General features: G+C 40.0%; 5 protein-coding genes, 2 long non-coding RNA genes and 7 pseudogenes across 29 annotated transcripts; 5 read left to right on the top strand and 9 right to left on the bottom strand.

Annotated features, from left to right (window-relative positions):
- Positions 1-309: 309 nt before the first annotated feature.
- Positions 310-198,867, bottom strand: TRAK1 (trafficking kinesin protein 1). 15 transcript variants are annotated; one of them, XM_037847881.1, is made up of 17 exons: positions 198,560-198,867; positions 129,174-129,464; positions 80,742-80,936; positions 40,015-40,091; positions 33,948-34,064; positions 31,809-31,909; positions 30,815-30,923; positions 28,994-29,072; positions 27,874-28,004; positions 27,153-27,227; positions 26,414-26,551; positions 22,455-22,531; positions 21,015-21,251; positions 19,707-20,032; positions 12,582-12,926; positions 5,736-5,838; positions 310-3,139 (listed from the first exon to the last, which is right to left on the bottom strand). In XM_037847881.1, exons 4-17 carry the CDS (start codon positions 40,063-40,065, stop codon positions 2,356-2,358), a joined length of 2,673 nt encoding a protein of 890 aa, XP_037703809.1. In that variant the 5' UTR covers positions 40,066-40,091; positions 80,742-80,936; positions 129,174-129,464; positions 198,560-198,867; the 3' UTR covers positions 310-2,355. The 15 variants fall into 15 exon arrangements, with proteins under 15 accessions (XP_037703809.1, XP_037703851.1, XP_037703791.1 ...); XM_037847923.1 differs by lacking the exons at positions 129,174-129,464; positions 198,560-198,867 and adding exons at positions 78,540-78,628; positions 99,491-99,551; XM_037847863.1 differs by lacking the exons at positions 129,174-129,464; positions 198,560-198,867 and adding an exon at positions 125,404-125,658.
- Positions 27,620-30,355, top strand: LOC119543251. Of its 4 annotated transcripts, none has more exons than XR_005218548.1 (3): positions 27,620-28,071; positions 28,381-28,519; positions 29,044-30,355. It is a non-coding gene; the product is annotated as an uncharacterized LOC119543251 (long non-coding RNA). The 4 variants fall into 4 exon arrangements; XR_005218547.1 differs by having other exon boundaries at positions 27,620-28,082; XR_005218552.1 differs by lacking the exon at positions 28,381-28,519.
- On the top strand, positions 162,385-168,491 carry LOC119526618 (annotated as a pseudogene).
- LOC119543243 lies at positions 189,124-189,672 on the top strand (annotated as a pseudogene).
- On the bottom strand, positions 191,288-193,827 carry LOC119543233 (TM2 domain-containing protein 3-like). The gene has a single exon (XM_037847984.1). The coding sequence runs from the start codon at positions 193,824-193,826 to the stop codon at positions 193,053-193,055; it is 774 nt and encodes a 257-aa protein (XP_037703912.1). The 5' UTR covers position 193,827; the 3' UTR covers positions 191,288-193,052.
- A 24,952-nt stretch (positions 198,868-223,819) lies between the features above and the next one.
- LOC119528209 lies at positions 223,820-224,546 on the bottom strand (annotated as a pseudogene).
- Positions 224,547-239,986: 15,440 nt separating this feature from the next.
- On the top strand, positions 239,987-943,228 carry ULK4 (unc-51 like kinase 4). Of its 4 annotated transcripts, none has more exons than XM_037847819.1 (37): positions 239,988-240,170; positions 245,219-245,418; positions 247,125-247,224; positions 248,897-249,036; positions 251,955-252,117; positions 255,278-255,379; positions 255,944-256,027; positions 261,080-261,155; positions 263,299-263,394; positions 264,762-264,877; positions 265,036-265,105; positions 266,433-266,529; positions 271,343-271,447; positions 273,933-273,993; positions 276,425-276,606; positions 277,470-277,516; positions 300,533-300,611; positions 342,141-342,248; positions 352,457-352,540; positions 380,836-380,997; positions 390,595-390,777; positions 416,189-416,316; positions 449,403-449,536; positions 450,969-451,090; positions 451,268-451,324; positions 462,895-462,946; positions 463,047-463,141; positions 490,436-490,487; positions 490,587-490,731; positions 509,706-509,798; positions 541,097-541,145; positions 673,087-673,192; positions 741,479-741,645; positions 751,511-751,609; positions 797,637-797,822; positions 936,092-936,177; positions 942,416-943,228. In XM_037847819.1, the coding sequence occupies exons 2-37, from the start codon at positions 245,281-245,283 to the stop codon at positions 942,438-942,440; spliced, it is 3,789 nt and encodes a 1,262-aa protein (XP_037703747.1). In that variant the 5' UTR covers positions 239,988-240,170; positions 245,219-245,280; the 3' UTR covers positions 942,441-943,228. The 4 variants fall into 4 exon arrangements, with proteins under 4 accessions (XP_037703760.1, XP_037703747.1, XP_037703754.1 ...); XM_037847826.1 differs by lacking the exon at positions 942,416-943,228 and adding an exon at positions 938,905-939,493 and having other exon boundaries at positions 390,595-390,651; XM_037847812.1 differs by lacking the exon at positions 942,416-943,228 and adding an exon at positions 938,905-939,489 and having other exon boundaries at positions 239,989-240,170.
- Positions 296,838-297,290, bottom strand: LOC119543151 (annotated as a pseudogene).
- Positions 391,224-403,989, bottom strand: LOC119510147 (60S acidic ribosomal protein P1-like). Its single transcript, XM_037804298.1, has 2 exons — positions 403,800-403,989; positions 391,224-391,597 (listed from the first exon to the last, which is right to left on the bottom strand). The coding sequence occupies exons 1-2, from the start codon at positions 403,987-403,989 to the stop codon at positions 391,224-391,226; spliced, it is 564 nt and encodes a 187-aa protein (XP_037660226.1).
- LOC119510140 lies at positions 466,492-468,519 on the bottom strand (annotated as a pseudogene).
- LOC119543160 lies at positions 522,944-523,833 on the bottom strand (annotated as a pseudogene).
- Positions 616,441-657,313, bottom strand: LOC119510137 (annotated as a pseudogene).
- Positions 943,229-950,104: 6,876 nt separating the features above from the next.
- CTNNB1 (catenin beta 1) lies at positions 950,105-991,629 on the bottom strand. 3 transcript variants are annotated; one of them, XM_037847795.1, is made up of 16 exons: positions 991,456-991,629; positions 967,375-967,435; positions 966,703-966,930; positions 966,257-966,510; positions 965,893-966,131; positions 965,605-965,806; positions 963,975-964,119; positions 960,302-960,405; positions 959,887-960,225; positions 959,464-959,622; positions 957,809-957,928; positions 954,298-954,448; positions 954,086-954,207; positions 952,450-952,510; positions 951,179-951,399; positions 950,105-950,869 (listed from the first exon to the last, which is right to left on the bottom strand). In XM_037847795.1, the coding sequence occupies exons 2-15, from the start codon at positions 967,385-967,387 to the stop codon at positions 951,191-951,193; spliced, it is 2,346 nt and encodes a 781-aa protein (XP_037703723.1). In that variant the 5' UTR covers positions 967,388-967,435; positions 991,456-991,629; the 3' UTR covers positions 950,105-950,869; positions 951,179-951,190. The 3 variants fall into 3 exon arrangements, with proteins under 3 accessions (XP_037703723.1, XP_037703729.1, XP_037703715.1); XM_037847801.1 differs by having other exon boundaries at positions 950,105-950,710; XM_037847787.1 differs by having other exon boundaries at positions 950,105-951,399.
- Positions 991,630-1,020,507: 28,878 nt separating this feature from the next.
- Positions 1,020,508-1,028,001, top strand: LOC119543099. Its single transcript, XR_005218524.1, has 3 exons — positions 1,020,508-1,020,556; positions 1,024,700-1,024,850; positions 1,026,758-1,028,001. It is a non-coding gene; the product is annotated as an uncharacterized LOC119543099 (long non-coding RNA).
- The last annotated feature ends 125,432 nt before the right edge of the window (positions 1,028,002-1,153,433 follow it).

Raw genomic sequence — 1,153,433 nt, 5'->3', positions numbered from 1 at the left:
CAAGGTTTGTTCATTATAGCACTGTGATAGAAAAAGGTGAGAATTAACTTCAGCACCCACACGAAGGGAACCGGTTTCACAGGTATCGGTGCACACATGGACTAGTACACAGCCACGGAAAGTGAGGAAGTTCTTTGGGTTCTGATTGGAAAGTTCTCTTAGGTATATTACATTAAAGGAAACGGGGGATATAATAGTATTTAAAGTATATGCCATTCTTTTAATTTCCTCAAAGAACTGAACATCTTACATAAAGAGATCATCTCCTTGATGAAAAGATGAAAAAAAAAAATCAGAATACCAGTGTGGTTCCATCATTTGAACTTATTTTATTGATACTCATTAGTGGATAAAATTTTATTGTGGATTTTTTGATGCATTACAACACACTTTTTGGTAGTGGTTGCACAATGTTTATAATTTATTTGTTTACTATACTAAATACTGTAACCTCCAAATTGCCGATGTTTACACTGGAATTTCCTTTGTGAGGATGGGTGGCTCCTCTTTCTGGATTCATAAAGTAGTCCATTTTGTCCATGTTTTCCATGTTCCTTTACTATTCTATCTACTGCTTTAAAATACATTCAAATAAAAAGATATAAGTTACTTGCAGTGGCACACACATACAACAGCGAGGAGGGTTGAGAACATAATTAGCCAACACCCTCGCATTCAGAGAATAAATAGCCTGAAATTTGGGACTGAAGCTTGCTCCTGGGGACCTTCTCGAAGTATCCCCGGTGGACATAAAGTTGCCCTCACTCAGTTAAAGGACACATCCCTTGCTGGGGCAGGGGGTGGGGGCCAGGGTGACAATTTTGCTCACATACAATGCTACCCTTCCATAAATGTTTGGAACAAATGGCCACAGAACACTGTGATGTACAGGGTTGTCCTCAGATTATAATAAATAAGTTATCTGCTTGGAATAGAATACCACAGAGACATTGTGACAGGAGCTGGAAAGGAGGGAAGGCGTTTGTTTAAAATACAGACACACACACACACACACACACATATAATACACAATAAAACTTAGCTGGAAACAGCCACAGGACCAGCTCCCTTGCTCATTCATGGCCCTCTTCGTAAGCATCTCTATCTTTCCTAAGGATAAAAAGTGGCACAAGGAGAGAAAGGGCTCTCGGGTATGGGGGTGGGGGGAGTCTTGCTGTGACCACCCCCCAGTTCTGAAACAAGAGGGCAAAACGTGTGGTATCAAACGGCTGTAACAAAAGGCTATGCAAACAAAAGCACATTTCCCAGTAAGGACAGGGAAATTCCAAAGCCTCCTTTCTTTTCCGAACCAGATTGTTATTCTATTTGCTTGTGGTTCTTCCCCTTTACTGTGCTGACACATTTCTTTTACAACCTATCTCCCCACCCCTTTTCCTTTTAATCCTATCATTGACGTTGTCTTGGGTCTGGTCTTAAACAAGCTGGTTGTGACACTGGGTCCCAGAAATAAGCTGCTAGCTCATAGGCTGTTTGGTGTGTTTGAAATTTGTATTTCGGTGCCATAGAACCACAGAGAGAACATTCAGTGCTACTTCCCAGCCAGTACCATTACTTCCCTGCATATAAAAAAATGGAAAAATAAAAACAAGTCACACGGAACATGGGGGTGCTGCCGAGTGTGTGCAGCGGGAGTGTAAAATACATTCTCTTTCGGGTCAGCCGTTTGGCCTGACCGCTGATTACAAAACACGGACTTCAAGTTGAAGGCATGGAAGGGAACGTCACACCTCAAAAGAGAACGGACCCCGTCTGGCGAGGCAGAGAAGTGAAGGTCTCTGAGAGGCTGGGCTGCCCACAAAAGCAAGAAAACCTCTCTGACTGTGATGGCCTGTAACCCAGGACAGAGGCTCCTTGCATTCGCCAGGGTGGGCAGTGTCTGACGATACCCAGGAGGCAGATGCAGCATGATCCGAGCCACCAGAGACACAGCTTGCGTTCTGAGACACGGGCTCAGCCAGCCACGGCATTCACTGGGTTCCTATCCATGGGATAAGAACACGCTTGGTAGTTTCAGTGTTTCTCGAAAGGAAGGAAGGAACAGAGGACACGCACCTTCCCCCAGGTCAGCACACGGGAAGTCTTTGTGAGAGCAGTGACGGTGCTGGGGTGCTTCCCACGGACTCCGGAGGAAGCTCGGAGCAGACACGAGGTCTCCAAGTCCTATGTACACATTTTACAAAGTTCACGTCTTCCCCGTTAGGCACACAGTTGATTTTGTCTAGCTGGGGGTGGGCCAGGAAGGGGGACGGAGAGCGCACACTGCGTGGGGAAGAGGGGGTGGCGGGGAGCAAGCGGGAGCTGCTGGCCCCCCCGGGGGAGCGCCCCCTCCCACCCTCACCGTAAGCTAGTTTGCTTGGGGAGCTTAGCACCCATCAAGATGCCTGAGGTGAGTGTCACGGGGGCCTTCATCTGCATGCTGGACCCCACCATGGTGGGGAAGCTCCGGTTCCTCCGGATGCCGCTGCTGACCTGCAGCCCCCCGATGGCACTCGTGACGGTGGGGCACCCGAGAGGCAGGCCCTCGGGGACCAGGACGTGCGCTGGCCCTGGGGCCCCACAGAGGACACGTCCCTGGGCCTCAGTCAAGGCAGGGACGTGGGCTCGCCCCGAGTTCACCACTTTGGCCACGCCGAACCTCCTGACTTTGTCCACGAGGTTGAGGTTGGAGACGGATACGTCTGTCTGGCTCTCGCTGCTACGGACATTCTTCTTCTCCCTCACCTCCCTCAGGATGGAGCTGGCTGGCTTGGAAGCCAGGAAGTTGTCGTAGGGAGGGCTGGTGCACTTGAACTCGAAGGGGGGCAGGGAAGACGTGGGCGTCTGCATAGGTGAGTTGGGTGGGGTGGAGGGGATGGCAGCCATCCTGGGGGGGTACGAGTGTAGGAGGGCGCCCCGGCCGGCCCTGTCCCAGCTCTGCGGGTCGTACACGGCCGCAGAAATGCCCCGCTCCTTCAGCAGCCACACCAGCCCCAGAGACGTGCTCATGGTGGTCGTGGACTCACGGACGTTAGTGAAGGACTCGGCCAGGCTCAGTCTCCGGGGAGTGCATGGCGTGGCCACGGGTGTGGACTTCAAGTGGCCGGCACTGCTACAAGCTGGAGTTGGGGCTGAGTTAAGGCTGAAAGGAAAAGGTGACAGGTCGTCACTGACAAATGCCCACAGGTACTGTGAAAAGGTCCAGCGGTCAGTCTCCCGCAAGGGGACACTCAAGGCTGTCATACCAGCTCGCCTTTCGGTGAGGAGGACGACCTTCAGCAACTTTACTCAAATTCCAGCGTTCCTTCCTAGTACCCACTTCACTGGTGCGAAACATTAATCTGGATACGAGAGCAGCGGCCAAGGCAGGTGGGACAAGCCCAGGTGGAGGCCCTCAGGGGACGGGGAGACCGAGGCTTTAAGTGCACATCAAGTTGGTGGCAGATCCCGGCCTCCTGACTCCCAATGCAGGGCTCTTTCCTCTGCACCCCGCTGCACCCTTAATCCTTCTCCTTTGGTTGGCAAAACCCATCTGGATGGGTGGAGTTGTGGGGTCAGAGGGGGCCATATCACATCTGATCAGCCCGACAGAGATGCTCAGAAACGGGGCCACTGGGGTGTGAAACCCGAGCTCGTTCACTGGTGTCATGCTGACAGAGGACCCGCTACATTCCAGAACCTGAGATCCAGCAATGAAGGAAGCGAGGACAGAAAAGCGTAACAGAGGGGCAGCAGGGGGGAAATGCATGGTTGTCTGCTTTAAAAACAGGATGAACTCGATTTTAACAGCTGCTACGGGACTAGGTGAGCCCCCCAGGCAGAGAAGCCCTGCACTGTTCCCGAACAAGCAACCAAGGGATGAAAAAGCACCTCTCTCCAACAGCATTGTGGTACCTGCCCTGGCGCTGGCTTGAGGATTTGGCCAGGAGTGCAGGTGCCTCTTTGGACTGGGGACGGAGGCCTCTCTCTGCCCAGCCTGGCAGGGGGAGAGCCAGACACCCTGGAGAAGCACCAACCAGGGCAAAGGGAAGGAAGAGGACCCACCCTGGAGGGCACGGGAGCAGGTCTCTGGAATGGTCACTTGGGAAGGGGAACCCTCTCACTGAAGGGACACTCTGAAAGCAAATACAAGCCGGGGGCACCACGTGGCTCCCGTGGGCCGGTCAGCCCAGGGTGGGGATGCTGGCGGGTCGGGGTGGTCAGAAAAACACTCAATTAGAAACCACAGCAGATTCCTACGGTTAAGACATGGGTTTGCAAAAGGCACAGGTGGAATTCTATGAATATTGGCCTACCAGCAACAGAGGGCAAAACAAGTTCTGGACTTAAAAATCTTGTTTAAATGGCCATTCCTGGGAAGATTTTCCATTTTATTTCAAACTGCCTCTTTTTCAAACTCAGGCAAAACAGCCCTCTGTTGCTAAAACTCCCAAGGCTTTCTTCATCCTCAACATGGCCGGATGGACTTAAGGTTGAAGATGTATGTGCAGTTTTGAGGCAGATGTCAGAAGAGAACATCTGGTTTCCAAGGACAAACAGCTGGTCCTATGTTTGCACAAACAATGCTTTCCAAACACAAAGCCACAGGGTTGGGAAGCCATGTTCCAGAGGAGGAATGCAGATGAAAAAGACAAGGCTACAATTTACAGGTCCCTGTCTGGTGCAGACTCCGTGTTAGGCCATATTAGTGCTGGCACTCAACTTGACCGGGGCATTTAGATGGGTTAGGGGGAGTCAACTGTCAAGGTCGCGTTAGCCAGGCACAACCACAGAGGGACGCAGCCCGCCTAAGTCCCCGTTAGTGGCGGCCACGCGTGCACCCACGGATGCCCCATGTGGCCCTGGGGGGCAGGCCCTGCTGGTGGTGTGCTCACCCCGCCCCGCCTGAGGGCTCAGACTCTCTGCTCTACACCTCCTGGCAGCACAACGGGGCATATGGCTGCTTCGTCCGCCTCCTCACATGACCTGCGGAGAATTATTCATAGTTTAAGGGGCTCCCTCCGAGCTGGCTCTTCTCGCCTCCCGCCATTTCTGCTCCACTTTCCATGAACCCCAGGTCCTGCTTGACCGTGCCATAAACAACACGACTGGGCAGGTCACTCCACCATGATGGGGGAGCCTATTTCCCTCGCACCGAAAGCTGTGGAAGCTCTGAAATCAGGCTGGCTGACCGCCCCACGCTCGACAAGTCTTCTCTTCAGATGGCACCGATCGCAACCACTTCTTGGAGGCACCGGGGGACGGTGGCCACGGCGGGGAGTCTGGCTTCGTCTGTGAGTTACCATTTTGGACATTACAGTCAGCTGTGGTGCACGGTGTCTGGGGTCTATTCCAGAGGCACAAGGGCTTTCAAGGGGCTCAGTAACTCCATCCCATGAAAAAACTCCATGCTCTGCTGGCAAACGTTGGGGCAAAAATCCAACAGACTTGGCCTTAGCACCTGTGGCAGTGTCAGCTTCAATGTGTTAAGGAAAAGCCTAAAAATCTAATCCCTGGGTAACTATAAGGAGAACCTTAAAGGTGAGTCTGGGTCTCTATCTGAGCCGGATCTGAATTAGCAGGGGCCTTGCTTCCAAAGGAAAAGAACAAGCAACTTCAAAACGCTTACAGGATGCTTAAGCTGCCTGGAGATGGCCTTTGGATGAGGCTCTAATTCAGTTTTCCTCTAGATTAAGCCTTGCAGGGGGTTCCCTGAGCCCACCCTACCCCTTGGCGCCCAGCCCTGGGAGACCCCTTACCTTGGTGTGACCCGGGTGAGCTCGTCTGAAGGATGCAGGATACGGCAGGTGGTGAAGGTGAAGGTGGAGTTGGTCTGTGACATGCACTTCCCAGGGTGGTGCGCTAAATTGGAGGGAACGAAACACATTCCTTGCATCCAGTTATGCCCACAATGAAAGTAAAAATCCATGTCAGCCCTCAACAGATGCAAGAAGCAATGAGCTACCTTGTTAGCTGGATCTGGGCGAGGAAGTTGAAACACAAATGTTCTGGATCGAAGGCGGTCCCTCAAAAACAACCACAATTTTGAGCACTGGACTGCAGAGCATCAAATTCCAGCTTCCGTCCCAATCCAGACAGGGTTCCCATCTGCATTCTTTGGCCAGTAGTGGATCCAGCTTGGGGTGGGGGGGCTAATGGGCCCCTGTGGGTAAATTTGGTTTCCCTCCTCTGAAGTCAGAATCTGCTTACTTCTTTTGTTGCTTTACATTTCTTTTTACTGGCAAACAGTGGCAAAACTGCCCAGGGAAAGGGGAATAGCACGGGGCATGGAGAGTCGCTTGGCACCCTGGAAATGGGGCAAGGCTTATGCGGCTCCCTTTTCTGTTTATAGAAAAAGGGGCTTGGGGAAACTGGTTCCACTACTGTTTATCCGTGATTGCCACGGTGGGAGAGGGAACCTCAGCTGCCTCAACAACAACGTGAAGACAGCCCCAGAGCTAGGGGCTCTCTGCAGTCTGCTCTGAAATAGCAGTACGAGCCACACCAATCCCCCCGGCTGCTTCGCTGCCATCTCTTGACTGTCTGATTTCTAGGGAAAATGAGACAGCAACAAGTGGTCCTCGGTTTATTTCCTTTTAAAGCTTTAAAGAATTGTTGTTGAGGCCACTGAAGATTATGATCTAGAGCAAAATAAATCACAGACAGGTAAGCACCATGCAGTGGAAAGCTGGCGAAAGAACAAGTAATAGAGTCACAGGATACATCATGATTGCAGAGGTCATCTTCATTCATAACTCAAGGGTCCAAAACAAAAACAAAAACAAAAAGATGCTGCTCCAAATAGCATGCACAATGCAATACCCTATTAATGTCCCATCCCACCCTGCCACCCTCCCTGCTCCTGCCGCAGCTCAGCCCTCAGAGACCTCCTGGGAGAAAACTGATGATGAGCACTTTGAAGATCCAAAGGGCTTGTGAACTAGAATGTTTTTGCCTTTATTGCAAGTTTTCTCTTGAATTTGAAAAAAAGGAAAACCAACAGAAGAGCTTGCTGCCCCAGATCTACAGATCCACACATAGATGACTGTGTCTTAAAAGAAAACCAGGAACCAGATGGAACAAAAAATGTTGGAGACACACAAATTGAAGGCAGGCAGCACAAAGTGAGAACACAAGGAGGGTGATGGTGGCTGGAGGAGCAACGTGAATCTCGTCTGCCCCAAAGACTGTGGTCAGACCCATCTCTGTGTCAAAAGAGGTTCCCATGGCGTCCGGCGTGGCGCCCAGCACCACTGCCGTGGGGTAACTCTCAACCACGGGAAGCTTCAGGCAAGGCAGAAGGGTAAAAAAATATTAAAAAAAAAATAGCTTTTATGCATCTGTCTCAACCAATAAATGTAATGGTTTAGGAACTCAGGTAACTGAGGAACTGCTGCAGGTGAACCAAAAATGGAATAAGCTATGAAGAGAAGGCAACCAAACAATCACAATTCTCTTACTGCAATAAAGTCTAGAAACAAAAGCAACAGGAAGTCTGAGAAAAGCATCCCAGATGACAGGTTATGTGGGAGGGAGGGAAAAAAACAACAAAAAGGTAGCAAACAGAAATAACACAAAAACAGTTGAAAGAGAGAGAACATTAAACATCAAACAAAGCAAGGCTAGATTTAGAATTAGAAGCATACCCTATTTATAAACACATGGCCGAAATATCAAATCACCCCAAAAGATCACAGATGGTAACTTCTTCCTCCACCCCATTATATATTAGATCTTAAATTGCAATTGATAGTATAAGATGGATGTTTTAAAGATAGTTGTATTAGCAGAAGCAAAACCCATTTTGTAGAAATGGATTTTAGGGATAGGAATAGGCTGCTAAAAATTCAGAAGTCATCATTCCCCAAGAGCAATGGATAATTTTGGAAGACAAAGGAAGATCAACAAGCATCAAGCCAGAGATTCGGCCCCTCCCAAATACCACTGGAAGCCTGGACCCGCAAGTTCTCCGTGTGTCAACACTGACTTCTGGGGTGCCGCAGCGCCTCCCTTCCTTGAGACACAACATAAAGACAGTGAGTGGACCGAGGCTGGGCCTGCCACAGGCTCCTTGTGCTCATCAAAGTGCAGTATTCCTAAAACCCCAGGTGCAGGAAGGTAGCAACTTCGAAAAAAAAAAGAGGCACATAAGACATTTTTCTCAGCAAGGGTGATGCAAGGGTATTCACTACCGAAGCTTCCTAAGAACACACCCCACACTGAAGCCCTTGTCTGAACCACAAGTTCTTTGCAGAAGATGGTGTTTTGTGTTCACCTCATTCTGGCCATGCTGCGGGCTTGACAACAGGGTTTCTTGAAATAAATGCTCCAGCTTCCCATTTAAAGTCTTATTCTTTTTCTCGACTGGACGGGAGGGTTTGGGAATGTTGTGAGGAAATGTGCAGATATTAAGGCATACAGCATTAACAAGGGCAAGTGCTTTCACCAAGTACTTCATTTAGGAAAGAATTTCCATTTTTAAAAAATGACTAACCCTTTAATATTTCTAATTGCTCTTCCTCACCTAGGTTCTGAGGTCAGTACAAAAACCCTAATCCGTTAAAGAAAACCTTTCACTTAATTAACCCATGATTGTTAAAGATCTCCTAGGTGGTCAGCATGCCGATCTTTGGACCTCCTAAAGACACAGCACATGCAAGCACACACCGTTTGGCTGGCTGTGGGTGGGTGCATCGGAGGACCTCCTTGAAGGTGAGAGTCCCTGGTACAGAACAGACTTTCTGCCTGGGAAAAGGGATGGGCTGGCTGTGCTCCTCTAGGGGCCGTGTGCCTGGAATTGACTAGAAAGTTGGATGGTTGGGTTCCTGCTGCTACACCAGTGATGTGGCAGCCTTGGCATGGTCCCCAGGCCCCAGCAGATCTGGGGTTTCCTCTGGACGTCCCCTGTAGACTGCACTGTGGATTCCCTGCAAGTGTGCTATAGACCAGGTGGCCGTTACTCTGCAGGACACTCAGGTCACTCAGGGTAGACAGGCAGGAAGTCCAGTGCTTTCCCACAGTCCAATGCGAGGAAAGGTGCATGGACAAGGCTGTGACCCTGGGGGAGCCCAGAGGTTCCACAGGGGTCTTGCAGTATAATTGGGACAGGCAGTATGGCCACTGGACACATCAGCTCATACATTTCATTCAATCCAGATGGTGCACTCCTTTCCCCATCCACAGGGAAGGGCAGATTCATAAGGTGCTGTGAGAACAGAAGCTTTTCTCTCTCTAAAAGCCATCATAAAATGTAAGTCCTTAAAAGAACCCCCCCATGAGCCCACCCAGAGATGTCAAAGTGTGCAACTCACTTGGTGTGTTTCTATGGGAAGATACAGCATCCACCTATATAAGGTTGCTTTGAAGAGAATATTTGAGGACACAGAAAACTTGGCCATGCCACACACACAGTATTTTACTCATGTAAAAAACTTAAAATATATTTTAAAAATTATAAATGCATCTCAGCATCTTGGAAAAAAGAAACCCTGTCTTTGCATCCCACGGAGAGCCCCCCATATTCTTTCCTCACTCGTCACAGGAGGTTGCCAACTTTAGACCCATTTGTAATATAAACGAAAGTCCCTGGCCTCTTTTTTTTTTTCCTTTTCTTAACTTGAATATGTAGTGGTGAAGCTGTCACATGACTTGGTTCTGCTTTGCAAAGTGTATAAATCATTAACCATTACACACACACACACTCGGGGCCTTTCTCCCTATCATTCTATAACTCTAGGAGCTGCCACCAGGTCAACAGTGGTACCCACGGACCAGCCCTGTCTACCCAAGCAAAAACAGGCGCTACTGTCAATCCAGCTTAAAGGCCTGCCTTGAAGTAAGCCCTGAGATTGTGAGTATTAAAATAAGCAGGCCTTCAATTTCTTCTATCTCTGTTGCTTTAATCCCACCTCTTGCTCACTCTAAAGGATTAAGGCATCCAGGAAAATTCAACTGACCCGTCCTTCCAACCAGCCATCTACTGTGTGATTTTAAAACTCTCATCTCAATCCTTAGCATATGCAGACTCTTCATCACGCACAAACAACTGAAATACAGACTACTGACAGTAAAAGCTAATGACTAAGTCTGATAAAGTGAATTTTCCATGATATCTGAATTAAATCATAAAAGATGCCACTGAAACAAAGCAAAACTATAATCTAAAAGTTGTTTTAAACACTCCATTTTAATTATCTAAATTATTTACAACACAATAGTATGAAACTGTTCTTTTTAAGACATGGGATTTTAAAAAGCAGCAAATGATGCTTAAAACAATACATTAACGACATTAAAATATATTAATAATTTTTTTTCAGTGCTCAAAACTTCTCCACATAAGAGTCAGCAGCCTCCAGACCAAAGTGGCTAAGATATACGTCTTCCTAACTTCCTCCCACCAAACCAGTAATAAGAAAAAAGGTTAATCACTTTCTGTCTTCAGAATTTCTCTGTATCGGGTCTTCCCAGGGCTGATGGCAGCTCCTGGGGCCATGCTGTTTGCCAACAAATAATCCAAGCAATGAGGGCAGGGACCAGACTAGCTAGAATACAAATCCCAAGACAGAGGAAGGCTCCGGCCTTCTCTCTGAACTCATCTGCCTGCCTGTGACTCCTTGGCTGTACACACAGAGCCACCGGAGACCTCCAGGATGATTTATTTAGAAAGTGATATGCTTCTCACATTCCAAGAGTCAAAACAGTTCTGTCATTCCCAGTAGAGAGAAAAAGTCAAATCAATGCCCACCTCCCTTCCCCTCTGCAATGAGTTCTAAAAGACACGTCTTACCTAGAAAACAAGCTCAAAAAAACTCTAACTGCTGAGACCTCTCCTCCATTATCTTCAGCAACATATATAATTATTTTCTAATCCTACACTTCCAACCTGACCCCTCAATTGCAAATGTATTGCCTCTCCTCAAATGAATTTACTGGGATGAATATTCTACAGGCTTGAGAAAGGAAGGAAGGGAGGGGAGAAGCAATAAACGTCTCTGTTTATGGTAAGGAACATGGTCAGGACGTTAGTCCTAATAATTGGTCCCCTCTCTCCCTCTGTCCCCCAAGAGAAGTTCTTTGCTGACTTGATAAGCTTTGCTCCTTCTGTACAACATCTGAAAGCCATACCTAAGGGTCCTTCTTTAAGCTTCCAGGATGCAGCTCCTGTTGCACCCGGAAGGCTGCAGGGAGGGTCGACCACACTTGACGTGATGCCTACACAACAGCAGAACCCAGCCCGGCACTGCCTTTACCAGACCGCTGCCTGCCTTCCAGGTGGGGCCCAGTGCTGACGACAAAGGGATGTAACGACACCACAGCTGATCTCCCTTCCCTAAGTGCAAAGGTACAAAATTACAAACATCTTCATTTCCTCACAAGCTCAATCTGATAACTGTTAAAAAGATTTAAGAAATTAAACCATAAATAAACCACATGCTAAATAAATCCTTTTAACCTGACTCCTCCTCCAAAGTTTATCTCAAAGGAAAAAAAAAATTTAGTCCCGAATAAAGCCCCTTGACCAGAGCTCTCTGAACTTGGCCAGGGGCGGGAAGGCGCCACCAGGAGCCTGGGTCTCTCCTGCCTTGTGTTTTGTGGGGAGGGCTGTGGCCGTCACAGACGAAAAGATGAACATGCCCTCTTCAAGGCTGGTGACGGGCATGTGTGAGGACGACAACACGGGGTTAATTCGCCCTTTTCTGGGTCTCTCCCCTAATCCCACAGGAAGTTCATCTTCTCGGCACAAGGAGGAGCCGTGAGGTCTGAAGTTTGGAAGCCTACCGTTGGGGCGGATAGTAACCATGTGACTCTGTGATCCCAGGAGCCCTAAGCACAAACTTTCACCACCAAACTGACATTCTTAATGCTTCCTGGGGGCAGGGGCCAATCGGCCAGAGCTCTTTTCCACATTCCCCTAGAATAGTCTTTTCTCTGGAGCTGGAAGAGTTTAATGACATTCTCTCAGGGTTTGGTCAGGAACTACTGCCCAAGGACTTTAACAAAAAAAAAAGCTACTTTGAGCACACATTTAATTTGGAAAGAAAAATACATACATACAGCTCCACTGAAGTTAAGAAAGTGAAATACCTGATCTGTCAAGTGGTGTCTGAAACCTTAACAGTTAACTGAACTTCCTAACTTTAATACAACATATAAATAATAGATTCAATCATTCACGCTCTGAATGACCCAGAACTCCTAATTCCCCTAAAACTACCCAACTTGGCTCATCAGGGGACTCGAGAATCCACCCCTCAGACACGGGGAGAGGCCTGTAACAGGCAAATGGGATCTGATGTTCTTGGGGGAATGAACAACACACTTCTTTTTAGCAGCCCTTCCTGCTCCCCCTTCGAGAACCCCGTTGGGTCCTGCACCTCCAAAAAGGGCAGGGAGCACACCCATTCATTACAGAAAGGAGGCATCCGACTCTATTGAAAACAGAAGCACACAACGGGAACACTTTACTCATCACCCACACAGACGAGCAGAAGCTACAGACAGAGAGCTACTATGGATGATGCCCGGAACGGGGGTGAGAATGGCCCAGAACTGTGCCTCTGGTACAGGTGCCGTGTTGACAGGACTTATCGTGGTGCCCTCACCAGACCCCTCCTCCTCCTCCTCCTCCGTGGCCGCTGGTGGCTTCTGCATCTCCTCTAGGAAAGCCTGAGGCGGGCTTGGGAAACTTCTGCTGCCTGAGACAGTCACATGTGCTCGGGACCTCTCACCTGAGGTCTCTGGGTGCTGAGCTGGCGTGGAGGTAGCTAGGCCTGGGAGGGGAATGTGGCCACCTGTGTCGTCTTCTTCTAAGTCGTTCAGGCAGTACACTTCATCCAGGTCAACGTCCAGGGTCCGGAAGCCCTTGGTGACCACACCGGGCCGGGGGTCCAGGATGCCCCCAAGGTGAGGCTGGGCCAACTGCTGCCAGTGGTGAAGGGTGGCAGAACCTTGCAGGAGAAAGGACAGAGGAGAGATGGGGAGAAGAGAGGGTTAGAATGGATTCTAAAATAGCAGCTGTTTACCACCCTCAGGGTGCTGAATGCAAACCCCAGCAGCATGAGTCTCTCTCAGGGGACTCTGCAGGGATGGTAGTGGAGCCGACTGGCCCTACTATGTGACAACAACCAATACCCTTCCAAGCCCCAGTAGGGGCACCGATGTAAGGGATCCTAAGTTAAACTATGGACTGCAGTTAACAGCACAGTCATAAAAATGTGCTTTCATCAATTGTAACAAATGTACACCAGTGCAAGGTCTTGATAATAGGGTAGTATGTGGAAATCCTGTATTTTATGTATGATTGTTCTGTAAAGCCGCAACTTCTCTAATAAAAATAATCTTTTTGAAAAGTATAATTAAAACCATACTATGTGCCACGGCTGTTTGGTGACAAAAAAAAACCTTTATTTAACCCAAGCAATGTCAACACCCCAAATCCAACACAGAACCATTTTAGAAACAGAGGAGGAAAAAACACAGCAAGCACAAAAGCGGAGCCACATGTACTGCTTCTATGCCAAATACACACTGCTGGGAATGGTGAGAACAGAAGCAGGGGCTGGATAAGGAAATGCCCAACCAACCCAGGACTCATGACAAGAGAAAAGCAAAAAGAAATTAAAGCAGCACATAGAGGTAAGTGTATGTGCAACTGTCACCTCCTCTGTTCTGCCAGCAACCCTGAGAAGCTGCAGGTTTAGGGAGAAGGAATCTGGCTAAAGAGGTGTGATTTGAGAACGTGGCAAGTCCACCCGGAGGGGCTGATCATGGTGACACTGAACCCGGGACTCAGGTGACACTGTGTAAGGTGTGTAATAACACCGGGGCGGAGCTGACCTGACTGGCACCCCGTGTCCCCCGAGGACCCTGCGGGTGCCATGATGTGACAAAGGGCAGCATTCCAAAGCCAGTGCATAGGAAACCTGAGTTAAGAAGTGAATTGCCAAAGAACATCTCAGAACCTCAGCAAGCTGCTAGGTGCTGGGACTTCACCAAGCCATCCGAGGGAGCAGCCCTTTTTCTCCCTTGGAACCCTTGTTACCGCCTCACTTGACACTGGTGCTCCTGGTGCACAGCCTGGGGGCTAGGAGTTCCGTGTCATTCCACAGATGAAAAAGCTGTCCCAAACTCACACAGACTCGAAAGTAAATATTCTACACTCAAAAGGGGGAGCGCTGGACTTTTAGAGGGTCTCAGTCATCGGAGAGCAGGAGCCTTCCGAGACAAACGGCCTTCCACACTGATTTGCCATGGGCAGAGCTTAGGGATTGTGTGGACAGAGTTCCTCCGGGCTGCCAGACTGCCCCTGGGAGTGTCGGGAAGGCAAACCAAGGAAGTCAGGAGCTGTCAGCTCAGGAACAAGGTGAAGATATAGGAGGCGAAAAGAGGCAGGCAGTGGGGTCAGGGGGCAGTCCAGGAAGGCGAACGAGATGCAGAGCCCAGCGAATTCACTGGCTGCAAACTGTGGCTGGGGAATAGTATCTCTCAGGACATTCTCAGCCAGAGAGTCTTGGAAGAATTTTGTAAAACAGATCATTTCAAATGTACTTAAACGGAAAAAAAAAACAAGTTTTACCCACTGCCAATACATGTTTAAAAGATTTCCTAGTCATCCATTTTGAGGTCTATCCCAGTTTTAAGTGTGCATACTTATTCTATTTAACCTGAATCTACTGAATATAAACAGAAAATTCAAAATGCAAAAAAGAAAAGAAATAAGATAAGAAAGCAGTACACAGGATGAAAGAGGGTACAGTCAACTGCCCCTCTGCCACACACCTGTTCTCCACTAGGTGGGGGGAGACACTGAGCACAGTGGTTCTTCCTGGGGACATTTGGCAATGTCTGGAGAGATTTTTGTCTGCCACAATTTGGGGGTGGTGCAGGATTTCCAGCATCAACATTCTACACTGCACAGGGCAGAGCCCCACAACAAAGGATTACACAGCCCAAGATGCCAATAGTGCTGAGACGCAGAAACCCAGATCTAGAGCTGTGGATCTTAATTCTTCAGATCCACTGAGAATCTGCAGGGAGTCACAGCCCCTCTCCCCAAAGAGGACTCAGTAGGTATGACCAACACCATTCCATGGGATCGTGAATCCTATGTGGCAGAGCATCTTTTTTTTTTAAAGCAAACCTGTACTGGGGCATGCCTGGATGGCAATTCGCTCAAAACCATCCTATGAAGTAAAGTATCATTACCTGCATTTCACAGATGAAGAACCGAGGCTCCCTCAAGTGAGATAACTTTCCAAAGTCACCCAATTAGTTGGTGGTATAGCCAGGGTTCATATACAAGGACGAGTTTTCTTTGTCCACGAGCCACACTGCCCACCCCAGCCCCACCCCCCCAAATCCACAGGTCTGGGAACAGAGGCTATGGCGTTCCGGCTGGGAAGCAGGCTGAGCGCGAGGGGGTGACTGGCCTCCAGCTTAACAAGGGACCAGCAGCAAACCCACCAGGAGACACGCACACCCCTCTGGTGGGGTTGCCCGTGCCACCCCTGGGGAGCCCCCTTTCACACTACATAACAGGCTACCCTGACCACGTGTTTGCTGGCTGGGCAGGCACATTCCTGGCAACAAAACTGCACTGGGGAGAAGTCTTACACAAGCCGTTATGGAGCCCAGCTTGGGACTACACATGTGGGTCTTAGGAGGATGACAAGAAAGCCCTGAGAAAACATGGTCACATCACCTCTACATTTGGAAGGGGAAGAAAGACCACAGACACTGTAAAGTAAAGAGGAGTCAAGGAAAACCAAATCTCCTTGTTCTGAAGGGAGCTTGAGATGCTTACAACTCACTGGGAAAGAACTCAGGGGGCTGGGAGCTGGGCCCTGAAGAGTCCCGTGGGCATGGAGCCTCCATCTGCTCAGCAGGCTGCCCCAACTCGCCCCACTCCACGGAGGGGGTCTGCTGTGTGAGTTACAGAGGCTACAGAAATGCACGGGGCTATCTGCATCCCCCAAAACGCATAACCGAGGAAATCTAGTGAGGTTATAACTGAAAGATCCAGCTGAGTATGGTGTGTGAACATATCTCAATAAAACTGTTTAAAAAAAAATTATTAGGCTGAAAGACCATCTACTTGAATTTTTATCCCGCACCTTGGGCATCCCTTACTCGTGCAAGACCAGCCGATCTTTATGAGCACTTGCCAAGTGCCAGGCACTCTTCTAAGAGGTCTACATCTATCAACTTGTTTAGTCATCATGACAATCCTGCTATCCCCTTTTTACAGATGAGAAAACCGAGCACAGGTTTGCATAGCTGGTAAGTGGCCGATCTGGGATTCAAACCCAGGCTGACTCCAGCATCCATCCTCTTAACCCTATGTACTACCTCCCTCTCATCAGTGAGGAAGCCTCACAGATGTCAGCCTCAGAGTCCAGGCCAAGAACAGGCCCGAAAGGCTGTTCTAATCCCCACATAGGCATCTTCTACCCTGCAGAAGGGAGAACTGGGGAAAGCCACCTCACACCTGGCTGGGTTACCTGGGTTATCTGGGTTATTCGAGTCATAGCCCACTGTGGGGTTCAGGGGCTCTCTCCAATCCTGGCTGGATCTCAGGACCCAGGAGGGTCTGCCCAGCCCAGCACCTGGGCAGAACCTCATACTACACCTTCCTTCCATCACTTCTGCCAACCACCACGTAGGAATCCTACCATGCTCAGCCTGCCTCAAGTCCTTCCTTTGATACAAGAGGGCAAGCACAACAAAAACTGAGAGTCACGTCTTATTCAGAGCCTGGGCTGCCCCTCTCTGATCTGCTGCCCTCCCCCATTTCCCCAGCTCACGGTTTCCTTTATTTGTTGAGTACAAAGCAGGGAACCTCTGTAGTATCAGCTACCTCCTGTTACCACCAACCTGGCAGAAACTGGCCCACTCCTCCCACCTACATAAAAACGATGCTGGGGTCAGGCAACAGGGCAGGGGAGAAGAGGGACCTTTGTCTTCTGGGTTGGCACCAAGATAAAGTTCTGTGGAATGAGGGTGTGACAGCAAGGAAAACGTAATTGCAGCCACTGCCCCTGCCTTTGTTTGCTGTCCTTCCACTCCCACTGTTTCAACTAAAGTCTCACATCATGAAAGGAGAAGAAAACCATACCCATTTAAGTCCAAGGAACACCCAGGGTCTAACAGTTAGAACTCAGCCTGCTGGATAATGCACAGCTTACAAGTGCATGCTTTTTCCCAATTATATATTAACTTGTTTATTTGGAAATTCTACCTTGGCTATAATTAACCAGAAAGGAGGAGCTAAACACATGAACAGAAATGTTATCTGCCTCAGTCTGTTTAATGCAGATAAATGTTTCTAGTTAGAATGTTTTGTTCGTTCTTCACCTGCTTACAACTTGTAAGGTAAGATGAAGAGACAAGCGTGCTAGCATTTTTAAACACCCAGCGCAGCTGTTTTGGCTGACACCAATAAGCAGATAGCAGGAGTAATTTAACAGGTAAGAGAGACAGAGATGGAAGGCACAGATTGGCCATCTGCCATGGCCCCAGCTGACATTCTCCAAGGGCCTTACCCCAGGTACATTTCCCTGGGCCACTGGAGAGCACAGGAACCCTCTCAACTTCTTAGTGGGCCGATTGGAAGGATGATGTAGGATCAGGGCCCCAGCACAATGCTGCTCGGGAGACAGTGCCGGCATGGCAGTCCTTTAGACCTGAGCTGCCAGAACAGGGGCAAATCTGAGGAGCCTAAGTTTGCATAAGCACCTATTAGGTGCCAGGCACAATAGAAATCACACTAATGTATTTACTCCTCATCACAATCTCATGTGGCAGATATGCGCCCTATCTCACAAATAAGGAACACAGGACTCAAAAAGGTGGGGTAACTTATCCAATGCTAGGGGTAAACGTATACTGAACTCTGAGTCAAGCAGAATATGTCAGCAGGACAACTTATTATATTAAACACAGTAAAGCAAAAAATAATTGTGGAAGGGAGGAAGAGAGAAAATAAGCATTTTTAGAAAGCTAAGAAGTCAGAGAACAACAAAATGGAGCCAAAGGGATCTATTCCATGAGGATTCGTTAAACGCCACAGGAATAAGACATGACTTTTTAATGGTAGTGATTTAGCTTACTGGGAGCAAGATGAAATTCATCTTGAAAATCTAATGGAATTTTCTCTTACTTTATTAACTAATAACACTGTTATGTCGCAAGATTAAGAGAGATAAAATTCAATTGGCAAAAAATTCTAAAAATCCCTTCCTGCAATGTGCTCAAAAAATGAATCAAAAACATATTCTTAGATGATCTAATGAAACAAGGGTCAAATATAGAAAGCAGACAAGATAGAGATGATAAATTCTAATGATCTCTGAGAAATAAAAGAGGAAAAAGAAAAGAAAAGCAGAAAGTAAAATTGCAGAAATGGAAGATTTTATTGAAAGAAAAACAGACATAATTGAGGATCAGAAAACCACAAAGCTTACAACTGAATAAACAAATTAAAAGTGAGCCATGCCTTTTCTGACATCTAGCAAGAACCTAAATTACACAATTTTAAAAATCATGAAAATAGAAATGATAACCCACTATATTCCTTCCTCTAGAGGATATGGAACCCAGCAATGTCTTGGGGCTTTAACAAGCACAACTTCACCTTACAGCCTACATTCTCAACAGGGGCGATATCACTCCCAAGGGGGTGAAAACTAGCTCTTGGGGGGGGGGGGTGAAAATAACTGTACTATTTTTATGTATGAAGCATAGATAAATATTTAGTACACGGATAGTATTTGTAATATGTAGTATTAAAATTACATGGGGGACAATTAAGGAAATATGTCTTAAAAGGCTCCTTAGAAGGGGAAATAATGAAAAAAAATGTTGAGAAATACTGCATGGTTCTGATTTGGCTTGCATGAGAGACGTAATACAGAATTCTAAAATACTTTCTTATAAACTCACATAGGTTCTGAAACTAAAGGAGTAAAAAAAATGAAAAAATGCAAAGACTTGTGGCTTTCCAGAGGATGAGGTAATGGTAGGAAAAGAGAAGACATTTTATACTGCCTAAAGCAGTATTTAAAACAAAAAAAGTTGAATTTTTCCATGAGTTGACTCATTTGGGGCGCCACTGGAAAAGGCAGGAGATCCAAAACTTACTTGCCTCCAGAAGTATGCCATTCCTGACCCCCAAACTATAGAACATTGTGCGTGAAGAAAGCCACACTCTTTTTATGTGAAGGTCAAACCGGAATATATGGGGGGGGACACTGCTTTCACGTGGTCTTTGAAAAAACAACTTATAGCAATTACTCTACATCTTTGTCCTGGCACCAAAATTTCTGAGAAGTCAAAGCATTAACTCTCTACACTTCTCAGGCCCCCAGGTGTGACCTAATTAATTTCTGAGTATCTTAGCAGTGCCTCTGCCTCTCTAAAAGATTTTCATTCCTAAGGTTCTAAAAGCAAAAGAAAGACAAGCAGAAAACTGACATTCTTCTGCGTTCTTTGGTGTAGCTTGGCCGAGGGTCGTCTTGGCTGCCTGGGTGTGCATTTTCAAACCTGCCACTGTGAGGGGGAGGCCTGGGGTGAGCACCACCCTCAGAGGAACTCAAACCAGCAGCGTGGGTGACTATCTCTGAAGAAAAAGGAGTAGGCGTTACAGAGGCTCCCCGCTTTTCGGTGGTGGATGAGGGACCACAGGGAGTCGCTGAGGACGACAGAGAGAGGCCGGGGCCCCCGGTGATCACCTTCCAGTGGCTTCACAATCTGGAGCTTCTCGGGCAAGTAGGAGCGGCTGCTGAAGGACATGCCAGAGAAGCCGGAGAAGCCGGTGAGCTCGGAGAAGCGGGAGTGCGTGCCGAGGGACATGACGCTCTCCGTGGGCGTCAGGGAGCCGCTGAGCAGCTCGCCCTTCTCCGCCAGCTCCCTGAGCTTCCGTTCCTGCTCCTCCTCAAAGAACCTCCTCTCCGAGAGGTAATTCTCCCGCCGGAGGGACAGCCGCCTCAACGCCGTCTCCAGGTCGTGGGAGCCGGGGGTGCCCGGTGTCCCCGGCTTCTTAGTCCGGTCGTCATTTCTGGAAGAAGGGAAAGTGGGAGTGAGGGCGCTTAGTAAGTACAACGGAGGACTGTCGTCTAAGTGTAGAAGGGTGGAAATTTCCTGATGGCTGCAGGATTCTCTAAGCAAACCAAGGCAGGCAATTGAAGTTTAGGCAAAAATGGAGAAGCAGCAGAGCCTGCCCAGAAGAACGACTTCCTTCTATAGAATTCTTTGGGTAGGGGGAAGCAGTAAGGTGGAATGAAAACTCAGACATACTAGATAAAATCCAGTCCCTATAAACAACTCTTTTAGGAAGCTTTAGGAAGAACCCTTCTTCAGGTTGCAATTTCTGGTTATTGTAAGAGCATTTGGTCCAAGGAACACTCCTCTTTCCTCTGTAATTAAAGGAGCCGAGGCCTCAACACACCAAACAGAAAGAGGATCAGAGGTTCAAGGAGTTGCCCATCTGTCTAACCTAGTCAGTCGAGAAGAACCAATTTTATCAAGTCAGAAGAAAAGGGTGCACAAAGAAGACAATGGGGGAGGGACAGGTTGTGCAGAGCTCCAGGATGGCGCGAGGGAAGCTCGCTGGGTGTGCTGGCTCCTGCACCCCACCTTCTGAAGCAAACCAGATTCTGGTCATGAGGCCAGAGCCGAAGTCCTCCTCGGCCTTCCTAACATCCAAGCTACAAAGGAATTCACAAAACATGTCTATTCTGTAGCATACCAGAGGGACAATTCACATAAAAAAGTCATTAGTCCTCCCCACCAGCATCTCACAAAAAGCAGTCTTTCTGGTGCCCCTTGCCATGCCTCTTTAAAATGCTTGAAATACCAAGAACAAGCACACATTCAGGTTGGTAAAACCAATGTGAGAACCGTGAGGTCTAGATCAACCATGAGGTCTAGATCATTCAAATGGTTCTCGCCACCTTCCTCCTGGGATCATGGAACCTGCGTTCAATCATGCTACCTCCCCCTGCCTCCAATAGGAAAGCAAGAACTCCCCACTCTCGCACCCTGGATCAGTCGACTCTGTCTCCAGGATGAGACTGTTAGTCTTGTTGTCGAGGACGACATTGCTGACATCGCTCCCGTAGAAGCTGGACCTGGGGGTGCTGATGCAGCTGGAGAGGAGGGAGTTCATGGCCGAGGACTGGTTGGAGCCGGGGATATTCATGGAGGAAGGGGTCAGAGACCTCTGCTTGACCACTTGGTTGATGTTTCTCACAGTCTCAAAGACTCGCTTCTGGTGGCTGGAAAGAATGTACAACATTCCATGAAAAAGCACATGGAGGAAGCACCTGGAAGTTAATCCCTCCAGAAATCAACAGAAGACCCAAACAAGCACTTGGCTCACATAGAACCCCCAAGCAATCTGCTAGCTGGTTCCTTCCACATGTGCGCGGGGTGGGTGTCTCCTTCGCAATGTGAAATTGAAGAGACTCAACACCCAGTGAACTCAGGCTCTAATGTGTGGTTGGGTCCTGAAAGGGATATCAGCCAGAATGATACTGCTTTTCATTTCCCTAAAACCTGACTTACAAATAAAAATACTTGAATAAGCTTTGTGCCCCAGCTAGTTTTCTTCTTCTATGATATCAACTAGAATGCAATCTCCAGGAGGGCAGTGTTTGCTATTTAGCACATAGTAGGTGCTTAATAAATATTTGTAGAATGAATGTCTGTTGACTATTCATATACATAAAAACAAGGCAAGACTTAAAAGTCATCTTAAACTTCTATAACAAGATAAGTGCCAGAGAAGTCTATTTATAGAAACTGCTCTTTCCAAGGGCAGAACCATACTTGATGCTAACTGGTTCCCAAAAGGAGAAAAAGAAAAAGGTAGGCCCATTTCTACAGTGGCCACATCCTTCTGGGACGTGGAGGGCTTCGCACATATACTGAGGCTCATGGACACTTCTCATTTTCAGGATCCTGTTTAAATTCTGTCTACGGGATTTGAGTACAGAGAAAACATGATGAAACTGGGTCCACAGATTCCTTACAGACACCTCAGGGCAGGCCAAGCACGAGATCTGAAGTTAGGAAGAGATGGCAGATGCCAGCATCTCTAGGTGTAAGCAGAAAGGAAACAGAAGCCTTGTCACAGCCCTTGAAGAGCCCTCGGAATCGCATACTGCATTGCTTTTTTTCTTTTCCTGACTGATACTACAAATAAAAAGTAATGCTTTTCACTAAAAGGAGAGATAAAAACGAGTGGCTATGTCAAGATGGAGCCTGTGTTAAGGGAAAGGAAACATTTCTCTCTTCCAACTTCCTAGAACCTTCTGGAATGTCATAACATATCTTTAAAACCTAAGAGGAGTTGGGAACTGGAAGGACCACGGTCATCCCTATTGGTGCCCAAGGCCCAAACACTGCTAGTTATTAATCACAAACAGGTCATAAGTTGGTCTCTGGGAAGCTCGGAACTAAAAGCTGTCAGGCCATACGTGACATCTGGAGACTCAGGCTCTTCCATCTGCAGCTCCTTGCGCATTGTCCCCTCGATCTCCGCTGCCAAGGAGTCCTGGCAAAGTCAGGAAAAACACGCCAAGTGAGTGGCAATTCAAATGCACTGTCTTAAAAACTGGTGTGCAGCCAGGTTAGCCATGGGAGCCTAAACCAGAGGCATCCAACCCCACAGACTTCCCACAGCACAAGGCTAACTGCGCTCTCCATGAATGGGCTGAATGGGCAATTCCCCTAGTGGGTTCTGAATGCAGCAGGCATAGTGGGCACTAAGAGGACAGCCCCTCAGCTCAGTGCAGCCAAGGGTCTGAAAGCAAATCCTAAATCACCTTGGCCAAACAATGGAGTTCCAACAGTGGCCACAAGGAGGTGAGAACTTACTGGCAAGGAGAAGGAAAGCTGTTCAGAATGATGCAGACTGGGGAATTTCCAAACACCTCCGTGGCCCACACAGAACCTCACTAAGCTGGTGCTCTCCCAGTCCCCAAGGTTGGACCCCGCCCTTGGCTCACCCAGTGCTCCAGCAAAGACAGTCAGCCAACAGGCTAGACCCCAGCTCCCCCACACTGCCTCCTGGGCAAGTGCTCCCCAGCTCCAGAGGGCACCCGGTTCTGTGCTGGAGACGAGGTCTCTATGTTCACCACCAGCATCATCTCTGGGCCTCTGCTCTCACATCCCCAGGTGCAAAGGACACTCCTCTCCCCACCAATGACTGACCACCCACCTGGTCACGACCAGCTCACACCCCATTTCCACCAGGGAGCCCCTCTTCCTTCTCAAGCAGACGCCAAACACATTCAGTCCTTGCTAATTTTCTGAACATTTCACTACTGCTTTCTCTAGGCAGGTCATGCACTTGAGGGGGTCAGGGAAAGACGGTCCCCAACACTGCTCACTTCCATGATGGGCCTGGGTCAGCGCCATGCCCTGAGGTGAGACTCAACAACATAGGCTGCCTACAACTGCCCCCCTCCCTGTACTGCCCACCAGACCCCACCATAGGAGGCAGGGCCTAAAGCAGACAATCCCGCACGTTAACGCAGATACGTGCCACCATGCCTAGGTGTGTGCAGGAAAGCACCAGCTGCGGCCTCAGAGCAGGACAGCTATGCAGGCAAAAATCAGACCTGAAGGGAAGGGCTCAGTCTGCCAAACAACAGAACTTCCTGTGATGGTGGAGAGCTTTGTGTCCAATGTGGGAGCCACTGGCCACAGGTGACTCCTGAGCACTTGAACTGTGGCTAAAGTGACAGAAGAACTGGACTCTTACTTATATTTAATTTTAATTAATTTAAATTTAATAGTCACAGGTGGCTGGTGGGTGTCCCAAGAGGCAACACCTCCATCTCCACGGCCCACAGACCTCCAGGAATGCACTGGCCTGGAAGCTGGAATCAAGTGGAGGGACTCTGAGAGCCCAGCAGGGAGCATGGCCAATTAAAGGTCAGTGGGGTCTTTTGAATTCTTTCACAAACATACAAACTTACTTAATCATCTCCTATGGATTGCCAGTAAACGAATTCCCTAGGTGAGGCTGACATTTCTAAAGCCAACTTATTTTTCTTAATATTTTCATTCACTATATATTTTATAGTCTGAGTTCTGCATGATCAAAATGGGAAAGAAGGGGTCTTTACACAACTCAAGAGACATGAGATATCAAACTAGTAATTACAAAGCCACACTGGGATAAAGCTGCAAGCAGAGGTCTGTGGCTTTTTGTGGGCCATCACCCCCTCTTTGGCAGGCCAGCGAAGACCATGAACACCTTCTTAGAATAATATTAAATGAATAAAATTTTTAAATTAGGATTATAAAGGGACTAGTTACATTTATGATATAGGAATATATATGGTTCTGGCTTCGGGTCTGCTAATTACTGTAATTCTGAAGTGGAGATTAGCATCTGCAACCATTGTAATATGCTATAAAAATATCTGCTTGTTCTTTCTACTGGGGACAAAGTCACAGGTGGTGCATATCAGCACCGTGGTTTGTTGCCTACATTCACAATGGAAGGTGATACTGAATTTCAGCTAGAGGTTAATGTAAATAAAGCTATAGTTTCACAGATCCCTGAATTCTGTCTGCAGATCCCAGATTAAGAACCCTTGCCCTGAAGCAAGAGAATTAGGAACATACTTTAGCAAAAACTGCAAATCACTGATTTATTCCGCAGTCAGAATGGCTGGGAGCAAAGGGGCAGATCTGGGTATTTTGCTCCAGAAACACCAGCATCATACAATCTTTAGATTGCTTTAAATATTTTTACCACATAATGCACTTTAAAAACAATCTTCTTCAAAAATGGGGGTAGGCCAACAGCTACAGAACAAAAGCAAAGAAAAGGTTTGCCTCAGCAAATATGAAACCTGTTATTTCCTCCAGGAGAAACAGAAATGCACATCTCAAGTTCAACTTTTCTTATGTAATGGCTTAGTTTTAAAAGAATTTGTTTTTGAAAGCAGTGAATGAAGTAGAGCAAATTCTAGGTGCACAGGAACCAAGATGGCCCCAGGAGACCACTGCCTCAAGACAAGAAACCAGGAAGAAAGAAAACCAAAGCAAGGAACATTCAAGGCCACGCACATCGATTCTGTGAGCAGAGTTTAGTTAGCTCTAGGTCAGGGAATGTGGGGCACAGAAAATTCTTTATTACCTCTATTGGGATTTCAGGAATCATTGGATCATCAATGTGTACCTTGGAAGCCAGACTATGTTATGTATTTTTTTGATTTCCCTTAAATTTCAATCAAGTTTTTTTTTTTTTTTTTTTTTTAAAGGGGTGGGGGGTGGGGGGTGGTTCAAAGAGTTCTAGCTTTGGTGTGCAAAGGAGAAAAAGAGCTTATGATTTTGGGAAAGTTGGGCCAAACAGCAAGAAGTGGGGGGACAGTGTCTACCTTGTACTGTCAGGAGGAAGGACAACAATGAGAGGTTAGAGTGAGTCCCAAGGAAAGGTCAAACTCAGAGGGAAGAGAGTTTCACATTTATATAACCACCCACTCCTCTCTCAGTTAGGGGAGTTTCTCTCAAAAACTCTTCTTTCCTCAAGACAGAATTTGATATTTCATCACAAGATGGAAATAGAATCTTAATATAAAGGAGTTCTTAAGAGCTCATTCTTCAATCTATCCATCCGTCCATCCATCCAAATGTAGTATCTATTAAACGTCTACAATATACCAAGCACCATGCTAGGTACAGAATATTAAAGAGAGGGACAGAGGGAAATTACTAATTTTGCCTTGAGGCTTTCGTCTAATAGAAAAGGATAAAATGAGTAGTGAGTTCACTGAAGTATTACAGGGAAATGATCAGCCAAGGGGTTTAGCCCAGTGCTGCCCAACTCCAACAGGGTGACACTAACTTTCTGGAAAATCCCCTCTCAAAGTCCAGACATGAAACAAATCAGTGTAGGGCAAAAGAAGTAAAACTGTGGCGAAAGATTATCAAAAAACAAAAATAGCACCCACGGCGTAGAGAGACAGACTTTTTCAGGCCACAGATACTAACAGCCACCAGGAGAATGATTAACAAGCATGCAAAAACCCAGCAGAACGCTGAAATGCACCTGCAGGGCCACAATAACATGTATTCTAATAAGGTCAGAAAAAATAATATGTACATAACATCTCCCAAACACCTGGACATTTTAAAGTTCCTAGTAATTTGCCCTTTATTAGGCAGAGTCAGAGGGATGGAAAATGAAGAATCCATTCATCTTATGTAGTTAAGAAGCCACCAGCTGGGTTCACATGTTCCTAATTCACATCCACATCCAAGCTGCAAAATGAAAAGCTAAGTACAAGGACTTAACCCCAGTGCTCGGGATGTCGGGGCCCTCCCACCTCCCTTACTGAGCAGAGCCCCCACTGCCCAGAATGGGGAGAGGGGTCTCAGGCAGACAGCTGGGTTGCGAGGGACACAGTCAGCCACTCACCAAGGGAAACAGGCCCAGAGAATGGTAGCGCCGGGACGTGGTGTTCGGCACAGTTTTGTTCCGCAGGTTCTTCAGCTCCTCCTGTGCCTCATGAAGCATCTCCATGCACTCTGCATACTTGTCCTCCAGCTCACGCAGCTACAGGAGACCCGGAAGGATGCAGGGGGCCAGGGTCCTACAGGCCCCCACGTGATCACCCACTCGCCCACCCCCTCAGCCAGAAGGACCAGGCCATCTGACAGAACCTGTACCCTGTGGGCTGAGGCCAAATGCCCGAGTCCTCACGGCCTTGGTTTTTCTCTTACTTGGGGCAAACTTAAGCCTCAGAATTGCCTCTAAAATAACAGTGGATGACTGAGATAAAAACTTTGAAAGAAAGAGAAACCAAACCATTATTAGACCTTAGGAGGGGCCTCGTTTCAAGCCAGGGGATGGGAACAGGGCTCCTTTCACGTGGTCTGTTATGTACTGCGCTGCTTCCATTACAGAAGTTACTGGGTGCCTGAGCGTGCCAGGCCCTGGGCTGGGACAACCTGGCCTTTGAGACACTCACGACAAAGAATAGTGTCAGCAGGCATAGGACCAAGGTGCAACTGGGAATTAACTTGTGAGTAAAAATTTAACTTAACATAAAAACTCTGCCTGTTGGTTTAGATGGACATGACCAAAGCCCATCTGAGGGACGGAGACCAACCTGAACTGGAATGACAGGCCCTGATGAAAGGAAGGACACACTCACCTCGGCCGTGAGCTGCCGCTGGGCATCCTTAGCGGCTCCCAGGTGCTGGACGAGCTCTTCATTCTCCACCGTGCACTAAAATGTGCCAAAGATAAGTCATCTTCTCTTTTAAGATTCTTAAAGTCTAACTCCTGCCTCCTTATTACCTGATTTGTTATGACTGTAGCACATTTCTACAATGAGGTTTTTATCTCATATGGGAGTAGAATTTCATTTTCTGTATAATTTTGAAGACAAAGCTTTATCCTATATTCTCTATATTCTTTATCCTATATTCTCTATAGTACTCCTATATTCTCCTATATTCTCTATAGTACTCCTATATAGTATCCTATATTCTCTATAGTACTCCCCTCCACCCTCCAAAGAAACAGCTGTTCTCTGGAAACTTTTCACTTCATGCTTACAGCAAAGGCCTAATATGGGGATTTTTTTTTTTTTTTTTTTTTTTGCTGCTTCATCTTAAATCTAAAGGGATACTGTTCTACTACAGAACCAACCAGGTGACAGAATACTATTAATTTTCACATTCTTCTTAGAAGACGTGGTGATAAATATGAAACCTCACCAATTTGGCGCAACATGTTTTATACTATTGAATCCATTAATGTTTTTTCCCCAGAGGGGCAGCACAAACTTCTAATATGAGACTAAAGAGCTCTCGTTTCTGGTGTAAATGTCCCTTCCCAAGCCCCAGAACAGAGAAACCCAGAAGTCGTACAGCTTTTGCTTTCTTCTGCAGATCAACTATTTGTGAGAGCAGGTGTGTGATCTCCTCTTGCTGGCGGGCAGCATCTTCAGTCTTCTTGGCCAATTCCTCGGAGATAGTGGCAATCTGGACATTGGCATCCCCTGTGCCCAAGCAATGAAAATGACAAGGAAAAGTCAGAAAACTACATGTGCAGATCCAGAGAGAATGGTTTCTTTGTGGTTTGCATGACAAAGCCCCGCTTTATCATATGCTGGGGGTGGGGTGGTGGGGAAGGGGGTGGAGAGCACACAAACAAGGAACTTATGGTGCCCATTCTGCTACGCTGCGCGGCCAAGTGGCTTCTTCAGCACTCAGTGTGTCACCAGAAGGCACCTGGTCCCCCAGCTGCCATTCCCAGGCCTGGTGCAGGGGCCTGACCCTTCTGACCGAGGCTGCCTCTCCAGAGCAAATCAGTCAGGTTCCAGAAGGTGACACAACAAACAAAGGTGCGTCTCACTGAATCCCCACATTCCACAGACGAACAGATCTGACATCAGCAGAACCTCTGCTGCACCCTGTTCCAGAAAGGAGCCACTGCCCGCACACAACATAATTCCCTTGGGCGTTTGCAACCCTATTCAGAGGCGTAACTCATTTTACTAGAATTGAGCATGGGGTATGTTCATTTACTTAGCACTTTGCTTGAAATCATGTTTGCCCTTTTGGCTTAACGTGCAAACTTCTAATGCAGAGGGTGGGGGGAAGTGCTTATTTGCAAAGTTCAGAACTCTGGCATCAACTCTCACAAATCAAATTACTAGAAGGCTGCTTTTTTGCATCTTTAATGCAGGTTGCTGTACCTGGGCCTAACTTAGGTATTAAATAATTCTAACATCCTAGCAGAAAAGCAAAGTTAAATTCAATACCCATCTCAGAGGGAAATGGAGACAAACTAATTTCACAATTCAGGGTGGGCAGTTCCACACAAGAACAGGAGAGGCTTCTAGTTTTAGAAAAATGTGACTGAGCCGTAGGCTGGTGGAGAGATTGGGTTTACCCAGGGTGATGTGAATCTGCCTGATCACAACGATGGCAGAAGCAGGAAAGTAATAAGAGGGAGTGCAGCAGGGAGTGAAGGCCAGGGACATACTCAGCTCCTTCACGCAGTCGTTGACCAGCTGCTGCTCCTTCTCTTCGTAGGTGATAGTCTCCGTCTTCAGCTGGCAGGCCTGTGAACAGGGCTCGGGTCAGGCGCCCCCATCCATACCTGGACTGCCATGGGGAAGGGCTAGCCCAGGTCCGGGAAGCCACCCGGCAGCATCTCCCTGCCTGTCACCCGCTGCATCCTCAAATGCGGAAGGTCTACCCGAATTCTTGGTTAGTTGATGGAACTTGGATTCTGGAATCTGAAGGGCTGAAACGTGTACCACTAGAGGGCGCCACACAAAGCAATGTGCACAAGAGCCAAACCACTGCTTGGTTAAACTCGTCAGTGTAACAATGATAAATGTCTGTTTGTCTATGCGTGTGTTCCAGCCCATGGATATGGCCTCCTTTGTGACCCTAACAGTGCCCACCCACCACAGGTATTCTAAGCATAACCACAACAAGCATGGCGAACATTTATCATGCCCATATTATGAACCGGGTTCCTGGTTGGAGCTGAATCTGTCATATTCAGCTTCATAAGAACAAGGTACAGTGTGAAAGCATGAGAATTCAGAGATCCAGGGGCTACCTCAGGGCTCCGGATTGCTTGCATGGGGCAGATAAGGTGGAAAGATGGAGATCTGAAGGCTCAAAGAAGATGCCCAGTGAGAGAGAAGGTGTCCCGTAGCCGGCATCAGATTCCTTGGCTTGCTGCAACTGAAGCTCCTGAGAGGGACGATCGCTGTGTGCCCTGAACTGGAGCATTTACCTGAGGCAGGTGGACACGCTGGGCTGTATGTAGTCTGGGTTCAGCCACCAGACTGGCATAAAAACTCGGCAAACCTCTAGGTCGCAATGGGTTTATGTTTCTTATCATTAAACGAAGGGCTGGTAAAGGTGAGGTCTATGGGAACATGACCCTTCCTGAACACGGAAAAGGATCTTGCTAAGCAAGTCCAGATGGAGGATCCTTTCAAAAGGCAGGTACAGGTGACATGCTCTGCCCTCCTAGTGGAGCTTCTGGAGCCCTAGGACCTACGTGGGAGACCTATCCAGCAAGGGCCTGACAAACAGGAGCATCGCACCTCCACCGAGGGAGCTTTTATAAACTCACAGAGAATTTAAGACAAACAGGACTAAGAGCACATGGACTCAGGGGCAGTGGGTGAAGGAAAAAGAGACTTGCAAATCCTGGCTTTGTCACCTACTAACTAGCAGAACCAAAACAGCTATCAACCTGGGTCCTGGGTTTCTCACCATAAATGAGAACCAAAGTGATGAGCTTTCAGCCTTGTTGTGTGAATATTAAAAAAAAAAAAAAAAAAAAAAACTACTATAAGCAATGTGTCTGGCAGAATGCCTAGCCAAAAGGAAATACTCCAAAGCACAGGCTCCCTAGTTGTCTCAGCTCAATCTTTGTTAATTGTTTAAGAAATCCGTCTCCAAGGTCTTGGGTACCATTTCCCTAGAGCCTCTGATATGCTCTGAAGCAACATGAACATGAGGCTTTCCCCTTGGTGCCGTGTCATAGAGACCTCACTGTGGAAGCTTTTGCCCTGGACTCGGTGGGAAGAGTCATTTACAACCCTTCTCTGGCTGCATGCTGAGTAATTTCACCAGGTTCGTCTCACCCAGCCCAGACTGGTAGGTGCTGCACCTGAGGGGAGCGCCCAGCACATAATGAAGGGCGCCCGCTGGGCGCTGGGCACAGCTGTGAGCTAAGGTTCACCTTGGAGAAAGGCACCGAAGCCACGGCTGCTCTTGCTGATACAACAAGGAGCCACCGCCCTTCCAGAGGCAAAGGGGAGGGAGTGCACTGCACCTCTGATCGAAGTACAACGTTCTCCTCTTCGAGGTCCTTCAGCTTCTTCTGAAGAGAATCCAAATGAAAGTAATTCTGGACTGAGGAGGACGACTCATTCCTCTTCAACCTGGAGGGGGAAGGACGATTAAAATCTAAGGAGACATTTCTTCTCACCACCTGGCAAGCCATGTGGGAGGCACAAGGAAGGGCTGTTCCAAGGGAACTTCAAGAAACTGGCAGGTGTGACAATGACCCATCACACAGCTCCCTCACCCCTAGGAAAACAACCCACCACTGTACAGCCTCACCACCACTTTGGACCCAATCCATCCCAATCCTTTGTCCACAATTTGCAGTGGCTATATTGTCTCAGAATTCAGGGGGAATCAATTCTATTTGAAGCTTACACAATTCCAGGATACCTGAGAGCTTAATAATTTTGTGCTTTTCTGTGCCAGTATCTGCTTTAAGTACTTCACATGCATTAAGTCAATGTTCATAACCCTATGATGAAGTACTATTATTGTCCCCATTTTAAGAATGAAGAAACAAGAACAGAGGGATTGAGTACCTTGGGCAAGGGCACGCAGCTAGTAAGTTGCAGAGCCTCAAGAGGCTCCTCTGACTCTCGGAGAAGCCCCCATCTCCCTCTCCTTTTGTCCAAGGACCCCCCACAGCACCTCTGACCCCAGAACCCACATCTCCTCCAGCAGCAGAGCCTGCCCTGTTATCCATCAAAGTACCACATCAAGTGTGTTGAGAACCACCCTTTCAAACCTAAACTGACAAATAATGAGACCCAGGACAAGGAAAACTAAACACCTGCCCTTCCATTTCCCACTAAAATGGTAAAATCTATCTGTGTGGGGTACTCAGAGACGCCTGGTCTAGAGAAGGCTGAGAGGAGCTGGCCTGCAGTGCTGGTGAAGGTGACCTCGCCTCAGTCATGCCAAGGACATCCACAACATCCAGCCTGTCTGGCTTCTAGAAACATAGCCCTTGTGTGACTTACGGGGTTGAGCAAACGGACTCGGGCTCGCTCTCCTCTGCAGCACTGGTGTAGAACTGAAGCAGCTCGTCCTTCATGGACAGCTCATGTCGGAGCTGAGACACCTGAATAGAGTTGCGGATCCATCATTTGCTTCTCAAACAATGACAACATCTCCAATTGTGCTCAAATACTTAGTGCTTAGTGACAAATTTGTTTAAATCCCCCCAATAAAAGTGAAGATATTTTATTGATTTTCTGCTATTCAAAGAAAATGAAGTGTTGAGTTTGATCCCATTTAAGGGGAAAAAATACTTTTGACAGAAACTCCTTCTATCTACATTGATAATTTTTACTTTGGAAGGGGAGAGGTGAGAAGAGGCTAGAAGGCTCTAGAATGATGGTTGCGGGGATTAGACAGCTTATGGGATTGGAAGTAGCTAGATGACCAGGCTGGGAAATGGCCGGTGAAATGTCATGTTACCAAATGAAGGAAGAGGCCATTCACTTCTGCCAAAACCAAATCCCACCTTGCAACAGGATCTTGGCAATGTCAGCTCTGGGTGGGCAACTACGTCCACCTCGCCAACCCACAGTCTCACACTTGGACAACCTGGCTGCTCCAACTGTGACTGATGAACCCTCACAGGGCTCTGTATTTGATGATCATTAGATAGGAATTCCAGATACAGGATAAAAGAGGCAAGTACCAGGAACTGGTCATACTGACCATTGCGAGGATGGTCTTATAAGTCATGATGATTTAAGGTTTAAAATAAACTTCTGCTATAAAACTTTTCACTTGCCCTTTCACCATTCAGTACTGATGAATATGGGGCCAGTCTATAAGCAAGAATTTCAATTTCTGTTTTATTTCTATCTTGGTTTCTCATTTGATTTTGGGCTCTATGGTTTATTCCAACTTTCCTATACAACACAATGTATTATTGATAATTGTGATTATATCACAATGTATAACTGATAAGTTAATGATGTGCCAAGGGAGAACATACTATAGTTTTCAAATTAAAAGCTTTTCCAAGAAAACAGGGCATTTCTACTCTCAAAGGGTAGGGTGTTATTTGTGGGGGGCAAGGAAGCCCCAAGCAAGGGCAGTAACGTGGAGAAGCGGTTTCTGCAGGCTGACGGGTGACCACTTGCTGACTGGCAGGAGGCATTTGTTCCTGCGCAGAAGGGGCTGCCAGGCTGACTCGATGTGCTTTAGTGCCAGGTGCCCGAGAGAAGACGGTTCAGAAGATGCTGAGGTTATAATTCTGAAAGCAGGAATTAACTTTATTTCTCCTAGAATGCAACAGCCTTCTACCTCGTCATTTTTTAAAGAAAGCCGAGGAGTAAGACTTTTCTTACATAGTGACAAATGTGTTTCATCAATGTAAAACTACTGTTAAACCCAGACAACAATGTACAAGGAATAGCTTTAACAAGGAAAGAGTTTTGATACGTCTCAGGGACACAAGTACGGTCATTCCCTCCTGTAAGAAAGCTTCTCATAGAAAATAATGGAGAAGAAATGAGAAATGAGAAGAAAGTCCACACCCTCCCCATCTTAATTTTAACAGTTAAAATTCCCTGCTAAAAGAATACAGTTAGGATAATAGGAAAGATATCACAAATCATGTCCTTCCTCTCACCAATAATGTCATCAGCCAATATCTGTATCACGAAAATAGTAGGGCTTCTATCATGAAAACAAGAGGCTATCTGTTTTTTGTCTTACAAGCGCAAAATTATATTGTGATGACGACTATGCCACTGCAGCGTGAGCCTGCCTCCTAACAGGGCTCCTTCCCCAGCCTGCCCCACAATTAGAATCTGGACTCTCGCACCGTGGCTGGTCCAGCACATCCAGGCCTCCACGTGCCTGGGCACTATGGGCCTCCAAAGTGAGTTCTGTTCCCCACCTGTGCAGTCCCATCCCCCCCACCTGAAGGGGAGGAAGGAGGCACGTTAATCTGAAAGAGCTGCAGGAAGGCAGCTTCCAATCTCCGGAATGGCCCCAGACAGCACGCAGCTCTGGGCTCAGGACTCGGACGTTCCCCCGGATGGGGCCTGGGACCTCACCATATCTAATTCTCCAGCCGTGCCTGCGGCTCCTGCACCTGCAGCAGGGCCACCCAGGAGTGTCCGCCACCAGTCCCTTACCTCCTCCCTGATGTGCTCCACTTGCTCCTCCAGCAGCTCGTTCCTCTCAGTTAGCGTTTTGTTCTTCTTCAACAACGACTGGCCAATCCGAGCAGCCAATTCTAAATCCCGTTCTTTCTGTGAAAAGCAAGAGGGAGAGCAGGGATTTAAAAAAAAAAAACAAAAAAAACCACAAAAATGTGCTTCTAAAAGGAGCCAACTAGTGCTCAGTGTCAAATGAGGAAAATAAAAAAGGACATTTCAGAATAAAGGAATCAATAATTCACTATCCATGTCAGCATTTGATACGTGTTAAAAGAGGAGGAAGCCCAGTCCACATAATGTGGAAGAGCTACACAGACCTGAAGCAATGCAAGGGAAGCCTTAAAATCCAATGGAAACAAACCCTTGTTCCTATAGGGAAAATAGGCTTCCAAAAACATTTCTTTGCAACAGCTTTTGGTATCTGAGTAACCCTTTGATTAACAAGTGTCTCTACCTGAGAAATGGGCCAGTGAACTGCCAGGGCCCAGCACACAGAGACATTCAGGAACTATTTTTTGAATGAATGAATGAAGAAATTCTAAAATGCTCTTATAATAAAGCCAAGAGTTGACATAGGGATACACCTCATTTAGCACTTCACTGTATTAAGTAAGTACAGTAAAGTAAAAGGAATTTACTGTGTTCCTTAATTTTGCCTCATATAAAAAAATGTTTAAAGTTACTATGAAATACATGTTTGTTTTTTCAATTTATGGGAGATTACATAGGCTTTATTTTTTTTTTTTAATTAATTTTTCAAAATGAAGAGATAATGCATAAAATCGCCATATTTCAGCAACAAAGTGTTAAGGACACAGACTTTTCTGTTAGTTCAGCTGGTATCTCTCAGAGCAGAACAGTTCACAGACAAGCCTTAATGGTACATGAAGGTACAGGTGATTTTGCAGGAGTTAATGTGCTCCCCGTTGGCACCGAGGCAGGCAGACGCCATCACCCAAGGCAGACTTTATTGATCCTGCTGGAGACACTTGTTTGCCACTCTGGTTAGGTTCAACTTGCTCACTTTTAGTGGGGCACTCCCAAGGGAAGAATGCTGCAGAACTAAATTATTCTAAAAGTCTACACTAATTATTTTGTTCATCTGGGGTAAAAAGCAGAAGAATGGGAACATGTAATTTGCAGTAGGAAAACCAGGCTTTTAACTGCCCATGTGGCCCTGGGCACATGGCTCCAGCTTACCAAGGATCAGGGATTCTCCAGACTAGTTTCTTTCAAACCACAGATTCTAACCCATTAGTGGTTGAGAAATCACCTTAGTGATGGTAACCAACATATTGTTTTAAATGAAGTACAACAGCACAAGTTTGAAAATGCTCAAGTGCATCCCATGTAATAAGGGTTAGTATTGTTTCATGTGTTAATTTTGTTTGTCATATACTTAGATACTCCCTTAAGTGAGTGCTGGGTCATAGTCTAAGATGTGTTTCTTGGTCATGGCCATAAAGTTGAGCTGTTCCAGATGAATCATCCTACTCTATTAACTGTGAGGGTTTGGGGTTCTGTTTGAACCTCTGCGGGGCCCAGAGTTCCCTCAGCTGTTAAATGGAATAGGGTGGAGGGGCAGGCTAGCTGAGATATCTTTGAAATATATATTCTAGCTTTATGATTCATTGAGTTGTATGTTCAAAGGAATGAGCAGCTTTTATTTCTATCTAACCCATTCCCACAATTTCTGCTTCCCCATCATGTCCTTACTGCCCATAAACACTGTCCATGTGGACAGGAGACTGCCTTGGTGCAAAGGGGGTGATGCAGTGACCCTGCCAAGCCACTCAGGATGCTCATATGTATTTACCCACGCTGGCCACAGTGTCTACCAAGAAGGGTCCTTATCTCAATGGCCCTTTATCCCTTCTCAAACTCAACAGTTGAGATTATTTTGGCACCTGGAGGAAAGTGATCCAAAGGAGTTGTGGGAGGCCTCTCCAGGGGCTGACTCAAAATTAGCAACTAGCACAAGTGGTTTCAGTTGGCTAACATCCAATTAAAACTGCATTTCTCCTTGTAGGTGTGTTATCCATCAATCTAACTCAAATCTCTTAAATTTCTCTACCAGAACAAGGTCTCAGACTGAATCCCCAGTGGTGCTTTCTGCTCAAGGACTCCTGCCTCACAGCCTGCTCTGCTCCACAGCGTAACGAAGCATTCGCCATCCTGCATCCCTGTGGTTAAGTTCCAGCAGGCACAGCTGTTTTGAGTGCCACAGCACTTTATGTACACACATTCCACTGCAAACAAACCAAGCAAAAATTCTAATAATATATACCCAGTCAGGTAAAGCACTGCTATGGTGCCTGAAGGAAGCTGATGGCTTCCATGGCAGACAGAGGGCAGATCCCAAGAATGGGAAGCAGGCAGGGGAAGAAAAGCAAGTGGAACAGTGAGCTCAGCGATGAAGCCCTTTGCCCCGACCCACATGCCATGAACACCTCAACCCCAGACCCAGGGTCTCCTCGCCTCTCTCTGCCCTACTGAGGACAGAGTGAGCTCTCAGCTGGTCTATGCCGAGCATTTAACCAAAAATCTAGTCTTTATAGCAATTATAAAGAAAGCAGTCTACTGGGGAAAAAAGAATGAAGTTGTAATAGGAACATTTATGGATGAAATGAAAAATCTAAGAAAGGTTATAGTAGTGTCTCTGATTTTTCTCTCTTATGTTACTAAGGGAAGAGGCTGGTTGAGTTTCTCTTTGAGAATTAAAAGAATGAAAAAAAAAGTCCCCATTTCTTACAACCAGCCAACATATGATAAATTCTTACTTCTTAAAACAGAAAACAGCCAGGAAATGACCACTGGGTTAAACTACAGTGAGACTAAGAGACTAAATAAATAATTTAGGCTTTTGGAAATATTAAAAGAAATAGTTCTTTTATTCCCTGGGAAATGTGGCGAAGTGGAGTTCATTCTAACTTTGCTGGCTCCTTCTCAGCTATGCTTTGTTTAAAAAGACACTAACTTGGGTCTCAGCCAGTTTTTACCAATGAAAGCTTGCACTGACTGACACACCCATTAGAGAGAGAGAGAACAGCTTGCCTCACACAACTTAGTAGGTGACGCATCTCTTTCACTAATTTCAGGATAAAAAACATGACTAAGGGGTCAGGGGGACAACCTTCTCCATAACCAAGGAAGAGGCGAGCTTTGCCCAAAGGTAAATGTTTAACTGTAGCAAGCCAGGAGAAGCCACAGAATCCTCTTCCCCTTAAAACCAGAAGCAAACTCTCCCTTCTGGTAAGAGTTGTGCTTTGATATCCTGTGCAAATCGCAAATCTCCTGTGTGCAGCAGGCATGCAAACCAAAGCAAATGAGCAGAAGAAGCAAAGCTAATGCCAACAAAAAGCACAGCACATGAGCTGTCACGTGACTGGCATGGTCACAGTCTCGGGTAGTTGGACTCTAGCCAGGAAACCAGCCCAGCTCCTAAGAAAGGCAGTAAAATTTGGATGTGATTCTTATCAGGAAAAGGAAAATAATAGTATTCTCTACAAAACACACAGATAGATACACAGACCACTGCTCTCAGGAGCTTCTAAAAATATAACCAGGCTCAATAAAAAGCTACTTAATAAAACTGCCCCAACAATATTCTTTCCGGCAATTCAAATTCTTTAAAAAGACAAGCACATATTCTTTATACAGAGACACACATTTAGGAAATTAATTGGGGAAAAGTACATTATCAATAACCAGTATTTGTACAAAGGGTTCATGCCCTCTGCTTCTTTGAAAGCAGACCTCACACATCCAAGCAAAAAACAGTCTTGCTCTGCTGGGACACACCCAGCACCGCCAGCTCAAATCCTACTGGAAACAAGAACTGCAGGCAGTGGACACTCAAAAGGTAACAACCCACAAGAGACATTATCTAGTTCATGTTTCTAAAGTAAAAACATCCTGCTGACAATCGACCAAACATACGGGCAAACGCTAAACAGAGCAGTAAACACTATAACCAAATGCATCAGAGTCACAAAGCGCCTGAACTGCCAGGGTTAGGAGGGCACCATGCAATCCCAGGCAAGTCTTCTGCCCTCTCAGACTCAGGTTCTTTCACTGTAAAATGAAGGAAAGAGTAGTATCTGCTTCTGAGAACTACTGTGAGAATTAACAGGTGACACGTTGTACAATACTTAGCTCTCAGTAAAATTTTACCCTTAATAAGCACAATACAGGCAAACATTTATTGAAGACCCATTATTTCCAAGGTTAAAAGGGAGAGAGGAAATCATCCAACAAGGTCTGCACTTTGCAAATGCTTCTATCTAATCTAGCTGGGCACACAAAACAAATGGAATTGCAGGATAACTCCTGTACCAGGGGTTTGCGGGGATACAGACTACCTGGGTCTGTGGGGTTTGGGAATGATTTCAGAGGTCCCCAGTGAAGTCTGCAGCACAAGACTAAGATGCCAGAAATGGAGAGAGGTGACCAGGTGGTGCAAAAGGCCAGGGGTAGGGGAGCAGGAGGCAAGCTCCAGTAATGAGTCAGAGGAGGATTTGGGAGCACAAACAAGTGTGCAGCAGTGAATGCCTCACGGAGGACTTCTGAGGGTCGGGGCCTGGAGGGCGAGCTCACTCAACAGGGCTTTGGGATGGGGCCTGCTGCAAAGAAGATTAGTGCAGGGAGAAACTAAAATCTCCCTGCTGAGGCTGCAGGAGCTTGAGTGGTGGCATTGGAAGAAAAATAAGGGTTGACATAGGATACCACTCATAATACTTGATGACTAACTGGATATGGGATGAAGAGCAGACGCTGGAAACTATCTGTGTGTAAGATCTGCAGTGGTGGCATTGTTGGGGGAAATGGACACACCAGGAAGGGGTCCATTATAGATACCATGCGGATCGTGCCAGCCACCAAGATGGCTGCGACTGCAGCACCAAAAACGGCCCTGTGCCCTAAAATGCCTCCTCCCCAGCAGCCTGGTCAAACAGACAAACCTGAACATCACTTATTTGGGGCCAAGGAGTGTGTGACTGCCTCACACACAGGTGGTTAAGCCCGGCCCAGCTCCTGCCCCCACTCAATTCAACAGCTTCTATTCCCCATTCTCCAGGAGGATGTAGGGGAGGGACAGGAGGGGACAGGGCAAGCAAGCCCTTAGGAACTCAGAGGGAATTAGAAGGCTCTAGTCCTCAGGGCAGGTACAAGACTGCTGCATGTGCAAAGGGTAGAAAACAGGGAAGAGAGAGAGATGAAAAACGGGGTATAAAGATGCCCCCTAAAAAAACCCTGGTACCACCATTCCTGACATTCTCCTACCACTGGATGAAAATGGTAACTGATGCCTCCCACGTCATTCCACTCAATTCCTGGGGACCGTGCTGATGAACAGTCACATGACCCAAGTCATTCTAGATTCCAGAGCAGAAACAAGGATCTAGAAGTCAGCACCTATCTTGTTCTGACCTATTCTAGGCAGAAGATGGGGATGCACATATTATACTCATCTGTTTCTAGAGGCCTTCATGGCAACCTAATTCTCAACCGCCAACAGAAGGCTGAGAAGAAACCGAGAAAACCATAGTCTCTAAAATATCAGCAGTTCATCTAAGCAACTTTCCTAAATATTTCTTGCCATGCTTATTTTGGTTATTTCCATGCTAACACTGCATAATTATATTCCACTATTCTAGTATAAGTAAAAACTTAAAATAGGAAGGCAAGAATAATTATGTATTTTTCTGACATTTTTGTATACATTTAAAATGTATTGTTAATAAATATTTGAAGTTTTGTAGTTTTCTAAAAGTCTTAAATTGGATGTTCTAGCAAATATTTAAATGCACCATATTTTAGGTCATCAATACCTTCTTCTTAAAACCTGAAATACCTTTTACAAAGTTACAGCTACAAAAGCCCACAACGGCTACTAGCTAAAAAGTAAAGCCATTAAATTGTATCCTGAGAGGGTCCAATTTCTGAGATTCTTCACTGAGATAGAAAATAATGTACGTTTTAATCAATATAAACCGTAATCAATCAATTATAAAGGACTCTCATCTTTCCCTGAAACACTTACCTCCTCAAGAAGACGAGTAACAGCATCTATGTCATTATATGTTTTAGTCATCTGGCCAACTCTTTCAGCACATAAAACTGGAAGACATAAAAATGAGAGTGAATGCCACAGTCCTGGTAAGCAAATGACTGACCCCAAAACAGTGACCCTAAAACTGTGCCTGTATGTTGTTGGTTTTACTGAGTTCAACCCACACTGTACTCAACACCACCAGTTTTCATTTCCTAGCTATCATTTCCCAGTTATGGTGAGGAGCCCTAAGCTTCTGGGGCAAAGAGTGCTTTCTAATTCCTATGATGCCTTGATACTGTGTGTGCGTGCACGTGCACGGATTTAGAGTGATGCTAAGGGTGAGACACTGGAGAACAAAGGGCTCAGCACATTGAAGTGGCAGCATGGCCAGCAACTGGACAATTATCAGAAAAGGCCTGCAGGGTGTAGATCTCACTAACCGCACAGACCCAACCACACAGGTACACATACGGCTCTTGATATAACTAATAAGGAACGGCTGTGAACTAGTAATTTCATAACGGCAGGGTAACAGATTTTTTTTTAATCCACACCAAAAAGACTACTGCTGCATACACACATATACACACACATGGAGTGCGATATTTTATTACATGTATTTATTGTGGTCACAGAGACTGCATGGAAACCACTTTAGAACTGTGTGCTTTTGATTCCCTTCCCTTAGAGAAGAGTTGTGCAATTTAAGACAACTTTTGTCTGCTGAAAAATCTCAGTGCTTTTTTATTTTATATCCATGGCAAGGAAATGACTTGCAGTTCAACAAACACCAACAAGATAGCATGGGTTTTAGTCTATGGGGGAAGAAGTGAATACAAATGGATTTAGTGCCAAAGTGCAAAATTTTCTGAAACCGGACACTTTGGGGCTGCTATTAACTTCATGGTAATTCAAGACTCTAGAGAAAAAGGCTATAGGAGTTGAAGACTCAGATGAGTTTTTGTGATGACCCACTTTCAGTAACAGCCCACACGACACATTGGGGAACTGAAGTGCATGACTAAGTCAAACCCAGCAGTGTTACTAAGAGCACACTGCAACTGGAATTCAATAGGGCTCTAAATATTTTATTAAATGCAAGTAGAGATCATCCTAGTGAATGACCTCATGGAAATCCGATCTGTTGGAAAGATTTTCTAGCTTAAGAAGACTTGAAATCTGGTTCCAAATCTGAAACTCGAGGGATACTCCCAGCTAACTCAGAGCTGTCAAAGCCAAAAGGGGCTCCTCTTTCCAGCCTCTCCTATAGCAACACCTTTATTGCAGGAAACCTCCTGCCTTTCCAGGGGCTGCCAGTCCACCAGGTTAAACAGCTCTGAAGCCCACTGCCTTGGGCACTTTCCCTCCTTCACTCTAGACAGAGCTGCCAGGGAAGGAAAGGCAAGGGAGATTTATAAGGGTCGGTTTAAACCAGAATTTAATTTGATGTTGATAGAGTCCAGCTCAAATTGCTGTACCGAGTTAATCAGCTCAAGTTCACAAGAAATCCTGCAAGCCTGCTTACATGAAGCTTCCCTTGCCACCGAAAGGAATCTGTTTCCATCCCATACAGTGAAATGCTCTGCAGTCAGCAGCGAAAGACACCAGGCCCCTCCAGCCAACACGCCTCAAGGAAAGCATCAACATCCTCATTTCATGAACCAGGAAACAGCCCACAGCATGAACAAATAGCCTGTGTCCTCAGACTTGTATTTTGACTCAAGTGCCTACTAATGCTGACCTTACTTTCTTCAAAGTACCAAGTTCTCTGCGTTCCTGGGAAAAAGAAAACCAGGCTACATTTGAACTTATCTGGCTCTGTTTCACTCTCAAATACAAGAAAACAAATTTTGGAGCTGCTTTTTCTGTATTAATCAGACATTCACACTTGGATTTTTTAAGCTAATTTTTCAAGTTGAGATAACTGGAGTCATTCATGCAGTTAATCATGTGGAGATAATCTGTGCAGTTGTAAGAAATAACACACAGAGAGGCTGTGTACCCTTTACCCAGTTTCCCCAAATGGTAACATTTTGCAAAATTACAGTGTAATAGCATGACCATGATATTGAAATTGATACAATCCACACATCTTACTCAGTTTTCCTGTTTTACTTGCACTCATTTGTGTGTACGTGCATGCATACACAAACAAAACACAATTTTATTATCTATGTAGGTGTGCATATCCATCACCACAAGGATCCCTCAGGTTGCCCTTTTGTAAAGCTAATTTTAAAAGGCTTTAAAATACTTTAAGTAAACCAATAAAATGTTCACCTGCACCAGTGCTTTTTCCAGCATTCTCCTAACAGACACACATCATCACGAACCACATAGTGACGGAGGTGAGGTGTGTCCTTTCAATCCTGAGATGGGACAGGTGCAACTATAGGGGCAGATGGGTGCTCGGGCCTCCAGTAAGTCCAGGCGCCATTGACTGAGCCTAACTGCAGGGGTCAGGCGCATAAATGAAAAACTACTGTTTATCGCAAGCTATGGAACTATATGCATTACTATTCCAGTTTTGTTTTTTTAAAATACATATAATCCCAATTTCATGGGACAAAAAAAAGACGTATAGATTTACAGCACACAGAAAAAATTAGGATAGCCACAATTATTAACAATATTAACAACTGGATAGGATTACAAGCTTTTATTTTCTTTTTTGTGCTTCTTTTTAAAAAAAAATGCATGCATTAACTAATTTCACTCATTTCATGTACTCATGGAAAAATTTTTCTCAAAATATTTTTCAGAAAACATACAGTTGAGTACAAAATGGGGTCCTGGGATCCTCCCTGAGCTTACTTTTAAGAGAAAATAGTGACAGCAGCCACTGACCTTTATTGGGTCCTTCTAAGGCCAGACCCTGCTCCTAACACACAATACGGGTCATCTCACCTGCAATACTGCAGGGTTGGCACTGATATTAACCCTGTTTCTCTTATGGGAAACTGAGGCCCAGAGAGGTTAAAGCAGCCCGTCCAATGTCACACCACTAGCAAGTAGCAAATTTCTAAGTGAGACTGGATTCCCCAGAGGCAGTATCCACCATCACAGAGCCCCTGCCTTGTCTAGGGATTTAACATGCTTTCTCATTCTATCCTTACAACCTGACGGGGTAGGCGCTGCTATAACGACTGCTCCACAGATGAGAAAACTGAGGCTTTGAGATGTTAGGACTCGACTAAGGTCACAGTGAGGTTGCACTGCAGGGCTCGGTCTGGCTCCCGCCCTAAACCAGGGAGCCGTCCTTGCGAGGGGAAAGGGATGCAAGGGCAAGGCTAGCACAAACCAACACTATTTAGGAAATGTGAACAGAGCGCGAAGCACTGGAGGAGGTGGGACCCCGGACCCTGGGGCTCAGGAGCCTGGATTTTTGTTAGACACTCTGCCTGACCATGAGGCCCTGGGCAGACCCTCAACTACTGACCTGGATTACCTCTTCTCAGAATTGAAGGGGTGGGACTATATCAATGATTGGGAGAAAATAACACACTACACCTTTAAACAGTAAGACAAGCACATGCTGTACTTTTCAACTACCAAAGTTCCAGATCTACAACAAACCATTGTCAAGTTTCTCTCTCCATGGGAAGAGTCCTCCAAACAAAAGTTTCAATTCTGACCAAGAGAGTTCTGCGAAGTAAATTCACTTCCACCCAAACATACATAAAAAGTAAATGAATGGATAAATTAAAAGTAAAGATGCTATAATAATTTAATATGGGAACATTATGGTCCAAATCCCAGAAAGCTAAGTGTAACACATGTATAGTGCACATATGCATCTCTAGCACAATCAAAATAACATTAAACAACACCCATCACCAGGCACTGGGCTCTGCCCTGTGTGCCCTGTCAGGCAACCCTGGGGGGGGCTCTAGGGTGGGTGGGGCCTGGGCAAGCCCTTTAAGGAGTTTGGACTTTTATCTTGGGACAACAAGGAGCCCCCGCTGGGTTCCAAAAGGGGCAGAGTTCACATGAGATGTATATTCCAGAAAACGTCCCGGCTGCAGTGGGGAGAGATGGGGAGGGTGCCAGGCAGCTGGGAGTGACCAGTGTCAGGGTGTTGGATTAACCCAAGAAGGGACAGAGAGCAGCACGCTCTTTTTTGAGAATCAGATGAGACGGGGGAGGAGCTAAACGTGCAGGGCAGGGTGAAGCCCAGGTTCCCTGCTGGGGCAAAAAGGACTAGAGCAACCATCTCCTGGGTCCAGCGCCCAGTGGGACAGGCACATGGGACCGAGGGGCTCATGAGAGAACTCACTGGCACTGCGGCTGTCGCTGAGGTCTCCGTGGAACAGCATGCCAGACAGAGGACTGCCCACAAGCCACAGACGCAGTGGACTCACCTGACAGAAACGCCACTAAACCCTGGTTTGGGAGAATCCACTTTGAGATGAGAAGGGAATCAAGTGCTTTTCCTGGGATGGCAGGTGGAATAAGGAATCATGACACCAAAATTCCAAGAAGAAGCCCTGCGTCTGCTGACCAGAGGGAGGGAGACCTGTGAATGTGGGGTCCAGGGGGGTGGGATGTGTGCCACAGGGTTCTTTAGTCTGAAAACCAGTAATGCAGCTTTTATACTAATTAAACAATGCCCCCAAACAATTTTAATAATATATTCTAGCATCTGTTTTCCAGTTCCTGTTCATAGAAAGAGAAGCCAGCCAATGAACTGTGTGCCAGGTTCTAATCTCTAATCCCTGCCTAATGTCAAGGAGATCCGGCCAGGGGGAAGCTCAGCAGGGACTGGAATTAAGGGCCCTGACAGAAACCCCACAAGGGAAGAAGACTGTGGGGAGGGTGGGGTAGGGCCGGCCAGTGGGGTCTGATGTTGACATGGTCAGACCTGGGCTTCCGAAGGAGCCCTCCGGCAGGGCTGGGAGAAGCGGGCAGGGGTTGTGGCCAGCAGGCCAGGCAGCGGTGGGCTGGAGCACACCCCATCTGGGAGCCACCGAGGAGCAGAACGCAGGGGCCTGACGGGAGGGGGAGGATGGAGGAGGAGACACGGATAACTTCACAGTTCCACGACAGCTCTAAGGAACCCCGTGCCTTCATGTTATATAGCAAGTTAACAGGCTCGATAAGGCCTCCTTGACATTTTGGTCTTACCGGTTTTCTCCAAGAAACCACAGTTAAAAGACCTCACTTCTCATTCATGAAATGTATTTTGTAGAAAGAGTCTCATAATGTTGTTATTCTTAACCTAATTTTGAGAACATTTCTTCCATTAATGTCAGTCTCACATATGCTTGGGAGTAAGTGAAGGAATGAATATTTAATACATGCACACACACAGATGTGTGTATGTATGTACAGATACATGTACATCACTCCAAACCCTAAAGATGACACTGCTTCCTCATAACACAAAAACCAAGTGGCCAATATTCATGAATGGAGAGAAGATATTTATGACTGTACATTACATATGCATTTTGGGCTGTTTGGCTAATGCATTCTGCTTTACCTACAGGTCATTTCTTAATTACAACAGTGTTTCTCAACTTTTTAAAAAACTTGGGCTTTTAAAAAAAAAAATCCCCAGGTTTTATCTGTCCCGTCCCCCATTTTAGTTTCCTAGGCTACTTAAAGTAGATACCATTAACTGCATTGACTTAAACAGTGGGTATTTATTAGTTTACAGTTTTGAGGCCGTGAAAATGTCCAAATCAAGTCATCATCAAGGTGATGCTTTCTTCTCAAAGAGCAGCTGCTGGAGCGCGTGCGTGCTCTCTCTCTCTCTTCATTATGTTTATAAAGGACTCCAGTAATAAGACTCATCCTGAATGAGGCGGGTCACAACTTAACTGAAGTAGCCTCATCAAAAGGTCCTACTCACAACAAGTCCATACTCATAGGAATATATTACATTTAAGAATATGCTTCTGGGGTGCACACAGCTTTAGACAACTACACAACCCAAATAATGTATCCTATTTTCTATGCCTTACCATCAATTTCTAATTCAAACTTTATTTTATACAGTTCTTATTATGAAAACAATAGACATATTGAATAAGTTTTCAAAAGCGACACAAACCCCCTATAAATTCTGATAGGCTCCAGTCAAAGGCAGGAGCTGGTGCCTGAAAAAGAAATGGTCTACAGAACAGCGGATTATTCCTCTCTTCATTCTTCCCAGCAGCAACAGTTTCTCAGAGTGAGAAAGCATTATGACATCAGTCCCCTGATCCTCCAGGAAGTAAATCTGATATACTTACACTGTCTGCCCTACTCACAGGGGCAGGGAGTGGAGGGTCAGAACCTGAGAGCCTTGGCCAAAAGGCTTCCACAAAATTCTAAATGAGACATCCTTGATGCCCAGTATCTATGCCTTACAAAACAGACATCCTTTAAAGTTTTGTTGACAAACTTCTGAATTTCTTTTATCATTGCTCTGCTTAAAACCTTCACCAGCTACGCCACTTCCTACCAGAAGCAGTTTCAACATGCACAACATACAGACGACCCTTTCCTGGCCGGCCTGGCCACCTCCTTGTCTACCGCCCCACGCAAGCTCTCCATCACAGCTCATCCACACCCCATGACGCCACTCCGAGATGACCAGGCTGGCACTCCGTGGGCCTGCTAGTTCCTTCTGCGGGGGCGTCTTTATCCACCTGGGGATTTCCAGCTCCCCCCCCTTCCCACGGTGAATTCCACCTCCTCTGAGCAGGAGGGAGCCCCATGTAGCTGACGCCCTGTTCAAGTCTCAGTCACCCAGCCCACCTTTGACTCATAATCACATTACAGAGTAGCTTTCACAGTCTGCTTTCTTTTGGAAGCCAGATATGTAGACCAGGTCAATTTGGCAAAGCACTTGTGATGAAGGGGACATCTTTAAGTGGTTGTTTCTACTTATCTGTACAGCAGCAACTCCTGCTCACAGAGAGTTTATCTCAGCCAGTCACATCTACCCCCACACCTGACGTCAGGAAAACTGAGGTGCACAGTGTTAGATGAACTGCCTAAGGTCACAAACATCTTTAAAAGTCTCCTAGGTATCTACCAAGAGAAGTAAAATATGTCCACACAAAGATGTGCAGGCAAATGTTTATAACATAACAGCATTACTCACAATAGTTCAAAAGTAGAAACAACCCAAATGGCCATCAACAGATGAATGGGTAAACAAAAATGTGGTATATCCATACAATGGAATATTATTTGGCCATAAGAAGGAATGAAGTGAACTAGAAAAACTGTACATAACTATTACAAGGAGTAATAATAATAATAATAGTGTATGGGGAAAATGCACCTACTGCAAACTATAGGCTACACTTAACAGTAATATTTTAACATTCTTTCATCAACAGAAACAAATGTACCACACCAATGCTAAGGGTCAGTAATGGGGGGAATAAGGGGTATGGGATGGTTTTTTTGTTTTGTTTTGTTTTGTTTTTTGCTTGTTTGTTTGGAGTAATGAAATGTTCTAAAAATGACTGTGGTGATGAATGTACAACTATGGGATGATACTGTGATCCACTGATTATATACTTTGGATGGAGTGTATGGTGTGTAAATATACCTCAATAAAAATGCAAAAATATAAATTACACACAAACTTACATATATATGTATATATGAATGAAGTACTGACACATGCTACAACATGGATGAAGCTTAAAGACATTTTGCTAAATGGAAGGCACCAGTAACAAAAGACTGCTTATGGTATAATTTCATTCATATGAAGTGTCCAGAACAGGCAAATTATAAAAACAGAATGTAGATTAGTGGTTGCCCAGGATTGGGGGTAGGAACAAGGATTAACTGTAAACAGGCCCAAGGGATATTACTGGGGGTGGATGGGGGGAGTGGTGTGTGGAAAGCAAATGTTCTAAAACTGAATTAGGTGACGGTTGCACAACTCAGTAAATTTATTAAAAATAATTTGCTTAAAATGGATAACTTTTGTGTGTGTGTGTGTGTGTGTGTGTTTGTGTTTTTTTTTTACTTTTTATTTTGAAATAAATTCAAACTTACAGGACCGTTGCAAAAATAATACAAACCCCATACACAGAACTCCAGCCTGCCCCAACCCCCCTCCACCGATACCCAGATCTACCAACTTTAATATTTTGTCACTTTTACCATTTCTTTCTTTCTCTCCCTCCCTCCCTATCATCCATCATCTATTGCTGTCTTCTGAACATATGAGAGCAAGTTGCACACATCCTTGAACCAATAAAATAATTCACATATACATTTCCTATGAACAAGAATATTCATTTATGTGATCACATTAAGTGTAGCTAAGAAATTCAAGAAATTTAACATTGATATAAAGCTTACATTCTATATTTCATTTTTTTCTCATGTCCTAATTGTGTCCTTTTGAGGCTTTTCTCCTCTGTTCTTAGATCTCATCCAGGATCATCTATGGCATTTAATTGTCATTATATATTTATGTCTTTTTCTTCAATGAGCAGTGTTTTTTTTTTTTTTAATCTTCATTTTATTGAGATATATTCATATACCACGCAGTCATACAAAACAAGTCGTACTTTCGATTGTTCACAGTACCATTACATAGTTGTACATTCATGGATAACTTTTATGGTAAGTAAATTATACTGCAATAAAGTTGCTTTAAAGAGTAACTAAGTTACTCTTTAAAGGCTTGCAAACAAGCAACCCTCAACCACACTTTATTTGGACCACTCCCCCATTGTATCACAATGTAAAACATCCTTTTATTGTCTGGACCTTCGACTGAGCCTTCCTCAAGCCACAAAGGTGTTGTGTTCTCAAACAGCAAAATCGTTTAGGAATAGTAAATGACCCACAAAGAAACACTCACTGATAAAAGGCATATAAATGTACTTATCTGCCCCACAAAGGCTGGATGATTTTTGTTAGACAATTGTCAACAAACAAATTGATCTGATGGCAGAAAGAATTTCATGAAATGCCCATAAGAAAACCGAGAGCCATCTCTCTCCTGTTTTGGAGATGAGTTACCTTTTGAACTCCACCCATGCACAAAGCTCTTCCCAAGTTTCAGTCGCTTCCTTGGAGGTTCAGCCAAGTTCCTTGATAGTTTGTTGCTCAAAATAATTTAAACTTGACTGAAGAGTCCAAGTGAATTAACTAAAACCCATAAGACACACATTACTTGGTTTAAAAAACAAAACAAAAATAACTTTTGATAAAGTCCTTGAAGTGGCTACAGGAGTAGAATGCGGGCCCACAGCACTTGGTAATAAAACACAATTTTCATTTCTCAGTAATTAAAACAAAATGAAAAAAGGCTGAACAATTAATTTCTTTCTGTTCCCGCTTAAATGTTCTGATATAAAAAACCACTTTCATTCATTTGGGGCCCAAACACAGTTGATACACACACACACAAAAGGCAAATTTACTCTCATTCCTAGACTGGCGTTTGTGAAGAACTCCTTGTTTCTAAACAACCCCCCAGAGAAGAGGTGAAAACATAAAAGCCCTGGTGTGTATGTTACCACCCCCAGATGAGCAGATGTACCAGTCTCCCTCCGGCTTCCTGCAAAAAAGAAGCCATCGAGAAAGGGACAACCAAGCTCAAGTCCAATGTGACACAAAGAACAATGGCGGGAGGAGGCGCTAAGGAAGAAGCTATAGTGACAGAAAGGCATCAGCTTAAGGGCTGTGGTCTTCAGCCAGAAGCAAATGTCCCGCCGGCTACAGCACCTCCAGGTGAAAGGCGCTGGGCTCTCACAGGTTTCAGATGAACACCTGCTGGAAGGTGTCTGGGACGGGGACAGCAGAGGGCAGCCCAGGGCCCGGTCCACAGCCAGCAGAGGTCTGTCTGTACAGCCATAGCGGTGTCTGCATGATCCCCGGTCTCTGCACTGGGAGGAGGGGGAGAGGCGTCACGTGCCAAGACCTGAGACCTGACAGCGCATCTCTGGTTGCGTTTTACATGCTCATCAATATCATTGACTGAAGTTTTAGTGTGACTACTTCACTGGCTCACTCTCCCTTGCCAAAAGTGAGCAAATAAATACGTAAAACTAGATAAGGCTGAGAGCAGGGCACCAAGGCAAGGTATTTATTTTAAAAGGAAGAGAAGAAGAAATGAAATGACTATTTTTAAGTACCTACAATGTGCCAACTGTTACTTTGGGCATTTTACAAATATTACTTCACTTAAAACCCAGAATAGCCCCATGACATAAATATAGTCCCCATTCAACAAACCTGGCAGAGAGAGGCCAAGTGGTGTGCGCAAGGACTTGAACCAGGTCTGCTGGATGCCACCGTCACCCACACTGCCCCAGACTGGGTCAGCCGGCACTGCTCGTTTATCAAGCCAGCCATTTATCAGCCTGACATTTAATGAGGGCCTCCTCAGTGATACCCACAGTGCCTGGCACCCTGCAAAGCACTTTAGGTATACCATCTCAAGTAATGCTTACATCCATTCCATGGAGAAAGGATTGCTATTATAACCCCATTTTAGAGATGAGATGGCCTGATCTGTTTGGCCCCCAAATTGGAGCTCTGAACCACTGTCCACTGAAGGAATAAATAAACCCTTACCCTCAAGGAATTGGTGGTCTAGCTGAGAATGTAAGACACAGATAAATGAGAATACCAAGGAGTAAGCAGGAAGTGCCAGGTGAGGGAAGCAGGTAAGCCACTGGGGAGTTCAGATGCAAGAAGGCTGGGGATGGGTCAGGGGAGCAGCAAGAGGGACCCCAAAATAGACACATCGTGAGTGAGTTTTGTCTGTGATGCTAGCAGCACCACCCGCTCCAGTGGGAGAACCTCCCCAGAGCACCTGACATCACAGGAGGGCTGTGTGGGGCAGCCACGGACACTAAGAACCAAACCCCAAGCCAGACACCGAGATAACGAAAACCTTGAGCAGAGACCTTTGTAACAGTGCAGCCACTGGTACTGATAAGCCGGTTGACTCTTCCTCGGGCATGACTCCACTAGAGAAAGTCATGCTCAGTTGCCCTCACACGCTGCTGATCATGCTATGTTAACAGAGATACGTGGGCCCAGCTCTTGGCAGCTCCTTCTCTGGGGCCTGGGGCATCACCACCACCTCCCAGGACTCAGCAAACCTGCACCCAGCCATTCTCCCTGGGCCCAGCTCTCCGCAGCCCCCTCCTCCACTGAGGGTGGGCCAGCCTTGCTCTCTCCACTTCCCCTGTGTACAGAGGGAGAGCTCGCAGCTCAGGAAATTCTCCTGAAATTAGAGGAATGTGCTCTTTTTGTGCTGCTTCACTTTGGAACCAAATACAGGACTTGGATGCCAGCAGGGTGCAGCCACTGGACAAAAGCACTGAAGCTGGCCCAACCCACTCCATCAGGTTCTGGGTTCCCATGTCTCAATGGCTTTCTTTCTGTTTTTTTTTTTTTTGTTTGTTTGTTTTTTTTTAATCCCTGATTTTCTGCGTAATTTCTGGTTAATGCTTAACACCTGAAAAAAACCAATGCTGCCCACTAACATCCTGACAGCTGTTGCCTCCAAGGACAGGACATACTCTCGCCTGCATCCTGTGGTCTCAGAGAGCCTAAACCTGCTAATGAGAGCAGAGAGTAAACCCCACACCATTCCATATGCTCTTTCCAAATCCTGCCATCTCGAGAGCACTCCTGAATGAGGAATGGACACTGCCAGGAATTTAGGAACTTATCTTGCAACTGGGTACAGCCCTGGGAAGTGTCCAGTGAGAAAAAAAATCAGTCAGGCAACAAACCATTAGGAACTGATGCAAGACCCCATTTTTTACCAGCGTTTCCCATGCCAATGCCCTGCTCAGGCACAGAGAGAAGGCAGGACCCACAGCTTCAGGCTGCACACTTCAGCACTGTGAATTCCACCCTGCTTGACCTCACCCTGGGGAGAGGGGGAGCCAGATAAAGCCCTCCTCCAAGAATGCTGCTGGGCACGAAACTGCTTAACATCAATCTGATTTTCTGCACTGTGCACATCTTCATTGCTAGATGATTTGCACTGACAAGATAACAGAACCTGAATATTTTCTCTCCCTTGAAAGAGATGGGCTGCATGATCTGCGCAGGCTGCTTCTCACTGCCTGGTCTGCCTGTATGCCCCCACCTCATGGGCTAAGAGGATTGAATGAGACAACTGAGTGCAGGGCCTCGAACCCTATTAGCTTAGAGAGGCTCTGTGGGGTGGCAGAAGGGGGAGTGCAAGGCAGGACAAGGCCCCAGCTCTGTACTCAACAGCTGTGGGGCTTTGGACACAACCTGCCTGAGCCTCAGCTACTTCAACCATAAAATGGGAATATGTTTATTTCAGAGGCTTTTTTGAAGATTAAATGGGTGACATCAAAAAGTACCTAGCATCTCCAAGGTGACCAGGAGGACAGCAGATGTCTCCTATATCCGTAGCTATCACTGCAACCCATATATTAATTTTGTCCTTCGGTTTTCAACCAAAAGCGCCCCTTTTGGACAAGTGGATGGTGTAGAAAACCATTTCAGAATCCAAGGAACACGATTCTACCCACATCCCTACACAGTTTTTCACGATTCACAGACCACTTCTCTTCCATATGTGGGACTTGCTTCCTATCAACTCAAGACAAGGGTGGGGTGATGGTGTCAGAGAGAAATGAGGCTGTGCCAGGCAAAGTGCTTGCTCAGGAACGCAGGGCAAGTTTACAGCAAAACCGACCTTCCTGATATCCTCAGACATCCTTCAGGCCAGGAGTAAGCCTTGGGAGTGGGTTTTATTTCACAAAGAAAACCAAGCATGTTGGCAATCAAGTGGTCTTCTTTTTTGCAGTCCTGAAAATAGTGTTAAACAATATTACCTAAACAACAGCTAAAAATGTGTTTGTTGGAGAAAGAAGGGGAATGGGATAGGAACAAAGAAGGAAGAAGGAAGAGCAGGGAACTGTCTAAGCTAAGGCGGCAGATGTACAGCAGGGTCTCCCCCCAAACAGGATCACCAGCAGCTCCACAGGTGGCTGGGGGGCCTAGACTAGCGCAGACAGTGGGCTCAGGAATCAGGAATCACGAGGAGCCTCTGAAAACTCAGATGGCTGGGTTTTCAGCAGGTTTTCAGAGGTTTTCAGCAGGTCCGGGATGAGCCCTGAGAAGGTGCATTCCTAGCAAGTTCCCCCTGGGGACCCCAGCCAGTCTACCTTGCTTGGACCCACTCATCTATAGTCACATAACCGGTGAATTATTTAACTTAAATTTCCTCACCTTTAAAAGGGGAAATTATAACAGAACCTAACCTCATTTGGTGGTTTTAAGGATTAGATGCACAAATCCACATAAAGTATTTGGAAGGGTGCCTGGCACACAGTAGGTGCACAATAAACATTTGCTTTTATCAACCTTATCATGTGCCTCCCACTTATTAAAAATTTTTGTTGTTTTATATAATATATAAAAGACGTGTGACAGAATTTTCTTCTCAATTAGGATAAATGACACTGATGGAGAACCTCATATAGGCATTTAATTGAGAATCATTGTGGTTCAATGACTGGTTTAAAAATCACCTTGACTGGGAAATTTGAGGTTGTTTAAAAATTAACAGATTTGGTGTGGTTTTCTGGATCTGTGTTTTTGTTTGTTTGTTTTTTGTTTTTCATGGAATATAATTATTTTGATGTGTTTTTTTTAATGCAATAGCTTTTTTTTTTTTGCTTTATCAAAAAATTAAAAAAAAACAATTCAAACAAAACAAAACAAAGGAATAAAACAACCTAAAATAACTGTATTGCTTGCAACATGTCCCTACCATACCCCAAGAAAATTAACAAACCTGTGTTTTATTTTAAAATTAAAAAATTGAAAATAAAAGTTAGAATTTTTAAGAATCATCTTGTTATGCTTGAAGACAGCAGCAAGTCTCACACTGTAATGCACGTGACTCTCTCAGGGATCTTGTTAATGCAGATTCTGGCTCAGTGGGCCTGGGGTGGGGCCTGTGAGTCTAGTTCTAACAAGTTCCCAGGTGCTGCTGGTCCACAGGCTTTAAGGAATGGGAGGCTGATCTGATTAAATCTGGGCTGGTCCTCATTCTACAATGGATGCCCTGGGATTTCATTTGCTCACTTCCAGGAACTCAACAAATGCATGGTCCCTTGTGGGGCGTCAGTCCTTTCACCAGGGCCAGGCTGCAGACCTCAGCGTCTGGCCACCTCCCGCTGCTTAGCCCCCTTGCTCTCTTCTGGCTTTTCCCACTGCAATACTCAGTATGTAGCCAACAATAAATCAAAGGTACACTAACATGGAAACAGAGTGCTCATAAAACAGAATTTTAAAAATGGTATTCTGATTGTGTTTGCTGGAGAGATCTAAAGAAATTCACATGGTCACTCTCTTAAGTATTCTGCTTCACTCCAAAAGCCCCTTTTCTCAAGACTGAGTGAAAAGTGCCAGAAACCAGACCAAGAAACTCACAGCTCCCCCCTCCCCGCCCCGCCAGCATTTGGCATGTCTTTATTCAACAGCCCCCCTATCACCACCAAAAAGCACCCTCTGATAGAGCTGGGCAGTGGTTTCACAGGTAATTTCAGTATCAACCCTTGTACTTTTCTGTCTGGAATATTTCTAAGTTTAAAAAAAAAAAAACAAATCCCTATTTAAAGTCAGTTATTAGTATATGTGAAAAGAATAAACACTGACAAGCACAAAAACATGCTTCATTTAATGACTCAGTCTCCTGCCCATTAACTTGCATTTTCAGTCACAAGAAAATAATTGAAACTCTTAAAACAAAGGGCTGGAATAATGCAAAGGAAAAAAAAAAAAAACAAAAAACAAACAGAAAAAAATAGAAACAACTGCCCATGCCTGCAACAACAAGGGTGAATTTCAGAGACCTTAAACAAGAAACCAGACACAAACTAATACACACTGTCTGGTTCCATTTATGTAAAGATCAAGAACAAGCAAAACAAAATGATGGTTTTCCAGGAGGGGGTGGGGGTGCGCTGGAAAAGGGTGCAAGGGGGACTTTCTGGGATGCCAGAAATACTGCTTCTCCCCATGGTGGTTTTACATGGATGTCACTAAATCATTCACTTAAGATCTGTGTACTTTAAGGCACATCTCAAAAGAAACATAAAAAGAGTGCTGGGAAATCAGTAAAACAACAAAGCCTATGTAGACACCTAGGGGAAGCATCAAATTTGAGCAAAGTACAGAATTTACCCTCTTCCAAGAGGTCCAGGATCTCATGCTGCTGCTCCTCGGTGGGCTTCGTCTCTTCATTCTGGCAGTCACACTCAAAACATTCTTCTTCCCCTCCCGGGCCTCTCAGGGACATTGCTCAACTCACCCCAGAACAGAAACATCGCCCTAGGGGGCTGTCCCTGGGGGAGCTGCCGGCTGCCTGCCCGGAGGAGCCACTGGGGCCTGGGCCCACGGGGCACACGCTGGGCTCCGGCCCCGGCCACGGACATGCCCTGGCTCAGCCGGGGTGGAGACGTGTGTACAGGGCCATTCACCCAGCATCACCCAGGAGGACCCGGAAGGGGCTGGGTCCAGCACGCCTGGGGGCGGGGCGGGGAGTAGCACCTGTTGGGACGCCCCGTCCAGCACCCAGACAGCCCTGCCAGGCCGGTGGATTCACGGGGGAGACGGGCAGGCTCTCGGCCTCAGGATTCCGCTCCCCATTTCTCCTCCCCCGAGAAGCGAAGGGGAATGGTAGCTTCCTGGAAGTTTCATAGCAACTGCACGGGGAAATACCGACCACGCCTTAAGCAGGGACACCTGTCTGAAGGTGGGGCTCTAGGGGAGGAGTTGCCCTGGTGGATGACTGCCCAAAGCCCTCAGACGAAATATTTCCTGTGGGCGTGCTTGAGAACCAGAGACAAGTCTGACTGTGACAGCCTGATGACAACGCTGAACAGGGGAAGGAGAAGTGATCATTGTGATTTCCAGCAAAAGGGAAAAGTCACAGTAACATTGCCTGTGTTAACTTGTTTCATCCCAGTCTTTCTTTGGTATAATCTGCATTGTACAAGTGCCTCTCACGCTAAATCTGTGTTTCACAGTCTAATTTAAAAAGATCTCTTCTAATTGCTAGGACAGAGCAAGAAAAATCTCAAGTGTAATGGCTTGCAATGCTGCTTGAAAAAAAAATCCACAGTCTAATTGCATATCTCCATACCAATTCCTGTGTACTGTTTGATTTTTGCCCGAAACAGTGAAAATGGCAGGTTCTTCCATCAAATCCACTAGAAGGAGGCCCCAAGCACTGCAGTCTTGGAGAATCACAGTACCTTCTGCTATCTCTGCTTCGTCCATCTCCCAGCCGCACTGTGGCAGGTCTCCCAGTTCTTAAAAGCTACACCAGTTTCACCGATTCACCTCCCCCACATAACCAAGAGGGAGGCTTGTGACAAAGGCAAGAGCATAGTAAAGAATTCTCTGCACAGTTTCAGGGACTACAGCTTATTCTATCTTTGAATTTTTAGGGCTGAGAGTCCTGCTTAGGTAACTAAAAATATCTGCTGTATTGAACTTACAGTGACTGCTAGCTTCACAAAAGCTTTCATAAGACCATGCAGGAGTATCTCTAAACAGAAAACCAGAATAAAATAAAGCTCTCATTTAAAAAAATTAAAACCTAGTTATATATGCAGTCTCTAGTTAATTTTTTGGAACTTAAAAGGGACTGCTGTATTTCATGATTTTGAAGATGTGTTCTTTGTACAAAGGAGGTTTAGTAAATTCAATGGCAGGAAGTTTAAAATCATATTTTGGAAAACTGCCTAAGTTCTAAATGTTTATAAAACATTCAAAATAATCTTTGTTAATATAAATAAATGTTTTCAAATTTGGCTTGTTAATTAAATTCAAGAGTATGTCTGATAGAATGAGAATCAGTTACTCTGAACCCTTCAGAAAGGAAAAGAGTTAGGGAGAATCTCTACCTTACACTTTATTCATTCAGCAGGTGTCTGATTGACTGTGACATGTGTAGGATACGTGCTAGGTGTTAGTTTACATAAATGAAAACAAAAGCTCATTTCATACAGTAGAAAATACTCCCTCAAGTGATTTTTTCACTGATAACCAAATTGTTTATACTCTCCTTACAACTCAAATCCAAGCTACCCTTAACAAACGAGGACCACATCTACATATATTATACATAAACACTGAAGACAAGACATTTGGACACACAGATCACCTTGACCCCTCATGTCACCCCATTTCTCAGGTCCAATCATTCTTCAGGGTATCTCCCCCTCCCCCCCTCTTTTCCTGTTCTCCCATCCCTCTCTCGCTCCATGGGGATGTGAGGGAAGTCACAAAACTCATCCTCATGACCCAAAGAGCATCTTCCCTGATAGGGCACTTTCTCAAAAAAGAAGCAAAACCCCCAAATACTAGCAATAAAAATCGGGAATCTTGTGCCCAAATGGGAGATGGAGAGGGCTGGACCGGACCAGGAGCCAGGGGAGACCAGCCCTGCCCTCGCAAAGCTGCTTAGCCCATGAAAGACAGTCAAGTAGCAGGGATGTGCATGCTGCACCAGGAGCATGGATAAGACACCAAGGCCGAAACCCCAAGACAGGGAGTGAGCTCCCGACCCGTCTCTGGGGACGCTGGAGGGCCTCCCTCCAGATCTACTCAATATACGGCAGCAGCCGTCACTTTTCCAAAGCTCTAACCCTATGCTGTCCAGTGGTGGCCACAAGCCATCAAGGAGATCTATGCTTAAATTTAAACAGATTAAAACGAAATAAAATTGAAAACTCAGTTCCTCAGTCACAGGAGCCACATTTCAAGTGCTTACAGTCACACATGGCTAGTGGAGAACACATTGGACATTACACAACAAGAAGAGAACATTTCCAACATCAAGATGACACAGCTCTAAAAGGTGTCCCTTATTTTCAAGGCAGGAGTTGTGCTCTTTCCTTGGCCTCCACACCCGGGGTCACCCCTGCCAGCCTCACCCCCACCCCCTTCCTCGGGAACCCTCAATCAGACACCATGAGCTGCTCACTTCTGCCCACAAAAGGCTCCCCTTCCTTAGCTCACCTGCAACATCCCCCAGCCTCCATGGGCCTAATCCTCCCCATCTTGCCAAATGAAAACCCTGATTCCTTCTTCTGTAAGTCCCTGTCCTCTCCCCTTCACCATCCCAGCTGCTCCCCACTCCCACTGCAATGCTCCATGCACCCTCCATGCCGGGCCCATTACTGTGGGCCAGTTCCGCAAGGACCTCACTTACACCATGAAAAAAAATAATAAAACCGCAAAGTTCCAAAGACCTGGGCTCTGAGCTTGCCATGGCCTTGCAAATACATCTGATGGAGGGCATTATCCCTACTTCACTAAAGCTAGTGATCAAACACTTTTCTGCAACAGTTATATTATAAAAGTACACCTACGTTTAATACCTCTTTCTTTTTCCTTTTAAATCACCTAGCCATTCAGAAGTGTGCTGTGTCTGGAAAGGGAAAGTCAACCCGTACCTCCAATGGCACATCACACGATAAACAGAAGATGAGAAAATGGGGCTTGTTTACATTGTTTGTCACAGAAGCAAAGTGCAAGGAAACTAGAAAATCATCTCAAAAACCTAGTGGCTTTTCAATTAGTATTAAAAATAATTTTAGCAAATCTTCATTCACAAACCAGCCACCACTGTCTCTCCTATTTATTAAACATAGTATTTTAGAGGTTGCTGTAACCAAATGAGTAATAGCCCACATGATTGCTCCTTGTGTACTGTCAAGGATTTTCCTTTGGAGTAAGAAGTCATAAGAGCAACTTCCACTACAATCTACCCTTCCACATTCAACTAAACCACCACCTGCTCCAACATTCAAATCCATAACACTGTAAAAGGGAGAGGTGAGGACGGATAGAGAATAAGCCCCATGACAAAAGAAAATGCATCAAGAAACAGGTTGTCAAAATACTGTAAATTGTTCCAAATACCATTCACCTTTTTAAAAAGGGATTTTCATAAAGAATTTAATAACCTGCCTGTATCATAACCAAACTATATCTGAGAAAATAAAAAACAAGCATTAGCCTGGATCTTCAGAGTTTACAAAGAGCTTCTTCTTTATTACACTCGTCATGGCAGCTCAGATTAGCATGGTTATTCCCATTTTCCAGATGGGGAACCTGGGTTTACACGGGCTCACAGAGGTCCCAGGATGTGCCCAAACCACACAGGCTTTAAACACTGACTCAGGCCAGTGCTCTTTCTGACATTCTACATATTTCAAGGATAATTACAAAAATTTAAGGACATACACTTGAACCCAAGCCTTTTTGAAAATCCAGAACACCTCACACTCTTTACAAGTACACTTTTATCAAAGTGATCAGTGTCGGCAAGACATGATCTAAGATTCCAAGATTAATATAAAGAATTACTTTTCTGACCCCTGCCCAGGGCTGGTCTCCACTCTCAATAGCACAGGGTTCCCCAAACACACCTGGTGGAAACAATCACCTGCGCACGTGGTCTGAAGGGAGCCTGAGACTCTGGGCTCGTGTGATTTTGAACAGTCTGCCAAGCTTTAGATGTTCTGCACCAGAGATGGGACTCATACAACCATCTAGGTAACCATGACCCTGTTTGACACCAGCATCTGAACTGTAAACACTAGGTACAAATGTGGAGATTCCGCCAAGGCCTTCGCTATATTACGTTGATCGCAGGATATTCAAAATCTCTAAATATACTTTAAGGTATTGAGCAATCAGCTTCTACAATTTATCATCCTAAACCCCTGCCCCATGCCCCTGAGCCTCTCAGGTTTTTTGTTTTGTTTTGTTTTGTTTTTCCTGGGGACAGAGGACAGTGTGTAAGACCATGACAACTAAAACTGATAAGGGGGAGACATAGTCATTTGACACGAAGTGATTCAGTGTTCATTCTGCTTACCCTATCTTCAAGGCTTTTTGATTTAAAAAAGCCACCTCTTAAATCCAATTTTTAAACAGTTGTTCTAATTGGCCTGCCATCCATATACATTATTTTCAGGGCTAACAGGGCAATTTAAAGTGTGAGTCAGTAACTGACGTAAAGGAAGATTTTACGTCTTTTTCAAAATACTGTGCTCATCTTTTGTTATTAGTATGGAAATTCCCTAGAAGTTTCCATCAATAAAGATTCAAATGCCAAATGATAAGAGAGAAAAAAAAGTGCTAAGTGCTTACTCCCACCTGCATCTTCACCAGGGACATCGGGATAGGAAAATGAAAGGGCTATTCCAAAGGCTGATTTGCAATTGTCCAACTTAAAAATGCATATAAACGGGCATAAATTTCATTTCCAGACTAACCTGCCTGAGACCAGCAAAAGAGCCTAAGCAGTTAGAAACATGTAAATAAGTAAAACTACAATATTACCATTAACTTGAAATCCCCCTTTAGTGGGTTTTCTAAACCAGATTTTTTCTGGCTTCAGTTCCTTTTATTCCCTGTCTTTTAAAATTCAGTCTCAACAGCCTCTCCCCTTCATCCAAAACGGGGTGGAGGATGAAGTTCAAGTATTTTGCCCAACACACACTCAGACAATAACAACCACCAACATTATTTACCCTTGGATGGATGAGCGGTCTGCTTCTCCATATCCCCGTTTTCTTGGAGGAGGAGAGGGATCAGGGTTCCTCAGGGCCAAAAGACTCAATTGAGGAACTGCGGGTAAGAAAATCCTCCAGAAAGACAGCCAGATAAGAGCAGGTTTCCTCTCACCCACCAGATTGACCACGGCGAGTTTACTGGCTTTATCTCCACAGACAAGGGTGTGAAGAGAGCCGGACTCTGTAGCAACTGGATCAAGATGGAAAGGAAACCTTCCTCCCCCACTCCTCAGATGACACCTATCTGAGTCGTGGCCATACCCAACTGGTCCACGGGCCGTTGGACAGACGCTCTACCCTGTGGGAGCCAAGGCTCCCTAATCCAGTGATATGTGACAGATGTTTTTAATTACTTACTTTAAAAAGTTATGAAAGGTTCCGTGAGTCACAAATCACCAAGGAGACTGTAAGATGTCAGTGTTGGTTTCCCAAAAGAAGAATCCCTGCCACTGCTTCTTGGAGTTGGGAATGGGAACATGCTTCAAGAACGAATATATTCAAAAAGGAAAAAGAACCCATGAATTCGATCCCCTCCGACTCTGGGAGTTGCCCACTGCCATCATCACGCAATACATTTAAAGACTTCCCTAGACATGACATGACACTGTCTTTAATGCTGGGTGAGGGGGGCGGGCTGCACTCCCTGGGAAAGTTTCTTAGCGCATTTAAATACCACCCCCTACAAGAGCCTCTTGGGCCTCTCACCTGTCAGCAGATAAGAGGAGACAATTTTGTGGCTCCCCAGCTTACTATCTAGGCCAGCTCCCAGCCTGTTACATCATTCGGGTTAATCAAATGTAGTCACGGTTAAAGCAATTTGAAACTCTACATTCAATTAAAAAGCAGTTACCCATTAACAGCTTATGTGGGGCTGGGAACGTATCACCACCAGGGAAAAGACCCTCAAACTATACATAATAACAGTGTGCTTTTTTTTGTAAAGGCATGTGATTTGAGAGCTATTTTAAAGAAGAAATTAAGATGACAGATGAACCGTGTGATATTCAATTTTGATGCTCAACGCCCCCCCCAGTAACCTGAGACGCCCTCCCCCAGCTACCTCGCATAGCTCAGGGCCTGGAACCTCCAGAGACCTGCACAGCCACACAAACTTGGGCTCCACCCATCTCCTCTGGAATGTGCCACACCCTCCCTTCACAAACAGAAGCAGTACAGGAAGGATACATTCTCTCCTTGCCCCTCCCAGCATCCCCCCCACACCCATCTCTGTTGAATCCAATAAGCAAAATTCATCTGAAGCACCTGCTAAGTGGGCTGCTTCTTTTGACCTTGCTCTTACCTCTCCCGCATCCCCTACACCCAGCCTGGGAAAGGGCAGATCCTTCCAGGCCTGCTGCTGACCGTCCAGGAAGCACCTCCTGAAGACACTACTCTAGTCTCTACTTTCCTAAACCCTCTTTCAGCACATAGGACAGAAAACACGTTCCCACTCACACACGCATGCATCACACCAGAGAGAATCCAATCCAAAGGAATTATAATGCTTGCAAGTCCAGCACACGAAAAACCACCCTCCCCTCCGGGAGAAATGGCCATACATACTGCAAAAGAATCTCCCACTGGAAAGAGTGTGCCCTGCCTACCTGCCATGTCCTCCACCATGCCTCGGACACTGGCAGGGCCACGCGTCTCTGCCGGCTGTGCCAGCTCCAGTGCCCCCTCCCTCACGCCAGTCTCCCCAGGAAGGATTTGGGAATCCACCCCCTCCGTGGGAGACAATGCCCCTACACATCCCTGTTCTGCTTTGCAGGGGCCATAATTACCGTCTGAGCATTCTTCATAATACCAGTCTAGTTCGTAATAATCCGCTTCAATAAATTTCTGCATAGTCAGTATTCTTGCAGAGGAAGGAACGGATTTCACAGCACTGTCGACGTCAAGTGAAACGCAGCCATGCCTCCCTGCCCTTCCAGAACACCGGGCAAAAGAGCATCCCGAAAAGCACCAGAAGGAAGCTGTGCATTCTTAATGACAGTCTGAAGCCAAAACAGAAAAGGGGCAGCGAAGAGAAAAATTCTAAGGGGGTAGGAGGAGCAGAAAGGGAAGCAATTTGCAGAGCTATCCAGAGCCCCTGGCAGCCCTGCTAATAAAGCAGCCCTGGACAGCAGCCCTGAATGGGAGTAGCCAGAATCATCCTATCCAGGCGCCAGGAGGGTGACGTCAGGGACACACACCACCACCCGGCAGCTCACTCGAGCCTCTCGCCTCCAGCTCGCTCATCTTTCAATCTAACAGTTGCCATAGAAACTGGCTGGCTCTGAAAGATGATGCAGAGATGGAGGAAATGTCTTTTGAGGATGCTGAGGGCAGGGGCCGAGAGGTGCCATGTGAAGGGATGAGAAGGGTGAAGGCAGGTGGGGGGCTGGTGGGCTCTCCATCCTCACCACCTCCAGTGAGTGCAAGGACAAGCTTATTTGCTCCATTCCGGGTCACTCCCAAAAGCAGATGCTCCATTTGAAAACTGCCACCTTTCAAAATACACAAATCCTTATATTTGGTTTTCTTTCCTCAACCTGATTTAAAACGTAAACTTCTTTTCTTAAAATTTTTTGACCACCTCCAAAAAGAAATGTAAATTACTTGGAAAAGTGGAGATAGGAGACATTTTCATTTAGATTCTGTACTATTCTCTGCTCATGCCTTTGCTCAAACTTCTGGAAAAATAGCCTGCAACATACAAATAGGGGAGAAAGCCATTACAAAGCAGCTTATGCAATACGATATGCTGTTTCATGGACACTAAGCATGTAATCAAAGTACAAAAATATGCACCAGAAGGAAAAAGCCCACCTTCAGGAAGGTGGTGGCCTCTGGGCAAGGAGTGAGGAAATGGGGCTTTGAAAATGCCCCTATAAATGCACCTGTCATGTTTTATTTCTTTTAAAAGGGGGCAACTACAACAACAACAAAAGGAGTTAACGTTTATTATTTCTAGGTGGTGGGTGCATAACTGTTTGGTGTGTCTGAAATATTTCATAATAAAAACTAGGTACTGGATAATTGGACAGATTTTAGATTTTCTATAGGTTAAATTTCATCCCCTAAAGCATGGTTTTTCAACCTCAGCATCACTAACACTCAGGGCTGGATAATTCTTTGTTGTAGAGGCTGTCCTGTGCATTGCAGGAAGTTTAGCAGCATCCCTCCCTTCTACCCACTGGATGCCAGTAGTATCCCCTCAACCCACCTACTCAAGTCGTGACAACCAAAAATGTCTCCAGACATTGCCAAATGTACCCTGGGGAAGACAAAATCTTCAGGGCTGAGGACCACTGCCATAAAGCAAAACTCACAGAACCTACTGGCCTCCTGACCAGGTATTTTAAGTATCTTGCATAGCCTCAGTTCAGTTTTCCTCTTAATTGTCTACTCAAGATTGCTCAATTTGCACGAGAATGGTAACATGTTTACTGGGAGAGCATGCGTCTTTCCTTCCACCCTGACCAAAGAGGGACAATTTACCTCTATTCTTCCAAACGGCATCTCATGGTGCCTCAATTAATAAACTCCTGGGCAGTGCTTCCTGGCTTTAATGTGCATACGAATCACCGGAAGCTCCAGGTAAACTGCAGCTTCTGATTCATCAGGTCCAAGGGAAGACCCAAGATTCTGCATTTCTAGCAAGCTCCTGGTGAAGGTGATGCTACTGGTCCCCGGACACACTTTTTGAATATCAGAGCTCTTCAGTAGGACTGAGAGTGTGTACGTGTGTGTTTATGTGTGTGTGGAATCCTGGCAAATTTATACTATATATTTTTATATCTTCCTCAACCTTCCTAAATCTCTGGCAACTGAGGAGCCAACAACACTGTGTTGTAAGGTCTCCAAAGCTGGCATCCTACCCCCGCCTCTGTTCCAGAAGCCTCTCCCGCCCTGTGGGGTCCTGAGTTATCCTCTTCTCCCAGGCCTCACTTGCACACCAGAACAGGATGCTACAACCTGACCTTCCCACTTGCCAGGTAGCTGATCATGCCCACTTGCCCAGGCTCATGGTGCGTGGGCAGGTCCTGTCCCCTGGTGGAATGCGGGGCTCTTGCCCCCATTGGTATCATCAACTGGCAGAGCTGGAAAAATCCTCCCTAATGCCCTCCTGCCTCCTTAAGTCACAGACAGGGAAAGGGAAGTTAAAGGCAGTGGCTCCAACAATAAGCTGGCAGGGAACCCATCTGCAAGGCAGAGGGACTGCTGACATGGGTGAAGAACCTTGGCTCAAGTGGTAAACGGACTTTCAGAAAAGTTCAGAAAACGGAGAGGATGTGGGAATGGCACCATCCCTGGCCACTCTGTCCCCTACATCCTGGAGGGCCTGTGTCCCTCTGGCTTCATGGTATATTTGTAATAAAGAACTTGGCTGGCCTTTGTCCCTAGTTCCTGGGAGGGAGATACCCTCCAAGACTTTGGAATTTTTCCTGATAGTGTCTTCATTATTCATGGCAAGTCCTCCCCTCCAAACCACACAAGAGAGTTGATGCTAATGAGGCTCAGGGTGGGGTGGGACTGAGGGGGAGACAGCTAGACCAGGGAGACCAACCATGTGATGACAGGGTCGGGGCTTTGCGCAATGTTTCTCAAGGAGGAGAGGGAGGCAGAGGATGGAGTTCAACTTCGTGGGCATTAATTCAATCGATCATGCCCAAGTAGTGACACCTTTTAAGTAAAATAAAACAGCTGCCTGCATCGGGCGTTGCCGGAAGGTACTCCTTTCTGAGAAAGGATTTTCCAGAAGACAAAAACAATTAACCAACAGGCGATCTGAGAAAATGGAACAATGGAACGCACTCCAAAGAACTGCAGAGAAGCACCTAGTGAGAAACCATTTTCAGTCCAGTTGAGGCGGCTGATGGACAAGCAAGCCATACTAATCAATGTATATCTGCTCCCCACCTTGGAGCTGATCAGAACATTTCCTCGCTTGCTTCCACGTTTGCCCTCTTTAAGCTTCCCCTTTCCACTCCCACAGCCGAGCTCCTTTCCACATGCAATTTTGATATTGTTCGATGCATGAATCGTAAACTGCTTGTACTGGTTTGGAAACGTTACGTACCCCAGAAAACGCCACGTTCTTTTAATCCATTCTTGTGGGTGCTGACCTATTATTGGGTGGGACCTTCTAATTAGGTTGTTTCCATGGAGATAAGACCCAGCCCATTCAGGGTGGGCCTTAATGCTTTATGGAGTCTTGTAAGAGAATTCAGGGATAGAGAGCTTAGAAAGAAAACACCCCCGGAGAAGCAAGGAGGACCCACAGAAACTGAGACAGCCATTTTGAAACCAGGGCCCTAGAGAGAAGGACCAGCGGACGTCACCATGTGCCTTCCCATGTGACAGAGGAACCCCAGATGCCAACAGCCTTTCTTCAGAGAAGGTATCTTCCTCTTGATGCTTTAATTTGGACATTTTCACAGCCTTAGAACTGTACATTTATAACCTAATAAGTCCCCATTGAAAAAGCCAACCCATTTCTGGTGTATTGCATTCTGGCAGCTTTAGCAAACCATAACACTGCTCAAATAATTCCCGTAAATATCTTGTCTAATATTTTAACAGGCTTCAATAAAAATTCTAGGCACCGAAGCCCGGGTGAGCTCCCCTGATCAGTAATACACATCAATGTGCCAGGAGGGTGATGTGTCCTGACTCCACACCTGGAGGATAAGAAAACTTCGCATTTGGGGACCCTCCCAGGCCTCACTTTATGCATCTCTTCTTTGGGCTGTTCCTAATCTCTATCGTTTTTGCTATAATAAAACGGTTAGTGTAAATAAAGTGCTTTCTTGAGTTTCGAGTCATTCTAATGAATTATCAAACCCCCAAATTTGAAGCCAGATGATCATAAGTGTTAATGGCTGGGGAGACAGCGAACTTGCAGCTGGTGTCTGAAGTAGTAGAGTTGGGACTGTGCCCCTAACCTGTGGCGTCTGCAGGAACTCGCGTTGGTTAAGATGGGAACTGTATTGTACCTCCACTCTTCCTCCAAGACATCCCCAAATTTTCCCAAAGACAAGATCAGAGACTTTTACTCCCCTTCTTTACTTTAATCCTGGCCCTTCCCTCTCCCAGACCCCATTTTGGATACAAATTTTCTACGAACTCTGACTGCTTAAAATCAGCAATAATTTTAATTCCTCCTACAACTGCCCTCATTATCTGAACACAACTCAATCACCGCCTTGGCTCCTTTATCGTGTTCGTCTCTGGCATGATGACACCGCTGCAACCCACCAAGCAGCCCCTCAAGCGCCATTCCTCAGACAGATGCGCAGAGGCGGGTGTCCCAAGGGTTTCCAGGGTTTTGTTTAAAGTTCCTTAAGATATTTCTAAATAGAGAACTGAGAGCCTCATGAATATGCAATTAACAGTTAACAGTTGAGTCCTAAAAACTTAGCAAACTCAACAGGTTCAATCTAGTGTGCCTGGGGGAGGGGGGATCCTATATGCATTTCCAAAATGAGAATTAAAAGGAAAAGGAAATGCAAATTCCTCAAAGCAAAGTCAGATGAGGTTAAAAAAAAACAAAACCTAAACCAAGGTTTGGCACATGTATCTGACATGGCAAGAATTTTTAAAGTATTTCTTTCATACCCTATCACAGTAAAAACAAAGAAAAATAATAACTAGATGGACAGCTGAGTGGATAGACAGATAGTATAATTTAGTAGAGGATGGGCTTTTTAAGTCAGGCAGCCTGAGATCTGGTCCAGACTCTTCACTCACTAACTCTGGCCTTCTCAGATACTTCGATTTCCTTATCTACTAAATGAAAGTCATGACGATACCTGCAGCATAGGCTGGGCAAGTCTTAAATTAATTACTGCACAGCAGAGAATTTAGCATGGTGCCTGGGAAAAAGTGAGTTTGCAAGAAATGTTATTTGCTATCATCTTCATCACTAATTCTTTCAAAATGGAAATAAACCAGTATGAACAATTTAAAAAAGAGTACAGTTTTCTAAGCTATAATTAGGGGAATGAGGTAGAAACGTCATTTATAAGCTTTCCCCAGCATAATTAACTCCAAAGGTGTGAGCTTACGGTAATGAGCAGGAACCACAGGCTGGGGGTAGGGGAAGGTAGGAGAGAGAAAGCCTCCAAACAGTAATGCACTGCTAAACACAACTTCCATCAAAATCTAAAGACTGCATATATCCAGTTTACTGTTTAAGACACTAGGAAAGAAAGAAATCAGAGAATTTATTAAAAACAAAAAAAGCACAAAGGAATTAGCGGCACTTTTCAGTGGATTTTACAGGGTTCGAGCAGTTTTGAAGTGGACTTCTACACCAAAACTCCCATTTGTTAGGTTCAGAGGTTACAGTAATTTGCCCAGAGATGGTTCCAAGATTGAAATCCAGGTGTACGGCTTCAAAACACAGTTGTTCCTCCACACCAACAGCTCCCAGCCCCTTACTGTGACAACACTCCCGGGGGTTACCCCCTACTCCCCCCAATCCCACCCCCCACCCCCCCCCACCCCGTCTCCCACTCAATCCAGGCTCACTGCAGCCGAAAAAGCAACCTTCCCACACCATGCTGTTAAAATGATCAGAAAAGTAAGTGTTAAATAGTTAAATTAAAAATATCAATGTGACTTCATGATCTGAAAAAGAAATACTATTCCCAGCTCTGTCCCAAAATTGGCTTAACAAGGATGCCCACTCCACCCATCACCAGCACAACCGCAACTCTCTGGTACCCTGAAATGGGTTAAAGTTACAGAGCTCCTCGGAGAGCAGCTGAAGCCATGTCTCAGGGCAGGGAAAAGTCAAGATGGGCCTGCAACATGTAAAGCAAAGACCTCTCCAAAAGGCTGGCGTAGAACTAATAAGGCATGGGAGATAAAGGGCTTGAAGGGGCTACCACGGGCCAAGTTACAACAATCTGAACTTCAAAGAGAGAATACAGTTAATAACATCTAAAGTGAGTATGTTGAATCTCTAATGTTCAAGTGAACATGACAATTGAGATATAAAGGAAAGGAGACTATAATACGATGTTATTTTTAATCCATTTTAAGAAGAAGGGGAGGGTGGGTGTGTATGACTACTCTGTTTCTGCCACTATACCTTTTATAATGTGGTATATGAATAGTTCTCTAAGGATGGGCATGAATAAGCCAACAAGCTATGGAATGAGGAGGAGGCTAACAAGAACAGAAAGAACACTGAGGTCACACACTACACCAGGTAGGAGGAGGATCAAACTTGCTGCAAGATGACAGATTAGCCAGAAGGCTCCAGAGGAGAGCTCATGGGCAAGCAGGGCCCAATTCTTGGGAGTTAAAGACCTGAGATGACCCTGCTAATTTAATTTCCACAGTAAGACACTACTAAACCTTCATATGCATTTTCAAACGTGCTAATATACCAGGTGAATGTGTCCTTAGGTTGGGACAGTGAGTTATGTCACAGCAAACAAATGTAAAGAATTGGTCATTTTAGGTAAAGTTATCAGAGTATAAGACACTAATGTCCCTCAGACCCAGCAAGTCAACTGGAATCACCTTGGAAGTAAAACCAAAACCAGGTCTAATCCCAATCGGTCAATAACTGGGAGTTTTGGCCACTGTGAGACTGTGTGTGTGTGTGTGTGTGTGTGTGTGTGTGTGTGTGTGTGTGTGTGTGTGTGTGTGTGTGTGTGTGTGTGTGTGTGTGTGTGTGTGTGTGTGTGTGTGTGTGTGTGTGTGTGTGTACGTACTGCTTGCTTTCTCCCTGCTTTTGAATGTTTGCTTACACACACACATATTTTTTAATGTCTGCTGAAATGACTAAGACCCTGGAAAAAAATAGAAAATAGATTCAGAATTCACTAAGAAATGAATCAAACCACAGTACCAATGCTAAGTTTAAGTATCAGAAGTTTTGTCATCACTGTCCTAAATCCTATTTGTTCTCTTTTGCAAGCATTTAAGAGAATCTAAATAGATGTGATGTGATGTTAAGGAGACTCTAATTAAAATATATTTGTAACCAATTTTAAATATTTGAAATAATTTAATGAAATTTCTAAGTTCCTAATTATTGGTTGTGTGAGTACAAGAATATTTTAAATTATGTAATACATTTAAAATATATATGAACACTAACAACTGAGAATTAAAGTACAAACAGCAGTTATGAGTTTGCCCCAAGATGTCACCACCTGCCAGACCTTCCTCCACGCCCCTCAGGGGATCAAGCACAGACCTGCCTGGTCCCCTGTGAGGTCATCGTATTCTGGGTGCCCCCCTGCACTCCTCCCTCCTGCTTGGAAGCAGACCCACCCTGCAGCCCCCTCAAAACATGCTGCCAGTCCCCAGAACTCCCCTCCCTCCAGAAAGGACTGTCGTCCGTCTACCAGCATCTGAGGGCACCAGGAGGCCTAAGATAGAAGCAAAAAGACCCAAAGGGGTCTTTGTAACCCTCTGTTTTTTAGGGGGTCAGTGGGGCTGGTGTGAAATATGGCCTTATAAGCAGACCTTCCCTTCACATGCTACAAAAAAATTAACCAAACAGGATGCTTCTGCAGAGTTTTCTTTCTGATCTTTATCTTTAAACACGTTATCACTGCCAGTCACCAAGCACCAAAGCAGAAGGCAGGCTGCTAATGAACAGCTTGCCGTCAACTGTCCCCGCTCCCAACCCACTGCCACCTCATTTCAAGCACTGGAGAACTAGGCACTCATCCACCTGGTGCATGTGTGTGGGGTGGAGGGGGGTGGATAACAAAGCTTGGCTTTTAAAGAATACATTCAAAAGCAGGGAGACGGCAGGCAACAGAGCTCTGCAGAGCCCTAATGTGTCCCAATCTCGAGGCAGGTCTTGGAAAATCAACTGTAGAGCTGAGGAAGCCTAGGAAGAACGAGTTCATATGTGTTGTGGCATCAGTACACACCTTGCACAGTTCTGAGTGTGCCTCCTGTCAGCCTGGGGGGGCTGCATGGGACCTCTCACTCCCGGAGCCAGTCTGTCACACAGCAGATGTCGCAGGCTCCAAGACACAAATAAACCAGAGGTTCCAGTGGCCCCTGATTCCACTATCCTACTGTAACCTCCACTGAACCTCAGAGACCTGAGCCCACTCCAAAGGAGGAGGGGATGGTGCGGGAGCTGAGCCAGCCTGTCAATTTCCCACCTGAGTCCTTTCCAGCTTTGTCTTACACACGCTGAATTAACACGAAAAGAAAAACAGTCAATCTGTACAGAATTGCTTGCCAAGGATTTTTCTTTTTTTCTCCTTAAAAAAGGGGGGGAAAAGAAAGACACTCGGAGTTGGAATCTGGTTTATCAAGAAAGAACGACGGTGTGGGCTGGGCCACGGGACAAGTGACAAAGTAAGCCCAGAGACCACGTCGGGGGACGTGCCCACCTGGCCGTGTCCCCGGCCGCCCTGCTCACAGACACCGTGCACTCAGGCACCCTGGCATGAGGCTGCTTTTGACCACCTCCCCGAGACACTGACCTCACCGAGGCCGGGGGCACCTTCAGTTCTTCCCAGCACCTGGTGCCCAGGCCCCCACCTAGGTGGAGGGTGTCGGGACTGTGCTGCCAGGGCTTCTCTGCTTCATCCTCTGATCCTGCAGACATCTGCGGGAGCTGGAAATGGTGAAAAATGGTCCCAAGGGAGAGTCCACTCACGTGAGCATCAAGAGGTAGGAAAAGGCACAGCTCCAGGGATGGGTCTGTTCCTCACCTGTGAGCAAAATGGCCCCAGGTCTGGGGAATGGCAGAAGGGTCAAGCCAAGAACTTGGGCCTCAACATGAGGGAAATGCACAGCAACTATTTATATGTGCATTACAACCTACACATTCTGATATTATTTTTGTTAGCAAATGATAATGAAAAGTTTTCACTGGTAATTAGACCCCTTTCCCAACCCCAACAAACTTCCACTCCACCCCCATAATCTGTCTTTCCTTCTTCAACTCAAAGACTCCCCCAGCACACACAAGGCCCAGCTGAGAACAGACTCTTCCTTGTTTCACACAGCTCTCCTCCACCAACACACATGCAACCTAGGCTTTCTCTTAGGTCCCCACTTTATAAAGATACTGAGGTCCCCTCCTCTTACAGACAGTCAGTAGTACCCTGTGTTATTATCCATTTAATTTGAACAGGCTTCATGCATATTTTAGTGCTCTATTTTTGTTTCACATAGGATATTTTTTTCCAATTTTTAAATGAATGTTTTTATTGTAAAATGAAAATCAATTAAAAACATACAAAAACAACGCATAGCTCAGAGATTTGTTAAGATCAACATCGGTCCACAAATAAAACTTTGCCAGTCACCTCAAAATCCCAATCACAGCCCCTTTCCCCCAAAAAGTAGATTTTATAGTAACCACTTCCTGGAGATTCTTTATAGTTTTATCTCCTAAGTGTGATTCCCTTCACTTAGGATTTCAGTTAGGATGAAGGCAATCTCTATATATCTTTGCATTTTCTCTTTTCTTTTAAGAAGCACTTATCAAACACCTATTTGATGCAAATGGACTTCAGCCCATTCAAACATGAAGCAGACATGGGCTCTGCCCTCATGGGGTTTATTTGATGAATAAGAAATTATTTTTAATAATTTATAATTTTTAGAATTTAAACCTAGCATAAAACTAAATCTTAATGAGAAAAGTCCTAGGTGATGTAAAACATGCTTAGAGAGTTCAATGAATATTCCTGTAGTGTTCCATTTGAGAATTCTTTAAAATTTTCCCTAGAATTATCACTGGAAAATAATTTTATTTAATAGTACTTTCACTTGAAAAAGCAAGCAACACTGCAATTTTTAAAAACCAAAAATAAAGTTCACGAGTCCCTTAATTTCTACTACATAATACAGAAAAACTTAAATGTACAAAAAAGGTAAACTAAGGGATTTCCGTTAAAGAAAAAAAAACCTTATTATGTGACACCTTTAACTAAAGAGTGAATAGTGAAAACTTCTCAAGGACACATTTCAGAAAATCATAGATTGTTTAATGCTGATTAATTTCCAGATAATAAACCAGTCTCAAAGAGGTGAGAAGTGATTTGCACAAGGTCACACATCCAGTTGGTAGATGATGAAGACATGGGCTTGTAACACAGGATTCCTGGGTCTCCAGCCAATTTTCTTCCCTAAAAAACACTCAGGAGAAAATCTGCACCTCAGAGAGAAGTCACCCCAACCATGTAAGTCATCACCTACCATGCAGAGAATATCAATTCTAGTTAAACTTCTACAAATATCATGCATTACTGTTCTCTCCCTTCAGAAAAAGCTTAACAAGTTTGCCCCTTGGTAATACTTTAATTAAAAAGTACATATTTCTTGAGATGATTTTTCCATACTCACATAAACATTCATAAACTAAGAAAAAGGTATAACATGCTTCCTCAGATGTCCTATAAGGAAATATTTATGATGTGTTCAGACTTCTTAAAGACCAAAATTGAGGTTTTTGGCAAATTGCTTCTAAGTTCTGCATGGTCTGGTGTCCGGAGGTAAAAAGGATTTGGTTGAAGATGGTAAAAGGATTTTGATTTAATGATTTGGTCACAAATCAGGGCTCAGGAAGGGTAAAATACTGTACATTTAAATGCCTCGAAAGCACTTAGGAATTTCTCAAACCTAAAAATAATAAGGTTTGGGCTGCATGTGAGGACATCACGTGGAAGAGGTGGGCCCAGTTTGACACGGGTGGGCTCAGACCTGCTTCTCTCCCTTCCTGGGTGGCGTCACTCTCAGCCTCAGCTTCCTCGTTTGCAAGATGGGAATAGGAACAGTCCCTGCCTCCGTGTCTGAGTGCTGGTGGGAGGACTAAAAGTGCCTGGAACAAAATAAAGGATCTACGGATGTTCTTTTCCTTCATCACTGACCACTTTCATCTAGAAATCATCAGCTGAAACTAGAAATAAAACTCAAAAAGGGAAACCCAGAATCTAAAGAGTGAGGCATCCAACAATATCCACACCCCTACTGAACTTTCATAGGGGAGGAAAACATCGGGAAATTTGTAGAACCCTACCATCTCATGGGAGGAGTCCCTAATCAGATGTTCACTCAACATTTATTCATTCAGTTCTCCTATTAGCTTCATGACTCAACATAAATTAACCAAGAGTAAGTAAGTCTCATCGCCTTAATTTAAGGAGATATTTAACCCAAGAGATAGAAACTATGTAGCTCAAATAGACTGACAAATAGCCATATCTCCGAACTCAATAAATCAATTTTTAGAAATAAGCTTAAGGAAATCATGATTAAGAAAACAAATATTTACATACGAGGATGTTCACCCCAGTGTTATTTGGAAGAAAAATCAAAATCATCCTAGATTCTTAACAATGGAAGAAAGATTAAGAATAAATGATTTAATATTAAGCAATGGTTGAAAATTGCATTTTTGAAGAATTTTAATGACATAGGGAAATGGTCAGCATATAATATTGAGTGAAAATGCATTATGTTCCCAAATATGTAACAGATATATTGCAGAAAAGACAAGAAATTTCTCATAAAATATGAGAAGAGGTTGCTAAGTTAGTCATTTTTCATTTTTGTTTATTTTCCAAATTATTTAAAAATCAGCATGTATTACTTTTATGACCAGAAAGGATTACTATTTTTTAAAACTGACTCCTTTTAAAGGCCATTTGTGCACATTAAAAAGCCTGGCACCAAGAGGTAAGGAATGGAGTGTATTCCTGATTCTATAAAACAGTGATAATCGTCAAGAGACGGAGCCTACCTCCCAAAGCCATGTGCCATCACCAGCTGAGAACCACAGAACGCTGAGGCACACAGAGGCTTCCAACTTTCTCACAGTGACATCAACAACAGTTCTCAGAACCAGGAAAGAAATGCAAATTTAACATCCATAGGGTGGGGAGAGGCCGGGCAGTCGCCTGTGAGGGTGGAAAGGGTGGGAGGGGAAAGGGCCTTGGCGGGTGAGGAGAATCGACTGCGGAGGACAAGCTGTGTACAGATTGTGTACGGATCCGGAAACACATTCAGTGGCTGGAGAGAAAAACGAAGAAGTATGAATTGAGCTACTTCCTTACCAGTGGTCATTTGTGTTTGTTCCCCAAGTCATTGTCCATTTTACTTGTTAATGTTTAATTACATTATTATTACACGATTATTTCATGAATAATAGAGTTGTTTCTATGAAAACTAAGTTTAACTTAAGTAAGTTTAACACCTTGAAAGACTCAATTAAAGATAAAACGGTCAATTAGACTTAGATGAAATCATTATAATATATTCAAAATTTCACTTAACCAAAAAAAGAGGGTTATGTAACTTCAAATCTAGTGTGTCCTAATGCGATCAGAAAAGCTAAAGCACTTGGCATGACCTTGACAAGCACTAAGCACTCAATAAATATGAATCATCACCATTATTGATTATCACTATGTCAACAAGTAATACACAGAGTGGTGAGAGCTATGAAAGCAGGAAAAAAGAAAAGTAGTAGAAGTGGAGGATACCATAGGAGGGGTAGTCTAGAAAGGCTTCTCTGAGAAGGGGACACTGGTGTTGAGAACCAAAGAGCAAAGAGGGGCAGAGAGAGTAGCATCTGCCTTAGTTGTGCAAGTCTGGTGTGTATGAGGACGAGTGTGGCTAGCACAGTGGTAAGGGGGAAGGTGCAACAATGCTGGTTGGGAAGAGAGCTAAGGGCCAGGTCACGGGCTCCTTGAAAACCCTGGATTGTGTCCAAAGAGCAATACAAAGTGAAGGAGCAACATAACCTAACTGACTTGCAAAAAGAGACCAGCCAGACTGCTGAGTCAAGGCAAGAGTGGAAGCAGGGAGAGCAGTTAGGAGGCAGCCAGAGCAGGCTAGGGAAGAGATGATGGTCCAGGAAAGGGATGGCAGTGGCTCTGTCAAGGGTGGTGGCAGCAAGGTCAAAGAAGGGATAGGAATTATACCAGGAGGAAGAAATAATAGGACTGGCTGATGGCCAGGGTATGGAAATGGGGTAACCATGTTGCAGTTATTAAGACAAATGAGTACAGAGAAATCTGCTTTTGGCTGTGGACATACTAAGCTAATGACTGGGTATATGGGTCTGGAGCTTGGGAGGGAAGTCAGGAGTGGACATAAATTTGGGAGTCACCAGCATGTGGCTGGTAATTAAAGCCTAGGGAAGAGAATACACAGAGAGAAGCATGCTGGGGCACTCCAACACATAAGCAGCACATCACAGTCACCTGGCACTAGAATGACAGGCTTAGAATTACTATTTCTGAGGGTGGGACTTGGGGAGAGTATCTTTAAAAGCTCCAGGTGCATCAGGGCTGGAGCACTGATTTAGAAGCTCAGAGGAAGATCTGATGAAAGAGGCTGAGAAGGACTGGCCAGAGACACAGGAGGGAGATCTGGGAGTTTTTTTCCAAGTTGTCCTGGAAGCCAAGCAAGAGGAGTGTCCAGAAGGGAGTGGTCACTTGTGTCAACCTGCTCAAGGGTCAAGTAGGATGAGGAGAGAAATAAACCTCCAGGTATGGCAGCATGGAGCAGGCAGAGTCCAATCCACACTTTTGCCTGTTCTTAAACTCCCATGCCAGATGCTCTATTCTTCCTGCCTTACCCAGGGCAGATTTTCACTCTTCTGGGACAAGCAAACTGTACTACATCAGGTTTGTCAAACGCACCATAAAACTGATCATGTAAATGCTCGTTATGCTTGTGGCTGTGTGTACACAAGTGAATGTACAAAGGAGGAAGTGGGGGGTACAATAACTACTGCAGGTTCCACTTTATGGGCACATATCTAGAGCGGTGAGAGCTGGGGACACCCACACACAACCCACACACAACTCCTGGTCCTGTGCAAGTCAGCTGTGCAAGCTTAGGAACTGCTTTGCCTGAGGCCTTGGGTGCCCATCAATGGTCTTTAACATTTTTTAATTTAAACTTACATGTTTAAAGTTTTAGAATCACAGGAAGGGCTGATTTAAAATGCATGTTCCCAGACCCTATCCCTCACCTACCCACCCACCTACCCACACAAGCAAAGTGAGCAACTTGCTGCAGGATGCCAGCTCAAGGCCCAGAGAGCTTCCCGCATTGGGTCAGCCCAGTACAAAGTCCCTGGGTTGGGTAACAGAAGAGCATTAATAATCCAGGAGATGTTTCCATTTCCTTAGCCAGAAAACCTCAGCTGGAACTCAAACAAGTCAATTTCTCAAAGGTTTACAGGTGCATACCAGGTACTCTATAAATACTTGTTGGCTGGCTCATTAACATCATTTTACAGTAAAACAAACAATGAAACAATATCTGGAGGCTCTTATTTGTTTCATAACCTTCACTTCTCCTCAGGAAAAAGCTGTTCCAGGTAAACTCAGGTGTGGAGTGGACAAACATCACATGCTTGAGACAGAGAGGTTTCTTCTCTCGACCAATGCTCCTTAATCACAAAGTTACCTAGAGTGGTGGCCTGGCCCCTGGAAGGGAGGAAACAATAGGATTTGTAGCCCATCCACAAAGCAATCTTCCTGTCTGGTGCCTGGTAAGAGCTACCTGACTGGAAAAGTCTACAGCACACACAGTCATCTCCACCTGAGGTCAGGGAAGCGAGACCTGCAGATAACAGGGTGGAGGTGAAAATCACAGGGTAGAAGGAAACCTCAACTGAAACTTCAACAGGATAAGTTTCACTTGGGAAGATGACCCTGAGCCATGAAAAAGAAAAAAAGAATTGTGATTGTGTTGGACACATACATTTTATAAATAAAGTGTTAACATATTCTGATCCTGAGGCTTTTTTTTTTACTTTGGTGTTCTTCCATGGTAGCTTTATTGTTAAACTATAACTTTTTCCCTTTTGGCTACTCTGAGATAAAGTGGTTTAAGATGCTGGAGCCGGACCAGTCAGCCTGGGTCTGAATCTCAGCTCCCCTTCCCTTGCTGGCTGTGTGACTTTGGGCAAGTTTCTTAACTCCTCTGAGCCTCAATTTCCTCATCTTTGGAATGGGGACAGCAAAAGTACTTAACTCACAGGTCACTGTGAAAATTAGATGAGATCCCTCTAAAGCACTAAAAACAGTGCCTAGCACAAAGTAAACATAAAAGTTGACTATTCATTTTAATTTTCTGTGTTTCTCAGACTCATTAGGAGTCAAAAATCTACCTGCCTGGGGAAATGTTGAAATTATTCTGAAAAGTTCCTTCTACCACCTAATAAAGGTAGAGCAGAATCAGATGTCCAAAGCTTTCTCACCTCTTCTTAGCAAGCACCAGGTAAAAGAGAGAATCGCTGTTCTAACCTATGCAGGAAAATAACTAATTATATTAATTATAATTAGTTATAATATAATTATAATTAGTTATTATAGCAAGCACCAGGTAAAGGACAGGTTTAAAAGGCAAAGCGTCTCCCTCAGAGGGATGACACTGAGTTTTATACCATCTCCTGATACCCCGCTGAGTCTGCTCTGAGCTGTGTAGCAGTGATGTAGACGACCCTCTCATTCAGCGGTTCTCACGTGGCACAACCTCAAATCCCCACTCCCATCCACAAGAGAGAATCGCTGTTCTAACCTATGCAGGAAAATAACTAATATGAAACAAGGAGTCATGTTGTCTTATCATACACCTCACAACTGATTTAATGCTGGTGAGTCACAGCCTCTCCTGGTTACTCACATAAACAAACAAAGGAAACCCAAACAGGACACCACAAACAGCAGGCTGCCTGCTGCTTCCACAACACGACCTGTGGCTGTTGAGCAGAGGCCCATGCACCCCTCCTCAGAATAAAGATTTTAAGACAAAAAATCAAACAATCACAAAAGGAACCAATTATATTATAATGCAGTTACCACAACATCAAAAAAAAAAAAAGTCTGTGATTTAATAAGTGCTTCTTCATTAATACATTAAATAACAGGATCGGTCAGCATATCTAAGAATGAATGTAATTTCAGAGCAGTGAAGGGTAAAGGCAATAGTTTAAAGTACCTGCTTCCACTGTAATGTGATATGAAAACAGCTGTCATTTCTACTGGTGACGAAGCCACAAGTCCTCCTAACAGCACTGTGCTGTCTGCCTAAGTTCACAATGAAAGGAAATGCTACATTTCAGTTAGAAGTTCATGAAAATAAAGCTGTATTTTTTTTTTCCTTCCCAAGTTCAAGGAGCCCCTGAATTATCTCCCCAGACCTCAGTTTAAGGTGCCCTGCTCTAAAAGATCTATATTTAAGCTGAGAGTTAACACCTGAGCGTTCATTTACTAAATATTGAGCAAATACCTACTTTGCTCTAAGCTCATGCATCACAGAAGGAAATACACACTGAGGGTAAGACTTAGATGCAACCATGCCCTAACAACTTTCAGAATCTCTGCTCAATATTTTGCTTCTTCCAGTTTTACTACAATTTGTGTTATCCATTGCCCATTCACCAGGAATTCTTTTCTTTTTTCTTTAAAAAACAAAACATAAAGCAAAAAGAAACAATCTCTGTTTAAGTCTGACTGTTAAATAGATTTTAAAACAAAATCCATTTGGAATAAACTCTGGGAGTCCTCCCCAATTCCATTCCCCCTCATAAAACCAGCCCTATCCAACCTGTAGACTTTTTGCAGGAAAGAAATGTGGCAATTCACATGAAAGTTTTATGAAGACTGTGACATGTAACCTGTGGATGGTGTTCCAACACACTGTCAACGTAAGCAATTAATCAGTATGTGGGAGGGGACCCAGGACCCTCCTCTGGCCACAAGGAGCCCTCCAGAATCCCAGGAAGAGTAAGTTAACACACAGGAATGTACAGAAAAATAATTTGTTGTTACTTCTTCTGTGAGGCTGTCTGAAGGCAGCAAATATGGAACCTGCTACGAAGGTTACTCTGGACACAGTTTTCCACATACCACATCTCCTTGGTGGTGCAGATACCATGAGTAAACAAAAGTGACTTGCAAAGAGCTTTCTGTACACTGCAAGACTCACTAGGAGTTCTAACACACGAACCTTGATAGTGGTATGAGTCTAACATGCTTCGTATCTGCCCTGGTGTGCATTATTCTATTTTTATTCCATTTGCAACTTATTATCTGCCATGCCCACAAACAGGGTAGGGTTTGCATCAGGTGTAAAAACACCGATCACTTTAAACAAAATTTCTTTCTTATTAAAAGTTAACAGATAACATCTGAAAATGGCCCCAGATGTTCCCTGAAGGAGAAACTTGTAGTTCCGATGTGTTTATTTTAAGTGACCTCAAAATTTCAAGAAAATGGGAGAGACTGGTCTGTTTTAGTGAAAACAATTACAGAAAACCTTTAAAGATGTGCTTTAATAAGCTAGTTTTGAGCCAAGTTGTCTCTACATAGAAGCAGGATCACTGTACATTCTGTTAAAGTTGATACAATGACACACAGATATGTAAATAATGTCACTTTGAAAGTGAATGAAAGCTCCTTAAATTGTTAATTTAGACCAGGCTCAAGTTAACTTGAAGAAGTCAATATGAATGAGAACCTGGGGGTCTGTCCTACCAATCTCACAGGGCTGCCATGAATTTCTAGAGTGAAACTGCTTCTCCAAAGGCACCCCTTGAATGAAATTCAGAAACATCGTCAGCATCAATTTTCTAAATTATACCTTTTATCAAGTCTGCGATGTCAGGTTTCAGGCCCTGTCATCATGGCCCCAGTGGAAAGAAAAAACCTCATGCCTGCACACCCTCCCAGGCACCACCCTACAGTCCATCAGCACAACTGGAACTGCCCCTGCAGCCACATTTTGACTCTCCAAGTAACCATCTTAGTGGCTTCCACATGTGTGTCATCAGCCTTGTACACATTATACCATGTCATGTGAACACTGTGCTGCCTGGACGTTACCAAGACTTTGGGGTTTGAAAGACAGACTAACTTCTTCCCAAATAAAGAGTTTCTAAGCTCTCACATGGTACTGGTAAGAAGGAGAAACAGGAGCAGTTCAAAGATCTGTCCTTCTGTACAATCAGAAGAAAGTTAGTTCAAATGAAATTGTTTGGTCCCCAATACTCTGAAATTTCTGTTCAGAGCACTTACAATTTAGGTCTTGTATGTGGCTAAACCTTTATACCCTGAGGCCACAAGACATGGTAACCAATACAAGATCTCCTTTGCTGCCACAGCCAGGGTGCCGACTGCATACGAAAGGGGAACTACTTACGGAAGTACTTCAGCGTCTCTTCAATTTGCTCGGTCGTGAGGTCGATGTTGGCATCTGGAGAAATGAGGGGCGTATGGAGCCAGTCGTCGTGGTCATAACCGTAGATGGTGTCGGCTCTTAACTTATAATGGGGCAGCTGCTCCTCCAGCAGGCTAATGATCTCCACCTCCGGAAGGTCAGTGCTGTTGCACACGTCTGGAGAGAACAAGAGTGAGAAGTGAGCACCCAGAACTGGTTAAAGGCTTGCTGCAGCCAATTAACTAACCTGTGGCTGGAGCAGGCATCTCCAGCCCCTTACCTACAACATGGAGAGACCAGACAAGGACATGTCAGAGGTCTTTTTCCTATTTAAATCCTACTGTCAGAACTCAGAATTATGCATGCTTACCACCAAGTCCTTGGTGAGACAGTTGCTGCTGTTTAACGGCCCGCTATCTGCAAAGTCAAGCCAAAGTTCCTGAGCCTTCACCATCTGGGCCTATGTCTTTCTTTCCAACCCTTTCTCTGGCCATTCTCCCTCAAGCACTCTACACTTGAGCCAAAACAGTAGGTCTGAGCATAATTCCACCAATTTGCCTAACTTCTTCCTACGATTTCCTTTACTATTCAAGCTATCCCTTTCATCTTGAAAGTCCACTTTCATTTAATTCATTCATTCATCTCTCCATCCATCTGTCCATCCATCCATCCAAATATATACCAAGTACCAGAGGCCCAGGAGACACAATGAGGAACACAGCAGTGATGGGCCTATCCTGGAGACACTTATATTCTTTTGGGGCTTCCAAGCATTGGACCAATAGGGACCCATCCTTCAAGGCACAGCTTGAGTACCACCTTTTCCATGAGATGCAGTTGCTGTGACCACTGCAAGCAGAATTCACCTCTCTTCCATCTACTGTATTCACACAGCACTTTGTCACAACTTCTACTACTGGACTTATTACATCTGTCTCCCGAGTAGCCAACTCATCTCCCTGTGAGATGGTAAACTTCCACAGCCCATTGTCCTCGATCCCTGGCCCTCGCCCCTCACAGCAGCCAACCCAGTCTGTGCTCAGGGGTGAACTGACCCGTGAAAAGCACATTAATGCAGCCCCTTTAATTAAACTGTAAACACACAACACAGGACAAGGACAAGTCTTCCATAATTTCTACATCCCCAGTGCTTACCATCAAAGGAAAAATACAGAGAACAAATTGAATAAATGCTAAAAGGTGAGTTTTAATTATTTGTCAGCTACTTCTGACACCATCCACTGTATCATCCCATTTCACAGAAGTCATTTGGACCTACGATGGTAAACAGCTCACAGTGAGCCGTGGTGGTCTTGTCAGCCCACAAAACAACCGAGGTGTCTGTGGGGCACACCCAGCTGGATAAGAGAAGACAGTCAACTCGTTATTTAGTTCTAGGGCTGAGCCTTCAACTGAGAAAACAATCGAATGATAAGGACACCCTTGGTCCACTCTCAACAGGTTGTTGCAACACGTTCCTGAAGCGGGAAGAAGTTGCCCAACGTGGGGCCTGATCAGAGCAGCAGGCAAAGCCCAGGCCTCAGCCTCCCATCCCCCTCCAAAGAGTCAGAAGGCACTGGGGGAAAATAACAGACCCCATGACAGATAAAACCACGCACTAGCCCAGGAAAATGAGAAGGAGGTACCAAAGATGGATCAAAATTATGAGGCATTCCTAAAACGTGGAAAGTAGGATCGAATCAAAGGAGAAAAGCCCAGCTCTAAACACACACGTGGAAACGACTGGTGCCCACAGTGGGAGGAATCCTGGGCGCTCCAGGCTGGGAGGCAGCAGGAAGGGCCTGGGGCAGCCACAAGAAATTCCTTGGAGAACCCAAGCAGGGCCGGCCAGGAGGACCAGCCCCTCCACTCCTCCCCGCCTGAGCCCAGGGAGAGGGAGAGGACGGTAGGACAGTGACCCCAGACACCTGTGCCCACAACAGCAGCTCTGCTGAGATACACCAAGGTACCTGTTTCCCTCATGTCTAATAAGAAGGCAACATGGCAGGTGAAAACAATAGGGAGCCACAGGGAAAGAGGCTGTTCAGTGACAAATTGCTGCCCTTTGGGCAGGAGCCCACTGCAGGCACCCATCGGCTCCTCCTCCCCACCCCACCCGGCTCACTTAAGGTGCAAAGCTTCAGAACAGAACACTTCCACTCAGGTAGTCAGCAGGGTTCTTTAAGTGTCAAGAAAAGTGTGGAAAGTGGAGCTTTAGGGAAGCTCTTCAAGTCTGCCTCGGGGGGAAGCTACATCTGAATGCTGAGGCTTCTCAGCCCAATGTGGGAAATGTCACAGCAAGCCCACTTGGCATTTTAGCTGCTCTGCGCTTGCAAAGCCTGCTGCAAACAGAAGTTATACTCTCCTCTACGCCTGAGCCGATGGCCTCTCCTCAAGACGGGCGACGCCTCGGGTTTCTTCTCATCTCCCTCTAACACCAAAACACCCTCCCAAAGTTCAGGATGGCCGGTAACCAAGCAAATATTTCCTCACTGTCAAGTGAAGAATACGTTCCTATGGTGCTCGTCCACGGCTATAAGATGGCCACCTTCTTACAGGACAGTGGTGATGAGAAGGTAGTTGACACCACGGAGCTCTTTACTTCAAAGTGGTTAAAATACAAAATTTTATGTTGTGTATATGCTACCACGATAAAACATTTTTAAATAAACCATAGAATTGTACAACACAAAGAGTGAACCTAATGCAAACTATGGACTTTAGTTAATAATACAATTATTATAATATTGGTTCATCAATTATAACAAATGTACCACATTAATGCAAAATGTGAATAATAGGGAAAACTGGGGCAGGGTAGAGGGGGATATGGGAATACTATACTTTCCACATAATTTTTCTGTAAAACTACAACTGCTCTAAAAAATAAAATCAGCCGCCTTCTGGCTGAGGGGATATGGGGTCAAGGAGGGCTGATGCCCGAAAGTCGGCATCTCTTGGCTACGCAGGGATCTGTTCAAACCATCACCCCACAGCAGCTCCACAAAAGGCAGTGCCAGCCTGACCTCAAAGACCAGGCTGGATGGCAACACATCCCCACACGACGCGCCCACACAACAGGCTGGAGTCTTCTGGTGGCGGCAGGGAAGGCAAAGGACTCCAGAAGAAAAAAAAAAAAAAAAGCCCTTCTAAGAATAACATGTCCCTTGTGAGCATGTTGGCAGCTGCTCAAATGCTGAGACTTGACCTGTCCTTCCGTGTTTCCAGAGCTGAAAGTCAACCTATTTACAGTGTGGGTCCTGGTGCCCAAGAGATATCATTTTCCTTAAAGCATCTGATGATCAGTGAGGTAAGGGAGTAAAAGGTGAGGCTATGCAAAAATGCCTTTTTAAAAAACTCTGTATATTCGACTTTTCTGTAACACGATGAGCCATAAAAATAGGAGCAAGTTTTCAGGTGCCTGGAAGGCCCAGAAAATTAGGGCCGAAGAGGGGATTATAGAGGCGGCCCAGGGAGCTTTGCTTGACCTCTGCCACAGGGACCTCAGACGGAGGCAGACACAAGGAGAAGGCATAGCCAAGGCCCAAGATCAGGTAGATGTAATAGGAGGGGGCCTCTAAGAATTCCCCAAGAATGCCTTCACAACTGCCCACTGGATGCCAAACACCATGCCAGGTGCTCACAAAGCATTTTCTGACCCTCTCAGCAAAGTTGTACAGAGATATGATTTGCTCTGCTTCATAGATGAGGAAGCCGAGACTTTACAGGGCTTGTGAAATACGTTGTTGGCCAAGGTCACACAGCTAAATAAGTGGCAGATCCAGTATGGGAAGCCCCAGCTGCCTGATTCAAAACATGTGCTCTTCCCTGCCCCTGCTGCCCATTCCCTGGGTGGGTGCACCTGAAATGCCAGGGAATTCCCAGGATATTATCATCAGGAAGCTCGAGCTTTATACAGGTAGAAGACTTTATAAATGTCGTAGGGTTGGTCAATCAAACACATGACAAATTAGGGAAGTGCCAGAATGACCTTTCCCAATTGGAGCCCAGGAGACAGGGCCAAGAAGTCACTTGCCTGCGGAACCATGAAGCGTCAGTGGCCTGAGTGGGACAGGCTCAGCCCTCTCTCTTGGAGTTTATTCAATCTCATGGTGCGAGTGGACAGTGCTGGCCCTGCCTGGAGGGAAGGAAGTCTTTCACCTCTCTGGTAGGATCCTCATCTCCCCATAGCTCCAATTCAAGCTACTAACAAGCCACAAAAGGGCAACAACCTCCTGATTGAACCCAGACCCCAAAAGGTCCATGGCTTGCACCAGATCTGCAGGACCAAAGGTCAGAAGCCCACAGACCCTGGTCTGTCAATCAGGGGCAACCCGACCCCCAGCATCTCCGTCTCCCCAAGTCACTATACAGCTCCATGGCCGCTGGGCCCACTGTGGCCACACTGCTGCTGGCACTACGTTTGGGAAGACACATTTTAACTCACAGTAGTGCTCTGATTTAAAATCTCCCAGCTCCCTACAAAGTGCTTCATCATTTAGCCTGCACCTTCCTAGGGCAGAGGCTGCTGATTGTTTCCCAATGTCCAATCTCTGCTTCTTTCTTCTGGTAACACTGACCCCCAAGGTGTGGCTGGGCACATGACCACCCAGCTAAAACCCACATTTCTCAACCTTCCTTGCAATAAGGTGTGTCCATGTGCCTGGTTAATGGGACATAAACAGGACTTTCAAGTCACACCCTTTCCACCTGTCAAATTGCAGCCATGGGCTTGGTGCTGGAGCCATCCTTCAATCTGACAAGTGAAAGCAACACCTAGAAAATTGCCAGAGCAACCCTGGGAGTCTAGGCCAACCTGGTGGAACAGAGCTCTCCTGGACCACCTTCCACTTGGGTTCTTAAGAGAGAAAGACGTAAACTTACACCTTACATAAGCCACTATTGTTTTGGTCTCTGTTAAAGCAGCCAAATCAATCTCCAAATGACTTTTCCTATCAAGCTCAGCCTCTGCTATTTTCTCCAATACCCCTTTATTAAGCTACACCAACTCCTCACCATTCTCCAGACATGTTTATTCACAAATCTGGGATTTTACACCAGCTGTTCTAGCTATCTAGAATATTCTCCAATGCCCAGCAAGCTTCATCCCAAAATATCATCAAATGTCACCTGTAATTTCCAAGTCCTCCTGGCCCCCTCCCCTCTGACTACCACAGTAATTGGCATATAAATTGCTTCACTACAATGTTGGCAGTGTTTTCTACATGTCTCTTCCCTACTAATTGTAGTCCCTCCAGAAAACGCTCTGATTACCCACCTTTACATCCAAGCCAGCACTTAGCACGACCAAGCCGAGCAACAATAAGTGCTCACTAAGTGCTGGATGAGTAGGAACAAAAGGAAGGAAGAAGAGGCAATAGGTGGTATACTGGTCCAGTCTGCCAAGCCCCTGCCCACTCAGGACGGACAGGCACCCAGTGTCCAGGATGGGGAGGTGGTGCCATCTCGTGTCTGGCTCTTTTTAAGTCCCTCCCAGTATCACCCCAGCTCTTTGACCAGCAGGGAGGAAAGTCCCACAGGGAAGTGAATATCACCTCAAACACTCAGCAAATGCTGATCCAGGGTGCACCACTCCTAGCTGAACGTAACAGTTCTCTTCACCCCTTCAGAGATACAACCCTTCCTAGGTTTTCTACAAGGCAGGAGTAGATCCTCCTACCCAAGGACGAGGGGAGGGCTTCATTCAGAACCAGCTAGAAGAGGGTGCTGGAGGCCGCTCAGCATCAGGGATGTCTGAGGCTGTAGGAGCAGCTATGCCCACTCTACATCTGACTTAGGCTAAATCCTCACCCCCAGAGAGCAGCGAGGGGCCAAAAGGCCCCTCCTTAGGGTTCTGCACTGGTGCAAATTGGGCCCCTCAGACCACAAGTGAAATGCCAGCTTCATGAAACCTGCCAGGCACCCGTGACAATGCTTATATTTTGCAGCAGAGGGGGTAGCTCTAATTAGTGTCCGACGTTTAAAAATCAAGGGATCTCATGTGAAAACACAGATCTCTGGCCTCTCAGAAGAAGAAAGTATATCTACAACCCACAGGGCTGGCCTCCTCCACAAAGCAGTTAAATGCTCTGAGTGGTGGCCGCCTGCAGACAGGGGTGGCTCCGTCGGGGTTTCTGGGCCAGAGGGCTCGGCGCCCAGGAGAACAGAACTGCACAGCTGCAAAGGAGGCAGTGAGCAGAAGAGCCGTCTAGGAAGAAACTTTCCCTGCATACTCACCTCATCTTCAGGGGACCCCAGGAAAAACAGCAGGGGCGGAGGGGAGAATAAAGGGAGGAGGAGGGAGACGTGCTGGGTAAAGAGGAGAGATTCAGTGAGAGAAAACTCTGGCAAAATCAGAGGAAGAAAGAGGAGCAGAAGGACACAGAGGAGAAGGGGAAAGAGGAAACCTGGGAAGACAGAGCATGTGAGGAAAACCAGGACCACGGCTGCCACCTGCTGGAAGACGTTCAGAGGCCCTAGAAGCCGATGACTGCTCCAAGTTTGGAGAAGGGGATCTTGGCCCGAGCTCTGCCCCCAATCTTGTCCTGTTGCCTGGGAAATCATGTCGTCACCTCTCTGGGACTTCTTTTCTTCATCTGTAGAACGAAGGCATGAGGTTGCAAAAAAGCTCACTTCCCACCCTAAGTTTCTCTGAGCAGACGCCGGGCTGCACCTACCAAGGGTGCTGTCAGCTGGATGGGCTGTGTCTGGGAGGGGCTCCTGCTCACAGCACTTGACGGCTCCATGGGGGAGGCTGGCCTGCGGACCTAAACATGGTGACTCCTCCCGAGGTGGTGCCAGGGTGCTGCGTTTTTACATGAGCTTCCCTGATTTTTAAGTGTTGGATACTAATTTAGAAATTTTAGAACACCTGAGAGTCAAATTAAACATATGTGTCTCCAGTCTACCTGCTGGGATTTCCATCCTGGTGTCTTACTTTGGGACTCAGGAAAACATTGACTACATTAGACATGACAAAGAACAAGAAAAGGAACTATAATTCATCAAAACAGGCCACGTTACAAAAGCCCTTCTTTTTTCTATTTTTTTCCTCTTTCTACTTGGCCACGGGGGAGGTGGGTGTGGAGCACAGGTTTGTGCTTGAGAAAATTCTGGCTGGAGGCAGTAACTCTCACCCATTGCACATTCCCTTATTCATGAAGAAACTACAACCCTTGCCAGTGACTGCAGCAGTTAGACAAGATCCCTCACCTACTCAGCCTCGTGCAAACTGCTCTGTACAGACTTGGAAACAATTCCATTTTGTTGAAATGATTACGACTGAAGAATAAAAGACTCACACCCAGGCCACTGTGGTACTTACTAGAGACACAAGATTCTTCAAAAATGGTGTCTGAAAGATGTCCTTCTAGAAAACTCTTCCCTATCACAGGATCCCACTACACAGCCTTCCACTATACATCTTCAGCAACTCAGTCTTAATAATTACTTTCTACGCCACAAAAGTTGTGATTCAACAAATTACAAAGGAACCATTACAGCTAAAAATCACTAACCCAGCCAGCTCATTTAATGGGAGGGGACACTTACTCAGAGTGGCTGAGGAACTTACCAAACACCACACAGGAAACCAGCAATAGACTCGAGACTGGTGCACAGCCCACATTACGTCCTACCACACACGGGGCCTCAGGAAGCAGCAATACCAGAAGCCTTCCTGGTAACCAGTAAACGCTCAATAAATATTTGCCAGATGGTGCAAAGCACTGCAGCTATTACTGTAGTTCATTTACTCTCACAAACCAGCACGCAGTGGAAGGAGAGGATTAGGAATACATTTTACAAACAAGGAAACCAGAAGACTGCAGGAGGAGCCCAAGGTTGTGCTGCTAGTAAGTGGGCAAGCAGAACCCCACAACAGGCCCACTTCATCCCAACCCTAATTCAAACATGAGTCACTCCCACCACGTATCCTTCCAAGGAAAGCCCCAGGGAAGGAAGCTACAAGAAAGCATTTCTATTCCATGCACCAATTTGTAGGCATTTCAGCAGGACCAAGGGGCCCTTCGGAGGCCTGGAGCGTGGGGTGAGGGTGCCTTCAAGCAGACACTGGCGCACTGCAAACCCTGGGTTTCTCTAAGAAGGAATATGAGATCACCTCTGAGGCTCCAGCCCAGACCTCTAAACCAGAATATGTATGGATGGGGTCCAGGAACTGGCTTTTACTTCATGTCCTCCAAGGGTTTCTTGCACACCAACATTTGAGAGTTGACAGGTAGCCCCTTGCCATAATTTTAACTAATTAAATTTGCTTTTTAAAAAAAACAGATAAACAAGGCATGAAACATTCAAAACATTGGTTCCTGCTCTGATCAAGCTAGCGGAGTAAGACCTTCAGGGCTCCACCCCACCCACAGAAGCTTTGAACAACCAGCAAGAACTGGCAGAAACATCTTTTCAGAGCCCCAGAAAACAGTTAAAGGACTGCAGTAACAGGGCAGGCACAGAATCCAGAAAAAGGCGACTTAAAAGTAGGAGGATCTCCTGGCGCCCTGGCTGACCCCTCCCCCACTTCTCACCAGCTGGGTAGGGGGCTGGCCCACTCTCCCAGTGCAGATCCCTAATCTTGATTCCGGAGGGAACAGAGGAACCCTCAGGCACACAGTGGGAACATGTATGTCTAGTTCAATCTGTTGGCTAGTGGCCTGAGGGATCTAACAGCTCAGAACTTGCCCTGAGAGAGTAGAAGGTGGCACAGAGAGCTCTCCTGCAACAGCTGTGGAGACAGCAGTCAAGTCGGGCTGCCTGGGGTAAGGGGTTGCTGGCTGTAGGATACACAGAGCAGCACCGACGACCAGGAGAAAACTATTTCCTAAGCAGGAGGGGATACTCCTACCTTTGAAAACAGGGAATTCCTAGGGCCACAGGTACATGCCACGACAAGAGGCATGCACAGAAAGGATCAGGGAGGCCCCTACACTTTGGCCTGGAGCTCTTCTCTAAATTGACAGTAAGGATAAGCCCTGAAGCAGAGCACAGTTAATCTGCAAAGACTAGGAAAAGTGTCTTCTTTTTTATTAGCTCCTGGCACTCAAGGAAAGCTCTGTCATAATACTAGCTGGATACAAGTTTAAGGAACAGACACCTCAGAGTCTACATTCCAGAGACTCTGGAATTAAATATCAAAATTAAAATATCAAAATGTCCAGGTTTCAACAAAAGGTCACAAAACATACAAAGATATAAGAAGTGATGGCCCAGGCAAAAGAGATTAAAACACTAGAAACCATCAATGAGGAGGATCAGACCTGGGACATATCAGACAGAAACTTTTTTAAAAAAAGGTCCCAAATATGCTCAAAGAGCTAAAGGAAAACATGGATAAAGAACTAAAGGAAATCAGGAAAACAACAGATGAACACACACAGAATATCAATATAGAGATGGAAATTATGAAAAAGAACCAAACAGAGATGAAGACCACAGTAACAGAAATTTAAAATTCCCTAGGGAGGGTCAACAGATTGGAGCTGACAGAGGAAAGAATCAAAGAACCTGAAGATACAATGGAAATCATCCAGTTTGAGGAGTCAAAAGGAGAAAGAAGAAAGAAAAGTGAGCAGAGCCTGAGGAACCCGTGGGACATCATCAAGTACACCAATATATGCATTGTGGGAGTTCCGGAAGGAGAAATGAGAAAGGGACAGAGAGAATATTCAAGGAAATAATGGCTTATAGCTTCCCATATTTAACAAAAGACATGAATATACATATCCAAGATGCTCACCAAACTCCAAACAGGATTAAACCCAAACAGGGCCATGCCACCGGCATATTATAATCAAACTGTCAAACACCAAAGATAAAGAGAGAATTCTGACAGCTGTAAGAGAGAAGTAATGTGTCACAGACAAGGGAACTTGATAAGATTTAGTTCAAACATCTCACTGGGAACCATGGAGGGAAGAAGGCAGTGGGATGACACATTTAAAGTTCTGAAAGTAGAAAACTGCCAACCAAGAATTCTGTTTCTGGCAAAACTGTCTTTCAAAAATGAGACGGATAGATAGGATAGGATAGGATAGGATAAGATAGGACAGGACGGGACAGGACAGGATAGGAAGGAAGAGCAAATGTGGCAAAATGTTAAAACTGATGGATTGGGGTATCTGGAGTGAGGGGGTGGGTAGAGTTCTCTCTATGGGTTTTTTTTTTAATTATTTTTGTAACTGTCCTGCAATTTGAAAGTGTTTAAAAATAAAAAGTTTAAAAAAAATGAAGAGATTAAGACAATCACAGATAAACAAAAGCTAAGGGAGTTCATCATCACTACAGTGGTGCTACAAGAGATGCTATAAAAAGTTTTGCAGGTTGAAAGGAAAGGACGATAGACAATAGATCCAAGCTGCATGGAAGAATAAAGATCTCCAGTGAGGGTAACAACATGGGTAAATATAAATGCCAATACTATTGTATTTATGGTTTGTAATGCCACTCTTTACTTTCTGCAATATCTAAAAGGCAAACACATGAAATGTAATAATAAATCACTGGTTTGGGACTCCATGTATAAACATGTAATTTGTGACAAGAACTACATAAAGGTGGGCAGACAAGGGGAACATAATTTCTGTATACTATTGAAGTTGGGTTGGTACCAAAGCAAATAAGACTGTTATAGATTTAGGATGTTAAATTTAAGCCCCATGGTAACTACAAAGAAAATACTGGAGAATATGCAAGCTCACAGAGAAGAAATTTGACCACAGGTTGCCAAGAGCAGGGAGTAGGGTGGAATATGGAATTAACGCAAAAGGGTGTAGAGTATCTGTTTGGGGAGATGGGACAATTTTAGTAATGAAAGGTGGTGAGGGTAACACAGTATTGTGTATGTGATTAATCTCACTGAATTTGGGAATGATTGAGATGGGAAAGTATATGTTGTATATATGTTTCCACAATTTAAAAGAAAGAAAGAACAACTAAAGAAACAATGACAATTAAATGCAATATATGATCTTGGATGGGATCTAGCAAGGGAAGAGGGAAAAAAAACTGAACTTAGGGAAAGGCAAGTTCCCTGCCAGCTCCATCCCTCCCGTGCATTCATCCTCTCCCTATATTCAACATGAGACTTCTAAGACTCTTCACATCAGGGCTGGACGTGGGCCCCTAACCAAGCTAGTCCTTCTCCACTCCTTCCTCTTATAGAAGAGGATACCAGGACCCTGCGAGGTTCAGGCACACGGGTGACATCTTAAGACTAAGCAGTGGCAAGACTGGAGGCTGGGACCCACCCTCCTCCATCCCCTGGGCTCAAGCCCTCACAGCACCTCCTCCTTGCTCACACACCAGCCCTACAGAAGAGAAGTCTTCCTTCCCTGACACTCCCCTTGAGGCACAATTTGCATGCTGTGAGCAGCAAAGCCGGTCTCTAGAAGAGAGGGGAGGACAAGCAGAGACACCAGAAAGGAACAGGGAAGAAAAGGCCTGAGAAACTGTGTCTGAGACAGAAACAAAAAACCACCCTAGGGAGTTGTCAAGAAGGGTTTTGGCCTTAATTACCACCAGAAGCAACTCTTTCTTAGAAAAAGGACAAACAACTACACTGGCTCAATTCCACGCTGACTGGGTGTCAGGTACTGAGCTATCACTTGATCACATAGAAACACCAGCTCAAAGGACACATACCCACACAGGAGCACTAAGCGGAGATGGCCAATCCCCCCAGCTCAGTTGTGCTCAGAAACAGGATCTTCACCATGAAGCTAAAACAATCCTGTGCAACTGACTGTGGCACAGTTCACACGGACATGCCGGTCTGTTGTGCAACAACAGAGGGTGAGAAGGGCAGGGCAAAGCAAAGAAGGAAGGCTCCTGCTGCGGAGGCCCCCAAACGTCAAGACCAAATGCAGTGTTTTTCTGAATAGTGAGTCCAACAGCCTTCACGCAGAAATCTGCAAAAACAGATGATGGTTCACTACAGTTAGACTGATTCTAATATTAAGATATTCTGCTAGAACTGTGGAGAAATTCATTTTACTTTATAAAAGAAAACTGACATGCAGAATCCAGCCCAGAGTGAAACCGCAAGAAGGCTCAAAAAACTGGAGAGTGTTGGTGTTCATTTGAATTTCTCTTTTACTAGGAAATAAACAGAAAACATTGCTTTGGATTTCTATATTTCCTGATAATTTCTCTTTAAAGTGTGTATGTTTTACCTTGTAATTATTAAATTACCAGAGGGGATTTTTTTTTTTTTTTTACCTACAATGTCCAATGGCAGGATGATTATAATTAAAGTGCTTGCAGCTGAACTAGTGTTTAGACAGATGGAGCGAGTATAAATTGGAACAACACTTGCAGAAAACAGTTTGACAGCATGTTTAGAGAACAAAAAAATTGTTTCTGATCCTTAAAGACCTAATCTCACACCTGAGAGTAAATGTAAGAAAGGAACCCAAAGAAAGCACTGTTTGTAATAGCTTCCAAAATGGAAACAAACTAACCATCTCTTGGTAGAGGAACAGAAAGTTAAACTGTGATTCATTCAGAATAGAATACTATATGGGTATTAAAATAAATAAACTAGATCTGCATCTATCAACATCAAAAATATCAAAAGCATAATGTCAAGTGGAAAGTTGCAAAAGATGCATTCAGTATGAAACCATTTATGGAAAACTTTAAAATACACAAAAAAATTCACATTGGGCATAGATACACGTGGAGTGAAGGTTTAAGGACAATCAAAGGAATCAACACACCATTAGGATAGGAGGAGAGGAAGCAGAGAGAATGGAGGGGCTGGAGCTGGGAGAGGATGGCATTTGCGTTGGTTTGCCCAGGACAGTTCCAGCTCAGGCCTATTGCTCCATGCAATTATTAATATTGCCCACTGTCACTCTCAAAAGTGTCCCCCCGTAAAAACTGCATTGGGGTACCACTGCATACCCACTAGAATGGCTACAATAAAAGAACACGCAATACTAAGTGTTGGAAAGGAAGCGGAGAAACTGGAACCCATATACATTGCTGGTGGAAGTCAAAATGATACAGCCTTTTTGGCAGCACAACTCCATAAATCTACTAGAAATCATTATATTGTAATGTTATCACTCTGTCATCAAATTGTCTCAATGGGTGAATTTTTAGGTCTGTAAATTATACCTCAATAAAGATGTTTTTTTAAAAAAGTGTCCTTCGTCAGACGATGCTCACCCTAGCTGTGGCCAATTATTTAGATCTCACATAAAAACAATAATAGGTTATTAAATATACATGGGTTACAAATAGAGTCGAGAGGACATTCTGGAGGTTATTCTTATGCATTATATAGATATCCCTTTTTAGCTTTTAGTGTATTGGAATAGCTAGAAGGAAATACCTAAAACTGTTGAACTGCAGCCCAGTAGCCTTTATTCTTGAAGACGATTATATAACTATAGAGCTTACATAACATGACTGCGTGATTGTGAAAACTTCGTGGCTCCCATTCCCTTTACACAGTGTGTAGACAGAGATGAATAGGAAAATGAGGACAAAAAGTGAATGAATAATTGGAAGGGATGGGGAGTATGGGATGTTTTGGGTGTTTTGTTTTGTTCGCTTTAACTTTTATTCTTATTCTTTTTTGTGTGTGGTAATGAGAATGTTCAAAAATAGACTGGGGTGATGAATGCACAACTCTATAATGGTACTGTGAACAATTGATTGTACACCGTGGATGATTGTATGGTATGTGAATATAACTCAATAAAATTGAATTTAAAAAATAAATTAATATATATATATAAATAGGGGTACAAAAGTATCTGTAAATTATATTTGTACATTTCTGTACATTTTTACCTGTCAGATCTTAAATAAATTTTTAAAAAGCTGTTCCTGTATCACCAAATACAGCTGACATATTTAACAAAAGGGCAGGATTTAAGTAAATCATATTGATTCAACGAAACATTATAAAGCCATGAAAATCAATTATTTATTCATTTCTAAGGATGGGTCATTTGGGCAAAAACTGAAATGAAGATCTGGAGGAACAGTATTCCAAACTAAACATAAAAATGACTAGCTCTTGGCCTTAGCACAATCTTGTTAGAAACCTCTACGCCATGACAGCCAAGGGGAAAAGAAGCCAATCTGCAGGCTGAAGCGCAAAAGAAGAAAGATGAGGCAGAGGTGCAAGTAAACCACTCAGGTGTGCATCTACAGAGGCCACAGGGGCAGGAATGGGGAATGCCAGAGGCTGGGGACACTGGTACAAGTTAGAGACTGCAGAGAGAGAGAGAGAGAGAGAGACAGACAGACAGACAGACAGACAGACCAACCAACTGACCTGGCAGTCAGGATGGCTGGGAGGGAGGGGACACAATGGAAGAAGAGGTAGAAGAGGTAGGGGGTGGCCACAGTACCAGGCAACTGGCGGCACGTTCGATCTGTATATAATAGCTCTCTTTCCAAAATTATGCTGTTGGTTGTTACAATGATTACATCAAAATTCAATACATCCAGAGCCTACTCATTCAAACAAAAGTTGTGTCCTTCAGATATTCCGTGTTTGACAGTAGCACAAATCTGTAAATCTACCAGAAATCATTGTACCATTATCACTGTACTATTACATTGTCCTAATGGGAGAATTTTTAGGTACACAAATTTACCTCAATGAAGCTTAAACATAATTAAGATAACAATTCTATGCAAAATTATTTAGATTCAACACAATCCCAACCAAAATTCCAAGAGCCTTCTTACAGCAATGAAAAGCCATTCAGCAAATTTATATGGAAGGGTAAGGGACCCCAAACAGCCAAAACCATCTTGAAAATGGAAATTTCCTGATTTTAATATTTATTACAAAGCTACAGCAACCAAAACAGCATAGTACTGGCACAAGGCCAGATCCGGACCAGTGGAATAGAATTGAGGGTTCAGAAATAAACGAACGATTTGTGACAAGTGGATCAAATTCACTCAAAAAGGAAAGAACGGTCTCTTTGAAAAATCGTGCTGGGAAAACTGAATATCCATATGCGAAAGAATGAAGGTAGACCTCCCTACCTCAAGCCTTACACAAAAATTAACTCAAAATGGATCAAAGACATAAGTATAAGAACCAAATTTATAAAACTCCTAGAAGAAAACAGGGAAGCATCTTCAGGACCTTACATTAGGCAATGGCTGCTTAGACTTTACACTAAAAGCATGAGCAACAAAAGAAAAAATGGATAAATGGATGTCATCAAAATTTAAAACTTTTGTGTATCAAGGAAGTTCATCATGAAAGCAAAAAGAGAATCTATAGCCTGGGAGAAATATTGGGAAACCATATTTCATATAAGGGTTTAGTATCCAGAATATATAAAGAAATCCTAAAACTCAACAGCAAAAAGACAATCCAATTTAAAAATAGGCAAAAGACTTGAATAGACAGAAGTAACACAAATGGCCAACGAGCACAGGAGAAGATGTTGGACATCATTAGCCATTAGCAACATGCTCAAAACCACAATGAGATACCATTTCACACCCACTAGAAGGGCTACTATTTAAAAAATGGAAAATAAAAAGTCGTTATAGAGATGATGTGGAGAAATGGGAACACTCATACATTGTTGGAGGGAACATAAAACAGTGCAGCTGCTGTGGAAAACAGTTTGATGGTTCTTCAAAAAGTTAAGTATAGAACTGCCATATGACCCAGCAATCCCACTTCCAGAATTGAAGCAGGGACTGCAACAGATATTGGCATACCATTATTCACAGTGGCATTATTCACAGTTGTCAAAAGATGGAAGCAACCCTCTTTTGGACAAACAAAACGTGGCATAAACATACAATGTAATATTATTTTGCCACAAAAGGAATGAAGTTCTGATACATGCAATGACATGGACTAACATTCAAGATACGTTGATTCTGGATTTTGCAATATTTTTTAATAAATTTTTTTCCTCTTTTCTAATTCTAAATAAATATTCATTTTTGTCCATCCAAAAAAAAAAAAAAAAAGACATCTTGTTGAGTGAAATAAGCCAGACACAAAAGAACAAATATTGAATGATCTCACTGATATGAAAAAATTAAAATAACCAAACTCATGAAGTCAAGAACTAAAATACAAATTACTGGGGGCTGGAGCTGGGGGTAGAGAATGGGGAGGCAATTTTAATTGATACATAGTTTCTGTTTGAGGTGATGGAAAAGTTTTGGTAATGGATGGTGGTCATGATAGCACAACACTGTGAATGTAATTAACATCACTAAAGTTATATATTTGAATGTAGTTAAAAGGGGAAATTTTAGGTGATATGTATCTTCCCAGAATAAAAAAAAAATTCAAACCATAGGACTGTACAACACAGTGAACCCTAATGTAAACTATGGACTACGTTAATAGTATTATAACAACTAACTGTAATAAAGGTATCACACTAATGCAAAGTATTAATAAAAGGGAAAACTGTGTATGTGAGGGGGTGGTATATGGGAACTATAAACTTCTCTAATTTGAAAATATATATAGATACTTAATTAAAAAAAAAAAAAAAAGTTGTGTCCTTCAGATTTGTGACCTGGGGTGAGGGGTTAGTCTGCCCTCAGACTGCCATTAGAGTCATGGAATTCCAGCCCAAGTCTTCTGAAAAAAGGTGGAGGCTCACGCAGTGGGTAAGCCCTTTACTAAGTAAACACACACATGAACACACAGTGACAGTTGTTTGCTTTTGTGCACTGGGTTTGCCACACCCAGTAACCTGAAGAGACACAAAGCCTGCCAGCCATGATGCCGCCAGCCCAACGCCCCCAAGTCCCTGAGGGCGAGTCCTGCCGAGCCCATTTCTATCGGTAAACGATGCAGGCCCCACAGAGCACCTTTCACAGCAGAGCTGTTGGCTCTCTCCTTTTTTTTTTCAACAGTAGTGATGCAGGAGAGTGGGCAATCTATAAACTTTAAAGCACTATTTCTTGACTTCTGGATTTATTCCCATTCATTCATTGCCAGTCTTCATTCTCCTTCACGAGGCAGAGAGTAAAGGGAAAAAAAAGATGTATCTCTACAACTCCAGCGCCCATTCCAGCACCTTCAATGGTTCACCAGAGACCGTCCTGCTACTTTCAAAGGAGGCTCGAGCCACATCCCTCCTCCCAAACGTCAATCACGCCAAGGGTGAAAAATCTACTAGCAAGCCAATTAATGAAATATGAATAAGGGCTATAGACTAGCTAAAGTACAATATCAATTTAATTTTCTGATTATGATAATTACATTTTGGTTATGTAAGAGAATGCCCTTGTTTTTAGGAGATATTCGCTGAGTATTTAAAGACAGCAGGTAATCATGTCCATGATTTACTCTCAAAAAGTGGGGATGGAAAACGACAAAGGAAAAGGCAAATGTGACAAAATGTTAACGTTCGGGAAATAAAGAGTTGTACTACATTTGCAATATATCGCCTAAGTCTAAATTTACTTCAAAAATAAAAAGAATTTAAATAGTTGGAAACAAAAAAGGAGCCGGTGCAAACCAACCTCCGAACTTGCACTTCTATTATTTCAAACATCCTTAGAGAATTTCACAGGTAAGCCTGCCACAGATTTAGAAGGCAGAGGAGAAGAAAAAAGGCCCAAGAGCACCTGCCATTAATTCCAAACCCACTTTGAAAATCTCTTTTCTACTCCCTTTGCTTTCATTTCTCTTCCCCTCCATTTGTCTTGAAAATTTATTGATGACATTACCGATATCTTGCAGACATCTCTCCATGACAATAAATCTCAATCCACCTCCTCTTTAAAGGTTGTATAGTCTTCCATTTTCAGCATAATTCAGTGAGTCAGAGCCAATCTCCATTTATGTTTTCTCTAAGGGTGTTCAACTCTTTATTAATAAGAGCTTTATATTAACACTTTGCCTATCAACTATATTGCAATTATTTTTCCTAGCTTGTCATTTGTCTTGCAACCGTACTCATGTTTACTATTTTTCCCCATCAGCCTTGCTCTGCTACAGCATGACTTTCTATATGGAGCTCATATGCGATTGGTAAACAGGGAAGCAATGTCAGTGTGATGTGGAGGTTGTGTTGGTTCAAATGCAAGTTTTCCAATCAAAAGAGAGTAGAAATAGGGAGAGTAATTACAACCTTCAACGGGAAAGGAAAAGCCCTTTGACTCTTGTGCTGGGCAAGCAGGTGCTCTTTCAGCCCTATTTTAAAGAAATTTAAAATAAGCTCCAGGCCCTGGGCTGGGTCCCCAGAGAGTTTCACCTCTGCTCTGAGGAAGGCCGAACTTCCTGCTGTGCTGCCTTGGCCTCGACAGCAGCTCAGAGCCCCTCTCCCTCTGCCTGCCTTGCAGCCACTTCCCCTCCACTGCCTGTGGGGCATTTTAATAACCTTGAGCTCCAGCCAAACAGCCTGGGCTATTCACCTTATCTCACTATGTGCAGTTCGTTTATTCTTTTTTTTTTTTTTTCCTTGCTAGTGTTCTGGTTACAGTCTAACAACTCCTGCTATTTTTAGTGCCTAGTTTTGCAAACATGCACGTTTTTCAGGAACAAATAAGCACTTTATAGTAAGAATGCTGAATAAAGTTTAATCTTTTTATAGTCAAATGTATCACTCATTTTATTTATAGTCTCTCTCCTTCATGTCATGCTCAGAATGGCCTTCCCTGGGTCAAAATTACAAAAACATTCAGCGATAATTTCTTCTAGAACTTCAGTGGTTTCATTTTTTTAAATTCAATTTTATTGAGATATAGTCACATACCATACAATCATCCACAATGTACAATCAATTGTTCACAGTACCATCGTATAGTTGTGCATCCATCACCCCAATCTATTTTTTTGAACATCTTCCTTGTACCAGAAAACCTGAAAATAAGAATAAAAAAATAAAAGTATAAAAGAACACTCAAATCATCCCCTCCACCCTATTTTCCATTTAGTTTTTGGTCCCTGTTTTTCCAATCATCCATCCATACACTGGATAAAGGGCATGTGATCCATAAGGCTTTCACAATCACACTGTCACCCCTTGTAGGCTACATTGTTATACAGTCGTCTTCAAGAGTCAAGGCTACTGGGTTGCAGTTTGATAGTTTAGGCATTTATTTCTAGCTATTCCAATACACTAAAACCTAAAAAGGGTTATCTATATAGTGCGTAAGAGTGCCCACTAGAGTGACCCCTCAACTCTATTTGGAATCTCTCAGCCACTGCAACTTTCATTTCATTTCGTTTTATTTCGCATCCCCCTTTTGGTCAAGATGTTCTCAATTCCACGATGCCAGGTCCAGATTCATCCCCAGGAGTCATATCCCGCGTTGCCAGGGAGATTTACACCCCTGGGAGTCAGATCCCGCGTAGTGGGGAGGGCAGTGAGTTCATGTGCCAAGTTGGCTTAGTTAGAGAGAGAGAGGGCCACATCTGAGCAGCAAAAAGGTACTCAGGGGGAGACTCTTAGGCAAAATTATAAGCGGGTTTAGCCTCTCCTTTGCAGTAACGAGCCTCATAGTGCAGGTCCCAAGATAGAGGGCTCAGCACGCCAAACCACCAGTCCTCAGTGTTTGTGAGAACATCAGCAACAATCCAGGTGAGGAAGCCCAACACCTCTGCATTTCCCCCCAGCTCCTCAGGGGGGCCCTGCATATATATTTTTATTCTCTGTCCAAATTACTATGGGATGTGTCTCTATTTCACACTAACCTGTGCAAAGCTACCAGGCCTTACTTCCTATTAAAAGTTCCATGTAATTATGGTATTTGAACAAACTGTACGAGTTAAATTGTTCAGGAAATACAGAACTCACACCAATTAACCATCTCTTCCCTTGGTCTCACATGGAATTTGAAGTTTTAAAACGCAGTCAGTATTATCCTTTATCCTTTGGCCCGATTTGCCCTAGTCCTAACCACATCTGCTTCATTCATATCTCTGAAGTCTGGACTCTTTTTTAGCTTCTTTAACAGTTGCTATATGTGCTAATACTGACATTCATATCTGCCGAGTTCTAGCTCTGAGCTTCTGGTGTCACACAGATACCCAAAGTTCCAGGGATTGATCAGGTTATACACAAAGGGATCAGCATCTTGGAATCTGGAGATAGCCATTACAATTCAGGAACAGATGTGACTGCTGTAAGAGTTTACAATATAGGGACCATTACAGTAAGTGCACCCCTGAAAAGTTGTGCTCTAAGGTTCAATTCTGAGTTTACACATTGTCGTTAGTCCATACTGGTGAGGCATTACAGTGTTTGCCTTTGTCTCTGGCATGGTTCACTCAAAATGTTGTCTACAGGTTCCATTCACCTCGTTGCATGTCTCACAGCTTCACTCCTTGCAGTTGCTCAATCTTCCATTGCATGCACACACAACAGTAGTAGTTTCATTTTTAACATGTATATCTTTGAACCATCTGGATTTTACTAGGTTTGAAAGAGTTCTGTAGGAATCCAGCTGTGTTTTTTAGAATGATAGTGGCGGCAGCAACAGTGGTCAGCGTCTACAGAGTGCTACCATCAACCAAACATTCGCACACACGCTCTCCTTTAATCCTCCCAACAGCCTAGGCGTGGAGACGCTGATCATCCCCATTTTACAGGGGGAGAAACTAAGGCACCGAGATTGCACAGCTAGTGAGTAGTGAACCTGGTTTGGGAACAGAGTTTGCACCCAGAAGCCACGGCCCAACCACTACCCATGCCACATCTGGCCCTAACAACCCCATCTCACTGACTAAATAATTCTAACTCCTTTCTCTAAATTTTCCTCCTATTCCCAACTCACACTCTTTTGAGTACTTTGCTTTAGAGTCCCTTAAAATCAGCACACACCTAAAAGTTTACTTTTCGTCCCACTCTGAGACTTTGTCTTCAAGCATTGTCTCATGCCTCCTTGGGGTTCCACTCTCTGGAACTGTCTCTACAATGTCACTGCTTTGCAGAATATGTGCTACCAGATTCCTTTTTCCTCTAGTGATTTAGATCCGAGCTTTGCAAACAGTAATGGGAATGGCTGTCCAGGGTGGCCTCCTCCATTTACCCATCATTTTTCATGGGTTATTGATGTGAGAGATAAGGGAACACTGATTTTGAAGATGCACATCATATTTTTAATTCCAGGCAAGGAGGCATTGTAGACACTGCTAGGGGCAGTGTCTCCAATCTCCCCATTTTTCTTAGTATCAAAGTCCTGAGCCCTGTGGAAAGACCATTTCTCTGCCTCCCCTGTAGCAAGATGTGGCCATAAGGGCTAAGCTCTGGCCAAGGAGATGTAATCCGTGATCTGAGAGGCTTCCCTAGAGGCTTCTTAAAGGGAGCTGATTCATCTGGGAGGTGTGCTGTTTCTGCCCTCCTCTAGCCTAAACCCTGGTCATGATAGCTGGCACTTCAGCAGCCATCATAGATCACTTCCCAGGTGATCTTAAGGATGCAAACCACATCCAGGATGGTGAAGACAGGGGAGAGAGGGAGCCTTAGTCCCTGGGGATAGCAGGGCTGTCCCCGCATGACAGGGCCTCCCTCTGAACTTCTTTTATGGAAGAGAAAAATTCTAACAGGTGAAGCCACTGCTCTTTATAGCCAAACTCAATTCTTACTGGTGCAGGAGTTAACTTTAAATTACTAGAAAATAAACCTACATTTTGCTAATTATCCACAGCAAAAATAATTTACTTCATTTCATCCATCTCCTTCCCACCCCTTGGTTTTTGTTACTCTAATCTGGGAGTTCAGACACAGTTCCTTGTTTCCAAATTATTAATGTTTCACCCTTACATTAGCTTTCTGTTTCCCAGAAACATTTATATCCAATATTTAGAGTCCAGCTCTCTAACCTTCAAGGAGGTCAAGCAACCACTAGAATTTAAGGCCCCAAATCCTTCTACCTGCCCTCTCCTCCCCAAAGTTAGTTCTTACCAGAGGATAATGGAGTTAGCATCAAGGGACAAACTCTGGGATAGAGAATTAAGTGACACACAGGGAATAATATTATTTTATTAATAGCACAAACTTTTGTGAAACGACAATATCTCATACATGCTGTTTCAGTTTGCTAATGCTGTACTTTAGCAAAATACCAGAAATGGATTGGCTTTTATGAAGGAGGTTTATTTGGTTATACAGTTACAGTCTTAAGGCCACAAAGTGTCCATGGTAAGGCATCAATAGAGTACCTTCACCAAAGGATGGCCATTGGCATCCGGAAAACCTCTGTTAGCTCAGAAGGCAATTGGCTGGCGTCCGTTTGCTCCCAGGTTGCATCTCAAAGTGGCATTCTCCAAAATGTTGCTTTTGGGGCATTTTGTCCTCTTTTAGCTGCAGCTCCTCTTCAAAGCGTTCTCTCAGTTGCTCTCCGAAATGTCACTCTCAGCTGCTCTGAGGTCCTTCTCTGTGAACATCTTTATACGACTCCAGTGATCCAATTAACACCCACCCCGAATGGGCAGGGTAACACCTCCATGGAAATTATCCAACCAAACATTTCACTCACAGTTGATTGAGTCACAATCTCCATGGAAACACTCAATCAAAGGATTCCAACCTAATCAACACTAACAAATCTGCCCCCACAAGATTGCATCAAAGATAATGGCACTTTGGGGGACATAATGCATCCAAACTGGCACACGTGCCTACACCATTCAATTCATATTTCAGTTTGCCAAAGCTGCTGGAATGCAATATACCAGAAAAGGGTTGGCTCTTACAATGGGGGATTTATTACCTTACAATTTACGGTTCTTAGGCCAAGAAAATGTCCAAATTAAGGCATCAACAGGATGGTACCTTCTCTGAAGAAAGGCTAATGGCATCCAGGACACCTCTGTCCCATAGGAAGGCACGTGGGTGACGTCTGCTGGTCCTTCTCTCCTGGGTTTCGTTGCTTTCAGCTTCTGGCTTCAGTGTCTTCCTCTCTCAGCTTCTGTGGGTATGTCCTTATCTCTCAGCTTCTCTGAGCTCTCTGTTTCTCTGTGTCTTTTATCCTCTCATAATGGATGCCAATAAGAGGATTAAGGCCCACCTTGAATGGGCGGGGTCACATCTCAACTGAAATAACCTAACAAAAAGGTCCCACCTGTAACAGGTCTGCACCTCCAGGAATGGATTAAAGGAACATGACCTTTTCTGGGGGAACATACAGCTTCAAACCACCACAACCCATTCAACTCTTTTATCGTAAACCTAAATGATTTCCTGAACAGGAAATTCTGTTTATAAATGAACAATGGTTACTTTTTCAAAACATCAAATGAAATCATCTGGCTATTAAAAGGTTACAAACACATCCAGAAAAATATTTATAGGCCTGACAATACTGTCAAACAAAACAAAATAAAAGAGGTACATGACATGAGTACAATTTGAGAGTGAAATGACTCTATATTACTTGAACCAGGTTTCAAATCAATGAAACAAAAATTCAAAATGTAAAAAATTGCAAAGGACAACTTACTACAGAGCAGAATACAAATAAAGAAATACAAAACTGTAATAAAAGAAAGATTTTTTAAAGTAGCTCATCAGGTGATGTCATTATTATGCAGACACACAAGTGTCAGGAGCAATTAAAGTATCCTTTTAAGTGTACACTTGAACAGCACAGGTGACCATTTGAGGAGGACCCTCCCTGCGCCCTCCAAAGACTAGCAGGTGAGCCCATTATGAGTCAAGAACAGCAGCAATGATCCCTTTGTCTATAACCTGATCAGTCTCTGGAACTTCGGGTATCTGCATGACACCTGAAACTCAGAGCTAGAGCTCGGCAGATATGAATGTCAGTATTAGTGCATATAGCAACTATTTAAAAAGCTGAAAGAGAGTCCAGACTTCAATTAGAGATATGAATGAAGCCGATCTGGTTAAGACTAGGGCAAATCAGGCCAAGGGGTAAAGGTTGAAACTGACTGTGTTTTAAAACTTCAACTTCCGTGTGAGAACCGAGGGAGGAGACGTTTATTTGGTGCAGGATCTATATTTTCTGCAGTACACTAAACAATTTAACCTGTACAGCCAGCTTGTTCAAACACCATAATTACATGGAACTTTTAATAGGCAGTGAGATCTGGTAGGTTTGTACAGTTTACTGTGAAACAGAGACACATCCCAAAGTAATTTGGGCAGAGAATAAAAATACATATGCAGGATCCCCCGAGGAGCTGGGGGACAATGCGGAAGAGTTGGACTTCCTCACCTGGATTGTTGCTGATGTTCTCACAGACACTGAGGACTGACAGTTTGGTATGCTGAGCCCTCTATCATGGGACTTGCCCTTATGAAGCTCGTTACTGCAAAGGAGAGGCTAAACCTGCTTATAATTGTGCCTAAGAGTCTCCCCCTGAGTACCTCTTTGTTGCTCAAATGTGGCCCTGTCTCTCTAGCTAAGCCAACTTGGCAGGTAACTCACCACCCTCCCCACTATGTGAGATCTGATTTGCAAGGGTGTAAATCTCCCTGGCAACTCAGGATATGACTCCCAGGGATGAATCTGGACCCGACATCGTGGGACTGAGAACATCATCTTGACCTGAAGGGGGAAGCGAAATGAAACAAAACAAAGTTTCAGTGGCTGAGAGATTTCAAATGGAGTCGAGAGGTCACTCTGGTGGACATTCTTATGCACTATATAGATAACCCTTTTTTAGGTTTTAGTGTATTGGAATAGCTAGAAGTAAATACCTAAAACCATCAAACTGCAACCCAGTAGCCTTGACTCTTGAAGACGATTGTATAGCAATGTAGCTTACAAGGGGTGACAGTATGACGGTAAAAACCTTGTGGATCACACTCCCTTTATCCAGTGTATGGATGGATGAGTAGAAAAACGGGGACAAAAACTAAATGAAAAATAGAGTGGATGTTCTTTTTTACTTTTTTTTTTTATTCTTATTTTCACTTTTTCTGGTACAAGGAAAATGTTCAAAAAATAGATTGGGGTGATGAATGCACAACTATATGAAGGTACTCTGAACATTTAATTGAACACCATGAATGACTGTATGATATATGAATATATCTCAATAAAACTGAATTTTTTTAAAAAAAAGCAGTACACAGGACATTTTTGGTCTCTGTGGATCTATCCCTCAAGCTTACAAGATGATAGAGGCTAAGAAACAAAATTTAACTGGTTTTGTAAAAACAAAAATTGGAAAGTAATATAAATATAGAAGTATAAGGGCTTGGTCCATTTCACCCATATAATGAAATGCTCTGCAGCTATCAAAATGGTGATATGTGGCTATACTGATTACATTTAATTATATTTAGATTGCATATTTTTAGTTTAAAAGATCAGATTTCAAGACACTCAAGGTAATATGATCCCATTTATATATATGTTTTTATATGCATAGAAAATAGCCTGGATAAATAAACACCAGAATATATATGGGTCTATATATGGTTGAGAGATTATGGGTAGTTTTCCTTTTTTTTTAACCTGTATGTAGTTTCTTGTTTTCTAACTTGCTTATATTAATTTTGTACTAAAACTTTAAAGAACGAAATCAGAAAAAACAAGATCCTATAGTAGCTGATGCTACAGAAATATGAAAGTTACCACTTAATTTAATTATCATTATTCACTCAATAAATACTCAGCAAATGTTTATTGTCAAAAAAATAAAAAAAATAAAAAAAACAGCAGCAGAGCAGCAGCAGAAACCAGGAGGTGACTTTCTGAAATCTTATTAAAATGCAGCCCCATTGGGGGAAATGAGAGGGATGGAAGTGACAGTGAAAGGCTCTGTAACTTCTTTTGTGGTGATGAGAATGTTCTAAATGATTATGGTGATGGTCACACAATCCTATGAATATATTAAAACATACTGAATTGTATACTTCAAATGGACCAAGCATATAGTATATGAATGTCATCTCAATGAATCTGTTACCAAAAAACAACAATTCCAAGAAATTTGGAAGTATTTTTAAGTATGTGGCCAAAAGTCTGGGTAGCAGAATTACTCTTCAGGAAAGATAAATCTGAATACACCAGAAAGGATAAATCGTCTTCCATATCAACTGTTCAGGAAACCTAAGTTGCTGCTCATATCTTTAACAGACATTTCTACTGAAAATGGGTTAAGCAAAATGAGATTTCATGCTTAGAAACAATAAGCTTTGGTTGCCTGGAGAATGCAATTACATGAAACAACTAGTTACAGCTTAACCATGGTGGGTGAATAAGGTATTACAGATTCACCAAGGGCCCTTTGAATTTTATTTGGCTTCCCAAATAAAAAGGGACATTTGTCTCTTGTTAAGTCAGTGTCCTGATACAGATCAGTCCTTGAAACTCAAGGCCAGGAGTCTGCAGAGTATGGCTGGCAGGGCAATCGGGCCCCCTGCCTGTTTTTATAAAGAAAAGTCTTACTGGCACACAGCCACACCCATTCCTTTACATAGAGTCTATAGCTGCTTTCATGCTACTACAGTGGAGTTGAGCAGTTTTGCCAGAGATGGTCTGACCTGCAAGCCTAGAATATCTACTCTGGCCTTTTACAGAAATGTGTGCCAGCCTCTGCTCTGGGCCATATGAGCCCAGTCCTTCCCCACCCCAAGTTTCCCAGCCCAGTGGGGCTAAGAGAATAGGCAAAGGGCTTTGAGGCCCCCGACACCATGAGGCCTTGCCTAAAGGCCACCGATGTACCTTTCCTCGGCCATTCAACGCCTCCTCTGTTACCCGAGAACCTTCTACAAATCAGGCTGTTTATTTGGTTCACAAGTCTTCCTTCCCTCCCCTCCCTTGCCCTGGCTCACTGTGGATGAAATATGATTTCCCAACTCCATAACTTTTAGTCAGACCACATGACTTGCTTTGACCAATGAATGTGAGTGGACATAACTTCCTCCAAGTCCAAGCAGAGGCTTTGAATGTATTTGTGAGGTTTGGTTTGTCCTCTTGCGTGCCTGCCTCTGTCTAGAGAAGACCACTGCCCCTAGGTAGCTCTGCCCTTTAGCCTGAATTCCTAAATGAGAGACAAGTGGAACAGACCTAAACGCAAGCCCAGCCAACCCTCAAGTAACCTACACATCCATAAGCAAGAAGTAAATGTTGTGGTAGCTACTGGATTGGGGAATTGTTTGTCACACAGCATTATTGCCACAAAACCTGACTAGTGCATGCCCCCAGAGTTTAAAATAACATATGGCGCACCAAATGATAGCTAGAAGAATGAAATTTACCATGTGGGACTGAAATTGCACTACCATCATCTCCTTACAAGTAATCTACACAGTAAGATATGGTCACACTTGGCTTCAACAACACCCTCCCTTACTACAACTACTTCCGTAAATTGCTAAAGCAAACAGAGCAGACAGGGATAGAATAAAGGTGGAAGAGAAGGGATGAAGGGGGAAAGATTTCTTTTCTTCCTATACCTTAGCTGTTAGACTCTCTTGGCAATTAACTTCCTTTTCCCTCAATGCCTTTCAAAAATTGCAAGCCCAGGGAGAAGCAGATATCAGGGTCTCAAGGTTAAAGCTCCCGATTCCTGGTGCTAGTGCCTCCCTGGCCACCAGGTGGTGCTGCATCCACCCCGGGACAGGCCCCTCGCTCTCTCCTGCTCCCAGACGGGCATGAATTCAAACCCAAGGCCAAGGAACAGGGGACGCCAGAAGACGTCCAGGGCCTTTCACAAACTCAGATTTGCCCCTTTCCATCTCTACTCACTAATGTGAGTTCAAATCACGTTAATATTAGAGTTCAAACCTAGTTATGATAAGCTGAATTGTCTTGGGAGTTTCTTTCACATTGAAAAAAAATATTATTATACTTATCAAATAAGATGAAAACCCAGCACGCGGCGTAGGGGGTGGGGACGGAGAGCTCTTACCAAAAGAAGAGAAACAATGTCAGAGGCCCTCACTAGGGACCTTCTTGAATGGCTGGAGGACTGAGGGGATCCCACGACCGGAAGCTTAGCCTCTTCATCATCTTTCCAACAAGTTAAAAAGAATAACCTTCCTTCTCTCCCACTAAGAAGGTTCAGTGTGTCCCACAAACGTTCCACATTTAAATGAATTAGGGTTTAAAACCCCTGGAAGGTGAAGATTCCAGGCAACAGCCCATGGTCTCGGTTTTTGGAGTTGGGGTTGGCATCTCTTGCACCTCTGACCACTTCCTGTTCATTTTCTTCCATCCTCCTTTAAAAATCCTTGCTCACTTGAGACACACGCCTTCCAGCTGCATCACCACTCCTTGCCTTGTGCTCACTTGCCCATGTCCCAGACCCTCTGGCCTTGGAGTCAAGCTCATGGCCGTCTTCTCCACCAAGTCCACTCAGGCTGTCATCAGCAGCTGCATGCATGTAAGGTCCAACTGCCCAATCTCTCAATTCCTGGACCTCGCTATCTTCCATGGCCTTCACGTCACCCTCCACTTCTGCCAGCCACACCTGGGCCACTTCTGAAATCTGAAATTTACATGCCCCCCTCCCACTAAACCCATCAAAAGCCCCAGTCCTAGACCCCTCCACCTTGCCTCTATCACCCCCTTCCCACCCAGCTTGAATCCCACAGCCCTTTGCTTCAACTATGCTTTCACTAAGGCTTATCACCTCCTTGCTCCATGGTCCTTTCCTGATGCTCACCAGGCAAAACCCAAATCTGGGTGAAATCCGCCACCCACCTTACTCTGCCGCGTGGCTGGGCTCCCCGAGGTGCTAGGAAAAAAATCACAAAGCACAATGGAGCTGAGAGCCTTGGATGCCGTGGACCCCCAGCCTGCTCTGCTCCCACATGGTGATGGCACGTGGCAGGTAGGGTGGGCAATGAGACACCTGGATACTGTCTGACACAGCCTCAACAGGGCCCCAAGTGCGAGCTGGCTGTCTCTGAGTGTTCTCCTCGTCCACTCTCCCCGTCAGGCGGCCTCCTGCAGACTTCCAGAACTCACAGACCTCAGGCCCACTTCACTTTATTCAAACCCTCATTTCTTCTTCACATTTAATTCTACCTAATAATTCAAATCGCTTATTGCACACTGACTATGTACCAGGTGAGTACTAACAGACCATCCAATTCTCTGATTCATTCACTCACCTGCAAACTCAACCATCAGTGGGGTGGTTAACACCCTGACCAATCCTCCTGCTTCCAGCTTAACCTCCGTGTATCCCAAATGAGCATCAGAAGCCCCTCCGTGATCACAGGATGCATGTCAGATAATGTCGGAGGATATTTATTACCCAGACAGGAAACGGAAGGGCTGCTCACACAGGCGAATTTCACTTCCTCCTCAGTGTGCTGAAAACCACTAAAGCTTATTAACCCAGCCTGGCCTGTAGCCTTTTTACCTTATCCAAGAAGCACTAACCAAATGATGAAAAGCTTCCAAAGTCTTCACCAACAAACCCCAGATCCACCTCGCTTGTTTTCTTTTGTTGTTGTTTTTTCAAAAGGAAAAACTAAGACTGTTCACTGAATATGGAGAAGGGAGGGACAGAGAAAAGGAGAGGGAGACAGAAAGGGGAGGGAGAAGGGAAGGTAGGGGGAGGAAAAGGGAGGAACTGGGAGGGGAGAAGAAAAGAGGAGACAGCAGCAGGAAGAAGAGAGAGAAGAAAGAGGGAGAGGAGAAGGAAAAAGGAAAGAAGGGAGGGAAGGAAGCAGGAAAACAAAAATGAAAACAAAGGTTCTCAGAAATATTCCCCTGGAAAGATGCACACTGGACCCTGTTGCTGAGGCAGCCCCCTATGAAGAGTGAAATTATGGAACATCTGCCACGCTGACATAAGGCACCGTGGGAGCCCAGTGGGTGACACAAAGCAGGTCCCTCACTTCAGGAACTCCAAATCCAAGCTGAGCAGACAGGCCTGGGACAGTGAAGTGCTGAAGGAGGGCTGCAGGCAAGCACTGCACTAGAAGATTTCACAGCGGGCTGGGCAGAGGCAGCTTTGCACAGACTGGGAATTGAGCCTAGGTGTAAGTAAAAATAATTACTGATATTTGTTGAACACCCACCATACACCACTGCACGAGGCATCTAATAGGAATTATCACACTGAATCCCAACAACATCCCGGAGGCTCTTACTACCACCTCATCTTAGTGATGAAGAAAGCCGTTGGAAGAAGACTCACCGCAGGTCACATTGTAAGTGCTGCAGCTGAGAGTCACACCCAGATCTCTGACCCAAAGCCAGCATGCTTGAGGCCCCAAACCCCAGGGGTATTGACCCTCCCCTGAGGAAGACAAGTAGGTCTGTTCAGGCTAGAATATGGGGCCAGGGTGGACTTTCCAGAGGAGCAAGTTCACAGCACCTCCAGAAAGGACAGAGGGCAAACATTCATTAATTTCCTCTTAAACCCCCTAGATGCACAAAAAGGACTCAAAGGAACCATTAGAATAAGTACAAAAGAAGAATAACCTACATACTTTATTAAAGGGAGAGAGGTGGGAGTGGGCAAAGGAAAGTGTTCTACCAGAAAAGCCACTCAATGAACACCTAAGGCAACTGAGCTTCCTAGAAGCCAAGGCAAAAAAAAACACACATACACAAAAACTAGCAAAAAAAAAAAAAAAACTAGCAAAAAAAAAAGAAACACATCTAACAAAAAGAAGTATACATGAGCAGGGAAGAGATGAGTTCTAGCACGAACCTCAAGAGTTCATCAAGGAATTTTTGAGATGGACACTGAATGAATGGAAAGTATCTTTAAAATCATTTTTTATGAATGATGCAGAGATGCCAGTCATTTTTGAAATCAACTAACAGTTTAAAAAAAGCAAAAGTCATATATCAAAGGTCTTTAATGGAGACATAAGGCCTTTCTGTAAGTGCAAAAACCCATCCAGCTGTGTTGTGCAATATGATCATTAGATGTGTCTATTTAAATTTGAATTCATTAAAATTAAACAAAATTAAACAGTTACTCCAGTCACAATACCCACACTTCAAGTGCTCAATAAGCCACATGTGGCTAGAAGCACAGATATAAAACACTGCCCTCACTTCAGAATGTTCTGTTGGATAGCACTCTAAAGAGCTTCACGCTTTTCTAAGCATTTTCACAAAAATATGTCACTTGCTTCTCCCAATAATTCCATGATTCCCATTTGACATACGGAGAAATATATTCTGCCTTCCCGACAACTTTAGCACCCTCTGCTAGTCTCTGTCCTCTGCCACTCTCCTTAAGTCACTGCCCCATCACCTCCCAGGGGACTCAGCAAAAGCCTCCTGCCAACAGGAGCTGCCTTTGTGACAGGCTTCACAAGTGCAAGCACCTGACCACTCACTGCACATGCTAATGAGGCCTGCCCACACAGTTACAGGCTGAAATACATGTACATCGCATCATTTTACTTTACTTTCCCCTTTACATAACAGTAAGGCATTATATTGATTCTTTTTCAATTATGTGTTTAGGAGAGTTGTTACTATTAATTTAATTTCAGGTTACTAAAGGAAGAATTGTAAAAAGTTTGTGATAAAAAGGGACATTGGGGAGGCGGGGCAAGATGGCAGACTGGTGAGCTGTATGTTTTAGTTACTCCTCCAGGAAAGTAGGTAGAAAGCCAGGAACTGCGTGGACTGGACACCACAGAGCAATCTGACTTTGGGCATACTTCATACAACACTCATGAAAACGTGGAACTGCTGAGATCAGCGAAATATGTAAGTTTTTGCAGCCAGGGGACTCACGCCCCTCCCTGCCAGGCTCAGTCCCGTGGGAGGAGGGGCTGTCAGCTCCGGGAAGGAGAAGGGAGAACTGCAGTGGCAGCCCTTATCGGAAATTCATTCTGCTGATCCAAACTCCAACCATAGATAGACGGAGACCAGACACCAGAGAATCTGAGAGCAGGCAGCCCAGCAGAGAGGAGACAGGCATAGAAAAAAAACAACACGAAAAACTCCAAAATAAAAGCGGAGGATTTTTGGAGTTCTGGTGAACATAGAAAGGGGAAGGGCCCTGAGGCGCATATGCAAATCCCGAAGAAAAGCTGATCTCTCTGCCCTGTGGACCTTTCCTTAATGGCCCTGGTTGCTTTGTCTCTTAGCATTTCAATAACCCATTAGATCTCTGAGGAGGGCCCTTTTTTTTTTTTTTTTAATCCTTTTTTCTTTTTCTAAAACAATTACTCTAAGAAGCCCAGTATAGAAAGCTTCAAAGACTTGCAATTTGGGCAGGTCAAGTCAAGAGCAGAACTAGGAGAGCTCTGAGACAAAACGCAATAATCCAGTGGCTGAGAAAATTCACTAAACACCACAACTTCCCAAGAAAAGGGGGGTGTCCACTCACAGCCATCATCCTGGTGGACAGGAAACACTCCTGCCCATCGCCAGCCCCATAGCCCAGAGCTGCCCCAGACAACCCAGTGTGACGGAAGTGCTTCAAATAACAGGCACACACCGCAAAACTGGGCGTGGACATTAGCCTTCCCTGCAACCTCAGCTGATTGTCCCAGAGTTGGGAAGGTAGAGCAGTGTGAATTAACAAAGCCCCATTCAGCCATCATTTGAGCAGACTGGGAGCCTCCCTACATAGCCCAGCAGCCCAGAACTGCCCTGGGGGGACGGCACTCACCTGTGAAATAGCACAGTCATCCCTCAACAGAGGACCCGGGGTGCACCGCCTGGAAGAGGGGCCCACTTGCAAGTCTCAGGAGTCATACGCCAATACCAAGGACTTGTGGGTCAGTGGCAGAGACAAACTGTGGCAGGACTGAACTGAAGGATTAGACTATTGCAGCAGCTTTAAAACTCTAGGATCACCAGGGAGATTTGATTGTTAGAGCCACCCCCCCCCCCTGACTGCCCAGAAACATGCCCCGTATACAGGGCAGGCAACACCAACTACACACGCAAGCTTGGTACACCAATTGGACCCCACAAGACTCACTCCCCCACTCACCAAAAAGGCTAAGCAGGGGAGAACTGGCTTGTGTAGAACAGGTGGCTCGTGGACGCCACCTGCTGCTTAGTTAGAGAAAGTGTACTCCACAAAGCTGTAGATCTGATAAATTAGAGATAAGGACTTCAATTGGTCTACACATCCTAAAAGAACCCTATCAAGTTCAGCAAATGCCACGAGGCCAAAAACAACAGAAAATTATAAAGCATATGAAAAAACCAGACGATATGGATAACCCAAGCCCAAGCACCCAAATCAAAAGATCAGAAGAGACACAGCACCTAGAGCAGCTACTCAAAGAACAATGAGATGAACAATGAGACCATAGTACGGGAGACAAAGGAAATCAAGAAGACCCTAGAAGAGCATAAAGAAGACATTGCAAGACTAAATAAAAAAATGGATGATCTTATGGAAATTAAAGAAACTGTTGACCAAATTAAAAAGATTCTGGACACTCATAGTACAAGACTAGAGGAAGCTGAACAACGAATCAGTGACCTGGAAGATGACAGAATGGAAAATGAAAGCATAAAAGAAAGAATGGGGAAAAAAATTGAAAAAATCGAAATGGACCTCAGGGATATGATAGATAATATGAAACGTCCAAATATAAGACTCATTGGTGTCCCAGAAGGGGAAGAAAAGGGTAAAGGTCTAGGAAGAGTATTCAAAGAAATTGTTGGGGAAAACTTCCCAAATCTTCTAAACAACATAAATACACAAATCATAAATGCTCAGCGAACTCCAAATACAATAAATCCAAATGAACACACTCCGAGACATATGCTGATCACACTGTCAAACACAGAAGAGAAGGAGCAAGTTCTGAAAGGAGCAAGAGAAAAGCAATTCACCACATACAAAGGAAACAGCATAAGACTAAGTAGTGACTACTCAGCAGCCACCATGGAGGCAAGAAGGCAGTGGCACGATATATTTAAAATTCTGAGTGAGAAAAATTTCCAGCCAAGAATACTTTATCCAGCAAAGCTCTCCTTCAAATTCGAGGGAGAGCTTAAATTTTTCACAGACAAACAAATGCTGAGAGAATTTGCTAATAAGAGACCTGCCCTACTGGAGATACTCAAGGGAGCCCTACAGACAGAGAAACAAAGAAAGGACAGAGAGTCTTGGAGAAAGGTTCAGTACTAAAGAGATTCGGTATGGGTACAATAAAGGATATTAATAGAGAGAGGGAAAAATATGGCAAACATAAACCAAAGGATAAGATGACTGATTCAAGAAATGCCTTCACGGTTATAACGTTGAATGTAAATGGATTAAACTCCCCAATTAAAAGATATAGATTCGCAGAATGGATCAAAAAAAATGAACCATCAATATGTTGCATACAAGAGACTCATCTTAGACACAGGGACACAAAGAAACTGAAAGTGAAAGGATGGAAAAAAATATTTCATGCAAGCTACAGCCAAAAGAAAGCAGGTGTAGCAATATTAATCTCAGATAAAATAGACTTCAAATGCAGGGATGTTTTGAGAGACAAAGAAGGCCACTACGTACTAATAAAAGGGGCAATTCAGCAAGAAGAAATAACAATCGTAAATGTCTATGCGCCCAATCAAGGTGCCACAAAATACATGAGAGAAACACTGGCAAAACTAAAGGAAGCAATTGATGTTTCCACAATAATTGTGGGAGACTTCAACACATCACTCTCTCCTATAGAGAGATCAACCAGACAGAAGACCAATAAGGAAATTGAAAACCTAAACAATCTGATAAATGAATTAGATTTAACAGACATCTACAGGACATTACATCCCAAATCACCAGGATACACATACTTTTCTAGTGCTCATGGAACTTTCTCCAGAATAGATCATATGCTGGGACATAAAACAAGCCTCAATAAATTTAAAAAGATTGAAATTATTCAAAGCACATTCTCTGACCACAATGGAATACAATTAGAAGTCAATAACCATCAGAGACTTAGAAAATTCACAAATACCTGGAGATTAAACAACACACTCCTAAACAATCAGTGGGTTAAAGAAGAAATAGCAAGAGAAACTGCTAAATATATAGAGACGAATGAAAATGAGAACACAACATACCAAAACCTATGGGATGCAGCAAAAGCAGTGCTAAGGGGGAAATTTATAGCACTAAACGCATATATTAAAAAGGAAAAAAGAGCCAAAATCAAAGAACTAATGGATCAACTGAAGAAGCTAGAAAATGAACAGCAAACCAATCCTAAACCAAGTACAAGAAAAGAAATAACAAGGATTAAAGCAGAAATAAATGACATAGAGAACAAAAAAACAATAGAGAGGATAAATATCACCAAAAGTTGGTTCTTTGAGAAGATCAACAAGACTGACAAGCCCCTAGCTAGACTGACAAAACCAAAAAGAGAGAAGACCCATATAAACAAAATAATGCATGAAAAAGGTGACATAATTGCAGATCCTGAAGAAATTAAAAAAATTATAAGAGGATACTATGAACAACTGTATGGCAACAAACTGGATAATGTAGAGGAAATGGACAATTTCCTGGAAACATATGAACAACCTAGACTGACCAGAGAAGAAATAGAAGACCTCAAACCAACCCATCACAAGCAAAGAGATCCAATCAGTCATCAAAAATCTTCCCACATATTCGCCTACCCCACCTCCATGGTTGCTAACATGACCACAGACATAGGGGACTGGTGGTTTGATGGGTTGAGCCCTCTACCATAAGTTGTACCCTTGGGAAGATGGTTGCTGCAAAGGAGAGGCTAGGCCTCCCTATATTTGTGCCTAACAGTCTCCTCCTGAATGCCTCTTTGTTGCTCAGATGTGGCCCTCTCTCTCTGGCTAAGCCAACTTGAAAGGTGAAATCACTGCCCTCCCCCATACGTGGGATCAGACACCCAGGGGAGTGAATCTCCCTGGCAACGCAGAATATGACTCCCGGGGAGGAATGTAGACCCGGCATCGTGGGACGGAGAACATCTTCTTGACCAAAAGGGGGATGTGAAAGGAAATGAAATAAGCTTCAGTGGCAGAGAGATTCCAAAAGGAGCCGAGAGGTCACTCTGGTGGGCACTCTTACGCACACTTTAGACAACCCTTTTTAGGTTCTAAAGAATTGGGGTAGCTGGTGGTGGATACCTGAAACTATCAAACTACAACCCAGAACCCATGAATCTCGAAGACAGTTGTATAAAAATGTAGCTTATGAGGGGTGACAATGGGATTGGGAAAGCCATAAGGACCACACTCCACTTTGTCTAGTTTATGGATGGATGAGTAGAAAAATAGGGGAAGGAAACAAACAGACAAAGGTACCCAGTGTTCTTTTTTACTTCAATTGCTCTTTTTCACTCTAATTATTATTCTTGTTATTTTTGTGTGTGTACTAATGAAGGTGTCAGGGATTGATTTAGGTGATGAATGTACAACTATGTAATGGTACTGTAAACAACTGAAAGTACGATTTGTTTTGTATGACTGCGTGGTATGTGAATATACCTCAATAAAATGATGATAAAAAAATAAATAAATAAAAAGAAAAAAAAATAAAAATAAAAATTAATGCTCCCAACCCCATGATGAACAAAGTAAAAAAAAAAAAAAAATCTTCCCACAGATAAATGCCCAGGGCCAGATGGCTTCACAGGGGAATTCTACCAAACTTTCCAGAAAGAACTGACACCAAACTTACTCAAACTCTTTCAAAACATTGAAGAAAATGGAACACTACCTAACTCATTTTATGAAGCTAACGTCAATCTAATACCAAAACCAGGCAAAGATGCTACAAAAAAGGAAAACTACCGGCCAATCTCCCTAATGAATATAGATGCAAAAATCCTCAACAAAATACTTGCAAATCGAATCCAAAGACACATTAAAAAAATCATACACCATGACCAAGTGGGGTTTATTCCAGGCATGCAAGGATGGTTCAACATAAGAAAATCAATCAATGTATTATAACACATTAACAAGTCAAAAGGGAAAAATCAATTGATCATCTCAATAGATGCTGAAAAAGCATTTGACAAAATCCAACATCCCTTTTTGATAAAAACACTTCAAAAGGTAGGAATTGAAGGAAACTTCCTCAATATGATAAAGAGCATATATGAAAAACCCACAGCCAGCATAGTACTCAATGGTGAGAGACTGAAAGCCTTCCCTCTAAGATCAGGAACAAGACAAGGATGCCCGCTGTCACCACTGTTATTCAACATTGTGCTGGAAGTGCTAGCCAGGGCAATCCGGCAAGACAAAGAAATAAAAGGCATCCAAATTGGAAAAGAAGAAGTAAAACTGTCATTGTTTGCAGATGATATGATCTTATATCTAGAAAACCCTGAGAAATAGACGATACAGCTACTAGAGCTAATAAACAAATTTAGCAAAGTAGCGGGATACAAGATTAATGCACATAAGTCAGTAATGTTTCTATATGCTAGAAATGAACAAACTGAAGAGACACTCAAGAAAAAGATACCATTTTCAATAGCAACTAAAAAAATCAAGTACCTAGGAATAAACTTAACCAAAGATGTCAAAGACCTATACAAAGAAAACTACATAACTCTACTAAAAGAAATAGAAGGGGTCCTTAAAAGATGGAAAAATATTCCATGTTCATGGATAGGAAGACTAAATGTCATTAAGATGTCAATTCTACCCAAACTCATCTACAGATTCAATGCAATCCCAATCAAAATTCCAACAACCTACTTTGCAGACTTGGAAAAGCTAGTTATCAAATTTATTTGGAAAGGGAAGATGCCTCGAATTGCTAAAGACACTCTAAAAAAGAAAAACGAAGTGGGAGGACTTACACTCCCTGACTTTGAAGCTTATTATAAAGCCACAGTTGCCAAAACAGCATGGTACTGGCACAAAGATAGACATATAGATCAATGGAATCAAATTGAGAATTCGGAGACAGACCCTCAGATCTATGGCCGACTGATCTTTGATAAGGCCCCCAAAGTCACTGAACTGAGCCATAATGGTCTTTTCAACAAATGGGGCTGGGAGAGTTGGATATCCATATCCAAAAGAATGAAAGAGGACCCCTACCTCACCCCCTACACAAAAATTAACTCAAAATGGACCAAAGATCTCAATATAAAAGAAAGTACCATAAAACTCCTAGAAGATAATGTAGGAAAACATCTTCAAGACCTTGTATTAGGCGGCCACTTCCTAGACTTTACACCCAAAGCACAAGCAACAAAAGAGAAAATAGATAAATGGGAACTCCTCAAGCTTAGAAGTTTCTGCACCTCAAAGGAATTTCTCAAAAAGGTAAAGAGGCAGCCAACTCAATGGGAAAAAATTTTTGGAAACCATGTATCTGACAAAAGACTGATATCTTGCATATATAAAGAAATCCTACAACTCAATGACAATAGTACAGTCGGCCCAATTATAAAATGGGCAAAAGATATGAAAAGACAGTTCTCTGAAGAGGAAATACAAATGGCCAAGAAACACATGAGAAATGTTCAGCTTCACTAGCTATTAGAGAGATGCAAATTAAGACCACAATGAGATACCATCTAACACCGGTTAGAATGGCTGCCATTAAACAAACAGGAAACTACAAATGCTGGAGGGGATGTGGAGAAATTGGAACTCTTATTCACTGTTGGTGGGACTGTATAATGGTTCAGCCACTCTGGAAGTCAGTCTGGCAGTTCCTTAGAAAACTAGATACAGAGTTACCATTCGATCCAGCGATTGCACTTCTCGGTATATACCCGGAAGGTCGGAAAGCAGTGACACGAACAGATATCTGCACGCCAATGTTCATAGCAGCATTATTCACAATTGCCAAGAGATGGAAACAACCCAAATGTCCTTCAACAGATGAGTGGATAAATAAATTGTGGTATATACACACGATGGAATACTACGCGGCAGTAAGAAGGAACGATCTCGTGAAACATATGACAACATGGATGAATCTTGAAGACATAATGCTGAGCGAAATAAGCCAGGCACAAAAAGAGAAATATTATATGCTACCACTAATGTGAACTTTGAAAAATGTAAAACAAATGGTTTATAATGTAGAATGTAGGGGAACTAGCAATAGAGAGCAATTAATGAAGGGGGAACAATAATCCAAGAAGAACAGATAAGCTATTTAACGTTCTGGGGATGCCCAGAAATGACTATGGTCTGTTAATTTCTGATGGATATAGTAGGAGCAAGTTCACAGAAATGTTGCTGTATTAGGTAACTTTCTTGGGGTAAAGTAGGAACATGTTGGAAGTTAAGCAGTTATCTTAGGTTAGCTGTCTTTTTCTTACTCCCTTGTTATGGTCTCTTTGAAATGTTCTTTTATTGTATGTTTGTTTTCTTTTTAACTTTTTTTTCATACAGTTGATTTAAAAAAGAAGGGAAAGTTAAAAAAAAAAAAAAAAAGAAAAACAAGGGAAAAAAAAAGATGTAGTGCCCCCTTGAGGAGCCTGTGGAGAATGCAGGGGTACTGGCCTACCCCACCTCCATGGTTGCTAACATGACCACAGACATAGGGGACTGGTGGTTTGATGGGTTGAGCCCTCTACCACAGGTTTTACCCTTGGGAAGACGGCTGCTGCAAAGGAGAGGCTAGGCCTCCCTATGGTTGTGTCTAAGAGCCTCCTCCTGAATGCCTCTTTGTTGCTCAGATGTGGCCCTGTCTCTCTAGCTAAGCCAACTTGAAAGGTGAAATCACTGCCCTCCCCCCTACGTGGGATCAGACACCCAGGGGAGTGAATCTCCCTGGCAACGTGGAATATGACTCCCGGGGAGGAATGTAGACCTGGCATCGTGGGACGGAGAACATCTTCTTGACCAAAAGGGGGATGTGAAAGGAAATGAAATAAGCTTCAGTGGCAGAGAGAATCCAAAAGGAGCCGAGAGGTCACTCTGGTGGGCACTCTTATGCACACTTTAGACAACCCTTTTTAGGTTCTAAAGAATTGGGGTAGCTGGTGGTGGATACCTGAAACTATCAAACTACAACCCAGAACCCATGAATCTCGAAGACAGTTGTATAAAAATGTAGCTTATGAGGGGTGACAATGGGATTGGGAAAGCCATAAGGACCACACTCCACTTCGTCTAGTTTATGGATGGATGAGTAGAAAAATAGGGGAAAGAAACAAACAGAGAAAGGTACCCAGTGTTCTTTTTTACTTCAATTGCTCTTTTTCACTCTAATTATTATTCTTGTTATTTTTGTGTGTGTGCTAATGAAGGTGTCAGGGATTGATTTGGGTGATGAATGTACCACTATGTAATGGTACTGTAAACAATTGAAAGTACGATTTGTTTTGTATGACTGTGTGGTATGTGAATATATCTCAATAAAATGAAGATTAAAAAAAAAAAAAAAAAAAAAAAGAAGGGAAAGTTGAAAAAAAAAAAAGAAAAACAAGGAAAAAAAGATGTAGTGCCCCCTTGAGGAGCCTGTGGAGAATGCAGGGGTATTGGCCTACCCCACCTCGATGGTTGCTAACATGACCACAGACATAGAGGACTAGTGGTTTGATGGGTTGAGCCCTCTACCATAGGTTTTACCCTTGGGAAGACGGTTGCTGCAAAGGAGAGGCTAGGCCTCCCTATGGTTGTGCCTAAGAGCCTCCTCCCGAATGCCTCTTTGTTGCTCAGATGTGGCCCTCTCTCTCTGGCTAAGCCAACTTGAAATGTGAAATCACTGCCCTCCCCTCTACGTGGGATCAGACACCCAGGGGAGTGAATCTCCCTGGCAACGTGGAATATGACTCCCGGGGAGGAATGCAGACCTGGCATCGTGGGACGGAGAACATCTTCTTGACCAAAAGGGGGATGTGAAAGGAAATGAAATAAGCTTCAGTAGCAGAGAGATTCCAAAAGGAGCCGAGAGGTCACTCTGGTGGGCACTCTTATGCACACTTTAGACAACCCTTTTTAGGTTCTAAAGAATTGGGGTAGCTGGTGGTGGATACCTGTAACTATCAAACTACAACCCAGAACCCATGAATCTCGAAGACAGTTGTATAAAAATGTAGCTTATGAGGGGTGACAATGGGATTGGGAAAGCCATAAGGACCACACTCCACTTTGTCTAGTTTATGGATGGATGAGTAGAAAAATAGGGGAAGGAAACAAACAAACAGACAAAGGTACCCAGTGTTCTTTTTTACTTCAATTGCTCTTTTTCACTCTAATTATTATTCTTGTTATTTTTGTGTGTGTGCTAATGAAGGTGTCAGGGATTGATTTTGGTGATGAATGTACAACTATGTAATGGTACTGTGAACAATCGAAAGTACGATTTGTTTTGTATGACTGCGTGGTATATGAATATATCTCAATAAAATGAAGATAAAAAAAAAGGGACATTGGGACTTCTAGGGTTGAGAACCAATGATTTAAATAAATGACGGAAATTACAGAGCCAAAGAATGGGATACTATATAGCTATTAAAAAGAATAAGGCAATACTATATGTACTGTAATGAAACAACACCAAATAACATTGTTAATTTTTTTTTTAATGCAGATCAGGGGGTATAGTATCGTGATGGTTGATTTTATATGTCAACCTGGCTAGGTCATGGTGTCCAGTTTTTTGGTCAAACACTTGGCCTAGTTGTTAACTGTGGAGTTTATTCCATAGATGGAATTGGTAACTGCAATCAGTTGACCTCAAGTAAAGGACATGACCCGCCATACTGTGGGTGGGCATCATCCAATCAGATGGCACTCTTAACAGCAAGGGGAGAAGGTTCCAGAAATCAGAAGGAATTCTGCCTCAAGACTACACTCTCCACTCCTTCCTGAGTTTCCAGCCTAAAGAATTTGGACTCAAGAATTCAACAGAACACACCAGAATTTCCAGCCTCCAGACTGTCCTACAGATTTCTTCCTTGCCAGCTGCCACAATTGTGTGAGCCAATTCCTTACAATAAATCTCTTTATATATGTGTGTGTGTGTATGTGTGTGTGTGTGTGTGTGTGTATTTCTGTATGGATATATGGATATGTACATACATATATCCTGCTGGTTCTGTTTCTGGAGAAACCTGACTAATCTAAGGATGGGCATATTTCCTTTTTCTTTTAAAGAATATATTCATAAACATTTCCTGGACTGATTTATTAAAAAAAAAAAACTGTTAAACTAGATGGACATGGAGTGAGAATTACTCTGTATTGTCTAAACTTTGGTACAGTTTCAAGTTTTACCACATGCACGTGTACTTTCATCATTTAAAACCTTATTTAAATGAAATTATTTTTTTAAAAAAGCCCACAATGAAGGAAGTGAATTTAGGTAAGACCAGAAAACAACGATGCTGGGTGTAAAACCCCAAGGACCCCCCTGGCGTTCAAGCGGCTTCGCCATGCCGCACCTCAATTTTCTCCTTCTTAAAGCTAAGGATGAAAACAGTCCCCACCTCGCAGGGTTTTTCTAAGGAAAAATGACTTCTCCAGGCAGGGTCAGAGCCTGCCAGGCACAAAGCCATGGTTAAGATTTATGAAATTAGATTCGTTCCAGGTCTAATTGCATTCGTAATAGTTTCAGATGATCAGGTGTCAGAAAAAGACAAGATTCTGACTCCCAAGTTCCTTGTGAGTCCTAGAGTCACATCGCAACCCCCTCCCACCCCGTGCACCCTTAGCCTGTCTGCAGCACACCCTGCACCCTGTCTGTCATCCCTGGAAAGTCCCTACAGTGGCTGGGATTTGGCCCCTCGGTGGAGCGGGGAGGGCAAGATGCTGAGAGCAGAAGGCCCACACCTGTCCCCTCTGCCCGCGACTGCCCCGGACCCCTGTCACCTGCACAGAGGGAGCCTTGACCAAGTGGGTGTGCTTCTGAAATGGCTGATGCTCCCAATCAATATCCCATTTGCAAACCAAACCTCCTCAAATCCATTATAAAACCCTGGCACTTAAAGGAACACCACTCGTAATGCTATTTGCACCTGGGAACAAAGTACTGAAGCACCTGTAAGGCATCCCTGGCTCATTCTTTAATAAGATTACACCTTTATTTTTTTACTATAATTTATTATTTGTTGGTTTCCTAAAATGGCTCAAGGTGGGTGAAGACTATAGTACACTCACATGATATACTACATACAGTAAAAGTTTGTTTTGAGCCCAGAATTAAAATTAATTCAATTAGGAGCAGGGTAAAAATATATCAAGCCCCTGGGAACTGTGGTCCTCAAATCACAAGACAAGAATCTTAACTCAATTTTAAAATTTTTATCCAAAGCCCTAAGTAATCAATATATTATCCACTCATCTACTGATGAGGCACTGAGGGGGAGCAAGATCAACTGGTGGCCCCGCAAATCACTTACTGCATGGTTCAAAAGGTGGATGCCTTTGTTTCTTGGACAGTGTTAGGAAAAAAGTGTGATCCTTAGATTTAATTTACATTTCCTCACTCTATCAAACAAATGGATATTTCGATGTCTGATTCCTTTCTGTTTCTTTCATTAATACAGCCCAATATGTACCACTTAGATTACAAATTTTCAGTGAAGAACACATTAAAAAATTACACTGGACAGGAATCAATAGGCAAGACCTTAGCTTTAATTAACAAAGTGAGCAGGAAGTTCATATTTTTTTTATTTGAGCATGTTCTCATGGGATAGAACATGAAGTTCGACAGCTTAAATTAGTGATAGAAAAGGAACAACTCATAAATTATGGCCCTCTGATGAAGACTACTCCCAGACAGCAAGTTCCTGTGAGCAGACTTTTCCAGAACAATCATCAATGGCTTTATAGCCATTCATTTACACCTCTGCCACCTCCACCTACCTCCACACACCTCCGCCTACCTCTACTCACCTCTGCCTACTTTCGGTCACCTCCACTCACCTCCACTGGGCTCTGAGGCAGGACCAGTTCTCATTAGGAAAGACCCCAACAATTAATCAACAAAGCCCCAGCAAAAAGCTGGCCTTCAATACACACTAGTTGAATGGAATTGTTGAATAAGCCTGAAGACACTTTAACACCACCCCCACCCCCACACACACAAAACACACATTCACATTGTCAACATACTCTATGCTCATCCAAAGGTTTCAAATGTCTGGAAACCTAAGGATCACTGTCGGCTATACTGGAACAGATGGGGTCACACCTCTCAGGAAATTACTGTTTGGCCCAGACAATTCTCAGGTAATAGCCTGTAGACAGGACAGAAACCAGATGGATCATCAGCCGTCAGACCGTGATCAGCTCAGAGGAAGTGAGGAGAAAACGTGGGCTCCAGGGCAGAACATTAGCAAGCTCTCCATCACCGGGTGGGGATAGAATTAAAGGGCCAAACACCTTTAATCAAGCAAAAAAAGAAAGAGGGAAGGGAGAAGGAAGGTAGAGAAGGAAGGGGAGAGGAAAGAAGGGATGGAGGGAAATACATTGCAGAGCTCTGTTCTTTAACTTTTAAAACATTCAGGCAAGACTCTAAGAAACCAAGGTAAAGACAGGATTAGAGAAAACTGCAGAAATGGAGAGGCCAGAACCCTGTTCAGCCACTGCAAAGAACTGCAAAGCAAAATGGGGTACGAGTCTGCAGGGGCTCCTGCTCACGGCCCCTCGGGCGTCACCCGCCTCCTCTGAGTCTGCACAACACAACGAGGGCAGGTGGCCTCTAAGGCCCCTCTGCTCTGCCCTTCAAGAATGTAATTTTGCGACTTCCCTACCACATGGCCATGGATGAGCTGCCAACAGAACAGAGGAAGAGAGAAACTACCTCTGCAGTCCTCTCTCCTCTCTGGCCATGCCACAAAGTAAACACACAGCACACGGACTCAGCAATCACACTTACCACATGAGTTTGTCCGAATAAGTTTGTCTTGGCAGGGTCCAGGCAGAGGCTGGGCCCTTACGGGCTGCCCAAATTGAAAAACCAATGCCATGTGCAGAAAGAAGCTCCAAAAGCAATTCAGAGAGCAAAGAGATCCTCCGCAACAGCCCAGCCCGGCCAGTGCCTCCTACAGCCACGCTCCCATGCCTTCCTCAGCAGTTTTCTGAGTTCACTCGTTAGGGCAAATCCTAAGATCGTGAGCTGCCCTGGAATCACAATGTGTTACGTAACCCTGGGCAGCCTGGGCTCGTCTTGTTAAACCGCCCCAAACTGAAAATGACGCACCTAAAAATACGATACCCCTAGGTTGGGGGCAGGGGAGCAGGGCTTTGCGATGGGCACTTGGTTCTGCCTGCCCATTAAAGTCGAACAGGAAGTCTGCTGTTCATCTCGGGCTCACTGGGGCGGCAGAGTGCCAGGTGGTCTCCCGGGACCGCGTTCTCAAAGCCCTGGGAGTCCACAGAGGCATTCTCAGGGACACTCACACTTTCTCCAGCATGTTTTTCCATTTTGTGTCCCCCTTTCCGTGACCATCGAATACAACTTTAGGCTAGCATGTTCTGCAGCATCTGGCTGCCCAACGCCTTACACCCACCCGTACCTGTGTTTACATTCCTGCTTCCCAAACCACTGACAAACTTCACAGCACCGAGCTGTTTCTCAACTGTCCCACGGTGTTTGCTACAGAAGTCCCAGCAAGGAACCTAAGTTACCACATTCTACAGGGTTTGAAGTCTCAGCATTGCAGTCTGCCATTTCTTTGCCCTCAGTTGTCACGTTCAGAGAAAGTGAAACTACTTTCACAGGCTGTTTCCTGGATTTCACTGGCACAGAATCCAGCTTCCCAGGGGTTAATTCACATGTGGACAAATGAAGAGCACAGTTGAAACATACCTCCTCCATGAAGCTTCCTGACCCTCAGCTATATCTTGGCCAGGTGCCCTCCTTGGTGCTCCCCCATGTGCTGTGCTTATCACTGCACCATCTTCCATTTCTGCTCATCAGTCTCCCCAGCTAGATAATATTCCTGGGCAGCAGAGAAGGCATGCCCTGGGGTCCCACAGGGGCTCGACACTTAAAGCTCAGGGGTCTTAGGCAAGATGCTGAACCTTGTGTGAGTTTGTTTCTTCATCTATAAAAGGGGGTGACAGTAGCTACTTCACAGGGATATGGTAATAATCAAATGACACAATTTAATCACTCAGCAAATGCTTACTGAGCACTGGTCCCATGCCAGTGCTATTTTAGTCACTGGGATTTCACCGGTGCACAGGGCAGACACAGACCTTGCCCTCGAGTGGTTTGCACACTACTGCAGGTTTGTCACATAAAATGCAAATACAGTAGCTCAGAGGAAGGTAAGGCTGTGGAGAAAAATAAAGCAGGAAAGGGAGCTGGGGAAAGGTGAGGTGGATCAATCTTTACATGGGGTGGTCCCAAAAGGCCTCTAATGAAACACCATTAGGAGACACTGAAGAGGGAGCTATGAAGACACCTGGGGGGAAGGCGTTCTAGGAGTGGAAGAACCAAGAACAAAAGCCTGGGGGCTGGGTCCCTGGTGTGCTCCAGGCCAGTGTGCCTGGAGTGGGGGTTGGAGGAGGGGCTGGGAATGGTGGGAGACAACTTAGAGGGGCGGGGGCTCTGCCACTTAGTCCCTTGTAAGCCATGGTAAGATGAGAGCCCATCAAAGGTCTGGAGCAGAAGAGCGAAACAACCCGACTTTGTATTTAAAGTCACTCTCATGGCTGAGCGGAGAACAGATTGCACAGGAACAAGGGCAGAAGCAGGAGGCCCAGGTAAGGGGCCACTGAGAAAATCCAGGCATGCGAGGAAGGCGGCCTGGACCAGGGTGGGTGCTGCAGAGCTGGTGTCCAATTCTGGACACGCTCCAGAGGTAAAGCCAACAGATGTCCTGGCAAACTGGGGTGTGAAAGAGAGAAAGAGTTCACAAACGGCTCCAAGGTTTTTGGAAGGCTGGAAATGCCATTTACAAAGACAGGAAAAACCACAAGAAAAGCTGGTGGAGGTGGAAAACATGAATTAACTTTTGGCTCCGTGAGTTTGAGAGGCCTCCCAGGATTCCAAGGGGAAATGCCGTATACAGAGTTGGACTGATACGTTTGCCCTTCAGGGGAAAGGTCCAGGCTGAGGACAGACAGAAACGAGAGTGGCCCACATAGAGGAGGTTTTTAAAACCTGGATACAGGATGAGATCACCTAGGGCGTAGCATGAACCAGGAAGTGGAGGGTTGGAAGGGCTGAACCCCGGTCCCTCTAACCTCCCCAGGCTGGGGACAGGAAGAGGCATAGCCAGGAAGCTAGAAGGCCCAGGAGCGGCCCAGGTGAGGACGTGTCCCTGGGAGAAGGGAGTGGCTGACAGCATCAACTACAGCCGAGAAGCCAAGTAAGACAAAGACTGAGAAAGGACTGCTGGACTTGACAAGGTCCTCAGTGCTGGGGGAAACGGTGGGGTCAGAGTCTGCCTGTGGAGGGATCGGGAGGGAACTGGAGTCAGCAGATACAACTCTTTCCAAGAATGTGGCTAAAAAGAGCAGAGGCGTGGAGCACTGTTAGCCTGTGGGGAAAGTGGGGCCAAAAAGGATTCTTTTTAAGAAGGGAGATAGCATTACATGTTTTTGTGCTAATAGGAAAGACCCATAAGAGGGGAAATTGATGCAGCAGAAAGAGCAAGATACTGTTGGAACCATGTGCTTCTGTGAGCAGGCCAAGTGGGAGTAGGATTCAGTACACAAGTGGAGAGGAACCAAATGGGCCTCTCTCGGGCATAGGAAGAAGGCGTTCGGGGCTCAGCATAGGGGCTGGGCACCCAGGCTGGAATCTCCCACCATCTTGATGCCCCTCTGTGCCCAGGACACTCTTGACACACAAGAGGTCCTCAACGATTAACTGGGGAGAAAGAAAAATAAGAGGTTACTGGAAATGTAACTGTCATCAGGCATTAGTTCTCGCTGGGGGACAAAAACAAAAACTGCAGACAAAGATGAGAAATACAACAAATTTCTGTATGAATGCAATTGAATTTAGCCATTATTAATTATGCCACTCACTGCTGCCATGCCCGCCATCCTACATCATTTCCAATCACACCCCTCTTGCATTAGCCCCCAGTGCTTGTCTTTGTGTTCCCCTGGAAAGAGGCAACAAGCAAGAACTCCAGTCCAACGTGTCTGAACAGCAGACTGCCAATGAACTGGTGCACAGGTGTGACTGATACAGGTATCTGTAACAAGTGATGTCTGTGCAGCGCTTGGTGGTTTACAAAAGGTAGCTTCCTGCTTTTGCACTTTTGCCATAGCTTGTTATTCCCATCATCCTTATTTTAGGTCTGAAGAAACTGAGCCTGAGAGAGAGGAGGAAGGGGCACCTGCTATGTGCCATGCATGCTGCTTAGGGTTCAATGGTGCCCTCTTTAACCTTCATGACAATTCTAGAAGGTGATACCTTCATCCTCACTTTACAGGTCGAAAACTGAGGCTCAGACAAGTTAACAGAGGCTCAAGGAAGTCTACAGAAGCCACCGAATTATTCACAGGTAGAGCTGGTTCTGGTTGTCAGCTCTCACAATCCCAAAGCTCAGACTCTGCCCATTGGCAGATACCTGCCACCCCCTCACCCCAAAGGCCCACTCTTGTGGCAGCTCCATTCCCCCATCCTCACTGACTGAAGCCTCCCTCCCCCACCCTCTCCCCAGCAAGGAAAGGGCCCCATACCAGTAATGGTGCAGGCATCCCGGTACCCTTTGTAGCTGGGAGCATCTTCCACTGCCTCGCTTACATAGTGTTCCTCGGGGATGCCAGGGCTGCAGGCTAGGACTGCATGGCTGCACGCCTCTGAAGGGGGCACAGGGATGGCCGAAGTGTTGTCGTGCAGAGCTGTGGTGTCCAGCTTGGCAGGTTTCACAGGGAGGTGCCCAGTGCCATCGGGGGCCCCGCTGCCGGAGTCTGGGGCAATTGGGCAGAAAGTCCCCGGTAGGTCTGGTGCAAGGGATCCTTGCAGGGAATCTACAGGACAATGTGGAGAGAAGAGCATAGTTACTTAGAGTCTCTAAATAAACCTGGATAAAATCTTTAGAAGATAAGGGCCCCAAGAAGCATGTGGGTTCAGACTGCAAATTCCGAAAAGTGTTTCCTTCCAGTCAAGGTACTTTCAATCAAATGTGTACCTCAATAAAAGAATTGCAGGGAAGTTCGTTCAACTAATCAGTTATCAATACAGACCAAAAGATGGAGCACATTGTTTCATTTACTTACTGAAACCCTGCCTTGAAGTGGCTCCAAGCAAATAAACAAACTGGACCACTGGCCCAACAACAGCTAAAATGATTTCTAACCTGAGAAATAAGGATATCCAGGAGACCTGAGAACTGCATCATGTGTGACATCTGTATGTGTGCATTCTGCAAAACACAAGTTGATGCATTTCTACAGGACTGATTTACCCAAGGAGCGAGGCAATATTTTTATTTGTATATTGAATTATGTAAGGTAGGATGTCTCTCAACACTTTCAACCACGATACATGGTCAACTCCCCAGGAATTTTTAGACATGCCCCTACTTAAGCTAAAGCGAGAGATTAGGGGGCTCCTTTAAAAATCTGATGAAAACCACAGACCTTCCCCAAAAGCACATAGGATTTCAAGACAGTGAGCCCATTCATAGGTTCTGAGGGAGCCATGGATGGTGGGTTAAGACCTCAGGCCTAGTACATCAAGCTCTTTCTAAGCTCCTTTCCAGCAACATCAGCCAAACCAGGCAACTGACACTACCGTTTAAATCTGACAGGTCTGAAGCATAACTGCTGGAAAAGGTATGGTGCACAACACAGGCTACTGGGGATTCCACTCTGCTTGGATAACATCAAACCTACATAAAGGGGATTCCTCCACATATTTCAGGGAAGACCTACTACCTTAGAAGTTAATTAAAACCTTTAATTCAATAAGACAGCCCCTCTCTTCCCAGCCCACCTCCATACACAATGCGCACAAACACACAGCAAAAACGTCAAGCTTGAGCTTAGGGAAGCCTATGAATCGTTCTCAAGATGTGGTCTGAGAGCCCCTGAGATTCCCTGAAACCATTTCAGGGAGTCTGCAAGGTCAAAACTATTCTCTACGACACCTTCACTTTCATTCTCTCACGGGTGTACACTGGCATTTTGGAGAGACTGTGGCATGTGACAATGTCACTGCACTGAAGGCTCATGGAATATGTGTTAAAATAGTCTCAGTTTTATGAACATGATCAAAAATTCTTTAGGGTGATGAGACCAAAATCTTTTGAGAATCACTCCTTTAGTAAATGATGCATTATGGTTCATTTAAAAAGAGAAGAGGGAAAATTGGACATTTTACCCAACATGGTACAGTCAGTTCTAGAAGAAAACAACTGAGTCTGTGACACATTCCCTCAACAAGGAAATATACCAAGATTCCTGTTATAAATGAACTGAGCCTCAGTGATAAACTTCCTGCATGCACAGATCCTCGTTAAAATGACCAAATAAATTTAAAAATAGAAGAAGAGAGCACGTATATCCTTGGTAAAAAGGAGAAACTAATACTTGAGGCTTAGAACCTTTAGGAATTTCTGCAAGACAGAGGTAGATAAAACTGAACTGAAACATCTAGTTGGCGGTAGATTGAAAGAGGGACAAAGGGATAAGCCAGCCAACAAGAAAAGCCTGGAATCCCCAAGCAGAATCCAAAACCCTCCCTGGGGGGCAGAGGCCTGAGGGGGTGGACGAGCTGACCTCCAGAAGGACAACAGTGGGGGCCAAGGACCGAGCATGGGAATTCACCAGGGAAGTTAAGGGAAGCAGGGCACAGCCACAGCCAACCCACTCACAGCCAGTCAGGTTCTGACTCCAGATCTGGATGCTGATTACAACAGTGTGTCAAAATCCATCAGTCTGCGTGTACTCTTTTGATCTAGACACTGTTTGTATGTGAATTTCAATGCAGTGGAGAGCAGATTAGTCAAGGCCACTAACCGAATCTACAAATTAGCTTGAGAAAGCACCCCTAAACTAAGATAAAAAGGCACACAGATGAGAGTTCCAGAAGAACCAGTAAAGGCATAGGACTAAAAGAACAGCGCATACAACAACACAACCTCTCAAAATGATTTTCCAGAGTCAAAGACTTGCATCTTTAAATCAAAAGGGTCTACACTGAGACAGACAAACTTACTGAAAAGGAAAAGACTCCTAGATACAATCTAGTGAAAATGTTAAATTTCAAGGATATAAATTAAAACCTTGACAAACATAAAGATGAGGGAAAAAAAGAAGACATCCCTACAGATCTACGTGCCATGCGAAGGGTCAGTGGAACAAGTTTCATTTTGAGTGACAAGATGGTTACGTAAGAATTCTATACCTAATTAAGCTATTGCTATATGCAACGACAACAGAAAGCCACTACTAGATATTTAGACCCTAGTGCTCCTGACGTATGCTGAGCTCATCTCATGGATTCTCACTGATGAACAGATCCACATAAAGAATTTCAGGTGAGGAAGACACAGTAAAGTAAAAACAGCAGTGAAATTAAACCAGGAACACTTAGAATTAATGCCCAAATAATGCAGATGACATGACTAACAAACCTAAAAGCAAACAGCCCCCCAAAAAATGAGCAAGAGATGTAAGCATCATCTCCCACCCCCATGCCCCCCAAAAATACATTTACAAAACATGAATACTGAACATTTTAAGGAATTCAACCTAACAATGATGGAAAAATCTCTTACTAGACTGACAAACATTAAAAAAAATAATAACAATACTCAATTTGGTGAGTGTTTTAGGAAACTCAAGTCTTACACCTTATGGGGGAAGGGGGTATCAATTTGGAAGGACAACCTGGCAAAATGTGTGTGCTCTTTGACCCAAGTATGCATGGTCAAGGATGATTAACACAGTGAAACGCTGAGAACCAACTTCAACAGTAAAGGACTGGATGAACACTTACAGTGCAACCATAAAGAAGTCAATTCTGCAAAAAAAAGAAGTTTTAGGGTAGACATGAATTTATTGACATGGAAAGATGCCATAGACAGAGAGATCTGAAAATGTGTTAATAGAATGAACTCTCACTCAAACCTTCTTTCATCTGTATTTAGACATGTTCTACATGATCCTTAAACAGGTGTTTGAAATAGTTTCTCCCCTTACAAAATGCAGTTGTTCTATGGAAAACTAAAAATATTCCTTTTAAATTAACATGTTTTTTTTTTTAAAGGCAAAGTTTCCAAACGTCAAGATTTCTTAAAGAGGATTTCAACCACAGATTATACAACCTTCGCTTTCATAGTTTATGAAATGAAGGAGTTGGCTTAGGGCCTGATCACTAGCCCTAAATCACTGCTATCCCTCCTCCTAGCACCTTTGTTTCAATTTATAGCTGTCACACCTTTAACCCAGAAGCATATTGCTACAAAACGAGTATTTCAAGTATGTATAAGCACTTTCCAAAAAAACACAAAATTTTGCAGATATCAGCAAATGCTGTTCACTCAAATCTCAAAAGGGAGTACAAGCAACAGCATTGAAGTCCAAAGTACATTTCATATGTGCAGCAATTGGCAAAGCCTTCAGAATCTCTGGAGGCCCCTTCTGAAGTGGAAAGATCAGCCTTTAGCCCATTAAAATCAAGTGGGAAACAACCTAAATTTCTACCAATAGAAAAATATGAATTATGGCATACCAAACTACTAAATTCTATGAGATAATCCATGTAACATATTTACTTTGGTGCCTAGTACATATTAAGTTCTCAAAATAATCATTACCACTGTCGTAATTTCTAGATTTTCTGAATTAGGCACCTTACCTGGTTCTCTCATCATACTCATACACCAGCATTTCTGAACCTATTTTGCTGTGAAACCTTTCTCCACATACTGCTTATTAACATGGCATTCATTTCGTGGCGCACACTTTGGGAAACACCCCTCTCTACTTCACACAGCCTCCATCCTTCTATCACCAAGGGGCCCATCTCTCCCACAAAATTGTGAGCTCCCTAAGGCCACAGACTGGTTCTGGCACATATTAGGTACTTACTAAGTAAATGCAGAATAAGCAATAATGAATGAAAAAAGGGGTTTAGTACAAATGACTTTGGGACCCCTTAAAGCTATGAACCTGTGGTTCCACATACAGAATCCAGACAGTCTGAATTCTCAAAATACACATCACTGACCATGAGTGCTAGCGAAATCAACAGATGACCCGAAATGCTCCAGGTATGCTGGCCACACCTCTCAGCCTCCCCAGGATGGCTCCAATTTAACCTAACGTCATCCTTTTCAGTAGATCAATACCCATCCAATGTGATTTAATGGTGAAATGTGTCAACATAAAGAACTCAACATGTACAAAATGACCTACATACAACAATTCAGGAATCAGGAAGCTTCATTTATAGAAGACTCAATAGCTGGTTTGCAAGTCCCTTACCTGGTTTCTAGCTAGAAGATGGGGTCACAGCACGTGCCCTGTGGGGAGACCCAGAGAGGGAGTGGGGTGGCACAAGCCCACTGAGTGGTGCTGAGAAAGAGTCTCTAATTATTCCAAATCAGTTTTCTTGTAACAACTGTTATCAGTGTTTGTACTCATGCCACGTTTCTCCTTATAACCCAAGATCTTGCCGAGCTCAAAGATCAGAAATAAGCAAACAGAGCCAGATGTCCAATCAGACTCATATAAAAAAGAGGCAAGCAGCCGCTGCAGGAGAGGCTGCCCAGCCTGTAGGCCCTGACAACCTGAAAGCATCACTTGGGGACAAGGGGAGAGGGCCAGGCTCTGGGCTTTCTGGTTGCTGAGTTCCTGGGCCAGCTCCTACAGCCTCTGGGCCTTGGTTTCCTCCTCTGTGGAGGAACAAAACCCACAATTCTGAGACTCGTAAGCAGATGACTGACACCAACACAAGTGAAGGGCCCAGCACAGTGCTAAGCACAAAAAAACTCATACACTGGTCACCCCTCAAATTTATTCATTTATTGTCCAAAAGAAGTCACCTTTGAATGTCCTTGAAATTATTCTTTAAGGCCGGTAACATATGTAAAATAATTATAATACTAACTCTTATTGAAAGCTCATAGTATGTTGGACACCATGCCAAGCACTTTGGAAGTTCTAACTTAACACCACCCATCACCATCCCCCAACCTCTCAGCTGGGTACTGTTTGCTATCAGCCCCATTTTATAACTGAGAAAACTAATGCTCAGAGAGGTTCAGTAACTTTCCAAAGGTCACAGAGCTAACAAAAGGGGGAACCCAATGGGAAAATCATTCTTGGCACTTGGTCTCCTGCCATGTCGCTTGCCCTCCCCCCGTTCTAATATACACAAGCATTTCTGAGGCTTCGCCAGAGGTTCAGGAATAAAGCTGCTGCTGCCCCAGACACACTCTGGCTCCAGCAAACCCTGGCACACCAAGCAAAAGACTTCTTTCAGGCAGAGGAAACAAATGAGGCTTAAGAAAAGTGAGAGTAGCTGGCTCTGAGATATGAAAGCGCCTCTGTTTGTTTCAGTTACTGAATTCTGCTTGGGAAGCCTGCAGGAAGGCAGGATTCTTCTCCGCAGAGGAGTGAGAAATTCTGCAACCTGGTCAATTTTCCAGCCAAGAGGTGCTGCGGAAAGAAGGAGAAGGTACACATGGCTTTGCATGTGAGCTGAGAGGGGTGCTTGACTCAGGCCCCCTGCCTCACTTTTCTCCTCAACTCTGTCATCAGTGATTCCGGTCCCCAGATTATCGAAATACTAGACAGGCTGTGTGGACTAATTCCAGTTTGTTGCTGAACTCAAATTTGCTACCAAAGTGCACACGTGCAAGTTCATAGAGTTTCTCCCCTTCCAACACAGGATTTTTGTGGCTGGGAACCGGATCTAAAAACCCAAAGAGCTGTGTGACACTGAGGAGACGGCTTCACTCCTCTGGGCCCCAGGTCCCTCCTCTAGACAAGGATGGGAATGAGTGAGCATCCACAAGCCTCCTTCTAGCTAGAACTGCAAAAAGGGGCAGAAGGAATTGCAGGGGGACTGCTGCAGCCTGGCCAGCCCTTCTCCACTCTCTCTGGTGCTCCTAGTGAAGCCTTTCCCGGCCACAAGTAGGTGACTTCCAGCAGGCAGATCCAAGTAACACTCAGAAGAAAGAGCTACCCTTTGGGAACACAAATCACTTGTTTCCCAAGGGGCAAAAAAGGAGCTTCCTCCATGGACAAACTCAGAGGTTGCAAGAAAAAAACCAGAGCCAGAGCTCCAAGTTGGAGGCCCGATAGGTGACAAGGAGAGAGCCAGCTGGTCCTGGGTGGACACCCTCTGTGGCCAGCGAGGTGCCTGACTTTTCAAGGTTTCCTTTGCCTGGGCAGAGGCATCCAAAATACCTGGGACTGTAATTTATTCAGCAATTCTGAATAATCATGTCCAAGCAAGTCAAAAATTTTCAACAGTGGACAAATTATCCACCAGAATTGTATTAGTCTGCTCTGGTTGCTATAACAATTTATGACAAACTTAATGGCTTAAAACAACACCCCTTTATTATCTCACAGTTCTGTAGGTTAGAAGTCTGACACAGGTCTCAACGGGCTAAAATCAGTGTTGGCAAGGCTGCATTCATTACTGGAGGCTCTGGGGAAGAATCCGCTTACAAGCTCATTCAAGTTATTAGCCAAATTCAGTTCCCTGTGTTTGTACAACCGAGGTTCCCATTTCCTTGCTGGCTGCCAGCCAGAGCTGGTCTTTGCTCCCAGAGGCTGCCTGAGTCCCATCTTCTGCTTTCCACGAGCTGCTGGAGGCCTCTCTTCGATTCCTGCACGTGGCCTCCACACCTCGGAGCCAGCAACAGTGCATCAAATCCATCTCATGCTTGGACACTCCGAATTGCCCTTCTGCCACATCTCTGTGGCCTCCTCCTCTGCCCTCTTTCTCTGTCGTCTTCTTCAGTTGTTAGGGTTTCCTGTGACAACACTGGGCCCACTCATAACCCAGCATAACCTCCCTATTTTAAGGGCAGATGATTAATAACCTTAATCCCATCTGCAAAACTCTTCCTGGCAGTATCTAGATTAGTGTTTGGGTGAATAATCAGGGGACCAGAATCTTGGAGGGACGGCTTTAGAATTCTGCCTACCACAGGGTGTCTGGTTCTGAAGGCACAGCATGCCTCAGGAGGTCCTGTGTTGCCCCAAGCTAGCAAGAGGGCAAAGCAGAGGTAGCCCCACAGCCTCAGAGGATGATGACTTAGATCCAAAGCTGGGGATCAGACAGCCCCTGGATTAATCCCAACTCAGACACCACCTAATAACTGCAGCCCTTGCCAGGTTCTGAGATGTCTCTAGCCTGCAAAGTGTGGGTACCATCACCCCCTGGTCAAGTTCCTGGGAAAAGAAGACACAATGAAAGTAGAGGCCTGCCAGGCCTAGGATGGCAGGCTTGAGACTGAATCAAAAGTCTGAGACTTGCTGTAGGGATCATAAGCTTTGAGCAGGTGAACACACAATGGAGGCATGTTTTCTAGAGATTGTTTCCATATTAGGCATAATCATGTAGGAAGACCAGCTGAATTCCAGGCTGTGTATGGGTCCTAAAGGAAACAGTCCTTAGGAATCAGGATGAGTACCCTGGGACTTTGACACTCACCTTTGGCTCATTCATTCACATACTTCACTCCAGAAATGAAGGGCCTTGCTACACTGGGACCAGCACTGGGGTCTCCCAGCTCTCTGGCCGGGTGATTCTTTTTCTTACCATCCTACAGCTGCTTCTCTGAGCAAGCAGCTGCCTGCTTAGAAGGTGAAGAAACCAACATGTGCTATTTTTAAGTGCAGACAGCCACAGCACTCCTGTAATTGTAAAATGTGCTACAGATCTGGCATTATGCTTAGTAACTCATATATCGAGCCTTGTTTAAGGAAACCTGTAAAGTACTATCAGTGACCCCTCTATACAGGTGAAGAACCAGGCTCAGAGAGATTAAAATAACTTGCCTGGGATATAAATCAAGATTGGAATGGTTCCAAAGGCATTGCTCTTTCTACAACGACTCACAATATTATGGGGACAACATGCTTAAAGGAGTCCAGGGTCCAAACGAGAATCAGACACGCACGGCAGTCATTCCAATCCCACGTGGTCCTTGACCACTGACCATTCTCCTGCATCTGTCCTCTGGCTCTCAAAACGGCCTCCTTATCACAACAGGGCAAGGTAGCTCAAGGCAAAGACCTCACCAAGTCAGCGGAGGTCCATATAAGAAGTATGTAGACCCCAGGCGGGGGCCTGGCCTCTGGGGCCATCTGGGCTTGTGAACAGGGGGTGGAGACCACGAGGCAGGTCGGCTCCTCCCCCGTGTCTCCATCTTATCTTCTTCTACCTCAAACAACCTTTCTGGCACTCACATCAAACCAGGCTGTCTCCTTAAATAACCGGACGAGTGGCTGGGTAGTGGGAAACATCATGTAAAAGTCTCACAGTGGAGGATGAGGAAGAGATGGGTGCAGTTTACAGCACGGGTGGCAGGTGAGGGAAAGAGCAAGGCTGCTGAGAAGCAGCCACTGGCCCTGCAGGACCAAAACCCTCACCCTAGACTTTGCTACACACGATGCCATTTTCCCCATAAAACAAATTCCCTATGGCGTGGTGGAACCATTCGTATTTTGAGAGGCAGGGGTGGGGACAGGCTCAGGGAAGGGTTCAGTGACTTGGTAAAAAAAACTTTTGCCTCAACTAATGGTAGAAGCAGGATTAGTAAGCATTCCTTTTTGCTCAAATGTTTCAACTACTACTACACCACTCTGCAAAGAGAAGGAGCATCCTGGGAAAGGGAGTGTGTGTCCACCCACAGAACATGGAAGAAGATTTGGGGAAGCCAAGATCAGCAGCTACAGCCAGAAAATCAGAGTAGCATCAGGGTAACCAAAGATACAGGAAGGAGCCATATGGTCTTGAGGATGACGGCCAGGGCCTCTTGTGAGCTCCTCTGAGAGCTCCAGAGCCCCCACAAAAAGCAGAAGCTAGGACAGCTGGGGGCTACAGCCAGACAATGTCAGGTGTCTCCACAGAACGACCCAAGGAAGGACTTGAGGACTGCACATGTGTGGCTGGCTGACTGCCTTTCCTCTCTTGCTATCCTTTTCCCACCCTCACACTCTCACACACACACATATGCAAATAAACTATGAAATAAAAGACATTTTTAAGGCTACACTTTTCTTCCGGCTCTGGGGAAAGTGAATCCTCCAAAATAATAGAGAAAACTACAATCTCTCAAAAAAAATTTCCATAACTTAAGGCAACTGGAGAAAAATGGCTCTGACCCAATTTAGTCCCAGAATCCAGCCCTCTCTTTTCTAAACCATGTTTAGGACAGAAGCAAACCCACCAATAAAATCACTGCCCCTTCTCCCCCTCAGTAAGCTCCCTATGAAAGAAGGGCAAATCCATTTAATTGATCCAGTTCTCATGAATGAAAGGTGCTGTCTTCTGAGCAAACTCCCCAGTCTCCAAAAATAAATCTGCTGCAACTGAGAAAACAGAAATGCCGAGGCAGGCCACTTTCTATAAGCCCATCCCTGTCTCCCAGAATAAGGAAGAAAAAGAACAAAAAGGCAGCGCACTCTGATAGCCTTACGTAACAGGCCCCATCTCGCTCTAGCTGGCAGCAGCAGATTTATAACATGCCATAAATAGCTCCCGCTCCTGCAAAAGGAGACCAGGTCAGGAGCCTAAGCTGCAGAGCCCCCTTCCCCTCAGCTTCTACTCTTTCACCCACAATGGAACCTTTAGGTGTCTTCCAGCACAAAGAAGTAAGAGCAGCTGGCCTGGGGCCAGCACACACATGTGTAACCTTAGAGACCCTAAAAGCTGGGCAAGACATTCAAAACTTGGCTATTGGCCCAGGAGAGACAGCACTCCCAGGCCAAAAAGGAAGAATACTATAATGCACCAAGCCCGTGGGGTTGCTCTGCACTCCCAGACCAACTCAGGACAAGTGGGGGCTTTTGGACACTTCGCCCTGCAAGCCAAAGGGGTGTGAGACCAGGTGGGCAGTAGGAAAAGCAGGCAGGGGCCGCTTCTGGCAGAGAATCACAGCTCAGTGCGTGCCCGATCAGAAACCAGAAACTGCAGCAGGGACTCTTTTCCCATCCCCAGGATAGGGCAGGAATGTTGGCAGCTGGCAGGAGCCCTGGAGCAGGATGGGAGTGTTCACCTTATTTCAGATCTCTGTTAGGCGGAAAGGGGTTCCTTGCTCCAAGTTGGAGAGCTGATCTTTTATTTAAAGAGGACAATGTTGTCTCAGCAGAGTCAGATGTCCTAAATTACAATGCCTGCAGTCCCGGCTGAATGTGTCAAGTCTTTTTGAATGGGTATGGGGTCTCTGGGGAAGAAAGGGAGCTGAGGCCCACTGGGAAGGCAGGCACACCTTGCCTCCCAACGAATAGGCCTCACCCAGCCAAGAACGGTGGCTGCTGGGCTGTCACAGCCTAGGATAAAGTTAATGCAATACCCAGACTGAAAAAGAGGCCCAGGAATGTGGGGTGGGGGCAGGAGGGGAAGAGAACAGTTCTCTGTGAGGGGCCCCTCCTCAGGTCCTGGCTTTCACCGTACTTACTTCCGAAGAGGAGTTTGGCTTTAAAAAAAAAAAAAAAAAAAAACGCAATAAAAAAAAAAAAAAAAACCGCAATAACGCCAACAAAGAAAGGAGTGCTAATGGCTGCAGGTTACTGCCAAGTACTATGGCCAGGCCAGGCCAGGCTTGGGTACAGGAGCGTTTGCCCAAAACCCACCACAGCCTATGGGGCCTGCATCACCCCCCTCCTCAGATCACAGATGGGGAAACTGGGGCTGGAAGTAACTGGCCCAGAGTCCCAGGGGCTGGTGTTAGAGGTGGGGCTAGTGTTGAATCCAGGCTTGTTCAATAGCAGAGCACACACCAAACGTAGCAATAAATGCATAAGGCAAAAATCAACTTAGTTCACTGTAGCCTTATTTCATCATTTATGCAGATTTGAAAACTTTCAGAACAAAAAATGGGGATACAAAATGAGAAACCCTGCATGAAACAAAATATATATCGTCAAAGATTATAGAATAATGTTGATTTCAAGACAAAGGCATTCAAAGAAATCACTGCACAATGATAAATATTAAACTCTACACTAAAAATACTCCTGTATGAACTTAATGAAAGAAAATGTAATAAGAAGTTTAAAAGTTTTCATGAAAAAAATCACAAGTAATCGAAGAAATGAAAATTAAAGCAATGATGAGGTACTATCTTTTTAAATCTACCAGATGGGTGTGGTGTTTTCTAATTATAAGCGTGCATGCAAGGAATGGGCTCGCTCACACCCAGGAGTGTGCATTAAAAGCAACTCCACTTCTATAATTATTTCCCAAGTAAAAAATCATGACTGTGTGAAAGATTTAACTTAGCTTTTCTCAGCGTTGCATAACAATGAAAAACTGGAATGTGAAAATGTGTAACAAGATGGAATTCAATTCAATAAACCATGGTCCAATCATATACCCTGTCTACGTACTTCCCACTGCCCTTTCCAATGACAGTGCAGAGAAACACATGGTGGCCAGGAGGAGATGCTCAGAATATATTAAGTAGGAAAAGGGCAGGTCACAAAACAGGATGTAGAATACGGTCTTTCTGTCTTAATAAAAATGAGACATGTAAAAATATAATTAAGACTATTGCCAGGAGAAGTCCATCTTCACAGGCACCCCATCCCCACCCCGAGAACTACACTCAGCAGTCCTTGCTTACCCCTCCTTATTGAGCCCTCGGGTGTCCCCCACACTACACTCCAGCACTCACCTCTCGATGGCTGGGTGAACATATTAGCACCACTGCACCGTCCAACCAGATCACAACTTTTAAAAAGACTAGATATGAGCAAATTTCCTCACCACAGTCACATAGGACACAAATGCATTTCCTAAAGCACTTCTACTACAAGGTCAACCCCTTTAGGGACAGAAAGACACAGACACCATTAATCACTGCACGATGTTGCAAGTTACAATTAGTTAACCTCTACAACCTTCAGTTTCCTCATCTATAAGATGGGGCAGGGCGATGGGAAGGACTAAATGAGCTAATACAAGGAAGTACAGTAAAACGCACTCAAAGCACACAGTAAGTGCTCAATAAATGACAGAGCTGCTACTGCTGTCATACATTAACCTCTGCAATAATGCCCCTTAAGTGAAGGGAAACCTATGGGGAAATTGGGGCCCTGTATCAACAGGCATTTTCCTACAATCAGGTTACATACAAATTTCAACACACATGATTTCTATTCCATGCCTCACACTGTATGGGCAGGAACTGATCAAAATAATCACTTCATTTCTGCCTGCTTTGTTCAAGGCTATGCCCCTCAGTGCCTGGAACACAGTAAAAGTCCAATGAGTGCAGAAGGAAGGATTGACTCACCCTAAATGCCCAAGCCTACTGAATAAAACCAACTGAAACCTTCTGTCTTAACTACAAACTATACAAACACAACAGGCTGTTCCCAACTGTGGGCAACCGAAAAGCACAAAGGATTTTCACTGGATCATTTGTCATATTAGGAAATAAGAAGGAAATGTTTGGGGGGTTTCCTGAGTGAAAGGACAGAAGGACGGTCAACCTGGATGGCTTCACCTTCAACCTCTGAAATCAGCCTGCAAAACTTGCAAAGCTTTAAATGGAAAAAAAATCTTATCAAAGCCCAGAGAAGGACAAGAAGTTTTTGCTTTAAAACTTGTATATCAAATAAAGCATCATTTCCATTTCTGTATCAGTTTCTCAGTGTACACGGAACTGGAGTGAAATCACAGCCTTGTGTTTCTGAAAACAGATTCTGCAGCTATGGAAACAGAAGTTGTCACTGTATTCTGACTTCACTGGAGGATCAAGTGAGAAGCAGGGTCTCGGCTGGACACAGCTACTTAGTCACATACATTGTTCTTTTCAATAAAATGTGCTTAACCACCTTCAATAAATAAAACCCTTAAGCTCCTAATTTTCTAGGTGAATTGTACCACACAGAAGTTCCTTCAGCTAACAATTCATACCTAAGGCACGTGCACAAAAAAATTCCTATTCCTGATTTTATTAATTCTAAATAATTCCTCCAGAGGCACCAAAATCCATTTGGTCCCCATTAAAAGTCAGACCCTCGACTTAAATCAGCTTGATGGCAAAAAAGAAATTCTCTGCAAAACACTCACGCAGGTATCTGGAAAGGACGAGAAAGGAATGGGAAGCCATAGCTTGAGTTTTCTTTTTTTTTTTAATTCAGTTTTATTGAAATATATTCACATACCATACAATCATCCATGGTGTACAATCATCTGTTCACAGTACCATCATATAGTTATGCATTCATCACCCCAATCTATTTTTGAACATTTTCCTTAAATCAGAAAGAATAAGAATAAAAAATAAAAGTAAAAAGAAAACCCAAATCATCCCCCCATCCCACCCTATTTTCCATTCAGTTTTTGTTCCCATTTTTCTACTCATCCATCCATACACTAGATAAAGGGAGTGCGATCCACAAGGTTTTCACAATCCCACTGTCACCACTTGTAAGCTACACTGTTATACAACTGTCTTCAAGAGTCCAGACTACTGGGTTGGAGTTTGATAGCTTCAGGTATTTACTTCTATCTATTCCAATACATTAAACCTGAGAGGTGTTATCTATATAGTGCATAAGAATGTCCACCAGAGTGACCTCTCGACTCCATCTGAAATCTCTCAGCCACTGAAACTTTATTTCATTTCATTTTGCAGCCTCCTTTTGGTCAAGAAGATGTTCTCAATCCCACGATGCCAGGTCCAGATTCATCCCTGGGAGTTATATCCTGCATTGCCAGGGAGATTTACACCCCTGGGAGTCAGATCCCACGTAGGGGGGAGGGCAGTGAGTTCACCTGTTGAGGTGGCTTAACTAGAGAAAGAGAGGGTCACATCTGAGCAACAAAGAGGCACTCTGGGGGAGACCCTTAGGCACAATCATAAGTAGGTTTAACCTCTCCTTTGCAGTAATGAGCTTCATAAGGGCAAGTCCCAAGATGGAGTGCTCGGCACATCAAACTGCCTGTCCTCAATGTCTGTGACAACAACAGCATCAGTCCACGTGAGGAAATCCAACTCTTCCACATTTTCCCCCAGCTCCTCAGGGGGGGCCTGCAAATATATTTTTATTCTCTGCCCAAACTACTTTGGAATGTATCTCTATTTCACACTAACCTATACAAACCTACCTTATTTCACTTCCTATTCAAAGTTCCGTGTAATTGTGGTATTTGAACAAACTGACTGTAGGGCTATACTGTTTAGAAAATACAGGTCCTGCACCAAATAGACATCTCTTCCCTTGGTCTCAAATGGAAGTTGAAGTTTTAAAACACACTCAGTTTCAACCTTTACCCTTTGTCCTGGTTTGCCCTAGTCTTAACCAGATCTCCATTCATATCACTAATTGAAGTCTGGGCTCTTTTTCAGCTTTTTTTTTTAACAGTTGCTGTATGCATAGCTTCATTTTTATTATCACTTTTAGTAAATAATCCAGAGCAGACCTCGAGATTACTCAAAAAGTTAGCAGAAAGAACTGGAAATGTGTCATATTGTGGGCAGAAGCCAAGAGCTTATGTATAAGAATATCCCAGGAAACAGTGAGGTCAGAGACCAGGGCCCCTGAGGACTGAAGGAATGCTGTTTCCCAGAAAAAAGACACCCAAAGGGATTTTATTGCTGAAATTAAAGGGGCCGTTACTGGGGAACTGGTCAAAACAGCTTGATACATGCAAGTGAACGCTAACAGCTGTGCCTTCGGCCGGTTTTCTTGGGATAGCAAGATGGTCTTAGGGTGAGCAGCCGCAAGGTGCACATCGCATAAATCCAACAGCAAGATGGGAAAGGAAGAAACACACAGACCAGGAGCTGGGTGGGGGCACGGGTCTGACCCGGAGCTCTCGCAGCCCGTCAAGAGCCGTCGCCCAGCGAGAGCGCCCCGTCCTCACTGGCCCTGCCCAGGCCCCACCCCGCACGCTCCAAAGGCGGGAAGTCTCCGCGGAGGGAACGCGGAGGGAACGCGGAGGGATCGCGGAGGGAACGCGGAGGGATCCCGTCAGCCGCACTCGCCACCGTGCTCAGAGGGAATCAGTAGCAACACTCAGCTCTCCCTAGCCGGGCTGTCTCTTTCTCTCTCCATTCTCTTTCCATTATAGAGAAGCAGCGTCTCTTCACTGTCTTGGCGGGTCTGACACACCTCGGAGCTTCCTTTTCCCAACTGGAAGTTTAACAGCCAGACCCAGCACAGACAGCTTGCTCAGCGCTTCAAACCTACACCGCCCACTGGCCTCGGGGGAGCTGTGTTGGGTTTGGCCTACACTGGGTTTTTAAATTTTGAGGCAACTGCCAACACTTCAAAGGCAAAAGTTTTCACATAAAAATCCAGATTTCTCAGCCTCTCCTGACAAATCTGAGATCCGGCAACACAGGGCTCACGTTCCTGAGAAACTCCCTAGAAGTAACACTTGCTGGGGAGTTAGGGAACAGATGCCCTCCAACTTGCCACAGTCCCCACCACCCCCCAGTGTCGACACCCTGCTGGTTGTATCTCTTTTATGTTGTCTGCCTGGCCTCTATTAGCATGTTCTATAGAAAAAAGAGGCAAGCTATGGAGTGGCTTTACGCTTAAAAGGTCCACCAACACGGAATGATTACTGTCTTGACAGGGCCCCTTCCTTATATCAACGTCATTTTGCAAAATTCCAGCTAAACAGAATTCTGGAGAAGGGTTTGGTTTTAAATAAATTTCTGGTTAGCTTTGTAGATACTACTGTGAACATGTAACACAACTGTGGTGGTTTGAAGCTGAATGGACCTTGGAAACTCATGTTCTTAAAAGGAATCCATTCCTGTGGGTGTGAACCTGTTGTGGGTGGGACCTTTTTACTAGTTTATTTCAGTTAAGGTGTGTGCCAGGAGGGTCTTAAATCCTCCTACTAGAGTCCTGTATAAGAGAATGAAATTCAGACAGAGAGAGCCATTGAACCAAGAAGCTGAAAACAATGAAACTGGGAAGAGGAGGAAAAGTCCAGCAGGTGCTGCCATGTGACAGAGGGGTCAGGGTCATAGATCTTTGGGGAGGAAGTATCCTCTGATGATGCCTTGATTTGGACATTTTTCTCAGCCTCAAAACTGTAAGCTTGTAAGTTAACAAACTCCCACTGTAAAAGCCAACACATTTCTGGTATATTGCTTTCAGCAGCCCAGCAGACTAAAGCACCCACATAAAAGGTTTTTAAGAACTTAAAGTTCATACAATGAGAATTTTCTCCATCAAATTCTACTGTTCAATCTACAGTCAGAATTTCACAGGGGAATTCTAGTAAAGCGTCAAAGACCAGATAATCCCAGTTACACTTAAATTATCCAAAGCAAAGGAAATGAAGAAAAACTTCAATTTCTTTTTATGAAACAATTACAACAATGTTACCTAAACCTGATAAATATAGCACAGAAAAACAAGAGATCAGTCTCCCTCAAGAACCAAAATCAACACAAAAATTTTAATACATTAGCAAATAAGATCCAATGCCACATTTAAAAAATACATCATGGGACCTATTCTTAGGCACGCAAGGATGGTTCAACATTTTCAAATACGTTAACATAATCCACAATATTAACACTTTTAAGGGGAAAAGTCATGATTATATATACAAAATCCAAAAAGGCCTTTAATAACGTTCAACAACCTAGTCCCAATAAAAATATTCAATAAAATAGGAATTGATGGATACTTTAACATGAATACACACGCACACACACACACCGGTCCTAACGTCAACATCTTCCTCAAAAGTGGAACACTAGCAGCATTTTCAGTGAGTACAGGAACCAGACCAAGATGCCCACTCTCTCCGTTACTATGTAACAATTTGTTGGGGTATTAGTTAATATGATTAGACAAAAGAAAACCATTAGTGGCAAAAGAATGGGAACAGAAGAAGCAAATTATGTCTTTGCAAATGATATGATCATATACCTGGAAAACCCCAAGAGCATCAATAACAAAACCAACTCAATCAATAAAGGAACTCAGTAAAGTAGGAGGACAGATTAGCACAAAAATCAACAGCTTTCACATCCATGAACAACCAATTACAACATACAAATGTAAGGTAAAACTTCATATATCGCAACAGAGATAATTAAAATTAAACTGAACAAGAAATATGCAAAACATAAGAAAACATCAAAAAAATCATACAGAGCTTTTCATTATAGCATGAATTTTAGGAGTAAAATATTGGAAACAACCTAAATGTTCAAGCAAACAATAGAATACTGTGCAGTAGTGTGTGTGTGTGTGTGTGTGTGTGTGTGTGTGTGTGTGTGTATAAACTGATATGTATTGCTAAGTGAAAAAAGAAAAGTATAAAAAGGTAAGTACCTTTTGTACAAGGAAGGGGAATGAAAAATATATACAACTTTTAAGTATCTGTTTATTTTTACAGAAAGAAACAGGATGAACTAATCAAAAGAAACAGGATGAACTAATCAACTGGAAACTGATTACCTATGGGGGTGGGCAGGAACAGAGTGAAACGAAATAAGAAGGTAATGTGCCATTCCTGTGCCATTTCTGGGTGCACCTTTTTCTTCTTGGAACTTTTGACCATGTTAATAGGTTTTACATAATCAAAACATTAAATCAATGAAGATGTTTGTGTATTCTAAAATTGTACATAAACAGAAACAAATGAACATAATTATAGATCAAACTAATAACAAACAGAAGAAGTAAAGAAAGCATCAAAGTCACTCTTGCACACAATACTCTGTGCACACTCAGTGGGTTATATTCTAAGGAGAAAAAGAAGCACAAAAAGCATGTTTAATTTTATTCAGTAGGTGTGTTGATGTAGAGGTATGGGTATAGCAATTCCAAAATTATTTTGGGTGCACTGTAGGAAAGAGCAAATGTGTAAATATGCTGGTTGTAAGAAAGGAATAAGTTTCGTTTTCACATAGAGACAGCATGGAATAAGGGAAATGGAGGCAAAACCAGTTTAAACAAGCCCCAGACAAAGAGAAGAGAGAATCTGCCTGATGTAAAGAGACATGAGGTAGTATCAGAGGCGGGAACTCACAGCAAAAAAATAAAAATTTGGGGGGGCATTGGCTAATCAGTTCAAAATCTCAATAATGAGCTAGTTGGCTCTCTGGGATTGGCTGTACAAATTAAAATCTCAAAAGATGAATTAGTTAGTGTTCTCGGATAGGCTGTAACCTCTGTAGTACCCAGTCAATGGGGAAACAGGGGAGGGACTTGCGAATTAGGAGTAGGAGATTTAAACATCGCCATTCTCTTCCTCTGGGGCGCCAGCCTTCCGCGTGTTTGGCTGGACGCCCCATCTTGCAAGATCGTAAATAAATTCTTTTCTCCTCCAGAACCGAGAGAGCGTTTATTCCCTTACAGGTACCGCTTTATTTCCGACAACTTGGGGGCTCGTCCGGGATCCAAAGCTTCGGAGGGGGACCCCCGAGGTGGACAAAGGGAAGGCGCGCCCCGCTGATTGAGCGGTCTCGGACTCCGCCATTGGGGGCCCATCTCCGGCAGCTAAAGGGCCCGAGACCAGACGCTTGGATCTGCCGGTTGTGGATGAGAAAAGGGGGAAAGGGCTTGCCTCTGTTTGACCAGGCAACTCCGTGCACGGACCAAGGTAAGGAAAGTAATATATTGCCTTGGTGGTCGGGAATTCCTGATGAGTCTGGAGCTGCTTGTGTGTGACTGAGACGTGCGACATACTGCACGAAGCGAGTGCGGAGTCTCAATCTGCGGTTCCCTTCTCCCGCGAGGGAAAGGGCCAGAGACAGACGAAGCGAAAGGAACTGAGAGAAAGAAGCCCAGACAAGACTCAGGATGGGAAATAGAGGCAGTTGGCCGGCCGGGGAAGAGAAAAGGGGGCACCTATAGAGTCCCTCGGGGACATCCCTCCAGATAGCCCACTAGGTAGGATGTTAAAATATTGGACCGATAGCGATCGGACCAAGGGAAAGGACAAAAAGAAAATGATTAAATACTGTTGTTACATTTGGACTGAAGAAAGCATTTCACCGCCAGACGTATTCTGGCCAAAGTATGGGTCAGAGGAGGACTGGCTCTGTGCCAACCTTGTAATTTATGTTAATGAGAAGAAACCCTTTTCTAAGGAGGAGTCTGATTATGCCACGTGCTGGCTAAAGAACAAAAAAAACTCCCCTTTACCTTGTGAAAGATAAAAACCCAAACTTGGAAGATGAGTTGGTAGAATCTAAACCCTGGGACCCCTTATTAAGCCTTCCTCCTCCCTACTATTCCCCTCCTCCCCCAGGGCAGAGATTGTTAGAGTCTGAGGACCTAATAAGGTCCGCACAGGTTCCAGGGGAATCAGGAGGCCCATCGGCGCCAACTGCCCCACCAGATATGACCCATCAATGGTTGAGGAAAGAATTAACACAGTGCAAAAAGGATGTACAGAATTTTCCATTTCCAAAAACTCTTGAAGGAAAGAGAGTAAGGGAACATCACCCCGTTAAATCCCTTTACCCCTTGAGGGAGGTGCCTATGGGGCCAAAGGAAGTCGGGTATGTAAATGCCCCATTAACGAGTGCAGAAGTAAGAAATTTTAAGAAGGAGATGAAATTGCTAATAGAGGACCCAATGGGGCTGGCTGAGCAAATAGATCAGTTCCTAGGCTCTAGCCTATACACGTGGTCTGAACTTATGTCCATATTAAACATCCTCTTTACAAAAGAGGAGAGAGGAATGATAAGAGGGGCTGCTATGAAAGAATGGCAAAGGCAGCACCCGCCAGGGCAAGGGGTGATGGCAGCAGAGCAAAAATTTCCAAATACTGACCCTGATTGGGATAATAATGATAAAGAGGATAGGGCACAAATGAAGGATCTCAGAGACCTCATTGTAGAGGGAATAAAATTGGCGGTACCCAAATCTCAAAATTTGGATAAGGCCTTTGAGGTAAATCAAGAGAAAGATGAGTCTCCCTCTGCTTATCTACAAAGATTGAGAGAACAAGTAAGGAAATATTCAGGTATGAACCCTGATGACCCCGTAGCCCAGGGAATGTTAAAGGTCAGCTATGTGAAGGGATCTTGGCCTGATATTCGGAAAAAGATTCAGAAAATAGATGGATGGATGAATAAGCCATTGGAGGAGTTATTAAGGGAAGCACAGAAAGTATTTGTAAGAAGGGAGGACGAAAAACAAAAGCAGCAGGCTAAAGTCATGATAGCCACTGTTGACCACTTGGTCAAGAAAAGATTAGAAACAGGAAATGGGGGATGCAGACAGAGGCGAGATAGGGGAGGGGGCTGGGCTGATTTAAAAAAAAAGGAGCAAGGAAAATGCAGAACTCTGCAGGGTGTTATCATTGTGAAAAGCCTGGCCATTTCAAAAGGGAGTGCCCAGACTTACAGAAGGAGGGTCGAGTTATACCGCTAATGAATTTTGAAGACTAGGAGAGTCAGAGGCTCCTCATCTCAGAAGCCCACCGGGAGCCTTTAGTAAATTTAAAGGTGGGCCCATATCAAGAGGAAATTACATTCTTGGTAGACACTGGAGCAGCTTGCTCCTCTGTAAATCATCTTCCAAAGGGGGCCAGGCTCTCTGGCAGTTCCCTCACCGTCACAGGGGTAAAAGGGGAGGGATTTAAAGTTCCCATTCTTGAACCTACTAACATTTGTTGGGAAAATAATCAAATCATAGCTCCCTTGTTGCACATCCCAGAAGCTGGGAGTAATTTATTAGGAAGAGACCTAATAATACCTATGGGACTGGATTTAGAGGTAAGGAATGGACGGATTGAGGTTTTGGCCCTGCTCACTGAAGAAGATGAAAGAGACATTAAGGAGGAGGTATGGGTAAAAGAAGGAAACGGGAGGGTTGCAAATTCCCCCAATTAAAATCAAGTTAAAAAAGGAAGGGGAGGTCGTGTGCCAGAAACAATATCTTATTCCTCTTAAAGGAAGACAGGGACTCCAACCCATCATTGAGGGTCTCCTTCGGGATGGACTCTTGGAAACCTGTATGTCCTCTTTTAATACTCCCATTCTCCCCATTCAGAAACCAGATGGTAGCTGGAGAATGGTGCAGGATCTAAGGGCCATTAATAAAATTGTCCAGGTTCGACACCCTGTAGTTCCTAATCCTTACACTCTCCTGAGTAAAATTCCCTTCCATCATAAGTGGTTTAGTGTAGTAGATTTAAAGGATGCCTTCTGGGCCTGTCCCCTTGATCCAGAAAGTAGAGACCTGTTTGCCTTTGAGTGGGAAGATCCCTTCAATGGGCGAAAGCAGCAATACAGATGGACGGTCTTACCTCAGGGTTTCACGGAGTCCCCCAATCTCTTTGGGCAAGAGTTAGAGAGGGTACTGGAAAAATTTCCAGTCCCACCTGAAATCACCCTTCTGCAATATGTAGATGATCTATTAATATCAGGTAAAGAAAGGCAAGTGGTGGCTCAAGCTACGAAAAATCTACTGAACTTTTTAGGGGAACAAGGATTAAGGGTATCTAAAAGTAAACTGCAATTTGTAGCAAGGGAAGTTAAGTACCTAGGCCACCTCATAAGTGAAGGAAAAAGAAAAATCCATCCAGAAAGAATCCAGGCCATAGTAGAGTTGCCTCTTCCTCAAACAAAAGAGAGCTAAGAAAATTCCTGGGATTGGTAGGGTACTGTAGATTGTGGATAGATTCTTTTGCATCTCGAACTAAAGAGCTATACCAAAAATTACTAGAGGAAGAGCCTGACAAGATAGAATGGGAGGAAGTGGAAATAAAGGCATTAAATGAACTCAAGCAGGCACTGGTGCAAGCTCCTGTTCTAGCACTTCCTTCCCTCGAAAAACCCTTTCACCTGTTTGTTACAGTAGATAAGGGAACAGCTTTGGGGGTCCTAACCCAAATCTGGGGAGGCCAAAGAAGGCCGGTGGCTTTCCTTTCGAAGGTTTTAGATCCAGTCTCTAGGGGGTGGCCTGGGTGTGTTCAAGCCATTGCAGCTACTGCCCTTTTAGTAGAAGAAAGCAGGAAATTAACCTTTGGAGGGGCATTAGTAGTTAGTACTCCTCATCAAGTGAGAACTATTCTGTCTCAAAGGGCAGGGAAATGGTTAACTGATTCTCGAATCTTAAAATATGAAGCAATCCTAATGGAAAAAGATGATTTGGTCTTAACAACAGATCATAGCCTAAACCTGGCCTCCTTCCTCTGGAAGGGGCCTGAGCAAGTAGAGACCCCTGAGCATGACTGTTTAGACCTAATTGAATACCAAACTCGAGTCCGACCTGACCTAAGGGATCTTCCCCTGCACTCGGGGGAAAGACTGTTCATAGATGGATCCTCCAAAGTCCTAGAAGGAGAAAGGCACAATGGCTATGCAGTTGTGGATGGGATAACTTGTGAAGTAAAAGAAGCTAGCCGATTGCCCAATAAGTGGTCAGCTCAAACTTGTGAATTGTATGCACTAAATCAAGCCCTCAAATTATTAGAAGGAAAGGATGGTACAATATACACTGACTCTAAGTATGCCTTTGGGGTAGTCCACACCTTTGGAAAGATCTGGGAAGAAAGGGGATTAATCAATAGCAAAGGAAAAGAACTGGTTCATGGGGAATTGGTGAAACAAGTATTAACCAATCTACTCTTACCTAGAGAAATATCAGTGGTGCATATAAATGGACACCAGAAGGGACCTACTTTTGAGGCAAAAGGCAATAGGTTGGCTGATGAAAAGGCTAAGGAGGCCTCTCTCTACCCCCCTTTAAAATAATGATCCTAATACCCTCTATCCCTAAGGAATTTGGGGTCCCTACATTCTCTGCCAAAGAAGTAAAAGAGTTGAAACAGTTAGGAGCAACCTTAAATGATCAGGGGAAATGGTTTCTCCCAGATGGCAGACAAATGTTAAATAAACAAATAATGAGGGAGATATTAGCAGTCCTACACCAGGGGAGTCATTGGGGGGTACAAGCCATGTGTGATGTAGTACTTAGACAATTTGGATGTGTAGGCCTTTATACAGTTGCTAAACAAATCTGTGAGCGGTGCATAATTTGTCAAAAAAATTAATAAAAAGGTTTTAAGAAAACAGGTACAAGGGGGAAGAGAGCCGGGCCTGAGACCATTCCAGAGCATTCAAGTTGATTACACTGAAATGCCACCAATCGGTCGTTTAAAATATATTTTGGTAATTGTTGACCACCTCACTGGATGGGTGGAAGCCTACCCTCTATCCTCAGCTACAGCATTGGGAACTTCTAAAGTTATCCTTGAACAAATCATTCCCCGTTATGGGTTAGTGGAAAATATAGACTCTGATAATGGCAGTCACTTTACCTCCCGTGTGTTGCAAAATGTCATGAGAAGCCTGGGTGTCACTTGGGACTGCTACACTCCCTGGCATCCACCATCCTCTGGGAGAGTGGAAAGAATGAATCAAACCATAAAGAAACATCTTTCTAAATTAGTTTTGGAAACAAAGTTACCTTGGATCAAGTGCTTACCTATAGCTCTACTAAGAATCAGGACTGCCCCTAGAAAAGAACTGGGAATTTCCCCTTATGAAATGCTTTTTGGTTTGCCTTTCCCCAGGTGGACTGGAGAGCTCCCCTCCCTAGACACAAAAGATCTTTTTCTTAAGAATTATATACTGGCCTTGTCTTCTACTTTATCATCTCTCAGGCACCGTGGACTGCTGGCTCAGACCCCGCCTCTTGAATTTGCTGCCCATCGACATCAGCCTGGCAGCTGGGTTCTGATCCGGTCGTGGAAAGAATCCAAACTTCAACCGATCTGGGAAGGACCCTATTAGGTCTTGCTGACAACTGAGACGGCAGTCCGAACGGCAGAAAGAGGCTGGACTCATTACACACGAGTGAAGGGACCGGTGCCTGAACCAGACGATAAGTATCCAGCAACTCAACCTGAATCCTGGAAAGTGACTCCTACCTCAGATCCCCTAAGGATCACTTTAAATAGGCAACAGTTGAAAGAACATACTAGGAGGGAGGAAGGGCTGGATTAAACCCTATGTTTGCATTGTGCTCTGTGTATAGCTTAATGATGAAATTGCTTATACTGATCATAATGTTCTATATTCAAGGAGTAACAGGTTCTGCTAAGCTGGTTATAAGTGTAGTCAAAGGCTTAAAGTCTCAAACTGTACAATTTGATGTTTGTCAAGTAATGAGCTGTAAAAATCTAAAACGTCAGCAACAACTGAGTGAGGAATATAAGCATTTATGTAAGCAGACTGTTCAAATAGAAAGCAAGATTGTTGGGGGGCGAACATTTGAGAGTATAACTTATGAGACACCTAACCCCTGTTATTCTTGGAACACTGCCTGGTGGACCACACAGTATGAGGGATGGGTCTTACCCAGGTTGGAGGAAAAACCATTAAGGGAAACTTGGCTGGAATTTAACTCTCCAGTTCAAATTGACCCCAAGGTCATTAGAATACTTAAGGCCAAAGACTTAAAGCAAACCACAGAAATAGAGACAGGTTATGGAAATACAAATGCCTGGGTAGAATGGGGCAAATATACCATCCAGAGTCTAAACAGAAGTGACTGTTATGCTTGTACAACCAAACAACCCACTGTTCAGATTATGCCCTTCCCCTTGGGGATGAAAAAGCATGAAAGGGAGTTTAAATGTATAACACTCCTCTTTCAAAATGCTACTCCTGGTGAAAGTTGTAGTACGTTGTCCTCCCTTTTCCCTCCAGTCCAGAAGGGAAGTGTCAAAGCCATACCAGCGTCTCACCTTGGTCCCGGAAACCACTCTGCCTGTCTCTCCAGATGGGAAGAAGGGCTCCAGGATCTTGGTACCATGGCTTTGTGTACACAGGTGTGGAATGTGAGCAAGGATAGTACTGGCAACTTCTCCAGCCTAACTATACCCCGAGCAGACCTCTGGTGGTACTGTGGGAAGGGCATCCTCTGGCCAACACTACCTGAAAGGTGGGGAGGAACCTGTGCTCTGGTTCAATTGGCTATCTCATTTACCCTGGCATTTGAAAGTAATAAAAAAGTACCAACCCAAGGCAAAGGAGAAAAGAAAAATGTACAAAGTGTACCTAGTTCCTTCAATAAAAAAAATGTTTGTAGATAGTATAGGGGTTCCCCAGAAAGTTCCTAATGAGTTTAAAGCTATGAGGAATGTGAAAAAGCCCTTAGCAAATTTGAGAATCTAAAATGTGAAAACTAAAAGTGTTTAAAAAAAGAAAGAGGAGGGAATCTGTAAGAAAGGAATAAGTTTCGTTTTCACATAGAGACAGCATGGAATAAGGGAAATGGAGGCAAAACCAGTTTAAACAAGCCCCAGACAAAGAGAAGAGAGAATCTGCCTGATGTAAAGAGACATGAGGTAGTATCAGAGGCGGGAACTCACAGCAAAAAAATAAAAATTTGGGGGGGGCATTGGCTAATCAGTTCAAAATCTCAATAATGAGCTAGTTGGCTCTCTGGGATTGGCTGTACAAATTAAAATCTCAAAAGATGAATTAGTTAGTGTTCTCGGATAGGCTGTAACCTCTGTAGTACCCAGTCAATGGGGAAACAGGGGAGGGACTTGCGAATTAGGAGTAGGAGATTTAAACATCGCCATTCTCTTCCTCTGGGGCGCCAGCCTTCCGCGTGTTTGGCTGGACGCCCCATCTTGCAAGATCGTAAATAAATTCTTTTCTCCTCCAGAACCGAGAGAGCGTTTATTCCCTTACAGGTACCGCTTTATTTCCGACACTGGTTTACAACCAGGAAGGTTTTGGGGTGACTTTTGTTTGTTAAGCTGGAAAGGTAGAGAAGGTATTTTTAGGCAGAAGGAGCAAGAAAATCCTAAAAGGTTCAATCTGTGGGGAGCTTAAGATTCAAAGGATAAAACTGAAGAGGCAGGCAGGGGCAGATACAGACTCATCACACAACTCCAGAAGGCACCACTAACATTGGAATCCATGTAACTGTGTGATAAAATAGCCCTGGTCCTGTACCCCACGCTGAAAAGACCTTGGCCTTTATCCAGAAGGCAAATAATCGATGCCGGCAGGTGTCCTGTAGGCTGCAAAGTCCATCTTAAGATGCTCAGTAAGTTAAATGAAAGGGTGGGCTTTGACATTACAGTGCTTTGTTGCCAGATGATAAGGAATCTCAGTGCAAACAAACACAATAGGTTGAGATGTGCAGGAAGGCACATGCTTGAAAGCCTATGTCATTAAGCCACACTTCCATGACATCTGATTGGAATCAAACAGTATCAAACTGAAGTTCGATATGAAATAACTATGAAAAAAAAGTACAGCTACTTAACCAGTTGGAAACATACCTTAATAATCTTGATATTCTAAGGTTATGTAAATTTATACGTCATTTTTAGAAAAGCTTTTCATTTCCAGGAAGTCTATGCACAAATATTTTAACTTCGGTATTTTGGGAAACATTCTGTAAGCTACTTAAAATGTTTATTATTCATTTGCTTTTCCATGGTAAGTTCATAATAAAGCTGCATTCTATTATTAGTCTAGAATCACATGGTAGCTTCCCAGATCCTGGTGATAATATTTTTTAGTTCTTAGGCATCTCATTGGTTCTGTTACCTCAGACAAGAAAGGGTAACTCAGTAAGTTCAAATTTTTTTCCCCACTTGTTAAGTCTGTGAGAAAATTCACACATTTGTGATGAGTGACTACAACAGTAATCTAGAAGGCATTTGTGCTCTTCCCCAGGTCCTCTCTCACCTTGGTTTGGGGGCCTTTCAGTTACCTATTATTGTATTAACAAACCATCCCAAAACTTATAGGCTTAAAACCACAATCATTTATTATCTCTGGCAATTCTGTGGAGTGGCAGAGGTTCAGCAGGGTGGTTCTGTTGTTCTCACTTGGGGTCTCTCAAGAGTTGTAGTCGGAGGGTGGAAAGGGCTGGAGCACCTGAAATGGCTTCTCTCGTGTGTCTGGCACCTTGGCAGGGACAGAAGGAAGGCTGGATCCTCTATATCGATTCACGTGGTCTCTCCCTGTGACTGCCTGGGCTTCACACATGGCGGCTGGATACCAGGAGGGAGTGTCCAGAGCATGAGGTAGAAACCACAGATCTCTTCAGACTGAGTCTTCAGAGTTACACAGTGTCACTTTTGCTGTCATCTGTTGATCAAAATAAGTCACAAGGCAAGCCTAAACTCAAGGAGAATGGATGTAAACCTCTTCACAGCAGTGTGGCCATCTTTAACCCACCAGAAGGGTCGGGCAGCATCATTCATTCTCCTTAGACAAAGTGACACAGCTGTGCTGCCCTCCCCTGCTGTCTAGCTTGGCTGTGTATGGCTCACACCTTTTCAGAAGAGCAAGGACTCATTCACAAAGGCTTTCCTGGAAGTAAAGTCGGATAGAGAGAAACTAAATGCTTCTTCAGCTATGGTCTAGGGCAGGAAACAGCAACCATTTTCTATAAGGAGCAAAACAGCCAATTATTTTAAGCTCTGCAAGCAATACAGTATTTGTGCAGCTTTTCAATTCCGCTGTTGTAGCATGAAAGCAGCCACAGGCAATATGTAAACAAATAGGTGTGGCTGTGTTTCAATAAAACTTTATTTACAACAGGTTGTAGGACAGATTTGGGCCATGGACCATTATTTGCTGACCCTGGTCTAGGAAAATAAACACTAGATTGAGGATTGGAAAACCAGGCTTGGAATTCTAACCTCACTACTCACTACATTGGTTGAGTTTCTTAAATTTGCTGAAGTGTATGTTCCACATCTAAAAAACAAGACATAATAACATGATCTCCCAAGGTGGTCATGGGGAGTGAGAAAACACAAGTGAAAATTCACAGCATACCCTTCCAGTAAGACACATAAATGTTCTTTCATTCCAGCCTGCTGAGCCTGAAGAACTCCTCAGGGGGGTGAGGGGTAGTCCATCCTGGCTTGAGGGAAAGGAGTGCCAGGCACTGTTTTCCCAATGAAATGAAACCTTCACTGATGAAAATCATATTTTGCAGCAGACTAAAGAGTCTTTGTTAAAACGACCTGGCACTGTTTTGCTCTTTCTCAACAGCAAAATACCTGTTTTAAGGGATACAGACAGCATTGACACAACCCATATTTCACAAATAAGTAGCTTACACGGTCAGTTAAAAAACATTAAACCATTAAAAATAAACAAACCTCTGAAATGTTATTAGTCAAATACAAAGCTTACTCAGAGGCCCAGCAGTGTAATTATATTGATTTAAGCAGGTTTTGTAGCTTCTGAAAGTCCAAATTTTAAAAATGGAAAGTTTCTGAGACAAGTATATTTGTTAAAAAGCCAAAGCATAATTAGGATTTCATTTAACATGTGGATATATAGTTTATTTTTCTGAAATTGGCCCGAGTAGAAAAAAAAGTTATTCAAAATTGAAAAAAAAAAAATCTATCCTTAACCAAAAGAAATTAAAAGCATTAAAGTATTTTGCATTGCATCTCCACTAGGAGGGTGTCCCTTTAACACCAACAGTTCCCCAAGAGAATAAGAGATTTCCACATGAATATCTGGCAGCGTTCTACTCCTGCTTCCGGAAAATTCCATTTCATCCGTATGAGAGTGGGTGTATTAGGTGACCTACCACTGTCACAAACTTTGTCTGCTCTAGGACCCTAGAGCACCCACATAAGCAGGGTCTGGCCATGACCTTTCTTGCCATTTCAATGTCCCCTTCCACCACAGCTGGGTAACCCTGGCCAAAAGCAGCTGTCTCCCAGCCTCCACCAAAGAGACAACTGCATTCTGGAGGGATGGCATCAGCAACATCTTAGAAGGGTATGGGCTCCCTCCTAAGTCCCGGAGTGAGTGCCAAAGGCTGTCATCACTTGGATTCAATCTCCCCTTCCAAAGCAACCTGGACCACTTCCAGGGCAAAGTACTACTGGATAAGGCTAAAATCCAGGCAGATGGCTGTTGTTCCTGATTCAAAAATTAATAAACTGGTATATACTGTTGGTCTTCTGATTCATAAATTAGGTGGGAAAGAAGTGAGATGACAGGATAAGACCAAGCTAAAGGGAGCATTCCCAAATTCCCTTGTATTTGTACTTGAGCAGAATGGAATTTTCACATGATAGCTGGGAAGGCTATATTAAGTATCTCAGGCCAATCTTCTACTAAATAAAGTTCAAGTGGCATTGAGTTCACATGATACTCAGAGCTCTCCAGACAGCTGATTGTTCTCCCCATATCTCCTGCTTTAGAACTTCAGATTTACAGTAGCTCCTTGCCTGCTTCTGCCATGGCCAGAGCCCATTTGGTACCCAGGAGATGTAAGTGTGATGGGCTATCAAAACACCGAAAGATAACAGAGCTGCCTCTCATGCGCCGTGTGTGTGTGCAAATGTGTCCACGTGTGTGTGTGTACACACAAATCCATCGTTCTTCTAAAAAAAAGTCAATGGTTATGTAAGATGTTAACATTAGGGGAAGCTGGGGCAAGGGTGTATGGGAACTTTCTGTACTGTCTTTGCAACTTTTATGTAAATGTAAAATTATACCAAAATAAGAGTTTTAAAAATAAAATAGACTTTAGGTCAACCCAAAGGCCTGAAGATCTCTCTCCAGTTTTCACAGCGTCCTTCTGCAAAACTCATTAAAGCTCTCCAAGGCTCAGTTTTTATTCAACTCTGAATTGAAGCCGATGACATCCCCAAGGGACTGCAAAAAACACCTGACAAACATTCAATGTTAATGTAAAGCTTTTCCTCGATGAGACACTGCAATTATAAACCAGTGAGATTGCTAAGTGAAGCCCTGACTGGAAAACAGGCAGTCCTCCCCTCATTAAGTTACTACACTGGCAGCATTTTCAAAGCTACCCTGTCTCCACTCTCCCAAATGCAAAGGGAAATGCCAAGGCATGACCCTTCGGTTGACATTTATCATTTTAACTGCACCTAAAGCAATTTTTGTTATATTTTCATAGAGTTGCCCTTTCAATATTTGAATGACTCTTTCAGAAGAAGTGCTAAATACCAACAAAGCACATTCAGAAGCACTGCTATGTACACGCGATACTGTCCCTCATTGCCTTCAGATACCGTATTCTTGCACATACTAAGCATATGCCACTTTTATGTAAATTATTATCTCATTCATTCCTTACAAATCTGCAAAGTAGGTGGAGCAACTATTACCATTCCCATTTCACAGAAAGGGAAACTGAAGCAACAAAAGTGCATTGTGAAGCCAGCACAAAAATCAAAGTTACCAAAAACCTTGCCTAGTATGGTCTTCACCATAGCTAGCTGCCTCTCCATAGGAAAAAAAAAACACCCTGAAAACGGTTACTTTAAATTTCCTCCTAGAACATAATAAGCTCTCTGAGTTGAATGATTTTTAAAATACTTAAGAAATATTAAGGAAAATTAATTATATGTGGCCTACCACATATATTCTTGCAGGAAAATGCACAGAAATGCACAAAGGGAAAGAAGATGCCTGTGCTCTAACTAAATAAGGCACAGGGAGGGGACAAGCCACATTCTCACTAAGCCACCGTTTTTAAGATTTTATTAAAATTCATAAAACACTACCAGAAAGCCCACTGGGGAAGACAAGGAGCTATCTTCCTAAGATATGGTTAACTGGTTCCCATCCTGGGGCAGGGGGAAATGGTAAAATCTTCCCCAAAGTCCAAGGCCTACCTACCTCATAAATATATATACCTCTGATTTCTTTTTAATTAGGTAAATGTGCACTTGGTTTATTTAAAAAAAAAATCACAGTCCAAAATGGTAAAGAGTAAATCTCCTAAAATGCATGGTGTGCCTTAGTACCTAAGGTATCTTAAGTTTTGATGATATATAGTAGATTCATGCTTTTTTAATATAAATGATAGCATACTTGACGCAGTTCTGCACTTTGCTTTTCTTGCTTACATCTTGTATTATTCCTTATAAATGCATGGAGAGATGTCTTGGATTTTTACAGATGCACAACAATTCACTGGATGGACCATAACGTAACCAGTTGCCTTGTAGCGGTAATTAGGCAGTTTTAAATCTTTCACTATGTACTGGAATGAATATCCCCGACAAACAACTTTGTGCAGTCAGCTTTGTGGAAGTTAAAGATAGGTTCCTAGATATGGAATGGCTAAGTCAAATGGAATAATTTAAAAGCATGCAAATCACTCTACCAGATGCTGGGGTGAGGAGGTGGGGGTGGGTTTCACAGAAAGGTTCACTGAATTCAAATGGCCCAAAATTCAACAGGCACGACCACACTGGATGTCAGGGGAAATCCCTGATGAAGCAGGAGACAGGACTGGTTGGCCTTAACAGTTCCTTCCAGTCCTTAGTTATGTGAATGACTAGTTATAACAAAGATGAACATGATAAAATAGAATTTAAGCACCCACAGGCACTTACAAACAAACCTTATCTCATTTAATGTCTACAACTGCCAGGCAACATGAGTACTGTCTACATTGTTAAAAAATGAGGAGATAGGCTTGGAGGGGTAATTTGTCCAAACACTGGATACAGGTCTCACTTCCCAAGAAATTGCCCACTGTGTAGAGCAGTAAGAGAAGTATAGCCCAGCCAAGAGAGCGCAAAGGTGGAAAAACTAATTCCACTGTCGGCAAAGGGCAAATGTGGGGAGGAGTAAAGGAGGAAGTAAAGTTTGAACTCAACCTCAAAAAAAAGCTCACTGAACTACATGTTCAGGTTTATTAACAATTAAAATGAAAATGTCAACTCTGTATTTTCTGCATGATTTTTCTATAGACCTACAATTTCACTAATAAAAACTATATTTAAAATATATAGCAAAAAAAAGGACAAGAGACATATTTGTTCACAAAAGTTTTGAGAAAGCTGGAAAAATCTGATTATGTATTGTGTCTTGGATGAAACTAAGGAATTACTGTTAATGTTATGTGTGCATTAGAAACATGTAAGAAATCTTCCGTATTTTAGAAGATGTGTAATAAAGTACAGAGAGGTAAAACAAATCCTCAAAAAGGAAAACATCTTTAACTGCTTGTTGCTTGTATTTTCTGGTTTCTTCAACTACTTAAGAAAAAGCTCAAACATACAAACAAGGGACCAGCTGACAGCAAGTTAAATGTGGTAAATTTTCAAGGTCACAGGAAACTTGATGGAGGAGGGACAGGCGACCTGCCCAAGATTCAGAGGAGACAGAGCCAACCCCAGCATCCAAATCCCTCCCTCCGCAGCCTTTTGGCTTTGGGATGGCTTTCCCCAAGTCACAAGATGAAGGCAGCAGATTCCGGACTTACCTGCAGACCTGACACTGTCCAAAGGAAGGAGGGGGGAGTCGCTTCATTTGTCTCCTTATCAGAGGAAAACCCTCCTCGGCAGCAGCCACGGTAGGTTTGTCCTAATCACAATGGCCCATGGCAAGGAGAATGAGGCCACTGGGACTGGCCTGGACCCATGAAGAACCCCCTTCTGCCTCTCCCCCTCCTCACCCACCTAGCATGATCCAAAGCAGAGGCTCAAGAGTGGAACAAGACTGGGACTCTGTTTGGAAAGAGGAAAGCATGGAAGAAGATGGATGTGGAGTGGCTTTCACTTTCTGCTACTCCCAACATTCAATCTGAGCTTCCTGTCAGTCAACATGGGGAAAACACTTACATGAAATTAAGATTCCAGTCCTCCAGCCTACAGTTGGGCCACATTTACAAAAAATATATATTCCATTATTCCTTAATGTCCAAAGTAGCGCTGGGCATCCTAGTTGGTCTAAATACCAGAGTCACTTAGGGTTTCAAAGTGATTTAATAATTTCAGTGCATCTTAGAATGCATCACTGCCCTACTTCCAGGAGTCATGAAGCTGCTCAACGTGAGCTGGCCCGGGAGGCAGAAGGTGCCCTTCACCAAGCCCTGTTCTATTCATAGCAGCTCTGTGGGACTCAGGTTACAGGTTGGTTTGAATCCATTTAAGACTGAGGGCTCGTCTGACTGAGGCAATTTTGGTACTGTCTCTCTCACACCAGATTTTTATTTTTACAACTCCAGTATTAGAAATAGAAATATCATGGTTAAAGGTATTAAAAGAGGATGCAGAGCAATCTATCATCACAATCAGGGCTAGAGAAGAGCAAGAATCCTGAATTTCAAAAAAAAAAAAATACCCAAAGTCCTCAATAGCATATCCCATGGTGGCAAACAGTTAAAGCTTCAGATACCTAAATAAATAAATAGCATAATTGTATGGGACCACATTAAAAAGCAGGAATTTTTAACCTTTTTTCTAGATTTCTGAGTGAACAGAACAAAAAAAGAAATTGTAAGTTAGACAGCCTTCTAACAGTCACCTGGATGAAATAATCTGTAAATAAATGTATTCAATATAATTTAAAAATCAAAGATGTGGAAGAAAAAAGTGTTTCTGCTTTTACTAACACATTTTAAGCATTTGTTGAGGAGACACATCCAAGATATCTTTCAGCCAAACAAGATAATTTTAAAAGTCTATGGGACAGATGGCCAAAAAGTACATGAAAAGATACTCAACGTCATCAGCCATTAGGGAAATGCAAATCAAAACAGTTCACAGCCACCAGGATGACTGTAATAAAAAAGACAGATAATAACAAGTGTTGATGAGGATATGAACAGATTGGAACCCTCATACATTGCTGTTGGGAATGTAAAATGGGACAGCCACTTTGGAAAACAGTCTGACCGTTCCTTAAAAGGTTAAGCATAGACTTACCATATGAAATAGCAATTCCATTCCTAGGTATATACCCAAGACAAATGAAAACATAAATCCACACATAAACTTATAAGCAGATGTTCACAGCAGCATAATTCATAAGAGCCAAAAAAAATGGAAACAACGCAAATGTCCATAAATGGATGAATGCACAAACAAAATGTGGTATATCCATGCAATGAAATATTATTCTGCAATAAAAAGGAAAGAAGTGTTGAATCATGGATGAACCTTGAAAACCTTATGCTAAGTGAAGAAGCCAGTCTCTAAAGACCACACACTGGAGGATTCCATTTATGTGTAATGTTCAGAACAGGGAAATCCACAGAGTCAGAAAGTCAATTAGTGGTTGCCCAGGGCTGAGTGGTTGGAGGAAAATGGGGAGTGACTGCTAATGGATTTCTTTTTGAAGAGATGGAAAAGTTTTAAAATAGATTGTGGTGATAGTTGGAGAACTCTGTGAACATACTAAAAATCACTGAATTGTTTAAAGCAGTGAACTGTATAGTATGTAAAGCTGTTACCAAAAAAACTTTTTAAAAGTCTGTTGGAGGCCCTTATGAAGTTTGTTACTGCAGAGGGGAGGCTAAGCCTACTTATAATTGTGCCTAAGAGTCACCCCCAGGGAACCTCTTTTGTTGCTCAGATGTGGCCCCTTCTCTCTCTAAGCCAACTCTGCAGGTAAACACACTGCCTTCCCCACTATGTGGGACATGAATCCCAGAGGTGTAAATCTTCCTGGGAATGTGGGACATGACTTGCCAGGATGAGCTTGGCTCTGGCATGGTGGGAATGAGAAAGCCTTCTTAGACTAAAAGCGGGAAAAGAAATGAAACAAAGTTTCAGTGGCTGAGAGATCTCAAATAGAGTCAAGAGGTCATTCTGGAAGTTATTCTTATGCAATATAAAGATTTCCCTTTTTAGTTTTTCATATTAGGATACCTAGAAGGAAATACCTGAAACTGTTGAACTGCAATCCAGTAGCCTTGATTCTTGAGACGATCATATAACTATATAGCTTATACAGTGTGACTATGTGATTGTGAAAATCTTGTGACTCACACTCCCTTTATCCAGTGTATGGACAGATGAGTAGAAAAATGAGGACAAAAAGTAAATGAATAGTAGGGAGGGACGGGGGATATGAGATGTTTTGGGTGTTCTTTTTACTTCAACTTTTATTTTTATTCTTATTCTTTTTTGTGTATGGTAATGAAAACGTTCAAAAATTGATCGTGGTGATGAATGCACAACTATATAATGGTACTGTGAACAACTGCTTGTACACCATGGATGATTGTATGGTATGTGAATATATCTCAATAAAATTGAATTTTTAAAATAGGCTATGAGAGGAGTAACTATAAGCGGGTAGGCGCAGGAAGGGGTGATGGAACAATTTTATAGCCTCGTGGTAGTCACATGACTCTATACATATGTTAAGACTCATAGAACTGTACACCCAAAGAAAAAAAAGCCTATTTTGCTGTGTGGTTTCTTTTTTAATTTTTAAGTCTATGGCTTTAAACACAGAGAGCTAATATATTATTATCTAATGTTCAGAGATAATCATGTCAATGATAGTCTGCTGAGTCGGAAATGATTCACCTCTCACTGACTTGGTTGCAGTTGCTTTAGAAAATAAAATGACTAAGTAATTCCATTCTCCACCATACATAAAATTGGAATTTATACCTTCAAAATGCTTCAAGCATGCTGCGAACAAGTATGATGGTGTAAAAGAGCTGAAGGCCATTTTTATATAAAAAAATAATCATCCATTTACATCTTCTGATGGAATGCTCTTCTTTCCGGGCACAGTCCTTGGTTCTTGGTCTCATTATACGACTGGTTAGATGGTGAGCAGGTGAGCTGGGGTGAGTTACTGCTGATTCCCCTGCTTAAACCCACCTGTGGCTTCCCATCATTACTAAAATAAAACCCAAACTCCTGGCTTTGGCCAGCTAGGCTCGCGCTGTGCAGCCCACACCTGCCTCTGCTTACAGGGCTGGGGACAGCACCAGGCAGTACAGCAAGGAGGCCACGAAGCCAGGCCTGATTTGAGCCACAGAGAGGACTGAATGAGGTTATTCACTCCACAGACATTTGGTGATCACCTTGGCTATATGCTTAGCACCATACTTGGCACATAATGAGCTCTCGACAAATGGTAGCTGTTGTTACTGATATAATCAAACAGCTCCACACACACTCTCACACACACAGACACACACAAACACTAACACAAACGAATGTAAGCTTCAAAGGACAGGTGCCTGTCTATTCTGTGCCCTTGACGTCCAAATGGCAAATGGCAGATGTTCAATGAATAGTAAAGACTCCATGTTACTGTCCTGGAGAACAGGGAAGAATGAGGAAGAGCCAATGTTTAGGGAAATTCCTGCTAAACTCAAAAGCAGACCTTTGGGCATCCCAGTGTTTTCTGTCCCAGCTTCAATAAGTGTTAGACTAGCATACACTGTGTGCAGGGACAGAGATTTTTCATTCCCACCTCTGTGAGACAGGCAGTAAATCCATCTTCCTTGTGGAAAAAACAGTGAATCCTTGGTGGATGGGGGCCTGAGGCTCTCATTTGCAATCAGGGAAGACAGCTCAGGGAGGGAGGAAGGGCAGTGGCCCTGCATTTGGGAAACCTCTCTGCTCAGGCCAATTTAGGCCTGCTGTAGCTGACCACCAGGTCAGGCCAGGTCGGCGTGGACTTGGCCTAGAGCAGGCCCTCCACCCTGGCTCCAGCCCAGCCTTTGTTGGCTCCTCTAGGCCTGGATGCTGGAGACGGGGATAGAGAGATGGTGGCTCCTCAATAAGAATTTCTTAGGCCTTTACTTGGATCCAGGAGGAAAAGAGACCTCAGAATGGGGGCCCAACGGAGACTATACTTAGCTCAGCCACCAAAGGGGTGACTCCCCACCCCAACCTCAGCAGCAGCCACTTGCTCCAATTCCCCCTTTACCCTCTCTGTTTACTACCAACTTGACTCCTAATTCTGAATGGGACCGAGGAATTTTCTCTGTCATAGAGTATCTTTTTTGGGGGGTGGGGGTATGGGGGAGGTTCCATCATCCACCTTTTCTCTTTACACAAAGAACAAGCTCAGCTATCATACAACACTAACTGTAAACATTAGATAAAAAGTCAACCAGACACAGTCTGTAAGGTCCATCAGCTTAAACAAATGGAAAAGAAAAGGTTTCATTGTGCGGGACATGGCCTGGGAGAAGTAAGAACTCATAAAAACAGCCATTGTTCGGGAGGAAAGAATCAGACGGCTCTATTCCAGGCAGCACATGAAAAACCAACATTCAACAGCTTGCAGAGTCAGGGAATCTAAATGGCAATGGAGTGGCTCCCCCTGCCTTTCCCCCTTAACAGAAGGTTCAGCACAGGCCCGTAGCACCAATGCCAAACGCCATGGGAAAATGACCTCCTGAGAGCCTATGCTCCAGCCCCCAACTTTCTCAGAGGGCTGGGACCTCTGACAGCCTGAACTCAAATCCTGCCGGGCCCCCCACCACCTTCAGTCCTAGGGATCTCTCAAAATGGAGGGAAAGAGAAGGTGCATAGTCCAGAGCAGCACATACAATATGAGCGCGACTGGGTTAAATACATACCCACAGGCACTCTGAATAAAGACTGGTAGAAAATCCCCAGAATGCCAACTGCTATTTTCACTAGCATCCAAATACAGTGGCCGTGTTACTTCTTTGCACAATGCAAAATAAGACGAGCTATGTTTTCCTCCAAGATTTAATCGTGCTTTTGGGTTCAGTTGGCTACTTTCCCAAATTGAGGTTGAAGCCGCTCAACGATGGCCATTGGCGTACATGGCTTTCGGCAGTGATGCTGGAGGGATGGTTCTCTTTTTGGAAGCCTTAGGTGGCCAGCAGCAAGTCATCGAAGCTATAGCTCCTTTGGGAGACAGCTTTCCGGGCTTTTTGGGAATAACCCCCAAATCCATATTGTTTGACTTCTGTAGGAGTCTACGTGACCATCTAAACTGGTTAGCTGGCATCAGACTCACCCGGAGGGCATGTTAAATCAGACTGTCCAGGCCCCACTCCCGGGTTTCTGATTCAGATGCCAGGAATGAGACTCAAGAATTTGCATTTCTGACTAGTTCCCAGGGGACGCTGATGCTGCTGGTTGGGGACCGCTTGAGAGCCAGTGCTCTAAACCAGTAAGTAACTTCAAGCCAAAGCACGTTCCTAAGACCCTGATACACTGAACTCTTCAGACAGAGCCAATGCCATGCCCTGCAGAACCCCACCTGGGAGGGGTTGTTTTTTATTTTTAATTGTCTTTAAATTCTTTTGAGTTTGGTCTTCCTGTTTCTGATGGAGTCTACAGATTTAATAATTCAAAAGGCAAGCACACGCTGACCTATCGCCTCCCTCCACAAGGCCATAGAGCACCTTTAGATCACGAAAGGCTTCCTGTAAGTCTCACCAGGGCACGAGACAGGATGGGGCTAAAAGGGGGAGGAGTTTAGTAAGAAAAAAAAAATCCTCGGCCACATTTGTACAGCCCACCAGAATCGTTTTCTGGTACTAGGGTTAAAGTGGCCAGAATTCCATTTTCTTTCATGATTTAAAAGTTCTCACAATTTCCGAGGTCACAAACATATTACCCATAATTCCCCTTCCCCTTTCTCGTAAGACTCATGCGTCCAACTGCGCAGCAAAGAGCTATCCACCTCTACAAGACGTTGAAGGCCGATACACTCAGGACTTAGACGCCACTCAGCCACTCAAGCTGGTCCATGGGTACAGCCCAGAGCCAAGGCAAGAAAGAAACAGCGGAGGTTGGCCCAGGCTGAAAAGAAGGCTGCAGATATAGGGGAGGTTTCCCAGTGAGACCTCCTGTCCTTCCAGCTGGGTTAATACTGCCCCTACCTGGGTGGAAAATGAGCTGGCGGGGATCCCGCTGAGCTGGCTGTCTTCCTGCCTGTCTTATGCATGGAATGGGGTTCCCTACTGCACTATCAAGGAAAATGCCACAGAAAGATCTGTACCAACCTTGCCTTCACTAAGGCTAATTCAAATGACCAGGAATCTGTGTCTAGGTTGGTGGAAGCCATCAGGATCCTCTACAATGGTTGACATAAGATTTGACACCTCTGGAAAGGCAACGTGCTCAGCCCAAAATCTGTAGCTCGCGTGGCCAACATGGAAAAGGCAAAGGCTAAAAAAGTCTGACTAAACTGGATTAAATGTACAATGTTAACTTTTTTGTACGTAAAAATAAAACTTATTCAAAATAAAGTCAACCAGAGGACCTTTAAGAGTTACTTTCCTAAATTCCATCCCCTCCCCCACTCAACATTAAAAACCGCTGTAAAGACAAATTTTTAAGGATATAATAGTTCCACAAAGACAAAGAAAATGAAAGAGAAGAATGAAATTTTTCAACAAATTTATGGTAGCTATAGATTTATGCTTTGAGAAATTAATCATTGCATTTCAAAACATGTCTGCTCTAAGGAGAGGCTAAGCCTACTTATAATTGTACCTAAGAGTCACCCCCAGAGAACCTCTTTTGTTGCTCAGAGATGTGGCCTCTCTCTCTAAGCCTACTCAGCTGGTAAACACACTACCCCCTCAAGCCCCCCTACTACATGGGACCTGACTCCTAGGGGTGTAAATCTCCCTGGCAATGTGGAACATGACTCCCGGGGATGAGCCTGAACCCGGCATCAGGGAATTGAGAAAATCTCCTTGACCAAAAGGGGAAAATGAAATGAAACAAAATAAAGTTTCAGTGGCTGAGAGATTTCAAACGGAGTCGAGAGGTCACTCTGGGGGGCATTCTTATGTGCTATATAGACATTCTTTTTTAATTTTTAGTGTACTGGAATAGCTAGACAGATATATCTGAAACTGTCGAACTGCAACCCAGTAGCCTTGATTCTTGAAGATGATTGCCTAACTATGTAGCTTACATGGTGTGACTGTGAGATCGTGAAAACCTCATAGCTCACACTCCCTTTGTCCAGTGTTATGGACAGATGAGTGGGAAAATGGGGACAAAAACTAAATGAAAAATAGGGTGGGATGGGGGGGAATGGAATGTTTGGGGGTGTTACTTTTCACTTTTTTTTTTTTTTTGGAGTAAGGAAAATGTTCAAAAGTTGATTCTGGTGATGAATGCACAACTATATGATGGTACTGTGAATAGCTGATTGTACACTGTGGATGACTGTAGGGTATGTGAATATATCTCAATAAAATTGAATTTTAAAAAAAACAAAACATGTCTGTTCTTTCCTATATCCAATTTCCTGGTGAAAAAAAATCCCATAAAAACACATAGGCGTCAGCTAGTAAAGAGCCTTTTATTTTCTTCAAGCAAGTTGGTTTTAAGAAATTAAATTGGGCTAACTTTTAAAAACCAAAGAAATCATGTAATTCAAGTGAAAAAAAAAAAAAAAACAGAGCAAAGAAAATAGAGTCAGCAGCAAGCCTGAGTTGTTTCAAATGGTTGACCTCTGCTACTAAATATTCTTAATAACTACCAACAGAATCCATGTAAAAGCAATTAACCTGTTTTCCTCCCCTTATCCTCACCGTCTAATGAAGTGGGCACCCCCATAATGGTTCTACAAGGAGGGGCCTGTGACTTTGGGGATTTAAGATACTGGGGATCTGTCCATTCTGGGCATCTGTCAAGTAGCGTGATGGGGCTCGAACCTGGGCCGCCTGGCCAGATGGAAGATGTACTGGCAAATCCAATTTACTGACTCTACCTTCTAGGAAAGTTGTCCTCTTTTACAGGGAAAAGGCCTTCCACATAACACAAACAATATTCAAATGGCCTTTTTATTTTTAAAACCTGGAAAGCAGAATGAGGCTGAGAGACTAGACACTGAAGCAGAACTGGAAAACATTACTTTAAAATTCTCTTCCCAGTTTTAAGGTTCAAAATCTAAGACAACCCAGTGCTCTGACCACCTGAAATGAAAGGTGGCTGTCTACCCACGCCAGGGGCCCTGAACAACTGAGCTCCATTAAGTCAAGAGAATTAGCTGGTCAGTAGCCAGTCTTTTCATCTCAAACCAACCCTCTTCTGGAGATCAGGACAATGAACCACAAGCAGGCGGCAAACAGGCAGGCTCCATTTTCAAAATATTAAACACTGACCACAGCAATTATTTTGTTTTATTTATAATATACTGCCTCCCCCCACATAAAAGGGAGTTTAAGGGGCTGGGGAAAGGCTGCCTGTCCCTAAGTCATCAAGCACTCTCAGAGGCCAAAGCACTGTCTTCTGTGAAACCCTTCCTCAATCTGGGGGCTCCTGCCAACCTCAACAGGCTGCTGTAAGAACCAGGGGTACCATGGAGCAGAACCAGGGACCAGCTCCAAGATGGTCAGGCCCTGCCCCACCTCCACAGGGAAAACCAGACACAGGGTCTGGAGCTGGAGAAATCCATAGGTGAAAAGCCAAAGGCAACATCCATCAGCAAGCAGGAGAGAGTCACTGGCTGGGGAGGGTCACAGCAAGGACAGAGGATTCCAGAGACAAAGGGAGAGAGCAGAGGGGAGGCGTCAGGAGGAGGGGACCAGGAGGGGAGAGGAGAAAGGACAGAGGGAGAAGAAAAGGGGCAAGGAGGGGGAGGAAGGGGGGAAGGAACAGCAGGAGCACGAAGGGGAAGGGGAGTAGGAGGGGAGGCAGGAAGAAGAAAGAGGGATGAGGCGGGGGGTGGGGGCAGGGAACAGACAGAAGAGGACTGGGGGAGGGCGAGGAGAAGGGAAGGCAGGGCTGTGATAAGCGGAGAGAAACTGGGGAAGCCTGAGCACCCTGAAATGGTTCCTAAGCTGCTGCCCATATACTCACAATTCCAAAGTTAAGCTTAGAGCTGGTTGCAAATACACTAATCCTTACCCCATAAGGGGAAGGAAAAGATCAGCAAGAATTCTGGAGTCGGACTGCCCGAGATCAAATTCCACATAAGAATCCTTCCAAAGGATTTCTTACAAAGGAGGCCAACATCATCTGGTAATGAGAACCCGGATCACTCTTTTTAAAAGATGAGACAAGGAGATGAGTATAATTAGCAACCCTTCCAAAACATGAGACCGAAATCACAGCAGTGACAACAATAAATGACCCCCCTAGGGAGTGTAACAGCCTGTTCACTACCCATATTTAGAATTTTCTCTCTCCTCTGGAACACATACAGTGAAACAATCACTTTCATGGGTTTATTTTCCAGAAGAAAAGGAACAAACAACTTTAGTTCAATGAAAAACAATTTGCAAACAGGAGCAATTTCTATTCAGAAGTCTATTCCATTGAAGAGCAAAAGTATTTTCATTTAACCGAAGTCCTGAAAAATAACACAAAAAAGAATCAATGAACTGAAAACCATTTACTGTAATATACCATGTTAATAAAATGAAGGACAAAAACCATATGACATCTTAACAGAAACAGAAAAGGCATCTGACAAAATTCAACATGAATTTCATGATAAAACATAAATAATTAGGAATAAAAGAGAAGTTGCTCAACTTGATAAAGGGCATCTATGAACAACCCACAACTAAAATCATACTTAATGGTGAAAGACTGAATCTTTTCCCTTAAGATCAGGAACATGACAAGGGTATCAACTCTTGCCACTTCTATTTAACGCTATACTGGAAGTTCTAGCCAGGGCAACTGGGCAAGGGGAAAAAAAAAAAAATCCAGATTTTACAGGAAGGAGTTTAAAAAAAAAACATCAAATTATTTGCAGGTGACATGATCTTGTATACAAAAAAAAATCTAAGGAAACCACTAAAAAGTAGTTGGAATAAACTAATTCAGCAAGGTTGCAGGAAACAAGATCAATATACAAGAATCGATTGCATCTCTATTCACTAGCTATACATTCTGAAAATGAAATCACAAAAATTCCATTTACAATAGCATCAAAAAGAATAAAATACTTAGATATAAATTCAATAAAAGAAGTGCAAGACTGTATACTGAAAACTACAAAACATTGTTGAAAGAAAATAAAGAATATCTAAGTAAATGGAAAAACATCCCATGTTCATGTACTGGAAAACTTAAAATTGTTAAGATGGCAATACTCCTCAAATTGACCCACCAACTCAATGAAATCCACATCAAAATTCCAGATGCCATTTTTGCAGAAATTCATAAGCTGATCTTAAAATTCATATGGAAATGCAAGGGATCCAGAATAGACAAAACAAGCTTAAAAAGAACAACTTTGAAGGACTCACACTTCACAATTTTAATACTTACTACAAAGCTACACTAATGAAAACCAGTAAACTTCTGACAGAAGAATAGAGATATAAATCAGTGGAGTAGAATTGAGAGCCCAGAAATAAAACCTTACATTTATAGTCGATTGATTTTTGACAAGACAATTCAATAAGGAGAGAAAAGTCTTTTCAACAAACAGTGCTGGGACAACTGGATATTCACATGCAAAAGAAGGAAGTTGGACCCCAACTCACACTATACACAAAAATAAACTCAAAAGGTAACACTATAAGAGCTAAAACTATAAAACTCTTAGAAGAAAAACAGCAATAAATCTTCATAATCTTGCATTAGGCAATGATTTCTTAAATATAACATAAAAAGCACAAGTGACCAAAAAAGATAAATTGGACTTCATTAGAATTAAAAACTTATTTACTGCAAATGAAATCGCCAAGAAAATGCAAAGACAACCCAAAGAATGGAAAAAAAATTTGCAAATCATATATGATAAGGGACTTGAATCCAAAATATAAAGAACTGACAACTCAATTATAACAGAATTTTAAAATAAGCAACAGAACTGAATAGACACTATTCCAAAGAAATACAAATGGCCAATAAGCACATGAAAAGATGCTCAACATCATTAGTCATTAGGGAAATGCAAAACAACAATGAAATATCACTCCATACCCACTAGGATGGCTAAAAAGATGGACAATAGTAAGTGTAGGTGAGGATTTGGAGAATTGGAACCCTTATACATTGTGAGAATGTAAAATGGTGTAGGCACATTGGAAAACAAGTCTGGCAGTTCCTCCAGAAATTAAACATAGAATTACCATATGACCAGCAATTCCACTCTTAGGTATATAAATACCCAATAGAAATAAAAACATAAGTCATACATCCACATAAAAACTTGTGCACAAAAATGTTCATAGCAATGTTATTCATGATAGTCAAAAAGTGGAAACAACCCAAATATCCATCAACTCATAAAAGGATAAACAAAATGTGGTATATCTATACAATGAAATATTATTCACAATAAACATATTCGCAATAAACAAAGTATGAACCACTGATACATGCTATAACATCGATGACCCCTGAAACATGCTAAGTGAAAGAAGCAAGTCATGAAAGACCACATATTGTATGATTCCATTTATATGAAATGTCAAAATAGGCAAATCGACAGAGACAACAAATAGACTAGTGGTTGCTTATGGCGGGGGCGGGGCAACAGGGATAATTGGGATTGGTTGCTAATGGGTATGGAGCTTCTTTAGAAAGGTGAAAATGTTCTAAAATTATATAGCAGTGATGGTTTCATAACCCTGTGAATACACTAAAAATCACTAAATTAGATGAACTGTTAAGTATGTGAATTATATCGCAAGAAGGCTGGTTAAAAAAAAAAAAAGAATCTATGTCTCCTTGGTGTTTTGTTCCAAATAAACGCAATTCAGCCTTCCTGCCTCCATCCCAATACCCTCACACCACCATGAAAAGAAGACTATTATTTGAAAGATTTTTAAAGCACTCTCCTTTCATCCACCATGTTGTAAACCTATGGACAACAACCAACTTGGCTACCTCCGCCTGCATTTGAGTCCCACCTTTACAAAAGGCAAGTGAGCAAGGAGGTGAGGATATTATAATCCTGCCTTTCACTTATACATGGTCCAGCAGCTGTCACAGCAGCGTGCCTGCAAATCACCTCTCAGGAACCCAGGCCTGGATGGCATCTTCTGCAGGAAGAAGGAGAAGCCAGGACCCTAGAGTGCTCCACCACACACCAGCCACCAGGCAACCTGGACCAGTTACTCAGCCTCTCAACCTCTGTGTGCTTTCCCAGGACCCACCTCAGGGGGTCCAAGAGGAAGATGAAATGCTACAATGCTATACATGCTTGAATCCATGTAAGCACTCACTGAATGCTATCTGTTGCTTACATTAAGAAAGGAGGGGCTGGTGTCAGAGCCCAATGTTAGAAACAGGAAGAGACTGCCAGGACCTCGGTCATTTCACTCTGGATGGTTCCTCTAACATGCTCTCTGCAGACATGGATCATGCTGCTCCCTCCACCTGACCAGCCTTGCCCTTTCCCTGTGGCTTCCTAAGCCAAAATCCCCTGCGAAAGGGCCCTCCTAGCACAGAACTGTTACAGTTATATCTTTACATTTGCTTGTGAAATTGCACTAATGTCTGTCTGTACTCCCAGGCTGTAACCTCCAGGAAAGCAGGGCTGTGTGTCTGCTCTCCATCCCTAGCACTCTGCCTGGCAACTGCTGTACAAATATTCTTTGTGCTAGGTGATGCATCACAGGTAAGGCCCCTGACCTCCAGCAGCTTCCGTTCTACTTAGGGGAAAGGCTGAAAACAAGACCCATAAACCCATAAACCAGTAAATAAGATCATTTAAGAAAACAGGCACCAAATGGACACACCATAAATGTATCTAATGCATGAATGGAAATAAAACTTATCTATGTAATTACGTAAATCCTAACCCTATAATAAAAGCAGCTTCCGTTTGTATCACGGCACTACAACAGCGTGTTTCTGCCCCTCGGTACCACGGTGCTATCTACTGAGCTCGCATAAACTCTGTAAAAGGTTAAAAAGGCGTTCCATTTTATAGAATCAGGGCCTACCTACACATTAGGAGATTCTCTGCCTCTAATTCCCGTGACAAGAACCACGCTAATTTTCCCTGGCTGCGACATGAGTCAGAGCAGCCACAGCTACCTCATGACCCAGGAATTCTGCTACACTGCTCTGGTGATTACAGACTGTGATTATAAAACATTCACAAATATGTGGAGAAAGAGAACACAGAGAGAGGCTGCAGAGAAAGTCTGCTCCAGTAGAGCAGCTCCCATTTCCAAATCCATGTCCTTTAGTTCGCCCTGGCAAAGGGGCAGGGCAATTTAAATTTAAGTGTTGTGAGAGGAGCACATCTTGGGTGTCATGAAAAGTGACTGAAATAAGATTGAAAGGTGCATTCTTGCTCTTAAGTCATTCAATAAATATTTACTGAACACCTACTATGTACCTGGCACTACAATTAAAGTGCTGGGAACATAGCAGATGATGAATCCCACCAAAATCTCTGCCCCTGTGGAACTTGCAATCTGTTGGGGTCATCATCTCAACAAGCTCTGCCCCTCATAATATAAAGAGAACAACAGCCGTCTGAGTTAAATGCTGAAGGCCAGGTCAGCTCTCCATGTGTCACCACTGTCCAGCTGAAACCCCTCTTTACCTTTAAGGGGCCACAGATAAAAATATCAGCAGTGGCAGGCCACTGTGAAAACGGCTGATCCAGATGGGTCACCTGGGGTCAGGGAAGGTGTCCCAGAAGGCCAACATGGAGTCAGATCCAAAAGGTGAGCAGGGATTGGCCAGGTTGCCAGAGCCAGGGGGCGGATGGGAGGTGGGCTGCAGTTGGGGGGAGGCAAGCAAGGTGAGGGAGGGTGTTCCAGGCAGAGGTAACAGCAGAGGCAAAGGCCTGGAGGAGGGAGAGAGAGCTCAGTCCATTTGGGGAACTGAAGGTAGCTCTGACTGGCTTTATCAAGGAAGGGGAGGCAGCAGCCTCTTTGGCCCCACAGGGAGCTCCTGAATGATTTTACCAGGGGAATGATGGATTCAGATTGGATTTACACTTTAGAAAGTCATCTTAGCAGCAGCGTAGAGAAAGTACTACAGCAGTCAAGCCCAGCTGTGCAATCAGGAAGGTCAGGGGCAGGAGTGAGAGAGAGGGAGAGTCGAGAAAAGGTCCAGCCTGCTGCAGAGCAGCTGAGGACAGCGTGTGGGACTGGGCTCACAGGCAGACCCTTTCCTTTGCAGGGGGCGGAGCACAGGGGTGCGATGAGCTGAGTAGTGTTTGCGCACCTAAAATGCAGGTGTGCAAGGGCTGGCAGGTGGGTAGATAGGTAGAGAACTCAGGGGACAGGCCTGGACCAAGATGGAAGCAGTGATGGGAACCAAAGAGTGGGCAAGATCACCAGGAAGCAGTGTGCAGGGCAAGGAACCCAAGACACAGCCTGAGAACACAGCATTCAAAGGCTGTGAGGGGGCAGAGGAGCCTGCAGCCTGCAAGGTAAACCAAGGCAGAGTGGCCAGAGAAGTAAGAGGAAACCCAGGAGGATGTGCTTCCCAGGAGCCATGGGGAAAAGAGTATTTGAAGAAGGAAAGAACATGGGTAGTGTAGAAAAGGCTGCCAAAGGTCAGGAAAGCTAGAACTGGAAGCAGCCCTGGATCAGCACTGAACTCATTGTGGTCTGGGCGTACGGAGCCTACTGGTGGTAGTGGAATAACGGGCTCAGATGTCTGAGACTGGCAGGAAGGGGAAGATCTATGGCTGGGGGTGGGGAAGTGGGGTTAGAAAGATGACTGAGAGAGCTGAGCATGTTATAGCTGATGGGGTGATGTCTGTCTATACATACAATGACTGAAGAGTCAGAGAGAGGTGCTAATCGACCAAGTGCCGCTTTTGAGTAGGTGGGAAGAGATGCATCTGGCAGGAAGGCCAAATCAGCCTTGGACAGAAGAAAGGCTCTCCTTCACTTTAACAGGCCTAAAGAATGGCACTTTCACAGCTCAGCACGAAGACAGCAAGGCAGCAAGTTCACTGGCTCTGCTCACTCAGTTAAGAGCATCTACCAAAGGCAAAGGGAGTGGCTTGGGGTAAGGGGTTTGAGAAAGACACGGAGTGTCTAGAATACTCACTGTGTCTAGAGGCAGAGAAAAAGGCCTAAGGAACCCCAAAGGAACCAATGAAGTTGGTTTCTGGGGTTACTATGGTTGGTGATTATGTGATTTCTCCAGCAGCCCTTGGAAGGCAGGCAGGGTTGGCACAGAAGAGGTGGGCAGGGTAGAGTTCTGCCAGGTGATGTGAGGGAAGGCCCAGAGGTGCTCAAGTGACCGACAAGGAAGACAGTAACAACAGGATGGGGTGAAGAGAGAAAAGTCAGGAACCTGGATGGGACAAGGACAGGTGCAGGCGCTAGAAGGACTGGGGCTCAGAAAGCAGGGTGGTTATGTTCTGGAGTTCAGAGGTGGCGGAGAAAACACCAGGTGATGGCACAGTCCACACTGTGACCGGGGCAGTGAGTGGCTAAAGCAGGGTGGAGAGGACACCATTAGAGAGGAGATGATGAGGTGCTGGGTGAGTCATGAGAACCCAGAATCATACAGCAGTAATTCAGGGGAAGATGAACTTGAGCCAAACGCCCCAGTCTTCAGCGATGGAGGCAGAGAGCCTGGGAGTGGAGGAAGGAGATGATAAACCCTGATGTCACAAGCCCCAGAGGAATGGTGCTCAGAGTTTCTCGTCCCTGAATGACCACTACATGCTGCCACCAGGCAAGCACAGAATAGACCTTTGTATAGATTACCTTATTTAATCCTGTTAATCACACTACATAGTCTTATCCTACAGAAGGAAAAACTGAGGCTCATGTTGGCTGAGAACCTTCCCCAGGTCACACAGCCTGCAAATGCTGGACCCAGAACTCAGGCTTCCAAAGACCAAAGCTACTCCGCCCCACCACACACGCACAGAGACAGAGAAGATTGCATTATTTATGCCCCAGCAATCGCTTATCCCATGCAAGGGCTCTCTAATTGCGCCTGACACCATCTCCAAGGAGGAGGGGGTCAGGGGCCAGACCCTGCTGGGTAATAGGCAACCAGCCGTCCTCATGAATAACTGATTATCCTTGTTGAGCTGGGGGCCACAGTAATTACCCAGAGCCTATTAAAAAAGTACCTGGCACGTGATGTGCTAATTGTTCCAGAACAAACACATCTAAATCGCAGTTTTTAAGGAAACACTAACCCAGAATTCATACATCTGGGTTATGACTTGATCATAACTCAACAGGAAAAACCTCACCCTTTCCTCATTTCCAAACAAAGCATCCAGTATTTTAATTCCAGTGACAATGGAGTTGTCATTAGGAGGACCGTGGCCTACTGCACTTGTTTTAGGGGGTTAAAAAATATTGGTGCTACAATACTGAGGCTAAATAAAACACCAGAAATAAAGAAACGACAAGAATCCTCCTGGCTAATGTTAATAAGTGAGATGGCATCAGCATTAATTTTGTTACAATAATTTGGTATTTATTTATTCAGATGGCAATGAGATGGTGGGAAGGAATTCAGAGATTGGGAAGAAGTTTTTTTTTCAGGCTGACACACTCTAGATGAATCTGAGCAGTATCTTAGGGCTTCATGCCGTCCTTGGCAAGACCACCTGGTCATAAACAACATGGGCAAATGGGCATCCCCTCTGCCCTGCACAAAGGAAACTCAAATCCTGTGGACACCACCTGGAAGCAGGAGTACATCCTGGAAGAACCAGGCATGTCCCAGTCATCGTGTCTCTTGCTGCAATCCCAAAATAAACCCAGCTCTCATGGTGATTATTCCTACCACACCAGGCCAGAAAGCAGCATGATTTTCTGTCCCCAAATATTTCAGATTCCAAGAGAACACATGCTCCAGATTCTTTCCCAACACTTCAGCCACTTCAGTGCTTGAAGCATCAGCACATGCTTTAAGAGGGAACCTGCTATGCATCCCTAGCTCAGTCCCTCAAAGCCTCCAGGTGGAGGAGGTGAATCCCTCACTCATCTTTTGGGAGACCTGGAAGGTGTCAGGATTTTCTCCCATGCCATCTACAAGGCTTGCAGCTTTGAAGGAAGGGAAATAATCTCTGGTTCTTGAGGTGAGTAAGAGCAACACTGATAAATGTTAGATCAGCGGTTTAATCTTTTTATAATCTCCCTGGCCCCCAAAATTCTGATCCTGACTGGGGCAAAACACCATCATCCAAGTCATCAGGAAACTGCAAACACACCTCTGACATTCCCACTCTAATTTATTAGAAAATCATTTTTTAAAAAAAGTTTATCAAAAAATTAAAAAAAAAATTTCAAACAAAACAAAAATCATTTTTAAAAGAGCACATTTCAAATAACAGCACATTTCAAATAAATATTCAGACAAGGACTAAGAAGATTTAACACATTATCAAATCACATCAGAAATTTTTTTATTTTAAAAATTCAAAGTTAGTGATAATCAATTGTTACAGATCTGTGCTCCGAGGCACATCGTTCCTTTTTCTCTTTGTAATCTGTCCAATGGTTTCTTCATGCTCATTGATTTGGGATGAAATTAGAAATTTATCTTCTTAATTGTGCTGAGAAAAGTTTTTTAGCTATAAGAGAAAACAACATTCTTGTTCCTTTTCACCCTTTAGCCCTGGCTTGCGATGAAGATACCACCACTTATTTTTTGGGGTACTGAGAAAGCGTAAACCCAATCAGTCCCTATTGACTGCCTCACCAACAAATTACATACAATGGTGTTTAGAACCAGGATTTTAAAATTATTTAAAGGCTTGCTGATTTTTAAAATGCCACTGAGAATGTTTGTAAGATCTAAGGCTTCTTCCTGGATGCTTCTCTTCGGCTCACTCCTCACACCCACCCCACCAGCAGCCCCAGAGCTCTTCCCGCTGCACGTCACTTCCTTCCTCAGAAGCCACCGCCACCCTCACTCTCCTTGTGCCTGCGCTAGAGCTGACGCCCACTACTCTCCCTGCTTCCTCTCCTGCCGCCCCTACACTGGCTCACCACACAGCAGCTGGGCGACCCATTCAGAAAAGTAAATCAAAACACTCACTGCCCTGCTCCAAATCTTCCAGCAGCTTCCCATTGTACTCAGAATAAAATCTCAACTCCTGGTCCCGGCCCCCGCAGGCCCTGCCCTGACCCCCTTCCCGACCTCATCCACCTTTCCCAGGAGCTCGCAGCACTCCCTCCTTGCCCCTCAGCACTTGCTGTCTGCTCCGTATTTCCCCGTGGCTCACTCTCCCACGTCACTCAGCCTCTGCTTCCCCATCAGCTCCCTGAAGGCAGCTCTCTTTCCACCTACCCTCCCTGTCTCCTTGCCCTCGTCACTCCCTGGCATTGCATCCTGCATACTCGTTTATGTCTCTCTCACCATCTCCACACCTGGACTGTTTCATTTACTGTCATATCTCAGTGCCTGGCCCAGGGGAGCCTCTCAGCACATATGAACATCTAAGTGAGTCTCCAGTTCCCCATCCTGCCAGAAATCTCATGACTCCAAACCAAAGGTGATTCCCACCTGTTAAAGATCTGTGAAATCAGAAATAACCTTACATTTCTGGAATAAGCATGAACTGCTCAGCAACTATGATGCAGTGCAGCCTGTAAACACACTTCCCCAGTCGCCTGATGCTCCTGCACTGCACCCACCAGTTTGTAAGAGTAGGGGCTGCCATGTCTAGAGAGTAGGGGCTGCAGCAAGGCAAGTTTCCTACTTTAGGATTCCCCTTCTTTGGACAAAACAAAGTTAGGGAAACGAACAAGGGATGCTCCTGGTTTATCTTTCCCAGTCTCAATTAGCACAGAAATGAGGGTGAATATTTAGTTGCCCAGCCCAGTGTCTCTCTTCTCAGGCAATCTCACTGGGTAGTAAAGGTTTTTGGCTTTTGGGTTTTTCTACTCTTTTTTACAGTTAAATAATGGTTTAAATTCAAAAGTTTTTTTTTTTTTTCCTAAAAATTGTATTTACTTTCTTTGGAAAACAAACACCCAGGTTACAGAAAGCTTTAATGTATGCATGTATTATTTCATTATTTTGGAAATAAAACATGACTGAGTAATTACCATAGTGACAAAACTCATCTAAATCTTTCCAAATCTCAGCACTTTGAAATAATAAAGCTTGCCCTGATCTCTGAGCTATAAAGAATACACACTGAGGTTATAGCACATATGACCACATTTCTTGTAGAAATCCAGCCCCCAGAGCAGCAATTTAAGTCAACTTGATACTGATTCTGCCTTGTGATTCCAATGAGAGGTGGGTTACTATAAAAATGAGGAGAGAGGAAGGGGCTGCACGGAAGCTTACTGCTCAAAGTTGGTCAGACCAACAATGCAGAAGTCGGTGTGCAAAACTACCCAGCCAGCCCCTGGCTGGCTTATGGGTTGGTTCGAGTTAATTGGCCCAAAGGACAGCCACAGGAGGGGGGAGGACAGCAAGCTGAACAAGCAATTTTAAACAGACTCGTCAAAAAAAAATAAGAAAAAAAAAAAAACTTCCGGTGTATGACCCCCTCGGACTTACCTGCTCTCCTTATACTTTCTATGAAACGCCAGAGTTCACTTTCAGTCTTTTAAACTAAAATGGGCAAACTTTCTCCACGTCCTTCTACATTCTTCTCTAGTTCACACAAGGTCAAATAAAAAGGGCCCCGAAGGAGAGAGAAAGACAGAGAAAACACAGAGAAACAGGGACAACAGAGAGAGGGAGGACGACAGAGAAAGACAAAGGAACAACAAAAAGAGAACCACACAGAAAGAGAGACAAACGGAAAAAGTTCATGGGAAAAAGCAGTCCTGTGTTTCATGGAAAAGCTATTTGTTAGAGTCCTTTTTCCATGTACTGTATTATGCCATATGTGGGAAGTGAACAAGGCTGGAACTCAGCCTAAGAACATCTGCCACAGACTTTAAAGCCCTAATAATAGCACAGCTGGTGTCCCCGGCCTAATGAGCTCACCAGCCACGTGACCTCTGCCTCCCGAGCAGCAGCTCCAGGCAAGGAGGCAGCCCCCAGGGACGGCCCCGCCCCCCGCCCTCCCCCACGTCACTCTGCAGTGCCTCATGGACTCCATTCTCCCCTTCCCGAAACCTCTCCCACCCATGGTCCTGAGCTAAGTTGCTCTGGTTCAGCACTTTCTTTGACCACTTTCTAAAAATGAAAGGCAAACATCAGGAATAAATGATGGGGACATCACTGCAGGTCTTATATACACTAAAAGGATACTATTTATGCCAATAAATTCTACAACTTAGATGAAACAGATTCCTTGAAATCTACAACTTACTACAACCAACACAAAAAGAAACTCTGAATAGCCCTGTAGCTATTAAAGAAAATGAATTCCGAATGAAAGACCAGCATGCCAGCAGTGTGCTTGCCACCAGGGTACAGTGTGATACCCCAGACCCTCCAGGAGCCCTGGTGACTGGCTGCCTGGCCAGGAATGTCCACCAGGCTTGACTTTCCCACTGACCACTGCATGTTGCTAGGAGGAAACCCTGCAGAGAAGAACTGTAGGGGCAGGGCGCGGGGAAAGGGGGAGTCGGGGCAGGCAATGTGAACAAAGAAGTGAGATTTTACAAGGTTGGGAAGTTTTAACCCTCTCTGCTCTGATTTTTTTTAAACTAATTCCTATCAGAGTACACTTTCTAAAGCCTGCTAGCATTTTAAGAAACCAAGCCTTAGCATCTGAAAGAGAAAGGATTTCGGCTTCTAAGGGGTAGCCTAGAGGAACTTCCTGTTGGCACTGATACTGTATCCATAGCAATTGAAAGAGGAACTGAAAAATCGGTGCTCTCTCTCTCTCAGTCTGGGGCAAAACACCCTGATCACAATGAAGAACCAAAAGGATATGATACATGGCTTGTTCACCAGAAAAAAAAAACAAAGAAAGTCAAATTTTTTAAATTGCAGTCAGTAACATGCAATAGGGTGGATGTTTTGTAAGCGCACAGTGCTGGGACTAACAAATAACTAGAAGCCCTCCCTGTCTACCAGGTGTTATATATCAACATCAATCACACCATTAGTTAAAAGGTAGGCAATCATTAACTTTTTCTACTGTTAAACACTGTTACATAATAAAAAATAGTGTTTTATACCTTGTTAATACCATAAAGACTTGGGAATTTCCTGTTTTGATTTACAACACCACTGCCACTTTCACCACAAGTTAATGCTGAAAATTTTACAATAATGTAAAGACAATACTTATAGTATTTTAGGGACTATCATAAACACTTTTATGCATTACTCCCTTTTGTGGGAATGTTGAATATATATATTATGAAGAATCCCCTCCAAGACACAACATAGTTGTTTCCATTCACAAAACACAAAAAAAACCATTAAAGTGTATCAACAGCTATTTCAGTCTTTATCCATGAACTTTGTCCTTTCATTGTCTTATGGTCATACATTCGGTCAAATCTATATTTTTCAAGTCTTAGAGACTCCTCCCAGCTCCATCTTCAGGCTAGTCCTGCCAAACTATACTGGTGCCTAAGGCAAGAGGAAAAAGGAACAACAGTGATCCTGTCTTTTTAAAAATATTTGATAATTTTGTTCATCATAAGACTTTGCATTAATTTAGATTTTTAAAACATTTCATTAAAATATAACTTATCTTGATTACTAAGAGGTTGTTGTTTTTTTTTTTTGGGCACCTTCCCCCACCCCCCTTAAATTTTGCACCCTGGCAAAATTTTGTGCCTTACTCGCCTCACCCTAGCCCTGGCCTGGTACACAATAAAAACAATACATCCTGGGTGAACCAAGGATATAAAGACACCCAGGCTTCATTAACCACCGTAATGATTTGAAAAAGCTTCCTTAAGGACTAGGTATTCACGTGTGTATTCGAAGTGACTTCAAGAGGGAAAAGTGGAATGAAAACTATAAAGCACAGTTATTCTGCAGAACAAATATTTTACATCACATTGCATGACCATCTGATATATTCGGCAAATAAACTAGAACCAGTAATTAATTATCTTACATACTCAGTGCAATTAACTTTATGGGATCAATACCCCGTAGCAGGTAACCACTATTCTGACCTCTATCACCATAGGATAACTGTGCCCGCTTCCAAACTTCATGCAAATAGTGTGCTTTTGTGTCTGGCCTCTTTTGCCCAACATTCTGTCTGTGAGACTGATTCATGTCATTGCACGCATTGGTACTTCATTCCTCTTTGTTGCTGAGTAGCATTCCATTGCCCCTATTAACGGACATCTGGGCTTTTCTCAGTCTGATGTTATCATGAGTAAAACTGCAATGAATTAAGTACATAAGCACTTGCTGCTGAGTATATGCTCGGTATATGCTCAGGAGTATATGCTGAGCTCTAGCAAATATTGCCAGTTTTTCAAGTGGTTTATTCCTATTTTTATGAGGTATCTGAGACTTCTAGCTGTTCCACATCCTCACCTGCACTTGGTATTGTCAAATTTCTTAATTTTATCCATTCTAGTGGGGCTGGTTCCCTCCAGTTTTACCATTATTCTATAGCTCCAACAGGACAAACTCTAAGGGCAGGACAATCTCCAGAAAAATATACAAGGATCACAAGAAAGTATAGTAAAATCTCTAACTCAGGGCTCACTAATTTCAGGAATCCTTAAAATATGAACATTTGTGGGACAAGCATAAATGAAACTGGGCAAGGAAAAGTGCAAATCTTCAAGAACATTACAAGAATTCTTACAACAGACATGTTTAAGATGTTTACAATGCCAGCGTCTCCTCTGAACAGATGAAAACTGAGTGGTGTAACGCTCAAATACTTGCACACCTGCTATGCATAAACAAACCCAAAGGACATTTCAGCCCTCATCTTACTTGACTCACACAGTGGGGTGACCCTCTGGACCCCACCCTTAGCCGAAAGAACAGTTTCTGGTCTTTTCCCTATCTCTGGTCACTCCTCTGGGAGTTCCATACAGTCCACTCTTTTAATACCCATGTGTCACTGCTATCTACGTGCATTGATGGTCCCCAAACTCATACCTCAAACTCGGATCTCTCTCCTCAGCTCAGACCCAAGTGTCCCACTGCCCTAACCATCTCCACTTGGAAATCTAGTGGGTATGTCAAACTCCACATGATCAAAACAGGAACCTCCAGGTCCTCAGCCCTGGACAGCTGAGATACAGTGGTCCAACTGAGAAACCTCAGCTTCATCCTTGACTCCTCCCCATGCCTCACACCCTCACCCTACCATCCTCTCTTCAAGAAGCAAGCTTTATCTCCTAAACATCATGCAACCACCCACTTCTCTCCATCCACAGTCTCATGACCCCAGCTGAAGCCACCACCCTCTCTCTCACCTCGAGTAAAGCCAGAGCGTCCACTGTGGGTCTCAGTGGGTGGAGGAGGCTGAGGACCAGATGCTGGCTCAGGACACCTTCAACAAAGTGAACAGCCTCCTCTCCTATGACACCACGGGCCTTCCCTTTGGAACATCTACAAACTGCATCTCATCCACCCTGGAGACCAAATGGGAGATGCAACTACTGAGCTTGTGAGGGAAATCTCAACCTTACTTGTGACGATCACTCTTTGCCATACTGCCTTTTGGCATGTAGAAGATTCTGTATACCATAAAAGCTAAAAGCCTAATTATAAGACAAGCAAACTCCCAGGAATATTTATTTCTTTTATTCCCTTCCATATGAGCTTTGTTTCTCTTCTAGCATCAAAAGACTTAGTCCAGCTAAAACTTTTTCAAGTTAACATTCAATAGTTGTTACAACATTTCTCTTGTGGTAAAGTAATTTCTTTTTCTTTCAAGAATACAAACTGCTTCCTATCTTCCAAGCATATATACATCTTCTGCATCAGTACAAGTTTTAGTCTGTCTTCCCAGTGATTTGCATGCCATGCCTTTTGTCTCTTATCATAATAGGACATAAAAATATTCTGCTTGTTTTCTCTGATAGAAAGATGTTTTCTCAAATATCAACACCAAACTACCCTTCTTCTTCAAGAGACCTTTGAAATATCTTGATATCTCTGTCCAAATATCACATCCAAAGGGGTTTTTATAGTGCCCTGGGGCCCTTGCAAAGTTAACTACCCCCGCTCAAAGCCAAAGCAAGGAAGTCAGGGGTGAGGTGAGGAACACCATGTCCCAGGTAATGCCTTAGACCACAGGGGACATGCCACTGGTGCCACAAAGATAAAAGCCAGCAAATACCCCACCACCTGACACAGAGAGGTGCTCCATAATGATCTGTGGATGAATGGATTGTAACGGAGGGTAGACTTCAAAAACAACAACACTAATAATAGCTAACATAAAATGCTTCCTCTCGGCCAAGACTTACATATTAATTCACATAATTCCCTTATTAACAGTCAAATGAAGCCATGATAAAAAGGTAATGATTCAGGCACTGGCTGTCATAAACAGGAGTTCCTTGCTGTGTTCAACACATCTAACCCTGACAAAGCACAAGTCTTATGGGGGAAAAAAGGAGCATGGCTTTAAACACATCAATGGTATGCTGCTTTTTATCCAGACAGATTGCTAAATCCGAAGGTTGCTATATGTTTAACAACTGAATGAAAACAAGGCTACACCCCACTAAGGTACAGAAAGCAGAAATGTATAATTTCCTAAGTATTCAGCATTTTATTTAACATATTCTAAATGCAAAAGTTGAAATGAAATATCCACTGTCTGGATGACACGCTTTCCTTCACTACTATGAAAGCCAGTAAACTAATTGTCTCAGAAACTCTGCACCCAAATGTAACACTCACAGACACCAAGTACCAGTGAGTCAGGCATATAACAAATTGCTCATTTTCCTTCTCCTTGCCTTTCCTTTAAATCATTATCTGCTCTTCCAGAACCAAAGGTTTGGTTTTTTTTGTTTGGTTGGTAGGTTTTTAATCCCTGGGCACAAAGTTTACCAATTCCAATCTGGTAACATGACAAGAATCTGCCTGTCCCTTTACTTTGTTACACATCTCCAATTTTCTCACTAGGCTTGAAATTCTGCAATGCAGGGGTTTTTGGACCCCTCATTTAATAAAAAGTGGTCCATGACATAACTATGCTGTCAGTCCTCTGCACAGGCCAGACCACCAAACATTCCCACTCAAAATCTAGGCCAAACAGGCAAACCAAAGTTAATCCTAAAACTCTGAATTCAGAATCACAAAATGTAATATACTGTTTTTCTTACTTCCTGTGATCCCCCAACTCACCCACTGTACTTTCAAGTCAAAAAAAAAAAAGTGAGGAAGGAATGATCATAAACATGCAGACCTAAAACACTAGCACTTTGGGGAAGTTTTATTAATCTGAGTCCCACCCACACTTACTAAATAAATTAAATCTGATGCCCAACGTGGAATATGACTCCCAGGGAGGAATGTAGACCTGGCACCGTGGGACGGAGAACATCTTCTTGACCAAAAGGGGGATGTGAAAGGAAATGAAATAAGCTTCAGTGGCAGAGAGATTCCAAAAGGAGCCGAGAGGTCACTCTGGTGGGCACTCTTATGCACACTTTAGACAACCCTTTTTAGGTTCTAAAGAATTGGGGTAGCTGGTGGTGGATACCTGAAACTATCAAACTACAACCCAGAACCCATGAATCTCGAAGACAGTTGTATAAAAATGTAGCTTATGAGGGGTGACAATGGGATTGGGAAAGCCATAAGGACCAAACACCACTTTGTCTAGTTTATGGATGGATGTGTAGAAAAGTAGGGGAAGGAAACAAACAGACAAGGGTAACCAGTGTTCTTTTTTACTTCAGTTGCTCTTTTTCACTCTGATTATTATTCTTGTTATTTTTGTGTGTGTGCTAGTGAGGGTGTCGGGGATTGATTTGGGTGATGAATGTACAACTATGTAATGGTACTGTAAACAATCGAAACTACAATTTGTTTTGTATGACTGCGTGGTATGTGAATATATCTCAATAAAATGATGATTAAAAAAAAAAAAAAAAAAAAAAAAAAAAAAAAAAAAAATCTGATGCCCAAAGTTAAAGAGCAGTCAGAAGCAAGGGCTGAAGCAAGAGCTCCAATATTCTACCACCTTCTAGGAATTCCCTGAATTCTCTGAATTCCAAGCAAGGCAGAGACCATGGCTAGTGCTTGAAGAATGACAGAATGAAATGCTGAAAAATGACTTGGAAAAAAATAAAAGATGGCCATTGCACTAGGGATTTCGTTTCATCTCTCAGATTGTGGGACTCTGGTACTTCTGAGGCAAGAAAAGAAATTTGCAGATAGGTTACCTGCTGCCATCCCCAGGTAGGCAAAAGGTGGAGAAGAGGTGGCATTTACAAGGGTCAGATCACCACGAACTTTTTATCTAGCTTCCACTTTGTCACTGTAGGCCAATCTTGCAATGTCCCATAGCCACAGTGCACATGGTCTGGCACTTTAGATTTGCTCAACAAAGGGTAAACAGATGGGGAGATGAACGGATGAATGCTTCAGCTACTCAGCTAGAATGTGGGGAGAACTGCCTGCTCACTGCACTGGCATATTTTCAAGAACTCCAAACATCACCCAATGTTTCAGGTATGTGCTGGGGAGGGACACTGGCTGGACTACTGGGCTGCCTTCCTCACAAATGATTCAGAATGACAGTATGTCCCCTCTCTCTTGGAGTCCTCCCATTTTTTACAGTTCACTGCAAACAATTTAAGGAAGGGAAGAGATGGCGGGGGTGGGAGGGAATGGGTTCAGCAATCTTTCTTAAGAAACCCTAACCCCCTTCCTCTTGGTGGAGGACAGGAGGTTGAACACAACTTTGAGCACCAACACTCCCAAGAAGAGAAGAAAACGAGTGTGGTAACTTGCTCTTCCTGCCGTCTCAAAGTCTGGCCTTGTGTACCTGAAAAGAGCATATCTGAGCCTGAGGGCGGGCTGCACCCTACACTGCCCTGGCACCTGTGGCCTCCTGTGGAGGAGGCCAGGAAGATGGTGGAGGCATGCTACACGGACGAGTCCTTGGAAGATCAAAGGAAGCCCCACCAACTGGAGCCCGGCCGCCCAGTGGACCTGGAGCTGCTGTGTTACCTCGGGGTCTTTCACTGGAAACTGGATGCTGACATATACGAGAATGATCCAGAATTAGAAAACATCTGAAAAGAGAGGAACTACTCCTGGATAGACACAATAACGATATGCGAAGATAAACTACCAAATCATGAAGAAAAGATTCAAATGTTTTATGAAGAACATTTACACTTGGACTAATGAAAATCAATATATCTTGGATGGAAGTGGTATTCTGATGTGAGGGATAAAGAGGACAAGTGGATCCGGATTTTCATGGAGAAGGGAGACATGGTAACATTTCCTGCAGGCATTTATCACCACTTCACACTGGATGAAAAGAACTACGTGAAGGCAACGAGGCTGTTTGTTGGAGAACCAGTGTGGCCAGCCTACAACTGGTCAGCTGACCATTCTGATGCTTGAGAATAGTATGTGAAGTTTTTGACACACACAGCATAGTGATGCTCTCTGGAGACTAACACATTACTTGTAACAGTCCTAAATATGATCACTGAGCAGAAAATCAGTCATTTTCTTTTTGCTTTTATCGTGAAGACTTGAGGCTAGGTTGTCTTTCCTAGGCACACTTATTTGTTCTGAATATTTTTTAATGAAAATAACAATAAAACTGATTTTTACACTCATTTTCTCTAAATAAAAAACAGTGGTTCAGTAGCCTTGTGTTAGCACATGCATTCAACTTTAACCCAAATGAAAGTTTAACTTCTCAAAACATAACTACTTAGCATATTCTATCTGGATACAATTCTTCTTAGACTTTAAAACAGATATCAATCAGTGTCTTGCCTGCTTTATAAGAAGGTATAATAATAGATAACAGAACTAATCAAATATAAGATACTTTTTTCTTCCTAACTTTATACTTGGGTCAGGCAGTGGAAAGGAAAGAGCCTCTCCTATTATGGCTACACTGTCGGTAGCTTACACCACTTTCTTGTTCAAAATAAAGTAATTGTCTTAAGTGAATGTTTTTGGCTTGCAGTTACCTAATATTCAGGTATATAAGGTATTTTTGCCTGGTTTGTTAAAATCACTCTTGTTTAGCTTCTTCATATGATAGTGTATACATATATATAATTTATATAATTTATATAATAAATACATCTGTTACTTTTATGTATGTATAACGTACATAATATAAGTGTATTATAACATTTGTAAAGCATACAAATATTAGTAAATTTCCAGTTTGGTATTTCTAGGTTGAACCTGCCTTACTATATATCTCTTTCACAATCAAGCCTTTGAATTTTAACAAGAAAACTAGTGCCTTGTTTTTCTACTTAACAATTCTGTGACACAATTATGTCTAATTTGTTGTAATCATAGAAAAAACTTCAAATCAGCCTAATGTTTTAGTAGGGCAGACTGTTTTTAAATATTATTTAAAATTGGTTTAAAAATCGTCATTTAAAAATTAATCTTTCATCACCTCCATGTTGGTCTTGGGGATTAGTTGCCCATTGAACTGAGAAAACACAAGTTTTAGTGAAGTAACCTTAGGAATAAAATGTACATAGCACGATAATTACATAAATATCCCAGGACTCTCTTCTGCAAATATTACTTCATCTCAATAATTAAAGTGCAAATCTACTGATGTTTGTTTTTTTATGGTTTCATTTATAAATGGTTATTATAAATGGAACTCTGTTCATTTTAAATAATTAAACATTAAAAAGAAAGCAGAGAGAGGGAAAAAAAAAAAACAGATCTGTGTAAGTGTGAAGGAGGGCCTGAATAAAATACCACCTGGGCATCTGGTTGAAATGCAGGTTCAGATTTAGCAGATCAGGGGTGGAGCCTGAGATTCTAAAGCTCTAACAAGTTCCCAGGTAAAGTGGCTGCTGCTGCTGCTGCTGCTGGTCCAAGGACCACACTTTGGGTCGTGGGACCTTCCACCCTTGCAATCAACTTAAATCATGACAACAGGATGCTCCAACCCCCTCAGAGATCAAAGGTCAGGCAGACTCCCTTTACCCAGTGTATGGACAAATGAGTAGAAAACTGGAGACAAAAAGTAAATGAATAATGGAGGGGGGGGGGGATGGGATGTTTTGGGTATTCTCTCTCTCTTTTTTTTTTTTTATCAAACAAGAGGAGTTTAATGTAAGTGATTAGTTACAGAATTCTTGGAAGAGTAAAAGAGGAAAAAGACCAAACGTGGATGCTGAGGTAATCCAGATAACAGCATCTGCAGGAAGCAGCTGCTAGCCCTAAGGCTGAGGAACAAAAAAGAGGTGGTATGTCACAAACTAGGATCTCAGAAGAGGGACTTGTGCTTACCTGTGAGGGCTATCACACAGCTAAGGCTCGACTGCCAAAAGGAAAGAGGCTGTGGCTGTGGCTGTCCTCTGCTGCCAGAGCAATGGGGTTTCTCTGGGGTATCTCTTACTATGTTCACAGGCAATAGTTCCACGCAGTTAGAGGAAAATTCCAACAACTCCCTCACTACTGAAGATTCAGATGTGACAAAAAGGAATTTTTCCCTTGCTGCAGTAATGGATGTGTTTCCAGAGGTCCTTGGTCAGTGGGCTTCAATAAGTGTAAGTTCCACCGTGATTCCCGCCAAGAACCTCAGTACTGCAAACTGGAACCTGACCGTTCGGTTCACCACCTGCTTGAGGTCAACCTGTGTTTGATGACCAGGTAAGTTTCACACTGAATCTGAGCTCCAAATATTTCATTAAGCCCTTCTGGGACTTGAATATTGTTTATCTGTAAGAGGAAGTCGCTGGGGAAAGAGCAAATGTAAGTTCAATAAGTCCATCCTCAGATCAGTTCCAAGAGCCATGCTTGCCCTCTCCCCATGGACTTCCTCTTTCAGATGGGTAACACCACACATGCACAAGCAGACAGACAATAGGCAGTTCCTCGAGTCATGGCTGATGACAGCTGGCATTGGGCCAGGCTCTGGAGACATGATTGCAGACAGTTCTCACCAATGACTACAGTTCTGCACCCTGTTCAGTCCAAACATGTGCTTACTTTGAATTTTCACATTATAATTCTAACTCATATGCCTGTCTCTGTAAATGAGTTTATTTCACAAAGGGCAATTTGAAGTCCTGGTGACCACTTTAGGGAACTTTTGACATAGAGAAGAATACTATTTTAAGAGGCATTTTATAACAAATAGAAAAAAAATCCTGATAGCCTACATTATTTATTTGACATGAGGAGACCTCTAAACTCAATTCAGTTTCTAAAATTGTCTTCATAAAAGATTTTCCAAATCTAAGGTCAGAAAGAAAAAAGTTCAGTGATGAATTCAGTCTTGGGCTAGGCATGTAAACTCCAGGCCTCTCTCACCTCCTCTAACTAGTTCATCTTATGATAGCACAAGGAAACACAGAAACTTAGTTGATACAAGCTAATTGGCATGACCATAAAAAGGACATAGCATGAGCATATCCTTAAAATCAAAAGTAAAAAACAAAAAAAGAAACTCTTTGACAGGAACACCCATCAATATTACAATCAAAAGAATAACTGGGAATTGTCCCATACTAGCCAAATAGTTTCTGGTTCTTTTTAGATACCTCTAAGAGAGCAGAAGGAGCTCAAAGGGAAACTGTAGCCAGCTCCCTCTCATCTTCTCTTTTCTCTCTTTCCCCATCTCTTTTAAGATTTGGGAGATTGTATTTTCCAAAAATGCCCACTGCAATATTTCTAATCCCATTAGCTTTTCCTGAACTTTCCTATTCCCCCCAGAAGTGGAGTTTATGCCCATTCCCCTTGAACTTGTGTGCACCTTTGTAACTAACTTAATTAATATACTGTGGCAGAAGTGATGCTGCCCGGCTTCTGGAGTTAGGTTAGAATACCCAACATAGCTTCGATGTGGCTGACTGCCATGCTGTCAGGAAGCTCAACCTATGCCCATGTGGTGAGGCCCCACCAGACATGTGGGTAAAGGAGGCTTCAGGTGATCCTGGCTCCCGTCCTCTGAGTCTTCCAGCTGAGGCCCCAGTGTCACAGGACTGACAAACTATTTTGTGCTCTTTCCCAATTTCTGATCCACAGAATCTCAGAGCCAGAGCAGTAGACCATTTATAACCTCCTGTCCAATTGCAGTACAGCATTTTAGGAAAAGTACGGTTACCCAAACAATGGATGTGATCCCGCACCGTGCAGTTGGCAGTGTATCGCTGCCGAGGACAGGACACTGTCATGCAGCTGGTAGAATTGGAGCATTCGTAATCTGCCTCTGGAAGCTGCCAGCAAAATCTGCAAGTCATGTTGATGACGAAGTTCTTTTGGGATTGGAGGTCTTGATCAACACAGGTAACAGAAGGTTTCACTGTGCAGTCAAAAGCGACAGGCTTCCCATAGACACAGGAGGAATTTGTCTTGCATTCCATACAGTCTGCAGGAAGTCGGCTACACAAACCATTGCTTGGACACTTCATCACATAAGGTGGGATTTCGGTGCTTTCTGCTGCCCTGGGAAGTCCCGTGAATGTACGTGTTGGGCCCGGATCCTTTGCTGACTGAGCCAGCGGCTGCGAATGCTCTAAATTTAAGGATCCACCGCCGGACAAGATGTAGAATTGGGAGACGAACAGCAGAACTCTGCAGAGCCGCGCCATCTTGCTCGCTGGGTATTCTCTTTTACTTTTATTTTTCGGAATAATTAAAATGTTCAAGAGTTGATTGTGGTGATGAATGCACAACTATATGATGATACTGTGAACAACTGTTGTACACTTTGGATGATTGTATGGTATGTGAATATATTTCAAAAAAATTGCATTTTAAAAAAAAAAGTCAGGCAGAAACAGCAGCAGTCAGATATCCCTCTCAGGAACTTCACTGTGGCCAACTGGTCCCAGTACGAATCCGGACTTTCAGCCCTTTTGGTATGCACAGTCAGACTGTTTACAGTCCTTCATTCCCTGCCTTTCTCACCTCACTGAAGACAACAGATGCTTCTGGAGGTCAAAGGAAATCTTTCTTCCCATCTCCCCAAAAAAAGCTTCCCAATGGTCCTCAGACAAACATAAATTCAAGGATGGATTCCACACTCATTGCTCACCCACTTCTCAGGGTTCAAATTCCTCATTCAATGGTATAAATGAAGTCAAGCCACTTCCAATCTTCTAGAGAGATACTTTATCTTTGGCCATATACCAAAATGGAAATTATTTTACAAGAACCTACACTAAAAGGAGGCAAGCTTGCGCTAGATCATGCCCTTCTACTTCCTGCAAAACTTAAAAACCGAGAGCTCGCAGATCGCAGTCAAGGAAGTCAAAAGAAGAATCCAGGCCCACAGCATATGTTGTTGACAGGCAAGAGCTGCCTGGAAGGACTTTCTGATTTTACCAAAACAACCAGAGAAACTGATCGAGAACTTTAAAAATCTAATGGTTCTCTGTACGCATAGATACCAAGAAAGGGAAGAAAAAAAAAAAAAATCCCATGTCCTGTTTCTAATTAATACCCACTTTAAGTGGCATAAATAAACCAGCATCTAGGTAATCAAATGCAGGGTTTGCTAATAACTAATCTGTGTGAGTCTAAGTCAGGAGACAATGGCATTTTTAATCAACATAATCACATTATCTAGAAACTAAGTCTAGTCATTAAGGAATCCCATAAAGTGTGAAGTGCTCTGGATGGTACACAGAAGGGATACTTTACTGAAAAAGTCCACTTAATTCACACATTCATAGTTATTTTCAATTAATTCTTTAAAACAAAAGCAAGAAACGAAAAAAACTTCAAAGATCCCCTATAAACCAGAACATGGTTTTACTTAAACGTCAAATCCAGATAATTGATATTCCAGTGATTCTTTAATTTTCCAGTTAGTTTACTAATATGCCTAGTTCTCCTCAATATTGAAGAGTTCTTTTCAGATGTTAGTACAAAATCCACTTCCTCTGGGAAGGAGACTGCCTTTTGCTTTTGAATATCCTGGTGTATCAAAAAGTATGGAATGAATCCAAAAATAATCCAGCTCCAAGTCTTCCAAACCAGAGTATGCGTACGTACACAGAGGGAGGCAGGGGCAGCGAGCCCCAGGAAAACAAGGTGCATCTTCCCGGAGCACTTTTCCACTCCAGACAGCAATTTTAAACATTTTCACATTAACACTAATAAGATGGATCCTTCTTCACTCTTCATCAAGGATATCTTTGAGCTAACACAGAAAAGTTCAGGATCATGCTGGAAATCAGGTTGAGCTTCCAAATTCCTCCTTCCAGGGTTCCTCTGCCCTGAGGGCTACTTGTGGGGGCACGTGTGAGAAGCATCGCCATAACACACCTTACAGCCTGAGACACCCAGGCCAAAGGACTTTCCCGAGGCAGTGAGAGGCCGTCTGAGAAGTCACTGCCATTTGCTAAGTCTCCAGCAAAGGGATTTACGGTGCTTCTCCGAAAAGACACGGCACTAAACAGGTGAGGCTGGGAACAGGCCTTCCTTAAATGTCAGATCAGAAGTCCAGAGCAAGGATTTTAAGAGGTTGTGGTTCCAGCCCTGCACTGCCTCATCCATCTCTGCATCCGCCCCAGGAACACTATTAACAAACACGTAATTAAATGAGCTTCTCAGTGGATAATAATGCCAATCAGCCCTTCATAAAGCCCATGGCAAAGCCTTTCTTTAAGCAGCTGCATATCATTATATGTAGCTCAGAGGCATCCAGATTCATCCACATGCTATGATTTTCTGTGCCTTCACTGAGACACTGAGCTTTTCTACACTGGAGGCAGCTTCCACTTGTATACACCTAATAATAAGACGGCAAGTCAGAATAAGGAACATTCGTTCAGAAAGAAGGGAAAAAAAACAGAGGAACCAGAAAACCCATTCCACAGAGTATCTCTATCCAAGAGACACTAACCCAAGACTATAAAATAAGATCTGAGAACATACATGAGCCCCAGGGTTGGTGGAGATCACTGTCCCCTAACAGGCCCATCTCCTCAAAGAAGCATCCCTTTGTCCTGCCCACAAAAATCACGGGGCCTATCAAATAGAGATGAGGAGTAGATCAGGGTCCATTTTCAAAACCAAGGGTCATGCAGTCATTATATATTTGAAGAGGCTGCTCTTGGTAACATCACCCCCAAGTTTATCAAACTTGCCTGCCCTAGTGTTAAAACTGCAGCACACACAAGGCTGTATTTAATATCTGTACACTGGTAAACCTCAGTGAGTTTAAATTAACTCTTCATTTTCCAATGCCTTTCTCACTTAGAGCCCTGAAGGAGAAAAATGCAACTGCTCCTTGCAGGAAGAGTGACCACCTGCCTGGTAGGGTACTAGTCTCCTTGGCTCTTAGGGGCTGTATCTGGTGAAACAAAACAATGGAGTCCACAAAAGCACCAACAGCTGATGGAGCAGAGAACAGCCAAGATGTGCTTTCCACCATAGGAGCCCGCAGACAAGATGGGGATCCCAGAAGGTTAATTCAAAAGTCATCTAACAATTAGAGACCTACTATGTGCAGGATCAGAGGCAGGGGCTCAGAATACTCCCACAGGAAAGGAAAAAGTTCCACATTAGTTGGCAAGCAACAAGCTGCTATTCATTTGGAAACTGAAGTTTTAGGAACTCCTTTCAATGTGAGTAATACTCTTATTTTTGAAGCCCTCTCACATACATTATTTGATTTTACAGTCACAACAAATGTGTAAGAAAGATAATTACTATTATAATACCTAATAATTTATTGTCCTGGTGGGGCTCAAAAAGGTCACTGAGTCACAAATCTAGTCATGTTGGAATGAGACCTGAAAACTCTTCCAGGTCATTCAAATTTTTACAGATAGATATTTTCATTTAAAACATTGTCTCCTTAATCCTTAAAAGTTTGGTGAGGGTCTATTTTCTTTCTCTTCCCTTTTTTTTTTTTTTTTTTTTTTTTTGGTGGGGGGTGGTGCTGCATCTCAGAGCCCTTAAATAAGAGTCAAGGTCACACAGGCAGTAAAGAGGAGCTGAAATCTGAGTCAGGTTTCCCTCTCCAAGTTCATGTCTTTTTTAGCACACCACAGAGACAGAGCAAACGCAACACAGCCAGGTGGAGACACTCTCAGTGGAGAGCTGGGGATGGGAAACCGAATGCCACCAGTCCTTGGGGCATCAAACAGGAAATGGCTGGCTCTGGGGCCAAGCTAACTCTTGCCTAACCTGCTGCAGCCTGACCTAGGCTTTCTAACCCAGCTTAGAAAGGAGGCTAGTTCACCCTTGTCTGGGCATCTCTGTGATAAAGCTGGAGTAAGAAATCAAAGAGCAAACAAGCATGACCTTTCCAAGCCAACAGAAAAAGGAAGGCACCATCTGTCACCCCAGCTCCAACTCTCTGAACAACCAGTTAAGCTCCCTCCACTCAAACTTGGGAGACCCTCTCCAGTGCAGACTGGCCCAAGGACTGAACCCCCAATTACTACTAACAAGCTCAGGCCAGATGACACCTCTCAGCTCTCAGTCTGACAACTTCCCACTGCTGCTCTTGTAATTGGAAATTGGAAAGGACACTGGAACTAGCTTGTTTCTCTGTGGTCTCTGTCACCCCCCACCACAGATAACCAAAAGCAGCTCCAAGAAAGAGTACCCGTCCTGGCTACACACAAGTATTTACACAATGCAGTTTGAAGCAAAGTTCTGATGAAGCATAGTAAGGAAAAAAAATCTGGGGCCTAAACACTCATACTTAGGAGGCGCTCAAAGTGAACGCGATTTCAGTGTTTGAACAAGTGAAGGGAACGGTGCTAAAACAATCTTAATGGTAGGGTGCGTCCAGCGCCAGCACCAAGAGAAAGCAGGCTTTTCCCATTTGCATCCCTAAACACAACTTCACAAAAGAAGAAACAACATATTACATTAATTTTTTTTTTTAACCTGCAAGAGGCTAACCTTGGAGATTAGAAAAGAATTTAAAAACTCATGTCAAAAAGTGACAAAGTGAACTTTTTAAGTCTCAGGATGGGAAATGAGGGGCTCTAGAGGATATCTGTCTGGTCCCAGACACCCTCAGAAAATGGAATTTACGTTAAGCTTTGCAGGGGGGTAGGAATCCGGACACTGCCCGCGCTCAGGCCTGGCTCAGCTCAGGGCTCTTTGAAGGACGCATCACTGTCACCTCGGAGGGCCGGTTCCGGGAACCCAGCCCACGCGGCGCGACCAACTCGATGCCCTGTGGGCACCTTCCTGGGCCCCTGAGGGCTCTCCGGCAGGTGCGGCCGGGTCAGGGTCCCGGCACTGGGCCTCTCCCGCCGCTACCACATCAGGCGCCGGCACTCCCGGAACACAACCACCCCCCACCCCCGGATCGGATGCGCCGGCGGCACGCATAAGCGGACCCCGGGCTTACCCGCGAGAGGCGCACGGAGCGCGGCCCGAGACCAAGCGCGGGCTCCTTCTCGTTGCAGGACCTCTAGCTCTCCCAGCCGCCTTCTCTTCCTTCTCTCGGCCCGGCCGCCCGGCAGCTCCGATTCCCTCCGCGGCAGCCGGCCGGGCGGCGCGGGGGCGCACACAGCGGATTCCGCTCCGACGCCGCCTTCTCTTGCTGACCACCCGCCGGCCTCGAGCTCTGGACTCGGGCTCCGGGACGCTGGGGTCGTCGGGGGCGCTCTGGCTTTTCTTGGACTCCCCCCGCGCTCCCTCCTGCGCTGCCCTCCCGCGCTCTACCCCTTTCCGGGGACGCCTCGCTCCGGGCGCGCGGGAGTCACGGGCGCGGGGAGTGCGAGGGCGACGGCCGGGCGGGTCCCGGGGCAGCAGATGGGGGCGCTGCTACGGCCCGGGATACTGATGCTGGTGCCGCAGCGGAGCCTCTCGCCATGGCACCCCCGCCGGCTGGCGGCTCGCACCTCCCCTTCGCGCTGCCGTCACCGCCGGACGCGCGCCGAGCCCTCCCCTTCTCCGGCCCCGCCCACGGGCCAGCGCCGCCACCTGCGTGCCGCCCTCCCGGATGCCTGTCCTCTGGGCGCGTCGGAGCGTTCCTCAGCCGCGCTCCTCCAACCCCGCCTGCAGCCGCCCTCCGCCCGCCGTTCGCTGTTACCGGCGCCGCTGGGCACGGAAAAGCACCGGGGAAATACCTGAATCGGAAGAAGATCACACTCCTCCTCCCGGCGCGCTTATTCACTTGTAGACTTCACAGTGCCTGTCTAGAGTCAGTCTAAGGGGGAGAATTAGACTCCCGAAGCTCTGTCCACGCCTTGGACGCTATTTGTTGTGACCGCCGTTTAAGTCCAGGCGTTCTCTTTTTGTAAGGCCGGCGGTCTCCTAGGAAAGCAACCCTTAGGCTTAAAAGGGGGAGGGCAAAACTGGGGAAGAGGAGAGTTGGGTGTGCAGTCTAAACAAAATGCCACCAATTGGGGGAGGGGGAGAAGAGGAGAAGGAGGAATCAGAAAACGATCCGGGAAGTAAGCGCTCACAGGCCACTCTATTATGCAAAACAGCTGAGGACAGTTTAACGCGGACAACCCACATTAGCTCATTTCCAGTTGCCGCTGCTGAATCTACTTAGCCAAGTCTCTGCCTAAAAGTCATAGAGAACACGGGAGGACTTTGAGAAGGTTCAGGCCAGAACCAGAGATGCAAGGAAGCTAAACCCTACAAAACATGGTTTCGGGTACTGGAAGAGGACTTGGGAAGATCCTGAAGTGTAAAGTAAAGATCGGTTCAGGCAACAATCCTCAATGAATGCTAAGTCTAAGTGGGATTTTATTGAGGAGCAGTTATTTGCATGGTCTTCACGCGTCTCCCCACAGACGGCTTATTTGTAGCAAGGAGCAAATTATTAACTATACAAGGTAGCAAGTGGATAACACCTTAACCCTTACCAAAGAGGATGGATGGACATCATGTCCTCTGGTCACATCATCTACGAAGTATTCCCACAGAGAATGTATAACCTGAATCTAAAGATGATGAAACATCAGACAAACCCAAAATGAGGGATGGTCTATTAAAGACCGGCAGTATTCTTTTTAAATGTCAATGTAATAAAATACAAAAGAAGACTTAGGAAATGTTTGGGATTATATGGGCTAAAGAGTTATGGCAACTACACGTGATACCTGATTCTAGACTAGATCCTCTACTGAATCGGGGGATAATTCTATAAGGGATACTCCAATTGACAAAATTGGAAATCATATAGTAGATACAGAAAAGCATCGATCAATGTTGAATTTACTGATATTGATAACTTGTACTATTGTTATGGAAAAGAATATCCGTATTCTTAGAAAATATACCCTGAATTATTGCAGAGGGGTAAAGGGTGGTGATGTATGCAACTTACCTTCAAATGATTCAGAAAAAAAATATGTTGATAAAAAAATTATAAAGCAAATGGTGCAAAATATTATCAACCAGTGAATCTGGGCACAGGGTGGGGGTGGTTATAGAAGGGCAACACAAGAGATCCTTGTGGTTTTGGAACAGTTAAGTGTCTTGTGGTGGATACACAAACTAACACAGGTGATAAAATTATATAGAACTTAGTACACACAAAAATGAGCACAAGTAAAATGGGAAATCTGAATAAAACAAGTGGATGGTATCAATGTCAATATCCTAGTTATCATACTAAGGCTTAGTCATTGGGGAAAACTGGGCAATGTGTATTATTTCTTCCAACTGCATGTGAATCTACAATTATCTCAATAAAATTTCAATTAAAAAAATCATTCCAATATGTCAGGTTTGTATGTAAATAAGCATGGCTATCTGGGAGTAGTAGACATGGAACTGTTGCTAACAGTGAGAGGTGTTTTGTTGTTTTGTTTTGTTTTTTGAGAAAAATATGGTATTTGGAATATAACTGACAAATTAGTTTCCTTCCAGTTCTGTGATTTTAGAATCCTAGAGCTGGGGTGTATTAGTTAGGGTTCTCTAGGGAAACAGAATCAACAAGAGATATTTATGAATATAAGATTTTATAAAAGTGTCTCACGCAGCTGTGGGTATGCACGAGTCCAAATTTCGTAGGGCGGGCAGCAAACTGGCAACTCCTATGAAGGTGTTCGATGAACTCAGGTACTCAGGTAGCAAACTGGCAACTCCAATGAACTCCTCAGGAAACGCTTTGCTCGCTAGCCAAAGAAGAAGTGAAGGTCCTCTATCTGTCTTGCTTTAAAGTTTTCAACTGACTGGATTAAATCCAGCTGATTGAATTCTCTCATTGTGGAAGACACGCCCTTCGTTGATATAATCAGTCACAGCTGCAGCCAATTGACTGAAGATTTAATAAACCAGCCTTCTGGTTTATTAACCAGCCACAAATGTCCTTGCAGTAATGGTTAGGCCAGTGTTTGCTTGACCTGAACACTATCACCTGGCCAAGATGACACATGAACCTAACCATCACATGGGATGATCTTTCAGATCATCTGGTCCAATCTTCTCATTTTCAAGAAAGAGGCAGAAAAGTGGTGCATGACCAGAGGAGCATCAAATTAGTGATAGACCCATGACTACAACTCTTATCTGCTGAACATGTCCAAAATTCTTTGCATCCTTCCCAGCTGCCTGCCTCTCTCTATAGCCATGAGATTCAGCCAAAGCTGGAACAGAATTTTGAAGTTATTAATTTATTTTGAATCCTTGATGTGGCCACGTGAGAGCAGGGTCCTGGCATCTGGTTTCCAGCACCAGATGACAGACATGTGCATCCTGTCCCTGAGGTTTCCCTCTCCCACTCCCAGCATGAGGAAGCAGGTGGTGGGTGGAGGCCCTCGAGTGAGTGCCCTAACAGCCTGCCCCAAGCCCATCAGCTACTTGGAACTGCCACTGACCTGCTGCTGCTGGAAATCAAGGCTGCAGGGTCTGGGAAGGAAGCGGGATGGGTACACACAAGAGAAAACAGAAACAGAGCCTGGCAGGTCCCAGCCCTATCCAATGTCACTCCAGTAGCCACTCTGGCCTCCGTAGGGCCACAGATAGCCACTGTAGTCCTTCCTTTTGTCAAATCAAATAAAAATCAACATATGTTTATTATATTTGCCAGATCCTGAATTAGTAACTGGGAAGAAAATACAAAGGAAAATATCTGATCTCTGCCCCTCTAATAACCCAAAATACAGCCAAATGACCCAAGGTGGAAATGTAGAAAATGACCCAGCAAAAGGAATTAAAATATGCTAGTTTTCTTAGATTGGGTCCCCCAAAAAGCCATGTTGAAGTCAAGGACTTGCAGGTAGGTAGTTTCTTTTCAGAAGTGAGTCTGTGGAATGGAGGTGGAAAAAAGAATCAGGACCAGAAAGAATGAAGCAGGAAAGGAGGGGAAGCCTATCTGATGATGCATAATTAGTTGGCCACCTCTATGAGCAACTGGGACTCAGTCCCACTGGGACCTTCTGAGAAACTGCACAGTTGCAAGATGTAAGGAGGGAGTATTCAGCTACAGGTTCTGATCTTACACTGGTAGAGTGAATGCTGAGCAAAATAGTGAGCTGAGAAGATGCGGCATGGAGCATACATAAAAGATGCCTGACTCACCAGAAAAACAACAAAAGCATCATGTGAGCAGGGATTTTTGTCTGCTTTACTCACTGTTGTATCCTATTACCAAGAATAGTGCTTGACTCACACTAGATGTCCGATCAGTAGATGCAGAATGAATGAAACACTAGTTCAAGTCAACAATAGAAGAAATTATTAAAAGCAGGTGATTACGTCATTTTTCAGCAATTTGTGTGTACATACATAATTGTGTCAGATATTGGACTAGGCTGGGCTGATAGAGTAGTAAACAAAACAGGTATGGTCCTGGTTGTAATGGACCCTTCAATCCAGGAGAGGAGTCAGATAATATGATACACACCCACATATATTCAATTAGCATGTGAAAAGATATGAAGAAAAGGATTCAGAAGTTATAAGTAGGATGATAGGGGGACTTATGATAGATTAATTGGTCATAGGGGCCCTTTCTAAGGAGGTGACACTAACTTGAGACCCCAAGGAAGAATTGGAGCCAACCACACAAAGGAGAGGGGGCAGCATCGGACTAAGACCCTAAGGCAGGAAAGACCCCTGATGGGGGACATTGTGGGTCTTACCATGCTAGGGTTTCAGAAAACAGTCAGACCACGGGCCTTGATTAAAGAGTTTAGAAAAGGAAGTGGCATAGTCAAATTTATATTTTATAAAGCTCCTCCAACTACTGTGTAGATGATGGATTCAAGTGGATAATCAAGAACATCCAGTGGCTGTAGAGGGTTTGAGGAAGACCAGACCACATCAGGGTGGCCAGGGAAGCCTAACTCCCATGGCTTCCATCTCCACCACCACTGCTGTCACCAGTAATATTTGAATAATGTGCTAAAACTCCACCATAATGTAAGTGGACCCCAAAAATTTAACTGGTAGAGTGCAGGGTTGAGTAACTGAAGGTTAATTAAAATCACTGTTTCTCTGACTGTCTTATAGTTACTACGTGGAAAAAAAAGGAAAATGTTTTCTATGAGTTTAATAGGTGTGTAGGAAATGACAGATTATTACAATAAGGCATCAGCTTACGCTAAACTAAGAGCACCCCAAAATGACCAAGGCCAACTCACCTATAATCTCGGGACTATAATCCATTGATCCTATCACTTTTTCCTGCCTTTCATCCTTCTAATGCCCTCCCTGTTTTCCTCACTTATCTTAAATTCCATGGTCAATCATTTTGACCACTTCCTTGCACACTCCCTCAGCTAACTCCATTAACACCCTCTCTTCATAATACTCATTTTGCAAAACTACAACCCTGAATAAATCCAACTTTCTAGCTATTTTGCACCTGCACCAATGCAACTGTATGTAGTTCTAGATAATAACAACCATGCTGGTGAATCTTACTTTAAATTCATGACCATGAACCTCAGGTGGGCTTTATTGCAGCCCCAAAATGAATAATTCTCCAATCCCCTCATCCTGCCACTCTCCATGAATACTTCAAAACACATTTTGTTCTCATCTCAAACTCCCAATTCCTCCTTCCCTATCTTCGCTCTCAACTAATGACTTTGTTTCTCATATCACGGAGGAAATGGAAGCAATCAAAAGAGAACCTCTACAAGTTCCCATCAGTCCATCTATCTACCTATCTGCAATTAGGACCAAAAACTCTGCCACCCCTCCTGAACTGCTCCCACCGAAGGCCTCTTCCTCCCTTGTAAAGTAGATCCCATTCCTTCTCTGACCACAGTGGGTTGAATGGTGGCCCCCCAAAAGACATGCCCTTGTCCCAATCCCTGGAATCTGTGATGTGACCTTATTTGGAATAAGGTTCTTTGCAGGTGTAATTAGTAAGGATCTTGAGATGAGACAATCATCCTGGATTATCTGGGTGGGTCCCAAATCCAGTGACAAGTGTCCTTAGAAGAATAAGAGAAAGGCAGAAGGAGATTTGAGACAGACTGAAGAAGAGAAGAAGACACAGAGGAGAAGGCAATGTGATGACAAAGTTAAGAGAGGTGCAGCCACAAAACAAGAAATGCTGACAGCTGCCAAAAGCCAGAAGAGGAAAGGAATGGATTCTTGCCAGAGGGAGGGCAGCCTTGCCAACACCTTGGTTTTGAACCTATAGCCTCCAGAACTGTAAGAGAATTGATTTCCTTTGTTTTAAGCCACCAAGTTTTTAATGGCTTAAAAACTTTTTGGCAAGTTGTTATAGTAATTTGCTCTGGCAGCTAGGAAACTAATAGACCCGCTCAGGCAAAACTCTATAATAATTCCCTCCTCCATCATCAAATGTTTCCTCTCTACTGGGGCATTCCCATCAGCATACAAAACATACTGTTATTTCTTCCATCTTAAAAAGAAAAAAAAAACTGTCTTGACCTCTTCTGCCTGTAGCTACCACCCCGTTTCTTCTTTCTCTTTATAACAAAACTGCTTATTAGCACAATCTTCTCTTCTTCTCCCATTTTTTCCTTAAACTAATTCTGCTCACCTCTCCACGAAAACAGCTCTTGTCACGGCACCATTCACTTCTACGTTGCCAAATTGAGGCATCAATTCTCAATTCTCATTTTACTTGACCCATCAGCATTTGACACAGTTTCCATCTGCCTCTTCCTGGAACACTTTCTTCACTTGGCTTCCAGAAAACCACACTCTATTCTCACTCCAAAGTGATCTCATTGAATCTCAAGGCTTTAAGCACCATCTATAGAGTGCTAATTTCCAAATTTATCTTCCAGCCCAGACTTTCTCCCTGAACTCCATACTCATGTAAACAGACTTCCTACCTGACACTGCCGTTTGGACATCTAGTAGATGTCTTATCCTGTCATGCACAAGCTGAACTCATGGCTTTTCCCCTGGCACTACTACTCCACAGCTGTGCAAGCCAAAAACCTTGTAATCATGCAGCTTGCTTTTTTGCACTCAACATCCAGACCATCATATACTTTCACAATATAACCAAGAATCTGCTTCTTCTCACCACCTCCACTATCTCCATGCTGGCCCAAACCGCCATCATCTCTCCTAGTTTCCAACAAGCCTCCTAAATCCTTGCTTGCTCCCTTGCCCCCTACAGTCTATTCTCAGCACGGAAGTAGTGATTCTGCAGGATGAGAGCGATATCAGAGCCCTCCCCTGCTCAAGACACTTCAGTGGCTGCTGATTCTTCCCAGAATGTAACCCAAAGTCTGTAACGATGGCTCGTGGTCTGCCCCCTGACCTTGCTGACTTCATTTTCTTCTCCCCAGGCCACTCCACTCCACAGGCTTAATGCTCTCCTTGCTGTTCCTCAAACATGTCAGGCACACTCTCATCTCAGAACTTTTGCACTGGCTATTCCCTTTGCCTGGATACTCCTCTTCTATACGTCCTCATGACTCTTCCTCTCACCTTCTCCATGAGGTCTGCTTGAACATTCCATTTACTGTTGCCACTTCTTTACCCCTGGCACTCCTAGATCCCCTTACCCTGCCCTATTTTTTTAAAGTATTTAATACATTGTAATAAGTCATATAATTTATTTACTGCTGTTTATTTTCAGTCTCCTCCCTCTTAATCCATGAGGTAGTCTTATTCCCAGACATATTCTCAGCACAATGTTCAGAACATAGTCATTGTTCAATAAATACTTGTTGAATGAATCGACCCTTCAGGAACTAACCAAAGATCCATCTGACCCAAAGGGCATGTACCGATTAACATTTTAATGTTATTGTTTCAGGAGGAAATATGGTAACTCTTGCCTCTTCTGTTAAGTTAAAAGATCTTGAGACTATGTCCTGACTTCCCTTCCTCAGCCCATGATGAAGCAACTATCTATCAAAACCCTGCTAGATCCTATTTGTTTTCAGGATACACAATATTATTCTTGGGGCAATAAGTATCCTATATTATTTTCTGACTGTGATATATTTGTTCATACTAGCTTATTTTGTCCTAAAATCACTTCTCATCTTAAAGTTCTAGGATTCCGTAGTTCATTGGCTCTTTCCGTTGACACCAGCTAAACATCAGGGTTCATGGACTTTGAGCTCACCTAATCCTTTTTCTAAACTAAGGAGTCTAAATCTCAGTTTATCCTGATAGAAAAATACCTCTTCTATTTTAATTTTTTTGTTGTTCCTATCTAAACCTTTTAAAATTCATTATGCCTTTCTGAGTTTCTGGTATGCAGTATATTAAGTGAGGCCAATAACCTCCTAGCTGCCTGTTTCCTATTGTTGCATATGTATGTTGTGCTTTGTTTTTCCCTAAGCAAGTATTCTTCACCCAGGGCCCATGGAGGTCCAGGGGTGGGCATCAAGGGAGTATATTAATCAGTATGGACTGAACTGATAGGTAAACCTAAATTGTAATGGCTTAATTCAATTGCTGATTTTTTGCTCAAGTAACAGCTAGAGTAATTCCAGATTGGTAGAAGAGTTCTGTCCATACATTCACTCAAGGCTTGGATTAATCACGGCTCTGCCACCTTAGGCTGCCTTGGGCATTGCTGTCCCAGACAGGGGCAAGGGAGCATGTGTGGGAGGTTCTATGAACTAGGCTTGGCAGGGGCATGCATCACTTCTGTTCAAATTTCATTGGCTAGAGGTCTTAGCCACATGGCCACACATAACTGCAAAAGAGGCTGGAAAATATAGTCTAGCTGAGCACCCAGGAAGAAGGGGAGAATAGATTTTGGTGGTCAGCTAGCAGTTTCTGCTACGGGTGTTTGTGAAATAAATGGGCAGACACCCCAAAATATATTTTTGCTTCAATTTATTTTGTGTTATTTTGAAAATCATTTATTAAAAATTGCTTTATCAGTTCAAAACATAAGATTATGGTTTTGTTTCACTTCACTTTGTGCTTCACTAGGAAGCATGAGGTTATGATTGACCCAGCTGGGTCATATGACTATAGGTTGGAGTCTGTCACCAAGAGAAGTCAGGCATCATCACACCATGCTGTGACATCTGAAATGATTTCTTGTTGATACGAATGGGAAAAACCTGTGCTGGGGGACACTGTTGGGGCCCCACCCATACTCCCTGTGGCTTTAAAGTTGCAGTGCAGCTTGCACCTGCATCCCTTTTGCTGACTACATCCTCTGGCCACTGAAGCTGCCCTACTCAGTGCAGCAGCCTGGAAGTTCTGGGGGATTGAAGACCCCATCCCAGATGCCCTCAATGAATGACTGAGAGAAGTTGGTATATAAATACCCCAGCTACTTTGCCCCTTAGAATAATGTATGTTTAGGCTGGTTCCCAGGGTTCCTCCACATGATTAAGCTCCAATCACCCTCAGTGGTGTTTTGCTTGGTGAAGTACCCTTCCTTGGCTACCTTCTTTTCCCTGTCTCCCTCCTCTGCTTCTCTGCCTGTTTTTCCTGGGATCACCTTCCAAACAACTTGCTTGTATATCTCACTGGCTGCTTTGGGGGAGAACTCAAACTAACACACCTACTCTGCCATTACTATTATGCATATTGGTCAATGTTTAGTTTGGCTCTAGCCTTTGTGGAAACTGTCTCACCTATGAGAAGAGAAGAGTCTCTAAAGAAACTTCTTAGACACTCTGTGATTCTGTCACATTGGGAGATGAGGTAAGGAGAGGCAGGATCAGTGTTTCTGTGCTGCAAGGACTAGGAAAAGAAAACAAAAGCAACAATCTTGCACTGCTCACCACTGGCAAGTAAAAGAATGTTTTCCTCCTGGTCTTACTAAATTTTATCATTTTTAGCAAAATAAAGCAGTTGAACCAAAATGCACAGATTCCTGTTTCTCTGACTGGGCCTTAGGAATAAATAGGCCAATAAGAAACAGCCCTGACTAGGGGGTAAGAACTTGGCAAAGATGAAGCTGAGTTAGCTACAGCAATATGGCAATGGGAAAACAGTTTACCTCCTTCCTCCAAAACCTACCCGTATGGACATATTTCAATTGAGGACTCAGCAGCAGCTCTTAAAGGACAACACCAGACCCATTTGTTAGCTGAGTTGACAAAGAAGGACATTCTGGAATGGGGATGAAGTGTGCATGCTTTTCATTTTATTTGAATCACTAACGTAATGGGGTGCAAAAGCCACTCCATCCCATGTGGGATAACATTTTTGCCAACAGAAGCATAAAGCCAAGAAAAAAGTGCAGGAGCACCTTATGTCTGATCTTCTGCAACATGCTATTGAGAGAGTGGATCTTTTGCCTGAAAAGACAACTTAAATTACACTCAGAAGCCTTGTCTGAAGCATCCTTTAAGGTCACAGATCCCAGGTCTAAGCAGAAGAAATGACACACAATTCGAGAAAACTTCTTGAAGTCCTGTAGTCTTCCCCCACCAAAAGTTTGCTGGCTAGAACACATTTTATTTGTTCTTTTCCTCCCCCTCTCAACTGGTTTGGAAGTTTTACAAACTGTTTCTATTTCTTTAATATTGACTCTCAAAATTTTAACAAGTATATATTTCTTTGACAAAATAAGACATCAGTCTTATTTGAGGATGTACTCTGAGAAAACGAATGAACTAAAATAAATCCAAATTAAAGAGGCAAAAAGATTGCATGCAAAAAACCGTGATAAAATACAAGATGAGCCTGGACCATCTAGTGGTGCCAGAAAGTAAGGAATTGCTAAAAAAAAAAAAAGCAAAAAACAAAAACAAAAACCCAGAGTCATTGGGGTGTGTCAAAGGGACTTAGGAGCCAAATGAAAGAGCTCCCAATGGCCAAATCTAGAACAATGTGAGCAACAAAATTAAGTAGTAAATAAATAAATGGGGAGAAGAGTCATATATCTCCTGTGCAGAAGAATTCCAAATAAATTATGTGGATACTCTACCTTAAGGAGGTAGACCATAACTCCCTACTTCTTACGCATGGATTGCATATAGTAACTTCCTTCCAAAAAGTACAGCATGGAAAGGGAGGAAAAAGAGAAACTTGACAGTGGAGAGATCTGACAAACAGTACTTCATCCTAGTGATCAAGGTCAACGTCACTGTCACAAGTCATGTTGCTAATATTCACTCTTGATATGATGTGATGAGGACAGCCCTATTGTCTTCCTTCCCAAAAACTCATGACTTCAATCTAATCATCAAAAGAACATTAGACATTCTTTCTGATGTAAGGCAAATGTTCAGAAATAGATTGTGGTGATGAATGCATAACTATATGATCGTACGTGAACAGTTGATTGTATACCATGGATGATTGTATGGTATGTGAATATGTATTTCAATAAAACTGAATTTAAAAAAAAAAAAGAACAGCAGATAAATTCCAAATTGAGGTACATTTTACAAAATATCTGAACAGTACTCCTTGGAATTGTCAAGATCATCAAAAATAAGGGAAGTCAGTAAAACTGCCACAGCCAAGAGGAGCCTAAGGAGACACAATGAATAAATGTTTTGTAGTATTTTGGGTGCTATCCTGGAATAGAAAAAGGACTTTAGGTAATAACCAAGTAATCTGGATAAACTTTATTTACTACTTTAAATACTTTAGTTAATAATAATGTATCAGTAGAGTCCATTAATTGTGACAAATGTACCATAATGTAAGATGTTAAAAATAAGGGAATTTGTGTGTGGGGAATATGGGAACTCCCTATACTATCTTTGCAATATTTCTGTAGATCTAAAACTATTCAAAAACAAAAAGTTTATTTAAAAATATTGTAAGCATTGAAACCAATATAATTTAGATTAAAGTCTGAATAATTTTTTAATAATATGATTAGGATGGTCAATGCATTTGGTTATTAAAGAATTATTTAAATGTAAAAAACAGAAATAATAATAATTTGAAGTTCAAATATATCATTTCCACAAAATCTGGAAAGTATGGGGAGGGTCAGGATGGAAAAAGGATGTAAGGCTAAAGGTTTCATCCTGCGTAATGTATGATTTTGGTCAAGGAATATAAATTATTTTTAGATGTTAGCGGTTATTGCTAGAGATATTGAAATAGTTGTAGAACATCCAAATCAAAAGAGAGGAAACAATCACGAGGAATACATATGAAAAGAATAAGGCTAACAAGTAATCAATGGTCATAGCAAACATTAAAAAGTTAAATCCTCCATTAGAAAGAGAAGACTCTAGACCTAAACAAATGGAAAGTAATCCCATTTTTATGGATTGGAAGACTTATTAAGATTTCAATACTAACCAAAGCAATCTACAGATTCAACGCAATCCCAATCAAAATTCCAGCAACCTTTTTTTCCGAAGAAATGGAGAAACCAATAATCAAATTCATGTGGAATGTCAAGGGCCCCCAAACAACCGAAACTATCTTGAAAAAGAAGAAAAGAGTTGGAGGTCTCACAATTCCAAATTTCAAGACTTACTACGTAGCTACAGTAATCAAAACAGTGTGGTACTGGTATAAGGACAGATCTATAGGCCAATGGAATAGAATCAAGAGTTCAGAAACAAATCCACACATATATGGCTAATTGATTTTAAAAAAGATGGCAAGTCCATTCAAAGGGAATTGGACCCCTACCTCCCACCATATACAAAAATTAACTCAAAATGGATCAAGGATCTAAATATAAGACTAAACTATAAAACAGAAGAAAACATAGGGAAGTATCTTCAGGACCTGTATGAGGCAATGGATTCTTAGAATTCTCACCCAAAGCACAAGAAACAAAAGGAAAACTAAGTAAATTGGACTTAATCAAAATTTAAAACTTTTCTATGTCAAAAAACACAATAAAGTGAAAAAAAACCCTACAGAATCTTGGGAGAAAATATCTGGAAATCGTATATCTGATAAAGATTTAATATCCAAAATACATAAAGATCTCTTGCAACTCAACAATAAAAAGACAAACAACCCAATTTAAAAATTGGCAAAGGTTTGAGTAAACATTTCTGGAAAGAAAATATACAAATGGCCGATAAGCATAAGAAAAGATGCTCAACATCATTAGTTTTTAAGGAAATGCTAATCAAAACTACAATGAGATACCACTTCACACCTACTAGGATAGTTATTGTTAAAAAAATGGAAAATAACAACTGTTGGGAAGCACGTGGAAAAATGAGAATTCCAGCATTGCTGGTGGGAATGTAAAATGATACATTCTAAAATCCATGTCACGGTGGACACATGTGATTAATAAAATCTCTTAAGGTTTTCTTCCAGTAAAACAGTTTCTATTTGAATTACACAGGACCCTAGAGAATCTAGACAGCAATACAATACAAATTGTGGAAAACAATTTGGCAGTTCCTCAAAGAGTCAAAAATAGAATTGCCACAGGATTTGGCAATTCTACTTCTGGGTATATACCCCAAAGAATTGAAATCAGAGATGCAAACAGATATTTATACACCAAGTTCATAGACACTTTATTCACAATAGCCAAAAGGTAGAAAGAACCCAAGTGTCCATCAACAGATGAATAAACAAAATGTGGCATACCCATATAAGGGAATTTTATTCAGCTATAAAAGGAATGAAGTCCTGATTCATGCTATGACATGAACAAACCTTGAAAACATTATGCTGAGTGAAATAAACCAGACACAAAGGACAAATATTGTATGATTCCATTTATAAGAAATATCTAGAATATGCAAATTCATATAGACAGAAAGTAGATTCGAGGTTACCAGGGACTGGGGGCGGTGGGGGAATGGAAAGTATTGCTTGGTGGGTGAAGAGTTTCTGTTTGGGTGATGAGTAAGTCTTAGTAATGGAAGGTGGTGATGGTAGCACAACATTGTAAAAATAGTCATTGAACTGTACACTTAAAAATTATTAAAATGGCAAATTTTATGTTATGTATATGTTACTACAATTAAAAACATAGAAAGACAAGCCCCTCGATAGGTAGAAAAAAAAAAAAATCCAGCTTTATGCCCTTTACAAAAGACATGCCTGAAACAACAAGATTTTTTTAAAGTTGTTAACAGGAAGGGAAAAATATGACAAAAGAATGCACAATAAATTAAGAAAAGAAAAAATATAAACAAAGCTAGATGGACATATTAATACGTGCCCTCAGTTTCTCCACACTGGCCCTTTTCAGTCAACTCACACAGAACCTGATGGTCCATTTTCTCAGTAAATCTGAGGATCCTGAAAAATATTTACATTTTCCAAAAATCCTTCCCATTTTTCTTGGCACTTCTTGACCTGGGCTTCTAAATACGACCACGGACCTCTTCTTGCCTCTGCAGATTTCTCCAATGTATACCCCTTCAAAGCCCCCAATTGCCTGTCAAAGCACAGGCTACCCTACTTAAATTTATAACCTATCAACCTCAAATGGCCTCTCAGCCTTCCAGAAAATCCTACATTTTCCTAGTCATGCTTAATTAGAGTTGATCAAGACCTGAGGATAGCAAGAAAATGTTTAACCGATTTAACCAGATGGAAAAATGATATTGTGAAATGTCATTTATTCCCCAATTAATCTATGAATAGTATAGTTTTAATGTAATTCCAATCAAATGCTAAGGAAATTTTGAGGAAATTACAATGTATTGTAAAGTTCAAATGGAAGAATAAATGCATAATAATATCCAAGATAATTTTTTAAAATACTCAAGGAAGATGTTGGCAGGTAATAAGTGGTTATTTCTGTCCTGAGAATGGACAAATATGTCAATTGTGCTGAACTGAAAGTTGAAAAACAGAACAATGTATCTGTGAGATTTTAGTTTTATGGCTGGCTGGACATGTTCTCTCCCTTTTTTAGTTGTCTAGATTCTCTAGGGTCCTGTGTAATTCAAATAGAAACTGTTTTATTGGAAGAAAACCTTAAGAGATTTTATTAAACATATGTGTTCACCGTGACATGGATTTTAGGCAGAATCCCGGGAAATACCCATCCCAGAGAAAAACTTTTCAAAAAGATTCATTAAGTGTTCCATTTGTCTCTAATTTCTTCTCAGTTCTTGTTAAAGAGACTCTTCTGATAGTGTTTCTGTAGGGGCCTTGTCTTATCCTTTGATATTCTAAATTAATATCATTACCAACACATTCAACATTGTTTTGTTGTTGTTGTTGTTTTATTATGAGAAATTTCAAACAGACAAAAATAGAGGGAATCACGTAACGAAATCCCATGTATTCATCACTAGCTTCAATAGTTATCAATGCAGAGCCAATCTACCTATATTTTCATCCAATTTCCTCCTCCTTTGAATTATTTTGAAGCAAATTCCAGACATTATATAATCTCATTCATAAATATTTCAGTGTGTATCCCTAAAAGATAGAAATCCTTTCACGATGAGTTTCCTAAAATGTACATATTATTAGTGACTCTGGGTTCACAAAACTTAACTGGACTCAGCTTCTTTGGGGGCTGGAGATCTTTCACAAATTGTTCAATTTCTTCTTTGTTTATTTTTTTATTCTGATTTCCTACCTTTTTTGAAGCTATATTATTAGTTTAAATTCTGCTAAAAATATATCAATGTCATCTCATTTTTCTAATTTATTTTAATGAAATTGCATCCAGCAAGAGAAAAATTCTAAAATATAACACGTTAATGCTAGAAGAGAGAATGCTGGGGACGGAAGCAGAGTGGAAGGATGTGTGGGAGATTGCCATCCAGAAGGTCTCGCGATAGCAATACAAGAAGTGAATGGTGACCTGGGAGCCACAACCATTGCCCAGGCCTTGCTCTCCTGCCCCAGCAAAGTGGATTTACTGTTCAAAAGTTCCTCTACTAAGATTTCCTTTCCTTTAGTCTTCAATGGCCATGTCTCTTCTTTCATGTCAGCAATACCAAAGCAGTCCACTTTTGGTTGGTTCCAAAAAAACTTGCAGAGCACATTGTGAGCCCAACTTGAATACCTTTTCCCTGATTACCTGGTCAAAGGGAACTCCCCAAAAGGAAAAAGCTGTGGGTTCAGAAGGGGTGGAGGTGCATCAAGAGTAGCTGTGCTAGGAGTGTAAACAACCTGCCCAGGTAATGATTAACACTTGCAGGACATGCAATTAATGGTGTTGTACCACCAGGCACACCCCTTTTTATGGCTTGGTGGATCATATGCAGTTCATGATAGCAGCTTGTATCCCAACATCACCTGATATCCAGTGGTATCTACCAAGGCCCTCTAACAAGGAAGGAACAGTTTCTAAAAGGAAGTTACTTGAGAAGAGACGCTGGTTCTGTTTCAAAATCATGGGGTCCACTTTTGTGATAGTGTTGTCAGGGCTGGCCACAAGATCCCTGTGGATCTGATACAGACACAGAGTAACCATTGCATCATTGGAGAATGTGAACCGAATTGCAGACATGTCTGCTTACTACCTGGACATGTTGGATAATCTTCTCTGGTTCAAAGGCTCACTTGAATTTGGCATCATTTTCACCTTACATAATACATTCAGAGTCACATATCTGAATATGATATAAGTTGCCTCAGAGGCCTACTGAGCAATGTGCATCTTTCTTAGTGGTGGGGACACATGGGGTGTCAATTTGTTCCTTATTTTGAAGGGAATATCCTTGTGTGTACGGACCACCAGGTTGTTAGAAAATTCAACCAGATGAAAAGGCTTTTGCATTTTCTTAGAATTCATCTCCTACCCTCAGAGAATAAATATCTACATTACTAACTAATCTAGGTGACCTGCTACTTCCCTCTCTCCTGATTCTATCAGCATGATGTCCTCGACAGAGTAAATCTATGTGATATCCGGTAGGATGGTGAGATGGTCAATGTCCATATGGATTAAATTGTGGCACAGAGCCAGAGAATGGACATAATCCTGAGGCAAAATTAAAAAGTATACTGCTCTCTTAATCAGGTGAAATAAATTGCTTTATGTTTTCTGTACATACTGGGACAAAGGAAAAAAAGCATTGGCCAAACAACAGGTTACATACCAAAGGCTAGGGGATGTCAATTTATGCCAGTAAGGAGAGCACATGTGTTACAGTAAAGGCACGTTAATAGCCAACTGATGAAGCTGATGGCCATCTTTTGTCCTTGCCAATCTTGCTCATTAAATAGAAATGTGGTAGGTATCATCCCACAGGCATCTTCCCGTCTCTGATGGTGGTAGATCCCACAAGGAAGCAGTGTTTGCTATTTTGGTGGGTAGGAGTAGCTATAGGAATGTTTCCTTGTCATTTTTACCACCGTATCCCACATTCTAATATGGTCTTAGGGTTGAATTCTGTCCTCCAAAAAGAGACGTTGAGGTCCTAAACCTATTTTGCAAATGGAGTGATTGCAGATGTAATTAGTTAAGTATAAATGAGGTCATAGTGGGATAGGATAAGCCCTTAATCCAATATGATGTGTTTTTACAAGAAGAGAAGAGACACAGGGACACACAGGGAAGGAGGCCACGTGAAGATGAGGGCAGAGACTGGATTACGCAGCCACGAGCCCCAGAACGCCAAGAACTGCCCACCAACGTCAGAGGCTGGTAGGGATAGTCAGAGAGAGCATGGCCCTGTGGAAACCGTGAGTTCATACTTCTAGCCTCCAGAACTGTGAGATAATAAATTTCTGTTGTTTTAAGCCACCAAGCTTGTGGTGATTTGTTATGGCCCCTCTGGGAAACTAATACCTTATTTCTTATAACTTCCGGCATTCCGTATTTAGTGGAGACCACTGTTGACTCCAGTTTTCAGCTAATCACCTAAGAGAATAGACAAGGCTGTAAATTCAAATGATGTAATTTGACAATCCACAGAAGTAAACTTTCTTCTATTCAAGCTTTGTAGCTTTAAGATATGAGATTCTTTCAACACATTCATAGGTTCCCTAGGTTTTATTGCATGCTTGGAATCAATAATTTGGGGAGTTAATACTCTCCAGCCCCCATGAGAAGAAGCAATCTGAACCCACAGGTCTTAAAATCTTTGTGTTCTTCATATTGTTCCACTCTAGCAATCACTTGACACCCTAAAGCCTCTTTTCCAGTGGGTATTCATTCTAGGTGACTACAGGTAATGATTTAACAACTGTTTTCTCATTCTGTGGTATGCTGCCCAACTCCCAGCCCTTAAAATGAGCTGGATTGCATTGCCTTTACCCCAAGCAAACCAGATACCCACTCCAAGTTTCCTCAGATATCTGTGGGTCCTTTGCCTGTATCTACTCTTCGTACGAATTTCTTTATTTTTCAGGGCTCTTAATTGGAATTTAACATTCATTATTTTAAACAAAACATTTTTTTTTGTTTAAAATAAATAAACATTTATTTTTAAAAAAAATAAAAAAAATAAGAAACAGACATTCATTAATTTAAACAAAAGAGGAATATATTGCAAAGGCACTAAGAAGCTCATGTTTTTGATGAGAAAACTGGAGAATTGGGCTGAAAACTTGAAGAGGAGAACAAGGAACATAGGCTAAGGTTAGGGGTAGGGCTAGATTTAGGGTCAGGGTCAGGGCTAAGGTTAGGGCTAAGGTTAGAGCTAAGATTAGAGTTAGAACTAGGGATAGAGACAGAGTCAGTGTCACGGCTAAGGCTAGGGCAAGTACCACACTATAGCTAAGTTTAGGGTTAGGACTGGGACCAAGAACAGATTTAAATCTAGGGTTAGGTCTAGGGTAGCACCAGAGCCAGTTTTAGAGTTAAGGCTAGGGCTGGGCTTAAGCCTTTGGTTAGCTTGAGGAGGAGTGCCACGGGACTAGAGTAAGGGCTATGTCTAGGCAGGGGTTGGGATTATGGATATGTTTACTATTAAGGCTCAAATGGCGAATGTAACAGATGCTCTTGATGACTCACCCAGGTTTCCTTTACCCGGCTGGTGCACCCATCCTCCAGTTCTTCCCTTCTCCCCAAAATTACTCCCAGCAAAACAATAACAACCTCACCCTGGATATTAGGCCACCTTTCCCAGTATACTGCAGCCAAGGTTTGACTGATACAGGCATTCAAAAGTGAACCCCTTGTCTCTAGGGGGGACCAATTCTGTGGAACAATTTATGGTCCAGCACTCACCTGGGTTAAGGACAAAGCTGGTCTCCACCTAAAACTATGTCTTTGTTTAGCTCCCCCACCACCACCCCGTCCTGCTTTCCTCACTAAGGAGCCCTTCCTCCAGAGAGCACTTCCCTAAGAAATTACATATACAAGAATTTCCATCTCCTAAGTATAGAACTGCCATATGATCTGGCAGTCTACCTTTACTAGGTATATGCTTGGAAGAACCAATAGATGGAAACAGCCCAAGTGTCCATCAAAACTGACGAGTGGATAAACAAACCATGGTATATACATATGACAGAAAATTATGCAGCTGTAAGAAGGAATGAAGTCCTGATGCATGTGACAACGTGGATGAAACCTGAGGACATTTTGTTTAGCGAAATAAGCCAGATATAAAAGGACAAATATTGTATGGTCTCACTAATATGAACTATTTAAAATGAGCAAACTCTGGGAGTTAAAATCTAGAAGATAGGTTACCAGAGATAGAAAGGGGTAGAGAGTGGGCAGATGATGCCTAAGGTGTACAAAATGTTTAATAAAGTCGGTTGTAAAGGTTCAGAAATGGATAGAGGTGATGGTAGCACAATACTGTAGGTGAAATTAACAGTGCTGAGTGTGTATGGTTGAAAGGGGAAGTCTAGGGTAGTGTCTATCACTAGAAGGAAAGCTAGAGGATAAAACATGGGATGGTATTACATGGCAAAACCTGTTACGGATGATGACTGTGGGTAATTGTACAAACATAAGAAAGTTCTTACATGAACTAGAACAAATGCATGTCACTATTACAAGGTGTTAACAATAGGATGATATATGGGAAAATAAACAATTATCACAAACTAAAGACTATAGTTAACAGTAACATTGTAATATTCTTTTATCAATTTTAACAAAGGTACTACATGAAAGCTAAATGTCAATAATAGGGGTGTATAGGGATATGGGTTTTTTTTTCCTTTTGGAACAATGAGAATATTCTCAAACTGATTGTGGTAATGAATGTTTAACTGTGATTATACTAAGAGCCATTGATTGTATGCTTTGGATGGATTTTATGGTATATGAATAAAACTGCTTAAAAATATATTTATATAAAAATAAATAAATACATACTATTTTAAAAAGAATCTTCTTTTCAGGTTCTGCTTTTAAAGAACCCAAGCTAAGTGAATATTAACTCAAATATAAAAGGGAGATTCGTGCTGTGAGAAGTCAAAAATTGATGAATGTCCACAATGCTTATCTTAATAAGAAAAATGCACACATGCATACACACACACACACAGAGCCCCTATTGGCTACATATCCCACTCCAGGAACAAAGTTTATTTTGTACTTCCACTGGGCTCCACGAGTCAGCATCATCTCTTTTGTTCACTGTTTTTAGATTTACGAGTTAATACAGGGACTGACACACAGTAGGCTCTCAGTATACACTGGAAGAATGAATGGATGTTTAATACACCTGATTCTTATGACCCCATTCCCCGACTCTGCAATTCCAGAGGGTCACAACATCAGACTTTTTCTTTCATCACAAGTTAATGCTCTTCAGCCATAAGCAGGATATCACTGCAGTTCAGTGCCTCGGTTATTCAACTCTAAATGACTCCCTGTCACCTTGCACTGTCTTATCCTTATCATTTCCTCCCTTTATGTTTTCAATGTCATCCCTGCCCCTCATTCTCTCTAGATAATATTTCTTCCTTTTTTATTATTTAAATTTAAAACCCAAATTATGAAGAACAATTTGCAAATAGTGCAAGAATAGAGAGTTCAATGGAGCAAAATTAATATGCTAGAAACAGACCTTAATGGAATTTTAAAAATTGGTCTATAACAAAAGAGGCATCACAAATTGCTGAGGAAAGGGAGAATTTTAGTGCTGGTATAATTGGTTAATTATTCTGAGAAGTAATAAATATTTCGTTATTTATGAATGTTCACCAAAATAAATTCTAGATGGATTAAATAATTTAATGTAAAAACTGAAACATTAAAAACAGAAAAATAGGTAAATATTTAATCTGCAGATGGTAAATGCCTTTCTAAGCTTAAAAACAATTTTTAAAAATAACAAAAGAAATGTTAGCCCTTTAACATCATCCTATCGTACAGGAATTCATCCTCTGGCAAAAATACCTGAGACACTTGCCAAGATGGAAGTATGTTCACTTCAGTGTTAACTATATACCAGGAAAGAGGAAAGGAAACTGGCTCTTCCTCTGGACAGGAGAGCATGCTTCCCTCTTTCCCTAATAATGACATGTTCACTTCAGGGAAATATGCCTGGTAATTTTCTTGGGGATTTGTTAAAGAGAATGCTAAATTCAAAATATCTGTGGAACAATAGACCAAGATGGTGAAGTGAGACTCCCAAGGTTCTGTCCCTACCGCAGAATTTTTAAATAACCAGATATCATGTTGAATGAAATAAGCCACACACAAAAGGACAGATATAATACGATTTCACTTATATGAAGTAACTAGAATATATAAATTCAGAGTACAGGTTACCAGGGGCCGAGAGAGAAGGAATGCGGAGTTGTTGCTGAATGGATACAGATTTTCTGCCTATAGTGATGGAAAAGTTTTGGCAATGGAAGGTGGTGATGGCAGCGTATTGTGAATGTAATTAATGTCACAGAATTGTACACTTGAAAATCATTAAAACAGAAAATTTTATGTTGTATATATGCTACCCAAAAAAAAAAACCTTTAGTTTTGTTGATCTACTCTATTTATTCTATATATATTTTGTATACCTCACAAGATAATACCATTATTTTAAATAATCAGTATTCATTTAGAGTTATCCTTTTTATTGCTTTTTATTTTTTTTGTACATCTCTGTTTTCCCACCTGGGTTGATTTCATTTTGCTTAAAAAATATCATTATGTGGGTCTGCTGGAGATAAATTCTTTCCATTTCTTTTTGTCCAAAATGTATTTATTTTACCTTTATTGTTATAGGATATTTATATAAGGTGTAGAAATATAGATTAACCACTATTTTCTTTTAGCAGTTTTCAAATGCTTTTCATTGTCTTATGGCTTCTGTTATTTCTGCTGATGAATCAGCTTTTGTTCTTATTATTGCTCCATGAAAGTAATTTTTCCCCCACTCAGGCTGCTTTTATGATTTTGTCTTCGTCTATGTTTTAAATAATTTTGATGGGCATGATGTGGTTTCTTTGTATTCATGCCCCTTGGAGATTGTTACACTTCTTGAATCTGTGGTTTGAAGTCTTTCACTGATTTTGAAAAATGCTCAGCTTTATCACTTTAATTGCTTCTGGGCCATTCCATTCTCTTCTAGGACTCAAACTACATGTATGCTAGACCCTTTCACCATGTCCCTATGTCTGTCCCATATGCTCTTTTATTTATTTTCCTTCCTTTGGTCTCTCCATACTTTAGTCTGAATGTTTTCTTCCAGTTCACAAATTGTCTGTTCAGCTATGTCTAATCTGTTGTTAAATACAGCTACTGAGTCACTAATTTCAGTTTTAGAAATTCCATTGGAATTTTAAAATAATTTCCAACAATCTGCTGACATTTGCTATCTTGCCATTTAATTTATTAAACATACTAACTGCAGTTATTTTAAGGTTCTGCCTGATATCTCCAATAATGGGTTCTCTCATTGGTCTGTTTTCTATTGTCTGTTTTCTTTCTTTGTTTTCATTCAATTTTTTTGTTAGCTGCATCACTGGTTATTTTTTAATGAATGTGGCATATTATATTCCATGAAGGAAGATGTATCAGGTTGGGTTTACTAGAGGCAGAACCTGAAACAGGGTTTTAGGTGCATGTGATTTGTTGAAGGAGGGTTTCAGAAGGCGGCAAGTGAGAAAAGCGGGTTGAGGTAGTGGAGGGGGCTAAATAAGGATGTGGTCTCAGTTCTAATCAGCTTCAGCTTGATACCACAGGGAACTCTGTGGGTATAAATGACACCATAAGTCAGTCCACCGTGAGGAAAAAGGGCTGCTCTTTTGTACCGTTAGTCTAAAGTAGGAGGGAGTTGTGAGCTGATAGCAGTCAGTATTCATTACAGCTGGGAAACAGGTGTCCAGCCCCAGTGAAGGGAATCTGGGAGGGTACCACAGCATGTATGACAGTAGATTTAAACTCAAATATATTAGTAACTTCCAGTACCAATAAATGTATCAAATACTCTGATTAAATTAAGAAAGACAAAGATTGCCAGCAAAGATTATTTTAAAATTAACAAGATGCGATTAAATGTTAAATGTAAGGATATCAGGATACAGAAAGGTAAAAGTAAAAGGATAGAAAAAAGGTAAATGAAGCAATCCTTTAACAAAAGTTAAAGTACTGATATTAGACCCATGGCTTACTTAAACTGTCACCATGTGCTAGTATATAGGGCACTATGCCTTTTTTCTTCTGCAAATTCACTCCTGGAATTATCTTATTTTCTTATTTTGCTTCTCCTTACTTTTACTTTTCTAGCAAACTTAAAGTGCATTTATAAGTGAAACCCTTGACTGATTAACATAGGTCACTGGCATGGGATTGCCCAGCAGAAGTGTAATTCTGTGTCCCCAAGTGGGAGGGCTGTCTGTGGGTTTGGTGTAGTGGGAGAACTTCCTCTGGGATACACGTGTGGGGTGGAGGAGGCAGGGTGGCTGGAGATCCCCACGTGGCCCAAGTATGGAGGCTGGCTTCTGGGAGGGGCCCTCCTTCTCATTTTCCTCCTGGGGAGAACAGAGCTGACTGGAGCCCCTCGAATACCTCTGCCTTGCTCTGCTCCTTCTGCTCTCCACACCTGCCCCAGGTCCTTTGTTGGTGCTATATATGAAATATTTCCAAGTTTTATCTTGAAAACAGAAGCTGGTGTGTTGAGACACTGCCCAAGGTGGCAAGGTCTGTGGTATTAGTGGAATGCCTTTTATTTATTACGAAGATGAGGATTAAATGCCCCAGGACTCACATTTTAGTGGCCAGTACAGGTTGCTTTTGCTATGAATTCTCTGCTTGTCTGAAACCGTGTTTTCTGTTTTCTAGAAATGCCTCAAAACTTCCTTCTGCGTATAACCTTCTTTGTTCTTAACTGCCTTTGCAATTTCTTAATTTTAATTTTCATTTATTTTTTACGCAATTTCATTCACATACCATACGGTTCATCCAAAGTATACAATTAATGGTGCCATTGCAATTTTAACCTGAATTCAGCCATTTCAGTGAGGTTTCAGGAGGGTTTGTGGTAAATTTATGTGTTCAGTTCTTCATCTTGAACCATAAATCCAAATTATTTTGTGAGGACAGTTACCGCAGTTCCCAAGTATCCTCTTTTGGCTCCCCTCTAAGTGGAAGTGGGGTGTCTTTCTTAGGTTCCCCAGTTTTTACAGGAGTGTGTGAACCCCACCTCCAACCAGGTGCTTCAGCTTTAACCGGCTTTATGGAGGAGCTGTACTCCAGGTCCTTGCCAGGATGTGTAAACCTGGCTTTATAGCTCTTCCACCGTTACCATCTGTGGGCTGAAGGTCACAGTGGATATGGAGCCATGTCTGCCAAGACTCTCCTCTGAAATCTTTCCCTAGATTAAACAGACGAAGAGACCTGTGTGTTCACTCTGAAGCACATCTATTCCTGCGGAATGAGTGTTCTTGAATTGGGGGTAGCATGGTGCCATGTGCTTATATTGGGAGAGCAGAGCATGGAAAGAAATCAGCCTACAAACTCACAGTGTTGACGCCACCACTCTTCAGAGCACACGCTGAGGACTCGGAAAGCATTTCTCTCAGGAATACTTGGACTCTTCCCGACTAAGTGGTTTGCTTTTCCTTTTAGCCACTGAAAATTTAAGGGCCATGCTCTCCTGTCTCTAATAGCAGCTATTATACCCAAAGCCCATTTTAGGGCCCCTCCTGAGCCATCTACTGTCCTTCAGAGCTTTCAAACAGGTATTGATTGTTCCAACTTCTCACAGGGATCCAAGTGAATTTTCCTAATTTGTTTTCCCTTTCCCACACATAAAAAATTTTTGGCTAAGTTTACGTGCATTTTGTTTGTTTTTTTATTTATTGTTTTAGGGATATATCATAAATTTAAAAAGAACGTTGCAAAAAATTTAATAAGATTCCCAGCAATGATTATTTCTGAGGTGTAAAAGACTTTAAATATAATTATGAAAGGTTAAAAACGGAAGGGTGAATCCTCCATTCTCCTTTTTCTAAAAACCTGTTTGGTTGTCACATCAAGCAGGTTGAGCGAGTCACCACAGGTGCAGCCCTAGTCCTCCTCGGACTCGCAGCCTCTCCTGGTGGGGACCCAGCTCCGCACGGAGGACAGCAACGTGTCTTCAAGTGGCTTCCTAGGGTTTTCCTCCAGGTCTGTCTTGACAGCTGCAGACTCTGACAATTTCCACTCCAACTCACCTCTTGTCAGGTTCATGCCGCCAAACACTAGAGGTCCAATAAATTAAGCCTTGATATCACCTTCAAGGTAAATAAATATTGTGGGCAGATTCCTGTCAGGATAATTGGGTATGCAGGTGGTTGAAATGGCTTTGATAAATTTGAGATCAGGAAACTTCCTTGCAAGTTCACTGAAGTGTTGATTTATCAGGGCACAGAGGAGAATGAATCCCTTGCTTGTAAAGGTGCAAGATTACCCACAAGCCCTCATCAGCTTTGGTAACTTCTTGGACATAATCCTTTCCTGAGATCTCCAAATCGTCTCCAAATTTATTCTTCAGTTTAGTGGCTCTCCACTCGGCCAGTCTTTGTTGCCTGTACATCTCAATAGCACACTCATCCTCCTCATTGAATTCATCTTCATTATCCTCCAGCTCTTCCAAAGTCATATCTTCTTAAGTTTTCACAACTGGCTGCTGAAGGACTCGCTCTTCTTCCTCTTCTGCCTCCTTTTCCAATTCTTTCAAATTTTCCTTTGAAGGCAAGATGCCCTTTTTGCGCAGGATGTCGTCTCACTCAGTGTCTGCATTGGGGTCCTGCATCTTGCCACCAATTGTACAGGTTAGGCCCGCGGCAGCGCCCGAGCCCCGCAACTGTCTTCCGCGACGTGTGCCCCGCCCCGTGCATTTTTACTATTATCTGTATACTTCTTTACACGAAGCATGTTTTGTATGCTTCTTTGTAAAGGGAGAACTAATAAATGATTTTTTTTCTTCCCCACATCTAACTCAATGCTTTGTCCAAAGAAGGAACTTTCTATGTGGCTGAATGAAGTGATTTTTTTTCTTAACTTTTTATTGCAGTAACATATATACAACTCAAAATTTACCATTTTAACCATTTCCAAGAGAACAATTCAGTAGTATTAATTACATTTACCATATTGTGTTACCATCACCAATATCTCTTACTCCAGCTTTCTCATCACCTCAAACCGAAACTCTGAACCCATTAAGCAGTAATTCCCTTGTCTCCTTCCTCTTTACCTCCCACCTCCCACCCCAGCCCCTGTGAATTTATTATCTACCATCTGTCTCTTTCAAATTTACTTATTCTAGGTATTTCATATGTGAGATCATACAATATTTGTCATTTTGTGTCTAGCTTATTTCACTTGACAAGATGATGTCTTCAAGGTTCATCCATGTTGTCGCATGCATCAGAACTTTATTCCTTTTTACAGCTGAATAATATTCCACTGTATGTATGTATCATATTTTGTTTATCCATTCATCTGTTGATGGACATTTGGGTTGTTTCAACCTTTTGCTATTGTGAATAATGCTGCTATGAACATTGACATAAAAGTATCTGTTTTGAGTCCTTGTTTTCATTTCTTTGGGGTATATACCTAGGAAGAGAGTTGACAGGTCATATGGTAATTCCATGTTTATCTTTTTGAGAGACTGCCAAACTGTTTTCCACAGCAGCTGCACCATTTAAAATGCCACCAGCAATGTATAATGGTTTCTATTTCCCTGCATCCTTGCCAACATTTATTATTTTCTGTTTTTTTTTTTTTAATGATAGTTATCCTAGTGGCCAGATTTTTCCTGATGTCCAATGATGTTGAGCATCTTTTCATGTACTTACTGGGCATTTGCATATGTTCCTTGAAGAAATATCTACTCAATTCCCTTGCCCATTTGTAAACTGGGTTATTTGCCTCTCTGTTGTTGAGTTGTAGCAGTTCTTCATATATTCTAGATATTAAAACTTTATCAAATATATGACTAGCAATTATTTTCTCCCATTTTGTATGTTGTCTTTTCACTTCTTGGTCATGTCTTTTGATGTATTAAAGTTTTAATTTTGATGAAGTTCATTTTCTCTAATTTTTCTTTTGTTGCTCGTGTCTTTGGTGTCATGAAGAAATCCAAGGTTATGAAGATTCCCCCTATGTTTGATGGTTTTATGTCTTATATTTAGGTCTTTGGTCCATTTAGAGTTTGAATATGATGTGAGGGCAAAGAATAAAGAGATTTTATATTTTTATGACAATCTACAGATGAGGTATAAGGTATTACTGACAGGAATAGATTGCCTGTGTAACTCAGCATTTGATATCCTTTTAGATTCACAACTATAATGGAAATTAAAACCTAAAATTGAGATGAAGGCAGAAGTCATTGAAAACACTCAGGAAGTCAAGCAAATCAGAACACGGTGTTTCAGCTGTCAGTCCTGTTCAAGAACCTGAACAGCACTCAAGTGTTTTTTATTTTTTGAAGTTGAACCAATGCCAGTCAAGGTCTATTCTCTGGATAGGTGGTGGTCACTGAGTCAGGTCCATGTATTTTCTAGCTTGTCTTTCATGATATTGTGTTTAAATTGTCTATTAGCAGGAGTTCTTAAAATTTTCTGGGTCAGTGGCACTTTTGAGAATCTGACCCGTGGACCCTCTCACCCACACAATGTGCATGCACTCACAGTTTTACTGTGTGCAGATTCATGTACTGCCTGGGGCCATCCTAGGAACCCAGACTAAGAGGTCCCAGGATTTCACATTGTTTCTTTCTTTCTTTTTTAAACAGTTTTATTCACACACTGTACAATCCATCCAAAGTGTACAATCAATGGCTCTCGGTGTAATCACAGAGTTGTGCATTCATCACCACCACCAATTTGAGAATATTCCCATTGCTCAAGAAAAAAATCTCATGCCCCTTACACCCCTCTATTATTGAGATTTAGCATTGGTATAGTACCTTTCTTACAATTTTTGTAAGAATATTGCAATGTTAGTGTTAACTATAGTCCATAGTTTGTATTAGTTGTATTCTTTCCTCATAACCCACCCTATTATTAACACCTTGTAATAGTGATGTACATTTATTCTAGTTCATGTAAGAGCATTTTTACATTTGTACAATACCCATAGTCATTGTCCACAACAGGGTTCACTATTTTATACAATACCATGTTTTATCCTCCAGCTTTCCTTCTAGTTACATTCACAAACTCAAACTTCCCCTTTCAACCATAATCACACCCATATTTCACTGCTGTTAGTTAACCTTACAGTAATGTGCTACCATCACCTCTACCCATTTCCAAACATTTACAATCAACCTTATTATAAATTCTGTATACATTGGGGACTACTAATTTAGAAGGCTAAGCTCTCGATCTTGGGGCTTGCCCTTATGAGGCTTGTTACTGCAAAGGAGAGGCTAAGCCTGTTTATAATTATGCCTCCCTCTCTAAGCCAACTTGGCAGGTGGACTTGCTTCCCTCCCCCCTATGTGGGACATGACTCCCAGGGGTGTAAGTCTAGCTAGCAACATGGGACATGACTCCAGGGGATGAGCCTGGACCCGGCATTGTGGGATTGAGAATGCCTTCTTGACCAAAGGGGGAAGAGAAATGAAACAAAATAAAGTTTCATGGCTGAGAGATACCAAATGGAGTCGAGAGGTCATTCTGGAGGTTATTCTTATGCATTATATATATCCCTTTTAAGTTTTTAGTGTATTAGAATAGCTAGAAGGAAATACCTGAAACTGTTGAACTGCAATCAAGTAGTCTAGATTCTTGAAGACAATTGTATAATATGTTATATGGTGCTAATGTGTAATTGGGAAAACCTTGTGGATAACGCTCCCTATATCTGGTGTATGGACAGATGAGTAGAAAAATGGAGACAAAAAGTAAATGAATAATAGGGGAGTTTGGGGGGTATGGTATATTTTGGGTTTTTAACTTTTTTTAATTCTTATTTTTATTTTTATTTGGAGTAATGAAATGTTCAAAAATTTTATTAATGAACGCAAAACTATATAATGATACTGTGAACAACTGATTCTACACTTTGGATGATTGTAGGTTATGTGAATATATCTCAATAAAATTGCATTAAAAATTCTGTACAATTTAAGTGTCAGCTCCTCATTCTCTAACCTCTATCTCCTGGTAACCTATACTCTAGATTTTAGCTCCAAGAGTTTGATCATTATAATTAGTTCATATTAGTAAGACCATACAATATTTGTCTTTTTGTGTCTGATTTATTTCACTCAACTTAAAGTCCTCATGGTAACGTCCATATTGTCACACACATCTGGACTTCATCTCTTCTTATAGTTGAATAATATTCCATTGTGTGTATATACCACTTTTTATTTATCCATTCATCAGTTTATGGACACCTGGTTGTTTCCATATTTTGGCCATTGTGAATAATGCTGCTATGAACATTGATGTGCAAATGTCTCCTCTCATCCCTGCTTTCCGTTCTGAGTATATACCCAGTAGCAGGGTTGCCTGATCATATGGAAGTTCTATACTTAGCTTCCTGAGGAACCACCAAACTGTCTTCCATAGCAGCTGCACCATTCTACACTCATACCAGTTGTGAATGAGTGTTCCTGTTTCTTTACATCCTCTCCAATACCTGTAATTTTCTTTTTATTCATTTATTCTTTTTTAATGAAATTTTATTGAGATATATTCACACACCATATAATCCATCCAAAGTATACAATCAATGGCTCACAGTATCATCACATAGTTGCACATTCATCACCACAATTTGAGAACATTTTCATTACTCCAAAAAAGAAATAAAAATAAAAAATTAAACCCAAAACATTCCATACCCCTTATCTTCCCCTATTTTTTTTTTTTTTAACAGTTTTATTCACACAACATACAATCCATCCTAGTGCACAATCAACGGCTCTTGGTGTAGTCATTCATCACTATGGTTAATATGAGGACTCTCTGATTTCTTCCAAAGAAAAAAATTCCATACCCCTTATATCCTCCTATTATTGACATTTATCTTTTTCACAAATAATAGCAAGAATATTACAATGTTACTTTTAACCAGAGAGCTTAGTTTACATTAATTGTATTTTTTGCCATATAACACCCCATTATTAACACTTTCAATTAGTGACGTATGTTTGTTCTAGTCCATGTAAGAGCTTTCTTATATTTATACAATTATCCACCATCATTGTCCACTCTGGATATTGCTAAGTTATACAGTCCCAGTTTTTATCCTGTAGCTTTCCCTCTGGTGACATACACAATTCTAGCCTTCCTCTTTCAACCATACTCACACTCAGCTTTGTTAATTACAGTTATAGTAGTGTTCTACCCTGACACAGTATTGTGCTATCCATTTCCGGACCTTTACAATCAACCTTATTGAACATTCTGTACTCCTTAAGCATCAATTGCCCAATCTCCACCCTCTCTATCTCCTGATAACCTATGTTTTCAACTGTAACTCTTGAGTTTGCTCACTATAGTTAGTTCATATTAGTGAGACCATACAATATCTGTCCTTTCTGGTTTATTTCACACAATGTAATGTCCTCAAGATTCATTCACATCATTGCATGCCTCATGATTCATTCCTCTCTGCAGCTGCCCAACATCCCATCGTGTGTATACACTACATTCACCCTTCCGCTCTTCAGTCTTTGGACACTTGGGCTGCTCCCATCCATTGGCAATCGTGATAATGCTGCCATATGCATTGGTGTGCAAATGTCTATTCATGTCCCTGCCTTCAGTACTTCTGAGTACATACCTAGTAACACAACTGCTAGATAATTTGGCAATTCTATACTTAGCTCCCTGAGGAACTGCCACACTGCCCTCCAGAGGGGCTGCACAATTCTACTTCCCTACCAACAGGGAATAGGTGTATCTTTTTCTCCACATCTCTTCTAGCACTTGTAGTTTTCTGTTTATTTTCTTCAACAGTTTTATTCACACACCATACAATCCATCCTAAGTTTACAATCAATGGCTCTTGGTATATCATTTAGTTATGCATTCACTGCCACAATACATATGAGAACATTCCCATTTCTTGTGAAAACAATGAAGGAAAAAAAATCTGAAACCCCTCCCTTATATCCCCCTCTTACTCACATTTAGCTTTGGTACTTTGCCTTTGTTACAATTAATGAAGAATATTACAGTGTTACTGTTAATTATACAGCTTAGACAAACATGACTCTAGCCCTCCTTTTTCAAACATACTCACACTCTACTTTGTTAATTACACTTATGGTATTGTGCTACTCTCACACAGTATCATGCTATCCATTTCCAAACCTTTACAATTAACCTTTTGAATATTCTCTATTCCTTAAGTATTGATTGCCCAATTTCTACCCTCTTTCTCCTGATAACCTGTGCCCTCTAATTTAACTCTCAGAGTTTGCCCATTATAGTTAGTTCATATCAGTGAGAACATACAGTATTTGTCCTTTTGTTTCTGGCTTATTTCAACATAATGCCCTCAAGGTTCAACCATGTTGTTTCATGCATTATGACTATTCTGTCTTTCAGCTGCATAATATTCAGTCATATGTATATACCACATACTTATCCACTTATCAATTGATGGATATTTGGGCTGTTTCCATCTATTGGCAATCATGAATAATGCCACTATAAACATCAGTGTGCCAGTGTGTCTCAGTGTCCCTGCTTTCAGTTCTTCCAAGTATATACCTAGCAATGAGATTGCTGGATAATTTGGCAATTCTATACTTAGCCTCCGCAGGAACCACTAAACTGGTTTCCAGAGTGAATACACCAGTCTACATTCCCACCAACAGTGAATAAGTGTACCTATTTCTTCACATCCTCTCCAGCACTTGTAATTTTCTGTTTTTTTTTTTTTTTTTTTTTTATAATGGTGATTCTAGTAGGTGTGAGATGGTATCTCATTGTGGTTTTGATTTGCATTTCCCTGATAGCTAGTGAAGTTGAGTATATTTTCATATGCTTTCAAACCATTTGTATTTCCTCTTTGGAAAAGTGTTTATCTATGTCTTTTGCCCATTTTTAAATTGAGTTTTCTTTTTGTTGTTGAGTTGTAGGACCTCTTGATATATTCTGGATATTAAACCCTTTTCAGATATGTGGTTTTTGAAAATTGTCTCCCATTGAGTAGGCTGCATTTTTACTTTCTTGACAAAGTCCTTTGAGGCACAAAAGTAATCAGTTTTGAGGAGATCTCCTTTATCTATTTCTCCTTTCATGGCTTGTGCTGTCGGTATAAAGTCCAGGAAACCATCTCCTATCACAAGATCATTAAGTTACTTCCCTACTCTTACTTCTAAGAGTTTTATGGTCTTAGCTCTAATGTTTAGGTCTTTGATCTATTCTGAGTTAATTTTTGTGTAAGGTCTGAGATAGGGGTCCTCTTTCATTCTTTTGGAAATGGATATCCAGTTCTCTAAGCACCATTTGTTGAAGAGGCTACTCTGTCCCAGTCAAGTGGACTTGGTCACCTTGTCAAAAATCAATTGTCCATAGATGAGAGGATCTATTTCTGAACTCTTAGTTCAATTCCAATGGTTGGTATATCTATCTTTATGCCAGTACCATGCTGTTTTGACCACCGTAGTTTTGTAATATGCTTTAAAGTCAGGTTATGTGAGAACTCCAACTTTATATTTCTTTCTCAAGATGTTTTTAGCTATTTGGGGCACCCTGCCCTTCCAAATAAATTTGATCATTGTTTTTTCTGTTTTGCAAAGTAACTTATTGGGATTTTGATTGGTATTGCATTGAATCTATAAATAATTTTGGGTAAAATTGACATCTTAACTATATTTAGTCTTCCAATCCATGAACATCGTATTTCCTTCCTTTTATATGGGTCTTCCTTTATTTATTTAGCAATGTTTTTTAGTTTTTTTGTGTAAGTCCTTTATGTCCTTGGTTAAATTTATTCCTAGATATTTGATTCGTTTGGTTGCTATTGTAAATGGGAGTTTTTTCTTGATTTCCTCATTACAGGTGTATATAAACACTACTGATTATTGAATGTTGTTCTTGTATCCTGCCACTTGCTAAACTTGTTTATTAGCTCTAGTGTTGTAGATTTTTTGGGATTTTTCTACATATAGAATCATGTGAAAGTTTTGCTTCTTCCTTTATGGCTTTTATTTATTTTTCTTTCCTGATTTCTCTAGCTAGAAATTCCAGCACAATGTCGAATAAAAATGGTGACCCTGTCTGGAGTTGATGTTGTCACAAACATTGGGACTGGCAGTTTGATGTGCTGAGCCCTCAAGCACGGGACTTGCCCTTATGAAGCTCATTACCACAAAGGAGAGTCTAAACTTGCATGTAATGGTGCCTAAGAGTCTCCCCCTGAGTACCTCTTTGTTGCTCAGATGTGGCCCTCTCTGTCTAACTGAGCCATCTTGAAAGATGAACTCGCTGCCTTCCCTGCTGCATGGGACCCGACTCCCAGGGTTGTAAATCTCCTTGGCAATGCAGAATATGACTCCCGGAGATGAATGTGGACCCGGCATCATGGGACTGAGAGTATCTTCTTGACCAAAAGGGGTATACAAAATGAGAAGAAATAGTTTCAGTGGCTGAGAGATTTCAAATGGAGTCGAGAGGTCACTCTGGTGGACATTCTTATGCACTATATAGATAACACCTCTTAGGTTTTAATGTATTGGAATAGCTAGAAGTAAATACCTGAAACTACCAAACTCCAACCCAGCAGTCTGGACTCCTGAAGATGATTATTTAATAATGTAGATTACAAGGGGTGACAGTGTGATTGTGAAGACCTTGTGGATCACACCCCCTTTATCTAGTGTATGGATGAGTAGAAAAATGGGGATAAAAACTAAAGGACAAATGGGGTGGCATGGAGGGATGATTTGGGTGTTCTTTTTTCACTTTTATTTTTTATTCTTGTTCTGGTTCTTTCTGATGTAAGGAAAATGTTCAGAGATAGATTGTGGTGATGAACGCATAACTATGTTATCATACTGTGGACAGTGGATTGTATACCATGGATGATTGTATCGTGTGGGAATGTATTTCAATAAAACTGAATTTAATTAAAAAAATCAATAATAATAATAAAAAAAATGGTGACCCTGGGCATCCTTGTCTTACTCCAGATATCAGAGGGAAAAGTTTCAGTCTTTCCCCATTGAGTATGATGGTAACTGTGGGTTTTTCAGATATTGCCTTTATCATGTTGAGGAAAGTTCTTTCTATTGTTATCTTTTGAAGTGTTTTTATCAAGAAGGGATGCTGAAGTTTGTCAAATGTCTTTTCTGAATCAATCAAGAGATCATGTGGTTTTTCCACTTTGATTTGTTTATATGGTATATTGCATTAATTTATTTTTGGGGTTGAACCACCCTTGCATACCTGGCATAAAACCCACTTGGTCATGGTGTATAATTCTTTTAATGTGATGATAGATTAGATTTGCAAGTATCTTTTTCAGGATTTTTGCATCTATATTCATTAGAGAAATTGGTCTGTAATTTTATTTTCTTATAGTACCTTTGTTTGGCTTTGGTATTAGGGTGATGTTGGCTTCATAGAATGAGTTAAGTAGCTTTCCCTCCTCTTTAATTTGAAGAGTTTGAGCAGGATTGGTACTAATTCTTTCTTTGATGCTTAGTATAATTCACATATGGAGCCATCTGGTCCTGAACTTTTCTTTCTTGGAGGTTTTTGTTGACTGGTTCAAGATCTTTACTTGTGATTGGTTTGTTGAGATCGTCTGTTTCTTCTCAAGTCAGTATAGGTTGTTCATGTGTTTCTAGGAAGTTGTCCATTTTGTCTAAGTTGTCTAGTTTGTTGGCATATAGTTGTTCACAGTATCCTCTCATTATGTCTTTTATTTCTGTGGGGTCAGTAGAAATGTTCCCACTCCCAATTCTGATTTTACTTATTTGCATCCTCTGTCTTTGTCAGTCTAGCTAAGGGTCCGCTGATTTTATTGATTTTCTCAAAGAACCAACTTCTGTTTTTGTTGATTCTCTTCATTGTTTTCCTGTTCTCAATTTCATTTATTTCTGCTCTAATCTTTGTTATATTTTTCCTTCTGTTTCTTTGTGTGTTTTTTTTTTTTTTTTTGCTGTTCTTTTTCTAGTTCCTCCAGGTGTGCAGTTAAGTCCTAGATTTTTGCTCTTTCTTCTTTTTTTTTAATATAGGAGTTTAGGGCAATAAATTTCCCTCTCAGAACTTCCTTCACTGCATCCCATAAGTTTTGGTATGTTGTGTTCTTTTTCATTTGCTTCGAGATATTTACTGATTTCTCCTGTAATTTCTTCCTTGACCCACTGGTTGTTTAAGGTTGTGTTGTTTAACCTTCATATATTTGTGAATTTTCCAGCCCTCCACCTGTTATTGATTTCCATCTTCATTTCATTATGATCTAAGAAAGCGTTTTGTATAATTTTGATCATTTTAAATTTATTGAGACCTGAGTTGTGACCCAATATGTGGTTTATCCTGGAGAATGATCCATGAGCACTTGAGAAGGACCTATATCCTTCTATAGTGGGTGCAATGTTTTGTAAATGTTTAAGTCTAGTTTATTTATCATATTATTCAAGATCTCTGTTTCCTTATTGATCCCCTGTCTCAATGTTCTATCCATTGTTGATAGTGGCATATTGAAGTCTCCAACTATGATTATAGAGGTGTCTATTTTTCCCTTCAGTGTTGCCAGTGTTTGCCTTATGTATTTTGGGTCACTCTGGCTAGGTGCATAAATATTTATGACTGTTATTTCTTCTTGATGAATTGTCCTTTTTATTAATACCTAGTGTCTTTCTTTGTCTCTTTTAACTGTTTTACATTTAAAGTCTAATTTCTCTGATATTAGTATAGCTAGCCTTGCTTTTTATCTGGTTGTTGTTTATATAGAATATCTTTTCCCAACTTTTCATTTTCAACTTAGTTTTGACCTTGGGTCTGAATTGAGTCTCTTGTAAACAGAAATGGATGGATTTTTTAAAAAAATCCATTCTGTCAGTCTATGTCCTTTTTTGGAGGAGTTTTTTTTTTGTGTGTGTGGAAGAAAAGGTTTATTTATGCTGGTGGGAGGGCAGTGGAAACTCCCAAAATCTGTCTCTTTGGGGGAGTTTAGTTCATTAACCTTCAATGTTATTACTATAAAGGCAGTACTTTCTTCAGCCATTTTGTTCTTTAGATTTTATATGTCATATCTTATTTTTTCTCTCTTTTTACCCTTTTATTTATCCTTACTGCTAACCTTCATTTCTACACTACCCCCCCACCCCCAACCTCTCTTTCCTTAGTATTTCTTGTAGAGTTCATGAACTCTTTCACTGTCTATCTGTAAATACTTTAAACTCTCCCTCATTTTTGAAGGACAATTTTGCCAGATATAGAATTCTTGGCTGGAAATGTTTGTCTTTCAGTATCTTAAATATATCATACCACTGCCTTCTTGTCTCGTGGTTTCTGCTGAGAAATCTGCACTTACTCTTATCAAGCTTCCCTTGTATGTGATGGATCACTTTTCTCTTGCTTCTTTCAGAGTCCTCTCTTTGCCTTTGCCATTTGACAATCTGATTAGCATGTGTCTTTGAGTATTCTATTTGGATCAATTCTTTTTGGGGTATGTTGCATTTCTTGGACCTCTAATTTGATGTCTTTCATAAGAATTGGGAAATTTTCAGTGATTGTTTCCTCAATTATTCTTTCTGCTCCCTTTCCCTTCTCTTCTCCTTCTGGGATACCAATAACATGTATATTCATGTGCTTCATGTTGTTCAATTCCCTGAGAACCCGCTCAAATTTTTTTTAATTCTTTTTCCTATCTGTTCTTTGTGTATAAGATTTCAGATGTCTTTTCCTCTAGTTCACTAATTCTTCTCCCTCTTCAAATCTGCTGTTGTATGTCTTCATTGTGTTTTTCAGCTCCTCTATTGTGCCTTTCATTTCAATAAATTCTGTGATTTTTTTTGCAAGTTTCCAAGTTCTTCTTTATGATCTCCCAGCATCATCTTTATATCCTTCATCACTTTTGCCACATTTTCTTTCAACTCGTTGAATTGATCTAGGTTTGTTTGAACATCTTTAATTAGTTGCTTCAACTCCTGTATCTCATCAGAAGTTTTAGTTTGTCTTTTTACTGGGCCATATCTTTCTCCTTCCTAGTGTGACTTGTGATTTTTTGCTGGTATCTAGGCATCTGATTTTCTTGATTAGTTTATTCTGGAGGTCATTTTATCTCTCTTACCTAGGATTTTCTTCTTGATTGGCATTGTGCTCTGTTTATTGATGTTTGATTCAATTTAGTCCAGACCTCTAGAATAGCTTCTGTTTAGCTGATCAGAATTTTTTCACCTCTTTTCTGATTTTTCCCAGTGTCTATGGAAAGATTTTGAGATTGCCCTTTTTTGTGTAGTTGTTTTGCCAATAGGAAAAAACTTTCTTCTCCCTCCTCCACCTCAGGGAATATTTATCTGCTTATTATTATTTTTTTATATGTTTTTAACACTCCTTTCATTACCGCTAGCAAATTTTACCTGGAGGGCTGATTCTGAGAGGAGGGTACCCCCAGAGAGGATCTATCCCAGTCAGTTTTTCCCAGACAAGTTCAGTACTCACAAAGGGGATGTAGTTCAGTATCAAGACTCCTGGGGGACGAGATAAGCAAGGTGCTAGTCCTTCCTGTGAAGCCTCCTTACTCTGTGATTTTCCTGGTCTTCCTAGCAGATGGTGATTTTCAGCTGCTGATCCCCACAGATTTGGGGTGATACTGTGCCTTTAATTCTGCGCTTACTGCAACCCTGCTGGGGGTGTGGTTGAGACTGAGGCTACAGTGGGGGGTGGGGTGGGGTGGGAGACAGGACAACTATTAGAAACTGTTGTTGTTTTCCCCTCCCCTTTCTTGCGGAGGAGTTTCTCTTCAGTCCCCTGTTCCCTAGAAAAGTTACAGTGACTCTCAAGCAGCCTCAGTTCAACTCCTGCTGGAGCATGTTTTAGAAAGAGGCTGGGCTCTGCTATTTGTACTTTGAAACTGTTGCTGAAATCCCAGCCCCTGGGATCTAAATTCTCTGAATGACAGCAGCCACTAGTGCTGGGCCCTGCTCCCCTCTTTTCTTTGGGAAGATTCGCCCTCCTTTAGTGTACTATCACTACCTGATTAGTTATATTATCTCTCAGTCAACCCTACTTCCACCCCTGCCTGGGGCAGGACTGAAAACAGAGACTGCTGGCTGCTTTCTTAATAGGCTGCTTTAAATAAAATAGCCATTCTCAGAGCTGGACCCCTGCACTCCATGGTCACCAATCAGGAGCCAGAGTCAGTACCCAGTTCCATGTGCCCCTTTTCTTGGGCTACAATCCTTTTCCAGCACTCTGTGCTCAGCCAACTCCAGAAGCCTCTGTTTTGTTTCATGTGCCCTGTTTCCAGGGAGCAGGGCTGAAAAAGAATTCCTGGTATTTTTTTTTTATTGTGTTGTAAATTTATCTGTGCTTGGTGCTGGTATTCAGCAGTCTGAATTCATTAATCAAATCCACAATTAGTAGTTCCCCTTCCTTGCTAATAGGAGAAAGGACTTTTTTTTCACCAGGGAGTGACTCCAAGTCATCCTGCCATGCCAATGGGGGAGGGGCACCAACCTCCCCACCACAGAAGGATTTACTTACAGCATCTTTGTTGTGATTTATCAGTCTCGTATTTCCATTCATTCCTGGCTGGTGTATGATGTGTGTCTGGTCTGCAAAGTCCCCCAAACATTTTTTTTCAGACAGTTCCTTGCTATTTACTAGCTGCCCTGGAGGATGGACTAAACCCTACAACTCCCTATGGCAACTCTCTCTTCTTCTGTTTTCCGATAATGGCCATTCTGTTAGGTCTGAAATGATACCTCAATATGGTTTTCTTGTGCATTTTCCTAATAAGAGTGATGTTGAGCATCTTTGCATTTGCTTTTTTTAATAATCATATTTTTTTGTCAAATATATATACATAGATGTGATAACTTTCCAAGTGCAATTTAACAAGTAGAGAGCAAATTTCAAAGATTACAGGTTACAGTTCCACAGTTTCACTTATTTCCTTACTATGAAATATAACATATATACAAACAGGTATTATCTTTCAAAGTATGATTTAACAAGTAGATATATAGGAAATTTCCAAAGTTGTTATGAGTTATAGTACCATAGTTTCAGTTATTTCCTTGTGAAATATGACATATACAAAAAGGTATAGCTTTCAAATTACAATTTAACATGTAGCTATAGAACAAATTTCAAAGGATGCTATGTGTTACAGTTCTACCATTTCAATTCTTTCCTTCTAGCTATTCTAGTATCCTAGCAACTATGAAAAAGATTATATAGAGGTTCAGTGTTCATAATCCTTTGTTAAATTGCATCTTGTCTGTTGCTACCCCTTCCTCTAGTTTAATCACATCCCTGATCTTCAGGGATGTCTAGGCAGAGTGACCACCCTAACTTGTTCATGTTGAAAAGGGGTGTTGACATTATGGGAAAAGGGGACACATATGGTTGATGTTCTTGAAGATGCTATTGCCTCTGTGTTTTGGGACTTAGCTGGCATAGGAATTTTCTGGAGGATTTAAGTTTCTGAAGAATAAGCTTAGTGAGTGAAACTTTTATAGATCTCAGATAGGGACCTGGGTATTCTTTAGGGTTTTGGGGACTACTGTTGACTTGGGCTTATCATACTGTGGCCATTTGGCATATCTAGCTGAAGCTTGCATAAGAGTAACCTCCATGACAGTCTCTCAACTCTATTTAAATTCTCTTAGCCACTGAAATCTTATTTTGTTGCCTTTCTTTTACCCCTTTTTGTCAAAACGGCATTCTCAACCCCTTGATGCCAGGGCCAGGTTCATTCCTGGAATCTGTGTCCCACGTCACAGACTCATTCACCTGGGGGTCCTGTTCCATGTCAGGGGAAGAGTGGTAAGAATTTCTTTGCAGAGTTGGGCTTAGAGAAAGTCCATACTTGAGTAACAAAAGAGGTTCTCTGGAGGTGACTCCTAGGCATAATTAGAGGTGGCCTAGCCTCCCCTCTACAGCCATAAGTTTCATAACAGCAAGCCTCAAGATTGAGTATTTTTAATTAATTATTTTTAATTTTTATTATTTTTTTTAAGACAGGAGATTAAGTATGTTTCAGTATCCACAGGAAGCTATTAAAAATAATGGACCAAAACAGTGGATACTGTAAGGTTATAGTGAAGGCAGAAAGCTAGGAGTCAAAGAATAGGAGATGTGATTCACCTGAGCTCAGTGGTTGTTTTGCAACCTGCGGTCCCAGACTAATAACAGCCACATCACCTGGTAACTTTATAGAAATGCAAAATGTCAGGCCCCATCCAAATCTACAGAGTCAGGAGTTCTGTGGATGGGCCCAGAGATATATTTTAACAAGCGTTCTGGCTGATTTCAATGGTAAAGTTTGAGAACAACTGTGCTAACTTGTATGGAAGAAAACAGAAGAGGGGAGATGATGGCGTTTCTGGCGATTGGAATTGGAAAGCGTGGAGCGTTGAAGTAAAGCAATCAGCTGGAAATCAGAGAACCTGGTCTGGTTTCCTCATTTACAGGAAGGAAGATAATCCATAAGCCTTCTCTTTTGTAAAGGATGAGGGATTCTAGGGGTCTGCTTCTGGTCAGTCACCCAGACTATACCACCACGTCCATCTGAGCTCTCGGTGGGCATCAGAAAGTAGAGGATGGAGGGAAACGGAGGGGCACTGGGGGCAGAAAAGAAGAAATGATGAAAGCCCTGGGCTTCACAGCCCCCAACTCTGCCACCACTTACCATGGCAGGTACCCCAAGACCCTCCCTCCCGCGCCCGGTTAGGGTGGACAGAGGATCCTTCGCGGGCTCCCACTTCCGTGCCCCTGACAATAGGAACTGAGAATGTTCAGTCAGTGGGGGCCCGCGCCCTCTCAGCGTTCCCCCTGCTATCCTGGAGAAAGCATGGGCAAATCCAAATGCGGAGGGATGCTGAGCTTGCAAGTTCCACCTCCTTCCAGTACTTCCTGCCTCGGCCTGCGGGGCAATCGTCCTAAACCCGTACCAGACCGTTCAAGCTGAGAGAGTCTCCCTCGGGACCTCTCACTTCCGGGCCCAAGCCAATAGGAGCCGAAACTGCTCAACCAGTTAGAGCCCTGCGCTCCTTCCGGCGTTCTGCGTGCTGCCCTGGAGACGGGAAGGGCGAATCCAAACGTGGAGGGGTGCTAGTCCCGCAAGGCCATTACGCTGTTCCCGCGCGTCCCGCCTCTTCACTGCCTTCCTCCCTTCAGCCTTGGGCCAGTAGACCCATCCCGAGGCGCAGGCCGAGGTGCGCGCATCTCCTGGAGCCGCGGAGTCGACCCGCTGCTTCTCCCCGCTAAGTGATCAAGTAAGTGAACGCGGGTGATGGTTTCAATCGCTGCGAGTACGGGTTCGTGTCTTCCTCGGCGGCCGCGGGAAAGAGCGCAGGCCCGCGCCTCTTCCGAGTGGATCTCTCTCTGCCGGGCTCTGCTTAACCGTACATTCCTTTTTCGCGGCTTTGGTTCATGGCACACGGGGCTCCTCGGTGCAGAGACGTTTCCGTGCGTTTGGGCTCCTGGGCTTGGGAGAAAAGCCTTATGGAAGCCCCAGACTCGGGATTTTTACTTCCTAAAAGCCAGAATGGGTCATGTCTCCACGGCCCCGGAGCGCTTCGCGGGCTCTAAATTGACCGCGTTGACTAGTTAGTGTCCACAGGTGCAGCAAGGCAGCGAAAAGCCGCCAGTTCGCTGGCCGCGAGTAGCCTCGGGGATTTTTATCGTAGCGGCTCATAGCCTGTTTTCGATGTCAGACCAAGCGCAAATCCATTCTGTAAAGTGCTGTTAGAAAGATCACCTGTTGCGTACTTAGCACAGTGCCTACAGCCTTCAAGTCTCCACTAAAGATTGATTTGCCAGCGGCTCTCAACTTTGAGCGTGCTTCAAAGTCACCTGGACGGTTTGTTAAAACACTGATTGCTGGCCCTCACCTCGGGGGTTTCTAATTGAGGAGGTCTGCGGTGGGGCCTGGACACGTGCAGTTCCCAGGTGATTCGGGATCTTGGTGAAGGTGGGGACGATTGAGGAGAGGGTGCCGATCTTCACCTGCGTGTCCCCTTCACCTGAGAAAACCAGAAACGCTTGAAAATGATGACTGCAAGTCAGGAGAGTGGTTACTTTTGCGGGGCCAGAGGAAAATAGTGATGGAGATGGGCTCGCGGAGGGGCTTCAGAAGTGGCTGGCAAAGTGCTGTTTCCTGATTCGGGTGGTAATTACAAAGATGTCTGTTTTATAGTAATTCATTAAGTTTGTTTTGTGGAGTTCTCTGTGTTTGTGTTTTATTTGACAATTAAAAGTTTTTTTTTTTTAAACATGCATATTAGGTGGTCCAAGATGAAGAAAGTCCTTGGACTGAGCCAAAAGGAATCTTACAGTCATGGAATTTCAAATTTGAAAGATAACTTAGAAAATCACCTGATGCGATTCTTGTTTTTCTCTAAGGAAACCGATCCCCACAGATGGGAAATCCTCGAAAGTAATAAACCACCCTTATCTAAGCAGACTTTATAATTGACGTTTATTGTTAATTTCAGATTGACTGCTGTGGTCAAATATGTTTACTCAGTAAAGGTTGAGGAAATAAATTTGGCCCAAATCATTTCAAAAATTTCAAGATTTTACCTTTTTTTTTCTTGTGGCCTAAAACCATGTTTTCATATTACATTAAAACTTGTTTTATTGTCTTATCCTGATGTATCCTAATGTAGCCAATTTGTGAACATTTAATAGAGGTTTCCTGTTATTGTTTTCTTTTTCTTTCTTGCTCAATAGCTTCTCCATCTTATCCTGTTGTCACTTTAATCTTATTTGGGTCAAATTGCATGCTATATGTATTGTTGACCTCTTGCTGCATTTGGTGGGTCAGGAGTCGGTATTGCTTTTTTTTTTTTTTTAATGAGTTTTAGGGAGGAGTAGACTACTTGTTGCACATGAAAGGAATTCAGTAAAACTACGCATGAAAAGAGAGAGTAATCTGCCTTTTTTGGTATTCTGTTTAATTAAATTCAAAATTCTCCCATAGCCTTTCTACATAGAAATTAAAAAATTTCCATGCCAATAGTTTGTTTTTTTCTGATTTTGATCCAGACAGCAGTTTATAATCCAAATAAGTAAATATAATTACTAGCCTGTAAATTTTTATAGTGGAATTTTTTTCATATTTTGTAGTAATTTTTCATTTCATTGGAAGATGGACTCATAGGATTAGAGTTACTGCTAGATTCTTAGATTACTAGTTCCTTCCACTAGAACAGGGTCAGCAGATTAAGACTAGCAGTTCAAATATGCCTGCCTGTCTGCTTTTGTATGGTCTACAACCTAAGGATGGTTTTTAACCTTTTTAAACAGTTGAGAAAAAAAGTAAAAAAAAAAAAAAGAAAAATTTGTGATGTGAAGATTATGTGAAATTTAAATTTCAGTGACTATAAATAAAGTTTTAATGGAATACAGACATGCCCATTAGTTCACTTATTATCTATGACAGCTTTCATGCTACAGTTGCAGAATTGAGTACTTGCAAAAGAGACCAAAAATATTTACTCTCTGTCCCATTACAGAACAAGATTTCCAACTTCTGTCTAGGACAATCTTGGAAATTTTTTCATTTATGAAACTAGTTGTTTTTATGCTATATGCATTTTATTGCTATTTTGAGATGGCATGTACGTGTCATAAAATTTACCCCTTTAAAGTGATTTATAAGGTATTCAGTGATGTTTAGTATATTCACAAAGTTGTGTAACTATCACCATTATCTAATTCCAGAATATATTCATCACCCCAAAAAGAAACCCCATGCCCATTGACTTATTGTTCTTTTATATTCTGTTTCAAAAGGATTTTGTGATAGGTTCTGACTTACTGAATTTCATATAGAGGCACAAACATTGGGGGTTAATTTCTGGGAAGTCTTCTATAGTCTAGCTTGTATAGTCCTCCTAAAGAGATGTTAATTTATGAAAGATAGTTTTTATTTGAGTAAATACTTTGATTACATTGTTGTAAGTATTTTAAGATACTAATTCCATTATTTTACTTTGATTCTAAATGAAATCTAGTTTGATAAAAGACTACATCAAATCCTCATTCACTCTTGAAAATTAAGGTATTATGTTGACCAAGAAACTGAACTCATTTAACTGCTTACGTACTAGATGAAGGATGAAGTGCTTGGTTAAAAAATCTTGTTTTAGAACAGGAGCCAACAAACTTTTAAAGGGGCAGATAGTAAATATTTTAGGGCTTGCACAGGCCATGTCGTCTCTATTGCAGTTACTTAAATCTGCTGTTGTAGTCTGAAAGCAACCAGGGACAATATGAACAGGCGTGGCAGCATTTCGAAAAAACTTTTGTTTACAACAACAGACATTGGGCCAGATTTGGCCCACGAGCAAGTAGTTTGCTGACTCCTGATTCAGAATAATATTTGAATTGTCTCTTACAGCCTCTATGGCTTAGAGGGAAATATCAGTTCACCTTTGTTTATAAAATATTTTTATGTTTTATAAGAATGTAAAAATGTTTATAAAATGTATTTTACAAGATGCTGATCTCTTTGTGTATAACCCGATCAATCCCTGGAACTTTGGGTATCTGTGTGACACCTGAAACTTAGAGCTAGAGCTCGGCAGATATGAATGTCAGTATTCGTGCATACAGCAACTGTTAAAAAAGCTGAAAAAGAGCCCAGACTTCAATTAGAGATATGAATGAAACAGATCTGGTTAGGACTAGGGCAAATCAGTCCAAAGGGTAAAGGACGATACTGACTGTGTTTTAAAACTTCAACTTCCATGTGAGACCAAGGGAAGAGATGTTTATTTGGTGCAGGATCTATATTTTCTGAACAATTTAACTTGTACAGTCAGTTTGTTCAAACACCATAATTACATGGAACTTTGATAGGAAATGAGATCTGGTAGGTTTGTACAGATCATTGTGAAATAGAGACACATCCCAAAGTAATTTGGGCAGAGAATAAAAATATATATGCAGGGACCCCCTGAGGAGCTGGGGGGAAATGCAGAAGTGTTGGACTTCCTCACCTGGGTTGTTGCTGATTGTCTCACAAACACTGATGACAGACGGCTTGCTATGCTGAGCCCTCTATCTTGGGGCTTGCCCTTATGAAGCATGTTACTACAGAGGAGAGACTAAACCTGCCTATAATTGTGCCTAAGAGTCTCCCCCTGAGTACCTCTTTGTTGCTCAGATGTGGCCCTCTCTCTCTAGCTAAGCCAACTTGGCAGCTGAACTCACTGCCCTCCCTCCTACATGGGACCTGACTCCCAGGGGTGTAAATTTCCCTGGTGAAGCAGGATATGACTCCTGGGGATGAACCTGGACCCGGCATCATGGGATTGAGAACATCTTCTTGAGTAAAAGGGGGATGAGAAATGAAACAAAATAAAGTTCCATGGCTGAGAGATTCCAAATGGAGTCAAGAGGTCACTCTGGTGGGCACTCTTAATGCAGTATATAGATAACCCTTTTTAGGCTTTAGTGTATTGGAAGAGCTAGAAGTAAATACCTGAAACTATCAAACTGCAACCCAGTGGCCTTGACTCTTGAAGACGATTGTATAACAATGTAGTTTATAAGGGGTGACAGAGTGATTGCGAAAGCCTTATGGATCATACTCCCTTTATCCAGTTTTTGGATGGATGAGAAGAAAAATGGGGACAAAAACGAAATGAAAAATAGAGTGGGATGGGGGGATGATTTGGGTGTTCTTTTTTTACTTTTATTTTTGTTCTTATTTTTATTCTTTCTGGTGTAAGGAAAATGTTCAAATATAGATTGGGGTGATAAATGCACAACTATATGATGGTACCATGAACAGTTAATTGTACACCATGGATAATTGTATGGTATGTGAATATATCTCAAAACTGAATTAAAAAATGTATTTTACATACATTGTCTCATTTGCTTCTTGTAATTTTTGAGGTTTAAGTGAAACATATTCTTCAGTTATATAGGTGTCGACTCAGTGTGCTTTCCATTGTACCAGGTTTTCCTTATAACAGAAAAAGTCAGGAAGGTATCAAGATACATTGGCCAAAATCTCATTCACTCCCTGATTCTGGTATGTGTGATAGTTGAAAAAACAGTGCTATTTTCACTACTTTTTATTAAGACCTTGTTGATAAGAACCTGCTTTGTAAATAGTTTCTTTTACTTATTTTTACCTTATCTTTGTTCATCCTACAAAAAGAAAAACATTGGTACTCAACACCTGAGGGTGAATTTTCTGAATTTATTGAATTATTGGATTTATTTGTATATTAGACATACTAGACTAATTAATTATGCAACTAGCATGCATTTATGAGTGTCGTTTTTGTTTATTTTTTTTTAGGAGCTAGAGATGCTAGTAGGCTGCCATTTCATTGTGTGTGGGAAAAGTGAATTAGCCCAGAGATGGAAAACTTCATTCTGTATGAGGAGATTGGCAGAGGAAGCAAGACTGTTGTCTATAAAGGGCGACGAAGAGGAACAATCAATTTTGTAGCTATTCTTTGTACTGATAAGTGTAAAAGACCTGAAATAACCAACTGGGTAAGTCAAGTGTTTTTTTCATCCATCTGGGGAAAGGCAGAGCTATGGTTAGGTAGAGTAAGTTGTTTGTAAACAGAGGCTGCTGAATTTACTATAGCAAAAGGCACATTTTCAATCTGGAATGGTTGATCTCTGTGTTTAGTGCCACCAATCTTGAAAAATGACTAACAAAATGACTAAGACACATGTTAGTAATTGGTGACTTAGATTTTTATTTTTTGGTACGAGTGAGGGTAAATATTTTCTGCATTAGATCATTTACTTTCAAAGTTTAGAGTATGAATATGAAGCTTTCTGAAGGAAGGACATGGGGTGAGCATGACTTGGGTTTGAACTAGCCATGCCCTTTTACAGCCTTGGGTTTTGGACCATACCTACCTTCTAGCGTTGAGAAGATTAGTAAGTAAGTGCTTTCCTGGTGGTTTTTATAAACTAGCCATTGATGGAACAAGCAATGTGTAGAGAATAGAGAGGGAAGTACCCAGAACATGAAGGTGGAAACTTGGACTAGAATGGTTACAATGGAGACGGTGAGAAATCATATTTTGGGTAAATGTTCAAAAGTTATGTTTTATCCAATAAGTTTGATCAAGATGTTTATATACAACAAAATACACAGATCTTTAGTGTATAGTTTGATGACTTTTAACAAACATGTAAATCAAGATACAGAACATTTCCATCCTTTCAGAAAACAACTTATGTTCCTCTCCAGGTGTCTTTCTCTAACACTTCCCAGATGTAACCAGTGATATTATTTCTATCATGATAGTTTTTCCTGTCTTGAACCTCAAATAAATGGAATCATACAGTGTTTACTATTTTGTGTCACACTTCTTTTGTTCAAGATCATGTTTTTGAAATTCATCCATGTATTGTGGTTTGTTGTAGTTTGTTCCTTTATTGCTAAAGAATATTCCATTTTGAGTTAATCTTCTTATTGAAGTAAAATATACATACAGAATACTTATAAATCATCCTTGTGTGCTCAAATTTTCGTAAACTTAACATGCCTATGTTACCATCACCCAATCAGGGAAAAACAGAAGCGGTATCCTAAAAGTCCCTTCATGTCCCTCTCCAACTCTGTCCCTTTCCCCTCCTCACCACTAAGGGTAATCACCATTCTGACTTCTATCACCGCAGTTTAGTTTTCTTTGTGTTGTGCTTTATATGAGTATATGAGTGGAGAGTCTGGATACATTTGTGAAGTACAACTGATAGTTTTGCTGATGGATTGGATATGAGATGTGAGAAGTCAACAATGGGAATTTAATGGCTCACATTTTTGAGACCAGGAAAAAGTCCAAATCAAGGCATCATCAAGTGAAGCTTACTCACTGAAGCTTTCTCACTGAAGACTGGCTGCTGGTAATTTTTAGCCCTGGGCCCCTCTGTCACATGGGAATGCTCATGGTTGCTTTTCCTAGCTTCTCCCTTCTTTTCCAAGTTCCATTGACCTTCAACTTCTTATTTCCCATGGCTTTTTCTCTCTGTTTGTGTGAATTTCATTCTGCTTATAAAGAACTCCAGTAACAGGATGAAGGCCCAGCCTGATTGAGATGGGCCACACCTTAATTGACATAGCCTCATCAAAAGGTCCTACTTACAATGGGTTCACATCCATAGGAATGGATTGAGTTTAAGAACATGCTTTTCTGGGGTACATCATTCCAAACCACCATAAATACTGTGTGTTTTTATAGGTCCGTCTCACCCATGAAATTAAACACAAGAATATTGTAACTTTTCATGAATGGTATGAAACCAGCAATCATCTCTGGCTAGTAGTGGAACTCTGCACAGGTAAGAGTGTACGGCAAATGCTATGAATATAGCCACCCTATGTACTTTTGGGAAAAGCATGTGGTGTAGGTTTTACAATTTTCCTTTTATCTTCTATTCCGTATGTAACAGAGGGTTAATATTATTTACTATAATAGCTTTAAAATCTGTTGCTTGACAGAAATTAGCAAAGGGCAAAGAACAAAGATGTTTAAGAGGAAGACTTATGTAAAATTCAGTTTGAGGTTAACTTTACTTTGATACAAAATTTTACCAGTCAGCCACATAAAAATTTAGAAATAAGTTTTCAGTCATGGTTAATTTACCAAACAAAGTTTTCCCAGCAAATAAAAACAAATAGTTTTTAGGTCAACTAACCATTAATTATTTAATTAACTTATCAAGTGATAATCTTTTTGTTTTATGAAAAGGATCCTTGATCTTTATAGAAACTTAAGCAATGTGAAAAAGTGTAAAGATGAACCAACAAATACTACCACCCAGAAGTGGTTAAAGAGAAGATGTTGTAGCTCTAGTTTCATAAAACTTTCTACCTATATGGAGAAAGATAGATAGATACGTGAGTTAGTATATGATCTGTGCTTTCAGTTTCAGCATCTTAAGAGTCTCCTAACAAACAAACGTAACAAGTATCACCATTAGTCGTCTTCTGTTTACACCTTGAGTAGTAATAGAGGATCATGTATTATAATTATTCCTAGCTTTATGAATCTTGCCTATTGACACTTAGAATTTATACCACTTAGTTTTAAGAGAGGCTGTTTGGTTTAATAACTTATTTGCCTTTTATTTTTCTGAATCAATATGAGGGGACTGTGTTTGAATTATTTCCATAGACGTATACTGGTGAGGCAATCAGGGATGTTCCCCCTATGACTTTTTTGCCTCAGCTATTGTTCTGATCAGATGTAATATCCTAACTCTAAATTATGCCTGTGATGAGATTGGTTCCTCACCCATCGAACCAAAATGAACAAAACCTCAAATACCTCGTAACTTCATCACAGCAATTCTCATTGTACTTTCAGATGCCAATGAGACTTTGCTTTCTCTGAACTTGGCTCCTGTTGTAATCTTGGCTCTTTAAAAAATTTTCTTTTTCTGGCACTTAGAATGTAGAGATGTGACCGGAACCTTGGAAAGATATAGAAATGGAATTTACAATGTTGGCCTTTATGTTATACGTAAAGGCTGTGATTTTCTAACTTTTAAGTAAAGACATCTGTCTTTTTTGCTATGCAGTGCTTACAGCTTGTGATTTAACTTTGTATGTGAGTAAATATGACTGTACTTTGCTTAGCATGATTTAAGTGCACAGTTTTGGGTTAGTACTTAACACAGATTTTTGCAGCTGTTCATTTCCTGAGGCATCTGGAGGAATCCCAGCCACTAGTGATTGTCCTTTCATCCCACCTGCTCGCTTATGTGCCACTCTGCTAGACAGAGCTGTGCTCTCTGGGAGCTAGAGCTGGCTCCGGGATGTGGACATGGACTTTTGTGATGGTGCTTGGACCACTATGTTCATTCACATGTGTATCCCCCTTGCCTGACAGGGCAAGGATCACTGTCCTGATCATTTTTTAACGCTCAGTTTCTCCCAGCATGGAACCTCCTAGAGGCACACTGTAATGTTTGTCGGTTGAAATGGTTTATTTTAATCAACTTTTTGCAGGTGGTTCCTTAGAAATGGTTATTGCTCAAGATGAAAACCTCCCAGAAGACGTTGTGAGAGAATTTGGGATTGATCTGATTACTGGATTACGTCATCTTCATAAACTTGGAATTCTCTTTTGTGACATTTCTCCTGGGAAGGTATATAATGAAAATTTTGATTTTGTAACTGCTTGTGTCTCAATTTTTAGTGCTTTCTCGAAGGAGTTTTTATTGTTGATAAAATTTTGGTGTAGAATATCTTCAAATTTAAATTAACATTTTTTTGGCTCAAAGGAGACATATTACTATTTGTTAGCTATCTATTTAAGTAGCTTTTAAAGTGCAAAGAATGTCCCATCCTTTTAGAGCTCTTTACTAATTATCGCTGCTGAAGTATATCGTGAATGAGTCCAATAAGCCTATTAAATAAGTCTCTCTTAGTTCTTCAAGCACAGTACACAATAAACTATGAACCATTATATTAGTTTGATAATGGCAATTCTTGTCTATATGTATGATTCCTGATAATTATGGATCAAATAATGTCTGTTTTGGTAATATTATTTATGCCTAACTGAGTGTGCTTCAGTGCAGCAGTCATGAAACCGACTTAGTTTCTGAGTAACAGTCAGTCCCCCACTTGGAAGCTATGTGACCCTGGACAAGCCACCTTACCTCTCTGTGCCTTAGTTTTCTTGTCTGTGATATGGAGATGGATATTTTCAGGGTCATTGTGAGGATTAAATATTATATTTAGGTTCAGCTTCTATGACACTTTCTAGGAGGTAGTGTGCTCTCAGTGGCATCTTAGGAGTTGTACATATTATGGTCTGAGTTTTTAAATTCTTTTCCTTTGTTAATACATACCCAGAGGAATAAAAAATAGAGTGTATCTGTTTATATTTACAGGCCATCTGCAAGAAATCATTGAACCTGAAAAAACTCCATAAAAACTTTACATAATGAATAGGAATTCTTGTTTGAAATATTCTTATATTTAAAGTATGCTTCAGTTCGATAGTTCATGAAATAGTAGCAATTTCCTATTCTCAAAAAATTATGAATGCCATTTGTAGTTTAAAAGTGACTTTATTCTTTATTTAGACTTTTATAGGAAGGAAAAATATCTGTCGCTCCTGATTTTTGTTTATTTTCCCCATAAGTTGGCAAACTTGTTCTCTAAAGGGTCAGGTAGTAAATATTTGAGACTTTGTGGGCTTCTGTTGCAACCATTTAACTCTGTCATTGCAGTGCCGACAGCAGCTAGAAACCATATGTAAGTACCTGGTGGCTGTGTTCCAACAAAACTTTACTTACGGACTCCGAAATTTTGAATTTCATATACTTTTCATATGTCAAGAAATATTCTTCTTTTGACTCTTTTCAACCACTTAGAAATGTGCACGCCATTCTTAGCTCACAACTGTACAAAAACAGGCAATGGCCTGGATTTGGCCCAGGGGCTGTAGTTTGCTGAACCCTGTATTAGAGTTGTTTAAGGAGCTCTACAACCACCTGTTTATAATCTAGGAAATTGAGTCTAATTTATATATAACCTTTAGAACAGGGCAGCAAAGGTCTGGCAGGATGCCAGTTTCTGTAAATAAAGTTTTATTGGAACACAGCCATACCCATTCACTTATATTTTGTCACTGGCTGCTGTTGCACCAGGAAAGAGTTGAGTTATGGGAACAAAGACCACAAAGTCTGTGCAACAATTGAAATTTTTACTATATCTGGCTCTTTAAGAAAAGTTTGCTGACCCCTGCCAGAGGTTCTCAAAGTTTGTTTTTGGGGCTGGGATTCCTTAAAATGCAGGTTCTGGGCCCCACCCAGACGTATTGAATCAGAAACTCTGGAGGTATGGAACACTAATTTGTGCTTTATCTGTCCTCCATGGGATTCCAGTGCTCAAAGTTTAAAGCCACTGTTGTAAAGATGAACAGATATCCTAATTAAGCATTCATGACCTCAGATGCTAAGGGTAAACTTTAATCTGCTTTTAAAAATGAAAAAGCTACCTGATCCATTGCAACTGTGCAGAAATATTTTTGATGACTCTGGAGGAAAAGATGAAAGTAATAGAAGACTGTGTTTCCTGGCATGGTTTCAACAATAATTAGATTATTTCTAGCCATAAATTATATTAGCAGAATTGAGACCTTATCACATGCTGGTCACTGTTGTAAGCCCCTTAATGCATCATTTCACTCCTTACAACAATCTGCGACTTAACGTATTACTTTTCCCATTTTATAGGTGAAAAGACTGAGGTTTTGAGAGGTTAGGTAAATTCTCCAGTGTCAGACAGCTAGTAAGTGGTGGACCTGGAGCTCACATCCAGATCCTCTTAAATTCTAAACCCTGGTTTTAGCCCAACATTGTACTTCCTTCCTTGATTAAACAAGGCTTTGGGGCAGATGGGTTTGCAAACAGTTAGCTGTCACTGAGGGTTAGAAAGTATAGCTTGTTTCACATAGATTTTTCTCTATCTTTCCCAAGAACCTGATGTTTCTTTTGTGGTTATATGTGTTCACTATATACCTCTGACAATGGGCGATTTAATTTTGTTTTTGATTCCATTATTATTAAAATGTTGGATTTATTTTTCTCTGGCTTTTTTTTTTTTTTTGGTTTTTTTAATTAAGATTCATTCACATACCGTACAATAATCCAAAGTATGTAATCCATTGATCACATTACCATCATAGAGTTGTTCATTAATCATCCCAATCTTTTTTTTTAATGTTTTCCTTGTACGAGAAAAAGTGAAAGCAAGAATAAAAAAAAACAAGAGTAAAAACAGAACACCCAAATTGCTCCCCCAATTCTTCCTTTTTTTTTTTTTTCTGCCCGTTTTTCTACTCATCCATCCATACACTGGACAAAGGGGAGTGTGATTCACATGGTTTCTCTAGCTTCTTTTAAGAAAAATTGCAAGCATATAATTTTCTGAGTTGTGACAAGGCAGTAAAGCCAATGCTAAAAGCTCTTTAGTGCTATTGTAAGAGTTGCTGATGGAAATGCAAATTGAATTACATTTGTTTGTGCACCCATTTACTTTTTGATTTTCATAGATACTCTTGGAAGGGCCTGGCACATTAAAGTTTAGTAATTTTTGCCTGGCAAAAGTGGAAGGTGAAAATTTGGAAGAGTTCTTTGCTTTGGTGGCTGCAGAAGAAGGAGGAGGTGATAGTGGGGAAAGTGTTCTGAAGAAAAGCATGAAAAGTCGAGTCAAAGGTATGTAGACTTGGAGCGTTTAGAAGTAATTGCTCTAGTTGTGGACCATCCACGTAGCATGTTTCAGAGATAATGTTGCTCTTTCATGAGTCAAACAATTTATTGAAAATAATGACCAAGAAAAGTCTGGATATAGGGATAGCTTTTTCCATGACCTAAAGTTTTCTGTGTGGATCAAATATTGTGTGAAGCATGGGTAACCTCTAACAAACCCTGTGTCCTGTCCTTAGCTCCTAACAACATAAGGCCAAGGATTTTGTCTCACTTCCTGCTGTATCTTCAGCGCTTAGAATGATGCCCAGTATACACTAATGGCTCCATAAATATTTGTTCAGTGTTGTCGAATAGCTGATATTCTGCAATTGAGGCACATTTCTAGGGGTACATTCTTGGCAGGGTGTTTTGACAGTGGGATGGGGCCTGGGGTTTTGGAATTGCTGTACTTGAGGGGATGGTCTAAAGTGACATTTCTTATATCAGGTCTTTTGGGAGAAGTGGTAAAGATCTTTCCCCCTCAAGTTCCCTATATGGATACTTTTCTTTTTGGGCCATTGAAGCTCTGCAGTACTCGCCATGATGTTAGTTAAGTTGGGTAGCAGTTGAAGGAAAAAGACTCTACAAGAGAGGGTGGGCATCTGTAGGCTTGGTAGTCATGTGGTCCAGGGATAAGAGGGCTCAGGGTAAGGGGTGGGAGCAGCAGGTTATCTGTAGGTACCATAACTATGACCAAAGGAAATTGAACTTTGAGGGCTAGCCTTGTATATGGTAAAATTTCATGCCCAAGAAGAAGGCTTTTAGATTCCCCAAATATCTTCCTGAGCAGCATTTCGTGAAAATGACTATTGTGGACTGTTAGTAGAACATTACATTCTAACTTATTATTTAGGATTTTATTTATAGAACAAAAGGAAGGTTGTACATTTCAGGAATGCTTACCTGAAACAATCCCTTCCAGTAAGGTGCCGAGGCAGAAATGGGTTGGAGGTTCTAGCATTGGTGCTCAGTTACTTCTGAGCCTTTATCTGAAAACGAACAGTCCCCATGCTGAGGCAGGTGAGCCTCTTTGACCAAGGGTGGAGGACACCCTCATAACCAGCTGGGCAGAGGCAGTCCTGACCATCAGGGGATCACCCACATCACAGGCACCTCACTCACATCCATGTGGTACAGAGATGAAAGTAAAACCAACACTGCATTGAGGATTTCAGACTAAGTTTGGCTATGAGCAAGTCACATGTCATAGTTGAACCCACTGCCTTTTGACCTGTGCTAGTGGTTGGGCATTGTGGTAGTTTGGCGATTGATATATTGAAGTGGTGTACAGCCATATCAAATCTGTTAACATTGATGCTTGCATGAGATACTGATGAACTAAAAGTGAAAAATACTTGTGTTGGGCTGCATAAAGGTAATATTGCAAAGAGCAATAGATGTCTAATAAGGGCACTTAGGTTCCAGTCCTGGCTTTGTTTCTAATTGTGTAACCTGGAGACTAATGTCACCTAACTTCTAGGAGTCTTACTTTCCTTTTGTGTAAATTTAGAGGGTTGGACTGGATCAGGGTCCCAAACTGCAGGGACAGGCAAGTCATATAAATGAATAAAGTGGCCTAGTTTAAGGCAAGAGGGAGTGATGGGGGTCATGTCAAACTGGGCTCAGTTCTGGTCCAGTGTTGACTGACTGAAAGAAGTTGGAAATCTGGACTATTTCACGAAATGAGTTTCAATAATTCTTGTGTGTTTGTCTTTCCTCATTAGATTGTGACTGTAGGGACTTTATATTCATTTCTTCATTACTGCCTTTATTTGTTAATTTAACATTTATTTTTTTCAACAAAAATTGGGGTATTGTCCTAGGTTCTGGGAATTTGGATGTGAACAAACAGAAAAATCCCTAACCTCTTGGAACTTACATCTGGGGTGGGTGGTGGTGGCGACAGACATTCAGATATGCATATTCAACAAATATTACTAGCACCTATTTAGTGTTTGGCAGGGTTCCTGGACATCCTGCGGGTCTTATTTATTTCTGTTTCCTCAGCATCTAGCAGCATGCCAGCAAAAAGGCCCTCTATAGGTGTTTGTTGAATGAGTGAATATGTGTATGAAATGCGATAGCAAAGCAGAAAAGGTGCATTGGAGAACTTTAAAACCATGCATCAGGACACGTGAGGCTGCTGCTCTGGCTGTGACTGATCCCTGAAGATATAATTTGCTGCAGAGTTCACCACAATGGAATTTTGTTTTCCAAGTGATTGATCAATAATTACTCACTTCACGGAGAGAACATTCTCACTGGGAGGTGGGAGGTTTTTAGGTACAGTGGAAAGATTTGTACGTGCAAGACAAGGATCTTGGGTTTTGGTGGGTGCCCAGCAATTGCTCAACTGTGTGATTTAGGGGAAGTTATGGTATCCCTCTGAGTTTCGCTTGCCCTCATCAGTAAATAAGGGAAATTTCTTGCTTTAAAATATGGTATTTATGTTATATTCAACTTTACATAAAATATATCATATACAGTAGTGCAGCTCCCTAAATATTTCCTGTTCTTTTTCTGGATACATGCTGGCATTGTTCTTTCCCCTGGCCAAAGCAGTGAAGTTGAGCAGAGGTGACATGAGTCACTTTGAGGTGGGAGTTTTAAGAGCTGGTGAGCAATTTACCAAATTCTTTCCCCCTGCCTTGGTGATAGAGGAAGCCCGTGTTGAGATGGAGCCTCTATTTTTACTTTGAGGAGTGGAGCCCATTGGCTGACCTGTGGTAGACAGGAAGTTGGAGGAATAAATAAATCTTTTTTGTTAAGACAGTGAGATTTTTGGGGTTATTTGATACTGTAGCATAACCTAACCTATCCTAATTGAAATAATATAATTTGATGTTTTTTTCTTTTGTCTATTTTAAAGTTGTTAAGTGAAAAACTAATATATCTATAGGTGCCAACAGTACTCACTTGTGGATTTTCAAACTCTGTTTATATTCTTTGCAAAATGTAACCCTAAAATGAGAAAATATTTAAATATGTGAAATATTTATGAAGTTTTATTCGCATGTATGCTTTGCTCCCATTGTTTTTTTTTATCTCACCAGGCTGCTCCCAGGTAGATTTCTGTTGGGAATGATACAAATGCCTAACAAAGTTGCCATTTATACTTTATTTTTAGGATCACCTGTATATACAGCACCAGAAATTGTGAGAGGTACTGACTTCTCCATCACCAGTGATCTCTGGTCTTTGGGCTGTCTGCTTTATGAAATGTTTTCAGGTGACTACTTTCTGGTTCAGTTTAAAATAAGGTCTAGACTTAAAAAAAAAAAAAAAAAAAGATGGTCTGTAGTTTGCAAATATTTTACCCGTAAGATGTCAAAAAACTTGTTTTACTAAATTTTTATATATACTGATTTTGGCAGAATTGTGTCTGGGCATATATGTAGGTGCTTAGGAAATTTTTGACATATAGATATTTTTCATGATAATCGTTTTGAATATTGAAATGTGTCTAACTTAAAAACTGTGATCATTAGTAGAGATTCTTATAAAGGTACCTTGCCATTGTATATTGAGTGGCCACACAACCCTGACTGAGATCATGGTAGTGAGGCCAATAGGTGAATTTGTATATTTGTTAGGATGATAAATTTTAAAATAGAGAAATATAAAAGTATGTCGACAGTGTGTCTGGTACATACTAGGCATTCAAAAATTAGTTATTACTATATATTTTTTCTGTCAATTTCATAATCCTAAAATATCTGTAGTTGAGATTGTTTTAGAATGATTGAAAAGGATAAATTACCATTTAATTTTTAAAGTTTTCATGTGATTTCAGGAAAACCTCCATTCTTCTCAGAAAGTTATTCAGTATTAATTGAACAGATTTTATATCAAGATCCTTTGCCACCTATTCCAAAAGGTAAGATTTCTTATGATAAATGCACTTAACTTACGATTTGCAGTGATTTAGAGTATACCTTTATTCAAAGTCTGTTTCTATTTATTCATAACCTTAGTCATATTTTATAAATCATCCCAAATTAATATTTTTAGAAATGTTAGCATTCCCTTTGCCATTTTTTTTAAAGATATGGAAATGGAAACAAAATACCACTAATAGTTTCCCTCATTTAAAAAACAAATTATTTTGTGTTCCTGTATCACAAGAAGTTTGGTTTAAAAACTTAAACCCTTATATGTTTTTTGGAGATACTATTGAGTTATTTTGTGCTCATATCCTGTGCAAGTATTTCTGTCCAGAGTTTGAGTATGGACAAATCAGGCATTTCTCAGCCCTTATCTTGTTGAATCAGAATACTATGCAGACAAGTTTTTAAAGTCTTTTAAACTAGGTATGGTAGAATTTTAAAAGTATTGGAATTTTACATTATTCTCCCCCTATGTGGGACATGACTCCCAGGGGAGTGAGTCTCCCTAGTGACGTGGGACACAACTCCCAGTAATGAGGCTGGCCCTGGCATTGAGGGATTGAGAAGGCCTTCTTGAAAAAAGGGGCAAAAGAAAGGTAACAAAATAAGGTTTCAGGGGCTAAGAGATTTCAATAGAGTTGAGAAGCTATCCTGGAGGTTACTCTTATGCAAGCTTCAGCTAGATATTCCAAATGGCCACAGTATGCCAAGCCCTAATCAACGGTAGTCCTGAAAATGAGAGAGAGGAGTAGCAACAGACAAAATAGGATTTCACAAAGAATTATAACTACTGAATATTACATAGATTTTTTTCTTTTAGTCTTCAGTGTATTAGAACAGTTAGAAAGAAATACCTGAAATTGTGGAACTGTAACCTAGAACATATTTTGAAATTTACTCTAATAACTGCTTGTTAAACTATACTTGGAAAGTTAATACATTTTGTTATATATGTTATATTTCACAATAAAAAATGTTTAAAAAATACTGGAATTTTAATCATACAAATTGTGGTTAATATAACACTTAATCTACCATTAACTATCTTTAAAGAAAGAAAACTAAAGGCACAAACATAATAAAATATTTCTCTGAAGACCACAAAGAAGTGAATATTAAAACACATAAATGAAAACAGGATTCCACAAAAATTGATGATGTGAATTTTTAAAAGAAAAAAATTTCAGAAGTAAATACTGGAGGAAATAGGAATACAAGATATTTTCAATATTTCAAGAATTATTCTAGGTAAATTCTTGGTAATTTGAAAATAGTCTACATTTCTTTTTTTTTTTTTTTTTTTTTTAATCTTCATTTTATTGAGATATATTCACATACCACGCAGTCATACAAAACAAATCGTACTTTCGATTGTTTACAGTACCATTACATAGTTGTACATTCATCACCTAAATCAATCCCTGACACCTTCATTAGCACACACACAAAAATAACAAGAATAATAATTAGAGTGAAAAAGAGCAATTGAAGTAAAAACACTGGGTACCTTTGTCTGTTTGTTTCCTTCCCCTATTTTTCTACTCATCCATCCATAAACTAGACAAAGTGGAGTGTGGTCCTTATGGCTTTCCCAATCCCATTGTCACTCCTCATAAGCTACATTTTTATACAACTGTCTTCGAGATTCATGGATTCTGGGTTGTAGTTTGATAGTTTCAGGTATCCACCACCAGCTACCCCAATTCTTTACAACCTAAAAAGGGTTGTCTAAAGTGTGCATAAGAGTGCCCACCAGAGTGACCTCTCGGCTCCTTTTGGAATCTCTCTGCCACTGAAGCTTATTTCATTTCCTTTCACATCCCCCTTTTGGTCAAGAAGATGTTCTCCGTCCCATGATGCCGGGTCTACATTCCTCCCCGGGAGTCATATTCCACGTTGCCAGGGAGATTCACTCCCCTGGGTGTCTGATCCCACGTAGGGGGGAGGGCAGTGATTTCACCTTTCAAGTTGGCTTAGCTAGAGAGACAGGGCCACATCTGAGCAACAAAGAGGCATTCGGGAGGAGGCTCTTAGGCACAACCATAGGGAGGCCTAGCCTCTCCTTTGCAGCAACCGTCTTCCCAAGGGTAAAACCTGTGGTAGAGGGCTCAACCCATCAAACCACCAGTCCCCTATGTCTGTGGTCATGTTAGCAACCATGGAGGTGGGGTAGGCGAATACCCCTGCATTCTCCACAGGCTCCTCAAGGGGGCACTACATTTTTTTTTTTTTTTTAACTTTCCCTTCTTTTATTTATTTATTTATTTATTTATTTATTTTTTAAATCATCATTTTATTGAGATATATTCACATACCACGCAGTCATACAAAACAAATCGTACTTTCGATTGTTTACAGTACCATTACATAGTGGTACATTCATCACCTAAATCAATCCCTGACACCTTCATTAGCACACACACAGAAATAACAAGAATAATAATTAGAGTGAAAAAGAGCAATTGAAGTAAAAAAGAGCACTGGGTACCTTTGTCTGTTTGTTTCCTTCCCCTATTTTTCTACTCATCCATCCATAAACTAGACAAAGTGGAGTGTGGTCCTTATGGCTTTCCCAATCCCATTGTCACCCCTCATAAGCTACATTTTTATACAACTGTCTTCGAGATTCATGGGTTCTGGGTTGTAGTTTGATAGTTTCAGGTATCCACCACCAGCTACCCCAATTCTTTAGAAACTAAAAAGGGTTGTCTAAAGTGTGCGTAAGAGTGCCCTCCAGAGTGACCTCTTGGCTCATTTTGGAATCTCTCTGCCACTGAAGCTTATTTCATTTCCCTTCACATCCCCCTTTTGGTCAAGAAGATGTTCTCCGTCCCACGATGCCAGGTCTACATTCCTCCCCGGGAGTCATATTCCACGTTGCCAGGGAGATTCACTCCCCTGGGTGTCTGGTCCCACGTAGAGGGGAGGGCAGTGATTTCACCTTTCAAGTTGGCTTAGCTAGAGAGACAGGGCCACATCTGAGCAACAAAGAGGCATTCGGGAGGAGGCTCTTAGGCACAGCCATAGGGAGGCCTAGCCTCTCCTTTGCAGCAACCGTCTTCCCAAGGGTAAAACCTATGGTAGAGGGCTCAACCCATCAAACCACCAGTCCCCTATGTCTGTGGTCATGTTAGCAACCATGGAGGTGGGGTAGGCGAATACCCCTGCATTCTCCACAGGCTCCTCAAGGGGGCACTACATCTTTTTTTTTTTTTTTTTAACTTTCCCTTCTTTTTTAAATCAACTGTATGAAAAAAAAGTTAAAAAGAAAACAAACATACAATAAAAGAACATTTCAAAGAGACCATAACAAGGGAGTAAGAAAAAGACAACTAACCTAAGATAACTGCTTAACTTCCAACAAGTCTACATTTCTTAAAACCAGAAAAGCTGCAGTTCCTTTTTAAAGAGATTTTAATTGTGATAACATATATATAACATAAAATTTCACACTTAACCATATTTTAAGTGTACAATTCAGTGGTTTTAATTATAATCACAATGTTGTGCTAGCATCACCACCATCCATTACTAAAACTTTTTTTATCACCTCACACAGAAACTCTACATCCATTAAGCAATGACTCCCCACGTTCCCCTTTCCCTGACTCTGGTAATCTACTTCTGTCTCTATGACTGCCCATTCTAGAGATTTCATATAAATGAAATCATACAGTATTTGTCCATTTGTGTCTGGCTTGTTTGACTCACCATAATGTTGTCAAGGTTCATCTCTGTTGTAATATGTATCAGAACTTCATTCCTTTCTTTGGTTGAATAATAATCCTTTCTATGTATATACCACATTTTATTTATCCATTCATCTTTTGATGGACACTTGGGTTGCTTCTACCTTCTGGCTATTGTGAATAACTCTGCTATGAACATTGGCGTAAAAGTATCCGTTTGAGTGCCTGTTTTCAGTTCTTTCAGGAATGTACCTAGGAGTGGAGTTGACAGGTCATATGGTAATTCTATGCTTAACTTTTTGAGAGACTGCCAAGCTGCTTTCTATAGTGGCTGCATCATTTTGCGTTCCCACCAACTATGTAAGGGTTCTGATTTCTCTGCATTTTTACCAACACTTGTAATTTTCTGTTTTTATTTTTATTTTTATTTTTATTTTATAATAGCTACCTTCTTGGATGTGAAGTAGTACATTTCCTCTTTGTTTCATTAATATTGTCTTAATTTTTATAGAAATCAATCATTCCTATTCTCTGTGATGATGGCTTCTGATTTTTTTGTTTTAAATATCCCAGTATTGATTTTTGTTTTCTCCTGTAAGTTAAAGGTTGGTATGCAGGGAAGAGAAATCTTAAAACGAAGGTGTTAAAGGTTGGGTTAACATATCATTGATTGTCCAAGCTTAATTATTCCTCCAGAATCTCCATCAGGCTGCAGCCATAGTATTGGTCAAGCCGTCAATTTTGATTGCTTTATCTCAGGGGTGCTTGACCATTGTCTTGGATTGGCTGTTGTCTTCATAGCCGCTTCTTTGAAGCATAGACTGATGAACTGGCCACAATGTATGCCTGTCCAATTTAAAAAGCAAAACATTTCGAGATTAATGGAATTGGACAGTATCATAATGTTGTGGTGTTTATTATTTCCCCATTAAAAATCTTCAAAATGAAGAAAAGAGAGATTGCAAATATATTATATTTAAAGCTAAGTTGGTCAAATGAAGAATGCCTTAGAGAATGAGGCATAAATTAATAATTGAAGGAAAGGTATTAATTTGTCAGACTGGTGTTCCCTACGGGGGCGTTCAATAAAAAGAAAGTTTAGAGGCTAGTCAAGGCTCAGGTTTTGACATTCATACTTTTTGTGGTCTAGGAAGAAATGTTTTTAATGTTTGTATCCTCTCCCCTCCCCATTAACTGGAGGCTATAATTGTTATTCTGTAAATTCAGTATTCTTTTAAAAACAAGTTGTGTGGTTAAAATATTATTACTTTAAGTGCCGATGTAAGGTATTAAAATAGAGTTGTTATGTAGTCATATACTTATTTTTCTTTTTGGGAATTAACTTGTTTATAGATTCTTCTCTTCCTAAAGCTTCACCAGATTTTATTAATTTACTTGATGGTTTACTTCAAAAAGATCCTCAGAAAAGGTATGAACAGCATGTTAATATGACTGAATAGTGGAATCTTTGGTTTCATGTGCTATTCTGATATACCAGCAGCTGCTCAAAATGCTTTTTTTTTTTTATTTTTAAAGAAATCTGATTTTAGATTGAGGAGTTTTCTTTCTCTCTGTTTTCAAATATTTTCTAGCATGAAGAATTTTAAAAGTCAGTTTCTCTTTTATTGTATTAAATAGTTTCTGATTAGGTTGATGGATTTTCTTGTAACTCCCATATTCAAGAAGTGCGTTTCCTTACATTGTGGAGATCAGGCTAAAACTATTTTAGACTATTGAACTGGATATGTTGCTGTCATGATAGTTAATGTAATAACTGTTAACCAAATGATATTTTAATGTGATATACTTTTATGGTAATCCTGACATAATAATGTGGGTATCAAGTGACAGGATAATAGGCGCACTGTGAGTTTTCCGTGTTGTAGTAAATTAGAAATGTTTCCTGAGGCACAGGTGGGGGAGGTGAGAGGCCCAGGAGTAGCTCCCTGGCCTGGTAGACAGGAGCCACTGTTGTTCTGGTTCTACCACTGAATAACTGGGGGGTTTTAGGTAAGCATTTGGGGTCTTTGAGCTTCAAGGTGTAAAACAGAGAATAAATTTAGTTGAGCATGTAAAATAATCCATTTTCTTCCTTTGTTACATCTATGAGAAAAACTGCAGAAGGAAATGCTGGCTCTTATATACACTATAGATTGAACCCCCTGTGTTTATATTCAAGTGCTTGTAGGATTACAGTTATTTTGTTGGATAATCTTCTAGACATCTTTTGATAGGATGTAAATATACCTAATTTATTTTGGATGGCATATCCATATATTGATACATTTATATCCCTACCTTATATAATGTGTTACATAAATGGGATCCTTCCATAACCTACTTTTTTCATTCATGGTGTACTATGAACATTTTTCCACATTAATAAATATATAGCTATTCTTTTAAAATGGCTACAGAATGTACATGTAATAATCTATAATAACTAAACATTTAGAATGCTTCTTGATTTGGAATATTATATACAGTGCTACAGCAAATATCCTTTTGTGTATTTTTTGTTTGTTCAAATTTATCCTTTGGGTAAATTTCTCAAAGTGGGATTGCAGATCACAGGCTAAGAGCATTAACAAGTTTGATCCATTTGCTGTAATCCAGGTACTAGTGCTGGGGTATACTTCTAGCAACAGTATATTAGAAAGCTCCTTCCCTCCTACCCTCACTATGGTGGGCTTTTAAATTTTTGCCAATCTGATGAATGAAAAAAAAAATCTCACTTTATTTGCCATTGTTTTCTCCTTTAGTCAATCTTGAGAGCCCTTTGTGTAATTTGTGATCAAAAATTCTTTCTCTTTATCCTTGTGTTTTAATTTTGATCAAAGTAGTTTTTGTTTCCATACAGAATTTTTGAATAAAGTAATCAAATATAAAATTTTTCCTTCTTTGTTTTTAAATTTCAGTCAGGCTTAACCTGTCCCAATCTGATGAGTATGCATACTAGGGGTATACTTGATTAGTAGCAAAACTTAATGCTATGAAAGTGAATCTAGATGTTAGATACAGACTAATGTCATTTTAATGTGAGTGAACCAGCTAGGTTAAATTATTTTGGTCCCTAAATAGAGGTGTGGCTGTAATATATTATGAAGCTGATATTCTTGTTTATTTCTGAATGAATTTTCAAAACTGAAATGTGTCCAACAGGCAGGGTAATTAGAATATTAATCTAGTCTCTCTTGGGACATAAAGGACAACAGTATTATAGATTGATAATATCTGATATATTTACTTTACAATTTTAAATTATTTATAGATTCCCTTTATAGAGGTTTGAGAGCCAGAAATGTTCTTTTCAGTCCTTGGGGAATGTAAACCTGAGGCTTGTAATACTTAGTTATCAGACTGTTTTATTCTGTACCATTTAAGGCATCTAAATTATTTCTTCTCATTTTGCTTTTTAAGAGTATAAATATAAAACAATTTTAGTGGTACATTATTGTGGGGATATTTACAAATGGTAAAATCTGATGTTATGTCTGATTGGGACAGTCCTGGAAATGCTTCATGGTAGAATCTTGTTGAGATAAGACTTTTAACATTTTTGGTTTATAAAGGTTGACTTGGACAGGCCTACTACAACATTCATTTTGGAAGGGTGCATTCACTATAAAAGATCAGGACTCAACAAGCACCGAGGATTCCAGCTTCAGGTAATATAAACTCATCTTTGTGTGTGGGGCACAGTTATTAAATGTTTATATGCATTCTATACTAATAATGCAACAGACCTGAATTTCCGTGATTTCATAATAGGAGAATACCAAGCAAGAGTTTAGTCATGACATTTTTGTGTTCTTGATTCTGTTTGTTTTCTATTCAGTTGTTTATTCCTCAATCAATGATTTAAAATGGTATTCATTAGTACACTCACCAAATTCCCTTAGCTTTCTGCTTTCCAGCCACATGGTAGATCTCATTTCTCCCTTTGAAGTTAGATATGGCTGTGTGACTTGCCTTAGCTAATGAATGTGGCTGGCAGTAATGTGTTTTATTTCTGGATTTAAGAGCTGGTGTGTAATTTGCTTCATTTCTTCCTCCTATGAGGTAAATGGGAAGAAAATGTCAAAATGGATGAAGACAGTTCCAATTTCTTCTTTTAAAAATTTTTTTTCTTGCCTTATTGTGGTGGCTAAGACTTTCAGTAAGATGTTGAATCAGTAATGATGAAAGTGGACTCTTGCCTCGTTCTGATGTTAGGATGAAGCATTAAGTCTTTCTTCATTAAGTATGATGTTACTGTAGGTTTATTGTAGCTGCCCCTCTTCAGTTTGAGAAAATGTCCTTCTATTCCTAGTTTACTGAGAGTTTTTTCATGAATGAATGCATTTTCTGTATAATTGATATGATTATGTTGTTTTTCTTCTTTAGTCTCTTAATATGGTAGATTACATTAATTGTTTTCAGTTACTGACCCAGCCTTGCTTTCCCAGGATAAACCTTACTTGTCAGGTTATTATAGTTTTTAGAGTCTTGGGCACTGTCCAGCAGCTGCTACTATCTCCATCCAGCTGCTGCAGGATTGTCTGGAGGCTGGGGCAGGACAAAATAGAAGAAAGAAAAAGGAAAGTAGGAGAGTTCCCTTACCCTCTCTGAGCTTTAGGGGCCCCCTCTTTGGTTACTTGGAATAGACATAGAGGCCTTCTCTAGGGGCTCTTTCTGTCAGTACTTGGTGGCACTTCTGGGCTAAGGGCTGCCTTTGGCCCCAGGCCAGGCATACTGGATGGGGGTGGGGAATAAAGGGAGACTCACTGCTGGTTAAGTGGTACTTTGAGTTCAGGTTTTTCTCAATCTGCCTGCTACCAATTATTTTTCAGATTTAAGGTCTGTAGTCTTCTTATGGTACAATACCTTGCTCATTTTAGCTACTTAGTGAAAAATACTACTTTTCTAATTCTATGACTTTGCCACATGCCTTGTGTAGTTTCTTACCTTTTCCAAGTTCTTGTTCTGCACAAGAAAACTGTAGAGAGCCCCAAAGTAAGTTTGATTGTGTTGGCTTTCTCCTATTGAATGGCAGAAATGTGATGGAGTGTTCTGGGCCAGAAGACTCCAAAGAACCTTTGAAGAACCCCCCTAGTGGACAAGCAAAAGGGCTGAAGAGCGGTCAACACCTAAATCGCTCTTTCAAATTAGGTAAGCTTTTATTTGAACATGTTCATGCCCCTAGAGCACTGTTTCTGAGAGTTCTTATTTTCATTGTTATCTTCCTCTTTAGGTGTCTGTCTGCATTATGTCCTGCTCATCATTTTTTTTTGTTCTATATGGATAATATTTTTACTTTCCTGCCACAGAAAATCCAACTGAGTTGCGGCCAAAGAGTACACTTGAGGGTCAATTGAATGAATCCATGTTTCTTCTCAGGTATGTAAAATAAAAAAGCAGTAAGCAGTCAGTGGAAGGTAAATATTCTTAAAGCATCTGTTGTACTGATGGCAAGCCATGTTACACAGAGATAAAGGGCAGGTATATTATTGCCAAATTCCAGGTTCACTTTCTATTTTCAAAGTTAGAGTTAAATGTTGGCTGGTGGAATCTGTATTTTGCTTTTTTTTTAAAAAACAAACCAATTTTTTTTTTTTTTAAAAAAAAAACAAACCAACTTATTTTTCCTATTTGTAAGGACTAAAGTCCTTCAAATAAAATTGGATTTAAAATTTCAGAAGTCCAGGTTCTGTATTTGGACCTAAGTACTTTTAGAAAGGAACAGATTGTAGTTTTCTTTAAATAGTTTTTTATGGGTGAAGCATAAACAATGATTACAATAATTAACAAAAATGATAAAAATGACATATCTTAATGTTAAGTGATTAAGACTAGTATATTTAAAAATTTGATATTATATAAATATTAAATATCATTTTATTTATAGTGTTATTCTCATAATGAAATGGCTTAATAAACTCAAATTTCCTGGTCTGGATTACACATCTTTAAATGTTAAGAATGTTAAATTTATCAGTATACATCTTAGGCATTTTAAATTCAGTTTTCTAGAAATTAGTACAATCTCTAACATTTTAAATGCAAGGTAAGTACTTGTTGAAAGAATGAATAAAAAGGCAGCACTAATAAGTAAGTGAAAAAGAAGTGAGAATCTGGATCTTTGGGAATTTGAAAGGAAAGCATTAAAAAATCATAATGAACTGAGTGATGAAAGGGTTTCTTAAAATATGCAAATATAAAAAACTAAGTATGGGAGACCCAGGACTAATGGAATGGCTCATAGAGTATGGCTGCCGTTTATAACTAAAGGAGGGATCAGTAAAAGCAGATGGCTACCAAGGAAATTTTTCATTTCAAAAGTTTTCTGAAACAAAATATTTAGCCTTTGCAGAATATCTGGTCTATTTAATTATGTTAATCATTCCTATATCTCCAGATATAATAAAAGCAATATTTCACAGTTTTCTAGGTTAAAAAATATTATATATATTATGGAAACTGTAAATAAAAGAAATAATAAATTAGCCATGAAATTACTTTGAATACAGTTATAAAAATAATAGTCATCTAAACACAGATTAGAGTTTAAATAAACTTTAAAAATATAAGATCTTATAAAATCATCATGTTCTACTATTTGCCATGAGACTTTTCCCTCCCAGAAAATTGTAAGAGGGTAAAGTTTATGAAATCTGGGTTTTTTTTTTTTTCCTGCTATGTTTTTTTTTTTTTTTTTTTTACCCAGTTCTCGTCCTACTCCAAGAACTAGCACAGCAATGGGATTAAGTCCTGGAGATGATATGACTCAGAATTCACCACGGAAGACTTCTCCTTTGACCAAGGTAAGCAGAGATGGGAATTTTTTTACGGAAGATATAGAAGCTCAGAATAATCATTACAAGTTGATCTTGAAACTTTGTTCATAATTAGAAAATTTGCAGTAAAGCCATCTTCCTGATTATCACTGGTTTTTCTAGTAAGTACTTTAAGAAAGATATTCCATTTAGTTGCTTCATAGTTGGGTATTTTTTTTTTTTGTAATAGCTTTATTTAGATATAATTTATAGACCGTACAATTTGCACTTTAATTCACCCATTTAAAATGTAAACTCAGTGGATTTTAGTATATTCAGAGTTGTGCAACCATCACCACAATTAACTTTAGGATATTTTCATCACCCCACCATTCTGCTTTCTGTCTCCTCGATTTACCTGTTCTGGATATTTTGTATAAATGGAATCATACAAAATGTTAACCTTTGTGTCTAGCTTTTCTCAGCATAATGTCCTCATTGTTCATCACACTGTAGTGTGTTATCAGTACTTCCTTTTTATAGCTGAAGGATATTCCATTGTGTGTATAGACTATGATTTCTTCATCTTTTCATCCATTGATGGACCTCTGGGTTGCTTCCACTTTGGCAATTGTGAATAGTGCTGCTGTGAACTTTTCTGTGCGAGGATTTGTTGGAGTACCTGTTTTCAGTTCTTTTGGGATTATACCTACAAGTGGAATATTTGAGTCACATGATCATTTTATTTTATTTTATTTTTTGAGGAACCTCCAGTCTGTTTTCCACAGCAGCTGAACCATTGTTTATTCCCGTGAGAAATTTCTCCACATTCTCATCAACACTTGTGAATTTCTTTCTTTCTTTTGTTTTTTTAATTATTATTGTTATCCTAGTAGGTTTGAAGTGATGTTGCATTTTGGTTTTCATTTACTTTTCCCTAATGACTGTGATGTTGAACATCTTTTTATTTGCTTGTTGGCCATGCGTATGTCTTCTTTGGAGAAATGTTCAAGTCTTTTACCCTTTTTAAAAGTGGGTTGTTGTCTTTTTGTTGTTGTGTTGTAAGAGTTCTTTATATATTTTGGATATTAGACCCTTATGAGATACATGCTTTGCAAATATTTTCTCCCATTCTATATTAGTTGCCTTTTTTATGATGTCCTTTGAAGCACAAACGTTTTTAATTTTGAAGAAGTCAAATTTATTTTGTTTTTTGTTGCTCATGCTTTTGATGTCATAGCTAAGAATCCATTTTCAAATCCAGAGTCATGAAGATTTACCCCTAGGTTTTCTTCTGAGTATTATAGTCTTAGCTTTTATATTTAGGTTGTTGATCTATTTTGAGTTAACTTTGTATATGGGGTGAGGTAAGAATCCAGTTTCATTCTTTTGCATGTAGAAAGCCAGTTGTCTCAGCCTCATTTTGTCAAAGAGACTGTTCTTTCCCCATTGGACAGTATTGGCACTCTTGTCATTGGAAATCAATTGGCCATAGATATTTGGGTTATTTCTGAATATTCCATTGGATTATGTGTCTGTCCTTACTATGTAGTAAAATCATAGTTGTTTTGAATGCAGAGATATTTTGGAATTAACGTTTTTCCAAGTTGTCTTTTATTGCATGTATTACTTGATAAATATGATTGCTTTCAGTTGTTAGCATAATTTTTAAATAATGTGAAATGTGTTTGGACCACGTGAGATTTATGTCGACAGTGAAGGTTTGGTAGCAGTGAAATCAAGTGAAAATTGGTTATAATAAAATCCTGCTCTGCTGATAATTTATTGGTTAGATGTGAAATAGAATATCAGTGTAAAAGAAAAAATTCTGAAATGGGATGCTGTTGAAGGTCTTCTAGCAAATGGTTAGTGTAGAGGCGTGAAGGTTAAGTCTTATTGTTGAGAATATTCAAGCAACAATTATCTAGATATTATATGGTAATTAATGGTTTATAATTTTTTTTAGTTTTTTATTTTGAAATAATTTCATGCTTACAGGAAATTTACAAACAATGCAAAAATAATACAGAGAACTCCAGTATACCCCCTACGCAAATATCCAGATTTACAAACTATTAACATTTTGCCCCATGTGTTATCTTTCTGTCTTTTTAACACTTGAAAGTAAGTTGTACACATCCTGCTCCTTTACCATTTAATACTTTTATGTATATTTCCTAAGAACAGGATATTCACTAATGTGACCCCGTTAAGTACAAATATCAAGTTCAAGAAATTTAAAATTGATTTAAAGCATACAGTCTATATTTCAGTTTTTTCAGTTGTCCCAATACTGTCCTTTTGGGATTTTTAATTCCATTAGTAGATCCAGTCCAGGATCGTGTATTGCATTTAGTTGTCATTGTCTCTTTAGTCTCTATCTTTTGTTTTCACTTGTAATATATTTACCACATAAAATTTCTCATTGCAACCACTTCCAAGCATACAATTGAGTAGCATTAATCACATTCACAGTATTGTGCTACCATCACCACCTTCCATTACCAAAACTTCCACCACTCCAAACACAGACCCTGCACCCATTATGCATTAACTCCCTGCCCCCCATCCCTGGTAACTTATAATCTTTCTGACTCTGTGACTTTGCATATTCTAGTTATTTCATAAAAGTGGAACCATACAATATTCATCTTTTTGTGTCTGGCTTATTTCACTCACCATAATGTTTTCAAGGTTTATCCATGTTGTGGCATGTATCAGAACTTCATTTCTCTTTATGATTAATATTCCATTGTATGTATATACTAAATTTTGATTATCCTTTCATCTGTTGATGGACATTTAGATTGCTTCTGTCTTTTGGCTATAGTGTGTAATGCTACTGTGAACATGGTGAATAAACATCTGAGTTCCTGCTTTGATTTCTTTTGGGTATATATCAGAAGTGAGATTGACAGGTCATATGGTAATTCTATGTTTAACTTTTTGACGAACTGCCAAACTTTTCTACAATAGCTACATCATTTTATATTTCACCAGCAATGATTTCTCTGCATCCTTGCCAGCATTTATTATTTTCTATTCTGTTAAATAGCCAGTCTAGTAGGTGTTAAATGGTATCTCATGGTTTTGATTTGCATTTCCCTAATGGCTAATGATAGTCAGTGGATTATAATTTTTAAAATGATACTTTTTTATTTGATCACAAACATAATATATAATAATTGTAGAAAACTTGGAAAATAAAATCTAAAAATGATCTATAATTCCATCACCTAGGAGTAACCACAGATTACACTTCGATATCTTTACCTCTGATTTTATACCTATTTCTTCATATTTCAACAAGGAAACATAATTTTGTAATTTTCTTTTTCATTTAACAATTGAGATGTCATTGCAGCCATTGATCCCTTAGTTTATTCTTGAGCAGTTTATTTTGTTTAATTGCTTATATCTTGCTGTTGTGAATGGAATATTAAAGTTTTATAACCTGTTATTTGTGCTTACACTCAATTTATGTATCATTAATTTTTACACATACATTTTCTAACTGATCTACCTTACTCTTATTTTTCTAATAGTTTTTCAGTTGTTTCATTTTGGATTTCTGCATGTGCAATCATATCATCTACATATAAAGATTATTTGATTATCTTCTTTTCAAGTATTGCTGTCCTACTTTGCTCTATGTATGGACTCTAGTCTCAACTGTCGGGCTATTGTCGTAAGGTACTGTCTGGTCTATTGCTTCTTGCTCCCCTCCAGTCAATTCTACACTTAATCCAGTGTTTTCTTTTTTTAAATGAACTTCATTAATTACACCTGTCTTCTATTGAGCAGTGGCAGACATTGTTTTAAATGTTCCATATTTACTCTTCACAATCCTGAAATAGTGGTGGTTTTAGTCTTTCTTAGATAGATGAAGAAAACAAGACTTAGAAAGGTTCTCTAGCAATCTTAAATCACATGATTAGCAACTGACAAAGTCTAACTTTGCTTTTCTGTCTTGGAAGACCATGTTCTTAAAGTTTGTTTTTGTTTTTTTGCAAGGGTCCTCCTTACTTATTATTATTTATAGGGTTTAAAAAAAATCTTCTAAATTGTAAGGGATGGGTTTGGCTTCCAGAAACTTTATTAGGTAGCTATTCTGTTCCTTTATTCATGCCCCACCTTGGATAATTGCCTCATTCTTTAGTGATTTGGTTTTCTTTGTTTTTTAGTTTGCTGGTCAAGTGAATTTATTGACGTTTAAATTTCTCTTTTTCTGACGTGAAATACTAAGGCATGCACTAGGAATAAATTAAGTTCTTTTTAGGTAGAATATGAAGAAGCATATCAAAGGAATTACTATTGATTTTCCTTATGTATCAACTCTACTTTCACTAGATTTAATTTTATATATATATATATATATATATATGTATATATATATATATATATGTCTAACACTGAGGTAGTGGGTCGGCACTTCAGCCTGAAATTTTTATGCTGTATTTTAAATTTCATATTGAATATTCTATAAGGACAAATAAGTAGATAAAAATCATGCTGGTAGTTTAAAGACCAGTTTGCCTCATCATAGTTTAGAACATCAGACTACAGAAGATCTGTTTTCTAGTCCTAACCAGCCTTAGTATAAACCTGAGGAAGTCAGTTGCTTTCTCTGAGCCTTGTTCTTTTCACCTTTAAAATGGGAATGATGATACATATTGTATAATTCAAGTTTTGTGTGACAATCAAATGAGACTATCTGTGAAAGTGTTTTGAATAGTAATTGAAGTAAGTTGATAAAGATGACCTTTATTGGTGGAGTTTTACTTTAGTGTGTTATTAGCTCAGTCTTTTAAAGCTTTTCATTAGTCACAGTAACAAAGTCTGATTTTTGGTCTTGTTTCAGATTCCAAGTGGACACTTGAGTCAGCAGGACCTGGAATCTCAGATGAGAGAGCTAATCTACACAGACTCAGAGCTTGTCGTCACCCCAATTATTGACAATCCCAAGGTCTGAAATCTAGGTGATATCTTCATTCAAAGTACTTTTTGCCTTGTTATCTCCTGTTCTGTTGTCTGCTTTTATTTCATATGTGCCACGTCTCCATTTCCAACTCCACGCTGTTGGTAACCCTCTCCTCTTCCCACCTCCACTTCATGGGAGTGGTGAATTTTCTTCCTCTTCTTTTTTGATGCATCATCCCGTTGTGCAGTCTTCCTGGGTGGCTGAGTGGCCACAGACCTCTATACTTCTTACCTTTGCCCTCAGTTCCTTCATTTCCCCATGCATTCTTGTGTGGATTACCAAATATTCTACACTGATGCATTATGACTGCACTGTCAGGGAGCGCCACCCACCAGGCTGGGGTGGGGTGGGCAGATCATCAGGCAGGGCCCTCACCCTCTCCGGAGGTTGTCACGGCTGCACGGTGGAGGGTGGGGAGACACTCTGGGGGCTTGGCGAGTCATGGCTTACAGCGCAGCTCTAATCCAGGGTGAGTTTTGTTGTACCCCGTCTTTAGGAATGTAATAGTATACAACCAGGAGGTGTATAGTATTACAAACTCCCCAACATTCACACTCTACAACCTAGTCCATTTTTTTTTTTTACATTTTTATTGTGAAATATAACATATATACAGAAAAGGGATAACTTTCAAAGTACAATTTATCAAGTAGTTATATAGGAAATTGCAAAGAATGTTATGGATTACAGTTCCACAGTTTCCATTGTTTACTTATAGTGAAATATAACACATATACAGAAAGGTGATAACTTTCAAAGTATGATTTAACAAGTAGTCAGCAAATTTAAATGTGTTAATGGGTTACAGTTCCATAGTTTCCATTATTTACTTATTGTGAAATGTAAGATACATACAGAAAGGTGGTAACATTCAAAGTACAATTTAATGACCTATTCCATATTTTAATTTTCCTGTTTCCCTTTTAAAGAATGTCTTTTATAGCACTAATTCATAACTGTTTCCTCATATCATTGGGGGGAGCATTACTGTAGTTTAGACCAAATGGGTTCTTGGATATGTGCTTATTTCCTAGATATATTTTTCATAAAGGGATTACTTCTTTCTATGAATTTTAGATGTCTGACAGAGTAACTATATTCTGTTAAATTTGATGGGTTGTAGGACATTTTTCCCATGGACTTTATAGAATTATTTGTGATAACTTTTGAACATATTCCTTCTGTATTTCTTTATTCTTAGAACCACCACCTAGTAGTTTCTGGGAAATTTAGTCAGTAGAGGATTTTTCTTTTTTAACCTTTTATTTAGACTAATTTTAGATTTATAGAAGAGGTTCAATGAATGGTACAGAGAGTTCCTGTATGCCTTTTAACTCAGCATCTCCTAACGTTAACAACTTACATGGCCATAGTTTCCTATAGTCTGTCCTTGGTCTTTCATGTCCCTGAGACTTTGAGGAGTTCTGATCAGATATTTTGTAGAATGTCTCCCAGATTGAGTTTGTCTAATGTTTTCTCATGATTAGAATAAAGTATGCATTTTTGGCAGTAATATCACCAATTAAGGTTTTAAAAGATGCCATATATTTGAGGTTTTGGAGGAGTTAGACATAGATAAAGTCTCAAGGTGAAGTACCCTTACCCTGGCTGCCTCCTTAGATGACACAGGGCATCAACCATGTGGCTTCTTCATTTTCCTGAAATAAATTGCACATGTTCCTCTTCATACTCGCCCAGCTTCCTGGAATAGTGTCTTCTCTCATTCAGCAATCAAGCCCTGACTACCCTTGGAGAACGAAACCCACCTTCCACCTCTAACATACACCCTGTCCTGACCACATCCGCCTTTAGTGCTTGCTACGTTCCCTAAATGCTTAAAAAATAATTGATCTCTTTCTGTGAAGTATTTTGTCTGAATTATGTTCTGCCTGTTTTGACTCTCTACTTAAATGTTTTGCATTTTATTGTTTTGTAAATGTTTGCCTCATCTTCCCAATGAGGATATCAGCTCTCTGTCCCGAAGGGTCATGACTTTTATCTCTTTGTATCCCCCTTAGTGCTTAGTTAGCATGGCTCCTTGCCCTGGTAGGTATTCCACAAATGTTTGTTGAATGACTAAATTTCTAACCTGCAGGTAAATAAGCTTAAGAATAAATCAGGATATGGTGGATCTCTTTCATGAAGCTTTATTTTATTGCAGATAGCAATTGAAATGAATTTTTTTTATGAAGTATTGCCTATATTTGTATATTTGAATTTGAAAGGGCACTGTTGAATTTTTATTCTTTTGGGTGACTGTTACATTTTTATGGCTTTACTTTTTTGCAGTTTAATTAACTAAATCTTTATTGAGGACCTATATATGCTTGATGTTTTATAAGGTACTAGTGGAGATGCAAAGATTTATGAGACATAATCCCAGCCCTCATTCATTTATGGTATGGTTGAAGAGACAGACAGCTGTTTCAAAAGGCATCTCAAATAAAGTTTTTTTTTCTTTAAACCATAGATTATGAAACCACCACCAATTAAATTTGATTCAAAAATATTGCATCTACCAGCACATTCAGGTAGGATCATAAAGGGCTTATCAAGCACTTTGTTTCTTTGGGTACAAAAACAAGGATGAAATTACTGGCAGACGATATATTTTCTGTATGAATAGCTAAATTCCTGTTTTTCTTGCCAGTTGGCTATATTCTTGGGGCATTGATAGGAAATTATAAACTGTCTGTAATCATTTGTGCCAGCCTTTGACATTATGCAGCTAGGCCTGGGCTGCTGTTGTGGGTGGGAAAGTTCCTGTAGAGTGGGGTGAGTTTTCTTATTGGATGGGTGGGGGCCCTTCTCCCGCCCTACCCCTTGCTTAGAGCCAGTTGGATTTCCACTGTTTGTGGTGCTGCTGTGAGTGCAATGGGTCGGGCAATACGATGAAGTATTGGGATTCTGTCTGAGGGAGTGGGGCCTTTGAGAATGGGTTCAGATGGTTCATTTTTTATGGGGTTGGTGCAGGAATGGAAATACTTAAAGGAGGATTGTTACATTTCCTCTCAGCTGATGGGAATTCTTAGAGTGAAGAAAAGAAATTTTTATAGAAAAATTTTGATTCATTTTGTTTGACAAGTTGTATTTTATGGTGTTGGAGCTAGATCTGGAGAAAATTCATTGTCATGGCTAGAGTAGAATCTACAATTTGAAATAAATTCAATATAAACAAAATATATTCATATTTAAATAAGCCATCTAGTGGTTTATAGATCAACTTGATGCAGATTAAAAACGAAGTGAAACAGTATAGAATATTTTTTACTTTTAATAGTATGTTTTATTTAGCTCAGTATATTTAAAATATTGTGATTTCAACATAGAATCCACATAAAATTACTGAGATGTTTTACACACACACACACACACACACACACACACACATATATATATTTGCAAACTAAGGCTTCAAAATCAGATGTGTATTTTACCCTTCCAGCACTGGCTGCATTTCAGATGCTCAGCAGCCACATGTGAATAGTGGTCACCTGATATGACAGTGCAGCTCTAGAGCCTGTACCCTTAGCCACCAGGCCATAACAGAGTGAAGCAAAATACTTTTAGTATTCAGTGCTTGCAGTGCCAAGTAGAACTGTTATTTATGAAAACCTAAAGGATTATAATCTGGAAATAATATTCTTTCCCCTAACCCTCTTACTTTGAATTATTTAGGAAATTATTGTTACAATTTAGTTTGCTTAATGATAGAGATTGGCAAAGAATATGTTAATTTTAGACAGCCTCTCATTTCCTAGTTTTGGCCTTTTGGTTGTGTAGGGGTTTGGAGGTAGGGATTCCAGATGATTGAGCCTTCATATTAACCTGGTTATGTTTATCAGTAATTTCAGTGGAACCATTTAACAACTGTAGAATCTTGGCTTTTCCAATATTTTAGGGCTGGGTTGCTTTATTTATACTACGGCTATCTTGTTTTCTCATAACAATTTTATTTTATTTAACTTTGCCTTTTTTTTTTTTTTTTTTTTGCTTTTTAAACCTTTTTTTTTTTTTATATTCAGTTTTATTGAAATACATTCACACACCATACAATCATCCATGGTATACAATCAACTGTCCACAGTATGATAACATAGTTATGTGTTCATTACCACAATCTATCTCTGAACATTTTCCTTACATCAGAAAGAACCAGAACAAGAATAAAAAATAAAAATGAAAAAAGAACACCCAGATCATCCCCCCATCCCACCCCATTTGTCCTTTAGTTTTTATCCCCATTTTTCTACTCATCCATACACTAGATAAAGGGGGTGTGATCCACAAGGTCTTCACAAATCACACTGTCACCCCTTGTAATCTACATTATTATATAATTGTCTTCAGGAGTCCAGACTGCTGGGTTGGAGTTTGGTAGTTTCAGGTATTTACTTCTAGCTATTCCAATACATTAAAACCTAAGAGGTGTTATCTATATAGTGCATAAGAATGTCCACCAGAGTGACCTCTCGACTCCATTTGAAATCTCTCAGCCACTGAAACTATTTCATCCCATTTTGCATCCCCCTTTTTGTCAAGAAGATACTCTCAGTCCCACGATGCTGGGTCCAGATTCATCCCCGGGAGTCATACTCTGCATTGCCAGGGAGATTTATGCCCCTGGGAGTCGGGTCCCACGTAGGGGGGAGGGCTGCATTTTTTTATATTTTAAGTTGCAGGATAATTCTTTGATAGCTGCCTTCTTTTTTAAGCACAGTTTTCTGTTGAAGTAGTTTAAAAAAATATCCCCGGGTAGAAAAAGAGAAGAGGAATGTAGAAGAATAAATAAAAATAGTGTCGTTTTCAGAGTATTTCTCATTTGGACAGTGTAAAGTGACAACTTTCTTTGTTCTCACCGTAACTATTGAAATTCAACATTCCATTTTAGCTTTCTTGCAATGTTTTCAGCAGCCTTTTCTCCCTATAACATGCTCTTTTATTATTTTCTGTCTCCTGCAGTGGATAAGTTGGTGTATCTGAAAGACCAAGACTGGAATGACTTCTTGCAACAAGTGTGCTCACAGATCGACTCCACCGAGAAGAGTACTGGGGCCTCGCGAGCCAAGCTCAACCTGCTTTGCTACTTATGCCTGGCGGCTGCGCACAGGGAGGTGGCCACGAGGCTCCTGCATTCACCCCTGGTAGGTTGGCAGCTGATGAGCAGAAGCCTTGTTTCATGCGTCCAGCAGAATGCCTTGTTTATGCCCTTAACTTCTGTATTTCTATAGAGATGAAAGCAAGCGATAAAATATTCTATTTATTACAATGGGGAAAAAAGTGGCTTATCAACCTGATAGTTTAATTCTTAGGTCTATAAGCAGTTGAGTAGGTAGTGATTTTGAACCTTTTCTTTTGTAATACTCAGGCTTGTATTTTATGTTAACTTGAAATTAATTGTAAGGTCTTGTTCGTCCCTGAAATCCTAAGATGGAGAGAGACCTTTTCATTAGCGCCTGGAGTGAGCTGCCCATGTGGAGTAAAGGCTCCTTTACTGGGCCAGCCTGGGAAAATCCAAGGTTTCTGATGGACATTGAAGGGAGAAGTTGAATCTCTAAGCCTCTTCCCCAAATCCCACTCTGGGAATATTACTTCTTGGACTGTCTTGGTTTTATTGGTAAAACCATAGGAGTTTGGTAGCTTTTTTGAAGTCATACTCAGAAAGGAGTTACAGTGGTCTGGAGGCATTTTCCATAGATGGCCCTCATTTGGGAACTGGCTTGAAAAAACGCACTTTTATTAGCTTCCAGAATAATAACAAGGAGACTTTTTTGGAAGTAAGTGTGTGTGTGGGGTCATTTAGGGAAACGGAAAACACAGTTTTTATTTTTATCTTATTCATATAGTCATTGCTTTTTGCAGCTTTGTAAATAATTGCCTCCTTGGTGCAGAGGTCACATTTCAGTTGTATAAAGGTTGGATTTGTTAATTTAGCAGTCACTTTCTGTGTTGTTTCATGGATACAATGTTTCATATTGTTAATGTACCTTTCAATTTTTTATTCTAGTTCCAATTGCTAATCCAGCATTTGCGAATAGCTCCAAATTGGGATATGTAAGTAACATTTATGTTTCAAAAAATTACCCTTCATGATTTTATTTAGTTACAATATACATGCTTCTCAAAAGCATGTGATCCTAAATAATTATCATAAATTATTCTGAAGTAATAATGATTCTGAGTCATAGGCAATTTCTATAAGGAATTCCATTTGTAAATTTAAAACAAATATTTAATAATAACCTTTATCCTATTATAAATACAGTTCTGGCATCATATAAGCTACTTCTGGAAACTTTATGTAACTTTTCACTATTCCTTATCAAATACTTTCACTCTGATAACTGTGTTTCAATCTAGTCATACTTCTTTAGGAGTTTTCCCTTACCACTTGTATCTTTCCCTCATTTAGGACTTACTTTCCTTATGATGTTATTTAAAATCCAGTGGGAATATGATTTATAGGCTTCTGGTGGAAGTAAGTGCACTTACTGTTTACGGAAGCCACGTGCCATGGTGGAAGCACCCTGGGTGAAACGGAAGGCTCTGGGCTCCGGCTTTCAGTGGGACGTGGCCTGAGGATTTCTCTTGTTGAATCTCACCTTCCTGGCTTGGGATTCAGCAGTCCTGGGTGTGGATCACAGATCTGCCCCATGGGCATGTTCGTTCACTTGCTGAGCCTCAGTTCCCCATCTGTAAAATGGTGACGCTGTGTCTACCTTATAGATATTGTAAATAACTAAACTTTGAGATAAATATATGAAATATACTTATTTGGTATATTATATTATCAGTGCCTGGTTCTTAGCAGGCACTTAGTATACTTGGGATGTGGATTTGTCATTATTATTACTATGCCTTATCATCTCAAATGATTGTCAGGAGAAGCCTGTGAAGACATGGGGGTGAAGGAGTTTGTTAAAGGTGGTAGTGGTTTGATGGTAACTCTTCTTTTAGGCCTGGCAAAATATGGAGGAAATTATAGGTGCTCACAAAAGGCTTTTTTCAGTAATTATTCTTATGTATCTTCTAATGTTATGCTACTCTCCTACAGTAAAGTCTGGTATGACAAAATGGGAATTTTAGGTAATTTTTGAGCACTTAATACTTTTGGGAATGTTTGTGGTTTGCTCATTAAAAAGAAACCAATGAATCTCCTAATACTCCAGTTAGAACTTAAATGCTTGAATGGAGTGCCCTCTGCTGATTTTTAAATAGACATTCTTAATCCTTTCCAAATACTGTTTGAAGACTAATTTTTTCATTTTTTAAAACTGAAGTTTAATTATAAAGCAGTTTTAATTTGAGGAAAATGATACTTGGTAGGATGGACAAGTCCTCTGTTGGAACCTTCTCTATTCTTCTTTTCCCCTGTTGAAATGGCACTTCTTCCGGTGAAGCCTTCTCAGACTCCAGGTCAGGGTGCTTTGACAGCATACGATATGGTTTAATTCAGCCTGGGGGATAGCCACTGTCGAAGTAGGTGCATTTATTCCTTGGCTTTGTTCTGCATATAGAAAAACTGAGTTAAGATTTCACGATATAATTTTGAAAGTTTCTCTTCCCTCTGTAATAAATACTATGTATTTTTAAAAATGTAATTAATGATTTGTCTGATGTGTTTAAATGGATGCCTTTTTTTAAACTTTATTTATCAAAAAAAAAAAATTCCAAACAAAACAAAGCAAAGGAATAGGAAAAACAAATATACTGAAATAACTTCATTGCTTCCAATATGCTCCTACTATACCACAAGAAAATTAATGACCCATGGTCATTCCTGAGCATTACCATAAATGGATGCCTTTTATTATATGCTATGAATATCTGATCATTTACCCTGTTCCCTATTTTTGGATAGTATTATTATATTGTAAGTAATATTTTGATGACCATATTTATGCTTAAATATTTATGCCTATCTTTTCAATTTTTTCTCTTAGGGTAGATTCATAGAGTTAGAACAATTGGGTAGAAAGCAGTAAATATTTTTGAGACTTTTGATAAATTGCTAAAATGCTCTTTAGAAACATTGTATCAAAATATGTATATTCCCAGTCAATATGATAAAAGTGCCTTTTTGTTAGATCTTTCAGTATTGGAGATATTTATTAAATTTTATACTCTCTGCCAATCAACTTTATCACTCAAAGGAGACAGATTTAGAAAATAATACTATCATCAGTTAGAAATATCACTATTCAGAGATGACCACGGTTGGTACTTATTTGGCTCTTTGTAGACTTACTCCGTGTAATGCAGACTGAACTCCATAGGTCTGGATGTCTTTTTGTACACTAGGACGTGGGTGTACATACTCCCTATTTTTACTTAAGTGATATATTGTACATGTTATTTTGTAATATGCATTTCTCTCATGTTCCTTATCATCCAGTAAGAATCTTTATTTACTTTATGTGTCATCTCTTAAATAGCCATATAGTATCCCATTTTGTGTATATGTATACCATATTTTATATAAGTGACTACTAAATTTTTCTTCATACACTTGCCAAAATGTTTTTGTTTTGGTCAATTATGAGTCAAATTTCATAATTTATATTTTCCCAGAAAGCAATTATTTTAATTTTCTCTTTATCTCTGGTTATTTACTTTTTCTTTTTCATGATTTAGTGTATTTGTGCTTTTTCTCCTTTTTTCTTAGAGTAACTAGTGGCTTTTTGTTTCTTTTTAATATTCCCGAATTTGTTAAGTCTATTGATTTTATGCTTTAATTTTTATATTAATGACCTTATTCTTGTAAAAGACGTTACAAGCCCATATTAAAAGGAAATTCAAGCACTGCAGAAAAGAAACATTATTACTCAAAATCCCCCCATCCAGAAATAACTATAGTTAATATTTGGTTAACACCATTCTATACATCTCTATATTCAGGAGAGATATATAGAATACTTCGCAAAATTAGGATTATATTGTGCGTGATACTTTAGAGTAAAAAAATACTTTAGAGTATTTAATCCAACTTGGATTTAAGAAAAAGAAAATAACTTGATTTTTCAAACATATCTTCCTGTGAGATATTTTATAAAATCTCAAGTTTTGAAAAAAGATTACAAAAAAGCATTAAGATTGCTCATTGCTACTTAATTGCTTGAAAGCTGAGGAAATTCATTCTCTTATTTCTTCCTGCCTACTGAATGTAACTCTTTGTACATTATTATGGTTTATGATACTTAGTATCTGTTCTGTAACCCAAATTTCCATTGTTGTTTAGTATAGGTGTTATACTTGGATAAAGTGAAGTCAAATATCCGCTGCCAGTTGGTGAACATTTTCTTTTTTGGACAGTTTCTCCACTTCTCAATTCTTTGTTTTAATTTATCCTTTAGTTGACTGGATTTCATCTTCTCTGCTTCTGGAGTTGTTGCCTTCTTGAGGTTATCTCTGGTTTTAGGGCCAGCTGCAGGGGCTGACGGAGGTTCTCACCGCCCCAGTCCACTCTCACCCCTGTGCGGAGTTTGGAGCTTGCCTTCTCTCTCCCAGTGCTGACAGCAACTGGGGACTTGGGGGCAGCCTGATTTCTTCTTCCTCTTGTTTACGACTTGTTTTTGTTTTTGTTTTTGTTTTCTTTTTTTCTTTTTTCTTTTTCTTTTTTCACTGTCTGAATTTTACTTTTATATCCCAGGCCTGTGAAATCTTACTAGAGTGTCTACATATCTCTTTTCAGTAATTTGTTCAGCAGTTGGTCTATTTAGTTCTTCGGCTCTTCTTTAACTCTTTTATTATTCCTTTGATTTCTTCCTTCCTATTTTGTTCATTTTCTGCCCCTGAAACTCCTATAGGATGGAAGTAGGATTTTGTGTCTCTTGAGTATTTTCTTTGCTTTTTAACTTTCTGTTTTTTATTGCGATATAATCTATATAACAAAAAATTCACCTTTTTTAGTGTACAGTTTAGTGGTTTTTAGTATATTCACAAGTTGTGCAACTATCACCCCTATCTAATTCTAGAATATTTTCATCAACCCCCAAAGAAATTGTACCCATTAAGCAGTTATTCCCCATTTTCCCCTCACCCTAGCTGCTGGCTACCACTAACCTACTTTCTGTCACTATAGATTTACCCATTCTGTTATTTCATATAAGAGGAATCATATATTATATGGCTTTTGTGTCTGGCTTTGGTTTCTTTCATTCAGTAAAATGTTTTTTTTTTTTTTTTTTGTTTGTTTTTAATTAGAGAAATTAGTAGGTTTACAGAAAAATCATGCATAAAATACGGAGTTCCCATATACCACTCTATTATTAACAGCTTGCATTAGTGCGGTACATTTGTTTCAATTGAAGAAAATGTTTTTATAACTGTAGTATTAACTATAGCCCATGGTTTACATTAGGGTTCACTGTTTGTGTTGTACAGTCCTATGGTTTTTTTTTTTTTTTTTAAATTATTCCATTAATATATATACAACCTAAAATTTTCCCTTTTAACAACATTCAAATATTTAATTCAGTGCTGTTATTTATGTCCCAGTGGTGCCCTACGATATACATCATCCATTACAAAATTTATCCAACACCCCAAATAGAAACTCTGAACAATTTAAGTGTTAACTTTCTATTCCCTTTCCCACTCCAGCCACTGGTAACCTATATTCTAGTTTCTGACTATGAATTTGCTTATCTAATTATTTCATATCAGTGAGATCATACAATAGTTATCCTTTTGTGTCTGGCTTATTTTACTCAATATGATGTCTTCAGATCTCATCCATGTTGTTGCATGTATCAGGACTTCATTCCTTTTTACTGCTGGATAATATTCCTTCGTATTTACATACCACATTTTGTTTATCCATTCATCAGTTGATGGATGCTTGGGCTGCTTCCACCTTTTGGCAATTGTGAATAAAACCACTATGAACATTGCTGTGCAAATATCTGTTCAAGTCCCTTCTTTCATTTCTTTTGTGTATATACCTAAGAGTGGGATTGCCGGGATTACATAATGGTAATTTTATACTTAACTTTCTGGGGAATCACCAAACTGTCTTCCACAGTGGCAGTAACATTTTACATTCCCAGCAACAATGAATGAGTTTTCCTATTTCTCCACATCTCCTCTCAAAGTTGGAATTTTTCATTTTTATAAATAGCCCTTCTATTGGGTGTGAAATGGTATTTCATTCTGATTTTGATTTATTTGCATTTGCCTAATAGCTAATGGTGTTGAGCATCTTTTTTTTTTTTTTTTTACTATGTTAAACTTTTTACTTTTTTTTTTTTTAATCATCATTTTATTGAGATATATTCACATACCACACAGTCATACAAAACAAATTGTACTTTCGATTGTTTACAGTACCATTACATAGTTGTACATTCATCACCTAAATCAATCCCTGACACCTTCATTAGCACACACACAAAAATAACAAGAATAATAATTAGAGTGAAAAAGAGCAATTGAAGTAAAAAAGAACACTGGGTACCTTTGTCTGTTTGTTTGCTTCCCCTACTTTTCTACACATCCATCCATAAACTAGACAAAGTGGAGTTTGGTCCTTATGGCATTCCCAATCCCACTGTCACCCCTCATAAGCTACATTTTTATACAACTGTCTTCGAGATTCATGGGTTCTGGGTTGTAGTTTAATAGTTTCAGGTATCCACCACCAGCTACCCCAATTCTTTAGAACCTAAAAAAGGTTGTCTAAAGTGTGCGTAAGAGTGCCCACCAGAGTGATCTCTCGGCTCGTTTTGGAATCTCTCTGCCACTGAAGCTTATTTCATTTCCTTTCACATCCCCCTTTTGGTCAAGAAGATGTTCTCCATCCCACGATGTCGGGTCTACATTCCTCCCCGGGAGTCATATTCCACATTGCCAGGGAGATTCACTTCCCTGGGTGTCTGATCCCACGTAGGGGGGAGGGCAGTGATTTCACCTTTCAAGTTGGCTTAGCCAGAGAGAGAGGGCCACATCTGAGCAACAAAGAGGCATTCAGGAGGAGACTCTTAGGCACAAATATAGGGAGGCCTAGCCTCTCCTTTGCAGCAACCGTCTTCCCAAGGGTAAAACTTATGGTAGAGGGCTCAACCCATCAAACCACCAGTCCCCTATGTCTGTGGTCATGTTAGCAACCATGGAGGTGGGGTAGGCGAATACCCCTGCATTCTCCACAGGCTCCTCAAGGGGGCACTACATCTTTTTTTTTTTTTTTTCCTTGTTTGTCTTTTGTCTTTTTTTTTTTTTTTTTTTAACTTTCCCTTCTTTTTTAAATCAACTGTATGAAAAAAAAAAGTTAAAAAGAAAACAAACATACAATAAAAGAACATTTCAAAGAGACCATAGCAAGGGAGTAAGAAAAAGACAACTAACCTAAGATAACTGCTTAACTTCCAACATGTTCCTACTTTACCCCAAGAAAGTTACATAATATAGCAACATTTCAGTGAACTTGTTCCTACTACATCCATCAGAAATTAACAGACCATAGTCATTTCTGGGTATCCCCAGAACGTTAAATAGCTTATCTGTTCTTCTTGGATTATTGTTCCCCCTTCCTTAATTGCTCTCTACTGCTAGTTCCCCTACATTCTACATTATAAACCATTTGTTTTACATTTTTCAAAGTTCACATTAGTGGTAGCATATAATATTTCTCTTTTTGTGCCTGGCTTATTTCGCTCAGCATTATGTCTTCAAGGTTCATCCATGTTGTCATATGTTTCACCAGATCGTTCCTTCTTACTGCCGCGTAGTATTCCATCGTGTGTATATACCACATTTTATTTATCCACTCATCTGTTGAAGGACATTTGGGTTGTTTCCATCTCTTGGCAATTGTGAATAATGCTGCTATGAACATTGGCGTGCAGATATCTGTTCGTGTCACTGCTTTCCGATCTTCCGGGTATATACCGAGAAGTGCAATCGCTGGATCGAATGGTAGCTCTATATCTAGTTTTCTAAGGAACTGCCACACTGACTTCCAGAGTGGCTGAACCATTATACAGTCCCACCAACAATGAATAAGAGTTCCAATTTCTCCACATCCCCTCCAGCATTTGTAGTTTCCTGTTTGTTTAATGGCAGCCATTCTAACCGGTGTTAGATGGTATCTCATTGTGGTCTTAATTTGCATCTCTCTAATAGCTAGTGAAGCTGAACATTTTTTCATGTGTTTCTTGGCCATTTGTATTTCCTCTTCAGAGAACTGTCTTTTCATATCTTTTGCCCATTTTATAATTGGGCTGTCTGTACTATTGTCATTGAGTTGTAGGATTTCTTTGTATATGCAAGATATCAGTCTTTTGTCAGATACATGGTTTCCAAAAATTTTTTCCCATTGAGTTGGCTGCCTCTTTACCTTTTTGAGAAATTCCTTTGAGGTGCAGAAACTTCTAAGCTTGAGGAGTTCCCATTTATCTATTTTCTCTTTTGTTGCTTGTGCTTTGGGTGTAAAGTCTAGGAAGTGGCCTCCTAATACAAGGTCTTGAAGATGTTTTCCTACATTATCTTCTAGGAGTTTTATGGTACTTTCTTTTATATTGAGATCTTTGGTCCATTTTGAGTTAATTTTTGTGTAGGGGGTGAGGTAGGGGTCCTCTTTCATTCTTTTGGATATGGATATCCAACTCTCCCAGCCCCATTTGTTGAAAAGACCATTATGGCTCAGTTCGGTGACTTTGGGGGCCTTATCAAAGATCAGTCGGCCATAGATCTGAGGGTCTATCTCTGAATTCTCAATTCGATTCCATTGATCTATATGTCTATCTTTGTGCCAGTACCATGCTGTTTTGGCAACTGTGGCTTTATAATAAGCTTCAAAGTCAGGGAGTGTAAGTCCTCCCACTTTGTTTTTCTTTTTTAGAGTGTCTTTAGCAATTCGAGGCATCTTCCCTTTCCAAATAAATTTGATAACTAGCTTTTCCAAGTCTGCAAAGTAGGTTGTTGGAATTTTGATTGGGATTGCATTGAATCTGTAGATGAGTTTGGGTAGAATTGACATCTTAATGACATTTAGCCTTCCTATCCATGAACATGGAATATTTTTCCATCTTTTAAGGTCCCCTTCTATTTCTTTTAGTAGAGTTATGTAGTTTTCTTTGTATAGGTCTTTTACATCTTTGGTTAAGTTTATTCCTAGGTACTTGATTTTTTTAGTTGCTATTGAAAATGGTATCTTTTTCTTGAGTGTCTCTTCAGTTTGTTCATTTCTAGCATATAGAAACATTACTGACTTATGTGCATTAATCTTGTATCCCGCTACTTTGCTAAATTTGTTTATTAGCTCTAGTAGGTGTATCGTTGATTTCTCAGGGTTTTCTAGATATAAGATCATATCATCTGCAAACAATGACAGTTTTACTTCTTCTTTTCCAATTTGGATGCCTTTTATTTCTTTGTCTTGCCGGATTGCCCTGGCTAGCACTTCCAGCACAATGTTGAATAACAGTGGTGACAGCGGGCATCCTTGTCTTGTTCCTGATCTTAGAGGGAAGGCTTTCAGTCTCTCACCATTGAGTACTATGCTGGCTGTGGGTTTTTCATATATGCTCTTTATCATGTTGAGGAAGTTTCCTTCAATTCCTACTTTTTGAAGTGTTTTTATCAAAAAGGGATGTTGGATTTTGTCAAATGCTTTTTCAGCATCTATTGAGATGATCAATTGATTTTTCCCTTTCGAGTTTTTAATGTGTTGTAATACATTGATTGTTTTTCTTATGTTGAACCATCCTTGCATGCCTGGAATGAACCCCACTTGGTCATGGTGTATGATTTTTTTAATGTGTCTTTGGATTCGATTTGCAAGTATTTTGTTGAGGATTTTTGCATCTATATTCATTAGGGAGATTGGCCGGTAGTTTTCCTTTTTTGTAGCATCTTTGCCTGGTTTTGGTATTAGATTGATGTTAGCTTCATAAAATGAGTTAGGTAGTGTTCCATTTTTTTCAATGTTTTGAAAGAGTTTGAGTAAGATTGGTGTCAGTTCTTTCTGGAAAGTTTGGTAGAATTCCCCTGTGAAGCCATCTGGCCCTGGGCATTTATTTGTGGGAAGATTTTTGATGACTGATTGGATCTCTTTACTTGTGATGGGTTGGTTGAGGTCTTCTATTTCTTCTCTGGTCAGTCTAGGTTGTTCATATGTTTCCAGGAAATTGTCCATTTCTTCTACATAATCCAGTTTGTTGCCATACAGTTGTTCATAATATCCTCTTATAATTTTTTTAATTTCTTCAGGATCTGCAGTTATGACACCTTTTTCATTCATTATTTTGTTTATATGGGTCTTCTCTCTTTTTGATTTTGTCAGTCTAGCTAGGGGCTTGTCAATCTTGTTGATCTTCTCAAAGAACCAACTTTTGGTGATATTCATCCTTTCTATTGTTTTTTTGTTCTCTATGTCATTTATTTCTGCTTTAATCCTTGTTATTTCTTTTCTTGTACTTGGTTTAGGATTGGTTTGCTGTTCATTTTCTAGCTTCTTCAGTTGATCCATTAGTTCTTTGATTTTGGCTCTTTCTTCCTTTTTAATATATGCGTTTAGTGCTATAAATTTCCCCCTTAGCACTGCTTTTGCTGCATCCCATAGGTTTTGGTATGTTGTGTTCTCATTTTCATTCGTCTCTATATATTTAGCAATTTCTCTTGCTATTTCTTCTTTAACCCACTGATTGTTTAGGAGTGTGTTGTTTAACCTCCAGGTATTTGTGAATTTTCTAAGTCTCTGATGGTTATTGACTTCTAATTGTATTCCATTGTGGTCAGAGAATGTGCTTTGAATAATTTCAATCTTTTTAAATTTATTGAGGCTTGTTTTATGTCCCAGCATATGATCTATTCTGGAGAAAGTTCCGTGAGCACTAGAAAAGTATGTGTATCCTGGTGATTTGGGATGTAATGTCCTGTAGATGTCTGTTAAATCTAATTCATTTATCAGATTGTTTAGGTTTTCAATTTCCTTATTGGTCTTCTGTCTGGTTGATCTATCTATAGGAGAGAGTGATGTGTTGAAGTCTCCCACAATTATTGTGGAAACATCAATTGCTTCCTTTAGTTTTGCCAATGTTTCTCTCATGTATTTTGTGGCACCTTGATTGGGTGCATAGACATTTACGATTGTTATTTCTTCTTGCTGAATTGCCCCTTTTATTAGTATGTAGTGGCCTTCTTTGTCTCTCAAAACATCCCTGCATTTGAAGTCTATTTTATCTGAGATTAATATTGCTACACCTGCTTTCTTTTGGCTGTAGCTTGCATGAAATATTTTTTTCCATCCTTTCACTTTCAGTTTCTTTGTGTCCCTGTGTCTAAGATGAGTCTCTTGTATGCAACATATTGATGGTTCATTTTTTTTGATCCATTCTGCGAATCTATATCTTTTAATTGGGGAGTTTAATCCATTTACATTCAACGTTAAAACCGTGAAGGCATTTCTTGAATCGGCCATCTTATCCTTTGGATTATGTTTGCCATATTTTTCCCTCTCTCTATTAATATCCTTTATTGTACCCATACCGAATATCTTTAGTACTGAACCTTTCTCCAGGTCTCTCTGTCCTGTCTTTGTTTCTCTGTCTGTAGGGCTCCCTTTAGTATCTCCAGTAGGGCAGGTCTCTTGTTAGCAAATTCTCTCAGCATTTGTTTGTCTGTGAAAAATTTAAGCTCTCCCTCGAATTTGAAGGAGAGCTTTGCTGGATAAAGTATTCTTGGCTGGAAATTCCTCTCACTCAGAATTTTAAATATATCGTGCCACTGCCTTCTCGCCTCCATGGTGGCTGCTGAGTAGTCACTACTTAGTCTTATGCTGTTTTCTTTGTATGTGGTGAATTGCTTTTCTCTTGCTGCTTTCAGAACTTGCTCCTTCTCTTCTATGTTTGACAGTGTGATCAGTATATGTCTCGGAGTGGGGTTTTTTGGATTTATTGTATTTGGAGTTCGCTGAGCATTTATGATTTGTGTATTTATGTTGTTTAGAAGATTTGGGAAGTTTTCCCCAACAATTTCTTTGAATACTCTTCCTAGACCTTTTCTTCCCCTTCTGGGACACCAATGAGTCTTATATTCGGACGTTTCATATTATCTATCATATCCCTGAGGTCCATTTCGAGTTTTTCAATTTTTTTCCCCATTCTTTCTTTTATGCTTTCATTTTCCATTCTGTCATCTTCCAGGTCACTGATTCGTTGTTCAACTTCCTCTAGTCTTGTACTATGAGTGTCCAGAATCTTTTTAATTTGGTCAACAGTTTCTTTAATTTCCATAAGATCATCCATTTTTTTATTTAGTCTTGCAATGTCTTCTTTATGCTCTTCTAGGGTCTTCTTGATTTCCTTCATATCCCGTACTATGGTCTTATTGTTCATCTTTAGTTCTTTGAGTAGCTGCTCTAGGTGCTGTGTCTCTTCTGGTCTTTTGATTTGGGTGCTTGGGCTTGGGTTATCCATATCGTCTGGTTTTTTCATATGCTTTATAATTTTCTGTTGTTTTTGGCCTCGTGGCATTTGCTGAACTTGATAGGGTTCTTTTAGGGTTTGTAGACCAGTTGAAGTCCTTATCTCTAATTTATCAGATCTACAGCTTCGTGGAGTACACTTTCTCTAACTAACCAGCAGGTGGCGTCCACGAGCCACCTGTTCTCCACAAGCCAGATCTCCCCTGCTTAGCCTTTTTGTGAGTGGGGGAGTGAGTCTTGTGGGGCCAAATTGGTGTACCAAGCTTGCGTGTGTAGTTGGTGTTGCCTGCCCTGTATGTGGGGCGTGTTTCTGGGCAGTCGGGGAGAGGGGGTGGCCCTAACAATCAAATCTCCCTGATGATCCTAGAGTTTTAAAGCTGCTGCAATAGTCTAATCCTTCAGTTCAGTCCTGCCACAGTTTGTCTCTGCCACTGACCCACAAGTCTTTGGTATTGGCGTATGGCTCCTGAGACTTGCAAGTGGGCCCCTCTTCCAGGCTGTGCACCCCGGGTCCTCTGTTGAGGGATGACTGTGCTATGTCACAGGTGAGTGCCGTCCCCCCAGGGCAGTTCTGGGCTGCTGGGCTGTGTTGGGAGGCTCCCAGTCTGCTCAAATGATGGCTGAATGGGGCTCTGTTAATTCACACTGCTCCCCCTTCCCAGCTCTGGGACATTCAGCTGAGGTTGCAGGGAAGGCTAATGTCCACGCCCAGTTTTGTGGTGTGTGCCTGTTATTTGAAGCACTTCCGTCACACTGGGTTGTCTGGGGCAGCTCTGGGCTATGGGGCTGGCGATGGGCAGGAGTGTTTCCTGTCCACCAGGATGGTGGCTGTGAGCGGACACCCCCGTTTTCTTGGGAAGTTGTGTTGTTTAGTGAATTTTCTCAGCCACTGGATCATTGCCTTTTGTCTCAGAGCTCTCTTAGTTGTGCTCTTGACTTGACGTGCCCAAATTTCAATTCTTTGAAGCTTTCTGTATTGAGCTTCTTAGAGTAATTGTTTTAGAAAAAGCAAAAAGGATTTAAAAAAAAAAAAAAAAACAAAAAAAAACGGCCCTCCTCAGAGATCTAATGGGTTATTGAAATGCTAATAGACAAAGCAACCAGGGCCATTAAGGAAAGGTGCACAGGGCAGAGAGATCAGCCTTGCTTCGGGATTTGCATATGCGCCTCAAGGCCTGATCTCCGCCCTTCCCCTTTCTGTGTTCACCAGAACTCCAAAAATCCTCTGCTTTTATTTTGGAGTTTTTCGTGTTGTTTTTTTTCTATGCCTGTCTCCTCTCTGCTGGGCTGGCTGCTCTCAGAGTCTCTGGTGTCTGGTCTCAGTCTATCTATGGTTGGAGTTTGAATCAGTAGAATGAGTTTCCGATAAGAGCAGCCACTGCAATTCTCCCTTCTCCTTCCCGGAGCTGACAGCCCCTCCTCCCCCAGGACTGAGCCTGGCAGGGAGGGGCGCGGGTCCCCTGGCCGCAAAAACTTACAGATTTCGCTGATCTCAGCAGTTCCACGTTTTCATGAGTGTTGTATGAAGTATGCCCAAAGACAGATTGCTCTGTGGTGTCCAGTCCACACAGTTCCTGGCTTTTTACCTACTTTCCTGGAGGAGTAACTAAAACATACAGCTCACCAGTCTGCCATCTTGCCCCGCCTCCTGTTGAGCATCTTTTCATGTGCCTTTTTGCTATTTGCATGTTTTCTTTGGAGCAGTATCTATTCAAGACTTTTGCCCATTTGTTAATTGTGTTGTTTGTCTTTTTATTGTTGAGTTGTAGGATTTTTTTAAATATATTCTGGATGTTAAACCTTTATTGAATATGTGGTTTCCACATATTATTCCCCTTTGAGTAGGTTGTCTATTTACTTTCATGATAAAGTCCTTTGATGCAAAAATTTTTAAATTTTGGTGCAGTTCCATTTATCTATTTTTTATTTTGTTGCTTGTGCTTTGGGCGTAAAATCTAAGAAACCATTGTCTAACTCGAGGTACTGAGATGTTTCCCTATGCTTTCTTCTAAGAGTTTTGTAGTTGTGGTTCTTATATGAGGTCTGTGATCCATTTGTGAGTTGATTTTTGTGTGTAGTATGAGGTGGGGGTCCACTTTCATTCTTTGGACATGGAGACTCAGTTTTCCCAGCACCATTTGTTGAAGAGACTATTCTTTCCCAAGTGGTTGATATTTACCACCTTGTCAAAAATCAGTTGGCCATGAATATGAGGGTTGAGTTTTGAGCTCTTAATTCTGTTCCATTGGTCTATGTGTTTATCCTTGTGCCAGTACCATGCTGTTTTGATTACTGTGACTTTGCAATAAGTTTAAGATTGAGAACTGTAAGTCTTCCAACTTTTTTCTTCTTTTTCAAGATGGCTTGTCTATTTGAAGTCCCTTACCCTTCCATATAAATTTGGTGATTGGCTTTTCCATTTCTTCAAAGAAGGCTGTTGGAATTTTTTTTTAAAAATTCAGGTTTATTGAGATATATTCACATACCATACAGTCATCCATTGTGTGCGGTTAACTATTCACAATACCATCATATAGTTTTGCATTTATCACCCCAATCTATTTTTGAACAGTTTCCTAACACCAGAAAGAATAAAAATACGAATAAAAAATAAAAGTAAAAAAGGACACCCAAATCAACCCTCACATCCCACCCTATTTTTCATTTAGTTTTTGTCCCCATTTTTCTCCTCATCCATCCATACACTGGATAAAGGGAGTATGATCCACAAGGTTTTCACAGTCACACTGTCACCCCTTGTAAGCTACATTGTTACACAATCATCTTCAAGAGTCAGGGCTACTGGGTTGCAGTTTGATAGTTTCAGGTATTCTAGCTATTCAAATACACTAAAACCTAAAAAAAGGATATCTATATAGTGCATAAGAATGCCCACCATAGTGACCTCTCAACTCCATTTGAAATATCTCAGCCACTGAAACTTTATTTTGTTTCATTTCGCATCCCCCTTTTGGTCAAGAAGATGTTCTCAATCCCACAATGCCGGGTCTAGGTTCATCCCTGGGAGTCATATCCTGCCTTGCCAGGGAGATTTACACCCCTCGGAGTTGGGTCCCAAGTAGGGGAGAAGGCAGTGAGTTACCTGCCGAGTTGGCTTAGCTAGAGAGGGAGGGCCACATCTGAGCAACAAAGAGACACTCAGGGGAAGGCTTTTAGGTGCAATTATAAGCAGGTTTAGCCTCTCCTTTGCAATAACAAGCTTCATAAGGGCAAGCCCCGAGATAGAGGGCTTGGCATACCAAACTGTCAGCCCACAATGTTTGTGAGAAGATGAGCAACAACCCAGGTGAGGAAGTCTAACACTTCTGCATTTTCCCCCAGCTCCTCAGGGGGCCCCTGCATATATATTTTTATTCTCTGCCCAAATTACTTTGGGATGTGTCACTATTTTACACTAACCTGTACAACCCTACCAGATCTCACTTCCTATTCAAAGTTCCATGTAATTATGGTGTTTGAACAAACTGACTGTGCAAGTTAAATTGTTTAGTATACTGCAGAAAATATAGATCCTGCACCAAATAAACATCTCTTCCCTTGGTCTTACATGGAAGTTGAAGTTTTAAAACACAGTCAGTATCATCCTTTATACTTTGGACTGATTTGCCCTAGTCGCAACCACATCTGCTTCATTCATATCTCTAATTGAAGTCTGGACTCTTTTTCAGCTTCTGTAACAGTTGCTGTATGCACTAATACTGACATTCATATCTGCTGAGCTCTAGCCCTGAGTTATAGGTGTCACACAGATACCCAAAGTTCCAGGGATCGATCAGGTTATAGACAAAGGGATCAGCATCTCAGAATTTTGAGAGAGCCATTACAATTCTGTAGATATGACTGCTGTAAGAGCTTACAGTCTAGGGCCCATTACAATAAGCACCGCCCTGATAAGCTCTGCTCTAAGATTCAGTTCTGAGTTTATACATTGTAGTTAGTCCATATTGGTGAGGCATTAAAATGTTTGCCTTTGTTTCTGCAGTAGTTCCTCACAGTGCTGTCTACAGGACCCTTTCACCTGGTTGCCTGTCTCACAGCTCTGCTCCTTGTGACAGTTGCTCGGTATTCCATTGTATGCATACACCACAGTTCACCGTTTGGTTCCTCAGTCGATGTACCCTTAGGCCACCTCCCGCATTGCAGATCACGAATACTGCCTCCATAAACACCAATATGCAAATGTCTATTCATGTCCGTGCTCTCAGATCTTCCAAGCATATACCACATAATGAGGTTGCAGGACCTCCTGGCACCCATGTACGTAGCTTCTTGTTAAACCACCACACTGTCCTCCAGATAGGCTACACCATTCTGCCTCCTCACCAACAGTAAAAGGTACATCCCTCTCTCCATGTTTCTCCAGCACTTTTATCTCTTTATATTCCTACAATTTTATAGAGATATATTCACATACCGTACAGTTATCCACAGTGTACAGTCAGTTGTTCACGGTATCATCATATAGTTGCGCATTTATCACCATAGTCAGCACTTGAAAATATTGATTGCTATGAAAAAGGTTTCTTTTTTAAAGAATACTAAAAAAGATAATAAAAAGAGAAATAAAATATATACTAGTAAGGTCAGACAATAACACCACTACCAAGAATCCCATATCCCTCCCTTGTACCCCCCTCTCATACACATTTAGCTTTGGTATATTGCCTTTGTTACATTTAGTGGAAGCATATTACAATGTTACTGTTGACCATAGACTCCGGTTTGCTTTGATTATATATTTTTTCCAATATCATCCCTTTTTTCAACACTTTGCATGGTTGATATTTATTTGTTCTCCCACATGTAAAAACATTTTTGTTACTTGTACATTTAGTCACAATCATTGACCACTCCAGTTTTTGCTAAGTTATGTGGTCCCAGTCTTTATCGTTTATCTTTACCTCTGGTGTCGTACATGCCCCTAGCCCTCCTCTTTCAGCTTTACTCACGCATGTCTTTGTTCAGTGTACTTACAATATTGTGGTACCATCACACAGTATTATGCTATCTATTTCTGGATCTGTACAGTCAATCCTGTTGAACATTCTGTAGTCCTTTAGCATCAAAAGCCTGATCTTTCTGTCTCCTGGTAGCCTTTGTTATCAGCTTTTAACTCTCCAAGTTTGCTCATTAATGTTAGTTCATATTAGCGAGACCATATAGTATATGTCCTTTTTTCCGGCTAACTTTGCTCAACATAATGCCCTCAAGGTTCATCCGCATTATATATGTTCCGTGACTATGTTCTGTCTTACAGCTGCATAATATTCCATCATGTGTATATACCACACTTTGTTTATCCACTCGTCCGTTGATGGACATGTAGGCTATTTCCATCTCTTGGCGATTGTGAATAATGCCACTATAAACATCGGTTTATAAATGTCCATTCATGTCTTAACTTTCAGTTCCTCTAAGTATATATGTAGCAGTGGAATAGCTGGGTCATATAGCAAATCTATACTTAGCTTCCTGAGGAAGTGCCACACTGTCTTCCAGAGTGGTTGCACCATTCTCCTTCCCACCAACAGTGAATAAGTGTGCCTCTTTCTCCACATCATCTCCAGCACTTGTAATTTTCTGTTTTTCAGATAATGGCCATTCTAGTAGGTGTGAGATAATATCTTATTGTGGTTTTGATTTGCATTTCCCTAATTGCCAGTGATGTTGAGCATTTTTCATATGTTTTTGAACCATTTGTATTTCCTCTTCGGAAAATTGTCTGTTCATGTCTTTTGTCCTTTTTTAAATTGGGTAGTTTGTCTTTCTGTTGTTGAGTTGTAGCATTCCTTTATATATTTGGGATTTTAAACCCTTGTGTGAAATTTGGTTTCCAAATATTGTCTCCCATTGCATATGCTGCCCTTTTACTTTTTTGACAAAGTTCTTTGATATACAATACTGTTTAATTCTGAGGAGATCCCATTTGTTTCTTCTTTGGTTGCTTGTACTTTGGGTGTAAGGTCTAGGAAACCACCTCCTATCACAAGTTCTTTAAGATATTGCCCTACATTATCTTGTAAGAGTCTTACAGTTTTAGGGCTAATGTTTAGGTCTTTGATTCATTTTGAGTTAATTTTTGTATAAGGTGTCAGATAGGAGTCCTCTTTCACGCTTTTGGAAATGGATATCCAGTTCTCCAAACACCATTTATTGAAGATGCTGCTCTGTGCAGTTTCTTTGGCTTGACTGCCTTATCAAAGAGCAATTGTCTGTAGATGCGAGGATCTATTTCTGAACCCTCAATTCGATTCTGTTGGTTAGTATATCTAGCCTTATGCCAGTACCATGCTGTTTTGACCACTGTAGCTTTGTAATATGTTTCAAAGTCAGGTGGTGTGAGATCTTCCAGTTCATTCCTCTTTCTTAAGATATTTTTGTCTATTAGGGGCATCTTGCCCTTCCAAGTAAATTTGGTTATTGGTTTTTCTGTTTCTGCAAAGTAAGTTGTTGGGAATTTAATTGGTATTGCATTGAATCTATAAATCAGTTTAAGTAGAATTGATATCTTAACTATATTTAGTCTTCCAATCCATGAACACAGTATGTTCTTCCATTTTTTAGGTCCTGTTCAATTTTTTTTAAAGCATTTTCTTGTAGTTTTCTCTGTATAGGTCTTTTGTGGCCTTGGTTAAGTTTATTCCTAAATACTTGATTGTTTTGGTTGCTATTGTAAATGGAATATTTTCTTGATTTCCTCCCCTCGTTGCACATTACTTGTGTATGGGAACACTACAGACTTGTGTGTTGATTTTGTAGCCTGCCACTTTGCTGTATTCATTGATTAGTTCTAGTAGCTTTGCTATAGATTTTTCTGGATTTTCTACATATAGAATCATGCAGGCTGTTGGAATTTTGATTGGCATTGTATTGAATCTGTAAATCACTTTATGTAGAATTGACATCTTAACAATATTTAGTCTTCCAATCCATGAATGCAGAATTTCCTTACATTCATTTAGGTCTTTGATTTCTTTTAGAAATATTTTGTGGTTTTCTGTGTACAAGTTCTTTACATCAGTGGTTAGATTTATGTTTTGATATTTGAGTCTTTTAGTTGCTATTTTAAAAGGAATTTTTCCTTGATTTATTCTTAAGCTTGTTAATATTTCTTTTATTAAGCTTCTTAATAGAAACACTGTTGAGTTTTGCATTGTGTGCTGAGCTGTGTTGCTAAATTTATTAGTTCCAGTAGCTTTGTTGTAGATTTTTCTGGATTTTCTTATGTAGAATCATGTCATCTACAAATAGGGAAATTTTCAGTTCTTCCTTTCCAAATGGGATGCCTTTTATTTCTTTCTTGTCTAATTTCTCTGGCAAGAATGTCTAGTACAATGTTGAAAAAAAAAAGTGACAGTGGGCATCCTTTTCTTGTTTCTTATCTTAGAGGGACAACTTTCAGTCTTTCACCATTGAATATGATGTTAGATGTGGGTTTTTCATGTATGACCTTTATCGTGTTGAGGGAGTTTCCTAGTTTTTTAAGTGTCTTTATCAAGAAGGGGTGTTGGAGCAGGGAGTGTTCCTGCCTCTACAATTTTTGTTCTCTTCAATTTTTTGGTAAAGTGTAAGATAGGTGTTAATTCTTTTTGGAATGTTTGGTAAAATTCCCTTGTGAAGCCGTCTGGTTCTGTGTTGGGAAGTTTTTGATTGCTAATTCAATCTCTTTACTAGTTATTTGTTTGTCAAATCTTCTGTTTATTCTTTTTTAACTGTAAGAGTTGACAACTTAATTTTTACATTTCATGATACAAATGAAAATTACTTTTGTTTTTTTGTTCCACTACTCCCCTCCAAAACCATGCTCTCTTTGATAGGAAAGGAGAGCAAGTTTGTCATACTGTTAGAAAATACCCAGAGTCACAGCACTGTATCTCCTGGTGCAGTAGAACAAGTAATATAAAACTGATTCAAAGAGGCTCCCTTCTATCCTTATTTGTCTGGTTGGATCATTCTTGGCCGAGTGGGCACCATCAAAGGATGGACAGGAGGTCTCATTATTGGGGTTCCAGGCACCATTGGCATGTGACCTCCCACAGGCGGCCTCATTCCAGGAGCAGGAAAAGGAGGGCCCATCATTGGCATCGTAGGAGGGCCTCCTGTATGGGGTGATGGCATCATACCAGGGTGAGGAGGGCCCCGGAGACTGGGGGGAGGTGGGATCATTGCCTGTGCAGGAGGAGGAGCAGAAAATGGAATAGAAGGTATCTTTCCTTGTTGAAATGCAGCCGTTGTTTGTCAGTCAGGCTCTGAATCTGCTCTTCCATCCATTTCTGAGTCTTTCACATTCTCTTTGTGTTTCCTACCACTGCAGTGTGTCTTTCTCACAGATGGAGAGTCATGGGTGAGGTATGTATCGCAGTAGTCACAATAAAACTTGAGCATGTTGCTCTGCGGGCCATTGGTCACTCTACTCCCTGCCACCCAGACATCTGTTTATTCTTGAATCAATGTAGATAGTTTGTGTGTTTCTAGGGTTTTGTCCATTTCATCTAGATTATCTAATTTTTTGGCATACAGTTGTTCATAGTATCTTCTTAAAATCCTTTTTATTTCTGTGGGGTCAGTAGTAATGAACCCCCTTTTCATTTTTGATTTTAGTCATTTGTGTCCTCTCTTTTTCTTTGTCCTTCTAACTAAAAGTTTGCCAATTTTATTGATTTTTCTTTTTTCAAAGAACCAACTTTTGGTTTTGTTGATTCTCTCTATTTAATTCTGTATTTCATTGATCTCTGTTCTAATTTTTGTTATTTCTTTTCTTCTGCTTGCTTTGGGTTGTTCTTCTTTTTCTAGTTCTTCTAGTTTTGAGGTTTGAACTATGATTTGAGATCTTCTTTTTAAATGTAAGCATTTCAAACTGTAAATTTCCCTCTCAGCACTGCCTTTTCTGAATTCGGTTTTTGTTTTGTTTTCATTTTCATTTGCCTCAAGATATATCCTAATATGTCTTGTGATTTCTTCTGTGACCCATTAGTTATTTAAGAGTACAATGTTTAACTTCCACATACTTGTGAATTTTCCATTTGTTCCTCTTTCATTGATTTCTAGCTGCATTCCATTGTGTTTGGAGAAGATACAATGTATAATTTTATTATTTTTGAATTTATTGAGACTTGTTTTGTGACTTAACATATGGTTTATCCTTGAGAAGATATATGTGTACAAGAGAAGAATGTATATTCTGCTGCTGTTGAGTACAGTGTTCTAGATAATGTCTGTTAGGTCTAGTTGATTTAGAGTACTGTTCAGGTGTTCTATTTCCTTTTTGATCATCTGTCTAGATGTTTTATCCAATATTGAATGTGGTCATTGAAATCGTCTACTGTTAATGTAGAACTTTCTTTTTCACCCTTCAAGTCTGTCAATATTTGTTTCATATATTTTGGTGCTCTGCTGTTAGGTGCATATATATTTATAATTGTTATGTTGAATTGACCTCTTTACCACTACATAATGACCTTTTTGTCCTTCATAACGGTTTTTGACTTAAAGTCTAGTTTATCTAATATTATTATAGCTACACCAGCTCTCTTTTGGTTACTTGCATGGTATATTTTTTCCTGTCAATTTTGAACCTACTTATGTCCTTGAATTTAAGGTGAGTCTCTTGTATATAGCGCATAGTTAGGTCATGCCTTTTTATCCATTCTACCAATCTCTGCCTTTTGACTGGGGAGTTTAATCCATTTACATCTAAAGTAACTACTGATAATTCAGGACTTTCTTCTACCATTTTACTGTTTTTTTCTTTGTTAAGTCTTGTACCTATTTTTACTTTCAATTCTTTTCTGGTAATGCCTACTTTCATATTTATTTATTTATTTTTATATTTTATATTTTATATTGTACCATATTGAATACCTTTCTTTCTGAGTATATTTTTCATTTATTTTCTTCTTAATTACCATGAGGTTAAAATTTAATGTCTTAAACATGTAATAGTCATTTGATATGATTCGAACTAACTTCAGTAGCATACCCCTTCATCCCCTCATGTTTTTTCTGTACTTGTTACAAATTATATCTTTATATATTGTATGTCCAAAACCATACATTTATCATTACTTTTTATGCATTGGTATTTTAGCACCTGTAGGAAGAAGTGGAGTTACCTAACAAAAATGCAGTACAATAGTACTGGCATTTATAATTACCTGAATAGTTGCCTTTACCACTTTATTTCTTTATAGTACTTTATCTGCTGTCTAGTGTCCTTTCCTTTCAGTCTGAAGAACTCCCTTTAGCATTGCTCTTAGGGCACATCTATTGGAAATGAACTCCCTCAGCTTTTGTTTATCTGTGAATGTCTTAATTTTCCTCTCATTTTTGATAAAAAGTGTCTCTGGATATAAAATTCCTAGTTGGCAGTTGTTTTCTTCGGCTGGTTAAGTATTTCATCCCACTGCCTTCTTGCCTTCATGGTTTCTGTTAAGAAATCAGCACTTACTCTTATTGGGGTTCCCTTGTACATAACATGTTGCTTTTCTCTTGCAGCTTTCGGAATTCTCTCATTATCCTTTGCATTTGACACTAATCAGTATGCGACGGGGTGTGTTTTTCTTCAGATTTATCCTGTTTGTTGTTCTCTGCTATTGTTGAATATGCATATTCATGTCTTTCAGTAAATTTGGGAAGTTTTCTGTCATTATTTCTTTGAATATTTCTTCTTTCCTTTTCTCTCTTTCTTTTCCTTCTGGGACTCCCATGATGTGTATATTGGTACACTTGAAGGTGTCTCGGAGGTCTCTTAGGCTATTTTTGCTTTTTCTAATTCTTTTATGTTCTCCCTGTGGTACTTTTCTGAGGCTGGTTCATTTCCCTCCATGCATCTTGCATAGGTTTGTTTTAAGATCGTGATAAATAGAGGCTATCTGGCTAATGGGCACAAGGTTTATCCCAGAGAACAGACAAGCATCTCTAAATAAGTAGGTGGTTCTCATCAATTCACATGTTTAACTATTTTTTTCCAGTTAAAAGAAACAGCACCTTATAAAAATGAATGATCAAAAAAAAAAAAATCTTTTTACATGAGATAACTTTTTCAAGTCACACTGAATCCATGCTTAGTAATGTGCCAACTTTATTTCTGCTGGATACCAAAAAAAAAAACTCACTAAAATTTGTATTTATTAAAATCAAACAATTGTTGCGGGACTCATGATTATAAAAAGTTTTATTAAAGTGAATATGTAAATATATATGTGAAAGCATTCTTATATTAATTATTCACCACTTAGGTGGGCACTCTTGGTCCACTAACAAATAGAATAGCCCTGTAGTCAGATGCCTCTCTGCTCAGAGATATAATTACTATTTCCCTCTTCTGTCTGGTTAAGGCCTTAAAAAAATATTTTTTTCCATTTTACTATTAAACCACAACTTGTTTAAATTTTGTCAGCATTGCAAACAGTGCTACAAAGGACCCTGCTGTCATGTCTGCCCACGTGCACAGAGAGAGTCTCTCAGGGCCGTCCGTATACCTGGGGGATGTGCTCTGGCCCTGCCACATTCAATGTGATTTCATGTTCTTGTGTCTCTTGCTCATAATAGTGTAATGTAACTGACTGGGGTTGGTTTCCTTGGTCCCCAACTCTCTTCTTCAGAGACTCTTTTCTGTACATTTACAGACGGGCCAAGGTTGTCCGGGTGATTGGTTTACTGGCCTCGCACGCAACTGAGCTCCAGGAAAATGCACCTGTCATCGAGGTAATTTCTTTTACTACTTGAAATGTTATGAATGGCAGAAAGATTGTTCTGGAGGTTATAATTTAGAAAGTGCAGCTTTCCTTCACTTCACTTAATTTTTCTTTGTGAAATGGTGACAATGATTGCAACATAACCTTAATAGACCTTTAGGCTTAAGCTCAGCAGCTCATTTACACCATATTAAGTTATTGAAGGTGGTGTGACAGTTACAAAGCTTGTGTCACTCTAGTCATGGTTATTTCCATTATTTTTGGATAAGGCTTATTTCATTACTAGTTTTCTTATAGTCTACCTGGCATTTTATTGTAATTAAAGTGCTTTCTAGTTACAGCATAGCTCATAATTCAAACTAAAATTATTTTGACTTTTGACCCTGAATTTAGAGTTTCAAACTCACTGCTTGTCAATTATTTCTGGCAACTGTCCCAGTGTTTAATGGGCATGCATGCAGAAAAGATATTTGCTAAAATCAATCATTTCCTTCAAATGCCGATTCATGGAAGCGTTTCTTATTAATTTAGTGAACCAATAATTTCAAATCCCATGAAGTGAATGGTCCCATTGTATTGTCTTTTTGAGTGTCCTTGAATACTAAAAACTGCTTTCCATCTATCCTGTTAAAGTGTATTATACTTACTTTGTAATAGATTTTGGTCCCTTGGACTGGGAGAGACTCAACTTCAAAGTAGATTAAAAGAAAGCCATGACTTCTGAAGGAAGGAGAAAGTGGTGAGAACTTTTTGCAGTGGTGGAAAATGTTTGATCTCTGTGCTGTCCAGTATGGTAGCCGGTAGCTGGGTCAGTATCTCAGTTAGCCGTGAGCTATATGGGTGGATGTGCATGAAAGATTAATTTATGTTCACTGCACTTCCTCTGTCTACAATTGCATGTCTATTCTCTGTGAACTGTTAGATTGCTGAACTGCCAAGGAAAATATCACTAAGTCTAAACTCTTCCGTTCATCTTTTTGGGAGTAAAAGAAATGAATCGTGGCCAGCATGATCAGAAATAGAAGACTGTGAGATATGTAGATCAGATTTTTATTTGAAAGACCAGGCAGATAGAGCAGAATCACCAGACAGATGAGAAGGCTTAGGAGCCCAAAATGCTCCTTCTCCTAATGATGTAGAGCAAAGGGTTTTCGTTGAAACAGTGTAGATGGGAGAGAATTTAAAGAAAACTCTAAGCCAGAATCCTGTGATTCTAGAGGACATTCCTGGCTGACTTGGAGCAGGCAGGCACTGCTCAGGAGCAGTGTGCCATTAAGAAAAAGCCCCTGCAGATGTAAAATATGACTGTTGGATTAAAATATTCAGTAGATGCAGTACAAGGTGGATGGGTACTTTAAGTTGTTGAGTTAGTGAATGTGACGATTAGTTAGATGAATTCTCTTAGAATTCAGAAGAAAAAGAATAAAGGTTATGAACTAAAAGGACATGGAAGATAGTTCCATAAAATCCATTGTTCTGCCCAGTATGATAGCCGCTGGTCACAGGTGACAACTGAGCACTTAAGAAGTGGCTGGTCTGAGTTGAGATGACCTATAAGTTGAGAACACACACAAATTATGGACACTTAGTACGAAGAAAATAATGTAAAATTATCCCATTATTTTTGACTTTTGCACATTCAAAGGATAATTTTTTGCATATATTTAGTTAAAATATATTATTAAAATTAATTTCGAGAGGCGGGGCAAGATGGCAGACTGGTGAGCTGTATGTTTTAGTTACTCCTCCAGGAAAGTAGGTAAAAAGCCAGGAACTGCGTGGACTGGACACCACAGAGCAATCTGTCTTTGGGCATACTTCATACAACACTCATGAAAACGTAGAACTGCTGAGATCAGCGAAATCTGTAAGTTTTTGCGGCCAGGGGACCCGCGCCCCTCCCTGCCAGGCTCAGTCCCGGGGGAGGAGGGGCTGTCAGCTCCAGGAAGGAGAAGGGAGAATTGCAGTGGCTGCTCTTATCGGAAACTCATTCTACTGATTCAAACTCCAACCATAGATAGACTGAGACCAGACACCAGAGACTCTGAGAGCAGCCAGCCCAGCAGAGAGGAGACAGGCATAGAAAAAAAACAACACGAAAAACTCCAAAATAAAAGCAGAGGATTTTTGGAGTTCTGGTGAACACAGAAAGGGGAAGGGCGGAGATCAGGCCTTGAGGCGCATATGCAAATCCCGAAGCAAGGCTGATCTCTCTGCCCTGTGCACCTTTCCTTAATGGCCCTGGTTGCTTTGTCTATTAGCATTTCAATAACCCATTAGATCTCTGAGGAGGGCCGTTTTTTTTTTTTTTTTTTTTTTTTTTTAAAATCCTTTTTGCTTTTTCTAAAACAATTACTCTAAGAAGCTCAATACAGAAAGCTTCAAAGAGTTGAAATTTGGGCACGTCAAGTCAAGAGCAGAACTAAGAGAGCTCTGAGACAAAAGGCAATAATCCAGTGGCTGAGAAAATTCACTAAACAACACAACTTCCCAAGAAAAGGGGGGTGTCCGCTCACAGCCACCATCCTGGTGGACAGGAAACACTCCTGCCCATCGCCAGCCCCATAGCCCAGAGCTGCCCCAGACAACCCAGTGTGACGGAAGTGCTTCAAATAACAGGCACACACCACAAAACTGGGCGTGGACATTAGCCTTCCCTGCAACCTCAGCTGAATGTCCCAGAGCTGGGAAGGGGGAGCAGTGTGAATTAACAGAGCCCCATTCAGCCTTCATTTGAGCAGACTGGGAGCCTCCCAACACAGCCCAGCAGCCCAGAACTTCCCTGGGGGGACGGCACTCACCTGTGACATAGCACAGTCATCCCTCAACAGAGGACCCGGGGTGCACAGCCTGGAAGAGGGGCCCACTTGCAAGTCTCAGGAGCCATACGCCAATACCAAAGACTTGTGGGTCAGTAGCAGAGACAAACTGTGGCAGGACTGAACTGAAGGATTAGACTATTGCAGTAGCTTTAAAACTCTAGGATCATCAGGGAGATTTGATTGTTAGGGCCACCCCCCCTCCCCGACTGCCCAGAAACACGCCCCACATACAGGGCAGGCAACACCAACTACACACGCAAGCTTGGGACACCAATTGGGCCCCACAAGACTCACTCCCCCACTCACCAAAAAGGCTAAGCAGGGGAGATCTGGCTTGTGGAGAACAGGTGGCTCGTGGACGCCACCTGCTGGTTAGTTAGAGAAAGTGTACTCCACGAAGCTGTAGATCTGATTAATTAGAGATAAGGACTTCACTGGTCTACAAACCCTAAAAGAACCCTACCAAGTTCAGCAAATGCCACGAGGCCAAAAACAACAGAAAATTATAAAGCATATGAAAAAACCAGACGATATGGATAACCCAAGCCCAAGCACCCAAATCAAAAGACCAGAAGAGACACACCTAGAGCAGCTACTCAAAGAACTAAAGATGAACAATGAGACCATAGTACGGGATATGAAGGAAATCAAGAAGACCCTAGAAGAACATAAAGAAGACATTGCAAGACTAAATAAAAAAATGGATGATCTTATGGAAATTAAAGAAACTGTTGACCAAATTAAAAAGATTCTGGACACTCATAGTACAAGACTAGAGGAAGTTGAACAACGAATCAGTGACCTGGAAGATGACAGAATGGAAAATGAAAGCATAAAAGAAAGAATGGGGAAAAAAATTGAAAAACTCGAAATGGACCTCAGGGATATGATAGATAATATGAAACGTCCGAATATAAGACTCATTGGTGTCCCAGAAGGGGAAGAAAAGGGTAAAGGTCTAGGAAGAGTATTCAAAGAAATTGTTGGGGAAAACTTCCCAAATCTTCTAAACAACATAAATACACAAATCATAAATGCTCAGCGAACTCCAAATAGAATAAATCCAAAAAAACCCACTCCGAGACATATACTGATCACACTGTCAAACATAGAAGAGAAGGAGCAAGTTCTGAAAGCAGCAAGAGAAAAGCAATTCACCACATACAAAGGAAACAGCATAAGACTAAGTAGTGACTACTCAGCAGCCACCATGGAGGCGAGAAGGCAGTGGCACGATATATTTAAAATTCTGAGTGAGAGGAATTTCCAGCCAAGAATACTTTATCCAGCAAAGCTCTCCTTCAAATTTGAGGGAGAGCTTAAATTTTTCACAGACAAAGAAATGCTGAGAGAATTTGCTAACAAGAGACCTGCCCTACTGGAGATACTAAAGGGAGCCCTACAGACAGAGAAACAAAGACAGGACAGAGAGACTTGGAGAAAGGTTCAGTACTAAAGAGATTCGGTATGGGTACAATAAAGGATATTAATAGAGAGAGGGAAAAATATGGCAAACATAATCCAAAGGATAAGATGGCCGATTCAAGAAATGCCTTCACGGTTTTAACGTTGAATGTAAATGGATTAAACTCCCTAATTAAAAGATATAGATTCGCAGAATGGATCAAAAAAAATGAACCATCAATATGTTGCATACAAGAGACTCATCTTAGACCCAGGGACACAAAGAAACTGAAAGTGAAAGGATGGAAAAAAATATTTCATGCAAGCTACAGCCAAAAGAAAGCAGGTGTAGCAATATTAATCTCAGATAAATAGACTTCAAATGCAGGGATGTTTTGAGAGACAAAGAAGGCCACTACATACTAATAAAAGGGGCAATTCAGCAAGAAGAAATAACAATCGTAAATGTCTATGCACCCAATCAAGGTGCCACAAAATACATGAGAGAAACATTGGCAAAACTAAAGGAAGCAATTGATGTTTCCACAATAATTGTGGGAGACTTCAACACATCACTCTCTCCTATAGATAGATCAACCAGACAGAAGACCAATAAGGAAATTGAAAACCTAAACAATCTGATAAATGAATTAGATTTAACAGACATCTACAGGACATTACATCCCAAATCACCAGGATACACATACTTTTCTAGTGCTCACGGAACTTTCTCCAGAATAGATCATATGCTGGGACATAAAACAAGCCTCAATAAATTTAAAAAGATTGAAATTATTCAAAGCACATTCTCTGACCACAATGGAATACAATTAGAAGTCAATAACCATCAGAGACTTAGAAAATTCACAAATACCTGGAGGTTAAACAACACACTCCTAAACAATCAGTGGGTTAAAGAAGAAATAGCAAGAGAAATTGCTAAATATATAGAGACGAATGAAAATGAGAACACAACATACCAAAACCTATGGGATGCAGCAAAAGCAGTGCTAAGGGGGAAATTTATAGCACTAAACGCATATATTAAAAAGGAAGAAAGAGCCAAAATCAAAGAACTAATGGATCAACTGAAGAAGCTAGAAAATGAACAGCAAACCAATCCTAAACCAAGTACAAGAAAAGAAATAACAAGGATTAAAGCAGAAATAAATGACATAGAGAACAAAAAAACAATAGAAAGGATGAATATCACCAAAAGTTGGTTCTTTGAGAAGATCAACAAGATTGACAAGCCCCTAGCTAGACTGACAAAATCAAAAAGAGAGAAGACCCATATAAACAAAATAATGAATGAAAAAGGTGTCATAACTGCAGATCCTGAAGAAATTAAAAAAATTATAAGAGGATATTATGAACAACTGTATGGCAACAAACTGGATTATGTAGAAGAAATGGACAATTTCCTGGAAACATATGAACAACCTAGACTGACCAGAGAAGAAATAGAAGACCTCAACCAACCCATCACAAGTAAAGAGATCCAATCAGTCATCAAAAATCTTCCCACAAATAAATGCCCAGGGCCAGATGGCTTCACAGGGGAATTCTACCAAACTTTCCAGAAAGAACTGACACCAATCTTACTCAAACTCTTTCAAAACATTGAAAAAAATGGAACACTACCTAACTCATTTTATGAAGCTAACATCAATCTAATACCAAAACCAGGCAAAGATGCTACAAAAAAGGAAAACTACCGGCCAATCTCCCTAATGAATATAGATGCAAAAATCCTCAACAAAATACTTGCAAATCGAATCCAAAGACACATTAAAAAAATCATACACCATGACCAAGTGGGGTTCATTCCAGGCATGCAAGGATGGTTCAACATAAGAAAAACAATCAATGTATTACAACACATTAAAAACTCGAAAGGGAAAAATCAATTGATCATCTCAATAGATGCTGAAAAAGCATTTGACAAAATCCAACATCCCTTTTTGATAAAAACACTTCAAAAAGTAGGAATTGAAGGAAACTTCCTCAACATGATAAAGAGCATATATGAAAAACCCACAGCCAGCATAGTACTCAATGGTGAGAGACTGAAAGCCTTCCCTCTAAGATCAGGAACAAGACAAGGATGCCCGCTGTCACCACTGTTATTCAACATTGTGCTGGAAGTGCTAGCCAGGGCAATCCGGCAAGACAAAGAAATAAAAGGCATCCAAATTGGAAAAGAAGAAGTAAAACTGTCATTGTTTGCAGATGATATGATCTTATATCTAGAAAACCCTGAGAAATCAACGATACACCTACTAGAGCTAATAAACAAATTTAGCAAAGTAGCGGGATACAAGATTAATGCACATAAGTCAGTAATGTTTCTATATGCTAGAAATGAACAAACTGAAGAGACACTCAAGAAAAAGATACCATTTTCAATAGCAACTAAAAAAATCAAGTACCTAGGAATAAACTTAACCAAAGATGTAAAAGACCTATACAAAGAAAACTACATAACTCTACTAAAAGAAATAGAAGGGGACCTTAAAAGATGGAAAAATATTCCATGTTCATGGATAGGAAGGCTAAATGTCATTAAGATGTCAATTCTACCCAAACTCATCTACAGATTCAATGCAATCCCAATCAAAATTCCAACAACCTACTTTGCAGACTTGGAAAAGCTAGTTATCAAATTTATTTGGAAAGGGAAGATGCCTCGAATTGCTAAAGACACTCTAAAAAAGAAAAACAAAGTGGGAGGACTTACACTCCCTGACTTTGAAGCTTATTATAAAGCCACAGTTGCCAAAACAGCATGGTACTGGCACAAAGATAGACATATAGATCAATGGAATCGAATTGAGAATTCAGAGATAGACCCTCAGATCTATGGCCGACTGATCTTTGATAAGGCCCCCAAAGTCACCGAACTGAGCCATAATGGTCTTTTCAACAAATGGGGCTGGGAGAGTTGGATATCCATATCCAAAAGAATGAAAGAGGACCCCTACCTCACCCCCTACACAAAAATTAACTCAAAATGGACCAAAGATCTCAATATAAAAGAAAGTACCATAAAACTCCTAGAAGATAATGTAGGAAAACATCTTCAAGACCTTGTATTAGGAGGCCACTTCCTAGACTTTACACCCAAAGCACAAGCAACAAAAGAGAAAATAGATAAATGGGAACTCCTCAAGCTTAGAAGTTTCTGCACCTCAAAGGAATTTCTCAAAAAGGTAAAGAGGCAGCCAACTCAATGGGAAAAAATTTTTGGAAACCATGTATCTGACAAAAGACTGATATCTTGCATATACAAAGAAATCCTACAACTCAATGACAATAGTACAGACAGCCCAATTATAAAATGGGCAAAAGATATGAAAAGACAGTTCTCTGAAGAGGAAATACAAATGGCCAAGAAACACATGAAAAAATGTTCAGCTTCACTAGCTATTAGAGAGATGCAAATTAAGACCACAATGAGATACCATCTAACACCGGTTAGAATGGCTGCCATTAAACAAACAGGAAACTACAAATGCTGGAGGGGATGTGGAGAAATTGGAACTCTTATTCATTGTTGGTGGGACTGTATAATGGTTCAGCCACTCTGGAAGTCAGTGTGGCAGTTCCTTAGAAAACTAGATATAGAGCTACCATTCGATCCAGCGATTGCACTTCTCGGTATATACCCGGAAGATCGGAAAGCAGTGACACGAACAGATATCTGCACGCCAATGTTCATAGCAGCATTATTCACAATTGCCAAGAGATGGAAACAACCCAAATGTCCTTCAACAGATGAGTGGATAAATAAAATGTGGTATATACACACGATGGAATACTACGCGGCAGTAAGAAGGAACGATCTGGTGAAACATATGACAACATGGATGAACCTTGAAGACATAATGCTGAGCGAAATAAGCCAGGCACAAAAAGAGAAATATTATATGCTACCACTAATGTGAACTTTGAAAAATGTAAAACAAATGGTTTATAATGTAGAATGTAGGGGAACTAGCAGTAGAGAGCAATTAAGGAAGGGGGAACAATAATCCAAGAAGAACAGATAAGCTATTTAACGTTCTGGGGATACCCAGAAATGACTATGGTCTGTTAATTTCTGATGGATGTAGTAGGAACAAGTTCACTGAAATGTTGCTATATTATGTAACTTTCTTGGGGTAAAGTAGGAACATGTTGGAAGTTAAGCAGTTATCTTAGGTTAGTTGTCTTTTTCTTACTCCCTTGCTATGGTCTCTTTGAAATGTTCTTTTATTGTATGTTTGTTTTCTTTTTAACTTTTTTTTTCATACAGTTGATTTGAAAAAAGAAGGGAAAGTTAAAAAAAAAAAAAAAAAAGAAAAAAGACAAACAAGGAAAAAAAAAAAAAGATGTAGTGCCCCCTTGAGGAGCCTGTGGAGAATGCAGGGGTATTCGCCTACCCCACCTCCATGGTTGCTAACATGACCACAGACATAGGGGACTGGTGGTTTGATGGGTTGAGCCCTCTACCATAAGTTTTACCCTTGGGAAGACGGTTGCTGCAAAGGAGAGGCTAGGCCTCCCTGTATTTGTGCCTAAGAATCTCCTCCTGAATGCCTCTTTGTTGCTCAGATGTGGCCCTCTCTCTCTGGCTAAGCCAACTTGAAAGGTGAAATCACTGCCCTCCCCCCTACGTGGGATCAGACACCCAGGGAAGTGAATCTCCCTGGCAATGTGGAATATGACTCCCGGGGAGGAATGTAGACCCAGCATCGTGGGATGGAGAACATGTTCTTGACCAAAAGGGGGATGTGAAAGGAAATGAAATAAGCTTCAGTGGCAGAGAGATTCCAAAACGAGCCGAGAGATCACTCTGGTGGGCACTCTTACGCACACTTTAGACAACCTTTTTTAGGTTCTAAAGAATTGGGGTAGCTGGTGGTGGATACCTGAAACTATTAAACTACAACCCAGAACCCATGAATCTCGAAGACAGTTGTATAAAAATGTAGCTTATGAGGGGTGACAGTGGGATTGGGAATGCCATAAGGACCAAACTCCACTTTGTCTAGTTTATGGATGGATGTGTAGAAAAGTAGGGGAAGCAAACAAACAGACAAAGGTACCTAGTGTTCTTTTTTACTTCAATTGCTCTTTTTCACTCTAATTATTATTCTTGTTATTTTTGTGTGTGTGCTAATGAAGGTGTCAGGGATTGATTTAGGTGATGAATGTACAACTATGTAATGGTACTGTAAACAATCGAAAGTACAATTTGTTTTGTATGAGTGCGAGGTATGTGAATATATCTCAATAAAATGATGATTAAAAAAAAAAAAAAAAAAAATTCCCACTGTGGCTCGAACCGGTGGAGGAGACAGCGTCAGCACAAAAAAAAAAAAAAAAAAAAAAAAAATTAATTTCATCTGTTTCTTTTTACTTTTTAATGTGACTACTGGAAAATTTTAAATTACGTGGCTACAATTATATTTATTGGACAATACTGGTCTAAGGTATGCATAATGGGATTTCCAGAAGGAGAGATCAAAGCAGACAGAAGTGAGACAAAGAAGAAAATTTTATCGTGAGCTGAAGAAAGGCTTAAATCTCTCGATGGAAGAGCTTACCAAGTGTCAGGCAAAAGTATTGAAAAAAGATGCACATTTAGACATATCCTGATGAAACTTGTAATTTCAAAGAGCTAAAGACAAAACCAAAACTAGATTACAAAGAAAAGCTAATCAGACTTGCATTTAATTTATTTTTAACACTAAAGGCAATAGGTTCAGGAAACAGTGGAACAACACATAGGATTGTGTGACTTTAAATTGTGAGGACAGAAGAAAGACATATTCGGAATTTCAGGGACTCATTCTAAATTTTACCACATTAAATTTTTTTTTTACTTGAGCAAGCTGTAGCTGCCCCCCGACAAAATCAATATGAAATGTTATAGGGTTAAGGCAAAGTATAGAAGGAACAGATTTAAACACTGAATCCATTAAAACTTGTGTAACTCATAGCTACTATTGTTGTGAAGCTTAATCTGCAGAGAATGGGTTCTTGAAGGATAATATACATAATGTTGAAAGATTAGTAATATCATGGAAATAAATTCCACATTATCTTAGATCTAGAAGGGTAGGGGGAAAGGGGGTAGGAAAAGCAAAGGCAAGTTCTTGTCTTGTTCTAGGAGTTCATAGCTTTTTAATTTGTTTGACAAATACTTATCAGGACCTGTGTTTACACAAAGCTCTGTCTAGGCACTAGGGTACAATATTGAACAAGACAGATACACATCCCTGTTCTGATGAAGCTTGTATCTAGGGTAGAGAGACAGATGATAAAAAATAAATATATAAAATATCAGGTGGTGATAAATGCTATGAAAAACTGAAGAGGATATGGGGTTTGGGAATGATAAGTGGCAGTGCTACTGTTTTAGACAGTTGAGTCAGGGGAAGCCTTTGATAGGAACGTTCAAGCCCAGGCCTGCAGGAATTGAGGGAACAAACTGTGCCAGCCATCTGGGAAAGAGTGTTCTAGATGGAGTGAGCAGCAGTTACAAGGGACTGGAGATAGAAAAATGGTTGGTGTGTTTCAAAGAATGAGAAGGAGGTGTGCATGCTCGAAACTGAGCCTGGGAAGGGGAGAGTGGTAGGAGATGAGGTTAGAGGTAGCCTGGGGCCAGATCCTGTAACAGTAAAGACCTGGGATTTTATTCTGAGTGAAATGGGGAGCCAGCCACTGGAGAATTTTGAGCAGAGGAGTTCTTTGACATGGGTTATGTTTGAAAAGGATCACTCTGTCTATTACAGAGAAAATAGACTGTTATTAGGGCAAAGTAGAATCAGAGAGAACAATTAGGACATTGTGGCTGTAATTCAGGTTAAAGAGAATGGTGACTTGGACCAGATTGTTAGTGAAGGAGGCAGTAAAGATAATTCTATTATGGATGGGTATTTTATATATATATACACATATATACATACACACAATATATATATGTATATGTGTATGTACATATATATGTGTATGTGTGTACATTTTTGGGGGGATAGATTTTGAGGATAGTCTTCACAGATTTGCTGATTGCTATGCTAGTGTCTGAAGGGAGGCTGTAATAACTTAAAGATGTGGAATTTTTGGGCCAATATAAACTGTAATATTCAGTAAATACATGAAAACTGCCGAGTCTTCAGAGAAACACAAGTCAAAACCAAATTGAACTATCAAGGCAGTTAGCAAATTGGCCAAAATAAGAAAGCCTCACAATCCTAAACGTTAGTGAAACTACTGAGTGGCAGCAACACTGGTGGGAGTGTAAATGAGCCCAGCCACCCTGGAAAACTCACCCAGCACCCACTACCCTATAACCTAGGGTGCCAGATGACATGCACAAGATGTGTATTGCCAACATTATTTGTCCCCGAATGAAAATAACTCATGTGTCCATCAACAGTAGAAAGCATTAAGTGTGTCATGTTCCCACAATGGAATACTAAATATCATTGAGAATAAAGAACTACAGCATTGGGCAACAAGCCCCAAAGAACCTCACAGTCATAGTCTGTTGTCCTAGGCATCAGCAGGACACTTCCTGGGAAATGTTCTGAGGCTGTGCTGATTCTTGTCTGGAGAGTGATCTCCGCCTTGGGGCTCATGGTGTCCATGGGAAGAGGTGTCGTCATCACCGAAGGGGTGTGGAGATGAGCGGTGCCTTGTGGCACAGGGTCTGTGGAGGACTGGCTAGAGCATGGCTGGAGCTGAAGCTGCCACATCCCAACATCTCCTGTGGGGTCCTTGTGCTTGGGACTCCCTGTGGCCTGGCCAGGGCTCTTGCTGTAGCAATTCCCAAGGGGCTGGGGCCAGGCAGAGGGGTTCTGCAGTAACCAGGGGCCTGTCAGTCATCCTGGGCACTGTGCCCAGCTCTCTGTCTCTGTGTTGCCTATGGCCTCATCCTCCTGGTGACTGCCGCTGAGAGCATTTGGCCTGGAGGTTTTGAACCACGCTTGTCCTTTTGGCTCACTCAGGTTGTGTTCTCTGGCCATGCTTCCCTCTTTGCTGAGACTGGGTACCTTGTGTTCTCTAAGTATTTCTCCAACTCCTGTTGCTCTTCCCTCTTGTAAGCATTGTATTCCTGATTCTGCTTCCATTGTGTGGAAGGGTTTTAATTTCTGAGGTTATTGTATTCTTCACTCTGGCGCAGCTCTTTTCCTGGGTGTTTGCTCATGTTTTATGAATTTGAAATACAAGGACTTGATAAAAATCATGTATTTCATGAAAAAAGAAGTCCTAGTGAACTATCTGGGAAACCGTTTTGAATTAAGCATACTATAAATTAAATTCCACTGGATAATAAGGAGCTTACATAATAATGTGAAGTTTTGCTAGGTGCTCTTTTATGCCGTCTTTTGTTTGTTACATCTTGCAACATTTGTTAGTTCTTTAAACACTAGAGAGCAATCGACTGTGATAATTTAAGTAGCCACAAGAGGTCACTCAAACACTGGAGACGAAGCTTCACAAGTTTAAGATTTTATCTTTGAACTTCTGCAAGAAGCAGGATCTGTGGAGGCTTAGCAGGTATATGTGATGCTATGTTTCATCGTTTCCCAGTATTTAGAGGTTTTTGCTGTGTAAGATTTGATTTCTTTCCATTGGTGGCTATTACCATTTGAGATGAATGAGAGCCTCTCCACAGGGATGCAGAGTCAGCACCTTGCATGTGCTTTTGGGGATTTGGGGACCCTGTGGAGCCCATTGGTGAACCTTGGTTCCAAACGCTTGAGACCATGGTTCTGTAAAATCCACAATTGGGTGTTTGTAGGTAATTATTCAGTAAATCATTAATAAAATTTCAAGTGCACGTTGAGTTCTGATTTCTCTAGTAGGTTTACTACCAGCGAACAATAAAAATTGTTTTATTGAACTCATTTATTAGTTTTGTTGTAGATTGTTTGGGACTTTCTAAATGTAGGATTATGTCATCTGCAAACAGTGAACATTTTACTTCTTTCTTGCTGATTTGGATACATTTAATTTCTTTTTCTTGCCTAATTGTTCTAGCTAGAACTTCCAGCATGATGTTGAATAACACTGGTGACAGTGGGAATCCTTGTCTTGATCCAGATCTTAGAGGGAAAGCTCAGTCGTTTACCACTGAGTATGATGTTACTGTGGGTTTTTCATATATTTCAATTATTTTAATGTGCTGCTTGATTCAATTTGCAAGTATTTCACTGAGGATTTTTACATCTATATTTATTAGAGATTGGTCTGTAGTTTTCTTTTCTTGTATTAGAGTGATGTTGACTTCATAGAATGAGTTAGGTTGTGTTCCCTCCTCTTCAGTTTTTTGGAAGAGTTTGAGCAAGGTTGGTATTATTTCTTCTTGGAATGGTAGATTGGTAGAATTCCCCTGTGAAGTCATCTGATCCTGGGCTTTTCTTTATTGGTAGGTTTTTGATGACCGATTCAGTTTCTTTATTTGTTATTGGTTTGTTGAGGTCTTCTATTTCTTTTAGTGTCAGTATGCATTGTTCATGTGTTTCTAGGAATTTGTCCATTTCATTCAAGTTGTCTAATTTATTGGCATACTGTTGTTCATAGTATCCTCGTATGATCTTTTTTATTTCTGTGGGGTCAGTAGTAATGTCTAGCTAAGGGTTTGGCAATTTTATTGATCTCAAATAAAAAACTTTGGTTTTATTGATTCTATTTATTTATGTTTTTATCTCAATTTCGTTTATTTCTGCTCAATTTTTATTTCTTTCTTCTACTTGCTTTGTGGTTAGTTTACTGTTCTTTTTCTAGTTCCTGCAGGTGTGCAGTTATGTCTTTGATTTTAGCTCTTCCTTTTCAATGTCAGCATTTAGGGTTAAAATTTCCCTCTGAGCACTGTCTTCATTGCATCCCGTATGTTTTGATATGTTGTGTTCTCATTTTCATTCATCTCAAGATATTTACTGATTTCTTCAGCAATTTCTTGTTTGATCCACTCACTGTTTGAGTGTGTTGTTTAACCTCCATATCTTTGTGAATTTTCCAGTTCTCTGTTATTGATTTCCAACTTCATTCCATTACAGTCAGAGAAAGTGCTTTGTATAATTTCAGTCTTTTTAACTGTGTTGAGACCTGTTTTGTGACCCAAAATGATCCATGAGCTCTTGAGAAGAATGTATACCCTGCTGTTTTGGAGTTCAATGTTCTGTATATGTCTGTTAGGTCTAGTCATTTATCATATTGAAGTTCTCTGTGCCCTCATTGATCCTCTGTCTAGATGTTCTATGTTGAAGTCTCCAACTATTATTTCAAAGATGTCTGTTTCTCCTTTCAGCTTTGCCAGTGTTCACTTCATGTATTTTGGGGCACCCTGGTTAGGTTCATAAATACTTTGTCTTTGTTATTTATTCCTGGTGGATTACCCATTTTATTACCCTTTAATCTCCTTCTTTGTTTCTTTTAACAGTTTTGCATTTAAAGCCTATTCTGCCCAATATTAGGATAGCTACCCCAGCTCCTTTATGGTTACTATTTGTATGTAATATCTTTTTCCAGCCTTTCACTTTCAACCTCTTTGTACCTTTGGGTCTAAGGTGAGTCTTTTGTAGACAGCATATGGATGGATCATATTTATGTTCTAATTTTCTAATGCTGACTTTTTTGCAAAATAACAGAAATGGATTGGCTTTTATAAAAGGGGGTTTATTTGGTCACACAGTTACAGTCCTAAGGCCATACAGTGTCCAGGGTAACACATCAACAATCAGGTACCTTCACTGGAGGATAGCCAATGGCGTCCGGAAAACCTCTGTTAGCTGGGACGGTACGTGACTGGCATCTGCTCCAAGTTCTGGTTTCAAAATGGCTTTCTTCCTGGACATTCCTTTCTAGGCTGCAGTTCCTGTTCAAAATGTCACTCTCAGTTGCTCCTGGGGCGTTTGTCCTCTCTTAGCTTCTCCGGAGCAAGAGTCTGCTTTCAATGGCCATCTCCAAAATGTCTCTCATCTGCAACTACTCTCTCAGATGCTGTGCATTCTTCAAAGTGTCCCTCTTGGCTCTAGCAAGCTTGCTCCTTCTGTCTGAGCTTATATAGTGCTCCAGTAAACTAATCAATGCCCATGCTGAATGGGTGGGGCCACACCTCCATGGAAACCATCCAGTGAAAGATCCTGCCCACAGCTGAGTGATCACATCTCCACGGAATCATCCAATCAAAATTCTCCAACCCAATCAACACCAATATGTTTCCTGCCCACACAAGATTGCATCAAAGATAATGGGGTTTTGGGGGATATAATGCATCCAAACCAGCACATGTGTATATTCACATCTTTCATCAAATTTGGGAACATTGTGCTCATTATTTCTTCATATACTTACCCCCCCACCCCCACCCCTTTTGCTCCCTCTCATCTTTCTGGGACTTCAGTGATGTGTATATTGGTACCCTTGCTAGTGTTTCACTGGTTCCACAGGTTTCGTTCATTTTTCTTCATTACTTTTTTTCCCTGAAATTTTGTTGAGATATATTTACATACCATACAGTCATCCAAAGTGTACAATCATTTGTTCACAGTATCATCATATATTTATGCATTCACCACTAAAATCAATTTTTGCACATTTCCATTACCTCAAAAAATAAAAATAAGAAGTAAAAAAGACCATCCGAAACATCCCATACCCCCCATATCCCCCTATTATTTGTTTACTTTTTGTCCCTATTTTTCTACTTATCTCTCCATACACTGGATAAAGGGAGTGGGAGCCACAAGGTTTTTACAATCACATGGTTACTTTGTATAAGCCATATAGTTATACAATCATCTTCAAGAATCAAGGATACTACATTGCAGTTCAACAGTTTCAGATATTTCCTTCTAGCTTTTCTACAGCACTAAATACTAAAAAGAATGACCTCCAGAGTGACCTCTCAACTCCATTTGAAATTTCTCAGCCACTAACACTTGATTTTGTTTCATTTCCCTTCCTCCTTTTGGTCAAGAAGACTTTCTTAATTCCACTGTGCTGGGTCCAGGCTCAACCCTGGGGGTTATGTCCTTCATTGCCAGGGAAATTTACACCCCTGGGAGTCATGTCCCATGTAGGGGAAAGGGCAGCATGTCCACCTGCTGAGCTGGCTTAGAGAGAGAGGCCACATCTGAGCAACAAAGAGGTTCTCTGTGGGTGACTCTTAGGCACAATTGTAAGTAGACTTAGCTTCTCCTTTGCAGTAACAAGCTTCATAAGAGCAAGCCCCAAGGTCAAGGGCTCAGCTTTCTAAATTGGTAGTCCCCAGTGCTTGTGAGAATATCGGTAATTCCCCAGGTGGGGAAGTTTAGTATTTCCACACTTTTCCCCAGTCCCTTAAGGGGTCTTTGTAAATATATATATGTTTTTTATTCTTTGCCTGTATTACTCTGGTATCTGTTGGGGCTTCACACTAATCTGTACAAACCAATCAGCTCTCACTCCCTAGTCAAGGTTCCATGTAATTATAGTGTTTGAATAAATTGACCATGCAAGTTAAATTATATAGTGTGCTACAAAAAATATAGATTTTGCATCAAATAAACATCTCTTCCTTTGGTCTCACACAAAAATTGAGGTTTTAAAACACAGTCAATATCATCCTTTACCCTTTACTCTGATTTACCTAGTCCATTTTGCTCTTATCTCTAATGAAGTCTGATCTCATATTCAGCCCTTTAACATTTGCTGTATGGGGTAATGGTGACATTCGTAGTTGCTGAACTCTAGTTTTGAGTCTCAGGTGTTACACAGATACCTGAAGTTTCAAGGACTGACAAGGTTATACACAAAGAGCTCAGCTTCTCAGAATTTAGAATTAAACATTGCAACTCAGGTAATAGATGTAACTGCTATAAGATCTTACAATCTAGGACCCTTCCCCTGATAACCTGTGCTCTCAGATTCAATTCTCAGTTTGTACATTGTAGTTAGTTCATATTAGTGAGGCATTTTAAGGTTTGTCTTTTCATTTCTGACTTATTTCACTCAACATACTGTCCTCAAGGTTCATTCACCTAGTTGTATACCTCACAACTTCATTTCTTCTTAACACTGCTCAGTATTCCATTGTATATTCCATTTATTGATCGATGTACCCTTAGGTCACCTCCATCCATTGCAAATCATGAATACTGCCACCATAAATACCAGTGTGCAAATGTCCATTCATGTCCCTGCTCTCAGTTATTCCAAGTATATACCCAATAACAGGGTTGCAGGACCATATGGCACCCCATATTTGGCTTCCTGTGGAACCACCACACTGCTCTCCAGATGGGCTGCAGCATCCTGCTTCCCCCTCAACAGTGAATAGTTACATCCCTCTCTTCACATTTTCTCCAGCATTTGTATCCCTCTGTTTATTTTTTAAACAGTTTTATTCACACACCATACATTCTATCCCATAATTTATCAGTGTCAATTCAATAATAGTCTGAAAAACCCTTTTAATGAAGTGCCAAGTTCTCTGTTGTTGAATTCAAGAGCAGACTCTGTATTGTAACTTTAGAAATAAGAAATAAGAAAACAAATCCTGTAGTCTCAAGTTCCCACGGCCTCTTTAAAATTTTTAGTTGTAGAGAAAAGTGTTTCAAACTGAAAAGGAGCTTTTATACCAGGAGAACCAAGGTCCTCCACTTGCCTGAAGGAGTCAAAGATGTAGCAACCTAGGGAGTACTTTGGGTACTTTCACCTTACAGTCAATCCTAAGTAAACGATCAAAGGTTCCCAGTATAATCACATAGTTATGCATTCACTACCACAGTCTATATGAGAACATTTCCATTTATTCCACAAAGAAAGAGGAAGAGGAGAAAAAAGAAAACAGAAAAAAAAAGAATAAAAAAAAATAAAGGTCAGACAACACCACCACCACCAAGAATCCCATACCCCTCTCTTATGCCCTCTGCTTATAGACATTTAGCTTTGGTATATTGCCTTCGTTACTATTAATGGAGGCATATTACAGTGTTCCTGTTAACTATAGACTCTAGTTTGCATTGGTTGTATTTTTTCCTTAATACCATCCTATTTTCAATCCCTTGCAAAGTTGACGTTCATTTGTTCTCCCTAATTTAAAAACATGCTTATATTTGTGCATTTAATCTAGGTTTCACTAAGTTATACAGTCCCAATCTTTATCTTCTATCTTTCCTTCCAGTGTCCTACATGCCCCTAGCCTTCCTCTTTCAACCGTACTGATACTCACATTGTGCTACTGTCATACACTTTCATGCTATCCATTTCTGGATCTATACAGTCAATCCTGTGGAATATTCTGTACTCCTTCAGCATCAAATGCCCAATCTCTGCCCTCTATCTTCTGATATCCTATGTTTGAACTTTAGCTCTCAAAGTTTGCTCATTAATGTTAGTTCATATTAGTTTTCTTTTTGCTCCCCCCAGTGGATAATTTCAATTTTCTTGTCTTCAGGTTTGTTGATCCATTCTTCTGCTTGTTGAAATCTGCTATTGAATGCCAGCAAGTTTCAGTTTGGTTCCTTTTTATAATTTCTATCATTTTATTTGTTCAGTCAACATTTTCCTAATTTCCTTTAGTTCTTTGTGTATGTGTTCCTTTAACTCATTGAACATATTTAAGATGGTTGATTTGAAGTCTTTGACCAACAGTTCCAATATATGGGCTTCTTCTGGGATAGTTTCTAGCAGATTCTTTTTTCTTTTCCTGTGGAATGGTCTGTACTTTCCTTTTTCTTTGTGTGTTTTGTAATTTTTTGTTGAGAATTGGATATTCTGAGTATTATGTTATAACCTGGGAAATCTAGTTCTCCAACTTCTTTGGGATTCCTAGGTTATTTTTGTTGTTGTTGAGGGCTTTAGCTGTCAATTTATGACTTTTCCAAATTATTTTTGCTCCCAAACATGGAGTAGAAAGAGAAAAGAAAAAAAATGTACTGCATCTTTAAGACTCCACTGCTGCTTTTGCCTGAGGGGGTTTGGAACAATGGCTGCATTAAAGCTGGCCCACAGCCATCTGAGGTAGTTGATCAGAAGCATTCATCAGCTATCAGACCACACACCACCAGACTTTAGAAGACTAGATACTTGTAGCTCAGACTGGCATCAGTGAGCCAGTCAGTGGCTGCCTGCCACATGATTGGGGGCTAGTACCCTCTGCACGGAGTGAAATTCACCAATATTTACTGCAATTTACCAGCCTCCTCCTCCACCTCTTCCTTGGGTGCTGCACATTGTTCCACTAAATTCCAGAGTTTCAAAATGATTCAGGCAGGCCCTGCTAGTTCAGTAGTTGTTTTGGTGGGGGAACTGATTTCTGGAATTTCCTATCTGCCATTTTCCCACAATCCTGTCCCATATGGTGAACTGATTTTTCCAAGGGTGCCTACTTGACTCAGTGGGATGGTGATAGGAAAATGGGATGTCCATGTGCAAGAGAATGAAGGTAGGACTTGTATGTTATACCATGTACTGAATCAACTTAAAATTGATCAAAGATCTAAATATAAGAACCAGCACTGTAAAACTTCGCAGAAGAAAACACAAGGAAGCATCTTCAGGATTTTGTGTGACAATGGTTTGTTAGGTCTTACACCAAAAGCTTGAGCAACAACAGAAAAAATAAATGGGGCTTCATCAAAATTAAAAACTTTTGTGCACTGACAACCCAATTTAAAAAGGAGCAAAGGACTTGAATAGACATTTCTCCAAAGAAGATATACAAATGTCTTAAAAGCACATTAAAAAATGCTCAATATCATTAGCTATTAGGGAAATGCAATTCAAAACCACAATGAGATACCATTTCACATATACTAGAATGGCTACTAGAATGGAGAGGAAGTGGAGAAAAAGGAAAACTTAATCATTGTTGGTGGGAATGTAAAATGGTGTAGCTGCTGTGGAAGATAGTTTGGTGGTTCCTCAGAAAGTTGGGTTTAGAACTACTGTTATGACCTGGCAATCTCATTTCTAGGTATATGCCCCAAAGAGTTGAAAGCCAGGATTTGAAGACATTTTCATACCAATATTCATAGAGGCATTATTAACAATTAATAAAAGAATGTGGAAGCAAACAAAAGAATGTGGAAGCAACCCAAGTGTCCATCCACATGGATGGATAAACAAAATGTGTGGTGTATACATACAGTGGAATATTAGCATTAAAAAAGGAATGAAGTTCTAATGCACAGGACAACATGGATGAGCCTTGAGGTCATTATGTTGAGTGAAATAAGCCAGACACAAAAGGACAAATATTGTACGATGTCTCTCATATGAAATAATTAGAATAAGTAAATTCATAGAGTCCAAAAGTAGAATTCATGTTATCAGGAGCTGGGGTGGGGGTCAGGAATGGGGAGGTAATGCTTAAATAGTACAGAGTTTTTATTTGGGGTGATAGAAAAATTTTGGTAATGGATGGTGGTGATGGTAATACAACATTGTTAACAACATTAGTGACACAAATATATATTTGAATATGGTTTAAATGGGGGAAATTTTAGGTTATGTGTGTATTAGAATAGAATTTTTTTTAAAAAATAGGACTTTACAACACAGTGAACCCTAACATGAACTATAGACTATAATCATTAGTATAATTATAATATTTGTTTCATCAGTTTTAACATAGGTACCACACAATACGAACTGTTAATAATAGAGTTGCATGTTTGAGGGGAGTATATGGGAACTCTGTATTTTCTGCAAACATGCAAGTTCTTTAATTAAAAAAAATTATGAACAGTACTGCTCTGTATAACCAATTTTGTGGGAACAGTCAGTTCATGATGGGCACGTCAGGCCCCATACTATTCCAGGGTCAGGGCTTCATTCTCACCCAGGATCTAGCAACAAGCCTGCATCTGGTTTTCAAATGGATAATGGTTGTTGGCAGAGGGGAGGACAAGGCCTTACTCTAAAGCCCTAGTAGTCTGTGTTCTTATTCTGCTACTGGGGCTTGCCACAGACAGTTGGAATAGCATTAAGTCTGCTGGGTCTTGAGACTCATTGGCAGAGCAGCTTGCACTCAGCTTGCATCTGCTGTAGAACCCATTTTTTGTGCCCGTCTTAAAACTGGCAACTTTATCAATTACTAGTAAGTGAGTTGGAGCCTTTAAAATCTAAGGAGGCTCACCAAGCATTGAACCTTTTTTTATGTTGATGGGTCATTCAAGGTGCAGCAACTTATCTCTCAGTTAAAAGGAATATCTTCTCTTGCCTTAGACCTCTGGTTCCCTAGGAACTTCACCAATGTGGTAGACCCTGAAATTTTGTAGTGTTTTACCTCCTACCCTTTGACATGCAATTTGGGGTGCTGTTCGCCAGGTCCAGTTAGCATGATGTCATTAACATAATGGACCATCATGATGTCTGTAGGTAACCAAGATGATCTGGGTCTCTTTGAACTTCATTGTGACAGAGAGCAGGAGACTTGATGTAAGCCTATTTAGCAAGTAGAAACTGCTTCTGATTTTTGTTTACTGATTGGAATGGAAAAGAAAGTACACCAAGTTCCAGGGGCATGTTGATTTGTTTCACTAAAGATATCGCATCTGGAACCGTAGCTCCAATAGTCATCACCACTTAATTAAGTTTGCATTACTTTGTAGTCATTCTAAATGACCCATCTGGCTTCTGCACCAGCCTAACAGGCAAGTTGAATGTAGTTGTGGTAGAAATCAGCATTCCTTTCAAATCTTTAGTGGCATTGATCTCTCAAGTTTCCCCATGGATATCGTATTGCTTCAGTGTTTTCTTTCAGAATGAATGGGCTGGGAGAGTAGGCATTGCAGTTCCAGGGGCTTCCACTGTGGCTCTTCTTACCATAAAAATCCTTAACCCACTGGTCAGGGAACCAGTGTGGGAATTCCTCCAGTTACTTAGTGTATTTTTATATAATCTAGGTCTAGGGAAAGAACCAAGGGTGAGTCTGTGAGCCCAAAGGACAAATGTGAGGTGGATTTTGGCTGAGGCTCCAGTTATTGCCTGACCTTGATAAACTCCTGATCTAACTATTGGACTATGGTGGTATTTTAGGTCTCCAGAGATCAGCCAAAATTCAGAGCCAGTGTCTAGTAACTAAAACAGCTCTGGGTCTTTCCCTTTCCCCAGTGCTTAGCCACATGGTAAATGGCTGAGGATGCTGAGAATGAAGATGTTGGGGAAGAATCACAGCATTCATCTGTGGCCTCTTCGCAGGGGTCTCTTTGAAAGAGGCCTCCAGGGAGCAGCTCTGGGTCTGTGAACCAGTTTGGGTCTCAGTAAGAGGCTGTGAATCCTTTGCCTGGGGACTTGAGGTTTCTCCCCAACACACCTAGAAATCTTCTTACTATATGTCAAGCATCAAATTAGTAGGCTGATCTGACGGTTAATTTACTGTCATCTCAGATTCTTGTGGGTCAGAATCCACTGATTACAACATCTCCCTGTGACTCACTTTGTCAACTGAGTCCGAATGTCCCTGCAGTTGAGCACTGCCATCTGGCATCTACTATGCCTGAATCCCCTTGTCCCAGCTGTTGTCAGGGACCCCAGTTTCACTGTTATCTCTGGTCTAAAGAGAATTGTCACTTCAGAGCTCTTTCAAAGATGCTCGTGTCCCCCCAAAAAGGCATGTCTTCCAGACCTGCCTGGGAGGTATATTTAGGGATGGCTGGGCAGGTTGCACTTTGTAGAACATTGCAACATTTCCAATTCCCTGAGCTTTCAGTCTTTGTCTTCTGCAGCAGGGATTCTCGGCTTTGGTAGCACATTAGGATTTCTTGGGATCTTAAAAATTCTGACCTCCAGGCTCCATACCAGACCAATTAAACCAGAGTCTCTGGGGGTGGACTTAGGTGTCAGTATATTTGAAATCTGCCCAGGTGATTCCAGGGTGAAAAATGAGCTTGAGGACCATAGTACTTAGTCTCAAAGTGGACCAACATTAGCATCACCGGCAACTTGTTAGAAATGTAAATTCTGAGGCCCCATCCTTGACCTACTGAATGAAAATCTCTGAGTGTGGGACTCAGCAATCTGTTCTAACAGATGCTTCAGTGGTCTTCATGCACATTAACATTTGAAAGCTACTGCTTGACAGTATGTTAGGGAGATTGTAGCATTTTGACCTCGTTAACTAGGGGCCATCACTGAGGCCATGTTTTTTGGTCAGCCCAGCCAAGCCCCCTTAGTTTGAATCTTTGGGCTCCACATGAGGAAGATGTTGTGACTATGAGTTGCAGACCTGCTTTTGAGGCCTGGTTTGATTCTCAGTCGAGATTTTTTTTTCACTGTTTAATTCAGTACCCAGGTCTCAAGATGCCTTACAGTTGTCTTTTGCAGGGCTGGTTATTTGTTACTCATGCTTACATCCTTGGGAGCTCAACTTAATGGGAGTTGTGTACTATTAAATACCCTACCTCAGACAGGCTCTAGGCTTCCTCTTGTTCCAGCCCAAAATGGAAGTTCAAGGTCATCAAGATTCATCATGTTCCCCAGGGCTAAACTATCTTGTGTGCTTACCTATCTCTCTGTTTTCCCATTTTCTCTCCATTTTTGGCCTTTGAGGTTTCTGTAATTTCTTGTCAGTTCAGCTATACATTTATAAAAATATTTTGTCAACAGTTTTAGTTGTTTTCAATGGGAGGAATATTCAGGATATCTTTTCTGCCATTTTCAGAAATTGACAAAAGAATTTTAATGATTAAGGTGCCAAACCACAGATTTATTGCAATTTGACATCTAATTTCTTAATCTGCTTTATCAGTATCCCATTTCATACACTGCTTTTCTCGTGGTTGGTGTTTTGCCACTCTTGGTATAAATGTTGATGGCAGTTCTTAGTGGCCACCCTATGGCATGGATGCAATAATTAACTGCTTTGTTAATGTTAGGTAACTGCTGCCTATTTTAAAGTAGGAAGACTCCTTTGTTACTATGTATAACTAGAGTGGTCTCCTTGAATTGAAAGATTAGGGTTCTGTCTCAGGACAGGCTAGCTTCTGTTGCCATAAGGAAGACCAGAGGCTTAATTAACTCTCGCTGCAGTCCTTTGTGGCCTTTGAGGGCAGCTGACCTCAGCGTTTCCTACTTCCATCATATGGCACCTCCATCTAGTAGATGCTTTCAAGTTTTCTGGAGCTGGGGAAGAGGATATGGAAAATTATACATAGGCACACAACACTTCCACTTTCAGTCATTTGTCCAGAACCAGTCACATGGCTCCACCCAACTCCAAGGGGACTGGGAAGTGTTTTTGTGTGTCCAGGAAGGGTAGGGGAACTGGATGGCACTCGTAAATGTCTACCACAGGTCCTTTTGCAGATTGGCTCTGCCTGAATTAAGTTTGAAGGGTATTTTTTAGAAGGATATGGGAAAGATCAGAGGCTCAAAGAGAAGGTTGGAACTGTTAGGGGACCCTATTGAAGTCTTGTTTGGGGCCACTGCTAGAATGAAGTGTACTTCAACCATTCCTATGCCCTTCTGTCACTCTGATCAAGGTTCAGATTCCTAAGCAAGAGCCTCACTGCTAGCTTAGGTTGTAGCTCTGTCCTTGATTGTCCCAGACTGGGAGGAAAGGGAGCCCTAGATCCTTTCACCTTCCAGGGCAGATTGCCCAAATTGTCATCTTGCAAAGACTAGGCATAGTGCAGGAAAGGTACTTCCACAAAAGGAAGTTGAGTGGTGTTAGGAAGAGGAGATAATGATCCTAAAATGACAAATTTCTTTTGTGATTGACATTGTTGACATCTAAGTTTAAAAAAATCCATTACAGTTGATAAACTTTGTATACTTAGTGCTTCCAAACTTTTTATGTGACTGTAAAAATCCACTTAAGTATTTTATTTGCTTTTCCTGACAGTTCATTATCCTGAAGAGAAGGAATCTACCAGTTTTAGGTTGTTTATTTACCTTTAGGTCTCAGCAGTGAAGTGACAGATAGCACTCCTTACTTCTGCCTGATTATTTAGTTGTAGGAGTTAGATGGCAATTACAGATGTCAATTTGAATGTTGTTAGCCAATTAGCATGCAGAGAACTGGAGATTAAAGGTTACCATTCACAGAAGATAATTATTAAAACTCTGATGTCTAGATGTCCAAAGAGCCCTTCTGAAAGACAGCCTTGCAAGGACATTTTCATACAGAATTGTATTCTCTTCTAAGCCGTTTTACCATCTTTCTGCCCCTTCTGAAAGACAGCCTTGCAAGGACATTTTCATACAGAATTGTATTCTCTTCTAAGCCATTTTACCATCTTTCTGCCCTTCCTTATCTGTTCAGAGTTCTCTCTCTTCTTAAACTAGCCCTTGTCAAAAGAAGTTTTGAAGCTTCAAGTCTGCAAATGTGATTTAATTTGCCAAAGCTTAATCAGAAAGAGAGGATTCAAAGGAACTCAGATTTAATACAAATAGAACATGGAGTTTAAAAAAAGGAATGTGAGTCTTATAATATTATTCTTTTCTGTGTCCTGGCTATGTTTGGAACATTGAAAGTGGCATGCTAAGAAAGAAGCAGCCTGGGAAAAGGGACGTGAATTGGAACTCCCTGTTCGTTTAATTGTGGAATGTATGTGCCTCCTCTTTCAGGGCGTGGGGAAGAGTATGCAACAGTATCTTATTCAAAAAGATGTTGTAGTGATCACTGCTGCTGTGTCTGCCACTTGGAGTAGTTAAATGGTGCTTAAGAAATTATCCCTTTGGCCTAGACACACACTGACCATAGTAGGAAATGCCAGATAGCTTTCTGGATCTGGAGTTTAATTCTGTTTCAATTTGTAGCTGTTGGTTGTATATCCGTGAACCTGGATATTTAAAACCCATGTCTATTTCCAGGGTTAAGAGCAAGCAAATTACATGTGTATCAGGATTAGAATATTAGTTTTATAACAGCAAAACTTCCAAGCCTTCATGTTTTTCTTGATACATCATCTTGTCTTTCTGCCTTTGATTTAAGAGACTCAGTCCAGGGCATATGAGATGGAAGCACATTTGCTGTGATAACTTCAGATAAAGTTAAAAAAAAAAAAAAAGAGGCCTAGTTTCATCTTGTCGCTATTGTTATAAAATGAGTTTTGATTTCAAAGCAATAATGTGGGAAAAAGGCAGCACCAACTTAAATTATTTTTTTGCAGCCATCAATCAACCAGTCATGCCTGTGGTTGCAGAAGAATAGTTTCCATTATGGTAATGGAACCAGTGATGGTGCAGATATGTTCAAAGCATCTGTGCATATTAGAAATAAGTCCCAAAAATAGCTCCTCATTTTCCTTACTTAGGTTTTTCAAAAAACTGCACACAATAGTAGCATAACACCCGAATATCTATTCTGTTTTTTAGAAAGTCTTCTAGTTTCAATTTTAGAAGGCCAGGAAAATTTTTACAGACTTTAGGAAAATATGCATAAGAACAATATCCATGTATTATGTGGATTTCTGAGTTTGAAGAACTAAACAATCTGTTTTAACTTTTTCATTCCATTTCGTATTGGCATTTTCAAATGCCCTTATATCTAGGTCAGCACATTTTTTTTTGCTTGGTATTTGTCATTTATTTGTTATATTTTATAGTTTTCTTTTTTAATATTAATATTATTTTAACATTTTAAGATAAATGGGAAATCTATACAGATAACACTGCCAAATAACATTTATCTGTTGAGAATTGTTTAATGCAACCAAAGTTAACTTTTGCAAGTGAAAATGTAAGGTTGCTGTGGCCTTAATGAATAGATAATACAATATGTTTCTGTTTATAAGACACTGATCTCTAAAGCAATTTCTGTTTTGCTGGAGGCAGTTCAGACACTTTTATCTTTTTAAGGGTTTGCAGTATTAAAATGTTTCTAATTTCCGTTGATGCTTACTGACACAAAATGCCAGTGGATTATAAATTGGAGAAATGTTATAAATCTCTGCCACCAAATTTATGAGACAGAAAGCTGGGTCTGGGTTTTGAATTTAGTAGGAGGTTGACTTTTTGTCAGTTAAACTTTTAATTTTCAGGTAATTCTAGATTCACATGCAGTTGTAAGAAATAATGCAGAGAGACCCTGTTTTCTCTGCCCCGTTTCCCTCGATGGAAACATCCTGCCAAGCCATAGCACACGATCACAGCCAGGATATCGGCATTGACACGGTCAAGACACAGAGCAGTTCTGTCACCACGTGGGCCCCTCAGGCCACCCTTTTACAGTCACAGCTGCCCCTCTACCATACCCTCTCCCACCCCCATCCTGGCACCCTCAGCCTCTGGCAGCCACTAATCTGTTCTTTATCAGTCGAATTTTGTCATTTTGAGAATGTTATGTACATGTATAGCCTTTTTTTTTTTCCCCATTTCATTATTGATTTAGATGTTTAAGCTCTTGCACTAGGTTTTTACAAGCTGGTGAACACTGACAAATTATTTCTTCCACAGCACTATAACCACACATTCAGTATAATATATATGCTTAGACCAACATTAATACATATTATCATTTTATCAATTACATAATAAAATGAATTTATCAAGTATCGAAATATTAAGTTATACATCTCAGAAGGCATATAAAATATTAAATGTCTCCTGAATATTAGCAGAAACCTACTTCTTTTATTGCAAGAGAGATTGGGAAGAGAAGGAAAAAAAATCACGCTTCAAACAAAAATAGTTGGTAAACAACTTCCAACAGATATGGAAAAAATTACAAGAATTTCAGAAATTTTATGATTAAGAATTATTGTAGCTACCCTAACAAAGCATCTTACCTTTAAAAAAATATTTACTAAATTAAAGAGCATATTTTGCATGTTCTGCATAAGACAAAAGCAACATATTACCAAAAATATTTAATAGCCCCCTCCCATTCATTTGTCAGGCCCTCCTAATTCAGTTGTACCCCAAAGTACAAACAAGAACTGTGAGACTCTTTGTCTGGAGGCATTAAAGACATGTGCTTCTATACAATGTAGATTTTCAAAATTGAGGTTTTCTCTGATGTCACAAAATGAGATTTATAGACGGATATTAAGTAATCACTGTAACATTCAGTAAAAATCCAACAACATTTGGTGGCTGAGCAAATCTGATATATATTGGTATGAATATGGGAGATTTAAACAAAGTGAACATGGGCCCATCTTTCAATGTTTGAAATGACTGAAGGAATAAACCACATAAGGTTTAGAGTGTTCATAGATTCTGGTATTTTAAGTTCTGTATGATACTAAAAATATACAAGCATTGTGCTGGGTCTTTTGGCACCTGATCTCCCTAAATTTCTTATATATTGGTAAGATTCTGGCATGGGAGTTAAAGAAGGCGTAATTCAATTCTGCATGATTTTAGGAGAGGTCAGTAGTTATAAATGATAAGCCCATTTTTCTTGCTGACCAGGAAGAATCTTTTGCTAAGTGTCCAAATAGGTTGATTATAACCCAAACATAGAGGTTGCAATTCTGTCAGACTTGCAGCATGGTAAAACTGCTTTTCAATACTCCTATGTTAGCTTTAGTAGATTTGTTCACCAGTATGTTGGCTAATATGTGCAACAAATTAGGTCCTTCCTCTTTCAAGTTCCACTTCCAAGGCAATAGCATCAGGCCCCAGTTATACTGAATGCAGCAGTTGTTTCTGTGACCACTGGAGTCTTTGAAGCGCAGCCGCGTTTTTTTTTTTGTCTATTTATTTTTTATTGACATTCTATAAATTGTTTTTTTATTCAGTTTTATTGAGATACATTCACATACCATACAGTCATCCATGGTGTACAATCAGCTGTTCACAGTACCATCATATATTTATGCATTCATCACCCCAATCTATTTTTGAACACTTTTCTTATACCAGAAAGAATCAGAATAAGAACAAGAAATAAAAGTAATAAAGAATACCTAAATCATCCCCCCATCCCACACTACTTTTCATTCAGTCTTTGTCCCCATTCTTCTACTCATCCATCCATATGCTGGATAAAGGGAGTGTGATCCACAGGGTTTTCACAATCACACTGTCACCCCTCATAAGCTACACTGTTATACAATCATCTTCAAGAGTCAAGGCTACTGGGTTGGAGTTTGATAATTTCAGGTATTTACTTCTAGATATTCCAATACATTAAAACCTAAGAAGTGTTATCTATGTAGTGTGTAAGAGTGTCCACCATTGTGACCTCTCAACTCTATTTGAAATCTCTCAGCCACTGAAGCTTTATTTCGTTTCATTTCATATCTCTCTTTTGGTCAAGAAGATGTTCTCAGTCCCACGATGTCAGGTCCAGATTCATCCCTGGGAGTAACTTCCTGCATTGCCAGGGAGATTTACACCCCTGGGAGTCAGTTCCCACGTAGGGGGGAGGGCAGCAAGATCACCCGCTGAGGTGGCTTAGCTAGAGAGAGAGGGCCACATCTGAGCAACAAAGAGGTACTCAGGGGGAGACTCTTGGGCACAATTATAAGCAGATTTAGCCTCTCCTTTGCAGTAACAAGCAAAGTAACATACCAAGCCGTCAGTCCTCAATGTTGTGGCAACATTAACAACAATTCAGATGAGGATGTCCAACACTTCCAAATTTTCCCCCAGCTCCTCAGGGGGGGCCTGCATATATATTTTTATTCTCTACCCAAATTACTTTGGGATGTTGCACTATTTCACTCTAACCTATACAAACCTACCATATCTCACTTCCTATTCAAAGTTCCATGTATTTGTGGTATTTGAACAAACTGACTGTAGAAGTTATATTGTTTAGAACATATAGATCCTACACCAAATAAACATCTGTTCCCTTGGTCTCACATGGAAGTTGAAGTTTTAACACACAATTTCAACCTTTACCCTTTGGCCTGATTTGCCCTTGTCTTAACCAGATCTGCTTCATTCGTATCTCTAATTGAAGTCTGGGCTCTTTTTCAGCCTTTTTTTTTTTAAACAGTTGTTGTATGTGTTGATACTGTTATTCGTATCTGCCGAGCTCTAGCTCGGAGTTTCAGGTGTCACACAGATGCCCGATGATCTAGAGATCAATCAGGTTATACACAAAGGGGTCAGCATCTCAGAGTTTGGAGATAGCCATTACAATTCAGGAATAGATTTGACTGCTGTAAGAGCTTACAATCTAGGTACCATTGCAATAATTGTTTCCCTGTTAGGCTGTGCTTTGAGATTCCATTCTGAGTTTACACATTGTAGTTAGTTTATATTGGTGAGGCATTATAGTGTTTGCCTTGGTTTCTGGCGTACTTCACTCAAAATATGCAGCCGCATTTTAGCATGATTTTAACAGTCAGTTGCTGTTAAAAGCTCCATGCTGCTTTTGTCTTATGAGCTGTACTGCATCTTCATATTTCATTCCACCAACAATCGGAGCTAGGGCAGCCAAACTGGAGCTCTCCCAAGACATGCAACACAATGAAAAGCAGTGCAGCAACTGGGTTATTCATGAAACTTAATTTTTACAAGATTTACCAGTCACCAGCAATCTGGTTGGATGGTGGCCATCATCAAAAGGCCAATCAAGAACATGGATGCCTTCTTTCTCCACAAGAGCAGTGTTCTAAGTTGCTTCACATACTGTTACTATTGTGGTAACTCCAAACTTCTAAGTTCCTCTATAAAATATCGCTTCAGGTTGCGTTGGTTGGATTGTGTGTAATAAGAAATCTCATGTTCTTGTTTGTGACTTCCATAGGAGCTGGTTGGTTCATTCAAGCCATGCTAATTTAGTTAAAAAACACTCAATAGGGTTATGAAAGAATTTAAAATCGGGGGTAACAGGCAGTGGTGGTGGCCATGGTGGTGGCTGCAGGGTGGGTGGTGGCCCTGGCACCTGGCTCTACTGTGCAGTGAGCAGCTCCGAGGGGAGCGTGTTGCTGAGCTGGCCTGCAGCTGAGGGAGCCAGTACGAACGCCGAGGCTGGTGTATAGCCTTTTGGGATTGGCTTTTTGCACCCAGAATAATTCTGTGAGTATTGATCCAGGTCGTTGACTGTACTGGTAGTTTGTTCCTTTTTATTGCTGGGTAGAATTCCATGGTATGGCTGTAACACAGTTTGTTTAACCATTCACCCATTGAAGGACTTCTAGGTTGTCTCTACTTTTTGGCTATTATGAATAAAACTGCTGTGAACTTTCTTGTACAAATTTTTATGGGACAAATAGTTGGGAGTGCTTTTGAGGTCCTGTGGCATTTGCATTTGCATTTCAGTCCTTTTTTTTTTTTTTCCCCCAGAGTGGCTGTACCATGCAGTGTTCCCACTAGAAATGTATGAATGATCCAGTTTCCTGGGCATCCAGTTTCTTCTGCATCCTATGCAGCATTTGATATTGTTACTGTTTCTTACTTCAGCTATTCGGATAGGTGTGTGGTGTTATCTCACTGTGGTTTTAATTTGCATTTTCCTAATTGCTAATGATATTGAGTATCTTTTCATCTGTTTAGTTACCATCTGTATATCCATTTTGGTGAAATGTCGCTGTCTTTTGCCTATTTTTTATTTGGATTGTTCTTTATATATTCCAGATTAAGTTCTTTGTCAGATGCATGGTTTACAAATATTTTCTCAGTATGTAGATTGTCCTTTCACCATCTTAACAGGATCTTTCACAGAGGAAAAGTTTTTAATTTTGATGAAAATCAGTCTCTTAAAATTTTCCTTTTGTCGATTATGCTTTTGGTGTCAAGTCTAAGACATCTTTATCTAGCCCTATTGTGAAGACTTTAACTTGTTTTTTTCTCGAAGTTTTATAGTTTTATGTTTTGTTTTTAAGTCCATGAGCATTTTGAGTTAATTTTTATACAAAGTATGATGGTTAGGTTGAGGTTCTTTTTTTTTTTTTTTTTTTGCCTAGGGATGTCCAGTTCTTCCAGCACTGTTTATTGAAAAGATTACTTTCCTCCATTGCATTGCTTTTGGTCTTCTGTCAAACATCAGTTGGCCATACTTGTGGTGGGGGCTGTTGTGGGTTCTCTCTTCTGTTCCATTCTATGTATCTATCCCTCTGCTAATACATAGTTTTGATTGCTAAAGCTATATAGTAAACCGTAATATCTTAGTATCAGGTAGAGCAATTCCTCCCGTTTTATACTTCTTTGTCAGGATTGCTTTAGTTATTCTACGGCCTTTGCTTTTCTGTTGAAGTTTTAGAATAGGCTTATTTAGGTCTACATTTTTGATAGGAATTGAATTAAACCTATGGGTCAATTTGGGGAGAATTGATGTATTTACTATGTTGAATGATCCACTCCATGAACATTTTTATATAAATGAACTCCATGGACATGATATGTCTCTCCATTTATGTAGATCTTTTTTGCTTTCTTTCATCACCATTTTGTAACTTTCAGCATACATGATCTATGTATCTTTAGTTAAGTATATACCCAAGTATTTCATTTTCTTTGGAGTAATGTTAAATGGTATTATATTTTTAATTTCAGTTTCCATGTGTTAATTGTTAGAAATTAATTGTTAGAAATGTGGTTTTTTGGGGCATGTTAATCTTGTATCCTGCAGCCTTGCTGAACTCATTTATCAGTTCTAGTTTTTTTTTTTTTTTTGTAGATTTCTCGAGATTTTCTACATAGACAGACATGCCATCTGCAAATAGAGATAGTTTCATTTTCCCTTTTGATATGTATGCATTTTATTTCCTTTTCTTCGCTTATTGCACTTGTTAACACTTCCAGCATGATGTTAAATAAGAGTGGTAAGAGTGCACAGCCTTGTCTCTTTCCCAATCTTAGGGGGAAAGTACTTAGTTTTTTATCGTAACCCTGAAGTTAAAGATTTTTTGTAGATGCTCTTGATGTAGTTGAGAAAATTTCCTTTTTTCTTTCTTTTTTTATTTAGAATTTTTGTCATGAATGAGTGTTGAATTTTGTCAGATGTTTTTTCTACATTGATTCAAATGATCATGTGATTTTTCTTCTTTAGTCTTTTAATATGGTGGAATATATTGATTAGTTTTAGAATACTGAACCCGCCTTGCATCCATTGAATAAATCTACTTGGTCATGGTATATAATTTTAAAAATATATTGTTGAAATCTGTTTGATAAAATATATTTTTTAAATTTTATTTTGAAATGAATTCAAACTTACAGGAACAGTTGCAAAAACAATACAAAACCCATAAACAGAACTCCAGCATACCCCAACCCCCCTCCCCTGATACCCCGATCCACCAACTTTTAACATCCTGTCACACCACCATTTCTTTCTTTCCCTTCCTCCCTCCCTCCCTATCATCCATTATCTATTGCTCTGTCTTCTGAACATATGAGAGCAAGCTGCACACATCCTTGAACAAACAATATAATTCACATATACATTTCCCATGAGAAAGAACATTCTTTTATGCAATTCCATTAAGCACAGCTAAGAAGTTCAAGAAATTCAACATTGATACAAAGCTTGCATTATATATTTCCTTTTTTTTTTTTTTTTTTTTTTTTTTTCTTATGTCCCAACTGTATCCCTTTGAGCCTCCTCTCCTCTGTCCTCAGATCCCATCCAGGTTCATCCTTGGCATTTAATTGTCATTGCCTATTTAGACTGTCTCTTTAGTTTTTTTTTTTTTTTTTTTTTTTCCAATTTTGGAAACATATATATAGCCTAAATCTTCCCATTCCAACCCCTCCCTAGCATTCCATTAGTGGGATTAATCACATTTAGAATGTTGTAATGCTATCACCTTCCCACCATCCATTACTTGAAATTTCCTTTCACACCAAACAGCAACCCTATACTCATTTCTTAACTCCCCATTGCCCCTTCCCCCACTTCTTATAACCCATACTCTACTTTTCATCTCTATGGTTATATTCTCTGATAATTTCTTTGTGTTTACCATGGGGCTTAAATTTAACCTCTTAAATCTATAACAATCTTGTTTTTCTTTGATACCAACTTAACTTCAATAGGGCATGTAAACCATATTCCTGTACTCCTCCATCCCCCCACCTTTATGTAGTTCTTGTCAAAAGTTACATATTTTACATTGAGTCCAAAACCACTGATTTGTCGTTAGAGTTTATGTATTTTAGATGCTGTAGGAAGTAAATAGTGGAGTTACAAATAAAAAATTACTGACTTCTATTTGTATTCCATTGTGGTCAGAGAATGTGCTTTGAATATATTCAAATTTTTTTTTTTTTAATTTATTGAGGCTTGTTTTATGTCCCAGCATATGGTCTATTCTGGAGAAAGATCCGTGATCATTAGAGAAGAATGTGTGTCCTGGTGATTTGGGATGTAATGTTCTGTATATGTCTGTTAAATTTCTCTTTATCTCTCTCTCCTTTCTTTGTTTCTCTGTTGGTAGGGCTCCCTTTAGTATCTGAAGTAGGGCAGGTCTTTTGTTAGCAAAATCTGTCAGCATTTGTTTGTCTGTGAAAAATTTAAGCTCTCCCTCAAATTTGAAGGAGAGTTTTGCTGGATAAAGTATTCTTGGTTGGAAATTTTTCTCTCTCAGAATTTTAAATATGTCATGCCACTGCCTTCTCGCCTCCATGGTGGCCGCTGAGTAGTCACTACTTAGTCTTATGTTGTTTCCTTTGTGGTGAATTGCTTTTCTCTTGCTGCTTTCAGAACTTGCTCCTTCTCTTCAGTATTTGACAGTCTGATCAGAATATGTCTCGGAGTGGGTTTATTTGGATTTATTCTATTTGGAGTTCTCTGGGCATTTATGCTTTGTGTAGTTATATTGTGTAGAAGGTTTGAGAAGTTTTCCCCAACAATTTCTTTGACTACTCTTTCTAGACCTTTACCCTTCTCTTTCCCTTCTGGGACACCAATGAGTCTTAAATTTGGACGTTTTATTTTATCTATCGTATCCTTGAGATCCATTTCGATTTTTTAAATTTTTTTCCCCATTCTTTCATTTGTTCTTTCATTTTCCATTCTGTGGTCCTCGAAGTTGCTGAGTCATTGTTCAACTTCCTCTAATCTTGTATTATGAATATCCAGAGTCCTTTTAATTTGGCCAACAGTTTCTTTTATTTCCATAAGATCTTCTGTTTTTTTTTTTTTTAATTTACTCTTGCAATTTCTTCTTTATGCTCTTCTAGGGTCTTCTTCATGTCCTTAATGTCCTATGTCATGCTCATTCTTTGATTTTAGGTCTTTGATTAATTGCGCCAAGTACTGTGTCTCTTCTGATATTTTGATTTGGGTGTTTGGGTTTGGGTTCTCCATATCATCTGGTTTTATCATATGATTTAAGATATTCTGTTGTTTTTGGCCTCTTGGCATTTGCTTTACTTGATAGGGTTCTTTCTGGGTATAAAAGATACTGATCTCTAATTTGTCAGATCTACAGCTTGATGGCATATACTTTCTCTAACTAGCCAGCAGATGGCATCCACAAGTCACCTATTCCCTTCAAGTCAGTTCTCCCCAGCTTTGTATTTGTGGTGTGTGGGGATCTGATTCTTGTGGAGTTCAGTTGGTGCACTACAACTAGCCAGCAGATGGCGTCCCCGAGTCACCTATTCCCCTCAAGTTAGTTCTCCCCAACTTTGTCTTTGTGGTGTGTGGGGGTCTGATTCTTGTGGGGTTCAATTGGTGCACTAAGTTTGGGTGTGTTGTTGGTGCAGTCTGCCCTGAATGTGGGGCATGTGTCTGGGTGGTTAGGGAGGCAGGGCAGCTTTAATAATCAAACCTCCCAGGTGTTCCTGGAGATTTAAGGCTGTTGCAAGAGTCTAAGCCTTCATTTCAGTCTTTCCACAGATGGTCTCTGCCGCTGACCCACAGGTCTTGGGTATTGGCGTGGGGTCCCTGGGATTTCCGAGTGGGTCCCCCTTCCCAGCCGTGCTCTTCCAGGACCTCTGCCGAGGGAAGGCTGTGCCACGTCACAAGCTTGTGCCGGCCCTCCAGGGAAGCCCTGGGCCACTGGGCCATGCAGGGGCATTCCCAGCCTGCTTTAAAGATGGTTGAATGGGGCGTGTTAATTTCCCCCTTTTCACACAGCTCCGCATTCCCAGCTCCAGGACAATTAGCTGTGGGTGCACTAAAGGCCACTGTCCATGGCCGATATTGTGGTGTGTGCACGATGCTGTGGGAAACATTCTTAGCACGGCTCTGGGCTATGTCTCTGTCCCCGGGCAGGAGTGTCTCCAGCCTGGCTGGGAGATGGCTGCAAGGGGTGCAGTTTCTTTCTCTTTTTGACTCCCCTCTGTCCCCCTGGCCCTGAGACAATCAGCAGCACGTGTGGGAAGGGCTATCCTCCATGCCAGACACCGAGGCGTTGGCTACAGCCTGCTCCTGCCGTGCTTCACCCCACGGTTCTCACTGCTGTATCTGCAGCCGCTCCTGTTTTTTTTTTTTTTTTTTTTAAAAAAAGAACTAGCCCATCTCCAAATGCCAACCCACGGTTTCTCCACACCACAGCATGGCCGCTGGACTTTCAGCCGTCTCACTCACTCGTTTCAGAATGCAGACTCCTGGTTTCACCAAATGCACAGTCCCTGTGGATTTAGCAGACCTTGTCCAGCTGGTGCATCGCTGGAACTTATGTTCTGGGTCACTTTCTGGCTTTTATCTAGTATTTTTCACGGAGGTTTTTTTTTTTTTTTGCCCTCTCTCACCTAGCCGCCATCTTAGTTTCTCTCTGATAATATTTTTGTTAACGATTTTTGTGTCTGTATTAATGAGGGATATTGATCTGTAGGTTTTTCTTTTTTTGTGCTGTCTCTGGTTGTGGTATCAGGGTAATGCTGGTTTCATAAAATGAATTGGGATATGTTTCTGTCTCTTGAATTTTCTGTAAGAGATTATATAGAATTAGTGGTAATTTTTCGCGAAATATTTAGTGGAATTCTCCAGTGAATGTGGTTCTGGGAGCTTTTAAATCACAAATTCAGTTTTCTTACTAGTTCTAGGGCAGTTCAAATTAGCTCTTTTCTTACTGAGTGCATTATGGTAGTTTGTGTTTTTTTTGAGGAGTTCTATTTTGTCCAAGTTGTCAAACTTACATGTATAAAGCCATTCACAGTATTCCCTTATTTTGATATGTGCTTTTTGTTTTGTCTAGTTGTTGGTAAATGGGTGTTGAGATATCCAACTATAATTGAGGATTTGTCTGTCTTTTCAATTCTTTCAGTTTTTGTTTCTCTTTTGTTTGGTACATATACTTTTAGAATTGGTATGTTTTCTTGATGGATTGACGTTTTTATTGTTATATAATGCCGTCTCTGTTTCTGGAAATTTTTTCTGTTCTGAAGTCTACTTTATCTCATATTAATGTAGGTATTCCATCTTTTTACTTTCAACCTGGCTATATCCCAAATATAACTCAGTTTATACTTCAACTATAACACAATAAAGCTGTTTTAAAAAGTACCATGTCACTATCAGGCTGCTCCCCAGTCAAGATGGTGGAGTGAGACACTTCAGAGCTCTGTCTCCTCACAGAAACTTTGAACAACCATTAAGAACTGGCAGCAACATCTTTCTCAAAGCCCCCCCAAAACAACTAAAGGGCAAGTAGCTAAATCAAGAAAAAGGCCACTTAAAGCAGTAGGATCTTGTGTTGTGCTGGCTGGCCCCTCCCTCATTCCTCACTGGTTCATTGTGGAGCCGGCCTATGCTCCCAGTGCAGATCACTGGTCACGGCCCTGTAGGAAGCAGAGTCACCCTTGTGCACATAGTGGGAACATTTATGTCTGGCCCAGTGTGTCTGGTGGTGGCCTGAGGGACTCGCTGTCTCAGAACTTGCGCTGGGTGCAGAAGGCAGATCACAGAGCTCTCCTACAGTCAAGTGGAGACTTGCAGCAAGGGATTGCTCACTGTAGGACATACACTGCAGTGCCTGGGACTGTGAGGAAACTGTTTCCTGGATGAGAGGCAACATTTGAATCCATGTAAAAGAGGGAGTTCCTAGGGCCACACATACATGCCCCAGACAAGATACATGCACGTTAAGGATCAGGGAGGCCCCTACAAGCCATTCTCTAAACTTATTATATGGCTGTGCTCTGAAGGAGAGGCTTGCATAGGTCAATCTGCAAAGATTGGGAAACGTGTTTTCTCTTTCCCTCTTTTTTTTAAATTAGTTCCTAGAAATCAAGTAAAAGTCTGGTATAAAATATAACTCTAGCTGGATACAAGCTTAAGGAAGAGGAAGCCTCAGAGTCTAAATTCCAGTGACAGGGCATCATTAAAATATCAAAATATCCAGTTTTCAAAAAAGATTACCAGACATACAGAGAAACAGAATGAAAATGAAAGCATTGGAAACTGTCAATGAGGAGGACCAGACCTGGGACATCCCAGACATAGACTTAAAATAAAAAATAATCAACCCTTAATATGCTAAGAGAACTAAAGGAAAACATGGACAAAGTGCTAAAGGAAATCAGGAAAATGATAGATGAACATAAAGAGAAGATACCAATAGAGAGATGAAAATTATGGAAAAGAACGAAACAGAGCCGAAGACCCTAGTAACAGAAATAAAAAATTCTCTAGAGGGGTTCAGTAGCAGACTGGAACTGGCAGAAGAAAGAATCAGTGAATTTGAAGACAAGACAATTGAAATCATCCAATGTGAGGAGTAGAAGGAAGAAAGAATGAAGAAAAGTGAACAGAGCCTGGGGAACCTGTAGGACACCATCGATCTTACCAGTGTATGCATTGTGGGAGTCCCAGAAGGAGATCTAAGAAAGGGGCAGAGAGTTATTCACAGAAACAATAATGGAGAACTTCCCAAGTTTAATAGAAGACATGAATATATACTTCCAAGATGCTCAATGAACTACAAACAGGATAAACCCAAATAGACCCATGCTACCACATGTTAGAAATCAAATGAATGCTAAAGATAAAGAATGTTCTGGAAGGTTCAAAAGAGAAACATTTCACATACAAGGGAATATCAATAAGATTAAGTGCCAGTTTCTCATCAGAAACCATGAGGCAAGAAGGCAGTGGGATGACATATTTCAAGTATGGAAAGCAAAAAACTGCCAACCAAGAATTCTGTGTCCAGCAAAATTGTCTTTCAAAAATGAAGGAGATACTAAGATATTCTCAGGTAAACAAAAGCTGAAGGAGTTCATCACCACTAGCCCAGCCCTGTAAGAGATGCTAAAGAGAGTTCTGCAGGTTGAAAGCAAAGGACAGTAGACAATCGACTGAAGCTGGATGAAGAAATAACATTCTCTGGTGAGGGTAATGACGGGTAAATATAAATGCTGGTACTATTGTATTTTTTGTTTGTAACTCCACTTTTTACTTCCTACAGGATCTAAAAGGCAAATTCATAAAATGTAACAATAAATCTGTGGATTTGGATTCAAAATATGTGAACATGTGATTTGTGACAAGGGCTACAAAAGGTGGGGGTATGGAGGGGTATAGAAACATGATATGTGTATGTTATTATTACCTGATCCTGGAGGACATCTAACAAGTGAGGAGAGAAGGTTCAAAAGGACATTACTGAGCCATGTGAGAAAATTGGAATATAGCCTCTAAGCCTGATATCAATGTTGAATTTCTTGAACTTGATAACCATACTTAAGGTGGATATATAAGTGAATAACCTTGTTCTTAGGAAATGTACATGGCAGTATTAAGTGTTTAAGGAGCATTATGTATATAACCTACACTCAAGTGTTTAGAAAATGAATGGATAGATAGATGAATAGATAGAAATCTGGATTGGTAGATTGATGGATAGAATGATACAGCAAATGTGGCAAAATGTTAAAATTGGTAGATCTGGATAAATGGAGGGGTGTAGGGGTTTGATGGAGTTCTCTGTATAGAGCAGTATTATTTTGGTAATTGTCTATACCTTAGGAACAAAATGAGACCATTTATCACATGTGGGTATTATGACATTGTCAAATTGATCTGAAAGTTTTTAAGTGCATATTTTCATTTTTTTTTTTTTTACTTGTGTCTTTGTGGCTGGTAAGAAATTGTATAGTGTTTGTACCACATTAACATTTTTTTATCGTGGTAACATATGTACAACTAAAAATTTCCCATTTGTATCACTTTCAAGTGTACAATTCAGTGATGTTAATTGTATTCAGTGTTGTGCCACCACCACCACTGTCCAGTACCAAAATTTTTTCATCACCTGAATCTCTGTACCCATTAAGAAATAACTCCTGTCCCTGTGCCCTGCTCCCTCATTCCTTGGTAACTACTAATCTAATTTCTGTCACTATGAATTTGCATATTCTAGGTGTTTTGCATAAATGGTATCATACAACATTTATCTTTTTGTGTCTGGCTTATTTCACTGAACATGATGTTTTCAGGGTTCATCCATGTTGTAGCATGTATCAGAACTTCATTCATTTTTATAGCTGAACAATATTCTATTGTGAGTATATACTACATTTTTTTTAATCCATTCATCTGTTGATGGACATGTGGGTTGCCTCCAACTTTTGTTATTGTGAATAATGCTGCTGTGAATATTCTTTTACAAGCATTCGTGTAGATTTATTTGCTTTTAAAAATATTTTTTCACAGTAGCCAAAAGGTGGAAGTAACCGAACTGTCCATCAGTAGATGAATGGATAAACAAAATATGGTATATTCATACAATGGAATATTAATCAGCCATAAAGAGGAATGAAGTTCAGATGCATGCTGCAACATCGATTCACCTTGAGAAATCTTTCTGACTGAAATGAGCCAGGCACAAAAGGATTATATTGTATACCTTTTTTTCCTTCTCAGGATGGGGCCTTTCTATATGCTTTATCCTGAAACCATTCTATCCTACTTCATCGTCACGCTCTGTTTCCAGGTATATGGATTCTGGCAGTGAGCATATGTGATTTCTCTGACATGACTCCTAGGAAATTAACTAAGTCTGGTAAAATATGCTGCTGAATTTCAGAGTGGATGATGTTCAAGCCTTGCTTAAACATTCACACTCTCAGATTCTTTGAAGAATAATTTAACCTTTTAATGCAGGTTAGGCACTTTTCAAGCAGTGGGATGCTGGAGAGTATTCACGATGTGACGTGGTAAAACCTGGATTCACATCCTTGCTGTGCTCGTGATCTGGGTGGCTTAGGGCAGCCTGCTGGGCGTCTTTCAGCCTCAGTTTCCTGCCTTTAATGCTAGGATAATGATTGCCCCATAGGATCAGTGATACAGTGAAAGTGCTTTATAACTGAAAGGTGCTATATGTATGTGCATTTATTTCACTGGGTGTATATTTTCATTCATATAGATAGTTACTATTTTCTTTCCTGCAAGAATAAAGCCCATATTTTGAAAATAATTTGGAAACTAGTTCTTTAAAATGGAAAGTGAATTTTACCGAGTGTGCTGCCTTTACATATAGAAGTGAGAGAAACACATGATACAACCTATACTTTTTTTTTTCTCTTTTCAGGCGATTACTCTCTTAACTGAATTAATTAGGGAGAACTTCAGGAACAGCAAATTAAAACAGTGCCTTTTACCAACCCTTGGGGAGCTGATCTATCTCATAGCCACCCAGGTGAGACTGTCTGATTAACTCTGTTGCTGTTTGACACGTTCTGACATATCTTGGCAGACATGGATTAAGAACTGGTAAACGTTTTTTGACTTTGTCCCTTAGAGCTTGCCTAAGGAACTAGGAGGAATTTTACCTCTGGGGAAGAGAGTCCCTCAGTGTCCTTCTGTTTCTCTCTCACCTTGTCTGGATGTCCTCTTTCTGTCTCCTTTCCTGCCTTGTAGTGCCTCTTTCCCAAAAAGTGTAGGAGATCCTCAGGTAATATTTTAAAGCCAGTAGTTTAAAGTCCCCAATGTGCTCCCTAGGTTGCTACATCTTTGACTCCTTCAGGCAAGTGGAGGACGTTGGTTCCCTGGTATAAAATCTCCATTTCAGTTTGAAATACTTTTCTCTGCAAATACAACTTTTAATGTAGCCATGGGAACTTGAGACCACAGTATTTGTTTTCTTATTTCTAAAGTTACAGTATGGGGTTGCTTTTGAATTCAACAAGAGAGAACTTGCATTTCATTAAAGGGGTTTTTTGACTGTTATTGAATTGGCACTGATAAATTATGGGTTGTTTATTTGATGTGATACTCAGAGTTTTCAGTAAGTAGTGGCAATTTATAAGTTAATCAGGATGTTCTCTCATTGTGTTTTTTAACTTTTGGTTCTAGGACTTGCTTAAATGTTGTATAACCTCACTACCCTTGGTACCTAAATTAAACTGATGTTCTAGACAATTGGCATTTAAAGGCAACTACCATAATTGTTATATAACATTAGTAGTTTAATAGTTTATCTCCGTATTTAGCATTGATAGCTGGCACAGCAAATCTCTCCTCCTTTTTCTTCCTTTTTGGGAATGTCAGAATATTCCTAACCTTTCACATGTCAGAATACATTTTAGAATCAGCTTGTCCTATTCTGTACAACAACCTGTTTTTTTTAAAAGTGTGTTGACTATGAAGATCAATTTGGAAAAAAATTGATCGCTTTATGATTTTGAATCTTTCCCCAATGCATATCTGGAATTATATTGAATCTGTGTATCTATTAAGAAAATATTGATATGTTCATGGTATTGAATCCTGCAGTACATGAAAAATGACATTTCCATATCCTTTTATGTATAAAACTTTTTTCATTAGAATTATTTCATTCTATTCTTAAAGCTTTTGTACATCTATCTTTGGTTGGATGTATTCCTGGGTCATTTTATATTTTGAAGAGGCAACACATTCATTAAGCTAGAAAACTAAGAAAGAAAGATCCCAGGGAAAAGTCTCTTTCCTGTTTTTGCCCTCTGTCTAGTTACCTCCCTCAGTAACCGCTTTAATTACTGTCTCACTTTTATTTTCAAGTTTCTCTTGTATATATAAGCAAATAGAAGTGTAGCTTTTTATTTTGCCTCATTTTATACAACAGGTAGCAACTTGCTTTTTTCGCTTACTAATGTGTCTTAGAGTTGTTCCTTAATCATTACATGTAGCCTTTTCTACCCTCCTTCCTTCCTTGCTTCCCACCCTCTCTCCTTTTTTCCTTCTGTAATGGAACAGTCCCTTGTGTGATGTACCATTGTGTGCCAAATTTTGAGAAAGCTTGTTTTCCTTGCGGGTCCTTGGAGGTGGGGCTGGAGAGTTTCTATTTCACCGTTACCGTGGTCCCTCTCGGCCTTGACATCAAAGCTCAAGTTTACCGAGTTTTGCAGGCCCTCAGAGTAAAAGCAAGCCTTGGTGCGCAGTTGGTCCCTGCATGCTTGCAGTCATCTAATTTGGCTTGATTATTCTTTGTTTCTTTGTGAGAGCTTGTTCTAGTTTGCTAATGCTGCTGGAATGCAAAACACCAGAAATGGATTGGCATTTATAAAAGTGGGTTTATTTGATTACACAGTTACAGTCTTAAGGCCATGAAGTGTCCGAGGTAACACATCAACAATCAGTACCTTCACTGGAGGATGGCCAATGGCATCTGGAAAACCTCTGTTAGCTGGGAAGGCATGTGGCTGGAGTCTGCTCCAAGTTCTGGTTTCAAAATGGCTTTCTCCCAGGATGCTCCTCTCTAGGCCACAGCTCCTCTTCAAAATGTTACTCTCAGTTGCTCTTGGGGCGTTTGCCCTCTCTTAGCTTCTCTGGTGCACGAGTCTGCTTTCAACGGCCATCTTCAAACTGTCCCCATCTGTAGCTCCTCTCTTCTCAGCTCCTGTGCCTTCTTCAAGTGTCCTTCTTGGCTGTGACAAGCGCGCTTCTTCTGTCTGAGCTTTTACAGGGCTCTAGTGAACCAATCAAGGCCTACTCTGAATGGGTGGGGCCACACCTCCATGGAAATTATCCAATCAGAGTTATCACCTGCAGTTGGGTGGGTCACATCTCCATGGAAACACTCAAAGAATTACAATCCAATCAACACCAATATGTCTGCCCAAACAAGACTGCATCAAAGATAATGGCATTTTGGGGGACATAATACATCCAAACCAGTACAGAGCTTTAATGCGTTTTAAGAATGATATTAACCAATCTTTTTAATTATTTTCATCAGAAATGTTGTCAGGTATAGGAGTCTAGTCTAATTTTTTTTCCATCTTTTTTTTTTTAAATGTTTTCTTTTTCTTTTCTTTTTTTTTAAATTTTATTTTGAAATAAATTCAAACTTACAGGAACAGTTGCAAAAACAATACAAACCCCATACACAGAACTCCAGCATACTCCGATCCCCCTTCTCTGATATCCCAATCCACCGACTTTAACATCCTGTCACACCACCGTTTCTTTCTTTCCCTGCCTCTCTCCCTATCTGTCATCCGTCATCTATTGCTCTGTCTTCTGAACGTATGAGCGCAAGCTGCACACATCCTTGAACAAACAATATAATTCACAGATACATTTCCCATGAACAAGAGCATTCTTTTATGCAATCCCATTAAGCACAGCTAAGAAGTTCAAGAAATTCAACATTGATACAAAGCTTGCATTCTATATTTCCTTTGTTTTTTTTTTTTCTTATGTCCCAACTGTGTCCCTTTGAGCCTCCTCTCCTCCATCCTCAGATCCCATCCAGGATCATCCTTGGCATTTAATTGTCATTACCTATTTAGACTGTCTTTTTCTTTTCTTTTTTTTTTCCAATTTTGGAAACATATATACAGCCTAAATCTTCCCATTCCAATCCCTCCCTAGCATTCCATTAGTGGGATTAATCACATTTAGAATGTTGCAATGCCATCACCTTCCCACCATCCATCACTAGAAATTTCCCTTCACCCCAAATAGAAACCTTACTCTTGTTTCTTAACTCCCCATTGCCCCTTCCCGCACTTCTCATAACCCATACTCTAGTTTTCATCTCTGTGATCATATTCTCTGATACTTTCTTTGTGTTTACCGTGGGGCTTAAATTTAACTTCTTAAATCTATAACAATCTTGTTTTTCTTTGATATTAACTTAACTTCAATAGGACACATAAACTATGTTCCCATACTTCTCCATTCTCCCACCTTTATGAAGTTCTTGTCAAAAATTACATATTTTACATTGAGTCCAAAACCACTGATTTATCATTACAGTTCACATATTTTAGATCTTATACGAAATAAATAGTGGAGTTACAAATCAAAAATACAGTAGTATTGGTATTTATATTTACCATGTGATCTTTACTGGAAATCTTTATTTCTTCATGTGGTTTCAGTCAATTGTTTAGTGTCCCTTTCTTTCAGCCTGCATAATTCCCTTTAGCATTTCTTATAGGACTGATCTACTGATGATGAAGTCCCTCAGCTTTTGATTATCTCGGAATGTTTTCATCTCCCCCTCATTTTTACCCTCCAGGTGTTTGTGAATTTTCTAAGTCTCTGATGGTTATTGACTTCTATTTGTATTCCATTGTGGTCAGAGAATGTGCTTTGAATATATTCAGTTGTTTTAAATTTATTGAGGCTTGTTTTATGTCCCAGCATACGGTTTATTCTGGAGAAAGATCCGTGATCACTAGAGAAGAATGTGTGTCCTGGTGATTTGGGATGTAATGTTCTATATATGTCTGTTAAATTTCTCTATATCTCTCTCTCCTTTCTTTGTTTCTCTGTTGGTAGGGCTCTCTTTAGTATCTGAAGTAGGGCAGGTCTTTTGTTAGCAAAATCTGTCAGCATTTGTTTGTCTGTGAAAAATTTAAGCTCTCCCTCAAATTTGAAGGAGCGTTTTGCTGAATAAAGTATTCTTGGTTAGAAATTTTTCTCTCTCAGAATTTTAAATATGTCATGCCACTGCCTTCTCGCCTCCATGGTGGCCGCTGAGTAGTCACTACTTAGTCTTATGTTGTTTCCTTTGTATGTGGTGAATTGCTTTTCTCTTGCTGCTTTCAGAACTTGCTCCTTGTCTTCAGTATTTGAGAGTCTGATCAGAGTGGGTTTATTTGGATTTATTCTATTTGGAGTTCGCTGGGCATTTATGCTGTGTGTATTTATGTTGTGTAGAAGGTTTGGGAAGTTTTCCCCAACAATTTCTTTGACTACTCTTTCTAGACCTTTACCCTTCTCTTCCCCTTCTGGGACACCAGTGAGTCTTAAATTTAGACGTTTTATTTCATCTGTCATATCCCTGAGATCCATTTCTGTTTTCCCGACCTTTTTCTCCATTCTTTCTTTTGTTCTTTCATTTTCTGTTCTCTGGTCCTCGGGGTTGCTGAGTCGTTGTTCAGCTTCATCTAGTCTTGTGTTGTGAGTATCCAGAATCTTTTTTATTTGGTCAACAGTTTCTTTTGTTTCCATAATATCTTCTATTTTTTTTTATTCTTGCCAGTTCTTCTTTATGCTCTTCTGGGGTCTTCTTCATGTCCTTTATATCCTGTGCCATGCTCTCGTTGTTTGTCTTTAGTTCTTTGATTAATTGCTCCAAGTACTGTGTCTCCTCAGATCTTTTGATTTGGGTTTGGGTTCTCCATATCATCTGGTTTTATCATATGCTTTAAAATTTTCTGTTGTTTTTGGCCTCTTGGTATTTACTTGTCTTGATAGGGTTCTTTCAGAATATGAAAAACACCAATCTCTAATTTGTCAGATCTACAGCTTGGTGGCCTACACTTTCTCTAATTAACCAGCAGATGGTGTCTTTGAGTCACCTATTCCCCTTGAGTCAGTTCTCCCCAACTTTGTCTTTGTGGTGTGTGGGGGTCTGATTCTTGTGGGGTTCAATTGGTGCACCAAGTTTGGGTGTGTTGTTGGTGCTGTCTGCCCTGAATGAGGGGCATGTGTCTGAGTGGTTAGGGAGGCAGGGCTGCTTTAATAATCAAACCTCCCAGCTGTTCCTGGAGATTTAAGGCTGTTGCAGGAGCCTAACCCTTCATTTCAGTCTTTCCACAGATTGTCTCTGCTGCTGACCCACACGTCCTTGGTATTGGTGTAGGGTCTCTGGAATTTCTGAGCTGGTCCCCCTTCTCAGCTGTGCTCTTCCAGGACCTCTGCTGAGGGAAGGCTGTGCTACGTCACAAGTGCATGCCTGCCCTCCAGGGAAGCCCTGGGTTGCCGGACCATGCAGGGGCGTTCCCAGCCTGCTGTGAAGATGGCTGAATGGGGCGTGTTAATTTCCCCCTTTTCACACAGCTCTGCCTTCCCAGCTCTGGGACAGTTAGCTGTGGATGCACTAAAGGCCACTGTCCACGGCCGATATTGTGGCATGTGCGTGGAGCTGCAGGAAACACTCCCCATCACACTGGGACCCTTGGCGCGGCTCTGGGCTATGGCTCCGGCCCCAGGCAGGAGCTTCCCCAGCCTGCCGAGAGGATGGCTGCAAGAGGCGTGGTTTCTTTCTCCTTTTGGCTCCCCTCTGCCCTCCTGGCTCTGAGATAGTTAGCAGCGGGTGTGGGAAGGGCTGTCTTCCACGCCAGATATTGAGGCGTTGGTACAGCCCATTCCTGCCATGCTTCACTGCATGGTTCTTGCCACCGTATCTGCAGCTGCTCCCAGGTTTTTTTTTTTTTTTTTAAAGAACTAGTCTATCTCCAAACGCCAACCTGTGGTTTCTCCATAACGCAGCACGGCTGCCAGACTTTCAGCTGTCTCACTCACTCGTTTCAGAATGCAGACTCCTGGTTTCACCAAATGCATGGTCCCTGTGGATTTAGCAGACCTTGTCTGGCTGGTGCATTGCTGGAAATGGTGTTCTGGGTCATTTTCTGGCTTTTATCTAGTATTTTTTCATGGTGGTGTTTTATTGCCGTCTCACCTAGCCGCCATCTTATGTTCTCCCCTGCTTTTTTTTTTTTTTTTTTTTTTTAACTTTCTGTTCAGATTAATTCAGGTATTATTGATATATGGTAAACTGCACATATTTAGAGATTGCAATTATATTAAATTTTTATATATGTATACACCTGTGAAACCATCACCACTTGCAAGATAATGAACATAGCCATCAGCCTCAGAAGTTCCCTCAGGGCTGCTCGGTGATCCTTGCTTCTCACCCCTCTGTGCATCCCCCTTACAACCACTGTTTTGGCATCTGTCATTAGAGAGTATTTACGTTTTCTAGAATTTTGTGTAAATGCAATCAAACAGAATGGATTCCCATTTGTTTCTAAAGGTATGTCTAATGAATCAGTTTCTTCATACTTACCATAATTGGATTTAAGCTGGGCTATTTTAATAAAGGGATGATTCTGTAGCCGTGACTTTTGACCACATCTTGTGATAGCAAGCCAGAAAAGGAAGTTATGATCCTGGTTCTACAAAAATAAACAACTTTTCATGGGGTGAGAGCTTTTGTAGAATTGTCACTTTGAATATAGGTAAACCTTAAAATCTCAGGTCAGTGCTGAACTAGTAGGACTGACCTGAGATGACATCATAGGATGTATGTCCGTGTCTCCTGCCCACACTTAAGTCCTGACCTGTTGGTTTTTCGTAACACCCCAGGGTTACAGGCTTGAGGACAGAAAACTGGACTGTGATTCCGTAGAGGATATTCTGAGGCAACACATTTACAGTTTATTTATTTTTCTTATTTTTGGTCAAGGGTGCCTTGTTCCTTGAGTCTAGGTATTCTTATTTTGTCTTTTTTTTTCCTTGTTGGTCCAGCCTGTGATCATTTCTCACCTGAACTGTTTTAATAACTTGCAGATGGTCCCTTTGCTTCACTCTTGTTTTCATTCAAGTCTTTTTTTTTCCAGACAGAGCCAGAATGAGCTTGTTAACACAACCTGGGAGACTGACAGTGTCCTGGTCTGCTTAGTGCTCTTTGCTGCTTCTCCTCTTGCTCATAGTTGCAGCCACAGCCCCTCCGGTTGCCCCCTGGGCTCCCCAGGATCTGTCTGGCCTCTCCTACTCTCTTGCTCCTTTCAGGCCACACTGACCTCCCTGCAATTCCTCGAACCCACCATACCATGCTTTTGCCTCAGCCCCTTTGCACTCACTGTTGCGCCTGCTGGCTGAGTTTTCCCCAGATGTTTGCATGTTCTCTCTGCTCAGGTGGATCCCAGTAGAGAGGCTGTTCTAATTTGTTAGGCTGCTGAAAGCACATACCATAGAATGGGTTGGCTTTTAACAGTGGGAATTTATTAGCTTACATGCTTACAGTTCTGAGACTGAGAAAATGTCCAAATATGCGCATCATCAAGATGATACCTTTTTCCTGAAGACTGGCTGCTGGCAATTCTGGACTCCTCGGACGCATGGCAAGGCACATGGTGCTGTCTGCTGGTCTATCCTGGGTTTTTTTGCTTCCAGCTTCTTCCTTCTGTGGCTTTCTTTCTCTTTGTCTGAATTTCATTCTCTTATAAAGGGCTCCAGTAAGAAGATTAAGACCCACACTGAATGAGGAGGGTCACATCTTAAGATCCTTTTTACCAAAAGATCCTACTTACAGTGGGTCCACATCCATAGGAATGGGTTAACTTTAAGAACATACTTTTCTGGGGTTCATACAGCTTCAGACCATCACAGATGCTTTCCCTGGCTATGAGTGATCTGAGATGGAGCCACTCTGTCTAGGTCTTCCTCTAATCCCTTACCCTGCTGTGTTTTTCTTGATAATCCTCATCACTATCTTGACTTATATATTTAATTGCTTCTTTTTTGTCTGTGCCTCTCATTAAGCACTATTAAGGCAGAAAGTTTATCTATCTAGTCAGAACTGTGTGGCCATTGCAAAGAAGAGGTATGGGCACATGGTAGGTTCTTTCTTCATGTATGGACTGCACGAGGGTCAGTGGGACAGGAGGAAAGTCAGGAAGGAGGTAGGGTTGGAGAAGCTTCAGGGACATAATCATGAAGGGCTCATTGGCTAAGTCTGCCATCTTGGCCTTGATCCTAAGAGCAAGGGGGGGAGGGTGTCATTAAACAGTTTTAAGCAGGATAATGATGTAATCTGATTTATATGCTGAAAAGGTTACTCTGGTTTAAATGTGGAGAGTAATTGGAGAATGGTCAGAGAGGATTCTGAGAACCTAAATGAGAGAAGCAAAATTTGGAGAGAGAATTGGGAATTTCAGAAAATGGAAAGTCAGTAGGGGAATGTAGCTCATGGTCCAAGAAAAATGACTAAAAAGAGCCTGTTTGTTTGAGGGAAATGAAAGTCATTGGTGACTCAACAAGAGCTTTTTTTGTGTACTTATTTTACCTGGAGGGATAGGGCAGAAGTCAGCTTGGAGTAGACTGAGGAGTGGTGAGAGGCAGGAAACTGAGGAAGTCAGTATAAAGAGAGGTTTGCCTGTGAAAGGGAGAGGAGGGCCAGGGGGTTGGGGGAGACATTGTTTACAAAGTGGGAGACATTGAGCCTATTCAGAAAAGATACAGCCAAGATGTGGTGTTGATAATTTAGGAGCAATAAATTTAGGGCGGTACTTAATGGCCTTGAAGAAGGCTGGACTGCAGTGGGATCTTGAGCTCCAGTGGAAGGATTAGAACAGCCTGTCCTGTTACAACCATAGGGTAGAAGTAACAGATGGCTTCAAGTGTGTTCAGGTAAATTTGTGGTTCCGTTATTATGACTTCCATTATCTCCATGAAGGAGAAAAGCAGGTGAGGTGGTCGGAGGGTCATAGGTTTGAAATAGCTTTTGGAGAGTGAATTGACCAGAGAAACATAGTAGGTCCCCTGAGGCAGCTAATCATGTTGGTAGTGCACTCACTCTCTGCGTTCTGTGGGCTCATCTGCTTTAGGAGCCCATCTGCCTCAGAGCAGGCCTGGGGAATGAGGACTGGATTCCTCCAAGTTGGGCTTCCCCCATACACGGGTAGGGGGGAGACAAAAGGGAAAGGAATCTCAGGTTTTTGGCAGGAGTGATTAATTGATGGACCCATTCTTTAAGTGGCTGGGGGAAAGAAGGGGGGTCTGAGGACTAGAGTCAGTGATGTTAAAGAAAGGTCGTGGTAGAAGTAGTTGAACAAGTGGGCATGAAGGAAAGAAAATTGTATTTGGAAATTAATTTGGGGCCCAGTTGGAGCAGTTCCCGATGATGAAAATGTCCAGGGTCTGACTGTAAGTGGAATTCTCTAAGGGTACAGTTTGAATGGGTCATAATTCTCATCACGGGTATAGAAGACTTTAGGATCAGCGATATGCCAATTCTAGCATTTGGACAACCTTGAGGAAATAGTTTCCCTAAGTAGAACCTAATTTCTACTGCTTTTTTCAAAATGTTTTTACCTTTCTTTGAGGCACCTGATTTGTTTTGTGATTTTTATTTGGTAGCTTGCAGGAGCGATCTTGTGGTTATTACACTAATTTAGTTAATCTTGAGCAAGAGAATTATAGCTGATGTCATTAAAATCAGTGTACCTGCTAATTAGATTTGCTCATTTTTATTTAGCGCGTTGTCTTATTAGGTAACATGCTGCCGTTTACTTGTGCATATGGATTATCCTGAGATATGTTCTTTCAGTTCATTCTAGATAATGCAATATTTTCTAGCTTGGGATATTTGTATTATTATCTGTTATTATCAATAAAGTGTGTCACTATTGATCAGATCGTATTGCTATTTCCCAATTATTTTAATCTGGCTTCTGATGAGAGGATCTTAACCAATGTCATATTAGCGTAATGGGAAATAGGAGAAATGTCTTGATGGTACAATGCAGTGAAAGACTTATGATCTGTCCTAATTAAGTAGTAATTTAAATAGAATACTAGGAAGTTCTAGATAGTTTGTATTTTTAAATTATGCCTTTTTCTTGAAAAGATTAATGTCTTTTGCACATTATCTTCACTGCTTTTCTTTCTGCTTTACTTTAGGAAGAAAAAAAAAAGAACCCTAGAGAATGCTGGGCTGTTCCCTTGGCTGCATACACAGTGCTAATGAGGTGCCTTCGGGAAGGGGTAAGGCTCCTTTGTTGTCCTCTGTAGACACCCTCCATTGTAATAACCCTTCAGGCACTGTGCGAGGATTGCTGCCTGCAGCAGTGACAGGAGCTTGTCAACCTGTTATGGCTCCTGAATTTAAATGAGCCCCACCAGCCACAGTGAGCAAGTGGTCTATCACCATGTATAAAAATGAACTAGCTTTCTCATTCACTTGTGTAACTGTCTTGCTTTTTAAAAGATGATGGCAAATATAAACAACATAATGAGCTTTTAATATCATATTCTTAATTAGAACCCTCCCCCACTGCTTTTCAAGTTATTGACATACTGGTTTAGTAAACGGAGTGCTTGCAGAGATTTTTCCTTTACCAGAATGTCAGAGCAGCTAACTGCCAGCCTCAGACACCCCATGATTATCTTGTCAGGTTGCCATTTTGAGGTGCAGAAGCTGGGAAGCTTCTGCTAGTATCCATTGATCTTAACATTAAGTAGTGTTTATGATGTGATGTGATTTTTCCATTTATTCACCTTATTTCTCCTGCTCTTGTTAATGGCTGAAAACTCATGTTTGTAGCTTTTTAAGTGTAGCTATGTAAAGGATTTGGAAAACAACATAAAAGGTTGACGTTTTCTGTTTGCTTTAGACCATTTGACATTGTTTCACCCAAGGCAAAGCCACAGGCCAAAAACCTTCCTTAAGGAAGGGAAAAAATACATCAAGATAAACATCTTTCTTTTGAGTTCGTTGCTACTGCATAAGAGAATAAGGTTGCACGTGTAGAAAAGCTTCCCAGGATTTTCCCCTAGTGATCGAGAAAGAAGGTTGGAATACTTCCTAGCCTGTAGGGTTGAATGCTTAGTCAGTTGTCATTATGGGATGTGAATGAAGCAAGTGAATCATACTTTATCAATAATATGGCAATTAAGTCATTTTCACTTAGGGGCAAAAGACATGTTTAGGTTCATCGTGCAAGGCCTCAAGTGAGGCACATTTGGAATACACTGATGAATAAAGTGAAATTCCTGTTCACACAGAGCTCTCATTGATGGTGGGCAATAAGATAAAAATATAAAGTGGAAACTGTCAAGTATATAAATGTAAAAGGATAAACTATAGGACTCAAAGGAGAAAAGAGTCCTATAGGATCCCTTTAATAGTCTAAAAGAAATTCTAAAAACTTAATTTTTTAATTTTTAAAACTTGTTATTGCAGAGTAAAAGATGATTAATTCTAATCTGTTAGGTTGTTTCTTTTATCCCTGTCTCCTTTCTGCCCCCTGGTGTTTTTCATTGTATATTTAGTAAGAAGAATGTTTGATAGCCATGTGCTATTGTTATTACTAAATTAAGTATTGGTAATCATTGCAAAATAGTTATATAGTTTTGTATTTTTAATAACACACTTTTTATTGTCTTGTTATGTATGGTAAGTGTTAGGTATTTTTCATAAAGGGGAGAAAATCCAGAACCCTATGATTTATGAAAATTTTATGTTATGTATTTAAAAGGCAGGTCAGTATATCCTTTGGCAGCCTATATATTAACATTATCCCTACAAAACAGAGATTAGGAATGATTATTCCATCTAAAAATGGGTTTTTATTCTTAAAAAAAAATTCATTCTAGCAATCCTCTGCTTAGCAAATTTGTGTGATACATTCTGAGCAAGGTTTAAGGTAAAATAGCTTTTAAGCCCTTTATCTTCAGTGGTTTACAAATTTCTTTTATATATAGAAAACAGTTTCCCCAGCACCTACTGGTATTTCTGAATGTAGGCTCTTTTAGTTATTTTGAAATATACCTCACATATAAAAGTAAATAAAATGTATGTGTATAGTTAAGTTAATTACACACACACACTCTCTCTCAGCTTACACTGTCATACACTCTAGCATGCACACTTCCGGGAAAAACAAAAGGTAGGTATCCTAGAACTTTGTTCTTTCTCCCTCTTTGATAGCATCTTGTCTCTTCCTTCAAGGAGTAGCCACTATCTTGGCTTTGGTGATAAACATGCCCATGTTTTTCTTTATTGTGTTTTCACCTTTGAATATCTTGCTAAACATTAAATTGATTGGTTTTTGATGATGAATGTTACATAAATACTCATTTGAGGTTTGGTTCTTTTGCTCAAAGTTAGGTTGATTGTGTAACCAATGTATGTACTATTCTCCAGTATATATACACACATACCACATGCATATGTACACACAGATATACAAATATACATATATAAATGCATGGACATTGATTTGTTTCTTGTTTACTTATTTATTACCAGGAACAGTGTTTATTTATTTTCCAAATTAGTTGTATCAATTTATACTCATATTATTACAGTATCGGAGTGCCCATTACCTCATATCCTTTTGCATACTTGATAATGTCACACATTAAATTTTTGTCTATCTTGTGGACATTAAATGGTTTCTCATTGTAGTTTTAATATGCATTTCTCTGATTACTAATGAGGATGACCTTTTCTTATTCATGTTGGCTTTTTGGGGTTCCTCTTTTGTAAAGTGCTGTCAAGTCTTAAGCCTATTTTTCTGTTGCTTTTTAAGAGTTCTGCACCCCACACAGTCTATTGTTATAAAATTTTTCAAACATAAAGGAAAGAAAACTACTGTGATCACCTTTATATCAAACACCTAGATTCACCAGTTGTTAACATTTTGCCATGTTTGCTTTGTTCTATGATTTGTGTGTATATGCATAGGTAAGTTTTCTTTAATTAATTCATTTTTGAACTGTTTGGAAAAATCGCAGATATCATCACCTCCATTCATAGGAATTCTTTATATATTCTGGATATTAATCTTTTGTTGTTTATATGTGTTGGAAGTACCTTCTAAATTGTGATTTGTCCTTTTATTTTCTTTACGATATCTGTTTAGCTTAATTTTAATGTCGCTAAATTTATCAGACTATTCCTTAATTGTTTGTGCTCTTTGTGTCTTTAGAAATTCTTCCATAGTCCAATTTCATTTATGTAGTATATTGTATTTTCTTCTCAAAGTTTTACCATTTTTCCTTTTCCTATTTAGATCTTTATTATATTTGTAATTTGTGTGTGTGTGTAGTTCTATATATGGATCAAATTTTATTTTATAAAATAGATACAGATATCTGGTTATCCAAACGTCATTTAATGAAAAGTCCATCTTCTCCCCGTCAGTCTGCCGTGTCACCTCTGTCATATCGATGCACATAGGTCTCTTCTGGACTCTATTTGGGTCTGTTGTTTTATATCTCCAGCTATATACGGCAATATCTAAATTAGTAGGGTTTTAAAATAAATTTTTTTATATATCTGGGAAGTTTTGCCCCATCGATGTAATATTTTTCAAGAATTCCTTAGCTATTTTGGGTTCTTTTCACTTGTGTATAAGTTTGAGAGTCAACTTTTCAAGTTCACCTTTTGGTGGGTTGTTTGAGAATGCATTTATAAATAGATCTGGGGATAATTAGTTTTTGGTAGAAAATGGAAGAGCTATTCAATGAAAAGACTGATAGGAGAATGACACATCTTTAATAAGCTAATAAAAGGTCACAAAAGTGACTAATTTATTCATATGCTTGATAACACTCAGCTAATGTATTTAATTAATTATTTAAATGAACTTTCTCAGATTTATTTTCACTTCATATGGTATATAGGCTCAGTTCTTACAGCTAACATTTATGAAACTTATTGTATATTAGACTGGGCACACAAAAGGCAAAGATGAATAAGACACTTTCAGTTATTTCTTTCAGTTATTGGGAAAGAAAAATGTTTTGTATTCTTTTCTCTGTATCCCAGGCTTTTATTGTTGTTTTGTAAATTCATTTTTTTTGTGTAGTTATTAAGGCATATAGAACTATGATTTTTCCTCTCAATCTAGTGTTAGCTGTAGCCCATTAATTTGATATGCTGTGTTTGCATTATTGTTATTTTATAGATATTTCCTAATTCCAGTGTTAAGTTTTTCCTTGAATGAAGGTTATTTATGAGGTGATTTAAATTTTTTCAGGTGGGTGGAATTTTATTGCTCTTTTTTCTTTGTTGAAATAGCAAAGTCACATCGCCTTATAGTTAAAAACCTGCTCTGTTTTGGAATAGATTAAGATGTTCTTTTGCCTAATTTATTGCCTTTTCTTCTTACATAATCAAAAACTCATTGTTTTTAGTTTTTACCCAACTCATCCTAATCTCTGCATTGGGAGAAAGGCAGTTTAGAAATTTTAGTTTTTCATTTTTTCAATACAAATATGCCAGGTGTCAGTTCCACATGGTTAATTACACAGGCTACCGAAAAAAAAGGTGTGCTTGATTAAATACAAGTGTATAAGTGAATCTTCTAAACGTGAAATAACTCAACTTCTGAATGCTAGCTGGAGATTGTCTCTCAAGGAAGGTCTTGCCTAAGACATGATTTAGTATTGATTAAAGGTACCAGATGGAAGTTTAGAATTGCCAGTCAGTATCAGCTGTGCAGAAAACAATTTTCTGGCATATTAATGAGAATGCATATGAATTTCACTATTCCTTTCTTCAAGAGAGTTCTTTTCATTTCTGCGACCTCAGTTTATGCAAACTGTTTTCAGTTCACATCTCTAAAACTTAAAGCATTTCATTATAAGCCAGCAATTTTGATTTATATAGGATTGTAAAATGAAAATCTAAAGATTTTTAAAAGAAGTGTAACTTTTTAAATCTATTTGCTATAAATCTGGATTTTTTTCATTTGACAAAAGTAATGCAGTTCCACATAATTAGATTGGCAGATTCTCTGATTTGTAATGTCATTCACCTTCTCTGAAATTTTAAGTCTTTCTGGTGCTAAGAGTTGGCACTTTGTAGCCTGGTTTAATCACTCTTAATTTGAGAGAACTTACTGGTAGTCCTAGGAAACATATTTGAAAATAAGCCAACTCTTTTTTTCTCCAGTTGTGGTATGGTTGTCATATTGTTCAAAGAAGGCTGAGAAACTTGTCCTTATGTGTATGTGCAGGCACACATGAGCTTGGTTCAAATGCTAAAAGTAGCATTTATTTATTCTATTAAATATAAGTAGTCAATTTTTCTGTTTTCTCCTACTAGGAAATCTTCAACTTAGGTAGTTTACCCAATGAAAGAGCACATAATAGACTTACATTAGTTCTTATCTAATATATAACTTCCATTTTATAGTTAAGTATCACTTACTTAGACCTCTTTCATTACTAGCACTAGTAGTTGGCTTTCTTTATAAATCCATTTTTCACAAGGAAACAAAGTTTTATCACCTGTTGAGAGTTACTTTATCATAATGCTGTGTAGACAACAACAAAGCAATGTTGAAATTTAAATGCTGGGTGGTCAGCTACACTCACTCATAAACTCTTTACCACTTCCCAGTTTACTCACATTCCAGATTCACAAATTACTTCATGTTATACTGTTTACTTAGGGTTACCCACAAATAGTTGAAATTTTGAATGCTAAACTTGTCAATATTTTCCAGTAACACTGAGCACCATACTGCATGGGAAAGATACAGTACTGCTCTGTGTGATGTAAAATTTCTTCTGTATAGCCATGAAGAATTAACTCCAACTGAAAAATGAAATCTCTCTGATGTCCTGAAAGCCTTTGATCCTAGTAATACCAATGGACTTTGCCTTGAGTAGTGGGCCATAATGAATAAGGTACATGTCATCTGGTCCCACAAGTTTTTATTAATGTCCTGCATAGAATTTGACTGAAAAGGACTTCCACCCTGAAATATGTGTATTTTTATTTCATTTCCCCAGAATAAGTAAACTTTTAGACCAGTCGTTTGCCTTGAAATATGCCCTAAAGTTCTTTACATCTCAGGTCTCAAGGTAAATCTGTATGTTAACTTTTCCCCCTGAAAAATCAAACTTTGAAGTATGAGTCTAAAGGTAATATTTTAGGGCTTTCAGCACCCTACATAATAAAAATTCTGGCTGGTGTTAACACTATGGCGATAATGTATAGTTAGAAAATCAAATGGGATGGGTGAATACTTTTGACTTTGATTTGGGTGGATAGTAAAGTTGCTTTTGCAATGGATGGAATAACTTGATTGATTTGCAAAATCTTAGTACAAAATTATCTTTTCTAATAAAAACCTTTTTTTGAGATTAGCTAATTTTATGCAGTAATGAGATTAATTATTAGTAAGTGTAGAATTTTTATTTCTTAATAAATATAGCAACTTTCTCAAGTAGTCGTGACAGGAGTTTTCATAAATTTGTAATTAGCACAGTATTAGTATAACTGTACAAATAGTTGTTGCTGAAATGGTTTTAGAGGTTTTCTCAATTCATGATTACAAATCATAAATTATAAAAACTGGGTTTGAAAGTGTTTTGAAAAATGTTTAAATGTCTATATTTACCTTTATTACTTAAAGTACTTTATATTAGTACTTGATGTATAATTTGATTCAGACATTGAAAGTCTGTTTCATTGTTTCTCAAAATGTGGTTCACTGACCTACTGAAATAGAAATTTGGGGATGGGGTCCAGGAATTTGTATTTTAATAAGCATCCCAGATAGCACTTAAGGACACTGGTATGAAAATGTCTAGTCTATGTGCCAGGCACTTCATTAGGAATTATGAATAGAAAAATGGAAAAATATGGTGCTGTTTTTAAAGAAAAGTTGGTAGGAAAGACAAACAAGTATGCATGTAATTACGATGCAGTGTGATAAATCCAACATAATTATAGATAGGATACAGAGGAGGGACTATTTAAACTAGAAAATCCGTTGAGATAATAAATGGATAGGAGAACCAGGAAAGCTTGGTCACAAAAAGTAAAGGATGGATGGTATTGCCAATAATGGCTACCATTTATTGAGTGCTTTACTATGTTTTGGGTACTGTATTATTTACTGTGTTTCAACCTTATACCTCAGATACTCAGGCACAATGAGGTTATGTTATTTGTCCAAACTGGAACCAAGATTCAAGCTCAGACAGGCTCTTAAACACATTCTTAACCACTAAGTTATGCTGCCTTCAATACCAAATAATGCCCAGTGTTCAAGTGATTCCTGATTAACAAAATCTAGTTTTATTGATAGTGCAAGAGAAATACCGTAGCCCACATATTAAAAAATTATCATGCATTCAATGAATGGGGTCTTAACTAATAAGATACAACTGTTATCTGTTTTCTGGAATTATGTAACTAAGAACAGGTGTGCATACAACCAAAAGGAACAATGCCCTTACTACATACAGGAGAGGGTGCAGTTCTGTCTTTCAGATCTGCCTCCTTAGTAGTTGGCTTTCATCCCTCATGCCATTTTGTGGTTGCAAGAAGGTTGTTGCTGTGCCAGATGACATGTCCATGTCTAAGGCAGGAAAAAAATGGGAAATGGCCTGTGCCAGCTATATATATATTCTCTTTTACTAGGAAAAGCAAAGCTTTCCCAGAAATTTCAAACAGATTTCCCCTTGTCCTATTTGTCTGACCAGTCATATGGCCGCTTATAGTTGCAAAAGAGGCTGACCCCAGATAAAATCAATATTGTATTAGCAAAGACAAAAAAATATTGACAAAGCAATTAATAGGTTCTGACACAGGCCCTTTTACATTGAATAGTTGCATTGTGTTGAGTGAAAACGTTTTTAAAAAGTTGTTAGCTGAAGGAGTATACTGAGGTAATGTAACAAAGAGAATAAACTGTGGCAGACATCTCTTTTTGGCTGCCCAGTACCCAAACTCTCATCCTCTCTCTAGGGAGTCCCTCATCGTATGAGGCAGAGCCTTCCTCTCTCCTAAGGAATGTGAAAAGGCCCCAATACCTATTTTCCCAACCTTCTTTGTAATTAGAGAAGCTACATCTGCCTTAAACTTTAAATCTAAAGTTAGTGATACAAAGAAGCAGGGAATCATAGAATCTTTTGTGTGGAGGTGGCAATCAACAGTACTGGCTAGAACATCCAACTCCACAAAGGAGCAGCAGAAGTGATTCTAATAATAACATCCACTATCCCATGTCAGCAGTCAGTGGTGTAAGCTACATTATCTGTGCCCAAGATGGAAGATAGTGGGACCTTCATTTAAGCAATTCTCTGACATTATTAGAAGCTGTAAAGCCTCTAATTCTGGTTCTTTGGCTGTCCCAGAGATTCTGAAAACTATGTAATAAGTCTTTTAATAAAATCAAATCATTTTTTGCTAATTAACCCCAAAATAAGCATAATTTTTTAAAATGTGAATATAAATTTTCACAACACTTTAAACATAATTTTGCACTTAGAATATTTTTAACATTTGACCATAAAAGGATAAATGTGCCACCCAAATGAATTAGCACGTGTAATAACTCATCATCTAACTTAAAAATTACATTACCAGTACTTTGCATTTATCTCTGAGTTCCTCTCCTATCCCTCCTACCCTTCTGATCCCTCTTTTTAATACTTTTATCACATATATGAAAGGCCTAAAACGTGTGTAGCCCTAAAATACATTTTTTTTAGTTTTGCTCTTTTTTGACTTTATAAAAATTGGTATACTGTGTATAGTCTTTGAGGATTTAATTTTTTCACTCAACATTGTTTCTAAAATTCATCCATTTTGTAGTATGTGGCTGTCATTTATTTTCATCAATGTATAATATTCCATTGTGTGCCTATATTGTTAGGGGATACATAATATAATAAATTATACATTTTTTAAAACTTAAAAAAAAAAAAAAGTAAAAAGGAACACCTAAAGCATCCCATCCCACCCATCTCACCCAATTTTCCATTTAATTTTTATCCCCATTTTTCTACTCATCTTTCTATATACTGGATAAAGGGAATGGGAGATTCAAGATTTTCACAATCACACAGTCATACTGTGTAAGCTACATAGTTATACAATCATCTTTAAGAATCAAGGTCACTGGGTTGCAGTTCAACAGTTTCAGGTATTTCCTTCTAGCTATTCCAATACACTAAAAATGAAAAAGGCATATCTATGGAACACATAACCTTCAGAATGACCTCTCAACTCCATTTGGAATCCCCCAGCCACTGAAATTTTATTTTGTTTCATTTCTCTTCCCCATTTTGGTCAAGAAGACTTTCTCAATCCCATGATGCCTGGTCCAGGCTTATCCTTGGAAGTCATGTCTCACGTTGCCAGGGAGATTTACATCCCTGGGAGTCATGTCCCTTGTAGTAAGGAGGGCAGTGAGTTTACCTGCCAAATGGGCTTTAAATGAGCAATAAAAGAGGTTCTTTGGGGGAGACTCTTGGGCACAATTGTAAGTAGGCTAGCTTCTCCTTTGCAGTAACATACTTCACAAGGGCAAGCTCCAAGATCGAGAGCTTGGACTTTTAAATTGTTGTCCCCAATATTTGTGAGAATATCAGTGATTCCCCAGGTGAGGAAGTTTAATATTTCTGCATTTTCCCCAGTTCCTCAGGGGGGCCCTGCAAATACATTTTTATTCTCTGCCCAAATTACTCTGGGATGTATCGGGGCTGCACAATAACCTGTAAAAACCAACCAGATTTCACTTCCTATTCAAAGTTCTGTGTAATTATGGTGTTTGAATAAATTGACCATACAAGTTAAATTATTTAATATGCTACAGAAAATATAGATCCTGCACCAAATAAACATCTCATCCCTTGGTCTCATGCAGAAGTTGAAGTTTTAAAACACAGTCAATATTGTCTTTTACCCTTTGGCCTGATTTGCCTTTTAATCCTAACCAGATGTGCTTCATTCATGTCTCTAATTGTAGTCTGAATTCTTTTTCAGCTTTTTAAACCATTGCTGTGTGAGGTAATATTGCCTCATACCCAGCTGCTGAGCTCTAGCTCTGAGTCTCAGGTGTCACACAGTTCCAGAGACCTACCAGCTTATACACAAAGAGCTCAGCATCTCAGAATTTAGGGATAGCCATCACAACTCAGCAATAGATGTGACTGCTGTAAGAGCTTACAATCTAGGGACCTTTAAAATAAGCCTTCCCCTGATAACCCGTGCTCTAAGATTCAATTCTCAGGATTTGCACATGATAGTCCATATTAGTGATGCATTATATTTGTCTTTTCGTTTCTGGGTATTTCACTCAAAATGCTGTCCTCAAGATCCATTCACCTAGTTGCATGTTTCACAACTTCATTTCTTCTTGCAGCCAATCAGCATCCTAACGTATGTGTACACTACAGTTCATCATTCTGTTCATCAGTCCATGTACCCTTAGGCCACCTCCATCCATTGCAAATCATGAATACTGCCACCATCAGCACCAGTGTGCAAGTGTCCATTCATGTCCTTGCTGTCAGTTCTTGCAATTATATACCTAATAATGACATTGCAGGACCTTATGGCACCCACATACTTAGCATCTTGTGGAACTACCACACTGTCTTCCAGATGGGCTGCACCATTCCACTTCCCTATGAACAGTGAATAGGTATATCCCTCTCCATGTTTTCACCAGCACTTGTATCCCTCTGTTTATTCCTCCCCCCTGAAATTTTATAGAGATATTCACATGCCATAGAGTCTTCTATGGTATACAATCAATTGTTCACAGTATCATCATATAGTCATGCGTTTATCACCAGAAATGACACTTGAACATATTCATTACTCCAAAAAAATTTTTTAAAAGAATAATAAAAAAGATAAAAGAAAAAATAAAATACAATAATAATGTCAGACAATAGCACCACCACCGAAAATCCTATACCCCTCCCTTATATCCCCCTCTTTTAGACATTTAGCTTTGGTATATTGCCTTTGTTGCATTTAATGGAAGCATATTACACTGTTATTGTTAACTACAGACTCAAATTTGCATTGGTTGTATTTTTTCCCCAATACCATCCCTTTTTCAACACCTTGTGAGGTTGACATTTGTTTGTTCTTCCACATGTAGAAACATTTTTATATTTGTACGTTTAATCACTGTCATTGACCATTCTAGATTTCACAAAATTATACCATCCCAGTCTTTATCTTCTATCTTTCCTTTTGGTGTCCTGTGTGCCCCTAGCATTCCTCTTTCAGCTTTACTCACTGACATCTTTGCTCAGTGTACTTATAATACTGTGCTATTCATTTCCGGATCTGTACAATCAATCCTGTTGAATGTTCTATACTCCTTCAGCATCAAATGCCTGATCTCTACCCTCTTTCTGTCTCCTGATAACCTGTGTTCAAAGCTTTAACTCTCAAAGTTTGCTCATTAATGTTAATTCATATTAGTGAGACCATATAGTGTTTGTCCTTTTGTTTCTGGCTAACTTTGCTCAACATAATGTCCTCAGGGTTCATCCATGTTGTTTTATGTTCTATAACTTTGTTCTGTCTTACAGCTGTGTAATGTTCCATCGTATGTATATACCAGAGTTTGTTTATCTACTCATCCGTTGATGGACGTTTGAGCTGTTTCCATCTCTTGACAATTGTGAATAATGCCACTAAAAACATCAGTTTGCACATGTCTGTTTGTGTCTTAGCTTTCAGTTCCTCTGAGTATATACTTAGCAATGGAATAGCTGGGTCATATGGCAGTTCTATACTTAGCTTCCTGAGGAATTGCACACTGCCTTCCAGAGTGGCTGCAACATTCTACATTCCTACCAACAATGAATAAGTGTGCCTCTTTTCCACATCCTCTCCAGCACTTGTAATTTTCTGTTTTTTGGATAATGGCCATTCTAGTAGGTGTGAGATGATATCTCATTGTGGTTTTGTTTTGCATTTCCCTAATAGCCAGTGAAGTTGAGCATCTTTTTGTATTTTTTTGAGCCATTTGTATTTCCTCTTCAAAAAAGTGTCCACGTCTTTTGCCCATTTTTAAATTGAGTTGTCTTTCTATTGTTGAGTTGTAATATCTCTTTATATATTCTACATTAAATTCTTATCTGATATGTGGTTTCCAAATATTGTCTCCCATTGCGTAAGCTGCCTTTTTACTTTTCTGACAAAGTCCTTTGATGTACAAAAGTGTTTAATTTTGAGGAGATCACATTTATCTATTTCTTCTTTGATTGCTTGTGCTTTGGATGTATGGTCTAGGAAACCACCTCCTGTCACAAGATCTTTAAGATATTTCCCTACATTTTCTTCTAAAATTCTTATGGTCTTAGCACTAATGTTTGGGTCTTTGATCCATTTTGAGTTAATTTTTGTATAAGGTTTGAGATAGGAGTCCTCTTTCATTCCTTTGGATATGGATATCCAGTTCTCCATTCATCATTTATTGAAGAGGCTGCTCTGTTGCAGTTGCTTTGGCTTGACTGCCTTATCAAAGATCAATTGTCCGTAGATGCGACAGTCTACTTCTGAACACTCAATTTGATTTCAGTGGTCAGTATATCTATGTTTATGCCAGTGCCATGCTGTTTTGACCCTTGTAGCTTTGTAGTATGCTTTTAAAGAGAGCTTCCACATCATTCCTCTTAAGATATTTTTGGCTATTTGGGGCACCCTGCCCTTCCAAATAAATTTGGTTGTTGGTTTTTCTATTTCTCCAAAGTAAGTTCTTGAGATTTTAATTGTAATTGCATTGAATCTATAAATCAGTTTAGGTATAATTGACTTCTTAACTATGTTTAGTCTTCAAATCCATGAACACGGCATGTTCTTCCACTTTTTTAGGTCCTGTTTGATTTGTTTTAGCAGTTTATGTTGTTGTCTGTATATAGGTCTTTTGTGACCTTGGTTAAGTTTATTCCTAAATACTTGATTCTTTTGGTTGCTATTGTAGATGGAATTTTTTTTCTTCATTTCTTCCTCCTGTTGCTCATTACTTGTGTATAGGAACACTACAGATTTTTGCATGTTGATCTTGTATCCTGCCACTTTGCTGTATTCATTTATTAGCTCTAGTAGCTTTGCTGTAGATTTTTCTGGATTTTCTACTTCTAGGATCATGTCATCTGCACACAGTGAAAGTTTTACTTCTTCCTCTTCAATTTGGATGCCTTTTATTTCTTTTTCTTGCCTAATTACTTTAGCTAGAACTTTCAGCACAATGTGGAATAACAATAGTGACAGTGAACATTCCTGTCTTGTTCCTGATATTAGAGGGAAAGCTTTCAGTCTTTCCCCATTGAGTATGATGTTAGCTGTGTGTTTTTCATATATTGCCTTTATCATATTGAGAAAGTTCCCTCCTATTCCTATCCTTCTGAGTGTTTTCATCATGAAAGAATTTTGTCAAATGTCTTTTCTGCATTGATTGAGATGATCATGTAGTTCTTCTGTTTTGATTTATTGATGTGGTGTATTATATTAATTGATTTTCTTGTGTTGAACCAGCCTTGCATACCTGAAATAAATCCCACTTGTTCTTGGTGTATAATTGTTTTAATGTGCAGCTGGATTCAATTTGTGAGTATTTTGTTGAGGATTTTTGCATCCATATTCATTAAAAGATTGGTCTATTATTTTCTTTTTTTTGTAGTATCTTTGTCTGACTTTTGTATGGGGGTGATGTTGACTTGATAGAATGAGTTAGGTAGCTTTCCCTCCTCTTCAAGTTTTTGGAAGAATTTGAGTAGGATTAGTACTAATTCTTTCTTGAATGCTTTGTAGAATTCACATGTGAAGCCAACTGGTCCTGGGCTTTTATTTTTTTGGGAGCTTTTTGATGACTGACTCTGACTCTTTACTTGTGATTTGTTTGTTGAGGTCATCTGTTTCTTCTTGAGTCATTGTTGGTTGTTCATGCTTTTCTAGGAATTTGTCCATTTCGTCTGAGTTGTCTAGTTTATGAGCATATAGTTGGTCATAGCATCTTCTCATTATCTTGTGTTGGGGAAGTTATGCCGTTTAGGGAATTATCTCCCCCACTAGACTTAACTGCTTTGTCTCTCAGACCTGCCTTAGCTCTGCCCTTTCTTGGGTCCAGCTGCCAGATGCAAATATCTGATGTTTTCTGTAATGGTCTACTTAGAATAGTTGGAAAAAAAAAAGTAGGAAAGAAAGAATAAAAAGAAATCCCTTTACTTTCCCCAGTCTCCAAGTTTTGTTAGTCCCAGTATAGTATATATTTAAAGATATGCCCTTTAGGGAATTATCTCTTTTACCTGATGAACTAAGTCTCAGACAACTTTAATTCTGCCCTTGTCTGGGGCAGTGCTGAAGCCTGAGAGTTCTGGCAGCTCTGATGGGCTATTAAAAAGTGAAAAAATAGAGTTGGAAAGAAAGAAAAGAAAAGGAGGAGGGGTGGAATCCCTTTTCAGAGGGACCCCAGTTCCCCAGGTTTGCAGACAAGAACTGGAGTTGGTACCCATTTCTATGTGCCCCTTTTTCTTGGAGCCCAGCCCTTTTCCAGTATTCTGAACACCTCCAACTCCAAAAGTGTCTTTTGTTGTTGTTGTTTGTTTTTAGCCCGGTCTCTTCTCTGTTGGGCAGATCCTCCTGGTTACTTTTGTGCCTGCTCCTGGTTTATCTCTGCTTAGAGCTTGATATTCAGCAGTCTGAATTTGTTAATTAATTCTGCAGTTGGGCCTGGTTGAGACCCCTCTCTTTCCTCCCAGCACAGCTTGTTTCTTTTTCCGTCTGAGAACCATCTACAAGACAGTCTGCTGTGCCTGTGGGAGAGGGGTGCCAGTCCCCTGGCCAGGGAAACTTACAGTTCTTTGCTGTGATTTTAGCTGTTCCACCCTCTCCAGACTGGTTTATGATGCATATCTGTTCGTAGAAGTCTCCGAAACTGCTGATCCATACAGTTCCTGGCTATTTACCAGCTGCCCTAGAGGAGTAACTAAATTCCACACTTCACCAATCCACCTTCTTGCCCCATCCCTCATGCTTTGTACTTTTAACAAATCATATAGCTCCTTTGCATTTTTCTAATTTAATACCTGTATTTCTGTTTTTTCTATTTATCTTTTCAAATTATTTTTAGCTTAATTGTATTGTTAGAGAGAATCATGAATGTATGATTTCAATCTTTCTGAATTTGTTGAGACTTCCCTAATGACTCATTGTATGTATACTTAGAGGGAAAAAGTGGTTTCTGTCAATGTTGGGTGATATGTTCTTTGTTCCCATTAGGTCAAGCTTACTAAATCATGTTATTCAGATCTATATCGATAACTGATTGGTTTTTGTCTGTTTGGTTTATTAATTTCTGAGATGTGTGTTTAAATTATCCACTGTGGTATAATTTTCCCATATTTTGCTTTTGTGTATTTTCAGCATTTATTATTAGACATATATACATACATATGTGTATATTTATGGATATACGTATGTATATCAGAACATATATATATATATATACACATGTGTATATGTATGGATATACATACGTATTTCAGATGTTTTTCCCCTTTGATTTTGAAACTTTGATCATTATGATGGGACCTTAAAAAAAAAAACAGTAATGCTCTTTTCCCAGTCTGTTTTATCTGATATTAATATGGCTGTACCAGCTTTCTTTTGGTTAGATATGACTGGTGTATCCTTGTCCAACCTGTTATTTTCAGCCTTTCTATAACTTTTGTTTTAGATGTATCTCTTTATGGTTTTATATATATATATATACACACACATATATATTTATATATATTTTAAATGCTGTTTTATAGTCTTTTTCTCTTACCTGTAGTGTGTAGTCCATTTAAATTTATTGAAATTGTTGATGTAGATGGATTTTTGGCCATCTTATTTTGTTCTATTTGTCCCATCTGTTCTGTTTACTTTTTTTCCTTCATGTTTTGTTGTGTTTTGTTTACTGTCTGACTTCATCTAAACATTGATGAACTGCCACTGGAAGCTCTATTTCTTATTTAAACTTTTATTTTCAATGCCTAATGCAGTAATGAATCTTAGTAAATGTCTTAGAAATTTGCCAGATATCCCAGTTTCTAGGAATAGAATTTTGCCTAGATGTTGTCAACCTCTCTCTGACTTAGTTGGTGAAATATCTGACTGAATTTTCTGAAGCCAAATGCCTCTTTTCCTATTTGAAAATTACCTTCTCTTGAATTGCTCATTGCCAATCTCCATTTCTCTGAAAGGCACCCCATCCTTCTCCTCCCCCTTCCCCTCCCCCTCCACCACCACCACCACCACCAAAGAAGCAGGGAGTTCCCTATTTCTTTCTTGTTTAAAAATGTTTTAAATGCAATTTTATTGAGATGTAGTCACATAACATACAGTCCTCCAAAGTGTACAATCAGTTGTTCATAGTAACATATTTGTGCATTCATCACCACAATCTTTGAACATTTTCATTACTCCAAAAAAATAAAATATAAACTAAATAGAAAAGAACATCCAAAACATTCCATCCCCCTCTTCCCCCATTGTTCATTTATTTTTTTTAACACTCATTCATTGTTTTTTTAACTTTATCAAAAAATTAAAAAACGGACAATAGAAAAAACAACATTTCAAAGAAAATCAAAGAAAGGAATAAGAAAAAACAAATAACCTAAAATAACTACATTGCTTCCAACATGTTCCTACCCCACCCCAAGAAAATAAACACACTGTAACCAAACAAAGGATTAAGAAAAACAAATAACCTAAAATAACTACATTGCTGCCAACTTGTTCCTACCATACTCCCCCAAAATTAACAAACCATAGTCGTTCCTGAACATTCCATAATATTAAGTTTACCCTCCATAACTTTATCTGTTCTTATTAGATTATCGTTCCCCATTCACTATTTGCTGTCTGTTGCTAGGTCCCCCTAAATTCTACAATATAAACCATTTATTTTACATTTTTCACAGAGTTCACATTAGTGGTAACATACAATATCTCTCTTTTTGTGCCTGGCTTATTTCGCACAGCATTATGTCTCCAAGGTTCATCCATGTTGTCATATGTTTCAGGACCTCATCCCTTATTACTGCCATGTAGTATTCCATCATGTGTATATATCACATTTTGTTCATCCATTCATCTATTGAAGGACATTTGGATTGTTTACATCTCTTGGCAATTGTAAGTAATGCTGCTGGGAACATTGGTGTACAAATGTTTGTTTGTGTCACTGCTTTCAGATCTTTTAGGTATATACCGGGAAGTGAAACTGCTGGATCAAAGGGTAACTCTATATCTAGTTTTCTAAGGAACCACCAGACTATCTTCCAGATTGGCTGTACCATTCTAGAGTCCCACCAACAGTGAATAAGAGTTCCAATTTCTGCACATCCTCTCCAGCATTTGTAGTTTCCTGTTTGTTTAAAGACAGTCAGTCTAATTGGTGTGACATGATATTTCATTGTGGTCTTAATTTGCTTCTCCCTGATAACTAGTGAAGATGAACATTTTTTCATGTGTATTTTTGGCCATTTGTATTTCCTCTTCAGAGAACTGTCTTTTCATATCTTTTGCCCATTTTATAATTGAGTTGTAGGATTTCTTTATATATGCAAGATATCAGTCTTTTGTTATATACATGGTTTCCAAATATTTTTTCCCATTGTGTTGGCTGCCTCTTCACCTTTTTGATGAATTCATTTGAGGTACAGAAGCTTTGAAGTTTGAGGAGTTCCCATTTACCTATTTTTTCTTTTGTTGCTTGCACTTTGCGTGTAAGGTGTAAGAAGTGACCTCCTAATACAAGGTCTTGAAGGTGTTTTCCTACATTATCTTCTAGGAGTCTTATGGTACTGTCTCTTATATTGAAGTCTTTAATCCATTTTGAGTTAACTTTTGTGTAGGGTGTGATGTAGGGGTCCTCTCTCATTCTTATGGATATGGATATCCAACTCCCCCAGCCCCATTTGTTGAAGAAACTGTGTGCCAGTTTGAATGTACTATGTCCCCCAAAATGCGATTTTCTTTGATGTAATCTTGTGTGGGCAGATGTATCAGTGTTGATTGGATTGTAATTCTTTGAGTGTTTCCATGGAGATGCAACCCACCCAACTGTGGGTGATGACTCTAATTGGATGATTTCCATGGAGGTGTTGCCCCACCCATTCAGGGTGGGTCTGAATTAAATTACTGGAGCACTATATTAGCTCAGACAGAAGGAGCAAGCTTGCTGCAGCCAAGAGGGACACTTTGAAGAGCGCACAGAAGCTGAGAGAGTAGCTGCAGATGAGAGACAGTTTGAAGATGGCTGTTGAAAGCAGACTTTTGCTCTGGAGAAGTTAAGAGAGGAAAAATGCCCCAAGAGCAACTAAGAGTGACATTTTTGAGGAACTGCAGCTTAGAGAGGAACATTCTGGGAGAAAACCATTTTGAACCCAGAACTTTGGAGCAGACGCCAGCCATGTGCCTTCCCACCTAACAGAGGTTTTCCGGACACCATTGCCCATCCTCCAGTGAAGGTACCCAATTGTTGATGACTTCCCTTGGACACTTTATGGCTTTAAGACTGTACTTGTGTAACCAAATAAACCCCCTTTTATAAAAGCCAATCCATTTCTGGTGTTGTGCATTCCGGCAGCATTAGCAAACCAGAACAGACTGTTATGTCCCAGTTCAGTGGTTTTGATAGACCCCCATAGAACTGGGGGTCTATCTCCAAATTCTCAATTCGATTCCATTGATCAATATATCTATCTTTGTTCCAACCCAATGCTGTTTTGACTACTGTGGCTTTATGATAAGCTTCAAAGTCAGAGAGGGTACGTCCTCCTGCTTTGTTTTTGTTGAGGTCTTCTATTTGTTTTCTGGTCAGTTTAGGTTGTTCATGTGTTTCCAGGAAATTGTCCATTTCGTCTATATTATCTAGTTTGTTGTCGTACAGTTGTTCATAGTATCCTTGTATAATTTTTTAAATTTCTTTGGGATCTGCAGTAATGTTGCCTCTCTCATTTATTATTTTGTTTAATTGGGTCTTCTCTCATTTTGATTTTGTCAGTCTAGATAGGGGTTGTAAATCTTGTTGATCTTCTCAAAGAACCAACTTTTGGTTTTATTTATTCTCTCTATTGTTTTTTTTTTTTTTTTTTGTTCTCTGTGTCATTTATTTCTGCTTTAATCCTTGTTATTTCTTCTGCTTGGTTTAGGAGTAGTTTGCTGTTCATTTTCTTGCTTCTTCAGTTGTTCCATTAGTTCTTTGATTTTAGGTGTTTCTTCCTTTTTAATGTATGCATTTAGAGCTATAAATTTCCCACTCAGTATCGCCTTTGCTGCATCCCATATGTTTTGATATGTTGTGCTCTCATTTTCATCTGTCTCTAGATATTTAGCAATTTCGCTTGCCATTCTTCTTTAACCCACTGGTTGTTTAGAAGTGTGTTGTTTAACCTCCAGATATTTGTGAATGTTCTAAATGTCTGATGGTTATTGACTTGTAATTATATTCCATTGTGATCAGAGAATGTGCTTTGAATAATTTCAGTCTTTTCAAGTTTATTGAGGCTTGTTTTATGACCCAACATATGATCTGTTCTGGAGAAAGTTCCATGAGCACTAGAGAGGAATGTGTATTCTGGTGATTTGGGATGTAATGTTCTATATATATGTCTGTTACGTCAAATTCACTTATCACATTGTTTAGGTTTTCAGTTTCCTTATTGGTCCTCTGTCTGGTTGATCTGTCTATAGGAGAGAGTGATGTATCGAAGTCTCCCACAATTATTGTGGAAAAATCTATTGTTTCCTTTAGTTTTGTCAATGTTTATCTCATGTACTTTGGTGCACTTTGATTGGGTGCATAGACATTTATGATTGTTATTTCTTCTTGTTGAATTGTCCCTTTTATTAGTACATAGTGACCTTCTTTGTCTCTTATCACATCCTTGCATTTAAAGTTTATTTTATCTGAGATTAATATTGCTGCTACTGCTTTATTTTGACTGTAGCTTGCATGGAAATTTTTTCCCAGACTTTCACTTTCAACTTCTTTGTGTCTCTGGGTCTAAGATGAGTCTTGTGTAAGCAACATATTGGTCGCTCATATTTTTTAATCCATTCTGCCAATCTATATCTTTTAATTGGGAAGTTTAATCCATTCACATTCAATGTTATTACTGTGAAGGCATTTCTTGAATCAGCCTTCCTTTCCTTTGGTTTTTATTTATCAGAAATATTTTTTCCCTCTCTCTCAATTTCCTTTAACATATCCTTACTAAAACTCTTTAGTTCTCAGCCCCTCTCCATTCCTCCCTCTCCTTTCTTTTTCCCTCTTCCAGTAGGGCTCCCTTTAGTATCTTGTAGGGATGTTTTCTTGTTAGCAAATTCTATCAGCATTTGTTTATCTATGAAGATTTTAAGCTCTCCCTCAAATTTGAAGGAGAGCTTTGCTGGGTAAAGAATTCTTGATGGTAATTTTTCTCTTTCAGAATTTTAAGTATGTCATACCAATGCCTTCTCACCTCCATGGTGCCTGCTGAGTAGTCACAGCTTAGTCTTATGTTGTTACCCTTGTATGTGTTGAATTGCTTCTCTATTGCTGCTTTCAGAACTTGTTCCTTCTGTTCAGCATTTGTCATTCTGATCAGAATGTGTCTTGGATTTATTCTGTTTGGAGTTCATTGGGTGTCTATGATTTGTTGCATATATGTCATTTAGAATGATTGGAGGTTTTCCCCAACAATGTCTTGGAATACTCTTCCTAGTCTTTTACCCTTCTCTCCCTCTTCTGGAACAACAAGAATTCTCATATTTGTGCGCTTCATGTTGTTAATCATATCCCTGAGGTCCGTTTCGAATTTTCCAATTTTTTTCTCCATTCGTTCTTTTGTACTTCCACTCTCCAAAACATTTTCTTCAAGTTCTCTTATTTGTTTTTCGAGTTCATTTAATCTGCTGCTGTGTGTGTTTCCAGGGTCTTTTTAATTTGATCAACAGTTTCTTTTATTTCCGTAAGCTCATCTATTTTTTTATTTACTTTTGAAAACTGTTCTTTATACTCTTCTAGGATCTTCTTGGTGTCCTTTATATCCTGAGCCATGATCTTGTTGGTTGTGATTATTTCTTTGATTAATTGCTCCATGTTCTGTGTCTCCTCTGGTTTTTTGATTTGAGCATTTGGGTTATCCATATCTTCTGGTTTCTTCATATGCTTTATAATTTTCTGTTGTTTTTGACCTCTTGGCATTTGCTTGTCTTGATAAGGTTCTTTTAGTGTATGCAGACCTATTTGAACAATTATCTCTAATTTGACAGAGCTACAGCTTGGTGGAATGCACTTTCCTTGACCTACTAGCAGATGGCACTCCTGAGCCACCTGTTACCCTCAAGCCAGTTCTCCCCAACAACTTCTATGCAGTGAGTGGGGGTTCAAACCTTGTGGAGGTCCAATCAGTGCATCAGTTTTCCACGTGCATTTGGGACCGCTGGCTCTGAGGGTAGGGGTTGTGCCCTGTGCAATTAGGCTGGGAAGATGGCTTTAAGACCCAGAACTCCTAGCCATTCCTGGGGCTGTGACTGGAGTACCCTGGGGCTGTTGCATGAGTTCAACCCTTCCGCTCAGATTCCCCACAGTCCCTCTCTGCCTTGGGCACACACGTCCCTGGGATTGGTGTAGCGCTCCTTGGCACTTATGTGCCGGACCCCGCTTCTAATCTGTGCACTCTGCAGGCCTCTGCGGAGGAAGACTGCACAACGTCACAGGCGAATGGAGTCCCCAAGGGAAGCTCTCGACCCTGGTGTTGCCAATGGGTATCTCCCAGTCCTCTGAAATTATGCGTGTATGAGGCGTGTTAACTTCTCACTTCTGCTCCGCCTGCTGCAGCAGCCCGTTCCTGGCTCTGGGATAGTTAGCTGCAGGTGTGCGAAAGTCTATCACCCACGCTAGTTATTGACGTGGGTGCCCGGGGTATGGAAGGCACTCCCTACCACGGTCAGCTGTGCCGCTCTCGCTGCCAGATCCACAGCTGGTTTCTGGGTTTCAAAACTAACCCGCATCCATACGCCGACCCCAGGTTTCTCCCCTCTGTGTCGCAGCTCAGCTGATATTTCCCCAGGAGCCTGAAACACCCACTTGATTCTGGACGCAGTCTCTTGGTTTCACCAAGTGCACAGCCACTGTGGATGTAACGGATGTTGCCCAGCCACTGGAATCCTGGAATGCTGTTCTGGAGCACTTTCTTTTATCTAGTGTTTTCCATGGAGGAGTATTTTGCTCCCTGTCTCTTAATCCACTATCTTGGGTCCTATCTTCCTATTATTCTTCTTGGTGCCAATTTCTGGACTCTTTATAGCAATCCAGTTCATTCACACATTGTTAATGTGGGTCATTCCAAACTTTTTGTCTGAAATAACATTTAGAGTCCATTGTGTACCTGATAATGTCTCTTTAAGTCTCTCAACAATCTTAGTAGAGAATTCTTTATGACTTGGCTCCCCCCCCCCCAATACCTTGTATTCTTTTACTGGTTTTTCTAGTAATTACAACGTGAATTATTTTAACCCTTCTCTCAAACAATCTAATTAACTTAAAACAACTCTGTTCACTGTCCACTTGATTTGTGTGTTACATCATTAACTTTAATTCTGGTTTTCTTTTTAAATCTGAGAAGATATTACTGTTTTATGCTGGTTGGTTTGTTTGGATTTATCCACATGTGTAAACTGTTATCTTCATTTCCTCCTGATTTTGAGATCTTCCTTCTGGGGTTACGTTTGTTTATCCTTTAGAATTTTCTTTAGTGAGAGTGTATTGGTGGGAAACTTTCTAAGGTTTTTTTTTAAAAAATATATTTTATTTGTCCTAATTTTTTCTCTGAATACAAGTTTTGTTTGATAATTTTCTAATAACAATTAAAGATATTGTTTATTTCTGTACTTTCTGTGGTTGTTGCTGTTAACAAGTTAACCTCCAGAGTAACTGTGGCTCTTGCAAATTTAAGTGATGTCTACTTGTGCTTTTAGCTCCCTCAACCTCCTACCCCCACATAGACCTTCAGCTCCCACCCAGCTCAGACCTATGGAAAGTCAGGGAGGTGGGGGAGTGTTGCTTCACTGTTATACTGAAATGTAACCACTGGGAGCTCCAGCTTTTAGTAGGGGTGGAGAGGGGGAATCTTTATTTGGCATGTCACTTGTGTGACCTCAGCATTGCTTCTCATTCCTCTTGTGCATCTTGTTGGACAAATGCTCTAGGGTCAAAGTCCAGCTCAAGTGATCTGGGTACTTCTCAGGGTTCTTGTCTACTCAGAATTACTGGCCTGAGAATTTAGTGCTAGCTCATGGATGCTTTTAGGAAGGTTTGTTTGTTTTTTATATAGCATTTTAGTTGCATTCAGAGGGGTAGGATAATTTGAGTATCTAACTCACTATAGTGTAATAAATGAAAAGCCTATTTTCTTGGTTCAAGGAGTTACTAAGACAATAAACTATGCAAAATAAACTCCAGATACCTTGATGCCTCCGGAGGAAAGATCATAGTTTTATTACATCTATGAGTGTGAAAATAATTAATGTTAATATATTTAATGTTAATGTTGGTCCTCTTTATTGGAAAAGTAGGCAAACAGATTTAAGTTTTCTTGGCAGTAAAGCTTTCTTTTTTGTTAGAATTGCCTATAATACATTATCAGCTCTACTTAATACCATTACAACATAGTATAGCTCTTCATTTCTTCATTAATAAGGCTAGCTAATTTTTCTAATCATCATAGCTTTATTGTCATAATATGATGAAATAGGTCTTTGATTTAAATGACAGATATAAGTTTGGTCGAATAATCCCTTCCAGAGAGTTAATTAAGCAGAAAATACCATAAGTCTTTTTGCTTGGTATAGTGTCCCACAGGAGATCATCGCAGAGGGACTAGGATAGCTCACTTCAGGTAGTTGGAAGTTGAATTAGCCTGACAGCCTCACTGAATTTTTAGAACACCGGGACGACACACAACCTCTTTTCAACCAAGGTGCTAGAATATTTGTGGTTTATTAGTACTAGGAATGAGTCCTCTAGGAATCGACTGACATTTTTGAGCTAAAGCGCATACATATTCAGGTGTTTGAAGGGGCTGCCATAAATAGCACCTTTCCCCCTGCGTTCAGAGAAAAGGTTTCTGAACCTACTGAGAAATAAACAAAGTGTAAAGCATGTGGGACAAGAAGATCACATTTGTATCTAATGAAAGCTAGTGTAGGACATAGATTATATCTCTGGGCAAATATGCTTCCTAATATTGAACCCTCACATTAGGGTTTCCCTCCCCCCCCCCCCCCCCGTATAGTTGTGTGTGCCAAGCAGGGTACCTGTTCAGTTAAGACTTACAGCAGGGAATGTGAGAAGACACCTCTGTGTGGGAGGCCCTGAACCCAAGGGAAGAGAGGGAAGACTTGAGTCTAGCACTTTGACATGCCCAGTTTATTCCAATCAAACTGCCAAATAGAGTAGAGTGAATAAAGGAGCAAAGAGAGGCTAGAAGTATTACATTAATTTATTTTAGCCACATGAGAGGAAGCATCATTCTTTCAGACACTAATTCTGATAAATGAAATATGTCAAAGTTTTAGGAAATTGTTGTATTTTAAAATTTTCTTTTCCAGCAACCTTGAAATTACTACTATATGCTGTTAGTAATAACAGGAAGAGAAGCTAACATTATTGAGAATTTACTATTTTTCACAATTTAGTTTAAGTGCTCGTATGTGTTTAATTTAATTCTCAAACTGCCTTCTGTTTTATTATCTCTATTTTATAGATGAGGAAGGCGAGGCACAGAGATAAAAATGCTCAAGGATGCACAGCTAGTAGAATGCAAATTATGGTGTGAGCCTAGATCTAACTCAACATTTTCTCTTTTTTTTTTTTTACATTTTTACTTGAAAATACATAAATTTGGCTTGAAAAAATATTAAATGCATACCATAACAAACCAATCAAAATAAAAATGTCTAAAGTATGAATGGTGAACTCTTTCTCTCCACAATCCACAGGTCCCTTATTGTAATCACCATGAACAAGGGTAGATATCTTTCTGTATCCTTTTATATATTTGTGTATGTATTTTTCCTTGATAAAACATGAAATTAATATTATACATATTCTTGAAGTTATTTTAAATGTTTTGTAATATAAAATTCTCAGATAATTATATAAATATATGTATTGCAAATATTCTGTCCCATTCTGAGACACTGTGAGGTTTAATGGTGTCTCTATGAGCAGGCATTTAAAATTTTGATGAAATTTACAATTAACCCATCTATCAGTTGCTAGATGCCTTTTATGTCCTAAGAAAACTACATGGACGTAGCTGAAATGTTCTTTATGATGCTTCCCATAAGCTTTATGATTCTAATTTTACATTTAAGTGTATGGAGTCTATGGAGTTTAATGAGATGTGTTTTATGGCCCAGAATATGGTCTCATGTGGTAAATGTTTAATGTAATTTTGAGAAGAACGATATCCTGCTTTTGTTGAGTAGAGTGTTTTATAAATGTCAAAGTCAAGTTGAAAGCATTATCCAAGTCTTCTGTGTCTTTACTGACTTTCTGCTAGTTACTGAGAAAGTAGTACTGAAATCTCCAACTACAATTTTGAATTTGCCTATTTAATTCTCTTCAGTACTATCAGTTTTGCTTCAGTTATTTTGAAACTTTGTCATTAGGGGAATAAATGTTTAGGATTGTTACATTCTCTTGATGAAAGACTGTTTTATCATTATGAATAATAATTGTCCCAGAAGGTATTTTTGCTCTGAAATCTACTTTTCTGAAGTAATATAGCCACTCTAGCTTTCTTTTGATTTGTGTTAGCATGGTGAATTTTTTTCTATTCTTTTACAATTAACCCATTTGTGAATTTTTATTTAAAGTGGGTTTCTTCATATGGCCTATACTTGGGTCTTGCTTTTTAAAATCTAATTTGAGAATCTCTGCCTTTTAATTAGTGCATTTAGATGATTTACATTTAGTGTGCTTATTGGCATGTGTTCCAGTTTGCCAATGCTGCTGTTATGCAAAATACCAGAAATGGATTGGCTTTTATAAAGGGGGTTTATTTGGTTACCAAGTTACAGTCTTAAGGTCATAAAGTGTCCAAGGTAAGGCATAAACAGCAGGGTACCTTCGCTGAGGGATGGCCATTGGCATCCAGAAAACCTTTGTTAGCTTGGAAGGCATGTGGCTGGTATCCTCTTGCTCCCAGGTTGTGTTTCAAAATGGCATTCTCCAAAATGTTGCTCTTGGGGCGTTTTGTCCTCTCTTAGCTGCAGCTCTGAGCTAAGCCAGCACTGAGCTCCTTCTGTCTGAGCTTTTATAGGACTCTGGTAAACTAATCAAGACCCACACTGAATGGGTGGGGCCACACCTCCGTGGAAATAATCTAATCAAAGGTATTGCCTACAGTTGGGTGGGTCATATCTCATTGAAACAACCCTAATCCAAAGATTCCAACCTAATCAACACTAATACATCTGCCCCCACAAGATTGCACCAAAGAATGTGACATTTTGGGGGACACAATACATCCTAACTGGCACAGCATGGTTGGGTTTAAATCTCTCTGCTTTCTGTTTTCTTTTTTCCCTGTTTCTCTGCCTTCTTTTGGATTAATTGACTTTTTTATTATTCTGTTTTATCTCCTTTATCGCTTATTATACCTCTATTTTTTTTTTACAGTATAACTCACTAACTCATTGCTGTTGCCCTTCAAGTAATAATTTAAAATTTTGTATATAATATCAGAACCTTAAACCAGCATATGTGTAGTGCTCATGATTTTTCTGCTGTTGTTATATGCTTTACTTTTATATGTTATGAAACTCATAATACATTTTTGTTATTTTTGCTTTAGATAGTGAATTATCTTTTAAAGAATCTCACAAAATGAGAACAGTATTTTACATTTACTCACATATTTACCATCTTCATTATTCTTTATTCCTTTGTGTAGGTCCAGTTTTCCTTCTGGTATTATTTTCTTTCTACCCAAAGGACTTCCTTTAATATTTCTTGTAGTGAAGTTCTGTTGCTGATGAATCTTCTCAGCTTTTGTATGTCTGAAAGTGTTCATTTGAAAGATGTTATTGTTGGGTATAGATTTGTAGGTTTACAGTTATTTATGTATTTGTTTTTTCTTTTAGTACTTTAATGATGTTGCTCCACTGTCTTCTGGTTTGTATTGTTTCTGATGAGAAGTCTGTTGTCATTCTTATCTTTGTTTTTCTACATAATGTGTCTTTTTACTCTGTCTGCTTTTAAGATTTTCTCTTTATTACTGGTTTTTAACAGTTTGATTATGATGTTCATCAATATGATTGTTTGTGTTTATTCAGTTTGGGGCTCATTGATCTAGGGTTATTCACTTTTATCAAATTTGAAAAATGTTCAGTCATTGTATCTTCAAATTTATCTGTCTGTCTATCTATCCATCCATCCATCCATCCACCCATCCATCCATCCATCCATCCATCCATCCATCCACCCATCCACCCACCTCTCCCCTTTGGACTCCAGTCACACATATGTTCTGTTGTTTGAAATTGCCCCACAGTTGACTGATGTTCTGTTTTTGTTTTTCTAGTCTTATTTCTTTATGTTTATTTGGGATAGTTTTTAGTGCTGTCTTCAAGTTCACTAATCATTTCATCTTAGTGTCTAATCTGTTAATCCCTTCCAATGTATTTTTCATATAAGGCACTGTAATATTTCTCTCTAGAATTTTGATTTGCATCATTTTTACATTTACTATTTCTTTCCTTGTCATGATTATGCTTTCCCCTACCTTCCTGAGGATATGGCGTACGTTTGTGATAGCCATTTTAATATCTTTTCCTACTGATTCTGTCACCTATGTCATTTCTATTGATTGAAATTTCTTTTTCTTGTGAGTCATATTCTCATACTTCTTTGAATGCCTGGTAATATTTGGATACCAGACACTGCAAATTTTATATTGTTGGGTGCTAGAGTTTTTTTGTAATCCTTTAAGTAATTTTTTTCCCCCTTGAACTTGGTTAAATTATATGAAAACGGTTTGATCTTTCTGAGACTTGCTTTTATGTACTGTTAGGATGGTCTAAAACAGTATTTAGTTTGCAGTGGTCTTTCCACTGTGGGTGTTTGGTACATAAACTATTCCTGGACTTGGGTGATATCTGAGGAGTCTTCTCTCTGCTTATTGTGGTTTAAAAATTACAGTCCAATTTTATACTGTGTTTTTATTATTTGTTTTCTACATTTTCAGCCTTTTTTACTTTTATTAAAATATGTGGAGAATTATGTTATGATAGTTTTAGTGAGTAACAAAAGGATTCTATTTGAAATAGTTTTGTAATAGCCAGAAAGAGTTCTCACACCTCCTAAAATGCTGAAATCCTATGCAGGGGCAGATGATACACTCTCGACATCAGTTCATTATTTGCAATAGTTATGAAGAAATGCCATGTATATAGTTCTCTTACTAAATAATGACCTTTTAATCTTCTTCTCCTTGTTCTCTCCCTTTCTTTCTAGGAAGAACGTGTTGTGAATCACATGGCAGCAAAGATCATTGAAAACGTCTGCACTACCTTTTCCCCTCAGGCCCAGGGCTTTATTACAGGAGAAGTTGGTCCTGTTTTATGGTACCTATTCAAACATTCCACTGTTGATTCCCTTAGGATAACAGCAATATCGGTAAGATGGACCATCTTTCAGGTGTCTCTATATAAGTATGTTTAAACATCAAGCTTTAAGAAACATGCCAGAATAAGAGTGAATTTGTTTGGATAAGTAGGAAAGAAAAATCAGAGTAATAGTTGGTAAGAGCAATAACTTGATTTTCTCTGAAAACAGGATTTTTGAAACTGGCACTGGAACTGTAAAGGAATTTTAAATAGGACCTTGTAGGAACATAGCATTGTAGTTTCAAAAAACTAATGATAGGTGAATGGTGGAAAGCTATAGGTGCAGGATATGGTTCATGTTTTTAGTGTTCCCTGACTTTTATTAGCTTCTTCTTTTAGAGTTTGTGTTGAATGGGTTTATCGTGTGGTTCACATGAATTCATTTTAATGTTCCTGTGTGTGTGTTTTTGCAGTTTTGTATTTTTATAGGCTGTCTGCTACTTTGCTCACATTTTTATAGTGACATGGTGTAAAAGAAAATTGCATATGAAGATGTGTTAACACAGTTGTATCAATTTAATAGTCTGTTCAACAAATACAACCTTTTCTCATATGATTTATTTAAATACTTCTTTGGATTACTAATCTCATCTGAACCCTCAACATATGACAGCCTCACTGTGTTCCTCTAGTCAGTTCATTCTTGTACTTTTCCTTATGACAGTTTCATACCCTGTTCTTTCCTTAAACTTCCAATCTCACATTTTCCACCTGCATTCCCAGTAGATGACTTTCCTCTAGAGAAAATGGAAGATATCCAATGGGAATTATAACAACTTCCTGCTGCCATATCTGTAGACCTACTTACATTCACATCTGTTCTTCTCTGCTCTTTTCTTCCTCTTAAAATTGATGAACAGATGAATTGTCCCTTCTCCTGTCGAAGACCAACATCTATGTTTCTCCAGATCTTTCTGTTCTTTTTTTGGGAAGCTTATGCTAAGGGTTGATTTTGCTCTTTCCTACATCTTCAATATCTTTTTCTCTACTAGAGCTTTCTAGTCAGCAGTCATGTATTCTTTACTCTGCCCCTTTAAAATAAAAAACCATATACTTAAAAGTCTCTTTAGGCTGCTTATTCCCCCTTCATAATCAGACTGCTTTAAGGAGTTTTGCCATATACTGCTGGCTGCTTCCTGGTCTCTGTTTACTCCTCAACCCAATCTGGTATTTCTTCAAGTATGCCACTGATGCTGATTTTGCTAAGGTCTTTCATGTTGCTAGATCCCATGGATATTTATGAGTAATTTCCAGCTCTTGTATTTACCTATGTATTTTGTTTTTTAGCATTCCAAAGTATTTTTAAAATTAAGGTATGGACATTGATTTTTAGACATAATGCTATTGCACATTTACTAGATTACAGATTATTGTACAGTATAGTAAAATTTATATGCACTGGGAAACCAAAAAATTCATGCAACATGCTTTATTGTGATGATTGTTTTATTGCGGTGGTCTGGAATCAAACCCACAGTATCTCCGAGGTTGTAATTTTGAAGTTCAAGGGCTAGAAATCCATGCTCAATGAATACCATTAAGTAAAGGATATAGAGCAAACACGTTTGTTTCAGGAACATCCTGTTTTCAAAATTACAAGCAAAAGTTATGGTATTAGTAATTACAGAGAAACCTTCAGAAAGCGTTACAAAGTACAACAGTAAATGCCCTCAAGGCATCCTTGAATCATGTTATAGCGTCTGATTTAATCATGGGGCTTTAAAACCATCTTTCTTGTTCTAATTGAGTTTGTGTTATTATTTTTCATCTTCATATTCAGCATGGTTTCTTTTCTTTCCAAACTTTTTTCCAATTGTTTCCTCTAAAATCTTGTACTTTCTATTTCTTCTGCAGACACCTCAAACTAGACTGTTTAATCTTTAGCTTCTTATACTTTGTTCTTGGCATTCATCTGAGCCGTTAATTTTCTGGCGTTCTTCCATTTGTCACCACATTGTCTCTTTTCCCCTTTCTGCTCTAGAATCTTATCTAGGATCATGTGTAATGTTTAGTTTTTATATCTCATTAGTCTCATCCAATCTGGAGGAGAGGTATTTTGTATTATTTGCTGTTTTAAAGAGTCCTGACCTTCTGTTTTGTAGGGTGAGGCTCAACCTGGGTCCATCTTAGGCCTCCCGTTCTCAGGAGGAATATACAGAGGTGGGCTGTGCTCTTCTCAGTGCCTCCCTGAGGAGGCACGTGACATTGACCTTTCCCACCACCTATCATGTTAACCTTGATCACCTAGTTGATTTCCCCCAGCTTTCTCCACTGGAGAGCTACCACTTCCCCTTTCTATTTGTTTAAATTTTTAGGAGATACTCTGATAATTCATTAATATTCTGTTCCTCATTAAGTCTTCCTATAATCCATTGATGACGCCTTCCTGTATTAAATACCTCTGTAATGGTGGCCAGGTGATCGTTTATTTGTATTATTCCTTCTGCCTCAGGGTTGTCAGACATTTTCTAAAAAGGGCCAGCTAATAAATATTTTGGGTTATATTTGGTGTCTGTTGCAGATTCTTCTTCTTTTTTTATAACCCTTTAAAATGTAAAAAATATTCTTAGCCTATGAGCTATACAAAAACAGGCCCTGGGCATTTGTTGGAATACTATTTTAAGGAAGTGCTTCCTTTTCTTCCTTATTTATGTATGCATGTATGTATGTATGTATTTCAGTATGGACACATGGATACCTGTTTCATTCATTGGATTATAGTCTGATGCTATGGCTGTGACTATTATTTATATAGTCATTGTTTAGATACTCAGATCATCCCAAATTTGGCCAGTGAGATCTCTTCAAGCTGACTTCTGCATCCTTTTGGACTATTTGCCATCATTCTTCTAAGTACTTTTTACTTTCTGACAGGACACAATGTTCTGTGCTCATTTTGTGCTTTCTCTATGTCATTCCTGGAATCAGCCATTTCTCCAAGGAAACCAAGATCTGGGTGCTCATTGTGTTCATTGTTACTGGGGTGTCATTGCTTCTAGGCCTTCTCAGTAGTCAGAGCTAGAAAAAAATACATGTATCTATAATACACATACATATGTAATTTTTATTTCTATCATGGTAAACATATTTAGAATAAAACCTCATGAATTCTTATTGATACTTTTGATTTTAATACAGTACTGCAGGATTCTTTTTTAGCCTTCCTCATTTTCATGTTTGTAAATCCCTTCTCAGACAGAAGTCTGGTTCCCATTATTTTTAATGTATTTACTGATTTGCTCAGTAAATTTATTTGTTCAATATAACAAATTCCCATCTATGCTGGTTGCCTTCTCTGTGTTATCTCCCCCTCCCTTGCCACTACCTCCCCATTTCCCTGGCCACTGCTGCCCAGCAGTCCTTTTCCCCTTGTTGCCCCTCCTTGTCAGGATCTGAGATACTGAAACCGAGAGGGGAAGGTAGGGAAAATGGGAAGCAAAGTGTTGGAAATTACCTTTGATACTTTTCTTCCCCTTAACTCTTTTCACTTTACCATTTGTATTCAGCTGGTCACCCTGTCCTGTGATTTTAATTCATCAGTATCTCTCAGATCTGTCTACCTCTCTCTGCACCCAGACCGCTGTCCCCATGGTCCAAGCAACCACCATCTCTTACTTGGATCACTGTGACAGCTTTCTGAACGCTCTTCCACATCTAGTTTTGTGCCCAGCCAACTCTGTTCTACCATGCTGAGTGACCTTCATAAAAATCAGATCTCTTCCTCTCACTTCTCTGCTTAAACTTTTTACTAGCTGTCCATTTAACGAAACAAAAAAAACTGATAATACTTTATTCAGTGTACTAGGTAGAAGCTGAAAGTTCATGAGTGCTTCCAGTTTTAAGATAATCAGTGTTTAAAGCAGTACATTTTGCTTGGTAAATTAGTTATTTTATTATAATTCCTCACAGATTTTAAAATCCTTGAAAGAAGGGACTGTGTTTTGTTCTTTTCTCTTAACAATTTGATGCCAAGTCCTTCGATTGCAAGTTTAGGACTCTCCGACAAAGACATAGAGCGAGCCTTCTGTCCCTAGAGTGAGTAGAGGGCAGAGGGCTAATAAAAGTGTACAACCCTCTTTTGGGGGAGGACAGGGAAAAATGGGCTCCACAGCTATTGCTAATAACAAAAGGGGAAATACAGTATGAGATCATTGTTCATGGCATCATAAAATAAAGTTATTCTAACATCATAATCTTAAGAAAGTTGTATCTGCCTTGTTAGCAGATTTATATGGAGATTTAATAAAGAATGAAGTTACAGAAATTGAGAGTATGCATTCCGCAAACCCTTAACAGTTTCCTAGCAAAGAATGACAATTTCTTCCTCCACAGGATGCTTTTCAGAGCTGAACTTCCTTCTCATTTTGTTTTTCCACATTCACCTCTTAGAAATGTTCCCTGGAAGTTAATGAACCCATTTGGTGAAGAAGAGCAGAATTTTTAATGTGACCTTCAAGATCTTGGATTATTTGACCCCTACCTACCTCTTTGGTCACTTCACTCAGTAGTCATTCCCTCACTCACTGTGCCTCAGCCAAACTTATCTTCTGACATTTTCTGGGATTTCCAAGCATATGCTGTCTTCTGCCTCAGGGCCTTTGCTCTTACTGTTTCCTGTGTCTGGAACACTCTCTGCTGGCTCTTCCCATGGCTGATAGCTCATCGTTCAGGTCTCAGCTTAAATATCACCTGTCTTGTCTCCCCCTCCGCCCCAATGGTAAACTGTAGTATCTTTTTATGTTTTCCTCATAGCAGTGAAAACAGCTTTGTTTACTTGACTTGCTTGTGCAGTTCCCCCATTGGAGTGTCAGTGCCCCCAGTCATCTTGTTCGCTTCCTTTGTTAACTGAATGAGTAGATGAGTGTGGGATGGGAGGATGGCATTGCCCAGTGCTGAGGCAATAACCTGCTCCTTCTTCCACTTAAAACTATCAGCATTTGCTGCCTTTGTCATTGGGGTAGTCATAGTTATTGAAGTGCTGAGCTGAGAAAATGTCAGAAAGTCAAGAATTATGCAGGATGGTGGTTCTCACTGGGCTTGGCAGGGAGCTTTTTGAAACACCATTGACTGTGTCTTCTTCTCCATCTACCACCCCCTGTGCCTGTGCTGATGCGTCTTGAGATCACTCGGGGGTCAGATGAGAGTCTGTGTAGTTTGAAAGTAATTTTTATATGACATTGAAAGATTGTTCAAAAGACCAAAAGAAATAGTTCTTAAACTTTTCTTTCCTAGTGATTCTGTTCATGTTTCTAATGGATATGTACCCTTCACTTTTTTTTTTAATTAAATTCAGTTTTATTGAAATACATTCACACACCATACAATCATCCATGATATACAATCCGCTGTCCACTGTATGATAACATAGTTATGCGTTCATCACCACAATCTATCTCTGAACATTTTCCTTACATCAGAAAGAACCAGAACAAGAATAAAAAATAAAAGTGAAAAAAGAACACCCAAATCATCCCCCCATCCCACCCCATTTGTCCTTTAGTTTTTATCCCCATTTTTCTACTCATCCATACACTAGATAAAGGGGGTGTGATCCACAAGGTCTTCACAATCACACTGTCACCCCTTGTAATCTACATTATTATATAATTGTCTTCAGGTGTACCCTTCACTTTTGAATTAGTCTGTTTTTTTTTGGAAAGTGCTTTTATTAAATAGACTGTAATAAAGTCCAAATTCTGGGAGCAACACTAAATTTTCTCTTTGAAGTGAATTTTGAATTAAAAAATGTTGAAACTGTTCCTTCCAGTGTTAAAATATAGTGTCAAATTCGATTGCATAAGTTCATATTTCAGGACTAAATCACTGAACATCAGACTTGAGATTTGATTTTTTTTTTTTTTTTTTTTTTTTGGTTTAGAAAATACAAGAACTAATGTGCTCCTAAGACTCTGTATCCTCTTAGTTGCTCTGAAGCTTTCAACTGAATTTGATATTCAGAGATGACTAATTAAAGGTTATTTTCTGCATGAGCTTTTCAAAATGGGTAGTGTGTTAGGCTTTTGAGCAGAATTCTGAAGACGAAGCATTCTTGTTGCCCTCATATTGCTTTGAAACTACTTAGTTTTTATCAAGAAATGTTGCCATTATAATTGGATAGGGATTTTTATATCAATAGAAAGTCAGTTTTGTTGTGCCAGCTGCTCCAAGAATCATTACAGTGCTAATGAGAGTTTTTGTTTTGCTGTGTTGAAGTTACTGTTGGGAGAACCCTTAATTTACTTGAAAACATTCTGATTGTAGTGTGATCTTTAGGGACTCTATTTAAAATGCTCTTAGTTTTTTATCCTTGGATTAAAAAAATAATGAAACAGTTCTGCTTTGAGTTCATAAATAACAATTTTCTAAGATTCATTACAAATACAATTTAAAAAACTTTAGCAGTTCTTTAATCAGAACCAGCTTTCTCTTTAGTGAATTGTTTTTGACATTCCTATTTTCAGATATTAGCAATGCTTTTCTATCAAAACTTATATTGTTTGGATTTTATATGTGAAGAACCCCATTATTATTATTATTATTATTATTATTATTATTATTTTAAACCTGGTATCTAATTTATCCATCTGTAACTCTCTTAGAAGAAAGACAGCAGACTGGACTGTTATTTGAAAGATGTCCCATAGTAGTTTCTTTATTTGATGGAATTCCATTCTGATACATCTATCTCTAAATGAATACAAATCCTTGGTATACGTTTGAAATAGAGTCACCGATTATGAAGACGAGACTTCTGTGTTTGTCCTAAGAGAAAAGTTACAATTTTTGTATTTAGGCAGTGTTAGGTAGTTAGTGCTTTGCAAATGCTTATTTTTAGTATGTTTTGTATACTCAGTAACTTCAGAAATGGTAATAAATACACTATTAATAAAGCAAAATTTCCATATAATTTTGAAGTATCTAATACAGTCATTGGCACTGGGATGTAATTTAAAGGAATTATAAAAATAGTATTTATTCATTTGAAAAATTTGAACAGCACAGAAGTAAAGGGTGTAAGACTCTTCCTTCCCCTTTCTCGACCTGTCCACTTCCAGTCCCATTCCCAACACAGAACATTAGGATAGAGTCTTTCTAGGTTTTCATTCTTAGCAGTTGTATTTATCTTTCCCTTTCTGTAGCATTTTCATGAAGATTGGAAATAAGGTTTTGCATAAATACTCTCTCATATTTACCTTTAAGTCTTTCATTTTGTCAAAAGATTGAGTTTTAAATCAATCTGTATTTGTTTTCCTGATTTATCAATAGGTGTAACTTTTAGAGGGAGTTCGTTCTTGGATATTGAAAGATGTTTAATGTTTTCCTAAGACTTCCAAGGAAATGAAATACTTCTGAAGTCTTCTACATTTTAAAAAAATACAATTTCCCTCCCCTCCCCTTTTACATTTTTTTTCCTTTTTTACTTAGAAGGAATAGTATCTAGAAAAATAAAAATAGGAGAAAGGAGCAATAAAGATAAATGGTAAAAGTTAAAAAAATTAGTTAAAAATAATAGGATAAATAAATATAAAAGCTTTTTCTTTGAAAATATCAGTAAAAGTATAAACTCATGTTGAATCTGTCCAATGGGAAAAAAAAAAAGTAAGTACAAATATACCAACGTAGGAATAACAAAGGGGCTGTAATCACAGATAATGCAAGCGTTGAAGAGAATCACAAGATACTATGGAGAAATGCATGCCAGTAAATCTAGAGGGATATGATGATCATGTTAGCAAAATATATAAACTCCCAAATTTGGTCTAGGGGAAGCAGAAAGACTGAACTGATGACTAATTACAGAAAAGGTTGGAAAGACCATTAGAGCAGAAGGTCCAGTGAGTGTTGAGTACTGCCTGGGTTTTAAAAGAGAGGTAATTCCTGTTATTTAAACTCTTGTAGACAACTGAGAAAAGGATGGAAAGCTCCCCAAGTTATTTTATGAAGCTAATAGATAGAAGGTAAAAGAAAAAGGAAATAAATTAGTTTTACTTAGGAAAATTGATGCAGAAATTCTAAATAAAACAATAAGTTGAATTCAGTAGAATATAAAGATGATAATATGCCATTTATTTAAGGAACGCAAGGATGGTTCAACATTAGAATGAACTATATGGACATAATTCAATCAGTATATTAAAGGAAGATAAACCATTTGAATATATATTTCCACCATTAATGAAAAGATATTTGGTAAAATGAAACCATTCTTCATAAAAAAAAACTCCTAGTTAAATATAACTGGAAGTAAATATTTAAATTCGTGATAGAATGTTTCACAAAACAGGCAACGTTGTACTAAATGGTAAAATGCTGAAATCACAGCCAGTAAAATCAGCAGCGACCCAGGGAATGCTGACTGTTGCAACATTAATCCATGGTGGTGTGTGTGTGTGTATGGGAGGGGGGTTGTTTCCAACTATTGTATTAAGAACATAAAATAAAATATGTACTTGTATTAAGAATATAAAATAAAATAGTATTTGCAGATGATATAATTATATTTTTTGAAAATCCAGAAAGTAATAGGCACACACACACATACAAGGAAGAAGAAAAGAAAAAAGTAAAAGAACTGATAAGTGATTCAATTTACTGAAGTTTTGTTTAGAATATTTTATTTATGTTTGTACATGAGTTAGGTCTGTGTTTTTCTCTTATGTACTGTGTATTATGTTTTTCAGATGTAGTTACTATGTTATCTAAGACTCATAAAATTAGGAAAATTTTGTCTTTACCCATTTTCCAGAATAGTTTGATGATATGGACCCACTTTTCTTTACCGATGAGTTTTTTAGGCTGACCAATGCTGCTCCTATCTGAGTAGTTCTGAAAATAACTCCTTTGGTATAATATTTTAGACACTTGGGTTCTCTTAGAAGATTCTGAGATGGAGTAAAGGCCAGAGGACCAGAGAATGCCTGAATCTCACCTTAAACCATAGCCAACCTCTCTCCCTGTGGTTTCCTCGAGGGAAACATATCAGTAAGGAATGAGGACACATGGGAAATAACTTTAGTTCCACTTTATTGTTATTTTGGTTCTTATCTGTCATCTCCAAGGCAGTCTGTTCTGCTCAGCAGAGTTGGAACCTGTGTGGTAGGTTCCAGGTTTCAGTGGAAACATATCATCTATAAAACGGAGATAATAATAATGCCATTCTTACGTGTTGTCAGGAGGAATAAATGAGATAATCCTCAGATACTCTCCTGCAGTGCATCTCACATAATAAACACTCACTAAATGTTGGGTATTAATTTGATGACTATTTTTCTAGCACTTAGCTCAGCATCGCTACAAAGAAGATACCTAATAATGCTTTCTATTACTTAAAAGGAAGAATTTCTACATAGACTCATGAATTCATTAATTTAAAGGATTATTGTAATAATATCCAGTGCTTTAAAACAACTTTAATTTCATGGACTGCTGGATTATTGTTTTATTTTTAAATGTGTTGAAATTTCCCAACTTCTCTTGTACCAAAATAAGCTGTGGAGGAGCAAGATGAGCACCTTCTACTCCTTTCCACAGAAGCATATGTCATCTTTTGGGAGCGTAGTTAATGCATTTGGACGTTTCTGACAGATCCGTTCTCCTTTCTCCACAGGCCTTGTGTAGAATCACTCGCCATTCTCCTGCTGCCTTCCAGAATGTTATTGAGAAGGTGGGACTGAACTCAGTCATAACCTCCCTGGCCTCTGCCATCTGCAAAGTTCAGCAGTACATGTTGACCTTATTCACTGCCATGTTGTCCTGTGGGATTCATCTTCAAAGACTTATCCAAGAAAAGGTTTGACCTAGATTTCACCTTATAACTCTATGAAAAAAAAATTTTGTTTTCCTCCTATTATTTTAGTAGTTCACCAAGTAATGTCATCTCTGTAGAATTTGTTTTTCCTCCCAAGGGGCCTTTTTGAACTCAGCCAAACTTTTGTACTACAGAGCATTCATCTGAAGACATTATAAGAGCTTTTAGTGATTAAAACAGAAATCCAGTAAACAGCGTCTGCCTACCAGTCCCTATTTTAGTAATGAAAAATTATAAATCTTGAGTCTTTCCTATGTGTTAGTATTTATTTCTTCCTATGTGCTAGTATTTCATCGACCTCAGCCTCCACTTATCTCCCTTTGCTTTTCTTAGGGAGAGGTCCTTTCATAGTCTCTGCTTATTCTGACTCAGGTTTTTTTTTTGTTTTAAAGAGTTCAGCTTTTTATTGAACATGTTACTAAAGGAGTCTAGTGAAAAAGACCAGAGCCCATCCCATCATTAGACTCGTCATATTCTTCTCTATTTGCTTCCACTTTCTTCTCCTCAGGTAGGGTGGCAGTAGTGGAGGGGGCAGGATCTCCCACTGGGGCAGTGCCTGCTGCTAGGGCAGGTCCCCCAGCCCCTACATTGCAGATGAAGCTCCTGATGTTGATGTTGGCCAAGGCCTTTGCAAACAAGCCAGGCCAGAAAGTTTCAGCATTTACAGCAGCTGCTTTAATGAGGGCCTTGATCTTATCCTCCGTGTTGGTGACCTCATCATTGTGGAGGGTGAGGGCTGAGTAGATGCAAGTGAGCTCCGGGACAGAGGCCGTGGTGCCTGTGAACGTTGGGCAGGTGGCTGCTGGGCGTGGTGAAGTGAGGGTCTCACGGCAACGTGGCCTTAGCTTTCTCAGAAGAATCAGGCAACTTGAGCAGCAGCCGAGGGAAGGCTTGACCCAGTGTTATTCCTTTCTCTGTTTAACACTCTGCCAATCCAGATCACCTTTGAAGCCCCCTTTTCCCTGTTTTTAACTTAGTCCCCTTCTATTCCTCAGATATATACAGAATTAATAAGTATTAAATTTATATCACAAAATGGTATAGGTATAAGCAGGTCTCTATAATAGTCTTTCTCAAAGTGTCTTTGTTAGCCCCTTGCTAAGGAATGATCCCTGGACCAGCAGAATTGGCTTCACCTAGGAGTTTGTTAGAAATGTAGAATCTCAGACTTCACCCCAGATCTGTTGAATCAGAATCTACCTTTTAACAAAATCTTCAGGTGATTTGCTTGAACTTTAAGGTTAAAAAGCCCTACCTTAGGATATTAGCCTCAGTAAGGTGTTAGCAGATGAGAAAAGCAAACCATGATTATATATGAGTTGGGAAACATTGGGTCAAAGATGAAGTAACTTCAATTGCACACTTTCTTCCAGTTTTAAATATACTCATGTCTATTGTGAATCTTCATGACGGGAATACAGTGTGTAGCATTTTAAAACCATGTATGGAACCAGTTATCCTTGGTTTTGGGGGGAGGGCGTCTTTCAAATTGGAGTTCTGTAGAACATAGTGAAGCCAACGCTCTCAGAAGCATGGAATGGGACCACTTAAATTCATTGTTTGCCATGGTTCTGTTGCACTAAATGTAACACATTAAATTTTGTTTTTTATAATAAAATTAGTTAAAATTTCAATAATTATTATGAATAACTGCCAACTTTATTCAGTAGGCTTGATCTGTGAGATACAATTAGAGATTATTTCTTGTGTTTACTCTAATTGGTCTGATTTAGATTCTACCAAGAATTTTGAGCCTAAGGGAAAGGATTTTTTTTTTTTTTTTTTACAATCTGTGTATCTAGTTTATGGTATTAAATTTTTCAGGTCATTAAATGTTATCATCATTGTTTTAGAAAAAATACCCCTTGAGTAATTTTGTTTTACAAGTTGTGGTAAGAGAATCTGAGAATTTTAGCAGAGTTTGTTTTTTACACCCTCACTCAGGCACAGATTTGTTTAGTTTCAAATGTGAAATTTCACAAAGACGGAAACATAAGGTGCATTAACTAATATGATTTTGCTAATGTTTTATGATGTATAACTGCTATTTTATGCATTTTAATAAAATAAATGCATATACCATCAAGTGTAGAGAAACGTAAGTTACTTTTTGACTTTGATTAGTATTGGTACTTTTAAGTAACTGTTGAGTAAGCCATTTTGTCTCCTTTAGTCACTGTCTATAACTAGTACTGAATTGTTGCCTAAATACTTATTTAGAATTTTAAAATATAAAATAATTGTAGAGTCACAGGAAGTTGCAAAAAGTGTATAGAGAAGGTCCCATATACCCTTTACCAAGCTTCCTCCAATGGTTACATCTTATATAACCAGAGTGCAACATCAAAACTAGGAAACTGACGTAGACATAAAGTGTATGTAGAATTCTGTGCGATTTTATCACACTTGTAAATTCATGTAACCAGCAATGCAATCAAGATACAAAACTTCCCATTGCCATAAAGATCTTTCTTTTACTACTCCTTTATAGTCATCCTCCCTCCCACCTTCCCTAACTCCTGCAACCACTAATTTGTTTTCCAGCTCCATAATTTTACATTTTCAAGAATGCCGTATAAATGAAGCCGTACAGTATGTGGATCTTTTGTGATGGGCTTTTTTTTTTACCCCCAGCACAATGCTCTTGAAATCTACCCAAGATGTATGTATCAAAAATTTTTCTTTTTAATTGTTGAGTAGTATTCCGTGGTATGGATATACTACTGTTTATCTATTCACCTATTTATTGAGGGACATTATGTTTTTTCCAGTTTTTGGCTATTACAAATCATATAGTTGGGCATTTAAAATACATACTTCGCAGTCTTTGTCTTTTAATTGGTGAATTTAGTCCATTTTCATTTAATGTAGTTATTGATATATTAGAGCTTAAGTTTGCCATTTTGTATTTTGTTTCCCCTGTGTAACTTTTCTCTTTACTTTTTTCCTGCCTTCCTGTGGGTTATGTGAACATTTTAAAAATTCATTTTGATTTTTCTATAGTGCTTTTGAGTGTGTCTCTTTGTATAGGTTTTCAAGTGGTTGTTCTAGGTATTACATTATACATGCATAACTTTTTCCTGTTCATTCCAATTTGAGTAAACTGTAGCAACACTATTTTTTTTTTGTCTCGTGCTACCACATGTATTTTATAATTGCCTTAAATACCTCCTTAAATACTTCCTTACATGCGATGATAATTACATAAAAAAGTTAGTTTTTCTTTAACTATCAAACAAAATGAAGAAATCTCAAGAGAAAAAGGCTATTTTATTTACCCTATTTGTACTCTTTTCCTTGTTCTTTCTTTCTTTCTGATGCTCTAAGATTCCTTTATCATTTCTTTTCTCTTTAGAGTACTTCCTTTACCCTTTCTTTTAGGGTTGGTGTTCTGGTGACAAATTCTTGTAGTTTTCTACATTATGAGAATGTCTTGATTTCTCCTTCATTACTTGAAGGATATTTTTGTGAGCTATAGAATACTGAGTTGGCAGATTTTTCTTTGAGCATTTGAAAAATGTTGTGATACTTCTTCCTGTACTCTGTAGATTTAGATGAGAATCCACTGTCACTTGAATTGTGTTTCCCCTTTATTTAAGTTGTTTCTCTCTGCTTTCAAGAATTTTCTGCCTTTAGTTTTTAGAAGTTTAATATGATGTGTCTTGGCATAGTTTTCTTTGTGTTTATCCTGTTTTGGGTTCACTCAGTTTCTTGAGTCTTTAGATTTATGTCTTTTTCCAGCTTTGGAAACTTTTCAGTAATTATTTCTTCAAATACTTTTTCAGGTCTGCCGTCTTTCCCTTATCCTGCTGAGGCTCCAGTGACCGAAATGCTGGATTTTTTGTTATAGTTCTACAAGTCCCTGAAGCTCTGCTTATATTTTGCCAGTCTATTTTCTCTCTGTACTTTAGATTGGATAATTTTTATTCTATCATTAAGTTTATTGATTTTTTTTCTGTTTTCTCCATTCTCTTTTCCAGTCTATTTATTGGATTTATTTTGGTTGTTTTATTTTTTAGTTCTAAGATTTCTCTTGGTTCTTCTTTATGCCTTGTCTCTTTCTAGTTTTCATCTGTACCAAGTGTGTTTGTAATTGCCTGTTGAGGTATCTTTTCTGATGGCTGCCTTAAAATTCTTGTCAGATAATCTCAATATCTGTGTCACTTTGGTGTTGGTATTTATTCATTGTCTTTTCTTATTTGAGTTGAGATTTTCTGTGTTCTTTGTCTGATAAGTGATTTTTTAATTGTATCCTGGATGTGTTGGGTATTGTGTTACGAGGCCCTAGATTTTATTTAATCTTCTGTTTTAATAGGCCTTCTCTGATACAAAACTGGCATGACAGGAAGGGTGTTTCCTTGCTGCTGGGAGTGGAAGTCCAGGCTCCCCATCGAGCTCTCTTGACACCCCCGGATGGAAGAGTGCCTCATGACTTCTGGGCAGGGGCAGGAGTTCAAGCTTTCCTCTGGGTCTCTGACACCATACTGATTGGGAGGTGGAGGGGTTCCTCCCGTTGTCTCCACAGGCAATGTGTAGGGCACGTGGGGGCCTCGTTACTGGGAGAAGACGGTGAAGTGCAGGCTTCCCACTCTGCATTCTCCAATAACATCCCAGCAGGGAGAGGGAATGGCACCTCATTACTGCTGAGTTTGGGTGGAGTTCCAGCTTTTCCGCAGGGTCTCTGCTGTTACTGCCTGGTGGAGGTGAAAGCCCCAGCTCCCCACTTGGTCTTTTCTCATGCCATCCTGCTGGGACATGGGGTTGGGGTGTGTGTCTCATTACAGCCATGTGAGGGTGGACATCTAGGCTCCCCTCTTGCTCTTAGGTGATAGGGGTGGGGTTGTGGCTGTGGTTTTCCATGGTGCTTGCCTTGAGTATTGCAACTGTTGTTTAAAGGTTTTCTGTCTTGCCAGGCTGCCCCTTCCTTGGTCCTGTGGCTTGAGAGTGCTTGTTTTTCATTTCATTTCCTTTCCTTCCCTTCCCTTCCTTTTCCTTCCCTACCCTTCCTTCCCTTCCTCCCTCCCTCTACCCCTGTTGGCATTTTCAGGTCCCTGGCTTTTCCAGCACCCAGTCTGGGATATATTAGGCAAAAAGAAAAGCCAGGGTTTTTAGTTGTACTTAGCAGGAGGAATAGAGGGAAATGCAACTGCTCTATTTTATCTTTTAATTTTTAAAGGGACCATGGGAGCTCAATGATATGTAATAAATTTACATTTAAAATGCAAGGTTATTTTTTTTAATAATTACTATTTATTTAACTTTACTATGGGCCAGACCCTTTGTGATTTGCAACCACGAGTCTTTCACAGATGAGGTTTAATATGTTGAGTAATTGATTTAGTGCATCAGCTTCATGGAGGATGTAAGTACTAGAGCTGAAAAATCCCAGTGCAGGTCTGACTGATTCCAAAATCCATAATCTTAACTTTTATATGAAGAAAAAAATTCTCCCTTTCTTGGAGCTTCCAAACCAGTTTGGGGTGAGTGAGCAGGGCTGTCATTTAATTATTATTAATTTTTTTCAGAAATGAAATTTTATGCAGTTTTCTAGCATTCAACATACAAACCAGGACTCATTTGGGGACATCACACTTTCCTTTTTCTGTAACAGCTACTCTGAGCCGCTGTTCTACATCAAGCCCTGGAGATACAGGTGTGATTAAGAGCACCTGACTGGGTCTTTGATGTCTCAGAACTCAAAGAGGGGCAAGGGGCCAGCACTAAACAAGGAAGTAAACAAAATAGTTTCAGATGGTATTAGTGCTGTGAAGAACTTACAACAGGGTGATGTGATAGAGGTTCCGCTAGGGGCAGTGTGCAGGGAGGGGTGGAGCCAGATGCCATCAGCTGGGGGAACATCAGCCCTGTGAAGCTCTAGAGAAGAACTTGGTAGTTTTGTTTTCCTGAGTTATGGGACATACTAGGGAGATCTGGGAAGAGAAGGAAGGCCAGCAGAGCTGGAGTAGAACAAGAAAGAGGAAGGGCATGGGAATAGACTGGGATGTTGGCAAGGGCTGGGTCAGGCAGGAAGGTGATATTGGCCTTCGTAAGCGGTTTTGACTCTGAGGCCATTGTTATATTTTCACTTAGAGAAAGAGAAAAGTGCATGTGTTTGTCTATGTGTGTGTGCCTATGGGGAAGGTTATGCCAACCTTATTATTGCTCAGCAGAGGTTTTCTATACGAGATTTATTGCTTCCTATTGGACAGGGTGAAAAGAACTGCCCTTGTTCTTTCCTTTGGGGAACTGGCACCTGTATACCGTGGTCTTGAGTGAAATTCAGTCCCTGAAAGAAGCCATCCTGTTCCTTTTCAATTAAAGAAAAAAATCACTGTTCACTGTTGAAAATATAGAAGAATCTTAAGAAGAAATAAAGTCAGCTATAATTTTACTACTCAGAGATAATTATTTTTAATATGTTGGTTTATCTCTTTTTAGTCTTTTATCTATGTGGGTCTGTATGCTATGCACATGTTTACAAAATTAAGATCAAAATAATTAGAATTCTCTTGCTGTTTTCATGCATATGCTACTATGTCTTTAAATATTCCTCAAGAATATATTATTTTTACAAAATCGTTAAGTAAGTTTCCATTTTGTGGAGCTACAATAATTTGTCTAACCCTCCCTCTGCTGTTGAGCTGTTTGCCTCCCAATTTTTGGTTCCTGATAACCCCGGTGCAGTGAATATCCTGCTACATGAGCTGTTTGCCTCCCATTTTTTGGTTCCTAATAACCCCGGTGCAGTGAATATCCTGCTACATACATCTTCGTATGCACCTCAAATTGATTCCTACTAATGTTATACACGTTTTTAAGGCTCTGCTTAAATATTGTTAGATTCTTTGCTAGAAAGGCAGATGATGAGAGTACAGTTTAATTGTAATTTAACCAACTATGTTTCTTTTACAACAGAACTTAGAGTTTATGATTATTTAATTAGTGGCCCACTTTATGTCATGATTATTTGCAGCTAGTGATTAATTATTCTGATCTTCCATTTTAAATATGTAACTGTAGCCAGGTTTTCATCTCGAAGTCATTTTAACTAGTTGGCATTATGGTACTATTCCCTTCTGAAATGAGCTCATTTTCGTGAATGGATATTAATATATTAAATCAATGTGTTCATTCCACCTGGCCAATTGTGTTAGCTACTTGGGTATCACTGTAATTAGATGGCCATTATCCTGTAGCCATTTGATCATGGGTACTATCTATCTATCTATCTAAATGTGAAAGAGATTTATTGGGGGAGATATCTGTGAATAATATAAGGGAGGAACAGGTAGGAGCTAACGACTGTGAAGGAGAGGAAAGAAAAAGAGAATTGGGTAGGAAGTCTTGGATTGCAGCATGGTCTTGAAAAAGTTTTGGGCAGGCCTATGGGGAGTTGTTGAACCAAATTCACCCATCAGAGGAAATGGCTGACATTAATAGCCTCTACATGCTCAGTCATTGGTGGAGGATGTGTGGCCTCAGTAAGAACACAATAGTGGATGCCAAAGGGCAGCAGTTGGGGTTCTCAGTCAACTCTTGGGTACTCTATTTATTTTGTGTCATCTTTATAATGATCCACCTGCCTATATATGTGCTAAATGGTAGAATCCAAAGCCAGTGTTAGTTCCATACGCTGTGATGTAAGAAGTAAGTGATCACAGCCGTGGTGAGAGGGGACTCTCTTGAGTTAGAATCATCACGTCTTCTGCTTATTCCAGTGATTGAAGACATTGGGGAAAAACAAAAAGTGGCAAACTGTTTAAAAAAATTTTTTCCCCAGATACTTAACAGGGAAACTTTTTGAAACATGGGTAGATAGCACTTTATATGTAATTCTTGAATCATTGCTACATGTAGGGAATTAATTACTTTTTCACAATTAAGATGCTTGAATCCATATTGGACATGCTTAAATACCATATTGAACAAGAGACTTCTGGATGGTCTGACCCAGGGGTAAGAGAAAACTTTGTGGATGCATGTTTATTTACTAATCTTTGCCCTATAAATTTGTTTTTCCAGTTTCCTTTGCAGTTTTATTTTTCTGGTTCTTCCAACTTGTTAGTATGTCCTGCAAATATTTGATCTTCAAGGTCTGTGTGCTGGTTTGGATACATTTTGTCCCCCAAACCACCATGTTCTTTGATGCAATCTTATGGGGGCAGACATATTAGTGTTGATTAGGTTGGAACCTGTTGATTGAGTGTTTCCATGGAGATCACTCAGTCAGCTGTGGGCAAGACCTTTGATTGGATAATTTCCATACAGATGTTACCCCACCCATTCAGGGTGGGTCTGAATTGAATCACTGGAGCCATATAAAAGCTGACAAACTGAAGGAACTCAGTGCAGCTGTCAGTGACATTTTGGAGAGCAACTTAGATATTTTGAAGATGACCATGGAAAGCAGACTTTTGCTCCGGAGAAGCTAAGAGGACAAAATGCCCCAAGAAAAACATTTTGAAGAATGCACAGGAGCTGAGAGAGGAGCTGACACACAATGCAGGATCAGCAGATGCCAGCCACGTACCTTCCTGTCTAACAGAGGTTTTCCAGATGCTATTGGCCTTCCTTCGGTGAAGGTGCCGTATTGTTGATGCCTTACCTTGGACACTTTATGGCCTTAAGACTGTAACTTTGTAACCAAATAAACCCCCTTTATAAAAGCCAATCCATTTCTGGTATTTTGCATCATGGCAGCATTAGCAAACTGGAACAGCCTGGGTCTTGAGGAGTTTGCGAGTTCATTGATATTTCCCGTTCATTAGGGAGAAAGATACTGGATGAGGTCATTAGAATTCGTTAGAATTTCCCTCAATCATAGTATCTAAGAATATAAAGTAGCCAATGCTAATTTAGTTTCATTTTTGTCAGATTGTATTTAAAACTTTTATGAATTTTTGGTTTTACATGTTCAGAATAGAAAATTCAGAGTATATGAACACAGCAGACTAAATTAAAAGCTTACCTCCCTGAGATAATCTCTATAAAATTTTTGATATATATCCTTTCAAGTTCATGTCTGTTTTGTACACTACACATATATACACACACCCTTCTCACCTCCCCTGCTAACACATACACTTGCTGTTAGAGTCTTTTTACAGAAATTGGATCAAGTGTACATTGTCTGGTAACCCATTTTTTTCCTTTTCACTGATGGGTTAGGAATTCTGTCTAAGGAAATTAAGACAACTCTTCAATATCAGTTTTATAGGCATTATGACATTCCATCAAATGAGGCTATCCCGTTTTATTCCAACTGTTCACTATTGGACATTTAAGAATTTCCAATATTTTTCCATAATTAGAAATTCTTATGGTAAAATCCTTTTGCATGAACATAATTAATCCTCTAGGGTAAACTCTGTCTGAATTTCATCCTTTTATAAAGGATTCCAATAATAGGATCAAGACCCATTCTGACTGAGGTGGGTCACAACTCCATCTTTTTTTTGCTTTAGTTATCAGTCTTTTAGAGGTCAGATGGTGTGGTGGTTTGAAGCTATATGTACCCCCAAAAACATGTTTTTAAACTTAATCCATTCCTGTGGGTGTGGACCCATTGTAAGCAGGACCTTTTGATGAGGTTACTTCTGTTAAGGTGTGGTCTGCTTCATTCGGGATGGTCTTAATCCTATTATTGGAGTCCTTTGTAAGAGGGTGAAATTCAGGCAAAAAGGAGAAGGCCACAGAAACAAGATGCTGTAATCAATGAAACCTGGAAGAGAAGGGAGAGACCAGCAGACACTGCCATGTCCCTTGCTATGTGTCAGACGAGCCAATTATCACTGGCAGCCTGTTTTGGGGAGGAAAGCATCACCTTGATGATCTCTCGATTTGGACATTTTCTTGGCCTCAAAACTGTAAGCGAATTAATTCCCGGTGTTTAAGCTGAACTTTGTCATGGTGTTTTGCTTTGAAGAGCTGTGCTGGTTTGAATGTTATGTACCCCATAAAAGACTATATTCTTTTAATCTACTCTTGTGAAGGCAGACCTTTTGTGGGTGGGATCTTTTGATTAAGTTGTTTCCATGGAGATGTGACCCACCTAATTGTGGGTGGGACCTTTTGATTAGATTATTTCCATGGAAATGTGACCCCACCCATTCAAGGTGGGTTGTAATTAGTTTCCTAGAGTCCTTCAGAGAGCTCAGGGGGAGAGAGAGAATGCTTAAAGCCACCACAGACCCAGATACTTGGTGAGACAGACAGAAAGATGTTTGGAGATGCTTAGCTAAGAGATGAAGCCCAGAGTTTGCCCTAGAGAAGCTAAGTGAGAACCCACAGATGCTTAAAGAGAAAGCTTTTTTCTGTCTTTTATCCTCATGAAAGCCTCCAGTAAAGGATTAAGATTCACCTTAAATTAGGTGAGTCACATCTTGGTTGAAATAACCTAAACAAAAGGTCCCACCCTCAATAGGTCTGCTCCCACAGGAATGGATTGAAAGAATATGGCCTTTTCTGGGGTACAGAACACTTCAAACTAGCGCAATCTTAGTGGAAATATTCTGGCAGATCTGTAATGTGGTATTTTATGATTGCCAAAGTTTGTCAGAGTGTGATTTAGACCTGCTAGGGAGTCTGTGAAGTAAGTTAGTTTCTCTTGTACCGGCTTGTGTTCTTAGTTGAAGTATTATTACATGTAAAAGACCTAAAAAATGTTATCCTTTTAAGTTTTCTCTTAATATTCTTGAAAGTATAGGTAGGTCTTCACAGATGACTTTAGGCATACCTATTTAGTTTGGAGATATCAAAGTCAATTAAAAATACTTTTTAGTAGTTCAACTTTCAAAAATATGTATGTGTAGATGATTGGAAGGAGAAGGGGGAAAGCATATGAAAAGTATAATAAACTAGTAGACTGCGCTGTAAATAAATCACAGGTGTGGCTTAAAAAAAAAAGAGGTTACATGAAAAACACAACTCAGTGCCAGGTTATTGACATTAGGATATTGAAAGCCTGTAAAACTTCTGGAACTGTACTTTGCTATATTTCAGTTAATTGAGCTTAGAAAACTCACATTAACTCGTGCAAGTTACGTGGATTCACTCATCTGCCTCAGTTATTTTTTCCCTAAGGGTCTGTGACCTTGAATGTATTTGAAGCTGGATAATTTGTAATACTTTGAATTTCATATAATTGGCTTTGAGGGTCGCTTAAAGATATAAACATTAATTTTTAAAGCCATATCATGTTTCACAGGTGGGCTTGTTCATGATCATTGGTAAGACAGCGTCCTTGAATGTTATTGATATTAACTAGAGATACTGCCTTGTTAATGTTTTGCTTTCCTATTAATTTTGACAGCAGCTGTTATCCAATTTTGTTCAGCAGCCTAGTTAGACTAAAGTAAGTGCTTCGAGTTCTTTTGTGACTTTAGTGTTTTGACCCAGTGGCACACTGGTTAATGATAAGGAAACCGTAGAAGTGTCATGGGAGATCACGATGAAATCTCATGCATGTAGATTTTTAAAAAATTTGAATTCTGAGTCCACTCAGTTTTTTTTCCTCCCAGAGTCACTGGTTGCTAATCATGCATTTAAATCTGGAAATTAATTTATACATATTAGATTATATTTGTATTGTGGTACTATTTTCTAGTTTGTCTACATTGACAAACGTGTTCTATAAAAGCTATTTTCCTGGGCACTTGGCTAACGTTCTTTAAGGAAAGTGTAATCCAAAACAATTTTAGGTTTAATCAGTACAATTTTAGTTTCCATCAATATTAAATAGCAAAATAATGTCAGTGTTGTTTTCCACATGCATTTCTCATTGTTTTTCCTTGAGGCTATTATCAGTTGATGGCCAGGCTGTACTCACTGATTTTTAACTGTGACAGGTTGTTGGAGCAGATCAATTTTACCCCTTGAGTTTTGCAAGAGATAATATTGAATTTTTCTACTTCATCATCTAATAGTTTTGTTTTTCTGAGTACTTTAGGGATCATTTTATGCTTTTGCTTAATTTTGCTAAACATTAACATTTTATTTGTGATGGAAACTTTGTTTTGGACACTTATATTCCTAATGTTTTAAATATATCATCCTATCATCTTTGTCAGGATGGAAATGTCCATGCCCCTGTCTTATGATGAGAAATCACTGCCGAGTACTATGTGCTCCTGGCCTTGAGTGTTGAACATGAACTCATTGTGCTCTGATTTGAGTTATAGACCTAAACAGCTTCTCTTTCTCTGATGTGCAATATTAATGTGTGCTGAGGTGTATGAGAAGATGCATTTAAATCAAAGCTTAATACATTGTGGATTGCAAACTGAAGAGACCTGAGGTCATTTTTGGTTTTCTTAAGGTAGTTTTGATTTTTCGTGTTTGGCACTAAATCTCTGCCGGGAGCCCATGATCTTGCCTCCTTGATTTTTATAAGATTAATACTGTTCCGGATGTTTGGTGCACATGCTTAAGATTAAATATGAAGCTCTGGGCAATTTGTTGTAGGGAGCCAAAGTCATTACTGATAGCTCATTTCTTTAAAAATGACTAAATGAGAGATTATTTTGGCACAAGATGGTTTTAGGAAGTTAGATTGATATTTGAAGTCTGTAATCACTTTCTTAAGGGTCTTAGAGTGTGATTGTCTTACAATAAATCACATACTTAGTTTCTTTTATTTTTGATATTTGTTAAGTTCATCCTAAATGTGTTGTTTTGTTTTTGCAATATTTTTATTAATGTCCACATAACACTACATCAAGAAGAAATACAGTAATAGACCTCATCACTTATTCTTAGGCATTTCTGTGTTTATAAAATTATGAACCTTTGTACCTAGAAAATTTTCCTCTTTTCCTTATATACTTAAGTTGTGTTGCATTTATGTATTGCTGGGTAACAAATCAGCTCCAAATATAGTGGCTGAAACAGGAACAATAATTCATTTTTTTCACAAATTTGTGATTGGCCAAGGCTCAATGAAGTTGGTCATCTCTGCTCCACACAGGGTTAGCTGGGGAAGTTTCACTTGGGGTCGGAGAATAAACCTTCATGAGGGTTCATTCCCATGACTGACGAGTTGGTGCGAGGTGTTGGCTGCAAACCCAACTGAAGCTGTGGGCTGAAGCCTTGGTTGCTTTCCTCGTTGGCCTTTTCAGGCTGCTTGTGCTTCCTCACAGCATAGTGTCTGGGTTCCAAGAGGGAATATACCAGATATACCACAGTTTGTTTGTCCATCGATAAGTTGATGGATATTTGGGTTGTTTCCACTTTGGGACTATTGTGCATTATGCTACTATGAAAAGTCACGTGCAAGTTTTTGTGTGGACATACTTTTTCATTTCTCTTGAGTATATACCTAGGAGGGGAATTGCTGGCTCATATGGTAATCCTGTCTTTAACCTTTTGAGGAACTGCCAGACTGTTTTCCAAAGTGGCTGCACCATTTTACATTCCCACCAGCAATGTATAAGGGTTCTAATTTCTCCACATTCTTGTCAATACTTGTTATTATCTGTCTTCTTTATTTGGTCATCTTAGTGGATGTGAAGTGGTATCTCATGGTTTTGATTTGCATTTCCCTAATGACTGATGGAGGATCTTGCCTTGATATCAGTGGCTGCTGAATTATCAGGGTGGTGGTTGCTAAAGGGTAGGGGTGACTTGGGCAATTTCTTAAAATTAGACGGCAGTGAAGTTTGCCTCGTCGATCAATTCTTCATTTCACCAAAGATTTCTCTGTAGCATGTGATGCTGTTTGATAGCAGTTTACCCACAGTAGAACTTCTTTCAAAATTGGAGTCAATCCTCTCAGCCCTGGCTGCTGCTTTATCAACTAAGCTGATATAATATGCTAAAGTCATTGTCATTTCAGCAGTTGTTCTCAGCATCTTCACCACGAATAGATTCCATCTCAAGAAATCACTTTTTTTTGCTCATCCATAAGAAGCAACTCCTCATCCGCTCAGATTTTATGAGATTGCAGCAATTCAGTCACATTTTCAGGCTCCAGTTCTAATTCTACTTCTCTTGCTATTTCCACCACATCTGCAGTAACTTCCTCCACTGAAGTGTTGAACCCCTCAAAGTCATCCACATGGGTTGGAATAAACTTCTTCCAAACTCTTGTAAATGTTGATATTTTGACCCTCTCCCATGAATCAAGAATGTTCTTAATCGCATCTAGAATGGTGAATTCTTTCCAGAAAGTTTTCAATTGATTTTTCCCAGATCCATCAGAGGAATCACTATGTATGTCTGCTATAGCCTTACAAAATGTATTTCTTAAATAAGAAGACTTGCAATTTGAGATTACTCCTTGATCCATAGGCTGCAGAATGGATGTTGTGTTACAGGCATGAAAACAACATGAATCTTGTTGTACATCTCCATCAGAGCTCTTGGGTGACCAGGTACATTGTCAATGAACAGTCATATTTTGAAAGGCATCTTTTTTTCTGAGTAGTAGGTGTGAACAGTGGGCTTAAAATATTCAGTAAACCATTTTGTAAACAGATGTGCTGTCATCCATGCTTTGTTGTTCCATTTCTAGAGCACAGGCAGAATGGATTTAGCATAATTCTTTTTTAAATCTATTTTATTTTTTGATTAAAAAATTTATTAGAGAAGTGGGTTTACAGGAAAATCATGCATAAAATACATACAATTCATGAAAGAACATTTTTATAATTGTTCTATTAACTATAGACCATCGTTTACAATAAGGTTCATGGTTTGTTTTGTACAGTCCTGAGTGTTTTTTTAAATTTTTATTCCAGTAACATAAATACAACCTAAAATTTCTCCTTTTAACCACATCCACCAGATATAATTCAGTGGTGTCAATGACTTTCACAATGTTGCTCTACCATTATCACCGTCCATTACCAAAACTTTATAGTCAACCCAAATAGAAACTCTGTATAATTAAAGCATTAGCCACCCCCTTCCCTATCCCCACCATGGCCCCTGGTAACCTTTATTCTAGATTCTGACTTTATGAGTTTGCTTATTCTAATTATTTCATATCAATAAGATCATAGAATATTTGTCCCTTCCATGCAAATTTGATAATTAGCTTTTGCATTTCTACAAAGAAGGCTGTTGGAATTTTGATTGGGATTGCATTGAATCTATAAATTGCTTTTGGTAGAATTGACATCTTAACAATATTTAAGGATTGGGATGTTTTTGATAGAAGAACTGTTTTTCTAAGCTTACTTGCTCCTAACAAAATTTGCCTGGACTGTCCAAAAGGCATAAGGTTTTTTTTTGTTTGTTTTGTTTTGTTTTTTTTTCTTTTAGTCAAATACCTTTCAATTAAAATACTAGATTCATTCTTACTTTAGATGGCAAAACATCAATAAGAAGTAGAACAATTGTGACAATCATCTGTCACATTTCCAGAGTCAGCATTATGATGACTTCATCAGTTTTTTTTAAAAATTCAGTTTTATTGAGATATATTAACATACCCTACAGTCATCTACAGAGTACAATAAATTGTTCACAGTAATATCATATAGTTGTGCATTCATGACCAAAATCAATTTTTGAACATTTTCACTACTCTAAAAAAAAAAAAAAATAAAAATAAGAATAAAAATACAAGTAAAGAACACCTAAAACATCCCATCCTCCATTGCCTCTATTATTCATTTACTTTTTGTTCCCTTTTTTCTACTCATCTATTCATACAGTCGTAACGTGTAAGTTATACAGTTGTCTTCAGAAATCAAGGCTACTGGGTTGCAGTTCAACAGTTTCAGGTATTTCCTTCTAGCCATTCTAATACACTGAAAACTAAGAAGATGTATCTATATAACGTATAAGAATAACCTCCAGAATGACCTCTCAACTCTATTTGAAATCTCTCAACCATGAAACTTTATCTTGTTTCATTTCTCGTCCCCCTTTCGGTCAAGAAGATGTTCTCAATCCCATGATGCCGGGTCCAGGTTCATCCCCGGAAGTCATGTCCCACGTTGTCAGGGAGATTTACGCCCATGGGAGTCATGTCCTATGTAGGGGGTAGGGTTTTAGCATAATTCTTAGGGGCCCTAGGATTTTCAGGGTGGTAAATGAGCACTGGTTTCAACTTAAAGTTGCCAGCTTCATTAGCCCCCCTAATAAGAGAGATCGCCTGTCCTTTGAAGCCAGGCATTGACCGCTCCTCTCTCTAGCTATGCAAGTCCTTGATGGCATCTTTTTCCAATAGAAGGCTGTTTTCGTCTACATTGAGAATCTGTTGTTTTTGTAGCCACCTTTATCATTTACCTTCTGGATAAGTTGCTGCAGCTTCTCCATCAGCACTTGCTGTTTCACCTTGCCCTTTTAAGTTAATGGAGACCGCCACTTTTCTTAAACTTCATGAATCAACCTCTGCTAGCTTCAGACTTCTCTTTTGCAGCTTCCTTACCTCTTTCCATCATCTTAGAATTGAAGAGTTAAAGCCTTTTTCTGGATTAGGCTTCAGCTTTAGGGAATGTTGTGGCTGGTTTGACCTTCTATTCAGACCACTAAAACTTTCTCCATATTAGTAAAAAGGCCGTTTTGCTTTTTTAACATCTGCATGTTCTCTAGGGTAGCATTTATTTTCCTTCAAGAACTTTTCTTTTGTATTCATAACTTGGTTAACTGTTTGGCACAAGAGGCCTAGCTTTCAACCCATCTTTGCTTTCCATGTGCGTTTTTCACTAAGGTTAGTCATTTTCAGCTTTTGCTTTAAAGCGACAGACCCTTGATTCTTCCTTTCACTTGCACACTTAGAGGTCATTGTAGAGTTATTAATTGACCTAATTTCAATATTGTTTTGTCTCAGGGAGTAAGCAGACAGGACTTAAAATATCTAAGGAAAAAAGTGAAAACACCTCTCCCTGTCTTTGCAGACTTAAATCTCCAAGTACTTTTCTTCAGGGCCTATCATACAGTGTTTAGAGTATAGCTCCAGGCCAAATCTTAGGGGACTCCCTGATCTTTTCTGTTCATGTAGCTTTATCTTGAGCATGCACATATGACCATAGGAATTCAGACATTTACAAGGATACAAATGTCCCCTTCTCCATAGATAAGTTTCCTCATAGTCACTGGCATTGCACCGGAAGTCCTATACAGCAACAATCGCTTACCCTAGGCAGTGTGACTTGACTGCTCTTCCGTAGGAGAGCTCTATAGCCACCTTCAACACCCAGGGCAAGTTCTGGGATGATGACTTGTCAAGCTACCACCAGCCAGATTGGGGCCGACATGCATATTCCTAGTTTGTGCATGAGGGTTCATCTACTTGCTCATTACTAGCATATAGAAACACTCCTGATTTTTGTGTGTTGATCTTGTATCCTGCCACTTTGCTAAAGTCGTTTATTAGCTCTAGTAGTTTTATTGTAGATTTTTGGGGACTTTCTATACATAGGATCTTGTCAGCAGCAAATAGTGAAAGTTTTACTTCTTCCTTTCCAATTGGATGTCTTTTGTTTCTTTTTCTTGCCTAATTGCTGTAGGTAGAACTTCTAACACAATGTTGAATAACAGTGGTGACAGTGGGCATCCTGGTCTTGTTCCGGATCTTAGAGGGAAAGCTTTCAGTCTTTCACCATTGATTACAATGTTAGCTGTGGGTTTTTCATATATGCCCTTTATCATGTTGAGGAAGTTTCCTTTGATTCTTACCTTTTGAAGTGTTTTATTTATTTATTTTTCAAGAAAGGATGCTGGATTTTGTCAAATTCCTTTTCCTTCGTCAAATTCATTCGAGATAATCATATGGATATCCCCCTTCATTTTGTTGGTAAATGGTGTATTACATTACTTGGTTTTCTTGTGTTCAACCATGTTGGCATACCTGGGATAAAACCCACTCAGTCATGGTGTTTAATTCTTTTAAAATGCTTTTGAATTTGATTTGCAGGTATTTTTTTGAGGATTTTTGCATCTGTATTCATTAGAGGGATTGGTCTGTGATTTTCTTTTCTTGTAGTACCTTTATCCAGTTTTGGTATTAGGAAGAAGTTGACTTCATAGAATGAGTTAGGTAGTATTCCCTACTCTTCCAAGTTTTTGGAAGATTTGAGCAGGATTGGTATGATTTCTTCTTGGAATGATCGGTAGAATTCACCTGAGAAGCCTTCTGGTCCAGAAATTTTTTGTTGGGAGGTTTTTGAAGTGTGAATCAATCTCTTGTAATTGGTTGAGGTCTTCTGTTTCTTTTAGAGTCGTTGTAGGTTGATTGTGTGTTTTTAGGAATATATCCATTTTATTTAAGTTGTCCAATTTGTTGGCATACAGTTGTTTATAGTATCTTCTTATGATCCTTTTTATTTCTGTGCTATCGATAGTAACGTTCCCTCTCTTGTTTCTGATTGTTTTTATTTGCCTCTTCTCCCTTTTTTTTCTTTGTCAATCTAGCAAAGGGTTGTCAATTTTATTGAACCTCTCAAAGAGCCAACTTTTGGTTTTGTTAATTCTCTCTATTGTTTCTCCATTCCCAGTTTCATTTATTTCTGATCTGATATTTGTTATTTCTTTCTTTCTGCTTGCCCTGGGATTACTTTACTCTTCTTTTTCTGATTCCTTCAGGTGTGCCATTAGTGCCTTGATTTTAGCTCTTTCTTCTTTTTTAATGTAGGCATTTAGGGATATAAAATTTCCCTTTCAGCACTACTTTTGCTGCATCCCACAAGTTTTGATATGCTGTGTTCTCATTTTCATTAGTTTCAAGATATTTACTGATGTATCTTGCAATTTCTTTTTTGACCCACTGATTCTGAATCTGTTGTATAACCTTCATGTATTTGTGAATTTTCCAGTTCTCCAGTTGTTACTGATGTCCAGCTTCATTCCATTGTGGTCAGAGATGGTGCTATGTATAATTTCAATGTTTTTAAATTTATTGAGCCTTGTTTTGTGACCCTCCTGGAGAGGTAACCGTGTGCGCTTGAGAAGAATGTATATCTTGCTGTTTTCGGGTGCAGTGTTCAGTATATGTCTCTTAGGTCTAGTTCTTTTACCATATTGTTCAAGTTCTCTGTTTCCTTATTGATCGTCTGTCTAGGTGTTCTACCTATTGAAGAGAGTGGTTTATTGATGTTTCCAACTGTTGTTGCAGACGTGTCTGTTTCTTCAGTTTTGCCAGTGTTTGCCTCAAGTAATTTGGGGCACCGTGCTTAGGTGTATGGATATTGGTAATTGTTATTTCTTCTTTGTAGATTGGTTCTTTTATTAACATATAGTGTTCTTCCTTATCTCCTGTAACAGCTTTTACTTAAAGTCTATTTTGTGCATTGTAATTTAGCTACTCCAGCTTTTTGAATTACTATTTTCATGGAATATCTTTGTTCATCTTTCTTTTCAACCTGTTTGTGCCTTTGGGTCCAGGGTGAGTTTCTTGTAATAACAACAAAAAATTTTACCCATTCTGCCAATGTGTTTCATTTGATTGGTGTGTTTAATGCATTAACATTCAGTGTATTACTGTAAAGGGAATACTTTTACTTCATTTTGTTCATTGATTTTTATGTATCATATCTTTTTTTTTTTTTTGCCTTTTTCTTTATGCAACCTCCTTTCCTGTATACTTGATCTTTTGTGATGCTTCTGACTGTTCCTTTTCTCATTTCTGTTTCTCTATATATTTTAAAAAATTTCTTTGTGGTTATCCTGTGGTTTGTATATACAACCTCCATCTATAACCTCTAATTTGGAAAGATACTGAGTTAGCTTCAATAGCATACATGTTCCCTGGTCCCATATTCCTCTGTTTCCCTTCTTAATGTTGTTTTTGTCCCATATTACCTCTTTACATTTTGCATTTTCATTATCAGAAAATATAATTTTTTTCTTGTTCAGTTGTATGCTGACATATAGGAATTAAAGAGTAGAGTTGTTTATTGAGAATACAATACTATTGGGTTTTGCATTTACCCTTTAGTTATCTTTACTGATGCTCTTCGTTTGTTCACATTACTGCAAGCCAGTGTCTCCTGTCTTTCCTTTCTGCCTGCAGAACTCCCTTTAGTAATTCTTGTAGGGCAGGTCTTTTGTTGAGTTTGTTTTTATTTGTGTATATTTTAAACTCTCTATCTTTGAAGAATAGTTTTCCTAGATAAAGGATTTTGGGCTCGAAGTTTTTCTCTTTGAGTACATTAAATATATCGTACCACTGCCTTCTCACCTCCATGTTTCTGATGAGAAATTTGGTACTTAGTCTTATTAAGGATCTCTTGTATGTGACAAATTGCTTTTCTCTTGATGTTTTCAGAATTCTCATTTGTCATTTGACATTCTGATTAGTATGTGTCTCAGAATACGTATATTAGGGTTTAATTCTGTGTGTATTATGTTCTTCTTGGATATGTATGTTTATGTCTTTCAAAAGAGGTGGGAAATTTTTGGCCATTATCTCTTCAAATATTCTTTCTGCCCCTTTTCTCTTCTCTTCTTCTGGGGTACCCATGATGTGTATGTTTTTGGGCTTCATGCTCTCACTCAAATCCTTGAGACACTGCTCAGCTTTTCCTTTCTTTTCTTCATGTGTTTTTCTGAATGTGTAATTTCAATTGTCATGTCTTCTTGTTCTTGGTTCTTTTTTCTGCCTGCTTACAGCTACTGTTTCCTCTAGTGTATTTTTAATATTCATTATTGTGCCTTTCATCCCCATAATTTCTTTTTTTTTTAAACTTTCAAATCTTCTTTATGCTCACACATTGTCTTCTTAATATCCTTTTGCTCTCTATCAGTATTTTTCTACATCTCTTTGAATTGATTTAGGAGATATGTTGGAACTTTTTTGATTAGTAGTTCCAAATTCCTTGTCTCCTCTGAAGTTTTCATTTGTTCACTTGACTTGTCCATATCTTCCTGTTACTTAGTATGCCTCGCGATTTTTTGTTGTCTGGGCATGTGATTATTTTGATGTGTTAACACTGAAGGTCTGTTTCTCCTTCTCTTCTAGTGTTTTATTATTGGTTGGCTTTGTGTTAAGGCACCTATTTGATGCTTGGTCCAACTTATTATGGACCTTTAGTGTAGCCTGAGTTTAACTGATTAGATTTTCTCAGCTCTTCTTCATCTGATTCTTGCCCTGGATATGCGGTACAATTTTAAGATCGCACTTTCTGTGTTATTGTTTCACCTCCAGGAGAAAGATTCCTTTCCTCTGTTCCTTCTTTGGGAATCTTGATCTGTTCTGTTCATGTTTGTGCAGAATTTTCTCCCCAGCAACTAGGATTTGTTTAATTTCTTTCCCTCACTCAGTGCTCTCTTTTCCTTACACTTTTCATTTCTGGTCCTATCCTGTCTTACAGGAGTCCAGTTCCCCCCTTCTTTTTCTGTGAGGCATTTCTTTTTCCAGTTTCTTTCCCATTAGTGTATCCCTTGGCAGTCAAGTGGGGTCAATCCAGAAATGCCCATTTTGCATAGGTGATCCGGCAAACAGACTGAATTGAGTGTATGCATCTGTTGCCAACAATTTTGCTGTGGTCTCTTACCGGGGGACACTTCTGTGTGTGGCACTTGTCAGTCTCTTGTGTTCTGTGCTGCTTCTTTGAGGACTTAGATCCCATTACCTGGGTATTTGTGGGTTCTAAGTTGCTGCTGTGTGTTGCTGTGTGGTCTGCATCTGCAGGCTGGGGGACCCTGGCTGTGCTACCTTTGTGTGACTCCTAATTGCTTGGGACTGAGTGAGGTGGAAGGGTCCAGACTGGCAGGTCTAAGATGGAAATCTCCTACCTGATTTTGAAGATTATTTTTCTTTTTCTTTGATTCAGCATTTGTGGAATCCTTCTCCTGTTTCTATTGTCCTCCAGAGTTTCAAGCAAGTATGAATTTTCCTTTTATTAGTTGATTCTGGGGGGATACTTTTCCAGGGGATGTCTTACATTGCCCTGTTGATGATGTCACCCCCCCCCCATTTAATTTTTAACACCTATTCAGAGTCTTTCTTGTATAGGAAAAAAGTAAGGATGTCAGTTAATGAATAGTCTGATGTTTGCCTTCTTTTGTGAGTGGCTTAGTTTTTTTTTAAATTGTGGTAAAATAAGTGTAACATAAATTTCAAAATTTAAAATTTTTCAAAAAAAATTTCACCATTTTATTTGTAAAATTCACTGGCATTCATTACTTTTACAGTGTTGTTCTACCATCACCACCTTTCCATTCCCCAAACTTTTCATCACCAGAAACAGAAACTCTCTGCTCATTAAGCAGTAATTCCCCATTCCACTCCCACCTCTACTCTCCTTTCTGTTTCTGTAGATTTGCATATTCTAGATATCTCATATGAGTGGAATCATACAATATGTATCCTTATTTCACTCAACATGATGTCTTCAAGGTCCACCCATGTTATATAAGAACCTCATTCCTTTTTATGGTTGAATAATATTCCATTGTATGTATACACCACATTTTGTTTATCCATTTATTTATTGATGGACAGTTTGGTTGTTTCCATATTTTGGCTATTGTGAATAATGCTGCTACGAACACTGGTGTATACATAACTGTTCAAGTCCCTGCTTTCAGTTCTTTTAGGTATATTCTTAGAAGTGGGCTTGCTGGGTAATTGGTATTTCTGAGTTTAACTTTTTGAAGATACATCAGACTATTTTCCGCAACATCTACAACATTTTACATTTGCACCAGGAAAGCACAGTTGTTCCTATTTCTCCATGTCTTTGTCAGCACTCATTATTTTATGTTTTTTAAAAAATGATATCCTAGTTGGTGTGAAGTAGTACCTCATTGTGGTTTTCATTTGCATTTCCCTGATGGCTAATGATGTTGACCATCTTTTCATGTGCTTATTGGACATTTGTATAACTTTTTTGGAGCAATGTCTGTCAAGTTTTGCCTAATTTTCAATTGAGTTGTCTTTTTATTGTTGAGTTGTAGTTCTTTATATATTACAAATAATAAACCTTTATTTGATACATAATTAGTAATTATTTTCTCCCATTCTATAGTTTATCTTCTCACTTTCTTGATAATGTCCTTTGATGCAGAAAAGTATTTAATTTTGATGGAGTCCAATGTAATGTGTTTTTTTCTTTGTTGCTCATGGTTTTTGTGTCATATCTGACAATCCATCACCTAATAAAATGTCCTGAAGTTTTTTCCCTATCTCCTAACAGTTTTATGGTTTTGGCTCCTATATTTAAGTCTTTGATACATTCTGAATTATTTTTTGTATATGGTATGAGATGGGGGTTCACATTCATTGTTTTGCAAGTGGATATCCAGTTTTCCCATCACTTATTTATTGAAGAGAGTGTTCTTTCGCCACTGAGTGGGCTTTGCACCCTTGCCTGTCCTTTACCTTTTTTTATTTGCTGAAATCAGCCTGTTATACACTTGTGTTTGTTTTCCTTTTTCTATTGTTTCTTTTGTCTTTTCCATAAAAATATTCAAAAATGTAATTATTGCAGATTTATGATATTTTTCAATGTTTATTTGGAGAAAAGCCCTCAGTCATATCAAGTCTTTGAGATATACAAGTATAATTATCTCCATTTTATTTTGTAGTTGAGGAAACTGAATCACAGGTTAAATATTTTGTCAAGAAATGTGGCATTCGTACTCATGTTTTCCTGACTCCAGATCCCATGCTCTTTGTCATTATATTATGCTGCCACTCCATTTTAAAGCATTCTTTTATTACTCAGTAAAAATCTATGGTTTTCTTTGTATAAGTCGTACATTTCTCTTTTACATATTTTTCCCTTTGTACTTTGTGTTTTTGTTGCTGTTTGTGAGGGGGATTTTTTTTATTACATATTATAAATGGAAACCTTAGAGTTTATTATTTGCTAACCACTATAGTATGCATCCAAAAATGCAAGATAAAGTATCAGTTGTATTTTTAGCATTTATTTTGGACTTGAATTTATAAGTGCTAAATCTGTGGTTGATTAATAATGTTTATTTTTTAATATAAAATTTAATAGGATGCATTTTGATGTATGTAAACATAGTTTTTAAGAGTTGTTAAGTATCATTTGTAAGTTTGTATTTTCTATAATTTATGTACCTTATCATTTTTGTGGGTTTTTTTTTTTTTTACACTTATACTATATCTTATATCATGCTCCTCTTCAGAGAGTCTTAAATAAGTTACTCTTTTTCATTGCAGGGAATCCTTTTATAGTCCCTCATAAGTTAGAATTAGTCTTGGCTTTTCCTATTCATAAAAACTTTGGATTCTTTAAAGTGAGTTATATTAGACTTTCCAGGAAGTTTTTTTCTTTAAATTTACTGTTATTTGTGGTCTATAATATTTGCTCTAAACAAGAAATTAGACATTTGAATAAAATGGAAAAAGCTGGTCAGAATAATAGTTGGTGAAGATGTGGAGCATCTGCAACTCTCATAAATGGTGAAGTGTAAATTTATACAGTCATTTTGGAAAACTGTTAGAGAATATCTCCTAAAGCTTAAGTGATGCCTACTTTTTGACCTAGCAATTCTACTAGGAAAGAGAAGTGAATGCATATATTCACAAAGACTTGTAAGAATGTCCACAGAAGTTTTACTCATAATGGTCTGAAACTCCAAACAATCTAATTGTTTAACAGTAGAATGGATATATAAATTGTTGTATATTTACAAAATAGAATATTACACAGAAGTAAAATACCAGCTACTGCTACACATGACACAGATCACTTTAACACCATTGTATTGAAGTCAGGCAGTGATAAGTTTACTCGTTTCATTTTTTATTTTGCGTGTCTTTGGCTTTTTCTTCCCTTTTCTCTTGATTAATTTGGGTAGTGATTTATTTGTTTTGTTAATATATTTTAAAGAGCCAGCATTTTGATTTATTTATTGTTTTTCTGTTTTTCTATTTCCTACCTCATTAGTTTCTTCTCACTCCTTATTTTTCTTATTTTGTTCCTGTTGCTTCAGTTTGGTTGCCTTTGTTCTTTTGTCAGCTTTTTTTTTCTTTTTTTGAATTGTGAACAGTGTGCTTTAGCATTATAAAGTCTTCTCTTTGGTCTAAATTCATCTTGTATATCAGGAACACACTCCCTGTTTTCTTTTTTGCTTGGGTTTGCCTGATATGTATATTTTTAAATAATTTTTTATTACTTTTAAGTGTTATATACAATTCACTTTTTTGTGGTATACAGTTCTATGAAATTTAGCACATGCGTAGATGTGAGGCACCACCTCCACAGGTAGGACACAGAATAATTCCAACACTCCAAAGAGTGCCCTTTGTCGTCAGACCCTCTCCCACCCCAGGCCCTGGCAACCTTTCATCTCTTCTCTGCCCCTACAGTGTTTCCTCTTCCAGAATGTCATATAAATGGGTTTATATTGTATGTAGCTAATATTTTATTTCCTGTCATTTGTTTATTAATAGTTTATTTACTCTGATAGTTGTGACTGCCCATGTATTTCATATTTTCTCAAAAAAACTTTTTAATCTCTTCTGCAGGATTTTGTCTCCACAATTATCCGTTTGTTTGACAGCCCTTCAACTTCCATTAGAGCGAAAGCCTTCCTTGTTCTTTTGTATATTTTGATTCATAACCGTGAGATGTTGCTGCTCAGTTGCCAAGCAAGGTATGGTATTTTCTGATGGTTTCATCAATCACTTCAATTTTATTAGTGTTTTTAAAATACCTTTTTTTTTTTTTTAATAAATTGGAGAAGTTGTACGTTTATAGAAAAATCATGCAGAACATAGAGTTTCCATATACCTGCCTCACACAGAGTTCTCTGTTGTTAACACTTTTCATTAATCTGGTATCTTTGTTACAGTTGATGAAACATATTATTTTAATTATACTGTTAACTGTTGTCCGTAGTTTACATTTAAACTATGTACAGTCCAATGTTTTTTTTTTTTTTTAATTTTTCTATTATCATATATACAACTTGAAATTTCCCCTTTAAACCATATTGAAATGTATATAATTGGTTTTCTTTCTTTTTTTTTAAATTCATTTTATTGAGCTGTATTCACATACCATGCAGTCATACAAAACAAAGCGTACATTCAGTTGTTCACAGTACCATTACATAGTTGTGCATTCATCACCAAAATCAATCCCTAACACCTTCATGTAATTTGTTTTCATAGGGCATTTTTTGGGCTCTTATGTACCTGGTTTACAGAATTTTGTTTTCAGAGGTTTAACATTTTACTGTAACTTCAGCTTAGAAACTTCTGGAACTGAAGCAGCATAGGCAATGCCTGGATTGCTTGGATCTGAGGACAGTCTGGGGAGGATGTTAAATTTGGTTCTAGGTTGTGCTGTTGGTAGGCATTCTTGCACCAATGATTTGGTTGTGTTTTTCTGTTGTGAAGATTGCGGAATGAGGAGCTAAAGGCCTGGAAGGGGCATCCTGGTGCAGTAGAGGAAGGAGCAGGGCAGGAGTCGGGGCCTGTGGTCTGGTGCTCGCCTGGGAAGATCCCTCCCTCTTTCTGAACTTCAACTCCTTCTTCTAAAAGGAGGCGTTATGCTAGATGCATCCTAAGTTCTGTTCACTCTCTAATGCTCTGTGATTAATATCTTGTCAGCTGTCTGGTCCATGCTTCATGTTCCACTACAGCTCAGATGATCCCTGAAAGATTGGTTTAATGTATTATTTCTAGATCTAGCAATGTTCTTGCTGTAGAATGCAGAGCAGAGCCTGGAAGTACTGAGATTCTTCTGGATTAGGGGTTGACAAACTTTTTCTGTAAATGGCCAGAAAATAAATATTTTAGGCTTTCTTGGCCAATAGGCAAAATTAAAGATATTATGTTGTTAATTATGTAATGAGAGAAAAAAATTTACAATTTTGTTAATTGACAAAGTTGAAAATATAATGATAATTGAATACTTTTTGGTAATACAAATCTTGTGAGAAGAATGGAATTCATTTTGTGGGGAGGATAGTAGTTTGCTTAATTTGGGGGTCAGAGTTAGTGTCCCCATCCTAAATCTATTGCAGATGTTTATCTGTTATTCCTCATCTGTTCTGAGATTTTGCATATTTCCTCTTTGAAAATGTACTGCCAAATGCTGATACCAATTCATCCATCAGCATAGGATCTTTCAAATTCAGTTTTATTGTAATATATTCACAAACCATACAATCATCCACAGTGTACAATCAGTTCACAGAACCATTATATAGTTGTGCATTCGTTACCACATCAGTTTTTGAACATTTTCATTACCACACACAAAAAAGGATAAGAATAAAAGTTAAAATAAAAAAGAACACCCAAAACATCCCACACCCCCCATCTCTCCCTGTCATCAGCATGGGATTTTAATTGAGCATATTCATTGCCAGGGGTTGTGGTGGTTAGGTTCATGTGTCAACTTGGCCAGGTGTTGGTGTCCAGTTGTTTGGTTAAGTAATCACTGGCCTTATTCTTACTGTGAGAAAATTTTGTGGACTTAAATTATCAGTAAGTTGATTGCATCTATGACTGATTGCATCTAAAATCAGCTGACGAGTTTGCCTTCAACAATGAGAGATGTCACATGCTATCAGTTGAAGGTTTTAAAAGAAGTGATAATTTCAGTAATGAGAGAGCATTTCCATCTCTATTTCAGGTAGCCAGCTTCTCCTGGGGAATCCATCGAAAATCTTCATCAGATTCCCAGCTTGCGCCTTCCCTATGGAATTTGGACTTGTATATCCCCACAGTTACATGAGACATTTTTAAATAAAAATCTCATAATACTTACAGATATCTCCCATCACTTCTATTTCCCTAGAGAATCCTGATTAATACAGAAGGCATTTGTATAATTCTGTTAGATTCTTCTCCTAATATTTGCTTTTTGCACATCATTACATTGCAGATGAATCACTTCCAACTGAAGGATAGGTAGAAGCTCCTAACCTTGTTTGTTTTCCATCTCTCAGGGATCACTTTTCTTCATTGTTTTCTGTTTAGTGTCTCGGACACCAGTTTTTCATACAGTTTATCCATTTTTGCTTGTTTTAAATGGGAGGGTGAATCTTGTCCCTGTTAGTCCATTTTGACTGGAAATGGAAGTCCCTCTCATCTACTTATTTTTAATGGCCTTTCTACCTCTTACCTCTTCTTGTGTCTACCATCCATTTTCACCGGGACAACTCAAACAGTTTCTCAATGGATGGTCTTCCAGCATTTCTTGCACTCATAGTCTGGTCTCCGTATAGCAATCAGGGTATCCTTTATGCAGCATGAATTAGGTTTTATTTCTTCCCTGCTCCAGCTCCTCTAACGATGTCGTAGAATGATGCCCTGCTCTTCACCATGGCCTCTTCTGCCTCCCTAGTCCCTTGCCTTATGTGATTCTTCTCTGATGCTGTCATGATGCTGTCTTTTGAGCACATTAAGCCTATTCCACCCTCCTCAGGCTTTTCCGAGTTGCTGTTCTCTGTGCCTGTCATGCTATTTCCCAGACGTTTGCCTGCTGGCTTCGTCTCCTGGTTCAGGTCTCTGTCAATGCAGTGTTTCCTCTTCTGAGAGCCACTCTGATTACCATGTCAGAAAATATACCCATAACCCCAATTTCAGAAGCTCCTTCACGGGAAGGAGCTAAACCACTCACCTTCAGAGCCAGGGCATGGCACATTTGGTCCTCCATGGAACTTGCTGTGACTTCTGTGTCCCTGAAAGACTACTTAGTAAGTTTAGCAGTGGTGAGAAGATGCAGGCCTGAACCCATATCCCTGACTCCAACTTCCACTCTGCTTTTACTCTGGAGCAATGCAGTGTGCAGGGTGAGTGTCGAAAGGGCCTGGAAGGTGAGGCTTAGCCTGGTGGGAGACATGCGGGAGGGCTCTATTCTTTCTGTACTGTGTAATAGCCAGTGGAGCCAGGGCAGGGATGATGGTCCTGTCCTCAAAGCATGGGGTGGATCCTGGATATGGGCTTCCACAGGGTCCACATCCCCATTAGCATGCAGATTCTTGCTTTTTGTATGCCACTGCTTTTGGGGCTGGCCTGTCTTGTTCCCAAGCAATCTGGAGCAGGAGTTCTCTTGTGGGCTCACCTGCTCCCAGGCTGAGGCTTGGGGGACCACCTCACCTTTTTGCTCTTGGAGATATCACCTCCCTTCTCTGGGTGCCTCTTGGCCATAGTCTGTTTGCTTAGGTGCTGAGAGGTGAAGAAGTTGGGTACGGCCGGAGATACCGGCCTTTGAGGGAGACACAGGATTTGAAAGAAGGAAAAGAAGAACAGGCAGCTATTACTGAAGCAGAAGTGATGAAGAGACAGAAAAGAATTTTAACAAACAAGTAAAGGAAACTCATATGGAGAGGTAATTAAATTAAAAAAAAACTAAAAAAATTTGTTATTTTTTTTAGTGTTGGAATTCAAAAGAACTGAAAGAATAGTCCCTGCATGGGAAGGCACGAGGGCCTTAAAAGGCAGTATGAAAGAAACGTTGAAGCATGTAGAGCTAGATTACAAAGACATGGAAGATACATGTTAAAACAATCAGAAAGATGTAGTGTAGGTCCAGGAGACCTCTCAAGAAAAAATGCCAGGAATTCCAGGAGGAGGGAAGGAACAGATGGAGGAGAAGTTATAATTGAAGAAAGAGTAGCAGTTGCCTTGTGGAACATGGTCATTTGAAAACATGCAGCTATAACTGCTTTCTGCTGATACTGTACTACAATGAGAATAAAGGAATTAGAAGGGCACCAAACCACAAGGGCAAAGAGAAAAGGAAATATGGTGTTCCGGTTTGCTATTGCTACTGTTATGCAAAATATTAGAAATGGAATGGCTTTTTTAAAGGGGATTTATTTGGTTACAAATTTACAATTCTAAGGGCATAAAAGTGTCACAGTCATCATCCACCACAGGGTTCACTATGTTATACAGTCCCATGTTTTAACCTGTTGCTTTACTAATAGTGACATACACAACTCTAAACTTCCCCTTCTTACCACAATCACACACATAATTCATTTCTGCTAATTACACTACCATCACCTCTATCCGTTTCCAAACATTTAAATTCAACCTAGTTAAAAATTCTGCACATATTAAGCATCCACTCCCCATTCTTGATCCTCATTCTGTCTCCTGGTAACCTATATTCTAGATTTTATCTCTATGAGTTTACATATTACCATTAGTTCGTATTAGTTAGATCATACTATAGTTGTCCTTTTGTGTCTGGCTTATTTCATTTAACATAATGTCTTTCCATTTCATCCATGTTGTTTCATGAACTAGAACTTCATTCCTTCTAATAGGTGAATAATATTCCATTGTATGTCTATACCACATTTTGTTTATCCAGTCATCAGCTGATGGACACTTGGGTTGTTTCCATCTTTTGGCAATTGCGAATAATGCTGCTGTGAACATTGTGTTCCTGCTTTCATTTCTTCTGGGTATAAACCTAGTAGTATTTTCTGGATCATAGGGCAGTTCTATTCTTAGCTTCCGGAGGAACCTTCAAACTGTCTTTCACAGTGGCTGTACCATTTTACATTCCCACCAGCAGTGAATAAGTGTTCCTATTTCTTTACATCCTCTCCAACACTTCTAGTTTCCTCTTTGTTTAATAGTGGTCATTTTGGTAGGTGTGAAATGATGTCTTATTGTGGTTTTGGTTTGCATTTCCCTAATAGCTAATGATGTTGAGCATCTTTTCATGTGCTTTTTAGCCATTTGTATATCCATTTCGGCTAAATGTCTTTTCAAGTTTTTTGCTCTTTTTAAAATTGGTTTGGATGACCTAAGATGGCAGCAGAGAGGAGTGGAAGCTAGTTAGACCACCTGGAACAACTAATAAAAACCCAGGAACAACTAGTAAATAATCCGGAATAACTGCGGGGGGACAAATGTGTCTGTCCACTCATCATACACCAACCTGAATTGGGAGGAATGCCCGAGATCACAGCATAAAATCTGTAAGTAAAAACTGTGGATCCAAATCGGGAGACCCCTACCCCCACAGCCTGAGCTGCAAAGCCTCGTGTTGCTAGAGAGAAGCTTTCTCTTCGCAAGAGAATATAGTTCAGCAGTGCTCTGACTGGAGTTTTAATTAGTGAGTGTGGGCTGCTCACTATGAGCTACGAATCCCGAACAAGCAGAGAGAGGCTTTTGGTGACGACTGACCTTGGAGAGCCAGAGGGTCGCTGTAGACTAGCCCTCAAAGGGACTTTCAGTCCCTGTTTCGGCTCAGTGGAGAAAGCCTCAGCCATTTTCCGTTTCCAATGCTCTGACCCAGACAAGGGTGGAGATAGCACAGGCAGAGAGAGACCATTGACATGCTAATGATCTCTCCCTAGGGGTTCTTCCGTCTTCTCTAAGAGGAAAGGGGTGGGGCCCAGCTCTAGTACCTGCCTTCCATTCAGAACCAGACCCCAGAGCCTGGGGGAAACAGCTGCAGGGCCACACTTCCTTACACCAGTCTGGAGTTACAGGCTGACAGGTGCCATCTGCTGCACAGAAAAGCACAGTGACCTGAAGCATCACAGGGTGCACCAATTTTCTAAGACATACCCTGATACTGAACATTTCTTCCTTCTGGGACCTGAGTCCGTTCTGGTCTGGGAAAACCTGATTGGGGTAAGCAATGAAACCATGCCTAGACAACAGAAAACTACAACCTACACTAAGAAAAACGAAGTTATGGCCCAAAGGAACAAGCTTACACTTCAACTGAGATACAGGAATTGAAACAACTAATAATAAGTCAATTAAAAAAGTTTAGGGAAGATAATGGTGAAAGAGCTGAACCATATAATGGAAACACTGGGTGTACATAAGGTAGAAATTGAAAGTTTGAAAAACCAACTGGCAGAATCTATGGAAATGAAAGGCACAACACAAGAGATGAAAGACACAATGGAAACATACAACAGCAGATCTCAAGAGGCGGAAGAAAACACTCAGGAACTGGAGAATAAGACACCTGAAAGCCTACACACAAAAGAACAGATAGAGAAAAGAATGGAAAAATATGAGCAATGTCTCCGGGAAATTAAGGACAAAATGAAAAGCAAGAATTTACGTATCATTGATGTCCCAGAAGGAGAGGAGAAAGGAAAAGGGGCAGAAGCAATAATAGAGGAAATAATCAATGAAAATTTCCCATCTCTTATGAAAGACATAAAATTACGGATCCAAGAAGTGTAGCGTACCCCAAACAGAATAGACCTGAATAGGCCTACGCCAAGACACTTATTAATCAGATTATCAAATGTCAAAGACAGAGAGAATCCTGAAAGCATCAAGAGAAAAGTGATCCATCACATACAAAGGAAGCTTGATGAGACTATGTATGGATTTGTCAATAGAAACCATGGAGGCAAGAAGGAAGTGGGGTGATATATTTAAGACACTGAAAGAGAAAAACCACCAACCAAGAATCCTATATCCAGCAAAACTATCCTTCAAATATAAGGGAGAGCCTAAAATATTCTCTGACAGACAGTGACAGAGTTTGCGAATAAGATACGTGCTCTACGGGAAACACTAAAGGAAGCACTGCAGGCAGAAAGGAAAAGACGGAAGTGAGAGGTTTGGAAAACAATTTTGGGAGATAGTAGCACAGCAATGTAAGTACACTGAACAAAGATAACTGTGAATATGGTTGAAAGAAGGCTGGGACCATGTGGGACACCAGAACAAAAGACAAACGATAAAGACAGGGACCGTGTAACTCAGGGAAACCTAGGGTGCTCAATGATTGTAATAAAAGGTACAAATATGTTTTTACATGAGGCAGAACAAATGAATGTCAACATTGCAAGATGTTAAAAATAGGGTGGAACTGGGGGGGAAAATACAATCAATGCAAACTAGAGATTATAATTTATGGAAACATGGTATTATGCTTCCTTTAATATAACAAAGGCAATATACCAAAGCTGAATGCATATGGGGGTGGGGAATAGGGGAAGGGTATGGGACTCCTGGCATTGGTGATGTTGTCTGACTCTTTATTCTACTTTAGGTTAATGCTATCTTTCCTTTTGTCACTTTCTAGCTATCAAATTTTGTTTCTTTGCTTTTTCTCTTTCTCCTTTCTTTTTCTTTTGCCTCTCTGCCTTCTTTGACTCTTCCTCCGTCTTTGTGGAAAGAATGGAGATAACCTTCTATAGATAGTGGGATGATGCTGAATACATAAATATGTGACTATACAGGGAAACAACGATTGTTAACTTAGGATGGAATGTATGGTGTGTGAACAAAGCCATCTTAAAAGAAATGGGTTGATGAAGAAACCTTGAGGGTGCTATATTGAGTGAAATAAGACAGACACATAAAGGCAAATATTGCAGGGTCTCACTGATATGAACTAGTTACAATATGTAAACTCCATAGACATGAAATGCAAATTACCAAGATATAGAATGAGGCTAAAGAATGGGGAGCAGTTGCTTATTATGAGCTGAATGTTCAACTAGGGTGAACTTAAATGTTTGGAAATGGACAAGGGTGATGGTAGCATGTTGTGAGAATAACTAACAGGGCTGAAAGGTGTGTGAAGGTGGTGGAAAGGGTAAGCTCAGATTCACGCATGTCACCAGAAGGAAAGTTGGAGGTTAAAAGATGGGAATGTATAGAACAGTTAATCTCGTGGTGGACAATGTCCGTGATTAACAGTACAAATATTAGAAATCTCTCTCATGAACTAGAACAAATGTATGACACTATAACTAGAAGTTAATAATAGAGAGGCATATAGGAAAAAATATATATACCTATTACAAACTATATACTATAGTTAGTAGTAGTTTAACATTCTTTTATCAACAGTAACAAATGTGCTATACCAAAACTATGAATCAATAATGGAGGGGGTGTGGTTAGTGTTGTGGGAGAATCTGAGTTTCCTTTTTTTGTCTTTATTTCCTTTCTGGAGTAATGAAAATGTTCTAAAAACAGAAAAAAAATTAATTGTGTTGATGGATGCTGTTCTAGTTTGCTAATGCTGCAGAATGCAAAACACCGGAGATGGATAGGCTTTTATAAAACGGGGGTTTATTTCGCTACACAGTTACAATCTTAAGGCCACAAAACGTCCAGTGTAACACATCAGCAATCGAGTACCTTCACCAGAGGATGGCCAATGGCGTCCGGAAAACCTCTGCTAGCTAGGAAGGCAGCCGGTGTCCGCTCCAAAGCTCTGGCCTCAAAATGGCTTTCTCCCAGGACGTTCCTCTCCAGCAAGCTTGCTCCTCTTCAAAACATCACTTCCAGCTGCACTCACTGAGTTCCCTCTCTCTGAGTCAGCTCATTTATATGGCTCCACTGATCAAGGCCCACCCTGAATGGGTGGGGCCATGCCTCCATGGGAACATCTCATCAAAATCATCACCCACAGCTGAGTGGGGCACAGTCCAAGCAAATCTAACCAACACCAAAACGTCTGCCCCACAAGACTGCAAAGATAATGGCATTTGGGGGACACAGTACATTCAAACCGGCACAGATGCACAGCTGTATGATGGTACCATGGGCAATTGATTGTACACTTTGGATCTTTGGATAGTTGTATGGTATGTGAACGATCTCAATAAAAATATATAATAAAAATTTGTCAAAATGTCGTTGAGTTTGTAGGATTTCTTTCTTTGTTCTGGATAACCCTTATTGGATAAGTGGTTTCCAAATATTTTCTCTCATTAAGTTATCTTTTCACTTTCATGATAAAGTCCTTTGATACACAAAAGTTTTGAATTTTGATGAGACTCTATTTATCTATTTTTTCTTTTGTGGATTGTGCTTTGGGTGTAAAGTCTAAGAAACCACTGCCTAACACAAGATCCTGGCAATGCTTCCTTATGTTTTCTTGTAGGAGTTTTATAGTCCTGGTTCTATGTCTTTGATGAATTTTGAGTTAATTTTTGGAAATGGTGTAAGACGGGGGTCCTCCTTTGTTCTTTTTGATAGGGATATTCAGTTCTCCCAGCACCATTTGCTGAAGTGACTCTGCTTTCCCAATTGAGTGCACTTGGCAGCCTTGCCAAAAATCAGTTGGCCATAGATATGAGGGTATATTTCTGAACTCTCAATTCAATTCATTCCATTGATCTACATATCTCTCCTTGTGCCAGTACCAGGCTGTTTTGACTACTGTAGCTTTGTAATAAGCTTTAAATCAGGACGTGAGAGTCCTCCACCTTCGTTCTTCTTTTTCAAGATGGTCTTGGCATTTATGATTGTTATTTCTTCTTGGTGAATTGAACTTTTTATTAATATGTAGTGTTCTTCTTTGTCTCTTTTAACAGCTTTTGACTTAAAGTCTATTTTTTCTGAGATTAGTATAACTACTCCAGCTCTTTTTTGGTTACTTGCATGGAGTATCTTTTTCCATCCTTTCACTTTCAATGTATTTGTGTCTCGGTTTAAGGTGATAACAGTCAACATGTAGTTATATCATGCTACTTTATCTATTCTGCCAATCTATGTCTTTTGATTGGGGATTTCTATCCATTAAAATTTAGTGTTATTAATTTAAAGGCAGTACATACTTCAACGCTTTTTTCCTTTTTTTTTAAGTCCCATTTTTTTTTTAAACTCTTTTCCTTTATTGCAACCTCCTTTTTTATATAGTTGATTTTTTGTGATGTATCTGTCCCACTTCCTCCCTTTATATTTTGCATGTCCATTATTAGGAAATATGACTTTTTCTTACTCAGTTATATTCTAACTCTTACAGGAATTAAGGAATATAGTTGCATGTTCAGGATATAGTAGTACTGGGTTTTCCATTGACCCTTTTAGTTACCCTTCCTGAAGCTCTTTATTTCTTCACACTACTCCAGGCCATTGTCTCCTGCCTTTTCCTTCCAATCTGCAGAACTATCTTTAGTACTTCTTGTAGGATATGTTTTCTTTCTTTCTTTCTTTCTTTTTCTTTCTTTCTTTCTTTCTTTCTTTCTTTCTTTCTTTCTTTCTTTCTTTCTCTTTCTTTCTTTCTTTCAATTCTTTTAATTCTTTTAATTCTTTCAGTTACTGTATATCTATGAATATTTTAAACTCTCCCTCATTTTTGAAGTACTGTTTTTCTGGCCAAAAAGTTTTGGCTGGCATTTTTTCTCTTTCAGTATGTTAAATATATCATACCACTGCCTTCTCACCTCCCTGGTTTCTGATGAGAAATTAGTATTTAGTCTTACTGAGGTTCCCTTTTATGTGATGAATCACTTTTCTCTTGCTCCTTTCAGAATTCTCTTTATTTTTGGCATTTGGCACTGTGTTTTCGTATGTGTCTTGGAGGAGGTCTGTTAGGATTTATTCTATTTGGAGTTTGTTGGTGCTTCTTGGACATGTCTTATGTCTTTCGTAAGAGTTGGGAAATTTTGGGCCATTATTTCCTCAAATACTTTTTCTCTTCCTTTTCTCCTTGTTAGACAGCCATGATTTATATGTTTGTTATGTTTTATGCTGTCACTCAAATCCTTGAGACACTTCTCAGTTCTTTTCTCTATCTGTTCTTCTAACTGTTCAATTTTGATTGTGCTGTCTTCTAGTTCACTGATTCTTTCTTCTGCCTGTTCACATCTGCTGTTGTATGCCTCTAGTGTATTTTTAATCTCCTTTATTGTGCCTTTCATCCCAATAATTTTTATGTTTCTTTTTAAACTTTCAAATTCTTTTTTATGCTCACTTATTGTCTTCTTAAGGTCTTTTTTCTTTTGTTTCCTTGAACTGATTTAGGAGATTTATTTGAACTTCTTTGATTAGTTGTTCCAAATTCTGCATCTGCTTTGGAAGTTTTTAATTTGTTCCCTTGACTGAGCTTTATCTTCCTGTTTCATATTATGGCTTGCAGTTTTTTTGTTCATGTGTGTGCATCTGGTTATTTTGATGTGTTACCTTAAAATGTCAGTCTCTCCCTCTTGTCTAGAGCTTTTTTTGTTGATAGGCTTTGTGTTAAGGCTCTTCCTTGATGCTAGGTCCAACTTTTTCTGGAACTTTAGAGTAGCCAGTGTTTAACTGTTTAGATTTTCTCAGCTCTTCTTCATATGATTCTTGCTCTGGATTTGTGGTATAATTTTTAATACTGCACTTTTTGTGCAATTGTTTCACCTCTGGAGAAAGCTTTCTTTCCTCTGTCCATTCTCCAGGAATCTTGAGCTATTCTGTTTGTTTTGTGCAGAATTTTCTCCCTAGTTCCTACGATTTGTTTAAATTCTCTCCTCACTCAGTGCCCGCTTTTCCGTATACTTTCCACTCTGGAATCCATCCTGTCTTACAGCAACTAAATTCCCCTCCCCCATTTTTCATTTCCGTGAGGCTTTTCTGCCTCTGGTTTCTTCCCTCTTAGGCTGTCCCACCCTGGGGACCATGGTGGGGTCAATCCAGAAAGTGGGTTGATCCAGAAAAATCCGTCTTGCATTTAGGTGTTACAGCACACAGAGAGTGGGCCAAGTGTGCACACTTCTTGGCAACAGTTCTGACATGGTCTCTTGCTCTCTTTTCTCCTGACGGCCCTTTTGTATGTGGCACTCTTGCTTGTGTTTGCCCTTGGTCTCTGTGGACTTGGTCCCTGCCTGGATCTCGCTGCACTGAGGGCTCTGTTGTTTACACCTGCTGGCTGTGTTGTCTCTACGCGGGACTGAATGAGGAGGAGGGGTCCAGTCTGGTGCCTCTGGGATAGAAATTTCCTACCTTATCTTGGAGGTTACTTGTATTTTTCTTCTATTCAGGGTTTATGGAGTCCTTCTCCAGTCTCTATCATCCTTCAGAGTTCCAAGCAAGTGTGGTTTGTCCTTTTATTAGTTGATTCTGAGGGGAGACTTCTCCAGGGGATGTCTTATGTCACCATGTTGATGACGTCACCCTGAGTTTTTTTTCTTTTCTTTTGAAGGATTAAAGAGTTCCTTAAGGAGTCAAAGCCCGAATTTTTTTCATAGATTAAATTTAGCATTGTAAACTACTCTCAGAAACAAACAGGCAGCCAGTACAGACTTTTGAAAATGGGTGGCAGTTGTTCCTTTGTGATTTGCAGCCTAAGTTATTACATTTGTGATATGCTGCCTCTAGTAGGTGCATATGAAGTGCAAAGTTATGCAAAAGAGAGGCAGCCTTCAGGCTAGGGAGATATTAAAATTCTCTATGATGAGTTTATGTGGAAAAGTGTTCTGCCTTCCTCACATGTCCCTTGAAACTTCTCTGTCTGCTGGTGTTCTGAGCAAATCATGGTGTTGCCCATCCACTTGAGAACCAAATCCTCACATCAAGGGCCCACGATAACCTTTGCTGTGCTATGGAGTTATTTTTTCCTGCTTAGCATCATTACCACTGGCCTTTTTGTGGATTAAATTTCAATGCATTTTCTATGATATCAGCCTTCATATCTACCTAGCATGACACAAGCAGTGAAATTGAGCTGTCAGGATCAGATAAAAATGATACTTAAACCCCAAAATGTCCACCTATTTCTCTGCATGGCTTCATATTCATATTGAATATGGCAGGTGATAAAATAGGGCTTTATGTGTCTCTAGATATGGTAACCCTTGTAGAGGATGAATGTTCTTGTAAGTTTATTGTATAGGTTTGCTATGAGCCTGAAATGTCAGTGCCTATTGATGAATGAGGTTTTTCTAGATATTTCCCCCCATAGCATTGCTATTAATATAATAATCAGTGAAATAAAAATTTCTGCTTTGATCTACAAAGAAAGATTTTTTTTAAAGAAATGTTTACTGTAGATAATTGGTTAACTGTGTGGAAAAAATGATTTCATCAGCTTATACTATATAAAAATAATTCCAGATGGATTTAAGAATTATATACCAAAAAGAAAGCATAAACAGTTAGAACAAAACATGTTTAAATAAGGGCCGGGAAAGCTTTTCTGAGCAGAAGAAACCATAAAAGAAATACTGATTGTTTGGTATATATAAATTAAATCTTTGATTCCCCTAAAATCGTAAATAGGATTTACCTGCTGACAAAACCTATAATTTTTCATTGGATAGGTAATGGAGAATTACTCTATTTACTGTGAAGAGATTTTTAAAGATATGTACAGCCTCATTAGTAATCAAAGAAATGCAAATTAAAACAATAAACAAATACTATTTCTACCTATCGTGTTGTCAAATTAACAAAAATCTACCATTATTATATATCCATAATGCAGAAAGAGGGACAACTTTTTACCCAATCTGTGAGGCTACCTTTTTGAGGCCCTTTATATAATGTGTGTCAGGAATCTCTATGATTCAGTAATTCTACTGTATAAATAAACTTGACTCAAAGGTTTGTACCTTATTAGGGAAATGAAGTACCTGAGAGATTCTGAATCCTTAGTGAACCTGCCTTTTCTTTGTTGATGGGGTTTTCATTAACTTTGGTTATTAGATATGGAAGTATCGAAAGGTTCCTCAGAGAATCTTTGAGTTCTAGTTCGTCTTGTCTGCACTGTTAGCAGCAACTCAGATTTCCTGTGGTGATGAGGATCTCTTACTGTAGACAGTAAAGTAACTTTCTTCATTGCCCCAATAACTAGGTGACAGTTATATTTCCAGTTCAGTGGAATGGTTGCTGTATCATCTGGTGGAACCCTCTTTTCTTGGGATCAAACCAGCATGGCTCAAAATTACGGAGACTGGAAGCAAACAGTCTGTCAGTGGGCTACTGGGTATAAGAGTGAGAGGAGGTCACTCCCACTGCCACCCCTTGACTCCTAGTCCTGTGTATTTTGATTATGAGAGAGACAATAACATATGTATTGATTGATGATTCAAAATAAATTTGTGTTGTAAGATAGAACCCAGTTTTCCAGCAATTGTTCCCAGCTGGCACCATGACTGAGTTTTCAGTAGGCGATTCCAGGTGCTTCTGGATGATGAGGTATCTGGTAAAATCAGTACTGCATTTCTTTGCCTGGTAATAAATTCCTTGAGAAGAAGCAGTGTTATGTTGATTACTATGGTAGTAAATAAAATATTTCTCAAGTCTGTTGGTGGTGTTGGCAGAAGCTTACTGGTAGGGAAAGCAAATTCTTATCTAGATTATGTGTCTGTTCCAGAGAAGATAGGTTGTCACCCCCTCCATAAAGCAGCTTGCTACTATGTGGGACCAGATGGGACCAAGCTGAAGGCTTGAGCTCAGCATTGGTTTCTCCTCTTGGCTGGCTTTGGAATTAGGATGATGTCCTCATCAAATGATTTAGGAAGTGTTTACTCCTTTTCAATTTTGTGGAAGAGTTTGAGCAGGATTGGTGTTAATTCTTCTTGGAATGTTTGGTAAAATTCACCAGTGAAGCCATCTGTTCCTAGATTTTTCTTTCTTGGTAGGTTTTTTGATAACTGATTCAGTTTCTTTTTTCACTGTGTTTCTTCTAAAGTCAGTGTAGGTAGTTTGTGTTTCTAGGAATTTTCCTATTTCATCTAGGTTATTTAATTGTTGGTATAGTGTTGTTCAAAGTATCTTCTTATAATCTTTGTTGTTTCTGTGAGATCGGGAGTATGGTACCATCTTTCATTTTTGACTAGTTATTTGTGTCCTCTTATTTTTTCTTTTTTCATTCTGGCTAAAGGTTTGTTGATTTTATTGATCTTTTCAAAGAACCAACTTTTGGTTTTGTTTATTCTCTCTGTTGTTTATTCTCTATTTCCTTTATCCCTAGTATAATCCTTGATATTTCCTTCCTTCTTGCTTTTGGTTTATTTTTCTCTTCTTCTAGATCTTCCAGTTGTGAGTTTAGGTTTCTGGTCTGAGATCTTTCTTCTTTTTTAATGTAAGCATTTTGAGCTGTAAATTTCCCTCTCAGCACTGTCTTTGATGCATCCTATAAGTTTCGGTATGTTATGTTTTCATTTTCATTTGCCTCAAGATATTTCCTAATTTTCCTTGTGGTTTCCTCTTTAACCCATTGATTGTTTAACAGTATGTTTTTTAATTTCCACCTTTTTTTGAAATTTCCATTTCTCCCTCTGTTACTGATTTCTAGCTTCATTCCACTGTGGTCAGAGAAGATATATTGTATGATTTCAATATTTTTTATTTTATTGAGGGTTGCTTTGTGGGCTAACATGTGGTCTATCCTGGGGAATGATCCATGTTCTCTAGGGATAAATGTGCATTCTGCTGCTGTTGGGTGAAGCATTCTATGTATGTGTGCTAGGTTTAGATGGTTTATAGTATCATTCAAGTCTTCTATTTCCTTATTGATCTGCTGTCTAGATGTTCTATTCATTATTGATAATGGTGTATTAAAGTCCTCTACTATAACATAAAATCTCCTATTTCTCCTTTGAAACTCGTCAATATTGCTACATATAATTTTGGCTCTGCCATTAGTTGCATATATATTTTTAATTACATTTTCCTGTTGAATTGACCCTTTTATCAATATATGGTGGCCTGTTTGTCCCTTGTAACAGTTTTTGGCTTAAAGTCTATTTTCTATGATATTACTATAGCTACTTCAGCTCTCTTTTTTTTTAATGCAATTTTATTGAGATATAATCACATAATATATAATCATTCAGTGTATAATTAGTTGTTAACAGTAGTGTCATATAGTTGTGCATTTATCACCACAATCAAAGCTTCAACATTTTCATTATCCAAAAAATAAAATAAAGATAAAATAAAAAAGAACATCCCAAACATCCCATTACCTTCCTCACCTCCATTGTTCATTTACTTTTTTTTTTTTTTGGCCAATTTATTTTTGACAAGACTGCAAAGTCTACTCAATTGGGAAAGAATAATCTCTTCAACACATGGTACTGGAATAACTGGATATCCATATGCCAAAAAAAAAAAAAAAAAAGAATGAGGACCCCTCTCTCAAACCATATACAAAAATTAACTCAAAATGGATCAAAGACCTAACTATAAAAACCAGAACTATCAAACTCCAGAAAAAAAGTATAGGGAAACATCTTCAGGATCTTGTGTTAGACCATTGTTTTGTAGACTTTACACTTAAACTACAAGCACCAAAAGAAAAAAATAGTTAAATAGGACCTCATCAAAATTAAAAACTTTTATGCATCAAAAGGTTTATCGTGAAAGTGAAAAAAAAACTACTCAATGGGAGAAAGTATTTGGAAACTACATATCCAATAAGGATTTAATATCCAGCATATATAAAGAAATCCTACAACTCAACGATAAAAATATAAACAACTCAATTAAAAAATGAGCAAAAGACTTGAATAGACATTTCTCCAAAGGGGATACACAAATGGCCAAAAACAACATGAAAAGATGCTCAATATCATGAGCTGCTAGGGACATGCCAATCAGAACCACAATGAGATACCATCTCACATATGAGAATGGCTACTAGTTAAAAACAAGAAAATTATAAGTGTTGAGGAGGATGTGAAGAAATAGGAACACTCCATCATTGCTGGTGGAAATGTAAAGTGATGCAGCTGCTGTGGACAACAATTTGACAATTCCTCAGAAAGCTAGATATAGAATTACCATGTGACCCGGCAGGGACTCAAACAGATATTTGTGTACTGATGTTCATAATGGCATCATTCACATTGCCAAAAAATGGAAGCAACTCAAGTGTCCATCAACTTATGACTGGGTATACAAAATGTGGTATATACATATAATGGAACACTACTCAGCATTAAAAAAGAATAAAGTTCTGATGCATGCAAGAACATGGCTGAACCTTGAAAATGTCAGGTTGCGTGAAATAAGCCAGTCACATAAGTACAAATACTTTATGATATGAAATAATTAGAACAAGCAAACTCATAGAATCAGAATCTAGAATACAGCTTACCAGGGGCTAGGTTGGAGGTAGGGAAAGGAGAGTTAATGCTTAAATTGTACAAAGTTTCTCTTTGGGTCTATTGCAAAATTTTGGTAATAGTGGTGGTGATGGTAACACAAAATTGCAAATGTGATTAATAGTACTGAATTGTATATGCAAAAGGGGGGACTTTTAGGCTATATATATATTATTTGAATAAAAATTAAAAGAAAAAATCATCTAGGACCATGTTAACTACAGGGCAATAAAATTACAGTTTAACAAAAAACAAAACAAAACAAAAGGATGGTTTAAAATCTAGGCCCATGGAAATAAGGAAGGTGGGGCACTGCACTTTTAATCTGGTTAAGGAGAATTCAAATAAAATGGAAATTACAAATGATTGCAAAATGAAAAACAATAAGAGCTCTACATATCAAAGCCAGTGGGGTTTAGCCAAACTAGTACTCAGAGGAAAATGCATGGCCTTAAATGCATTTATTAGAAATCAAAATTGAAAACAAAGAAACCAAGCTTTCAAGAATCTAGATGAAAGCACACAAAAATAAGCTCAAATAAAAATAAAAGGAAGTAATAAAGTCAGAAATCAATGAAAGAAAATATAAAAAATAGAGTTGAGCAATGCACAAAAAACTGCTTCTTTGCAGTGACCAACAAATTAGACAAATGTTCTTTCTGATAAAGAAAAAGAGAGGGGAGACATAAATAATGATAGGAATAAGCTTCAGCTCCAGATTAGATTTTTTAACAAATAACTTTTCTAAACAGAAACATAATTATTTGGTAGGAAGTCATAAATTACCAAAAGTGTGTAAGAAAAGGTATAGGACTAGTATGGACCAATAGCCATAGAAGAAAGTGGAAGGGTAGTCAAAGATCTACCTTTAAAATTTGCTGCAGGCAGCCTCTAAAATGGCCCATAATAGCACCTACTGGTATTCACACCCTTGTGTAATCTCCTCCCTTTGAGGGTGGCTGGACTAGCAACTTGCTTCTTTTAGCCAGTAGACTGCAGCAAAAGTGATGGGATATTACTTTCAAGGTTAGGTTACAAAACAGTCACTCCTGTTTTGCTACATGACTCTCTCCCTTAGTGAAGCCCAGTTGCCAAGTTGTGTTCTGCCCTGGAGAGAGTTCCATGTGTCAAGGAACTGAGGGGGCCTCTGGCCAACAGCCCATGAAGAACTGAGGTCTTGAGTCAGACAACCCACAGGAAACTGCATCTTGCCAACAGCCACGTGAGTGCGGTTGGAAATGTATCCTCCCCTTATATAGCCCTAAGATGACTGCAATCCCAGCCAACACCATGATGGTAGCCTGTGAGAGATCCATGCTTAGCTTTTTGATCTACAGAAATTATGATGTAATAAATGTTTGTTGTTTTAAGCCATTAAGTTTTGGGGGTAATTTGTTACACAGCAATATATAACTAATACAAAAATAGGTCCAAGGCCCAGATGATTTTCTATATTATGTAAACACTTCCTGAGCATAGAAAAAGATGGACAGCTCTTCACCTCACTTTTGGAAGTTAGCCAAACCCTGATACCAAAGGTGGACAAGAACAGGATATATAAAGAATATGATAAGTGAATCACTTTACAAACACCAAAGGAAAAGTCATAAACAAACATTTAAGAAGTGAAATCTAACAACATGGTAATTGAATACTGAATTGTAACCATGTAGAATTTACTTCCAAGAAAGCAATACTTAAAAAAAATAAATATTTAGTACTTATTATGTACTAGGCTCTGTCATAGGTGCTTTACATGTATTTAGTGGTTTAATCTGCATAATAACATAATGAGGTAGCACCTATTGTTTAAAACCAATTATATATTTGATGAGACTGAAGGGGAGAAGTTACGCAAGTCCCAGCATTACCCTGATGATAAAACCAGATAAAGACATTACAAGAAAGGAAAACTACAAATGAATATCTCTTATGAATATAGATGCTAAAATTCTCAACAAAATATTAGCGAATCAAATCCAACAATATATTACTGAACCTTTCTCCATCTCTCTCTCTCCTTTCTTTGTTTCTCTGTCGGTAGGGCTTCCTTTAGTATCTGAAGTAGGGCAGGACTTTTATTAGCAAAATCTCTTAGTATTTGTCTGTCTGTGAAAAATTTAGACTCTCCCTCAAATTTGAAGGAGAGCTTTGCTGGATAAAGAATTCTTGGTTGGAAATTTTTCTGTCTCAGAATTTTAAATATGTCATGCCACTGCCTTCTCGCCTCCATGGTGGCTGCTGAGTAGTCACTACTTAGTCTTATGTTGTTTCCTTTGTATGTGGTGAATTGCTTTTCTCTTGCTGCTTTCAAAACTTGTTCCTTCTCTTCTGTGTTTGACAGTGTGATCAGAATATGTCTTGGAGTGAGTTTATTTGGATTTATTCTATTTGGAGTTCACTGGGCATTTATGATTTGTGTATTTATGTTGTTTAGAAGATTTGGGAAGTTTTCCCCAACAATTTCTTTGAATACTCTTCCTAGACCTTTACCCTTCTCTTCCCCTTCTGGAACACCAATGAGTCTTATATTTGGGTGTTTAATATTATCTATCATATCCCTGAGGTCTGTTTCATTTTTTTTTATTTTTCCCCCCATTCTTTCTTTTGTTCTTTCATTTTCCATTCTGTTGTCCCCAGGTCACTGATTCACTGTTCATCTTCCTCTAGTCTTGTACTATGAGTATCCAGAATCTTTTTAATTTGGTCAGGAGTTTCTTTTATTTCCATAAGATCGTTTTTTTTTTTTTTTTTTTTTTTTAAATTTACTCTTGCAATTTCTTCTTTATGCTCTTCTAGGGTCTTCTTGATGTCCTTTATATCCTGTGCCATGCTCTTCTTGATGTCCTTTATAATTTCTGCCATGCTGTCATTGCTTGTCTTTAGTTCTTTGATTAATTGCTCCAAGCACTGTGTCTCCTCTGATGTTTTGATTTAGGTGCTTGGGCTTGGGTTATCCATATTGTCTGTTTTTTTCATATGCTTTAAAATTTTCTGTTGTTTTTGGCCTCTTGGCATTTGCTTAACTTGATAGGGTTCTTTTAGGAGTTGTAGACCAATTAAAACCCTTATCTCTGATTTGTCAGATCTACAGCTTTGTGGAGAACACTTTAACTAACCACCAGGTGGCATCTGCGAGCTACCTATTCAAGCCAGTTCTCCCCCCACTTTGTCTTTGTGGTGAGTGGGGGTGTGAGTCTTGTGGGGTCCAGTTGGTGCACCAAGCTTGCGTGTGAGTTGGTGTTGCTCGCCCTGTATATTGGGCATGTGTCTGAGCAGTCAGGGAGGGTGTGCGGCTCTAACAATCAAATCTTCCTGGTGTTCCTGGAGATTTAAAGCTGTTGCAATAATCTAATCCTTCAGTTCAGTCCTGCCACAGTTTGTCTCTACTGCTGACCCACAGGTCCTTGGTATTGGCGTATGGCCCCTGGGACTTGCAAGTGGGTCCCTCTTCCAAGTCGTGCACCCCCAGGTCCTCTGTTGAGGGCAGAGTGTGCTATGTCACGGGGAGCGCCATCACCCCCAGGGCGGTTCTGGGCTGCAGGGCTGTGTAGGGGTGTTCCCAGTCTGCTGAAAGGATGGCTGAATGGGGTGTGTTGGTTCATATAGCTCTGCCTGCCCAACTGTGGGATAACCAGCTAAGGGTGCGGGAAAGGCTAATGTCCACACCTGATTTTGTGGTGTGTGCATGTGTTGTTGTAAACACTTCCCATCACACTGGGTTGTCTGGGGTTACTCTGGGCTGTGGAGCCGGTGCCTGGCAGGAGTGTTCCCTGCCCACTGGGAAGATGGCTGAGTGGGGATGCCCCCCTTTTCTTGGGAAGTTGTGATGTTTAGCGACTTTTGCTAGCCACTGGACTTATTGTCTTGTGTCTCAGAGCTCTCTTAGCTCTGCTCTTGTCTGGGCCCAAATTGCAAGTGTTTGAGGCTTTTTGTAATGGGCTTCTCAGAGTAATTGTTTTAGGAAAAGACAAAAAGATTGAAAAAAAAAAAAAAAAAGGAAGGGCCCTCCTTGCAGATCTAATGGGCTATTGAGATGCTAAGAGACAAGGAGATTAGGGCCATGGGTCATGCTTTTTTAATCCATTCTACCAATCTCTGCCTTTGATTGGAGAGTTTAGTCCATTTACATTTAAAGTAACATATGATAATGCAGGATTTTCTTCTACCATTTTATATTTGGCCTTTGTAAGTGTGATGCTTCTTTTGCCCTTCAATTCTTCTATTTTCATGTTTATTGATTTTTTTGTGTTTACCATTTTGAGTCACTTCTCATTTCTTTCTGAAAATCTTTCTCATATATTTTCCCTGTGGATACCATGGGGCTTATTTAATATCCTAAATCTATAGTAGTTACATTTGATTAATACTATGTTAACTTCAATAGCATACCCATATACTGTTTCTAATCCCTGTGTTTCCACACCTTTTTGTTATAGTCATTACAAATTTTATGTTTTTGCATTGTATACCTGAAACCATAAATTTACAATTACTTTGAATGCATTTAAATTTGAGAGCACATAAATAAAAAAAGTGGATTTACTACCAAAAAATAAAATATAGTAGTACTGTCATTTTAATTACCCATATGAATTCCTTTACTGGAGATCTTTATTTGTCTTTGCCTCTTTGATCCACTGTCTAGTGTACTTTCCATTCAATCTGAAGAATACCTTTTATCATTGCTTGTGGGCAGGTCTAGTGATGAACTCCCTCAGCTTTCATTTTTCTGGGAACGTCTTAATCTTTCTCTCAATTTTGAAAGGAAGTCTTGCGAGATACAAAGTTTTTGGTTGGCCATTGTTTTCTTCCAGCAATTTAAATATTTTCTCCCACAGCATTTTTGCCTCCATGTTTTCTGATGAGAATTTGGGACTTAATCTTATTGAGACTTCCTTGTACACAACATGTTGTTTTTTTTTTGCAGCTTTCAGAACTGTCTCCTTATCCATGACATTTGACAGTTTGACTACTGTGTACCTGGGTGTGGTTCTCTTCAAGCTCATCTCTTTTGGAGTTTGTTTGGCTTCTTCAATGTGCATATTCATGTCTTTCATTAAATTTGTAAAAATTTCTGCTATTCTTTCTTTGAATATTATTTCTGCCCTTTGCTCTCTTTCTTGCCCGTAATGTATATATTGGCATGCTAGATGGTGTCCAGAAGGTTTCTTAGGCTCTGTTTATTTTTTCATTCTGTTCCTCAGCCTGAATCATTTTGGTTGTCTTGTCTTTTCATTCACTGATTCATTTTTCTGCCAGCTCCAATCTGTTGTTTAAAACCTCCAGGGAATTTTTCATTTTAGTTACTGTGGTTTTCAAGTGGAGTATTTCTGTTTGTTACTTCTTCAAAATTTCTGTCTACTTATTCAGGTTCTTGTATTGTTTATTTGTTGTTTTCCAGATCTCCATGTTTTCCTTTATCTCCTTGATCATCTGGAGCTTTTAAAGATGTCTAAAGTCTTGTCTTTTTCACTGATAGTTTCTGTAGTTTTATCTTGTTCCTTTGATAGGCCATTGTTTCCTGTTTCTTTTTTATGTTTTTTAATCTTCTGTTGTAAACTGTACGTTTAATATTTTTAAGTGTTAACTTTTGGACTGGATCCCTGAGCTTTCTGTTCCTTAAATTTGTATATAGCTAGTGATATGACAGGGATTTCCTTGAGTTCCAGGACCTAATACAAACAAATAAAGCAAACTCACCTGTCACAACTTTAGCAAATTAGCTTTGCATTGTCATGTGATCACCTTCAGAATTTAGCCCTCTCATCGGGCAGATCAGCCTGAGGCAAATGTAGAATGCAAGGTCTTCTCATTCTTATCTGAGACTGTGTCTTTTCCTAGGCTTGTGTTTGCTTGTAGAGTCTTCACTCACTTTATTCTCGTCTAAAGTAGCAGCATTTTGGGTTCTTCAAAAAATGAATCAGAGTGGCACAATTCAAGGGTGATATGTATTACTTTCCCCAAAAGCCAACCAACTGGTGTGCCTCATTTTTGATGGTAGTCAGTAGATGGTGCCATGGCTTGAGTTTGATTTCGGGGAATGTTGTAACATGCTTCAGACCATTGAACCCAGAAACTTCACTTAGGTGGTGGGCTTCTAAATTTTTATGGAGTTTATCTGTCTCTCATAAGTCTTACTAAGGCATCTAAAGTACTTGCTGCTAACTGCTTCTCAGGTCCAGTTAGTTTAGTGCCATCAGTGTAGTGTGTAAATGTGATATTTGGTGGAAGAGCAAGATTTTCAAAGTATTTGCAGACTTTAGGCAGAGAGAACAAGAGATGGCAGAGAGAATGAAAGTTGGCATAGCTCTGAGGCAAGGCAGTGAAGATGTACTTTTGACTCTGACAAATGAAAGCAAATTCAGTCTGATGGTCCTTCCAAAGTGATGCAGAGATGTGAAAAAAAAACCTTTACAAGATCAATAGCAACTAAGACACCAGGGTCTGCATTGATTTGCTCCAGAAGAGATATCACATTTTAAATGGCAGTTGCAACTAGAGTCAGAATCTAATTGCATTCTGGATAATCCACAGCCATTCTCCAAGATCCATCACAGGCTTTCTTCAAGATTCTGTGCAGGCCAGATAGACGTAATAAATGGGGATATAATAGGTATCATAACTCCGGCATCTTTCAGGTTTTTGTTGTTGGTACTAATTTGTGTGATTCTTCCAGGGATGTGTAATTGCTTTTCATTTCCTATCTTGGCAGAGAACAGGCATTCCAAGGGCTTCTATTTGTCCTTTCTTACCCAAATGTCCTTCACCCCACTGGTCAGAGAGCCAATATATGAATTCCGCAATTCTCTGTGTATGTCTATTCCAATTTTACACTTACGATCTGAATAAATAATCCGAGAGTAGGTCCATAGATATGCTTGGGTCACTGTGATTTGAATTTGGGCCAAAACTTTGTTACCTGATCACTGTAAGCTGAGAGACAATAACTTTAATTACAAACATAGATCTTGAATTGGATGATGAGTTTGCTGAGGATTTTGGCAGGGAGCTAGACTAAAGAAAGAGTGCAAAACGTACTTAAAGTACAATTTGTTCCTGGATAGGGGGAAAACTACAGTTAAGTGAAAGATCATGTAATAGATAGATAAAAATGGGCTAAGACTAGAGGGAAGCAAAGAAAAATGGGATGTTTTGATTCTGTGGAAATAGTGTATGGCTGCAGCAGGGAAACTTGCTTTGGGGAGGCAGCTAGGGGTAGTAATAATCCTGGATCACCTCGATCCATTCTGGGATTGAGATGATTGCAAACTGAGCTTCTTTCCCTACGCTATGAAATCCTACTTATAAATGATAGATATCTCAAAATCAAAGAACAGAGAAAATGGAAATATTTTTCTTTTGACAATCAGGGTTCCAAAAGAAATCCCCCCAAAATTAAAGCAGATTCACACTTGTCTATAAGGAATCAACTTTTCTCTAAAATTTAAATTATCCCTTATAAAACTTAATAATGTGTTGCTTAGTTTCTAAAGTTTGAAACATCTTTTTGTTAAGGCAAAAGCTACTCTGTTTTCAGACTTAGTATAGGCTGTTAACACATAAGAAAATATCCATTATCTCTACTGGGCAAAATAAAAGACTGCTGGTGTCCATAACAATATAAAACTAACTCCAGAATGATGCTCCATTTCTTCATGCTCTCTCCACTGCCTTCACATTACAAAATTGTTTTTCTGGTTATAGTAGAATAAATTGACTTTACTGACAAGGGAACATTAGTTACTAAAAGAATTCACATTCATTGAAGGAAATAAAATGTAGAAACTTCTGAGTGTAGCATCCATAAACACTTTACAATTGTTCTACAGCAAAACTGCAGATAATATTTCTTAGTGTTCTACAAGGCTTTCAAGTTAAAAAGATCAACACCCTGAACAGTTATCCAAGTAAACTACAAATAAATAAATAAGATCCATTCTTCTTCATTCCACTACCCGTAATGTGATTATTTCTTTCTAGGACGTGTCTATCCCTGCTTCTAACAAGTTTCCCAATCTATTGTCCTCTCACCCTCATTTCCGTCCCTTTATCTCCATGATCCATTCATATGGGGAAGAGCAGAAGGGACATGGGGGAAACTAAGGGGGAGGGGAGATGGTGCTCTTTACAATAAATGTTGCTGGGTCATTTGGAAAACCATATAGAATAAAATAAAACTTTTCCCCTAAGTTACCTGATACAGCAAAATCAATTTAGGTAGATTGTATATCTAAATGTGAAAAGTAAAACAATAATGCTTCTATAAGAGAGCAAATGAAAATATCTTTATGGCCTTGGGGCAGATTGAGATTTCTTTAACAGGACAAAAAACAGCAGTGTCGTAAAGGAAAATATTGATATATTGGACTACTTTAGGATTACCTTCCATTCATCAAAAGACGTCATTAAGACAGTACAAAGTCAAGCCATAGAATAGAGGAAGGTATTTGCCGTACGTATAATCGACAATGGGCCCTTATCCAGGATATATAAAAACCTGCATCATCAAGGAGAAAAAGATGGATAGCCCCAACAGAAAAATGAGCACAAGACTTAAATAGATACTTCACAAAACTGGTTATCTCCAAATGACCAATTAATATATGAAAATGTGCTTAACCTCATTATTTAACAGGTAAATTCAGTTTAATCACAATGAGATGCTAACACATACCCACCAGAATGGCTATCATTAAAAAGCCCAGTAATGAAGAGTTTTGGCAAGGATAAAGGGCAACTGGAATTTTCATATCTTTTGGACTGTAAATTGTTATAATGCTCACTTTGAAAAACTAATTAGCAGTGTCTATTAAAGTGAATCTAGGCATACCTTGTGATCTAGCAATTCCAATCCCAAGTATATACCCAACAGAAATGTCTATGTATGTCTGGCATAAGACATCCTTTCCAGTAATGTACATAAACTAGAAAAAACCAAATGCCCATTAATAGTAAAATGAATAAACAAATTGTGATACATTCCTACAGTGAAATACTAAACAACAATGTAGAAGAACATGGTGTGTATCACAAGCATGATGTTTAACAAAGAAGTTAGGCTCTCAGATATCCTGGTAATGTTTGGTCCCTTAAGTGTTGAGGTAGTAACATATTTTGGAAGTTCTTGGTGCCTGAGTGAGCTTTGATAACTTTGAGCTTTACTCTAAGGCCTTTGCATGGGAGTTTTAAAAAAATGTGAGTTTAGCATGTTTTTCTTGGACCAGTGCCTTTGCCAAAGAAGGGCATTCCAGTCTTCTGCTTGGAAGGAAGGGATCTGGCTGCCAGAGTTCATGTAGCACAGTAGAAGAAGACAGCTGGGTGTTTCAGTATTCCTTGTGCATAAATTCACTTGGTCTCTCTTCAGCTTGGTCTGCTTTCTCTCAGTCCAGAGACCTTCTGTTTTATTTTTTGTAGAATAAATTTCCAGTCTTCTGTCTGGTTGAAAACCTAGTGGCAGTTACCTAAATTCATTGGGTAGGAAAGGTAAATTAGGGATCAAACCACCTTTAATAAGATTTTTCCCATTATTTAGTATCTTGCCACTTTTCCTTCACCTGTACTTTTAGGAAATACCTTATCAATAAGTAGTACCAGGCAAGTCGATATTCATTTGGAAAAACAAATCGGATTCCTACTTCAAACCATATGATAAATCAGTTTCCAGTGGATTGATGACTTTAATGTGAAAAGCAAAGAGAAGAAGGAGAAAGAGAAAGAAGGAAAAAGAAGGGAAAGGGAGAGAGGAAGGGGAAACGTAAATAATTATTGCTTTCAAATAAAAAACAAAAGATCAGTGTCCAAATGGAAGAAGAAGCAAAAGATGTGATCAGGCATTTCACAAAAGAGGAAATATGAACAGCAGAGAAATAAATAACCATCATTACCTATTGCAAAAATGCAAATTAAGACCACAAGATATCCTCTTTAAACCCCATAGATGGGTAGACATTAAGGAGTGTCGTGGTCCTAATGTTGGTGAGCTGTAGCTCATACCGTGCTGGTGGGAATCAGCTGGGACAACTGCTGTGGGAAACAGTTTGGCACTGTGTCATGGAGTTGAATGTTTGAAGTTCCATTCGTGTGCATGAACCCTAGCAATTCTGTACCCGTTCACCAGGAGAGAGATGCGCAGTGTGCTCGGCAGCAGTGTCTGTAAGATCACAGGCCAATGGCAGCCTTTACATCTCACAGCGGGAGAGAAATAGGGGTACATTCTGCCTGTTCACTTAAAACAAAACAAAACTGGCCTGATAGTGATTTTATTTCTGAAAAAGAAATGTCTACATTCTTCTTATATCAAAAGGAGTAGGACCATTTTCATGGCATACATTTCTATGCCACCATCTGTAGGAAAATGTCATGCTTTCTCTTATTTTAGTCAATTGAGGCAGTGCTCCAAAATGCAGGGCAAGCTAGAGGCAGGCTTTTTGATGGTGGTGATTCGTGAGTCAGAGTGAGATCAAAAGCAGAGTTAGCCTTCCCTGGAAAATTTGAGGTCTTAAGATCTCTGCATTCAAGAAAGCAGTATCCTGAGTTTCATGATGATGATGATAATGATGACAGTGACGACGATGACAACCATTTCTTGAGTATTTACCACGTCATGTCTGAGACTATTATCTCCTTTACACTTTACAGCAATCCTAAGTAGGCATTGTTATTCTGTTTTATAATTTGAAAACTGAAGCTTTTAATAATTTAAGAAATTTGTTCAAGGTCATACTGTTAGAAAGTGCTGTAGCTGGGAATCATATCCCGATATTGTGAAGTTAGAAAGAAGATTGATCTTGCTGAGGACAAGGGAATAAAAATCTAGGAATCATAATGGACCGCAGAACATAGTAACGTTTTCGGGGTACTGTTGTAGTATTGTTGTTTACTACATTGACTTCTTTTTGAAAAATCAGCCTGACACTTGACACTGTAAGAAAGCATAGATGTCACAAACAGGGAGGTGGTACTTTTGCCCATACTCAGCATGTATTAGCATTTATTTGCTAGGGTATTCTGTGTAATTAAAAACAATTTTTTTTAAACTTTTTAGGCCACTGATATTATTTAATATTTTAAAAACATTTAAATTTAGATTTTGAGTAGGAAACTCACATTCATGGTTCAAAACAAAAAGAAATTCAAAAAGTGAAAAACCTCCTTTCTACCTCTTTGCCCCATTGCTACAACTCACCAGCTGCAAAGTTTAAGTTAATATAAAGTTAAACATTATCTTTAGTTGCTTATTTATCTTTCCAGAGTATATTTTTCATCCATCAAGTGTGAATATAGATTATTTTCCTCTTTACAGAAAAAGCACATTATTTTTTGAATCTTGCGTGTTTCACTTAACACAGTATCTTAAAGTTCTTTTTCTCTAGTATATAGAAACCATCCTCTTTTTTTTTTTCCACAGCTGCGTTATAAGGATATGCCAGATTTTAGTCAATCCCTTTTTGCTGGACACTTGTTTTTCCCACAGTTTTTTTTTTTTTTTTTTTTGCTGTTGTAAACTGCAAAATATAAATGTGCCGTATCTTATGTATACAAATATATCTATAGAATAATTTCTTTGTCGAGGTAGAATTAATATATTTATAATTTTGGAGATACTGCCAACTTATTCTCCATGGGATTTGTACTTATTTCTGTTCCCACAGCAATGTACTAGAGTGTTAGTATCCTCAGTCTTTCCTATCAAGCTTTCTGATTTTTGGCCATATAAGTGATAAAACAAAGGTTCCTTTTTAATGTATATTTTTCTTATGAGCAAAGTGGAGCATCTTTTCTGTTTGAGTTATTTTATTATCTCTGTATTATCTTTTCCTGTCCTTCTTTGTCTTATCTTTCGTGTTGTTAATTTTTTTCTAATCAGTATTCAGGAGGGATGTGTTTATGTGTGTGTGTTATTAGCCTTTCTGAAATGAATTGGAAATATTTTTCCCCAGTTAATTTGTCTTCTGGCTTTGCGTATGGTATTTTTTCCGATGCTGTTTTTTTTTTTTTTTTTAAGCTTTGTATGTAATATAGCTGTATAAATTTCAAGCAAACAGATATCAAACAGTAGAATTAAGAAAAGGCCTTGGGAAAAACAAGGACCAAGGAATTGCTATACAGAAATAGGAAAAGCCTGAGGGAAGTTTCAACAGCAGTATTTCTTTGTTCAGCTACTGTTTATTGAGTACTTATTTGTTGTGAGGAACTGAGCCCAGAAGTGAAAAGATTCTGTGGTGAGCACAAACAGATACAGTCTTGTCCTTGGGTATTTTTAGCTCTACTGGGGCCACAAATGTTATCAAGGAATTGAAAATGTATTATAAAATTGCAACTGGGTAAGGGTCTTAAAGTATTCTCTGCTATGGGACAGTATCATAGAAGGCTTTAATTTAAATAACTTGGTGGAAACTGTGGTGGATTCTAAAGGATGTGTTGGAGAGAGCCATTTAGGCAGAGGCATAGCTTGTTGCTGAGGAAGGAATTGCATTTTAGGAACTAAAAGATGGATAGTGTGAATGGAGAAGAGAAAAGGCAAGTCAAAGCTAGAGAAGTTGGGGCCGGGGGATGGGGAGGGTGTAGATCTTATAGGTCTTTGTGGGTCAGGATGAGGAGTTTTAAGAATTCCCCTGTTAAGTACAATGGGATGCCAGTGCAGGGTTTAAACAGGAGAGCAACTTGATGGATCAGTTTAAAAGGGTGCATGAGGGTTAGAATGATAAAGAGTGGAAGCAGATAGACTTGTTAGGAGACTATTGTAGTGGTACAAGATAGGAAGGATAGTAGCTTATGCTTGGTTGAGAGAGAAGTAGTGGAAGGAGACCAGAAATATTCAATGAGTGAATTGATATGGGAAGTAAAAGAAAGGAAGGTTGTTACAGATGACTTCTAGGTTTCTAGTTTGTGTCATGGGGTAGAGATGGACATTCAGTAGAAGGCTGCACACTGGAAGACAACCAGATTTGGTAGCGTGAAAATGGTGTTTGTTTTGGATATAGAGAGTTTGAAGTGCCTGTGAGAGAAACTAAAGCAGATGTCAAGTCAGCAGATGAATATATAGGTCTATAGCTTAGAGGTCATGTTTGGGCTGCAGATATGTAGTTGGAAGACATCTTTGTATATAGGTGGTAATTCAAATTTTGGTGGCAGTGAGATAGCCTGAGTCAAATGGGAAAAAAGAGATGAGTTAGTAGGCCTAGAACTGAGTCTCAATAAACTTAAGCCTTTAGGCACATACACAGCAAAGTACACAGAGAAGGAGCAACCAGAGAAACTGGGGTAGAAAGCCAGGAAAGTATAATATCACGGTAGCTAAGAGAACAGAGGAGGAGGAGGGAGTGTCATCTGTGTTGGATGGTGCTGATTTGTCAAGATAGGTGAAGGCAGAACAATAACCATTGAATCTGATGCCATCAAGGATGTCAGTGACCTTAGAGTGATGAGAGTGAAATCCAGATGGTAGCGAGTTGAGGAACACGTAGGATAAGGAGAAAAATGGAGCCAGTAAATAACAGATTTCTCTTTTAAGAGGGTTGTCAGAAGGGGAGGAGAGCAGCAGAAGGGCAGTTGCTAGAAGAGCATGAAGAAGTCTTTTTGCTGTTGTTTGTTGAATGGGGAGAGTGAACATATAAAAAGGAAAATGAGTAATCAGCAGTTTTAAGGTTCTGAGCCAATGAAAGGGAATGCGATCCAAGGCCCATGTGGAAGGAGAGCGAGTTCCACTGGTGAGAAAGGAGGAAGGGAAGCTAGGATGGCAACTGATGTCAGTAGGTGTGTATCTTGGGAATTGGAAAGGAGGGCTTTCTGAATGACGGTTTCTATTTTTTCTGTACAGTAGGAGGCAAGAGCACTCACTCAGAGCCTCAGGAGAGGATGCAAGGTTGGAGGTTTGAAGAGAAGAAAATTTTGAAATAGTCATTTAGACTGTGGGCATAAGTTAACCAAGGAAATACAGTTGGATTGCTTTACCTGTCCTTGACCATTCGTTATTGGTGTCATGTGTTTGTAGTGAGTGAATCTGCCCTGTGTGTAGCCTATTGAGCAGCCTTCTCTGCAGGCATTCGCAAAGTAGATCATCAGCTTTGTCCAGAGTCCGTTTTGCTAGATGGGTGCAAAGAAAAGAAAGAGGGCCAAGAGTGTAATCAAATGGTAGATGGGATATAATCTGCACCAGGAAGGAAGTGAATGTAAGAAAGGGTGGTCAATTGGAAGAACATGTCATGGATCATCTAGTAGAAGTTCCTGGGAAGTTGAGGAACTGTCACAGTGGAAGTACTTGAACACACAAGTAGGAACAAGAGTGCTTATGGTTAGAGTGAATGTTTGAAATACTTGTCTTGGAGGATATGCAGTTAAGTGCAGTAATCTTTAACTCTGGAAAAGTGGTCCTGCAGATGGCGAGGCTGGTCAGGGAGCTGGCAGGCAGCCCACCTTGGGAAGCAGGAAGGGAAGACGGGTGCCCATGTTCCTGGTGTTTTTTGGTCCCCCACCTTAAATTGGGCTTTTGGAACAGGTGTCAATTAATCAAAAGTTTCCTGGAGTCACTGCTGTTCTCTTGGAAGCCCCCAGACACAGTGATGGTAGATGTAAATTGGGTTATACCGAATGTCCCTAGGAGCTCAAGGCTGGCCGGCTTACCAGGTTAGCCCCAGTCATTGCATTACGTCATTCATGGTTGATATTTTCCATTTGTACTCGTCATGACATAGTGGGGTCTTACTCTTCTGCAGTTTACTCATTATCAGTAGGTAATGTGCTCCAAATTATTTTCAAGTAATGTTGATGTATTTCTGCTAATTCATAAGTAATTTTCCTGGCATTTTGACCAATGTCACGTATTTGTTAGAGCATGGCTAGGGCTGTAGTCAGTGACTAGAATAGAGGGTGCTAACTGGTTGATAAGGAACTTGCATCTTTGATTTAGTTTTGTCCCCATGCATTCATTAATAGGGCTCCAAATAATAGTAAAGAGGGAATATATCTCCTAAAGAGCCACATAAATGCCAAAAGTTAAAATTTCAGTATACTTGATCTATGTGAATGTATTATGTCCAAATTCACCTCTTTCTAACATATAGTGGGAGTAGTTTGGAAGTTCTCTCCAAGAAGTAAGATGTTGGCTGGTATGAGTGAGTGTAACGTAATGGAGATGTAGATAATAGCAAACAGGGAGATTGCTGTAGAGGGGTTTTGCACAATGAAATCAGTGGACTCATTGTTCTTCAGGGAGTTGAGAGGAATGGGAACCTGGAAAAATAACTGTTGGTCCAGCAAAGAGGAGAATGTATGGGGGAGGCCTACAACTTTGCAGCAACACTCTAACTATCTAGGGTTGTGGTCCTGGGTGTTCTCCATTTCTGGGTTGGAAACTGTTGGATCAGAGATTGATGTTTAATGAATGCCTGTGATTCTTTTTAAAAGGCAGAAATCATAAAACTAGTGGACAAAGGAACATTGTGAAATCCAGATGTTTAGTGTCTGCTATCTATATAGCCCAGTGTTACTGTGAAACTTTTTTATTTGCATTTATGTACACAGCTTACTGAAAGAACTAGATTTCTTGTGAATTGCCTGAGGTTCCAAGGAAGTTAATTACTATTGACCAACAAAAGTCATCTTCTGCAGTCAGCTTGTGGTCCCACTTCGATCTTTGAACACCGAAGCCCTCTTCTGTACAGAAGCCTGTGTTTGCCTTTTGTCTGTGGTTGGAGAATGTTGTCTCTTTTCATTGGCTAAAGGCAAATGAAATCAGGGCATTGTTTTGTAGTATGTTGGCGGAGAGATTCAAAGTTGCCTTATTTCCTTTCTGCATAAGGCAAAAATTGACTGTGCTTGACAGGCTGCTACAAATCTAAATGTCACCATGATACGGACTGTGCCCTCTGGCAACACTTGCCTTCGTGGCATTAGTGGTAAGACACTATCAATTATTTTATCATGAGAGGTAATCTTTTGTGCTTTCCCACATGTAGACTGGTGATGTACATCGAGAGAGACAGCAGAAAGACCACTGCAGGCAAGGAGCAGCAAAGCAGCAGTGAATACCTGTCCAAATGTCTGGACCTCCTCATCCATCACATTGTGCAGGAGCTGCCGGGAGTCCTGGGTAAATGGGGGTCTCGTCCTCAGGCCCCACTGCTACCTCCCTTTCTGTGACTTAGCCTTAGGCGTCACTGAGTTTTTATTCTTACTTTTCTGTTATTGCAGGCAAGTGCATAACATTTTTTCTTGGCCTTGCAGTTTCAAGATTTAAGTTTGTCTTTTCTGTTTGTATAATTATTTCCCATCAAAGTAATGATTGAGATCAAGAGCAGATTACAGGCTATTTGAAGGTATTTGTGGTAAACTGGCAATTTTGGGAAATAAACCAAAAGGGAAGTGTTTTAATTGTTTACAATTGGCCTTACACTGGTGTTTTGGGTAATTTTTCTCAAAATACCTTCCTGCCTAATCCTGAAGGAAACTGTTTTCTTTTCAAGTTGGAACCAAATTTTATTTATTGTAAAAGGAATTTTAAAACAGATAGGCATTAACATTTAATGCTAAAGAATTTTGATATGACATTAAAGTTTGAAAATTTTCTTTAGTTTGCAAAATTATCTTCAAGATAAAAATATCTAAAACTGATTTGTAGATGATGTTTATTACAGTTTAAAAAATGCCTTATTGCATTATTGTTTGCAGAAAATAAATCTAAGGAATGTGTACATTTGCTTTAAATCCCATTCCATGCTTTTCCAGCAGATGTAGCTATAAACCAGAAATGTTTAAAGTATTAAATTTGATCCAAGGCATTTAGCAAAATATTTAGACTCAGAAATTTGGAATAATAAATCAAAGTAATGAAAATATATTCCTGGTAGATTGACAATAGCTTTTTGCTCTTCTTTAGTACTTTGGGAGAGTTAATACTTTTTTTTTTTTTTTTTCTTGCCTTTTAATGACTGAAAATAGAGCATTTCAAAATTTATTTTGGATTTTAACCATTTATTTTATCTCCAAAATCTTGTCCCATTGGTAAGTGACTTCTTTATTACCAGACTGTGTTTTAGGATATGGTGATAAGACTCTGATGTCCACAAAGCAAGTTTTATTCCTAATGAAGCCATTCAATGAGAAGTTTTAGGACTTGATGTCTTTTTATTTCCACCCTATTCTAATTTTTTAAAAGTTGTGAGCTATATAATTTTTATAATAACCGTTTCCATTTACAGAAGTAGTAAGCATTGAAGTTTGGTTGAAATTTGGAAGATACAGGGGAAAACCCCACCAGTCTACTCTAACAGTTTGTGAATTCTGTTTTAGATTTCTAGGTGAGAATTGGTTGATAATGTTGATGTAGAAACTCACATTCTATCCCCAGAGGCCACAACTGTCTGTTCTAACTTCAGTGTGGGTTAAATGCCCCAGATCCTACCCACTACTTGTATTTGGAGATTAATGACATCAGCAATCCCATTAGTATTTGGGCAATGACCAGTGGGGTACCCAGGTATTTGTGGTCTTTCACCTCTGTGCCTGCGCTGATGTGTTCACAGGTGACATTCTGAATGCCTTGGCTAACGTTTCCGGTCGTAAACATCCATCAACAGTTCAGGTGAAGCAGCTGAAGATGTATCTCCCCCTGATGCCTATAGTGCTTCACCTTGTAATGTCTCAGGTACTGTTTTGCTGGGGAAAAAAATAATACAGATGTGGCTCCTTTCCTTGTAAACTGGAGCTCAGAAAAGTCTACAGAGTCAAAACATTTCTTTTTTTTTTTTTTTTTTTGCTTTTTGTTAAACCAACAGTATACATGCCTTTCAGGATTTAATCTGTGGAAACTCTCATCATACAGGTGTTTCGACCTCAAATTGTAACCGAGGAGTTCCTTTTCAGTTATGGAACTATTCTTGTAAGTAATACTGAATTTTTCATGTTCCTAATAAAATTGTGGCTGTCTCTACTGTTTGTCGAATTTGGTGTCAGAATGAGGTAATTTAAAATTCCTAGTGGTATTTATTTGTCTCTAGGGAAGTGACCTTTTTATATTTTTATCTGTTGATTGTAATAAAATTTGACATTTGGAGGAAAATACGTTCTCTTCTGATAATGTATTTCTTCAGAGACAGCCCCAAGCAGAGTAAATAAGTCCATGGGAGTGTGCTCATAGATTTTGGTATTAAACATCATGAAAAAATATAAATAATAAAATGGTTGAAGATGGACTGCTAAGATAATGTGATATGTTATCATCATTATTTACTTTAGCTTACATTATCCAGTCATGTGCAGTATCTTTTTTTTTTTTTTGATGGCATATTTCTGAGTCAGGTTCAATTCAATTTTTTCTTTAATTTAATTTTGGTGATATGGGTAACAGTGGAAAACAAATCATTGTACTATCTTTCACTTCAATCTTTGCTCGCAAAAAATAGTCTTTTTATTCAGATTGTGATTCATGAATTGTGATATCTTTTCCCTTTGCTGGGAATACATACAGAGTAGGTAGTTGAAAAAATGGCAAATTATACAAAAGGGAAAGCTAACGTGTGTGTCATGCTGCATCTCCAGTCCTACTTTGATATTAATAATAAATACTGATCTAGGGTTTCAAAAATGACATAGGGGTTTCTATCTAAAATGAAGAACACATCTCAATTGTATTGTTAGTTTGGAATGGAAAAACAATTGCCGTATACAACTGAGAATATGGTTTTCTAGAAGGTTCCCTATAGGGTGAAGTGTGAGGTTTTAAAGTATAAATGTTAAGTGTAGGCCACTGATTGTTAGGAAGCAGTGTGATCAGACAGTGCAGTAGGGATCCTTTTGCATTCAATTTCAAATCTTTATTTTTCTAGCACCTTGAATCCTGAATTCTAGAAAATATATTATTTTGGTAGTACATTCATGAATCTGCAAGTTATTAGAAATTAATGTACTGCTTTCTTTAGTTCATTTTTTTCTGCTTTTAAATACGCATGGGCATCATCTGTGGGCATAATTACAATTATGACTGTAATTAGTCATGCCGAGGACTATAAATCTGCATTTATAATTCTATTGCATTGACATATTGGTGCCTGAAAAGAGTCATTTTGCCTTTGCAGCCCAATTTGGAATATTTTGGCACAGGGTTTGATTGTTTGGGGATAAGTATAATTGTCCTTTCTTGTTATAACTTTTTTCTTATGAGCCTCGCCTTTCTCTGCCTCTGTTTACTGAGTATCCTTTAGGTTTCCAAGGTAACTCTGAGTGTCCCCAACATAGAAATCTTTATGGACTTTAAGGCGGAAGCTTGTCTGCTCCTGGCAGTGCCATCCTGAGGACAGTCTCCTCGCCTTCTCCAGGAATGGGCGTGCTCCTTGGGGGAGGGGTGTGTTCTGTCGGCTCTTCTCCGTGTAGGCACTTTTAGGGAGTTAGAAAATAACCAGCCTGGTTCAGAGGTCATTATGGTGTATTGAAAAAAGCCTTTAGCAGTTTTTTCCTTGATAATATCAGCCAAGTGGAGGAAGTTTAGGCAAATCAAAGGAAGAAGGTCTTTGGCTCTCCTCAGGCAGTTTTCCTAGTTTGAATCATGACCAGTTCCCAGAATTCTTCCTCTTTTTTCTTATCCAATTTGTTATTTGGCATTATCCGTGTGTTCGCCTTTCTGAAACTCAATGTTGATGGCACTAGGAACTAGGAAAGGAGGGAATTACCGACTAATATTCAGGACCTGGAGTTAGTTATCCACAGAGTTCTTGCGTCCTTTAGTGTGAACTGTGGAGAGTTGGATGTTGCTTCTCTAAGTTGATTTGTAATCTCTCCAGGAGATGCCAAAAATATTATTCAAGTCACTGTGCCCTAGTGAGACCAGGAGGCACTGTCAGCTCACCCAGTTCCTATGGCCCCTTAGAAATTTACAGTACAGATTAGTATATTAAAACTTCTAGAGTTTTCTTGCTTTAAAAGAATTCTTTTTAATTTTGTTTAGACAGAGCTTTGCTAAACTTACCGGGATGGAGGGAAGGAAGCTCTCCAGAACATGAATTTGTCGCACTGTCCTGAGCACAGTGTAGCTTCTGTCCTGATGGCATGAGGGAGCAGGCCATTCACTTTTACAGACTTAGCATTGTGCTTTGAAAGTCTCATTGGTCATCTGGAGATGAGTGTTATTTTAAAATACATTTGGGAACTTACCTGGTAGACTAGCTACTGTGTTATGCCAGGTATGTTGTCCTTTTATATTTTAAAAATATGCTTTAATTTGAGGTATTTGGGCCTGGTCCACCTCCAATAGCTGTATCCTATAGCAGCAAGCTCCTGCCAAGAATTTCTTGGGCCTGCTGCTAAAGCAGCTCTTAAAGAGTTGTTGGTCTGCATCGGGGTGGGTGGGGAGCCGAGATGAGGTTGGTGTGTTCTCCATCTATCAGAAGGGTTGTAAGTTGCAGGCTGGAGGGAGGCTGGAACTGTGCTCCCATTGGCTTCAGTTTTCACAGTGGTGGCACGCCTTGGTTTCCCTGTACACCTGTAGATGTCTTTTCTTTCTTCTTCTTCTTCTTTTTTTTTTTTTTGTAGAATATTCAGGATACTTTTTATATTTGGGGGTATGGAGCATAGTAATTAACTTTTTTTAAAAATTCAATTTTATTGAGATTGTTCACATAACATACAATCATTCAAAGTGTACAATCAGTTGTTCCGGTACCATTATATAGTTATGCATTCATCCCACAATTAATATTTTTTTCAATTTTTAGAACATTTTCATTACTCCAGAAAATAAATAAAAATGAAAAAGAAAACTCAAATCCTCCCATACCCCTAAACCACCCCTGCTCCATTATTGATTCATAGTATTGGTATAGTACATTTGTTGATGAAAGAATGTCAGAATACTACTAACTGTAGTACATAGTTTGCAATAGGTGTATTTTGTCCCTATATACCCCTCTATTATTAACTTCTAGTTATATTGTCATACATTTGTTCTAGTTCATGAAAGAGATTTCTAATATTTATGCAGTTAATCACGGACATTGTCCACCATAAGGTTCACTGTTTTATACATTCCCATAATTTAACCTCCATCCTTCCTTCTGGTGACATACATGACCCCAAGCTTCCCCTTCCCACCACATTCATACACCGTTCGGCACTGTTAGTTATTCTAGTAATAACATGTTACCGTCACCTCTGTCCATTTTCAAACACTTAAGTTCAACCTAGTTAAACATTCTGCTCATGATAAGCAACCACTCCCCATTCTTTAGCCTTGTTCTATATCCTGGTAACATATATTTCATGTCTGTGAGTTTACATATTATAATTAGTTCATATCAGTGAGACCATACAATATTTTCCCTTTTGTGTCTTATTTCACTCAATATAATGCCCTTAAGTTTTCTTCATCACCCCATTTTTTTAAGATGGTTTTGTTCACCCACCATACTTTCCATCGTAAGTAAACAATCAGTAGTTCCCTGTATAATCACGTATTTATGCATTCACCACCATCACCACCGTCTATATAAAGACATCTCCATTTCTTCCACAAAGCAGGAGGAAGAGTCAAAGAAGGTAGACAAAAGAAAAAGAAAGAAAAAAAATGACAGCTAAAAAGCAACAAAAGGAAAGATAGAATTGAAATATAATAAAAGAGTCAGACAATATCACCAATGCCAGGAGTCCCATACCTTTCCCTTATATCCCCCTCTTATAAGTATTTAGCTTTGGTATATTGCCTTTGTTACATTAAAGGAAGCATAATACACTCTTTCTGTTAACTATAGTCTCTAGTTTGCATTGAGTGTATTTTTTCCCCAATACCATCCCATTTTTAACACCTTGCAAAGCTGACATTCATTTGTTCTCCCTCATGTAAAAATTTATTTGTATATTTTATCACAATTGTTGAGCACTCTAGATTTTACTAAGGTATACAGTCCCAGTAGTTATTTTCCCTCTTTCCTTCTGGTGTCCCACATGCCACTAACCTTCCTCTTTCAACCATACTCACAGTCATCTTTGTTCAGTGTACTTACATTGCTGTGCTACCATCACCCCAAATTGTGTTCCAAACCTCTCATTCCTGTCTTTTCTTATCTGTCTGTAGTGCCCCCTTTAGTATTTCCTGTAGAGCAGATATCTTGTTCACAAACCCTCTCATTGTCTGTTTCTCAGAGAATATTTTAAACTCTTCCTCATATTTGAAGGGGAGTTTTGTTGGATATAGGATTTTTGATTGGCAGTTGTTCTCTTTCAGTGTCTTAAATATATCACCCCACTTCCTTCTTGCCTCCGTGGTTTCTATTGAGAAATCCGCACATAGTCTTATCAAGCTTCCCTTGTGTGCTGGTTTGAATGTATTATGTCCCCCAAACACCATTATTTTTGATGTAATCTTGTGTGGGCAGACCTATCAGTGTTAATTAGATTGTAATTCTTTGAGGTTTCCATGGAGATGCGCCCCACCCAACTGTGGGTGATGACTCTGATTGGATAATTTCCATGGAGGTGTTGGCCTACCCATTCAGGGTGGGTCTGAATTAAATTACTGGAGCACTATATAAGATCAGATAGAAGGAGGGAGCTTGCTACGCCTGAGAGGGACACTCTGAAGAACGACCAGGAGCTGAGAGAGGAGCTTTAGCTTACAGGGACATTTTGAAGATGGCTGTTGAAAGCAGACTCTTGCTCCAGAGAAGCTTGAGAGAGGACAAATGCTCCAAGAGCAACTGAGAGTGACATTGTGAAGAGTTGCTGCAGCCTAGAGAGGGACGTCCTGAGAGAAAGCCATTTTGAAACCAGAACTTGGAGCAGACACGTGCCACGTGCCTTCCCAGCTAACAGAGATTTTCTGGACACCATTGGCCATCCTCCAGTGAAGGTACCTAATTGCTGATGTGTTACCTTGGACATTTTATGGCCTTAAGACTGACTGTGTAACCAAATAAACCCCCTTTATAAAAGGTGATCTGTTTCTGGTGTTTGCTTTCTGGCAGCATTAGCAAACTAGAACACCTTGTATGTGATGGATCACTTTTCTCTTGCTGCTTTCAGGATTCTCTTTGATGTTTGATAGTCTCATTATTAAGTGTCGTGGCATAGGCCTATTCAGATCTATTCTGTTTGGGGTACACTGTGTTTCTTGGATCTGTAATTTCATGTCTTTCATAAGAGATGGGAAATTTTCATTGATTATTTCCTCTGTTATTGCTGCTGGTCCTTTCCTCTTCTCTTCTTCTGGGACACGCATGACATGTACATTCACTCACTTCATGTTGTCATTCAATTCCCTGAGCCGTTACTCGTATTTTTCCATTCTTTTCCCTATCTGTTCTTTTGTGTGTAGGATTTCAGGTATCTTGTTCTCCAGGTCCTGAGTCTTCTGCCTCTTGAAATCTGCTGTTGTATGTTTCCATTGTGTTTTTCATCTCTTGTTTTGTACCTTTCATTTCCATAGATTCTGCCAGCTGTTTTTTCAAGCTTTCGATTTCTACTTTCTGATCATTCAGTGTTTTCTTTATATCCTTCATCTCTTTTGCCATATCTTTCCTAAAAGTGTTGACTTGGGTTTTTAATTGATTTAGCATATTTGTTTGAAAATCTTTAATTGATTGTTTCATTAAAGTGAAGCAATATCTCAGCTGTATCTCTGTTGAGGTGTAAGTTTGTTCCTTTGGGCCATATCTTTGTTTTTCTTTGTGTAATTTGTAGTTTTCTGTTGTCTAGGCATCTGGTTTCCTTGGTTACACCAGTCAGATTTTCCCAGACCAGAATGGGTTCAGGTCTCAGAATGGGGTTATATGCAGTGTCAGTTTTCTCTGAGGATGTGTCTTAGAAGATTGACAGACTTTCCTGTGAGTCTCTACTGCTGTGCTTTTCCTAACCTGCCCACCAGGTGGTGCCTGTCAGCCTGTCACTCCCCACTGGTGTAAAGAGGTATTGTCCCTTTAATTCTCAGTTTTTGTTGTTTCTGTTTTGACTGTTTTCCCTCAGGCCCTGGGGTCTGAGTTCTGAAGAGAGGGCTGGCACTAGAGCTGAGCCATACCTCCTTCCCCTTAGGGAAGATACAACCCCTCTAGGGAGTTATCTTCTGCACTTGAATTACTCCTTTGTCTCTCTGACTCTAACTCCACCGGTCTGGGTCAGAGCACTGCAAACTGAAAATGGCTGAGACTTTCTCCACTGAGCCACTCAGGTTGAGAGAGAAAACAAGAAAGAAAGCCCCTTTTCAGAGCCAGTCCACAGCTCCCCAGTTTCACCCATTGGTGGCCAGACAGCACCTGGTCTTTTGGGCTCCCTTTCCTGGGACACAGTCTTTTCTTGTTCTCTAAGGTCAGCCATCTCTAAAAGCCTTTGTATTTTTTTTTTTTTTTTTAAAATTTTTTTTTTTTTTTTTCTGTCAGCCCTACCTCCTCTCCAGTGGGAGTGACCTCAGGGTACTTTGCTGCTTGTTAGGGATTTGTCTGTGTTTGTAGCTTGTATTCATCAGTCCACATTTGCTAATTAAAACCCCAGTTGGAGCTAGGTTGAGCTATATTCACTTGCTCTGGGACTGCTGCTTTCTCCCACAGTGAGGTCTCACAGCTCAGTCTACCGTGGCGGGGAGGGGGCTCCCAGCATGGTTCTGAAGTTTTTACTTACAGCTTTTATGCTGAGATCTCAGCCATTCCACCCATTCCAGGTTGGTGTATGATGTGTGTACAGTCACAGTTTTCCCCCAGCAGTTGTACCAGATTATTTACTCATTGTTCCTGGTTATTTATTAGTTGCTCCAGGGGACTAACTAAATTCCACACCTCTCTATGCCACCATCTTGCCTCTCTCCATTAATTAACTTTTGTAAACTTTTCTTCCAAGTAGAATAAAGTTTTGGTCTTATGTTTTAAAGAAATTAGTGTTTGGAAACTTAACCCATTATCAGGCTTTCCAAGGCTTGAGGCAAAAGAGCATCCAGTTGACAATTGCTGTTTTCACTTATTATTGGCAGTGGTAGTGTCTCTATACCCGTCTCTCCATATTTCATCCAGAACATATTTGCGAAAAGGTTATGGGAAAACTCTGTTGAATATCATAATTCTTTTGGGCCTCCATTGAGAAGGACTGAAACAGGAAGTTGCAACATTAAGCAAGTATGTCAGGGAACTCATATTGTGTATTAACCTAATGTTCATTGTGTTTATTGTACCCTTCTAAAAATGCTACTTGATTGATGGACTGAGGAAGAGGACTGACTTTGTTGTGTCTTCTTAAGTTCTGGCCTCAGTTTATGAAAGTGCAATAGTTGCATGGTGATCATATTTTTCTACAAAAAGTCATCGTAATTCAAATTTTCAGTATAAGACAAACAAATATTTGCCATTCATTAATCTCCTTCAAACAATGCCACTTTATCCTTGTTAGTACTGTATAGCCATTCTTAATTTCATATTTTTATGTTTAGGAAATAAGCTTTCCCAGGGCAGGAACTATTTCCCTGCCCTTTTTTCCTCACTTCTCTCCCTGCTCCCCATCCCACTCTTTTTAGAGTACTATGAATGGGCTGGATGATAAAATTCTTCTGATAGATTTTTAATATGAGTGTTATTATGATATCAGTTAATAATCTTTACATAATTGCTTATTGTATATGTGGTACATGTCTTGGGCATTTAAGTCATTATTTTTTAATGCATTTTTAAAATTGTGAACTTCAACATATGTACATAACAGGATAACTTTCAAAGTATGATTCGACAAGTAGTTAGAGTACAAACCTCAAAGAATGTCATAGTTCCACAACTTCAGCTATTTCCATTATTGTAAAACCCAGCATACATACAGAAAGGTATCAACTTTTGATACACAGCTCAACAAGGAGTTACATAGGTAATTTCAAAAATTGCCATGGCTACAGTCTTGGGCATTTAAGTAATTATAAAAAGAAAGAGCACATATCCCTTAGAGATTTATATTATAGGTGGGATGTTGGTTTATTGATAGATTTTTACTTTATTTCAGTAGATTTCAGTTGTAGTAGATGAAGGAATTTTAGAGGGGACACACATACATTTTTAACCATGATACTGTCTACTTATTTGTTGCCACACAACTGTTCTTTTCATGAGTTTTTTCTTTTCTTTTTTTTTAACAAGCCATAAATTCATATAACTAATTTCATTACAGGAGCTTATTTTTAGCTTCTTTGAGGGAGTACTGCATAGAGCGCTGACCTTCCATAAAGGTGCAGTTTCCCTTTTGCCCTCCAGATGGGGCCATTTTCTGCACCATACTCCTCCAGCCAGTGAGCCTAGCAATGAGGTAGCTGTCTGTCCTTCTTGTTCCTCTGCTAAACCCCCCAGCTTTGAAGCTAGTGCCTTCAGAATACGTCTTGTGTTACCTCCAATGCTGTAATCATCTGTAGATTTAGGTCACTGCTCCTCGTTCTTCTAAAGTTTTTAGCACTGTTAATCTCTCCATGCTGCTCTTGTCATCATTCCTGGAGAATTTGATATTCCTGTAAAGGATCCTTCCAACACTTCAGCTTCTCAGCTGCTCCACCTCTTCCCTCTCTATGAGCTTGTCTTTCCGCTCGCTCAGCTGGCTACACCTGTGGCCAGACTCTTGCTTCTCTTTTCAGCAACAACTGTCTGTCTCTTATTTTCAACTCATTTTCTGTGCTCCCAAGTCCAATAGCCCTTCAACTCCTCTGAGACTTAAATCGGCCCTACCCACTTTCTACTCATCATCTGCCCCTCCCTCCCATGGCCCTACTCTCTCAGGGTTCTCTTTACGCCACTTAGAATCCCCGTGTTTCCTTTTACACAGTAGCATCAATCATTGCCTTGTGTATACCCATAGCTCCCTTTCTTTTCTCTTCCTCCACTGTCTTCCTCTGGCAAACCTTAATCCTGGTTAAATTTATTCCTCTACCTACTCTACCCCTGCTTAGAGTAGCTCAGTATGGCTAGAGAGAAACCCAATAAAAACGACTGGTTTCCCTGTAAAATCATGACTGCTTATCTCAAGTGAGCCCTCTCTGCAGACTGGTACCTCTCATTCATTTTCCTGATTTGTGTACTTCCACACCCACCCAAATGAATATTCATATACTTACTTCTCTCCTTGAATCTGCTATGCCTCCTACACCATCCATACCTCACCTGATAACCTCCTGATACACAGAGGACGAGGAAGAAATATATCAAGGGACATTCATATTGGTTAAAGTAATGAAACATTCTGTAGGGATTTTTTTTAAACTAAGTAAGGATGTATAAGGAAGAAAATCAGTTTTTTTTAAAATGCCCATAATTTCATCATCTAGATAACCCTTGTTGACATTAAAAAAAAAAAAAAAGAAGAGGTAATTCATGTTCATGGGTAGAGAATTCCAACAGTGCAGAAAGGCAGAAAATGAAAAGTGAGAGCACACCTCTCATTTCAGCATATTCTCTCCCCAAAGGGAACCACTGCTAGTGCTTTCCTGTGATTTCTTCCTCAAAAATCATTGTTCACACCAACAGCATTTGTATAATATATATATATTCTTTTTAAAAAATTACACAGAAAAGATCATAGGATACACTCTGTTCTGTGCATTCCTTGTTTATTTAGTAATCTATAGACATTTAAGTAGATTTTTGTCAACAAACATCTTTTTTTCTGTGATTTTGTTTTATTCAACATCAAATTCAAATTTATTCGACAAAAATTGTGTGCCCGTTTCACAATTTTGTGAAACAATTTCAACCAAATTATCATGAAATCCTTACATTACCTCTTTTTGTTAGTAACTCTATTTATTCTTTTTTAGTCTTTTTTGTTGGTTTATTCAGAGATTGTAAAAAAGAATACAAGGAAATCAGGCTGTCCTATATTTTCCATTCCCAAAGATCTTGCATTTTCTAGGCTCTCAGATTTTCTTTATATCATGAGAAAAAATTTCTTTAGTTTACAATTTTCTCTTATTTTGTTATTTATTTAAATAATAAAATATGTGCTTGTGTCAGAAAATATGAAAAATTATAGTGAAATATGAAGAAATTAAAATTCCCCTTAACTCCACACGCAGAGACAACCATTGTTAACATATTGTTGTTTCCTTATGGTGTTTTCTATTCAGATTTATGTGTGTATAATGGGACATGTGTATGACATATTCAGATACATACAGTTGAGACTGTGCTGGATGGATGGTGGATAGATAGATTTGCATTCTACCTTTTTCCCCTCAACTTTGAATCATAAGTATTTTTCCTAACCTTTAAATATCCTTTTTTTCACATTAATTACTGCATTCTGTCGCATCGTATGAACTGTATACAGTTTGATATCACTTAAATGAAGTTAAGAAATTCTCCAAACAATATACTATTTATGAACACACCTATATGTGATAAAACTATTAAAAATACAAAGGAAATGATAAATTCATGATAGCGATTATCTCTGGGGCAGAGGCAGGCAGATGGGATAGGGGAAAATATGCAAGGAATTGGTAATATCCTAGTTCTGAACTCAAATGGTAGATTTCAGGGTTTTTAAAAAAATTATGCTTTATAGCATACAATAAATACATAATGTTCTTTTGTGTCTGTTACATGTTTTCTTTTGTATGTGTCAAATATTTTAAGAAAAACCATTGAGCTATAATAGACCCACTTCCCACTCTGGGCTAAATGCTTGCTTATTTATTTATTTATATTGCAGCCTCATCCTGTATTACACTTGCTATTTGTTATATAGAGGACATTATACACGTTTTACTTTGTGAGTGAAGGGCGAGCACCCTGTGGCAGTGTCCCTGCACATCATGGACATGGGCCGCTGACTGTCTCATTCACATCCCGTTCACGGGGCCCCTGCTGTGTCTGGAGGGGCACTGGCTGGGATGGAGGCTTCCCCAGGGCATGCAGGCCATTGTCCAAAACAGGGTCGGGAGTCCTATAAAAGAGGCACAAGCCTAGTGCGTGGGAGCACAGATAAGGGGGTGGGGGTGAAGTAGGGGATCCCTGGGTGGGAATAAAAACAGTGGTGAAATTTGAAGATAGGCCTTGAGAATTAAATTGCTGTGTCCTGATGGCAGATTGTACTCAGGGTAGCTAATAGTGGACCTTCCTTTAAGATGCCATTCTCACCAACTTCCAGGGGAGTGGAGAGGAGGTAAATGAGAGATATTATTGGAAATGGTTGGGTATCGATTAGATTGTCCCCACGTTTCCTGGGTGACCTTTCTGTACTTGTATTACTATTGAATTTATTCCAGCATTAAATCTCCTTCATACTGATTTGTATATTTAAAAATGATTGTAGTGTATAATTTGTGTAGAGTTTTTATTATAATGATTTTAAAATATGATTATAGTGTTTGTTTGTAATATGCGTTTAGGGTTTAAGGCTTTCCTTGACTCATTTCATTAAGAATGACAGATACATGTTTAGGCAAAACAGTAACTGCCTATATTTTACTTTAGAGTTATTTTGAAACATCCATTGAGTAAAATTTTTATTTTACAGAGTCATATTAAATCAGTAGACTCAGGAGAGACTAACATAGATGGAGCCATAGGTGAGTAGACCATGAGGCATGTTATGTTTTTTTGAAGTACTTTGATTTTGTGGTTTAGAACATGTAAATAAACACCTGTAATAATTAACTGTATTCCTAGGAGTGACAGCATCGGAAGAATTTATCAAGATCACGTTGTCAGCTTTTGAAGCAATAATACAGTATCCTTTTTTACTGAAAGACTATCGCTCTACGGTCAGTTCTGGTAGCTTTTGAGAAAAGCACCTTTTTGTTCATTTGGAAATTCTGTATATAAAGAGACCTTGTTTCCAGCTGATTGGTTTATATAGGTTTCCCATGTGAAATAACCATTCAGAAAAGCTGACAGGGTGAACTTAGGAAATGCCTACCCTCCTTGTCGATTTTCTTGGGATTTTTCTCTGTTCATTATTCTCTTTTCCTCCTGGCTTACACCTTTTCTGAGCTTTCCCTTTCTTATTTCTTGCCTGATTATTTGTTGTAACCAATAGCAAAACCTCAATTTGGGCTGTGCAATTCTTAGTTATGGGGGGCTGTCCTGTGCATTGTAGGATATTAAGCAGCATCTCTCATCTCTACCCACTAGATTCCTTAACACCCTTTCCTCCTCTTCCTTCCCCAATTGTGACAACCAAAAATGCCTTCACACTTTGCCAAATGTTGCCTGTGGCGGGGGGGTGGGATGGTAGGATAGGCCAAATTGACCCTGTTGGGAGCCATTGTCTAGTGGGATCCTTTGGCTAGCTGGGTACTGGCCTTATGGGAGAGAAGAAAGGCTGTGGGATGGCATTCCCTTGAGCAGGAAGCCTGGAGAAGAGGGACCAGGTAGGAAGAGACTAGAGCTGCAGGGTACGGAGTAGTATCAGGTTTCCCAAGGGGGTGACTGCTCCTAGAAGCTGCCGTGGAGAAGAGACATGTCCCATCCTTCCGTCCGTGACCCTCCTGGTAGGAAGCATGGATGCTCTGGGAATGGTAAGATGTGTGCCTTGTGCCCATTTAGCACGTTGTCCTCATGTCCTGCCCCATTTAGCATTTGTCCCCAACAAAAGTGACCACTTTTGGGTAATAAATTATATAGGCATCCTAGGCATAACACAGCAGATGTTTTATTAGGAAAATGTTTTACAAATTTCAAACAGCTAACCTACAGGCAAAATTTGAATTTGGTTAGTAATCATTCATGAATTGGGGACTGCCTGTAAAGACGATGAATTGAAGGACTGAATTTCAGAACTAACAACTTTAGTTTAAAAAAGAAATTATGAAATAAAGAAAAATTAATTGACACTTCAGGGTCAGGTAGATACTATTTTAGGACTGAATTCTACAATTTGTTTCCTCACATTCTCTACCCCCTGCCCTCAGCTCTCTTGTGCATCGATTCTTTATTTAAATAGTATCTTCCTTGGCTCATGACGTCTTGGAATTAGAGAGTTGATTTCTGATTTGCTTTTATGTTGTAAAAGATGTAAGATGTTTTAATTTACAAAAATGACAACATGTGATTTATAATGCCAGGAAAGTTAAGTTACGTATCTTGCTTTCTCAACAAGGAATTATTGTTAAAATCCTGTGCAAGTGACTTTTATGCTGGAATTTTAGATGCTGGTTAACATACTTTGTGTTTTTGTGGAACACTATTTAGAAGAATATGCCACTCCCTAAATGTTATATTGTTAAGATCCGAATACTACCACTTACCCATGCTTCAAAAAGGTGGACAATCCACATAAATGTTCTTTTTTTTTCATTTGTTTTTCATAGTCTCTTTGTAATTACAGAGATCCTTATTTCTTTTCCAGTTTTCATTTGTTTACATTTTCATTTTCTTAATATTTTAACAAGATTGCCTTTACTTCAGTGTCGATGGTGATTATGGGACAAAAGTGATGGCATTTCAAATTATCAATCATTTGTGTATCTGAAATTTTAAGACTTATTTAGCTGTGTTTGAGTCCCTGTATTAGAGAATGTTATTAGAAGATATCTGGAAATACTAGAGTTCTGATCTTGATTCCATTTTTCTCTTCTTGTTAACTCCCAGCAGGCTTTATTATTGCTGTTTTAATCTAGTTAATGTTAGTTTACATTTACTCACATATTTACTCCTTTCTTTGGTCTTTTTGGTTCACATTCCTTCCACCTGGCTTCACTTCTTTCGTTTTCTTAATTATTTTTTAATTGGTGAATATAATGTATACACATAGAAGTGATAACTTTCCAAGTGCAATTTAACAAGTAGTTAGCAAATTTCAAAGAATATTATGGGTTATAGTTCTACAGTTTCAGTTATTTCCTTAATGTGAAATATCATATATATATACAAAAAGGTAATATCTTTCAAAGTATGACTTAACAAGCACTTATGTAGGAAATTTCCAAAGTTGTTATGAGTTATAGTACCATAGTTTCAGTTATTTCCTTATTGTGAAATATAACATATATACAAAAAAGATGATAGCTTTCAAATTATAATGAGTAGCTACAGAACAAATTTCAAAGGATGCTATGTATTGCAGTTCCACCATTTCATTTCTTTCCTTCTAGCTATTCTAATATCCTGGCAACTAAGAAAAAGAAAATTATATAAAGATTCAGTATTCATAATTTTTTGTTAAATTCCGTCATCTGTTGCTACCCCTTCCTCTAGTTTAATCACCTTCCCGATCTTCAGGGATGTCTAGGCAGTGACCACTCTAACTTGTTCATATTGAAAAGGGGTGTTGACATCATGGGGAAGGGGGACACATCTGGTTGATGTTCTTGAAGAGGCTGTTGCCTGTGGGTTTTGGGACTACTTATTTCTGACCGAAGTCCATCCTTTACAGCTATTTTAGCTCGGGTGTGCTGTGGGCAAACTCTCTCTGCTTGTATTTGTCTGATAATATCTTTATTTCTTGGGTGATATTTTTGCTGGGTATTAAATTCTAAATTGGTAGTTATTTTTCAGCAGTGTTAGGATTTTATTTTGTTGTTTTATGTCTTTTATTGTTGCTATTAAGAAATTAGCTGTTAGTCTATTTTTCTTCTGAAGATAATCTGTCTTTTCCCCTTGTTTCCTTTTAGGACTGTTTTTGGTAGGGAGGGAAGGGTTGATTTTCTGTAGATTTGCTCTACTGTGAATTTATTTTTATTTATTCTGCTTAGGATTCTTTATGTCTATTGAATCTGTAGATTGTCCTTTATCATCGATCCTGGAAAATTCTCAGCCATTGTCTTTGCTTATTCTCTCCCTCTCCTTTCCTTCAGCAATTCAGGTCACATGTAAATTAAGCTTTCTTCAGAAATTCAGGTCATGTACATTAAGAATTTCTCTTTTTCTGTATATTACATCTTTTTCTGTCTCAGTGTTTAATATTCTGAATAATTTTGTTTGATGTATTTCTGTCTTCTACCAAGTTCAGTCTGTTGCCAAATATAGCCATTGAGTTTTTAAAAATAAATTTATGTTTTTGTTATCATCATCATTAAAAGCAAACCATCTTAAAATAGTTATGAGGTATTATACTATGAGGTATTAATTATCAGATATAGGAATTGCAAGATAGAAATTGTCTTTACAGCATTTAGTTTTCATCTACCACCATCATTATTGTATAGCCCTTATAATTAATTGAATTTGATTCTGGATCGATTGCAGCAGACAACATTTCTTCCATTTCCTCCTGAGAAGGCTCACCTTTTCCAGTCATATGCTTGATCAGAACTTCCTTGCTAAGAAACACACATTTAGCTGAATCTAATACCTCAAAGGCACAAATAAGGAGATCTTTTGGCATTGGTCTGTACCTTCTTTCCAGTAATACTTTGATCATTGCTGGAAGAAATGTTTCTGACCAAGTGTATTCAGTGGGTTCTTCTTCTTCTACTTCACAGGAGCAGAATCCTAATGACCTAATAATTGTTCCATTCTCTTTCACATCCACTATATTATTTGGCTCATGGTCAAACACTTCAAAATCTTCTCTGATTTGGGGGGAATTTCTGCTCCTGCTATCTCTATGTTTTCTTTATCCTCTGCCACCTCGTTGTGGAGCCTGTCACCAGCAAATGCCCATAGTTAACCTAGGCTGTAGTGGTGTCCTTTTCCCCTCCAGCCCTTGCAGCAAGCCTGGCCAGGAGGATGGGTCACCCTAAATCCCAGGATAGGAAGACCCTGGAGATGCGGTCGGGAGTGCCCGAGCACATTCCCCTCTCCCCTTCCTGCCAGCCTTGAATTTTTAATTTTGGTTGTTTTTCATTTGTAGTTCTGTCATTGCTAGAAATAATGTTTGATTTTTTAAAAATTTAATTTTATTGAGATTGTTCACATACCATACAATTATCCAAAGATCCAAAGTGGACAATCATTTGCCTACGGTACCATCATACAGCTGTGCATCCATCAACACAGTTAATTTTTTTTTTCAATTTTTAGAACATTTTTCATTACTCCAGAAAAGAAATAAAGACCAAAAAAGAAAACGCAAATCCTCCCATACCCCTAACTAACCCCCCTCCATTATTGGTATTGGTGTAGTACATTTGTTACTGTTGATTAAAGTATGTTAAAATACTACTTACTGTGGTACATAGTTTGCAATAGATATATATTTTTCCCTCTGTACCCCTCTATTAATAACTTCTCGTTATAGTGTCATACATTTGTTCTAGTTCATGAAAGAGATTTCTAATATTTGTATAGTTAATCTCAGACATTGTCCACCACAAGATTCACTGTTTTATACATTCCCATCTTTTAACCTCTAACTGTCCTTCTGGTGACATATGTGACTCTAAGCTTCCCCTTCCCACCACCTTCACACACCATTCAGCACTGTTAGTTATTCTCACAATAATGTGCTACCATCACCTCTGTCTATTTCCAAACACTTAAGTTCAACCTAGTTGAACATTCTGCTCATAATAAGCAACCACTCCCCATTCCTTAGCCTCATTCTATATCCTGGTAACTTATATTTCATGTCTGTGAGTTTACATATTATAATTAGTTCATATCAGTGAGAACTTGCAATATTTGTTCTTATGTTTCTGACTTATTTCACTCAGTATAGAGCCCTCAAGGTTTCTTCATCAACCCATTTTTTTTTAAGATGGTTTTGTTCACCCACCATACTTTCTGTCCTAAGTAAATAATTGATGGTTCCCTGTATACACATATTTATGAATTCACTACCATCATCACTATCTATATAAAGAAATCTCCATTTCTTCCACAAAGAAGGAGGAAGAGAGAAAAAAGGTAGAGAGACAAAAGAAAAAGAAAAAGAAAAAAAAATGACAGCTAAAAAGCAACAAAAGGCAAGATAGAATTAAACTAAAGTAGAGTAAAAGAGTCAGACAACATCACCAATGCCAAGAGTCCCATACCCCTCTCTTACATCCCCCTCTTACACGCATTTAGCTTTGGTATATTGCCTTTGTTGCATTAAAGGAAGCATAATACAATGTTTCTGTTAACTATAGTCTCTAGTTTGCATTGATTGTATTTTTCCCCAATACCACCCTATTTTTAACATCCTGCAAGGTTGACAATCATTTGTTCTCCCTCACGTGAAAATATATTTGTACCTTTTATCACAGTCGTTGAGCATGCTAGGTTTCACTGAGTTATACAGTCCCAGTCTTTATCTTTCCTCTTTCTTTCTGGTGTCCCACATGCTCCTAATCCTCCTCTTTCAATCATACACAAAGTCATGCTGTGCAACCATTACCCAAAATTGTGTTCTAAACCTCTCACTCCTGTGTTTTCCTATCTGTCTATAGGGCCCCCTTTAGTGTTTCCTATAGAGCAGGTATCTTGTTCACAAACAAGTGTCTTGATGTAGGCCTATTCAGATCTATTCTGTTTGGGGTATGCTGTGATTCTTGGATCTGTAATTTTATGTCTTTCAGATGAGATGGGAAATTTTCATTGATTATTTCCTCTGTTATTGCTTCAGCCCCTTTTCCCTTCTCTTCTCCTTCTGGGACACCCATGGCACATAAATTTAAGAGTTTCATGTTGTCATTCAGTTCCCTGAATGTTGGTCATATTTTTCCATTCTTTCCCCTATCTGTTCTTTCTTGTGTAGGATATCAGGTGTTTTGTTCTCCAGTTCCTGAGTATTTTCTTCTGCCTCTTGAGATCTGCTGTTGTATGTCTCCATTGTGTTTTTCATCTCTTGTGTTGTGCCTTTCATTTCCATAAATTCTGCCAGTTGTTTTTCAAACTTATGATTTCTACCTTATGTTCACCCAGTGTTTTCTTTATAGCATTCTTCTCCTGAGCCATATCTTCCCTGAACTCATTGATTTGGTTTTTGATTTGATTTAGCCTATTTCTTTGAAAATCTTTAATAGATTGTTTCATTAAAGTGAAACAGTATCTCAACTGTGTCTTGATTGAGGTGTAAGTTTGTTCCTTTGACTGGGTCACATCTTTGTTTTTCCTAGTGTAGATGGTAGTTTTCTGTTGTCTAGGTATGTGGTTTTCTTGGTTACCCCAATCAAATTTTCCCATACCAGAACAGGTTCAGATCTCAGAGTGGGCTTATATTCAGTTTCAAGTCTCCCTGCAGGTGTGTCTTAGAGATTGACAGACTTTTCTGTGAGGTCTCTAGCTGCTGTGCTTTTCCTAACTTGCCCAGTGGGTGGCGCCTGTTAGCATGTCGCTCCCCACTGGTGTAAGGAGGTGTGGCCCCTTTAGTTTCTGTTTTGGTTGTTTTCCCCCAGGCTCTGGGGTCTGGTTCTGAAGGTAAGACGGTAGTAGAGCTGGGCCCCACCTCTTTCCTCTCAGGGAAGATACACCCCCCTAGGGAGTTATCATCTGCATTTCAATTGTTGTCTCTCTGACTCTGATGTCTCCACCCCTGTCTGGGTCAGAGTGCTGAGAAATGAAAATGGCTGAGGCTCTCTCCACTGAGCCCCTCAGAGTGAGAGAGAGAGAAAAAGGGACAGAAAGCCCCCTTTTTGAGCCAGTACATGGTCTCCCAGTTTCACCTGTTGGCAGAGGTAACACCTGGGCTCCCCCTCCTGGGACAGATGAGTCTTTTGGTTCTTTAAGGTCATTTGTCACTAAAAGCCTCTGTCTGCTTGTTGGGGGTTTGTAGCTTGTATTCAGCAGTCCACGTTTGTTAATTAAAACCCCACTTCGAGATGGGCTGAGCTATATTTGCTTGCTCAGAGTACTGCTTTCTCCTACAGCAGGTTTTGCAGCTCAGCCTGCCATATGGGGAGGGGGTTCCCAGCGCGGTTCCACAGTTTTTACTTACAGATTTTATGCTGCTATCTCAGGCATTCCTCCCAATCCAGGTTGTTGTATAGTGTGTGGACAATCACGGTTTTTCCCCAGCAGTTATTCCAAATTATTTACTAGTTGTTCTAGTTTGTTAATGCTGCTGGGATGCAAAACACCAGAGATGGATTGGCTTTTATAAAAAGGGGGTTTATTTGGCTACACAGTTACAGTCTTAAGGCCATAAAGTGTCCAAGGTAACACATCAGTAATTGGGTACCTTCACTGGAGGATGGCCAATGGCATCCGGAAAACCTCTGTTAGCTGGGAAGGCACGTGGTTGGCGTCTGCTCCAAAGTTCTGGTTTCAAAATGGCTTTCCCCCAGGACATTCCTCTCTAGCAAGCTTGTTCCTCTTCAAAACGTCACTCACAGCTGCACTGAGTTCCTTCTCTTTGAGTCAGCTCATTTATATGGCTCCACTGATCAAGGCCCACCCTGAATGAGTGGGGCCACGCCTCCATGGGAGTATCCCACCAGAGTCACCACCCACAACTGGGTGGGGCACATTCCAAGCAAATCTGATCAGCACCAAAACATCTGCCCCATAAGACTACATCAAAGATAATGGCGTTTGGAGGGCATAATACATTCAAACTGGCACACTAGTTGTTCCTGGTTGTTGATTAGTTGTTCCAGGGGACTAACTACATTCCACTCCTCTCTATGCCTCCATCTTGCCCCGTCCCTCTGACTGATTTTTAAAAATTTACTGTATTGCCTTTTAAGTTTGCTGTGCCCTGCAGTTATTTTCCAGTTTATTATTTATTTTTTCATATATTTAATTTGTCTTACAGTTGCTTTACACTAGGTCTGATAATTCTAATATCAGAAGACTGTGAAAGTCTTCTTTCTTCTTTTGTCTGTGGTGTCTGTTATATATCTTGTTCATGTCTAAATCATCTTTTTTTCTCGGAGGCCTGATTATCATTTACTGCTTGCTGATCATTGTAGGCACTCTCTGAAGCCTACCATGGATGCTCCGTCTTTGGAGAGGCTTCGTGTGTGCTTTTGTGAGGCAACTAGAGGCCTGCCCATAGGGGCTACCTCAGACCAGGGTCGTTTACATCCAGTGTGAATATCCCTGAGAACATAGACCTGAGGCCTTAGCTGCCCAGGGCTAGCCTTCTCAGCAGTTTACAGGAGTGTGAATGTGTGCTGAGCTCAGCACAGGGAGACTGTCATAAAACTCTGTATACTGAGAGCACCTCTGTCCCCACTGGAGCCTGCCCGTTTGTTTTGTTGACTAACACATCCAGGACACAGTCTGTTCAGGGCTTAGGTGTTCTCCTCAACTCTCTAGTTACTGGTGTTCATTCAGAAACTGGTCTGAGCACCCACTGTCTGTCAGATATTTTAAATGTTTTAAAAGTTTTGGGGTTTTTATATTTTATCGGGTGTCTTTCACTGTTTTCAGTGAGAATGAATCCAAGAAAACAAACCCACCATTTCTCAAAATGTTTTCTGTCAGTGTTGTTTTCATAGCAGTGAGTTCTCGGTCTTCCATTGAGATATTACTTGCTCAGGTGGTGCTTATTGATTCTTTTGCCCAGTGAACAATAACCCCATGGCTAATTTATTAAGATCAAGTATGTATAAATAGTTATACTTATATTTTAATTGAAATTTAATTAGTTTATTTTTGAATCATGAAATACTAGCATACTAATTAGTGGAACAACCTCTACTATGATAGCAAAAGTATCATTGCAATTTACAGGCTTCATAAAAAAATATTTTGTAATGCTATAACTCATGGGAAATCCTCTAATTATCTCTTCCTGAGCCTTTCTAGAATACATGAAGATGAAGATCCAGCACTCCAAGGAGCATAACATTGTTTGAAATGTTAGCATAAACTATGTTCAAGGCTCCCGATCAATACTTTATTATATGGAAGTGGCTAAATATGTTTAGTTCTTTTAGCATAAGTGCTTAAAGCAGATTTTTCCCAGAGTTGAGATCGTTTAGTACCTCAGGGTTGGAACTTTACTAGCGCGGCCTACAGAGCAGTCAGAAATACCATATTGATTTGGTTTGTACAGAGAATTTGCCACTTTTATGGTGGTTTCAAGAAAATGCTAAGAACAAAGGTAAAATAAAGGTGATTTCTTTATTAGAAATCTGGCAATAATATAAATAATTCTTCTAAAATATATTTTTGTTTTTATTACTTTAAAAATAAGCTAAACCTTAATAAATTTGTATGAAGAGTCTTTAAATTTGTGCATTTATAACTAAAGTTCTGGGGCTAGTAAATATTGAATACTTGGACTTTAAACCAAATTTGTTAGACAATACTACTACTGGTGTGGGTGTAGAGCAAATGGAACTCTTAGAAACCACTGGTGGGAGTGTGTATCAGTACAGTTACTTTGGAAAATTGGCTGTAGCTTCTGAAGCTGAATATACTGCATATACTGTGATTCTGCAATTTCACTTCTAAGTATGTGGAAATACAGACATATGTTCACCAACTACATTTCCCAAACAGGAAACTGTCCAAATGCCCACCAATAGTCTAGTGAATGAATAAATTATGGTGTGGTCATATGATGAAATACTATATAGCAAAGGAAATGAATGGCTTACATCTACACTTAACAACATGGATGAATTTCACAAACTTAATATTGAACTAAAATGTAATAAATACAAAAGAGTATTCCATGGTTCCATTCACATAAAGTTTAAAAACAGGCAAAGCTAATCTAAAAGTCAGGATAATGGTTTATCATTGGGGAGGTAGTGACTGGAAGGGGCTACAGAAGGCCTTTGAAATGTCCTGGTAATGTCTTTTTTCTTGACCTGGGTGCTCATTACATGAGTATATTCATTGTGTTAAAAATTTAATGTTATAGACTTAGGATTTGTTTCTTTGTGTATACGTGGATTAAAATGTTTGTATAAATATGAAAGAGGTTGTTTAGAACTTGGTAAATGTAAGCTTTTATTTATTTTTTTGCAAAGTTAAATATATGAATTAGCAAAAGTTCTTTTTCCTTCTCTTTCTCTCTTTTCCTTTCCCCTCTCTCCCTTCTCCTGCCCTCTCTCTGTTGTTGTTGGTATGTACTCATGGATTCTCTATTTGTTTCCTATGGCTGCTATAACAAATTATCACAAATGTAGTGGCTTAAAACAACACAGATTTATTATCTTACAGTTCTGGAGGTCAGAGGTCTGCAATGGCTCTTCACGGCTAAAATCATGGTGTCCACAGAACTGCTTTCCTTCTGGAGGCCCTAGGGGAGATTCTATCTTTTTGCCCTTTCCAGTTTCTAGACGCTGCCTGCACTCCTCAGCTCATAACTCCTTCCTCCATCTTCAAAGCCAGCAGTGTAGCATCCTCAGATCCCTCCTCCTCTCTCTGCCCTCTGCTTCCTTCTCACATCTCTAACTCTCACCTGCCTGCTTCTCATGTGTAAGGACCCTTGTGATTACATTGGACTCACCCAGATAATCCAGGGTAATTTTCCCACCTCACAATCCTTAATCACACCTTCAACGTCCCTTTTGCCATGTGGGTAACATAACGTTCCTGTGACAGTGTTACCGGGGAGTAGGACATGGATATCTTTGGGGAACCATTATTCCGTCTACCACCGATTCCCATTTTTATCAATAGAAACCGTTTTATCTATGGTTTGTGATTCATTACTATATATATTTTGGTGCTCAAATTACTCTAGATTTGGCCAGTTCAAGCCCTTTCAAATGGGATCCTGTCCTTGTGATATACCTTATTTTCTGAGGTTTCCTTAATGTCTGGCACAGCAAGATAGTCTGGGCTCAGCTTTTATAACTAACCTGCCTGGACCCAGGAATCAGTCATTTCTCTGAGAAGCCCTGGTTCCGTTTAGTGGGAAATATAAAACCAACCAAACAGAAAACAATACAAAAGACAAGCTTAATGAGGTTAGGATTTATTTGTAGAATCCTTTCTCCTCCTGCTTATTCCTCAAGGACCACCCAAGACTGAGGGGCATAGTCAATACTGTGTTCACAGGTACTTATGCTCATCCCCATTGCCCCTTATTATTTTTTAATTTATTTTTTCATTATAGTAGCATACATAGACACACCATGAAATTCACCATTTTAACCATTTTAAGTAGACAATTCAGTGGCATTAATTACATTTACAGTATTTTCTACCAACACCACTATTTCCAAAACTTTTTATCACCCCAGATAGAAGCTTAAGCTAACTTCCCATTTCCCCCTCCCCCATCCATGGTAACCTGTAATCTACTTTTTGTCTCTCTGAATTTGCCTATTCTAGGCATTTCATATGAGGGGAATCATACAGTATTTGTCCTTCTCTGTCTGGCTTATTTCTCTTAGTTTAATGTTTTCAAAGTTCATCCATTTTCTAGCATCCATCAAAATCTCATTCCTTTTTACAGCTGATTAATATTCCATTATATATATATATTTATATATATATATACTACATTTTGTTTATCCTCTGGAAATAAAGTAACACCCAGCTAAGACACAGAGGCTATTTATTCAGAGCTTGCCATATATTTATAGCCAGGGAGTCAGCCACCATCGCTTGTGTTTGGCAGAGACTGAAAGGCAGGCAGAGGAGTGGGAAAGCTCTATAGTGGGAAAAGGGTGTGTGCCGATTGAAGGCTGTTGGAATAGGGAAGCTGGAGGAGGACTAACTAGAAGTGAGACATCCTATGTGAATGGTTAGGGAGCATATTTGGTTTTCTCTAAGTTGGAAGCAGGGATAAAATTTAAGGAAACTGTTCGATCTACTTTGGGTTGATCGTTACAGGGATTGTGGTTTGACTTCCAGAAATGTTTTTGTAGATAGTGGCCAGCTTCCTAGACTGATTGTTACAGGTAGTGGGTTAGACTCTCCTGGTCTGGTTGCTGTTGATAGTGGGGCAGAATTTCCTCATCGCTCTCCATTTGTATACATGGTCTCTCAATCCATTCATCTGTTGGTGGATGGTTCTGTTGTTTCCACCTTTCGGCTATTGTGACTAATGCTGCTTTGAACATTGGTGTAAGAGTACCTGTTTGAGTCCTTGTTTTCTGTTCTTTGGGTATATAGCTAGTAGTAGAATTGCTGGGTCATATGATAACTTTGTGTTCTGTTTTTCTGAGGAACAGCCAAACTGCTTTCCACATCAGCTGCACCATTTTACATTCACACCAGTAATGTATGAGTGTTCCAGTTTCTCCACATCATCCTCAGTGAAGTCTGCTGTACATTCCAAGAACTTGTGAGACTTTTAAATTTAATCTTTAAAAGGGGATGATGTTCTATGCCCAAGTTGGTATGGCATACTGAGAGGTGTGGAAATAAGTGAAGACAACCCAAATGAGAACAAACAGAGATATTATTCAGAGTTTACTATAGCAAGAGAATCAGCAACCATAACTTGTGTTTGGCAGACTTAATGTCAAGTAGGAGGGTAGGAAAACTTTGTAATAAAAAAGGGAAGACTTCATTTGTGCCCTGATTGGAGGTTGTTGACATGGGGAAGCTAGATGTGGGCTAACTAGAAGCCAGACATGTTATGTGATTGGTTGGGGTAATATGTTGGGTTTTCTTTGGTTGTTCCTCTTTTGGAAGTATTGGAGTGGAGGTGTGTGCAAAAACAAACAAACGAACAAAAACAGTAAAGCTGGATGTCATTGACCAAGTCCTGAACACTCCAGGCCGATTGCTACAGAGGCTGTTGTTTGGCCTCTGGGCTTGTTGCTGCAGAGGTTGTGGGTCAAGGTTGTGAAAGACAAATTGGAGTCGAGTTTGCAGATTACAGCATTTTATTCAGGACGCAAAAAGTTTTGCTGCAGCAAAGGAAGCCAGAATGGAAGTAGCTTTGGAGTTCTAGGGATGGAGAATGACTTTTATAGATGTGAAGGGAAGTTAGCAGTTTCGAGGGTGCTCAGGGTAGAGCAGCTGGGACATGGGAAAAACAGGAAGGGGCTCTCGGGAACTTTAAGTAGGAACACTTGGGCTCAGCAGCAGGGAAAATTTGTTCTTAAAAATAAATTTTGATCACTGTATTTCAATATGAATGGTTTCCTGTATAACTCCATGTATTTTATTTATTTTATTTTATGCTACTTGTTAATTAACATAACTCTGGTAAATATGTAAAGGTGAGAGACAGGACAAAACTTCTCCTATGGGCTGTGGTTAATGACCCCAAAATAAGTCAACTGTCAGATGTTTTTTTTTCCCTTGCAATTTTATTGAGATACATTTGCATACCATACAACCATCCACAGTGTATAATCAGTTGTTCACAGTATCATCATATAGTTGTGCATTCATCACCACAAACAGCCCTTGAACACATTCATTACTCCAAAAAAAAAAGAACAAAAATAAAAGTAATAAAGAACACCCAAAACATCTCATACCCTCATCCCTTCCTATTATTCGTTTACTTTTTGTCCCCATTTTTCTACTCATCTGGATACACTGGATAAAGGGAGTATGAGCCACAAGGTTTTCACAATCACACTGTCACAGCGTATAAGCTATTTAGTTATACAATCTTCTTCAGCAATCAAGGCTACTGGATTGCAGTCCAACAGTTTCAGGTATTTCCTTCTAGCTATTCCAATATGACTGCCACATGTTTTTATTTCTGAAAACAGCTTCCTTTAGAAAATGCTTATAAGAAAATTAGGGCTTAGATTGTAAGCTCTTACAACAGTCACATTTATTCCCGAGTTTTAAGTGTTATTTCTAAATTCTGAGTTGCTGAGCTCTTTGTGTATAACCTGGTAGTTCAGTGGAACTCTGGGTACTTGTGTGACACCTGAGACTCAGAGTTAGGATTCTGCAGCTATGAAAGTCAGCATTACTCTGTACAGCAACTATTAAAAGATGCTGAAAAAGAAATCAGACTTCAATTAGAGATATGAATGAAGCTGATCTGGTTAGGACTAAGGTAAAGCAGAATACAGGGTAAAAGATGATATTGTCTGTATTTTAAGACTTTAACTTCTATGTGAGACCAAATGAAGAGATGTTTATTTTGTCCAAAATTTAATTTTTCTGTAGCACACTATCTAATTTAACCTATCTGGTCATTTTATTTAAACCACCTAATTCAGCTTTATTTAACATGGAACCTAGAATAGGGAATGAGATCTTGATATTCTGTACAGGTTAATATAATTCCATGATGTGTTTCAGAGTATTTTGGGCGGAAAATGAAAAAATATTTGCAAAGTCCCTTGGGACTGGAGAAAAACATGGAACTATTAAACTTCCCACTTGGGGGAATTCCTGCTGTTCTCTTAAGCAATAGTAGATCCCAATTTAATAAGCCAAGCTCTCAATCTTTTTTTTTTTTTTTCTTTGTTAATGAGAATTGGTTCTTTTTTTTTTTAATCTTCATTTTATTGAGATATATTCACATACCACGCAGTCATACAAAACAAATCATACTTTCGATTGTTCACAGTACCACTACATAGTTATACATTCATCACCTAAATCAATCCCTGACACCTTCATTAGCACACACACAAAAATAACAAGAATAATAATTAGAGTGAAAAAGAGCAATTGAAGTAAAAAAGAACACTGGGTACCTTTGTCTGTTTGTTTTCTTCCCCTATTTTTCTACTCATCCATCCCTAAACTAGACAAAGTGGAGTGTGGTCCTTATGGCTTTCCCAATCCCATTGTCACCCCTCATAAGCTACATTTTTATACAACTGTCTTCGAGATTCATGGGTTCTGGGTTGTAGTTTGATAGTTTCAGGTATCTACCACCAGCTACCCCAGTTCTTTAGAACCTAAAAAGGGTTGTCTAAATTGTGTGTAAGAGTGCCCACCAGAGTGACCTCTCGGCTCCTTTTGGAATCTCTCTGCTACTGAAGCTTATTTCATTTCCTTTCACATCCCCCTTTTGGTCAAGAAGATGTTCTCCGTCCCACGATGCCAGGTCTATATTCCTCCCCGGGAGTCATATTCCACGTTGCCAGGGAGATTCACTCCCCTGGGTGTCTGATCCCACGTAGTGGGGAGGGCAGTGATTTCACCTTTCAAGTTGGCTTAGCCAGAGAGAGAGGGCCACATCTGAGCAACGAAGAGGCATTCGGGAGGAGGCTCTTAGACACAACCATAGGGAGGCCTAGCCTCTCCTTTGCAGCAACTGTCTTCCCAAGGGTAAAACCTATGGTAGAGGGCTCAACCCATCAAACCACCAGTCCCCTATGTCTGTGGTCATGTTAGCAACCATGGAGGTGGGGTAGGCGAATACCCCTGCATTCTCCACAGGCTCCTCAAGGGGGCACTACATCTTTTTTTCCTTGTTTTTCTTTTTTTTTTTTTAACTTTCCCTTCTTTTTTAAATCAACTGTATGAAAAAAAAGTTAAAAAGAAAACAAACATACAATAAAAGAACATTTCAAAGAGACCATAACAAAGGAGTAAGAAAAAGACAACTAACCTAAGATAACTGCTTAACTTCCAACCTGTTCCTACTTTACCCCAAGAAAGTTACCTGATATAGCAACATTTTTGTGAACTTGTTCCTACTATATCCATCAGAAATTAACAGACCATAGTCATTCCTGGGCATCCCCAGAACGTTAAATAGCTTATCTGTTCTTCTTGGATTATTGTTCCTCCTTCCTTAATTGCTCTCTACTGCTAGTTCCCCTACATTCTACATTATAAACCATTTGTTTTACATTTTTCAAAGTTCACATTAGTGGTAGCATATAATATTTCTCTTTCTGTGCCTGGCTTATTTCGCTCAGCATTATGTCTTCAGGGTTCATCCATGTTGTCATATGTTTCACGAGATCGTTCCTTCTTACTGCCGCGTAGTATTCCATCGTGTGTATATACCACATTTTATTTATCCACTCATCTGTTGAAGGACATTTGGGTTGTTTCCATCTCTTGGCAATTGTGAATAATGCTGCTATGAACATTGACGTGCAGATATCTGTTCGTGTCACTGCTTTCCGATCTTCCGGAATTGGTTCTTTTTTAAATGCAATTTTATTGAGATATATTCACATACCAGATAATCATCCAAAGTGTACAGTGGTTCACACTATCATCATATAGTTGTGCATTCATCACCGCAATCAATTTTTCAACATTTTCATTACTCCAAAAAATAAGGAATAAAAATAAAAAATAACACCCCAAACATAGTGTACCCCTTGTCTCCCCCTATTGTTTGTTTACTTTTGTCTTTGTCTTCTTATTTGTCTGTACATACACTGTATAAAGGGGGTGTCAGTTGCAAGGTTTTCGCAATTACACAGTCACACCTTAAGAGCTATACAGTTATACAATCATCTTCAAGAATCAAGGCTACTAGATTACAGTTCGACAGTTTCAGGTATTTTCTTCTAGGTATTCCAATACACTAAAAACTAAAACCTCCAAAATGACCTCTCAACTCTATTTGAAATCTCTCAGCCACTGAAACTCTATTTTGTTTCATATCTTTTTCTCCTTTTGGTCAAGAAGGCTTTCTCAATCCCATGATGCCAAGGCCAGGCTCATCCCTGGGAGTCATGTCCCACGTTGCCAGGGAGATTTATACCCCTGGGAGTCATGTCCCATGCAGGGGGGAGGATAGTACCAAGCTCTAAATCTTCAGCCTTGCCCTTACGAAATTTACTTCTGTAATGGCAAAGATAAGCCTACTTACAATTAATGCCTAAGACTCACCCCCAGAGAATCTCTTCTGTTGCTCAGATGTGGTCTCTTTCTCTAAGCCAAACTCTGCAAATAAACTCACCCCCCCCCCCACCATGTGGGACATGACTTCTAGGGGTGTAAGTCTCTGTGGCAATGTGGGACATGACTCCTAGGGATGAGCCCAGCCCTGGCATCATGGGATTAGCAATAGTTTCTTGACTAAAAAGGGGGAAAGAAACAAAGTTTCAGTGACTAAGAGATTTCACATAGAGTTGAGAGGTCATTCTGGAGGTTACTCTTAAGCAAATTCCAGCCAGATATTGCAAACTGCCATAATAGCCTGAGCCCCAACCAACAGTATTCCTGAAAGCCCTAAAGAATACCCTGGGCTCCATCTAAGACTCTATAAAAGTTTTGCTTATTAAGTTTATTTTTCAGAGACTTACAGCCTCCAGATTTTTCCTATGCGAGATAAACCCTGAAACCCAGAAGTAGCAGTCACTCTGAGAACAACACTAGTTTCATTCCTGTACTCCATAATGCCCATCCCTTTTCAGCATGAAGAAGTTAGAATGGTCATCACCCAGATATCCCTCAAGATTGAGGGAATTATCAAATGAGAGGGAGGAGTTGTAACAAGAAGTTAAGATTTAAGAAATGATTATGATTACCGAATCATAATACAGATATTTGTTTTTACTTTCTAGTGTATTAGAATACCTGGAAAGAAATGCTTAAAATTGCTGAACTGTAGTCCAGTTGTCTTGATCTTTGATAATGATTGTATAAGTATATAGCCTCAATCTTATGACCTTGTGATTGTAAAAACCTTGTGACTGATACCCCCTTCATCCAGTTTTTCAACTTTAGAGTCTTAGAATCACAAAGGTAACCCCCTAATGTTAATGAAGGAACTTGAGTCAGCTCAGAACTGGCCATTGACTTGTTCTTATAGTGGTTAACTTAGTCCTAGCGTAGCTCCACTCCTTTACATTTGTAAATTGTTGATGCTTATACTTGTTATTGAATTAGTAACAACTTCAACTCCCCTTGTTTGAATCCATAAAAATCTTGAACTCCTTAACTTGGGGAGACAGATTTTTAGGCCAATAGGCCATCTGCTCTCCTGCTTTGTGCCTAGCAATAACTTTCTCTCTTGAAGCCCTAGTGTCTCAGGAATTTGTCATTTGAGTGCATCAGGCAGAGAACCCACCCTTTTGTCCAGTATCAAGTGTGTGTGTTTCCTCTAGGGATTTAGGGCCAGAGGCTGGGGCTGGAACTTTTGTTCAATCTGTCATACTGAGCCAACCTTCTCTCTCAACTTAAGAGTTGGTCTGTTTTAGTTTTCCTTTGGATATTTTCAAATGATATGGAAAAAAGGCCTGAGTCATCATGTATAGATCTTTGGGCCTTTAAATCAAACTCTTAAGAACTATTCTTATCTGGTTGTTAAACACAAGGACAGAAGAAACAATAGCAAAACCCAGTATCCCTCCCACAGGAAATCCCAACTCTTTTAGAAATCCCAATTTGATTATATATTTGTGTGCATACATGTTTATGAATGGGCTTGTTTCCCTCCTGGTCTTTAGTAGCTATTATTTTCTGATAGTGATGGTGATAAAATCCCCTTACCTACTGACTACTGTCAGCTGGTCTAAATTATTTATTTTATTGCCTTGAATCATTCCATGGAAAAATAAAGGTTCATTAAAAATTAAATATTATTATAATTAAATAGATTTCTTCTTTTAAAATTATGAAATATATTTTTAAACATAGAAATTGCATTTAGTATATATTTACAAGGATAGGTATTCTTTCAGGATACGTAGTGTCCAGCTGCGTATATCCTTTTGCAACTTGGTTTTGCTCATTCAGTATAATGGTTGTGAGATTTATTCACTCTGCTATTTTTTTTCCACTCTCGAAGGCAGGGATGTAATGAATATCTTTGAAAGTGTCACATAGCACATATGGATGGAATTACTAAATTGCAGGATGTGGTCCCTTTCAGCTTTGCTTGGTTTTGTGAAATTGTTCTTCCAACTTGTTATATTGATTTACCTTAGTATATGAGTATGCATTTCCTTACTGCCTTGCAAACGCTTGGTATTATGTGAATTTTTAAACTCAGTATGTGTAAAATGGCATCTCAGTTTTGTTCTAATTTTCATTTCACTGACTACTAGTGAGGCCGAGTACTTTTCTTAACTTTTGGCTATTTGGGTGTTCCCTTTTGGGAACCACCTGTTTGCATCTTTTGTTAATATTTTGGGTTTTGTTTGTGTTTTTTGTCATTGATTTATTTTCATGTATCCTGCATATGAATCTGTTTTCAGTTGTATGGATTCCAGAAGTTTCTCCTAGCCGGTGACTTTTCTTCTCACTTTGTTATGAGACCTCATCTGATTCAGTTTTCATTTTAATGTAATCATTAACTTTATTAGCATTTTCCTTAAAAGTGTGTGCTTTTTAAGTATCATTTAAGAAATCCTTTCCTACCTCAATGTCACAAAACTTTTCTCCTATCTTTTCTTCTAAAAGCTCCCTATAATTATTTTTTTAGTATTCTGAGTCAGGAATCAAAATTGTACTTTTGATCATATAGATAACTAATCTGTTCTTGTAGCTTGTAAGGAATAGTCTCAGTGTATTTCCTTTTACTATGTTTGTATGTCTTCTCTAGGCTCTATATTCTATTCCAGTGATCTCTCTGTCTTGTCCTGTGCTTATACAACTTATTTCCATCATAAGAACCCTGAAACTACTTAGGGTGAACCCGGCTGCATTGCGACCCTGCTTTTTTGAAGTCTTCTGTTACTCTTGGCTTTCTACTTTCTGTACACATTATATTTCATGAAAACCTTGTGGGGCTATTTATTTGTGTTCTGTTGGAATTATAGATTAATTTGCAAAGAATTGATTTCTGTGAGTTTTCCCATTGATGACTGTGGAAACCTTAAGTAATTTATATTTTTTAAGTAAAGATCATGTTATCATAAGCTGTTATGTTATCATTGCTCTTGTAAATGGAGTCTTTTTCAATTATGTTATTTAATTGGTAGTTACGGAAATGTAGGAGTAGAATTGATTTTTGTATATGTAACTTATCTGACAATCTGGCTTTTATGGCCATGCTCAATTGTTTTTCAAACTTCTTGATCCTTTTTTTGTTTTTTAATTCTTCTCCTCTCTTAATATATATGCTCTTAAAGCTATACGATAGGTGTTGATTGTATTGACAGAGTATTGATAATGGGATATATAGTTCTTCCTTTGAATAGTTTTTGCTTTTGCTGAAACTGGAAGTCTAGAATTCTCAAAATACCTTGGTGTGAAACATGGTATTGTACTTTGAGTGGTGTGCTCCCTCTTTATGGAAGATGAATGAAGGAAACATTCCTGGTTCTTAAGGTCTTTGTGTAAATATTTAGATATAATATTACATATAAATTTACGTGAACTGAGAATAGGTTAATTCTGATGAACCAGCACTCATGTGGAGGACGTCTTTTCATTGGTTTGGACAGCAAGATGGCATTTGACTGTGAACAGCTTCTCCTGACCTTTTATCAGTGTTCTGGTTTGCTAATACTGCTGTTATGCAAAGTATCAGAAATAGATTGGCTTTTATAAAGGGGGTTTATTTGATTACACAGTTACTGTCTTAAGGCCGTAAAGTGTCCAAGGGAAGGCATCAGCAATCGGGTACCTTCACTGGAGGATGACCAATGGCATCCGGAAAACCACATGCTAGGAAGGCATGTGGCTGGCGTCTGCTCCAGAGTTCTGGTTTCAAAATATCTTTCTCCCAGGACGTTCCTCTTTAGGCTGCAGCTCCTCAAAAATGTCACTCTCAGTTGCTTTGAGGTCCTCTGTCTGTCAACTCCTTTATAGGATCCAGTGATCCAATTAACACCCACCCTGAATGGGTGGGGTAACACCTTCATGGAAATCATCCAATCAAACATTTCACTCACAGTTGATTAAGTCACATCTCCATGGAAACACTCAATCAAAGAATTCCAATCTAATCAACACTAATATGTCTGCCTTGCAAGATTGCATCAAAGAATATGGCTTTTTCTGGGGGACGTAATATATACAAACCAGCACAATCAGTGTAGAAAGAACAAGCATGCATCATAGGCTCAGGAATAAATTTAATTGTGAACAACAATAATTTTGAGATAGTAGATTTCAAAATCAGACTTCAGCAGTGATTTCCTCTTCTCCATCAGTGTTAAGGAGAAAAAAAAATTGCATGGTTTTTTTGTTTTTGTTTTTGTTGTTTGTTTGTTTGGATTGTTCTGTTTTAACTGGTGAAACCAGGGGGTTGGTTAGTATAATGGGCTTGCATGTTTTGAGTCTGTTTCTAAAAATAACTGAGATTAATTTGTACTAGCTCTTTGATGTATTAGTTTTGTTCACCATCAGTATTTTTCTTGAAAAATCTATTTGATAAAATGTGGAGATTATGTATTTGTTTCCCCTCAACATTTTGATTGCTATTTAGCTTATAACTGGAGTAATAACCACCAGCTTATCTTATGCATATTAATTTAATGGTTTAATACTAATCTATGTCAACTAGATTTTGCATTTTCACTGAAGTGATTTTCATAAACTCTAAAGGATTTGAAGATTACTATTTTGAGGCTCATAATATCATTTTTCTTATTAGAGAAGTTGTGAGTTTACAGAAAAATCATGCATAAAATACAGAGTTCCCATATACTACCCTATAATTGCATTAGTGGTACATTTGTTACAATTCATGAAAGAATGTTTTTATAATTGTACTATTAACTTAGGTCCATCATTTATAATAAGGTAAATGTTTATGTTGCACAGTTTTATGTATTTAAAAAATTTTTACTCTATTAACATATATACAACCTAAAATTTATCCTTTTTAACCACATTCACATATATATATATATATCACTGCTGGTAATTATATTCACAAGAATGTGCGACCATCACCACCATCCATTTCCAAACTTTACAATTAACTCAAATAGAAATTCTGTATAATTTAAACATTAATTCCCCATTCTCTACCCCAACCCTGGCCTTTGGTAACCTTTATTTTAGATTGTGACTCTGAGTTTGCTTATTCTAATTATTTCAGAAAGATCATTCAATATTTGTCCTTTTGTGTCTGGCTTATTTCACTTAACATGATGTCTTCAAGGTTCATCTTTGGTAGCATGCATCAGGACTTCATTACTTTTTAATGCTGAATAATACCCATTGTATGCATATACCACATTTATCTATTCATGTGGATGGGCACTTGGGTTGCTTCCACCTTCGTTTGGTAATTGTGAATAATGCTGCTATGAATATCGGTGTGCAAATATGTATTTGAGTTCCTGCCTTCAAATCTTTTGGGTATATACGTAGAAGTAGAATTACTGGGTCATGTGGTATTTCTATACCAAATTTTCAAGGAACCTCCAAACTGTCTTCCATGGTGGCTGTACCATTTTACATTCCCATTAATGATGAATGAGTATTTGTGTTTCTCCACATCATCTCCGACACTTACAGTGTTCTTTTTTTTTCTTAACAGTAACCGTTCTGATGAGTGTGGAATGGTATTTCATTGTGCTTTTGCATTTCCCTAATAGCTAATAATGTTGAGCATCTTTTCATGTGCTTTTTGGCCATTTATTTATTTACTTATGTTGAACCACCTTTGTATACCTAGGATAAATTCCACTTGATCACGGTGTATAATTATTTTAATGTGCTGTGGACTCGATTGGCTAGTATTTTGTTGAGGATTGTTGCATCTGTATTTATAAGAGAAATTGGTCTGTAGCTTCCTTTTCTTGGTGTATCTTTATCTGGCTTTGCTATGAGGGTGGTGTTGGCCTCATAGAATGAATTAGGTAGTGTTCCTTTCTCTTCAGTTTTTTGGAAGAGTTTGAGCAGAATTGGAGTTAAGTCTTCTTGGAATGTTTGGTAGAATTCACCTGTGAAGGAATCAGGTTGTGGGCTTTTCTTTTTTGGGAGGTTTTTCGTGACTCATTTAATCTCTACTCATAATAGGTCTGTTGAAATCCTTTATTTCCTCTAGAGTCAGTGTAGGTTGTTTGCATATTTCTAAGAATTTGTCCATTTCATCTAGGTTTTCTAATTTGTTGGCATACAGTTGTTCATAGTATCCTCTTCTGATCATTTTTATTCCTGTGAGGTCAGTAACAAAGTCCTCCCCATCTCATTTCTGATTTTATTAATTGTGTCTTCTCTCTTTTTTCTTTGTCAGTCTAGCTAAAGATTTGTCAATTTTATTGATCTTTTCAAAGGAACAAGTTTTGGTTCTTTTAATATTCTATTTTTTTTAATCCTGTATTTCTTTTATTTATACTCTTATCCCTGTTATTTCTTTCCTTCTCCTTGCTTTGGGTTTAGTTTGCTGTTCTTTTTCTGGTACCTACAGGTGTGCAGTTAGGTCTTTCATTTTAACTCTTCTTTTTAATGTAAGCTTTTAGGGCTATGAATTTCCCACTAAGCACTGCCTTCACTGCATCCTGTAAGTTTTGATATGTTGTATTTCTGTTTTTGGTTTTCTCAAGGTATTTACAGATTTCCCTTGTGATTTGTTCTTTGACACATTGATTGCATGAGTGTGTTATTTAACTTCCATATATTTGTTGATTTTCCAATTTTTGCCTGTTAATGATTTCCAGCTTCATTGCACTGCGGCCCGAGAAGATGCTTTGTATAATTTCAATGTTTTAAAATTTATTAAGGCTTGTTTTGTGACCAGCATGTGATGTATTCTGGAAAATGATCCATGTGCCATTGAGGAGAATGTGTATCCTGCTGTTTTGGGGCGCAGTTTTCTGTATATGTCTATTAGGTATGGTTCATTTGTTATATTATTCAAGTTCTCTGTTTCCTTATTGATATTTTGTTTACATGTTCATTAATCCTCTGTCTAGATGTTCTGTTGATGGAAGTGGTGTATTGAAGTCTCCAACTGTTACTGTAGTACTGTCTATTTTTCCCTTCACTTTTACCAGTGTTTGCCTTATGTATTTTGGGGCACCTTGGTTAAGTGCCTATATATTTCTTCATGGTGGATTGGCCCTTTTATTAATATGTATCATCCTTGTTTGCCTTTTGTAACAGCTTTTGACTTGAAGTTTATTTCTTCTGATATTAGTATAGCCACCCCAGCTTTGTTTTGGTTTCTGTTTGCATGGATTATCTTTTTCTGTTCTTTCACTTTGAAACTATTGTGTCTTTGGGTCTTTGGTGAGTCTCTTGTAAATTATGTATAGTTGGATCATGCTTATCCATTCTGGCAGCCTATGTCTTTTGATTAGGGAGTTTAATCCGTTAACATTCAGCATTATTACTGTTACTTCAGTTATTTTCTTCTTTGGTTTTTATATGTCATATATCTTTTTTTGTCTCTCATTTCCTTTATTGTAGCCTCTTTTCTGTGTAGCTAACCTTTTGTGATATATCTGGCTGATCCCTTTCTCATTTCTGTCTTTGTCTATTTGTTTTAATACTTTCTTCATAGCTACCTTGGGGTTTGTATTACACAACCTAAGTCTATAACCAGTTAATTTGAAAAGATCCTGACTTAACTTCCATAGCATACATGTTCTCTGCTCACATATCCCTCCAGTTTCCCTCTTTATGTTGTTTTTGTCCCACATTACCTGTTTTATATTTTGCATGTCCATTATCAAGAAATATGACTGTTACCTAACCAAATGTATCTTATGGGTATTAAAGCATAGAGTTAAATATTGAGGCTGCAGTACTATTGGGTTTTGCATTTACCTATTTAGTTACCCTTACTGAAGATCTTCACTTCTTCGCTGCTCCAAGCCACTGTCTCCTGTCTGTTCCTTTCAAGGTGTAGAACTCCCTTTAGCATTTCTTGTAGAGCAGATCTTTGGTGAGGAACTCACTCATTTTCTGTTTATCCTTGAATGTTTAAAACTCTCCCTCATTTTTGAAGGATAGTTTTTCCAGATAAAGAATTTTTGACTGGCGGTTTTACCCTTTCACTACCTTAAATACATCATATGACTCCCTTTCTTGCCTCCATGATTTATGATGAGAAATCGGCACTTAGTTTTATTCAGGATCCCTTGTATGTATTTGTTTTGGTTTGCTAAAGCTGCCAGAATGCAATATACCAGAAATTGATTGGCTTTTATAATGAGGATTTATTAAGTTACAATTTATGGTTCTTAGGCCGTGAAAATGTTCAAATTAAGACATCAAAAGGAAGATGCCTTCTGTGAGGAAAGGCTGCTGGCATCTGGGGTTCCTCTGTCACTTGAGAAGGCACATGGCGATGTCTGCTGGTCCTTCTCTCCTGGGCCCTGGTTTCAAAATGGCTGTCTCAGTTCCCATGGGTCCTTCTTGCTCCTCCCAGGGCGTTTTATTTCTAAGCTCTCTCTCTCTAGGGGCTCTCTAAAAGGACTCCAGTAAAGGATTAGGACTCACCTTTATTTGTGTGGGTCACATCTCCATGGAAACAACCTAATCAAAAGGTCCCACTCATAACACATCTACAACCACAAGAATGGATTAAAAGAACATGGCATTTTCTGGGGTATATAACAGTTTCAAACCAGTACAGGGACAAATGTTTTTTTTCTTGCCACTTTCAGAATTGTGTCATTATTTTTGGTGCTTGACATTCTGATTAGTTATGTGTTTAGGAGTAGGGTCTATTAGGGTTTATTCTGTGTGAAGTATGTTGCACTTCTTGGACATGTATATTTATATTTTTCATAAGAGTTGGGGGAAGTTTTTGGTCATTATTTCATCAAATATTCTTTCTATCCCATTTGCCTTCTCTTCTCCTTCTGGGACTCCCATGATGTGTATATTTATATGCTTCATGCTGTCACTCAATTCCCTTAGGCACTGCTCATTTTTTTCTATTCTTTTCTCTACCTCTTCTTCTGACTGTGATTTTGATGGTCCTGTCTTCTAGTTTACTGATTCTTTTTTCTGCCGTTTCACATATGCTATTGTATGCTGCTAGTGTATTTTTAATTTCCATTATTTTACATTTCATCCATATAATTTCTGTTATGTTTCTTTTTAAACTTTTTAATTCTTCTTTTTGTTTGCACTTTTTCTTCTTAATATCCGTAAGCTCTATGTCCACCATAAGTTTATTTCTATCCATATTTTCCTTCATCTATTTGAATTGATTTAGAAGATTTGTTTGAACTTTTTTTGATTAATTGTTCCAAATTCTGTCTCCTCTGAAGTTTTAATATGTTCCCTTGACTGAGCCATATCTTCCTGCTTTTTAGTATGGTTTGTAATTTTTTGTTGATGTCTGGGTATGTGATTATTTTATGTGCCCACTTTGAAGGTTAGTTTCCTCTTGCCTGGGGTTTTATTGAAGATTGGCTATGTATTAAGTCTCTTTTTTGACGCTTGGTTCAATTTATGCTGGACCTTTAGAGTAACCAATTTTTTAACCATTTTGATTTTCTCAGGTTTTCTGCACCTGATTCTTATCCTGGACATACAGGAGAACTTTTACGATTTCTCTTTTGTGTACAATTGTTTCACCTCCAAGGGAAAGCTCCCTTTCCTATGTTTCCTCTCCAGGAATCCTGATCTGTTCTGTGTTTTTGTGCAGAATTTTCTCCTCCCCAGCTCCTATGATTTTTTTTTTTTAACTCCTCTCAGTGCTGCGTTTTCATCACACTTTTATGTCCTGAGACCTGTCCTGCCTTACAGCAGTTAAGCACTCCTCCCCCCCTTTTTTTTCCATGAAGCTTTTCTGTCTCTGATTACTTTTTCTTTAGGGTACCCCATTGCTCCAAAAGTCCTTTTGTTTTTTTTTTTTTTTAGGTGATCCAGCAATCATAGACTGGGTTGAGTGTGTGCACCTCTTGCCAACAGTTCTGTTAGGTCTCTTATTTTTGGGGGGCTCGTTTGTGTGCACGCCCTTATGTGCTGCTTGTGGTCCACCCAGGATCTCGGTGGACTTGATTCCCTGTTCCTCGATATGCATGGGGTTCTAATTCCCTGTTATGAATCACGCTGTACGGTCTGAATCTACAGCAGTAGGTCCCTGGGCCATGCTACCCCTTTGCGACTCCTAAGCTGCTCAGGACTGAATGACAGGGAGTGGTATGGACTGCCAGGTCTGGGTTGCAGAGCCCCTATCTTTTTTTTTTGGTGTTTTTTTTTTTCTTTTTTCGCTTTGATTCATCAGTTGTGGAGTCCTTCTCTAGTTTCTGTCATCCTCCAGAGTTCTAAGCAAACAGAATTTATCCTTTTATTAGTTATTTCTTTGGGGAGACTTTTCCATGGGATGTCTTAAATCACCATGTTGTGACGTCACTTCCCATAATGCCATTTTGGCTTTAGAACTTTTTCAGAGTTAAATGAACTTGGTGGTTTATTGAATGCCATTATAGAGAATTTAAATCTGTGATAAATTTAGCTGTTGATTTTTTTTATTCTTTTCTTAATGATTCTGTGAGTAGAAAAAGCATAGATAGTTGTTGATATGAATTTTCTTTTTGTAGAGATTTCAGCCAAGTCTTTCATTTCTTTTCATTTAGGTTGTTGATTATATCCTGCCACCCTTGGTCTCCTTGGTTCAAAGCCAAAATGGTAAGTGTGACCACATCAACAAGAACTTCGTCAGTGACGTATTCTGTTTTTATTCCATGTCCATGTGGTCACATTCTTGGCATTTTCTTTTCTTTCAAGTGGAGTGGAGGCTCTTCAGCTTGCGGTTGCTTTCAGAAACAACATCTCTGCTCGTAAACCAGGAGGTTGGGGATGAGGAGAAGGCGGCGAGTCTTGATTCTGACAGCAGTCTTCTGGCTCTCTTTAGAGATGGCTTACTTCCCCAGTAAGTACCATGCTGCACTGATACGCAGAAATGTAAGATATTCAGGATGTCTGTGTCAAGGCACATCTGGTGCTGGGGCTCTCAGTGTCTTCATGTTTAAGCCCATATGCTTGTGTGCACTCTCGGTAAGAACAGATCTAGAAACAGAGGCTGTAGCTGTTGCACTGCTTAGAATCCAGAAGCATCTCAGTCCATCTTCTCAAGCACCCACTTAGAGCTGTATCTGTTCTGTATGAGACACATGACTCTGAGGTTATGCGTATTTAAAGTAGTTTATGGGTCAAGGGCTGAGGTTTGTTATTCAAGGTCAACATTGCTAGACACCTGGAATACAAAACGGGCTTTTCCTGGCCCGACCAGAAACAATAGAGATGGAAGGAAGTTCCCCCTTCCTCTAAATTCTTGGCATGGAAATTAAGCTGAGTTAAAAACAGGAATTTTTTGGAGGGTTGAGGTGACTGGAACAGGTAATGACTATTTGTTAACAGAAAGGGTTACTTTTTTCCTTTTAATCCATTGCTCTCATGGCAAACACTGACAGCACCGAAAGCAGGCATGTGAAACTCTAAAATGATACCTTATAGGTATCATTATAGGTCAAGGAACACTGTGAATTTTATCAAATAAATATAATTTAAAATAAAAGTGCGTGCTTTATCACTGTTTAGGAAGATGTTTTATAAAATTAAGGCTGAATTGGCTGTCCCGCATTAAACCATGTGTGGTCATGGCTTCCTTCAGGGCTGGGGCTGGGGCTTATGTCAGCTGTGCACATTTTTAAGAATGGCAGCCTCACCACATGCTCCTTTTTATTTGTACAACTCAGTGAGATCTGTTATCGTTTAAAAATTAATAATAATTATCACAATACAGAAATCAAATAATTACATCCTGGTTTTGACCAGTGCAAAGAGCTTGAGGTTTCTTACAAAAATTAGGTGCACATAATAATAAAAAACACAACACAAAATTTAAATTGCTATTTGTGTTGCAGTTACTATAGATGAAGCACTCAACCTGTTGCTGACAGGGCGGCGTAGGAATGAGACACAGACACAAAGTTAAGAATTAAAGGAGCAGGGGGCCCACTGCATCTCGTGCTAAGTGGATGATAATGCACCTTTGCTCCAGCTATTTATTTCAGAAGATCAGGGAGTATATGCTAAATGTCCTCAGGCTCTGGAGAGCCCACCAGATACCTATGTTTACATCCTGTTGCATATCAGAAGGAACAATCTAGGTTTAGGACAATGGTAAACGTTGTGGTCGTCATAGTCACAAGACACATATCTTTACAGGGCGGGCCCCCACGGCGTTCCATGAAGGCCTGAGGCTTAGTGTTCCAAGCCACCACCCTAGATATGCCTCAGGCAACATGGAAGACTTGGTTTCCCACATCAACCACTACTACCAGGTTTAGGAAGATGTGTTTTATTCATCTAATGTTTGTCAGCCCTTCTGTTAGCTGGTAAAGAACTACAGCTTGATCCCTAATGGCTTGATTTGTAGGGCCATCATTTTTTTTTTTTTTTCTTTTTCTATTCTTGTGCTTTTATAGTTGGTTTCAGAGAGAGTGCTGATAAAGAACATATACAGTAAGAATACTTTTGATACCCAAAGTAAGAATCTAAGAGTTTGTTTTGTGGAGGTTTCTAAGTGATAAACTATCAATAAATAGATTTGTTGTTGCATTTTGCTGTATATGTGATTGTGTGTGTGTATATGGTTTATACTTATGTGGATAAATAAAAGGTAGGAGCCTTTTCTCATAAGATTAATTAATACATTCACTACCATTTTATACTTAATTACCTATTTATACATGATCATATGCCTCTTTCTGACAAGAAAATACATAGAATAAGTTGTTTTTGCGTATAATGTAGTTTTTAAAAGATGTGCTTTGGATATTTGCTCTCTGAAAACTTGTGGAGATGCATTTTCCAGGATCTGAAATATTCCCCCACAATAGGGATACGATTTGTTCTACTAGGAATCTCACAGTTGAGTAATATTTTGTTGATAGCTCTGTAGAACTGGAATAAAATCACTTCATGTTTGAAGTCTGCCAAATACTCCATAATTCAGTGTTCCTTTTAAAAATTTGAGCTGGAATAAATTGTATACATTTCCTTTAATGTGCATCTTACCATTTCCAGAGATGAGGAATTAAGGAAGAAAATACACTGTAAACCACTTGGAAAAACAAGAGTATCAGTAATGACGTGCATGCAGCTTTTTATTACACAGAATTGGAAACGCACCTGGGATAATGGCATGGAGTTTATTAAGATGTGGTGTGGGAGGCGGGGCAAGATGGCGGACTGGTGAGCTGTATGTTTTAGTTACTCCTCCAGGAAAGTAGGTAGAAAGCCAGGAACTGCATGGACTGGACACCACAGAGCAATCTGACTTTGGGCATACTTCATACAACACTCATGAAAATGTGCAACTGCTGAGATCAGTGAAATCTGTAAGTTTTTGCGGCCAGGGGACCCACGCCCCTCCCTGCCAGGCTCAGTCCCGTGGGAGGAGGGGCTGTCAGCTCCGGGAAGGAGAAGGGAGAACTGCAGTGGCAGCCCTTATCGGAAACTCATTCTACTGATCCAAACTCCAACCATAGATAGACTGAGACCAGACACCAGAGAATCTGAGAGCAGCCAGCCCAGCAGAGAGGAGACAGGCATAGAAAAAAACAACAAGCAAAACTCCAAAATAAAAGCTGAGGATTTTTGGAGTTCTGGTGAACATAGAAAGGGGAAGGGCAGAGCTCAGGCCCTGAGGCTCATATGCAAATCCCGAAGAAAAGCTGATCTCTCTGCCCTGTGGACCTTTCCTTAATGGCCCTGGTTGCTTTGTCTCTTGGCATTTCAATAACCCATTAGATCTCTGAGGAGGGCCCTTTTTTTTTTAATCCTTTTTTCTTTTTCTAAAACAATTACTCTAAGAAGCCCAATACAGAAAGCTTCAAAGACTTGCAATTTGGGGAGGTCAAGACAAGAGCAGAACTAAGAGAGCTCTGAGACAAAAGGCAATAATCCAGTGGCTGAGAAATTTTACTGAACACCACAACTTCCCAAGAAAAGGGGGGTGTCCGCTCACAGCCATCATCCTGGTGAACAGGAAACACTCCTGCCCATCGCCAGCCCCATAGCCCAGAGCTGCCCCAGACAACCCAGTGTGACGGAAGCGCTTCAAATAACAGGCACACTCCACAAAACTGGGCATGGACATTAGCCTTCCCTGCAACCTCAGCTGATTGTCCCAGAGTTGGGAATGTGAAGGAGTGTGAATTAACAAAGCCCCATTCAGCCATCATTTCAGCAGACTGGGAGCCTCCCTACACAGCTCAGGAGCCCAGAACCGCCCTGGGGGGACAGCACTCACCTGTGACATAGCACAGTCATCCCTCAACAGAGGACCAGGGGGTGCACGTCCTGGAAAAGGGACCCACTCACAAGTCTCAGGAGCCATACACCAATACCAAGGACTTGTGGGTCAGTGGCAGAGACAAACTGTGGCAGGACTGAGCTGAAGGATTAGACTATTGCAGCAGCTTTAAAACTGCAGGATCACCAGGGAGATTTGATTGTTAGAGCTACCCCCCCTCCCTGACTGCCCAGAAACACGCCCCATATACAGGGCGGGCAACACCAACTACACACGCAAGCTTGGTACACCAATTGGACCCCACAAGACCCACTCCCCCACTCACCACAAAGGCAAAGCAGGGGAGAACTGGCTTGTGGAGAACAGGTGGCTCGTGGACACCACCTGCTGGTTAGTTAGAGAAAGTGTACTCCACGAAGCTGTAGATCTGATAAACTAGAGATAAGGACTTCAATTGGTCTACACATCCTAAAAGAACCCTATCAAGTTCAGCAAATGCCAAGAGGCCAAAAACAACAGAAAATTATAAAGCATATGAAAAAACCAGACGATATGGATAACCCAAGCCCAAGCACCCAAATCAAAAGATCAGAGGAGACACAGCACCTAGAGCAGCTACTCAAAGAACTAAAGATGAACAATGAGACCATAGTACAGAATACAAAGGATATCAAGAAGACCCTAGAAGAGCATAAAGAAGACATTGCAAGACTAAATAAAAAAATGGATGATCTTATGGAAATTAAAGAAACTGTTGACCAAATTAAAAAGATTCTGGACACTCATAGTACAAGACTAGAGGAAGTTGAACAACGAATCAGTGACCTGGAAGATGACAGAATGGAAAATGAAAGCATAAAAGAAAGAATGGGGAAAAAAATTGAAAGAATCGAAACGGACCTCAGGGATATGATAGATAATATGAAACGTCCTAATATAAGACTCATTGATGTTCCAGAAGGGGAAGAAAAGGGTAAAGGTCTAGGAAGAGTATTCAAAGAAATTGTTGGGGAAAACTTCCCAAATCTTCTAAACAACATAAATATACAAATCATAAATGCTCAGCGAACTCCAAATAGAGTAAATCCAAATAAACCCACTCCGAGACATATTCTGATCACACTGTCAAACATGGAAGAGAAGGAGCAAGTTCTGAAAGCAGCAAGAGAAAAGCAATTCACCACATACAAAGGAAACAGCAGAAGACTAAGTAGTGACTACTCAGCAGCCACCATGGAGGTGAGAAGGCAGTGGCACGATATATTTAAAATTCTGAGTGAGAAAAATTTCCAACCAAGAATACTTTATCCAGCAAAGCTCTCCTTCAAATTTGAGGGAGAGCTTAAATTTTTCACAGACAAACAAATGCTGAGAGAATTTGCTAACAAGAGACCTGCCCTACTGGAGATACTAAAGGGAGCCCTACAGACAGAGAAACAAAGAAAGGACAGAGAGACTTGGAGAAAGGTTCAGTACTAAGGAGATTCGGTATGGGTACAATAAAGGATATTAATAGAGAGAGGGGAAAAATATATATGACAAACATAAACCAAAGGATAAGATGGCTGATTCAAGAAATGCCTTCACGGTTATAACGTTGAATGTAAATGGATTAAACTCCCCAATTAAAAGATATAGATTCGCAGAATGGATCAAAAAAAAAATGAACCATCAATATGTTGCATACAAGAGACTCATCTTAGACACAGGGACACAAAGAAACTGAAAGTGAAAGGATGGAAAAAATATTTCATGCAAGCTACAGCCAAAAGAAAGCAGGTGTAGCAATAGTAATCTCAGATAAAATAGACTTTAAATGCAGGGATGTTTTGAGAGACAAAGAAGGCCACTACATACTAATAAAAGGGGCAATTCAACAAGAAGAAATAACAATCGTAAATGTCTATGCACCCAATCAAGGTGCCACAAAATACATGAGAGAAACACTGGCAAAACTAAAGGAAGCAATTGATGTTTCCACAATAATTGTGGGAGACTTCAACACATCACTCTCTCCTATAGATAGATCAACCAGGCAGAGGACCAATAAGGAAATTGAAAACCTAAACAATCTGATAAATGAATTAGATTTAACAGACATATACAGAACATTACATCCCAAATCACCAGGATACACATACTTTTCTAGTGCTCACGGAACTTTCTCCAGAATAGATCATATGCTGGGACATAAAACAAGCCTCAGTAAATTTAAAAAGATTAAAATTATTCAAAGCACATTCTCTGACCACAATGGAATACAATTAGAAGTCAATAACCATCAGAGACTTAGAAAATTCACAAATACCTGGAGGTTAAACGACACACTCCTAAACAATCAGTGGGTTAAAGAAGAAATAGCAAGAGAAATTGCTAAGTATATAGAGACGAATGAAAATGAGAACACAACATACCAAAACCTATGGGATGCAGCAAAAGCAGAGCTGAGGGGGAAATTTATAGCACTCAATGCATATATTAAAAAGGAAGAAAGAGCCAAAGTCAAAGAACTACTGGATCAACTGAAGAAGCTAGAAAATGAACAGCAAACCAATCCTAAACCAAGTAGAAGAAAAGAAATCACAAGGATTAAAGCAGAAATAAATGACATAGAGAACAAAAAAACAATAGAGAGGATAATTATCACCAAAAGTTGGTTCTTTGAGAAGATCAACAAGATTGACAAGCCCCTAGCTAGACTGACAAAATCAAAAAGAGAGAAGACCCATATAAACAAAATAATGAATGAAAAAGGTGACATAACTGCAGATCCTGAAGAAATTAAAAAAATTATAAGAGGATACTATGAACAACTGTATGGCAACAAACTGGATAATGTAGAGGAAATGGACAATTTCCTGGAACATATGAACAACCTAGACTGACCAGAGAAGAAATAGAAGACCTCAATCAACCCATCACAAGCAAAGAGATCCAATCAGTCATCAAAAATCTTCCCACAAGTAAATGCCCAGGGCCAGACGGCTTCACAGGGGAATTGTACCAAACTTTCCAGAGAGAACTGACACCAATCTTACTCAAGCTCTTTCAAAACATTGAAGAAAATGGAACACTACCTAACTCATTTTATGAAGCTAACATCAATCTAATAGCAAAACCAGGCAAAGATGCTACAAAAAAGGAAAACTACCGGCCAATCTCCCTAATGAATATAGATGCAAAAATCCTCAATAAAATACTTGCAAATCGAATCCAAAGACACATTAAAAAAATCATACACCATGACCAAGTGGGGTTCATTCCAGGAATGCAAGGATGGTTCAACATAAGAAAATCAATCAATGTATTACAACACGTTTACAAGTCAAAAGGGAAAAATCAAATGATCATCTCAATAGATGCTGAAAAAGTATTTGACAAAATCCAACATCCATTTTTGATAAAAACACTTCAAAAGGTAGGAATTGAAGGAAACTTCCTCAATATGATAAAGAGCATATATGAAAAACCCACAGCCAGCATAGTACTCAATGGTGAGAGTCTGAAAGCCTTCCCTCTAAGATCAGGAACAAGACAAGGATGCCTGCTGTCACCACTGTTATTCAACATTGTGCTGGAAGTGCTAGCCAGGGCAATCCGGCAAGACAAAGAAATAAAAGGCATCCAAATTGGAAAAGAAGAAGTAAAACTGTCATTGTTTGCAGATGATATAATCTTATATCTGGAAAATCCTGAGAAATCGACGATACAGCTAATAGAGCTAATAAATTTAGCAAAGTAGCAGGATACAAGATTAATGCGCATAAGTCAGTAATGTTTCTATATGCTAGAAATGAACAAACTGAAGAGACACTCAAGAAAAAGATACCATTTTCAATAGCAACTAAAAAAATCAAGTACCTAGGAATAAACTTAACCAAAGATGTAAAAGACCTATACAAAGAAAACTACGTAACTCTACTAAAAGAAATAGAAGCGGACCTTAAAAGATAGAAAAATATTCCATGTTCATGGATAGGAAGGCTAAATGTCATTAAGATGTCAATTCTACCCAAACTCATCTACAGATTCAATGCAATCCCAATCAAAATTCCAACAACCTACTTTGCAGACTTGGAAAAGCTAGTTATCAAATTTATTTGGAAAGGGAAGATGCCTCAAATTGCTAAAGACACTCTAAAAAAGGAAAACGAAGTGGGAGGACTTACACTCCCTGACTTTGAAGCTTATTATAAAGCCACAGTTGTCAAAACAGCATGGTACTGGCACAAAGATAGACATATAGATCAATGGAATCGAATTGAGAATTCAGAGATAGACCCTCAGATCTATGGCCGACTGATCTTTGATAAGGCCCCCAAAGTCACTGAACTGAGTCATAATGGTCTTTTCAACAAATGGGGCTGGGAGACTTGGATATCCATATCCAAAAGAATGAAAGAGGACCCCTACCTCACCCCCTACACAAAAATTAACTCAAAATGGACCAAAGATCTCAATATAAAAGAAAGTACCATAAAACTCCTAGAAGATAATGTAGGAAAACATCTTCAAGACCTTGTGTTAGGCGGCCACTTCCTAGACTTTACACCCAAAGCACAAGCAACAAAAGAGAAAATAGATAAATGGGAACTCCTCAAGCTTAGAAGTTTCTGCACCTCAAAGGAATTTCTCAAAAAGGTAAAGAGGCAGCCAACTCAATGGGAAAATATTTTTGGAAACCATGTATGTGACAAAAGACTGATATCTTGCATATATAAAGAAATCCTACAGCTCAATGACAATAGTACAGACAGCCCAATTATAAAATGGGCAAAAGGTATGCAAAGACAGTTCTCTGAAGAGGAAATACAAATGGCCAAGAAACACATGAAAAAATGTTCAGCTTCACTAGCTATTAGAGATGCAAATTAAGAGCACAATGAGATACCATCTAACACCGATTAGAGTGGCTGCCATTAAACAAACAGGAAACTACAAATGCTGGAGGGGATGTGGAGAAATTGGACCTCTTATTCATTGTTGGTGGGACTGTATAATGGTTCAGCCACTCTGGAAGTCAGTCTGGCAGTTCCTTAGAAAACTAGAACTAAAGTTACCATTTGATCCAGCGATTGCACTTCTCGGTATATACCCGGAAGATCGGAAAGCAGTGACACGAACAGATATCTGCACGCCAATGTTCGTAGCAGCATTATTTACAATTGCCAAGAGATGGAAACAACCCAAATGTCCTCCGACAGATGAGTGGATAAATAAAATGTGGTATATACACACGATGGAATACTACACGGCAGTAAGAAGGAACGACCTCATGAAACATATGACAACATGGATGAACCTTGAAGACATAATGCTGAGCGAAATAAGCCAGGCACAGAAAGAGAAATATATGCTACCACTAATGTGAACTTTGAAAAATGTAAAACGAATGGTTTATAATGTAGAATGTAGGGGAACTAGTAATAGAGAGCAATTAAGGAAGGGGGAACAGTATTCCAAGAAGAACAGATATGCTATTTAACGTTCTGGGGATGCCCAGGAATGATTATGGTCTGTTAATTTCTGATGGATATAGTAGGAACAAGTTCACAGAAATGTTCCTATATTATGTAACTTTCTTGGGGTTAAGTAGGAACATGTTGGAAGTAAAGCAGTTATCTTAGGTTAGTTGTCTTTTTCTTACTCCCTTGTTATGGTCTCTTTGAAATGTTCTTTTATTGTATGTTTTTCTTTTTTCTTTTTTTTTTTTTTTTAATTTTTTTTTCCATACAGTTGATTTAAAAAGGAAGAAAAGGTTAAAAAAAAAAGGGAAGGGAAAAAAAGGAAAAAAATATGTAGTGCCCCCTTGAGGAGCCTGTGGAGAATGCAGGGGTATTGGCCTACCCTACCTCAATGGTTGCTAACATGACCACAGACATAGGGAACCAGTGGTTTGATGGGTTGAGCCCTCTACCATAGGTTTTACCCTTGGGAAGACGGTTGCTGCAAAGGAGAGGCTAGGCCTCCCTATAATTGTGCCTAAGAGCCTCCTCCCGAATGCCTCTTTGTTGCTCAGATGTGGCCCTCTCTCTCTAGCTAAGCCAACTTGAAAGGTGAAATCACTGCCCTCCCCCCTACGTGGGATCAGACACCCAGGGGAGTGAATCTCCCTGGCAACGTGGAATATGACTCCCGGGGAGGAATGTAGACCTGGCATCGTGGGATAGAGAACATCTTCTTGACCAAAAGGGGGATGTGAAAGGAAATGAAATAAGCTTCAGTGGCAGAGAGATTCCAAAAGGAGCCGAGAGGTCACTCTGGTGGGCACTCTTACGCACAATTTAGACAACCCTTTTTAGGTTCTAAAGAATTGGGGTAGCTAGTGGTGGATCCCTGAAACTATCAAACTACAACCCAGAACCCATGAATCTCGAAGACAGTTGTATAAAAATGTAGCTTATGAGGGGTGACAATGGGATTGGGAAAGCCATAAGGACCACACTCCACTTTGTCTAGTTTATGGATGGATGAGTAGAAAAATAGGGGAAGGAAACAAACAAACAAACAGACAAAGGTACCCAGTGTTCTTTTTTACTTCAATTGCTCTTTTTCACTCTAATTATTATTCTTGTTATTTTTGTGTGTGTGCTAATGAAGGTGTCAGGGATTGATTTAGGTGATGAATGTACAACTACGTAATGGTACTGTGAACAATCGAATGTACGATTTGTTTTGTATGACTGCATGGTATGTGAATATATCTCAATAAAATGAAGATTAAAAAAAAAAAGATGTGGCGTGGGATGTTTTCAAAGGTCATAGACTAATTCTTTTGTGAAGCATCTTGGCTCTGCATCTCAGTCTCTAAGCCTGTTTCCTCATCTTTAGAATGTGGATAATAGTACCTATTATCCAAATGTAGAGGATGTGAAGATAGATGGGGAGATTAAATACACTTTTTTGTTACATGGTACAGTGTCTGGGGCATAGTACTGCTATTATTATTTGTAGATGCATTATTTTAACTTCTTCTATTAATCTTGAAAATGAAGATTATAATAGTACATGCTTCATAGATAATAGTTATTGTGACTACCTGACATGTATAGTAAAGGCTCAATAGATGTCATATAAAATTTTGAAAAAATGAAATATAAAGAATTGTGTTCATTTAATTTCTCTGACTCTAGGAAACTAGAAACCTTGGCCAGAAGTTTGGTCTTTGACGATAACTCTTGTTAAGTATAAGAAGTTTAGAAATGCTACTAACAGAAAATTCATCTTTTCCATTAACTATCTGAATATATTGACTTAGGGATTTTGAAGTTCATAGAGTTTATAGGAGTTATATAGCATCCACTTTAATTTGGCAAATGGGCATATTAATGTTGATACTTTTAATTTAAGTTTTAATCCTTCTTTGGCCTTAGAAACACGTTGGGTAAAGCCAAGGTGACAGCCTTTCCATGTACCTGTGCATTTGGCTCCCCAGTTTTCCCATTGAGATTGTGTTGGTCAAGACCATTTTATTTACAAACAATAACACCCAACTCAAACTAACTTAATAAAGAATTTATTTGCTTATGTAACTGAGAAGTCAAAGGCTTGTATTGATATCCAGTATAGCTGGATTCAGGGATCTGAATTGTCCCGAGTACTCTGTATGTGTCTTTTCACCATCTCTCTACTCAGTCGACATCTATATATCTTTGTTCTCAGATGGGCTCTTTCCACTTGGTAGTTCAGTGGCCCCTGGGGGATGATCCCAGGAAAGGAGTGGGTGTCTTTCTAATACCTCTGGCAAAATACTCGGAGGACAAATGTGCTCTTATTTAAGTTCCTCTTGTGCTTCAAATCTCTTTTTTTCTACCACCGGCTTGAGAAAACTCTCTAATTAAAATTGGTAATAAAGGCAATGGGAAGCCTCCATCTTGTGACTAGAATGTGACATTTGGCTCTTCCACTGACTTGGAGTGCATGCCCTCCTGTCCTCCTTCCCCCTTCCTTTCTTCGTTTTTCCTGCCTTTCTTCCAGAATGTTAGAATGCCAGTAACATAACTGAGTTATCTGTATGATTAATGAGAAAAAATTTCACTCCTGGGAAGAAAGATACCACGTACTCTCAGCTGATTTTTATTCAACTGAGGGTCACGATGTAAAGGGTTATGCAGAAGAGAAAGGCAATATTTAATGGAACTTGGGCCCATATTGACCTTCCTAATTAAAATCAGCACCTCTCAGAAGTTTATATCAAAGTCATTATCAATGAAATGTTAGTACTGAAATAGTGTTTTGCTCTTTGAACTTTTTTTTTTTTTTTTTTCTGGAGAGTTGTTACATAAGGTGAGAGCATTTCTCTTTCAGTATTTAACTGTAAGTGGGACTGGATCCTCCACTCAGGAAACACATCATTGCTGTTCTTGGGGAGGGAGAAATTTTAATATTTATACACATGTAAGTAATCTAATTTGTACTATATTGTATGATTGTGCATGATGTAGTTTAAGGCCCTTCCTTTCTTCCCTCCCTCCCTCCTTTTCTTCGTCCCCTTTTTCTTAGTTAATCCATTCAGATAAATATATGAGTGACTTCCATGAGCCAGGCACTAGGAATGTACAATGGTAAACAAGGGCCGAGTCCCTGCCCCTCAGTATCCTTACATTCCAGTGGGCAAGACAAAGTAGGAAACAAATATGTGAGAGAATTCCAGTTAATTGAAGGTTCACTGATGAAAATAAAACATAAAACAAGTAAGTGGGTAAAGAGTGATGGCATTGAGGGTGGGGCTGTTTTAGATAGGGTAGTCTCGAAGGCTTGAAGTGAGGTAGCAAGCCATGGGAAGCATTTTCTATTCAGTTTGCCTTTTGGTAGACTGGAAGCTATTTGCTGAAATATTTTACTTTTCATATTTTCTTTTAGCTTTGAAGTTTTCTTTTATTGAAAGCAGATCATGCTGATTTAAATGTGCATACACGTTTTTTTTAATGATGGTATGGCATTCAGCAGTTCTCTCCTGAGGAAAATGAGTACTGCTTTTCTTTTTTTTTAAATTCTTATCTGACCTGAAAAATCATCATGTCCATAGTGACTTCATTGAGACTTTGTTTTTTTAGAATCTAAAAAAAGAATGTATTCTTTACAAACTAGAAATTGTATTTCCTGTTTGAAGTCAGGATTTGTAAATGGATTCCACTGGTGGCAACACACCATAGAGCTGTTTGCTGTACACGAATAATGTCCATCAGAAGGCGTGATTCCCATGCTGGTGGCTCAGAGGATATTGGATGGTTCTTCTCTGTCTTGGATTTGCTGCTCTGTCTTTTTTGGCCATAGCATTCTATGTTAAATTAGGCATAAATTGACCATGTTTTATGGGAATCAGAATAGAAAGTATTTTATGTTTTGCCTCTCCTTAGATCATTTTTGCTGGTAAAATTCAACTTACAAATATTTTGTGCAACAGGAAGAAGCAGCATAATGTTCTACTTTGTTCCTTTGACTTAATCCTTTTATAATGTTTTGGGTCTGTTCCTAAATTAGGGCATTTAGACAAAGTGATGAATGGGGTGGTGGTGTACAACCTATGGAAATCTAAATTGGGATAATTAGGGAGTTAAAGTTAGTAATAGGATATAAGGGTAAATATTCTTTGATCCCTCTGAATCAGAATATTTCTACTGTTCCAGTGTTTTGGATACTAGTTTGTAGATATTGAGTGTTGCTTTACTGAAAGCGTTTCTTTTAGCCTTTAAGGCTTTCAAAATGAAAAATTGCTGCTGATCTTATTGAAGAGGCAAAGAGAGGTTGGGGCCAATAATCTGAAATTATATTTAACACATATTTTGAAGTTGTACTTATCTACCTCTCACTTAAAAATAAGTATATCAGACTGTCCACCTATCTATTTCTCCATCAATTCAGGCATCCACTTAACTATTTACATACTTAGATATCTATGCATGCATGCCTGCAAAACAAAAGATAATCCCATAGATTCTCAGGCCACATAAAATCACAAGATTGAAAAGTCCTCAAGATATCAACTATTTAGTTGATTTTTACCCTATTTCATTTCACAAAGTTTTAGAGTTAACCCAAGGTGTCACCTAGTTCACATTTAGGGAGATACTCTATAGAAAATGCTGAAAAGAGTAAATTATCTACCCCTTTGCGCTAGCAGGCTGGGAGGATGGCCAGCCTTCTCCAGAGGCAGTTCCCTGAACACCTCTGCTGTTCGGCAGCTTCTTCGTCATCTAACCCCAACACTTTTCCTGCCTCCAAGCTGTCAGGCCTCAGATCCATTTTTGATCTGTTAGATTCATGTTTTAACGTACTGAATTCCTCATGTTCCTTTGTTCAGAAACCTTTAGACCTGTAGATTGTACTTTAGCAGTACTTACCCAGCCATCATGACTGCTTGGCCTCTTGCTGACCACTCTATGTTAATAGCTTCTTGCTCCCCCACGGGGTCTATTTCTGGTGAGCAGAATTACTTGATACTTTCTGAAATTTTCTGTTTGACATCTCTTCCTCCCTCCTTGCCCGCAAATATCATGTTGTGAATATTTATATCTGTATGTATATCTATATTTATATGAAACTACTTTATTGACTTTTTATCTACTGTATAGATACACTACAGATTATTTAAACAATTCCCAGTACTCGACATTTAGGATTTCCTCAGTATACTATTATATATTATCCTACAAAGACAATTTCTATAGCTATGTCTTTGGGCACATCTTTATTTCCTTTTGTTGAATCTCTAGGGGTGAATGTTATGGTGTCAAAAATTATCTACATTTTGAAGGCATTTGATATGTTTTGCCACATTTTTTTCAAGGAAGATGAACAATTTATACTAACACTTCCCTTTTTGTAACTGCCTATTTTATTTCACTCTTTTTAGCTCTAATTTATATTCCTTCAGATATTAATGATGTTGACTATTTCTCTCCATGCTTCTTGACCATTTGTATTCTTCTTTGGTAGGTTCAGTCCACTTTTCTGGTGGGATGTTTATTGATGTACAAGAACTCCTTACACATTAAGAATATTAGCTCTTATAACACACTAATGTAAAAAGTCAATAATAGGGAAAACTGCATGTGTGTGTAGGATATATGGGAACTCTGTACTTTCTGTAGGGTTTTACTGTAAACCTACAACTGTTTTAATTGAAAAAAAAAGGGGGGGTATTACCTCTTTTTTTAACCAACATTCTGCAAGTAATTTTTCCCTCTTTTAGTTTGTTTATGGTGATTTGGTCATTGAGAAATATTTAAGCTGTAAATATTTTTCTTACTAGTTTCTCATTTGGTGTCATGCTAAAGAGGCCCAAGATTATGTGAATATTTACTCATTTTATTTTAGTATTCTAAAGAAGTGAAAAATTTTTACTCAAAATTTTTTAACTTACTGAGTTACCTTTTTCATAAGGTAAGCCTTGATCAGTCTCTCTTTCCAAGGCACCTCTTTCCCATCTATGTCAGATGCCACCTTTCTTTCCTTTGTTTCTGTATGTCAATTCTTGAGCACACCCTGCATTTATTATCATGGTTTTTATAGTGTATTTTACATTGTAATGTAGCAGTATCTTCCTTCTTGTATTTGCCCCTAAAGTTCCTTGGATATTCTGCAATTACTCCTTTTCCCCAACTTCCCAGAGGAGACCCATTGAGATGTGAAATGTGTTTGCGGCCTCATCCCAGCAGAGTGGACCTTCATGTGATATGGTGCCTTGGACTTCCACTTCCTGCCAGCTGGTGGGCACTTCCTTCACTTGGCTGTTTCTTTCTTCACAGGCCTCAGGATAGTTTCTCACAATAATCCAGAATTCTTTAGATAGCCTGTTTCAGTTGTCTCTAGCCCACCTAATTGAGCACTGTTCACACCAGGCACTTGACTCAATAGAGAAAAGTCCATTTTATTTGAGGATTGGGAGTGAAGAAGGAGGAGGCAAAAATTGTCTGTTCCTTGAATTGTAATTTTTGGGGTTTTTCTCTTCTTTAGGATGGATACGAATTTAGTACAAATGGCTTTTCCTTTCTGGGTTCCAGCTACGTTGTTTCCTACCAAGGCCCCTTGTTCAGGGAGCCTCCTCCAGGAAGAAGGGTCTGGGGCCACTGGATGGGATGGGGCTCTGTCTGCCAACAGCAGTCTCAGTCTACAGTGGGTCCAGGGCACCTGGAGTGCTTCTCTCCAGTTCCCACCCACCCAAATGGGCCAGCTCTTCACTGGTCATGTCTCTGACAAGGTTTCAGGTGTTGGAACTTATTACTTGTTTATTTTCTGCCAAGTTGCATTCAGAGGAGTGTGGGATCCAGTTACTATCAGCTTAACCATTTTTATCTCTCTTCAGAAGACGAGTTGAATAAATCAAAACATTATTTTGATGGGATCTTGCTGACTAGTACGAAGTTATCTTTGATTAAACTAAAATACATTCACAATCTGTATTCTAAACCTATCCATTATGAATTTTGCTCCTCTTTTTCCAAGGGGAGAAAAACAATGATACTCTTTGGGAAAATTTCCATGAGTGGGCTCATGCAAGTTTCATTCTTTCCTCCCATTTCAAGGTTAGATAACATCGAACAACCTCAAGACATTTTTATTTCATTTTATTTCATTTTTATTTCACTCATATTTCATAGGTGTTTTCTTTTTAAATGTAGATTTTGCATATTTCTTGTTAGATCCATTTTAAAATATATTTTTTAGTGCTATTGAGAATATTTTTCCATTATATTTTGAACTAGTTGTCCATTTTTTCTCTTGTGCTTTCCACACAAGCACCTGAGTACATAGATCACTTGGGAAACTTTTTAAAAATTCATAGGCTTGTAGCCCTTACTCTCATTCAGCTATGTCTGGGAGTGGGAGAAGGGAGGCTGGTTACCCAGGATATGTGACTGACTCATCAGAAACCTCCTACTCCCATTTCAATTGAGACTCCCTGGCCCACAATCTCCGATTACTGGTGAACAGTGGAAGAAGGAAATCTTCTCTGATCTCTGACTTTAATGGCAGTACTTATCAGTTTCCCTGTTGAGGATCTGTGCATTAAAGGGTTAACTCAGCAGATTTGGGGTGTTTAAATCCATTTCAGATGTTCAAACCCAAAGAAATTGGCCTAGACCTGGGAGATAACCTGTAAGCCTTTGGAATCTCCCACCTGATAAGAGTGTCACTGTATACCTGGTGTCTTGAGCCATGCCAGGTTGGTTATGCTAACAGTGTGACATGCGGTGAGGGCCTTGGACCACATCATATCAACTTGACTCCTGTAGGTCCTGGAGACTGAGTAACTAAGGTGAGCCTTGTGGGTTCGCCATGCCTATGTGACTGGCCCCCCAAAAAACCCCAGATTCCAGGGCTCCAGTGAACTTTCCTGATTGGTAGTATTTGCACATATTACCACACACAGTTGCTGGAGAATTAAGCGCTGTCTGTACGACTTCACTGGGAGAGCACAAGTGGGAGCTTGTGCGTGATCTCTCCTGGATTCTGCCTTTTGTGTCTTTTATCTGATTTTAATCTTATTCCTTCACTGTAATAAACCATAATAGTGAATTTAATGGCTTTTCTGAGTTCTGCAAGTCTTTCTAGTGAATCACTGAAGCTAAGGGTAGTTTTGGGGACTCTTGATTCAGGGTGGTAAGAACTTTCTATTTCACAAGGACATTTAGAGGAACTAATCATTTCTCTGGTATACTAAGAGTTATTCCTGTCTTAAAAAAATTAAATTGGATGTAAATTGTATCAAACACATTTTTGTCACCTATGAAGATGTTTTCTTGATTTTTACTTTATTCATATGATAAAATTTATTGACTGACTTGTTTTTATTATTTCATTCCTGAAATTAATCATGTTTGTTTGTGCTGTATATTTTTTTAACATACTAATGTCTTAGGTTTACTGATATTTTATTTATGATTTTATTATGAGTGATTGGTATTTTGTTTTTGATCTTTGTCATGCATGGCCAAATCTCTTAATTACTGCAATTTAAAAATATTTTAAAGGAAACTTTCTAAAAAATTGTATTTCCTGGCCCCTTAAACTGAGCACTGTACCCGGTTTAACCTATTCCTAACTCACCATCCCCATTTTGACCCTTTGGTATGTAACGGGGCCCTTAGATCCCATTGAAGTATTCATTTTCTTACTGTTGTTGAATGCTTTCCAGACTGCTCTCAGTTGGAGTTCTTGGGTTTGCTTTCTTTTGTTTTTTCCTGTGCTTTCAGGTCTCACTTCTTGTAGTTCTCAGATTGCCTTCTTGTAATTGTCCCTCTCCTCCCTTTCCTTGGCTCCTTTTTAATGGCTTTGGGCTTAGAAACCACATAATTAAGCATGTTATACAATGAATTCCAAACTGAGAGTAAATAGATTCTGAGTAAGAGCCTGGGGCCCTATTTTCTTGATGAAAAGCATCTGTTTCATGTCATGGTTTTAAACATCCATTTTGGATTTTTAAAGATATTTTGCTTCTTTTTAGCTGTTGGTTGTTCCAGAGAGTGTAGTAAAGTTTGTTTGTTTGTTCAGTCATTAATTCAGACATTCATTTGACATGTATTTACTGAGCATCTACACAGTGCTGTATACTGGTAGGCTGAACCTAAATAGGGAAAGTACAGCGTAGAAACCAGCTTCTGCCTAGCAAATAACATGGGAGAGCAGTCTGAATTTTGTTGTGGAAACTTGATGAAGACATTCTGAACTTGATTCTCTGGAAATAATTTTAATTTGGGACTTCAAGGCATTGAATTATAAGAATGCTGTGCAGGAAAGAGATAACAGGCCTGAGACTGCTATTCTTAGAAAGGCTTTCTTTCAAGGTTGCCCCTAGGCTGGTGTCTGGAACTTGGTTCTCTGAGTGTTCCCAGTCCACACATAACTGACAAGAATGGCTCACTGTGCCTGGACTGCTTGTCCATCTGAATACCTGTTTTCCTTCCAGGAGCCTAGAATTTGCTACATGCTAGACAGAGGGTACCTATGTAACCAGACTCCATTGAAAACATTGGTCTCTGAGTCTCCACTGGGCCTCCCTGGGCGGAAACCTCGGGCAGTTGCTGCATTTGTGCGGCTGGGGGAAGAGTATACGCTGTGTGACCCCTCAGGGAGGGAGAGAGCCTCCAGGAGCCTCCTATGGGGATTCTTGTAGCCTCTGCCGGTGTCTTTCCCCTTAGGATCCGGCTGTGTGTCCTTGTTAGGTTGCTATAGTAAATCTTAGCCATGAGTACAACCATATGTTGAGTCCCGTGAGTACTTCTAGTGCATCACTGTACATGGAGTGGCTTTGGGGACCACTGATACAAATACCAAATATTTACTGATCTCTTTCTATATCTGAACCTCAGTACTAATTGTTTTGCATGGGTTAGCTCACTGAATTCTCCCACCAGTATCCTGTGGGGTAGGTCAGTGTCATCATCACCATTTGACAAATGAAGCTGTTTGACGTTTTGTGAGGTTAACTAACCTGTGCAGCTCCATAGATCATAAGTTTATTTTAGTATCTATTTTTTCCCAGATGTTTGCACCTCATGGTATGTTATTTCTGTTGTTCAGAGGAGGATTTGAATGAAGAAAACCACTGAGTATTTCTTTAATTCCCTTTATCACTTCAGGTATGAGCACCTCCTCACCGAGCCAGACCCAATACCGTCATATGCGTTGAAACTGCTGGTTGTGATGACTGAACACAATCCAACCTTTACCAGGTAGTAGAGCTTCAGATTTCTTTTTCTTATTTCTCATCTATAAAATGAATTTTCTGTGTTCTGAAAAATGTTGCTAAAGATGATGAGATTCCAAAAGACCAAAGTTTGAGCTGCCAAGTGGTAATTTTTCATGTTTCATGGTTTGTAATATCTATCATTTGTGCTTTTTTTATTTTTTTGACTCTTGCTCACATGTTTTTATCCCTTATTGGAATTTGCAAAATACTGTGGAGTGCTTTAAAATGATAAATTCTTTAAAAAGCTGAAGGTAACACACTCACTTTAAAAAAGTGTCAGTTGGTGTCTCATATTGTACAGAACAGTGGTATTTATAGACTATTACTTGCTGCCATTTTATTTAGTTGACATACTTTTGTTAAGTAGTACAAAGGTTTTGCGTTTATCTAAGGGAACTAAAAGTGATGATACCAAGTTGTTTAGAACTCGTTGCTGGGATAGTGGCAGCTGCTTTCAGTCTTGCAAAGAAGGGTTTGTCTGAGAGAACATGCAGGTCCACAGAAGGGGTGGCGGGGAAGAGGTCGTTCTTGCTTTTAAAGAAGAAAACGAGGTTTACTTGTACAGGTGATGTCTGAGGATATTTGGGGGTTGGGTACCCTCTGTAGGTGTAGTGCATCTCCAGATTACCAGTTGGACTTTCACAGAGTAATACAACACATGGTCCTCACCATCTTGATTTCATCTGGTCTGCTCTCCAACCGCAGAAAGAACTGCATAACAGTGAGCACTCCATTACTGTTGTTAATTGTGACCAAGAAGGGCTGTTTGCAGAGAGTATTGATACTGAGCAAAAGGTTGAACCTAAACAGCCCTCCCAATAGGTGTGCCAGGCACACATGTGTGCCATGACTGGCTGGGTGACAGGGTGCCAAGATCTCCTTGGCCTTGAGCCATCCCCAGGCTGGGCCCGAGCAGCTCCCAGGCAGGTTACTTTCTTCTCTGAGCACCTCATCCGTTTCCAGAGGGTGACATGCAAATATTACAACCTGGAATACATAGCTGAGGAGATCTCCAGACTACATGTGGAGGATGTATCCTGGCTTCTCCTTGCAGCTTATAGTAAAATGCCAGGTTGTGAAAAAATTTGGGAAGCTCTTAAACTAATACCCTTTTTATTCTTGCCAATTTCATATCCCATGTTTCTATAGCTTTTAAAAAAGTCTGACCACTGAGCACCATTCTCTGTTCTTAAAAAGCAGAAATTTAATTCTCAAGAGTGACTCTGTATTAAAGTTGAATAAAAATTCAGTGTTGACTTTACCTTATGCTAAAGTGGCATGTTTTTCTGGGCTTTTCCCCCTTCTTGCCAACCGTCTATTAAATTCTGCAGAATTTCCTCATATTGAGGGGGAAAAAACCTAGTGATGTAGAAAAGATAAGTGATAGCCTATATATAACCTATTTTATTTAAAAATGATTGGAGATGAGGTTTAAAAGTCAGTTTGCTCCTTTTTTCTTAAGAGATTACAAGTAGAATTCAATGGACTAATTTTTTAACTTTTTTCTTTTTAATTGCTCAAGTAAGTTTTGAATGTATTGTTTTTGTATTTAATCCCAATAATAAAAGCAGGAGGAACCCTTGATATCCCCTTGTCCTCCCACCCCAACTTTTTTTTTTGTTTGTTTGTCCTCCATGTGTAATACTTGTTTTGGTGTGTGTCCTTCCTGAACTTTCCCTGGGTATTTAAATTCAGTATTTACGTACTGAAAGAAATAGCTTTGCTTTGTGATGGCTGAATGCATTGAGTCATAGATGCTATCATTCTGTGTGTATTTTTTTTTGAAATTTGCATTGTCGTTTATCAAAATAATTTAGAGATCTTTCCATATCAGTTTTTAGTCATTCTTGCCAATATCTTTGTGATACTAATGGTTGAAAATGGAATCTCATTTTATTTGGCATTCATCTAACTACTGGTAACATTGAACCTCTTTTGATATATTTTTTCACATTATTTAATTAAAATGTAAAATGTGCATAGTCTTAAACCCTCAGTTCTTATTCTGAGTATCTGTTCTAGAGAAAAGCTCACGTATTCACAAAGATTTTCACTGAGGCATATGATTTTTAAAGTGAGAAAAAGAATTAAAAAATTGTGATGTAGCCGTAATATAGAATACTAGGTAGCAGTTTAAAAGGGCAAGATACATTTTGAATACTCTTATAGAAAATAAGCAAATCATTTTAACAGAAAAAACTGCTTATTTTCCATCTTTTCTGGATTAGCTGCTCTGTTCCATAGATCTGCTTGCCTTTTCTTAAAATAAGACTTCTCCGCTGTCAGTTTTGGCCAAAGCTCCAGAGGCCAAAAGTGAAATAATAAAGGTCAAACCTCCCTGCACTCCCCAAGGGCCACCCCAGACCCCACAGGCCCCAGAGAACTGGGTGCAGCCTGCAAAGTCCATTCACAGGAGTGATGGGGAAGGGAAAAGTACCACGTCAGGTAAGACTTGGGGTTTTCCCTAACTGGATTTAAAAAAAATGCATTTCAAGTGTAAAATAGTTTTCAAATGGGTAATAGATTTCTATTAAAAAAATATTCAAAACAATATGAAAAGGTAGATACTGAGAAGTATTGCTCCTTCCCCTGCCCGCCCTGTCCTTGTCCTCATCTTCCTGTCATCCCTCATCCCCTCTGGTTTACTAGTTTTATTCATTTTATGTTTAAATGCAAGCAAATGGGAACATGTGTTTTCTCATTTCTCCCTTTCTCACATACAAATACTATGCTATATATGCTTTAGTGCACCTTGATTTTTTTCACTTAACAGTATACCCCTGAGATTTTTCTCCATAGCAATACATAGAGAGCTTCCACATTGTGTTGTCCAGTTGCAAGGTCTTCCATTATTCTATGGGGGTAGCATTCTAATCTTGTACTGTTGCAAACAGTGAATAATCTTATACACTCATCATTTTGTACATGTGCATGTACATCTTCTAGGATAAATTCCTAGAAATGGTGTTGCATTATCAAAGGATATATATACATTTGAAAAAATAATTTAGATAAGATCATATTGCTCTCCATGGGAGTTTTAACATTTTGCTTCTCCAAAGGAAGTGTATGGGGATGTCTGGTTCCCTATAGCCTTGCCATTAGCATTTGCTGTTAAAGTGTGGAATTTTGCTAGTCTGATAGGTGAGATAAATTATTTCAGTGCAGTTATAATTTGCATTTCTCTTATCATGAGTGAAGATGAATATTTCATCATATGTTTAAGGGCTGTTTGTATTTCCCCTGCTCCTCTTGGTCTTTGCCATGTCACTTGTCAAAATAAATCCGCTGCTGCCTGGTTTTCCATTGCACAAATATGCCATAGTCAAGGAATCCATTTTACTTTCAATGGATGCCTGAGTTGTTCCAATGTTCTTCTGTGACCAATATTGCAGAATATATTCCTGCAAGCTTCTTGGTGAACCCATGTGTATTAATTTCCCAGCTGCTAAAACAAATTCCATGTAATGGGTTGGCTCATGATTTGGAGGCTACGAGAAGTCCAAAATCAATGCATCAGCAAGGTGATACTTTCTCCCTGAAGAATTGAGTGTTCTGGGGTTGGCTGCCTGCACTCCTTGGGCTCTTGGCTTTCTCCCACTTGGCAGTGTACATGGCAGTGTCCTTTCCTTTCTCTTCCTGGTTCCATTGACTTCCAACTTTTTGCTTCTCCCTGTGGCTTCTCTCTCTCTGTCTGAATTTCATTCTGTTTATATAAGACTCTAGTAATCCAGGTTAAAGCCCAACGTGATACAGTTGGGCTATACCTTAACTGAAGTAACATCTTCAAGAGATCTATTTACTATGGGTCTACATCCACCAGACCAAGACAAAGAACATGTCCAAGATAGGGTACACATTTTAATCCACCACAGTATGTGTCTCCTTTATAAACCCATCCAGGAGTCAAAATGCTGGGTCACTGGACTTCAGCTCTGATAGATAGCACCAAGCAGTTTTCCATATTAGTTGTACCAGTTTACCTTTCTACCAGCATTGTTTAAGAGATCTAGTTGTCATGTAAGCTTTTTTAAAAGTCAAATTTATTGAAGTGTAATTTATGTATAGGAAATTTCACCCTTTTAGGTATGTAGTTCTATGAGTTTTGACAAACATAAACAACTTGTAACCACCACCATCATCAATATAAAAAGTAGTTTCATCACTCCAGAAAGTTCCCTTATGGCCCTTTAAATGTTAGCTTATAAAATTCCTTTTGCCTGAGGAATGATATAACCAGACTGATTTTATATTTTAATTTTTAAAATGTTATTTTGCAGGGTTAATAAATGAACATGTTACAAAATTCAGTATTAAAAGGGCATACAGAGAAAAGCAAGTCTTCCTCCAAAGAGATAGCCACTGTTACTTTTTTTGTGGATGTTGTTTTTCACATATGTGGTAGCATGCTATCTATACCATTCTGCACCTCTTTTAAAAATATATACATATAACAGCTTTATTGAGATATAATTCACATATCATCTATACCTCATTTTAACAGACATACAATGTTACATTTTATGAATATTTCATATTTATTTAACAAGTTTCATTTTGGTGAACATTCATGGTTTTTTTTCCTAACTTTTGCTATCATAAAACAAGGCTGCAATTAATGACATAGGTCATTCATTACCTGTGTGAGTATGCGTCTAGAATGACGAGAAGTAGAATCATTTCATCAAAGGATATACAAACCGTCGGTATCAACATGGGATCTTATAAAAATTCTAAAGCCCTAGTAACTTGCTTATGCCAGGCCAAGTAACTCACAATCTCTGGAGGCTGGACCCAGGCATCAATAATTTTTGAAGCTGCCTAGGTGTTTCCAACGTGCAAACAAGTTTGAGAACCCCTGATCTAAGCATTTATGATTTTGAAAGATGTTGCCAAGTTGCCATCTATCTAGGAAGTGGCAATTTACTCTCTGCCAGCAGTGTATGAGTGCGCCCATTTGTGCCAAACCTTTATCGCACGAGTGTATATGTGTTTGATCATTGCCATTCTGATTGGTAAAAATTCTCTTCTTGTTAATCATTTCTAGTTTTATTGCATTGTGATCTGATAATATTTTTATTTCTAGTTTTTATTATTTGCTTTTATTTATGGCCTAATATGTTCACTTTTTGTGAATATTCCTTATTTATTTGCTTTTATAACCAAAATAAAATAAGCCTAGCCCTGAAAAGGTGTCACCCCTTATTTTGGCAAGTGCCTAAAGTGTAACTCATTAACCCATTGACTTAGTAGTAGTGATTTTTAGGCAAAAGGCATGATTTTAAATATATGTTAGGTGTAGCATGCCTTAATTGTTTTGTGCAAATAGATTTCTAGTAATATAAAATAACGATGGACCATTTGTTATAAATTTAGCTTACTTAATAATTGGATCCTTCCAACATCATATTCGTCAAAGGATTTGCATTTTAATTTAGCTTGTATATATTAAGAATTTAGAGTTCCACGTGAAAACTATTGGAACATTACACCATCTGTGTTAGTCAGGGTTCTCCAAAGAAACAGAACCATCAGGATGTGTGTGTGTATTAATATTAAGAGATTTATTATAGGGATTGGCTCATGTGACCATGGGGATTGGCAAATCTGAATTCTGAAGGGTAGGCCCGAAGTTGGAAACTTGACGAAAGTGAAGTTGAATTCCCCAGGGGAAGCAGGCTGGCTGAAGTAGAGATAGAAATTATTCTTTCTGACTGCTGAAATCCTTAGTTCTGACCTTAAGGCCTCCAGCTGATTGGATAAAAAGACTTCTATCATTGCTGACAGCAATTGCCTTTGTTGATTATAGATGTACTCAACCATAGATGCAATCAACTGACTGATGATTTAAATCTATCTACGAAATACCCCCACAGTAACAATCAGATGAGTGCTTGCTTGACCAAACAACTGAACACCATAACCTAGCCAAGTTGACCCATGAACTTAAACATCACACCATCCTGTGTCAACTAAAGCATTTATTATTTTATAATTCATTCTTATTTTATAGGAGTCAGTGGATAAAGAAGCCTTCAAAAACTTAGTCATGGTACTAAGTTAATTCATCAAATACCGGGCAAGAGCATGATCAAAGCTGCATTGTACCTGGCAGGGATTTTCTTTTTTTAACATCATTGCCCTGGTTGTTCTAGTTTATTTGCTGAGTTTACAGCAGAGAGGTGAATTTTTTGCAACATTGGTACAATTTTACTCTCAGAAGGAAATGTGTTAACTCCCTTGAGATCTGCCCTTTTCTCTTTTTAATTTTACAGTAGGTTGCTCTTCTCAGGAAGAGCAATGCTCCAGTAGCTTGTTTCCATTAAGAGCTAATTAGCTTTCAGCAAATCTTCCTTAGCAAACAAATTAAATTTTACCACCTTGGAGTGCTTTTGGAGCAAAATTTAACTGTTGCCTGAATTGGAAAAAAAAAAAAAAAGCTTGTGTTCTTCTCCAAGAAGAATTGTTATTTTAGTTTACTCAAAAATATTAGAGCTATTTGTTTTATGGCAAGATTCATAAAATTGCATTTTAGAATAATGAAATTTTAGGGATTTCTTAAAATGAAGTTCATGGTGAATCAACAGTACAGCCTTCAGTGAATATCACTTATGGCCTTACAGCCGCCGGTTGTCAGCTGACTTCCCTCATTTGTTATTAGTCCATTTGTTCATTCTTTCATTCATTCACTTAACAACATTTAATCAGCAACTATTGAACAATGACAATGATAAATAATAATTAAGATAAAATCCTGACTTTCAAGACAGGTAGAATTCAGTGAGGGAAACATTTACAAGCAGGCTTTTATAAAACAATGTTATGATTTCAAAGACACAATCATGTGGGAGCATCTAAAGGAGTGTGACCCAATTAGGTGTATGATCTAGGCCTAGTTACTTAAGCTGTCTTCACATCTCTTTCCTCATCTTAAACATAGGGGTAATATTAGCCCTTGGCCCATAGAAAATGCTGTATACATGTTCCCTATGTTCTCCCTTCTCCTCCCCGCCTCCTTTCTCTCTCATTCCTCCTTCCCCTTTCTCCTTTCCCCTCTTCCTCCCTCCTCGTCCCTTCTTCCTCTTTCCAACTTCCCTCCCTTTTTCCTCCTTTTCACTATTATTAGAGGAGGAAATATTGAAGGAAGTATTCCAGGAAGCAGTGACCCCTTGGATAGAAAGGAGAAACGTGGTGATACTGATTCAAATAAAAGCTCCAGCACTCTACAAAGATAAATAACAACAATAACAAAAAACCTGCATGGGGCAGTTTTTTGGGACTGCTTTTGGGTAACGATTGAGGAGGCCATAAACAGTGTTCCAGTTGCAAGAATTTGAGTTTGTTTTTCAATTTATATATCTTAGTACAATTAGGTTTGCCATATTCTGGTATACTTGTATCCTGGTAAAAGCCCAAATCATCAGAGATGTTTGAGATGGTTTTCTGTTGTTTAAATAAGTCATTTAACTGTTTGTTTTACTCAACTGAAAATTAGCTAAATTTACACAGCCTCAGTATTTCTTCTGATGAAATCTCTATGAGTGAAATAACTATATACAAAAGTAAAACTTTATTTGTAAAATTAAAATTAATTGATTTCTCCTAGAAATAATTTGCTTCTTCTCAAGGTACCTGTGGATTTTGAAAAGCCTTATAATAAGGAGTGAGTCAGTCTTTGAGTCCTTAAGGCCCCCATTTCTATTTTTTCAGTCTTATGTGGATTTCTCATTTATTCTTTATCATTGCTCCAGAAAATAAAATACAAGGTTTCTCCAACAGGGCCTGAGTCCCTCAGGGTGCATTTTTACTTGCTCTTTCCTCTGTCGTGGCTATAGCCTGAGTTCAGTGTTCTCAACCACTTGTTCAAATTGAGTAAACATCTACACTTCTCAGTAAAGTAGAGGAAAGGAATTTCAGGGGATAAAGGTATTGTAAAAGATTTAAAACACTAAGCAAATCTTGGGTTTATGCTTCTTTCGTTATTCCCCTTGAAGCAAAAAGTTTTGTTTCTCTCTTTCTCTCTCTCTCTTTCTGCCTTGATTTAGCATTATAGTCCTTCTTACTTGTCCGTCATGTATTATTGGTGTCTAAAAGTTAACTAAGAAGAAATTGGAAATTAAATTAAAATTGCCCTAATCGTTGACTTTGCTGAAGTATTTTGCTAACTTCCACAGAGATTATCCTTATAACACTTAAGAGCTTAACATTTTGTTTTACCCCTTAATAATTTAGTATTTTTTTTTTTTTCTGAGAGAGTCCTTTTTCTTAATTCAACTGCTAATGGTTGTTAACTACCTTTGATAGCTGTTAATAAAACAGCACCTTCCTTTTGATACATAGATATGTTTAGTATTTTATGTTGTCTTTTCTGGCTCAAGAGACATCCAAAATTTTAGAATAGACTTGTGTTTTCCTTGCAGGGGATCCCTTGATTTGTGAACCTGTTGAGTTTAGTCTCCTGCCTCTAGGTAGGATGGTTATTTTCAACACAGTGATGTTTTTTCATTGTTTTCTTTCAACACAGACGCTAGATCTCAGTCACATGAATACTCAGCAGCTATTTTTGGGTCAGAAGGATGTGGTTTCAGATTACTTGTTTTGGTGTTAGATTGGCAAGAAAGCCATTTAGAGGATATTACACATGTTTACAAATGGTAGTTCCCCAGTTGTGCATGGTAGAAGTGGTTTTAAATCTCATTGTACATTCAGTAAAGCATTGTGTTTTTCAAGGCATCCATAGGTGTGTAGACTTTCTCTGGTCATCTAAAGCAGGGATTGGCAAACTATGGCCCAAGAGGCCAACTGGCCTGCACACACACACCCCACCCCCACCTCCCCTTTTCCTTTTTTTGTGTGGCCTGAGAGGTAAGAATGGTTTTTACATTTTTAAAGGATTGTAAAACAAACTAACAAACAGACCATGAATAAACAAACAAGAATGTGAGATAGATACTCTGTGGCTCGCAAAACCTAAATATTTACTGTCTGGCCCTTTACAGGAAAAGGTTTGCTGACCCCTGATCTAAAAGAATAGAACTTTTTTTGTGTCTTTATCCATGTGACTACAAGAATGTTAGAATTTTAGAGCTGCATGGAACTGGAGATCCTCTGGGCCAATCTCTTCATTTTACATAGAAGGCAGATCAGGCCCCAGAGGGAATTTCTTTGCCCCAAGCCACACTATCAGGAGCAGAATCAAAGTCCAGACTTTCTGTTTTCATATCTCAAGTAAATATCACCATTAAAGTCGAACTGTTGTAAATTTCACTGTATCACATTTACTTCTAAGAATAGTCTGGTACCTCAGTACAGCCTCAGCATTATGTGGATCTGATAAAAGCTTTTCACCTCCATGGCGGTTCCTGGCTGAGTTCTTTTGATTCGTAGGGTGATCTGAGTTTCCCGTTCAGTTCAACCTCTTTCTTCACCCATTGTCCTAGGTTTTGAACTCCCTTCTGGCTGATGATTTAAACCACACTGACAGGATGATTTGAATCACACTGACACTCTTTGTCATTATGTTAATTATGGCATAACTCATCACTGTATCTCCTACAGGAACTAACGTTAAGGTTTTAACATAAGCAACATAAGTAACTATTAAATTAATTCTCTCCATCCACCCAAGATTCTGTTTCTGATGGGATTATGGAGGGACACCAACCTAAAAGTTTAGGAGTTTGAGCCAAGATACTGTTTTTCTTATTGATTCATGAGGAAGATCAATAGCAATTGTTCCAAATCTGTTTTGAAGCTACTTAGGTTTTCAGGATATAAAAACTCATATGTGAATTTTGCCTGCGATAGGTGGCAGTACATACTTCTATTTATTTTCTTACATTTTCTTGATCACCCTTCACAGAGGTTTCCTTCTGTTTCATGATGATTTGGTAAACATTTCATTGCTTCTCCTTATTGCATGGGGTTCAGCTGGGCCCACTGAGGCTCTTCATCTCTGCCATCAGAAACAGCTTACTCTTTTGAGACCATACTCTCATGGCAGCCCTCTTGCTGGAGGTTTGGTCCTTTCAGTTACCCTCCTCTGTCTTTCATGGGCTCGGTGAATGCTTTCCTTGTGGAGTGGCAACCAGAGCCTGGCAGAGAGCTTCTCTTTGGCCACATGGTGCCTTGGCTTGAGTCACTCACTATGTGCATATGTCAGAAGCTAACATGAATTTAAAGACATTGGTCAGAGTGACACTGGTCTTTTTGAGGCTTCAGTCAACAATAATTCAGTTTCTTTGTCCTGTATTTAAATAGAAGTTCAGAGATCACCATCTTTAACAGACTGCTACCTGACATTTTCCCCAAAGTATTTCCTTCCTTGTCTAAAAATTCATTTGATACTTTTCCCTTCTTCACTGTGTATTGAGAACTTGCAGTTGTTTTTTTTTTTTCATCATGGAATTGTGAAACTTTAGAACAGAATCAGGTTGGCTTTTTCTGCCTGCAGGAGAACTTGTAGTTATTCATTCATGAAGTCATTCCACAGATAGTTGTTAAGCACCCACTCAGTGGACAACAGGCAAGAGCTCAGCTTTCATGGAGCTGGTAATTAAATGGGGATAATAGACAATAAACCAAAATCAATACACAATAACATAATCTCGGCTAGTTACAAGAGCTGTGAAGAACAGTAAAGCAGGATTAGAGAATGGAAAGTGATGCGTGTGCTGTTTTTGAGAAGATGGTCAGAAAGTGCCTCTTTGGGAGGGTGGCATTTTAGATTAAGATAAGGGGGTTTATTTGCTGTGCTAATGCAAGCATTAGGAAAATGAGCCCCCAATTTTCAGGGACTTTAAGAAGGAAGGAATAGTAGTGTCAAATGCTGCTCCATTTAACGAGGATGGGAACTAGCCATGGTAATTGTTTCCGGAGGAATACCTTCTCGAGCAGTGATTTTCTGTAGCACGTGGGGGGAAGCCAAGTGAGGTAGATTGAGGAGAGAAGGATGGTGTGGAGACAGGAAACATCAGTAACTCTAAAAGAGTATGTGCTAAGGGAGAGCTGAAAATTGGGAGCTGGAGGGAGATACAGGGTCAAGGGAGATTTTTTGTTTTTAAGATGAGCAATATTTTACTTATGTTTCTATGCTGAGGTAAATGATCTAATACAGGGATTGGTTATCTACAGTTTTATGGGCCTACTTTTGTAAATAAAATATTATTGCAAAACAGTTACTCCCATTCATTTACATATTGTTTGTGGCTGCTTTTGTGTCACAAGGACTGCATTGAGCAGTTATAACAGAGATGGTTACAGCCTGCAATATCTAAAATATTTATTTCTGGCCTTTTACTGAAAAAGTTTTCCTTATATAGAAAGAGTAAAACTGATGATACAAGAAGGTAAGTGGTGACTTGATAATCTGATGCCCTAGGTAGGAGGGAAGAGTTAGAATCCAGTACACTTGTAGAAGGGTAATTGAGCTGGAAAGTTAGGGAATGGGAATGCTTGAAATTCAGATTTTTGAAGTGGTGCAGGGCACTGGTCATAAAACTCTAGAAATGGGTGGCTGAGGGTGGGTTAAGAAAAGTTTGGAAATCATATGGTTGATGAATTGAGAGGTCAAGGTATTGAATTCTTATCTGGATAATTGGAAATTATATATGTATTCCTATTTTTAGAGTATAAAAGTGGTAACACTGAAATAATGCTTCACTGATGTTTACATATTTCTTTTTGCAGCTGTAGTGATTTATTGTCATTTGTGTCCTACCTTAAGTTATAGAGACAGTAAGAAATGGCAGGTATTATTGTGATTACGGTGCTCATCACTTTTATCAGATCTTCTTTTTACATTTTCCTTTTTAAAAAAAATTTAAGACTTGATTTCTTCCTGTGGAAAAATATATTACATTTTCCCTAGAAAACTGTTTAAACAACTTTAGAACTTAGTATTTATAGTTAGTTCTTTCAGTTAGGATAGAGGGGCTCACTTATTTGGTCTCATATCTCCTCTGGAACCTTTCCTAGAGGTGAGTTTCACGTGGGCAGTCTTCTAGGCTTTGGGGGACAGTGGTTTTTTCGAGTGGAGGTTTGTATACAGTGTTAGATCATGCTACCATTTCCTCCATTTTCTTCTTGCACTCTTGCTTAAGGTGGGTGTCATCCAGCTGCCTTGCTTTTTGTGTATCTAGTGTTGGTTGCCTCGCAGGAGTAGTGGGTACTTGGCCATATTTTATCACTTGTTCATCATTTGCTCAGATTCATGCATTTTTTTTTTGTACACTTAGTTTTATTGTAACAAAGCAACTTTTTTGTACACTTAGTTTTATTGTAACAAAGCAACTTGTACACTTTCGACGTTTAAAATTGAGCAGCATTTTTCCTTTCCAGTGAAACAAACAGAAAATTTAAAAATAAACAGGAACAAAATTAGAGAATGTCAATTCCAAATAAGATTCTACAGGCTCTGCTGATTCTTCAATATAGTGTCAGGGCCCCAGTCATCATTAGGAGAGAATTTTATTTTAAAAGTGTTGACTTAAACTGAAATGATATCTGTTAAATATCACAATTTACATGCCAAAGGAGAAGTCATGTTGTCAAAATGCCCCTTTAACCCACCCAAAAATTTCAAATCTACCCTGTGCTGACCTTCTGTAACCCCATTTTTAAAGTTTTTTTTTTTTTTCTTTTTTTTCCTTTTTTTAAACCAGAGAAAGGAGACAGATACATGTTGGTAAATGCTAATTGTCCTTATTCACATAGAGACACAGTGTAATCTCTGATCCCAAAATACAAAGAAAGGAGGAAAAAGCTAGACTTCTATGCACTGTTACCTAGGGCTTAGCACACTCCAGCTTCCAGCAGAGTGAAGGGAGCAGAAGGTTTTTCCTTTTTTCCACCAAGCATGGTGGTGTGTTAATGCCATAAAGTTTTTTGTTGATACAGGAAGGGATAAAAATGAATTTGGAACAGAAAGAGGTAGAGATTCTTTATCCACTGTATTCTGCTCAAGGTATACTCAACTAAATAAGTTGAGAACCATGGTGTAAAGGAGAGAAAAGAGATCTCAAAAACAGGGTGACTGAGCACAAGAGAGGAAAAAAAAAAAAGACTGTAACTTGCTCCCAGAGACTGGAGAAAATTAAAAAGGGAAGGTTGGAATCTATCAGTGTTCTATTAGTTGTCATCTCCTTCATCCTCCTCTCCTTCCCCTCCCTTATCATCATCTTCATCTTGTTCCCCTTCATCCTCATTCCCTTGTTCATCAATATCTTCTAATCCTTCTTCTTCTTCATCTTCATCTTCTTCATCTTCATCATCATCTTGTCTTCCCCCTTCTTCATTATCTGCATCAGGAACCAAATAGCACTGTAATGGATCTGGCCAGATATCATCTTCAATGACCTCTCCTAACTCATTTGCACCTGCATCAGAACGGTCAGTCAACCAGGTAAAGCACCTCTCTGGTTCTTCATGCTGCCTCTTCTTTTGGCTTTATCCTGTGTTTGACTTGAATGTTTCGTCAAGTCCTTTCCAGATTTCCATTTAATTTCAGTTGACTTTGAGGATGGATCATTACTCTCATTTGGATTAAATTCTTTGGAGCTAATTTAATTTTCAAAGTAAGGATTTTCTTCAAAATAATCTATTCTGTAACCTGCTTTGATATCTTCAAATTATGTCACTTTGACTCTGGTCAAATAATGCAGTGCCTCTTCATCCTCCTGCCCAAGCAGTGCAGACATTGTGGATGGTTGGCAAAGGTTGTAACCCCGAAATTTGGGATGTTGACGGTCAATTCTGGCCTCTTCTGAAAGAATGGTTGGCAGAGTTTATTATATTTCTGTTCCACCTTAAAAATCTCCTCACTGTCTTGTTCATTAACTCCCGTCTATTTCATTTTGTATTTCATTGATTTGTTCAGTTGCTTCCTGCTGTTCTTTTTCTCCTTTCGGCAAGTCTAGAGCAGCCAATGTCTCCTGTGGCCTGGGTGCAGGAAGTAGCTTTGCTTTCTTCATTTGAGGCAGGAGTGAAGACTGGTATTTGGGGGCCATGCTATTAGGAAAGTCCAGGGTCATGCATTTCGAGACATAGTTTGGGGCGATGATTCTCCATGTTTTTCCTAATAAAGCTTAGCAGAACCTCAGAGAGGTGGGCAGTAAGTATAGCTCACGGATCCCTGGTCATCTCCTTCATAGCTCCTCACTACAAAGAGCCCCATCTTGGACCACTAGATTCTTCTACAAACTCTGTGGCCATTGTGAAGATGACATCAAAGTACTGTGAAAACAGTGAAGCTCAAATATCGTAATTATTTTACTACAGGACATCTAGCCTGGGCTATCAAAGTGTGAAGTGAATTCTAGAGCTAGATTCCAAGCCTCTTGAGCAGTTATGCCTTGGGTTTAGTTCAGTGATAGGCTCCTCAGTACACCAGAAATTATTTGAGAAATGACTCAGTCACATAGAGCAACTCTCCTGTGGGATTTGTGCAGCCAGTTTTGTATGTATGAGTGCATTTAAGTGCTCAGTGAACTTTTCTGGCTGGTTCACTGGGGAGGCTTGTTGCCGGGAGAAATGGGATCTCCTTGGAGAGTCCCAGGGAGAGGATGTCCATGCACATGAGAAGATGGCAGCCATGTTGGCACTGGTAAAACCCAAACCTTCACAAGGTTTCTTAGGCCATTTGTCATCCAAACATTGATACCCTTCAGTGGAACATTTGGATTCTCATATACACACAGGGTCTGGCTTCAAAGCTACTTTATCCTTTACCGTAATAAGTACTTTTGTATTTCTTCATCCAACCACCACAGGTATCCTTGTCTTCAGGACTCAAAAGGGATACTCATTAAATTACTTGTTTGCTTATTTAACATCAGATTACCATCTCCATTTTACTAATTTATTAAGGAATGGGTAAAGAAGACGGTTGAACCAATTGTCTTGGACCAAAGTGTTAAGGTAGGATATATTTATTTTGGCATCTACTGATCTTTGCTTGGTAGGAGTTTTCAGCTCTTCTTGTTGGCTTCTTTGATTTTTGACTCATCAGTTAATGCCTTTTGACTATTTTCTACTTGTAAATGTGCAGCACTGAAAACAGTGGGTAATAGAAAAAGATAATTTTGTCTTGCTATAAAGCATTTCTATGATGCCCTTACATTTTCTGTTTATTTACTCATTGGGTCCCTTTGCATATCATGTAAATAATCCAGGAACCTTTATTTGGTTATTGCAACCAGTAAAACCATCAGCTCATGGCATCCTCACTGTAGAAATAAGCTAAACAGTCTCTTGGTTTGATCAGTGTACCTTCTGAAGTCTGTGAGAATCAATCTGGTAATAATATTTGGCAAGTTTTAACATCACATTCTGTACTAATGCTTCCACTTCCTTTTGTTGATTTGCCAAGGTGGCTTACCATTTTGGAATGCACTTATGCTGCAAATTCTTTTTTATTGTTGTTGCTTGTCTACTTTTGATAAAGTCATGCATTGGCTGTGAGCATATTGTAGACACCTGACACTGTCAGTCAACTCTGTAGAACAAAGTGAAGCCCCGTCCACCACAATGGAATGTAACGTGAGACATAAAACACAGGCTCCCAGTTCATTTTTCATGTCTCAACACCAAATCCTCTTCTGTATCAAGAGTCTTCAGATTTTATGTGATGACAGTTGTTTGTCAGAATACATTATAGTGTTTGCTGTACAGACGGGGCCTTTGTCATATAATTAAAGAGCATAAGAGCCGCCAGACTAAACAGTGGTCTGAGTTTCAAAAATGTTCTGTGACTTCCTTGGCACATTTTTGTTACCATCTCCAACATGTGTTATCATTTAGCATTCCTTAGAGTAATATATTACACAGGGAGAAAAACCAGGCAGTGAGGTAGACCTCATGGTCTTCAATGAGGTAGATGAGTCTTGACATACTGTGTACCCTCAGAACACACCATTTGCTTTTTGTGTGCATTTCTTCTCTCTGCTTGGAGTCACAAATTCTGCTTATCCCAGTTGTTTGGAAAGTAAACAAAATGGTCAACTTTTAAGGACAGACTTTGGGTTTCTTGAAATTTGAAAGTAGGGTAGGCCAAAGGGAAATAAAGGTTTTGAAACCGCCATTCCCAAAAATAAACATATGAAAAAAGAATCACCTTTGTTAGTAATGAAAAAAAATTCCATTAAGATAATGATATTTTATAGAAAAACAAATTGGGACAGATTTTTATTTAAATAGTCTTTGTTGTTGAGTCTAGTAAACCTGTACACTTTCTTACACTGCTGCTTGCTTTTTTTTTAATGTAATTTTATTGAGATATAGTCACACACCGTACAATCCATCCAAAGTATACAATCAGTTTTCACAGTATCATCACATATTTGTGTATTCATCACCATGATCATTTTAGAACATTTGCATTACTCCAGAAAAAGAAATAAAAAGAAAAAAGAAGTCCTCAAACATCCCATACCCCTTACCCCTCCCTCTTATTCACCACTAGTGTTGCACTCTGCTTAATTTTAAGACTTTCAATAGAGGTAGTTGACTGAGACAGTGTAGTATTGTCAGAGATAGAAATATGGATCAGTGGAATGGAACAAAACATCCAGAAGTAGATCCATACAAACATTGGGCTGCTGGATTACAGTCCAACAACTTCAGGTATTTCCTTCTTGCTATTCTAAAACACTAGACACTAAAAAGAAGTATCTATATACTGAGTTAGTAGTCACAGACATTTGTTAACTCCTGATTTCTCAGTTACACCTCCTCCCTCTCATTTGATCTTTTTCTCAATCTTCAGGGATATCTGGGCAGTGACCATTTTAACTTCCTTGTGCTGGAAAGGGGTGTTGAACTTGCAGGGTTGAGGAATGAAACTGGTTGATATTCTTGGAGAGACTGGCCACTCTCTCAGGCCTACGTGGCAATAGGATCAATCTGGAGGCCTTAAATTTCTGAAAAAATAAACTTACTAAGAAAAACTTTTATAGAGGCTTAGAGCCCAGTGCACTCCCTAGTGTTTCCAGGAATACTTTTGGTTGGGGCTTGGCATACTGTGGTAATTTGCAATATTTGGCTAAAGCTTGCATAAGAGTAACCTCCAGAATGACCTCTCGACTCTATTTGAAATCTTTTAGCCACTGAAACTTTATTTTGTTCCATTTCTTTTCCCCTTTTTGGTCCATAAGGCATTCTCAATCCCATAATGCCAAGGCCAAGCTTACCCTGGGAGTCGTGTCCCTGTTGCCAGGGAGACTTACACCCCTGGGAGTCATGTCCCACATAAGGGGGAGTATAGTGAGTTTATTTGCTGAGTTGGCTTAAAGAGAGAGGCCACCTCTGAGCAACAAAAGAGACTCTCTGGGGGTGACTCATAGGCATAACTACATGCAGGCCTAGCTTCACCCTTGCAGAAGTAAGTTTCATAAGGGCAAACCTGAAGATGGAGGGCTTGGCTTATTAAATTTTGAGTCCCTAGTGCGTGAGAGAATATCAGGAATTCCCCAGGTGGGGAAGTTTAATAGTTCCACACTTTTTCTCCAGTCCCTCAAGGGATTCTGCAAATACATTTTTATTTTCTGTCCAAAGTACTCTGGACTGTATCAGGGTATTATATTAACCTGTGAATTACAAGATCTCATTCCCTATTCTAGGTTCCATTTAATTAAGTTGTTAAAATAAACTGACAAGACAGGGTAAGTTTGTGTGCTACAGAAAATTAAAATTTTGGACAGAACAAACATTTCTTCCTTTGGTTTCACACAGAAGTTGACGTTTTAAAATTCAATATCATCCTTTAACCTGTATTCTGCTTTACCTTATTCCTAACGAGGTCCATTTCATTCATATCTCTAATTGGAGTTTGATCTCCTATTCAGCTTCTTTAACAGTTGCTGTGTGGAGTAATGCTGACTTTCAGAGATGCAGAATTCTAACTCAGTGTCTCATGTGTCACACAGACACCTAATGTTCCAGGGACATACCAGATTATACACAAAGAGCACAGCATCTCAGAATTTAGAAATAACAATAAAAACTCACTAATAGTTGTGACTGCTATAAGAGCTTACAATCTAGGAACCTTTACAATGAGCCTTATTTGAACATTCTGAACTCCATAGTCATCGATTGCCCAATCTCTACTCATTTTCTGTCCCCATATAACTTATGCACTTAAATTCAGTTATCAGGGTTTGCTCATTAACTTTAGTTAGTTTCTTTTAGTGAGCTCATACATTACTTGTCCCTTCATCTCTGGCTTATTTCATTCAACATAATGTCCTCAAGGTTCATTCACCTATTTGCATGCCACAAGACTTCATTCCTTCCTGCACCCACTCCAGTATTCCATCATATGTTTACACCACAATTCACCCTTCAGTTCAACAGTCGATGTACCCTTACGCCACCTCCATCCATTACAAACTGTGAATAATGCTGCCATAAACACCAGTGTACCAATGCCTATTCATGTCCCTGCTTTCAGTTCTTCCAAGTCTTTGACTAATAACGGGGTTGCAGGATCATGTGGCAACCCTATACTTAGTCTCCTGTGGAACTACCACCCTGCCCTCCAGAGGGGCTGCACCATTTTACTTCCCCACCAGCAGTGAATAGGTTTATCTCTCTCTTCACATCTTCTCCAACACTTGCATCCTTCTGCTTATTTTTTAAAGAGCTTTAGTCACACACCATACAATCCATCCTAAGTGTACAATCATTGGTTCCAGGTATAATCACATAGTTATACCTTTACCACCACAATCTATCTGAGAACATTTCCATTTCTTCTGCAAAGAAAGAAGAAGAGAAAAGAAAAGGAAGAGAAACAACATCAACAAGAATCCCATACCCTTAAATCCCCCTCTTATTGACATTTAGCTTTGGTAAATTGCCTTTGTTATAATTATTGAAAGAATACTACAATGTTACTGTTAACCATAGACTCTAGTTTCCGTTAGTTGTATTTTTTTCATATACTGTCTTGTTTTTTAACACCTTGAAGTGGTTACGTTCAATTGTTCTCCCTCAAGTAAAAACTTTCTTATATTTGTACATTTAATCACTATCATTATCCATTCTAGTTTTGCTATGTTATATAGTCCCAGTTTTTATCCTCTGTCTTTCCTTCTGGTGTCATACATGCCCCTTGCTTTCCTCTTTTGACCATACTCACATTCAGCTTTGTTCATTATACTTAAAATATTGTGCATCCATCACATAATATTAGATTATCCTTTTCTGAATCTTTACGATCAATCCTGTTGAACGTTCTGTACTCCTTCAGCATCAAGTGCCCGAAGTCTACCCTCTTGCTACCTCCTGAAAACTTGCGTTCTCAACTGTAAGTCTCAGAGTTTGCTCATTACATTTTGTTCATTTAAGTGAGACCATACAGTATTTGTCTTTTGTTTCTGGCTAATTTCGCTCAACATAATGTCCTCAAGGTTCATCCACATTGTTGCCTGATTCATGACTTTATTCTGCCTTACAGCTGCCCAATATTTCATTGTATGTATATGCCACAGTTTGTTTATTCACTTGTCTGTTGATGGACATTTGGGCCGTTTCCTTCTCTTGGCAGTCTTAAATAATGCCACTATAAACATCAGTGTGCCAATATCTGTTCATATCCTTGCTTTCAGTTCCTCTGGGTATATACCTAGTAATGGGATTGCTAGATCATACAGTAATTCTATACTTAGCTTCCTGAGGAACCGCCAAACTATCTTCCAGAGCAGTTGCACCATTCTGCATTTCCACCAGTAGTGAATGAGCGTACCTATTTCTCTATATCATGTCCAGCACTTATAGTTTTCTGAATTTTTGATAATGGCCATTCTAGTAGGTGTGAGATGATATCCCATGGTGGTTTTGATTTGTTTTTCCCTAACAGCTAGTGAAGTTGAGGATCTTTTCATGTGTTTTTGAGCCATTTGCATGTCCTCTTCGGAGAAATGTCTATCCAGGTCTTTTGCCTATTTTTTAATTGCTTTCTTGTCTTTGTTGTTGAGTTGTAGTATCTCTTTATATATTCTGGAGCTGCTTGCCTTTTAAATTAGTACATCCTTTGTGATAAGCAAACTGTCAATATGTATTAAGAATTTTAAATACCCTTTTATTCCACTTCTAAGAACATATCCTAGGAAGTAGTAAAAGATATGCACAAATGTTTGTATATAAGAATTCCGAATAAAACATTATTTTAACTATTACTACTAATAATAGGTAGTATCTGTCTTCAAAGAGAGCTTTTAATGTGCTTCAAATTTAGTTAGTGCTTCAAATCCACAGCCTTATTTATTCCTCACCATAACAATGTGAAATAAGCAGTGATATTCCATGTGAAGAAAGTAATACTTAGAGAGTTTTTGTAACTTTCCCAGGAGCACAGTAGGAAAATTCAGACTGAGGATTTGAACTCATTTGAAGTGATCCTTTAACTCTACATTTATTTTCTTTCTAACGTATACTAGCAAAAAGTGGAAAACAACTGTCCATCAAGGGAAGACTAGTTAAATAAAATGAAGTCCATCATATGACTGTTGAGATTGGGTTTCCTTTTTCCTACCAGGTCTTTAACTGTTGGTATGTCTGCCTGCCGTCAGCCTACTTCTCACTCTTGGTTCCAAACTTAACACATCTTATGGCCCAAACATGATTTTCTTTGCTTTTCCTTATTCCAATATCTTAGGGAGGTTAACATTATGAAGCCTGAAACAAATTAGCTGCATGACCTTGGGTAAGATTCAACGTTAGTTTTCTCCTCTGTAGAATAAGGGTAAGTATTCCTAACTGGTGGAGTCAGGTAAGGATTATGTGAGATGTGAAGCACTAAACAGAGTGCATTGGAGCACAGGGAGCTTCAATAAATAGGATTTTTTGCTGTGGTGGTGGTGATTCTTGGTGCAGGTCCTGGTGATAGCTCCTAGTAGGACAAACCAAGCACCTGAAGTCATTCTGGATTCCTTCCTTCCTCTCTCTCCTGCATCCAGTAGATAATCAAATCCTGTTTATAACAACCTCATGAAGATCTCTCTCATCTTTGTCTTTTCCTACTTACATCTGCTTGGGCTTTCCAATATTTCTTGTCTTGAGAGTAGCCATATCTGATCTTGATCTTACTTTGATTTTCCTGTTCCCAGTTCTTTTTGTTTTCCTTCCACCCTCCTCACTGTAGGCTGAATGATCTTTGTAAAAGCATAAAGGTGTTAATGCTTTCACTCTGCTTAATCCTCCTTTGGTGGTTCCTGTGAAGGGTCAGATTGTAAGTATTTTAGGCTTTATGGGCCACCTGTCTTTTGTAGGAATTTCAGGCACATTGTGGCATCTGGAGCTGGAAGGAGTCTGAGATGCATGAAGATCCTCTTGACTGCCACCTTTCCATCTCTGCTTCCATACTTCTTATGAGAGAAACATTTGTGGGCTTGTTATCTTCCACAGATGTGGCTGTCACAGGGCTGCATTGGGCGTAGTAGATACAAAAGCATTTTGGAAGTTTGTTAATGTAACATGAAATTCTTCTATTGCCATCTAAAACCTCTCTTGGAAAACATTTGTTTTTTTTTTTTTAACCTAACAAATTTCTCTTAAAGAAATTCAGATCTTTTCCATGCTCTTTTAGGCTATGAGAGATTTCCATATATGGGAGGTACATTCGTTATACCCTCATATTCTAACTTAATTCTAAGAATTTCTCAGCAAATGAAGCATTTTGCTGTATTGCTTGGATTAGGTTATTTTTTTTTATCATATGTATCTTGTGTGCCCATTGAAGTATAAACTTCCTCAGGGAAGTTGTGTAATGCCTGCCCATAAGGAGGGCTCCATAGATCTTCAGAAAATGGCCAGATCTAAAAATTTTCCATGGTAAAGCCTCAATTCTGCTCTGTTTTGTAAAAAAAATAGCTTCTTATATGTGTACCTTTATTAGTAAGACTTTGGTAGTTCTCTGCAATCAATTTAGCAAGTATTGTATGCCAGGGCAACCATTTCAAGGAGAAATGTTACAAATATTATATTACTTTCAGGATAGACATGTCATACCATAACTAAACATTTTGAAATCATACATTTTCAAATCTGATTTATTGAATCAGGAATTTGAAATTCAGCTTGATGTTAGAGATTTTAAATTTAAAGTGACTATTGTTGGTTCATTAGTAGACAGGTAAATTATGTAAGACATAAGAAATGAAAAAGCTTTGTTTGTAGTCTAGTGCTCAGTCAGTTTCAGAGCAAATAAGAGACCTAAAACTCCTAACCAGCGTTGTTGGGAAGCTAAACAGAGCTTCTCTTTCGAGTTGGCTAGAAGCAGCTTATTCAAAGAATGAAATATGAATCATTAAAGTAAAGGATATGGGAGTAAGGTAGAATTGGTGTGGTAGTGGTGATGGTGTCACGTAAGTTCAAGCCTGTGGTTTGCTCTCAAGAGTCCAAGTTTGTTTTCTCGGATGTACAATTAAACAAAAATTTGCATGCAGCAAAAGGATTTACAGATGAAATTAAGTTTCTGAAGTAGTTGACCTTAAAATATTATTTCTGTGGGTCTAACCTAATTGTATAAGCCCTTTAAATCTGGTCTAGAGATCAGAGACAGGAATTCATAGAGCTTTGAAGTTCAAGAAGGATTTGACATGGAGGAAATTCTTTGTTGCTGGTTTTGGAAATGGAGGGAGCTATGGGGCAAAGAATGCTGATGGCCCCTAGGAGCTGAGAGCATTCCCTCATTGATAGTCAGCCACGGATATGTGGATGTCAGTCATACAATTGCAAGGAGTCAAATTCTGCCAACAGTAGGAATGAGCTTTTCCTTCAAAATTTTTCCATCAAGCCTCCAGAGAAGAGCTCAGCTGAGCCAAGACTTTGATATGAGCTTTCTGATACCTGAGCAGGTAATCCAGCCGTGACGAGCTCGACTTCTGACCTACACAACTATGAGCTAATAAATGGGTGTTGCTTTAGGATGCTAAGTTTGTGGTAATTTGCTATACAGTAATAGAAAACTATTTCAAGACCCCATTCATGTCTCTCTTGGATCACTGCATAGCTTATTAACTGGTCTCTCTGGTTCTAGACCCATGCTGGTCAAACTGTCCATGAAGAAGCAATTTTAAAAATTTTGACCTATCCCAGACCGATATTGTTTCCCAAAGATGGCTTCAATAATCTCTCCTATCTCACATGTATTCTGTAACATGACCATGTTAACCTCTTCAAGAGATGGAATCAAATTCTCCTCCATTTGAATCTGGGCTGGCCTTAGTGATTTGCTTGTAGCCACACAGAATGCAGCGGCAGTCGTACTGCCTAACTTCCAAAGCCAGGTAAAAAGAGACAGTGCAGGCCTATAATCAACCAAGATGGTAGTATAAAATGCTCCAGAAGCCGTTTCCACACAGAATCCTTGAACAACTAGCAAAAACTGGCAGAACCATGTTCCTCAAAACTCCAGAAAACAGTTAAAGGGTTGCATCAACTGAGTGAGTACTGAATCAAGAAAATGCAATTTTAAAAATAGTAGAAGAAACTGTGGCAACCTTGCTGGCTCCTCCTCAAAGTCCTCCCCAGTATGTGTGCAGCCAGCCTGTGTCCCCACTGTAGGTCCCTGGGTCTGTTCCAGAGGAAGCAGAATAACCCCTATGGGTAACTGGTGAACCTGCATGTTGGTAAAAGTCTATAAGGTTCGGCTTGAAAGACTGAACCAGGAAACTCCTCTCTGGCATGCCCTCCCAGAACTTGCCCTGCAGTCAGAAGCAGCTGGTAGACAGCTGAGGCAGGTTAAGAAACAATTAATTCACAGTGGTCCGGGGCAAAGGATTATCTGATTTAAGTCATACAACAGAGCACCAGAGAGGGGGAGAAATAGACTTTCATGGGGATTAGAGGCAGCATTTGAATGCCTGTCAACAGGGGAAATCCTAAGGCCAAAAGCAAGAACGAGCCTAGGAAAACACAGGCTCAGAATATATAGAGGGGACCCTGCACTTCACTTTCACCTTGGGCTGATCTTGATAGGAGAGTTAAACTCTGAAAGATCACCAGCTAATGCAGAGCCAGTTTACAAAGACTGTTCAAGGTGTTCACATTTGTTTGTTTTTATTAATTCTTGGCACTCAAGAAACCACTATCTGGATACAAACTTAGGAACAGACAGCTCAGGGAATAAGTCCAAGAATTAACGTTTTAAAATATTAAAATGTACAGTGTACAACAAAGGATTCCAAGACAAACAAAGGAACAAGGTAAAAATCCAGAAACCAACAAAGATGACCAGACTTTGGACATACCAGACAAAGACCTTAAAAAGATGATCCTCAATATGATCAAGGAGATAAAGAAAAACAGAAAGAACTAAAGGATATATTTAAAAAATGATCAATGAACTATATGAGCATATCAATAAAGTGATAGAAATTGTGAAAAGGAACCTAACAAAAATACTGTAGTGGTGATTGTTTCTTCCTCCTGTTCCAATCTACTCCAGAAACTCTCCAGAAAATTTTCCATTCAGTTATTGTGATCTTCAACTCCAGTATTTGTTTGGTTACTTTGTAAAATTTCCACCCATTGAAATTCTTGTATTGTTCATTCATTCTTTTCCTGATGTCCTTTTGATATCCTTTAGTTCTCCTATTTTCCTTTCTTTCCTTGATCATATTGAGGATAATCATTTTAAAGTCATTGTCTGGTATGTCCTAAGTCTTGTGGTCTTCGGTGCCGGTTTCTGAATTTTTTTCTTGTTCCTTGGGATGGGTCACTACTTCCTGTTTCTTTGTTTGTCTTGGAATATTTTGTTACACACTGTACGTTTTAATATTTTAAAACGTTAACTCTTGATTTAATACTTGACCTGTTTCTTATTTTTGTAGTGAGCTATTGATATTAGAGATTTCTTTTAGTGCCAAGAGCTAACAAACAAACACACACACACTTCAAAACACCTTTTATAGTCTTTGCAAATTGTCACTGCATTGACTGTTGTTCTCCTTCAGAGTTTAGCCTTCCCATCAGGAAGATCATCCTGAGGCACAAGTGAAGTGCTCCTCATCTGAGCCTGCATCTTGTCCTAGGTTTGTTCTGGGACATGGCCTTAGGAATTCTGCTGTTTACAGGAATGAGAATACCCCTCCTCCTCATGAAGTATACTCCAACTCCCCCACTACTGCTCCCAGTTATGTATTGTATGTCTTAATGTAGGTAATATTTTGCCCCAGGTGCTTTATATTAATTGTTCCCTACTGTACTTTCACTCTTTCCAAGCCAATTCTGCCTGCAGGGCAAATTCTGGAAAGGTGTGCCAGAAAGGAGTTTCCTGGATCTGTCTTTCACGCTGTCACCTGCTGGACTGGCACCATCATCCATGTTCCCCAGTACGACTGCAGAAGGGAGGTTGTACCCTCCTCCGTGCATCATATCAGGTGCTGCATGATGTTGACATGTCTCATTACAGTTGATATGTAACTTGTTCACTTGCTTAAAGTGGTGTTTTCCAGGTTTTTCCACTGTAAATATCTGTGGAGAAGTACTTTGAAACTAATATGTAAATATCTGTTTTTCATCATATTTTTGTGGGGCCACATTTTAAACTGCCTTGAAATTCAATTTTTAAAACATTAGATTAAATAGACATAAACTTAATCTTTCAAATTTCTGTGCTTATCTCGTCGTCAACTGGCGTCAGTTTGTGGACTGGCCTTAGTTTGTACACCGTACTTTCAGTAGCAGTGCTCTACACTGCACCCCTTTCCGCAGTTCGTTTTCCCATTGCTGTCAGATTGGAGTTTGCAAACAGCAAATTTTGTTGTGTAATTCTTCTGCTTAAAATCTTTTAGTGGCTTACCCTCACCTTTAGGGTAAAAACCGAACTTGGTAGCAGAGCATTTGAGCTTGCATTATCCCTTTGCATCTTTTGCATTGCCATTTTGCTATGTAGAATACCCTCCTCTCTCACCTCCTTATTCGCTTCTCCATGTGTATACACCACCTCTTCACATACTACCTGCCTCATTCCTGCTCTTTCAGGATTCATGAACACCTCATCTCGGTACTTGGGGGCTCTTTAGTTTCCTCAACTCTATTCCTTTACATGTTGCATATTAGAGATTGTGATGGTTAATTTCAGGTTTCAATTTGGCAAGGTCATGGTGTCCAGTTGTTTGGTTAAGCAAGCATTGGTCAGATTGTTACTTTGAGGGTATATCATAGATAGATTTAAATCATCAGTTAAATGGCTGATTACATCTACAATCAACAAAGGAGATTGCCTTCAGCAAGGACAGGAGTCTCCTCATCCAATCAGCTAGAGGCATTAAAGCAAGAAATGAGGATTTCAGCAGTGAGAAAGAAGAATTTCCATCTCTACTTCAGCCAGCCTGCTTCTCCTGGAATTCATGGTCACCTTCATGGAAGTTGTCAATTTGCACCTTCCCTTTGGGAAATCAACCTCACCTCCATTGGGTTTCCAACATACAGCCTGCTCTCTGGAATTTGGATTTGCTAATCCCCCTGGTCATCTGAGTTAATTTTTGTGATAAATTTCTTAATATTTTCACACACACACACATATATATATATGTATGTATGTGTGTTTTTTTCTGTCAGATCTGTTTCTCGGGATAATCCTGACTATGGAGATTAATTCTGTTTTTATATTTGTTTATGCAGCTGTTAAACAACTTGACTCTGAGTTTGAGGGCATAGACTTTGTGTTCATATGACTAGCCCATTGATGTGAAGTGTAAATTGAGTACTGAGATAGTTTCCAGGAAAAAAAATCTCCAATCCTAAGTAAGATATGTTTGATAAGACAGATGTTCAGAATGCAGAGTTGGTGGATGGAGAAGTCCTGTGGGGACGATAGCATCCCTGTGGATCGGGGCTGGCCAGTCCATTACTTTATGTGACCTGCCTCTAGCCACAGTGGTAGACAAAAACTTCAGGCAAGCAAACCTAAGAGGGAGTAGCTGCAGTGACCAGCTGTGCTGTCTCCTTGGACCTGTCTTACGACTCTTCAGGATTCCTTTCTGGTGCAAAACAGAGTAGACCTAGATCCTTTGCCACCGTCTCCCTCCACCTCCTGGCTCCTCTGTTCTCTGAATATACAGAAGTATGATGGGGCAGATAAGGGGGTGCTTTAATTCCCATTAATTCTTATTGTTAGTATGTCTAAGTAGCTTTGGGGCAAAAATCTTACATCTTAAAAGAAAGTTAATATATAATGGTTAGAAATTCAGTCTCATCTCACTTTTGCAGCTCTCTGAATAGAAGCAGGGGAATCTGTCTTTTACTATCTAATTTGCAACTAGTCATTACTGCCAGATTTACTTTATATTCTGTCTCCATATTTCCAGAAAATGGAGAAAACCAAGTTCACTATAATTCCATAGGACTGCTCATGAATACTTTGAAAGGCAAGTGTTAGGTCTTTCTTACATTAAAAGTGATGGACCCATTATTTAAAGTATACATTTGAATTTTTATAGAATATCATAACACACATTTTGTGATAAAATTCTTATAGAACAATTTTTGTTTGAAGTTTCCATAGATAAATCTCAGCTAAATAATTAGCAGAATTTAAACATAGTATCTTAAGAAATAAATAAATGGATAGTTCAAGTATCAATAAATAAGTTTATAAAAATCATTTCCCAACAATAAGGGAAACATTTCCTTTAATGACAGGTGAGGCTTTGAATGCTGAATAAGATATTCCAAAGTTTATTTGGAATATATTACATGAGTTTATTTAAAATTTTCTAATTCAAACAGTCCCTCTCCTTTTAAAGATATAAATTCATACAAAACCTCAATGAATCTCCAGAAACAAAACTTTGTAAGAATATTCTCTAACCACATTCAATATAACATTTTGTTGCTCTGCTAGGAGGAAAAGAAAAAACAAATAACCCTAAACCGAGGTAAAACAGTCTCGCTAACTGTATTTCAGAAAAGGCAGTTTGTCTCTCCTTACTTGTCTGGAATTACTTAAACACAGTGTGTTTATATGGTCCATATTAAAGAAAAAAAAGTATAACAGTTAACATCTTTATAATCCTTCTTTGAAGGTTAGGGATAACTTCAAAAAGGTCTTTATTTTGTTTGTTTTTGGTTCAAAAACAATTCAGATAAATCTCTTCACTTCTTGTCCTTCAGGCTCTCCATAAACGAAACAAATTTTGTTCTTTTAGAATTTAGGACATAATAGTCTCATGCACTAAAATGATACTGGTGATTTAAATCATGGTGGCCAAACACATCAGAGCCACAAAATAAAATAGCCTTTTTGCAATACTATTTTCCAAGGGTCCCTTGATGATTTAAGACTTGCTACTTGATTAGGTCCCTGAGAATCAGCAACATGGACTTTCTTTAGAGGTAAGCCTTGCCCTCCAAATACCTTGTCAAAGAATAGGAACGCCATGTAGATTGTTCTGTTACTGAGAGCACATCAAGGGATTATCATTTGAGACCTGAGCCATTAATTGGAGCTACAGCTGCTTGAGAGATGTTTCTTAAATAAGGAGAACGGCTTTTTAAAATTAAATTTTAAAAACCTATGGAAGACAAATGAATGTTGCCTCCAAAGCAATCTCCTATATCTGTGGCTATCTAATTTTTTATCCATACCATGAAAAAGTTCATTTAGATTCATTGCCCATTATACACCTGCATACCTATAACTGAAACAAGTTGCATGAAAAAATGCTTACTATGTTGAAGCACTTGGATAATCTCTATTTTATTATTTTCACTTAAGAAAATGCTGGATAATTCCCAGTAAACTCTCATTGCCCACTTGCACATTTGGAAAGACACTGCATTAGATAGTAGTAAATGCTTACTGCTATCATTGTTCTTTACCTATTTCGAGTTCTTCTTTTGAAATTACATTTAAGGTTAGTTAATGAGCTATAGAAAATGCCAGTGAAAATTTTACTTATTTATAACTAAAAACAATTTTACTTAGTTTTGAGTACCCTCCTTATTTACCGGATATGGCTTTAAATTACGTTGGTCTGTTTGAAAAAATTAAAGGAAAAAAAAGTTATGATTCAATGTATTCAGTAGACCGTAAAGGCTGGAGTATTAGAATTGAGAGTTAAAGGAGGCCTAAAGGGTGATGCAGACCAGCCTGCTCTGTAAGCAGAGACCCAGAAAAGAACTAGTTGTCATTTATAAGAACCAATTAAGGTGGTTTTATGTAGTTATATCTTAATGGAATATATTTTAAAATACTGCTATGAAAGGGCTGGTGCTGTGAGTGGGTGCTTTGGGATCTGAATGATGGGGTGACAGAGGGAGCCTCTATGTTCTCGGTTCCATTGGAGAAGTAGTGACCTCTGTCACTGTGGCTTTCTTGGCCTTGGAGTGTGTATGCTGGGCTGTATGTGCTTGGCTATTTCAGCTGGGGACTGATAAGAGTATATAATAAAAATTTTAAAAGACCAATTTACAAAAAGTGATGGATAAAATATAGGAAGCGGAGAAGAAGATTGAGAATATGCTGTACCTGAAGTTTTGCTTGGCCTTCCGCCCTGCCCAGGCATGGTATAGGGAGCTTCATCCTCACTTCTGAGCCTTTAGCTGCCCAGGATAGTGCATGAATATAAATGAATTTAATATTTGCAATCAAACTACAAAAATAATCACATTTGTTTTTGATAGATATTGAGATGGCCTTTCCAAGTGCTTCAGGCCCTGGGAAATCTGTCCAAATCTCCCTGTCCCTTACCACATATTTGTAAGCACTGTGGTCTTTTTGGGCTAGTACAATAGGCTTCTCTCTTATCAGCTATTATCACAAACAAACAGAAACTCCTCCAAGACCGGCTGATACATTCCTTTTCCATCCACCTGTTTTTTTCTGTGAAATAGACACATGCTCAAATGTGTTACAATATATGCTACATGGCTGTCTAAGCTCAGCAGTTTATTATATAAAGTTAATTCTAGTAAAATGGTAAAAAGGAATTTGTTTTTTTTTTTTGTTTTTTTTTTTTTTGTTTTTTGACTAAATCAGGGCTTAGCAAACTACAGCCTGTGGGTCAAATGTGCCTGCCTCCTGTTTTTGTGAATAACATTTTATTGGAACACAGCCACCTATTCACTTATATATTGTCCGTCACTGCTTTCACATCATAATGGCAGAGTTGAGTAGTTGCTGTAGAGGCGGTATGGCCTGTAAAGTCTAAATTACGTACTGTCTGGTCTATTTTAGTTCCCTAGGCTGTTCAAGTAGATACCATGCCACGGGTTGGCTTAAACAATGGGAATTTATTTGCTCCCGGTTTTGAGACTAAGAGGAAATCCAAATCAAGATGTCATCAAGGAGATGTCTTCTTCCCGAAGACTGGTATTCTGGGGCTGGCTGTCGGTGATCCTTGTCCTAGGCTTCTCTGTTGCATGGCAATGCACATGGAGGCTCTGCACTGTCTTCCAGTTTCAGCTTCTTGCTTCCTGTGGTTTTTTCTATCTGTCTGAGTTTCATTCTGCTTATAAATATCTACAGTAATAGGATTAATACCCATCCTGGGCCACATCTTAATGGAAGTAACCTCATGAAAAGGTCCTATTTTAGGATACATTAAATGGATTAAGTTCAAAAACATGTTTTTCTGGGGTACATACAGCTCCAAACCACCACATGATCTTTTATAGACATTTGCTGACCCCTGGACTAAAGGAATATTTGCAGACTGAAAGTATTTTTCTTTAATAAAAACTGTCGCTTTTGACTAGTTCAGGTTTTATCAAGACTAGTTTCTCTTAAATTGCAGGAAAAATTCTTCTGTTACAGTAGATGATAATTTATAACTTGGTTTGATGAGGGAAAGTGTATAGGGTCTATTCATTGGTGTCCAATTTTAAAAAAATTAAAGATCCTTAAAATTCATTGTACATTAATTCATGATGCCGAAAGATAGCTAATGAGGCATACATAAAAAATTACAACTTAGCATGCTTATAATTTAACTGCAGTGAGGGTTGGTTGTATTATTGCAGTTGGCATTAGCTGTTTAGATAGTCTTTATAATAATACTGAATTTTAATTTTCATATTGAAAAATATCAATCTAGTTAAGATTTCACTTGCTACAGATCAATAAGGCCAAGCTAGTAATCACTTGCAAAGAAGCCTCATATTTCTTGTGTGTAATAATTGTAGTTCAGTATATTAGAAATGAACATTTAATCATGCCATTTCTTGGTCACAGACTTTTAGCAATAGAACCTGGGGGCTGCAGGGCTTTAAAATATCAGGGCAGCAGTTTAAATGTGAATTATCTAATGCGTGGTTATTTATTTATTTTAACAGGCTTGTGGAAGAAAGCAAATTGATCCCACTCATTTTTGAAGTAATTCTGGTAAGAAAGGAAATGTGCATGTGTGATTTGGAAAGTCTAAAGGTTTTGACAAGTGGTGTGGGTGAATTTTGACCTTGACTCCGCCAGGAAGGACTGTGTATCTTTAATCTTATTCAACTCATGGGGCTCAGCATCCTTATCTGCAAAGGGCTGTTAGCCTCTGAGATTGTATAGGGATCCTGTTTAGTGATCTGTCCTCTCTTTACAAATCCTTTGCCTTTTATTTCCTTCAACTTAAACACTGTATATTATCCAACATGGAAAGGATATGTCATTGGAGTTTGGTTTAAGGAGGGAGGGCAGAGTGATTGCTGCTACATTTCAGTAGGAATTTTCTGATGTTCAAGGTGAAGCACCCTGGCTTTGCAGTCACTGGGTACTTGGTCAGTGCTTTTATGCCTATGGTGATCAAATTGTCTTCTTCAAAACACGGAATAGCTTAGCTTCCATATACTATTTTTTTCTATTCACAGAATGCAACTTAATTCAAAACCATCTGTAAGAGAAAACCTTCCATCTGTGGTTCCTATGTGTAGAGAATAAAATGGGATGCCGAGTTGAATTTTCTCACCTCTAGTAAATCCCTATTTATACTAAATACTGACTTGGCATGCCCTTGGCCAAAGAAAGGTTCTCTTGGACCTGGTGGTCATCAAGACCAAGAACATTATGTTCTTTACAAAGAACAGTACCTCGCTAGCTAAGTAACAGCACAACAACACCTCCCCAGGCAGATCAGCCTGATCTACCCTGGTCTTCCATGGAACAATAGGTATGACAGATAACCCTATTCATGGAAAATTAACTTTTCTTAGTCATCTTAAAATATTCATCTACAAATTGTTCTACAAATGTTACTGGCTATACGGGGAAACCATATGTTTCTTAGCCTCAGATTACACTTTCCCTTTCAGGACAGCTGGTTGGTTGTGTGAGTATGAGGTGGGGAATAGGCATGAGGGTGGGTAGCATTTTCAAAGCATGCTGGAGTCCCAACACAGCAAGACGACCCAGAGCTGCTGGGCTCAATGGGTTATCCAAAGTTATAGCCTGATTGAATTGCTTAGTATAATGAAGGGGATTTTCGAGGCACTATCAGAAGGGATAGAGAAAGGGGAGATGAGAGAAAGAAACGTGGATGTCAAGAGATGCCTAATGGGGAATTTTAAGGTTTGCCAAGTGGTAGGTGTGTCTCTCTACCTTCAGGAGGATGTATGATACTTGCTAATTTGTTGTTGAGTTGGATTGTTTTGGAGGGCCATGGTTGCAACATCCTGCTGGGTTTGGCTACCTGGTTTTCTCTGGGATATTATTTTTAAAAGGGGTTGTTCTAGTTTGCTAATGCTGAGGAATGCAAAACACCAGAGATGGATAGGCTTTTATAAAACGGGGGTTTATTTTGCTACACAGTTACAGTGTTAAGGCCACAAAATGTCCAAGATAACACCTCAGCAATCGGGTACCTTCACCGGAGGATGGCCAATGGCGTCTGGAAAACCTCTGCTAGCTAGGAAGGCAGCTGGCGTCTGCTCCAAAGCTCTGGCCTCAAAATGGCTTTCTCCCAGGACGTTCCTCTCTAGCAAGCTTGCTCCTCTTCAAAACATCACTCACAGCTGTACTCCGTTCCCTCTCTTTGAGTCAGCTCATTTATATAGCTCCACTGATCTAGGCCCACCCCAATGGGCGGGGCCACGCCTCCATGGGAACATCTCATCAAAATCATCACCCACAGCTGAGTGGGGCACATTCCAAGCAAATCTAACCAGCACCAAAACGTCTGCCCCACAAGACTACAAAGACAGTGGCATTTGGGGGACACAATACATTCAAACCAGCACAGGGGTCCTGCTGCTTTGGAAAAAAATAAAACACAGTTGGAATCCATTGCTTTTTGAGGCAGAGCTTCAGTGTCCTTGAAGAACATTATTAAATCCCTACTCTACTTTTGTCTTTCGAGTCAAATTATTACAGTGTTTTTTCTCTGTATAAAAACTTTAATCAATGAAGCAGTTATCTTGTGAACTATTACCTTCTCCTTTTTAAATTTTAGTCACTGAGATAGACACAATATAGTATTACATTGACTCTGTGATGCACATTTTTTTCCAGATTTTAACATCTCTGAAACTGGAATGTACCTTCTAAATCAATGACATCTTACAATTGCTTTCAGCCAGGTGACCTGGTTGTCATTACCTTAACCAATTTATTTCACTTTATGTTTTTTTTTGTAAATACCTAAGAGTGATATATTATGTATATATACATCTATATCTGACTAGGTCTGAAAGAGCTCTTTCAATAAAAATAAAATAAAAATTGTAAGTAACAAGAAACCAAGCCATAGTTTAATTGGCAGTGTTTTTCTTTCTTAGTGGTCGATAAAATAATGGTGCGTCTTAGAACTGATGGCTTCCTAAATTCAAGGAAACACAGTATATACTTCAGTTCAGTTTGGTTCATAAGTTCACAGGCCTTTGTGGTGTCCAGCACATGGCAACTTCTAGTAACGATTTGAGCAAAACAAGAAATCATGAGAAGGGGCTCTGCGTCCTTGACTATTAGTTATGCCTCTAGTCACCCATTAAAAAAAATAAAACCACATTTGACTTCTATTTGGCTGGTGGTCCACTGGGACTTATGGATGACTTTTTTCTTTACTTTTAGTCCATAACTGTTTTCCTGCTTCTGTTTGATATACTTCAAGTCTGATTATGGGTTTTATAACTTCCTTCTTTTCTATAGTTCCTCCCAAGATGTGCTCTTTCCAGCAGTGTATCCTCTGTTAGATGCTTTTCATTAAGAAAGTAAGCCTTTCTCTTGCATGGGCAGGAATTGCAGAAAGCTTTTCTGTTTCTGCTGCAGGTGTGGAGGAGTGTGAAGGTGAAGGGAGCAGATTTCTGAATTTGATTGTCTATGTACAATCTTAGGAGAAGCAGACATTTCTGGATTTGTAGGGGAGAACCAAGAGTTCAAAGTATGGATTCAAACTGACTAAATAACTAGTTGAAAGTAATTATTATTATTATTTTAAATAAAAGCAGTACCCAGTTGTAACTGCCTACTTAGGTAGCACAGTGCTACTTCCTGCCTGGATTGCCTTCTGTGAACTCATGTTGTGGGGATGGAGGTGTGTGTGATCACATGATTGTAGGGGAGCATGGTAGGAGTCGTGATGGGGAGAGGTGTAGAATGCAGTGGGCCCCAGAGGAGGGAGTGACATGCTGAGAGGAGGGGGTCTCACAGGAGTTACCTTTGAACAGGGCTGTGAGCAACAGGAGAAGTTGTTATGGTGGTTGGTGGTGGTGGCCCAGGTTGGGGCAGGAGAAGGCTGCCTCGCATGGAATGGTGAGGTCTTAGACGTGGAAAGAGCATGGAAGGTGTTTGGTTTCCTATTTGTTTGGATTCGCAGATGAGTAATGCTCTTAAGAAACCAGATAGTATCTTCTACTTTATTCTTGAAGATAATTGTATAGCTATATAGCTTACACTGTGTGACCATGTGATTGTGAAAACTTTGTGGCTTCCACTCCCTTTATACAGTATATGATAGATGAATAGAAAAATGAGGACAAAAATTAAATGATTAATAGGGAGAGATGGTGTGTATGCGATGTTTTGGGTGTTTGTTTTACTTTAACTTTTATTCTTATTCTTTTTTGTGTGAGGTAATGAAAATGTTCAAATTTGATTGTGGCGATGAATACATAGCTGTATATTGGTACTGTGAACAACTGATTGTACACCGTGGATGACTGTATGGTATGTGAATATATCCCAATAAAATTGAATTAAAACAAAAAAAAAAAAAAAAGAAAGAAAGAAAATCTTCTAGAGCCCCTGTGCTTCAGGGGTATGTGCAGGGAAAGACTGATCAGCTATGGGGTTGGGTCTGGGAGAGAACAAGGCTTAGGATCACAGCTTATTTGGAAGTTTATGTGCCCGTGCTTCTTCAGTTGCTAGAGGACTGAAACAGGGTGAAGGCTAGATTCTGGGAATACCCTGCACGACCCCATCAGCAGGAGGATTTTAATATATGTAACAAATATATATTATGAAATTGGCCATTTTAACAATTTTTAAGAGTACAATTCAGTGGCATTAGTTGCATTTACAATGTTGACTGACTGTCAACACCATCTATTACCAAAACTCTTTTATCACCCAAAACAGAAACTCTGTACCTGTTAAGCAATAATACCTCTTTTTTTTACTCCCTCCCCCCCAGCCCCTGGTAGCCTCTAATTTACTTTCTGAATCTAAGAATTTGCTTATTCTAGATATTTCATGTAAGTGGAATCATACGATATTTGTCCTTTTGTGTTTGACTTATTTCCCTCAGCATGGTGTCTTCAGGGTTCATCCATGTTGTAGTAGGTATCAGGACTTTATTCCTTGTTACTGCTGAATGTATGAGTATACCACATTTTATTCATCTGTTCATCTGTTGAAGGACACTTGGATTGTTACCACCTTTTGGCTATAGTGAATAATGCTGCTACAAACATTGGTGTAAAATATGTTTGAATCCCCAGCAGGAAGCTTTTGAGGTCATCCAGAAGAGGGGAGGGGAGCAGAAAAGCCAGAGCTGGGTCTCAGAGGAGCGTGTCTGATCTGAGGTCCCAGACAGTCCTGAGTTCCAGCCACAATTTTGCCTTCCCTTGGTGGGCCAAGCAGTGGGGAAAGCCAAGCAGCTGATTGCTGACCGAAAGGAGCTGTCTTGGCAGCTGGCTGTTCTTCCTTATCACCTACCTGTGTGATAAGGCTGCATTTTCGTTGGCAGCACGAGGCTGCACTGTTGGGTGAGGAGCAGAGGCTCAAACAGCAGTTCTCACTGCCTTAAGCCGGACTGATTCCTGTACATGGTTGTCAGAGTCTGTAGTACCAAGGGGGATCTGGGTCGGTTTAGTAAATGCAGGTTCCTGAAGAACATGCACCATCGGAAGAGCCCCATGGCCTGGCTTATGAGTGCAACGTTGCTGGATTAGCAGGATGGGGGATATTCTTTCTTCCTCTTTGCCACTCTCCAAAGACTAGAAGTGGCTTTTAAATGTGTCTTAAGTATGAATTTGAATGGATTGGGTTTTGGGTTTTGCTATAACTTTAATCTCTCTTCATTTTATTTTAGTAGTTTATGTTTTGGCCTACTTCAGTAAATCATTTTAATGCCAAGTAATTTAGGCAAACTCTATTTTATTGGGAAAAAATCTTTATTCATAGCAGATTTTCCAATATGTGCCAAAATATTGCTGTCATGATATTTTATGTGTCTGTTCCAAAGCAAACAATTGAAGAGCAATTTCAGTGGCAAATGTTAACAATAAAAATGGGATTAGCAATACATTGTTTTGACAATTATATTGTTTTAGCAATTCTTGACGACAGCAGCTGAAGCAAGCTTTAGTAAATCTTTCAAGTCAACTGGGTCTTTAGAAAAGAGTCTCTTTATAGGCCCTTAGAGCCTAAAGGATTTGATCACTGAGACGCTAATATAGCACAGACTGGCAGCCGCATTATACTTCAGGAGCATTTCAGACCTCTGCATCCATCAGGTTTTTAGAATTACTTTGCTGCCTCTAATTGCAACCCCAGTAATGTGAATTCATTCTTATGGCATGTTAAAATGACAATTCCTTATCATTTTAAGAATCTGCATACATATGTCCAATATACAATGAAGGAGTTTGTCCTATGCATATGGGGAAAATTCTAAAATAGGGAAAAAGAACTGGATTAAAATTTCAAAATGTTTGACCTAGGAAGGTGTTTTCAAAGTTACACAAAGAATACTGATCGGATGCAGGAGAGAAATCTGATTCTTTGATTTACATGTGTAATTTTTCAGGGCTTCTGTAGATTGCAGAATGGAGCTCAATAATCAATCTCTGTTGTGTACAAAGGTGCCTTTATATGTATAACCGCCTAACAGATTGCCATTAAGGTATGTACTTTGAGGTTTTTTTTTTTTTTTTGTAATTGAAATGGATTTGTGCAGATCCATTCTTGTTAAATATGCTATAAAATTTGTATATGTAAATAAATTCTCTAGGGCTAGGCTATCTGTTGATACTGGATTGAATGAAGTGATGTTGCCCATACATAGCAACTGAACAAATGACTTCAATCTGACCTGTGCCATGTTATCTGATTAACTGAATAAATGGGCTGAAGCTCAGTGAAATAAGCTTGTATCAGTAAACTTGTGCTAAAGCAAAACTGGTTTCTGCCTGATGAGTCCACGTAGTTGGAATGAAGATGAACTTCATTACGATAAAAACCATGTCACACCTGCTGGAATTTAGGATATCTTTGGTCAATCATAGGGATTTTCTCCTGCCTGTAGATCCGTGAGTTTTATCATCATGAGAGTATTATTTCTAGTTTTGCTCTAAGTTCTGGGCTTCACTTGGAGGAACCAGTATTACTTCTTCTTCCTAAAGGAGACAGTCTAGTTAAAAAGCACAATGGAGAGGTAGATAAGTAATAAAACATTAAACAGTGTATTTCTCAAAATGGGAAGCTTTGCATTTTGGGGGGTTCCACTTTTAATTGATCAAGGAATTAGACTTATGAGGACAGCAGGGTGGGTTCCATTAGGGCACTGCAAGTGAGTGACACCTCCATGAGAATGTGCTGCAGACAAGCAGAGAGAGGAATGGTGCCCTAAGATGGAATGAGAGAAAATCAAGAGTAAACACAAACCGCTGGATTAAATTTAAAGACACGGAAAAAGTTAATATGCTAAGGGCAGTTTTCTTCTTAGTAAGTCTGTGAATTCTGGGTGCTTTTGGTGGGTCTCTCCTTTAGAACTGATCTTGTTGCCTGTGCTGTTGGTTAGATTTCCCCTTAGACCTGCACTTTCTTCTATGGTAGCCAGTGGCCACATGTGGCTATTGAACACTCAAAATGTGGCGAGTCTGAATTGCGATGTGCTCTAAGTGACAGATACACACCAAATTTCCTCTTAAAATGGTAGTATTTTGGATATACTGGGTTATGTGGAATGTTATTAAAATTAATTTTATCTGTTTCTTTTCACTTTTTTAAATGCAACTACTAGAAAATTTAAAATACTTGCCTTGTTTGTATTTCCGTTGTTTGGTGCTGAAGTGGATGATTTCCTGAGACATCTTATATTCCCAGGAAATAAGTGTCAATAAGGGAAGAAACCATGCTGTGTACTACCTCATTTGGTCCCAGCACATTGCCCTGCCTGCTTTTTGCCTTTTAATCCATATTGATTTATTAGTGGACAAGTGAGGGAGGGATGGCTGTTATGTTTAAACCCTCCCTTCCTGGACTTCAGGCACGGCTGACCTTTCTCTCCTTGATGGTGGATTGCGAGGTGAAATAATAGGAAGGGCCAGTGTTCTATAGTGTCACCTACTCACAAAGGCAGTGGAATGCTCTGGTTGTAGCTCCTCTGAATTTTGGCAGTGGCTAGTGATGCCACTTAATTTTCCTTCTTTCATAACACTGGCATATCTGGGAATGCTCAGTAATTGGCCATTGGCCAGCTTTGGTTTAGGCTCATGTTAAAAAATAAAATGTCAGCGTTCCACCCCAATCAAGATGTCAGAGTGAGATGCCCCAGGGTTCTGTCCCCTGCACAGAAGCTTTGAACAACCAGTAATAATTGGCAGAAATGTCTTTCTCAAAGCTCCAGAAAATACTTAAAAGGGCTGCAATAACAGGGCCAGCACCAATTCAAGAAGAAGGCCACTTAAGAGCACTAGGATCTCCTGGTGCCCTAGTTGGCCCCTCCTCCACCTCTTACCAGCTTGGTGCTCCTCATTCGGATCCCAGGTCTCAGTTCCAGAGGGAGCAGAGTGAGCCCCATGCATGTAATGGAAGCACATATGTCTGGCCCAATCTGTTTGGTGGTGGCAGGAGGGATTTGACATCTAAGAACTTGTTCTGCTTGTACAAGGTGGCAGAGAGCTCTCCTTCAGAACACGGTGGGAGAGCAGACCAGTCGTGGTGCCTGGGGCAAGGGATTATGGCTATAGGACATCGAGTGCAGTGTCCTGGACTGGAAGGAAACGATTTCCTAGGAAGAGGGGATGTTCTATCTGCATAAACAGGGAAATTCCTAGGGCCACATACTCATGTCTGAGACAAGATTTATGTGCAGAAAAGATCAGGGAGGCCCCTATGCTTTAGCCTGGAGCTATTCTCTCCAAACCCTTTGTGTGGATAAGCCCTAAAGGAGAGCACTCACACTGGTCAATCTACAAAGATTGAGAAAGGCATTTTCTTTTTCCCTCCTCTTTTTTTTCCCCCTTCCTGTTAGCTCCTAGTATTCAAGGAATGCGCCAGAACACTAGCTAGATACAAGCTTAAGGAACAGATGTCTCAGAGTATAAATTCCAGTGATAACATGTTAAAATATCAAAATATCCAGGATTCACAAAAGATTACAAAACAAACAAAGAACAAAAAGTGATGGCCCAGACAAGAGAGAAAATTAAAACATTAGAAACTACATCAATGAGGAGGATCAGATCCAGGACATTCAGACAAAGATTTTTTTTTTTTTTTAAATTTCCTAAATATGCTCAAAGAGATAAAGGAAAACATGGACAAAGAACTAAAGCGAATCAGGAAAATGATTGATAGATGTACACAAAGAGAAGATAACAGAGTGATGAAAACTATAAAAAAAGAACCAAACAGCTGAAGACCCCAGTAACAGAAATTAAAAATTCCCTAGAGGGGTGCACACTGGCACCAGCAGAAGAAAGAATCAGTAAACTTGAAGATTTCAAGAAAATTGAAATCATTCAGTCTGAGGAGCAGAAGGTAGTATAAGACTATGCCTACTTTCTCACACTCTTAGCACAACTGAGTGTTGTGCGTTGCATATATTTTGACCTGTTTGTTTTTTAACATTATTATGACATTTATCCCTCTTTTTGCTTATAGCATCTGTGTTTTCCAGCATACTTAGGAACAGACTTTTCCAGGTCACAAAATATTTATTCATATTTTATTTTATACTTTTATAGTTTCATGATTAAATCCTAAATCTTTGCTCCAAAATAATTTTGTATTAAGGAGTGAATGCAAATCCAGTCTTTCTCTTCCTCCACGCCTCCCTCCTACCATCACCTATTGTTTTAACAGTTTATTGATGACTCCTTCATTATAGTGATTTGAAATACCATATTTATCATTTATTCACTATATGTCCATATATTATATATTGCATGGATAGACATGCAATAATCTGCATATATTCAAAATGTAAAAATTTGATGAGTTTTTACATATTTGAAAAAGATAATTAACATTTCCATCACATACACACTCCTCCCCTGCCTAAATTTGTGCCCATTTGTTACCCATCCCTCATTACCCCCATCCTTGTCGCAGGTAATTATTGATTTGCTTTCTGTCCCTATAGATTAATTTACATTTTCTAGAATTTTATAAAACAGTATGTACTGTTTTTTGCCTGGCTGCTTTCATTGTTCATGCTTATTTGAGTTCATCAATGCTGTAATAAGTATCAGTAGTTCATTTCTTTTTTTTTTTTTTTAATTTTGAAATAAATTCAAACTTACAGGAACAGTTGCAAAAACAATACAAAACCCATACACAGAACTCCAGCATACCCCGATCCACCAACTTTAACATCCTGTCACACCACCATTTCTTTCCCTCCCTCCCTATCTTCCATCATCTATTGCTTTGTCTTCTGAATATATGAGAGCAAGCTGCACGCATCCTTGAACAAACACTATAATTCACATCTACAATTCCCATGAACAAGAACATTCTTTTATGCAATCCCATTAAGCGTAGCTAAGAAGTTCAAGAAATTCAACATTGATGCAAAGCTTACATTCTATATTTCCTTTTTTTTTTTCTTATGTCCCAACTGTGTCCCTTTGAGCCTCCTCTCCTCCATCCTCAGAACTCATCCAGGATCATCCTTGGCATTTAATTGTCATTGCCTATTTAGACTGTCTTTTTTTTTTTTTCCTCAATTGTGGAAACATATATACAACCTAAATCTTCCCATTCCAACCTCTCCCTAGCATTCCATTAGTGGGATTAATCACATTTAGAATGTTGTAATGCTATCACCTTCCCACCATCCATTACTAGAAATTTCCCTTCACCCCAAACAGCAACCCTACACTCATTTCTTAACTCCCCATTGCCCCTTCCCCCACTTCTCATAACCCATACTCTACTTTTCATCTCTATGGTCATATTCTCTGATAATTTCTTTGTGTTTACAGTGGGGCTTTAATTTAACATCTTAAATCTATAACAATCTTGTTTTTCTTTGATACTTACTTAACTTCAATAGAACACGTAAACTATGTTCCTATACTCCTCCATTCCCCCACCTTTATGTAGTTCTTGTCAAAAGTTACATATTTTACATTGAGTCCAAAACCACTGATTTGTCATTAGAGTTTATGTGTTTTAGATCCTGTAGAAAGTAGTTAGTGGAGTTACAAATCAAAAATTATTGATTTCTATTTGTATTCCATTGTGGTCAGAGAATGTGCTTTGAATATATTCAATTTTTTTTTTTTTTTAATTTATTGAGGCTTGTTTTATGTCCCAGCATATGGTCTATTCTGGAGAAAGATCCGTCCTCATTAGAGAAGAATGTGTGTCCTGGTGATTTGAGATACAATGTTCTATATATGTCTCCTAAATTTTTCTATAACTCTCTCTCCTTTGTTTCTCTGTTGCTATGTAGGGCTCCCTTTAGTATCTGAAGTAGGGCAGGTCTTTTATTAGCAAAATCCCTCAGCATTTGTTTGTCTGTGAAAAATTTAAGCTCTCCCTCAAATTTGAAGGAGAGTTTTGCTGGATAAAGTGTTCTTGGTTGGAAATTTTTCTCTCTCAGAATTTTGAATATGTCATGCCACTGCCTTCTTGCCTCCATGGTGGCCGCTGAGTAGTCACTACTTAGTCTTATGTTGTTTCCTTTGTATGTGGTGAATTGTTTCTCTCTTGCTGCTTTCAGAACTTGCTCCTTCTCTTCAGTATTTGACAGTCTGATGAGAATATGTCTTGGAGTGGGTTTATTTGGATTTATTCTATTTGGAGTTCATTGGGCATTTATGCTTTGTGTATTTATATTGTGTAGAAGGTTGGGGAAGTTTTCCCCAACAATTTCTTTGAATACTCTTTCTAGACCTTTACCCTTCTCTTCCCCTTCTGGGACACCAATGAGTCTTACATTTGGATGTTTTATTTTATCTATCGTATCACTGAGATCCATTTCGATTTTTTTGATTTTTTTCCCCATTCTTTCTTTTGTTCTTTCATTTTCCGTTCTGTGGTTGTCGAGGACACTGAGTCATTGTCCAGCTTCCTCTAATCTTGTATTATGAGTATCCAGAGTCTTTTTAATTTGGCCAACAGTTTCTTTTGTTTCCATAAGATCTTCTGTTTTTTTATTTACTCTTGCAATGTCTTCTTTATACTTTTCTGGGTTCTTCTTCATGTCCTTTATGTCCTGTGCCATCCTCTCATTGTTTGATTTTAGGTCTTTGATTAATTGTGCCAAGTACTGTGTGTCTTCTGATCTTTTGATTTGGGTGTTTGGGTTTGGGTTCTCCATATCGTCTGGTTTTATCATATGCTGTAAGATTTTCTGTTGTTTTTGGCCTCTTGGCATTTGCTTTACTTAATAGGGTTCTTTCCGGATATAGAAAATACCGATCTCTAATTTGTCAGATCTACAGCTTGGTGGCGTATACTTTCTCTAACTAGCCAGCAGATGGTGTCCGCAAGTCACCTATTCCCCTCAAGTCAGTTCTCCCCAGTTTTGTCTTTGTGGTTTGTGGGGGTCTGATTCTTGTGGGTTTCAATTGGTGCACCAAGTTTGGATATGTTGTTGATGCTGTCTGCCCTGAATAAGGGGCGTGTGTCTGAATGGTTAGGGAGGCAGGGCAGCTTTAATAATCAAACCTCCCAGGTGTTCCCGGAGATTTAAGGCTGTTGCAAGAGTCTAAGCCTTCATTTCAGTCTTGCCACAAATTGTCTCTGCCACTGACCCACAAGTCCTTGGTATTGGCATAGGGTCCCTGGGATTTCCGAGCGGGTCCCCCTTCCCAGCTGTGCTCTTCCAGGACCTCTGCTGAGGGAGGGCTGTGCCATGTCACAAGTGCGTGCCGGCCCTCCAGGGAAGCCTTGGGCTACCGGGCTGTGCCAGGGGCATTCCCAGCCTGCTGTAAAGATGGTTGAATGGGGCGTGTTAATTTCCCCCTTTTCGCACAGCTCCAACTTCCCAGCTCCGGGACAGTTAGCTGTGGGTGCACTAAAGGTCACTGTCCATGGCCAATATTGGGACGTGTGCATGATGCTGTGGGAAACACTCTAGATGTGGCTCTGGGCTATGGCTCCATCGCGGGCAGGATTGTCTCCAGTTTTCCGGGGAGATGGCTGCAAGGGGCGTGGTTTCTTTCTCCTTTTGGCTCCCTTCTGTCTCCCTGGCCCCGAGACAATCAGCAGCGGATGTGGGAAGGGCTATACTCCATGCCAGACACTGAAGTGTTGGGTACAGCCTGCTCCTGCTGTGCTTCACTGCATGGTTCTCACTGCCGTATCTGCAGCCGCTCCCAGGTTTTTTTTGTTTTTTTTTTTCTAAAGAACGAGTCTGTCTCCAAACGCCTGCCTGTGGTTTCCCCAAACCGCAGTGTGGCTGCTGGACTTTCAGCCAGCTTACTCACTCGTTTCAGAATGCAGACTCGTGGTTTCACCAAGTGCACAGTCCCTGTGGATTTAGCAGACCTTGCCTGACTGGTGCATCGCTGAAACTGGTGTTCTGGGTCACTTTCTGGCTTTTATCTAGTATTTTTCACGGAGGTGTTTTTTTTGCCGTCTCACCTAGCCGCCATCTCAGGTTCTCCTCCATTTCTTTTTATTGCTGGGTACTGTTCTGTTGTATGCATATGCTACAATTTGTTTATCCTTTCACCTCTTGATGGACATTTGGGTTATGTCCACTTTTTGGCGATTATGAATAATGCTCTTATGAATGTTCATGTACAGGTTTTTGTGTTGGCATATGTTTTCATTACTCTTAGGCAAATGCCTTTGAAATGGAATGACTGAGTTTTATAATCAGTGTATGTTTAACTTTCTAAGGGACTACAAAGCTGTCTTTTAAAGTGGCTGTACCATTTTAGATTCCCACCAGCAGTGTATGAGAGTTGCAGTTGTTTTCCATTCTTGTCAACACTTGGTATAGTCGGTCTTTTTAGTTTTAGACATTCTAATGGATTTGCAGTGGTATATCAAAGTGGCTTTAATTTTTATTTTCTTAATGACTAAGTCATTGGGTGTCTTTTTCATCTGTTTTTCTTTTTTATTGAAATGTCTGTTCACATCCTAGCTTGCTTGGTTATTTATTTACCTATCTTTACTATTTAGCTTGAAATATGTTCAAATTTATAGAACAGTTAAAAAATAATGCAAAACCCATATAGAGAACAACATACCATTACCCCACACCCCCAGATACCCAGATCCACCTATTTTAACTTTTTGCCATGTTTTCTGTATCATTCTCTTTATCCATATATCTGTTTATCTGTAACCTGTCAATCCATTTTCTGAATATGTGAGGGTGAGTTTATATATCACACTCTTTGAACACTTCATATTGGTATGTAAATTTTCTAAGAACAAGGATGTTCATTTATCTTGCTTACTTTTTTTTATTCTATTGCTTGTTTTCTTGTCAATCATAAGAGTTCTTTTTAATCTTGATACACTGCTTTGTCAGATGTGTATTTTAAATATTTTCTGGCAATCTGAGGCTTGCGCTTTTATTTTTGTAAAATGTCTTCTGAAGAGCGAATGTTTTTAATTTAGATAAAGACCAAGTATTAATTTTTTATCTTAATAGTAGGTTCTTTTGATGTCCTATTTAAAAAGAATTTGCCAAAGCCAAGTTCACAAAGGTTTGATCCTCTTTTCTTTAGGGATTTTATAATTTTAGCCCTTACATTTAGATCTATGAGGTATTTGAGTTAATTTTTGTATATGCCCTGAAGTAAGGGTCAAGATTTATTTGCTTTCTTGAGGCTGTCCAATTTCTCCAGCACCATTTGCTGAAAAGAGTATGCTTTCTGCATTGAAATACCTTGACACCTTTAATAAAAAATTAATTGATAATAAATGAGGGAGTCTGTCTCTGTTCCATTGTTTTATATATTTATCTTTTCATCATACCACACTGTCTTGATTAGTGTAGCTTTATAATACTTCTTGAAACCAGTTAGTATAAACTTTCCAAATTTTTTCTTCATTTTCTAAGTTGTTTTGGTTATTTTAGGTCTTTTGCATTTCCGTATGAATTTTAGAATCTGCTTGTCATTTTTTTCCCCCAGAATGTCTATTGAGGTATTTATTGGGATTGCATGGGCCCTGTACATGAATTTGGGGAGAACTGACATCTTAACAACACTAAGTCTTCTGATCCATGTACTTGGTATATCTCTCAATTTAGATCTTTAATTTCTCCCAGTAATGTTTTGTAGTTTTCACTGTACAAGTCTTGCAGAACTTTTGTCACTTTTCTTATTTCCTAAATATTTCATATTTTTGATACCATTATAAATGGAATTCTTTAGCTTCAATTTCAGATTGTTTATTGCCTGTATATATAAATATAATCGGGTTTTGTATAGTGATCTTGTATCCTGCAACTTTGCTTAACTCATTTTTTATTTCTAAAAACTTGGTAATAGAATCTTTAGAATTTTCTATGTAGATAATTACTTTTTCCTTTCCAATTTGTCTGTCCTTTATTTTTTTCCCCTCTTTTTGCACTGGCTGAGACTTTCAGTACAGTGTTGTATAGAGGTGGTGAGAGTGAACATCTGAGGCTCTTTCCTGATCCTAGAGAGATGGCACTCAAATTTTCATCATGTCTGGTATGGGCTGTAGGTGTTTTTGTAGAAGCCCTTTTGTAGGTTGAGAAAGTTGCCTTTTATTGATAGTTTTGAGAGATTTTACCATGGGTGAATTTTTCTGTATATATTGAAATTATGATGTAGTTCCTTTTTATTCTATTAATATATTGAATCATAATTGGTTTTTTTGAATATTAAACCAACCTTGTAACCTGTGGTTAAACCCCACATGATTATACTGCGTTATACTTTTTATGTATTATTGGATTTGATTTAGCAAAGGTTTTAAGAATTTTTGTGACTGTGTCCGTGAGGGATATTAGCCTGTAGTTTTCATTTCTTGTTCTTTTCTAGAGTTCTGTATCTGAGTACTGCTGGTGTCAAAGAATGAGTTAGAATGTGCTCCCTTCTCGCCAATTTTCTAGAATACGTTTCTTTACAATTGGTCTTATTTCTTCCTTAATGTTTTAATAAGTCTCACTGGTGAAGCCATCTGGGTCTGGTGTTTCCTTTGTGGTGAGCTTATAAACTGAAAATTCATTAATAAATATAGCCTTCTCAGTTTATTTCTTTTTCAGTGAGCTTTGATAGTTTTTATCTTTCAAGGAATTTGCACATTTCACCTAAGTTGTTGGATTTGTTGGCATAAAGTTGTTTGTAATATTCCCTTATTATCCTTTTGGTGTCTGAGGATGTATAATGTTGTCCTCTCTCATTTCTGATGTTGCTAGCTGTATATTCTCTCTTTTTTTTTTCCTGATCAGCCTGGATGGATATTTACTTTATTTTACCATTTCAGACTAGTTTTTGGTTTCATTGATTTTTTTTTTTAATTTTAGAAAACATTTCATTAATTTCATTTCATTTCATTAATTTCTGTTACTTAGGTTTCCTTTGGATTTCATTTCTTTTATTCTAGTTTTTTATGGTAGAAGCTGAGATCAGTGGTTTGAGACTTTTCTATTTTCTAATATAAATATTTAAGAAGTTAAACTTCCCTCTAAATATTGCATTAGCTCTGTCCCACAAATTTGAATATGTTGTGTTTTCATTTTCATTTAGTTCAATATACATTGTAATTTCTCTTGTGATGTCTTCCTTCATTCATGTGTAATTTAGCTTCCAAATATTTGGAAGACTTTCCAGAGATATTTTTCTTTGATTTCAATTTAATTACATTGTGGTTAGAGAATATACTTGGTATGATTTGAATCCTGTAAAATTTATTCAGACTTGTTTTATAATCCAATTATGGTCTATCTTGGTAAATGTTCTCTACATACTTGTAAAGAATATATATTTTGCTGTTGCTGGTTGGAGTGATCTATGAATGTCCGGTCCAGTTGGTTGATAGTGTTGTTCAAGTCTTCTGTATCCTTACTGATTTTCTGTTTGTCTACCACTTATTGAGAGAGGGATGGTGGAGACTATTAGTTTCTGATTAATTGCGGTTTTGACAGTTTGCCGTTGCAGATCACTGTTTTCTATGTTTTGAAGCTCTGTTATTCCAGGTAAAAACTAAATTTAGAATTATATATTCTCTTGATGAATGAAAGGACTCCTTTATCATTATGAAATGACCTTTTCTTATACCTGGTAATACTTTTTTTCCTCTGAAGTCTGCTTTCGCTGATGTTAATATCACCACCGCATCTTCGTTTGAGAAGGTATAGTAAAGTATTTCTTTTTCCACCCCTTAACTGTTAACCTATCCATGACTTGATATTTAAAGTCATTTCCTTGAAGATAGATGTAGTTGGGGCTTTTGTTTTTGACCAGCATGGCAATATTAGCTTTCTATTTGAGGGGTTTAGAACATTTTCATTTAATGTAATTATCAACATTATTGTAATTAAATCTACTATCTTATTATTTGTTTAATATTGTACTCACCCCCCCCACCACCTTCCCTCCGTCCCTCTCATCCTTTTTCTCTTTTCCTGCTTTCTTTTTGTATCAGTAGAGTATTTTTTTAATATGATTCTATTTTAATTCCACTGTTGGTTGATTAGTTATACCTCTTTTTAATTTTTTTATTGCTTAGTTATTGGTGTAGGGTTTGCAATATGCACTTTTAATTTATCCCAGTCTACCTTTTGTCATGTAAGTAATTACCATTAGGAACACACTACCAGACATGGTAGCCAAGAGTTCATTGAACATAAAGAATCACAGATGAAATAAAAAATCTGTGGTTTCAGGACTAATTGAATCAATGAAGTACACAACCAAGCAGCAAGGGATAGGGTAAATTAACACACTTTGGATGGGGTGCAAGCAAAGTGAATACTTTGTGTTTCTTGGAAAAAAGAACACACCGTGCCTGAATCACCAAAGTATGACCTAAGTAAAGCTTCATGTGAATATTTGGTGCCTTCTGTATATTTAATATATCATGAATATTTAGGGCCCAGATATATCTCTTGTATATTTAATGTCTCATAAACACTAGATGTCTTTTAGTCCTTGCATCCATTTCTATTCATGTTTAACTCACATGTACGCTTTTCTTTCCCAGTACATGACATGTCTCATAAGCTTCATTCATCCCACTTTTTCTCCTATATCAGAATTGAAAATACTCTTAAATATTATAGAAATGTACATTACTTCATGTCTTGTGTAAGAAACTTACAGTGCTATACTTCTATTTTAGTGACTTCCCATTAGTTACATCTTAAAATCAAACTCCTGCTCACCCCTGCATGATCTCTGGCTGTGCTTCTTTCTTGTCTCGTGCTTTACCCTTTTCCTGTCTTTACTATGCTCCCACCATGTTGACTGTCTCTCAGTTACCGAGTAGGCTACTGAATAGGCCTAGTTCTTCCCTACTTCAGAACCCTTTGCGTTTGTCTCTCCCTTTCCCCGGAAGGTTCTTCTCCGTCTCTTTGCTTGACTGAATGCGTCTCAGCCTTCAGCTTTGAGAGGCCTTTCCTCTCTACCCTGGGCAGCCTGCCCTGGGAGAGTGAGGCCGTGCCTGTCTCTAGCCTAGCATATCCGGCACAGAGTAGCCACTCACTGTGAGTCTATTGAATGGGTAGGGTGTGATGCATTATTTTTAATGTAGTGCTAGATTTAATGTGCTACTGTTTTAAAAGAATATTGACATCAATATTTTAAAATAAAATTAGTCTATAGTTCTTGTGTCATCTACTTTTAAAAAACATTTTATTTTGAAATATTAATAGTTTCAGAAGAATTTGCAAGATAGTACATAAGGGTCCCAAGTACCTTTCACCCAGTTTTCCCCAGTGATTATATCTTCTGTAACTGTAGTAAAATATCAAAACCAGAAAATGTATATTGGTATAATGTGTGTGTGTAGTTCAGCATCATTTTATCCCATGATCAGTTTCATGTAATCACATCTACAATTAAGACCCAGAACTGTTTCATTACCACAAATATCTCCCTTGGGCCATCCCTTTATATTCACACCTCCCTCCATCCCACTCTCCATCCCTAACCCTCAGCAATCACTCTGTTCTCTCTTTATGTAATTTTGTCATTTTGAAATGTTATATAAGTAGAACTGTGTTATGTGACCTTTTGAGACTGGGTCTTCTTCCCTCAGCTTAATAACCTTGAAATCCATTCACGTTGTTGTGTGCTTCAATATTTTATTTCTTTTCATTGCTGAGTAGTATTCCATAGCATGTGTGCCACAGTTTAACCATTACCTATTATGACATTTTGGTTGTTTCCAGTTTTTGGCTATTATGAATAAATCTATTAGTAATTAATGTACAGGTTTTTGTAGACGTAAGTTTTCATTTCTCTGAGATAGTAGTATAACTGCTGGGTCATATGATAAGTATATATTTAATATTTTAAGAAACTGCCATACTGTTTCCACAGTGGTTGAATCATTTTACTGTTATGCAAGCATTGTACAGAGGTCAGTTTCTTCGCATCCTCACCATCATTTAGTTTTGTTACTATTTTTAATTTTAGCTGTTGTTACAGGTGTGTAGTGATTTCTTAATGGTCTTAATTTACATTCCTCTAATAGCTACTGATGCTGAACATTTTTTCATGTGCTTACTTGCTGTTTGTATATCTTTACCTCTTCAATGTCTTTTTAATTGGATTGTTATTTTGGGTGTTTTTTTTTTTTTTTTTTTAACTGTTGAGTTTTGAAAGTTCTTATTCTAAATATGAATCCTTTTTCAGATATGGGGTTTGCAAATATTTTCCCAAAGTCTGTAGTTTGTCTTTTCTTCCTCTTAAGAGGGATTTTTGTAGAATACATTTTTAAAATTTGGTTAAGTCCAATTTAGCATATATTTTTTAATGAACATTCCTTTAGTGTTATGTCTAAGGACTCTTTGCTAGGCCCTAGTTCCCAAAGTTTTCTGTTATGTTTTTCTAAAAGTTTTATAGTTTTAGATGTTACATTTGAATCTACGATCCATTTTGAGTTAATTTCTGTTTAATGTGTGAATTTCTCCTGCTTTGTTTTGATTAATATTTGCATGATATATGTTTTTCCATCCTTTTACTTTCAGCTGACCTTTATCATTTTATTTGAAGTGCGTTTCTTGTAGGCAGCTTATAGTTGGTTCATGTTGTTTGTTCGTTTGTTGGCGTTTTTTAGTCCACTTTGTAAATTTTGACTTTTCAGTGGTTTGTTTTAAGACCATTTATGTTTAATGGAATTATTGGTATGTTGGGTCTTGAGTCTGTCATTTGTTTTTTGTTTTCTGTTATTTTTGTTTGTTTGTTTCTCTCTTTTTTTTTCCTTCCAGTGGGTTACTTGAATATTTTTTAGAATTCCACTTTGATTTATTTATAATGTTTTTGAGTGTGTCTCTTTGTGTAGAAATTTTAGTGGTTAGTTTAGGAATCACATTGTATATACATAACTTATCACAGTCTACTAGTGTGATCGTTTTACTAGTTTGAATAAAGTGTAGAAATCTTACCTCCATTTCAGACCCTTTTCTCTTTCCCATTTATAATATAATTGTCTTTAATATTTCCTGTACATACATTGAGATGCATGTCAGAAATGTGATTTTTGGTTCATCCATCAAATACAATTTAGATAACTTAAGAGGAGAAAGAAAGTTTTAGGTAGTGCTACTCTTTCCGTTGTTCTTTCTTTTTTCCTGATGTTTCAAGAGTCTTTCATTATCCTTTGTTTTTCAATTCTTTTAGGATAAGCGGTTCTTTTAGGGTAAGTCTGCTGGTAATAAATTCTAAGTTTTCTTTCATCTTGGAATGTCTTGGTTTCTTCTTCATTCCTGAAGGATATTTTCACTGGATATAGAATTGAGATTAACAAGTCTTTCTTCAACCCCTTCCAAAAATATTGTATCTCTTCTTTCTGGCTCCATGGTTTCTGATGATAAATTCTCTGTCATTGATTTGTTTGACTGTATTTAAGTTTTTTTTTTTTTTTATTTCTGTTTGTCTTGAGTTTACAGAAGTTTTACTATGATGTACCTTGGTATGAATTTCTTTGGGTTTATTCTTTTTGCGGTCTGCTCAGTTTTTTTGAATATGCAAGTTTATGTCTCTTGCCAAGTTTGGGAAGTTTTTAGGTATCATTTATTCTAATACTTTTCAACCCACCATTTCTCTTGTCTTCTTCTGGGATCTGATGTCATGACTATTAGGTCTTCTGCTGCATTCCTCAGGATTCTGAGGCTCTGTTTATTTGTTTTCAGTCAGTTTTCTCTGTTTTTCAGATTGAAATTTTGATTTTTTCTGTCTTCAGATTCCCTGATCCTTTCATCCTTATGCTTGGAGAATCCATTTAGATTTTTAAATTTCAGTTATTGCATTTTTTAGCTCTAAAATTACACTTTGTTTTCCTTTTGACATATTTCTTTTCAGGGATTTTTTTTTCTGAGACTTTCAGTTTTATTTGTTTCGTGTATGTTCATAACTGCCTAAGTATTTTCATGTGGCTGTTTTAAAATCCTCATCACTTAATTCTAATCAAACATTTATATCATCTTGGTTTTGGTATCTGTTGGTTGTCTTTTCTCATTTATCATGAAACTTCCCTGCTTCTTGGTAGGACAAGTGATTTTCGATAGAAACCTGGACATTCTGGGTATTATGAGACTTTGGATTTTTAGAAATCTTCTTGTTTAGCAGTTCTCCTGTGTCACGACTCTAATGGGGGAGGAAGCTACAGCCTTGTTCTGCTGGGTTGCAGTGGAAGTCCGTGTTCCCTATTTGGCCTCTGTTAACAACCAGACTGGGGAGAGTGTTTCCGCATCACTGCTGCATGGTTGTGGAAGTTCTGGCTCCCCAGGGGGCCTCTGCTGATGCTGCATTGGTGGGAGGAGGTGGGACATCTTCTTACTGCTCCCCAGGGGCTTCCACTGTCACCATGGGGAGTAGCCTCCTTCCTGCTGGGAGGGGTGAGACTCCAAAATCTCCAGAAAACCTTCTCTGATACCACCACAGTGGGGACTTAGAGGAATGCCTCATTACCACCTAATGGGGATGGAAATCCAGGCTTCCCATGTGGTTTCTGCTGACTACTTGGGTGGTGTATGCCTCATTTACCGTGTGGCAGATTTAAAGTCCTGGCTCCCCACTTGGCCTTCTGTGACGTCACTGTGGCTGGGGTGGATCGATTGGGGTGCCTCATTACAGTCTAGTAAGGTTAAAGTTTAGGTTTCCTACTCACCTTTGCTGGTAGCATCGAATGGTAGGGCCACAGCTTTAACTTGGTGTTGTTTTTGACTTTCACCCATTAGTATTTCCAAGTTGCTGACTTCTCCAGCACCCGATCTGGGAAATGTGAAGCAAAAACAAAACCCAGGGAACTCTCCATCCTGTTGGTCCTTGGGTGTCAGGTTGCCTACTTGGTCTGTGTTCTTCTTTTCACTTTTCAGGTCCTACTTTTGTTTTGTTTGTTTTATGTATAAAGTCCATGGTTTTTAGCTGTATTTACCAGGAGAAATACTGAAAAGTATGTCTACTTTATTCTTCCAGATGTTGGAGTCCTCTGTTACTGGTTTTATTTAGGTTTTGGTCATCGGTCTTATACAGGATTCATGAAATTGATGAAAAAATAATTTTGAGGATAATTTTTTATGCACTGAAATGGTTTAATTGGCTCAATTAAAAAAATTCTCTCAAACTATCTGGTCATGGCTCATTTTTAGGCAATTCTAGTTCTTTGACTACTTACTAGTGGTAATTTGAAAAATGTTTATTTTAGTATATCTTTAGATTTATAGAAAAGTTGAAAAGTTAGTATAGAGGGTTCCCATATACTCCTTACCCAGTTGCCCTATTGTTAATTTCTTATATTACTATAGCACATTTGTCACAACTAGTGATCCAATATTGATATGATACTATTAATTAAATTCCACAACTTATTCAGATTTCCCTGGATTTCTACAATGTCCTTTTTTGTTTCCAGGATCTCATCTAGTATTCCATGTTACATTTAGTTGCCATGCCTCCTTAATCTCCTTTAGTCTATGACAGTTCCATAGACTTCCCTTGTTTTTAATGACCTTGAGATGGTTTTTAGTAGTACTGGTCAGGTGTTTTGAAGAATGTCCCTCAATTTGGGTTTGTCTGATATTTTTCTCATCGTTAGACAGGTGTTATGGGCTTTTGAGAGGAAAATCTTAGAGGTGAAATGCCATTCTCATTGCATATCAACAGTACATGCAGTCAGCATGACTTGTCACTCATAATGTTAGCTTTCATTACATAGGTGAAATTTGTCAGTTTTCTTCACTGTTAAGTCCCTCTCATTTCCATATTCTAGTCTTTGGAAGCAAGCCATGAAGTACAGCCAACGCTCAAATGGTAGGGCATTAAGCCTCACCTCCTCAGGGCAGCATATCTGCATAAACCATTTGGAATCCTTCTGTGCGGGAGATCTATCTAGCTGTCTATCTCTCTGTCTGTCTCTCTATCTATCTCAACTTTTAAAATGTTTTTAAATGTTTTAAAATGTGAAAATTTGAATTTTCACCTATTCTGTTATTTATTAGTGTTATGTAAATATTTCTCTTAATATGTACAGCTATTTGCCTTGTCTTATTCCTAATTTGGTATATTTGTTACTTCTCCCATTTGCCTCCCTTGAGATAGCTAGGATTTTATTTAATTAAAATTTTTTTCCCAAAGAACTAGCTCTTAGAATATTTCCCAGTTCCACTCATTTCATTGTTTCTGTTATATTAATTCCTTTTTAAAAAGACTATTTAATAATTTTTTCCTCTCTTACATTTGGATTATTTTGTTCTTTTCTTGATTTCTTGATTGGAATGCTTATCCATATCTGGATTCCTCTTGTGAAAAATAAGAGGTGTTTGATCTTGCCATCTCAAGCAGAGCTCTTCTGTTTCTGAAGTGTGTATCGGGAAGACAAGTAAGTGGAAAATGACACCATATGGAAGCTCTGTGTGTACCTTGTGGTACTCATTGTTATTCAGTCACTTGGCCAGCCTACTGAGTGCCAGGCACAGTTGGGGGTAGAAAAATGAAACACAGGTCATGGCCTCAGTGAGCTCCCAATTTACTATGGAGATAGATGTTTAAATGATCAGTTATAGCACAATGTCATGTAAGTTATAGTAGGGACATACACAGCACCAGGGATGGTGGTGCCAACTCTGATGTGGCTACTCCCAGCCCCTTCCCGGAGGGGAGGGGACACGTGTGCTGAGCATGAAGTGTTGCGGTTTGCGTGATGGGCATTGTTGTTTACAAGCTGAAGTGTGCACTTGCTCTGTTCCTCCCTCAAAAGGCTCGTCTGTTTGTCCTTTCTTTGCCTGGAAAACTCTGCTATCCTGTCAAAGTTAACTTCTAGTGATTCTTCTTCTCTCTTCTCAGGCATCTCTTCTTGAGGATCATCTAGACTCTCCAGTCAGAGGTGCTTGTAGCACCCTGTACTTCTTTAAAGAACTTGTCAGTTTGCAGTTTTTTGTTTGTTTCGAGTAATTTGTTGATTAAAGTCAGTCACTAGATCACTAACTTCATGCATCTGGGGCTGTGACAGTATTTGGTCACCATTGAATCCCTGCACCTAGGGACTGCCCAGCATATGTAGGCACTCAGTAAATGCCTACATTTAAAATGAGTGTATAAGGTGGGGTCAAGATAGATTAAGGTGGATTGAGCCAAGCTGTGACGAGCCTTATGGTCCATGCCAAGGATTTGAACTTTACCTCATGTGCTCTCATGAGCCATGGAAGAAAACTAAGAAAGGGTGTGACATGAGTAGAATTGCATTTTAGCAAGATCTACCTGGGAGCTATTTTGTGTGGGAAGCAGATTTTGGAACATGTGAATAAAGCAATGCTAAGTAGATATTATTTTTGTAGCTTTTAACCAGTATATAGTATTCAGTAAGTATCCCATTTCTAAATGTTTTTTCTGGACGGTCTTTTAATAAAGTTCTGTAGATTCTTTCCTATGGTGTGGTTGGGAATGGTTTTCCAAGTTTATACCTGTGGTAGGCAGAATAATGGCTACTCCCAAAGAAGTCCAAGCCCTAATCCCTGGAACCTGTGAATACGTTGTTGTTTTTTGTTTTTGTTTGTTTGTTTGTTTGTTTTAAATAGCAAGAGGAAATTAAGGTTGCGGATGGAATTAAGGATGCTAATCAGTTGAATTTAAAATAGGGATATTATCCTGGACTACACAGTATTCTCAATGTAACCACAAGTGTCCTTTAAATGTGGAAGAGAGGGGCAGAAGAAGTGCAATCCAAATGATGTGATTTGATGTGAGAAAGATTTCTGCTGACCTTTGCTGGCTTTGAAGTTGGAAGGGAGCCATGAGCCAAGGAATGTGGGCAACCTCTAGAGACTGAAAAGGCTCGGAAAAATAGAGCTTCCAGAAGGAGTGCAGCCCTGCCAACACCTTAATTTTCACCCAGACTGATATTGGATATCTGACTTCCAGAACTGACAGGTAATAAATTTGTGTTGTTTTAAGTGGCCAAGCCTGTGATAATTTTTTTTACAGCAGTAATAGGACATTAATACAATACCTTATACTGTCTTTAATAAGAACCTTATCATGTAAGCAATCATGAGATATAATACAAAATTATTTTCATAAAAGCAGAAACTGAGATTAAATATGAAATCTGCTTGAGTCTTTTTGTGCATGGATGTTCTCTGGCCAAAAAATATGTCTCTTAGATTAAAATTTGCGTTATGATTCTTTTTTATTAGAGAAGGTGTAGATTTACAGAAAAATTAAATACTGAGTCCCCATACACTACTCTATTATTAACACCTTGCATTAATGTGGTACATTTGTTACAATTCATAAAAGAACATTTTTATAATTGTACTGTTAACTATAGTCCATGGTTTACTTTATGGTTTACTGTTTGTGTTGCACAGTCCTGTTTTTGTTTTTGTTTTTAAAATTTTTATTCTAGTAACAAATATACAACTAAGAATTCTCTTTTTATCCACATTTAAATATATAATTCAGTGCTGTTATTTACTTTCCCAATGTTGTGCCACCATCACCACCATCTGTTACCAAAACTTTCCATCCCCCCAAATAGAAAGTCTGTACAATTTAAGCATTAACTTCCCATTCCTTATCCCCACTCTGGCCCCTGGTAACCTGTATTCTAGTTTCTAACTGTATGAATTTGCTTATTCTACTTTTATCCTGTCAGTGAGATCATACAATATTTGTCCTTTTGTGTCTGGCTTATTTTACTAAATGTGATGTTTTCAAGGTTCATTCATGTTGTCACATGTACCAGAACTTCATTCTTTTTTATAGTTGAATGGTATTCCATTGTTTGTGTATACCACATTTTGTTTATCCATTCTCTGCTTGATGGACACTGGGGTTCCTTCCATCTTTTGGCAATTGTGAATTATGTCACCATGAATATTGGTGTGCAAGTATCTGTTCAAGTCTCTGCTTTCAGTTTTTTTGAGGGTATATGTCTATAAGTGGAATTGCTGGGTCATGTGGTAATTCTCTAGTTAACTTTCTGAGGAACCACTAAACTGTGTTCTACAGCGGCTACACCATTTTGCATTCCCACCAACAGTGAAAGAGTTTTCCTGTTTCTCCACATCCTCTCCAACGCTTGTAATTTTCTGGTTTTTATAGTAGACATTCTAGTGTGTTAGAAATGGTATTTTGTTGTAATTTGTTATTTATTTGCATTTCCCAGATAGCTAATGAGAGCATTTTTTCAAGTACTTTTTTGGCCATTTGAGTACCTTCTTTGGAGAAATGTCTGTTCAAGTCTTTTGCCTACTTTTTAATTGGATTGTCTTTTTATTGTCGAGTTGTAGGATTTCTTTATATATTGCATACATTAAGCCCTTATCTGATATGTGGTTTCCAAATATTTTCTCCCATTGGGTAGATTGTCTTTTACTTTCATGATAAAATTCTTTGATGCACAAATGCTTTTAATTTTGATTATTTTTTCTTTTGTAGCTTATGCTTTGGGTGTAAAGTCTAAGAAACCACTGCCTAACATAAGGTCCTGAAAATGTTTCCCTACCTTTTTTTCTAGAAGTTTTATAGCTCTGGTTCTTATATTTAGATCGTTGTTCCATTTTGAGTTGATTTTTGTGTATGATGTGAGGTAGTGGTCCACCTTCATTTTTTCAATCTTTTTTTAAATGCAATTTTATTGAGATATATTCACACACCATACAATCCATCCAAAGTATATCACTAGTGGCTTCCCCATATCATCACTTAGTTGTCCAATCATCACCACAGTCAATTTTAGAACATTTTCATTACTTCAATAATAATGATAAGATAAAAATATAAAAGAAAACTCAAAATTTCTCATTCCCCTTATCTCCCCCTAGTATTGATATGGTAACATTTGTTACTGTTGATGAGAGAATATTAATATATTACTGTTACTTATAGTCCATAGTTTACAATAGGCACATTTTCTCCCAAATACACCTCTGTTATTAACTCTTTGTAATAGTATTGTGTGTGTGTTCTAATTCATAAGAGAACTTTTTTTGTATTTGTATTGTTGAATGTAGTCATCATCCACTGGAAGATTCACTGTGTCATACATTCTCATGTTTTCACCTCTAGCTTTCCTTCTGGTAACATACATGACTATAAACTTCCCCTTTCAACCATATTCACTCACAATTTGGCACTGTTAATTATACTCACAAAAAAATGCTACCATCACTTCTGTTTCAAACATTTGTGTTCAACCTAGGTAAACATTCTGCACATATTAAGCAACCACTCCCCGCCTCATTCTATCTGATGGTAGCCTATATTCTATATTTTATGTCTGTGAGTTTACATATTATAATTAGTTCATTTTAGTGAGAGCATACAACATTTGTCACTTTGTGTCTGACTTATTTCACTTAGCATGATGTCCTCATGGTTCGTCTATGTTGTTGTGTGCTTCAAAACTTAATTCCTTCTTACTGCTGAATAATATTCCATCATATGTATATACCACGTTTTGTTTATCCATTCATCTGTTGATGAACACTTGGATTGTTTCCATCCAAAAAATCTATGGCAAAGCTATTGAGCTAATAAACGAATTCAGCAAAGTTGCAGGATATGAGATCAACATGCAAAAATCAGTAGGGTTTCTATACACTAGTAGTAGGCTATCTGAGGAGGTAATCAAGAAAAAAAGTTCCATTTACAATAGCAACTAGAAGAATTAAATAATCTGGGAGTAAACTTAACTAAGGATGTAAGGGACCTGTATACAGACAACTATAAAACATTGCCAAAAGAAATCAAAGAAGACCTGAATAAATGGAAAGACATCCCATGTTAATGGATTGGAAAGCTGAATGTCATTAAGATGTCTACCCAAATTGATCTACAGATTTAATGCAATACCAATCAAAGTTCCAACAGCCTATTTTGTAGAAATGGAAAAGCTGATTATCGAATTTATTTGGAAGGGTAAGGGGACTTAAACAGACAAAAACATCTTAAAAAAGAGAATGAAGTGAGAGGACTCATGCTTCCAGACGTTAAAGCATATTATAAAGCCACAGTGGTCAGAACAGCATGGTATTGGCATAAAGATAGACATATTGATCAATGGAATCAATTTGAGAGTTCAGGCATAGACCCTTAGATCTATGGTCAAGTGATTTTTTTTTAAATCAGAACAACACAAACTTATTATCATATAGTTCTGGAGATGAGAAGGCTGAAACAAGTCTCTCTAGGCTAAAATCGAGTTGTTTGCAGGGCTCTGTTCCTTCTGGGGGCTCTATAGAGGAGAGATCTTTTCCTTGCCTTTTCTAGCATCTAGAGCCTCCATGCTGGTCAGTTGATTTTTGACAGGGCTCCCAAATCCACTCAACTGGAACAGAACAGTCTCTTCAGTAAATGGTGTCGAGAGAACTGGATATCCATATCCAAAAGAATGAAAGAGGAGCCCTATCTCACACCCTATACAAAAATTAATTCAAAATGGATGAAAGATATGAATATAAGAGCCAGTATTGTAAAACTCTTAGAAGAAAATACAGGGAAATATCTTCAAGATCTAGTGATAGGAGGTAGTTTCCTAGACCTTCCACCCAAAGCAACGAAAGAAAAGATAGATAAATGGAACCTCCTGAAAATTGAACACCTTCGTTCTTTTGCATATGGATATATCTAATTCTCCCATCATCATTTGTTGAAGAGATTATTCTTTCACAGTTGAGTGGACTTGGCAGCCTTGTCAAATATCAGTCATAAGCCCTCGTAGCCAGGAAGGAGGACCAGGTACCAGGGAGGTTTTGGTCCACATGATATCTCCTGTTGTGCGAAGTGAATTGTGGGAGGAAGGAAGAGACACAAACTGATATAGTGTAACTTTACAGAAGAAAATTTATTGACTTACAAGACTACAAGCACTTATCATTAATTAGGCGATAATTGAAAGTAAAGCAGTCTGTCAGCAGACAAAGGAAATGAAAAGGAAAACTCACCAAACCAGTGTCAACATTTATCGTTAATGATAACCATAGTTAAAAGTAAGCAGTCTGGAGGGCAGCTGGTAAATAGCCAGGAACTGTGGAACGGTTGCTACAGAGGAATATGAGTTTGGACACATGGCACACAACAGTCTCCAGCATGTGGAACAGCTGAGATCAGTGAAATCTCTAAGTTCTCAAGGCTGGGAGGCCCACGCCCCTCCCTGCCAGGCACAACAGACTGTTCAGTGGCTAGTCTCCTGAGGGAGGAGGGGCTGTCAGTGCTGGGAACCCGGAAGAGAACTGCAGTTACAGCACTGATTAACAAACTCAGACTGCTGAACAAAAACGCCAACCATAGATAAACTGAGACTAGACACTGCAGAATCTGGGAGCAGTCAGCCCCATGGAGAGGAGATAGGGCTAGCAAAAACAGCAGGAAAAACAGAAACAGAGACTTTTGGAGTTGGGGGTGAAAATAATATGGAGAATGGCTGGGGTCAACAAGAATCAGGCACATTTGCAAACTGGGGGAAGCCAGAACCCTTCTCTGAAAAGCCGGTTTTTCTGGTTTCAGGTTTGCTACTCAATTGCCTTGTCTTTTTGCATCTCAATAGCCCATCAGAACTGCAAGGACCGTATTAAAGGGCTTTCCTTTAAATAGTCTATACTGGGCATTTCTTGTAACTATTCTGTGTAGCCCATTACAGAAAGCCTCAAAGGCTTGCAATTTTGGCCCAGGCAAGAGCAGAGCTAAGATAGCTCTGAGAGACAAAACAATAAGCTTAGTGGGGGAGAAAATTTGCTAAAGACCATAACTTCCCCCAAGAAAAGGGGGGCATGGCCCAGCTCCAGTGGCAGCCCTCCTTTGGGGAACTCAGATGCCAAGGGCTGGAATTCCGAAACCAGCTTCGGTCAGTCACGCCCCTGAAAGGGTCAGGGTCACCAGAATTAAAGGCTCCCTGCCTCCTCACACTGGTGGGAAGCTGTGGGCTGACAAACACCACCTGCTGGACAGCAAAGGAAAAGCACACAGTCTAAAGGCTTCTCAGGAGGGTCTCATTCTCAAGGAAACTCTATAATCTCCTCCTGAGACCTGGGCCTCTCTGGACTGGGAAAACCTGACTGGGGTTGACCATATCTGAGGAGATGGTCATACAAAAAGGCTACACAGAGGCAGGGCAAGAAACAGAAAAACAAGAAGTGAAAAACTCTGATAAACTAAATAGAACCTAAGTTAGAGGTCTAGAATAAGCTGAACTGAACACCAAAGGTTAGAGAACAAAGCCAACCAACAAGAAAACCCTAGGTAAAAGATTGAAAATGAGCTCCAGAATAAACTAATCATGAAAGTCAGGTGCCTAGACAGTTTAAGATAATAAGCCATACCAGGAAACATGAAAATATGGACCAGCCGAAGGAACAAACTAATAGTTCAACCAAAGTACAGGAATTGAAGCAATCATTGCTAAATAAATTCAATGAACTGAAGGAAGAGCTAATTAAAGATGTTCAAACAAATCTAAAACAACTCAAAAATCAAGTCAATGAACTGAGGGAAGACATAGCAAAAGAGATGAAGGATATAAGGAAGACACTGTATGACCATAAAGAAGAATTCATAAACATGAAAAAACAAATGGCAGAACTTTTGGGTATGAAGGGCATAACGGAGGAGATGAAAAAGACAGTGGAGGGATACAACAGTAGATTTGAACAGGCAGAAGAAAGGATCAGTGAATTGGAAGACCAAACATGTGAATTCACAGACACAAAAGAACAGATGGTGAAAAGAATGAAAAAATACAAGCAGGGTCTTAGGGAGCTGAGTGATCATATGAAGCGCATAAATATTCATGATGTTATGGGTGTCCCAGAGAGAGGAGAGGGGAAAAGGAGCAGAAAGAATAATAGAAGAAATACTCACTGAAAATTTCCCAACTCTATGAATGACAGAAAATTACAGATTTAAGGACAGTGTACCCAAACAGAATAGATCCCAATAGACCTACTCCAAGACACTTACTGATCAGATTGTCCAATGTCAAGGACAAAGAGAGAATTCTGAAAACAGCAAAAGAAAAGCAATCCATCACATACAAGGGAAGCTAGATAAGACCATGTACAGATTTCTCCACAGAAACCATGGAGGCAAGAAGACAGTGGTATGATATATTTAAGATACTGAAAGAGAGGAACTGTCAACCAAGAATTCTATATCTGGCAAAACTGTCCTTCAAAAATGAGGGAGAGATTAAAATATTTTCAGCCAAAAAGACACTGAGAAAGTTTGTGAATAAGAGACTGGCACTACAAGAAATACTAAAGGGAGTGCTACAGGCTGATAGGAAAAGACAGGAGAGAGAAGTTTGGAGAAGAGTGTAGAAATGAAGATTGTCAGGAAGGGTAAAAGGAGAGAGAGGAAAAAATGAGACAAGAGAGATAAAATCCAAAAGACAAAATGGTAGAAGAAAGTACTGTGTTATTACTATAGTAATAACACTAAAGGTAATGGATTAAACTCCCCAATAAAAAGACACAGACTGGCACAATGGATTAAACAACAGGACCCATCTATATGCTGTCTACAAGAAACTCACTTTACACAGAAGGACAAAAATAGGCTGAAAGAGAAAAGTTGGAAAATGATATTTCACGCAAACAGCAACCAGAAAAAAAGCAGGTGTAGCTATATTAATGTTACAAATTAGACTTCAAAAATGAAACAATTAAAAGAGACAAGGACACTATATATTAATAAAAGGGTCAATTCATCAAGAAAACATTAACAATCACAAATATTTATGCACCAAGCCAGAGTGCCCCAAAATTCATGGGCAAACACTGAGAACACTGAAAGGTGAAGTAGATAACTCCACAGTAATATTTGGAGACTTCAATACACTGTTCTCATCAATGGATAGAACATCTAGACAGAGGATCAATAAGGAAATGGAGATGTTAAATTCTACAATAAATGAACTAGACTTGACAGACATGTATAGAACACAGCACCCCACAACAGCAGGATACACATTTTTCTCAAGTGGTCGTGGAAGATTTTCTAGGATAGACCACATGTTGGGTCACAAAGCAAGTCTCAACAAATTTAAAAATATTAATAATATAAAAAACACTTTCTTGGATCATAATGGAATGAAGTTGGAAATAATAGGCAGAAGACTGTAAAATTCACAAATATACGGAGACTACACAACACAGTCTTAGAAAACCAGTGGGTAAAGGAAGAAATTACAAGAGAAATTAGTAAGTACCTTGAGGCAAATGACAATGAAAACACAACATATCAAACTTATGGGATGCAGCAAAGGAGATGGGAGGGAAATTTATTGCCCTAAACGCCTATATTAAAAGACAAGAGAGAGCAAAAATTGAGAAATTAAAGATTCACCTAGTGGAACTGGAGAAAGAACAGCAAACTAACCCCAAAGCAAACAAAAGGAAAGAAATAACAAATGTTAGAGCAGAAATAAATGAAATTGAGAATAGGAAAATGATAGAATTAACAAAACCAAAAGTTGGGTTTTTGAGAAAATCAACAAAATTGATAGACCCCTAGCTAGGCTCACAACAACAAAAAGAGGGTGGATGCAAATAAATGCAATCAGAAATGGAAAAGGAAACATAACTCTTGACCCTTCAGAAATAAATGAGATAATGAGAAGATACTGTTAGCAACTGTATGCTAATAAACTAGACAACTTAGACAAAATGGACAACTTCCTAGAAAAGCATAAACAACAAATATTGACTCAAGAAGAAATAGATGACCTCAACAAACCAACACAAGTAAAGAGATTGAGTCAGTCATCAAAAAGTTCCCAAAAAAGAAAAGCCCAGGACCAGATGGCTTCACATGTGCATTCTACTAAACATTCAAGAAAGAATTAGCACCAATCCTGCTCAAACTCTCCAAAAAAATTGAACAGGAGGGTAAGCTACCCATTTCATTCTATGAAGCCAACATCACACTAATACCAAAATCAGACAAAGATGCTACAAAAAAAATTATAGACCAATCTCTTTAATGAATATAGATGCAAAAATCCTCAACAGAATACACACAAATTGAATCCAGCAGCACATTAAAAGAATTATACACCATGACCAGCTGGGGTTTATTCCAGGTATGCAAGGCTGGTTCAACACAAGAAAATCAATTAATGTAATATACCACATCAATAAATCAAAGCAGAAGAACCACACGATCATCTTGATTGATGCAGAAAAGGCATTTGACAAAATTTAACGTCCTTTCTTGATGAAAACACTTCAAAGGATAGGAATAGAAGGGCATTTTCTCAATATTATAAAGGCAATATGCAAAAAACCCACAGCTAACATTGTACTCAATAGGGAGAGACTGAAGGCTTTCCCTGTAAGATCAGGAAGAAGACAAGGATGCTCACTGTCAGCATTTTTATTCAACATTGTGCTGAAGTTCTAGCTAGAGCAGTTAGGCAAGAAAAGAAAAGGCATCCAAATTGGAGAGGAAGAAGTAAAACTTTCACTATTTGCAGATAACATGATTCTATATGTAGAAAATCAAGAAAAATCTACAGCAAAGCTATTAGAACTAATCAATGAATACAGCAAAGTGGCAGGCTAAAAGATCAACACATAACAATCTGTAATGTTTTTATACACAAGTAATGTGCAACAAGAGGAAGTCAAGAAAAATTCCATTTACAATAGCTACCAAAAGAATCAGGTATTTAGGAATAAACTTAATGAAGGCCACAAAAGACCTGTACATAGAAAACTACAAGAAACTGCTAAAAGAAATCGAACAGGACCTTAAAAAGTGGAAGAATATACCATGTTCATGGATTGGAAGACTAAATAGAATTAAGATGTCAACTCTTCCTAAGCTGACTTATAGATTCAATGCAATACCAATTAAAATCCCAACGACTTACTTTTAGAAACAGAAAAACCAATAGCCAAATTCATTTGGAAAGGCAAGGTGCCCCGGATAGCCAAAAATATCTTGAGAAAGAGGAATGAAGTGGGAGGTCTCACACTACCTGACTTTGAAGCGTATTACAAAGCTACAGTGCTCAAAACAGCATGGTATTGGCATAAAAATAGATATACTAATGAATGGAATAGAATTGAGTGTTCAGAAACAGACTCTCACATTTATGGGCAATTGATCTTTGATAAGGCAGTCAAGCCAAAGCAACTGGGACAGAGCAGCCTTTTCAATAAATGGTATTTGGAGAACTGGATATGCATTTCCAAAAGAATTAAAGAGGACCCCTATCTCACACCTTATACAAAAATTAACTCCAAATGGATCAAAGACCTAAACATTAGTGCTAGGACCATAAGACTCTTAAAAGAAAATGCAGGGCAATTTCTTAAAGATCTTGTGGTAGGAAGTGGTTTCCTAGACCTTACACCCAAAGTGTGAGCAACCAAAAAGAAACAGACAAATGGGATCTCCTCAAAATTATGCACTTTTGTACATCAGAGAACTTTGTCAGAAAGGTAAAAAGGTAGCCCACACAATAGGAGACAATATTTGGAAACCACATATCAGATAAGAGTTTAATATCTCAAATATATAAAATGATCCTACAATTCAACAACAGAAAGACAACCCAATTAAAAAATGGGCCAAAGACATGGACGGACACTTTCCTGAAGAGGAAATACAAATGGCTCAAAACATATGAAAAAATGCTCAACTTCACTGGCTATTGGGGAAATGCAAATCAAAACCACAATGAGATATCATCTCACACCTACTAGAATGGCCATTATCTAAAAAAACAGAAAATTACAAGTGCTGGAGAGGATGTGGAGAAAGGCACACTTATTCACTGTTGGTGGGAATGTAGAGTGGTGCAGCCACTCTGGAAAACAGTGTGGTAATTCCTCAGGAAGCTAATTATAGATTTGTCATATGACCCAGATATTCCATTACTAGGTATATACTCAGAGGAACTGAAAGTTAAGACACAAATGGAAATTTGTAAACCATTGTTGATTGTAGCCAAGAGATGGAAATAGCCTAAATGTCCATCACTGGACTAGTGGACCAACAAACTGTGGTACATACACATGATGGAATGTTACACAGGTGTAAGACAGAACAAAGACATGGAACATATAATAACATGGATGAACCTTGAGGACATCACATTGAGTGAAATTAGCCAGAAACAAAAAGACAAATACTGTATGGTCTCACTAATATTAACTAACATTAATAAGCAAACTTTGAGAGTTAAAAGCTGATAACACAGGCTACCAGGAAATAGATAGAGGGTAGAGATTGGGGATTTGATGCTGAAGGACTATAGAATGTTTAGCAGGATTGATTGTATCAATCCAGAAATAGATAGCATAATACTGAGTGACGGTAGCACAATATTGTAACTACACTGAACAAAGATGACCATGAGTAAAGCTGAAAGAGGAGGGCTAGGGGCATGAATGACACCTGAGGTAAAGATAGAAGATAAAGACTGGGGCTGTTCAATTTAGCAAAAACTGGAGTGGTCAATGGTTGTGACTAAATGTGCAAATATAAAGCTGTTCTTGCTTGTGGGAGAACAAATGAATGTCAACCATGCAGAGTGTTGGAAAGGGGATGGTATTGGGGAAAAATATAATCAAAGCAAACAGCAGTCTATGGTGATCAGTAACACTGTAGTAAGTTTCCGTTAAGTGTAACAAAGGCAATATGCCGAAGCTAAATGTGTATGAGGGGGATATAAGGGAGGGATATGGGATTCTTGTTATTGATGTAGTCTGACCCTACTATTATATTGTATTGTGTGATATTTTATTTTCTTTTTGTTATCTTTTTATCATTATTAAAACTTTTTTTTCATAGTAATCAATATGTTCAAGTGCTGACTGTGGTGATAAATGCACAACTTATGATGATAGCATGAATAACTGATGGTACACTGTGGATAATTATATGTTGGTGAATATAGCTTTATAAAACTGTATGGAAAAAATATAAACAGGGATTAAAGTGCTGGTTAAAACATGGAGAGAAGGTTGTACGTATTTACTGTCAGTTAGGAGGTAGAATGGTATAGCCTTTCTGGAGGACGGTGGGGTGGTTCCACTTGAAGCTAAGTTTGTAGGTGCCATAGGGTTCTGCAACCTCATTACAGGGGCATTTACTTGGAGGATCTGAGAGCAGGGACATGAATGGACATTTGCACACTGATGTTTATGGAGAGAGTATGCATGATTTGCAATGGGTGGAGGTGGCCTAATGGTACATCAACTGAGGAACGGAATGGTGAACTATTGTGTGCATACAATGGAATACTGAACAACTGGGAGAAGGAGTGAAGCTGTGAGACATGTAACGAGGTGAATGGAACCTGTAGACAACATTTTGAGTTAACTGTGCCAGAAGCAGAGGCAAACAATATAATGCCATACAAATGTGGACTTACTGCAATGTGTAAACTCAGACTTGAATCAGCACAGCTTATCAGGGGAGCGCTTATTGTAATGGTTCCTAGATTGTAAGCTCTTACAGCAGTCACATCTACTCCTGAGTTGTAATGGCTGTCTCCAGATTCCGAGATACTGATCCCTTCGTGTATAAACTGATACGTGGAACTTTGGGTATCTGTTTGACACCTGAAACTCAGAGCTAGAACTCGGCGGATAAGAATGTCAGTATTAGAACATAGAGCAACTGTTAAAAATGCTGAAAAAGAATCCAGACTCCAACTAGAGATATGAATGAAGCAGATGTGGTTAGGACTAGGGCAAATTGGGCCAAAGGATAAAGGACAATACTGACTGCCTTTTAAAACCTCAAATTTCATGTGAGACCAAGGGAAGAGATGGTTAATTGGTGCAAGAGGTGTATTTCCTAAACAATTTAACTCATACAAGTTTGTTCAAATACCATAATTACCTGGAACTTTTAACTGGAAGTGAGACCTGGTCGGTTTGCTTATGTTAGTGTGAAATAGTGACATATCCCAAAGTAATTTGGGCAGCGAATGAAAATATATATTCAGGGACTCCCTGAGGAGCTGGGGGGAAATGCAGAGGTTGGGCTTCCTCACCTGGATTGTTGCTGATGTAACAACAAACACTGAGGACTGATGGTTTTATGTGCTGAGCCTTCTATCATGGGACTTGCTCTTATGAAGCTTGTCACTGCAAAGGAGAGGCTAATCCTGCTTATAATTGTGCCGAAGAGTCTCCTCCTGAGAACCTCTTTGTTGCTCAGATGTGGCCCTCTCTTTCTAGCTAAGCCAACTCAGCAGATGAACTACTGCCTTCCCCCCTACATGAGGTCTGACACCCAGGAGTGTAAATCTCCCGGTCAATGGGGAATATGACTCCCGGGGATGAATCTGGACCTGACATCGTGTGATTGAGAACATCTTCTTGACCAAAAGGGGGATACAAAATGAAATGAATGAAGTTTATGTGGCTGAGAGATTCCAAATGGAGTTGAGAGGTCATTCTGGTGGGCATTCTTATGCACTATATAGATAACTCTTTTTAAGTTTTAGTGCAGTGAAATAGCTAGAAATAAATACCTACAACGATCCAACTACAACCCAGTAGGCTTGATTCTTGAAGATGATTGTATAGCAATGCAGCTTACAAAGGGGTGACAGTGTGCTTGTGAAAGCCTTGTGTATTGCAGTCCTTTTATCTAGCGTATGGATGAATGAAAAAATTAAAAATCATAAATGGGAAGGTTGATTTCTCAACTCTCGTTTCTGTTCCACTGGTCTATATGTCTGTCCTTGTGCCAGTATCATGCTGTTTTGATTACTGTGGCTTTGTAATAAGTTTTAAGGTGAAGAAGTGTGAGTTCTCCAACTTTGCTCTTGTTTTTCAAGATGTCTTTGGCTATTTGGGGCCCCTTACCGATTCATGTAAATTTAATGTTGGGCTTTTCCATTTCTGCAAAGATGGCTGTTGGAATTTTGATTGACAGTGTGTTCAGTCTGTAAATTGCTTTGGATAGAATTGACATCTCTGTGATATTTAGTCTTCCAATCCATACACATGAAATGTCCTTCCATTTATTTAGGTATTTGTTGATTTCTTTTAGCTTTGTTTTGTAATTTTCTGTATACACGTCCTTTACATCCTTGGTTAGATTTATTCCTAGATATTTGATTCTTTTAGTTGCTGTTGTAAATGGATTTTTAATTGATTTTTCTTCATATTGTTCATTTCTAGTGCATAGAAACACTACTGGTTTTTGCCTGTTGATCTTGTACCCCACCATTTTGCAGAATTTGTTCATTAATTCCAGTGATTCTGTTGTGGGTTTTTCAGAATTTTCCCATATATAGAATCACGTCGTCTGCAAATAGAGATAATTTCACTTCTTCCTTTCCAGTTTAGATGCCTTTTATTTCTTTCTCTTGCCTAATTACTCTAGCTAGAACTTCCAGTCAAATGTTGAATAACGGTTGGTGACAGTGGGCATTGTTGACTTGTACCTGATCTTAGAGGGAAAGCTTTCAGTTTTTTACCATTGGGAGTGTTGTTAGCTGTAGGTTTTTCATATCTAATCTTTATCATGTTGAGGAAGTCACTTTCTATTCTTAGTTTTCTAAGTATTTTTATCAAGAAGGGGTGGTAGATTTTGTCAAATGCCTTTCTACATCAATTGAGATGCTTATGTAGTTTTTTTCATTTGTTCTGTTAATGTTGAACTACACTTGTATAACTGGGATAAATCCCACTTGATTGTGGTATATAATTCTATTGATATGTTTTTGGAATTGGTTTGCTAGTATTTTGTTGAGGATCTTGCATCTATATTCATAAAGGATATTGGTCTGTAATCTTTGTTCCTTGTGACATCTTTATCTGATTTTGGCATGAAGGTAATTTTTTGGATGAGTTTGAGGAGAATTCTTGTAAATTCTTCTTGGAATGTTTGGGAAAATTCCCCTGTGAAGTAATCTATTCCTTGGCTTTTCTTTTTTGGGAGGTTTTTGATTACTGATTCAATCTCTTTACTATTTATTGGTTTGTTGAGACTGTCTATTTCTTCCTGAGTCAGTAACATAGTTCGTATGTGTCTAGGAATTTGTTTCATCTAGGTCATCAAATTTGTTGGTGTACAGTTGTTCATAGTATCCTCTTAGAGTACTTTTTATATCTGTGTAGTCAGTGTAATGTCACCCTTTTCATTTCTGATTTTAAGTATTTACATCCTCTCTTTTTTTCTTTTTCAGTCTAACCAAAAAGTTTGTTGATTGTATTGATCTTTTCAAAGAAGCCAGTTTTGGTTTTGTTGAGCCTCTCTATTGTCTTTTTTATTCTCTATTTCATTTATCTCTGTTCTAATCTTTGATATTTATTTCCTTCTGCTTGTTTCAGTTTTAAGTTTTTCTTCTTTTTGTAGATACTCCAGTTTTGAGGTTAGGAATCTGATTTCATATCTTTCTTCTTTTTTAATGTATGCATGTAGAGCTATCCTTTCCCCTCTCAGCACTGCCTTTACTTCATCCCAGATATCTGGGTATGTTTTATTTCATTTTAATTCACCTCATGATATTTCCTAATTTATCTCATGATTGTTTCTTTGACCCATTTGTTGTTTGAGTACGTTGTTTAATTTCTACCAGTGTATTTTCCAGTTCTTGCTTTGTTATTGATTTCTAGCTTCATTCCATTGTGGTCAGAGAAGATACAGTATATAGTTTCAATATTTTTTAATTTATTGATACTTGTTTTGTGACTTACCATATGGTCTGTCCTGGAGAATAATCCATGTGCACTAGAGAAGAATGTGTATTCTGCTGCTGTTGGGTGAAGTCTTGTATTTATGTCTTTTAGCTCTAATTTGTTTTGAGTATTGTTCAAGTCTTCTATTTCCTATTCATCTTCTTTCAAGATGTTCTATCCATTATTTAAAGTGCTTTATTGAAATTATAATGTAGAACTGTTTATAGCTTCCTTTAAATCTGTTAATATTTGCTTCATATATCTGGGGCTCTGCTGTTAGGTACGTATATTTATAATTGTTATGTCTTTTTGTTGCACTGACTCCTTTATGAGTATTTAATGACCTTCTTTGTTCCTTGTAATTGTTTTTGACTTAAAGTGTGTTTCATCTGATATTAGTGTAGCTACCCCAGCTCCCCTTTGGTTACTACATGCATGGTACATTTTTTTCCCATCCTTTCATTTGCGTCCTACTTACGTTTTTATGTTTAAGGTGAGTCTGTAATAAACAGCATGTAATTGGGGTCGTGCTTTTTTATCCCTCTGCCAATCTCTGCCTTTTGACTGGGGAGTTTCAGGCATTTTCATTTAAAGTAACTACTGATAATGCAGGACTTTCTTCTGCCATTTTGGTATTTAGTCTTGTAAGTCTCATTGTTATTCTTATTTTGACCTTAATGCTTCTGTTAATGCCTATCTTTTTTTTTTTTGGTGTTGTGCTATTGTGGGTCCCTTATCATTTTTCTCTGAATATATTTTTCATGTATTTACTTTGTGGTTACCATGGGGTAAAAATTTAACATCCTAAGCCTATAACAATCGTATTTTATTTGGTAGCAATTTATTGTTAATAACGTACACATACATTCTCCCTATATCTCTTTGTCCCCCACCTACTTGTTACAAATTATATTTATACATTGTATGCCCAATACTATTTTTTCATTACTTTTTATGCATTTGCATTTAGTACCTGTAAGAAGTTACGAGTAGAATTACATAACAAAAAATACTATATGATAATACTGACATTCATACTTACCTTTACCAGAGGTCTTTATTTCTTTAAGCTGCTTTGATCTACTGCTTAGTGTCCTTTCCTTTCACTCTGAAGAACTCCCTTTAGCATTGTTTGTAGGACATGTCTAGTGGTAATGAACTCCCTCAGCTTTTGCTTTTCTGAGAATCTCTTAATGTCTCCCTTATTTTGAAAGAAAGTCTTGCCAGATATAAAATTCTTGGTTGGCAGTTGTTTCCTTTCAGCACTTTAAATATTTCATACCACTCACTGCCTTCTTGCCTCCATTTCTGATGTGAAATCCACACTTACTGCTATTGGGATTCCCTTATATATAACTTGTTGCTTTTCTCTTGCAGCTTTCAGAACTCTCTCATTTTCCTTGGTGTATTGGAAGTTTTCAATTATTTGTGCCTGGGTGTGGTTCTCTTTAAGTTTACCCTGTTGGGGTTTGTTTGACTTCTTGAATATACACATTCATGTCTTTCATTTCATTTGAATAATTTTCTGCCATTATTTCTTTGAATATCCCTTCAGCCCCTTTCTCTCTTCCTTCTCCCTCTGGGACTGCCATGGTTTATCCTAGAAGTCTCTTCAGCTCTGTTTGCTCTCTTTTTTCCTTCTTCTTTTTTCTTTTTTCTGCTCCTAAGTCTGTATCATTTCAGTTTTCTTCTCTTTGAGATTCTTTCTTCTTCTGTCTTTAATCTGTTGTTGAAACCATCTAGGGAGCTTTTTTATTTCAGGTATTGTGTTCTTCATCTCCAGGATTTCTGCTTGGTTTCTATTGAGCATCTCAAAGAGATTACCATATTGTTCTTTCATTGTTTTCATCACATCCCTTGTGTGTTTCTTTCTCTGTGTTTTTCAGGCTGCTTCGACTTAATTGTTTCTCACACTGTCCCAGCTCTCTGTATGCTGCATCTATGCCCTCAGGACAAACTCTGGGAGGCATTCTGTGGCTTAGTCCCTCAGACTTTCACCTGATATATTGGCACTGATGTACACGCACCCCAGTATGGGCACAGGGGCCACTCTGCTTTCTGTGGAATAGGCCAGGGACCCACTGTGGGAGCGCAGGCCGGCTCCTCCCCATGTTGTGGAGGGGCTGGTAGAGGGGCCAGCAAGGTCACCAGGAGCTTCTCCTGTGACTTTTGAAGCTGTGTTTTGTTGATTCAGCACTTGCCCAGTTAATGCAGCCCTTTAACTGTTTTCTGTAGTTTCAAGGAAGGTTATTGTCTTTAAGATTCTTCTGCAGCCCTTGCCCCAAGATGTGTGGCCCCTTGAGATCTGAAGTAGCTGATCAAAGGTAGAGATCTTGGATCAGACCACACATCTCCAGAATTTAAAGGACTTGTTCTTTGTGTCCCACCCTGACTGGCATCAGCAAGCTGTGCCAGGAGCCTGAGCTCCAGTCCCCAGTGCTGCTGGCCAGGAGCCTGGAGAAAAGGGAATGGTAGCTGCTGCAGGGGGGGTGAAACTTACAGGTCTTTATTGCACTTTACCAGCCTCTTCTCCAGCTCTTCCCTGGATGCTGCATAGTGTTCCACAGGGCTCTAGAGTGTTAAAGTGGTTGATTCAGTTCTGTAGCTTTTTGGTGGAAGGGGCTGATTCTTGGAGTTTCCTGCTGTACCATCTTCTCACAATCCTTTCCCATATTATAATTCTTGATCTAAGTTTTCCAGAGCAGAAATAATATTCTTTTTTTTTGTTTTAATGCTGGCCCTACATGATTCACATGTGAATAATTCCTGCTGCACCATATACCTATGGCGATTTCCATGTTTTATTTTAAAAGTGATTCATTTTGCTCTCCATGACTGGCTTTCCTTTGAAATGTATTACTCTTGTGCTTTGGGAGACTGCTCACATATGTCTCTCTTTCTGTCCGGTCTCCTGAGATGCTCTAAATCTGTTGAAGCACTGGATTTTTATTTTATTTCACTATAAAATGTTTTACAGTTTTTCCATAGCTCTAGTTGAGCTACTTTTAAACAATTTATATTTTGGAGGGTTTAATTTATCAGGTACTGGTGCAGAACAGGAGGAAAATTGGACCTACGGAAAGTCGTGGCTCTGACAGTAAGTTTCAGGGAAGGGAGCAAGAGAATTGAGGTGTTTTTCCTTCCTCCTTCCCTCCCTCTCTCCTTTCCTTCCTTCCTTCCTTCCTTTTCACTATGATATGTGTAGTAAAGTTGGCGACTTCCCCTTGGAGTGTCCCTAGTATAAAGAGCCACTCTCCCTCCAAATCTATAGGTTTGTCTTTTGAGGGACATATTCCTTTCTTTTACCCTTTTAAGAATGTCCAAGTATAAACCAGTTACCTTGGGGTGGTTGTTAATCAAAGAGAAGTGATTAAGTGTCAGAGGTGTATCTCTTCAGGCTGTGCCAAGGAACCTATCACTCCCGCCATGATTTTCCATATACAGTTGAACCGCAGTGCTCGCTCCTAATAGCCTAAGCAGTGAACCCAGAGACAACACACTGTGATCCTATAATAGATACATTGTTTGGTTTCATCTGTTACTTGATTGTGCTGGAGACTGGCCTGTATGCCTAGTAAATTAAACCTGGCATATGTTATTGGGGGTGCGGTGGGGAGAGGAGTTGTTCAAGTCTACACTGTCGAATTTCATTTAAGAGGTGAAAGATAGATGCAGTTTGCCATGTGTTAAACATTGTGAGGCCCGGTAGGTTTTGAGCTGGAAAAGAAAAAGTCACCATGGTATCTCCCTTGGTCTATACAGAGAAAAGAAATTCTTTGAACCTTGTTCATTTTCCCAGAGAATCCTTTGAGAGAGAGAGAGAAAGAAAGAGTTAGCTTCTGGATCACCAATGGATGGTATTTAGGGACTTGCCTTAAGATTTTTCTGTCTTGCTGCACCACAGACTGTGGAGACAGGGGAGTCTCTGAGTGTCTGCCCTGGGTGAGATTACCCTTTTCCATCACTACTGTGTTGTGTGAGAACAGAGGTTCTCCATGGACTCTACCCTTGATCCCTGAGCAAGGGGTCTGGAGAGGTGACCTGTTCTCAACCCTGACCATCAACCCAGAGTTGCTGCAACAGAGACTGGTGGTTGCGTGCTACTGGCATCTGGTGGATAGAGGCCAGGGATGCCCCTAAACCTCCTGAAATGCACAGGACAGGCCCAACAACAAAAGTTTATCTGGTCCAAAATGTCAGTAATGTTGAGTTGAGAATCTTTGCTCTGGAACCTGGCTGAATTTTCTTCCTTTCTAAGACAACGTCTATCATCATTCTTGGTGATTCCAGTTTTCATGTGAATGACTTATTCTACAGTTTGGCTACTCAGTACCTCAAAGGACTTACATTTAATGTTCTGCACACATTCTTGTGGACACATTCCTTACCTTGTCATCCCATAAGTGACCTACTTCTCAATCTTGACTTTGAGCATCCCACTCTCTGACCACCACCTCCTTTTCTTCCACCTCATATAATAATGAGATGTCCAGACCATTGACCCAGAAGTTCTCACTATCTACCAACCTCCTTATGTCTTCACTTCTCTGTTAGCTTAGATTCCATGGTTTATTCATCCTGTGTCCTTGAAAATACCTCAGTTCCCTTGCTCCCTTCCCTGAACCCCACTGTCAGAGCCACAACTTTCAGTAGGTCCAATTTTCCTCCTGTTCTGCACCTGTACCTGATAAATTAAACCCTCCTGGAGAAAAACACATAGTTTTCTGACTCATTTTTCTTTAAGTTCATTGACCATAGGTCAACTGGGAATCCATGCTGCTTGGTGTGCTTGAATCTCAGTCTCTAAAACTACTGCCCCCATGCACAGCTGCCTTATACTTCTTTGAGAAATTCCCTCTTCTCAACACCAAATCTACCATCCTACTTTGAGGTGCACCCATACTCCCTGTATTTCTTCCCTGGTGGAATGACTGTAATATCCCTTCTTTTATCAAAGGCAAACCAAGTCTTCCACTTGCACTCTGGGCCCATCCCCTTTGCCTTTGCAAGATATTTATTCCTGTAGTTATCTTCTCTGACTTTCTTATTAGATCTTGTTAGGAAACACTATTCATGCTCTTAACCCCAGATTCCTCTGCAACTATTCCTTCTTTTCTCTGATCACCTTCATAACTAAATTTCTTGAAAGAGTTGTCTATAGGTGCCATCTTCTCTTCTTCACCATATAGTCTCTGTTAACTACTCGATAGGATTTGGGTTCTCTTCTTTACTGAGATTGCACTTATTAACATTGGCAAATCCCATAGTCACTTCTTTGTTGTTATGTACTTGACCTGAAAACAGTTCTTAACAAATTGACCAACCTCACTTTCTTGAAGCATTCTTCTCTCTTGGCTTCTGTGGCACTGCACTCTCAAAGTTTTCCCCCTGCCTCTCTAGCCATACTTCTCAGTCTTCTTTGCCAACTCCTCAATCTATATTTGGTCTTTAAGGTTCAGAAGACCCTAGAGCTCCCGTCAGTAAATTCATCCATTCCCTTGGCTTCAAATACTATTGTGTTAATAGTTCTCCATTAATCTCCCTTTCCAGGATCAACAAGCTACCTTTTCTAGCTTGCTCAGTGCCTCAGGAGGCTGACCCAAGTTAGCCTTAGCCTTAGCCTTCTGGCTTCCAGCTGCTTCTTTCAATAGGAGACACTGGCAAGATCAGAGGGCAGGAGGAAAAAGAGGTTAGAGTATTTATTCCCTGCATGCCCACCCTCTCTGGCCAGAGGTCAGCATTGGCTGAATTCCTTTATAGCGTCAGCTCATGTCAGGGGCTCCCGTCCTCCCTGGCTTCAGCTCCTCCTGGTTCTGGTAATACCATTCCTTCCAGTGCTGCTTCCAGTCTAAGGACACTGGTCCCTGGTTGCCTCACCATCCTTTGCTGTTTCTCTTAAGCTTGCCTACACATCTGTAAAGAGTCCCTTCATTAAATTTTTTTCGGTTAAATTCTTTTGAGTGTGCCATGTATTTTCTGATAAGACTGATAGTATTATCTGCAAACTTCCAAACCTTGATCTTTCCTTTGAACCCCAGTCATGTGTTCAACTGCCTATTTGAAATCTCCACATTTTCAAATATGTATTTTTTCTCATTACAAAATTTTTCATTATAGAAAAATTTGTTCAGTGCTAACCTTTATATGAAAAAATAAAACGAAATTTGCCTTTTTTCCAACTACTGAGAGATAATCATGGTTGTATTGGAAGGCAAATTATTATTTGGATGTATTGCCTTTCAGTCATGCATATGCACCTGTGTGTTTAGGTAAGTATTGATACTGCTTTATAACTTGCCTTTATCACAGCTGTCTCTTTCCTTTAGATAAACATAATTCTACTTCATTATTTTTAAACAGTCATTTGATGGGTAGTTTCTATCCATTTTTTCTCGTTTGTGCTAATTTGTAAACTCTGTGAAGGCATGAAATAGGCCTGTTTTGTTTACTGTAGGGTTCCCATCCTTATCTCTATACCAGCACTCAGTAGATACTCATAAATATTCTTTGTTGAATGAACGAATGAATTTGATTATTATAAACAATAGTGTGACTAAGAACATCCTTATAGTTATGTCTTTATGCATATTCTTACTATAAAGGAGAAATTTCTCAAGGTAGAATTTCTGAGTTTTTTGTTCATTTTTTTAAAAGGCATTTAACTTAATATCTATTATGAATTGACTTCTGAAAAAAAAAGTATATCAATTTAAATGCCTTTGAATAGTACGTGAAAGAGTCTATTTCCAATAATCATGGCAACATTTATTATAAACATATTCACATACATAATATATAAATCTTTTTATATTTTATCGGGAAAATCTTCATGTCATTTCCATTTACAGTTCTCTGAATATCAATAAATTTTCCTACACATTTACTGGAAATTTTTATTCTCCTGTGGATTGCCTATTCATGACCTGTGTCTATTTTTCTGTGTATGTATTTGTCTTTTTCTGAAGGGTTTATCAGAACTCTTTGCATATTATATTAAATTTTATCATATAGAACTCCAGTATTTTCTTAGTATCTCATTTGATTTTTAATTGTGTTTATGCTGATTTTAGAAATTTTAAATAATTATGAATCATATCTATATATGTTAAAATTTCAGTTTTTGATGTTGGGGTTTAAAATGTTTTTCCCACTCCTAACTTGAAAAATATTTACCTCTCTTTCTTGTGGTTCTAATGTGGTTTTACTTTCTAACATTGAACTCTTGAATGTACTTGAAATTTGCTTTTGACTATGCTATGAAATAAAAATCCAAATGTTTTTATCCAAACATTAATTTATTTAACAAACACTCAGGGTGTTTATTATATCCCAGGCACTATTCTATTCTAAATGGTTTATATGTATTAACTTTTAATCCTCATAACCTTAAAGGTAGGTAATATTTTCCCCCCATTTTATAGATGAAGAATGTGGAGGTACAGAGAGGTTAGGTAACTTGCCCGAGGTCGCAGAGCTGGTATGAGTTGGACCGTCTTGCTCTGAAGTCTGTACTGTTAACTTACTACAGCTTACTGCTTGTGTTAGTGTTAAATACTCATCTCTCCACTGTTTCTTATAGAGTCCATTTATTCCCACTGTTTAGAAAAAGCCACTTTTAACATGATACAACGATGCATATGTATATGTCTCTTTCTAAGCTTTCTCAACTGCATAATTGATTTAACCTCTATTCTAGTGGAAATATCACACTAATTTTGTTTTTTCATTTAATTTCCTCATTATTCTTTTTTTCAAATGTTTTACTATTTTTACATACTTTTAACAAAACTTTGCTTGTAGAAAAGTGAGCTGCTTCTCTATTAATGTTTGTTTTGAGTGCCGCAGAGTTAAAGATAGTGGCTTTATTATAAGGAATTGCATTAAGACTCTTAGTCGGTCATACGCGTTACTTTTTTATGCCATGATGGCACAATTTTATGGGTCACTGATGTCAGGTCTTCTTGGGATATATGAGATTGCAGAGTGAGCATGGTGAGCACAGTGCTGATGAGAGAGTAAATGTACAGTAATTGCGTGTTTCAAATGTAGAAGAGAGGAGAGAGAGTCACTTTCCACTTTTCCAATTTTCACGTGTAGCCTTTCTGTCGAACGTCTATGCCTAACAAATATAATGAGATGGGGCTTTTGAAATCCCATCTCTTACCTGTGACAGTTTTTGTTGGTGGGGAAGAAAATACTGATTTCCAAGGTCCCTCTCTCCTCTCCTATTGTCATTGCTGTCACTACCAGGATCAGGAGAGGGACTGAGATCTGTGGTTTTGCTGCAGAGATTCTCTGAGGTATTATTCTCATAAAATCTTCCTTCTTTAGAGCCTAGGTGATTTGGGACTACTAAGGAAAAGTACAACAGTGTGAGCCCATTGTTTCTTATAAGAGTTTTTACTAATCACCAGTCATGCTCCCTGGCTTGGAAGATCCTTTGACTAGGATGAACTCACTTCTGAGATAAAGGAAATATAATACCAAACACTAGTCATTGAAAATCAGGATAAGCAGGAGGAAAGAAAGAATATCATTGGGTACCATGCTGTTCTTTTGAGCTTGGTGCTACATATAATACCTTCCAAAACTGATCTTTAAGTAAAATTCTGCACTTTTTTGTTAATGCAAATACTTTCTTCTACAAAACATAGTTGATGTCCTAGACATAAATGATGTCTTTTCATGAAGTATTTTTTGAAGGATTTCCATGGTATATTCAACATTACTTCAACATACATAACAGACTTTAATATGAGAATTTGGAATATATGCACTATATTCTGGACCAATCCAATGGATAAGACAAGACATTAATGTCCTGCTGATGTGAGATAATTATCATTGCTAGAGGTTGATACTTGAAAATCAAAAATATGAAAATTAAAAAAACATCAACTGAGTCATGTTTTGGCTTATATTATGGTATGTATTATGGCTTGGGTTCAGTTGAAAAGTGAAGATGAATTTGGACTTTAGTGGCTGTGGTAACATTCACATTCTGCTGTGCAGATTTATGGTTCTCTATACCTAAATGTCAACTCAATGTGTTTCACTTTTCTGTGCAGTTAATTTGTCATTAATGAAATTGGTGATAGTAGTAAAGAAAAATCACATGCACACACCAACAAAAAATAGCTTGTGAATATTATGTGATGATAAAGCAATTGTGTAAGTTATCAATTTAATGGTAATATTATTTTGTACATTGTTATTTCTGCATGGATTTCTAATTTCAAGTTAAGTGGCCATCCAAGGGCAAACCACTTCCTGTGAAGTATGGACAGAACTTGATAAATTCCTAGGCCAAGCTAAAGGTGGTAAGATTTTTATTTCACTGACTGTTGTTTTACTCTTTTATAATGTGTAGTTACCTACACATCTGCATACTTATGGATGTGTATGTACGCACATTCTTGCTTTGATAGTTTCTCAGACTAACTCACTGCATTATATTATTGAAGAGAAGTAATTTATGCCCAATAATTTTTATAATGTAAAATGTTTAGGGAAATGAGCAGTGGCTTTTAAAAATTAAATATTAAAATATATTTGCAGAACCCATAACCCCTCTAGGAATAAAGAACCATGGGAAAGAAGAAAATGTGACAGTCAATTAATTAGGTAAAAAAGAAGGAACTACAAAATATTTGCTGGCAGTTAGATAAGATGGTCACTGTGATCATTGATCAGTATTTACCTAAGGAAAACCATAAAGAAAATATTTATGTTCAGATTTCTTGGTAGTTTGTATGAATTTAAAGTTAAATGTTCTCTACCAGGAAATATAAACACACCTAAGAAATCACTTTTTAAAAATTATTATTGTCTTTTAAAAATAATGGCTCCTTCTTTTCTTTATATGTAAGTGTTGCATTTAGATATTTGTTGTGTAAAACCTGAAATATGCAGAAAAACCCAAGGAAGAAAATAGAAATGAAATATAATCCCATACCTAGAAGATAATCATAGCTAACATTTTAGGGTATGTATTTCTGGGTTTGTTTCTGTATGTATGCACCTCTATATAGTCACTGTTCTGGGTTCTGGATATAGAATTGAACTATAGTCAGTCATTGCTGCACTATTCTGATATGCATTAATTTCATTTACCACTGTGTAGTTAAACAATACAAGTTCCCTAACAACATGGTTCAAATTTCAATTACCGCAGTATATTAACTCTGAGTAATTGCATAAAATACAAACTTCACTGCTAGTTCTTCAGTCAGCAAATCACTAAGTAAATGTTGGGAATTGACTCATGCCCCTCACAAAAGGCAAGTCCAAACCCCTGGTCCTGTGGGTGTGAACCCATTTGTAAATAGGACCTTCGAAGAAGCTATTAAAGGTGTGCCCAAAGTGAATGAGGGTGTGCCTTGATCCAGTTTGGCTGAAGTCCTTATAAGTAAAGGCAATTGGATACAGAAAGAGAAACCCTGGTGCAACCAGAAGCTGGGAGTCAGTGGAATCCAGAGGAGAAAGAAGACGCCACCATATTCATTGCCACGTGAAGGAAAAGCCCAAGGCACCCCAAAGATTGCGACTAGCCAGATGATACCAACCCTGGAGGAAGCAAACATTCTAGCCTCTGAAACCAAGAACCAATAAATCCCTGTTGTTAAGCCGTCTCATCGTATGGTATTTGCTTTAACAACTGGGAAGCTAAAATTGTAAATAACACAAGAACATCGTGATGAATGGCCAATCACAACTCTCCTTTCAAAATCTGTCAGTGATTGGTCACTGTGCATCTGTTATTCATTTTATTCCCAGACAGCAAATGTGTAGTTGTGTTGCCTCCTCATCTCACAGTGATGAACTCACATGACATTTTATAACAATGGATAATCAAAAGAGGGATTAGCAAACAAAGACAGAAGTGCAGCAAAGAAACAAAAAGTGCTTATTCTGGAAATGAAATTTGAATCAAACATGAATGGAGTTACAGAAGAAATAGCTGATTCTGAGAAGGTTGACATTACCACTGTTCTAGAAACTCTAGATATGCAGCCGGAAGAACTTAGTGAAGGTGAGTTGTTGACAGTAATGAGATAAATGGATATGATGAAAAGAATGAAGCTGTCCTAGAGGAAGTGACACCAATAAAACATTTCACATTAAATAGGTTCTTAGAGATAAATCTTTGCGAGCACAATGGATAAAATGTTAAAAAAAGTATGATAATTCCTCAAGACATAAAAAATACGCTTGCTTTGTAGTGTAAGTTAAATGAGGAAAAGAAGAAGATAAACACTGTTCAACTACTATTGATAAGTGTTTTAAGCTATAAATATAAAGCACTAATTCTCAATGTTTCTAATGTTTCATATTATAGTATAGTAAATAACTATTAGGTTTTCTGTTTTGTAATTTTCCTATACAGTTATAACTGAAAATAAGAGAGTTTTTAATATTTTGATAACATTTTAAAGGTCATGGAGCAATCATACTTTTCCCCATTAATTATTAAGCTCACTTTGAAGAGTTTCAGCTTGCATGGTCGTTTTGACAGTCCCACACTACTGTGCAAAGTGAGGACTGTCATGTATAAAAGTTGTCTTCGTTCTTGGGACCAATATTTGCATGTATACATTTTATTTCTACATATATTATGAATCCTATAATACATTTTTACTATTTTAACTTTATCCAGTCATTTTTTAGAGAAACTTAAATATAATAAAAAAAAATAAGCCTATTATATTTACTCCCTTATTTACTATCTCAGGTGATTTTTATTCCTTTATATAGATCCAAATTTCATGTTTACTTTTTTTTTTGCCTGAAAATTTCCTTTAACATTTCTTAGTGCAATTATGCTAGTGAAGAATTCTCTCAGCTTTTGTTTGCTGAAAAGCTTTGATTTCACCTTCATATTTGAAGAATATTTTCACTGAGCATAGATTTTTAGTTTACTTTTTTTTTCAGTGTTTCCAAGATGCTATTCCAGTGTCCTCTGGCTTGCACAATTACCAAGGACATGTCTGCTATCATTTTTATGTTTGTTTCTTTCTATATAATGTCTTTTTTCCTCAGACTATTTTTAAGATGTTCTTTTCATCTTTGGTTGTCAAAAATCTGATGATGACTTGGGGGAGTGTGTGTGTGTGAGAGAGAGAAAGAGAGAGGATATTGATCCATCTTATGTTTTATTTAGCTTCTTGGATCTGTTGATTTATAATTTTTTCCAAATTAGTGACTTTTTCAGTAATTACTTCTTCAAAATTTTGGTATCCCTTTGTCTATTTCTTATCCTAATTTAGCTTCCAATTACATGTACATTAGACTAATTGATATTCCATAGGATACCAAGGCTCTGTTCTTGTATTTTTTCTTATCTTTTTTCTTTCTGTACTTCTTTTGAGTATATGTGATTGCTAGGGCTTCAAGTTCACTGGTCATTTCATCTATTGTGATTAATCTGCTTGTAATCTCATCCAGTGAAATTTTTTATTTCAGATAGAATATTTTTTCATTTCTAAAAAATTCCATTTGGTTTTTTTAAAAACTTCCACTTTTCTCATTATTTATATTTATTTTTCCTTTATGTTCTTGAAAATATTGTGCATGTTTATAATAGCAATTTTAACATTCTTGGCTGTAACTCCATCATCATCTGCCTTTTCTGGGTCTTGGTTTTTGTTGAATGATTTTTCTTTTTGTTATGAATCACATTTTATTTATCTTTTTTGTCTAGTAATACTTTGATTCCAGATATTACAAATTTTGTCTTGAGTGTCCCATTTTGTTGATTTTTCTGAAGAGTTTTGCATTTTTTTCTGATAGGCAATTAAATTGTAGATTATTTTGCTTTTCGGAGGGTTGTTTTCAAGCTTCTTAGAGTTAGAAGGTCTAGACTTGCCTTTATTTAAGGAATAATGTTGTTCTACTTCTAAGGCATGGCCTTTCTGAAGTATTTTTCCTGAATGCACTGTATATTCAATAAGAACTCTCTACTCTGGCTGGAGGAAACTCAAACTATTCCTGGCTTCATGTGAGGTCTGGGAATTTTTTTTCTCCTACTGCTCCCTAGCAATTTTCAGTTCTTAGCACTTTTTTTTCATGGCTTTGTGTTGTTTTACCCTATCCATATACAGACTGATTGATCAAAGATTCAAGGGGACATTTTTATAGGCTTCTGGAGCTCTTTTCTGTGTAACTCCTCTCTCGGGAACTTACCTTGTAAATTCTGGCTGCCCTGACTTCCCCAAACTCCTATCTCTTTCTCCTCAACTCGTGAAGATTGCTGGGCTCTGTATGGGTTTCCTCTCACTGCACTTTCTGAAAAGTTCCTCCTGATAGAAAGCCTGGGCAGTGGTACGCTCACCTTATTTTTTTTTCTCTTCTTCCAGGGATGACAGTGCTATACTACCTTTCTGTCCAACGTCCAGAAATCGTTGTGTTTTTTAAAAAATATTTTTCCCATTTTCTAGTTCTTAATGGAGGGAGAGTCTTTGTAGATTCTCTTAATTCCTCGTGGCTGGAAGGTGAATTTCAGGAGTGCCCATCTTTCATTACAGAGTGTGAATAACAAGAGGGCAGGTACCCAGTGGCTGAGCATCGCCAGCACTAGCCTGTACTGGATGCACCTGGCTCAACGAAGACTTACTACACGAAGGTAGCAACTGAGATCTTAGGACCATTCTGAAAAATAGTGAACTCCACATAAGTTCATGGATTTAATGTTTTCCTTATTACTATGACTTTATTTATAAATATGACTAGTATACCTTCATTTAAATTACTTTATACCCTATTTATGAGCTGTAACCCTAATATTTATATTTTTGAATTTCTGTTGATTTGATTGGAATAATAGCACTATAAAAAAGATAGGGCTTTACGCATTAGGGAATAAGCTCTCATGTTTGTTTTTTTTTTGTTTTTTTTTTAATCTTCATTTTATTGAGATATATTCACATACCACGCAGTCATACAAAACAAATCGTACTTTCGATTGTTTACAGAACCATTACATAGGGGTACATTCATCACCTAAATCAATCCCTGACACCTTCATTAGCACACACACAAAAATAACAAGAATAATAATTAGAGTGAAAAAGAGCAATTGAAGTAAAAAAGAACACTGGGTACCTTTGTCTGTTTGTTTCCTTCCCTTATTTTTCTACTCATCCATCCATAAACTAGACAAAGTGGAGTGTGGTCCTTATGGCTTTCCCAATCCCATTGTCACCCCTCATAAGCTACATTTTTATACAACTGTCTTCGAGATTCATGGGTTCTGGGTTGTAGTTTGATAGTTTCAGGTATCCACCACCAGCTACCCCAATTCTTTACAACCTAAAAAGGGTTGTCTAAAGTGTGCGTAAGAGTGCCCACCAGAGTGACCTCTCGGCTCCTTTTGGAATCTCTCTGCCACTGAAGCTTATTTCATTTCCTTTCACATCCCCCTTTTGGTCAAGAAGATGTTCTCCATCCCACGATGCCAGGTCTACATTCCTCCCCGAGAGTCATATTCCATGTTGCCAGGGAGATTCACTCCCCTGGGTGTCTGATCCCACGTAGGGGGGAGGGCAGTGATTTCACCTTTCAAGTTGGCTTAGCCAGAGAGAGAGGGCCACATCTGAGCAACAAAGAGGCATTCGGGAGGAGGCTCCTAGGCACAACCACAGGGAGGCCTAGCCTCTCCTTTGCAGCAACCGTCCTCCCAAGGGTAAAACCTGTGGTAGAGGGCTCAACCCATCAAACCACCAGTCCTCTATGTCTGTGGTCATGTTAGCAACCATGGAGGTGGGGTAGGCGAATACCCCTGCATTCTCCACAGGCTCCTCAAGGGGGCACTACATCTTTTTTTTTTTTTCCTTGTTTTTTTTTTTTTTTTTTAATCATTTTATTGAGATATATTCACATACCACGCAGTCATACAAAACAAATCGTACTTTCGATTGTTTACAGTACCATTACATAGTTGTACATTCATCACCTAAATCAATCCCTGACACCTTCATTAGCACACACACAAAAATAACAAGAATAATAATTAGAGTGAAAAAGAGCAATTGAAGTAAAAAAGAACACTGGGTACCTTTGTCTGTTTGTTTCCTTCCCCTATTTTTCTACTCATCCATCCATAAACTAGACAAAGTGGAGTGTGGTCCTTATGGCTTTCCCAATCCCATTGTCACCCCTCATAAGCTACATTTTTATACATCTGTCTTCGAGATTCATGGGTTCTGGGTTGTAGTTTGATAGTTTCAGGTATCCACCACCAGCTACCCCAATTCTTTAGAACCTAAAAAGGGATGTCTAAAGTGTGCGTAAGAGTGCCCACCAGAGTGACCTCTCGGCTCCTTTTGGAATCTCTCTGCCACTGAAGCTTATTTCATTTCCTTTCACATCCCCCTTTTGGTCAAGAAGATGTTCTCCGTCCCACGATGCCAGGTCTACATTCCTCCCCGGGAGTCATATTCCACGTTGCCAGGGAGATTCACTCCCCTGGGTGTCTGATCCCACGTAGGGGGGAGGGCAGTGATTTCACCTTTCAAGTTGGCTTAGCCAGAGAGAGAGGGCCACATCTGAGCAACAAAGAGGCATTCCGGAGGAGACTCTTAGGCACAAATATAGGGAGGCCTAGCCTCTCCTTTGCAGCAACCGTCTTCCCAAGGGTAAAACTTATGGTAGAGGGCTCAACCCATCAAACCACCAGTCCCCTATGTCTGTGGTCATGTTAGCAACCATGGAGGTGGGGTAGGCGAATACCCCTGCATTCTCCACAGGCTCCTCAAGGGGGCACTACATCATTTTTTTTTCCTTGTTTTTCTTTCTTTCTTTTTTTTTTTTTTAACTTTCCCTTCTTTTTTAAATAAACTGTACGAAAAAAAAAGTTAAAAAGAAAACAAACATACAATAAAAGAACATTTCAAAGAGACCATAACAATGGAGTAAGAAAAAGACAACTAACCTAAGATAACTGCTTAACTTCCAACATGTTCCTATTTTACCCCAAGAAAGTTACCTAATATAGCAAAATTTCTGTGAACTTGCTCCTAGTATATCCATCAGAAATTAACAGACTATAGTCATTCCTGGGCATCCCCAGAACGTTAAATAGCTTATCTGTTCTTCTTGGATTATTGTTCCCCCTTCCTTAATTGCTCTCTATTGCTAGTTCCCCTACATTCTACATTATAAACCATTTGTTTTACATTTTTCAAAGTTCACATTAGTGGTAGCATATAATATTTCTCTTTTTGTGCCTGGCTTATTTCACTCAGCATTATGTCTTCAAGGTTCATCCATGTTGTCATATGTTTCACGAGATTGTTCCTTCTTACTGCCGCGTAGTATTCCATCGTGTGTATATATCACATTTTATTTATCCACTCATCTGTTGAAGGACATTTGGGTTGTTTCCATCTCTTGGCAATTGTGAATAATGCTGCTATGAACATTGGCGTGCAGATATCTGTTCGTGTCACTGCTTTCCAATCTTCCGGGTATATACCGAGAAGTGCAATCGCTGGATCGAATCGTAGCTCTATATCTAGTTTTCTAAGGAACTGCCAGACTGACTTCCAGAGTGGCTGAACCATTATACAGTCCCACCAACAATGAATAAGAGTTCCAATTTCTCCACATCCCCTCCAGCATTTGTAGTTTCCTGTTTGTTTAATGGCAGCCATTCTAACCGGTGTTAGATGGTATCTCATTATGGTCTTAATTTGCATCTCTCTAATAGCTAGTGAAGCTGAACATTTTTTCATGTGTTTCTTGGCCATTTGTATTTCCTCTTCAGAGAACTGTCTTTTCATATCTTTTGCCCATTTTATAATTGGGCTGTCTGTACTATTGTCATTGAGTTGTAGGATTTCTTTATATATGCAAGATATCAGTCTTTTGTCAGATACATGGTTTCCAAAAATTTTTTCCCATTGAGTTGGCTGCCTCTTTACCTTTTTGAGAAATTCCTTTGAGGTGCAGAAACTTCTAAGCTTGAGGAGTTCCCATTTATCTATTTTCTCTTTTGTTGCTTGTGCTTTGGGTGTAAAGTCTAGGAAGTGGCCGCCTAATACAAGGTCTTGAAGATGTTTTCCTACATTATCTTCTAGGAGTTTTATGGTACTTTCTTTTATATTGAGATCTTTGGTCCATTTTGAGTTAATTTTTATGTAGGGGGTGAGGTAGGGGTCCTCTTTCATTCTTTTGGATATGGATATCCAACTCTCCCAGCCCCATTTGTTGAAAAGACCATTATGGCTCAGTTCAGTGACTTTGGGGGCCTTATCAAAGATCAGTCGGCCATAGATCTGAGGGTCTATCTCTGAAGTCTCAATTCGATTCCATTGATCTATATGTCTATCTTTGTGCCAGTACCATGCTGTTTTGGCAACTGTGGCTTTATAATAAGCTTCAAAGTCAGGGAGTGTAAGTCCTCCCACTTTGTTTTTCTTTTTTAGAGTGTCTTTAGCAATTCGAGGCATCTTCCCTTTCCAAATAAATTTGATAACTAGCTTTTCCAAGTCTGCAAAGTAGGTTGTTGGAATTTTGATTGGGATTGCATTGAATATGTAGATGAGTTTGGGTAGAATTGACATCTTAATGACATTTAGCCTTCCTATCCATGAACATGGAATATTTTTCCATCTTTTAAGGTCCCCTTCTATTTCTTTTAGTAGAGTTATGTAGTTTTCTTTGTATAGGTCTTTTACATCTTTGGTTAAGTTTATTCCTAGGTACTTGATTTTTTTAGTTGCTATTGAAAATGGTATCTTTTTCTTGAGTGTCTCTTCAGTTTGTTCATTTCTAGCATATAGAAACATTACTGACTTATGTGCATTAACCTTGTATCCCGCTACTTTGCTAAATTTGTTTATTAGCTCTAGTAGCTGTATTGTCGATTTCTCTGGGTTTTCTAGATATAAGATCATATCATCTGCAAACAATGACAGTTTTACTTCTTCTTTTCCAATTTGGATACCTTTTATTTCTTTGTCTTGCCGGATTGCCCTGGCTAGCACTTCCAGCACAATGTTGAATAACAGTGGTGACAGCGGGCATCCTTGTCTTGTTCCTGATCTTAGAGGGAAGGCTTTCAGTCTCTCACCATTGAGTACTATGCTGGCTGTGGGTTTTTCATATATGCTCTTTATCATGTTGAGGAAGTTTCCTTCAATTCCTACCTTTTGAAGTGTTTTTATCAAAAAGGGATGTTGGATTTTGTCAAATGCTTTTTCAGCATCTATTGAGATGATCAATTGATTTTTCCCTTTCGAGTTTTTAATGTGTTGTAATACATTGATTGTTTTTCTGATGTTGAACCATCCTTGCATGCCTGGAATGAACCCCACTTGGTCATGGTGTATGATTTTTTTAATGTGTCTTTGGATTCGATTTGGAAGTATTTTGTTGAGGATTTTTGCATCTATATTCATTAAGGAGATTGGCCGGTAGTTTTCCTTTTTAGTAGCATCTTTGCCTGGTTTTGGTATTAGATTGATGTTAGCTTCATAAAATGAGTTAGGTAGTGTTCCATTTTCTTCAATGTTTTGAAAGAGTTTGAGTAACATTGGTGTCAGTTCACTCTGGAAAGTTTGGTAGAATTCCCCTGTGAAGCCTTCTGGCCCTGGGCATTTATTTGTGGGAAGATTTTTGATGACTGATTGGATCTCTTTGCTTGTGATGGGTTGGTTGAGGTCTTCTATTTCTTCTCTGGTCTGTCTAGGTTGTTCATATGTTTCCAGGAAATTGTCCATTTCCTCTACATTATCCAGTTTGTTGCCATACAGTTGTTCATAGTATCCTCTTATAATTTTTTTAATTTCTTCAGGATCTGCAGTTATGTCACCTTTTTCATTCATTATTTTGTTTCTATGGGTCTTCTCTCTTTTTGATTTTGTCAGTCTAGCTAGGGGCTTGTCAATCTTGTTGATCTTCTCAAAGAACCAACTTTTGGTGATATTTATCCTCTCTATTGTTTTTTTGTTCTCTATGTCATTTATTTCTGCTTTAATCCTTGTTATTTCTTTTCTTCTACTTGGTTTAGGATTGGTTTGTTGTTCATTTTCTAGCTTCTTCAGTTGATCCATTAGTTCTTTGATTTTGGCTCTTTCTTCCTTTTTAATATATGCGTTTAGTGCTATAAATTTCCCCCTTAGCACTGCTTTTGCTGCATCCCATAGGTTTTGGTATGTTGTGTTCTCATTTTCATTCGTCTCTATATATTTAGCAATTTCTCTTGCTATTTCTTCTTTAACCCACTGATTGTTTAGGAGTGTGTTGTTTAACCTCCAGGTATTTGTGAATTTTCTAAGTCTCTGATGGTTATTGACTTCTAATTGTATTCCATTGTGGTCAGAGAATGTGGTTTGAATAATTTCAATCTTTCTAAATTTATTGAGGCTTGTTTTATGTCCCAGCATATGATCTATTCTGGAGAAAGTTCCGTGAGCACTAGAAAAGTATGTGTATCCTGGTGATTTGGGATGTAATGTCCTGTAGATGTCTGTTAAATCTAATTCATTTATCAGATTGTTTAGGTTTTCAATTTCCTTATTGGTCTTCTGTCTGGTTGATCTATCTATAGGAGAGAGTGATGTGTTGAAGTCTCCCACAATTATTGTGGAAACATCAATTGCTTCCTTTAGTTTTGCCAGTGTTTCTCTCATGTATTTTGTGGCACCTTGATTGGGTGCATAGACATTTACGATTGTTATTTCTTCTTGCTGAATTGCCCCTTTTATTAGTATGTAGTGGCCTTCTTTGTCTCTCAAAACATCCCTGCATTTAAAGTCTATTTTATCTGAGATTAATATTGCTACACCTGCTTTCTTTTGGCTGTAGCTTGCATGAAATATTTTTTCCATCCTTTCACTTTCAGTTTCTTTGTGTCCCTGTGTCTAAGATGAGTCTCTTGTATGCAACATATTGATGGTTCATTTTTTTTGATCCATTCTGCGAATCTATATCTTTTAATTGGGGAGTTTAATCCATTTGCATTCAACGTTATAACTGTGAAGGCATTTCTTGAATCAGCCATCTTATCCTTTGGTTTATGTTTGTCATATTTTTCCCCTGTGTCTATTAATATCCTTTATTGTACCCATACCGAATCTCTTTAGTACTGAACCTTTCTCCAAGTCTCTCTGTCCTTTCTTTGTTTCTCTGTCTGTAGGGCTCCCTTTAGTATCTCCAGTAGGGCAGGTCTCTTGTTAGCAAATTCTCTCAGCATTTGTTTGTCTGTGAAAAATTTAAGCTCTCCCTCACATTTGAAGGAGAGCTTTGCTGGATAAAGTATTCTTGGCTGGAAATTTTTCTCACTCAGAATTTTAAATATATCGTGCCACTGCCTTCTTGCCTCCATAGTGGCTGCTGAGTAGTCACTACTTAGTCTTATGCTGTTTCCTTTGTATGTGGTGAATTGCTTTTCTCTTGCTGCTTTCAGAACTTGCTCCTTCTCTTCTGTGTTTGACAGTGTGATCAGTATATGTCTCGGAGTGGGTTTATTTGGATTTATTGTATTTGGAGTTCGCTGAGCATTTATGATTTGTGTATTTATGTTGTTTAGAAGATTTGGGAAGTTTTCCCCAACAATTTCTTTGATTACTCTGCCTAGACCTTTACCCTTTTCTTCCCCTTCTGGGACACCAATGAGTCTTATATTCGGACGTTTCATATTAACTATCATATCCCTGAGGTCCGTTTCGATTTTTTCAATTTTTTTTCCCCATTCTTTCTTTTATGCTTTCATTTTCCATTCTGTCATCTTCCAGGTCACTGATTCGTTGTTCAACTTCCTCTAGTCTTGTGCTATGAGTGTCCAGAATCTTTTTAATTTGGTCAACAGTTTCTTTAATTTCCATAAGATCATCCATTTTTTTATTTAGTCTTGCAATGTCTTCTTTATGCTCTTCTAGGGTCTTCTTGATTTCCTTTGTCTCCCGTACTATGGTCTCATTGTTCATCTTTAGTTCTTTGAGTAGCTGCTCTAGGTGCTGTGTCTGTTCTGATCTTTTGATTTGGGTGCTTGGGCTTGGGTTATCCATATCGTCTGGTTTTTTCATATGCTTTATAATTTTCTGTTGTTTTTGGCCTTGTGGCATTTGCTGAACTTGATAGGGTTCTTTTAGGATGTGTAGACCAACTGAAGTCCTTATCTCTGATTTATCAGATCTACAGCTTTGTGGAGTACACTTTCTCTAACTAACCAGCAGGTGGCGTCCACGAGCCACCTGTTCTCCACAAGCCAGTTCTCCCCTGCTTAGCCTTTTTGGTGAGTGGGGGAGTGAGTCTTGTGGGGTCCAATTGGTGTACCAAGCTTGCGTGTGTAGTTGGTGTTGCCTGCCCTGTATATGGGGCATGTTTCTGGGCAGTCAGGGATGGGGGCTGGCTCTAACAATCAAATCTCCCTGGTGATCCTAGAGTTTTAAAGCTGCTGCAATAGTCTAATCCTTCAGTTTAGTCCTGCCACAGTTTGTCTCTGCCACTGACCCACAAGTCCTTGGTATTGGCGTATGGCTCCTGAGACTTGCAAGTGGGCCCCTCTTCCAGGCCGTGCACCCCGGGTCCTCTATTGAGGGATGACTGTGCTATGTCACAGGTGAGTGCTGTCCCCCCAGGGCAGTTCTGGGCTGCTGGGCTGTGTAGGGAGGCTCCTAGTCTACTGAAACGATGGCTGAATGGGGCTTTGTTAATTCACACTGCTCAACCTTCCCAACTCTGGGACAATCAGCTGAGGTTGCAGGGAAGGCTAATGTCCACGCCCAGTTTTGTGGTGTGTGCCTGTTATTTGAAGCACTTCTGTCACACTGGGTTGTCTGGGGCAGCTCTGGGTTATGGGGCTGGCGATGGGCAGGAGTGTTTCCTGTCCACCAGGATGATGACTGTGAGCGGACAACCCCCTTTTCTTGGGAAGTTGTGGTGTTTAGTGAATTTTCTCAGCCACTGTATTATTGCGTTTTGTCTCAGAGCTCTCTTAGTTCTGCTCTTGACTTGACCTGCCCAAATTGCAAGTCTTTGAAGCTTTCTGTATTGGGCTTCTTAGAGTAATTGTTTTAGAAAAAGAAAAAAGGATTAAAAAAAAAAAAAAAAAAAAGGGCCCTCCTCAGAGATCTAATGGGTTATTGAAATGCTAAGAGACAAAGCAACCAGGGCCATTAAGGAAAGGTCCACAGGGCAGAGAGATCAGCTTTTCTTCGGGATTTGCATATGCGCCTCAGGGCCTGAGCTCGGGCCTGAGCTCTGCCCTTCCCCTTTCTATGTTCACCAGAACTCCAAAAATCCTCCGCTTTTATTTTGGAGTTTTTCGTGTTGTTTTTTTTCTCTATGCCTGTCTCCTCTCTGCTGGGCTGGCTGCTCTCAGATTCTCTGGTGTCTGGTCTCAGTCTGTCTAAGGTTGGAGTTTGGATCAGTAGAATGAGTTTCCGATAAGGGCTGCCACTGCAGTTCTCCTTTCTCCTTCCCGGAGCTGACAGCCCCTCCTCCCACGGGACTGAGCCTGGCACGGAGGGGCGCGGGTCCCCTGGCCGCAAAAACTTACAGATTTCGCTGATCTCAGCAGTTCCACGTTTTCATGAGTGTTGTATGAAGTATGTCCAAAGTCAGATTGCTCTGTGGTGTCCAGTCCATACAGTTCCTGGCTTTCTACCTACTTTCCTGGAGGAGTAACTAAAACATACAGCTCACCAGTCTGCCGTCTTGCCCCGCCTCCTACATTTTCAAATTACAATATTTTAATTTATTGCTTACAGTTTAACAATACGCTTATACAGGGCTTACTAGATTCCAAGTGCTGTTATATGTGCTATAGGGGGTTGAATTTTCTCATGTTTGTTTTTAAAATGTGTCTGTGGACGTCCTCTGTTTCCTCAGCAAATGCAGAGGTTATGAGTGTAGTGTAGAGCCAGGCCTGAGCAGACAGGAGGCCTGGGCCTCTGTTGCTACACTCTGCCTGTTTTTTGCTCCTCAGTTTGCTCATAGCTAAAAGTTCAGAGTGATAAATAGGATCGTACCATTTCTTCTGGCCCAAGCATGATTTTTATCATTTTTGTGTGTGTGTGTGAAAATTAGGAAAAGAAATTTCAAAGCATAATAATTTTGTCTCTGAATTGAATATAATGGAATATAATTTTTAAGGTCTTGGAGGCAAGTTTATGTGTAAGTACATATTTTTAGGATTCAAAATTATATTTTCATAAGTGTATGATACCAACGGTCATGTATTAAAGTTAACTATCAAGTAGATGAACTGTATGTATATCTTTTTCTTACCTGCTGTTCGTTTAGTTTCAGCGTCCTGCAATATTTTTTCTCTTATCACTTGCTTCCTTTATTCCAATTCTATTATGGAACGTTTCATCCTGTAACCTGTCTGCCTGTAACCTGTCTGCCCAGTTGTCTTTAAAACTGGCCCAAGCCTGTTTTCAATAGCAGTCTTTTGGAAAAGAGCTTTTAGTTCCTTTGTGTAATTTGGAAATTCCATTAGTACTTCTCATCTATGCTCAATTTAATCCAATCATTATTTTTAAGTTTTGCTCATCATATATTGGTATGTTTTATAAAAAAATAAATTGTCTTCAATTTTAAAATTGGAAGAAAATATAGTAAAATGCTAAAAAATTCTTCTAGTTAATAAATTTTTTTTTAATTTTTTCTTTTTAGCAATAAGAAAAAAATGATAAAAAGAAAAATAACATGTCATACAATACAATATACTAGTAAGGACAGCAAATAACACCACTACCAAGAATCCCATATTCTTCCCCTATATCCCCTTCTCATATACATTTAGCATTGGCATATTGTCTTTGTTACATTTAATTGAGGTATATTACAATGTTACTGTTGACCATAGACTCCAGTTTGCTTTGATTATGTTTTTTCCTGAATATCATCCCCTTTTCAACTCTCTACATGGTTGACATTCATTTGCTTTCCCACATGTAAAAACATTTTTATATTTGTATATTTAGTAACAGTCATTGGCCACTCCAGTTTTTGCCAAGTTATACAGTCCCAGTCTTTGTCATCTATGTTTACCTCTGGTGTCATACATTCTCCTATCCCACCTCTTTCAGCTTTACTCACAGACTTCTTTGTTCAGTGTACTTACAATACCGTGCTACCATCACACAGTATTATGCTATCTATTTCTGGATCTATGCAATCAATCCTAAACATTCTGTAGTCCTTCAGCATCAAATGGCTGATCTCTGCCCTCTTTCTATCTCCTGGTCGCCTGTGTTGTCAGCTTTTAACTCCCAAAGTTTGTGCATTAATGTCTGTTCATATTAGTGAGACCATACAGAATCTGTCCTTTTGTTTCTGGCTAACTTCTCTCAACATAATGTCCTCAAGGTTCATCCACATTATTACATGATCCATATCTTTGTTCTGTCTTACAGCTGCATGATATTCCATCATGTGTATATACCACAGTTTGTTTATCCACTCGTCCTTTGATGGACATTTGGGCTGTTTCCATCTCTTGGCAATTGTGAATAATGCTGCAGTAAACATCGGTTTACAAATGTCTGTGTCTTAAGTTTCAGTTCCTCTGAGTATATACCTAGCAATGGAATAGCTGGGTCATATGGCAAATCTATATTTAGCTTCCTGAGTAACCTCCACACTGTCTTCCAGAGTGGTTGCACCATTCTACATTCCCGCCAACAATGAATAAGTGTGCCTCTTTGTCCACATCCTCTCCAGCACTTGTCATTTTCTGTTTTTTTTTGGATAATGGCCACTCTGGTAGGTGTAAGATGATATCTGATTGTGGTTTTGATTTGCATTTCCTTAATAGCCAGTGAAGTTGAGCATTTTTTCATACGTTTTTGAGCCATTTGTATTTCCTCTTCAGAAAAATGTCTGTTCATGTCTTTTGCCCATTTTTTAATTGGATTTTTTGTCTTTCTGTTATTGAGATGCAGGATTACTTTATATATTCAGGATATTAAACCCTTGTCTGATATGTGGTTTCCAGCTATCATCTCTCATTGTGTAGGTTGCTTTTTTACTTTTCTGACAAAGTCCTTTGATGTACAAAAGTGTTTAATTTTGAGGATATCCCATTTGTCTATTTGCTGTTTGGTTGCTGGCGCCTTGGGTGTGAGGTCTAAGAAACCACCTCCTATCACAAGATCTTTAAGATATTGCCCTACATTTTCTTCTAAGAGTTTTATGGTCTTGGTGCTAATGTTTAGGACTTTGATCCACTTTGAGTTAATTTTGGTATAAGGTGTGAGATGGACATCCTCTTTCATTCTTTTGGAAATGGATATCCAGTTCTCCAAACACTATTTATTAAACAGGCTGCTCTTTCCCAGTTTCTTTGGCTTCACTGCCTTATCAAAGATCAGTTGTCCGTAGATGCGAGGGTCTACTTCTGAACACTCAATTCAATTCCATTGATCAGTATATCTGTCCTTATGCCAGTACCATGCTGTTTTGAGCACTGTAGCTTTGCAGTATGCTTCAAAGTCAGGTAGTGTGAGACCTCGCACTTCATTCCTCTTTCTCAAGATATTTTTGGCTATTCGGGGCACCTTACCCGTCCAAATAAATTTAGTTATTGGTTTTTCTATTTCTGTAAAGTAAGTTGTTGGGATTTGAATTGGTGTTGCATTGAATCTGTAAATCAGTTTAGGTAAAATTGCCATCTTAACTATATTTAGTCTTCCAATCCACGAACATGGTATGTTCTTCCATTTTTTCAGGTCTTGTTCAGTTTCTTTTAGCAGTTTCTTATAGTTTTCTATGTAAAGGTCTTTTGTGTCCTTGGTTAAGTTTATTCCTTAATACTTGATTCTTTTGGTTGCTATTGTAAATGGGATTTTTTTCTTGATTTCCTCCTCTTGTTGCACATTACTTGTGTATAGGAACACTACAGATTTTTGCGTGTTGATCTTGTAGCCTGCCACTTTGCGGTATTCATTGACTAGTTCTAGTAGCTTTGCTGTAGATTTTTCTGGATTTCCTACATACAGAATCATGTCATCTGCAAATAGGGAAAGTTTTACTTCTTCTTCTCCAATTTGGATGCCTTTTATTTCTTTTTCTTGCCTAATTGCTCTAGCTAGAACTTCTAGCACAATGTTGAATAACAATGGTGATAGTGGGCATCCCTGTCTTGTTCCTGATCTTAGAGGAAAAGCTTTCAGTCTCTCCCCATTGGGTGTGATGTTAGCTGTGGGTTTTTCATATATTGCCTTTATCATATTGAAAAAGTTCCCTTCTATTCCTATCCTTTGAAGCATTTTCATCAGGAAATGATGTTAAATCTTGTCAAATGCCTTTTCTGTATGAATCGAGATGATCGTGTGGTTCTTCTGCTGTGATTTATTGATGTGGTGTATTACATTAATTGATTTTCTTGTGTTGAACCAGCCTTGCATACCTGGAATAAATCCCACCTGGTCGTGGTGTGTAATTCTTTTAATGTGCTGCTGGATTCAATTTGCGAGTATTTTGTTGAGGATTTTTGCGTCTATATTCATTAAAGAAATTGGTCTATAATTTTCGTTTTTTGTAGTATCTTTGTCTGGTTTTGGTATTAGGGTGATGTTGGCTTCATAGAAAGACTTAGGTAGCTTTCCCTCTTCTTCAATTTTTTTGAAGAGTTTGAGCAAGATTGGTACTAATTCGTTCTTGAATGCTTGGTAGAATTCACATGTGAAACCATCCGGTCCTGGCTTTTCCTTTTTGGGAGCTTTTTGATGACTGACTCAATCTCTTTACTTGTGATTGGTTTGTTGAGGTCATCTATTTCTTCTTGAGTTAATGTTGGTTGTTTATGCTTTTCTAGGAAGTTGTCCATTTCATCTAAGTTGTCTAGTTTATTAGCATATAGCTGCTCATAGTATCTTCTGATTATCTCCTTAATTTCTCCAGGGTCGGTAGTTATATTTCCTTTCCCATTTCTGATTGCGTTTATTTGCATCTGCTCTCTCTTTTTTTTTGTTAGCTTAGCCAGTGGTCCATCGATTTTATTGATTTTCTCAAAGAACCAACTTCTGGTTTTGTTGATTCTCTCTATTGTTTTCCTGTTCTCAACTGCATTTATTTCTGCTCTAATCTTTGTTATTTCTTCCCTTCTGCTTGCTTTGGGGTTAGTTTGCTGTTTTTTCTCTAATTCCTCCAGGTGAGCAGTTAACTCTTCAATTTTTGCTCTCTTTTCTCTTTTAATATAGGCATTTAGGGCAATAAATTTCCCTCTCAGCACCGCCTTTGCTGCATCCCATAAGTTTTGGTAAGTTGTGTTTTCATTGTCATTTGCCTAGAGGTATTTACTAATTTCTCTTGTAATTTCTTCCTTTACCCACTGGTTTTCTAAGAGGGTGTTGTTTAGCCTCCATATGTTTGTGAATTTTATGACCTTCTGCCTTTTATTTATTTCCAACTTCATTCCATTGTGGTCTGAGAAAGTGTTTTGTGTATCAATATTTTTAAATTTGTTGAGACTTGCTTTGTGACCCAACATGTGGTCTATCCTAGAGAATGTTCCATGAGCACTTGAGAAAAAAGTGTATCCTCCTGTTGTTGGATGCAGTGTTCTATAGATGTCTGTCAAGTCTAGTTCATTTATCATAGAATTCAACATCTCTGTTTCTTTAGTGATCCTCTGTGTAGATGTTCTATCCATTGATGAGAGTGGTGTATTGAAGTCTCCAACTATTATTGTAGAGATATCTGTTTCTCCTTCCAGTGATTGCAGTGTTTGCCTCATGAATTTTGGGGCGTTCTGGCTTGGTGCATAAATATTTAGTATTGTTATGTTTTCTTGATGAATTGACACTTTTATTAATATATAGTGTCCTTCTTTGTCTCTTTTAATTGTTTTGCTTTTGAAGTCTAACTTGTCTGATATTAATATAGCTACTCCCACTTTTTTCTGGTTGTTTGCATGAAATATCTTTTTCCAACCTTTCACTTTCAGTCTATTTTTGTCCTTGTGTCTAAAGTGAGTTTCTTGTAGACAGCATATAGATGGGTCCTGTTTTTTAATCCATTCTGCCAGTCTGTGTCTTTTTATTGGAGAGTTTAATCCATTTACGTTTAGTGTTGTTACGTAAGGGCAGTACTTTCTACTACCATTTTGTTTTTTGGAATTTATATGTCATATCTTATTTTTTCCTCTCCTTTTACCTTTCCTGATAATCTTCATTTCTGCACTCTTCTCCAACTCTCTCTCTCTCCTGTCTTTTCCTATCAGCCTGTAGCACTCCCTTTAGCATTTCTTGTAGTCCCGGTCTCTTATTCACAAACTCTCAGTGTCTGTTTGTCTGAAAATGTTTTAATCTCTCCCTCATTTTTGAAGGAAAGTTTTGCTGGATATAGAATTCTTGGTTGGCAGTTTTTCTCTTTCAGTATCTTAAATATATCATACCACTGTCTTCTTGCCTCCATGGTTTCTGCAGAGAAATCTGTACATAGTCTTATTGACCTTCCCTTGTATGTGATGGATCGCTTTTCTCTTGCTGCTTTCAGAGTCCTCTCTTTGTCTTTGACATTGGACAATCTGACCAGTAAGTGTCTTGGAGTAGGTCTATTGGGATCTATTCTATTAGGGGCACGTTGTACTTCTTGAATCTCTAATTTTCTGTCTTTTATAAGAGTTGGGAAATTTTCAGTGAGTATGTCTTCTATTGCTCTTTCTGCCCCCTTTCCCCTCTCTTCTCCTTCTGGGATACCCATAACATGTATATTTGTGTGTTTCATGTTGTCACTCAGCTCCCTAAGACCCTGCTCATATTTTTCCATTTTTTTCACCATCTGTTCTTTTGTGTGTATGAATTCGAATGACCTGTCTTCCAGTTCACTGATCCTTTCTTCTGCCTGTTCAAATCTACTGTTATGTCCCTCCATTGTGTTTTTCATCTGCTCCATTATGGCCTTCATTCCCATGAGTTCTGCCATTTGTTTTTTTAAGTTTATGAATTCTTCTTTATGGTCATCCAGTGTCTTCTTTATATCCTTCAGCTCTTTTGCTATATCTTCCTTCATTTCATCCAATTTATTTAGCATTAGTTGCCTCCAATCCTGTATCTCAGCTGAGCTATTAGTTTGTTCCTTTGGCTGGTCCATGTTTTCGTGTTTCCTGGTATGGCTTGTTATCTTAAGTTGTCTAGGCATCTGATTTTCTTGATTAGTTTATTTTGGAGCTTGTTTTCTGTCTTTTACCTAGTGGTTTTCTTGTTGGTTGGCTTTGTTCTCTGGCCTCTGTTATTCAGTTCAACTTATTCTAGACCTCTAACTTAGGTTCTATTTAGTTGATCAGAATTTTTCCCCTCTTGTTTTTTGTTTCTTGCTCTGCCTCTATGTAACCTTTTTGTGAGTGGGTCTCCTCAGATATGGTCGACCCTAGTCAGATTTTCCCAGTCTAGTGAGGCCCAGGTCTCATTGGGAGGGTATGGAGTTTTCCTGAGAATGAGACCCTCCTATGAGGCCTTTAGAATTGGTGCTTTTGCTCTCCTGTCCAGCAGGTGGTGCTTGCCAGCCCGCAGCTCCCCCACCGGTGTAAGGAGGTAGGTAGACTTTAGTTCTCCTGGTGACTCTGATCCTGTCGGGGCGTGGCTGACTGAAGCCAGAATCTGAATTCCAGCCCCTGGGGTCTGAGTTCCCAAAAGGAGGACTGCCAGTTGAGCTGGACCTCCGTCCACTCTCCCAATCCTCAGAAATCCAGTTATCTCTCAGGGGCACTATTCCCTTCTCCCCTCTCCTCTTTTGGGCCTCTCCAGGTAGATTCCTTGGTCAGCCTGAGTTGCCAATTAAAGACGGGAGTGGAGAACTTCAGTAGTGAATACGGAATTCAAAGGCACTGTGGGTACTCTGTCTCCCCCCAAGCCCAGCCCAGTCCCTCAACCTGGGCTTTCCGATAGAAAATAACCACAAATATTACTTTTTAGATTTAAAAAAAAAAATAGAAAAGAAAAACAAGAAAAAGAAAAAAGAAAAAAAAAAGAGTTCCTTTTAAAAGTCTCCCCAGCCTGGAAGTTTTGTCAGTGTCATACTAGAGCATTTAAAGATATGCTTTGGGCTATTGTCTGATAATTACTCTCCAACAGCTTCAGTTCCACCCCTTGCTGGGGGCTATTGAAATGCAAAAAGATAAGGGATCAGTGAGAAGCCAGAAGGGACAAAATGTAGGGGAAAAAAAATGGCTTTTTTGGAGTCTGGGAATGGGTGCCTGCTTTTACGTGCCCCCACTTCTCAGAGCCCAGCCCTCCTTTAGCACGCCAGCTCCCAAAATTAGTTAATTAATTTGTTAATTAATTCTGCAGTTGAGGCTGGGTTGAGCCTCCCTTCTTGCCCTCAGCAGATTGCTGTTTTTTGGGTTTTTTTTTCCCCCCTTTCAGGGAGCCGGCAGCAAGTCTGTGAGGTCTGGGTGGAGAGGGGCGCCAGACCCCTGGTCCAGGGAGCTTACAATGTTTGCTGCGATCTCAGCTTTTCCTCCAATTCCAAACTTGCGTCCGATGTGTGACTGGTTACTGGAGACCCCAAAAACACTGTTTCATATAGTTTCCGGGTAATTGCCAGCTGCTCTAGGGGAGAGACGAAATTCTGCTCCTCACCACTCCGCCATCTTGCCCCACCTAGTTAATAAATTATTTGGAAATAGTATTTACGTTTAAAGATTATATCTGCAACATTTGCTCATACCTGTCAAAGAGTTGTAATGTTTTCTTTTCGGTTTGTATACATCAGTTCATGCAATAAATGTTCCTAGGCACTGCTTTGTGCCAGCTACTTTATTAGGCTCTAAGATGAATAACAGCCTTTGCTTTCAAGTGCATTTATCCAACTGCAATAGGAGATAAATACCAATGGCAAGTGTGAGGGTGTTAGGGTGCCAAGTGAATATTTCACTTCTTTTGTTAAATTACCTGTGAGCCAATAGTTATTTTTCAGTACTTTAAAACTATGTGCCTATGTGAAGAGTCAGTTTGAACTTCACTGCATTTGTTTGTGTCATAGGCAGAATTTTAAGATTCAGTGTTCTCCATCTTCCTTGTGTTACTTCCAGGATTATGCACATTACATGCCAAAGGAGAGTTTGCAGATGCAATTAAGGTTACTAATCAAGTAACCTTGAGATAGGGAGATTATCCAGGTGCACCTAACTTAATGATATGCGGTCTTTAAAAGAAAACCAATTCTTTTTCCAGCTGGTTGCAGAAGGGGACGTTACATTCAAACTATGAGAGAAAGGACCCTGGGAATTGCGTTGCTGGCCTTGAGATGGGAGGTGCTATGGGCAAGGATCTGAGAGTGACCTGTAGTTGCTGAAAGTAGACCCCCCGGCCAATAGCCAGTAAGAAAACAAGGGTTTCTGTCTTAGAACTACAAAGAACTGAATTCTGTTAACAACGTAAATGTACTTGGGAGAGGATTGTCCCACAGAGCGTCCAGATAAGAGCTCAGCCCCACCAGCATATTGAGAACAGTCTTCTGAGACCCCATACAAAAAAACTAGCTGAGCCTGCCTGGACTTCTGACAAATGGAAACTGTGAGATAATGTTAGTGTTGTTTTAGCCTGTTAAATTTGTGGTAATTTGTTATGCAGCCATAGAAAATGAATGCAATCAATATTCGTCCTTTAGTGCTATATCTTAGATGTGCTTGGATTCTCACAGTACCGTGATTGGACAGCCCTTTTTCTTTATTTGGGGAAAGGAACTGGAGCATTTTATTTTTCCATGGGGGATCAGAAAGTTTGCTTTTCCAATGTTCCTTCTGGTATTTTTCCTTAATAGCAGTCCATAAAAATATCTTATGTTTCACATTTGTACTTTCTTTGATGGCAAAGTAAAATCAGTATGTGTATTTTAAAAATATGAAACATTTATTTTTTCCTTGTAGTATTTTACTGATTGTATAAATTATGCCTATTAAATGATTATGTATTGTATTTTTATCATTTGTGATTTATGTGCTGTATACTTATGTTTCTTTAAGATTGAAAAAGTTATTTAAATGCTTTTCAAGAAATGATTGCAATTGCCTGTACCATTTTTATTGCTCAAAGCAGTATTTATTTACTGACTTAACACCTGCAAATTATTATTCTTTCAAAGGCGTATTTTTGGGAGATGATTGAAATTTGTTTTGCTGCATTCCTGTTCAGAAACAATTTTATGAATATTAGTTTACAGAATGTGAAAGTCTGTTTATAGACATAATCATAGAGCCCTCAAATAGTATGTAACTTATCTGAGTTTATATAAACATGTTGTTTCAGTTAGTTCTGTTGTTCATTTTGCTGTCTTTATATATGTAGGTTAAAATGTCTGTTTGAATTTTCATCCTTAATAATTGATGCGAACCATATGAAGTTTAGGTAGATTAAAAAATTAATTTGTGGATTGTCCTCCAACATGTTTCTTTTAAAGTAGACTAAGATCTACATTTGTTGTTGTTGCTCTTTTGGAGAGGGATATTGAGATATCATTCACATATAATTCACTCTTTCAAAGCATAAAATTCAGCTTTTAATATATTCTTAAGGTTGTGCAGCCATCACTACTAACTCCAGAACATTTTAATCACCCCCAAAAGAAACCTTGTACCTATAATAGTTACCCCCGTCTTCCTTCTAAACCCATTTTAGTAGGCAACCATTAAACTACTTTATGTGTCTGTATTTGTCTGTTTTGGACATCTCATTTAAGTAGAATCATACAATATATGACTTTTCTTCTGGCTTCCTTCACTTAGCATATTTTCAAGGATCATCCATATTGTAGCACATATCTGAACTTCATTCTTTTTAATGGCTGAATATGATTAGATTGTATGGCTGTCTCCTATTTTGTTTATCCATTCATCAGCTGATGGTCATTTGGGTTGTTTCTATTTTTTGACTATTTGAATAATACTGATATAAACATTTGTGTAAAAGTTTTTGCAAGTTTTCACTTCTCTTTGCTGTCGATCTAGGAGAATTGTTGGGTTTTATAGTAACTCTATGTTTAACTTTTTGATGAACTACCAACTGTTGCCAAAGTGGCTATTCCATTTTATATTCCCATCAGCAATACAGGCAATATGTGAGGGTTACAATTTCTCCACACCCTCTCCAACACTTAATATCTGTCTTTTTTATTATAGCCCACCTAGTGGTATGAAGTGGTTTCTCATAGTGGTCTTGACTTGCATTTCCCTGATGACTAATGATGTTGAGCATCTTTTCATAGGCTTACTTGTCACTTGATACATTTTTTTGGAGAATTTCTGTTCAAATCCTTTGCTCATTTCTATATCAGGGTATTTATCTTTTATTATTATTGAGTTATAAGAGATCTTTATGTATTCTAGATAGTAGACTCTCGTCAGATGTATGATTTGCAGTAAATTGCTCCCATTCTGTGGAATGTCTTCACTTTTTTGAGAGTATTCCTTGAAGCACAGAAGTTTTTAATTTTGATAAAGTTTGGTTTATCTTTTTTTTTCCTATTGTCACTCTGCATTGTGTCATATCTAAGAAACCATTGCCTAATGAAAGCTCATGAATATTTATACCTATGTCTTCTTCTACTGTTTTTATTGTTTTAACACTTACATATAGGTCTATGAACCATTTCATGTTCGCATTTGTATGTAGTATGAGGTAGGGGTCTTTCTTCATTCTTTTGCGTGTGATATGCAGTTGTCCTGGCACCAGATACTTGAAGAGACTATTCTTTTCCCCATTGAATGATCTTGGCACCCTTCTCAAAAATCAGTTAGCCATAAATGTATGTATCTATTACTAGACTCTAGTCTATTCAATTGGTTTATATTTATATATTTATGCCTGTACCATACTGTTTTGATTACTGTGGCTAGTAGTAATTTTGATACCAGGAAGTGAGTCCCCCAATTTTTTTCCTCAAGATTGTTTTGACTATCGTGGATTCCTTGCATTTCCATATGAATTTCAGGATCTTTTCAATGTCTGCAAAAAAAGGCAGCTAAGATATTAATAAAGATTGTGTTGAATCTGTAGATTAATTTGTGGAGTATTGCCATCTTAACAATATTAAATCTTGTAATCCATGAAATGGAATGCTTTTATGTTTATTTAGGTCTTCTTTAATTTATTTCATGATATTTTGTAGGTTCCAGTGTGTAATCTTGCAAATTTTAGTTAAACTTATTCCTGTATATTGTGTCTGTGGCGGGGGTGGGGTGGGGGAGGGAATGTTCTTAGGTTTTTCTATATACAAGATCTTGTCATCTGCAAATAGAGATAGTTTGACTTTTCTTTCTTTCTAATCTGGATGAGTTTTATTTCTTTTTTCTGCCTAATTTCCCTGGCTGGAATCTTCAGTATAACGTTGAATATATGCAGAGAGAGCATCCTTGTCTTTTTCTTCGTCTTAGAAGGGAAGCTTTCAATCTTTCACCACTGAGTATGATGTTAGCTGTAGGTTTTTCATAGATGCCCTTTATCAGATTAAGAATATTCCCTTCTAGTCCTAGTTTTTTGCATTTTTTTTAAAGGACAACAAAATTCAACAATCTTTAATAAAATCCCTATAGAAAACTCAGTCACATGGCAAGCACTCAGCTCTCTTTCCCATGTTATTGAGGATTGAGTGCTCCCAATATTGTTTGGAAAATAAGCAGTAGTTTTTCTGGGTGTCACCTGTACTCAGAGCATCCATTTATGCATTCAAACCATTGTACATATTAACATTATTTGTCACCTAGCACCCTAAATATATGGTGCCTTAACAAATAAATTAAATAATCCCTTATGGCATGAAACCATTTCAATTTGAATGAATATCTTTGAAAAATCACATTACTACAAGTTTTAATAAATACAGGAAGAACAGCTCTCGTTTTAATAAAATACTGTATTTTAGATTCGGAGTTTTTTCCATAAATAGAATGGTTATTTTTTTCATTTGCTTGCTTTCTTGGATAGATTTGCTCAAGTGTTATGCTTTATGAAGCAAACTGTTTAATAGATACCATGTAAAAGCTGTATTAATATGCGCCTCATTACAGAAGCAGCTGGAAGAATTAGATCACACAGTTAACTGAAAAATAACTTACAAAAAAAGCTCTGCTTTTTGTAAAACTTTAAAATTCAGGCTGAAAAAAAACACAAAGAAACATCTTTTTACGTACAGGTCCTCCTAGAAGTTTTGTAAATACATATGCAGCATATATTATATATGTGTGTGTATATATATATACACATATGTATGTATATATAATAAAACTATATACATATAAAACTATATAATATTTGCTTCTCCAAAAGATTTTCAGCAAGTCAGGATGGAATGATGCTATCATAGCAGATGAATATTAACAAAAGAATGAACAAGTTTTCCCAGCTTTAAAATACTTCTTTTGAAAAATAATCATAATTTCAAATTATAGCATAATTTTTAATGTACACAATTTTAAAAGGAAGCAAGATAGCTTTCTTTGAAGCTTCGTTTGGAAAGTAAGAACAATCACCAAGGTGTGGATAAGTTGGCTGGGTGATAAAACTTGGTCAAAAATATTGAAAAGAAGTATTTACACCTTTCTGTAAAAGTCCCAAAGACATTAAAAACAAAACAAAACAAAACATCTCTAGTAGCATTTATTGGCATGCAGAGTTAGTGGGAAATGATTAACCATAACATTGACAGTTTTCATTTTGAGATTTGGTCAAACCTTCAAAAAGCAGAGGTCGTCTTCAAGGATTGTTCAGGTTAGGTTTGGTGGGAGGCCTTGTTCATATTTTAACTCTGACTTCCAGGATTCCATTCCCTGTATGGTATCTCTGATAGACTCATCTTCAACTCAGTGCAAGTGCAAAATGAAAACTAAAAGAAGCCAACAAATACATTAGGAGCAAAGACTGATCGTTGAGATCTGTAATCTTTCCAAACTGTGTGGGCTACCCAGTTCACTTTAGTAGTCTGTCCTTCCCTGAGCGCCTCATCACATTTTTGCTTAAATTGTTTCGAGTTTCTCCTTCACTCTTCCCTAAGCCAAGAAAATCCTTGAGATACTGTATATCCTTGACTGACATGAGCTCAGGAAGCCCCTCAGTCAACATCAGTGCAAAAGGAGTAATGAAGAGATTCCCATGCAGTCGTAAAATCGGATATGCAGCCTCACAACACTGGTGGAAATGGCCAAACTTTTGTTGCCTGTTTTTCCTTGTTGATTGACATAAATGAGATTGTAGCTAAGAATAAAAGGCACTTGTTCCCTTTAATGCTAAATTTAGACTTGAAGTTTCCCAGAATATATTCAAAGTCAATGTGGAAGAGCTGACCAGTCTTCTTGACCATGATGTTGTCACTGTGTCTTTTACCAATCCCAGGGACATGAAAAGCTACACAGTGGCCAGAACAGGGCAGAGTAAACTCCTCAATGGCTTGGTCAAGGTCATCCCCAGAATTGTGTTCTTTAAGGCAATTCAGAAGGGCATCTCTGTTGAAGGCTGCTGTAGCAGCCACATCGCTACTGTTCATCTGATATAGGCAATTGTTTCAGAGGTGCTCACAATTTCAGTGAGGCCAGAACAATCTCCTGTTGCTAAAGAGCCGTAAGGTAGCATCCGCAGATCCAGACCAGCTTCTGTCCAGAGTAAATCCATCAAGTGCAGCATTTGTAGTGTCAGCATATCCTGTCATAAGTCATCTCCATTTAAAAAAATCGTTCCAACTGAATCCTCACCAAACACCTTACTGTTATACACTAACCACAAAGGCTTCATTTTGGAATCCCTGTATTGGAACTTTTCAACATAGCATTCTGAGAGGATGACATACAGATTCAGAGGCGACTAGGTGAGAGGACTTCCCAGTAAGCATTCTGGTTTTTTTTATTAAACATTTTTTTTTGTTTTGAAATAAAATATATATGCAGAAAAGTGATAAATTTCAAAGTACAGTTTGACAAGTAGTTATAAAGCAAATTTCAAAGTTTAGTATGGATTACAGTTCCACAGTTTCAGATATTTCCTTCCGACTGTTCTAATACATTAGAAACTAAAAAGAAATATCTATATAATGATTCAGTAGTAGTAATAATTTGTTGAGTCTTAACTTCTCTATTACAACTCCTTCCTCTCATTTAATCATTTTTCAATCATCAGGGATATTTGGACAAAGACTGTTATAACTTCTTCATGTTAAAAAACAGTGGCAACTCAGCTCCCTAAGACCCGGCTCATATTTTTCCATTCTTTTCACTATCTGTTCTTTTGTGTGTATGAATTCAAATGTCTGGTCTTCCAACTCACTGATCCTTTCTTTTGCCTGTTCAAATCTATTGTTGTATCCCTCCATTGCCTTTTTCATCTCCTCCATTATGCCCTTCATTCCCGTAAGTTCTGCCATTTGTTTTTTCAAGTTTATGAATTCTTCTTTATGGTCATCCAGTGTCTTCCTTATATCCTTCATCTCTTTTGCTGTATCTTTCCTCAGTTCATTGACTTGATTTTTGAATTAATTTAAGAGATTTGTTTGAACATCTTTAGTTAGTTCTTCCTTCAGTTCATTAATTGATTTAGCATTAGTTGCCTCAACTCCTGTATCTTGGTTGAACTATTAGTTTGTTCCTTTGGGTGGCCCATATTTTGTTGTTTCCTAGTTTGGCTCGTTATCTTGAGTTGTCTAGGCATTTGGGTTTCTTGATTAGTTTATTCTGGGGCTCCTTTTCTCTCTTTTACCTAGGGTTTTCCTTTGGTTGGCTTTGTTCTCTAACCTCTGGTATTTAGTTCAACTTATTCTAAGTTTCTAACTTAGCTTTTGTTTATTTGATTGGACTTTTTCACCTTCTGTTTTTCTGTTTCTTGCCCTTTCTCTGTGTAGCCTTTTTGTGTGAGGGTCTCCTCAGATATGGTCAACCCCAGTCAGGTTTTCCCAGTCCAGAGAGGCCCAGGTCTCAGGAGGGAGGTTATGGAGTTTCCTTGAGAATGAGACCCTCCTGTGAGGCCTCTAGACTCGGAGCTTTTCCTATACTGTTCAGCAGGTGGTGCCTGCCAGCCCGCAGCTCCCCAGTCAGTAACCCTGACCCTTTCCGGGGCGTGGCTGACAAGGTGGTTTCTGAATTCCAGCCCCTGGGGTCTGAGTTCCCAAAAGGAAGGCTACCATTGGAGCTGGGCAATGCCCCCCTTTTCTTGGGAAGTTATGGTGTTTAGCAAATTTTCTCCACCACTAGACTTATTGCTTTGTGTCCCAGAGCTATCTTAGCTCTGCTCTTGCCTGGGCCCAAATTGCAAGTCTTTGAGGCTTTCTGTAATGGACTTCTAAGAATAGTTATTTATTAAAAGAAAAAGAAGGGCCCAGTATGGACTATTTACAGTCCTTGCAGTTCTGATGGGCTACTGAAATGCTAAAAGACAAGGAATTGAGGGCCATTAAGGAACAATCAAGAAAGAAGAGAAACAGGCTTTTCAGACAAAGGCCCTGGTCTGCCCCTGGATTTGCATATGTGCCTGGTTCTGTTTGAGCCCAGCCCTTCTCTGTATTGTGTTCACCCCAACTCAGAAAAAATCTCTGATTTTTTTTTTTTCTGTTTGCTGTTTTTGCTAGCCCTTTCTCCTCTCCACTGGGTTGACTGCTCCCAGATTCTCCAGTGTCCTCAAACTTTTTTATTTGTTTCTTAGTGTGTCATTCCTTCCTGAGTTTTTGTATGCCTTGTGATTTTTTTGCTGATATCTGGCCATCTGATTATCTTGATGAGTTTAATATGAAGATCGATTTCTCTCTTTTCTAGGATTTGATTGTTGGGCAGTATTAAGGCACTGCTCTGCCAGTTGGGTCATTAGTATTTCTTGGCCAAAACAGGGTTGGGTAACTGTGCAGGAGGTGAGGATCAGCTCTGATGGACCCAGGATAGGGTCTGGAGAGGCTCTGAAAAGCTCTGTAATCTTCTTTTGCACTTTCAGGCCTGCCCAGCAGATGACACTCTTTAATGACTTAATCTTCCACAGAAGCTGTTTACCTTCTGGTGCCCTGTAGCATTTGACCATGTAGGGTTGAAACTGTGGGGTTCCTGTGCTATGACTTCTTTTGTCAAAATCTGGCTTAGTATGGGAGTCTGTCTCCCACTGTACTCATGGCAGAGTATTCCCTGGCTGCTCAGTCTGCAGCTGCCCCCAGGCAAGGATCAGGCCACCCACTTCAGTTTCCCTCATGGATAGGGAGTAGGCACCAGGCCTTACAATCTTTGTCCACATTTTCTCAGACTCTTTGTCCCTTACTGACCTGGTCCTTGGAATGTCCTCTCCTGTCCCCTGTATCCCCAAACAGTTGATGTGGGCCATTTCTGTCAGGCTGCTTGCTGATTTAGGGAAATATTTTGCCATTCTCTCTCTATTCCTCCATTTTGTAAACTGCTCTTTGTTGCTGTTTTATATTCTGCCTTCCTCAGCAGCTTAAGTCTGGCTGTGGGTTCCTGTGGGTTTAGGTCTCTGTCTGGATACAGGTGGGGATCTGTCTCACTGCTGTGAGAGATTTAATAGTCTGTGTTCCCGGTGGGAGGTGGGAGGGATCCCAGCTGCTGCCTGTGGATTCTTCTCGAGCTATGTGGGTCAGAGTGAAGGGGAGGGGAGAGGGCTGGCCAGTCTGGGATGGAAGTTTTCTGCCTGATATTCTTCTCTTTCTTTGATTTGGTTTTTGTGGGATCCTTCTCCAGTCTATACCTTCCTCAAGAGATCTGAGCAATTGAGATTTATGGTCTAATATTTGGTCTATCCTGGAGAATATTCCATGTGACTTGAGAACAATGTGTAACCTGTTGTTGGAGTGAGTGTTCTGTAGATGTCGTTAGGTCTAGTTTCTTTATAATGTTGTTCAAGTCTTCAATTTCCTTATTGATTTTCAGCCTAGTTCTATTCCCTATTACAAGTGTGACGATGAAGTTTCCAATCATTATTGTGGAATGGCCTATTTTTTCCTTCAATTCTATCAGGTTGTGTTTCATGTGTTTTAAGGAGCTGCTTGGTGTATATATGTTTATAATTGTTATATGTTCTTAGTGGATGTGCTGATTTGTATATATTATGTCCCCCAGAAAAAGCCATGTTCTTTAATGCAATCTTGTGGGGGCAGATTTTTTTTTTTTTTAATTCAGTTTTATTGAAATATATTCACAAACCATACAGTCATCCATGGTATACAATCAACTGTTCACAGTATGATCATATAGTTATGCGTTCATCACCACAATCTATTTCTGAACATTTTCCTTACATTAGAAAGAATCAGAATAAGAATAAAAAATAAAAGTGAAAAGAGAATACCCAAACCATCCCCCATCCCACCCTATTTGTCATTTAGTTTTTACTCCCATTTTTCTACTGATTTTTTTTCAATTTTTTAACTTTGTTTACCAAAAAATTAAAAACAAACAGGCAAACAACAACCAAAAAAAACCCCACAACATTTCAAACAAAGCAATGGATTAAGGAAAACAAATAACCTAAAATAACTACTTTGCTTCCAATATGTTCCTACCATACCCCAAGAAAATTAATAAACCATGTCCAAACAGAGGAGTAAGAAAAACAAATAATCTAAAATAACTACATTGCTTCCAACATGTTCCTACCATACCCCAAGAAAATTAACAACCCCTAAGAAAACAAAGGAATAAGAGAAAAAAAAAAACCTAAAATAACTCTATTGCTTCCAACATGATCTTACTATATCCAAGAAAGTTTACAAACCATAATCATTCCTGAGCATTCCCATAACATTGAGATTACCCTCCATAGTTTATCTGTTCTTATTAGATTATCATTCCCCCTCCACTAATTGGTATCTCTAGGTCCCCTACATTCTACAGTATAAAACATTGTACATTTTTCACAGAATTCACATTAGTGATAACATACAATATCTCTCTTTTTGTGCCTGGCTTATTTTGCTCAGCATTATGTCTTTTTTTTTTTTTTTTTTAATCTTCATTTTATTGACATATATTCATATACCACGCAGTCATACAAAACAAATCGTACTTTCGATTGTTCACAGTACCATTACATAGTTGTACATTCATCACCCAAATCAATCCCTGACACCTTCATTAGCACACACACAAGAATAACAAGAATAATAATTAGAGTGAAAAAGAGCAATTGAAGTAAAAAAGAACACTGGGTACCTTTGTCTGTTTGTTTCCTTCCCCTATTTTTCTACTCATCCATCCATAAACTAGACAAAGTGGAGTGTGGTCCTTATGGCTTTCCCAATCCCCTTGTCACCCCTCATAAGCTACATTTTTATACAACTGTCTTCGAGATTCATGGGTTCTGGGTTGTAGTTTGATAGTTTCAGGTATCCACCACCAGCTACCCCAATTCTTTAGAGCCTAAAAAGGGTTGTCTAAAGTGTGCGTAAGAGTGCCCACCAGAGTGACCTCTCGGCTCCTTTTGGATTCTCTCTGCCACTGAAGCTTATTTCATTTCCTTTCACATCCCCCTTTTGGTCAAGAAGATGTTCTCCATCCCACGATGCCAGGTCTACATTCCTCCCTGGGAGTCATATTCCACGTGGGGGCAGATTTTTGATTATGGTATGACCTCTTGATTGAATGTTTCCATGGAGACTTGACCCTGCCCATTCAGGGTAGGTCTTGATTAGTTTACTGGAGTCTTTTAAAGGGAGCTCTCACAGAAAGCAGAGAGAGAAGGAAATACCCGGGATATGCTAAGCCAGGACACACAGATATTAGACACTTAGAAGCTAACAGAGGTGTTCCAGACCACTGGCAGTTCTTCAGTGAAGGTAGCCTGTTGTTGATGCCTTAGTTTGGACACTTTTATGGCCTTAGGAGTGTAACTTTGTAACCAAATAAATCCTCTTTTATGAAAGCCAATCCATTTCTGATATTTTGTATAACGGCAGCATTAGCAAACTGAAACACTGGATTTACTCTTTTATCCTTATAAAATGTCATTCTTTGTCTCTAGTAGCATTTTTTTTTGTCTTAAAGTCGCTTTGGTTTGTAATTAGTATAGCTACACCAGATCTAGTTTTAATGTTTTTCGTTAAGTATATTTTTTTTCCATCCTTTGATTTCCGACCTATTTCTGTCTTGAAATGTATAGAGTATCTATTATAGAGCGTATATAGTTGAATAATTTTTTATCCATCCTGCCAATCTCTTAATTTAAATGATAAAACATTTTATATTTCTTGTAATTATTGATAATATAGAATTATGTCAACTGTTTTGTTATTTGTTTAATATGTCATATGTCTTTCCTGCCCCTTTTCTCCATTTCTGTTTTATGTTGAATAGATAATTTTAATTTACCCTATTAATTCTCTTGTTATTTCTTTTATTTTCTTAGTGATTGCCTGGGGGTTACAATTAAAATCTCAATTTATAAAAATCTATCTTAGTTTAATTCAACTGCATTCTAATTGTATATAAAATCATTGCTCATATATAGCTCAGTTACCTGTCCTTTCCTTTTTGCTGTTATTGTCATACAAATTACATCTTTATATCTTATATTGCTATGCTGGTTTGGGTATATTACGTCACTTAGAACTATAAACTTGTAACTTAATAAGCCCCCTTTAAAAAGCCAATCCATTTCTGGTATTTTGCATAATGGCAGCATTAGCAAACCCAAACAGATTTTGGTACCAGCGAAGTGACATGCTGCTGAGTTTGCAAATACCGAGCATGTTGGAATGGCTTTTTAAATGGATAAGGCCAAGATTCTGTAACAATTGTGAGGAGCTTGATAGAAAAGGCCTAGACCGCTTTGAAGAGACTGTTGGTATAAATATGGACTCTAAAAATACTTCTGATGAGGCCTTAGACAGAAATGTTGAATGTGTTGTTGCAAACTGGAAGAAAGGCAATCCTTGTTTTAAAGTGGCAGAGAATTTGGCAAAACTGAGTCCTGTGTCGGACAGAAGGCAGGATATCAAAGTGATGAGCTGGGATACTTAGCTGAAGAGATCTCTAAGCTACAAGTTGAAAATGCAGCCTGGCTTCTTCTTGCAGCTTACAGTAAAATGTGAGAGGAAAGAGATAAGCTAAGAACTGAACTCTTGGTTACAAAGAAACAGATATTGATGGTCTGGAAAACTGTGAGCTTCCAGAAAGTGAAACCCCTGTGGCTACAGCCCCACATGAGGATTTAACGAAACATAGAACCCTACCACCATGTCAGTACAAGCCAGGATTGGAAAAGGATTTGTGGAAAGTCCTATTGTCTGCTTACTTTGATCCCTGAATGCTGCATGCCAAGCCAACAAATTTTTTTGTGAGATCTGTATAAACGGAGCCACTGTCAGTCTGGACTGGAGGGGACAGAGAAGGAACATATTGAAGGAATAATTTCTTCAAAGACAGAACCATGGAAATTGAGGTCTGGAGTCAAGAAATCTTGGGCAAGGAGAGCAGATCAACCCATGCACGTGGAAACAGTGAGTTTGCCTGGGAGACAGTCCAGGCCTTCTGCCTCAGTGCTTAGGAAGAGTGCTGCCACCCCAGGCCCCAGAGAGGGTGGAGCACATTCCCTGGGGATTGGGGAGAGCCTGGTCACCACCCCACTGTTCAGAGAGGGGAGAGCCTTTGCCCCAGAGAGGCAGAGTCCGGGTGGTGCCCCAAAGTTTGAGGAGGGTGGGGCCGAGAAGAAGGTAGTCCCCCCAATGTACAGATATGTTGGAGCATTCACCCCAGCATTTGGAGAGAAAAGGGCTGCTGCAAAGGCCCTTGGAAAGAGTGACACAGCTGTTTTCTCAACCTCAAGGTAAAAGCATTCTATAAATGACTCAGACTTTGAAATGTAATGGCGTTTGCCCTGCAGGTTTTAAGAACAGTTTTGGTCCTGTGAATCCTGTTTTCCTTTCAGTTTCTCCATATGGCAATGAGAATGTTTATCCTATGACTGACCCTCCTTTATATATTGGCAGCAGGTAACTTGTTCTGAGTTTCACAGGTCCACAGCCAGAGGGGGATTTTGCCTTAGGGCAGATCATGCCTGTAACTGATTTTGATAAGATCTTGTACTAAAATATTGTTTCTGAAATGATATTAGTTTTTGTGATATTGTGATGGGATGAATGTTTTTTGTACATGGAAAGAGCATGTGTTTTTGGGGTCCAAGGGGTAGAATGTGCCACTTTGGTTATACTGTGTCCCTCCCAAAAGAGCCGTGATCTTTTAATCCAATCTTTGGGATATTTGGATTAGGTTGTTTCCATGGAGATGTGACTCACCCAACTGTAGGTGATAATTCTGACTGAATTATTTCCATGGAGGTGTTGCCTCACCCATTCAGCTTAGGTCTTGATTAGTTTACTGGAGTCCTTTAAAGGGAGCTTGCACAGAGAGCAGAGAGATGAAAACACCCTAGGATATGCTAAGCCAAGACCCAAAAGCTTTCTGACACTTAGAGGTAGTTGGAGATGCAGACAGAATGAGGTTTGGAGATGTTAAGCTAAGAGATGAAACCCTGAGTTTGTCCTGGAGAAGCAAAGAGATAAAGAAGGCCAGAGACATTTTGGAGAAAGCCATTTTGAAACACAGCCTGGAAGCAAAGGAACAGCAGACGCCAGCCACCTGCCTTCCCACAGACAGAAGTCTTCTGGACGCCATCAGCCTTTCTTCAGTGAAGGTATAATCTTGTTGATGCCTTAGTTTGGACACTTAGAACTGTAAACTTGTAACTTAAAAAGCCCCCTTTAAAAAGCCAGTTCATTTCTGGTATTTTGCATAATGGCAGCATTAGCAAACCAGAACAATCGCTTTCAATATGGATTTATTTATTGCTTTATGCAGTTTTCTTTTAAATCTGATATGAGAAAAATGGATTTAAAAACAAAATTCATTATCTGTTTTATTTACCTTTATCATTGTAGTACTTTTTATTTCTTCATGTAGTTTCAAGTTACTGTCTAGTGTTCTTTAATTTCATCCTGAAGGACTTCTTTTAGTATTTCTTGTATTGCAAGTCTGCTAGTGACAAATCCTGTCATTTTTTTCTGAGAATGTGACCGTTTTGCCTTCAATATTTGAGGATAATTTTGCTGAGTAGAGAATTCTGGATTGAGAGAGTTTTTCTTTCAGCATTTTGAAAATGTCATCCTACTGCCTTCTGGGCTTCATGGTCTCTGACGAGAAATCTGCTGTTATTCTTATTGACAATAACTGGTATGTTATGAATCACTTCTCTCTTGCTGTTTTAAGATTCTCTGTCTTTGGCTTTTGATAGTTTGATGATGTGTGTAGGTGTGAATTTTTATGAGTTCATTCTACTTGAAGTTTCCTGAGTTTCATGGATGTATAAATTATTGTTTTGCATCACATTTGTAAATTCAGGGACTGTTCATTCGTATTGATTCTTTTCTGTAATTTTGGTTAGTGGTTGGCTCATGACTGGACAAAGATTTACTTAAAACTCTAGGGTCAGTAGATGCTTCCTGACCTGGAGTCAGTAAATCTCCTGGTCTTAGGTGAAGGGCTCTCTGTGCATGTTGAGACATGCCTTCAGCACTCAGCCATGCAACTGACAACTCTGTCTTTGTGTTCACTTCTCATTTGCACAGAGCCTCAAGGTCAGCTGTAGGTGGGAGCTTTGGGCCTTATCAGGTCTTTCCTGAGCTTGTGCACAACCCTGGTTTTGAGCATAGCACTAGGCCCGTGCGTGATCCTCTAGATTCCCAGGAATATATCAGAGCTTTTCAAGACCCTGTGGACTTTTTATTCCCTAACTTGTCCTTTTTTGCTTTAAGGTAGCTTATTGGTTTCCCCACTTGTTATTTTCTGCCTCAGGCTGCTGAAAAGTGAAACAATTTTCTGAAAATGTTTTTGACAAGTGCTTTGGTGGCAAAGGCTAGTTACACTGGGTGAACTGAGTCGGGTCAAATAAAGCAGACTTGTAATAAATCAAAACTATTCTTAAGAAATGAAGGAGAAATGAACACTTCCCAGTGTTCTTATGCAGGAGAGAATTTCTAGAGGTTCTTACTTTTCATTTTTACAGACATTACCTGAACTCATCTAACTTTGATTGCTTTCTTTTCCCTAAAATTTCCAAACCTAAGAATGTTTATTTTTAAAAAACCATTTCTCTAGCATATTGTATATCCAGTTGCACACAATTTCTGGTAACTAGAAGTTTTGTTGATAGTCTGGACTTTAGGATATTCATTTTGCTGAAGTGGAGCTTTTCCTAGTTTTAATCACATTCTTAGCTCTTCCAGATTTGTTCTCTGTTTGCTAGTTTAAAACTTTTACCAAGACCTGTGCTCTTTGAAACTTAAATTTCTAGATTTTGTGAAAGAGTATACAGATTATTAATCATTGACTGAATAAATCATCTGTAAGAAAAAGTAGATTGGAATGTAATATAAATCAGTACCTTAATTACACTGAGGGATAGTTGTTTAAAAGTCTTCATAGTAAAGTGAAATATCCTGTTGTTTGCTTTATGATTTTAAGTTCTTTTCTTTATATACATGCATTTACATATACCTCGGTTTCATGGTATTATTTTGACCAATTTTTTTTGGCCTGCCTTTCTCAGAAGGCAACTTTTATTAATGTAATTAGTTGTTGTACTATACCTTTTAATTATTTTCCTGAGTTTATACATGAGGTTAACTTTCTAATTAAAAACAGAGAAACCGTCAAAAATTGTCTGTGTCTAACTCTGAGTAATTATCCATAGTAAGATAAATTGCTGCCTTGTGATTTCCACTGTTTCCTGGATAACAACAGTAATAGCATGCTGGGGTTGATCCTTTGGAGAGCTGGGTTTGATCCTCTAGTGTATGATATTTTGGCTCGAAGAGAGTCTGTTTGTTTTATTTTATTTATTTTTCATTCTTAAACTTTTATTTTGAAATAATTTCAAACTTACAGGTTGGTTGCAAAACTAACACAAACTCATAAGGAGAATTCCAACATACTCCACACCTGGATACAAAATATTCACTTATACAGCCACCTTAAGTGCAGTTATCAATTTTAAGGAATTTACTGTTGATATAAAGCTTACAGTCTATATTCCATTTCTTTCATGTGTCCTCAAAATATCCTTTTGTCCTCCACTATTAGATCCAGTCCAGGATCATGGATTGTGTTTACATGTCATTGTCTTTTTAGTGAGTCATTTTTTTAAAATGTGGAAACATGTATGCAATGTAGTTTCCCATCTCCACCATTCTCAAGCATACTGTTTAGTGGGATTAATCACAGCACAGTATTGCACCACTCTGTCCATCTATCACCAGAACTTTCCCATCACCCCAAAGAGAAACTCTACACCGATTATGCTTGAGCTCCCTATGCCCTCTGCCCCTGCTAAGTTGAACTCTGTTTTCTGTCTCTATGAATTTGCATATTCTAGTTATTTCATAAAATTGGAATCATACACTATCTGTCCTTTTGTGTCTGTTTTATTTCACTCAAATAGTGTCTTCAAGGTTGCTCCAGGTTGTCCAATCTATCAGAACATCATTCCTTTTTATGGTTGCATAATATATAATATTTCATTGTGTATACCATATTTTGTCTGTCCATTCATTTGTTGATAGACTTTTAAGTTGCTTCCATCTTTTGGCAATTGTGAATAATGCTGCTATGAACATTGGTGTACAAATAATCTGTCTGAGTCCCTTTTTTCGATTCTTTTGGGTATATACCTAGAAGTGGAATTGCAGGGTCTTATGGTAGTTCCTGTATTTAGCGTTTTGAAGAACTGCCTAACTGTTTTCTGCAGTGGCTGCACCATTTTACATTCCCACTAACAATATGCTAGGGTTCCTGTTTCTCTGCATCCTCACCAGATTTGTTATTTTCCATTTTAAAAATAATAACCATTCTAGTGGGTGTGAGGTTTTATCTCGTTGTGGTTTTGGATTGCGTTTCCTTAATGGCTAAGGATAGTGACCTTTTGGCCAAGTTAATGAATTCTGTCATTAGTAGGTGTAGTGTATTCCTGTTAGGTCAAACTCAATTATTTTATGTTGATCTTTTATATCTTGACTGATTTTTTGCCTTTATTCATCTGTTTTCTTGCTTATTCTCACAGCATTGAAAATAGCATGTCAAAATTTTTCATTTGATTCTGGATTTGTCTATTTCTCTCTTTAATTTTGTGTATTTTTACTTTATATATAATTTTGAAATTCTATCATGGGTACATACAGATTTAGGCTTATGACATCTGTTTGTTGACTTGACTCCCTCTTCTCACTAGGAGATGTTCCTGTTTATCTCCAGGTAAACTTCTTGCTGTAATTCTCCTTAGTCTGATATTATTGTCTCGGCAGCAGCTTTCCTTTGGTTAGTGCTTGCCAGCCTTTTGTTTTCAACCTTTTTTCAACCTTTCTGTGTCCTTGTATTTAAAGTATGTCTTCTGTATGCAGCAGAACATAATTGTTTGTTTTTCCTTAAATCTAGTCTGGCAATCTTTGTATTCTAAATGGAGTATTTGGTATTTCACACAAAAACATATCAACTACTGATGTAATGGAGGTTATATCTACCTTTATATCATTCATTTTCTGCTTGACCCGTCTTGTTTTTCTTCCTTTTTTCTCTTTCCCTTTTTGGATTAATCAAATACATATATTCTCTTTTTTTTTCCTTTCTATTGAGTAGTTAAACATTCTTTTGCTACTCTTTCAGTGGCTATAAAAATTCATGAATTACTCCAATCTGATGTAAATTATTTTATTTACCACTTTCCTGATGTAACTTAGAATCCCTACATTCCATTTACCCTCCGTTTGTTTTATTGTTATATATTTTATTTTTATATATATCCTAAACTCTACAAGATATATAATAATTTCTTTGTATATATACATATATTTAATCACAATTTACCATTTTTGCTTTTCTTAATTTTACCAGTTATTTCTGTTTCCATAGGGTACTGATTTCTCTCTGCTTTAAGATTTCCATTTAATTTTTCTCTTAGTGCCAGCTTTCTGTTGAAAAATCTACCCCCCCGTCCCTTTTTTTTTTTCCTGAAAACATGTCACCTTCAACCTTGAAAGATATTTCCACTGAGTATAGAATTCTTGGTTGGCAAATCCACCCCTCCCTCCATGTGGATTGACTGTACCCCAGTTTGGGCATGTTTTTGGTCTTCATTTAAGGCGTGGCCTAACTAGATGAGGGTAGTCTTTAATCCAGATTATTGGAGTCCTTTATAAGCATAGTGAAAGTCAGAGGGGAGGGAAAAGCCAGAGGGAGCAGCCAGAAGTTGGAAGTCAGCGAACCTGGAAGAAAAAGAAGATGCTGCCTTAGGCATTGCCATGTGACAGAAAAACCAGGAACAGAGGATTGTTGGCAGCCAACGCAAGAGTATTACAGTCTTCTGGAGAAAAAGCATTGCCTCACTGATGCCTCAATTTTGGACTTCTAGCCTCAAAACCATGAGCCAATAAATTTCTATTGTTTAAGCTGACCCTTTGTATGGTATTTTTATTTTTAGCAGCTGAGAAACAAATACCCTTTCATTACTTTGAAAACCAGTATCTTTTTTTTTTTTTTTTTCCGGCTTCTGGCTTTCATTGTTTGCAATGAAACTGTAAGCTTTTATAGTGTTACTTCTTTGAAATTAATGTGTCTTTTTGTCTCTGACTACTTTTAAGATTTTTACCTTTAGTTTTCATCAGTTTACTATGATGAGTTTGTGTGTGTGTGTTTCAAATCCTGCTTTGGGTTAACCACATTATTTCAAATCTGTAGGTTAAGGGTTTTTGTTTGTTTGTTTTTTAAATCAGTTGCACAAATTTCTTGATTGTTATCTCTTAAAATATTTCATCTGCCTTAATCCTTTGTTTTCTCCCCTCTCCCTTTTATTCCGGGTTAAATTATACATATGTTTGATCTCTTGCGTGTGCCCCATGTGTCTCTTACAGTCTTATCTGGTTTTTCCATTTTTTTTTTTCTGCTTAATTTTTGTATTCTATTGACCTGTGTGCTAAGATATTAATCTAGTGTTTAGTTGTCTAAGTTACTTATCTAGCCCATCCATGGAATTCTTAACGTAGTTATTTTATTTTTCAGTTCTAGACTGTCCATATTTGATTGTTTTTGGAGATTCCACTTTTCTGGTGAATTTCCTCATTATTTCATCCATTTCCCCTCTATTTTTTTTTAACATATTTTTTATAATTATTTTTAAATCTTTTTTTAAAAATAATCCAATGTCTCTATAATTCTGAAGTCTCTTAATTTGGTCATATTTTCTTGTATCTTTGTAATGCCAAGTAAATTTTTATTGTATGCTGGATGTTACACATAAAAAACTGTGTTGTAGATGATATTCTAGCAAGGTTCCCTCCTCCTCCTGCCTTCCTTTTCTTTTGTTAGGCAGGTAGAGTGAGGGACTGATCGCCTTAATGAATCAGAAAGTAAGCTGGGCCAGAGCTGATTTGTGCATCTTTGTTTCTTGAGTACACGAACTCGGGGGGATTTCACTCAGCCTTTTATAGACTTCTGCTCAGCTCCTCAGCCTTCTGCAGTTACAGAACCCATCAAATGTTTGTGGGGAAAGTACTGTTTCATTTGTGGTCGCTCAAGTTTATTTGTCACTCTATCCCACACAACCTTTAAAGCTGTAACTAGTTCCTTATTCCCTTATTCCCACAGTAAGAGCCCTCTGCCTGTACCATGCCCTATTTTCATCTATCGTCAGGAACCACCAAATATCCCTAGGGGGAAAATGATTGAAGTCTTTAGCACACCTCAGAAAAGTTTTCCACTTTCTGGAATTTTAGTCATTATTGTTTCTGTAGCTCTCTAATATCTTTTCAAATATGATTTTGTAATTTATCTGGATTTTCTTATTGTTGATATGGTAGTATTGGCCTGTGTTACTTATTATATCTCAATTAAGGCAGAAGTGTCCTAATTCATGATATTCTGCTTTTATCTTTATGAATTTTGTCTTTTTGCTTTCTTTTGGTCACCTCATTTTTTCCTAGTTTTTAAAACTGTGATTCTCAATTCTATTATTTTTATATTTTTGTTGCAGGTATCTAATGCCATATATTTTCCTCTGATGAACGCTTTTTGCTGCATCATAGATTCTTGTCTATTACATTTTCATTATCATTATTTTCATAAAATTCTGTAATTTTAGCCTGCATTTCCTTCAAGAGTTGTTCGGTAACATATAAGAGAAAGCCTATTTTGATTCTTAGTTTTTTAAATTAACTTTTAATTTTAGTGCATGAGTACATTTCTGTTTGGGGGGAAATTCATTGATGATTTCTTCATGACATATGATATGGTGAATTTTCATGAACACTCTGCATGTGCTTGAAAACTCTTCTCGTTCTCTGTGGGGCTCGGAGTTTGACATATTTCTGAATAGACTCAAGATTTGGCTTGGACACCCATGTATTAGTGAATTGTGCATCGGTTAGGCCTCCTACTTTCTCGTTTGACATGTTTGGAAACAAGCAGACTTTGGAAAGACTCTTTAACACACCACCTACGGAGAACCTAAGATGGCGGCTAGGTGAGACAGGGCAAAAAAACACCTCCGTGAAAAATACTAGAAAAAAACAGAAAGTGACCCAGAACATCACTTCCAGAGTAGCACCAGCCAGACAAGGTCTGCTAAATTTACAGGGACCGTGCATTTGGTGAAACCAGGAGTCTGAATTCTGAAACGAGTGAGTGAGTCAGCTGAAAGTCCGTTGGCCCCGCTGCAGTGTGGGAAAAGGGTGGGTTGGCGTTTGGAGACGGACTAGTTCTTTAAAAAAAAAAAAAAAAAGCCCGGGAGCAGCTGCAGGTACGATGGCAGCGGGCTGGGCTAACACCTCGGTGTCTGGCGTGGAGGATACCCCTTCCCACACCCACTGCTGATTGTCTCAGGCCCAGGGGAGCAAAGAGGAGCCAAAAGGAGAAGAAAATGCACGAGTTGCAGCCATCTCCCCAGTGCGTGGGGGCACTCCTGCCTGGGCCGAACCCACAGCACAGAGCCGCGCCAAGAAACCCAGTGTGATGGGGAGTCTTTCCTGCAGCACCGTGCGCACACCACAATATCCGCTGTGGACAGTGGCCTTTAATACACCCACGGCTGATTGTCCCGGAACTGGGAGGGCGGAGCTGTGCGGAAAGGGGGAAGTTAACGCGTCCCATTCAACCATCTTTGAAGCGGGCTGGGAACACCCCTGCATGGCCCAGTGTCCCAGGACTTCCCTGGAGGCTGGCGCGCACTTGTGACATGGCACGGCCCTTCCTCCCTCAGCAGAGGTCCTGGAAGAGCATAGCAGGGAAGGGGGAGCCACTTGGAAATCCCAGGGAGCCTACACCAATACCAAGGACTTTTATGTCAGCGGCAGAGAACAGCCTTTAATCTCTGGGAACACCTGGGAGGTTTGATTATTAAAGCTGCCCTTCCTCCCTAACTGCTCAGATACACGCCCCTCATTCAGGGTGGACAGCACCAACAACATACCCAAATTAAGTGGACCAATTAGACCCCACAAGAATCAGATCCCTGCACACCACAAAGGCAAAGTTGGGGAGAACTGACTTGAGGGTAATAGGCGACTCACAGACGCCATCTGCTGGTTAGTTAGAGAAAGTGTACGTCACCAAGCTGCAATTCTGACAAATTAAAGATCAAGTAAAGCAAATGCCAAGAGGCCAAAAACAAAAGAAAATCTTAAAGCATATGATAAAACCAGATGATATGGAGAACCCAAACCCAAACACCCAAATTAAAAAATCAGAAGACACACAGTACTTGGCGCAATTAATCAAAGAACTACAGACAGGCAGCGAGAGCATGGCATAGGATATAAAGGACCTGAAGAAGAGCATGGCACAGGATATAAAAGACATAAAGAAGACCCTAGAAGAGCATAAAGAAGATATTGCAAGAGTAAATAAAAAATAGAAGATCTTATGGAAATTAAAGAAACTGTAAGCCAAATTAAAAAGTCTCTGGATACTCACAATACAAGATTAGAGGAAGCTGAACAACTTCTCAGCCTCCTTGAGGACCACAGAACAGAAAATGAAAGAACAAAAGAAAGAATGGGGAAAAAATTGAAAAATCGAAGTACATCTCAAGGATATGATAGATAAAATAAACTGTCCAAATTTAAGACTTATTGGTGTCCCAGAAGGGGAAGAGAAGGGTAAAGGCCTAGAAAGAGTATCCAAACAAATTGTTGGGGAAAACTTGCCAAACCTTCTACACAATATAAATACACAAAGCATAAATGCCCAGCGAACTCTAAATAGAATAAATCCAAATAACTCCAAGACATATTCTTATCAGACTCTCAAATACTGAAGAGAAGGAACAAGTTCTGAAAGCAGCAAGAGAAAAGCAATTCACCACATACAAAGGAAACAACATAAGACTAGTAGTGACTACTCAGCGGCCACCATGGAGGCGAGAAGGCAGTGGCATGACATATTTAAAACTCTGAGAGAGAAAAATTTCCAACCAGTAATACTTTATCCAGCAAAGCTCTCCTTCAAATTTGAGGGAGAGTTTAAATTATTCACAGACAAACAAATGTTGAGAGATTTTGCTATTAAAAGACCTGCCCTACTTCAGATACGAAAGGGAGCCCTACCAACAGAGAAACAAAGAAAGGAGAAAGAGAGATAGAGAATTTTAACAGACGTATATAGAATGTTACATCCCAGGTCACTGGGACACACATTCTTCTCTAGTGGTCATGGTTCTTTCTCCAGAATGGACCATATGCTGGGACATAAAAACAAGCCTCAATTAAAAAAAAAAATGAATTTGTTCAAACCACATTCTCTGACCACAATGGAATACAAATAGAAGTCAATAACCATCAGAGACTTGGAGAATACACAAACACCTGGAGGATAAAAATGAGGGGGAGATGAAAACATTCCCGGATAATCAAAAGCTGAGGGACTTCATCACCAGTAATCAGTCCTATAAGAAATGCTAAAGGGAATTGAGCAGGCTGAAAGGAAGGAACACTAAACAATTGCCTGAAACTGCATGAAGAAATAAAGATTTCCAGTAAAGATCACATGGTAAGTATAAATACCAATGCTACTGTATTTTTGACTTATAATTCCACTATTTACTTCCTACAGGATCTAAAATACATAAATTGTAATGATAAATCAGTGGTTTGGGACTCAATGTAAAATATGTAATTTTTGACAAGAACTACGTAAAGGTGGGGAAGTGATGGAGTATAGGAACATAGTTTATGTGTCATATTGAAGTTAAGTTGGTATCAAAGAAAAACAAGATTTTATAGATTTAAGAGGTTAATTTTAAGCCCCACAGTAAAGACAAAGAAAGTATTAGGGAATCTGACCATAGAGATGAAAAGTAGAGTAGGGGTTCTGAGAAGTGGGGGAAGGAGCAATGGGGAGTTAAGAAATGAGTGTAGGGTTTCTGTTTGGAGTGAACGGAAACTTCTAGAAATGGATGGTGGGAAGGTGATAGCAATGCAACATTCTAAATATGATTTATCCCACTAATGGAATGCTAGGGAGGAGGTGGAATGGGAAGATTTAGGGTATATATATGTTTCCACAATTGAAAAAAAAAAGTCTAAATAGATGACAATTAAATGTCAGGGATGATCCTGGATAGGATCTGAGGATGGAGGAGAGGAGGCTCAAAGGGACACAAATGGGACACGAGGGGAAAAAAAAGGAAATCTAGAATGTAAGCTTTATATCAATGTTGAATTTCTTGAACTTCTTAGCTGAGCTTAATGAGATTGCATAAAAGAATGTTCTTGTCCATGGGAAATGTATATGTGAATTATATTGTTTGTTCAAAGATATGTGCAGCTTGCTCTCATATGTTCAGAGGACAGAGCAATAGATGATGGATGATAGGGAGGGAGGGAGGGAAAGAAAGAAATGGTGGTGTGACAGGATGTTAAAGGTGGTGGATTGTGGTATCGGGCGAGGGGGTTGGGGTATGCTGTAGTTCTATGTATGGGGTTTGTACTGTTTCTGCAACTGTTCCTGTAAGATTGAATTTATTTCAAAGTAAAATTTATTAAATTAAAAAAAAAAACACCACTTGCGTACACCGACAGGTGCTTCTGCCCCCCGCAGAGACCAGAGTGAACAGCCACTCTTGCCGTCCTCTGCTGGGTCCTTCCCCTGTGTGCCTCGTGACAGAGTGCATGACTGTTTGCAATTCACCTTGTTGCCGTCCAGAATTCATCTCTACATGCTTTTGCAGGAGCATCCTGCTGGAAGCAAACAGTACTGCATTCTTGTCAACAATGAAAATTCACCCCAAACACAAAATTCCAACAAAGAGTGGCAGGAAGAAGATGAGCCTGAGGACTAGAGCCGGAGGTGATACCTAGGAGTGTAGGACACAAGGGCAAATGGCAGTGGATTCTGGCTGCCCTCCTCCCAAGGCCATTAATAGGGTGCTGCCTGTTCAAAGTTCTTCTCTCTAGCAGGTGATGTTACTATTGAATGAGACTTTAATCATCGTGTAATGCTTTCCTCACAAATATAAATATAAAACAAAGTATTTCTCTCCCTGAATGGTTACCTCCTGATTGCAGAAAGGGTAAAATTTTAGATGATCTGTTGTTTCAGAGTGGAAAATAAATGAGACTTATTTATGCCAGCAGATCAAATTGCCATAAAAGATTATTTCAATAGACAGAGGCAAAATCATAATAAAATAATTTAGTAAAAATGAGAGCTAAGAGCATGCTTAATGGAACATGATTAGATTTAATTTCCTTACTATTTCCATCATTAAAGCTCCATTATCTTTTCTGAGACCTCATTTAGGCCTCCTGCCACACTGCTTCTCTGAGGCACTTTGGGGGAGACTGTGAGTTCCATAAAAAAACAAAAATAGCTAATAATATTCTCTTGTTTCATTTTTCTTTTTGATATCAGTGTCTCACATCGAGAATTTCATATATTCTCTTCATCACCCCATCTCTTGAAAGCCAGAAATATCATTATATGTGAGGTTTCACATACAGAAAAAATTCTAGAGTTGAAAACAAAACTAAGACTGAGTCAACATCCCTAAAGTGTGGAGGCTGAGGGTCCTTAAGAGTTCATCATCTTGTTTTCCCTTTGCATTCAAGCATATCCACAGCTAAATCATATAGTAGATAAACAGAATCAGTGATTTGTAATTGTACTAGACTTTTACATTGTGTAGAACTTTATAGACAGGGATGGTTAAGAATTTATCTACCTTCTAAACCTGAAGAAAATTTTGTCCCCTCTGTTTGCTGTAACCAGGGAGGGCGCTAGCTTTTCTAACCAAGGAGATAGAGCCTAGTTAATTTAGGTTCAGGCTGAAGACAGTGCCCAGAGACTCAGAACCACAGGACTAGTGAAAGCAGAGAGTGGACTCGAGGTCAAGTCATGAAGGCTCCCGCAGAGGTGAGTCAGGGAGCCCAGAGAGGCTGGTCGAGCGCAAGGCCCTGTGGAGATGGCCCCACTCCTGCCCGCTACACGCCAAAGTGACATAACTGATCTCCATGATTTACAGTAACAGCATATGGCTACTTTGTTTTTATGCTACTGAATCCAAAAGACATTAATATCCTAGGCCCTTATTATTATCCAGCATTTAGTGTGTGTTCCCAAAGTCTCAACCAGGCGTTAGGAGTAGTCACCCTCAGTGTGTAATTTGTCAGTTCTCTCAACTGCAAGCTCCTATGTCTCATCTTGTCTGTGGAAGCAGCAGTCAGTGCTCTTTCTCAAGTTCTCCACCTCTCAGTCTGCTGGTTCTTCCATGTCCAGCTCCAGTCCCATCTCCTTCTTAAAATCTTTCCTGATCTTCCCAGCTCACCAGGTTCTCAGCTCCTGGTGTGCTAAGAGTACTACCTGCCTAGGTCAGGACATCACACTTCACCTTAACTTGTTCTCTTTATATGACCTGCCCACTGTCTGGATGGGAAGCTCCCCAAGGGCAGGTGCCTTGGTGCATGTTTTGGGCACTTCATTCACAGGGATCTAGGGCAGGCCTGGAATATGCTGCTTTTCAATCCATACGTTGCAGGAATGACATTCAATTGTGTACAAGGAATATTTATTCATTTTTTACTTTCTTCAAAATGGTCTACTCTGTTTTATGTAATACAAAAAAAATCAACAACAGACTACTCAAAATAATCATCAACAAATTGTTCATGTTTGACTTTATAAAGGTTAGCTGGTGTTTGCTTTAAAATTTACATAATTTTGCAAAAAAATCTGTTATTTTTATGTGGGCGTTTAGCTACAATCCATCCATTTTGTCCGAGTGGATTCTTTGTTTTCTTTGTTGTAATGTGCTGTGAATGAGGGGACAGTAATTCATAAATGTGCTCCTTATTTTCTTTGCTCCACCAAAACAAAAATTTGTCTCTGTGATGAAGTTTGACTTTGTGGCAGTTCTGCTGATTTCCTGGTGTGTAGGATTCTTTGGGGAGGCTGAAGAATGGCAGGATTTTGAAGACTTTTTCTCTTATGATGTATCACAACTCCATATTCTTCTAGGTTGTCTCGTGTATATTCTTTGAAAAGGAGAATGGGGGATACCAGTACTGTGCTAAAGCTTACAGGTGAATGAACCTTACCACAATCTTCAGATAAACAGTTGGGACTGTTCTGTTTGAATATAGTCACAAAGCTTCGAAGTTTTTATAGTTGACATTGTTTAACCCTCATTTGAATATTCTCCCTGTAAATTCTTTCCTGGGGTAATTTGGAAAGACATAACATTGGGTTTAGCATCAAAGGATGTTAGAACAGAAAAGGGCCTTGGAGGTTAGCTTGAGTCCCCAGGCACATCACTTTGCTGCGGGCAGCCATGTCTGCCTCTGTAAACTGTGGTGCGTTCACCCCTCTGCTTGTTTCCGGGCCCAGCTCTGGGCCAAGCACCTGTCAGAGGCAGTCGATGCAGAAAGAAGCATCTGGGTACGCAGCCTCTCTTGGTTATTACAGGGGAGAGACTCCCTGTCATCTGTAAGGATTTAAAGAACGTGCTTTCAGCTACCTTAGGTTTTACATCTTTCCCTACCCTTGATGGATCCAGGGAAGATGAGCTGGTCCCTGGGGCTCAGAGTCTGTGCTGCCCCCAATCTTTCTCTCTTATGAAGTCCTCAGCTTAGACTGAGCCTACATTGTATGGAACTTCAGAGCAAGGTGGAATGTAATGTTTCAGAATTGACACTATACTAATTTTGATACATGGGTTATTTCTTCCAAAAATTTTTTTTTTTTTAACTTATTACTTGTACCATAAGAGATGAGATTCTAAGATTGGCCAATAATAAAACCCAGCCTTCTGTGAATGGTAAATTTATGTTCCTGAAGTTCAGGGATGTCTCTTATGGATCAACACCCTTTCTCTGCTCACCCCATGCAAGCACAAGTTCATGACAGCTCTCAATGGGGCCTCTCCATTGTCATGCTCTCATTCTGTGCCAGCCAGTCAGCCTGAAGGGACCGCCTAGTCCCATCTAGTCACCAGTGGCTCATCAAAATTCACATGCAGAAGGGTATGTGACACCACTGCTCTGTGGACTCATAGGTGGTGGCCATGTGTGCAGTATGGCAGCAAGAAAGCAATCCTGACGTTTGCTCTGTGAATCAAGAAGCAGCTTGAAGTGCATGTAGTTTAAGAGCATCTGAGCAGTTACTTTCCTGCTCCCTGTGTATTGAGACTGGCATGGGTCACTTCTGGGAAAACACTGGGCAGTGCTGAAGTATAGCAACAAGAGCTGCTGTCTCTTGAGTTCATTTCTGAAATGCTGGTGAGCACTTGGAGGCGTCCAGTGGCTGGGCATGCACTAGGTCTGTGCTGACTCACTTTTGAGCAAAAACTCCAGTTCCAGATTGAGGTGAACTGCTAACTTGTGGTTGAGAGACCTGAGGGCTTGGTCTGTTCCCTGAGCTCCATCTCACTGGGCCCAGTTTTCCTTCCTGAGAAAATTGATTTGCCCCTTCATTCTTTCCTCCCATCCGCCCTCTCTCCCCCCTCCTTACTCTCTCTCCGTCCCATCTCTCCTTCCTCTCTACATTCTTAGCACTGGTTCTGATGATTTTCTCTTTGACATGCATGAGGAAAATTTTATGAAGCCATCTTGACTTCTGAGCTCTTAAAGCTGAAGCTCATTTATTGGGGTACAGAAGTTAAACATATGAAAACTCCATAGCCTTCCCTTTCATCTCTTCCCCATTCCTGCCATCCTAAGTTCAAAGGACAGCTCAAGGACAGGCTGGTGGGACTGTTGCTCTGTTGCAGAAACAGTGGAAATAATCAAACGGTCACTCCTCAGATGAATCTTGAATGCCTGGCTTGTAGCCAGGACCCCCAAGTGTATTGGTCCCAGATAGGCATTGGCGAAGAGGGTCAGGTTTCAGCTGTGTGTGAAGACCTTAGGAGACCCACAGCCTGGTGTGGCTTAGCAAATTAATTTCAGCTCTCCATAGTTCCCTCAGAAATGGGGACTGGACCTCAGAAATGGGGACTGGCCAGTAGATGGTCACTTTCTCACTTGTTCAAGTCAGTCTATCTCTTAAGTCTGTATCTATAACCTCCTTATTATTCTTGTGTGCCTAGCACATATCCTGTTTATGCATAGTCTGTGGGTTTATCCCTTTCCCAAACTTCTCCAACACAAATGCCCTTGATTCTCTCTGTAGTTGTCCAGCATGAGATTTAGGACATATTTATTGACCCATATCAAAGCTGCCCATTTTATACATATATACCATATATCTTCTAATTCTAGTTAATCACAAAATGCCAGCAATGACACAAAATAATATCTTGGAGGTGAAAAAGTCCTGGGATCATTTTATCCCATAATAACCAATTTATTCTCCAAGATGGTGTAGTTTCTGTCATTGTGTGGCCAAAAAGTGAGCTTATTGAATGTTCCAAAGTGATTATTCAAATACAGATATAACCACTATTATCTAAATAGAGTCTAAGAAAAGAAAAGCTGATTGCCTTCAGTTTAGAGATTGAGAACAGAAGTGTGATCATGCATAAAATACCAAGTGCAGCAAATTCCAGAGTGAGCGACACAGATCCAGGCTGCCTTGTGCCACTGCTTTTTAAATACAGCTATATACTTGCTTGCAGTTCCATTGAGGTCTGACTTGTTACCTGCTCAGAATAATTTGTTGGAAAAAGTGAATAAAAATAAGTTCCTTATTTAAAATTTCAGTGTTGCTGTGAGATGCCAAGCATTCCTATTGCCTCTGTAGAGATAACCCTCTGCTATAAAACTGATTGAGAAGTTCTTATCAGTTCCATAAAGTATTTGCTTTTGGGGTGTGGGGGTCAGCAGGTATTATATTGTGGTATTCTCATTTCCTCAAAAATAGCCTGCTTACCACTTGCTGTTCGGAAATAACAGCTGACCGATCAAAGAAGATGTTAAAGACAATCAAATCTGCAGCTCTGGAGAGCAATGTTTACAGCTTTTCTCCAGTGTGTGCAAATATGGAAGTTAACATTATGCTTTTGAAGTTGCATCCTTGACTTTACATACCCTGGTGTAGTATCAAGCTGATGAATTGTGAGGGGCAGAGTGAGGCAATGGGGAAGGAAGATGCACTTTTCGGTGCCGACCCGACCCGTATACTCCTTCCTTGGCCCAGGGCCTTAATTTCTTTATCTTTAAGATCAAATGATTGAACTGGAAAAGTCTCTAAGATTCTTTGAGTCCAGGGATTTATGATTCGAGTTCAGGTTTGTCAGCTGATTCATGGCAGGCCAAGGCTTGCAGCTCTCGTCTTTTCTCAATCCAGCTTTCTGCTCTACTGCACTGTTTTTTTTGGTCTTGGAAATCCTAGGTTTAAATTAACTTCTAGCCAATTCCTACTAAAATCTTTTTACTGCATAATGTACTAGAACCTCTTTGAGACAGTGACTTTGAGTTCCAATACTTCGTAAACCTCCATTACAAAAACCTTGAAAGTTCCCACAGTAAAAGACAGCTGTAATTGAAAACCGATTCATGGTAATTGTATACGTTGATTTTTCCATTTATTTATGACATATAGTTTCTTTTCTTAGGGATGAGACACTCCTTAATGTTGGTGACTAGTAGTCCTTTATGAAAAGTTCCATAGAAGTTTGTCAAAGTGCTTCAGACTTAGGAGTGTAGATTTTCCATGCTGCTGCAAGTGCTTTATGAATATTTGACAAGTATTCAACATGTGAGAGTTTTTTTTTAATTAGAGAAGTTGTAGATTTACAGAAAAATCTTGCACAATATACAGAGTTTCCATATACCATCCCCTCACCCAAGCAATTATTCCTCTTTTGCATTGGTGTGGTAACTTTCTTACAATAGATAAAACAGTATATAGTAAAATTATACTAGTAACTATAGTGCATAGTTTACATTAGGGTTTACTGTTTGTGTGGTACATTGCTTTGGTTTTTATTTTGTAATTTTTATTATAGTAACATATATATAACCTAAAACTTCCATTTAACCACATTCAAATATATAATTCACTAGTGTTAATTATATTCACATTGTGCTACCATCATCACCCTCATTACCACAATTTTTCCATCACCCCAAGCAAAAACACTCTACCAGTTAAGCATTAACTTCCCATTCCATACCCCCACCCCAGCCTCTGGTAACCTGTATTCTAGAGTCTGACTTTGTTCATTTGCTTATTCCAATATTTCATATCAGTGAGGTCATACAATATTTTACTTTTGTGTCTGGCTTATTTCACTCAATGTGATGTGTTCAGTGTTCATTCATGTTATCACATGGATCAGAACTTCATTCATTTTATGGCTAATTAATTACCATTGTATGCCTGTACTACATTTTGTTTATGCAGTTATTTCTTGATGGACACTTGGTTGCTTCCATCTTTTGGCAAGTGTGAATAATGCTGCTAGGAACATCAGTGTGCAGATATCTGTTTGGGTCCCTGCTTTCAAATCCTTTGGGTACATATATAACTCAATTCTATATTTCACTTTATAAGGAACCACTCAACTGTTTTCAACAGTGTCTGCACAATTTTTACATTTCCACCAACAATGAACAAGTGTTTGTATTTATCTACCTCCTCTCCAACACTTATTTTCCATTTATAATAGTAGACTTTTTAGTGGTTGTTCAATGATATCTCGTGGTTTTAAATTGTATTTCTATAATGGCTAATGCTGTTGAACATCTTGTGCTTATTGGCCATTTGTATATCTTCTTTGGAGAAATATCTATTCAAGTCTTTTGCCCATTTTAAAAATTGGGTTGTTTGCCTTTTTGTTGTTGAGTAATAGGATTTCTTTATATATTCTGGATATTAAATCTTTGTCTGATACATGATTTCCAAATATTTTCCCTCATTATGTAGGTGGTATTTTACGTTCTTGATTAAGTGCTTTGAAGCACAAAAGTTTTTAATTTTGATGAGGTCCCATTATCTATTTTTTCCTTTGTTGTTAATGCTTTTTGTGTAAAGTTAAGAAACTGTTGCCTAATACAAGGTCCTGAAGATGCTGTTTTATATTTTCTTCTAGGAGTTTTATAGTTTTGGTTCTTACATATTTTTTTTTAATTTTTATTTTGAAATAAATTCAAACATGTAGGACAGTTGCAAATATAATACAAACCCCATACAGAGAACTCCAACACCCCCCCCACCCCCAGATATCCGTATCTACCAATTTTACTTTTGCTACCTTTGCAGTACCTTCCTTCCTCCTTCCTTCCTTCCTTCCTCCCTCCCTTCCTTTCTCCCTTCCTTCCTCTCTCCCTCCCTCCCCTCCCTCTTTCTTTCAACTATGTCTGTTATCTTTCTATCAATTATCTATCTACGCATTTATTGTCTTCTGAACATTTGAGAGCAGGTTGTGTATATCATACTCCTTGAACTCATAACACTTCATGTACATGTCCTACAAACAAGGATATTCACTTATGTAATTAACTTAACTTCAGTTAATTCAAGAAAATTAATATGGATATAAACCTTAAATTCTATATTCCAACTTTTCCTTATGCCCCCTTTGAGCTTTTCTCCTCCTTTCTTAGATCCACTCCAGTATCATATATTGCATTGATTGTCATTAACTCTTAATTAACTCTTCTTTTTTAAATTAACTATGTCAAAAAAAATTTTTTTTAAAAAGTTATGCAATAAAAAAAATTTCAAACAAACCATAACAAGGGAGTAAGAAAAAGACAACTAACCTAAAATAACTACTTTACTTCCAACATGTTCCTACTCTACCCCAAGAAAATAACCTAATATAGCAACATTTCTGTGAACTTGTTCCTACCATACCTATCAGAAGTGAACAAACCATAGTCATTCCTGGGCATTCCCAGAACATTAAATTTACCCATGATAGCTTATCTGTTCTTATTGGGTTATCGTTCCCCTTTCATTAATTGCTCTCTATTGCTAATTCCCCTACATTCAACATTATAAACCATTTATTTTAGGAGTGTGTAGTTTAACCTCCAGGTGTTTGTGAATTTTCTAACTCTCTGATGGTTGTTGACTTGTAATTGTATTCCATTGTGGTCAGAGAATGTGCTTTGAATAATTTCAATTTTTTTAAATTTATTAAGGCTTGTTTTATATGCCAGCATATGGTCTATTCTGGAGAAAGTTCCATGATCACTGGAGAAGAATGTATATCCTGGTGATTTGGGATGTGATGTTCTATATATGTCTGTTAAATCCAATTCATTTATCAGATTGTTTAGGTTTTCAATTTCCTTATTGGTCTTCTGTCTGGTTGATCTATCTATAAGAGAGAGTGATGTGTTGAAGTCTCCCACAATTATTGTGGAAACATCCATTGCTTCCTTTAGTTTTGCCAGTGTTTGTCTCGTGTATTTTGTGGCACCGTGATTGGGTTCATAAACATTTATGATTGTTATTTCTTCTTGTTGAATTTCCCCTTTTATTAGTATGTAGTGGCCTTCTTGTCTCTCCTAACATACTTTCATTTGAAGTCTATTTTATCTGAGATTAATGTTGCTACTCCATATGCTTTCTTTTGGCTATAGCATCCATGAAATATTTTTTCCATCCTTTCACTTTCATTTTCTTTGTGTCCCTGTGTCTAAGATGAGTCTCTTGTATGCAACATATTGATGGTTCATATTTTTTGATCCATTCTGTGAATCTATATCTTTTAATTGGGGAGTTTAGTCCATTTGCATTCAATGTTATTAGTGTGAAGGTATTTCTTGAATCAGCCATCCTATCCTTTGGTTTATGTTTGTCAGATATATTTTTCCTCCCTCTCTCTTAATGTCCTTTATTGAACCAATATTGAATCTCTTTGGTACTGAACCTTTCTCCATCTCTCTCTCTCTCCTTTCTTTGTTTCTCTGTTGGCAGGGCTCCCTTTAGTATCTGAAGTAGGGCAGGACTTTTATTAGCAAAATCTCTTAGCATTTGTCTGTGAAAAATTTAAGCTCTCCCTCAAATTTGAAGGAGAGCTTTGCTGGATAAAGTATTCTTGGTTGGAAATTTTTCTCTCTCAGAATTTTAAATATGTCATGCCACTGCCTTATCGCTCCATGGTGGCCGCTGAGTAGTCACTACTTAGTCTTATGTTGTTTCCTTTGTATGTGGTGAATTGCTTTTCTCTTTCTGCTTTCAGAGCTTGTTCCTTCTCTTCAGTATTTGAGAGTCTGATCAGAATATGTCTTGGAGTGGGTTTATTTGGATTTATTCTATTTGGAGTTCGCTGGGCATTTATGCTTTGTGTATTTATATTGTGTAGAAAGTTTAGGAAGTTTTCCCCAACAATTTCTTTGAATACTCTTTCTAGACCTTTACCCTTCTCTTCCCCCTCTGGGACACCAATGAGTCTTAAGTTTGGAGATTTTATTTTATCTGTCTTATGCCTGAGATCCATTTCAATTTTTTCAATTTTTTTCCCCATTCTTTCTTTTGTTCTTTCATTTTCCATTCTGTGGTTGTCAAGGATGCTGAGTCATTGTTCAGCTTCCTCTAATCTTGTATTATGAGTGTCCAGAATCTTTTTAATTTGGCCAGCGGTTTCTTTTATTTCCACAAGATCATCTATTTTTTTATTTACTCTTGCAGTTTCTTCTTTATGCTCTTCTAGGGTCTTCTTTATGTCTTTTATATCCTGTGCCATGCTCTTCTTCATGTCCTTTATATCCTGTGCCATGGTCTCATTGTTTGTCTTTAGTTCTTTGATTAATTGCTCCAAGTACTGTGTCTCTTCTCATCTTTTCATTTGGGTGTTTGGGATTGGGTTCTCCATATCGTCTGGTTTTACATATGCTTTAAAATTTTCTGTTGTTTTTGGCCTCTTGGCATATGCTTTACTTGATAGGGTTCTTTTAGGATATGTAGGATTAGTCAAAGGTGAATCTCTAATTTGTCAGATCTACAGCTTGGTGGCGTACACTTTAAGTAGCCAGCAGATGGCATTCGTGAGCCACCTATTCCCCTCAAGTCAGTTCTCCCCAACTTTGTCTTTGTGGTGTGTGTGGATCTGGCTCTTGTGGGGTCCAGTTGGTGCACCAAGTTTGGGTGTGTTGTTGGTGTTGTCCTCCCTGAATGTGGGGCATGTGTCTGAGTGGTTAGGGAGGGACGGTGGCTTTAATAATCAAACCTCCCAGGTGTTCCTGGAAATTTAAGGCTGTTGCAAGAGTCTAAACCTTCATTTCAGTCTCGCCACAAATTGTTTCTGCTGCTGACCCACAAGTCCTTGGTATTGGCTTATGGTCCCTGGGATTTTCTGTGTGGGTCCCTCTTCCAAGCTGTGCCCTTCTAGGGCCTCTGCTCAGGGAAGGTTGTGCAGAAGGTAAAGTCACAAGTGCACGCCATCCCTCCAGGGGAGTTCTGGGCCGCTGGGCCATGTAGGTGCGTTCCCAATCTGCTGTAAGGATGACTGTATGGAGCATGTTAATTTCCCCCTTTTCGCACAGCTCCATCTTCCCAGCTCTGGGACAGTTAGCTGTGGGCATGTGAAAGGCTGTTGTCCACGCCTGATATTGTGGCATGTGTGCGTGTTGCTGGAAACACTTCCTGTCACACTGGGTTTTTTGATGCAGCTCTGGGCTGTGGCTCTGCTGCCAGGCAGGGGCATTCCCAGCCCACCGGGAAGATGACTGCAAAGGGGTATGTTTTTTTTCCCCTTTTGGCTAACCTCTGCCTTCCTTACTCTGAGACTATTAGCAGTGGGTGCGCAAAAAGCTATCTTCCACACCAGATGTTGAGGCATTCGCACAGCCTGTTCCTGCCGCTCTTCACTGTGCAGTTCTCGCTGCTGCACCTGCAGCCGCTTTTGGGTTGTTTTAAAAAAGAACTAATCCACCTCCAAACACCAACCCTCGGTTTCCCCACACTGCAGCGTGGCTGCCGGATATTCAGCGGCTTACTTACTCATTTCAAAACACAGACTCCCGGTTTCACCAAGTTCACAGTCTCTGTGGATTTAGCAGACTTTGTCCAGCTGGTGCATCGCTGGAACTGGTGTTGTGGGTCACTTTCTGGCTTTTATCTAGTCTTTTTCACGGAGATGTTTTTTTGCTCTGTCTCTCCTAGCTGCCATCTTAGGTCTATATTTAGGTTTGATTCATTTTAAGTTAATTTTTGGATATGGTGTTAGGTAGGTGTCCACCCTTATTCTTTTGCATATGGATATCCAGTTTTCCCAGCACTGTTTGTTGAATTTACTTGGCTCCTGTGTCAAAAGTCAATTGGTTATAGATGTAAGGCTTTATTTCTAAACTTGTAACTCGATTCATTTTCTCTATATGCCTTTTCTTTGCCAGTACTGTGAATGTTTTGCTTACCATAGGTTTGTAATAAGTTATAAATTTGGGAAGCGAGGGTTCTGCAACTTCATTCTTGGGTTTCAAGATGGTTTTTGCTATTTGGGACCTTTCACCATTCCGTATAAATTCGATGATTGGCTTTTCCACTTCTGTAGAGAAAGCTGATGGAATTTTGACTGATATTGCATTAAATTGTAAGTTGCTTCAGGTAGAATTGACATCATACAGATATTTAGTCCTCTAGTCCATGAACATGGAATGTCCTTCCACTTACTGAGTAATCTTCTTTGATTCCTATTAGCAATGTTTTGTGGTTTCCCTGTAGAAGGCCTTTGCATCCTTGGTTAAGTTTCTTCCTAGATAGTTGATTCTTTCAGGTACTATTATAAATGGAATTTTTTCTTGATTTCCTCTTCAGATTATTAATTGCTAAAATACAGACACACTGCTGATTTTTGCATGTTGATTTTGTACCTTACCACTTTGCTGAATTTCTTTATTAAATCTAGTAGCATTTTTTTGTAGATTTTTAAGAATTTTCTCTATATAGCATCATTTCATTTGTAAATAGAGGAAATTTTACTTCTTTCCCAATTTGATGACTTTTATTGCTTTTTCATGCCTTATTCCTCTTCTAGAAATCTGTCGAAGAACAGTGGTGATGGTGGGCATCTTATTTTATTCCTTATCTTAGAAGGAAATATGAGCTATGGGTTTTTCATAGATGCCCTTTATCATGTTGAGGAAGTTTCCTTCTATTCCTGTTTTTCTTAGTGTTAATATGAAGAAGGGGTGCTGGATTTTGTCAAATGCCTTTTCTGTGTCAATTGAGATGAACATGTATTTTTTCCCTTTGTTCTGTTAATTTAGTGTATTACATTCATTGATATTCTTACATTGAACCACTCTTAAATTCCTGGAATAATTCCACTTGACTTTGATGTATAATTTTTTTAATGTGCTGTCATTTTCGGCTTGCTAGTATTTTGTTGAGGATTTTTACACCTATATTCATAAGGGATATTGGTCTGTAATTTTCTTTTCTTGTATCTTTCTCTGGCTTTGGCATGAGGGTGATGTTGACCTCATAGAATGGGTTAGGAAGTGTTCCCTCTTCTCTCTTTTTTTTTGGAAGAATTAGGATTTTCATTATTGATTCAATCCCTTTACTTGCGGTCTGTTGAGCTCTTCTATTTCTTCTTGAGTCATTGTAAGTAGTTTGTTGTTTCATGGAGTTTGCCCATTTCATCTAGGTTATTTCATTTGTTGGCAGATAATTGTTCTTAGTATCATCTTTTAATCTTTTTTATTTTTGTGGAGTAAGTAGTAATGTCCCTTCTTTCATTTCTGATTTTTGTTTTTTGCATCCTCTCTTTTTCTGTGTCATTCTAGCTAAATGTTTGTTGATTTTACTGACTTTTTCCAAGGAACCAACTTTTGACTTCCTTGATTTTCTCCATTTTTTTAATTCTCTATTTTGTTTTTCACCACTCTAATCTTTACTCTTTTCTTCCTTCTGCTTGTTTGGGTTTAGTTTGTTCCTCTTTGTCTTTCTTCCAGTTCTTGATTAGGTCTCTGATTTGAGAACTTTTTTCTTTTTTTAATGTAAGCATTCAGAGCTATTGATTTCCCTTTGAACACTGCTGTTGCTGCCTCCCAGAAGTTTTGGTGTGTTGTGTTTTTATTTTCATTCATCTCAAAGTATTGCCTAATATCCCTTAAGAGTGTGTTGCTTAATTTTCACATTTTTGAGACTTTTCTATTCTTCTGTTATTAATTTCCAGCTTTTTTCCATTGTGATCAGGGAAGATACATTAAATGTTTTCAGTATTTTTAAATTTATTGACTCTTGTATTGTCAACTAACAAATGATGTATACTGGGGCATGAACCATGTGCACTTGAGAAGAATGTATTCTGCTGCTTGTTGGATGAAGTGTTCTATATATGTCTGTTAGGTAGAGTTGGTTTACACTATTATTCAAGTATTCTACTTCCTTATTGATCTTCTGTCTAAATGTTTTATCCATTATTAAAAGTGGTATATTGAAGTCTCCTACTATTACTTTAGAACCATGTGTTTTTTTTCCTTTAAATCTGTCAATATTTGCTTCATATATTTTGGGGCTCTGTCATTAGTGCATATACATTTATAATTGTTACATCTTGTCAAATTGACCCTTTTATCAGTATATTGCATCCTCGTTTGCCCCTTCTAACAGTTTTTGACATAAAGTTTATTTTATCTGATACTAGTATAGTTACCCCAGTTCTCTTGGTTACTATTTGCATGGAACATTTTTTTTTCCATCCCTTCACTTTCATGCTACTTGTGCCTTTGAATTTAAGGTGAGTCTCTTGTAAACAGAATATAGTTGGATCATGCTCTTTTATCCATTCTGCTATTATCAGCCATTTGTCGGTAAAGTTTAATCCATTTATATTTAAAGAAAGTACTGAAAATGGAGTGTTTTCTTCTGCAATTTTGCTAGTTGATCTTTTAAATTTTTATACCTTTTTTATCCCTCAATTCTTTCATTAATGCCTACTTTCATATTTATTTGATTTTTTTTTTGTATCTTACCATTATGAGTCCCTTCTCATTTCTTTCTGTAGATATTTTTCTCCATATATTTTCTTTGTGTTTACCATGGGTCTTAAGTTAACATTTGATTTGATACCAACTTAACTCCTATAGCATACACATACGCTGCTCCTTTGCCCTTATGTATTCCTACCTTTTTGTTTTCTTGTTACAAATTATATTTTTATACATTGTATGTCCAAAACTATAGATTTATCATTAGTTTTTGAGTATTTCCATTTCAGAATGTTTAAGAAGTAAAATATGGAGTTACGTACAAAAAGTATGCCACATTAGAACTTTCATTTATAATTCCCCATATGGTTACCTTACTGGAGATGGTTACTTCTTTATATTGCTTTGATCCACTGTCTGGTGTCCTTTCCTTTCAATCTGAAGAGCTCCCTTTAGCATAGCTTGTGAGACATGTCTAGTGCTGACGAGCTCCCTCTCCTTTAGTATTCTTTAAGTATTTCATCCTCCTGCCTTCTTGCATCCGTGGTTTCTGATGAGAAATTGGCACTTATGTTATTGAAATCTGTTCCAGTTTGCTGAAATTGCCATCAGGCAAATTACCTTTTATAAAGGGGATTTATTAGGTTACAAATTTATACTCTAAGGCCATAAAATTGTCCAAACTAAGGCATCAACAAGAGGATACCTTCACTGCAGAAAGGCTGATGCCATCTGGAAAACCTTTGTTAGCTGGGAAGGCACATGGCTGGTGTCTGGTGTCTGCTGGTCCTTTGCTCCTGGGTTGCATTTCAAAATGGCTATCTCCAAAATGTCTCTGGGCTCCTGACTTTCTTAGCTTCTCTCAGCTGTCCGCTTGGTTCTCCTGGGACATTTCTCTTTTAAGAATCTGGGGGTCCTCTCTTAGCTTCTCTGAGGTGGACTCCAGGCTTCATCTCTTAGCTTAACATCTCCAAACATCCTTCTGTCTGCATCCTCCAGCATCTCCAAGCATCTGTGTCTTAGTCAACTCGAGCTCTCTTAAGTACTCCGGTGAGCTAATCCAGACCCACCCTGAATGGGGTGGGGTGGGGTCCATACCTCCAAGGAAATAATTTAATCAAAGGCCTCACCCACAGTTGGGTGAGTCAGTCTCCATGGAAACAATCAAAAGCTTCCAACCTAATCAAAAGTCTGCTCCCACAAGATTGCATCAAAGAATGTGGCTTTTCCAGAGGATATATCCAAACTGGCACAGACTCCCTTGTACATAACAGGTTGCTTTTCTCTTGCAGCTTTCAGAACTCTCTGCTTGTCCATGCCATTTGATAGTTTGACTGCTATGTGTGTGGTCACAGTTCTCTTTGAGTTTATTGTGTTTCGGGTTCATCGGGCTTTTTGAATATGCGTCTTTATGTCTCTTATTAAATTTGGGACAATTTGCCATTATTTCTTTGAATATTTCTTCTGCCCCTTTCTCTTTTCCTTCTTCTTTTGGGAGTGCAATAGTGTATATTTTGGTATGCTTGATGCTGTCTCATGGGTCTCAGGCTCTGTTTACATTCTTCATTCCTTTTTCCCTCTGCTTCTTAGCCTGAATTATTTCGATTGTCTTGTGTTCGAATTCCATGTTTCTTTCTTCTGCCTGCTTCAATCTGCTATATAAACCCTTTTTATTTCAGTTATTGTGGCCTTCAAGTACAGTATTTCTTTTGTTTTCTTTTTAAAATTTCTAACTCCATTGAGAGTCTCATATTGTTCATTCATAATCTTTCTGATATCCCTTAGTGTTTCCTCTTTGTTTTCCTTTATCTCTTTGAGTATATTGAGTATCACATTTTTAAAGTCATTGTTTATTATGACCAAAGGCTAGTACTTTCCATTGAAGATTTCTGCATTTTTATCTTGTTCCTTTAGATGGTCTGCCATTTCCTATTTCTTTTTCTTGTACTCTTTTGTTGTACTCTGTATTTTTAATATTTTTAAATGTTCCCTCTGGGATTAGGTCCCTGAGCTGTCTTTTGCTTACGTTTGTTTTCAGATGGTGATATGACATAGATTTCCTTTACTGCCAGGAGCTCACAAAAACTAACTGACTAATGCATCAAGCACTTTTCATAGTCTGCAGATTTGGTTTGCATTGGTTTGTGCTCTCCTTCACAGTTTAGCACTCTTATCAGGAAGGATCAGCCTGAGGTAAATGTGAAGATCAGGGTTGTCTCCTGTTTTTTTGAGACTGTGTCTTATCCTGGGCTTGTTCTTGCTTGTGGCCTTAGCAGTTCCCTTGTTTAGAGGAATTTGAATGCCACCTCTATGCCCTATGAGATATAGATTTTCTCCTCCTCCAAGGTGCTCTGTTTTATGACTCAAAGCTGGTAATCCTTGCCCCAGGACACTTTAACTTAATTGTTTCCTACTGTGCTTTAGCTGTTTGCAAGCTGCTTCTGCTTTTAAAGCAATGTTAAGAGTGTGAGCCAGAGAGGAATTTTCAAGTTCAGTCTTTCAGGATGCCACCCTATAGTTTGCAGTTAAATACAGGCACCCTGCTTTGCACATAGGGGTTACTTTGCTCCCCCTGTAATAAGGCCATGGGGGAGTACAGGCTGGCTCCACACTATGCTGGGGATGGATTGGGGCAGAGGGCATTATGCGTGCCATGATTTCCTACTGTTTTTGAAGCTCCTGTTCTTATTTCAGCATTCACTGAGTTACTAAAACCATGTAACTGTTTTCTGGAAATCTGAGGAAGATAGATCTGTCATTTTTTTGCTTGTTATTCATAGTTTTTGTGGGAAACAGCACAGTGGAGCATATCATGCCTCCATCTTGATCTGTTGGAAGCCAGGTTCCAGCATGTGAGGGATGATATATATTGTAGTTTAATTTAAAAAAATCTGAATTCGTTATTTATGGCAGACATTATTCAAAAGTATAGATCGATAGATAGATAGGTAGATATAGATAGATTGAAAAATCTTTGAGGAAGAAGATGTTTATCCTTTTGTAGCTCAATTTCACATCATTATGTCACACATTCTAGGTGCTCAGTAAATATTTATTGCTAATTAAAAACAATTTTTAGTTGCTGGGCATGTTCATTTCTTGAAGGAGAATCCAGGAAGCTGAACCATTCCCCAGCAATATTCAGCCAAACAACTTTGAGCAAACAACTTTAATTTTTCTGGAGGCCACTGTGTACCTGGCACTGAACTGGACATGGGGGACACAGTTAAAAGTCCCTTTCCTGCCCTCAGGAACTTCATGTCCAGTGAAGAGTGTGGTGAACCAAGTTTCGGTGCCCGTGGTAGGTGCTGTGATGGAGGCAGCCAAAGGAAAGGGTGAAAACCTTGCCAAATACAAAAAAAAGGCATCATACCCATTGGTGTAGCTTCAGGAAGCCTCATGAGAGGAAGTGACATATGGACTGAAATTTTAAGAGTGAATCTTAATTTGCTAAGAGTTTGTTTCTTTTAATTTTTGACAGGGGTGGGATGGCAGGGACACAAGGAATAGGCGGAAGGAGTTGTTTGTCAGGATGTGCACTTGCATTTTCTCATTTGCCCTCCCTACTTTGGGCTGGTTTTTACTCAGATGGTGCATTGTGGGGCAGATTGACCTGTCTTTCCATGCTCTAGGCAGACCTATGAAAGGGGCCCAATCCGTCTCCAGGGACACTGGTCCTGGTGGCTTTCCTTCAGGTCTGCTGCCAGGTTCTTCTGCCTGAGCGGTGTTGGCTCTGGTCCACTGTGCCTGCCTTGAGGAAGAGAGCCCTTTCAGGAACCAAGTGGACTGAAGTTTCCTGCTAGAAGCTGAAAATAATGCACATGGGCAGAGCTGCAAAAGCCAAGTGATACAGTTAACCTGCTGAAGGGCATCCATAGCACAGTGCCACTGGTGTTGAAAAAGGATTGGAATCTGTCACTGGGCTCAGCATAGTGACTGGCACATGGTACCAGCTGATGCAAACCTGCTCTACTATAGAATGTATTGCTATTAATATCTTGTATTTGTTGTTGCTAGAAGAGTTCTACAATATCTGTCCATTTAAAAAATAATTTCAAATTCCATTCTATCATGTCTTTAATGAAAAAAAGTAGATGAAAGACCCTCAAATGATAATGGCCCAAATGAAAGAAGCCGCTTAATCTGACACTTCCAGCCTTTTATGGTGAGAGAGGCATACATTTAGGCTACAGCAGGGAGAAAGCCCTCCTTCAAGGTTCTCTCTTAGCCTCCTCAGCCCCTCAGAGTCTGTTCAGACCTCAGAAGCCCATGCCATGCAGGTAGAAAAGTTTTTCTAACTGCTTCACAGTTGACTGAGCAAGTGCTCAACGGCAATTACCCAATCTCTAACTTCAGCGTACCCCAGGCATTCCCACTTTGGACCCTCACGTCCTGGGCTTGCTTCCCACGGTATCCCATGTATATATTTATGAGAGAAATGAGTAAATTAATTTTGCCTGTACCCTTACAGTTTAATTTAGTTTGTTCCCTTCCCTGCTTCTCACCCCCAGCAGTCAGAATTTGGCTTTGAGACTGTTTTCAAATGTAATGGATACTTATCTTAGGTTGAAAGCAATGGAGTTGACAGTATCCTTGCCTCTGCTATCTCTTGGCCCTTGTGGCCTCCTCTCCTCTCAGTCCTTGAACTCCACTGGTGCTCTGGACACAGATTGCACTGTGGGAAGCAACAGCCCCATCTTGGTCCTTGCATTGGATTGAACGGTGTACCCCAGTTTGGACACGTTCTTAGTCTTGGTCTGGATTCTGCTGGGTGTGGACTCAGTGTAAATAAGATTTCTTCAAGATGTTACTTCAGTTAAGGTGTGACCCAGCTGAATCAGGTTGAGCTTTAATCCAGATCACTGGAGTCCTTTGTAAGCAGAGTGAACCTCAAATGGAGAGAAGCCACGGGGAGCAGCCAGAAGCTGGAAGTGAACAAACTCAGAAGAGAAAGGACACTGCCATGTGCATTGCCATGATGGAAAAGCCGAGGAACCCCTGAGATTACAGGCCAGCAAGAAGACCCCAATCCTGGAGAAAGCAGGCCTTCCAGCCTCTGAAACCATGAGCTGATAAATTCCAGTTGTTAAGCCAATCCATTGTACGGTATTCGTTTTAGCAGCAGGGAAACTAAAACAGGCTGTCTACTGTTGCCTTCTAATGCATTCCTCAAGCCTATAGCCCCCAGATTTAAGTCACAGGAGTGAGATAGAGAGTCTATGCTACTTTAGAAAAAGGAGGCAGGTAGCAGTAGAAGAGGTGAGGTTGGAAGTAGAGACACCCATTAAGAGGTTGTGGCAGTCCATCTAAAGACGACAACTGTCTCATCTTAGGCAGTGGCAGTGGGGTGGAGAGCAGAGGATGGATTCAGGAATGGTTCAGGGGCGAACCAAGGGGGCTTGGTGATTAATTGGATGTGGGGGACAAGAGAGAGAGGCAATAGTCTCAAGTGATTCCAAGATTTTTGGCTGGGTAACTGGGAAGATTGTAGGGCTATTCATTGAAATGGGAAATGGAAAAGGGGAAGGGAGATGATGAGTTCAGTTTAGATTAGAGTTGCCTGTGAAGCAGCCTTGTGAAAAACCATCCCCTGAAATATATTTATTTCACATGAATGCTCTGAAGACTCTTTTCTGTGCTTGGGGCCATACAGAAGAATGTTTGAAAAGGAAATTGAGTGGGACACCACTAAGTCTTGGAGCACCCGTTTTTACCACTGTATAAGCGTGAGCATAACAGACTACTATTCTTTAGAGCAAACATTAATTTTTTTTGACATGTAATCTAACTGAATGTTGACTAGGATGTGCTAGACATTTGTGTCTTAGTGATTGTACATGTTTATGTGCCCAATGCTTGTGTGCATTTCTGCTCTACATTCTTGGTGGTTTCTAACTTCCCCAGGATGAATTGTTTTTCAATTAACTTACATTCTGACCCAAATCAATGGCAAAAGACAGTGACTGGTTCATTGTTACTTTCAGTTGTTAAAGGTATTTCCTACCTTGATTATTCAGCCTCCTACCTAACTTTTTAACCCAGCATCTGAAGTCTTTTAGTGGCAATCACCTTTTCATTAGAATAAAGTATTATGCTTTGTATACGGTGAAACCACTTTGGAAAGGCGGTTCTTTTTTTTTTTTTTTTTTGCTGGTGTTTCCTTGATGTGCCCTTGTTATTTTAGAGCTGTCCTCTTTAAACACTGAAGCAATTAGTTTTGAGAAGGCTGATTCTTCAGGGTCCAGTGCTCTCCTGCCTTTCATTTGCCCAAGCTGTACATTTTAATGAAGTTGTTTCATCTATGTTGCCAAACACCAGAATTTTGCTGCTTCAGTTCTAATTATTTCTGCTGGCAAATGTTATGTTTTATTAGACCCTTCAAGTGCTCTGTTTATTAAATGTCCATACATTATGGTGTTAAACACACAAATTAGGTCAGCTGAGCTTATTGATGGGTTATGGATGTAGGAGTTAAATATTTTCATCACCATCTTAAAGTGCAGTGGGATCACCTTCTGTGGCTTTGCTGATATCAGTGATACCTTCTTCCAGAGGTCAGCTTCCTGCCTCTCTCCTGTCAGCCAGTGCTGACACCAAATGTCTGCATAATGTAGCTATTAATAGTAGCTCTGGTTTGTATTTGTATTATTTTGGGTAATATGCTCATTCTTTCCTTACCCATTGTTGCCCGATACTTACACCTTGCTCCCTGGGTTGGACTCTTTACAGCATGGTGATATATATACATTTACAGCTCTGTAAAGCCAGAGATCCCGGTGGTGGGCGCAGGGAGCAGCAGAGATTGTGGCCTGAATGAAACGAGGACAGGCATCACAATGACAGTCATGAATCATTATTTCTGGTTCGTTCCACCCCCTTACTCTAGGTTCCTTTAAAAATTCCTCCCAAATAACCTTGTGGGTCCATAGGCAGTGTTAGTTAACCTGGAGTAGGCTGATTGGTACGGTGACCCTGGGACCCCAATCCCCCCAATAATTAGATGAAATTGGTGGCAGACCACCTGGCCGTGATGCTTCATGATTAGGGGCTTGGCTTCTGGAGTCTAATACGCAAAACCCCCACTCCACCCCTGAAGCGCTGGGTGACCTGGGGCAGTTACACTTCTCTTTGCTAACCTCAGTTTCTTTATCTGTTAAAAGGGAGAGTCCTTTTCATGCTTTTGTAAGGGCTAAAGGAGATAAGGTAGGTAAAGTACTTGGGGTACAGAGCATGGCAAATAGTAAAATCTAAATAAATTGTCAGTACTGCCTTTCTCAGCTTGGGCCATGGGGCTGCTGTGCTGCAGTCTCTACCTGCCAGAATGGACCTGATGCTGCCGGAGCCTGAGCCTGGACCCCGGTGTGTTCCAAGTGCCTGTTGCAAGGCTCTCCTCACTCTGCGCTGCTTGCATGCATCGGGGCACCAACATTGCGGACGCCTTACTTCCTTAATGAGCCGTGGGATTAAAACTTTAAAAAGATATCAGGATTTTACCCAGCCTTCTGCTATAGTCCTTTCACCCTGACACTCAGGCAAAGAAAATTTTTGGAGGGGCTGTCCCAGAGGAGTGCCTACTGATGATACTGATCTTTGATCTTTAACCAACTCCAGCCTGTATTCCTCTTTCTCTTTCATCCTCTTCCACTGGTGCCCAAGAAGGACCGCAAACTTGTATGTTTACCCTCCTATTTTGTTCCTTCTTGTATTCCTCTTCTCTGATTTTAAGAAGTAAATGGGAGAGGCGGGGCAAGATGGCAGACTGGTGAGCTGTATGTTTTAGTTACTCCTCCAGGAAAGTAGGTAGAAAGCCAGGAACTCCGTGGACTGGACACCACAGAGCAATCTGACTTTGGGCGTACTTCATACAACACTCATGAAAATGTGGAACTGCTGGGATCAGCGAAATCTGTAAGTTTTTGCGGCCAGGGGACCCGCGCCCCTCCCTGCCAGGCTCAGTCCCGTGGGAGGAGGGGCTGTCAGCTCCGGGAAGGAGAAGGGAGAACTGCAGTGGCAGCCCTTATCGGAAACTCATTCTGCTGATCCAAACTCCAACCATAGATAGACTGAGACCAGACACCAGAGAATCTGAGAGCAGCCAGCCCAGCAGAGAGGAGACAGGCATAGAAAAAAAACAACATGAAAAACTCCAAAATAAAAGCGGAGGATTTTTGGAGTTCTGGTGAACATAGAAAGGGGAAGGGCCCTGAGGCGCATATGCAAATCCCGAAGAAAAGCTGATCTCTCTGCCCTGTGGACCTTTCCTTAATGGCCCTGGTTGCTTTGTCTCTTAGCATTTCAATAACCCATTAGATCTCTGAGGAGGGCCCTTTTTTTTTTTTTTTTTTTTTTTAATCCTTTTTTCTTCTTCTAAAACAATTACTCTAAGAAGCCCAATACAGAAAACTTCAAAGACCTGCAATTTGGGCAGGTCAAGTCAAGAGCAGAACTAGGAGAGCTCTGAGACAAAACGCAATAATCCAGTGGCTGAGAAAATTCACTAAACACCACAACTTCCCAAGGAAAGGGGGGTGTCCGCTCACAGCCATCATCCTGGTGGACAGGAAACACTCCTGCCCATCGCCAGTCCCATAGCCCAGAACTGCCCCAGACAACCCAGTGTGACAGAAGTGCTTCAAATAACAGGCACACACCACAAAACTGGGCGTGGACATTAGCCTTCCCTGCAACCTCAGCTGATTGTCCCAGAGTTGGGAAGGTAGAGCAGTGTGAATTAACAAAGCCCCATTCAGCCATCATTTCAGCAGACTGGGAGCCTCCCTACACAGCCCAGCAGCCCAGAACTGCCCTGGGGGGACGGCACTCACCTGTGACATAGCACAGTCATCCCTCAACAGAGGACCCGGGGTGCACGGCCTGGAAGAGGGGCCTACTTGCAAGTCTCAGGAGCCATACGCCAATACCAAGGACTTGTGGGTCAGTGGCAGAGACAAACTGTGGCAGGACTGAACTGAAGGATTAGACTATTGCAGCAGCCTTAAAACTCTAGGATCACCAGGGAGATTTGATTGTTACAGCCACCCCCCCCTCCCTGACTGCCCAGAAACATGCCCCATATACAGGGCAGGCAACACCAACTACACACGCAAGCTTGGTACACCAACTGGACCCCACAAGACTCACTCCCCCACTCACCAAAAAGGCTAAGCAGGGGAGAACTGGCTTGTGGAGAACAGGTGGCTCGTGGACGCCACCTGCTGGTTAGTTAGAGAAAGTGTACTCCACGAAGCTGTAGATCTGATAAATTAGAGATAAGGACTTCAATTGGTCTACAAATCCTAAAAGAACCCTATCAAGTTCAGCAAATGCCACGAGGCCAAAAACAACAGAAAATTATAAAGCATATGAAAAAACCAGACGATATGGATAACCCAAGCCCAAACACCCAAATCAAAAGGTCAGAAGAGACACAGCACCTAGAGCAGCTACTCAAAGAACTAAAGATGAATAATGAGACCATAGTACGGGAGACAAAGGAAATCAAGAAGACCCTAGAAGAGCATAAAGAAGACATTGCAAGACTAAATAAAAAAATGGATGATCTTATGGAAATTAAAGAAACTGTTGACCAAATTAAAAAGATTCTGGACACTCATAGTACAAGACTAGAGGAAGTTGAACAACGAATCAGTGACCTGGAAGATGACAGAATGGAAAATGAAAGCATAAAAGAAAGAATGGGGAAAAAAATTGAAAAAATCGAAATGGACCTCAGGGATATGATAGATAATATGAAACGTCCAAATATAAGACTCATTGGTGTCCCAGGAGGGGAAGAAAAGGGTAAAGGTCTAGGAAGAGTATTCAAAGAAATTGTTGGGGAAAACTTCCCAAATCTTCTAAACAACATAAATACACAAATCATAAATGCTCAGCGAACCCCAAATAGAATAAATCCACATAAACCCACTCCGAGACATATACTGATCACACTGTCAAACACAGAAGAGAAGGAGCAAGTTCTGAAAGCAGCAAGAGAAAAGCAATTCACCACATACAAAGGAAACAGCATAAGACTAAGTAGTGACTACTCAGCAGCCACCATGGAGGCGAGAAGGCAGTGGCACGATATATTTAAAATTCTGAGTGAGAAAAATTTCCAGCCAAGAATACTTTATCCAGCAAAGCTCTCCTTCAAATTTGAGGGAGAGCTTAAATTTTTCACAGACAAACAAATGCTGAGAGAATTTGCTAACAAGAGACCTGCCCTACTGGAGATACTAAAGGGAGGCCTACAGATAGAGAAACAAAGAAAGGACAGAGAGACTTGGAGAAAGGTTCAGTACTAAAGAGATTCGGTATGGGTACAATAAAGGATATTAATAGACAGGGGAAAAATATGACAAACATAAACCAAAGGATAAGATGGCTGGTTCAAGAAATGCCTTCACGGTTATAACGTTGAATGTAAATGGATTAAACTCCCAAATTAAAAGATATAGATTCGCAGAATGGATCAAAAAAAATGAACCATCAATATGTTGCATACAAGAGACTCATCTTAGACACAGGGACACAAAGAAACTGAAAGTGAAAGGATGGAAAAAAATACTTCATGCAAGCTACAGCCAAAAGAAAGCAGGTGTAGCAATATTAATCTCAGATAAAATAGACTTTAAATGCAGAGATGTTTTGAGAGACAAAGAAGGCCACTACATACTAATAAAAGGGGCAATTCAACAAGAAGAAATAACAATCGTAAATGTCTATGCACCCAATCAAGGTGCCACAAAATACATGAGAGAAACACTGGCAAAACTAAAGGAAGCAATTGATGTTTCCACAATAATTGTGGGAGACTTCAACACATCACTCTCTCCTATAGATAGATCAACCAGACAGAAGACCAATAAGGAAATTGAAAACCTAAACAATCTGATAAATGAATTAGATTTGACAGACATATACAGGACATTACATCCCAAATCACCAGGATACACATACTTTTCTAGTGCTCATGGAACTTTCTCCAGAATAGGTCATATGCTGGGACATAAAACAAGCCTCAATAAATTTAAAAAGATTGAAATTATTCAAAGCACATTCTCTGACCACAATGGAATACAATTAGAAGTCAATAACCATCAGAGACTTAGAAAATTCACAAATACCTGGAGGTTAAACAACACACTCCTAAACAATCAGTGAGTTAACGAAGAAATAGCAAGAGAAATTGCTAAATATATAGAGATGAATGAAAATGAGAACACAACATACCAAAACCTATGGGATGCAGCAAAAGCAGTGCTAAGGGGGAAATTTATAGCACTAAACTCATATATTAAAAAGGAAGAAAGAGCCAAAACCAAAGAACTAATGGATCAACTGAAGAAGCTGGAAAATGAACAGCAAACCAATCCTAAACCAAGTAGAACAAAAGAAATAACAAGGATTAAAGCAGAAATAAATGACATAGAGAACAAAAAAACAATAGAGAGGATAAATATCACCAGAAGTTGGTTCTTTGAGAAGATCAACAAGATTGACAAGCCCCTAGCTAGACGGACAAAATCAAAAAGAGAGAAGACCCATAGAAACAAAATAATGAATGGAAAAGGTGACATAACTGCAGACACTGAAGAAATTTAAAAAATTATAAGAGGATATTATGAACAACTGTATGGCAACAAACTGGATAACGTAGAAGAAATGGACAATTTCCTGGAAACATATGAACAACCTAGACTGACCAGAGAAGAAATAGAAGACCTCAACCAACCCATCACGAGCAAAGAGATCCCATCAGTCATCAAAAATCTTCCCACAAATAAATTCCCAGGGCCAGATGGCTTCACAGGGGAATTCTACCAAACTTTCCAGAAAGAACTGACACCAATCTTACTCAAGCTCTTTCAAAACATTGAAGAAAATGGAACACTACCTAACTCATTTTATGAAGCTAACATCAATCTAATACCAAAACCAGGCAAAGATGCTACAAAAAAGGAAAACTACCGGCCAATCTCCCTAATGAATATAGATGCAAAAATCCTCAACAAAATACTTGCAAATCGAATCCGAAGACACATTAAAAAAATCATACACCATGACCAAGTGGGGTTCATTCCAGGCATGCAAGGATGGTTCAACATAAGAAAATCAATCAATGTATTACAACACATTAACAAGTCAAAAGGGAAAAATCAAATGATCATCTCAATAGATGCTGAAAAGCATTTGACAAAATCCAACATCCGTTTTTGATAAAAACACTTCAAAAGGTAGGAATTGAAGGAAACTTCCTCAACATGATAAAGAGCATATATGAAAAACCCACAGCCAGCATAGTACTCAATGGTGAGAGACTGAAAGCCTTCCCTCTAAGATCAGGAACAAGACAAGGATGCCCGCTGTCACCACTGTTATTCAACATTGTGCTGGAAGTGCTAGCCAGGGCAATCCGGCAAGACAAAGAAATAAAAGGCATCCAAATTGGAAAAGAAGAAGTAAAACTGTCATTGTTTGCAGATGATATGATCTTATATCTAGAAAACCCTGAGAAATCGACGATACAGCTACTAGAGCTAATAAACAAATTTAGCAAAGTAGCAGGATACAAGATTAATGCACATAAGTCAATAATGTTTCTATATGCTAGAAATGAACAAACTGAAGAGACACTCAAGAAAATGATACCATTTTCAATAGCAACTAAAAAAATCAAGTACCTAGGAATAAACTTAACCAAAGATGTAAAAAACCTATACAAAGAGAACTACATAACTCTTGTAAAAGAAATAGAAGGGGACCTTAAAAGATGGAAAAATATTCCATGTTCATGGATAGGAAGACTAAATGTCATTAAGATGTCAGTTCTACCCAAACTCATCTACAGATTCAATGCAATCCCAATCAAAATTCCAAGAACCTACTTTGCAGACTTGGAAAAGCTAGTTATCAAATTTATTTGGAAAGGGAAGATGCCTCGAATTGCTAAAGACACTCTAAAAAAGAAAAACGAAGTGGGAGGACTTACACTCCCTGACTTTGAAGCTTATTATAAAGCCACAGTTGTCAAAACAGCATGGTAGTGGCACAAAGATAGACATATAGATCAATGGAATCGAATTGAGAATTCGGAGATAGACCCTCAGATCTATGGCTGACTGATCTTTGATAAGGCCCCCAAAGTCACTAAACTGAGTCATAATGGTCTATTCAACAAATGGGGCTGGGAGAGTTGGATATCCATATCCAAAAGAATGAAAGAGGACCCCTACCTCACCCCCTACACAAAAATTAACTCAGAATGGACCAAAGATCTCAATATAAAAGAAAGTACCATAAAACTCCTAGAAGATAATGTAGGAAAACATCTTCAAGACCTTGTGTTAGGCGGCCGCTTCCTAGACTTTACACCCAAAGCACAAGCAACAAAAGAAAAAATAGATAAATGGGAACTCCTCAAGCTTAGAAGTTTCTGCACCTCAAAGGAATTTCTCAAAAAGGTAAAGAGGCAGCCAACTCAATGGGAAAAAATTTTTGGAAACCATGTATGTGACAAAAGACTGATATCTTGCATATATAAAGAAATCCTACAACTCAATGTAGATAGTACAGACAGCCCAATTATAAAATGGGCAAAAGATATGAAAAGACAGTTCTCTGAAGAGGAAATACAAATGGCCAAGAAACACATGAAAAAATGTTCAGCTTCACTAGCTATTAGAGAGATGCAAATTAAGACCACAATGAGATACCATCTCACACCGATTAGAATGGCTGCCATTAAACAAACAGGAAACTACAAATGCTGGAGGGGATGTGGAGAAATTGGAACTCTTATTCATTGTTGGTGGGACTGTATAATGGTTCAGCCACTCTGGAAGTCATTCTGGCAGTTCCTTAGAAAACTAGATATAGAGTTACCATTCGATCCAGCAATTGCACTTCTCGGTATATACCCGGAAGATCGGAAAGCAGTGAAACGAACAGATATCTGCACGCCAATGTTCATAGCAGCATTATTCACAATTGCCAAGAGATGGAAACAACCCAAATGTCCTTCAACAGATGAGTGGATAAATAAAATGTGGTATATACACACGATGGAATACTACACGGCAGTAAGAAGGAACGATCTCGTGAAACATATGACAACATGGATGAACCTTGAAGACATAATGCTGAGTGAAATAAGCCAGGCACAAAAAGAGAAATATTATATGCTACCACTAATGTGAACTTTGAAAAATGTAAAACAAATGGTTTATAATGTAGAATGTAGGGGAACTAGCAGTAGAGAGCAATTAAGGAAGGGGGAACAATAATCCAAGAAGAACAGATAAGCTATTTAACGTTCTGGGGATGCCCAGGAATGACTATGGTCTGTTGATTTCTGATGGATATAGTAGGAACAAGTTCACAGAAATGTTGCTATATTAGGTAACTTTCTTGGGGTAAAGTAGGAACATGTTGGAAGTTAAGCAGTTATCTTAGGTTAGTTGTCTTTTTCTTATTCCCTTGTTATGGTCTCTTTTTAATGTTCTTTTATTGTATGTTTGTTTTCTTTTTAACTTTTTTTTCATACAGTTGATTTAAAAAAGAAGGGAAAGTTAAAAAAAAAAAAGAAGAAAAACAAGGAAAAAAAGATGTAGTGCCCCCTTGAGGAGCCTGTGGAGAATGCAGGGGTATTCACCTACCCCACCTCGATGGTTGCTAACATGACCACAGACATAGGGGACTGGTGGTTTGATGGGTTGAGCCCTCTACCATAGGTTTTACCCTTGGGAAGATGGTTGCTGCAAAGGAGAGGCTAGGCCTCCCTATGGTTGTGCCTAAGAGCCTCCTCCCAAATGCCTCTTTGTTGCTCAGATGTGGCCCTCTCTCTCTGGCTAAGCCAACTTGAAAGGTGAAATCACTGTCCTCCCCCCTACGTGGGATCAGACACCCAGGGGAGTGAATCTCCCTGGCAACATGGAATATGACTCCCGGGGAGGAATGTAGACCTGGCATCGTGGGATGGAGAACATCTTCTTGACCAAAAGGGGGATGTGAAAGGAAATTAAATAAGCTTCAGTAGCAGAGAGATTCCAAAAGGAGCCGAGAGGTCACTCTGGTGGGCACTCTTACGCACACTTTAGACAACCCTTTTTAGGTTGTAAAGAATTGGGGTAGCTGGTGGTGGATACCTGAAACTATCAAACTACAACCCAGAACCCCTGAATCTCGAAGCCAGTTGTATAAAAATGTAGCTTATGAGGGGTGACAATGGGATTGGGAAAGCCATAAGGACCACACTCCGCTTTGTGTAGTTTATGGATGGATGAGTAGAAAAATAGGGGAAGGAAACAAACAGACAAAGGTACCCAGTGTTCTTTTTTACTTCAATTGCTCTTTTTCACTCTAATTATTATTCTTGTTATTTTTGTGTGTGTGCTAATGAAGGTGTCAGGGATTGATTTAGGTGATGAATGTACAACTATGTAATGCTACTGTGAACAATTGAAAGTACGATTTGTTTTGTATGACTGCGTGGTATGTGAATATATCTCAATAAAATGAAGATTAAAAAAAAAAAAAAGAAGTAAATGTGATTTTTTTTCATGGTGCCCAAGAAGAACCACAGACTTGCATGTTTACCCTCCTGCATTGTTCCTTCTTATATTCCTTTACTCTGACTTTAAGAAGTAAATGTTATTTTTTCCCAGTGTATGACTTATCTCCTGTAGGCTAGTATGGTTGGGAACAGCAAGAACAAATCTTATTAAAATTGCTAAGAGAAATGAAATAATCAATTTGATGAAAGTTAATAGCACCTTCTCAACTGCTCTTAACATGTATTTAGCATTTTTTTTTCTGGGAGAAATTATGATCTGGGCCATAGCAGTAGCTGTCTTAGTTCCCTTTTCATCTTTAGCATGAATAATTGCTCTACTCCTCATTCTCCTTCCGCCACATCCCCAGCATTATGTGAGAAGTATACAAACCTATAAGAGGGCAGAATAAGTAAATACAATATCTATAATATGGTTTTTTTAAGACTACCACTTTATGCTGAACCCAATTCACAGTCAATGAATACTCTGAAACCAACAAAAAGGAATCTAAAGAACAGCAGTGATTTTAGTGCTGTCTGGAATGGAAGAGGAACCGTTTCTTCCAGTATGGTTGAAGGAATAATTGGTCTCTTCTTTATTCTGTGCATCAAAGTTTTCTCCTGTGTCTCCCTAGTAATAAGGCTCTTGATAATCAGGGTGTATCTTAGCTTATGCCCCTCTGCTCAGTGAGGAGCAGGGGCCGGCAGAAGCCTTCATTCTTCAGTGACTCTGAGACTCCAGCTGGGAGCCCCAGAGCCTGTCCACCTGGGTCCGAGCCTGGGTGCTTAGTGTCCAGGGATAGCAGATCTTTGGAGAATTGGCTTTTGTACAGAAAGAAATACTTGTGTCATTACATGGCACTTGTCCCATGAACACAAGGAAAATGCTGAAGTTTTGCCTTCAGAACTAGCAAAACTATTGTCAGTGGCATTCCAGAAAAGGTGTATTTATATACTTTCATAGCATAGAAATGATGGATTTATCTCCAGTAGAACTGACCTATATTTGCTCAGAGACAGGTCTTTGAACAAGGATCAGTGTGTGTCATTTTGCCAAATGGGACCAAAAAAAAAAGATTTATTAGCGTCACTTTTCTTCACAAGAATAGGTTTCCTATGTATCATTAGTTACTTTATCATGAATAACATGTAATGTCATCTTGGTGCTTATTAATCATCCTTTCTTCCAACGAACTGTGAGAATAATTAGACGAAGTTGGTGGCAGACTATGGCTTCCACATTAATCTTGTTAAGCTGGTGTCAGTAAAATGTTCCCACGTTAACATCCACGACAAAGATACTGTTAAGTGTTTGTTTCTAAAGTAGGAATTCTTAGGCATCAGTATTTGGAAAGGAAAGCCCCTGTTTGTATTACAGTAAGACTTAGATGGCAAGACTCACATGAAATCAAGTGATACCCTTACTCATTTCAGCTCTCATCTGTGAAAGGTACAGATCTGCTCAGAGAGTAGTTTCAGAGCCAGATGGAGTGCGGGCATTTTTGTAAGCTTCAGAGCAAGGAGCCAAGGGGCTCCTTGCTACTCTGCACCATGTCCTCGCTCTGGGTCCTGGGCTGTTGTTGCTTCCACCACCTGGAAGGACACTGGGCACAGGGACAGAGGAAAAGAAAGGATGATGAGCGCTCACTGGTGCTTAAAGGTTCTGCCCCAAAGTGACAGTTTTAATTGGTCAAAGCAAGTGTCATGGTCATCTCTAATTTCAGTTGGGCAGGGGAATGCCATCCTTATGCATACCTAGAAGTAGAAAGAAGTGGGAAATTTGCATGCATTCATATGACTAATGCAAAGCAAAAATATATAGATTGATTATTAAAATGGAAAGCTGATTCCTTGAAAAGACCAATAAAATAAAGCTTTGGTAAGTGCCATCAACGAGGAAGAGGGAGGACACAGTGTAAAAGGCAATATAAATAAGAATCAGAGAAGGTTTGTGAAGGTATAAGACAATACTGTGCACAATTTTATTAAAAGGTGTTTGAAAATTTGGACACAGTAGATATTTGTTATGGGTCAAATTGCATCCCCTCCAAAAGATGTGTTCAAGTACTAACCCCCAGTCCCATGAATGTGACGTAATTTGGAAATAGGGTCTTTGAAGATATGAGTTAAGATGGGGCCAAACTAGATTGAGGGGTGGGGTGGGTAATCCATTATAACTGTATAAGAAATCCATATAAGAAGAGGAAATCTGGACACAGACAGACGTGAAAGAAGATGGCCATGTGGACATGGAAGCAGAGATTGAAGTGCTGCAACTGCAAGCCAGAGAATTCCAAGGATTGCCACAAACCACCAGAAGCTAGGAAGAGGCAAGAGAGGATTCTCTCCTATAGGTTTCAGAGTGAGTGCAGCCCTGCTGATGCCTTGATTTTGGACTTCTAGCTTGCAGAACTGTGAGGCAATAAATTCCTATTGTTGTAAACTACCCACTTTGTGGTCCTTTGTCACAGGCAGCCGTAGGAAACTAAGAAAGGGATTTTTTAGGAAAATGCAAATAACCAAAATTGGCTCAAGACATAGATATCTGAGTAGAAGATATTTTTAAAAATATTTCAAGATGTACTGGTAAAAACATACTTAGCCCAGTTGATTTTATGGGTGAGTTCTACCAAATCTCCCAGAAACAGATATTAGATACACAATAAGGATTTGTGGAATAGAATGGATAGACAAAATTAGCATTTAATTGACATCAAAATCAAAGAAGGATACTTACTACTCTGGTCAGTATCATTTATGAACATAAGTTACCTGATTGAACCTACCAGTATATTAAAAGGACAAATGTATCTCCCCTCCTTCAAGTCTGCTCAAATGTCACCTTGTGAAGGAGGCATGCCCTGTTGGTCCTATTTAAAATTGCAGCCTGAAACCAGCACTCCTAATCCACTTTTCCCATTCTTTTTTTCCCCATAGCATGTATCTCCTTTTAACATAGTGTATAATTTACTTATTTATTATGTTTGCCTTCTACCCCTACTATATAATGTAAATGGTGCAAGAGCAGGAATTTTTTTAAAAAAATTTTATGGTGGTAAAATATATGCAACATAAAATTTGCTGTTTTTATGGTTTTTAAGTGTACAAATTCAGTAGCATTAATTACATTCACAGTGTTTTTGTAACCATCACTGTGATGGTTAGGTTCATGTGTCAACTTGGCCATGTGATGGTGTCCAGGTGTCTGGTCAAGCAAGCACTGGCCTCACCGTTACTGTAAGGACATTTGTGGCTGGTTAATAAACCAGGAGTTTGGTTTATTAAATCATCAGTCAGTTGGCTGCAGCTGTGACAGATTACATCAACAAAGGGAGTGTCTTCCACAGAGAGAATTCAGTCAGCTGGGTTTAATCAATCAATTGAAGACTTTTCCCTTTCCCTAACCATGGCATCCTTTAATCTACTTTAAAAAAAAAAAAAAAAAAAAAAAAGCTTTTTAATTTGAAATAATTTTAAACTTACAAGACAGTTGCAAAAATAATACAAAATAATACAAAACCAATACTGAGAACTGCAATATACCCCTGACCCGGGCACCCAAAAGATTTACCAAATTTTAACATTTGCCACATTTGTTATATCTGTCCATCCATCCATCTATCTTCTAAACATTTGAGAGTAGGTTACATACATTATGCTCCTTGAACACATAATACTTCTATGTATAGTTCGTAAGAACAAGGATATTAACTTATATAACCTCATTAAGTAGTTATCAAGTTTATGAAAGTTAACATTGATATAAAGCATTTAGTCTACAATCCATTTTTTTCAATTGTTCCAATAATTATTGTCCTTTTCAGCATTTTCTCTTCTATTATTAGATCCAGTCCAGGATTATGTATTGTATTTAATTATCATTGTCTCTTTAATTTCTCTCTCTTTTTTAATTGTAGAAACATGTACAACATGAAATTTACCATCTCAACCACTCCCAAGCATGCAATTCAGTGGGGCTAATCGCATTCACAGTGTTGTACTACTTTCACCAGCATCCATTACCAAAACTTTTCCATCACCACAGACTCTGCAGCCATGATGCATTAATTCTCCATTCCCACCCTCCTCCATGCCTGATATCCCATTCTTAACTCTCTGTCTCTATGAGTTGCATATTTTAGTAATTTCAAATAAGAGAAGTTATATAACATTTGCTTTTTTTGTGTCTAACTTATTTCACTCAATTTGGTGTCTTCAAGGTTCATCCATGTTGTTGCATGTATCAGAGCTTTGTTCCTTTTTATGATTGAGTAATATTCCATCGCATGTTTGTATCACATCTTGTTTATCCATTCATCTGTTGGTGGGCACTTGAATTGCTTCCATCTTTTGGCAATTGTGAATCATGCTACTATGAGCATTGGTGTGCAAATATCCATTCGAGTCCCTGCTTTCAGTTCTTTTTGGTGTATACCTAGAAGCGGAATTGCAGGGTCATATGGTAATTCTGTACTTAACTTTCTGAAGAATCGCCAGGCTGTAGTCCACAGAGCCTGCACCATTTGGCATTCCCACCAACAGTGTAAGAGACTTCCTATTTCTCTTCCAATTCCTATATCTTTGGCAGTCCTTATTTACCTTTTTTGAAAAAATTATAACCATTCTAGTAGTTGTGAGGTGGTATTTCATTGTGGTTTTGGTTTGCATTTCCCTAAAAGCTAAGGATATTGAGAATCTTTTCATGTACTTATTGGCCATTTGTATGTTGGCTTTGGAGAAATTCTGTTCAAGGCTTTTGCCCATTTTTTTTAAATTGGGTTGTTTGTTGTTGAGTTCTAGGAGTTCTTTATTTATTCTGGAAATTAAACCCTTACCAGATACATGGTTTTTCAAATACTTTCCCCATTCTGTTTGTTGTCTTTCTTTTCACTTTCTTGATAATGTCTTTTGATGATGTGCAAATGTTTTTAATTTAGATGAAGTCCAATTTATCTATTTTTTGTTGTTGTTCATGATTTTGGTATAAAGTCTAAGAATGCATTGCCTAATACAAGGTCCTAAAGATATTTCCCAGTGTTTTCTTCTGAAAGTTTTATAGATTTAGCACTTACATTTTGGTTGTTCATTCTTTCAGAGTTAAATTTTGTATATGTTGTGAAGTATGGGATATCCAATTTTCCCAGCACCATTTGTTGAAGCGTCTGTTCTTTCCCGGTAGATTTGGCACCTTTGTCAAAAAAATCATTTGGTCATAGAAATGTGGGATTATTTCTGACTGCTCAGTTCTGTTCCTCTATTTTATAGATTGATCTGAGTTACTAACAGTGAGTTTAAAGAACAGCCCAAGGTGAAAGCGTAGGGTCCTCTGCTCCCTGGTCTTTTGTGAACATGAGTTGTCCTTAGCACATGTGACTGAGAATCCCCCCATTTACACAGATCTGAATGTTCCTTTTCTTTAGGACATAGTCCTTCCTCCTTGTCTGAGTGCTATGTTGTATTTCTCATAATTGGCAATCCTTTGCCTGAGACAGCTGCAGTTTTTTCTCCTACATCACTCTAACTGCACTCCAAGCTGCTTCTATGGATAGGGCAAATTCTGGGAGGGTGAGCCTGTGACAGGTGTCCTGGTTAAGGTCTTCAGGCAGTCACCGGGCAGACTCACACAAACATGCATGCATCCTCGTATGTGCACTGGGTTTATTTTGCTCCCTCTAGAACTAGAACCAGGGACCTGCACTGGGAGTCTGGGCTGGCCCTGCAGGGAGCCAGGGAGGGGGTGGAAGAAGGGCCAGCATGGGTGTCACACAGTTGTCGTACTGTTTTAAGTTGCTTTATTCTTGATTTGGTGCTCACCCAGAGACCTCGACACTTTACCTCTTTTGCAGAGCCCTGAGAATGATGGTTCTACCAGATTTTCCCCTTTTGTTTAAAGCTTCTGTCAGGGAACTGAATTCTGGAGCATCTCATTCTGCTATCTTGGTGACATCTGCTTTTAATCTACTTTTGGTCTCTATGAATTTGCTGATTCTAGATATTTCATATAAGTGGAACCACACAATATTTGTCCCTTTGTGTCTGGCTTATTTCACATAGCATAATGTCTTTCAAGGTTCATCTGTGTTGTAGCATGTATCAGAATTTTATTCCTTTTTATGGCTGAATAATATTCCATTGTGTGGCTATTCTAAAATTTATTTATCTTTTCAGCTGTTGATGGGCACTTAGGTTGTTCCCACCTTTTAGCCATTGTGAATAATGATGCTATGGATTTTTGAATAATGCTGTTACAAACATTGGTATACAATATGTGTTAGAGGGCCTGTTTTCAATTATTTTGGGTACATACCTAGGAGTAGAATTACTGGGTCATATGGTAATTCTATGTTTAACTTTCTAAGGGACGAAAAGGGAGGAATTTTTGTCTGTTTTGTTCAGTGATAAAAACCAAGTACCTGTAATCGTTGACACTTAGAAATATTTATTGAAAAATGAATTAATTCTAAATACAATGTGGGTTTCTGGATTGAAACCTGATACAGAAAAAGGGCATTAGTGGAAAAATTAGTGAAATTTGAATAAACGCTGCAGTTTAGTTATTGGTATTGTAGCAGGGTTAATGTCTTGTTTTGATAAATGTGCCATGGTTAGGTAAGATGTACATATTGGGGAAGCTGGGTAAAGGGTAAATGGGAATTCTCTGTACTATCTCTGTAACTCTTTTGTAAATACCAAATAATACGTGGTACCTTGTAGGATGAGTGTGGTCAGGTGGTGAAGGGAACAGGGGCAGGGCCAGTGTGAGACAAGTTAGATGCCTAGAAACTCGTGCCCTAAGTGAGCACTTGCACTAGCATTTGCACGACTCTGAGAGTGAATTTTGCACACTAGGCATCTTGCTTGCCTCACCCTAGTTGCAGATCTGAAGGGAAATCTTGTCTTTATTTTTGTATTATGTGAAATTTTATCATTTTAATTACAATGTATATTGTTTGTTTCAGCTTTTAAAATTCAGAGGATTGAAAAAAGGAAACAAAACATGTTATTTTTGAGATCCTTTAAAATATACAAAGAAACTGTCTTATTTGTCTTTATAATGAGAAATTCAGACTGAAGACTTACTCGGTTTTCTCTTTCTCTTTAGGGCTTAAATTACTCCCTGCTATGTGGTGTTAACTGTTGAGGAAATAAAAATTCATCTCTTCTAGGTCGCAAATGTAGTTTATTGCCCTGAAGCAGTGTTGCAGTGACGCATAGCTAGCATATCATAAACGCACAAGACTAAAGTGAGAAAATACCAGTATCAGGATAGTCTTGAAACTGCAAAAAATATTTTTTTTTTCTCAAGTAGTTTGCAATCCCCAAATCTCTTTCAAGTATGGTTTCCTAAATTCTATATACCCAATTTCTGGTCCCTGTAACTCCTCTTCGCATATCTGAAGGTGGTTCACTGGCAGGGAACTGCCTGCAGCAGCTCAGGGGCTCTGAAAGTGTCTGCTCCCCCTCAGCTCACTTAACTCACCTCTGGTGAGTGCCTTACTGAGGCAGAGGATTTGCCTCATTAAAGTGCATAAAGGTAATCGTTCAACCTGTGTAAAGAATGAAGGGATGGACGCCATTTGCTCATTTGTCTTTACTGTGTGATCGAATTTCTGTGCAATCATGATAGAAATTATTATCTATTGTAGGAGCATCAGGAGAGCATTCTGGGTAACACCATGCAAACTGTGATTGCATTACTCAACAATCTGGTTGCCTGCAAAGATTCAAATATGAAGCTCCTTTATGAACAAGGTAAATGCTTCTTATCTTAGGGTTAGTCTTTGATTCTGTTGAGTTTTGCCTATTTGCAAATTTCCTTTCCTCCTGTAGCAAGAAGTCAAGAAGTGCTATTTAAAGTTTATGAATTAAAACAGATGTGAAAGTATCTATAAATAATAATGATATTACCAGCACAAATTGGAAGTGGGTTTAGGGATAGTTTTCTTGAGCTATTTCATCCTCTTTATTGGCACTAAGTCACTTGGCTCTGCTTTAAGATGATAAACCAGGAAATACACGAGTAAGCATAGTATTGAGATGGCTGACAATCAAAACAAAAACAGATACATTTAAAAGCATCTTAGAAAAATGGAACCCTGCCTCGGTTAGATGGGTTAGGGGCAGCTTTTCTTTTCTCCTTATGTGGATCGGTACTATTACAGGCTTTTAACTCATAAAAAAATAGGCTTGGATAACATCTGTCACTGAATACAATTATCAAGTTGCTGTTCTGATTTTTTTTCCCCAAAGAATTTACATTTCTGTTTCTATGTGGTCATTATACTTAAATGTTGGTAATATTTTTCCCTTCTCTTTATTCTCCCTAAGAAAAATGTCCACTTCCAAAAGTAATAAAAATTGCCAATAGTTGTGGGACCTTAGTTACATAGAGAACTTCTTGATTCTTTTATATAGCAACATCCTATTGGATGGATATAGCATAATTTATTTAACCAGTGCACTAATGATGCATGTGGATTATCTTCAGTCTTTTGCTGTTACAGATAGTGTCATAATTAATAACCTGATATCTACATCCTTTCATGTGGGAGCAGGATTATGTATAAGAAAAATTCCTGGGGTTGGAATTGCTGGATCAAAGGCTATATGCATTTAGAGTTTTTATAGATATTGCCAAATTCTTCTAAGTGATGTGCCAATTTATACTTCACCAAGGTACATGAAATACCCTGTTTTTCCTCTCCCCTTAATGTTTCAAACCTTTGGATTTTTGTTAGTCTGATGGGTTAAAAAAGACACTAGTTTTAGTCTGCTCTTCCCTTTTAGAGAGATTGAGATTTTTAAATAGGTTTTATAACCGTTTCTATATCTTTTTCTGTGATGTTATTTTATATCCTTTGCCTGTATTTCTATTAGACTGCTAATCTTTTTCTTATTGATTTCTGTAAAGTCTCTCTATATAGATTAAAGAGCTTAGCTATTTTTGATACAAGTTGTAAATATTTTTGCCCCATTTTTTATTTATTTCAATTCATTCATGGTGGTTTTTGCCACATGAAAATTTTTGTTACAGTTTGTTCTGTTTTATATAGTTTAATTTTACATATTTTCTTTTATACTAACAGAAATTTTAGTTAGTTAGAAAGGCCATCCCCCATCCAAGGTTTATAAAGAAAGTATTTAATGTTTTCTTCTGGAACATTTATGGTTTCATTTTTTACTTTAAGTCTTTGACCCATTTTAATTTACCATGGAATAAGGTGTAAGATATGGATTCAGTGTACTTTTCTCTGAATGGCTACCCAGTTGTCCAAAACTGTATTTTCCCCACTGTTTTGAAATGCCATATTGTTCTCATACGAGATCCTAGGCTTCATATTCAATTCCATTGTTTGTTGGTCAATTCATACACCAATAGCACACTTTTAACTGTTGATGCTTTATTATATATATATATATATATTATTTTTTTAATTTAATAAATTTTATTTTGAAATAAATTCAATCTTACAGGAAGAGTTGCAAAAACAGTACAAACCCCATACATAGAACTCCATTATACCCTGACCTCCCTCCCCCGATACCACGATCCACCACCTTTAACATCCTGTCACACCATTTCTTTCTTTCCCTCCCTCCCTCTCTATCTATCATCCATCATCTACTGCTCTGTCCTCTGAACATATGAGAGCAAGCTGCACATATCTTTGAACAAACAATATAATTCACATATACCTTTCCCATTGACAAGAATATTCTTTTATGCAATCTCATTAAGCGCAGTTAAGAAGTTCAAGAAATTCAACATTGATACAAAGCTTACATTCTGTATTTCCTTTTTTTTGTGTGTGTGTCCCATCTGTGTCCCTTTGAGCCTCCTCTCCTCCATCCTCAGATCCCATCCAGGATCATCCTTGGCATTTAATTGTCACCTATTTAGACTTTTTTTTTTTTTTTCAATTGTGGAAACATATAAACAGCCTAAATCTTCCCATTCCATCCCTTCCCTAGCATTCCATTAGTGGGATTAATCACACTTAGAATGTTGCAATGCTATCACCATCCCACCATCCATTTCTAGAAGTTTCCCTTCACCCCAAACAGAAACCCTACACTCATTTCTTAACTCCCCATTTCCCCTTCCCCCACTTCTTGTAACCCATACTCTACTTTTCATCTCTATGGTCATATTCTCTGATACTTTTTTTGTGTTTACTGTGGGGCTTAAATTTAACCTCTTAAATCTATAACAATCTTGTTTTTCTTTGATACCAACTGTGCTGGTTTGAGTGTATGATGTCCCACAGAAAAAGCTGTATTCTTTGATGCGGTCTTGTGGGGCAGACATAATAGTGGGGATTAAGTTGGAACGTTTGGATTAGGTTGTTTGCATGGAGATGTGCCCCACCCAACTGTAGATGATAACTGATGGGATATTTCCATGGAGGCGTGGCCCCACCCATTTAGGGTGGGCCTTGATCAGTGGAGCCATATAAATGAACTGACTCAAAGAGAAGGAACTCAGGGCAGCTGTGAGTGATGTTTTGAAGAGGAGCAAGCTTGCTGGAGAGGAACGTCCTGGGAGAAAGCCATTTTGAAACCAGAACTTTGGAGCAGACGCCAGCCAAGTGCCTTCCCAGCTAACAGAGGTTTTCCGGACGCCATTGGCCATCCTCCAGTGAAGGTACCTGATTACTGATGTGTTACCTTGGACACTTTATGGCCTTAAGACTGTAACTGTGTAGCCAAATAAACCTCCTTTTTATAAAAGCCAATCCATCTCTGGTGTTTTGCATTCTGCAGCATTAGCAAACTAGAACTTCAATATGACACATAAACTATGTTCCTGTACTCCATCATTCCCCCACCTTTATGTAGTTCTTGTCAAAAATTACATATTTTACATTGAGTCCCAAACCGCTGATTTATCATTACAGTTTATGTATTTTAGATCCTGTAGGAAGTAAATAGTGGAGTTACAAATCAAAAATACAGTAGTATTGGTATTTATATTTACCATGTGATCTTTACTGGAAATCTTTATTTCTTCATGTAGTTTCAGTCAATTGTTTAGTGTCCCTTCCTTTCAGCCTGCTCAGCTCCCTTTAGCATTTCTTATAGGACTGATCTACTGATGATGAAGTCCCTCAGTTTTTGACTATCCGGGAATGTTTTCATCTCCCCCTCATTTTTACCCTCCAGGTGTTTGTGAATTTTCTGTGTCTTGATGGTTATTGATTTCTATTTGTATTCCATTGTGGTCAGAGAATGTGCTTTGAACAAATTCATTTTTTTTTTTTTTAATTTATTGAGGCTAGTTTTAATGTCCCAGCATATGGTCCATTCTGGAGAAAAATCCGTTATCACTAGAGAAGAATGTGTGTCCCGGTGACCTGGGATGTAATATTCTATATATGTCTGTTAAACTTCTCTATCTCTCTCTCTCCTTTCTTTGTTTCTCTGTCGGTAGGGCTCCCTTTAGTATCTGAAGTAGGGCAGGTCTTTTACTAGCAAAATCTCTCAGCATTTGTTTATCTGTAAAAAATTTAAGCTCTCCCTCAAATTTTAAGGAGAGCTTTGCTGAATAAAGTATTCTTGGTTGGAAATTTTTCTCTCTCAGAGTTTTAAATATGTCATGCCACTGCCTTCTCACCTCCATGGTGGCTGCTGAGTAGTCACTACTTAGTCTTATGTTGTTTCCTTTGTATGTGGTGAATTGCTTTTCTCTTGCTGCTTTCAGAACTTGTTCCTTCTCAGTATTTGCCAGTCTGATCAGAATATGTCTTGGAGTGGGTTTATTTGGATTTATTCTTTTTGGAGTTTGCTGGGCATTTATGCTTTGTGTATTTATATTGTGTAGAAGGTTTGGGAAGTTTTCCCCAACAATTTCTTTGAATACTCTTTCTAGACATTTACCCTTCTCTTCCCCTTCTGGGACACCAATGAGTCTGAAATTTGGATGTTTTATTTTATCTATCATATCCCTGAGATCCGTTTTGATTTTTTCAATTTTTTTCCCCATTCTTTCTTTTGTTCTTTCATTTTCTGTTCTGTGGTCCTCAAGGAGGCTGAGTTGTTGTTCACCTTCCTCTTACCTTGTATTGTGAGTATCCAGAGTCTTTTTAATTTGGCCTACAGTTTCTTTAATTTCCATAAGATCTTCTATTTTTTTATTTACTCTTGCAATTTCTTCTTTATGCTCTTCTAAGATCTTCTTTATGTCCTTTATATCCTGTGCCATGCTCTTTTTCATGACCTTTATATCCTGTGCCATCTCTGGTTGCCTGTCTGTAGTTCTTTGATTAATTGTGCCAAGTACTGTGTGTCTTCTGATCTTTTGATTTGGGTGTTTGGGTTTGGGTTCTCCATATTGTCTGGTTTTATCATGTGCTTTAAGATTTTCTGTTGTTTTTGGCCTCTTTGCATTTGCTTTACTTGATCTCTAATTTGTCAGCACTGCAGCTTGGTGGCGTACACTTTATCTAACCAGCAAATGGCATCCATGAGTCACCTATTCCCCTCAGGTCAGTTCTCCCCAACTTTGTCTTTGTGGTGTGTGGGGCTGACTCTTCTGGGGTCCAATTGGTGCACTTAATTTGGGTGTGTTGTTGGTGCTGTCCGCCCTGAATGAGGTGCATGTGTCTGAGCGGTTAGGGAGGGAGGGCAGCTTTAATAATCAAACCTCCCAGGTGTTCCCGGAGATTTAAGACTGTTCTCTGCCACTGACCCAGAAGTCCTTGATATTGGTGTAGGTTCCCTGGGATTTCTGAGTGGCTCCCCCTTCCCTGCTGTGCTCTTCCAGGACCTCTGTTGAGGGAGGGAGGGCCGTGCCACGTCACAAGTGCACTCCAGCCTCCAGGGAAGCCCTGGGCCGCCGGGCTATGCAGGGGCGTTCCCAGCCCGCTTCAAAGATGGTTGAATGGGATGCGTTAAATTCACCCTTTCCTCACAGCTCCGCCCTCTCAGCTCTAGGACAATCAGCTGTGGGTGTATTAAAGGCCACTGTCCACAGCTGACACTGTGGCATGTGCGCGGTGCTGCGGGAAAGACTCCCCATCACACTGGGCTTCCCGGCGCAACTCTGGGCTGCAGGTCCTGGCCCCGGGCAGGAGTGTCCCTCACCCGCCAGGGAGATGGCTGCAAGTTGTGTGGTCCTTTCTCCCTTTGGCTCCCCTTTGCTCCCCTGGGCCTGAGACAGTCAGCAGTGGGTGTGGGAACGGGTATCCTCCACACCAGACACCGAGGCGTTAGCCCAGCCCGCTCCTGCCGTGCTTCACTGCGGGGCTCTCCCTGTTGTATCTGCAGCTGCTCCCGGGCTTTTTTTTTTTTTTTTTTAAAGAACTAGTCATCTCCAAATGCCAACCCACCATTTCCCCATACCGCAGCGTGGCCAAGGGACTTTCAGCCGACTCACTCATTTCAGAATGCAGACTCCTGGTTTCACCAAATGCACGGTCCCTGTAGATTTAGCAGACCTTGTCTGGCTGGTGCTACTCTGGAGCTGGTGTTCTGGGTCACTTTCTGGTTTTTATCTAGTATTTTCACGGAGGTGTTTTTTTGCCCTGTCTCACCTAGTCGCCATCTTAGGTTCTCCTATAATATATTTTAATGTCTGGTACAATTAGCTTTCCTCTCGTTCTTTTCTGGGGTTTTCTTGACTATTCTTATTTATTTTTTTTTCCCATAAAAGCTTCAGAATGAGCTTACCGCACTAAAGATAGTGAAAATTAGTGGTGTATTATGTGTGTGTGGCAGTTACTGTGAATTTATAAATCGATTTAGGATGAGTTGACATTTTTTTATGGCTGAGTCAGATTTAAGAGCATGTTACATTTTCCCATTTGTTGAACACTTTTTATTCGCTTCAGAGATGTTTTACCGTTTCCTTTATGTAGAACCTGTGTGTTGGTTTGTCTCCTCTCGCATAATTTATCCATTTGCTTCCTATTAGAAATGAAATATTTTCTGCCATCATGTAATCCAATTTGTTTTTTAAAATGTTTGAAAGTTTCTGATTTATGTATATTACCTTTGTACCTAAGTTAATTCTCTTATTGTTTTCAGCAGTAGTAGTTTAAACATGATTCTCATAGTTTTCCCATGATGCGGTCATAACAGATGCAAATAATGCATCTTATGCATTTTATAGCTACTTTTTTCTTATGCATTTTATAACTACTTTTTTTCTCTTAATTGCAAAATCCAAAGAGAATGGGATAGTGGATATCTTTGTCTTGCTTCAAAACCTTCTTTACTGATTAAGAAAGTTCCTATCTAGTCTGATTTTATCTTTCTTTTCGTTTGTAGTCAATAATAAATAATGACTTTTGTGAAATGCCTTTTGGGCATCTATAGAAACAATCAAATGTTTTTTGCCTTGGATCTATTAATGTAATGGATTATATTTATTATATTACCTGATATTGTACTATCCTAGCATTTAACTCAATAACCACGCTTAATCATGATCTATTATTCTTTTATGGTGCTAATGAGTTTCTTTACTAATATTTTATTTAGGATTTTTCATTGCTATTAATAAGCATGTTTAGTCTGTGGTTTGTTTTGGGGAGGGAAAACACATTCTTTGTCAGGTTTTGATGTTAACATTATACTTTATTTCTTAAAAAGGAAGTTCTTTCTCTTTTTTTGTAACAGTTCAGTTATCATTATCTACTTCTTAAAAGACCCCTGTGAAATTATCTGGCTGGTCCTGTTTCTTGGAACACCTGCTCCCTCTTGGACAACCTTCTCTATTTTTACAATGATAATGAATCTTTTTTACATTTTTGTTTTGGTAAATTCTATTTTCCTTGGAAGTTTTCATTTCATACACATCTTCATATTTTCATAGAATTGAACAAAATAGATTCTTATGATTCTTTTACTTTCCTAGGTGTTGGTGGTTATCTCCCTGTTACCATTTATTGTGTTATATATTTGAACTTTTGCATTTTTATTGAGTAGTTTAGATAGTGGCTTTACTATCATTATATATATATTTAAATGTAGTTAACAGTATTGCAATCTATAGCTGAATATGATTAAAAGAGGAAATATTAGCTTGTGTGTATGGTTACAGAATAAAAATTTTTTAAAAATCCATGGAACTACAATACACAAACAGTGAACACGAAAGTAAACCGTGGATATGTTAATATACAATTATAATAATATGCTTTCCCCAGTTGTAACAAATGCTCCACATCAATGCAAGGTATTAACATTTATATGGGATTGTATATGGGAATCCTGAATACTATGCATGATTGTTCTGTAAACCCGCACCTTCGCTAGTAAAGAAGAAAAAGTTTGGGGATTTACTTATTAGTTCTACTTTTTAAAAACTCAATTTCTGCTTTGATTTATTAATTCATTCCTTGTGCTTTCCTTGAGTTTGTGTTATTGGTTTTTTGTCTTTTAAAAAAAGATGCTTAGCTCATTTTTCTCTAGTCTTTCTTTTTTATCAACAAAATATTGAAAGCTATAAATTTTCTTCATGCATTGCCTTACCTTTGTCCCAGAGCTTCTGATCTGTAGTGCTTCTGTCATTTTTGTTTTCTACATATGCTTCAATTTTGGTTTATGTTTCCTCATTGAACCAAGCATTGTTTGTGAGAAGGGGAATATTTTTAAAGCTGGAAAGGGCTTTTTGTTATATTAATTGTGTTATTTATAGTTTTACTGCACTGTGATCAGCACATGTTGACAGTACTTTATCTACTTTACGGAATTTATTGAAGTTTTCTTGTACCTAGTTGTTCCAGTTTGCTAGAGCTGCTGTCATGCAAGATACCAGAAATGGATTGGCTTTTATAAAGAGGATTTATTAGGTTACAAATGTACAGTTCTAAGGCCATTAAAGTGTCCAAACTAAGGCATCAACGGGAGGATACCCCCACTGAAGAAAGGCCAGTGACATCCAGAACACCTCTGTCAGCTGGGAGGGCACATGGATGGTATCTCCTGGTCCTTTGCTCCTAGGTTCTGGTTTCAAAATGGCTTTCTCCAAAATGTCTCTGGGCTTCTGTCTTTCTTAGCTTCTCTCTCTCAGCTCCCGTGCCTCCTTGCTTGTTCTCCCAGGGCATATCTCTTTAAGCCTCTAAGAGTCCTCTCTTAGCTTCTCCAGGGCAAACTCTGGGCTTTATCTCTTAGCTTAGCATCTCCAAACATCTTTCTGTCTGCATCTCCAAGTGTCTGGGTCTGTGTTGGCTCTTACCTTCTCTCCAAAATGTCTCTCTCAACTTCTCTGAGCTCCTTCTCTTTGTGAGCTTGCTTAAAGAACTCCAATAAACTAATCAAGGTCAACCCTGAATGGGCGGTCTCACACCTTCATGGAAATAATCTAATCAAAAGGTCTCATCTACAGTTGGGTGTGTCACATCTTTATGTAAACAACCTAATCAAAAGGTCCCACCCACAATGAGTCTGTATCCGTAGGACTGGATTAAAAGAACGTGGCTTTTCCTGGGGTACATAACAGTTTCAAACTGACACACTAATCTGTGGTCAGTTTTCACAATTTATTATGTATGCAATTTTGCATATTTGTTTTCTCCCATGACAGTAGTAAAACTCGACAAAATTGCTGAAGCAACTCTTTTTCAGGAATTGAAAAATATTCATAGTAGAGTTGTATTTCTTGAATGAAGAGAAGCACATGAAGTGAACCTCATGCTAAGTCTGGCCTTTTGCCTGGGGAGGGAAGTCGAGTCCAGGTAGAACACAGAGGTCTTACTGAGCTAGAATGGAAGAAATCAGTGTCAAGGGATGTGAAATGGTGAGGATTCATAGCACAGGTATAAGAGAAGAGTGAGTTTCACAGAAGTGGTAGGACCAGGAAGTTTACGTGGAGGTTTCCCACAGGTTCTTGGTAAGGTCTGGGCTTTACAGTAAGCTTCTGTGAGGCCCAGCAGAGAGTACATGCTGCAAGGCTAAGAGCTGAACTAAGATATTGGAAATTGTGCAGTGATGAGAGATGCAGGAATTCAAGTCTAGACAGCAGAGATACCTCACTGGGCACCTGAGAAAGGTTACACCAGCCTGTCTTAGAGTATGGACCATATTCTGAAGTAAGGTTTAGGCCCTACCACTAAGGACAAAACCAATGTATACCTTCCCTAACAAAAAATTTAAACTTTAATTAACAAAACTAACAAAAAATTAAGCCTTTCAGGGTCAGAGGAGTCACCAGAAATTTAACTACATACCAAAACAAAAGCCAGTTATCACTTACAGGAAGACAATATAGTACAGATTCCCTATACATGTTATCCACAGTGACTAGCATTTAATCCAAACTTACTACACATGAAAAGAAGCTGGGAAATATGAGCCATAATCCAGATTTAAAGAGGGATGTCAGTTGAAACAAACCCAAGATGACCATGATAATGGAAGTAACAGACCAGGGTTTTAAAACAGCTATTATAAATATAGTCAAGACCAAAAAGAAAAAAAATAGATAATATGTGAGGAAGTAGGGAATCTCGATGGAGAAATTAAGTCTGTAAATAAGAATAAAGTGGAATTGTAGAACTGAAATGTGCAATATCTAAAATGAAAAATTCCCTGGATGGGCTTACCAGCAGATTGAAAAATGCAGAAGAAGAAGTTAGAAAATTGTAATAGTAATAGAAATTTTTCCATCTGGAGAACAAAGAGAAAACAAAAAAATGAAAAGAGCCTCAATGAGCTCTGGGGCAAGAGCAAGCATTTGAATATATGTGTGATTTGAATCCCAGACACAGAAGAGAGAGAAAGGAGAAGAGAGAATTTAAAGAAAAAACGGTCAAAATTTTACCAAAACTGGTCAAAAATATCTGCCAACAAATCCAAGAAGCTCAGAAAACCCAACAGGATAAATACAAACAAAACAAAACAACCCTTATCTAAGCATGTGGTAGTCAAATGCCTGAAATTTGAAGATAAAATCTTGAAAATATTCAGAGAAAAATGGCACACAAAGGATGTGAACAATACAAATGATGGCTGACCCTCACTGGAAATACTCAAGACTGGTAGAGTAGAAAAGCATCTTTAAAATGCTGAAAGAAAAACGCTGTCAATCTAGATTTTATGTCCAGTGAAAATATCCCTTAAAAGTTAGGATGACATATAGACAATTTTAGATAAATGAAAAATTAACAGAATTTGTTGTCAGCAAACCTGCTTTACAATACATGCTAAAGTAAGTTTTTCAGGCTCAATTTTGGAAGTGCTACCAGACGGGAACTTAGATCTAAAATTAGTAATGTGCGTGGGAAAGGTGAATATGTGGGTAAAAGCAAAAGGATATCTTTGTTTTCCCTGATCTCTGAAATTCTTTAAAAGGAAGCAGACTAGAAGGGCTTCTGGAATGGTGGACTGAGGACATCCATAAATCCACCCTTCCATAAAAACAACAAAAACACTGATAAAATTGTGAAAATCAACTTTTAAAATTCTAGAAATTATGAAAGGCTTCCAACAATCTAAGGAGTGTTTATTCAAGAAAAACTGCTGACTAAGAAAGGCAGGGCTGGGCTTATGAAAGGTGGTGGAATAGAAGAGACACAGCAAAATTCTCCTCCATGGACAACACTAGATGAAGTACAGAAAGTGCTCCAGAAGAGCTTTTCCAGGATTCTACTGGCTGGGCAATGTCCGCTATGTCCACAGTGACTGTGCACTTGGAGAAACCGAGAGGCTGCATTTAGAACCAGTGAGTGTTTGGCCTGGAGTGCCGCTGGGGAACGGGCGGTTGGAGCCAGTGGGCAAGCAAGGAGGGGAGCAGCTGGAGGGGAGCAGCTTTCCACACCCCAGGCATCCTCTACAGCACTTGGCTCGAGTGATAAGCCTTCACAGACCCACAGCTGAGAGCCCCCATGCCAGGGACTGGCGGTGGACCAGGCAAATGAGCGCAGAAGGGGGCAGCTTTCCACACCCTGTACAGCTATCTTTGCAGTTGTCTGGGGAGATGACCCTTCACAGCCCCATGCCTGAGAGCTTCCTTGAGGGAATTCGGGGTTCGGTGGGCTTGTGACGGCATCCACTCTTCCTCTGTGGAAGCCCACGGTGTGCACCACCAAGAGGCAGGAGTGCTGCACGGAAGTGCCAGGAGGCCTCCCCCAATCCCAGGGATTTGTGGGCACGATGGCAGACAGGGACTGTGGGGCATTTGAGCTGGAAGGTGAGACGCACAGCTCTGCAGCCCCAGAACACTCCACCTGCAGCCCTGAGAACAGCCGGGACCACTGTGTCCTGAAGCCCTGCCAGACTGCACAGGGCATGCCCCCACCCCACCCCCCAACACACACACACGAGGCTGGCCGTCCCCAGTGCACAAAGAAAATTGGTGCACTTATTGGGCTACCACAAGGTTTGGACCCCAACTCAGTGCATGGATGAAGTCCGGGGAGAACTGATTTGAGGGGAAGAGGTGGCTCAAGTACACCATCTTCTGGTAGGTTAGGGAAATCCACCAAACTGTAGCTCTTTCAAATTGTAGGTAAATATTCAAATAACAGACCTGCCCTACAAGAAATACTAAAGGGAGCTCTACTGGCTGAGAAAGAAAGACAGGAGAGAGAGGCCTGGAGAAGGGCACAGAACTAAAGAGTTTTAGTAAGGGTAACTTAAATAGAGAGAGGAAAAAAATGTTATCTGACAAATAAAAACCAAAGGATAAGATGGCTGATTCAAGAACTGCCTTCACAGTAATAACATTTAATGTGAATGCATTTAACTCCCCAATTAAAAGATATAGATTGGCAGAATGGATTAAAAAAATATGAACCATCAATATACTGTTTTCAAGAGACTCATCTTAGACCCAGCGACACAAAGAGATTGAAAGTGAAAGGATGGGAAAAAAACGTTCCACGCAAGCTACGGCCAAAAGAAAGCTGGGGTAGCAATACTAATCTCAAATAAAAAACACTTTAAATGCAAGGATGTCATAAGAGAAAAAGAAGGACACTATATACTAATAAAAGGGATAATTCACCAAGAAGAAATAATCATAAATGTTTATGCACAAAATCAAGATGCTCCAAAGTACATGAGACAAACATGGGCAAAACTGAAGGAAGCAATAGATGTTTCCACAATAATTGCGGGAGACGTCAATATACCAGTCTCTCCTATAGATAGATCAACCAGACAGAGGATCAATAAAGGAAATTGAGAACCTAAACAATGAGATAAAGGAATTAGACTTAACAGACATGTATAGAACATTACATCCCAAATTACCAGGATATACATTCTTCCCTAGTGCACATGGAATTTTCTCCAGGATAGAGCATATGCTGGGGCATAAAACAAGCCTCAATAAATTTGAAAAGATTGAAATTTTTCAAAGCACATTCTCTGACTGCAATGGAATGTAACTAGAAGTCAGTAACCATCAAAGATCTAGAACATTCACAAACATCTGGAGATTAAACAACACACTCTTAAATAAAGAACGGGTCAAAGAAGAAATTGCTAGAGAAATTGCTAAATATCTAGAGATGATAGAAAACGAGAACACAACATATGAAAACTTATGAGATGCAGTGAAGGCAGTATTGAAGGGGATATTTATAGCTCTAAATGCGCACATTAAAAAGGAAGAAAGACCTAAAATCAAAGACCTAACAGAACAACTGAAGAAGCTAGAAAATGAACAGCATACTAATCCTAAAGCAAGTAGAAGAAAATAAATAATTAGGATTAAAGTGGAAATAAATTATATGGAAAATAAACAAAAAAACACAATAGAATTCATAAAACCAAAAGTTGGTTCTTTGAGAAGATACAAGATTGACAAACACTTAGCTAGACTGACAAAGTCAAAAAGAGAAAAGACTCAAATAAACAAAATAATAAATGAGAGGGGGGACATTACTATGGATCATGAAGGTATTTAAAAAATCATAAGAGGATGCTGTGAACAACTGAACGCTAACAAACCACACAATTTAGAAGAAGTGGATAATTTCCTGGAAGCACATGAACAAACCTAGACTGAGCAGAAAAGAAGTAGAAGACCTCAACAAACCAATCACAAGTAAAGAGATCCAATCAGTCATCAAAAAGCTTCGTATGAGATCTGAGAGCAGGGACATGAATGGACATTTGCACACTGGTGTTTATGGAGACAGTATTCATGGTTTGCAATGGGTGTAGGTGGCCTAAGGGTACACTGACTGAGGAACAGAATGGTGAACTGTGGTGTATGCATACAATGGAATATTGAGCAACTACGAGAAGGAGTGAAGCTGTGAGACATGCAATGAGGTGAATGGATCCTGTAGACAGCATGTTGAGTGAAGTACGCCAGAAGCAAAGGCAAACACTATAATGCCTCACCAATATGGACTAACTACAATGTTTAACCTTAGAATTGAATCTTAGAGCGTAGCTTATTGGGGGAACACTTATTGTAATGGTCCCTAGATTGTACACTCTTACAGCAGTCACATCTATTCTTGGATTGTAACAGCCATCTCCAAATTCTGAGAGGCTGATCCTTTTGTGTATAACTCTGGAACTTTGAGTGTCTGTGTGACACCTGAAACTCAGAGCTAGAGCTCAGCAGATATGAATGTCAGTATTAGCATATACAGTAACTGTTAAAAACCTGAAAAAGAGTCCAGACTTCACTTAGAGAGATGAATGAAACAGATCTGGTTAGAACTCGGGCAAATCAGGCCAAAGGTAAAGGACGGTACTGACTTCGTTTTAAAACTTCAACTTCTGTGTGAGACCAAGGGAAGAGAAGTTTATTTGGTGCAGGATCTATATTTTCTAAACAATTTAACTTGTATGGTTTGTTCAAACACCATAATTACATGGAACTTTGAAAAGGAAGTGAGAACTGGTAGGTTTTTATAGGTTAGTGTGAAATAGTGACACATCCCAAAGTCATTTGGGCAGAGAATAAAAATATACATGCAGGCCCCCCCCGAGGAGCTGGGGGAAAATGCGGAAGTGTTGGGCTTCCTCACCTGGATTGTTGCTGATGTTCTCACAAATTTCGAAGACTGACAGTTTGGTATGCCGGGCCCTCTTTCTTGGGACTTGCCCTTATGAAGTTCATTACTGCAAAGGAGAGGCTAAACCTGCTTATAATTGTGCCTAAGAGTGTTCCTGAGTGTCTCTTTGTTGCTCACATGTGGCCCTCTCTGTCTAGCTGAGCCAACTCGGCAGGCAACTCACTGCCCTCCCCTCTACGTGGGCTGACTCCCAGGGGTGTAAATCTCCCTGGCAATGCAGGATGTGACCCCCAAAGATGAATCTGGACCCGGCATTGTGGGATTGGGAACATCTTCTTGACCAAAAGGGGGATGTGAAATGAAACAAAATAAAGTTTCAGTGACTGAGAGATTTCAAATGGAGTCAAGAGGTCGCTCTGGTGGGTATTCTTACGTGCTATGTAAATACCCCTTTTTAGGTTTTAGTATATTGGAATAGCTGAAACTATTCAGTAAATATCTGAAACTATAAAACTGCAACCCAGTAGCCTTGATTCTTGAAGACGACTGTATAACTGTAGCTTACAAAGGGTGACAGTGTGATTGTGAAAACCTTGTGGATCACATTCTCCTTATCCCGTGTGTGAATGGATGAGTAGAAAAATGGGGACAAAAACTAAATGAAAAATAGGGTGGGATGGGGGGATGATTTGGATGTTCTGTTTTACTTTTAATTTTTGTTCTTATTTTTATTCTTTCTGGTGTAAGGAAAATGTTCAAAAATAGATTGGGGTGATAAATGCACAACTATATGATGGTACTGTGAACAGTTGGTTGTACACCATGGATGATTGTATGGTATGTGAATATATCTCAATAACTGAATTAAAAAAAAAAAAAAAAAAGATTTCTACAAATAAAAGCCCAGGGCCAGTTGGCTTCACAGGGGAATTCTATCAGACGTTCTAAAAAGAACTGACACCATTCCTCCTCAAACTCTTTCAAAGAATTGAAGAAAATGGAATACTACCTAACTCGTTTTATGAAGCCTACATCACTCTAATACCAAAACCAGATAAAGATACTATGAGGAAGTAAAACTACAGGTGAATCTCCCTAATGATTATAGATATAAAAATTCTCAACGAAATGCTTGCAAATTGAATCCAAAGACACATTAAAAATCATACACCATGACCAAGTAGGGTTCATCAGAGAAATGTAATAGATAAGAAAAACCATAGTTGAACAATGCATTTCTAATCGAAAGTCCAACAACCTACTTTGCAGACTTGGAAAAGCTAGTTATCAAATTTATTTGGAAGGGAAAGGGGCCTCAAATGCTAAAAACATTCTACAAAAAAGAAAAACAAAGTGGGAGGACTTGCACTTCCTGGCTTTAAAGCCTACTGTAAAGCCACAGTAGTCAAAACAGCATGATATTGGCACAAAGATAAACATATTGATCAATGGAATCAAATTGAGAGTTCAGAATAGACCCCCAGATCTACAGTTGACTGATTTTTGATAAGGCCCACAAATCCACTGAACTGGGACAGAACAGTCTTCAACAAATGGGGCTGGGAGAACTGAATATCTATATCCAAAAGAATGAAAGAAGACCCATACCTCACACCTATACAAAAGTTAACTCAAAGTGGAGCAAAGATATCAATATAAGAGACAGTATCGTAAAACTCCTAGAAGACAGTGTAGAGAAACATCTCCAAGACCTAGTATTAGGAGGTCGCTTCTTAGACCTTACACCCAAAGCAGAGGTAATGAACGAAAAAAATAGATAAATGGGAACTCCTCAAAATCAGAAGCTTCTCTACCTCAAAGGAATTTGTCAGGTGAAGAGGCAGCCAAATCAATGGGAGAAAATATTTTGAAACCATGTATCTGATAAGCGACTGGTATCTTGCAAATATAACGAAATCCTCCAACTCCGTGGCAATAGTACAAACTATAAAATGGGCAAAAGATACAAGAAGACATTTCTCCAAAGAGGAAATACAAATGGCTAAAAAAGACATGAAAAAAATGTTCATCTTCACTGGCTATTAGGGAGATGCAAATCAAGACCACAATGAGATATCTCACACCAGTTAGAATGGCTGCCATTAAACAAACAGGAAACTACAAATGCTGGAGAGGATGTGGAGAAATTGGAACTCATTCATTGCTGGCTGGACTGTATAATGGTACAGCCACTCGGGAAGACAGTTTGGCGGTTCCTCAGAGAACTAGATACTGAGTTACCCTATGATCCAGCAATTTCACTTCTTGGTATATACCCAGAAGATATGAAAGGAGTGGCACGAACAGATATTTGCACACCAATTTTCATAGCAGCATTGTTTGCAATTGCCAAGAGATGGAAACAATCCAAATGTCCTTCAACAAAAGAGCGTATAAACAAAATATGGTATATACACATGATGGAATACTACGTGGCAGTAAGAAGGAATGAGGGTGTGAAACATACGACAACATGGATGAAACTTGAAAACGTAATGCTGAGTGAAATAAGCCAGACACAAAAGGAGAGATATTGTATGTTACCACTAATGTGAACTCTGTGAAAAATGTAAAATAAGTGTCTTATAATGTAGAATATGGGGGACCTAGAGATAGACAGAAGCTAGTGAAGGGGGAGTGATAATCTAGTTTGTACAGATATGATAATGAGGGTAAACTTGATGATATGGAAATGGTCAGGTAGTTTGTTAATGAGATTATAAGTATATATATAACTATATACATATGTATATTTTTAGATGCTGGGGTGTTGGAATAGCTGGAAGTAGATAAATGACCTGATGGAACTGTAACCTGTAACAGTCTTTGAAATTTGCTCTATAGCTATTTGTTGAATTGTGCTTTGAAAGTCTTCACCTTTCTGTATATACCCTATATTGCATAATAAGGAAAGAACTGAAACTGTGGAACAGTAACCCATAATTATTTTTGAAATTACCTGTATAACTGCTTGTTGAGCTATACAACGAAAGTTAACACCTTTCTGTATGCATGTTATATTTTACAATAATGGAGATAGCTGAAGTTGTGGAACTGTGACCCATGATATTCTTTGAGATTTGCTCTAAAAATATATATACTTATATAAAGTTTCAGTATTCGTAGACTTTGTTAAATCTTATCTTGTTTGTTGCTACCCCTTCCTCTCACTTAATTTCTTTCTCCATCTTCAAGGGATGTCAATGCAGTGAGCCCTCTAATTTTTTCATATTGAAAGCGGGTGTAGACAGTATGTGGAAGCAGGCTGCATCTGATTGTTGTTCTTAAAGAGGCTGTTGCCTCTGGGTTTTAGGACTTTTCTGGCATAGGAACACTCTGGTAGATTTAAGTTTCTGAGAGATAAAACTTAGTGAGTGAATCTTTTATAGAATCTCAGGTAGGGACCTAGGTAATTGGGGACTACTTTTGGTAAGGGCATGGCATACTGTGGCCATATGGGAAGTCTAGCTGAAGCTTGCACAAGAGAAACCCCCAGGGTAGCCTCTCGACTCTATATGGGAGCTCTCAGCCACTGTAACCTCAGCTTGTTACCTTTCTTTTTCCCCTTTAGGTCAACTAGGCATTTTCAATCCCTTGCTGCCAGGGCGTGGCTCATTCTTGGTTGTCATGTCCCACGTCACCAGGGAGATTCTTCCCCAACAGAGGCAATTTTATGTTGATAGTTTTGTGTCATTTTTATAGATCCTCTCTTCCCCATCCCTGGCCAAACTGTGTAAATGTTACTTCTTACAAAACCTGGGATCCATTCCAGATTTAGTGGCGTGAGATGGAAATCATCAAAAAATTATGTCAGACACCTGAAACTCAGAGCGAGAGCTCGGCAGATATGAATGTCAGTATTAGTGCATACAGCCACTGTTAAAAAAAAAAAAAAAAAAAAAAAAAGCTGAAAAAGAGCCCAGACTTCAATTAGTGATATGAATGAAGCAGGTCTGGTTAAGACCAGGGCAAGCCAGGCCAAAGGGTAAAGGTCAAACTGACTGTGTTTTAAAACTTCAACTTCCATATGAGACCAAGGGAAGAGATATCTATTTGGTACAGGATCTAAATTTTCTAAACGGTACAACTCTACAGTCGATTTGTTCAAACACCACAATTGCATGGAACTCTGAATAGGAAGTGAGATACGGTAGGTTACTATAGGCTGGAGTGAAATAGTGACACATCCTAGAGTAATTTGGGCAGATAATAAAAAATATATTTACAGCCTCCCCCTCCCCAGCCCCGAGGATCTGGGGGAAGGTGCGGATGTGTTGGACATCCTCACCTGGACTGGTGTTGATGTTGCCACAAGGCGGTTTGATGTGCTGAGCCCTTGATCATGGGACATGCTCTTATGAAGCTCGCTACTGGAAAGGAGAGGCTAAACTTGCATATAATTGTGCCTAAGAGTCTCCCCCTGAGTACCTCTTTGTTGCTCAGATGTGGCCCTCTCTCTCTCTAACTGAGCCATCTCGACAGGTGAACTCGCTGCCCTCCCCCCTACATGGGACCCGACTCCCAGGGGTGTAAATCTCCCTGGCAACGCAGAGTATGACTCCCGGGGATGAATGTGGACCCGGCATCGTGGGACTGAGAGTATCTTCTTGGCCAAAAGGGGGATGCAAAATGAGACGAAATAGTTTCAGTGGCTGAGAGATTTCAAATGGAGTCGAGAGTTCACTCTGGTGGACATTCTTATGCACTATATAGATAACACCTCTTAGGTTTTAATGTATTGGAATAGCTAGAAGTAAATGCCTGAAACTACCGAACTCCAACCCAGCAGTCTGGACTCCTGAAGACAATTATATAATAATGTAGGTTACAAGGGGTGACAGCGTGATTGTGAAGACCTTGTGGATCACACCCCCTTTATCTAGTGTATGGATGAGTAGGAAAATGGGGATAAAAACTAAAGGACAGATGGGATGGGGGGGATGATTTGGGTGTTCTTTTTTCACTTTTATATTTTATTCTTGTTCTGGTTCTTTCTGATGTAAGGAAAATGTTCAGAGATAGATTGTGGTGATGAACGCATAACTATGTTATCATACTGTGGACAGTGGATTGTATTTAAATAAAACTGAATTTAATTAAAAAAGGACACAGTTGAGACATAAGGAAGAGGAAATATAGAATGTAAGCTTTGTAAAAAAAAAAAATTATGTGAGAATAGTATTATAGTAACAGTGAGCTTTGGAGAATGAGGGGAAGTGATTTGGTGGTCTGAGGATGCTAGCTCTTGGAGGAGAGGTTGTTGGAGGTCCAGACTAATGATATGAGATTCATGATGCCTGCTGGTTGGCTGTTTTCTTTTATAAATACAGTTTTATTGGAACATAGAGATGTCCATTCATTTATGTATTTCTATGACTGGTTTTGCATTGTGACAGCAGAGTTGCATAGTTGATAACAAAGTCCCGCATGGCCTGCAAAGCATAAATATGGCCTTTTAGAACAAGTTTTCCAATGCCTGGTCTAGAAACAGTGCTGGGCAACAAGATGACAATTTCTTACCCCATCTCCAGACCCAGTGGTTCAAGCAGAGTAGGGAAAAAATGTTTATCAGTTGACAGGTATACAGAGGAGAACAAAATCCTAAGAGAGGCAGGTTTCCAATAGGGCAGGAAGGTAAATGGAACATACAGAGATGTTGACAATTTGAGATTTTACTGATAACTGAATATGAGCTCTAATTCATAGTGGAAGGGTTTCGGAAGTTGACAGTGGGCACGATGTGGTTTAAAGGGAGATGTGTAAATCCTCTTGCTGTTTAGACTGCAGTAGATTTAGGAAGATCTGGCAATCCTGAGTATCACATGACAGCAGTAGTTCCACTGACATGAGTCCAGATGGCCTTGAGCATGAGGAGGGTGGTCACGCTGTGAGTGGAGGGGTGAAGTTAAGGTAACAGCTGTAGCAGGAGTACACAGAGGTCGAGAAATCTTTCCTGCCCTCTGCAGGTAGAGATTGTGATTAGTGGGTGGGGCAGGGGAGGCCCAAAACAGTCTGATTCCAGGCTCAGAGGTGAATATCTTTTTAGTATCTAGGCCTGCCTTTTTTCATGCTCTGCTGCTCTCAAACCTCCCTGGCTACTAAATGTGTGGGATTAGTTTTCCAAAGTTGGGTCAAGAGCCCACAGATATTTGTAAACTCAGAGTGTTTCAAGATTCAGTGGATCCTGCCCACATGAAGAGTCAGAGACATCTTGGCACTAAATGGGCTTTGAGTGTATGTGGTTGTTTTGAATGAAGTCTTTGGGTAAATTTTTGCTTTTGATCAGTTCTACCTCATTCATTGGTTCATATGTTCATTGCTCTTCATAAAGAATTAAATTCCTTATTTCAAATGAACAGAGTAATTTTGAATGATAGTTTAAAAATTACCCCAATGTAAGTGAACTGTAATATAGATGAAGAAGGAGAAATAATTTTTCCCTGCCTTTAAGTGCTCCATTAAACTGTCGTATGAGGCCAGTGTCAAACTAAGTGTTAATATCTCTGAATACAATACAGAAGTGCATGCTGAACCTTGCAGAATGGGCTGCGCACCCTGGCAGCCAACCCAGAGGCCTCAGGAGAGCATGCCGAGGCAGCGTTCTGCACTAGTACTTATGGTGGAACGGAAGCTGTGGAGCAGCGTGACCTTGATGAGTCTGAGATGAAAAATGAGAAGAATCAGTCTCTGAATGGGAAGAAGTTTTTTTAGAATATCTTAACCAATTTATTTTACTTGTGTTTTCCCTTTTTATTTGTGTGTAAGGGCAATATATGAGAAAAACGTATCAAAAGAAGTCTCAAAGGGCACTTTCAAGAAGTGTTAAGAGGACATTCTAAGCGGTAAAGCATGTGACCGTGTAATTGGCAGTATTTTTCCTTTCTTAGTGATACATAAAGTAATGATGCACCTTCTGCTCAATGGCACCTTAGAATCAGTGAAGTGTGGTGGGTAATCTACATAAGAACCTTAGCACAGTGTCTGCCTCCTGGTAGGAATGCCACCAAGTGCACAGACTCTGAGAAGCAGAGTCAACATTTCACCAGCACACAGCTGCATTATACAATGGAGGTTTTTTGTTTAAGCATTTTCAGTTTTCAAATGAAGCATTTAGGGAAAATTTGTAAACAAAGACCTTTTGTGTATATTTGGAAAATATCAGAGTTATTGACATTTTTAAATTGGCTGCTGGCTCATCCCTGTGAAATGATCTTATGATAATGGACATTAATTCCAGCTTCAGTTTTACCAGTAGAGCTGTTAGGATAATGGATTTAGATGACACATTGCAGCAACCAGAAAAACTGTAGCACCTCCAGAGGAGCATTTAAAGATACTGTCTCCATGGTTTGTGACATGTCAGTTCTATTGATTGAAGCGAATCACGAAGTCCGCCTGGTTCAAGCAGTGGGAAAATAGGCTCCACCTCTTGATTGGAGGAGCTGCAAAGAATATAAGGCTGTTTTCAATTTATCGCAGTTACCTAGAAATTTATAGTCAAAGCTTTACAGGACCTTTTGACTGGTCTATCTAGTTTAGGGGTAGCAAATTTTTTTTCTGTAAAGGGCCATGTAATAAATATTTTAGATTTTGTGGGCCATATAGTCCCTGTTGCAACTCTGCTTATAGCATGAAAACAGCCATAGTTAATATGTGGATGAATGAGTATGACTGTATTCCAATAAGACTTTATTTACACAAATAGGTAGTTTGCTTACTCCCTATCTGGTTGATTGTTCATTCAATCATTCAACAATAAAAAAAAAAAAAACAAAAAACAAAACCCTGACAAAAATCCCTGCCCTCATGAAGCTTATATTCTGGGGAAAATAATAAACAATAAACAAATAAGTTTCTGTTAGATAACAGATGTTGGCTGATGATAAATATTGAGGGAAAAGAATAATAGGAAAGAAAGTGATATGAAGTGTCAGGATGGGAGTAGGGGCTAAACTTCTCCCTTGGGTGGCCAAGGGAAGGGAATTAATTGTAAGCAAGGACTTGAAGTAAGTGAGGGAGCAAGTCATGCAGACATCTGGGGGAGGGTATTTTATGCAGAGAGAACAGCATGTACAAAAGTCCAAGGTGGGAGCATGCCTGGCATGTTGCAGCAACATCAGGGAGGCCAGTGTTGCTGCAAGAGATTGAATGAAGGCCAGAGCAGTTGGAGAAATCTGCAGAAGTGGTTGGTGAGTTCAGCGTGCATAGGACCATTTTTGTCAAAAGCTATGAAAGCATGCAAATCACTTGGGAGCTTGTGGATAAAATGCTGTTCAGAGTTCTTACTGAAGATGGGTCATTGGTTGGGAATTACTGACCAGGTATGTACCTCTCTCTCTTGGCTAACTTATATAGAATAGACCTGTGGTTTGGGAATCAAACTCAGAGAGTGGGGCCAGGAGCTTCCCTGGAGATGCTGATGACAATCCAGGTTAGAAAACCCCTACAGTAGACTGAGCTTCTACTCAGGGCTTGAATCTCTTGTATGTTGTCACCTTCAGAGATTTCTGTGCGAATGGGTCTGGGAATAGAAAAGCCTTTTTTACAAAGAAACAGCACATTCCATCTTGAAAAATTCTAATTCTTAGAAACTATTCCTTTATGTTGAGCTGAAGTTGGCTCCTCAGTAATTTCTACTCTATTTGATTCTGGTGTTTCGTCATTGGAATTACTCAGACAACATTTATTGTTTCAATTTACCTATAAGAGGAATAAAATACCTTCCAGTGTTGTGTGCAAATAAAATTTATAATTATAGTTCTATCACAATTGATGTTTTATAATATCTTACATTTGATTCTAGAAATATTTTTTTTTGTTTTTTTTAACTAGTTATTGATGAGAGGCATATTTATATCTTCCACTACTGTTTTGACTCTTTCTAGTACCCCTTTGTTAACATATCTGCCAAAATGTTCAGAATTACTTTATTTTGACATTCATTTTACTTCATTTTTGCAGATTATTTATTCAGTTATACCTATTAATTGTGGTTGTGTTTATTTTTATTATATCAGTAAGCCATTGTTGAATTACAAACCACTCCGTAACTTAGTGAATTAAAACAAAAATTTTTTATTTTATCTCATATGAATATGGATTGGCTGAGGCTCATCTCTAGGCTGGGCTGTTAAAACTTTGCGTTAACAATTGCCTAATTCCGGATACATTCTTGGGGGAAAGCTCCAAATATCTCTCACTCTCCTCCCTGGACCATGTCCTTCTCATGGCAATGGCAGAGGCACAAGAAAGTGAGCAGAAAAGGGCGAGCATTTGTTTAAGCCCGTGCTTGCTTCACGTCTGTTAACATCCCACCGGCCAAAGCAAGTGACATTCCTGAGCTCAAGATCAAGGAGCAGAGAAATTTCTCGACCTTTTGATGGAAGAAATTAAATTGCAAAAGTCACATGCAAAGGACACAGATACAAGGATCAGTGTAGAATTAGGATCATTGATGCAGTCTACCAGACAGGATTTGAAAGGGCATGAAATTAAGTTGATTGCTTAAGTAAACTCTTGAGAAAATAAAAATGTTTGAGACCAATTGGTGAGTAAATGAGCATTCCCACTGGAAAACCCCTTGCCCTGAATAAATTCACACAGGTGTCTAAGGCTGAAGGTAACTTGCCGTGATATTCTCTATCTTCCAAGAGGTGTTAGGGAAGGCAGTGTCTCTGTGGTTTCTGGCCAGGGCCACTGAAAACTTTGCAGAGCAAAGAGAACCCCTTTGTTGACTCCCAGAAAAGCGATTGGATACTAAAGCAAACTACTAATTATAGTCATTTAAAGTGTCTGCAGGGTGAGATTCTAAAGGTATATAGGTACCCCATAGAGAATAAGTTATTTCCGAGTCAGACAAGGCTAAGTCCATGGCAGGATGTCTGGCTAGAGGCTTCCGGACTTCAGGCAAGTCTCTATGAAGAGACGTGGGTATGAGGACGAGCCTTCAAAAGTGACCACAGAGCCCTGCATGAAGAGGACCACTGGAAGGGCCCCTGGACAGTGACGCAGCTAGTGGACATGGACCCCAGCAAAATTGGGATCTAATACAGTTCTTTTTACTCCAGCTAAAGTCCTCCTGATCCTTAAATTCTTTCATTGGCCATGGTCATTGCCTCCAAAATGATCAGTTATGTTAGTCTTTCATGACACAAGGGCCCAAGTGCAGCTCCCTGACTGTCTTGGCTTAATTTCCTCAATGGCCCCAATCATTTCACCTCAGTCTGTGAACCCCATCTTTCCGAGTGCCCTGTTCTGCCTACCAGTGGTTCCTGTACTCTCCTTGCTTGGAGTTGCAGCGACAGGGGAGGAAACTTTTCCTTTGAGAATTGATTATTTTTTAAGTTACTTGAGATAGTTCTAGAAAACACTTCATTCTTCTGTATTTTCTGGAACCTCAATTGTTTATACATTTTTATTGAGATCATATGTGCTGGTTTGGATGTATTATGTACCCCAAAACACCATTATCTTTGATGCAGTCTTGTGGGAGCAGATGTATTAGTGTTGATTAGATTGGAATCCTTTGATTGAGTGTTTCCATGGAGAAGCGACTCAATCAAATGTGAGTGAAACGTTTGATTGGATAATTTCCATGGAGGTGTTACCCTGCCCATTCAGGATGTGTGTTAATTGGATCACTGGATAAAGGAATTCATAGGCAGAGGGACTCAGAGCAACTGAGAGTGACATTTTGAAGAGGAGCTGCAGCCTGGAGAGGAACGTCCTGGAAGGAAACCATTTTGAAACCAGAACTTGGAGCAGACGCCAGCCACGTGCCTTCCCAGCTAACAGAGGTCTTCCGGACAATGTTGGCCATCCTCCAGTGAAGGTACCCAATTATTGATGCATTACCTTGGACACTTTATGCCCTGAAGACTGTAACTGTGTAACCTAATAAACCCCCATTTCTGGTCTTTTGCATTCTGGCAGCATTAGCAAACTGGAACAAGATATAATTCACATATCATAAAATTCAGCATTTTATAGTATACAATTTAGTGGTTTTTAATATATTTGCAAGGTTGTGCACTTGTATTCACCACTATCGAATTCCAGAAAATTTTTATAACCTCGAAACAAAACCCCTTTCTTGTTCTTCCTTTCCTCCAGCCCCAAGCAATCACAATCTACTTTTTGTCTCTGTGGATTTGCCTATTCTGGACATTTCATGTAAATGGAATCATATAATATGTGACCTTTTGTGTCTGGGTTCTTTCAATTAGCATTAATGTATGCATTTTAATGTTAATAGAAAAGATACAAATAATATAATTTAAAATATTGGTAATCAAGAAACTTTCATGTTTTAATAAACTGTTTTCATCAGATATTTGAACTTTTCTTATTTGTTACTACCTTGATACTAAAATTTTGCATTAACATAACAAATTGTCCCTATTTGCTTCAAAGGATATTTAAACATGTTTAAATGAAGGTTTGAATCTGAATTAAATTCTTGTGGAAATGAAGAATAAGTTTAATTTAGTAGCTCTGCTCTAGTTTTTATAAGTTCTCATTTTAATGAATACCATTGAAATATATGGGTATAAGTTTAGAATGCTCTCAAAAACATGAAACTTGAAATGTACAGAATGAAAGTTGCCTGGATTTGACATGTAGTTACTCATTAAGGTGCAATATTATCAGACTTAATTTAAGAATAGTGCAAAGTGGATGCCAAATTGGCTTTTGTGTCAAAGAAGTTTTGATAACTCTTGTCTGTGATCCTTAAGGTAATACTTGGGTAAAAATAGACTTGAGTTAATACTTGGAGAATGAGAAGGTAGTAAAGATCCCAACTTAAATCTCAGGATATGTTTTCTTTCTTGGATAGGAACACACATAGTTTTTAATGTTGCGTGTGAGAATGAGACAAAACTGGTTATTTGGAAAATCCTTCTTTGAACTTTTGTACATACATGGCAGTGGTAGCCCTTAATGGAATCAGGTGGGTAACAGGCAAGGTTATCTTTCAGTTTGTGTATCTTTTCATTTCTGGTCTTGACACTTACACTAACCAACAGTTTATTGTATTCAGTGAGTCAATGGAAAGCTTTTCCTCATTTACTTGGTTTTCGACTTGTTAACAATACTCATTTAGGAGTGATGGAGTTGAATGGTTTGTTAGAGACACTTTTGAAATCTCTCAGGAAAGATGCTGTGGTTAAAATGATCCTTAACAAGTAGGCTATAAAATGGATTCTTTATATATAAATGCCTGTTTCTGTAAATTTCCATTTAAAAATGCAAGTATACATTTGTATATAGATTGTCACAGAAAACCATAGAAAATATTGACCTGAGAGAGTAGGAAGTAGGAGAATGGTTTCTGGGTATAGGAATGTTAAATGGTCTCCAGCTTGAATCACTTGTGAATGTGGGCTTCACAAATCATAGGCTGTGGCCAGTCTCTTGTCTTATCAAATTATTTATATGTCCTGCTGTCTGAGGGAACATACTGTTTGAAATTTTCTTCCATAAAATGCAAAATGTAGAGATCTGACTCAATAAGCAATAACTCCCCATACCTCGACCTCCTAATGACGTATATAATCTAAAATTTCCCAATTTAACCTCTTTCTAGTATACAATTCAGTGGTGTTATTTACTGTTTTAGTCAGGGTTCTCTAGAGAAAGAGAACCAACAGGAAATATCTATAAATAGTCTGAGATTTTATAAAGGTGTCTCACACAACTGTGGGGATGTGTGAGTTCAAATTTCATAGGGTAGGCTGTAAGCTGGCACTCCAACGAAGATCTTCAATGAATTCCCCAGGAGAGGCTGGCTGGCTGAAGTAGAAACGAAAGTTCTCTCTTGTGTTTGCTGAAGCCATCACCTACCCCTTAAAAGCCTTCCATTGATTGGATTAAAAATCTCTCACTGCGGAAGACACTCCCCTTGGCCAACTGCATATGTAATTAGCCACAGATGCACTCAACATACTGATGATTTATGTCCATGAAATATCCTTGCAGAACAGATAGGCCAATGCTTGCTTGAGCAGACAGGTAGGTACCATCACCTGGCCAATATGACACATGAACCTAAATATCACAGTCCACCCCTTGTCAACTTGGTAGCTATACACATCATCTTAAACTTTGCTTAATCTCTAAATAAAAGGCAGTAACAGACATATTTTTTGCTTAACAATGCTCAACTGTCCTGTCTACAGCTGAAAACACAGTAAATCTCTCCAGAATAGGGTACAAGTCCTTGGGTAGTGTTCACTCTTAAGCTTAATATCCTATAACTTAAATACTATAATGTGAACAGTACAACTTATATGATAAGGGGATAAGACAGAGAAGAAAACAAAGATACTTGCTTTTTCCACTACCCATTGCATGTTTCCTTTATCCTCAGCAAGCACCTCAGCTGGCCATGGTTCTTTGCCTGGTGGGGTGACCCAAACCTTCATTCCTGAAGTTTCTTGGCCATTGGTAGTCCTGTCTGGATTGGGTGGTTGTAGTTTTCCATTGACTTTAATCACAGGGCATGGTAGTACTAAGAGATGCCCTAGGGGATATCGTATATTCCAGAAAACTCTTGGTTTTCCAGAAAACTCATTGTGCAGTTGCAGTCCTATTTCTCCTATATAGCCAGAATCTATCACCCCAACCAATACAGTAATCCCCTTCCTTGCCTGTTGATTCAGAGGCATGAGAAGCCCCAAGTGTCCAGATGGCAGTCTTAACTTGCATTTCAGTGGAATCATTGTTGTGTCTCCTGGTGGGAGCCCTTTCCCTAATGGTTAATGATGTTGAGCATCTTTTCATTGGCATAGTGGTCATTTGTTTATCTTCTTGGGAGAAATGTCTATTCAGATCTTCTGACCATTTTTTTTTTTTTAATCATCATTTTATTGAGATATATTCACATATATCAGTCATACAAAACAAATCGTACTTTCGATTGTCATACAAAACAAATCGTATTGTCATAAAAAAACAATTCGATTGTCATACAAAACAAATCGTACTTTCGATTGTTCACAGTACCATTACATAGTTGTACATTCATCACCTAAATCAATCCCTGACACCTTCATTAGCACACACACAAAAATAACAAGAATAATAATTAGAGTGAAAAAGAGCAATTGAAGTAAAAAAGAACACTGGGTACCTTTGTCTGTTTGTTTCCTTCCCCTACTTTTCTACACATCCATCCATAAATTAGACAAAGGGGAGTGTGGTCCTTATGGCTTTCCCAATCCCATTGTCACCCCTCATAAGCTACATTTTTATACAACTGTCTTCGAGATTCATGGGTTCTGGGTTATAGTTTAATAGTTTCAGGTATCCACCACCAGCTACCCCAATTCTTTAGAACCTAAAAAAGGTTGTCTAAAGTGTGCGTAAGAGTGCCCACCAGAGTGATCTCTCGGCTCGTTTTGGAATCTCTCTGCCACTGAAGCTTATTTCATTTCCTTTCACATCCCCCTTTTGGTCAAGAAGATGTTCTCCATCCCACGATGCCGGGTCTACATTCCTCCCCGGGAGTCATATTCCACGTTGCCAGGGAGATTCACTTCCCTGGGTGTCTGATCCCACGTAGGGGGGAGGGCAGTGATTTCACCTTTCAAGTTGGCTTAGCCAGAGAGAGAGGGCCACATCTGAGCAACAAAGAGGCATTCAGGAGGAGACTCTTAGGCACAAATACAGGGAGGCCTAGCCTCTCCTTTGCAGCAACCGTCTTCCCAAGGGTAAAACTTATGGTAGAGGGCTCAACCCATCAAACCACCAGTCCCCTATGTCTGTGGTCATGTTAGCAACCATGGAGGTGGGGTAGGCGAATACCCCTGCATTCTCCACAGGCTCCTCAAGGGGGCACTACATCTTTTCTTTTTTTTTCCTTGTTTGTCTTTTTTCTTTCTTTTTTTTTTTTTTTAACTTTCCCTTCTTTTTTAAATCAACTGTATGAAAAAAAAAGTTAAAAAGAAAACAAACATACAATAAAAGAACATTTCAAAGAGACCATAACAAGGGAGTAAGAAAAAGACAACTAACCTAAGATAACTGCTTAACTTCCAACATGTTCCTACTTTACCCCAAGAAAGTTACATAATATAGCAACATTTCAGTGAACTTGTTCCTACTACATCCATCAGAAATTAACAGGCCATAGTCATTCCTGGGCATCCCCAGAACGTTAAATAGCTTATCTGTTCTTCTTGGGTTATTGTTCCCCCTTCCTTAATTGCTCTCTACTGCTAGTTCCCCTACATTCTACATTATAAACCATTTGTTTTACATTTTTCAAAGTTCACATTAGTGGTAGCATATAATATTTCTCTTTTTGTGCCTGGCTTATTTCGCTCAGCATTATGTCTTCAAGGTTCATCCAGGTTGTCATATGTTTCACCAGATCGTTCCTTCTTACTGCCGCATAGTATTCCATCGTGTGTATATACCACATTTTATTTATCCACTCATCTGTTGAAGGACATTTGGGTTGTTTCCATCTCTTGGCAATTGTGAATAATGCTGCTATGAACATTGGCGTGCAGATATCTGTTCGTGTCACTGCTTTCCGATCTTCCGGGTATATACCGAGAAGTGCAATCGCTGGATCGAATGGTAGCTCTATATCTAGTTTTCTAAGGAACTGCCAGACTGACTTCCAGAGTGGCTGAACCATTATACAGTCCCACCAACAATGAATAAGAGTTCCAATTTCTCCACATCCCCTCCAGCATTTGTAGTTTCCTGTTTGTTTAATGGCAGCCATTCTAACCGGTGTTAGATGGTATCTCATTGTGGTCTTAATTTGCATCTCTCTAATAGCTAGTGAAGCTGAACATTTTTTCATGTGTTTCTTGGCCATTTGTATTTCCTCTTCAGAGAACTGTCTTTTCATATCTTTTGCCCATTTTATAATTGGGCTGTCTGTATTATTGTCATTGAGTTGTAGGATTTCTTTGTATATGCAAGATATCAGTCTTTTGTCAGATACATGGTTTCCAAAAATCTTTTCCCATTGAGTTGGCTGCCTCTTTACCTTTTTGAGAAATTCCTTTGAGGTGCAGAAACTTCTAAGCTTGAGGAGTTCCCATTTATCTATTTTCTCTTTTGTTGCTTGTGCTTTGGGTGTAAAGTCTAGGAAGTGGCCGCCTAATACAAGGTCTTGAAGATGTTTTCCTACATTATCTTCTAGGAGTTTTATGGTACTTTCTTTTATATTGAGATCTTTGGTCCATTTTGAGTTAATTTTTGTGTAGGGGGTGAGGTAGGGGTCCTCTTTCATTCTTTTGGATATGGATATCCAACTCTCCCAGCCCCATTTGTTGAAAAGACCATTATGGCTCAGTTCGGTGACTTTGGGGGCCTTATCAAAGATCAGTCGGCCATAGATCTGAGGGTCTATCTCTGAATTCTCAATTCGATTCCATTGATCTATATGTCTATCTTTGTGCCAGTACCATGCTGTTTTGGCAACTGTGGCTTTATAATAAGCTTCAAAGTCAGGGAGTGTAAGTCCTCCCACTTCGTTTTTCTTTTTTAGAGTGTCTTTAGCAATTCGAGGCATCTTCCCTTTCCAAATAAATTTGATAACTAGCTTTTCCAAGTCTGCAAAGTAGGTTGTTGGAATTTTGATTGGGATTGCATTGAATCTGTAGATGAGTTTGGGTAGAATTGACATCTTAATGACATTTAGCCTTCCTATCCATGAACATGGAATATTTTTCCATCTTTTAAGGTCCCCTTCTATTTCTTTTAGTAGAGTTATGTAGTTTTCTTTGTATAGGTCTTTTACATCTTTGGTTAAGTTTATTCCTAGGTATTTGATTTTTTTAGTTGCTATTGAAAATGGTATCTTTTTCTTGAGTGTCTCTTCAGTTTGTTCATTTCTAGCATATAGAAACATTACTGACTTATGTGCATTAATCTTGTATCCCGCTACTTTGCTAAATTTGTTTATTAGCTCTAGTAGGTGTATCGTTGATTTCTCAGGGTTTTCTAGATATAAGATCATATCATCTGCAAACAATGACAGTTTTACTTCTTCTTTTCCAATTTGGATGCCTTTTATTTCTTTGTCTTGCCGGATTGCCCTGGCTAGCACTTCCAGCACAATGTTGAATAACAGTGGTGACAGCGGGCATCCTTGTCTTGTTCCTGATCTTAGAGGGAAGGCTTTCAGTCTCTCACCATTGAGTACTATGCTGGCTGTGGGTTTTTCATATATGCTCTTTATCATGTTGAGGAAGTTTCCTTCAATTCCTACCTTTTGAAGTGTTTTTATCAAAAAGGGATGTTGGATTTTGTCAAATGCTTTTTCAGCATCTATTGAGATGATCAATTGATTTTTCCCTTTTGACTTGTTAATGTGTTGTAATACATTGATTGTTTTTCTTATGTTGAACCATCCTTGCATGCCTGGAATGAACCCCACTTGGTCATGGTGTATGATTTTTTTAATGTGTCTTTGGATTCGATTTGCAAGTATTTTGTTGAGGATTTTTGCATCTATATTCATTAGGGAGATTGGCCGGTAGTTTTCCTTTTTTGTAGCATCTTTGCCTGGTTTTGGTATTAGATTGATGTTAGCTTCATAAAATGAGTTAGGTAGTGTTCCATTTTTTTCAATGTTTTGAAAGAGTTTGAGTAAGATTGGTGTCAGTTCTTTCTGGAAAGTTTGGTAGAATTCCCCTGTGAAGCCATCTGGCCCTGGGAATTTATTTGTGGGAAGATTTTTGATGACTGATTGGATCTCTTTGCTTGTGATGGGTTGGTTGAGGTCTTCTATTTCTTCTCTGGTCAGTCTAGGTTGTTCATATGTTTCCAGGAAATTGTCCATTTCTTCTACATTATCCAGTTTGTTGCCATACAGTTGTTCATAATATCCTCTTATAATTTTTTTAATTTCTTCAGGATCTGCAGTTATGTCACCTTTTTCATTCATTATTTTGTTTATATGGGTCTTCTCTCTTTTTGATTTTGTCAGTCTAGCTAGGGGCTTGTCAATCTTGTTGATCTTCTCAAAGAACCAACTTTTGGTGATATTTATCCTCTCTTGTTTTTTTGTTCTCTATGTCATTTATTTCTGCTTTAATCCTTGTTATTTCTTTTCTTCTACTTGGTTTAGGATTGGTTTGCTGTTCATTTTCTAGCTTCTTCAGTTGATCCATTAGTTCTTTGATTTTGGCTCTTTCTTCCTTTTTAATATATGCGTTTAGTGCTATAAATTTCCCCCTTAGCGCTGCTTTTGCTGCATCCCATAGATTTTGGTATGTTGTGTTCTCATTTTCATTCGTCTCTATATATTTAGCAATTTCTCTTGCTATTTCTTCTTTAACCCACTGATTGTTTAGGAGTGTGTTGTTTAACCTCCAGGTATTTGTGAATTTTCTAAGTCTCTGATGGTTATTGACTTCTAATTGTATTCCATTGTGGTCAGAGAATGTGCTTTGAATAATTTCAATCTTTTTAAATTTATTGAGGCTTGTTTTATGTCCCAGCATATGATCTATTCTGGAGAAAGTTCCGTGAGCACTAGAAAAGTATGTGTATCCTGGTGATTTGGGATGTAATGTCCTGTATATGTCTGTTAAATCTAATTCATTTATCAGATTGTTTAGGTTTTCAATTTCCTTGTTGGTCTTCTGTCTGGTTGATCTATCTATAGGAGAGAGTGATGTGTTGAAGTCTCCCACAATTATTGTGGAAACATCAATTGCTTCCTTTAGTTTTGCCAGTGTTTCTCTCATGTATTTTGTGGCACCTTGATTGGGTGCATAGACATTTACGATTGTTATTTCTTCTTGCTGAATTGCCCCTTTTATTAGTATGTAGTGGCCTTCTTTGTCTCTCAAAACATCCCTGCATTTGAAGTCTATTTTATCTGAGATTAACATTGCTACACCTGCTTTCTTTTGGCTGTAGCTTGCATGAAATATTTTTTTCCATCCTTTCACTTTCAGTTTCTTTGTGTCCCTGTGTCTAAGATGAGTCTCTTGTATGCAACATATTGATGGTTCATTTTTTTTGATCCATTCTGCGAATCTATATCTTTTAATTGGGGAGTTTAATCCATTTACATTCAACGTTAAAACCGTGAAGGCATTTCTTGAATCGGCCATCTTATCCTTTGGTTTATGTTTGCCATATTTTTCCCTCTCTCTATTAATATCCTTTATTGTATCCATACCGAATCTCTTTAGTACTGAACCTTTCTCCAAGTCTCTCTGTCCTGTCTTTGTTTCTCTGTCTGTAGGGCTCCCTTTAGTATCTCCAGTAGGGCAGGTCTCTTGTTAGCAAATTCTCTCAGCATTTCTTTGTCTGTGAGAAATTTAAGCTCTCCCTCAAATTTGAAGGAGAGCTTTGCTGGATAAAGTATTCTTGGCTGGAAATTCCTCTCACTCAGAATTTTAAATATATCGTGCCACTGCCTTCTTGCCTCCATGGTGGCTGCTGAGTAGTCACTACTTAGTCTTATGCTGTTTCCTTTGTATGTGGTGAATTGCTTTTCTCTTGCTGCTTTCAGAACTTGCTCCTTCTCTTCTATGTTTCACAGTGTGATCAGTATATGTCTCGGAGTGGGTTTTTTTGGATTTATTCTATTTGGAGTTCGCTGAGCATTTATGATTTGTGTATTTATGTTGTTTAGAAGATTTGGGAAGTTTTCCCCAACAATTTCTTTGAATACTCTTCCTAGACCTTTACCCTTTTCTTCCCCTTCTGGGACACCAATGAGTCTTATATTCGGACGTTTCATATTATCTATCATATCCCTGAGGTCCATTTCGAGTTTTTCAATTTTTTTCCCCATTCTTTCTTTTATGCTTTCATTTTCCATTCTGTCATCTTCCAGGTCACTGATTCGTTGTTCCACTTCCTCTAGTCTTGTACTATGAGTGTCCAGAATCTTTTTAATTTGGTCAACAGTTTCTTTAATTTCCATAAGATCATCCATTTTTTTATTTAGTCTTGCAATGTCTTCTTTATGCTCTTCTAGGGTCTTCTTGATTTCCTTCATATCCCGTACTATGGTCTCATTGTTCATCTTTAGTTCTTTGAGTAGCTGCTCTAGGTGCTGTGTCTCTTCTGGCCTTTTGATTTGGGTGCTTGGGCTTGGGTTATCCATATCGTCTGGTTTTTTCATATGCTTTATAATTTTCTGTTGTTTTTGGCCTCGTGGCATTTGCTGAACTTGATAGGGTTCTTTTAGGGTTTGTAGACCTATTGAAGTCCTTATCTCTAATTTATCAGATCTACAGCTTCGTGGAATACACTTTCTCTAACTAACCAGCAGGTGGCGTCCACGAGCCACCTGTTCTCCACAAGCCAGATCTCCCCTGCTTAGCCTTTTTGGTGAGTGGGGGAGTGAGTCTTGTGGGGCCCAATTGGTGTACCAAGCTTGCGTGTGTAGTTGGTGTTGCCTGCCCTGTATGTGGGGCGTGTTTCTGGGCAGTCAGGGAGGGGGGGTGGCCCTAACAATCAAATCTCCCTGATGATCCTAGAGTTTTAAAGCTGCTGCAATAGGCTAATCCTTCAGTTCAGTCGTGCCACAGTTTGTCTCTGCCACTGACCCACAAGTCTTTGGTATTGGCGTATGGCTCCTGAGACTTGCAAGTGGGCCCCTCTTCCAGGCTGTGCACCCCGGGTCCTCTGTTGAGGGATGACTGTGCTATGTCACAGGTGAGTGCCATCCCCCCAGGGCAGTTCTGGGCTGCTGGGCTGTGTAGGGAGGCTCCCAGTCTGCTCAAATGATGGCTGAATGGGGCTTTGTTAATTCACACTGCTCCACCTTCCCAGCTCTGGGACATTCAGCTGAGGTTGCAGAGAAGGCTAATGTCCACGCCCAGTTTTGTGGTGTGTGCCTGTTATTTGAAGCACTTCCGTCACACTGGGTTGTCTGGGGCAGCTCTGGGCTATGGGGCTGGCGATGGGCAGGAGTGTTTCCTGTCCACCAGGATGATGGCTGTGAGCGGACACCCCCGTTTTCTTGGGAAGTTGTGTTGTTTAGTGAATTTTCTCAGCCACTGGATTATTGCCTTTTGTCTCAGAGCTCTCTTAGTTCTGCTCTTGACTTGACGTGCCCAAATTGCAATTCTTTGAAGCTTTCTGTATTGGGCTTCTTAGAGTAATTGTTTTAGAAAAAGAAAAAAGGATTTAAAAAAAAAAAAAAAAAAAATGGCCCTCCTCAGAGATCTAATGGTTTATTGAAATGCTAGGAGACAAAGCAACCAGGGCCATTAAGGAAAGGTCCACAGGGCAGAGAGATCAGCTTTGCTTCGGGATTTGCATATGCGCCTCAAGGCCTGAGCTCCGCCCTTCCCCTTTCTGTGTTCACCAGAACTCCAAAAATCCTCTGCTTTTATTTTGGAGTTTTTCGTGTTGTTTTTTTTCTATGCCTGTCTCCTCTCTGCTGGGCTGGCTGCTCTCAGAGTCTCTGGTGTCTGGTCTCAGTCTGTCTATGGTTGGAGTTTGAATCAGTAGAATGAGTTTCCGATAAGAGCAGCCACTGCAGTTCTCCCTTCTCCTTCCCGGAGCTGACAGCCCCTCCTCCCCCGGGACTGAGCCTGGCAGGGAGGGGCGTGGGTCCCCTGGCCGCAAAAACTTACAGATTTCGCTAATCTCAGCAGTTCCACATTTTCATGAGTGTTGTATGAAGTATGCCCAAAGACAGATTGCTCTGTGGTGTCCAGTCCACGCAGTTCCTGGCTTTTTACCTACTTTCCTGGAAGAGTAACTAAAACTTACAGCTCACCAGTCTGCCATCTTGCCCCGCCTCCCTGACCATTTTTAATTGGATGGTTTGTCTTTTTATTATTGAGCTGTAAGGATTTTTTGCTTTAATTTTGTAAATTTAGAATTTACTTTTAAATTTACTTTTAATGATTTGTGGGGGCTGACCTTGGGGACAAGAGATATTGGACTGGGAGCTAAGAAGAGGACTCTCTGGTCTGTTTTTCACACAGCAAAACAGTGATTATTTTAGGGGGTAAGTCTTAAATTATTCCTTGTACTGGCTTTCTACTGCTTTTAGGACCAAGAAAACTAGAGTCCCTATAAGGCATACTGCCCCTATTTCATGAGCTTTGTGTCAAACCGTCTTTCCCTTTGCTGCCTGTGTTGTAGCCACATTCACCTTATATATCTTCTATCATGTGTCAGCCTTCTTCAACCCCACACCTTCCCCTGTACCATTCCCAATCCTTCTCACCTCATTACTTCTTTCAGCACTTACCACAATTTGAACTAAAATATAAATTATATAACTAATTGTTCAATAGCCATGTCACCTGCTAGAATAAAAGCTCCAAGAAGACAGGAGCCTGTCTGTCCCATTTCCAGTTGAATCCCCATAGTCCTAATGGGCAGTAAGTGTTCAGCAAATACCCACCAACTGAATGAACGACAGCAGATAGTCACCTAACTTGGTGCTCACAACCCATATCTAGAATAAAGCTTTGAGTCTCTGTCCCCTGATGATGATCTCAGCCACAGAATGTCCTGTCTCATATGTGTCATCTGACTTCTGCCCTCATCAGTAGTGACAAGCTTCGTGCCTGCCTTCCCTCCATGTGTGTTTATTGAGAAGTTGATATGCATAAGACATTATATGCTGGACTCTTTGAAGGCCACCAAAATGAGGTTTTGAGTGTGACTATTTTGTTAGTATTCATTGATTTTTCCTTTAGTTTTTACTATTTCTCCTTGTGACAATGGCATGCTTTTGGAACTCTACTGGCAAAGCTCTTAGTGGTAGATCCTGTTGCTTTGGAGCACAGTGAAAATCACCAGCAAGGACTGAGTCAAAAATTTTGGATTTAGTAGCCCAACTTTTGGGAACTATAAACTTTCAAGCAGTATCCTCATTTTTGCTTCTTTCATTTTATCTTACCTTAATTTTGTAGAATGGCCTGTAAGTCATTACTTGTCTTCCCAAGAGTCTCCTCACAAGTGTTCAGTTACATTTCTTAATGTATGAAATACTTTGCAATATCAAAGCCATGTCATCAGTTATCAAAAAAATTTTCTCAATATAAAAGAAAAGAGGAAGGCACTTAAGCTCTTTACTAGATCAGATAAAAAACATATGTTAAAAATAGGAAGGAGGAATATAGAACAGAAAGTGTGGATCTATAACAGTGTCAGGGAGTAGCACACAATGAGCTGTGCCTTCTATATATATCACAAAGAGTTGCTGAAATGCCTTTGAAGCTATCTTCCAAAGAAGAACATATAAATCCATTCTTTAGAGAAGAATTTAAGAAGTCAGCATAAGAATGAAAGAAGGTAACATGGTATGGTAATTGAAATAGCTAGGTTTGAATCCTGAAACTACAACTTATTCTGTGGGGTGCTTTGGGCCTTAATCTCTCTAAGGATAGTGGTGCCTGTTTTTATACATTTATTTTGAGAATTAAATGATAATATATGTCAATATTTCATGTATAATTTCAAAATTAGCATAAGTAGTTAAAAATAAGTACTAAAAATAGCTGCTGGAATGGTCCTCACGTGTCAAGAGATCATTAGAGAGAAACAAGTTGTCTTAGTTTGCCAGATCTGCTATGACAGATGCCACACAATGGGTTGGCTTAAACAATGAGACTGTATTGGCTCATGGTTTTAGAGCCCAGAAGTCCCAAATCAAGGTATCTGCAAGGCCATGCTTTCTTTTGGAGTCTAAAGCATTCTAGTGAAGGTTTGTCATACTCTTTGGGATTCCTTGATTTGCATCTCTACCTCTGTCACATGGAGATGGTTTTGGTTTCCTCTTGCGGCTTCCTCTAACTGAATGCATCTGAATTTCCTCTCTTTATAAGGTCTCCAGTAGCAGGTAAGACCTACCCTGATGTGGATTAATATTAAAAACATGTCTCCTGTGGGGTGCATGATTTAATCCCCAACACAAGTGAAGCCTAAAATAAGTGATTAGATTCTATGACAGAGCACATCCATTTAAAATGAGTTAAACTTTATAATCTCAAATAGGTTATAGTATATGGTATGTACTTAGAGCTATTGTTCTTAAGAAATTACAAAGAGATAGGGATGCGTAAGAATTTAGGGTGGAAAATATCCTATTTTCAAAATGGAGGAGAGAAGAGATTTCAGAACTACAGGTAAGTAAGCTTATCTAGACAAAATGGTTATGCTGTTAATTTTTGATAACCGAGAAAAGGACAAAAGGAAGACCTGAGACCATATGTTCTGGTTTGCTAATGCTGCCTTTTTGCAAAATACTAGAAATGGATTGGCTTGTATAAAAGGGGGTTTATTTGGTTACACAGTTACAGTCTTAAGGCCATAAAGTGTCCAAGGTAACGCATCAATAATCGGGTACCTTCACGGGAGGATGGCCAATGGCATCCAGAAAACCCGTCAGCTGGGAAGGCACATGGCTGGCGTCTGCTCCAAGTTCTGGTTTCAAAATGGCTTTCTCCCAGGATATTCCTCTCTAGGCTGCAGTTCCTCAAAAATGTCACTCTTAGTTGCTCTTGGGGCGTTTGTCCTCTCTTAGCTTCTCCAGAGCAGAAGTCTGCTTTCAACGGCTGTCTTCAAACTGTCTCTCATCTGCAGCTAGCAGTGAGTTCCTTCTGTCTGAGCTTATATAGTGCTCTAGTAAAGGAATCAAGGGCCATGCCAAATGTGCATGGCCCCACCTCCATGGAAATTATCCAGTCAGAGTTATCACCTACAGTTGGGTGGGTTGCGTCTCCATGGAAACACTCAATCAAAGAATTACAGTCTAATCAACACTAATATGTCTGCCCACACAAGATTGCATCAAAGATAATAGTGTTTTGGGGGACATAATACATTCAAACTGGCACACCGTATATAAGAGGCACTGATGGAGATGAGATTTGATTGATGGAAATTATGAACCCTTAGATCATAAAATCAGAAAAACTGAACACTTTTGCCACAAAGACAAAATTTTAAAATGCATTTTGGTGTATATCTACTTTGTAAGATAGTAAATCACATTTAGAAGCAACTCCTTGAAATGTATGGTCAGAAGATCCTAAAAAGTTCCTATCAAACATGATCCAGGAAAAAGAAATAAAAAGAATGCTTATTCCCATTTTACCAATTTAAAATGAATGAAACATTACCAATTTTTAAAAATTATACCAGTATTTGCTCTGTGTTTTATTAGGGCTATCATTAATTTGCATTGATCCTCCTGACCCTCTTTTCCCCACATATTCATACGCGCTTCAAATTCAAATTCTCTACCACAGTGTGTTTCAAGAAGGAACAACTGTATGGTATCCAGAATGTGGAACTTCCTCTGTATGAGGAAGAGTGTTGAGTTTAATTCTGGATGAAACACTTTAAAAGAAACATTGCAGATGAAACTAGAAGCTGCTCAGACATCCGAGATGGTAAAGCAGATGGAAGCCCTTTCTCCTGAGGAGTGGCGGAAAATGCTGGTGACCTTTGGCTTGTAGGTCAGACTGCTGACCAAAGCTCTGAGGATTGTCTTCAAGATGTGAAGCAGGGAGGAAGTTGATATGGTGAGTCCCTCCAGAAAGCAGCGCCTTGCATCCTAGTGAACGTTCCAGGGAAGAGAGACCTTTCCAGCAGTTTGAAGACTCAGTTATGGAGAGGTTAGCTTCTGGAAGCACTGAGTGCCCTGCACCGAGAGTACCCCAACACTCTCGAGGGGGGAGTGGACACAAGGTGATCCCAGAGAAGGCAGGAGGCATATGTATGCCTCTAGAGCCCCTTACAGGGTGATGATTCTACGATCCTTATACTTGGCAATGTTTGGGAGCATTGCTGCAGTCTCCAAGATGAAAACCTGGGGGAGAAGTTAATGTGATGAAAGAAAACTATTAAAATGTAAATTGCTTTCTCTCTAAGTGCTTTCACAATGTGCTGAAACATACATTCACTTTTATTCCCTTATATCTGGGCTGCTGACACTCAGGAACTAAAGATGGAAATGTGGAATCAAGCAGGTTATACCCATACAAAGAGAGACAGCTAACATCTGGCTCTTTCTTTTTTCCTTTAAATGATATAATAAGTTGCTGCACAGTGTCTCTAATGCCTTCTCTTTTATACCCTTAGTTTTAGAGAAGAAAAATCCAATGTTGAGCCGCGATTATTGCAGCACTTTGCTGCCATTTTCTGCAAACAGCATTTAGAGCGAGAACAGTTATTAATGGGATTAGAACAGTAATAAAACTTTATAGGGGAGTTTAATAACTCGTTACAGATCATCAAACAAAGCTAACAGTCAACCTTCATGGGTGAAGTATTCTATTTGTCTTGTGGTCCACTGCTTTGACTTTTAGTCAAATGTCAAGAGATCACTTAGATTTCAAATGTCTTTGTGTGCATCTTATTGTTAAAGCCCCTAGAATTTTCCACACCTAAAAAATGAGCCCCCAAAGGGCAATGATGCAGTATTAACATTTTTAATAAAACTTGAAGTGTCAGCTCTTTCCACTTACAGATAGATAAATGAGCAATTGGCAAACAATAAAACAATGTTCTCTCTAAACAAGCACCAAACTTTGTATTTAATCTAGTCTTTTTCTCTAGGTATCTTTCAATTATTAGCTATAAATAGCTGAATAAATTGTAGACTACTTATCTTCCACTATGTTAATAAATTCCTCCACAACTGAGTCTTTTTAGAGATTATGGTCTGTCTTCCTCTCCTTCCTCACAGCTCTTTTCCCTCTACACCATACCCAAAGAGTCCCCTTCCTAAGACTTGTTACTCTTATTTGGGGTTTTGTTTCCTTCAGTTTCACTCAACAAACCTTTTTTGAATTGCAGTGTGTTTAGAGTTGGAGGATTCCTTTAGGATCATTTATTCAAGTCCCTCATTGTATAGGTGATAAAGAAAGAGAGGCCAACAAAGTACAGAAACTTCCCAGGGTCCCACAGCTGGAAAGGGGCTGGAGATGGCCCTGAGATGCAGATGTTCTAACTTGAGCTCTCTTCTCTCCGCAGGCCTTCACTGAGGCCTGACTCACTTCTCTCTTGAGAAAATAAGCCAAGGCACTGTTAAGTCTTCTTTCCTGCTTCTCATTCCTTAGTCTCTATCTTTGTTGTTGATGAAAGGGACTGGCATTCAGCCCACTCTCTTTGAGGATGGTACTCATGACTCCAGGCCCTTCCCATTACAGACACGTGTCAGCATCTTCTCCCCTGGTGTCCTTGGTGGCCAGTGGCGTGCGTCTGGCTAGTGTTAGAAAGGTTATCTCCACACAGAAAATAAAGCCATGCTAGTCCACCCCCAAGGGATCCCACCAGGACCCTGCATTCTTTCTTCTCAGGCTTCCACCACTGTGCTCCCCGGCTTGAGATGGCTTTCACTGCAGTGCTCACAGCAGCAGCTGGGATGGAAAACAGGAGGCTTATTTTAAACGTAAGGTTCAAATCATGATCTAAACGGAAGAAAGGTATAATTTGGTGGGGGCGGGCGGGGGAGAGTGTTCTATTTTACAAGATTGAAGCAGTAACAGGTTGGTGATATGGCCATGCAATGCTTTTTCTTCTTAATCGCATCTTAATAGATGGATTTTTAAATTTAAACAAAGATACATATAAATAAAATATCCCATTTTAAGTGTGCAGTTTAGTGGCATTAATTAAATTCACAATGTCATGCTCCGTTACCAAAACTTTTTCATCACCCCAAACAAAAACTCTGTACCCAATAAGAAATAACTCCCCATTCTTGCTGCTCCCCAGCCCCTGGCAACCTGTAATCTACTTTCTGTCTCTATGAATTTGCTTATGCTAGATATTTCTTATAAGTGGAATCATACAATACTCTTTTTATCTGACTTATTTCACTTAGCATAATGTTTTCAAGGTTCATCTATCAGCTTCGTTGGGTGTTATTGGATAAAGGATACACATTCAGTTTTTTCTGGCACAACACCTGGTATGTTATTTGTGCTTAACACATATTTATTGACTGAATTAATGAAAGAAAGAATGAAAAAATGAGCTTGAAAAATTATTCACATCAATTAAAGATAATTGCATATCCTATGTGCCTGTGAGAGAGAATATGTCCAATAATAGTGATGATGATGATGATGATGTGGGACTGAAATGGCATTTGTGTTCCAAGGGCCACGCCATCTAGCATCGAGCAGTATTCATGGAGTTTTGCCTTAGTCAGGCTCTTGATCAGGCAAGGTGGATGCCCCTTGAGGAGAACCAGTTGTCAACTCTAGAGATGGTAGGGTGAACGGAGAGGCTTCCAGAGTGGCCCTGTGGAGACAGAACCCTGCTCTTGGCTTTGTGGGTCGTTCTACTGTAAAGGTGAAGTGTCTGAGGCACTTGCTCGTTGATGCTATGGGGGCATATATTGTTGAATAGACAAAATGTACATATTCAAATGTAAGCAGTTTTTACAAGCCCCCAACTCACTGAGTAACCAAAACAAACTCTCCAAACATCAGCTTTTCAATTAACTGTTTCTAATTATTTCTAGCTTATAATGACCTGACTTAAAGTCAATTTGCAGTCAGTTCAAAATTCAACTCCCTCTTTGGACGGTTTCTCCTTTCCCTTCTACTGGATTAACAGGGGGTGCTCTGTGTGTCTTGTGTTAGGGGCAGGGGGGAGAGAAGCTTCTTGGATCTCCTTAGGATGAAATACTTTAAAACAGTTATTTTTTTTAATAGTGTGAAATCTTCGTTTTTAATCAAGTATGCCTTATTTTTAAAAATATGATTTAGCATTTTATGAAAGAGCAATTTGTAGATTTGGCTTATTTTATGTTGATGTTTGGTTTTAATGGCTGTCATAGCTGGAAAGTAAGTTCCTGACTATTTAGGGCTGAATGGAGAACGTACTGCATTGACTCTGCTTCTTCAATTATGTTACTTATTTTCTAATCCATATACCAATTATGCAAAGGGTTTTTAAAATATGTCTAGTAAAATTTTATTTTCTCAGATGTCATCTATTCTTGCAAATGAATTAGAACATGTTGCATTCTTACTTAGATTCAAGACCCACTGAGATTTATTTGGAAAATGTTTAAATGGGTGTGGAATTGTTTCCAATTTTTTTGTTTTATTTACTGTTTGTTTAGGTTTAACATATATGCAGTAAAGACATTAATTTTAAGTACACAACTCAAAGAATTTTTAAATATTTATACACTTGTTACATCACCAAATAGATCAAGATAAAGAACATTTCTACTATACTAGAAGGTTCCTTCAAGTACCTTTCCTGTGATTTCTGGGACCCAGAGCTAATCAATATTCTGATTTCTATCACCATTGATTTCTTTTGCCTGGTATTGGACTTCATATAAATAGAATCATAAAGTATGTCCACTTTTGTTTTGGCTACTCTCAAGTATAATTTCTATGAGATTCATTCATATAGTTCTCTATCATTCATTTTTAAAAAAATTTCTATGTAGTATCCCATTGTATGAATATGCTGCAGTTTATCTGTTTTTCTGTTGATGGATATTTGACTTGTTTTCATTATATGGCTATTATAAATAAAACTGCTATTAACATTCTTGTATATGACTTTTTGTGGATATATGCCCTTATTTGGATACATACACACCACAGTATGAGTGGAATTACTGTGCCAAAGGGAAGGCATATATTGATCTTTAGTAGATATTGCCAAAAGATTTTCCAAATTGTTGTGCTAATTTGCATTCCCACCAGCAATATGAGAGAATTCCAGTTACTCTATATACTTGGTGTTAACGATATATTTAATTTTAGCCTCTCATTCGGTGTATAGTGGTATCTCCTGGTGTTTTTAAATTGCAGTATTTTCATATGTTGATTGGCCACTTGCATGTCCTCTTTTGTGCCTGTGCATGTCTTTTGCCTGTTTCTAAAACTGGCTTGCTTTCGGTTTTCTTACTGATTGGTAGGGTTCTTTGTATATTCTAGGTAAGATTCCTTTGTTGAATATATGTAATAGAAATATTTTCTGAAAGTTTTTGGCATGGTTTTATACTCCTTTAAATTGATGAACAGTTATTGTTAATTAACTCTATATTACCCTTTTTTTCTTTTTAATGCTTTTTGTGCCCTGTTTAAAAACCTTTGCCTTTGCCAAGGTCATGAAGATACTCTCCTATGTTTTTTTCTATTATTTTACCTTTCCCATGTAGGTCTATGATATATCTCAAATTAATTTTTGAATATTGTGTGATATAATGATGAAGGCTCGTTTTTTTACCTATATAGATATGCAGTTGCTTCTGCACTTTTTATTGAAAGGCTGTTTTTCCCGTTTGTTTAATTTAACTTATAGTATAAATTTGAGTGAGTGGGGAGTAACCCATCTGTGCTTTCAACCACTAGATCAGGTAATTTTAGAAACTTTTTTCAAACATTCCTTTTCAAAATGTTCTCTCTATAGCAGTTAACTTTTCCACCCAGTGTTAAAACTTTACCTTCCCCTTGGGACAAAGTATGCATGTGGAGGAAGTGTGTATATTTGTGTGTGTGAATGTTTGTGTGGGCGTGTACAAATATCTGCTAGATAGTATACTGACAGCTTGTTTATCATCACACAAAATCTTAGCAAATACGTAATCCTTGTCTTTTTGTAAAGTAAAAACAGCATAAGTCATCTTTAACTTAAGCAGCTCTTAAGATCTTTGTCAAGAGATGAGCAGTGAATCCAAGTCTTCTGATCACTCCACATCTCATTACAAGTTATTGTAAAGATTTTCCTGTATTTTAAAGATCTTATTTTTGTAAAACTTACTACATCCCTGGCTTAGTGGTCAAGAGCAGGCACCCTTCGCCCAGATGCCCTGGGTTCAAGTCCTCGCTCTTCAATTTACGTCCGCTGTGACTGTGCACAATTCCCTAACTTCTCTGTGCCTCAATGGCCTCAGCTGTAACAATAGATGTAATTTTAAAACTCAATACCGGGTGCTGTGAAGATGACATGAGAATGAATGTAAAGAGGTCAGAATGTGTTTACAAAGTTGGTGCTCCATAAATGTTATATATGTATACATAGATAGTCATGTGTTTGTGTATATCTGCTTAATTTTTGTTGTTATTTTTCTTCTAACACATTGTATATGTCTGCCATTCAGTGACCTTGCTGTGGTGGTTTGCTTGTAAATGATGCTGGGAACAAATTTTGCTTCTGTGGTTATCTTTACAACTTAACCAAGAATCTTTTTTTAAATATATTTTTAATTCAAATTAAAGTAGCTGTTGCACCAGTGGTTTCATTTCCACAGGTTTTAATAAAAAAAATTCTTATTAAATAAATTATTTGCTATCAAGAATATATCTTTTCCAGCACATCTTCTCCTTGGTGAGTCACAGAAAAAGTATTCTTCCTGTATTTATTGATGGGACAGAATCTGAAATATCGTAAGTGGAGTCACTTATGAAATAGCTATACTTTGATCCAACTTCTCACAATACATAATTTGTTCTAATACTTGGCTGTTTCAAATTTTTAGCAATATTTTCTAAAAATTTCCAATGATATACTTAATAAATGAAATTTTCTTTGGTTGGATATTATTTAAACTATTTTTGCAATGGGAGGAAAAATGTTTCCAAATGGTTTGCAGCTTTCTGACATCTTATGTAAAGGATGAAACCTCACAGGGACTCCTGAATATTTATCCATTATCATTTATCAATATTTATCATTATTCTGAATACTTATCATTATGCTTCATATAAAATGTTGAAAAGTACTGGATTGAGAATCACATGACAGAGAGAGATTCAATTTTCTATGGTGGTTACTTAGTTTTAAAATTTTTTGTTGATCATCATGGCTGCATAGCATTTCTAGCTAAAATATCAAGACAAAATACATAGCAAGATTTATTGCAGCAGTTGTAGTTTTCATAATTTCAGTTTTTTTTCAGCTGACTTCTTTTCAGATCTGATTATCTTATCATTGTTTTTAATGCCTAACACGGCTGACAATAAAACCTTGTGAAAGGATATATGATGAATAGTCGTTGGTGCTCCCTCTTCCTCCTCCAGTGTGGAACTGTGTTGTTTCTACACTTAGGAATCCCATCTAACAGTTCTCTCAGTTTGATGTGATCACTGTAACAGTTGTCTCCAGGATCAGAAGATGGGTGGGGGAAAAGGGATGGCACTTGGGGTGCCTTCTTCTTGGCTCAGCTTAGTGTGCTGGAGGCCTGAAGTTTTCTCTTCTGGCATTCTCATTCCGTACTATTTAACATGAGTGCCAGTAGGGTAGGGCAAAGGAGCTATAAAATATCCTGATTAAAAAAATGTCAGTATGCTCTCTAAGGTAACTTTTTGAGAATAATGTATTAATATAAGTACAACTTATGTGACATGAGAGGTTGTAATTTAGTTTTTTTGTTTGTTTTGTTTGTTTTGCTATATGGACAGTTAAAACAACAACACTACAGAAAAGGCATTTGACAAATATAGCACTTATTTATAATTAAGAAACTGTTGGCTAACTAAGATTAGAAGGGAATTTCCTTAATGTGATAAAGAATACCTACCAAAGAACTAAAGCAAATGCCATATTTAATAGTGGAATATTGAAAAAGATCCACCATTACCATTTTTATTCACTGTTATGTCAGAGGTCCTAGCCAGTGCAATAGGAGAAAATGAAACACATGCATAATAATTGGAAAGAAAGAAATAAAACTACCATTATTTTATGTCTGTATGATTTTATGACTAGAAAATTCAAAAGCACCTATGAAATCTTAAAATTAATAAGTAAATTTAGCAAATTCACAGGAGCAAGGTCAATATAAAAAATCAATCAGGCTTCTACCAACCATAAATAGAGTTTTAAAGATGATTCTATTTATAGTGGCATCCAAAAAACAAATACCTAGGAGTAAATCTGATGGACAACAGTTCTTAGAATTCTGAGAACCATAAAACATTATTTGGAGACATGTACAAGGATACTCATAGCAACAGTATTTATAATAATGAAAAACTACCCAAATGCCCATCAGCATTAGAATAATTTAAATAAGCTGTGGTGTATCACACAATGGAATGCTACACAATAATGAGAATGAATGGACTGTAACTACCTATAACACAGTATGGATGGATCTCATGAACATAATGTGTAATTCATTTATACAAAGTACAAGCCCAGGCACAGCTAATCCATAGTGTTAGAAGTCAGGATAGTACTGACTTTGGGAAGGGCTAATATCTGGAGGGAGAAGATGAAGGTTTCTGGGGTGTTGATGGTGTTCTCTTTTTTGAGCTGCATGCTAGTTATGTAGATGTGTTCAGTTTGTAAAAATTTGTCTAGCTGTGCACTTATGTACATTTTTCTATATGTATACTGTACTTCAATAAAACATTTTAAAAAGTCCAACTCTGCTTGTATACACAGATAGGAGCTTTACTTTGGGTATATATGTATCCTAGATTTCAGAGTCAGTCGAGTTGGGTTGTCATTCTGAGTCTACCACGTCTGATCTTGTGCACCCAGTCAGGGCACATGTCTGAACCTACTTCCTCATCAGTAAGTTAGGGTTAATATCATCCTTGCTTGATTATATTGAGAATGAATTTTGACACAGAAATGTCATTGAGAAAAATGCTCATTTCTTTTCCTTTAAGGAAAGATGTGTGTGTATGTGTTTAAAAAGAAAAAAGTACACACACACACACTTACTATATCTATGATAGAAAGCAACAACTAAGTAGTAAGTTTTAAATTATAATACTTGTTTAGACTCAGAATGACTTATCTACAAATGATGTTATCTCTAAATACATGTTTATATTTATAGCCCTAGGTATAACATATATTTATGTGACCATGTTCAAATATAGAGCAAAGTTCATAGAAAATTTCTTACAGTGAGATTGTGGCAATATATTTTTCTGCTCTAAAAGCAATTATGTATAATAAAGCATACCATTTGCTACATTTAGCTTGTTATAAATGATAGGTTGGGATCTAATAATGATTTTTCTTCCTTTGCAGCTTGTCACATTTAATCAGTAGGTAATCAGACATTGATGGGAAATGAAATTCAAAGTTATGCTCTAATTTCCATATTTGCATTTATCAGTCTGAAGACCTAAGCCATTTTATGGTCTAAAATAACAGAAATGGCTCTTATTTCCACTCACTTAGTCATCCCCCCATCCATTTATTTAAGTGTCAGTTGAGAACTGCCTGGTCCAACCACCATTCTAGGCCCTGGTCACAGAAGTGGATAAAACAAACAAAAGCTCTTGTCCTAACTGTGCTTGTATTCTAGGAGAAGCGTAAATAATCTGCGTGGTTAATGTAAACATCAGATTGTGATGTGAGTGATAAGGCTGTAGGGTGACCAGGATGGGGTTGCTGTATGCAGGGTGATTAGAGAAGGCCTCTCTGCTCTGACACTGGAGCAGAAACCAGAAGGAAGGAAAGAGAGAGGCCCGCCAGCATTTTGGGGATTAGGAGTCTCTCTACCTGACCAACCGAATACCCAGTCTTAACTCGAAATCAATTGATCCAAAATTAAAATTTTAAATAGCTCTATTTCAATTTTTTGAGGTGTTTTTTTTTGTTTTGCTTTTTTTTTTTTTGGTCTGTTTTGCTTTTGGTATATTTGAACTGGACTTAACCAAAATAGTCTTTCCTATTGCTGAAAGCAGAGCACTGGTTCAAATGACTAATTTAAATTGTTGAAGTTTTATAATTAGATATTTTTAGTTCTGGCTCCACTTTTCAAGGTCCTTGCTTCCTTTTAAAATGTATTTAATTTTGCAAGTAAGATTTGGGTATTGTTCAGAAAGACAGAGTATTGTTTTATGGCATTTTAGAGCATTGAAATGTCAGGTGGTTCATAAAGTATGCACACAGTTACATGTATGTTTAAACTTTTAAGTTAAATATAATTTGGAAAAGGGGCACCATTATTTTGATTAATTTCTCAGCTACTTTAGAACTTATTGTTTTTAATATTTCTCAATATTCTAACTCAAATGATTTCTCAGAATTTTAGATATCCTATGACATTAGCAGGAAATTTCCTCTGAGAATTTCAGAGTGGGCAGGATCTTTGTGCTCTTCTAATGTAATTCCTTCATATTAGTGAGGAGGTCCAGGGGAAGGTGGAGCTCCCTGCAGAATTAGAGCTAAAAACTTTGATCCGCGGACTCTTCTCTATTTGTTAGGTCAGCTTAGGTCACCCTGTGTCCACAGTACAAAGGAAGATGAACTAACTGATGACACAATATGTTTATGAATAATGTCTGAAGTGTTCAACTCATGTTTAGTTTAACAACTAAGTTTTTATCTCATCTTTATTTGCCTTTGTGCTTCTTGTAGCAGAGCCAGAACACTTCTATGGATGGCCTTTCATGTCATCAGATCTTGAGAGAGGTCCAGCTCCCTGAGGTAGTTTCATTGCACTAGCCTGATTTCATGTAAAACTTAACGAAATAATTGGTGACGTGGTGAGAAAAGCCTTACTTGCTGCTAGAACACTGAAGCTCTGGGCACTTGACATCTTTCCACAGCTCCCTAATTTAGTCCTTTAGCCATGTAGGATTTCTTCCCAGATTCTTGTGGGGCTAAATGTTACTGTCCTCTTCATCTGACTTTTCTGAATTTCTCCAGTTGTTGAAGATCACAATTGAAGTACAGATGTTTTCTTTCCTTGAGCTAATTTATCAGTAGTTGTATCGCTAGGTTAAATGGCATCATGTCTTCAAAGCAATTGATTTGTACTGGGATGGGTAGTTATTGTATGTGTGTGTGTTTAGTTTAGCCAGATTTATTGTGATATAATTTACATGCAATAAAATGAGGCAATTAAGGGAACAATTTGATAAATGCACAGTTGTGAAAATACCACCACAATCAAGATATGGAGCATTTCTTTCCTGTCAGTTCCCTCATTCACCCCTAGCTCCTGGCAACCACTAATTTTTTATGTCACTATAGTTTTGCCATTATAAAAATCTCATATAAATGGAACCTTGCAGTGTATAGTGTTTTGTGTCTACCTTCTTTCACCTAAGAAAATGCTTTTGGTATTCATCCATATCGTCTTACATATCAATAGTTTATTCCTTTTTAAAAACTACATCTTTTTAAAATTAGGGAAGTAGTAGGTTTACAGAAAAATCACGCAGAAAATATAGAGTACAGGTACTGTTATTACCATTGATGAAACAGTTTATTTTGATTATACTATTAACTGTAGTATATAGTTTATATTAGGATTCACTGATTGTATTCTACAGTTCTATGGTTTTTAAAATTTTTGTTCTGGTAACATATATACAACCTACAGTTTTCCATTTTTAACTTCTTTCAAATACACAAATGTTGATTATAGTCACTGTGTTGTGCTGTTACCACCATCCATACCAAAACATTTGTATCACCTCAAACATAAACTTTGTACCAATTAAGCATTAACTCCCCATTCCTTACCCCACTCTTGTCCCTCGTAATCTATATTCTAGTTTCTGACATGATGAACTTTCATATTCTAATTATTTTGTGTAAGATCATGCAATATTTGTTCATTTGTGTCTGGCTTACTTCATTTAACATGATGTCATCAAGGTTCATCTATATTGTCATGTGTCAGAACTTCATTCCTTTTTATGACCTAATAACATTCCATGTGTGTATATACCACAATTTGTTTACCCATTCATCTGTTGATAGACACTTGAATTGCTTCCATCTTTTGACACCTGTAGATAATGCTGCTGTGAACACTGGTGTGCAAAGACTTTTTTTAGGGGAACTGAACCTTGGAGCATCCTACACGGCCTTCTTGGTTGACTCAGCAGTTTGTTCCTTTTGAAAGTTTTCTATTGTGTGGACGTATCTTATTTTGTTTTTTAACTAACCATTTGATGGACATTTGGGTTGTTTCCAATTTTAATTAGTAATAATATGAACATTTGCATATAGGTCTTTGTGTTTGCATATGTTTTCTTTTCTCTTGGGCAAATACCTAGGAGTAGAATGTTGGGTCATGTATGGTAACTGTATGTTCAACTTTGTGAAGCACTGCCTAACTGTTTTAAAAGTGGCTCTACCAATTTGTATTCTGACCAGCAATGTGTGAAGAGTTCCTATTGTTCTACTTTCTTGCCAACACTTTGAATTTTCAATCTTTTAAATTTTAACTATTATCATGGTTGTGTTATGGTGTCTCATTGTGGTTTTAATTTGTATTTCCCTGATGACGTGTGATGTTGAACTGTGCAAATTTGCCAGTTAAAAACTGGTAGGCTTTGAAACATCGTATGAATCTTTCTAAACTGGAGGAGACAAAAATAAAGTCTATTCTAAATACAAAAAGTCACATGAAAAAATCCATTAAAAAGCAGAAAGTGTATAAGATAAAATGACATTTACAATAAAATATTATCATAACACAGTAAGTGGGGTAATAAAGGAAGCCTTATAAAATGCAGGGTTATGTTACTGCAGGAGTGATGACATGACCTGAATGAGTCTTCATAGCCAGCTGACCCAATGTTCTGAGGGTTCAGTTGCAATCTCTGAATAATTCTAGACCTGACTCTGCATGGCACCATGTGTTGGCAACTGTGGGGTCTAGTGAATGTACAGGTGGGGTTGATTTTGGGTTCTCTGGCAGACTGGGAGTTCTAGGACAGAACCAGCATTTCTGGGAATTTCTATGTTGGTTGGCCCCACTTTCATTGCCTTGATTCAGAAGTTGGGCCTTAAGATTACTGGAACATAAGAACCCTCACTCTGCTTCCTGATTTCCGAGGAAGGGTTGTCTACTGTTGCACTTGGCCTTGCCCTGACTTCTACCACACCCACCCTCCCTCCAACCACTGCAGAGGTAGAAAACTAAATTAAGAAAGCTGCCATCCTGGCCCTACCTTAACCCAATGAAATCAGATATTTTGTGTATTGAGACCCTGCCATTGAGGTATTTTTAAATATCAGGGTTCTCAATCATGGCTTCAGTATTAAAAAACAAGCTGAAAATTAATGAGTTAGGAATAAAGATGAGCAGAAGTTAATGAAACAGAAAAGTTCATTTATGCAGTAGGGAGGGCCAAGAAAGCCAATTCCTAGGTCTGTGAAACGACTAATAACATTGATAAAACATAAGAAACACTCAAGAAAAAGGAGAGATGGTACAAATAATCAGTATTAGGAATGAAGAAGAGGAAGTAACACTGATACAGCAATGACTTTTAAAGATAAGAAAATGCTATGGAAACATTATGCCAGTAATTTCAAAAGTGTAGAAAAATAGAGAAACTCCTGGAAGAATATAACCGACCAAACTTGTATTAAGAAGAAATAGAAAGTCTGAATTATATCTAAGCTGACTATATAATTTATGATCCAAACCTAGACACTTTTGAAAATTATACTGGAACAACATGTGTAAACCAGGAATACATCCAGATTAACTGGGCTGTATGGTTACCCTGACTATAACCATTATAGTTATAGTGGAGAAAATAAATTAACTTTTAAGGAAATTAAAAAGCTTTTAAAAAGCCTCTCTACAAAGAATGCATCTGACACAGCTCGATTTACAGGGGAGTTCTCCCTGAAGTTCAAAGGCTAGATAAGCCCAATCTTGTCCCCTTCCATTGAACAGAATAAAAGTTAACATCCTCAGCTTGTTCTGTGAGGTCATTGTAACCCTGATACTGAAACTAGCCTAGGATTATTAAAAATTTGCAAATCAATCTCATATATGAACATAAATGGCCAACAGAATTCAGTGAAATGTGAAAAAGAAAAATCTAACAGTAGTTTAACAAGTAAGAAAACCTATAAATATTACTGATCACATTAACAGGAAAAGAAGGAAAGTCATAATTTCAATTAATGCAGAAAGCTGTTTGATAAAATTCATTCTTTTAGGATAAAAAAAATCAAAATTTTAGCCAAATGAAAGTAGGAGACTTCCTTAACTGAATATAGGCTTCTATTTGATTTGGCTGAGAATTTCCAGAAAGCCTAAATCTTGAGTAAACAATATTGAGTTTTCCTATCCCTGAACATGTTATAATCTCTACATTTATTTAGGGCACATTTCATTTCTTTTAGCAATGTTTTGTAGTTTCAGTGTAGAGGCCTTTTAATCACTAAGTATTTTGTTTGTTGAAGCTGTTGCACATTTGTTTCCTTTCATTTTCTAATTATTACTTTTTACTATGAACTTGATAAATTGTTCTAGTTGTAGAATTAGAACTAATTCTGTTAGCTTTCTTTCCCCTTCAGATTCCTTAAGATTTTCTGTTCATAAACATCATGAAGTCTATAAACAAAGACAATTTTTCTTTTTTTTTTTTTTAAGTGTTTGTGACTTTTATTTCTTTTCTCTTTTTTTAGCCTCATTTGAACTAGTTAAGAGCTCCAGCACCATGAACCTGATCCTAGATGGAAAGCATTCAGTCTTTCACAATTTATCATGATGTTAGCTGTGATGTTTTATAGATTCCCTTTATGAGGTTGAGGAATTTTCCTTCTATTTTAGTTCACTGGGGGTTTTAAATTTATTTGTAGGTTTTAAATGTTGTCAGATGTTTGGGGGCATCCATTGAATGATCATATGCTTTATTCTGTTAATGAGAAACATCACACTGATCTTTTTAGAGCAACCTTTCATCCCGGGTAAACCTCACTAAATCATGATGTATTATCTTTTGTATATGTAGCCATAAAATAAATGGATTTTATTTTCTGATATTTTGTTAAGGTTTTTGTATTTGTATTCATAAGGGCTATTTCTCTATAATTTTTTTCTTTTTTTCATAATGTCTTAGGTTTTGATATGAGGATTAGGCTGACCTCATAAAAATGAGTTAGGAAATGTTTCTTCCTCCACTGGGTCTGAAAGAGCTTGTGTAAGAATAGGGTTATTTTTTATTTGAGTGTTTTATAGAATTCACTAACGAACGCACCAATACTTAGGGTTTTCTTTGTGGAAGAAATTTTTATTACAAATTCAATTTTCTTATTAGATACAGAGCTGTTCAGATTTTATTTCTTCCTCTGTCAGTTTTGGTAGCTTGTATATGTTAAAAGAGTTCAGTTCGTCTAAATTTTTGAATTTATCGTCATAATATAGTTCATAATACTTTCTTATTATCCTTTTAATATCTGCAGGATCTGTAATGATAAACCCCTCTTTAATTCCTGGCATATATATATTTTAAACAGTTTTATTGACATACAGTTAACATACCAGAAATTCACCCATTTTAAGTGTGCAATCAATGATTTAGAGTAAATTTACTTAGTTTTGTAAAAGTCACTGTGATACAGTTGTAAAGCATTTCCATAACTCCGTAAAGCTCTCTCATGCCTATTTCCAGTCAATTCCTGCTCGCATTCTGAGCCTCTGGTAACCACTAATCTGCTCACCGTCTCTATAGATTTATCTTTTCTGTACATCTCACATAAATGGAATAAAGCAATGTGTAGTCTTTTGTGTCTGGCTTTTTTCACTTAGTATAGTATTTTTGAGCTTCATCCATATTATAGTATGTGTCAGTATTTTGTTCTTTCTTAATGCTGATTAGTATGGCGCTGTATTTTTAATTTGTGGAGTTTTTCTCCCTCCAATCTTTTTCAGGGAGTTAGCAGTTTTATTAGTCTTTAAAAGAAAAGAAAATCTTTGATGTTTGTTTTCTATTTCATTGATTTCTGCTCTTTATTAATTCCTTTCTTTTCTTTATTTTCGGCTTAATTGACTCTTTTTTTCTAGATTCCTAAGGTGGAAATTTAGATAACTGATTTTAAAGATTTCTTCTTTTCCAGCATTTAAACTACAGATTTCTTTCTAAGCATGTTGTATTTTCATTATTATTCATTTTGAAATATTTTCTAATTTTCCTTTGATTTCTTGTTTGACCTATGGGTGTTTTAAAAGTATGTTGTTAATTTCCAAACATATGGGGATTTTCTAGATACTTTATTGTTATAGATTTATAATTTATTTCAGTTGTGGTGAAAGGACACACTCTGTAAGGTTTCAATTTTTTGAAATGTTTTGAGACTTATTTTGTTTCAGCACATGGTCTCTCTTGAAGAAAATGTCATGTCTACTGGGCAAGAACGAGTATTCTTTATTTGTTGTGTGTGGTATTCTAGAACACTCAATATCAAAGTGGTTGATAGTGCTGTTCAGATTTTGTCCATCTGATTTTCTACATACTGATTTTTTTTTTCACTGAGGAGTGTTAAAAGCTCTAGTTATGACTGTGGATTTTGTCTGTTTCTCTGTTACTTTTATCAGTTTTTGCTTCATGTATTTTGAAGTTCTGTTACTAAGTCCTTTATTGTTATGTCTTCCTGCTGAATCAACCCTTATATCAACTTGAAATATCCCCCTTTATCTCTTGTACAAGTTTGTCTTGAAGTACTTTTATCCCAATCTTAATATAAACACTACACCTTTATTTATGTTTACTGTTTGCATAAGATAGCTTTTTACATCCTTTTACTTTCAGTCTATTACTTTATATTTTAAGTGTGCCATCAGCAGCATTTGGTTGCCTCTTTCTTTTTCATCAACTTTGACAATGTCTTCCTTTTAATTGGTGTATTTAGTCCACTTCCATTTGATGCAATTATTGATATGGTTGACTTTGGGTCTGTCACTTTGTCGTTTGTTTTCTATTTGTTCCGTGAGTTTCATGATCCTTTATTCTTCCTTTCATGCATACCTTCTTTGTGATTAATTAATATTTTCAGTTCCATTTCAATTTCTCTGTTGAAATCTCAAATATATCTCTTGTCATAGCTTCAATTTATATTTGGTTTTAAGAAGTTTGGCCATCAGTATGCCAAGGTATGGTCTAATTTATATTTTTATTTCTTTATGTGGACTGAGCTTTGTATTTATAAGCATATGTTTTTCCACTAAATTTGGGAAATTATGGCCCATTATTTCTTCAGGTATTGTTTTTCTCCTCTATTCTCTTCAAATATTTTCCTCCCATTCTTTCTCTCCTTTTCTCCTGGTACTTCAATTATTAGATATATGAAATAGATATATGTATATTTTGTGAACTAATCTATTTTATATGGTTCAACAGATCATTGAATCTCTATTTTTTAATTTAGTCTTTTCCTCTTTTTTCCAGGTTGGATAATTTCTATAGATCTGTCACCAAGCTTACTGACTCTTTCTTCTTCAATCTCCAGTCTGCTCTTAATCCCAAACAGTGCATGTTTCATTTCAGATAATGTACTTTTTAGTTTTAGAATTTCCATTTGGTCATCTTGGTGTCTTTCAGTTCACTGGAATTTCTTTTTGGTTTTCGCTTACATTTTCCTGCTTCTTTGCATGTGTAATGATTTTTATTGCATGCTGGCAGTTATGAAAGATTGTTATGAGTCCAATTTTTTTTTGTCTTCCTTTAGAGAATGTTGATTTATTTTCTTGCTGTCATTAATTTACTCTGCTGAAGGCTAGTGATGCTGGAGATTCTCTTGAAGCTCTAAATATATAGCCTCTGCTTGTTCTCATTTGTGTTGTCTTCATTTATTTTCATGCACTGTTGGGTATAATTTTCATTATGGATTTTTTAATGATTCATCATCTATGATTTTCTAGAATAAATCTTTATTTGGTCATGTTTCTTGTATACCCACTGTGAGCCAGACACTGTGCTAAATTCAGATGATACAGGGATAATTCAAATAGATGTGTTTCCTGCTCTTGTGGAATTTATGAGCTAGGAGCAAAGAAAGACATCCTTCAGACAAGCACACTCACTTGATTGGGGTGGTGATTAGAGTCCCAGGAAACTGAGGAGTGGCCAGCGAGGAAACCCAGAAAAGTGGTGGTGACATGAAAGCCAAAGGAAGGCATCATTTCCAAAAAGTCAGTGTGCTAAAAGCCTGACACATTGAGAGGTCAAGTGTGAGGAGGTCAGGAGTGAGGACTGTGCTCTTCTGTTTTTAACCATGTTTCCTCATTTATTTTTCTCTGTTTATTTCTTCAAAGATCATCTTTTACATTCATATTAAGTCTCTTTATAGCTTGAACTGATTTCATTGTGACTCCAGATTTTTCAGAAATTTGATATCTAAAAGCTGCATATTGAATTCTTCCTAACTAATATTTGTTTTCTTCACCAAAAAATTGAAAATGAAGAGCGTTCCCTGCTGATAGTTGTCATTTACTTGACAGCGCTGGTGCTGAATATATAATATTGCTCTGCATCTCCTGCAGTATCAGGAGTCAGAATGGGCTCGCTCTGTGAGTGGCACCTATTAATTAACGAAGGCAGAAAGATTTCACTGAAGCAGAAGATTGTCATGAGATAACAGACCTGCTGTGTACAAATGCTAAAATAACTTTTGCAAAATAGGATTTTAACAAAGCAGATTTATTTTTCAAAGTAGAATGCCTTGGTTCCATGACAGCTTTCTGTCCCTTCTTTTTATTTTCTTATTTTTATAGCTCTTCATATTTCTCTAGTGCTGTGAGAGACCACATTCTTTGTGAAGCCCTCCCCTTACCTTTCTTATACTTTTCTGTTCCTATTGCCATTTTTTTAAAAAACTGATTGTTAAAATATTTTTTTTTGTATTTTTTTTTCCCCTTCCTTTTTGCCTTTTTATTTATTTCACTTACAGTAAAGCCATCTAGCATAGCAGGTAATGGCACAGACCATGAAGCCAGATGACCTTGGTGAAGTTAACCTTACGTCTCTGAGCCTCAGGTTCATCACCTGTGTGATAGAGGTGTTGAGGGGATATTGGATAATCTATAAAGCACTTAGAATCGTACCTAGCACACAGTAAGAGAGACGTAAAAGTTGTTGCTGTTACTACTGTTTCCCTGCACTGGCTTATTCCAATGTCTAATGTTTAGCTTTAGAATATTGACTTATATCTGACAGTTTGTTATCCTGCATCTTTATTGACCGTATATGGAAGTAATTCTCTATGTGGTGTTTTAACTGGTTTAGAAAGAAATAATATGATTCACTTTCCACATTCTGACTTATAATTATGTAAGATACATATCATTATATATGGAATTATAAAATACCTGACAGAAACTTCAGAGATCATGGCGTGCTCCTTCTTCATTTTCGGATGAGGAGATTCAGGCTGAGTGAAAGGGAGCAAGTTGTCCATGGTCAACTCAGGCCGAGGCAGAGCTGAAACCAGGATGCGTCTCCAGACTCTCAGTCCATGTGCTTTCTGTTCTAACATTCCTCCTCTCTGCTAGAATTTAAGTGATGTAGTTTTCTTCCCTATGTTTGGCCAACCAAAAAGGCAATTCATAAACTTTTCCCAGGAAACAATGTAGTGACTATAGTGTGTCTCCAGTATGAATTGAATTCTCTAAGTTCTTGGTCCCCCAGTTGATGCAGATTTGGAGGTACATCATTTTACTAGAAATAGTGGCTGAGTTCTTCCTGATAAGAGATGACAGACTAGGCCAAAGCAACTACTTTTGCTCCCTCCCTGTATTGAATCACCACTGTCATTTGCCACTGTAACAAATTATCACAAACTTTGTGTCTTAAGAAAACACAGATGTATTCTCTTACATTTTTGAAGATCAAATGTCTTAAATCAAGGTGTTTTGGGACTACAGTCCTTCTGGAGGCTTCCGTTTCCTTGTCTTGGAAATCCAAGCTGGAAAGCTTATAGAGGCCACCTTGATCCCTTCCTTGTAGCATTCCAACCTCTTGCTTCTGTAATCACATCTCCTATTCACTATTCACTCCGATGGTGCCTCTCTTTTATAAGGACCCTTGGGATTACATTGGGCCCACTTGGATAATCCAGAATAATCCCACCACCTCGAGATCCTTAATCACATCTGCAAAGTCCCTTCTGCTGTATAAGGTAGCAGTCACAGAGTCTAGGGATCAGGATGTAGACATTTGTGGGGGAAGGGGGTAGTGGGAATCATTATTTAGCCTACTATACTACCACAGCACCACTAAAACAAGCCTTCTAAATTACAGAACTCCAGGGAAAATTAAAAAGTTGCCCAGGAAAAGAAAAATAATCATAATTTTCTTCATAATTTAGTTGGGAATTATTTTTATATATCACAGCAATGTTATCACAAATATCAATCTGATTAGAAGTAATATATAACTGTCGTGGGAGAGTGGGGAGTGAGAAGTGTGTGCATGTGAGATGGGAGTGGGGAAGGGAGCTGCATCTTATACCCCATGGTGGAAGTCAACAGATATAGCCTATAACTCAAAAAATCTTGAAGTAGCAATGAAACATGTTTAGAGAAAAAGAGGAAAATAATAATAACAACAACAAAAAAGCGATTCAAAAGAAAAGGATGGAGAGAGAGAAAATAATGCACAGAATAAGGAAAATCACTAAGTAACTTGAAATTTAACTACTGGAAGACTATTAGCCTGTTCCACTAAAAGATTTTAAAAAGTAAGAGCTCTCTTGTTACACTGTAGTTGGGAACTTCTCTTAAAAGAGCAAAAAGGCAAAATTATATTGGTAAAAGCTGAGGACTTTTGGGGATGAATTAGGATTGCCAGTGACCCTAAAGTTAAGTCAACTGTTTGAAGAGATTGTTACCGTGAATGAAGGATACTTATAGAAAAACTACACAGCACAAAGAAATTTTATGTTCTAAATTTTTAGTTGGCTCACAAAACAGTTTGTACTCACCCTGGCCCTGGAAAGGCACAAAAGCAAGGTCAGTCACTACTACCCAGTCCCAGCCCAAGCACCAATGGTCAGGTTTGCTCGCATCACCAGCATCTAATGAGATCGCATGGAGGCAGTCCACCACAGCTCACCTATAGAAGAAATGGACAAAAAGCACCTCCTGTGTTGTCTTGTCTGATTTGGAATGGGAGTATAAGAAAAAATGAAAAAATTTGGAGTATAAGAAAAAATGAAAAAATGATAAGAAAAAATGAAAAAGTGGAGTATGATAAGAAAAAATGAAAAAATGAACATATTTTGCTTTTATAACTAATAAAAAATAGGAAGTCTTTACCACTTTGTATTGCCTACAGGATAAAATCTAGAGTCTTCCATCCTTAAGAATCTTAGGAATCTGACCTCAGGCTATCTTTACCTTGTATTCTTCCTGTTCTCTTTCACTAGCCCTATATGCTCGCCTACCAACATTGCTTCAATACAGCATGCTCAAATCCCAAATGAAAATCTTTCTCCTGTTTATGGACTGAGCCAAGCACGTCCTCCCCCTACCTTCTGCCCGTCCAAATACTGGTGTCCTGCAAAGCCCACTTCACATCCCTCCTTCCCCACGAGCATTTCTGTGCCTTCCCATTCATCACCATCTCCCGTGACCGATAACACCAAGCTGGTATGTTATTCTGTGATCTTTTTCACACATGGGTATCTTTATACGGGCCTGGAAGAGATGGGACTATTCTTTGACATTTTGCCTGACGCATGGGGCTCCTTCGTAATACAGCATGCTGAATTGAAGCTGGAATTGAATTAGCATTTTCAGGCTTTGAAGGCAGACTCCAGGCTGTGTTGCTGCAGAGGGACTGTCTCCCTCCTGAGAGGGTTTCCTTCCCTGCGCCTCCTCCCCACTCTTTCTTCCCAGCACTTTTCCTGGGCATTGCCAATGTGTTATTAATCTGTTCATTCTTTAACCCATTTCCTGGTAGAAATTGGAAAGTGATTTTATGTACCTGTAAGTTAATAAGTAAGATTTACTATCTGGATTTGAATTTGGATTTGAAATCAACATCCACTTCTATTTTTTTAGAATCTCACTTACAGAAATTGTTCCAGATATATTTGTTTAAACCTAAAGTACTCCACTAACTCTGAGTGATCAAAATCCGTGTATCTTCAGTGTATAATCCCTGAAGTGTTAAAATTCTCCTTTTGGGGGTTTTGTAAATGGGTTGTTCTATCCAAAAGCCTTACTTCTCAATATGCAAGTTGTGCCTCTTTTTTTGGCCACACAGAAAAAGGTTTACATGCTGCTAAAATTCAAGGCTCTTCCTAAACCAGAAAAGGGCACTGTAGCTCCCTGGGACAGGTGGCCAGAATAAATAATATACGTGAATAATTCAATACAGTGTTCTCTTCTGTCTGTGGAACTAAGTGCTAAATTGATTCTGTGCTAATCGTAGGAAGATCCAGACACCATTGAGGGCTCAAAGGGAGAGATGGGCAAGTTTGTTCTTAAAATACTCTCATGTGCAAAGTTTTCTTTGGAAAGTGATTCAGAAAGAATGCTCTGAATACAGAGGCTCTTCAGGTTTTTGGAAGAAAAAAAATTTAATTAAAACATTAACCTCTGTCCTATTTGAGAAGTCTCCAGCCTATGATCCATGATGTTCTTTCACACTAAATTTTTATTGGGTTGTTTTATTTTAGCAGAACACAGAATTGTGAGTTAGTTATACTCATGAAGCTAAACCTGTATATTGTTTCTCCCCTGACCAGGAAAGCCCAAACGCCTGCAGACCCCTGGTGCTTGGGCAGGGTACAAGCGTGAGACACCCCTTTCCCTGGAGAGAGGGAGGCAAAGTACCAAGCCAGACAGAGCACAGAACTGGGAGTGCAACTGGGAGTGCAAATGCGTGAGGAGGATCAGAGTCAGGGAGAGGTGGTGGCCTGCCACCAAGCCCAAGTGTAGACACCCGTGGCCTCCCAAGCACTGCTTTTGCCAACCTTTGCAAGGGTGTTGGACATGGGCTTAATGGGGCTGGAACCTCATAGGCAAAAACCTATACTGAGATGGTCCAGCAGCTTTTTAACCTCATAATGTTTGGACACATTTTTGTGTTGGGTCATTTCTTTTTGTGGGTGGCAGGTTTGTTAGCCTTTGGGCAGAAGAGGTTAAGTGTGTTTGGATGCTATGACTCAGACTCCATGGTTCATAGATACCTCCAAGTGCCCAATCAGTGTGTCCAAGACAGGCATTGCCATGTTCACCTTCCCCTTCCTATTTAAAAGCAGGCTTTGGGCTGAGCTGATTTGATGTGGTTTTGGTGGTTAAGCATTGGTCTATTGGGGAAAGAACAATTTCCCCACATTGAATTGCACAAAAGCAACACTTCTATACTCCTCTCTGGATTGTCTGTTTAGTTGACTTTAATGAATCCTGGTGGAAATGACCGCATATTTGCGTGATGTCAAATGTAAAATTATCCAGGAATAGAAGTAGGAAGCTTCTATTTAGAGAGATTACATTTGGATTTATAGTGTTGCATTCAAATCATTAATGATATAAATATAAAGTACTTTTCAAAGCTTGGAAGTTCAAAGTATACTCATACCAACTCTCTAATCCAACAGATTTTGAAAAAGTAATAATAGAATAAGGACACAATGACTGGAGCTAGGAACAGCTCATGCATATTAATATTCCCAGAACATTAAACACTTGAAGATAAGTTATGGGGATGGCTCCTTTAGAGATTTGGTTATAATTAATACAAAATAATTGTCAGATATTTTTGATGAGTTTGTTATAATTTATGCAAAATCATTCTTGGATCTTTGACTTAATACATTTTGGTTTCTTTTAGAGATGTTAGAATGGACTATTATGAAGTTATTTTGATGGTATTTGACCAGGAGAGTGGGGAATATTAGATCACTATCCCAGATGCCTTTGCATAGCATCTCTGAGGGGCATGACAGGCAATCAAGACAGAGAAACCCTTTCTGTCATGCTGGTCCACGTAGAGGGTTCCCTTTAGACACACTTCCTATACCAGGTCCTTGTGGAAACAAATTTGGCTGTGGTCTTCTTGAATATTTGTCTCTGTGCTCCAACTTTAGTCTTGGATCTTAATGCTCTCTTGCAAGAAAAGCCTTCTTCCCTCCTTCAAGCAGATATACCAGCTAGCGTCAATGGAAAGAGGCAAGAGACACAGCAAGGGGTTGTGCAGGGGATTGGAGCAGAGCTGACCTAAGCAACTACATCTCAGATCTGGTCTGCACCAGGGAGGAGAGAGAGGAAATGAGGCGGACAAAGGAGTGCAGGGCTCTGACTGTGCCATATTCTCACCTGCCTTCTTAGTGCAAAAGGAAGGTAGAAGAGAGCCTTGCACCTATGCCGCTGACGTTTTAATCCCTTGGATGTTTCACTCTGGAGAACACAGCCCTGGCAATACCTTTGAACTTCACCCCATCTCTTTGGAGGTCGAGTGTTTTTGTCTTGATTGTGAAATATCTGTGGAGAAGAGTATATGTAGGGAGACAGAGGAATGTGAACCTCCTTCCCACCATACCAAGGGCTGCTACTTTGGCTCCCAGTGTCCCCTCTTAGTGGATATGGACAACTGGTGGTGTCAGCCTTATGCAAATGAAGATCCAAGCCCTCCTGCCTTCCAAGCAGATTGTGTTTTTTAACCCTTTGTCTGGGGGAAATTCTGGAGAAAGCATGGAAACAAATGTTTCAGAACCTGCATGGTATGGAGGAAAAGGCAAAGGAGAAGATACAGCAACCTGAAGTCTGATTTCATTCCACATGACCTAACAGCTTCTTCTACTTTGCTAATGCTGCCAGAATACAAAACACCAGAAATGGACTGGCTTTTATGAAGGGGGTTTATTTGGTTACAGTTACAGTCTTAAGGCCATAAAGTGTCCAAGGTAACACATCAGCAATCGAGTACCTTCACTGGAGGATGGCCAGTGGTGTCCGGAAAACCTCTGTTAGCTGGGAAGGCATGTGGCTGGCATCTGCTCCAAAAGTTCTGGTTTCAAAATGGCTTTCTCCCAGGACATTCCTCTCTAGGCTGCAGTTCCTCAAAAATGTCACTCTTAGTTGCACTTGGGATATTTGTCTTCTCTCAGCTTCTCCGGAGCAAGAGTCCACCTTCAACGGCTGTTTTCAAACTGTCTCTCATTTGTAGCTCCTGTGCTTTGTTCAAAGTATCCCTCTTGGCTGTAGCTCCTCTTCAAAATGTCACTCACCTCTGCACTGAGTTCCCTCTGCCTGTCAGCTCATTTATATGGCTCCACTGATCAAGGCCCACCCTGAATGGGTGGGGCCACACCTCCATGGAAATAACTCATCAGAGCTATCACCTACAGTTGGGTGGGGTGCATTTCCATGCAAACAACCTAATCCAAACATTCCAACTTAATCCCCACTAATATGTCTGCCCCACAAGATTGCATCAAAGAATATGGCTTTTTCTGGGGGACATAATACATTCAAACCAGCGCACAGTTCTACCAATGAAAGCCGTCAGTAACCTAGATACTGCCAAATCAGTGAAATTTTTCACCCTTTGGTATTGTGCCAATTGGGCATTCTTGACTACTCCTCTTTTGTTGTTGTTGTTCGAGTCATCCTTTGATTTCTGTGGTATTTCATTATGATTCTTTCTCTGTTATACTAACACCTTTGCCTCTAACTCCTTTATAAATCTCTGTTCCTGTCTGAGATCTACTCAACCCTCAGTCTTTGACTCTGTGCCTCTCTACGTGTTGCTTGTTCTTGGGAACTTTCCTCTCTAGTCATCTCCAACTTCTCTTTTTCCAGTCTTGACTGCTAACCAGTTTCTAGACCTTAAGTCTCCAACTGCCTTTGAGTATTAGCAGTTTCACTGCTCTTCTGTTCCCTCAAATTCAGCATATCTTAAAAGCTAACTTACAGTTCCAAGAAAATTCACTCCCCCTTTCTTCCAATGATAGTATATAGTTCCTTACTGAGTCTTTTTGGCTGCAACCCACCGATACCAGGAAGTTAACGAATTGCACTCGTTTCATAATGTTCCTGCCTTCCTCCTTTGCTTCCCTCCACATCACCACCACCTGGTCAAGGCATGACTGTAGCAGCTTCTTTGTCCTGATTCCCCTCTGGGGCTCCTAGAGGCTGCAGGGTTGATGAAAGTGCATGGGCTTTGGAGTTATATGCAGGTTCAAATCACTTCTATGACTTGTACTTAACTCTTTGAACTTGAAGTGGTTACTGGAATATCCTGGCTTTTTGTTTTCCAGTAATAAAATGGTGCTATCACTATCTACCTCATGGAACTATTATAGAATTCAAGTGAGATGGTAAAGGGAAAGAGCCAAGTAAAGTGCCATAGCAACTGTTCAGAAAACATTTTAACATCATCCCTGTCCAGGCTGCACACATTGCTTTATCTTCCTCAGACACTGCTCCAGTCTATCCCAGCCTATTTTTTTAAGCTCTGTATTTTAAAATTTAGGTATACTTTGTATGCAGTGAAATGTGCAAATCCTGTATATACAGTACTGTCAGTTCTGAAAAATGCATACACTTCTGTAACCCCTGCCCCATCAAAGTATAGAGCTACATCTATTGTCCTAGAAATTTCCTCCATGCCACTTTTCCTAGAAGCAATTACTATTCTAGTTTCAATCAACAGAGTAGTTTTCTTTTGAATATTATATAAATCTTTTCATGCAATTGAGTTTATATACTTCTTTTATTTCTGGCTTTTTTCACTCAGCGTTATGTTTTTGAGATTCATCCATGTTGTTGTGAGATTCATTCATTCATTCCTTTTGATTACTGAGTAGTATTCCATTATATGAATAGACCTCAATTCGGTTATTCATTCTCCTGTTGATAGAATCTGGGCTGTTTCTAGTTTGGGGCAATTTTGAATATAGCCCTGATGAACATTCATGCACAGATCTTTGTGTGGACATATTTTTCATGTCTCTAGGATGAAGAGCCCTAGAAGAAATACTAGGTAATATAATAAATATATATTTAACTTTACAAAGAACTCCCAGCTGCTTCCCATTAGCAGTGTCTGTGAATTCCAGTTGCTCCATATCCTTACCGACATTTGGTGTTGTCAGTTTTCTTCATTATAATTATTCCTGTCTGTGTGTGGTGGTATCTCACTGTGGTTTTAATTTGCATTTCCTTGATAACTACGGATGTTGAGCATTTTTCATGTGCTTATTAACTGTTCATATATCTTTTGTGAATTGACCAAGTCTTTTACACATTTTCTACATAGGATTGTCTTTTTTAAATTGAGTTATAGGAATTCTTTATATATTCTAGATATAAGTTCATTGTCAGATATCTGTGCTGTGAGTATTTTTCCCAGTCTGTGGCTTGCCTATTTTTTTTTTAAGGGTGTCTTTTAATTTGTAGAAGGTTTAATTATTGCTGAAGTCTAATTTATCACTTTTTCTTTTACAGTCAGGCCTTTTTTATTCTTAAAAAATCTTGTCTACCTCCTAGCTGCAAAGATCTTCTCTTACATTTTCTTCTAGAGTCTTTATAGTTTTAGCTTTTATGTGTAGATCTATGCTTATTCTGAAATTAATATTTGTATATTGCATAAGGGAAGTGGTCAAGGATCTTTCTTTTAAAAATATTCAGTTGTTCATCCCTACTTACTGAAAATAGTTTCTTTGCCTAATGAATTCCCGTGTTGAAATTCATTTGACCATATAAATCTTGGTACATTTCTGGACTCCATTTCAGTACCAAGAATCTTATTTGTCTGCCCTTTTGCCAATATCACATAGTCTTGATTTCTGTAATTTTATAGCAGTTCTTGAATTCATGTAATACAGACCTTCCAACCTTCTTCTTTTTTAAAAATATTTTTGTTCTTTTGCATTTCCATATAAATTTTGGAATCACCTTGTTAATTTCTATAAGAAAACATACTTGATCTTCTTAAGAAATCCTAATATCCTGTCCTGACATTTTAAAACATGGTGTTTAAAAGCTTTCAGAAATTTACAAGAAAAAAGACAAAGATCTACTAGAAAAAATGGGCAAAAGAGATATAATAGATACAGTAAGAAATACACAGCACCTGGCTACACCTATTAAATATTATTGCCAAAAGAATTGAACCTGAATTAAATTGAGCCTGTAGGTCTAACTAACAGTTTATAGGAAATACAGGGATAGGGGTAGAACACCGCAAGAGAATCTACAGGAAAAAATGTTCTAATGTCTCAAGCAAATAAATGGCATGAAAAATTGTAGGTGGGAGAATGACTGTTAGAGAGTAAAGGGGACTTACAGTATACAACAAAAGGGAATGTGTGGATCTGGTTTGTATCCTGATTCAGACAAACTAATTGTACAGAGACAGTTGTGCATTAAGTATATTAAGACATTTTGTTAATTTTGTTAAGTGGTAATGGCTTTGTGTTATGTTTAAAAAGGGTCCTTTTCTGTTAGACTTACATGGAAGTATACTATAGCTTGAAAGCGGAGTGCCTCCTGGTGCGATGCATGTGTTGTAATAACTGCTGTTCTGCACTGTATGTCATTCCTGTGATGTCAGGTCTTGTCCTTTGATAAATTTTCCCAATCTTTAATTCTGCATTCCCTCCAAGTATATTTATCTTCAGCTTTGTGGCTCAGTTTTTTGGTGTTGTGTGTGTGTTTTTTTAAAACTTCTTGGTAGTTGGGTGACTTGTACCTGTTTCAACCACAAGGAGTACAACTTTGATGCTTCTGTCATTTTGGTGTCTTTTCTTCCTTTTGTGGCAAAATTAATTATCTTTGTACTCTAAGCATTACTTTGCACTTGTCCTAGGGAAAGTAGATTGGTTTACTGGAAGTGACAATGCACATTGTTTGGAAGAGAAGCCAAAGCTGTGAAGACTGTGTTTGGCAGTTGCCATCCAGTTAATGATCTGGGGCCCAGGGAGAAAAACTTCCTTACCACGCCTGCCCCGCACCCCCACACACAACTGCTTGTGTAAAGTACTCGTTCTTGAAGATTCCTTTATTTTTTTAGGAAACTCTGATTCAGGATCTACCAATGCACAAGGTTCTAGTCGCAACATTATTCCTTGTTGTATTTTCACCATATTTATATCTAACTCAATTTTGTGTAATCAAGATTAATGCTGGATAATATTAACAATAAAGGTGCCAACTTATATGTGATGAATAATATCTCCAAAATGTGAAAATGTGTTTGGCTTGACAAACTGCCAAACTAATGGTGGTGAAGATTGACCACACTGTGTGTGGTTTTGGGAACCCTTGCCTCAAAATCACCTGGGGACCTTGTTTAACAGGTATATTCCTAAATCCCTTCCCAGGCTCCTTAGGAGACTCTCTGGGAGTTGGACCTGGAAACCTGCATTTCAGACAGTGTTCCCAAGTGGATCTGATGCAGAATAAAGTTTAAGAGCTGCTTCGAGTTCATGCACTGGATGGCATGGTATATTTTAAATTTATGATGAATATTCTTTCCTTCTCCCTATTATCTCTTAGGACTCGTCAGTCACGTCTGTAACCTGTTCACTGAAACTGCCAAACTGTGCTTGGATGTGGACAGCAAAAGCAGCAATGAGACGGCAGCCGCACTGCTGTTTTCCCTGCTTGATATTTTGCACAGCATGCTGACCTACACATCCAGTGTTGTGCGGCTGGCTTTGCAGGTAGAGGACCTCTTTTCCCATGTTTCAAGTAGCCCTACTCCAAGTCATGCTTCTCCTTCATTCTCTTCTTTCTAATCTTCCTCTAGCATGTTTTTTATTTTGTGAAAGAACATATATAATTCTATATAGAGAAACTATCAATAAGCTATCTTTGGGTGACTAGTGTCAAGAACAGAATTTGATCACAAAATCTAAAGGGAAAGCAGGGAGGGCCTATTAAGCAAAGACTTAAGAGGGCTAGTTGGGCAGCTTCCCCTTACCCAGAAGGTCATTGCCTAAGGTGCACCTAGGGTCAGCCAAGGAAATGTGCAATCTTTCTTGTCGACAGCTGGCACTCCAGCCCACCCTCAGCAGGCTGAGTTAGCTTGTTATAAACGATAGATGGAGATTTTACTGACACATATACCCACACATGATTGTGTGCATACACACCTAGATACACACGCGTGCATACTCACACATATGCAACACATAAAGTCTGTTACTTGCTTCCCTTTATAGCCAGTAACATGGGATGGCAACATTGTTTTGAAGCACCAGAGGTGTATTCAGGGACTATGGAAAATGTCAGTTTGCTCCATACAGTAACCTAGATTGACTTATTTCATGCTCTATGGAAGAACGGAGATGTGGGTTGAGTACTTTCCATATTTGATGTTGGTGCCTCCACATGCCTAATTCATTTACTGCTCTCTCTAACCTACTGAGTCATGTGAAAGCCATGTGGCTAATATGAATTCATTGTGAATTATATCAAACTGTAGCATACTGTTTGGATAGATGCATAAGCCAAAATTGAAGCCACACTGTTTTGATACTGTGCCAGAAGTCACAGCAGCAGAGCCAAGAATGGATCCCTAGACCCTGGTTTAGCCTCTGCCATTCATCATTATGAAAAATGGCATCTTCCAGCCACAGTGAAGCTGGCCTGGTATTTAATTAGTCTAAAATGCTTCAGTAAATAATTTCAACATCAACAAATACTGTAGATACTTAGTATTTAATATGAACTTGTAAAGGCCCTAGGTGAAAATGTCTTTGAACTTCCTATTTTTTTTTTATTTGCTCATCTATAATATTGAGTACATTTAACATACTTGAGGAGTCCTGAATGGATTTCTCTTAGCTTTTTATCTGTTTTCTAATAAGTCTCTCTAAAGAGAAACTTGTGTCTTATTTCAGATTTCATAGTGGTAGTTGTAATTTTTGAGATGTAGTAGATAGATACTTTCGTAAGACATTGGATGCTAGTCTGTAAAAAGATTGTCTTGTAGCTTGTAGATAAAAAGGATCAGAATTTAAAGAACTCCAGAAAAATGGAGTGATTAGGTAGATATTCAGGAGTGTTTTAAAGAAAACTCCTTAATAGAAAAAAATTTTCTCACTCTCTTTTGTTCAATTTTGCTAGTGTGCCAATAGATCACTTTTTTGTTTTTTTCTTCAATACCACTGTGTGTTTTTACTGCTCTCATCTTCCTAAATCCTCCTCATAATATCTGTCACACATTGCTTTTGGTACTGACCATCAACTTTGATCTCTGTGATGCCTGGTGTCAGTTTGAAAGAGATAGAGTCCTTGAGACTGAATTAAGGGAAAGTGTAGGAAAAAGAAATGGAGTGTGATTAAAGACATCCTTCCGAAACACTGAGCTATCAGTACTTTCCAAACCCATTTAAGTCACCTCTACCATTTGTAAACCTGCTCCATGCTGGGGATTCTTCTGCATTCAAAACCTGTGTCCACTTCTTACAGGAGCATCTCTGACATAGAAGGACAATGTTTGGGTTGATGAGTTTAGAGATGCCAGCATTTAAAATGATAATAGTGCTCAAGATTTATGAAGCACTTTTTCTTTCCTTGGAGGATGGTGGTTTTGTGATGCAAGAATGTGCCCTGGGGAGGTGGAGAGTGGGAAGTGGCAGTTTCAGAGTTTCCATCAGGCATTCAGTCCCTACTGCCCACCCTGCTGTAACCCCTGAGGGAGATGTTGTTACTGATTAAGGGCTCCTGTCCTACACATACAGAGGCCAATAATATGAGAAAAGAAAGTTTTGCAAGTTCAACCAGCAAGGAGACAGGAGGCAAGCTTCAATTCTGTCTCCCCAATCTGGGAAGTAAGGGAAGTTTTATGGGAATGGGAGGTGAGATGTGGGGCAGAGGTGGGGAGGTTTGACTTGGCATAGTCCGACTGGTTAACTACAGAGTTGTCCGTATCTGGTAGAGTGGACTTAAGTCAAATCTTCCTTATTGAAGGGCCTCTCGAATTTGATTTGCTTCTGATGTCTCCCTGTCCTTGTAATATTGGTTCTGAGAGAGGTGACCTTTGTTCCTGGTGTCTTAAAGATCGTCTAAAGGACAAGAGTCTGTGTTTCACACATGCTTGAGTTATATAGCTTGCGGTCAAGCTTGGCTGCCTGCAAAACAAGCTCAGGAAGATTTGTTAGATAAGAAGTTCTGCTAAACTATTTGTAGCCCGCCCATGGTTTCAGTGTCACTGCTAGAAACCAGTGAAAGATGTGGAGGCGGAAACATGCTGGAAAATCACTGGTGTTGAGGGGCACGTAGACTTTGCAGGCTGGAATGCTTTTTTTTTTATTATTATTATTTTATTTATTGAGATTGTTCACATACCATACAATTATCCAAAGATCCAAAGTGTACAATAAAACAATCAATTGCCCCAGTGCCATCATACAGTTGTGCATCCATCACCACAATTAATTTTTTTTTTCAATTTTTAGAACATTTTCATTACTCCAGAAAAGAAATACAGCCAAAACAACAAAACGAAACTCAAATCCTCCCATACCCCTAACTACCCTCCTCCATTGTTGACTCATAGTATTGGTATAGTACATTTGTTACTGTTGATGAAAGAACGTGAAAATACTACTAACTGTAATTAGTTTGCAATAGGTATATTTTTTCCCTATATGCCCCTCTATTTTTTTTTAAAGTTTCAGAGTAGTATTTAATTTTCAGATATTTATAATCATCTTATTTGATATCACAAAATAGTGGCCATGTTATAAATTTTACAGATGAGGATATTGTTGCACTATTCTCACCATACATAGGTTGCAGAACAAATCTGAATACAGATCAATACTTCCCCTTCTTTCTCCTTGGTATATTTACAAACATGCCTACACATAACCCTTGCTATTCAAATTATTTTTATCTGAACCAAGGAACTAAATGCATTGAGATAATTTTGTTTTGTTTATAGGAATTCTCACTGTAAACTATACAAGCTTAGGAATCAGAGAGTAAACAGATTTTTTTCTTTTTTTTTTTTGCCAAACCCTCTATCTGAACTCAGAAGCTAAAATGGTTCAGTATTTTCCATTAACTATGCAATAAATAGCAAATCTTGGGTCCACAATTAATGTTCTTTTGTTTCAGTGTATGAAATAGAAGTTAATAATTGCCACTTAAATTTAGTGGTTCAGTGACTACAATAACAGATGTCTCTCCATATATAAATAGGCATTTTCACCAACACTGCTCCCTATATGCCTTTGCTCTATATACCCCATGCCTGTCTCCAGACAATGGCATCTCATCTACACCAACCAATAAAACATAATTGAGAATACACATTTTTCAATGGTCTCAAAAAGTGTAAGAGTATTCCTTTGGATTTTCAAAAGAAGTCTATATAATAAATTTAATAGTTTTTAATTATTCTTAGTCTAATTCCTGTTTTATCAATTAGGAAACTAAGAGTCATCTCACAAGTTAAGTGAGATGACCACATTTACAATCAGCAAGTCAGAAAAGTGAGGCAAGTATCTTCATCTTCTGACTTCTAGTGTTTCAGAAAGAATGCCATACCATAATCCTGAGTTATCCATTTGAAATAGAGTGAAAGAAATGGTAGCATGGAATAGGATGTGATACCAAGTATGTTTTCTCCTTCATAATGTCACCATTCTGCAATGTCTGTTTATTCCTCTCTGAAATTCAGAATTAAAAATAATTTAATATAGGGTTGTGTCTTATGATGACTATGATGATAATAAAGCCAAACTTATATTCAGTGGTCACTATATGGCTTAAAAATGCATCTTCATCTAATATTATGGAACCTTTCTCCATCTCTCTCTCTCCTTTCTTTGTTTCTCTGTAGGTAGGGCTCCTGTTCTAGTTTGCTAATGCTGCCAGAATGCAAAACACCAGAGATGGATTGGCTTTTATAAAAGGGGGTTTATTTGGTTACACAGTTACAATCTTAAGGCCGTAAAGTGTCCAAGGTAACACATCAGCAATCGGGTACCTTCACTGGAGGATGGCCAATGGTTTCCGGAAAACCTCTGTTAGCTGGGAAGGCACTTGGCTAGCGTCTGCTCCAAAGTTCTGGTTTCAAAATGGCTTTCTCTCAGGATGTTCCTCTCCAGCACTCTTAGTTGCTCTTAGGTTGTTTGTCCTCTCTTAGCTTCTCTGGAGCAAGAGTCTGCTTTCAACGGCTATCTTCAAAATGTCTCTCATTTGCAGCTCCTGTGCTTTCTTCAAAGTGTTCCTCTTGGCTGTAGCCCCTCTTCAAAATGTCACTCTCAGCTGCACTGAGTTCCTTCTGTTTGTCAGCTCATTTATATGGCTCCACTGATCAAAGGCCCACCCTGAATGGGTGGGGCCACGCCTCCATGGAAATATCTAATCAGAGTTATCACCTACAGTTGGGTGGGGCAAGTCTCCATGGAAACATTCAAAGTATTCCAATCTAATCAGCACTAAAATGTCTGCCCCACGAGATTGCATCAAAGAATATGGCTTTTTCTGGGGGACATAATACATTCAAACCGGCACAGCTCCCTTTAGTACCTCAAGTAGGGCAGGTCTTTTATTAGCAAAATCTGTCAGCATTTGTTTGTCTGTAAAAAATTTAACCTCTCCCTCAAATTTGAAGGAGAGCTTTGCTGGATAAAGAATTCTTGGTTGGCAATTTTTCTCTCTCAGAATTTTAAATATGTCGTGCCACTGCCTTCTTGCCTCCATGGTGGCTGCAGAGTAGTCATTACTTAGTCTTGTGTTTTTTCCTTTGTATGTGGTGAATTGCTTTTCTCTTGCTGCTTTCAGAACTTGTTCCTTCTCTTCAGTATTTGACAGTCTGATCAGAATATGTCTTGGAGTGGGTTTATTTGGATTTATTCTATTTGGAGTTCGCTGGGCATTTATGCTTTGCGTATTTATGTTGTGTAGAAGGTTTGGGAAATTTTCCCCAACAATTTCTTTGAATACTCTTTCTAGACCTTTACCCTTCTCTTCCTCTTCTGGGACACCAATAAATCTTATATTTGGATGTTTTATTTTATCTATCATATCCCTGAGGTCCATTTCGATTTTTTCAATTTTTTTCCCCATTCTTTCTTTTGTCTTTCGTTTTCTGTTTTGTTGTACTCCAGGTCACCGATTCGTTGTTCAGCTTCCTCTACTCTTGTGCTATGAGTATCCAGAGTCTTTTTAATTTGGTCAGCAGTTTCTTTTATTTCCATAAGATCATCTATTTTTTTATTTTACTCTTGCAATTTCTTCTTTATGTTCTTCTAGGCTTCATGTCTTTTATATCTTGTGCCATGCTCTTCTTCATGTCCTTTATATCATGTGCCGTGGTTTCATTGTTTGTCTTTAGTTCTTTGATTAATTGCTCTAAGTACTGCATCTCCTCTGATCTTTTGATTTGGGTGTTTGGGTTTGGGTTATCCATATCATCTGGTTTTTTCACATGCTTTAAAATTTTCTGTTGTTTTTGGCCTCTTGGCATTTGCTTAACTTGATAGGGTTCTTTTAGGATATGTATGCTAATTCAGAGACTTCTCTCTAATTTGTCAGATCTACAGCTTGGTGGCGTACACTTTCTCTGACTAACCAGCAGGTGGTGTCTGTGAGCCACCTATTCCCCTCAAGCCAGTTCTCCCCAACTTTGTCTTTGTGGTGTGTGGGGGTCTGATTCTTGTGGGGTCCGACTGGTGTACCAGTTTTGCCTGTGTACTAGGTGCTGTCGACCCTGAATGTGGGGCATGTGTCTGAGCAGTTAGGGAGTGAGGGCGGCTTTAACAATCAAACCTCCCAGTGTTTCTGGAGATTTAAGGCTGCTGCAAGAGTCTAAACCTTCATTTTAGTCTCACCACAGATTGTCTCTGCTGCTGACCTACAAGTCGTTGGTATTGGCGTAGGGTCCCTGGGATTTCCGAGTGTGTCCCTCTGGAATGCTTTTAATTCAAATCCCAGTCACACTACTTTCTACCTCTATGACCGTGGCCAACTTACTTCATCTTTCTAAATGTCCATTTCCTAATCTTTAAAATAGATTTGATAATGACTATTCTGCAGGGTCATCATGAGAATTAAATGATAAAATAAAATATAGTTACACACATATCTAAATATAAAGTACTTTAACATACCTGGTCCAGGGAATGTAACCACTAAAAGGTTGCTGCACCATTACCAGCAACAAGAAGAAAGATGTTCACCTTTTTGGCTCCTGGGGTTTCCTGCAGGCCAGGGCTTCCTCACTCCTGGTTCCTGGCATGCAGGAGGGCTCACAGTTCATATTTGCTGGCCTGAACTAACTCCTAAAGGCTTTTTGTTTTATGTTACACTTACTGTGGGTTTAGTACAGGGCTGGACATCTGTCATTATAGCAGGGATCATAAGGAAAAAAGGTATTAGCTCTCAGGGAGCTTATGGCTTGGTAGGGAAGACTGTCAACAGGCAAATACTGAAGCACATCATCATCATTTTACATGTGTGAAAGCCCAGGATTGAAAGGTACAGGATGCTGCACAGTGAATAAGGGGAAAGGAAGGCCTAAACCTGGCTTGAGGGTTACACAAGGCAAATATTTGACATTAGAATCCAGGTCACCAGGCTTCCCAGTCTGGGCCTTGCCCATCATTTCTGAGGTCACATAGGAGAGTCTGATATTCTCTTGATAGTAGGACAATTCAACTGCTGTTATTTGCAGATGTGCTGCTGTTGCCAAAAGACTGAATGCGGCCACTGCCTCTTCCTTAGTCTCATGCACACATAAAGGCTGCCTGTGGTTGGGGGCTGTCATCCCTATTTTTAGTATCTCTTGGAATTATCCAGTCTGATTCCTCCATGGCCCTCTCTGGGTTGCTCTTCCCCAGGGACTTCTCTCTCTCTCTGGTTGTTGCATGCAGGTGTGATTTTACTTCCATAGCCTACAGGCCAGCTCATGTCCCTCCTTTTGAAAATGTCAGTGATGCCTTATCATCTATTCACAACTTTCTCATTCCTTGGTGAAACATCCAAGGCCTTACACACTCCTGCCCCAGGTTGTCTTTAGAGCCTCAATAGCCAGTCCTCCGTGCTTTCCATACCCAAGCTAGACAGTTGCCTCTCCATTTTCCAAATAGATTCCTTACCTTTCCTCATGGAATTTCCAGCACTTCTAGCCACATTATTCCTCATCCTCACCAGCCAAACTGAGTCAAATGCCACTTTCTCCTACTTCCCCCCACCACCCAAACTTTGTTTCTACCTCTATTATAGCAGTTATCACCTTCTACCCTCTAGCACAGTTGTTTGGAAGCTTACCATCCTTTTAATTAAGCTGTGAACTCTTAAAGAAAAGGGACTGAGTTATACTCATCTCTGTATCATGAGTGGTACACCTGAGGGTGTTTGGGGAGCACAGTGGACATTGATTGAATTTAATTGCTCTGGGCTACACTACTGAAAGTTGAGCTCCAGGGTATGCACCAACCTGTTTGGGACATCAAACAGCAATAGCTTGGAGTTCTGACTGTTTCTTGTTCTCTCCAGATGCCTTACCTTTATTCAGCAAACCTCTGTTGAGTGCCTTTCCCTATGCACTGAATTCATGTAGCAATGCAAGATGTTGTAGAATCGGATTAAACTTGGCCTTTTTTAATGCTGAGAAGTTAGCATTCCAGTATCTCATTTTGGATAATGCTGTTTCAGTTTGCTACAACTGCTAAAATGCAATGTACCAGAAATGGATTGGTTTTTATAATGGGGATTTATTGGTTTACAAATTTGCAGTTCTAAGGCTTTGAAAATATCCCAATTAAGGCATCAACAGGATAGTACCTTCTCTGAAGCCACTGGCATCGCAAGTTCCTCTTTCAGGTAGCAAGGCACATGGCCAGCATCTTCCAGTCCTTCTCTCCTGAGTTTTGTTGCTTTCAGGTCCTGGTTCTTTCAGCTTCTGTGGGTACTTGTTTGCTTCTCCTGGGGCTTTTCTCTCCCAAGCTTTCTGGGTGTTTCTCTGAGCTCTTTGGGTATTTCTCTCTCTGAGCTCTCTCTGGACTTTCCCTGTCTTTTATAGAGCTGCAGCATTCCCTTTCTGGATCTCTTGGCAACTTTGCATAGAGATGGTGGCCAATTGCTGGTATCTGGGTCAGGGTCTGGGTGTGTCTTGGTGACAATAAGAAATAATTGTGTGGATCCTGGATACTCTGGAGGACCACTGGATATCTGGGCAGTGTGTACTTGTTCTTCTGGCCCCCATCGGCTTACTTATATGCATTTGGAAAGGAAGCCGTTGGCACCATGCCCCTTGACTGCTGCCCAGGATCCTGATTTGCCTTATCTCTCCCAAGAGGGAATCAGCCATCTCTGAAGAATAATGTGCTAACATTGAAAGGCCATCTCAGATGGTGCTTCAGGAGGCAAGAGTTCAACAGCCAATATTCAGAAAGTTTCAAGTCTCTAGGATAGGGCTGCACATTCACATTGGGGAGGAAATTCTACCTTTCTGATAAAGTTATTTGGCAGGAGGATGGGCTCCAAGCTAATGATTGTTGTTGTTCCCCTTAGCTGTTTGACTAAGCCTCAACTTGTTAAAGACAGGTATCCTATTTTCAGTAATGTCCTTCTTACCTAAACAAAGGCAACTAAAATTGTCCCATATTACAGAAGGAAACTTGATAATTATGAAGAGGACTCTGGAGTCTGGTTCATGACCGAGGGTGGGGCAGACTGCCACTGGCTCTAATGTCTCTGGCTAAGTTCACAACCTAAATAGGGTTTTGTTTCTTCTCAGTGAGAGAATGTGAATGGAATGTGTACACACGAGAGCAGACACAAAAAATACTCAGTACCTTTTTTCAATGTAAAATTATTTGTTTCTATGATAGAAATCTCCTCTGTAGCAGACCCTTCTATATAACTCCTGGTAGCGGACACATTTAACAGAAAAATCACTCTCTTCAGTACTCATTTCCATTGCCATGTAAACACATACTTCCTAAGGAATATAGACCTGCATTTGAAGTATATCTGCACAGTGATACGTTGGACAAACATTCCAGATGTGATTTGAGGTTGGGTATGCTTATAGAGAAGGAAAGCGGAGCATCTTGCATTTGGTATGCATCATACAATGTGCATAAAAATGCCTTGAGCATGGGTGATTTGGAGTCAGAAAGCCTGGGTTTATCTCCCGGCATTGTTACCCATTATCTGTGGAACTTAAGACAAACTACATAGCTTCTCTAAATATCAGTGTTCTTCTCTGAAAAAATGGGGATAACCGTATATGGCTTCAGGGTGGTTTGGAAAGATAAGGTGCTTAGCCACCCAGGAAGATGAACACAGCCCTCACTCCTCCATTGACAGCCCTGGTTATTGCTTCATCTCCGAGCTGCCCTGCTCGACCTCTGTACTCTGAGCTGGTGGCCACGGCAGGTGTGCACACGCACTCTTGTTGTAACAGAGCAGAACTTCCCTTCGGGTCCTCCATCTGTCCCACACTCTGGTGACCAAGACCAAATGCTTTTTTCAGCCTCCTTCATCTGCTAGACTAAGTGGACCTGTCTTCTACAGCCAAGCTGACTAATCAACCTTTCTCTTTCCCTTTCCCTGTTCAAGGCACAGAAGTCTGTCTCGGGAGGGGACACTCAGGCTGCAGAAGACCTGCTGCTACTCAGCAAACCTCTAACAGACCTCATTAGCCTGCTCATTCCACTGGTAAGAACTGACCTGTTTGGGTGTCTGAGAACATTGTGGGGGTTGAAGTAATTTTATTTGAATTTCATGTTCTCTTGAGTTTTCACAATAGATTTTAATTCCTTTCAAAACTAGAACCAGAAGAAATTTCAGAAGGTGATTTAACCTGGAAATACTAAATTTCTACTTAATTTTAAAACCAGAGGTTTATCATTTCTATAAATGAATCTTTATGTAAAGTAGAATCTCAAATCCACTTACCTTCTTAATGAATGCAAGGTGAAACATTCGACAAACGAATTCCAAGAAGGAAGAAGTCCATTATGAAAATAAATTTCTTTTCAAAAAGATATTTTAGAGTTAAACTTGGCATGCAGGACTCTCCCAGAAATGTAGAAGCAGAGATAAGGACTTAGAACATGCCCCTGTAATCTTCACAGAAATGGGATGAAATAAATAAATAAAACAGGTAAGATCATATGTGACCAGTGAACATTTCAAAAAAAAAGTTAGCAAAAACTTAGTTTGGACCAACTAGACAGTTTTAACCACTTTTAAAGTGAACCCAAAGAATAGACCCATGAATCCCACCCTTGGACAGAGCAGTCAGCCAGAGGTCAGTTGATGAAATTCCATAAAATCTCATGGAAACCTTGCCAGACTTGTGGATCCAAGGACTGGGAAGGAGGTAACGCAGGGGAATGTATCACTTTTGGTTCCCACTATTCATTGCAGAAAAGTAGCTGTTCAGTTCTGTAAAGGCTGCTAGGATGTGTGTGTGTGGTTTTTTTTTTTCCTCCCCTGTGGCTAAGAGGAAAGCCAATGCAGTTTGGATGAATAATTCCATAAAATTAATTGTGTTCTTCAAAAATAAAGTTAGTTGGTAAAAAATGACAGAGAAAAAGAAAGAAAAAATCAATGTTGGGTTATATTAAACAATAGTATACATGAATTAGGAGTCACCAAAAAGTGGCCAGTGGGCTCCCAGTGAAGTGAGGGAATGGCTCCAAACCCCAGGGAAATGGGCATGCTCCTGACAAAGTGGAAGGATCGTGGGTATAGAACTTTGCATGGAGTGACAGGGAAAATAGCAAAACCAACTACTCCAGCTTAGAGTGGGAGAGCTGAACGACAACAGCCAGTTCTCTCACAGGCTAAGGGCAGCAAGCAAATGCGGTGCCAGTGAACAGAAAGGAAAGACTAACACAAACTGCACACTCTTTAGGGGCATATATGAATAAAGACATGAAGCTGCACCATCTAAAGTAAGTAAACTGACAGAATAAGTGATATGTAGGACAAAAATTATATTTATAGCAAAAAAGTTTAAAAAAAATAAAAATAGCTTAAGAAAGACAGATGAGAGGCATTATTGCACAGAGATTAAAGTCATGGACTCAAACCAACTCTGCCATTTACCAGCTGTGTGACTTTGTGCGGGTCACTTAATTGTTCCATGCCACGGTTTCCTTATCTGTCAAATGGGGCTGATGATAGTACCTGATCATGAAGTTACTGTGTGGTTTAAGTGAACAGTGCCTGGTACCTAGTAAGATCTCAATAAATGTAATCGCATAGAAAGTGATACAAATAAGAACCACTGATATTCACTGTTGAAGATGAGTTAGATTCTGCTCTTGGTGATTCACGTGTGGTCTTATTGTGTCCTTCCCTTTCTATGACACAGGGCCCATTCTCCCCTTACAGATAAGCACCCTGAGCTTACACAGCTCAAAAATGCAGAATAGTGGAGCCAGGAGTCTGACCTCAAAGTATACATTTTCCCTGCCACGATTTTACTTGGCCCCTCTGGATTAACTTCTCTGTTATGCTCTTAACTATATTATATGTTTTGAAATGCTTTTGCTGTGAGAGGATACATTTGACTAGAAAACCATTCTGATGTTTTAAGTTTTGGAGGTTTTCAAGAATATAGGACATTTCCTAGTCAAAAAGTGGAGTCACCTCCAGAGACATTTCCCATGGCTAAAGGAGATGTTCTGAATAAAGGTTACTTTTTGCCTTTGTCCCCAAAACAATGACAAACATATAAATGAAAAACAAAATTGCTTGTAGACATCACAATGTGTTTCATTTTAAGACGCATAAAAGGACTTAATTTTTCACTTTATAGAGTTCTACTCAGTTCCTTAGCAGACTTAATTAGGAGATATAAATGATTAAGATATGGCTCAAACTGCTGGGAACAGCAGCATAGAGTGGCTTTGATGAACTTGGGTTTGCTTACACTGCTTGTAACAGCTGCCCTGTTTATGTTGTTTAATTGCTGCGTTTGAGTGATTAGACTTAGATCTCAGAGGGAAGGGAGTAGACAACCTGTCTTCCCTCATGGAGGAATCTGCCTCTTTCAGGATTCTTTGTTGAGCAGACATCTGTCCCAGGTAATCTAACAACCGTAATAGGCCATTATGAAAAATCCCTGGGGTGGAACAGTGGCTGAAACTTGAAATACAGACTTGATTCTGTGCCCTGGAGCAGCCTGGGTGCTGCCAGGGGAGCTTTCTGGAGGTCTTTGAAGCAGATGAAGAGCAGAGACCCAGGAGCTTGGAGCAGATGGGTTTGTTAGCAGCGCAGGTTTGTTAAACAGGCCCTAGGTTTGTTAACTAGGGCAGTATGTGTCTACAAACTTCAAAATCAGAAGACTCCATCAGAAGGCTGACTTTAGGAATTCTGGTGACTGGGGAAGGAGGTCAGCCTAGAACGTAAAATGTGAAATGGTCTTTGTTGTTTGTATTTGATAATTTTGCATTTAACTGTTCATTTAGAAAACTTTGTTTTCTTCCTCTATCATTCTCTTCCCGTCTTTTATAACATGTAAACACAACAGGCCCCTGGCTTGGGCCCTAGATTTGGGGCTGGCAAAGACACTTTTCCTCTCTCTTTTTAGTTCCTTTAAATTAGGTTGAACCAAATGAAACTGCCCATATTTAACTCTTTGTAAGTTAACAAAATGGCAATTTTATTTGGTTCAACCTTATAGTAGGAATATATGACAACTTATTGATCTGTATCACAGATAGTTTCTGAGATTGATATAGCCCTTTTCCATACATGGCACTATCCTGTTAAGACCCCTCATTACTTTACTTGGAATATGATGTGATTCCAGGCAAGAGGTTGCTGAGTCGATGGAGGAGCCCTGGACTGGGAGTCAGAAATCAGAGCTGTGCTGCCTGGTTCTGCTTCTGCCTATGCTGGGTGAGGCACTCAAGCTCTCTGAGCCTGGGAGGATTAAAGAAGGTGATGTTTGGGAAGCTGCCTGGCATGGTGCTGGTGCGTTCCATAAATGAGTTGCTTTCTTTTTAGACTCACAGGTGTCAGGTGTCACATCTCTAAAACTGCCCCTTTAATGACACATTATCTTATACTTGATTTTTAGCTTTTATTCTCAGCTTGTGATTTTTTTATTGGAATAGCCACTCCTGCCTTCAGCGAACGGCCTACCTGAGGCGCCACCTATCCTAAACTCAGGATTCCTTGCAGGCAGGTTCCTGGAGTCTTCTTTATAGACATTTCCCACCCTTGTTTATAGATTCTCCACAAAGACCCTCTTGTCTTCTGTGGTCTTTCCAGGTTGTCTTTTAGGTGTTATCTTGATTATTTACATGTAAGATCTTGGAATCAGATTTCCTTGACTTCTGCCAATGCTAATCCGGTCTCCTGGCTTTTCCCCTGGGGCTCCCTGGAGGAGCCTCTCTCGCTATCCCTCCTAGAGGCCTGGTGCCTTGATGTGCTGTAGCTCCTGGCATTCAGGTGGGGAATTACCCCGGGATGAAATCGTCCTCTGAGAGGTTTTTGCTTGACTGTTTGGGACACTGAACTCCTGATACTAACTTGACCACGCTCAGGTTCTAGTATGTTGCCCACAAGTGTGTGAGCCATATTGTGTATATACACATTTATCACCGCAGCCATTGGGTTTTAAAACGACCTGTGACAAGAACATTGCCATATGTCTTCTCTGGGAAAGATGAGCACTCATTTATAGCTATGTATAAAATGAAGAAAGATAGTAATAACACTATTGAGAACCTCAATGAGAGCACATACAATCTAAAGATAAATTTTACAGTGGCTGTTAAAAAATGTAATAGGTTACAGAATGAGGTGCTGGAATTGCTTTCCCATAGAGAAAAATAAGCAGACTTTCAGTTTTCATCTGACTTGGATGATTTTGCAGGCATTTTGCGTGAAGGCAGGAGAATGAACTTGTTAGCTTTTGAGGTTCTTTTCCAGTGTGATTCTATGAAAATAAACATAGTTGTCCTTAAGAGAATATGAAACCTGTCAATCCATAATTTATGATCTATATTTATGATATCCACTGTAGGAGAATCATAGTGAAGCATATGCATAAGACAGTGGGATAATATGGTCTGTGTTGTCTGGACCACTTTGAGGATCTGATGATCCCAGACCCTCTTTACACCCTTCTCCAGAAAAATGCCTAGACTCACATATATGCAGGGTTCTGCACACAATTTCAGAGGAGTCTTTGAATCCCCAGTTAGTAACCATACTATGAGAAATGGCCAATATAGGATATAATAAGGTGACTGAGAATCTTGAAGAAAAAGATAAAGCAAAGATTGTTTGACCTAAATATTTTACTTCTTAAGAAGAGAAAATGAAGAGCCAGGCTATACATCCTAAATGAGGTGTTTTTTTTTTTTAGCTCACAAGTTATCTGTTTATTTTTCTACGTTCTATTCGTTATTGCTGTTTGCATACCTGTTAACAGTATATCAGATTTATGGTACATCATCTTGAGTTGTACTTTTTTCAGTTAACATTCAGAGTTCTCTGATTTAACATAGTCATATTTATGTTTAGAGTTGTGTGAAAAAAATAGAAGCTGACCAACATTATAGAATTTTCAGCCGCAGCTTTTCATTCATAAGTATTTGCAAGTACATTGAGAAGAACTTTGATTTCCTTGCCTACAACCCTTTACAAAATTCTGCATTTAGCAACCCCAGATCACTTCACAATCCTACATTTTAATTTATTTTTCATTAATAGGTTATTGGGCAAAATCCTGAATTCATGGTTAAATTGTGTTGTAAAACATTTTTCCCAGTATGATATTCTGGATGTGAATTCCAGCTGAACACTTTTTCACTTTGGTTTTAGGGCTGACATTTCCTCAGTATGAGAAATTTAACATTGATGAATAAATTGAAAGCCACCAAAGATTTTTCTTCATTCTGTATACACAGAGAATGTTTTATATAATGTGAAACTTCACATATATTCCACACTCTGCTCTGTATGTAAATGATTTCTCACATTTCTTCATTGACTAACTACTCCATTAATAATTATCTCTTGTTCTCCTTGAGTTTCCTTCTTCTGGTAAAGACTTGTCTATCCTGTTTTCTGGTTCGGCAGTTAGTCCTGCTCTGAGCTATGCTCATACACGCCAAGGCTGGAGCTCAGCTGAAATCTGTTGTAAGTAATTAAAGACATAGGGTTCATCCTGGGATAGTGCAATCATTTTATTTAAGGAGAGATCATAAATAAAGGCATTTACACATTGATTACATTGATGGAGATTTACACAATTTTTTAAAGGTTATAGCTGTGGCCAAAGACTCTTCCATATGCACAATATATTTAATGAGTTCTCTGATGTTGTCTAATAGCAGAATAATGTCTAAAGGTTTTCCCACATAAATGGCAGACATGTTTTCTCCCCAGTGTTAGTTACCTCATATTTTCTGAGGGTAGCTCTATCAGTGAAGTCTAAATGGGTTTTGTAACTAGATAATTAATTGGAACAAAAAATTATGCCACAGCCTACTTTTCTCTCGGAACAGGAATTTCAAGTTTTTAAAAACTTTTCCTTATTTTATGTCAAAGATGGCAGTATTTAGACTAGTTTAAATTGATTGATCCGTTTCGTACCTGGTTATTAGAAAGGTGTCCCTCTGCAATCTGTTTAGGATCCCAGTCCTCACCTGGCACCAAAATGCAAATACTTTCAGACTAGAGGACTGAGCCATCCCCTGAACAAGTTAATGATGCTGCCAGTGACATTTTAGCTTCGACATGACATTTATCAATTCATGTTCCTGAAATCGCTGTGCCAATTTTAGAAATAAATTGTGGACACCAAAGTGGAGGAAAAATCAATTTCTGGTTTTTCTTCTTCTAATTTCTTCATCTCAAGAAATAACTGAGCAGATTTTTCTCTTCAAATGGTGATAGACTTGAACTCATTTCTTCTTGCCTTGTCTGCTGCCTTCATAGTCAGTGCCATGAAATAGAGGTTAGGTTTATGAGCAGGGACCGCAGAGTAAGTAGTCCATTTGCAAGTCAAACCCAAGAGATTGGGCATCTTATTTTACGTTAATCAGCCCCACTAAGGAGTCACTTCCCCATTTATTAGCCAATGTCTGACTTCCTACTGGACATTTCCACTGGATGTGCCACAGACACTTCAGATTCAACAGTTAAAGCTAAACTCATAATCACCCCCTCAAAACTGTCCCTCCTCTTGTGTTCTGTTGGTCAATGAATGAAATTAACCTGCACTAAATTGCCCAAGCCAAGAATGTGGGCATTGTCCTTGCCTCTTCTTTTCCTTCACCATCCACTTCATTCCATCAAGTCCTGGTAGTTCTACCACCCAAACACGTTACAAACCTTTGTTTTCTCTCCATTCGCACTGGTGCTATCATCATGAAGGCCACTGCTGTCCTCTTGAACTTGGAGGTCCACAGAGTTCTCTGCCTCATCTTGCCCCTTCCAGTTCTTCACCATAGGGGCAGAGTGCTTTTTCCAAAATGCAAAATTCATCTTGTCACTCATCTACTTAAAACTCTTCAGTGGGTCTCCACTACTCTTGGCTAAGTTTCAACTTTAAAAAAAAAAGTTTATATCAAAATTTACAGACAACTCTACTCCTTCCAAGGAAAAACTCCCCTTCTTCCTTCTCCCCAATCCCTGGTACTCTCTAGTCTATTTTCTGTCTCTGTGAATTCGCTATTTCTAGATATTTCATATAAATGAAACCAGTGTCTTCACAGGTTTACAAAACCATGCATGATCTGATCCTTTCTTATATCTCCAGCCTCACGTCCTTGTCCTATTCTGTGCTTTGCAGCCCAACATGTTTTCAGTTCTTTAAACATGCCATAATTTCTCTTGCCTCTGCCTGGAACATGCTTTTCCTATTTTACTCAGATGACTCTTCCTTAACCTTCAGGTCTTAGCTTAGAAGTCGCTTCTTTCAGGAAGCCCCTTAAACACTCACAAACACTGGTTAGGCCATCCTTGCCCCCCAGCTCCTGTAGCATCTTCAGCTTCTTCAGGTCTAACACTTACTACACAGACCTGAAAGGGCTTGTTTGTCTCTGTCTCTCCCACTAGACTGTGAGCCCTAAGAAGGCAGGGTCCATCTCTATTTGCTTCACCTATTGGGCCGGGTACTGAGTAGTGATCCGATTAGCATTTATGTAGGAGAGGAAAGAAAGAGTGTTAGCAAATGTAGTTATATTTTCTAACTTTCCTCAGTGTAACTGGAAATAGACCTAGTCTGTTAAGACAAAAGTTCAAGTACAGATTTATCCAGTTAGTTGGTCTGCACCCCGGCTTTCCTGCCCTGGCTGAGCTGGTTCCTCCTTGAAGGTAGAGTGGTGATGACCTGAAAAGTTTGTTTTTAAATCACATCATCTGGATTCCTCTTTAGTGTTGCCCTTTTGGTGCCAGGGTTTGCCCTGACCTTCATTGGGGAGCCTATATTACCCAAACACCTGCACCCCACCTTTGATTGACAAGAAAGGATACAAAAGGGCAGATAGCATAGCCCAGGGACTCCTGTATTTTTACTTGTCCTAACTGCAGTATGTAGGAACCCAGCCTACCATCCTAGCAGCAGGGCTGAGCATGAAAGTCTTTGAGAAGTCCGAATAGATGCCACAGCATCCTTAGCCTTTTCTAACAGGAAATTCCCCAGGGCTCTGATGTTCAATTATTGGATTTTTATAGCTTTAGGTAAGGAAGGTCCCAGAACTGCAACTGTGTTTTCTCCCATTACTTCCTGTGTCTTTGGATTGAAGTGGTTGTGATGTAGCAATATATATTTCTAAAGTAGCATTTGTTACCAACATCTATTCTTGGCCAAGGCTGCCTTGCTTTAAATTGAGTAGGTAAACCTTCACTTATTTGGTGGGATATGAGAGGTGCCAGGGAGCACCTCCTCCAGAAATTCACTCTCCCCCGATGACGACCCAAATTCTGGCATTCTCTGTGTCCTGTGCTAAAGCCCTGTTTCAAATAGTAATGCTTTAAGATGAATTAGTTTCTCTAACCAAACAAGCCTAGGGCAGTGGAAGAGACTGATAGGAGAAAGAGAGGAGGTGGGAGAGTTAGAGGGATACAAGAGTTGAATGTGGAACTGTGAAACATGGGTCATGCCAAAGACAAAGTCTAGTTAATTCAGAGCTTCTTTTAGGGTGTACTTTCTTCCCTATTCCAGTACAATTGCCTTGATTTAAAAACAGAGGATAACAATATTTTTATAAAATTAATATTCACATTTTTATATGCATCAAGGAGGAAATCGAGCCTTGTAACTAAGCTATTATAACCAGATATAGGATTAATTATTAGAGCCGCATAAAAACACATCAGAATTTTGGTATGATTTCATTTTTATACAATTCACTTATCACGTAAGAAATAGAAGGGAAGGTAATAACCCAAGATTTTTAGAGTTCTAGAACTTCTAACAAATTCATTTATGAATTATAGTGTCTCTAAACAGGTGATGTATATAATGAGATCATATAAATCATATAGAAATAGACAGATACCCCAAAAGAAAACTGGGCAGAGGACTTGATAAGAAAATGTACAACAGCAAAAATATAAATACCCAGTGTTAATTTCACAAACCACATTTAAGTTTATTGGTAATAGAGGAAAGTCAAGTGAAAGAAATGAAATACAAGTTTTTACTTATCCATTCGTAAAAGTTGGAAACTAATTGAGGGAATAAGAATTGGTAAATTCAAATATAAATTGGTATATATCAAAAACCTTAAAATTATTTATACCCTTCAGTGTAGTCATTCCACTTGTAAAAATATATGCAAAGGAAATAATCAGATGTACAGAATGATTTGTATACCCAGATATTTTCACAGCATTATTGTAAGTATCAAAAAGATTGATAATGTATATGTTGTTCAGTTGGAAATTAATTAAATTCCATTCTTAGTGTGGGACTCTTTGATGTTATTAAAGCATGTTTAACAGTGTGGGGAAATATATGTAACATAAGATTAGATGAAATTTCAGAATATATGTCAATTACAATATGATGCTAATTTTTTAGAACGTATTAGAAAATTAGAAATACATATATTGAATATTTTATAAGTAGAGTTTAAGTATAAATATGTATTTTTAACTTAGCATCATATTATAATCAATATATATCCTGGTGTACACATATACACAGAGACAGTCTGTGCTTTTCATGGTTCTATATACAAGAGTTTCATTTAAATGACACTAGAATCCCAACAACCTAGTACAAACTTCAGTTACTATGGTATATTAGCTGTGGGTAATTGCATGAAGTACAAACTTTGCTGCTAGTGCTTCAGTCCACAGGTCCCTATGTAAATAACAGATGTGTGTGCATCATGATCAGTGACCCATTGTGTCACTTCTTTCAAAGTCTGCCCATGGTTTGTCACTGTGCATCTGTACTTAGTTCATGCACAGACTGCAAAGCCGTAGTTGTGTTGCCTCCTTGTCTCCCAATGATCAACCTACCTTACATTTTACAAAACCTTTACTCAAAAGAGAGAATTATCCAACAAGGTGAAAGTGCAGTAAAGAAACGAAAAGTGATAATTCCGGAAGTGAAATTTAAATTGAACGTAAATGTAGTTATTGAGGAAATGGCTGACCATGGGAAAGTTGACACAGCCACCAGAGAGGCTCTAGCTATGCAGCCTGAGGACTTTTGTGAAGGTGCACTTATCAGCACCAATGAGGAAAGCTGTTGTGATGAAAAGGATGAAGGTGTCCCAGAAGAAGTGACACCGGCAAAAAACTTCATGTTAAAGGAACTCGCAGAGATATTTCATGGCATTGAAAGTGCAAAGGATAAAACGTTGGAAGCTGATCCAAACTCATAAAGGAATCTGACAATTCTCCAGGAGACAGAGAAGATGCTCTCTCTATAATGAAAGTTAAATGATGAGATGAAAAAGCCAAGCAGTGTTCAAACTACTCTTGAAAAGTTTTTTATAAAGAAATAGAACACTTTAACTTTCAATGTTTCTAATGTTTTAAATTACACTTTACTAAATAGATGTTAGTTTTCCTATTTTTTCATTTCTCTATATATTTATAACTGACAGTAACAGTGTTTTTAATGTTTTGACAAAATGTTTAAAGGTCACAGGGCAATTGTAATTTTCCTATTCATTATTAAGATTGCTTTGTATGGTTTCAATTTATGTGGTTATTTTTATGGTCCTACAGTACCTTGCAGAGTGAGTACTTACTGCCTTTATGTAATATTGGACAAACATACACTGAAGTACCATCATTGGTTAACTGTAGGTGATAGAAGTACATGCAGTTTCTATTTTCTTCTTTATGTCGTCTGTATATTTCAGATTTCCTACATTGAATGTTTATCAGTGTTATAATCATAAAATATTTTCTGTCTCATTTCTGCCATATATTAGCCATTTTCCACAGCAAAAACTATTGATAATATTGAATTTCTACTTTCTCTGTCCTATCTCATCTTCCTAATACCTGCTAATAAATCATTGACAACTCTTTCCCATTAGCCAATAGCCAGTCCACTTTGGTTTCATTCCAGTCTTACTGCTAAATTTCTCTCCTCTGTTCATCTCCCATAATATCCTCTGAACACCTTTTCTTTCATTAAAGTAACAGCAGCTTTTCTCAGCTGTAAACTTGCATGCAGCCTCTTGATAACAATGTTTTGTATTATAGAGATCCAACATACACCTCACAGATAATAATATAGAAGATCTCCAATATACCTTCATGAGTAGCATGAATAAGATGAAGGAACAGCTGTTGGACCCACAAACATGCAAGCTCATCACACAACACAATATAAGAAATCCTGTGATCTGCTCGTAGGTACTTGAGGCCTGGTAAAGGGAGGATCTGACCACATGACTTGGGCCAAGGAAGAGGGCAGTTTCAATGTTGTTTGAGGAATGTAAGGCAGTGTGCCAAGCAGAGTTGGAGTAGGGGTAGCACAGAGAAGGACTGGAGGCACACGCATCCCAGACAAAGGACACAACGTGTGAAAGATCATGGGAAGTGTGGGGCTCTGCAGGTAAAGATACAGTTGGAGCTCAAGTAGTGAGAAGAAATATACCTTGAAAAACTGTCTGGGACAGATCATGAAAAAATGCATAAACCATTTCACCAAGCATAAATTTTAATTAAGTGTAGCCATTGTCATTTTTCTTTATTTTTCTAAGTGAAATGAAATCTGGCATCGCTGATGGATGTTTAAATTAGCATGCAAAAGTAGAATGAGAAACAAGATATTTGCATAATCTTCAATTATCTCCCCACAGCTACTTAGTAATTTTACAAAGGGGAAAATAGTACCTTTGCAACGTAGAAACCGGACAGACACCACCCTAACCAAGTGATCAGATATGTTGACATCATGTACCTCTTGGAATCATGTACTGAGAAAGGCACAATGTCACTTGTGATATTTTCGCCCAAAATGTATAACCTAATTTAATCATGAGGAACCATCAGACAAACCTAAACATTCTGCACACTAACTGGCCAGTACAGTGTCTGGGTCATGAAGACAGAGACAAAGAAAGACATGGCATGACCTGGCATGAAGACGAGATGTCTAAACTAGATTGTGAATCCTGGACTGGATACTGGACCAGTAAAAAGATAATAGTGGAAAAACAGGCAAAATTTGAACAAAGTCTATAGATTAATTCATAGTTTTGCATCAATGTGAATTTCCTGTTCTTGATAATTGTATAGTGGTTCTGTAAGATGCTTCTATTTAGGGATGCTGGGTGAATTTTTTTACTATTTGTTGCAAATTCCAAATTTGTTGAAGTCCAAAATTATTTCAGAAGGAAGTTAAAACTAAAAATTAAAAAAAAAAAAAAAAAAAAAAAAAAAAAAAACTTTTAAAAAGGAAAGCAGGTGCCACCTACCCCTTTTAGTACAAAAGTTTCAGGCCCCCTGCCTGGACTGTCTTTCCCCATATAGTTCTTGAAGACTATTTGTTTCCCAAAGCTGTGGCACTTGGGGGTCAGTGTCCATGAGCAGCCAGGCACCTCCGGAACCTGCCCCTTTATCTCCTACCTGTGGTTTAGCCATTGCAAACCCCTTTTCTAGATTGGCTGCTTCCCTGCCTCTCAACTCTGCAAGCTTTCTCTTTCTCAGAGAAGTTAGCTCTTGAATTTTGTCAAGGAATTTGTAGGAAACTAGGAAATCATTTCTTCTCAATTGGTCATCTGATAAAGGTGTATTTGGTCTCGTCTGTACAGTTAGAGAGAGCTATGGAAGTATTTTAAGCAAGAATATACTTATCAGATTTGTGATTTAAACTCTGTGAATTGAGTTGGAGCTGAAAAGTGCCTAGAACAATGTGTCTAGAGTGCACAGGACACAGAGAGAATCCTAGAGATCGGCAGGGGGTCCCTGTCAAGTATTCAGCAGAGAACGTGTACAAAGACATTACTGAAAGCCAGGGACAACACAATCTGAAAGTATGACAGACCAGTGCTTACACAGGGCCAAAAAATAGTGCTTTTTCCGGGCAGACTGGAAAAACCTGTAATTCATGGAGCAGTGGATAAGATACTCAGTAAGTCTTGCCTCAGTAGTGGGAAATAATTAGTCCGAGACTGAGTACTGCTCCAGACTCGCCTCGCAAATCCTGAAAATAAGAACTGAAAAGATCAAAGTGTTTCCCAGTAACTTAACCCCTCCCCACCTCCCACCGGGGAAGGAAAACCAAAAACTTATGACTGTTTTTAGGAATACAAAAGTATCAAGCACTCAACAAGGTAAAATTACATTGTCTTGCATCCCTTTAAAAGATAATTGACCATTTAAACAAAAATAGTAAGAATGTATTACAAGGTGTATATAGACATATATATGATAGGTATATTATATCATGTAAAATATGTGACAATAATGGCATCAGACCAGGAGGGAACAAACGGACATATAACACTGTAAGATTCTTATACTAATGTGAAGGGCTATAATATCACTTGAAAATAGACTGAAATAAATTAAAGATGTATACCCTGAATCCTAAAGCAAGCGCAGAACAAAACAAACTGCCAGGCTAATAAATCTACCAAGGGGATAAATGGAATAATAAAAAAATACTCAATCTTAAAGAAGACAGAAAAAGAGAGAAAAGAGAAAGAATAATGAAACAAAAAATAGAAAACAACTAGCAAGAAGTTACACTTAAACCTAACACTATTAATAAATACATAAAATGTAAATGTTATAAACACCCCAATTAAAAGGCAGAGAATCTCATATTGGGTAAAAACAAAACAAAGCAAAACAAAAAGCCAAGACTCAGCTATATGCTGCTTATAGGAAACATACCTTAATTGGATTGGCACAGGTTAAAATTAAAAGAATTAAAGGTGATATCATGCTAATGCTACTCAAAAGAAAGTTGGAAAGGGTATTTTAATATCAAACAAAGTAGATTTCAGATCAAAGTATATTACCAGGAATAAAGAAGGTCGTTTTCTAATGATAAGTTTGTCAATTAATCATTTAGATGTAACAGCCCTAAATGTTTATGCCTCTAATAACTGAGCTTCAGACTACATGAAGCAGAAGACTTAGAAAGGCAGGGATAAAAAAACAAATCCATACTTTTAGTCAGAGATTTCAGTATTCCTCTCTTGATAATTGATAACAAAACTAGAAAGAAAATCAGCAAAGAAATATTCTTCTTGAACAGCAATTACACAATTTGGCATCATTGGCATTTATAGAACACATCACACAAAAAAGAAGAAAGCATATTCTTTTAATTGCACTTAGAGTATTGACCATGTTCTGGGTGATAAAACAAGTCTCAATAAATTTGAAAGGATTCAAGTCATGTAAGGTATTTTCTCTTAGTACAATGGAATTAAATTAGATATATTTTTTTTAAAGATTTTGAAACTCCCCAAATATTTGGAACTAAATAATGTACTTCTAGTAACCATGGGTCAAAGGAGAAATCAAACTAGAAAGTATTTTGAACTGAATGAAAATGAAAATACAGCATATCAGAATTTGTGGGCTGATGCTAAATCAGTACTTAAAGAAAGGGAAATTTATAGCACAAATGCCTATGTTAGAAGAGAAGAAAGATTTCAAATCAGTAACCTCAGCCTCTACCTTAAACGATTGGCAAAACAAGCAAAATTAAACCCAAAGTAAGCATTAGAAAGGAAATAATAAAGATCAAAGTAGGACTCAATGAAATAGGAAACAGGAAAACAATAGAGAAAATAAGTGAAACCGCAACCTGGTTCTTTGAGATTGGTAAAATTGATAAATCCGTAGACACACTGATCAGGAAAAAAAGAAGACACAATTACCAATATCAGGAGTGAGAGAGGTGACAACACCACGGATTCTACAGATATGAAGAAAAAAAATGGTGCTATACTATGAAAAGCTTTAAGCAAATAAATTTGACAATTTAGATGAAACGGACAAACTCCTTGGAAGACAAACTTACCAAAGCTCAATCAAGAAGTAGTAGTTAATGTGACAGACCTTATATCTATTAAAGGAATTGATTTTTTTAGTTTAGAACCTTTCCATTAAAAAATATCCTCCTGACCCAGATGTCTTTAATAGTAAATTCTACCAAAAGTGGTGAGAAGAAATAATACCAATTCTACACAAACTTTTCCAAAAAATTGAAGAAGAGGTACTATTTTCCAACTCATTCTATGAAGCCAGAATTACGCTGATACCAAAAACCAAAAAAAGACAGTATAAGAAAACTACCAAACAATATCCCTCGTGAACATAGATGCAAAAATTCTAAACAAAAATTTAGCAAATTGAATCCAACTATATAATAAAAGAGTAATACATCATGACCAAGTGGGAGTGATCTTAGAAATGCAGATTTGGTTTAACATTCGAAAATCAGTCAATATAATGTACCATATTAAACTGAAAAAGAAAACCATATGATCATCTTAATAGATGCAGAAAAAGTACCTGATAAAAATCCAACATCCATTCCTGATAACAGCTCTCAGATAATAGAGGACTTTATCAATCTGGTAAAGGGTATCCATGAAAAACCTATGGCTAACATCATATATAATAGAAAGATTTAACACTTCCTCCATGATATCGGGAACACAGACAGGGATGTCTGGTTTTACAGCTTCCATTCACATTTTGCTGGAGGTCTGAACAGTGCAGTTAGGCAAGAAAAATAAGAATCATCCAGATTGGAAAGGAAGAAGTAAAACTCTCTTTATTCACAGATGACATGCTTATCTATGTAGAACATCCAAAGAAATCCACAAAAAAGGTACTAGAAATAATAAATGAGTTCAGCAAGGGTGCAGGAAACAAGAACAATATACAAAAATTCATTTTGTTTCTGGCAACAAAGAATCAGAAATTGAAAGAAAAATAATATCCTTTCCAATAGCATAAAAAATATGAAATAGGGATAAATCTGACAAAAGTTGTGAAAGACCTATAAACCAAAAACCACAACACATTGCCTAGAAAAACTAAAGAACCTCTAAATAAATGTAAAGATATATTTTATGAGTTGGGGGGCTCAATATCATTAAGATGCCAATTCTCTCCATATTGTCTATAAATTCAATGCAATCCAATCCAAAGCCCAGCAGGATTTTTTGTAGAAATTGGTGAACTGATTCTAAAATTTGTGTGGAATTACAAAGAACCTAGACTAGCCAAAACCTCTTTGAAAAGAACAAAATTGGAGGGCTAATACCATCTGATTTCAAGAAGACTTACTATTAAGATATTGTAATCAAAACAGTGAGGTATTGACATAATCTTTTGAGAGTAATGCATATGTTTTCTTTCTTAATGGCCCTATACTTTTACATGAAGTTTATTGTATGTAATTTCTGTAATGAAGTTACTGTGAGGTTGCTCTCTTCTTTTCATTTGTTCCTGAATGAATTCATCTAGTAGTCATTGTGTTTGGTGGTTCTCCTTTGTTTCCATCTTCCATCTATGTTGTCCCATTATTTCTTAAAATAAACCTGCATGTATTTAAAAATCAAATACCCAATAAAGTTATTTTCATTTTGAAAAAGGTAAATAAACAAAAAAAGCTCCTGACTCTTACCTCCCCCTAGTTGAGGCACCTTCCCCCTCTCCTGCTCCTCAAGCCCCAAGGCTTGGTTGACCTGGTTTTCTGTAATCCCTCTCCAATTTCTGTAATCCCTCTCACCAACATTCTGTTCCTCCAGGATCTTACTTCCAGGTACTCTAACAGGACCACAGGGACTTGTCAAAAATAAACAAGATTTCTCCCTCACACCCTTTTAAAAAGTCATTGCATCCGCCTGACACTACTTGAAATTTATTTAATTAAATTATAAATAAAAGTCTTACCCTTGGGCTGCCTTCTTGGGAGAGTTAACATGCTAATGTGCATGCATTTCTGGCAAGAAATCAGAGATTCCATTCAGATCATTCCTATTTTGTTTGGGGTGTGGATGATAAAACAGAAAGGTTTAGTGTTCATGAGGTGGGACAGGGATGCTTTATCTGCATGAGGACGGGCTGGAAGCTGCCCTCAGAGGCATCTCTCGCCCTGCGTGGCCACCTGTACAGTAGGGACCAAGGTGCCTTCTTGCTGTGCCCAGAATATTGTGTGCAAGGCACAAAAGCAAAACCAGGCAGCAGCTCACATCAGTTCTTTCCACTCCCCAGAGACCTTGTATTCTCTCCATCAGATTGAGAGAAGTATATGGATTAAAATTTTAACTTCAGAATTTGGGGCATTTTTTCTAATTTACCTTATCATTTCTAGTTAATGGTGAATTTTTCTCTAAATTTAGGGTTTGAAATCCCAAAGTCAAATTTGATAGGTAAGTCCAAGCTTCTTAGATGAGAAACCACATCTCTCCCACCCTTGCTGTCAGTGGCCAGTGCAGTGGGAAACTTTCTAAGTATGCATCAGCTCTGAACTTTTGAGTTTCTCACAGTAGCCTGTTATCAACAGAATTCACTCTTTACTTCTGCAGGCAAAGGTCAACATACTGTTCTGTTGAGTGGAGACCAAGATCAGTTTGGTGGATTTTCCTGTGGCAATAAATTGGCTCTGTATTGCTTCCATAAAACTTATTTTGTCTCCAAAATAAGCAGCTAGGTATGACTCAGCAGAGCATAAAACTTTGTTGATGTTTAAAATGTTGCTTTTCTACTTTCAAACTCATTAACTTCTGTGTCTTGGCTCCTGGTGCTACATCCATGAAATGAAAAGAACAGCAGTTTCTTTTAGAAGAAAAGCAGATGAGGTGTTTTGGATCTTCATGACTTGTAACATTTGTTAATCTTAATTGCCAAGGCCCTTCCTGGGGAGCCGCATGTATTCCTCCGCTGCAGACAACGTTGGGCGTTCAGTTTCAACAGCAGCAGTAGCTGCTGGGTCTGCTTTCTAATTACTCTCAAAGAGAGCAGCCGCCCTGGACACCCTTGCCAAACAATCAGGCCAGGGTGCGCAGATGGTTCTAGCATGTTTGTATCCAATGGGCCAGTACAGCTGATTGACACAGTTAGCCTGTAAAGGCACCTTTCTCACCTGGTTCATTGGATTCACCAGGAAGTGAATATCATCACTTCCTGCCTACAAGCCAGTGATTGGACTAGCAGACCTCTCCTGGCCCCTTCAAGCCTTATCATTTTAAAATTCACTCGTGAGATAATGGGAAAAATACCTAGTATTGGTTAGAAATAGTATAGCAATTTTTAAAAGTGTCAGCCCAAAATATTCTTAAGGAACTTGGTTGCATGCAGTTTTGTCCATTTTGCTACTATGAAAGTATCACGTGAACCAAAAAGTAATTGTACTCCTATTCGGTTCAGAGTTGCTCCTTATTCTCCTGTAGGAATTTATTTACCGATTTTTGAGTTATTTGGGGCCATGCCTACAGGATCTGGTAGAACAATTTGATCAGACTTAGTTAGCTTGACCTCGTTAGCATTTTCCTGGAAATAGGTATTTGTCATTTTGGGTCGTTAGCATATATGTTTATCCTATGATAAGCTGTTAGAGTTTTTATTTTCATTTTCACCGTATGATTACTAGTTTCTTTCTGTCCTGGGATTGGGCTGTCTGCGGGAACAGTGGCATGCGACATCACTAAAGACTTGGAATGTGTGATTCCTTTTCCTGAAATCATTCTGCCATGACAGGCTGTTGGACAGCAAGCTTTCAGAGGCAGCAGACAACCACCCATTTTAAAGAGAAGTAAATTTAGGTTAAATTGTTCGGTTAAGCTATTTCTACCTTTCTCTTTTATCAGTGTGAATTAAAGGGGAAAATTTTCAACCCATAATTTTTTTTTTTTTTTTTATAATTATGGGTTAGTTCATAATTAAAAATACACTTGAGGTTAAAAATAGGAAACTTGTATTTCTTGAAAATGAAATCTCAAAGCTGTTTGGACAGTGGAGGCCAAGATAATAACAAAATCCGTCATGCAGAAGCACTGCCAATGCAGAAAGTTCAGTGTTTAAAGCAGTGATCAGATTCCCTTAATTTATCACTGAGAGAAAAATAAATTGCATATTTAAGAACCAAACTCTTTTTTTTCCCTCTAGGTTACTATTTAAAAACCAGTTCAAACTAAAACATGCTGACCATTAATCCTGGGCAAATATAAAATACAGAACAATAACAAAATTTAAAAAAAAATATATTTCCATGCTGTGACTGCACATATGTGGTGCCAAACTGTGCAAATTCCTATCAGTTGCCCTGATGTACAGGCAGATTAGCTTCCTTATGAGTTTTTAATGAATGTACATGATTTATAGTATTTACCTTTTTTTCTCTAAATGTTTTTGGTGTTTGGCTAATAGATTCTGTATACTAGTTTCCTTTTTTAAATCATGAAAGTTATATGTACTCAGTAAAAATAAGTCAGACTCTTCAGAAGGATTAAAAAATTGGAAGTAAGTGTCTTCCTTCCCTCTTCTAGACCCACAGGAAAAATTAAGCTCTACAAGTATATGTATTTATGTATGTGTATAAGCAGATATATGTCTGTAAATGTATTTATGCCCCCTTTTTACACAAAGGGACCATAGTTTACAATTCTAAACTTTCTTTTTCCCCCCTCACAAATATTTTTAGCAAATTTTCTATATTAGCACAAATAATATTATTTTTTATTATTCTACAACTGTATGAATATATCATTATCAAATTAGCCCCCATTAAATGGACTGTTAAATTTCCAGGTGGAAGTGTCCAAGGCAGGGGATACTTTCTCTGACAAATAGAACTGCACTGAAAATTCTTGTAGATATATCCTTACTTGTACAAATATATCCATAGGATAAATTCCTAGAAATAGAATTGTTTGCTAAAAGTTTTGTGGATTTTTAATTTTGATGTATTTTGACAAAGTGCTTCCCCAAAAGATGGAAGACTAGTTTTATTTTCACCAAGAGAGTGCATATTTCCCTACAGCCCTGTAGATGCTGAGCATTATTAAATTGTAACATTTTGCTATTCTGATACATGAAACTTTGTATGTCTTTGTTGTTCTGCATTTTTTCATTGTGAATGAGATTTAGAACTTTTTATGGGTTAATTGGCCATTTATTTGTCTTTTTTCTAGAAATTGCTTGAGTATAACCTTTGCCCGTTTTTCCCACTTAGTTTATCCTTTATATTGATTTGTAAGAGCTCTTTGTATATTAAGAACCTTATTCCTTGGTCAAAACAAATATAATTTACCATTTTCTCTTTGTACTTTTTATTTTCAATGATTTTTATTTTTTGCTATAAAGGTAGATTATATTCTGTAGTCAAATTTAATAATTTCTTCCTTTGTGGCTTTTGATTTTTATGTCATGTTTAAAAAGCTCTGCCCCATTCCAGGATTATAAATATATTTTCTTCTTACACTTTCATGGTTTTATTTTTTCTTTTTACACTTAAATATTTAATTTACTCAGGATTATTTTAGTATAAGGAGTAAGGTAGATATCTATGTTGTGATATATTTGTACAAGATTTCAAACAGCAAGTATGATTAAGTTTTGTTCCATTGATTCTGTTAATCTTTTGCCTCATAATTATTACATAATTTGGAGTGGGGTATGTCCAAGGAGATAATAGCAAAGCATATCCTATAAAGATATCAGCTAATTGAGTCAAGACTGTATTTCTAGTTTCTAATAAAACTCAATAAAAGAGGATGAGACCATAGAGATTCTTTTATACCACAGAAATTGGGGTGAGTAGTACCTCTCAGGTGGGAGAGCTAGTCTGCTAGTCCCCAAGGATTACTCAGAAAAGCTTTGTTTTCACATTATGTGATCCTCCAGAAACTACAGCATTTTCAGGATTGGCTTCCCCTGTGGGAAAGCAACTTTTCTCCATTGGTTCATCAGAGAGAAACAGTTGATTCAAGACTTTAGGTTGTTTCTTCTGGGGTGGTAAAGGAAGCTCCATTTAAGGTTGAGATGTTGGTGAATAACAGATTCCTCTGTTTTTTGGTCTTTATTTCACGGTCAAACTGATTTCATTTTAACTTGTCAGTCGTGGTCTTTACTACCTCAGCTTCCTAAATTATATGCTAGGTTCTTAAACTGCAGAAACTTCAGTGCCTTACAGACAGCAGGAAGTGTGCATTTACAGATACCAGCAAAAAAGAAATGGTTACATCTTTAAAAAGCAGAACCAGAACAGTGTCATCTAGGTAATTTGATATTGTAGGTGAGGCCTGATGGGCAAGAGACAGTGGCATTCTGATTTCTGGGCGACCCCTCAACATCCATTCCTTCACCTGTGGTTGAGCTGGCTCCACTGGTTACCAGATGAAGAATCACGGGCAATTGAGTAATCCTCAGTTTCCAGTTAAACAAAGGAGAGAATTTCAACGGCTCTGTTGAGAAGACTGTTAAGAATGTGTCAAGGGCTCTTAGCATTTGGCACATGGTAAATGCCCCCACAATGTTTGCTGTTATGTGTTTGTTGAATTGTTAATTAATGGCAGCATTATCTTTATTACTCAGTAGTACAATAATGTGTGCCAAAAAAACTCATCATGGCTACAGTTCTCAGGTGCCTTTAGAAGTGGGCCTTTTTTAAGATGAACAGTAAGTGCCCTGAGTTTTTGTTTTATTTTTGCCACCCTAAAAAAAGCCTGTTGGTTTCATGTAAGCTCAGAAAATCATGACCATGCCTCATTTTTTGAAGCAGGAAAATAATGTGGATATTTAATAGACTGTATATTTACCCGTAACTGTGATACAGTAAAGTTAGCAGTTTTGATAATGATGTTTGGCTCTTTTGTTTTGCTTAATGCCTGCAAAATTATCCTGCTTATGGCTCCCAGAGGCCTTTCCTATACAGCATGTTCTGTAATCGTATTACTGATATAATAAAAATCTATCTCTTATTGTAATGAACTCTCCTTGTGAACAGCCTCATTAATGTGCTGAAATAATGTACCCGGGGGTATTTCCAACAATTTCATTGTAGCTCTAAAATTAGCTGCCCTAACGGCTTTATTGGTGCAAAACCTGCCATTTCAGCTCCAGTGATTGAGGCCCCTGCAGCGCTTTGCAGATCATGAAGGTACGTGCAGTAAAGACACTTTGGGGGCAACAAAGTCCTACAAGCGTAAAACTTTAGACAAATAATCTCATTTTAATTTTAATTCTGGATCAGTCTCTTTGAATAAATGAGCCATTAGTTTATAAAGCTGCGACTTTGCCTTATGGAATGCATGCTCAGTGTCCAGATAATAAAACCTTAGCTCTGTTTAGCCAGTTTTATGTAGAGAATTTTCTTATTCCAGTTGTAAAATTTGCCTGGTTTGGTAAGTTTTTACTGTTAGGAAGTGTTTCTTTTTTATTTTATTAGCCTAGTCATTTTATTATAAAATATTTAATGCAAATAAAAGCCCTTTTTAGGAAGAAATGTATTATCTCCTATTCTTTTTTCTTTGGGATATATTTGCTGTCTCAAGCCTATATTACTTAGGTATGAGCTCTTCAGAAAGGGATTATGGAAATAATTTCATGTATAATATGAAATTTCATTCAGTATCCTGGATGGATGCCGTAAGCAATAATTTTGTGATACATTTTTGAGTTTTATAAACAAAAAATAACAGTTCTGAGTTTCTTTTTTTGCTAATTGATGGTCGTAAGAAATCATGATAACCTGTTATTGGAACTGTTAAAGGCAGCCTGAACTCTTCCCATCTTCTCCAGCAGTTATCGTTGCTTATAGTGATTCTAGCATTTGACTCATATCAGTTCATGAAGGTCATTTCACAGGGCGCCAAAGAAATTTCCCCTTTTTTTTTTTTTTAAATATTGGGAGTATTGAAAGCAGATTTATTTCAGTTACTTGAATTTTTTTAAAGGTGGCATAATAATTCAAATAATATGGAAGTGATGAGAGTAAAACTGAAGTCTCCCCTTCTCCTTATGGTGGCATCTCTTCCAGTGTAACCACTGTTTACAATTTAACTTTTGTCCTTGCATTCTTTCCACTTTGCTTTTGGCCACATGCACTCTTTCTTGTTTTTTGTTTGTTTGTTTGTTTTTGTTTTTGCTTTCATTTCTAAAAATAGGACCATAGTGTATATATTGTGTAAATTGCTTTTCTTTCTACTTATTTTGATATTATGGATATCTTTCCAAGCCAGTACTTTGATCTCATTTTTTAAATAGCTGCATAGTTGTAGTATTTCATGTATTCTTTAATTATTCAATTCATGCATCTCCTGATGGATGGCCATTCAGGTTGTTTCCAGTTATTTTCTGTAAATGTGGTACAAGGAACAGCTATGTATTTAAGTACTTCTGCATTTCCTTTGGTTAGAAAAAGTCCCAGAAGTGGGATGGCTAGATTAAAGGTTTCTTTTAAAAATTTAATAAATATTAATTACCACATAACTTTCCAGAGGTTGTGACAATTTAAGTTCCAGTTAAACAGTGTGTAAATATACCTCTTTTCCTAAACCTCACCAGTACTGCATCTCCTGAGTCTTTTAAAAAGATTTTGCTCGTTTGATAGGTAAAAATGATACCTCACTAATTGTTTTAATCTGGATTCCATGGCTATAACATTAAAAATGTATATATATAACATTATGACATTAAATTTGGACATACAGAAAAGTGGATGGCTGTCTAGAAAAATATAATTACAACAATTGGCATCAGAATACATAAAAATATCAAACTGACCAATACAAAGAAGAAACTTCAGAAGTTAAAATTTGGCCATCTAATGAAGTTGTCTCCCAACCGCTTTATTTAAATAAGAATCCATAAGGCCTAGTTTGTTTTCACCACAGTGCAATGGAAAAAGGGATATGTCAGTTCAACGAAGAAATACTACAAGTATTTATATCCTGTAGAAATACAAAGATACCAATATAAATGTGAACACAAAAGCAAACATTGTTAGGTAAAATGACCAATCAGAATTATCAATGTTTTAATAGTTAAATGATGATTTTGCAGAATATGATCATCTTTTTTGTTATTAGAAATAACCTTTTCAGAGGCTGTCTCATAACCCAGAATAGAATTTGCTTTTCTGCAACTGCAGGAAAAGAGAGAACATTTTTCTCTTTATTATCTTGCTAAGATTTCTTTCACAAGCAGCTACGAAGGCTGACAGTTTGAAGGGTAAATCCTAGAATTCCGTTAGTTACTACTAAAAGGGGGAAAAACATATAATATTAAAAAACAAACAGCAAACACAGAGATCATGATAGTGTGATATTTTACTTCAAAAAGATCTGTCTGCAAGTATCACACACAAAAGTATATTCTACTTTTACATGTGAGTTCTAAATTTTCAAGGAATAGACAACTCCTAGCCCATTTAAAGGATTGAATGAAAGACCTTCTAGAAAAATATAAATTACCAAAAGTGGCATCAGATTGGAAAGTTCTGTTTATAATCATCAGATTGGAAAGTGCATTTTATAAGTCTATAATAGACCTGATACCATAGCCTATTTTAAGAAGTACAGAACAACTATAGATTGCTTTCATTTAGGAGTATAGGAAAGAAAATGTCAAAAAGTTAGCAAATCAGATCTTGCAGTATATTACAGGACCAATATAACCAAGTAGGGTTTGACCCAGGAATTCAAGAATAGTTCAAACACAAGAAAATCATGATTCAATTTTAAGATATTGAAGGAGGAAAAAAAATGATCATAGTAATTGATGCCAAAAAATTCAACTAGCCATTCCTCATTTTTTAAAGCTCCAATTAAGATAGAATGAATCTTTTAAACATGTTGAAGTTTATTTCTTAGAAATCAATAGTAAACATTTTAAATGAAGAAACACTAAAAGCATTTTCAGTAGAATTGAAAAAAGAGGAATGTCCTCTTTATCACTAATACTCAAGACTGATGGGAGTGGGTTAAAGATAATGCTATGAGATAAGAGAAATAAATATTTGATATAAAATGATCATTATTTGTCTTAATATAATTTCAAATGTAGAAAAAAAGAGATTGAAATAAAAAAAATCAGTTGGAACTGAAAAGCAAATTTCAGTAGGTTGCCTGTACATAATATAATACACAGAATCAATAGCTTTTCTTTATTATTGGCATTAATCTGAAAGAAACAGAAGGGAGGAAAATCCCTTTCACAGAAGTGACTAAAATCACCCTATAAAAACGCAAAAAACCAATGTCACTACAAAAAACAAGTAAGAAGGTGTAGCTAAGAACATTTTGAAAGTTGTAAAATATGACCTTAATGATTGGAGATACATGCACTGTATCTGGTGGTAAGACATTTTCATTAATAGTATCCATTCTCCCCAAATTAATAACAAATTAATAACAAATTTAAATTTATAACAAATTAATAACAAATTTATAACAAATTTAATTTATAACAAATTAATAACAAATTTAATTTATAACAAATTAATAACAATTTTAACAAATTTAAATTTTTTCAGAATCCCATCCACACTATTAGTTCATTCAAGTGGTCTTGATTTGCCAAGAAAATCTTGAACAGGAAGCCTTTTTTCACACATTCATCTCCTATCTCTAGCAAGACCCCTTTGAAGGAAAAGTGTAGGAATTCAAAACAGAATAAATGGAGAGAAAGGAGAAATGGGAGCCAGTACTGCTACTTAAGATTTCAACATATTTCTTGTAGACAGAAGGCAGACGGAAGGCTTTTGAAGGATTAAGCAGTGCAGAGGAAGCCCAGCCAAGAATACCCTGTGGTGGTGTCATAGTGGCCCCGGGAGTTGGTTTTCCCACAGAAACCCCATAACACCTCCAGCCTCAGGTCAGGAGATGAGAATAGGAGAATATTAAGAAGTCTGTATAAAGAACAGCTGTGATCTGATCTCTCTTCTGTTCTCCAGTTTACACATGCTGAGAAATAAGCAGCATAGTATGTATCTGTGTGCCCCCCAAATGATGCCAGGACTTTCTCTAAAGATGGAGACGCTGAGAAGAAATCAGTACCCTAGAGTAAAGCATTCCTGAAATTTTTGAGGGGGAAAGGGTGGTGGTAGAAGTAATGGTGAGGATGCCCTAGAGAGAAGCCTTCCAGATCCTACCCCCACCAACATCGTGCTGCCCCCCACTCTCTGTCATGGGGTGCTTTGTAATTCCTCATTCTAACTCCAGGCTCTTCCATGACCAAATTGTTTCATTTGGATGAATCTGGCCCCCTTCCTCCCTCCCGTTTCCACCTGGGGAATAGGCCTTTGGTAGTTGTGTGAATCACATTCTTCCTCCTTTTTTCACATGGAATAGTGCGAACCATGTTTTAGGACTCTGTCTTTCCTGCTCCTCCAGGCATTCTCCATCACTTTCTCAGGCTCTGTTTCCTGACAACTTCAGTGCTGATCTTTCTCCTTTTGTTTTCCCTTCTACCACTATTGTAAACCTAGACAGTTTCAGTAAACATTGCCTATGCCAGGAAATTTGATCATTTCTCTGTTGTAAAGTGTTCCAAGGGAAGAACAGTTAGAATCATTTACTTTTGTTGAGGGATGTGGGGTCAGCTGTTGCCAAATTAAATGCTTAGAAATGAGGCATTTCATTACATGGGGAATCATTCCGGGAGTGAGGAAATCAGGCAGGTGGATTGGGTGCACAGGAAAGCATGTGTCCAGGCTCGGCTTTGCTCAGTGGTTGACAAGAATTAATGAGGACCGACTGAGGGCACTTCTGATTTCACAGCACAAGTGGGAAATCCAGATTTTTGTATTAAAAAATTCCAATTATTAATTATCAGAAACTGATCTTAAAGTTTTAAAATGCTGCAGACCAAGTAAAGCAAGTCAGTGGGACATATTTGTCCCAGGGGCCACCAGTTTACACCCTCTCTTTGGGATCTTATCCTAGACCCAAAGCCTAGTGACTTTGCATTTGTATGTTATGACCTATGTTTAGTACAGATTTACTATTGTCTTCACCTTTCTGTATATACCTTTTATTGCATAATAGGGAATAGACTGAGACTGTGGAACTGTAACTCATAACAATTTTTGAAATTACCTATATAACTGCTTGTTGAGCTGTACATCGAGAGTTGACACCTTTATGTATGTATGTTATATTTTACAATAATGGAAATGGCTGAAGTTGTGGAACTGTGACCCATGACATTCTTTGAAATTTGCTCTCTAACTACTTGTGAGATCGTACTTCAAAAGTTATCACTGTTAATGGGTATATGTTAAAGTTCATAGTAAAAAAAAGCAAAAAAAAACAGTTCATATTGTTATTATTATATCAAATTTATTATTTTCCTAGAAATGTAGGACTTTTCTACACAATTTTTTAAAGATCATATGACCACATTTTCTCCTAGAGGGAAATTGGTTGCTAAAAGTTGATGAGCAGTAGTGTTTGTCACGTAAAAATTCACTTTTTTTTGCAGTTTTAGAGGATGTCTGTATTCCATGACTCCTCCTCGTCTGTGGATGTCTTGCCATTGCTGTGTTGTGTTAGCACGTGTACTTCACTCATGCTTACTGGATGCATGCTCTGTGCCGGGCGCACAAAGACCAGGGTTTGCTTCCACGGGCTGAGAGGCGTGAAGAGACAAGCTAGTTTCTGTGAGTGACAAGCGGTCTGGAGAGCGAAAAGGGAGAGGTGCTGGCACGCTGGGGAGGGACTGTGGTGGTGGGAGAGGCAGAGTGGGAGTAGGGTGAGGGTCTCTTTGTATTGGGAGACCAGGGTGGTCTCTAATCTTAGGAGGTGGCCCATGAGTGCCACCACTGCCGTGGAGCCGGGCTTGTGAAAATACAGGTGGTAGATGATGCAGGCAGAGGAAATGGCAGATGCAGACACCGCTGGGAGGTGGGACCAAGCCCAACGTGTTCAAGGAAGAGAAAGGAGGCTCCAGTACGTAGGGCATAAAGAGCCAAGGGGAGCGGGGAATACAAAGTGAGGCCACAGCCCGGTCACACAGGGGCTTGTGGGCCACAGCAAGGCAATTGGACTAGATTCTAAGTGCAGTGAGAAGGCTTTGGAGTGTTTTAAGCAGGGAAGTGATTGATTTGATGTGATCTAAAAAAAAATCACTGTGGCTCCTGTGTGGAAAATGGATGGAAGGTACACGAGTGGAAGCATGGTGGAATATTTCGGTTATTTCTGGAGTGGTTGTCTCGACCACAATGACAATAGGCTCCACCTGAATGTCTAGGATGGAGAGGCAGAGAATGAGGAGAAGGTGGCATATAATGAGACCAAAACTTTTCCACAAAACTTGGCATCTTAGTTTTCAGTGTTGACATATTTAACCTCTATGGTTTCTGAAATTTTGCTGCTTTGATAGGATATTTAAATTTTCTTTCTGCATTGACTTGGTACGATTTTTTAAATGAGCTATGCTTTCTCATTCTTTAATTATAGACAAGGAAAATGTGAAGTACATTATGAAAGTTAAGGCAATGACTAAAGTCTGGAAGTCAAGGCTAGTTTGAACTTTCGACTTGTGTTTGGATTCTTTTTTTGAACTCTTACTCATGCCTGTGATGTATAGACTTACAACTAAATCAGCAGTGGTGGCAGGTTTTCTTCCTTCTAAATTTGTACGTGTGATAATATAACGTGCCTAAGGGTCAAAGGAGAATAAAGAGGCTCCTTAGTTCTCATTGGGTAGGAGGCAGTGCAAGGCTAGGAGCAGTTGTGTTTTCTTGGGCTATGTCCTCTGGAATTACCACCATTCACCAACTTAATGATATTTGCTGCTGCCTCTCCAGCTGAGTTTGGGCAGAAATGATATATTAAAATCAAGAGGCTCGGGGATTGCTGGCCTAATGAAATCTTGTTAAGGTGTCCTAATAATACAGAGGCAATCTTTTTTTGAGGTGCTTTTAGATAGCATAAAAAGGGTAGAGAACATTGTATTATTAAGTGGTTAATTTTTCCTTTCTTGGTTAATATATTCATTCACTTCTCTGAAAATAAGTATTCCATATAATTTTTTACAAGACACTGTACCAGGCAGTATTTAAAAATAGGTTATAAAACGAGAAGGATTTTGAAATTCATTGCATTTCTAAATCGAATAAAGGGAAGTAAACACAGCACAAGTGTGATTTTAAATAGTTTAAAAATAGTTTTTAAAATTCAAGTGTAGGTTTACTTTGAAATATTTCCAAATTGTGTACATGTATGTGTTTATAATCTCATCTCTCCCACAAAGCATTTGAGATGGCTAGTAATAATGTTTGCAATGAAGTTAGGGTTGACAGAGAAAATACAAGACTCCAAATGGACGTAGTTATACTAAAAAAGATCCATTGTTTGTTTAGAATTTAAATTTAATTGGCTGGTCATTTTTTCCCCTAAATAAAATACAAAACATGAGTAAAGCAGTAAGGGGTAGGGGAAAATAGAATAACAAGATAAGATAGGGTGAAGTTTCTATGTAAATATGCAGGCTAATATAATTGCTAAAGCTGGGCACCAGTTCTGGCTTGGAGAGTCCTGGTTGCCAGACAAAAATGGAAATACAATCGTTTATAAGATTTACATTGATCAGAAAGGGGTAGGGGGTGGGGAACCAGTTCCTTGAGGGCAAGATTTTCTTCTTTTTTAGATCTCAAAGAACATTTTTTCATGAGTTTCTATTAAAGGAACACTTTGTAATGGGGATGTTGGAGGAATCTACCTTATTTTGAGCATTTTATGAACTAGACAATGTCTTTCAAAGAGCAGAAGTTTTTAATTTAGATTAAGTCCTTTTAATCAATTTTCCCTTTTGTAAGTCGTGCTTCTGGTGTCGTATCTAAGAAATCTTTCCCTAATTTAAGGTCAGAAAGATATTCTCCTAGTTTTTCTCCTAATAGTTTTAAGTTTTAAATTGTATATTTAGGTCTATCATCCTTTTTGAGTTAATTTTCATATACGTTGCAAGTTATGGATCAAAGTTTATGTTTTTGCATGTTGTTCCAGCACCATTTGTTGAAAATATATTCTCAACTGCATTTCCATTACATCTTCATCGAAACTCAGTTGTATTTGTGTGGGTCTATTTCTGGGCTCTCTGTTCTCTTTCATTGATCTATGTCTAACTTTAAGCCAACACCACACTGTTCTGATTCCATGGCTTTTTTTTTTTTTTCCTAATCCTTTGTTAAATTCCATCTTGTCTGCTGCTACTCCTTCCTCTAGTTTAATCACTTTCCCAGTTTTCAGGGGTGTCTAGACAGTGACCACCCTAACTTGTTCATGTTGAAAAGGGGTGTTGACATTGTGGGAAAAGGGGACACATCTAGTTGATGTTCTTGAAGTGGCTGTTGCCTCTGGGATTTTGGACTTAGCTGTTACAGGAATTCTCTGCAGGATTTAAGTTATTTATGAAGAATAAACTTAGTGAAATTTTATAGATCTCAGATAGGAAACTGGGTATTCTTTAGGGTTTTGGGGACTACTATTGACTTGAGCTTATCGTACAGTGGCCATTTGGCATATTTAGCTGAAGCTCCTTGAAGCCTCTTGATTCTATTTGAAATCTCTTAGCCACTGAAACCTTATTTTGTTGCCTTTCTTTTCCCCATTTTGGTCAAAAGGCATTCTTAACCCCTCGATGCCAGGGTCAGGCTCATTCCTGGAATCCATGCCCCGCATTTCCAGGGAGACTCATTCACCTCGGGGATCCTGTGCCATGTCAAGGGGGTGGTGGTGGGGTGTGATGAATTTATTTGCAGAGTTGGGCTTAGAGAGAGAAAGTCCACATTTGAGCTACAAAAGAGGTTCTCTGGTAGTGACTCGTAGGCATGATTATAGGTGGGCTTAGCCTCCCCTTTACAACCATAAGTTTCACAAGAGCAAACCTCAAGGTCAAGGGCTTGACTTATAAAGTAGGGGATTCCTAAGCATTCCTGAGTTCACATAGCATATGTTATCTCCACAGTAATCCATCCATATTTCACATTATCATCACTTGGTTGTACAGTCCTCATCACTCTCCATTTTAAACAATTCTCATGACCCTAACACCCCATAGCTCTTTTTAGCCCTTGATTATTTATCCCTAGTATTTGTGTGGTACTAGAAGGTATTCCTATTAATTGTAGTCCCTAGTATGCAATAGGTAGATTTTTCCTATAAACCATTCTGTTGTAAATCCTCTGTACTAGCTTTAGCTTTATAAAAAGCCTGCTGCGATTTTGAATGAGACTGTTAATTTGGGGAGAATCAGCCTGTTAATAATATTAAGTCTTCTGACTTATGAATAATTATATTTTTCAGTGTACCAGACTTTCATCTTTTTTTCAGATGTATCCCCCAGTATTTCATATTTTTTTTATGCTATTGTACATGGTATGGTTTGTCTATATTTCAATTTCCAATTGTTTGTTGCTTATATATAAAAATACATTCAATTTTTCTGTTGCTCTTGAATCCTGCAACTTTTTTAGACTCATCTATGGACTGTAGTAGCTTGTTTGTAAATTCCATTGGATTTTCTACATAGAAGATCATGGCTTCTGCAGATAAACAGTTACTTTTTCCTTGAAACAATCTGGATGTCCTTCTTTTTTTTTTTCCCCTTGTTGTCTAATCACACTAACCAGAATGTCCCATAGAGTGGTGAATGGAAATGATCATTCTTCTGATCTCAGGGGAAGTGTTGTCTCATACAAGCCCTTAATTGCATTGAGAGAGTTTACTTCTAGTCCTAGTTTGCTGAGCTTTGGTAATAAATTGCTGTTGGATATTGTCATATACTTTTTCTATGGAGATAACCATATGCTTTTCTTTTTTGATTATATAGTGTATTACCATTAACCATTCCTAGGATATGTCTTGCTTAGTCATGCTCTTATCCTTTTAATATATCATTGGTTTTGATATGTTATGATTTTGTTTAGAACTTTTGCATCTGTGTTCATGAGGGATATTGGTCTATAGTTTACTTTTTTTATTGTGTCTTTGCCAGCTTTAATATCAGAGTAATGTTGGCTTCAAAGAATGTGTTTAAAACTATTCTCTGCTCTTCCATTTCCTTGAATGCTTTGTGTTGAATTGATACTGTTTTTCTTAACAGTTTTATTGAAAAATAATTCACATTCCATAAGATGAACCCTTTTTGAAGTGTATAGTTTGATGGTTTTCTATATATTCTTAGAGTTACATAAACATCCCCATTATCTAATTCGAGGTTTTATCACCCGAAAAAGAAACCCTGTTCCAGTAAAAGTCATCACCAATCCTTTCCCTCTCCAAACCTAGGTGGCACTAATTCACTTCCTGTCTGTATAAGGTTGCCTATTCTGTGTACTTCAGATACATAAAATCATACAATATGTGGTCTTTTGTGACTGGCTGCTTTCACTTAGCATAGTCTTTCCAAGATTCATTCATATTGTAGCATGGGACAGTACTTCATTCTTTGTTATTGCCAAATAATATTCCATTGTATGGATGTGCCGTATTTTTGTTTAGTCATTAATCAGTTGATGAATATTTGGGTTGTTTCCCCCTTTGGGCTATTATGAATAATTCTGCTATGAACATTTATTTCCAAGTTTTGTGTCAATCTGTGATTTCTTTCTCTTCAGTATATATACCTAGGAGTAGAATGTTGGATCATAGGGTAACTCTGTGTTTAACTGTTTGAGTAACTGATGAATCTGTTTTGCAAAGTGGCTGCACCATTTACATTCCAACCAGTAATATATAAGGGTTCCAGTTTCTCCATAACCTTGTCAACATTTATCATTATCTATCTTTTTAATTGATTATAGTCATCTTATTAGATATGAAGTGGTATGTTATTGTGGTTTTGGTTTGCATTTCCCTGATGACTAATGATGTTGAACATCTTTTCTTGTGTTTTGTTGACCATTTGTGTACCCTATTTGGAGAGATGTCTATTCAGATCCTCTGCCCTCTTAAAAATTTGTGTTGTCTTTTATTATTGAATTGTAATGGTATTATTGAGTTAAGTGGTATATAGTCAAGACCCTTATCAGATATTAGAATTACAGAAATTTTCTCCCATTCCATGGGTTCTCTTTTCACTTTCTTGATACTGTCCTTTGAAGCACAAAAGTTTTTAATTTTGATGAAGTCTAATTTCCAAGCCAAGGCTCTGTGTTACTACCACAGGAGAAGGCCCACCACATGGAGAATGGCAAAAATATGTCAGTCACCAAGAGTTGGAGTCCAGACTCTTGTGCCTGCTCCATGGTCTTGTGGTACCATAGTCACCAAGGAAGATACAACACACACAAGCTCTGTTTGGAACAGCGCTTCACTCACATAGAGAAGAGACAAAGCAAAGTCAGCTTCAGTAATGGGAGTCAGTCCCCCATGACCAGCAGCTCCCTCCCAACAGTTGATTCAAGGCAATGGACTGCGTACATGCCTCTCATGTCGCGATAGGGAAGACCCCATTCCCTTCCCACAGGGAACGGATGTTACTAGTGGGGTTAGCCAGATGCCAAATGATGAGCACTTAAGCAGTACAAAGAAATTCACTGTGCACAGGAACAGGAGAGGATCACCCTATAAGGAGAAGGGTTTGGACCAAGCATGAGCTCACTTTCCAGCCTCCAAATAAGGAAATGCTCTGTGCCCAGGGCTCTGATTAGGGTGAGCCTGGGAAGGGATAGCAGTTGTGCAGTGGCTGCTTCAGCAACACTAATTTGTCTGTTTTCCTTTTGTTGCTTGTGCTTTTTGGTGTCATAACTAAGAAACCATTGCCTAACCCAAGGTCACAAAGATTTACTCGTATGTTTTCTTCTGAAAGCTTCATACATTTAACTATTTCATTTAGTCTTTGATCCATTTTGATTTAATGGATGATCCATTAATGATCCAATTTTCGTTTGACTTTTGTATGTAGTTTGCGTAGGGGTCCAGCTTTACTCTTCTGCATGTGGATATCCAGTTGTCACAGCACCAGTTGTTGAAAAGATTGTTCTTTCCTTCATTGAATTATCTTGGCACCCTTGCCAAAAATTAATTGACCCATAATGTAAGGGTTTGTTTCTGGTCTCTCAATTCCATTGATCTATATGTCTATTTTTATATCCATACCACTTTGGCTAGATTACTGTAGCTTTGCAGTAAAGTTTGATATTGGGAAATATGAGTCCTCCAACCTTTGTTCTTTTTAAAGATTGTTTTGACTATTCTTGGTCCCTTGCATTTCCATATGAATTTTAACTTGAGCTTGACAGTTTCTTCAAAAAAAAAAAAAAAGCCAACTACAATTTCGATAGGAATTGCTTTGAATAGATCAATTTGGGGTATATTGCCATCCTAAAAATAGTAAGACTTCTGATCCATGAGCATGGGATGTCTTTCCATTTATTCAGAACTGCTTTATTTTTTTCAACAATGTTTTGTAGTTTTCAGTATATGTCTTACATTCTTTGTTAAATTTATTCCTAAATATTTTATTCTTTTTAATGCTATTGTAAATGGAATTGTTTTCTTAATTTCATTTTCCAATTGTTCATTGCTAGTATATAGAAGCATAATTCATTTTTATATCAATCTTGTATCCTGCAACCTTGCTATGAACTTATTAGTTCTAATAGTCCATTAGTGGGTTTGTTAGGATTTTCTATATGTAAGATCATGTCATCTGAAAGTAGAGATAGTTTTACTTCCTTATTTCCAATCTGAGTGCTTTTATTTTCTTTTTCTTGCCTAAATGCCCTAGCTAGAACCTCCAATGCAATGGTGAATAGAAGTAGCAATAGCAGACATTCCTGTCTTGTTTCTGATCTTATAGGGAAGATCAGAAAGACTGAATCAGTCTTTCACCATTAAGTATAAAGTTAGCTATAGATTTTTCATAGACGACGTTTATCAATTTCAGAAAGTTCCCTTCTCTTCATGGTTTGTGGAGCGTTTTTATCAAGAAAGGGTGTTTGATTTTTTCAAATGCTTATTCTATACCTGTTGAGATGATCATGTAGTTTTTGTCCTTAATTCTATTATAATTATAAATAACATTGATTTACTGATTTAAACTAACCTTGCATTCCTGGGATAAATCCCACTTGGTCATGACATAGAATCCTTTAAATATGTTGATGCATTTGGTTTGCAAGTATTTAGTTAAGGATTTTTGTGTCTGTATTGACACAAAGGGATACTGGTCTGTAGTTTTCTTTTCTTGTAGCATCATCATCTCATTCATAAGTATTCCCTTTTCTTCAGTTTTATGGAAGAGTTTGTGTAGAATTAGTATTATTTCTTCTTTAAGTGTTTGGTAGAATTCACAAGTAAAGCCATCTGGTCCTCAATCTTTCTTTGTGGGAAGATTGTTAGCTGCAATTTCATTTTCTCTAATGGGTATACGCTACACAAGTTATCTATTTCTTCTTGTCCATGCTTTGGCCTGTTCTCTTCTCTTTGGTACACTGTCCTATGAGCTGTAGCTGCCTTGGCCTTCCAGGACTTTTTGCTCCATTTCCTCAACTCAGGAACTCCTCTGGTGTCTCTCTCAGTTATCCTTTCTCGCACCGAGGCCTGGAAACTTGTTCAAGTCTCTAATCTGGGACAACTGTATGGCTTACCTTTTTGTTTCCCACCTCTCAGAGATCACTGTCCTTCATTGTCTGATGTCAAGTATTGAAAACCCATTTTTTAAATGTATTTTTGTTTGTTTGTTTGGTAATTGTTGTTTCAGGCAGTTGGGTACATCCTGTACCTGTCTTTCCAGGGAAGATGAGAAGAATTTTATAACTTCCCAGTTTTGGGGGGCAATAATAAAAGACTATCAGACTTACAAGAATTTTTAAAATGTACCCTTGAAAACATTACTTATGATAAATATCCTCCAATAATTTGAACAATTAAACAAAATTAACTCAAAATAGAAGAAATGTTAGAATAGATTGAAATTGAAGCCTGAGTAATATCTGTATCATTAACTGCCCCAAATCTATGAAAAGAGAGAAAGGACTAAATGTATCTTACCATGCTAAGAAAGCAGAAAGAGAAGCTATTAATGCAAAAGCAATTTTGTGGAAATACTGGGTGTTAGAAAGCAGATGGGACTGGCTTGAAAAATGGTGAAGAAACCTATTACCTAATTACCAAACAAACAAAAATACATTTAAAAAATGGGTTTTCAATACTTGACTTCAGGCAATGAAGGACAGTGATCTCTGAGAGTTGGAAAACAGAAAGGTGAGCCATACAATTGTCCCAGATTAGAGACCTGAGAGAGTTTCCAGAAGGTGGGAACATCTGTGGAAGATCTATAAATTCAGAGTGAGGTGAAACACTGATAGAAGCTCTAGGCACTTGCCAGGATAATTAAGATTGGCATTCGGAACAATCAGGCCAATCAAGCCCCTGCCTTTCTCCATATTGTTATGTTTTACTCCAACATAAAAATTTGAGAACTTCAGGGGAAAAAGAGAGAGAATTGTATTTCTGAAGTGATTTCTATGTGGTGGTAGAGATTAGGAGAGAGGCAATGCAGAGTTTGAGGTAAGCATAGAATACAGAATGTAGTGGGCAGACAAGGGAGGCCGCTTGAAGAAACATAATATATTAATGCAGAGAAAATCTCAGCCAGCTGCTGATAATCATCTACCCAATTTTTCATTCATAAAATAGACAACCAAAGACTACAAGACATTTGGGGAAGCATAACAGCAAGAGAACAGAAAGCCTAAGATAAATAAAGAAAACAGCTGAGCACAGAGCAAAGATGATTGGAAATAAAAGAGTACTTTATTCATTATCATTGAAAACATTAATAAATGTTCACATAACCCACAGAAAGGTAAGGAGAGAGGAACCGAGGAGTGAGAAACAGGAACCAAACAGAAGACGAATAATAAAATGACATGTTAAACTTGAACCCTAGCATATCAATAATTACCTTAAATATGAATGGTCTAAACACACCAACTGAAAGACAGAAATGGTTAAATTGGATTAAGGAAACATGATGCCAATGCAAGGTGATAATAACAGGGTGGTAATATGGAAATCCTATATTTTATACATGATTGTTCTGTAAATGCACAACTTTTCTAAGAAAAAAATGCAATATGTGCTGTCTAGAAGAAACTTACTTCAAATATAGGAACATTGAGAGACAAAAGATGGACAAATGTATGCCATGCAAACATTAATTTTTTAAAAAGAAGATGTAGTTATATTAATATCAGATAAAGTAGACTTAAAAACAAGGAAAATTACTAGTCAGTGACATTGCATAATGATAAAATGATCAATCTACTGCAAACACATTATCATTTTAAATGTAGATACACTAGACAACTGAACCTCAAAATACATGAAGCAAAAAATGTTACAGCTGAGAAGATAAATTAGACAACTCTATAATTATACTTGGGTACTTCAAAACTCCCCTTTCATCAATCAATAGGACAACAGGACAGATCAGCAAGAATATAGAACTGGCAACACATTCAACCAACAGGATGTAATTGACATGTATAGAGCTCTACTCAACAACAGCAGAATACAAATTTTTTTTTCCAGGCACCCATGAAACATCCACCAATATAGTGCATATCCTGGACCATAAAACAAGATTAACAATTGTGAAAAATTGAAATAATGACTTGTGTGTTCTCTGACCACAATAGAATCAAACTAATAATCAGTAACAGAGGGACAACAGGAAATTTCCATACACTTAAAAAGTAAATAATACACTTGTGAAGAATCCATGTTTCAAAGAGGATGTCTCAAAGGAAATTTTTTAAATGCATACAGTTGAATGAAAATGGAAGTATCACTTATCAAAATGCATGGGATGCAGCTGAAGCAGGGCTAAAAGGAAAATTTATACCACCATATGTTTACATTAGAAAGGAGAAAAGATATCAAATCAATAATCTAACTTCTTATCTAGAAAAAGAGGAGCAAGATTAACCAACAGCAAGCAGAAAGAAGGAAATAATAAGGTGAAAGCAGAAATCAATGAAATTGAAAACGGGAAAAATAGACAAATCAGTGAAACAAAAAGCTCATTCTTTGAAAAATCAATAAAATTGCTAAACTCTAGGAAACTGACAAAGATATAAAGTGAGAAGGCAGAAATCACCAACATAAGAAATGGAACAGGGGATGCCAGTATAGATCTGAAGTTATTAAAAGAATAATGGAATACTACAAATGACTTTATGCTCATAAATGCTTTAACTTGGAAGAAGCAGACCACTTCCTCAAAAATTATGAACTACTGAGAGGGAGGGGCAAGATGGCAGCATAGAGAGGTGTGGAATTTAATTAGTCCCCTGGAGCAACTAATAACCAGGAACAACTAGTAAATAATCTGGAACAACTGCTGGGACAACTGTGACTGTCCACACATCGTACACCAACCTGGATTGGGTGGAATGGCTGAGATCGCAGCATAAAATCTGTAAGCAAAAACTGCAGAACCAGGCTGGGAGCCCCCTACCCGCCCATGGCAGGCTGAGCTGCAAAACCTCGCAGTGGGAGAAACCAGCACTCCCAGAGCCAGCGAATATAGCTCAGCCCAGCTCTAACTGGGGTTTTAATTAGCAAATGTGGACTGCTGGATACAAGCTATAAACATAGACAAACCCCGAACAAGCAGACAGAGGCTTTTAGAGATGACTGACCTTAAAGAGCCAGAAGACTCCTGTGTCCTGGGTGGGGAAGTTGAGATTAGGTGATATCTCTGGCTGATGGGTGAAACTGGTGGGCTGTGGACTGGCTCTGAAAGGGGGCTTTCTTTCCATTTTTCTCTCTTTCAACCTGAGTGGCTCAGTGGAGAGAGCCTCAGCCATTTTCAGTGAAGAGAGCCTCAGCCGTTTTCATTTCTCAACACTCTGACCCAGACAGGGGGTGGAGATATCAGAGTCAGAGAGACAACAGTTGAAATGCAGATGATAACTCCCTAGGGGGTGTATCTTCCCTAAGAGGAAGGAGGTGGAGCCTAGCTCTACTACCATCTTACCTTCAGAACCAGACCCCAGAGCCTGGGGGAAAACAACCAAAACAGAAACTAAAGGGATCACACCTCCTTACACCAGTCGGGAGTGACAGGCTGACAGGCGCCACCTGCTGGGGAAGTTAGGAAAAGCACAGTGGCTAGAGGCCTCACAGAAAAGTCTGTCAATCTCCAAGACACAACCTCAGGGAGACTTGAAACTGAATATAACCCTGCTCTGAGATCTGAACTTGTTCTGGTCTGGGAAAATCTGATTGGGGTAACCAAGGAAACCAGATGTCTAGATAACAGAAAACTACAGACTACACTAAAAAACATGAAAATACGGCTCAGTCAAAGGAACAAACTTACACCACAACCCAGGATACAGCTGAGATATTGTTTCACTTTAATGAAACAATGTATTAAAGATTTTCAAAGAAATAGGCTAAATTAAATAAAAAAACAAATCAATGAGTTCAGGGAAGATATGGCAAAAGAGATAAAGGATATAAAGAAAACAATGGGTGAACATAAAGTAGAAATCGAAAAGTTCGAAAAAACAACTGACAGAATCTATGGAAATGAAAGGCACAACACACGAGATGGAGGACACAATGGAGACATACAACAGCAGATCTCAAGTGGCAGAAGAAAACACTCAGAAACTGGAGAACGCGACACCTGAAATCCTACACACAAAAGAACAGATAGGGAAAAGAATGGAAAAATATGAGCAATGTCTCAGGGAATGAAATGACAACATGAAATGCTTGAATGTACATGTCATGGGTGTCCCAGAAGGAGAAGAGAAGGAGAAAGGGGCAGAAGCAATAATACAGGAAATAATCAATGAAAATTTCTCATCTCTTATGAAAGACATAAAATTACAGATGCAAGAAGTATAGCGTACCCCAAACAGAATAGATCTGAATAGGTCTACACCAAGACAGTTAATAATCAGATTATCAAATGTCAAAGACAAAGAGAATCCTGAAAGCAGCAAGAGAAAAGCAATCCATCACATACAGAGGAAGCTTGATAAGACTATGCGAATTTCTCAATAGAAACCATGGAGGCAAGAAGGAAGTTAGGTGATATATTTAAGATACTGAAAGAGAAAAACCGCCAACCAAGAATCCTATGTTCGGCAAAACTGTCCTTCAAATATGAGGGAGAGTTCAAAACATTCTCTGACAAATAGACAATGAGAGAGTTTGTGAACAAGATATCTGCTCTACAGGAAATACTAAAGGGAACACTACAGACAAATATGAAAAGACAGGAGTGAGAGGTTTGGAACACAGTTTTGGGTGATGGTAGCACAGCAATGTAAGTACACTGAACAAAGATGACTGTGAGTATAGTTGAAAGAGGTGGGTTAGGAGTATGTGGGACACCAGAAGGAAAGAGGAAAGATAAAGACTGAGACTGTATAACTCAGTGAAACCTGAAGTACTCAACAATTGTGATAAAATGTACAAATATGTTTCTACATGAGGGAGAACAAATGAATGTCAATCTTGCAAGGTGTTAAAAATGGGGTGGTATTGGGGAAAAAAATACAATCAATGCAAACTAGAGACTACAGTTAACAGAAACATTGTATTATGCTTCCTTTAATGTAACAAAGGCAATATACTAAAGCTAAATGCCTATAAGAGGGGGACATAAGGGAGGGGTATGGGACTCAGCATTGGTGATGTTGTCTGACTCTTTTATTGTACTTTAATTCTGTCTTTTGTTGCTTTTTAGGTGTCATTTTTTTTCTTTCTTTTTCTTTTCCTTTTGTCTCTCTATCTTCTTTGCGTCTTCCTCCTTCTTTGTGGGAGAAATGGAGATGTCCTTATATAGATAGTGATGATGGTGGTGAATGCATGATTATACAGGGAACCATCAATTGTTTACTTAGGATGGTATGTATGGTTGGTGAACAAAATCATCTTTAAAAAAAAGGGTTGATGCAGAAATGTTGAGGGCACTGTATTGAGTGAAATAAGTCAGATACATAAGGACAAATATTGCAGGGTCTCACTGATATGTACTAATTATAATATGTAAACTCATAGACATGAAATATAAGTTACTAGGATATAGAACAAGGCTAAAGAATGGGGAGTGGTTGCTTATTATACGCAGAATGTACAACTAGGCTGAACTTAAGTGTTTGGAAATGGACAGAGATGATGGTAGCACATTATTGTGAAAATAACTAGCAGTGCTGAATGATGTGTGAACATGGTGGAAAGGGGAAGCTTAGAGTTACGGATGTCACCAGAAGGAAAGTTGGAGGTTAAAAGATGGGAATGTATAAAGTAGTGAATCTTGTGGTGGACAATGTCCATAATTAACTGTACAAACATTAGAAATCTCTTTCATGAACTAGAACAAAAGTATGACACTATAACTAGAAGTTAGTAATACAAAGGTGTACAGGGAAAAAATATACCTATTACAAACTATGTACTACAGTTAGTAGTATTTTAACATTCTTTCATTAACAGTAACAAATGTACTATACCAATACTATGAGTCAGTAATGGAGGGGGAGTGGTTAGGGGTATGGGAGGATTTGAGTTTTTTTTTTTGTCTTTATTTCTTTTCTGCAGTAATGAAAATGTTTTAAAAATTGAAAAAAAAATTGTGGTGATGGGTGTACAGCTGTATGATGGTACTGTGGGCAATTGATTGTACACTTTGGATCTTTGGATGATTGTATGGTATGTGAACAATCTCAATAAAATTAAATTTAAAAAAAATAAAAAAATAAAAAAAAAACTATGAACTACCAAAGCTGACCCAAGGTGAACACCTGAATAATCCTATAATCATTAAAGAAATTGAATTTGTAGTTTAAAACTCCTGAAAAGCAACCTCCAATCCCAGATTATTTCACTGGGGAATTCTACCAAACATTTAAAGAAGAGTTAGACAGATGTGGCCCTCTCTCTCTGGCTAAGCCAACTTGAAAGGTGAAATCACTGCCCTCCCCCCTACGTGGGATCAGACACCCAGGGGAGTGAATCTCCCTGGCAACGTGGAATATGACTCCCGGGGAGGAATGTAGACCCGGCATCGTGGGACGGAGAACATCTTCTTTACCAAAAGGGGGATGTGAAAGGAAATGAAATAAGCTTCAGTAGCAGAGAAATTCCAAAAGGAGCCGAGAGGTCACTCTGGTGGGCACTCTTACGCACACTTTAGACAACCCTTTTTAGGTTCTAAAGAATTGGGGTAGCTGGTGGTGGATACCTGAAACTATCAAACTACAACCCAGAACCCATGAATCTCGAAGACAGTTGTATAAAAATGGAGCTTATGAGGGGTGACAATGAGATTGGGAAAGCCATAAGGACCACACTCCACTTTGTCTAGTTTATGGATGGATGAGTAGAAAAATAGGGGAAGGAAACAAACAGACAAAGGTACCCAGTGTTCTTTTTTACTTCAATTGCTCTTTTTCACTCTAATTATTATTCTTGTTATTTTTGTGTGTGTGCTAATGAAGGTGTCAGGGATTGATTTAGGTGATGAATGTACAACTATGTAATGGTACTGTGAACAATTGAAAGTACGATTTGTTTCGTAAAAAAAAATAAAATAAAATAAAAAATAAATAAATAAAGAAGAGTTAGCATCAATTTCCATAATATCTTCAAGAAAAAAAGGAAACCTTCTAATTCATTTTATGAAACTAGTATTGTCCTGATACTAACATGAGATGAAGAACATACATAAGAAAACAATTATAGACTAATTTCTCTCATGAACTTAGATGCAAAAATCCTCAACAAAATATTAGCCAGTTGAATCCAGAAATGGATTCACTATGACCAAGTAGGATATTTTCTAGGTGTATGAGGCTTGTTCAACATTTTAAAATCAATCTATGTAATCTACCATATAAACAGGCTAAAGAAGATATATCACAGGATTATATCAGTTGACATAGAAAAAGCATTTGACAAAATCCAACACACATTCATGATAAAAATTCTCATGAAGTTACGATTAGAGGGGATCTTTCTCAACTTTATAAAGAACATCCACAAAAAGCCTACAGCTAACATCATACTTAAAGGTGAAAGACTTAATGCTTTCTCCTTAAGATCAGGAAAAAAGCAAGGGTGACCATTCCCACCATTCTTATTCAATATAATGCTGGAAGTTCTAACCAATGCAGTAAGGCAAGAAAAAGAAATAAAAGGCCTGTAGGTTGGAAAGGAAGAAATAAAACTTTCCCTGTCTCAGATGACACAACTGTCTGCATAAGAAATCTCAAAGAATCTACAGAAACACTTCTAGAATTAATGTGGGTTCAGCAAGGTTGTAGGATATTTGAACAACAAAGATCAATCGTATTTCTATACACCAACCATGAACTTGTGGAAACTGAAATAAAAACACAACACCATTTTCAGTTGTTCCAAAGAAAATGAAATACCCAGTTATAAATATAAGAAAATGTGGAATTGATATCCCAAACATTACAAAATGCTGATAAAAGAAATCAAGAAAGACCTGAAATAATGAGAAATACCGTGTTCATGAACTGGAAGACGCAGCATAGTAAAGATGTCAGTTCTATAGGATTAATGCAGTTCCTATCAAGGTCCCAGCAAGGATTTTTGTAGATAGACAAACATTCTAAATTTTATATGGAAATGCACAGAGCCTAGAATAGTTACAATTTTCTTTTGAAAAAGAGGAATAAACTGGAAGAAATCACTCTACTTGGTATCAAAGCTTACTATATCAAGACAGTATGTTGTATCAGTGGAGTGATAGATCAATAGAACAGAATAGTAATAGACCTACGAACATGCCCAACTGATTTTTGACAGAGGTGCAAAAGCAATTTAATGGAAGAACAATGGCCTTTTCAAGAGGATGCTAGAGCAACTTTATATCCATTGGCAGAAAAGGAAAGAACCTCGATGTAAACCTCATACTTTAAACAAAAATTGTCTCAAAATTTTTAGAAGAAAGTTGGAGAACATCTTCAAGATGGAGGACTAGACAAAGATTTATTGGACTTGACATCAAAAGCACAGTCCCTATGAAGTAAAATTGATAAATTGGACCTCATCAGTATTTGTTTTTTGTTTTTTTTTTTCCTCTGACAAAGACTCATTGAAATAGATGAAAAGACAAGCTACAGACTGGGAGTAAATGTTTGCAAGCCACATATATGACAAAGGACTTGTGTCTAGAATATATAAAGAACTCTAAAGTATCAATATTAAAGTAAAAAGCAATCCAATTTGCCAAATAAACAAAAGACATGAACAGATGGAAAGATGCTTGTTGTCAGTACTCATTAGAGAAATGCAAATCAAAATCATAATGAGCTATCACTACCTGCCTATCAGAGTGGCTGAAATAAAATATAATGGCAATGCCAAATGCTAGTGAGGTTGCAGAAAAACTGGATGTCAAATACATTGCTGCTAAGGATCTGAAATGGCACAGCCACTCCAGGAAACAGTTTAGCAGTTTTTAAAAACTAAACATGAGCTTACCTTATGACCCAGAAATTGCACTCTGGAGCATTTTTACCAATTAAACAAAAGCTTATTTTCATGGAAAAACCTGTATACAAATGTTATTTTATGTGGGTTAGCTCCAAAATGGTAATAATGCAAATTTCCCTTCAATGGATAAGTAAACCTTGGTATATCTGTACCGTGGAATATTACTCACTAGTAAAAATAAATGATCTCTTGGTCCATATAACAACTTGGATGAATTACAAGGAAATTACACAGAGTGATGAAAGTCACACATACTATATGATTCCATTTATGTAACTTATCCGAAGCTACAAAATAATGAACAGATTAGTGATTGATAGGGGTTAGTGTGGGGAAGGGAGAGAGTTGGCTGTTGCTATGAAAGGGATCCTTATGATGGAACTGTTGTATCTTGATGGTGGTGGTTGTCACACAAATCTACATGTGTAAAAAAATTTCATAGAACTAAATATGCACACGGGCACACACAAGTACATGTAAAAGCAGTAAAATCTTAATAAGGTTGATGGATTGTATCAAATATAAACCGTAGTGAGATATCACTTCGCACCCCCTCGGATGGCTATAATTTAAAAGACAGATATTAACAAGTGTTGGTGAGGATGTGGAGTAACTTGAAACCTTCATACATTGCCAGTGCAAATAGCAACTTTGGAAAATAGTCTGGGAAATTCTCAAAAGGTTAAACATAGATTTACCTTATGACCCAGAAATTCCACCCCTAGGTATATATCCAAGGGAAATGAAAGCACATGTCCACGTAAAACCTTGTATATGAATGTTTGTAGCAGCATTTATTCGTAGTAGCTAAAAGGGGAAACAACTCATGTCATCAACCAATGCATAAAACAAAATGCAGTATATTCATACAATGGAATATTATTAGGCAGTATAAAAAACAAAGTACTGATACATGCTACAATATGGATGAACCTTGAAAACATTATGCTAAGTGAAAGAAGCCAGCCACAAAGGAACACATATTCTATGATTTCATGTATCTGAAATGTCCAGAATAGGCAAATCCATGGAGAAGAAAAGTAGATTAGTGCTTCCCTAGCACTGGGTGGAATGAGTGAATGAGAGAGTGAGTGTATGTGTGTGTGTCTGCGTCTGCTAGAGTACGGAATTTCTTTTGTGAATGATGAAAATGTTCTAAAATTGTGATGTTTGCATGACTCTGTAAATATGCTAAAAACCATTGTATACTTTAAATGGGTGGATTGTATGGTTTGTGAATTATATCTCAATAGAGCTGTTATAAATAAGATAAACTTTAAGAATAAGAAGATTAAGATGCATATGATTACTGTTTCATATTATACTTTTCTGATACAGACTGTACATTGCTTTCCCTCCCACCTGTTTGGTTAATAATGATTTGAACACAGACAAGGCCAAAGTATTCTTTAATATCCTCCAGAAAGTAGATTTTTCCTAAACAAGTAAATGTGTCTCTGAAAAAACAAACTGTTTCCATGCCCATAGACATACACATATATTAAATACTACTGTTCATTTTTTCAGAGAGACATTTACACACACACGTATATATATATATCCTCCACTAGTTATATGCTGTTCTCTTTTATGTGGTAAAGAAGGGCACTGTAGGACCCTATTCTAATTTTGTGGTATTAGCCTCATTTGAATTACTGTATATACTGTGAAAGAGATAAATTTAAATACAAAAGTCAATGAATTCAAACTTTGTAACAAAATTGGCATTCCCTCCATTAAACCAAATTTTACTGTTTTTCTTGAGGGATACCAACACGATCTTTGGAGCTTAAGTTGTCCTATTTGTTCATTTTCAGCTACCTAACGAGGATCCTGAAATTTTTGAGGTTTCATCCAAGTGTCTGTCTATACTGGTTCAGCTGTATGGAGGGGAAAACCCAGACAGCCTGTCTCCCGAAAATGCAGAAAGCTTTGCTAAATTACTGAAGTCCAAGGAGGACCCGAAGGAGCAGAAGCTTCTGTTGAGGATTCTCAGGAGAATGGTGAGTCCACCCTGAAACTGTGTTGGGTGGCGGGGGGGCTTTAGTGTACTTTTCCCTGTCCCAGTCCTGGAATCATCCATTCCTCCAGGGAACTCTGTAACCTTTTATTCAGGTATTTAGAAAGCAAGATGTAAAAATTTTCCGGGTTGTAATTGCGACGACTCTTTGATTAACGGGATTAACGGGAAGAATAGTCTGTATAGATCCAAGAATCAAAAGACACCATTCCCTCCTGTCTCCTGGAGGATCCCCCAGCAAGTCATTGTAACCCCTTGATGTGTCTAACTTAGCCATTCAGAAATGCCAGTGATGTTTGCCGGCCGGCCATCTGCGATGTGTGCTTTGAAATCTTCTGAACACGTTCTAACGTACACCTGGCCCAGTCACTGTTGGGTTTGAGTGATGCAGAGCAGCTCACAGCCGGGGCTTCTGGGGCCCCGTCAACTCAGCTGGAACTTTGAGCCTGTCTGTCCTGAGGCTTAGCTCTGCCTAGGCTGATGAGGTTAGCACCATGTGGGAGAGAAATAGCAACAGGTCACCCAAAGAGTCGTGTCACCAGCGCCCACCACCAGGACTGATACAGTCTGCCTTCCTCTGTCCTGTCGCACCCCTCCTTTTATAAAGGCAGGGTTCTGTTCTCACCTTCATATTAACCTATATGCTTGTTCAGGGTAGTGATGTGGTCTTGCTGGTTATTGTATCTTCAGTGTGTTTCAGTGTCTTACGTAGAAAAATGTGGTCAACAGAAGTTTGTTATTGTTGTACCCTAGTCCCCTGTTATTGACTTTCAGTGCATGATCTCATTTCATCTTCAAAGCAACGCTAGAGTGATTATCCCCATTTTACAGGTTAAAAAAATAAGGCTAAAAAAACTTGAGTAATGTTCCCAAGGCCACCAACTAGGAAATGGCAAAGTTGGTTTCAAGCCCAACTTGATTGCCCCAACCCACTCTCCTTCCAAGCCACTGGCTCTCCACTGATGCTCTGCCCAGCTCCGATCTGCTGGTGTTCGTGAGTTTAGGCAGTCACCCTTAGAAGGTAATTTGCATTTCCCGGGTATCTTAAGCTACCTTCATTTAGTCCCTCCAAAATTATGTGGTTTTTTGATTGAGTTTTGATCTATTAAGGTACCTGAGAGATTCCTTCCCTCATTTCTGAAAGAATAGAATTATTACACTGGGCAAAGCTCTGCATTGGGGATACTGAAGCAGTAAGATATGATCTTCCTGCTCCCTGCCTCTGAAGATCTTACAGTTTTTCTGGGGAGAGAGATATGGAAATAACCAGCTTTGGTACAAATCAGACTCCAAACTGTGCTACAGTGGAGGAGACAGCAGAGTTCCACAGGAACTGGGAGTAAGTGAGGGGATGACATTTGAGCTGAGTGTAGAAGGAAGTGCTGGTCCATGCATGGAGCAGGCAAAAGCGTGTCCTGAGCAAAGGCCCAGAAGTCCATGGAGCCAGGTCACAGACATGGAAAGGGGCCAGGAAAGGCCAGAGGGCACCAAACATGGGTTTCCATAGCATTTTGAGCTTAGACTCCAGTGTTGAGGAATTAGGAAATTTTGATGCCTGAATCAAAAGGGTCTTGGCAGCATCTCCATTGAATTTGTTATCTTTACTGTGAAATAAATCTTTATCATAGTACCTGGCATGTAATAGCTATTTTAAAAGTATCTACTAAGTAGAATTAGAAATGTCTATAAAATCTCTACTTTTGTTACTGGCGATTGTTCATTTTTTAAAAACTTTTTACTTTGAAATACGTTCAAACTTACAAGCCAGTTACAAAAACAATACAAACCCCACAAAGAGAACTTCAATAGAGCACTATCCCCCCAGACACCCAAATCCACCAGTCTTAACATTTTGCCACATTTGTAGTATCATTTTATCAGTCTGTCCATCCATCCATCCATCTGTCTATTTATTTATCAATCCATTTTCTGAACACTTGAATGTAGGGTACATACATCATGATCCTTTAACACTTAATACTGCCATTTATATTTCCTGAGAACAAGAATATTCACTTATGTAACCACCTTGAGTGCAGTTGTCAAGTTCAAGCATTTTAACATTGATATAAAGTTTATAGCCTAGATTCCAGTTTTTGATATATCCCAGTAATGTCCTTTTGAGCCTTTTTTCCTTCCTTATTAGATCCCATCCAGGACCACATATAGCAAACTTTGTTATTGTCTCCGTAGTTGCTTTCTTTTTTAAATTGTGGGAACTGGTATATAATGTAAACTTTTCCATGTCAACCACTCTCAAGTGCACCATTCAATAGAATTAATTGCATTCACAATGTTGCACTACCCTCACCACCATCCATTACTAAAACTTTCCCATCTCCCAAACAGGTACCCTAAACCTATTATGCATTAACTCCCCATTCACCCTTCTCTGCCCTTGGCAAACTGTTTTGTAATTTCTGTCTCTGTGAGCTTGCATATTCCCCAATATTTAGTAGTTACCATACTGCTGCTTAAATTTAACATCCTAAATCTACAACAGTTATCATTTGCTTAGATTTCAATTTAACTTCAAAAATATACACAAACCATGTTCCCATACCCTTTCATTCCCCTACTTTTATGTGGTTCTTGTCACAAATTGCATATTTTATGAGACCAAAGCCACTGATTTATCATTACATTTTATGCGTTTGCCTTTTAGATCCAGTAGGAAGTAAAAAGTGGGTTAAAAACCAAATAGTACTGGCATTTACTTTAACCCATCATAACCCTCAGTGGAGATCTTTATTTTGTCATGAAGCAACAATACTATTGTCTAATGTCCTTTCCTTTCAACCTGTATAACTGTGTTGACCTCTCTTGTAGGGCTGCTCTACAGGAGGCAAACCCTGAGCTTTTGCATACCTGGGAATATCTTAATCTCTCCCTCATATTTTGAAAGACAGTTATGCTGGGTATAGAATTCTTGGTTGGCAATTTTTTATTTTCAGCATTTTAAATATGTTATTCCACTGCCTTCTTGCCTCCATGGTTTCCGATGAGAAATCAGCACCCAATCGTATTGAGGCTCCCTTGTATGTGACATGTTGCTTTTCTCTTGCAGCTTTCAGAATTCTCTCATTATCTCTGGTGTTTGGCAGTTTGATTATATGTCATGGAGATCTATTTGCGTTTATCCTGTTTTGAGTTGTTTGTTGGGTGTCTTGGATGTCTAAATTCATGCATTTGTTAAATTTGGAAAGTTTTCTGCCACTATTTCTTTGAACAGTCTCTCTGCCCCTCTTTCTCTTTCTTTTCCTTCTGGGACATCCACAATGCATATATTAGTGTACATTATTGATGGTGTCCCCAGGTTCCTCAGGCTCTTTTCCTGTCTTTACTGTCCATTTGCACTTCTTTTTTGGGAAATGTCTGTTCACATCCTTTGTCCATTTTTTAATTGACTTGTTTGGCTTTTTGTTCTTGATTTGTAAGAGTTCTTTGTATACTTTGGATACTAGATCCCTATGAGAGAAGGGATGTCTCTTTTTAAGTCCTGATAGAGAAGTGCCCTCCTCTCCCCCAAAGCTGAGTGAGCCTAGATGAGCTCAGATAGAGAAACCTGAAATATACTTAGTCCGATAGTTTACAAAGCCAGGTAATGTGCATCTCAATGACTTACACACTATGTTTGTTTATTTGAGAGCCATCTTTAGTGGAAAAATTGGAAGACCTCTCCTTAATGACTCACACAGAAGACCCTGGGTTCTTGAAATATCTGTTTCAATTCTCAGGTTTGTGGCAGTGACTTTCTAAAACACAGTTTTCACTAACAAACTAAAGAAATAAGATGTTTAATTTCTGCTATTGGAGTGGGATATATTTTGCCCCTGGGGTGTTCTCCTGCATTATAGTCTGTATTTAGAACATCCAGAGAATGTTGGGGAAACTGAAGTATTTAATTAACTGTTGTAATTTACCAGGCAGTTGGGAGGTTTTTTAATTATACATTATGCTCCAGCTTGAAAAATGTGATGGAAATCCTTCAAGCATCTCCCAAGTTTATCTATCATTTAAATTTGATATCAATGGAGTTTTTCCCAGGTAATGATTATAGATTAGCTACTTTCCTCTTGATTACAGCTAGCTTACTCCAACACTCAAAATATTGACTTGAACCGTCATAAACTTGTTCTAAAATTGGCTTAAACATATGCTACCAACTCCCTGTCATCCTCGTGCCCTTTCTCCTGATGCAGCAGAGGTGGAAGGGTGCAGAATTGCTCTCTAAAGATGATTAATAGGAAAGATTTATTTAAACTATCCCTCTCTTAGAGATCCTTTCCCCTCTGGCCTTCAGAAATTTTACTGTATTCACCATCATTTTCCTTCCAAATTCTCTTATAGGCGTCCTGTTCCTTTTCATTCCGTCATGAGAACAGACATGTGCAGTTGCTAAAAATGAGTGTAACGTAACACTTTTTCAGAGTCCTTCAGGCTTTAAAGAAACAAAATGAAGAACCTAGGAATTCTGTAGCCATTCTTTTTCCCTCTGTTTTAGAATCAATTTGTATTGTAGAATTTAGAATAGAAGAAATAATCCTTGAGACATAATAAAAAGGGGAGATGATATAGTAATTTTAAAAAATGGATTCCTTCCACCAAAAAACAATGTTTAATACTGATATTATATTAATAGGACTAGTTTCTTTCTTTAAAAGAGTTGTTTGAAGTAGACAGGCTGTATATAACAAAGAACCATGGTTAGGTTTCTGGTTTTTAGTTTTTAAATAATTACAGAAAAAGCCAAAGATGAAAAGAATATTTCAATTGATACTTTAGATTTTTATCTGAGTGAGTGTTTTAAATTTAAACTGTTAGATAAGTTGAATTTAAAGGTACATTATGGCCTGTTGTTGTTTTGTAAGCTAGTGTTTTGAATTCACTCAGCAAAAATATTTGACCAAGTTTAGATACATGATTTAGCAAGACAGCAGTTCCTTTTTGATCCAAAGTGGTACTGGAAATATAGCCACCTAATGTAACTTCACTTCAACTGGCCACCTGACTATTGTGATAAATCACAGGAACATTTTTGGTTGGGACTTTATCTCACAAGGAATGAAAATACAGCTTATTAAAATAAATGTATTTTTTAACAACATTTAGTTTGCAAAGGTGTTTTATAATGAGTCTGTGGCATTTTGCAATACTACGCAGAAGAAAATCTTCAGTAAGGCTTAGAATGACTACTCACTCAACAAGTATACGTTGAATGTGTACTCTGTACCAGACTCTTCTCTAAGTTCTGGGGATACAGCAGTGAGTAAAACAGAAAAATCCCAGTTCTTCTGGAGCTTCCTGGGGAGAGAAAGCTGGTAACCAGTGACAATCAATGAGTGAACTATGTAGAAGAAAATTATAGATGAAAGAAAAATAGGAAGTTCTCTGGGGCATTTGCAATTTAGATAATGAGAAGATGACATCTGAGAAAAGACCTGAAGGAAGAGCAAGAATTTGGAGCTGGGGGTATTTGGAGCAAGAAGGAATAGGCAGGGAAATAGCAAGTGCAAAGATGCAAAGCAGACACATTCCTGGCATGTTGTGGGAAACACAAAGAAGCAGGTGTCTGGAGCAAGGGGAGCAAGGAAAGGCCATGTAAGATGTCAGAGAGAAAGCGGGAAGGGAGAGTGGTGGATGGAGGAAATCGTGAGGGCATTGTAAGGACGGGGGCTTTCAGCAGAGAGCTGAAGTGATCTGGCTGCTATATTGAGAATGGTCATTGAAGAAACTGAGGAATAAGAGACACTGGGAGGCTGTGGCAACCCAGGAGAGTCATGATCATACCTTGGAGAGGTAAGCACTGGTCATATTTTGGATATATTTTGAAGGCAGAACCATTAGATTTTGCTGATAGATTGGATGTGGGTCTCAAAACAGAGAATAGTCAAAGATGGTTCTAATGTTGGCCTAAGCCAACACTGTGAGATGGCTAAAACCGCAGAAGAAGTGTGTTTGGAGGGGAACTCAAGAGCTCAGTTATGAACATGTTAAGTTTGAGATGCCCCTCAAACATCCAAATGGGAATGTCAGGTGGGCACTGGGTCTTCAGGTCTGGAATTCCAAGTAAGAGAGGCCTGGACCAGAGAGAGGAATGATGGGAGCTGGTGATCAGGATGTGGGATGCTTGAATATGGATTCTGGAGAGATGCTAGTTAATGGTAATAGCAGGTCTAGGGTAAAACCACAGGAGTGAGTGCCTGAGGTGGCATGGAAGACAAGATCATGGAGAGAAAGCCAAACAACTGACTGGTGAGGGTGCTAGAAAGATCCTGTCTGAGGACATTGAAATTACCAAGCACTATGGCAGGAGAGGTGTTGAAGACAAGGACAGTGAGTTGGGGACTGAAGGTGTGAGTGACCCTGCGGTCCTTAGATAACTGCCACAAAGAATAGAGGACAGTATTAACCTGTGACATTAGGTTCAAAGCTGGGGAGTTTTATGGAGGAGGAAGGTCAGGAATCAGCAATGAGGAGCAAGGAGTCCACCCCCAGCCCCAGTGGTTCCAGGGATATGTGAGAAGCCTGCAGAGGAAGCAGTATCATTAGGGAAAAGCCCAGTTTCAGTTAGAGCAAGAAAGTGAAGGGAGCATCAGAGAAGAGATTGAGCATGTAGTAGATTTTGCTGGTGACTGTCCAAGGGCACAGTGGAAGAGAGTTCAATAAGTGGGGAGGGTTGAGTCAGAGAATAAGAAAAAGGGATGAACAGAGCCTTTTGGGGATGAGAGCCCAGGGGAAGGGGGAAGACCTGGGAGACCTGGGCTCCTCATAGTGACCAGTGTAAATCGGGGTAGAGATTGGTCTTGGCAGTCCCAGGCAGTCAGGATGGGGGAGGCTGCAAGCGAGAGGCAGGCTCCTTACTGGGAGCCTGCAGATCTCTGGGGCTCCTCCTGACTCCACCTGGGATTCCGCCTGGGACAGAGGTGATCCCAACCCAGAGCACTTGGGTTCCCACATCTCCCTGCCAGGGAGTCAGCAGAGGGGCAGTCTGACCAAGTGTGGGCTTCCCACCTGCACCCTGCCAAGGAGACCTGTACAGGGTCACTTTTACTCCATCACAGGGAGCTCAACCAATGATTTTAGACTTCTGTTGTCATGTTTCACATTATCAAAATTGTATGATGGCACGTTACAACATCCTTTATATTCCTGGAACCGTCATAAAAGGGGGTGTTTTTTTACAACCACTTAAGGTCTTCATCAGTTTTCTATTGCAGTGCAAAATTTTTTAGAGTAATTTATTTTGAAATCAGAATTTATTTTAATTCTGTTTGTGTGATATGGTCCAATAGGTTTTTTTTTAATTTTAGTAACATACATGTAACCTAAAATTTCCCCTTTTAACCACATTCAAATATATAAGACAATGGTGTTAATTATGTTCACAATGCTAAGCAAGTTGGCATTCCCTTTGTAAGTGCCTGTCCTTTCTTCACCTTTGAAGAGATTTCCTCTTCCTCAGCTGTTAATTATTCAGCCTTGTCATCTGCTGGAACCTTACTTGTCAAAGACTTTGGCTGTGATTCCTCTATCACTTGCACTGATTTCATGAATCCCACGTCTTTTGCAAGATGTGAATCTTCACTTTGCAATGGATTTATGTTGTATTGTTTATCGCAAAGATGCTAGCTAATGAGAACATTGTGCCTAGGTTGGGATACATCCTTTTGTATGTGCCCGTATGAGTTTGTCAGTGAGTGGGTGCATGCCCCAAGGAGTTGTGTTTCCCAATTCAGTCAGAATTCTTGGGACTTGGGTATTACAAATACATATTTAGGTACCGAGCAAGTTCTGCCCTTCTATGACTATCTGTTTAGCTTAGCAAATCTGATGATCCCACATGCAGTCATAGTTTCTGTTCGAGTATTTGCCTTTAAAATGAAGCATCACGGTAAATGACCCTTCTATGTCAGTAGGCATTTGTTTTGTTTTTTTTTAAATATATTTTGTCGTACATGGTCGATGTGTAGGGCAGAACTGACCACGTGATCTACTTCTAGTATTTCTCCTTAGAACATTAGCGATGTGGATGGAGGAGCTTCTGCGGTACACATGCAGCATAGAGAGACCAAGTCTCTTTAGCCTCTCTTCTTCTGCAGTTGAGCCAAATTTCCTAGACTAGCATCCCAGGGAGACACCTGAAGCTGTTGTCGAGGCCTGTCCTAACTTTTTCTGTGTCAGGGATTAGCTTTTCCAACACCATTGCTAAAGGAAGTGTTTTGAAAGTGTTCCTGAGAATTATTTCCCATGGCGTCTTGCTTTCCTATTTCATTTGAAAGCATTCTGCTGCCATAACCCTCCTTGAAGCAAATAACGATTGGAGCTCTTGTGATGGTCATCCTCTCTTCCCTTTCCGATTTTGTACACAGAACATACTTATCCTTTCTTCAAAGAAAGACTCAAAGTTCTACACAGTAAAATTTTTCAGTATACTAAATACTTTTATTTGTTATAAACTGATAGCACTTGCTTTCTTGCTATGAAACACCTGTAGAAACATTATAGATATCATTAACTGGGTCTCTAAAATATTTAGTTTTGAATACCACAAAAGTTTGATGCCACTTGTTTTTTTCTTTATTTCTTCGTTATTATGTCAAGAAACTAAGCCTGTTTATAAACTCCACATGGACCTTTTGTGTGATGGTTATGAGCAGGTTTTAATGAAATTTGAGAGTGTCTCTAGAGATCACAGATCCTGGGCCCTTTAACACTGCGGCGTTGCTTAGCAACCTGGAAGTCATTACATTTCCAGACTCTGTAATAACATGGTATACTTTTCTTTGCCAGTCCCTGATGAAAATGTAATGGAAATAATCCCTTTCTAAGTCCACTCCATGAATGGGTAGCAAAATAGATTTTTCCCCCTCTTTGCATGGCCTAAGCAGGTTTAATTCAGTGCACAAACTATTATTTTCTGAATGTTGCATGTGACAGAATGAAATATATTCTAAGATACTATTCTTTAAAGGAAGGCCTATTATTCTGAAATAATGTTGGGGAATACCATATTAATTGTTAATACACACATCAGTGTACCCTCACCAGGTTGACAATAAGGTTGGATTTATTTGTTAACCACCAGATAATAATGCAGGAATGCTCATTTTTAGTCATTTTAATCTATCCAGGTATTTTCAGGTATGAGGCAGTTTCTAAGAGTCTAGTAGAAACATACTTTAAAGCACTAGGAGCAAAGCCAGTTGAAACTAGCGGAAAGTTTGACTTATAGACCATTTAAAAATATTATTTGTAGCATTTGAAGCACTATTTTTTTCTGATTGTAAACGTAATACAAAACTTGTATGTGAAGTTCAAAGCAACATTGTTTGTAATTGTCAACAAGTGGAAACATCTCAAATGTCCATCAACTGATCACTGGATTAAAAAGTGTGGACTAGCCATACAATAGAATATTATTCAACAATAAAAAGGAATGAAGTATTGATACACTACAACATGGATGGACCTTGAAAGCATTAAGATAAGTGAAAGAAGTCAGACACAAAAGATTATATACTATATAAATCCATTTATGTGAAATATTCAGAACAGACAAATCTATAGCAAAAGAAGGATTAGTAGTGGCCAGGAGCTAGGAGGAAAAGGGTATGGGGGTGACTGTAATTGGTATGGAGTTTCTTTTTGGCATGATGAAAATGTCCTGGAATTAGATAATGGTGAGAGTTGTACAACTCTGAGAATATACTAAAACCACTGAATTATACACTTTAAAATGGTCAGTTTTGTGGTATGTGAATTTGTTATAAAAAATTACAGCACCAAGAAAATAAAGTAATATATAGTCATGGTAAATAAGTTGGTAAATATAGAAATGTAAAATGAAAAAAATGAAATCATCCTTAGACTTAAAATCCATAGATCCATAGTTAACATTTTAGTTTCTTTCTAGTGACTCCCGCGTCCACACATACACACACATTGACATTTTTTTCAAAATGAATTGAGATTTTCATTGAGAAATGAATATTTCAAAATTGAATTGAGATGATGAAAAGTTCATGTGTTTACCATTCTTGCCTCCCAACATTCCATTGATCAAAAAATATATAAAAATAAGTAAAAATGCACAATCTCACTAAAAAGAGGAGGTATCAATAATAAATGCCTAATTAGAGAAATTTATGGAAGGCAGAATTGGTTTGACAAAAATGGTATTCAGAATTGAGCAAACCACAGCCCCACCAGGTGACAAGGCAGGCATGCTGGGAACTCTGGAAGGCTCCAAGACTCGGAGACAGCAGTGGCTCAGAGTAGGCCCCAGCACAGTGCTCCGAGCTGCTCACCGGAGTATCTTCCCCAAGTGCTCTGTGGAGGGGCCCAAGGGTACATGAATTCCGGCTGGCTGCCTTGGCGGCCCCGAGCCACTGCCCTACACAAAAGGGGGTGCTTCACCTTCCATTCCTGTGCTCTCTAATACTTCCTGAATGGAAGGCCTCATTCATTTCTCACAAATTAACCCCAGGGAAGGCTGCCACAGCTCTCAGCAGCATCTACTTAGGAGGAGATCTCCAAGGAAATCAAAGCAAGATCTTAAAAATTATTGAGGTACCAGTAATGGAGTAAAGCTGCCAGTATTTGCCCATATAGAACTTCACTTATGAATATGAATGGACAAAGGAGAAAAACTGGGCATTTGAGGGAAGTCCATAGCCAAAGACCAGTCACCAGCAAACCAGAAAAGCCAATGACCACAGGAAAAAAAAAACAGGTAATATGAGAAACAGGCCTTTAAAAATTTCTGATTAGTAACTTCATGAAGACTTGAGAGGTAGGTTATTGAATCCATAAAACAAAACAAGACTTTCAAATTTTAAAACCCAGTAGAGGGATTAAATATTAGGATAAACTCTGATAAAAGCCAAGTGAATTAATCATAGAACCAACCTGAAGAATTCTTTCTGAACACAGAGTAACAGAAATATTAAGAAACTGTAGAAGATGGATCCAGGAGCTCAACAGTCATTCATGGGAACATTATATCAGACCAGGAACAGCAGTTGCTCCGTTGCCAGGAGACCTAGAAGCCCACCCAGTGTGTACCCATACAGGAGCCTTGGACCACAAGCCTGGTGGGCCACCAAAATTAATTACCCTCCTGGCAGAGAGAAAAGAGAGAGAACCTCGTCTGTGGATTGTGAATATTTTCCCCAAATTCTATGCAGGAGAGCAATTTGCATATGTTGTGCTTTATCTATAAACATATATGTTTATACACACACACACTTATTGCCACCTTTTTTCCCAAAGATAAGTGTTTTGAGCATTTCATGTGAGAATTATTGAACTGGATATTGACAGATATTTACTGAGACCAAATAAATATGATGGTTTTGTACTGTTTGAAACATAAAATGTATATTATTGCTCTTGGGTACATTTTTTTAAGGAGTTGCCATATATTACAATACTATGATATATAAATAAAAGGCCGTCTCCACCCACTTCCTCTCGTACTTAACCGAAATGATGGCCCCTCTTTGTCTGCTGAGCTATCAAGAACCACCACCAGTTCATTAGCCCAAAGTTCTTTGGATTTCCCTTGAAGTAAGATTTCAGAGGATTTCAAGAATTGAATTGCACCCATGATGAAGCTATGAAACCATTTGCCTGGAATTCCTGCTCTGCTCCCTAGGGCACCCTGGTCTGCGGGAGCCCAAGTGTCCGGAATACTACTTGCTCTTTGCTTTGAGAACATCTGTTGCTTTCTCATTGGTGCCCCTGTACCCTGCTTTGTGAGACTGTCTGTCCCCTTTTCTGGATTAGAGGATTTAACCTGTGCATCCTTTCAGTGTAGCTAATGAACAGGTCACTCTTCATTGAGATAAACAGTAATTCTAACCAAATGGTTCCTGAATGGTTCACTTTGCAAGGTGGAATGTTTGATTTAAACCTGTTTGATGTATGTCTTTAATCAAGAAAATCAATTGTCCTAATTTTATTTTTAAAAACCCTTTAGTTTATTTGACACACCCTTACCGTGTAGCCTTCACATTGAGACAAATGAAGATTTAACTTTTACAAGGTGCTTGTTCTGCATTTGCAATGAAAGAGCTCATTTAGCATCATGAAGAGCAAGGACTTGGGGGTTAGGCAACCTTGGATTCAAGTACCAGTTCTTTCATTTGGTCAATAATCGGTCTCTGGGCAAGTAACTTATCTTATTATTCCTAATTTTAAGGTAAATCAGAGACTCAATGAAGATAAGTTACTTGCCCAGAGACCGATTATTGACCAAATGATAGATCCCCACCATCCCACCATTTCCCTGAAACTGCTCTTCAGTGAGTCCCCAGTGACCTCACGTTGCCAATTCTAATGCTCCATTCTCTGTCCTTACCTAACTTGACCTTCCTTCTTGAAATACTTTTCTTGGCTTCTCAGGCACCCTCTTTGAGACTTTTTTCCTGTCTCCTTTGCTGATTCCTCCTCTTCCTAACTCCAAAGCAACTTCCCTAACACCTCAGTCTACCCTCACTCACATGGGGGACCTCATCAAGTTCCTTGCCTTTAAATAAATGGCATCTATACGCTGATGATTCCCAAATTAATATCTCCATCCTCATCCTCTTCCCTGACTTCTAACTTATATTTCCAATTGCCTACTCAAAGCCTCCACTTGCAGATCTGAAAGGAAACTGAAACATAACAACCAAATCCAAATACTTTATTTTCCACCTTCTACCCCAAACTTGCCCTAGCCTGTCTTTCCCAACTGACTAATAACGCCATGTCCATCCATTGCTCAGACCAGAGACTTTGGAGCCGTTATGGAATCTGTTCTTTCTCTCAATCCCCACATCTAATTCATCAGCAAATCCTGTTGACTACCTTCAGAATATATCTGGAATCAGACCACTTCTCATCACCCCCACTGTAGTCATCCTAGTCCAAGCTACATTATCTCTTGCCTGGAATGTTTCAGTAGCCTCCTAACCGTTCTCCCTGATTCCACTGTCACACCTTCCAGGGTCTCTTCTCCCTATTGCAACATGAGTGTGCCTTTAAAAACCTTGGTCAAATGATGTTCCTCCTACCTCCTCAGTGACCTCACCTTGGCTCCCAAACCCAGCATGATCTACCTCTGCCTTTCCCTTCTCCAGCCCCCACCCCCACTCCTCCCGACCTCATTCTCTCCCCTCTCACACCCCAAGCCAGCCTCCTTGTTCTCCTTACTAACCTGCATGTTATATAAGTGTCTGTTCTCTGTCTTCACCCACTAGGCTCCATGAAGACAGGAGTTTTGCCTGTTTTGTTCATTGATATATATCCTTGAAGCTGAGAAAAGAACATGGGGTATGGGAGAAACTCAATAAATACATGTTAAAAATGAGAGAATTAATGAATGAATATGACCCTGCCCCATTATCGTTTCTGGTATTCAAGTGCAATACCTTAACTAATGTAGATGTCAAATTACCAGTGACGATATTCCTTCTCTTTAAAATCAGTGCCAGTGGTGAGTGGTGTGTTGAGGAGTTGTTTTACTGTATCATATTAATTGACCTTAAATTAAAAGGCTTGCTCTAGAGGTGATGGTGGAGGTAAAGGACAGGAAGAGGAGATCAGTGCCTCTACGTCCTCTCTCTCCCCGTTTTCCTACCTACACATTGAGTATGTTTCACCCTTTCTTACTCTCAGAGAATTGAAATCTCATCAGTTTAGCAATACCATTAAGGAGAAAAAAACCCATGAGGAATTATTTTCTTCTTATATCTTTTCTCAGTGAGTGACAGTACAGTACTGCCCTTCTGTGTCAGTTTTGGAACTCCTCTTGTGGGATTTCATAAAATAATGGAAATCACCCTCGCTCCCTCCCTGCCTTCTTGTGTTTTGTTTATTCATTAATTCATCATTATTTTTTGAGCTCCTATTCTGTGCCTGGCATTTTCCTAGGTTTTTGAGATATATCAGTGAACAATTCAGTAAAACCCTCTGTCCTCATAGAGCGTTCCTCAAAGTTCAAGGCACAAGGGCTGCCACTCCGCATCGGATCAAATTGTGTTTATTCTCCTCCTCCTTCTCTCACATTAGGCAAGTGTCACTGTTTCCTGTAACATGAAGAAGCCCTCGTTCATGGCATGCTCTAATAGGACTAGATTTTCCAGCCCAGATACTAGCAAAAATAACTAAATTCAGAGTTCAGAGTTGTAGTGAAAATGCTGAAACAGCGCCATCTCTGGGGCAGTTGGCTGGTGTGACGGAGAGAACAGGACCCCTCACCATACAAAACATGGTCCTGGACCAGTGGCAGCAGCGGCAGCACCTGGGAGCTTATTTGAAATGCAGAGTCTCAGGCCGCACCTCAGACCTGCTGAACCCAAATTGGCATTTTAACAAGATCCCCAGGTGGTTCACGTGCACCTCCTTTGAGAAGTGCTGCTAAAGAGGCTGCTCCTGAAATTCCAGGATGGGTGGTTACTGAAGAAAAGGCTTGGGTGTAAGAGATACTCTTTTCAGAATCTATCCTGTCTCTAGCCATTCCTGTGTACTTTGAATTAAGTTTGCTAGAAAGAGGACTGGAACTCTAATTTGTGTCCATTTATTTCTAGAAAGTCTGCTAACATTACCCACTTTTGAAACTCTTTATTTCTTATTTTTATTTCCCTTATATTTGAAATGATATTGATGTTCAAATGGACATATCTGTTTATGGTCTTCTGTCTCTAAAGGCTAATTAAACTGGTAAAGAAGTCACAGGTGGAAAGACTGTGGGCAACACTAGAAGAGAAATATCAGAAAGAGAATATTGATTAAATAAACCTGTGAAAACAGGCTAGCAGAAAATAATGACAATATCCACCTACTATTGAATTAATAATGCAGTGATGTGTGTAGCAGGCCCAGCACATGCCCTGGTGGAGGGCAGGTGGGTGACATTGCTGCTGATTGATCAGTCCAGGGACGAAGGCCAGTAGATGGGGTGGGGGGTTGTGAGTATTGAGTGACCCCTTCTAGGCAGTCAGTCACCAGTGACTGGGTTAAGAGAGGAGAGTTGGACGCAGACAGGCCAGAATTCAAACCTTCACCCTGTCTGTTCCTTTACTAGCTGTGTGTTCTTGGGTAAATCACTTACTGTGTCAAAGCTGAGTGCTAGTTTCCCTTATGTAAGATGATAGGAGTTAATTATGCAGAGTGTATATCATAGTGCTTAGCACAGAGTAACCCGGCAGTACAAGACATACACACACTCGGATGTGTCCTTTGGAAATAGTAGTGGTCTTCATAAATATCCAGGACCCAGGCATATACCCCTACAGGATGATACACTTTCATCCTACTTACAGCTGGAAGAAAGACCTGTTTCTGTTTGAGCATGCACATACTTTTGTCACAGCAATCACCCCTCCTGCTAAGGGGCTCAGTGACAGGTAAATAAGAACACACGTTGCATAACGCACTTATTTTTGTTGCTTTCCTCTGCAAGAATCCAGAACTCTGAAGTCAGCTTTATTGGAGCCACAGTCAGATGTGGGGATGCAACCGTGGGCGAGCAGCAGTCTCCCAACAGAGGAGGCCTCTGTTATCTGTTCCCCTAAATCAGGGCCCAGGCTTTCTGTGCCTCATTCAGGAGAGCTCAGAGCCATCAACAGAGCTGCTCATGACTTATACATGAAGGTAGGTGATCCCATCTGGCCCCCCTCAAGGCCATGACCCTTCCCTGGCCCTTCCCTGCTGCCAGCACATAATCCTCAGCCTCTGGGGAACCAGGGCCCTGTTGCCAATTACTGTGGGCCTCTCTCTGTGTGCCCCCCAAGGAGTTCCTTGTGCCTTGTTAGGATTAATTGTGTGGCCACTGAGGGCTGGAGCCTCTGGCATCAGTCTCCTCAGTGGCCCGGGGGCATCCTGGCAATGGGCAGCAAGGCTCTGCATGGGGAGACCACTGCCAGGTCTGCAAAGGCTTGCTGCCTCCATTTCCACTACAAAGGCTGGAGAATAGCCAGCCTGTGTGCCAGGGCCCCAGCTGCAGCCAGTGACGCAGGAGACTGTGTCACTGGACAAAAACGTTCCAGGAACAGTGCAGCCAAAGCAGGGTTTTGCTGTCTTGATGCCTGGCTCTCCTGAGCCTTTGAGCCATTGCAAAGCTGGCTCTTCTCTGCTGCCAAGTGTTTCTCCCAGGGGCATTCTGGTTATTGTCACCAACAGTTAATTGGATGACTCGAAAGGCTGGGGAACAGCTTTCTCAAAGTTACAGTTTTGACCATCTTTATAATGAATGATGTAAGAACCAACATGTATTGAGCAGTTTTCTCTGGGCAAGTCATGGAGCTGAGTCATTGACATGGGTAGTATTTAATCTTTAGAACAACCATATGAGGGGAGATACTATTACTCCCATTTTACAATTGGAGAAACTGAGTCACAGAAGGCTAGATGGTGGAGCCAGGATTTGAAACCGGATGTTTTAACATTTTTAACCATCAGAAAGAAGATATACTGTTTCATATTTATCCCAAATAAGGGTGGATTGGTAAACTTCTCCAGGGGCCTGTTTTAAATATTGCTGATTTGCACATCCTTAACTGATCTCTGCTTTATCAGTAGCCTGAATATGTCAATCATTAGTTCAGTCCCTTATTCTAATTCTACCTTTCCTGTTAAAATTGTCTTTCCCTAAAAAGCTCCCCAAATAAATTTAGAGCTGTTACATGTAGGAATTTCTGCATAGCAGTACTCTGGAGGGGCTGCAGGTTTTGCTTAAGCCACAGGCCTATGCTTGTGGTCTTTCAGATCCGAAATGAATTTGTTAGACTCGCCGTCTTATTATACTTAACACTTTGCTGCCTGGCATGGCCGAGAAATAGGCTTTTCTCGTTAATCAAGGCATCTTCTTAGCAGCATTCTTAGGAAATTAGAATGCAGTAAGGCATACACGTATCAGCAAAACTCTTCCAAACACAAATTAATCTTTGATTGATAATACAAAAAGCAAAACACCAAGTGAAGGTTTATTCAGTTTTGTAGTTGCTACAACCATGCTGGATATAAACTAACTCTTACTTCATGATATAAAACCAAAAATGGCTGCCTTCTCTAGAAACAACACCGAAACATTAGAATGACTTTAAAGATTTTATGGCAGAAACTTGAATTTAATGTAAATCCATTATAGCAAAAATTTCAGTAAGATCCAGCCTTTTATGATTGTGAAGAATATTTCACGCACACAGAAACTTGCAGAGAACAAAAGAATAAACACTCACTTAACCCACCAGCCAGTAAGATGCTACTTCAAAATGGTGTTTTAGTTAGTCACACTGGGGAGTGAAGACCTATCTCACAGTAATATTGTAATGTAAAATAACCCCCAAATAGTGATGCATTTTCAACAGTAAAACTTTCAAGTGTCTAAGCAGTTGTATGGAGTATGTCCAGCAAGTTCTGATGGATTTTGTCACCTGACCTCCACAGGGAAATGGCCCATTTCAGCCCTGTTGCCAGGAAAAGATGAGTTTGGGTCTAAAAGCACTTTTCAAACGACAGGTTAGGAAACTAGGACTTTTTATAATTTCGTGTTTTTTTCCCCAAGTTTTATCTCATCAAATCCAAGTTTCCCCAGTCAGATTCCACTAAAGCAGCTCTTTTCAAGGTAGGTGCCTCGTGAATGGTTAGTTCTCAGTCTCCATTTTACTTGTCCTTTGGCACAGCCAGTGGCTCTCTCCGTCCGGGAACGCTTTCCTCCTTCGATTTCTGGGACTCCATCCTCTCTTGCTTCTCCTCCCCCTGTACTGACCTCCTCCTGGTTTCTTTGCTGCTGTCTCTAAGCATTGTGGTGCCTGAGGATGCAGCCCTAACTCCGCTTCTCTTCTCCATCCGTGTTTGCTCCCTAGGAGAGCTCATCCTGTTCCTTGCCTTTCATGTCATCTTCACACAGATGACTCCACGTCCGTATCTTCAATTCCACCAGGCCCCTGAACCCAAGTCTGATTGAATCAGCAGCCTGCTTCCTGTCTTCACTCAGCTGAGTCGTGGCTTCTCCAACTCATCCCGGCCTTCCCTCAGCCTGCCCTCCAGTGCTTCTCTTCACCTCAGTCACGGTCATGCTCCTTGTTACTACAGCCTCAGATTTCTCAAGTCACACTTTTCATGGTCAAGGAATGCCCCTCCAGCATGGTGCCTGTAAGCAGAGACCTGAAGAAAGGGAAGGAGCAAGTCAAGTTGTCTCTAACTCTTCTCTTCCTCTCACACCCTGCCTCCATTCATCCACAGATTCTGTTGGCTACTTCTAACATACGGCAAGGATCTGCTCGCGCATCCCACCTCCACTGCCACCCTGTGCTGTCACTTCTTGCATGAATTGTTTTCGTTGACTTGAACTGGTCTTCCCACTTCCACCACTGTGCCTCACCCCCACCCCACAGTCTGTTCTCAGCACAGCAGCCAAAGTGTTCTTTTGACACCGAAAGATTATGGCACTCAGAACTGGCAAAAGGCTCCCTGTCTCGGGAAAATCAAAGCCCTTACCTTCTCTCTAAGGCCCTTACAATTTGGCCCCCACTCCCTACCACTCCTGGTCTCCTCCCCTATCACTTTTCCTCTGGCTCACCCCACTGTAGACACACCAGCTATTCCTCAAACATACCAGGCATGCTTGTACCTCAGGGCCTTTGTGCATGCTCTGCTTTCTCTCTGGAAGGTTCTTCTTCCAGACATCCACATGGCCTCTCCCTTGCTTCCTTCAGGTCTTTACTCAAGTGTCCCCCAGTCAGAGAGGCCTTCCCTGACCCTGTCCCTGCCTCTGTGTCCTCTCCTCCATACCCAGCTTTCTTTTTCTCCATTACACATGTTTTCTTCTGGTGTTCTATCTATTGACTTGCTTTATTTTCTGTTTTTACTTCCCCATCAGCATATAAGCCCTATGAGGGCAGGAATTTGGCCATTTCTATCATCTTTCCTATATCCCTAGCACCTAGAAGAGCACTGGACCCATAGTGTATTTACATAAATGAATGTTTTTTGGAAACTATACATCTGCTCCTCCCTGGCTGGACCTGAGCCCCAGGCTGTTCTGCAGAGCCCATTCTTTCAGAGTATGCTTGCCCCCACGTCCCCGTGGATGGAGGGCATGTGAGAGATGGAGTGGTATGACGGTGAACAACACAGGCTCTGGAGCCAGAGGAGCTAGGTTTGTAGCCTGGCTCCACCACTTAGAGGTTACTTTACCTCTCTGTGCCCCAGTTTCTTCATCTGTAAAATGGGATTCTGGTAATATTCTCTTCTTAAGGTTGTTGTGAGGATCCAATGAGTTACTTCTCTAAAAGCAGTTAGTGCTCAGCACGTGGTAAGTGCTATCTAGGTGTTAGTTGTATTGTTTCAATTCATCGTTGGCTGTGACACCTGCCACAGTAGCCTGGATGAAGTAGCATTCGTCATATCTATGCATGTCCTGTTGGGGCTTCACCCTTCTTGGAGTGGTGGGCAGAGAGCTGGGATTGCAAGTAGCAGACCTAGACCTGAGCTGTCACCGTTTCCTAAATGCATTCAACAGACATATTCAGAGCTCTGATCTATGCTAGTGCACCATGCTGAGTGTTGGGCAAATCTGGGAGACGATCTTCAGTGTCAGTTTGCCCTCAACTCACCCGGCCCTACTTAGCTATGAAATCTTGGTGTCCCACTCTGAGAAACTGCAAATGAGGGAAGTAGACCAAATGCAATCTGTAGTTTCATCTTACTGAAGCAGCTGTGGCCCTTCTGCCAGTCCAGTGTTCCAGCTCTCAAGGGAGTGTTCTGCCCCACACGCCACCAGCACATTCTTGGAGTTTTGGCTCAAAGCTACTGATTGGGGCTTCTGCTTATTCCACCAAGATACATTTTATGAGAAGGCAAGATTTTAATGTCAGGTCTCGGTTTATGCCTGAGCTCTACACTGGGAAACCTTGAACAGCTTCCTTAACTCCTTGAAACATTCTCTTATCAGTAAGCTAGAGATTGTAGCCTCTGCCTCATTGGTTACTATGAGGATCAAATGTTTACCCAAATGTCCTCCTATGTTCCAAGCTTCTGGGGCCACCAGCCTTTCATCTGCAAATAAAATTATTCATATACTGTGGGGTCCAGCATCCTCCCATGGTAGGGGCTTAGATTCTGTTGGTTACTTAGACCCCAAATTCCTGATTGCCTCCCACCATCCCACCTTTTGCTGCTGCTGACCTTTCTCTCCCTGCCTTCCCCAAAGCATGGATTGAGCCTTCCTCTCATTCCCTAGGGTGGCTGTGTGGGGAGGAGGCACTTTCAGTCTGCTGTCTGAACTGTTAGGCCTCATTCTTCCTTGCACCCCACTTCCCAGGCTGACCCCCTCCCTTTGCCTCCCACTCCCTCCACCTTGTCTCCTTACCTGTGGCTTGGCCCTGCTGTGTGAAGCTGCTCCTTAGTGTCCCTGGCTCTCATGGCCTCTGCCTAGTTTCATCTCACCTTCTACCTTAATCTTCCCTGCCAGAGAAACTTTTTATTATTAGATATAAAAATTAATTCTTTATTTCTGTTTTCTGATAAGGCCTTTAGGGAAAATAATTCAAACATTACAGAATGAGAAAGTTGAAAAGCCCAGAAAAAGGAATCATACTTTGTTTACTGACACATAGCTGCCTTTTTTGCACTCACTTAACATGGCATGAAATTTTAAGTCTTGTTAGTCTACAATCAAAAAATAGTAAAAATATAATTTCTGATAGTTATGACTTGGGTTCCAGATCCAACGATGCCACCACATGCTCAGACCTCTATGAGTGACTACATCAGAAAAGAATAGTCGTAATAACTGAGAATTTGGAGGCAAGAAAGACTATAAAGAGAAAGGGCAATAGATGTTATAAATCAGATGTCTTCCTGCCAGGCACCTTCAGGTCTCCGCCTCTGGGTGTGATGTATCCCAATGACGGTCACATCTTACTTGAATATTAAAAGGAGCTGGATTTTTGGCATGAACCTCTTTCCTTTTTAGAAAACATGTGGAGTCCCAGCAAAGCCAAGGAGCAGTTTGGCATTGAGAACACAAGGGGACAAAGCTTCTCCACGGTGGTGTTCAAATATGGAAACAAATCTAATTCCAAATGCCATGGCCTATTTTTCATCTCACCAGGGTCAGAATGATGAACAATTTAAGTTACTATAAAGAAAAATTACCTGACAGTTAAATGAAATATCCACGCCTTTATCTAAGAGAGACTAATCTATCCTTGGGGCTAGAAAACTGGTTTGCATGGAGTATTTGTTAAAAGTATTCTGTTTTGAATTTGATGATGTTTTTAAGCTCACTCTTTCATTTTAGCATACCCAGTAATGAAACAAACAAAGTGTGAATTATGAGGCAGTGCTAGTTAAACATTTATACCAGCCCTACCCTGTCATTTCTTGAAACTATTAAAATGTAATGGTTTTATATGAAATCATTATAAATTTATAACGAGTTTAGTCTGTGGTGATGCGCTGTTCCATGGACTGTGAATTACTGTTCTGAATTGCAGGTGGCAGATGCTTTCTCTGAGTGATGGTGCCTGGATGATTGGTTCCTATGATGTAATACAAGGATATATCTTCTAATTTGCATAAAACACCAGTGCTGATTATATAGCATGATTTGAGACCTAAAATATTTTTCCCAAACAACAATCTTGACAATCGGCTTTCTTGCAATGAAGATGCACTGATTGATTGTGAATGCTGTCCAGAAAACTTTCTATTCCTAAATCTCTATTAGAAATATAACCATAGAGGGGAAAAAAAAATCACTGATTCTTAAAGATGAATGTGATAATTGGACTATAAGCAGAGGTTGGGTTCTGCAGGGCTTTTGATACACCTAAAGGTATTATTGAGTTTGGATGTTGGGGTTCAGCTCAAGATTGGATGCCCCTGTCCAGGGCCAGTCATAGATGTGGGTGGGCTAGCAGCTGCTGTTCTAGGGCTATTGAAAAGGACTAGGAATATACCTTTCCACCTCAAAGTATCTATCTTTCAGGACTTCCCTGAAGTCATCATCAGTTTCTAAAATTCCATCACTAGTGATCTTTTCTTCGAGAGCAAACCCTCATCAATAGGCACACACTCTTAAAAATGTATGTCTTTGCCCCTAACACAATTAGTTCCTTGGCAAGTAGGAGTTTCTCTGCTCCTTTTCGATGTGCTACAGAGCTGAGAGCATCTCCCTAAGAATGGTGAGCAGAGTGGGAACGTGGCAATGCTTTGCTGGATGGGGGACGAGGGAGAAGATGGCCCTTGTCAGTGTGCGGAGGAGGATCCACCAGGTAGGGGTGGATCAGGAAAAGCCATTCTGGATTCTAGTCCCTACTAGAACATAGATCAAGTTTTTACCTGGGAAAGACTGCATAGAAGTTTTTCTCTATGGTGATATGTGTCTGTAATTAATATAAATTAGGAAAATGAATTGTAGTCTAATGTATTCTATAATCTTTGGTGGGCTTCCCTGAATCTGCAGAGTTTGATTACCCCATTTCAGACCTCATTTCCTGATCTTCCAGACTTTTAAAGACTGGCCTCTGAAAAACTTCTGCTTTGCCCCTAATTGAAGTGCAGAAAGTAAGTAAAGAGGACTTTATCTTGGCCTCAAAGAGCTCCCTGTCCAATGGGATAAGAGGTCTGTTAGCACACAGTGTTACAGCACAATGTAATTATAGAGTACTAAAGCAAAAAAAGCTCCCACAGGAACAAGAATTACCCAAAATGTGGTCATAAGTAAGATAGCCAGTTAAAAAACAGACTCCATTGAAATCTCTGGAACAGCCAGAGGCTTGATTTGTAAGGTCTTGATCTATGAAAATGGGGGGCAGTAAAGCTTGGGAAAGGAGAAGCTGTCAAACCTTAAGAGAAGATAGGACTCCATGGTTTCTTAAAGCCCCTCTCCATGAGTTCATGATCTCAGCACAGCCTCTGCTCTGCCACAAGGGACTGATGGAGATGGAGGGAGTGATAGAGGCCAGCAACGTGCCCAGTTGTTCATCCTCCTACTCAGCTCACAACTGGACGGTGTACCCCAGCCTTCCTTGCCTTCAGGTTCCAGCCAGTGGTGTGTGAGCAGATGCATGTGCTTTAGTTGGTATTGACTCCATGGAGACACTCTACTCCTTCAAGTCATTAATCAAATATATCAATACAAGCTTTTTCCTATAGCACAGGCCCTCTGAGTAGAACTTTGTCTGCTCTTTACTCAGTGAGGACAAAGCCTTATTGATGTCTCTGCAAAGAGAGCACAAAGTTACATTTGGTAACACCACCCAACTTCAAAGAGTAATCCTGTTCAGAGACAGTTTTCTGCATCTTTGCCGTGATGACAGAGGCAGCTGCAGTGAAGCAGACCTTGCCAAGCACAGCACTTATTGAAGGACAGGAAAGAGTGAACCATGAATTCATTACCAGGAGTCCTAGATGATTCTGGAGTTGTTCCATGCAAGCTAGTTTTGGTTACGATTAATGCACACACACAAATACTGTGCCATAATTTCAGTTTCTTATACAAGTTAAACAACAGCAATTGAAGTTTATTCTTAAGCAGGATTACTTTTCAATTTTATGCATAATAAACACATAAAAAGATAGTGAAAGATACATAATTTTTTGTAAAGAGTATCTGTACATTCTGTTTATGGTAAAGAAATAAACCTCCAATGAAATAAAATTAGTTATATGAAAACTTTGTGTTTCAGTTCATGCACATTTTTCTGGGAAGGAGTTTATAACTTTTGTCTTATTCTTGAAAAGGGTCCTTGACTGAAAAACAAAACACTTCAAAAGCAAAAGTTCTAGGGGGAAATTGTGGGGGTGGGGTTAATGAGACCTCTGTTCTTTCTGCATATTTTTTTTCTGTAAACTTACAACTGCTCTAACAATAAAATGTATTAAAAAAAAAATACCACAAAAGTCAAGAACATGCCCTTTTGTAGAGGAGACTGCGATATCTAAGTTAGGATTTCATAAAACTGTTCCTTCAACTTACACTTTTATCATCTTCTTAGGTTAAATATGAGAATGCTAAATATGATGAATAGCAGTTTTGCATAAAATATGGAAAAGATCTGTGTTTGTGAAGAAATGACTTTCACAAATCACATTTATCATAGGGTAGTATTTTTTTTTTTTTTTTTTTTTATGTTTGTATAAATTTATTAAAATCATTCTAACCCAATAAAACAGATACAGTGGTGTTCAGGCAAAAGAATATGAACAATTCATAACAGAGCTATATTCCTATTCAGTAAAATAACTCGAAACACTTATTTTCCTGAAAGTGGGTCAGTAGTACATCTTTGTATACAAAAAAAGGCATACTTTATCATTAAGTTTTCATGTAAATTAATACTATGCATTTTGAACATCTTCTAATACCATTTCAAAAATTCTGTCCACTATAATTCTTTCCACCTTTTGGTTTGCTAGCAAAAAGAGGATATAAAGATCCAGAAAAGCTTGGCCAGAGTCTGTTTGAAGGTCGCAACACTCAGCAGGGCAGGAAGGGCCCAACTCTATGATTTCTCAAGCATTTCCATCTGCACTCCCAAGTCCCTTCTCCAACCTCCACTTCTTTTTTTTTTTTTTTTTTTTTAAATCATCATTTTATTGAGATATATTCACATACCACGCAGTCATACAAAACAAATTGTACTTTCGATTGTTTACAGTACCATTACATAGTTGTACATTCATCACCTAAATCAATCCCTGACACCTTCATTAGCACACACACAAAAATAACAAGAATAATAATTAGAGTGAAAAAGAGCAATTGAAGTAAAAAAGAACACTAGGTACCTTTGTCTGTTTGTTTCCTTCCCCTACTTTTCTACACATCCATCCATAAACTAGACAAAGTGGTGTTTGGTCCTTATGGCTTTCCCAATCCCATTGTCACCCCTCATAAGCTACATTTTTATACAACTGTCTTCGAGATTCATGGGTTCTGGGTTGTAGTTTGATAGTTTCAGGTATCCACCACCAGCTACCCCAATTCTTTAGAACCTAAAAAGGGTTGTCTAAAGTGTGCGTAAGAGTGCCCACCAGAGTGACCTCTCGGCTCCTTTTGGAATCTCTCTGCCACTGAAGCTTATTTCATTTCATAGGGTAGTATTAAGTTATAAAATATATACCATGTGCCTGGAAATATACCCATAAAATGGCATTGAGAATTTATGTCCCTATTAATAATGGCCAGATGGACAAAATAATCTACATCTTATTTTTCAGAAAGATATGTATGGCCTTGACGATGGTGCCATGGTGGTATTTCGTTTCCTTTACAGAGGAAAAAAATTACATGAAGAGAAAATATGCTATTTCATTGAGAGTAGGAAGAAGGTACATTGAGCCCTATATTTCCTAGCAAGATTCCTTCAAGGAGAAACTTATATGCCTTGTATGTTTGTCCAGAACTCCAAGAGGAAATCAGAATTTAAGGTTTATATTTGACAAAGGGGTTGAGGGTAGAAAAAGTGCTATTCTAGTTTTGCCCTACTAAAGCCTATCTTTGCCCTTCCTAGAGTTCTATGGGAAGAACACGGCTTTAGAAATTTTATTATTATTATTAACTAAAGATGCTTCTCATATGTGTGCCCATACATTGAATATTGGGTGTCCATGAATGGGGCAGTTCCATCCTGGCCCTGGAAGAGGATTTAGGCACAGGGGCTGGGAGTTATAGGAGTGGTTTAAGTCTTCCCAGCTTAAAAGAGTCAGATCAGTTCTCAGGAACTAACCTAGAGGATTCTGTTTCTGTAAGGATGTCCCAAAGGTCTGCAGTTTCTCAGCAAACATTACTCAACAGATGCTTATTTGCCCCTGGTCTATCGCAAGAGTCTATGATTGCCTTCTCGGAGTCATGTTAGATATGGATGAAGAATGGACGGATATTGTTGTGGTTGTGAGAAAAGTAAGCTCTGTAAAGATAAATTGGGAGAGGGAGTGAGTGGAGAGTTCAGCGGGAGTTCAGCCTTTCATCTCATGTGACTTTAGTATGGCCGGACCCGTGGAGAGCCTCAGACACGCTCAGACTCAAGAGGTCCACCCTGCCCTATCTCTGATCACAGCTTTACAAGGGTGCTTTGGGTCTCCTGGAGACCGGTGCTGGGTGACCTCACAGAAGACATTTACTTCTCAGGAGTAACTGAGCTTCCCAAGACTCCCGTAAGCTCAGGCCTCAGGACCCTGGCCTATTCGGGCAAGGCGCAGGCAAAGCATGTATGTTTATAGTTTACCAATTCAGATGATGACTCATCTAATAGATAAATTCATGGATGTTCTCTGGGAAGTATGATACATTATGCAGATGTAAGGGGCTTCTGTTACCCTCTTTTAATTTTTCCTGCTGTAAAATGAACAATACTCAGCCTCAGGTGTACTTTTACCCTTGTTTTACTGGGGCTTGGTGTATATGTTCAGTTACAGTCTCTTTCTTAGAATGTAAAGTTCTTGCGGCCAGAGATTACACTCCTGGGATAGTGTGAGGGGATGGGTGGGACGTAAATCTTGAAAACAGAGGGATTTTTAGCTTTCTGGGCCTCTCTGAACTCACTCAGCCTCTCTGAGCCCCATTTCCTCCTCTGTAAAAGCAGGGGTCATAATGTGTACATTTTAGAGTTATTTTGAGAAATCAATAAAATAGTGTAAGTAAAGCACTTGCTCAAACCCTAGAACTTAGCAGAACTCTAAATGGCAGTAGTGTTTACTTTGTTCTCTAGGAAACCTTATGCAGGGATCCAGAATTAATGAATTGTATTAGCTGGAGGTCAGTGCTGGTGCTGAAACTTCCTCCCTCACATCTGAGAACTTGTTCTTTTTTTGCCGCCTCTCAATCCATTAAATTTCCCAACTTAAGTTAGCAAATTTGTGAATATGTGTTTTCTCAATACGTGCCACTCATGCAAGTAACAGGCACCAATGCCTATTGTAAGTAAGACAGTGCACGAGGGCAGCTACCCTGGGGCAGGAAGTCCGTCTGGAGGAGAGGCTCTTTTTTCCTGGAGATACTAGGCCCCGTGTACGTGGGACACGTGATACTTGGCATTATACCAGTTTCTACAGCTCATTGAGGGCAGCACCGTGGGCAGGTTTCTTAGAGAAGGTGGTATCCAGGATGAGTTTTGAAACACGTGAGTATGACTTGAGCATGCAGGTATAGGGGAAGAGCCTTCTAAGTATAGTGGGCAGTATGAGCAAGAGTAAGGAGGCAGGAAGGAAGCTTTAGGGGGAACGTCATGTGCACGAAAGAGAAGAGGAAGAAGAAATGAAGTTGGAAAGATAATTCAGATCATGATCTGGGAGGGGCTTGACTCTCTCTCAGGATTTTTTTTTTTCCTTTTTAGAGAACTTGTGGGTTTACAAAACAAACATCCATAAAAAATAGGATCCCCATATGGCACCCCACCACCAAAACCCTGCATTGGTATGGAATATTTATTAGAATTGATGATAGCACATTTTTATAATTGTAGTATTGATTAAAGTCCATGGTTTAACTTAGGGTTCACTGTGTAATGTGGTTCCATGGATTTCTTTTTTTAATTTTTTTTCTGTTACCCCATATACAATGTAACATTTCCTCTTTAAATCATAGTAAGATATATATGTCACTACTGTTAGATGCATTCGCAATGTTGTGCTACCATTACCACCATCCATTACCAAAACATTTCCATCCTGTCAAACAGAAACATTTTAAGCCTTAACTTCCCATTCCCTACTCCCACCCCATCTCCTGGTAACCTTTATTCTAAATTCCAACCCTGAGTTTGCTTACTCTAATTGTTTCAAATCAGTGAGATCATACAATATTTGTCCTTTTTGTGTCTGGCTTATTTCATTCCACATGATGTCTTCAAGGGTCATCCATGTTGTTGCATGTATGACGACTTCATTCCATTTTACGGCTGAATAATATTTCATTGTATGTGTATACCACATTTTGTTTATCCATTCATCAGTTGATGGACACTTGAGTTGCTTCCATCTTTTGGCAACTGTGAATAATGATCCTATGAACTTCGGTGTGCAAATATCTGTCTGAATCTCTGCTTTCAATTCTTCTGAGTATACACCTAATATATTTGTAGTAGTGGGATTGCCGGGTCATATGATACTTCTAAACTTAGCTTTCTTTGGAACCACTAAACTGTCTTCCACAGAACTGCACCATTTTACATTGCCACCAGCAATGAATGAGTGTTCCTATTTCTCCACATCCTCTCCACCACTTGTTAGTTTCTGTTTTTATAATAGTAGGCATTCTAATAGGTGTGAAATGGTATCTTATTGTGCTTTTAAGTTGCATTTCCCTGATGGCCAATGATGTTGAGCATTGTTACATGTGCTTTTTGGCCATTTGTATATTTTCTTTGGAGAGATATGTGTTCAAGTCTCTTGCCCGTTTTTAAACTGGATTGTTTGTTTTTGTTGCTGTTAAGTTGAAGGATTTCTTTATATATACTGGATATTAATCCTTTATCAGAAATGTGGTTTCCAAATATTTTCTCCCATTGTGTAGGTTGTCTTTTTACTTTCGTGATGAAGTCCTTTGAGGTGCAAAAGTTTTTTATTTTGATGAGGTCTATTTATCTGTTTTTTCTTTTGTTGCTTGTGCTTTGGGTGTAAAGTCTAAGAAACCATTGCCTAACACAAGGTCCTGAAGATGCTTCCCTATGTTTTCTTCTAGGAATTTGATAGTACTAGCTCTTATGTTTAGCTCTTTAATCTATTTTGAGTTGATTTTTAAATATGGTTTGATATAGGGGTCCTCCTTTTCCTTTTGCAAATGGAGATCCAGCTTTCCCAGCACCATTTGTTGAAAAGACTGTTTTCTCCCAACTAAGTAGCCAAAGTTTCAGTGGCTGAGAGGTTCCAAATGGAGTCAAGAGGTCACTCTGGTGGGCATTCTTCTTGTGCACCATATAGATAACCCTTTTTAGGTTTTAATGCATTGAAATAGCTAGATAAATACCTGAAACTATCAAACTGCAACCCAGTAGCCTTGACTCTTGAAGACGATTGTATAGCAATGTAGCTTACAAGGGGTGACAGTGTGATTGTGAAAGCCTTGTGGATCACACTCCCTTTATCCAGTATATGGATGGATGAGTAGAAAAATGGGGACAAAAAGCTAAATGAAAAATAAAATAGGGGGAATGATTTGAGTGTTCTTTTGTACTTTTATTTTTTATTCTTATTTTTACTTTTTCTGACACAAGGGAAATGTTCAAAAAATAGATTGGGGTGATGAATGCACAACTATATGATGGTACTGTGAACAGTTGTACACTTGGATGATTGTATGGTATGTGAATTTATCTCAATAAAATTTTTGAATTAAAAAAAAAATCAGCTGGCCGTAAATGTGAGGGTTGATTTCTGAGCCCCCAGTTCTATTCCATTGGTTTGTATGTCTGTCTCTGTGCCATTACCATACTTTTTTGATTACTGTGTCTTTGTAATAAGTTTTAAGATCATAAGTCTGAGTCCTCCAACTTTATTCTTCTTTTTCAAGGTAGCTTTAACAATTCGGGGACCCTTACCCTTCCATATAAATTTGATGATTGTCTTCCATTTCAGCAAAGATGGCTGTTGGAATTTTGATTGGGATTGCATTGAATCTGTAAATTGATTTGAGTAGTATTGACATCTTAATGATATTTAGTCTTCCAGTTCTTGAACATGGAATATCCTGCCATTTTTTTAGGTTTTAGGTCTTCTTTAACTTTTTTTAGCATTGTTTTGTAGTTTTCTGCATACAAATCCTATATCATTGGATTGATTTATTTTTAAGTATTTGATTGTTTTACTCGCTATTATGAATGGAGTTTTTTTCTTGAATTTTTATTCCAATTCATTGCTTGTGTGTAGAAACACTACTGATTTGGGTGTGTTGATCTTGTACCCCGCCACTTTGCTGAATTCATTGATCAGCTCAGAGATTTATGTGGATTTTTCAGAATTTTCTATATGTAGGATCATATCATCTACAAATAGTGAAAATTTTACTTCTTCCTTTCCACCTTGGATGCTTTTTATTTCTTTTTATGACCTAATTTCTCTGGCAAGAACTTCCAGTACAGTGTTGAGTACAGTGGTGACAGTGGGCATCCTTGTCTTGTTCCTGATCTAAGAGGGAAAGCTTGCTGTCTTTCACCATTAAGTAGGATGTTAGCTGTGGGCTTTGCATATTTGCCTTTTACCATATTGAGGGAGTTTCCTTCTGTTCCTAGTCTTCCTTCTGTTTTCCTTCTATTTCTAGTGCTTTCATCATGAAGGGACACTGGATTTTGTCAAATGCCTGTTCTGCATCAATTGAGATGATCATGTGGTTTTGTTCCTTCATTCTGTTAATGTGGTGTGTTACGTTCCTTGATTTTCTTACATTGAACCAACCTTGCCTACCAGGGATAAATCCCACTTTATCATGGTGTATAATTCATTTAATATGCTATTGGATTCAGTTTGCTAGCATTTTGCTGAGGATTTTTGCATCTATACACATAAGAGATATTGATCTGTAATTTTCTTTTCTTGTAGTGTTTTTATCTGTCTGGCTTTGGTATGAGGGTGCTGTTGGGCTCATAGAATGAGTTAGGAAGTATTCCCCTCCTCTTCAACTTTATGGAGGAGTTTGAACAGAATTGGAGTTAAGTCTTCTTGGAATGTTTGCTAGAATTCCCCTATGAAGCTATCTAGTCCTGGGCTTTTCTATGTTGGGAAGTTTTTGACCACTGATTCATTCTCTTTACTAGTAATCTGTTGGCTGAGATCTTGTATTTCTTCTTGAGTCAATGTAGATAGTATGTATGTTTCTAAGAGTTTGTTCATTTTCATCGAGTTTACAATTTATTGGCATACAGTTGTTCATTGTATCCATTTATAGTCCTTTTAATTTCAGCAGAGTCAGTAGTAATGTCCTCCATTTCTTTTCTGATATTCATTATTTGTATCCTCTTTTTTTTCTTTGTCAGTCTAGCTAAAGATTTGTTGCTTTTTTTGAAGTTTTCAAAGAACCGACTTTTGATTTTATTGATTTTTATATTGTTTTTTTTTCCTATTTCATTTATTTCCCCCCTAATCTTTATTTCCTTTCTTCTGCTTGCTTTGCATTTAGTTTGCTTTTTTTTTTTCCTAGTTCTTTGGTTTGAAGTTAGATCTCTGATTTGAAGTCTCTCTTCTTTTTTGATGTATGCATTTAGAACTAAGAATTTCCCTCTGAGCACTGCCTTTATTTTCATTTTCCTCAAGGTATTTCCTAATTTTGCTTCTACCTCTTTAACCCATTGGTTATTTAAGAGTATTTTGTTTGATTTCCATATATTTGTGAATTTTCCCTATCTCCTCTGTTATTTATTTCTAGCTTCATTCTGTTGTGGTTGGAGAATATACATTGTATGATTTCAGTATTTTTTAATTTATTGAGGGTGGTTTTGTGACTGAACATCTGGTCCATCCTGGAGAATGATCCTTGTGTACTCAAGAAGAATGTGTATTCTGTTTTCATTAGGTACAGTGTTCTATATATGTCTGTAATGTCTAGTTGGATTGGTGTATCATTCAAGTCCTGTACTTTCTTACTGATCTTCAAACTAGTGTTCTATCCATTATTGCTATTTATTTAGAACTATAAATTTCTCCCTTCAAATCAGTCAGTATTTGCTTCATATATTTTGGGGCTCTGCTGTTAAATGCATATGTATTTATAATTGTTGTATCTTCCTGTTGAAATGTCCCCTTTTTCAGTATGTAATGACTATCTTTGTCCCTTGTAACTATTTTTTTCTTTAAAGTCTATTATTTTGTCCTTTATTAGTACAGCCACCCCTGCTCTCTTTTGGTTACTACTTTCATGGTATATCTTTACCATCCTTTAAGTCTCAACCTATTGTATCTTTGAATTTAATGTGAGTCTCTTGCAGGTATTTTAATCCATTCTGCCAATCTCTGCCTTTTGTCTGGATGGTTTATTCCATTTACATTGAAAGTCACTACTGATAATACAGGTCTTTCTTCTACCATTTTGCTGATTAGCCTTTGTAAGTCTTGTACCTTTTTTGTCCCTCACTTCCATTGAAGCCTACTTTTATTTTTATTTGCTTTCTTGAGTTGTGCTATATTGAGTGCCTTCTCATTTCAATCTGCATTTATTTTTCATCTGTGTTCCTTGTGGTTAAAATAGGGTTAAAATAGAATATCCTGATACCAACTTAAATTCAGTAGCGTGCCCATATACTTTTTCTATAGTGCTTTATCCCCCCACCATTTTTTGTACTTGTTACCACTTATATCTTTGTACACTGTATGTCCAAAAAGCTAAATTTATCATTACTTTTTATGTATTTGCATTTTCACACTTGTAGGAAGTAAGAAGTGGAGTTACATACCAAACAATACAATACAATAATACTGGCATTTATAATTACCCCAGTGGTTACTTTTCTCACAGTTCTTTATTTCTTTATTTCTTTATGCTGCTTTGAATCACTGCCTAGTGTCCTTTCCTTTCAGCCTGAAGAACTCACTTTGGCATTGCTTGTGGGACAGGTTTTAGTAGTGCTGAACTCCTTCAGCTTTTGTTTATCTGAGATTGTCTTAATCTTTCCCACATATTTGAAAGAGAGTTTTGCTACATATAAAATTCCTGGCTGGTAGTTGTTTTCCTTTAGCACTTTAAGTATTTCAACCTGCTGCCTTCTTGCCTCCGTGGTTTCTGATGAGAAATAGACATCCAATCTAATTGAAATTCCTTGTATGTAACATGTTACTTTTCTCTTGCAGCTTTCAGAACTCCCTCCTGGTCTTTGCATATGATAATGTAATCAATACATGAGGTGGTATGTTTTTCTTCATGTTTATCCTGTTTGGTGTTCTCTGAGCTTATTGGATGTGCATATTCATGTCTTTTGCTAAGCCTGTGAAGTTCTCTGTCATTATTTCTTTGACTATTCTCTCTGCCCCTTTCTCTTTTCCTTCTTGCACTCCCATAATACATATATTGGTTTCACTTGATGGTGTCCCATAGCTGTCTTAGGCTATTTTCTCTTTTAATACTTCATTTTTCCTTCTCAGCATGACTCATTTCTAGTTTCTTGTCTTCAAGTTCACTGATTTTTATTTCTGCCACCTCCATCTGTTCCAGAAACCCTCTTGGGCATTTTTCATTTCAGTTATGATGGCCTTCAACTCTAGTAGTTCTGTTTGGTTCCTTTTTAAAATTTCTCTCTCTTTACTTAGACTCATATTTTTCATTCACTGTTTTCCTGTTATCCTATAATTCTTTCTCTGTACTTTCTTTTATCTTCTTGAGTATTTTTAAGACCATTTTTTTAAAGGTTCTGTTTGAAATATTCACGTTCTTGTTTTCTTTGTTGGTGTTTTCTGTGTTTTTCTCTTCCTCCTTTGGATAGAATGTCATTTCCTCTTTGTCTCATACTCTTTATTGAACACTATACATTTTAATATTTTAAAATGTTAATTCTGGGATTTGCTCACTGGGATGTCTGTTTCTTGGTTTTGAAACCAGCTTGTGATAAGATAGACATTTTCTTGAGCTTTAGCCCTCTTATCAGGAAGGTCTGCCCAAGGCAATGCAGGGTTTTCCCTGTCTTTCTGGGCCTCTGTCTTGTCCTGGGCCTTTGTTTGTTAGTTGTTTCAGAGTTCCCTGTTTACAGGAGTTTGGTGTCCCCCCTGTTTCCCAGGAGACATTCCTCCTGCTCCCAGGTGTTTGCAGCCTGCAGGACTTTGTCCCAGATTGTCCACCTCCATAGTTTTTTCGCTCCTTTCATTGTCTCGTGCTGCCTTTGCCTGGAGTTCGCATTCTGGGTGGAAAGTCACCCTGGGGAGGACTTTCCCAATTCGGTCTTTCCCAGCCAAAACACAGCCACAGACCCACAAATGGGGTGCAGTCTGGCCCCCAAGTGCCTTGTGGAGGGGATCAGAAAGGGTACCCAAAACTTCTCTGATGTCCCCCCACAGCTGAGCTTTCCTCCTGGCCTGCCCAGCAAATGCAGCCCTTCAGCTAACTGACCCCCACAGCCCTGAGGAGGCCCTGCGTCTTTAAATCTCCACCACCTCTGCCTGTCAGGAGAGAGCTGAAACAATGGCTGCTGCCTTTGTCCAGGTGGGTTGAAGCAGTAGCTGCCCTCAGAGCCAGGATCCCAGCCATCCAAATTCGCTAATGAAAAGCTGTGATCAGTGATCGGCCATGCACACTCCAGTTCTTAGGGAAGAGGATTTTTTTAACAATGTTATTCACACACCATACAATCCATCCAAAGTGTACAATCAGTGGCTGTCCATGTAATCACAGAGTTGTGCAGTTATTAGTACAATTTGAGAACATTCTGATTGCTCCAAAAAGAAATATCCTGTATCCCATGTACTCCCCTATTTTTGACACTTAGCATTGGTATAGTACATTTATTACAACTGTTGAAAGAATATTACAATATTGCTTTTAACTATAGTCCGTAGTTTGAGTTAGTTTTAATTTTTCCCATATACCACCCTATTATTAACAACTTGTAGTAGTGATGTACATTCTTACATGTAACTGATGTATTGTTCAAAAAATATTCTCTTGGTCACTGTTATGATCATAGGGATTATGATTTTATGACTAGCAATAGACAATAAATTAATAGCAATTCCATAGATATGTTTTCCATAAAACTCCTTGGTTTCTGTTGTTATATATTTTAGCTTAAAATAACTCGCTTAGAAAAGGGAGAAAGGAACGGTTAGTCTATGTTAAATGAAAAAAAAAATACTGCGTAAGGAGGAGTTCCCCCAGCTTGTATCAAACTTCACAGAATTTTAACACTAAAACCAATCAATTAAGTAGATAATCCTTTTAATGATAACCAATGTGATTTGTGGAAAACCCTGGGGATACAAAATTTATAGAGAATAGAAAAATAATAGATGAAAGAACAGCAGAGAAATTGTACTTTATGAATGTTAGTTCTATTTATCTCTCCATGATTAATAGCTTTTAACACAAATTCAAGGTTTTAAATAAAAACTCTGAACTGAAATCCCTTCTCATCCTATTCTTTCGGAAGGGCAGCACAGAGAATAGAAAGCACGCAGGCCTGGATCAGATCTGCTTCAAATCCTGGCTCTACCACACATGTAACTGTAACAGTAAACACATCGTATATTCTACCTGAGTGTTCTGTCTCCCATCATCAATACACTTTGCTCTTTGCTGTATGTTACAGACACACTCACAAATATTGAGGTATGGGTTGCCAAGATTCATCTGCATGTCAGTTTTAGCTGATCACTCACTGAATGCACGAACCATACCTGTTAATTTATAAATGGCGACTGACAAATTACAGTTAGGAGTATTTGTGTTATAAGCATTTCTAAGCCTTTACTTGATCTTTAAAAATTAGCATTTCTATAATGCATGACTTTTAATATGCATCGTTTATTTTGACTTCAACACAGTGTGTAAAAGTGTTTCTATGTATTGTGTGTGATTCTGACTCTGTTACAGGGATAGACTCTTGCCTGAATCTGCTTTTACAATTGCTTTCCTTTCATGAGGTTATCATTTGTTTTCGCTCAAGTTTGGCCATTGGAATAATTAAGTATTTGAAGCAGCAAGTTATAGAAGTTATAACAAGCTTGAAATCAGGCTGCTTGGGTTCGGTCTCAGCTGTGCTACCTACTATCTGTGTGACCCTAAACAAGTTATGTATTTTTCTGGGCCTCAATTTCCTCATCTGCAAAAAGGAGATGATAACATAGGGTTGTTAGGAGGACTAAATGAATTAATATTTACAGGGCCTGGCACTGTTCTCAACTCTAAGTGCTATGAAAGTGCTAGGTCTGAAAGGATGAATTTGTTGATTTTGCTAATGGCTAAAACTAGATAAAATACTTTAATATTTGGTTTACTACTGGGAAGAGGATTTTCATGTCCCTTTCTGTCAGCAGCAGCTAGCCAGGGTCTGGACCCTGCGGCAGCTGGAGCGGGAGTGGAAGGTGGACGCCAGTAGCTTCCCATGCGGTGAGAGGTTTACGGTTCTGTATCATAGTCTGTCATCCTCTCCTTCCACTCTCCCCCGGGTGCTGTGCAGTGTTCTTCTGGCCTCTAGAGTTTCAGAATAGTCGTTTCAGACAGATCCTGCCTGTTTATGAGTTGTTAAGTGGAAGGACTGAGTCCTGGAGCCCCTACTCTGCCATCTTCCCCAGAAGTTCCTCTCTCAAGATTTCTGACAGCTGGGGGGGAACATCTGTCTTATTGTTTGCTAGAACGTTGTGCACTGTCTCATTTTATATTTTAGACTGTGAACTCTATACCCAAATACTCAGAATAAGAAATCTTTATTTTATTATTCGTCCCCCCAAAAAGAAACATTTGCATACGAAAGAATTGAAGGTAATATGCGCATGACAGGTCTAGTAAGCACCCTCTAGACTGGGTTTGTTGTTGGGATAAACTGAAGTGACGTGCCTTTGATCTCAGACAGAGCAGCCAGGATGGCACTTTAGTGCCTCTTTTATTGAGAAAAAAGTATAAAACTTGTGAACAGTGTGGGGTTTTTTTCTACATATTTGTTCCTGTGTCTGAAAAGGGGGAATTCCAATGGCTGAACACTGTAATTGGAATTCTTTGAAGATAAATCCTGAGTAATGACTCATGAATTGCAGGTTATTTTGAAGCCATTACAAAAGTTCGAAGACTGTCAGAAAAAGCACTGAGTCTCAGTGTGTCAATGTGACCAACCCCCAATGCCAAATGAAAGACTCACATGCTCTTGTCAGTTTAAATGATGTAAACTTCAAATACTTAGAAATGATTTTTAAATGAATTATTTGAGAAAAAGAACCCAAGGATAGTGTGTCTCTGCCTTGTCATACTTTCTAAATTTATTTTACTTCATATTTATTTTCCACAGCACATAAAAATGTACTTCTGCCTTCTTTCTTACACAGGTATTTTGAAACGTAGTTCACAATGACAATTAACATAATTTAAAAGCTAGAAAAGGTTAAACTAAGTCTAAAACAGTTAATTGGCAAACTTCTTCCCCTTGCCCCTTTCAGCCTCCTTCCCTCCCTCCCGCTGCACATTTTCTGTCATCAGTCTGGCACTGGTAGGAGCCCTGACAGCGTGTTTGGCTGAGTTCACCCGACCTGCAGAGAAAGGGAAGCAAGGACTTCCATCTCCTAGAAGGATAAGATTGATGGTATTAAAGAGGAAAGCTGGTATTACTTGTGAGGTAAGCGCAAGGAGATTAAGATTTTCCAAGAAACAGGTAAAATTTAAATCCTGACGTCACAATGGGTCCAGGTTTGAGCAGTGGGTTATAGAGAAGGTGAGAAGTAAAGACAGTCCCTGAGAGAGCAAGTACTGGGTCCTCAGCGCACTGTTTAATCCACGTGGTAAGCGTTGGTTGCACACGCCTTGAAAGCACCTTACTGCTTTAAAGCCCACCAGCAGTTTCCGACCGCCCCCAGGGTAAAGCCCAGAGTCTTGAACACGCTTGTGAAATCCATCTTTACTCCAACTATTCTGGCCACTAACCAGAGGGGCCGTGCTTTTGTTCGCTCTTGAGCTTTTCCCCTCTCCCTGGAACCATCTTCTATCCCAACCCCGTCTCCTGCCCTCGCCTTCTCCCCTGACACATCCCTGCTCTCTCTACAGGTCTCAGTTTACAGCTTGTTTGACCAGGATTGGATAGCATCTTGTGCTTACCCCTACCAAAGCACTTCATGACACTTGAGTTTCTGGTTCTTGACTGCCTGACGTCTGAGGAACGGTGTTGTTCAGGCCCTGTTGGCACCCAGCAGAGCACAAGGGACAAACCTAGAAGGCACTCAGGCATCTGAGAATTGAATACCTGGTAGGGTCTGAGCCAGGCATTGAGAATAAAAAATGAATGAGAAAATGCCTCTGCCCACAAGGAGTTCGCAGCCTATTGGGGAAGAGAGATTTGTAATAGTTATCCCTTCCTTGTTGCAGGGGTTAGGGGCCTGGCGCCCCCATGATCTGGAAAATCAGCATAACATTTTTTTTTCAGGGTTTTGGGAAACTCCCTAGCTGCCTCTTGATCGACAGACACTGCCTTTCCCATTACTTCTACATTGTTTTGGCTAAACTTTTTTTAAAAATTTTCAAACCAGCCTTTGCTGTCCTGAAAATCCATAGGGGTCTCGTAGACCCTTCACCTTCATTTTCCTTTAGGGAATCATATGGGAGTTAGCCTTTTCTCTTATAATGCCAGAGTCCACCGGATGTCTTTTTTATAACAATCCTGCACATTTCTAGCCTGTGTGTGTCGTCTGCGGCTTCCACAAAATTCCCATTTAATTTCTTATGCCAACCCGCAATATATTGAAACTGCAACGGGGAAAGTCACAGTGTGAGAGGGATAACTATATATCATTAAAAACACAGTGTGAGGAAGTGTATAATAGGAGTGTGAACTATGCCACAAACCCACTCAGAGCAGCTGTTGAGCACAAAAGTGAGGCCTTGCTGAAGATCCCAGGAAAGGGGAGGGAGCAGAGTCCTCTGAGTGATGGGACAGGAGTGGAGTGATGAGATTGCCTGGAGAAAGTGCTGGAGGACGAGGCTGCCCTCTGCGGCCACAGGTCCTCGCAGGACCCACCTGGCTTCCGCTTGAGATGGTTGGACCAAGCAGGGGCACTCCCGGGAGCTCTGAGCTTACCTGCCCTAGACCACAGAAAAGCACCAAGAACAACCCGCCATGGATTCCTCCAGGAGCTCTCTCTTGCATAAACAAGGGGGAAGAGGTCTTTCAGCATTAGTATTTTTCTGATGAGATGCTTAAAGTAAAAGGCCTGCCCTCTACCCAGAGCCAGCCTGACTTCAGTGGTTCCTGAGATGCCCCTATAATAAAAAATACAGATGGGCATATATTCACAAGCTTATCAAGCTTGGACGTTAATGAATATAATGTTTATGCTGTTTAAAAATATGAAGAAAATATAAAGATGTTTAGTGTTGTCTAAGTGAGTTGCACTTTTTTTTCCACCTGTATTGTGTAAAACCCAAGAGACAAGCCCATAAGCCTTGCTCACTCAGTCTCATTTCCCATTTATGACCCTGTCAGTAATCCCCTCAGGAGGCTGAGGCTCAGGGTGGGGAGTAGAAAGACAATTAGCATTAGGATGTGGGAGAAGCTTCCACAGTGGCAGAAGCTTATTCATTGTTATGTACAATTACAATGTGGTGGGAACTCATAAGAATTCAAATTAAAACAAGACCACAGCTTGTCAGCCATTTACTTTTTTGTTCATTTGCTTCTTTATTAGGCAATAGCTGCTTGTGTATTTTTTTATATGACTTTTGTTCTAATAACAGTACAACAACCTAATCATTAGTGGCCTCTAAATCAGCTTTGATGGCGACATAGACAAGGAGAATCTATTAGAAACCTCGGGCTCGATAGAAACTGAAGATGGAGCACTAGATTGCAGTGCGAGTGTGTCAGCCTCCGGGCAGCCCCTTCCTTCTCCATGTGGGTTCTCCCACAGATGCTGCGTGGCCTGTGGTGGTGCATTACTGATATCCCTGGGCAGGTTTGTCCGTTTCCATGTGTGAAAACTTAAATAGAGACTCTTGATTCTGAACCCTCAACTCATTAATTTACTCTCCCACTACACTTTTATACTCACCATTGACTGAGAACTTGAGGGATTTGGGAAACTTAATAAACCATCGTGGCAGTTTATTCCACTTCACTCAATTTATTACACTTCATCACCAACCATATATTAAAAATAATCCTCTAAAAGTTACTTAATTTACCACATCTGCTGAAATTGTTTGCTTCCTTGGCTTTTAATAGAGCAAAATTTGTTTATCTATTAGTTCAGGAAACTTTTTTCTGATCTATAAGGCCATTTTACAGTTGTTCTGAATTCAACTTAAATTGTAAAACAATATGAGAAAAAATTCTCAAGCCCTTTTACACCAATCGTTTAGTTATTTGTGTTGATCCTCCAAAGAACCAGCATCCTTTATAAACAAGTAGAATGTGGGAACGACATCACCATGGGGATGTTTAGCAGTGTTTCCTATGTTGAGTGCCCACAGGACAATGCATGGCAGTTGTGACGTCAGCTGCTCTGGCTTCTCCATTGCAGACTGCAGCCCCCATGCTGCCAGCCTTAGCCCTTCATTTATCGTGTCCTTCTCCCTTCTGGTCTCTACCAGAGGAGGTAGCCAATCTTCTCCAAATGATTCTCAGAAGAAAAGCACTGAGTCCAGGGAGCAGAGATGAAGGTGGAACCTGTTGTGATGGGAGCCAGGAACGTGTTGTGATGGAGTGTGGGGCCAGCAGGATGGGGAGAGCAGCTGACATCTGCTGTTCACGTGTGTATGTTCATTTGTCTGTCCTCCTCTACCCCACACTGCTACAGGCTATTGATACTGTGCTTAGGAAATGCTGATGGTAAAATTATTAGAAGAGCAGATATAAAATGAAGGGTTTGGGCAGTGAAGTTGTTCTCCAATTTTCCTCTTTCCCTCCCAGTTATGGATTATAAAGAATTGACTATAGAGGCAAACAATGACTTAGGCACTTATATGTCTACAAAATCAGTGTTATTTTATGCACAGTGATTATTCCAGCTCAGTGTTTCTCTTTTTCAGTTGCTGTCCTGGTTTTGGCAGGTTTCCATGTCATAGGTAAACATTCACATATGGGGATATGCTTGTTAAAGCTTACCCGGTTTGTGTTCATCACACATAATGTGATGCTGCCAGACCAGCTTCTGCAGAGCTTAGTTACTTAACAAAATTGCAGTCTCACACTGTGTAGTTGTTTTGAACTGGGACTGGCCCTCCCTTTGATCACGATCTGTAATGAGCAGCTACTACCACCTTAATGCTAGGTAATAAACCATCCCCAAAAACTCAGTAGCACACAGCAATAACCAACCATCCTACCTTCCTTCCTTTCTTCATTCCTATTTTATATTTACTTTATTTTTTTTTTTAGAGAAGTTGTGGGTTTACAGAGTAATCATGCATAAAATACAGGATTCCCATATACCACCCCACCAACAATCCCTTGCATTGGTGTGGAACATTTGTTACAACTGATGATAGCACATTGTTATAATTTTACTATTAATTAAAGGCCATGGATTAATTTAAGGTTCATTGCTTGTGTAGTATAGTTCTATAGGTTGCTTTTAATTCTTGTTCTGTTACCATATATACAATCTAGCATTTCCCCTTTTAACCATATTCATATATACATTTCAGTGCTGTTAATTGTGTTCTCAATTTTGTGCTATCATCACCTCTGTCCATTAACAAAACATTTCCATCATTCCAAATAGAAACTCTGTACATTTTAACCTTAACTTCCCATTCTCTATCCCCACCCCACCCTCTCACCTCCCCTGGTAACCTATATTCTGACTCTGTGTGTTAGTTTATTCTAATTGTTGCAAATCCGTGAGATCATACAATATTTGTCCTTTTGTGTCTGGCTTATTTCTCTCAACATTATGTCTTCAGGGTTCATCCATTGAACTATAATGAATTGAGGAGTCAGAATCAAATGTCTCTCTATAAGTTTTCATGCATGGAAATAGTCAAACCTGCCCAGTTGTATCAGAAATGCACAACCCTGGGCCACTTTACAACTGTGGAGGGCAATCTGAATGGAGAAGGAAAGGTTTGCCCGGAAGGCTGATGTGCTTATACTGCAATCTAATATTCCATCTTGAGTTTCTGTGGAGCCTGAGGTTTCTAATAGATTTTCCTTGTCTATGTTGCAATCACAGCTGATTTAGAGAACTTCATTACTTTTAATGGCTGAATAATATTTCATTATATGTGTATACCATATTTTATTTATTCATTCTTCAGTTGATGGACACTTGGGTTGCTTCCATCTTTTGGCAATTGTGAATAATCCCGCTATGGATAATGGTGTGCAAATATCCGTTCAAGTGCCTGGTTTCACTTCTTTGGGGTATATACCAAATCGTGGGATTTCCAGGTCATATAATAGTTCTCTACTTAGTTTTCTGTAGCACTGCCAAACTGTCTGCCACAGCGGCTGCACCATTTTACATTGCCACCAGCAAAGAATGAGTGTTCCTATTTCTCTGCATCCTTTCCAACACTTATTTTCCATTTTCTTAACAGCAGCAATTTTAATGGTTATGAAATGCTAATTCATAGTGCTTTTTTATTTGCATTTCCCTGATAGCTAATGATATTGACCATCATCTCATGTGCTTTTTGGCCATTTGTTTTTCTTCTTTGGAAAGATGTCTCTTTAAGTCTTTTGCCCATATTTTATCTGGTTTATTTTTTTGTTAAGTTGAAAGATTTCTTTATGTATTCTGGAATATTAAGCCCTTTATTGGATATGTGGTTTCCAAATATTTCTCAAATTGTGTAACTTGTCTTTTTACTTTCATGATAAAGTCCTTTCAGTTGCAAAAGTTTTTTATTTTGATGAGATACCATTTTTTCATTTGTTACTAGTGCTTTGGGTATAAAAAAGAAACCATTGCCTAGCACAAAATCTAATTTTCTCAGCACCATTTGTTGAAGAGACTATGCTTTCCCAACTGAGTGATCTTTGCTCCCTTGTCAAAAATCAGCTGGCTATAAATATAAGGGTTGATTTCTGAGCTCTCAATTCTATTCCTCTGGACTATATATCTGTCCTTGTACCAATACCATTCTGTTTTGATTACTGTGGCTTTGTAATAAGTTTTAAGTTTGGGAAATGGGAGATCCAAGATGGTGGATTAGGAGACACAGAACAAAATACTACTCCTTGAAAAACACTAGATAAAAAACAGAAACTGCTCCAGAACCACAGTTCCAGGGTTCTACTGGCTAGGCAAGGTCCGCTACATCCACAGTGACTGTGCACTTGGAGAACCCGAGAGACTGCGTTCAGAAACAAGTGAGTGTTTGAGGCTGCTGGGGAGATGGCAGCTGAGCTGCAACACAGTGGGGAGAAACCTGGGGTCAGCATTTGGAGGCGGGTTAGTTTAAAAACCCAGAAGGGGGCTGAGGATCTGACAGCAAGAGCGGTGCAGTCGAGTGCAGTGGGGAGTGCCTTCCACACCCCAGGCACCCATCTCAGTATATGGCGTGCGTGATAGACTTTCACACACCCTCAGCTAATTGTCCTGGAGCCAGGAACGAGCTGCTGCAGCAGGCGGAGGACCGGGGAAGTGGGAGGTTACCACGCCCCGTACAGCCATAATTTTAGCGGGCTGGGAGATGCCCCTTCACAGCGCCGTGGCCCATAGCTTCCCATGGGGATTTTGCTTGCCTGTGACATTGCACAGTCTTCCTCCATGGAGACCCGCAGAGTGCACAGCTTAGAGGCAGGATCCTGCCTGGAAGTGCCAAGAGCCCTACACCAAACCCAGGAACTTGTGGGCCCACGGCAGAGAGGGACTATGGGGAATCTGAGCTGAAGGGTTGGACTCATGCAACAGCCCAAGGGTATTCTAGCCGCAGCCCCGGGAATGGCTGAGAGTTCTGTGTCTTAAAGCTGTCTTCCCTGCCTAACTGCATAGGGCACATCCCCCACCCCCAGGGCTGGCAGTCTCAACTGCACACAGAAAACTGGTACACTGATTGGACCTTCACAAGGTTTGGACCCCCACTCACTGCATAGACAAAGTTGGGGAGAACTGGCTTGAGGGTAAGAGGTAGCTTGGGGGGCACTATCTGCTGGTAGGTCAGGTAAAATGCACTCCACCAAGCTGTAGCTGTGTCAAATTATAGATGATTGTTCAAGTCTGCATATCCTAAAGAACCCTATCAAGATAAGCAAATGCCAAGAGGCCAAAAACAACAGAAAATTTTAAAGCATATGAAAAAATCAGAAGATATGGATAACCCAAATGCCCAAATCAGAAAACCAAAGGAGACACAGAACTTGGAGCAATTAATCAAAAACATAATCACACACAACAAGATTATGGCTCAGGATATAAAGGACATCAGGAAGACTCTAGAAAAACATAAAGAAGAATTTGCAAGAGCAAATAAAAAAATAGAGGAGCTTATGGAAATAAAAGAAACTGTTGATCAAATTAAAAAGATCCTGGAAATACATAGCAGCAGATTAGATGAAGTAGAAGAACAAGTAAGCGAACTTGAAGAAAATTTTTGGAGAGTGAAAGCACAAAAGAATGAATGGAGAAAAAAATTAGAAAATTTGAACTGGATCTCAGGGCTATGCTGGACAACAAGGAGCACACAAATATAAGCATCATTGGTGTTACAGAAGGGGGAGGCAAGGGTAAAGGTCTAGGAAGACTATTCAGAGGCATTGTTGAGGAGAACGTCCCAATCCTTCTAAATGACATAAATACGCAAATCATAGATGCCCAACAAACTCCAAACAGAATAGATCCAAATAAACCCACTCCAAGACATATTCTGATCAGATTGACAAATGCTGAAGAGAAGGAGCAAGTTCTGAAAGCAGCAAGAGAGAAGCAATTTACCACATACAATGGAAACATCATAAGACTAAGTAGTGACTACTCAGCGGCCACCATGGAGGCGAGAAGGCAGCAGTATTACTTATTTAAAATTTTGAAAGAGAAAAATTGCCAACCAAGAATTCTTTATCAAGCAAAGCTCTCCTTCAAATTTGAGGAAAAGCTTAAAATCTTCACAGTCAAACAAATGCTGAGAGATTTGCTAACAAGAGACCGGCCCTTCAAGAAATACTAAAGGGAGCTCTACGAGCAGAGAAAAAAAAGAAAAGAGAGAGAGGTCTGGAGAAGGGCTCAGAACTAAAGAGTTTTAGTAAGGGTACGTTAAAGGAAATAAAGAGGGGGGAGGGGAATGTATTTGACAAATAAAAACCAAAGGATGTGATGGCTGATTCAAGAACTGCCTTCACAGTAGTAACATTGAATGTTAATGGATTAAACTCCCCAATTAAAAGATATAGTTTGACAGAATGGATTTAAAAATATGAATCATCAGTATGTTGCTTACAAGAGACTCATCTTAGACCCAGAGACACAAAGAAATTGAAAGTGAAAGGATGGAAAAAAATATTCCATGCAAGCTACAGCCAAAAGAAAACAGGAATAGCAATATTAATCTCAAATAAAATAGACATTAAATGCAAGAATGTTATGAGAGGCAAAGAAGGTCACTGTTTACTAATAAAAGGGATAATTCAATAGGAAGAAATAACAATCATAAATGTCTATGCACCCAATCAAGGTGCACCAAAGTACATGAGACAAACATTGGCAAAACTGAAGGAAGCAATAGCTGTTTACACAATAATTGTGGGAGACTTTAATACATCACTCTCTGCTATTGACAGATCAACCAAACAGGAGACCAGTAGGGAAACTGAAAGCCTAAACAATGTGATAAATGAATTTGACTTAACAGACATATATAGGACATTATATCCCAAATCACCAGGATACACATTCTTCTCTAGTGTTCGTGGAACTTTCCCCAGAATATATCATATGCTGGGCCATAAAACAAGCCTCAATAAATTTAAAAAGATTGAAATTATTGAAAGCACATTCTCTGATCACAATGGAATACAATTAGAAGTCAATAACCATTAGAGATTTAGAATATTCACAAATATCTGGAGGTTAAACAACACACTCCTCAGCAATCAGTGGGTTAAAGAAGAAATAGCAAGAGAAATTTCTAAATATCTAGAGACAAATGAAAATGAGAGCAGAACTTTTCAAAACTTATGGGAAGCAGCAAAGGCAACATTGAGAGGGAAATTTATACCTCCAAATGCATACATTAAAAAGGAAGAAACAGCTAAAATCAAAGAACTAATGGAACAACTGAAGAAACTAGAAAATGAACAGCAAACTAATCCTAAACCAAGTAGAAGAAAAGAAATAACAAGGATTAAAGCAGAAATAAATTACATAGAGAACAAAAAGACAGTAAGGAGAATAAATAAAACTGAAAGTTGGTTCTTTGAGAAGAGCAACAAGATTTATAAACCCTTAGCTAGACTGACAAAATCAAAAATAGAGAAGACTCAAATAAAATAATAAATGAGAGAGGTAACATTACTGCAGATCCTGAAGAAATTAAAAAAATTATGAAGATACTATGAACAACTGTACACCAACAAAATAGATAAGGTAGAGGAAATGGATAATTTCCTGGAAACACATGAACAACCTAGACTGACCACAGAAGAAATAGAAGACCTTAACAAATGAATCACAAGCAGAGAGATCCGATCAGTCATCAAAAAGCTTCCCACAAATAAATGCCCAAGGTCAGATGACTTCACAGGAGAATTCTACCAAACTTTCCAAAAAGAACTGACACCAATCTTACTTAAACTCTTGAAGAAAATGGAACACTACCTAACTTATTTTATGAAGCTATCATCACTCTAATACCAAAACCAGGTAAAGATGCTACAAGAGAGGAAAATTACAGGCCAATCTCCCTCATGCATATAGATGCAAAAATTCTCAACAAAATATTTGCAAATCAAATCCATAGACACATTAAAAAAATCATACATCATGACCAAGTGAGGTTCATTCCAGGCATGCAAGGATGGTTCAACATAAGAAAATCAATGTAATACAACACATTAACAAATCAAAGGGAAAAATCAAATGATCGTCTCAATAGATGCTGAAAAAGCATTTGACAAAATCCAGCATCCTTTTTTGATAAAAACACTTCAGAAGGTAGGAGTTGAAGGAACTTCCTTAAAATGATAAAGGGCATATATGAAAAACCCACAGCCAGCATAGTACTCAATGTTGACAAGAGACTGAAAGCTTTCCCTCTAAGATCAGGAATGAGACAAGGATGCCCACTGTCACCACTGTTATTCAGCATTGTACTAGAAGTGCTAGCCAGAGCATTCTGGCAAGACAAAGAAATAAAAGACATCCAAATTGGAAAGGAGGAAGTAAAACTGTCATTATTTGCAAATTATTTCTCAGGGTTTTTGATCTTATATCTGAAAAACCCTGAGAAATTAACGACACAAGCTACTTGAGCTAATAAGCAAATTTAGCAAAGTAGTGGGGTACAAGATTAATTCACATAAGTCAGTAATTTCCTATACATCAGAAATGACCTAACTGAGGAGACACTCAAGAAAAAGATTTCATTCTCAATAGCAACTAAAAAAATGAAGTACCTAGGAATAAACTGAACCAAGAATGTAAAAGACCTATACATAGAAAACTATATAACTTTACTAAAAGAAATAGAAGGGGACGTAAAAAGATGGAAAAATATTCCATGTTCATGGATAGGAAGGCTAAATGTTGTTAAGATGTCAATTCTACCCAAACTCATCTACAGATTCAATGCAATTCCAATCAGAATTCCAACACCGTATTTTGCAGACTTGGAAAAGGTAGTTATCAAATTTATTTGGAAGGGGAAGATGCCTCAAATTGCTAAAAACATTCTAAAAAAGAAAAATGAAGCCGGAGGACTTGCACTCCCTGACTTTGAAGCTTATTATGTAGCCACAGTAGTCAAAACAGCATAGTACTGGCACAAAGACAGACATATTGATAAATGGAATCAAATTGAGGATTCGGAGATAGACCCCCAGATCTACAGTTGACTGATCTTTGATAAGGCCCCCAAAACCACTGAACTGGGACATAACAGTCTCTTCAACAAATGGGGCTGGGAGAGCTGGATATCCATATCCAAAAGAATGAAAGAGGACCCCTACCTCACACCCTACAAAAAAATTAACTCAAAATTGATTAAAGACCTCAATATGAGAGACACTACCATAAAACTCCTAGAAGATAATGTAGGAAAACATCTTCAAGACCTTGTATTAGGAGGTAACTTCTTTGACCTTACACCCAAAGCACGAGCAACAAAAGAAAAAACAGATAAATGGGAACTCCTCAAACTTAAAAGCTTTTGTACCTGAAAGGAATTTGTCAAAAAAGTGAAGAGGCAGCCAACTAAATGGGAAAAAATATTTGGAAACCAAGTATCTGATAAAAGACTGATTTCTTAATGAAGAAATCCTACAACTCAACAACAATAGTATAAACAATCCAATTATAAAATGGACAAAAGATGTGAAAAGACAGTTCTCTGAAGAGGAAATACAAGTGGCCAAAAAACACATGACAAAATGTTCATCTTCACTAGCTGTTAGGGAGATGCATATCAATACCACAGTGAGATATCATCTCATATCAATTAGATTGACTGCCATTAAACCAGCAGGAAACTACAAATGCTGGAGAGGATGTTGAGAAATTGGAACTCTTATTCATGGTTGGTGGGACTGTATAAAGGTACAGGCACTCTGGAAGACAGTCTGGTGGTTCCTTAGAAAACTAGATATAGAGCTGTTCTTCAATCCAGCAATTTCACTTCACAGTATATACCTGGAAGATCTGAAAGCAGTGATGTGAGCAGATATTGGCACACTGATGTTCGTAGCAGCATTATTCACAATTGCCAAGAGATGGAAACAATCCAAATGTCCTTCAACAGATGAGTGGATAAACAAAAGGTGGTATATACACACGATGGAATACTACGCAGCAGTAAGAAGGAATGAAGTCGTGAAACGTGACGACATGGATGAACCTTGAAGACATAATGCTGAGTGAAATAAGCTAGGCACAGAAAGAGAGATATTGTACGTTACCACTAATGTGAATTCTGTGAAAAATGTGAAATAATGGTTTATATCATAGAATGTAGGAGACCTAGCAATAGACAGCAAATAATGAAGGGGGAATGATAATCTAATAAGAACAGATAAGTTATTGACAGAAAAACTTAATGTTACGGGAATGCTCAGAAACAATTGTGGTTTGTTAATTTTGAGGGGTATGGTAGGAACAAGTTGGAAGCAATGTAGTTGTTTTAGGTTGTTTGCTTTTCTTATTCCTTTGTTTGTTTATAGTTTGTTTATTTTCTTGGGGTAAGGTAGGAATATGTTGGAAGCAATGTAGTTATTTTAGGTTATTTGTTTTTTTTCTTCTTCCTTTGTTTTGGTTTTGTTTGAAATATTTTTTATTGTTTTTTAATTTTTTGATAAAGTTAATAATAATAAAAAAAAAGATAAGGAAATGTTAGTCCTCCAACTTTATTCTTCTTTTTCAAGACAGGTTTACTATTCGTAGCCCCCTACTCTTCCATATAAATTTGATGATTGTCTTTTCTGTTTCTGCAAAGATCCCTATTGATTAGGATTGCATTGAATCTATAAGTGGCTTTGGGTAGTATTGACATCTTAACAATGTTTAGTCTCCCAATCCATGAACACGGAACGTCCTTCCATTTATTATGCCTTCTTTGATTTTCCTTAGCAATGTTTTGTAGATTGCTGTGTGTAAGTCCTTTACATCCTTGCTTAGATTTATTCCTAGATACTTTATTCATTTAGTTTTATTCCTAGATATTTGATTCTTTTAGTTGCAATTGTGAATGGAATATTTTTTCTGAATTCTTGTTCCAGGTATTCATTGTCTGTGTGTAGAAGCACTATGAATTTTGGAATGTTCTTGTACCTTGCCACTTTACTGAATTCATTTGTTAGCTCTAGGAACTTTGTAATGGATTTTTCAAGATTTTCTATTTATAGGATAATATTCTCTGTAAATGGGGAAAGTTTTACTTCTTCCTTTCTAATCTGTGTGCCTTTTATTTATTTTTCTGGCCTAATTCCTCTGGCAAGAACTTACAGTACAATGCTGAATAACAGTGGTGACTGTGGGCATCCTTTCCTTGTTCCTGATCTTATAGAGAAAGCTTTCAGTCTTTCACCATTAAGTAGGGTGTTAGCTGTGAGCTTTGCATTTGTGCCCTCTATCATGTTGAGGAAGTTTCCTTCTATTCCTGGTCTTCTAAGTGTTTTTGTCATGAAGGAGGGCTGGATTTTGTCAGATGCCTTTTCTGCATCAATTGAGTTGATCATGTGGTTTTGTTCCTTCATTCTGTTAATGTGGTGAATTACATTACTTGGTTTTCTTATGTTGAGCCAGCCTTGCATACCAGGGATTAATCTCACTTCATCATGGTATATAATTCTTTTAATACGCTGTGGCATTCAGTTTGCTAGTATTTTGTTAAGGGTTTTTGCATCTATAATCATAAGAGATACTGATCTGTAGTTTTCTTTTTTCTATCTGGCTTTGGCATGAGGGTGAAATTGGCCTCGTAGAATGAATTAGGGAGTGTTCCCTCCTCTTCCGTTATTTTGAAGAGTTTGAGCAGAATTGGAGTTAAGTCATCTTGGAATGTTTGGTAGACTTCTCTGTGAAGCTATCTGGTCCTGGTGTCTTCTTTGTTGGGAGGTTTTTGTTCACTGATTCAATCTCTTTACTAGTAATCTGTTTGCTGAGATCTTATATTTCTTCTTGACTCTGTGTATTTGTCCATTTCATCTAGCTTATCTAATTTATTAGCCTATAGTTGTTCATAGTGGTCATTTTTGCTTCATTCCTTTGTATTTCAATTGGGTCAGTAGTAATGCCCCCCCCTTTCATTTTTGATTTTTGTTATTTGTATTCTCTCTCTCTCTTTTGTTTTGTCAGAGTAGCTAAAGTTTTGTCAACTTTATTGATCTTTTCAAAGAACCAACTATTGGTTTTATTAATTCTTGTTTTTTGTTTTGTTTTGTTTTCTATTTCATTTCTTCTTTATTTCCTTTATTTAGGTCTCTGGTTTGAAGTCTTTCTTATTTTTTAATATAAGCATTTAGAGCTATAAATTTCCCTCTCAGCACTGCCTTCACTGTATCCCATAAGTTTGGGTATGTTGTATTTTCATTTTCTTTCACCTCAAGGTATTTCCTAATTTTGCTTCTGATTTTTTCTTTAACCCATTGGTGTTTATGTTGCTTAATTTCCATGTATTTGTGTATTTTCCTTTTTGCCCTCTGTTATTGATTTTTAGCTTCATTCCATAGCATCAGAGAATATACATAGTTTGATTTCAATATATTTGAATTTATTGAGAACTGTTTTGTGACCCAACATATGATCCATCCTGACGAATGATCCATGTGCACTCAAGAAAAATGTATATTCTGTTGTCGTTGTGTAAGGTGTTCTATATATATCTGTTAGGTCTATTTTGTTGAGAGTATCATCAAATCTCATACTTTCTTATTGATCTTCAAACTAGATGTTCTAGCCATTATTGAGAGTGATGTATTAAAGTCTCCTACTATTAATGTAGAACCATCAATTTCTCCCTTCAAATCTGTCAGCATTTGCTTCATATATTTGGGGCTCTGCTGCTATGTGTATATATATTAATAATTGTTATATATTCCTGATGAGTTGTCCCTTTTATCAGTATAAAATGACCATATTTGTCCCTCATAACTGTTTTTGACTTAAAGTCTGTTTTATCCCATATTAGTATAGCCACCCAAGCTCTCTTTTGGTTGCTATTTGTCTGGTATATATTTTTCCATCGTTTTACCCTCAACCTACTTTTATCTTTGAGTTTAAGTAAGTCTCTTGCAGACAGTATGTAGTTGGGTCAAGCTTTTTTTATCCATTCTGCCAATCTATGCCTTTTGACCTGAGAGTTTAATCCATCTACATTTAAAGTCTCTACTGATAATACAGGACTTTCTTCTGCCATTTTGCTATTTAGCCTTTGTAAGTCTCATACCATTTTGTCCCTCCCTGTTAATGCCCACTTTGATTTTTATTTGAATTTTTGTGTTGCATTATATGATGTGCCTTTATCATTTCTATGTGCTTTTATTTTTCATCTGTTTTGTTGTGGTTACCATAGGGTTAAAATTGAACATCCTAAATCTACTACCCTCAACCTACTATTAATGTAGAGCCGTCAATTTCTCCCTTCAAATCTGTCAGCATTTGCTTCATATATTTGGGGCTCTGCTGCCAAACCAATTATATTTGGTTTGATACCAACTTAACTTCAATAGCATACACATATACTTTTCCTATACCCCTCCATTCCCCTGCCTTTTTTTGTACTTGATTACCACTTATATCTCTGTAAATTGTATGTCCAGAAACATAGATTTATCATTACTTTTTATGCATTTGCATTTTAGCACCTGTAAGAAGTAAGAAGTGGAGTTACATACCAAGCAGTGCAATACAGAACAGTAATACTGGCATTTATAATTACTCCAATGGTTACCTTTACTACAGGTCTTTATTTCTTTATGATGTCCACTTTGAACCACTGTCTAGTATCCTTTCATTTCAGTCTGGAGAACTCCCTTTAGCATTGCTTGTAGGGCAGGTTCTAGGGATAATGAACTCCTCAGCTTTTGTTTATCTGAGAATGTCTTTATCTGTCCCTCATTTTTGAATGGAAGTCTCACTGCATATAAAATTTGGGTGTGACAGTTGTTTTCTTTCAGCACTTTAAGTATTTCAACCCACTGCCTTCTCGCCTCCATGGTTTCTGATGAGAAATCAGCACTCAGTGTAATTGGGACTCCCTTGTACGTAACATGGCTTTTCTCCTGCAGCTTTCACAACTCTGTCCTTGTCCTTTGCATTCAATAGTGTGATCAGTAAATGATAGGGCATATTTTTTTTCATATTTATTGGTTTGGTGTTCTCTGGGCATCTTGGACGTGCATATTCACATCTTTTGCTAAGTTTGTGAAGTTCTCTGTTATTACTTCTTTGACAATTCCTTCTGCACCTTTTTCTCGTTCTTCTCCTTCTAGGACTGCTGTAATATTGGTGTGCTTCACGTGTCATAGAGGCATCTTAGGCTGTTTCCACTTTTAGTAATCTTTTTCTTTCTGCTCCTCAGCCTAACTCATTTAAAGTATCTTGTCTTCCAGTTCACTGATTCCTCTGCCAGTTCCAATCGGCTCTTGAAACCCCCCTGGGCATTTTTAATTCAGTTATTGTGGTCTTCAACTCCAGTAGTTCTGTTTGGTTCCTTTTTAAGTTCTCTCTCTTTACTTATACCCTTACATTGTTCATTCATTGTAGTTCTTTCTCTTTACTTTCCTTCATCTCCTTGAGCATTTTTAAGATTCTTTTTTAAAGGTTTTTCAGTATGTCCACATTCTCATCTTCTTTATTGGTGTTTTCTGTCTTTTCTCCTCCCTCCTCTGGATGAGCCATCATTTCCTGTTTCTTTGTTTGCCTTGTATTCTTGTTACACACTGCACATTTCAATATTTTAAAACGTTAACTCTAGGATTTACTCCCTGGGATGCCTCTTTCTTCCTTTTGTAACCAGCTGGTGATAAGACAAAGATTTTCTTGAGCTTTAGCTCTCCTATCCGGAAGGTTTACCCAAGGCAGATGCAGTGTTCAGGGTTTTCTGCCTTTCTGGGCCTCTGTCTTGTTCTAGGCTTTTGCGTGTTAGTTGTTTTGGAGTTCCGCTGTTTACAGGAGTTTTTTTGTCCCCTCTGTTTCCCAGGAGACAAAGTCCCCTCTCCCACCTTTTTGAAGCTAGTATGCCTTTGTCCCAGACTGCCTCTATAGTTTTTTTCACTCCTTTCATTGTCTCAAGCTGCTTTTGTCTGGAGGGCAAATTCTGAGATGAGGTCACACTAGAGAGGACTTTCCCATTTCCCAACCAAAACATGTCCAGGGACCCAGGAAGGGTGCGCAGACTGGCTCCATAGTGCTCCAGGGCAAGCACCAAGAGCTTCTCCAATGGCTCCCCAAGCTGAGCTTTCCTGGCCTGCTGGGCAAATGCAGCCCTTCACTTAACTGTCCCCTGCAGTCCTGAGGAAGCACAGTGCCTTCAAGTCTCCACCACTGCTGCCCTTGTCTGAGTGGGTTCAAGGGATGACCCCACTGCTATTGTCCAGGTTGGGTTCAAACAATAGCCACCCTCAGAGCAGGACCCCACGATCCAAATTCATTAATCAAAAGCTGTGATCAATGATAGGCCACACCCACCTCTGTTTTTGGGAAAGAGGATTTTATGTTCCTTTCTGTCACCAGCAAGCTAGCCAAGTACTGGACCCCAGGACTGCCTGCATGCGAGTGGGTGATGGGTGCTGTTAGCCGCTATGCAGAAAGAGCAATTTACAGTTCTTTACCATAGCTTATCAGCCACGCCCTCCCACTCTTCCCTCTATGTTGTGCAGTGTTCTTCTGGCCTCTGGGGCTTCGAAATAGTTGTTTCAGACCATTCCTGCCAGTTTAATAGTTGTTTTGATGGAAGGACAGAGTCCTGGAGCTCCATACTTGGCCATCTTCCTACAATCCTTTTTCACTGTTTCTTTCTTGATCATATGATTGCACGTCATCTGGGTTCAGGTGATTTAGACTATACTCATCTGGTTGGTTGTCTTAGCTCCAACCTGCAATTTGGGTTGATCTCGGGTCTGTGTCTGTCTCATTTTCAGGATCAATGGGCTTCTTAGAACAGGGTCTTCTCATGGCATTGGCAGAAGCACAAAAGACCAAACCTAACCCTGCTGGTACATTCCAGGCTTCTGCTTGTGTCATAACGATTAACATCCCATTAGCCAAATCAAGTCACATGGCTAAGCCTAAATCAAGGAACTGGAAACTATCTCTGCCCACCATGAAGCCAAAACAAGTCCCCTGGCCAAGCCCAAATGAATATTAACTAATATATATAAATATATATATATATTTTTTTCCAACTAACCCACCGTCACAGGGCCTAGACACATACAACCATATGGCAAGTCCCCTATGGGTCCGCTAGCTCCTCCCTTGCTGCTTGTGCTGAGACATAACCCTGCCTATGTCCAAGACCCTTAAGGCCTTGACAGTGTAATCACCCTGCTTGGGGGAGAGAAACCCCATCAGAGAACATAATACTCTCTCAAGCAATAGGAAATACCATATGCCACTCGGCCTGGGAGGCCCTTGACAATGGGATGGCTGTATTTCCATTTGGAAATTTGAGGTTGGCTATTTCTATACTCTGCTTAGGAACCACTCTCTTACCCCATCCCTAGTTGTACTGTTAGCACACATGTCTATCTCCTTGCCTAGGTGCTAATTTCCTTTAAGAGCAGAAACGTATCCCCTTTGTCCTGACTCTGTCCTTGACTATAAAAGACCCTCAGCGAATGCATATAAAATGGCAGAAACTTCAGCATAGCGCTGCAAATGGTTCCTGCAGAAATTGGGCTTATTTTAATATCATTTTAATATCATTTTAATTGTAGCACATTAGAGATGAAAAGACCTCAGAGATCATTTAGTTTAGCACCATCCAGTAGAACTTTCTGAGATGGTGGCCATGTTCTCTGTGTGTCCAGTAGAGTGGCCACTAGCCCCATGTGGCTATGAGCCCTTGAAATGTATCTGATTTAGCTAAGGAACCAAATTTTAATTTTTTTAATTTTGATTTAAATTTAAATAGCCACACGTGGCTAGTAACTGCTGTGTTAGACAGTGCTGATCTAGTTAATCCTTCAGTTGGCCAAGAGCAGGCATCAGTAGTTATTTCTTGAATAAATGAATGAGGAAGAAAGAGAGAAATAATCACCACCCAAGGTCATACAGCCAATTCATGGCATAGCCAAAATAAGACCCTGGGATTGTGGACAGGCTGGCCTGTGTAGCTTTCCACACACCACATAGCCTCCTAAAGTTTTGTATTTGTTTCTGTTGGTGTGGCCTTCTGTACTTCTAACCTTCTAACAATATCCAAACACCTCATGGTCAAATAGGCTGGCGGGGGAGCAGGGGAAGAAAACTATTTTTCTGTCTTAGTAGCCTGAAGAGTGAACATTAAAAAACTCAATCAAACATCAAATAATTTTTACATAGAAATAATATATCCAAATTAAAATACATGCTCCCAGCAATTTAATTATGCAAATGTGATATAAGCCACAGCAACATGGTATTAAAGGGGAAGAATGAAGATTGATAAGCTGAAATTTCCAGTGACATTTTCCTTTTTAATTTCCTCTTTTGGTTAAATACTATGCTGATTTCCATGCACTGCTTAGGTGGCTACTTAATTTCTTTGTGATTTGTGCCTCTTCAAATTTATGCAAATATTATTAATCAGCATTGAGAAAAGCAGCAGCCATTAACCACCCTACTGCCCACAAGTGTTAGGCAACAGTAATAGGTGTGTCTTTAGCTATAAATATGATTAAATACACTGGTAAACAGAGCTCCTGTGTTCAGAAAGGTTTGTTTTCCCTCTATTGCCTGGAGAATGTAGTTCTAAAGTACACTTACTGCCTTTGGTTTAAGGGTGGCCCAAAGCAAAAATTGAAGCGTGGATAGACATTGTCTTACCCCCATCCCCTCCTTAGAGAAGCACCATCCCACCTGCCCTTACCAGTTGGGATGTGCTGGTTTGGATGTGTTCTGTCCCCTAAAACGCCATTATCTTTGATGCAATCTTGTGTGGACAGACGTATTAGTGTTGACTAGATTGTAATTCTTTGAGTGTTTCCATAGAGATGCAACCTACCCAACTGTGGATGATAACTCTGATTGGACAATTTCCATGGAGGTGTGGCCCCCTCCATTCAGCATGGGCCTTGATTACATTCAGCGTGGGCCTTGATTAGTTTACTAGAGCCCTATATAAGCTCAGACAGAAGGAGCAATCTTGCTACAGCCAAGAGGGACACTTTGAAGGATGCACAGGAGTTGAGAGGGGAGCTGCAGTTTACAGAGACATTTTGGAGATGGCCTTTGAAAGCAGACTTTTGCTCCAGAGAAACTAAGAGAGGACAAATGCCCCAAGAGCAACTAAGAGTGACATTTTGGAGAGACGCTGCAGCCTATAAAGGAACATCCTGGGAGAAAGCCATTTTGAAACCAGAACTCTGGAGCAGATGCCAGCCGCATGCCTTCCCAGCTAATAGAGGTTTTCTGGATGCCAGTGGCCATCCTCCAGTGAAGGTACCCAATTGTTGGTGCATTACCTTGGACACTTTATGGCCTTAAGACTATAACTGTGTAACCAAATAAACCCCCTTTTATAAAAGCCGATCCATTTCTGGTGTTTTTCAGAGGCAGAATTAGCAAACTGGAACAAGTGGGTCTGTCAGAAGCAGACCCTGAGATTTGTGTGTGAGTGTTTTATTGAGGAGTGTCCCAGGAGAAATGAATAAGGGCGTGGGGGAAGCAGGTCAGGGGAGGGGAGGAAACCAGCCAAGGTTATGGCCTTGGGCGAAGTCCTGTGGAGCGTGGCTTAGCCTGACCCTGTAGGAGACATTGGATATAAGTTTGGCTTCAGAATTTGTCCCCAATTCAAGACCAGGGAACTGGGCTTTCATACTTGTGCCCCATCAGTGGTTGGCTAAGGGCCACCTTGTGGGATGTAAGTCCCCAGACACTGGCAGCACCCTGGGAGCGTGGACAGAGAGGCTTCTGCAGCTAAGGCCAGTGGTCTGAAGATAATTGCAGATGCAGGGCCATGAGGACCCCTCAAGGAGACCCAAGGGGACTGCGTAACACACTGGCAGTGTCCACAGCTGGCACACCTCACCATGCCACTTCTCCCACCAAAGCACACTGGATCTGTTCCCTGGAGACCTTCTGCAGGCCAGGAGAGCTACTTGGTAAATTATATCAAGGCAAAACGGTATTTTTGTAATGGTTTTTATCCCATCCGATCACATTGGTATTTTAACAGCAGGAATTTGTAGCAAGGCCAGCAGGGAAGGTGTTCAGATGAGGTGAGCTATTCATGAGTAAGGCCCACTAATGAAGAAGCCACATAATCCAGAAGTGGATACTTGCTTTATTCTTCCAGTATCTGGGAATTCCTTTGTAAAGCCTGGAATGCTGCACCAATTCCTGCTTTGTCATGGCCAGAACTCCCAGGGCTCAGTCTCTAAGCAGCAGAGGTAGTTTCCAGCAGGCCTCCTGCCCACGACTGCCACAACCTTCCCACACCCATATCACAGTCAAGGAAAGGAGGCTGAGAGGCACTCATATCCTGTTGGAGAAAAATTGGAGCCCAGATGCTTTTCTCTCTTCTTATTTACTTCCTTCCTTTCAAAGGTGTTTCTCTGCAAGGCTGTCTCTGCAAAGCCGTAGTGCTGTTTTGAAGGTGAACATAAAAGCTCTCTTGGCAAAGAAATTGCTTTGTTCCATTTGAGAAACCTCTCTGCCTTTGAGAGAGAGAGAGAGGGTTTGGGGCTATGAGAACTTGATTAGCTCTCATCATCTTTCTTCTGGTTTTCAGAGATGAGGTTAGACAGAAAGGTTCCTACTTTCTCTCCATGGCCCTCCATGTCTGTCTCTCTCAGGGACACAAGTGTGTCCCCGAATTGCAGGACTTGTCCAGGGGCTGCCATATCCAGGACAGCTTGAGATGCAAAACCCAGAGGGCTGATCTTAGGGCCAGTGCAGTGAAATTTGGATTTACTGTCTCCAGCCGAGGCCAGTTCTGCCACTGAGCCATGAAAATTCTGCCATGTGAGATGAGGGCAGCAGCACCTCCGCATACCGTTTGAGATTATGTTGTAAACTGTGAAGTGCTGTGCAATTTTAGTTGTTGGAATGCTGAGCCCCAGGACCTCAGAGCTCTCTGTGCTTATGTGCCTATGTATGGGCATGTGAGTGCATATGTGCATGTGTGTGTGTGTGTGCATATGTGTGTGCATGTGTTTTCCTATCCTAGCAGGTGGTGTTGGTGTTTTTGTACCTCTAGGTACCAGTTCTCCTCCCCCTGCCTCCCAGTCCAGAACTGGGGAAGTAAGGGGCCCCCTCCTGCACACAGATCTTTCCAGACAGCAGCAGTGACAGAAGGGGATAGAAGTGACTCTTTTTCCTGAACATCTCCCTCAACGCCCACCTCATACAAGGGATCTGTCAAAACAATGTCAGTTTTAATTTACCAAAATTTTCAAACTTCTTATTTTTAAACAAACGTAATAAATATATACTATATAGTTACACTTTGCAACCCAGAAATAGAAAATTCAAAATGAAGTTGAATAAAGGAATTCAATTCAATAATTTGAATTCATTCAATAAATCCTTCAATAAACAAAATTCAAAATATAAGCTTCAATAAAATCATCATGGTTGGAAGAACACAGGATTTTGAGTGATAAGACCTGGATATGAGACCTCAATTTACTGTCGACTCAGTATGTGGCATGTATCCTCTCTGAGCCTCAGTTTCCCCATCTAGAAAATGGGACCAACGCCCAAGTAGAAGAGTGGTGAAAATCAAATAGAAGGCCATTTGATAAAACAGTGAGCTGTACAGCATGCCTCATGTAGAATTAATGTCATCATCATCCTTAGCAGGCAGTTTGGAGCTGTGGTGCAACCCCCATGCAGGTGAGCAAATGGAGCCCTGGGTTGCTTCAGACTCCCCCAGGATCCCCAGGAAGTTACTGGCAGTGGGCTGCACCCCATGGCTTCCAACCCAGGGCATTCTCTGTGCGCCAAACGGCAGGGTTGGCCTGACTTCCCGTGCTGCCTGGAGCCCTGTAGCCAGGAGGCCCCGTGCTGCCCCATACAATCCACGCCCAGCCTCTGAAGGTGCACAGGCCTGCAGACCCACACGAGGGAGTAGTGGGCACAGCCTAAGAAGGGACTAACCTTTGGGGGAAAGGAATGGACTTTGGGGTAAAATAAGAGGTTCATAGGTTTCTCTTCTGTGCCTTTGAATCAACTTTGTTTAAATGGCTTTAAAATGGGTGATAGCAGAGTATTTCCTGTTTCCAGGTTCTTTCTTTAAAATTCAGAATGTAAAACATTTTCCATTGGGGCTGCCTCCTGTTGATATGTTCCTTTGCATTTTTTTGTGGTCCCTTTAGAGGCTTTATGGACGAATAATTTTTAAATTCTAAAATGAGAAATAATTTGAGATGAGAATTTTAGTGATATTCGAACACTAAGTACATCCTTTCTGTCCTCATGCTTCTGACATTCTACATAATAAAACCTAAGAGTTCTGAAGTTTGAGGTCAACTCCCATAAATTCCTTATGCCTCTAGGATATACCTGTTTTGTAATTACCGGTTTTCTGTGGTATAGTTTAGCATTATGTGCTGTATTCTTTAACAAAATAGCCATTTGCTTACACACATCACAGGCCATAATTTTCTTACATCTTATATCTTTGGTGGTTGTGGCTTTTTTCCAAGGGGATTGGGAAGTCTTTCATTTTTTCTTACTATTCTTTGTGATTTTAATCTGCTCCCAAGAAACATTAGCCACCACAGAGATGGTGGTAATTTTGGTAGTTACTAAATTTTGGTAATTTCCAGTCCCATTAAATTTGATGATAATGTTAAGATGGAGATACTCTTACCTAAAATAATTAGGAATTTATTAAATAGATGAAAATTGAGATTGTTAAATATCCCAAGTTGCTGAGGATTTCTGTCATCAGCTTTTAAAGCCCAGGTTATACAATGTGATTCTTTACACTCAGATAACCTTTACTGTGAAGTTAACCAGCCTTAAATGACCTGTGCCTTAGTGCCTAACTCAAATTAAGTTAATTAAAACACCACTCTTAATGAAGATACTTAGTACTATTGTTCCGTGATTTAATTATCCCTCATATTTGTCATGCAAAGAAGATTGTTACAAAGAAGGAATGGCATGCCATTGTTAAAAACATCTTTTAAAAATCAATTTAGAATCAAAGTTTTGTTTTTCTCTTTTGTATAACCTTTATGTTTGACCTGCCAGCAGTTCTGTATAAATAGCAATTTACCTTTGTTGACTTTTCTCTCTTTTGCCCTCAACTCTATAAATTTTCATCCTGCCTTAAATTCTCTGTCCCCGGGAAATGGGCCATCATTTTGGCAGCCCTTTTCGCTCTAGCCATGACATTTTGGAGCAATTTATGCTCTGTTCATTCTCCCTTCCCTCATTGTCCGAGTCGTCGTCTTTGTCCCTATTCCTTCAAAGCATGAATCAAAACATAATTTAATGAACGCAGAAACTTTTTTTTACTATGTGTAGTTAATTCTTGTTCACAAACTTGCAAATACATTCTCACATATTAATGTACACATTTCAGATACTTTTCTTTAGGCAGTGAACTTCAAAGACCCAAAATTCTTTCTTTGTTTAAATGGTATGTAGCCATACAAGGGGACTTCCTGCTGCCCTGGTTGGAAAGCCTGTGGGAGGGAGGGGAAGAAGGGGCAGCTGGCCGGGAGGGGCATCTGCAGAGCCCACATGAGGGTGTGGCTCCTCGTGTCTCACTTTTTATACATCTTTATGGGCAGGCATGTAACTTCCAAAGATGCTTAAAGCAGGCATTCTTAATTAAAAAAAAAAAAAAAAAAAAAAAAATCCTCTGAAGTCATCAGGCCCAGAAATTTAGAGCTGGAAGGAAACTAGGCTATCAACTTGGAAACCCCCACCCCACCCCCCACCCCCGCTTTAGGCTTGGGTCCCCCAAGCATGACAGGCAGAAACAGAACCCAGTGTCTAATAGAACCTTAGATTTGTCAGGCCTCCAACGAGAGTAGATGAGGCAGCCTCTCAACCGAATTCAGAGGAATAATTTTAACAAAGGTTTCTGTAGGATAATCTCCCTCCAATTTGCAACCCCTTTCATAACTCCTCCATGTTCAGCCCTCTTCCCATCACCATAGCAACACAAATCTCATAGCAAACTACAAGAGAGGAAGAGGGAATCCTGCAAACGCGACCCCCTCGTCCCCCTAGTTTTGTCAGTATTCGTTTTTTCAAGGTTGTCCTGTCCTGTGAATTTTTAGTCTACCCTCAAAATCATGGCATCTTATAATAAAATAGCGTCAAACCCATGAGAACAAGAAAGCCAGTCCTGGAAGCTTAAATAACAGCCCTGAGTATTTCACTTAGATCAGTGGCTCCCAAGTGCCAATCTGTGGCCCAGCTGTTTTGGAGGCACTTAAGCCGCAGTCCAGACCAGCTTAATCGCGGTCTCTGGTCGTGGACTCAAGACCCTGTATTCTTAAAGTTCCTCCCCTGATCCTGATGTGCTACCAGGTTTGCCAGTCATGGTTTATTTTATACTTTACATGTCCTCAACAGCCAATCTCCCAACTCTGCCTATATATCCTATCTAACAAATAGGTGAAAAATTAAAAAGCTTAGTTCTAACCTTGCCTGGATCACAAAAGGAACCTATGATAATGCAAGAACTATCTTTGATGATATGACCTTTTGGTAAGATATGTGAGATTTCAGGTCTAAAACAGGACTGGACACTGAGGCGGAGAAAGTCATGCTGGCAAAGGTAGGTGTGAAGCATTTGCTAACTTTGGCCTCTCTCCCCATGAGGAAGCTCAGCATAGATCCCCCATTTCTAATGTGTATCCAGCTTCCCAGCCGTAATTTTTCAGTGACTTACAGTGTATCTCCCTTGAAAGGAACATAAAATGGCATCACAGTCACCAACAAAAACAAATAGAAAAGAGGAAGCCCTGGGTCCCCTTGGTGAACTCAGGTGTGTTGAGGCTATGTGCACTGGCTTGGTTTTTGCTGTTAAAACATTAACTTTCATAGTTCCTATGGCCAGTCAGTTTGCATTCATTGATGTTGTCCTGGTCACACTTGTCTACATGATTCAATCCAGTGACTTCATCTGAAAATATCTATAGATTTATAGATGATGTTCTCACCATTTATTCTGCTTCTGAAACAGTCTGAAATGGAACCTTCAGGAAAGATTCTTCCTCATATTATCTGAATTTATCACAGCTCTGCATGTTACCTGGAGTGTATTGCCTAGATCTCAATGTGCAGTGCTTTGCTTAGAAAAAAATTGATTCAGAAATTCCAGGTGAGATTACCGGAAGATATATTTAAAGGTTGGTTCAAGGTTGGCTTCAAATGTTGGTACCAAGGTTTTTCAAGCCAGGATCTTATTCTATTCTTACCTTGCCTGCTACCCCATCTGGCCATCCAGAGAGAGCAGGGCAGATCTCACACTGGCATGTCCATTGAGCCACTGAGATTTCACCTAGATTGCAGTTAGGAGGATGGGGAGCTGTGAAATGTTCGCTTTTGTAGCACTAAGTGTCATGAAACACAATGAAATCAAGTTGATTCCTGCTTAGATTTAACTGTTTTCCAGAAGTTTCCTAAAATAATTTGAATGCTTGATTGGAATTCACCTATGATGCTGTAGCCCCCAGATCTGCTTTTTAATCAGTGTTTTTTGGGGTAGATCAGCTTTGAAATGGAAATGTAGGTTCCTTGGTTTGTGTTTGTTTTTTTTTATTCTTGGCAAGAGAGTGTCTGCCTACTGGAAAAATCAGCCTCATCCCACAGACTATATGCTCAGATTTCCAGTGGGTGCCAAAGAAAGATTCATGAGCTTTTAAAATCTGACATCTTAAAGTCTTCCTTTCATAGAATTACTCTCTTGTCTTCTTACAACATAGACACACATTTTAGTTTTAATAACAACTTTCGTTTATTGTAAATATAGGTAATACTTCATAGAAAGCTTGGAAAAAGATTTAAGTGGAAAGAAAAATTGCACCACAGAACCCGATAATTATGGGTTATAATTTTGAAACATTTCCTTCTAGTCTTATGTTTCTTCATTCCATATCATCCATTGATCACTTGCTCTTTATATGGCACTATGAAAGAATCAAAGGTGATTGTCAATCAAACAGCGATCATTTGAATTACTGCAGATCCTGCATTAAATAATCAAAATGGATAATGCAAAGTGCTAGGAAATTTGCCTCAAACAACTTTAGAGGTTCTGCGGGTTTAGCAAGGATAATGGGAACTGATGAGGGAAATGGACTACAGAGAAGAAGTTCATTTCTACCTTGAATCTGGAAAATATTTAAGTAAGAAAATATGTAAATAAATATAAAAAGTGGGAAACTGAGGAATCCTAAATGATATTGTGACACATCTAATACCCTGGGGTGGGGTCAGGGACAGGAAACCAAGAGCATAGGAATGAACTGAGGAAGATACTTTTCTTCTTGTTCTTTCTTTTTCCCCAAGGATCTGATAGCAAAGAATTAATATTGAACAGTAAGATTTTATTCCATAATGGCACACATTATTATTGCAAAGAACATTTTCTTTAGGTAATTGGGGTAAATTACCTGTCAAGAACTGTAGAGTACATGCGCATTTTCAATCAATGTGCTCAGATGTTTCTGCTCTCCTTACACGCATCACCACTGTTTCTTCAGTTGTTGGCCTAAAGGAGCTCCCTGCCCCCAGGTAGACAGTCTTGCCTGATGCAATCCAGAATAATTAGATCTCTTACCGTAATGAATGCTTACAGGCCAGACCTACAACAGATACCTAAGGCTGCTTGGGGACTTGGGGCAAACCCTTCTTTCAACCAAATGCCCGCTTTGGCTGAAAGGGTTCATTTGGGAGTTCAGCAGTAGCCCCAAACAGCTAGCTGCTTTGGTGCTTTCGTGAGGTGTGGGTGTGGGTGTTGAATGAAAAGACCCTTTAGTTGCTGGGAAACTGCAATGCCAAGTGCTAGGCTGCAGATTACCCAGGAGTCCCCACAGATGCCCCACCTTCTGGCCACCCCTGCCTCCCTCGGACCTTCCTGCCTGGTCTCTCTCTGACCTATGTAGTCAGTGTGAATCTGACAGCACAACTTAGTAAACACACAGAATCCCAGACTACTTCTGTGGCCTTGCCCGGACTGTTCCCATAGGCTTAGCTCTGTCTGCCAGAACTGTTTGGAGACCAGGGTGACATTGTGGGTATAAAAGGCCTTTCAAATTGCAAAGTGCTAGATGGGGGAAAGAGCTCTTTGGGCTTTTCAGATGACTTAGGTGTGAACATGGCTTTTCACCTGGTGACTTGGCTCTGAGCCTCTTACTACCCGGTCACCTCTTGCCTTTGTGACACATGCTTCTTTCAGCATTTTGTTTACCTCTATAACTCCATTTCCATGCTCAGCCAGGGTCCCTGAACCCTTACTCCCGGATTGGATTTGTAGACAATAGGAGAGAAGTTGGACCTAAACTATTTAATTTTGCCTGTAAGAACTGCCTTTGAGAGCATTGCCTGAGAAATTGGGATGGCACGTGAGTAGTGGCCAGCCTTAGGGAATGTCCAGGTATGCTCAGATTGTCCGATAATTTTTGAACTCATCAAAGATTGCAGTATAGGGTCATTTTCCTTGGGAAAGCACGATAGCCCAAGAAGCTTGGAGGAGGAGACAAGTTGGTAAAAGTTGATTAAATGGAACAAGGAGGAAATAGGCACGTAGGGATTAGAGAGGTGCAGAGTGACCTTGTGCTGGCAAATTCTAATCTCTCCAGCATCAACTCCAGTACACTGGGTCCAGAAAGCTCAACGACAGCAGGATTGTAAAATCTATGGCAGGAAACAGCTCTTAGCTTCAGGGGAGAAACACATTTAACTACCTAGAGAGGAAACACAGGGCCTGTGGAGGTGAGGCCAATTAATGTGATATTAATCTGGAACATCTTTGTGCTTGTGCAAGTTAGGAAACTATAATTTTGATGCTTATGTTTTAATAATCCCATGTGTTTCTCAACTTTTATTCCCTAATGCACTAGCATTTGTCAAGTCTAATAAATACCCTTTCTTATGAAGAACTTTCTTTTTTCACTCGAATGTTTTAAAAAGCATGAATTATATGGACAAAGGTATTTATTTGTACAATGCAGTAGTGAAAACTTGGAAACACTCTAAATGTCCATCAATAGGAGACTATGTAGATTTTGGTCCATCTATATAACAGAATACTCTACAGTTCTTAAGAAGAATGAGGTAGAACAATTTTACTGATAGGAACAGATGTTTGCAGTATCATGTTTACAAATATAGACTAAGATCCCACTATTATAAATATATTCTGAATATATATGACTGGATAAGTTTAGAAAAGAGTCTATAAGGAATACACATCAAGCCATTAATGGTATAACCCTCTAATGGTAAAAAATGTAGAGGGAAAATTATCTTTTTCTTCCCATGTATTTATGACTTGATGTTAGTAGCATTTGAATTTTTTACAGTGAGCATGTATATTTTTTAGAATTAAAATTTCTTTAAAATTAAATACCAATAGAAAAAGAAGAAGATCACTGGAGGCAGCAGATACTACAGTTTCCTTAAACTGGATTCACCACTCCCTAGATTGAGCCAAGAAAGTTGGAAAGCCTGGAAAAACAGAGATTTCAAAGTAGTTAGCAAACTCTAGAGTTTCTGGCTCCTCCCTCCCAAAACCTACTTCCTTTCCTATATTCAGCTGATGTTCTTCGTAATCTTCTGTTTAAGAGTTTGATTTCATCTTCCAGGTCTTCATAACTTTATCTTTGAGAAGGTAAAAAACAAAGAAGGAGGTTCCACTTCTGCATAAGATGAAGTGATCCAGACTCACTCTCCCACTAAACGCAGCTAAAAAAAACTACTTGCATCCATATGCAAAAAAAAAAAATGAACTTTAACCTAAGCCACCCCCCTTATACAAAAATTAATTCAGAATGGATCACAGATCTAAACGTAAAATGTAAAATTATAAAACTTTTAGAAGAAAGCATAGAAGAAAATCTTTGTGTTCCAAAGTTAGGCAAAGAATTCTTAGACATGACACCAAAAGCATGATCCATAAAAGGAAAAAAAAATGGTAAATCCAAACTTTTCCAAAGTTTAAAACTTTTGTTCTGTGAAAGGCACAGTTAAGAAAATGAAAAGGCAAGCCACAGACTGAGAGAAAATATTGTAAATCACACATCAGACAAAAACTTGTGCCCAGAAAATGTAAAGAATTTTCAGAACTCAACTGTAAAAATGCAAATAACCAAATTTGAAAATGGACACTTTGCCAAGGAGGATATAAGAATGGCAAATACACACATTTGAAAAGATGCTCAGCATCATTAGTCCTTAGGGAAATGCAAATTAAACTATGCTGACATGCCACTGCACATCTATTAGAATGGCTAAAATTACAATTCCAAGGGCTAGCGGGAATGCACAATACTTGAAACTCTCATACATTGCTGGTGAGAATATAAAATGTTACAAACACTCTGGAAAACAGTTTACGGTTTCTCACAAATTTAAGCATACACTTACCACGTGAACCATTAATTCCATTCTTCAGTATTTACACTAGAGAAATGAAAATTTATGTTCTCATAAAAACCTGTATACCATGTTTATAGCAGCTTATGCCTGAAACTGGAAATAACTCGAATGTCCTTCACGGGGTGAATAGCTTTAAAAATTGGCCCATCCATACAATGGAATACTATTTAATAATAAAAAAGAATGAACTATTGATGAATGGAGCAACTTTGATGAATCTTAAATGCTGAATGAAAGGAGCCCGTCTCCAAAGGTTACATACTGTGTGATTCCAATGATCTGACATTCTCTGAAAGACAAAACTATAGGGATAAAGAAGAGACTGGTGGTTGCCAGAGGCTGGGAAAAGGGGTAGCACAAAGAAATTACTTTTGGTGATGGAATTGTCCCGTTTCCTGATTGTGGTGGTGGTTGACGTGTGGTTAAAATTCATATACCTGTACACAAAAAAGTAATTTCACTGTACAGTAATTAAAAATAAATTTTCTAAAAAGCAGAAATATATAAGAAAGGAAGAGGGAGCCATGGAAAATCATCTGGTTGTTCAGAACCACGTAGCCACCTCACCTTGCGGGGCTCACTCTCCGTGGCTGAGTCCCAGGGGCAGTCTCACTCTCACCCCTGCCCAGGGCATCAGTCACTCCATCCAAGGACTATCAGGGATTGACCAGTTTCTGTTTTAACAAATCCCCTATCAGGAAGCTCAGCTCCTTTCAAGACTTTATATTGAGTTTAAATATATACCTTCCATGAAGCCAACTCTTCCTCCCTGTAACTCCACCAACTGAATCTAATTTTGCTCACAGGCATCAGATAAAACAAAACCCACCCCTCTTCTGTGACCCAACTTTTGAAGTATCTGTTCTTGCAGTCATGTCTCTGCTCTCCTGCCACCCTCACCTCTCTGCCTCTGAGCTCTCTTTCCTCATCCTGCTGGGTGCTGGTTTCCAGACATTCCACCCCTCTGGTCCCTTTTGTCTGCCATCTCATTTGGCAGCGTCCCTCTGAAGATGTGTCGGCCAGAAGTGAATGAGCTCTCTGCCCGTGGTCTGACGACAGAGAACAGAGCTGGTCTGCTTTCCTGCTGTTCCTGCCAGTTTTTCTGTTCATGGCACCAATGGCCACATGGCCATCTCGAGAAGCCACATCACACTGTGGACCCAGAGCATCCAGACACTGTCTTAGAGATGCTGCCACAAAGCCTCATCTCCCCCATCACTTTCAGCAGGAGTTGGTTCTTTGTCTTTCACTGTAGAACTCTGTGTGTTTTCTATTCAGTGACATATTTTTAGTTGAGTTTCCCAGACTAGCAAGATCAGTTTGCCAGGTTCTGACATCTAGCACATCCACCATTCTCCCCAGACTCAGGCTTAGGCTCAGACATGCCAAGACTTCATCTCGGTCAGTACTGCAGTCCCCTTTCTAAAAGCCTTGAAGAAGGGAGAAGTTTGAAGTTCGTTTTTGCCTCCTCACCTCTGACTCACTGTGGGATAGCCTGTTCCACAAGAAAAATGCCAACGTATCATAAGGTTTCCTCTACCTGTGTTTCTTTCTGAAAAGACTTCTCTCGTGTTCCAAATGCTGTCACTCTTTAAGTGTGATTGCTAATTGTATGTTTGATGCTAGCTAAGGTTGCTGAGGCAGGCTGGCGCCGCATAAATACAAGTTATCCTCCTAATTAGCATCACTGCATACTTAAGCAGGTTTAAAACCTCACGGCCTTCTGTGGCACTTCGTAGGTGTGTAGTTATTCTGAAATTACTACACATCTGGCTGTCTTATTTCCATAATTGCTGCACTTGAAAGGTGACTACTGGCCTGTTCTGGAATGAAAAGGTGTTAATTATATTAATAACTAGGATTTCTGAAACGGCCTCACTTAGTGGATCCTGGAGGTGTGTGGGTTCTGGAGACTATAGAAAAGGCAGGTGGCAGGGGCCTGGTATCAGTTAAAAGAAAGTCGATTCTATAGAGAAAGGTAAGAAAAACAGCTAAAGGAAAAGCAAATTATAAACGGTCATTGAGGCAATTTGTTGGCATTATTAAAAAGTGCACTTGGTATAATTAAATTGAACAAGCCTGGGATTTGGGGTAATTTGCTCCTGGACAAACTGCCCTGTAGACTCTCCCAGCAAGTCTCCTTATTCTGAAAGATGGCTCAGGCTCTGAGGGTAAGTGAAAAAGGTGCTGGACTGTCCTTTTTCTTCCCCTCCCAGAAGCCCAAGGTTTATTTTCCAAACTTCTTTTTTTCCCCTCATTTCATCCAAATAAAATAAAATAAAATCACACCAAAGGAAAACTCTGTGCCATTCCATCTTATCAAAAGTTTGGAAGCACCTGGGCAAAGAGCCTAGAATATAAATGCAATGTTAGCAAACCCTGACCAGTTTTATGTCATTATTCCTATGCTGGTTGGTCAAGAGACTGCATTCAATTTGGAGCCCTTACATAAAATATTTTGCCATAGCTGTTCCAGAGGCCCTTCTTTTGTTGAGGTGGGAAAGGGTTCTGGCTGCTTCGTCGGTGGTCTCTCTCAATGCTAGTGTGGCTAGTGGGTGCCCCAGTCTGTCTGCATCCTTTACCATGTCCCTCCCAAAGCATCGTGTGCTGTCAAAGAGGACCATTTCTAAATGGCCTTGAAATAGTTAAAATATCCGTCCTCGCCAATTAGGGTGAAGTGACTTAGGGAGAGAGAAAAGAAAAAAAATCCGTTTTAATCAGCTTAAAATGTTTGTAACAAGGACTTTACACATGACCACCAAAATACACATTTCAGGTGGGTTTTTTTTTTATTTTATGCAGAAATCCCCCAAATTGCACCCTATTGACTGTCAGGTTTTTTTTCCCTTTAGTGTGCCATTCACCTGTTACTCTTTTAATTCTTTGTTAACAGACGAAGTAGTGAACAATATTATTCTACTATGTATGTACTCTTGTATGTATACAAGCATGTCAGTGTAGCTTTCTTTAACTTAAGATTAATACATTTTCAAACAAATGTAGGGTAATCTAGTTGAAGAGGAGGATTGGGAATTGTAGCAGGCAGGCCTTTCAATCAAAGAATCTAAATTGCACTTCAGTTAATAATGAAATTCTTGCAGGAATTAGTTGCAAACTTGTATTCAAGAATCAAATTTGCAGTTGTCCGTATTGATTTGTGAAGTATATTGGTGCCTCCCGTGATTGGAATGCTGTGAATCTGCTGCCCGCAGAGAGGATGAGGAGCCGAGGCTGCCAGTACCCACCTATGCTGTGCTGAAACCGATAGTCACAAGCAGCGAGGGGTCCAAGGACCCCAGTCATTGTTTAAGGTGGATTTTTACAGGGATATGATAAAGACCTGGTTTTATTCTATTAAATCTAAATGTGATATATATATATACACATGTATACGTGTATGTATACATACATATCTATGTAATGCAGTTATGTATATAAATCATATGTAAATATGCATATATGATGTAAAATATAATTTATATTACATATATCTCCATTGCTTTGTTAAAAAACACGTTTTTTGCCAGGAACTTTTCTCCATGTGTGCAATTTCATTGTCTCTGAGAACCATTTTCAACCAAGACAGTAACATAAATTCTAGAATTTACTGAATGGATAAGTCTCTGCATTGAAAGTGTCTGTTTCACATAACATGAAATCTGCTTTCTTTTTCATGTTTAATTTGAGTTTAACTCTTATCTTCCTTCTAAGAAATCAATGAATTTAGATGTAGGCTTTGAAAAGTTGTTTTTGTCTCCAGTCCACCTGCGGTTCATCTTAATTCTTCAGACTCCCTGGGACACCCCCACCTCCTGGGCTTCTTTCAGAAGTTCTGGCTTTCTGAGTGAACTGACGGTGCCACTTTTTTTTTTTTTTTTTTTTAATTTTTATTGGGATTGTTCAGATACCATACAATTATCCAAAGACCCAAAGCGTACAATCTGTTGCCCCTGGTACCCTCTTACAGCTGTGCATCCATCACCACACTTAATTTTTGTTCAATTTTTAGAAACTTTTCATTACTCTAGGCCAGAAATAAAGTGAAAGATGGGGGAAAAAGAACAAAAAGGAAAAGAAAAGGAAACTCGAATCCTCCTGTATCCCTAACCAACCCCCCTCAATTACTGACTCGTAGTGTTGGTATAGTACATTTGTTACTGTTTATGAAAGAATGTTGAAATACTACAAACTGTAGTATATAGTTTGCAATAGGTATATATTTCTTCCCTATATGCCTCTCTATTATAAACTTCTAGTTTGTCATACATTTGTTCTGGTTCATGGAAGAGTTTTCTAATATTTGTACAGTTAATCATGGATATTGCCCACCATAGGATTCAGTTTTATACATTCCCATCTTTTGACCTCCAACTTTCCTTCTGGTGACATATATGGCTCTGAGCTTCCAGTTTCCACCTCATTCACACACCATTCCGCACTGTTAGTTATTCTCACATCTTGCTACCTACACCTCTGTTTATTTCCAAACATTTAAGTTCGTCCTAGTTGAACATTCTGCTCATACTAAGCAACCGCTCCCCATTCTTAAGCCTCGTCCTATATCTTGGTACCTTATATTTCATGTCTATGAGTTTACATATTATAATTAGTTCTTATCAGTGACACCCTGCAATATTTGTCCATATGTGCCTGGCTGCTTTCACTCAGTATATTGCCCTTGAGTTTTGACATCAACCTATTTTTTTAAAGATGGTTTTGTTCACACCCCATACATTCCATCCTAAGTAAACAATTGATGGTTCTCTGTATGGTCACATATTTATGTGTTCACCACCTTCACCACTATCTATATAAGGGCATCTACATTTCTTCCACAAGGCAGGAGGGAGAGTCAAAGAAGGTAGAGAGGCAAAAGAAAGAGGAAAAAAATGACAGCTAGGAAGTAGCAAAAGGAAAAGTAATCTTAAATCAAAGTAGGGTAAAAAGTCAGACAACAGCACCAATGTCAAGTGTCTATCATGCCTCCCCTATCCCCCCTTCTTATCTGCATTTACCTTGGTGTATCACCTTTGTTACATTAAAGGAAGCATAATACAATGATTCTGTTAGTTACAGTCTCTAGTTTACATTGATTGCATCCCTCCCCCAATGCCTCCCCATTTTTAACACCTTGCAAGGTTGACATTTTCTTGTTGCCCTCGTAAAAGAACATATTGGTACATTTTATCACAATTGTTGAACACTAGATTTCACCAAATTACACAGTCCCATTCTTTATCTTTCCTCCTTTCTTCTGGTGTCTCACATGCTCCCAACCTTCCTCTCTCAACTGTATACATAGCTATCGTTGTTCAGTGTACTTACATTGCTGTGCTACCATCTCCCAAAATTGTATTCTGAACCACACACTCCTGTCTTCTCCTATCACTCTGCATTGCTCCCTTTAGTAATTCCTGTAGGGCAGGTGTCTTGTTCACAAAGTCTCTCATTGTCTGTTTTTCAGAAAATATTTTGAGCTCTCCCTCATATTTGAAAGACAGCTTTGCTGGATATAGGATTCTTGGTTGGAGGTTTTTCTCTTTCAGTGTCTTAAATATATCACACCACTTCCTTCTTGCCTCCATGGTTTCTGCTGAGAGATCTGCACATAGTCTTATTAAGCTTCCTTTGTATGTGATGGATTGCTTTTCTCTTGCTGCTTTCAGGATTCTCTCTTTGTCTTTGACATTTGATAATCTGATTATTAAGTGTCTTGGCATAGGCCTATTCACATCTATTCTGTTTAGAGTACGCTGAACTTCTTGGATCTATAATTTTATGTCTTTCATAAGAGATGGGAAATTTTCATTGATTAGTTCCTCTATTATTGCCTCTACACCTTTTTCCTTCTCTTTTCCTTCTGGGATACCAGTGATACGTAGATTCTTGTACTTTGTTTCATCTTTAAGTTCCCAGAGATGTTGCTCATATTTTTTCATTCTTTTCTCCATCTACTCCATTTGCGTGTAGGCTTTCAGGTGTTTTGTTCTCCAGTTCTTAAGTGTTTTCTTCTGCCTCTTGATGTCTGCTGTTGTATGTTTCCATTGTGTCTTTCATCTCTTGTGTTGTGCCTTTCATTTCCTTAGATTCTACTAGTTGTTTTTTTGAACTTTGAATTTCTGCCATATATATGCCCAGTGTTTTCTTTACAACCTCCATCTCTTTTGTGAAAAATTCTCTAAAGTTTTTGAATTGATTTAGCATTAGTTGTTTAAATTCCTGTATCTCAGTTGAAGTGTATGTTTGTTCCTTTGACTGGGTCATAGCTTTGTTTTTGTTAGTGTAGGTTTTAGTTTTCTGTTGTCTAGGCATCTGACCTCCTAGGCCACCCCAATCAGGTTTTCCCAGATGAGAACGGGTTCGGGTCACAGAAGGAGGAAATGTTCAGTATCTGGTTCCCCTGATGGTTTTTCTTAGAGGATAAATACACCTGTTCTTTTCTGTTTGGCAGGTGCAGTCTGTCACCGCCTATGTAAGGGGGTGTGGCCTGACAGTGCCACTTTTTGAAAAGAGAGACTTACCTTGGGAATTCCTGGGAGAATATTGCCGTTAGGCCCATTACACTTGTGGTGACTGAGGACTGAACGTACAATGTCAAGTGGTACTTTAGTGAGAAACACATCATTTGATCCATTAGGGAATTGTCGGTTACACCAGAAACCATCAGGAACATTCGCACCACCACAGCACGCGCTGCTGTTCCTTCTCCCTGAGAGTGCAGGCGATCTCATTTGGCTGAGTGATTACCTCCTTTGGAAAGAAGGTCATATGCGTTTGCTCTTCTGGGGCTAATGTTTCTCCAACTTAATATTTTAGTACAACATTCCCTTCACCCAAGAGTGAAACATGCAACTTTTGGTATGAGATGCTGGTTGGAAAACAAGAAAACCAAAGGAGGTGCTCCTGAGATCATAGTGCACATGGTGAAGGAGGAAAGTGCTCTTGTACTGCCTTTGATGGAGTGGAGGGGAAAATGCTGGCAGGTGGTTGACCCAGAGAGAGAAGAGGGAGAATCCTTCACCACAAGCCTTTGCTTTTGTTTAGACTGTTCCCCAGTTCTTCTCTCCACTTGTCCAAACCCCATCCCTCCAGCAAGGCACTGCCATTTCCACCTGCTCTGTGATGAGCTCGGTGACAGACCCCTCCCTCCTCTGATGTCTGAGCACCAAGTCGTTGCTCCCCTAATTAGCACTTAGTCCTGTATACCTGGTGGCAGTTTTCTGTGCCTTGTTTTCTTCTATTCTTGAATTCTTATTAAACTTTTCCTGTCTTTTTTCCTGTCAGAAATAAAGCAGGGATCCTGTATTACATACCATTGAATAGTTCTGTGCACAAAGTAGTCACACAATAAATGCATTGAATTTGATAAAGGATCTCAAAGGTAGAACAGGTGTTCAACAGTCCCCCACAGTCAGTTGTGCTTCCTTATTCAGTAGACAATTGATGAATGAATAGTAGGGAGAATAGTGACACCAACTAGATTGCCTCCTCCCCAGAAGCATGGCCAGCATCTTCTTTTTGTCCCCTTAGGTGCCTAGCACAGGCCAGGCACACCAGAGATTCTCAGAACCTGCCCACTGAATTGAAAAGTAGAGAAGGGGCTGCCTTCTTGATGCTAAGGCCCCAGCTGAAGTAGCTGTGACCTCAGAGCCCTGAATTTAGGCTGGCCTGACTTCCTGCTGGGTTCAGACTACAGGGGCAATTAGTTATAATTCCTCAAAGCAAAGTAACTGAAGTGCTGCTGGATCATGAAGTAGCCTAAGATCACCAGGTGCAGGCTTTGCTGCCTTCCCAGTTTATGAACATAGGGAAGTAAACTACACCATCTGCAAGAAAAGGGAAACCTTTTGAATCTATCTTTGTAGTATCCTGAAGTCTCTATGTTCCTTGGTGCTCATGAGTTGCAGTTCTTTTGCCTGGCACTTTTTGTTGACTCGATAATGCAAGCCCCCTCTGTCATATTTACATTTTACACCACCTGCAAGTGCACATGGGGTGAGATGGGGACAGGAGGCTGGGAGGCTCTCAGAAAACTTGCAGGTGTTATTGCAGTCAGCCCTGCTGGGTGGGCAGGAGGCAAGGGCATGGCCCAGGGATGCCTGGACGTCAGCTCTTGGCCAGCTGGTGAAGAATTCACCTTCTAAAGTAGAGTAGTATTTAGAGCAATAAAGGGCATTTAGTCAGCACTGCAAATCCTAATTAGTAGCAACGTTCATTTCATTGTCTTATAGCTGAGTTTAAAGTTTCTCTTTCCAGATAGATGTCCTATGTCCACTGCTTTGTTTTTTCAGCCAGAGGCTGGGATTTAATTTTTTCTTCTCTGTCTCCAATCTCTACTCCCATCCCCCTCTCATCTAATTTATTTAATATATGGCTTTGAATATGCACCTTGATGTATTTGTCTGTGTGTACATATAGCAACATGAATGGAATGCAAAAGTATATACAAACACATATATGGCTTCTATATATACAGAGAGCTTTTGTATGTGTGTGTGTTTATTTTTAATTTATACAAATGATATTGTACTTTCTAACTGCATCACTTAGTGCTTTAATGGCTGCATCCCCCATTGTGCACACCCTACTAAAGAGCTCCCGTGTGGCCTCTAACTCCCCACTATCACAAACAGTACTGCAACAAGCACCCTGGTATCTGGGCTGGAATGAGGATTTGTCTAGAATATATATCCAGGAATGGAATTGCTGGGTCATAGGGCGTGGACATACTTTCTTTCAGTAAGTACTGTCAGACTGCTTTCCAGAGAGGTTGTATCGGGTACAATGGTCCGTGATGGTTCGTCTGAGGGTTTGTGGGTCCAGCACATCCTGCCCATATTTGGTATTATCCACCTTTCTGTTTGCCCTTCTGGTAGGTGTAAAGTGGTATCTCGTTGTAAATTTAATTTGCGTTTCTTTGCAAATAAGTAAGTTTAAAGATTGCTTCTAAGCCATTGAGGGTCCTGTGAATTTTCTGTTCATATCCTTTTCCCATTCTTTCACTGGTATCCCTGGGTTTTTCTGGTTGATTTGTAGGCATTGCTTGTATATTCTAGACATTTCTCTTATCTCTTGGTTCTAAACCTGGAAAATACCATCTCTGTGTCTGTCATGTCTATTACTTTGTCGTTAATGCCCTTCACTGATCAGAAAAATACCAACCATTTGCCTTTGGTTTATAATTTTAGAGTCTTGCTTATGAAGTCTTTCCCCAATTCTATGTCATAAAGTTATCATCCTACTACAATATGTCCTAATTTTTGAAATGTCATTCTGTAAGTCTAGCACACATTTACTTTTGTTTTTTTTTAATTTGAGTGAAGCAAAAAAAGCTTGAATATTGTTTTTTCCAGCATTTTACATTCCCACTCATTTATTTTATTTTTATTTTAATTTAACAAGCACTTATATAATATTTCATTCATAATTCCATTTATTGTTATCCATAATGCCAGCTGAAGAAAATATAAACTTAATGTATATGTCTGTGTGTACATATAGCAACATGAATGGAATGCAAAAGTTCCCCATTGAAAGAGAGTGAACAGAGAATGTTTAAAAAATTAAATAATCCATCGTCTGGTTTGGTAAGATTCTCCAATTTCTTGGTGTTTGTTGTAGAAAGTCCCTTCCAGTCTTGTTGAAAAAGTCATTTCAACTTTACTTTTCCACTTGAACAATTAACTGTTACCACAAACAGTGTGTCAACAGCCAAATTTATCACCTACCTTCAATCAAACTAGTTCTCCAGTTCACTGTCCTTGCCTCTTTCTGTGGCAGCTTTGTTCCAGTAATTCACTGCAAAACTTATGTCATTTATAGTTGGAACAGGTGCAAAATATTTCAACAGAGCAATCAATGAGACCAGGTGATGGCTCAAAGGATGTAGTTAAGGCATGATTCAAGGAAGATCGCCTCTTTGGCCTGCCCTCACCCCCTTCTTGTCCTCCCTAAGTCCATTCTCTTCTTCCTTTGTTTTTCTCATTCACTGATACTAAGCTTAGCTTTCATAAGTATTGTCTTATTGGAATACTCCCTGACCAAACACTTTCAGTGGCTCCCCAGCGCCTTTCAGACCACAGCTAAGATTGCCTGCCTGAATTTCAAGGCCTGCGTTCACCTGACCCTACCCAACTGCCATGAGTGCCTCACTTTTTCTGAAAAGTCATATCCTAATCCTACCCCTTCTTCAAGATCCAGCCCAAGAACCAAATCTTCTGTAAAAACTTGCTTTTCTAGAATCCTAGGCTTTCAGGTTGTAAGAAGAGACGCTTCTGTTGTCCCTTCCCTTATTCATAAAGGCCTCAGTAACCAGTGCTCCAGTATTTTAAGTGTAATTAACAAAGAGGAGTGTGAGTATGGTTGAAAGAGGAAGACTAGGGTCATGTATGTCACCAGAAGGAAAACTAGAGAGTAAAAACTGGGACTGTATAACTTGGTGAAACCTAGAATGGACGATAACAGTGGTTAATTGTACAAATATAAGAAAGTCTTCACATGAACTAGAACAAATGTATGTCACTATTACAGGTATTAATAATAGGATGGTATATGGTAAAAAACACAATGCAAACTAAGACCTATAGTTAACAGTAACATTGTAATATTCTTTCATTAATTGTAACAAAGGCCCTATACCAAAGCTAAATGTCAATAATAGAGGGGTATAAGGGTTACAGGATTTTGTTTTTTCCGAAGAAATGAGAATATTCTCATATTGACCATAGTGGTGAATGTGTAATTATGTGATAATACCAAGAGCCATTGACTGTACACTTAGGATGGATTGTATGCTCTGTGAATAAAATTGTTTAAAAAAATAAAATAACCAGTGCTCTAAGCATTTAGCATTAGGTAATTTGGCCAGAAGTAAGGGTTCGTTCCTTGTGCCAGTGGATCTCAAACTTTAATGTTCGTGGGAATCACCTGGGAGTGTTCTAAAAATGCATTCTTGATGTCTGCTGGAGATTCTGGGGTGGGGCTCAGGAATCTTCATTTTATCCAGCAATAAGTAATTCTGATGCAGGTGGTCTGAGGCTAGGACTTTGAGACAGTCTGCCTTACAGTGGGTCTAAGCATGCAGTTATATCACTTTAGAAACACCATCCACAACCATCCAAATAAGAGTAAGGACTTGGAGCAAAGGGAATGAATGCAATGGAAAGTTTCCCTGTACTACCAACCCAGCCACTGGGAACTACAGTCTTTGTAATGGGGTATCTGGGTGTGAAGGTGTTTCTGTGTGTGAGGAAGTGAGACTTCTGTTTGGAGGTGTTGAATATTTTATGCCACTAGCTCTTTTCACATTTAAGCTGAGTTTCCAACAGGCTGATTGTACTGGAGACTTGAGAAAAGGTTTTTCCGAGGCCATTACCGCCCTAATTAACACCACGCCTCTTCTTTTAAAGGAGCCCCCTGAAGTAGTTAATGGAAATGTGAGATCTTGGGAGGAGGCACCTTCCCAGGGTGCAAGTTTGCTGCATTATAAAGGGAAAAAGTAGGAACCTGAGAGACTTGGCAATTAAGACTCATGAACAATTTCCAGGCTTTAAAAAATGGATGGCACTAAGACATAGTTACAGCCAATTACAGAATCTTAAAACTTGTTCCAGAGCAGCCTAGATAGCTTAGTTAAAGGATGAGCCTCTCAGGATCAATCTAGGAGGATATTTGAAATCAAGGACTCTTCTCCAGGATCGTGGAGGCAGCAGCAGAACCTATTCTCAGTGCCCAGCCCAGGGCATGCAGCTGGGCAAGGCTAGTGTTTGGTTCCCTCAGTTCCAGAAAAACTAGGGATTTATGGTAGGTGTGTCATGCTCTTGGGGACACAGCCACTCTCCTTGTTATTGGTAAATGTGTTCTTCTTCCAAGAGTTGACTTGTATTATCACATTCATCATCATCATCATCGGGGTAATAATAGTGACAGCCCTGCATTTGTATAGCACTATACAGATTATATAGGACTTTCACCTAGATTACCTCATAATAATAATAATGGCTGTTCTTTGTCCAGTGCCTACAATAAGGTGGGGGCTTTCTATACATTACCCTTAATTCTAAGAAATCTGTACTATTATGGTTGGGGAGATGGAGACTCGGAACCCTTAGGAGAGTTTCCCCTTAAGTCAGATAACCAGTCAATGGCAGAGCTAGAATTAAGAATTCAGATAGTGATTCTACAATCTTGTGCAGCCTATTCAGTAACTTAAAGAAAATGTGAACTTATTTTTCTTTAAACCCTTTTGGTTTAAAGAAAATATAATTTAATATTTAAATTATAACATATTTATATCACTACTGAATTTTATTAAGTTGAGAGAAAATTTTGTACCTGTATACTACTGTGCAATCAATAGATAAAACTCTGACTCTCCACTTACTAATTCACTGTCTCTGGGAGAGTTATTTAACCTCTTTGAGCCTCAGTTGCCACATCTTTAAAAGGACAAAATAATAATAATACCTCCCTAATGTCATTCTTACGAGGATTACGTGACATTATAAGTCTGAAGTTCTTAGGAAAGTATCAGGCACGAGGTGAGCACCCATTAAGTGTTAGATGCTTAAAAAATGATTATGGTGCTGGGATGACCTTTGCCCCGGCACATTGGAGGTAGTGGTTTTTGACCTTGTACCAAGGTGTGTTGGTCTAGTAAAATGATATGTAAGCAGGTGTGCTCCTGTTTAATAGAACCCAGGCTTTGAGGGAGCCACAGACCCAGAGATTCTCCCTTTTGACCTGGGCTCTTTTCAAAATTGATAGACTTGAACTTCCAGCTCATTTTTGAATAGTTATGATAACAATGCACATATGACATGAGAAGTTCTTTTAGATCTTTTTGAACCATTTTAGCCCAGTGAGAGCTCAGTGGAAACAAGATGTGCTAACAGCTGTTGGGATGGAGATCTTCTGATTTGAAGAGTGTCAAGTGCAGTCATGAGCAATCCCCGTGGCTTGCTCTGCCAGTCCCAGCACACCTGTCTCAGAGGAGATGCCCACATCCACCAAGGAGAGGAACGCAGCCTGCAGGTCCATTCCAAACTTGCCTCAGTCTCCACACATTAACTTCAATGTCTTTGGGCCATCTTATACTAGCTTGAATATTGTATTTAGGTAAAATAAGGATCTTATGTCCAGAAATCAGGCAACAAACACCTAAACTCATTTTCATAGACCTGATTCTTTTCAGACAGAATCCTTTTATTCCTCAAAACCCACCATAATATAATCAGTGGCATTGACTCCATAGTTTCTTTTAAAATCAGATTAACATGCGCTGGAAGTAAATTTGACTTTCTGGATGCTTGTGTCATCTTCTACACGTTATGGGGGTGGGCATCACTGATTAAGAGCTCATCATTTTAAATGCTGTCCATTTTGTTTGCTAGCCATGGTTGGAAGGCAGAGTAAGTCAACTGTTTCCAAGTTCTTTTTCTAGATTTGTTCAGACCTCACAAGGCTGGACAGATTGCCTGCTACTGTCTCTCTACATGACTCAAGTGGCTGGCTATCAGGATTCCCTCAGAGCACCACCCATAAGCCCTGAGTCTTTCTTCCTCCTGCCCTTTGCTTAGTGCCCTGACTGTACAGAAAGTTTTCATTAATTTTTTTTAGAATAGTGGTAACTAGAGTCCAGAACACAAAAGAAACCTTCCTTTGTGGCACAACTTTTAGATTCTCATTTTGCCTGTGAATACTATTATGTGTTCAGGGTACTTAAGAAAATTAAGTTTCAAATTGAAACAATATATAACTATGCCTACCTACTAAATTCATTACTAAACTCAAGTATATCTATTTTTATTAAAATATACAACCATTTTTTTTTAAAAAACTAATCCCTCATCCCAGTTCAAACCAATGTGGACACCAACTAGTTCTCCAAATTGATATTTTTGTTTTGAGTCCCCAGTTTTTAAAATAGCTTCTCATCTATGCCAGAGAAAATGCCACCTGTTTCTATTTATGTCTGACAACACTAATGGAATGGAAGAACTGAAAAAACAATTTTTACTAACTTTTAAAAATCACATATCTATTCCTTATTAGGATTTTCTCAAGAGGTAAAATAAACAGCTGAGAACCACTTTTGCCTTTTAATTAATCATTTACTATAAGCCCTGGGACAACAGCGTTGCATGCAACCCATTGGTTAAAGGGTCAATAAAATAGCATCAATAGGAGGAGGGAAGTCAGTAGACTAATTCCCTGTGGCATCTGTGAGGTAACAATAAACAGAAAATGAAAGGGATTGGTATCAACTTTCCCAAACTGAGGTCTATAAAATAAATCTTTCTTGTCTGTAATCACTGGGAGTTATTCAGGCGGGTGGTTTGGAGAGCACTGTGCTATGGGGTAAATCAGGACGCCTTCTGGATTATTTCATTAAATTCTCTGTCAGAAATGCAATTCTGTTCTGCATCAGCCATTTATTCTGAGATTACCACCATAATAAAATCAGTAATTTGTTGTTCAGAGTGATGTACCATTTGACCAGGAGAAAATGGTTGTTGAGTTTTGGTAAACGTGTCTTTAGTGTGGGGAAGCCTCAGGCTGGAACTGGACTCTGTCATCTGTTCCTCTTTCATAGAAATTTAACAAATGCTCATGTTGGGTTATTTATCATTATAAATAATCAGCTGCACAAGGACTAAAAACTGTTAAAAGAATAAAGAAAAAGTGAAGCGGCAGTGTTTCAAAATCAGAATAGATGTTTGAAATGTTGAAATAGATATAATAGCATGTTTTACATTTAAAAATCCAGTTATTAAATAGTATGCTTAAGTGGAGTTTTAATGTTTTTAGAAAGTGCCTGATATAATATTAAGTAAGCAAAATTGTATAGAAAAACTTGTGGACAAAGAGCAGAAGGCAGGAGGAAATATAGTAAGACATTAACTCATTCACTTAACAAAGATTTATTGCATGCCCATTATGTACTTTTGTCCTGGGAGATATGATGGCGAACCAAATGGGAAAGGTTTCTGCTTTCATAAAGCTTACACATCATTTAGGAGGAGAGGGGGACAGTATATTAGTTTTTGTGTTTTTTGTAATAACAGGCTGTATTGAGATGTAATTCACATTTGATACAGTTCACCCATTTGAAGTATATAATTCAATTGTTTTTAATATATGTACAGGGTTGTGCAACCATTACCACAATCATTTACAGTGTGTTTTTATCACCCCAAAAAGAAATCTCTACCCATTAAAAGTCACTCCCATTTTCCCCCACTCCCCAGCCCTAGGCAGCCACCAATCTACTTTCTCTCTCAATGGATATCTCTATTCTGGACATTTCATATAAATTAAGTCATACGATATGTGGTCTTTTATGACTGACTTCTTTCACTTAGCATAATGTTTTCAAGGTTCATCCATGTTGTAGCATGTATCAGTACTGCATTCCTTTTCTTGCTAGGTAGTATTCTGTGTATGGAAATACCACATTTTATTTATCCATTCATCACCAAATGGGCATTTGGGGTTGTTTCTACTTTTGGCTATTATGAATAAAGCTGCTGTGAACATTTGCTTACAAGTTTTTGTATGAACATATATTTTCAGTTCTTTTGGACATATACCTAGGAGTGGAATTGCTGGGTCATATGGGAACTCTATGCTTAACTTTTGAGGAACTGTCAGAAGGTTTCCCACAGTGTCGGTGCCATTTTATATTCCCAGGAGCAACGACTGTTAATGGGTAGAGATTTCTTTTTGGGGTGATGAAAACATACTGTAAATGATTGTGGTAATGGTTGCACAACCCTGTACATATATTAAAACCAGTTGAATTATATACTTTCCACATGCTCGCCATCATTTGCTATTGCTTGTCTTTTTGATTATAGCCATCCTAGTGGGTGTGAAGTGGTATCTCATGGTGGTTTTGATTTTCATTTCCCTCATAGCTACTGAGCATCTTTTCATGTACTTATTGGCCATTTGTATGTCTTCTTTGGGAAAATGTTTATGCAGATCCTTTGCCCATTTTTTTAATTGCCCATTTTTTTATTATTGAGATGTAAGAGAGTTTACCCGTGTTTTCTTGATAATTTCTGATGGTGAATAATTCTGTGGAGGAAATGAAAAAGCTACCTGAAAGAGACTGTGGGAGACATCGTCAGAGAAGGCCTCTCTGGTGCAGAGATATGGAGCTGAAACCCAGATGCGGAGAAGATGCTGTTCATACAGAGGACAGGGCAAGTATCGGGGGCCTACAGAGCACAAAGTGCCAAGGTCCCTGTGAAGAATTAAGTTGGCCCATTTGAGGAACAGATGGAACCACAGTGAGGCTGAAGCATGGTGGGTGAGGGGACAGTGGTAGGAGATAAGGACAAGAGAAGTAGATGGGCACCAGAGCACCTGTACAATTTGGCAGAGTTTGGAGTTTAATTGTAATGGGAGACTTCTAATTAGGGGAGTGAAATGATACTGATTTATGGCTGCTGTGTGAAGAATGGAGTGGAGTGGGAAGGAAATAAACAGAGCATTAGTTAGGAGGCTACGGCAGTAGTTCCAGTCCAGGTGACGATGGGCTGCTCTGACAGTGGTGAATACAGAGATGCAGGGTCTGAGACGTACTTTTGAGGCAGTGTCTACAAGATTAGCTCTAATGTGAGGCATGGGGTAGGAGGGAAAGAGGTGACTGACAGGGCGGACCGCTAGGGTTTTGCCTGTGCAGCTGGTAGATGACGGCCTTAAACTTACAGAAGGAACAATTTCAGCTGAGAAAGAGAAGAATTCCACTTTGTCATTATTAAGATGGAGAGCTTCTTTTCTGTGTAGATTGTTATTCATCAAATTTGGCAAGTTTTTAGCCATTATTTCTTTGAATATTTTTTCTGTTCCTGTCTCCCTTCTCCTGGTACTCCTGTTACCCATAATATTGGTGTACTTAATTGTGTCCCATGTTTCTCCATGGCTCTTTCATTTTTGTTCATTTTTTTTTTCTTTCTGTTCTTCAGATTGCGAACGTGTTGTTTCTCTTTTTCCTCCAATTCAAATCTGTTGAGTGCCTCTAGGGAATTTTTCATGTCATTTATTATAGTTTTCAACTCCAGAATTTCATTTTTTTTTTTTAAATAATTTCTGTCTCTTTATTGATATTCTCTATTTCATGGGACATTGTCATCAAACCTTCCTGTGTTTCCATTAGTTCTTTAAACATGCTTGTGATGGCTGCTTCAGAGTCTTTGTAAAATGTGACATCTGGACCCTTTCACAGGCAGTTTCTGTTGCCTCCTTCCCCCCCCGCCCCCCGCCAGTGTGTAGACTATACTCTCCTGTTTTTTGCATGTCTCATAATCCTTTATTAGAAACTGGACATTTTAGATATTGTAGCAACTCTGGGTACTGGGACACCCCACTCCCACCCCCACCCCTGCCAAGGCTTGTTTTTGTTATTGGCTTATTTGTTTAGTGACTGGCTGGATTCTTTTAATGAAATACCCCACCGTATTAAGCATCTGATGTTGCTTTTCAGGGGGCACAGCCTTGGGTATGTGCACAGTCACCCTGGCTTGGTAGTGGCTCTAGCAGGGCTCGTTTTGCCTCTTTCCCCTGATGTCTTTGTTAAGCTCTCTCCCTCTTTGTATCACACCCACCTGTTAGCCTCCACTAAGGGCTGCCTGATTCCCGTCTATGTTTTCCACAATGCGCTGGGGCATAAATTGCTCCACAGTCTCATCCAATTAAATTTGGCCTCCTTTGCAGAGGTAGTTTTTGAGGACAGTCATTGAGGTTTGCTCTGACCTCAGGAAGCTCTTCTAAGCTGTCTTTTTCCCTGGTTTGGTCTGATATGCTAGCTGGCCCACAGTTTAGCATGTTGTTATTATGAAGTGAACAGCTCCTCTTACTCGCCTACCACCAAAATCTCCACTGTTTTGGAGAGCAGCCTTAGGCTTGAACAGCCTCACATTCTGTTTCAGATAAAGTCAGTTCATCTGGAGAGAGCTTCTGAACACTTTGCTCTTATGACCTGCTTCTCACCCCTACCTCCTGCAAAATCTCCGAGCCACAGCTCTGGAACTGGTGGAATGGGCAGTGTCCAGCTTCTCTCAGAGCCATGTTTTTTATAAATAGGGCACTGCACAGGGATGGTAGTTTCCGGTCTTCTCAGCTTGCCTCGTCCAGCAACCTCTGCCCTACTAGCTAGCTGGACTAAGGGTAATCAGGGACCCAGATTCTTGGTGTGCCGTGGCTAGCATGGAGCATCTGCTCTCTAAGCAGAGACTAGGTGGAAGAAGGGAGCCTCCAGCTTCTTGGTGGCACCTGCCTGGACTTCAGCCTCTTTAACACATAGCTGGGTGAGATGAGAAATTCTGGCGTCCTGCCCCTCCAAAGGATATACCACAGCCCTTGACTGGGAATTGGTGGGAGAGGAGCCCTGGGTTCTTGGCTGCAACTGCCTGGGGTGGAGTTCCTTTCATGCTGAGTCAGGAGGAGGTTTGTATGACGCAGGTCATGGTTCGGATGCCACAGACTCTTGCTGTTCTTACCAAGTTTCAGTACACTTTCTTGAATAAATGTTTCTTCATTTGCTATATGCTCTTTGAACAACTTTAGAGATTTTAAATGGCTAGGTTTTTTATAATTTTCACCAGTTATGCTCGTTTTGCTGAGGAGCAGGTCCACAGAACTCACACTGCCATTTCAGAGCCTGGAACAGCATCTTTACTCCAAAGAACAACTACTGACAAAAATTATAATTATTTAGACATGAGCATTTGGCAGATGTTTTAGTTTCCCAGCTGCTAAAACAAATACCATTCAGTAGGTTGGCTTAAACAACAGGAATTGATTGGCCCATGGTTAGGAGGCTAGGTGAAGTCCAAAATCAAGGCATCAGCAAGGCAATGCTTTCTCCCAGAAGACCGTGGCATTCTGGGGCGGGCCACCAGCCATCCTTGGTCCTTGGCTTTTCTGTCACATGGTGATGTCCTCTCCTTTCTCTTCCAGATTCCATTGACTTCTGTCTCTGTGGCCTTCCCTATAAGGTCTCCAGTGATAGGATTAAGACCCATCCTGATTCATTTGGGCCACACCTTACCTGAAATAACCTCATCAAAAGGTCCTATTTGCAATGGGTTCACATTCACAGAAATGGATTAAAATTAAGAACATGTTTTTTCTGGGGGATATAACTCCAAACCACCACAGCAGGAATTTTTTTTTTTTTTCCCAAAAATGAACAAAGTACATCTGTCACTTCAAGGAAAACAGCTGACAGTGTTTGTTGACATAAAAGTTGAGCTTACAAAAAAAAAAAAAATAGAATTTTAGAAAATGAGCATTACCAGTGAAAGTTTGACACCTCCCCAATACTTGGTCTTTTCTGGTGAAATCAATAGTGATATTAATGAACATGATTTTTGATATTGAATAACAAAATGTGTCACCATTTTGGTAGATTGGTATAACTCAGCAATCCAGTATTTTCCTGGTGACCAATGCATGATGTTGTAAAACTGTATATGAGATATACCAATGGATTTTAATATGATTTTAACAGACCATGAAAGGTTAATTGATATGGTTTCCATTCCATTCCATGATGCAATTATCCATAAGAGACAACCATTTGTTGAATTTTGGTGTTGTATCAAAGAAAAATATCCACAATTATCTGAAAAGAATATTACAATACTTCTCTGTTTTCCGTCTACGTATCTGTGAGGCTGAATTGTTTTTCATATACTTCAACCCAAATAATATATCATAGCAGATTTAATGCAAAAGCAGATATGAGAGAATCCAACTGCCTTCTAATAAGCTGGGCATTCAAGAATTTGCAAAAACAAAATAATGCCCCCCTTATTCCTAAAGTTTGTTTTGTTTTGGAAAATGCAGCTTTTTTTATTAAAAGTTAAGTTAATATATATGGTTTTATTATTATTTTCAAATGAGTTAATACTTTAACAATTTATCAGTTTCAATTTATAATACCCTAAATACCAATAAAAATAACCCACATAAACCAAAGCTCTTTGTGATCAAAGAAACTATGGGCATGTTTTAAACTTGTAGAACTGAAAAAAAAATTATGTTGTTTAGCTTAAGCAGTACTTTAGAGGTAAATTTTTAGCATTAAAGACAAATATCAAAAATAAAAAAAATTGAAAATAAATGTGTTGAATGTCCAACCAAAGAAGCTTGTTGAAGACTAAGGATTAAACCCAAAGAAAGAGAAAGAGAAAAATGTTATAGGTGCAGAAATTAATGAAGTCGAAAATAATGGAATAATGGAGATCAGCAAAACCAAAAACTGTTCTTTGAAAATACTAATGAAATAGTCCAACTGTCTAAGGAAAAACAAGAACGAGTAAGCACCAACAATAAGACTAACAGCTAACATTTAGTCCTTGCAGCAATCATAAGAAAGTGGTACTTTAAATAACTATTTTACGCATGAAAAACCCAAAGCATTTTAGAGGTTAAATAATTTGCCTATGAGTCACATAGCCACTTACCTTATTTCATTTGATCTCTTCTGCATTTCATTTCATCTCTTCTGTATTTATGCCACTCTTTTCATTCCTAATGGTGTTTTGTCTCTTTTTTTCTTTTTCTCTTGCCTAATCTTGCCAAAGCTTTGTTCTACTCTGTTAGTTTTCTCTAAGAACCATCCCTTAGCTTTGTTAATATTTTTGTGTATGTTTGTTTTATTAATCTTTGCTCCTATAGTTACTTCCTTCCCTTTATTTTCTTTGGATTTATCCTGTTTTTCTTTTTCTAATTTATTAATTTGGCTGACTAGCTCATTAATTTTCAGCCTGTTTTCTTTTCTAATATAAACATTTAGGTCTATAAATATCCCTCCTAGTGTTATCACTTAGTTCTAGATTTTTTTAAACAATGTCATCATAATTCCTTCTTTGAATTGTGTTATTTATAATTGTGGTTTTGTATTCCCAAACCTATGGATTTTTTATTTATCTCTTTGTTATTAACTCCCAGTTGAATTTCATTGTGGTCAGAAAACATGTTCTTTATGGATTCTGAATCTTGAAAATTTTCAAGACTTGCTTTATGACTTGTACATGATCACTTTTTTAAAGACATTTTTTATTGTGAAATTTAACATATATAGAAAAGTGGTAACTGTCAACGTATAATTTAACAAGTAGTTATAGAGCAAATTTCAAAGAATGTTATGGTTATAGTTCTACCATTTCCGTTATTTCCTTCTAGCTGTTCCTAATACCCTAGAGACTAAATACACGATCACTTTTCATAAATGTCTCAGGTATGCTCTAGAATATGTATCCTCCAATTGTTGGGTGTAAAGCTCTATCTATAAAATTGAGCCTGTTAATTATTTTGTTGAAATCTGTATCTGTTTAAATTTTGTATCTGCCTAATTATCTATCAGCTTGTGAATCTGTACATTTCTCCCTATGGTTCCATCCATTTTTGCCCTACATATTTTGAGGCTATTTTTCTAGGTGCATTCAAGTTTAGGATTGTTTTATTAGCTTGGTGAATTGAAGCTTTAATACTATGTAATAATCTTCTCTATTCCTAATATTGTTTTTTGCCGTGAGGCCTGTTTTCTGATATAAATATGGTTATGCCAGATTTCTTTGGTTATTCTTGGGAGGTCATTTTTCCATTTTTTAATTTCAACCTTTACATGTCTTTATGTTTTAGGAGTGTCTCTTATAAAGAGCATCTAGCTGGCTTTGGTTCTGTTTTGTTTTGTTCTTATTTTAACTTTCTTTGCTGTGTTTTTAACTCGGTTATTTTTGTAATTTAAATCTTTTATTGTAAAATACATCTTTCATGCAGAAGAGCACATTAAAACATTTGCATATTTAAAAAATAATTATAATGCAAACAGATGGATAATTACAATCCAATTTAAGAAACAGAACATTACAGTCTGTTGTACCCCTCCCCCTAAATGTAACCACTCTATCAACTTTTAGGATAGTTATTCCCTTGCTTTTCTGTATACTTTTACCATCTTTTAACATTTATTTTATGTTCTAATAAAACCATTTAAGACTTTAAACTGTCCTTTCAGTAGCCCCTTAGTTAAAAACTGCATATTTCAATATGTAGCCTTTTATTCCCTTTCCTATTTTCTGTTAAATGTAGTCCATTTTCCATTTGTTGACGCTTGTGTCATTTAGAAGTGTGTTTTAAAAATTCAAAATTTATGGGTTTTAATTAAAGATTTTTATTTTAATTGCATAAGAGGTCAGAAAATACCTATTTGATACCAGTTCTTTGTTATCTGTTGAGATTGTATTTGTAGCATATGTGGTCAGTTTTTGTAATTATTCCACATGTATTTGCAAAAAAATATGTCTAAAGCAGACACTATATTTGGTATAGTGTTCAGGATTCTATGTGTGTCTATTATATTAATCTTGTTAGTTGCTTTGTATTTTTAATCTCTATAATATTCCAAAATTTTTTGGCTACTTAATGTTTTCTGTCAATCTCTGAGAGAGAAATGTTAGTATCTCTCACTGGCATTATTTGATTTGTTGATATCTCCTTAAAATTTGTTAATTCTACCTTGTATATTTTAGGACTGTGCTGTTACATATATATGACATCAGAATTGTTAAATCTTCCTGGCAAACTTCCTAGTGAACTGTTCTGTTAATCAGTATGTTAAGATCATCTTCATTCCTAAAAAAAGCTTTTTACTTAAGGTCTTTTTATCTTTCCTTGCTTATTTTGCCTTCTATCATTTTACTTTTGGTCTTTATTTCTAAATTTTATTAAGTTTCATGCAAGCCGTACAACATTAGATTTTGTTGTTTTTAATCTGCTCTAACAATCTCTGTCTTTTAACTGGTCAGTTTATTCCATTTGCCTTTACTGTGATTACATTTGGATTTTTTGTTCTTTCTTTTTGTTTTCTATTTAGTATGTTTTTCTGATTCTTCCCCTTTCCCACCATCATCTTTTCTGGCTTCTAATAAATTGAATGTAAGGTATATATATATTTTTTCCTCCTCTGCTGGTTTGAAAGGTATACATTATATTTCTTTTATTTAATGATTATCTTAATAATTTAACAGGTATATTTGATTTAACAAAGTCTAAAAGCAGTGCTGACTCTAATTCTGTTTGACTCTAATTCTGTCTTCTTCTTGGATGTATTTTTCTTCACTTAAGCTTTCTATGCTGTATTCTGAGTAATTTCTTCATATCTGTTTTCCTACTCATTTACTCTTTACTCATTTCTTATCTACTGCTTAATCCAGCCTTTGAGTTTTTAATTTCATTATCTCTATTTTTCATTTCTTGGATTTAAATGAGGTTCTCTTTCAAGTATCTCCTCTCTCTGTTGACAGTGTCCAGCTCTTTTGTTTTTCACTCCTTCTATGCCTTTAATCATTCTTATTTTATATTCTTTGTTCAATGATTCAGTTATGTGCATTTCTTCAGAAATCCAAAGTCATCTTTTTTGTGAGTGTTGGTCAAGGTAGATTTTTTTTTTCTCGTGTGCTTTGTCATTTTGGTCTGCTTGATGGTCGTCTTCAGAGAAATTTTTTTTTTTGTCTGTAAGGATGCTGCACACACCTTATTGACAGTGTAACCCTTTTGAGCTGTTCATTTTTGCTTCTGCTGGATACCCTAATGGCGTTACCCTTCAGGAACTCCTTTTTAATTATTTTTTAACTTGGAGCTTCCTGGACCATACAAGGATTATAAATTCAAACTGCAAACCATATAAAAGCCAGAGGATAGCTACAGATTCTCAGTGGAGGATATTTTTGTCCCAATGCAAGCTTCCTTGACCCATCCCTATGCCAGGAGGCCATGTATTTGAGGGGATGAGAGTGTCATCTTCCCTTCCCTTCTCACCTTGATCCAAGGTCCCACTTCCTGCCCATGGGTGCTATGGAAACCTAAACTTTCACCCCAAAGCTTTTCCTGATATGAACATGTTCTGGGGCAGCCATGCCAGCAACCACAGTTCCAGATTTCAATGCAACCATAGTTCTAGATTTCAATTTCTTCTTTGTGTTTCCCCACTCAGGATTTTCCTTATTTCCTTGCAAGCTCAGTTATATATTTAAAGGGATATGGATATGGGTTGTATTTTATCAGCACATCTAGGCCTTTATAGTGGAAGGATTTTAGTCTATCCAGACCTTAATGTTTTATTATTGCAGAAGGAAGTTTCTCACAATGTACCTTTATTATCAGGAAAAATATTAGTATATTTAATTTAAAACAATGAAAGTACCCACCTTTACAGAGGATTGGGGTTTCTCTCCCCAAAAGGCCTGCAGGCCTGCCCTTTTCCTGTTGTCAGACCACAGAAAAGGATTCTGACCAGGGAGGCATGGAGTGTTGAATTGCAGTTTGGGCACCTGCCATTTTCCAGGTATTTGGCCGCTGCTGCACCTCCACTCACTTCCTGATTCTGCTATTTTTGAATCATCTTCCCATTTAGTGCCCCTTTTATATTTATCTCCGTTCCATCTCTTGGTTCTCTCTTCATTCCTATTTCTATCTCCTTCCTCTCCCTCCCAGCCTCCACCATTTAAACGATAGAATCATATCAGTAACTTACTCTGCAGAGCTCTTGTAATTTTGCTGGCCCATCGTATGCATGCCTCTCTATGTTTGGGGAATATTATCTACGTGGTAACTCTTGACAGGAAACAAAGAGTAACTCCGCTAATAACATCACATACTTGCTAATGCTACCTCCCTTGCAGCTGGGTCACAGGCAGGAGACTTCAGTCTGCCTATCAGATGACCCCATTCCAAGGCTTAGACACAGGAGCTAGTGGCATAAGAAGGAAGGGATGGAGAGTTTTATTTCCGGAGACATGACAGGATCAGGGTTTGTGAGATTGATTTCCTGGCACGACCCAGCAGAAGCAGGGCTGTTGCCATCATGGCTGCAATGTAATTGTGTTCCTAGTTGGAAGTGACAGTGGTGCAAGGTGGAGCATCTTGTGGCAGTGCCCGGAACCTTAGACTGAAGTCTCCTTTTCCAGCTCCCCGCAAAATTGTGAACCCCCAACATCTCTCTCTGCTAAAATCAGCCAGGATTGACCTCTACAGCTTACAAGTAAAAACTAAGAACCCCACCTATTACATTTAACAATGATAAAAGTTTCCATGTTTCTACTGAGCCAGCAAGTCCATGTTCTCTTGTCATAAGCTGTCATCGCATAGACTTGTTCTAGCAGCATTCTGCTACTCCCAGGCTTTCTCCTGTGTCTGTCTCAGAGATACCCAGTGGCTCAATGGAAGAAGGAAAGTCTTGGCAGACTGTTCATCATTCTACTTATGATATTTGAGTACCCCAAGTGTGCCGGTTTGAATGTATTGTGTCCCCCAAATGCCATTATCTTTGTGGTCTTGTGTGGGGCAGACGTTTTGGTGATGGTTGGATTTGCTTGGAGTGTGCCCCACCCAGCTGTCGGTGATGATTTCAATGAGATGTTCCCATGGAGGCGTGGCCCCGCCCATTCGGGGGTGGGCCTTGATCAGTGGAGCTATATAAATGAGCTGACTCAAAGAGAGGGAGCTAACTGAGTGCAGCTGGGAGTGATGTTTTGAAGAGGAGCAAGCTTGCTAGAGGAAAGTCCTGGGAGAAAGCCGTTCTGAGGCCGGAGCTTTGGAGCAGACGCTGGCTGCCTTCCCAGCTAGCAGAGGTTTTCCGGACGCCATTGGCCATCCTCAGGTGAAGGTGCCCGGTTGCTGATGTGTTGCCTTGGACGCTTTGTGGCCTTAAGACTGTAACTGTGTAGTGAAATAAACCCCCATTTTATAAAAGCCTATCCATCTCTGGTGTTTTGCATTCTGCAGCATTAGCAAACTAGGACACCAAGTTTTCCACCTTTCAAGGGTTATCCCTTTCTTTACTATTCAAATAAAATAGCAGTAGCACCCATTTGGCATGACTGTATTTCTGAGAATTCTTGGGGAGCTTCGGACACTTCCTGGTGGTTACCTCTGACTTCTTGCTCTACCATGCGGCTCCCAGATTCATCCCGTCGCTTCTGCAGGCTGCCATCCTCCCCAGCACAGCCTACCTCAGAGCACAGGGATATCCCTCTGTCAGCCACTGGGTGTGCAACCCACAGTATTACTGAGTTACAGATTTGAAGATATCAGAAGGAAATTACAGTACAGAAAAGGCAAATTTATAGCTGTAGTCTTCAAGGTCTTTACTGTTCCCTGGCCCTGAGAACCCCTTACCTCAGAGCACACTGCTAGATATGTATGCACACACTCAGTTCCGTTTGTGAATAATTGGAAGTTGTGTGTCTGTGTTTCACTCTGTGAAGAAATAAGTTAGGGAGGAATCAAGCTGAGACCTCACTAACCTCACTGGCTCCCTGGAGACACTGTATGTTATTTCAAACGTACACTGATATAAATGTGGTGGTAGATTTCTGCAGTCACAAGATCTTAATTTTAATGAATATCACATCTCTCATTTTCTTTGGGAAGTGGAATTAATATTCCAGCGTAAGCTAGAAATGTTAAACTGTTAATAGCCGCCTTATATGACACCTTCAATGATTTAATCTTAATTTAGACAGAGTAAAATAATCACAGTGTAAGCTCCCAAGCTTGAAGCTCTTTAAATGTTCTTTAAGAATAGAAAACACATTTCTCCAAATCCTGGGAACAAAGCCATGTCAATCAGTTAAGAGCCAAATAATTATTATCAGAGGCAATGCCATAGTTTTTAAAAATCTTAATGATTTACTGAACAGTTATAACATTTGCTCATTTGTGTGCAAAAGTTTGGCCTTTTTCAATATATTGATTTTGTTCCCTCTAATAAAAGTGTATTATTCTCTCCCCCAATCTTTTGCTACAGACTGTTTCAGTATGTCTACTTTTAAGAAAAATTTCTCTTGTTCTTTAATATTATGAAATTCCCTTATGAAGTCTACATTGAATTAGTCGAGGATAGATTATTTAAAATTCTGAATATTAAAACACTCACTTGTTTATTTAAACATCAATATACATAGAACCAAAAATAGCTGCATGGCCAACATAGAGCACTGAAATGTTACATTATCCATAACCCCCCAAAGGGCATTCATTGTGAATTTACTTAGAATCACTCCCTTTTATTATTTCCCTTCATTTAAAAATTATCTGTCCACTTTAAATAAGGACTATTTTGCAACTTGGAGTCTAAACTTTTGGAGAGCAATTGGAAAGTAATAAACCTGTGCTGCAACTGGTCAAAACTCTAAAATTTCAAGTGCATTACAATAATAAAATAGACGGCTCTTTATAGCACACCGAGTTTTCATAAAACTACCTCCTCCTTAGATCACAGACTTGATTGTTCAGAGAATAATCTGTCCCTGCTTTGTTCCCATCAGTTACCCCTTCTTATATATTCTTTCCTCAAAAGGCAGCCAGACATTTGAAACCTGAAATAGCTGAATAGTCTCTGCTAGCTTTTCTGTTCCATCTCTTATGCCTGGATTCCAGACATATGAAAAACCCTACTTATTAACTTGCTTAAATAATCTAAGTCTTCATTCAAATATTATTTAGATTCCACTAACTTAAAGAGTTGCTACAGACTCCACTTAACTCTTAGAGAAAATACTAGTTAAACACATTTTAAGTTCATAGTCAAACCCATTAAATATGCCAATTCAGTGTTCCATTGACCAAACGTTCTTCCCACTGTTGATATGTATAAAAGTTATTTCAGGTGAGAAATGCCCACCTTCTTCAGCCAAGTGTTTCCAATGTTTGTAATTTTCCAGTGTTCTTGTTCCAATGCTGCCATCCCCACCGTGACCAAGTCAGGATCAGTTACACCCAGGCCACAATCTGCCTTAAATAGAAAATGTCAGATTTATTAATATTATAAAAAATTGTTCGTCAAGAGGCCGGATATGTTGTTTTAGAACGAAAATATTTTACTGCAGATAACCGACTTCAGATAACCTTTATAAATAGACTCCCTCTTTTTTAAGAGGTTGGTACTTTTAGCATGGATTCCAACTTTTTCAAGAACATGTTTTGTCCTCTTAAGTATTCTGATTGTGAAATCTTTAGTGATGACATACCTGAGAATTTGCATTAAATGGAAACTCAAACCCTAGATTTTATGTCTGTATTTTTCATGTTTCTTTGTTTGTATTAATAGGTGCTTAAAATAAAGATGCAGTTACGCAGATGCATTCTTCTGCAATACTGTAAACAGAGTTTACCAGGAAGCCTGTTTCCGTAGAAGAAAATGACCAGCCATTTCACCCAGTGTTTAAGCTATTGTCTTGTTGAAGGTTAAGTTAATTAGGATTGGTGTGAAATTTTTTCAGCTGACTATATACAATTAAATAAGTTAGTGCTCATGCATTATACTATAACAGTTCCTGGGGTATAAGCTAATTAGAAGGTGTCTTGAGAAGATTCAGTCCATTGTATTCTGTCATTTTGTTGAAATGCACATTTCCACTTATCTTTAAAGATTGAATAGTGTTTTGTTTAAAAACTGAAATAAATGTCAGCTGGTTAAAAAAGAAAAAGCCCAAGGGTACCATCCCTGCAGGGGCTGATTTCTCCCCAATTCTCTCAGCAGTCAGTCTTGACTAATGAAGGCAGCAGGCTGTGTGGACGATGCCCCAGAGAGAACCAATTCAGAATGATGTGGTGAGATACAGCAGTCCCCTTTGACCCTTTCCAGGCCATTCCTGCTCCATCCATATGGGCTGCACGATCTCAGACAAGTCCCTGAGCCTAAGGGATTTGGTTACACAAAACAATCTCTCATGACCCCCCTAGGTTGAAATATCTTCCTGTTGTGACTTCTGGTTCCAGCTCTTCTGTATCAGAAAGAAGCCCCTCCTCCTCCCCCTTCCTCCCCCAAAACACCAACTATGAAATGATCAAGATTTAGTTATATTCCATCTAGAAAGTGTCCCCACTGTATTGTGAGATCTGAGCTTATCATCATTTCTTGGGACTGATGTTCATTTCTGCTGCCTCTAGCTTGTCTATAGTCCAACTGAGGGCAGGAATGCCAGCTTCGTGTGAAGCACTGGGTTGGGGCAATGTTAATAAAATTTTCTTTTATTGTTTTATGGCCCTTTATTAACATGACCTGTCTTGGAGTTGGGGTTTCATAATTCTGCTTTTCCTTATCCCTGATCCCAGACTCTAAAATTAAGGATAGGGAAAAAAATCAATTCAGCAAGTACTTACTGAGCACCTACTGTGTCCCAGACACTGTTCTAAGTGTGAGGGAGGTGTCAGTGAAACAAAGCAGACATGAATCCCTGCTCTCATGGGCCTTGCATTCTAGCAGGGGAAAGGAGACACTCAACAACGAGCATACCAAATAACTGAATTATACAGCACAGCGGAAGGTAATAGGTCATGGGAAAAATTCATGCAGGTGAGAATACAAAGTGTGCGGGGGGTTGACTGCATTGAGAAGGAGACATTTGTGTAAAGACACAAAGGAAACGAGGGAGCGAGCTATGTAGGTATCCGAGGAAAAACATTCCAGGCAGAGGACGCAGCGAGTGTGAAGATCCCAACGCGGCTTTGTCTGACTTGCCCCAGAAACGGCCAAGCTGGCAGATTCAGGGAATGGCAGGGAGGCCAAGGTGTAGGGAGCAGAGTGAGCAGAGAGAACAGTAAAAGATACGGTCAGATCTCACACTGCAGTGATCAAAGAGAAAGGTCACTGTGGCTTGACCCAGGGCAACAGTGGAGGTGATGAGAAGGGGGAGGATTCTGGATATGTTCTGAAGGCAGAGCTGGATTTCCCGAACAGATTGGAGGTAGGACACGAGAGAGGGAAAGGAGTCAATAATGGCTGCAGGTGGAGCAAGTTTTGAGGGCAAGATTGGGTGTTCAGTTGTTCCACAGAATTGAAAACATGTTAAATTTGAGAGCTCTGTTGGACATACGAGGAGAGATGTCCTCACCTGCATAATTTGACTTTTCATTGCAGTCTTTGGGTTGGCTTGGCCTTGGCTCAGAAGCTTCTGGCAGTTCCTTGCAGTTGCATGGATATGACAGGCTGCAAGACCCACTTCCCAGAGCATTAGCTACAACCCCACCCTTAATCCACCACTTCAGAGCCTATCAGAATGCAGGAGAGTGAACATAGCATTTCTAGATTGGAATCTTGTATCTCTACAAGAGAACAACGAATCTTTTACAAACGTCAGTGCTTTAACTGCTATTAACCCGCAAATCGCTTGTCTCATTTCTAGGAGGGTGTCCGCATCTTCCCAGATGGGTTCTGTGTGGCAATTTCTCTCAACCATGTGGGTGTGTCATAGAGGCGTGCAGGAGCCTGGCCTGCGTGCCATGACTGCGCGTGTGTTGTTAGTGTGCTCATATTATGTGGGGAGTGTTCCACAACCACAGAATAATTTCAATACAGAAATCAGTGGCAAATTATTGCAAAATCCATTTGTTGTCCATTTATTGTTGTTCCTTTAATATGACTGTGTAAAATAATGTTCATTATAAACACACACTTAGAGGAAAGACACACATATTCAAATACCAGATTTCAGAGGAGGGTTACTCCTCTAAAAACTCATTTTAGAAAAGCAAATACCCACCAGTGTGCACAATTTAGAGCTGTTGTAAATGTTCTGGAAATAGATATCTGAGTGACATTCACCTCTTCCTTAGTGCTCCGCATCTTCAAAATTTTATGCCTACCTCATTTACCCACTGGTATATAAATCAGCCAGCTCCATGGTTGCCCCAGGCTTTCATCTAGTCAAAAAATGTTACCAAAGCTCTCATTTTTCAATTTTTTATCTACTAAATTTGTACCTCATAAAAATAAATCTCACGCTGGTGAGTGTGTGATGAAACTGGTGCTCATCCTGCTGGTGTCAGGAAAAATTGGTTCAACCCCTATGGAATATATTTGATAGCAGTTTCAAGAGCCATATTATTGTTAATACTCTTGACACAGTAATTCTGTTCCTTCAAATCTATCCTGAAGAAATGATCTGAAACATGGAAAATGTTATATATATAAAATAATTTATGATACTCAGAAATTGGAAGCAATCTCAAAGTCCACCAACACAGGCCCAATTGGTAAATTATAGTATACTTTTTTCAGTGGAATATTTATAGTCATTAGAAATTATTATAATAAATATGGATCAGTCATGCGGAAAATATGTGTGTTATAATGATTGGAAGTAAAGTAGCACAAGAATAGTATGTTCATTAGGATTACAAATTACTCCTCTTGAGCAAAGGATCCCGCAGCGTAAGAATCCCCCCATCCCAATTTTAGGAGACCTCAACTGTATCAGTTAGGTATTGCTGCTTTAACAAACCTCCCTGAAACATGTTGATTTTAAACAAGAAGTATTTATATAACTCATGATTCTGCAAGTCGACTATTTTGGCTGGGATCAGCTGGGTGATTCTTCTGTTGGATTTAACTGGGCTCTCCCATGCTGGGCTCCCCTTTGGTCAGCTGCAGGTCCAGTAGGTGGCTCTGATGATCTCAGCTTGATTTTCTCTCATGTCTGGGCCCTCAGTTGGGACGACTGGGCCAGTTCTGTTCCACACGGCCTCCCTTCCTCCAGCAGGCTAGCCTGGGGTTGTTCTCCTAGGCAGAGGTCCAAAAGAGAGAGTGGAAGTGTGCAAGACCTCTTGATTCCTAGGCCTGGAACTGGCATGTCACTTCCGTCACATTTTATTGGCCAAAGCAAATCACAAGGCCAGCCAGATTCAGGGGTGGGGAAATAGACCTACCTCTTGAGCTGCAAAGACACCTTTATAGGGTGGATACAGGGAGGGGAATAATTGCAGACATTTTTGCAAACATTCTGCTCTACCAACTCACGGAATTGTCGAGGTCCCTTATAACCTTCAGTGGTTCTCTAAAGAGCTTGGGTGTTCCAAAGCTGACACTTGACCCCAGGACTAAATTCTACCAGGACACTCCAGTGTAACATCACTTTAGATGGGTTGTGGTGCCCTTACTGATTGGTCAGTCCCATGCCATATCAGTTTTTAAATATCTTGGATATCTCTTCTGCTTGGTCCTCTGGGTTTTGAGGACCCCTAATATGAATAAAAGTTCACAACCTTCCCAGGGTTATCACTCTCCTAATGTACACTATGGAGAAGGAGGACATATAAATGTTAAACAATTAAATCTTCAACAACAGACGGCATAATTATACAAACTGGAACCCATCTTTCTTGCTTTTGGGTCAAGATACTATTTTCCTTCTGATTTAAGGAGAAAAAAGAATAATTGGAATATCTACGTATTTCCATACAGCACTAATCCTGGTTAATTTATTTGCTCAAGGACAGGAAAACATTAGTGGACAGTGACAGTAATGGCCTAATGTTGAAGTTATATCTCATTTTGGGAGATTACCAATTTGAGATTGAATAGAAATCCTTAAACTCTTAGTGTTTTCATTGTTAAGTTCTTAGAAAAAGCTAATATTTTGTCTTTATATTCCAAAGTTCTCTCTTCTTACTGACCAAAACGCTGACATGGTTCTTCCATCCAGAGATTTCAAAGCCTTTTAAAAGTCTTTTAAAAATATTTCAGTGGCTTTCTTGTTTGAGTTTATGTATTAGGCTTATATGCTGAATATTATTTTCTGTCTGTTGCATTTTTAGTTGTATGTCACTTACTGTTTATGCCATATGTTATTTGGCTGTCTGCTTCTTCCATTCATTAGCAGAATAAAATGATGGATGCAATACCCTCAGTGGTAATGGGAAATGTTGTATCTGCTGTAAACACATAAAGCAGAGTGCTGCCTGGTTCGCTGTTGACTGAGGACTTATTGATTTGCGTTAGGCCTTTGACCTATAGGTGCTGTAAGTGGTGGTGTAACTTTGCCAGGAGAGCATCATTCATTTCCCTCATGACCTTGGATACAGCAAGCAGATGTTTAGGCTCTTCTGCTATATGATAAAGCACTGGCCCATCCAAAAGTTTCTGACAGCCTCACCATCTTCAGCTTCTTACAGTGAGAGAGATTGAGTTTGGCAAGGCAGCGGTCCATCAAAAAACACCTCAGGTGTTGGAGAAAACAAATCAGTTAATATGAATTTGTCTTTGGCTTCAGTTAATTTCAATGGCTCTTAACGTATGCAACTTTTTCAAAATACTAGCCCCCAATCCCCAAAGATTCTAACTTGCTGGGCCTTTAGGGACTTGGAAATCTGTGCATTCCAAAGCTGTCCAGGTGATTCTGATGTGTAGTACGGGTTGGGATTGCTTGGATGACACTGATGTTCTAAGGAAGACAGATTCTGCCAGTCCCTTTAAGAGGGCTCCGTGTCAGCATCCGTTGCCCCACCTTTGCCAGTGCAGTACGTGTAAAACCTCATGGGATTCTCACATGGCATGACACTAATTTCAAAATCAAAAAGCTGTGAACACTCTCTGTTCCACTTTCAAAGCATTTGTAGCAAGAACAGCAAATCCTTGCTGACAGGAGGGTGGGGCATTTCTGGAGCGACTGGACCCCTCATGGATGGATGGGCTTCAGTGAGGCAAGCCAAGAGTACATTCTAGGTGTGGAGGAGCACACGACGGCAGCAGCTGAGGGAAACCCCCCCTTACAGTCTCAATTTCCATGTGCAGAAGTCTAAGGCTTGCTAGGCCTTTGCTTAGAAAATGCCACTGCATTAAATCTTACCACTATTTTCACTTCCTGTTTCCCCACCTGGATTCTTCCTTCTTCTTCCCTCCCCCCACCCCCACCCCACTTTCTTCCTGCAGTGGCTCCTGTCCTGCTTGTTCTCACCTGGGCTGGGCGTGTCCTCAAGGCCCTCTGTGGTCTGGCCCTTGCTCCTCGCCCACCTCCCTCATCAGCTTCTAGCCAGGAGGACCTCCGTTCCTTCCTCGGCCTTTTGTTGCCTCTGAGCGATTAGGCCTGTGGTTCCCTCTTCCTCTGCTCCTGCGGTGTCACTGCCGCCCTTTCTCCTCTTAGCCACAGCTTAAATGTCACCTCCCACCTGAGGCCTCTGTTGTCTCCTAGATAATTCTTTTCCCACCCTTGGCACTGGGAGACGGAAGCCTCCCTACAGGGTCCCCAGCTGGTGGGCAGGCTTTTCCAGGCCTGTTCCGCAGGCAGGACAGACCTTCCTGGCTCCCAGCCCCAGCCGGGAAGCTCAGCTCTGGTTCAACAAACCTGAGGCCTGTGAGCCCCCCACCTGGCTGCTGCCACAGGCCCCCTGGTCTGGAGTCCCTGAGGGTCTCAACTTGCAGCCCTGCTCTCGAGGGATCTAAGGAGCCTTTCCCTTTCCTTCAGACTCAGTTATGTGTTTCTTTTTAAGTTTGATTGCATGTTACCCGCATTTCAGTGTGTTTGAACAAAAAGGGGGAACTTCTTACATCACTGTTGCCAGTCATATTGACCTGAAGTCACATTATCATTATAAAACAAATATAAACACTTCCCTTCCCATAAAAACTCTCGTGAATAAGGTGCAAGTTCAGCATGGCTCACGAGGCCTGTCACAGCCTGACCCTCACAATTTCTCCACCCTCATCCCTTATTCTCCATTTCACACTCTGCCAAGCCCACCAAGACACCAGCCCCTGGGCTGGGCCCCCACGCCCTGTCACGCCTTCCGGTCTGGGCTCACATTGCCCTCCTACCTGGAGTTGTTCTGCTTCCTCTCCACCTGGCAAACTGCATCTAATCCTTCAAGATGCAGATGAAATGTCACCTCTTCCATGAAGCCTTCTCCACCTACCCCAGGTGAAGTTACTGCTTCCGTGGGGTTTCCTAGCATGTTGGTTAATAAAAATGGCTAACAGTAGATAAGTCAGTTACTTTGCGCTGGACCTTGCTGTATGTACATGGATTAACTCCTTAACACCTCACAGCAGCTCTAGGAGGTACTATTGTTATTCCCATTTTACAGTTGCAAAAACAAGGCAAAGAGAATCCACTTGTTGCTGGGGATAAGATTACCAGGAAACAGCTGAGCCAGGATTTGAACGCAGGATATCTGATTATACAGCCCAGGCCCCTACCACTAGACAGCCTCCAGAGAGTCCTACGATGTTCTAGCCTGTAACATATAGCAGTTGGGGAATTTAGGTCTCCATCCAACAGTGTGTATGGGAGAGCAGGCCTGTGTTATGGTTCTGTCAGGGTCTCCAGCTGACCCAGCCCTGGGCCGGGCCCAGAAGAGATGGTGACTGAGTGAATGAAAGAACGATCTTCACCACCAGGACAGTCTTCTCTTCTCACCACCTCCTGTCTGTAACGCCGTTCTCACCTTACTTTGACCTTTTGTCATGGAATACTGCTAGGTTTTGTCTTCAACCTTTTTATTTCATTCTGATCATCCCATCACTGTTTTCCTGTGAATCTTCAAGTTTGTTTCCTGGCTTGGTTACCCAAGTGGTCTTGCCTTATTTCTAGTCATTATTACCTTATTTATATTCTTTAGGTTGCCAGAACCATTCATGGGGCTTCTTGTAATTAAAATATCATCCTTGATCCAGTTGTTGTATATTCCCATTGCTAACCAGATGCATTCATTATCTTTTATTTTTTCTCTAAATCCCATAGGCTCTAAAGATAACTGCTATTGTTAAAATTGTATAGCTAAAAACATTCTTTAATTACTTGATACTCACAGTATTGATATTTCATTGTAAATAGATTTTATCCATATAGCTGTTAGACTGTAGAAATGCTGTATCCTGGTCTTTTTTTTTTTTCATAAATTATCCAAAAACCTAAATTCATGTGGCCCTTTCTGGCCTTTCCTCACATTCTCCCAGCCAATCTGACTGCCAGAGTTGTATAGCTACAGGCAGAAAGCCCTGCTTCTGCAGACCCCAGTTTTAAATTAATTTTGTATTAGATCTGTCACTATTATCTAATTATGCCTTGTTTCTTCTCTATCTTAACTTCCCTTGTATTCCTCTTGGTAGCATTTTAAAATTCTTACGATCCTTTCTGATATAAAATAGAAAAGAACAGTTCCATCAATTAGGGTTTTTTTTTTTAATATATGTAAATTTTTTCTCTGAAGATTCTAAAAAACCCTTCCAAATGTTATCCCTCCTGGCACTGTGTTTGTCCTTCTCTATCTGCCTGGGTTTTCCTAGTGTTGCCTAGTGCCCTGGTTGCCGGTGTCTTTAGGCTGCGAGCCTGGGAGGGGAGTGGCGGGACACCACAACAGGGGAGCTCCTCCTCCCGAAGCTTCCTCCTCCATCCAGTTTTATGGCAGGAGCGTGGTTATCCGCTGTGGAAACCGAAAGCTTCCTCCCTTTCACATCAAGGACTTGGGGAGGGGCCCATCGTGAGGGCAGCGGAGGCCACTGCTCAGAAGTTAAAGCTCTGGACCCAAAGACCAGGACGGAAGTTGGAAGTCATTTGATCCTGCTGAGTCTCTGTTTACTAAACGGGAGAAATAGTACTTATCTCCAGAGTTTTGTTGTGAGTTGAAAGAGTTGTTTTTACAAGTTATGTACAATTCCCATCTTCCGTTTAGTTGTTGTTGTTGATTAGTAAATGGTTTTGACAGTTACATACCTACAGAAAAGTATGTAAATCACAAGTGGTGTCTTAATGAATGTTCAAAAACACAATACACTTGTGCAGCCAGCAGCCAGCTTGACAGTCAGAACATTAGAAGACCCCCTCATGCCCCTTTATGTTTATGGGACTTAACAGTGTTTATTCATGTAGATTAATTCCTTTATTTTAACGGCTCAATAATGTTCTCTTGTATGAGTAAAATAGTTTGCTTATCTATTCCACTCCTAAGGCACATCAGGCTGTTTGTACTTTTTAAAAAAAAATTATTTATTTTTTTACAGTACACACTGTACACATTTTGTACCTGGCAATATTTAGTGAAGAGAACAGAAACCATTCTAGATATTCCAGGCAGGGATGAACAGAGAATTAAAAGGGCTGGGGGAGTGAAAGTCAGAAGCTACTGTGAGTGTTCAGAGAATCAGGACTTGCAGGGATCACAGCAAATCAGAGCCAGTAATCTTAGCTGCCTGTGGTACTGAAGTGGGCAGTTCTCAGGAAGATGCCTAGAAACCACTGGCAAACCTCATACCTGCCATCTACCAATACCCACACGACTTCAGTGCTGCCTGCAACGAGTAATGACTTCTCCTTGCCTGTTCTCCAAATTTCACAGGATTGTGTCTCACCAGCAGAATATACTCTAGAACCTGCTGGCAAAGAAGTCTGGGAATTGTAGTTTTCAGGCTTCCTGCATCTAGGTGAACACATAGAAGAGTGAGAAAGTGTCGTCTCTTGATACTCTGCATGCATGTGCCACAGTCCTTTCCCACTCCTAGGAGAATTGCAATAGTGCTAGGCAGCACATGGCATGTGCTTTTTAAAGTTGCTGCCCAGTCATTGGTGCCTCAATAGAACCCAGTCCAGTTACTTGGGAATCTGTGGACCCTTTCGCAGTGCAATCCACCTAGTCGTTAATACCACCATAGCACTCAATGAGGAGTAGAAACCCTTTGAAGATAGCAAAAGCCTATAAGAGAAGCAATGTGACCTAAAGAGTAAGAGCAGAGGTTCTGAAGCCAGGCTGTGAGGGTTCAAATCCCAGCTGTCCCTGGGTGGAAGTTACTTAATCTCTGTCACAATTTCCCCATCTATAAAACAAAGGTAGTAATAGTGCCCTCTGCGCTGAGTTGTTGCATGGTTAAATGAGTTAATACATGCAAAGTGCCTGGTACATAGTAAATCCTCAATAAACTGTCATCATCACCACCACCATCACCATCATCATCATCTTTCCTGTAATTATTATCATATAGAAGAGACCTTGCCAGGTCTTGTACTAAAATTAGGAAGATGTAGGGTTGGGATCCAGTCTCAGGTATTAGACTGACTTGTCCTCCCTGCTTGGGCTTCCCTGGCTCCAGCCCTGAGCTCTTGGTTTTCCTCCATACAAGAGGAGGAGCTGGACAGACAGGCCCCGAGATTCCTCCTGCTCTGTCAACTATGGACTCTGTAGCTGCCTTCAAACTGAGATTTTGCGGGACACCATAGGATACCACTCAGGCTTTCATTCTTTTGTCCACTGGGAAATTCACCTTAGCCTTGACTTTTGTAAACATAAACTGTTTGTGTTCAGGCACCAAAATCATATTAAACTTACCTCTTATTTGTGGATCTTTTCAATAATGCTAAACTTTCTGAGGGAATCTTGTGACAGTGTTTATGATTATTGACAGTGGGTGCTGGGTCCACATGACTTGTAAAATCTGAGAATTCAGAATATAAAGAGTTGCCCTGGGATTTAATCATTCAATCCAGTTGTTTAGTGCACTGTGCCCTCACCCTCGAATCCCTGACACAGTTAACTCAGTAAGTCATGGCCATAATTTTTAAATGTTCAGTACACTCAACTGATGGTGTGTTATTGCAAACTGAGGAACATTTTAGGTATGTAGCTGACAAATGCCATGACAACAGCAAGAACAAAACAGAAGTATCAAAAGAGGCTAATTAAAAATCTTAAATTTATGGGAGATATAATAGAAAAAGGTGTAAAAGAGTGATAAAAGGTAGAAAGCCTCGAGTGTTCCCCAGCCCCTTCAGATGCCCCTCCACAGTGTTCCCCGGCACACAGTCCCCCTCTCCACCCACAGCATGCTTGGGGCTGTGGGTGCCCAACAGTCAGACAAGGGGGCCCTGCTTGGGAGTGCTTGTTTGGTTGTGAACCAAAACATAATAGGACCCAAAGGCTTACTATCTTTGCCCATCACATTTCTAGATTAGAAACCTGGGCCACCCAAAGAATTACTGAGGGGAGGGTGTCTTCTCAGAGTAAACATAGCCCCTGACAGGCCCATGAGTGGATTTGGCAGGTGTTTCTCTTGAGCACTGACTGTTGATAAATTGGAGGTATGAGGCATTAAGATCCTTGAAAGCATTCTTAGGGTCATGTATTTGTTATCAGCTGTATTATCAGCAAATAACCTAAACTCTAATTAAAACTGGTTTAAACAATGAGTGAATGTCTTACATCATCATAGAAGGGCACCCAAAGGTGCAGGGCAATCCAAGGTTCTGCCTTGCTCCTTTTTCTTGCATGTCCCTTCTTCTTACATGAGCTTTCTGTCTTGCACGGAAGCAGGGTATTTGCAGCAGTTTCAGACCTGACCTCCAAAGGAAGAAGGAGGACCAATCTCTACCCACATCTTGGAGAAGGGAACCTTTCCCAGAAGCCTCCAGCCTACTTCTCCTAAAGTCTCATTAGCCAGGGTCAGGGTTTAGGGTCAGGATTAGGGTCAGGGTTACTGAGAGTCAGACTACCAGGGTTAGCCCAGCCCAAGCAGAAACTACGCCTGGTTCTTGGATGGGATCATCTTCCCTGAAGCAAGCCACGTGGAGAATTGAATACCTGCGTAAAATTGGTATCCTGTTAGGAAAGGAAAGGGGGAAGATGGATTTTTAATAATTAACAGATGTGTCCACTACAAGCTGTATTTCATATTTTTTTCTATTTGTGAAATTACTCGAAGTTTAGTTTTCTCACAAAACTATGAACAGAGGATCACTAGACTAAGCTGAATTTTAGTATAATTTTCGTCTTCATCAAAGAAATCACTGTATTCTTTTTAAGTCTTTTCATGCCCTTCTCAGATTCAAGTAGGCTGAAAATAACCATTAAGGACATTGAACCCAGTCTTATTATATTTACACAGGTCAGTATCCAAAAGAAATGTCAGCCTAGTTTAAGAAAACAGGCTATGCATCTCCTGTCCTCAGTGTCCACACATACAACCCTGGTAAATAACAAAATTCACTGGATTAAATCTTTATGAACAAACATGACTTTGGCCTCAGTACATTACTTTTCAGAGTGACTCCAAAGTTCATATATTTGGACTCTGGCAAACGTTAATATCATCCCAGGAGGGTTTGAGTCTCTTCCTGTGAGGATTTGGTTAAGAGAAAAACTCAGGTTCCACAAGACCTCAGTCTCTAGCTGGAAAATCAGCTCTCCATTTGAAGAGTGCCTGAATCCTCAGAGAGATTTAATGTCTCAGGTGTAAAAGGAGAACCTAAAATGTACCCCCTCCAAAATAAGATAAAATGTGTCCCCCATCAGTCACAGGTCTGTGTCCTATTCTTTGCAGAGCAAAGTTACACAACCAACTTTCACCCCACAAGGGGCCCATTTGGTCTTATTTTGGTTCTGAATTTTGGACCAAGAAAAATCAATGGAAAGATAAACATCATATTTAATTCACAGCCTAAATCCATATCCCAGGGCCAGAAAACAGAGGAAGCTGCGTTGTTTTTCCTCCTCACATCATTTCAGTTCTGGAGCCAGCAGGAAATTGTATCCCTCTCTGCCATTGACTCCTATTTTCCTTCTTTCCACCAAGTTAAACACAAGTCATTTCTTTCCTCGTGATTGTTAGAAGAAATGATGCCCCTAACTCCTTTAATTAGCCTTTTTCACTCCCCTGGCCTTGTCTGCTCAGTGACCTTCCTCATCTTTGCTCTTGTGCTTACCTTTTTATTCCCCCCAAATTCAGCCCCCACCTTGACCTTGCCATTTACAAATGCTTCAGGATTTTGACCATTTTCTGTCATAAACATCTAGAATTCCTGCCAGGCTTCTTGGTGCTCTGGGATGGCTGACTGAGATCTTTTACAGCCTTCTCCATGGTCCTCTCTGTGACCTTCGGTGAGCGGATTGCATGAAAAGTACATTACAAAATTGAATTGCAGCGTCCTACTGCCAAGAAAGACACCCTCAGAGCCTCTGGGCCTTGTTGGCTCACAGCCCTTGTGACGTGCAGATGAGTGAGGACCGAGTCCCTTGGAGAGCAGTTTGACCTCTGCCTCCTTGACAACTGTCACTCCTAGGGCAAAGGTCTTGTAGGAAGTACCAGCCTCACAAACAGACTGAGGGACTGAAGGCAAGAAGCAGAGAGGGACAGTGAGGAGAGGAAGGAGACTCTGAGGGTGAGTGTGAGAAGAGCTGAGCAAGGAATAGAAGGAAGGGGGCCCTGGAGTCTCGGCAGGAAGCCATGTTCCAAATCTGTGCCCCTTGTTGCCAATCCTGAGCATACACCTAGGGCCATCTTTCTTTGCCACACCCAGCTTTCCTCTCTTCTTAGCCGTGGCTGTGGCTGTTCTTCTCCCCTCATCCCTTTACTGTGTGCCCTACCTCCTCCTCCTGAAGGTCTGAAAGCACTTGGACAGGCTTTGGGGCTGCACACAGGTTGACCCTCAGCTCCTTCTCACTGCCTCAGCCTTCAGAGGCTCTCATTCCCTCATCTGCTTTCTCCTTCACCTTACGGTGGGTTTGTTCCTCTGACTCCTGAGTTGTGCAGATCTCAAAGTGCAACCTCATGTAGCTACCAGGTTAATTTAGTGCCAAATCTAGGCTCTGGATCTTTACTTCTCTAGCCAAAGAAAGTGGTTTCTCTGAGCCTCACTCTTCCCCTCTGAAAAACGGAGATAAAAATAATGCCCACCTCAGGTGGTTTTTACAAGGATTAAAGAAGAAAATGTGTGGGAGACCTCCACAAACAGTAACTGCACCAGTGTCTTTTTAAAGGAATTGTTATATGGCAATCTCTGAAGATTCGAAGAGCCCCTTATTCACCTTGGCATTATCAGCACATCTATCAAAATGAGGACCTCAAAAAAGATGCTCCTTACCTCTTTGTTGCTCAGATGTGGCCCTCTCTCTCTCTAACTGAGCCATCTCGACAGGTGAACTCGCTGCCCTCCCCTCTACGTGGGACCTGACTCCCAGGGGTGTAAATCTCCCTGGCAACGCAGAGTATGACTCCCGGGGATGAATGTGGACCCGGCATCGTGGGACTGAGAGTAATCTTCTTGACCAAAAGGGGGATGCAAAATGAGACGAAATAGTTTCAGTGGCTGAGAGATTCCAAATGGAGTCGAGAGGTCACTCTGGTGGACATTCTTATGCACTATATAGATAACCCTTTTTTAGGTTTTAGTGTATTGGAATAGCTAGAAGTAAATACCTGAAACTACCAAACTCCAACCCAGCAATCTGGACTCCTGAAGACAATTATATAATAATGTAGATTACAGGGGGTGACAGTGTGATTGTGAAGACCTTGTGGATCACACCCCCTTTTTCTAGTGTATGGATGAGTGGAAGAATGGGTATAAAAACTAAAGGACAAATGGGGTGGGATGGGGGGATGATTTGGGTGTTCTTTTTTCACTTTTACTTTTTATTCTTGTTCTGATTCTTTCTGATGTAAGGAAAATGTTCAGAGATAGATTGTGGTGATGAACACATAACTATGTTATCATACTGTGGACAGTGGATTGTATATCATGGATGATTGTATGGTGTGTGAATGTATTTCAATAAAACTGAATTTAATAAAAAAAAAAAAGATGCTCTTTCACTAGACATTGATGAAGTTAGGTCAGCAATAAGGCAAGCTCTTGTTCAAACTTCAATCAATACAAAATAACGTAGAGTGAATAGTCTCCCATCCAATCTGTTCTCCAGTCACCAACTTCACCTCCCTGGAGGCAGACAATACCTACATTTTTCTGTTTATCACTCCAGAGATGCTTTATTTATATACAGGGAAGAGTGTGTTTATTCCTGCTCCTCCCCCTTGACACAAATGATAGCTTACTGTACCTGCTGCACTTTGTTTACTTTCCCACTTCCTGTCAATTGCTGTATCGTCACTAACCAGATAGGTGAAAATGGTATTTTGGTGTAGTTTTAATTGGTATTTTACTTACTGTAAGACAGATTAAGCATAATTTCCTGTCTCAAAGCCATGTGACTTTCCTTTCTTGTGAACTGTTTTTTCATGTTTCACCCAGTTTTTTTTTTTTTTTTTGAGTTGACCTTTTACTTTCTAATTTAGAGGAGCTCTTTACTAGGAAAACAAACCCTTTGTGATATATGTTACAAATATTTTTCAGTTTGTTGTTTACCTTTTGACTCTGTTCATATTGGTTATTACCATGCCTAATTTTATTTTATATCGTTAGATTTCTGTCATATATTTTGGAAAGAAAGAATACAAAGAATGTTCAGCTTAGAGGGTTGCCTCTCGGTGGGTCTGTCTTAGGCTTTTATTCATTTTCTATCACCTCTTATTATCCTCTGCCCTCCCCTCTCAGCCAAGTGGAAAGCTAGAGCTTTGACCTGGGATGGTCCAAGGAGCAAGGTATAGTCGAAAGCTTTGAGTCCTGGGACAACTTGAGATCACAGATGGGATCTGAAGTGAGAGATGTGTCCTGGAGGCAGGCTCAATGGTCCAGGCAACAGGAATGTAGAGACTCCCTGGAGAAAGAAGCCTTTTGTCAAATTCGGGTTGGGTTAAGGGTGCCAAGCGTGTTCCATACTTACTCTCATCAACAATTATAAGAGAAAGAGAGAATTAACCATGTCACTGCATTGGAATCCATGCAGTTTGAACTCAGCCACTGGAGCAGGTACATGCCCCAGTGACATACTTCCTCTAGCTTTTTCCACTCCAAGTTGCCAAGCCAGGCCCCTGTAGTCAACATCATCCAATCTCTTATATATATTGTCATCATGAAATCCTGGAACTAGATGCTGGGAAAGGGGCTGACGATTCTCCATCCTTTCTGCACTCATGTCCCTTCCTTAATACAGCTACAGGTGAAGCCCATGCCCAGTGTGAGCAGCCAAGTCACCACTTCCTCTACCTGGGGGCCGATGGCAGCAGGAGCTGGGTCATTCCAACCAGAGGGCATGGCAGAGACACACATTTCCTGGGCATATGGTGCCAACCTGGACCCTGGTGATGTGCAGAAAGATTCTGAGCGGGTTCATCAGCAGCCAGGTTGTTCTCATGAGCATTCAGATATCTGACGGGATGCACCAGCGAGTCTGGACTAGTAGCAGATAGGTTTGCTCTAAATGCCGTTACTGACTCTTCCACGCCCCGTATCTCCCTACCCTTTGGCCATTTTCTTCAAGCCAGATCTTAATCTTTCTTTGAAAAGGGTATTTCTTAAAAGAAATATTTTCTCCCTCTGCTAGACACTCCTGTAGCAAGAGAGGATGAATGAGCGGCTTTGATCTTCTAGGCATTCTTTTTAAGTTTGATCTTTTGATCTAATGTTCCGTTTCTGTGTACTTAATGGTTTGCCTCCAAATCACCTAAATATCATGACAAATAAGACAAATACTTTCAAAAGCAAAACCCATGCCTATGCCTTAGTGTAACCCCTAACAAAGTACCATAAAATCCTTTGCAACCAGTAAATTGTCTCTAACCTTCAAGAGGTGAAGAGGTGAGCTTCCTGGGTCCCCTCTGTAACAGTGGATCACTGACAGAGATGATCCCCAAAGCCCAAAGACAGCCAATCACATATCAGCAAATCACATTCTGCTTTGTCGCTGTCCTAATATTCTTTATAGGAAGTAATAAGTAAGTTGCTTCTTCTAGGGCATTCACCAAGCACCACAGCCTGTGCAGGACCATGTGTGGGGTGACCTAGTTCACTCTGCCTCAGCCCTGTTGTAATGGGGGCCACTGAGCCAGTTTAGGGGCAATCCAGAGCACAAGCATCCCCGGCGTTCCCCATGGAATTATTAGTGGACAGAAAACTGAACCCAGGGTTATCGGAGTTGGGCAGTGATGACGGAGGCATCTCTTTCCCTAACCCTTCATTGTCCCTGTTACCCCATAGCTCAAAGTCCCAGGCACACGAGTCCATGAGATACAGGACTCAGAAATACCAATAGATTGGAGCAATATCAGATTGGAGCCCAGCTCCAATAGGAAGTAATTGACTGTACTAGTTGTTTGGGGTTTAGGCCCACCAAAATTTTTATTCTGGTTTAGTGTAGCTATAGCCATGTTTTCTAGGCCAAGGCATATAATTAATTTGGCTGTATTGGTGCCAAAATATTCTTATGAATGATTGAATTTAAGTTTCTGTGGTTGCCACCCATCTTTAAATCCATGAGTCAGTCCATAGTCCTTTTTAAAAAGATAATTATCTATGGTTTTTGAAAGAAGACATTACCAAGGAACGTCAGTATCTTGTTGGATGTTTGGGTTGCTGTGCAACCATAAAATAATACTGTAAAATAATGCACAAAACCATGAAAACCTGGAAAAATCCCAGGTATCTGACAATAGAGACATGGTTAGATAAACTTTGGTTAGATAAGCATCACAAATTAATATATGAAGACTTCTGCTTTGGGTCAGGATAGCATAATAGGGCTCAGATTTGCCCTCTTTCCTGAAACAACCTAACAACAACAATAACAGGAAAAAATACACGAAGCAGGAATTTTCAAGACACCAGACATCAGATAATGAGAGATAATGATTCCTGGGAGACAGGAAACAAAAGAGGTGAGCCCTACACTTGCCCCAGCTTACTGCCTTGAAAGTTTCCTGGCCCCAGCACAAGGAGGGGGCCCTGAGGTGGGGCTCAGCAGTTCCCCTGAGTTGAGGAGAAAGAGCTGAGAGTCCAGGGAGACCAAGTCAGCTGGAATTTACAGGACACAGAACGAAAGAGGAAGAAGCGGCACAGAGAGGAGCCCAGAGAGCTGCAGATGGTGCCCCTTGAGTACTCAGCAGAGTACTGAGCAACTCAGGCCCGTGAGAAAACTACCCAAGGCCAGGAAAAGAACCATGCAAAAGGATTCAAGGGAGTGGTGCCTGATGCTCACACAGGGTGGGAATTGTGCCTGTCGCCACTAGCCAAGCTAGAAAACCTCGTTCACAGAGCCCTGGGTAGGATACACAGGAGGCTCTTGCCTCAGTAGTGGGAATAATTAGCCCTGGACTGAACACTGCCCCTGACCTACCAAACAAATCAGAAGCAAGACCTAAAAGGATCACAGTGTTTCCAGTAATTTAATGGCATCCCCAAAGATCAAGAGTATTTATAGGAATACAAAAATATACAAAAGATAAAATTCATAATGCCTGGCATCAGAGGTCAAAGACATGCAAATAAGCAGAAAAATGCAGCCCATAATGAGGAGAATAATCAATCTATCAAGACTGACACAACTGTTAGAACTACCAGGCAAAAATATTCAAAGTTATTATAACTTTATTTCCTATGTTCCAAAAGTTAAGTGGACACATGGGAGATATTTGAAAAGACCCAAATTGAACTTTTAGATCTGAAAACTACAGTATATAAGATGGGTAGTACACTGGATGGGATTAACAGCAAATTAGACGTTGCAGAAGAAAAGGTCATTGAATCGAACACATAGTACAAGCTATCAAAAAATGAAACACAAAAAGAAAAATAAGAATTTTTAAAAGTGAAAAAGTACCAGTGAGCTGTGGGGCAACTCCAAATGTAGTTGAAGTCCCTAAAAAGGGTGGGAGTATGACAGCAAAATATTTGAAGAAATAAGTTTTTCCAAACTTGATGAAAATTACACACCCACAAATCCAATATGCTCAATGAACCTCAAGCACAAGAAATAAAAGAAAATGACACCAAGGCACATCGCAATCAAATTGCTCAAAACCAGTGATAAAGAGACAGCCTTTAAAACAGCCAGAGGAAAAAGATAAATTCCATACAGAGAAATACAATGAGTGCTCCTCCTATTAACCTGCATAGTAATTTTTTTCATAAATTTGCATCCTTACATTTTGCATTTCATTGAAACAGTCCCAGAATCCCTCTGATCGTAACTCATATTTCATTATCGTGAACCAAAGCATCTCATCTCTCCAAGGTAGCAATTGAATCAAGGCTCCATTTTGTCATGAAGTGAAACAGTGATGGCCTCATAGTACCCATCAGTTAAGGGAGCCTTTGGTTCCTACTGCTTTCTCTGGAAGCCACTGCATCCAGATGTCGGAAGATGTGCACTGGCATCAGACCATCAATTCGCAGAGCATACCTCTCTACCCTAGACTCAGTCTCTGTTTCTAGGATTTTCTGTAAAAGGACATGTTGAGTGACTAAAATTCTTAGAGTCTGTGGCCTTTATTCCTGTATGGATTTCATGTTTGTGTTGAAATTATTAATGAAGCTAATGGAGGTGGATGGAGTTTTCCATTTCCAGGAACCACCTAGGAACGATTATACTCTAAATACAAACCAAGGAAGTCATGTGCTCATCACACGTTTTTCCATAATCTTGATTAGTTCTAAAACCCATACAGAACTAATGTCAGAGGAAGGTAATAAAGCATGCTTCAAATTCTCACTCAAGTGAGTCATATGAGGAAAAGAAGGATCTGGTGACAGCCGAGTGCAGGTTTGGTCAGAATATGAAGTATTTCCCCTGGGTTGGTTGGGTCAGAGTCACCGGTGAGCATGTTGGTCCAGAAGGCAGCTGAGAGGCTGGCCTCCATGAGCTGCATCTAAGGATCCACTCTTTGGCTGGCTCTGCAGCAGCTATGGGCAAAGCCTTCACCCAGAGATGTGAGTCCTTACTTTCCCAAGCTACATGCAAGTATGGGGTCTTCGAGGATGCTCCACCAGAGCCTTTCTGCCTTAGGCAGCCCAGAAGGACCCACAGCCCAAATTCACCCTGGGTGGGATACATCCAAGTGATGGTCACAGACCCTCGTACCACAGAAGGAAACCAATTTTATATTGGCAGATGGCTGGTCTAGAACTCACCCTCACCTGGAAAAAAGGAGGTGGGTGATACCTTCTGAAGAAAGACAGCCTGGTATGATGTGAGAAGGCAACACAATCAGTCTCAGCAGGGATCTGATAGTATAAAGCAGGGGTGCGCAACCTCAGCCCTATTGACATTTGGGATCAGATAGTTCATTATTGTGGGGCCGTCCTGTGCATCATAGGAAGTCTAGCAGCATCTCTGGCCACTATCCACCAGATGCCAGTAGCACTGACCCCCTCCCCCCAGTTGTGACAACCCAAAATGTCTCCAGACATTGTCACCTGTCCTCTGGGGGGCAAAGTCACCCCCTGATGGGAACCGCTGACCTGAAGTAGTAACCTGTGTCATGAAGCCATCAAATCAAAGTGGCAACAGCTTGACTCCTATTTACAGGCTATCTTGATCTTGCTTCTGACTTGAAGGAGCCTTCATTCTTTCTTGGGGCCACTTGATGATTGAGATCAAGGGCTCTGAGTCAGGAGGACCCTGCTTGGCCACCTCACCTCTGGAGGTGGCCATTTCCTCGTCTGTAAAATGAGAAGGGCAGCAGGACCCTTGTTGCTTCTGAGGTCCGGTGGAGTAATGCATGTAAAGGATTTTTCTGTATGGCAGCTGTCAAGTTAAGACTTAAAGGTCAGGCAGAATATACAGCATTAAAGTATTGAGAACTTCCACCTTTTTACCATCTGTCGTGTTCCCCATTTCAGAATGAGTCTGTCTAAGTAAAAAAAAAAGAAAAAAACCTTGGAAGCCTGAGAACACCCCCTACGTGCCCCCACACGCGTTTGCTCACGCACACACCTGGCCACGTGGAGTAGGTGGTAAGAAGGGTTACGTCTCTCCACTTAGAAGAAGTAGAGGCAGCCCTGCCCTTGTGACACTGCCTTTACTCTGTGCAAGTGGCCTCTTGAGCACAGTGGTCTTGGAGACCCCAGAAGAAAAAGGAAGCTGAGGGGAAAAGGAGCAACACTTCAGTCAGAAGTAGCAGGAGGAGTTTGTCCTTCTCCCCTCTCTCAAAATCCTTTTTTCTGACTCTGAATTTCTTTTCCTGCCTCTGTTCAGTGAAAACCTAGTTAAGAATCCCTTAGCATGTGAACAGAGGTAATGAAGCACTTGTAAGTTATTCATATTCTAACTCATCTGAAAGTCTGAAAGTTTTCTTGGATAATGCTTAGGCTCCCAAAAGACCTAACCTGGAGCTGTTAAGGAAGATGGGGAGAATCAGTGGCAGAGTGCAGCCTGTTCTCAGCCAAACATCCTGTCCCTGGGAACTCCCCCATGGTAGCTCACCTGGGTTGGGAGGGAGTTGTTCTTAATTTCAGGGTTCGTGGATCATGGCTGTCTATAATGCCTTCTCTTCATCTGTCCTCTGCTCTGGAAAGATGCGTGAGCAGAGTCTCCAGCCAACCTAAGTCTTCGTAGTCTTTCGTGTCACCCTTTTCTGGAGCCTCAAATTCACTCAGTAGAGACACACTTGAACCAAAGCTCGGGTCCCTGTTAAAATGCCCAGAAGGAGAACACACTAGTTATGGCCACACATCATGGTCGCACTGCCATTGTGTCCAGGACTCTAAATCCTGCCTGTCACCGGCACCAGCCACTCCCCTGAGGATGAGGCACAGTGGACTAAGGAGACCAGTCAACTCAGCCTCTCAAGGCCTTATACAGGAATATCTGGGCTCTTTGATGTTGCCCTTGGAAGCTCCTGAGACCTCGCTTCAGTTAATTTTATCCCAAGGCCGATTTGATACTCAGCCAAGAAGTTGTTTCCTGTTCATACAAATTCTGCTCAGCTCTGTGTGGTCTTTCCAGAGCAGGGAATGTGGTAGGTCAGCAGTCTCTTGCTGTGTGTTTTCCAAGCCTACCCCCCAGCTCCCCACCCCTCACAGCTCCGTGTCATCACCCAGCCGTGCATAATGGATGCTTTGAGGTCAGCTGACAGCTGATCTGTCTCTCAGGGGTGAAAATCCAGAGACTTTAGGATTCCCCTCCCTCCTTCCTGAGTGAGCCTTTCTCAAGGGCATCACAAAGAATGTCCCCAAACTGTGGTCTGGCCCGAGGGGAAGGGAGAAGAGGGGAGGGCAAGATCTCTCAAAGGGACTGCTCATTTTCCCAAAATGGTCATTATGAAAATGTTTCCAAATGGAGTACTGCAGTGTTTGATCAAGTCCTTCAACAAAAATAACAGCCAACATGGGGATTTTCAGCTGTCCCGCAGTATCAGGCCTCAATTTTGACTAAGTGGTACTTGATGTCTTTAATCATGTAAACCAAATATGCTCTAATTTTCCTTTCCATTTTGTTTTCCTCCCAATTTTATCAGTGTTTCATTAGAGAGGCACAGAAGTAGGAGGTGAAGATTGGAGGACAGAGCAAGGCAGACTCTTAGCTCCTGTGTCTGGGGTTGCCTGGCTGTGTCCAGCCTTGTTCTGATGGATGTGGAGGAGGCTCAGGAGGCTGTGGGGAGTCCCGTGGAGGGGGCTGCCTTCTGGGTCTCAGGCAGCTGCCAGTCATTCGAGAGCTGGCCACTCTCCTGCACCCACACTTGCTGTCTGTGGTGACCTGTGGCTCTGCCCACTGTCCATGAGGTGGCCCCTCACCTGCCTTCCTGGATGGAAGCCCAGAGCCCAGCTCTGACTGAGGTTCCTGGGGAGCTGCCCCAGCCTCCACCTGCCAGGCCTGGCTACCTCCACCTCTCGTGTCCCTCACAGTCCCTGTGGTCCTCTGTCTGACTTGCAAATCCCAACTTGACTGCTTTAGAGTTCTTTGCAGTGGCTTCCCTGAGGTCCTGAGGGGATCAGCTGCTAGCACCTCTAGATGTCAGGTGCTTGGCATCTTCATGCATTCATGGACTCATGCAGCAGAGGTGTTTTTGCTTAATAGAGCAGATTATTATGAACAGAAATGACAGCCGGCCATGACCAACTGACTTTTTCCCCCCCAATTGTGACATGTATTTCAGGAGGGGATTGGAGACTTCATTTCATTTAGATGACAGTTTCACCATGTTGTAAAAAATATTCACTTGGCAAAAATAAAATACCCGTCTGATAGGTCTGTTTAAACTATTACTGATAATTGTCAGTTTATCTCCCCTCTACTCTGAGAATCAGTATGTAATTGTGTTACTTGTTTTCATATTTGGGTCCTCCACGCTCGTCTTTCCTCCTCCTCTCTGAGAGTACTTGAGTTTCACAAGGGTTCTGTTTCCATAGTGTGAAGTCGAGGGCATGGACTTTTCTTTCATTTCCCCCAAAATGGGACCACTTGGACATGTAGCCCTGTAAGAAAGGGTCTCCAGTGCTTGGCTCGCTTGGCACTTCCCCCCAGTGCTCACCTGCTGCCTCACATCTCCACCAGAGGCTTCTCTGCTGCTGAAGAGGAGGGTCCCGGCAGCTTCTGGTCCTTGCTTAATTAAAGCCTCAGGGAAGGGAGGGCAGAGGAATCAAGTTGGTGTGTTCGTGGATCTGGTGCTGGCGTGGGAGTTCCTGGAGGCAGCTCCCTCCTCCCCGTGGCCTCTCACCTGGACCCTTTCCGTTTCCGCAGTCCCTCCTAACTGGCTTCCTGCTTCCTGCCGGTCCCTGCTTCTGCAGCCTCCAAATCTCCACCAGGCCTGCTCCCACCTCAGGACCTTCCTGCTTGCTGCTGTTGTCCCTCCCTGGACTATAAGCCCCCCAAATATCCTGGCTGATTCTTTCTCATCATCCCGTCCTCAACTCAAGTGTCCTCTCAGGGAGTCCATCCTGGCCACCCACCCCCCCACCGTGGTCTTTCCGTCCCCCTGCTTTACTTTCTCCATAGCACCTACCACTCTCTCAAATCATTTTATTTGGTTAGTTCTGACTTGATGTTCCCACCCCACCCCCTGCTGCAGACTCCCCATAATCTAAACAAGTGCTCAGTACACCCTGTCTTCTCAACATGTACTGTCTGTTCCCCAAACTTGTCTCCAGGCCCTCCCTAATTCACTTCCTGCCTTGAGCGTCCTCTCTTTTTATTGCCTAGAAAGCTCCTGTTAATCCCTCAAAGCCATATGCAGACATGGCCTCCTCTGTGATGGTTTTGCTGATCCCTCCTCAAGAGGAGCTGAATTGCTCCCCTTCTCTGCACTCCAGTTCCTCTACTACAGAATTATACTAACACTGATACTTCAAGGACCCTTTAGAGTTGCCAGAAATGCTTCTCATTTGTATTCATCTCATGTATGATTGTGGTTTCTTCTCTGCCCGCCTCTCCCGACACCGAGGACGTTGGGGATGAGGATTGGGTGTGTTCTTTTCCTACAACCCAGGAGGCCTCAAGCTTAGGATGTGTCCACACTCCTTTCACATAATTGCAGTCACACTCCACGTGTACTTTCATATCTTATGCTTTTTACTTAACATTATGAGTATTTTCCTGATTGTCTCCATGCCTAGTCTCTGACTTGGAAGAGAGTGGTTTAGTGGCCGACAGTGTCCTTGCTTTGTAGTGAGGAATTGAGGAGAGAAGGGAGCTGTGGGTTATTTAGCATTGCTAACCCACCATCGCTCTACATAGCTCCCCTCCATCCAATGTAAGGTTCAGTGAGGGGGCTAGAAATGGGCATTATTAAGCCACTTCTCCTTCTACCTACTTCTCCTTTCCTACCTCAACGCCCTCATTACACACACACAGACACACACACACATTCAGTGATTCCATTGTTAAGACACCTTGCTCTGACCCCATATAGTATTCCTGAGGACCGGCTGAGATTTGTTTGGATCAAGTTTGCATAATATCTGCTCATACAGTTCCTCATTTCTTAACGATCCACGTTCTCACACTTACCAAATCACACGATGGTTACTACCCTGAATAGTTTCTCTTGTGAGCTTAGCTGCATTCCATCACTGACACCCGAGTACCCCCATCTTGAAAACCCCTTCTCTCAGTTTTGCCTTTCTAAGCACTTGGGTTGGGAACTCCTGAGGAAAATGCTGTGGGCTCATTCTGTATTTCACTAGAACTTTCTTTGAGCTAACCTCTGGGTTGTTTTTATATTCACAAGAGGTTCACAACCATTATTTTTTGCCAATTAAAATTGTTTTTTCCTCACTTATTTTGGGCCTGGCTGTTGTAGGTAGTTGGGGCAGGCCTAAAAGATTTCCCCAAACAGCTATGTTATAATCAGCATTTTTAACTTACTGAATTTAATGGTCAGAAACTGATGTAATTATGAACCGTTTCTAGGCAAAAAGGGCATCTTTACTGCCCTGCAGAGAGCAGAGAGAATTGGCTGGCCTAAAATGAAGAAGGGGTTGCTATGGATAATTTCCTTCTAGAAAATAATCGTGTCTTATGGGTGAAAAAGGAAAACATTCAAATCCTCGACATGTCATTTCCATGACCTCTGGATTTAGCAGGTGCCCACAAATACAGGCAGGATTTTGGGCAGGAGAGGAGAATGGAGGCATCCAGCTAATTTGAGGAGCCTACAGACCCCAGGAAGAGGAAAGAAAGGTCAAGAGAAAGAAGTAAATCTCTCAATGCTGGCATGTCCTCACTAACGTCAGCTCTCCCATACCACTCATTAATTCAAATGTTCACTTACCATCCTTCCTCTTGTTGCTTTTCCAAATCTGGAAATATGACTTGAGAGGAGCAGTGCTCCACACTTGCACCCTGGCTTTAGAGGCTGCTGTCCTAAATACCACAGACCCAGCCATTCCCTCTGGTGCCTGGGCTCTTGGAGGTTGGGGCAGGCTTCCCACCATGGGAAAACGTCAGCCCCTCACTACACACAGTGGCATCAGCTCACCCCGTTCCTGGGGAGACCCCAGCCCCATCTCTGTTGGGTGCTCCTGCAGCCAGACCCTCACGTAGGGGTGGAGGGACATGTGTGTCAAAGGACAGCATAGTGGCTGGGGAGGAGGCAGCAATGGAAGGCAGGCAAAGGCAGTGCAGCAGGACAGAGTTAGCCAGATCTGGGCCCCCAACAGGCTCCACCATTGATCAGTGGCTTCACCTGTCTCTAATGTGGGATCATAGAAGACCTTCCTCATCAGGTCCTTGTGAGGAGAATGTGAAGTGATGTCCCACAGCTTATCAGCAAGGGCAGACCTCCACCTCGGAGCACAGGGAAAGGTGCACAAAACCTTCTGGTTAGCGAGCTCTGAGAGAAACTGCCAGATGGGTGGTGGTCTACACAGCAGGAACAGTTTCCTGGACAGTGCCTGGGATCCACAGCCTGCTTTTGCCAAGATGAGGAATCCCTGGTTCTGTCTAGAAGAGGGATTCTGTGGTCCCCACTCCCTCTAGAAATGACAAGGAACAGCCACCACAGAGGTGGGGAGCAAGGGTGTCCTGCAGTTCACAAGGAGTGGCCCACACAGCAGCACAAGGTGTGTCCGTCATTTACACAGGATCACCCGGCTTGTGAGTGGGGGAGCTAGAAGCGAAACACTGTTTAATCAGTCAGTTGGTCGGTCATTGATTATTATCAGCCAGCCAGGTGACACTGTGCGGAGTGCTGAGAGGCAGACGTGTGGACAGAGGGGTGGCTTGGGAAGAGCATGGGTCTTGGAGTTGGGGAGACTGAGTCAAATCTAATTGCCAGGTGACCTTGGGCAAGTCACATAAGCTCTCCAAACCTCCCTTTCCTCGTCTGTGAAATGAGCATAGTAACACTTACTTTTCAAGGTTGTCAAAAATAATATTGTTGATAGTACCTAATTCTGATACTAAATATAGTGAGTGCTCATAAATGGTAGGTTCCCTTCTTGACCCAAATCCCAAGCCCTTTTTGCTCCAGGGCTTTTTAGCTCAAAGAGTCCTGTAGACAAAGGTGAATCCCAACAGTGTCTGGTTGAAAGCTAGATTTTATTGGGGCTGCCCACACACACCTACTAATGCAGGATCCCCGCCCCAGACGGCCTCCCCCACCCCCACCCCAGTTCTTCCGGGAGTGCCCAGCTTGGTGACTCATGGGTGCCTCTGAACAAGAGGGGGTCTGCCGCCTTCCTCCTCTCCTGGCCCAGGCTCCTTCAGCTTTAGGAATCAGGATATCCAGGGCGCCACCACTTCTCCAGGCCTCGCTGCTGCTAGGGTCTCCCAGTGAGCTAAAGCTAAACTGTGCTTCCTGCAGAGGGTGGAAGAATGTCTTCCATAGCAGTGCACATGGACACAGAGTCAGTGTCACTTTTGCCTCGATATTGTTCAGGCTTTTTAGCGCAGTATCTGTCCCCCTCCAGAGAACCTGCATTCATGGGGGGTCTGGGCCAGGACCCAATCTAGGTGAGTAAGGCTTTGTGACTGGACCAGCCTCATCTGCAAGACCCTACTTCCCCCCTTGGGATGCTGCAGTGTAGGCTCCAACTGGCCCTCCTCACCTAGTGATCAGCAAATCCACTGATGAGAATCCTTTGGGTCACCTCTAGGTTTGTTAAGATCCTCCCCTGCTTACTAGGCCTGCTCAGAAGGCACCTGGCTTGCTTTTGTTGAGGAGCATAAACTATCTAAATGGACTCCAGGCAAGTCACAAATGCCAGGAGGCAGCCACAGGTTCTGCATGGAAATTGCCCCATTACGGCAGGGATTCACCGAGCATCCCATGGAAGACATGAGTTGGCCATGGGCCGGGATGCCACACAGCATGTGTTAATAAAGTCTTGTTTTTATCTGAATATGAAATGTGAGACCCTGGCAGCAGCCTGAGAAGTTTCTGGAGAGACCCAGAATGAACACTGCAACACTGGGTAGAATTAGTTGGGGAGGGGCTGACAGATGCCATCAGGCCCACCAGAGGTTCTCTTCCAGATTCCTTCCTGGCATCAGGTGGCAAAGGGAAGGCATGTCCTGATACGCAGTTGGTAGAATGGCTTTGAAGTTGCATGAAAACCCCAGCTGAAGAAAAGACAAAGTATATGTTAAGAGAACAAAATAAAGGGTCTAGATGGATAGGTTTATTTTTGAAATTTAAACTCTCTGAAGTAGAGTTGTCATAGTTACCTGCTTGTTTTTACTTGTACTTATGAGATCTGAAGGCCACAGAATTAAAATAATCCTCTCCTGTGTGAAGTGTGTGTCTGTAATAACAAGTGCCAGGGAGCACCTGGGATACTCTCAGTCTTCCCAGTTTCATCTCTTGATTTTTTTCTGGTCTCTCAGTGTTGCCTGGACCTGTTGAGAGCTCATGATTAGAAAACTAAAGTTAACTTGCCTGCCTTTTGCCACACACATTCAGGATCACTACAGATAGAGACATATACTATTACACACTCATAAACAAAGCATCGTGGCCTGCCCGTACCTGACTCTGTTATAGCCACATCTCTCTCCATCCCGGAACCAGGTATAAATACAGAAGCTTGCATTGGGGCATTTTATGAGCTTCATGAGGACAATGCTATGAGTCACAGTCAAGAGCATACATTCATGATATACCATGATGGTAGAAAATAAAAGTGCGTTCTGATTGACTTTCCGAAGGTCTTAGATAAGAGAATAGGCACCAAGCCTGACTTTGTCCCTTGATGACCACTCCACTGTATTCTCCACTTTGTCAGCCTCACCTGCAAACTGAAGAGACTGACCAACTTCAGAGTCCTGCCATTATTGGGGAGCATCAGATGGCTCCTTTTCTAATTTGCATTTGAGGAAGCTCAAATTCAGAAAGGAGTTAACCCACACTCTGTATGTATAAAGCCACAGCCTTACAATTCATGCAGCTGGTAGGGGATTTGAGGGATGATTCTGCAGAACACTAGCATCTCCTTTCAATGCTTTAGTTATATCAACTGATGCAATGCTGGCTGCTGAAGATATTAATGGTGCATCTTCATTTCCACTAGTGATACAAAGAATATGAGTTGAATACAACTCACGTTGAAGAAAATAAAGTCTGTTTACCCAAAGTATATTATCTGATTATATATATATATATATATATATATATATATATATCCTCAATGCAAGAGAATTGAAGGAACTCTCCAAACTGATCTTAATCTTAATCTAAAATTCCCAACTCATATATTATTTTTCCCTTAAAGACTCCATATCTTGAATTGATATCTGTCCACCAGGAGAACTGCATTATGAAGTGTAATTCATGTTCCCATTTTGATTGATTTTAGCCATACAGCTACCAGTCAGATGTCTTTGCAGCAAGAAATAATTAACTAACACTCCACAGTCAGTTGATAGGTTTTCATCATAAAGCAGAGAAATGTGAGGCAGGCATAATTCTGTTTGCAGAAAATGGACTTCTGCTATTTGATGTTTTGAAATATTGAAATCCACTCATGGACCCTTAGAGGCCCAGGAACCTCTGCTGTAGTACATTATTGCAAAATAAAATTGAGTGTGCTTGTCTCAGCTTTATGGAAATTAACTGACTGCTCATAATGAAAATAGTAACTACAGAAGGAAAGTATTGTGTTTACACTCTTCTCTGGTCTCTTGCATTATTTATTTTCTTAATGAGTCACTGCATTGCTCGTTCTTGACTTCTGTAATCACAGCCATGATAAGTTCTCCAACAATTCAATATCATAGTGGACAAAAGTCATTTTTACTCCTAATTCATTGAGAATGGTAAGGAGACTTTTTATGGGTCTCTGCACAAAACATCCTCTGCTTATACAGCTCAAAAGAGCAGTAGGTGGGATAACATTTGAGCAGACCCATGATGTGGTTTTTAAGAAGGTTCAAGTACTAGTAACATAGAAGATGAAAGACCACGTTGTTGGGTAGATACAGTGGAAGGTTGGTTCCCTTCTTAATGTATAACCTTCAGTGACCTATGAGGAAATCAAACTCTGGGAGTAAGTTATGCTGAAGGATAATTTACTTAACATCTACTTGAAATCGCAATATTTCAAACTTGAATGATTATAGAAAATGATTTGGTGTCACAGGACAAAATAATTTAGCAAGATAAATTAAAACTCATCTTCTGTAAAATTACCCAGACTTGTTTTCACTGATAGCTTATCTTAAAAAATCAAATCAGACATGTATACCAAGCAGCGCATGAAGTGTTCCTTGTTGTTTTCTCAGTCCCTTCTTTAAGGTCATCTTGATTACTTCAACTTTTAGTAGCTATGAATAAAGCTGCTATATTTTGTGTGGGCCTAAGCTTTCATTTCACTTGGGTGAATACCTAAGAGTACAATTGCTGGGTGTCTGATAAGTCTATAATTTTATAAGAAACTATCAAACTCCTCTTCTGTAGTGGCTGTACCATTTTGCAATATCACCAGCAATGAGTGAGAATTCCTGTTCTGCGTTCTCACCAGGGTTTGTTGTTGTCATTGTTAGTTTACGGATTTTAGCTGTTCTAAAAGGTTTGTAGTAACATTGACTTGAAGTTTTAATTTGCAATTCCCTAATGACAAATGATGTTGAACATCTTTTTCATGTGCTCATTTTCACCAGTATATATTTTCTAGTGAAATGTCTATCCAGAGTTTTTGCCCATTCGTTAATTGGGTTGTTTCCTTATTTTTGAGTTTTAAGAATTCTTTATATATTCTGAGTACAAGTCAGTTTATCAGAAATGTGATTTGCAAGTATTTTCTCCCAGTCTGTGGCTTACCTTTTCATTCTTTTATCAGTATCTTGCACATAGCAGAGTTTTTAATATTGATAAAGTGCGACTTAACAGTTTTTTTCTTTCATGGTTCATGCTTTGGTATCATATGGAAAACCTCATCACCAAACTCAAAGTCATACAGATTTTATCTTATATTTTCTTCTAGAAGTTGGGTCTACTATTTACAGTTAGGTCTATGATCAATTTTGCATTATGTTTTGTATAGGGTATGAAGTAAGTGTTTAGGTTCATGTTTTTGCATATGGGATCCGTATTTCCTCTGTTAAATTACTTCGCACCTTTTATAAAAATTTGTCAACATTTGTGTGGGCCCATTTGGGACTCTATTCTGTTCCATTCATCTATTTGTGTCTATCCCTTTGCCAGTAACACACACTCATGTTTACTGTAGCTATACTGTAATTTTTTAAATTGGGTAGTTTGATTCCTCCCATTTTATTCTTCTTTTTCAAAATTGCTTTCAATATTTTAGTTCTTTCACTTTTCCATTACAAATGTTAGAATCAGCTTATTTATATCTACAAAAAAACTCCTGATGGGACTCTGATAGGAATTGCATTAAACCTGCATTTGGGGAAAATTAATATCTTTATTATATTGAAGATATTAACATGGTATTTCTCTCCACTTATTTAGTGTTTTCCCCTCTTTCATCCATGTTTTGTAGTTTTTAGCATACAGATCCTGTAGATATTTTTTAGATTTGTTGGAACCTGTTTTATGACCCAGCATATTGTTGATTTTGGTAAACTAGAATTTAGTTGTTAGATGCACTGTTCTATATACGTTAACTAGGTCAAGTTTGTTAATCCTGTTGCATAAAACTTCTATGTCCCTTCTGATTTTTGTATTTGTGCCACTGGCAGAGATTAAGAAAAGTCCTGCCATGATTGTGGATTTGTCTAATTCTCACTTTGGTTCTGTCATTTTTTTGCCTTATATATTCTGAGGCTATTAGGTACATACAAATTGAGAATTGATATATCTTCCTGTTGAATTGATATTTCTATGAATATGCAATGTCCCTCTTTATCTCTAGTTATGGGTATTGCCTTAATGTCTACTTTGTTTAATATTGGTTTACCTACACCAACTTCCTTTGGTTATCATTTAGCTGCTATATCTTTTTTTACAGTCTTCAACCTTCATCTATTCTATGCCCTTCTATTTAAGGTTTGTTTCTTGTAAACAGCATATAGTTACTTTGTGTTTGTCTTATTTATATCTAGTTTGAAGATCTTAGTCTTTTCCTTGCACTATCTGGTAAAATTACATTAACATAATTATAGATATGTTTGGGTTCAAATTTACCACATTACTTTTGCTTTTTATTCATCCCCTTTGATTAGCTTGTTAGCTACACATTCTTTCTGTGCTTTTAGGGATTGCCCTAACTCTGCTTTCCATTATGGCACATGTGACTACTTAAAAATTAAATAAAATTTGAGATCCAGTTCTTCAGTTGTGCTGTTGGTCTGTTTCTGGTTTAACCTTACGCCTAGTTCATGGCTCTTCAGGGTTCCCACTAAAAACTTTCATGTTGATTGGAACCTCTCATTTTTAGCAGAGACTGAGCTCCAACTTTTGTCTCCACAGCCCTAAGAGTCTGTAAAAGCTCTCAGTGTCTCAGCCACTGCTTTCAAATCAGTCATCTTTTCACATGGAAAAGTGGTTCTTGATGCTAGCCACGTGTCTGTGGGCTCCACTGTCTCCCCTGGATCTTGCATCTTATAGAATTGTTTGAAACAACTTCATCTCTTTCCCAGAAATAGTCCTCCATGATGCAAAATCATTTTTAAATGGCCACAAAACTGAATAAATGCCCACTGTGCATATTTTATTCACGTTTCCATCTTTGTTAGCTTAATATTCCTACTTAGTAGTGGCAAGTCAGAATAGCAGGAATAAAGATGAGTATTTATGTACATTCTGAAAAAGAGATCAAAATGTTTACCAAACAGTGTTTTGTTGATATTCACTATGTATTACTCCAGAAAAAAAATAAGTTGTAATTCATATGAACTTCATTGTATGCATGGAGATTCTCCTAGTTATTACATGTGCACTGTTTCTCTTTGTCATTCAGGACTTGTACCCTTTTATAGCTGTCTAGAAGATTGTATTTGCAGAGACCCTTATCTAACATTGCCAAATCAATTATGCTTTCATAGACTGGCTATTGTGCAATCATCTGGATGTTAATGCCCCTAGGTCTTCTGTTTATCACCTGGCAAGGTTTCACCCTAACAGAACAACAGTTCTGGGTGGGTCATTGTAAACATGAGATGGGAGACTCTGAGAAGAGTGTTTTCTTCACTGCAGAAAGAATATTTATAATTTATTTGATTTTTTTCTTCATTCCTCACACTTCTCTCATTCGGGATTGTCTCCTTGCACAGTAAAAATCCCTGTTCAAGCAAACTTTATGGGAAGAAACTAAATTACCTGCCAAGATCCTATGGCCTCTAGGAGGTGTCTCAGAAGTCACCCAAGGTAAGAAGAAAGAGCTGAGAGAGCCCTGGCAGCTGAAAGGAACCCTCTCCTACCCCCTCCTCCCAAATCCAGGCTTTTCTATGTCGATGAACCTGGCTTCACTTGGGCCACAGGTACTTATTTTGTGCTGTCTCTTAAAGCTACTGAGATAGACATAGTATCTCCTTTGCAGGGACTTCTTCTAGGGAAGAGCGTGGACCAACAGTCCACAAACACTAACAGCTCCATGTAGTAATTGCACAAATGCAAGAGTACACAGGATTCAACAGAAACAAAGGAAGAGCATCTGAACATGCCTGAGGGGGGGAATCAGAGAAAGAAGGATTCAGCCAAGAAGTGATACCATCTATAATAATGGAGGAGTTTGCCAGGAAGGCAAGACAGGTTGGACATTCGAGACAGAAGGAGCGGTCTGTGCAGTTTTATGGAAGCTGGAAGAGTACATGTCCATTTGGATCGTGATCATATGATTATAATGGTCCATTTAATCTTATATCATTCATGGTGCATTTTCCAAGTGCCATATTTACACATCTTTACTTACTGATACTTAATATATTTCACTTTTTTATTGTATGAAGTAATACTATGATAAACCCCTATATGAGTCTTTTCTTTCTTAAAGAATAATTCCTTACAGTAAATCATAGGAATGAAATCACTGAGTCAATGAATATTTGTTGTGACACTCAAATGTTCTACTGCATTCCAAATTTACTGGTTTACACTGATAACATTTCCACTTCACTACTAGCATTGGGTATAGTCATTCTTTTAATTGTTGAAATTTTAAGATCTGCTTCTGTATCTTGTTTCTCTGCTGTCTCTGAGTTTGAGGGCAAAAACTAGGTCTTACTCATCTGTGTGTCCCTGGGCCTGTCACTCAGTGCCTGTTCAATAAATGTTTGAATGAATGAATGAAAAATTTCCTTCCTTATTCCATTTAAGATGCTGTTTTATCATCTGGTATACTCTTAGATTTAATAAAATCAAAATCACCTTCTGAGCTTTTTGGTTTATTCCATTGCTCTATATTTCTGTTTTTGCACCCTTACTCTGTAAGTTCATGTTCCTTTATAACATGTTTTAATATCCAGGAGAACTTTTTACTGCTGTTTGCTCTTTTTAAAATATTCTTTGCTTACTTTAATACAAATTTTATAATTTTTGCTTAGCTTAATTTAAATTTTACTATTATTTTGTAATGTTTTGAGACATATCTAATTTATGGTTTGACTAGGAGGACAATTTTTTATGGTATTTGATTTTCCAAGATCAGGGCATTTCACCCCATTTAGTTTATCTTTTATTCACCTCAACCAAGTTGTGAGGTTCTCTTTAAACAAGTAGCTCTTGATGCCTAAGAATTTTTATTTTCACTGCTCTTATGATTGAGATCATTTTGTATTTTTTTTTTCAAATTATCATTCAGTAAAATTGACTTTTTTTCTTTTATTGTAGTTTTTAAATTTGAATCTTAACACATATATACAGTAGTGTAACCACCACCAGGATCAGGTTACAAACAGTTTCATCACACCAAAAAACTCCCTCGTGCTATCCCTTTATGGTCACTCCCTCCCCTCACTTGTAACCCTTCACAATCGCTGATCCTGTCCTCCCATCATTCTTCTGCTTTAAGAATTTCATATGAATGGAATCATACAGTTATGTAAACTTTGAGACTAACTTCTTTCACTAAGCATAATGTCATTGAGATTAACCCACATTGTGTGTATCAACAGTTTGTTCCCTTTTAGTGCTGAGTAGTAGTCCATTGCGTGGATGTACCATGGTCTATTTATCCGGTCACTGGTGGAAGGACATTTGGGTTGTCTCCAGTTTGGGACAAATATTAACAGAGCTGCTATAAACATTTGGGTGCAAGTTTTTGCATGATCTTAAATTTTCTTCACTCTAGATTAAATACCCAGGAGTGGGATTGTTGGGTCGTTTGGTAGGCGTATGTTTAACTTTATGAGAATCTACTAGACTGTTTCTTCTAGACAGCCTGTGGCATTTTGAATTCCCATCAGTTATGTGTGAGGGTTCCAGTTTTTCTGCATCTTTGTCAGTGCTTTGTATTGTCAGTATTTTTTTCTTTAGCCATTCTAATAGATATGTAGTAATATCTCATTAATAGTTTTAATTTGCATTTTCCTAATGACTAGTGTTTAGCATCTTTGGATGTGCTCATTTTCCATTCCTATATCTTCTTTAGTAAAGTGTTCCAAACATCTGTTTTAATTGGATGTTCTGTTTTCTGATTGCTGAGTTTTGAGAGTTCTTTATGTATTCTGGATAGAAGTCCTTTGTCAAATATGTGATTAACAAATATTTTCTGCCAGTCTGTAATTTGTTTTTTCATTGTCTAAAGAGTATCTTTCACAGAGCAAATGTTTTTAATTTTGATGAGGTTCAGAGTTTTCTTCTTTTCTGGGTCATATTTTTGATGTCATGTCTTAGATCTCCTCACCTAATCCCAGGTCACACAGATTTTTTGTTTTTTTGTTTTGTTTTGTTTTGTTTTGTTTAAAAGTTCTATAGTTTTGGGTTTTACATTTACATCAAAAACCCATTTTGAGTTAATTTTAATATAAGGTATGCAGTTTAGGTCAATGTTTTTTTTTTTTGCCTAAGGATGACAATTGTTCTAATACTATTTGTTGAAAAGACTAGTCTTTCTATATTGAAATATTTTTGCACCTTTGTAAAAAATCAGTTGGCTGTACTTGTGTGTGGGACTTTTTCTGGAATTTCTCTTCCATTGATTGAGATGTCTATCCCTTGCCAAAACCACACTGCCTTGATTACTGTAGATTATAGTAAACCTTAAGACTGGGTAGTATGATTCCTCCAACTTTCTCTTTCTTTTTCTAAAGTATTTTAGCTATTCTGTTTACTATGCCCTTCCATATAAATTCTCTCGTTAGCGTGTTGATATCTACAAAATAACCTGCTAGGACTTTTATAGGAATTGCATTAAATATAGGAATTAAATATTGCATTAAATATAGGAATTAAATATAGGAATTGCATTTTATAGGAATTGCATTAAATCACCTTGTAGAAAGTTGACATCTTTACTATGTTGAGTCTTCCAGTCCTTGAACACATTATGTCTCTCCAACTGACAAAGTATAGTTTTCAGCACACAGAATTTATAAATGTTTTGTTACATTTGTGTCTAATATTTCATTTGGAGGGAACTTTTGTTAATATAGGTTTCCAATTGTTCATTACTAATATATAAAAATACAACTGATTTTTTCATCTGGTGGCCCTTGTAAACTCACTTATTAGTTCTAGGAGGCTTTTTTGTGTGTGTGGATTTCTTGGGATTTTTCTACATAGACAATTAGATTGTCTAGGAATAGGAACCCTTTTATCTCTTCCTTTCCACCTTGTATGTCTTTTATTTCTTTTCCTTGCCTAATTGCACTGGGTAAGGCTTCCAGTACTGTGTGGAGCAGGAATGGTGAGTGGTGTCATCTTGCCTTGTTTTAGATCTAAGGGGAAATCTTTAAATTTATTACCATTAAAAATAATCTTAGCTCTACATTTGTTATCTAAAGATGTGCTTTAATGAGTTGAGGAATTTCACATGTATTCTTTGGTGTAACTTTTTAAAAATCATGAATGGATGTTTTATTTTGTCAAACGGGTTTTCTGAATCCAAGTTGATTTGATCATGTGGTTTTCCTTCAAAGACTGTTAATAGGGTAGATTACATGAATTGCTGTTCGAACATTGAATCAGCTTTGCATTCCCACAATAAAGCCAAGTTGGTCATGGTATATTTTTATCTTTTTTATATAGTGCTGGTTTTGATTTACTGATATTTTGTGTCTATGTATATAAGGTATATTGGTCTGTAGTCTGGGTTTTAGGGTTTTTTGTTGTTTGTTTGGTACTGTCTTTGCCTAGTTTTGGTAACAAAGTAATGCTGGCCAAACAAAATGGTTTCGGAAGAGTTTTATTTTCTCAAAGAGATTGTATTGAATTGGTGTTATTTCCTCTTTAAATGTTTGGTGAAATTTGTCAGTGAACCCTTATGAGCCTGGGGATTTCTTTTTTAGAAGGTTTTTAACTGAAAATTCAATTTCTTGAATAGCTATAGAGCAAGTCAGGTTATCTATTTAATCTTGGGTGAGCTTTGGCAATTAGTGGTTTTCGTGGAATTAGTCCATTTCATCTGAGTTGTTGTATTTATATTGTATAGAGTTGGTCATAGTAATCCCCTCTTACCCTTTTACTTTGTTTATCCTGTACTCTCATTCCTGATATTGATAATTTGTGTTGTCTCTTTTTTTTTTTTCCTTTGTCAGGCATGCCAAATTTTTATCGATCTTTTCAGAGAACCTGCTTTTCGCTTGAATGTTTTTTTTTTTCCCATTGTATTTCTGTTTCTAATTTCATTGATTTCTGCTCTTTGTTATTCCCATCTATCTTTGGGTTTGGGTTTTTGTTTATTTTGCTTTTCTTTTTCTGGTTCTTTTTTTTCCTTTGAGGTGGAGGCTTAGATTATTGATTTGAGACCTTCCTTCTTTCCTCATGTAAGTATTTATTTCTAAAAATCTCCCTCTAAGCACTGCTTTAGCTGAATCTCACAGATTTTGATATGCTGTATATTAATTTTCATTATGTTCAAAACATTTTCTAATTTCCCTTGGATGTCTTCTTTGATCCTTGGATTAGTTAGGAGTATATTATTTAATTTCAAAGTGATTAGAGATATTCTTCTTCTCTTTTTGTTACGGATTTCCAGTTTATTTCCATTGTGGTCAGAGAATATATTTTATATGGTTTCAATTCTTTTAAATTCTTTTACATCTGTTTTTTTTTTTTTAATAACCCAGAATATGGTATATCTTGGTGAATGTTCCCTAAACTCTTGAAAAAAATGTGTATTCTGCTATAGTTGGTTTCAGTGCACTCTACAAATATCAGTGAGATCCAGTTATTATGTTCAGTTTTTGTATATTCTTGCTGATTTATTCTGCTAGTTCTATCTATGACTGTGAGAGGAGTTATTAAGCCTCTGACTAAAATTGTGGCTGTATCTATTTTCCTTTCAGTTGTATCAATTTTTGCTTTGGGTATTCTGAATTCAGTTGCTCAATGCATGCACATTTATTGTTATGTCTTCCCTCTCTATACCTGATAATTTTCTTTACCTGGTATTAAGATAGCCACTCTAACTTTCTTTTGATTAATGGTGTAAGTTTTTTTTAATTCTTTTACTTTTAACCGATCTGTCCTATTATATTTGAGTTTAGATTCTTGTAGGCAATCTATAATTGGGTCATTTTTAAAAAGCATTCAGAAACTCTCTCTTACTAGCTGATTAGGATCATTACATTTAATATAATTCATGCTGTGTTAGGATTTAGGCTACCTTTTTATCATTGGATTTCTGTTCATTAGCTCTGTATTTATTTTCCCCTTTCCTGACTTCTTTTAAGCTATTTGAACATTTTTTTAGTATTACATTTTAATTTATCTATTGTGTTTCTCTCTCTCTCTCTCTCTCTCTCTCTCTCTCTCTCTCTCTCTGTATGTATTTAAGGATTGCTGTTGGAATTATCCAGTGCTTATTTAATTTTTTACAGCCTATTGATCATTAGTATTTTACTACTTCAATTGGAATACAGATATCTTTCCACATTATAAGTTCGTTTGCCATCCCAAATTTGTTCCAGTTGTCTTATGAATCAATCTATAGACATTGAAACTCCATCAGACAGTATACTGTTTTGCTTTCCTACTGTTAAACGTATCTTAAAGAATTTTATTCATCCGTATATTTACCATTTCTGTTACTCGTCTTTCCTTCCTGATGTTCCAAGATTCCTTCTGGTATCAGTTCCTTTCTCTCTGAGGAACTTGCTTTAGCAGTTTCTTTTAGAATAGGCCTGTATCTTTTAGTTTTCCTTCATCTGAGAATGTCATTTCATCTTCATTCCTGAAATGATGTTTTTGCTGGAATATGGAATTCTGGTCTGATAATTCTTTTCATTTAGCACTTTAAGAGCATTGTGCCACTTTCTTCTGGCCTTGATGGTTTCCAGTGAGAAATCTACAGTCATTCAAATAATTATTTTCCTCTAGGAAAAAGATTGTTTTTCTCTGGTTGCTTTCAAGATTTCTTCTTTGTCTTCAGCAAGTTTGATTATGATGCATTTCAGTGTGATTTTCTTTGGGTTTACCTTATTTGAGGTTTGCTCAGCTTCTTGAATCTATAGATTTATGTCTTTCATCATACTTGGGATAGTTTTAGCCATGATTTTTTCAAATACTTTTTCACCCATTCATCCTCTGTCCTCCTTCTGGAACTCCAGTGACACAAACATTTTATTATTTTCTGACAGGTCCCTGAGGCTCTGTTCATTTTTTTTTTCAATCTTATTTCTATTGTTCAGATTTGATCATTTCTCTTGATCCATCTTCAAGTTCATTGACTCTTTCCTCTGTCATCTCTATTAGTGAGGTACTTTTGTTTCAGTTATATTTTTAGTTCTAAAATTTTCATTTGGTTCTTCTTTAAACCTTCTACTTTGTTATGGATACTTCTATTTTAACATTTGTTTCAAGAGTGTCAACATTTGCTTGTTTTCTGCATTTTTATAATAGCCCTTTAAAGTCTTTGTCAGGTGTGTCCCCCAAAAGCCATGTTCTTTAATGCAATCTTATGAGGGTAGACATTAATCTTTGGAGTGTTTCCATGGAGATGTGAGTCAATCAACTGTGGGTGAGACCTTTGAATAAATTATTTCCATGGAGATATGGACCCTGCCCATTCAGGGTGGGTCTTAGTTAAATCACTGGAGTCCTATAAGAGCTCACAGACAGAAGGAGCTTGGAGCAGCTGAGAGGGACTTTTGGAGAGAAGCTAAGAGCTGACACTGATGCTGACCCTTGGAGATGCTTGGAGATGTTTGGAGATGGCTAGCCCAGAGTTTGCTCTGGAGAAACTAAGAGAGGATTCTGAGATGGTTAGATGCACAGCTAAGAGAGACAAGCCCAGAGACATTTTGTAGAAGGCCATTTTGAAATCAGAACCAAGGAGCAAAGGACCAGCAGACACCAGCTACATGCCTTCCCAGCTGACAGATGTGTTCTGGATGCCATTGGCCTTTCTTCAGTGAAGGTATTCTCTTGTTGATGCCTTAGTTTGGAAACTTCTGTGGCTGTAGAACTGTAAATTTGTAACCTAATAAATCTTTATAAAAGCCAGTCCATTTCTGGTATTTTGCATAATAGCAGCTCTAGCAAACTGGAGCATCAGGTAACTCCCACATCTGTGTCATCTTCTCATTGTCTTCTCTTAATTGTCTTTCCTCATGAAAGTAGAGGTTTTTGTGCTTCTTTGTATGCTGAGTAATTTTAGATTTTTATCATGGACTTTTTAAATATTACATTATGAGACTTTGTGTCTTGTTTAAATCCTACAGAAAATGTTGATGTTTTTATTTTAGGAAGCAGTTGGTGGAGTTAGCGCCAGGTTGCAGGTTGGAACTCTAGTTTCAACATCAATTCAGTCTCAAAGTCTTTGCAGTGCTATCTGGATCTCTCTCATGTGAAGATCACGGGTCAGCCTGGGGCCTGGGAAGAGATTTATCTGTTACCTCAGTTCTTCATGTCTTTGCTATGCTAATTAGGATCAAGTCCATGCATGTGCAAGTTGGGGGTGAGCCTGGCTGTATGTAAGTATTTGAATGTGGTTGCTCTCCCAAGCTCATCCCTAGCCACTATCTCCCTAGTCCTTTCTAGTTTCCCAGTTTCCCCTGTTCTGTCCTCTGGCCAGGACAGTACACTTCCACAATTGTGCCGGGTCCAGGCCAAACACTGGAAGAACAGAGAAGAAAGTTCTGGCTGCATGTGCCTTTTGCTGCCACATTACCATCAGTCCCATCAAAGCTGCCACAGAGTTGCCTGGGGCGGGGGATACAAGAGACCAGAGAAAGGGAGAAGAAAAATCCTGCGGGATTTCCTCTAGTCTCTCTGAGCTTTGGCAGTTCTTTTTGCCACTTCTTGAGCCAGGCTATACCTAGAGCTCTCTCTCTGCTTCATGGTGCTCCCTTCTGGGTTTTAGATTTTGTTGAGTTTAGCCTGGGCCATCCCTTAAGGAAAGAGCAGTGAACTCACCATTGGTTTGGTGGTGCTTTGAATTTGGTGTCCTTCCCCAGCCCACCTGTTCCTGTTTACTCTTTAGTGTCCTCAAAGAGCTGTGCTATGCACCTGTCCAGGTCACATACTTGCATTTAGAGGCAGAGAAAGGGTGGTCTGTGTTTACTCTGTTTTACCCAGAACTGGAACCTCTGAATGAGCGCATTTTGAAATTTTATTTTCTAATTAACTAATCCTTATAAACAGGGTAACAACTGATGTTGTTAAAAAGTGATCAAATTTCATGGTTTTCAGTTAGTTCTTTCAGCTTTCTTTATGCCAACACTTATATCAGCTGCACATAATGCTGTTTTGGTCTCTTCCATTGAACACATAATTCTCCCTGTACTTTCCTAGTCACACTTTCTAACCAGCCTTGTGGGTGAATGTAGTCTGGCCATTTCTTTACTACTTGGGTAACTTCCTTTGGAGTATAGCTTCTGCTCACAATTCCACAGCAGGGCAGGGGTGGGGACAGGGAGGCTGGATATAGGCTCAGCTACGAGTTACAGTTCTGAGAAAAATCAGGTGGGAATCTTCGTTGAAGACTCCTGATTTGGAGTGCACCTTCAGTGTGAGTTTGTGTGCACTTCAGAAGTAATTAAACCAGAACTGACACTTTCAAATGGTAGCTTTTTGAATTCATCAAGTTGAGTCTAATTTCAGAACAAATTTACATGCCACTTTTAGAATACAAATCTTTGCAGAAATCATACCTGAGGCAATTGAACTGGCAGCTGTTCCCTGGCACACTCAGGAAGTGGGATAGGATCTCAGTGGAGGTGCAAATTCATTCATATGTAGCACAGAGTTCATGTTAGGATTTAATTACCCCTGTGACCCTCCTATCACCATGAGTGATTGGTAAAGAAATGTTCAGCCTCTTCTTAAGAACTAGGGAGATGATAATCCAGCCTTGGTCACTATGATGAAGTGGAAAGACACAGAACACTTGTGCAGGGGGGTCAGCTGAGGCCAGCTGGGTTCCAGCTTCATGGAGGGGATGGGTCAGCTGCACGCAAACTCCTGTGGTAGCCCCTTAATCCCACTAGGCCTCGGTTACCTCATCTGTGAAATACGCTTCTTACTTACGTTGCAAGATCAGACTGTTGAGAATAAATGAGAAAACATATATGAAACTGCGGAGCCTTCTAAAATGTAAAGTGCCACACAAGTAATTATTTATTTAACAATGTTTCAACAATCAAAGATAAAAATAGGACATGAATGGTGAATTAAGAGGAGCAAATCTCATACTAGATAGAATCATGGTTCATTCTTCAGCCTTGCAGGATGTGGGCATGTTTTCTGGAGGGGATAAATTATGAGCTCTCTGGGACCCTTTTGACTAGAAATGCCCGGGCTGGGTCAACACCCTTCTGAGTCCCTTCCCGCCCTGGCAGTTTATGAGTCTGTAAATAGGAACTGGAGAGTCAGGGATGCCAAACTGTTTTCCTCTACTGTGCAGGACTATAGTGATTAGCAACGGCAGACTTCTTGGGGCACCTGAGTAAAGGGTGTGTATGCCCTGGTTTGGATGTTAGTGCCTCTTCTCCCAGGCTCTGCAGATCCCCAGGCCCAGAATCCACATGTGGTTTAGTTCTGTTTCTCTAGGGAAACAGAATGGACAGGATATATATATATGTATATGTATGTATATATTATGTAAATATTATCAGATTTTTTATAGAAATTGGCTCATGACTGTGGGAATGGGAAAGTCCAAATTCCATAGTGCAGGCTGCAAGCTGAGAACTCCACTGAAAGTTTTCAGTGAATTCCCCAGGAGAAGCTGGCTGGCTGAAGTAGAGATGGACGATCTCCCTTCTCTTCTGGGTTCACTGATATTCAGCTACTTGCTTCCTGTGGCTTGCTTTCTATGTCTTAATTTTCCTTCTGCTTATAAGGGACTCCACTGATAGGAGGAAGACCCAACTTGATTGAGGTGGGCCACACCTTAACTGGGGTAACCTCATCAAAATGGTCCTACTTATAATGGGTTCACACCTACAAGGACGGATTAAATTTAAGAACATGTTTTTCTGGGGGACAACATACAGCTTCAAACCACCACAACATGTAAGAAATTGTGTTGGGCTGAGAGCCCCAAGGACATAGATTTCCAGTCACTAGCCCAACCCTCAGAGTTCCTTTAATTGGAAAGTGTGAGGTTCTGGAATACAAACGTTCCTAAAGGATCCACAGGAGGCCCCTCCACCCTGAACTGGCACATCTTCAGGCCCAAGGGACTCCCCCGTGCCCACCCCTGTGGGTCATCGCTGTGCTGCCTCTATCCCTGTGGTCAGCAGTGCCCTACAGGGTGGGCACAGGGTGGCAGACCTGCTCAGGGCACCACCCACTGCCAACCAGGTGCTGCAGCACTGGGTCGGCCTCAGACTTGGGGTGTCCCTCCAAGGGGCAGGTCAGCTGACTGCTTTCTTCTCCCTTCCTTGCAGGTCACCTCCAATGAGAAGCACCTGGAGAGCCTCAAGAATGCAGGGGGCCTCCTGCAGGCCCTGGAGCAGCTGGCCCCAGCTGGGGAGTAAGTGGGGCCCTGCAGGGAGTGCACAGTCCAGCCAGAATCAGCACACACTCTCACCCATTCCTCTCTCCCCTACTTCCCCCCCCCCCACAACACCATACATACTGGGGAACATCACCTTTCAGCCTGTCACTGCCCACTGAGATCCCTCTACCCCTTGGGTAGGGGCAGTCACCAGGGGTAGGTTCAACAGGAGAAGATCTTAGCCCTGTTGAGGGAGGCAGTTCCCACCTATGGGGCACCTGGAGAGGGAGTGGGTGATGGGCAGGTGGGAGGGAACATTAGCAGGGCAGGGAGATGTGATAAACTCTGTGAGAAACACTCTACCCGGCCTGCCATGCCCCCACCAGGCCCTGGGCCGAGGCATCATGGTCACCACCAGAGGCCCAGGTGGGGCTAGTGTCAGAACTGACAGCTCAGCCCTCCCCACAGCACCAGGGTGCCTTCCACGGCCAGATTTTCAGAGGAAAAAATTGGAACATACAGAACAGAACATTTCACAGCCAGAAGCTGGGTTAGGTCAGCGACCAGTCCTCAGCTGTACAATCAGTGCATCTAGAACACCCTGAAGAGAGCTGCACAGACCAGGGGCAGCCCCGTCCCCCCGGAGCAGGTTACACACTGTGGCAGCAGGAACAGGCATCTCAGCCCCACAGTGATGGGGGATGCTCAGTGGAGTGCGAGAGCCGCCAGCCAAGGGCAGGAGTGGAAATGCCGTGGAGACCAGGGCAGGGTCAACCACACAGGACATGCCTCCTGTCCTGGAACTGGAGAAGCGGCAGCAGGCAGGGGGAGGGGTGCAGCTTCCAAGTTCTTTATACTCCTATCTATAAGAGCTGATGCCAAGTGACCAAAGAAAAATTGCATTGGATTCAAGAGGAGGTCACCCAGGCCTTCCTCTGGGTGCTATGTCCGGGCACATGCACGAGACAGTGCCAGAGCAGTGCCAGCCAGCACTAGACCCAGCCATGCCTGCCTCCCTCGGGCCGTGCCCCAGAGCTGAGGGAGGTGACCATAGTTCCCTGAGCCCCGGTTGCTCCCTACGCACCCTGGGAGAAGGACCCACTTCCTAAAGGGGTGCCTGACCTGTCACTGAATGCACAAGACCTGAAATGCTGATGGGCATTTCCTGGCAGTTACTGTTTTCAGAAACATATTCAGAACTACGGGTTCTATGAAATCTGCTTCCTGGGGTATCTGGGGTTTGGTTTTAATTTGTTGCTGAGAAAGTGAGTCTGTGGAGAAGGCTCAGCTCCACCAGCCTTTTGTGCATTTAGTCCTGGGTTGCAGGGCAGGGTGTCATCATCTGCTGGTCTATCCCAGCCCCTTTCCTTTTTAGCTTAAAATGAAGAAGTAGGTTCTTACTGGTGGTTTTCTGTGACTTTGATGCCAAGGGCCCCTCCTCACCCTGCTGGTGTAAGGTATGGACAGTGACTCCCTGCTGGGCTGCTGTGTGGGGAGCCTGGAACCCCTGGCCTGTGCCAACAGCCATGGGAAAGCCACCCTGAGTAGATTTGTGTTGAGGCAGGCATGGGGAAGGGCATGGGGAGACCCATCCAGAGGAGCAGACTTCAGCAGACAGCTCCTGAGAGTGCCTCTTGTCCGGGCACCTGCCTCTGTGGGATTCCTCTTCACACAGGGGCATCTGTCTGCCTTTAGGCCACATCCCTGTTTAAGACCAGTTTGGAAGAGCTAGACCCAAACTTGGACCAAACGTGGCAGAACAAGTCTCAGGGCCCATGCACCCAAATCGAGCACTCCGCGGCTAAAACAGTTGCAGCAGGCAGGTCTTGTGTTGGGTGGGAGGTTGCTCCTGTTGACACTGTGGAGTTGTTGCTTTGGGGCTTTGTTAGGAGGCACAGCCAGAAAGGGCGAATGGGTGGCAGTGTTCTCAGTACGGCTCTGCAGAAGTCATGCTGCCCTCCTTTCTCTGGGGCTCCTCTGGTGGGCGGGGTGGGCAGCACAGCCCCACCAGAACAGCCTGAAGTCAGCAGGGAGCAGGTGAGTTGAGACACATTCCCTCCATCTCTCGGCCCTTTGATGAGCAGAGCAGGTATGTGTGGCACCGTCTCTGGCCGCGGCCCCATGCCACTTCGACCAACGTCTTTTGTCTTTTCTGCAGTCCCCTCTCCCCCCTTTATTTGGCAACCGCTCTATTTCTGTGCAGTCAGGAGCATGCCATGAACTAATTTTATACTTCAAGGGCCACCACCACATGAGCATCATTCTTTCTTTGCTAAAAGTTGTTAAGGCACAGGTTTAAATGTGCTTCACACAATCTGCTCCAATAACAGAGTTTCCGTTTTAAGCTCTTCATTGCACACCCACACCTACGAGAAAACTCAAAGCTCCTGGTTGATTGGCCAGGAAGTAGTGATCTGGAGCAGGAAGGGCCAGTGTTTGGAGGTGGGGCCTGCCTGAGTGGGTCTGGGATCTTTGTCATTTCACACAAATCTACTGCTGTGGTCTGACCCGCCCTTCCGGCTCAGCGTCAGTGCTCCTCACCGAGTTGGTCCGGAAGTTGAGTAGTGAGCTCGGGCTTCACCCATGGGGCTGTGGGCTGAGAGGTTCCTGCTTCTCCTTCCCAAGGTCATCATGCATAGGGGAGGCTCTGGGAAGCAGCTGGGCCATCGATGCTCAGGTACAGAAGAGGCCAGCCCCTTGAAAAGAACAGGCACTTTACCCTACAGATGCCTAACAAGGGCTTCCACTTCCGTTTTCTCGCAGTTCATCTGCTGACAGTGCGGTGGCTTCCTTGGCCCTGGATATCCTCCGAGCTGTTGAACATTAGACAAGAAGGCAGGTAGCACCAGCACCAATGCCCAGCTGCACAGAGGAGCCAGATGCTTTTGAAACACCTGTGCCACCTCACCACTCACTGCTGTATTCTGGACTTAATAAAGTCAGCGGAACCCAGAACCTTCTGGCTGAAGTGCTCTCTTGCTGGGCCCTACAAACTGATTCTGAATGTGCTTCCTGGGTTCCTGTGGGCTGCATCTGGGAACCCCAGGTTGGCCAGCTGTTCTAAAAAATGCTCTTTCCCTCCCTGTGTGGGCTGGGCAGCCCTCCTCTAAACTATGAGCCACCTGTGCTAATGAGTTGGATGAGAAGCCACATTCCTTAGCCAGCCGGCTCTGTAAGCATCTCTCTCCCCTGGGGAGGGTCTAAATGGCAAGACCAGGCCTGACTGAGTTCCCAGCTGCAATGCCAGAGCCAGCCTTGGAAGCTAGTTTTAGCCTCTCATCTCCCTCCCACTTTACCTGTCTGGGTTTTTTTTCCTTTCAGGGACAAACCGATTCCAACAGTCCTCAGGAGGACTGTGCGAGACTCCACTGCCAGGCCCGGGTAGTTAAGTTTGCCTGAAGGAATGTGAAACACTCGCTTGCTTCCTTGAAGGTTTCCTCATCTAGATGGGATGGTGGCATCGAGGTAGAATCATTCAACCCTCATGCCTGAAGCGTTCCCAGCCTCGTCCTCATGTTCCCTCACCCTCATGCCTTAGCACCTTCTATAAAGGAGTCAAGCCCATGAAATGATTTGGTGGGCACTGTGGAAGGATGCAGGGGCTGTTGTACTGAGGAGGGCTTACTCTTAGATCTGGACTAAAGGGCAGGGGTGGGTCCTGGCAGCTTGAGCCAACTGAGCAAGTTGAGGCCATCCCTTGGCCTCAGTTTCCCCATTTGTAAAATGAAAAGGTGAGACTAGATCAGTGGCTGCTCACTCCCTCCCAGCTCCAATGCTCTGTGCTTCTCTTACAGAGAGAGAGGGGATTTGCTCCCTAACAGATACTGCCCAACCCCAGCTGGACATTTATTCCATGCGGTGCAGGTGGAGTCAGTGGGACGAGGCCTGGGGACAGGCAGAAGTGGCAGGAATGCAGGCCCACAGGTGGCCTCTCAGGAAGCTGCTCACATCACCAACAGCCCCACTCTGCTGCAGTGATGTGGGTGTTTGGCAGCAGCTTCCATCTGGTTTTAAGAGGAAAAAGTTCTATGCCCAACTGCACCAAGGCCTGTATGTTGGTCACCTTAACTTGGTCCCCACCATACCCTAAACACCTAAGCAGGCTTTCAGAGCTTCATTTCGTAGATGAGAAAACTGAGGTTTAGAGGCTCCTCTTGCCCAAGGCTAAACAGCTGTTGAACTGGGTTCTCTGACTCCAAAGCCCTTGTGTGGCCCCCAATGGGGAGTTCAGAGTTTGAGCTATGAATAATTGGAGTATAACCTCTCATAGCCCACTTATTCTTGGATTCTGCTGGGCTGTGCACCCATGTGGGCCTGGCCTGGCCTCACTGGCTTGTGCTCTTGGCGGGGGGTAAACCAGAAGCCTGGATTTCAGCTCTAGTCATTTGCTGGCTGGGTTTGGGGAATAGGCACAGGCCTTCCTGTTTTCCCAGGAAGACTGCAAGACTGTCTTCTCCTTTCATTCACTTCCTGGGGGAGCTACCCTGAGGTTCTGGGCCTGGAGTCCTTCCAGAAGGTATTTCGGAACAATAAAAGATTCTTCTTTTTCTTTTTCCTTTTCAGTTGAACAGGGAGGAATCTTTGCTGTTTTAAGATAAAACAGTAACATTGCTTAGTGAACTGCTCCTGGTCCTGGGCCCCGAAGCGTTGCTTGTTTGAGGAAAGGTGTATCTGGGTAGGCAAGGGGCAAGGAGATGGTGGTCCCACGCCAGGGGGGCCAGGGCACTGAACCTAAGCCCCTGCTCCATGTGCCAAGCCTCAGACCCCGATAAGGGGCTATGTCCCTTGAGGAAGGGGATCCTTTTTGTAATTCTCACAAAGGTGCCATATGGGAAGCAGGAGCCCTGGTCCCCAGGCCGGCTGGGCAGGCGAGGCTGAGGACGGTAACCCATCCCAGCCCTCCCCATGTCCCATACCCTCATCTTTGGCTTCCCAGGCCAGCCGTGCTTTTAAGGAGAGAAGAGCTGGCCCCTGACTCCACCAGAGCCTCAAGAATTCTGGCTATGGCAAGGGGCCTGGAGCCAGGCCCCTACATGCCCTCCCTGACCCCACTCCCCAACCTTCTGAGTTGCTACAACCTGTTGGTTGAGCCTCTCCTGGGATAAGTGGTGTTCACTTGAGTCGCTGAGGTAAGAGGCAAAGGGGGCGGCAAGAGCACTGGGGGTAGGAGGACTGCACAGGGCCACCTTCTCCCCCTCCACCAACAGCAGGCCCAAAGCTTCGAGACCTTGCCTCAACTTCTACTCTAAGGGAGTAGATACCCAATGAGCTGTCCCTGTCTATGGATGGCTGTTTAGGTGACTCTGGCCACAGGCGTCCTACAGAGTTGACAGTCATCTCGGGCAGCCAAAGAGGTAGATCTGTGGGATATAGGAACAGAATTACTGACTTATGACTCTCTGCACTTGTCTGGCTTTTCACATTTTCCATATTACTTCATAGAAGTTCTTGTCATTTCTGTGAAGAAGGTAGAGTAGGTGTTATCCCTGTATTATACAGTTCAGAAAGTTGGGGGCTCTAGGTGGCTAAGGCTCTTGTCCAAGGTGAGTGATGAGAGGAACTGGGTCTCTCCTGCTTCTACTTGGAGCAAGATGCCCTTACCGCCTTCCCCTAAACAACAGAAAAATAAACACTGACGAAGAAATAAATCTACAGAAGGAACAGGTAGGAAAGGGAAGGGAAGGAGGAAGCTAAAAGCAGCTCAAAGGAAGGGGCTTGTCTCCTTGGGAGAGCTGCCTGGAGGCTGAGGGGTTGGGGGCAAAACTAGGAAATTAGGAGGCTCTGGCACTACAGCCTCAAGGCGCAGTGGGGATAAGAGGGGGTGGTGGGGAGCAAGCAGCAACAATCTTCCACCTGGTGTGAACCCGGGAAGTGTGGATTTATGATATGACCTGGAAGAATGGGCTTTTCAGTCCTGCCCCTGGCCTCTCTGATAAAGGGACTTAATGTCAGTGTGATAGAGGGCAAATACATTCTTTTACTAGGTAATAGTCAATCCATGAGTATGGTACAAATCTCACAGGGGATGTACAGCAAAACGTGGGTCTCCCTCCCTGTCCCAGTCTCCTCCACCCCAGGGTGCTGTCACCACTCTTTCTACACATGTAGGGATAGCCTATGCATGTGTCTTTATAGCCATAAATATACTACCCCACTTTTTTTTTTTTTAACCCAAATGGTAGCAGCCATAAGCTCTGATCCTTGCTTTTTCTACTTGATATACTTTGTTCATTTTATATCAAAACACAGCATTTTATGTGTTTTTAAATTGCAGAGTGGATGCACCACAATTTGTTTAACTAGTCCTCTAATGATTGATATTTGGGTCGCTATTACCAACAGCGCTGCAGTGAGTACCGTGGTATATGCTTCTTGAGTGAGTATACCTTGAATAAATTCTGAGGAGAACTTCGTCAAAGGTCACAGTACCACCCTTTGATTCAGGCAAGAAGAGCCCTGATCTGGAATCCTTATTTTAAGAGTAGGTACCAGCAAACTTCTATAAAAGGACCAAATAGTTAACTTTGCAGGCCAAAAGTGTGCCAACCCCTGCTTTAGAGGATCCCAAAACCCTACAAAAATGAATTCATCAGGAGAACACATGGGTGCCTCTTATCTGGAGTTCAGCACTTAGCATGGTGCATCCACAAACACTAAAGCTCCAATCTTGAGAAGACATCTTTGAGGCCCCATGGAAATGCTTCCCTGCATCTCTTCCCCATGTCCTTGAAACAGAAGGTAACTGCATCCAAATACCCGAAGGTTTGTACTACTGCTGACTCATTAGTCAGACACACTGCTTAGAACAGAGGAGCTGAGCCACAGCAGCAGTCAGGAAAATGACAAGCTTATTAACTTGCGAATCCTTTCTCTTACATGGCACGAATGCAAAATGTTCTTGCATAACAAAGTGTCATTTCCCTGTAGTGCTAGGTACCCATTTTTTTTTGCCTTTGTATTCTCATTTGTAGTTCATTAATTAGTGTAACTTCTACAAGTTTCACGCAGTGATGGAGAAATATTTTGTGACATTAACTCATTACTATTGAATTTAAATATATAGATAATAAATGAAATACGTGTGGGGCAGGACACCAGTTCTTTATATTGGCAAACTAGGTGGACACAATGCTAGAATTATAAATGGCTTTTATTAAAATGTTTAGGACGATTTAGTGAAATTCTCAAAAAAATAGGCAAAAATTTCAGATTTTGCTTTAAAACTTTGTTAATTATAATTTATGTTCTGCCCTTTAATTTTAAGATATTTTGAATATTTTAGAAGAAAAATAACTTGAACACATGAAAAATGATTTTAAATATTTAATTTTGTACATTTTATAGTTTCGATAAAAATATATTCAGATTTTGTGCACTGAATACAATTACAATTCATTTTTAACCTGTAGATCATTGTCAGGACACAAATTATGTGAAAATTTTGATTATAACAACATAATTAGTGATTGTGTTAAAATGAAGGCAAGAAAATTTTTATGGGATATAAAATAAGTGAATTCTGTAGGTTTTTATTTACCATTTAAATATATTAGTGCATCAGAATACCCAGACATGAATAATGAAAATTAATTTGTCATCTTTTATATTTTGCTTTGTCATTAGAAAAGCCATAGCGTACATGTTTTTCAATTTTAATATTAGGAAGAAGACACAGCATAATAGTTGATTTGTATCTTTTAAATATGTAGAAAAATGGTATGTGGCTTCCAGCTGTACTCTTGCCCTGGGCTCTGCCTCATGAAGAGTTTATGCAGTTTTAGTTTTGGCCCTTCAAAAAATGCTGTAAAATTTATACTCCCAACAAAGACATATGGCAGTGTCAGTTTTATTACAACTTGGGTAGCAGCGTTTTATCAAAATTTTAATCTTTGCCAAACTGATGAGAGAAAAATGGTGTTTCTTTGTAGTTTAAACTTGCATTTTTTATGAGGTTGATCACCTTTTTCCATGTCTTTTGAAGAGCCATCTGAATTCCAATTTCTCTGGTTCTTCATTTGTAGAAGCATATTGGATAGTAAGGAAATGTGCACATGCAGAGTTCCAGTGTTCCTTCTCTGTGCGGTCCCCTCCCTCTGGGATATCCTGCCCAATCAGTCTAACTGCTTCAGCATCCCTTCACTTGGATTCTATTCAGCTTAGCAAGACCACCATCCTCTGCTTGGGCTCTACCTTCCTGTGCCAAGGTTGGTAAGTGCACCCAGGCATAGACCTGGGACAAACAGGGGGTTCAACTCCTGTTTCCCTTCTGTCAAGGATCAAGAGTTCTGAACTACCTGTTGTTTAAGCGTGAAAACATTTCTGCCCAGTTTAGTAGTAGTTTGAGGTGGGAGGAGCAAGTCTGGTACCAGTTACTCCTGTGGCTAGAAACAGAACTCCTCCTTCAGAATAATTTTAAATAACAAAGGTTATAGTGAACTTATTTTTTGCTTGAATGAACATGCTTCTAGTCTTTCATCAATCAGTATACACTGACATTGGGCTTGGATATTTTATCAGTTTATGGAAATACCCATCTACTCCTATTTTAATTAGTTTTTCTCTTTTAGTTTTTTATCCAGGTGAACTTTTCAAGTATCTTTTCAGCTTTTAAGAAGATATTTTCTTTTTTCACCTATTTATGCAGTAAATGACCTAAGTAGATTTTAGGGCATTAAATAATCTTTGCACACCTGGTATATGCCCCTTGGTCATAGTGAATCATTGCTTTAATGTATTGCTGATTTCTTTTTGCTAATATTTAGGATTTTTAATTGATATCCATGTCTGAGACTGGTCTATATGTTTACCATGAGAATTTATTCACTTATTATATTCAACAAAAATTTTTAAGTCTCATCTGTGTTAAGACATTAGATGAAGATGTGATTCAAGGGTTACAACAATGAGGGAAGTGACTATGAAATTCAGTGAAAAGAGGTTCACCTTATTTTTTTTCTCAGCATGTGCTACTGTTTTTTCCTCCAATGAATACAATGTGAGAAACATCACATTAAAAATTGACAATACATATCATTCATTCTACCCCATAGGACTAGGACTAAACCACGTCAGGTGAGGTCACCTTCCTCTTCTGGCAGCTCTTCTAAGGGAGCGCTTCACTCCTGGCTTCTCTGAAGGATGGAGTAACGTCGTAACTTGGTGACACGGGCAATTCTTGCAAAGCCATATGAAAGGTTTCTACTGAAGATCCCAGGGCCTTTCTAAAAATCTGAAAGGTTAGTCTATGCTATGTTGAGGCTAAAAGTTCATTGCAGGCATTAGTCTAAAGCAGGAGTTGGCAAACTTTGTTAAAGGGATCAAAATTTTAGGCTTTAGGGGCCATACAGTCTCTTCACAACTACTCAATTCTACCACTGAAACACAAAAGCAACCACAGCAATACATAAATAAGCATGGCTGTGTTCCAACTTTATTTCTAAAAAACAGGCAGCAGGCTGAATTTGGCCTATTAATCTGGCCCAGTTTATCAATCCTTAGTGCAGAACTGTGTTTTTCTAATTTGGGGCATGACCATTAGATTAAGAAATCAACTTGGTTGTTTGTGTTTAGGATTTTTTAAGTAATGGAGTGGAGTGGAGATTATCGTAAGAAAGACCCACACACAGGTCTTGTCTATGAAACTTTTCAGTTGTATTTAGGGGTGGTGTGTCTGCGTAAAGTTTAAAAAGCCCTGGTCTAAAGTGAGAGGCAATACCTGCTAAATAGCTTTTATCACCCAAATTCCCATAAGTCTTTTCAATGTTTTCCTCTCAAACTCAGTTCTGATAAAGCTGTGACAAGATGTCTCTCCCTCTACCCCTGCCAATCCACGCGAAGTTGGTTCCACCAAATAAGTGGATGACATGTTATTTAACCAAGCTACTAACCCCGAGATAGACGCTCCCAGAGAAAATGAATTCAGCTCCAGCTGCATACAGAATGGTATCCTCTTCCTCATCCCTTATGTGACCAACAGATCAGGACCCCAGTGAGGCCTTCAGGTATATGGAAGATAAGATATAAACTTGATTTGATTTTAATGTAGACCAGAGTCTAGTCTAAGGGGAACCTGCTCACATTTTTCCCCTAGCAGTTTCTTCGTTGTAGGTTCCTTTTGTCACCCAAGCAATCCCAAACCTCTGATGGAAAGAGCAGTGCAGAAGTACATAAGCCATATGATCCAAATATTCCACACTTACACTAAGTTCCTCCTTTTCCCACTACCCTGAAATGTTACCTCTAAAGTGTCTACATGTGTCTAGGTCTTATTCTGTCCCCTTTATCCATGTTTCTATCCCCATGCCAATAGCAGTGTTAACTACTCTAGCTTCTTATAATTAGGCCCCGACATCCGGTAGAGCATGCCATCTCTCATTTCTTCACAAGTGTCTTCGCTTTTCTTGGACTTTTGTACTTTTAAGTACATTTCAAAATCACCTTGCTGAATCAGATTACTTTCATATTATGTTTTTAAATGCAATGTAAAACATAATGATTTTAGGCAAAGCTCTTAACATGTTTCCTGGTTTTAAAAGTTTCTTTAAATGCAATCCCTGCTGTGGTTCTTTATGTTAAAAGCCCAACTCAAAGATCCTCACACTGAGTTAAGTTACCAATAGCTCTAGCTTCTTGCGATACTGGCTAGTTCTATTTGTCATGCACTAAAGGCAGAACCTGAAAACTAACCACCTCATAAGGTAAACAAATGTTTCTTCTCCAATCCCAATTACACTTTAGATCTAAAGAACTGATTTAAAAAAAAAAAACAGGAGGCCTTTACAAAAGGTCCTTTTCAGATGAAGCTGATTTTCAACAAAAAGGAACTGAATGCCTGTTTATCCAACAGTTACTATCTTAATAAAAATAGTTAGAAAAAGCTAGTTATGCACAACACTTTCACTCCTTTTAAAACCAAAAACACAAGTCTTAACAGGTCTCCTGACTCTTCCCTAAGGATGAACTAAGGCTGTCAGGCATACCACCAGGATATCAGGATCCTCTGACAGCTAATATGGAAGAAGGCCCATTCTAATTCTCTCAAATTATATTCAGATAAACATCAACACTTAAACCTCCTAATTATCAGTTCAAAGTGGAGCTGAAGGAATTCCCCTATCCAAGTGAATCACAGTTTTGAAGGTGCTTGAAGTCCAAATCCAGGTAGTTAATTCTTCGTTTTTATTTAATAGGCTGAGGATGCCTATTTGGATTTCCGGTTTACTCTGTAGATTGCATATAGATGAAAGTAGCTCAAAGCTGGTATCCAGATGTCTCTAGTCACTGGGCAAGATCATACACATGACACCACAGCAAAAAACCAGGCTGAAGGAGTCTTGGCCACAAGCTCTAAGGCCAGAGTCCTAGAGTTGGAGATGGTAGAATCACACACATGCCCAGAATCACAATGGTCAAGGCCAAGACACTTTGCTAAAGAAACTTGGCAAATACTCTCACCTAGAGGTAAGGCTCTATCATTCCATCATTCCAATTTAAGTTTCAGGCATAGCTCGTCATTGTGCTTCACAGATACTGTGTTTACAAATTGAAAGTTTGTGGCAACCCTGCATCAAGCAAGTCTGTCAGCACCATTTTTCCAACAGCATGTGCTTACTCCGTGTTTCTTTGTCACATTTGGGTAATTCTTGCAGTATTTAAAAATTTTTCACTGTTATTCTGTCATGGTGATCAAGTTATCTTTGATGTTACTATTGTAATTGTTATGGAGCACCATGAATGGCACCCATAAGACACAGGACTTAACTGATACATGTCACGTGTTCTGACTGCTCCGCCAGTAGTGCCATGCCCCCCTCTCTCTCTCTCCCTCTTCTCAAGCCTCCCTGTTTCCTAAGACACAATACTGAAATTAGGCCAATTAATAACTCTATAATGGTCTCTAAGTGTTCAAGTAAAAGGAAGAGTTGCATATCTCTCACTTTAAATCAAAAGCTGGAAATGATAAAGCTTAGTGAGGAAGGCATGTCAAAAGCCAAGACAGGCTGAAAGCTAGGCCTCTTGTGCCAATTAGCAAAATTGTGAATCAAAGGAAAAGTGTTCCTCTAGTGAATACATGAATGATAAAGCTTAACAGCCTTATTATTGATATGGAGAAAAATTGAGAGGTCTGGAATGAAGATCAAACCAGCCACAACATTTCCTTAAGCCAGAGCCTAATCCAGAGCAAGGACCTAACTCTATTCAATTATATGAAGGCTGAGTGAAGTGAAGGAGCTGCAAAAGAAGAGTTTGAAGCTAGCCAAGGTTGGTTCATGAGGTTTAAGAAGAAAAGCCTTCTCTGTAACATAAGAGTACAAGGTGAAGCAAGTGCTGATGTAGAAGCTGCTGCAAGTTATCCAGAAGCTCTAGCTAAGATAATTGATAAAGGTGGCTACACTCAAGAATGGATTTTCAATGTAAATGAAACAGCATTCTATTGGAAGAAGATGCCACCTAAGACTTTCATAGCTAGAGAGGAGAAGTCATTGCCTGACTTCAGAGGACAGGCTGACTTTTGTTACCAGCTAATGCACCTGGTTAGCTTTAAGTTGAAGCCAGTGCTCATTTACCATTCCATAAATCCTAGGACCTTTAAGAATTATGCTACATATACTGTCTGTGCTCTAGAAATGGGACAGCAAAGCCTGGATAACAGCACAGCTGTTTACAACATGGGTTACTGAATATTTTAAGCCCACTGTTGAGACTTACTGCTTAGAAAAAAGGTGCCTTTCAAAATATGCTTGCTCATTGAAAATGTGCCTCATCACCCAAGAGCTCTGACGGAGATGTACAGCAAGACTCATGTTTTCATACTGCTAACACAGCATCCATTCTGCAGCCCACAGATCAAGAAATTATTCAACCTGCAAGTCTTATTTAAGAAATATATTTCATAAGGCTGTAGTAGTCATATATAGTGATTCCTCTGATGGATCTGGGCACCATCAATCAATTGAAAACTTTCTGGAAAAGATTGCCCATTCTAGATAATGACCATTAAGACCATTCATGATTCATGGGAGGAGGTCATTCAAAGAAGCAGATTCCAACTTTCATGAATGCCTTTTAGTGGCGCAAAATTTCAATGGACTAAGTCACTGAAAATGTGATGGAAAAGCAAGAGAATTAGAAGTGGAGCCTGAAGATATCACTGAGTTGCGATCTTATGATAAAACGAATGAAAGAGGCGCTGCTTCTTATGGATGAGCAAAGAGTGGTTTCTTGAGATGGAATCCACTCCTGGTGAAGGTGCTGTGAACATCACTGTTGAAATGACACAAAGGATTTAGAATATTATATCAACTTAGTTGATAATGCAGTGGCAGGGTTTGAGAGGACTGACTCCAATTGTGAAAGAAGAAGTTCTGCTCTGGGTAAAATGTTATAAACAGCATCATGTGCTACAGAGAAATCTTTCATGAAAGGAAGTCAATGAATGCAGCAAACTGTTTGTTGTATTATTTTAAGCAACAGCCTTCTATTGAAGAAGATGCCACCTAAGACTTTCATAGCTAGAGAGAAGTCATTGCCTTCTTAAAATAATACAACAGTATTATTTTAAGAAACTGCCAGTCACCCCAACCTTTAGCAACCACCACCTTAATCAGTCAGCAGCCACCAACATCAAGTTAAAACTCTCCACCAGAAAAAAAAATTGACTCACTGAAGGTTCAGATGATGGTTAACATTGTTAAACAAATTAAGGTGTGTACATTGTTTTTTTCATAAGTAATGCTACTGCACACTTAACAGACTTCAGTATAGTGTAAACAAAACTTTTAATATGCACTGGGAAATCAAAATATCTGAGTGACTGCTTTATTGCAGTCGTCTGGAACTGAGCCCACAGTATCTCTAAGGTATACCCGTATTTCATATGTATATTTTCCTCAGGATGAATCTGATTTGAATAAAGTTATTACCCACAAAAACCATGTAATAACAAGGAAAAAAAGTGACACAATCAAATGAATTAAAAGTTTAATTTTGAACCATTTTTATAACTGCATTTTCTCTTGAAGCATTGTATCACAGCAGGTTACAACTACTTTGGGATAAAAGGCAACTGGTAAACTGTCCAAAACAAGGTTCGAAATAACACCTCTTACTGACCCCTACCCATACGTATCCCAAATAAAGTTTTTGATCAAAAGCATGAAATAGATCCACCTGCTTATTTTAAGCATATTAAAAAGGAAACTAATTGGACCATTTCTATTTGTCTATTTTATACAAAAAAGGCTACACAATGTTACACTTTATTCAGATTACAATTAGAGTGATTATGAATTAGTGTTCTATACCATTACTCAATTCTTAAAAATTAGAAATTGCTGCAGCAGTATTCACTATAACTTAACACTACAAGAGACTTAAAAAAACTAACAGTTACTGCAGGGAAAAAAAAAAAAAAGCTACTTCAAAGCAAGCAAAGTCAGTACCATTACAGATATTAAAAAAAAAAAATTTAACAAGCAAGGCTAAGGTTTGATAAATTCCATCTTGTGATCCATTCTTGTGCATTCTTCACTTCTTGAGTCACTCCCAAAATCCATTTGTATTGTTACTCCTCGACCAAAAAGGACCAGAACAAAAAGTTTACTTCAATTGTTCCCATAGGAAACTCAGCTTGGTTAGTGTGTCAGGCACTTTCTGAGATACCAGCCCACCCCTCGAGCCCTCTCAGCAATTCTACAGGCCAATCACAATGCAAGTTCAGACAATACAGCTGTATAAAGAGAGAAAGGCTGCTATTAATGTTTAAAACAGCAAATGTTACTCATTTGAGTATTAAGTTGCAAAAGCTGTGGCAAAAAACATTAAAGTTAATAGCTTCCACACATTACCATGTAACAACCAGAAATCTGAGAACATTCAAATGCTCCAAGAAATCTCCTGTCAAAGTACGTATCTGTTTTTGTGGCAGATTTACAAATAGGCCTAAACCACTCCCACCCTACCAACCAAGTCTTTCTGAATTCAGTTCTGTAGGCAGAGTAAAAGTATTTCACCCAAGCTGGCTTTTTAAACTTCTTACCTAAAGGATGATTTACAGGTCAGTATCAAACCAGGCCAGCTGATTGCTGTCACCTGGAGGCAGCCCATCCATCAGGTCCTGGGCATGCCCCAGATCTGGCAGCCCATCAACTGGATAGTCAGCGCCAGGGTGATGGCCACCCATCTCATGCTCCATCATGGGGTCCATACCCAAGGCATCCTGTCCATATCCAGCAGAGTGGAAAGAACGATAGCTGGGATCTAGAAGAGCCCGGCAGGAGTGGCAACAAAATGGGCAAGGAAGGGAGAAAAGAACAGATATACAAGTTAACACTGAGGTTAGGGGTATCCAAGGATAGCAAATTTGCTGGGAAATCCTTTCTAACCTATCCAACTTTGAGCTTTTCTCAGCCAAATAAAAACTCCATAGCTTCGTGGGTGGCGTGGCTATTGTGAGGCTGGCACTAGGACAAAGCATGTTTCCATCAGAGGCAGAAGAGCAAGTTTTAGTCACACTATCAATCTACCCCTGAATGTTTTGTATTTGCCCTGGCAGAGACATAGGGTTCCTGAGCAGGAGGAGCAGCAGCCATCTACTGCATGCCTGACCACCTAGGCATCAAGAAATCACAGGCAGAAGATAAAAGCAATAACAAGGGGATCTGGTAGATGTAATCTATCTGTTGGAAATACCCACAATAATACTGAGACAACTCAAAACACTATTTCTAACAAAACCTTAACATATTTTATCTTAAGACAATTATATCTGTGTAGGTAAGAAGCCTATGAGCTCTAAGCGATTTAATAAGTGAAAATAGTTATAGCTGTTAGTGGTCTACCTCATCTTCCATCTCCATTACCCAGATTTGAATTAACTTTTCAGAAAACAATGTATGATAGTACAACTATGTAAATACCCACCCCAGATCTGAGCTTGGGGACAGGAGTTTCCCATATTCTCATTTCCCTGGTAGAATGCAGACACAGGTTTTATGGGTTCTCTTGCCAAAAAGAGAATAAAAAGCCAGGCAAATTGTAACATCCTGCACTACAAAAGTCCAGCAGTAGTAGTAATACATATTTGGTGGAGTGATCCTACTGCTTGTTCAGTGTGTGGCTCTGAATTCCCTATGTTCCATTAAAGACACGCTTGCTGACTATGGAATTAAAGAACTGCCTTTGATTATAACCACAGGTAGTACCTTGCCAATACTGGTTTTCCCACATAAACAAACAAACAGGCTCCCTGGAAAAAGGTTTGGAACTTTAGCTTGATCTGGAATTCACTGAGAAACATGAGACACATACCATCCTGGCGATATCCAAGGGGTTCTCCCTGGGCGCCAATATCAAGTCCAAGATCAGCAGTCTAAAGAAACAAGTACAAAGCAAAACGAAAATTCTCAAAGTATACTCTAATATTTTTAAACATATTAACTTTCAAATTACAAAAGGAGCAAAGAACTCAAACATTACAGAAAATACTCCAAGTGGAAGTCCTTTGAAACCCAACCTCTCAAAACTTAACTACCAAACATCTAGAAAAATATGTTCTTTGCACATATATTACAATTTATTCTTTGCACAAATTAATATGCACTATTTTATTGTTTTAAGCAAATATGTACTAAGTACCTACTATGTAACAAATAAAACAGTAAATAAAACGGACAAAAAGTGCTTCCCCCATGCAACTGACATTCTTATGAGAATGCATACCAGAAAGAGAAGCTATGTGGCTGGAACAGAGTGAATGAGGAAGGAAGGAAGAGATGAGGTAAAAAGTGAGGGGCTTGCAAGGGTCACTTGGGGAGACAGCATTACTGTCATCTGCTTTGGAGCACTGGTCCGCAGGACCCCCCAGCCAATGAGTGACACATAAGTAGTAAGAAGTGTTTTATAAAACTAAGCTTATTCACTATAAAAATCAGAAGGGTTGTGAGTAGAAGAGAGGCATAATCTGGTTTACATTTAACAGAATCACTCTGGCAACTGTTGAGAAAAGACTTGGTAGGGTGGTGAGCAAATAAGACAACCAATTAAAAGATAATGGTGACTTGAACAAGATGGTAGAGGTAAGGAGAAGGTGGTCAGATGTGAGGTACAGCCAACAGGAGTTGCTGACAAACAGAACTGTTTATCTGAAAGAAAGAACAATCAAGGATGGCTCCAAGATTTTTTGCCTGACCAAATGGAAGGGCAAAGTTCCATTAACTGAGAAGTCTGTGAGAGGAACAGGTTCAGGGAAGGAGGTAGGTGGGAAAAGTTCAGGGCTCAAAGGTGGCCATGTTAATAGGATGCTTATTAAGAATCCAAATAACCAATTACACAGTGTTTGGCAATTTGCTTTATTCCCCCACCTAATGATATATATAATCTCTTGCCATCCATTCAACAAATACAGTCCACTTTATGACTGCACACCATGGTTAGCCATTATGGCGCAGGTTAAATAAACTTTTGAAGTGGTCTTCATTTTATTAGAAACACTGTTTCAATGAACACCTTTGTATATATCCCTCTGGGTTCACACTGAGGACAAATTCATAGCAGAAATGCAAGTAGAAAAAGAGATGACGGTGAGCATTTAAAATAAAGGATCGATAAACTGACCTGGTAGTGCTAGCTTAGACTCCAATCTACAGTGTTTATTAGACTGTCCTTTGTCTTACATCCTTTTGAAAAATCTTCAAACTAATAACATTGTCATCTATCTCTTATGAATTCTAATGTTAAGAGCACAACCTATAATGTTTCTGAACAGGCTATTTAAAGCTTGTAGTTCTTCCTCAGAACAGTCTGCTGGATAGCATAAATAATGAACATTCAAGCCAAGGATGTAATCAGTGCAAATGCATATACTGAGTGTTTTGCAGGGAAATAGCAACAAAACATGCCTTACTGCTCTAGCAAACCACCAAATAAAGGTGCTCATGCTGCCTACCTCATTCCAAGCCATTGGTTCTGTTCTGAAGAGAGAACTGGTCAGCTCAACTGAAAGCCGTTTCTTATAATCTTGTGGCTTGTCCTCAGACATTCGGAACAAAACAGCAGCTGCATATGTTGCTGGCAGAGTAAGAGAACAAAGGTCCTTGAGGAGAGGCTGAGGCTTTACTGTACATACCTGTACAAGGCTTTGGTTCCTTTTTCACTTACCCACACCTTCATTCCTAGAATGAAGTAATTCTGTCAGAGGAGCTGTGGCTCCCTCAGCTTCAATAGCTTCTGCAGCCTCCTTGTCCTGAGCAAGTTCACAGAGGACTCCTGCAGCTACTCTTTGGATATTTTCAATGGGAGAATAAAGCAGCTAAGGAGAAAACACATGCAAATAAAGACTGACTAAATCTAAAGTTAAAACATGGCAGGCATCCCACTGTAGCGCAAACAGCACCAATTTAGTGTGACTGGCATTCATGCTGTTGGTATTAAATTATATTGTCCGCATTTATATCCTAGTGTATATATCTTGAGCACTGAATTTTTTTAAAGCTATGAACCCTTTCTTTGGGGAGAATTTTAATAGAGCTAAGATTTGTAAAACCTGGTGTTCGTCGGGGAACTGTGTCTCAGCACCCAGGCCAGCAACTTTCCTTCCTCCAGCACTAAGCACTTCTAAAAGTAGTGTGTTATTACGTCTCCTAAAAGTAGTGTTAAGTCTCCTTCCTTTTTTAGGCTGTAGGCCCAAGGTTTCTCCCTCTACCCGCTACGAAAAATGAAGGGAATTTTCATAAAATTAAATGTATTCCACTTATGCCAATTCTACCCAAACTCACCTACAGATTCAATGCAATCCCAATCAAAATTCCATCAACCTACTTTGCAGACTTGGAAAAGCTAGTTATCAAATTTATTTGGAAAGGGAAGATGCCTCGAATTGCTAAAAACACTCTGAAAAAGAAAAACAAAGTGGGAGGACTTACACTCCCTGACTTTGCAGCTTATTATAAAGCCACAGTAGTCAAAAAGCATGGTACTGGCACTAAGACAGACATACTGATCAATGGAATTGAATTGAGAATTCGGAGATAGACCCCCAGATCTATGGCCGAATGATCTTTGGTAAGGCCCCCAAAGCCACTGAACTGGGACATAGTTTTTTGAACAACTGGGGCTGGGAGAGCTGGATATCCATATCCAAAAGAATGAAAGAAGACCCCTACCTCACACCCTACACAAAAATTAACTCAAAGTGGATCAAAGATCTGAATATAAAAGACTACCATAAAACTTGTAGAAGATAATGTAGGGAAACATCTTCAAGACCTTATATTTTTTAGGCTGTAGGCCCAAGGTTTCCTAGACCTTACACCCAAAGCACAAGCAATAAAAGAAAAAATAGATAAATGGGAACTCCTCAAGCTTAGAAGTTTCTGTACCTCAAAGGAATCTGTCAAAAAGGTAAAGAGGCAGCCAGCTCAATGGGAAAAAATTTTTGGAAACCATGTATCTGACAAAAAAAAGACCGATATCTTGCAAATATAAAGAAATCCTACAACTCAATGACAGTAGTACAGACACCCAATTATAAAATGGGCAAAAGATATGAAAAGACAGCTCTCTGGAGAGGAAATACAAATGGTCAAGAAACGTGAAAAAATGTTCAGCTTGACCAGAGAGATGCAAATCAAGACCACAATGAGATACCATCTTACACCAATTAGAATGGCTGCCATTAAACAAACAGGAAACTACAAATGCTGGAGAGGATGTGGAGAAATTGGGAATCTTATTCATTGTTGGTGGGACTCTATAATGGTTCAGCCACTCTGGAAGTCAGTCTGGCAGTTCCTTAGAAAACTAGATATAGAGTTACCCTTCGATCCAGTGAATGCACTTCTAGGTATATACCTGGAAGATCTGAAAGCAGTGACACGAACAGATATCTGCACGCCAATGTTCATAGCAGCATTATTCACAATTGCCAAGAGATGGAAACAACCCAAACGTCCTTCAACAGATGAGTGGATAAATAAAATGTGGTATGTACACATGATGGAATACTACGCAGCTATAAGGAGGAACGATGTAGTGAAACATATGAGAACATGGATGAACCTTGAAGACATAATGCTGAGCGAAATAAGCCAGGCACAAAAAGAGAAATATTATATGCTACCACTAATGTGAACATTGAAAAATGTAAAATAGTTTGTAATGTAGAATGTAGGGGAACTAGCGATAGAGAGCAATTAATGAAGGGGGAACAATGACCCAATAAGAACAGACAACCTATCATGGGTAAATTTAAGGTTCTGGGAATGCCCAAGAATGACTATTGTTTGTTAATTTCTGATGGCTATGTTAGGAACAAGTTCACAGAGATGTTGCTGTATTAGGTTATTTTCTTGGGGTCGAGTAGGAACATGTCGGAAATAAAGCAGTTATTTTAGGTTAGTTGTCTTTTTCTTAATCCCTTGTTATGGTTTGTTTGAACTTTTTTTTATTGTATTTTTTTTTTAATTACCTTTGATAGTTAATTTAAAAAAAAAAGTTAATTAAAAAAAAATGGAAAAAAATATGCAGAGCCACCTTGAAGAGCTAGTGGAGAATGGAGGGGTGCTGGGCTTCCCCACCTCAATGGTTGCTGATGTGCTCACAGACACAGGGGACTGGTGGTTTGATGGGCTGAACCCTCTGCCACGGGACTTGCCCTTGGCAAGACTGTTGCTGCAAAGGAGAGGCTAGGCCTGCCTGTAACTGTGCCTAAGAGCCTCCTCCCAAATGCCTCTTTGTTGCTCAGATGTGGCCCTGTCTCTCTAACTAAGCCAACTTGGCAGGTGAAATCAACTGCCCTCCCACACCCCCAACGTGGGATCTGACACCCAGGGATGTAAATCTCCCTGGCAACATGGAGTGTGACTCCCGGGGAGGAATCTAGACCCAGTATTGTGGGATGGAGAACATCTTCTTGACCAAAAGGGAGATGTGAAATGAAATGAAATAGGCTTCAGTGGCAGAGAGATTCCAAAAGGAGCCGAGAGGTCACTCTGGTGGGTACTCTTAGGCACAATATAGACAACCATTTTTAGGTTCAAATGAACTGGAATATAGCTAGCAGTAAATACCTGCAACTATCAAACTACAACCCAGAACCCACGATCTTGAAGACAATTGTATAAAAATGTAGCTTATGAGGGGTGACAATGTGATTGGGAAAGCCATATGGACCACACTCCCCTTTGTCCAGTGTATGGATGGATGAGTAGAAAAATGGGGGAGGGGGCACCCAGTGTTCTTTTTTACTTTAATTGTTCTTTTTCACTTTAATTTTTATTCTTATTATTTGTGTGTGTGTGGTAACAAAGATGTTCCAAAATTAATTTTGGGGATGAACGCACAACTATATAATGGTACTGTGAACAACTGAAAGTATGCTTTGTATGAGTGCACAGTATAGGAATATATGTCAATAAAAATGAATTTAAAAAATGTATTCCACTTAAAGGACTCCACATATTGAAATTCCATTTTTCATACTTTGGCAGGGAGCATGGGCAGGATGTTGTTTTTTAATAAAGTAATGGTGATAGTAGATGAAAAAGTAAACATCAAAGTCCCTACTTTGATCCCTAGTTCTAGTTTTCTGAAATTTTGCTGAGCATAAAAATACTGAAATTTTATTAACACATAAAATCTAGAACACCTAGATTTAAAGAAAAAAACATACCTGCACAAACAATGGAATGGTATTTAGTCCTCTGATTACGATTCGGTTGTGAACATCCCGAGCCAGGATGTGAAGTGCTCCAGTACAACCTTCAACTATTTCTTCCATGCGGACCCCCTCCTGCCAAAGGAAAACATGGTTAACGAATAGGATATTCACCTCTCTGAAGATTATAAACATGAAAGGCTTTCTGTTCTTACTGGCAGTTACTACAGTTATCACATTATATACCCTAAGTTCCCATAATTTGCAATTAGCTCAGGAATAAAGATTCAATTAAGGTGAATGCCACTGTTAAGCGCCTCACAGTAGCACTATTTCTAAGGAATATCTCCTTCCCACCTCTTCCTTATACAGTGCTGTGTCAGAGGCAGCTTCACTATGCCTCTGAAAGCGAAAGAAAACTTTCTTACAGTGAAGACACCAACCATTCTGGGTAAAAGGTATGTAAAACAGAAGATACAGAGATAGAAAAGTAATGTTCAGACTATGTCAATGCTTTTCTTTCACAAGTCCCCTCTATTTTTTGTGTATTTAGTGGAAATTTGGCAAAGTTTCATCACCAATTGCTAAAATAATCTGCGAGTTGCCATTAGAAAATTCACTCTCTTACCCTCTCCAATGTATTATTCATGTCTAATGGCATGACTATTCAACTGATGGCCTATACAGAAGAAAGAAGGAAGCATTTGCAAAGTGTCAATACCACCTGTTTCCCCTATTCTCTGGGTTTCCGAGTTTTTTAAAAAAAGTTATGATTCTGCTATTTTTAGCAACTTTTTAAAACAACTTGATTTTTATGAGGATACAAAAACGACTTTCTTCCCAGAAAAGATTTTAAAAAAAAAGGTGCCTTTTGCATTCTATTAAGGTATTGCACGGAGTAAGGCCAATACCAAAAGTAACAAATGGAGAAAGCCAAAGCCATCTAATATGAATGCATACACTTAAAAACGAGCAATATGGGATTTCCAAAACCTCTTCTGGTAGGGTCTATCCTTGTTTTCTAAAGTAACCTAATTAAATAAGAGGGAATTCTTTGAAGGTCTGAGTCTTAAAATAAGTTTTTAGGAATCAGAATTATCTTTACTTTACACACTTGTAATAAGGCTCATTTCAAGACTGCAAACTTGACATCAAAGGGTTACGCTGAGAATATTATGGGTAAAGATTCCAGAACTCTACTACTTATTCTTGAATTTGTTATTATATTTTTAGGTCTGTGAAAACAGTTTGAATCTTTCTAGGATTAAAAAGCATGTTATAGGCAAAATTCATGTTGTAGTGGGAGATGGAGGCTGTGAAAACAGAGAGATTTGGGTTCAAATTATGGCTCTACTACTTCCTAAAGAGATGAATCTCTAAATGGATTAAATGAGAGTACTGTATGAAATGCCTAACCATACTAGTAAATCACATCCCATACTTCCTTTGGAAAATGCAAGACATGTCCAAGGACCTGAACCCCATCACTACAGGCCATGTTATTCCTTATCTTCTCTGTAGCCACAGAAACTATGTCAGTTTCCTTTAGTCCCAAGCAGCTCTTCAGGAAGGGGGCGGATGGAGAAAGCCGAAGACCAAAGACGTTCAGGAGCCTATGGATTGATGCTTTCTCTTTAAAAAGCCAGGTGTCACTATTAAGATTTACCTACCACAAACTGCTGCTGTGTTCCACCCATGGATGTACGGCGCTGAGTGTCCTGATGTGCACGAACCAGCAACTGAACTAATCGTGGAATGGCTCCCTGCTCACGCAATGGTGCATGATTTGCTGGACAAAGAGCAAGGTTTCGAATCAACCCAACAGTAGCCTGCAGATAAAGAAGGAAGAGTAAAGAATGAACTGCCATACAACTCAACACATCATTTTCTTCACCTCAAATTCCCACCACACTAAATCTATAGGTATCAAATGAAAGTAGCCGTTTTGGAACCCTACCCCCAGCCCATATGGATACAGAAGTAAGAAATACAACTATTTACCAATCCCTTGTGCCTAAAAAGCTATCCAATAGTTGAAGCTAGAGTTGGTTCATTTTTAATTCTGTAGCCTTCTACTTTGGTTGACAATTTACCTTTATCAGAGGCCAGTGGGATGGTGGATGTAGGAGTTTAACCACAACTGGTAATCCATAGTGAAGGCGAACAGCATTCTGGGCCATCTCTGCTTCCTGGTGTCGACTGGTCAGATGACGAAGAGCACAGATGGCAGGCTCAGTGATGTCTTCCCTGTCACCAGCACGAAGGACAGTACGCACAAGAGCCTCTATTCCACCCACCTGGCACACCATCATCTTGTTCTTATAATTATTGCAAGTGAGGTTAGAAAGGATTCCAGCTGCACAGGTGACCACATTTATATCATCTGAACCCAGAAGTTGAACAAGAGTCCCAAGAAGGCCTTCCATTCCTTCCTATGGAGATAAAAACAAATGTTCAGTACATATTCAACTTGACTATCACCAAGGCACAGATTTACTCAGAATTTACCTGTTTAGTGGCAGCATCTGAAAGATTTCTAAGAGTCCAAAGACAGTTTTGAACAAGACGTTGACTTGGATCTGTCAGGTGAAGTCCTAAGGCTTGCATTCCACCTAGAAAATTTAAGAAGGATCTAAGGCAATGACCATTATCTAGAAATTCCTAATTATCAGCCCTAAATGGCTTCTCTAGTCTTAGGAAGTGTCACTCTATTTCCAAAGCTTACCACTCCACTTAAGTACTTTATTTCCTCTCATTTTCTAAGATCTTGCTCAGTTTCCCTTTCTTTATCAGTTCACCCCACAAGGGACAATTTCTGTCAAGTTATCTATTGTTCCTTCCCTATGTGGGAAAAAGCCTTCATTCATCTTCACAATTCCCTCAAGGAAATATCCTTTCATCATATTTCCTTTCATCCATTCATTTCAAAAAATGTTTATCAAGTGCCAGATACTGTTCTGAGAGTTGGAGATACACCAATGAGGAAAATACAGGAATATCCCTAACCCTCATGGAGTTTATTGTCCAGCTGGAGGAGACACAGACAATAAACAATACACAACTGATAAAGCAAAATTATACAATATGTCAGGTGGTATTAAGTGCTATGGAGAGAAACAATACAGGAAAAGAGAAGGGGGAGGGTACAATTTTAAGTAAGGTAAACCCTCAGTGTGAGGCCGATATCTGAGTAAAGACCTGAAGGAGCGATGTGAATTCCTGGGATAACAGTCCAGAAAGAAGGCAATGAAACACTTACTGCCAGGGACTGTAGAGAAGTTACTGACTCCCAAGACATCTACTCCAAAGGTTTACAACCTTCCAAAGCTGAGGACCCTTAATGAGGGATGTTAACTCTCACAGAGGAACATAAATGAAAGCCCAATTTTCCATGTACTAGTTTAATTTACCCATCTGTCTCTGATTCAAATCACTTCTGAATGCAGTAAGCAAGTTTCCCTTGTCTCCTTGTTTATCCTTCAGGTCTGATTTATTTCCTCAAAGTAGGTTAGGTTTACTTGCTATAATTCTCATGGCATCCTGTACTTTTCCTTCATAACATTTATCACAACTATGATTATATCTACCTCCTCTACTAGACAACAATCATGTCTATCTGGTTTACCTCAAAGTAGCTCCACTTGCACAAGGTTGATGCTCAATAAATACTTGTTAAGTAACCAGAGATTCCTCTACCCTCTCTCTTTCTCACAGATTTTATTCCCTCCCTCTATTGTAGCTATTAACTCTAAGAAAGTGGATCTTAACCCCAGGTGCCTATCAGAATGGCCTGTAAAGATTTCAAAAATTAAAACCCATACAACACACATTCTTATTCAACAGGTCTTGGGTAAGAGTCCCATGCAGATGAACACTCAACCCACTTCCCCTCTTCCCTCCTGCTTACATGAACAGGGCAACTCACAAATCTCTAGTCCTGACTCTCCTGGCTTTCCAATACCATACATTTTCAGCTACCTACTGACCTTTAAGTCACTTCAAATAAGTCAGCTGTTTAAAGGATGTTGTTGCAAAAATTAACACTCCCTTCCAATAGTTCCATTTATCTTCCAATGTTTTCCTCTCCACAATTGGTGCACCTTTAGCCCCTATATCATTACATTCTATGGATTCTTCCAACATCCACCCTCAGCTATCTACTTCTAACACTGAACTATTCCATTCTAGAAATGCATAACACATCTCTGTGGCCTGGTCTGTTGCCTTTGGTCATTCAAACTGTTAATCTAGGCAATGCTAGTATTAGTATTCCAAACATACTTGCTGTGAGGCTATGCCATGGCTCAACAACTACTAATGGCTTCTCATTATCTAGATAAAGGCCAAATTTTAGCATAAACTTGAAGAACCCTTTAGAATTTGGATCCCACCTAGCCTTCCAGACTTATAAGTATTCTACATCTGTGGTTCCAAAGGTGGCTGAATATATGAATAAAACTCCAAGAATAAACATCTTACTGCAGCCTCAAAAGTCCTGCAATGGCTCATCAATCTCATCCTGGGCCATTCAACCCAGCACTCATTAAGTTCTAGTTATACAGACTTTCTCTTCAGTGCCTAGAACCACATAATTTCTTTCCTACCTTCAGGACGTACCTCATGATGTTTCTTTTCTTTGCTGGAAAGCACTTAACACTCCCACTTCTCATGTAGACAGGTTCCCTCCCATCCTGTGCTCTCCATTTAAGATCCCCTTCTCAGGAAGCACCTCCCCCTTCCCTTTCCCTAATTAGCCAACCCCCCACCCATTAATTCTGAATCATTATCTACTGTTCCTTGCTCTTGTAACACTCATTCCAATTTGTAACCACCCTTTTTGCATATTTTTGCCACCTTTACCAGACTCTATTAAGCACAGGTATCATACCTGTTTTATTATCCAATGTATATACCATGTGCCTATTACTGTGCCTGAAACACATTAGATGCTGAATATTTTCAGAACAAACAAATGAACAGAATAATCTAGGAAGTTCTTAAAATGAAGATTCCCAGGCCTCCAGCTATCTATACTAACTTTGTCACTTCAAATAGCTATTAAAATTGTCCTGATAAAAAAATTAACACTCCAGTGATTCTGATTAAATAAATCTAAAATGGTACCCAAGAATCTGTATTTTTAAAAAGCATTACAGATAATTCTGGAATAACTGTCAGCATTTCCACCATTCCTGTCTGTATGAACCCAGCTATATTTATCTAAGTCTCCTGTCCCACTAGCAAGCAACTATCCTGGGCAATCATAATCCTCCTCTTTCCTACAAATACTGAAGCACTGGGGCTCTTTGTATTGGTTTTGTATTATTTTTGCAACTGTCCTGTAAGCTTGAAATTATTTCAAAATAAAGATTTTTTTAAAAAAATCTCAAGTAAAATTATTCTAACCATGTAGAAAAAATAGATCTGTTATCAATCCTACACTTCATTTCCTACATTTTCTTCTATTAAATGTCTCTGTATTTTTCCTTTTCCAGTTCTTAGCTGAAGTTTGAGAGGCCAGGTAGAAGTTGTTGGGTGAGTTACTGAAAAAAGAAAGGACACCGGGCAGTTGAGGAGTAACTATCTCCATGACAAAAATAAAATAGGCTCTGTTGCAGACTATTCACTCCTCACTTCTGCTACCAAGAGGCACACAATATACACTACCACATACAAATTGTCTCATTAAAAATACAAAAAAAAATACTTAAAAATTAATTTTTCACATTAGACCATTTGTTCACTGGCAATACAAAATAGCATTATAAACAATGGTCGAGAGCATCCACTAACAAATGAAGGAAATCATCTTCCCACATATAACTGTACTCTAATAGAATTTGTCATAACAATTCCACCCATATATTATGGATTTGGCAGCAAAGCAAATAATGGACTTGCCCAAGATCAACATTAAAAACAAATTTTATCAGGCCAAGTACTAAATGTCATTTTTCATGGGTAACAGGAACTCTGCATAAACTAGCTTTAAATAGCACTTGATGTGGGTAGCAAGCGGAACTTATACTTTGAATATGATTAGTGGCTACAAACTGAATAGGACCATCTATTTTCAGCCCACTGAGGTCAAGTTCCATTACCTTTTCCTAATAAAGGTACTCTAAAATCAGAACCACAGACACTGTGTATGTGAGACCTCTGAATAGACACGTATACTTACCAGCTTCTACAATAGCCGGCTTATTACTAGAGCAGACAGACAGCACCTTCAGTACTCTGCTTGTGGTCCACAGTAGTTTCTCATATGTGTAGGTCCTCATTATATTTACTAAAGCTTGGGGTCCCCCGCTAGCCAGAATGATCAGCTAGAAAGATATATATATATATATACTGTTAGCCTTGGAATCCTATTCAAAAGCCAGAGAAAAACCATAATATCAACTTATTGTACAAGAATTTCAGCCAGCTTGCCCTTGTCTCAAATGTATTCTTGGACCCAATTACAAGACCACCTCACCAGGCCCTTCTAACACCTCCTTCTACGCCATTCCACTCAAATCCAAGCATCCTAGTCTTACCAAGAATACATCAACTCTAGCCTGATTCCCTTCTTCCCACACTGATCATAGCAAAAGAAAAAAAAATAACATAAAATTTAAAAAAAATAGAAACCATATTGTTTTGCAACAGTAATGCCCAAGTATGGATGTCATATTTACAAGATGGATGAACCCTGAAGACATCATGTTGACCTGTTGAGTGAAATAAGCCAGACATAGAAGAACAGATATTGTATGATTTCTCATGTATGAAATACTTATATTAAGTCAATTCACAAAGACAGAAAGCAGAATAGTGGTTACCAAGGGATGGGGGGACGGGGATGAGGAGTTACTGCTTAATGGGTACAAATTTCTGTTTGGAATGATGTTAAAATGTTATGGAAATAGTGGTGAATGTTACATAAAGATGTCAATGTACTTAGTGTCACAGAACTGTACACTTAAAATGGAAAAAAGAAAAAAAAACCTGTTTCACTGAAAATTTGTGGAAGGGGCACTTAAAACTCCTGAAAATTTGGCTCTTTTGCTTTTCCTATATATAGCCACCTTAAAAATAGTCATTCACTCTTGCCCATCAATTCCCTATTTAGCCCCATCACCTTCCTATCCTGCCTCAATTTTCTAAATACAAATTTTATCACTTTATGCCTCCGTTGAAAATTCTTTGACTGCCTCCCACTGCTCTCACTAAAAGGTCCAAAACCCTTAATATGCACTACAAAATCCTGTAGGATCTGACCTGCTTACCTCAATTAGTCTTACTTCCAACCTTTCCTCATTCTTACTCCTTCTATTTCTTGAATTCCCAAAACTTTCCACACTCCTCCCTCTGTAGGACTTTCAATCAAAAGTATCACTTCCTCTCTATGACCTTCATCTAGTCAATAATCCTAATCCCTTCTCCTCCCTGAGAGTTAAGTGCAACTATCACTTCCTCTAAGAGGCCTCCCTTAATCCTTAAACTGGAGCTAATCACTTGTTACATACTCTCACAGCACTTCTACATCTTCCAAACACATGAATTAAATAGTAATTACATTATTATTTCAATGTCTATGTCTCACTCAAGAATAAAAGCTAAAAGAGAACCTTGCCTGCTGTATCCCTAGTGCCTAGCACAGTACCTTACATACACACAAATATTTAAAGCAATAGCGATGACCAATTTTTCTAGGATCAATTCAAAGGGTGAGGCATACTACACATCTGCAAGAGTCAAGGAATATCATGATATCATGGGTCCCTGGTGTTCCATGACAATCACATTGAAAATAGATAAGATTTTACCTTGCTTTCTTGATTGCCATAAGCTAAAATCTGGAGGCAGTCTGTTGTAATAGCCAAGAATTTCACATTTGTTTTGTTGAGCAAGGCAACCATTTTCTGCAGCCCACCGGCTAAACGCACTGCCATTTTAGCTCCTTCTTGATGTAATAAAAGATTGTGGAGAGTTGTAATGGCATAAAACAAGACAGAATCCACTGGTGAACTGAGGAAGAAAAAAAGACTCATCAGAAATGCTGTGATTGTTCTCTTCTACTTCTTGGCTTCAGGCATTCAACTATGTTATCTTACCCAAGCATCTTCACCAGAGCAGGGATGCCTCCAGACTTAAAGATGGCCAACAAGCCCTCACGGTGATGGGAAAGGTTGTGCAAGGTCCCAGCAGTACACCGGGCTGTTTCCACATCATTTGTATTCTGCATGGTGCGTACGATAGCAGACACCATCTGAGGAGAACGCATGATGGCGTGTCTGGAAGCTTCCTTTTTAGAAAGCTGATGGACCATAACTGCAGCCTTGTTAACCACCACCTATAAAACAGGAATTAAGAGACATCGTCAGTTTTCCGATACTGATATTAGGTAGATTTTTTTAGGCTATTTCCTCAAGAATTTCCTTCAAAGCAAAGTGAAGATTCAGCCATGCCATTGCTTACCTGGTCCTCATCATTCAGCAGTTTTGTCAGTTCAGGGATTGCACGTGTGGCAAGCTCCGCATCATCTTGATAGTTAATCAAATTTACAACTGCATGCTTCAGCATCTGTGATGGTTCAGCCAAGCGCTGGACATTAGTGGGATGAGCTGCATCGAACTGTGTAGATGGGATCTGCATACCCTCATCTAACGTCTCAGGGAACATAGCAGCTCGTACCCTCTGAGCTCGAGTCATTGCATACTGTCCATCAATATCTGGAAAAGGTAAATTCAACACTCACCATCCATAGTTCAGCATTTATCTGAATGCGTGCTATCCTAAATAGTAATTTGGTAGCGGAAATCACTCCCTTTTCTTCACCACACCATCTTAAGTTATTACACACTAACTTTTTTAAGAACAGTTAATTCTCAAAACTGCATTTCAATTTTCAGTAAGACTCTTACCAGCTACTTGTTCTTGAGTGAAGGACTGAGAAAATCCCTGTTCCCATTCATACAATACTTGGGTAGTATCTACATCTTCTTCTTCAGGATTGCCTTTACCACTCAGAGAAGGAGCCGTGGTAGTGGCACCAGAATGGATTCCAGAGTCCAGGTAAGACTGTTGCTGCCAGTGACTAACAGCTGCTTTTCTGTCTGGCTCCATGGCCATGTCCAACTCCATCAAATCAGCTGTAAAGATAAAATAGCATAAGCATTACTATCATAGATATGTTACCTTAATTTAAAAAAAAAAAAAACCTGTCATATACCCATTAAAATATTTTTAGGAATAAAGTGAAATCTGAAAGACAGCCAAAAATAAGAGAATGATAGCCAGGATTAGCTCAGTCATGAAATATTCTACATCCTTGGAGACCAACTAACCATTACTCACTGAATCAGTGGAAGAATGGTTACTGCACCCAGCTCCAGAAGCAGTCCTCTAGACTAGGTTCCTGCTGGTGGCTTGTTTGCTATTTCACCAAGCCAGTAAGAGCAGTGAGCAGAAAACTGAGCAAAAGGTAGCCTGACAAGTAAGCAGGGAGAGAAGAAAGCAGGGGAATCTGAACCAGACTGGGTTAATGGCAATGAAGCAGAGCCCCAATACAGTAACCAAACACTTATGACACAAACCTTGGGTAGCCATTGTCCACGCAGGATTTTCAAAACTGTTGTATAGTATACTTCAGATACCCTAAAAAAGTTAATCAAAAACCATTAGGACTTAAACTTAGTTGTTTGATTTTAATAGTCATAAATCGCTGGGATGGCATGCTAAATATTGATTATCTGCCACAAAAGCCCAAAATGCTTTTACTATGTGAGGTAGTGAAACACATACTTCAAGTCTCCTTTCAGACACCTCAACCACAGTACTGTCACTGCTCAACCTTTAAGTGAAAGCTCCTCTTTACAAAATGCCTCCTTTATAAAGTCAGATATTCAGAATGTCAGAAAGCATAATTACCTAAGGTAATGAAAAAAAATCATAAAATCTCTAATGATGAAAGCCAGGGAGGGGGGAAAAGTACTCAAAATCAGCTGCTCCTTGACCTTGAGTTCCCAAAGGTGCTTCCTTTTTAGCTTCTCTTGCTGAAAATTCATATAAACAGGTCAACTCTTTTCTTTTCTGATATATATGATGCCATCCAAAATACCTTCAAAACACCGTAGATTTCAGTGTCTGGACTGGAACACTGGATTACAGACTTTTACTAAGAAGTAAAATAATTTTGCAAACAAAAGTTTGCAAAACAAATAAAAGCACCTTTATTAGTATGCTTCTCAAGTTTAAATTTTATAGTAATGATATTTTATAAATAGATATTACCAAAAGGAATGAATGCTATTTCAATCTATATATAAAAATTTTAAATCATTTCACATATATAAAAATCTTAGCATCTAATTTATTTCTGTATGTTGACTTTATTGTGCACTATCCAGGAAAAAAACTGAAATCACCCAGGGAGCTTTTGCAAATGAGAACAGTTTAAGAGATCATGGCCCCCTGGATATCCTAACAACAAGATATCCTTTATTACAAAGTCTGCCCCAAAACAAGTTCATCTAGAAATACAATTTAAGATACAGGGTATTTACTAATGTGTAGAAATGTGGAATAAAATATTTTAAGTGTGAATTGTGTTTTCTATTATCATACAAGGAGTTTAAATATATTTTAATTCAGTTGGAAGTTGTTCCCTAAAGCCCTATTTTGGAGGAATGTGATTATTCCTAAAATCACTCTTCCAACACTGGATTTTTACAATCACAAAGATCACCTGACACCAAAAGCTCAACAAAGACTTGTTTCAGTGTCCACTGTAGAAACTGACAATTTATGTAAATGAGAAAATGAGGTGATTCTTGTCCACAAGGATCGTAAGATATTTTAAAATAATTTACTAAGTAGTATTATGTGTTCAATGTTTTGACTCAGTAATACTGGAGCAGGGCATAGAGATCTATATTTTTAATGAACATTCTAGGGGACAATTCAAGGATACAGTAATTGATCTGCAGGCTACACTTTAAGAAATAGTATGTTTGAAGGAGGAACCCAGGTCCCCTGCCCACTCATGCTATACTTTAGCATGTATCTTTAACCACTTTTCCACCCCCTTTGGAAAAGGGGTTTTCCCACTCCACCCCAAGTTATCATTCTGGAAAATGAGACTAAAACATGTTCTGAACTGAGCTCTTCCACTGGCCAATACCAAAGGGCTTGTATCTGTAGACTGTGTAGCTTTATAAGAAGTGCTATGATACATTTTCCTTGAGGAAAAAATATCTTATAGAATCATTTCCTTGTTGTTGCAAAGGCAAAACATTTTAGCCATGTTACTGAGTAAAATCTGTTTATACAGGCTGACCTGGTAACTTGAACATGATTTATAACAAGTCTATGGAGAAAAGCAAGTTCATGCTCTAAGCTTACAATATCAATTCGTATGCTGGGGATTTCTAAACACCATATTTTTACAACACTTTAAAATTTATGCAACAGACTTAAAAGTTCTTCTTGCTCCTCACTTCAACCCTATGAGAGTCAAGGGAGGGCAAGTGTCAATCAGCAGTTAAGAGTTAAAGTAAAATGTAGGGGTTGAAAATGGGGCTGTACATAAGCAACAAGTACATATACCCCATCATCCCTGCACCACTCTGCAGACAAATTCAAATTTACCAAAAATCAGAGAACTATTCACTAAAGAAATACAAGACTATCCAGTGAGAACTAGGGCAGAATTGTGGGAGGTTGGTACCCAAAAGGAAAACTTTCCTCACTCTTTCTCTGGGCAAAGCCTGCAGCCCAAGGAACATCTTCCCTCCACTGCATCCTGCCAATCATTAAGGACACAATCCCAGAGATCCCAATCAACCGAGGTTTACCAAATATTTCAGAAAAGTCTTCAGCATGAAAGGAAAAAGTTCAGAAAAACTGATTCCAAAAGAAACAGGCAGAACTTGAAAAGAGGGATAGAGTGAACAGAGAAACAGAATACTTTAATTTAGTTCAGAAAGATCGGAAAGAATAAAAACAAAAATTTCAACAGAAGCCAAAGTTGAGAAAATCACTGATAGCATAAAGGAAAATGACAAAATACAAAGGAAGAGAACAAGGAGATCAAAGCTCCAACAAATAGATATTTCAAAAAGAATTCTAAGAAACAAAGAAAATGGGGAAAAGGCCACTAATTTATTTACCAAGATAAGGGGGAGAGGATGTTTAAACATTATAAAGTACTAAATATTTCAAGATGCAAATGATCACTAACTACATTAATGACTACATTAAAATACTTTGTGTTCTGCCAGCTTTCATCACCAAGTGGTACTCTAACAAAGAATGCTGTGGGAGTGGCCAGCTTCTCATATGGCTTCCCATCCAGTCTAATCAAGCAGTTGGCGCATCCATACAGGATTTCTTATGAAATGAAACATATACTCTTGCCAATTAACAATTGTTAATAGGCACATTTATGTCTTTTTGCACAATCCTTTTCAATTATCTTAATTACCTCAGATTTTCAGAAGTTTAAGTATTTGTAACTGGGAGTAACTTTGCTGCATAAAAATAAAGCAGATATAGTATAAAACTAGTTTTATACTGGTAGTTCATGGTAACAATTCACTTTCACAATAATCTGCACCAAAAGAACCAGAGTCAACTATTTTTTCTCTGTTTTAAAGTAACAAACATTATTCTCCATTTCAGGGGCGTAATAGTTAAGTGCTTCTGATATAGATTCAGGGATTTTTAAAAGTTCTTAATAAATTTATAAATCTAAGAACACATATATGTTCATTTTTATTAATGCCACAGGTCAACGCCTTGCTATTTTAACTAGTATATACCATTTCCTCAAATCTTCCTGTTTTAGCACTCTTCATAGAGTTTTAAGTCACAACTCAAAGATTCCTTTCTGCTTTTACATACTCGTCTGCTGTGTATTAGTGTGTGTTTGGAGAGGAGTCTTCTTGGACCAACCAGTAAGGGCCATCTGATGACACTTTTGCTCCCACAAAACACCTAAAATTAATGTTCTGTGTTATCTTTAAATATGTGGGTGCAAAAAATGACTATTAAAAATAGGAAATGGCTTTGTGGCTAGGAAAAACTATTCATTTTATTGCCTTTCCCATCCCATCCACATATGCTTAGTATAAAATAATATTTTTGTTTATTTTCTCTATAAGTCCACCACACAGTTAATGACATTTTAATATATTTGATAGTGAGTTAAACTTAGTTATTTTAAAATAAAGACATAAAAATCAATCCCTGTAAAGATCCTTATAAAATACTTTTATAATCTGTATTATAAAATACTATAATAGTAAACTATAGTAGTATCTCCCATTTTTGGATATTTTGTTTGTCTTTCACCATTCTATCTACTACTATTCAAACAATGCTGAAGAGTATACCATAATTTAACAGTATGTCCCATTCTTGGATATTTTGTTTGTGCTTTACCATTTTGTCAACTATTCAAACAATGCTGCAACAAACATTTCTGCATAAAAATAATTATCTTAATGTCTTCCACCACCTTCTATCTTAGGATAGTTTCCTAGAACTAGAACTACTGGGTTAAAAGGTAAGAACTTTTAAGGTCCTTGATACGAAGTTATAAATTACTGATAGAGTATAAATTGACATTAATTCTTACAGAAGGCACTTTATGAGTGGCCAGTTTACTAAGGCCTTAATAGCATTAACTGTTTCTTGAACAACTTTTAATACATATGTCCACCCCTCCAATGTATATACCACCACCATCCCACTGTGCAAGTTTTTCTGAATTCTAATACGATTAAAGGCTTAATTTTTTTTGCTATATGTAGCTGTTTGGCTTGCCAGATTTTTGATGTACTTCTTTTATAGTTTTATATGATACATGTGTATGTTATATATAAGAAGCCCCTTGAACAATCACTGATACAGCACATTCACGCCAATTTTATGTATCTTAGAATATGATTTTAGTACTCATGAGATTAACATAATATGCTATCCATTTATGATACATTGTTAGTTTTACCACCGAGTAACTTCATACAGAATCTTTAGACAAAAATAATCGTAAAATAGTCCTGACCCTTCAGGGGAATAATACAGAATGCTTTAAAAACAATCTTTCATTCCATCTGCAAGAACCAGTTCCTATAAAAAGTAGACACTTTTTCTCCAGCTTATAGTAATATAAGCAACCAAAAAGATTGGTATTTTAAAGTACAGCTAATTTCAAAGTACATAATAAAAAGGCTTTCTCTACAGAGGCACATTCTGTAACTTCTAAAATATAATTTTGTACCATTTAAATAAGTTAAAAAAACAGAATAACGCTACATATTGTTTATGCAGTAAAAGTATACAATGAATACATACTAGCTTCTCAATAGTAGGGGCAGGATAGGAAAGGGAACAGCATGGGAAAAGGTATCAAGATGGCTTCAACTCATTAGCAATTTATATTTTAAAAATCAAACAAATACAGCAATCTGTATTTGTTTATCTGGGTGGAGAGAACATGAGTATTTTTAATATTATCCTCTATACTACTCACAGCAAAAATAATGAAAGTAAAATAAGAAAATAACTGTATATCAGCATTTCAGACAAAACTTAAACCTCAAACATTATATAAAAGTAAGAATATCTTTTTATTTTAATCTTTTAAAACAATTAGAGTTTTGCTAAGGAGACATCAATATTTTATGTACCTTTTTGCAAAATCAAATAAACCTTACTAATTAAGCTCAAGTCTCAACTGTGAGGATAAATAAAGTACTTTCATCTCTTTGAAAAGATAAAGTCACAAAACATAACTAGACTGTTAAGTCTACTTTAGAAAGCCAAAGACTGTAGCAATATGGGAAGATATGTTTCCATTACATTTTGGAACTGAAAATTCTGGTTTTCTTAACTTCACAAAATGATAATTGGCTGAAATACTTTTAAACTAAGGACACCAGTTAACATTCCAGAAATACTTTTACCCCCATTTTAAATGGATTTTATGTGGTCTAATAAAGCTGGAACAGCAAATAACTCATAGTTTAACTAAATTTTAACTAATGTGGCCATTTCAATTATATACAATAACGACTTCCTAATATCCAGAGACCGTTTAGAAAAATAAAATCACAAGAAGATTTCATTCATAATATCAACAATAAAAACAACACTTTTCTGAGGTACATAAGATTAAATGGACACGTCTTGTTCTTGACTAAAAAAATTTTGTTCTGTAAGAATGTCAGTTTTTCCCAAATGTTATAATCCAATGTATTCCAAAATTCTCAGTCATATTTGTTTAGGATTGAAAATGATTCAAGTTCATGTAGAATGAAAGTGTGAAGATAATAAAAATTCTGAAGTGACTAGAAGCAAGAAGTTCTATCAGATACTAAAATACATTGTAAATCAACAGTCACAGCAATTAATGTATTATGTTTTGGGGTAGGAATGGGTAAGAGACTATAGGAATCAGAAAAATACAAAGAAATAATGTAGCAATTTAGGAAAGAAAGGTAATATTTCAATAAATGGGATAAAGATGGATTACATGATAAAGAATTAAAGTGGTTTGCCATTCTAAAATTTTCTTTCATCCTTTTTTCACTACATCAAAACTGAACCACCTTGATCAAATATTAAAAATATAAGAAAATATGAGTGACATATAGAAATAAAATCATAGTAAGAAGTGGCTCAATGAACATGACCTGGAACTCTGAAACAAAATGAGAAAATACTAATAATTTAACTATGTGCCTATACATAATTCTAAAATTCCTGCAAAAGCCGCCACATTAAAGTTGTTTTAAAATGACATACTGGACACAAAACATGAAACGTGTTTAAAAGATAACATCCATAATACATAAAGAACTGTAACAGATCAGTAAGAAAAAATTATAATGTTGAAAAATTAGGGAAAGGGCAGGAACCAGCATTTTAAGGGAAAAATAATGTGGGCAATAAACACAGACAAAAGATGTTCAAAATCCATTTACTTTTTGCTTAGTAGATGGGCAAAGATGGAAACGATTGAAAATAGCCATTGCTAGTAAGGATACTGTTCAACTGGCAGAAACTTTTTGAAGGGTAAGATGGCACTATCTATTTAATATAAGCGTAAATGCCCTTTGACTTAAACATTCCATTTTATAAAAGAAATGTATACTGCAGGAATAGTCCTAGAAGCATGACAAGAGACTCATGCAGTGAAACATTCATAGAGAAAAAGCTGCAAGTTACCCAATAACTGTCAATAGGGGAATGGATAAAAAAATAATCTGTCCATTAAATGGAATATATATATATATATTCATATATATATATATATATATATTCATCCAAAAAACATTCTTTTTTTTTAAGTTTTCTTGGCCTTCCAATAACAATGAACAAGAAAGAACCAAAGTCATATATCTAGTGAAGCTTACATTCTAATGTTTGAGTCAAGCAATAAAAACAAGATAATTTAGAGTGAGAAGTACTATGAAGAAATTAAAAGGAAGTGAGGAGATAGTGACTCACGGGGATGGAGAGGCACTCCAGAGAAGAGCTGGTGATTGGGAAAGGCTTTTTTGAGAAGGTGACATTTGAGTACAGATAAATGAATGGGGAAGAGGCTAGCCAGGTAAGATGGGATAGAACATTCCAGATAGAGAGAACAAGCATAAAGGAAGGAATGAGCTGTAACTAGAAGGCAGAGAATCAGATAAAGACAGAGATGGAGATCAGATCAATAACACTGTACAAGAAAATTAAAAATGTACTAGAAGCCACTGGTTCTGTGATATAAACTTTTTAAAGTTCACTCCAGTGGCTGCATGGAAAAAAGACCACCAATGGGTAAAAACAAAGCAGGAAGACAAAACAGGAGGCTATTATAACCATCCGGGTGAGAGGTGATGGTGGTGACTACTACACAGCCACTAGAAAAAATGAAAAAGGTCTACAAAGAGAAAATGTTTAACATGTATCAAACATATGCAAATCAAGTTAAGTAATCAAATGCATAAAATACATTATTATTGCAACTTAATATATTGACATTTTCATTCTCTTCTAGTTCTTATTCTATTAAAATGGTAGTAGTCTAAGAAATAAATGCATTACGAAGTGTTGTCTGATTTCTAATGATTAAGTCATTTAAATTGTTTAAATAATATCTTTTACAGCATAATTTTAGGATATTGCCTTGTGATAGTAACTTTGCCCTTGACATACTTACCAAGGTAGCATAATTAAATTTATCTTAACTTTACTTCTGAGTCTAATGTTAGCTCACTGAATCTTTCCAGTAACCTTATAATGTAGACATCTTTCCCCCACTTATCAGATGAGAACACTGACTATCAGCAGTTCATACAAAAGCACAGCTAATAAAATATTCAGTTAAAATTCAAAGCCAAGTCTGTTTAGCTCAGGCATGTGCCCTTTAAATCAGACCGTATTTTCCACTCCTCAAAGTTTTACAGACGAATAATACTTCATATTCAATGATGCAGATAAATTCAAAAGAACGGTTAGCAATTTTCAAATTTTAAAAAAATATGTAATGCTAAAGAACTACATTCTTTAAATATTGATCACAGACAATATTTCTAAGATTTCAATCACTACATACTCCAACTGGGTACATGTCTAGTAGCATAGCACTAATGCTTACAAGAAAATGCAGAATTTTCAAACATGGTTTATTATGACAGAAATAAGAGATTTCAGGAAAGTTTCTAAATGTTAGTATCTCAATTCAGGCTACAGGCAGAATTACTGGCAGAGATTTGATGACCTCCAGAAATCTCTTTTTGCATTGCTTTATATTATAGCAATAACCTCCTTTTCCACTTATTAGAACTCCCCCCCGCCACAAAAAAATAATAGAATGAGCTCTGTGGAAGCTGCGACTGTATCTTTAGTTCCTTACTGTTTCCGAAGTGCTTAGCACAAAGAAACAGCAAATACACAGAGACAAAAAGAAGTAAAATAGAGGTTACCAAAGAATTGGGGGAGATGGGGAAGGAGTTGTTGTTGCTTAGTGAGTAGTGTTTAAAAATTCTGAACATTTTTAAATAAAAACAACAACCAAAAAAGCACTTAGAACATATTAAGCTCCTAAGTATCTGATGGGACAAATAAAATGTTAAAACCGAGCCTTGGATATCCAGTAACAGTTACACATAACCTAAGAGATTTAAATGCCTTCAGAAACTGAAGGATTCATTTATGAAGAATGTGCATCATATAGAACAGGAATCAGCAAACTTTTCCTGTGAGGGGCAAGATAGTAAATATTTTTGGCTTTGTGGACCACAGCTCTGTTTTCAAGCACTTGGCTGTGCTATTATAGTACAAAAGCAGCCATAGACAGTATGTACACAAATGAGCATGGCTATGTTCCAATAAAACTTTATTCATGGACATTGAAATTTGCATTTCACATAATTTTCAGGTGCCACGAAATATTATTTTGATTTTTTCAGTCATTTAAAAATGTGAAAACCATTCTTAGTTCATATGCTGTACAAAAACAGGTGATGGGTAGGTAGTAGTTTGTCAACTTCTGATCTATTTACTACATACTTTCACTGAGAAAAAAACAAAGGCAAATGAATTTACATTTTAATTAAGCAATTAAGCCTTAATGTGAAGATCTGTAACAGAAAGGTGCGGGTTAATAGGTTATTAAGAGGATGTCACACAATTGTTTTTCCCCATAGGTATCTTCAAAAAACAGGTTGTGTGAAAAACATGAAACTGGATCAAACAATGTATCAAAGCCACATCAAGAACATTTATTTGGGAAAAATCTGCCAGGCCATTAAAACCAGGTATAAGTTAAGCCAGAATTCAGACTCAGAATATGCATACCTTTTTATCATTGTTACAATACAGATCTCTAAGTTTGCTTGAAGGACTCCTTGGGCAACCAGGCCCTACCAGTGATTCTTACCCAATGGTGTTTGTCACACTTATCTGGAACTTTGAAAGATAATGACTGGGCTCCATCCCCTAGTCCATTAGTTTGCTCTTTTTTATGACTATTTCATACTTTTTCCTCTCTCCTCAAACCTGCAACACTTTCACCCATCCTCACTCTCAGCCAATGTCCTTCCTTTCTATTTCATTAAGAATTTTTAATAACTCGAAGAATTCCTAAAGCTCCCATACCCATACCCATATGACTGTGCCCTTTACCTTATCCTCTGTAAGGACAGATGAACTATAGAACAGGAGCATTCCATAAGACCAACCAGTTCATCTGTGTATTAGATCCCATCCCCTCTTGCTCTTAAAAGTTATTACTCTGGCATCTTCCCTATCCTGCATTATTGTTTTTCCTTCTCTACTGGTTCTTCCCATGAGCACACAAACAGGCTATTATTTATCCCTTTAAAAAAGAAAAATCTTCTCACTAACACCAACCCACCTCTGCTTTTCTTTACAGCAAAGGCCCTAGAAACAACTGGCTATAAATGCCCTCTCCCCCCACCCCTTTTGAACCCACACCAATCAGGCTTTTTGCCCCTGCCAGTGACCACCATGTTAAAATTCCCAGCCCCCACTTCACTTAACCTATTAGCATTTGGCACAGTTGTTTCAGTTGTACGAAAACACTTTCACTTGGCTTCTAGATTACCATTTCTTCCTACTCTGCTGACTGTTCCTTCTTAGTCTCCTTTGCTTTTATCCTCATCTCTCCAACCTCTCTGTTGGAGTGGCTGAAGCTAAGTCTAGTCCTGGACCTTTCCTTTTTTAGTGTCCATATCCATTCACTCTAGTCTCTTAGCTTTAGGCATACGGTATTTACATCTATTTGCTATTGACTTCCAAATTTATATATTTTGCCTGGTTTCTCTCTTGAACTCCAGATTTTAATAGTCTACTATTTTTTCAACATTTCAAATGTCTAAGAACCATCTTGAACTTAGTGTGTCTAAAACTGAGCACCCAGTTTCTCCCAAAGCTACTTCTCTTAAGTCTTCCCCAAATGTAACTCTATCTTTCCAGTTACTCAAGCTTAAAATCTTGGAACTCTTGACTCATCTACATACATCCTAAATCCAAATCCTGTCTGCTCTCCTTTTGAAATATACCCAAATCTAACCATTTCTTGCCATAGCCATGCCATCTTAATCTCATGCCTAGAATAAAGAAGCCTTCCTAAATGGTCACCCTGTTCACACCGTTCTTCCACTTAAATATATTATGAACACAGTAGTAAGGGGAATGTCCTAGAATGTAAACTTTAGGATGGCAAGGATTTTTGTCTGTTTTCCCATTGCCTAGACTCATAGTTCTCTATCAGAAGTGCTGGGATAGGACCCTCGCATTGTATGTCTTATTTAAGTGTCCTAGATGTTGATGATACTGCAATCCCCAGCTAAGTACCACAGCTGTAGGTAAGTCATATGATCCAATCCCAAGTGTAACATTAGCTAGTAACCCAAGTTTAAAAAACATCAACTGATTCCAGAGTAACCCTAGCATCAGTTCTCTGAGAGGCATCTATCCATTAAACAATACAAATTTTTACTTATCCTTAGCAACCTCTGTCCCCCACACCATGTATGTCAAGTTTATATTACTCTCGCAAACAGAAAGATATCTTCCTGCCCTTGACTGTTTCCCTAGTAATAGGCCTCATAATGATAAGGTTCTCTTATATTTAGGAAAAGTAGAACGTTACAGTGATAGTGAGCCAGAAGCTAAAGTGTCCAAGAAGAAGAAAGGAATGACCCAGGAGGATAGTTGACTGAAAGAAAGAGGGGTGTTTGATGACATGAAAGTCAAAGCTTCAAGATTTGGAAGAGAATGGTTAAGAAGAGACAATAAGGATCAAGAAGGGAAACATTCACCACTTGAGAGTACTACAAGGGAAGTAGTATTATCACTAAAGAGGCTAGGTTACAGGTGTATCAAGAAAAAGAAATATTCAGAAAAAAAGAATGAAAATATACAGGGTTTGCTGATGACTATGGATTCCTGAGGGCACAATGAATGGATTTCAGGAGATGATAAAAGGAGAGAGATGGGGACCAAAAGAGCAATGGGGATTCGAGTCTGGGGAAACAAGGGTAATGCAGAAGACAGAGGGATAACTAAAGGAACTAAGTTCTTGAAACTCATTTTCTGATGGGGTAGGGGTCATTGCAGGAAAAAAAAGAGAGGGTATTAAATAGCCGTTCCTGTCTTGGAGCTCTAACAGGATCTGGGATGCAATGGCAATAAATAAGGAGGACCATGAAATGTTAACATACAGTCAGAAGGATTCCTCAAGCATTATTAATAGATAACCTTACAAAAAAGATCCAGTTTCAGTAATACTCAGCTTCCACTTAATAACAGTTCAATTTAACTATCATAAGTCCACCTCATGAGCGACTCCCAATATGATACTGCTAGGCTTCTAAACTTTCTAGCATCTTTTCTCTTATTCTATTCCAGAAGGGATGGCACTGATTCAGAGCTCAGGAAAATGGCAAGCAGAATTAAAGCAGGAAATAATGACCTACCGAGGACAACTATCCAATACAAAGTAACATTTTGTTACATGAATGGCTCACAGAGAATATGTACAACTAGAAAAAGTTAAAACTATATATACCTTAATTCACAGACTCATATGGCTTTAACAAATAATCAAGTAAGAAAATTTATAAAGTATTGGAAAATAGATTTGAGAATAGATGGGATTGCTGATAACTATGGGTTCCTGAGGGCACAATGAATGGATTTCAGATGATAAAAGGAGAGAGATGGGGACCAAAAAAGCAATGGGGATTGGAGTCTGGGGAAATAAGGGTAATGCAGAAGATAGAGGGATAACTAAAGGAACAAAGTTCTTGAAAAGTCATGTGGCAGGACCAGCCTCCAACCAGAATGCAATACTTAGACCACTGTAAAACAAAGATGGAATCTTTAAACACACTTTCTAACGCATTCATGTGGCCAGCATTACCCTGACACCAAAGTCAGATAAAAACATCAAGATAATTACAGACCAATAACCCTCACGAAAAGCCTCAACAAAAAACCAGCAAACCAAATCCAACGGCATAGTAAAAGGATCATATACCATGGCCAAGAGGGAAATGCAAGGTAGCTCAACATAAGAAAATCAATGAAATATACTACAGTTACCCCTTCCACATTGTGACTTTCCCTATTGCAGTTTCGATACACTGTGGGTCAGCATAAGAAATTAAATGCAAATTTTGGGGGAGTTTTGCGAAAGCTCTGCAGACAACACAAAGGCCAGCAGACAACACACCAAGGCTAGAAAGGTGAAGGGTCTACCCCTATGGATTTTCAGGACAGCAAAGGCTGGTTTGAAATTTTGAAAAAAAGTTTTAGTCTACGCAATGTAAAGTAACAGGGAGGGGGGCAGCATCTGCCGATCAAGAGGCAGCTAGGGAGTTTCCTGAAACCCTGAAAAAATTAGAGATATTAATGAAATGGACTTGGTTAATGTTCTAGTTTGCTAATGCTGCCAGAATGCAAAACACCAGAGATGGGTTGGCTTTTATAAAAGGGGGTTTAATTTGGTTACACAGTTACAGTCTTAAGGCCATAAAGTGTCCAAGGTAACACATCAGCAATCGGGTACCTTCACTGGAGGATGGCCAATGGTGTCCGGAAAACCTCTATTAGCTGGGCAGGCACGTGGCTGGTGTCTGCTCCAAAGTTCTGGTTTCAAACTGGCTTTCTCCCAGGATGTTCCTCTCTAGTCTGCATCTCCTCAAAAATGTCACTTTTAGTTGCTCTTGGGGTATCTGTCCTCTCTTAGCTTCTCTGGAGCAAAAGTCTGCTTTCAATGGCCATCTTCAAAATGTCTCTCATCTGCAGCTCCTGTGCTTTCTTCAAAGTGTCCCTCTTGGCCGTAGCTCCTCTTCAAAATGTCACTCTCAGCTGCACTGAGTCCCTTCTGTTTGTCAGCTCATTTATATGGCTCCAGTGGTTTAATTTACACCCACCCTGAATGGGTGGGGTAACACCTCCATGGGAATTATCCAATCAGAGTTATCACCCACAGTTGGGTGGAGCACACCTCCATGGAAATACTCAAAGAATTACAATCTAATTAACACTGATAGGTCTGCCCACACAAGATTACATCAAAGATAATGGCGTTTGGGGTGACATAATACATTCAAACTGGCATAGTTAGGACTAAGGAAAATCATACTAAAGGGTAAAGGATGATATTGACGGTGTTTTAAAACTTCAACTTCTATGTGAAACCAAAGGAACAGATGTTTATTAGGTGCAAAATCTGCATTTTTTGTAGCACACTATATAATTTAACTTGTATGGTCAGCTTATTCAAACACCAAAACTACATGGAACTCTGAATAGGGAGTGAAATCTGGTTGGTCTGTACTGGTTCATGTGAAGCCCTGGTACATCCCAGAGTAATTTGGACAGAGAATAAAAGTGTATTTGCAAAGCTCTCTTGAAGGACTGGAGGGAAATGTGGAAATATTAAACTTCCCCACCTGGGGAATTACTGATATTCTTACAAGCATTGGGGACTACCAATTTAGAAGGCAAAGCCCTCCATCTTGGAGTTTACCTTTATGAAGCTTGTTACTGCAAAGGAGAAGCTAAGCCTACTTATAATTGTACCTAAGAGTCTCCCCCAGAGAACCTCTTTTGTTGCTCAGATATGGCCTCTGTAAGCCAAGTCTGCAGATAAACTCACTGCTCTCCCCGCTATGTGGGACATGACTCCCAGGGGTGTAAATTTCCCTGGCAATGTGGGACATGACTTGCAGGGATGAGCCTAGCCCTGGCATCATGGGATTGAGAAAGCATACTTGGACTAAAAGGGGAAAGAGAAATGAAACAAAGTTTCAGTGGCTGAGAAATTTCAAATGGAGTTGAGAGATCATTCTGGAGATTATTCTTATGCATTATATAGATATCCCTATTTAGTTTTTAGTGTATTGGAATAGCTAGAAGGAAATACCTGAAACTGTTGAACTGCAACCCAGTAGCCTTGATTCTTGAAGACGACTGTCTAACTATATAGCTGACACTGTTCGACCATGTGATTGTGAAAACCTTGTGGCTCCCACTCCCTTTATCCAGTATATGGCAAATGAGTAGAAAAATGAGGACAAAAAATAAATGAATAATAGGGAGGGATGGGCAGTATGGGGTGTTTTGGGTGTTCTTTTTTACTTTAATTTTTATTCTTATTTTTTTGTGTGTGTTGTAATGAAAATTTTCAAAAACTGATGATGGTGATAATGCACAACTATATAGTGGTACTGTGAACAACTGTACACTGTGAATGACTGTATGGTCTGTGACTCTATCTCAACAAAATTGAAAAAAAAAAAAAAAGTCTTGAGAAAAAAAAAAGACGTCAATACTGTCCAAAACTATCTACAGATTCAATGCAACCTCTATTAAAATTCTCAATTTTTGCAGAAATGTTAAGAGTCGATCCTCAAATTCATATGGAATTTGAAGGGCCCTAAATAGCAAAAACCATTTTGAAAGACAAAAACAAAGTTGGAGGACTCATACTTCCTGATTTCAAAACTTATTACAGAGGTACAGCAATCAAAACAATGTGATACTGGCATAAGCACAGACATATAGACCAATGAAACACAACAGTCCAGAAATAAAACCCCACAGATTTATGGCCAACTGATTTTCAACAAGGGTGCTAAATACATTCAATGGGGAAAAGAAAGGTGCTAGGAAAACTGGCTGTCCACATGGGGAGGGAAAAAATGGGATGAACCCCTACCTCACACTATATACAAAACTCAAAATGGATCAAAGACCTAAATAGAGGCATATCTCATTTTATTATGCTTCACTTTATTGCACTTTGCAGATATTTGTGGGGTTTTTTTTGTTTTGTTTTTTTTTTGTTTTTTTTTTACAAATTGTGGCAGCCCTGCATCAAGCAAGTCTAATCGGCACCATTTTTCCAACAGCGCATGCTCACTTCATGTCTCTGTATCATTTTAATTAAGGTATCTACACTGTTTTTTCAAGACATAATGCTCTTGCACACTTAACAGACTACGGTATAGTGCATTTATGTACAATGGGAAACCAAAATTTTCATATGACTCACTTTATTGTGGTGGCCTGGGACCAAGGCCATAATATCTCCAAAGTATGCCTTTAGTAAAGGCTAAAACCATGAAACTCTTAAAAGAAAACATAGGGTAAAATGTTAATGACCTTGGATTTGGCAATAATTTCTTAGATATGACACCAAAAGCACAAAAAAACAAAAGAAAAACTAGGTAAATTGGACTTCATCAAAATTTAAAACAAACCTTTTGTTTATCAAAGGACACTATTAAGAAAATGAAAAGACAAGTTAAGGATGAGAGAGAATAAATGTAAACCATGTATCTGATAAGGGTTTTAATATCCAGACTATATTAAGAGCTCCTATGCTCTGCAATAAAAAGACAAACAACCCAATGTAAAAATGGGCAAAGAACTTAGACATTTCTTTGCAGCTCAACACCATTAGCCATTAGAAAAACAAACAAATGCAAATCAAAACCAGGAGAGGCCATGTCACACCCATCAGGATGACTATTATTTTAAAACAAACAAAAAATGGAAAATACATTTTGAGTAGCATGTGGAAAAGATGTATCCCTCGTACATTGTTGGTGGCAATGTAAAATGGTGCAGCCATGGTTGAAACAGTTTGGCAGTTCCTCAGAAAGTTAATCATGGAATTATGATATGACCCAGCAATTCCACTCCTAGGTATATAACGAAAAGAAATGATAACAAGGACTCCAACACTAGTGTACACTAGTGTTCATAGCAGCATTATTCATAATGGCCAAAAGGTACAAAAAACTCAAGTGTCTAAATGATGGATAAATACATGTGGTATATCCATACAATGGAATATTAGCCAGCCATAAAAAGGAATGACATTCTGATACATGCCTAAACATGGATGAACCTTGAAAACATTATGCTATAAGAAATAAGTCAGACAAAGAAGGACAAATATTGTATAATTCTACTTACATGAATTATCTAGAATAAGCAAATTCAACGAGACAGCAGATTAGGCATTATTACTATGGGTGGGGGGTGAGGAGGGATAGGGTGTATTGCTTAATGGGTACAGAGTTTGCTTGAGGTGATGAAAAGTTTTGGTAATCGTAACACAAACTTTGTGAATGTAATTAATAACCACTGAATTGTACACTTAAAATGGTTAAGATGAGAAAAAATTTTATGTACATTATCACAATAAAAATTCTTCAAAAAAACTAAACAAACTTTACAATTAAATGCCAGAAAACTAAGTTTATGAATCTATTTAAACAATGCTATGTCAGTATATCATGTTCCCTATATAACATTTAGTTTCTGCTTCTGTATCCAAATGAACTAGGGGGTATAAGTAATGTTTGACACTGCTGCCGCATTTTTTCAGTGGTTTAAAGGAATTTAAGGGTCTCTGCATCAGCACTTTCTCATAGTGCAGAGGAATGGAACTCCACTTGGAAGCCTCCATAGTTAACTGGATGGAAAAATATTTCCAAGAATCCCTTGTTCCTCCCTTACGCATGTGGCATTCATCTAGTATATGGAAAACTTCACAAACTCATTCTCCCTACACCCTGACCCCAAAACCACTTAGTTATACTTAGAAAAAATAAAAAAAGAAAATCTCATGGGTACAGTTCCTAAAGACTGTTAAAGCTCTTGAATCAGTTTTCTTCGTATTAAAATAAATCAGCAGCAAACTACGATTTAAGATCACTTTCAAATTGCGTTTTGCAGTAAACCTAACATCTCACATTTTACATGAATATGTACAAAACAGTGAATGTATGTAAGCACATATAAGTGGATATATCTCAATTATTTCAGCTATCATGAAACTCTTAATAACAGAAGATTATTAAACTAACCTTAATCCTTCAGCTTTGCATATCTGTTACTACAAGTCAGATCAGATACCAGCATTTAAGACAAGATTCATTAATTACAGATGAGTGGTAGGCCAGGAGGACTGATGAACTTGAAAGAACTTAAGTAGGTTAAAAATATCATCCCTCCCAATTTGTTAAACATAACATGTGTTACAAATCAGTTAAAAGGAAAGTATCAGCCCAGAAATACATAAATTATTAAATTTCAAGTAAAACTGTGGGAATATTAGTTTAAGAAATTAAGAGATGAAAATAAATTGGAAAGAAGAATATAGGAAGTGCTGTGAAGCTGGTTCATTCCAGTATCATCAAGCTGTTCACACTCTTCAAGCTGCAGTGGGGTGGGGGCGGGGCCAACAAATTCAAAAGATATCAAAACGAGGAAGTTTCTGGAATATCACAAGAGAAACTTTGCCACAACTCCATGAAGAGTCATATGGGGTTGTAGCATGAGGCAAGGGTTAAGGCACCTCTAGGAAAAATGTTTCATGAAAAGTTCACTGATGCATTTTACTTGCATTCTACACAATATCAAATAGAAACAATCACTGCCTACAGCACTATTTTCAGATGATGCTTTAAAAACCAATGTCAGCGTATGGTTTGTAATTTCAGTCCAGACACAGTTTGCCATTTAAATACACAGTGTGAAGACACAGCTTCTCAAGCCCTGGAAATGAAAAACCATTCCCCAACTGCAAAGATTTCAACCCAAATCTACTTACTTGCATGCATAAACTTATACTGACCAAAAAGCAGTTTGCCATTAATTTAAGTAAACCTTATATTCAATTAATTTTTATTTATGTAAACTTTGTAAGTTTTGGAACTAGTCTGACAGTTAACAGTTGAGCTTAGAAATGTAGACTTCAGGTAAATACAAGGACATGACTTAAAGATATCAGTAAAATTTAAGGCTGATAGGATTGTGTACACACAGCCAGGATTTGTCCAGCATTTTAAGTACCTTTACAGATTAAGTTTTGAGAACTCCTTTAAGAATATACTCTAAAAAACTAAACTTAAGATGGTCAAGTGATGAACTTTTCTTTGAACCAAACCATCTTAATTCCTAGATTTAAAGTGTTGGTTTCCCAGACTTCCCAAACAAATTTAGTTATTAATAAGAGGAGCCTGACTTTAAGTTCCTAATCTATAATCAATTAGTACAAGTAAAGCATTTTCAAACTGATTGAATATGAATATAATAAACAACTTTATTTGCAAAATTATGTAAATTCACAGAACTGTATTATCCTGCCATTTAGCAGAATCATCATTTTTAAAACGTGTACTCCAAATGGAAGGAAGTACTACAGAGGTTACAAGGAGGCAGTATCCAGCCAACAGATATATTTAATTTGTGAACAGTGTTTTAAAAACACAACTTTCATTTCTCAACATTTACAAATCAAGAGATTTCCTGCCTCTCTTAGGGAAAAAACAAACAAACAAACAGATGATCTGGCAACATGAACTGCGTCCCCACACAATGGATGGAGCTGCTCATGACTAGCTGCTTAGATGGGGAATGTACTCTTCAGTCCACAGTCCAAATGGTCCCAGTTATTCTATATCTGCTAGCCTAGAGACATGTGAATACCCACCCTGGCTATAATTTAATGAGACCAAGCCTATATGGCTTGTGAACAGTCTTATTTTAATTACACATCTTGAACACTGAATTGTTGTATGCTGTATTAATGAAGACAAGCGCCAATTTCAAGAGATAAATTAAGTCCCTAATAGGCAGACATTTTTTAGTAAAGTATATATGCATAATTTTTAAAAGAACGTTCAAATCTTCATTTCTCATAAAAATCTTGGAAAACTGGAACAGAATCTATTTTATCTTACAGACATAAATGCTACAAATACTAACCATCAACTTGGACATCACAAATTTCAAATAAGATCCTTCACAGAAGAACACTTAATCCATCCTGAAATAACACTTACATAAAGTAACTGAGGCATTCTTACTTTCTTGCTAAAAAAAATTCTAGATACAACAATAACATATTTCTTAATTAGTCAAAAATCATAGTGTTTCCACAAAATTATATTGAAATCCAAGGGCAAATTAGAGCAATGAATGATACTGTCATTTTCCCTCTGCACACTATTAACTTTTTTATTTCCTTTCAACCACATCTTCTGAAGAACAAAGTTGAAAGAAAAATAATCTAAACCCTTAACTGAAAATCATCCATAAAATGACTATTTGACATCCAAAAGCTAATTCAAACTAAGATTTATTCCCATTACAAATCGAACTCCGATATAAAACAAGTATTTTCAAAAAATGTTACTATAAAGAGGTAGCATTAACTTTAACATAGAAGCCTGGAGAAGGGCCTTGACTGAAAATTTTGAAGGGCAAAATTTTCAAGGCCCTATAGTCGCTAGAGCACTAAATTTTAGTTTGCATTTGTTGACAATTAGCTTCTTTTCTATCTAGTTCCTATCACAAATACATTCTTGATAATATTATCAGATACATTCTTTTTTTTCTTGTTAAATTTATTCCTTGCTATTTTTTGATTGTTTTATTTATTTTTTTATTCTTTTTTATCTTCATTTTATTGAGATATATTCACATACCACGCAGTCATACAAAACAAATCATACATTCGATTGTTCACAGTACCATTACATAGTTGTACATTCATCACCTAAATCAATCCCTGATACCTTCATTAGCACACACCCAAAAATAACAAGAATAATAATTAAAGTGAAAAAGAGCAATTGAAGTAAAAAAGAACACTGGGTATATATTCTTGATAATATTTAACCGAGTTTAGCACTTACCCATGTAACAACTGATGTTATACAAATTGACAATTCCTTTGTTCATTAACTTTTTCTGAGAAACTTAGTTTCTATAATTCATTATTGTGGCTATACCTTATGATCTTTTACCCTCTTTTTTGGTTTTACCATTAAGATACATTGAAGCAGAACTGCCTATTTTAAGTGACCTAATAAAATTCTGTGACTTTGACCTTTCTCCTGCAAATACTGGTTTACATAGTGACATTTCCTCAATCCAGCCTTTTAATTAGCAGCTTTGATATTAAAAAGATGTTGATGCTTTCTAATCAGGAACTACTCATAAATATATTCTACACAAATATGCTGGATTACAAAAAAAATCACAATTATACTATATCCACTGGAGGGCACTCAATATGACCAAAGGATGCAATGAAAACATAACCTAACACTACTCTCACTCTGTTGCTACAGGCTTGAGGAAGACTTTGGGAGTGGGAGATGTCTCTTAAAGGAAAAGATGCCCACAATTAGCCTACTTGAACAAGTTCAAAAAGGTGGTTAAACCCTGAAAATGGGTTCCTAATATGACTTTCTCTCTTAAGAGCTTCTTTTTCCCTTAGGGAGAAAGCAGATCATATATACTTAAAGGATAGCAGGGTTCTGGTCTCAACAAATGAATCCAGGTTTCAAACTGAGTTAAGCTCAGTACTGAACGAAACATGAAAGCAGCATTCTTAAGAAAAATAAAGAACTTTCTCCTGAGTTTAACTGATTAAAAAAAAAAACAAAACAAAACTATATGCATTAACTCCTATTCATTTTCAAGCAACACAGGTCATACGTTTACAATTTTCTTCTGTGAAACCTGAAGAGCATACATTTATTTTAGTCTATTAGCCTAGCTACCTATAACACTCATAATTAAAACTATATTACATAAACAAGTTTGTTAAAGTAAAGAGTTAGAACTGATTTTGCAAATCGGTACTCTCCCAATGAGGGTAAAAAAAGGCAATGGTGAAATGTTCTTGACAAAATTCAGAAGCAGCTCCTAGTCCACGTTTACTATTTACTTTTACAGTATAAAACGTTTTCAGTCAAGCTATTTCAACAATAGATACCACAGTCCCAAACAGAAGAGGGCTACATAAAAACAACTAAGTTAATACAAGTAATATTTTCAAAAACAATGTTACAAGTTACCATGCGGAACTACAAAATAGTTAGCAACACTTTTTATTAGATGTCTGACCTGCACCAATGTGTTCATTCTTTCCACCCTGGGTTAGCAATGAAGCATGCTTGTGACAAAGCTGAAAAGTACAAACTTAAAATTTTCTACCTACTCATCTATAACTATCATTTGTAATTAGTAGGTCAGGGAAGAAGATCAAATCATTTTGTAACTGGATAGATGTATTGTTTCATTTCAGCAGTACAAAAGTTTCAGTGGTATGAAGTTACCTATATAAATTGCACTGCTCTTCCTAACTATATGAGATATTCAAAGTTTTGAATTCTTTTTGCCCCAGGTTTCAACAAAACTTGGGCAACTTTCCTCACCCCCAAACAGTAACAAAAAAAGGATACCTGCAGATGGTTTTTCTAAGCACCACATCTCAGAAATACCTTTAAAGAAACTTATTCCCTTCATGTTATCCCTTCCCATCTTGGGGGAGTGAGGACAATCTACGAAAACAAGTGTATGGAACTCCTTTTACAACAATTTTTACTGCAATCATCACTAAAAACAATAGAAAGCCCAATTCACTGTTCAATAAGTTTTAATGTTGGATATAAATTTTTTTACATAATCTCAATAAATGAAGTAATCAGATAATTAGTTCAAAAGAAAGAGAAAAAAAAGAAAACTCTTGGGTGCTTCTTGACACCTGAACCCTGTTAAATGCTTGATTTTTATCAGCCATTACATGAAAAAACACGAGTTGGCTGTTACCCCTGAAAACTATTTAAAATAACTGTTTTGGCCTCTGGAATATTCTCAGGCCCAGGACTCACGAGGACTCTAAATTACATACTATACTAAGCTTTCTAGCACAGTTCTTTATTTCCCCCCTCAAGGACTTCAAAGTTGAATAGTCTGAGCATTCCTTTAATCCTATAGAACAGTATTCTTCAAGTTTTTCAAGTTCTTCGGTTACTGTTGCAATCACGTTAGGGCCTTGTCCTTGTACGTGGCCTTCAGAACAAAGACTAGGTCAAAATAATGAATATCGGATGCAAATTAATCAAATTTTGTCTGGTGTGAAAGGACAGTCTATAAAATAAACCTTGATGGAATTTTTTTATACCACAGATTTTGAGGATTTAAATGTAAACGTAAAATAAATGTAGCAGTATACTTAGTTCAGACTAAGTTTAAAAAGACTCCAAGGTAAAAAAGTGTCACTAATTTAAGCAAGTAATAAACAAGCATAATGTAATTAACCTTTCAAGCTATATCTAATATCACATTCTTAGGATGAAGACAAAGAAACATAAAGACATCTAAAGATATATTAATGTTCGCCAAATGACCAATACAAAATGAAATGTTTCCTAAATCCCAAAGTAATTTAGTAATCTGGAAAACATTAGCCTAGACTGTATCAAAGGAAACGCTGCCGTCTCTTCAAGTTGATGTCTAGTCTAAGCTACCACTATTCATGATACAAAGCTCTCATTTCACCAAAACCACTCCTCGGTTTCCTTTAGCCGACCTCTGCATACCAGCAGCCCAGGCTCCCTTCATTCACCACGCAAAAAAATCGGGGGGAGGGGAGACCACAAATGTCTGGAAGATACAAAGTATGAGACAATGCCTCCCTCCAAACGCGAACAGAAAACGAAGGAAACTACACCACCAAACTGACAAAGCTTTCAAGCTTAGCCGATTCAGAAGCGGGCTGTGGGAACGTAACTTCGAAAGCCTCTGTTCAAAGCCTTTCCCCCAGACAAAACACTGGAAGAAGTTGCCGCGCTTGAATTTCTTTTGGCCAATTTCATAGAGGGGGTGAAATTCGCTGCACTGAAAAGAAAACTGCTCTAAAAAGCAGGTTTAAGTGCCATAAAACTGACTAAATTATTTCTATGAACAAAATTCTCGAAGCAGAGGCTGAATCTCGCGGTTCACTTTATATGAAACCGTAAGCCGCGACCCCCCACCCCTTTATTTTACTAAGGTCTCACACCCACCGCCATATACCCTGAAAACTCCGAGCACGTTAACACACGTTGCTACTGGCTTTCATTCACCTGCACGACACGAAAAAATATAGGTATGAGACAAGGATTCTATATGTGGAAACCCTCCTGGCGCATCGCACCGTCTGCACTAAGAGTTTGGTTCCTCTGAGGTTTAAAAGTTGGTACGTTTTTAACAAGCGCCAGTGCCAAACTCCCATAGGCTGGGCATTAAAACTGTAATACTTCTCTTATTCTCTTTAGGAACGAAAGGAGGAATCTCAAGAGCAAGTCCACTGGCCCCATCCCCAAGGCAGATGGGAACTAGAGGGTGTCCCTGCCCCAAAGCCCGCACCCCCCGTCCCCCAGCCCAGCCCAGCCCAGCCCAGCCCCGGCGTATCCTGAGGCGCAGGGTCCCTCCCCCAAACTCGGCCGCAACCGGGCCCCGGACGGAAACCACGGCTCCCCCTTCCCGCCCTCCATCCGGCCTCCTGGACGCATGTCTGTGGCGCCCCCTCCCCGCAAGCAGCGCCCCCCGGGCCCCTAGGGGTAGCGCGACCGGAACCCGGGCCCAGCCGCCGCCCTCCGTCCTCCGCCCCCCGGGCGCGGCCCGCCCCCACCGCCTCCCTGTGCCCTCAGCCCGCACTCCCAGCTCCCCGACCAGGGCCTCCCGGCCCAGCTCCCCGCCCGCCGCCGGGACTGCGCGCCCACGACGAAGTTTAGCTCCGAACAAGGAGCGCGAGCAGCCGTAGAAGGGTAAGGAAAGAAACACCCAAGCACCTCAGGGGAACAGGGTCCGCCCGCCGCGGGAGTCTGGGCGTCCTGGGCCTGCGGTCGCGGCTCGGCGGGGACTGGAGCTCCTCGGTCCTTCCACCGTCTCCGTCTCCGTCTCCCCTCGCTCTATGTTCCAGGTGCTTTGCTAACGCGCTGCCACAGACCGAGAGGCTTAAAATGGCGCCGCACAAGCTGCTCTTATAAGACGCGCTGTAGCTTCTGTATCCTGCCGCCGCCGGCGCAGCGCGGAGCGTTCCGGCGCGTGAGGACGAGGGGCGGGGCGCGGGAGGGCGGCGGAAAGTAGTTCCCGCACTACCGCGTCGCCGAGCCGCCGAGTCACGGAGCCGCCAGCTACTGTTCGTCCTTGCCGGGCAAGACGCCCGCTTGTTCACCGGGCGCTCCTTAGTGGGGTGGTCGTGGTGCCCCGCTGTGCGGAAGCGGAGTGCGACCTTTGGGGGCTCCACTGGCCAAGCGGGGAAGCTGGAATCCCCGCGGACTGGGGTTGGGGGAGGGCAACACCAGGATGAGCTTCCGTGGTCCTTTCCCCGACGCCCCCGCCCGGTGTGTCCTCCGAGCAGATGCGGGCCTCGCCGAGCGCCGCCCGCAGGAGGCGGCCCCTCAGCCCGGGCCCTCGGGGGCTGCGCGCGGCCGGTGGACCACCAGCGCGGCTCTCGGGAGGACGAAAGTTCGGTCTGGGCCGTGCGGTTCCGACTGCTGCTCGGACGCCGTCGCCGGCTCTGCTGTCCGGCTGCCTGCTGTCTGTCGGGAGTCTCTGGCGGGCCGGGGTTAGGGGCTTCCGTGGTCTTTGCGCTCTGTGCCACAACACGCTCAGCAGGGCTTGGCTCGCAGCCCAAGCGCACGCCACCCCAGAGAGTCCCCCACGGCCCGATTCGTGGGTCCCGCATCCCAATCGGCTGTTCTCTGAATGTGAACGTGAATGGTGGGACCCAACCGCCTTCCATCCCCACTCCTGAAAGCTGTGAACTCTCTTTAGCATGTGCGCCAAGCCCGAAATTCAACAAGTCCTTGTTAAGTGCCTGCTATGAACAAATGACTAATGAAAATGGATTAGCTGGAGATCCCTGCCAAATAGGTTAATTTTTATAGATTCCATTTTTATCTAGTTCCACCTAGTATCAATAATATGCAATTCTTTTTGGAGATTTTTCTTTGAGGGAGGTGCATTTCTACGGTATTAGTTATTTGAGAAATCCGAGTATGTTGTTTATAGCAGGGACTATCGATTAGACAGCTTCGATTTTTTAAAACTAGTCTTCTATTCTTCAACAACAACAGAAAACACTTCTCTAATTCGTTTTGATAGGCTGAAGTTGGATCTTCATTTCCCGTGGAAATGTCTCCATTATAAGCCAGCAAGATCGGCATTTGTCAAAGCTGAAACAGTTAGGATTGATTCACTTTCTTTAGTCTCGTTTTATGTTTATTTTTCCTCTAAAGCAATGGGGAGAGTACAAACAGCAACAGTAAAAGTGATCTTGGAGCTTTTATCCTAGGACTATAATTAATGAATGCAAACAATAGGTCTTTGTACATAGGTAGAGGCGTGAAACCTACTTAGTCATTCACTCAAAGAGTGAAGTGTAGTTTTAGGCATAACTAAATGCTTTAGGGCCAATATGTTCTTTAAATTACACACGCACACACACACACACACACACAATGGTATTGTTGACCACCACACCATTGCACATGTGGGCTACTGCAGTGAATAAGTCCAAGCACTAACATAATGTTCAGTGAGATCCATTGTCTAGAATGGCTTTCTTATCTTTTCTAGTAATTCTATAGAATAAAGTGTAACTCATGGTTGTGATCAACTTGCCTGGTCATAATTCAGACAGATTGAACAGAGGAAGGTATTTCATCAAAGCAGTGTTTTTATTATGAACTCAAAAGTAGAAATGGCATTTCCAGGTACTGATTACCAATTCTCATATTCAAAATTAAAGAATACAGTTGATGTGACTAAAGCCATACATTTTTAAATCAGATGACTGATTAATCAATGTTAGAGGTTTTTTTAAACAGATGTTTGCTTTTTCTATGTTCAATTTATATTTGCTGAATATGACACACTGTTACCACTGGTTAAGGAATATTTGTACTGTTAGAAGATCTAAAGAATAAAAACACCCCTATCTATATTTCTCTGTTGGGGTACCAAAATAATTGAAACATTTCTCTATAATTTAAATATTTTAATCTAAATTTATAAATCAGATTTTTAATCCCTGTTGATACTCGAAGCAAACAAATAGTATTAAAGGAAATGACAAATCTTGCAACAGTACAACAAGCTGTTTTTCTATCAAATTTAAGTTTTGAAGAATTACTGGGTGACTAGCATTAAAACAAGTTAGTTCAAATTAACAAATTGCTCAAATTTTTTATTTGCTTCTCTTATATAAATTTTTCCAGCTGTCTCACCAAAATTATGAGATGAATAACTTCTGTGAAATGAAGACAAATACTATCATGTAACCAAAGAGAAAGACAGGTATCAAAATACCCGATGAGTTGGGGAAATAAGTGATTTTGTAAAAATGACTTTTAAAATTTGAGTTTGAACAACACATTTTGTAAAAGTTCACTTGGTTATTATCTTTTTACACCTCTTTCTAGAGTCAGTCCACTTAAATTTGACAGAAATCAATTCATTTTGTAAAACTGCAACAAACAAATGCCTCCAAATTTTAGGCTGTGTTCCTGGAAACCAAAAACTATCTCCAGCTGATGTAACAGAGAAGGTATTATTTGTCATGTTAACTGATTATTGGAATATCAAGCAGTGGCTGCGCAGAACCGGAACAGAAAGCATCTCTTCACTAAAAATACGTGTATCTGAATCCCCTTTAGGCATAGAAATAAATGCCCATATTGTTTTGCAATTCAGACAGAAACACAATAATCAAGTCAGTATTGTGAAGAAGGCTTGTTAGCTCTATCAAATCCATTAATTAAACATTTATTGAGCACCTAAGACATTGAGTGCCCTTTAGAAAGAGGGAAATGGATGATTGGCCTCATTTGATTTAGGTCCCTTAAATTAATGTATAGTTGTAACTGCTAATCAACCCCCCTTGAAAATAAGCAGGAAGAATTGAAAACAAGAGCTGTGAAAGTAGGGTGTGGTCTCCTCTGGACCCTACATCCAAATCCCCTTTGAAAAGAATCCCCTTCCGGCAGAAAGGTAAGTCTAAATAATATCCCATGCATTTACAAACAGTAAATCCAGACTCTCTGAGAAGGCCTGTTAAAAAAATTTTCCTTTATGACAACCCAAAGCACTAAACAATAATCAGGACCACCTTTTCATTTAACAATTCATCAAGTGGGCTATTTATGGATTGGGAGTTTTGATTTGCAATACATCATCTCAGAGTTCAGCGTTATCTTTTGATTTCTTTCCAGCTGAAAAGACTGAGTAGTTGTAAATACCTCTTGTTAGACTACGTGGTTGGCTATTCTCACACACAGAAGTAATCTAGGAACCCACTGGGCAAATTTGGTGGAGAGTCACTGTGGAAAGCTTGCATCTGTGTGTACTGCAGAGCGAGGGAGGGGTGGAGAAGGTGGTGGAAGATGATGGCAGTGGTGGTGGCGGTGGCAGCAGCGGTGGCATTTATGTTCCTGGCTGCTTCAGTTAAGCCAAGAACACCCTTAGTGCTTGGAGTTATGTGTTTTCAAGACCTTAGTTGGTTTGACATGGAAGTCCTTGCCATACCAAGGAAGTACATTCTAATGGCTGCCATAGAAAAGTGGAGGACAAGCAATGGAGACATCATCCATGATATTCAAGAAACACAAAGGTATACGTGTCTCAGTGTTTCTAAGAATTAGGACAAATACTGCTGCATTCCTAAGAGATCATGCCTTGGAGACACCCCCACTCCTACCCTAAACACACATACACACATACCCCTCTATTAAAAATTTCAAAATGGTTGCAGATATTTCATTCAAAAGAAGGTTAAAGGCGTTTCCCATCGCAAGAAGGATTAACTTACCGGAGGATTCTGGGACTGCAGATGTATACTGCGGCAAAATCCTAAATGTATCGAAAAAAAATCATTTCTGGACTCCAGCTGCTAAAAATAATAGAATTATAGTAAATCATGGAAAAGATTAAAACAACAAGCCATTTTCAAATTCCAAAGTGTTCAGAAAAAAAAAAGTGATTCTTTCCTTTTAGCTCATTTCTTAAACAATGCAAATTTTAAAGTAGCCTTTCTTTCCAGAGCACGCAGCGCCATGAAATCGATAATTTTTGATCTTTCGGTTAGTAGGCAACATGGTGAGCTATTGCAGGGACTGCAGGCAGCAGACATGTTCTTGTCAGCTAAAAATTTTCATATTGTTTTTTAATCCATGGAGATTTGTAGAGATATCATCGGTTTTTGTTTTAGCTTGCATTAGTCTATAGGGAAGCAAACCCTCAGTTTATCAACATATACATGTCTAGTGCTTTATATATATTAAAAACAGGGAGACTTACTGGATCTTAAACAAAAAATTATGTAAAAGGAGTGGCTAGTGTGATTATAATCCCATCATGCAGGGTCCACGGTTCCCATTTAGTGAAATTTCGCAGAGGGCAACTTCTTAAGAACATCCCTGCTGTGCAGAGTGAAAAGCATGAACAAACCAAAGACAGAATTCATCTGTGTTTATATTTTACAAACAATGAAAAACCTACTCTTTGTATGCCTTTTTTTCCCCTACCTTATTATTTCATGAAAACTGGAGCATTTTCCCCACCCCCATCCAAACACTCACCACCCAGCACTGCAGTATTCCGTCCCTCTTTTGCTTCTCTTTCGTCTTCTTTTTCGCTTTCACAAATTCTGCACGCGCCATCTTTGTGTGGGGTGATTCTTTGCTAATTTCGGTTACCCATTCTCTTACAAATCAGTTCAGAAATAGAAAATTATAGTGCACTTTGGGGCTTAATTTGCCTAAATTTCTTTAAGTCTTCCCTTCTGACATTGAAAACTGGAAATGACAGGAGGGAAAGCCAAAAAATAATAATAATAAATAAATAAAATAAATGAGAGAGAGAGATTTCTATTATTGCTATAACCTGTTGTATACAGTGGTGATAAAAATATTAACATAATAGCAACAGCTGCAGCCTAAATAGAAGCTATGAGATAATTAACGTGCTACAACAAATTAATTTGCTGCAGGTGCTTCTGCTCTGAACTGAGTAACCCATGCCATGAAAAGTCTAAATACAATTATGATTACCCCTCACACTAAAACAAAACACAGAGCAAAATGTCCTGTTTGATAAATACTAGGCAAGCCTATTGTGAAAAATAAAATCCTCCCCAATCCTTTCCCCCTACCTCTCACCAACCCATCCAAAATGATTTAGTCTTCAGTGGATAAGTGTGATAAGTGAGGAGTTGTAGCTGGTGTGTATGTGTGTATGTGTTACAGTGATGGAGGTTATGGCCTTTTAAACATGAGGTTTCATGCTATGTCTTAGTTGGAAAACATATGGACCAGCTATAGATTTATTTTTAAAAACCTAGAGATACTTTATAATATTTAAGTACTCTACTGGTTTTAAAATAAAAATTAGATGTATCCATGTGTATAGCTAGAAGAAAAATAACAGTGTTGAGCAGTTACCTACTGAATGAATAATTTTTTTGCATCATCTATTTTACAGAAGAGGAAAATGTGTTTACAATGTAGCACTCTTCATTGATGTGAAAGAGAGATTTTTTATTCTCACCTGCTGTCACTTTTGAGTGTTGATGTAAAGTGGTTGCTGGTTCTATTACAAATGTGTGCCAAAAATACACTGCATTAGGGCAGCTCAGGCAGGGGCTTGGAGAAGGTCACAGTGCCAGAAGCAAATGTCCATTTTCTACTCTGCACCACTAAGCAAAAAATAACTTTGGACTTAGAAAAGTAGACTTAAAATTTTTCTTAAAAGATATAATCATTTCTGAATTTCTCCCAATAATGCTACTGAAGGAAATGACATTTTTGTTTTCATTGCAGCTTTAATTTTTTGTTAAAAAGCCAAAAATTATAAATTTTATCATGATCTAAATTTTCAAAGTTATTGGTGCTTAAAATTCACCTTATTGGTTGATCTTAAAATTTAATTCTGAATCTTAAGATAGAATAGAGTTGTTTATTATACAACGCATAGATATTTACAGCATTTTGATTTAACTTTGCAAAAATTTTAGTTCTAGGAAAAGATATAAAATTATTTAAACAGAACACTATTCCAGCTGTTCCAAGAAAGGACACTGCATTTGTGCAGGTTTTCTTTAAAACATTTTATTTCACATACTCCTTTTAGGTGGACAAGAAATGCTCTGAATCACCACCATCTTCTCTGCAGAGGTATGGTACTTTTGTCACTCCATCTCCGAGGCAGTGATGCACATACATTTTACTCCATCTTTCTTTTGTTTATACTAAAGCCTTTTTTTTTCTTCAGATCCATTTTCAAATCTGCTCATATTTTTAATTTATAATTATAGAATTGAAGTTAGAAGGGAAAAAGAAAAAGAAAGTCCATATTGGTCTCCTTTGAAAAAGAGAAGGAAGAAATAGTCAATTCTGTAATAAAAATTAGAAAAGTTGACAAGTGATTTTCTAGTGATTTTCATGTCTGCCAACTGTGTTGTTCCACACAAATGGAGCTCTGTGAAATCATATAGCAATAAGATCCAAAATTCTGAAATCAATTAAGGAAAAGAAGAAAATGTTTTAATTTCTGTTGCTTCAAGGGGTTGTCCATTCAAAATATTTTCTCCCACTATAAGTGGTATTAAAAACTGAGCTGTAAGAAATCAAGATAGTAAATTGCTAAAACACCTATCTCCTATTTTCTATTTGTGTTCTCTTTTCTAAGCAAAACAATTTCTGTTCCTTCAACCCTTTCCCGTATGACAATTTTCAGGACCCCCATTCTTAGTTTGTTAGTACAAGTCACATTGTGCAGTTCCGAGCAATAAAAAATGGTTGTTGTATGCTGACTTGTTTTGTTACACAGGAAAAGCTAACTAATATAACTGCAATGGTTCGATTTGGGGCTTGTTTTAACAATCACATCATACTGCAGGTTTATGCTAAGCTTGTTGTCTTCTAAAACAAAAATTTTTTAAAATGTTTAATTTTGTGGTCTTTTCAGTAAAATAATTGAGTATGTGCCCAGATGCATATTTACTTAAATTATAAACATGAACTGCTGTCTCTCTCTCTATATATGTGTGTGTGTGTGTGTGTGTATATATAAATATATAAAATATCAATGAAACATAGCTTCTTTTTCTTTAAAGATGAAAAGTAAATACGGAAGTTGCAATGTTTTATTTTCTTAATCCAACATATCCTCCGATACACCTTCTAGGTTATAGTCACCTCACTCAGGACTACTGTTCTAAAAGTCTAAAATCTCTCTTTCATATAATGTGCTTTAAAGCATTGTCTCACTCATTCCAAATTTGTGATTCATTTTTTTAAAAACTAAACTCAGCCTTATTTATTATAGCTACTGACCATTGTATAATCCATTAAGGAAATATGCCTTGATCTTTTCTATTAACGGACTTTAAATAAACCCTCTTTAGTAAAAACTGCTATCCGTGTTTCTGGCAAATGTACCTAAAATATATACTGATATACATAAATTATGCATATGCTGATAATGCAAAACCATTTTCTCGTTTTTATTTAACTCTTTTGTGCACATGTGCATATATCCTGTGTCTTTCCCTTCTTTAACTGTCTTAACAAGCTTTTCAACAAAAAGGATGTTATTACCTTTTCAGTGTCAATAGATTTTGAGATACCTCACATAATAATAGTTGTACTTTTAGTATCTCTGATTGAGAATCCACATAATGACAAAAAGAAAAAACTATAAATTCAATCATACTTAAAAAAAGTTACATTTTATCAATCCCATTGGAATCTACATGAATTTGCATTATAGTCACAAGATATATGTGAAATGCTAATTTTTTGCACACACACTCCATATGGAGTCTCAGAGCTGGCTTAACTTGGTAAGTAGAAAGCCACTGCTGTCATGAAAACAGCAGTACACTAGGATTCAGGAGATACAAATCCCACTCTGCCTGTCCTAGCCATGTGACCTGGGCAGGCTCTTTAACCTCTCTCCCCCATTTTACATTTGGAGAAATTGAGACAGAGAGAGATTAAGGAATTTGCTCAGGTAACAAGCTAGATAGCAGAGCTGGAATTTGAACTCTAGTTCCATGCTGTCCAGTACAGTAGCCATTTAGCCAACGTAACTATTTAAATTTAAATGAATTAAAATTAAATAAAAAATCAAATCCCTTAGTCTCTTTAGCACATTTCAAGCTCTCAATAGCCATATGTGGCTAGTGGCTAACATATTGGACAGTACAGATAGAGCGTTTCCATCATCATGGAAAGTTCCATCTAACTGTGCTAAACTAGACCGACCTACTCCAAAGGGTGTACTTTAACCACAAGATATAATTCTTCCTTACCCAGTCTTTCCTTTACTCATTCATTTATTCATTCATTCACTCAACAAACATTTATTGAATACCTACTGTGTGCCAGGCACCATGTTAGATCCTGGAGACTTCTACTGCTTTGTTGTCAAGAGCAAATAAATAGTGGACATGGAGGAGCTTTTTAAGCTATAAGGTTCTAGATAAATATGAGATGCTTTTATGTTGTAGTTGCTAGAAGTTCCTTGAGGGCAGGGCCTATGTTATTCTTAGAATCCTCTCCTCCTCCCCACCATCCCGGCCCCCTGGCATCAGCAGAGTAAGGTGCCTATCAGAGGTGCATGATAATAGTTGTTGAATGCAGAGCCTCACATTATACTGCATATATGTCAGTTTTTCTCCATCCAGCCTCTGAACCCTTTTTCTAATCTTGATAAATTCCTTAGGTAGACTATTGTGGGCAATAAGGGCTGTGGCAGGTGGGGCATGGACATGCGATCTCAGCTCAGCCAATAAGATGCTTCTGCTTGCTGCTTTAAATCTGGAGCAGGTAACACAAAGAAGCTGCTATTTTTGACCCGTCTGGGGTTGGGAGCCATGAGGAAAAGTAGTAGGAATAAGACATTTCTTACCAGCCTGGTTGTTGTCATAGAATGGCTTTTGCTGTCTGGGCCAGGCCAGTGTTTAAAGGTGGCTCTGCCATGGGCACTTTTGAGGGGTTTGTTGTCAGCTCCCCTGCTGGAGCTCTATGACTGCCACTCCTTTGGGCATGATAGGACTGTATAACAGCTCTACCAAGGTCCCCCTCAAGAATTTTCCCCCCAACCTTCATCTCTCATCTCTTTGATGTTCTCACTGTGCCCGGTGGTTTGGTTTTGACATTTCTGTTTGGTGGCCTCTCTCATACCTCACTTGACATCCTGGTCCCTAGAGATGGCAGAAGGAACCAGGTCAGGGGGTGGGGGAGGGGAGGGGGCGGTGGCAACAGCATCCTCAACGAATGGTTCTGTGATTATTGCTACCTCATCTCCGTCGGTTCCTGCTTGGGTTCTGAACCCATTTTTCCTTCCTTCCCAGTGATTCTGTGAACTATCCAATAATTCCTTTTCTGCTATAATCACCCAGAGTCATTTTCTTTTCCTTGTGTCTCAGCACCTGGTCTGATGAATCTTCTATTTTCATTAGTTTCATCTGTTGTCTGTCCCCCTAATTTGTATTTATTCATCATATTTCTAACTGTTTTTTACAATGTGAAGTAATTCATGCATCATAAAAGACATTCAAACAAATCAAACAAATATATGACATAGAAAGAGAAATTACCCCATAATTCCATGCCCCCAAATATCCATCAACATCTCTAAATTTAATTTTTGAATAATATATATATATATGTATATATACCTACATACATATATTCTACCCAAGCCGCTAGTACCCACCATCTCCCCCCTCACCTAAACTCTGTTATTAATTTCTTCTGTATCCTGTCAGTTTCTCTTTGCATACATAAGAAAATATGTATTTGTGTTATTTCCTTTCTATCCTGTCTACCTATTTTACACAAAAGGCAGCATAATGTTCTTTCACCTTATCACTTATGACTTTTGTCACTTAACAGCATATCTTGGAAATCTCTCCACATCAGTACTCAGAACACTACCTCATTTGTTTTTACAGCTTCGTGGCATTCCATAAAATATGGAAGTACTTCAATGTATTTAACTATTTCCTACCCCCACCCTCGTAGATAGACATCAGGTTGTTTCCAAGCTTTTTTATCCTTTACAATGGTGTTGCATGAATAATCTCACACATGTCATTTACTACATGTGCAAATCTTAACTATAGGATAAATTTCCAGAAGTGGGACTGCTGAGTCCAAGGGTATATGCATCATGAGAGAAGAATCAGTATTAGATATTGTCAAATTGCCAATACCTGGGTGGCACTCCCAATTCCATAGGTGTTGGAACATTCTCACCAACAGTGTACAAGAGTGCCTGTTTCCTGCTTCAGCGATGGAGGGTGTGTAGGAGATGCTGTTGTGCCCCACCCATACCCTCTAGAAAGTCATCTCTGTACAACAGCTAGAAATTCTCTGCTCCAGGGCTCTTTTTCTGGCTGCAGGAGCAGGGTTGGTCTGTGTGTGAGTGTGGGGTTGGGTAGGGCAGAAATGTCAGAGAGTTGATTTCCCACAAGAAGCCATCAACCAATGACGGATGGGGAGCTGGTGAATAAATACCCTGTCTTTCTCACACTTGAAGGGGTTGACTCTGAAGGGTATTCCCCCACAGTTCCCCAAGTGAGACCCCAGGGATAACTGGCTTGATTACCCTCCCAGTCTTGACTACTTTCCCTTCCTCCTCACTTCCCTACCGGTGTTTCCTGGGATCTCTTCTCAGATAAACTACTTTCAATAAAATTCTTGTCTCAGGGTCTGTTTCTGGGAAATCTCAATCTAATGGTACATTATCAAACTTTTGGAATTTTATCAATGATATCTCAGTGTAATTTTAACTCATATTTCTCTTATCAATAAGATTGAACATATATTCATATGTCTGAGTCCTTTGTACTTCTATTTCTGTGAACCAATGGGCATTATCTTTTGCCCATTGGTCTCTGAAATTTCTACAAAATCTTTCTGATTAGGAAGCTAACCTCTAAGATATGAATTTTTTTCCAGTTTTTTGTCTTTGTTTATTGTATTTTTTTTGTACTCCTCCTTTTCTCTCTTCTTCCTCCTCTTCCTCTTCTTCCTCCTGCTTTTTTTCTTCTTTTCTTTCCTTTTGCCATTCAGGACTTTTATTTTTATGTGGGCAAATCCATCAGTTTGTTTTTGTTTCTATTTTGAGTCATAGTGAGAAATACCTCTCTCCACTTGAAGCTATAGAGGGAGGATTCCATGTTTTCTAATAATACTTCTTAACTTCCTTTTACCTCTATGTCATCAATCCATTTGGTATTTATCCTGGTGGATGTTTATCAGTTTTTACCTTCATGGTGATTTTTTGTTCTGTGATCTCTTTCAGAAATCACCCACTGCTTTGAAAACTGCCAATGGATTACTTTGAGCAAGGTGTCATATTTCACTGCCCCAACCTATTTCCTCTTGCAAGTGTTTATGGGTCTCTTGACTTTCCAGTAACTTGGCCTTTACTACACTTATTAGGAGAAGACTTTCCTGCTGCAACATTTCTCTATCTGGAATGGACTCCCCTTATCTTTTCACTTTACTGAACCCATATTTTATCTCAGCTGAAAGTGTATATTTTCTCCCATTCCCCATTACTCTTCATTTTTTACTTTAGTTCTGCTCAAAATGGCAGAGCATCCCATGTGCTGTATTCATATGGCATTGGATCCAAACTCTCTTAAAATTGGAACATATTTTTAATCACAGGCTTAAAAACTAATGAAAAAAATTGAGAGAGCCACTAACAATTTTATAAATCTGTAGGGTCCTTCTGAAACTTATCAACTGCTATGAATGCTATTAATTTATTTTTGTCTTGACACTTGTTTACTCTTAGGGAGGAAAAACACAAAAACAGATATAGATGATGATAGATAGATAGATAGATAGATAGATAGTTAGATAGATAGATAGACAGGGATAGATCTGACCTTTATTCCTGTATACTTGTCATGCGAATCACATCTGCATGTGAATTTGATTGAATTCAGTAGTTTTGGCCAAAGCAGACCTTTTTTGATTTATTGCTGTCTATCTGTTTGACCATTCCTTCAGTGTGCTTCTAAAACTATTCATTTTGCACTTCTGGTAACTTTTTATGATATCCTGAGCCAATTCTACCTCCCAAAATGTGGGTTAATTATTCTCTCTGATCTTTGGGCTTCTTTGAATTGAGTAGCATGCATGGAGGTACAGTCTGTGTTTTGGAAGACTCCTTTGTACATGGAAGAACCCATCATACTGTACTGGCCTGGTTAACTGTCCTACCATTGAGCCAAAGGTCCCAGTGAATGTGAGAAAAGGAACATCCTCCCATGGATGTTCTTAGCTTCTTTTGTGCACGTAGGATACAAAGAAGTTGCATCAGTGCTACCTGTTTGTTCAACTGCTTCCTTGTGTCCAGACATGGGTGAGGGGCCCAGGTGTACACTCTACTTGTTTTACCCTGGAAGAGAATATTCCTACCCATTGCAACTAGAATAATGCAAGATACACTTTCTTGAATACTCTCAAGGGCCATTATGGCTTTTGCTTGCAAGAGACCAAGGAAGTAAATTGGGTGGCAAAATGCCCATCTCCCTACAAGCGCCCCATTCTCTCCATGAGTTTCCAGTGTAGCCTCTGTGGAAACTTCCATCCCAGCCGTCTCTGGCACCCCCACCCTCCTCATCAGAATACTCCTCCCCGGAGTGTCACTAGCTGTGGGATTGTAAGACACCATTATAATAAAAGTGACAATGACAGATCTCAAGGAAGTGGAGCTCCAAAGAGAGGGAGGGAGGCACATCAGAGAGAACGGGTGCTGCAAGGCTGATAATGAGCATGGAAAGGACTTTTCCTGCTTATGGGCGAAAAAGACAGGGAAGTCTCTGTTTGAAGACAAGGCACATCATAACCTGATCACAGAGCCCTCCTAATGGAGCCAATGTGAAATTCAGAAAATGGATTCTTTTTACTGCCTTATTCTTGTGTTTCAGTGGAAAAGTTCTTCAAATCAGTGTTTACTTAATGCACCTAATTCCGTAACACCACACTCTAGCCAAGAATTTTATATAGCAAAATTATATGCATGTAATTATGTTTAATTGACTTAATAACTTTGGGTCTGATAGATGACTTTTTCAAGACTCCCAGCCTCAGTCGGAAAAATTAAAAAAAATGTTTGGTGAGATATGAAGACCTTGGAAGTTCACCAATTTATTTCTGAAAGGTTTCCTAGCATTCTTAGGTGGATGCTGCCTTGTCTTTTTCTTCTCCCAAAAGGTAAGATGACAACTTTTATATAAATGTTTAACTTGGTTCAGCCAGTACTGCCATGGCATTGCCAGCTCCTGTATAAGGATTAAACCTGCTTTCCACAAGCTTGCGTTTGGGGATGCTGGAGGGACCTGACATCCATTTGGTGCTTAGGAAAGAAACCAGACCACACCCCCTGCCTGCGGCTGGTGCTCTTTGGGCTGTTGAATATGCAAACGCTCACATTTCTCTTGGACTGTGACACCCGGGCCAGATTCATGAGCTTGGCCGGATTGAGCTGATGTGGCCTTTCCATTTCTTTCTTTCTGTTGATTTGCCAGTTACTGAGCCTGCAGTCAGAAAGGCACTCCAAAGCTGTGATTCTCCAAAGCAAATGTGGAGAACAGGGAATTTTCTGGAGCTCTTCTTTCCCATACGACTTTCTGGATGGTTCCAGAAATTCCACCAGTCTTCTTGTTCTACTCTGCTTGCAAACTGCTAGGTAAAATGCTGGGATAAAGAAAAATTCCTTTATTTTGCTCCCTTCTCAACAGCTATCCCCAAATCCATGTCATTACAAGTCCACAAATCTTTATCCAAATCCTTTGGTTTCAGACATTGCACATTTCAGCATTTTTCAGGTTTTAGAAAGATAATCAAGTATAAATATTATGTATTACTTGACACTGCTGGAGTAGTACTTTAACAGTCTACTAACTGGGATAAAAAGTCAGTTCAATTCAGATTTTCCTGCTGAAATGAGTTCAATTCTGGTCAGGTTTTGCCCACAAATGAATCATGAAACACTTCAGTTTTCAGAGATTTTTGGATTTAGGAATTGCAGACATGGGGTAGATCTGTAAAATTATCTCTACTAGGCAAAACATATAAGGATATATAAGATCTTAACTGTATTAATTATTAATATGTTTTAATTTTTTCACTTAAATGAAAAAAGATAAGAACAAGTTTTGGTGAAGATATGGAGAATTAGAACCCTCATACTCTAAAGATGGGAATGTAAAATTGTGCAGCTGCTTTGGAAACAGTCTGGCTTTTCCTCAAAAGATTAAACATAGAGCTGTCATATGGTCCAGCAATTCTACTCCTAGGTATACACCCACGAGAAATGAAAACATACATCCACATTAAAAGTTGTATGTGAGTGTTTACAGCAGCATCATTCATAATAGCCAAAACAGGAAAATGACTCAAATGTCCATTAACCAATGAATGGATAAACAAAATGTGGTATTCCATATGTGTTGTCAGGGTTTTCCAGAGAAACAGAACCAATAGGTTATAATATATGTATATATTAGGAATTGGTTCATGTGATCGTGGGGATTGGCAAGTCTGAATTCCATAAGACAGGCCACAAATTTGGAACTTGATGGTGACATTGACTTCCCCAGGAGAAGTCATAAATTGGGAACTCCAATGAAGGTGATGATGAATTCCCCAGGAGAAGCTGGCTGGCTGAAGTAGAGATAGAAATTCTTCTTTCTGATTTCTCAAATCCTCAGTCCTCCCTTTAATGTCTCCACCCAATTGGGTGAGGAGATTCCTCTAATTGCTGAAGGCAATCTCTTTTGTTGATTGTTGATGTAATCAGCTGTAGATGATTTAAGATTTATCTAGGAAATATTCTCATAGTAACAATCAAGCCAGGGCTTCCTTGACCAAACAACTGGGCACCATAACCTACCCAAGCTGACACCTGAAATTAACCCTCATAGCATATAGGAAATATTATTTGGCAAAAAAAAAAGAAAAAGAAAAAAAAAAAAGAAATGAAGTATTGATACATGCTACAACATGGATGAACCTTGGAAATGTTATGCTAAGTGAAGAAACAAGCCACAAAGGACCAAATATTGTATGATTCTATTTATATGATATTTCCAGAATAGGCAAATCCATTGAGACAGAAAGTAGATTAAGAGATTTCTAGGGTGAGGGGATTCAGGGAGAAATGTGGAGCGACTGTTAATAGGGTTTCTTTTTAGGATGATGAAAATGGTCTAAAATTGATTGTGGTGAGAGGTGCACAACTCTAAATATACAAAAGCCCACTGAATTGTACACTTTGAATGGGTGAATCACATAGTATATGTACTATATCTAAACAAAGCTGTTTAAAATTTTATGCATGTATTTAATTGTTAACAATCCTATTCTTTAGGATCCCATTCTTAATGATTTTAATGTCACACATCTCTCAAGAGCAATACATAGTCACCTGTGTCTAAAGATGTCAAAAGATATGAGCTGAGTTTGTGCAAAGTCTATACCTATGACTAACTCAGGCTCATAAGATTCTTACAAATATTATTAGGCAAAACATTCATTAATTTCTAAATAGAGAATTCTAGCTTAATATTATATGCTATAGATAGGCCAAGAATGATTTTCAAAATCTTCGGTAAATACAAGCTCAGAAACACATATAATCTTATGGTCACTACTGCTTGTCACCTGGTACTTCCTGACTTACTGCCTGGTGTGATTTCGGAGGAACCTTTCCAGTAGAACTTTGGCATCACATACATCAGTATTTTGTGAGGGCTGCTGTGGGTAGGGTCAGCATGCCTGGGATTTCAATTTGAGGAGTTGATGGGGATGATGCTGGCACTCTGCCCATGCCTGACCGTTTGACAACTACTTTCCCCCACTTTGGCTTTCACCTCCAAAAGCCACTGCCTACTGCTCTTTCTCCAAGCACTGTCCTCGGGCTATGCAGTCAACTTTGCTTTCCAGAACAGAGAGCCCGCAGGGCCTGAGAATTTACATGCCACCCCCCGCATACTGAGGATACCCTCAATCAATGACTCAAAGGTGCAGATGGGAAAATGAAATGCCAGCTTCCTTGCCTCAGGTCCAGACAACTCTGAGGTGTAACCCACGCTCCTGAGCTCCCTGTGGAGCTACCCTCAAAGGGACTCTGCCTGGGATCACATCTGTGCTTGACTTCCTCCCCTCCCCTGTCCTGCTTCTCCTGTTTTCCTTACAGGTTTCCCCTGGGAGAACTTCCTCTATAAACCACCTTCAAACAATCCTCATCTCAGGGTCTGCTCTGGGGGAAACTTCCCTCAGACCACAGTCAACATATCAGGCCAGTCATACTGTCCAGTGTGCCCAACATCCCTGGGCCATTCGTGGGTGTAGCTAGTCTGTGCATCTCAACTGGTGGTCACATCTGGACAAGACCTTTTCTCTGGAGCATAGGAGTACTTGGGCAGGCAAGGGTTCAGGTGGGACTCTGCATTTTTTGCAGGCCTCCTCATGCTCAGGCTGGACTTGTGGCTCCAGGGCAGCCTGGGCAGAATGAGGATGGGAGAATCGTCTCCCTCCCATCCAGGATGCTCTGTGCATAGACGTGGCTGCAGGAAAGACTCTAACCTGCTTCCCAGCTGATCGCTGGGCTTCCTCCCTGCTTCTCAACTTTCACACAGGTCTGCCAGGTCCTAGGAGCCCCTAACTACTTTGGTTTTGATAGAGATCGCCTCCCCACTTCATGGTCTTTGCATGGCACAAGGCCAGTAAGAGTTTTCCTACGAGGCTAAGCATGGCCAGTGTAAATTCCTGAGTCAAATAGCTCTAGTTTACCCCTCACCACTTGCTGGCTGTGAGACTTTGGTCAAGTCACAAGCCCTCTGAACCTCTTTTTCCTCATCTGTAAAATGGGGAGCCATTTTATAGGGTAGTTGTGAGAATTAAATTTTTTGATAGATGTAATACACTTAACAGTGTTTGGCACAGAAAAAGTACCCACTAGATGGTAACCATGGTTTTCTTCTACTTAAAAAATATGTTTGTATGTTGTCATAGTCCAGCTGGCTGGATTTTCAAGTTTAGAGTGTATATTCCCTATGATATAAAGTATAGTCTACATGACTTAAACAGAATTCACTTTGGGGGCCTAGAAGACACCTCCTAAAGAGAGGCAGTCACTTTCCAGAGCAGGAGGAACAATGAGAGACCCAAGATCCAGCCAAGGGAAAGATTTCAGGATGGAGAAAACAAATGCTCATTCCAAATACAAACCCCTAATACAAGTACAAGAGTTGATCTGCAGTTGGGCTCCTTTTTGCACAAGCAATGAGTCCTTCCAGGATGAATGGCATCACGGATTGATTGATTTAGCAATAGTTAATGATTCTTTCTACTTCCTGGGGAACTGGTTAGTGCAAATGTGAATGTACAAATGAATGGTGGCATATTCATTTCTCACTTTGTACTGACTGGGTTAGTTCATATGGTGTTTTAGGATCTAGCCCACACCATTCTTTACGTTTCAAACCACTTCCTTTTAAGATCTACTATAGGAGGGGAAATCATTACTGATACAGAATATATCTCAAAGCCATTAAGCCTGTGTTGCCCAAAGTTACAGAGTGTTGTTGGAAGTAATGAGAGCAGATAACTTTGGTGGGTAACTGCGCCTGGAGGAGGACATGAGGATCTGCTACAGAAACTTGGAATGTCTTCTTTCTCGAACTGAATACTGGTTTCATGGGTGTGTTCACTTGGTAAGAATTCAGCAAGCTGTACACTTATGATATATGCACTTTTCTATATGTTTGTTTATTTCCATAAAAAGTTATATCAAAGGCAGCATCACCTAGATCTTAACATACAGATGTAATAACATACAGAGATAATAAAACATCTTGGTGCAGACATCTTGGTCTTTCTGGTTATATTTGGAAGCAGAATGTGGCAGACACTGTTGACTAGGTCTTCTCTCTCGTCCTTACCTTCCCTGAAATAGGGCAGGCCCACTTCCCCAGCCTCCCTTGCAGCCGTGGCATGGTTAGGACTGGTAAGACAGAATAAATTGTTTCCTGGGGACTGACAAGAAAGCTTTTACTTTCTTGATAAAAGAGTAAACCAGCCCTGTCTCTTTGCCCCTTCCCTCTGCTTTGAACACAGATGTGAGGCCTGGAACCTAAACAGCCATCCTGTGACCACAAGAGAGGGGTCAAGAGGAAGTCAGAAGCACTGACCCTAATATCTTGGGATTTATTATGGGAGGGAAAAAAATGGTTCATATTTGTTTAAGATGTTAGTCTTTTTTGTTTTTGTTTATTATTCTCATTATTTCAGCAAAGAACATTCCAAAAGGACACATGGGATCTTCCTCCTCTCCCCTTTCCTTCTCTTTCTCTTTGAGATTTAGCCCAGGGAATTAGCTGAGTATTGATTATCACTGTCTTTCTGGCTCTATAGTGGCTGATTAGGCATAAACTCCTGTTATTTAACATTTGTATCATTTTATCACCCTTAACCTTTCTGTTCTACAAAGGAAGTGCAATAGTGTCAATAAGTATTCCATGGCGGAATGCTCTCTGGGGTGATGCATTAGTGGACTACTAGCATAGAGAGGTCATCTATACATCTTCTCCAGCAACTGGACATCTCAGTAGAAGCAGGGGTGAACCTGTAATGTGCAGTATGTTAAATCAAGGAAAGAATCAGATTTAGGGTGACATCATAAGGGTCAAGGGTGCATACAGTTCCATTTATTCATGCAAATCTCTTATTGGGATGACCCTTTTCCCTGCTTACTCAAATCCTACCTGTGTTTCAAGACCTGGTTCCTGCCTCTTATGCCCTAAAACCTTTCCTGACCTTCCCAACTCACAGTGCTCCCTTATGCTCCAAGCTTGTGGTGTTAGGGGATGCCAAGAGTTAGGGAAGTCTTATTTTTTCTGACTTCTCAAATGTTCTATGCTAGTCAGAATAGATTATGCTCTGTTGAAGTAATAAGCAGAGTCAGAAATTTCAATGGCTTACTACAAAAAAGATTTATTTCTTGCTGATGTAAAGTGCAATGCAGGGAAGGCAGCCTTCCTCCACCCCGCAACTATGCCACCTGCAACATGTGGCCTCCAAGGGGAAGAGAAAGGTGGGGAAGGGGCACTGGGTCTTTGGTTCACAATCCATTGGGCAGAACTTGCTACAGGTCCAAACGTAATTGCAAGGGAGGCTAGGAAATGAGTGGAACACATGGATATTTGATGAATATCATCTCTCTCCGTCACATTTCCTTAAGAGATAGTATTTCCTACAAAATTTTAAGCAGGTATACATTGTACCCACTCACTATCCATTGTCCCTTCTGCCAGTGCAGTTCACTGTGTTCCCCCTTCTCCACATGAAGGCCACCTGGTTCTAGTGGGGATGACCCCAACTTTCCTGAAGGGTATGTGACCAAGGCTTGGCCAGTCAGACCTAATTCTGGGATTTGTTTTGAAAAGTATAGGAAAAAGAACTTTTTGTTGTATGTGAAGCTTGGAGTTGCTGGAGCCTACCGCATAAAGAAGACTCTCTTTAGAATAAAGTCAACACAGAAAAAAAGCAGCACCAAGACCAAGAGATGGAGATATTGGGGTCTTGGAGACATTGCTTAAGCTCCTGGCAGTGACAGCTTTATGGGCATACTACCTGAGCAGTTGCATAAGACTCTGCACTTAGAAGGGCCCTATGCTTGGTGTGCTTTTCTGTCATCATCTTGAAATTTTTAATAATTTTTAAAGGGACTCTGTGCTTTCATTTTTTGCTGAGCTCTGCAAATTATGTAGCTGGTCCCGACCCCCGGGTCCAACCAAATCTGAAGCTATTACTGCTCCTGGATTTTTTTAGTTTCACAACACAGCAGATTTCCTCTGGGTTTCTGTTATTTGTGGCTAAAGAGCTATGACTACAGTGTAGGTTCTCAGTTGCAAACATCAGAAACTCATTCTAGCTAGTTTAAACAGAGAAGTAATTTATTCAAGAATATTAGATAGCTCACAGAACCTTTAAGAAGGTCAGAGGAACAGATCTGAAGTCCCAGTGATCAAGAACAGTGTCTAGATTCCACCACAGATCTGCTACCAAGGATATAGTCCTGCCTCTGCCCCTGGGCATAAATGTTGTGTTCACTCCCCCGAGTCTGGGGCTTGGTTGCTATTTTGAACCTCTTCCACTGGAGATCTGGATTATCTGCTGCCATGCTCAGAAGAATGGATTCTGTGTGGAACTGGCTTCTCTGTGTCAGCTTCACAAAGTCTCATGTGGGTATGTCAGTCTGGTGGAGCCTAAGTCATCTGCCTGCACCTTAGCTGCAACAGCAGTTACGTGAGAGAAATTCTAGCTTCTATTTTGGGGAACCATGGGATCATAAACCAGTGAATTTCCCCAAAGATAAGAAGGATGTTCAAAGATCTTGAGAGGCATTCCAAAGAACCAATATCCATTACTTATAAAAATTTAAATTCTGCTGAGGACTGTGCATCTATGAAGTACTTCATAGATGTGGAATGAATCAACTGATGCATGTGATTTCTGATGCATTCAGTGATTGTGGGGTCTCCCAGTGTGCCACCCCAACTAGTCCTTAGAACATCTTACCCCTTTGTCTGCATGATGCCTTGGAGCTATGCACCCCTGAAATGCTTGTTCTTAAACTCTTAATCCATTCATGTGGATGTGAACCCATTGAGAATAGGCCCTTTTGATGAAGTTACTTCCATTAAAGTGTGGCCAACTGAATCAGGATTGGTCCTAATCCTATTACTGAAGTCCTTTATAAGAAGAATGAAATTCAGACACATGGAAAAAAAGCAACAGGGATAAGCCAGAAGCTGGAAGTCAGTGGAACCTGGAAGAGAAGGTAGAAGCCAGGAGAGACCGCCATGTGCGTTTCTTTGAAACGGAAAAGCCAAGGACCAAGGATCGCCAGCAGCCAGCCCCAGAACGCCAGTCTTCTGGGAGAAATCATCACTGTGATGATGTCTTAATTTTGGACTTCTCCTAGTCTCAAAACTGTGAGCCAATAAATCCTCATTGTTAAGCCAACTCATTGCATGGTATTTCATTTAGCATCTGGGAAAGTAAGACAGTCCCCCTTATGGAGCTGCCTCAGGCCCACTCTCAGACCCCACATCCCCAGTAATTGACTATTTCCTACCAACTAGAAATCCCAGCTTGGACAAGATTGAGTAGATTTCTGTGAAGCAAAATATAACCCAGCCCTTAGGTTATAAGGTGTTTGCTTACCTGGAGGCAGGTGGAAAGGTGCTCGCTAGATGTTATTGGCTGCCACTAAGAAGTCCTACACATTTACTGCAGCTGCCATGGTAATAAACCTATTTCTCTGTGAAAGATTCCTCTATTGCTAACAATTTTTATGTCAGGTTCCAGCCCTTTCTTAAGGAGTATTTGTCAGAATTAGGTGTTAACAAAATAATGAACAAAATAAAATGTACAGAGTCAGTAATTATCAGTTTCCTTTGATAAATCCACCCTAGAATTTATCGCCAATCTGATTTAAAACTTAAACAGAAGAACAAAAGAGTGCCCTTGGGAGGGGCATGAAATCAGCATTTAAATTCAACCATTTCATCCATTCCTGTACCTTTGTGCTGAATACACTCATTTCAAAGGAGAGGCTGAAGTACAGAAAATGGAAATGGGGTTGGGGGTTGCTGCAGACACGATGCTCCTTAAGCCAGAGCTTCTTGGTTGTTGCAGGAGGCTCCTGGTGACCTGTTGGAATGGGTTTTGGTCTCAGAGAGATGAACTTGGGCAGGCATCAGCTAGGCCAGGATCAAGTCTAAACAGGTGTGTGACTATGTCAGGGATTCGGGGATGTGAGGATTTAGAACAGGGAAAGAGCAAAGAGAAGCTCTTTGTCTCCACATTTGCCCTGGGCCTTCTCATGGACTCAGTTTTCTGAAGCTTCACTGCTGATTGGGAAGGGTTGGCATGAACTGGGGCTCCCTCATTGTATCATCATCATTGTATCCTGAAAGGCTAGCACAGGGCCTGGCACATAGTAGGTTTGCAGTAGACCCATGTTGAGTGAAAGACTGAGTGAATTTCTCCCATAGGTCGGAAACACGTGAGTGGCTGAGTAAGAACTGGACTCGAGTTTCCCGACTCCAAGTCCTGCAGTCTTTGATTCGACCCTGATGCTCCTCCCCAGGCTGAAGTCTGATAAATCCACCCAGGAGCCTGCTCCCAGTCTTCTATTCCAACTCTTCAATCTCCTCTGCATATTTCTACCCAGGCTTCTTGTCTCCACATAGTCCAGAGTGAATGGAGCAGACTGGTGGCCTCCTCCCTCAATCAGTTCCCCATCTATCCAACCTCGATCACTTTTCCACTGCCCTGGCTTTAAAGCACACTCTTGCCAACTCTTCTTTCTGCATTATGCCCCAGGTTGAGCCAATCCTTCTATTCTTCTAGTAGAAAGTCTCTCAACTCCCTCCCGATCTTCTAATAATCAAGGCTCAGGTCCTCATCACCTCTCACTTGGGTTATCCATAATAGTCTTGCCTCCATGAGAATCTAGTCTCTCCTTCGAATCATTCCACATCTCATCACCTCCTGACTCATCTTCTTAAAATGCCCTGTCTTAGGTGGATTAATCAGCAGCAGACAATGACAGAGATTCACGAGAAACTGATTTATTAGGAAGTGTTCCCATGAAGAAACAGTAGCAGAGTGGGGGGTAGCGAGACCAGGAAGGGAAGGAAGCTAATCAAGGGTGAACCATCGGCCAAGTCTCATGGAAGTTCCCATGTGGCTCTATCCCCTGAGGAGCTTTGAATAGTCTAGGTTTCACCTCAGCTCTACCCTGATTGGGGTTAGGGAGCTGAGTATCGACACTCCTGCCCTGGTCAATCATTGGTTAAGGGCTCACTCCACTGGTACCTACAATCCTAGGCACTCCTGCCTCCATGTTCACAGGCAGCATGGGTTGAGATTGAACACACACCAGCTATTGGTGTGCGTGACAAAGAATGGGGCCAAAAGGACGTGGGAGGAGGCCTGAGGACTCTACTTTGAGACTCTAACTTACAAACTGTCAGGTTGCACTTTGGCCTGACATTCACCAAGCTAATTCCACCCTTTACCCCATACTCCTTCCGCAACACCTTCCCAAGGACTCTTGGTTCAGCCTGACTGCCCAATCTCAGGGAAAATTTGCTGAACAAATGCTTGTTCACTTTATGTCTTTCTCTTTCTCTATTTCCACTGCCTGGGGTATTCTTTCCCCTTCCTTGCTCCTCATCAGTCACTAAAGCCTCTTGGAATTTTGTCAGAAACTATTAAAACAAAATGCAGCCCATAAATCTTGAGGGAAAGGTATTCTTCTCCTGAATGCCAGGAACACACATCCACCCTGTGCGAACTGCTTTCCAGTCAGATTCAGCTCCTGCATGTCTCAAATCCCCAAGCACAGCCCCTCTGCACAGGGATGGAAGAATTATACATACTGAATTCTGTATTATCACTTTGCAAAATGCATCCGCATCCTCAGAGGTAGTTCCTGAATAACTAGTGCTGGATCTTTTCACTGACCTTAAAACCAAAACAAAATAGATAAAGAGAAGCTGCAAGGATGAGGAAGGTAGTTTAAGAGATTCACTTTTTAAGGAAGTAGCCACATCTGGGAAAACTTCTCATCTAGTTTACCAAGTTCAGGTCTTCTCATCTATTAAAACTCTTCTTGCACAACTCCTGTGGAGGCCCTCCCGACCATCCTTCTCTGGACTGTGGTCTCACCTCCCCTCTTCCAGTGATGAAGCTTTCTGCACATTAGAGCAGAGACCCACAAGGCCACATAACTCAGCTGCCATCTGTGAGATGCCAGGACATACTCCCTCCAGTCCCTGGGGGACCACCCTTGAAATGGGTTTAAATTCCCTAACTCATTCCTTTCTGGGAATGAAAGATGTAGGAGCTCACTTTCTGGGAAATGGATACAGAACTGAGATACCCTGCCTGAAGCCTCTGCAATCAGTGTGACCAAGTAGAGCTTCCTCCTTTTCTTCTCAAATTTGGCCAGGAGGAATTCTTTCAGGATTGCTCAGCCAAGACCCAACTCACCATCAAGATACTTCTGAATTCCTTCTATTAAACAGGGTGCATAAATCCTCAAAGGAGGGCATCTTTTCAAAAGAGATGCCAGATCAGCAGCTGCTAACATGTGCTGAAGAATAAAAAACACACTGTAAAGTGTCCTCCCCATTCTGAATGCTGAGGCATCTTAGGACCCCCACCGGCACTAGGAAACAGTATGGCTTTTAGAGCTTGCTGTGATTATAAATTCTAGCTCTGCCACTGTATGTGTGACCTTGGGGAGCTACTGATACTCTGGGTCTTAAGTTGATCATCTGTAAAACAGAATAATAACTATACTGCCTGATAAGGCTGCTGTGAAGATTAAATGAGGCAGGGCAGGTAAAGGGCTTAGCATGGTGCCTAGAAACTAGAGTAGGAGCTCAGTGAACACTGATGTGCTGGGGAGAGAGACAAAAGCTGGACAGGAGCCTGGAATCCTGAAGGATGCTCTCCCAAGGGATGCAGGGAGTCTGAAGGGGTTTGGAGCCAGCAGCAGATGTGATTTCCATTCAGGGCCGGAGCCAGAAGCCACATCTTTGACTGGGGTTGGCTGTTTTGTGTGGAAGTCTTCTAGGCCTGGATGACATTTAACCTGAGCAAAGTCCTAGGGCCAGAAGGTTTTGCTCCTTCTATGATCATCTCATCTAATTATCATCTTCCCCAGAATTTGATTGGCCAGAGATGAGCTCATAAGGAAAAGAAGGGCCAAATTACAGCAGAGTCTTCCAGCACTGAGAAATTTAGAGTTTTCCAGAAGCTAGGGCACGTTTTCCAAGGGTTTTAAGCAGGAGAGTGATAGAATCAGAATTAAATTTCTGAAAGTTCACAAGGGAAGACATTGCATACCCATAAGTGTCCGTAGAGGACCACATGGTCGGTAGAGGGGCCGGAGGTGGGGGAGACTGTTGGGGACTCTTCTGACATTTAAGTAAGAGATGACCAACCTAAACCAAGACTGGACAATGGAGATGGGGAGTGGGGAATGAGGAGAGAAGGGATGTGAGCAAGATCAAGCGTAGAATGGGCTGTGCTCAGCAAGTAGTCCATCAGGTGGTGAGGGAGGGTGGGGCGGAGAACTTCTCAAGTTTCTGACTTGAACATAACATTGCCTGAGACAGGATGACCAGCAGATTTGGGGGAAGAAGAGCTTTTGGACTTGCTGAGTTTGGGGTGCATGTGGAAGGCCCTGTGGCACTCCCTCCCTGAAGATGTAGGCTGAGCACAGTAAGGTCTGGGCTGAGGTGGACCCAAGAGACATATGCAACACTGTGGTAGTTACTCCATGGGCTGCCCAGGGAGAAAAACTTACAGAAAAGGCTTTGACATCAACCCATCTGGGTGACAAATCAGGCCCTGCCTCAGCTTGGCTGTGTACTGCCCTTCCTGAGGCTCCTCTGGGGGTCCAGGCTGCATCTCCCAAGGCCCAGGCTGCACCTCCTAAAGCTGCTGCCTCTGGATAACTGAGGAGAAGCAATGGGGAGCTTACAGTCCCATAGGAGTGTCACCCATGACTGCCCCACCCCCCACCATAACGTGGGAGGGAAGCCTGGGGTGGAGTGGAGATGTTGCCCCTGAGAGAATTCGCTGCCTGCCCTGAATCCCTGGGGATGCCTGCCAGGGAGCACCGGCCTCTGGGGAGACTTTCCTTCTTGCCTCTGAAGCTCTGCAGAGCCCTCCCCGTCAGCAGGAGATGGGAGGGCAGCTTCCCCTGAGGATTAGTGTTGCTGCAGAAGAAGCATGTTGGTTCTAGGAGCCTCCCCTCTGGCATAGGTGGAGGGGAGGGTGACAGCCATGCCCTAGTGACAGTTCACAGGTAAGTATTGGGAGATGTGATCTGCAGCCAAAGAAAGGGAGAAGCTCACCAGCTGTGCCCTGTATGACCAAGGAAAGCAAAGATGGGTGTGACTCAGGCTTTTCTGAGAACCTGCTTGAGGCACTAGACTAAAACATAAGTCCTGTGGGGTTAAGGAAGTCATTTATTCACTTATTGTGTATCTCTGTGGGTGTATCATGCTAAAAGAGCATCTCTAAATTGTATTACTCTAATCTTACAATATTGTCTCTCTGGGTTTGATGTTAGAAAAGATCTTTGCCTAGTTTTCAGGATTTTAGCTTCATGAAATTAGAGCTTTTTCTGTGTCCTAGTTTCAATCTCTATCTTAGTTCCCCAGCTGTGACCTCAAATACCGTAAAATGGGTTGGCTTAAACATTGGGAAATAATTGGCTCATGGTTTTGAGTTTAGAACTCTCTCTGCAAAGACTGTGGCATTCTGGAGCTGGTGGCCAGTGATCCTTGCTCCTTGACTTTTCTGTCACATGGCAGTGCACTTGGTGGCATCTTCTCCTTTCTCTTCTGGGTTCCGTTGACTTCAAGGTAGCTTCTCCTCCATAGGACTTTATCTTCCTAAAGCCTCCAGTAAAGGATTAAGGCTCAACCTTATTCAATTGGCCCACTCCTTAACTAAAAATAACACCTTCAAAAGATCCTGTTTACCATGGGTTCACTCATAGGAATGTTTTAAGCTTAAGAAAATGTCTTTTTCTGGGGTACATAATTAACCTACCATAGTCTCCGAACTGTTAATGACACATCTAACTCTAGTCCAGGGAAATGGGGCTGAAAAGTTTTCCTTCCAGCATGGAATTCAGGACAGGTGTGTTTAAGAAGTTGCCGACTCCCTTCTCCTTGGCCTCTAGTTTTGTGTTGGGACTTGTTTTGCCCTAAAGCTGGATTTCTCAATGTTAGCACCACTGACATTTTGGTGTAGATAATTCTTCATTGTTCAGGGCTGTCCTCTAGGTTGTTTAGCAGCATTCCTGATCTTTAGAGGCCAGAGGTAGTCCCACTTCACCAAGATGTGACAACCAGAAATATTTCCAGACATTGCCAAACGTCCTCTAGGAGACAAAATCTTCTCAGGTTGAGAAACACTGGTTTGAAGAAAGGCTTCTGGTTAGAGGTGGTTATCTTTTATCTACAGTAGGGAAAGCCCAGTGAGGAGGGTATGGATGTTTTCTACAGGACCCATCACCACTATGGGACACCTGACCCCAAGCACAATTCCTAGTATCAGGAAGCTCCCTTGTCAGAGGCTTTGGGTGAATAGGCTTCAGAGCCTGGTGCCCACTTCACTGGAGGCAAAGGGGAGAATTTCTGGTGGATCATGAATGTAGCATTAGGAAATAAATCAAGAAGCACAAACGTAATTTCTTTTCCAAGTCTCCTTCAGACTCGCTGAGGTCTCAAGTTGGTTTTGGCATCTTTTCTACTCATTGACATACTTTGGTGAATTTATTTTTTCCTCCCACTTTATCTTTTGTATTAGCTTTTTTTGTTGTGCTTTTTAGTAGAGTCTCTTAGTGGTTATCCTAGAAATTATGAAATGCGTCCTTAACTTATTGCAGTCCACCTTAAAGTAAGTACTTTTACCACATCCTGAACAATGCAAGACCTTTTTAACAATTTAACTCCATTTATCCTCCTCCTGCCTTTTTGCTCTTGTTGTCATAAACTTCCCTTCTACATATGTTATCTGATATTATTATTCTTGCTCTAAAACAGTCAACACTTTTAGGTGTGCCGCCTTTCTTCCTGCACTGCCTTCCTTCCATCTGAGGTCATTTTCTTCCTGCATGAAGACCTTCCTTTAGTATTTCTTCTGTTTTAACAGAGAGAGAGCAGGTGTCAGGCTAAGAACCTTTCTCGGATATTAATGCCTGAATTTAGTCAAGATGTTTTTGTTTTCATTGTGTCTGCTGCAGTTCTTAAGAAAAAGTGATAGTGGTCTTTCCATTTAACTTACTGTAATAATAAATTGGGTTGATTTAAATTAAAATATTAAATATGGTCCAGGTGGAACAGATAAAAACTGAGAAGGTGGTATGGGAATTTTCAAAGTTTGAGAATAACAGCTCATAATAGGTGAGAGGCTATGGGGTGAAAGGGAAGAAGAAAGCAGGCTCTCCTCTTACTGGACACCATTTATCAAGAGGAATAATTGCTACCATTTTGCACAGTCTACCACAGAGTGGTTTCGTAAAAGGCAACCCACAGCTGGCCAAACCGGGACTTGGCAAAATCCCTGAACTTAGACTTACTTTCCCTCAAATGTCTGCTTCTTTTCCCTGCATCAATCCCTCTAGTTGAAGAAGAGAAGTTGTGGGCTTGGAGGTCAGAAAGATCTCGGTCTGAGTCCCAGTGCATTCACCCAACTATAGTGTGATGCCAGGCTCCTCCTCCGGGCCCTTTATCTCAGAAACACACTGATTAGCTGCTCAAGCCAGACACTTAAGTGTCATCTTGGACATGTCCCACCCCTTTACTCTCCCCCAAATATCTCCATCACCATGATCCTTTGGTTCTACTTTTTAAACCTCAAATTTATCCATCTGTCTTTCCTCTAGTCCCCTCCCAACTCAAAGCCACTGTGGTGGTTTGCAGCTGTATATGCCCCAGAAAAACATGTTCGTAAATCTAACCCATTCCAGTGGGTGTGAACCTATTGTAAGTCGGACCTTTTGATGAGGCTACTTCAGTTAAGGTGTGACCCATCTCTTTCAGGTTGGATCTTAATCCTCTTACTGGGGTCCCAAAAGCCACAGAAGCAAGAAGCTGAAATCAACAAAAGTCAGAAGTGAAGGGAGAGACCAGCAGATGCTGCCATGTGCCTTGCTGTGTGGCAGAGGAGCCAAGGATCGCCGGCAGCTGATCTTTGGGAAGAAAGCATTGCCTTAATGAAGCCTCGATTTGGACAGTTTCTCAGCCTCAAAACTGTAACGCATAAGCTAACAGACTCTCATTGTTTAAGCCAACCCTTTTCATGTTATTTGCTGGAGTAGCCTAGGAAATGAAAACAGCCACATTTTGCCCCTGCTTAAATCCCTGACAAGTCTTTCCATTGGCTTTGGGATAAAGTTCAGGATCATTAACATGACCCTGAAAACTCTGTATGATCTGGCTCCTGTGGGCTCTCTGTGCCTGCACTGCTCAGCTAGGACACCTTCCTCCTGTCTCTACTCTCCCCATCTAGCCACCTCTCACCCATCCCTCAGGTCCCTGCTTACTTCCTCAGAGCTATTCTCTGAACCCTGCACTAAGTTAGGTGGTTGTACCTGCTATTTCCCTTCACAATGCCCTACACTTTTCCTTTTGTGGAATTTAAGATCATTATAATTAAATAATTATTCAGGTAATAATGCGTTCAGTATCTGACAGCCCTCACTGGGCTTAAGTTTCGTGAAGTCTGAGAAAATGTCTGTCATGTATGCTGGCTGTGTGACCTGGGCCTAGAACAGTGCCTGATCCAGAGTAGGGTCTCAGTATAGTGAATGAAGAAAACAGAATCTCTCTTGGCATCAGTTTCCTTATCTGTAGATTTGTGATAATGGTATTTAATTTACTGTCATTTTGGGAGGGGGGTTCAGAGCACAAACAGGTAAGTAATTATAAATGTGTAAAGCACAGGCTATGTAGGTAGTTTTACATGTTATTTCCTATCTCTTTTTTCTGCTTAACAACCTCAAGGTGCCTGTTTCCTTGGCTTAAAAAAAAAATTTTGTGCTCCAATTCCATGACTTCATGCATTAAGCATCTCTCAGAGCCCCACATTCTTCTCTACTCTGCCTCCAGAAGTACACGACCCAGACAGGCTTTAACTTTCCTTTGGGATTAGAGCCAACTTCTCTTGAACAAATGTTTGTCTCAGACAAACATTTGCGTAATCACCGGAATTCCCATTGTTAAGCCAACCCATATCATGGTATTTGACTTAGCAGTTGGTGAAACTGAAACACCTAATCTAGTATGGAATGAGTGTCTGTCACTTACAACCACATAAATCCTGATCAATACATGGCCCTGCCCCAAAGAGGCCCACTCTGCCTCCTGCTGGTCACTGATGGGCTTAGTAACACCCTTCTAGGCTGGTTGCCCACTGAATATACTCAAATAGGTCAGGGGTGACTTTAAATTGACAGTACTTCTCATCAGATGGGGCCCCCTGGGCTGTCCTCAGTGGCCTCCTAGATACAAGGCAAGGCTCTGCAGACTTGGGACTTGGTCTTGCTCTGGCTTCTGGCTTCCTGGGAAAGGAGAGTGCTGGTCTGGCTGTAGACAATCTTGCTTAATAAACGACACCTTTCCCCCTAGGGTAGGCTCTTTATGAGAAATTCTAACTCTTGAAAGTCCATTTGAGTTTATTGAAGCCTGCTCTCTAGCTGATTATTAAAGCTGGTTCCTCTCTATGGAAATACTCTGTTCCTTTATTATGCCTCCTGCCTGAGTTCTGGAGGCTGGGATTACTGAGTTTACTGGGCTTCTAGAGGCTGCCTGCATACCCCTGCTGTTGCTGCTCTATTCTCTATTTTCTAATGAAAAGCAAGGGCCCTGGAATCACAAAGAGCATGACTCATAGCCTCATCAATTTCTAGCAGTGTCCTTGGGCACAAATTTCATTTTGCTAATCCTCAGGATCATCATCCATAAAATGGGAATATTAATGACACTCACCTCATGGGGTCATTGACCCTATAACCAAGGGGCCAGAGAATTGTTACTGCCAGTTCCTGACTCCAGTCACGTTTGGAATGGGGAAGGTACAATTTCCAAAAGGAAGGGTAGAGTGTGCTGAACAGACAAAACCCAATTTTTCTTGCAACACAAAATGTCCTTATTAATATGAGTGCTCATGATTTTTTCCTCTGAAACGTGTCATTTGTTACCACCTTAAATACAATTGCTCAGACCCCTACCTGATTTAATGCCTGAGCAGTTGCTACCTGCTCTAGGATGAGCCGTAAAACATCAGTGGTTTCTCAAGGGCTATAGGCCAAGTACACCATGAGGGTCACAGAATATCATTGTTTTTTAGCATCAAAAATCAACTCTAGTCAGTCTGTAAAATCTTTTCAACTCTTTTAGCCAATTCAATGCCCTTCAGAGTACAAGATACACATTTCAGGCCTATAACTCCCCAAAGAGATCCCAGATTCACCCCAAAATGGCTACTCCCATCAAGCATTGTGAAGCTATTCCCCACACTCATATTTATCTTCATTTTCAAGGAGAGATGCATTGTAACAAGTGTGTACTTCAAATGGACCCTTTCTGCAATTAGATCTCTATTTTCCCAAGTTTTAGATGGAGAATAATGAGGACTTCAGTTTAAGGAGCATATTGAGCACTTGTAAGAGATGGGCACTGAGCTTGGCACCATAGACACAAAAATGGCCAACAGACACAGTCCGTGCCCTTGTGACCTTGTAAATAATTATAGTATCTCACGGTGAAATGCAGTGATGGAGATATGCATGGGACGAGAGGAAGCCCAGCTAAATGAAGGAATTTGCAAGTGGATCTTACAGCCATGCACCATTAAATCAACCATGAGCTCAGCATACACTACACACTACAGGCTTCCTCCTGTTCTCTAACACACCCAGCATGCTTTCACCTCACTTTGCACATATGGCTCTTTATGCCTGGATTGTTCTTCCCCAAATATTGCTGTGTCTCACTCCCTCACTTTATCCAACATCTACATCAAATGTCTTTTGAATCTCCAGCCCATATAAAAGACTTCCCTTCTCACCCATTAATTTTCTATTCTATTAAACGGTTTTGTTTTACTTCATTGCATCTATCACCACTGACATATTATATGCTTATTTGTTTACTTGTTTTCATGTCTCCCTTTGACCTACACACACACACACACACACACACACACACACACACACACACTCAGCTGTTAAAACCAAGAAAGCAGGGACCTACTATATGTATATGTCCCCAGTATTTGAAATAATGTCTGCCACAGAGTAGATGCTCAGAAAATATTGAATGGATGGAGGAATGTAATAAGATCCTAGATGGTTCAGACTTGATCTTCATACTAAAATTATAAACAGTTTGGGAAGAAGAATAGTGAAACAAAATAGAACAGAATATGGTTGATGGCTTAATTGAAGTGTGTACAAAATGCTAATAGAGCTTGGAGGAAAAAAGCTATTCATTCTTTCTTGTGGAGAGGCAGTGAGGAAGGAGTTGACATCTCAGAGGAGGTAACATTTCACCTGGATCTTGAAGGATAAATACAAGTTTGCCCAGCAAAAGGGGATCAAGAGTTGTAGCAGTTTCTGTGTATGCCCACCCATATCCCTTGGCCCCATCACCCAGTGCCTGGTACCAGCTGTCTACTGCACCCATATACGACTGTTTCCTTAACTTTTCTCTACTAAGTGTGCTGGGTGGGCTGGAAGTGCTGGAGAGGTAGTACCCCAGGAACAGCCCTCAGCCAGTGGTGGATGGGAGTTTGAGGATAAATGCCCCAGCTTATTTGCCCCTTTGGTCCATCAACACAGGGGTGAGCTCTATGCTGGCTGCCAGAGGTCCCCCAGGGGACTGGGCTTTCCTTGCCAACAGCAGTAACCTGATGGATAACACATCCCTTATTGACTTCCTTTCCCTGTCTTAGCTCCCCACTTCCCTAGCAGTGTCTCCTGAGACCACCTCCCAAATAAGCTATTTCTTCTCAAATTCTTGACTCAGGGCCCACTTGTGGGGGACCATCTAAGACAGTCATGGTCCCAGCAATAGTAAGAACATAATCAAAGATGAGGGGGCTGGACTGTGCCAGGAAAGCTTGGGGAGATGGAGAGATTGGAGCAAGAGCTAAAACTGTAGCTAAGCCTATGGCTCGATTATGAGGACTGTCCAAAAGTAAGGTTCAATAAGAGCAAGGTTATGCTGACAAGGATGTGGAGTATCCATTTGGAGGGAACATTTCCTCCTTTTGGTGGCTCTCTCAGTGAACTGATCGATTCCACATCCACAGCTTTAAAATGCTGAATTAGCCTTTTAGTTTCTCATCATTCTATTTGCTGCCCTTTCATTCTGGACTTCTCCTTCTCTCTCAGTCTTCAGAAGAGAAATGGCACCTCTGCCATGGAAGCCAAACCTTTATCCATGTGGAGTGGGCCTTGGGAAATGCCACTGGTGACCAGCTCCAGGAAAAAGAATGCATAGTGTAGAAAAACCACCTGGGCAGCACATCATTGCCCCGGGACAGTAAGTATGACAATGGGTGCTCTGGGAAAGGAGGGAAAATATGCACAGGAAATGTGGAAACAGGTGTGAGACTATTTGTTCCTTCAGAGCTGCACATTCAAGTCAAACATCATTGTCATTTGAGTGAAGTCCCCTTGGCTGAGTGGTCGATTGTACTGAGATAATTAAAAAGCACCAAAGCAGGGACAATCGATACAAAGGTTGCTTCTGAATGGAGATGACAAGAGTACCAAGTGATTTGGGATTTAAATCCATTCCCACAGGGGCCATAAATCTGGCAAAGACAGGGATACTGAGATCTGGTTGTCCAGGTCCTAATGGCTCCCAACAGTGCCTTCCATAGATAAGTGACCGCTGGACCTTTTGTCCCATCCAGTAGGCTGAGAGAAACTTGAGCTGCCAAGCCATATGAAACTTCCACTAGAGATTTGGAGGAAGATGAATGGTACTTAAATAACAAGAAGACCATGAAATCAAACCATTAAAAGACAATTTCAAAACCAGTCATCATCCCTTACCTTCTTTTCACTATGATAAAGTCCCCAAAAGTCATTGTTTGTTTCCTTTGATCTTGCCCAACTTTCCATTTGGGGTATAGAGGTGCTCTTTGAGTTGGGGAAATGATGCCTCTGGTAGGGGATGCAGAAGTGGAGGGCTCTACCTCTGTCTCCCATTTTCTCCAGTTATTTTCCAGCCTTGATGGACAAGGCTGGGATTCTTGGGGCTGAAGTTACTAAGGTTGCCTGTAGGCCTACCTCGGAGAGAGACAGTCTCACCAGGCCTACTTTTCTCTGATTTTCAAATAGTTCTTTTATCCAACCTGAGCTCTCCATCACATTCTACTCCACCTCATCTGAGAATTGATGTTAAAGGGATCTGTGTGGTTTTTTGTCTTATGGAACAGGGTGTCTTTAAAACAGGTACTGCTGGTGGTGGTAGGGGATGCCACCTAGGATGACGTAAGCTGCTTCTTCTACCCAAAGACTGATCTTTCTTTTTAGTTTTTGATTTAAAAATTAATTTTAATTATGCAAACTAGAGAAATGTGGTCTTCTTGTGAACATTGAATTAAAACACTTTGGATAAAACTAGAGGCCATTTTGGCCAGCAGTCCCCATCCCACACACCCTCCCTGGAAGTAACAGCTATTGCAGGGAAAATGTGTATCCAGCTAGTTGTTTTTCTACTCATCTGCATACATGTTCTGTTTTTATGTCTCACAGAAAATATAAAGAACGTGTGTTTAAATTCATTAAAACTATCCTGTTTCACATACAACTTTGCAACTTTTTTTCTCATTCAATACAGTCTCGAAGACTCTTTACATTGGTAGGACAACACCCAGGCCATCACATGTGGTGGCACATCCGGAAGGGACTAAGGGGGGCTGAAACTCAACCCATCTCTACTAGCTTAGCTTACAGGAGGGGTTGCCTTTCTCTAACTGGTCTACCCAGAGGGGAGCATCTTTTTCTGCTGTAGTGGCCCTGGATGGATCATCTATGCTCTATTTAATTGTTTTGTAATTTTCCGTGGTGTGGATACATTGCATTTTATTCATGTATCATGGTTGGACATTTCAGTTGTTTCTAGTTTTTCATGATCATAGGCAATGCTGCAGTAAAAAGCCTCATACATGTTTCCGTGTGCTGCTCATATGCAAGTGTTTCTCTAGGGAAGTAGTGCAATCACTGGGTCATAGAGGAGAAACATTGTAAATTCTAGTGGATAATGCTAAATTGTCCTCTGGTGGGCCCTACCAACATGTAGTCCCCCCACCAGTAGTGTCTGCTGCCAGACTACAATTTTACTTAATTGCCTTCCCTTTCTTAGTGTGCATCTGGTTGACCCTTTTGCTCTGCGGTTGTTCCTAACCTACCATTTAATTTTTCTCCTGGTTTCTTTAGCAACTTGATCTCAACCTTGGCTCACATCACCCAAGCTTCCTGCTCCTTGGTCCATCTGCTCTGACAAGGAATATGTGCCTGATTCTGACCTGAATTCTAGGTGGCATGTGGTCAGGAGAATAGTTCTGCCTCCAACTGACTGTATGGCCATGGGCCAGTCATTTCTATGGGCCCTCAGTTTCCCTATCTGCACAATGATGGAACTGGGTTACAGGAACTCCAGAAAACTTGCTCTCAACTTCTGGCCCTAGTAGGACTGAAAAAATCCATTTTGAAAAGGTGATCTTGCCCCCATCAATGCTAACCATGATTCTGGTCCCGTTGAAATCCTTTACTCTTACTGCATAGTCAGACATGAGTCATTTGAAGATGTGATGGGTAGGTATGGATTTTATTGCTCCTATAAATTACATCACCATTCATCTTCATGGTTTCATGGGTGGGGATGAATGACAGAGGAAGAGCCTTTTGGTCTATGTAAACTCTCAACCAGCTAGTGATAATTTTTTCAATAAATCAGGCCCACTTCCACCTCTGCAACCAATTCCTTCTTGTTCTTTAGGCCACACCTCTCCCACTCATTTAGCAAATATTTATTGAGCATCTACAATGTCCCCTGCTCCGTGACCACTTTTGGAAAGGGTGAGAGTGGAAGGTGGAGAGAAGATGCAGGATGGTGGAAAAGTGCTTTTATGAGTTTCCAACTCTCATAGTTTAGTCCTGTGCTGTATAATGACACTAGCAGTGAAGATGAAAATGTTCTATAAAATCTGTGCTGTTCAATAAGGACAAACTTCATGTTACTATTGGCCACTTTCAATGGAAGGCATGGTTTGAAGTCCCTGTGCTAAGGTATAATGACTATAAGGGAGGAATAGAGTGCTGGGGGCTTTGTAGCAGACACCAGGACTCAGTCCTCTTAATCTTCTCTTTGAAGCCTCAGTCTCTTAATGTGTAGAATGGGTGGCAATAATGCCTATTTCCAAGAATTCTTTTGAGGACCAAAGGGTGTGTAGACTTTGGCACAGGGCCTGTTCCATTGCAGGTGTTCAATCGGGCACTCCCTTCCCCTCTGTTGTGTTTTCTTAGTTCTCAGGACTCTTGCATGCTGAGGACAAGTTCATGCATCAACCTTGTTATGGATTGAATTGTATCCCCCCAAATGATATGTTTGAGTCTATTCCCTGGTCCCATTAATGTATTCCTGTTTGGAAATAGGATCTTTGAAGATGTTATCAGTTAAGATGAGGCCAAACTAGATTAGGGTGGGCTCTAATCCAATATGACTAGTATCCTTATAGGAAGAAGAAATCTAGACAGTAAGACAGAGAAAGAGAGACATGCAGAGAGAAAACATGAGCCATGTGAAGGAGGAAGAGAATGTCACAGACGGCTGGCAGGCCACCACCAGAAGCCTACAGACTTCAGAGGAAGCATGGCCCTGCCAACAACTTGATTTTGTTCTTCTAGCCTCCAAGAACTTGAGACAATAGAATAATGTTGTTTTAAGCCACCTGGTTTGTGGTACGTTGTCATGGCAGCCCTTGGAAACTCAGACAAACCTTGAGGAGGCAGGACTCAGGAAGCAGAGCCTGCACTTCTGGTAGGGGCAGGCTGAAGACTCCACCTCTTCCTGCAAAAGCTTCCAGCTCTCCAGACCCTTTTTCACTCAAATGAGTTGCACAACTTCATAGATGCCACAAGTCACATCATTTTCATTCTGGGAATTATCAAGGGTGAAACTTTGCCTGCCTCCCTCCCCCACTGCCTACCTAGTTGGGTGCTGAAAGATTAAAAGATAATGAGTGCTCAGTAAATAATTGTGGGTGGATTAATCACCTAAAGCCATTGTTGTTGAGTGGCAGCCAGGAGCCTGGAATTCTAGACTTCCCAGTCATGCTTCTCCAAGAAAAATCAAGGACTTTGGGGTACCAAGCTAGGGTTTTAGTTCCAGTTTTCCTGTTGCCTGACTCTGATCTTGCAAATCCTGACTCTGCTTGGTGCCTTAGTTTCCCCATCTGTCCACTGATACCCTATAATTCCATGTCCTGAATACATATAGGAAGCTTTTCCTAGGCAGGTCCTGAGGCTGGACGGAGGTTTTAAATACATGTCTCCTCAGGTTGGGGTTTGTCCAGGCCATCCCTCATCCTTCCACCCCTTCTGTTCTCCCTCCCCCTTCTCCATACTGTGGGAGTCTTGCAGTTGGCTTCCTGTGACTCCAACAATTGGCGGGTTTTCTCCTTCCCTTCTCTGACCTCACCCAGTAAGCACTCCAGAGGCAGTCAAAGCAAACAGAACTTGAGGGACTGGGCCAGGAAATCCAGAACAAAGGAGGGCTTCTTTTATCAGCTGTTTCCTCTTGTTGAAAGATAAATTATGAGGGTAAAAACCTTTGAAAAAAGGCTGGAGCAGAAGAGAAGTAAAATAAGTTGTATAATATCCTAGTGAAATTGAGACATTCATTTATTTTTCATTTAAGCAGCATGTGATTACTATGTGCCAGTTACACTGAGCTGTGGCCATTTCATAGTATGTAAGACATGGGCCCTGATCTAAGAGTTTAGTGGCAGAGATTAAAAGTAAGAACCTGGGCAAATTCCAAACAGTGTGATTAGGGGTCAGCTGACTTTGTCTTTTTCATTGCTGCATCCCTACTGCCCTCGGGTTTGCTGACATATTGGTGCTTAATAATTAATTTCTGAGTGAATGAATGAATGAATATAGGATGTTTTGGATGCCCATAGGAGGGGTCCCTAATCCAGTACTGAGGGGTCAGACAGGCTTCTTGGAAGAAATGACAGAGAGGCTTGAAGACTTGAAGAAAAGGTAGAAGTTAGTGAGGTAGAGGGGACAGGTGGGAGGTAGAGGAAAGATGGATATAGAAAGGAGTTGGGTGCAAAAAATAGTAGAGGATAAGGGCCTGGGTAGGTTCAACCATATAAAGTGGCCAATAACTGACCGTTTTTGACTAAGAAAGTTAAAAATGGCAGTTTCATACAGTTCAACCGAATACGTAAAATGTCAACATATATTCGGGGCAAGATCATGTGGGGCCTTCTTGTCAGCCATAGAAAGAGACTGAATTTTATCATGAGGGCATGGAGAGCCAATGGATTTTACTTTTTTCTAAAATAAAAATTTTTTTCATATGGCTTTATAACTAATATGTGTTATTGTAAAGAACAGATTTAGATTATAACAAAGGTATAAAGAAAAAAGATAATCTCACCTTTAATCTCACCACACAGAACCATAGTCAACAAACTGGTGTACCTTTTCCAGACCTTTTTTGGTCAAATCTTATATATGAAGATGAGTAGGGTCTGCAGCTGCTATTTAATAGTTGCCAGTAGCTACTGTGTCTAATGGAGGGAGATGCAGGTCACCATGGAAGAGTCTGTTCTTTTCTGGGAGCAATCACAGTGGGAGAAATGTATAATAAAACTTTTTTTTTTTTTCTTAATTACTGCATCTTTTCATATATGATGTTGTGAGAGGTTGGCTAGGGAGAAGGTAGGCACGTTTTTACAAAGGCGGAGAAGCCTCCTGGGAGGAGGCAGGGCACTGAGACATAACACTTTCTCTAACAAATAAACAAAAAACCTTTGGAAATTTGAAAAAATAGAGAAAAGTTCAAGAAAGAAAAAGATTACCTATGATCCCACCATGCAGAATCCCGTTACTGACATTTTTGTTGTATATGCTCCCAGTCCTTTTTTCTCTATATATAATGTACACATATATAGGGATAAATTGGATTAATATTCAGCAAATGTTCACTCTGCTCCTCCTACCTCCTTGAGTGGAGTGGACTTCCTGCCCCACTCACTTTGGCCTTGGCTGTGTCAATTGCTTTGGCCAGTGGGATGCTGGCACTGTGAAATGAGCAGAGGCCCTAAATGAGCTTGTGTGGTTGGGTTTACTCTTGTGCTCTTGCCGTTTGTCATGAGGAGAATATACCCAGGGTCCTATTGATCCAAGGAAGATGAAAGTCACACATAGCAGGCCTAGACCCAACCCGCTGAGATCAGCCAAATCTTAGCCAATCTCAGTCTAGAGCAGCTGAACCTCTGGCAACTGATGGATCCATGTGGTCAGAATGAATGTTTATTGTAAGTTACTGAGATTAGGTATGTTGATTTTGATATATAGCATTATTGCATTATATAAAAATAAATGATGGTAATTACTATTGTCAGTTTGGTGTGTTTCAAGTTTCCTCTTATGTATTACATGTATATATGTATGTGTATATATGTATTATATATATTAGTATATGAGTAGGAAAATTTTCCTCCCTTTCCCTTTTGCCATTTAGAATTCTAGCTTGGATTTAATATCCATAAGAAAGTTACTTAAGGGATTTTGTTATCTGGAAATAATCCTTCCCAAGCCTTTTTTGGCATTCCTTTAACTCCAAGGATGTCTTAGATTCCTTAAAATTATTGAATTAGAGCCACCTCTGGTATCTCTTCAGAATCTGTGCCCCCTTCTTGTTGAGGTATTATGTATCTTACCTATTTACCAAGGGTAGGCACAACTGGCAATTGTCAAGCAACATGTCAAGTCCTGTAGCTCTGAAAATGGTGGGTGGGCCACAAACAGTTCTTTTCTGGCCTTGCTTAGTGGCTGGCTTCTGTGGAATGTGGATGGATCATGAAGATGTCCACACAGTGTCCAGACCTGCTGCTCAGAGTGGAGAGTGAACACCTGAAGCTGATCCAGCAGGTGCTTGTTTATTAGACAGCCCTTGGATCTGTCCTGGTCCACGCTCACCACCACCCTCCTCTTCCCTGACCCCCTTGCCCCATGTTCCAGCTTGACCACCTCTACCATTAGGCCCAGCCCTCCCAACCCAGGCAAATTCTGCCCTGGGTGGGGCTCAGTGTTGACAGAGAGGCAAAACTATGGTGGCTTCACTGATCCAATGAGCTCTGAATCCTCTCTCCTTCTGTTTCCATATTTCTCTTGGTGACAGAACCTATTCCAGTGTGAGATAGAGATGTCTCAAATCCCTGCCTTCTTTTTTTAATTTTCCCCTTCCATTTTTTGAGTTTCTCTAAGTAACTCTAACTTTTGCAGTACAAGAGAGTAATTCTTTTCCAAGACATACACTTTTTGCATATGCCCATACCCCCCGTGTCAGTGACAAATCAAAGGATAGAACTGGTTCCCCTTTTCTCAGCATCTTGTCCTCTACTGGCTTGTCCTGTTTTGCCATCACCCCTCGCCCTGAATGCCCCCCAAGGCTGCAGGCAGGGATTGTACGTGCAGGTTAAGGCCTAATGGGTCTCCTTGCAGTCCCTTCAGTTGCTGTGTGTTCCTTCTATTGGTGGTCTTGAGGCTCCCCCTTTCCTCTATACCTTCTCATATTCACTTTATAAACAGAAAGAAATTAGGGATTTCCTCTGGTCTGACAATCAGGGGAAGCCTTGAACCTTCTTTATTTTGCTTTTCTCTACTATTTTCCGTAATGAACTGTCCAGGCTCCTGATCAAATATATTTCCTTTCCATCTGATATAACAATAGTAATCACCCAAAACAACAACAGCAGCAGCAGCAGCTTATAGTCATGATCTATTTTGATCCTAATAACAATTCCTACTCTACAGACAAGAAAACTTAGGCACAATTTATATAACTTACTGAAGTGCTAGAACCGATATTTAAACACAACAGTAACCCAGATTAATAACCGCTGGAATATACTGTGTTTAGAAATATTACCTGCGTATTCCGTTGGCCAGCTTCCCAAAGCTTGCTTACGTGGTCTTGAGCATTCAGATACTGTTACCCAAACCCTGTTTATCTTAAAGGCATGGATGATTTCAAACATCTTCTAGGAAGTTCTGAGTCAGGACCCTTGCTATCCACATCTGAATCCTGCTAGATGTGCTCTAGCAGGATTCAGATGCCCCTCCACCAGCCCGAGTACCACTCCAGGAGAATTATCTCTGACTGCAGACCCTCCGATTGCATTCCTCATTCCTTGGCCCAGCCTTGGGTGATTCCCTGACATGTTCAGGTGCTGGGCAGGAGGAGGGAACCTGCATGTATCAGCCAGGGGCTGACCTTCTGCTTCAAAGGACGCACCTGTAAGTGACGCCGAACCATCAACCTCCAGATAGTCGAGGCAGTTGTGACAGTCCGTGGGCCTAGGCATTGGTGCCCTGTTCTTGCAGACATGGCCTTCTGGTTCATTCCCTCAAGTGATTCTTTGAGTCAGCTCACCTGGGTTTCCTACAAGCCGTTTTTACCCAAATGATACTAGGTGGTATTGCTGGGCCCAGCTTAGTTTGGCACAGAGAATTTCCCTCAACGGTTCTATCTGTGATTTCGTGGTCTCTTTGACTGATGCAAATGACAATGGTAGAAAAAATAACCCCAAGTGCAGAGTGGATTTAGTAGGGTGGGTTGGCCTCAGTGGAAGAGGTGCAAGTCATGGTCAGCGCGAGGCTTCCCTAGAATCTACACTGACTTAGAACTGGCCTTCAGAGTCCTAAGCCTCCTGGAGACGAGAGAATGTCATCTTTATGAAGTAATAGTGCCACCAGGGGCCCTGTCTCCTTGCTGTGGGACCACCCTCCCTCCATTCAAGAACTGGCGTTAGAAGAGAATAGTGTGCCACCTCCAGAAGTGAGAGTTAGAGAGCAGGAGGCAAAGGGTGAGGAGCTCCCACTGACAGTGGAGGAAGAGCCAAGGCGGGGAGTTTGGTCCGGCGTTTCCTGAAGGGGGTGTGAGGAGGTGGTTGTCGGCAGCAGCACGGAAGTGTCCGATTCAGAGGCCCACAGACTCACCAAGGGGAGCCGCAGCCGAGGGGCTCAGAGCTAGAGACGGCAGCTGACAGGCTAAGTGAGGGGACATTGGAATGGCCAGATAACTTGGGAGAAATGGCCCCATCTCGCTTATGATTTTAAAAAATCCGATTGGCAAAGAAAAAAGCAACTTATAAAATCGAATATTGGGGAGCACGTGAAGAAGTTATCACTCTCATTTACCTCTGGGGGAAGTGAAAATTAACACTAGTCTACAATCCCTTATCTGAAATCCTTGGGGCCAGAAGATTTTGGAATTCAGAGATTTTTGGATTTTAGAGAAACAATGTGATGCATATACTGCATATTATATAAAACTCCTTGCAAGGACTAGGGTGACATCCCATGATCAAACACATTTATGTGTCTGCAATAAAAGGTACAAATATTCATACTAAGTAGGATAAATAAAGACTGTAAACAACCTTGTGTCAGTTCAGGTCAGAGTTTGCTACCAAATGAGTTTTGATGTTAAACTTAGGAAAACAGTTCCAGTTTTTAGAGTTTTGTGTATAAGGGACTGTAGACCTTACAAGCTTTCTGGAGGGCAATTTAACAATATATATTGTGAATCTTAAAATGTACATACCCTTTCACCCAACAACTTTCCTTCTAGGACTTTGTTGTAAGGAAATAATTACAATTACATGCAACAATCTAGCAATAAGGATGTTCATAACAGCATTGTCTTTGTTTGCAAACAAACAAACAAACGAAAACAAACTAAATGTCCACTGAGAGGGGACTGCTTAAATAAATATAGTAAATCCATGCAACACAGTATGAGGTGATCCTTGAAAATATAATGCTTATTGACATGCAAAGATGTATGCAATATGTTATTTAAAGATAAATTTGGGCTATGAATACATTTATATTTTTGTAATGAAAAGACCCTTATCTGCGTACTTGTATCTATTGAGGAACCTGGGAAGGTATACCCTAACCAGGGCTATCTCCAGGAGTTGCTCTTACACATTTTAAAAATCTATTTGTTGCTAATGTGGATTTTTAAAAATTTTCTTTATTCTAAGTTAGAAGAGTAATACTCATCCAAAATTTCAAAGAATGCTTATGTGCATATGAGCTGAAATAAAGGCTTCTACTCCTCTCATCCCTCTCAATCCCCTCCTTGAAGGTAACATGAACGTTTGGGGTGTTTTTTTCCAGACCCTTTTCTATGTTTGTAAAGGCATAAAAGCTTTGAAAGTAATTCCTGTATTTTTGGAGTCGTACTGTATATATTGTTCTGAAACAGTATATCATTATAAGGTTAATGAATTTAACTCTATCATTAACCTCTTTCCACGTTGTAAGGATACCTAAATTTACTTACCCTTTCATACATTATTGGACACTTATTTCTATTTATTTGCTCTCTCAGACAATACTGCAATGAACACTGACTTAATGAACATGTACAAGCATTTAGGTAGAACTTCCTAATTTTGATTTTTCTAATTTTCTACAATGAACAGGAGACTTTTAGATTATTAAAAATATTATTAAACATATTAAAAAGATTCCACTAGAACTTTTCTAAAACCCTAGAGCCACTCAGTTGGCCCCACTCTTTTCTCAGGATGAATGAGCTATTCACTAGTACCACCTGGTAAATAAACACCACATGTTTTGGGGACACACATATTTTTACAGATTCACCCACCCCGAGGACTATCTGGCTCTAGGAGCAGCAGACAGGAGCCAGCGCCTCCACCCAAGGGAAGTGGCTGCAGCTGCAAAGCCATGAGGGGGTTTGGGTGGACTGTCCTTGGATGGCTCTGGGTGTCCACCACTCACAGACGATCTGGTAACCCCAGGGCCTTTTCTCGGCAGTTGGTGTTCGCTGACCTTCCCTGGGAAAGCTTCAGTCACTGCTCCCAGAAGCCAGCGCTTGTCAGGAGGGTGAGCTGGCTTCTCTGCAAGCTTAGGCCAGGGGCAGCTGGCTCCTAACAGAAAGGAACTCCTGGGACGGGGAGGCCAGGCAGAATGGTTCCTCGGCTGGACCCCACCTTGGGCCTCCAGCCCCTCCAGGCTTTTTCTTCCTTTTGCCAATTGCAAAGTAAACACCACATTTCCTCAATTTTCAGACACAAGGTTTTCTTTTGCATTTTAATATTTCTGAAGTGGGAAGTGGATCTTGAGTGGGGGAGTAGTCCTCCCCTTGCTCCTCTTGAAGCCACTTATTAAATAGATGGTGCATTGTTCAGTTGATGGGGGCGGGGGGCAGAGTGAGCAAACACAGGTGTTCTCCTTGTTCTTATTTGCCTTTGCCTCCAGCCCCACCACACATGCAACTGGAGCCAGGCACTGTGTCGGGCTGGCAAATCCCACCCCTCCTGTATAGAGGATGGAAGAAGAAAGTTGGTGGAATCTTTTCTGAAACTGAGACTGGACTCAAGGGTGAGGCAGATGTCAAGGTCATCATTCCTTGCTTTGGCTGCCCGTGCCCAGCCCTTCCAATAATGCTGCTGGAACCCTTCTGTGTAATTAGTGAGGGGAATAATTAATACATGAGAGGAGTTTTCCTAACAGATCTGAGCAAGTGTGTGCTCTTAAAAATGCGGTGGGAGGCAGAACCTTACAAGCTTCTACATGCTCACCAGAAACGTCTAGATGGGACAATCAACTCCACATCCTCAGCCATGTACATTTATATGCTTGTTGGGTGGATCCAGCCCCACGGAGGAGAGCAGAGGAGTCAGGAAGACTTCTGAGTGACTGAGCTGAGAATTGGAGAAGGCGGGTTAGAGAGTGGGAGAAACTGTGATTGCAGCTGCACTTCAGTGAGTACATCTTTGGAAGATGGAAGTTAATTGTGTAGTGAAGCTGACTGTGGAAGATGAAAACAAACTAATGTTTGTGAAGCACCTATTATGTGCCAGACACTGAGATGCTGTCTCACTTAGTTCCTGAGGTAAATGTTCAGATCTCTGCATTTACAGATGGCAGTGGGGACCCAGAGTGGTGATTTGACTAACTGAAGTCCACTCAGTTAGGGACTGGGACTGGGTCTGTCTGACTTAAAGGAAAAATTCTTACTGCAACCAGGCATTCCCTTGAACCACAACTCCATTTCTTCAATCTTTTTCCAGCAGTCCATTCAGCCCATCAGTGCAAGGCTGAACTTCCTAGAACCCAGGTTTGGATCATTCCCTGCACAGTCTGGCTGGTCCCTGCCTCTGCAGCCTTGTCGCCTGTTGATGGATGTGTGCTCAGGCGACATGAAGACATTGGCCTAGATGCTCTCTGAAGCATCTTTCAGGCCTAAGGGTCATGGTTTAGGATTAGAAATGCCAACTCCTTCATAAACATTTTACTAATTAAATTTATAAGCTTCTGACTCCCAATAGGCACAAAACAGCATTATTGTCCACAATCAAATTTCCTTCTCCTTCTCTTTTTCTTATCCTAGTGACTTACCCATTCAGTTGGCCGAGCAGGGCCTGGGTCTCAATGTTGATGCTTCTTTTTCCTTACCTTCCCTTACCCGGTCATGGATCATTAACAAGGGAGGGTCAGACCTTGCTGTCTCTGTGGCATGGATCTCGTCCGCTACTCATGTTCTTCAGTCCCGTCATGGCGTCTGGTTGACCAGTCCACACACTCTGCCTCGTGTGTGTCCCAACACAGCCCTCCCAAGCCCACTGGCCCTCTCAGTGGTTCTGCTGCCTTGCTGGGAATTCTAGACACACACCCATTCTCAATTCCTCACTGTGCTGAGGACCAGAGCCCCCCTCAGCACAATTGGGCCTTCTCCATGAGGCTTCCAGCCACCTGGAGCTGCACCCTGGGAGGAAAGCTGTCGGCCCTGTGTGCTCCCAGAGGACCTCTCTTCCTATCTGAATAGCATACCACCTGTCCCTCATTCTCAGAACCTCAACCAGTGATCAGGTAGTAGCTGAGCTTTGATTACAGCCTCTCTTATTTTCCCCATCCCTCTAGCTCCCACTTTCTCCTTTTGAGCAGGAGAATGTTATTCATCCTACATGCTCTTTCCAATTTATGGCATAAATTTACTCCCTCTCTTTCAGGGCTTTCACCTTTTTGGAACTCAGAATCTTTTTTCTCTAGTTCTTTCAAAGGAAAACTTTGGCTTACAAGACTAAGTCCCTGCTATGGGTTTATACATTTATTCATTTATGCAACAACTATTTTTGAGCACTTACTATCTTCCAGGCACTGTCCTAGTACCAGTGAACAAAACAGGCAGAAACCCATGTCTTGGAAGGTAGGGTAGAGGAGAGACATAGTCTAACAAGTTTTAACAGGATCTGGCTATTATGTTAGGAAGAGACTAAAAGGAAGTAAGTACGGAAACAAGTGAGGAGAATATTGTAATATACCAGGCAGGATGCAACAGTAATCAGTGGTCAGTTCTGTAGATTTTTTGGAGATGGCGCCAGTAGGATTTGCTGGCAGAGCAGATATGGGAAGAGAGAAGAAGTGTTTCAGCCAGAGCTGCTGGAACAGCAGAGTTGCCATTTTCTGGAGTTGGAGAAGACAGAGGGAGGAGCCCAGTTTTGGACCTATTGAATTTGAGATGCCCAATGGACACCTAAGGGGCCAGGGAGGGAATAAGCAATGAGTTGCACACCTTGGGGGAAAGAACCTGTGCCTGAGATGCAGTATAGGAGTCATCAACACTAAGGTGATATTTCAGCTAAATGTAGGGAAGTGAGGACAAAGGACTATACTTTTGGACTCTCCTAGGTTGGAAGGAAGAGGAAGAACAAGTCAAGGGGGCTAAGGCAGAACAGATGAAGAAAAAACCCAGAAGTGTGGGATCTCAGGGTGAAGGAAGGGTAAACAAAAACAAAGCTTTAAAAAATCCCATTAGCATCTTCCAGTCTTTAACTACCCTCACTCCAAGGGCAGTGAGTGGTGGTGGTGGGGCTAAACTTTAGATCAGAAGATCGTCTGCCATATGCAGCCACACTTTCTCTCACCTCCAGAACTTTGCTTGGCCTTGAACCTTCCTCTTCCCTTTTTGGTTGGTGGATTCCTACTTATCTTTCAGGTCTCATCTTAGAGGCTCCTCTTCCAAGATGCCTTAGAACCATTTTACTCCCAACTTGGAGTCTTAAGCCCCTTTTATGTGTTCTGGAAACAGAATGAGCTAGCCCACAGGGGTATTTTATGGCTTTTTTGAGTGTTCTAATTTGCTAATGCTGTGGAATGCAAAACACCAGAGATGGATTGGCTTTTATAAAAAGGGGGTTTATTTGGCTACACAGTTACAGTCTTAAGGCCATAAAGTGTCCAAGATAACACATCAGAAATCAGGTACCTTCACTGGAGGATGGCCAATGGCGTCCAGAAAACCTCTGTTAGCTGGGAAGGCACATGGCTGGCGTCTGCTCCAAAGTTCTGGTTTCAAAATGGCTTTCTCCCAGGACGTTCCTCTCTAGCAAGCTTGCTCCTCTTCGAAATGTCACTCACAGCTGCACTGAGTTCCTTCTCTTTGAGTCAGCTCATTTATATGGCTCCACTGATCAAGGCCCACCCTGAATGGGTGGGGCCCTGCCTCCATGGGAATATCTCATCAGAGTCATCACCCACAGCTGGGTGGGGCACATTCCAAGCAAATCTAATCAGCACCAAAACGTCTGCCCCACAAGACTACATCAAAGATAATGGCATTTGGGGGGCACAATACATTCAAACTGGCACAATGAGTTAACATATGTGAAGGTGATTTTTTTAAAATTCAGTTTTATTGAGATATATTCACATACCTTACAGTCATCCATGGTGTACAACCAACTGTTCACAGTACCATCATATAGTACACTCATCACTCCAATCTATTTTTGAACATTTTCCTTATACCAGAAAGAATAAAAATAAGAATAAAAAATAAAAGTAAAAAAGAACACCCAAATCATCCCCTCCCATTCCACTCTGTATTTCATTTAGTTTTTGTCTCCATTTTTCTACTCATCCATGCATACACTGGATAAAGGGAGTATGATCCACAAGATTTTGTGAAGGTGATTTTTAAACTGTAAAGTACTATTCAAGCATCTCTCTCCCTTTTCTCCCCTTTTCATTCTTCTCTTCTTACTGTTCTTCCTTATTTTCACCCTTCTTCCTCCTTCTCCTTATTTAGCAGAGATTCTTAACATGAGGGCCAGTGGAAGGGTAGGAAAAATTTCATGTGTGTAGGTATATGTGTATCTTTCCATGGAGAGGGTCCAGAGCTTTCATCAGTGTCTTTGAGGAGTACTTGACCCCTAAAAAGTTAAGAATCACTATAAATTTTCTTGAGACAAAAGAGGAGTACAATGGAGTAGTCTTCATTCTTAAACTCTTTGACCTTCTCTTCTGCCCTTTGTCCTTCCTGAACATGGTCACAGACTTAAATTGTTGAACTGAACTTTCAAATATAGATTGAGGCAATATTTGAAGCTCTAAGGTTCCATTTCAAAACAACTCTTTGCCTCCAAATTCTTTCATCCTCAGGCAGGCAACCCAATAAACTCCTTCCTTTAAATGCTGGGGAAGTGATGAGTTAAAATCCAGGATGCCCATGTGGGGAACAATGAAGGCAAGCAGGTGCTGAGCAGGATGTGCACCAACGCCCAGAAGCACTCCCTGCACCCCGCACCCCAACCCCTCTGCCCTGTTTCTGGGAGCACTGCCTTCCTCCCTAGAGGAGGGTAACTGTCCAGCATGGCCAACTGCTTCCTCCCAATGAGGTCTGAGCTTGTGAGAAGTCATTACCATTGCTCAGCTTAATTCCCATTTAATATGTGTCAAGATAAAGACTGAGGATTCATGGATTGTGCCTGTGAAGGTTCAGTGCAAATGTGTGAAACTAAAATATCTCCTGACCTCACTAAGATACAGGTTTTATTTATTTTCTCAGAAGTGGATTGTCTGGTGAGGCTTTTTTGGGGGGTGGGGGGGATGATGTTGTAGCTCAGTGGGGCAATAAATTTAGGAGCAGTCTGATCTGTCATAAGGCAGGCAGGATTGTGGGATAATGTGATCTGAAGATATAGAACCCCCTGAGTCTTGCAATAAATCCCTTGGTCTGTGGCCAGAGCCCTAAGAAAAAGCTCCAGTCTTAGCCTGCCCTGTGCAAAAGTGTAGATCCACAACAGTCCTGCTCACTTCCATGGTGCTATTTGAAGCTCTGTCTTAGTTTAGTTTTTCTGCACAACGGAACTTGAGGGATCACCTGAGAAGCCATCCTGGGAAGCACTACTAGGCGAGTTGGGGAAGCGAGATGTGGAAGGGAAGGAAGCTAATGCATGGAAAGTTAATGAGCTGGTCACCCCTGTGGACAACTGGGGCTCAGTCCACTAGAGATTCCTGAGAGATGGTCCCCCTGTGGGGTGAGGAAGCTGGGGTATTTATTCGTGAACGCCTGTCTCTCATTGGTTTAGGATTCCCCCTAGGGTGGGGGTGGGGTTGGCTTCTGGAACAACACTCTGCTGGCTCCTTCTACATCTCTGCTTACTTTAAGTTTCCTTTTTGGACTTCTGCTCTATCCAGCATTAAATATAGAGGTGCCTTAGGGCTTGGTCCTTATCCCTGTTTCCTTGGTTATCTTTATTATCATCTTACATTATGTTATCTGCTTCCTTGGCTTTAAGTTCCACCTATATACCCATGACTCTCTATTTGTCTCCCCAAATCTGTTTTCATCTTCTTTCACATTAATACAGTTGCAGCCAGACCGATGGCTCCCCAGCAAGCCCCTATAATACCAGCCTCCCTCATGGCAAAGTGTGGCTAGGTTTGAGGGTTGGCCAAATTTGAGAAAATTGAATGTGAGCAAAATGGTGTGTGTAACTTTTGGTTAATCTCCACCTTAAGGACAAGCCATTCCTCCTCTCTTCTGTCCTTCCCACTGGCTGGGATATGGACAGCATGCTAACCCAGCTTTGACTGTTCAGATGAGAACACCCTTGGGATGTGGAGTTAAAGAATGGAAGGAGCCTGGGTTCCTGAATGACCTCATGGAGCGGAGTCATCCCAAATCACCCCACAGTAAAATTAATAAGGCTTTGTACTGGGGGCTTCTTTGTTACATTATTGCAACTTAGCCTGTTAATTAAGTAAGGAACCAGCCCAGACCTCTCTTTCTGAGTCTTGACCCATGTATTCAAATGCCAGCTCCACATATCTACTTAGGTGATCCTCTAGCCCTCAGTTAAAACTGAACTCTTAATTTCACTCCCTTCCTCCCTTAATATAATCCATCTCTAACATTCTCCTTTTCTATAAATGTCATCTAGGCTGAACCAATTTAGCATCAAGGTGCTGAGATTTAGTTTTAAACATATCCTTTTATCTTACCTCCACATTCAATCCATCATCCAATCCCATTGGTTCTATTTTCAAAATATGTCATGAATCCATCCACTTAATTTTCATGCTCTTTTTTGGGCAGGATAGAGTTGAGTTAATCATACACCTCTTTTGTTATTAACACTTCAGGCAGGGCCCCTTTCTTGTTTTATTTATTTTGCTTCATTTTATTTTTAACTTTTAATTTTAATTTTGCCAATTTCATGGATATAAAGTAGTATATCCTAATTATTTTAATTGGTAATTGAATTAATTGTGTCAGTGGGAGCATCGGTTCTCATGCTTGTTATCCATCCTATCTCCATTTACTTTAAATTGCCTGATCATATTCTTTCCATGATTTTTTTTTTTTCTGTTGGGTTTCCTGTCTTGTTCTTGTTGATTTGCAGGGAGGAGTTCCTTTTATCATAGGAACTATCATAATCAGATACTGTCCTTGTTGACATTTATGTTTATGAGTGTGATAGTACCAAGTAAAGATCAAGCAAACCGTAAGAACAAAGGATTCACAGTAGTTCATCAGGTGGGAGGACTGAGTCACCACCCTGCACATAGTCACACAAGCAGGTGGAACTCCAAAGAGCCTGCTTTGTGGTAGTTGTTACCACACCAACAACGCCAGTCCTGTGTGGCTTGGACCACCTCTACGTACATACCAGCCTCAACAGTTCATTAATAATAAGGATATTAGTAATTATGAACTGAAGAGGTTTTCATTAAATGGGGCTTTAAAATTTTCAGCACTCTGTTTCCCAGTGCACCATTAAATTGATTGACCCATTAAAAAATCAGTGGTTAAAAATGAGTTCATTTTTTAAAAGGAAAAAGAATGATAATGCTACTGACAACAACTGAAACAATGGGACATCCTGCTCAGAATCAAAAGCATCAGGCCATTAGCATGTGAAATGTGAAATGTGCACATGAATTTTCCTACTATTAAGTCCAACATTGGTGATGTACTTGGAACAAAACCACATTATTAATCACTCTAAAGAAATGTTGTTGGTTTGAATTTCACTCGTTTTAGAGTTTTGCTTGAATTTATTTGCAAATTAGTTTTATAGTTTATTTTTATATTTGGTAACCATGAGAAATCCATAGCTGTTTTTAAGTTTGTACATATTTAAATAACATAATAATAAAACAAATTTTGACTAATACTGTAATAATTTTTCCCTCTAAAGTTTGGGACATACTGCCTTTGCGTACTGAGGTGTTCATTTGCAGATCATAGTCTAATAATTGTTTGACAGAAGTTGGAGTGAATGGTGGCCACCAAAGTGGATTCTAAAATATCAGGCACAACAGATCATTCAACTGTGTGAATTTGAGGTTCAGCTCAGAGGCAAGATTAACATACCTATAGGTTTGTGACGGACATGATGGGCTGGCTCTCAACAGCTGTTTCACCCTTCTAGCGTCTCCCCCTCTTACTTTGGCTGGAAAGCCAAGAACCACGTTTCCCAGACTCCCTTGCAAGTTGAGTTCTGGCTATGATTTAGATTCAACCTAACAGATGTACCCTAGTTTCAGCTCTTTCTGTTGCCAGGCATGCCTTTCTTGGTCCTAGGATCCATCTACTGTCTTTGAGGATGTCAAGGAGCAGGGTGTGTGTGGGTGGAACATGCTTTCAATGTTGTGGCTCATGGCAGGCGTGGTGGTCTCCTGATTATGGCACTGATGATTTGGTTCTGCCATCAATGGGCCCCTGATTGTAGGAAAGGTGGCAGCTCTTATGTTGGCCCAGTTCTTCATATGGCTTTGGGAGTTATTCACGAAAGCTCAATGTGTTTGTTGAGTGCTTTCAGTGATCCTGTAAGCCATGAATACCCTGTAATCATTCATTCCTGCTTAACCTGGCTAGAAAGGATTCTATTCTCTGCAACTGAAGCTGGACTGATATGAGGTAAATTCCTGGTAGAGTGAGACTTGCTTACTGCCAAAACCAACTGCTGCACAGGGTGTGAGCACCTTTTGTGTACAGGGCTCTTGCTAAGGCCATGTGGGGTTTACAGCTTTGGTCTCTGTCATCAGGGAGCTCAGAGACAAGACTGAGTGGCATGTGAGTAGCACAAGCTGTGACACTTGGGTTCAGGGATGAATGAAGGGGAAGATACCACTGTGTGTGGCCGTTCGGGGAAGCCTCATGGGAAAGATGGAAACTGAACTGAACTTTGATTAATGAGTTGAGTCTTAGAGAGGAGGCAGAAAGGAGTGAAGAGGACATTGGAGGTGGGGAGAATGACAGGAACAGCATTTGGTTAGATCCTGGAAAGCCTTGGATTTTAGGGGAAGGACATAATAAAACTTTGTTCTTTAAGCAATGGAGAGCCATTGCAGGTTTTGAATGAGAGGAATAATGTGATTTAAGCAGTGCTTCTCTCTCTCTCTCTCTCTTTGGGATAAGGAAAGTAGTGTTTACATGATAAGCTTTTGGGATGGCTGGAGATGTTTTATGGTGTGAGATTGGGACTGAGACACACTTATGTGACCTGTTAATATGGAACTTCAGAAAATGGGACCCAAGGAAGACTTAGCATTGGATAAATCTTACCTGGAAGACACTGGGAAGGCTACACAAGTCCCAGGAAAAAGTCAGCCATGCTGCAGCCATTGGAAAAAAACAAACAAGATTCCATGTAGGCTCCTGAGAGACATCCCTCTTTGTTTAGGGCTGAGTAGAATGAAAAAAATCTGAAAAGGATATTTTATGACCTTAATTTCTTTAATTGGCAAAGTGGGGGAGATTTGGTTTTAGATTTTTACTTTCTTTGAGGCAACGATGGAGTGCTGGCTGATTGCATTGTTGGAACTTTTACGTTTAGGGACTTTAAATTTTGTGTGGAAGCTTTATAATTGGGGTGTGTGCGTCTTAATTTCATTATTATCTTGCTATATTTGGGCTGAGCTCCTTGCATAAACTTTCTCTGATGAGCTAGGTTGGGTGATGTAACTGGGATACAGAATGGGGGCAAATTCTCAGATAGTGCGGGCTTTGGAATTAAATGAGTTGTCTTTCTTGATCAGTTTCAGAGATTTCTGGGGGCAATACAAAAAGAGGCATTACTTTTGGGGTAAAAGTAAGGGAACAGGGATCACAGAATGGAGACAGAGGATCCCTGATACTCCCTAGATTTTCTCCCAGGAGGAGAATGATTAACGATAGGCCTTGCTACTATAGGCTACTAGGCCTGATGGTTAACAAAAGCAAAAAGCCTGGGCATGTGGGTTTCTTAGGAAAGAAGTGTATTCATGGTATTGTCACTCACCCAATTTTCATTCCTTTCTAGAGGAGGAGGCACTAATCTAATTGGTTAGAATCCAGAATGCTGATCAGGCCCTGTTTACTCATGAGCAAGTCACACACTTTTCCTTCTACGAGGTGGAAATGCTAAACAGAAGCAGACCCTTTTCCTATGCTGACAATCTTTTCTCTTATCCTGACTTCAAGAGGCCTCATGCCTCCTTGGTAGCCACAGGAAAGAGTGGGAGTGGTTTGGTTGCATCAACAGCCTGTCTCCATTACTTCAAACCTGATTCAACTCAGAAACAGAGCTAGGGGAGCTAACCAGATAGTTGCCTAGGCTTAAAAGCAGCTCTCACAGTGATACTGTGGGTGGGATGGTAGGGATGGGGCATGAAGCAATGTGGATCAGTGGACACTGATTTCTTTGCTCCCTCTTTTGACTCCACCAAGTATCATCTTTGAAGCATGCATGCTTCTCCTGGATGGACCTTCTTCCACATTCAAATGAGACCTATCCATTCCCCTCCCAGCACTACCATGTCATTACAACACAGAGAGGAGTGTGACATCCTTGGGTACTCTTGGGGATTGAGTTATGTTCTGTTCCCAACCCCTGGTCTTGAGTGTGAACCCATTTGAAAATAGGATCTTTGAAAATGTTGTTAGTTAAGGTGTGCCCAAATTGAAAGAGGGTGGACCTTAATCCAACATGGCTGAAGTCTTTATAAGCAAAGAAAGTTGAACATACAGAGAGAAGCCACAGAGAAGCTGGAAGCCAATGGAACCCAAAAGAGAAAGGAGAAGACATCACCATGTGCACTGCCATGTGATAGAAAAGCCAAGGACCAAGGATTGCCAGCAGCCAATGCCAGAATGCCACAGTCTTCAGAGGGAAAGCATTGCGTCGCTGACACCTGGAATTTTGACTTCTAGCCTCAAAATCATTAGCCAATAAATTCCCATTGTTTATGCCAATCCATTGTATGGTATTTGTTTTAGCAGCTGGGAAGTTAAAACAGGTACCTTGTTTAGTGCTTGTTCAGTCTTTTCTTGGTGATAAAGCTGTATATTTTTTTCAAGGGGTGTACAAAACAACATTAAATTTCTGTGTTCAAAACAATGCATGGACTGCACTTAGACCTTCCACTTATTCCTTATAGATGTCACTAACATTAAACTGGCCAACCTATTTTTTCACTGTAATTTTGGTTCTGTTTTTCTCTGTTGCTAGCCTATTTTGCCTCAGATTATTGTCCACGTGTTCCTTGTCAAATACCTTTTTAATCTGAGCACACAGATGTACCACCTCATTATACTGCTCCTTGGGATGAGGCTGACTTGTCTTGTTTCTCCCCAGAGCTCTGCTTCCTTCTTCCTCTTGTTTTCTGGCAGCTGAAAGAGAAAGCACACTCATTCCTCTATTCTTCAGCCATATGCACTTGGGTACTTTTGACTCTTCAATCTTGAGTGTGCAGCTGGTGGAGAGTTTTGTCTTGAGCTGAGGGGAAGAGAGGCATCTTCTTCAACCTTGGCCCACAGCCCTGCTCTCCAGCCCTCTTCGCTAGAGAGTTCTGCACTGGGCTTTCAAGTTTCGAATAACAAAGTGGTACCATTTGCTTCCCACGTGCCCCTTGCGTGCAATGTCTCTCAGCAAACTCATATGGAGGGGATAGGATTTGGCATTTCTGGGTTCCCTGTCCAGATTCCATTCTGCCAGATTATGTCTAGCAAAAGACATTACTGGCACTAAGCTGGATGTGGTTTATGGTCATGAGATGCAGGCAGCTATTGGCAACCATCGAAGTATGAGGTAATGAGGACCTGAGCTGAGGCAGTGCAGGAGGAAGCCAAGGCGTGGATGTGAGAGACTGTATGGAAGGAAAGCCGATAGGCTTCAGAATTGATGGGAGATAAAAACCAGTCCTCAGAGGGATGAACAAGCAAATACAGTGAGCAAAGGGATAACTGGAAAGATGACAGATAAGGACAACGAGGAAAGAAAAAGATGTCATATTGGATTAATGACCTCATCTTAACAAATTTCATCTGCAAGGACCCTATTTCCAAATAAAGTCACTGAGGTACTGGGGATCAGGACTTCAACATTTCTTTTTGGGAGACACAATTCATCCTATAAGAGGGTTAGTGCTCTCACTTCTGGGCTGAGCTGTGAGTGGGCTGACAGCTCTGGGGCAGAAAGTGGAAAGACAACAGTGCTTGAGATGGGACAGTCAGCTGGGAGGGTGTGTGAGCTTGCAGAACTATCTATCACAGTAGTGACTGAAATCACAGGTGGGATGAAGGAATGTGGTGGGGGCACCTAGGTGTCTGCACAGCTAATTGCTCCTTTCTCTGGGTTGACCTCCAGTGTGCACTTCCCACACTCGTTGTACCTGTGCTGGTATTCAGTTGATACCATTTGTTCAAATTCAGGACTGCTTCCCTACTGGTTGGTAAATAGCAGCAGCCTGAACGCTGAGGGCCCTTCTGACCACCCTGTCACCTGCCATGCCGGCCCACAGCCTATCCCCTGGGACCTCTGGTTGTCTCCATAATCCAGCAATTAAAGGATTAATTCCTGGCCAAGCAGGTCCCTGCTCTACCATGAAGTTGGTCTGATTGGTCAGAGCCTGTGCCCTCTAGGTAGTAAAATATTTTGAATATCGCCTCTAATTGTAGATACCTGCACACACTTCTATCTTTCACCAGATCAGTGTTCCTTCAAGGCAAACCTTGTCTTATTTATTTTTATATCTCCTTCATCCAATACAGGTGCCACATTTAGCAACTCAATAATATAAACAGAAGGGGTGTCAAAATGAAAATATACATTTAATAACAAGGTTAACCAAAGCATGGCTAAAGCCAGATACTGACTATTGGATCATGGTTTAAGACTAGATTGATGTAAGAGCACTGAACATTTCAAGTCTTACTTTAACCTTGGACATAACCTTGGACTTTAACCTAAACCCATTAAGAAACTGGGTTCTAAATATAATGTCTTGCAAACTTTGGTTCTTCAAGAGTGGATTTGATGTTTAGAAATGACTCAGATTTGGTCAGATAAGTCAAGCAAATTCTAGCAGTTCTTCAAAGTGAGAAATAACATTTCAAATTATAAATAAGGTATATGACTCTGAAGAAATTTTTTTTCTTTTGTTGCTCTAAGCTGAACTGGAGGGCAATTCCAAAGGATGAAGTCCCCAAATATTTTGAGCAATGGAAATTTTGTTAAACATGAATGTTCAGCCTCCCAAGATAACTACTTTGAATCACTTGTTTGGATGTATGAGTATGTTTAATATTATCAGTCATGTGAAATTATGGTCTCAATTCACCTATAAGTGAGTAAACACACCATTGCCAAATGCTGAAACACATCACTGTCTTCTCCTTCCTCTGTTAAACAGATTTTATATTTAAGAAACTATAGAATAACATGTGGAGAATGAGCATGTTGGGAACATATCCTTCTACTGATTTTCTCACTTTTAAAGTTGCTGAGTCTCATCTGCTATTGCCATTCTTTCCCCTTGAGAGGTTGCCAGATATCTTCTCTGGCACCAGAATGTCGTAAATCAGTGGTTGTTATGAATTCCAGAATGTAGAATGACTCAGGGACTCCAACATGTACATCCTACTAAATTAGCAAGAAAAGAGCCAGTTGTAATAGAGCTAATAAAGGAATTCAGGACAGTGGCAGAATAGAAGATCAACACACAAAACCACAGTTGTGTTCCAATACCCTAGCAATGAACAATTCAAAGAGGAAATTAAGAAAACATTTCCGTTCACAATAGCATCTAAAAGAATAAAATATCTAGGAATAAATTTAATTAAGGATACAAAGGATTTGTAGACTGAAAGCTACAAAACATTGCTGCAAGAAATTTAAAAAGACCTAAATAAATGGCAAGACATCCCACATTCATGGGTTGGAAGAGTTAACATTGCTAATATGTTAATGTTACCCAAAGCAACATACAAATTCAATGCATTCCCTATGAAAATTCCAGCAGCCTTTTTTGCAGAAATGGAAAAATTGATCCTCAAATTTATATAGAACTTCAAGGACCCCTAATAGCCAAAACAATCTTGAAAAGGAACAGGATTGTATCAAATTGTATTACAAAGTAATAGGGATCAAAACAGTGTTGTACTTGAACAAAGATAGACATAGATCAGTGGAACAGAAGTGAAAGGCCAGAAATAGACCCACACATCTATGGCCAATTTTATTTTGTTTTATTTTATTTTATTATTCTTTGCCAATTGTTTTTTGACAAGAGTGCTATGTACATGCGATGGGGGAAAGAATAGCCTCTTCAACAAATCTTGGGAAAACTGGATATCCACATGCAGTAGAATCAAGTTAGACTGGTACCTCAACTGCAAACAAAAATCACCTCAAAATGGATCAAGGACCTAAATATAAGAGCTAAAACTATAAAACTTTTCGAAGATAACAGAGCAAATCTTCATGACCTGGGATTCAGCAATGGATTCTTAGAAATGACACCAAAAACACAAGCAGAAAGGAAATAATAGATAAATTTGATTTCATCAAATTAAAACCTTTGTGCATCAAAGGAAATTATTAAGAAAGTGAAAAGACAACATACATAATGGGAGAAAATGGTTTCAATTCATATATCAAATAAGGGTCTAATATCCGGAAGATATAAAGAACTTTAACAATGCAACAACAAAAAGAGAAGCAGCCCAATTAAAAAATGGGCAAAGGATTTGAATAGACATGTCTACAAAGAAGATATACAAATGGACAATAGACACAAGAAAATATGCTCCACATCATTAGCCATTAGATACATGCAAATTAAAAATACAATGGGATACTATTTCACAATATTCACAGTAAAATATTAAGGTGGGTAATATTTTAGAAAACAAAGTGTGGAAAGGATGTGGAGAAACTGAAACTCTAGTGCATTGTTGATGAGAATTTAAAATGCTGCAGCCACTGTGATTCCTAAGACAGTTAAATATAGAATTACTATTTCATCGGCAGTCCCACTTCAGGGTATACACCCAAAGAGAGTGAAAACAGGGTTGCAAACAAATGCTTGTATACCAATGTTTATAAGAGCATTATTCACAATAGCTAAAAGGTAGAAACAATCCGCATTTATCAACAAATTAATAAGTAAATAAAATGTGTTATGTACACACATTGGAATATTATTTGGCCATAAGAAAAAATGAGGTTATGAGACATGCTGCAACGTCGAAGAAACTTGAGAAAACATGCTCAGTGAAATAAGCAAATTGTTTAATATTGCTTATAAGAGATGACTAGAAATAGCAAATCCACAAATACAGAAAGCAGTTTAGAGGTTACCGGGGAGTGTTTGATTGTTTAAAAAAAAAAAAAGAATGAGTTGTGCTTCCTGAGGATAAAAACCAACCATCAGAAATTCAGGTTTCAATGATAATTTTACTTGGGTCACATGAAAGTAGTCAGAATGATCTCCCCAACCCTACCCCACCCCACCATTCCCCCATCATGTAACTTTGGACTTTCAGCTTGGTCAGAGACACTTACTCCTTTAAATTAAGGTTTCTCAAGTTCAATACCACTGGCATTTTGGGCTGGTTAATTCTGTGTTGTGGGAGGCTGTCCTGTGCATTGTATGAATGGGTAGAAGCATGCCTGACTTTACCCGCTAGATGCCATAAGCACCCCCACCACCCAGCTGTGACAATCAAAAGTGTCTCCAGATATTGTCACACGTTCCCTGGGGGTGAAATCACCCCCGTCTCACTCCCAGTTGAGAACCACTGTTTTAAATGGAGGACAAATCATTCAGCTCTCTCCTGAGAATAATGTGACTTAAATGGTAGAGACTTTTGCCACGTCTTCAACAGCAGTGCAGAGCATTCTGTCAGTGGCATGTTTTGGGAGATGCTAGAGTGAAACCCAGGCTTTTGAACACTAGGGCCATCCCAAGCATGATTTTGTTGCCAGAGTCAGCATTTAGCTAGAGTTTCCTAGTCTTCTGTGACTTAGTGTGGTTTAAGGAAGGAGCTTAGATAGTCAGATCAGAGTCAGATAGTCCTGGGCTCAGATCCTGCTCTACGAGTAATTTACCTAATCCTTCTGAGTGTGATTTTCTCTGTGTAAAATGGGGATTCCAGGACCCAGCTCTTGGAGTAGTTGTGAGGGAAGTGAGATTATGCATGAGGATAAGCTATTGACACCTCCTCACTTCCCGTCTTCGTCTGCAACCACATAAGCCAGTGGTAGAAGACAGTTGGTGCTCTTCCCAGGTCCCTTTGGAAACTTTTCACATTTTATGCACCCATTTCCCAAAATCTCTGTGCTTTTACTTTTCAGGACTGCACCTATGACTCCTCAGAGGACACATGGAGCATGGGTATTGCCTGGGTGTTTACACGTACTCAGTATCTCTCCTCTCTCTATGACCTCTAGTCCATTGCTGATGGGTATAGAAATATGAAAACTCAGTTCCTTTGCTCAAGTTCAGTCAAACTTTAAGACATCATTTATACTTCAGAGCTCCCCTCTGGATACAGACTGAGATCCTGGAATCTTGCCTGAATTCGTCCCCTTGCTTGGCTTCTTTTCATTCCCTGAGATGCTTCCTCTATCTCTTATTCAATTTCTCCTGGGCACACTTCCTTCATAAATCACCTGCACATGAATCATTGTCTTAACGTCTGCTTCTGGGAAGCAGTGTAGTCTCCCAAACTGGCCTCCTTTAACTCCTTTCCCGTTCATGCATGCTGTTCCTCACATGGAGAGGTACAGTCTAATTTCCCTCCCTGAATCTTGGCTTGGCTTGGTGACTTGCTTGACTAATAGCATACTGTAGAAATGATGTTCTGCGACTGCTGAGGCTAGGTCATAAAAAGTCCAGCAGCTTCCACTCGGGTCTTTTCAGATGCTCCTTCTTGGAACCAGACTCCATGCTGTGAAAAGCCCAGGTCACACAGAGAAGAGACTTGTAGGTGTCCCAATCAACAGCCACATGAACTGCCAGCCTGCGAATGAACTATCTTGGACATCTGTCCCAGTTGAGCCTTCAGGTGACTCTAGCTCCAGCCACCATCTCACTGTAGCCACGTAATAAGACACCAAGTGAGAGCTACCCAGTTGAGCCTGGTTAACCCACAGAATCATAAGAGATCATAATAAATTGTTATTTCAAGTCACTAAGCTTCTGGGTAGTTTGTTCCACCACAATAGATACTAAAACAGGAACTAAATTAAAGGCTCCAGTTATAAGGAGTTTCTCCCAGAAGGCTTAAGATTGAGCACAGATGGGCACAACTGCCAGCTATACTAAGAAGTGATTTCTGAGGACTTCTCTGCATGGGTGGAGGAAAAGTTGCAAGGTAACTTGGGCTATGGTGACTTGCAAATAGGGTGGGTCTAGGTCTACTGTTTTGTCCCTGCAGAAAGGACTGGGGAGTGAGCTGTCATGTTCCTTGCATGATTTCTCTCTGCTGGTTCTCTCAGCAAGTTGTTTCTATGTTGCTCCTTCCACAGCTCAACTAATTAGCTGGTGTGTCTGATTAGCTGTTTGCCTTCTAAAATGGGCTTGTGAAAATAACACCTCCTCCTTCAAGAGCTTTATTAGCTTTCTGTGAGATGTGAGTGCTTCATAGGCCCAAACCCCAATGATGCGGAGACAAACACCCCCCCCAGCTAGATGTGCTGGACCATCAACCCAGACAAGCTGTCTGCTCAAGCTTCCATCTCTTTGCCTGTGTTCTGAGTTGATTCAAAATGAGCTAAATTTTGAGTTGCTACTTAAAATGTAGTCAACGTTCTGATTAGAAAGTATAGGCACATGGGGTAAAGCAAGTGGGAATGAGAGGGACTGAGGTTTCGGGGACCAGAGAAGATGAATGCATCCCTGTGCTGATATGAACCTTACTTGACCGACCCTGACTAATCTCATTTGTGTGTGTGTGTATGTGTGTATAAGACCAAAACAATAACAGGTAATAGAAGAAACTACAACATAAGGGGTCTCCCTTCCCTCTTTCATACCTGTTCATGGTAGAGCAGATGCCAGAGGGTTGGAGGTGAAAGGAGAGGGGATGGAGGCTGGTTGCTTCTCTGCCCAGTCCAAAGTCTCCGCACCTCATTTCCAATCTGTGCTCAAATACCGCCTTCTCAGTGAGGCCTTCTCTCACCACACAGTCCAAAATACTGTCCCAGGTGATCTCCGTCCACATCCCTGCTTGGTTTTATATCGTAACACTTATCACTACCGGACAGTAATTTATATTCTTTTCTGTTTGTGGAGGACAGGGTCTTTCCTTGCATTTTCACTGTTCTAAATTTTACATAATGGATGAGTAAGTCAGTGAATGCACCTCACATCTGCCAATTATGCACTATGACCTTGGACAAGTCACTGGGTCCCTCTGAATAGCCCATCTGTTCTGCGAGGTGGTGTCAGTGCCCCCTGGGCTCTGCTGTCCTGGCTGGCCATTTCCCTTCCCTCGTCTTTTGGGCAAAGGATGGTGGGAAGATACTGGACCCTGCGTGGGCTGTGTGGAGAGGCCCAGGGGTGAAGGAAGTAAGCAGCGAAAATAAAGAGATGGAGAGTGAGGGAAGATGTAGAAAATGCTGGCTCAGATGGATGGACAAGCAGTCCTCTAACTTGTTTGTATTAGAAGCAGTTAGAGGAATCACACTGTGAGTGGAGAACCCAGCTCGGGTGTGAAAGAGGTTTAAAGGCCCCAGAGTTTGACCAAGGGGGTGACTAGTTGCACACAGAATCCATAGATTCAACATTGAGTAACACTTAATCATACCTTAATAAAGTTATTTCCTTTTCAACGTTCTTACTGGTTATATGAAGGAGAAAATCTTGGTTTGACACTGGTATGCTTTACTACATCTCTGATGCAATTGGCTGGAATGAGGAGGGGCTGCTCACTTTAGGTGGGGAATTCTCCAGAATTACCCGACTCCCTTTTGTCTCACAGCTGCTCACCCCACTCACTTTATGGTGACACAAATGCTAAGAGGTTCAAGGTTCCAGGCACAGAGGTTATGTCCAGGATTAGAGCTCAGGTTTGTTGGTGTCTCATCCATTGGAGGATGGGTTCTCAGCCAGGCGTGGGGTCACCATCCCTGGGGCAGTTCACATATGACAGTAGGTGACCTGGCCTGACTGTTCATTTAGCAGTCCTTTAGAAAAGTACTCTTAAGTGGCTGTTCGATATTTACACAGAAGAGGTGGGGAGAGATTTATTTCCTAATAATCAAGTTTTACATAAAAAAAGATGAGCTTACTTATACTGTCCCCTGGAGCAATAGTTTGAAGAAATTCAGCAAAAGATTTCCCACTTTTTTTGGCTTTTCTTTTTAAAGAAATTAATTTAAATTTATAGTACGTTGAATTCTTCCTGTGGATCAAAAAAAAAAAAAAAAAAAATCAAATGGGACTTTAAGGCTTAAAATATAAAATAGGAATTCCCTCCATGGCCCCTCTGTCCTGTACCCAAATACCCTAAAGCTACCATTTTCAACTCTTACCTGCTTTTTCCCTTAAATAATATGCATATACTGCTATTTCTTGATAAGCAATTTATATGCCATTTACTAACTTCCTTTATGATAGTCGAGGATTTAACATCCCACCTCTACTTCCCTGTCCCTTCCCATCAATCTCGATATAGTTATATCACAACTTTTACATTATTTAGACTGTGAACATATTGCTCACTGCTGAATTTTTTGTGTGTGGATAACTAAAATTTATTTTACATGCATGGTGACTTTAAAAAAATTTTTTTATTATGAACTTCAACATATATTCATAACAGTGATAACTTTCAAAGTACAATTCAACAAATAGAGAGCAAATTACAAAGAATGTCATGGGTCACAGTTCCACAACTTCAGCTGTTTCCACTATTGTAAAATATATCATGCATACAAAAAAGTGTTAACTTTCATTGTACAGCTCAACAAGCAGTTATACAGGTAATTTCAAAAATCGTCATGGGTTACAGTTCCACAGTCTCAGTTCTTTCCCCATCATGCAATATAGGGTATATATACAATTCAATAAGTAGCTGTAGAGCAAATTTCAAAGGATGTTACAGGTTATAGTTCCACCCTGTCATTTACCTCCTTCCAGCTATTCCAACACCCTAGCATCTAAAAAAATATATATTTATATAAAGTTTCAGTATTCATAGATCTTTGTTAAATCTTATCTTGTTTGTTGCTACCCATTCCTCTCACTTGATTCTCTTTTTCCCTCTTCAGGGGTGTCTAGGCAGTGAGCACCCTAACTTGTTCATATTAAAGGGGGTGTTGACAGTATGGGGAAGGGGGCTGCATCTGATTGTTGATCTTAAAGAGGCTCTTGCCTCTGGGCTTTAGGACTTGTCTGGCTTAGGAACACTCCAGTGGATTTATGTTTCTGAGGGAGAAAACTTAGTGAGTGAATCTTTCATAGAATCTCAGTAGGGACCTAGGTATTTGGGAACTACTTTTGGTAAGGGCATGGCATACTGTGGCCATCTGGGATGTCTAGCTGGAGCTTGCATGAGAAAAGCTTTCAGGATAGCCTCTCAACTCTATTTGGGGTCTCTCAGTCACTGCAATCTCAGCTTGTTACCTTTCTTTTTTCCCCTTTTTGATCAAGTAAGCATTTTCCATCCGTTGCTGCCAGGGCCAGGCTCATTTCTGGGAGTCGTGTCCCATGTCGCCAGGGAGACTCATTCCCCAGGGAGTCATGTCCCTGTGGTGGGGGAGGTTAATGAATTTATTTGCTGAGTTGGGCTTAGAGAGAGAAAGGTATGGTGACTTTTGAGCCTACAGATACTCTCTATGCAATTAGTGAGGAATCCCAGAAACCCATTTCCTACATTAATTATTACACAAAATTTTTGTGTTGGTACTTTATCATTTTTTGTATTTGTCATGGCTTAAACCCACATACTTTCCTGGGGAGAGAGGAGTAGGTAAGAGCATTGCTTGGGATTGCTGAGTGTCAGTAGGGAGAGTGGGAGAAGCATCAGTGTTTTCGCATAAGATGTGGGTGATTCTGCAGCATTTGGTAACACATAGTGTTCTATGATTACATATCTGTTCTTGAAAAAGTGCTCCTGTTTTTCACTTTGCTTAGTTATCTAAGCAAAGGGAATTCTCTCATCCTGATATTCTGCCCAGTACTTCCACAGATCTTTCACTCGCTTATAGGTATTTTCCTCAAATATATCAAATAATCTACCACCCTCCCCATTCCCTGAATTTCTATTTTGTCATGCTCTTCTTACTGTCTCCATGTGTTCTGGTTTCTTTTAGGATTGGTGCACACCTTTTATCCTGGTATTTCTTGTCAGCAGCTCCTCTTATTTATCTCCTGCTCCTTTTCTTTCTGGGATTATGTTTTCATTTTGCTAAAACATACCCTCCAGTAGCTTCCTAAGAAAGAATGCATGGGGTAGGAGTAAAACTTTTGAGTCACTGTGTGTCTGAACATATTTTTATTCTACCTTTTATATTTGATTGACTGTTTGAGTGGATAGAAAATAGTTTCACTTCAAAATAGAGAGGTAATTCCATTGCTTTCTGGCATTCAGAATTGCTTTTGAAATGTCTGATGCCTTTCTTTGTATTCTTTGTGTGTGTCCTTTCTTTTCTTTTACTGTTTTTCTGCTTTTCTGGAATTTATCAATTCTTCTGTCTTGATATTTCATGATGAAGTACATTGGTTTGGGTCCTTTTCATTCATTCTCCGAGGCCCACGGTGGAATCTTTCAATATGGAAATATGTGCCCTCCAATTTTTAGAAATTTTCTTGTATGGTTTCTTGTATTGCTTCTTTTTTCTTCTGGGTCTCCTATTAGTCAGATGTTGGATCTCTTAGCCCAGAGTTTTATACATTGCAGGTTTTCTGCCATTAAGAATTCAACAAACCAAATGTGTTGGTTTGAATCTATTATGTCCCCCACAAAAGCTATGTTCTTTAATGCAACCTTGTGGGGGCAGACTTATTAGTCTTTTGATTAGGGTGGGACCTTTTGATTAGGTTGTTTCCAAGGAGACGTGACCCACCAAACTGCAGGTGAGACCTCTTGATTAGATCATTTTCAAGGAGGTGTGACCCCACCCATCCAGTGATTAGTTCACTGGAATACTTTAAGAGAGCTTTCATAAAGCAGGAGCTCAGAGAAGCTGAGAGACATTTTGAAGAGAAGCTAAGATATGTAATCTAGAGTTTTCCCCCAGGAGAAGCTAAGAGTCAACACAGACCCAGACACTTGGAGACACTGGGAGATGCAGACAGAAGGATGTTTGGAGATGAAGCCCAGAGTTTGCCCTGGAGAAGCTAAGAGAGGACCCCCAGACACTTGGAGAGAAGTGTCCTGGGAGAACAAGCAAGGATGCACAGTGGCTGAGAGAGAGAAGCTAAGAGAGACAGAAGCCCAGAGACATTTTGGAGAAAGCTATTTTGAAACCAGAACCCGGGAGCAAAGCACCAGCAGACGCCAGCCATGTGCCTTCCCAGCTGACAGAGGCATTCTGGATGTCATTGACCTTTCTTCAGTGAAGGTATCCTCCTGTTGATGCCTTAGTTTGAACACTTTTATAGCCTTAGAACTGTAAATTTGTAGCCTAATATATCCCCTTTTTAAAAGCCGATCCATTTCTGGTATTTGGCATAAAGACAGCTTTAGCAAACCTGAACACCAATTTAGTGGGTTGTAACCGGCAGTTCAAAAAATGGAATAGAATAGAATGGGATGGAATATAATAGATAATTTCAGTTTGCGTATCATGTAACTATAAGAGTTGTGTATGGGTATGTATGTGTACTGGATTGCAATGCAATTTGAGATGCATTTCTTACTATGAGTCAGGGTCAAAAGAGTTTACAACCCTCTGTAGACTGTGCAATCTTCTTATCTTTTCTGTTCTATTATCTATTTCTGTGCCTTCACATTTTACTTTCTTACAGTCCTTCTATGGAATTTTAAATTTTGGTTATGATGTTTTTAATTCCTAAGTGCTCCTATTGACTACCTTTACCATAGTGTTATGTTATTTCGTAGATAGATATCTTTCCTCAAGTCTTCGAGAACATTAACTACAGTTAAAAAAAATGTTTTTCTTTACTTCTTGCATTTTCTCTGCTTCATCTTCTTAATTCCTCTTTGTCTGTTTTGGCCTTTGTCTTTCATGTTGGGGGCCTTCTTCAAATGTCTTTGGCTCTTGGCTATGCATTCCAATATGAGTGAGGCACTAAAAAGCTGACTAGAAGTCATGTGACGGTGAGTGTGAGTATCTGAGCAATGGGTAAATGGTGGTGCCATTTATTGAGATGGGGAAGAATGAGGGAGCAGCCAGTTTTTGTGAGATAAAGCAACCAATAATTCTTTAGGAACTTCTAGAGCAGTGCTGTCCTATAGAAATAAAATGCAAGCCACATATGTAATTTTAAATTCTCTAGTAGCCACATTTAAAAAGGTGAAAAGAAACAGGTAAAATTAATTTTAAGAATATGTTTTACTTTACCCAATATGTCCAAAATATTATAATTTCAACAGGCGATCAATAGAAATTTATTAATAAGGTGTTTTACACTCTTTATTGTCATACTAACTCTTCAAAATCTGCTGTATATTTTACACTTGCAGTCTCAATTCAGATTAGTCACATTGCAAGAGCTCAGTGGCCCCAGGGGGTGAGTAGCTACCATACTGGAGAGCACAAGTTTAGAACTTCTTACAGCTGGGGTACAGACTGGATTTTCAATTCAGTGATTCGTGGGCAAGACTCAAATGAGGAAAAGTATACTGTTGGTTTTTAGACTAAGTGTCCTTTCTCTTACTTAGGACATGAAGTTGGAATAAGTGTCTCCACATCTCTATATCTGTTTACTTTTGACCAAAGAGCAGGAAGGTCAGACTTGAGAGAGGGCAAAGAGAAGAGAAGCCACCCAGGAAAAATGCCAGAAGGCTACAGAACTAACGTTCAGTGAGTACCTTCCATATGCCAGACACTGTACACAAGTGAGCTCAGTTAATGAAGCTAGGATGTACTATCCACTGTTTACAGATAGGTTAACACAAATGGTTGAGTAACTTGCTCAATCAGAGTGTAAATGCCATGAGAAAATGCAGAGTTGTTTCTTTCTCATCATTGTAACCCTGGTGCCTTTGTGCCAGTTTGAAACTGTTAAGGACTCCAGAAAAGCCATGATCTTTTAACCCAATCTTTTTGGGTGGAAACTTTTGATTGAGTGTTTCCATGGAGATGTGACCCCACCCATTCTAGATGGGTCTTAATTAGATCACTGGAGTCCTTTAAGAGAGCTCACAGAAACAAGGAGCTCAGATAAGCTGAGAGACACATTTTGGAGAGAAGCTAAGATATGTAATCCAGAGTTTGCCTCCAGTAGAAGCTAAGAGCCAACACAGACTGAGATGCTGAGAGATACAGACTGAAGGACATTTGGAGATGCTAAGCTAAGTGATGAAGCCTAGTGTTTGCCCTGGAGAAGCTAAGATGCTTAGAGAGAAGTGCCCTGGGAGAACAAGCAAAAATGCACAGAGGCTGAGAGAAAGAAGCTAAGAGAGACAGAAGCCCAGAGACATTTTGGAGAAAGTCATTTTGAAACACAACCCAAGAGCAAAGGACCAACAGACACCAGCCATGTGCCTGCCCAGCTGACAGAGGTGTTCTGGATGCCATTAACCGTTCCTCAGTTAAGGTGTCCTCTTGTTGATACCTTAGTTTGGATATTTTGATGGCCTGAGAGCTGCAAATTTGTGACCTAGTAAATCCTCTTTATAAAAGCCAATCCATTTCTGGTATTTTGCATAGCAGCAGGCTTAGCAAACCAGATCAGCCTTGCACAGTGTCTGGCACATGATGCCCCTCAAAATTCAGGTAAGATGACTGAGTGGAGAAACCAGAATTCAAACTCAGTGCTTTAGACTCCAAAGCCAGGTCTATCACATGTTTTGTTGTCTCTGCTGAGGTGAGCAGCTAGACGGTTTTGGAGTTACTGGCTCCTTCCCCACTTGACTCTAGCTTCTTTGCCGAGGTCAAGAAATCCTAGGAATTGTGTATAGGCTGAGAAGAGATCAGAGGCCTCCAAGCAGATCAACTGAGAGAAAAACCACTGGGAAGATAGAGATAAAGTGGGGTTGTCTTAAAAACACAGACTCTGGAGCCAGACTGCTACTCCATCTCTATTCATTTCTGGTGATGTGGACTTTGGCAAGTTTCTGGATCTCCTGTTTCCACATATGTGTGTGTGTGGCACAACAGTAACAACCTCATGGGGGTAATTGTGAAGATTAAATGAGAAAATTCATGCAAAGCATTTAGAACAAGGCCAGGCAGATAGTAAGTGCTCCATAAACAGTAATAGATATCTGTCCTCAGTGGTTTCTCCTCTCTATCCAATGTCCCATCCTTTTGTGTCCAATATCCTCATTCTGGCCCAGTGCCCAGGAAGCAAACATTTGGAATTTGGGGTCAGAGGGTTGAGCCACTTACCAGCTGTGTAATAGTGACAGGTCACATGACTTCCCTTAACCTCCATTAACTCACCAGGATATGTGGACACAAATTTCTCTTCCCTCATCTGTCAGTGCAAGTTCAGCTTCTCAGGGAATATACCAATGCTATTTATAACTTGACTTTGTGTGTGATGTAATTCACACTAAGAGGTCTGCAGCAGATGCTGGAGAGCTCTGCCTATAACCCTGGCCCTTTCCACTCCAGGGTATTTGCTCTGACTTCCCACCACCAGCACCTGTGTTTCTTTTCCAGAAGCCCATTTGACCCACCCATGTGAAAGGTGGGTGTAGCAGGGAGTCAAAGCCTTCCACCCACTTCTCCTCCAAATGCCTCCTCATTCTCAACCCAAAACTGCTGGGAGTTGGTGTAAAAATTCTCCAGCTAATTGGAGAACCTGAGGCCTGTGTTCTCTATGGGCTCACAGTGTTCCCAGAGGAGTTAAACTCCAGTGACCCATAGAGGTAGATTGTCAACAAGACACTCTTTATTGGCTGCTGTCCCCTTCATTCACCCCTCGCTCCCCTTTAGTTGTTCCCTTCACTTCCAAAATAAACTACTTGTACTTGAATCATTGTCTCAGGCTCTGCTGTTTACAGGACCCATTTGTGTTAGTTTCCAGACAAAACAAATACCATGCAATGGGCTGGCTTGAACAACAGGAATGTATTGGCTGACAATTCTGAGTCAAGAAGTCCAAAATCAAGGTGTCAGCAAGGCAGTGCTTTCTCCCTGTGGCATTATGGGGCTGGCTGCTGGTGGTCCTTCGTCCTTGGCTTTTCTGTCTTGGCAATGCACATGGTGATTCTTCACCTTTGTCCTCCAGTTTCCATTGACTTCCAGCTTCTTCCCATGGCTTTTTTTCTGTGGCCTTCCCCATAAGTCCCCCAGTAATAGAATTAAGACCCATTCTGATTTACTTGGGCCACACCTAACTGAAGCAACATTTTCAAGAGATCCTATTTACAATGGGTCTGCACATACCGGGATGCAGACCTCGACCAAGAACATGTCCAAACTGGGGTATACAAATCAATCCACTTCACCATGTCTGACGGAATTTCTAGGTGATGCTTCTCTTGCCTTATAAACAGTGGCTTGTGGCAGCTCTGTCTCCCTGGGAAACATCTGCTCCCATCCCTGTAGGGAGGGACAGAGTTTCAGGATTGGGCTTGCTGCATGGCAATTTCTGATCGAAGACAGGATACGGCCTCATGTGGGGAGGTGCAGATGGCAACTTGTCCCACAGATCTATGAGGCTGTGTGAAGAAGGGTCTCGTTCCAAGTGATGATGAAGCTTGGCACAAATTTGAGCCACCCCAAAGCATCCTCACCTTCTGTCAGGGATCAGCCTTGGCACCCCTCATGCCCGCCTGTCCACTGGCAAGCTCCTAAAGGCAGATGGGCCTCCTTCAGGATTGCAGCTCTTGACTCTCCAGCTTACATTTAACCCTTCACAGTGGCCTTGAGGAGCAGGTCATCTCAGGCTCAGGAGTGGGTGACCATCATTACACAGTTAATCATGGGGTTATTCTTTATTGACCCCTTCAGGGTTAATCATTGGAATTAACAAGGTGGGTGTATAGCTGAGAGCCCTGTTGTTTATTTTAATAGCTGTCTTACATCTTGAAGGGAAAAACAGAGAAAGAGCTGAGCTGGCCTGGAATCAATCCAAGCTTAGCTCTCACCCAAGCATGGCATGCAGCCTTCTGGGGAGCTCAGCTGGCAGCAGGGAGGAAGCCTGGGAAGATGCAGGAAGGAGTCCCAGGTGAGGGGCATGGGTGGGTGATTCTTGCTCTACTGCAATGAACTGTGTCAAGGTAGTACGCCCCCTGCGTGGTCCGTTATCAGCCTGTTTAGTAGGAAATCTTGACTATCACATTTCTTCTGACTTTTTCGTTCCTCTCGTTTCCCCTCTGTTCGTACTTCTTCCTCTCTGTGCAGAACACATGCTAAGCCATTTCTTAATTCAAATGTTGGAGCAGTTTGACATTTGCTGAGTATTGTTATCTGGTGATCTGTGTAGTGGGGTCCTCAGTTCAGTGCCCAGGTGACAGCCAGTTTCTGAAAAAAGCAGAGCTGGGGAAAAGGTAGTGGTGGCCATTTCTTTTGTGTCCAGGGCAAGAAGGCACTCCCAAGAGCAAGCTGTCACCTTAGGGAGTGCAGCAGGCATATAAAGAAGGATGTTTCAGTCAGTGACCAGTGCTGAATCCTGAGCAAGGAGAGAGAAAAGAGCAGCTGCCAGCCTCTCTCCCATATTGTTCTAGGCATGGGAGATCACTCTGAAGTGATGACTGAGCCCCTCATTTGAGGGACAGATATAGCATGGCAGGCACTATATCCATGAAGAGACACCTCCTTGATGCCATTCAGAACCTCAAATTCCCCCTTGCACTGTGTGCACCTAGCCCCTTCAGCCATAAACCAGTGGGTTAAAACAACAGAAATATATTCTCTTACACTTTCGGAGACCAGAGTCCAGAATCCAGACGTCAGAAGGTCCATGCTCCCTCTGATGTCTGTAGGGAAGAATTTGTTTCATGTCCCTCTCCTGGTTCCTGGCAGTGGCTGGCAATCCACCAGTCCTTTGGCTAGTGGCATAAGTCGCTTTCTGCCTCTGTCGTCATGTGACCGTCTTCTATCTCTGGGTCTGTCTATGTCTTCTCTCTCCTCCTTATAAGGACACTAGTCATATTGGATTAAGGCTCTAAGATACTCCACTATGACCTCATTTAAACTTACCTAATTTCATCCATAATAACCCCGTTTCCAAATAAGTTCATATTCTGGAGATTAGGACTTCAATATATATTTTTTTGAAGGGGGAGAAAGGGGCATAATCCAACCAATAACATTTAGCTAGTGATCCCATCTTGCAGGAGACTTGCCCACCCTGTTCCCAGTCTCTGGAAGGCACCTCCAGCTCAGGCTTAAAGGGACCCCATCATCTATGCCTGCCTAACTTACCACGTTTGACTCTTGTAGACTTCACACACCTTCCTGCTCCATGCTTGCCAGCCTTTCAGCTGTCCATGTTCTTCTCCTGCCCTTCTCTCTCCCTGACAGCTCACTGGGACAGCAGGCTTACTTCAGGGGAATCCCTGACTTTTCTGGGGTCCATGCAGCCCTACCCCAGCTAAGAGAGGTTTTTGCCCTGCAGCCAGAGACTTAGGGGACTATGCTGGCCATCCCTCTGCAGAGAAGATTTGTGCATAGAGACTACTCAACCACCTCCTGCCATCTAGACTTACCTGTGTTTTACTTCCTCATCTGGTGGAATTCCTTTGCAAGAGTTCCCTTTCTTTCTTGGGGCAGGAGTCCATAGTTTCCCTCTTAGGAGGGGACACCCCCTGGTATTATTTTGGCTGGGTCTTACCTTTGTTTTGTCTTTGCATTTGTCTATTTAAGGCAAAGAGAAGATTATCAATATTCACAGTGAGCCTAGAGCAGACAAAAGTCTTGTAACCTATGTCAATTACCCTCTGCTATGTAACAAACAATGTCAAGACTTGGAGGATTGAAACAGCAGCCATTTATTTAGCTCATGGTTTGGTGAGTCAGCAGTTTGGCTAGGCTCAGCTGAATGGTTCTTCTGGTCTTGGTTGAGCTTACTCATGAGTCTATGCTCATCCGGCAGGTTCACTGATAAGTATGTTTTCACTTACATGTCTGGTGGTTGTCTGGCTATTGACTTGTCTCTGCCATGTGACCTCTCATATTCCACAGGCTAGCTCAGGCTTCTTCATCTGGTGGGTGTATAGGGTTCCAGAAGAATGAAAAGAAGCCCAGTGCAAAACTGGCTCATTGTCACTTCTGCTGCCTGTTTGTGGAAGCAAGTACAAGGCCAGCAGAGTTTAAAGGGGAGGAGTAGAGGACCTGGAATATTACATTGCAAAAGGACATGGATAAGGGAAAGTTGAATTGTAGTCAATTTAGCAAATAATCCATCTATCACATGGTAATAATCTAGCAGCATTGTTTTCTGAGTCCAAAATTTTCCCCACAGGCTCTCTTTCCACCTCTAAGCCATGGTCCCTATAATCATTCAAGGAGTGATTATAGGGGTTTGGATATAAAACCTTCTTGCTACAAGCACCACAGGGAGGCTTATAGGGATGGAAATAAAGAAACCAAGCACTCCAAAACAAGTCTGTGATAAAGTGAGGTGGGAAACAGAGCAGGCTTTCCCCCTGACCATCTATTTTTTGACTTATTTTGAAATAATTTCAGACTTAAAAAATTGTCAAAATAATACAAAGAGTTAATGTATACCCATCACTCAACTTCCCCTAATGTTACTATCCTATGTAGCCATAGTACAATGATCAAAATCAACAACACTGATATAACCCCATTAGCCAATCCACAGTACTTATTCATAGTTTTCCCTCCCCTCCAATGTTCTTTTTCTAGTCCATGATCCAATCCAGGATCCCACACTGCATTTAGTTGTCATATCTCCTCATCTCCTTAGCCTCTTTTAATCTGGAACACTTCCTCAGTCTTTCTCTGTCTTTTATGACCCTGGAACTTTTGAAGAGTAATAGACAGCTGTTCTGCAGAATGCCTCTTAATTTGGGTTTGTCTACACTTTCTACTGCTTAGACTGAAGTTATGCATTTTTGGCAGGAATACCATGGAGGTAGTACTGGCCCTTATCAGTGCATCTTCAGTCTACTTATCGTTGGTGATGTTGCCTTGAATCCCTTGGTTAAGGTGGTGTCTTCCAATTTTCTCCACTGTAAAATTACCTCTCTTCCCTTCACAATTAATAAATGTCATGTGGGGAGACTATGTAAATATCTTTTTTCTCAACATACTTTTGCCCACTAATTTTAGCATTTTGGGATGATTATTGCCTACAACAATTATTAATGTGCTTGCCAAATGGTGATTTTCTATTTCCATCAGTCCTTGTACATTTATTAATTAGAATTCTACTGTAAGGAAGCGCTGCCTCTTCACCCTTATTTATTTATTCAACTATTTATTCAATTATTTATTTGTATTAGTGTGGATTTCTGGATATTTACTTTATGCTGTGGTCTATAACCCATTTCTATCCTTATTCTTTTTGCCAGAGCAGGCTCTTTCAAAGGAGTCAGGGACCGCACAGTGTCTTCATGGTTGGTTTCGTGCTGGTCACTTCCTGCAGAGTATGTGGCCCTGGAGGGCAGGTCCTGGGTCACATGTCACATGCACGGCTGCATCTCCAGGTCTCTGGGCTTGTGTGGTGCCTGGCACAGTGTGCTGAATGAGTGAATGAATGGATGCCTTTGAGTGCCTGAAAGTAGAGTGATGATAAGGTCTCCATGAGCCCTAAGTTCTGAAAGGTTTATGGGGCTACCTCTAAGTTTCATTAGTTAAAACAGAATAAAAACAAAGTGAAAACAAAACAAAAAAACATCCAACACTATAAAATGTGTAAGGAAGGCTAAACCAGTAGTGAGTATTTTCCATATTGGCTGCTTAGCTGCCTTTATTTTTTGAAAATATTGAAATTCCAAAACTAAAAACACTTGTGGTTGTCTCTTTTTGCTGCTGCCCCAAATGCATGTTAGGTCTGTCTCTTTGGCCATCTTGTACCACTTGGAGGAGTCAGGGATGGCCTCACAGAGGAGGGGACATTTGAGGTGGATTTTAAAGGTTTATGAATAGCCATTTAATAGGCAGAGAAAAAGAGGAAGGGTACCCCAAGAAGAGGAAAGAGTATGTGCAAATCCCAAAGAAATGAAAAATGTGACATTTTGGCCAAATGGTCAATAGCCCCATGTAGAAGGCAATGAGGCTTGGGTAGGAAATTAGTGTAGAAAATTGGGAAAGGCTTTGAATGTCATACTAAGGGGTTTGGACTTTATTCTGTAGACAATGGGGAGCCAAAGGAGGTTCTAAAGTGGGACTGATGACACTCATTCACTTAAGAAAAGCATGTTAAATGTTTACCACCTTTCAGGTGCTACTGCTACAGTTGTGGAAAAGACCCAGTCCTGGACCTCATGGAGCCAGAAAGAATAGAGTGTACCAGCAGACACACTATGTAACAGTCAGAGCATCTGAAACCGTCTGATGTCAGGGGTGAGCTGACCTCAGGTGTAAAGGAGGCAGGAAGGGGGTCACACGTGTCTCCCTCCTTTTTCATGCGCTGCTCTACTTGGATTCCTCAGCTTCAGAAATTCCTACAGGCAAACTGGATTGAGAATGGGGCCTTATATCCTTTTGCAAAATAAGGAGAAGCTCTTTCTCTGTAAAAACCCTTTTGAATTCAGTGTTTGGGAAAAGACTTCTGTACCCCATGCGGTTTGATGCCTAGAAACCCAGGAGGCACACGAGGAGAAAAGGTTTGGTGTTGTAAAGGCAGTTTTGTGTTCATCTGCTAAATTTAGAGTCCCCTGGCTTTATTTTGAAACCATAGCCCCCAAACACGAATGACATAGTTCATTCATGTTTGCTGTCAGGTTCCATACCCATATCCCCTCTAGCTTACTGTGCAATGTACTTCCGACAGCCAGCACTTGCATCTCTTTGCAACCAGTGTGCACAGCCCAAAAGGCCAGAGAATTAGTTCCTCATTCCAGCAGCCTCAACCATTGACTAGCAGGAGCTGGTAGAAAAATGCCCCAGCTCTCCTGAACCTCAGGTGGGGTAGCTTGAGGTGTGCTCTACACTGGCTCCCAGAGGTCCCCAGGGGGATTAAGCTCCAGTTGCCCTCGGAGGTAACCTGCTTGAGAACACCCTCTATGGGCTGCCTTCCTCCCATTCTCTCCCCTACAGGTGTTTCCTGGGATCACCTCCCAGATATACTACCCACCCTGGCATCCTGGTTTCTGGGTCTGCCCCTGGGGGACCCACACACTAAGATAAGGTGCCCATGTGCATTTTAGAGGAAGAATCTTGTCATTTGCATTTATACACTGGCTGCCCTCATCTAACGTGGGAGTGAGCTTCTGTCAGTAGGGACACAGTCAGCCAGGGTGCTGGCACCCAGCCCCTCTCCATCTCCACTTTCTGGTGCCACCTTCACCCCTTGATATTTGCCAAATGCTACCCCCTGGCTCTGGAGCCAGAGGAAGGGTGAGATTATATCAGAGGTTGAGCTCAGGCAGTGCTGCTTTAAACAGGCAAAACCCACGGGAAGGAATCCACTGGCTTGTCCTTTTCAGTCATTTCCTTGTGAATAGCAATGAGCAGCTTCATTTTTTTTTTTTTTTTTTTGGCAGTCTGATCACTAAGAACCCCCATCCGGTGGGTACTGTTTTAAAAGAGCACAATAGAAGGGGCTATACCTTGTGAGAGGCACCAGAATTGCATGGAGAGCAGCAGCTCTGGGATTGAAGGAGGAGGTGACAAGTTCCTGGGAATATTAAAGATTAACACCAAATACTTTGTTGCTATTTAACTTAGAGGATTCATGTTGCTGAAGTGGAAACAGAACATTTTCTTTCCCTCCCTCTGTTTATGCCTTGCCTTCTCTGTTCTTGGATTCAGAAACTGTGGATGTCAGATGCCAACTCCTTAAGGGCTGAAATGGTTTTATATAATAACAGAGACCGGGAGCCTACAAAACGAAGAAAGAATCTAATTCAGCGCTTGGGCTGAAAACGGGAACTGGAAATGAGGGGGGAGCAGTTCTTAAAAATAGCTCACTCGGAGAGAAGAATGAGGCTTGTCTCCCAGCGGCAGGCCCAGCCCTTGGGTGAATTATAGGGGCCTCCTGCAGGCCTTGTGTGTTCTCTTTTGAAATGTTGATCTTGACTAATAGGAGGCTGTTGAATGGAAGGCTGCTGGTGACTGACACTCGGAGGGTCCTTGGCAATGGATGAGCCTGTCAGGCCTCCATCTGCCGCCTGCACAAGCAACATGCCACTGGGTTGCATAGGTACTGTTCCCTTCCACTAATTGTTTATGCAGCTCCTATCTCTGAAACTCCGAATCCTTCATGGAGGGTACACAAGTCTCTAAAGGGGGATGGAGAAGGAGCCTTGGGGAGCCAGGGAAAGGCGGCAGGTGGAGAGAGACAGAAGAGAGATGAGTGAGACAGGAGACAATGATGGAACATCCAGTGGCCCAGAGAGACATAAGGGTGGGAGAGGGGAGGGAAGGGAGAAGGAGGAGGGGAAGGAGGGAGAGGAGGAGGAGGAGGAGGAGGAGAAGGAGGAGAGAGATTCTTCCCTAGATAGAGACAGAAGCCCACTGGGAGAAGCCGAGAGAATCCAGACACAGAGACAGAGGGAAGGAGGAGGGTCAGCAAGGGGAGGAAAAGGAGAGGGTTCTGTACCTCTCAGGCAGTAGGTTCCTTACTGGGAATGGGGCATAGCACCGTCCCCCACACTGCCAAAGATCCCTTTTCTCCATGCTCCAAACCTTCCCTGTGTTTACAAAAGGAGCCGTGCTTGATTCTATTCTGTAGTCATCTTTGCTTCTCATGGACAACTCCTTTCTTTTAAGCAGGAAGAGGGTGTGCAGCCCTTGTAGGATTTCACTGCAGTCCTCCAGCTTGGCAGGTGGTCATCATCTGATGACTGGATCTTTAGCCTCATGCCTAGTGCATTGGGGATCTTAGGGTCTGACCTTCTCATCAACCTGGAAGGATTGCCTTTCATTTATCACAAGTCCAAGTGTCCCATCTGCACCCCCTCAGACTCTTCCAAACTGTCAGTGACTCCCAACTCCTCCTTGCCTTGTCTGACATGCCTGAGAAGGTGTGTGTGGACGCAAAGTGACCTAGTGCCCTTGCTGTAGCCCATGTCCCCTCAGCATTCACCATTCCCACCCCTGCTGACCGTTCTTACCTCGAGCATGAGGACTTTGGCCGCAAGAGAATTTGGCCTTGTCTTCCTTCCCTTCCCTGTCTCATTTTCCCCATTCCCCTGCTGGAGCTTCCTGGGATCACCACCCAAATAACCTATGTGCCTCAAATTTTAGTTTTCTGGGGTAAACTAGCCCAAGACAGGGGCCGTGTGGATGGAACGGTTTCCTCCCCTGGCTCGTGGGTCTATGGAGGGAATGTAAGGGCTGTGTCATCATATGTCACACATGAGGGGCTCTTTACAATCAGTTGCTTGGGGTGGCCGTAATTGTTGGGTTTCCTAGGAGATCACTCAGGAAAATTGCTAGAGCCGGAGTCTATCTCCAGGGCACCATTGGGCAGGACCAGCTTAATTGGTAAACAACTGAAAAACTAGAAAAAACGAGAAAAATAAGAAGCACAGTAACTTTGGCACTTGGCCAGACATAGTTTGAGAATTAGCAACCCAAATTGAGTCAAAAGCCCCTGAAGCAAACCATGAGCTTAGAGTGAGCCGACTTGGGGCCTATTTCAGCCCATCTTGAGCTCTGATGGCCAAAGTAGAAGTATAGCTGCCTCTGTCCCCAGGGAGAATGATCCTGGGGTCCTAAGAGAGGAACTGAGGTGTCTGGAAAGAGTTTGAATGCTGGAGAAGGCAGGCAGGGGTTGAATCCGTGCTCCACCACACTTTAGTTGTATTACCTTGGACAAAAGATTTAACCTCTCTGAGCCTCAGTTTCTCCCCAGCAAAAAAGGGGCCATAAAACACATCACAGAATTGTGGTGAAAATGACTTAATGCATGTCAGGCAGCTAACATGAAGTAAAGATTCCTTTTGCCTTATCTTCATCCTCCTCAAAGGGAGATACCCCCTTCCTCGGTGTGGCAGAGGCTGTGTTCAGGATGACAAGGAAGCGTGTCCTGGGAGAGCCCTGGCCACATGATTGGGCACTGAAATGCTGGAAGCCACAGCTCCCCGCATGCAGCCGGTCCGTGTCTGTGGGCGTGGGAAAGAGACGTAAATGCCGATGGGCATTAAACACGAGTTAGACATGCCATTCTGTGCCACCAACACATTTCAAAAGTGCACATACAAGGCTCTTGTTGAAGCCCTTGGCAGACAGCCAGGGTTAGGCCACAAAAAGAAGTTGTTTCCTCACTGGAGCTGCCGGGTGGTCGGGCGTGGCCGGGCGCTGTGTCACTGCACCCTGCAGGCCTCTGCTGTGATTTCCTGCCCTTATATCCGTTCTTTCTTCTGTGGCCCCTGCGTGAACATCCCAGGTGACGGTGCCCCAGCCAGGGGGAAAAAATCAGCTTTCACTTGACCGCTCTTTATGTCACCAGAATGCCAAGTCAATGAGATGGCCTCTTGCTGTGGAATCACAACTTTCTGGGGATCTCACCTTGGCTCTTTTTCTCCTTGGAATACCAAGGAAAAGTTTCTTTTATCCATAAGCTGAGAGCTGGCAGAAGGTCTGTGTTGCAGCTGGCCTAAGCCAGGCCTTGTTCCCGGCAGACAATCTGCAAATATTTATTGAGGGTCTGCTCTTTACCAGCTCCATGCCCAGGTCTGCAGGGCAAACAGAGATGCCCTGTGTGAGACAAGGAGCTTATGTTCTGGCTATAAAGGCCAGACTGACATACAGGAAACCAGGGGATCCTGTTGACCCCTGAGCTGTATGCTTTTTAATGCTTGGAAGTGTGGGAAGGTACCGGCTAAATACCAAGACTCTCATCTTACTCGTTGGTGTTTGGCACACTCCAGGAATCTGGACAAGGCTGTCCAAGCTCCTTGCTTTCCCTGTGGAATCTCCTCAAAATAGCACTAAGTCCACTAAATCCTCAGATGGGTCCCCACATGGTCTCCAGCCTATCTTGCTATTCCCATTGGTCTTTTTGACCCATGTCTTCAGCCCTGCATGTTAGAAATCTTCAAACTAGGCACAGAAACATTCACAAAGCATTTGCATTTATCAGTTAGCCCATGCAAATACTTTGCAAGGGAGAACCTGCTATTTCCATTTTACAGAGAGAAAACTGAGGCTGGATGAGATGATTGGCTTACCCAGGATCACAGAGAGATGATTTTCTGACCTGCATGGTCCATGATCCTTTGGGTCTCCATAAAAAGAGTAGGATTGGTTTAAGGTGTCAAAGAAGCTGGCAGACTCAGCTCTGTTCTTGAGCTTACAAAAATTTTAGCCCATGGAAGCAGACTCCTCTAAAAATGTCACATAAATAGACTCTAAATCCTAAAAAATGAAAAGTTCTGCTCACACTTAATTTATATGGACCTATTTGTCTATCATAGGTACCTATTTGAATAAACATTTACAAACCCTTTCCTATGTATAGGATATAACACCCCAAATTATGGGTCAGTAGTATGGGTTTTGTCATTTTGTCCTGAGTCATTGAACCCTCATTGGCCAGACTGTCTAACTCTTTTAGCCTGTCCTCAGCTCTACTCAGCCCATTCACAATTCCTGCTCTGCATGAATCAACTTGTCTTGTTGGGATTTGAGGGGTCCTCAAAAAACAAGACCTCTCTTTCGCACCTGAGTTCTGAACCACTGAGGCAGATCAACAAGCCTCTAATGGACATTGGAATATCAGCTTCTTCACCAGCAGAGTTGATGGTGGAGAATGAGATTTAGGCATGTGGCATCTATGGGCCTCATAATGCCGACCCCCCCAGTTGGACAAACTTACCTCCCAGACACAGGCTTTGCTGGGCCACTACAGTTCTTCCCATGTTGGGGACTAATGCTGAACTTGGGGAGCATATAAGAATGCAATCTTCTTGCAGGCAGCCAGTGTTCAAAGAGGAAGGGGCTATTCAGTAGCGTCTGTCAACTCACCAGTTGGATCAGAAAAGAGTGCAGGGCGGGGAGAAGTCTGGGTTATTATGTGGGTGAAAATCCCTCTGCCGTAAGAGTGCAAACCATGTTACATCTGCACAAATGGTGGGTTTACTGTATATAAGGTCACCCTTACTAACCCCATGTAATTCGACTCTAGCTGTCTTGGAGACATTTCCCAAGTTCAGGAGCTGAATGCCACTTTTTAGTTAGCTACCTTGGGTTATTACTTGGATAGGGATGAGAGGGTAGACAGGAGGACCTAGAGGGATGGTTACATTTTCTTGTACTGAGAGGCTGAGTAATATGGTGATTAAGGCATGGCTTCTTGGGGTCAGAGCAAATTGAATGGAGATAATAATAATGCTTATTGTTTTTTGCATGGATTAAATGAAATAATTCATAATACCAAGCTATGGGTTTAGCACAGTACCTGGCACATAGTCACTGCTTAATGAATATTTGCCCTTGTTCAGCAAACAACATGCCTTACCTGATACCATCACACATAGATGATTTACAGCAGCTTCAGCTCCATTTTCTTATTTGGCCAGTGATGACTTAGCTCATGTTTAGCCTTCCCTCCTCCTGGGACACTGTGCATACCTCACTGGAGTTCCAACTTCAGAAGCCTCCCTCCTTCTCTCCCACTACAAACTCCCTGAGCTCAGGGACAGTGTGATTGGGGCTCTTAAGGAAACTGAGCCTGTCATTACCATTTGGTATATTTTAGGGGACAGAGAGGCCACACATATTGTCTGAAATTCTACCAATCAGCTGGTGCTTTCATTCAGTTCCTCCTTTAAAACACAATTCTCCCCTGACGTGACCATCATTATGTTGGTGTGAATTAATTTCACCAGGGAGTTGCCTCCTGCACTACTAGAATGAGTGGTTGGATTAGGGGGAACTAAAGGGGATAATTGTTAGTTGAGGCTCAATCCTGGGGGCGGGGAGCCTGGGAGGAAAGGAAAGGTGGTCCTAGCAGGTCAGAGAGGGAGAGAGAAAGGGAGATGGAGGCAGCCAAAGATAAGCTTCTCCTGCTTTTCTACTTTTTCCATGCACAGGGAACGCCTAGGATCCAGGAGGTTCATGGACAGCCCCCCTCCACCCCTACCCCCCCACCTGCCCAGTCTTGGTCATTGCATTGGGTGGCCCTGTGCTCACGGACATCCTCTTTCTCTTTCTTTCCCTTCCTCTCTCCCTCCCTACCACACTCTCTCTCCTGCTCTCCCTCCTGCATTAGGCCTTGGCCTTGGATCTGGCACCTGCAATGAGAGCAAGCCCTGACTAGGCTGTGATGCTCTTTTCAACAAAACGGCCTTTTAGGTAAATACTTTTTGGGCCAATCTCACTGAATTAACTATCTGGGTCATTTGAATTTCTTCTCCGGGAAATAATTATGGCCTTTGGGAAATATAAGGTGTACTGCAGTCCTGTGAGTGGAGAGAAAATAGCAGCCTCCCTCTCTGTATACTGCTTCCTTCAGTTTTATGTGACCCAGGGAAACAAATCTGCAGTGATGCCCATCTCAAGGGTCCTGAGTTGCTTTGGATAGCTCTGGGGTTGTCCCTGAAGCATTCAAGGTAGCTCTGCGCATGAGCAAGATAATATTTATGTGACTTTTTTGCATGTGGGAGCAGTGACTTTTTGCCAAGCAGTTAAAATCTTTTGGAAGAATAATATTCCATAGATGCCCTCACCAACTCTGGAAGGTGAAATAGAGAAATAAGTGGTGTCATTGTCATACTGTAGCATTGGGAGGACCGGAGCTTGCTTCACAGTGTGAGGCGAGAACAAAAACCCATAGACCGGAGTCGGGGAGTCGTGTGGCTGGTGGGAGTAGCTGAGCTACTTTGACAGTGGTCATGAAATGCAGTGGAAGCAGTGCCAGCCACTCCTCCAGCTGGAGGATGCAGGAAGTCACCTTGAACATGAGAATGGCTCCTCTTAGTTATAAAGTTGTAAGAGAAGGAGACTGCCACTGCCCCAGGGAATAGGTAGATACCCTTTGTGGCTGAACAAGGCTGGGTCTTCCCAATACCCCTTGGGAGGCAGAGCTGGAAGGAGGGGAGATGGTGGAGGAGTTTTCCTGGGGCTTCCTGGGAGGAGAGGTGGAAGGTGGGAGTTTAATGATTGAAGAAAGAAGGGAGATGACAGGTTTGCACCCCAATTTGCTGATGTTCAGTGATGTTAGAACATCTCTGGTGTACTGGGATGTACTGACTAAGGCCTGCTGGCCAGAGAAGATGCCAAGAGGACCAAAGGTGAGCTCATTAAGGAGGAAGGGAGGCCTGGGCTGGTGATCCAGGCTCACAGGCAGGGACTAAAGGCTGTTGTGTGTGAATATGGGGAGAGGGCGAGGTCGAGGGTGGACTGAGTGCCCTCCAACTGTGCATATGGTACTGGCTGAGCATGTGAGTGAGAATCAAAAGAAATGTCACCCTGCAGCCCAAGGCTATGCAGAGGCTTGTACAAGTGAGGGCTGCTGTGCACCCGTTGGGTGAGTTGCACACCACATGGTTGTATACTACAATCACATGGTTGTGTATGAGAACAGTGCCCCTGGAGCTGGGCTGTAGCCTGCATGGCTGGGCACTGTGGGCCTGACCCTGGTGGAGGAGCTTCTTCCAGCTCTGCAGGACTAGTTTTTACTGTGACACTATGTGGCAGCAAGAGAAGCAATGGTAAAAGTGGGGGGTGAGCAGACTTGTTCTTTCTCCATCAAGCATTTAGAAGCAAGACTTAACTGACCTCTCTGGACTGAGTAAGGCCAAGGGATATTGGGAAATGGGAATAAGGAAGCTACAAAAGGAAGAATTGACATCCAGCTAAGAGGCGAAGGTGGAAATTGATTGATTGAAGAATAGCAGAGATATGACTGGTTTGTAACTCAAGCTCATTGACTAGATCATACTGGTGAAATAGGATCTTTCTTTTGAGAGAATGGGCATCGTTTTTTGGGTGAGGTTTTAAAAATCTGCATTTTGGAGTTTCTTTCAAATTTTGACCCATTGTACATCCAAATATACACGTTCAGTCAGTTTGTCCTTCCCATTAGGGTAAAGATTCATGTGCTAGGTACTTTGGTGGACCTTGAAGGAGAGGTATTGACTTCCAGTAACTTATTAAAGAAGAGACCTGGGTCATTAAGCCGACTCTCCCAGATGTGAGCTTGCTGCACTCTGTGAGGAAATTCTGTCTTAGAATGGGTTTCTCAGAAGCAAACCCTGAGCCAGAGATTCATGTGAAACTGAAATGTTCCCAGAGGAAACTAGGAGGAGGCCAAGCAAGGGTGTAATCTCAGGCAAAGTCCCAGCTTTAGTCTGATCCCACAGGGTGCTCCAGAGGGTGTGACTTCTCAGAGTTTCTCCTGACTTGAGGCAAGGGAGCTGGGCTTTTGCATGCTCTTAACAGTTCTTTCTTGGCTAAGGGCCATCCTGGGAGGTCATAAACTTCCAGCGGAGTGCTCCAGTAGCTCCTTTGGTAGGTGTGGTTGTCAGAAGCAAAGCAACACAGCAGCTGGGAGAGGGGTTCACAGGGAGGGTAAAAGGAATCCCTGGGGATCTGGGCAGAGCACTGTCTTACTTCACTGATGAATAGCTTGCGAGTCTCATGTTGACTCTTTTCCCCTGAAACCATTCTCAGACTTGATGCTGTAGAGGAGCATGAAACTCGAGTCAGATAGACCAAAGCTGAGGATGGCTCCTCAACTCCCCAGCTTTGAGACCTTGGACAAATGACTGAACTTCACTTTCCTCACTGGCACGATGTTGGAATGATCATTCCTCCCTTAAAGTGTGGTCACAAAGATAAAAGGGGCAGTGCGTGCAAAGGGCTTGGCCCACTGCTTGGGACTCAGGAGGAATTTGTGAAATGCCAACCTCCTTCCCCTACTTCCCCCTCCCCCTTCTCGTGGAAGTACCAGTTATCCATGAGCACCATGTCTCCTGAAAGCTCCTTGCAACCTGCTCATTTTGTTTATGTACCGTTCTGGGGAAGGTAACAATTTAGATGGCAAATTGCACTGCCAGAGTCAGGGAGTTGGTGTATTAATTTCTGACTATTTACTGTGACAGGTGTAAAGCCCAATATCTCAGGGAGTGCTGGGGCTCCCACTCCACAGCATGCAGAATTGCAAAGACACCACACCTTGCTGCTTCCTGGCGGCATCTCAAGCGCTGACTACAAGTTTCCATCATCTCTGCTCAACGGGGCTAGAAGCGGGGTCTGGGGAGCACCCAAAGAACTGACTTTATCCTGTTTCCTCTCTCAGCAGCCCAGGGTGAGCCACCAGCTTCTGGGTGTTGGGGGTGGGTGTTGGAGGGGGGGCGCCCACCCTTCGCTTCTCAGATAAGCACAAGCAAGCCCCTCCTCCATGCTGTGCATTGAAAACACAGCTCTGTTGGGGCCCGCCGGGGTTGGGCCACAGGGCCTGCAGCCCAGGAATGACCTGGGAAGTAGCATCGATGAAGCCCCTGTATTTCTTTCAATTCAGCCCTCAAGCAAAAGTCCGTGTTAGGTGATATGATCTCCACGCTGCAGATCAGGATACTGAGGCTTAAACAAGTTCTCACAGCCAGAGAAAGGTAGACTCCAGCAGTAAACTGAGGGCTTCCTTATTGTAACACGACAGGCATGGGGCCATACAGCCTGCCCATGCCTGCAAGGAGAGGGAGGGGTGAGGGTCCTTTCTCCATCACAGAAGGTTTTTAAAGGTGATTGAGGAGCTCCACATGTGGTGCCCATGCTCGCTCACCCTCCTGATGATTTCCTTCCCAACTCTGCTTAGGAGAATGTGTCATACCATCTCTTATAGAACAACTTGGTGAGTGCCTTTTATTACTGTGCATGATCCTGGAGTCTCACCCTTACCACGAGCAGCATATTAAAGTGTTTCTTACAAACAAATTATTTATAATGAGTGGGAGAACATTTTATTCACCAGCATTTCTCAGTCTGTGAAAAATAGTTCCCATGCCTTGTTGGGTAGTGGCCGAGTTTAGCAGAGTGCCCTGCACAGAGGAAATCCTCAAATGCTGCTCATGATTATCCTTACTGTCAGCCTCTTAAGGTGGGTGCTCCTTTATGTTTTGGGTGAGTAGTTGGAGGATATCCTTCATTTCAAATCTGAATTGATTTCTGGAAAGGTAATTGTGAAACAGAAGTTCTCTGTGATGGCCGAGTCCAGAAAAGAATTGTTTAGCTGGCACTGTTCAGGGGAATTTTCTGTGATTATGGACAATTTCTGTAGTCCACACTGTACAACACAGTAGCCAGTAGTCGCAGGTGGTTATTGTGTGGCTAGTGCAAATGATAAAATGAATTTTTCATTTTATTTAATTTTAATTTATATTCATATATATATGTATTTCATGTGGCTAGTGGCTACCAATCTGGACATCGTGGGCTTAGCCCTCATTTTGTTGAGACTTACAGGAGCTATAAAAACATTAACCAAAGCACACATGAAGGATGTAAAATGATGTATTGCTAGAATATGCAATCCTGATGAGAAGAAAAATCACATGCTCATATCAATTGACACAGAAAAAGCATTTGACAAAATCCAATACCCATTCATGATAAAAATTATCAAAAAACTAGGAGAAGGGAATTCCTCACCTTAATGAAGTGCATCTGCATAAAACCTACTGCTAACATTACACTTAGTAGTAAAAGACAACTAACAGTGTACTTGGTAGTGAAAGACTTAGGCTTTGCCCCTAAGTTCAGGAACAAACCTAGAGTATCAGAAAAAACCAAGTGGGGAGCTGGGACTTCCATCCCTGCCAGCTGCTAACAGGCTTCTGTCACTCTGTGGTGCCAGTGAAGGCCCCTGGCGAGCCTGGACTCTAACCCCACCCTGGAGAAACAAGGTGCCCTTCCACTGCCTCTCTGGGATGGCATCAGAGGAGGGCCAGTGGATATGGATTTTCACCATCACCCATGGTGACAAGGACATGCTGACAGTGGCATCAGTGGGGACCATGTGGGGACCTGGAACTCCCACCCTGCCTAGCAGTAAGGTCAAGTGAGGGGCCTGGGCTTCTACCTCCACCTGGCGGGAGCGCGGCAGCCCCCTTCCCCTGCCCTGCTGGGGTGGTGTCAAAAAGCTGCCCAAACAGGTGGACTTGCTCTCCCACCCCTGCGCGGGAGCTGACTCCCAGGGGTGTAAATCTCCCTGGCAACATGGGACATGACTCCTGGGGATGAGTCTGGACCTGGCATCGTGGGATTGAGAAAATCTTCTTGAACAAAAAGGGGAAGAGAAATGAAACAAAGTAAAGTTTCAGTGACTGAGGATTTCAATGGAGTGGAGAGGTCATTCTGGAGGTTATTCTTATGCATTATATAGATATCTCTTTTTAGTCTTTAGTGTATTAGAATAGCTAGAAAGAAATACCTGAAACTGTTGACCTGCAACCCAGTAGCTTGGATTCTTGAAGACGATTGTCTAACTATATAGCTGACACTGTATGACCATGTGATTGTGAAAACCTTGTGGCTTACACTCCCTTTATCTAGCAAAATGGACAGATGAGTAGAAAAATGGGGACAAAAAGTAAATGAATAATAAGGAGGCATGGGGGTATGAGATATTTTGAGTGTTCTTTTTTACTTCTATTTTAATTTTTATTCTTATTTTAATTTTTTTGAGGTAATGAAAATATTCATAAATTGATTGTGGTGATGAATGCACAACTATATGATGATACTGTGAACAACTGATTGTATACTGTGGATGATTATATGCTATGTGAATATATCTCAATAAAATTGCTTTAAAGAAAGCTGCCTAGGATCTATATTTCCTAAACAACTTAACTTGTACAGTTTGTTCAAATACCACAATTACATGGAACTTTGAATAGGAAGTGAGACCTGGTAGGTTTGTATAGGTTAGTGTGAAATAGTGACACATTCCAAAGTAATTTGGGCAGAGAATAAAAATATATAGGCAGGGCCCCCCTGAGGAGCTGGGGGAAAATGTGGATGAGATGGGAGAAAATGTTGAAGAGTTGAATTTCCTCACCTGGACTGATGCTGATGCTGTCATAGACATTGAGGACTGGCAGTTTGATGTGCTGAGCCCTCCATCTTGGGACTTGCCCTTATGAAGCTCGTTACTGCAAAGGAGAGGCTAAACCTACTTATGATTTTGTTTAAGAGTCTCCCCCTGAGTACCTCTTTGTTGCTCAGATGTGGCCCTCTCTCTCTCTCTAAGCCCACATGGCAGGTGAACACACTGCCCTCCCCCCTACGTGGGACCTGACTCCAGGGGTGTAAATCTCCCTGGCAACATGGGATATGACTCCCGGGGATGAATCTGGACCTGACATCATGAGATTGAGACCATCTTCTTGACCGAAAGAGGGACATGAAATGAAACAAAATGAAGTTTCAGTGACTGAGAGATTCCAAATGGAGTCAAGAGGTCACTCTGGTGGGCATTCTGATGCATTATATAGATAATACTTTTTAGGTTTTAATGTATTGGAATAGCTAGAAGTAAATACCTGAAACTGTTGAACTGCAATCCAGTGGCTTTTACTCTCGAAGATGATTTTGTATAACAATGTAGCTTGCAAGGGGTGACAGTGTGATTGTGAAAGCCTGTGGATCACACTCCCTTTATCTAGCTTATGGATGGATGAGTAGAAAAATGGGGACAAAAACTAAATGAAAAATAGGGTGGGAGGATGATTTGGGTGTTCTTTGTTACTTTTATTTTTTATTCTTATTTTTACTTTTTCTGATATAAGGAAAATGTTCAAAAATAGATTGGAGTGATGAATGCACAACTATATGATGGTACTATGAACAGCTGATTGTACACCACGGATGATTGTATGTATGTGAACATATCTCAAAAAAACTGAATTAAAAACAACAATGACAACAACAACAAAAATCTGCCTAAAACAGAAGGTTTACATAAGATGCAGAATCTCATAAAACAATAAAAAAATATCCAGGTTTCAATAGAAAATCATTCATAATACTAAGAACCAAGAAAATTTTCAACTGAATGGAAAAAGAGAATTGATAGATGCCAATACCATCAATCAATAGCATCCAATTAACATTTATAGAACTCTTCACCCAAATAGCAGAATATGTACTCTTATCAAGTATCATGGAACACTTACCAAGAGAGACTATAACCTGGGTCATTAAAACAAGCCTCAACAAATTTAAGGAATTTAAATCATACAGAATGTATCCTCCAGTCACAGTGGAATCAAACTAGAAATCAATTACAGAAAGACAATGGGAAAAAACTCCAAACTTGGAAACTAAACAACATTCTTCTAAATTATTCACATGATCAAAGAGAAAGTTTCAAAGGAAATAAAACAATACATTGAGGTGAATGAAGTGAAATTACAGCATATCAAAAATATGGACACAGCTAAAGCAGTGCTGAAAGGGAAATGATAGCATTGAATAAGTATACTAGAAAAGAAGAGATGTCTCAAATCAATATCCTAAGGACCCACCTTAAGAACTTAGAAAAGGAAGAACGAAATAAACCCAAAGCAAGCAGAAGGAAGGAAATAATGATGATAAGAGCAGAAGTCAGTGAAATTGAAAACAGAAAATAAATAAATAAATAAATAAAAAGGGAGAAAATCAGTAAAATAAAAATCCTTTTCCTTGAAAAGATAAATAAAATTGATAAACCCAAGAAAATTGTTTTTGTTCTGGCTTGTTGTTGATAAAACTGACAAAGTATAAAGAGAGAAGACACATTTACCAGTATCAGGAACGAAACAGGGGATTTCAGTATAGACCCCGCAGACCTTAAGAGGATAATAAGGGAACAGTACAAATGACTCTCACACGTAAATTTGATAACTCCCTTGAACCACTTCCTTGAAAATGGACCACTTCTTTGAAAAACACCAACTACTACAACTGACCCATTATGAAACAGGTAATTTGAGTAGCCTTTTAACAATTAAGGAAATTGAATTTGTAATTTAAAAACTCCCAAAAAGGAAATTTCTAGGCCCAAATGGTTTCACTGGATAATTTCACCGAACATTGCAAGAAGAATCAATACCAATTTTATACAATCTCTTCCACAAAATAGAAGAGGAATAAATACTTCCCAATTTATTGCATGAAATGAGTATTATCCTAATACTCTAACCAAAGACATAATAAAAAAAGAAAACTCAGACCAATATTTTTTATGAATATGGATGCAGAAATCTTTAAGAACATATTAACAAATTGAATTCAGCAAGATATAGGAATATATATATATATACCAAGACCAAGCAGAGTTCATTCCAAGAATGATAAGCTGAATCAATATTTGAAAATCTATCAGTGTAACCATCATACTAACAGCCTAAAGAAGAAAAATTTCATGATCATATCAATTCAGAAAAAGTATTTGACAAAATTCAACACCCATTCATGATAAAACTCTCAGAAAACTAGGAATAGAATGAACGTCCTCAACTTGAAAAAGAACATTTACCAAAACAAAAAACTATAGCTAATGTCATATTTAATGTCAGAAGACTAAATGCTTTATCCCAAGTTCAGGAACAAGGCCAAGATGTCCCCTTTTACCATTCTAATTCAACATGTGGTGGAGTTTCTAGCCAGCATAATAAAGCAAGAAAAGGAAATGAAAGGCATACAAATTGAAAAGGAAGAAATGAAACTGTCTTTTTTGAAGTTGACATGATTGTCTAGAAAATTCCAAGGAGGGAGTTCAGCAAGATCATAGGACACAAGATAAAAATACAAAAATCAATTGGATTTTTATATGCTAGCAATGAACATGTAGACACTGAAATGAAAAATGGGCAATACAATTTATAACCTCTCAGAAAAAAAATAGGTGTAAATCTAACAAAACATGTATAGGATTTGTATGTAGAAAAATATCAAGTGCTCATGAAAGAAATCAAAGAAAATCTAAATAAATGGAGAGACTTATGTGCTTATGGAAGACATGACTTGGTACAGATGTCAATTCTCCCCAAACCCCATGTACAGGTCTAATACAATTCCTATCAAAATCCCAGAAAGACTTTTTAGAGATAGATGTAATTATTTTAAAATTTATATAGAAAAGCAAAATAACTAAAATAGCTAAAATAATTTTGCAAAAGAAGAATACAGTAGGAGGAAACAGAGAAATTGATTTCAACACTTAGCATACAGATCTATAGACAGACTCTCAGGACTGTACGGTATTGGCAGAGGGAAGGACGCATGGATCAAAGGAACCAAACAGAAAACCTGAAATAGACTCACACAAATACGTCCAAATTATTTTTTACTTCAGTGTAAAACCAATCCAGTGGAGAATAGAGAGCTTTCTCCACGAATGCTGGTCCTGGAGCAGTAGGACTTCCATAGGAACCAAGAAAAAAAAAAGAAAAGAAAAAAGTTTTCTTAACCTAACTTTTGCCTTTGACAAAATTAACTCAAAATGGATCACAGATTTAAATGCAAATCTATGATACTTTTAGAAAAATAAATGTAGGAAAAACATATTCAGAACTAGGCAAAGAATTCTTAGACATGACATCAAAATTGAAAAGGAAAACTTGATTAATTGGACCTCATCAAAATAAAAAATCTTTGCTGTGTGGAAGACCCTGTTAAGAGGATGAAAAGACAAGCTATAGACTGGGAGGAAATATTTTCAAACTACATAGCTGAGAAAGGACTAATATGTAGAAAATTTAACTCAAAAGTTAGTCACAAAACAAATAATCCACTTAGAAAATGGGCAAATGATAGGAAGAGATATTCACCAAATAGGATATACAGATAGCAACAAAGCACTTGAAAAGATCTTCAAAGTCATTAGCCAGGAAATGGGGATTAAAACCACAATGAGATATCACTAAACACTTATCTGAATGACTGAAATACAAAGTAGTGACAATCCAAATGCTGGAGAGCACACAGAGAAACTGGATCATTTCTACTTAGATGAGGGGAACATAAAATGGTCCAGTCACTCTGGAAATAGTTTGGCAGTTTCTTAAATCTAAACAAGTAACTAGCATATGATGCAGTCCTGGGCATGTATTCCAGAGAAAGGAGGACATGTTCACACAAAAACCTTTATATGAATGCTTATAGCAGCTTAATATATAATAGCCCCAAACTGGAAACAACTCAGACGTCCTTCAATGGGTGAATGGTTCAACAAACTGTGGTATATCCAAGCCATGAAATACTACTCAGCAGTGAAAAGGAATAAGCTGTTGATAATATGCAACAACCTGGATGAATTGCCAGAAACTATGCTGAGTGGGGGAAAAAAAGCCACTCTCAGAAGTTTACATACTGAATGATTGTATGATTCCATTTATATAACATTCTTGAAATTACAAAATTTATAAATGAAGAACAGATTAATGGTTGCCAAGGTTTAAAGGGTGGGGTGGGAGGGAAGTGGGTGTGGCTATAAAAGGGCAGCATGAGGGATCCTTGTGGAGATGGAAATGTTTTATATCTTGATGATAATGACGTCAATATTCTGGTTGTGATACTGGACTATAGCTTGACAAGATGTTACCACTGGAAGAAAAATAAATGAAGGGTACATAGAATCTGTCTGTATTATTTCTTACAACTGCATGTGAATCTAAAATTATCTCCAAATAAAGTTTTATTTATAAAGAAGTGTTACCAGTATTTGGACAGTGGGATTGCGGAAAACTCTTTTCTCCTTCCTTCCCTCCCTCCCACCTTTGCTCTTTCTCTCCCTCTTTATGTCCCTCCCTCCTTCCCCTTCTTTCCTGTCTCCTCCTCTTTCCTTCCTCCCTCTTTCTCCCTCTCCCTCCTTTCCTTCTGGTGGGGACTGAACACCCTCCCTTCCTCCATCTCCATCAGTTTCCCCCTGAGCGCAGAATTAGCGAGATCAGAATTGGAAGGGCTCTTCTGGGACAACTGGCCCATTAACCTGTTTTAAAATTGGCAAAACTGAGGTCCAGAGAGGGCAAGTGACTTGTTGAAGGCCACAGTGCACTTTAGTGGGAATGTTGTGACTTCAAGTCAGCTTTCTTCAATGCCAGGGCAGTGCACTTTCCACTACTCCACGCTGCTTCTCTGCTCTATCAGTCAGGGTTCTCAGGAAAACAGAACCAACAGCATGAGGAATTGGCTTACATGATTGTGAGTCTGAATTCCATGGGCAGGCTGCAGTTTAGGTTGGTAATACTGGAAAAGGTGATGCTGAAGTCTTGAATCCGAATTCCTTAGGGAAAGCTGTCAGGCTGGAAATTCCTGTAAGAGTGGATGTTGAAATCTTGAGGCAGAAATTCTTCTGACTTCTGGAATGCTCTTTCTTTCTTCTTTTTTTAACTAAACATTTTGTCTTGAGACAATTGTAGAGTCACATGCAGTTGTAAGAAATAATAGTGATCTCTTGTATTTTTTACCCAATTTCTTACAATGGTAACATTTTGCATAATGACAGTACAATATCACAACCAGGAGACTGACATGGATACAACCAAGATACAAAACATTCTTATCATGGCAAGGATCCCTTAGGTTGCCTTTTTATAGTCACACCTACCCCCTCCACCTCCTTTACCTCTGCAACCACCATTTCTATGATTTCTCATTTCCAGAATGTTATATAAACGGAATCTGACAGTATGTAATCCTTTGGAATAGGCTTTTTCCACTCAGCAAAATTCTCTGGGGATTCATCCATATTGTTATGTGTATCAAGAGCTTGTGGAACCCTTATTTCTTGCTGTGAAGACCTTCAACTGACTGGATGAGGCCCACCTTCACCATGGAGGGCAGTCTCCTTTACTGAATGTTAACTGACTGTAGATGCTAATCTCATCTACGAAATATCTTCTCAGTAGCAACTAGGCTAGTGTTTGACCAAACTGGACCCCATAACCTAGGCAAGTTGACATGTAAAATTGACCATCATGTCTGATTTGCCTGATTCTCTAGGAAACACACTAGCATGCATATATTTAGGAGAATTCCTTCAAAGTACTTATTCCCTAAATTGGTTTTGTAAGTCCTCAATTGGGGTTACCTCCACAATTGGCCAAACTTTTTAAAAAAAATATCACCTCTGGTGCCAATCCTTTATTCCTGAAAATGGACTTTCAGGAATGAGAGCCATCATTCCATACCAAGTGTGGGGAATGTGGTGGGGCCCACTTAGGGTGGTGCCATCTTCCGAGATTCACCCAAACCCTCTCCCTTCTTCTGGAAATCGGCCATTCCTCTCCTCCAACCATGTGGCTCTAGTCAGGGTGCCAAGCACGATACCCACCTTCCCAGACACAGAAAGGGGCACGTGACCCAAGCAGGACTAGAATCCTCCAAGGTTTAACATTGGACCTCGAGGAAGAGAATCCCTCCTCTCTGGTGTTAAAACTGGGAAGACGTGAGTCTGGCGGCTTCCAGTGCCCATGATTCCAGCTTTGTGGAGAAAGCAGTTCTCTAGTAAGAGCAGATGGCAGCTGGAGAGAGAGTGGAGGGTCACTGAGGGCCTTGTGCCATTTTCACCAGCCATGCCCCTGCCCTTTCCAGGTAGTTGAGCTGATGCATGTATCTTGGCTAAGCTAGTTTGGGTTGGATTTCTGATTGTGGTAATTTAAAAGTCCTGACTAACAACCTGGGTAATACCATTCTCTGGCAATAACAAGGTGTGGCTTTATGGTAGTGATACTGGTTCTCTTAGGTGCCTCATAAATGGTCTCTGGAAGCCACCTAGGAGGCGTCTCAAAACGTCTCCAGCAATGACATCACCAAGGCAGAAGATGTGTTTGGTTTTCCAGAGTGATGCTTTTGGAGGACAGAGTTCATTTGGATGTAGAAGTTCTGTGACCTTGAAAACAAGAGAGACTTCTTCCTTCATAATTCCAGTTGGTAAGGTTTCACACTTGAGGTGTCATTTGTCTTGAAATTCTGAGAGTATTGGGCACTTTTCCCCCTTAAAAAACGAGAAGGTGGGTCTTGAAGGTGCTGTCCTTTCTCCTACGGATGAGAGGAGCCTTCTCCCTGCAGGCCCCCTAGAGAACTCACACACTCATGACATGCTTGGGCTCTGAGGCCTTATGTGGGCACAGGACAGTGTCACTCTCTTCCTTGCAGGGTGCTGTTCCCCCCTCAGTTGGCTGGTATCACATGAAGCCCTTATTTCTTGACAGATGGGGCCCCTTGTCACCATCCCCAAGGCTTAGGAAGTTTCCAGGTCAATTCTGCCTTCAGGCTAGAGGGAATTAAAGTCTCACCTAGCTGCAGGTCCTGCTCTGGCCACTCTTTCCCTCCTGTGGCTGGGGCCCCTCTGCCTGTGCCTCAGGCCTTAAGGTGGGGTTCTGCATTGCTCTTGCCTGTCCCTTGCCCTGTCCCCCAAATTCTGTTTGGTTCCAAAAGCTGAGTCAGAGCCAGGGGCTCAGCTCCTGATATCAGGCTGTCTTAGCAGGGCCTGGCCTTCTCCTGTGTGTGCTGGCTGCCTCCCTATCACTTTGCCCTGTGGCTTCTCAGTCCACCTGGCTGGCGTATACTGCCAGTCACCCCACTTTCCCTGGCCAAAGCTCTGTCATCAGATGGCTCCAGGCTCCTCCCAGGGGAAGGCTCAGTTTGGCAGGCTCTGTGCTGTCTGAGTCCTGGGGTGCTGCTGAGAGCTAACCCACTGAACACTTCAAAGGACTAGGTGGCAGCCAGGCTTTGTTCCAGGAGAACTCCCAGAAGGAGCAATTGGCTCCCCAGGAGATTAGAATAGAGTGGCAGCCCGGCACAGGCTGGGTACCTCCAGGGAGAGCTGGTGGGGGAAGTCTTCTAGGCTCTGTGTTGCCCCTCCCTGTCTTCTCCAGACCAGACTAGATTTTGGAGGGTCTACTCAGCCCCACATGTTCATGAGGATCTCAGTTTGTGCCAGGAATCCTGGGCAGATAGTATAGTTCAGTGGGTCTGTTGTCAAACAGGCCCAGAGAGTGCTCTGAGGCCCTGAGCCAAGCCCACGTGTACACTGGCTTGCAGCTGCTCTTCAGATGAGGAGACTCCTGCAGCCAGACCAGGTAAGAGGGAAAGCCCCATACCTGCCCCACCTTGCCCCTCCCCCAAATGGAACTGGAAAGCAAGGTAGAGACTGTGGGGTTGCATCTGAGTATGAGCTGGTGTGCTGAAGAGTTCCCAGTTCCCAACAATCAGATGCAGCGGACTTGGTCTTCACAAAGAAGGAATTCTAGTTCTGGTACCCCAGCCCTCATTCTCGGGCAATCCAACTGCATTCCTTAGGAGCCAAAGGGCAGGTCGTCTAAATTATGCCGGCCTAGGAATTCCTGATTGATTTCCAGGGATGAATTAATTTAGTAGAAGCAAGTCTGGGGTAGACTTGAAAAGTCCATTCCTATCCCTTTTTTTTTTTTTTTTTTTTTCTTTTTAGAGGCTCTTGTGTCAAACCCTGTTAAAATATGGAGAGGATTCTTAAGTGAAGGCCAGGTAATCCTGTGTCTATGCTAAAATAAATCCACTAGAGGAGGCTTTTAGAAATCTGAATCACCAGCAATACTGCTTTGAAAGTAAATGCTCAGAAGGCAGTGTGTTTGATGGCACGGTGATCGATGACTCAGTAGAGCTGCCTGCATCACTAACACTGCTGTGCTGGGAACACTGCCTGTTATCACGAGGCTGGAGCAGTTGAACCAAATAGCCAAGTAAATGATGGTGGCAGAGGGAGAGTGAGAAGGAGCAGGGGGAGAACGGGCCAGGGGCTGGCCTTCCTGAGCCAGCAATGCTGGTGTGGTTGGCAAGAGAGTGAGGGGAGGGCTGCTTCGGGGAACCAGAGAATGAGGGAGAGACCCAGGCAAGGATGGGGATGCCGTGAGCGGGGATGACTTGGTCACTGGTACTTGCCAAGTCTCCTAATTTCTTGAATGAAAAGTAGTCTTTATACTAAAAAGAGTTTTACCATGAATGATTTAGGGAAATTCCGACAGTGACAGTCTACTTGAGAAGATACTCCCAGTCAAACCCAATCCTGTATATAGGGGCACAAGAAATCAAGGCCAACAGAAAGCCTGGCTTTGATCAGCATTTCACTGAGTGTCCACTTCACTCCAGGCACCAGCACTGAGGTCAGTTTCCTGGGTCTCCTGTCCCTGTGTCATCCAGTAGACAACCTTCTGGGCCTTGCCTTCCAAAAACGTGTCTACCACTATGTAGATTTCTCATAAACTCCCCTTGTTGATTTATTTTGAGTTGAGACAGGATCACCTACTTTGCTGACTTGAGAATCCTCTCTGTAGTTTAGCAGGGTTTGACCCAAGAGGCTCCAGGATAGGAGGCGTGGGTACAAGGGAGAAAGAGTGAGGCATAGTTGCCTACTGGCTGCTCAGGGCAGGGGCTGGGGAGGCAGGCATGGAAGACAACACCTGCAATAGAAGGAGGGTGTGGGTGAACAAGCCTGAACCCTGTGCATTTTAGAGACCAAGGGAAGTGGATGGCAGTTTGGGAGGCAGGAGGCAAGAGGTGAGAGAAGGAGACTTGAGCTGGGGAGTTGTGGTTTAGAAGGCAAGGACAGGCGGGACTGTGTCCCTGGAGGTGTTTTGGAATCCTGGGAGCCCAGGCTGGGGAGGGAGGCAGCAGTCCCTAATGTGCCAAGTGGAGGAGTTGGGCTTTATTGTGTTTATAATTGGGGAATTGAAGAGGTTTTTGAACAGGAAGTTTTAAGATTCTGATTAGCTTTTTTTTTTTTTTAGGTATTTTTTGGGTATTCTTCATTTAGGCTTTTGTGTGTGTGTGTGTGTGTGTGTGTGTGTGTGTGTGTGTGTGTGTGTATTCTTCATTCTTTCTCAGGCTGGGGGTATAAATGAAGTTACATTAATAATGAGACTGATGTTTTATTCCCATAATTTCATATTCTCCTCCCTCCTACTGAACTGCAGGAAACTGACCTCCTTTAAAGACGTCAACCCAGCTATGGTATCTCCAGGAGACCCTGGGTGGGGTGGGGTGAGGGGATGTTGCTGTTGGCAATTCCCGAGGCTTTTGCTACCAGGTCACTCCAGCAGCTCCTCAGAAGTGCCTGGGGCCGGAGTTCCCCTCCCTGCTTGCCACAGTTTCCCCGACCTTCATCCAGACGACCTGTGTTCACTGCTTTTCTGCATGTGGGAAAGTAACTTCTCCATCATCTGCCCTGTTGTAGGGCCCCACAGTGGGGTGACCTGGGTCAGAAGTATCACCGGCTTTCGTCAAACCTCTTTTTTTGTTTAAGACATGCCCCTTCCTTCCCAGAGCTCAAGGCTGGGTTTGAGGCTCACTTTTGAGGAAAAGTTTGCTGATGTTGGTTATTGTTGGAAGCCTTTCAGCCTCCCCAAAATCACGTCATCACTGTGAGTTTATGGCTGTGTTTAAGTGAATTCCCAGCAATTCAGAAATAGTTTAGAAAGTAAATTGAATTTTAGAAGCTTTTACACTGTGAATGCCACATGAATAATTCTGCACAGGGAGAGGCAGGGGACACAATGGATAGTGGGCAGGTTCTAGAATCAAACTAAAAACAGTTCAAATCCTGGTCCTGCCGCTTACTGTGTGGCCTCGGTCAAGTTATTTAGCTTTTCTGTGCCTCAGTTTTCTTATCCATGAAACAAGGATAATAATGATATTTACCACGTAAAATTGTGAAAATTAAATGGATGGAAAAAATTTAGTGCAGTGCCTGGCACGGGGTCAGCACTCAGTAAATGTGATGGTAGGATGGTGCTAATTCTGATGTGCAGCTACTTTCTGTTTGCTGACAGGAAGGATGAAAAAATGGGTGGTTAAATTGCAGTGGTGTGCAATGGCATTAAATTGGTGGGACTTTCGGCTGGGCCGGGCTGTGGGACACTGCTTTACTTTCCAATGGGTGGAGTTGCAAGAGGTTGGAGAGCATTTTCCTGGATAAGATTCAGGCCAGGGCTGAGAAGTGTTTTTATGGGGGATTTTAAATGTAGCTTTGCCCAGAGTCAGGGGAATAGATGATATGACCTGGGCAAATACTGTCTCTGAAATTATATGGTTCTCATCACAGGGTGTGGAGGAGTTTGGAAAAGTGAACTATTAAAAAAGACAAGTTGCGAAAGAAAGGAGTTATGCCTCCTTTATTCTATACTCTGGATGTTCTGAGTATAGCTCCAAGGCTAATTGATTAATTGCTGGCAGCCCCCAGCTCTACTTCTGCAGCAGAGGTTCCAGGGACAGAAGTTTCCTCAGCTGCTAACCAGGGGAGGCTGGGTCATTCCCACCGTGACCTTGGAGCCTTGGGCTGCTGGTGAGGGCTTAGCCTGACAGACAGGAAGTGCCCTCATGAAATTCATTGCCTCACATTGTTCTCCTTGTTTTTAGGCAGGAAATGCCATGTGGCTGTGGGAATCCCATGAAGCCCCCAAAATCCAATGTCCCCAGATTTCTTGTCCAGACCCACTGGGTAGGACACACCGGGTGCTTTCAGAGTTCTGTGTTGAAGACCTGAGTCAATTTCCAGCACCGTGGATTTCATGGGGCATTAGTGGCTGAGCAGCCACTGAGAAAGTTGTGTCCTCCTCACCTCAGCCCACTATTATAGCATGGAAATAGTGTTCTGGTCTCAAAGTCTTAAACACATTAAAACTTTAGTAATACAATGAAGTTAACTTTAGAAAACAAACAAACAAAAAATCCATTTCCCATGAATACAATTATTCTTGCACATTCTTCTTCAGTCTTAGCCATATTGTGAAGATAGTTTAAAGACATTCAACTACAGTCTATAACTTTAGTCTGGGTTCTTGCTCGACATTATGTCATAAGCATCATTAGTGTTGTTATATGGCTTTAATAAAATTTTAGGGATTTGTGACAAATACTCCATTGAGTTACAATGCCATCATTTATTTAATCATCCCCTTTTAACAAACATTTCGATTGTTTTCAATTTTTGGCTAAGATGGTGGCTTGCTGTACGAATGCTTTTGTGTGTATAGTTGATTTCTCCTATTAATTGTGCCTTTGGTAAAATCCCAAGAGATGGGATTTTACCTTTCAAAATGATCGAGCCAACTGGATCGAGCTGTCTAGTCAGCCACAGCCAATGTTAACAGCTATGTGTAAGGGTAACATTTCTTTCACAACTTCTCCCACACAGGCTGTTGTCATTAAAATTTGTATTATTAAGGTAGTAGGTGAAACATGGTGCCCACATCTGCTTCTGTTATATTTCTTGGATTATTATTGTCTTCCTCGATCTGAACTTTAAACTAGAGAGATCTGCCCATCCACCATACACTGCTGGCCTTAACTTTCTAGGACATCTCCACAACCTCCAAATTCACCCTGAATCTGTTTTCATTGATTCTTAAACCCAACTAGATTCTCCCTGCCTGCTTTGGGCTCTGGCAGATTTCAGGTTTGATTCTCTTCCTGATTCTTCTAGTGTGGCACGTTTTCTGTCTAGTCAGCTACTACGGTTGTTTCAATTAAGGAATTTCTGTTCTACGCTCTCTGGGCAGCATTCCTCCCTCTCCTAATGGTGGATACTGATTTAGACAATTATGCAAGTCTTGAAGAGTATTTTCACACACATTTATTTATAATGTGTTTTTGCTTTGTTTATAGATTTTTCCATTTCATTCATTAGTTCATTCATTCAACAAATATTACTGAGTGCCTAAGATTTTCTGGATAGTAGAGATATGGTCAGAGTGTTAAATACACATTCAAGGAAGAACCCGCCGTATTTGCTGATGGAGCAGATGTGCTGTGTGTGAGAAAGATATCAAGCATGACCCCTTTCTATAAGGGCTTTTTCTTATATTAACTTTCCAGAAAAAGTTTTTAGAAAAAATTCAGGTAGATTTGAGGTATGATGGCACAATCTACCACCCAGCTGTTAGTTTATATTCATTCTTCTACACAAATCTTGTTCTGAGGAAGGTTCCCTTTTAGCCGTGTTTGATTCTGTGCAGGTGAGTACTAAAGAAGCCAACAAAGTACAACTGTGGGGGAGACTGCTAGATGTCCATAAAAATCCCTTCTCTCCCTTTTCTGAATATCATAACAGAGTTTATGTCAAACTGGAGGCAGCTGATGCAATTGGGGCCACGTGTGGGCCAGGGGAATGTGAGTAGAAATATAGTGTGCAACTTCCAGGTGATCTTCACTTGAAAGAGAAGCCATTTTCCTGGAATTCCTCTTTTCCTATCCCACAGGCTAGAAACAGATGTAAATGTGTCTGTGATGGCTTGGACTCTATAGCTAAGGACCATGGACCAATAAGATGGAGAGAACCTAGGTTCTGGAATTACCACATGGAGCAGAGCTGTCTTCACCCCCAACTTTCCTCAGGGCTGTTACATGAGAGAAAAAAGACGATCTTTTTTCAGCCATTGTTTCTTGGGGGTCCTTTTGTTTCAGCAGCTTGAACTTTATCCTCACTAATACAAAAGCCATTCCAAAACAAAATAAAACCAAAAAACCAAACCAAAACAAAACACAGCAGAAAATCAGAAACTGGACAGCGACATAAGCTGAGGAAGGAAGCCTAAAGGATTGAAGCTTTGACGTGAGTACAAAATGAATGAAGACCAATGACAAAGGGTCATCAAGCAATTGGAAGCCCCTACAGAAGGCTGCCCATGATTTTAGGTGCCACACGGAGAACAGGGTGTAGAAAAACACTGGGTGAGTAAGAGGAAAGAACACAGGAGTTTCAAGGCAGGAAGGTTTTCCCAACATGAGATCAATATGAAGTAGGAAGTAGGGCTTGAGGTAGAAATCTTATAGGAGAAGATGTTCTACTGTGGAGAAGGCAAAACATGAGAAACAATCCTGGGAGAAGACAATCTTGCAAATCACGGAGAAGGTGGGCAGGAATGACCCAGTACAACTTGTTAAAAAAATCTGTCTTTTACTGTCCATGCATTAACCTTGATCTATGCCAGGGGAGGGGAAAAAAGACACCTAACAACCTTCTCCATTAAAATTAATGGGGAATCCCCTATAAAGTCTAAGGGCAGAATATGGCATGATGAATCTCTATGATTATTTCATGATGCTTCCAAAAGATAAATAAGGCCCTCAATAGATGTGTTTATTGGTGAACAATTTATATCAGTGTACAGACCATCAGCTGGAATGCAATTCACAATTGCAGAGGATAAGGTAGGGAACGATTACGAATGTTGGCTCCAGCTGGTGCTGCACCCGTGGGAATACAGTAGATAATTGCTGAATCACAATGAAGATAAATTGGCGCACTGGGCAAAAACTTCCAGAGAGCTAACACATTCATGTTCCTCCTTACTCTCTTTAAGTACCTGGAACTACCTGGCACTTGGGGGGAAGCAGCAAAATTTCCCTTGAAGACTATCTTAAAGGCCAGGACAAAATCTCTGGAGGTGATGAAAGGAGTCAGAGCCATACCCCAGTACTCTGGCCTTCTGGGAGACCCTAAGTTTCAGCCAGAAGAATTGGACTTCTATCTTCTCTGTAGTCTTCTGGGCAAGTTGCAGTTAGAAAAGCTGTGCCTTCCTCCCTTCTCCCTGCATCGCCCACACTCCCACACTTTGTCACTCTGAGATACGTTTCTGTAGGTCCACTCCTTACCTCCCAGGTAGATAAGCCTCAGTCTCTTGTGTTTTGGCTTCTACCCCACCACCCTGCAGAAGCTGCTTGTGCTATTGCCGTGCAGTGTAGTTGACAAGCACGTGGTCCCTGAAGCAGGCCTGCTTGGGTTCAAATCGTGGCTGTGCCATGCATTAGCTCTGTGATGTTGGGCCCAGGTTACTCTTTGTAAAATGAAGGTGATAATTATGGGGAGAGGCAGTACAATATTTTTGTTCAGAGCCTGGGCTCTCCAGCTAAATTGCCTGGGTTTGAATCCCCACCGCTTACTAGCGGTGTGATCTTGGGCAAGCTACTAAGCTCTACTTAAAAATGGGCATAACATAGAATATATATCATATGACTTTTGTAAGATTAAGTTAGATGATCCATGGCTCTCAATCACTCAGTAAATGTTAGCTCTTACTATAATTGCATGGTTGTTGTAAGGATTACTAAAAAAATCCAATGAAAGGCTTCACATGGCTTTTATAAAGGGGATTTATCTGTTTACAAAGTTACAGTCTTAAGGCCATAAAGTGTCCAAGGTAAGTCATCAACAATTGGGTACCTTTACTGGAGGATGGCCAATGGCGTCCAGAAAACCTCTGTTAGCTGGGAAGGCATATGGATGGTGTCTGCTCCAGAGTTCTGGTTTCAAAATGGCTTTCTCCTAGGACATTCCTCTCTAGGCTGCAGCTCCTCAAAAATGTCACTCTTAGTTGCTCTTGGGGCATTTGTCCTCTCTTAGCTTCTCTGAAGCAAAAGTCTGCTTTCAAGGGCCGTCTCCAAAATGTCCCTGTAAGTTGCAGCTCCTCTTCTCAGCTCCTGTGCATTCTTCAAAGTGTCCCTCTTGACTGTAGCAAGCTCGCTCCTTCTGTCTGAGCTTATATAGTGCCCTAGTAAAGTAAGCAAGGCCCACACTGAATGAGCAGGGCCACATCTCCATGGAAATTATCTAATCAGAGTAATCACCTACAGTCCGGTGGGTCGCAACTCCATGGAAGCACTCAAAGAATTACAATCTAATCAACATTAATAAATCTGCCCACACAAGATTGCATCAAAGATAATAGTGTTTTGGGGGACATCATACATTCAAACTGGCACACTGCTCCTTTATAAAAGACTCCAGTAATAGGATTAACACCCATCTTGATTGAGGTGGACCTTATCAAAAGTTCCTATTTTCAATGGGTTCACCCCCCAGGAAAGAATTAAGTTTAAGAACATGTTTTTCTGAGGTACATACAGCTTCAAACCAGCACACCTCCTAAACTGCCAAACTAATTGTGCAGTTTTTTCTGGACTTCATCTTATTGGACTGCTTTGGAAACTGTTGTTCTCTCCATTACCTTGAATTTCCTGTTTTCTGGTATCCATTGACAATGAAGTCCCCTGGTTCTCCTTGTACCTCTCCATCTGTTCCTTCTCTTTTTCTTTCATGAACTCTTCCCTTGCTATGGACCTTTTATGTGTTGTTCTCAAGGTTCATCCTAAGTACCCCTATTTTCTCTTCTTGTCTCTATCCTATACCTTTTCTCTGATATAATCTACTTTCTTGGTTTCATGCTCTTCTGTACCCCAGTGACTCTAGGACTCTCTCGAGTTAATTCTAATATATATCCATTTGCTTTCTCACTTCTCCACCTGGAAATTCCATAGACACCTCAAAACTCAACCTGGGTAGCACTGACCATCCTCTCCTGCAGCCTGCTTTTTTTATGCTCCTGTTGATTAAACCTAGTCACCTAAACTCGAAATGTGTCAGCTTGACTTCCTCTCTTTCAACCTTTATAGTCAGTCAAACTAAAATATCTGCCAATTGTTACCTCTTAAGGATTTATCAGAAAGATCCCCTCCTCTTCATGCTCACCACCATGCCCCAAACCCAGGCCACCTCCTAAGCAATCTCCTCTCCCCTAGCCTTACTTACCAATCCATTTTCTGTGTAGGAACCAGAATCTTAAAAAATACAGAATACAGATTATTCCAGTTCTAAGCTTAAGCTCTTGCAGCCTCATTGCCCTCAGCAGAAAATCCAGTCATCCACACAACCCACAAGGCCCACAGGTCCAGCTTCATTTGTTGCCCCTCCTCTGCTCTGGTGAGACTGAAGAGCTTCGCTTCCCAGTCCACAATCTTGCTATTTCCCACCTCTATTCACTGCTCATGCTGTTCCCTCTCCATGTAGCACCTTCCTGTAGATCACCACCTTTAGGATTCATTTCAGGTCAGTCCCACTACCCCCTTCAAGTCTTATTGGTCCCTCTGGGCTACAGTCCTTTGCCCATTTCTATCACTGCACTTACAGCAACAGATTGAAATGGTCTTTATGTCTATATCTCCTACTATACTGTGTATTCCATGAGGGCAGGAACTTGGTCTAGCTTTTTCCTTATAACCCTAGATGCTAGAACAGTAATAGGCATAACCCAAGTGCCGGTAAATGCTTTTTCAAAAGAATGAGGAGAAATGGCTTCAGATCCAGCTGTGGTCAACTTCCCTAAAGAAGAAGTGGGAGAAGGGAACACCATCCCCCCCAATTAATTGGATGTGTGAGGACTGTTGCTTTAGGCTAAAGCTTCTAGAAGAATTGAAGAAGCCTATTAGACACAAGATGCAGGGAATGGGGTGGAGATAAGGTGGGGATCAGGTACCAGCATCCACCTGGCTAGGCTTCTCCAGGGTAATTTTAGTTGAATGGGGAGGGGCAGTAGTGAGGAATGTCTTGGGGAAGCATGAAGTGGTTACCAATAGGACTTAACGTTAAGCCAGCTCTGGTGTATTATTTGCAAACATGACCACAATTATTCCCCTCTCTATATCCACACCTCTTTGCAATATGACTCTACAGCACTTCTTATTGAAAGATGAAAGAGAGCTTGATGAATATCAGCAAATTCAACCAACAGATGACCTGTGGCTAACTGCAGGTACATCCGGAGCCCAACAAGACCAGGAGGACTGTGCACTAAGCCCGGCCAAAATTGCCAATATGCAGTGTCATGAGCTAAATAAGTGGTTGTGGTTTTAGGCCACTTAGTTTTGGGGCTGTTTGGTATGCAACAATAGATCTTAATACATCATTTAACAAAATTGGACAGGATCTGAGAGTCAGCAAAAGTGATGTGTGTCCCTTACCCCACACTCAGTCCTCATTGTGTCCTTTACATTTAATTTTATTAGGCCTTGTGGGGGAGGTTTCTGGCTGATGTTCGGGATCAGTGGCATAGCAATAAATTGGATAGTCAGTCCACATACTGTCTCCAAGGACCCAATTCCAGCACCCTTCATGCCCGTGAACATTCTCCTTGCCCTTCAGGTTCTTGGAATTCTCCCCCAGCAGAACCAGCAGAAAGGCAACATTGCCCACTCAGGACCTATCTCAGCTCCTTCTGCCACAGGTTGGAGGCTGTGCAGTGGTGGGTAAGCATGGGAAGGTGAGGACTGCGGCTTTGGCAAGTCTAGACTTGAAACCAGACACTGACTAGCAGTGGGATTTAACCTCTTCGAACCTCGGTTTCTTCATTAGTAAAATGGGGGTAGTATCTAGAGGTCACTCTGGTAGACATTCTTATGCACTATATAGATAACACCTCTTAGGCTTTAATGTATTGGAATAGCTAGAAGTAAATACCTGAAACTACCAAACTCCAACCCAGCAGTCTGGACTCCTGAAGACAATTATATAATAATGTAGATTACAAGGGGTGACAGTGTGATTGTGAAGACCTTGTGGATCACACCCCCTTTATCTAGTGTATGGATGAGTGGAGGAATGGGGATAAAAACTAAAGGACAAATGGCGTGGGATGGGGGGATGATTTGGGTGTTTTTTTTTCACTTTTATTTTTTATTCTTGTTCTGGTTCTTTCTGATGTAAGGAAGATGTTCAGAGATAGATTGTGGTGATGAACGCATAACTATGTAATCATACTGGGGACAGTGGATTGTATATCATGGATGATTGTATGGTGTGTGAATGTATTTCAATAAAACTGAATTTAATTAAAAAAAAATGGGGGCAGTAATTCTTATCTCATAGGATTAAATGAGATAGTGCATGTAAGTGGCCCAGCTCACTGAAGAGTCATTGTAAAGACTGAGGGAAAACATGGCAGTGTGGAGCCTAGCATAACAGAAGAGCTTGGAAAAGGTGTCTTCACCCATATGAATAGGGAGGCAGTCCCAATGCCCTGTTGCTAGTTATAGGCCTAAATTAAGATGAATCTTGGAACCATCAGTGGAAGCCTCGGGCAAAAGGAGCTGCCCTTTTGCTTCAGAAATCATGAGCCTGGAGCAGGTCCTACCTTTAAAAACTTAGCTGATATCCCAGTCAGGACAGAGCTGTACTCTTGGCAAGCCTTCTCTACTCTTTATGCTGGCGATGTAGTGTTTAGTGAATTGTTTCCTGTTTTTAAGCCCAGAAATGATTGTCTTGGTGGCCGGAGCACATGTTTTCCTTGCAGAAGGACATGCAAGTAGAGTGGTTTGCTCACTTGCAGCCAATTCCCTCCTGCTCCCCACCCAGTCTACCTCCCCACCCCTCGCATTGCTCCAATTCCTGTGGGTCAGAATGCTGAGCCCAGGGGTGTGGATTTTTGTCCATCAGAAGTATGATTGAGGGTTAGGAAAAATCATTTGGGAGGTGATGACAGTCACAGGCAAGGACACTAGAATTGTGGCTGCTGTTTCCTTTCATAACTACTCCCAGAGGGGCCCTGTCTTAAGCAGTTGCCAATATCTGCTAAAAAGTTTCATATTTCACCTTGGCCCTAGAAAACTTTAAAGGGGAAAACACTTAAGCTTTGGGGCATCTACTCCTTTTTGTCAGCCCAAATCTCATTCCATATTCTTCCAGGATTTTTGTATATGTGTGCACACATGTGCATGCATATGTATACATACACTGGTATATACTACATACACACATGCATTTATGTATACATAGGCATATATATAGTTTTTTTAAAAATAGCTTCAAATTGATTAGTAGACTTTCTTTTTCACTTAATATATCATAAGCATTTTTTCCTGATCAGTAAATATTTATTAAAAGGCCACAATCTGGGGACCAAAAGTCAAATTCAGTGCATAAGATATCTTGTTTGACAGTGTCTTTTAAGGACTTGAATTTGAATGCCTGAAGATGGGGCATATAAACTTCAGTCCCTGACTGGCCCTAGAAACATTTGAGGTTGTCATTCTGAGTTTACTGTCTTCATTTATAATTACTGTTATTCCACTGTAACAATATTTCTCAATGCAAATGGTATTTTGGGCCAGATAATCCTGTTGCCTGGGACTACTTGATACATTGCAGGGCAATGAACCCTCAACAACTCAACGCCAGGGTTGCCCCCAGGTCAGTGTGACAACCAAAACTGACTGCATGCATTGCCAAACTGGATCCTCTGTTCTTGCCCCGAGTTAATGCTGCAATCACCCATAGACTCTCCTGCATAGATATGTTTACGTATGTTGACCGTATGTCCCAGTTTACCTGGGACAGCTCCAGGGACTCCTATTGTCCAGGTGTATTTATTAATAGCACCCCCTTTCACTCTCAGAAGTGCCCATGTTTTATGATAAATCATTTGGTCACTCTAAGTACAAGTTAGATTTGCTGGAGTTCTGGGGACCGACTAAATGAGTCAACAGTGCTAAGGGTATCTTCCCAGGGGTAACCTGTTTGTCTGATGGTGCTGGCTTCCACTGGGGGGAATGGGTTGCCATGGACATCCTACTGCCAAGTCTGGGGCTGGACCTCAGTTGTTCAGTGACGCAGGCACAATTCTCTGAAACTAGGTGGAAGATTGACTTAAGGCCAGAGCTGGGTGGGAGAAACAGGGTGCCTGCTGACCTCTTGGATTCAAGAAGACCTGTAATTTTAGACACAGAAAGAGACTCTACTTATCCACCCTCTGTGAAACCCCCTCAAATTGAGATGGGGTGCAATGGCTGAAGCTGGAAGGGATTGTGTACAGGGTTTCTCAACCTGGTTTTTCACTGCCAGCCTCCCTAAGCTTAGAGCCTTTTTGGACATTTACATATATCTGTGCTTTATACAGAAAAAGAGTAAGATTTTTTCAAACCACCCCCCCACCCCCACCCTGAACTAGTTTTTTGCTTTCTTGGGGAGCAATTATCATTCCCTTTGAGAATGCATGATCTAGAGAGGCCTTCCCAGGCTCCACATTTTACAGATTAAGAAATTGAGGCCAGAGAAAGGAAGGAAAGCAGAGCTTCAGGCTAAGAAGGGCTTAAGAGTCCTCTTGCCATCACTTCTTGGCAGCTTGCACCTCCCCTGAGGGCACCCATAGGTGGAGGGTCATCATCACTGGGAACCCTGAGCCGTGGGTCACAGATCTCTTGGGCAAGAGGCAGTGCCAGACCTCAGTGCTCCCAAGCCTTGGGAAGAACCCTTCAATTGGTCCCATTCTGTCTCCTGGATTTCCTCCTACAATGCTTAAACCTCCACTCTCCTTTATCCCTCTGAGAAATGAAACAGGTTTGGAAGGATCAGCTGTCTCTGAGAGAGGACTCACAGGAACAATAGGAGATGTATGTTCAATAGTCACTTAAAAAACAAACACAGTGGGGTGAGAACCTTCTGTAGGCTGTTTTAAGAAGTGGATTCCATTATCTTTGACCTTGGGAACCTTTTAGTCAACCTCCTCGTGAGGGGACAAATGTTTCATTCAATCTGGGATTGAGAGAGGATTTTCTAGGAGCCAGGCTCAGGGAGTAGCTTGTTATCCTGGATGTGGAAGAGGATTCACCCCAACCTTCTGACTGCAGAGGAGTCAGGCTCCCAGCACAGAGTTGGCTTGGGTTGGCCTGGCTGCACTTCTGCTTATGCTGTTTCCAGCTGGATCCTTACACATTACAAGCAGGCCCCATATAGGAAACATGGCCTGTGTTGAAAGCCAAAAGTTCTCTCTATTGTTCATTCTTATTTATGGCCTTTTATGGGATTGATGCTCCTTCAAAGAGGCCTATTGGCCATTCGTTGTGGGCAGCTCTGATTCTTGACATATGATTTGTTCTGTGTTGGTTATGTGTGAATCACTGACATTATAACAATCTGGAAAACCACAGAATTTTATAAGAGGTGTTGTCTTTCCTCCCATGGAATTTCTCAAATATCCTTTCTGAACCTGCTCATTTACCCTTACCTTATTCATGCTTTTCACTAGGTGCAGTGTATTGCTACTGGATTTTTAAGATTAAAAATTTTCTGAACATATATGACAATAAATACTTTGGGAATCAATGCATGCTAATATCCAATATTAATCTAAATGATACTATTATTTATTGTACACTATGTGTGAGATCTGCTAAATACTTACATGAGATTAGCTCTTTAATCCTAACTACTCTGTGATGTGTATATTACTAATTTCTCCATTTTACAGAGGCTCAGAGAAGTCGAGTACACAGCTACTAATTAAATGGCAGAGCTAAGATTCAAGTTCAGTTAAGTCCGATGCAGAGCCTGAGCTCTTAACCACAGCATTATAACAAAGAATGGAGGCACTGGAGTACATGCAAGTATTAACTTTCAGGGCCCTTCCCTATACACGCTGAGAAAACTAGAGTAAAGAGAACCCCCATTTATCCATTCTCTCTGGGGGACATATATTTCCTTGTGCCTCGGCTTACCAGGAAGGCAGAGCATTGGCCCCAAAGTCAGAAGAGCTGGATTTGAGCAGCAACACTCCCCTGCCTATATTAAGTTGATGGTGAGAATCCAATGCTACGGTGTACGTGGCTAAGGTCTCTATAATTGTACGTTGTAATGGCTTATATAAAGGATGGCTCTTATGCATATATACATAACCCATCTCTACATGTCTCTACACATATACACCCATATAAACAATGAGGATAGGCTTATAATAGGTTATTCACTGTTGGATAAACCATTCTCAGGACCAGGATTTCTGAACAGGGAGAGGCGTAAAAGATCACCTTCACTTTACAAATGAGAAAACCAATGTCTAGAAGAGATTTCTTTGTTCTTTGCCCAGTACCAGAAGAATGACTCAGAGGTTTAGAGTCCAGTGATTCAAGAGTAGGCAGAGTCCACAAGAGCTGTAACATTTAACCGCAATATTGGAAGGCCCAGATCACCTGATGAGAGGAACCCAGTCAGAATGGGAGAAAAGCAGACTGAAGTCAGAGAGACAATCAAACTGCTGTGGGGAGCAAGAAGGGAAGGTTCCAGGTAGCTGACAGTGCTATGAGTAAGACAGGGTTTTCCAAAAGCTTTGCCACCTGAACTGACCCAATACTCTGTTTTCTTCTTCATGTGTCTACTTATCTTTAAGTGTGCAATGTAGAGTGTTCTATGGCTCCCTATCTATGGTTAATTGGGCTTCATTGTGTTCAAGGAGGCTGGGCTGAGAGTATATATTTGACATCTTACCAGAAGCCTGGGCTTAGGAGTGTACTGGAAGGTAGCTCCAATGGCAAGCCAGCCCCCAAGAGGAGGACACAGTCCAGCAGGGAGGCCCTGTTGAGTCTACCAGCTCCAGGTGAAAAAGGTCAAAGGGAAGGCTTTGATCCCCCCAAGGGGTCAACTGATCATTACAGAACTGACTCCTTGAGCGAAATTCCATATTGATCCCACCCATGATGCCCCCAGACTCCATATCTATAGTTCTTTCCTCAGAGTTCTAGTTGATCCCACACTCATCTTTCCAGTCCTCCTGCAAATGCTTGGTCCCAATCCAAACTAGATGAGAGGGTAATGATAAATCATCCAAGTCCACAGCTGACAAAACAACCCACAGCACACGTCTTGTGCCCAGATGGGGAACGGGGGTCAACTATGTCATCAGCCTTTATGGAAGAGAGCATGTTATTATACTAATTACAGTGTACCAGGCTTTACTGGGAACCAAAAATAGATATATGTGGCTTCTAGGGCCAGGCATCCAGCATTCCTTCAGCTTCCTTTGCTATGTGACTTTTTTTAAAAGAAATCTTTGCCTTGATTTGAAAAAAATATATATAGGACTGTCAAAAGCTATGCAGCCTTAGGCATTTTTGTAAGGACAGTTTGCATTTGACCTGTGCTCCTATCCACATTTACCATGTTCATGGTGCGTGAACAGACACGTGTGAAAGCAAAAAGAATAAAACAGTCAGCCCCACCCTAGGTTTTTGATTTCCAGGGTCTTCACGTTTCTTAATGAGGAATTGCACACAGCAGCCCCACCTGGGTGGGCTCTAAAGACCTTTTCTCTGCAGCAGAAATTGCAGAGAGATTTGAGCTGACTCTGCAACAGGATGAGAGGGGCGAATTAGCATTTATTGAGCTCCCGCTGTGTGCTCCTCTGTGCTGGAAGCTTTTGCTGATCACCACAAAAATCCCTGGAAGGTAAACGCTGTGATTCCCATCCCTGCAAAGGAAGAACTGGATGCTCTGGATAAAGAAGCAAATGGTAGGGGCTGGAATCAGGGCTTAATTTTGTCCGTTCCAATCCATGTTCTTCTTGTATTTTATCCATGACAGGAAGAACAAACTTCTCAGTGCCATTGCTGCCCATGTAATATTTCCTGGGCTATATACTAGAGGTAAAATGGGAAAGGATGGGAAATACTCTTATTATTTCTGTTCTCAGATAGTGTTGGAGGTTGAATCATATCTCCCACAAAAGGTGTGTTTAGGTCCCAATTTTTGGTCCTGTGAGTGTGAGTTCATTTTAAATAGAACATTTGAAGATGTTCTCAAGGTGTGCCCAAACTGAATGAGGGTGGGCCTTCATCCAATGTAGCTGGAGTCTGTATAAGCAAAGGAAATTGGGCATGGAAGAGAAGCCTCAAGGAGCAGCTGGAAGCTGTAAGTCAATGGAACTCGGATGAGAAAGGATAAGACACTGCTGTGACGGAAAAACAAGGAACCCCAAAGATTGACAGTCAACCAGGAGATACCAACCCTGGGAAGAAACAAGGTTTCTACCCTCTGAAACCATGACCCAGTAAGTTCCTGATGTTAATCACACCCATTGTATGGTATTAGTTTTAACAGCTGAGAAATTAAAACAGGTAGGCATGATAAATTTATGTTCATGGACTCATATGGCTTTGGTGGCTTGGTGGGATGTGCAAATGTGAGTGAAGTATGATGAATAGGGAATTGGGGGAGGGAGGCTGGTAAAATGGAACAGAACACATGCTCTATTGAAAGGCATCAGCATTCACACTTCTAAAAATCTGTTGGCCAAACTAAGCATGTCTGTGAGCCATTTGGGACTGGTGATTCAGATGTCCTTCTAGGTATTAATGGCTGTGCATAAGTTTTGATTTCTTAATTTTTAAAAAAGGAGAATAAATATATACTTAAATTTAAAATCTATATAGAAAAAAGGGGCTGAGTGGTGGTAATATGAAGAGTGTTACATTATTCTTTGTACTTTCCTTTCAAACGTTTCACAGAGGAGGGAGAGGAGGACTTGGAGGATGCTCCCAAGCTAGTGCTCTCTCATGTCTTGCCCATCAATGCACATGTGCATGTGTCAGATGGAGTCAAAGCACCAAGTGTGGGGATGCTTGCAGCAGAGGCTACAGTGCTTTGAGGTCAAGTTTAGGCAGTGTGACTGTGTCCAGCCAGTAGAGGAGACCCAGACAGGATTTGCTTGCAAGGCCACCAGGCTGAGTGTCCTTGCGTGAGGAGGTGTAGAGGTGAGCCTGGTACCTTAGCCCAAACCCCACTTAGCCCTGGGCTATTTACCCTCTCTGAGAGCCCAGGTAGGAGATGTCCTAAGGAAGGTGTGGAGGGAAATCTTCTGACTTTATCTGAAGTCTGAGAATAGAGCAGTGAAGTCTTCTCTCCAAATGGAGCAAGAGGACCTGAGTGGATGAGTGAAGGGAGAACTTTCTTTAGGCCAAATTCAAAACCCATCTTCCACTGGGATGAAATGTGTTCTGTTGATAAATGATGCTTTGAATTCTTCAGGAAAAGAATGAGAATTTAAGTTCTGGAAGGAACTCTGAGGAAGAATCAGCCAAATTCAAGGAGGAAACAGGTGCAGAAAGAGAAGGCAGGATCACTAAGAGGGTGTGTAAACCTGGGAAAATATTTACACATCCCTTGTCTATATAAACAATTTGGTTAAGAAATGTATTAGAAACTCCATGGACCCATGTAAGGCATAGAGATCTACTGATGAAGATTTAAAATGAGTAGAGAAGAGATAGTTACATATATTTTTATGGTCCAATTAGCACCATGAAGATTCTTTGTGGTATCCAGGCACTATCTTTTCTTTTTCAGTCTAAGAACCACTTCTTCCTCTTTCGTTATTGTGAAATGCACTGTTTCTGAATAATTTCATGTTTCCCACCATGAAAAAAGGTAGCAGCACTCACAGTGCCTTGTCTCTTTGGAACCTCTTTGAATTGCAACAAAATAGATCTTCTTGCATCTGCAGTTCTTTAACACGATGGATTAATTGCTGGTTATATCATAACTCATGATGCTCCATCATGTATCGTGCTACCTGTGAATAATGGCTTCCAGTGACTCTCTCACAGTTTGTTCCTGTGCTTCATTGTTGATGACCACTGTATCAGTCAGGGTTCCACCAGAGAAACAGAACCAGTAGGAGATATACATATATACATATATTTACACATGCATATATATATATATGTAATTTATTGCAAGGAATTAGCTTATATGATTGTGGGGCCTGGCTAGGCAAATCTGAAATCTGCAGTGCAGGTGGTCAAGAAGGGAAGGCTTGAAACTCTCGGGCAGGAGCTGAAGTTGCAACCACAGGCACAATTTATTCTTTCTCAGGGAAACTTCAGTTCTGCTCTTAAGACCTTTCAACTTACCGAGTGAAGTCCACCCGGATTATCTGGGATAGTCTCCTTTATATAAAGTCAACTGATTTTAGATGTTAAATCACATGCAGAAAGTACCTTCAGAGTAATACCTAGATTAGGGTTTGATTGAGTAACTAGGTACTAGAGCCTAGTCAAGTTGACACATGAAACGACCATCACAACTACAAATGCAAATTTTCCCCAGAGTATGTTAGAAAATATGAACAATTAATTCATCTTCTGATAATGTAATTTGGCTATTTGGAATTTTATAGTACAAATGTAGAACAGCATGTCTTCCAACCTTGTCTTCCTGAACTTTCAAGTCTGTGATCACTGCATTTATAAACTGTACCCTTACTTTCCATTCCAGCAGATAGGCTAGGGCCCATGCATTAGGGCAAGGGATAGCTGACCCTCGTCCAGCATGGCTTACAACTGACCTAGGAGAACACCATGCCATCACATTGATTGATGGGAAGAGAATACATTGATTCAACAGGCCCATTGGCTTTGCAGAGCAATGGTCTGAAAAGCCCTTGGAGGACATCGGTGTGGCCCAGTCTGGAGACTGCCTGACAGGAAGCAGAGCCAGCAGGAGTGGGGTGACCACGCAGGGGCACACAGAGTAAAATATGCTTCCTACCACCCCTGTTACCTTTAGGAGCTGTAGACCAGAGGTGACATTGTGTTCAGAACAAGACTGGCCCAAGGCCCAAGGCCAAGGGTCAGCTGAGCAGAGGGTTTTGGTAGTACAGAGCCCCAAACTCATCCTGTTCCTGTGTCAGATATGAGTGAAAGTCACTCCAAATCAGCATATCAGCAATAATCTGGTGGCCTGAATTGTGTGATCTCTTAAAAGAAATACTATGCCAACCAGTGGGAGAACTCTGCTCATCAGGTCACCCTTGGGCAAACCCACAGATGTGAGTACTGGAGCTCCTCGGGGCATCAGATCATCCCTACCCAAGGGATACGGGAATCAGAGAGAGAAATGGTGTTTGGGCTCACATGGATCTTGTCTGTTCTCAGGGTGTCCCATACAGATAGTAGTGCTGATCCTGGCCACTCTGAAGACTGCAGCAGAAATTTTGGAAAATTTTGAGGAAGGTATTCTAAGGCAAAACCTGCTCCCCGGCCCACCCCGGCCTTGGGGACTGGAGAGGGGTCCCATTTGCCCAGATCCGAGTATAGGGAGAGAAAATTGTTCAGGATCACACAGCTGGTTGTTGGCAAACCTGTGGTGTCAGTGAAGTGTGACTCAAGAAGCTTGCTACTAGTAATTATTAAGGGAAGCTTGCAAATGCTTTACATAAAAAAATAATAGGACAGGTTAAAGGAAATTCCTATGATAACCCCACTTAGTCACTTGCACTGCTGCACTTTCTTGAAAGGCAGAGAAGGGGAGGGAATTAGAGCTAGCCCAGTGGGAACTGCACACAATTTGGCTACATCTATGAGTTTGTTTTCTAGAGCCAAGTAAGGAAGAAATGGCCAGAATGCCAGTCTACAAAGGTGCTAAGACACTAAAGCATCACTAAAATGTAACAAAATGGAGAAAACTGCAGTTCCCAGAATTCCTGGAAGGCAAACAGTACATAAATGGTCCAGGGATGGTGGAGGAGGAGTGGTGAGATTTTTAAGGGGCATACAACAAACAAAAACAGAAAGCACTAGGTATTGGTGAGGGTGTAGAGAAACTGGTACTCCCACACACTGCTGATGGGAGTGGAATTTGGTACAATCAATTTGGAAAACTGTTTGACAGCATCTACTAATAATAAACACGTGCCTTCCCTACAACCCAGCAATTCTTTCTTTGTCTCTTTATCTGTCTATGTCTATCTATAACCAAACTTATATCTGTATCTATATCTATATCTGTATCTGTATCTGTATCTGTGTCTATCTACCTACATCATTTCCAACAGAAATTTATGTATATGCTTACCAAAAGATTGTACTAGGTATTTCATAACAACCTTATTTGTAGAAGAAAGAACTGAAAACTACCCAAGTTCTCAACACTAGTAGGATGGATCAATAAATTGTGGTGTATGTAGGCCACAGAATACAATTGACAATGAGAGTGAACAATCTACAACTATTTACAATAATAGGGATGAATCTTATTTGATGTTGAGTCAAAGAAATCAGACACAAAAGAAGAGTACATGCAATATGATTTCATTCATGAAAGAACAACATCAGGCAAAGCTGGTCTTACCTGTCAGAAGTTAAGATACTGGTGATCCTTGGGGAGAGGCAAGGAAGGGAACACCAGGGGGATTTCTGGGATGCTGATAATGTATGGTTATTTTTAAAAATTTGGTGCTGGTAATAAGGTTTGTTCGATTTGTGAAAATGCGTTGATGTTCATGATAGGTGCAATTTTCTATGTGTCAGTTGTACAAGTTAAAAGAAAAGAGGGAGGATCCATTCTTCCTCCATGTAGTAATCATCTTCTCTCCTCTAAATAAATATTGAAGTAATATTTAAAAATATTGGCTTGAAGGTGTGACCAGTTGTTAACTTACCCTGAATCCATGCATGTCTCCCACTCACATATAAATGATTACACACCATCCAAGGTGTTGTGTGGAAATGAGCATGGGCGGCTGCCAACCAAGATCCTGTTCCGTCCTTCTTGGGACATGAAGAGATGAGCAAGCAGCAATGAACCCTTGACATTTTTCTATGAGCATCCATCCCCTTCATGTGGAAGGGGTTTGTTTCTTCCTCAGCTGCTAGCTGGTGCTCCAGGCAGAGGGCAGGCCAGCAGGGGTGCTTGCAGTCATCGTTTTGGTTGCAGTTCCCCGCTGTACTGTGGATCCTCTGCTTTCTCCCCTCCATTCCCTCACCTCTTCTTTGCTTCTTTTCTCCTTTTCTTTGCTCCTTCCACCCCTTTTCTCTCTCTGCCTGACTATGCTTTCAGTCTCCCAGAGATGTCCTATAGAATTCCCAGGTCCTTGTGACACTCAGTAGATTCTGCAGTCCATTCAAGAATCAGGTGGATCTGAGTTTAAAATGTGCCAATCGCTTACCACTGTTGTGAACCTGGGAAAACCTATTGACCTCCCTTGACCCCAGTTTTCTCATCTCAAAATAGGGAACATAGTAGCCTCTATTTCACCAAATGATTGGAGAACTAAATGAAATAAAATTGATGAATTCACTGGCATACACTAGATACTTTATTATATATCTGCCTCTCCAAGCTTCACCAGTTTTTGTGGAGAGGCTTCTAATACCTAGTTGGGGCACAGATGAGTAACAAACTCCTGTGTTCGATCCCAGATTCCAGATTATCTGAAACTTTGCAGTGATGTATTTGGTTTTACACGAATGACCATCAGCATCTAAAACCATTTGTTTAGCAGCAGGAGAAGTAATTCAGCAAGTCCAGAAGTGACACATTTTTGTGTTCATAGGAGAAGACTAAACGAATTCCCCATGTGAGCACCTGTGGGTAAGGCTCTCAGCATGGCCTGAGGGTAGAGACTGGAATAGTTGGTCCAGTGGTGTTACTGGTTGTCATACCTTTTGAAAGGTGAGGGGGTGTATTTCTGAGGGGCCATGTCTACTGACAACATTTAGTCTCTCCTGACACCATTTAAATATCTGCCTTAATTCTGAATATAATGAAACAGTCCATGGGCTAAGCAAAGAAAGGTAGACCAAACCAAACCAAACCAAACCAAAGAAAACAAACAAACAAACAAACAAACAAAAAAAACAAAAAAAAATCCTGACTTTGCCCTTTTGAGATTTTATTCTTCTCTACAGTCCACCCCCATTGTTTGTAGGTGGTAGGGAAAGCCAGGCTGTTTATCAAGAGAGTGATCAGGGCTGTAGCCATTCCTTCCATGCCTCAGACTTTGCTGTTTAAACTTTGGGGGAAGTTCTTATCTCTAATGGTGACTGTCATCCTAATTCAGATGCCCTGAACATTTCCTGAAGGGCAAAATGTTGAAGCAGACCAAGAGGTTTTTGCAGAAAAAATGGGGAGGAAAAAAGTGAGAGAAATATCGCAAATTCCTGGGCAAAAATCTGGCTCCCACCTGAGCAAATAAGGACTAACGGCACAAGAGTTCCCAGATATTTGTTTTCACTGATTGACTTCTAGAGAAACTTGCTCAAGCTTCTGTTTTATTTCTTTGTGTGCTGAACAATCTCCAGTTAAACTCTGGACTGAGGGAGCAGCTGGCCCTTTCTAGCACTGGCCTTCTAGGAAGCTTACAGCTTTGACTTCCCTTGGTTATACCAAAAGCTCCAACTTTAATCCCCAGGTCCCAAAAATGTCCTTAAAATGACTTAACCTCACCAGCATTCCTTTAAGGAGTTGGGGAAATACAGAAAGACCTAGAATTTGCCCTAGACACTACAATGAATAGGAATTTCCAGAGGAAATGAGAATGGAAGGCATTGCAGACAGAAAAACTTGCATGGGCAAAATGGTGGCTAGAATTTCCATGACTTTTTCAGGAATTTTAAGTACTGTATCTTGAAATGATTGGAGTAAAAGACAGGAAGTAGTGATAAATCAGGTCAGGGGGGCTGGGGAAGTTATCATTCATGGATGATGTTGAATTCTAGATTAGGGAATTTGGGTCAAATTCTGGATCTAACCACCCCTCAAACTCCCCTGCAATAATACAACTTCCTCAGCAAAAATTCTCTCATGTTCAAGATGTTATGACATTTTAAACCATGGATGGGAGACTTCTTCTTGCCATCTTCCATATAGATGCACACAGATTCTGTAAAGTAAATCTGATTATTATACAGTCCCACGTAGGACCATTTGGTGTGTCCCCAGGCTATAGGATTAAGTATAATTTCCTTTGTCTGGCATTAGAGACTGTACATGGTCCATGTGTTAATGCTTCTAGGAGATGACACTGAAGTCATCTTTAAAGATGGCTCTAGAAACTGAGCTCATCTTTAAAGATAAGCAAAATAGGATTGGTCTAGCTGTTGGGACTGATAAGCAAATGGGCTGAATGCTCTAACAATTACATATGCAGGGTGTCAGAGAAGCAGGAGTATTTAAGGATTTGGAGGAGGGAGAGATCCAGGAGAAGAATTTTTAAACATGAGCACAGAGATTGGATAGATCTGGTCTTGGAGTCTCGATGACACTGGGGCTGAAGTCCCAGCACTGAGAGCTGTGAGCTGTGTGGCCTTCGAGCATGCTACTTACTCTCTCAGTCTTGTTTTCTTCTTTTTCAAATGAGGAAAAGTATCCTTGCCCTGCCAACTAGTGTGTGCCCAAAGCTTCATGAGCTATACAGCATTTTAGAAATATCAAGCACTGTTCAGAAATATCAAGCATTATGAGCACATCTAGAGAGCTGGTGGTCTCTGCCTCTTGGGAATCTCACCTAAGGTGGAAATCCAGTTCAACTTTTGCCTGGGTCACTGGGTGCTGGTTGAACTCTGTGGTCTTGCTATGCAAAATCACCCCAGAAATGGAGATGCCACTAATCAGTAGATAGTTTTGGTTCTCGACATCCAGAATGCAGCTGAATTCCTCAGGCAGAGAGCCAGCCTGGGCCATCCACAGGATGGGGCCCACGACCTGTTTTGTTGGAGATTCCCCCCAGGAGCTTCTGGATGAAGGGCTGTTATAAGCACCAGAGCCCAGTATTGATTGTGTTTATGATTTAAACACCCAAAGACCAAGGGATTGACTGTTTTGATGTGGACTGTTGGTTTCCTGATGCTTTATGACAGGTGTGTCCCAGGGACCACTCCTCCAAGCCTCAGGGAATCATCTTCTGTTAAACAGCTCAGTCATTTCTGATTGCTGGCATCTTCTCCGTCCAGTGGGTCCTCTCTCCCTCTTCTCTTATCTGCTATTGCTGACCCTTCCAGGCCACTGCTGGACACGACCCCCAACACCTTGGGCCTCAGGTGGCTGGGCTGGGCTGCCAGGGCCAGAGTCGAGAAAGGAAAATGACCAACATTTATGGATTTATGGGGTGCCTTTCAGAAATCTAGCACTGTCATCCCCTAACTGACTTTACAAAATAGGTTTTATTATTGCATTTTATAGATGAATAAGCTGAGACTAAGGGTAACCTGGCATGTGGAGGGCACAAGTCTGCCTCCTGCCAGGGCACATTCCCTCACTTCACTGCCTGTAGAAGAGACTAGAAGCAGAACTGTTCCTGGGTAGTGCTTTTGGGGCCCACCAGACTCTATTGCAGGTGAGTCAGGATGCAGGGAGGGGGCCTGTGAAGAGAGAAGCAGGTAGTTTTATCCAAAGCTGCTTAAAAACAAAAGCCCCAGGGTGCAGACATAATTACACATGCCTACACCTGCCTCTTCCATGCATTTCCCTGCAGGTCGCTGTGTGGAGTCCTTTGGTGCCTTCTTTTGTAGTTTAATCTGATTCCCTTGAGGATGGCAGTGCTGGATGTATCCTGGAAGAGGCCCTTGGCATGTCCAGAGAACCTCAGGAAAAGAACCACTGGATCCAGCCAAGTCAGGTAGAGAGCTCAGGTTTGGTGTCCTGGTCTGGGGCCATCTACACCTGCCTCTCTTCCAGCTCTGTCACACACCTGGCCTCTCTCGGGCACTCCGGCAGAGTTTGGTACCCCTTTCTTGCACTGAAAATGTTCAGATAGTCTTACGCTTATAAGCAAAGGAGGCTTGGTGGGCAGGAGCTGGGGGCCCACTCTCTTGCCCTGAGGATGAAAATGAGTAGGAGAATGCCCAAAGGTGCTTAGACAGGCTTTCGACAGTTCTGCAGCGTGGTGAGCACAGGCAACACAGGCTTCCAGCTTACCTTGTTGACTTGGGTTAAACCAATTCCACAAACACTCCTGGACACATGACTTTGGGCCTTGACATCCAAAGATGATAAGACATCCTCACCAGAAACCACCGGGCACTGCAGGAAGCACCAGGGCTGAGAGGACCCGGGAGAGGAAGGGAAACTCGCCATAACAATTCCTTCTTTGTTAATTCAGTTGGCATTGACCAAACTCTTACCCCACTCCAGGAGCTGAGGATGCAGATACAAAGGTCACAATCCTTGTCATCAAGGAATCACAAGATAGACCTACATGGACATAGGCAGTTACCATGCAGTTTAAAAAATTTGACAATAAATGTATGCCCAGGGGACTCTGGTGCCTAATCCACATGGGGGAGAGAAGATTTCCTGGAGGAGGGTGATCTTTGAACTAAGACTTGATGAATGAAGGGTGAGTAGACCTTTGCGTGTGGCTTGTCCAGCAAGATACGAGCAGTGGGGCGGGGTATGGCTATACAGGTGGGTGTTTGTGTGTTGGGGGTGGAGGCTGGGTGGGGGCAGGAGATGTGGCTGAGAGGTGGTCAGAACAGACTGTGGATGTATTAGGTGTCCTTAGTGACTTGAAGACTCTGAGGAGCCAGTGAAAGAGGAGGCAGCAGGTCCTGATCTGTGTTTTATAAGCATCACTCTGACTGTAGCGTGGAGGCTGGGCTGAGGGGAAACTCATCTCAGTAATGCAGACAGGAAGCCGTGAGGGCCTCATGAAGTCATGGCTTGTACTGGCCCCAGATTTAGAAATGTAAGGTTATTGGTAGACCCAGGAGACACTCGCTGATAGAGGCACTGTCAGCTCCAGGCCATGGCTGAGCTACGTGGCAATATAGCTGCATCAGTCATGGGTCTTAGTTCAGAGCATCAGAAGCCAGCCCTGGCTGAGGAAGCAGAACAGGTGCTGACGGAAGGGACGCTGAGTGGCTGGAGAGTCAGCGGGAAGGCAGAGGATGGATGGGTTGGAGGGTAAGCAGCCTGGAGCAACATACAAAATCACGTGCAAGAAGGGGGTCTGGTGAAGAAACTGCTGTGGCCATTGAAACGTGGGCACTGCTGCCACTTCTTGTGCCAACAACTTCAACTTGCAGCAGAAAGAGAGAGAGAGAGAGAGAGAGAGAGAGAGAGAGAGAGAGAGAGAGAGAGAAGGAACCATCATTCCCACTTTCTAGCTTCTGAGTCAAAGTCCAGATTGGTGGATCCTGGATATATGCCTGTGCCCTGGCAGCAGAAGCTCAGAAAAATGAGTTTCTGCCATTTTCAGCTTCTTTAGTGGAAGGTAGCACTGTCTCTAATGAAGACTCATAACGTGGGGGACTCCCCAAATGAAAAGAAGTTCAAATAAAATGACCGATGTTCACTATGGACCTCAGTTGAGAATTGAGATGCTGGTGTCAATAGTAATAATGTTCTCTAACAGGTAGAGAATGATTTCTCTATGTACTTGGTGCATAAATGCAATATCTCATTTAATCCTCATGACAAGCCTCCCAGGCAATTACTAACATTATCCCTATCTACAAAGGAAACAGCTGCGTTGTAGACATGTCCACTGCACACACATAGTAGGAGGCAGGGCTGAGATGCTAGCATAGGCAGTCTGTCTTAGAGAAGTGTAGTCTTAACCCCTGTGCCACCCTCCCACCAATGAGGCTGGCATGAGGAACTGTAGGTCTATTTGTTTAAGTTAGAGCATTGTAACTTGGCTGTCCCTAGGCTCACCGTTCATGGGGACAGATTATGTCACATGAATTGTTAGCAGGAACTTCAGTCTTTTGGTAGTTTCTGGTAGTTTCCAAGGCATCCATGCACTCACGAATCACAGCGGATCACTGCAGGCCACTGTGTTGTCACCACTCTCTGCCGAGTCCAGACCTCTGGTGGAGACTGCTGGCCACGCTGGCAAACAATGGCGCTGCTGCCCTGGCCTCTGACAAGCGGAGACTCACCTGCTGCCACTCTTGGCTGCATTGGAGATGTCCCATCCCATCTCCCAGGCTGACTCACCTGCTGCTCAGGGCCAGAGATCCCAACCCAACCCCCTGCTTTGCCACAACTGCTAGTCAAGGCTGAGATGCACCAGGGCCACCGGCAGGAGCACATCTCCGCATATCACTATGGCCACTGTTGCTCTCAGCTCTCATGGCACCATGAGAAGCTGACTGTGCTCTCGGAGGTGAGAAGAGGATTAGCTCCTGTCTGCTACACTCTGTGAGACGAGACCCACAGCAAGGCTACCTGGGTCCCCAAGAGCCTCAGATTTCAGTGGGGCAGCAAGTTCAGTTATTCCCATAAGCCCAATGCATTTCTGATCCGGGGCTCTCACAGATGTCTGTGTCACCGTGTCAAGAGCACCTACCCCCTCTGCCTTCAGGCCCAGGTGCAGGAAACAGCTGGTCTCCTCAGCATCCTTCTTCTGCTCTTCTTTAAGGGCCCTGCTTTCCTTTTTGATATTTGGCTTGAGTCATTCTCCTCCCACCCTGGCTTATATTCTTTAATTCAATCACAAACATTCATTGTGCACTGATTATCTGTAAAATGGGATAATTATAATGGTATCTATGTGTCTTGGTTTGGGCCTCCCTGAAAGCAGAGTTGAGATGGAGACTGGATGTGGGTAGTTTGGGAGGTGATTCCAGGAAGCAGGGGTGAGGGAGCAGGGAGAAACAGGGAAGGAGGGAAACACCAACGTGAGGGTCATGCCCCATGTGGCAGTGGGGGTGCAGGTGCACTGGGACCTTGAGAAGTATGGAGCCCCCTCAGGGCTGAAGGAAGGGAAGTGGAAATATTTGCCCACAGCTCCCATCCGCTCTTGGTGGAAGGTTGCCTTGGGACTACACAAGGGGGGAGCAATGGCTTCCATGGCTTCAATGAGTCTCTGAGGAAGGGAGGGGCACATGCCTAAGGCAAAGCTCTGTCCGGGGAGGAAACTCCCCAGGGGTGGGACAAGGGGCTGTGACATGACCCCGAAAATACATGCCACACTTGCTCATGAGGTTGTTGTTATGAGTAAATGTGTTAATTTGTGTAACATGCCTAGAACAGTACCTGCCCCCCACTCCAGGCTATGTATACTTTGCTATTATTATTATTATTATTATTATTATTACTGACTTGAATAGGAATGCTCAGATTCCCTACTTCCACCTTTGATGAGGGACTATTTATTCAGAGCTTGCCATAGTAAAGGAGTAAACCAGCTTCATTTGTGTTTAGCAGAAGGAAAGGAAAGCTTTATAGTGCACAAAAGGGAAGCCTGCAGGTGTGCCCTGATGGGAGGCTGTTGGCTGGGGAAGCTGGATGTGGGCTGACTAGAGGTGGAGCATCCTATGTGATTGGTTAGGGAGCTTATTTGGCTTTCTCCGGTTGGGCAAAAATTAGGGAAGCTGTCAGTTGTTGATTAAGTCCTGGCTATTTAGGGTGGATTGTTACAGGGTTATTTGCAGTAGATAATGGCCACTTGTTGCAGGGAGTGAGCCAGACTTTCCTGGTTTGTTTACTGCTGACAGTGGGTCAGTTTCCTAGTCACTGTCCATTGGTACATTCAATCTCTCACCTTGTTCCTAGTCTAAGTCACCAGTACACTCAATCAGGGCTTCAAACCTGTGGATATGACCCCTCAGGCTCCCGGTTCATGCTCCAGGCTGTTTAGACAGTCCTTCTCCAGCCATGGTATAACTTATCTGGCCAGGTCTTCGGGTATCAACTATACTCATATTCAGTGTTGTACTGGTCAATGTTTAACAAATGGCTCTCTGGGGGAAAAAATCCAAGTTCCATGGTGTAAATACCCACCAGGGCTGCTTTCAAGCTGCCAGTGGGAAGAGATGAGTGCACCAGCTCCTGGGGGCGCCTGGCAGCCCCTGCACCCTCTGCAACCACACTGCCTGCCTCTCAGACACCATTCCAGAGCCCTGGTGGGAAAAATGGGTGTTCTCACCTTCTCAGAAGCACATTTACCAGATTAGTCACAGCCACCGTGTGCTTTCAATTTAAGTCTTGGGAGATGGCCTCATTTCCAAGTGGAGAACACTTTATTTTCACCCCCGCCATGGACCACCAGCCAACACAGTTGCACCGCTGGCTATTGAAGTGACTGGAATCCTCACTGGCTCAAGAAACCCAAGATGGATTTCATTTTCATTTTGCCTTTCAGTGAAAAAAATTGTCAAGTGGGGTTTGGGCCCTGGGCTGAGTAATACCACAGGTAGCGACAGACGCATTAGCACAGAAGAATCTTCTGCAATGCCCCCTCCCTCCTCACATGGCTGTCTTGCCCAATGTAAAATGACGGGGGAAACAATTTGCGTTGCCTAGTAACAGTGTGGGAGGCAGGTGGAGGCCAGTCAATACAATTCTGAATTAAGGCAACAACAACCCCCAAAAAAATCCATCTTGAGGATTTAATAGGAAAACCAAAGCATGGTTACAGTCTCACTAGCTGGTAGGGAAGTCGCATTAACTCTGGGTGTCAGATTATTTAAAACGAAATATCCGGGATATGGATGTTTTCTTCTGGGAAGAATAATCTACTCTGAGGCCGTCAAAATCAATAGGCCACTTTGAAGGCTGGCTGCAGCCATTATTGGTAATGTTTGTTTGTACTTGTGAATCAACAACTCAGCAAAAATAGGGCCATTTAGAAGTTCCCACGGAGAGCCCTGTCCATCAATCTCACAGCGAAGCCGGGGCAAGTGCCACGTCTCCAAAGGGCTGCTGAGTGTGGGGAGCCTGAAGTCAAACCAGCCAGAGGATTGAGGGCGGATTCTTTGGATGGCCAAACATCTTAGTTTGCCTAGGACAAGGTTTCCTGGGATGCTGGAGTCTCAGGGCTAAAAACAGGAAAGTCCTGAACAAACCAGGACAGATGTTCACCGTAGACCAGTGGTTCTCAGGAGCAGGTGATTTTGTACCCCTGGTAGAGTTGCCAGAAAAAATATTTGCAATATCTCATTACAAGATTTGGGACGTAGTTACACTAAAAAATTATTCTTTGCTTATCTGAAATCCAAATTTAATTAGGCCTCCTTGATTTTTTTCCCCTTTACACCTGGAAATCCCTAGGGTGCATTTGGCAGTGTTTGGAGACATTTCTGTTTGTTACAGCTTGGGGGTGGGGTGGTGGGGGGTTGTTACTAGCCTCTAGTGGGAAGAGGCCAGGGATGCTGCTAAACATTACACAATGCACGGGACAATCCTCCACAACAAAAAAATTATCTGGTCCAAAATTTCGATAGTGCCTATCTTACCAACACAAGCTGGGCACCCACGGGGCTCTGTCGTCTCTGACAGACACTAAGGGACCAGCATGAGCTTCCCTGCTTCAGGCACAGATGGAAAAAGGTAATATACTTTCCTGACCTTTAATGCTTTCAGTCAGGTAGAGTCAAACAGCTGTTGGGAGCTTAAGTGTCTAGCAAAATGCTTTCCCTCGCAAGCCTTCCCCTTCCACACTCTGGAGAGCAGGATGTGCCATAAAACAATACTGCAGATAAAAGCTGAATCAGTGTGGTCTCTGGGATGCCTCCATCTCCCCAGACTTTTATGGTGACATTTGCTTGCACTCCTGAAGCTTGTTCTTGGCTTTGAAAACAGAGCTTCAGAATGTCTTCATTGTTTTACATGTACCGGGACTGGCCGTGCCTGGAGTTTTCCTGGAGGAAACTGTAGCAGCAGGAATTTTGTGTACTACTCTAATAAGGGGGCTTTATCCTTTCGAAAACACATCCTTTCTCCCTGTTGTCAGCTCCCCCACAGCCCTGTGAAAAACGTAACTCAGTAGTTACAGAGGCGTTTTTATGTTTTTTCTGCCTACATATAGTTCGTATCAAGCAACAGGAAGCAATTATTGTGTATTGTGTAGTTCACACTGGGGCACAAGAACTTGAATGAATGAATGGATGGATGGATGTGCTACCTCTGTGTCCATTTTTCTGTGCAAGCAGTCTATAAGAAGCGAATTGTAAAAGTGGCACCTGCTTAAAAGAAATTGGTGGTATGGGACTCATCTAAGCATTCCAATAAATGCTACTGGATTGATTCTTTACCTAAGATTGATCCAGGTCTCGGTGTTTGCATATTCCCCCCCACCCTGCAATAAACTTAGCGATTGCCTCATCATCCTTGTATTTTCATCCTCGTAGTTAAGTGGACATTGACTATATTATGCACTTTTGATTCTTAACCGCAGCAGTCACTTGAAGAGGAGAATGTATTTTCTATTTGGAAGTCACTCTTACTCTTCCAAGATCTGGTCCTGTTAAATCTTGATTTTCCCAAATATGTGCCTGATACTTTGAGACCTCTTTTCTTTTCCCAGAGTGTGGGAAAGGTAAATGCTACCAGTTTGAATTTTATGTGGACTACTAATCATAAGATGACCAAGCTGTTAGCTGACAGTCTGGTGTCCCCTGGAAAGCCAGCTCTGCCCCTAACTAGCTCTGTGACCTGGGGGACATTACTCAACCCCTCTGGGCCACCCTTTTCTTTAATATGAGGAAGGGTAATAAAGTTGCTTGGCCCTAAGAAAGCCCTCAGTAAATGTGAGCTGCTTTTAACGGGGTCAGAGGCTTCTTCCGTATATGTGATCCTTAGAGGGAACTTGTAGCTCTTACATTCCAAAAAATGCATTCCCTCTATTCCATTTTAGCCATCCAAGAAGTGGCAGAAAGGGAATATTTTCCTCCATTTTATACACGAGAAAACAGAGACTTGGGAATATAAACTCTCTGACTCAGTGCAGAGCTATGTCTCCATGCTCAGCACGTACTCCCATCTGTAACCATCATGTTTCCTGATAGAGGGAGCATGGGATACTGACGGTACACAGGGGCATTGGCATTGCAGAGAGGTGTTTTCAAGGGACAGAGAGGGTTCCTCAGGGAGACTGTGGGCTGTTTTCTCTTTCACACATGACTTCAGGTCTCTCTTTGCTGAGTGTTTGAACATCAAGGGGTAAGGGAGCGAAGCTGGAAACGGTCCAGCCCTCACTCCAACAGACACACGCACACACCAGACACATACACACACATACAGACTCTCCACACACATCCACACACAACCACACCACACACACACATCCATACATACACTCCACACACATATACACACATTCACACCACACACATACTCGCACCTATATATACACACACACACATTCAAGTAGCTTTCAGGCAGCTGACCATGGCCAGAAACTGAGGGAAGCTGATTTTGATGATTTTAGGGTTGTCTTAGGAGTTGTTGATAGAGGCTCTGGGTTGGGGGATCTGTTTCAGAGGGAGTGCCACGCCAGCCAACAATACGAGTTTGAAATAATTTCTGCCAACTCCTAACTGGTGTCCTTCCCGTTACTCCTCCACCTGCTTAAAAAAGCAGTTTTCTTTTTTATTTTCTTAACCTGAATTTAACAATGTCGCACACTCACTCAACAATCTCCACTTATCACCTTCGGGATGAAGCCCAAGCCCAAAGTTGCACAACGGCCTGCAGCCTGCAAGGTGGGCCCCACTGCCCGCCAGTAGGCCACCCGGCATGGCACCCACCCCTCCTCTCTTCTCCGGGCACACAGAGTGCCCCCTCCCCATACCCTTCAATTAGAAACATAAGCAACAGACCACAGTGGCATTTGCAAGACCAGTAACCAAGAGAAATCGTTGATCATTTTCTATCCCATTATTGTTTTTGCAGAGATGTCAACATATCATTTAAGCTCATCATTACTTCAAAATTATAGTCATTACTAGACCTGCTGCTAGATTTTATTTAATGTGTTAATACAGTAGCATATATATTGCATATAAAGGACTCTATTTTAATAATGATTCCAATATCATTAGCTTCCTTTGTAATGCTATTACTTTATTTTCTTCACTCAAAATATTTCTCAGAGAAGGGGTGCATAGGACCAGCCTGCCATAAGGGTCCATGGTACTGGGAAGGTGAAGAACACCTGTGATAAAGGATGTTAGGAGTCTAGGGAGAGAGAATAGTAGGTAGGGTAAGGAAAAAACAAAAAACAAAACACACAAAAAAACAGTGCATCATTGTTTGGTCTAGCTCTTGGCCCTGAACTGGATTTTTCAACTCTATGTATTCACTCATTCTTTCATTCATAGAACATTTATTGAGCATCTACTGTGCTGGGTTATATATACACTATCCCAATCTAATCCCATAGCCCTTTTATGAGGCAGGCACTATTATTAAACCCATTTTAAAGATGGAGAAATGAAGACTTAGCAAGGTTGAATAACATGTAGGTGAGCAGGGACTCAGCAAGGTGGTGTTTGTGGCTCTGGGGCCCATCTGTAACCATCATGTTTCCTAATAGAGGGAGCATGGGATACTGAGGGTACACAGGGGCATTGGCATTGCAGAGAGGCAGGAGGCTTCCTGGAGGAGGTGATAGTGGAGCCACATTTTGATGTTTGTATAGGTGTTCGCTGATGCTCAAAGGAGGCTGGAGAGGTGAGGCAGGCCGCCCATTCCAGGCAGAGAACGTGGCATGTAGGAGGTGTTGGGGGCAGAATGAGAGTCGTAGTGGAGGCAGTGGCCAGAGCAAGGACTTGGGATTTTTCCTGTTAGCTAACCCTTTAAATCTCAGAGCTGTGAGAATTGTTCTAGCCACATTAGGTGGGATGGGATTTCTATTTTAGGGCTTGGGGTTCTTTCTGAGCTACTTAGGGTACCAACAAACCAAGACTAAGGGGTTTCTGAAATGCAAGAACTGGAAAAGTCTTGGGCAAACCAGGCTAAGTTGGTCATCCCAGAAAGCTGGAGGCACAGCTTTTCTGGCAAACTGAGATGTCACTCTCCTCATTTCTCAAGCCCAGGTTGGGGAGAGTGATGCTCATCTGCTGCTCCTGGGTTTGTGTGGGAGAGAGGAAGTCTGGGGTGATGGGTCCGTTTAGCTCCTCCCTTTTCCCACCAGCTCTGCTCTTGGATTTGAAAAGAACAAAGCATCCAACTCCATGGCTGCAATCCCGAGTTTCCTTCAGAATACTCTGCAGAGTCTACATCTCAAAACAAACAGTCGATTGCTTGACTGGGGTCTTCATCTTTAGAACTGCAGCTTCTCTGGGTATATAAACCAAGCTGTCACACAGGGTGCCCATTCAGGCCTTTTGGAGGTCATGGGCCAACCAAGTTATCTGCAGCTCACTCTAAGTACTTTTGGCAGAGACCAGATCAGGGCTTCTACAATGTCCCTTTCCAAATAGGAAACTTGTACATTTTAAGTCTTAACTTCACATTTTCTATACCCACCCCACCCCCTGATAACCTATATTCTAGATTCTGACTCAGTGAGTTTGCTTATTCTAATTGTTTCAAACCAGTGAGATCATACACTATTTGTCCTTTTGTGTCTGGCTTATTTCACTCAACATGATTCTTCAAGGTTGATTCATGTTGTCACATGCATCAGGACTTCATTCCTTTTTCGGCTGAACAATATTCCATTGTATGTATATACCATATTTTGTTTATCAATTCATCGGTTGATGGCCAATTGGGCTGTTTCCATCTTTTGGCAATTGCAACTAATGCCAATATGAACATCAGTTTGCAAATATCTGTTCGAGTCCCTGTTTTCAATTCTTTGGGGTATATACCTACCAGTGGGATTGCTGGGTCATATGGTAGCTCTATACTTAGCTTTCTGAGGAACTGCCAAACTGTTTTCCGCAGTGGCTGCACCATTTTACATTGCCACCAGCAATGAATGAGTGTTCTTATTTCTCTGAATCCTCTCCAACACTTGTTATTTTCCATTTTTAAAAATAGCAGCCATTCTAATGGGTATGAAATGGTATCACATTGTAGTTTTGATTTGCATTTCCCTGATGCTTAATGATGTTGAGCATCTTTCTGTGTAATGATGTTGAGCGTCTTTTCATGTGGTCTCTGGACATTTGTATATCTTCTTTGGAGAGAAATCTTTTCAGGTTTTTGCCTATTTTTAAATTGAGTTGTTTGTCTTTTTGTTATTAAGTTGAAGGATTCCTTTATATATTCTGGATAGTAATCCTTTAACAAATACACAGTTTCCAAATATTTCCTCCCATTGGGTAGGTTGTCGTTTTGCTTTCATGATAAAGTCCTTTGAGGAACAAAAGTTTTTAATTTTGATGAAGTCCATTTATCTATTTTTTCTTTTGCTGTTTGTGCTTTGGATATAAAGTCCAAGAAACCACCGCCTAACACAAGGTTCTGAAGATGCTTCCGTTTAGTTTCTTCTAGGACTTTGATGATTCTAGCTCTTATATTAAGGTGTTTGTTCCATTTTGAGTTGATTTTTGAATATAGTGTAATTTTTTTAATGGAGATCCAGTTTTTGTAGCATAATTCATTGAAGAGACTATTCTTTCTCAAATGAGTGGTTTTTGCCACCTTATCAAAACTCGGCCATAAACGTGAGGGTTGATTTCTGAGCTCTCAATTCTATCCCATTGGTCTATATGTCTGTCCTCGTGCCAGTACCATGCTGTTTTGATTACTGTGGCTTTGTAATATATTTTAAGATAAGGAAGTATGTGTCCTCCAACTTCATTCTTCTTTTTCAAGATGATGTTAGCTATTTGGGACAACTTACCCTTCCATATAAATTTGATGATGGGCTTTTCCATTTCTGTTTTGGAATTTTGATTGGAATTGCATTGAAACTATAAATTGCTTTGGATAGTATTGACATCTTACTGATATTTAGTCTTCCAATCCATGAATAAGGAATATCCTTCCATTTATTTAATTCTTCTTTAATTTCTTTTAACAATGTTTTGTAGTTTTCTGTGTATAAGTCCTTTACATCCTTGGTTAGATTTATTCCTAGATATTTGATTTATTGCTAGTTTGAATGTAATATTTTTCTTGATTTCTTCTTCTGATTGTTCATTGCTTGTATATAGAAACACTACTGATTTTGGGGTATTGATCTTGTACCCTGCCGCTCTGCTGAAATCATTTATTACCTCTGAAAGTTTGCTGTGGAATTTTCAGGTTTTTCTGAATATAGGATCATATCTGCAAACAGGGAATAAAACGTGAAGGCTGACCTCGGAGCTGCCAGGGGAACTTAAGGATGAGTGGAGCAACATGAAGGAAGGCACAGTGAGAGGAGAGTGCCACCTGGTCCTTTATGCATTATTTGAACCCTGAGAAAAGCCTCGGTTGAAGCCATTGTTTTTTCCGCAAATTCCCTTTATTGGATGGGTCATTTTGAGTGATTTTTCTGTCAATTGTAATATTATGTCATAACTGACTACAGTTATAAATGTAATCAACATAGGTTTGCTGGTGAAAGAATGGCATAAAAATGAAGTAGATAGCCAGTTGGTTTAAGTAAGGGCCTGCTAAAATTCAGAGCTCTGAAATATAGAACAGAGTGCCATACTCTCCCCCTACCTTCCCATGTAAAAAATTTTATTTTCTCAAGGATATGGGAGATGGGTGTATATGAAGGCAGAAAAAGAACCTTTCCCACTTTAACACTTTACCAGTCTATAAATTCCGCAAGATCCTATATCAGACCAAAAGTTGAGAAGGGTATCCTTAAGAGCACCCAGAATTTGAGGGTGATAATCCAATATAAAGTTATGACTGGAGAATTAACCATTACTCCATACTCTTGAAACATTCTAGGTGAGGGGAGTAGGGGAGGAATTTTGTAGTGTGGGTCAGGAGGCTAGCAAGTGGCCTCAGAGTTGGGTGACCCAGGGCGCCATGTGACCCATGGCCAAGAAGGACTAGGTGAAGAACAGCTGGTCACCAGGAACAAGCCTTGTTTGAAGGTTTGGCTGCAGCTCCAAGGACTTGATCAACTGTTTGCTTGCTGCCAGGGTGGCACGAGGCTTAGGGGAACCTTGTTCTTACATTGGCATAAACATCAAGAAGAGGGTTCGCTCAAGGGCTTTGATTACACATTAAAGGGCATATGAAAGAGAAAGCATCCAACAACATTTGTCACCGATTGTTTTTTTCTTCTTCTTTTTCATCTGGTTTCAGAATTTATAAATAACTGGTGGTGGAATTGGCTATTTTGTGGGGGTTTACCGTCTTATAGCCCTTTATGTGTGTGTATATAAGCTAAGCCTATAGCCCAGGGCTTAGGAACACTGCGGTCTCCCAGATCCATGTTTAAATCCTGGCGCTCTGCCACTTACCTCCTATGTGATCGTGGGCAACATATTTATCTCTCTGATCATCCTTATTCATAAACGGGGCTCATGATGCCCAGCTCACAGAGCCGCTATAAAGGTAAAATGTAAAAGTGTATGCACAAATCATGGCATATCCTAAGCTCAGAGCAATTTCTGAAGCACATAAAATGCATAGGGAAACCACATGTTGGATATGAGGGCCTCCCTTATCCTTAAGAGGAGGATGTGATTCAGTCAAATTTTCATTAAATCGATCATAGAGGGCCAAAGTCCTTTGTAAATCCCCTGGGTCTTCTGCTTTTCTAGGATATCAGTCAGGGAGTGGCCAGAAATATAGGTGGGGCGAGTCCGGAGGCCAAGCAGGGAGCATGTGTGGGTGATGTGTGACAACAAGGCATGGTGTGGACTGTGGCTAATTGAAAAGTATAGGCCCTGCCAAAGGGAACAGTGGCTCTCAGTTCCAACCAACTGTTGCCAGGCAGGAATGGGGGTTGAACAATGCCCTTTTTTTTAAAGAGAAATGAGAAGGCCAGATTTTTTCCTAAATTCTCCTGGTTTTTACATGTTTCCAAGTAATTAAAAAAAAAAAAAAATGGCCTGTGCAGACCAAACAAGGTAGGAGCCAAGGCTGAATTTGGCTTACACTGCTGGTTTGCCATATGTGCTTTGAAGTCCAGAGGGTGACCACTGTGCTTCAAATGTCAAGGCCAGATTTCCTTTGGCCCTGCTTTGTCCCCGCTAGTTTCCATCCATCCTCCAGAACGCCACAAGGCAGACATTTCATAGACAGGGACAAATTCTTCCACATGTCGACAGCTGATGACACGCTGTGAAAGCCATGAAGGGTGAGAGAAATGAGAGCAGGCAGCAAGATCAAAGTTTCTGAAACTCCTTCCTCCTTCATGCAGATGTCTGGTTCCTCAGAGGCTGAAAGTCAATCTGCTTCAACTCAATTCATTTCAATTAAATTTCCCAAACATTACTGCATGTCAAGTCCCAAGCCACGCATTGGGGATAATTTCTGCATGCCTACTGTGTGCTTGGCACGGAGGAAGATGTTTTAAATACTTTGCCTCATCATCATCTTGTGTTGAAGAAATCATCCTCTTAATTTTACCCACAGAGAAATAATGGCTTCAGAATGGTGAAGCATTTTGTCCAAAGTCACCCAACTAGTAAGTGGCAAAGCTGGGTCTCAAACCTGACCTGCGGGTCTCCAAAGTCCTTCTTGGCTTTGTGCCAACTCTTGGACACGGAAGTGTTAACTGTACAAGTTGTAGCAAATGCGATAAGCCCTTTAACAGAGGCATGTGAAAGGTACTGCGGGAGGATAGAAAAGTAAAGTACCTCCCCCAGCGATTCTCATGCTTCAGTGTGCACACAGATCACAGCTCACCTGGGGTCTTGTTAGACTGCGGGTTCTGAGTCGGCGGATCTGCAGTGGGACTCCAGAGTTCATTCCTGAGAAGTGGCCGGATGATGTCCTTGCTTCTGCCGTGTTTTGAGAAGCAAGGCCCTATTCCAGGATCTAAGACCCGGCCCTCTCAGCCTTTGGGAAGAGCCACTGATCAAAATGGCAACAATATAAGGGTGTGGTCTGTCAGTTTGACCCCATTACTATTCCTGTCAAAGCAACCCCTCCCTCTGGCTGCATCCCATAAGATCTGGAGAGGGAACCAGTACACATATGGTGATGCTGTGAGGCTGTGGGTGTGGGGCACCCATCAGAGTCTTGCAGTGTGGGTAGTGCCAGATTCAGGATGAGGCAGGGATGCTCTGTAACAACTGAGAAAGATGGTTTATTGCTGAAAGTACCAAGAAGATGTAAAGAAGCTGTGGTATATGCCGCTCGTTGCCCTACACAAATCCCCTTCTCTGAGAGGGCACCCACCACCCAGCTGCTGTAAGTGTTGGCTGCAAAGTGCTTACAGCTGCCCCCTTCTCTAGAAACTTGTCCTTAACTGGATGAAAGGTGCCTCTCCCAGAGGTCTACTCTACCACCATCACTTGGGGACAATCTGTAGGTGAAGATTGATTGACATAGGTACAAAAGTCTCACACCATGTTGGGCCAGCTCTGTGGTGCAATTCATGCTCCAGAGCTTCTCATGGGATTGGGTGGAACCAGCCTCCAGCTGAGACCACATCCTTGCTTAGCTGCTTCCCCTGCCCCATCCTGCTTCCCTCTCTCCCTTTCTCCCAAGGGTACTTCCCCAATAAACCATGTGCGCCCAAATCCTTGAATCTCACCTGAGGCAGAAGCTCACAAGGAAGGTCTTTCTGGGCACTGGGAGCTCTTTGAATCCTCACAAAGGCAGCACGAGATGGTTGCTGTTATCCCACTTCCACAGATGAAAAAGCTGAGGCTCAGAAAGGAGAAGTCACTGACCATGTCAGCTGATAAGGGACTGGAGAGGATTGGCATCCAGGTGTGCACCCACCTGCCACTGACCCATTACACTCACTTTCTCCTTGCACATGCCCAGAGGTTTACACAGCAAGGCCTGAGTATGAGTAAGAGACAGTGGGAGACTTTGGAAGTTGGAAACATGTATTAGTTAGGGTTCTCCTTGGAAACAGAATCAATGAGAGATGTCTCTGATTATCAAATTGTAAAAGTGACTCACGCAACTGCGGGCACGCACGAGTCCAAATTCTGCAGAGCCGTCAACAAACTGTCAACTCCAAGGAAGACGTCCGACGAACTCCTCGGGAAACGAACCAACAACTTTGACGAACTCCTCAGGAAACGAACCGGCAACTTCGACGAGCTCCCCAGGAAATGCTTCACTGAGCAGCCGAAGAAGAAGTGAAGGTTCTCTAACCATCCGGCTTATAAGCCTCCAACTGATCACCCAGACCAAATCCAGCCAATTGCATTCTCTCATTGTGGAAGGCATGCCCCTTGATGAGTCATCAGTCAGCCGCAGTCAATTGACTGATGATCCAACAAACCGGCTGATCACCCGGACCAAATCCAGCCAATTGCATTCTCTCACTGTGGAAGCACGCCCCTTGATGAGTCATCAGTTAGCTGCAGTCAATTGACTGATGATCTGACAAACCAGCCCGTTGGATTATTAACCAGCCTCAAATATCCTCACAGCAATCGTCAGGCCAGTGCCCGCTTGACCAGACAGCTAGGCCACCTAGCCAAGTTGACACATGAACCCAACCATCACAAAACACCATGGTCTCAAAGAAGGCCCAAGAGGAGACTATGGCTGTGTCCAAACCAAATTCTTGCACTCAGAAATGATTCCTTTTGAAAATTTATTCTTTTAATTTTTATCCAGGTTCTTTGATTCACGTTAAGTTTTCTCCCCTCCAGTTCTTTCCTGGGCACATCTTTGCCAAAGGGAACCATGTCTCAGTTTAGTTCCACAGTGGAGATCTAACATGGAACTAGAGAAGAGTGTGGGTGGAACAAGACTGAAAGAGGGGATCTAAGAACACCATCTTCTGATACAAAGCTGCTCATGATTGCTGAGGACTTTAAGTCCTCTGTTCAATTTGATCCTCAGTTATCCTGATGCATATATTATAGATGGAGCTCAAATTTGCTTTATGGTTCTAACAAGTCCAGGATTCCTAGATTTCAGACAGGGAAAGTGGGCTTACGCTGTAGCAGGAGGGATTCAATGAGGTTAACAATGTCAGGAACACAGGTGTCAGGTCCCGTGTGAAAGCGGATGAAGAACTTAGCCCTAGATCTTCCCCTGATTCTGAGCTAGAGAGGTTGAAGGAGAGTGGTGGAGAGGAGAGAAGCACTACTGTCAGCTTCTCTGTCTAGGTTCTACCCGTAAGGGTCTATCCTGGGGCCTCACTTGTCAGGCAGAGGAGCCACCCATGCTGGGAGTTTCTCCAGTGGAAGCCACCAGCACAGAGCTCTACTCTTGCTGCCAACTTATTTATAGTTGCTTATACTCCCCTGCCCTGTGACATCCTGCCCTGCATGGTGGACGTTTCCAGATGCCAAACAGTGATATGAATGGTTACTCTAAGACTTGCCTATATCTTATCAGTTCAGAAATGTAGGGAGATTTTGAGGACAAGATATGCAGGCATTTAGGATGAAAGTATGTTGGACTTGAACTTTTGGAATTAAGTTCTGCATTGAGAGGTGTGAGGTGTCCTGCTGGGACACTAGCAGCAGGACTTTGACAAGCCAAAATCCCACATTGCTAGTTTTCTGGGTCACCCTATAAACTTGGCCTTTATCAATCTCTGTAGTGCTCTCCGGGGAAACTGATTGAAGGGACTTACTGCTTTCTAGTCCGAGTCTGTTTGGGGGAGAAAAGATCTGGTCAGCTCTGTAACACTAGGCTTGAAAAGACATGAGTCACAGTGGAAATCCAGGCCAAGCATAGTCCTGTTAGAGCAAGAAGTGTGTGCTACTTCTTCCAGTGCTCCTTAGTTGCCAGAAATGTGCTCTCATGCCCTAATGAGAGCCCCAAGGGTTTATAAATTTTCCCTGGCCCAGCTGGAACTGAGTCTCTGAAGGCAGAAAAGGTTAAAAATGTGTTTTAAGCTTCAGGCAATTATAGCAACCTTGCAGAACCCATGACACCAGGAGGATTTATATTGGATTTTTATTTAATATTAACACGATACAATGCAGTTGAGCATTGCAGCTCTAAGGGGCACCTGATTTTCTAGGAGAGTATCTTGGTCTGGGATATAAAGGAAGACAATAAAATGCTTGAGCCCCAGACCTTGCCTGGGCAATATAATTAGGAAATGAAAGAAGTTGAGAATTAGAGTTAGAGTCTCCTGTCCATATGCTAAATGTGTGCCCCAAAGGCAAGCTTGAGAGTAAGTGTCATACATAGAAATTCATTCCCAGGAGGCCCTGAAGAAGAGAGCAGGCCCCTTACCCTCAAGCCAGCAGTACATCTTGGAGGCAGAAAGAAAGGCTGGAGATCCTAGTGGTCTCCAACTACAGTGGATCTCCAAGTGTAATCCCAGGGCCAGCGGCATCAGCATCTCCTAGGAACTTGTTTGAAATGCAAATTTATGGTCCCTCCTATCCCAAAACTGCTGAATCAGAGACTGTAGGGGTGAGGCCCAGGGATCTATGTTTTACCAAGCTCTCCAGGAGATTCTGATACCTACTTAAATTTGAAAAACATTATTCTACATCAAAAAGCGGGACTGGATCTGGCCTTTGGAGGCATTTTTATTGACCAGTAGTGCTTGACATTTTTTAAACTGGTTTCCACTGTTTCAAAATGGATGTTTTTATATGAAAATCCACATTTCTGGCTTTTCTTGGGAAAAAAGAGATCTAGCCATGGGGGACTCTCATATCCACATTATAATAATTGTCTGGAGTTGCGACAAGACTACCACTCTTAGAAAGGGCACAAGCCCTTCTGGAAGCAGAGACCCCACATTACCGGTCTCACTGGACTGCTTTGCTCATTTCTATCTGGAGGCATTTGAGCCCTTGGCTCTTGGCCTATATATTGTCTATTATTACCTCAAGCTGAAGTTCATTCAACACCCATTTGCTAAGTACCCAAGTGAGAGGATGGGGGGCTTTCTGCCACAACCTGCTTTTCTCCCTGATCCTTATCATTCCCTCCCCAACCTCACCCCCCTCCACTCCTTGCAAAAAAAAAAGTTAGACTTGGTTAGTGCAATACCCAGAGTACAGCCATAGGAGTTGGTTAATACCTAAAAGAAAGAAGTTTAATTAACCTACACTCCCCCTCTGTTCTCACTCTGGGAAGGTGAACTCATTATCATATTCAGAAAGGGACAGTGCCCTCCTATTGGGCTTGGGAAGCCTTTGTCTATGGTTGGGAGGTCATCAGAGATGGGCAAGCTCAGTTTTCAGCAGCTGGTGGCCCCTTAGCCTGAGATTGCCTGGATTCTTTTTCCCTCATTCTTTCAATAGATACTCACTGACTATCACCTCTAGGCTGACCTCTGAGGGCATGTATAGGTGGCGGGGAGACTCTCTTTTTTTCTTTTTGAGAGGTCTGGCAGGGACAGCAGGTCAAGGTCAGTCTCCATTGTCAACCACAAACACACAGACGTCTCCCTTGCTGAGCAGACGTTCTATCCTTTATGCATATTTCTTTTAAAGCCTGTTGCGGTATCCCTTTTTCAAAGGTAAATATCCTTACATGGGATAATATGTTTATTTCCTAACTCTTTATAGAGGGAGGGTCTACCATGGTGCTTTCTTTCATCAGTTCAATTATTTATTAAGTGAGAAGTAGGTTCTGGAGAAGGAATAAAAATAAAAGCTTGGGGTTGGGAAGGAGTAGAGTACATGTGTGGGGACAGAGAGGGCACGCTGGCAAAGATACTCTTGGCCCTGTCACTACCTTTTCTAGACCAGCCCTGACTTGAGAGCCCAAGGCATCTTTGAGAGAAGATGAAACTTCTCATCTCTGAGGACATCAATGAGCCGAGTGCCCAATGGGGTCTCACTCTCCGTGGAGACCCAGTGATTTTGGGTGGAATCAGGCAGAGCAGGAACAAAGCAGGGTTCTTCCTGACTACTGTCTGGGCCCTGCCAACTCAAAGATGCAGAAGCAGAGGGGATCCTGGGGGCCAGGTTGAGCTGGAGGGGATGGGGGAGGCTTAACAAGAGCTGAGAGAGGATTTCTGAGGGGGAGCCTGAAGTAAGAGCTGAGACTGGAGGAGGGCAAAGGTGGATAAGGGTCTGTACAAGGGAAACCAAGAGGAGTGAGGGGTGAGGGACGAGACAGAATGACTGAAGGCTCAGTCCCGTAACATAGGTGATCTTTTGAGTTTGGCTTGCCTCTCTGAGCTGTGGGCAGTTCCTGATGGATGACTGCCTTCAGCAGCACACATTCTTCAAAAAGAAAGGGAAGTGGAGAGCTACAAGGAGGAGAAGGGATCAGGAAATTTAGTCAGTAATTGTAAGCCTCATCTCAACCCTGCAAAGTAGAGAATTACTTTCCATGCCATGTGGAATATCTGCTGAGATCAGTTTATCCTTTGAGATCTGAATGAAGATAGCTTTTCCCCTGTTCCCAGTCTACTCTCCTCAGCAAGATGTCTGTGAGGCCTCAGGGCTGGGGTGCCTAAAGACATTTCTGAACTCCTGTTTTCACCTCCACTGTCCTTCTAGGGCCACTCTCCTCTCTCTACTCTGTCCTGATCTTCCTTGTCCTACACCTTGCCTTCCTCCTATTCCACTCTTAACCTCCCTTTGGGTGGCGGAAGACTTTACCAAAGGTTTGGGAGCAGCAGATGGCTTTTCATCACAAACGATGTAAAATGACATTAGATACTCCTGATCTTAAAAGTCCTTTCTTCACCAGAAAGCACCCACATCTTCTTTTCGTCCTCCATTTCTCAGCTTTATCTGCTCACCTCATTCTTTCCTCCACCCAAATTTCTGATACGTTTTTTAATGCAGGGCATTTTAGCCACCATCTTGTTTCACTGTTTCCTTCCAGACCATTCTCTGGAGGCCTCCTCTTCTGTACCCAAAGTAGCCCATTATTAGTTACCTGAACAAAATAGGCAGCTTTTTAAAAGGGATGCTGGTGCCAGCCAGAATAACAGCCTTTTCACTCTGTTACAATAATTTCATAGTTGAGGACTCCAAGGCTCCAAGAAATTATCCCACCTCGCCTAGGACAGACAGCTTCTGGGCCCTCTGGGAAGACTGGACTTCTCAAGGAGTCCCTGTCCCCCAGGAAAGAGAGCCACGAAGGGCCTCGCCCTGGCCAGGCAGAGTCTTGTCTGGCTGTTCTCTCCTCAGGACACCTCTTATCCCAGTGCTTGCTCTGTTAAAGAAAGGCCGTGGAGGGCGGGCTCTGATGTGCCTGGCATTCTATTAATTTGCTCTTGGGGCAATGGCATGGGTGTTGGATAGGGCCAAAGTGCTGCGCTGTCAGCAAGTTCCATCTCTGCAGCAATCGCCGATCCAGCACACTTTTCTCAGTTTAACACACCGGCGGGCACATTGTACCTCATAGCTCAGAATCAATAAAGTCAAGGCAATTTCCTTAACATGCCATCAATAAGAGATTATGGAAGGGGGTGGGTTTCCTTAGAAGCTAATGCTTTACTAAAGTTCAAATGAGGCAATATATAGTAAAATAAATTCAATCTCTATTTTCACTCCTTGCAATTTTAGTGGAGACTAAATGAAATGGAACTGTGTTGATCCTAACCTATTCAATATATCTTCACTACCTAAGAACCAAGGTCATTTTTACCTTCGTGGGAAGGGAGGTAAAATATAAAATACTCACCCATTTTGAACAGAAATGCATTTTCAGGTTTTTGAAAGCCATGTAGGTGACTGATACATTATGTAATTCATTTCCTGGTGTAGCCGAATGTGTTTTATAGATAGTGTTTAACCTTGCCAATTCTGCTCTGAAATAATCCCCCTTCTGAGAATTAAAATCATACATTCAACATAAAAGGAATTATTGGTGGGGGGAGAGAAAAGCTGCATAATGTGTCCTGTACAACAGATAACCAGAGTTGCTTACACAGAAAGATGATCAGAGCAAGACCATTGCTGCTTTGCCTTATTAGTTAATCATCATGTTAATCCCACTCAGAAATGCAGTAAATACTGCTTGAGTGGCAGTGCCACTGTAGAATGACAAAATATGTCTGGTGTGGTGTGACAGGATGGTGTGTGGGAAACGGCCCAGATGCAGTAGGGCAAACCCGAGTTTGAGCCTTGGTTCTAAAATGGTTGTGTTCTGTGACCTTGAGTAATTTACCTGACTCCACGGAGCCTCAGTTTCCTTGTTTGTGAAATGGGCACAACAACATTCACTGTAGCAGGTAATACGGGTTATTTACTCAGCAGCCACTTCCCTTCTTCCTCGTTTTGTTTGCTGTCAACCACCTCCCCAAACCCTAGCTTCATTCTGCTATCAACCACCTCTTCTCCTCTGCCCCCAACTTGGCCACAACCTAGAAGCTGATTCATTGACAGAAGAGAAATTTTAGGATTCTTGTAACCCAAGCCAGTGAAAAAATGTCCAGCTTAGCTGGGAAAAAAAAACAACTCTCTAAATTTCCCAATTCTACCAAGACTAGAAGTATCGTGTGCTGTTTATGTTTTTAAGGGCTTGCTTAGCCCTACAGGCTCTGAAGGGGAAGTGTGCTATTGTTTGTTTCCCAGAAAACAAGCATGTTTGGATTTATGGTTTTTTTTTTTGTATTTTGCTTAAAATTTTTTGTTGAGTTATAACTTGCATAAAGTACCTAAATCTTAAGTATACATTCTGATGAATTTTTACATATACATACACTGTGTAAGCCCCATCAAGAACAAGGAATATACCTTCTCTCAAAGACAAATGCTTTCTGATTTCTATCACCATAGATTGGCTTTAACTTTTCAAGAACTTCATATTAATGGAATCATGTACCTTTTCTTGTTCAGTGTTGTCTTTGAGACTCACCTATGTTGTTGCATGTAGTACAGTGTGTTCTTTTCCATTGCTGTATCATATTCCACCAGAATATGTCTATTCTACAGTTTTTGGACATTTGGCCTCTTTCCATTTTTAGGCTATTGTGAATAAAGCTACTACAAACACACTTGTACATATGTTTTAGTGACGTTTGCATTTACTTTAGCTGGGTTTATACTCAACAGTGGAATTACTTGGTTGCAAGCTGTGTATATTTAGCTTTAGCGGATACTGTCAAAGTTTCAAATCCAGCCCTTTTACTGTTTTTCGTAAATACATTTTTACTGAAGCACTTTTACCATGCTTGTTTGATATGGCTGCTTTTGCGCTTAAACAGCCAAGCTGGATGGCTGCGACAGAGACTCTTCGGCATGCAGAGCTAAAAATAGATGGTCATTTACAGAAAAAGTTTGTAAACCCCTGCTCAAAGTAAATGATTCATGGGGAACAGAGTTTCAGTGATAATCTTCCTAAACCTCCTGCTGCTCATCTCTTGGCTTTCTAGGCCAGCAGAGCAGGCCATGGGGCACGGCTGCCCAGTGGTGTGCTGGGCGCCCTGGTGCAGGAATGGGTGCACAATGCTGGATATTTATCCCCGTAACCCTGAAGGCAATTGGACAGCTGGAGCTCCCAGGCAGGCCTTGTCTGGTTTTGCGCAGCCTCAACAGTTTGTCCCAGTGTTTTGTGAAAATATTATAATTTCCTAAGTGTGCCATGACCTGTAAAAGGTTAGGAGGCCCTAAGACAGGAGTCCACGCTGACCATCTTTATTTTTTCTCAAGACTATTCCCCCTCTAACACCCTGAAAACTGGCTTCTGCTTGTCTCTGCTCATTGAAGTGACAAATTCAGGATTTTTCTCAAGTCCTCTTATTTCTTAATCTCTCTTGTGGCACTAGACACTGTTTGCCAACCTTTTTTCAAAAACAATTGCTGACCTCGCCTGTGTAATAATTTTAATACTGGTTAGTGTTCATTGGGATATAAGATGTACATTCAGCACCTCAGCTGTTTATCATAACAACCAGGCCCAGTGACACTGGGGAGGAAACAGTTTTGCAAGTCTCAGTTCCCAGCTAGTAAGTGGAAGAGTAGGGATTTGGACCTGGATCTGCGGGACTCGTCTGTGGATACTCCCCAAGAAGGCTGTTGCTTCTTCCTGCTGCTCACTGCTCTTTTCCTCTTACCTTAGTGATCTCTCTTTTGTTTTTGGCTCTTGTTCCTTTTATTGTCTTCTAACTCTTGTTTCTCCAAAGGCTCAGGCCTTAATCTCATCTTTTTACTACGTATTCTTTCCCTCAAAGTCTCGCTCATGGTTTCAACTTTAACTTTGATTCTGAAAGTGAGTTAATATTGATTTTTCAGAGTGCTCTGGGGCCTTTACGTATGGCAGCTTGTTTAATCCTCGACATAACTCCAAAGGTCAATGCTATCCCCACTCTACAGAGAAGAGAATTGAAGCTGAGAGGAGCCTGTCGACCTGGCTGAAGTCCACTCAGTTGGAGGGTGGAGAGACAGGGCAGCTCAGATCCAGTTCCGTATGCCCTTGAAGCCCTGCAGTGCCCAGGACACCCCTTGAACCTGAATTTCAGGTCTAGACTTCCAACTGCCTGTAGGATGTATCTGCTTATATATTTCATCCAGATTTGAAAACAACACGTCTTAACAAACTCATTTTTCCCTCTTCCAGCTCTACGCCAGTTCTGCCATATGGGTTCTCCTTTTCTGAGAATCCTCTTGGTACCTCTGTTGAAGTCTGCAAGTCACCTTGGATTCCAACCTCTCCATTCTGAACCTACAATGTGTCACCTAACCCCACCAGGCTCTGACATCTCCCGTGTCTTCAGGCTGCAGGTCTAAGTCATGCATTTCTGTTTCCTGACACCATGCACAGCCATCCTGGATCACAGCCCTTTTCTCTAAGCCTCTAGCTCTCCTTGTCTTTACTGTTCCTTCTGGGACTTGGTGCAAAGCAGTGGTGCAAAATTACGTACCTGCTTTACTCTGTCTTTGTAACCATTTGGGCTTGTCCGTGTCTTATCAGGGCAGGGAAGACCCTTTAACATCATCTGTCATGCTGGTTCTCAAACTCTCCTGTGCCTTAGAATCAATTGCAGTCTTTTTGTTTAAAAAAAGAAAGAAGCTGACTGACCTATCCACAGACCATTTGATTCAGTGGATCTGAAGCAAGGCTGAGAACTTGGATTTTCAACAAGCACCTTTGAGATTTTAATGCAGAAGGCCCCCTGCCTCACTCTGAGAAATGAGGGGGGACGCTGGGAGAAGAACCTAACTGGGGCAGAGGGCTTCCAGCCCCACAGTGCAGGCACCTGTTCCCTCTGACACTCAACCCTCATCTCCGGCTTCTCCCTCCTTGGTGCCTCCTCTAATGCTTTCTTGGCCCTTATTGAGCGCTCCATGATTGTCTGTAGAATGAATGAATTTTGAAGGCCTTTGTCTTCAAAGTTAGCCTCTGGTTGTCAAGTTAAGAGATCCTCACGGAAGCTGCATGAGCTCTTCTTCCAGTAGGATTTCTTGGGGGAAAATATTGGGGCTGAGGGGCATTCGACACAATACCTGGTCTGTACTCCTCAAAACTGTCAAAGTCATCAAAAATGAGGAAAGTCTGAGAAACTGCCACAGCCAAGAGGAACCTAAGGAGACAAAATGTAATATGGCCACCTGGATGGGATTTGGCATAGAAAGAGGACATTAGGTATAAACTAAGAAAATCTGGACTTTAGTTAACAATTAAACAAGTAGTGGTTGAGCAGGAATCTAAATCACCTTGCTATCTTCCCTTTAGCACAAGGGAGGTACACAGGCATCCAGTCACAACCACAGGGTTGACCTCTAAGCCTAGTCATAAAATTGATGCTGGATGCATTTATACAGATTGACGTGAGACCAATGATTGCTGTTTCCTGCACATTTTCTGGGATGAACCCCCATAGAAAATCTGGTTGGTTTGAAGGCCTGGGTGATGCAGTTGGGTCCTTGAGACCAGGAGCCTTGGCACTAAGGGCTGGTGGGTAGGACAGCATGGTAATCTCAGCAGAACCCAGCCCTGACACCCATCAGTGTATGCACTTGGGTTTGTAATTTATCTTTCTCCTAAATTAAATGGGGATAATTGTACCCTCCTTGCAAAGCTATTGTGAATATTCCGTGATGTAGTGCTGGGGACAGAGTAGACAGTTAATACCTGGTAGCTGTTACTCTATTTAAGGCACTCTTTGGTTGGGCACTGGGAGCTTCAGGTTTGCTAAAGAAGACAAATTTGGGACCCTCAGAACTTCTGCCTAGAACTTGTTTTCCAAGTCCTACTCCATCCTGTCCCTATGATGCTGGGTTGGGGCGGGGGGCACACGTCCTCCCAGAAGTCCTCCCCCAACCCCCACCATGGTTGGCTGGGCAACCTCAGTCATAAGTCAGGCTTCTGGTTCCTTATAAATGGAACATTCGTCTGCCCCGGCCCCAGATGTCATTTTTATTGGTGTCTAAAAGTAAAAATAATAGTAATTTCCTAAACCATAATAGCTTCAATCCAGCCAGCTCATGTTCTTCCTCTGGGCATGCTGTGAAAAGCCTTTCTCACCATGTCCAGATTGCAAACCCCTGACCTGCTGCCTGCCTGTCAGTGTCAGCATGAGGCCAGGGGAGAAATGCAGGCTAGCAGTCTAGCAGTCCATGTAAGAAGCTTCCAGGCTATGCCCAGTGTACAATCTCAGTGCCTGGGGTGCTTCTCCTCCCAGGCTGCCCCTTTAACATTGGTTAAGGACACAGATGGAGGGAGGGGAGAGGGAAAGAAGAGGGAGGAAAGAGGGAAAGGAGACCCTGACAGCTTAAAGGTGAAAGAGGCAGTTCAGGTAGGTAAGAAACAAGGGTAGCTTCCCCCTGCATCTAAATCTATGCTGCTGATTAGATTTAGCATCACCCAGAATCATTCTCTGATGTACTCCATGCTATGTGGAGGAAGATTTACAAGTGCAATTCTCAGAAATGCTGTATTGGGGAGTTATGGCCTCTCTGCACAGTGTAGCTGGGGAGGTCAGGAAAGCCTGATGCAATTTAAAACACTCCATAGATCTTTTTGGACACCTTTTCAATGTATTACTGTGACCGTAGCTATTACAAGAGAGGCAGAGATTGGTGGACCTCTGCAGGATGAAACATTACTAGGAAGTTTTGGTCCCCTCTGAAAGCCCCGATCTCCAGCAGAGTTGCTAAGGATCCCCCTTGTGTAAACTCAGTCTCAGCCCAAGGGACCTGGATTCCCAAGGGCTGGTATATGTTTTAAAAGTTTTTAAATATGTAAGTAATACCTGAATGCATACTGCTTATAAAAAAAGAAATAAAGCAATTCAGATAACCGAAGTTCTGTTATTCACTGCTCTGACAACTTTCCCCCACACCAAGAGATAACTACTGTTACCAGTTGGGTGGATTTCTTCTGGAGCTATTCAGTGCATAACTGTCTATAATCTAGAAAACCCACAGAAAAAGATGCAGGTTTTTTTTTTTTTTTTTTGCATGTTAGAAGTTTGCTTTTTTGTCCTTCCTGCCTTCCATCCATTCTCCCTTTATCTTTTTCAATCTTTAAAATATATATTTAAATGGTATTTGGTGTATACAATGTGCTGCTATTTGTTGTTTTCATTCATCAGCAAGTGTGTTTATTCCATGTTCCCTGGGAAGCAGAGACTGCAAGGAATCCTGAGTAAGAGAAGTTTATTAGAGGGTGAGGTCTGTGAAAGATAAAAGGGGAGGGAGCAGGGTTGGGCAATTAAAGTCTTCTGGCAGCAATGCAGATCTGATACCTGGAAAAGGAAGGAGGGAGCAATATTGGACAGGGAGAGCACAATGTGATAGAATCTTAGCCAACTCAATGGGGAACCTGGGAGTAAAGATGGCTTTTTGGAGGAGTCCCTCACTGGGCCTTAGTATCCCAGCTATACTCAGTCATTGGCTAGGGGTTGCCAGGGAAAAGCATGGCCCCAACTCACCTGCTGCAGTGGATCCCACCCACTCAATGCACTCCTTGTGGAAAGAATGGCAAGTTCTTACTGGTCAGGAGATTCGAGTGGTACAGCTCCATGGCTGCCGCATGGACCATCCTTGGGCTCCTTATGTGTGAGGTACATATATAATTGTCATTGGAGAGTGTTCCATAGTATGGGCCTATTACAACTGATTTAGCTATTCCCCTCCTGATGGACTCGTAGGTTGTTCCTCTTTTTGATACTAACAGTATGGCAATCATCATCCTTGTACAGGACTCCTTGAGTCGTCCTTCCACAGTAGGAGTTGACGAGGGCTTCTCTGGGGTAAACATGGAAAGGAAGAATTTCTGGGTCTAAGAATACTCTTTATGAATTCATAGATTGAGGCAAATTGTCCACTCAGAGGGCTGTGTGCATGGTCCTTCGCCCACTGGGATGGGAGAGCACGTGTTTCTCACATACCAGTGAGGTCTGGATTTGATGCTGGATTTCCAGCCTCTGGGGTCTGCCTCCCTGTGTTGGGCCTCTGACCCTGTTTGTCCAGGCTTTGGTGCCTCTCATCCACTGCTGTATCTTGAAGATTCTTTCTCTTAACATTTGTCCTGTGTTTGTTGGTTGGCCCTTGCCAGCTGAGGCAGCAAATGTAGGGTTTATGATTATAAACTCTGGGAACAGCTCATGGGGTTCAATCCTAGTTCCTCTTGTTGCTAACTATGATGCTGGGCAGGTTACTTAACTTCTCTTTGCACCTCAGTTTCCCTATCTGTACACTGAGGCTAGTAAGTCTAGCTGAGTCTTCTTTGGAGAAATGGCTGAATCTAGGGCTGGGGCAGAGAAAATACACAATGAATGTGAAGTATCTTGTAGAGCCAGAAAGTAAGGAAATACTCAAAAAAAGGAAAGATAGGGGCATGTTAAAAGAACTCCAACCTGAAAGAGCTCCCAAGGGCCAAAACTGGAATAATTTGAGTGACAAAATAAATAATGATAATATAGGATTATAACTCAAACAATTAAAAAACCTCAAGTCTATACTGACATAAATGAATGAATAAATAAATTAATGGGGGAGAAGGGACAGATCTTCCTTACAGAATTCTAAGAAATAAATATAGATAATCCCCCCTTCAGCAGGTATGTGTGCGTGCATATGTGAGTGTAGGAACGGGCAGGAGATGAATTTGGGAAGTTTGGTTTGGGCTAGTTTGGGACTAGCTTTTAATGCTATGCTAACAAATTTTATTCCTTATGCCAGATTTCCATCATTGGCCTTGTTCTACTTCATAGAGTCACAAAGATTAAATACTTAATTTTGCTTTCACATGACAAGTCTTATGATGGATGTGTGAAGGTAGTTGTCCTAGCTCCAAACCCTCCCCTTTCTATGATAAACACCAAGTTCTTTCATCTATCCCTTGTATACCGTAATAATTATAATGATAATCATCATTCATCTGTCATTGACGATGTGCCAGGCACAGGGCTGAGTGCTTTACTGCTCATCTTCTTCCTTAAGCCTCACCCAAGCCCTTTAAAAACATCTTTTTGAGCCTGTGTGCAGTGCCCAAGGACCACTGAAGTCCTGCTTCTCTCACCTGAGTAATGTGTCCCAGAGAACACAAGGCTTGAGCACCCTTCCTCTGCTGCCATTCAACCTAATATAATGGTTCCTTTCAGCATGGGTGGAGAACTCAACTTTCTACCGAGGCCAGGCAGTCGATGCCGATGAGAGAAGCTGATCAGTTGTAGGAACAAGGAATGATGGTGACTGTGAGGACCTGGTGGGCACGTGCTCGATCTAAGGGGAGAAGGCATGATCTAGATACCATCCACCATTGCCATTAAGTTTGGGGGCCCAGCACTGTCAAATTCAATTTTCTGGAAGAACTGGAAGTTGGGCTTTTATGTGAATCCTCTCAATTTTATGATGTTGGCAACTAACTCAGATGAACCTGGCCAGCCAGTTCATTCATTTGCTTTAGGGCATTTCTGCACAGTTTGTCCTGAACTTGCTGTGGCACCTGAAAGCTGATGGAGTCTTTCTCTTGAAAGCATGTGGTAGCTTCACCAGTTGGTAACGTTTAAGTGGCAATTATGGGACCCTTTGGAATGTCAGTAGCCCTCATTAAACATTTTATTCTTTGCGTTCCTCAATCTTATTTCTCCCAGAGTCTTATTTGATTTCTGTTGAGTAGGTTCCTCCTTCCCTTCTTTCCACAAGGGCAGGTGATCAAGTGTGATGGCTGGCACATATCTGTTGAATGACTGCAATGTTTGGAATCCAGGGACTTCTTTCCCTAGTAATGCTTTCTGTCGGTAACTCTCTCCTCCTGGAGTAAAATTAAAGCTAGCTGTCAGCAGCCTGTTTAACCAGATGGAGAGCAAGGCTTCTCTAGGACCACAAATCTTCCTTTGGTCTTCCTCTTTGTATCTGGGGCTTGCATTTTCCATTTCCAAAGGCTTTATTTACCAGTTGCCAAACTTCCCTTCTTTCTGGCTCTGTCCTTTGCATATATCTGGGCACTGTCTCGTTGCTACATGCTGGAAATTGAAGTTTGTTTTGTGCCATACTTATTCTCAGGAACTGCCACAGGACTTTGACAGTATAGCCAGAGCTGTTGAGAGCTCAGGATCTCCAGCTTGGGGTGGGGCACAGGGCTGTGCCTCAGGGGCCACAATTGTCGCTATCCTAGTGTAGGGTGGATGACATCTCCTAAGGGCCATCACGTTAATTATCATCTTGACTCACTCAGCCCACCCTGCACACGGAAAGGTTTTCAGACTTCTTTTTAGCAGGGGAGACTTTCATTCAATGGCATTGCATAGGGAAGCTCAATATATAAAAGAAAGGGAGGGGGAGCTGCTCTCCTTGGGAGGCTGATATGCTTGGTCCTCCTCTGTGCTCCTCCCAAATTGAGTGGCCCCTTAGAGGTTCCTCAGACTCTGAGATTCCACAGAGGAAATCAGTGTCCAAAGCTGAGTGTTTCTGGTGATCGTTCCTTCACTTTCAAGGCAAAGCTCAATGACTGGAGTAGACAATGTGCTCCACCAAGATCCACTCAGGTCTCTTTTACCAGATCTGTGTGTCTCTCCCCGTCTTTGGTGAATTTTTGCTTCCAACAGCTAATCACTTCTGCTCCTTTTCAGAGGCTTGTCCTTCAGCTCCTGGAGCCTGCTTGCTTGTGGAGAACTGGACAGCTAATGACCACTGACAAACCAGAGAAGGAATATGAAAGCCCAACTCCCTTGCTTGAGGGAGGGACAACAGTGAAGTTTAACTTAGACTCGAGAGCTTCCCCACAGGATCAGGTGGAGGCTACTCTCTCAAGAACTTTGCCTGAAATCATAACCTTGCTTGACTTTCACCCCTTCTCTGTTCTGCTTCCCTTCCCTTCCAATCTTGCCTATGAGCAATCCTTAATGATGTATTTGCATTTGAATCCTTGTCTCAGGTTCTCCCTGAAGGGCATCCTCTCCCATGGGCCTTTGTACTTTTCCAGGGATGTTACCTGTTTTCTTTGGCAAGTCTTCAGTTGGAATCTTCGCAGGTTCAAAGCTGCCCACCCACCAATGCCTTTTGGGATCCAAGCAACTGTCTGGGTGGGCCTGCAGCCATTTCTCTCTTCTATGTGTTCGTTTATTTCAGGAAAGCACAACTTGTTAGCCGAAGTTTGACTTAGGGATGCTGTTGCCTTGGAAACATGGGGCCAGGGGACTGAGGAGCCAGGCAGGCCCAAGTTAAAGAGAGCTGGTGCCTGGGGAACCTTCTTTCAAAAGGAAGGAGGAACAACTTCTTTGGGGCTTCTGCCAGTTTCAAACTCTCACAGCCCTCTTCTCCTTTCATGTGTCAACCTCCTCCTCCAAATCTGATGCTGATTAGAAGTTTGGAGATGTGCCTTCAAGTTTTTGATTAACAGTTTCCTTTATGAATCCAAATGAAGCCCTGTACATGTTTCTCATCTCTGTTGCACTGAGGGACATGACAGAAAGTGGCCTCCCCTAATGCTTCTGTCTGGCTTTTACATAAAAGGCCTCACACGTACTTCTGACTGGGCCAGGTAGTGAGGGAAATAAGGAAGGCAGATGTTACTTTTGGGCACCCAAGACCTGTTCTGAATGCCAGAAAGACTGGGTTAGGACCTCGCCCATGTGCTCCCATACACCCCTATTGTGTCCTTTAGCACACTATTTTGTAATTGCTTTTTTATATGTCTGGTTGATGAAGTTGAATAGAAACCTCTAAATCTGAAGGGTTTGAAGTCACTGAACAATAATATTTAAAAGTAAATCATGGTGCCTTAATCAAGTGGTAAATTTCTACTTTCTGGTCATGCACTGTTGGCAACAAAGGAATAGCCTCAGGGTGAACATGCGGATACAATTTGGACCTGGAAGAAAATAGGTTGCTTTTCATAGTCATAGACTATTTTTAAATGAAAAAAAAAATTCGGGGCACAAGGTTTCACGGGTACTTAAGGGAACTATGGAGAGAATAGCTGTAAATCCAGAGTTGGTTGCCCTTGTCATTGAGTAGGCCAAGCTGAAGCTTCTCTCCCTGTAACTCTCCCACAATAACCCTGGACCCACCTCACACCCATCAAGGATGATGGAGACCAGACCCTTCCTTTTTCTCCACCCCATTCCTGCCACCATCCTAGGCACCCCTAGGGGGATTGTTCTAACACCCCACAGCTCCTTGACCTGCTCAATTCTCATGATCTTCCCCTCCACTCTTCCATACCTGTGACACCTGCTGGACTTTGTTCCCCACAGAGCTGTTTGGGCTACATATATCCCTTTCTGGGCTCAGTTTCTTGTCCATTCATGCTTCTTGACCCTGAGTCCCAGAACATTTGCATTTTGGCTTCATGGTGCTTTCATTTCCACATTTGCTCTCCATTTTGGGGTTTGATAAGCCCCTCTTGGTTTTATTTCTTCCCCTATCTCAGAGGGCATAAATCATCCTCTCCTTGATTAGCACCCTTTACTCACCTTCCCCTTGGCTTGTAGCACCACTTGGCAAACCCTACTGGAGGTGCAGACCAGCATTTCTCCTTATCCATCCTCTCCACACTCTCCACTCCTGTCGAGCCATATCTCAGCTGTACCCTCAATACCACTAAGCCACTCTATTAAGTGCCCAGTTCCCTCTGCCCTTCCATTCCGACTTTTCCAAACCCATTCTCAAGCCTTTGATGAACTTTCCAGATATCAGAAGAAAGTAAGTCCCTAGCATGAGTCCTCCACTCCCTGTCCCCATTTGCTGCAAACCCTCCTACAACTTGTCTCCTCCCCATCTCTTACTGCCTTACTGCCCGTCTTCTATCTAGAGAGATCAGGATTAAGAATAGATGTCACTTCTTCCAGGAAGTCTTCTTTGGACTCCTTCCCTCTCCCAGCCAAGCCTAGGTTAGGGTCTCCTCCTATAGGTTCCTACACAACCCTGATTTTAACTCCATCACAGCACTCAACACACCACACTGTAATGGGTGATTTACTTGTCCATCTTTGCTTCTAGGCTGTGATCTCCTTGAGGGCAGAAATGGTGTATTTCTTGTTCCTTTTTATATTCCCAATACTTGGCAGAGTGCCTACCTCATAGTCGGACCTTAATGAATATGTCATTGAATGAACGAATCTCTTTTTTTTTTTTTTACATAATTATTCCATTCACCTGCATTCTGGATCCCTTCTCATCCTGCCTCCTTGTGCCATCAATTACTCCTTTTCTGTGTTGTATTTTCAATTTGCACTCAACTGTTATTGTCATTATTTATAATATTCTTAATTGCATCCATTACTTATTGGGCACTTACTGTGTCCCAGCTATTTTGCTAAACACCTTACACAATGCTCTAGTTTAATCCATACAATAATCCTGTGAGGGCTAGGATTATTATCCCCATTTTCTTGGTGACATTTAAACATAATTCTCCCTTATTTAAAGCAAAACCCTTCCTAGACTCTGTATTTCCCTCTACCCAATGCCACATATCTTTTATTATGTTCACACCACCTTTCTAAAGTGTCATCTGTACCAGCTGTCTCCATGTTCTGCCCTCTTTTTTCCTTCTATCTTCCTGGAACAGAGCCCTGCCTGACTGAATAACTCCCATTGACGTCACCAGTGACCTCCATGTGGCCCAAACAGTGACTCCTTTCAGGTCTTATCTTCCTGGTTTCACAGCAGCTGATGCCACTGATGGCCACTCCCTCCTGTGACTCTCCTGCCCAGTTTCCATTTCCTCGGGCCCCAGTTAATTGTGTTCCCTGGGGCTGGGTTCTTTGCTCTTTACTTTCTTGTCCTCTCTCCAGGCATTCTCTGCTTCAGTTGACTGAAAACCTCTCTCCTCAGTCCAGACCTCCTCCCCGCTAAGCTCCAGAACCACATGACCAAGGCCTCTGCTTCCGGCAGGCCGGCCCTTCCACAGGGGCCAAATTCAATGTGCCCATTGCACCTAATCTTTCGCTGTCTCCATCAGCCTGTCCCAACACCAGCTCCTCCATCTATAGTCCTTAACTTGACCAATGACACAATCAGCTGCTCAGTGGCCCAACTCAAAAAATGTCAATTTTTTTTACTTTTTTCCTTTCTCTTTTAACTTACATCTCTAACCAGCCACCAAATCACATTTATTGTTTATGTTAGGCTTCTCTCATGCCTGTTTTTCTTCCTTTTTGACTTCACTGTGATTGCCCTACTACAGTCATCCTGTTTTGACTGGTCAAATACAATGGTGTCTAATGGTGTCTTGAATGCTTTCTTTGTCATCTAATGAATATTTATAAAATAAAAGTATAATATGTTTACTCTGCTTCATTTCCTCAATGGCACCCTATTTCCCTTGGGACAAAACAAATGCTCAGCATAGCTGTGAAGACCTTTCATGAGATGGGTGCTGGTGACTTTTCTAGCCCCACATCCTGCTTCCTCCCTCTTCTTTTATGTACTAATACCACTGATCTGCAGGCCTTTCTGAGAATCAACCAAGCTTTTCCATACCTCTGAATCTTTACCCGTTCTCTCTTTCCTGCTTGATGGCTGGTCAAACCCTTCCTTTGCTCCTACTTTGTGCATACTTCATTATAGAACTTATCTCATTGCATTACAAATATTAGAATATCTGTTTACAGTCCCTGCTAGACCATGAGCATCCAGAAGATATATTTTTGTAACTCTAGTACTAGATTTAGGGATTGGCCTGGAAAGGTTGCAATTTTTTCCCTCTATGCCTGTCATTTAAATAAACGAATGATGAAATCTCAGGGTCAGAGGCAGATCATCTAATTGTAAAACTTAATTATAGGTGACTCCTTGAGCTTAAAACCAGGGATGCCAGTAAAGGGCATTCTTGGTGCCTCTTTTCCCTTCTACTTTCTGAGGAGGGCTATGGAACCTCAGAAAATCAGGAAGAAGGTGTCTGGGGAGAAGAAAGGGCTGAAGTTATATATCTAATGGACATTTATGTATTTGCCTCACCCAGGAACCTTAAAACATGCAGGCCTTTGGATATAGTTAAGGAGTTGAGGCCCATCCAAGGTGGGACTTGGATGTTAGTATTCAGATTTTGTGGGTGGTTTCTTTATTTGAAAAGTTCAAGTTTGGGGCTCTGTTTCTTCTACTCAAAGAACCTCCGACACTGAACTTTCCCAAGGGTAGAATCTTGATCATAGTGCACATGAATAACCAGAAACCCACCTGTCCCACACCAGCAGAGCACAGCTGAGCTATCACTACCTGCACTTGAATGAGACTTATTTTCTGATTCCTTCCAGCTCCCCCGGAAATCAAGCCTGTGCACTAGTATGAGAACCCACCTGAAGGAGATCTTTGGGCCCCTCAGGAAATACTGGGTCACTTTAGACAAGATCTTCCCCTCATTAGTATGAATTTCCTCATTCATAAAAGGAGAGGTTGGACTAGATGTTTTCTGATGTGCTAAAATGCTGGAATCCATGATTGTGGAACAATCTCTGAGCACCACGAGCTTGTCTTGAGACATTTAGCAAGAAGGCGAATTACAAGGATGAAGATCCTTCTTTCTCTTCATTTGGAACTTAATGCCTAGAAATGACCTGTTCCCATCCTGTACAGGTAACACCACCATCTGAACATGCCCAGGCTAGCCTGATGGAGGATAAAAGTCTTGTGTCCTGATTGCCTGTCACCCAGCTGATAGCAAACTGACCCCCAAAGCAGAACCACCCGACTGCCTTGCAGCTGTCTGCAGGCTCCTTAAGGAACCCAGCTGAGACCATAAAAACCAGCCAGCTGAGCCCAGCCTAAATTGCTGCTCCTCAGAATTGTGAGCTAAATTAAATTGTGGCTATTTTGCACCCTAAGTTTTGGGATAGTTTGCTTTGCAGCTAAAATGGGCCAGCAGTATCCCCCTGCTCCTGATCTTCCTGATATAGCTGAGCAGAAAAGGAGAGAGAGATGTGGTAGATAAAAGTGCAAAGCAACAGGGAATAGAGCCGGGTCTCTGATTCCTAGATCACCAACCAGACAATCAGGAAAGGAATGGAGGAATGGACTGGTGTTACTATGAATTCAGAGCTGAGTGGAGAGGACAGGCACCTGTTGGCAGGCCTGAAGAGCCCCAAGCCCACCGCCTTTACCTTTGGAACAGATGCGGCAACTCTTTTAGTCCTACTCTAGGCAGAACACAAAGATAGGGTTTCGTGTGTCCATCAGAAAGGAACTTAACATTTTATAAGACAGCTACCAAGTCTTACCACAGGAGGGCTTAACTTGGGAGTTTAAGGGCCAAAAGGGAGCAATGACAGAGAAAAGAAAAGTGTCTTTGGAGTGAACCTACCCAGAGATGTCAATGCATCTGAAGGGCAGAACATGAAGGTAGTAATTTGCTGTGGCGCAGCCAGAGGACCCAACGTTAAACGTAAACAGCTGTTTGCTTTGTAACTGTCTGGTCTGGAAGGCTCCATGACAGGGTGAGTCATAGATTCTCAGTTCTAGAAGGGGCCCTAAAGGTTGCCTTGTGGGAAATCTCTGCCCTCCACTTGAATGCCTCATTTTATTTTTATAGTTATGGGTTTCTATTACACAAGCAATACCTGAATATACGCTTCTTGTAAAATAGTCAAACAGCAGCAGCGGTCCCTGTTCATGCCACAGTGTCCCCCCAACCACTGTGGGCAGGGCAGTGAGCCCCCTTTCTAAGTATTTTGCATTCATAAAATTGTACATATCATCACAGATCTGATGTTTTTTTAATGGTGGTCTCATACTCAGCATAATGTTTTAAATTTGATTTTCTCACCATCCAAATATGTTTTGGAGATTTTTTTATGTCAGTACATAGAGGTCAAATTCATTTTTCAAAGGCAGCATAATGTTCCTTCAAATGGATGTCCGTGCTCTGTTTACTCAATTATTGATGGAAAACGTAGCTTGCTTCCATTTCTTTTGCTATAAAAAAACTTAAAGCAAGAAACATTTTGGTACATAACTCTGCATATATGCAAATATTTCTTTAGGGCAGATTCCTAGAAATGGAATTGCTGGAGCAGGGGGCATATGTGTTTCTAACGTTTGGCGTACTTGCTTATAAACCATCTCAACCCGGTTGCTGCTCTAGAGGAAGTTCTTTAACTACCTTTTCATCCCCATCCCTCCCCCCAATTGATTTGATACTGGTCTATTTAGTTTTGGCCTCCTCTTTAATTAATTTTCAAAATTTAAATTTTTTCCAAGAGAAATCATCCATTACATTCAAATTTTCTCATTTGTTGGCAGTTACGCTATATATATGTAGTATCTTTTCGTTTATTTTAATTTGATTTATTAAAATCTCCTTGTTGCTTGGATTCATGTCACCTTTTTATCATCAAAATTGTTCCTATTTTTACTTCTTTTCTTGATCAGATATGCCATAGGTTTGTCTGTTTGTTGGTATTTTCAAAGATCCAGTTAAGATTTACTGGTTTGTTTTCTAGTCTATTAATTTCTGCTTTTCTCATTTTTAATTTCCCCTTTTTACCTTCTTTGGGACTATTCTGTAGTTTTTTTATATAATTTTCTGGGTTGAGTGCTTAGTTCATTTATTCTCAAGAGCTTAGTTTTCTAATATATGCATTTAAAGTTGGAAATTTTCCCTTGAGAACTGCTTTTGATATGTGATATTCTCATTTTTGTTAGTTTTTAAATAGTTAATGATTTCCACTTAAGTTTTTCTTTTATCTAAAAATTGTATTGAAGGCTTTAAATATTTCTAAGCAGATATATTCTTTTGGCTGTTTTTTTCGCTATCCTTTCTAAGTTTATGACATTGTGGTCAGAAAACATGGCCTGCATAATTTCTACTTTGGGGAAAACTTTTCTTTTGAGTTGGGTGGGGTGGCGGGAGGGTGGGGATGCTAATATAGGAATACATGGTCAACTTTTTTAGAAATTTCATGTAGGCTTGAAAAGAATGCTCTATCTATCTATCTATCTATCTATCATCTAGCTATCATCTAATCTATCATCTAGCTATCTCTCTAATAAAGTTTATTATTATAGCATTCAAATTCTCCATGTGTTTAGGATTTCGATTATGTAATTTGAGAGTGATGAACAAAACTTCCTCTCTGATGGTGAATCTGTAGATTTTTTCCCCTATTATTTCTATCATTTTTGCTTTTTAATTTTATGTATGAAGTTTATGCCTGCTGAATCTTTTTGGTAGTTTGGGCCTTCTATCAATATGAAATACTTCTCTTTAATCATTTTAATGTCTTTTGCCTTGACTTCTATTTGTGTGATCTCAATATTTTTACCCCTGCTTTATTTTGTTTACAATTTTTGGAGTATCTTTTTCTATTCCTTTATGTTAAACATGCTTACCTCAGAGAAGCCATATAGGCTAGTGAGTAGGTTCAAAGTTCATCTTTATCACTTGCTGGCACTGAAGCCTGGAGCAAGGTATTCAACCTCTTTGTGCCTCAGTTTCCTGATCTATAAAATGAGAATAATAATAGTACTATCTCATAAGCATTTTGAGTGGATTAAATATAGAACACAAAATAAATGCTTAATAAATGTTAGAAAGTATTATTTGGTTTAATCTGTCATATGTAAACAACATATAGCTAGATTTTTTAAATCCAATCTGAGAATCTCCTTCACTTAATAGATGAATTTAAACAAATTTATATTTAAAAATTGTTTTAAGTAGCTATAAGTTTCATCCATTTTAAGTATACAAGTCAATGATTTTTAGTATATTTACAGAGTTGTGCAACCATTACCCCATTCCAATTTTAGAACATTTCCATCATTCCAAAAATATCTCTTGTGCTCATTTGCAGTTAGTTTCCATTCCCACTCCCAGCCTTAGGCAACTATTAATCTACTTTCTGTCTCTATAAATTTCCTTCTCTAGACATTTCACAATAATGGACTCATACAATATGTGTGGTCTTTGACATATCGCACCTTTCACTTAGCATAAAATTTTTGAGGTTTGTTCATGTTGTAGCAAACCTTTTTAACTATTGAATAGTGTTCCTCTGAATGGATATACAACAATTTATTTATGTACCAATTGATGAACATTTGGATTGTTTCCATCTTTTTGGCTATTATGAAAGTGCAGCTGTGGACATTTATTTATAAATCTTTGTGTAGGCATGTTTTCATTACTTTGCTGCCTGTCCTGGCTGTCCCACCAGGATACACCTCTAGGCAATGGAGCTGCCATTGGGGGATGGGAGTAACCATAAATGAAAATGCCATAGACTCCAACTCCTCAATTTGTTGTATGCTTTAGTCAATCTCTAGATTCTTTAAATGTTTTTTTTATGTTTGTTTTTTGTGGGCTTTAAAAAAAATTTGTCTGTTTTTCTTTTTGGTGAGAGGATTTGCTCTGCCATTTCAGAAGTCCTCCCTCTTCTCCCCACTTTGAACATTTATCGTGATGACTGATACAAATTTGTCTCCATCACCTTAGTTTAGCTTTATATTTATCATGTTCTGTGTTCTGTTTTTTCCCCTATTCTGTCTATTTTCTTTGATCCTTTCTCTCCTTAATGATCTGAGAATTTACATATTATTTCTAGTCTTCTAGTGGTTACCCTTAAGTTTTAAACAAATACATTTAAACATATTTTTCTATCAATATCTAAAGTTAATCAGTGTTTATATTCTCTCTCCAGATTAGAACATACCTGTTATAGACTTTTATTTACCTTGCCTCTCTGCCATCTCCTTCCCACTCCATTGTAACTTCCTCCCATGTTGAGATGATTTTGAATTTTATCTTAAATTTTTTATTCTTTTTATTAAGTACTCAGTGCCTTTTTAGATAGCTCTGAGTTTTGTTGATTTCTTCATAACCATTCTTTCTTCACTGCACCTCAGCCATCCATTCTCACGATCATTTTCCAGTCTAGACTTTGTCATCTATAAGTGAATCACAACTTAATTCTCAATTTAAAATATCTCATTATCTGACTACCACCTCCTTTCCTTCTATATCATTACTCTGATTCTCTCATGGCAAGAAATATCTGACTTTATTGCAACTTCCAGATCTTTGATTCTGGCTTTTATCACTAGCTGTCACTATTTTCCTCCCTTTCCCCTTCCAGTTGCACAGTCGGAACAGTGTAACCTTTCCCTTGTCCTGTGTCCTCTCTCCCTCCATTGTTACTCCTGGAAAAACAAGCCAGTTAAACCCAATCTTCTGCTTACTCTATGTTTGTACCCAAGCAGCTGAATATTTCTGGGGAAAATTACACTAACACACTTCACATGTGTGACCTTAGATCTCAAATGGGCATTCAACCCTTCCCCCAGTAAATTCACTCTTCCACCCTCCCTCACACTGTTTTTACTTCTTCTCTTCTTTCCTCAAGCCTCCAGTAGCCTGTCACCTCTCAGGCTCAGCTATGACTTCATCTCCTATTTAATCAAAGGAGAATAAGTTATCTTTCTCCCTTCTTGTCTTCCACGCCACCTGCATTTGTACTCCCTTATTAATATAAAGGTGTGCCCTAGATTCTGCCTAAACCCTGAACTTTACTCTGGATCCCAGCCCCTCATTCACTGGATCTCCTTCCCTGCTGCCTTGATCCCTTTTCTTTCTTGCATTAACAATTTCTCCCTTTCAATTAGATCATTTCCATCCTAAAAGAAACAAAAATTCTGTCAACCTAGCATCCCTCTTCCAACTAACACTGCCCCCCTCCTCCCCATTTCTCTGTTCTGGTTGCAGAAAATCTCATTGAAATATTCAAGTTTAAACAAATCTTTCAAATTCCTTGCCTCCCATTTTTCACCTCAGCCACACTTTCATTCTCATCAATCTGTCAATAGGGCTTTTATTAACCTCACCTTTGACCTACATCAGCCAAAGCTGAAGGTTAATTTCCTGTCTTCATCTGACCTGTCAGTGGCATTTGATCCAATTGACCGCTTCCTCCTTCTTTGAAACACTGCTTCAACTGTCTCTGAGATAACATATTCCTCTTATTTTTATCTGACCCTATTATCCATACTTTTCTTTGTCTCCTCTGCTGGCTCCTGTTTCTGCTCTAAATCTATAAATGTGGGATGCTCAAGGCCCTTTCCTTGGCCCTCTTCTCCATTTAGACTCTATTGGTAATCTCCTCCAGTGTCATGCATATAAATAAAATGTAAGTGTTGATAACTCTTAAATTTTGGTCAGCAATCTGGATCTTTCCTCTGAGCTTTAGGCTCATATATTCAACCATTCACTCAACATCTCCACTGGCTTATCTATTAGACATCATATACTTCACATATCCAAAGTGAAAACTACTGGTTACCGTCTCCTCCCTTATCCTAGCACCAACTATCCCCTCTAAGCTGTTGCTGTATGTGCCAGTTTGGATGTATTATGCCCCCAAAATGCCATGTTCTTTGATGCAATCTTGTGGGGGCAGACGTAATAGTGTTAATTAGGTTGGAATCCTTTGATTGAATGTTTCCATGGAGATGTGACTCAATCAACTGTAGGCAAGACCTTTCACTGGATAATTTCCATGGAGGTGTTACCCCACCCATTGAGGGTGGGTCTTAATTGAATCACTGGAGTCCTGTGAAAGTGTTCACAGACAGAAGGAGGTGCTGCAGCCAAGAGTGACACTTTGACTAATGCACAGGAGCTGAGAGTGGAGCTGGAACACAACCTGAGATTAGCAGACACCAGCCATGTGCCTTCCCAACTAACAGAGGTTTTCCAGATGCCACTGACCTTCCCTCAGTGAAGGTATACTTGTGCCAATGTC

The sequence above is a fragment of the Choloepus didactylus genome, chromosome 1 (genome assembly GCF_015220235.1).
Source record: "Choloepus didactylus isolate mChoDid1 chromosome 1, mChoDid1.pri, whole genome shotgun sequence".
Taxonomy (NCBI): Eukaryota; Metazoa; Chordata; class Mammalia; order Pilosa; family Megalonychidae; genus Choloepus; species Choloepus didactylus.
Note: the sequence above shows the minus strand (reverse complement) of the source record. Positions and strands in the feature narration are given on the sequence as shown.

Bases quoted from the DNA above. Each gene is read 5' to 3' on its own strand.
- TRAK1 (XM_037847863.1), bottom strand. From the start codon at position 125,494: ATGGCATTGGTTTTTCAATTTGGGCAGCCCGTAAGGGCCCAGCCTCTG. The intron at 34,065-40,014 runs GTAAGTGTTTCA...TGCTTTTCACAG, and splicing joins TTACTCGTCTTCTTGAGGAG to AAAGAACGGGATTTAGAATT. The intron at 3,140-5,735 runs GTAAGGGGTCTC...TTTTCCTTTCAG, and splicing joins CTCACCCGGGTCACACCAAG to CCTTAACTCAGCCCCAACTC.
- LOC119543233 (XM_037847984.1), bottom strand. From the start codon at position 193,826: ATGGCGCGGCTCTGCAGAGTTCTGCTGTTCGTCTCCCAATTCTACATC.
- ULK4 (XM_037847812.1), top strand. From the start codon at position 245,281: ATGGAAAACTTCATTCTGTATGAGGAGATTGGCAGAGGAAGCAAGACT. The intron at 245,419-247,124 runs GTAAGTCAAGTG...GTGTTTTTATAG, and splicing joins GACCTGAAATAACCAACTGG to GTCCGTCTCACCCATGAAAT. The intron at 255,380-255,943 runs GTGACTACTTTC...ATGTGATTTCAG, and splicing joins GCTTTATGAAATGTTTTCAG to GAAAACCTCCATTCTTCTCA.
- LOC119510147 (XM_037804298.1), bottom strand. From the start codon at position 403,989: ATGGACAAACAAACTGTGGTATATCTGGTATATTCCCTCTTGGAACCC. The intron at 391,598-403,799 runs GTTTATTCTCCG...CACCACGCCCAG, and splicing joins GGGAATGAACCCTCATGAAG to CAGCCACCTGCCCAACGTTC.
- CTNNB1 (XM_037847787.1), bottom strand. The intron at 964,120-965,604 runs GTAAAATCTTAT...ATATCTTTCTAG, and splicing joins ATGGCAATCAAGAAAGCAAG to CTGATCATTCTGGCTAGCGG. The intron at 960,406-963,974 runs GTAAGTATACGT...TAAATTTTCTAG, and splicing joins GCCGGCTATTGTAGAAGCTG to GTGGAATGCAAGCCTTAGGA.